The sequence below is a fragment of the Thalassophryne amazonica genome, chromosome 5, assembly GCF_902500255.1.
Source record: "Thalassophryne amazonica chromosome 5, fThaAma1.1, whole genome shotgun sequence".
NCBI classification, from domain to species: domain Eukaryota; kingdom Metazoa; phylum Chordata; class Actinopteri; order Batrachoidiformes; family Batrachoididae; genus Thalassophryne; species Thalassophryne amazonica.
In genome coordinates, this window is record NC_047107.1 from 29,307,220 (window position 1) to 30,460,652 (window position 1,153,433).

General features: G+C 42.0%; 3 protein-coding genes and 4 long non-coding RNA genes across 8 annotated transcripts; 3 read left to right on the forward strand and 4 right to left on the reverse strand.

Annotated features, from left to right (window-relative positions):
* The first annotated feature begins 38,541 nt into the window (after positions 1-38,541).
* On the forward strand, positions 38,542-489,193 carry LOC117510249 (tetratricopeptide repeat protein 28-like). Of its 2 annotated transcripts, XM_034169888.1 has the most exons (24): positions 38,542-39,393; positions 201,843-201,990; positions 247,130-247,402; positions 250,121-250,251; positions 350,231-350,738; positions 379,239-380,035; positions 380,212-380,756; positions 383,278-383,801; positions 390,534-390,643; positions 423,908-424,037; positions 424,175-424,393; positions 430,823-430,985; positions 447,428-447,568; positions 465,099-465,243; positions 465,343-465,522; positions 466,587-467,131; positions 468,752-468,999; positions 469,694-469,818; positions 469,908-470,139; positions 470,382-470,458; positions 472,599-472,622; positions 486,366-486,495; positions 486,619-486,726; positions 486,851-489,193. In XM_034169888.1, the coding sequence occupies exons 1-24, from the start codon at positions 39,367-39,369 to the stop codon at positions 488,461-488,463; spliced, it is 7,143 nt and encodes a 2,380-aa protein (XP_034025779.1). In that variant the 5' UTR covers positions 38,542-39,366; the 3' UTR covers positions 488,464-489,193. The 2 variants fall into 2 exon arrangements, with proteins under 2 accessions (XP_034025779.1, XP_034025780.1); XM_034169889.1 differs by lacking the exon at positions 472,599-472,622.
* On the reverse strand, positions 296,784-316,024 carry LOC117510251. The gene is made up of 3 exons (XR_004560654.1): positions 315,705-316,024; positions 314,404-314,405; positions 296,784-296,796 (listed from the first exon to the last, which is right to left on the reverse strand). It is a non-coding gene; the product is annotated as an uncharacterized LOC117510251 (long non-coding RNA).
* Positions 489,194-491,216: 2,023 nt separating the features above from the next.
* Positions 491,217-556,050, forward strand: LOC117510252 (phosphatidylinositol transfer protein beta isoform). Its single transcript, XM_034169892.1, has 11 exons — positions 491,217-491,293; positions 513,130-513,160; positions 513,685-513,830; positions 514,069-514,160; positions 514,301-514,308; positions 532,257-532,331; positions 532,416-532,499; positions 539,112-539,189; positions 543,584-543,694; positions 547,047-547,169; positions 552,612-556,050. Exons 1-11 carry the CDS (start codon positions 491,274-491,276, stop codon positions 552,657-552,659), a joined length of 816 nt encoding a protein of 271 aa, XP_034025783.1. The 5' UTR covers positions 491,217-491,273; the 3' UTR covers positions 552,660-556,050.
* A 29,054-nt stretch (positions 556,051-585,104) lies between these two features.
* mn1b (meningioma 1b) lies at positions 585,105-602,224 on the forward strand. Its single transcript, XM_034169893.1, has 3 exons — positions 585,105-585,782; positions 585,882-589,479; positions 601,967-602,224. The coding sequence occupies exons 2-3, from the start codon at positions 585,951-585,953 to the stop codon at positions 602,176-602,178; spliced, it is 3,741 nt and encodes a 1,246-aa protein (XP_034025784.1). The 5' UTR covers positions 585,105-585,782; positions 585,882-585,950; the 3' UTR covers positions 602,179-602,224.
* Positions 602,103-607,374, reverse strand: LOC117510254. Its single transcript, XR_004560655.1, has 3 exons — positions 607,363-607,374; positions 605,564-605,573; positions 602,103-602,399 (listed from the first exon to the last, which is right to left on the reverse strand). It is a non-coding gene; the product is annotated as an uncharacterized LOC117510254 (long non-coding RNA).
* Positions 607,375-778,900: 171,526 nt separating this feature from the next.
* LOC117509758 lies at positions 778,901-787,740 on the reverse strand. The gene is made up of 3 exons (XR_004560503.1): positions 787,659-787,740; positions 783,634-783,638; positions 778,901-778,911 (listed from the first exon to the last, which is right to left on the reverse strand). It is a non-coding gene; the product is annotated as an uncharacterized LOC117509758 (long non-coding RNA).
* Positions 787,741-892,136: 104,396 nt separating this feature from the next.
* Positions 892,137-910,358, reverse strand: LOC117509759. The gene is made up of 3 exons (XR_004560504.1): positions 910,346-910,358; positions 897,318-897,323; positions 892,137-892,293 (listed from the first exon to the last, which is right to left on the reverse strand). It is a non-coding gene; the product is annotated as an uncharacterized LOC117509759 (long non-coding RNA).
* Positions 910,359-1,153,433: the final 243,075 nt, after the last annotated feature.

Sequence of the window (1,153,433 nt, forward strand, 5' to 3'; positions counted from 1 at the left end):
AAGAAGTTCATATCCACCAGGACTCTTCTTAGAGCTGGCTGCCTGTCTAAACTTAGCAATCAGGGAGAAGGGCCTTAGTCAGGGAGGTGACCAAGAACCCAATGGTCACTCTGTCAGAGCTCCAGTTTTCCTTTGTGGAGAGAGGAGAACCTTCCAGAAGAATAACCATCTCTGCAGCAATCCACCAATCAGACCTGTATGGTAGAGTGCCCAGACAGAAGCCATTCCTTAGTAAAAGGCACATGGCAGTCCGCTTGGAGTTTGCCAAAAGGCACCTGAAGGACTTCCAAACCATGAGAAATAAAATTTTCTTGTCTGATGAGACAAATATTGAAGTCTTTGGCATGAATGCCAGGCTTCATTTTTGGAGGAAACCAAGCACCATCTCTACAGTGGAGCATGGTGGCAGCATCATGCTGTGGGGATGTTTTTCAGCAGCAGGAACTTGGAGACTCGTCAGGATTGAGGAAAAGTTGAATGCAGCAATGTAGAGAGGCATTCTGAATGAAAGCCAGCCAGAGCCCAGACATGAATACGATTGAGCATCTCTGGAGAGATCTGAAAATGGCTGTGCACCAACACACCCCATCAGTCTGAGGGAGCTTGAGAGGTGCTGCAAAAAGGAATGGGCAGAATTGCCCAAAGATAGGTGTGCCAAGGTTGTGACATCATATTCAAGAAGTCTTGAGTCTGTAATTGCTGCCAACGGTGCATCAACAAAGTATTGACCAAAGGGTGTGATTGCTTATGTACATGTGATTTCTTAGTTTATTTTTATTACATTTGCAAAAAAATTCAAAAAATTATTTTATCATGTTGTCATTATGGGCTTCTGTGAGTAGAATTTTGAGGGAAAGAATGAATTTACTCTGTTTTGAAATAAGGTTGTAACATAACAAAATGTAATAAAATGTGGAAAAAGTGAAGCGCTGTGAATACTTTCTGGACACACTGTATTTGTCATTCTTCACTGGCTCACATAATTCTACAGAAATGTTTCAACTTATTGTCATACGTCAGTCAAAATTGTGATCAAAGGTTTGGTTGGGCTGCTGACAGACGTCAAAATTGGCTGCAGTGTTGTTAATTTTGGGAATGGCTGAGTTATATTCTTTCTGCTGTCTTGTTTGGTATGTTTGAAAAACGGTTCACTCCAGCTGCACAATGGGATGATGAGTGTTAAATGTCAGAAAGCTGCATAAAACAGATTTACTTTAAAATTGAACACTCCAACTATTAGAAGTCATGAGTTTGACGACAGAGGTCAGCCTCCCACTCACTCCATTTGGACTTTCACTGCTGTGTCATTGCAATGAAATCATCTGCCTGCAGCACACATCATCAACTGTGCAACCTCCTGACCAAAAGAGTCTGGATTCAGGGCATTCAAGAAATAAAAATCAATTCAGAATTACACTTCGTTCAAGACCAAAGCATCACACCATCTGTGCAGTTTATTCTGCCTCCAGCTGAACATTGACCCGGTTGATTTATCCTTGTGTGGGTGAGGTTTTTTCCGTCATTTTGCCACGCCATGAATCTCCTCTTCAGATCTACCTGCCTGCTCCCTGCGGACAGGCACCAGCAAACAAATAAGATTTGGAATGGTTTTCAGGGCCCATAACATCAGCCTTTGCTTGGGGCACGTTGGGTGGTCAGTGTGTGTGACTTTCTCATAGCAGGGTTTGTTAACCCCCATCCATCCCTATTAGAGGACACTTATCAGGGACAGCAGCAAGAGTGACATGCTCCCAGTTGGTGTTCCCCAGGAGAAAGTGTGATGCAGTGCAGGGATGCATCCCTACGGAGCACTGAGGTGTGTGTGTGTGTGTGTGTGTGTGTGTGTGTGTGTGTGTGTGTGTGTGTGTGTGTGTGTGTGTGTGTGTGTGTGTGTGAGAGTTGTTAACTGCAGATAGGACCCTGCGACTCTGAGATATGCACAGGCTCATTAATTAGAAGCTCTCATTATCCCCCCTTAGGCTCCAGACACTTAATCAACACCCAGCTCCAGCTAAGAGGTGCATGGGCATGCCCCTAAACACGCGTGCACACTTGCACGCTCCTGCACGCCCATCTCACAAACTCCACAGTGGGCTTCATTCTGACAAAACATCATCCAAGAACAGAGCCATGTAAAAAAGGGTGAGTGAATGAATGAATGCTAATGAAGGTTGTTTGTTTTCAGTGATGTACAACACGGCAGAGTGGGTGGGTGTCATTTCTGGCAAACACTTTTATTATAGTGTTGTTAAGCATTTTACTACAGATTGATTCATCCACCTGCCAAGCCTAACTATGGAGGCAGTCTGTCAGAAACTATAAATTATACATTCATATTAAAGATTTCTTAGCAGAAAATATTGATTCTTATATAGAATATTTCATTGTTGTGGTTTATCATAGACCTATGTATTCTTTATTCATCGTATGCATGGACGTTTTTCTAGCACCATTACACAACAAGTGTTATTAATTTCTGTACAACCACCATTCATCACCATCCTTGATAATTAACTTGTTTGTACACAGAGAGAGAGAGTTGTGGACATAAATTTAAATGCTTTCAAACCATCACCCACCTCCAGTGCTAAAAAAACACAGCTAGTGCAGGAGTGCTAAAACCTGCCATTTTTTGAGTGGTCGCTTTTGGCTGGCTCCAAATGTGACTCAAACCCCATAGAAGCCCATGTTAAAATCTCCAACTTTAGAGCAGAAACAGATGTTTACAGCATGACACAAATTGTTTCCGTCTCTGTAGTTAGTTTCTTCATTTATTACAGTTGCACGAGGTATAAATTTTTATACAGCTCACACCAAGAGAGTGGTCCATCTCTATAACCTAAAAAGCTGTCAACCAAGGCTCACACTATTACTGAAAAATCTCCATCTGTTTTCTAACCACGCAACAAGAGCAGCCACATTTGTTTTTGTTGTTGGGGTTTACCCAAGATGTCACTGGAAATTCTCCAAACATGTCCTCACTCATTGCACAGGTAACAGTTGTGGCTACTGTATGCTTGAATAAAGTATCAGCTATAAAATCAGCTGATGACTTAAAACCTAATACTGTGTTCTTTCTGGGCCTTCAGCAGTATCACAGTCTTGTTTACAAGGGGTGATTGAAAACTTTTGAGCCTGACCAAGAAAATGTAGGACATGGTTATCCTTCTTTTGCATTCTGAGAACCTAACAGTTTTCTTGAGAATGTGTGAAATTTTAAATCACTAGGTGCAGTATTGCAGACACAATATTTCAGTGAAGTGAGTAGATTTATGACAGATTGGCAAAATGGACCAAGCTGGTTGGTGTGCTGTGATTCAGTATATCAAGAAAAAGGGAAGGTCTCCGAAGGAGGTCCATGAAGACATGGTAATAATATTAGGGGAGGATACCCCATCTTATTCCATAGTTAAACGTTGGTCAGCCACATTCGAAAGGGGCAGAACAAGCGTCAAAGATGGAGCGAGAGCAGGAAGACCCAGAACTGCCACCTTGACTGATACGATCCAGAAGATCTATAATATGGTCCTTGCTGACAGAAGAGTAAGTGAGCATTACATAGCGATGAACTGCAGCCATTTACCAGGACAGACTTTATTCAGTTCTGATGGAAAAAATAGGAATGACTAAAGTTTCAACATGATAGGTCCCAAGGGTTCTCACAGTCTATCAGAAGCGCACAAGGTTTCAGATGACCATGAATCTTCAGCTTTGTGAAGCAGATCCAGATAACTTCATGCGATGATTCATGAACATGGGCAAGACCTAGGTCTATCACTTAGGACCGGAGTCCAAACAACAGTTGAAGCAATGGAAACGTGCCCCCCCCACCTAAGTAAGCCAGACCTGTTTCATCTGCTGGAACGGTCATGGCCTCTGACTTCTGGGATGCTGAAGGCATCATAAGGGTGGACTATCTACAGAAAGGGCAGATCATCAATACTTCCCCTTTGGGACAGTTGCGGGAGAAAATAAAGCAGAAACAATGTGGAATGCTATGACGAGATGTTCTTTTTGACCAGGACAATACTCTGGCCCACACGTCAGTCATTGCAGTAGCTGACATTCATAAATTTGAACTTGTTCAGCACTCTCCTTATTCCCCTGATTTGTCTCCTTTGGGCTTCTGTTTGTTTCCAAACATGAAAGGCATCTTGCTGGAACTCCTTAGACATAATACTTATCATGATGTCATATCTGCAGTGGATGACTTCCTTGAGTTCCAGAATAAGACCTTCTATGAGAACGGTTAAGGTACTGCCACAATGCTGGAAAAAATGTGTGAACTTACATGACGATTATGTTGGAAAAAAGCATTATATAAATTCAGTTATGGTTTCTCCTTGGTCAGGCACAAAACTCGTCAGTCACCCCTTGTACCTTTGGAATAACCCAGATTTGAAAAATTAGAAATGACAACCACTAGGCTGAACTACTCTCAATTAAATTGTAGTCAGTATGAGTGGGTTCTTCCACGTGAGCATGAATAATGACAGAGACTCTTTTGTTGCAGAGGAGCTTGCATACTGATGCAAGTGTGTACTGTATCGTCCTATGGAATTTACTGCCTTCAAACTCCAGCTGTTGTAATTAAAAGGCTGTTGATCATTCAGATGGCGAACGCATGAAAATAATTATGTTGAGGAAAGGATTTGAAGTGCTGCTCCTTTGTGGAAACCTCTGTTTTCCCAGTTTTCATTTCAAGCTGCTTTTGTCACTGTCATTATTGTGATGCACTTTGTTTTACACCATGTGAACTAATAAACAGGCAAAGAAGAACAGACACTACTTGGTATTTCTTTCCCAAAGATAGACTTTGACTGTAGCTTAGATCAAGCTGACATCAGAGAGACATAAAACATCACTGGCTGCACAAAGCTGTCTTGTTCTTGATCATCTTAAATAGGACTGCTGTGTATTCTAAGTAAATTACGGCTCTTCATACTAAAAAATGAGGCGGCCAGAAGTGAAACTTCAAACTGTGAAGCTCCAGCACAAAACACATGTCTGGAGGAAGATCATAAGGATCCATTACTGGGATGATTTATCAAAAGCATTTCCAAACTGTTTACTATTTTCCTATTGCTCAGTCTAAAGTATTGGAGACCACAAATGAGCCATGATTTATTATCCACCACTGGATGTAAGGCCAGAAGAGAGATATAGAAATACACTCAGTGTCAGTGTGCATTTGTGCGACAGTCACACTTTCTTATGCACATGTTCACTTGAACAAAATTTAACAGATTTAAATTAAATTTAAGCAAAAATCTCAGCCTTATAGGGTGTGCAGCCAGTACACGCTGAGTGTTGGTCCCAAGCTCAGAGAAATGAGTAGGGTTAGATCAGGAATGGCGTCAAGTGAAAAACAAGCCAAAAAAAGAAAAAATCTATGCAGAGTACAAATCAAATTTCCATACTGGATCGGTCGAGATCTGGGTTAACAAGGCCCGGAAATTGGGCTACTGTGGGGTAAAGAAGGAAAAGAAGAGGAGGAGAACATGTCCAGAGGCAGCAGAAGAAGAGGAAAACTGGAAAGGTGGAAGTGAGAATCTGGACTTTGATTGTTGGCAGTGTGACTGATAAATGGAGAGAGCTGGCTGAGATGATGGAGAGGACAAAGGTAGACGTGTGCAAGAGACCAAGTGGAAGGCAAGAAAGGCCAGGAGCATAGGCGGTGGGTTCAAGTTGTTGTATCAGGGTGTGAATAGGAAGAGAAATGGTGTTGGGTCATTTTAAAGGAAGAGTATGTTAAGGGTGTTTTGGAGGTTAAGTGAGTGTCTGACAGGGTGGTGAGTGTGAAGTTGGAAATTCAAGGGGTGATGAATATCATCTATGCATATGCCCCACAGGTAGGTTATGAGATGGAGAAAGACCATTTCTGGAGAGAGATAGTGGAGAGTGTGCCCAGGCATGAAACATGATGGGAACAGACTTGAGTGGGCATGTTGGTGAAGGGAACAAAGGTGACGAGGAAGTAATGGGTAGATATGGTATCAAGGACAGGAATGTGGAAGGACAGATAGTAGTTAATTTTGCAGAAAGGATGAAAATGGCTGTGGTGAATAGCTACTTTAAGAAAAGGGAGGAGCACAGTATAGATAGTATAAGAGTGGAGGAAGGAGCACAGAGGTGGACTACATTCTTTGTAGGAGATGCAAGCTAAAAGAAATTGGAGACTGTAAGGTGGCAGGAGAGAATGTAGCAAGACAGTATCAGATGGTGGTTTGTAGGATGAATTTAGAGGTGAAGAAGAAGAAAGTGAAACCTCAACAAAGAATCAAATAGTGGAAGCTGAAGGAGGAAGATTGTTGTGTGAAATTCAGTGAGCAGGTGAGACGGGCACTGGATAGAGGGGAAGCAGTTTTGGACACCTGGAAAAGTACTGCAGATGTGGTGAAGGAGACGGCTAGGAAGGTACTGGGTGTGACATCTGGACAGTTGAAGGAAGACGAGGAGACTTGGTGGTGGAACGAAGCTGTACAGAATAGGGATAGACAGAGAGATGAAGAAAGACAGGAGTACAAGGTGATGCTGCATAAAGTAAAAAGAAAAGTGGCATAAGCTAAGGAAAAGGCATATAGCGAGATGTACAAGAAGTTGAACAGTAAGGAAGGAGAAAAGGACTTGGATTTTTGGCCAGACAAAGGGACCAAGCTGGAAAGGATGTGCCTCAGGTTTGGGTGGTAAAGGATACAGATGGTAATGTGCTAACAAGCGAGGAGAGTGTGTTGAGAAGATAGAATAGAATAGAGCCTTTATTGTCATTGTACATACATACAATGAAATTTGTCCTCTGCATTTAACCCATCCAAACTACAGCTAGACACAATCCAACCACTAGGAGCAGTGGGCAGCCATAGTTCAGTGCCTGGGGACCAACTCCAGATGTAGATACACTGCCTTGGTCAGGGACAGAGAAAGGAGCAGACCCTAAATAAGCATGTTTTGAGTGGAGGGAATATTTTGAGGAGCTGGTGAATGAAGAAAGTGGGAGAGACAGAAGACTGGATGATATGGAGAGAGTAAATCAGGAAGTGCAAAAGACAATTAAGGATGAAGTGAGGGCAGCTCTGAAGAGGATGAAGACTGGAAATGCAGTCAGTTCAGATGACATTCCAGTGTAAGTATGGAAATGTCTAGGGGTTTCTAACCAGATTGTTTAATAAAATCTTAGAAAGTGAGAGGATGTCTGAAGATTGGAGACGAAGTGTGGTGCGCTATAGTGTGTGTGTGTGTGTGTGTGTGTGTGTGTGTGTGTGTGTGTGTGTGTGTGTGTGTGTGTGTGTGTGTGTGTGTGTGTGTGTGTGTGTGTGTGTGTGTGTGTGTGTGTGTGTGTGTGTGTGTGTGAGCCCTCCTGGTTCTGCATTCATGCCTGTGTCTTGTGATCCGTGTCATCCCCTGTCTTGGTCTGTCATCCAGTTGTGTCCTCAGTGTGGTTCATCCTCCGTCTTTGTGTTGGGTGTGTTTCTCCACTGTCAATATTTTCTTTCCCTTGTTCCAAGTTCCCCGTGTTCTGTTTCCCCTGTGGCCTCCTGGTTTATACTCTGTTCTCGGTTGAATTCCCTTGATTATGTGCTTGTATTTCTTGATTTAGTTTTTGGTTAGTGTTCAGTTCTTTTTGTAGTTTGATTATTGTTTGTCCTCTTTCATGTGTTTATCTTCTTCTTAGTTTTTAAACTGTAGCATTTTTATTCTATGCTGAGCTCCTCCTTGCTTTTCTGTTTGAGTTCTGGACATAGTTTGTGGTTTTTGTACTTTATTTAATTATACTTTATACTCTTTTTATGTATTAGTTCTTCTTGTGAGTTTTCTCTTATGTTATACTTTTTACACCTTTGAGTTCCGTGGTTGTTTTTGCTTTTCTGTACTTGGATTTATATGTTGGTTCTGTGGTTTTCGAAATATTTCTTGTAGTTTAATTATGTTTTTCCTTTTCTTATCTTCTGTACCCTTGGGGTTTTGCCACCTCACCATTTGTCTGAGACCTTTGACTGTTGCACACACCTGTCTTTTGTTTTCTCATCAGTTCTTTTTGCATTTAAGCCATACCTCAGTTCCTGTTTGTTTGCCTGTTGTTTCACATTGCTTCCTGCTTCCTGTGAGTATTCAGAGTTTGACTTTGCTGCTGTATCATTCGAAGAGTTTCATTTCCTTATGACTCAGTTTTGACTGTGTTTTGTGCATTTTTGGAACCTTTTCTCCACGTCTGTTTTTGTCAATGTTTGGGCTTTTTGACTATTGTTTGGACGATGAATCACGTTTTTGCGCTTACTAACTGCCTCTTGCTGCCTGGATTTTGGGGTTCTATCAGACATTGTACAAAACCTAACAGTGCTGGTTCCTATTTTTAAGAACAAGGGATGTTGTGCAGAAGTGCAGTAACTACAGAGGTATAAAGTTGATCAGCCACAGCATGAAGTTATGGGAAAGAGTAGTAGAAGCTAGGCTTAGCAAACAAGTAAAAATCTGAGCAGCAATATGGTTTCATGCCGAAAAAGAGCACCACAGATGCAATGATTGCTCTGAGAATACTGATGGAGAAGTATACAGAAGGCCAGAAGGAGTTACATTGTGTGTTTGTGGATTTAGAGAAAGCTTATAACAGGGTACCAAGAGAAGAGTTGTGGTATTATATGAGGAACTCTGGAGTGGCAGTGAAGTATTAAAGGGTGGTGCAGAACATGTACAAGAATAGTATGACATTGGTGAGATGGGCAGTAGGAATGACCAGACTTATTTGAGGTGGAGGTGGGATTACAGCAAGGATCAGCTCTGGGTCCTTTCTTTTTCATAATGGTGATGGACAGTTTGATGGATGAGATCAAACACAAGTCTTCATGGACTTTGGTGTTTGCAGATGACGTGATCTGTAGTGAGAGTAGAGAGCAGGTTGAGTAGCCTGGAAAGGTGGAGCTATGCTCTGGGCAATAGGGGAATGAAAGTCAATAGGAGGACTGAGTACATGTGTGTGAATGAGAGAGCGCTCACTGGAATAGTGTGGTTACAGGGAGCAGAAGTGGTGCAAGTAGATGAGTTTAAATACTTGGTGTCAACTGTCCAAAGTAATAGAGCGTGTGTTAGAGAGGTGAAACAGAATGTGCAGGCAGGGTGAGTTCTGCAAGACAGTTGTACCAGCTATGTTGTATGGCTTAGAGCCAGTGGCTATAATAAAAAGACAGGAGCCAGAGCTGGAGATGGCATAGAATAGTCTTTATTGTCATTGTACAGGGGGAGGCTGGTACAACAAAATTGGTTGTGCTCCCTCCGAGTTACTGTACACCACAAAAAAAGAAAAACAAGACATTTAATACACCACAAAAAATTGTTTAAATATGAAATATGTACTGTATACTACTAAAAAGTGAATGTAATCATTTTGGGCAATGATTGTGAACACTGGGGCACAGACGTCAGTGCTGTTAAGGTGAGGTGCTAAAGGCGGGAGGGTGTATCTTGGGTCGTTTGTTGTCGGGGGGGCCAAATTGGGTTGTTTGTTATCCCGGGGGTGGGTGGGGGGGGTGTTTATGGGAGTCGGTCTGTGGGTGTGTGTGTGACCTGTTTGACCTGTAGCATCTCCTAGAGGGCAACAAGTGAAATGGTGTGGGCAGGGTGTGTCAAATCTCATGTGATAGCCTTGGTTCTTCTCAGGCAGTAGGATGCGGAGATGGTTTCCAGGCTTGGCAGAGGGTAGCCGATGATCTTATGGCAATGTTTATGACCCTCTGGACCACGTTCCTCTCTTCTGCTATGGAGCCCGCGTACCACACACCCAGACAATATGTCAGTACGCTTTCCATTGAGGAGTGATAGAATGCCAGCAGCAGTTTCATGTCCAGGTTGTTGTTCCTGTGGGTACACAGAAAGTGTAGCTGCTGCTGAGCCTTCTTAACCAGAGCTCTGATGTTGGAGGTCCAGGAGTGGTCTGCGGCGATGTGGGTGCCCAGAACCCTGAAGGTGGTGACAGTTTCCACCCGTTCTGCATTTATGAGGGGTGGGGGGGGGGGTGGGGGGGTCCTGTCTGTTCTTCCTGAAGTCCATGATGAGTTCTTTTGTCTTATGAACGTTCTGGGTCAGGTTGTGCTCTGACCACCAGAGTGACAGTTTCTCCACCTCGGCCTTGTACACTGTCTCTCCCCCATCGCAGATGAGTCCAACCACTGTGGTATCATCCACATATTGTATAATGTGGTTGGTTGGATGGATTGGAGAGCAGTCTTAGGCAGAGGTGGAAAACTCTGGCTTCAGAAAATTAAAGTCCAACCACATAGTTGTTCCATCTTCCTGATAAACCAGCTGATTGTAATTAGTTCAGCTCTTCAGGCAGGTGGATGAGGTAATTATTGAGATCACTTGTTTTAGGTACACAGGTAGAAGCAATACATGGTAGAGCTTTTACTTTCTGAAGCCAGAGTTTTCCACCTCTTGTCGTAGGTTTACAGGGTGTATAGTAGAGGGCTCAGAATACAGCCTTGAGGGGAACCAGTACTGAGTGTGAGTGTGGAGTGGTGGGGGCTGAGTCTCACAGACTGTGGGCGGGTGGTCAGAAATTTTTTACCCCAGTTACAGGTGAGGATGGAGATCTGCAATTTCAGCAGTTTTGTGATGAGAATGTCTGGTATGATGTTGTTATATGCTCAGCTGTAGTCCATGAAGAGCATCCTCATGTAGCTCTTCTTGTTCTCCAGATGACTCAGTGCTGTGTGGAGAGTGAGGGCGATGGCATCCTCCATAGACTGGTTTTCCCTGTCATCAAAGTGTTGAGAGTTGAGGGAGGCAGGGAGGCAGTCTCTGATGTGGTGGGAGTCTGATCTCTCCAGGCACTTCATGATTAAAGACATCAGGGCGATGGGTCTGTATTCATTCAGGCTATCTATGGCAGTTTTTTGGCGGATGGGGATGATGGTGGAGGCCTTCAAACGTGTGGTAATTTCAGCAGTTTGGTGATGAGAATGTCCAATATGATGGTGTTAAACGCTGAGCTGTAATCCATGAAGAGCATCCTCAAATAGCCGTATGTGGCAGTTTTTTGGGGGATGGGGATGATGGTGGAGGCCTTCAGACATGTGTGAACTTTGGCATGTGTCAGGGAGAGGTTGAAGAGTTTGGTGAGGATCCCTGCCAGTTGGTCTGCACATGCTTTAATCACCACATCCGGGATACTGTCAGGGCCAACAGCTTTCCTGGGATTCACTGCTCTTAGGTTTTTCCTCACCTCATGCTCCTGGTGAGGTACTGGAACCAGGGGGAGGCAGTGACTGCAGGAGTGTGGTGGTGGTCTCGAACCGGGCAAAGAAGCTGTTTGGCTCCTCTGTCAGTGTGCTGCTAGTGCTGGGGGATGGTGGAGGGGAGTGGCCTTTGTAGTTGGTTAGGACCTGGATGCCGCTCCACATCTGACACAGGTTATATTATCTGTCAGGTATCCCTCTATTTTCTTTTGTAGGAGTCTTTAGCCTGTTTGATGACCCTCCTCAAGTCAGCTCTGGCGGTGCTGTAGAGAGCTCCGTCTTCTGTCCTGAAGGCCGAGTTACAAGCTGTGATCAGGGATTGGACTTCCTTTGTCATTCAGGCCTTCCTGTTTGGAAAGACTTGGATGTGTCTGTTTTCACTCTGTGCTCCACTCTGTGCAGGTAAAGCAGTCCTGCAGCTGGGTGAGGGCATTTTCAGGTCAGGTTTTGATGGTCTGAGTGGCTGGCTTTGTTTGACTCCTGAGGGAGGTATAGGCTGGGAAGAGGAGCAGACAGAGGTGGTCTGATTGTCCGAGGTGGGGGGGGTCGCTCTGTAGACATGCTTTATGTTAGAATGGACATAATCAAGTCGTTGCACAACTGATGTGCTGGTGGAATTTGGGGAGAAGAGTCTTGAGGCGTGCTTTATTAAAGGACTGCATTTACAGTAGTGTTCAGAATAATAGTAGTGTTATATGACTAAAAAGATTAATCCAGGTTTTGAGTATATTTCTTATTGTTACATGGGAAACGAGGTACCAGTAGATTCAGTAGATTCTCACAAATCCAGCAAGACCAAGCATTCATGATATGCACACTCTTAAGGCTATGAAATTGGGCTATTAGTAAAAAAAAAAAAAGTAGAAAAGGGGGTGTTCACAATAATAGTAGTGTGGCATTCAGTCAGTGAGTTCGTCAGTTTTGTGGAACAAACAGGTGTGAATCAGGTGTCCCCTATTTAAGGAAGAAGCCAGCACCTGTTGAACATGCTTTTCTCTTTGAAAGCCTGAGGAAAATGGGACGTTCAAGACATTGTTCAGAAGAACAGCGTAGTTTGATTAAAAAGTTGATTGGAGAACATTTATACGCAGGTGCAAAAAATTATAGGCTATTCATCTACAATGATCTCCAATGCTTTAAAATGGACAAAAAACCAGAGACGCGTGGAAGAAAACGGAAAACAACCATCAAAATGGATAGAATAACCAGAATGGCAAAGGCTCACCCACTGATCACCTCCAGGATGATCAAAGACAGTCTGGAGTTACCTGTAAGTGCTGTGACAGTTAGAAGATGCCTGTGTGAAGCTAATTTATTTGCAAGAATCCCCGCAAAGTCCCTCTGTTAAATAAAAGATGTGCAGAAGAGGTTACAATTTGCCAAAGAACACATCAACTGGCCTAAAGAGAAATGGAACAATATTTTGTGGACTGATAAGAGTAAAATTGTTCTTTTTGGGTCCAAGGGCCGCAGACAGTTTGTGAGACGACCCCCAAACTCTGAATTCAAGCCACAGTTCACAGTGAAGACAGTGAAGCATGGTGCTGCAAGCATCATGATATGGGCATGTTTCTCCTACTATGGTGTTGGGCCTATATATCGCATACCAGGTTCATGGATAAGTTTGGATAGGTCAAAATAGTTGAAGAGGTCATGTTGCCTTATGCTGAAGAGGACATAACTTGAAATGGGTGTTTCAACAAGACATTGACCCCAAGCACACTAGTAAATGAGCAAAATCTTGGTTCCAAACCAACAAAATTAATGCCTCGCAGATGTGAAGAAATCATGAAAAACTGTGGTTATACAACTAAATGCTAGTTTAGTGAGTCACAGGATTGCTAAAAAAGCAGTTTGAACATAATAGTTTTGAGTTTGTAGCGTCAACAGCAGATGCTACTATTATTGTGAACACCCCCTTTTCTACTTTTTTTTACTAATAGCCCAATTTCATTGCCTTAAGAGTGTGCATATCATGAATGCTTGGTCTTGTTGGATTTGTGAGAATCTACTGAATCTACTGGTACCTTGTTTCCCATGTAACAATAAGAAATATACTCAAAGCCTGGATTAATCTTTTTAGTCACATAGCACTACTATTATTCTGAACACTACTGTATACAGCACTTTTCCATCTGCATCAGAAGCTCAAAGCGCTTTACAATTATGGCTCGCATTCACCCATTTATACAAACACACTCACGCACCAGTGTCAGGACGCTGCCATGCAAGTCGCTCACTACACACTGGGAGCAACTAGGGATTAAGATCCTTGCCCAAGGGCCCTTAATGATTTTCCTGTATAGCTGGGTTTTGAACCGATGATCCTCTGGTCTGAAGCCCAATGTTTAACCACAAGATCATCACAAAGTCAAAGTCTGAGAGGTGAAGATTGAGATGGTTTGAACATGTGCAGAGGAGGGACCCAGGGTATATAGGAACAAGGATGCTGTGGATGGAGCCACCAGGCAGGAGGAGAAGAGGGAGGCCAAAGAGGAGGTTTATTAATGTGGTGAGGGAGGACATGCAGGGGGTTGGTGTGAGAGAGGAAGATGCAGAGTACACAATGAGATGGAAACAATTGATCTGTTGTGGCGACCTTTAACGGAAGCAGCCAAAAGAAGCAAATTTTTAATTTGATGTCCTGAATGAGTTGGACAAGTTTGAATTTAACATGATTAAATTTCACCAAGACGATCTCAGAACCCCCGATTATTATTATTATTATTTATTTTATTTTTTTTGCCTATGATAACTTGAATAACATTTATTACATTTTCTCGAAATTTGACCTGAAGAAGGGTCTTTATTGTCATTGTCGGAAATTTGAAATTGCTGGCTAAGGCTAAGCGTAAATTTGGTAAGATTGTAATTCACGTCGGCAGTAATGACACTCGGTTACGCCAATCGGAGGTCACTAAAATTAACATTAAATCGGTGTGTAACTTTGCAAAAACAATGTCGGACTCTGTTGTCTTCTCTGGGCCCCTCCCCAATCAGACCGGGAGTGACATGTTTAGGCGCATGTTCTCCTTGAATTGCTGTCTGTCTGAGTGGTGTCCAAAAAATGAGGTGGGCTTCATAGATAATTGGCAAAGCTTCTGGGGAAAACCTGGTCTTGTTAGGAGAGACGGCATCCATCCCACTTTAGATGGAGCAGCTCTCATTTCTAGAAATCTGGCCAATTTTCTTGGATCCTCTAAACTGTGACTGTCTAGCGTTGGGACCAGGAGGCAGAGCTGTGGTCTTCTACACCTCTCTGCAGCTTCTCTCCCCCTGCCATCCCCTCATTACCCCATCCCCGTAGAGACGGTGCCTGCTCCCAGACCACCAATAACCAGCAAAAATCTATTTAAGCAAAAAAATTCAAAAAGAAAAAATAATATAGCACCTTCAACTGCACCACAGACTAAAACAGTTAAATGTGGTCTGTTAAACATTAGGTCTCTCTCTTCTAAGTCCCTGTTGGTAAATGATATAATAATTGATCAACGTATAGATTTATTCTGCCTTACAGAAACCTGGTTACAGCAGGATGAATATGTTAGTTTAAATGAGTCAACACCCCCGAGTCACACTAACTTTCAGAATGCTCATAGTACGGGCCGGGGCGGAGGATTAGCAGCAATCTTCCATTCCAGCTTATTAATTAATCAAAAACCTAGACAGAGCTTTAATTCATTTGAAAGCTTGTCTCTTAGTCTTTTCCATCCAAATTGGAACTCCCAAAAACCAGTTTTATTTGTTATTATCTATCGTCCACCTGGTCGTTACTGTGAGTTTCTCTGTGAATTTTCAGACCTTCTGTCTGACTTAGTGCTTAGCTCAGATAAGATACTTATAGTGGGCGATTTTAACATCCACACAGATGCTGAGAATGACAGCCTCAACACTGCATTTAATCTATTATTAGACTCTATTGGCTTTGCTCAAAAAGTAAATGAGTCCACCCACCACTTTAATCATATCTTAGATCTTGTTTTGACTTATGGTATGGAAATAGAAGACTTAACAGTATTCCCTGAAAACTCCCTTCTGTCTGATCATTTTTTTAATAACATTTACATTTACCCTGATGGACTACCCTGCAGTGGGGAATAAGTTTCATTACACTAGAAGTCTTTCAGAAAGCGCTGTAACTAGGTTTAAGGATATGATTCCTTCTTTATGTTCTCTAATGTCATATACCAACACAGAGCAGAGTAGCTACCTAAACTCTGTAAGGGAGTTAGAGTATCTCGTCAATAGTTTTACATCCTCATTGAAGACAACTTTGGATGCTGTAGCTCCTCTGAAAAAGAGAGCTTTAAATCAGAAGTGTCTGACTCCGTGGTATAACTCACAAACTCGTAGCTTAAAGCAGATAACCCGTAAGTTGGAGAGGAAATGGCGTCTCACTAATTTAGAAGATCTTCACTTAGCCTGGAAAAAGAGTTTGTTGCTCTATAAAAAAGCCCTCCGTAAAGCTAGGACATCTTTCTACTCATCACTAATTGAAGAAAATAAGAACAACCCCAGGTTTCTTTTCAGCACTGTAGCCAGGCTGACAAAGAGTCAGAGCTCTATTGAGCTGAGTATTCCATTAACTTTAACTAGTAATGACTTCATGACTTTCTTTGCTAACAAAATTTTGACTATTAGAGAAAAAACTACTCATAATCATCCCAAAGATGTATCGTTATCTTTGGCTGCTTTCAGTGATGCCGGTATTTGGTTAGACTCTTTCTCTCCGATTGTTCTGTCTGAGTTATTTTCATTAGTTACTTCATCCAAACCATCAACATGTTTATTAGACCCCATTCCTGCCAGGCTGCTCAAGGAAGTCCTACCATTATTTAATGCTTCAATCTTAAATATGATCAACTTATCTTTGTTAGTTGGCTATGTACCACAGGCTTTTAAGGTGGCAGTAATTAAACCATTACTTAAAAAGCCATCACTTGACCCAGCTATCTTAGCTAATTATAGGCCAATCTCCAACCTTCCTTTTCTCTCAAAGATTCTTGAGAGGGTAGTTGTAAAACAGCTAACTGATCACCTGCAGAGGAATGGTCTATTTGAAGAGTTTCAGTCAGGTTTTAGAATTCATCATAGTACAGAAACAGCATTAGTGAAGGTTACAAATGATCTTCTTATGGCTTCGGACAGTGGACTTATCTCTGTGCTTGTTCTGTTGGACCTCAGTGCTGCTTTTGATACTGTTGACCATAAAATTCTATTACAGAGATTAGAGCATGTCATAGGTATTAAGGGCACTGCGCTGCGGTGGTTTGAATCATATTTGTCTAATAGATTACAGTTTGTTCATGTAAATGGGGAATCTTCTTCACGGACTAAAGTTAATTATGGAGTTCCACAAGGTTCTGTGCTAGGACCAATTTTATTCACTTTATACATGCTTCCCTTAGGCAGTATTATTAGACGGTATTGCTTAAATTTTCATTGTTACGCAGATGATACCCAGCTTTATCTATCCATGAAACCAGAGGACACACACCAATTAGCTAAACTGCAGGATTGTCTTACAGACATAAAGACATGGATGACCTCTAATTTCCTGCTTTTAAACTCAGATAAAACTGAAGTTATTGTACTTGGCCCCACAAATCTTAGAAGCATGGTCTCTAACCAGATCTTTACTCTGGATGGCATTTCCCTGACCTCTAGTAATACTGTGAGAAATCTTGGAGTCATTTTTGATCAGGATATGTCATTCAAAGCGCATATTAAACAAATATGTAGGACTGCCTTTTTGCATTTACGCAATATCTCTAAAATCAGAAAGGTCTTGTCTCAGAGTGATGCTGAAAAACTAATTCATGCATTTATTTCCTCTAGGCTGGACTATTGTAATTCATTATTATCAGGTTGTCCTAAAAGTTCCCTAAAAAGCCTTCAGTTAATTCAAAATGCTGCAGCTAGAGTACTGACGGGGACTAGCAGGAGAGAGCATATCTCACCCGTGTTGGCCTCTCTTCATTGGCTTCCTGTTAATTCTAGAATAGAATTTAAAATTCTTCTTCTTACTTATAAGGTTTTGAATAATCAGGTCCCATCTTATCTTAGGGACCTCGTAGTACCATATTACCCCATTAGAGCGCTTCGCTCTCAGACTGCAGGCTTACTTGTAGTTCCTAGGGTTTGTAAGAGTAGAATGGGAGGCAGAGCCTTCAGCTTTCAGGCTCCTCTCCTGTGGAACCAGCTCCCAATTCAGATCAGGGAGACAGATACCCTCTCTACTTTTAAGATTAGGCTTAAAACTTTCCTTTTCGCTAAGGCTTATAGTTAGGGCTGGATCAGGTGACCCTGGACTATCCCTTGGTTATGCTGCTTTAGACGTAGACTGTGGGGGGGTTCCCATGATGCACTGTTTCTTTCTCTTTTTGCTCTGTATGCATCACTCCGCATTTAATCATTAGTGATCGATCTCTGCCCCCTTCCACAGCATGTCTTTTTCCTGGTTCTTTCCCTCAGCCCCAACCAGTCTCAGCAGAAGACTGCCCCTCCCTGAGCCTGGTTCTGCTGGAGGTTTCTTCCTGTTAAAAGGGAGTTTTTCCTTCCCACTGTAGCCAAGTGCTTGCTCACAGGGGGTCGTTTTGACCGTTGGGGTTTTTCATAATTATTGTATGGCCTTGCCTTACAATATAAAGCGCCTTGGGGCAACTGTTTGTTGTGATTTGGCGCTATATAAAAAAAAGTTGATTGATTGATTGATTGTACATACACACAACAAAATTTGTTCGCTGCATTTAACCAATCCTAATTACAGTTAGACACAGTCAAACCACTAGGAGCAGTGCACAGCCACAGTCCAGCACCTGGTGACCAACTCCAGATGTAGAGATGTTTGTCCCACAGCGCCTTGGACAAGGACAGAGAAAGGAGCAGACCCTCAATAAGCATGTTTTTGATTGCAGGAGGAAACCAGAGTGCCCAGTGGAAACCCACACACACACAAGGAGAACATGCAAACTCCACACAGAAGGACCAGGCATGAAGCAATCCCAAGACCTTCTTGTTGTGAACAACAGTGCTAACCACGAATTCACTGTACTGCCAAAAACACATCCCCAAAGCAGACATCTCCAATGTATATATATTGGCCCACCTCAAATTTGAGTTTGCTTGGGTTTCACCAAGGCCCTTTAGGCCTGCCCAATTCACTGAACAGTGTATTGGTTCTTAGGCCCATGATAACTTAGTTCAAAATTTAACAGATATTAAAAAAATTTGAACGGTATATGAGTGTATTTTGGACATGTTCAAATTTGATAATTAGGTTTTACCAAGGCTCTAATCTGATTTTAATTTTTTATTTTAGTGTTAGATGGTTCCATTTAATATCACCTCCCTAACAAATCAGCTACAAAAAACCCATCAGTATTTGGTTGACATAAATTATGAACATTCCAGTTTTAAATTTTGAAAGCAGAGCTGCCAGGATCCTGTTTACCCCAAATCCCAATGTGGTAGCACGGTTGGGTCAGCAACACAGCTGGTTGTTTTTCTTTCTAAATACAGTATCAGAACAGAAAAGACATGCTTCAGTGAATATCTCAGAATTTATCGACCAAACACTAAGCCCATTGAGTGCCTTGTACTGATTATCACCGGGGACATGCTTAGTACATGTGTGGGCCTTCTTGTTTCTTTTTACCTGTTCACTTCTAGGTGACAATAAAGACTCTTTTACTTGTATTTGTAATGGAGCTTCGTTCTCAGATAATCTAGGTAGTATGACAGACAACTCAGTATCAGCAGCACTTTCTTTGCTTGTTTTTCATGTATTACTTTTCTCAGAGAGAGTGAGGGAATGACTCTGTTGACCAGACAAGCATATCTTTGCGAATCCAGCCCTCAGTCAGAACATATAGTGGAGTCAACATTTTTGAGGGCATGATTGGCAAGAACAAGAAAAGGAAGCACAAACTTTTGAACAGCTCCAAGTTGTGGAAAATGAAATAGGGGTTTTTTGTTTCACTCTGAAGGCTGGAGTCTGATTTCCTGTGTGGCTGTGATTGGGAAAGCAGAGGCACGCACAAGGAGCCTGCTTCTGTATGGAGATGCCAGATGACAGATTTCACTACAAACACAGCCTGCTGCAAAACCCAACGCTGTGTTGGCCCCTGACTGAGCATCAAACATGTCTTTTATGAAAAAATCTTTTGTGTAAACCTGGTTTAGATGGAGACACTTTACAACCCAAAATCACAAAATCTTGGGAGGATATGAGAAATTTTGGGGGGGGGGGGGGGGGGGGGGGGGGTGTAATCCTTATTTACCTTGACTTCTGATTCATTGCAGACAGTTTACCCAAAGATATTTCATATTTTGTCTGGAAGGGTTGCCACGATTAGTTGACTAGTCACGATTACATCAGCTATAAAGATAATTGGTGACTAATTTAATAATCGCCATTGTTTCTTTTTTACGCTTTGTTTTTGTATCAAAATTGCTGCTGTATCTTCCACTGTCTTTCTGTCCTTGACGCACATGCGCAGTAGTGGAAATCCAGGTCAGTTGTGACGTCACCGGAAAAGTTATGCCCAAACAATAGCTCAAATGTTTGGGAGCATTTTAACCAAATTAAAAAGACAGAAGTGTGCAAAGCAAAATCTACAAGACAGAACTTGCCTTCTATGGCAGGACAATGGTGATGCAGGAGCGTCTGAGAAGAAAGAGCGTTGTGGCTGATTCTGATGAACATGGACAGTCGTCTCGGTAAGCTAATTGACTAGTTAGCCACTAAGATTAACATCTGTGGTCACCTATTTACTTATATTGATACCTGTAAATGTTAATGATGATTTAATTAGCCTTAGCACAAATATGTGTTTGCTGTGTTATAACAGCATGTCATGTTTGAATTGGAAATGTGATAACGCTAATGTTTTATTATGCTAGATTACAGTATTAAAAAATATATTCCTCTTCAATGAACGACTTTGTTACCAAGCCAACAACATGCACACCTTGGCAAGCAAATAACAGCTGCATGCTGGTGCATTAAGCCACAATTTACGTATGATCAGATTTGTCGACTAATTGAAAAAATAATCAGTGATTAGTCGATTATCAAAATAATCGTTTGTGGTACCCCTATTGTCTGGTCTGGTATATATCCACTCCTGCATTTAAGGCCCACAACTCATTCCAAAAAACGTTGGGATGGAGCAATTTAGGGCGAATAATGAGGCAATAAATACTAAATAAAAACAAAACCATGATGCTCTTTCAAACAGGTAACGTCAACAGGGGATTCTGACCATGATTTTGTACACAAAAAATGGCTCTTCCCAGAAATTTAGAGCATGATGGGGCTCGATGTCAGGCGTCAGGGGTAGTCTGTGATCTCTGATCTTTCAGATGGCACGGCATCAAGTACCATCATCAATAGCTGATATAACCACATGGGTAAGGGATTACTGTGGGAAGCCTTTGTCAAACAGTACAATACAGAGCTGCTTTCACAAATTGCGCTTAAAACTTTACTGTGCTAAAAAGAAGTCTTATGTTAACCTTGTACAGAAGCAAGGTTGACTCCTCTAGGCTCATAGCCATCTGGGTTGGACCATCACACGATGGAAACATGTATTGTGGTCAGACGAATCGTTATGCCAGATCTTTTTTTTTTTTTCTTCTTTTTTTAGAAATCAATGTTCCTGACCAAAGACTAATAGGACCATCCAGACTTTATCAATAACAAGTCCAAAAGCCAGTGTCTGTCATGGAATGGTGTTATGTCAGTGCCCTTGGCAGAGGTAATTTACACTTCTGTGATAGCAGCATTAATGCAAAAACATACATTAATATTTTCTAGCAACATATGTTGCCTTCAAGATGACATCTTTTCCAGGGACATCTGTGCATTGTTGAACAAGACATGACAAGCCCATTCTGAAACTAAAAAAACAATGACTCTACTATTGCTCACCTTAAGATGTGTTTGCAGAAACTGAACAAAATAATTTCAATTTCAATTTATTAATTTATATAGCGCCAAATCAGGACAAAGTCACCCCAAGGCGCTTCACATAATTCACAACAACACAAATTAATCTAAATTCAAAATTAAAAGCAAGAAAAGCACAGTTAAAAGATAAAACACAGTAGAATAAAAAGAAATTACAAAGCAAACACAAACAGATTAAAAAATTAATGATAAGACAGTCTAAAAAAGTGGGTCTTCAGTCTTGATTTAAAAATCTCCACCGTGTCAGACTGCCGAATAACAGCAGGTAGATCATTCCAAAGAGCCGGACCACGGTAGGAGAAGGCTCTATACCCCACAGACTTTTTGTTCAACCTCGGAACACGCAGAAGCCCTGCACCCTGCGAACGCAAAGGCCTCGCAGGTACGTAGGGCTTAACCAAGTCCGCCAAGTAGGAAGGCGCCAGTCCATGAACAGTTTTATAAACCAACAATAAAACTTTAAAATCCAATCTGGCAGAAACCGGTAGCCAATGAAGGGATGCCAGAATGGGAGTAATGTGGTCAAACCTTCTACATTGTGTCAAAATTCTGGCAGAAGCATTCTACACCAACTGAAGTCCTCGAATGCTAGACTGCGGCAGGTCAGAGAATAAAGCATTACAATAATCCAATCTAGAAGAGACAAATGCGTGAGTCAGAGTCTCAGCATCAGCCATAGACAGGATGGGGCGAATCTTTGCTATATTTCTCAGATGAAAGAAAGCAGTCCTCGTAATGTCCCTAATGTGGAGGTCAAAGGACAATGTAGGATCAAAGATTACCCCAAGGTTCCTCACTTTGTCAGTATGATGTATAACACGTGAACCTAGGCTAAGCGCCAGCTGATCAAATTGGTGCCGATGTCTTGCTGGGCCAAGAACCATCATTTCAGTCTTATCAGAGTTCAAAAGTAGAAAGTTGCTAGACATCCAACTTCTCACTGCTGCAAGACAGTCCTGTAAAGATTTTATGTGGACAGGATTTCCAGCAGCTATCGGCATATACAACTGAGTATCATCAGCATAACAATGAAAAGCAACCCAGAAACGCCGCAAAATGTTCCCAAGGGGTGCCATATACAGGGAAAAAAGCAAGGGACCCAGAACGGATCCCTGCGGAACCCCGAACTTCATGCCCTTAAAGTCAGAGGTAGTGTCATTGCACAAAACACAATGGGAACGACCAGACAGATAAGACGTCAGCCACACAAGAGCAGTTCCAGTAATCCCGAAACAGTTTTCTAGCCTATCAAGTAGAATATGATGATCAACTGTGTCAAACGCAGCACTGAGATCCAACAACACCAATGCTGTAGTAGTATCCGAGTCCATTGCTCGCAGAAGATCATTAACTACTTTAATAAGTGCTGTTTCTGTGGAGTGATGTCTTCTAAAAGCAGACTGCAGTGGCTCAAAAAGGTCATTCTCAGTAAGATAGTCCACAAGCTGCCGTGAAACCACCTTTTCCAGAATTTTAGAGCAGAATGATAGATTTGATATCGGCCTATAATTTTTCAATTCACCAGGATCAAGATTAGATTTCTTGAGTAGTGGTTTAACCACTGCAGATTTAAAACAATTTGGAACAGATCCAGAGTTTAAAGAAAGGTTAACAATTTCCAGCACAGTCGGCCCAAGAATGGGCCAAAGATCCTTAAACAATTTTGTTGGTATAGGATCAGATAAACAAGTTGTGCTTCTAGTAAACATCACGAGTTTCGTCAGCACACCTTGTGAGATACTGTTAAATTCCGTGAATCTAGGTAGCACCTCAGTAGTAGTCCCCAGCTTAGTAGCTGGATACAATGATTCAACCAAAGTATGCTGAGATGTGCTCAACCTAATATCTTCTATTTTCTTTTCGAAATAGTCCAGAAAGTCCTGTGCTGAAAAAGGAGAACGACCAACAGGTGGCTGTCCATGAATAAGAAATGCCACCGTATCAAACAAGAACTTTGAGTTATGCTTGTTTTTGTTGATCAATTCAGAATAATACGCCTGCTTCATAGCCAATAAAGCATGCTTATAATCTAAAATAGCTTCACGCCACGCAAGGTGAAACACCTCTAGTTTGGAACTACGCCATTTCCGTTCCAACCCTCTAGCCTTCTTCCTAAGGTCACGCAAATAACTGTTGAACCAGGGTGTCTGTGCTTTGGGAAGGCGTGGCTTTAATAGAGGAGGCGCAATCTTATCAAGTGTGGTTTTTAGCACTAAATTCAGGCTATCTGCAAGACTGTCTACTGACTGAAATTTCATCAAGCTTGAAGTTAGGATTTCAGGTAGTCTCGCTTCGAGTTCAGTCAAAGTTGAAGGTTTAATTTGTCGCCGCAATGATAGGCAAGGTTGTTGCTCCACTAAACGCGGCAGCGTAATTGTAAACCTAACAAGCGAGTGGTCAGAGACCGCGGATGCAAGAGGCAGGATGTCGATATTTGTGACAGCAAGGCCACGTGCAAGAACCAAATCCAGAGTATTACCACTGATATGCGTTGAACCATGAATGAACTGCCGAAATGCTAGTGCATCCATGATTTCCATAAATGATTTACCGAGGGGACCAGAGAGCTTATTTATATGAATGTTAAAGTCACCAATAATCAAAATGTTGTCAACACTAGTTGAAAGACCAGAGATGAACGTGCCAAATTCATCTAAAAAATCAGAATATGGGCCAGGAGGCCTGTAGACAGTGACAATATAACATAGCTGATTTCCAGTTTTATGACCTTGAGAGTACTTAGCATCATGGGCATAACGGAGAATCAGATGCTCAAATGAATTATATTTCTGACCCCCAACAGTTACTAAAGTAAACCTGGATTTATAAATAAAAGCAACACTTGCCAAACACCAATATACACCAATAATACCTGAAACACTTAATTGTGTAGTATTCTTCATGTCAAAATGTCTTTTAAGTGGTGTGAGAATGAATGGCAACATTTCAAAGTGGTAAATGCTTTAACTTCCACTACTGTTTTTCTTGGGGGGGGTTGCAGCCTGAAATGCAGGAATGGATGTATATTTAAAAATGAAATGATGTTGACCAGAACATCTACAATGAAATAGAAGTCAAAGTAAATTTAAAGCTCATTGTCTTCTTTATTGTATTTGCATTTTCCATATGGTGACAACTTTTTACCACAGGCGTGTGCTTTGATGACACACAGCTTGACCACAGGACTCAGGGGGAGCTGTCATTCTGCGTGGGTGTCAGCTGTGGCAGCTGACTTAGTGTCGAACATTTTGTTCATGTGCATTCATGTGCACGAGAAAATGTCTCACGCTCTGTGCCCAGCAGGGGGTTTTCCATAAAGCCATATGTCAGCTTCTCCCTCCATCTACTGATTTTTTTTTTGTTATCTTGGTGACCCTGAGCTGCTCTGAGCCCCCAACTGACCCAGAAGAGACCTCATTTTATTGACCAGCTCACAGCTCTATACAAGATCCATTACCTAAACCAATTTAGATTTCCAGGTTATTGTTTAAACCGGGACTGCAACAGACAATGATTTCCAATATTGTTTAAGCTTTTAAACATTTCATACAATCAATTGATTGTTTAGGAAGCTATAATGTGGTCAGATTTAGCCAGTATCAATCTATGTTAATCTAGTTGTCAATTGTTTTAGAGCTCTTCCAACCCCTTCATAAATATATATCTGCTTTAGAACGTATTCATGCCATCTTAAAAGCACCAAAACCTTTGTATAGTTTAATTCAATTATAATTACCTGAACTTATAAACCAAATTAAAACCAGATTATAATGTATAGCATTGATTTGGTGCAATTTAGCACCAGTTAATATTCTGGTTTAGTCCAGTTGTCCAGTTGAAAACATGCTTTGAAGAGTTTTTAAGTAGATTAAACCATTGTGGGTCACTGTAGGTTACTTGGATTAGTGGGTTGTTCACTAACTAAAAGGTCTCGGGATTGATGCCCGGTTACTTCTGTCTGTAGGTTGATCTGGTCTACAGCAAGACAACAGCGTGAAGGCAGTGTGCGAAGGTTTGTCAACAAGTTACAAACCTTCTAAATATGACATTTTCCAAAATTAATTCATCATCCTTTGTTAAAATAGTTGTTTGATAATTTTGGCCATTGGTAAATTGAATTTAAACTGTTTATATTGTAAGTGCAATGATCATTTTTTGCTTTGATTAGATTTGAAAGAATAAACAACAGTTCAGCTGTTCTGTCATATACCAGGTGCCATTGTGTCTCTGTCCAAACACTGGCTAATTCAAAAGATGCTCTTAATAGATGGTTCGTCCATACATGCAAGGGTATAATCTTTAAACAATAAGAAAACAATGAAATAAGTTTGGCTCAGAGCTGGTTTCCCTCAAGCAGGTTTTTTTTTTTTTCTTCAAATGCTGTTCTTTTTGACACTGAGCTTCACTGTTTTGATGCTTACTTGACAGTTTGGCTTTCATGTGTGAAGAAAGCCACTCGGAGTGGGTGTTAGCACCATACACAGAGAGAATGCATCCTTTTCATTTCTGCTGCACCTTATTGTGGACATTCTGTAGTGTGCTAGCTGGGGTCAGCATCACATCTGTTTTGAATATTGATTGATTTTTCGTCATTCTGCAATTGTGGCAGTGATTGTGGGTGAAGGCCACTTGCGAGAAAGAATACAATATCTTCTGTTTTGAATTTTATTCAGCCCGCAGTAGTAATAGCAAATCCATTTTAAGGGAGCTGCAGCTCCTTTCTCAATGAAATAATACCAAACAGAAATCCTTGGTGGTGGCGTCTATCTGAAAGTTGTGTGCAGTGAAATACTGCACAGTGTACTGTCTGTGACAGCTGTTCTCTGCAGGAGGAAAGAGGCAGAGTCTGCATAAAAAGAGCTTTACTTTTTTCCAGAGTCCAAGGCCCTCCTTCTGCTGTGAATTTGGTCTTTTATACACGAATTGAATTGACAAATACTGAAGTAATCAAGGGTAGTGTGCAGCAATTGTACAGGATGGTATTTGACCTTCTCATCTTATTAACCTCATGGCAGAATTGAAGCATCTTTGTGAGATGTGTGCTAAAGAATGTCATCACCTTCTTTTACTTCTAATAATATCATTGGGGTGAAATCGGCTTGGGTTTTTAGTAGAGGTGCACCGATCAGGATTTTTTAGGCCGATCACCGATCACTGAAATTTTGATCGGCCGATACCGATCAAGGCCGATACCGATCAAGTACATATTTGGATCATGCCCAAAATAATAATAAATTAATATATAAACAAAAATAAATTAAAGAAATATTACAATTTGAAAACAAATGCACCCGAAGGTGATGACAGCTGCAAATGCGTAATGCTAACTTTTAACTTTGAAAATGCCATAGACATGCTAACGCGTTAGCATCGCTCCCATTTTTAAGTTATAAAATACATCTATCAACTGTTTCAGAAGACCATAACAGGTCAGTTTAACATAGAAAAGGAAAATAATACTCACAGACGTATGCTCTTTAGGGTTTTAGCGGGGGAAAATTAAGCGAAAGAAAAAAGTATAAACGAAGCAAAAGGCTCGAAGCATTGCTTCAATCTGCAAACCACTGGTTCGACTGGTTCAAGGTTCAGAGCAAAGCCGCGCTGCAGAAAAGTTGATCACGGACCCGCTGCAGGGTCTGTAATCAATGTAGAGAAATTATCATTTTCCTGACAAACACACCAAGCGCTCCCTGCGCTACTGCCTGCACTGTTGTGATCGGTCCTTTTGATCAGCGCATTTTGCCGATCACCGATCAAACCGATCAAGGCGTGATCGGCCGATAATGATCGGTGGCCGATCGAGTGGTGCACCTCTAGTTTTTAGGATAAGTAATAACAATTATTGTAGTTCATATTCCTGTGTTTGACTTCATGCTTTCTATTTAAACTACTTTTTCAAGTCACTTACATGTCATATAAATTGGACTGTTTTTATACATTAAGGCTATTTACAACCCCATGCTGTGATTCGGGCGTGAGTGGAAGACGAACCCAGAAGCAGGGAGCAGAGAGCAAGTTAGAACATGGATTTATTACCAAGAGTGATTACAGAAGAGTATTTCAGGATGTGCAAGTCTGCCTAGCCGTGTGGGGACCGGCCCGCTCAGCGGTGGAACTAGGGGAACTGCAGCCCAGATGACTTCAGTCCCGGCGGATGGATCCAGAGCCAGGTGGCCGCCTGCAAGCTGCCAACGCCGTCTGGAGGAGACACACAGGTGAGTGAGTGCTGAACAGAATTAGTTCTTCCAGAAAGTAATCACAGTCAATATACAACAGATTGTCTTAGCTGTGTCCTGAGTGCTGGAGAGAGCTGAAGCTGAGAAAAAGGCTGCGACAAAAAACGCAGAGCTAGTGAAAAATCTCTGCAGGTCAATGAAAGCTAATCAGAAGCTTAGAAGCTTAGAATATACCAGAATTATACTGTGTAGGAATGCACATGAAAGGACCAGTTACCGTGGAAGGTTAGCTGAGTTTCTGGCGAGGATGGAATGAAGAGCCGGGTTTCATATGTAGGTGCTGATGGGAAGTGGAACAGATGTGTCAGTCAGCTTGAGGCGCGCCACCTGTGCAGAGAAGAGAGAGAGAGAGCAGCAGGAACAGAGCAGACAGCCCACAACAGTACGCCCCCCCCCCCCCCCCCCCCCCCCCCCCCAATGGGAGCCTCCAGGCGACCTACCAGGGCGATCAGGATGGTCCCGGTAGAAGTCCCGGATGAGAGAAGGGTCCAGGATTAGCCCCCGCTTGACCCAGGATCATTCTTCAGGGCCATAACCCTCCCAGTCCACCAGGTACTGGAATTCCCATCCCCGACGGCGCACATCCAAGAGCTTCCGGACGGTCCAGGCCGGGTGACCGTCCACCATCTGGGCAGGGGGTGGTGGCGGAGCTGGAGGGCACAAGGGACTGGAATGGACAGGTTTCAGTTGAGAAACATGGAAGACCGGGTGGGTCTGAAGAGAGCGAGGTAACTGGAGCCGGACGGTTACCAGATTTACCACCCGGACAATGACAAAAGGTCCAATATATCGGAGAGCCAGTTTCGGCGAGTCCGTCTGAAGGGGAATGTCCCGTGAAGAGAGCCACAACTCCTGCCCTGGTTGATAGTCTGGGGCGGGGGACCGGTGCTTGTCCGCATGGCCCTGCATCCAGGTCCTGGTCTTCAGCAGGGCAGAGCAGGCAGTTTTCCACACCCGACGGCACCTCCTGAGGTGGAGCTGCACTGATGGAACAGAGATCTTGGTCTCCTGTGATGGGAATAGAGGGGGTTCATAGCCTAGGGAGGCTTCAAATGGTGAGAGTCCAGTGGCAGAGGAAACTTGAGAGTTGTGGGCATACTCCACCCAGGGCAGGTGTAGGCTTCAGTCCATCGGATGGGTGGCGGAGCCACACTGTAGGGTGGTCTCAAGGTCTTGATTGGCCCACTCCGCCTGCCCGTTGGTCTGGGGATGAAATCCGGATGACAGGCTGACCTAGGCCCCGAGAGCAGCACAGAAGCTATGCCAGACTTGCGAGGTGAACTGAGGCCCTCGGTCAGATACGATGTCCAGGGGTATGCCATGCAGCCAGACGACGTGGAGGACTAGAAGGTGGTCTCCTGGGCGGTTGGTATCTTCAGAAGGGGCACGAAGTGGGCTGCCTTGGAGAACCGATGCACAATTGTCAGGACGACTGTGTTACCCTGGGATGGAGGAAGTCCGGTGATGAAGTCCATCCCGATATGTGGCCATGGGCGGCCAGGAATCGGGAGCGGTTGCAGGAGTCCAGCGGGAGGTTGGTGGGAGGTCTTCCCTTGGGCACAGACCGAGCAGGCTTGGACAAACTCCCACACATCGGCTTGTGCTGTGGGCCACCAGAAGCAACGGCGGAGGAGCTCCAGGGTACGGGTAACCCTGGGATGGCAAGATAGCTTGGAAGAGTGGCAAAACTGGAGGACTTGAGAACAGGCCTCAGGTGGAACAAAACACAGACCGGGCGGCCCTCCCCCAGGGTCTGGATGGCGGGTGAGGGCTTCCTGGACGGCTCGCTTGACATCCCAGGTCAGCGCACCCACAACCATGGATCGGGGCAGGATGGTCTCAGGTGGATCCTTGGTCGATGAAAACTGGCGGGACAGAGCATCCGGTTTGGTATTCTTACTTCCTGGATGGTAGGAGATAGTGAAGTTAAATCTTCTAAAGAATAAGGACCCCCTGGCTTGCCGGGTGTTCAGTCGTTTGGCAGACTGGATGTACTCTAGATTGTGGTGGTCTGTCCAAATGATAAACGGGACTGTGGTCCCCTCCAGCCAATGTCTCCACTGGGCTAGCGCCTCTTTACCTGCCAGGAGTTTCCAGTTACCCACATCATAGTTCAGTGGGGGTCAGACACCACGTGAAATAGGCGCACGGGTGTACTCGATTGTCCTTCTCTGACCTTTGAGATAGCACAGCTCCTAGCCCAGAGTCCGAAGTATCTACCTGTACTATGAGCTGATGAACCATGTCCGGTTGGGTGAGGACAGGTGTTGTGGCAAATCGTTCTTTTAGTATGGAAAAGGCAGTGTCAGCTTGGGGTGTCCACTGAAACACGGTTTTAGAGGATGTGAGTGCGGTGAGAGGAGTTGCAATCTGACTAAACCCGCGAATGAAGCATCGGTAGAAGTTCGCGATGCCGAGGAATTGCTGTAACTGTTTTACAGAAGATGGTACTGGCCAATCCACTACTGCTTTGACCTTGGCCGGGTCTGGTTTGACTTGATTGTGGGAAATTATGAATCCCAAAAAAGATACAGTGTTGAGGTTGAACCTGCATTTTTTGGCCTTGACAAACAACTGATTGTACAACAGCCGTTGGAGAACAAGATGAACGTGTTTAATGTGAGCTTGAGGGTTTGGTGAGAAGATCAGGAATATCATCTAAGTAGACCAGTGGTGTCCAAACTATTCCAGAAAGGGCAGAGAGGGTGCAGGTTTTCTTTGCACCCACTAGGACATTCTGAGTACCTGGTCATGCCCTTCGGTCTTACTAATGCACCGGCCACGCTTCAGGCGCTAGTCAAAGATGTCCTGCGTGTCTTTCTGAATCGGTTTGTTTTGGGCTACTTCAGTGGTGTCCAAACTATTCCAGAAAGGGCCGAGAGGGTGCAGGTTTTCTTTGCAGCCACTGATTCCAGCAGGTGATTTCACTGATGAACTCATCCCACCTGTTCAAAGGGATGTTAATCAATGAAATCACCTGCTGGAGTCAGTGGCTGCAAAGAAAACCTGCACCCTCTCGGCCCTTTCTGGAATAGTTTGGACACCACTGAAGTAGACCAAAACAAACCGATTCAGAAAGACATGCAGGACATCTTTGACTAGCGCCTGAAGCGTGGCCGGTGCATTAGTAAGACCGAAGGGCATGACCAGGTACTCAGAATGTCCTAGTGGGGTGTTGAAGGCTGTTTTCCACTCGTCCCCATCCCAGACATGCACCAGGTGGTAGGTGTTGCGGAGGTCTAATTTGGTGAATACAGTCGCCCCATGCAAGGAACTAAACGCCGATGCAAGAAAGGGTAATGGGTACCGGTTGCGGACCGTTATGGCATTTAGCCCCCGGAAATCGATGCAGGGGCAAAGGGAACTGTCCTTCTTTCCAACATAAAAGAAGCCTGCCCCCAGGGGAGACGAAGAGGGCCGGATCAACCCAGCCGCCAAGGACCGAAGGCAGTATCACTACCAAAGCAAAGCTTGGCCCGGATTTGAGAGCGACTGGATCCCATACCTGTGAATTTAGCTTGGCTCACCTGCAGCCTGCACCCTGCGGGTGAGCGTTGGCTTTTGGCTGAACAGGGCAGGTGCTAAGGCTATGCTCCTTAGCACTACAATACAAACACTCCACAGCCCCCAGTCTCCATCGATGTTCCTCGGGGGAAATTTGGCCCTGCCGAACTGCATAGGCTCACCAGCAGGGGGGAGCTGGCATGTCAGAGGAGGAATCAATGGAGCTTGGAAAAGGCGGTCCTGGAGTATGGCGAGAGGCGGCGCGAACAGAAAGGTCCGGTCAGCTCGACGGCCCTTGTCTTGACGGCGCTCTCTCATGCGGTTATCCAGCCGGATAATTAGTGTAATAAGCGCGTCTGGATCCTGGACTGACAGCTCGTCTTTCAGAGCATCATTTAAACCATTTAGAAACATGCTTCATAACACTGCATTGTTCCAGTCGGGCTCCGCAGCCAGTATACGGAAGTCCACCACGAACTCCGCAGCGCTACGCTGGCCCTGTTTAAAAGTGTGAGCAACCGTTGGAAAGTGGAGTCCCTTCGGGATGGATGGTCGAATATCAAATGGAACTCCTTTGAAAACGCCGCAAACGAACTAAGGAGCGGGGAGTCATTGCTCCAGAGCACAGTTGCCCAGGAGCGCGTCTCCCCAGAGTAGATTGATGATGTCCATAGCTTGCTGTAGCTTTCTGAGGAACTCGCCATAGATGTTTAGTGCCTGCTTCATTCTATTTGCCCCCGCTGGGTCGTGAGTGGAAGACGAACCCAGAAGCAGGGAGCAGAGAGCAAGATGTTAGAATACAGATTTATTACCAAGAGTGATTACAGAAGAGTATTTCAGGATGTGCAAGTCTGCCTAGCCGTGTGGAGACCGGCCCGCTCAGTGGTGGAACAAGGGGAACTACAGCCCAGATGACTTCAGTCCCAGTGGATGGATCTGGAGCCAGGTGGCCGCCTGCAAGCTGTCGATGCTGTCTGGAGGAGACACACAGGTGACTGAGTGCTGAGCAGAATTAGTTCTTCCAGAAAGTAATCACAGTCAATATGCAACAGATTGCCTTAGCTGAGTCCTGAGTGCTGGAGAAAGCTGAAGCTGAGAAAAAGGATGCGGCAAAAAAAAAAAAAAAAAAAAAAAACGCAGAGCTAGTGAAAAATCTCTGACAGATTGCAGGTCAGTGAAAGCTAATCAGAAGCTTACAAGCTTAGATTACACCAGAATTATACTGTGTAGGACACACACGAAAAGGCCAGTTACCGTGGAAGGTTAGCTAAGTTTCTGGCGAGGATGGAATGAAGAGCCGGGGTTCATATATGCAGGTGCTGATGGGATGTGGAACAGGTGTGTCGATCAGCTTGAGGCGCGCCACCTGTGCAGAGAAGAGAGACAGAAAGCAGCAGCTTCAGGAACAGAGCAGGCAGCCCACAACACCCCAATTCCAATGAAGTTGGGACACTGTGTGAAATGTAAATAAAAACAGAATACAGTGATTTGCAGATCTGCAGTCTATATTCAATTGAATACACCTCCAAGACAAGATATTTAATGTTCAAACTGATAGACCTTTTTGTTTTTGTGCAAATATTTGCTTATTTTGAAATGGATGCCTCCAACACATTTCAAAAAAGCTGGGACAGGGGCATCAAAAGACTGGGAATGTTGATGAATGCTCAAAGAACACCTGTTTGGAACATTTCACAGGTGAACAGGTTAATTGGAAACAGGTGAGTATCATGATTAGGTATAAAAGGAGCATCCCAAAAAGGCTCAGCTGTTTACAAGCAAAGATGGGGCAAACAGTACAATGTTTCTCAATGTTCAATTGCAAGGAATTTAGTGATTTCATCATCTACAGTTCACAATATAATCAGAAGATTCAGAGAATCTGGAGAACTTACTACACGTAAGCGGCAAGGCCGAAGACCAGCATTGAATACCCGTGACCTTCGATCCCTCAGGCGGCACTGAATTACAAAACCGACATCATTGTGTAAAGCAGGGGTATTCATCTCCAGTCCTTGATGGGCCAGTGTCCTGCACCTTTTACATGTGTCCGTGGTCCAACACACCTGAATCAAATGGCTGAATTACCTCCTCAGCATGCAGTCAAGTTGTCCAGAGTGCAGCTAATGGCCTCATTAATTGACTCAGGTGTGTTGAAGCAGAGACACATCTAAAAGTTGCAGGACACCGGCCCTCGAGGACTGGAGTTGAATACCCCTGGTGTAAAGGATCTTACTGCATGGGCTCAGGAACACTTCAGAAAACCATTGTCAGTTAACACAGTTTGTCGCTACATCTACAAGTGCAAGTTAAAACTCTACCATGCAAAGCAAAAGCCATACATCAACAACATCCAGAAATGTCACCATCTTCTCTGTGCCCAAGCTCATTTGAAATGGACAGATGCAAAGTGGAAAAGTGTGCTGTGGTCTGATGAGTCCACATTTCAAATTGCTTTTGGAAATCATGGATGTCGTGTCCTCCGGACACAAGAGGAAAAAGACCATCCAGATTGTTACCAGCGCAAAGTTCAAAAGCCAGCATTTGTGATGGTATGGGGGGTGAGTTAGTGCCCATGACATGGGCAACTTACACGACTGTAATGGCACCATTAGTGCTGAAAGGTACATCCAGGTTTTGGAGCAACACATGCTGCCATCCAAGCAACATCTTTTTCAGGGACATCACTGCTTATTTAAGCAAGACAATGCCAAGCCACATTCTGCACGTGTTACAACAGCGTGGCTTCATCGTAAAAGAGTGTGGGTACTAGACTGGCCTGCCTGCAGTCCAGACCTGTCACCCATTGAAAATGTGTGGCACATTATGAAACGCAAAATATGGCAACGGAGACCTCGGACTATTGAACAACTGAATTCGTACATCAAGCAAGAATGGGAAAAAATTCCACCTAAAAAGCTTCAACAATTAGTGTCCTCAGTTCCCAAACGCTTATTGGGTGTTGTTAGAAGGAAAGGTGATGTAACACAGTGGTAAATGTACCACTGTCCCAGCTTTTTTTGAAACGTGTTGCAGGCATCCATTTCAAAATGAGCAAATATTTGCACAAAAACAATGAAGTTTATCAGTTTGAACATTAAATATCTTGTCTTTGTGGTGTATTAAATTGAATATAGGAGCATTTGCAAATTATTGTATTCTGTTTTTATTTACATTTTACACAATGTCCCAACATAATTGGAATTGGGGTTCTATCTGTCTGTCACTCTATGTAGAATTCCATACATTTTGTAAATATATCTCAAGAAAATATGGCAGGTTTAGATTCAGGGTCTAGACTTTTACATGTGTGCCATATGATGGAGAGACACAGTGATTGCTATGATAAAAAGGAGTGCCTCAAAATTTGAGTAATTTCAATTTCAATTTATTTTCATTTATATAGCGCCAAATTACAACAGAGTTGCCTCAAGACGCTTCACAAGTAATGTCTAACCTTACTGACCCCCAGAGCAACAGTGGTAAGGAAAAACTCCCTCTGAGGAAGAAACCTCAAGAAGACCAGACTCAAAGGGGTGACCCTCTGCTTGGGCCATGCGACAGACATAAATTACAGAACAATTCACAAAACAAACATACAGGAAATGCTGTTGGTGCACAGGACAGGAGGGTCGCCAGCACAAATACAACTCCCATCTCTGGATGGATCTGCACCTTAAGCAGAGAGGAAAAAACAGAATCAGGCATCAGAAAGACAAGAAATACTGTATAATTTGTCAGCATTAAACACCAAGAAAAACAGAAGAAATAATAAGGTGATCGCCGGCCACTAGCCCTAAGCTTCACTAAAAGACACAGAATTTAGGTAAAGTTGAGGCCACGGTACGCTCCGTTTCCTAATAAAATGAATTAAAAGAGTAAAAAGCATAATAACATGCTATGCCAGTATGCCAGCCATACGAAAGGGAAGATAAGTGCCTCTTAAGTCTGGACTTGAAAGTCTCCACAGAATCTGACTGTTTTATTGCCACAGGAAGCTCATTCCACAGGACAGGGGCATGATAAGAGAAAGCTCTATGACTTGCAGACTTCTTATTCACCCTAGGGAGACAGTGTAGTCCTGCACCCTGTGAACGCAAAGTCCAGGCCTATACGTAAGGTTTAATTGGGTCAGCTTGGTAGGGAGGTGCCAGTCTGTGAACAGTTTTATAGACTAGTAGCAGAACCTTAAAATCTGATCTCACTGGGACAGGAAGCCAGTGAAGGGATGCCAAAATGGGTGTAATGTGGTCAAACTTTCTGCTTCGTGTCAAAAGTCTGACTGCAGCATTTTGAACCAGTTGGAGAGCCCTAATGCTAGACTGCGGTAAACCAGAAAATAGAACATTGCAGTAGTCCAGTCTAGAAGAGATAAACGCATGGATCAGGGTCTCAGCATCAGCCATAGACAGGATGGGACGAATCTTCGTTATATTTCGCAGGTGGAAGAAAACAGTCCTTGTAATACTGTATTTCTAATGTGGAGGTCAAAAGACAATGTAGGATCAAAAATTACCCCAAGGTTCCTCACTTTGTCAGTGTGATGTATGACACACGAGCCGAGGCTGAGCGTTAACTGGTCAAATTGATGCCGATGTCTCACTGGACCAAGAACCATCATTTCAGTCTTATCAGAGTTTAAAAGTAGGAAGTTTCTAGACATCCAACTTCTCACTGTTCAGTTGACCAGCAACTGAACAGAAGTTATGATGCAAACGTCCTGGTGATAAATGCAGTAGAGCCATTAAACAAGTCTCAGTCAGCCAAGAAATGTGATGTGAGAGCATAAGATTGGAAGACTGTGAGACCAAAAGGATGTCTTAAAAATGCTTGTTAGAAAAACTAATTTTGGTCCTAAAAACAGTAGTACATCAGTATGTGGTTGAAACAAGAAGGCACTACCCATAAAAAATGTGCTTTTACTAGTACTATTTTCAGCTACTTCAGAATTTTCATAGAAAGCAGGTCTTCATAAAACAGAAGAGGTGGTCTCTTATAATCCAAGTCGCTGTATAATCAGAACAGTGTGTGTGTGTGTGTGTGTGTGTGTGTGTGTGTGTGTGTGTGTGTGTGTGTATATATACATACCTTGACATCCATAGTTCAAGTGGAGTTTCATCACAACTACACAACAACACTGTACTTCAACAGTGCAACTTTTGCTGGCACTGCAGGGCCGTGCTCTGTTGTAACTTACTCAGAAACCCAAGAAGAAATACCAGTATGTTTTCTGCTACACGGGCTGTCACTCATCAGACAAACACTTCAAACCCTCACCAACTCTAACAGAAATATAGAAATTGTTGTGCATACATGTGCCAAATTATATTTGTTTTTGGCTAGTTCTTGCTTCTCTTTGATATCATAGGTAATGGTGTGATTGCATCACTCTGAAGCTGTCTGGTTTCTTTCAGAAACTGTCTGCAAACAACCCAAGCAAGCAGTCCCAAATGTGATGCGTTTACCCTCAGAAAAAAACGTGAATGAAGTTGCAATGTAGAGAGAGCGAGAGGAAGAGAAAGAGACTACCACACAATTAGCACTGTAACATTTTGACAGATGCACCATGTTCTTTTTAAATGTTGAATCCAGGAGGTTCATGAGCAGTGGTCCTCGGGCCTGTCCTGAGGACCCTCTAACCTACACATTTTCCATCTCTCTCTGCTCTACTACAAGCTGATTAGCTGATTCAGGAAAAGGCAACAGTGTCTGCGAGAGCAGCAGCTAAAGGAGAAGCCAACAATGTTAGCAAAGGATCGAAACACAGAAAACAAACATACTGCATAGGAAGTCTAATACATGCAGGCTAAACTCCAGTGGAGGTCGGCAACTAGAGATCAAACATAAGCAATTAACATGAGAAAGCAGTATACGAATGAGTCAATCTGACACTGGAGTGAAGGATTTGTGCCAGTTAAATATCGTGTAACTCAACTGACCAGGAAATGAGCATGCAAGTGAAACCTAAAACCAGAGTGCCCAGGAAGTAAAGCCAACAACTTGCACTAGCGGCAGAACTGTCAAAATTAAAGCATGAAAAATAAAACAGAGAATACACTGCAGGTAAAACTTTGTTCACACTTTACCCATTCAGTTGATTGGGTACAGTGTGTCCAAGCATTTGACTGGTACTGTATATTACTCGGAGACCAACAACACAGATTTCACTAGGAATACAAACCAGAAGATAAGTACTATAATATGGATGAGAGAAAGTAGTGTTGCAGTACTCAATATTCTGAAAGGTTAGAATATAATTAATAATTTGATTTTATATGATAAAATCAAACCCCGGCCACATATCTTTCCTTTACCCTTGTCGCACCAGTGGGACAATTCCTGTTTAAAAAAAAATAAAATCTGTAGGACAAGTTTATTGACAAATTCATGGTAGGACATGTTGTTCTGATTTAAAATATTGCAGCACCATATATAAATATTTGGCTTGGGTCATAAATGACCTTATTCTGTCATTTGAAGGCATTTTTCACTTTTTTGATGGTGATTGTATTATCTCACAGTATTGCAAATTTTGCACTGTTATGACCCTTTTAATAATTATATTTTTTGGTAAAAGTGTGTCACTGTGTTAATGAGTTGGCAGTGCAAAAAAATCCACTGGTTTAATTCAGCCATTTCCATGAACTCATATGCGTAGTTGTAAGGAGGGCCAGATCTTCTGGTCCTCACTGCCTTACCTTGGACCACCCTTGCTGCTCCATCCTTATCTCCTTGCATGGGCAGGGGGCATTCATCAGATGTACATGCCCGTGTCTGCTGGTGCACTCCCCAGTCTTCCTGTGATGCCTTCCTCTGCGTATCACCTGTACTTGTCTCTGATAATGGGGACAGTCAGCTCTCGCAGTGCCCAGCTCGCTGCCTCTGCACTGGCCCAAGAGTGCCACGAGCCCCCGGGCAGTCACGTGTCCACCTGTCTCGGCTGTGACCTCACATTAGATGAGGTGATCTGCTGAATTTAAGAATATTAATATGTGGAAGAAAAGAAACTAACCAGGATTTCCTCAATAACAGAGAGTGCCTAATACCTGTCTGACAGACGGACACAGAAAATGTGGCATACGGACAACTACTATAAACAAACGCACTTCAAACTTAGAACTGAGTGCTTGCAAGATGAATTCCGTTTACCAATACAGCTTATTCCATGCAGTGGAGTAGATAATAAAATGTAAGAGAAGCTACGAGTGTGTGTGTGTGTGTGGGGGGGGTCCAGCGTGAAACTCTTTTCAACAGTGTGACAACTAACCCTGGTATCCCCTAGCAATAAAACAGCTGTACCTATAATTAATATACATTAGTAACATCCATTTAACCAAATTCAGTCCAGTTTTAATGTAGAGACCAAAACGTCTGTTCTGGCATTAAATCACCAAACCCTGTTGTGTGGTTGAGTCGGATCACAGGTGTAGCAGGGTGCTGTGTTGGTGCACAGGTGGACAAGCTGTCCGTGACTGGTGTGGTTCAGTACTGAGACCTGCAAATACTAGATGAGCTGAAAAGTGTTCTTGACTTTGACGAGGACTGGGTTCATCTCCGTGCGTAAAAACGCTCAGACTGTGGCCGGCGGCGCTATGACCATGACGCCTTCTGCGTGCGCGCCTCACTTGCCTCAAGTGTGCAAACTGCAAGGCTGGAAAAGCGCAGGGAAGGAAGTCATCGGAGAGCTGTAGTCTAGTTTGTTGCTGTTGCAGGATATCCTTCCAGCTCCTCACAGAAATTCCAGGGATTTTTTTTGGTGGTTGTTCACCCTCCTCCTCCTCCTCTCCCCCTGCCCTCCCCGCCTGTCGCGCTGTCTCGCCAGACTCTTGACTGTTTCTCCAAGAATACTTCAGAAAAGTGTGTTTTAGCCGCTAGAAAGGGGGATTCGACCACTGTGATGACTGTTAATCCATGTTGGCATCCAACCAGTCGTCCTGCCGTTTCTTTTGGAGCCGTCAGCGCCAACGGAAAAGCTGGGACGCAGACGCATGCCTGTTTTTGCGCTGGACTAACGGGACACTTAGATGGGAGACTTTGTCTTCAAAAACTTTAAGAATATTTTCCTCCTCGTTCACGGTCCGGATTGGTCCTGGGGGGCGCTGATCGTGCGCGCTGAGCCTGGATTTTACGCACGGGATCGTTTCTCCGCTCTCGAAATACTGCCAGTCGACACCATGTGTCTCTGATTTATTCTCCGAGCCAAAGTGTGGATTTAAACCGCTGTATGATTTGTGTTGACTGCGCTGTCTTCCCCACAAAACTGCCGCAAAGCCGAGAGTCGCACATCATCATGCGCAGCTTGTTGGAGAAAATCTGATGCAAAATTGAGGGAAGTGGAGAGGCAGCATGACCTGCGCTCTGGATTTCTGTCAGTCTACATTCCATTCTCATATACCTTAATGCTGTTCAATTTTGGTTTACAAATATGATGAAATGGCAGCCCCGGAAGAAGGTGAGTCAGTCTTTTTTTAAATTTCACAGTAATTTTGACGATAAATGAACGTTTCTGGCAAGTTGGAAAGAAGGGGCGCGATCACAGCTCCATGTTCTGCCGCTTTTTCCCAAAAATGATGAAAGCTCGCGTTTTTAGCCACATCTTTCCAGTCATACGCACAGTTCTGTACTAGTTTTCTTAAACTGTGACAGTAATCAGCTGTTCAGCCGCATTTTTTTTTTTATTTATTTATTTTTTTTTTTTGATAGCGCAAAGCCACGAATATGCGCCTCTTCTGGACTCTGACCTATCTGGACTAATCAAGAAATCAGTGATTAATACTGATCCTCCTGTTTAGGGAGTCTCTGGGGATGTGTGCTTGCTGGATTATTTGAGGCTGAAATGTTTTTTTCAAGATGTTCACATGAAAGTTCTGGAAGGAATTTTGAATTTTAATATATTTTAAGGAAAACCCACTAAGACATGCTTTGATTATTTCCAATAAGAGAGATGTTCATTTGCGCAAATGCAATTGTTGCTTTCTGATAGCTCAGTTTTTTTTCAGGTTTTTGAGCGTTCCAACATGGAAAAAAATCTGAATCATCTGACGTTTATTTTTTTTAAAAAGCTGCCAGGTCAAAAATATCTCCTGCGTTTAGCGTTCGAACCAACAGGGGGCACTTGTCTGACAAGATGCAGCCCACTTTTTGCAGAAGTGGGATTTACAGTGTGGTCTGGAGGCAAAGAAAAAATGATGAAGGGATGATCAACTCTGCTTTCCTCCATCTGCACTTTGTCATCGTTTCATCTTTAATTTTGTCTACAACAACATAAACATGGACATTTAGAGGTCTGTTTCCTTTTGGCTCTGGGCAGTTTTTACCTTCTCAGCTCAGAACCTATGATGAAGTTGATTGATGTCCTTTGCTTGTAATGTGCCCCAGAACCAATCAAAGCCCAATTTAATGTGCAGAACCTTTGTTAGTAACCCCGGTGTCTTTGTGCAGAAATTAATTTACTTTGATTTGTTCCACTTAATGTTACTGCTCTCAGTCGGAATGAGTAGATCAAAGTAAATGATCCAAAATGAGGTCTTTAATGTTGGGAGAATTGAAGCTGATGTTTTTTGCAGCCATGCAGTGTATGTGCCAGGAATGATCCGTGTGAGATGGCGTTCCTGTGAGGACTGGAAAGCTTTCCCCTCTGCAGGACCTGCTTCCCATGCAGTCACACCAGCAGGACCTGAAAACATCGTGTGCCTTCACGGGTGCAGTCTCTCCTTGTAGTGTTTGCACATGCTGATCACTGGTTTTGTGGCGTTCATTGAGGTTCTGTGATTATTGGATGCAGATATGTAGCAGAAAACCTACTGTGCACAGATAAAATGGATATAAATGAATGACCTCCTACATTTGGTTTGGGTGGCCGGTACACTGGTATCATAGTGCATCGCAATATGGATTGTGCAATACCGTCATCACCACTGTGATGATGCAGAACACGTGTTGAGCTGATTATTTTTTTGAATACACCAAGGAAATAAACACACACAAAATAATGAAATATAATAATACAATAGCATGCTTTTGGAGGGCGGTATGCATTTTCAGAGGCCCGGCGTTCATGAACAGTCGCTCAAAATGACATATTCGCCTGAGTTAGACGAGGGTGAATATCTGTCATTTTGGGCAACTGGTCATGAACGGAGGGACTCAGAAAATGCACACCGCACGACAGCAGCATGTTATTTGCATTATTATCACTTTTTACTGAGATACACAACACGCAACGCGTACATAAAAAGTTGGCTCACTTTAACTTTTGTCGTGTCGGCTGGCGTGCGCTGTTCTCCAAATTTGCAAGTGCGTCCTCATCAAGGTGGCTGCTCATGGCTACTGTTGTCGTACTATCCATGAGAAAATCATCCGGAATATCCATATTGGGACCAACACACACTTCTCGCCTTTATAGTTTTTTGTTTTTTTTTTCCTCTGCAGACAGTTCTTGGGCTGCGCGCTATGACGTCATTTGTTTACGCACAGCAGGCAGGTATAGCCAGATAGCGTTGACGTAAATCTACTATACTAGCCTAGCAACGCCTCGGTAAAGTGATAATAATAGCAAATATCCATTCATTTTGAGAGCAATAAACATTTTAGTGCTGCAGTGGCTGTCATCTGTGCGGCATTGTTCACTCCCCGCCCTCCATGTTACGTTGTGTATAAACACCTGGCAATATAAATTTCTTATCAGCATAACTCAGTATAAAGTAATTTTCACAATAACACATAGTAGTCTTCCGTATGCCACATTTCCCGCATCTGCCTGTTGGATGGGGATTCAGCACTGGGCTTTTCACGCTTACCGCTACTCACGGCGTACTCAAGGCACCATCTGAACTGGCAGTCCCTGCATTGGTGGCCGTAATCTCGACGTGGGTGGGTAATGCGTAAAGCAAGGACATAGGTAGTGTGGGTGTGACATTTTGTGCTGCTGGAGTTTTCCAACCAGATTTTTACTCCGAAGGAACAGCTTTGAAAAAAGCTCAGGTTAAACCTTTGCTCAAAAAAAGATAATTATTAAATGGGTCACATAGTGCATACCTAGTAAATCTATGATATAATACCATCTCCATTCACTCATCTTCAACCGCTTACTCCAATTAAGGGTCGAGGGGGGCTGGAGCCTATTGCAGCAGTCATAGGAAGTGAGGCTGGGTACACCCTGGACAGGACGCCAGTCTGTCGTAGGGCAAAAATATACACAAACAACCGCACACACGCACCTATGGACAATTTATAAAAGAAAGTTTCCAATACACCTCACCTCCATGTATTTGGATGTGGGAAGAAGCCGGAGCACCCAGAGGGAACCCACGCAGACACGGGGAGAACATACAACCTCCACACAGAAAGGCCACAGGTGGGAATCGATCTCATGACCTTCTTACTGTGTGGCAACAGTGCTAACCACTAATCCACCACGCTGCCCCGTCTCCGTCCAATAAAAGTGAAACCATGATATTAATTTTAGGTCATACCACATGGTGTTTGTTTGTTCTTACATCCTCACCTCTAGTTCATTACCAGGAGTCTTTCTGATTTATTGTGCAGAACAACAGAAAAACCATAGTCATTGTATTTAAAATGCAGAAGAACCTTTCCTGCAGAAAGTGCAGCTTTCTTCAGAAAGCACTCTGAATGCACACATCCATCATTTATTTCTCATTCTCACTTTTTGTTTATCTGCTTTTCAATCTGCCTCTTCACCTCACTTGTAGTTGCATTTCGATCAGTAGAAAGTGTAGGAGAATCATATTGATTCGGGCCAAGTGTCCAGTCCACCTCGGCATAATGGATCACACTAATGAGTTAAAATTCCAAATCTGTGATGTTGAGGAGAAGAAGAGAAGAGTTCCTTTAATGTTGCTGGCAGATAGCTTATCGCTTCTTGAAAGAGAATGAGAGTAAAATCCTCCCCCTCCCACGGGATTTGTGTGATTAACTTTCTCATCTCGTGATTTGGGCGAAATGCTCAGAACACCTGAACTGGTTAGAAAGAGCCTCTCTTACACAATGTTAAAATGTGGAAATAGAGGCTGACAGAGACCTGGGTTTGTGGCAATGTTAGATAAGGCTGCTAACTCACCAATAATCAATATATTGTGTGGAGACGTCTTCTTTTTCTTCGGGCCCAGTAGCTCCTCTAATAATATATAGGAGGCCTTGATCCTTTTAAAGTAAAACGACAGACATGATTGTGGAATGATAGCCTGGCTCTCGTCATGTTGATAGTCGAAGTGGAAGTGTGGTTGTACAGCAGCCGTCTGGTGGCTACACTCTTCTTTGGTATATTACATGTAGATTGTTTTATATATATATATATATATATATATATATATATATATATATATATATATATATATATATATATATATCTTTGGATTTTCCTTCTTTCAGTCTTGTCTGGTCAGCACAGCGCCCAAGAATATCAACTACAGAATTTAAAATATCTTCAGAGTTGAATGCAAACAAACCAACTTTGTCGAGACAAAATATTGAATAAAATGCCCAAAGCAGTGAAGCAACAGCAACAATTTTTTTGTTATACTGAAATAAATGCAGACGTAAATATTATATAGCCGTAACTTAGTTTGTTTGCCATACTTTGACGAATTAACAGTAAAGCATAATTTTCACAGCTACCTTTCTTTAAGACACATCATATAAACATGAACGTTTCCAACTTACTGAATATATCTTAGTTACTCATTAAACAATCGCAACAGCATGATACTGTACGGTAAATCGGTCTAAAGTAGCCAGGGGCCAGTTTCATAAAGCAGCCTAATCTTTTAGTCCATTAAAATTAACGTAGTCCGCTAAGGTTAGTCCCCCAACATTATCCGTCTAATCACCATTTCACAATAACTCCTAAACTCGTAGATTACCTTAGTCAATAATTTTCATGGGTCTAGTGGCCCTAGTTGCCAAGAAATGCCTCAAATGTGTGAGAGATTTGTTTACTTCCGGGTTGGTTGTTGTCATAAACTTTCCAGCCTTTGTTTTGTTAACTGGCTTTATTAACATTTACCAACATACACAAACTGCAGAACAACATGCTTAGCTCTTAGCTTAGCAGTTCCTCTTCGAGCATTTTTGTGCACACAACACTGCTCAGCGTAACTGTGACACCCGGTGGCTAATGTGAGAACTGTCACAAACGCATCATGAGAGTCTTCTGTTACAACCATGGCCAAAAGTGGAGGAAGCTCTCCTTTTGAAGGAATACGAGTGATGTAGGGGTGCTCTTGAGTGCTCCATCAAGTGGTGGTACGTGATAGCCACCATTTTTTAGGTAAAACACTGGAGTTTTGATGACTATAATAAGATTAGCCTCCTCTATACCAGGTTAAAAACTTTAGTAACTCAAAACTTTGGCCGACTAAGCACTTTGTGCAACGACTAATGCCAAAAGATTTAATTGATTAAGTGAGTTTAGTTGACTAAACAAAATTGGGCTGATTGATGAAACCGGGTCCAGGTCTCAAAAAATGAATGGCCACACACTAAGGAAACTATAGTGAGGGAATCCACCAAGACACAGATGGCACCTCTGAAGGAGAGGATGCACGTTTTGACTGTTACATCACCAGCTGGATCTTAAATGGAACACAGAAGGATTTTGCCACAAGAAAATCAATCAAATTTAGGCCAGAGCCTCTTATTTGCCTTGTGGAAAACTGAAGCTGAAATTTCACATCTTCTTTTTCACAAAGCCAAGAAGAAGAACAAAAATTACAACATCACCGTTTGTCTACATTAAAACAATAGACACTAAAACGATGTTGTGTGTTACTAATTATAGAAGACAGAACATGTGACTATTTTAAGTTTTTCCAAGGTTGCAGGGTGCTCTACTGTTCAGTAGGAATGTCTTGATCAATTTTTTTTTTTTTTTTTGCTCCTGATCTGGGTCGTGTAAAATTGAATATTTGGTGCCAAGTCCCAGTTTGATACTTGAAGTCAATCAACACTAATAGTTAATTTACAACATGATAGTGTTTATTGTGACAATATGCACTCCCTCATATTTACTCTGAACTTGGACACAATATTTTTTCCACTTTCTGATACATTCCGTACTCACATGCTGATGCACGTATCTGTTGCCATGGTTATGGAGTAAATTCTTTGACATTTTTCACTATCAGCAGATGACTCGGGTAAATATGGCCATATGTGCACGGCTCCACTGCTTGTCGCTCACCAGTGCTAAACTTCCGGTCTCTGACTGAGGATGAGATGATTTTCTTTTTGCATTTACAAATTGAGAAGGAGTCATGTGGCGACGTTTCATATTCTGTGGTGTGCCCCTTTTGTAAAATCATCATGTGAGCCGTATTTAATAATAAATTTGAGGCATTCTGTAGGTTGCAGTCTTCCGGTTGCCTAGCTTGATACTTCTTCTTTATAGCATTCAGGGGCCAAGGCTCTGTCTTGGAGCCAAGTGTGTGTAAATGTCTCCTTAACTCATTACCCGTGTTATCTCAAGCTAAAATACCCACACCTTCTTCCATTACATAACTGCTTATAGATCACATCAAGGCTTGTAGCAAAGGGAAACGACTGCTTGTTTTTCTGGTCGCACCAGATGTTTCTGTGGGTTCCACACAGTTAACATAAAACCCCACCACCTGAGAGGTACAATGTGCCCCCACTAGTGTTTTTGTGGACAGACTCATTGTGAGTGCCAACTTTTATCATGTGCATGCATTCTCTTACGTCTGTGACCATGTTCATTGCTTTTCACCTTGGGGATGTTTTCATGCTGGAGTTTTCCGTTTTATTTCAATGTTTTTTTTTTTTTATGAACTATCCAGTCAGGGGAAAGGGTTATCTCTTCCCCCGGCACTCTATCAGTTCCTGTGACGTCTCCTGGCTGGCAGCAGCGTAGCAGTTTTGGAATGCATTTACGGCAGGGGAAAACATGCCAGAATGTGAAGAGATGCGCTGGAGGACACACATCAAGAAAGCCAGAGAGGCTGTCAGCTGGGGGGGGGGGGATCAGCTTGGGAGAAGCTGAGAGTGTTGGACGGAGCCAGATATACATCTGCAAACAAATGAATGGGTGGTAGATTGTAGGATTGTAGGTGTGCAAGAAATAAGGAGGAGATGGGATGATATTGAGAAGAAATGAAATGGCTCTTGAGCCAAACAAGTTGACAAAATTGGAAGCAACTAAAATTCGAAAAGCTGAGAGAAAATGAGGATTTGAGGTAATAGAAATAGCGAAAGTGTTTTTGAGTTTAGGATTGAGAGGATCTGGAGTAATGCAGTGAGGATAATTAATGATCAGGTCGCAGTGACTCCACCTGCTGGTGCTGATGCAGCACAGTATCTAGGGCGCAGCATGTTGAGTAGAATGGGACGCGGCCTGTCCCTTGGGCCATCTTTCATCAAGAGGGGAGTGTTTAGGTACGAGCTAGGTCATGCGATGTGGAGGGGTGGGGGTGGGTGGGGGGGTGCTCTAGGTGAAGAGCGACTCAGCAAGTCAGCTAAAATGCGCGCGCTGTACTTGCTCCGAGTCCACTAAACCTCCTTTGGGAGCGGAGGACAGAGATGGAGGGCAGATAGAAGATAGGAGGCTGCTGATGCTCTTATTGTGGTGCAGCAGGCTGCAGTATTCTCAAGCTGCAGCCACATGCCGGTTGAGACACTCTTGGGAGTCCACTGTCAAAATCCAGCAAGAGGAACAATAGAGACAATGGCAACTAGACCATCCCATTCTCATTAATCCTCATTCCGGGAAGATGCACATCCCACGGTGCGTGTGGAGATGGATTTTTGGATAGCAACTGTTAAATGTAAAGATTGATTTGTGTGTAGAACAGCCCATTTGTAATGTTTTTCCTCCAGTCCTCACAGCACTCATTTCTGATTTGCCACAGCTTTTCTTTACCCCCCAGTGGTTCTTTTGGAACAAATGGTGCCATGTTTGGGTTTATTGAGGTCATTGTTCCAGGGGTGTGGTCACCTGCTCTGGGGGCTGAGGTTCCTGCACAGGGAATAAAGCAAATCCGACTTGATGGACCACATCAACAGGAACACATTTCCCTGTTCTGTGAGGTGGATCAGTGTTCTGCAGGACAAGCCCCGTTCTTCCCCTGCGAGGACAAATCCACACCAGATTTTACATTGCGTCATTATATACTTGGCTCGATGTAGTTCATCAGTGTTTTACACATATTGTCACAAAAACAAGTGTTGAAGGAATGCTTATGTGGCACTACAAACACAACCCTTCAGCATATGGCCTGAAAAAACACAAATACTCTTCTCTGTTTCACAACATTTATCACAGTGCAGCTGCCAAAACCACAATTACATTCCTTTATAACTCTACACTGGAGCGGCCAGCTCTGTCTCTAGGCCATGCAGCTGTCTCCGTTATAAGCAGTGTTGGTTGTTGTTGAGACAGACATTCACTGTTGGTCTGTTCTAAAGAGCACCCGTGATCCAGCCCTGATGGAATCATGTGAAGAGCACCACTAATAACACTGTGACGCTTACTGACGCTTCTAAATCCCACTAATTCCATCACTTCTTTTGTCAGAGATGGGTTTCGTAAGCCCTTCTATGATGACTCAGTTTTCTAAGAGTCTGTCCATGGCTTAGCTGTAGCTTCACAACAGTCAGGTCTCGGCTTTCTGTTCCTTGGACTGACAGTCTTTGGACTTTGAGGACTCAGTCTGACCCAGATGGATGATTGTAGAGCGTGAGAAAAATGAGTCAATTAACCCCTGGATTATCGTGACTGCTGGTAATTTGGATAAATGGCACATAGTGCAAGAGAGATGTAGTCTGTGCAAAGAAATACAAAGGGAGGACACAAGGTTATGAGACATAGAATTACTGAAAAAAATTTCTCATACAGTTGGTAATGTATCAGTTTTCTGAGATGTAGTGTGCTCGGTGTTGTCTCTTTCCTATGTTGTGGTGCGTTGATGATAAACTGTACCTATACGTAGATGCCTCACACCGTTCACTGGAAATGGTTAGAACTGATTACAGAGTGGGTAATTTTGTTTGTTTTCAGGAGAATGAGACATGTCAAAGAATCCAGATACTCTCCTCCACACTGTAACACCATCAAATGATGGCTCAGAGAATTTAACCTGAACCTAAAATATGATCTGTATCCAGGCAGAGAGCTGACTTGCTACCTGGACTCATTGAAGATAGTGTCCATCATCATTTGAATATGTCCGTTGTTTTTGCAAAACGGATTCAGTGAATGTTCTTAGTCAAAAAGAAGTAGACTGGGCATAGATGTTTCCTACTATTGGTTTAGAACCTGTGAAGAAGTAAGTTTTTGTGGGAATGACCCAGAGAACTAACAGCAATCTGTAGTATGGAATGATGCTGGATTTCCACAGACTAGAAGGTCAGTGTATTTAGGCCCACTGGGAGACTTAGGACAACTGCCTTCTGGGAAAGTTGAGATATTATTGATATTAACCATAAATGACATGGTACTACAGTGAATGATGAGTATTATACTGAGAGGCTGGAGCCGGGCTGGCCAACCATGAGTCATGAAGAGCCGATCTTTATTCCAAATTATCACATTAGCAAGGGGCTTTGATTTATGAGCTCCTCCCTTCACCTCATTGTAAAGCTAGTCACAAAAACACAGACTTCAAAATGTATCAGTGGGACTATGCAAGAAAATAAAAGAGATCAAAGAGTTCACAAAATACTTCTTGTTACAACTCTGCAGTATGTTTGCATGTGTCAGAGGTGTGCACAGACAGCCTGTGTAGAGGTCCGTTGTACGGGTTATAGAAACAACCGCAAACACAGCAGATTGTTTTACTGGCCCCAACATTTCTTACTTTTCCTGCCTTGAGGAATGTGGTGAGAGCAGCAGTGAAAGTTTTTTCCCTGCTGGCTGTTGAAAATAAATGACTAAAAATACTAAAACCCGTAGGAAGGGAGGCGAATTGAGACTGAGCATGACCCCCTCAGATTGTTCCCTCTGCTGTGTCTCAGGGCTCGGTATATCTCATGTTCTTTCTTGTACATTGGGATTTATTTACATGAGGCTGAATAACTGAGATACTAATGTTGGGCATGTGTTTATGGGTGATCTAGATATGTGGGTCAGGAGTGCTTCCATATCCTCTGTGGACCTGTTCCCTGAGGGAGTTTTATGTTTCCACCTCTCACAGCAGACAGACAGGTGGTGACTGACAGGCACGCTGAGGTAGGCGCGGTAATGAGGACGACAGAACAGACCTCCTCTGGTTCACCACCCTTATGCTTCACTAACCAAAATTATGTCATGGCTCATAGATTTTATGTATTTAACAAGCGACTTTGTTGTAAAGTGCTGTAGAGTGAGTGTCTCCGTGGCATAAGGAGTAGAGCTACCATTATTGTAGACTTCTGCTTGATTCCACTCTACCTGTGTCCTTGGACAAGATACTTCATCTGCATTGCCTCAGTCCACGCAGCTGTTAAAGGGAACTTGGCCTGGAAAATAACCTGTGTTGGACTGATGTCCCTTTCAGGCAAAGCCATAGATTCTCATCTGATTCATGCTACAGATTTTGTGGATAAGCATTGGCAGTAAAGGTCCTTGGACTCTATATAGGACTTACTACTTTTGCAAAGGCCTTTTCACTTGTTCATTTAGTGTCAGTGTATGGGGACATATCCCCTCAAGGTCAGTCTGTTTTTTTTTTTTTTGTTTTTTTTTTTGGTTGAGTGTCTTGTTTAAGAACACTGAAGATAGTGATCAACCCACTGAATTGAAGCATAGTATGTACAAAATCACCCAGGCAGATTTTTGAGTATTTTGTCTCCTGCTAGGTTTTTTCTGGATAACAAAACACAGTCGATGGTGCTGTCATGGTGCCAACAATTGCTTGGCTTTCTGGCCCCATTTGGGAATTACTGTGAATTGTATGCAAAGACGTCTTGATGGTGGACCATTCCATGCTTCTTTGTCATGGAAGTCACGGCTTCTTCTTAGGCACCCATTGTAAAACCTGGAACATCCAACTCCTTTACATGCAGAATGTTTACAAGTACTTGTACTAATTTCAACTTAGTTGCTGTATCAAAACAAAATCTTTAGGTTTTTTTTTTTTTTTTTTTTGGTTGCACAAGTGATGATAGCGTTGTTGGTGTCAGCTGGAAACTATCTTTATGATCTTGCTGCATCCATCTGTAGTTTAATTATGTGTGTCTTCTGTTATTTGGCTATGTGAATGTTGTGCATATTTGTTTTTTGTTTTTTTTGTGAAACACGTACACACAGGCCGGAAAACAAATTTACTTTTTGGAAGCTATCAGTGTGATTTGCTTCAGAAGAGCAGTGAAAAACGATATGGAAAATCTGTGTCAGTTTGTTGTTCTCCTTCCCTACTGTGTGCAATTGTGCATTTTAAGATGTCAGTTTGTGTATTTGTCTCGAACTGCCTTGACAAATGTATGCCTCGACAAGTGAGTGATATCCTGGTGTCACGTAGGACATGATTGATGGAAACTGTGTAATAATGTCATCCATCTGAGACACTGAAATACTGCACCTCCTTCTATTTTCCAGCCTTTTAGCCCCCCTCCTGTTTCGTCTTGTTGATCTGGATTCTTATGACTGGGGTCAGAGGCCACATTAGAACACATTGTTCAGCGGTGTGAAGAGTGCATCAGTTACCGCTGTGAAATCACAGGCGTTAGCGGCTTCTTAGCTCTTTAAATATACTGCGTGAGGCTGAACGCTGCTAAAGGAGGCTGGCAGGCACGATGCAGTGTCCATGACGTTACATTATTTAAGTAATGCTTGCCATTACAGCTGTGTAAAATGTGTTTGCTGTCTCGACCACCTGTCTGACTGTTCTGCATCATGAAATCATGCCGAACAGAGCAGGTTTAGTGCAATGAATAGTACTTTGTCTTCTGCAATAAAAACAAGTATATCACTCGTTCCAGTTGCTCCTGTGAGGGCTGTAAAAAAGATACATAATCACTCAGTGGAACAAAAGACCATAACTTGGCACATGGCAGTTGGTGCAATGCTTCAGGTGTGAAATTACCCTCCCAATTTACATTGAGGGGTGTTACCCCCTCCTCTGTGAGGAAGGAGGAGGGCTAATGTTTTTCCACTTGCAGAGAAGGTTTAATGATGTGATGTCAGTGTGGGTGTGAGGTACATCATGATTAGTCCTATTACTATTATTTTTTATAACTATATGTCCCACTAATGAATTACCACAATTAATCATGTAATCTGCTCTAATTGTGGTTTCCTGAAAAAGAAGCCATACATTTGGACTAAATTTAAGTGAGGTTTCCACATTCAGGGATTGTCGAGCTCTATAAGCCACACCACATAGAAAGGCAGTTTGTGACTGTCTGTGGTTATACTATGGCTTTGAAAAGTGCTCCACCTACAATGTTGCCATGACACTGCCGCAACATCAGTGCTACGTCACAGCAGCGTCACGTGAAACCACCACGACATCACCTCCATCTGACAAAACACCATAAACAACAGCAGTCGGAGATTTCTGACATACACCAAGGGTTGACGAGGACTCCGAATAAAAGATACGTGATTCAAATCGTGACCCCGACTTTACCTGCACTGAAAAAAAATGCTACTTTGGATCAACTTAAAAAAAATTGATGTAATTTGTTACAGCTATTTTTTTTTTTTTTTAGTTTCTCACAATGTATATTTATGATTTTGTAAAGTGATTCCAGCAGATTTAAACTGGAAACCACAATTTTCCATGAGACCAATGTAAATAAGTACTTTGAATGACGTGCACTGTGTTTCACTTTTTTCATTGTGGATCCAGATTTCACCACACAATGCAGTAACAGCATACTGATCCAGAATGGTCCAACTGATCAAGATGTTGAAATCTGATATTTAGTTCACAAGCTGAAACAAAATATTGTCTTCCTTATATTGGTTTTACATCGTGATGTCGTATCTGTGAAGTAGTTTTGAAGTAATCCTTTAATGTCTACAAAGTGAAATACTGATCCAGCATCCAGATCCAGATCACCTACAAAATATAATGGTGTCCGTGGCCTTGCACCAATGTGTGGTGAAAATCCATTAGTTTTGATGTAATCCTTCAAAGCCTGTATAAAGTGAAATCTTGATCCAGAATATGGATCCGGATCACCTCTGGAATTTAATGGAGTCTCCAATGCTCTAATATCTATCTGTGGTAAAAATGTTGTCAAAATCCGTGTGGTAGTTTTAAAGTAATCCTGCTAACAGACAGACAGACGGACAAATAAATGAACAGCGATGATTTTATTACATCCTTGGTAGACATAAAAATGACCACGTAGTCACCACGCTGATACAACACAAGACATACGTTACAGTGGCAGTATAGTAAGGTGTGACACGTAGAGACATGAGCAGCATGTTATTGCGATGCATACACAGCATGGGGGTGTGTCCAAGTCTTCTTTGAAAACAGGGTGCGTTACATATTTTCATCATTAAGAATATTGACATGACACGATGTATAAAAATTAAGGTTAATTTTTGACCATTTCAAAAACAAAGAATGCTGTGGTGCGTTGTGGGTCTTCCTGGTGCATGATGACACATCGCACTGTACCACGGCCTGTTAGCAAGACTTGTCAAGTCTTACAGTTTCATCATGATGCACAGACTTGGTGTGCGTCATGGTTAAGATGATGTGGAATGCACACTTGTCTGTGCGTTGCAATGGCACAACGTAACATAATTATCCACCAGTTCGCTAAAACACCATGGTTAAAAGAAGTAATTGTCTAATATACTTGTTTTTCCTTTTTTTCCTGTTTTCTTAATTGCCAGCCTGTGAACATGCTCAAGTGTGATAGTTTTTGCGTAACAAAGTGCAAGGCGCATAACAGCAAGTGAATGAACTCCTGATTTGCCATTATCAGAGGACAACAGAAGGGGTCACCGCAAGAAATAATTTTAAAGAAAGCCACGTTTGAATTGGAGGAAGTTCTTGTTTACAGTGAGATTGGTGGATCCATGGAACAGCCTGCCAGAGGACGTATTAACGTATTAACCACCCCTGTCAAGACCAGGCATCTAAGTGGCTCTACTCTTCTTTTATATATATATATATACTTTAGTATACACTAGTAGAGGTCTACCTTAGAATTGGAATGTATATTAGAAGATATACCTTACTGAATTTTCATCAAACACTGGAGAAATGATGATAGTAAACATAAGCTCGACAGAATTAGATAAACCAATAAAATCATATACTGCTATTCAAGTACTGATTTGTCTTCCATGTACTGTATATTAGGCCTGGGAAAAGAGGTGCCTTGCACCTGTATCCAGTAATTTAACTTGTGTGCTTGATTTAATTTAATTCTGCCCTTGCCACGATTAACATGCACAAAATCCTCATTTACCATTCTGCTGTCTACGTTACATTACTGCTCACTATTAATTGCGCATTTACTCTTTGTACATCACCCTCAAAGCTGTCTCCACCCCAACGCACAAAAGTTTGCATTACCCACGCAAGTTAGCACTTCTTATCTGGCATCTTCGTAAATCAGGCCCCAACTCTTTATTGTATGAAATAGAGATTCTCTTTTTGAAAATTATTACTATACATTGTCATGAAAAAAAGGTTTTATGATGCACCAGATCACTCCATAACGAATTGGTGTTGAAGCGGAACACCGTAGGATTAAGTCTTCACCTGTTTGACATAATAGTGTAGTCCAGCTGCCTCATTAGGTCAGGTGCAGCCGAGGCACCGAGGTGCTGACTCTGATGGCTGAGTCTTGTGGTGTAATGAATGGATACTTTACAGCCACTGAATGCTTCTCGTTTGTTGCTACTAGGCAGTGCACAGTTTTGTAACTGTGCCCTGGAGATATTGTTGTATCTTAGGCATGCTGGCTGGTGGATGAAATTATCCATGTCTCAGTCTGTCAGTGATTACGACTGTCCATCACACCGACCAACAGCAGGCCAGCCTACCTGCTTTAAGCTAGTCTCTGTAAAAAATGCACAGCTGAACGTGCACATAAAAACATCTTTCCTTGAAGCTGTTTTCCCCCAGACAACTGGGACATTGTGTTATTCTGTAGCTGTGCAAGTGCACATAAGCTCAACAGCTATCAGTTTGATACTCGTATGAATTCATATGAGCTCCTCAAGTGCGTTAACGTTGGTTGGAGCTAAGCTGTTGACATTTACGCCAACAGATCTATTCCCCCCAGCTTTCTATCACTCCATCCCCTCATTCCTGGCTCCCTGTATTGTGTTGGTGGAGTACGGCCTCAGGCAGAGCAGGTGCGGCCTGCGAAGCTGCTATGATGGTGGCACACGTGCACAGGATGCACTCAGGGGAGCTGGCTTGACTGCAGCATCACTCTGACCGAAATGACAGGCTGCCGTTGTTTATTGGAAAGAAGAAAAAGGCTCTGTGTTGCGTTGATTTATTTATTTATTTATTTTAACGGCCTAAGAAGAGAGCGAGCAGGTGTTAAGAAATTAAAGCAGCCAGCCTCCATGTGCCAGTGTGATTTTGGTCCCAAAGGCGTGATTTGATGGGGTAAATCCTGGTTGCTGCAAATCCTGTTGAAAACCTTAGTTGTTATTATGGCAGTTGGTGTTTTAAAGTGGGGCTGCAATTACAGCTTATTTTCATAATCGAATGTTCTAGAGATTATTTTCACGATTGAATAATCGGCTTCTCTCTGCTTTACTGAAAAGGGAATGCATAAATTGTAATTGGATTCATTTAGGCTCGTATTCTCTGGAAAGAGAGAAAGGGGGCTGTGGTCACCCTGTAATCAGGTCACTGCTTGATATTTTTTTTCCCCCACAACTATAAGAGGGGTAAAAATAGTGTCAAACTGGCAACATATGGACCAGATATGTACTGCGATTCAGTCATTTATGGCCAATAGTATGTCTCATATGATGATTTTATTCTGTATGTTAAACTAGAAAAGATGACTGTTTATATAAAGGTGAGAGAAAGTAAAGGAGGTAAGAGTCCAGAACTCCATCAGAGCGGGTTTTACATCACGTTAATGTGAATTATTTGATATTGTAAAAAGAAATTAATTAGCTCTGGTATTACAAAAAGTTGACTTTTTAAGCAACTATCAGAACCACAGCTTCATGTATAACTTTATAACATAATACAAAATGATTAAACACAGTGTATCTTTCCATTACATAAGTTGTAATCTTTCAATTAAGTTAGTCTGTCTTAACACACACGCAAATGAATAACCGTGTTTCATATCATTGTCTACCATCTGCTGCTGCAGTCATCAGTAATTTTGCTATAACAACTGGTATGATGGTTTTTCTATCCTCAACATGTGAATGCAGCGTTATGTTAAATAGGGAGGTGATGCACTCAACTAACGATTTGACGAGTTCATGATACAGTTTTCTCATGATTTTTTTTTATACAGAATGAGGTGCAGATATTTTATGACTGTAAAATATTCCTTTATTTCTGTAAAGGGTGCAAAAATGTCTTCTTAAAAGTGCAACTGAAATTGTTTTTTCGTAAATAACAAAATCAAAATAACTAAACAACAATATGCTGCCACACTGTTGACTTATGGAATAAGAACATATATGTACATCACAATTGCTTAATTTATAAAATTTCAAACCCCATAAACATTACACATAATAAGTCCCCTGGAATTGAAAAAGTCTTTTCATGAAAGTGATGTGCTAAAGCTGCTCTCCACTCAGTCCAAAAGTTCTTTCGTGTACTGTGGTGAAGTTAGACATTCTCTTTGTGAATGTCTGTCGAATATCCATCCTAAAAAAACAACTTCAGTTTGATCTCTGGTGTGTGTGTGTGTGCATGAAAGAGCATCATGATTCATTTTCCAATTTAAATCTTCACACATTTATTAAGGTTGCGACTGATCCGATCTGGTATTGGGATCAGCTTCCGATACGACGTAATTCATGTGTCGGAAAATACCGATCCAACCCCGCAACATTTTCTGATACCAAAGAAGAGCTGTTGTGAATCCTCTCAACTGCTGTTGTTTGCTCTCTGCTTGTTTGCTGCCAAACGGGAGGAGGAGGTTTTCTGAAGCCAGGCTGTCTGAGAGAGCGCTCTTCCGCAGTGTTCTAGCTGCGGGTAGCGGAAAATTTCTGCCTGCTCTCAGGTTCAAATTGTCTGTTTGCTGGGAACGGATTTTCTGAAAAATTAACTGAATTGTTGCTGAAAATGTGTGCTAAAAAGTTAGCCGCTTCACTGTCCCGAGGCTGTAAAACGCCAGTTCAGCGTGCAGCCGAGGAGGAGAAAGCCGAACAGTGGTTCTGTCCTGCTTGAAAGGGAAAAAGTCCTCCACTAAAATCCTGTGCCTGAGCGTCGATGATGATACATTTATTTTACAGTTGAAAGGCTTCGCGTTTCCAAAAAGTTTGAAGTTCTCACAGCACAAAAACGGCAAGAGAGAAAGAGAGAGACAGAGGGAGAGAGAAAGCAAGTGATAAAGAGAGAGAGGGAGGGAGAGAGAGAGACAGAGAGATAGACAGACAGAGGAAGGGAGAGAGACAGAGAGAGGGAGAGGCAGACAGGCAGAGAGAAAGGGGGAGGGAGAGAGACAGACAGACAGAGAGAGAGAGACACACAGACAGAGAGGGAGAGACAAAGGACTTGATTTTTAAAGGGGATAGAGAATCAAAATCATCTTTTTCATGTTTTTGGTGTAGTTCAGAGTCTCCCCGCTGTGGGGAAAACACACGAAGTGCCAGCAAGTTTCAGAACCTCTGTTTCAAGTAATTCTCCTTTTTTGAATTGCTGCCAGAAAATAGGTCAATTCGTGTTTGAGGGAAACATTGCATCACATTTTCACCAATAGCCCCCCCCACACACACACCCACACCCACCCCCTTTCACACACGCTCCTTCGAAATGAATTATTCATAACGTTGTGCTCACCCATTCCTACCACTGGAAGAGGAGCAATGGCGAGCTACAGGTGTGCTTTCCCAGGCTGTCATAGCGGACTACGATCTTTCCATATTCTTCCCACGGAAAGCAATGTACGCGATCAATGGCTTTTATTCATTTTTAACCGCATCCCCAGGACATTCAGCTGCCGACTATTTCTTTGCTCTGCGCATTTCACGGAGGACTGTTTCACCAACCTTGCTCAATTTCGAGCTGGCTTCAGTCGGCATTTAATACTCAGTAGAGGGTCAGTTCCGACTGCGACAAAATCAACCCCAGCAATCAGTACAGCCTGTAAGTATCACATTTTCTTTTGTTTTAAATTTGTGTTGTGCTATATTCCTGTTGTAAGAATTGCGCGTTACAATGGCACGTTAGCTCTGGTTTGTTCCTCTAAAGGGAATGAGCTAACTCCTTAGCAGCTAGCTATTTGCATTATTATGCTGGCAGCAAGTAAGCCTGCAAAGGGCAGCTTGCTTATTTCAATGCATAACCTTTGGAAGTCACAGTAACCGAAGTAAAACAAAACAAATGAAGTTTTGCGGATTTTTTTAGTCCAATTTTGCATGTTTTTTGTTTTTTTTGTTTTTTGTTTTTATGTCCTCATCAAGCAGCCGGTCGCGGCGCCGCGAAGGCAGAGCATGCGCATTGTGTTCTGCGTGTGTCTGTTTATAAGAACCTTCTCGTCCAGAAGAAAAAAGAGCGCCAACAACTACCAGTGATGCCGGTAATGGCACTGAGCTTTACAAAGACATTTTTATGCTTTTTTCTCCGAGCCGCTCCACATCTGCTGTTAAAAACAGCTGATCCTCCGCGCTTTCGTTTCAGTGAGAGCAAGGGCAGCCAATCAAACAACGGCAACCGATCAGCGCCAACACCTACATGCATTTCATAATGAGGTTGCCAAATAAGCTCCGAAACGACGTTATTAAGGGCAAACGACGCGTTCTAAACCCAGCATAGTAACATAGCTGTTTCAGAGAGCCTTTTAGGAAGGTTCTGAGCCATTACAGACCCAACCAATTTTTTGGGGGCTACATATCACATCACAGAACAAGGATTAATGCCCCATTCAACCTCTCTCTATCACCTTTAATTTTTACTCTGTAACAATGTAATTATATTTATCCCATATCAATAAAGCTGCACTGAATTTTGAAATTGAGAAGGAGAGACAGACAGAGAGAGAGAGAGAGACAGACAGAGCGGGATAGAGTCTTTTCTCTTTAAGTCTATAAAAATAAGGCTATAAAATTCCATAAAAAATTAAAAGCACTTAATTCTTTCAACAAAACATCAAATCTCGGGTTTCATCTTAGATACACCTTCTGGCAAATTGTTTCTGAACTTTCAGATTTCCTTTTTAAGAAAATCCTCATATAAAATCAACAATAATCATAATAATAATATTAAAGCAAGCAGAGCTCTGGTACCAGATCGGAAAAAGTATCGGTATTGGCAGATATCCAAATTTAGGTATCAGGATCAGATCAGAAGTGAAAAATTGTGAATCGGTGCATCCCTAATATTTATACAGATTTTTCATGGATTTGCGATGCATCTTTGCATCCTTTATGTGAAACCAAAGTGATGTGTTCCCAATCATGTTGTCATTATTAAAGCCAGTGACTTTGTTGTAGCTTTCATTTATTGTTGAAATTTTGGATAGTCATGGGCAGCACTGTGGCTTCATGATTATCGCTGTTGCTTCACAAGAAGGTCCCAGGTTCACTTCCAACATGGTCCTTTCTGTGTGGAGTTTGCATGTTCTCCGGTGGGTGGGTTTCCTCTGTTTCAACTTCATCGTACTTCCAAAGACATGCAGGCTAGGGGAATTGGTGTCTCCAAATAGATTGTTGTTACATTCTCAATGCACATGCTCAGTAGTGCATAAATCTCGCGTGCCTAAGTGTGAGCTCCCACCTCCTCTGTCGGCTTGGGGAGTGTTAAGTGCCTATTCATCCAAAACATGCACGAGGAGCGGCTCGTGCAACTTATTCCACAGGGTGCTGTTGTACTATGATTGCCCACGATCAAAAAAGCGGTAAAACAGGATGAATCGGGCTTGCCTCCTAAGAGGTTGGTTTATGAAGTGTGGACCTGCCAATCCACCCAAAAACGAAAGTAAAGAACTGTGCCCTCAGGCAGAAGTTCTGCGGTTTACGGTGCATGTTTTACTGTTTCTAAACGCTTTAAAAATATTGAGTTGGTGTTTTCTTTTCACGATGGCAGGAGCAGTACATTTTAATGTTTTCAAAGAATGAATAGAACGTTGCGTTTTTATAGCATTCTGCAGTCTGCCTGACAACGGTTCCTGATGTAACTTTCCTGATGGACTTTCCTGCCAAATACAGCTATCATTTGTGCAAATCACGTTTGAGTCAAGACATTATATGTAGTTTCACACAAGCTATTTTTACTGTTGTAATACTGAATGTTTTTCACAAATAAAGCTGTAGAAAAAATGTGCACGCAGTGTGTACAGGATTACAGCTGACGGCGGCAGTGTTATCTATTAAACATTTTCTTATTGCTCTGATTGTCACATGTGGCACATGTTTAAGGGACTTTGTCCACCTTTCTTTAGACATTTGCGTGCCTCCATTAAAAGGCGCTGCTCCCCACTGCGTTCTACATGAGCAACGTGCAGAGTACTCAGTGCACATGCGCCAAACAGTGTAACAACGGTCTCTTGATCGTAGGTGTGAGTGTGAATGTGATTGTCTATATGTGACCGTCCTACGATAGACTGGCGACCTGTCCAACGTGTACCCCGTCTCTTGCCCAGTGACCACTGGAATTGCCTCCAGCATCCCCGACAGTTTACTGGAATAAGTGGATTTGGAAAATGGATGGATGGATTTTGGGTCATTACTTTTATCTGTTTTCATAATGCTGTCCACTCATGCACATTGATTAAGATCACAGTACAGCTATTTATTTGATTTGATTGCTTCTCAGACATTCTTTAATCTGATTGTTAATCTTTGATATTAGTATTTGATCCTAATTACTGACCTGTGATCCTGATCTGTGTTCTTTTTCACTCATCTTTCATGCTGATTGGTGACATTTGCTGTTGATCACTGAACTTTGATCATGTTCGCTAATCTTTGATCCTGATCACTAATGTTTGATCCACATTGCTTATCTTTGAGGTTTCATCTTTGAAGCCTACCAAGGAACTTAGTTTTTTCAACATTTGGGCTATATTTCTTTCTGCCTGGATCAGAGGGATCGTGATCATGGCGCAAATTCTGACATTTGATTCTCATTGCTGAGCTTGCATCCTGATGCTGATTAATTTGTTCCTGTAATCAACATAATTTGAATCAGGGTCAAAGAAAGGACCATAACTGAAGGAACCATGATAACAGATCAAGGATCAAAGGACAGGTGTTGACCCTGGATATGGATCAAAGAATCAAGATCAATAATCAGACAGGATTTACCCTTTGATCTGGGTCCAGACAAAAATTTAATCAACTGACCTCACCTTCACATTCACTGAAATATGTTCATATCCATTTGAATCACCTGCTGACAGACTGATACGAGTGAACACATAACCTCAAGTACAGTGAAGCATGTGCTTATTTTTATAGCTATTTTTACAAACTAAGCATACAGTGTAGCTGGAGAGTAGGTCTGAAAATTGTGTTGCTTCAGCAGTTTGGATATTTTTTCTCCTCTGTGTTACAAGAATATCAGCACACGTCTCATGATGAATTAGTCAATAATGTCCCGTCCTGCAGTTTGAGGATATAAGAGTTCATTATAAGAGCTTCTGCTTCTGAAACTTATATGACGGTCTATTAACGGAATTTAAGCAGGTCACAGGGCAAAGTATTTTAATAAGGTATTATTACTACAAATGCACTTTTGCAAAGTGATAGAGACAGAGGAAAAACCTTCTGTTCTGCTTATTGAATAGTTTTTTTTTTCTGAAGGCACTTTAAATGCTGTCATGTCAAAATCACAGCGTGGAAAAATACTGTGACATGTAATCTCTTGCTCTTCTTGTTTCAGCTGTCTGTCCCCTTTTTTGTATTCATGCTCTACTCAATTCTGTAAATTCAAAATTGACTTGACATTTGAAATGGATTTCTAATCAAAGTGAGAGACAAATGTAATGGCTGGACGATTGAGCTGTCGCTCAGATGACTGTGAGATGGCTTTGATGAAGTATTTCTTTATTTGTACCATGAGAGTGTAATTCAAAGCAATGGAAAAATTACAGATCAGTTTGTGTGGCGTGTGTAACGTGTCCTTTACAAATAGACTTTGTTAGTCTGTGGATCTGTGTGTTCTGTGCGGACAGAGGGATTGACACGTGGACAGATAATGGACGCAGAGAGTGATGGCTGCTTCTCAAAGTCTTCGTCATCACAGCTGCTTGTCCTCGTCCCATGACGAGGTCGAGGGTTTTTATTTTCCATCCTCGTTTTCCTGCGACGGAAGCTGTCACCTCCTAATAGGAACCCGCTCATCTCACTAAATATGCATAAAACAACGTGAAACACAAAGATGTTTTTCGACATTTCACTCAGCATGTGTTCAGTGATTTCCGCTGTCTCATTAGCTATTGATTGCACGTGTTTGGTTGTCTCGGTCGGTGCTCGTCTTTAAGTGCTTTCCTGTTTACGAAATTTGCATTAAATGATCTTGTTTGAGTGCCGGGCTTTTCTTGGCTGGTATGATGGTGAGTCCCGGGAGGTTTTTGAGAGAATTTAGATTTGGAGGTTGCTGCAAGAAGGGGTGGGGGGTAGTGGATGATGAAACCTGATTAGAATATGGTTTGGGATAATTAACGAAGAGTTCTTTTCTCATTCCATCTATCTGTGTGAAATCTAATTACAGATGGTGGGTTTCTGCTTTCTGTCAAATGAAAATGTAACTGGTCCCATGAGAATGGGAAGGGGTGGTGGTAGGGGGGGGAGAGTTGAGAAGCGATACTCCTCCCAACTGTCCACCCACCGTCTCCTCTCCATTCTCCTGGTCCCATCTTCTCAAGCTGTGCCGTGGAGTTGCTTTTATGCCACTGAGCAACAAAGGCACCCCACTGACAGACCAGTTAGGAAAATTATATAAAATAAAGGACACAACACAAATAATAAATAAATATCATTTTTGCACTCCTTTTGGAATGATAAAAATATATGTTGAATTTATGCCCAGTTATTGTTTTTCATATTAAAACAAAGAAAAACTTTGTCAGTTTCTGAATTCTTTTTCAGATTATTTTCACAGAACATTGTTATCTCTGCTTATGACATAACTTTGAAAATTGAATCAGTTCTTGCCTATCAGGAAATGAATCCTCTGTAAAAATTTAATAATGATCACAAACAGACAAACGGGTGAAAACATAACCTCCGCCCAACTTTGTTGGTGGAGGTGATAACAGTGCAGTGGTTCATGCTGTTGAACTATGTGAAGAAGATCTTGGTGACAGAATAACAACATAATGATGGAGCCTAACTGCACAGTTCATGTGCATACTCTGGAACCACAGACTGCATATACAGTGCACCTGAAAATTATTCACAGCGCTTCACTTTTTTCACATTTTATGTTACAGCTTTATTCCAAAATGGATGAAATAAATTTTTTTCCCCTCAAAATTCTACACACAATACCCCATAATGACGATGTGGAATTTTTTTTTTTTTTTTTTAGATTTTTGCAACTTTATTAAAAATAAAATAAATTAAGAAATGACGCGTACATAAGTATTCACAGTCTTTGCCATGATACTCAAAATTGAGCTCAGGTGCATCCTGTTTCCACAGATCATCCTTGAGATGTTTGTACCGCTTAATTGGAGTCCACCTGGGGTAAATTCAGTTGATTAGACATGATATGGAAGGGAACACATCTGTCTGCATGTAAGGTCCCACAGTTGACAGTGCATGTCAGAGCACAAACCAAGCATGAAATCAAAGCAATTGTCTGTAGACCAGGATTGTCTCCAGGCATAAATCTGGGGAAGGGTACAGAAACATTTCTGCTGCTGTGAAGGTCCCAATGAGCACAGTGACCTCCATCATCCATGAATGGAAGAAAATTGGATTCACCAGGACTCTTCCTAGAGCTGGCCGCCCATCTAAACTGAGCAACCAAGGGAGAAGGGCCTTTGCCAGGGAGGTGACCAAGAACTCAATGGTCACTCTGTCACGGCTCCAACATTCCTCTGTGGAGAGAGGAGAACCTTCCAGAAGGACAACCATCTCTGCAGCAATTCATCAGTCAGGCCTGCATGGTAGAGTGGCCAGACAGAAGCCACTCCTTAGTAAAAGACACATGGCAGCCTGCCTGGAGTTTGCCAAAAGGCACCTGAAGGACTTTCAAACCATGAGAAAGTAAATTTTCTGGTTTGATGAGACAAATATTGAAGTCTTTGGCATGAATGCCAGGCTTAATTTTAGGAGGAAACCAGGCACCATCCCTACAGTGAAGCATGGTGGTGGCAGCATCATGCTGTGGGGATGTTTTTCAGCAGCAGGAACTGGGAGACTAGTCAGGATTGAGGGAAAGATGAATGCAGCAGTGTACAGAGACATCCTGGATGAAAACCTGCTCCAGAGCGCTCTTGACCTCAGACTGCGGTGATGGTTCAACTTTCAGCAGGACAGTGACCCTAAGCACACAGCCAAGATATCAAGGGAGTGGCTTCAGGACAACTCTGTGAATGTCCTTGAGTGGTCGAACCAGAGCCCAGACCTGAATCTGATTGAACATCTCTGGAGAGATCTGAAAATGACTGCACCAACGCTCCCCATGTGACATCATATTCAGTAAGACTTGAGGATGTTACTGCTGCCAAAGGTGCATCAAAAAGTATTGAGTAAAGGGTGTGACTATTTATGTACATGTGATTTGTTAATTTTTTTTTTATTTTTAATTCATTTGCAAAAATAAAGAATGAACTTTTTTATGTCATTATGGGATGTTGCGAGTACAATTTTGAGGGACAAAAAATGAATTTACTCTTGTTTGTAATGTCTGTCACATAACAATGTGGAAAAAGTGAAGAGCTGTGAATACTTTCTGGATACACCGTAATTCACCGTTGATAAACAGCTCTTTTCTACAATAAATCCTGTATCGAATAGTGAATCTGTTACTGTTCCATGCATCCCATATTTTTTTTTATATTTATATCTTTGTAGTGAGATTTTTAGGTGTATTAAATGATTAACATATATCAGTAATCATTATTTACGTATATGGTCGGAGTATATTTACTGCAACAAATTTGCTTCAGAAGAACAATTTGGTGACATCTTAGTACTGTCGTCCACTGACACTGAGTCCCTCCATATATAAAGTTGTTTTTGGCTGAAGCCAGCAGTCCCCACTTTGGAAAAAGTGTGTAGTTGAACAGAAAGTGCGTCATGGTTTTGTTATTGTGATTAGACAGTGAAAGCTGTGGCACTACTTTGGGAAATAGTGGGGTATGCAGAGTTTCTGCAGTCGTAATGGCCAGACATAATTACCAACAGATGGCAGCGCGCTCTGCCTGTCCCCGCCCAACTGTACTTCTTTATATCATATTTTCAACTTCTTTCTTCATAGTGAACTTCTTGATGCTGACACCCTCTTTTGTTTCTGCTTGTTGAATATCTGAGCAGCTCTCGTCATGGGAGCTGATTGGAAGGATCAAGAGCCCCTCTTCAACTGCAAGCTCTCTTTCTAAGACTTTAAAGGCCAAAAAGAAAATAAAAAATGCAATTCAAGAGCTTCTGTCTACCCTCAGACATGGCACTCATATTAGTGCCAACGCCTTGCTTTCCTGTCTCACATCTTCTTTTTCCCTCTCTGTTCAAATCCAAACCACTCATCACGCTACATCTGTGTCTGCGTATCCTCTGTACTCCATCTTTACGTTTCCGTCTCTATGGAAGAAACAGCCCTTAGCTGTAAATTGGCCCATTTCTCACATTTCCTTTCAGAAAGTTGAGGCAGGTAGAGATGAAAGGAGAGAACCTGCTAGCCCAGCACATTGGTGGGACTGTGAATTCATTACTCTCCCTGGTCCACGAAACAAGAGATTGGGGGTTGTCTTCTTTATTGCGTTTCACTGTCGGCCCATTAGTGTACATATACAAACATCTTATGTACCAGTCGTGAAGTGAAACCGAGGCGCAGGCAGCTAAGGCAAGAACCAGACGTAGTGGTTCCCTATGTGACGAAAATATCAGGACATTTCCATTATTCTGCGAATTTGTAAGTCCATAAAAGCATAAAATTAGACATCTGTGGAGCATAAAATTAAATCTGAGACCTCAACAAAAGATCAGTGGATATTTTCAAACAAATCCATGATTAGCCTCATGTTTGACATACAGTGGTAATGCTCGGTAAGAAAGTTACCCAGTGTGGAATTGGTATGTCCAGTCACACGTTAATCCAGTTTTGAAGTCTTAAGTCTTTTGGGGCCAAATCTATTATTTCTCTAAGTCTGTAAAGTGAAATTATTTACAGTTGGGGTTTTCAAAGTGTGGGAGAGTGAGCCCCCCCCCCCCCGAGAACAAATGAATCGCTGCCCCCCCGATACACATACACACAATTTCAATATCTTTGTGTGTTACTTTTTATTCTTTTACACATTTTAAACACATTTTAAAAGTATGTGTGTGTTTTTAAGGAACTGTCTATGCATTTACACATTTTACAGCCTTTGTAAACATTTTAAGCATGCTTTAAGAACTTTATATTCTTCTATTTTTATCTTTTGTCATATTTTAAATGTAGTTTTTTAAAACATTTAAACATCTCTCTGTGTGTTTTTAAATGCCTTTGGCCTTTGTCATAAATAATGAGGGATGGGTATTGATAAGATTTTTGTCGATACTGATGCCATTATCGATTCTGCTTATCGACCCGATTCCTTATTGATTCCCTTATCAATACCTCCTGTGAATTTTGTGTACTAAAAGTAAACTTTACAGGTTTTCTATGTCAATAACATTTTATTAAATTTAAAGTAAATAAATATGAAATTGGTCACTGGATCCTTGATCTCTGGACTTAAATAGAAATGAACAAAATCTGTAGTTTTTGTCAAAAGCATTTCCTTTCAGACATTAATGGCACAAATTTAACTCCAAATTTAACTCTAATGCTATACCACATTATTTGTCCGATCATAACAATTCCAAAAAGGTATAGTTTGGACTATCTGTGACTGAGTGTTATGGAGTTATGGGGGAAAAACAGCAAGAATTGTGACAAAGGTCAATTTCAGTTTGTACAGGGGTCAAATGTTAAAGTTGCTCCAGTCTTTGTAAAATGTGATGCAAATTATTGGTTGAGTTAATAGGGTTTTAAAACAAATAGTTTGCACCATGTGTCATGCTCAGTTGTCACATTACAGGGTAACATATGTCACATGCCATAGAATCCAATGGACATCGACATTGTTTACAAACCAAGCATTCAACACATCAAAACTATTCCACCAAGTGAACACTTCTGGCCAAAAATCTAATTTATCTGCTCCACTAAGAGGGGTAAGAAGCGGACTTGTTGCTTCTGAAAAGCAGCGAAGCAATGAACCAACAAAGCAGCGGATTGCAGCACTGCTTCATTGTTTCTAGCTTCAAAGCAGAGCTGTTACAGAAGCAGTTGATTACAGACCCGCAGGCAGTCATTTCCTGATAAAACACCCTTTTGAGGGCCGCTCTGAAGGACCACTAAGGGACTCGTTAAGCAAAAAGGCTGTTGATGTTGTTGGATCGAATCATTTCGTAATGATACTCGAAATCAACCTGTTCATGATACCCATCTCTCGCGCCCCTCTGAAGAACTCTGGCGCCCCCCAGGGAGGGAGGGGGGCCTCACAGTTCGAAAACTACTGATTTACCGTGAATCTTTTGACAGTTTTCTGTGGGCTACTCTATTTTATTGGTATTATTATCATCATCAGTAGCAGTATTCACTTAGGCAGCACCATTAGTGAGCTTTTGTAATGACACCTTATCATGCAAACAGGGTGATGGGGAACCTTCCATAGCAGAATATGGACCCACTCGGCCCATTTAACACTGTGGTATGTGGGCCATGGTATATAAAATATGATCCATATTCTATAGCACCGGAACAATTCCCACCCTGGCATGTGGCCCATGGCCCTTTTTACTGGTACAAGCCAGTGTTTGGACCATTGAAACTATCTGAACAATCAGAATGAATGGACCAACTGGGTATGAAAGCACCTTAAAACCTTTTGTTGCTTTTTCTTCACTCATCATTTAACTTTGTCAGAGAAGAAGAGAGTAGCATCCAGCTGCAGTCATATTTTTATTCTACTGCAGGATCCCCAGTGTCTGCACTCCCCTCCTCATGCAAAACCAAGCACCCTCTTTTCTATAGCTGGCCAATTTATCAGGATCACTCCTTCCAATTGGTTTCATTTTTGAGTGTGGAGGACTGGTGTCTGCATTTTTTTTTCTGCAGTGGGCTGATTTGAGAGAGGCAGCATAAAAAGCAAATCGCTGACTATTCGTAATCTCTTCTGAGCAGTCCTACCTCCTCTTGGTTTTCTTCAGCTCTTTATCTCACCATCCCATTCCTTCTGCAGGGTTCAAGGTCTTCCCAGTGTCCCGTTGACCTCTCATTTTGTCTTCTTGATTCTTTTTCTCTTGATCTCGTCTCTGTTTTTCGTGATCTCTTCCCGTTTTTATTGTCCCAGTGCACAATCCTCCTGATTTTCTAATTCTTTTTGCGTGTCTCCCTGGCTGCGGCAGCAGATTTCTAAATGTGTGGATGACACAGCACTGACCTGATGTGCATATGTAGGCTAATCTGCGGGCTTTGTTAATTTGTGTGCGTGAATATTACATGACTGCTTTTCTAGTGCTGGCCCAGATTCATTTTCATTCTTTTTCCTTGGTTAATTGAAAACCATTATATTTGACTGCAGTCAAGAGTGTAACACCCCCCACCAGTCCCTGTGCTGTGGTAAGGCTGCTGTGATGTTCTCGACCCTCCCATCCCTTCCAGGGCACCAAAAGTCTGCTGTTCAGATGGTCACCAATGAAAAGGCTCTTCTGGGAGAGCCAGAGCAGAGTGGTGGGAAATGATGTTAAGTGTGCACACTGACTGACCTTCAATATTGCAACAGCCTTCATATCAGAATCTGACAGCCTGTGAGAGTGTGAAAAGAAAGGTTTGGCGGCACGAGGTGTAATTGGAGTGGGATACCCGTGAAGAGATGAAGCATTTAAGGCGCTGACCTGTCAGTTCTCAGCCCGTGAAGGGTATGTCATGACAGCTTCACCACTCTGATATTTTTTGTGAGCCGTTTTGAACAAAATAAAAAAACATACAGTGCACACATACACACACGTAATCCCTAATACATTTTTGGGTGGTAAAACGACAGTGGATGTAGAAACTGGGAGTGTTAAGTTGAAGATTTTATGCAGGGTTTTTTTTTTATTTTTTTTGCTGGTGGTTCTGATCTTCAGAGAAGTGTCTGTGGGGTACTATTTTAAACAGGCTTCTCCCGTCTCTATCTGATCATGTGTTTTTACTCGGGGACGTGGGGGTTGAGCAGAGTGTGTCGAGACTCTTTGGAATCAAGGCCCCCTGTGTTGCCGCTGGATACGTTTCTCCCTATCAAGCAGCTAATTTTATGCAACCTTCATCATGTTTTTGGAACAGAGACAGTGAGAGATTATCTTTGGGTTGGTGCAGAAATATGAGGAGGAAATTGAGTGGAATCTCCTGCTGTGTGTAAAAGCAGTACTATGGGCTGTGTTTTACTACCTTGATACCACCACCCCTCACCATTCTATCCTACTACATGAGCTTGTGTGTATGTAAAATGTATGTATGTAAAATGTTTACACCATTGGTCTTAAAGTTGAATTATTCTGAGAAAGGTGGTCAGGTTATGTTGGGCCAGAATGTTACTCGTGTTGATTTCAAAAAGCACAATGCGGATACATAAATACACAACACAAAAATAATTCACTGTATAAGCTGGGATGGCCAATAAGAGACTAAAACACCATACACACCTTACAACCTTACATGGTCGACACACACATCATACAAATTAATTCTTTGTAGTTCAGTGATACCATAATATATGGTTCTGTGTGGTCTTGCCATTTACTCAGTTCTATCCATAGTGGAACCACTTTATTCTTGATTAACACACACAACCCTTCCTCCATGTTTGATCCATGTACAGTAGTGTTCTGAATAATAGTAGTGCTATGTGACTAAAAAAATTAATCCAGGTTTTGAGTTACATGGGAAACAAGGTACGAGTAGATTCAGTAGATTCTCACAAATCCAACAAGACCAAGCATTCATGATATGCACACTCTTAAGGCTATGAAATTGGGCTATTAGTAAAAAAGTAGAAAAGGGGACATTCACAATAATAGTAGCATCTGCTGTTGACGCTACAAACTCAAAACTGTTATGTTCAAACTGCTTTTTTAGCAATCCTGTGAATCACTAAACTAGTATTTAGTTGTATAACCACAGTTTTTCATGATTTCTTCACATCTGCGAGGCATTAATTTTGTTGGTTTGGAACCAAGATCTTGCTCATTTACTAGTGTTCCTGGGGTCATTGTCTTGTTGAAACACCCATTCCAAGGGCATGTCCTCCTTCCAAGTTTTGAAAAATTGTCCTTAAATGGCACTTATTAAAAAATGTATAACGTAAAAGAAAAGGAACCCAACTCTTCACACATTTACCATTCACCAACTTATAAATATTTTGAGCATAATTAATAATAATAACTCCAACAACACTGCACACAATAACATGGACCAGCTGTGATTTTAATCACTTATGCTGCAGCCAAACACACACACACACACATATATATATATATATATAGTGCGGTCAAGCTGCGGTCAACATCTGACGACCACCTCCTGATCGCCGATCGTATGGTCGAATGAGAATCAAACCTGTTTGATATACACTCAACAAAAATATAAATGCAACACTTTTGGTTTTGCTCCCATTTTGTATGAGATGAATTCAAAGATCTAAAACTTTTTCCACATAGACAATATCACCATTTCCCTCAAATATTGTTCACAAACCAGTCTAAATCTGTGATAGTGAGCACTTCTCCTTTGCTGAGATAATCCATCCCACCTCACAGGTGTGCCATATCAAGATGCTGATTAGCCACCATGATTAGTGCACAGGTGTGCCTTAGACTGTCCACAATAAAAGGCCACTCTGAAAGGTGCAGTTTTGTTTTATTGGGGGGATACCAGTCAGTATCTGGTGTGACCACCATTTGCCTCATGCAGTGCAACACATCTCCTTCGCATAGAGTTGATCAGGTTGTCAGTTGTGGCCTGTGGAATGTTGGTCCACTCCTCTTCAATGGCTGTGCGAAGTTGCTGGATATTGGCAGGAACTGGTATATGCTGTCGTATACGCCGGTCCAGAGCATCCCAAACATGTTCAATGGGTGACATGTCTGGTGAGTATGCCGGCCATGCAAGAACTGGGACATTTTCAGCTTCCAAGAATTGTGTACAGATCCTTGCAACATGGGGCCGTGCATTATCCTGCTGCAACATGAGGTGATGTTCTTGGATGGCACAACAATGGGCCTCAGGATCTCGTCACGGTATCTCTGTGCATTCAAAATGCCATCAATAAAATGCACCTGTGTTCTTCGTCCATAACAGATGCCTGCCCATACCATAACCCCACCGCCACCATGGGCCACTCAATCCACAACACTGACATCAGAAAACCGCTCACCCACACGACGCCACACACGCTGTCTGCCATCTGCCCTGAACAGTGTGAACCGGGATTCATCTGTGAAGAGAACACCTCTCCAACATGCCAAACGCCAGCGAATGTGAGCATTTGCCCACTCAAGTCGGTTACGACGACGAACTGGAGTCAGGTCGAGACCCCGATGAGGACGACGAGCATGCAGATGAGCTTTCCTGAGACGGTTTCTGACAGTTTGTGCAGAAATTCAGCATCTTGATATGGCACACCTGTGAGGTGGGATGGATTATCTCAACAAAGGAGAAGTCCTCACTATCACAGATTTAGACTGGTTTGTGAACAATATTTGAGGGAAATGGTGATATTGTGTATGTGAAAAAAGTTTTAGATCTTTGGGTTCATCTCATACAAAATGGGAGCAAAACCAAAAGTGTTGCGTTTATATTGAGTGTGTGTGTGTGTGTGTGTGTGTGTGTGTATATATATATATATATATATATATTATATATATATATATATATATATATATATTATATATATATATATATATATATAACAGTAAATTCAGCAATAAGACCAAATACTGGACACATATGTGAGCATTAGAAACCGTGTCGCCAACTGATAAAAGTAGAGGGTGTGTTGTTGTCTCAGTTGGACTCAGGTTTCAGGACTGGGAGCATGTGCTATTGAATTTGGTTGTGTGCTGGATGATAACCATCATGTAGACAACTGGCCCATATTCACCTCTCAAACATGGGTGTGTCCTTGTTTTTTCCAGCAGCTAGAATCCGCAACACTTAACCCTCTGGGGCTGACGCCGTCGTATCTGACGGTTGAGTACAAGTTTTACTAAGTTCTAAATAACTTTTTAATGATATGAGATAGAAACGTACTTTTTTGCTGAAAAGTTAACTCCACGGACTTTCGAGCCAGCCGTCCACCATCTTTGTAGTCCTCATATAAGCTGTGTGATGACGTGCACAATGTGAGTGTCCAATTGGAATTGGTTCACCGTCACATTGTTTTCCAATATCAAATCGTAAGGCAGAGCATTCTCACATGGTAGACCAAGGATCATTTGTAGAAACAATGTGTTACTCTTTGGCATGTGAATGCTGTCTGAATAGCCCACTGGCTGCTGGCTCCATGCATAAAAGGAGATCAGCGTAATAGGGCCTCATACAACCTCACGTGGTCGACCAAAGAGTGTCACTGAGAGAAATGATTTACTACTTGGCCAAGGAATATTGTTGAATAAGCCTCTCTCGCTCTCACTCGTAAAGTGCTGTTTATGCATTTGAATGAAAGGGGGGTGTTAACAGGGCCTCAAACTGTGAAGAAAGGTTGTGCAGGAACACATTCCAAAAGGGAGTCGAACTTCATAAAGACAAACAAAACACATAGACCATTTTGTATATATTGTTCAAAATGTGTATTTGTGTTTATTGTTAGAACCTTAATTTTGTAAATTGTTTTGTACAAGATCCCAAACTAACTTTATAAAGTGTCAAAATAGTTGTTTATTATAGTTTGCTGTGTATTTTGAATAAATGTGTGTGAAAATTATTTTCTGCTTTATTTTTTGGTTTTCTTATTTCTGATTATAAACCTTTATTACACGTATAAAACACCACTATAGCATATATACGTATTCTGAAAGTACAGGTTGTCCTGAAAAAAAGACACATACCACTTGATTGTGGGATGCAGCGTGAGCTTTTAACAGGAATAATAAAACATTTATGCCAGGTGAGTGAACTGTCCAGAAAATGCTCTTGGGCCCCAGAGGGTTAAGCACCTGGGCATGAATGAGTCACAGTACGTGCATCCACCACAATATCATCTTGGTAGCTAATTGTTATTTATGCAGACAGGCTGGAATCTAACTAGATTGACCAATAATATTGTGTGTCTTATTCATCATTGGAAAATGCTACACCAGCCCCTAGAATCAGTTATATTATTTGCTGTGGAACACCAGTGTCCACACATTGTCGGATATGCATGAATTCACAGAGAATACCTGCCTGCTTCAAATGGAAACGGCTCCAATAAGCTGCAGTGGTGTAAGACTAAATTTTCAAAATTACAACATGCAAAAATCAGAGTAAATGACCTCATCGTAAACCTTTACATCTGTTTTAAGAAAAATTTAATTGGGCTAGCATAGTCCCACCTGCTAACCCTGGACATTACATACATTAGAGAACTGCATTTCAAAGTGAAGCTCATTTACTCCATGCAGCCTCCACTGCTTTGACATTGTAATGTTTTTATTTCAAAGCTTGTTCAGGAAAATGTGTTATCTAACAACAAACCAGGTTGGAGGATCAAAAGTAGCAAATATCCAAAATGCAGGAAAAACCCAGGTGGGCAATACAGTATGCAGTATGTAATGCTGGACCCAGAAAAGGTGGCAACATGAGAATATCAGACAAGCAATTTGTCATTTGGCTGGTAACTGTTCAGAGGACTGCATAAATATGCAGCACAAAAGAACTTGATGTCTAGTCATCAAGTAAAATGTGTTTAATACATTTTGCTTGATGATTAGACATGATGTCAGCTGCCTGGGAGAGGGTGAAGTATCTGCATAATAGCTCTTGAAGAGCAGATGAAAAATAGGTGAATCTGAAGCCTCATTTAGGTATTGAACCCACAATGAAGGATGTTGAAGAGGATTTATTGTTCACTGTAATTTAATTTATGTAATTTAGCACCAAGGAGGAATAGTAAAAAACACAGGTTTGGGTCAGGCACACTTAATCTAACCAGAGTTAACATGGGAAAACATCACAATAAGACCACAACTAAAAAAACACAATTATATAACACAGAGGGGAAATTACCAGAAATACCTCACAATGGCTTGTAACATGTGAACAAAACACAAGACATGGAGCCAAAACATGATTAACACTCAGCACCCTAATGACATTCTCCTACCTCCTGGTCAACTTTTTGACCTATTTCTATTAATGAATATGTAGCAGATAAAAGTTAAAACAATATTTAATTAAATCTGAAATTTAATTAAACACCCCGAAAGGAGCACCACCTACCAGAAGCAGGAAAATAATTGTATGATTGATATTAATCAGTCTTTGATCTGAAAGCCATAATTTCTGGATAGGATTGATAAAATGTCTGTCTTCAACTGGACACAAGACCAAAGACTGGCGTAATATTTCCAAATTTGATTTACACATTTACAGGTGCAAACATGTGGCTGAAATTTTGAGAATATGATTAGTGATCCATAGTTTTATTACTGAGATGATATGTTGATGATGAGACATGAAAGCGAGGGGAAAGGGGAAAAAAAGGCACTAAATATCAAAATGAATAAGAATAAACCTGGTTGGAATTTTGCAGTGAATTTTGGGTTCACAAATTATAGTTATTATTAGTAAGAACATTACACAAAAGAAAGCCACTCTGCATCACTGACAGCAACAACCATTTGAAAACTTGAGGGTTCACTTACCTGGGTCTTTTGGCTTGGATGGAGTGAAAAGGTATGGTCCGGTCCGGTTTCCTGATCGGCCATTTGCTGGCCTCCTTTGATCGCCCTATGTCGAATTAAACCCACCAGATCTCTCAGATGACTGCAGGCATGCGGATTGCTTGGTTGGTTTCCCAGCAGGACCGAATGCGATAGTTCTGCAGTTCCGTCCATAGAAGTTTGGTCCACCAACCGACCCAGGATGAAGGTTATGGTGTTTGCTGTCAAAAATGCTCTGGCAGCTTTCAAAACTTGTCAATCAATTTAAAGTCTTTGTAAAAAAATTTGACAAAACATTCAAGGCTTGATAAAGAAAAGCGGTGGAGAAAAATTGAAGTAAACAAAAACACTTTTGGCATTGAACGGAAAAGGAAGCATTTGGAATTCACAGTTAATTTGAAAGACTCAGCTAGGAAGTTGTCTTCAAAATGTAGAGGACTTGATGGCCTTAAAATACTGGGAAAAATGAGTGATGTTCCAGACTATGGCTAACAGGAAAAACATGGGACTAAAACAAAGACTCAGTAAAACAAAAGCCATGAGCTACAGTAAGACTAAGTACCAAGAAGATGGAGGGTCAAGGATAGTTAAGAGCTGAAGAGAGAATTGAAGAGTCCATGGAAGAGAGGGAGCTTCTTTGTTCCGCTATTAAGAAAACTAAGAAAATTAAGAAAACTTTTGTTCTGTACAGATGTCATTTTGGCCTCATTTGCTACAAAATTATATCTTTACACAATGTACCAGACAGATATATGTCACACATTTAGAAAGCTGAGATTGTTCTGAACTTTTGGTATGCAACACATGGGCATTATACTAAAAGAAAGTACCTTAAAAGGTGTGGTAAAATCAAGAAAATACCCTTAGGGCTCTAAGGGTTAAATATAGACATGGACAGAGCCTTCTGACTACACTCTGCATTAATTTTGTCTGCATTTTTGTCCATTTTCCCAAAACCTGTATATTAATTAAACAGAACAACACAAGCAGAAATCATGGAGGTAGTGTAGGCAGTAGTTCAAAGGAGACACAGTTGTAAGCAAAAGGTCACTATGAAGACTTTTTAATAAAATTTGACAAGAATCTTGTAAATGTAATCTTGCCGTGAAGTACTTGATGTTGTCAGAATAATATTCAAGCCAGGCCAGCACGTGATGTTTCTGCTGTTTGATTTGCGTATACAGATTTATTTATGTATATGGAGAATAAATGATCCATAACTGTGTACTGTGAAAAGCAAGATCACTTTCAGAACCTTTCAAAAATGGGACACAGGGATTAAAGCAAGAGTGATAAAAAGGACTCTTGTTTGAAAGCTGCTAATTTTTCCCTGCAACTAACACGTCTGTGTCTCCATCTCAGCTTAGAAACACATTTTCCTCTGTGTTGCTTAACCCTATCTAGACCGGGCCTTTTTAGGATTCCTGGAGCCGGGGGGACTCTTTTGCTCCCCCCTCCCCCATAACTGGTGAACAGTATAGCATTTGACCACCAAATTTGCAGGAGATGATCTGCACATGAAACTTAATCATTAACGTCATTTTGGTATCATTATAATGTAATATGATATCATTGTGATGTCATAATGGGATTGTATTGCCCAAAATTTCATAATGTATTTTCTTACAAATAACTTCCTACAAATTTAAGTTTTGAATCTCAGTTTTACTGATTATGTGCCTTAGAGGACTTATGTGTTGACAACAATTTCTGCTGCAAATGGCAACTACAAAAAAATATCAAAATGACATCATAGATAGGGCAAAGTGGCTTCAATTTCTCATAACATGACAGTAAACTGTAAGTCCTTAATGACATGATATATTACTACCAAATTTGCAGGGCATGATGTACAAACACGTAATCCCTACAAATATATTGGTGTTATTATTACTAATTATGACATCATAATGATGTCATATGTTCTATTTCATTGACTAAAATGGTCATTATAGAATAACCTTATACAAAGTTATGTTAACATAATGGAATAAGTACGTTAAGTAGAAATGGAAAGTACATTGATGAAACTTAAATCTGTGATTTTGGGTCAGACATACCTGTCACAAAACCATTGCCATGGAAATGGCAAAGATGATGGACCTACCAAATTGTAGCCAACTAAATTTTAAGAAAAGCCACCAAGTTTCATAATCCTAGCATAAGCTTTTAAGAAATTATACAACGTGAAAGTTGGTGCAGACACTTTTAGTCCCTCCCCAGTCTAGATAGGGTTAAAGCACAACACATCTGCTTGGACCCCCTTGGGTCCACTCGGGTATTAAGGTGCGTTTACACATAACCAAGACGCGTTACGAATGTCATTTTTCTGTCATTCGTGACACATTCCTGACATTCTTAATGTGACTTAACGCATCTGAATAGGTTTCTTAATAGTGTGTGTTGGTGCGTGATATTCGTGGAGCATGTTTTTGCCTGTCAAAAAATCTTCCACGAATGTCACACACCACCCTCATTTCGTCTCACGTCGTGGAGGTCACAACTGAGCGTATTGATCTGTCTTGATGAGTATTGATCCTTAATAGAACGTGACAACATTCGTAGTGGTTCCTGTGATGGTTCTTGGAGCCCAAACTGTCACGCGTTATTACGAAGTGACACGGAAACTGTCAAGTTTTGACATGACTTGTAACGCGGCGTCATATTTCACTGCGCGCCACAACAAATCAGTTTTCTGTCACGTGCGCACAATTAAACTCGACTCCAAATGTCGTTCCACAGTTCCTGCGGAAGTTCCTGCGTCCTCCTCAGGACGCTCCTGCAGGTGTTCCACCTGCTGTTGTAACCGATGAGACGGAGAACGAGTCTGAGCAATCAGAGGAGCGAGAGGAGACTCACGTGCAGCCAGACATCTCTGCACCTCCTCCAGTCCGGTGGAGGAAGAAGCGCCCGCACAATTAAACCCTGCTGCACCGCATTCAGTTTGATTGCTGACACCATCATTTCAGTGCTCTTCAGCGCGCTCCTGCAGGTGTTCCACCTGCTGCATGTGCATAATGTTTGGGAAAATGCACGAGACGAGAGCCGCATGAAGCCACACATCTGGCTCTATCTTCCTCCTCTCTGCGCCACTCCATGGCACAGAGCCCAACTACGCATGCAGTTCAGTTCTTCTGAAAAACTGGAGCGATCTGAATTCGGTTGGATGAATATGGGTGTGTGTGTGTGTGGAGACAATTCACCTCGTTCACAACGTGACAGAACTTAACGATGCGCTGTTACGCGCAATAGCACGTAACAACGCGGAACACTATTCTTGACCGTGCGTAATGGTTCCTGATAATTCTCCAGCAACGCGTGCCATTAATCGTAACGGGTGGTAACAGGTTGCAGCAGTTCCTGAGGACACCTGATGCCTCTGCCCCGAATCATCACATTCGTGATCAGCGGCCAAGAATGTGTACTTCGTGGCATTCGTGACTTGTCGTCGTTATGTGTAAGCGCAGCATTACATTTACACTCAGGCATGCATATTTGTGTGTGTGTGTGTGTGTTTCTCCTTGATCTTCTTAAAAATGCTACACTCTTTCCTGTTTAATGTGCTTTCCACAACCATTTTTTATCTCAAAAATGCATGCTCTTTACTTTGGTGCTTTTGTAAACCTGTACTTTTTGTTTAAAAAAAACTGTCGTAATTTTTTTCCACAATGACCTTCATAGCATTTTGCTGACACAGTTGTGTGTTAGAGTGGCAAAATTTCTCGAGCTGAATCCCACAAGCATTTTATTCTTTTTATCCTTCCTTTTCCTCTTTATGCGCTTTCCCTCATTTCATCTCACTGGTGCAACAGCATGACACTGCAACACTGGCAGGTTTGTGGTAAGGCTTCAGGAATAGAAATGAGATGCATGGTGGCACTGTGTCAAAGAGCAGCAGATTGAACATTAGCTTGAATGTTCCAGCAAATGTTTGCAGATTTTTTTTATTCAAATTAGCTGAAAATTTTGGCTCTGGAGCCAAGAGTGCAGGGGGAGCTCTGCAGTGGACACCTGCTCAATTAACCCCACGATATGTTTAGGTGTGTTTGCATGATTAGATCAGTAGGTGCTGTTTACTTCACGATCTGAAAACATAGAACAAAATGAGCATTCAATCTGGTAGCCTTTAGCAACTTGTTACTTACTATGTGGAGTATTTCTGCTTATGTGTGCTTTCCACAAAGCAACATTTTCTTCTCATAGTCACATTTTTCCAGAGTGAATCTGAGGCAGAGCAGAGGAAGGGTGTGCTGCAGACTTCAGACAGGATTATTTATGGTGTGTGTGCTTGTCGTTCGTGTTTGACTTATTGCAGGGTCACAGGATGTGGGTGGATTTAGGTGGTACTTTATCACTCTTACCTCACCATTCTTAATCAAGTCACGTCCCACCCTGTCACTGTGCCGGGTCACCTCCAATATCTGCATCTGTATGTGTGTGTGTTTACGCCAGAAGTTACAGTATGTCTGTGCAAAACAGCACATGACTCTATTGACTTGGACCCCCCCCCCCCCACACACACACACACACACACACATACACACCCCCACTGCCTTTCTCCAGACACTAACAACACATGTAGACCAGCAATCGAACTCATGTACAAAATCACGGTGGCCCCCGCAGTTCTGTGTCTTGATGCGTCGATTGAAAGATAACTTAGTTTACTGCATCAATTTACAACCACTAACAGTGTTTCAGTATCACGTACCTGCTCATCTATCAGCAGTACACACAACCTGAGCCAGGTTGGGTCCAAGTGCAGTTCAATTCATCCACAGTAGGCTTGGATCCTGTTGCATCGTGTCTGTAAGGGTTTAAGCATGACTGGGGACCCCTTAGCAGAGAACAAAACAGTTTTGTAAGCTGAACAGCGCAGGCAGGGTTCAAAACACACAGGAAAAGCAGTCCACATAGTGAGAGTGTCCGTAAGGCAGTCAAATAACAGGAGTAGAGGGTCAGAGTGCAGTCAAAGTTCATACCAACAAAATAATCCAGATGGCTGCAAGCCAAACTCAGAATACACAGGAAGGCAGCGTGGGTTGTCAACAGGAAGCCAAACACAGGTAAACAATATGAGAAGGCAACCATGGGAGCAGGAGGGGAGATGAAAGGCTCAGTAGTGTGTGGAACAATCAACGTTGCACGTTTATGTGAACCAGAAACCTGAGTGTTTGTGAACAAGAAGAAAGCTGTGTAAAAAGTCTCTGACCAAGAGTGTCAAAATAAAAGCACCAGTGGAAATATGCAGAATGCGACAGTATCAGGTTTTAGGCCTGTGCATCAGAATATAAATGCATCTGTTGTGAAAGTGACGTGACACGGAACCACAACAGGGGGCGGTAATGAACGGACAATGGATAAGCCAAAAGTAACAATTTAATGTTGTGAATCGCACAACGACGTACAGACAATAACAATATGGTGGACTGTCAATCATACACCAGGTGATGTGTGGGCAGGCTCGATGATAGAAGACGCCTGGCGAGAGAAGAGCTGCGCCCCAGGTGGCCGCTGTCTTCAGCAGTCAGACCCGGTACTGCTGGCAGAAAACAGAGACAGTCCTGATGAGTGTGAGTTCGCACACTCAGTACTCCCACAGTCAGTGTTCAGTAAAGGAGGGAGAACCTCCACCTCCAATCACACACTCGTGCAGCTCCTGTTTAACCACTTATCTTGGTTTGGGGTGTGAGGCGAAGCCGTCGCTGATCACACCAAACGCCAATCCCACAGATAAGGACACACCACAGGAAAACGGCTACAAAAGAAGTTCAGGTTATCACTCAATGATTTGAGTCAGCAGAGAAAGTTACCTGAATGGTAGGTGATTTCTCGGCAGGGAGGTGGAGTTGCAGTCCGGCCTTTATGGTGGTGGTGATGAGTAGTGGATGAGTGACAGCTGGTACGGATGATGAGTGACAGCTGTCACTCCTGGTTGCTCCGACGCCCTCTCGTGCTTGAAGCCCGCACTTCAAGCAGGGCGCCATCTTGTGGTGGTGGGCCAGCAGTACCTCCTCTTCAGCGGCCCACACAACAGCATCATGTACTATTTATTTAATGCAAAGTTTCAAAATAAAGTGGTTCAGTGAAAATCTGAAAACCGTACCTGCATCACTGAGGCTTGTGATCATCTATGTCTGTTTGATTGATTGTTAGCAGGATTATGCTGAAAGTAATGACACAGTTTTGTTGAAACTTGGAAGATGGGTGGGGCATGGCACAAAGAAATTCTACTTAAATAAAGCCTAAGGCCTGGTTCACACGGCTGGATAATTAGGCCGATATCGGACCCGATCTTCCCCTTCCGACAATCTTAAGGACGCCCCGACAATCGTGATGACGCTAAAGATAATCTTATCAGATATTCCTGTCGTGTGTGGTGTGTTCAGAACGCTCTGATCTGCTTGGAAGGGCGTCAGGAACGCTCCGATTGCAAATCGGGGATATTCAACATGTTGGATTTTTTTTGGCCCGATACCGCAGCGTGTGTGGTGTCCTCCGACCACAAACGAGCATGCAGCCTGCTGAATGTGACGTGCAGCCAGTCAGAAAGCGAGGTGACGGACGTACGGAGCGGATAAAATCAAAATAAAATCAAAACAGCTGTTCTGACTTATCAGAAAGTCCGGTGGTCGCACTGTCTCCACTCCTTTAAAGAACGCCTTTTCTTTTTGTATTGTTTTTTCCCTCTGTTGTAAATAGTCCACAAAGTACCTCCGTTTGTTTACTCTGAAGTCATGTTTAATCTCGAGAGATTTTGCAAGATTTCCTGTCTGAGCTGTGAATGTCCGTGCATGAAATCTGTTCGTGTGTGGTGGTGTTGTTCTTACCGTGTGGCTGAACACCACACACTGTACGACCAAACCTGTTAGAGCTATGATTTTTTTTATCTTCACGTGTGTGGTCTCTCAGATTTTGGAAACCTACAGATAATTTTAAAATCCTGTCGTGTGAACCAGGCTTAAGTGTGAATATGAAATCTCTGCTGTGGATCTCTGGATCCACTTGCAGTGTTTGGTTCCATTTGAAGATGAATTTCTGTCAGCTGATTAAGTTAGCTCAGCTTCAATAAAGAAGACAAAAACAAATTTCATACTTGATAAATTTTCACAATTAAAGATATAATTTACAGGATTCCCACCCATCCTAGAAAGCCTTTAAAGTTTGAGAATTTAATAAATAAATAAATTCAAAGCATCCAAAGCCCTTGAATGTTTTTGAAAATAGACATCTGTCATTGTAAGTGCTTGTATTTATATATTTGTGAAAGACAGAAATTATGTCTATTTTGCTGTGTGAGTCTCTTGCATCAATGCTTTCTTGTTTATTACACCACAACAGAGTAACATTAGACTGTAACTATAATCTGGCAAATAATAGTGTTAAGATGATGGAGCCACAGCTGGAGCAACCTAACGATCACAGCCATGTATGAATTGACTCGAGCTCATAATCATTAATCAAGTGTAGAAGTTGTCATTTTGGCATCATATGGGCAATATTAAATAACAGCTTTTATCTGACTTTCTATGATTGGGAAAGAAGTCGCACCCTTGAAAAATATAAATACAGTTTTTTTAAAAAACAATTTCAGCAGTTGAAAAAGTCACATGACTGCTGTCACTTTTCTGCTCTCCCCTTTCTAAAAGTTCCTCAACCACACAGAGCTCTGTCACTCACAAGATCATAAAATAATATACATATACATATAGACTCATGGTGAGTCTATATGTATACCCCAAAATCAGAAAAGGTTGGAATGATACAGAAAATGCCAGACAGATGAACCAACAAAACACACACACACACACACACACACACACACACACACACACACACACACACACACACACACACACACACACACACACACACACACACACACACACACACACACCACACACACACACAAACGCAGTGACCCTTACACTCACTTTTTCTGTTTCATTTTTGACGGTAGACGGACATGACAAAGTATAAACAGGCTTATTTATAAGCATACCAAAATTAAAGAACATTACTTATATGCTCTAAAGCTGAAGGCACCATATACTCATGGCTATAATTCCTAAATATTTAATGCTGTATTTTTGCACAGCTTCTTGAATTAAAGCCAACAGTCCCCACGATAAGGTCATCCGGTTTGTTTCATTTCAAGTCCATTATAACAACAGAGAATGTCCCTGGATCAAGGCTGGTCATGTCCCATTCTACTTATACAGCTGGAGTCGCATGAGAAAAGCCAAACCAGCATTCCAAACCTCCTGTGGTGATGGCTTTAAGCAAAATGGATAGAAGCCCAGTGAAATCTAATTGAATTGTTTTTTTGTTTTGTTTTGTTTTGTTTAAGCAGAATTAGTCCGACATGCACAGAAACCTACTGTGATTTTGCAATGGGACAGTACTGTGTTCTTTTTACAGTATTAAACTTTTGTATTTTGCAGTAGACACACTGTAGAATGTAGAATAACAGTACAGTATGCTTGTAACACTGTAGAAAACAATGTGGTAACGCTATAGTATAAAGGTACTGTACAATAACAGCACAGTGATACTGTAGACAAACAGTACAGTACACTCGTAACACTATAGAATAACAGCACAGTACACTTGTAGCAGTATAGAATAACAGCACAGTAACAGTACAGAATAACAGTACAATAACAGCACAATAATACTGTAGAAAAACAGTACAGTACACTCGTAACACTATAGAATAACAGCACAGTACACTTGTAGCAGTATAGAAAAACAGCACAGTAACAGTATAGAATAACAGTACAATAACAGCACAGTAATACTGTAAAAAAAACAGTACAGTATACTGGTAACACTATAGAATAACACTACAGTACAACAACAGCACAGTAATACTGTAGAAAAACAGTACAGTATACTGGTAAACTATAGCATAACACTACAGTACAACAACAGCACAGTAATACTGTAGAAAAACAGTACAGTATACTGGTAAACTATAGAATAACACTACAGTACAACAACAGCACAGTAACACTGTAGAAAAACAGTACAGTACAATAATAGCACAGCAATACTGTAGAATAACAGTACATTACACTCATAACACTATGGAATAACAGCACAGTAACACTGTAGAAAAACAGTACAGTATACTCGTAACACTATAGAATAACAGCACAGTAGCACTATAGAATAACAGTACAACAGCACAGTAATACTGTAGAAAAACAGTACAGTATACTCGTAACACTATAGAATAACAGCACAGTACACTTGTAACAGTATAGAATAACAGCACAGTAACACTATAGAATAACACTACAGTACAACAGCACAGTAATACTGTAGAAAAACAGTACAGTACACTCGTAACACTATAGAATAACAGCACAGTACAGTTGTAACAGTATAGAATAACAGCACAGTAACAGTATAGAATAACAATACAATAACAGCACAGTAATACTGTAAAAAAACAGTACAGTATACTGGTAACACTATAGAATAACACTACAGTACAACAACAGCACAGTAATACTGTAGAAAAACAGTACAGTATACTGGTAAACTATAGCATAACACTACAGTACAACAACAGCACAGTAATACTGTAGAAAAACAGTACAGTATACTGGTAAACTATAGAATAACACCACAGTACAACAACAGCACAGTAACACTGTAGAAAAACAGTACAGTACAATAATAGCACAGCAGTACTGTAGAATAACAGTACATTACACTCATAACACTATGGAATAACAGCACAGTAACACTGTAGCATAACGGTACAATAACAGTACAGTAACACTGTAGAATACCAGTATCTTATTCGCAACTCAACCTGTCAGCAGGATACTGTGAATTAAAAAGGAAATTGGTCAGTCTTTGCGTGTGTGTGTGTGGGGGGGGGGCGTCATTGTAAAGCACTTTGAGCTTCTGATGGATGGACCAGTACTACAGCGATGCAATTCATTTACCATATGTGAGATTGGGTCCAAACTTTTGAACCCGTGAGTCTGCTCATGAAATTATGTGTGTAAAATGTATTTTTTTGCAGTCCTTTATATAAGTGGAAATACAGTCTTCAAAATAACCATTAATGCCCGACTGCTATTTAACGATTGTTTGCCGCAGAGTCTTCAGTAGATCCTGATTAGGACTTGGCTGGGTGACTGTGTGGAATCACCAGGAGCTGAGAGCATGTTTCCCCATGTGTTGTTGCAGTTGTGCCAGCAAGTGCATCCATTGTAAAACCTGTGCCAATTTCCAATGTGGATCTATACTGGATCTCCCGTGGCAACCCTGCAACAGCCGAAAGCAGGAAAAATGTCATGAATGTTAAAATTAAATCCAACCAGTCTTTTGTATTATACAAAGCCCTAGAAGTGTCAGCGCAAAATGTTTTGCATGTTGACAGAATATGCACTCATTTCACTACAGTGTGCACTCCTTTCACTAAATTGTGCTCTTATTTTTCTATATTGTGTGCACAATTTACTATGCTGGGTTCTCGTTTTACTATAGTGTGCATTTATTTTACTATAGTGCGCTCCCATTTTATTAAATTGTGCTGTCATTTTAATAAATAAAATGAACACACAATTTAGTAAAATAAGGGCACAATTTCTAAAACGAGTGAAGGATTAAGTATAATGAGAGCACAATTTAGTGAATACTAGAACATTGTGTGCACTATCTACTTAAAAATGGCCACAATTTGTAGAACTTGCACTCAATATTATCTTGACACATGTAAACATGAGCACTTTACAGTATATTTGCGATCTCGATCTACGAACCGCAGGTGACCCTGCTACAAAGAGTAGAAGTCTACCATAAACCGTCACCACCTAATGGTGAAAACTAAAAAGGCTTTAAATAACTGCCTACGTTTATCATCACTTACCAGTATAAACTGTAATGTGTATAACTCATAATGTGCTCACGTTTTATTGTTTTAAGGGCTCAGTTAAAGGAAAATGTGCTCACAAGTTATCGCGACCAGAAAAAAATATCAGTTTAAGTGATCTTTCTCAGGTTCCGTAGTAGTATTAATAATTAAATTAAATAAATAGAAATACACACCATCCTTGTGTGAAAAGTTAAAACCATAAGTTTAAATACAGCTAGGCTTTAAAAGCTTTCAAACACTATTTTCCCACACTGCACATAAATATTCTGTTTTAGCAAGCAGTGTATGTTTATGATGTCTAATACTTGCACAATAGTTTTATTTTAGCTTTTATATCAGATTTTAGTGAACATATACCAAGTTGAATGTCTCTTTTATCAGCATGGTAGATTCCAGGAGATTGATAGATGTACTTTTAAATCACTAATTGGCTTAATTATGTGCTACATTTGTCAACTGTGACCAGTCACACCGGGGTTTGTGAGCACACTGCCACAGCTGAGCACTGTGATAAGAATTTTCAGAGTTGCTCACTTGACCTGCCTGGGAAACAGTGGCAGGCAGCTGCACTTCAGTCAAGTGACAGTCCCATCGCAGTCAAATGAACTTCTCAAAAAATGGAAACACTGTAATAAACTTACTCCACATATTTCCGCACTTAAACCAAGCACACTAACCATTTGGCCACCACCCCCTATAGCTGGTCTCACTACTATCTTGTAAACTTTCCCCTTCACTCTTGCAGATATTCTTCAGTCACAAATCACTCCTGCCACTTATCTCCATCTACTCCACCCTGCCTGCACTCTTCACCTCTCTACCAAACTCTCCATGACTCTGGACAGTTGACTCCAAGTATTTAAACTAATCTACTTTCTCCACTTGTACTCCTTGTAACTGCACCATTCCACTGGGCTCCCTCTCATTCACACACATGTACTTCGTTTTGCTCCTACTGGCTTTCATTCCCTTGCTCTCCAGAGTGTATCTTCACATCTCCAGGCTAGACCCAACCTGCTCTCTATTCTCACTACATATCACAATGTCATCTGCAAATATCATAGTCCATGGAGACTCCTGTCTGATCTCATCCATCAACATATCCATCACCATTGTGAACAAGAAAAGACTGATCCTTGCTATACTCCCACCTCCACCTTGAATGAATCTGTCATTCCTACTGCGCAACTCACTGCTGTCACACTGTCCATGTACATGCACCACCCTCACATACTTCTCTGTCACTCCAGAGTTCCTCATATAACACCACAACTCTTCTCTTGGCACCCTGTCATAAGCTTTCTCAAAATCCACAAACACACAATGTAACTCCTTCTGACCTACTCTATACTTCTCCATCAGTATTCTCAGAGCAAACACTGCATCTGTAGGGCTCTTTCTCTGTATTAAATCATATTGCTGCTCACACATCTTAACCTGTTTTTTAAGCCTAGCTTCTACTACTCTTTCCCATAACTTCATGCTGTGGCTGATGAAGTTTATGCCTCTGTAATTACTGCAGCTCTGCACATCACCCTTGTTCTTAAAAATAGAAACCAGCACACTTTGTCTCCACTATTCAGGTATCCTCTCACTTTTCAAGGTCTTATTAAACTATCTGGTTAGAAACTCCACTGCCATCTCTCTTAGACATTTCTATGCCTCCACTGGAATGTCATCTGGACCAACTGCCTTTCCACTCATCCTCTTCATGGCTGCCCTCAATTCATCCTTATTAATCTCAAGCACTTCCTGATTTACTCTCCACATCATCCAGCCTTTTCTCTCATTTTCTTCATTCATCAGCTCCTCAAAATATTCCCTCCACCTTCTCAACACACTCTCCTCACTTGTCTGCACATTAACATCTGCATCTTTTACCACCCTAACCTGCTGCAAATTATGTCCATCTCGGTTCTGTTGTCTGGCGAATTGGTACAAGTCCTTTTCAAGTCTTTCCTTACTATTCAAGTTCTTGTACAGCTCACTATATGCCTTTTCCTTGGCTTTTGCCACTTTTCACCTTACGCTGCATCTCCTTGTACTCTTTGACTATCCCAATTCTTTTTCACCAAACTCTCCTCATTTTTTCCTGGACATCTTCCACCAAGTGTCCTTGTCTACCAAGTGTCCTTGTTTTCCTTCCGCTGTCCAGATGTCACACCCAGTACCTTCCTAGCTGTCTCCCTCACCACATTTGCAGTACTTTTCCAGTTGTCCAAAATGGCTTCACCTCATCCAGTGGCTCTCTCACCTGCTCATTGAATTTCAGACAACAGTCTTCCTCCTTCAGCTTCCACCATCTGATCCTTTGTTGAGCTCTCACTCTCTTCTTCACCTCTAAAGACTACAGACCACCATCCTGTGCTGTCTAACTGCACTTTCCCCTGCCACCACCTTACAGTCTTTAATTTATTTTAGCTTGCCTCTCCTACAATGAATATAGACCACCTGTGTGCACCTTCATCCACTCTTATATGTTACCCTGTGCTCCTCCCTTTTCTTAAAGTAGTTATTCACCACACCCATTTCCATCCTTTTTGCAAAATCAGCTACCATCTGCCCTTCCACATTCCTGTCCTTGATACCATATCTCCCCATTACTTCCTCATCGCTTGTGTTCCCTTCACCATCATGCCCATTGAAGTCCACTCTTATCACCACACTTTCATGCTTAGGCACACTCTCCACCATCTCATCTAACTCACTCCAGAAATCTTTCTCCTTCGTCTCGCAACCTACCTGTGGGGCATATACACTGATAATATTCATCATCACCCCTTCCAATTTCCAGCTTCACACTCATCATGCTGTCAGACACTTGCTTAACCCTGTGGGACTGACGCCATCGTATACGACGGCTGAGACCAAGTTTTACTAAATTATAAATAACTTTTTAATGATATGAGACAGAAACTTATTTTTTTTGCTGAAAAGTTAAATCCGTGGACTTTCAAGCCAGCCATCCACTATCTTTGTACTCCTCTTAGACGCTGTGTGATGACGTGCGCAATGTGAGTGTCCAATTGGAATTGGTTCACCATCACATGGTTTTCCAAAATCCAATCGTAGGGCAGGATTTACCTCACATGATAAACCAAAGATTGTTTTTAGGAGTGATGTGTTACTAGATGGCCCATTTGAATAGCCTCCTGGCTGCTGGCTCCAATGCGCCCTGTGCCATTATGCACAGTGATCAGTGAAAGTGAGCAGACGGAGATCCTCTGATGACAGTCTCACGTGCTCAAACAAAAAATGTGGGAGTATCAGGATTGCTCTACTGGTTTGCCTGTGAATGTTATTGGATAAGCCTGTGGCAAGCTCTCTCATGCCGGCATAAAGCAGTGTTTACCATATCAATGGAGCGAGGGGGAGGGGCCGCTCCTCAGAGTGTGAATGGGCCTCAAAGTGTGAAAGCTGCTTTCAGAGCAGGAGAGAACAAACACACAGTCAACTTTAAGCCCCGTTTACACATAGACGGTAAGAGCTCCCGGAAGCGTCCTGGAAGAGTTTTTTGCTGTCTTAAGGATCAAACGCCATTGTTAACGCCGGCACTAGGGGGTGTGGCTTAGTTCCGGCTTTACCGGAAATCATCGAAAAAGTTATTCAACATGTCGAATAATTCCGGAGCGCTCCCGGAGAATTCACGTGACGATGGAGACAACGCGAACAACGGTGTTTGATACTTTTTAATCACCATTTCATCCTGCCCCTTCCTGTAGTGCCGCAGTTTACACCGCCGTAATTGGCGGCCGGCGTTGTATCCCTGACCAACGGCGTGTAAAACCGCGATAGAGCCCACATCGGCATCCTCAAAGGCGTTTTAACCGGTGACAGAGGCAGACAAAATGGCAGCGCTAGCGGACAGTATGCCGTTCTAAACACCACCTCCCCGTTAACGGTGTTCCAAATGGCCGATAGGCGGCGGTCAGTATAAAAACGCTAGCGCGCTGCATGCAGGCCTCTCACTCGCGGCCAGCTCCAGATATTTTTGCAGAGAAGCTCCAGTATGCCTCCTAAAAGAAAATTGGCAGCGGCAAGGACTTACCAAGAGGTCTGGTTCAGAAGCAGAGGAGAGGCCTGTGGTGGAGACGAGCAACACATTGAGGAGGGGAAAAGGAAAGGAGAAGAAAAGGCTGAGGATGAGCTCCCTCCCCCTGCAGTGACAGCTGCTTCAGCCTATTATACTCTGGGGTCGGTGCCTATATGCAAAAGTTCCTGGAGTAACGCAGGATTTGCCTGGATAAATCCAGTGGTACACAGGGCATTTTTGGCGGCAGCAGAATACCGCCGTTCTCACGTGCGTCTTTACCTGCGATTGTAAAGGATAGAACTGGGTATTAACCTCCGTTGCCTGACGTGTGCCGGATGCTACGGCGTCAAAAGGCCGCTTTATTTGGCGGATTTAGCGGCGTTTTATCCACGTATTTGCGGCTAGTACGGCGCTCAAAACGCCAGCGAAATGCTCTGCCCCTTTCCACCGCGAAAAAAGCCAGACCTACCGCGAACTTCGGTCTACGTGCTACCCGCCGACAAAACCGTCTATGTGTAACCTGGGCTTTAGAAGTAAAAGTTTGTGATGTGACCTTTGTGTAATAGCAGACAGAAATTGCTTTGAGATGAAGACAAACAAAACGCATAGATCATTTTGTATATATTGTTCAAAATGTGCATTTGTGTTTATTGTTTGAACCTTTTTTTTACAGTCCTTCACACAAGACCTCAAATTACCTTTATAAAGTGTCAAAACAGTTGTTTATTATTGTTTGCTGTGTGTTTTGAATAAATGTGTGTGGAAAAATTATTTTCCGCTTTACTTTTTCCTTTCTTATTTCTTATTGTAAACCATTATTACACTTATAAAACCCTACTATAGCATATATATTCTGAAAGTACAGGTTGTCCTGAAAAAAGACATAAAACTTGATTGTGGGATGCAGGGAGAGCTGTTAACATCAATAATAAAACATTTGTGCAGGCGAGTGAACTGTCCAAAAAATGCCCTCAGACCCCAGAGGGTTAACTTCCAACATACTCTTAACATACTCTTCCTTTAAAATGACCCCAACACCATTACTCTTCCTATCCTCACCATGATACAACAGCTTGAACCCACCACCTATGCCCCTGCTCTTACTTCCCTTCCACTTGGTCTCTTGCACACACAATATGTCTACCTTTCTCTTGTCCACCATATCAGCCAGCTGTCTCCCTTTACCAGTCATACTGCCAGAATTCAAAGTTCAGACTCTCACTTCCACTTTTCTAGTTTTCCTCTCCTCCTAGTTTCTGTGGACACATTCTCCTCCTCTTCTTCTTCTTCTTCACCCATCAGTAGTCCAATTTCCACCAGCACCCTGTTGGACAACGGCACTGGAGGCGGTCATTGTTAACCCAGTCCTTGACCAATCTGGTATGGAAATTGGACTTGTATGGTTATTTTGGCTTGTTTTATGCCCTTCCTGATGGAACTCTACTCATTTGTCTGAGCTTGGGGCTGGCACTTAGAGTGTACTGTCTGTCCACCCCATGTGGCTGAGACTTGACAAACTTTAGGGCCCCTTCACACATTGTACGAATAACTACACATCAGGGCAAATCATGGAGAAATAGCTCATATGAGCGAACCACGAAAACAATGAGCCGACGGGCAGGCATGAACGATGCCGCTGCAAGGGTTTAGTGCATGCAGGAACACAGTGTGAGCAGCTGCGTGATGTGTAACCAAATCAAGCAGCTGCTGTGAAAAAAAATACATGCTGCGGCGGTTTCCTGCACGTGGGAACACAATGTGAGCAGCTGCGCGATGCTGTGAAAATAAAAAAATTTAAAATACATGCCACCCATGGGATTCGTACCTGCAGTTTACAAAAGCTCTGACTGCCAGCCAGAAACTTTACCACTGAGCTACCATCACTGTCCTGTAAAAGGTGTGGGGAAAATGCCTGATATCAAGAAAGGACATAGACGTATTAAAAAAACACATACACACCATATAAAAACACCACATTTCATTGAATTCCTCTTATTGAGCGGGCAATATGAGTATGATCTGTCTGTTGCTCTGTAGATGACCCATGGTCACAGACGTACAGTCATGAAATGACATGAATGGAGCAGGGCACTCTTATCATGTTCACATCTGCTGGCCCAGTGTGTCCAGTTGGCCCCACACGCGTGTCTTGTGGACGATGCGCCGCAGGACTGACACCACGTCATGTAGAACAGAGCTCATGTAGGTGACGTGACATTCAGATCGCCTGCTGCGTGTTATCTGATGGTTTGTTTCACCTGGGGTAGCCTGTATATGTGTGAGCTATGTGCTCCCTCACTACAGCTTGTCGCAACAGTGATATATGTTTTTATGTATGTCCACGTGAGGACAGCAAGCAGACACACGCGCGTCACAGTAGACAGTTGTTAGGTCATGTCCGTCCGTATGTGTTTTCCAGCTGGGATGTCCAGAACTACAGATCTCCACAGCTGCTCCTGTCGGCGGACACACCCCCTGCCAGTTCAGCGCACACACCAACGTGTCACTGTGTCTGTTATGTGAGCTGTCAGTGAGTCTATGGTCAACAGCTGACAGGCTCCTCCCTGTACTGTGTGCGCTCTGACCTACCTGTACGGCCCACATGTGATCATGTCTGTGCAGCATATATTATGCAAGTGTGCCCCCCTCCCCCCAGGCACACCACATGTGCAATACACATGCAGACCACATGTGTGTTGTTGCTTGCAAAGTCACACTCGTGGGAGCACTTTTCATATCCAGCTTCACAGTGATCGTCTGCTGACTGTTTTTGTGCTAATAGTGCAAATGGCCACACGTTTTCTAAGTACCACGCGAGCGGTGTTAGATGTTCGTGTGTGTCAGCTGGAATTTGGCCGACACCTGCCGCGAAAAGGATCAATGGGTCTCACAGGGCACACTGTCTTTCAGCTGCTGGTGTGTGCATATTGTTGTAGCAACAGTTGTACGAGGCCTTGGAGGCAGCTATGATTTTGCACGTATTGCATATGATTCCTGCTTCATGCATACTTCATGCGCAATTCAACCACATTCGTACTATGTGTGAAGGGTCCCTTAATGTTAATGCCCTGCCTCCTACCCTCCTTATTTATCCAGGCTTGGTTCCTGCACTCAGAATGTGGCCGAGTTTAATGAGGCATTCATCTTGATGTATGTAACTGTCGACCCACTATAAATTTAAGAGAGTAAAAAAATTAAATAAATCTATTTTGTAAAATAACTTTATATGGAAATACAGTAGATCTAACTGAGTTAACATGTATTTGGTAACACAACATGTGTGGAGTTGGGGAAAATTGAGTTTGAAAGGTTTCACCAAGGTGTGTGCAAACTAATGGCCTCAACTATATATCTTGACAGTATATATTTTCCATGAGACCCTCCATTCTGTCCTTGGATGGGTTGTGTGCACTGATGGTAGCCGCCCCGTCCCAGTCTTAACCTTAGGCTAAAGCCACGACTGATGGGATTCACACGCCTGCTCCCTGCTTCACTGCTCACAGATGATTTATGTTTGGAGAGGTATTTATTTACCTTAACCCATTGCTGCTTGGATCTGTGTTGCTCTGGGGTTTTTTAGGGTGTGTGTGGATGTGTCTATTCCTTGACTTTAATCTGGGTTTAAAGTAGTGTTTTGCATTTTATAACTTCACAGGGAGATTTGACTTTGTGTAATCTTACTAAGCAAGACTAAGTATGTTGCTGCTCTCCATTGCACTTGTCTTTAACTCACTACTGACTAGATATCATGCCAGTTGGGTATTAAATGTTTAATGCTAGTGGATGTAGAAGATTGCCTTCTACTTGTCCTAATTAAATATTTAGGGGTGTTTGAATGGTGCATTTGACATTGGTAGGTGCTGAGGGACCTTGTTCACAGCGCAGAATGTGGTAACATAACTGACGGCCCAGCTGTCTATTAAGTTGTGACTAGGGTACGGCAGGGACCCAGACAGAGTAAAACTGGTGGCAGACACAGAATGAGAGAGAAGTTATATTTAGCCGTGTCCTTCAACACACAGCCTTGTTTTCTCTCTACATAGCACACCATTGGCTCCCTGTGATTACTTTCCTTTGTACTTTTGAATATTGAGGACACTAGATGAGGATAAACCCTGCCTGGCATACAGACCTAATTCAAATGTCAGACAATGTGAGCCTTTGTTTTTTTGGTTTAACTCCATAGAGACTACAAACACTGCCAACTTGGGAACTCTACCAAATGAGGTGTATGTTATCCAAAAATAGTATTTCCAGCAACAAGTCAAAGTTCTCGGAAGGAAAAAGCTTGAGGTTATTTTATTTTATGTCTGGAAAATCCAACACAGCCCAAACACAGAGAGCTGGACTGATATCCGAAAATCACAGAGCTGCTCGAACACCCAAATGGTTGATCGATTTACCCGACATTTGGACTTAAACTAGGAAGGGGTAACAGGGAAAGTATTTAAAAATATTAATAGACTCAGTTTGCTAAACCATTATATGTACATTTTTATTCTGTTCATAAATGCTGACAGATGCAGTTACACAGAGAGAGATGTACACCTAATTAAATTAATGTGGAATTGATTGAGAAACATATTTAATCTAGCTGCTTAGAAATGAAGTTAATTTCTTTGAGTATCTCACTGAGTGCTAGTTATAATATCAAAGGTAGAAACCGTAATCACAGAGGTGTATGGAAATATGTTTTATACTTTATTCAAACAAATGTGTTTGGGAGAAAGTGTGTTGTTGCGTTTGGTATTTTAAATTGTCCATTACAGTTCTGGAACCTTTTGGCTGTCTCTGGAATATGTTTCTTGATGTTTTTTATAATTACTGCTTGCTATGTGCGCATTCATCACATTATACCTATTCTGCTGTCCTTGCAAGCTGTCATTTTGCACTTTTTCCAAAATTGATGTGAGACAATACTTGCCTGAACCACAGACAGATGTGGGTAATCCTGGCTCCTACCATATGTTTGTTCCATCCACCCACTAAACCAGGTGATTATAATTAGTTCATCTCTTGAGGCAGGTAGATGAGCTAATCAGTCAGATCACCTGTTTAGGTGCACAGGTAGAAACAATGCACAGTAGGACTTTTACTCATTGAAGCCAGGATGACCCACATCTGACCACAGATCAAAAGAGGAAGATGCACTTCTTCAAAGAACAATCAATGTGGGTAGTACTGTGTTACAGTTACGCTCATGAGTAAAAGGGAAAAAAAGTAGTTTTTTTAGGGAAACACGCAGTTTTCATACTTCTTTTTTTAAAGTTTGTCTACTCTTACTTGAGTAATTTTTTTAGCTTACATTTGCCATAATGCAGGGGTTGGCATTTTTGTGTCTTGAAAGGCCAAGGGTTTTACTTACTACTAATTATGTCAGCAGGGTTTTCATTGATGAACAAGTGTTTAAGGTGACAGGACAAGGTAAATCCACTTGCTGAGATGATTGGTTGCAGGGAAAACCTGCATTGCCTTGACCCTTGTTTTCCACCCCTGCCGTAATGCCTTTGCTCGGGGAGGGTCCACTAGTCCTAGGGTCTACTGGTCCTAACTTCTTTATATTATTTGATGGTGTATATTACAACCCCAAATTGATTTTAAAGGTCATAAATAAATGTAATACTTTCCAGTTTTGTTCAGTTTACAGAAATAAAACATGATTCTGTTGACATACACCATTAATCACCTTTAATTGTATTGTCTATAAATCTGTTGAATTGAAAATCAACAAATAATGGTAATTCATCATAATTAAATGGGTTTTTTAATTGTCGCATTTTTGTAACATTAGTTAGCCTACTTTAGTGTAACACATGTCCTACTATAAATGGACAAAACAACTTCAACATGCTCTCCTTAATACTAGGACCAGTGGAGCCTAAGACTAGTGGACCCTAGGACTAGTGGGACGTTCCCAGTCTGCTTCAAATCATGTGCCAAGGCATGGATGAAGCACTGCCTGTTTTTGGCGTATGATGTGGACACAGTGATGAAAGACCCAAAACAACAGGCAGGTTTCTGTGACAATCCCTGGCCACAGATTTTATTCCAATATGTACGATTATTAATTTTAAATTTTTTTTTAGTTACAGAGTGAAGGGCTCGCTGCAGACTGTAACCTCTGCTTTAAAAAACAAAAAAACAAGCAAACCAAAAAAAAACCCTAATCGTCCAAACTCCACAAGCACGTTGAAGGCTCAGTCAAAGGGTTATGTGAAAGCGTGCTTATTTTCTGTATTACAAAATGCTAAGAAATGTCAAGACAGCTTACTTGCTGAGTATCATTGGTGTTATTTATGATTGTGGTTACTTAAAATCCTTTTCACTATTATTTTCATTTTAATTGCATATGCCTTGTGAAGTTGGCTCATACTGTGCGCACCATTAGTCCTGCTGAACCCAATTGCAATTAAAATGGAGATACATCTGCACAGTGCAAGTGCAGGTGTGTGCGATGTTTGTCTGCAGTTTTAAGAAAGTCTGTACCTCTGCAGTGCAGCAAAGTTTGGCCAATGACGCATGTGCATTGATGAAAAAAGTAACATGTACATTGAGTAATTTATTAACTCTGTATGTTTTTCAGATAAGACTCTTCACTGTTACTTGAGACTTTTTTTATGGTAGTAGTTTTGCTTCATTACTATGAACAGCGACAGACTGTGTGTGAATGTGGCAGAAATGAAAATTCTCAGATGGATGTGTGGAGTTAGAATTGGACTGAATTCAGAACTAAAAAAAAACTTTTTTCATGTTGTCATTATGAGGTACTGGGCCTCATGTATCAACGTTGCGCACTTGTGGCGTAAATTTACGGTGTAAATTTGAAGTACACCAAAGTTGCCGTGACATGTATCAAGCAGTGCGCACCTGACTAGTTCCAGCGTACGCCTGACGTGACCTTGTTAAATGCGGCGGGTGAAAACAATCGTAATTATAATGAACACGCCCATAAATATTCAGATTCCACTTCAGACACACCCTCATTTTATGACATGGAAGCCAGGAAGACGGCAAAGAAAAAGAACTCCACCAATCACGACGTGTGCCAATAGAGCATCAAAAGCGGCAGTCGTATCAGTTGTTTTGTAGTATAATCAAAAAAGTGTTACAGTGGTCCCTTGTTTATCACGGGAGTTACGTTCTAAAAATAGCCCGCAAAAACCGAAGTCCGCGAAGTAGTCAGCATTATTTTTTTACAATTATTATAGACGTTTTAAAGCTATAAAACCCCTGTAAAACCACTTTATACACTTTTCTCTCATGTGTAAACACTCAAAGTTCAAACCTTTGTAGAGAAATAAGACCAACCTGTTTTCAGGCCCAAACATTTGTTTGAGAAATAAAAATAGAACGTTTTCCTATAAATAATTATGATGGCTTTTAGAACTAACAAATTTAATTTTAACGATCAAACTACGAGGTTGGACACATAAGAAATTATTAATAGTGACTGACCAGTATTTCACAGTTCCTCTGATCGCGCCTCTTCGACCTGACACCGCGCCTTTTTCCACTGAGTCAAACCTCGCTGCAGGTGTCTTTTTCCGAGTGAAGAACACAGTTATGGGTAGTTGTTGGCGCTCTTTTTTCTTCTGGGCGAGAAGGTTCTTATAAACAGACACGCAGACCACAATGCACTGTAAAAAAAAAGCATACAAAATTGGACAAAAAAATCCGCGAAACTGCAAGGTGAGCCGCGTTATAGCGAGGGACCACTGTATTCTCTTTTAACATGTCAATAATTCTTGACATGTGGATATTTGCTAGCTCAATTAATAAGACACGCCTAATTTTTCAGATTTCTTTATTTTTAAAATGTATTTCTTTATTTATTTTATTGTAACAAACGAATAGAGAAGACAAAACCTAATTGCAGCACGGGTGAAGGGAATGACAACACTACAGTTGTAATTATCAATTCCATTGTCTAAAACGATCACACCACATAAAGTTAAGCTCAGCGCTGCTCTGGCTCCAGGCTCGAAGTCTGGAGAAAAAGGCGAGCAGCGCTTTCTTTGCGATCAGCGCTGTGGCCACGGATCGTGCTCGAGACCAATAATCCTGCAAAAGCGGGATTTGTATTAATTATTATGTAGTATAATCAAGAAAGTGTTATTTATTTAACATATGCATTGATTTGTATGATGGCACTGTTTACCATGTTGATCATTTTCATCTTTATGTGGATTCCAGTGCTGGTTCATTTTGGTGTATAATTTACACCACCTCTCGACCTGGTGTATATTTTCAGCGCACCGTACGCCAACGACCACATTGATAAATGCCAAGTAGCGCAGCCATTTTGGCGTACACCTCATATACGCTCAAATATCGCCGTACGCAACGTTGATACATGAGGCCCATTGTGAGTAGAATGATGGGGGAAAAATGAGTTTGGGATAAGACTGTAACATAACAAAATGTGGACAAAGAGAAGCTCTGTGCATACTTTCTGGAAGCACTGTAGCTCCTCATCCTCATCCACAGCTAGCCATCCTCCTTGTTGCAGTTGTGGCTGTCCCGTAAAGTGCAAACAAGTTGAATGCTGAGCAGTATAAAAGTTATTCCCTTTCTTTAGTCAAGAGCGTATGCTGGTTATTCCCTGTCTGTTCAAAAGTGTGGTCTCCATTTGAAAGCATGACTTAATAATGAATTTTGTTCTGTAAGACCTGTCAGATCATCTTTTTCTTGCTTTATGCCGGTTGGCAGCCAGCAAAATTTTGTATTGTTGTCACCTTATGCCCTGGAGCATGGATCAGACAATACCTTATTCAGATCAGAACACAGGATCAGCTTGTTACGCATGTAGAAGGTCTAATCTTGTGGCTGTAGATGATAATGCAATATTTTTTGACATATGTGCTGCATTTCTACAGCGCTGTCATTCTCAAAGTGTTTTACAGTGATGCCTCACGTTCAACCATTGACACACAGTGGTGGGCACAGTTCCGCTAATCCGCTAACCACCAATTATCGAAGATAATGTTTTCATTATCGGATTAGCTTTTCAGATAACTTTGAAAACCGTCATTGGACTAATTATCTTCCGATACGTTTTGGTCCAATAATTTTTAGACCATATTTTTGCAGATGTGGTAAACAAAGCTGAATAGTTACAACATCTATGAAATCTAAAATCAGTTAAGTACCTACCTGTTAAATGTTTTATAGTAGATGTGCAGTTCTATCCTCCGTAAACAGAGGAGAGCTGTTCAAGAAGAAACCGCTCTATCCTCTGCAAGCAAAGGAGAACTGGTCAAAAAAAAGAAAAAAAAAAAGGCTCATTTCTTTTGACCCCATACTGATACGTTGGCAATATTACCCAAGTCATCCAGACAGGCCTCTACTGGTGGTTGGCTCTCACTGCGGTATTGTATCACTTCCTGTTCCGGAGCACAGCGGTGTTTTTCTGTATCTGTTAGCTGTTTAATCTGCGCAGTTAGATTGATCTAGTTATCTAGATTACGATTTGTTTCCCAGTGTAATCTTTACGTGCCTTAACTAAAGCACTCCTTCTGCTGAATCACCTCTAAATTATTTACACATTATTCACTTTGCGTGTTTTTAGGAATCCGCTAGCTTAGCGTAGCTACTAGCTCTTAGCCGATTTAGCATGGCGGCTTCTCCTGTCTCTCCCGCACTTTTCTGCTCTGGGTGTGAAATGTTTAGTTATTCCTCAGCCTCCTTTAGCAGTAATGGTACTTGTAATAAGTGTAGCTTATTCGTAGCTTTGGAGGCCAGGCTGGGCGAATTGGAGACTCGGCTCCGCACCGTGGAAAATTCTACAGCTAGCCAGGCCCCTGTAGTCGGTGCGGACCAAGGTAGCTTAGCCGCCGTTAGTTCCCCCCTGGCAGATCCCGAGCAGCCGGGAAAGCAGGCTGACTGGGTGACTGTGAGGAGGAAGCGTAGCCCTAAACAGAAGCCCCGTGTACACCGCCAACCCGTTCACATTTCTAACCGTTTTTCCCCACTCGACGACACACCCGCCGAGGATCAAACTCTGGTTATTGGCGACTCTGTTTTGAGAAATGTGAAGTTAGCGACACCAGCAACCATAGTCAATTGTCTTCCGGGGGCCAGAGCAGGCGACATTGAAGGAAATTTGAAACTGCTGGCTAAGGCTAAGCGTAAATTTGGTAAGATTGTAATTCACGTCGGCAGTAATGACACCCGGTTACGCCAATCGGAGGTCACTAAATTAACATTAAATCGGTGTGTAACTTTGCAAAAACAATGTCGGACTCTGTAGTTTTCTCTGGGCCCCTCCCCAATCGGACCGGGAGTGACATGTTTAGCCGCATGTTCTCCTTGAATTGCTGGCTGTCTGAGTGGTGTCCAAAAAATGAGGTGGGCTTCATAGATAATTGGCAAAGCTTCTGGGGAAAACCTGGTCTTGTTAGGAGAGACGGCATCCATCCCACTTTGGATGGAGCAGCTCTCATTTCTAGAAATCTGGCCAATTTTCTTAAATCCTCCAAACCGTGACTATCCAGGGTTGGGACCAGGAAGCAGAGTTGTAGTCTTACACACCTCTCTGCAGCTTCTCTCCCCCTGCCATCCCCTCATTACCCCATCCCCGTAGAGACGGTGCCTGCTCCCAGACTACCAATAACCAGCAAAAATCTATTTAAGCATAAAAATTCAAAAAGAAAAAACAATATAGCACCTTCAACTGCACCACAGACTAAAACAGTTAAATGTGGTCTATTAAACATTAGGTCTCTCTCTTCTAAGTCCCTGTTGGTAAATGATATAATAATTGATCAACATATTGATTTATTCTGCCTAACAGAAACCTGGTTACAGCAGGATGAATATGTTAGTTTAAATGAGTCAACACCCCCGAGTCACACTAACTGTCAGAATGCTCGTAGCACGGGCCGGGGCGGTGGATTAGCAGCAATCTTCCATTCCAGCTTATTAATTAATCAAAAACCCAGACAGAGCTTTAATTCATTTGAAAGCTTGTCTCTTAGTCTTGTCCATCCAAATTGGAAGTCCCAAAAACCAGTTTTATTTGTTATTATCTATCGTCCACCTGGTCGTTACTGTGAGTTTCTCTGTGAATTTTCAGACCTTTTGTCTGACTTAGTGCTTAGCTCAGATAAGATAATTATAGTGGGCGATTTTAACATCCACACAGATGCTGAGAATGACAGCCTCAACACTGCATTTAATCTATTATTAGACTCTATTGGCTTTGCTCAAAAAGTAAATGAGTCCACCCACCACTTTAATCATATCTTAGATCTTGTTCTGACTTATGGTATGGAAATAGAAGACTTAACAGTATTCCCTGAAAACTCCCTTCTGTCTGATCATTTCTTAATAACATTTACATTTACTCTGATGGACTACCCAGCAGTAGGGAATAAGTTTCATTACACTAGAAGTCTTTCAGAAAGCGCTGTAACTAGGTTTAAGGATATGATTCCTTCTTTATGTTCTCTAATGCCATATAACAACACAGTGCAGAGTAGCTACCTAAACTCTGTAAGGGAGATAGAGTATCTCGTCAATAGTTTTACATCCTCATTGAAGACAACTTTGGATGCTGTAGCTCCTCTGAAAAAGAGAGCTTTAAATCAGAAGTGTCTGACTCCGTGGTATAACTCTCAAACTCGTAGCTTAAAGCACATAACCCGTAAGTTGGAGAGGAAATGGCGTCTCACTAATTTAGAAGATCTTCATTTAGCCTGGAAAAAGAGTCTGTTGCTCTATAAAAAAAGCCCTCCGTAAAGCTAGGACATCTTTCTACTCATCACTAATTGAAGAAAATAAGAACAACCCCAGGTTTCTTTTCAGCACTGTAGCCAGGCTGACAAAGAGTCAGAGCTCTATTGAGCTGAGTATTCCATTAACTTTAACTAGTAATGACTTCATGACTTTCTTTGCTAACAAAATTTTAACTATTAGAGAAAAAATTACTCATAACCATCCCAAAGACGTATCGTTATCTTTGGCTGCTTTCAGTGATGCCGGTATTTGGTTAGACTCTTTTCATTAGTTACTTCATCCAAACCATCAACATGTTTATTAGACCCCATTCCTACCAGGCTGCTCAAGGAAGCCCTACCATTATTTAATGCTTCGATCTTAAATATGATTAATCTATCTTTGTTAGTTGGCTATGTACCACAGGCTTTTAAGGTGGCAGTAATTAAACCATTACTTAAAAAGCCATCACTTGACCCAGCTATCTTAGCTAATTATAGGCCAATCTCCAACCTTCCTTTTCTCTCAAAAATTCTTGAAAGGGTAGTTGTAAAACAGCTAACTGATCATCTGCAGAGGAATGGTCTATTTGAAGAGTTTCAGTCAGGTTTTAGAATTCATCATAGTACAGAAACAGCATTAGTGAAGGTTACAAATGATCTTCTTATGGCCTCGGACAGTGGACTCATCTCTGTGCTTGTTCTGTTAGACCTCAGTGCTGCTTTTGATACTGTTGACCATAAAATTTTATTACAGAGATTAGAGCATGCCATAGGTATTAAAGGCACTGCGCTGCGGTGGTTTGAATCATATTTGTCTAATAGATTACAATTTGTTCATGTAAATGGGGAATCTTCTTCACAGACTAAAGTTAATTATGGAGTTCCACAAGGTTCTGTGCTAGGACCAATTTTATTCACTTTATATATGCTTCCCTTAGGCAGTATTATTTGACGGTATTGCTTAAATTTTCATTGTTACGCAGATGATACCCAGCTTTATCTATCCATGAAGCCAGAGGACACACACCAATTAGCTAAACTGCAGGATTGTCTTACAGACATAAAGACATGGATGACCTCTAATTTCCTGCTTTTAAACTCAGATAAAACTGAAGTTATTGTACTTGGCCCCACAAATCTTAGAAACATGGTGTCTAACCAGATCCTTACTCTGGATGGCATTACCCTGACCTCTAGTAATACTGTGAGAAATCTTGGAGTCATTTTTGATCAGGATATGTCATTCAAAGCGCATATTAAACAAATATGTAGGACTGCTTTTTTGCATTTACGCAATATCTCTAAAATCAGAAAGGTCTTGTCTCAGAGTGATGCTGAAAAACTAATTCATGCATTTATTTCCTCTAGGCTGGACTATTGTAATTCATTATTATCAGGTTGTCCTAAAAGTTCCCTAAAAAGCCTTCAGTTAATTCAAAATGCTGCAGCTAGAGTACTGACGGGGACTAGAAGTAGAGAGCATATCTCACCCATATTGGCCTCTCTTCATTGGCTTCCTGTTAATTCTAGAATAGAATTTAAAATTCTTCTTCTTACTTATAAGGTTTTGAATAATCAGGTCCCATCTTATCTTAGGGACCTCGTAGTACCATATCACCCCAATAGAGCGCTTCGCTCTCAGACTGCAGGCTTACTTGTAGTTCCTAGGGTTTGTAAGAGTAGAATGGGAGGCAGAGCCTTCAGCTTTCAGGCTCCTCTCCTGTGGAACCAGCTCCCAATTCAGATCAGGGAGACAGACACCCTCTCTACTTTTAAGATTAGGCTTAAAACTTTCCTTTTTGCTAAAGCTTATAGTTAGGGCTGGATCAGGTGACCCTGAACCATCCCTTAGTTATGCTGCTATAGACGTAGACTGCTGGGGGGTTCCCATGATGCACTGTTTCTTTCTCTTTTTGCTCTGTATGCACCACTCTGCATTTAATCATTAGTGATCGATCTCTGCTCCCCTCCACAGCATGTCTTTTTCCTGGTTCTCTCCCTCAGCCCCAACCAGTCCCAGCAGAAGACTGCCCCTCCCTGAGCCTGGTTCTGCTGGAGGTTTCTTCCTGTTAAAAGGGAGTTTTTCCTTCCCACTGTAGCCAAGTGCTTGCTCACAGGGGGTCGTTTTGACCGTTGGGGTTTTACATAATTATTGTATGGCCTTGCCTTACAATATAAAGCGCCTTGGGGCAACTGTTTGTTGTGATTTGGCGCTATATAAAAAAATTGATTGATTGATTGATTGATTGATCCAGAGGCATACAATTTTAACTTATGGTTAAAATTTTAACCAAACTAATTTTGGACAAGTTATTTAAAATAACGTCATGTCTGAAGTTTTATAAAGTGAAAATATCAGATATATGGTATAGTTTTAAAGTAATGCACTAATTTTGAAGGTTTTAGTGTGGACATGCTATGCCCACGTGCATTATGGGTACCTCAGTACATTCACGACAGAAAAAATGCATTTGAGATGCTCTGATCAGGCTCCACACGGAAACAGCATTAAACTCTTTGTATATTATGCCTAAAACTCTTGTGAATATATTCTCTGGGTTTATAGACGTTGTTATTGTGTTTGTTTTATGTAAAAATGCCAGAAGCAGCTCAGGTTGCTCCCCCATTATTTTCAGTTGGAATTATTGCAATCGATTCATGTTTGCTATTAGAGTCCTGCTTATGTCAAACACTGTCTGTCGTCTTTGTTCCAGAGTAATATATATAAAATGTCTGAAATTCAGTTTGCATTTATTAAATTCCACACATCTTAAACGTAGCAGACGCGGATTATCTGGAATTTTGTTTTGGCAAGTTTTCACGATCTCTACTGCTACCTACTGGCCAGTAGTGTTCATGGCAGTATTCGCCCTAGTACTGAGTGTCCAGTAGTTGGCAGTGTTCTGTTTATTTTGACACTGGTTATATCAGACGGTTATCTAATTACAACTTGGCTTTTTTTATTTTTTGAAAATGCCTTTTTTTTTTTACAAATAAAAAATGGCATATTTTACAAAAGCACATTTATCTGTAAACACCAACACACGACACACCTCACATTAACGTGTCGGTTTACACAGAATGAATGCATCAACCAATCAGTGTTAGCGGAGGCACATTTTACCCATTATCCTTTGCCATCTGTCTGTGTTTGTTACAAAACTTCAGAATTAGTACATTATTCAACATTAAACGATATATGTTCTATTTTAACTTTGTACAAATGACAGAATTGACATTAATGGAGTTACTCTATCAGTATTATATTTTTATTTTTTATTTATAAACGAAACTATAAGTCAGCACTGCTTTATTTTCCAAGACCTCTGCCTCACGGCAACACTGTTATTGAGTAGAGAGTTGGGCTTCGTTGCTTCTCTCTACTGCTTCACTGCTGAAAGCTATGTAGTAAACAGGAGCTTCCAGCAGCCAGCAGGACGCACAAAGACAGAAGTGCTGACTCATTGTTTGGGTCTGTGGTTGCTGTGGGTCTGTGGTTTGATGCTACCAGAAGCGATTGTGGTGTTAAAACTCAAAATCAGCTTGTTAGTAGTTGCAAGTGTACCGGAGACAATACTGGAAGTTATCGGTTATCTGTAGCTTCCGATAAATTTTTGGGTGGTTGATCAGTTTAGCTTTATAAAAGATAACTTTTCAGTTAGCTGATTATCTGTTATCGAAGCTAATTTTTTGGTTAGCTGTGTCCACCACTGCACATAATCACACACCGATGTCAGGGTGCTGCCATTCAGTGTACTCAACTGCACACGGAGAGCAACATGGGGATTATGGATGTTGCCCAAGGGTTCTTAGTGATTTTCTTGTCTGACAGGGATTTGCATGAAAGTGTAAAGGTGAGCTTGTGACCAGCTTGACCATCACCTGCCCACCTCCTTCCCCCAAAAAATCACTTAAACATTTAAGTCCCAGGAGCCGGCCAAATGAGAAAAATATCAGTGACTTACAGTCTTTAAAGTAAACTTGTTTGTGACAGAGCAACCATGATGTCTTTTAGAGAGTCTGAAAAGAAACAATGTGCAGTGTAGTTCCATTTTATGACAGTTGTAATTGTGAAAATACTACATTAGTATCGTACTCCATAAAACATGGTATCAGGATCTTTGTAAGATGTACACATAGGCTTTACACGGTATTGTAATTACACAGGAGCAGTTGGATGTCAGAAGCATATCTAGCTGTACCTTTGGGATCAACTCAGAACACCATATTGCAGTTCTGGTTCACAGTGGCTGCGTTGTTATACGAAACTCAGTGTTGACAAGCACTCAGAGTCTCTTTCTGCAGAGACATGATGCATTCTTCTGAAGTTGTGTTACACTGAATACTCTGGCATATAGTACAACACAGGCATTTGGGGACTCTCCAGCAGTATTTCGCCCTAAACAACCGCAGTCTGCAACTGGGGAGATAAAGAAAAGAGAGGCAAACTTGGCCCAGCTGGAGAGCATTCCCTCTGGTCAACGGAGGAAGACGAAAGTAAGAGAAAAGCATGCCTGCCTGGGTCTGTACGGATTGTTGGGCTACCCACAAAGAGATACGAGGGACTGATCAGAAGACATCAAAGCCTTCTTAGGGACAGCCTGAAGGCAGAGAAGCCCTGTACTCTACTGCCACATGTACTTCTGCAAAGACTTGCAGGATGAAAGTAGACTCACTGCCTGAATTCAGTAATGTCTCATGATGGAGCTGATTGGATCATACCTTGGCATATGTTCTAACCATCTTTAATCTCTAATCCACATTAGCTCATTCACGTGTGGTCAGCCAATCAAGAGCTGACAGACACCTGACTTAGTCAGTCAGCTGTGGTGGAGCAGGTAGCAACAAAAAATGCCCTTGAGTACCGGTGTCGCAGACCAAACGGTCCCCCCTAAAAATTGGTCTGCCCTGCCTCCAATGCACACGCGTCATTACAGACCGCAGCAGCTTGTCTGAGACAGACTCTCTTCACCCAAAGCGATCAAAGGGAATAATGAATTAACCATCAGATGACAAAGTAACAAGGCCGTTTTAAGTAGAAGCAAGGTGATAATCAGTGAGTCACTAGTGAAACTTTGAAATGACGGAGACGCAGTAGCTAGCAGCTCATGCTGCTGCAGCACTCTGATCGCTTACTTCTTCTTTTATTATGAAATAATGCTGAATTTATGTGAAAATGATTGTTGTACAAATGCTTCAGATATCTGTTGCTGAGATAGATAATGACTGGAGTGGAGCAGAAACAAGGTGATAATCGGCAAAATGCTGGTGATGCTCAGAAATTATCCATGCGCAGTGAAGGCAGGGCGGACCAATTTTTATGGGGGGGCCATTCGGTCTGCGACACCGGGCGTAGGATCAGCTGGCTCAGATATTACATCAGAGGATACCTGTAGTTTAAACAGTAGAGTAACAGAAAGGATTGCCTTATTTTATACTAAATGCAGCCCTTGTTTCAATGACAAAAGGTACAAAACGCATCCTAAAACTCCTAAAGCTTTGCAGCAGCAGCAGCCCTGTGTCTTAATTTAGCAGATGCCAATAGTGGCCATATTTTTGATTTTTACCAGGTGTGTGTTGAACTGCATTTGTGTTACTTCTGTGCATGCACACAAGCTGAGACTGACAATGAAAAATGGATCACAATAATGAGAAAATTGTCCAAATTGTCTGCTTGTATTTTGATATAATATGACCCTTTCCATAAAGGCACGCTGTTTTGTCCCACCCAAAACAAAATACCAAAAAGACACAATCCAACCACTAGTCTAGTAGTAGTGGACAGCCACAGTCCATCCCCCGGGGACCAACTCTAGATCTGGAGATGCTGTCTTGGTTAGGGGCAGAACCTAAGTAAGCATGTGTCTTGATTGTGGAAGGATACCAAAGTGCCCGGAGGAAACCCACACAGACACGGGGAGAACATGCAAATTCCATACAGAAAGGACCAGGCATTAAGCGATCCCAGGACCTTCTTGCTGTGATGCAACAGTGCTAACCACCAATCCATCATATACGAGGTCTGTTAGAAAACTATCCGACCTTTTTATTTTTTTTAAAAACTATATGGATTTGAATCATGTGCGCTTGCATCAGCCAAGCTTGAACCTTCGTGCGCATGCGTGAGTTTTTTCACGCCTGTCGGTTGTGTCATTCGCCTGTGGGCAGGCTTTGAGTGAGCACTGGTCCACCCCCCTCGTCGGATTTTCATTGTCAGGGAAATGGCTGAGCGATTGGAGCAGCGCTGAATCAAATTTTTCCAGAAACTGTGTGAGACAGCCAGGTGGAAACCATTCGGAAGATTCAGACGGCTTTCGGTGAAGATACTCTGGGCGTCACACAGATTAAGGACCATTACAACCGGATTAAAGACGACCCACAGCAGCGCAGGGCCCGCCGCGCTCCGAGCAGCCATCGACAGGCTGAAATGACCAGATCATTTCCAAAGTGAAGGCTGTGTTGATCCGGGACGTCGTCTGACTACCAGAGAAATTGCAGAAGAGGTGTACATCAGCACTTTTGCGGCACATTCCACTGTTACAGGAGATTTTGTACTGAAAGATGTGCGGAGGAATTCGCACGTCGGGACGGAGCCGCAATGGTGCACAACAAAAAGCACGTCCGTGTTTTTAGTTTTCTAACAGACCTCGTATGTATATATATATATATATATATATATATATATATATATATACACGAGGTCTGTGAGAAAAGTAACGGACCTTATTATTTTTTCAAAAACTATATGGATTTGAATCACGTGTGAATACATCAGACATGCTTGAACCCTCGTGGGCATGCGAGAGTTTTTTCACGCCTGTCGGTTACGTCATTCGCCTGTGGGCAGTCTTTGAGTGAGGAGTCGCCCACCCTCTCGTCGATTTTTTCATTGTTTAGGAATGGCTCAGAGACTGCTGCTTTGTTTGATAAAAATTTTTCTCAAAAACTGTAAGGCACAACTGAGTGGACACCATTCGATACATTCAGCTGGTTTTCGGTGAAAATTTTAACGGCTGATGAGAGATTTTGGAGTTTTACTGTCGCCGTAAGGACGGCCCACGGCGCCTGATGGCGATCTGCGCTCCGAGGCGGCGGCGTCTCGCTGTTTCAAGCTGAACACTTCCTAATTTCAGGCTCTGTGGACCCAAGACATCGTGAGATAACAGAGAACTTTCAGAAGAATTCAGGATCAGGAGTTTATCCAGACATTCCACTGTTAAAGGAGATTTTGTAATGATAGAACGTGCGGGCAGATTCGCATGTCGGGCCGGACCCGACCGCGGGGGGTCGCCACAGGAAAAACACCTCCGTTGGAAACCTTAACGGACAAGTTGGAACATGCCCAAGCTGTTAAACAATTTCTCAGATACTCACTTGTTGAAAGCCATCAAAAGCTGCCTGAATTTTACAAATGGTTTTCAACACGGATTTGTTTTTCATGTCGCGGCGCAGACAGATTTGCCACGTCGTCACGGATCCGAATCGGCAAATTCGTCCGCACGTTCTTTCATTACAAAATCTCCTTTAACAGTGGAATGTCCGGGTAAACTCCTGATGCCGGCTTCTTCTGAAACTTCTCTGACGACGTCCTGGGTGAACAGAGCTTTAAATTAGGATGTTTTCAGCTCGAAACAGCCAGACGGACGCCACCTCCGACCGCGCCGATCCGCTTTGTGGGCTGTTCTTAAAGCGAAAGAAACTCCACAATCTCTCATCAGCCGTTAAACTTTACACCGAAAACCAGCTGAATTTCTCGGATAGTGTCCACACGGATATCCCTCACCGGTCCTGAAAAAAATTGATAAAGCAATGCGCGCCGTCTCCCTGCAGCTTCTCAGACAAAGACATTCCGACGGGAGGGGGAGTCCACACCTCACTCAAAGCCTGCCCACAGGCGAATGACGTCACCGACAGGCATGACAAAACTCACGAGGGCTCAACCTTGTCTGACGTAAAAACATATGAATCAAATCCATTTATTTTTTGAAAAAAATAAAAAGGACCGCTTTTTATATCACAGACCTCGTATATATATATTGTCAGTCAGCTCTGTGTAAGCCTGAGCCCATCAGATCTCAGAAGCTGTGCAGTGCGGCATCTGGTTAGTACTTGGATGGGAGACCTCTTTGGAACACCAGTGGCTGTTTGTTTCTCCAGGTAAAACTGGAGTTGCGTCAGGAAGGGCATCTGGCGTAAAACTTGTGCTAAATACCGGTGCAGATCTGGCTCTATCCACTGTGGCGCCCCCGAACAAAGAGGGAGCAGCCGAATGGACAACAGCAACATATATATATATATATATATATATATATATATATATATATATATATATATATATATATACGTGTGTGTGTGTGTATGTATATACATATATGTATGTTGAGATACAAAGCCTTGCTTGATATCTAAAGTAACAATTTCTAAATTTAGAAGTTAATGCCATGAAAGTCTTCCCCCCATAGTGTTTTTTTAAGCCCTATTCCTGAGCTTTGTGGTTGCCCTGTAATGTAATTTTAATTGTGTTGATTTTTACACAACAGACTTACTTTTTTGGACATTCTGTCCTCTGGATTTTTGTGGGACTTGTCTTTATGTAGCCAGCACCAGGAGAATCTGAGTGATGATTTAAAGATAAAAGGAAGTGAAGCTTATCTCCGGTTTCTGTAGTGTGAAGAGGAAGAGTTTCGATAACTCCACCTGGATGGGATGCTAGTCCATCACAGATTACTTCCAGCTGAGTCTGATATCCAGATATCTGGGTAACATAAGACAAGGAAGATAAATTGTCCTGTCCAAGAAGACAGACAAATATTAAGCAGTTATAACTGGAATTGCACCACACACAAGTACCGTTATATTAAGTGTTGTTACCCATCTTCGTTTTACCTTTGATTAATTATGCATTTGTTATTGGTTATCTACACAGTTATTAACATTTAACTATGCCTGTTGCAACTACAAGAGCAGTACCTTATAATCTAACAACATATGAGTTTATGATGCTAACTAACAACTAACACGTATACAGTCTCATGAACTCATAAATAGGTGACGTTAACTACCACTTACTACAATGTTCTTAATATAATGCATTGTGGCGTCTGTGACTTATTTGGTAATGTACTTAAATTCAGTAAATATCTAAAAGTTAACTCATCGAAGTAGCTTAATAGGTTTTTCAAATGTGGCAGCATTGCTTAAAGACCAACAAGAAATCTAGCTGCTGCAGAACAAACGTCACCAACCCTGCTCCTGGAGATCACATGCTCTGTATGTTTGCTTATTTACTCTCCCTCCTCCACGCACTGCTACTTACCTAAAAATGATACAAAATACTTTTCGGATGCACTGCATTTCTCTGCAAACTCTGATATTGAACAGTAGTGCCCCTTTAAGTTGTTTTTATTTTTCTCTTACCGCACAGTTTCCTCTGTCTTCACACGCTGAAGCAAACACGTAGACAAAGGCAAAAAAGAAAAAAAAAGTTTCCATCAGTGTTTAGGGAACCTCGCTGGGTGGATAAAGACCTCATAAGTGTTTAAAGTATGAAGGGGGCCTTACAGGCCCTGTTATGGCTCAACGGTTTAGCTGTAATCCGATTGAGCAGGCTTGTGAGGTTTGATTGGTCCTCACAGCCAGACAACCAGTGAGTTCACACCTGCCACTCCATTTCATCTCTGTTTGGCTGATTACTAACAGTAATTAAAATTTCTAATTATATCTGATTCACTACCAAGCCGGATTTGTCGAAATACAGATTATTAGCTGTTTTTTGCGTTGGCTCAATTACCCACTTACCTCTCATGAGAGCTGGAGCTCATAAGCTAGATATAAGCCTCCCCAGCTCAGTATCTCCATCATCGCGAACTCGTATCTTAACACCTGCACGCTTTTACGATAACTCGCCTCTTGGTCAGTGGATTTATGTAATGCTCTCATGTTTGAAAATAACGTGTTGATGGGCTCACGTATTGTTGCCATTCAGAAGGCCCTAATGAATATTCAGAAGTTACATGCCATGCTAGGAAACAGAAGCACAGAATAAAGTATTCAGAGAGGCGAGTCATTGGGGTTGTTTAACCAATCAAACCCTCTGAATGACTTTTTCCAGATTAAAGGCAAGAAACCAGTGGTGGGAAACATGAGTGGCAGAAGAAATCCTCTAAGGCAATCTATAGCAGCTCATCCAACCTTGAAGGAGCGTACAATAGGCCAAACCGTTTCCTCGGCATTAGCAGCCTTGTGTGGGATGCTGTATAATCTACCTGCCAGATTAAGATGACATGGTCATTGTCTAGAAGAGAGAATTGAATTATGGTGTGTGAAGGGGCTTTAAATGAGATTATAGGGAAAGGACTCATCCAGCAGGCATGTGATCGTGTGATGTGCAAAGTCAGGAGCCGTGCACGCACTGATTACACTCACACACTCACACGTGTGCATGCAGTGTAAGCTCTTCTACGCACCCCGAAGCGCCAATACAACTTGCACACACTTGGCCTACATTTATAGGCCAGGCTGATTTTGGGGCTCAGCTCACATTCCATCCTGTTTTTCCTGCAGCTTTATAAGCAGAGCTGATGATTATATTTTAAAATGTGATAGTAACAGTTCATCCCATGGTGACTACCTTCACTGGAGATTGGCAAAACCCAGGAAGACGCTGTGGATGCCGGTGGACTGTGGCGTTGTGACTGTAAATTGGAAGCACTATGACAATTGAGTACCGTAGTCTTGTTTGAGGGTGGGCACTAAAGGGTTAAAAGGAAAGAGCATATGACATAATAAATGTACTTCCGGGGACAGCCCCATTATCACCCAGTCACTCATCTGTGAGTTTTTAGGCAAATTACACAGCAAACAAAGCGAAAATGCAAAGAAAAAGTGAAGATGCGGTGGAAAGTGGATGTGTGTTGCGGTTTGGTTGTGACCCAGAGGTGAAACACATCGAGGCAGTTATGTTTGTAAATCTCACTAAAACTTACTGACATAATCTCTCCCATTTTGCCTTGGCTTCCCTTCTCCACTGGGAAAAAACCTGCACTTTTCGCAACTGCTTCGGTGATTGCAACTGAAAACAAAACAGTACACCGGAAGTGGTCAAATCCCAGGATATCACACAGGGGTTCAAAACGAGACTGCGCTGCCCCATGTATACCTGGCCTCTCGCCCAATGACTGTGACTGTGATAGGCCCTTAACTGGAATAAGCTGGTATTAGAAAAAAATGAATGGATGAATGAATGTTTAGTTGCAGTGTTTAGTTGCTGTTTTGCATGTTTGACAGTTCCTTGCTGTACTTTGTTTTGTTTATCAAAATGTAATTGGTTCTATTCCCAGAGCAGATGGTCACTCCTCAGAGTCTGGTTTGCTTGATGCTTCTTCCTACATTCATAAAACACCTGAGGTAGTTTTCCTGGCCGCTGTTGCCAGTGTGTTTACAGACCCTGAATTGGGACACAGCCCTTAGAAGGGTGCAAAGTCTGAATTGGGCACAGCCCTTAGAAGGGTGCAAAGTCTGAATTGGGGCACAGCCCTTAGAAGGGTGCAAAGCCTGAATTGGGCACAGCCCTTAGAAGGGTGCAAAGTCTGAATTGGGGCACAGCCCTTAGAAGGGTGCAAAGCCTGAATTGGGACACAGCCCTTAGAAGGGTGCAAAGTCTGAATTGGGACACAGCCCTTAGAAGGGTACAAACCCTGAATTGGAACACAGCCTGTTAGTGGTGACCATCTTGATGTAACACTGTAGTGGAGTTGATCTTACACAGTGGTAGAGTATGTTTAACAATATTTTAACAGGGACAGTAGCCACTAACTGCAATGTGAATTTAACACTGCAAAATTGACTGTGCATTAATGTGTTTTACTGTGTTGGCTTGTTGGGTTTTCTCTAAACAAAGTACTCAGGCTAATTCCCAGCAAGTGTGGGATTATCTGTTGTGAAAGTGTAGTGACACGGACCCACAACAGGGGGCGCAAATGAACGGTCAATAGATGAGCCAAAAAGTAACAATTTAATGTTGTGAAAGTACACAACGAATATACAGACAGTCTCAGTATCTGATAACAGTCAATCCACAAAGGTGACGTGTGGGCAGGCTTGAGGATAGAAGACGTCTGTCCTGAGAAGAGCCGGAACCACACGATTTCTGCCGCCACCGAACCTGGTGAATACTGGAGCCGCCAAGTCCCGAATTCCCAGGTGATCACCGTCCCCGACTGTCGGATCTGGTACTGCTGGCGAAGAGCAAAGACAGTCAAGTGTGGGTGTGTGTACACCCCGTAACAACAACGGCGGGAATGCCACCTCCACCTCTAACACACACTCGTGCAGCGTCTGTTTAACCACTTATCTGACGGGACGTAGGACGAAACAGTCACGACCCACGCCGGTCCTCTGGTTGACAGCTGCAACACAATAGCACTTGGAATCAATCAATATAGGCAGAGAAAGTTACCTCCATAGAAGTACGATATCTCGGCGATGAGGTGGAGATGACGTCTGGGTTTTATGGCGTGAGATGATGAAGAATGAGTGACAGCTGTCAGGAAATAATGAGTGACAGCTGTCACTCCCGGCTGTGTCCGTGGCGGCAGCGCCCTCTCGTGCCTGAAGCCCGCACTTCAGGCAGGGCGCCCTCTGGTGGTGGGCCAGCAGTACCTCCTCTTCTGGCGGCCCACACAACATTATCTTTAACAACTCTGCCCCACATTTAGTACATGTATCTACTCTGTTTAACATCAGCTAATCTCCTAGCGTCCCCAAACTACGAATGTCTTATTACATGTGTTTCGTCAGGCTCTGCATGCTTGTTGTTTGTGCACATACGTGTATTCAGAAGCAGACGTGTTACTTTGATGAGGCGCAGAGTTCATACCTGTATGTACCATGTTTGCTTTGCATGCACGGATTTGCTCCATGGTGCTGTTAAATTCCACTTTTATCTCAAAGGATATTTCTGGTTACAAGTTTTGGGAATATTTATTTGGTCATTATTGATCATGAGGTGCAGGGATGAGCGAGTACACCACTATCTGTATCTATCTGTATCTATGCAGCCATCTAAATTATCTGTATCCGTATCTGTAGTTGTGGTGGGCGTGGCATAAATCTGAAGTGGGCGGGGTTTAACCCGAAATAGCTGGGGCTTAAATCAGTACATTATTTTTTAAGTGTGAAATTGATATGGATTGATCAGAAGTTGCTATATTTATTGTTTATTTGAAAACTATTTACAGAACAGCCTCAAAATTGAGATTCAAATCAGTGTTTTTGATCGCAAAAGTAAGAGAACTATTTACAGAACAAGTTTTTATGAACTCAGAACATGAATATTCTTAAGTGTATGAATGACTTTCTTTTTTCTTTTTTTAATATTATGATCAAACTGTGATTTTTTTTTTCAATTATTTATTTTTTTTACTGCCTAATGTTCTTGCCATTTTTTTCCCACACAGAGTTAAACAATATTGATTAAGGTGTGTGTGTGTGTGTGTCTATGCATGCATGACTGTCTGTGTGTGAATGTGTGTCTGTGTGTGAGACTGTGTGAGAGGGAGAGAGAGAGGTTGTTCGACTGACCAGTTTATTTTTATGGACTGCAGTGAGAAAGTGTCACATACTGCATGCAGCCGTATACAATAATAATATTAATATAGGCTACTTTGTGTGTTCAGCTATATGTGTGTATGTGTGTAAGTGGTCTGTAAGACTGTTTATTTTTTAATGATCTGTGTGAACTTGGTGATTCATACAAACATCCAGTCATGGCAAACAGGGAAATAATATGTCAGCCTTGTTCACTGTATTCTTCTCAAAAGCACTGCCTTCCGTAGGAGCAAAGTTTTCCAACTGACTTTATATCACCAACCAAACTTAGAGCAAACAAACAGTTAAAAAAAAAAAAACCCCGACCGGAGTGGAGGCAGTGACCAATGCCATATGATCCATTTTCAGCTCTGTCTTGTCAAAAGCACCGCGTACGATATGAAACAAGTTCACCAAGTAACTTTAAATATCATACAAACTGAAAAAGAGGCGAGCTGAAGAAAACTTAGGTAGAATCAAGCCAAGCACACAGAGAGATCAGATCCTGTGTGTGTGTGTGTGTGTGTGTGTGTGTGTGTGTGTGTGTGTGTGTGTGTGTGTGTGTGTGTGTGTGTGAGAGAGAGAGAAGCTGCAGACAGACGTGTCTGTGTAGGGAGGGGCGGGCACTCTGTGTGACTGGTCAGTCACAGAGCGTGAAGACAGTCAATTAGCCATTAAGAATTTTCCTTCAGCATGAGCACAGATATTGACGAGTTTTATTCGTATCATGCTCATACTCATCAAAAATGCTTCATCCGTACCGGATACTCATCTGAAACGAGTGTCCGGCTCAACCCTAATGAGGTGGTGTAGCACACAAAAACTTGATAACAACACTGATGCTATCAGTTAATCACATTCACAGTATCAGAGAGTGTGATTTGACACCAAGGAAATGGTGGTTGTGCCACTCGTACCCAAGTGCCTGTGTCTGTGCATTAGCTGACGCTGGATGGATTAGAATTAGCAGATGGGCTGCATTTGCATTAGGCACCAGGGTACTAGCACAGACGGATTCAATCTGGTGTTGGGGGCTGAGACCAGGTTGTTGCTCACTGGGGTAGAGCCAGGCTGGGACACCCTGTCTGGGACCTGACAGCAACAGCAGGGTGTCCGGATGGGGCAAGAGTCCAGTCTGTTTTCCATACCTTGTTAAGGTTAAGGAGATCAATCGCATTGGTAGGTTGAGTACAAATCATAGAAAGTGGAAAGCTTTTAGCATGTGTCTGATCTAAAATATTTTTACAGTAAGTGGAAGGCAGTAACAGTTGGACACTGATCTGTGATCGAACCTCAGAGAGCAAGAAAAGGAAGAATGAACGTGAAAAGAGAGGAAGAACACTAGTATAAGTTGAGGCTTAGTGAAAGGATGTGTGAGCCCAAGAACCCTAGAAGCATTCAAGGAAGTGTTATTTATTTATTTATTTTTGCTTGGTTAATGTAGACCCAAACTTTCTACGGGGGACTGGTTGCAGTATTTTTCTCATCGAGCCTTGCGTTTCTGTCATCACATTCCCTGCAGAAATGGCTAAATCTTTTTGTTTCTCTTTTTGTCCTCTGATATCGGTTCCTCTGTGCACTGTTCCTTTGAGAAAATAGCATTTTGAACCATTGCACACGCATACATTTGCAAAAGTTTTGAAAGGAATAGTTTTTTTTCTTGACAGTTCTTATATTCATTTTTGCCAACTCGATTGAGTGAGTTAACCACCAGTGTTATATTATCATCCTTGCTTGTTTCTGTGTTTATCTGATGATATCTTAAAAAGTGCAGGATGGCATTTCAAAATTTTGTGGAAAGTTGACTCATAGGTGCAGAGAAATACAGTAAGAGTTTTTGGTGGTGCCGCAAACGTTTTCCTTTTTTTCCCTTTTATTATTTTCCAGCAGAACTATCGGGGACACTACCCGGTTGCAGCCTTTCCATGTATCCATCCTTTCATCTGAAAGTAGTTGTCCAGACCTTTTTTCCTAAACTATAACAACAGATACCAGACTTTACAAGCAGATACATCCACTCTGTCCTTTAGTTTAACCTTTGTCCCTAACCAGTGATGCCGGTAACGCGTTACTTAGTAACGCGTTACTCTAATCTGACCACTTTTTTTAGTAACGAGCAATCTAACGCATTAATCTTTCCAAATCAGTAATCAGATTAAAGTTACTTCTCCATGTCACTGTGCGTTACTATTATTTTTCATTGGGGGTCGATAGCAGCATTAAACTTGGTCTGTGGGCAGGAGGTCGGGGTTCGACTGAACTGCCCACTTTAAGTGAGCTGTGAGCTTTTCATCCATGGTTTTTTGCAGCTGCTCGACTCGTCGTCTCCTCTTAAAGCACGGTGATCAGCACACCTGCACTGAGCTTTACAAAGACATTTTTATACTTTTTTTCCTCCTTTATTTAGAGCTGAGCCGCTCCATATCCGCACGTTAAAACAGCTGATCCTCCGCGACGTGTCAACAACTAACACTATTTTCCACTCAAATGCACCTAAACTCTCTTTCTGAGGACCACATGATGTGAAAACACAATAAAACTTTCTTACCTGTAAATCTGGTCACGTTTTCTGCATAAATAAATGTTATCCATTCTTTGTACTCAAACGCCAAAGTAGGGGCGAATCCAGATGGAATGGGGGCGTGGGGGAGGGATGTGCCCCCCCTCACAACACCCCTAGATTAAAGGTCCAGTTTTGAAGCCTTTTTTTACTACAACTACTAATACTACTTAAAATAATATTAATTTCGACAAGTAAAATATTTAGAGAGAATTTAAATGTTAGAAAAATGCTAGAATGAATTTAATAGTTACATTTATAAACAATGTAGGTTCGAAATTGCAAGTTTTACTGTTACAGTGCTGTCAACAGTTAAATATGAGGTCAAGAAAGAGGTCTTTATTTTACTTTTTATAAAACAAGTATTTATTTTCATTGAAGTCAAGAAAGGGTGACTATAAAGTAAGTTTTATCAAAACAGGTATCATTGTCATGTTGAGGTGGCAGAGGGTTGTTGTCAGCAGCTGGGAAAAGTAACTAAAAAAATAACTAGTAATCTAACTTAGTTACTTTTACAATTGAGTAATCAGTAAAGTAACTAAGTTACTTTTTCAAGGAGTAATCAGTAATCAGTAATTGGATTACTTTTTCAAAGTAACTGTGGCAACACTGTCCCTAACATAGAAAATGCTATTGTGGCCTACATTTTTTTATTCTTTAGGTCTTCGAGTGTTCTACAGTTAAGTCACCCTAAGGATAGCAAAAGGACTAGAATTAGTGATGCTTTACAATATCAACCTAATGTTTTGATTCCTTATGAACATTCTCCAGAAAATCCAGCTGTCTGATCATCTTGTCAAACTCGGAATTACATTATTTCTCTATCCTTTAGTGCAAATTGTGTGACGGGGACAATTTATTTCCATGCATTACTTTGTTTTTTTCTCATGACGTTTCTTAGCCTTCACTGTAGAAGATACCTAGAAGCAGTGGTGGGCACTGGTCAGCTAATCCGATGAAGCTAATGTTTTTGCTAGCGGATTAGCTTTTCAGATAACTTAAAACCATCATTGGACCAATTATCTTCCGATAAATTTAGTTCCGATAACTTTAAGTTCGATAACGTTTTTCTTCTGGTAAAGTGAGCAAAGTTTAACGGTCAGAAACATTTGTAAGCCCTAAAATCAAACATGTTAATCCCTGTCATGTGTAGATCAGTGGTTTTTGGCAGACTGGTTGTCGCTTGCTGATGACATCATCATTAAGCGCAAAATGTGATTGGCCAGTCAACACAGGGAGCATTGTGGGTAGTGTAGTTCAGCTTCACTTTGGATGTTACAGTGTTATCGCCTGCTCGACACAAAAACAAAACAGACTAATTTTAACATTATTTTATTGTATTTCTTTGTGGCACGGGATAATTTAATCACCAAGACTTGGTGGGAGAGAGGAGCTCTCATGGCGCAGCTGCAAGGACTTCTCTTCACTGTTTACACACAGTTTGGATAAGCAGGACGCTTTTCTCTATATGGATTATTTTTTCAGATGAATTCCCCGAAACTAACAGGTAAGAATTTATATTTACTACATGTGTCATTTACTCTGCCAATCAATGCATTAATGGACATATTTCGGTTGTTTAAGCCGCAGGGTTCAAAGTGTGTGGGAAAGAAGCGCCAGCTTTTAGCTCGTAAATGATGGTGTATATAATACCGAGACAAACTGTGACTTCTAATGCTGTGTGTTGCTGCTCTTAAAAGATGACAACAGTGTTTGGGGTTTTATTTTTTATTCATTCATTTTTCATGTGTTCTTTGTGTTTGTGATCCTTGAATTTACCCAGAAGCCCCTGCAGCGCTTAAAGTGAAACTGGTTTATCAGAAGCCGACAGTGTAATCTGATGTTGGCCGCGTCTGAATCAATACTAATAGTTATTGGTTATCTGTAATAAAGATTAATTTTTTTTAGCAGTTTATCGGTTTAGCATCATAAAAGATAACTTTTCATTTATCTGATTAATGGTTATCGAAGCTAACTTTTTGGTTCGCTGTGTCCACCGCTGCCTAGAAGTCACAAAATGAGCAAAGTACATACTAGCACACAAACTCTTAATAGAGACCAATGTGGCAGGAAACAATGGCATGCCAAGAACTTTGAATGGAAGATGTAGTTGGAGAACAAGGAATGGAAAAGGACAATATTATGGCACTTTTTTTTCTCCCCTTTACAGAAATCTAGGCCTTGTGTCTACCAAGGCCTCCACTCCTTATTTACAGTATTTCTAGCATTTGTAAATGCTGAGGAATGTACATACATACATACATACAGACATCTTCAACCGCTTATCCAGGATTGGGTTGTGGGGAAACTGAGGAATGTGTCCTCTAAAATGCATCATGAAAATACATAAACCCCTTCAGTTTAACATAATAACTCACAAACAGTAAATGGTGTCATTGGGCGGAGGAGGAGTAACAGGAAGACAGAGGATGGGACGGAGAGGAACAGTAGTATCCAGTAAACTAGTAGCAATCAGGATGTCTAGTATTTATATTTGTGTATTTATATTTGCAATTTTTTTTTTTTTTTTTTTTTACTTTTGATGCTCTGTGTGTTTCTTAATCCCTTAAGGGATTAATAAAGTTCTACCTAATCTAATATAATCTAATCTTGGAGCCCACCAAAATTAAAGGGCATATAATGAGCATTGTTTCATAGGGGTTACATTCCAAACTCAACTGACGTGGTCCCAAGTCCACATAACCCTGCCGGGCAGATTTTGTATGAATGTAGTGGGAGCAGACACTTCTTTCTCTTTTTGGTTCCCTCAGTTTATCCATGATTTTGAAGTTGTACATAGTTTGAAATTAACTTAGCTTGTCAGCTTCTTTCATTTCCACCAAAGCCACCACTACTTGTTGCAAGATAGTTTCTGTTTTTATCTCTTTTGTGTTGCTGCCTTATGATGTCACAAAGATTTGATGGGTTAAAAAAATAATACTGATCACCCTTCTGTGTCATCTTACAAACATATCTTATTACCTCAGCAGAGGAATCCCCTGTAAATTCCTATCTAGTTCTCCGTCTCTGTCAAAAACACTTTGCCCTTTACATAACAAGCTTTATTTATTTGAAATGGTAACAAATGAGTCTCGGAGAGGTCAGACAAGCCAGACAGCCGTGATCATTGCTGATCACGATCCACACTAATCAATATGAACCGTGTTTGTTGAGCATGTGGAAAGCAAATGCTGGATGCTGATCTCAGAGCAGCCACATGTAGGGCGAATATTAGTGCCCGCTTTTAACCATCAAGCCAGAAAGGTGTCTGTGGGGAATAACTGTGGAGCCTGAAAGGCTTTGCAGTAAAAGACATAAGACTCTGATAGATACGATATGGATTGTTAGTACCAGTTTACAAGCAGGGCAGTTGTGAAGCAAAAGGAGAGATGATGACTACCAGTCCGTCTAGTTTTATGGCTTTCAGTGCAAGCTTCTATTTTTGGAAGAATGATTCTTGGACTAAACGGGAGAGTTAGGGAATAGGGAGGCATGTAGGAGATGCTGCGTTTTTTATTGCACCCATTACATGTCATCACTCCAAACTAATCATGTCCTGGAAAACGTGTCCAACGAAGAGTGCTGAGCTTGGATTTTTATTCCGCTTCCCTTCCCTCCCTCTTTTTCTTCGCTCATGCTCGCTATCACTCCCCCTTCTTGCTCCCGCCTTCTTTTCGTTTTGCCTCTTTATCTCAGTCCAATCTGTAATTCCCCCTTCCACTATTCATATATGTGCCCTCCTTCGTTACTTCCCCTTTGCTTCTTCTTTTCTTTTTTCTTGTATTCCTCCTGCTGCCTCCTCTCTCCTCTTTCCCTCCTTCTATCTGTTATTTCTGCACTAAGTGGCGAGCTGGGGAATCATGATCCAGCTCTTCTATGCTAGATTGTTTGCTTTTGGACAAAGAAGTGGATTTTCAATTAAACCGGCTGTTATTAGAAAGACAGAGACGTTCTGCCGCTGCCGAGCTGTGACTGCGGCGCGGGCAGCTTTCACAGATGCTTTGATGATGGCTCATTTTCCTCAACATTGTTTTACTTTCCCCTAATCCCGCCTGAGACATGCAAGCCCCATCTCAGTAGACCTGTTTGTAGCATAGACAGCCCTGAGGTGGAAGCCGGGGTTGAGCGGAGATCCCCGGTCTGGTTATTGGGTTGGCTTAATGATAGCTAAAATGCTATCTCCGCATGACAGGTGGTCAGAAGAGGTGGTGGGATAAATCGCTGCATAAATTACCCGGGTGGTGGAATTGCTCTTTCTGCTGAAAAGGTGAAGTATAGCAATTTCAGAAAGGAGAGGCGATAAGCAACTGGATAGGAAATGTAATGGGATGTGGTCAAGAGGACTTAACCGTGACACAGGAGAAGCCCGGCTTTAAATGGTCGAATCCTGAGCAGGTTGTTGGCAGCTGTTATCTTTGAGTACAAAATCTCAAATATTCTGAATGAATGAGTTTGAAGAGCAAGAACACAGGTGCCTCCGGACAGACATCGTATAGATTACACACAGTCTCGCACCTTCAGGGTGGAAAAAATGTCCCCCTTTTTTTCTTTACAGAATGGTACCATCATGTGATTACCACTCGCCGCGTTGTCATTCTCCATCTTTCAGCAGTTCCGGGGGTGTAAATACACATTTTTCGGTGGGAGGAAGGCGCTAGTTCTATTAGATTTGGCAGAGGTGGCACAATTTGTCTGACATGTTGAGAGAGAAGATTAGAGGGGGGAAACACAAAATGTATTTCATATTACACTTTTGTCCCCCAGCTGTAGCAATTGATTTTTTTTAAGTACACATTGACGCGTCTTGGACCGCCGATAGCTGAGAGGGAGGTGTGGAGAACTGCTATTATCAGGCCAGCAACTTCAATTCACACATGTAAAAATTTAGAATGAAAAGAGGATAAACTACAGTAATCTGTTTCTATGGGTGGAAGCGTGTCCAAAGTCATTTTGGTTGGGTGGGAGCTGCGTATGAGTTTCTCCGCTGCTCTGGCTCATTGTCCTTTATGGCACGGCCTAAGCCTGCCCTCTGGGTCAGATTACTCACAAAATGCCTCGTAGCCTTCCCAGGATTCCGTTAGTCTGAGCTTATCGTTTGCTCACACATTCAGCAGCTCCACTGGAAAGCAACGGCGCTGTCTCGCCTGAGAGTTGACAAAACACTGAATAGTACAGAGACAGCATGAGGACAGAAAGGCCTGCAGCTGTTTGTTTTTTGTGTTTTTTTTATAATGGAGAACACAAGTCATTTTTTACTGTGAACCTATTTTGTCATATTTGAGACACGCTCTTCTCCTGTTTATAACTTGCAAGGTTGGTCATTTCCATCAGCTGTTTGTATTGTTAGCCACTGATGTTTGCCCTCAACTTATGGAGGTATTGTAAGTCATATTAAACACAGACATGCTAATATGCATTAGATCAGATGACACTACACCACTGAGTAAAATGTTTCCACTTACATCCTAATTTCTTTCAGTGATCCATGTTCTAGTATGTCCAAAACACAGCCACTCAATTGTTAGTGCATTTGTGAAAATTGTACTTGAACTGCTTCAGTGTGTGAACACATCATGGATGGTGGATGCCGGTTTGGGTGTTGGAGCATGCACAGTGTTGCGTGTCACCACATCATCACATTACACAACCATCCAGGGCCAGAAGTGGCAACTACCTAGTTGTAGAGAAGCTTGAATCTTCGACTGGACTGGGTTGCTTGACATGAGGACGTTTCGCTTCAAAACGCAGAAGCTTCCTCAGCTAAAATTCTTGCTCTGGTAGTCTGACTGAGAACAGTAATCCACGTCATTTCATTACTTCCTGGTGTACGTCTAGGCGGAGGCTAAATCCACTCTTTATAACAGGAATTAAGTATAAATTGTGGAGGTTTTTAATTTTTTTTCCCTCCGCTGCTGTGTGCACGACTTTCCACGTGCTCACACTGTCTTCATGCACACAAACACGAGCATGCACAAAACTGCCGCAAATTCCACCTGCTGTTCCTCATGACAGCAGGTGGAATGTTTCGTGGCTCCCCATTTCGTTTTTGGTTTGTGGATTGTCTTCTGGTTTCTGCGTCTTTCATGTTACGTGCAAAGGGGCCCTAGAGAAAGCGTACAAAGCATACAACTAATAAAAAAAGTTTAGCTGACAGATGTCTGCAGAGAGGAATCCATGCTTTCAAAGCTGAGAAAAAGAAAGAAGCACTGATGCACTGAAGCCTTGCAATTTTTTATTAATTAATTAATTAAAAAATTTTTTAGGTAAGAAGGCCGTACATCTGGCCTGTTTATCGAGTAGCGACACTCATCTCTCAGTAATATCGGATGTGAGTGTAGGCCAGTAGGAGAGCGGGGAAAGCTGGGCTTGGTCACGGTCTAGGGCACCTGGGATTAGACTGAGAAGGAACCAGAACACATCCCAGACAAACACCAGAATTCAGTGGCCAGCTGTCAAAGTCTCAGCACCCACGCTGAAAACCACTCACAGTGCTTCTTTACAGTCCAGCTATGATATCCAGCAACTTACTGGGGATACCACTAATTCTAGAGCAGTCCTAGAGCAGCCTGGTCAGTCAACTTAAATCCGCCTCGACCAGTTTCATGTGTTGTATTGTTTGAGGAATTGTTTCAGCCCACATATGTTAAGGTATAGTTATGATAAGGGTAGTTGTAAAACAGCTAACTGATCATCTGCAGAGGAATGGTCTATTTGAAGAGTTTCAGTCAGAATTAGAATTCATCATAGTACAGAAACAGCATTAGTGAAGGTTACAAATGATCTTCTTATGGCCTCGGACAGTGGACTCATCTCTGTGCTTGTTCTGTTAGACCTCAGTGCTGCTTTTGATACTGTTGACCATAAAATTTTATTACAGAGATTAGAGCATGCCATAGGTATTAAAGGCACTGCGCTGCGGTGGTTTGAATCATATTTGTCTAATAGATTACAATTTGTTCATGTAAATGGGGAATCTTCTTCACAGACTAAAGTTAATTATGGAGTTCCACAAGGTTCTGTGCTAGGACCAATTTTATTCACTTTATACATGCTTCCCTTAGGTAGTATTATTAGACGGTATTGCTTAAATTTTCATTGTTACGCAGATGATACCCAGCTTTATCTATCCATGAAGCCAGAGGACACACACCAATTAGCTAAACTGCAGGATTGTCTTACAGACATAAAGACATGGATGACCTCTAATTTCCTGCTTTTAAACTCAGATAAAACTGAAGTTATTGTACTTGGCCCCACAAATCTTAGAAACATGGTGTCTAACCAGATCCTTACTCTGGATGGCATTACCCTGACCTCTAGTAATACTGTGAGAAATCTTGGAGTCATTTTTGATCAGGATATGTCATTCAAAGCACATATTAAACAAATATGTAGGACTGCTTTTTTGCATTTACGCAATATCTCTAAAATCAGAAAGGTCTTGTCTCAGAGTGATGCTGAAAAACTAATTCATGCATTTATTTCCTCTAGGCTGGACTATTGTAATTCATTATTATCAGGTTGTCCTAAAAGTTCCCTAAAAAACCTTCAGTTAATTCAAAATGCTGCAGCTAGAGTACTGACGGGGACTAGAAGGAGAGAGCATATCTCACCCATATTGGCCTCTCTTCATTGGCTTCCTGTTAATTCTAGAATAGAATTTAAAATTCTTCTTCTTACTTATAAGGTTTTGAATAATCAGGTCCCATCTTATCTTAGGGACCTCGTAGTACCATATCACCCCAATAGAGCGCTTCGCTCTCAGACTGCAGGCTTACTTGTAGTTCCTAGGGTTTGTAAGAGTAGAATGGGAGGCAGAGCCTTCAGCTTTCAGGCTCCTCTCCTGTGGAACCAGCTCCCAATTCAGATCAGGGAGACAGACACCCTCTCTACTTTTAAGATTAGGCTTAAAACTTTCCTTTTTGCTAAAGCTTATAGTTAGGGCTGGATCAGGTGACCCTGAACCATCCCTTAGTTATGCTGCTATAGACGTAGACTGCTGGGGGGTTCCCATGATGCACTGTTTCTTTCTCTTTTTGCTCTGTATGCACCACTCTGCATTTAATCATTAGTGATCGATCTCTGCTCCCCTCCACAGCATGTCTTTTTCCTTGTTCTCTCCCTCAGCCCCAACCAGCAACTGTTTGTTGTGATTTGGCGCTCTATAAAAAAATTGATTGAATTGATTGATTGATATGTATTCATGTGGGCACGAAAGAATGAATCTTGCAAAAGTCATCCACAGTATTGAGTATTTGTGGATTTCACTCGGGCTTGACGACTTCACATTTTATGAATGCCCCAATACTGATTATTTTGTAATACATTTTTCAACACTGTTTTAATTTGGGTAAACAATTTTGGGAATCAGGCCAAAGCAACTGGTCTGTTCACAGCGAATAATTGTCACTAGTGCTCGTAATATTATTCCACAAGCAACAGTTGATTTTTCAGTAAGAGCAGTAACTTGGATTTGACATCACTAATGAAACTGAAGTAACCCACCTATGAGGTTTCTGGGCATGGATTTTCTTTGGGCACTATTACTCCTGCCGGTCTAAGGTTTGGCCATGCAGTAGGGTTGTTCATGAGCCTCACTGTCCATTATATCAATCAGTAGGAATGTGAATCGTTCAACAACTCACGATTCAATTCGATTCCGATTCTTGGGGTGACGATTCAATTCAGAATCGATTTTCGATTCAGAATCGACTTTCGATTTAAAGAGCTCTGAGAAATAGTTATATTACTTAAAAATGTTTATGCTTAAGAAAATGCAGCTTTACAAGGTTAATCAAGTGATTCTAGATGTAAATTTACTTATCTGCTTTGCTCGTTCAGAGTTGGCTGGCAGTTTAGCGAAGCGCTGGTCAGTAGTCGGCAGATAACGCTGCTCCCCTCTTTTAGCTCCGGGTGATGACGTAGCATGTGGGCTTGCGGATTTGAAGTGTTTCCGAAGTACTTGACTTTCATTTTGCAGATTTTGCACACTGCATAAGTCATGTCAAGCTCCTTCTTACGCAGCAAATAATAAAATTCAAAATGCGCCAAAAACATTTGCCTCCAGCAAAGACGGTGCTGGCTGAATTAGCTCTTCGTCCACCATGTTAAGCTACAGCCACTGAACTCTGCAGCTCACGAGTGTTTGAAGCACGCTGAATGTTTAAAAATAATGGTTCTCAAAGAAAGACTGGAAGGAATTTGCATATTTCTCCCCCTATGCTGCATAGTATCATTAAATGGTTCAAGGAATCTGGAGGAATTTCAGTGTGTAAGGGCACAAACATAAGCTGAACACCAGTAACCATCATCGATAGCTGATGTAACCACATTGATAAGAGATGATTTCTGGAAACCTTTGTCAAATACTACAGTACAGAGTTATATTCACAAATGCCACCTAAAACTTTACTGTCCAAAACAGAAGCCTTATGTTGCCCTCTAGAGACATCAACTTCTCTTTGCTTGGAAGCATCTTCGTTGGACCATCACACAGTGGAAACATTTATTGGGGTCAGACAAATCAGTATTCCAGATCTTGAAGAGTCAGGTAACAAATACTACAGACCAACAGTGAAAAGGACCATCCAGGCTATTATCAGCAACAAGTCAAAAAGCCAGGGTCTGCCATGGTATGAGATTGTCCATACTAGGGGCATCCATCCATTTTTCAACAAGATAGTGCAAACCACATTCTTCACACATTGCAAAGGCATGACTGCAGAAGAAAGTCAGGGTATGGGGTTGTGTAAGTGCCTTGGCAAAGGTAATTTACACTTCTGTGAATGCAGCATTAATGCACTGAGATTTTAGGGAACATGTACTACCTTCATCAGGACATATTTTCCAAAGATCTCCATGCATTTTTTAACAAGACAATGCAAAACCATATTCTGCACACATTAGAAACACATGGCTGGGAGAAGAGGATACTGGACTGGCCTACCTGCAGACCTGTCCTGTCCCCAATACAGAAAGTGTGGAGCATTTTCAAACAAAAACATGCAACAGTGATGACCCTGTACTGTTGCGGAGCTCAAGATGTTTGCAGGAAGACTGGAATAAAATAACACCTGGCACACTTCATTGCTTGGTATCTTGAATGCTAAAACATCTTTTAAGTGTTGTGAGAAGGAATGACAACAAAGTGGTAAATCAGTCAGTATCCCAGCTTTTATAGGAATGTGTTGCAGACCTGAAATGCAGCAATGAATGTAAATATAAAAACAAACAAAATGAAGTTGACCAAACAAAATTTGGTTCATGCTGTCTGTAGTGAAATAGAAGTTAATGTAAGAATCACAGCATTCTTCTTTATTTGCATTTTCCATATTGTCCGAGTTTTTTCTGATTGTATATTCAACACAATGTCTTCATCAGTAATGTACTGCTAATATGGTTACACTAACTGAGAACCCACCACAGAGATAATAAGGAAGCAAAACCCAACCTTGACAGATTGGTGTTCCCATTTTTCAAGCCCCAGTCTTTTTAAATGTTGTCAGCAACATGGGTGCTTTACTCACCTTTGTTGGTTGCTTTATTTGTGAGAAATCTTTTTTTTTTTTTTTTAAATAAGAACAACAACAAACAAAAACCAAGACGAACAAAAAAGTTTAAGAAGGAATCAATGAGAAGAGAGCAGGAAAGCCACCGCAGAACTTCAAAATAGCAATGAAATTATGCTTGCAGCCTAATTTATAATGGTCATTATATTAGTGGTAAATCGTCTGAAGAATCTACCCCGATTGGCGTATTATTTTTTTTTTTTTATGATATTCTGTTTTATATCAAGCCTGTGTCACTCTTAGAAGATACATCTGGTCAGTTTGGCTCAAATGCCATGTAGTGTAAAGAGTCATAGAAATTTCATAACATCAAGCAAAATATGCCGTAGGTAATCATAAAATGCAAGAACATTTTAATAACTTCACTGTGCAGTTTTGTGGTTGTTAAAAAGAACTTTTAATTAATTGAGAGCTCTAGTGCCAGTGCCACATTGTCGCCCATTTATTTACATTTCAGCGGTTTGTGAAAAAAGAGATTTTTCTCATAGGACATTGTCAAAGGTGAAGAGAGCACTTAGAGGCTGGATTGTTCACATAAGGCAAAGGGTGCAAAAACTGTACTTTCCCTTTAAATATTTTGAGGATATACAGTACTTTGTCTCTGTGTTCTCACTAATAAACGCACGTTAACACTGAGGCCATCAGCGAGGGTGAACTTTAAATGAGAGCGCCGGTCAATGTCGTGCAGTCATTGTGTTCCTTGACAATAAATGGTTTCTTAATGGTTAGTCAATTCTTACACTTTTGCAAGAATAGTCTCATATGAAATGATTAGTGACGCATGGCTGTGTTCGGAGAGCCAACATCAATCAAGCCTGAGAGGGAAAAATGGCTAATGATACGTGTATCTAAGAGGAAAACCCAAGGGGGTTGGGGGTGGCAGGACAACTGGCGTTTACATCAAAAGATGCAATTTTATTCTTTTATCTCATTTCACTCTCACAACATGTAATTAATAGACCTTTTGAGCTATTGTAAAGTTTGGGAAGTACATTGCAAGCACTACGAGGGCTGTCCGTAAAGTATAGGTCCTTTTTATTTTTTTCAAAAACTATATGGATTTCATTCATATGTTTTTACGTCAGACATGCTTGAACCCTCGTGCGCATGCGTGAGTTTTTCCACGCCTGTCGGTGACGTCATTCGCCTGTGAGCACTCCTTGTGGGAGGAGTCGTCCAGCCCCTCGTCAGAATTCCTTTGTCTGAGAAGTTGCTGAGAGACTGGAGCTTTGTTTGATCAAAATTTTTTCTAAATCTGTGAGACACATCGAAGTGGACATGGTTCGAAAAATTAAGCTGGTTTTCAGTGAAAATTTTAACAGCTGATGAGAGATTTTGAGGTGATTCTGTCGCTTTAAGGACCTTTCACGGTGCGAGACGTCGTGCAGCGCTCTCAGGCGGCGTCATCAGCCTGTTTCAAGCTTAAAACCTCCACATTTCAGGCTCTATTGATCCAGGACGTCGTGAGAGAACAGAGACGTTTCAGAAGAAGTCGGTTTCAGCATTTTATCCGGATATTCCACTGTTAAAGGAGATTTTTTTTAATGAAAGACGTGCGGACGGGTCCGCGCGTCGGGACGCAGCCGACGCGGCACGGCGGCACAGGAAAAACATCTCTGTGTTGATAACCATTTGTTAAAATCCAGTTGGCTTTTGATGGCTTTCAGTGGAGTGAGTATATAAGAAATTGTTTATCAGCTGGAGATGTTCCAACTTGTCCTTAAGGCTTCCAGCAGAGGTGTTTTTCCTGTGACGGAGCATCGCGGCGGCTGCGAGCCGACGCTGCAATCCGCCCGCACGTCTTTCATTAAAAAAATCTCCTTTAACAGTGGAATATCCGGATAAAATGCTGAAACCGACTTCTTCTGAAACTTCTCTGTTCTCTCACGACGTCCTGGATCAACAGAGCCTGAAATGTGGAGGTTTTAAGCTTGAAACAGGCTGATGACGCTGCCTGAGAGCGCTGCGCGACGTCTCTCACCGTGAAAAGTCCTTAAAGCGACAGAATCACCTCAAAATCTCTCATCAGCTGTTAAAATTTTCGCTGAAAACCAGCTTAATTTTTCGAACCGTGTCCACTTCGATGTGCCTCACAGGTTTAGAAAAAATTTTGATCAAACAAAGCGCCAGTCTCTCAGCAACTTCTCAGACAAAGGAATTCCAACGAGGGGCTGGACGACTCCTCCCACAAGGAGTGCTCACAGGCGAATGACGTCACCGACAGTCGTGGAAAAACTCACGCATGCGCACGAGGGTTCAAGCATGTCTGACGTAAAAACATATGAATGAAATCCATATAGTTTTTGAAAAAAATAAAAAGGACCTATACTTTACGGACAGCCCTCGTATATAGCAGATTGCATTTCTACATTCAGCAATGATTCGTTTCATTTTAAAGAGAAGACATTTGAACCTACACAAAAAAGACTTGTCACTTAAGGTCAGGTCTTAGAGCATACGCTGTGCTACTGTATGTCCGCATCTGTCACACCACATAACTACCCTGGTTACTGGATAGCAGACAGCTGATCCATCCCCACCTCTCAAAAGTCTGTCTGCTGCGGCCGGGTTGTTCCGTGTCAATTCAACAGAGAATTTGCCGACACGTCTTGGATTTTCATGAAACTTGGTGGAGTGATTGGGACATATGACAAACAGCCAGAACTCAAATATTTTTGCTAATGGTCTCTAATTAGTGAGATAGGCTCTAACAAACTTTTGAGTAATTAGCTTGTAGTAGCAAATTCAAATAGCTGTAACTCAGAAACTATAGCACCTATGGAGTTGGCTCTGGTGTCACTTTAAAGGTCTTGCCTAGCTCTACAAACCTGTCTTCTGAAATCCACCACAAAAATGTTGTAACCAATTTTAAACTTCAAATGCAAATTCCAAAAAATATCCCCTTCAATGTTTTTCAAATTTATAGTAGAGGTACCTTAAGATGTATTAATTCATCCCTGAAAGTTTTGTGATGTGCACTCTAACAGTTTTAGAGCATTGAGTAATAATATATTGCATATCTACTCAAAAGTTAGCATTCGCAAATGTATTTTACATGTACAGTGTAATTTGCATTTGAAGTTTATAATTGGTTACAACATTTTTGTGGTGAATTTCAGACGAGCTAGAGAAGACCTTTAAAATTACACCAGACCCGACTCTGTAGGTGCTATAGTATCTGAGTTATAGCTATTTGAATTTGCGACTACACGCTAATTAGTCAAAACTTTGTTAGCGCCTATCTCACTAATTAAGAGTCTGATAGCAAAAATATTTGAGTTCTGGCTGTTTTTCATATGTCCCAATCACTCCACCAAGTTTCATCAAAATCCAAGATGTGTCGGCAAATTTTCTGTTGAATCGACACAGAGCGACCCGGCCAGGTGAAATGTGGGCATCTCAGTTAGCTTCTCCAGCCACTGGGGTCCTCAACACTGAGCGTGGGGGATCATAACCAGAGAAATGCATCACATGGCCAAACTGACGTAGCTGATGGTCCCTGCTAATCAAACTCCTTCCCTGAGTCTGCTCATTTATAGCATAGTCATTCCAGGGGTACAAAAGTGTCCTCCACAGAGATCTTGTTTCAAATCCATCTAGTTGTTGCTTCAGGTCACTGCTTAGGGTCCAAGTCTCACAACTATACATTAAGACAGGAAACACTAGGACCCTAAAAAATTTTACATGGCAACAAAAACTTTTTAGATGTTTCACTTTTGTTTTGCTCCCAATAGTTTTGTAATAGCTTCAGCTATTGCGGGGTAGATATTTGGTTGCATTTCTTTCATAGTGTGAGCCTGTTGTTCCGTAGCTAATGTAACAGCAGTGTTATTTTTGTGAGCCCCCTGCTGCACGTGTGGATTTGTCTGACGTCACCGTGTTGAGAGCTGTAACACAGTGTACTGTGAGCGTAGGAACACGAGAGGCTTCTCTCCATCTCTCTTTGTCTTTGATCACTTTGAAAAACTCCAACTTCAGTTTCCATCACGGTGTGTGGGAACATTTTCACGCAGCGTGTATCTTGATTGGGAATTAAAACTGACATGCCGGAGGAACGCGACCCTCCTGTTGTTGAGAACAAAGTGCTTATATAAACAGATGAATAAGCTATTATTTTGACTTGTGAATAACAGCTCATAGATTTGCACTTGCTCTGAGTTTTTGTGTCAGTTCTTCATCCCTTGAGCTTCTAAAAGCTTTGGATGAACATTCCAGAAATGCTGCAGCATCATGGTGATCCGTCTTTGCCCAATGCACCGAGAAGGTGCTTCCTGCTCCTCTGGTGATGTGTGTACTGGTCTCCATACGTGACACATTAATCTGCTGGTTCTTTATATTTCATGCAGAGGAGCTTTTCTGTTGCTAATTTACAAATGATATTTGATTTAGTCCATCAGTTTTCCTTTGTTTAGAAGCAGCTGTTGAGCACCAGATCCTCATGGATTTTGTCAGATTGTGTAATATACACATAACTCTGGCACTTCAGTGTTAGCCTTTAATGAATTCTGATGATCAAATTTTACTTTTGAAAAGCAAATTGATCACACATGGTTGAGAAATTGTGCCATTGTGAGTCAGATTGGATATTGCCACTAATCTTCCAGTTTATTTCAAAATTGCTGCAGATGGTTATGATTCAAGTGGAACTACGGTAAGTGAGATTTTTGAATAATCTGTTTGCTCCAAAGTAGTCATTTGCAATATGAAAGATTATTCCTACATTCATAAATGGAGCTTAGTTTGATTTATTGCACGTGTATACAAAAGTTTTTAATTATACAGTTACTTCCTGTGGGAAAAACTGCTGTAATGTATAATTGTTGGAGAAAAAAGACATTATTATTACAAACATTGCCATGGCCTTTGTCCACATTGTGTTTTTTTTTTTCTTGCAGAAAAACACTGACAAGGTGCTGCATAGATCATCCCAGCATTTTCTTTAAAAAAAAAAAAGCTGTAGATTAGATTTATTTGTGATGACACTAAACAGCTAACAGCAAATGTATAGTGCACAAGGTGATTAAAGCACTCCCCCATCCAGCAGCATTTAGAGTCTGTCCAATCTACTCCCATAAATGAGGTTTTATTTTGTTTTTGGTTTGTTTTTTTACTCTGTTATTTTCTGTGATGTCAGCTGACTGTAGACGGAAACAGTGAAAATTAGCTGCTTCTTACATTTTCTTGGATTTGGGGTGGCTGGTGATTTGCCCCGTCTGATTGGTTGTTTGAAAAGGTTTTGCAATGATGAAACCAGCACCTCTCTGATACATTTGATATTTTCAACTTAAAGTGCTTAGAGAGGCCATACAAAAGGCGGAGTGCTCTGAAAAAAGACAGTAGGTACAGTACCTTTTCTTTACCCTCCATTCTCATTTGGAGCAATTGGGAAAATTTTTTTATTTTTTTTTTTTTGCCAGCTTGCACTTGGCCGAGACGGACGCACTTTTCTCTTCTCCCTCCCTCCTTATCTTTCCTGCTTCTGTAGCGTGTTGTCTGTGAGGCTGCAGCTTTGCTCTTCAGGAAAACGACAAAAATGGATCTGTTAAAGTGGTCTCTGAACGCAATTGACACTATTTTTTCTACAAGACATTCGGGGGCTGAGGACCCGACCTGTCCTGCCGGGACGCATGTGATGGGTTACGTGATGGACTTGTGGAGGAGATGGCAGGTCATGTGCCTTTACATGCTTTCTGTGGAGGACGTCGAAGATGTGTACATATTCGGCTTGGTGGTGACCGGCTTTCTGCTGTGTGGAGCGGGCACTATGCTGGTTTACCGGAAAATCAAGAAAGTGGAAGCAGCTTTGATTGGTCCTTCCAGGCTGCCCTACATGATTGATTCGATTGGGAAGGCAGTGGCTGCGCAGTCGGCGGGTGTTAACTGCGCGTTGGAAAACCTCTCGAATAGGATTGCAGCCCTGGAAACCTGCTCTGACCGTCTGTGAAGACCACATTCTACATTCAGATGCATTGAGAGCCACTCTGTTCTCAGAACTGTGGAATCTTTCAGGCGTCTGCTAATCTGGCTATTCATTTGGCTTCCCCAAATACAGCTGCACTTCAAGGTCGCTGTGATAAAACCTCCTCAGAAGATCAACACTTAAGCCTCGCTCCCTGGTCTTCCCCCCTCCCCTCAGCTTCTCCAGCTCTGACGTTGACTGTGCTCAGGACTGCTCAGGACTGTTAGGGCTGCCCCTCCCCCTCCAGGATTGCTGGACAAGGCCGTTGACGGCGCCAAACAGGCTGCCTCCAGAGTGTTCTGATAAACTGGACCTTTTCAAATCTCGGTTGTCGTCCTGTGTCCTTGTTTTTGTCTGTGTGATTATTGTTTTTCTGTGCTGATGGGGATTTTTTTCCTCATTGCCGCTGTGTAATGCAGCGGCTATGAGGTTTTTTTTTTCTCCTTTTCCCTCGTGTTTTGCTTTTCATATATATGTTTATGTACCGGGCCGGCCTATGTGTTGTGTGTGTGTTGTTTGTTATGGGTCGGTGTTGGTTTGCTCAGCCCTGCTGTTGACCAAGGCAGGGATGTACATCTGGAGCTGGTCCCCGGGCACCTAATGGCGACTTCTGCTCCTACTGGCAATTAGGATGGGTTAAATGCAGTAGACACATTTCATTGTGCAGGGAACATGTTCTTCTCTTCATATGACAATAAAATTCCTTTGAATCCTTGAATCCTGAATCCTTGAAAAAGACCATGGTACTCAGAAGAAAATAAAAACACCATGTGGACACGGGCCCTAAATGTAGTTGCTCTGTCCTTGGAGATGGTTGGCACAAATTGAAATTTAGAAGCTTCTCAAACATATTGGTTTGTATTTACATTTTTCAGTGTAGATTTTTGTAATGTTGATATGATTTCTCTTCAGATGTTTTGATGTGTTGCTATAGTTTACAGACATTTCATCATCTCCTGTTTTACTACGTTGACCTTTAGTTTGATTTCTCACTGGTGTCACCCGTACTCCTGTGCAGCCATATCTCATTACATCTTATTGGTGCACACCAGAAAACCAGCGAGCTGACAGAGGAAAGATGCCACATTGTTGTTTTTGACATGTTGTTTACGTTTATTAAAGACCCAGTCCTAAACTCTACCTGTCCTTAAACTGGTTTGTCTGCTGCCTGTATTTATCCTAGTTCTTGAGAATTCTGCTTGCTTGTTACGTGTCTGCTCTGTTGAAGCTCTGACTTTGACCTGGAGTTCTATTGTGTCTCAGAATCCTGTCTCTGTACATTCTCTGACCAGACGGTGAGGAAAGTATAAGGATTAAAGTCCAGGCGCAGTGAAGAGGAGGTTGATATTGTTTATTTTATTAGCCTGTATCCTCAGTAAAGTGGAGGTATTATTGTGTGGTGCTGTTGAAGAGAGGGGATTAGAGGTAACAACTTTAATTAAGCTGCGTATGCAACAAAGAGATATTGATGTTTGAAAAGTCCAACAGCCCTGCTAAAATCTTACTGAATCCCAAATACTCCAAGCCTGTAATCTACAAATTCACCATGTGTGAACATTGTTTTTCTCTGAATATTTACTGTTGTCTCACTGACATGGAAAGCGATCAAGCTGAGACATCTCCGCAACGGCTGTCAACTGGGGAGAAATTGGATGCCCTCTTAGGAGAGACCTACAGCTTCTTTTTCTGATAGAGCTTCAGATAAATATACTTCTTTACTCTGTACTTGTCTGTGCTATTTGCATTTGAGTTTACCATCTTGGCAAAGACAGCCTTATTTTTCATTAGTGATTGACTGATAGCTATGGGTTTTTCTGCGGCTGATGCCACTACCGATATTTAGAGAGCAGGGTGGCATGAATCTCAATCTAGCCATGAAATGGGGACGTCTGTGTCCTCCATTATCTGTCATCATGTAAACTCTGTTATGTTTGACATTGTGACTCACTCAAATCTGTGTATTACTAATTCAAACCTACTGTAACTTTCTTTGCATGTTTTTACTAAAAGACTGTGGCAAATTTTATATACAAACAGAGTAGCAAAAATGAACTGTATGAAGTTTTGAAAGCTAGCAGTTTAAGTCTTACTGTGTCTCTCTGGTAATGTAGTTATCCAGCACTGACGTCTGTTCATTCATTGGCAAATTTGATGCAGGGGAAACAGGGAGCTCCAGCATTATTTATTTAGTTTCATTTCAAATTTTTATAATAAGATGCTGTAATTCCTTGGTATTTTATGATTTTCTAAAAAGTTTCAATGATGTTTGGGTTTTTTTATTATATGTTTTTTAAATTTATGTGTTTGTTTATTTATTTTTCAATAGAAGTGCAGGAAGAGGTGAAAATAGGAAAACTAAAAAAGTCACAATCAGTAATTATATGTATAATGCATTAAAATTTAAAGGAAAGTTTTTCCAGTGAGACATTTTATTTAAAGTTAATTTCTTTATCTCTATATCAGTATTTCAATTTTTTACTGCCTAATATCAGCATCAGTATCATTCGGGTTCTTTCAGTGTCGAATAAAGCAGCCAGGGCCCGAAAAGGGGTGGGGGGGGACTTTTGCTGTTCTGTTTAGGGCTTAGTGGTTAGCACTGTTGTCTCACAGCACAGTTCTAACTTGGGGCCTTTCTGTGTGGAGTTTGTATATTCTCCCCGTACTTGCGTGGGTTCCCTCCGGGTGCTCTGACTTCTTCCCAAATCCAAAAACATGCAGGTTAAGTGAATTGGTAACTTTAAATTGACCACAGGTGTGCGTGTGGGTGTGATTGTGTTTGTTTGTCTATATGTGGCCCTGCAATAGACTGGTGTCGTATCTATGGTGTACCCCACCTCATGCCCTATGACTGCTGGGATATGCTCCAGCTCCTCCTGTTCATTTGTGTTTTACACATAAATTGCTGTGACACAATAACAGCAATTAAGGGACGGGGGGGTGATGGTCTAGTGGTTAAGCGTTGGGTTTGAGACCAGATGATTCTCAGTTCAAATCCCAGCCTAACTGGAAAATCACTAAGGGCCCTTGGGCAAGGCCCTTAATCCCCTAGTTGCTCCCGGTGCATAGTGAGCGCCTTGCATGGCAGCAGCCTGACATCGAGGTGAATGTGAGGCATTGATGTGTAAAGCATTTTGAGCGTCTGATGCAGATGGAAAAGCGCTATATAATTGAAGTCCATTTTATTTTACAGTCACAAAATACCATTTTGTTTGTCTAATGAACAGTTTTGTGTAAGTGGAGACCTTCATATCTTCTGACCACTACATTCTGTGACTCATCACTTTTCTCTACTTTGATTTACTGTGATTAATGTGAAACATATTTTTCGCCCAGCCCTCACCGTGATACATCGTTAAAAAAGGCAGATGATAATGTTAAAGCCAAGGTTTCATGTGGTTTCTGATGATTTTCTATAAAGAGAAAGTAAATCAGTGATAGTAAAAGGCTTGCCTGCAAAGGTTATGCTATTATTTGTGCGTTGATTTTTTTTTTTTTAAATGACAGATGTGAAATTAGATGCATGAGGAATAATGAATTGAGCATGCCGCATACAACGATCAGGCATTTGCTTTAAAAAAGGAACTGGGCTTTCATCTCTCTTTTAAAAATAATGTTTTAAAAAAATATGAGTACAGAAAACTCAGTAAGCAGGGCTGGTGGCCATGTGGTTAGTGCACTTGGTTTCAGTGCAGAAGGTTCCCGGTTCAATCCCCACCACTGCCACATTTCTCCATGTTAAATGGTAAATGGACTGCATTTATATAGCGCTTTTCCATCTGCACCAGAAGCTCAAAGCGCTTTACAATGATGCCTCGCATTCACCCATTGACACAAACACACTCATACACCGCTGTCAGGGTGCCGCAATGCAAGGCGCTCACTACACAAACTAGGGCATTAAGGATTTTGCCCTTAGAGATTTTCCAGTCAGGCTGGGGTTTGAACCGAGGATCCTCTAGTCTCAAGCCCACCGCTTAACAACTAGACTGTCACCTCCCCATGTAATGTGGAGTTGCGTGAGGAAGGGCACCCGGTGTAAAATGTGTCAATTCAACATTCAAATCCACCTCGGATTTGCTGTGTCAACCCCGAGTTAAAACAAGGGAGTAGCCGAGGGGACTTACGAGGGCTGTCATTAAAGTATAGGTCCTTTTTATTTTTTTCAAAAACTATATGGATTTCATTCATATGTTTTTACGTCAGACATGCTTGAACCCTCGTGCGCATGCGTGAGTTTTTCCACGCATGTCGGTGACGTCATTCGCCTGTGAGCACTCCTTGTGGGAGGAGTCGTCCAGCCCCTCGTCGGAATTCCTTTGTCTGAGAAGTTGCTGAGAGACTGGCGCTTTGTTTGATCAAAATTTTTTCTAAACCTGTGAGGCACATCGAAGTGGACACGGTTCGAAAAATTAAGCTGGTTTTCTATGAAAATTTTAACGGCTGATGAGAGATTTTGAGGTGATACTGTCGCTTTAAGGACTTCCCACGGTGCGAGACGTCGCGCAGCACTCCCAGGCGCCGTTGTCAGCCTGTTTCAAGCTGAAAACCTCCACATTTCAGGCTCTATTGATCCAGGACGTCGTGAGAGAACAGAGAAGTTTCAGAAGAAGTCGGTTTCAGCATTTTATCCGGATATTCCACTGTTAAAGGAGATTTTTTTAATGAAAGACGTGCGGACGGGTCCGCGTGTCGGGACACAGCCGGCGCGGTGTGGCGGCACAGGAAAAACACCTCCGTGTTGATAACCATTTGTAAAATCCAGGCGGCTTTTGATGGCTTTCAGTGGAGTGAGTATATGAGAAATTGTTTAACAGCTGGACATGTTCCAACTTGTCCTTAAGGCTTCCAACGGAGGTCTTTTTCCTGTGGCGGAGCATCGCAGCGGCTGCGAGCCGACGCTGCAATCTGTCCGCACGTCTTTCATTAAAAAAATCTCCTTTAACAGTGGAATATCCGGATAAAATGCTGAAACCGACTTCTTCTGAAACTTCTCTGTTCTCTCACGATGTCCTGGATCAATAAAGCCTGAAATGTGGAGGTTTTCAGCTTGAAACAGGCTGACGACGGCGCCTGAGAGCGCTGCACGACGTCTCGCTCCGTGGGAAGTCCTTAAAGCGACAGTATCACCTCAAAATCTCTCATCAGCTGTTAAAATTTTCACTGAAAACCAGCTTAATTTTTCGAACCATGTCCACTTCGATGTGTCTCACAGGTTTAGAAAAAATTTTGATCAAACAAAGCGCCAGTCTCTCAGCAACTTCTCAGACAAAGGAATTCCGATGAGGGGCTGGACGACTCCTCCCACAAGGAGTGCTCACAGGCGAATGACGTCACCGACAGGCGTGGAAAAACTCACGCATGCGCACAAGGGTTCAAGCATGTCTGACGTAAAAACATATGAATGAAATCCATATAGTTTTTGAAAAAAATAAAAAGGACCTATACTTTATTGACAGACCTCGTATTTTGTAGTACGGAAACCTCAGTGGTCTAAGTGCTTAATGCTAAGCATCCTCAAGCTACATGTCAGACTTTATACACCTTGCTGGGAATTACAGCATTAATGATTTTCATCACTAATGCTAACTCAATTATGCCCATTGCTTCTTCGTGGCTTGAAGCCTCAGCTCATCTTCAATAGCCATGAACCGTAACTGATATAATCATAGCAGTCCCTGTGTGGATATGTTACAAACACATTATCAGATGAACTAAATCAGTTTATGGATTAATCATATTTAGCCCCCACATCTTTAAATACCAGTCTGCCTCCCCCCTGTTTTCTCAGCGTGACTCCTGCTATAGAATCAGTTGAGCGCTCTGCCCGTTCCCCGTGCATTCAGGTGCGGCTCCACCTCTGCACTCTGTTAATAAGCGTGTAATGGCTCTGTATCTGCTCCCAGGCCAAATGAATTGAATCAGTTCCACAGTGTGATTAAGAGTGTGGTGGTGGGGTGTGATGGGACTCATCGTGTTGCTGCCATGACCAGCTTACAGGTCTTGGCCTTTGCTTGCTGAATTCCTGAAGCTCTTAACTCATACCAAGATGCGCATCAACAGACTCACTCAGTAGGACGGCTGACTACTCGTATGAAGGGAAGTTTGGGGGAAAACATGATGTTTGATACTCTGTGTTTGAGAGAAAGCTGTAGTATGATCCAACTAATGACAATGTAAGCCATTGTCATTAGTTGGATCATGCTACAGCTTTCTCTGGCTATTATTTTTTTTCTTTTTAAGTCTCAAGGAGCCACTCCACTCAGAAATGTTATTTTCTTATATCGCCAGCGATATATCATACTCGCTATGTAGTGTGGCATATCAGGTCAGGTCAGGTCTGGGAGCACGCTCTGGTGCTGCGCCTCACTACCTACACTGCCTTTGGTCCCAGAAGCAAACCACCCAGGCAGCAACCAGTTTATCACCAGCTCACGAAAGTCACCATCTCTCTGCCGCAGCGAAGTAATAACATGTATCCCCATGGTTTTTAAAGTTACAGAGGTCCTTACCACTGAGGCATCTCCCTGCTGGATCATGCGCAGAAAATGAACCACATTACTAAAATGTCATAGAAAGGATTGATTGCATTTCTGCACCACTTTCCCATCAAGCAGATGCTCAATGTGCTTTACAGTGATACCTCACATTTACTTCCTCAGCCAAGACCGGTACCCATTTTATAGCTGGGTGGACTGAGACAATGCAGATTAAGTGTGTTGTCCAAAGACACAGACAGGTAGCGTGAGCGGGATTCAAACTCAGGTCGACATAGTGTCAGGCCAGGTCCTTATCCACTGAGCTACCTGCTCTACAGCTCCATAGCTGGTATTCCCTCACAATGCAAGTGATATTCCTCATCATCGTCTCCCTGAGTAACCATGCATTTGACACAAAGACATTCCAGTGGTACTCAAGGATCCTCTGAAGAGACGGCATCTATTTGTCATCTTAGGTCACTGGTTACACCCCATTTACACCGAGTCCACGGCCGATGTGTGATCGAAAAATGGCCTCTGCTCGCCATCACACTCACTGGCTTTCACCGGGGTTACAGGCCGGTCACAGTGGGGTCTCCGTGGTGGAAACAAAGATCGTTCTTGGTCACCATCACTCTCCATCATTCTCCAACAGGTGCATGAGTGTATTGAACTGTTTAAAACACTTATAGCAGTTGTGCAACCAGTTTAAAGATTCATGGGTCTCATAATCAGTCCACTTAGCTCTCACAGGTCCCAAGCCACTCCCAACCTGATCCTATTGGTCGTAATGGACTCTCAATTGACTCTGCATGGGGTTGTATCACCGATCGCGGATATTAACATATGTTTCACTCACACAATTCAGTCGCAATGCACACTTGGTGTAAACGCAAATAACAGATCAAACTGGAGACCAACCAAGACTTGTGAGAGTTGACAATATGTCATGGTCTTATACAGTAGTGTTCAGAATAATAGTAGTGCTATGTGACTAAAAAGATTAATCCAGGTTTTGAGTATATTTATTATTGTTACATGGGAAACAAGGTACCAGTAGATTTAGGAGATTCTCACAAATCCAACAAGACCAAGCATTCATGATATGCACACTCTTAAGGCTATGAAATTGGGCTATTAGTAAAAATAAGTAGAAAAGGGGGCGGCGTTCACAATAATAGTAGTGTGGCATTCAGTCAGTGAGTTCATCAATTTTGTGGAACAAACAGGTGTGAATCAGGTGTCCCCTGTTTAAGACTGAAGCCAGCACCTGTTGAACATGCTTTTCTCTTTGAAAGACTGAGGAAAATGGGACGTTCAAGACATTGTTCAGAAGAACACCGTAGTTTGATTAAAAAGTTGATTGGAGAGGGGAATACTTAGACGCAGGTGCAAAAAATTATAGGCTGTTCATCTACAATGATCTCCAATGCTTTAAAATGGACAAAAAACCAGAGACACGTGGAAGAAAAGGGAAAACAACCATCAAAATGGATAGAAGAATAGCCAGAATGGCAAAGGCTCACCCAATGATCAGCTCCAGGATGATCAAAGACAGTCTGGAGTTACCTGTAAGTGCTGTGACAGAAGACGCCTGTGTGAAGCTAATTTATTTGCAAGAATCCCCGCAAAGTCCTTCTGTTAAATAAAAGACATGTGCAGAAGAGGTTACAATTTGCCAAAGAACACATCAACTGGCCTAAAGAGAAATGGAGGAATATTTTGTGGACTGATGAGAGTAAAATTGTTCTTTTTGGGTCCAAGGGCCGCAGACAGTTTGTGAGACAACCCCCAAACTCTGAATTCAAGCCACAGTTCACAGTGAAGACAGTGAAGCATGGTGGTGCAAACACCATGATATGGGCATGTTTCTCCTACTATGGTGTTGGGCGTATATATCGCATACCAGGCATCATGGATCAGTTTGGATATGTCAGAATGCTTGAAGAGGTCATGTTGCCTTATGCTGAAGGGGACATGCCCTTGAAATGGGTGTTTCAACAAGACAATGACCCCAAGCACACTAGTAAACAAGCAAAATCTTGGTTCCTAACCAACAAAATTAATGCCTCACAGATGTGAAGAAATCATGAAAAACTGTGGTTATACAACTAAATACTAGTTTAGTGATTCACAGGTTTGAACGTAATAGTTTTGAGTTTGTAGCATCAACAGCAGATGCTACTATTATTGTGAAAACCCCCTTTTCTACTTTTTTTTACTAATAGCCCAATTTCATAGCCTTAAGAGTGTGCATATCATGAATGCTTGGTCTTGTTGGATTTGTGAGAATCTACTGAATCTACTGGTACCTTGTTTCCCATGTAACAATAAGAAATATACTCAAAACCTGGATTAATCTTTTTAGTCACATAGCACTACTACTATTCTGAACACTACAGTAGGTCTTATATGAGTCTCAGTCTGGTGTAAACAGGGCATTAGCATCCATGTCTTCCATCCATACAGTAGGACTGGAAACACCAGGATCTGAAAGTCTTGAACCTTCATACTCCTGAAAAGGTATTGGTATTGCCAAACATAAGCTCTTCCCAGGCCTCACTCAGTCTCAGACGCTGAAGATACAGAGACATGAATGTCACTCCTGAGATAAATGAATATCTCCACAAGTTGTCCACTTTCTCCTCATAGAGACACACAGATGGTTGAGTCCAGGAAGACATTGAAAACCTAAATCTTAGGTTTTCAATGCAAATCAGCTTCTCAAGCACTGCAATCAGGGCATCCATTGATACTGGAAGTATCACAGTGTCATCTGCAAAGCTAAGCTTAGTAAACTTTTCCTGACCAACAGCGGCACCTAAATATTGGTTTCCACAACCCTACCCAACACCCAGTCAATGCACATTTGAATGATGTCTGCAGTTTAATATTCTTTACAATACTCTGCTGAAGGGGCTAGGGTTTTTTTTCTGTTCTTAATCTTAAGTCCTCAATAGATTTAAACAAGCCAATCAGAACTCAGTATGCAAATAACCATGAGGGTGCAGAGCTTCAGCTGTGGGTAATTGTCACATATGAATACTCAAACTGTGCAGTTTTCACAAAGGGATCAGGAGGAAGTTTTCTATATCCTTTTCTTCCACACACCTTTTGTTAAAAATCAATATAAGCCAAAAAAATTATTTGTGGGATGAGTTGGATATACATATATATTTTTTCAGGGACATGCTGTACTGTACAAAAATCTGAAGCATGATTCTTAAAAACCTTCAGAAAGCAAATATGCTGCAAAAAAATTGAAACTTTGAAATATTGAACAATTTGCAAGATTGCTAAGCATTAAAATCTGAGCAAAACACAACAACCAAAACAATAACAACAACAACAACAAAAAACAAACTTCATACGCCCTCAAACAAACAAACAAACAAACAAAAAGGTCACCTGTCCATCTTGCCTTGAATATTGGAACCATAAATCATGTGGTGGATTTCAATGAAACTGCACACAATGACAACACATGGTGTGCTACTGTACCATTATGTGTCATGTACTTCATTTGAGCATGAAAGAAAATAATTCTGGTGAAATCTTCAATGGGAGATGATTGAATTTTTATTGGTTTATACTAGAGCCCGACCGATATATTGGCTGGCCAATATTATCGGCCGATATAAGCCGATATATACCCCTGCTTAAATGTGTTCATTGCCGGCCCCCGTAGTTCGCTGTCACACTGCACTGATCGGCTGACAAAAGCATACAAGTTTATAAGGATATTCTTTGGAATAACTTTGCGATTACATTCACCCCAGATTTCTCCAGTTTCAGTTCAACTCAGTTTGATTAACTTAGTTTATGTAGTAAGATCAGATGTTTTTCACAACTCTTTTTAAGGATATGTATTTGCTAATTTCACAAAGGTTTAATTCTTGATTGCATTTTTTGAACTTGAAAATTCTTCTCTGTTATAAAGTTGATCAATATGAGGACAAAGCTTCAGTTTTTAGCTCATATCTTTTTTGTTAATGGTCCAAAAAAGAACATTTTATTCATTAAAAAAAATAGTAACATCGGCTGATTTATCGGCTATCGGCAGATCAGCCGATTTATCAATTATCGGCATTTTTTTCCATCAAAATATCGTTATCGGCATCGGCCTCAAAAAATCCATATCGCTCGGGCTCTAGTTTATACATGTGTGTGTGTGTGTGTGTGTGTGTATATATATATATATATATATATATATATATATATATATATATATATATATATATATATATATATAAAATATTTGTCAATTGCATTTCAAGAAATAGACCAATTTCTTAATTCAGTTGTTGCGTCACAAAAATTTACTACCTCTGATGTATAATACATGTAATCAATTAGTACTGCAGAACAGATTGTGTCATTTTGTGAGCTTGATCCCAGATTTCTACTTTATAACTAACCTATCACCTGAAGTCTTTTCAGGGGGTTGACTTATTATTTTCCTCAGAATGTCACATTTATCAATTCATGATTCATTTATTATTGTCAAGCTGGAATTCTTTCAGCGGCATGTAAGACCAACAGGCCAGTTATGAGCTTGGACAGTGTCTGAGGCAGTATCTACCATGTCCCTTGTCAGCTTTGTGGGGGTTATCCTGGGTGCCTACACCCTGGTGACACTGGTCTCTCATAGTCCGGACAGTAGGAGCTGAGTGCAGCCGTAAGCACGCACTCAGACACTCTATTTCTGCATTAGATTCCAGATTTGGACATTCATGCCAGATGTTGCTCTGGATTTGAGCTCAGTATCATTTTTCAGTGTGAGGATCCAGGTTGAAGAGTGATGCCACTTTGGACGATATACAGTCCACATCTATATTTCCCCAAATGGAAAACAGAGAAAACTGACAACAGGCTCTTTGGATGCAAAGTCAGTAAAGCGCCTGTCAAATTCTGACAAGATGCTCTGCACGTGATCATCATAACGTGCAGTCTCAGGCTCCGCCCAGTTTTTGTCCTGGTGCTTAAGTTCTGTGTCCATGTGTGGAAAGTTCTGCAGGTCGCTCTGTTGCAACCTGCTTGATAGCACATGTAACTTGCTTTCAAATCCAAAAGCTGTGCATATTCAGCATGGTTTGAACGTTTCAGAAAATCTTTCATTTTAGGGAGAAGGCCTTTCCAGAAATTTACCTCTGCTGAGCCACCTAATGTCTGTGTGCAGCACATGTGTGTCTCCTCCAGCTCTGAACAGAATAAATGTGTCCTCAGACTCCTGGCCCGAACAGAACACTGCAGTCTTGTTCACCACATTCATCACTCTTCATGTTTATGGACCATGAGTCATTGTGCTGCTCACCTACTTTTCAATTCCTGGACTTTTTGGGTGAGCAGAGGGGATTTAGTCGGGTTAGCATTAGAAGTTTAGCATCGTATTTCTTGTGAATCGTCTGAAATTCCCTTTCTTCAGTAAAGCCTCATTTACATTGCAGATAAGACAGATGTATTTGCCATTCGAATAAATGAAAAAATAATCCAGGATCAAAATTATAATTTTTCATTTCTTATCCTCCTCCATAGAAGAAAAGCTCTTCTTCTCTGGCGTTTAACAGCAGCCGACATCCTTATTGGTGCATTGCTGCCACCTGCTGCATCAGTCTCCTATAGCAGCACTAAATCCTCTCGAGTCCAGTGACAGATTTTTTTTCATGTGATCAACTGGAACTCAGCCCACGATTGGCACACCAGTTATAATTATAAAGCCAAATGCTAATATGCAGTACAGGAAAATGGCTAAATTTATGGAAATTTGATTATATGTTTTGTTGTTCATGAACTGGACCATTTAAAAGCATGTGTAACATTCTCTCGCCTGATACTTTAAAATGTTCTCCACTCAGATTGCAATAGCCAATCACAGATTAGCCTTTATGTTCATCATTTACCTGTATTTTGGCATGCTTGGTGCCAGAAAGTTATGTTGGATCCAAAAGGATCCAAAAAGGCTAGGACCAAAAGTTATGTTGGATCAGTTCCCACTGACCAATAGCGTTAGAGCTTACTGCCAACAGATAGCCAATCAGAGCGCGGCATAGGAAGGTCAGGAACTAGCTGACAGACGCTGGTTGAAAAAATGACAACAAACATGTCAACAACAGCAGAAAATCGTCTGCCAGCGAGGTTTGCTGACTTCACAGAGGAGGAACTGGTGGAAATATTGAACTTCAAGGATGCCAAAAGCACTAAGAAGGTAGACAAGCACGCTACTGATGTTTTAGAAGCATTCATCGCATCAGAATCAATCATATGCTGTTCACAACAAAATAAATTGATCTAATTTACTTGACTCTTTGTTGTTTGCTTAATTTGGGAGGGGGGTGTGGAACATAACAATTGATGGATGGCAAGTCGTCCAACATAGAGAAATATTGGATGAAGAAAAGTTATATTGGACTCAGCTATGCCTCGTCCAATATAACTTTTCGTCATCCAATATTTCTCTATGTTGGACTCCTTACCATCCATTATTTGTATAATATAACACAATGCTAAAATGCCCTCGGCCGTATGAGCACTATGTTCTTTATAATTTGCAGTAGTTCAATTAATTGTTAAGATCCTATTGTCTTACGTAGAATTTGCAGTGGTGTCAAAAGTACACACATTTGTTACTTAAGTAGAAGTATAGATACTGCAGTTTAAAAACACTCTGGTAAAAGTTGAAGTATCAACTTGACCTCTTTACTCAAGTAAAAGTGAAAAAGTATGTGCTCCAAAACCTACTTAAAGTATAAAAGTATAAAGTAACCTTAAAGGAGACCTGCATTGAAAAAAATGCAGTCAGATTTTTTGAACAAAAAATGACTTACATTTACACATGAGATCCTTCTGAATGTAGTAAAGTAAATCTGGAAGCCCAGATCTGTCATTCAACGGAGAAATCTTCGCGTTGCTGCGGAGCCGCATGGCGCAAAGCACCGCCGTGATGAAGCCTCACAGGACATGTTGGGGCATGTCCAGCTCATGCACAATTTCTCGGATACTCACACGACTGAAAAGCAACCGGAAGCCGTATGAAAGCCACCTGAAAGCCGTCCTGTGAGACCAACACGGAGGTGGTTTTGTCCCGCGCCATGAGCGGCATGGTGGCGCAATCCTCTACTTCTCTTTCCATTAAAAAAAAAAACTCCTGTAACAGTAGAATGTGCCGAAAAAGTGCTGATGTCCACGCCTTCTGCCTTTTTTGTGAAAGTTAGACGACGTCCTGGATCAACAAAGCCTTCACGTTGGAAATGATCTGGTTGTTTGAGTGGGGTTTGAGCCTGTCGATTGGCGCTAAGAGCGCGCCGTGCTCTCAGACGCTGTGGGCGGTCTTTAAACCGGCTGGAGCACTCCTTAATCTGTGTAATCCCCATAAAATCGTCACTGAAACCCATCTAAATTTTCCGAATGGTGTCCAGCTGGAGGTCTCTCACAGTTTCTGGAAAAATTTGATGCAGCAAAGCTCCAAATCGTTCAGACATTTATTCGCAATAAAAATCCGACGAGAGGGGTGGACCACTGCTCACACAAAGCCTGCTCACAGGAGAATGACGCAACCGACGGGCGTGAAAAAAACTCATGCATGCGCACGAAGGTTCAAGCTTGGCTGATGCAATGACATGTGATTCAAATCCATATGGTTTTTGCAAAAATAAAAAGGTCCAATACTTTTTGGACAGACCTCGTATGTATGTATGTATTTATGTATGTTCATAGTTGCTTTTATATTTTCTGTTATGTTTCTATTCAGGTTCTTTTTGCCTCTTTCTCTAAAATTGTATATAATAATCATTAGATTATTAATATATAAACAAAAATAAATTTAAGAAATATTACAATTTGAAAACAAATGCACCCAAACGTGATGACAGCTGCAATTTCTTAATGCTAAGTTTTAACATTGAAAATCCCATAGACATGCTAACGCGTTAGTATCGCTCCTGTTTATATGTTATAAAAGACATCTATCAACTGTTTCAGAAGACCATAACAGGTTGGTTTAACATAGAAAAGGTAAATAATACTCACAGAAGTATGCTCTTTAGGGTTTTAGCGGGGGAAAATTAAGCGAAAGAAAGAAAGAATAAGCATTGCTTCAGTCTGCGAACCAGTGCTTCGATTGGTTCATGGTTCAAAGCAAAGCCGTGCTGCAGAAAAGTTGATTACAGGCGCACATGACGTGAAAAAAAAATAAAAAAAAAAAAAAATATATATATATATATATATATATATATATATATATATATATATATATATATATATAAAACATTAAACTGAAGCCAAGAGTAATGAGGCTGTTTTAAAAATGTAAGGAATAGAAAGTACAGATACTTGTGTGAAAATGTAATGAGTAGAAGTCAGAAGTAGGCAGAAAAATAAGTAATGGAGTAAAGTATAGATACCTAAAACGTGTACTTAAGTACAGTAATGAAGTATTTGTACTTCGTTACTTGACACCTCTGAGAATTTGTACACGTTCAGTAAAGCCCCTATATCAATCAGTCAATCAGAAACTATATTTATGTTTTAATGGCATCTGCAGGAGGTCTTGAGTGTGAGTGTGTGTGTGTGCGTGTGTGTGTGTGTGTGTGTGTACATGAGCTTTTGACAGGAGCGGAAGTTATGCAAATGAAGGAATATTTCTTGATCACCCTCTGTGCATTTGGTGGTATTAATGACACAAATTTAACTCCATAGGATGTTAGGTTTGAGTTAGCAGATGTTTTGTGGCTTTAGCAGACGCTAAAGCCACAAAATGTCTTGTAAATGACTCCAGAGGTGTTATCAGGTTACAAAAACATTGATGTTTTAGGAGTGTTTATTTCTTGCTATTGTTTACATAATATATGACAAAGAGGTTATATTTACACACAAATGAAACAAAGTTTTTCAACTAGCTATCAGCCCTTGACGTCACCATGCTAACATCTGTGAAATGTCTTGTAAATTAGTTCAGAGGTGTTATTAGGTTCCAACAGTGACATTTTCTGTTTTAGAAGTGTTTATTTCTCGCAAACGTTTACGTAATACATGAGAGAGATGTATAATAAACACACAAAATAGAATGGTTTTGGAAAGACCACCCACTGATGTCACGGTGCAGCTCTACTCTGATTGGCTGCCACCCCCGCCATTCAAAAACAAAACGGAGCAGATTGAAACAGAATGTAACTTTTTAACCACTTAAAATACCTCTTAAAATATGTCAAGGTTAGCCATCTATGAACCTGTCCAACATATGTGTCCCAAGAATGTTCCCTGTGAATTTGAAGACTGTGGTGGTAATAGGACTGGATTTAAGCTGAGCACAGACGGACGGACGGATGGACGGAAAGCCTTTGCAATACCGGATGGCCATATTTGATGACCTCGGGTAAAATGGGTGTGACATCAAGTTCTACTTTTATTCATCTAAAATGCCTATTACCTTTTTAATGTGCTAATTTATTTGATTAAAAACACAAGTTTTCAGAAAGTTTCTTTGAAAATTAACATTGGGAAAGATGAAAATTGGTCTTTTATTGACAACTAATGAATAAGAATATTCAAAAATCACATTTATACAGAGCTACTTGCTTGCTGAATACTTTACACAGTATGATAAGTTGAAATGAACGTTAGTAGCCAATTAAATTCATGTCTCAAGTATAAAATGTCAAGAAGCTTTTTTCTCAGCTTTGCTTTAATGATCAAGCCAACATATATAAAAACAACAAAATAAGCAAACAAAGCTAGAACATCCCACCAGCCAACTAATGAACTATTTCTGCAGCCAGCAGCCACAGATAATGAAGGAAACATAGCTTTGTGGGAATTGGTTTGACAGCCTTTTCTCTCCATTTCTCTCTTTCTTCCTCCCGCAGCACCATCCTCTTGATCCTCTGTAAATACCGTTGAGATAAATTAGCGTCACTGATAAAAACAGGCCTGCTTCACAAAAGACATCATAAGTGACGGTAATTGTCTTTCTCAGATTACATTTCTAACCTTTGCACCTCCTCCTCCTCCTCCTCTCACCGAGCCTCAGTTCCATTAAGCGCACCAACATTGAATTGACTGATTAGCAGCGCTATTAAGATACACTGTGCAGTTTTTTATTTATTTTTTTTATCTCTCTACCGCCACTGATGGAAAGAAAAGTCATCACTACCTGTCAGAAGAGCTCTGCTCAGTGGACAGTGGCAAATGTAACACTTTGCCGTTTTTATTTGAGTTGCACTTCTCCAGCACTCGTTTGACTTTTAATGCTAAAACTATTCTAAAGTCTGGACTGCCACGGACACAGCCACCATATTGTATGCTGATGCATGTGCAGAATTTAGAGTCCATTACTTCCAATGTTGTGCCCTTTTTGAAGAAAGTACAGGTGCAGGAATGCTCAGTAAGACAAAGTAAAGTGATGGATACAGTAAAGGCGAGAGATGTTTGGGTGGGGCGAAGATAACGCAAGTGTAAGGGCGGGAGAGATGAGTAAGTGTTTGACAGGTGGAATGGAAAAGCAACGGAGGGTGTTTGGAGCAACGTGTGAGGAGCGTGTGGTGAGGCGCAGTACAGCGTTTGGGTCATACATCACACTAATACAGCACGAGGACTTAGCCTAGCGCAGCGCTATGCAGAGCAGGGTGGAATAATGTGCTGCGCTTGCAGCTGCTCAATCTGATTGAAACACAGCACAGGGGCTACGTTTGCTCACCACATGCACTCTTTATAAATCTACACTTGGCCTCCATATTTTGCTGGATTATTCCTAAATACAAGAACAGAAAACACATAAAGGGACGTTGCCATCCAGACCTGTTCCACTGAGAGTGACATTTATTATAGTTTGTGATACAGAGTGCAGATTTCACTGTAAATTGCTACTATTTTCCATTGAAAAACAATTGGAGTGTAATAACATTATTGAGATCTGCTCATTACCAATAATGTTCTGTTAATGTTATGTATCATTTGGTCCTGGTGTTTCCTGTCTCTTGTCGTATGGTTGTGAGACGTGGACACCAACCAGTGACCTTATCTGAGAACTAGATAAATGGACTGGTAAATGGACTGCATTTATATAGCCAGCCCAGTCTCACATTTTTTTGTTTTTTGGGTTTTTTTTTTGTGCTCTTGTGACGAAATGAGTCACTTTTTTGTGACTGGGCTTTTTTTTAAACTCACTTTTACTAACCCTACTCCCAACCCTAACCTTAACCATAACCTAATCTTACTCCTTCCCCCCACCCTAACCATAACCACCAGGTTGATATAGCGCTTTTCCATCCGCATCAGACGCTCACAACGCTTTACAATAATGCCTCACATTTACCCCGATGTCAGGGTGCTGCCATACAAGGTACTCACTACAAAGCGGGAGCAACTAGGGGATTAAGGACCTTGCCCAAGGGCCCTTAGTGATTTTCCAGTCAGGCTGGGATTTGAACCAAAGATCCTCTGGTCTCAAGTCCAGTGCTTAAATGGACTGCATTTATATAGCACTTTTCCATCTGAATCAGACGCTCAAAGCGCTTTACAGTTATGCCTCACATTCACCCCGTTGTCAGGGTGCTGCCATACAAGGCGCTCACTACACACCGGGAGCAATAGGGGATTAAAGGCCTTGCCCAAGGGCCCTTAGTGATTTTCCAGTCAGGCGGGGATTTGAACCCATGATCTTATGGACTCATGCCCAACACCTTAACCACTAGACCATCACCTCCCCTAGATGTCTTTGGAGGATTCTTGGTTACCGTTGGAATGATTTATCAAATTATCATCCACTTAGGAAAACTCAGATGAAGAGCAGAAGTGGAAAACTCCGGTTTCAGTGAGTAAAAGTCCTACAACATCTTTGTTCCATCTACCCACTAAACCAACTGATTAGTTAAACTCTTCAGGTAGTTGGGTGAGTTAAACAGTGAAATGGTGGCACAGATCAATGCATGTTAGGAATGAGGGAATGTCAGCTACAACATTTCTCAGCACATAAGCCACCATGTCGGTGTGTTGAGGACCCCAGCAATTGGAGAAGGCGGAGGAGACACCCACCTTTCATCTGGCTACAGCAGACCTGTTGTCAACCTGGGTGGTTGCCATCTGGGACCCGGGTTGGGTCTGTAGAGTGGTCAGTGCTGCAACAAGTTTGCCAAGTTGCACTGCAATTGTAACACATTTGTGATGTTTCATATGCATGTGGTGACACCTCTTGGTGATTCCTGCTGATGGTTTATGAGGTCTAGATGAGGTCATCACAATGTCTAGTGACACTGCTGCAGACGGTGCCATGACAGCATGGTGGGAGGGGCACTTTTCCATGCCAGATAGCAATGGATTGTCATGAACTACAGTTTGTGGTGGTTATCCCTCATAGATTGACAATTCTTAAAAGTTGAAACTCCAATTTAAACTGCAGTCCTGTCCTTCGGATGTATCTAATTCATTGCTGGTTCAGGTCTTGGGGTTTACCACCTGCATGTGATGTCATTAGCATGGCGCCTGAGCCCCTTCACATTTGTCACCTCACACCCCCTCTAGGGAGCCGTGGTGTTCGGCGGATCCCTTTGGTGTTGTTCCAGTGTGACCTCAGAAGGTGATTAATTAAGAATGAGGGCCAGACAGATGATCTCACCTGCAAAGACACACACAGAGGTGATGATGAAGAGCGTCTTAACCCTTATCCAGCCTGCTGTGCACTTTCACCTCCTGGTTCTCATTGAATAAAGTCATCACTGATGGTAAGGTCTGACTCAGATGTGGGTGGGCCACTCGGGAGCTCAAGGTCTCCGTTGAAAGGGAATTGGTGTCTACCCATTCATAAGGATTTTTTCACCAGGGAGCTGGAAAATGGGTGGAAGTTGTCTTTGAAAGATATGACTGTAGGGGTTTAGTGTTTTCTTAGAGGCTGATATGTTGAGGCATAAAGGTGAATCTCGTGTATTTAAAACCACCTCTCTGTAGGATGCTGTTTTCACGTTTGTTTCAGTTTTGTTTTTGGCTGCGTTCATTAGAGTTCAAGGCTTGGTGTGGTTCAGTGTTCACAGTGACTGAGATTGGAGTTTCAAGGTGTATCTTAGGGCCCCTCAGGCAGTGAACTGCTCCTTTAGAGCATTGTAGTATGTGACGGGTCGGTTGTAATTGCTCCTCAGAGACCTAGAATAGTCAGCATCTTCAAAATGAGCACTTCTGAAAGGCCTTTATTCCCAAAAGAAAAGAAATGCTCAAATGGAGGATGGAGGCAGGAAAAAGGCATTTATTCATTTTGTGATAATTTCTATATCTGTGGAAAAATTACCTCGGATGCCTCCTTAGGTCCTCTGGGTCATTGAAAGTTCGTTCCACTTTACTGTCACATTCCCAGCAACCTTCCCCTCTGAAATGTATTTTCTTTTCATTAATGTCAATGGTTGTTATGAAAAACATGAGTGAGTGAGGCTGAGCCTCGGGGTCCCTCAGGGCCAGCATCAAGGCTCTCTTTCAGAATGATCTTCAGAGGCTCCTGCAGTTGAAAGAAAACTGTTTAGGGTGATTCACAGTCATGGCCGTGTCCTTTGCCGAACTGGGTCACAACAGGAACTGGGATGAGGGGCGAGGAGGAGTTTTGGATGGTGTTGTTTAAGGTTAAACAGCCATATTCACTTCTGCTGCTAGGAGACTGTATTTGAAGGTACATGGCAGTGTAGACTTGGAATGAGCCTCCCTCTGTGAAGCTTGTCTGGCTTGCGGTGATAAATATACTTCTGTAATTGACCAGGGTGTCAGAAATCACAGGCTTTTGTTTGCCTGGAGTTGGGGAGTGTTGGTTCACGACAGAAGGGCAGCGACAGCTGAAGAAACTGTGGCAGCGTCTGCTGTTGTATATGTGTTTGGGGACTTTTATCCAGGTTACCAGGGTCACTGCTGGATTGATGGGTGTGTTCTTGATAGGCGACCTAAATTCTCACCCATTCACCCACTGTCTCCCATTTCCATCTCTCATTCTGCCTCTCTGGTGAACATGATGTATCACCGTGTAACCTGAACAAAGTAATATGCTCTTTTAATCATGTCAGTGTTTAGTTCACCGTCTCCACCCTGTGTAATGCTGATATATTTGCATTAATAAGACCAGACCTTCATGGCTGACTGCCCGCAGAGAAGATCCTTTTCCATAAACAATAGCTGATGTCCCCATAGGTGGGACCCAGTTGTTGACCCATGGTGACCTCCTGACCACAGCTGTCATGTCCTCCTGACTCAGAGCAGTGTCACTTTGGATTGTGACCGACAGACAGAGGAAAAGAACAAGACAGAGACAGACATAGGGACAGTGTGTCCCAGACACACTGGTATGCAAATAGAGGAATCAAGAGAGATTATTCTGGCTGCTCCTTTAAATATCCTTGGTTCTAGAGTATGTACGCCACCCTGGCTAAAGAGGCCTGGTCAAAGAGAACTACAAAATGTAGTTTAACGCCATATTTGTCAGGATTTTTTTCTGAGTTTTAAGACACTATTTTCAGAGGGCCTCAAACACACTGCAATAGTAGCAGATGCAGCATGGAACTAATCTTGTGTGTGCAGTCCCACCCGAGAAACCAAAGACAAAGGCAAACCAAGACAACTCTGAAGGAGTAACAGGATTCTCTTGCTGTGATTGGAGTAGATTTGTATCTGTCACGCCACCCATCACAGCTTCATCTGCTGTGGAATATGGACCTCTCTATTGAAAACCGACCCTCTTTTAACATATGAATATATCATGGGATTACAATAGACACGCCTACTGCGTACTACATCAAAATATGTAGTGGAATATGCATACATTCAAAGAACTTTGACTCGGACTAATGAGTATAAATTCCGGCTTCTGGCTCTGATGCATTCACTTATAATTTGAAGTGAGAGGTGAGAAATACACCTTGAGAAGTATGCAAGTATACTGATGGCACATTTTTGTTTATCACGTCGCTCTTTTCATCAAGCAAGGAAACGTGAGAAAAACAGCCTTCAGTGTTATTTCTTTACTGCTGGTCCTCTTGAGTATAAAATGTGTTCTTAATCAGTATTATTTCCTTACTGCATTTTGTCCAGGGTCTATTTTTCATTGCCTACAATATGGGCCCCTAAAGTATAAAATCCATGTTTTTATATTTCTTTTTTATCAGTAGTATTTCTTTGTTGTATATTGTACAGGGTACATTTCCCATGGCATAGATTCACCATAATTTTTCAGTTCTTAATGTTTCTTGCTTAATGCATATTTTCTATGTTATAGAATCTTCATATATAAAATGGGCCCCCTGGCAACAGAATCAATAATTTGTTTTATGTGTTTTTAATCATTTCATAGTCATTTCTTTAATACATATTGTACAGGGTTCATTTTCCATGCTATGTACAAAATTTGTCATGTTTATTCTTCATCTTTTTTTTTTTTTTACCATTTATGAAAGATAAAAAAAATTGGCATATTAATTCATTGCCCCATATTCATGAAACCATATTTTGTAGGGGGCCATTCAGTGTAAGTCACATGAGGAAAATATATCCTCTTCTCTTGTCTTCTCTTCTCTGGTAAATCCAACAGATGACTTATGCAGTGAGAGCTGTGCAACTCAGAGGAGCCACTGTTGGTCATAACTTTAGTGTCACATCTCTTTGGAGGGTGAACCAGTATGACTGCATCATGTGAGGGTAGAAAAGAGCAATGCTCCAACTGAGTTTAAAATGCAAGAAGTACACAATCACCAGGAAAAAGAAACTACTGCGGATAATGTTTATTGCTAATGAGGGTTTGGTGGTGAGTTGAGAGTGTGTGCAGTCACAGATGACTTGTGTGTTGATGAAGTGGCTATTATATAGGTTTATGTATGTATTTGTGAAGATGCCCATATCATTGTTTAAAGAAATTTGATAATTAACTCCTACATCTGGAACTAAAATGCCACATCTAATATTTCTACTGAGTTGTACAGAAACTGTTTGATAACTTTGCGTTATAAGAAAAGTAAGAAATATATAAAACTATAAGCACCTTGCAGAGGTTTTTGGTGCAGTTTTCTGTGACAGCACTATCTAAATGATATTAGAGCTCTTCTGGTGGGTTTGCATGTTATCAGTAGTACATGAGTATGTGACTTTACCACATATGATTGGCATACTAAAAGTTCTTCCCTCTTGCTCCTTGTTGTCTCCGCTCAATCACAGGTAGCTATGCACCATTTGCCTCCAATGTAAGCTGGGTGTCACTCTCCCGCAGCCTCCAGACAGTGAGGAGAGGATGGGGATTTGTCTTCCTGCTCCCTTCACTCATCTCTTTTGTTTGTCCTGGCTTCTGTAGATGAGCAGCAGCCCTCCATTCTTTTCTCAAGCGAAACTAAGTGCAGCCGCTACTCTCGACCTGCCAGCTCCAAATTGGCAGCCTGACCTTCTTTTCTTCCTCGGGGCGTCTGCACAAAGCTATACCTCTACAAAAAATGCAATTAAGAGGTGACATAAACACTGAGCACTTGTTGTAGCCGTGCCCGGGAAGAAGGCGGGGGTACGGCAGCTGCCATTGTGACATGCATGGATAGATATGGGCCCATTAATTGGACACAATGCAGAGTGACAGTGCGGTGAGACTGGTGTCAAACTTTACTGCGGTTGGTGTTTGCATTAATTAGTGTTGCTCTCTGACCTTGGGTCTTCATTTGTTGTAGGCAATTATCACCTGATGTTTATGCTGTTGTGTAAACTGAATCAGTATGCAAATTAAAGATTCAAATTTTAAGCAATTTTTTAATTGAACACTGGTGACATTAATGATGTAAGTCATTTTTATGACAGTCTGTTTTGCCATTTATTTTTATAATTAATAAAATAAACAGATAAGAAATTATAATTTGGGAATGCGTGTTGCTGAGGTTTGTGTAGCGTGGTAACATCAGTTGGTTGCGTGGTATCTACGAGCAGGAGAAAATACCTGACGAATGGAGGCCTAGCGACGGAGGTGATGATGTAGTGGCTAAGCATTGGGCTGGACACCAGAGGACCTCTGGTTCAAACCCCCGCAGAACCACAACATTTTTAAGGGCCCTTAGGCAAGGTTCTTAATCCCCCAGTTGCTCTCGGTGAGCAGTTGAGCGCCTTGCACGGCAGCACCCTGACATCAGGGTGTAAGTGTGTGTGGATGTGAGGCATCAACGTAAATTGATTTAAGTTTCTGATTCAGATTCAGAAAAGCACTATATAAATGCAGTCCATTTAGTGTTCTTGTGGATATGAGATGGTTGGCTCTACGGAAACTGTAGAGATGGTGTAGCTATTGGTTTCAGCTTGTGCGCTATATTGGCCGTCATTGTTACATGTTGTTTGCAAGGTAACTTAACAGTGTTGTATCTAAAAAAAAAAAAAAAGAATAAATTTGGTTATTGTGGTCATGTCTGCTGGATGGATGGAGTTATGTCATCATTTCCCAAAAACAAAAAACCTGGGTCCTCATTTATCAAACTGTGCCTAGAAAAGTTTGTAAATGCTGTTGTATGAACAAATTTTAGTATATGTGTAAATACAAAAAATAATAATAATAACAAAAATCCATATTTATCAAACAAGCACACATCGTTCATATCCACATTACAAAGAATCAACTGTTGACAACTCATCCTCAGTTAAGTACACATGGGAACAAAGCATCCATTTGTTGCTTTGTTTTCCTTACTGGTATAACAGCTAAGAGAGAGAAGAAAATCTTGAGTGAAACACAGATCAAGGTATTTGTGTGCTTTCACTGTACTGAGAACAAAAATATTAAAACATGTTTGTTTTGTTCTAAAAAGAATTCTTAATGAATTTGTGGAGTTCAGAAATGTGTGAGTTTCTGTGTCTACACTTGGCACTGTGATTTGAGCCAAATATAGATCCAGCCTCTCGCCCAATCACTACTGGGATAGGCTCCAGCGCCTCCGTGTCCCTTAATTGGAATAAGTAGGTATAGAAAATGAATGAACAAATTGTAGAAGTACTTTTTTCCCTCTGAAGTTTTGATGCAACCATTTATGTGGCTGGCTACACCTGGTTTAGAGAGCCCCCCCAGGTGGTATTCCTGCAAGCAGTGGAAACTCCTCATCATCTACTACTGCTTTAAGGGTGTTGATGATGAGGATATCAGATATCAAAGTGACCAACACCCTTAAAGCATTTGGTCACCTTGATATCTGCAGATGATGAGGAAAGAGAGTGCCATCCACCTACACGATCCTCTGGACCTGGGTGCACCGAACCTGTTGATATGGGGTAGAGCTGTCCACCTGCACTCTCGGCTTCACACCCAACAGTCGTCAGCGATCTGCTGTCACCTTTCTTTCTGTTTCCAGTCGCCATAGATGTGAGACCAGTCACCACCACAAAACCATCCATTCTTCAGCTTCATGCCTTCAACTCATCCGGAGGGAAGACGGCAACATTGTCTGTACTTAAAAAACAAAACTGCACAAAACACAAAGAAATACATCACACAAGAAATGGAATGAATGAAATTTATGTAATGCAATAAAAATTGCTTAAAAAACAGCACATTCCAAACCTCATTCTTAGTGTACAGCTGATGCATTTTCATCCCAACATTCACGTTGTGTAAATAGCGAATGAATTTGTGATCATTTATGTGGATGTGGGGGTGTTGTCTTAAAATGAGGTGTAGTCAGGTGCAGTGGAAGGCAGTTATGACAAGGTAGAAAGCAAACCACTTAGAAACCATCAAAAATCTGGTCTTGCACAGTGTTTTTCTGGTCTTTATACCAGCAGCATTTACATATCCTTTGCAATAGCAGGCTTACATCACATGTGCATGTATACACAATAAAACTGAATTGAAAACCTCACCTTATTGCTTTAGTGTTTCAGCGTCAGGGCTGTATTTCCTGCTGTCCTCTGTTGTGGTCTGACACATTGGTACAGATATGACAACTCGCCAGAGAACCTCTCACTTGAGTCCACTTTCTAAACAGCAGTGAGTGTTGGCCCACATGGCACTCTGATTGATTTATTTTATGTTATGCCCAAAACATGACTAAACACCATTGCACCCTGAGCCTTATTTTGGTCTCAGATTGTACACTGTGTGATTAGTAAAAATGACTAAGACATGGCCCAAAAGCTCTTGTACTATGTACTTTAGACCATGCACCATAGATATTCAAGACAGTACCCTATAATACTGAAGCATTAAAACAGAATGTCACCATCTTGTAAATATCTGTTTTGAAGAATTTGTGAAAGCGACACTTATGGTTCTAAAAACATTGGCAAAGTCATGTATCACCTTTGTATCATGATCTTAGGTGACCCTGGAACTTCAAACTCAAGGTAATAACCATTTACTGTAATTCCAAAAATCCTGCTGCGGATAAGATCCGCATCACTGCCTGAACACATACTGAAGACATATGAAGGACATACACAACCAATGCGCCGCATATCCCCTGTCATCTGCTGATATCCGCAACCGACGGGTTGGCGCGGCTTGGTGGCGGACCGGGACAGCGTCCAAAACAGATATGACGCGTGCCCAGCACGGCCACATCACGGTCGCAAATGGTATGTCGCGCATGCAGACAGAGTGGGCACGGATGAAGCGAGTACATCACGGCCGCTGTGCCTCTCATGGGGGCGCCTCCGCGGTCGCCTTCGCTTCTGTTCCCTGTTATATCCGCTTTTCTTCCTCATGTGTTCGCTGATCCACCCCGGGACATTTGTCATTTCTGCCCACCTTTGTTGCGGACGCCCAGCTTTTGTCTCCTCATTTCATGCGCAAATCCTCCTAAACGCCAGTGGGACGGGGCCCTAAAGAGAAAGGTCAGGGTTATAAGAAAGTGGTGAGACCAGCAGTGATGAACAGTATGGGGCTGAGACATGGGACATGAAGAGAGAGCAGGACATGAAGTTGGATGTGTACATTCATAAAAATGCTGAGATGGGTGTGTAGGGTTACAAAGACAAACAGAATAAATAATCACTTATCAGAGAAAAGGGAAGGATGGAGGATGAAGTCAATTTAGACTTGAAGGAAAACAGGCTGAGGAGAGAACCAAACTGTAAGGAGAATGTGAACCAGAAACAATGAACCCAACATAAATACATAAGAGAAATTAGAATTTGCAGTTTCTATATACAACCCCGGGCAAAAATTATGGAATCACCGGCCTCGGAGGATGTTCATTCAGTTGTTTAATTTTGTAGAAAAAAAAGCAGATCACAGACATGTCACAAAACTAAAGTTATTTCAAATGGCAACTTTCTGGCTTTAAGAAACACTATAAGAAATCAGGAAAAAAAAAATTGTGGCAGTCAGTAATGGTTACTTTTTTAGACCAACAGCAATCAGAGAAAGTTGGAGCCAGATTGATGAAGAGTACTGTTTGTCACTCATTAAGTCCATGCCTCAGAGACTGCAAGCTGTTATAAAAGCCAGAGGTGGTGCAACAACATACTAGTGATGTGTTGGAGCGTTCTTTTGTTTTTTATGATTCCATCATTTTTTCCTCAGAATTGAGTGATTCCATATTTTTTTCCCTCTGCTTGGTCTAAAAAAGTAACCGTTACTGACTGCCACAATTATTTTTCCTGATTTCTTAGTGTTTCTTAAAGCCAGAAAGTTGCCATTTGAAATTACTTTAGTTTTGTGTCATGTCTGTGATCTGCTTTTTTTCTACAAAATTAAACAACTGAATGAACATCCTCCGAGGCCGGTGATTCCATAATTATTGCCAGGGGTTGTAGAATGCTGATTTACAGATGCAGCTCATCTTGTCATATTTTATTAATTACATTATCATTTTTATTATGATTGACAGCAGATGGGATGAACATGCTAGATAAAAGGTTTGGAAGATTCATAAGGGTATTGTGATCCTTGTTGGGTGTCCCTGAATATCATCTGTACAGTGATTTGACCTTCAGTAGTTCCATTAATTTTTAATTAATTTTTTTTTCTTGAACTATGTGAGGTCATGTTTTTAAAATTATGCAGTAGAAATATTTGCCACAGTGCACACTTCTTTAAACAGTCTATACAACACAGTTCATGTAAGTTAAAATGTTTGAGTCATACCTAAGCAAGAATCATACAACCCCAAACCAGAAAAAAGTTGGGACGGTACATAAAATACCTGTAAAAGTAAAAAAAAAAAAAAAAAAGCTCTACAGGGATCTTTACATTTACTTCAACTTTTGTTTCTCTGCAACCAGTATAAACCCAAGATAGTTCATGTTTTGTTTGGTCAGCTTCATTTCATTTATTAATATAGGTACATTCTTTTCTGGATTAACAGGTCATATCACACACTCCAATCAGTACTGTCTTTTAGAAAGTTATATACCAGACTATGAATCAGTTCTAACTCTTTAACTTACCTGCCTGAAAGTCAGTCCACCTGTGTCCACTTCATGACTTACTCCAGTACACACCGTCAATCTGGCCTGGGTTCTTGTCTCCAAATGTAATATGGATTTATTATGGTGTTCAAATCAAATGATTGTATTTTGCAATCAACATAAGTCTGTCTTACCTCTTTGTAACCTGTAGTGTATTCAGGAAAAAAACAAGCAAACAAACATTGCATACATCTAAATAAGACTGAGTAATAATGATTATATGTGAAAGTGGCATCTCTGATTTCACTCCTGCTGTGGTCACATACAGAGCCATGTAGAATTACTGTTCCACTGTGCGGTGCTGCTGTCTTTTTTGCCCACAGGGAAACAGTCTTGCTTCACCAGAAGCGGGCTGCCTGTAGTTTAGCTTAGCTGTCAGTTTAGCTCAGCTTGGCCAATAACACAAAAACTGAAGCTGGTCCAAGTCTGGCTGTCAGTTAACATCAGCCACTTGTTGTCATGTTCTGTACGAATCCGTGATCACAGATGTGGCTTCCGTAGCGCAACTGGGTGTCCTGCATCTAGCATCTTAGCTTACCGTGGTGCGACCACATACACGGCCGGATCAATGCTTTCGGGAGAGGAAACATGCTTTGTTAAGAATTTTCTCCTGGCCTCCTGAAAGGAAAGGATAAAATCCTAGAGCCATGATTTGAAGACCACTCTCATGCTGTGCTGGGCTTCACTTCTGCCACTTGTCCAAGATATACTACGAGGGCTGTCCGTAAAGTATAGGTCCTTTTTATTTTTTTCAAAAACTATATGGATTTCATTCATATGTTTTTACGTCAGACATGCTTGCACCCTCGTGCGCATGCGTGAGTTTTTCCATGCCTGTCGGTGACGTCATTCGCCTGTGAGCACTCCTTGTGGGAGGAGTCGTCCAGCCCCTCATCGGAATTCCTTTGTCTGAGAAGTTGCTGAGAGACTGGCGCTTTGTTTGATCAAAATTTTTTCTAAACCTGTGAGACACATCGAAGTGGACATGGTTCGAAAAATTAAGCTGGTTTTTAGTGAAAATTTTAACAGCTGATGAGAGATTTTGAGGTGATTCTGTCGCTTTAAGGACTTTTCACGGTGCGAGACATCGCTCAGCGCTCTCAGGCAGCGTCATCAGCCTGTTTCAAGCTTAAAACCTCCACATTTCAGGCTCTATTGATCCAGGACGTCGTGAGAGAACAGAGAAGTTTCAGAAGAAGTCGGTTTCAGCATTTTATCCGGATATTCCACTGTTAAAGGAGATTTTTTTAATGAAAGACGTGCGGACGGGTCCGCGCGTCGGGACGCAGCCGACGCGGCGCGGCGGCACAGGAAAAACACCTCCGTGTTGATAACCATTTGTAAAATCCAGGCGGCTTTTGATGGCTTTCAGTGGAGTGAGTATATGAGAAATTGTTTATCAGCTGGAGATGTTCCAACTTGTCCTCAAGGCTTCCAACAGAGGTGTTTTTCCTGTGGCGGAGCGTTGCGGCGGCTGCGAGCCGACGCTGCAATCCGCCCGCACGTCTTTCATTAAAAAAATCTCCTTTAACAGTGGAATATCCGGATAAAATGCTGAAACCGACTTCTTCTGAAACTTCTCTGTTCTCTCACGATGTCCTGGATCAATAAAGCCTGAAATGTGGAGGTTTTAAGCTTGAAACAGGCTGATGACGCTGCCTGAGAGCGCTGCGCGACGTCTCGCATCGTGAAAAGTCCTTAAAGCGACAGAATCACCGCTGTTAAAATTTTCACTGAAGACCAGCTTAATTTTTCGAACCATGTCCACTTCGATGTGTCTCACAGGTTTAGAAAAATTTTGATCAAACAAAGCGCCAGTCTCTCAGCAACTTCTCAGACAAAGGAATTCCGACGAGGGGCTGGACGACTCCTCCCACAAGGAGTGCTCACAGGCGAATGACGTCACCGACAGGCGTGGAAAAACTCACGCATGCGCACGAGGGTTCAAGCATGTCTGACGTAAAAACATATGAATGAAATCCATATAGTTTTTGAAAAAAATAAAAAGGACCTATACTTTACGGACAGCCCTCGTATAAAAAAAACACACACTTTCCTCCTCAAAATATTATCTATCTAATAAGCAACGCTAGTCATATGACTACATCCTTGCAAAACAGATTTTAACCATTTTCACATATGGGTGATTCTTTAACTACGGGCACTATTGGCCTTGTAAATGTAATTTCCACCACACCATTGCCTTACAATATAAAGCTCCTTGGGGCAACTGTTTGTTGTGATTTGGCGCTATATACATGTGCTCTGATGTCACTGTTTATCTCCATAGGAACTACCCAAACAATCTTTCATACGAACTGTTTAAAGGGACATTACAGTGTTGTGGTGGAAATTACGGCAATAGTGTGGGACAACTACATTTTGTTTAAAAAAATCACAACAGTTGTATGACATTGAATACCCCAATTATGTTTTGATTATTTTACTGATATTTTATTCAGAGATTTTTAAAACATTAGAAAAAATGTTTTTTTACCATTCATTTTTATCATTGAAGATCAAAAGTCTGGGTGTGGGACAAGCACAAAACGGCAATATTTGCATATAATGATGCTGAAAAAAGGTGAAAAAGTCATCATAGACTACTAGAACAAATTTCTTAACACACTTTCATTGTAAAGATAACTATAAAATTGTGAAATTTCCCCTTTTTTCTGTTTTTCATACAATATGATCAAAGGACATAATAAGTGCCCGTAGTCTAAGAATCACCCATATTCACTGTCAAAGTCTACAAAAAAAAAAAGCCAAAGACTGATATCACACTGTAAAAAAATACATTTTCCCCCATTCATTTTAGGGGCGGGATATGAGATGATGTTATCAAAATCCATATTCCTGGCAGCTTGACGTTTCTGAGCATTTATCAGCAGGAAGTGAAATCATACTAATCTTCTTCATGTTTATGATTTAATTTTTCTGGGCATATGGCACCAAAAATAAAACAAAATATATCAATACCTTCATAATTCTGTATTTATTTACAATAGTCTGCTCATTAGACATTTTATTTACTAATCATATGCACTTTAAGGACTGCAACACATTGCAAAAATGTTGGTTCGGGAGCAGTTTAGGGTTGGTAATGAGGTAAGAAAATTTAAATAAATGACATGTACTTTCAATCCAGTGATGTTAGGTGATCATAATCAAAAGCAGTATCCAAGAAAGCCTGAATCTTTGGGAAGCACAGATGGGCAGAGGATCTCCCTTGGGCAAGGCCTTTAATCCCCTATTACTCCCGGTGTGTAGTGAGCACCTTGTATGGCGGGGTGTATGGGGTGAATGTGAGGCATAACTATAAAGCGCTTTGAGCGTCTGATGCAGATGGAAAAGCGCTATATAAATGCAGTCCATTTACCATTTACCAGTTTGTCAACAAATGCATGAGAAAACTATTGAAATGTTTAAGAACAATGTTCTTCAAAGAAGGATTGGAAGGGATTTGCATATTTTGTTCTCTCCAGTGCTAAATATCATTCAATGATTCAAGGAGTCTTTCAGTGCATCAAAGAAAAGTGGCCAAACCTAAGCTGAACGTGTGAAAGATTTACAAGAAGACTTTGACTAGAAGCAGTGTCAACTTCTCTGGGCTTTGAGGCATTTGAGTTGAACCATCACACAGTAAAAAGGTGTACTGTGGTCAGATGAATCATTGTTCCAGATCTTTTATTAGGAATACATGTATGTTGTGAGGAATATATGTATGTTGTGTGTTTGCGACCAGACAAAAAGGACCATCCAGACTGTTATTAGCAAGGAGCCATGGTATGGCGTTGTGTCAGTCCCCTTGGCAAACATAATTTACACTTCTGTGATGATGGCATTAATGCAGACAAGTACACTGAGATTTTAGAGAAACACATGTTGCCTTCAAGACAACATGTTTTCCAGTGATGTGTTTGCATTTTTTTTTTAACAAGACTATGCAAAACCACATTCTGCACACATTTCAAATGTATAGCTGTGGAAGAAGAGTGTACAGTTACTGGAATGGTCTGCCTGCAGTACTGACCTGTCCCCAGGAGAGAATGTGGCAAGAATTTCAAAACAAAAAATGCAAAAACGATGGCTCTGTTCTGTTGCACACCTTAGGATTTGTTTTGCAGAAAGACTGGTAGAAAATAACACCTGAAATGCTTCATCACTTGGTATCCTCAGTGCCAGAATTGTCTTTTAAATGTTTTGAGAGGGAATGTCAGCATTACCAAGTGGTAAATGAAATGAAGGTGACCAGCAACATCATGAAATACTGTGGGCTCATGCTGTCTTCAATGAAATAAAAGTCAAAGTAAATGCAAGAGTCATTGTATTTAATAATAATAATTGCATTTCCCATATCCTCCCAGTGTTTTCAAATTTGGGGCTGTAAATTTAATCAAACTCTGTGTTCAACTATAAATTCAGATTTCATATCAATGTTCCCTGTAGAAAATATTGGATTGGCATATTGTGACGTCTGGTATTAGAAGACCTTTAGCAGCTTGGAGTTTTTGTGGAGAAAGCCTATTAATAAAGTCAGTGAAGGAGAGGTGTTTAATTGCCAGCTACGGTGTGTGACATTTGAAGCAGCAGAGTGAATGTGGCCCAAAGTCCAAAAGGTGTTGTGAGAGTGAGTAATTACTGCGGTCTCTCAGGGCAGTGGGTTTAATAAGACAACTCTGGGATAGAAAGGGGACATTCACATGAACACACACTCAGTGATATCTACACTGGTTGCATAGGCCAGTTCATGTACTTTTTTTAACTGTCATTATACAAATAATGGATGTTTGAGTGCAATGGTAAGAATATTTCATGAGGTGAAAGATGCAACATTCCATCTTCCACCTCATGACATATTCTTACCATTGCACGAATGAAAAAACATTCATTATTTATTTAATATAACAACTAAAATCTATCCTTGTCATTTGATATTTTATTAATTTATAAACAAGAGAAAGGGACTTACATTTTGGTGTGCATCACTCAGCTCAACTCAACTTTTATTTCTAAAGCACGTTTAAAATGACAGCAGTTGATCAAAGTGCTGTACATAATTAAAAAATGGGCACCAAGTTACCCCAATTGTAACTAAATTAATTAAAAATAACAATAAAATTACAAAAGGCAATAAAACAAATAAAAGACAAAGTAAAATAAAGAGTAAAAAGTAGGAGGAAATAATTTAATTTGATTTAATTTTATTTTCTTTACATAGTGCCAAATCACAACAAAGCTGTCTTAGGTGCAACACATAAGTAAGGTCTAACCTTACCAACCCCTAGAGCAAGCACACAGGCAACAGTGGTAAGGAAAAACTCCCTCTGATACTGAGGAAGAAACCTCAAGCAGTCCAGAGAAAAATTGTGACAAAAATGTGTGGAGCTCTTTAACGGTTCCATTTCACCTTGAGACATCCCAGTGAATACTGCAAATTCCTCCATATGGTGTACAGCATACTGGATTTGTTTTGTGTGTGTGTGTGTGTGTGTGTGTGTGTGTGTGTGTGCGTGCGTGCGTGCGTGCGTGCGTGTGCATTAGAAGAATCAGCAGCATCAATAAGCTCAATAAGCTCCCGCCATGTTTGCTTTTAAGCTAAGTGCTGTTGCCAGTAGTGTGAGTGCACACGGTGGTCACAGCGTGCAATAGCACGAATCGTATCGTACCAAAATTGCACCCTAAATAGCACCGAAATTGAAAACAATGACAAATGGTCTGAATAATCCATGTCACGTGACATACAAACCACCAATTAAATGGCTGGATCTTTTATATAATGTGTAATTGTGCTTGATGTTGCTCGATGGAAGTCATGTATTTTTTCTTAATAAAGAGGTGTGTTTGTGATTTATTATTTGTTTCTTCCTTGTTTTGTCATTAAGTGATTAAAACCTCACAGTTTCTGAGTAATTTAAAAGCAGATAGTTGTGTAGTTTTTGTGTTGCAATGGCGCGTGTTTCTCCCTCCACAGCAGGAGTTTTGGGGTTGTTGTAACACAAATCCATTGTGAAAAATCACACAGAAATGGAAGAAATCAATGTTATTACTCTTCCTGCTGTTTGTCAGAGTTGCTATATTTTAGTTTTCGATTCAACTCTCACTCAAACTGTGACAAACAGGAAGATAAACATGCTTTTTCTGGATAATCTTTGCACCTCCTTCACTCCTTCAATCTGTTCATTCTCAACAGAGATATATTTGCATCATAGCAGCAACCGTCTGCACTGTTTCAAAACTTCATCCGTGCATAACTAAATGAGTGACCCTCAGACATGGGGATTACTGGACCTTTTTTCTGTGTTACTCACCGTTGCATCCATGTCTGTGTAAACAAGTACTATTTTTGGTCTCGTGGTAAAAGCGGTGGGCTTAAGGCCAGACGATCATTGGTTGGAAAGTCCCCTTGGGCATGGATGTTAATCTTAAATTGCTTTTGGTTTCCAGTTGAGTGCCTTGCATGGTAGCACACTGACATCAGTGGATGAATGTTAGGCATCATTGTAAAGTGCTTTGGAAGAAAATGGACTGCAGCTCCATCTAGAGATGGGAGTTATATTCGTGTTGGCGATCCTCCTGTCCTGTGCACCAATAGCATTTCTTGTATATGCGTCCGTGAATTGTTCTGTGATTTATGTTGTAGCATGGCCCAAGCAGAGGGTCACCCCTTTGAGTCTGGTCTGCTTGAGGTTTCTTCCTCAGAGGGAGTTTTTCCTTACCACTGTTGCTCTGGGGGTTGGTAAGGTTAGACCTTACCTGTGTGAAGCGCTTTGAGGCAACTCTGTCATGATTTGGCACTATATACATGAAAATAAATTTAAATGAATTGAAACTGAAATTTCCCATTCAGTGTTAAACTTATTTTAGCCTGGGACTCATCCCTCTCTCAAGGTTGTGTCATGTCTGGGGGCATGCACTGGTGCCGTGCATCACTGTACCCACCATACCATGGAACCACCTTGGGTCCTGGATGGCAACTACCTAGGCTGTCCATCCTTCCTCTTGAAAATAACAGTCCATCTGCCATAGCCTGGAGAAGCGTGGGTGCTTCCTTGTCCTTCTCCAGATACACTCCTCAACACTGAGGCATCTGTATGCCAGATCATGCTCACATAATAATAAATAAATAACAATAAAAGTCTGGCCATAACACTGATGGTTATCCTCTCCAGATGTATACAAAAGGACAAAGGGAAAACTTCTTGGCTGAGGAAACCTCACTGGGGCTTTACCAGGAAGGAATAGGGACCAAGACCAAATGGAAGAATTTTGTACTCACTTGGATTTAGGTGTGCACGTGAATTCCTTGAACTCCATGACCTAATGTTTGATGCAGTGGTCACCAATGCAGTGTTCAAGGTTCAAGAGAAAATTGTGATGCTGTTTAGGGCTGCAGCTATTGATTATTTTGATAATCGAGTATTCTGTTGATTATTCTGGCGATTAATCGAGTAATTGGATAAAAAGTACTTTTGCGTATTTAAACAACATCAACAGTCCAGGGCTCTCTCCGTAAGCAATGGCACAATGTTGCTGCACCATCACTCAGATTGTTAAATTTTGTGTATCCCTTTCTGTTTTCCAGGGTAATTATTTATTGTTTCATGTCTTTACAAATTTTGGATGTTTCCCGTTGTCAGGAGCTCAGCACTCCCCCGACCACCCCGTAAAAAGCAGGCGGTCGGTGTAATCCTCAGTCAGTCAGGCTGCATGTGAACGTGAGCACAGCGGTGCGATGATTTACCCAAACTGACTCCAACATTTTACCCACACTGACTCCACATGACTAAATGAAATACTTCTATTTATTTTCGAAAATGCGCTCCATTCTCAAAACAGTACATGAAGTGCTCTCTCTCTCTCTCCCCCTCCCTCCTCCCTCTGTCTCTTTAGAATGCTGACACAGTAAACAAGGGATGTTTAAGTACGTTTGTGAGTACTGGTAATGTTTTTTTTTGGGGGGGGGGGGCACATACAACGGACTCTGAACTTTAAGATCTGATGTTACGAACCCTGACGAGGCAGCAGTAGCGTCCCGCTGTACATCTGCAAAGGCGAGTGTCGTTTGCTTTTCATGTAACGTTTTGAGAACAGAGCGCATTTCTGAAAATAAAGTACTTCATATAGTCATATTTGGAGTCTACTCTGAAGCCTGTTGATGAAAACTTGACTTAAAGTGCACGTAGAGCGGAGCGCAGCCAGCGAACCAAAATGTGTGTTTTTAAAAAATAGACAAACACACCGCTTAAAGCAAAGCACAGTAAGCTATTCCAGATGATCAGCGTGGATCGTCTTTCTCTTAAGAGGCTTTATTTTACTCTGTGTGTCATGTTGGAAAACAATAGCTTTTGGTGCTACATTGATTAGCTCTTACACGGCTTCTACGCATGCTTATTCTGTTTTTTTTTATGGGGACGTTACAGCGCCACACACAGGCCTGGTATATGTACTACAACGTTAAATGGAGCTCCGAGGCACAGAATTTGCCTCTAACATTTTTTATAATCAAATTATTCGAGTTACTCAACTAATCGTTTCAGCCCTAATGCTGTTGTGTTGTGTCTCACACGGATTTTGCAGCAGCCTCAAGATATTCAGAGCATGTGTCATAAGATAAAGTACTTTAAAGAATTTAATCTTCTTAAAAGATACGTTCACTCTTGTACACCCTGTCATATGAAAGCATTGTTAGCAATCAAGCCTTAGCGCCCTACTTGTCTTTGATGATGTCATATGTATGAAATCCTGTTTTACATAAACGCCTCTGAAGAAATGCATGTGAGTGAAAGGGGCAGCCGTCAGAGAACGTTCCTTGAACGTTTTATGAACCTTCCTTTTGCATAATCCGTTATTAATATGTTCTTGCATTTAGTGAATACTAGCATCATAAACTGAGATATTGATATATTGAAAGGTCTGTTGGGGGTATTTGCACACTGGTGGCGACTCCCTCTACTGTAAACCTCTGCTGAAGATGGTGTCAGAGAGAAATAAGAGTGGCTCACAACACAAGATTCATGAGTGACATCAATTTTAAACAAATCCAGCGGAGCTCAGCTTGCTAGCATTATTTTACTGCTATTCTGAGCATTTTGCAGATTTCTCTTTATGTAAGTAAGTAAGTAAGTAAGCTTTATTTATAAAGCGCCTTTCACAGCCCAGGGTCACAAAGCGCTGCACATGGCATACAAAAATAATCTAAAAATAACATACGAAAACAATAAAATACAATATTAGGCTAAAAAGCTAACTTAAAGAAATGCGTCTTTAGTTGCCTTCTAAAAGTATCTATACAATCCAGAGAACGAAGGGCACAGGGAAGCTCATTCCAGAGGCCAGGCGCCACCACTTTAAAAGATCTGTCCCCGCGAGTTTTAAAATGGGTCCGAGGAACCATCAACAGGTTCTGATTGGACGACCTGAGGCTCCTGGAGGAAGCATAAGGCTGGATCAGGTCCCTGATGTACTCCGGTGCCTGTCCATGCAGAGCTCTAAAAGTCAATACCAGGATTTTGTAATGAATCCTGTAGGAGACAGGCAGCCAATGCAAAGTATTAAGAATAGGAGTAATATGGTCCCTCCTGCGGGTGCGGGTAAGCAGGCGCGCAGCAGAATTTTGCACAACCTGCAGGCGGGCCAACTCCTTCTTATTCAGACAGGTGAAGAGACTGTTACAATAATCCAAATGCGATGAGACGAACGCATGAACAATCATCTCAAGCTCTTTTAAAGTCACCATCTTATGAAGCTTAGAGATGTTCCGAATTTGGAAAAAACAGTTCTTAACCAGGTAATTTGTGTGCTGCTCCAAAGACATCCCTCCATCCAAAATGACAGGTTACGCAGGCTGCTTTTGACTGTGCAGCTTAGGCTACCGAGATGCTGCTTAATTCCAGGTACAGCACTATCTGGTGCTACAATCAGAGTCTCAGTCTTATTGGAATTTAACTGCAGACCGTTCTCAGTGCGCCATTCCTTAATTTTGGCCAAACAATTTGTGAGAGAGCAGAGTTTCTGTGGCTCAGTTGTCTTAAAAGAGCAGTACAGCTGCAGATCATCGGCATACAAATGATAGGACACATCACTGAACTGCTGGATCAGCTTGCTGAGAGGAAGGAGATACAACGAGAACAAAACAGGTCCCAAGACTGATCCCTGTGGCACACCCCACAGAAGATCTTCAGATTCCGACAATGCATTGCCCACCGTCACACTAAAAGTTCTACCAGTCAGGTAAGAGGTAAACCACTCTAAAACACAACCTGACATTCCAACCAAATCCTGCAATCTGTTTATCAGAATGCCATGGTCAACGGTATCAAACGCCGAAGACAGATCAAACAGAATCAGCACAGAACATTTGCCAGTGTCAGCTGCCATCATCGTCAGTGTTGCCACAGTTACTTTGAAAAAGTAATCCAATTACTGATTACTGATTACTCCTTGAAAAAGTAACTTAGTTACTTTACTGATTACTCAATTGTAAAAGTAACTAAGTTAGATTACTAGTTACTTTTTTTAGTTACTTTTCCCAGATGCCGACAACAACCCACGTCAACATGACAATGATACCTGTTTTGCCAAAAGTTATTTTATAGTCACCCTTTCTTGACTTCAATGAAAATAAATACTTGTTTTATAAAAAGTAAAATAAAGACCTCTTTCTTGACCTCATATTTAACTGTTGACAGCACTGTAACAGTAAAACTTGCAATTTCGAACCTACATTGTTTATAAATGTAACTATTAAATTCATTCTAGCATTTTTCTAACATTTAAATTCTCTCTAAATATTTTACTTGTCGAAATTAATATTATTTTAAGTAGTATTAGTAGTTGTAGTAAAAAAAGGCTTCAAAACTGGACCTTTAATCTAGGGGTGTTGTGAGGGGGGCACATCCCTCCCCCACGCCCCCATTCCATCTGGATTCGCCCCTGCTTTGGCGTTTGAGCACAAAGAATGGATAACATTTATTTATGCAGAAAACGTGACCACATTTACAGGTAAGAAAGTTTTATTGTGTTTTCACATCATGTGGTCCTCAGAAAGAGAGTTTAGGTGCATTTGAGTGGAAAATACTGTTAGTTGTTGACGCGTCACGGAGGATCAGCTGTTTTAACGTGCAGATACGGAGCGGCTCAGCTCAGCTCTAAATAAAGGAGGAAAAAAGTATAAAAATGCCTTTGTAAAGCTCAGTGCAGGTGTGTTGTAAGAGGTGAGGACGAGTCGTAGGTGCTGCAGAAAAACGCGGATGAAAAGCTCACAGCTCGCTTAAAGTGGGCAGTTCAGTCGAACCCCGACCTCCTGCCCACAGACCAAGTTTAATGCTGCTATCGACCCACAATGAAAAATAATAGTAACGCACAGTGACATGGAGAAGTAACTTTAATCTGATTACTGATTTGGAAAGATTAACGCGTTAGATTACTCGTTACTAAAAAAAGTGGTCAGATTAGAGTACCGGCATTACCGGCATCACTGATCATCATGTCACTAGACACCTTCAACAGGGCTGTTTCAGTAGAATGAAACTCACGGTACCCAGATTGAAAAGTGTCATGGATGTTGTTAGCCTGCAAAAACGATCTCAATTGAGCACAGACTACCTTTTCCAAGACTTTGGCCAAGAAAGGGGTTTTAGATATTGGCCTAAAGATCTTGAGCTCTGTAGAATCCAATCCAGCTTTCTTTAACTGTGGTTCCACAATGGCATGTTTAAAATAACAGGGAAACACACCACTCGACAAAGATGTATTAAACATTTTAGTAATGTAGGGCCCGATGGAGTCAAATACATTCACAAACAGTTTAAACGGAAGAACATCCAAAATACCAGAGGATGGCTTCACTTTATTCATGATGGTTGAGATGTCCTCTACAGTAACTGAGTGGGAGGTTCCCAGTGCTGGGGACCATGGCATGGAGGCAGGTTGTCCTTTATAACTCTAACCTTATCAATAAAGAAATCCAGGAACTCCTCACAACTAGTTTTAGAGATAACAGGAGTGACGGCAGCAGGTGACACAAGAGAGCTGATTGTGTCAAAAAGCACTTTAGGATTTCTTTTATTGGAGGCAATCAGGCGATTAAAATAACTCGTCCTGGCCTATGTTGTTTCATTCTTGCTAAAATTGTTTTTTTTTTTTGTTTTTTTTTTTTAAAAAGGGGTTTGTTGTTTACAAAGCAATCAAAAATGATGTCTCCAGCACTCAGTAAGCCGAGGCTTATACCCTGTAGAATGCTGTGAGTGAATAGGTAGATAATTGAGTCCATCCCCTGGAGTTTGTTAATATGATAACTCAAAAACAATGAATGCCATTGCATTTTCCTTCTCTAAATTAAAAGAGCATATAATGAAGGCAAACTGAATAATATGTGGTGAACTTTGATGCACCAGATCAATCCAAAAAGCTACTTTGTTTTCTTGTGTTGTATACCAAATACCTGTCTGCCACCTGCGAGACATGTCCAGGCTTGTTGCAGAGAACAGTCTTATCATCACAGGCATGATGGAAATCAGGGGTATGTAGAGGTGACGTTATAGGTCTGGTGGGCACCAATGCCACTATTCATTGTTTTAATATGAATGCACTTTAAAAAAACAATAGCAACAACAAACAACTTTGAATGGAATGTTATCGTTTATTTTGCCGCAATTTATTGTGCAATATCTTCTCATTATGCAATGTTACTCACATTTAGACTAATGATCATCCTTATAAAGGCTGCCTTAATTTTGTTTCTCTAATCTGAGAGTGATCAATAGTCTTTAAACAGTCTGCCTCTCCACCGAGTCTGCATTTTAGATGAGTAGTTCCCTGGTCTTCTCCTTAGGCTTGTTTAGCGTTTGGACGAGGATGGAGGAAAGGAACCTTCCTTGGAGGCAGCATGAAATACTACAAGTTGAATAAAATTCTTTCTGAACAGCTCTCTTCATCCTTGAGGCCTCTGGGGAGGGGCAGCAGAAAAATGTTTAAAACAGGATGCTTAATCCAGCAACAGTGAAAACATAGTCGTGCCTGGAGTTTTATTGCCCAAGAGAGAAAACACTTTAAATGACGCCCAAAAAAGATAAGCCAGCATGTCGTCACTGGGGCTGATGTTAGAGAATGTATTCACAGACTAGCATGAGAAGATGATGGTGTGTGTGTGTGTGTGTGTGTATATATATATATATATATATATATATATATACACACACACTGTAAGATGCACATCTTTTATAATTACTGCAGTAAGCATGATATAATATGCTGCAGTGTCTGTATTGTAGTAAAGTAATAGAACATCGCTCACGCACAAGGCTATTTAATGACAAGTTATGAGTGTGAATCCTCCTTAAATGGTCCAGATGGGGTGTGTGTGTGTGTGTAAGTTATGGCAGGGTTTCTAACAAGGGCTAGTGGTTCAGTAAATAATGGCAGTGGGGTTGGCTACATCAGCTCAGGTCGTCACTCCCTGGCTCAGCTGATAGGTTTTTCATTTACCCCCTACCATACCAAGGGGCTCACTCCATTTCACCATTTATCACTCTACATCTGTTCCTTGAACCCCCCCCCCCCCCCCCCGCCATCCTATTCATTGCAGCTCTGTCAAACTCCTGTATTAATACAGAGAGCGTGAGACACAGTGTGCTGACATGAAAGGTGCACTATAATTTCTTGACCATGCAAACTTTCCTCTCATTAGCCAAATTTAGCATTATCTTGTAGTTAGTGAAAACCTGTGAATGTGGAGCTGCAGGTGCTGGCAATGTGCAAATTCAAATTTGCAGGCTGGCTGATGTTCATTTGCAAAATGGCGTTGCAGACCTGCGCTTTGCTGGGGGTGATCATTAGCACGAGAGGAGGATTTAGTATTCAGCTCGGCTAAGGGTGTGACATGGAGGGGTCTCTGGCTTCTGTTTCTATTAGCATCCAGGCCTGCGCCTGCATGGCAAACACTCCCAACACACATCCACGTCGCTGCTGCAGCTGCTGCCTCTCGAGGTGAGGTAGAGAAATGTGACACCGGAGAACACCCAGAGTATTCTCATGTCTGTCTGTCTAATTTTCACATCACCCTCTGACACCCATTCCCCGAAGATCCTCAGCTTTTGTGGGATCATTGGAGTCTTTCCTGTGTGAGAGCAGTTGTGTTTGGACTCTGTTATTGATCGGGCTTGTGTCTCTGAGGATCTGCACTCCTGCTGCTGTTATCACTGCAGAGTTGTGGGTGGAGGGAGGAGGAGATGGTGGGCTCCACAGCTACAAGGCAGTGTGCGCATCATCTAATGAGATTTACAGTGTGTGCTGCATATCTCCAATTTCTCTTAAGCCTCATTCTTACTTTCACCTGTATGACGGAAGGTCACAGTTTGAAGCCTTTGTCCTTGTAGGGTCCAGGAGGGTGTCCGTGGTGAGCTGGGATAGTCCATCATAGCGTCATGTTTCATCTGTGGCTAAATTCTCAGAATATTCGAAAATGTATTTATTTTCCTTGCTTTGGTCAGTGGTGGGCACAGTTCAGCTAATCCGATAACAGAAAATCATCAAACCTAATGTTTTTGCTAGTGGATTAGCTTTTCAGATAAGTTTTAAAACCATCACCGGACCAATTATCTTCCAATAAATTTAGTTCAGATAACTTTCAGTCTGATAACATTTTTTTTGCTGGTAAAGTGAGCAAAGTTTAACGGTCAACAATGTTTGTAAACTCTAAAACATTTTAGTCCATCTGTTATGTATTTGTGGCACACTGGCTGCCTTTCACTTGCCGATGACACCATCATTAAGCGCAAGACATGATTGGTCGGTCGACGCAGGGAGCATTGTGGGTAGTGTAGTTCAGGTTCACTTTGGACATTGCACTGTTACCATTCGCTTGACACAAACAAAACGGACTAATTTTAACATTATTTTATTTTATTTCTTTTTGGCTGAGAGGAAAATTTAATCGCCAGGACTTGGTGGGGGAGAGGAGCTCTCACGGTGCAGCTGTGTGTACAGAGGGACTTTTCTTCACTGTTTAGACACTGTTTTGGATTTTTTTAAAAAAGGGACACTTTATTTCTTTAGATGAATCCCACTCAAACTGACAGGTAAGAATGTATATTTACTACGTGTCTTTGACTCTGCCAATCAATGCATTAATGGACATATTTCAGTTGTTTAAGCCGCAGGGTTCAAAACGTGAAAAAAGCAGCAGCTTTTTAGTTCGTGTATACTATACCGAGATAAACTGTGACTTCTTATACTGTGTTTTACTGCTTTTGAAAGATGATGACAGTGTTTGGGGTTTTATTTTTTTTAATTCATTCATTTTTCATGCGTTCTTATGTGTTTGTGATCTTTGAATTTACCCAGCAGTGAAAAGTGAAAGTGAAACTGTTTTATCAGAAGCTGACAGTGTAATCTGATGTGGCCGCATCCAAATCAATACTAAAAGTTATCGGTTATCTGTAATAAAGATAAATTTTTTAGCAGTTTATCGGTTTGGCGTCATAAAAGATAACTTTTCAGTTATCAGATTAATGGTTTTCGAAGCTAACTTTTTGGTTAGCTGTGCCCACCGCTGGCTCTGGTAATCCTTTGTATTCATGTGTAGCGTGTAACATTGTCGTACATGTCATAACTTCAATGGGAAGTTGTCAGAGCGTGCCGCAGTTGTACTAAAGCTGTACTGTAGGTGTGCTATGGTGTCTGCGGTTATGGTACTGTTGTTTTTGCACACGACATAGTCTGGTACGTTACGCCATCAAACCACGTACAAGGTCACATTTGCGGGCAGCCATGATCTTCACCCGCTGCTTTGTCACAGTTATAGGCCGTGTCCTTCCAGGATGTGTGTGTGTAACAGTGAGACTGCGCCTTTACATTTTATGTTTGCTGCAAACACAACAAATTACAGAGAGATTAACAACAGCTTAGTCTGACACGACTAGAAATCAGGGTGTAACAATTCATTCAGCAACAGATTGGGTACAGTTTTTTTTTTGACCACATGCAGATCTTGGAGCCATTTTTTAGATTAACAGAAATAAAATGTAGCTTTGAAATGTTAAAAAGAATTCCCAGATGAAGTCTGGGTGCCCAGTATGAGGTCTATTTTGAGAATTTTGGCAGGATATTTATTTACTTTGTCTCCTTCACTGGAGAGAGATGTTGTGCACGTGTGTGTGTATCCTAACACAAACAAACAGTAACCATGGAAATTTGACACCGAGCCCTGAGTGGTTATAATAGTAATATATAATAATAATAATCGAAGTCAGCTAGAGCAGCATCCACTGTCACGGTGAACACAAGCAGGACATCCAACACATTTTGGAGCTATTCAATCATTTTCTATGTCTTTATTCCAATTAAGGGTTGCAATGGAGCTGGAGCCTATCCCAGCAGTCATCAGGCAACATACACCCTGGACAGGACACCAGTCTATCACATATAGACGGTCACCCTCAAACATTCACTAAACATGCATGTCTTTGGAAGTGGGAAGAAGCCTGAGCACCCATGCACTCACAAGAAGAACATGCAAACTCCACACAAGAGAAGACCAGGTGGGAAGCAATCCCAAGACCTTCACGCTGTGAGGTAACAGTGCTAACCACAGAGCCACTGTGCCACCATGCCTTCAGTTTGATATTTTCCAATTTATTTTATTTATGTAGCGCCAAATCACAAAGCACTTCACACGGGTAAATTAACTGTTCAAAAAGCAAACACACAAATGTCCATTCAGATTTACAGTCACTTTGTTTATTAATGGGACAGCACAGTGGCTTAGTGGTTAGCACTGTTGCCTCACAGCAACAAGGTCCTGGGATCGCTTCCCACCAGGTCCTTTGTGTGTGTGGAGTTTGCATGTTCTTCGTGTGTTCGCGTGAGTTCCCTCCGGGTTCTTCTATTCCCCACTTGATTGGGGTAAGCGGGTATAGGAAATAAATGACATACAATTAGTTTCAGCTGTGTGCTAAAATGTTCCAGTAGCTACCTGATGAGTGAGATAAGGTATTCACAGAGAATGTTGGTGAGAAAATGTGGAATGTTGTTTAATTAATGCTGCAGACATACAACTACATGTGCACACTCGTACATTTTACTTAAAGCAGCGTGAAGGAGAAAGAAGGATAATTCTCCCTGTTTTTTTACACCTCCTTCCCCTTTAGTGGGTGCGGATACGACTGGTATGATGGATTGCACGAGGGATTCTCTTGGGTGCGTGTACAGTATGTGAATAAATGGGTGCCGTGAACGGACGTTCTTCTCTTCCCTTCCCCTCGCCTCCATCTGCCTGCTACTTTTTCCTTTTTGCTTAACTTTTCCTTACTGCCCTGCTCCATCCTTCCACTCACTTTAGCTGTTTCAGACAGAAATGCATGCTGGGATGTGCATATTTACCTCGACTCGCTTACACTTACACACAGAGACACGGCAAGAAACTCTGCAGAGCTGCAACGCACTCGAGGCACCGTTCCTCAGTGGCCACAGTGATTAATTACTTTTAACAAAGCAAACAGAGTCTTGCTTGTCTGGATCAATCTTTTCCCCATCTTGGTGCGAGTCACTGTCATCGGTAATTGCCAAACTCTGTGTAGTATGAAATGAGGCCCACTTTTTACCTCTCCCCTGGTCCTAAGCTAAACATAGCCTCCATTTTCTAGCTCACTCCTGCTCTCTCTTGGCGCCACGTGTTTCTTCGCTCATGTCTCTACCTCTTTCTTTGCGAAGCAGTCCCTTCTCTGAGAGCTACATTTTGCCTTTAATATAGTTACGGCGCATCGCATCAGCCCTGTTATTCACAAGCTGCCTTATGCTTTTGGAAGTGCATGCATTGTACCACTTGCGTCCCTGTATACTAATTTGCATTGCTCTTCCAAGCTGATCAACACCGTTAATGTATTTTCAGCAAATATATATATATATATATGTTTGTCAAAATGAGAAAATTAAAACATTCCTCCGGTGCAGCCAGCTTGGCACGGCGAGCCCTATTGATTGTTGGCATCCACAGTATGAGCTCTGAGCAAGTGTTAGTTTTTTCCCTCACTTGCTATGTGATTATGAGCTTTTGCATTTTTGTGGGCTTTCTGGTGATGGGTTACGTTTATGCTCAGGCCATTTGCCAGAGGAATTTAAATTAACATATTTGAGTGTTTTTTCTGAATACATAAACTGTCCACAGGTGGCGAGGAAACCTGCTCACTTTATCTTATTACTGGACAGGCCAGAAAGTCAGGCAGCAGCCCGCACACAGCCGTGGATATCAAAGCCAATGAAATGCAGCGAACGTGATTAGCAGGGGGGCACAATTAATGATGCACGGTGATGGCCAAAGAAAGCCGAGGGAACTTGCTGGTTAATGATCTAACGCGGACTGTGCAGATGTGTTACAGGACCGCTCGGTGCTGTCAGGGACGGATACCTCCACTCAGGAGAACTCTGCCAATTACCCCCAAAATGTGAGGGGACTGTCAGGATAGTTAAATAAATAGCATGTTCATGTCACTGAAATTTGCATAAGCATTGTACTTGTTAAAATGTTGTTATTTATATTTCTCCTCTATGGATGCTACATACTTCCCATGGAAATGCTCATATTCAAGCTCAGTTAGATTTAGGATTGACCCATGGCTCTCAGTAGGAAAGCAGCCATGAAAAGCTTAATTAATAATGAAAGATCCATAGTAGTCCACCCATAATCTTATCTGCTTCTAATATTTCCTTGAGTCCTGGTGGTGCGGTGTGCTGGAGCATGTCATATATATGATAAGTAGAGGAGCCTGTCCGTATGGGAATCATCACACACTTAAATTGGTGCAGCATGGAGTTGATATTGCAGCGTGGCTGAGGGGGAATTAGCGAGTCCATATATAAACCTCCACTGCGGGAGTTGTGAATTAAAGTGCATTTATCTGGTAATCGTCGGGTAGATCTCGGTATGTGAAAGCATGGCACGGTTTGTGGCACTGCATCCACCACACCAGTATCTGGGAGCATCACGAGAGGTGAAGGAAAAATGGGTCATGCACAATAAAGAACTCTGATCACATGACAGCAGACGTACCGTAACGTGTTAATCACTGTCTCGGTCCTTCCTGTGGTCTTCTTTATGTCTGTTAGAGCTGAGAGGGTTAATTGATGGATAGACAATTACTTGTCTATTATAAATCCATCAATCCTGTAAAGCAGCTCTTACACCATACTAAGTTTGGCACTCGGTTTTCCCGAGCACCGCCTCGGCACAGTTTGTGGGAGGTCAGCATGCTGCTTGGCGCAGATCGGCATGACTGAGAAAGCTCACAGAAACTTGTTGTCACCTGTTGTTCAGCTTGGTGCAGGATGGATGTATATCAGTGTCTAATTTCACACCAGGTTCAGATACAATCACACTGAGACATCAGGACCTGAGGATCCACTGTGCACCGTGCTTTTCTCATGCCATCCAAAGCCAAGTTTGGGCAAAGCCAAGGTGACTAGGAGTCCCCTGGTTTCTTTTTATTTATTTATTTATTTTTTTTAAAGAGACTTTCCTGCTTTTGTGAAAGTGGTGTGCCTGCATCATAGAGTCTGAAGTTGCAGCTCAGCCTGTTCCAGTGCACCGGGTTTTGGGCAGCTTGCTCAGTCTGCTTCCATGCATACCCCTCTGCTTTGCCCTTGGATTCTGTATTCTGTAGTTCTTTCTCCACGTGTTTCTCGGGTGTCTGGGCTTTCTTGTACTTGGGGGGGTTCCGGTCACGTGCTTCCCCTGTGTTGTTGTACTGTGGTTTTCTCTGTGTAGCCAGCCCAGTTCCACTTCCATTGCTTAATTGGTTCTGTATTTTCTGTTGTGTCTTGTTTTGGGTTCTGAAATTTTCTGGATGCTTCTGAGACATTTGTTAATGAATTTTTTTGGTTGTTCTCCAAGTTTGGAACCTATAGAGGTATATTGATTTTACATTGATTTTTCACTTCTGTAAGCCTTCCAAGCATAAGGACTCAATTCTGTTCTCTGCTTTTTATCACTGTGCATTAACTGTATTTAGCTTTTGTTATCGGGACCAAACAAGACTTACTGTATTTTCTGGACTATATATCACACCAAATTATTAGGTATATCTTTTCAAACACTGTGCCATAAATATAAAAAAACCTATGTAATGTAATTAATCTACATGTATTTATTTCTAATTGATGTTATTATATGATGCATAAAGATTTCAGCAGTAAATTGTCTCATTAAATGTAATTAAATATTTTAAAACACCTCTGCATTTTTAAAACATTATAGTTAGACTGGCCTTATCTGAGCTGTCCTCTTCATTGCAGTTCTGGCTATCCCACAAAGTAAAACTAGTGGCATGCCGATTAATATGAAGGTTCTTCCTCCTCCTTTTTTCCCGAGAGTGTGGTCATTCACATTGAGAGCATGATTTATTAATTTCATTCATTCTCAAAGACCCAGCATATCTTCTTCACTGAGACTTTCTTCTACTTCTTTTGTGGCAGTTAGCATCCAGCATAATAATGCATTACTGCCACCTTCTGCTCTGGACCGTGGGCCAAACAGTACCTTATTTAGAGCTGTATGCAGGAGCAGCCTGACGTGTAGATGGTGGCATTATGTGGCCGTAGATGACATATGACTCTCTATGAAATATAAGTTGCAAAACCAGCCAAACAAGCAAAAAAAACTTATAGTCCTGAAGATATGGCAGTACACTTGCTTGGGTGCTCAGAATTTAAGAGTAGCACATTTTGCAATTGTTTATTTACTCATTTTTAAGAAAAAATTTCAAAAATAGTATTCATGCCTGCTTTCTGACACTATTTCAGACAGCTTTGACAATATCCAGGCTCTGCACTTTCAGCTAAATTCGCTCAAAATGTTTTCTGTTGCAGGCCACAACCTTTTCACTTAGTTTTTTTGCAAACTGTTTTGTACATTTTTAAGTAATAATGCCAGTGAGCCAGCTCATATGTATTAGTTTGGTGCAGAGGAAATTAATGGAGAAAATTATCATTATAATATTTGATCATTCAAAAAATAATTAATTGGAGCTTTTCTATCTTCCACCTCCTGGAGATATATATATATATATATATATATATATATATATATATATATATAGCTTGCCTTTACTCAATCATGTATGGCATCTTACTGGCAGAATCAAAGCAATGGGACTCACCACATGCTTTTCATTAGCACTCTTCATGAAGCTGAGTTCGAGGCTTTTGAAGTATTTCAGGGATGCTCTCGTCTAGAATGACTGTCACCCTATGCAGCTGACTCTTGTTTGATGAAGCAACTTCCCTCTAAGGCCAGTACAGACCAGTGAACCCAATACACGTGCTGACACCAACACAAGGCTGCGGCTACCGCACCACAGAGCATGTGGGCTAATAACACGGTGGATTTTATCTCTCAGTGAGATCTTCAAACTCAGAAAACCTTAATGACCAAACCAATAGTTTAGAATCAGTATTGCCCCTAAAGGCTTTACCTCATACCATCCATTTGACTCGTGATCCATAGTTTAAGTGTTCTTCCATGCCAGGTCATGCTAGGTTTTGGAGCATGTGTTTTTGGTGCATGTTGCTGCATCCATCATGTCTCAGTATTACTTTGAGTCACGAGTGGCCACCATCCACAGCTGTCCATGCTTAGCTGTCAGATGTAACCATCTATCTGCCACAAGCAGGTACGTGTTCCATAGGCATGGTCTAATCATTAGGGTCCTCAGCAATGAGGCACCTGCAGGTTGGTTTGTGCACAAAAAAAGTACAGCATGTGACAGGTTCACGGCTGATGCTTCTTCTTGATTTATGTGAGCCTACACCACGATACTCTACCAACATTATTTGGTTCTGATATAGTGTGTGTTGTTCTGGTGCCTTTCTTCAGTTTTTCCTCAGGGTTGCCACAGGAGATCTGGTATGAATCTGCACATTGATTTAGCACAAGTTTCGCACTGGATGTGCTTCATGAAACTTTGGATGGGTACAAGGAGAATGGCTATGGGTAGTCTTGAACTGAGGTCCTTCTTGATTGCAGGAAAGCGTCCTCACTGCTTGCGCCACCATTGCTGTTACAATCCAGCAGAAATATGTAACATTTGTTGCACAATTGGAGACCCCTGAGCAGAAAACAACACTGATAGGTAGTACAAACAGTCTGTATTTTCTCCTAAGCAGGGCTGATAGCAGAAACAACAGTTAGGTGTAGCAGTCCAGACCAGAACATCCAATATCATAGTTGATAACACAGGCGTGAATCTGTTACGTCGATTTTCAGTTCAGAAAGGCAACAGCGAATATGAAGGCAGACGTAGAGGAGTAGAGGAAGAATGCAATTATGTTAGCAATAGATCAGTAAACAGGACTGAAACATACCACACAGGGAGTCCAACAGTATTCATAAAAATGGCAAGGCAACAGACGTTGGTAATTGTAGATCAGCGCACTGTAAAAAGAATGCAAGAAGGCTGCTTTACACGAGACAGTCGGGCGCTGGAGTTAAGGATTTGTGACATTTAAAACATTGTATAATCTAATTAATTATAGAAATAACTGCACTTGAACCCTGAAATCTGAGTGCAGGAGTGAGAGTGAGAGGAAGTAAGGCCAACAACATATATTAGCAGCAGAACCATGAAAATAAATGAGGAGATATCATTTGGAGATAAACCCTAGAAATATGACATGTTGGAGACACCGTTAGAGGTGATAGCAACCCAGTGACCAGAAAACTAACACCAGAACATGAACCATGGCAAAATAGTTTAAGGAAACTTTTGCTTTACTTCTGTGGCTGTCAATCATCAATGTGTCTTGCCTTTTTTTGTGAATGACTGTCAAAGCTGGCATTAGAAAATAAACAGATTTATTTATTATTATTATTATTATTTCCTTTTGTGGTCTTGGAGGAGTATCCTCGTGCTGACTTCCTGGCATTTTTCAGTGTTGTTTCAAGAACTGCTTGAGTGACCTCACAGGTTCTGGATTTGAATCAGACACTGTCCTTTTTGTGTAGAGTATGCATGTTCCCCCAGTGTCTGTGTAGGTTCCCCCTGGGTGCTCCAGCTTCCTACCACCTCCAAAGGGGATGAAGCTCCATTTCACCTTATGTGGTTACATAAACTGGAAACTCTAAATTGAACATAGTTGTGAGTGAGAATGTGAATGGATTTACTTGTGTGTGTCAGTCCTGTCATGGATTGGTGACCTGTCCAAGGTGTACCCTGCCTTTTGCCTAACGACAGTCCCCCCCCCCCCCCCCCCCCAAAGACTCTAGGAGCACTGCAGCCCCTCTTGAGAAAAGTATGAGTCTGTATGTCTACTTCTTTCAACTTAGAGGGAATAAAACAACCTCTCCGAAATTGAAAGGTTTGTGTTTGTTGAGGATGGTGGCAGATATATTGGGCAATTTTCTCGTAGCTGTGATCTATTCTTCATTTATCTTGTGTGCATCTATGGAAGAAATAATGTACATAAATTTCACTGCAGTCCCGGAGGAAATAAAATGCACCTCATCCACTGATTCCACTGTAGACAGTCAGACAGACATGCACAAAACAAACATGCACGACTGCTGGTGTGTCAGCCTCTTTGCCCTCTGCGTTTGCTGTCAAAACACGGGCTTTGGTGCTATATTTGACCATCTCAACTGGCGGCGGAATGAGGTGCGCCAATGCCTTTGCACTTGACATCCCGCTTTTCACACCACTTGAAATCACTTTCCTTTTGCACAGACTAAGTGATTTGTAGGTTTGTCACTTCCACAGCTCTGTTTTGCAGTGTAAATACAGTAAATCAGTTGAGAAGATAGCAGTCTGTGAGATCTGAGTGTCATATGTGGAGGAGCTATTGAGCAGTTGGACACGATTTTCCCTCCTAGTCGTTGATGATGATGATGCCTGGTTTCCTATGTTGAGAACATGCATCCCTCAGCCCGTTTTTATCAAGAGTATACTTGAGTTCTCTGTCAAAGCCAATTAAGTCAGTACAAATGAAGATGGAAGATTCGTGCCTCAGGCCAGGAGAGTACAGCACCAGGGCCAAGTAGCCTCCTCTGTTGTCTCTGGGCTAAGCATCAGGTACAAATATGGACTCGCTGTCTGTTTAGTTGGCAGACTATAAATAGTCACAACCTGAAGTTTGTGTTCCACTGAGCTACTCTGCTCCTTCTGTTAAAGAAAATTTCTGTTATTTTGAATAATTCATTCTTCATATGAAGTCATTAAACTTAAGTCAAGTCTCAGTTCATGTGCTGGTGCCACACTTCACCTTGTCCACCACACCATGGAACTGCTTGGGTCCTCAGTGGCAACCAACTAGGCAGACAGTGACACAGTTTTACCTCTTAGCATCACCAAGGTGCAACTGAAATGAAACAAAGTGTTTGTAGTGCAGATCGTCACTTTTAATTCAAGAGGTTTAACAAAAAATATCATATTAATCATTTCCGGCCATTTTTATTCATAGCCCCTCTATTTTCAGAGTCCATAAGTACTGGGCAAACTAAATATAACAGGTATTTTTAAATTATTACTTTCACAGACAGTTTTCTTTAAGTGAGTGGCTATACGCCCAACCGTTGGGTCAATAAAGTAAATTCGCGTGCATATACGCCCAACCACAACCGACCAATGAGGGCGCTTGTAAGCTCACCTCCGGCTTCAACGCGGGAGGGGAAAAAAGGCGGATATTTTCTCGCCGGCTGCGGGAGGTTTTGCAGCCCGCAGGGGGGGGGCTGTGATCTAAAGCGGTTCTGTTTGGCTCATCACACCCAGGGAACAGTGTCAAACTAACACCATCTTACAGCCAACAAGCAGCATTTTGTTCAAAAACTGTTTCGTCATCGTTAACAGGCTTCCGTTCAAAATACTTATGAAGTTTGTCTGTTTTCATCCATTGCAGTGTTTTCGCAGTAATTAAAGACGGCGCTGTTAAATGTGTCAAACATATGCCACAATAGAGCCTTAAAAAGTGGTGTAAAAAACTTAGTTTAGATCCACAAAACATGTCAAATACACGATCATGGTTGGGTGAATAAGGTAAGACATTATATTTATTTGCCCAACGGTTTGGCGTATAGCCTTTGCCTTTCTTTAAACAAGTCATGGGATGGATACATGAACATTTCCAAGTCACTGAATATGTCTTGGACTTCACTTATGACAATCATGGTATTATCATGGTACTCTATGGTAAATCTGTCAGTATGAGACAGTTCTAAAAAACTATGTCACCATACAATGTGAATGAGGGAAGCCACCAAAGACACCCATGACAAGTCTTAAGAAGTTACAGGCTTCTGTGGCTGTGACTGGACCAACTGTGCATAGTCTAACTTTGCTGTGTTACCACCATTCACAGCTTCATGTTGCAGTTGAACTTTGGCACATAGATGATTGCATCTGAGAAGCAGGGATTGACTGGTTGTCTTCCTGGGTGGTTGCCATTGAGGACCCAAGGCAGTTCCACAATGTGGTGGATGCTTCAGTGCAAGGCACCAGCACAGGTCCCAGACTACACCTTGTATTTAATTTGACCAGTTACTTATGGTCCCTGAAAATGAAGGGATTATGTATACAAATGGGTTGTGTTCTTGTTACATCTCTTGGAATTAAATCTGGAAGTCGACGCTAGAAGCACATTTTGATTGTCTTATTTCAGCTCCATTGCAGTGGTGCAAAGTGACAAAATTACACAAATTATGTCACTGCCCAAAGATGTGTAGACCTGGCTATAATTTGTCATCGAGCCTTTTTTGGTGCAGCAACCACTTCCACAGCCCAGAGTTTGCTGTCATTTTCCGGTTCACCATCTGCTGGTGATTGATTAAAGCTCCTTTAAGTAATTAATGCCTACTTTAATTGAGAGTGAACCCCTGTGGCTGTTGGCCTCATGTTCAATGCCCAGGCTGAGCACATCCAAAGATCCAGTTGAGAGGGACATGAAAATCTGTGCAGCACGTCATTCACCCTCTTAGTCTCACATCTGACGACTCTCATGATGCTGATACACATGCATGTATGCTAGCTGCAGCCATGTAACAAATTCTGTTAAAAATCTTTGTGGTTGAGTGGGACATGGCTGCTTTAACGCTGGAATTATCATTCTTGGAATAAGCTGGAGGCACATTGCCATCTTATATGCTGGTTTATCATGTTCCATCATTGTGTTTTCTTTGTGAAAGCCGCCTGGTTTGGTGGACATGCAGATAGCGGAAAGAAAATTGAATTGGTTCTCCGAAAAAAACACTGTATTGTGACAACAGATGAATGCATGACCTCACACCGTGCCGCTGGTGTTCTGCTTTTTCTGTTTGTGATAAATGAGCAAAATCTATTTTCTCCCTTTAGTTTAGTGGATGTGCACCACATGGCAAAAGTCTTGACCTTCTTTGTGGATTTTTTTTTTTTTTTTTGTCTTTTTGTAATTGTTTTTACTAAATGTTAAACCTTCCCCCAGCCAGATAATATAAGACACAGTGAATACAGAGTGCTCAGCATTGATTCCAAGCACCTGACTCTGACCTTTTCCAATCTGAAGCCCTGCGCTTGCTGGCAGTTTGATGTGAGTCGACTAATCGATGCCTCATGGCCGTGAGAGCGTACTACGTCTCACACACTCAGGCTTTTTTTTTTTTTTTTTTACCTGGGCCCTATTGTTGCTACTCTCTGAGTAATGAAACATTTACTCTTTAAATGCTCAGAAAAAAATTATCACTTTAATTTGCTCTCATTAAAGTCATCTAATCTAATGGGCTAATTAAGGGCTTCTGAATGGAACAGCAATCACCCATCTACACCTCCTTTAGGGAGGAATACATCAGTGGATCATAAATATTTAACCTGGCCTGTCAACGTGCAGGTTGTAAGGTACAGTACTTGTATTTGACTTGTCGTAAGTGCTTACTGTGCATCTTCCACGTGTTGTATCTTGTGGTAAGGAGACATCGCTGCAGACTTGATTACAGCTGTTCTACAGAAGCCCTCACAGTCAGCACATAGAACAAAAGAAACCCTGAAAAGGCAACATTTTGGATCGATGGGCTGAATTAATACAGCAATCTTTGAGTCCGTGGGAGGAAGAATGGGTCAGCTTGTGTTTGTTCTGAATGAGAAAACGCATGCTTGATTGATGTAGGTCAGGGGCGTTTGGTGGGTTTGGGTTCGGTCTGATTAGATTAGGGAGATGGTAATGGACAGGCAGCTGTGTCAGGAGTCTGTCCCTGTGACCCCGGGTTCAAAGGTTTGCTATTTGGCTACAAGAAAAGGATGTAATGCCCCTAACACTTTACCTTCCAAGACTGGCCTTAGACCTTTTCAGTCCAGTGGGACAGAGTCCCACACCTGCTGGGTGAGACACTGTCATGAACGACAGAATTTACAGAATTGGCTTTAGAAATTAATTTAATTAAGTGGCGCCATCAATGTGTTGTTTGGCTTTTAGCTTGTCCAGTTGAAAGGCAGAAAACCCAAAGCAGCAGTCACTCCAAGTTTTTTTTCTAAGCTGCTCTCCCGACTAATTTGTCATGACCGACAGTTATCCCTGGATATTAAATTAAGCAGTTGACGTTTTGTGTACCCTGTGAATTGACTGCATCACCTTGAAAGTGTGGCAGCAGATATGTGCAAGGGATACAGGAGGCACATGTCTGAAACCCTGGTCCACACGTGACATTTCTGGGTTGCGCTGGACACCAGGCAACAACACTTATCCTTAAAGAGTCGAGATGCAGAGGGGAGAGAGGCATCAATCGCTTTTGTTCCTGCCGCACACTTAGACTTAATCTGATCCCCAGCACACTTGTCTTGTGTGGAAAGGTGGTCTGAGCCTGGCGAAGTAATGCCTGTGTGTTGGAGACAGCGGTTCTCAAAGAGTTATTGATGTGTTTTTCTTGTGTGTGTGTGTGTGTGTGTGTGTGTGTGTGTGTGTGTGTGTGTGTGTGTGTGTGTGTGTGTGTGTGTGTGTGTGTGTGTGTGTGTGTGTGTGGGTGGGTGTGGTCGATGTGTTTTCAGCCTGCTGTCCCTGTTTGATGGTCTGATTTGGGTTCCATTATGGTGCTTGTAGGGGTTCCGTTCAGAGTCACTGCTTTGGCACCAGCTGCGCTGTGGGTGATCAGAAACCATCTGCAGCAGGCACATTCTAAACACGCCACAACAGTGAAGGGTGTGGCGCAATAAAAACAGAGTCTGCATGGCTTCTATTGATTTCCACATTTGAGAGCATCTCTATTATTTCTGATTACCAGTCAGGGTACAGGCAACCTCACGAGGCTTCGGCAGATAGTTCGATGACAGACGGCCTACATTCTGGGTCAGGTTGGTTTAGATTGTGGTTCAGAGTTTACAAATCTATGTGGTAGAACACAGCTTCAACTTTAAATAGCTGGACGACATTCGTAGCTCCAATTAAAGGTCTTCATGGCCTGACATGGTTCAAATAACTCCAGTCTGGGAGCCAGGTTGAGTCAGGCCACTTGAAGGAGTCAGGTCAATTAAAGGTTTGTTCAATACCTGTGGGTTGATCTGAGCAACTTGCTATCTACTGTGAATACACGTCAACAGCTCAGGGAGGAAAAAAGTAAATGTGTTATTTGTAGCGAGATGGAAAGTGTGAACTGTGACCAACATGACACACAAGCCCATTAAAAATGAGTTTTACTTACCCTGCTACATGTTCTTATTGTTAATTTCGTGTTTGTCAGTGCACTTGTTTTTGGTTTTGTGGCTGTTTGGGCCAGTTGTGTTTTTCAATCTAATCTTCACCTTTGATCTATTGTTATGTGATCTATATCAAATAGGGTTCACAAATATTTTGCCTCTGTGCACCACCACAAAGAAGTTGAAGTGAAACAATCAAGATGTGCCTGTAGTCTGTTTTTAAATTTAATTCGAGGGATTCAACAAAAATACCACTTTAACATTTTAGGAATCATTTTAGTCATTTTTATATATGTTCCCTTCATTTTCAGAGCTCGTACGTAATTGAACAAACTAAATATAAGAATTACACTGGTCAACACAATTTTTTTTTTTTTTTTTGTTTTGCATGGAGTTTTTCAAAGCATTTTTAGTCATTTGGGGGCCCTGAATCCGAATCTGGTGGTTTTTTTTTTTTTTTTTTTTTTTTTTTTTTTTTACGAATCTCATGTTTTTGAGATATGAAAACATATTTCTCATATGAAACATTGACACAAAAGCTGCAGTCTTGCACACCTCTTTGGCGGAATAAACAATATTACAGCTCTTTGCTTTTCGCGAGCCTGGTTTAAAAACTATGCGTTTGAAGCTGTTTTTGTGTATGATTAGTGGTGTCAAACTCGTGATTAAATGAGCAACCTTTGTGTAATCCATCAATACGGAAATGCAGATTGCAAAAAAACGTGATGTGATAGAGGAAATCTGAGCTCACATTCGGAATCAGCATCTCAAGATTAAAACTCATGCATTTTTTTTTTTTTTTTTTTTTGACCAGTGTAATTTTTAATGGAAATCATCAGTTTTACAGATTGTTTTCTTTAGATGAGACAGGGGAAGGATACATGAACATTTCCAAATCACTGAATGTGTCTTGGAATCATTAAGAAATGCTAACTGTATAGTACTGTATCTGTCTGGAGTAGACAGTTCTCACAAATCAAATGACCATGAGCAGAGATTAGTGAAGGAAGCCACCAAGACACCCAGAGAACCTTGAGGGAGGTATAGGCTTCTGCAGCTGTGATTGGAGAAACTACTTTGTGCAGCTTTTGCCTGTTGCACAACTAGTGACAGTGTCATGATGGAAAGAGTTTCTTTCCTCAAAAGATGATATGACATCTTTGGTGCATTTTGCCAGAAGGCACACATGAGATTCAAGCCTAGATTTGATCTGTTTCCTTGTATGAAATTCCTTCTCTGCTCCATGCCGCCATGAAGCTACAGAAAGTCCTTTTAATTAAAGCTGAAAGTCAACACTTCAAGCACATTCTGATTGTTTTAGTTTCACTTGTGATGCAAAACTTTAAAGGGGGTAGAAAATCAAAATCATCTTTTTCATGTTTTTGGTGTTAGTTCAGAGTCTCCCCGCTGTGGGGAATACACACGAAGTGCCAGCAAGTTTCAGAACATCTATTTCAAGTATTTCTCCTTTTTTGAATTGCCCCTAGAAAACAGGCCAATCCGTTTTTGAGAGAAAACTTACGTAACTTTTTCACCAATAGCCCCCCACACACACACACCCACACACACCCCCTTTCACACACGCCCCTTCAAAATTAATTATTCATAAGGTTGTGCCCACCCATTCATAACACTCGAAGAGGAGCAATGGCAAGCTACAGGTGTGCTTTCCCAGGCTGTTTTAGCAGACTACGATCTTTACATATTCTTCCCAAGGAAAGCAATGTACGCGATCAATGGCTTTTATTCATTTTTAACCCCATCCCCAGTACATACAACCACCGACTATTTCTGCTGATCCTCCGCACTTTCTTTTCAGTGAGAGCAAGGGCAGCCAATCAAACAACGGCAACCGATCAGCGCCAACACCTACGTGCATTTCATAATGAGGTTGCCAAATAAGCTCCGAAACGACGTCATTAAGGGCAAACAACGCATTCTAAACCCAGCATAGTAACATAGCTGTTTCAGAGAGCCTTTTAGGAAGGTTCTGAGCCATTACAGACCCAACCATTTTTTTGGGGCTACATATCACATCACAGAACAAGGATTAATGCCCCATTCAACCTCTCTCTATCATCTTTAATCATTTGTGTCACTTTCCAAATACCTGTTTACCTCACTGTGTAAGATGTTTTGTGCAGGATAACCTACTTATTGTGCGTCTTCCTTCACACAGCCCAGTTGCAAGTCGGTCATTGTTCTTAACAGTTTGATGCAATGGCTTATATGGTTGCGAGCAGTGGTGGGCACACTTCCGATAATCCGATAACAGATAATTATCGAAGATAATGTTTTCATTATCGGATTATCTTTTTAGATAAATTTAAAAACCATCATCGGACTAATTATCTTCCGATGAATTACCGTCCGATAACTTTTAGACCGATAACGTACTACAACCCCTGGCAAAAATTATGGAATCACCGGCCTCGGAGGATGTTCATTCAGTTGTTTAATTTTGTAGAAAAAAAGCAGATCACAGACATGACACAAAACTAAAGTCATTTCAAATGGCAACTTTCTGGCTTTAAGAAACACTATAAGAAATCAGGAAAAAAAAAATTGTGGCAGTCAGTAACGGTTACTTTTTTAGACCAAGCAGAGGGAAAAAAAATATGGAATCACTCAATTCTGAGGAAACAATTATGGAATCATGAAAAAAAAAGAACGCTCCAACACATCACTAGTATTTTGTTGCACCACCTCTGGCTTTTATAACAGCTAGCAGTCTCTGAGGCATGGACTTAATGAGTGACAAACAGTACTCTTCATCAATCTGGCTCCAACTTCCTCTGATTGCTGTTGCCAGATCAGCTTTGCAGGTTGGAGCCTTGTCATGGACCATTTTCTTCAACTTCCACCAAACATTTTCAATTGGATTAAGATCCGGATTATTTGCAGGCCATGACATTGACCCTATGTGTCTTTTTGCAAGGAATGTTTTCACAGTTTTTGCTCTATGGCAAGATGCATTATCATCTTGAAAAATGATTTCATCATCCCCAAACATCCTTTCAATTGATGGGATAAGAAAAGTGTCCAAAATATCAACGTAAACTTGTGCATTTATTGATGATGTAATGACAGTCATCTCCCCAGTGCCTTTACCTGACATGCAGTGCAATATCATCAATGACTGTGGAAATTTACATTTTCATCTTTATAAATCTCATTGGAACGGCACCAAACAAAAGTTCCAGCATCATCACCTTGCCCAGTGCAGATTCGAGATTCATCACTGAATATGACTTTCATCCAGTCATCCACAGTCCACGATTGCTTTTCCTTAGCCCATTGTAACCTTGTTTTTTTCTGTTTAGGTGTTAATGATGGCTTTCGTTTAGCTTTTCTGTATGTAAATCCCATTTCCTTTAGGCGGTTTCTTACAGTTCGGTCACAGACGTTGACTCCAGTTTCCTCCCATTCGTTCCTCATTTGTTGGTGCATTTTTGATTTTTGAGACATATTGCTTTAAGTTTTCTGTCTTGACGCTTTGATGTCTTCCTTGGTCTACCAGTATGTTTGCCTTTAACAACCTTCCCATGTTGTTTGTATTTGGTCCAGAGTTTAGACACAGCTGACTGTGAACAACCAACATCTTTTGCAACATTGTGTGATGATTTACCCTCTTTTAAGAGTTTGATAATCCTCTCCTTTGTTTCAATTGACATCTCTCGTGTTGGAGCCATGATTCATGTCAGTCCACTTGGTGCAACAGCTCTCCAAGGTGTGATCACTCCTTTTTATATGCAGACTAAGGAGCAGATCTGATTTGATGCAGGTGTTAGTTTTGGGAATGAAAATTTACAGGGTGATTCCATAATTTATTCCTCAGAATTGAGTGATTCCATATTTTTTTCCTCTGCTTGGTCTAAAAAAGTAACCGTTACTGACTGCCACAATCTTTTTTTCTTGATTTCTTATAGTGTTTCTTAAAGCCAGAAAGTTGCCATTTGAAATGACTTTAGTTTTGTGTCATGTCTGTGATCTGCTTTTTTTTCTACAAAATTAAACAACTGAATGAACATCCTCTGAGGCCGGTGATTCCATAATTTTTGCCAGGGGTTGTAAACTAAGCTGAACAGTGAAAAACATTTTTAAAACTGTTAAAGCTGTTGAGACCTACCTGTTAAAAGTTTCCTAATAGGCATGTTGTTCTACCCTCTGCAATCAGAAACCACTCTATCGTCTGTAAGTAAAGGAGAACTGGTGACCAAAAAAAAAGTCATTTCCTTTAACACCATACTAATAAAATCGCAATGTCACCAAGTCATCCAGAGGCATACATGTTTAACTTATGGTTCAAATTTGAACCACTCATTTTAGACAAGTTATTTAAAATTATTGTCATGTCTGAAGTTTATAAAGTGAAAATATCAGATATATGTTTTTGTTTTAAAGTAATGTGCTAATTTTTAAGCATAAGGTAATCTCAGACGTTCGCGACAGGACAAATGCATTTCAGACACTCTGTTCAGGGTCCACAGATAACAGCATTAAACTCTAGTGCCTAAAACTCTCGTGAATATATTCTCTGGGTTTATAGACGTTAGTGTATTTGCGTTTGTTAAATTCCACGCATCTTAAATGTAGCAGACACGGGTTATCTGGAATTTTGTTTGACATTTTTTCAAGGCCGCTACTGCCATCTACTGGCCAGGAGTGTCCATGGCAGTATTAAACGTCTGGGTACATGGCTGCTCTCAAAGTGTTGGTATTGTCCATTGTCCAGGCGCTTTTTGTGTGCATATATTTGTTAACTTTGTATTCTAAAACTACGGTTAGAAGTAATTCCGACTCCTTATTGGTCCACACGAACGAGGTTGGCGCCATGTTTTTAGTTTTTGTGGAAGTGACGACAAGAGAATAAGGCTCCTGATTGGATAGAATTTTAATCAGTACCGCCACCCAAAGGTTTGGCAGAGTAATTACAACACATTTATACAGTTCGATGTGGATGGATTTTTTTTTTAAACAACGTAGTGTGGATGAAGTTTTTTCCCCAAACTGAAAGGGTAAGATATTCGGTTTTACAAATACCCGACAACGTGTGTACATGGCCTTATGTCTGTGAAAGGCACTATATAAATAAATTTACTTACTTACTTACTAATATTGAGTGCACGTTTTACAACATCATAAAAGTTTTAAAACATGCAATTGCGATGACAATTCCAAACCTCAGAATTAGTGCCTTATTCAACATTAAAAGATATATGTTATATTTTAACTTTGTACAAATGACAGAATTGACATTAATGGAGTTATTCTATCAGTATTTTCAAAAAACCATAAGTTAGTATGACTTTATTTTTCAAGACCTCCGCCTGACCGGAGTGTTGAAATTGATAGGGAGCTGGCCTTATGACTGCTTTTGGTGTGCCTTTGTGGTGGGAGCGCAGTTGTAAACAAGAGCTTCCAGCAGGGGCAGTATGTTGAAAGAAAAATGATTATGATTAGTAAATAGTTGATTTTGTGGGTGCTCTCAGGATTTGTCTGTGCTGCTTCCTGCAGGGGGCAGCATGGTCAAACATTCTTGCTTATTCTTTAGGTCTTTTACTGCTTTTGATGCTTTCAAAAGCGATCGTGTTAAAAAACAATTTCAGCTCTTTAGTAACTGCAAATGTCCCATAGACAACACCGGAATTTATCGGTTATCGATTATCTGTAACTTCCGATACATTTTTGGGTGGTTTATCGGTTTATCTTTATCAAAGATAACTTTTCAGTTATCTTATTATCTGTTATTGAAGTTAATTTTTTGGTTATCTGTGCCCACCACTGGTTGCGAGATACTTTGAGTAATATTACCTTTTGAGTTTGTTTTGCTCTTATTTTAAACTTGAACAGACAAGTGCAGGGAATGAGGACACCTTCAGGGTCACAGCTTGTGGGCGAGTGCCCTAACAAGAGGACAAGGACACATGCCAAGGCATTAATCTGTTCATAGGAGAGAAAGCACTAACCGCTGGTATCGCACCAAACTCCAAATCTTAATCTTGTCAACTTTCTGTTCAGTTGATCTGGCTGTGGGCCTTATTGCAAACAACACGCACACACAGTCTGTGTTCCATTGTCTTGTTAGAGATAGTGTGTAAGCACGTGCACGGGCATGTTTTTCACACTCGCACAGCAGATGTAACGCCCCTGCAGTGTGTAGCACAGTGCGACAAAGCGAGTAACTTTTTTTTTTTTGCATCATTTCCCGTCTTCCTCCTAAGCATAAAAACATGAATATTTAAAAGTACATCAAACAAGCATTCATGAAATATTAAAATGCGTGAGAGACAAGAAAAGCTTTTATCCCCTCTCTTATTCTTGCCTCTTTTAGCCTCTCTTTTTCTCACGTGCACACACAGACACTGAGACATGCACGGTATCGCTCACAGAATTCACTCAGGGGTAAGAAAGCCAAAGTGTCCCACTACATCCACGCCTCTGTGGGATCAGCACATCACCGCATTAACAGAGCACAGATGCAGGAAGTTCACCAATTTTTCCCCCCGATTGAATTTCAGTTAAAACGCATTATGTGAGGTGGTGATTTGAGGGTGTTTTACAGAGGGCGTCAGGTTTCAGGATGGTTTGTGTTCCATAAGAACTCTTTCTTTCAGTCATTCTGTTGTGGGAGATAGTTTTTTAGCTGGCAGTATTCTGACAACTTCTTGCCTTCTGTTGTGTTTGTCATGCTGTATGTTGAAAAGGCAAATATAATCCATTAAGCCTTTCTCTCTCTCTCAATCCTTTTTCCATCCTAGCTCTCCCCATCCCCTTCGGTTTTATTTTCTGTCTGGTTAAGAGCTAGCAGCTATCATAATCACTGAAGCAACAGCTCAGAGCAGATACCTTTGTCTTTTCAGGAAAGAGCCTGAGCGGGAATGTTTATAATATCAATAAACGAAGCCTGTGCTGATTGTGTCCTTTAAAGCTGCAGTGTGTAGCATTTACGGGTGTTTATTAGCCCAACCATCTGATCTTTAGGAGGCTGCCGTGTTGCATTGCCATGTTGATACAGAAGCCCGAAAGGGACATACTTACACCCTTTTCACAATGGAGCATGAATCCCTGTTACCAAAGAAGCAAAAAACGTGAAGGGATACAAAATCATGATTGACAGTGGCATAATGCAATTTACAACCCAGCCACTACATACTATACACTGTAGCTTTATATATGGATTTAAGTGCAACTCTTATTTATTTTTCATTGTTATTTAAATTTGGTTTTATGAATCTAAACCGTTCTAGTTAATTCACTTATATTTTAATATGTTTCAACATCATCTGGAGCATTTACACATTCGATGAGGATTCGATGACCACTAAGCCACTGTGTCGGGCGGGACGGTGGATTAGTGGTTATCACTGGTGCCTCACAGCAAGAAGGTCGTGGGATCGTTTCCTGGCCTTTCTGTGAGGAGTTTGGATGTTTTCCCCGTGTCTATGTGAGTTTCCTCTAGGCACTCCGGTTTCATCCCACAATCAAAAAAGCTGCTTATTTAGGGTCTGCTCGTTTCCCTTCACCTGACCAAGGCAGCGTCTACATCTGGAGTTGGTCCCTAGGTGCCGGACTGTGGCTGCCCACTGCTCCTAGTGGTTGGATTGTGTCTAACTGTAATTAGGATGGGTTAAATGCAGAGGGCAAGTTTCATTGTATGTATATATGTGCAATGACAGTCATTATTCTATGTGATGTAGCCCTGTTTAGCAAATTCTGATGCAATGTCAGATGTGATGTCTTCCATTATTATTCAATATTTTATTCACACAGTGGCATATGCATACATCACATTGGTGTAATTCATAAAATATATAAAAACAAGAATATATAAAAATGGATAAAATTACTGTCAAATTGTATAACCAAACATTTATACAAGGTTTCGACAAGGTGATGAATCTTTACATTATATATGTTCTCCACTCAGATTGCAATAGCCAATCACAGATTAGCCTTTCTGTCCATCATTTACCTGTATTTTGGCATGCTTGGTGCCAGAAAGTTATGTTGGATCCAAAAGGATCCAAAAAGGCTAGGACCAAAGGTTATATTGGATCGGTTCCCACTGACCAATAGCGTTAGAGCTTACTGCCAACAGCTAGCCAATCAGAGCGCTGCATACAATTATTCATGAGATGACATCACTAATGACGTAGTGGAGGTCAGGAACTAGCTGACAGACGCTCGTTGAAAAAATGGCAACAAACAGCAGAAAATCGTCTGCCAGCGAGGTTTGCTGAGTTCACAGAGGAGGAACTGGTGGAAATATTGAACTCCAAGGATGCCGAAAACACTAAGAAGGTAGACAAGCACGCTACTGATGTTTTAGAAGCATTCATATGCTATTCACAACAAAATAAATTGATCTAATTTACTTGACTCTTTGTTGTTTGCTTAATTTGGGAGGGGGGTGGAGCACATAACAGTTGATGGGTGGCAAGTCATCCAACATAGAGAAATGTTGGATGAAGAAAAATTATATTGGACGAGGCATAGCCGAGTGTTATTATTTTACAACTCTCTACTCCTTACCATCCGTTATTTGTATAATATATGTGTGTGTGTGTGTGTGTGTGTGTGTGTGTGTGTGTGTGTGTGTGTGTGTGTGTGTGTGTGTATTTAGTAAAAAGTAGTCAAAAGCAGTACAAAAAACAGATCAAAATTAAAAGAGTTAAAAAAATAACACAATGCTAAAATACCCTCGGCTGTATGAGCATTGTGCTCTTTATAATTTGCAGTTGTTTAATTAATTATTAACATCCTATTCTCTTACGTACCAGTGTGACTTTTTAACCTCTTAAAATACATCAAGCTTAACCATCTTTGAACTTGTCCAAGGTCTGTGTCCCAAGAATTTTTCCTGTGAATTTCAAGAGTCTAGCAGTAGGACTGGACTTATGCTGAGCACAGACAGATGGAAGAACGGATGGACAGATGGACGGACGAGCAGACGAAAAGCCTTCGCAATACCCAATGGCCATATTTGATGGCCTTGGGTAATAAAATTTGATACTGCCATTGTGATGCATTGGATATGGACACTGAAAAAGTGTTTCACAACACAGGCTTTGCAAAGGTTTCAGAACATTCTGGTAAAAGTGTTTTGAGTTAGACATCTCTAATTTGCCATGTTGACAGAGTTTTGTCACCATCCCCGGCTACACATTCTATCATGATGCACTCCCAGATTTATTTTTCCATTGTGTTTTATACTTTGTTTCACCTTTGTCCATGCAGTGGGCATCATGTTTTTCCCCGATACTGACTTAACTTCTCTGTCTGTGCTTGTTTGAAGGGAGGCATTTCCACTAACCATCCAACAGGTGGTAGACACATCTGTTGGATCTTATGCCGGCAAAATAAGATTTGTTTTCCATTGATCTTGTGCATCAAAATTAACCAATGTGTGGTCGCCTCATCCTCATTATGTGCTTTTTTAATTTGGTGAGTTACATTGTAATAGCATGTATTATGTTTCTTTTATGTTGAGTCATTGCTTGCACAACCTGGATGAGGCACACTAACTCACTCATTTGTATTTTTGCTGTACAAGTGCTCCATTGTTCGAGCACAAGGAGTAAATAAGTAGAGATACTGTGCTCACAGAGCACTCTTCTTTAATTGTGCATATTCAAGCATATTTTGATAAACTTGGATGTTGTTGAACCTCAAGGTCACACTGTTGTTTTTGACCTACTTATTTTTTTCTCCTGTAACATCCTATCGTGAAAAACCCATTACACTAATAATTATCTACAGCACAACTATGCATCATACTCTCATTCACCCCCAAAATAACATCTCCCTCAGGATGGTTTAGGTCCTGTTTAGATACTGTTCTCTTCTCAGTCTCACTGTTAGTGTTAACCCATATTTCTGTTCAGCTCTTGTTGTGTAAATTCAAGCGCTGTTCAACACGGGCTGGATTGAGTAGTTGATTTTTTGCAAAGGTTGTCACGTGTCTGTGTGCACATAGCATTGTGTGTTTTGAATACAGTGTAAGAATAATGGATGCTGCGTATTTGACCGCAGCCGTCTTGATTTTATACGTATTTATTCATGTGCAACATTTCAACCTTTCCAGTGATTTAACCTCCACTGTCATGTCAGGACAGTGTAGCATAAAAGGGCCGAAGGAGTCGTAATTTCATTCAGCTTCTTTCTTTGGCCTGCTTGTGTCAGTCTTGGCGTACGTCTTAAAAGACTGAAAGAAAAATCTCTGAGAGGAGTCATATTGTTGGATAAATCTAATCAAAGGGAGAAGTGCTTTTAAATGTCTCTTGTTCCCCTGGGCTAAATGATTTTAGGCTTCTTTGCTCTTGCCAGCACGTCCGGGCAAAACTGCGCCGCCACTAGATGCAATTAATATTGAGCGGATACCCTAGTCTGCACTCCCCTCATATAATAACAGTGTCAGAACAAAGGTTAAAGCTTTGAATCTAATCTCTTTCCTCGTCAGCTTCAATGGAGTTGTGATGCAAGCATGGGGAGGTAGAAATGTTAGGAGGAGGTGTGTTCTGGGGAGATTGGTAGCAGTGGGGGGTTCGGACGAAAGCGAAATTAATTACTGGCCTCTATAAATTTGATGTCATGTCTCATTTTCCCTAATCCTCCTTTCTGTTTTCACTTCCTAGCTGTGCTAACAGAGAAGCTGGGGAAGACTAATGAAAAGAACTCTTAGATGCTAATGGGAAATTAGCCTTCGTGTCACTTTTGGATGCTGGGAGTGGACTGACTGCCTGCTCAGTGAGGAGGGTTCCAAACTGAGGCTGATGCTCATTATGACTCTAAGGATGAGGGTTTAAATTTTGAGCAGCCTTCATTTTATAGAGCACACGTCCCTCATTTTTCATTTTCGGGCTCAATACGACTATTCTTGGAGACTGTTTGCTGGATCTAGGAAGGATTTAGTGGTTTTGGAAGCGTATCGTGAACTGGATGTGGTTCCATTCCTCTTTGTTACTATTGTTAGACTGGACCACAGTCAGGTTTAACAAGTCAGTAGGATTAGTATGCGATCAGGCCTGAGACGCAAACACACTGAGTCACAAACTTGCCTGGAATAAAACATGTATTTCTCTGGTGAGATCCAAATAAGACATGCGGAAAAGAAACCACACGTACTGATGGGGCTTTGGAGCACAGAGACGTCGTCTGTTTTAGGTTTTAATCCGCAGGATGTTCCAAAACATTTGAGACTCTCACAGAAAGATACAGTTTGTCAGCCGTCACAAGCAGCTCTTTTCTCTGTGGTCGTGAATCATCTTCCCAACGGTTTCAGCCGCGTGAATAAATGACTGGATGACAAATTCATTTAATTTTTTGGGGGGGGATCTACAGAGTCATGCACATCTATATGGCACGACATAAGACATGGGTGATGTAAAAATGCAGCAGAACCAGACTCTGACTGGTTGTGTTATTATTTTACAACTCTCTCCTGATAAAGACATTGCAAAATCTGAAGAATTTATGGGTATTCTTCTTTTTGTTTCACAGCCTCCAGTAAGTATGCTTTTCTCTGTCTCCTTTTTCATTCTCTTTATTTTTTTCCACCACAGCCAAGGAGAAATCCCAGTTCTCTACTTGTGTGCAGCTCACTCCCACAGCAAACAGAAAAGCAGACGCTGAATAGAAAAGCAGGCGTTGCTCCTGAGAAGGCAGCAAGCCAAAGTGTAACATGTGCATTTATGTAAAACTTATAATCCAATTAACAAGTACAAAAACACCCAGTGATCACTCTATTATTGAAATACAAAGGAGAGCGGTGCCACATTCTGAAAACTGCTCAAGTGGAAAAAATGCAAATGGCGTGAAATTAGTGTTTCTGGAAATGTGTTTGCTTGTAGTCCCATGCTGTGGCCCTAGACTGGAACACTGATGACTTGGTTTGTCTCCCTCTGCAGGCATACTTCCGACAGGGTGTTGCCCTTCAGTACCTTGGTCGCCATGCCGACGCACTTGCTGCCTTTGCTTCCGGATTGGCTCAAGATCCCAAGAGCCTACAGCTACTGGTGGGCATGGTAGAAGCTGCCATGAAGTCACCTTTACGAGGTAATGCAAAGCAAATTGTTATGAGTGTTGCAGAATATTTCAGGTTCAGGTTTGATTGCAGGGAGATATGTAGAAAACAGTGAAGAAGTTTGGAAGCAGTCTGGATGGAATAACTGCAATAGAATGTCAAGAGTGCTGTGTGTCAGAAGAATCAAGGGTTAAAATTTTATTTTGTAAGACAATGGTAAGAGCATGATGGATGGGGCTAAGATATATGATAGGCCAGAAGGTTATTCTAGGCTAGAAATATTCTAATAACACCAACGAAAAATGTGACCAAATATCCATTCATTTGGATGTCAGTCATCAGTTCAGTGCGGTCCCTGCTAAAAATCGGTTCCCCCTGCCTTCACTGCACATGCGTCATTTCAGAGCATTTATGAGCGTCAGGAGTGATTCACCAATTGCCACCTTGTTTCTGCTTAAAACTGCACTCCAGTCATCATCTGTCTCAGCGACCAGTATCTGAAGCTTTTGTACAACAATCATTTCCACGTGCTGCTGCACCTACGTCATTTCGGAGCATCACTAGCGATCAATGTTGTATAGTAACAAAGTAAATACTTCACTACTGTGCTTAAGTACGTTTTGGGATACTTTGTACTTTACTTGAGTTTTTTTAATTCAGCTTACTTTCACTTTTACTTCACTACATTTCCGACCTTAATTGCATATTTCTACTCCGATACATTTTCTATGCGCCATGCCATTACTCGTTACAAAAAATAAATAAATAAATAAAAACACACACACCCACGAAAAAAGTCGTGTTTTCACCCAGAGACACCACTGATTACTAGTGACTGCAACGAAGTCAGGCTGATTTGTCATGAAGCATGTCTGGTAGGCTTTTTTGCAGTTGCGCACTTGGGGGGTGTTTGTCAGGAAAATGATCATTTCTCTACATTGATTACAGACCTGCAGCGGGTCTGTAATCAACTTTTCTGCAGCGCAGCTTTGCTTTGAACCTTGAACCAATAGAAGCAGTGACTCGCAGGTCGAAGCAGTGCTTCGATCTACGATTCGTGGATTGATTGCTATATTTCACTATATGCTAATTTTTCCCCACTAAAACCCTGAAGAGCATATGTCTGTGAGTAATATTTAATATTTTTATCTTAAACCGACCTGTTATGGTCTTCTGAAACAGTTGATAGATGTATTTTATAACTTAAAAATGGGACCGATGCTAACGCGTTAGCATGTCTATGGCGTTTTCAGTGTTAAAGTTAGCATTAAGCTGTTCGCATCAGCACGTTTGTGTTTGTTTTCTGTATAATTAATGGCTCAGCGTTCGTTGTCGTAAAAGAGTCAAATTGTAATTTTTTAAATTTATTTTTATTCATATATTATAGCAACAACAATAATAGTCTACATAATAGACAATAATAGTCAATAATAATAGACTAATAATGTTACAATACAATTTTAGAGAAAGAGACAAAAAGAACCTAATGAAACAAAACCCAACAGAAAAGATAAAACCATGTAACAATGAAAATAAATAAATACATATAGAAATAAATAGAAGGATAAATGGAAGGAGTACTTCGAGGATCTCCTCAATCCCATCGTCACGTCTTCCGAAGAGGAAGCAGAGACTGGGGACTCAGAGGCGGACTCATCCATTGCCCAGGCCGAAGTCACCGAGGTGGTTAGAAAGCTCCTTGGTGGCAAGGCTCCTGGGGTGGATGAAATCCATCCTGAGTACCTTAAGTCTCTGGATGTTGTGGAACTGTCTTGGCTGACACGCCTCTGCAACATCGCGTGGCGATCGGGGACAGTGCCTCTGGATTGGCAGACCAGGGTGGTTGTCCCTCTGTTTAAGAAGGGGGACCGGAGGGTGTGTTCCAACTATACCACACACAGATCACACTCCTCATCCTCCCAGGTAAGGTCTATTCCAGAGTACTGGAGAGGAGAAAGATGGTCGAACCTCGGATTCAGGATGAGCAGTGTGGTTTTTGTCCTGGTCGCGGCACACTGGACCAGCTCTACACGCTCCATCGGGTGCTCGAGGGTTCATGGGAGTTCACCCAACCAGTCCACATGTGTTTTGTGGATCTGGAGAAGGCGTTCGACCGTGTCCCTCGGGGCACCCTGTGGGAGGTGCTCTGGGAGTACGGGGTCCAGGGTCCTTTGCTAAGGGCTATCCGGTCCGTGTACGACCACAGCAGGAGCTTGGTTCGCATTGCCGGTAGTAAGTCAAACCTGTTTCCAGTGCACGTTGGCCTCCGCCAAGGCTGCCCTTTGTCACCGGTTCTGTTCATTATTTTTATGGACAGAATTTCTAGGCGCAGCCAGGGTGTAGAGAGGGTCTGGTTTGGGAGCCACAGAATCTTGTCTCTGCTGTTTGCGGACGATGTGGTTCTGTTGGCTTCGTCAAATCAGGACCTTCAGCGTGCACTGGGGCAGTTTGCAGCTGAGTGTGAAGCATCCGGGATGAAAATCACCACCTCCAAATCCGAGGCCATGGTTCTCGACCAGAAAAAGGTGCTTTGCCCTCTTCAGGTCGGTGGAGTGTCCTTGCCTCAAGTGGAGGAGTTTAAGTATCTCGGGGTCTTGTTCACGAGTGAGGGACAGATGGAGCGTGAGATCGATAGACGGATCGGTGCAGCATCTGCAGTGATGCGGTCACTGTACCGTGCGGACCGTTGTGATGAAGAGAGAGCTGAGTAGGGGGGCAAAGCTCTCGATTTACCGATCGATCTACATTCCGATCCTCACCTATGGTCATGAGATTTGGCTCATGACCGAAAGAACGAGATCGCGAGTACAAGCGGTCGAGATGAGTTTCCTCCGCAGGGTGGCTGGGCGCTCCCTTAGAGATAGGGTGAGGAGCTTGGTCACTTGGGAGGAGCTTGGAGTCGAGCTGCTGCTCCTCCACATCGAAAGGAGTCAGTTGAGGTGGCTTGGGCATCTTGTCCGGATGCCCCCTGGACGCCTCGCTGGAGAGGTGTTCCGGGCACGCCCCATTGAGAGGAGGCCCCGGGGAAGACCCAGGCACGCTGGAGGGACTACATCTCTCGGCTGGCTTGGGCACGCCTTTGGGTTCCCCCGGAGGAGCTGGGGGAGGTGTGTGTGGATCGGGAGGTCTGGGCGGCTTTGCTTGAGCTGCTGCCCCCACGACCCGACTCCGGATAAAGCGGAAGAAAATGGATGGATGAATGGATGGATAGAAATAAATGTTTCCTGTGAACACCTAGTGAGTAGCCTACTCTCGTTTAGGTTTTGAAACCTTGTTTCTGAAGTGTTTTTGTGTGATGTGCACAATTTTCAGTATTTTGACTAATACTACCAGTCATTTACAAGCCTAGATAAACTTTCTATAAAAAAATCAGTCCGTTTTTGATTATTAACATTTACTTGTACTTTTGCTTTCAATAATTGAGTACATTTAGTTGTACATTACTTGTCATACTTAAGTACAATAAATACTAAATACTTTAAGACTTTTACTTGAGTAGCATTTCAATCGGTGACTTGAACTTCTGCCAAAGTCATTTTTTTAATGGGTATCTGTACTTTTACTTAAGTATGATTTTCCGGTACTTTATACAACACTGCTAGCGATTCACCAATTATTGCCTCATTTCTGCATAAAACGGACTTTAGAATGATTTAAGAGGTTTTAATTTGTCATCTGATGGTTAATAATCACATTATTCCCTTTGATCGCTTTGGGTGTAGAGAGTCAGACTCAGAGAGTCAGACTCAGATCCATGCGCAGTGAAGACACAGTGAAGGCAGGGTGAACCAATTTTTAGAGGGGACCGTTTGGTCGGCGACACTGGTGTTCTTTCATACAAACAATCTTCAGTGGAGTAAATGTTATTTTTTAGTGATTTGGCAGTGTGCTAATCATCTTATTATTATTTTTTAATCTCACTTCCAGCCACCTGACAGCAGCTGCTGTCCAAATCAGTACAGTCAGATCTTTCAGTAGAAGGTGTCAGGAGTCAAAATCCGACATCTGCTCTACAGGTTCTGACTAGTAAAACAAACAAATAAACAAAAAAAGGTTGAACATTAGTCATGAAACATAAAGTCAGACATTAACTTCCACCTCTACATGTGCACTGCAGTTTTTTATGAAACACACTGTCACTGTTTGACCCACTAAAACTCATCACTAACTCCTGTTTCACACCAGACATCTGCACTGTTAAAGCCAGCGTGTAATTAAATCTTTGTGATTTGTATTGTGGTCTGTGGTCTGAGTGATGGTTTGTGGGACAGCAAGTTTGCCATTGATAAAGGATACCAACTGGTGCTCAATGGGCCACGTAAGGCCCTCTCTCCTTTTGTGTAGACATGCTTTAGGGCCCCTTCTCACGTAACACGAACTTGGGTGAAAGAAGCGGAAACCGTCCAAAAATCCGCTAACAAAAAATGAAATGAGGAACCGCAAAACATTCCATCTGCTGTTGGGAAGGACACACGGTCGGACAGGCGTGCACGATACCATGGCGACAGTTTCGTGCACACACACGAGTACCTGGAACACGTGACACCACATCGCGCTGTGGTGCCACTATTTAATCCCTCTTATCGAACGGACAATACAAGTACCATAACGTCTGGACGATAAGCCGCTACTTTTTTCACACGCTTTGAACACTGCTGCTTAAAACAATGATGTGTCTAATTTATGGAATTTTACAGGCTTTCTCAGAAGTCAAAATACGTCAATTGATGCTGCCCATTAATTGGCTGAAAGCTGCGGTCCTCCTGCAGCGTAAATTCACACACACAGCAAATATAAAGTCTTACCTGTTAGTTTTAGTGGATTCATCAACACGTCCTGAAGAAAATGACGTCTGAAAATACTTTAATCCTCTGGCACTTTGCGATACAGTTGCGCCGTCAGTTCAGTCAGTGGAGCCTCCCCCCCCACTGTGTCTCTGTCTTTGCGCTACAAGTTGAAAAAGTTACAGAGCCTTCTTAATGTCTCATTTTACCACAGACACCAAGGTAAAATTACTCAGTTCTCCATGTGGAGCGGAGACGCCGTGCAACACCTTGCGTGCGCTCTGGATGACGTGCTCGTCAGATAAAAGCATTTACGGTATGTATTTAATTAACAGTTAAAAAAATCTTTCAGTCTAACATCTTTCTGTGTAAACATCTCATGTTACACCGTGGAGACCTCTGGCATATAAACAAGTGCGGCCAATTTATGTACAATTTCTTCTTTTTTTTTTAAATTGGTGGGTGCAGCTTATAGTGAGGCGCTCTCTATAGTCCGCAAATTATGGTATGATTCTTCTGTTCCTCTGTATATGACCCATGGTCATAGACGTCAAGTCATGAAATGACATGAATGAAGCAGTGCGCTCTTATCATGTCCACATCTGCTGGCTCCATGTGTCCAGCTGGCCCTGCGTGCGTGCATGTCTAGTGAGCGGCACGCCGAAGGACATCGTGTCATGTAAACCATAGCTGACCTGAGTGACGTGGCATTCAGATCGCCAGATGAGTGTACACATGATCTAATGGTCCTTGTTACCTGGCACAGCCTGCCGATGTGCCTGCTGTGTGGTCGCTCCAGCCCATTGCAAAGGCGATATATGTTTTTATGTATTTCCACATGAGGGTAGCATGCGTTGTAAGGTCATGTCCATCATAACACGGTACGTGTTCTCCAGCTGTGACTTGCAGGTCCACAGATCCCAACAGCTGCAGCTGTTTGCAGACACGCCCACCTTTTCAATCAGTGCACAGAACAAAGTGTCACTCTCCGTTTCTTTGTTCTGTGATTATTTATTTTAGTTATTTGTTATGTAATTATGTATGTAGTTATTGTAGTATTTATTTATATACTTGTCCGGGCCGTGTTCTCTGTGTTTCAATTTAATACATCGTGTGCACTATGCCGTCATTTCCAGCTGTCAGTGAGAAGCTGGTCAGCGATCAGCTGAGAGGCACCTTGCTGTGCAGTGCGCGCTCGGACGTGGCTGACCGGGTCCTGTGTGATCTTGTATGTACATAATTATCAGCATGTCATGCAAGTGTGCCTTCCCCCTGCACACAGCATGTGTTGTGGGGCAGGCAACACACTCACACGCCACGTGTTGGGGTGGGGTCGGGGGGGCACGACACACATGCACGCCACATGTGTTGAGGGGCACACTTGCTTGACATATGTCAATTTGACATATGACAATTTTCACAGACAGCTCGAATGTGGTCATCTGTACGCTTCAAAGCTAGTTCTCCTTCGAAGCGCTTTGAGGCAGCTCTGTTGTGATTTGGCACTATATAAATTAAAATAAATTAAAAATTAAATTGAAATTGTACTCCACTATCATGCCGGGATCGCAAATAGCCCCGCATTTTCTAGGTGCCCAGCAAGTGGTGTTGGATATTCGTGTGTGGCACCTGGAATTTGGCTGACACCTGCCAAGAGGGGGTCGAATGGACACTCGCAGGGCACTCGTTGTCTTTCGACCACTGGTGTGCGTGAATGGTTGTGGTGACAGCTGTATGAGGCGTTTGAGGCGGCTCAGATTTTTCACAAGTGGCATGCAATTCCTCCTTCGTGCGGCACTCGGCTTCAGTCGTGTTATGTGTGAACCCATGGTCCCTTGGGTGACTTGACGCAGCGCGCTGCAAGCTGGACATGAGCGCAGGGCTGGCTGGACATGCACGAACGTGTTGCTTCATTCATGTCATTTCATGACTTGACGTCTATGACCATGGGTACACCATGGGTACCATGGTCCCTTACCAGGGTGGTGTGGACTTCAATTTTGAAGAAAAAATTGTGTGTACATTCGCACTGAGTTTTGTCAGTGATGAAAAGTAGATGGTTTTTGCTTTGTTTTTTAAACCACCAGTGATCAAACTTTGCAGGTTATGACAATATTACATAAAGAATTAGCGCATCTCTTCAGTTTTGCATTTGCATTTCTGAGCACCTCACAGTTTTTGCACAACACACCTGGTGACTTTGGGGGAGATACCATTGAGCCTGAAAAAAAAAATTCTAGGGGAAACACTGAGAAGTGCTGAATTATAAAGCCGAGTAGAATAAGAAACAAGAAAAGTATGGGATATATTTAAGGGGGCTTTCAAAAATAGCAGGTGTGAAAGCTGCCTCAGAATGCAGTCCGGACCAAAACGTGGTCTGACCAAAAAAGCTGGTCTCGGTCCGGATCCAGCTGAACCAAGGTTTGGTGTGTTTGCAGTGTGAAACACTTTTTGGGTATAGTTCACACTTCCAGACCACTTTCATGAAGTTGAGGTTGATTATCTTCACCCATTAAACAGAAGAAAAGAAACACACAATAACTTAATTAGTTTACTTGATTAAAACTGTGTGACTTTCTGCACTTTTCGTCTCGTTAAAAATTAACCATCCATTTTGTCCTTCTTGCTGTGGCAGGCGGTAAAAGTAGAAAATCTTTAACTTTTGACAGCAAGTGCCATCGCATGCTGCTGGTTAAAAAAAAAATTGCGAGAACAATAATAGTGTAGTTAAAATGAGAGTATTCCATTCATTCAGTGTTCTTCATTCAAACTGAAGTTTTTAGAAAGGAACTATATACCAATTGCCAACAAGCTGACATCAGACAAATGCACGTCTGTAAGCCAGTCCATGTCAGGTATGGAGAGGGGCAGCCTACATGGATGATGACTTCAGGATGCAAACATGTCATGAAAAGTTGCTTAGGTTGACCAAAACAGCACAGTGCGAGTCTAACCATATACAAACAGGCAGTGGAGGGCACAGCTAACCAAAAAGTTAGCTTTGATAACAGTTAATCAGCTAACTGAAAGGTTATCTTTTATAAAGCTAAACTGATAAACCACCCAAAAATTTGTCAGAAGCTACAGCTAACCGATAGCCGATAACTTTCTGTATCGTCTCTGGTACACTTGCAACTACTGACAAGCTGATTTTGAGTTTTTAACACCACAATCGCTTCTGGTAGCATCAAAGGTGACCACCGACCCAAACAATGAGTCAGCACTTCTTCTTTGAGCATCCTGCCCACTGCAGGAAGCTGCTGTTTATTACATACCTTCCAGGAGAGAAGCAGTTGAGAGGAGAGGCGAGGCTCAACTCTCTACTCAATAACAGCGTCACCGTGAGGCGGAGGTCTTGGAAAATAAAGCAGTGCTGACTTATGGCTTTGATTTATAAATAAAATTAATAAGGATAGAATAACTCCATTAATGTAAATTCTGTCATTTGTACAAAGTTAAAATATAACACATATATTTTAATTTTAAATAATGCACTAATTCTGAAGTTTTTTTAACAAACAGACAGATGCCAAAGGGATTATGGGTAAATGAGCCTCCGCTAACACTGATTGGTTGACTAATTCATTCTATGTAAAAACCAACACGTTAAAGTGAGGTGTGTGTGTTGATGTTTACACATAAATATGTTTTTGTAAAATATGCTTTTTTTATTTAAAAAAAAAAAAAAAAAAAGCCATTTGCAAAAAGCCAAAAGTTGAAGTTGTGATTTGACAACCGTCTGATATAACCGGGGTCATAATAAATAGAACACTGCCATCTAAAGGCGCCCAGACGCTCATACTGCCATGAACACTGAACACTACTGGCCAGTAGATGGCAGTAGAGGCCGTGAAAACTTGCCAAAACAAAATTCCAGATAATCCGTGTCTGCTACTTTTAAGATGTCTGGAATTTAATAAACGCAAACTGAATTTCAGACATCTTGTATATATTACTCTGGAACAAAGAGGACAGACAGTGTTTGACATAAGCAAGACTCTAAAAAGTAAACAGGAATCGATTGCAATGATTCCAATTGAAAATAATGGAGAAGCAACCTGAGCTTCTTCTGGCATTTTTACATTAAACAAACACAATAACAACATCTATAAACCCAGAGAATATGTTCATGAGAGTTTTAGGCACAATATACAAAGAGTTTAATACTGTTGCCTGTGTGGAGCCTGATCAGAGCGTCTCAAATGAATTTGCATGTGAATGTACTGAGATTACCCATAATGCACCTGGACACAGCATGTCCACACTAAAACCTTCAAAATTAGTGCATTACTTTAAAACTAAACATAAATCTGATATTTTTACTTTATAAAACTTGACGTGACGTTAATTTAAATAACTTGTCGGAAATTAGTTTGGTAAAAATTTTAACCATAAGTTAAAACTGTATGCCTCTGGATGACTTGGGTGATATTGCCGGCATATCAGTATGGGGTCAAAAGAAATTAGCCATTTTTTTCTTTTCTGTGGCCAGTTCTCCTTTGCCTGCAGAGGATAGAGTGGTTTCTTCTGGAACCAGCTCTTCTCTGTTTACAGAGGATAGAACTGCACTTCTACTACAAAACATTTAACAAGTAGGTATTCAGCTGGTTTTAGACTTAATAAATGTTTGTAACTGTTAAGCTTTGTTCACCACGCCTGCAAAAATATGTTAGCGGTCTAAAAATTATCGGACCAAAACTTATCGGAAGATAATTGGTCAGATGATGGAAAAACTAATCCGATAATGAAAACTTTAGCTTCGATAATTAGCGGTTAGCAGATTAGCGGAACTGTGCCCACCACTGCAGACAGGTGTGGAAATGCCCCAAGAATGTTCAAGATAGCTGGATGATGCCATTTGTACCTGTGATAAGAATCTGTCATTAAAAAATAGATGTGAATGAAATTATATGTGAAGAGGATGAAGCCAAAGATGTGGTGCGAGGAAAAGGAGCAGAGTCTGGAGGAAATGCACAACACAGCTGTATGGAGAACACTGATTAAACACATCGACCCCACATAAAAGTGAGGAAAAAATGAAGAGAAGGAAGAAGGAAGAGGAAACTTAACATGGTCTGTGTCTGCCTTAAGTCCAATTGTCAGTCACAGCGTTTCTTGGTCATAGTCAGTTTATCAGGTTTGGGAACATGCACTGGTGTTGCCTGATGCCAGATTCACCACATGGGAGAGTTGCTTTTGATTTGTGTTTGCCTGTCATTGTGTTTGGTATCCAGGGATAAGCACTGGCATCATTTACTTATTTTAAATCATTATGTGGTAATTATGGCCCATCCATAATCCTATAAATATTATCAGGTAGCTTTTTTTATTATTATTATAAAGTGGTCAGAACACTACTACTGAGACACACACTGTGTGTACGTAATGTAAAATATTGCATATTTAGGAAATTTGATCTTTCAGCCCTTTAAGGAATCAGCTGTATTTTTGTTATTTTTTTCATCTGCACATCCGTACGTCTTGTGCATTCCATTCAGTTCAGTTCCATTTATTTATATATCGCGCCAAATCACAACAAAGCTGCTTCAAGGCACTTTACATGGTTGTTCCACATATTTACCAGAAAACAGCCAGACCAATCAACTGAAAATTGGCAAATTCTTCTTGGATCAGGTTAGAATCAAAATCTATAGATTTTTGGGTCAAAGGTCAAGATTACTGAAAGCATTTTTTGTAACCAAAACTTGCTTGCAATCACAATAACATGTTGTATGACCTGATTGTTTTATAACTTGTGTATAAAACCATGACTCCAGGAGTTCTATTGATTTTGGGGTCCGATGAAAATACAGTCATCTGATGATGGCATCTGCTTTAAACACCTGATTGTTATCAAACCTGGTATATATGTTGATATATCTGTATGTAGTCAGGCACCAAGAGCCTTATTGATTATGGGCTCAGGTAGTCAAGGTCAGCTGAAGTGTTTGTTCTGTTCTTATTAACCTGAAAATTGCTTTTGTGAACTACCATTATTTATCACATCTACAAAGGCTGCAATGCCTTTATATTTTTTGTCGCTGCTTCTATTTTTTTGTGTTCACAGCAGCAGATCCTCTATTTCCATGTTCGGGCTGCACAATTAATCACTTTGCAGTGCTCATCACAATCACGTCAGCCTGTGCCATTTGTATAATCAAAGCATGCAATTTAAATAAATAAACAAATCATCTTTACACACTGCACTGTGTGACGCTGTGGTCAAAATCCACACTTTACCCCATTCATGCTCCACTGCTGTAGACTTTGTACATGTTTTTTTGAATAACACGGAAAGATTAAGGCTCACAGCTCTGTTTTTTCCCTTATTCGCTGTCACTTTTCTCTTTGATGTAACATTATGGAAAGTTATTTCCACATGAAGACTGAAGGTAATTTTCACGCAAATATGATATGAAAGATTTTGTTGCATGAACAGTGGACGTTTATGCTGCAGGCTTGTTGAAGCGCCAGTGCCTTAACGAACTTAAATGAGCATGCACGCTCCAGCACACAGCCATATATTCATTACAAATCTAAAACTGTGTTGGAAAAATTATCATTAAGGAAGTTTTTCATCCTGGTTTTAACGTTTAAGAAGCAGCTTTGAAATCGAAAATAGTCCAAATAAAAGAGGTCATATGCTGCAAAATCAATTTTTATCTGCCTTTTATGATGTCATGTGTTCGGGGTTTAATGAAACATCATCAATAACCCACAATTTTGTCTGTTTTTATAGACATTTGCCTGCTCTAAACACCATTTAGACCTGACTCTGCTCATTTTATACTTCTGTGACATACGAGGTCTGTCATTAAAGTTACGGTCCTTTTTATTTTTTTCAAAAACTATATGAATTTCATTCATATGTTTTTACGTCAGACATGCTTGAACCCTCGTGCGCATGCGTGAGTTTTTCCACGCCTGTCGGTGACGTCATTCGCCTGTGAGCACTCCTTGTGGGAGGAGTCGTCCAGCCCCTCGTCGGAATTCCTTTGTCTGAGAAGTTGCTGAGAGACTGGCGCTTTGTTTGATCAAAATTTTTTCTAAACCTGTGAGACACATCGAAGTGGACACGGTTCGAAAAATTAAGCTGGTTTTCAGTGAAAATTTTAACGGCTGATGAGAGATTTTGAGGTGATTCTGTCGCTTTAAGGACTTCCCACGGTGCGAGACGTCGCTCAGCGCTCTCAGGCAGAGTCATCAGCCTGTTCAAGCTGAAAACCTCCACATTTCAGGCTCTATTGATCCAGGACGTCGTGAGAGAACAGAGAAGTTTCAGAAGAAGTCGGTTTCAGCATTTTATCCGGATATTCCACTGTTAAAGGAGATTTTTTTAATGAAAGACGTGCGGACGGGTCCGCGCGTCGGCTCGCAGCCGCCGCGACGCTCCGCCACAGGAAAAACACCTCTGCTGGAAGCCTTAAGGACAAGTTGGAACATGTCCTGCTGTTAAACAATTTCTCATATACTCACTCCACTGAAAGCCATCAAAAGCCGCCTGGATTTTACAAATGGTTATCAACACGGAGGTGTTTTTCCTGTGCCGCCGCACCGCGTCGGCTGCGTCCCGACGCACGGACCCGTCCGCACGTCTTTCATTAAAAAAATCTCCTTTAACAGTGGAATATCCGGATAAAATGCTGAAACCGACTTCTTCTGAAACTTCTCTGTTCTCTCACGACGTCCTGGATCAATAGAGCCTGAAATGTGGAGGTTTTCAACTTGAACAGGCTGACGACGGCGGCTGAGCGCGCTGAGCGACGTCTCGCACCGTGGGAAGTCCTTAAAGCGACAGAATCACCTCAAAATCTCTCATCAGCCGTTAAAATTTTCACTGAAAACCAGCTTAATTTTTCGAACCATGTCCACTTCGATGTGTCTCACAGGTTTAGAAAAAATTTTGATCAAACAACGCGCCAGTCTCTCAGCAACTTCTCAGACAAAGGAATTCCGACGAGGGGCTGGACAACTCCTCCCACAAGGAGTGCTCACAGGCGAATGACGTCACCGACAGGCGTGGAAAAACTCACGCATGCGCACGAGGGTTCAAGCATGTCTGACGTAAAAACATATGAATGAAATCCATATAGTTTTTGAAAAAAATTAAAAGGACCGTTACTTTATTGACAGCCCACGTATGCAGCCCCTCAAATGATTTCAATTCCCCTTTGAAGATCCCCTTTGAAGGGGGATTATGTCATGATGATTTCCTTCTGTCTGGGTGTTTGTCTGTCTGTCCATCCATCCCAAAAAAGGGTATGTAGCTGAAATCAACTCCTCTCACACTATTAGGAGGAGTTTGGTGAAACTTGGTACAAGCCCTTGTTATAGGTTGATAATACGCATATTGAAACACTGTACAAGATTGACACATTTTAGCAGCGTTATGGCCCTTGATTAACAAACCAAGGCACTACCAATTTCATGAGTTGCTACCTGCATTCTGGAATCAACTACTCTCACATTTTTAGGAGGAATTTTGGGAAACGTGGTACTATTTCTTGAAATGTTATCAGAATAGTAAGCACTTTTGAACATTTTGAAATTACAGTCATTTTCAGTCACTTCTACATGGTGGCTATTCTCTCCAGTCGCAACCACAGAAGCCTATAATGGCTTCAAATTTGCTGTGAGTGCCTTGGTGGCTTCCCTCACTAGTCTCTTCTATGAATGAATAACAGAATAGCCTCAGAATTGTCATTCAGTGTAGCAGGAAATGATGAAATTCTAAGTATGCATGGACAAGAATTGTCATACTCAACACAACTTTCTTTTTTTAAATTTATTTATTTTTACGACCTAACGATCTTGGCATTTTTTTTCCACACAAAGTTAAACAATATTGATTAAGGTGTGTGTGTGTCTGCGTGTGCATGTGTGTCTCTGTGCATGTGTGTGTGACTGAGAGACTGTGTGAGAGAGAGAGAGAGGTTGTTCGACTGACCAATTTACTTTTATGAACTGCAGTGATAAAGTGTCAGATACTGCATGCAGCCATATACAATAACAATATTAATATAGGCTACTTTGTGTGTTCAGCTACATGTGTGTAAGTGGTCTGTAAGACTTTATTTTTTTAATGATCTGTGTGAACTTATTGGTGATCATGCAAACATCCAGTAATGGCAAACAGGGAAAATAATATGTCGGCCTTGTTCACTGTATTCTTCTCAAAAGCACCACGTTCAGTAGGAGCAAAGTTTTCCAACTGACTTTATATCACCAGCCAAACGAAGAAGAAGCAAACGGTTAAAAAAATAAATAAGCCGACCGGAGTGGAGGCAGTGACCAATGCGACACGAGCCGTTTTCAGCTCTGTCTTGTCAAAAGCACTGCGTACGATACGAAACAAGTTCAACAAGTAACTTTAAGTTACAGTCAAAGCTGCACCTGACCGCTGCACACTGGGGAACACATATTGTGCCATGCAGAATATCCCCTCACAAGACGCCACCGCGAAGCGTGTGCATCAGCGGGCTCTCCTCACATGGTAATAAATAAAACCACATATCACCTTTGCAATGCGGTCACCAGCTCCTCAGTGCACATTGGATAGCTGGACACACGGAGCCAGCAGCTGTGTTCATGCTATGAGCGCATCGGGTCATTCATGTAAAAAATAAAAGGAAGAAAAAGTCATCCATGTCACTTCATTATTTCCTTGTTTACGTCCAGGAGAAGGATAATTCTTGTATTGTCCACTCTTTATAACAGGAATTAAATATTAAAATTTGCATGGTGTGTGTGTGTGTGTGCTTTTTTGTAGTTTTTTTTTTACAGTGAGAACAACAGATTGTTCTTATAATGTCCTGTGCTTTCTCATTATTTTGTCCTTAAATATTTTTGCTGATTTATGTACATTTGCACATCTAATTCCTTCCGCTGCTGTGTGAGTGCGATGTGGTATCACACCTGTAACGTGCTTGCACTATGTTCGTGTGCGCGGGATTGTTTGCGCCTGTCCGACCACGTGTCCCTCCTGACGGTGGCTGGAATTTTTGCGGTTCACCAATTTGTTTTTTTGCCCTTTTTTGGACGGTTTCTGCTTCTGCTTCTTTCACCCAACTTTGTGTTATGTGTGAAGGGGCCATAAATAGTTGACAACAAGCTTGGTCTTTGACAGGCAGAAGTCAGGAACACAGGCGATCAATCCAACAGTGAACGGTCTTTCTAATGAAGGCAGTAAAAGGTCAGTATAACAGAGTTCTCATACCAAGCGATTTGTCCACAATGGCAGGCAAAAAGTTAGTTACATGGTTTTAAAGTTAAATGGGATGGCAGCAAAAAGTCTGTAACAGGAAGGCAAAAACACAGGAAAAAAGTGCTAGAACAGTAATGCAAGAGAGCAGGACAAACCTATACAATCTGGTGATCACGGAATGCTCCAACAGTAGTTAAACCAGAAACAGGAAATGAATGTACACAAAATGAACATGGTAGAAGCATCAAAGTAAGAGCAGAGAAAGAAAGCAAAGAAAACAGACAGCAGTGTTAATTTGTATTAACAAGAATCATTTTATCCAATTACTTATGGGCTCTCAAAATGGGGGGACTGTGTAAAAATGCCTGATGCAAATTTTTCAGATAATATTTGTAATATTTATTTATTTATTTGAATAATTACACGTTTTTTAAAAATATTTTTGTTAATGAAAGCTGAAAGTCTGCATCTCGAGCACATCTTGATTGTTTCATTTCATGTCCATTGTGGTCGTTTATAAAAATACGGTGACAGTCTAAATACTTATGGGCCTAAATGTTATATCATAAAAAATACACTTTTGGAGTCCTACTCCATTTATGTTTTATTTATTTATTTTTTGCACAAGCTTTATGCTGGATATCTTGCAAACATCCCCTGGGGAACATGAAATAGTTTTACAAAGCTCACACGGCGTCCTTCATGTTTTTTTTATAGTGTATATTATGCATTCACTACATTTTCATGCATGTCGGTGTCAACTGTCTGTCTGGCTCACTGTCTCCACTTGTTTTGTGCTATAATTGTCTGAAAGCCTGTTTTTGTATAAATCCCCACACTCTGTCAGTCAATAGGGGTGTTGAGGTGACTTTACCTGTCAGGTTATTTTTTTACCCATTTGTCAGGCACACCATCGCTGCGTCTGTCTGTCTTTGTGACTGACTGCGGGTGTCAGTACTCTCTCTTGGTCTCTGGCCTGCAGCTTCAGTGTATCTGATTGTCAGTTGGGCTGATAACACACACAGATAGCTCTTTATCTTAATGAGCATCCAACACTAATACTATTGTTTGCGACTGCGCCTGTATCCACGTAAAGACGCGTATTCAAGAGGTGATTTTGATCCAGATATCTGCTTTTTGTTGTGCATTATTATCTCTTGTATCAGCCAACTGCAGTGACCTGATTGTCCATGAGTAATCAGTGTGGGCCAGACTAATGAGCCTCAAAACAGATCTGGCAACAATTTAACTTCAGATGTCCACTGCAGAGAATAAAATATGTTACAGGTCTGGTCAGCACTGACTGCCAGCGTGGACTGAGTCACCCTGCAGTCTTGCTTTGTCATTCGCCGCTTTTTCAAACTGTGCTGAAACTGTCTGTGAATAAATGTGGCTTTTGTTTTATAATCCAAAGTGTATTGAGCTCTTCAGTGTGATTAGAGAGTCGGAGTGGTTTTGCTTAGTGAGCAATCTGTTTTGTTTTGTTTTCCCCCCCCCCCCCCTTTGCTTTCATGCCGTGTTCTTGGGAATGCCCCTTGGCAAATCACCATTACTGAATACTGGAGAAAAAAAAAATACTTCAAAGGGGAGATTAAATCGCTCATCTGAGAAAAATTAAGTAAATCTCCAAAACTAGAAAATTGTGAGTTTGGACAAAAGTGTTGTGCTCCAGAGTGGATCGTATCAGTAGAGAAAGACTGACACTTCAACCAAGTTTGTTGATCTTTTAATTGTTTCTCCCACAGTGGCGAGCAGCCAGTTTAGGACCGAAGACACCGAGGCGTGTTGTGTAGCGGTAGCTAGGTCAAAGGATTAAGACGAGCAATCCTCTCAGCGGGCTTTGCTTATCTGTCATGTACAACAGCCCTGAATGTGAGTGAATATTTTGATCAGCTCAGCATCCCCTACTTGCAAACAATAAGTAGAAGAAGTAAGTCCTATACTTAGACTGTGTGAAAACTGGACAAACCCTACCTGAGGTCCCCCATAGATTTTCAGAAGACTGGTTTTGAAGCTCAAATAATGCAACTGAATAACGAACAATTTATAGATTCTTAACAATACCCGTCCCACTTGCAGTCACTGATCTAAATTAAACACTTTTGCGAAGGTGACATTAACATTATCTGTTGAGTCCACTTGGCAGTAACATGTCTAATATTTACCTTATCAGCTGTAGCCATCTACTTTTTTCTTTGCCATTAGTCGCAAACCTATAGAAAGACAAATCTGGCAAAGTTTCAGGTTGAGTGGTGCACGTGGGCACACAACACTGTGGCATTCTCTTACTGTTTACACTGAGCCACCAGAACTGAGTGCAGAGAACAACACCTGTTTTATTTGTTGGTCAGCGCTAATTAACAACTCTAAGTCTAATGTGGAAATTCTGCAAACTTTCATGGGCTTTTTGTCCTCAAATATCAGAGAAAGATTTTTTATTTTTTTCAAATATTTGCTGCCCCCCCAGCCCAAAAATCCCTCTAATGAAAATACTTTTAATATATAATGGGATGTGTTGGGACCTCATCGGTTTCCATGCATCAGACTTACAGAGTAATTAAATAGTGCCAACCTTCTTTGTTTGGATCCAGGAGATTTATCACGTGACACATTACGTCAGACATTGCAACCAAATAAGGGCAGACAGCAATGTAAATATTTAATATTGAGTGCTGGAAAATTGATGTTTTGAAAGAATTTTGCAAAAAATGGGGCTACAAAACAGGTGGGAAGCAGAAGAAAGAACTTGTGGGCCTAGTTCCTGAGCAAATTTGTTGTTATTTCCACTTTTGCAGCCCACACATACCATCCACAGCTCAATGTGTACCTGGCACGCTGCTTTAACACTGCTTAAAGATGCTAAAATAACTTTAATGGCAAAAGATAAATGTATTGAACACTCCAGTAATGCGGCTTCTATAGTTTGTTTACTAAAGTGAGTAAGCGTGAACTTTGACAAGATGATTTGACACAGTAATGGCGTATATGTGTTGATAATGCGGATTGGCTTATTATTCATACCTTTATTGGTTAAATATGTTAAACTGATTAGTTATATTTATTTATTTTAAAAAAATCACTCCTGTACTGTTGTCATGGAGGGAAACTTGCTATAGAGACAAAAACTGTTTGTTTTTTTTTGTACCAGGCTGTAAACATGTTTAGTTCTGCTGTAAAGTTGGAGATTTTAACATGAGCTTCTGTGGATAGTAACTACCTTTTGGTGTCAGCCACATGCAGCCATTTATGGAACTGCAAGATTTTCCACTTCTAAATTTGATTCATTTCAGACGGCTTGAGGTGGGAGCTTGGTCTTGGAAGCCCATTAATACCTGTGCTTATCCCCATAATACTGTAGCATGAAGCAGATGATAGTCTGTGATTCCCCCTGGAAACAACACCAACCCATTGCAGGTTACATTACAGCCAAGGCTGGTACCCATTCACAGTAGGATGCCTGGAAGAATGCAGAGGAAGTATCTTGTCTTAGGCAGTGGTGGGCACAGCTAACCAAAAAGTTAGCTTTGATAACCACTAATCCGCTAACTGAAAAGTTAACTTTTCTAACGCTAAACCGATAAACTCTTTAAAAAAATTGTGAAAGTTACAGCTAACTGCTAACTTTAAGTATAAGCGAAGTGCGCATCTCGGGCTGCGTGGTGCATTATGGGTAAGCTAAATCTTTCGGCTACCAACACACAAGCTATGGCGGTGGAAAGCAGCGAGGAGTGCTGTGATTTGGATCATTTCAACCGTTGGAAAGTTGACGATTCAAAGCGTTTTTGTAAGCTCTGCGGATTGCCTGTTACAACCAGGACTACGTACGGCAGTGGACAGAAACGGAAAGAAGAGCTGGTTGTGCTTCCGTGTGCAGCATCTGTACGAAGGAGGAAGAGCGCGCTGCTGTCGAAAATGACCAGTCCTTGTTGATAGTTGGAGACAAACAAATTTCTGACCCCTTGAAGGCAACTGACGGATGGTTAGATGAAGTCCAGAGACTGATACTGTGGATATTGCAGAATATTTGCTAAGCAGGGATGAGAAATCGCTACTCCGCCGGCTTCATAATGACGACAATGACGGTGGGTCTCACATATAACTTCTTTGGTGTCACGTTTGTTTTGATAAGTTGACAGACATACAATGATATGTGCATGCATGCAGTTTGTTTGTAGAACATGTCAATATTACAAGTATTATGCGCCACGTCATTCATGGCGCGACATTACAGTCAGAAGCCGATGCACAAAAACGGCGGCACAGTTTCAGGATATTGACAAAATAAATGTGTGCAAGAAACTTACAATTTTAGTCCGTCTTTTACGCCCATCTGGATCTTTCTTTTCTGTGGCATAATTGTGTAGAATGAACGGAGATTTACGGCCACATTTCTTCTTCTTTCTGTCTTTGTGTGGACTCGGCGGAGTTTGCAATAGTGTGTTTTCAGCCAACTTTCAAGCCTATAAATTCCATTCGAGCATTTGAAAACAGCACAATGCGCCCCTGTCATTATTGTATGCGTCGCTTAAGGCTTAAAGCCTTTGAAACAATCCCTGTAAGCCTTAACTTTCACAGTCCGCTAATGGTACTGTATATGAAATTCAATGGGAGCGGTGTGAGTTTGGGAGCTGGGATTTTTGCCCCCGTTTGACCCACACATGCGCAGCTGCAGTGCGCACTTCGCTTATTGACTTGGCATACTGTCAGTGACTTTTAGTACTACAGAGGCTTCTGAGTAAAGTCAATGCAGCACTTGTATTTTTAAAACACCCTGTTGGCTGCTGCAAAGACATCTCACTTACCTTTCATGATGGCAGTGTAGGTCAAATGCACGACACTTTCACTCATGGTTTCTGTTGTGGAACAGCCTAGAATGATTCATCTGTTTACAGATAAGCTAAAACATGCTTATTTCTTGATTAGTGTAGACTGGCCTTCTGGAGCTTTCCTGCATGTTCTGCTAAAGTTGTACTTAGTACTGTGCTTTTCCACAAAGTTATAGAATATTCCATGAAAATTCAGTAAGGTATGTCTTCTAGAATATATTCCATTTCTAAGGTAGAACTCTACTCATGTATACTAAGGTATATCTAAATATCTAAAAAAGGAAGAGTAGAACAGAAGAGTAGAATAGAGTAAAGCCACTTAGGTGCCTGGTCTTGAGAACCAGGGATGGTATTCTAAGTAAACAACTTCAGCAGTATATAAGGCAGACAGGCAGGCCTCTGGCAATGTTTTTCCCAGCACTTGTAATTTGAACCTTTCTTGTAAATAGCTAAGGATTTGTTAATAAAGCATTTGTTGTTGAAGACCATCTTGCTCTGTGGAATACAGCAGTTTAATTTATATACAGACTAATTCTGAAAAGTTTATCAAAAGTTTATCAACACATTAACAGAAACTATTGTACTTTTAAAGTAATGAAGAAAGAATAAAGAAGGTCTGAGTGTTAAACCAACACCAGTCCTAAAAGGCATTATGGGAAATCAGACTTGTCTTATCACCCCCCCTCCCCCATCAAAATGCATAGAACACTGCCATCTACTGGATGGGAGTGTGAAAAGTGGCCAACATGCTGAGTCACACATCACAAATAGAATTTTCAAGTTTTGCAAATGTTTTTTTTTTCTTGTTGTTGTTGTTTTTGTTTTTACAAATAGAAAAAAATGACGTATTTCCGAAATACACATCTATTTGTAAAAACCAACACACAAGTTACAAATTGGAAATTTGTGTTTGTGGATCACAAAACACGTGTGCAAAACAGGGACTATTTGTAGATCACCCTCTGTGCATTTGCAGGTATTAATGAGACAAATTTAACTCCATAAGTAAGTGTATTTTCATTTAAAAAAGTAAAGGTTTACATGTACACGCTGTCTTCTAAAGCATACACACTGCCGATCATAATGCATTGCAGCAGTGCATTATGGGAGTTCAGGGTTTATTTGTTTTTTATTGTTATTGTAGTTCATGTTAGTTTAGGAGTGTTGTTAGTGTTATAGATTTGTTGTGTTGTTATAGTTCAAGGAATGTGGTTAGTTGTTGAAGAGTTATGTTGTGACCATGAGTGAAAATGACATTGCGATTTATGTCTTCTGCCACTGTCTGAACTGCTGCATGTTGAAAGTAAATAATGTTTTTTTTTTCCCAGCTACACCAGCCAGCCCGTGGCTGAATTCCTTATGGCAGCCTGACTGTTGCAAAACACCCAACAGACAGGAATTAATGTTTGGTTTTAGGGTTTACAAACATTTTTAACCATTCGGTTTTACTCAAACAAATGTTAGCGGACTGAAAGTTAGCAGAACTAAATTTAGCGGAAGCTAATTAATTCGCTGATGGTTTTCAAAATTAGCTGAAAAGATAATACACTAATGAAAAAGTTAGCTCCACTAATTAGCGTTTAGCGGATTAGCGGAACTGTGCCCACCACTGGTCTTAGGAAACAGACAGATAGCATGACCAGGAATCAAACCCAGGTTTGCTTATTGGGAGCTCAGCTCCTATCATCACTCATCTTCTACACAGTAAAATCACCAGTGTTAAATTAACACTGACAGTGAACATATCGTCCCACTCTGGCCAGAGTAGGACCATGTTAGGACCGTGTTAGTTTTAAACTGGTGATTTTACTGTGTACAAAAATTTAATTTAGAAAAATAAATATGTCTTTAGCGTAACTCTGAAAGCCTATATACATTTGAGCTTGTTCTCTGTGACTGAACTACATAGCAGTTACACTGAACAGTTGTAATCCATTTGTAATTGTGCTTAAATTGTTTATGTCAGATTTGTAAACTGCATTATTCCCTTCTGTGTGTAAGCTAAATGTTTCCGGAGTGTTGCCAGGAAAGCTGATTGCCTCTGGCTGTGATTGAAGTGCTCACTTATCTTAGTCATTTATCATACCACAGACACCTCAGCACATTGTGATGTTTTTAGCTTTCCCAAAGTGCTGTTGGCTTTATTTGTACCTTTGAGCTATGAGATCCAGCTAATGATATCCATATTATATATATATATATATATATATATATATATATATATATATATATATTTATTTTATATATATATATATATATATATAAGAAACAAAAAAACAAACAAACAAGAGAAATAATGAACCTGAGAGAACTATATCAAGCGTATATTTTCAAGGACTGTGTGGTGGATTTATCACAGCTTTATTTGGAGCCACAGCTCACTTAAATCTGTAGAATTCCATGTTCACAGTCCCCCTCTGTCTCACGCAGCCACTTGTTCCTCTTTGCATCAACGATTCCTCTTATTATTCCAGAGTCAAGCAGCTGTTGTGCTCTGAAGTGATTCTTCTGATTCATACGGTATTTTCCCTCAACATAGGGCCGACACAGAAGTGGAAAATAGAGCACTAACTTGCTCATCTGTAGAGCCCGTCCCTGTTTGCCTGTTCTGATTTCCCTGGCAGCTCCATGCCCTCCATTATCAGCATCGCCCATCTGTGCCATGATGTGGGCAAATAGTTTTTTTTTTAAACATACGCATGTCTAATATTCCAAGTTATTCCACATATGCTGGGTACACTCAGAAATGACTAATTGGATAAACTCAATTCAATTATGAGCAGGATTTCCATCTAATAAATATATGTAGCCCAACTCAAATAAAGCACATTCATGCAAGAGAATTTAATTTATTTTAGTTGGGACTACATATATTTATTAGATTGCAATCCAGTCCAATGAGTCAGTTTTTTGAGTGTATCCAAAGCCTGATTCACCCACATATGGAGCGAGAAATCTCAAAATCACTTTAAATTGCCTCTTACATTACATTAAAATACATTATGATGCCTCATACGTTAAAAGATTTTAATCCAATGGTAAAATCTATATATATAGATTTTATTTATAGATTTTTCCATTACCAATCTTATCAAACATATATGTTAGAAAGCTAATATCTTACACACAGGAGCTCATGCGGACCATGTCTGTAACTTGAGATAATCTTGAGTGAAAGAGATTGCTTTTTGCACCTGCTTCTCCACCTGCCCTGAGAATCTGTAAATTTGATGATCTTTTCTGTGAAAGGTTTTCTCAGTTGGTCTAGTGAAGCTGTCTGACTTCAGATTACAATCAAAGGAATAAGCCTTTAGTTTTGGATCAAAAACAGTGCCTCGGGGTGAAAACTGTTAACAGAATGGGCCTTTTCTCAACATCCAACCTAAACTCACGAGCTAGAGAATCATTTAATAGAGCAGCAGTTACTGACCCAGGCTGGATCATTTGACGTTTAACTGATTTTGTTTGAAAAATCGCTCCAGTGAAGGTGCTTTTATTTTTAGCATTTTTGATCTGAAACACTGTGAGTGTCAGGGGACTGCACTACAACCATTTCTCCTAACTTGGACAGAGCACACCACAACAATTAATGACATTAATTACCAGAAAGCTCAGTGGAAAAACTCCTTTCTTTAATTTTATGTTAGCTTGTGTCAGGTCTATGTATTCTATCCGTCTATCTATTCTAATAGATGGCCCTTTGTACTATGCATAACTATTGACTGGGCCTTTGCAGCCTTTTTTGTTATTGTCTTTATGGGATCCAGTATCCAATAAACTGTACTTGCTGTACTTATAACAGCAAGTTGGGCTTGAACATTTATCATAAGGCTTTATAGGGTTGAGGTTGCAAGAAATGGTCTCTATTTGTGTTTGACAAAGGCAAAATGCTGGAACTTTTTCTTTCCAGCACCACAGCACCATCATTTCTGGGGAGCACCCTGTGATCCTTTGAATGGAATATCTTTTATCTGACGTCACACTGCCTCAGTTGCTATTGTTTCAGTATTGAAAGAGATAAACACTAGACACATATAAATTATGTTACATCACAACATAGTGTCCCATCATGAAGATGTACTTACACCCTACAATGTCAAAGTATAACATCATGTATCCATGACAACACCAGCTTGTATCTTATTTCAAAATAGCTGTTTTGTGTTTTGAAGACCAGTTTGGGTGCAGCGTGTGGACTTTTGTCAACCTCATGTACAGTGGTGATGGATTAAACAAATAATGTGAGTTCTTTCTATATTTATGAGGTCTGTTAGAAAAGTGTCGGACCTTTTTATTTTTTGCAAAAACCTGATGGATTTGAATCACGTGTGCTTGCATGAGCAAACCTTGAACCTTCGTGCGCATGCGTGAACGTTTTCACGCCTGTCGATTGCATCATTTTCTGGTAAGCAGCCTTTGTGTGAGGACGTGCAGTGCGCTCGGCGGATTTTCATTTCAAGGAAAAAGACGGAACGAGTGGAGCAGCGTCGCATCAAATTTTGCCAGAAACTGGGCGACAGCCAGGTGGAAACCATTCGGATGATTCAGATGGCTTTTGGTGACTTTTCAGTCATGTGACTATCCGAGAAATTGTGGAATAGGTGGTCATGTCACAGCATGTTCTGTGAGACTTCAACACGGAGGTGCTTTTGCTCCGCTGTTAGCAGCAGCATGAATTTCGCTGCCACTCTTTTCATGGCCAAATCTTCTGTCACAGTGGAATGTATGAAAAAGTGCTGATGTCCACGTCTTCCACAATTTCTCGGACAGTCACATGACGGTCCCGCATCACCACAGCGTTCACTTTGGAAATGATCTGGTCATTTCAGCATGTTGATGGCCGACTGGAGCGCGGCTCGCTCTCCACCATTGTGCGGACGTCTTTAAACCAGTTGTACCGCTCCTTAATCTGTGTGATGCCCATAGGATCGTCACCGAAAGCTGTCTGAATCATCCAAATGGTTTCCACCTGGCTGTCGCCCAGTTTCTGGCAAAATTTGATGCGGCGCTGCTCCAGTCGTTATGTCTTTTTCCTTGAAATGAAAATCCACAGAGAGCACGACACACACCTCACACAAAGGCTGCTTACCAGAAAATGATGCAATCGACAGGCGTGAAAAAGTTCACGCATGTGCACGAAGGTTCAAGGTTGGCTCATGCAAGCACACGTGATTCAAATCCATCAGGTTTTTGCAAAAAATGAAAAGGTCCGATACTTTTCTAACAGACCTCGTAGAGCATTGTTGGCACAGAAGGCAGTGTGTCAGTCTCATAATCTAAAGTCATTAGTTCAAATCTTAAATGAGACATGCTTCTGAAAAGGAAAACCACAGCCACATTATTTAGGGAGGCACAGTGCCTTAGTGGTTAGCACCGTTGCCTCACAGCATGAAGGTCCTGGCATCACTTCCTGCCTGATCCTTTTATGTGTGGAGTTTGCATGTTCTCCTCATGTTCATGTGGAGTCTCTCCAGGTGCTACAGCTTTCTCCCACTCCCAAAGGCATGCATGTTCAAGGAATTGGAAGCTCCAAATTGACTGTAGGTATGACTGTACATGTGTTTGTCTATATTTGGCCTCTCGCCCTGTGACTGCTGGGATAGCCCATCCCACCCTCCACGACTCTTGATTGGAGTAGGCAGGTATGGAAAATGAATGGATGAATTTCTGTGTTTAATGTATCAATGATCAGTTTGGTGATGGAATTTCTTCTTAGGTTTCCCGGAGCTGTTGTAATCACCATGCTATGCACCAACTTTCTGATCTGGTTTTACATTTGGATTATATTGGTTTTATGGCAGTTTTACAAAAGAATTGTATTACCACACAGGAGCTCTATTACTGCTTTGGAGCTCTGTTACTTGGATGCACAGTACAAGTAGACCCCAACACCACCAAAATGTCCATAGGTTCAGGAATCATTTGTGTCCTTTGTCATTGGTTTGTGTATATTTTGTTCATGACCCACACTTGGGAGCTGGCTAAAACAGCTTTTCGTTACATCAGAGTGACATTACACTTCCTGGCTGCTTCGTTACATACACCTGTTTGACTGCTCAAAGCAAATATCTAATTAGCCAGTCATATTGCAGAAACACAATGCGTTTATACATGTCAGACTATACTGATGATCAAACTGGTTTAAGCCGTAAAACACTCACCAGTAACAGAAATAACCAGTTATTACAGCCAAGGTAGACTGTTTAACAAAATGTTGGAAACTGCGAGAATGTCTGAGTAGTGAAGAAGTGCACTGGTACTGATATTTAAGAATAAGGGCAATGTGCAGAACTGCATGAACTCCAGAGACATAACGTTGAACAGCCACAGCATTAATTTGTGGTAAACAGTAGTGGAAGATAGACTCACAAGAGAGATGTAAATATGCAAGAGCCGCAATGCAATTTCAGGCCAAGAAAGAGCACCATAGAGGTGATGTTTGCTTTGAGAGTGCTGATGGAGCATGATAGAGAAGGCCAGGAACAGTTGCATTGTGTGTTTGTAGATTAATAGAAACTTTCAATAAAGTGCCTGCCTAAAGTGTCAAGAGAGTAGCTGAATCTTTAGGTACCTTACGATTCCATTAGCGAAACCATTTCCATCTTTAGCTAAAACAGGAACAATTGCGCTAGATAACACAAATGTCTTTCAGTTTGTTCAATAATTCCAAATATTTCTGCAGTTACAGTTTACATATTTAATATTATCACTAAACTTCATCCAAGGAAGTCAGTTATTGTGTTCCTGAAATTGTCACTCTGCAAAAATATGTAATTCGAAGTAAAATCTTGTATTTATCTATATATGCTTTAGTTTTATTATCATTAATATTAAACCAGAGAATGCTTAAAGTAGAAGCAACATCATTTTCCACCATTTTTTTTAAAGTTTTTTTTTTTTTTTTTTGTCATTTGGTATAAAGTAAAGAGTAATAAGCCTTTATTTTTGGGGTTGTCACATCGATGGAAATTGATCAGAAACATTCATAGGGCCAGAACCGTGGTAATTAAGTAACAGTAACACAAATTCATCATGTTGATCCAACAAATTTACATTTAGGTCACTCATCAAAATTGTTTCTTGCTAAGTTAACACATTTTGCATGGGTGGAAATACTTTCCATGATTTTATTATGTTCACTGAACAAGTTATTTTTTGAGTGTAGAAACTGCTCACCAAAGCTTTTAGTTCTGCTCTTTGGAACAGATAAAAGAGAAGAACCAGAGCATTGCAGGACTCTCGCTGGTCCATACATCAAAGGCATTTCAGACAAATAGTCGAGTGCAACGCCAGTAGTGCCTTTTGGTGAATAATATCAATAGAAAACCTCAAAGGTAACTAAGTTAGGGACTTTAAATTCAGCATAATGTGTGCTGCCCTGCTGGTCTTCATCTGCACTCGTACAGCAGATTTTTTTTAATTAACAGTAACTGGCTGATTGTGATTTTGTGTAAATCAGATAAAAGAGCATACCAAGATTTAGTTGTAAAAGCATGCATGATCCTCTCTTTATAGCTCCAAGAGAGAAATATCTTCTCTTGAGAAATTTAATTTTTAGATGATAAAAAGCTGATTTCGCCACACTCTGCACACGAGCCTTGAAATTTAATTTTGAGTCAAAGATTACACTGATATTTCTTGCTTGATGACATTAAGTGAATCTCAGTGTCTTGCGTTTCGTGACATGTTTCTCTTTCTGAGCATTTGACTGAATAGTTCATAATTTAATTGTATCCTGGTTGAGCTGTAAAAAAATAAATTATGCGGCGTCCAGGTTGTTATGTGAAAGATATAATTAAAAAATATGTCCGTTGGCTAAGGGTTGTGAAAAGACACATAGAGCTGACTGTCCTGTTGTGTGGGCCGCTGAAGAGGAGGTACTGCTGGCCCACCACCACCAGAGGGCGCCCTGCCTGGAGTGCGGGCTCCAGGCACCAGAGGGCGCTGCCGCCTGACAGGAGCAGCCAAGGTGACAGCTGTCACCTATCAGCGGAGGGGTATATCAGCTGGATGGCATCTCCACCTCATTGCCGAGATATCGCTCAATCAAAGAGGTAACGAACTCAGCCAGTTGTTTCATTCAGAGACGTAATACTTTGTTGCTTGTGCTTAGGACACTGAAGACCATATTGGACGTGTTTGGATAAGTACACATATTCCTACACTTCAGTGTTGTTTTGTGATTAGAGGTGGAGGTGGTATTTCCACCTTACGTGTTGCTGGGTGCAGCCGCGCCCACACCTGACTGTTTCTGTTCCTCGCCAGCAGTACCGGATCCGACGAGCGGAGGCAGTGGCCACCTGGGAGTTCGGGACTTGGCGGCTCCAGTATTCCCGGGGTTCGGTGGCAGAGGAAATCGGGTTGGTTCCGGTTCGACTTGGACAGAGGTCTCCTATCGTCGAGCCTGCCCACACGACACCGCTGTAATTGGACTCAATTTCGAGATTGTAGTCTGTTGTGTTTGTTGTGCCTGTTTCACAACAGTAAAAGCAGTGTTATTTGACTCCTCCATTGTCCGTTCATTTGCGCCCCCTGTTGTGGGTCCGTGTTCCTACACTTTCACAACATGTCCGTTTGGTTATAGATAAAGATGCCATGCTGCCTGCCTACTGATAGTGACGAGAGGCAAAATATGCATTACAAATTCAAAAGCACTGGTCCTAGAGCTGAACCTTGAGCTTCTCCACATGTGACTCCTTGGAGTTTTTAAGATCTTTTATTGACACAGACAATCACTTTTCTACTGCATAAGAGGCAAACTGGTTTAGGGCAGTTCTAGACAGATCAATGTACTTTCTTAATCTGTTTAGTATGGCTGTCAAAATAACGTGTTCATTTAGATTAATTAATTACAACACCAACAATGCATCAATTTTTAATATGTAAATGAATCACACTTTGATCCTTTTTGTTTTGAAGTCACTGACTTGGTCAATAAATAATGAGTGTTTTTGGGAGCAGTAACTGTTTTGAATGTGCATGCATTTGACACTTTTTTGCATGGTTCAAACAACAACACCAGACCAAAAGTGTTTTGTTTTTCCCCCACCAATAGCACCAAGGAAAAATAACACTATCTGCACATCTACAGTGCATGGATTAGCTTTATGTTGTTCTCTGATGTGAGAAATAAAACAGCTTCATTAATGTTGCTTGCTGCTCAGCAATGCATAGTGGTGAAATACCCAATAAACACTTTTCATGCAAAAGTAACTTGCTTTCATAACTGTCATCGATATGCCTCATATGTGGGGGGTTTTGTATGTAAACTGAGGTTTTGCGGTAAAACGCTGGTTCGACTTTAGCAGTCAGTAATTAACAGCCACACAGAGTTCTTACAGTTTTAAAACAGTGTAGAAATGTTTGATTCATTATGTTTTTCATCCATGTTTTAATGTTCAGTTAGCAGATTTGGAAATGAAATGGTCTTGGAGCAGATATTATATTATTAAAGGGGTCATATTGTGCCAAATCACCTTTTATCTTCCTTTTACATTTTCATGTGTTTAATGTTCAATATCTCCATCGGGACACAATTCTATGAGTGGTTTCACAGATATTCTCCTGATTCAAGATGTTTATGACAGCATGTTTAATACCCCTGTGACTTTGTAACAGAAATACCCCTCCTTCCCCCCAGATGCCCTTATGACCATGTCGCACCGAAATCATGACAACTTAGATTTAGGCTGTTAGGGACCGTCTGATGATACACAGGGATTACTTTGTGCACTTCTGTGACCGGTCTGAAAGTATGCGGCATTCACAACAAACAGTTACGGAGACTGTTGAAAACAAGGTACTTGTGTGTACTTGTTTTTCCGACAGTATTTACGTAGCTTTGAGGAAAACTTCCCAGCACGTGCTTAAATGGAATGTAACTGCTAACATTAAGAACAGAGCCACAGATGAATTGCAAAGTTTACATAAGTGTGATGTTGTGTTATGACAACTCATTTTTAAGTGATAACTGTTCATTTTGATGCAGTCATGGTAAAAGTAGCAGCCGCTCTCCACTGTGAGAAGACTTAGTGCACCTGCACGTCCATCATTAACATAGCCTGTTAAAAACAGTCTCTGAGGGAGAGTCATGTGATGCAGGCAGTGAAATGGCAACCTAGTTTGGGAGCTCTGCAGCACATGCAGCCTATTTGTCTGAAAGCAAGCTTAAATTGATCTCATCCTTCTGCTCAATTTGCCTTGCTTACCCCGGGAGGGAAGAATACTTTTCACTGACAGACCAAAAATGCCTACGCAACAGAAACTCGCACTTCATTGCCAAGATGGAGCTACTGCTAACAAGGAAAGCTCGGCTAAGGCTAGCGACACGGCACTAACAGACGCTGACTTTCCTCCTTTACCTATGAGAGATACTTGCAATAGCACAGCAGACCAAATGGCTAAGGACATTGCTTAGAGCTATACATTGCTTAAAGAAACCTCAGAGGCGCAGGAGACTAAGCTGAACCGTATACCAACCGCAACGTGTGCTGTGGAAGCTAAGCTAATGGACTTGGGACTCACTTGGGAGATGCTGAGTTTCGTATAGACTTTCTCGAGGATGCTAACAGGGCGCTACAAGCTAACCCCCCAGCTACACAGGCAGAAGTGGAGACCGTGCAACTGAAAGTGGACGATTTGGGGATCGGATGCCGGCGAAATAATCTACGCTTTGTCGGATTTCCAGAGGGCTGTGAGGGTTCTGATATTGTCAAATTCATGTGCTCAGCTATCCCAGAGCTCCTGATGATAGACTTCCCTGGAGGCCTGCAGATTGACCGTGCGCGCATTGGAACCTGGGTAAGCGCAAACCGGATGGCCAGCCACAGAGGGTGATTATCATTCGCTTTCTACGGTTTCAGAACCAGGAGCGGATTGTGGAGATGGCGTGTAGGAAAGCTACACTGGAATGGGCACCACATTATGATCTTCCCAGATTATTCAAAGCTGGTTACGGACAAGGGGGTGGTGTTTTGCCAGTGCAAAGAGCGGCTACGTGAGAGGAAATTTGCATTCTCTCTAATGATTCCAGCGATGCTTGTTCTCAGGATGACAGAAGGTAAACATGAATTCACTGACCCCAAGAAAGCACTGAACTACATTCGGTCTCTGCCTGATCAGAGCTGCGAGTGATCACAGATACAGAGCTAAGTCGTAGTTTGACTTTATTTCTCTCTGCACTAATTCAGTTACGTTTACTAAAGACAGTGTTATTACTTTTCTGTTATTATGACGCTATATTTTATTTTGTTATTCTGACTCGACAGAGAGATACTATACTGGTTCTATTTTATTTGATCATTCCCCTTTGCAATATGCTAGATACTGAAGTCATTATATTGTTATATTTATATGACATATGATTAAATAATGTTAGTATTACTGCATGACTGCTCTCCTTTGGTTTGTTTTCAATTTCAATTTATTTTAATTTATATAGAGCCAAATCACAACAAAGTTGTCTCATGGCGCTTTACACAAATAAGGTCTAACCTTACCAACCTCCAGAGCAAGCACAGGCTGCAGTGGTGAGGAAAAACTCCATCTGAGGAAGAAACCTGAAGCAGACCAGACTCAAAGGGGTGACCTTCTGCTTGGACAATGCTACTGACACAAATTACAAAACGTTTCACAATACAATATCCAGGAAATGTTGCAGGTGCACAGGACATCAGGTTTTCCAAAGCAGACACTACAACAATCTCTGGATGGAGCCACACCTCAAGCAGAGAGAAGAAAAACAGAATCAGGCATCAGATAGACAACAAATACAGCATAATTTTTCAGCATTAAGTAAACAAGAAAAACAAAAAAAATACTAAGGTGATCTCCAGCCACTAGCCCTGAGCTTCACTAAATGACCCGGAATTTATATAAAGTTGAAGCCGCAGCCCGCTCCATTTCCTAATAAAATGAATTGAAAGAGTAAAATTCATAGTAGCATACTATACCAGTATATTAAGCATATGTAAGGGAAAATAAGTGCGTCTTAAGTCTGGACTTGAAAGTCTCTACAGAACGACTGTTTTATTGACGCAGGGAGATCATTCCACAGAACAGGGGCACGCTAAAAGAAAGCTCGGTGACCCACAGACTTTTTATTCACCTTAGGGACACAAAGTAGTCCTGCATCCTGAGAACGCAGAACCCAGGCCGGTACGTAGCGTTTAATTAGGTTAGCTAGGTAAGGAGGTGCCAGTCCATGAATAATTTTATGGGTTAGTAGCACAACCTTAAAATTTGATCTCACAAGGACAGGAAACCAGTCAAGAGATGCCAAAATGGGTGTAATGTGGTCAAACTTTCTGCTTCGTGTCAAAAGTCTGACAACAGCATTTTGAACCAATTGGAGAGCCCTAATGCTGGATGGCGGTAAACCAGAAAATAGAACATTGCAGTAGTCCAGTCTAGAAGAGACAAATGCATGAATCAGGGTCTTAGCATCAGCCATAGACAGGATGGGGTGAATCTTCGCTATATTTCGCAGGTGAAAGAAAGCAGTCCTTGTAATATTTCTAATGTGGAGGTCAAAAGACAACATAGGATCAAAAATTACCCCAAGGTTCCTCACTTTGTCAGTGTGATGTATGACACACGAGCCTAGACTAAGCGTTAGCTGGTCAAATTGATGCTGATGTCTTACTGGACCAAGAACCATCATTTCAGTCTTATCAGAGTTTAAAAGTAGGAAGTTGCTATACATCCAGCTTCTCACTGATGCAAGGCAATCTTCTAAGGATTTTATGTGGATGAGATTACCAGCAGTTATCGGCATGTACAACTGAGTATCATCAGCATAGCAGTGAAAGGCAATTCCAGAACACCGCCCAAGGGGTGCTGTATAAAGGGAGAAAAGCATGGGGCCTAAGATGGACCCCTGTGGAACTCCAAATTTCGTGTCACTAAGGTTAGAGGTAGTGTTATTGTACAAAACATAATGAGAACGACTGGTCAGGTATGACATCAACCACACAAGGGCACTCCCAGTAATCCCAAAATGATGCTCCAGCCTATCGAGTAGAATATGATGATCCACGGTATCAAACGCAACACTGAGATCTAACAGCACCAGAACCGCAGTGGTGTCGAACCCATTGCAAGCAGAAAGTCATTCTCCATTTAAGTGAGAGCTGTCTCTGTGGCAGGATATTTTATGTTGCACTGGTTACAGTCAGAGGGGAACAAAGTCACTGTCAAGTGATTTTCATGTCATCAATCTAAGTCACTGTCAAGTGATTCTCAAGTCACCAATCTGCAAGTCCCAAATAAAGTCTCAAGTCAGCTTACAAACATTTGGTCGTCATTATGACTTGAGAGTGACTTGGGACTTGCTGATTCATGACTTCAGAGTGACTTGATGGTGACTTTGTCCCACCTCTGGTAACAGTCACGGTCCTAAAAGTTTTTGTTTTGGTTGGTGCAGTTTTTGAGCACCTGTGGGGGACACTTGTTCCTCGTCACCCACATTCTATTATTTGGAGGACAAATGGTCCAGTTACTTATTGTTTTGTTTTCTTTTTGTAAATTTATTTGCCGCTCACCCAGTGATGATCATAGTAATTAGTTGCAGTGTACAGTGGCTTTGTATCTCACCTACTACTTACGATGTCAGCTGATAGTCAGGGCTCTCTAAATTTGATGCCCTGGAATATTAAAGGTCTTAACCACCCAGTTAAAAGAAAGAAGATTATGACTTTTATAAAATCTGAAAAAGTTAATATAGCTCTACTACTTCAGGAAACTCACCTTGAAATTAGGGCATCAAAGAAATTCTGCAGGGATTGGGTGGGTCATGCCTTTGCGTCTTGCAGAAATAGCCAGAGCAGGGGCGTGTTAATTTTAATCCACAAAAATTTAGAGTTTAAGTATGTTAAGGAGGCCACAGACGATGCAGGGAGACTGCTGCTACTTCTTGCTGAGAGTCAAGGCCACAAGGTAATACTTACTAATGTTTATGCCCCACATGTAAATTATCCTACTTTTTTGGACAGTTGGAACATGGGATACCTGAAATGGGTAACTATCCGGTTTTGAGGGGAGGTGATTTCAATCAGGTAATAGATAACATTCTTGACTGTAGCACTCCTTCACAGCGACTGTCCAGGTCAACCTCAGCGATACAGGGCATGTGTAGCGCTCTTGGCCTGGTGGACATTTGGCGCTTGTTTAATCTGTCTTCGAGAGAGTATACTTTTTACTCTTCTCCTGATAATGTCCTGTCTAGAATTGATTACTTTTTTGTCTCAAAATCATGTTTCCTCAGTAAATTCTAGTTCTATTGGCAGCATATTCCTCTCCGATCATGCTCCAGTCTTTATGCAGATGACCCTGCCTTGTAATCTCTCCAGGTCTCCTAGGTGGAGGTTAAATTCAAGCATGCTCCTTAATTTTGATTTTGTGTCCACGTTGAAATCAGAGATTCCACTTTACCTGGGGACTAATTGGTCCTCAGCTCCCTCTGCAGGTGTGGCATGGGAAACCTTTAAGGCATTTGTTAGAGGTCATATTATTCAGTATGCTTCATTTAAGAAGAAATCTAATATTGCCAAACGACTTTATTTGGAGAGGAAGATCGCTTTTGCAGAAACTACATTTAAACAGGATATGTGCTCAGCCAATTTATCAGCACTGGTGAAACTTAAGTATGAACTAAATTCAATCCTGACATAGAAAGTGGAGTTCTCCTTGTTCCGTCTTAGACATAGGCAGTTTGAGGAGGGGGATAAAGCAGGTAAAGTGCTGGCTAGATATATTAAAATGAAGGAAGCTCAGAGTGCAGTTAGGCTATTATTAGGCTACAGGACAGAACCCTGGTGTTTGATCCCAATGACATCAATAATAGATTCAGAGACTTTTACATTGCACTTTACTCATCTGAAATGCAGGCTGAACCTCATGAGCTCAATAGTTTTTTTTGACTTCCCTCTCTTTGCCTTCTCTTTCGAAGGAGCAGGCAGACTTGCTTGATTCCCCACTCATCACGGAAGAGATAGTGCAAGTTATTAGAGGTCTTCCAACCATTAAAGCACCTGGGCCTAACGGGTTTACTGTGGAATGTTATGCAACCTTTGCTGAGGAACCCCCCCCCCCCCCTTTACTTTTTGAGATGTATCTTGAGGTCTACAATTGTAGACATCTCCCATCTTCATTACCTGAGGCCCTAATTACACTTATATTAAAGAGTAACAGGGAACCTCTACAATGTAAAAACTATAGGCCAGTTAGCTTGCTTAACTGCAATTGCAAGATTCTTTCAAAAATTATCCAACAAGATTGGATAAGGCAATGGCCAGTTTAATACATCCTGACCAAGTGGGTTTTATCCGGACCCCCAGCGCTGCAGACAACATTAGCTGTCTGATTGATGCCTCTTTTGAAGGTTTCTGGAAAGCTGCAGCCCTCTGCCTGGATGCAGAAAAGGCATTAGACAGGAGGCTTATGGATTTGGCAAAAATTTTCTTTTCTGGATTAACCTTCTATATAATGATCCCAAAGCCTTTGTAACAACAAACCACATTATATCACAACCCTTTAAGCTCTACAGGGGCACACGTCAGGGCTGCCCTTTAAGCCCTTTGCTTTTTGCACTGGCCTTGGAAGCTTCAGCAGCCTCTATTCGCAAAGACCCGAATTTCCCTGGCCTTCAAATTCACGGAAGCACCCACAAGATTATGCTGTATGCTGATGACGCTCTTGTATTAGTTACACAGCCGCAACAATCCATACCTGCAGTTTTTAAACAGTTAACCATTTTTCTCACTTATCTGGCTACAGAGTTAAATCAAAGGCCCTTCCCCCTCACACCTCACTGCCCTAAGACATTGTTCACACTTAGTAATTTCACCTGGCCACAATCAGGACTTAAATACCTTGGCATTCTATTTCCCCACTCTCTGTTTGATTTGATTTGTATTTATTTTGACCCTTTATTGGATGTATTCAGAGCTGATATAGAACGGCGGTCTCCTCTGTATTTGTCTCTCTGGGGCAAGGTTAATGTGATTAACATGATTTGTGCCTCAAGATTTAACTACCTCCTACAGGCCCTTCCTGTGAAGATCCCGCTTGTCTATTTCTGTCAGTTCGACAGACTGTGTAATTATTTTATTTGGAGCAGTAAGCGCCCCAGAGTGAAGCTATGAAGGCTGCAAAGACAAACCGATGCGGGTGGACTTGGGGTTCCAAACTTAATGCTGTACCATTATGCTTTTAGTCTTAGACATATAATGCATTGGGCCTTCCCTCCTGGAAGAGCCCCCCTCCCCTTGGCATACCCTTGAAAACTGTTTATACAGTCCTCTTCCTTTATTGCATCTTACCACAGTAAAACTCCCTCCTGAATCAAAAACTTATGAATGTTCTACAGTATGTCTATTTGGCATAATCCAAGTCTTTGTATCAGTAGGTCCCCATTCATTTGGGACTCCTGGGTGAACAAGGGTATTCTGATACTGAAAGATCTCAAAGGGGGAGCTCTTAAGTAATTTACAGCCCAGTTTGAGCTACCTCAGAATCAGGTCTAGAGATTCCATCAACTCTGACATTTGCTGTGCCATACCTTTGGGTCTCCTACCTCCCCTCCCCCTGACATGGACTGGCTCGGCAAAGGCTATAGGGCCCCAGTTTATTATTCAATGCTTCTTAAGAGATCAGACAAGGACCTTTTGTCTCTTAAATTAGCATGGGAAATGGAACTCAAGACGCACTTTAGCGATACTGAGTGGGCTAGAATTCTGCAAAATGTAAAAAAAAACTGTCCATGGAGGTAAGAACACATCTTGTGCAATTTAAGATAGTAAATCAGATTTATTGGACACCAACAAAATTGTCTAGAGTGAAGCTTAGTCTTCGGTGTGCTGGAAATGTAAGATGGAGGAGGGCACACTTATCCACATGATTTTGGGGCTGCCTAAGCTCCAAGACTTCTGGGGAGAAATCCATCGGTATGCCATACAAATTACCAGGCATGACGTACCCTTTTCTCAGAGACTATTTACATTGGGCGACCCATCCATTCTTGATTCTCTTCCCTCACATGATGCAGAATGGGTTCAGACAGCGCTGATGGTGGGGCGTAAGCTTATCGCTTCACAATGGAAATCTCCATCTGCTCCACCAGTTGCTTTGTGGCACAGGGAGCTTGGTAAAGTAGCTGCATTAGAAAGCCTCTCATTTAAACTCCTGGATAGAAAGGATAGCTTCCATTTGAAGTGGGACACCTATCTTGCTAGTTTAAATGAGGTAGTGTAAGGTGGTAAGATTGGCTGTTTGCTTTAGATTCTCTTGCTGGGTGGACCCCCCCATTTTTTCTCCTTTTAAAGTTTACGTTATGGCTGGTTTGCTTTTGGTTAAATGTTCCATTTTCTTGCTTTGTTTATTGTCATTGCACATTTGCTCACTCTGTGCATTGTATCTTTGATTGCATTTTTTTTTTTGCATTTGTTTTTTGCAAAAAGTCAATAAAGTTCAAATCACAAAGAAGAACAGTCTCTGAAGCTCAGCTTTATGCACACTTATAAGTGTTGTCATCCATATAACTGAAAAATCTAAGAAATACATCTATGTGATCAGACAGCCTGAAAAACAGCAGAGAGTTCACAGTGCACATTCACTGTGAGGAGCTATAATGAGGTTAAAACAGCGTGCTGCTCCTGTACAGAGAACAGACTCCGCACACATTGAAATCCAAACTCTGATAGACTCTCTCAAAGTAAAATAAGAATAAAGCCTACCAGCTCCACTGATGAGAACAAAATATAAAAGGAAAAAACTGTACAGGGCACTCACCCACTTGTAGAATGAATTCCACGATTAAATATGTAAAGTCCACACCATCAAAGAAGTCGTCACACATGGATCGCGCACAATTGCCAGCCGGAGAATAATGTTCAGGTCCACGCCATCAAAGAAGTCATAATGCATGGATGTCACGTGATTGCCAGCCTGGAGAACAATGATCCACGGCAGCTCCGCTGTCAGCTCCTCATGAAATTCTCTCACATTTCTGGCATATTAGATATAAAGTCCATTATCTCCTGAAAATAACATATTCCGGCTTTTTTCCAATGTAACAAATACATCTGGTTGTTCATGCAGCCTGTAAAAAAGTGTCATGGAGACATTCCAAGTGCGCATTCAAGGCAACAGTAAAATTGCATCCTGTGACACAGACAGCAGCGTCAGCACACATTAGGATCCAAAATCCGACGGACTCTCAATAAATTAAGAGAAGTGTCGGATAATTAGCAATAACATACATCACTGACCACTAATTATTACCGCATATGTACGGATAGACTTACAGTGATGAATACTTTGATGTTGTGTTGCCAACTGAGACATTAAATAATGTGCAACATTTAAATTTCCCTCAGATTATTAAAAATTAAATCCCCCCCCACACACACACACACAGACAGACTGACACTTTCTCAATGGCCCAGGATTATAGCTCCAAAGTGAAAATTGCTACATCACGCACGTCACCACCTTCTTTGCAGCCATAAATTTTTTTGAAAATACATTTTGTTGAGCAGCAATAACTTGTGCTTGGGTCATGATGCACCATTTTGCAAAGTTCATAGATTGCAAAGTTTTTTTATACATCAAAATATTTCTCTAATTGTTCTTAACAAGAATGAAATATTTTTTGTTCATTGTTTTTGCGTTTTTGGGTGCCTCATATTTGTAACCTGTATTTGCCACAGAATTTGAGGGGTGATATTGAAAAAATTACATATGTGATTAATTTTGATTAATTAATTACAAAGTTTGTAATTAATTTGATTATTTTAAATTACCTGACAGCATTACTACTTAGAAGAACTTGATGGTTCACAGTATCATATTGCATCATATTGACCACATGAACAAAATTACAAACTAATGGTAAAGTATATATAAAATTATAGTTAAAGTAGAGTTAACATGAGAGGATGTATGATTATATGAAGACTCAACTGGCTCTCGCATCATGTTCTATCATATAATCCTACCCTATTCTCTGTTTTGTTTTGTTTTTGTTTGTTTGTTTTATTTTTTGCTGCTGCTGTAATTAGTTTTCTTCAGCAAGCAGAATAATAAAGTGATATTCATATAAAAGAGAAAGCAGCATAATATTACATATGCCAATTACTAAAGGTAGGTGTGCTCCAGGCAAGGAAAGGAAAAAGCTTTCTGCCTGACAAATTAGACAATCAGTATGACCAAAGGACACTCATATGTACATAAACCGTCATATCTACATAAAACAAATGATGCTGCATTTGACTTTTTGTTTGTCTGCATTTGACTTATCACACATGCCTGTGTGTGATACGGCACTCATGGATGTCATAACTACGCTACCGGCTTACAAATGCAACGGCAATGACACCTTGTTGTTGTGCGTTTTTTTAAATTCTCTCGGTTGTTTGATTTATGAGTCAGCGCTCGGTGTCACTCTGAAGACAATTACATGCTATGAATGGATATTATATGCACACACCGTCTCAGTAAGTACCCCATTCTGCCAAGTGCTGGAACAGGAGCAGTGCTCTTGAAAGAACATAATCATTTATGTTTTTGAGTGTTTTCACAAGAATACATTTTATGTTTTTGTGTGTCGAGGTGAATTAGTGTCTGCGGCTTTCCAAGAACTATTGAATCTTTTTAGATTTGATGATCTACGTGCTCTTAATGATTGCCTGAACAAAAAAAACAGACTCAGTTTCCAATTTAGACTTGAGGAGACCCTCTGCCAAAGAGCCAGATTGTCCAAGCAGAGGAGTTGTGGCATGATACTTTATCTGCTCTGGCCAGTTTCAGTAGTGTCAGTTGATCCTTGCAAATGTGTGATTTTCCAGTTTCTTACAGCAGACTACTGCACATCATTAAAATGCAACCCCAAATCAGAAAAAAGTTAGAATGATATGGAAAATTCAAATAAGAAAAAAAAAAATACCCACAGTGATTCGTCCATTCACTTTGACTTCTGTTTTGTTGTAGACTATATGAACTGAAGATACTTCATCTTTTGTGTGGTAAACTTCATTTTATTTATTAATATACATCCATTCCTGCATTTCATGCCTACAACACATTCCAAAAAAGTTGGGATACTGAAACGTTTACCACTTTGTAATGTTGCCTTGCCTTTGCACAGAAATGGCAACATTACAAGACATTTTGGCATTGAAGATATCAAGCAATAAAGCATGTCAGGTGTTATTTTGTCCCATTCTTCCTGCAGGAGTACAGGGTCATTGTTATTGTGTTTTTCTTTTCAAACTTTTTCACACATTGTCTGTTGGGGACAGGTCAGGGCTGCAGGCAGGCCAGTCCAGTAATGTTTCCTTCTTAAACAGCCATGCCTTTGTAATGTATGAAGCCTGTGGTTTTGCATTGTCTTGTTGAAAAATGCTTGGATGTCCCTGGTGTGGACAATCCCATAACATGGCCCTGACCCTGGCTATTTGACTTTTTAATGAATAATCCTGCGTCTTCCAAAAAAGATCTGGAATGCTCATTAATCCGAACATAATACATGTTTCCAGTGTGTGATGATCCAAACTAGATGCATCCAAGCTCAGAGCTGTCACTTCTGGATAACATTTATATCAGGCCTGTTTTTTCCACAGCAAAGTTTTAAGTGGCATTTGTAAATATATGTTGCCCATATGATTACGTATATCAGCTATTGATGAATGACGGTTCTTCATGCAGTGCCTGATCAGCTTTGGCTTGCGCCCTTGCCCTTCATGTACTGATGTACTTGTTCAATGATGTTATGCACCACAGAGGGAGAAATATGCAAATCCCTTCTCAAATTCAAATTCATATTTTATTAATTTGTGTAGCGCCAACTCAGGACGTGGTCACCTCAAGGTGCTACACACAACCCATAAAACAGAGCAACATGAATCAAAAGATAAAAAAAAACACAATAAAATAATAAAAGCATAAAAGATAAAAAGAATAAAAGAAAACACGCAATCACATAAAATGCTAATGATAAAACTGTAAAAAAAAAAAAAAAGAGTCTTCAGTCTATACTTAAAAATCTCAACAGAGTCTGTCTGCCGTATCCACGCAGGGAGATCATTCCACAGAGCCGGGGCATGATAGGAAAAGGCTCTGTGACCCACAGACTTTTTATTCACCCTAGGAACATATAGCAGTCCTGAACCCTGGGAACACAAGGCTGAGCCGGTACGTAGGGCTTAACCATGTCAGCCATGTAGGGAGGTGCCAGTCTGTGAACAATTTTATAGGCCAGTAACAGCACCTTAAAATCCAATCTCAAAGAGACAGGAAGTCAGTGAAGGGATGCCAAAACGGGTGTAATATGGTCAAACCTTCTGCTTCGTGTCCGCTTTCTTGTCCTTCATTCTGCTGTTGGGCTGTTGGTATTACCAACCTCTGTCTAGTGACTCCATAAGCTCTTTCATTATCTCAGAGGTCGAGGACCCAGCAACATGAATGTCACTGCCGAGATTATCGGATCTCTCAACAAGGTCAACACTTTCACTATATGGAGTCCAGTCAGTCAATGAAAGCCTGTGTCTTCGTTGTGATCCTAGACAATCGCAAATCCAGATACTGCAATTCCTCACTCAGCTACTCAAGTTCTGCAATCAGGGCATCGATTGATTCTGTAAAAATCACAGCATTGTCCTTGACGTCAAGGTCAGTAAACATTCCATTGCCTACAGAGGCACTTAAGCCAGTGGTCTCCACAACCCTACATAATACCCAGTTCATTCAAAAGATCAGAGATGTGATGGTAAAATGGTTAAAGGAGTGGACATGTGACCAGAGGGTCTTTGGTTCAAATCCCTGTCAAACTGGAAAATCAATCTGATGGGGCCCTTGGGCAAGGTCCTTAATCCCAAAGTTGCTATCTAAATGCAGTACATTTACATGTATGTAACAGTGTATGAGCCACAACACATCAGCAGAAGTCACTGAAAAAAAATCTGAGATACTGCCCTTGCTCTGCAGTATAACATGGTCCTGGTGTATAAGATAGCAATGATGAACGGGTATCCCGCAAATTTTCATGATGTCCTAAAGAGCAGCCCAGTCAACCAATTTAAATGCTTCGCAAAAACCGACAGACTGCAATGAAGCACTGTCAATATTCAGGCTTGTGGTCAGTGAGTACCTGCAGAGCAAGATTGCAATCGAGGACTGATTTCTTTCTTATGAAGCCAGATTGCTCTGGTCATAGAATGTATTATGATAAACTAGTAGAAATACCCACCTATTATAATTCAGAATTCAAAAGAAATAAAGGCAGTGACCATATTATATTAGTCAAGGTTTGTTTTGTGGGCCATGGTGTTTCAAAGTAAATATCTACAAATCATAACAGTGTTTATGAAATTAGTGAAAGTTGAAAAAAAAAAAAACATTTTAAAAAGTAGTTGTTTTTGTTGATGTGTCCAGAACATACTTGTTGCAGATTTGTGCTATTTCATAATAGTATTAAGATGTTTTTAGTACATTTTGATTATTTTTATTTTAAATTTATTGTTTGAGGCTCCTCTGGCTGTCTCCCAGTTCAGTGGCTGAACACTTCGAAGGCTATAATTGACGGCCGTTTACATCATAAATGTTATGAACGAGTTGTCACAGCCTTCTTTTCCCCATGAACGAACAATACAACAAGTGGATTTTTCATGGCCTAAACAATCCCATGAGTCATTGCGTGATTTTTTTTCAAGACAAAATGGTTGGTAATTTAAAAAACTAAACTAAACTAAAAGACATGCTTAGGATTCATATGTACAAGTGTAAATAAGTAACATTTGTAAGTAAAGCATAAATACCATATTTTCCGGAGTATAAGTTGCACTGGAGTACAAGTGGCACCCATCAAAAAATGCCTCTTGAAGAGGAATATATATACATATATATATATATATATATATATATATATATATATATATATATATATATATATATATATATATATATATATAAAGTCGTACTGTAGTATAAGTCGCGCTGGACTATAAGTCTGATCTTTTTCTGTGTCATGAGCTCTTTAATTTGGGATTTTTGTGTAATTTTGTAGTGCATTTTTTTATATTACTGGCACTTATTGTTTTATTATTGGAATTTATTTTTGTTTAGTGCTTTGATTCTTGGGAAAGTTCTATGTAAATAGTCATTAAAATTACTATTATTAAAACAAACTTGTGAATTTTTGGTATATAAGTTGCACTGGAGTATAAGTCGCAGAGCCTCCCAAACTAGTAAACAAACAAACAAAACAAACCGTGATTTATACTCTGGACAGTACAGTAAGCACTGAAAAATGATTACTAAACTATGGGCTATGTCCACTGTGTTAGCTTGGTGCATGTGGGTGTCAAAGTTGCCAGGCAACAGGAGTTGGGGGCAGGGAAATGTAGCGACACAACAGTAAAACACTCCATGGGGTAGAATGTCTCATTATCACATATTACAACAAAAGTCTGCCCTATACTCGTAAACCAGCCCTCATGAGATACAAGAAAAAATAGAGCTGATAAATCATACACTTGTCCTATCAATTTCACTGCCCTGGACAAAAAAAGACATTGAAAATACCAGGCTTTGTATCGCCCCCCTTTTCATCCAATCAGGAGCCCCCAATTCTTGGCCCCACCATTGACACACTCCCATTTTGTGTTTCCCTCATGACAAGTGCAGGATACTGATACAGGATCCAGCTCATTTCATTCAACCAAGCTGTCTGATCAAGGTGAGAGAGTTTTATCCTCCCGAACAGGGAGAATTCTACAACTTGAGTCTCATACTGAAGTTGTGAGACATCAAGAAGTTAGTGAAGAGGACACTCATGACTTTCTAGAGAGACATAAGAACATTCCATAATTTACATATTTACATGATTTCCCTGCGCTATTCGTTCTACATGATTCATGTGTATGATTATTCTTTAACTATTTTGATGATTATATATATCAGACCTACTGTGTTATGCTACTTTTTATTAGCACAAGTGTCGAATGAACGTTGCTGATGTAGCGAGTAAATGAGTTGTTGTTAAATTGAGTTGACGATAATTATATGGTTCTTGTTCTTGATTCTTTTGTAATATGTGATAAATCTCTTATTACCTGTCTGTTTATGTATCACACCCTGTATCATGCCCCGATGTATCTGTATCGGACAAGGGCTCATACAGATACACCGGGGCATGATACGGGGCGTGATACGAGTACATAAACACACATGTGATAAGGTATACTTTCAGGACAATTTATTCTGGCCTTCACTGTGTCTGAAGGGGCAGAAACCTGAAGAGGTTCTTGGGACACAGCACTTAGAAGGGTGCAGACCCTGAACTGGGATACACCCTGTACTGTATTGACAGAATAATTATTGCCGCACACTGCAATACAATGAGTGGAGGTGTGCACCTCTAATGCATCAACTGTTTCAGAAAGGCTCCTCCTAGTGCAGGGTCTGGTCATGCATTAGTTCAAATGTTTCTTTGTGTATATTAGTAAACATTTAAATTAAGCATTGTACACCCCATAGCACCATAATGTGGCTTGACCTAATTAGGGTAACTGTGATTGAAGTATTTGTAAGTACAAGATAAGTAGATGTAAGTATCCCTCCAGATAAACTCCTTCTCCCAAATGCAAATATCCACTGACACACTCCAATACGTCAGTAAACACAAAGACACACATTTGTGCCTTCTCACCCACCTTTGCTGTTGTGTCTGCCAGAGGCCTTTGTAATCTGAAGGGGCTGCTGATCCTGAATACCGTGCGGCCCACCATTGATTTATGTCATTGTGTGTGTTTTCAGCCTCTTCAAAGGTCACCTTGTGTGTCTCCAGCCCTCTGCCTCCTTCCTGCTGCTGCTACCTTTGGACATTATTTGCATTAGTTTGCCCATCACTCTTCAAACTCTATTCTCAGAGCACACTCTGCCTTTTCTATTCTCTCAAACAACAACATCAACTGACTTATAGAGAAGGCCGGACTATAATTTTGTTATTTACTTTCTAAAGACTTGCTCATGGTGGCTCAAACCGGAGCCATATTTTATGTGTTGTTGTTGGAGTTACTTCATTTGATACAGAAAGAACACAAAGGTGCCTTTTTAAAATGTATTTATTTGTTCATTTACTGTGAAATTGTGAGTGAACACCTTCACTCAGCAAGGCTGCAGTCTGTGCTTATTCAAACAGACAGAACACAAACGTTGCCTAGATTTTATACACTAGGAAGGTAGTTAGACAATCAGTGTCAGATGCTCACTTTGCCAGTTAGCACGTCAGGCACAAGGTTGTATTTTATTTTTCTCTCTCCACTGTTTCTAATCTCAGTCTAACTCCTGTCTGTCTGCACAGAGTCTCTGGAGCCCACCTATCAGCAGCTGCAAAAGATGAAGCTGGACAAAAGTCCCTTTGTGGTGGTGTCTGTGATTGGCCAGGAACTGCTGACAGCAGGCCACCACACCGCCTCTGTTGTGGTGCTGGAAGCCGCTTTGAAGATCGGCACGTGCAGCCTCAAACTACGTGGCTCTGTCTTTTCAGCCCTCAGCAGCGCCCACTGGTCGCTGGGCAACACGGAAAAGAGCACCGGCTACATGCAACAAGACTTGGAGGTGGCCAAGACCTTAGGTAAGAATTGTTTGAGTTAAGAATGCAGTCTAAGAGTGCTAACAGTTTAGTGAAGCCAGCCATCAGAAAATACTGTCAGGATGTGCAATCAGGCCCATATGTATTTGGACAGTGATTTTGTTTTTTGTTTTTTTGTTTGTTTGTTTTTTGTGAATTTTCCTCTGTACATCATCACAATAGAGATTAAATAATCAAGATGTACATCACATTGACATTTGAGGAATGTTTATACACAGTCCCTCCATTTTCACAGACCATAATTAATTCAATAAACCAAACAGAATTCATACCATTTATAGCCAGTTTTCTTAAGACAGTGAACATCCACATTTCCAAGTCACTGAATATGTCTTGGATTTCATTAATGTCAAGTCACTACAAATATGTATTTCAACTGTATGGCCAATCAGTCTGGAGTCTGCAGTTCTCAAAATCTGTGTGATCACACAAGATGGAGACTAGTGAGGGAAGCTACTAAGACACCTATGATAGCCCTGAAGGAGTTATAGGCTTCCGTGGCTGCGACTCTAGAAGATGTGCATAGTGCAACTTTTATTTGTTGCATAATCAATTATAGCTTCACAGTGGAGTGGAAAAGAGAAGGATTGTCTTAAAAAGAAGACACATGGGAGACTCAAGACCAGATGTGACCGATTTTCATTGATTTAAAACTGAAAGTCTGCTGTACAAGGACATTTCAATTTCAATTTGTTTTCATTTATATAGCACCAAATCACAACAAAGTTGTCTCAAGGAGCTTCATACAAGTAACGTCTAACGTTACCAACCCCTGGAGCAAGTACACAGGCGACAAAAACTCCCTCTGAGGAAGAAACCTCAAGCAGACCAGACTCAAAGGGGTGACCCTCTGCTTGGGCCATGCTACCGACACAAATTACAGAACAATTCACAAAACGAATATACAGGAAATGTTGCCGGTGTACAGGACAGGAGGGTTTCAGGAACAGATACCATCTTGATTGTTTGTTGACTGACGTCTTGATTGTTTCATTTTAGTTTCATTATGTTGGTATGCTGAGGCAAAATTACAAAGTGTATCACTATCCAAACATTTATGGGCCTGAGTGTATTTATTTTTTGGATGTTTGTCATGCTGAAGTCAAAACTATTTTTTGATCCAAGTCCATTAATGTCTGCCAGTACTGTTTTGTTGAGAGCCTGCAGCTGGCTTGTTTGCTCAAACAAGGAGACTGTGGCTCTTTAAAGTTGTGCCTGTGCCTTCTTTCACTTGTCTCATGGTTTGTCGCATCTGCTGGAAGTATGATTAGCCTCCATGCTAAAGTTCCAATAAACACACAGTTAATCCCAGCATTTTTTTGTGCATTTATGCATCTTTGGTGAATTGCATATAAATTAGGCAGTAACAAGTACACAGTACATTAATTGGAATTTGATTGGGTGGTTTCTTCTCATTGGGTGACTCCAACATGGTTCACATTAAAGAAACACATTTTTACATCAATTTTAATTACATTTATTGCAGACTTAACATGAAAGTGACTTTAAGGAACATCATCGACAGTAATGATGAGTCACACTAAAATAAACTTTGTGCTCAACACAGAACAACGCAGAGCTATGGTTCAAGAGTTATGAGTGCATGCATTTGTTCATAATGAAACAAACACAGCGTAAACTGATCACTCTTGAAATATGCCAGAAATGTACATTGAATGGTTTTTAATTCAGTGGCTTCTCGGCTGCTGAAACAGCAGTCTGTCGAGTGCAATAATCCAGGTTTCAAACACAATGTATGGACACAATCAGAACCCACTAAATTTCCTTATGATATAAATAAATCTCATTGTGGTTGGAAAATTCACCTATTTACATGTTTACGTACTACAGTTTTGCATACTCTGGTGGACAAACTCCAAACTGCATATTCATGAAGGCAAACGTGTTAAATGAACAATACGTGCAATTTTGTGCATTAGAAATAACCAATCAGTGTGCACCATCAGAAAAACAGTGTCCACTTTACTTGTTTATTTGTTTTTTGTGGGAGCTATGGTTTTTGCACACGTTAGTAAGTCGGTACCTGAATATCAGTTTTTATCTTTTGCAGAATGAGTTCAGATTCAACTTGTTAAAATCTTAAAATGGGCAAAGACAAGTTATTTGCGTACTGTATTCATACTCATGCCTTCACCTGTGGAATCCTCTTGCTGTAAGTGTGTAGATGGTGTGTGGTCAATTATTTTGGATGACGAGACAGAGCAAGAGACAGTCACAGACTATAAGAAGGAAAAGAAAGGAGGATGTAGATTGGGGGGGGGATGAAAACGGGCAGGCTGGCTCCAGTCGCTTCACTCCCACATGGTTTGACACATGACTGGGCAGAGCAGCTGGAGATAAGTAGCTGAGGTTCTCAGGTGGAGCAGGGAGACTTCTGCTTTACTTTGGCCCGGTCTGTGGTTCTTCTGTGTCAGGCAGAAATAACAACCCTCTCTCCGCTCACCCTCAGGTACAGTGAGAGCAGTGCTACCAGCTGTCAGTGAAACCGCTCAACTGTGGGCAACTTAGAACAGCCACTTTCCCTTTTAAGGGAGCAATGGTTCATGTAGTTCATCACATCTCTGTTCAACAGTGGCATTGATCTGATAAAAAACAAACACCATCACGCACCAGTTGCTTTCTAATCGTGTGCTCAGTAGTGCAAATATTCTTTTCATCACAGTTTTGCTTCTTATTCAGGTGACCAAACAGGGGAATGCCGTGCTCATGGGAATCTGGGTTCGGCATTCTTCTCCAAAGGCAACTATCGTGAAGCGCTGACCAACCATCGTAACCAACTGGTTTTGGCCATGAAGCTTAAAGACAGAGAGGTAAGAAACATTTGTGGCAGTGTGGCAATTTGCAAAGCACGCTCTAATCATAGACCGGTTTGAGAGTTTGGTGATGTGGTAACATGAGACAAAAATGCCGCAGTACACATATTAACAGGACCCATGGTCACATTATTTCAGTGTTTTCACTCACATACTCTCTCTCCCCTTTTATTTCTAAGTTGATAATTATATGGAGTCATGGAGTTAATCACATCCATTTGTTGAAGTTAATTCCAAAGCAAAGTCTCATGGAGCCCGCGCCTTTGTTTAATTTGTGTCACACTTTGAGGTTCACTCACTGTACATCAGACGAAATAATTTTCTACCAGCAGACTTTCATGACTCAAGAACATTTTGCTTAGATTTCCAACTAAATTGATATTAACTTGCTCATTAGATGTGTTGTCTCTTTTTAGTGAGGCCAGAGTATTTATGTAAGTAATTTAGCCAATGAAGCTAATCTACTTCTTGCTGAAGTTATTGTCTAAATAATGTTGATTGATTTAATTTTTGTCACAAATGAATTATTCCTGTTCCCTACAAATGAATTATTCCTGTTCCCTTTCGGCTATGACACAAGGTTTTTCTATATGAACCATGTGGAATAATGTCAGATTTGTTTCTGGAACTCTTACCTTTGGAGAGGGAATCTTAGCAGTTTCTGTCAGTGACAGGGTTGGTTGGTACCACTTGGAGTGACCAATGTGTCTTTGGACTCACAGGCCTTAAGAAAACAAACGATAGCGTTGTCAGACGTGTAGCTTAAGGTAACTACACGGAACAAAATAAAACATAAATATATGCAAAAAAAATGCTGCAGGATGTTTTTTTTTTATTTAACTGAAACCTGCAGGTCCATAAGAAGGTGGATAGTGTCACAGTCTTTGCAAGTTTGCTTCTCTCTACTCCACCACAGTGTTGAAGGCCAACACTCAAAATTTGCTTGTAGGGTAGACTTTCAGCTTTAACTCAAGGGGCTTAACAAGAATATCACATTAATCAATTAGGAATTATGACCACTTTATACACAATCCTTCCATTTTCAGAAGTAATTAGACAAACCAAATTTAAGGATTATTTTTAATACAAATCATCACTTTTACAGTCAGTTTTCTTTAGGTAAGTCAGGGGATGGATACATGACTGCCTGACTGTACAACCCCTAGATAATTGTATGTTCTATTTTTTTAATTAACCCGTGATATTGCACAGTTGCAATGTATAAATCATAGTATAAATCTCATTGTTTTGCTGCCTTGCGGTGCACTGACAGGTTTTAAATGGGGACAAAATGTTGAAATAGCAGAATTTTTCAACAAACAATGTACACAAATAGTACATAACATTTACACTATATATGCTTGCAGCAATGATGTAAAATACTGTTGGTAACATAAACCTGTCATGACAGCTGGCAGGTTTTCAGAGCTCTCCAAATTTTGCAGTTTGAAGTAGCAAATTGAAAATATGCTTAATGAAAGCATGTATATTTTGGAAAAAAGCTTTCAAATATTGCTCAGTAGTCTTTGTGCTCACATGAGGTGGTTTTTCTGGCAATTTGAAAGAGTCTTATTTAAAAAAGTTGCAATGGAAACACGTTTTCCAGTGTTATGAGTCACATGACTTACAGAAAGTCACATGGCATTTGCAAATATAACATGGTAGGTCTGGACGAAATTAAGAGCTTGTTAAACATTATAAGAGATAATGTTACGCCAATATTAGATTTAAAAAAGACCTATGAAACAGATATATTCAGCAGGACTTACTGATCTGTCGCTGTGACTTTTGGAATTCTCTTGTTAGAATGACAGTTATCGCAAGAGGACAAAACCCAGCAGTGGCATTCAACACTCAGGGGAAGTGCTGTCATTTCACAATTGTGTTTTGTTGAAATTGTGAAAGTATCACTTAACTTTTGTGCAAAATTGTAATGGAAACCCAGCTACTGACTGCAGTTCTTTGATTTCTTGCTTTTAGTTACTGCTCAAATATTTAATAACATTCCACTCAAATTGAGCATATTTGAGATGTATTTATTGCAAGGTCTGGAGTACAACTGAGGACCCCTGAGTAGAGAACCACATGTGAGGGCAAGTACAAAGTTCTTTATTCAAAGTCCAGGGACAGGCAAAGGTCAGACAAGACAGAATAAACAGTTTGCCTAGCAGACAAATCTGTAAAGGGCAAAACAATGAAGCAGATCTGTTAAACGGGCAGGAGGTCAAAACACTCACAACGAGTATACCAGGGGTCAGAGTCCAAGAGCAGAGGCTACAAGACAAAATGAAGGTCCGGCAGCAAAGGACAGCAACAAGAAGGCAAAAGAACAGAGAGGACAATGGAAAGTTCAGCGTAGCACAGAAGACAGTCTGGCAGGGAAGATATGCGGAGAGAGGCTTTAATGCACTGAGACGTAATCAGGGTAATGGGGAAGAACTGAGGGAGAATGCAGGAAGAAAGCTACAGAAACATACAAAGGGAGGGACTGTCAAAATAAAACAGGAAGAGATACAAATGAAGCAGAAATGTGGCATTTAGGGGTTTGTCATTAATTAGCTACGACTCCCAGATTGCTGTCACTCCAAAATAAGAACCTCAGATGTATATGTTTCACAAACTTTGGTACTGATTGGCCTTTCTGTGCCCGAGGAACTGTTTTGGAACAGTAGCATTTTTTTCCTGACCGTGCCTGATGCTGGCTATCAGCGCTGAGGACGGTGACTCAAGGTTAGTGTGTTTAGTGAATCTCTTATCGGGTTGCCGGTGGTGGCATGCTTCACCCAGCACTCCTTTGGTGCAGCTGTTTAGAGGGTATCTGAAGGAGGAGGAGACTGAAGGACGCAGAGATGCCATTGCACTTTGTCTGCCTAAAAAAATGAGTGTCACTTTGGAGAACAGCTGAAGGTAATGTAGGAGGAGAGGGGAGTGGAGAGTAAGAGGAGAGAGAGTGAAGGAGTTTCAAAAAAGCACCCGGTGGTATAACAGTGGCAGCTGGCTCATTTTTATTGTCCATGTGCATCATTTATGCAGATATTTATCTGGTTTGTGTAATGCTAAGTCTAAGACTTTGTAACATATGCTTGTTCAGAATGTAATTTACACACATTAAGTTGTTTAAATGTGGGGCAAAGAGAACAGCAGAGTGGGAGGGAAAGAAAACAAACCATAAGGGAGACGAGGGAAAATAAGGCGGACAGTCTGATCTACTTTGTCTTACCTCTCCGTGCCCCTTTTTGTCTCTCTGCCTTGTTTCCTGTGTCTTTTCTCCGTGTCTCTTTTTTGACCTCTGTGGTCATTGTGGGCTGTGACGCGTGCTTGTTCCAACACAATTCCCGTCACACAAGGAGAAGAATGGACCCCCGCTTCCCCTCCGTTCCTTATCCTCAGCACCAGGCCAGCAGGTCTGCTTGTTTGTGTTCCGTTGATATCAGGAGACATTTAAATAGTCCAGTTACACACAGTGTGATGCGTCGAGGTAAAACTAATGGTTGCAGAATGAGGGTAAGGGGGGTCCTGGACATCGGCCCCTGCAGCAGTTTGAGGGATGTATGATTATGAGTCTCCAGACAGCGAAGTCTAAATCTCTATCATGTAATGAGGTCAGAAGGACAGAAATGCACATAAACATGTGAGGTCCTTAGTGTCTGATATGTGGGCTTGTCTGGGAATGGGCTATCGCTGTAATTTCGCTGACAAATGTCTAATTTAAATGCTTCAACGAGAGCAATTGAAAGACAGAAAATGTAATTGATAGGTAATTATTGTCACTCATTTATAAAGACACAGTGCCTCATTTTGGTTTGTTCCAGCAACATAAATGTGAGGGGTTTTTTTACCACTGAAAGTAGAATAAATGATTTTTTTTTTGCCGCTGCATTGGAGTTGGCACCCGTTTATTGCAATATCTCAAAAAATGTCTGATAACTTTTTTTTTGTAATTTGGCAAGGGTGTAATATGGGTCATATACATTTTTCCCATGTAAAAATCCTATTCATTGATTAATTTATTTGGAAATGGCGGCCATTTTATGCCAAAAATTGCCATTTTGAGTACTTCAAGGCAATATTCTCAAAAACTGTCTAATTTTTTTTTCTAATTTGTCAAGGGCATAATATGAGTCATTGACATATTTCACATCAATTATCATTATAGATTCATTTGGTTGGAAATGGTGGCCATTTCTATGCCAAAAACAGCCAATTTGGGTATTTTGACCCAATTTTCTCAAAAACTGTCTGATAACTTTTCTTTTAATTTAACAAGGGCACAATATTGGTCATTGTCATTGTTTCCATCCCAAAATTATTTATGTAGATCCATTCATTTGGAAATGAATCTACAGCTGAAACAAGCTGTAAAGTATATTTTATTTTTCAGTGACTTTAACAGTAAAATGTCTTAATCTGGTTTTAATACGGCAGAAATAATCAAATATAACAAAATATAGATGAGATTACAGTGGTTTTATGTCATGTTAAATGAGTTTTGAACTTTTTCAAACATTATGAACTCTACACAAATACCAACTGTGTTTAAACTGGTTTTAACCTGAACACAGTTTAAATCATCTTGTTTGGTATTGCTAGCAGATATACACAAAAATATAAAATGCAACACGTTTGTCTTCATTCCCGTGTTTCATGCATTGATGTCAAAGATTTAAGATTTTGTCCAGAAAGTTGTTAGAGTCTGTTTTATTGAGCACTTCACCTTTGCTGAGTTAATCTATCCACCTGGTTGGTGTGGCATAACAAAATGCTCAGTAAGCACCATGATTATTGCACAGATGCGCCTTGGACTGGTCACAGTGAAAGCCCACTCTGAAATATGCAGTTTTATGACACAACACATCCATCCATCTTCTAAACACTCTTATTCCAAGTAATTTTCATGGGCAACATGGAGCCTATCCGAGCAGGTAAGAAGCCTATTGCAGGGCTGACATAGAAACAGACAAACACATTCATGCTCCCGCTCACGTTTTTGGAAGTGGAAAGAAACCGGTGCACCCGGAAGGAATCTATGCAAACATGGTAACATGCAGTCCCCCACAGAAAAGACCAAGCGGGAAGCAAGCAACAGTGCTAACCACTAAGCCACTGTCACACGACACAATGCTACACGTTTGACGGAGTGTGCATTTGGCATGCTGACTACAGGAATGTCCACCAGAGCTGCTGCCCGTGAACTGTTTATTTCACTACCATCAGCTGCCTCCAACATTGTTTCCAACCAGTCGCACAACTGCAGACCATATGTAACTGCACCAGCCCAGGACCGCTACATCTGGTTTCTTCACCTAATAAAGTTATTTTTTTCAAGATCAGCTGCCCATATTAGGGTGGCCTTTTATTGTGACCAGTCCAAGGCACCTCTGTGCAATAATCCTGCTGCTTTTTTAGCATCTTAATATGCCTCACCTGCTAAGTGGATGTATGTGAGTGCTCATTAACAATAATTTTATCATATTTGTGAACATAATTTGAGGAAAATAAATCTTGTGTGTGTTTAGCAAAAATGTTCGAGCCTTCAGTTCAACTCTTGAAAAATGTGAGCAAAAATGAGGCCTTCATTTATTTTTTTGGTGTGTATATGCTCACCAGCCACTTTATTAGTTACACCTGTTCCGTTGCTTGTTAGCACAAATAGCTAATCAGCCAATCTCATGGCAGCAACTGAATGCATTTAGGCATCTAGATGTGGTGAAGTCCAAACTGAGCATCAGAATGAGGACGAAAGGGGATTTAAGTGATTTTGAACATGGCATGTTTATTCGTGCCAGGCGGGCTGGTCTGAGTATTTCAGAAACTGCCAATCTACTGGGATTTTCACACACAACCGTCTTTAGGGTTTACAGAGAATGGACGAGAAAAGAGAAGATATCCAGTGAGCAGCAGTTGTTCATACAAAATTGCCTTGTTGATGTCAGGGGTCAGATGTCCGGATTCATGGCGTGGAATGAACAGAGTGCTGGACACAGTATGCAGACTCACTGACTCTGTTGGTGAAGTAATAAAAAAGGCTTTATCCAAAAAACACAGGCTAAAGTACGGTACACAGGTAGGCAGACAGCCAGGCAGAGGTACAGATGATCGGCAGATGTAGGCAAGGTCATACAACAAGCTGGGTTCAAATTCACAGGTCGGCAGAGTTCATGGGCAGAGACAAAAGCAAGGTCAACAAAGCACAGCAGGGTCACACATGGGCAGGCAATGAAACAAGTACTAAACAAGGCTGTGGTAAGAGGCTAGAACGAAGACATTAAGTGCAAATGAACTCACTGAGAACAAAGGACAAGCAGGGTTTAAATACACTGGTGGTAATTAGGGAAAATTTGACACAGGTGTGGAGAACATTCAGGAAGGGGTTGTGGCTGGATGAATCAAAGATGAGGGGAGACAGGAGGCAAGAGAGTGTAGAAAGACAGAGCAGACAGAATTACATTGAAGATGAGGGAAGCTGGTGCAAGATAGTGCAGACAAATGCAAAGTGAACAGGACCTGACAAGATGATGAACCCAACCACAGTGATCAAAATAAAATATCAAAATCAAAGATGAACAAAACCCAAGTCCTAATAAACAACAGAACACGAAGGAACAAAGAATTAAACCATGGAACAAATGTAAAAACTGATCCAGAATGGAACTCGTGTGGCAAAGTAAAATAAACAGGTAATTCAACATACGAGGTCTGTCCAAAAAGTATTGGACCTTTTTATTTTTTCAAAAACCATATGGATTTGAATCACGTGTGATTGCATCAGCCAAGCTTGAACCTTCGTGCGCATGCGTGAGTTTTTTCACGCCTGTCGGTTGTGTCATTTGCCTGTGAGCAGGCTTTATGTGAGCAGTGGTCCACCCCTCTCGTCGGATTTTTATTGCGAATAAATGTCTGAACGATTTGGAGCTTTGCTGCATCAAATTTTTCCAGAAACTGTGAGAGACCTCCAGCTGGACACCATTCGGAAAATTTAGATGGCTTTCAGCGACGATTTTATGGGGATTACACAGATTAAGGAGTGCTCCAGCCGGTTTAAAGACCGCCCACAGCGTCTGAGAGCGCGGCGCACTCCGAGCGCCAATCGACAGGCTGACACCCCGCTGAAACAACCAGATCATTTCCAACGTGAAGGCTTTGTTGATCCGGGACATCGTCTGAAAAAGCCAGAAGGCGTGGACATCAGCACCTTTTCGGCACATTCTACTGTTACAGGAGTTTTTTTCATGGAAAGAGAAGCGGAGGATTGCGCCACCATGCCGCTCATGGCACGGGACAAAACCACCTCCGTGTTGGTCTCACAGGACGGCTTTCAGGTGGCTTTCAGACGGCTTCCGGTTGCTTTTCAGTCGTGTGAGTATCCGAGAAATTGTGCATGAGCTAGACATGCCCCAACATGTCCTGTGAGGCTTCATCACGGCGTTGCTTTGCGCCATGCGGCCCTGCCGCGACGCGCGGAATTCCTCCGCACGTCTGTCTCAATGTGCCGAAAAAGTGCTGATGTCCACGTCTTCCGCAATTCCTGTGCTAGTCAGACGACATACCGGATCAAGATGCACTCTTAGCAGCTGTGGGTGGTCTTTAAACTGGCTGGAGCACTCCTTAATCTGTGTAATTCCCATAAAATCGTCACTGAAAGCCATCTAAATTTTCCGAATGGTGTCCAGCTGGAGGTCTCTCACAGTTTCTGGAAAAATTTGATGCAGCAAAGCTCCAAATCGTTCAGACATTTATTCGCAATAAAAATCCGACGAGAGGTGTGGACCACTGCTCACACAAAACCTGCTCACAGGCGAATGACGCAACCAACAGATGTGAAAAAACTCACGCATGCGCACGAAGGTTCAAGCTTGGCTGATGCAATCACATGTGATTCAAATCCATATGGTTTTTGCAAAAAATAAAAAGGTCTGATACTTTTTGGACAGACCTCGTATGACAAAAGTAAAACAAGGGTCAAAGCCATGACATAAACCGGGCACGGGGCAGAGCATGACATCAGAGGAGAATGGACAAACTGGTTGAATGGGCAACTGCATGATGCCATCATGACAATGTGGATGAACATCTCGGAGGACTGTTTTCAACACCTTGTTGAATCTATGTCATGAAGAATTAAGGCAGTTCTGAAGGCAAAAGGGGGTCCAACGCGGTACTAGCAAGGTGTACCTAATAAAGTAAATAAATATAACACAAAAATAACCACGAAGAATTGAGTTTCTTGTGGTTATTTTAATTTAGAGGAGCCGTTGTCATTGCACAGCACAGAATGCAGTCCATGTATGATATGCGTGTGCAGAGACGTGGCACAGGCTGTGTGGGCTGAGAGGGAAGCTTATGAAGCAGCACATAATGGGCTTGAATATCAAAAGTAGGCATCTTCAGTGAATATTTATTTTATCAAATCATCGTAGAGACCATGATATTTATCAAATTGATTGCAACAGTTACCAGTGTATTTTGAAAATGGTATCTCTGTGAAGCACTCATTTTAAACGTGGGTGTTCTGCCTTTGAAGGCCATGGAAGTGGCCTCCTTGTATATTTTTCACTGTATCGGTATCAATCTGCTGTAATCCACTGTGTGTATTTACCATAGTACTACGTGATTTCGGGGCTAATACTGCTCATATGTTGTTTCTGAGATAATTAAAATACCATCCTGCACCCCCGAGGCAAAAAGAGTAACACTTGTGAGTGCTGTGGTGTCCCAGGACTCTCCTACAGGCCATTGAACATTGCTAATAGTTGCATCCGCATGCTCCCTGTATGCACTCCTCCCCTCCAACCCTGTCCCTCTGTAGTTCTTCTGAAGGGCCCCCAATCAGAGTCATATGTACGTCACACCACCTGGACTCCTTCAGGACACGCTGGAACCTGGTGCATAGCTTGTTATAACTGCCCTGGTGTTTTTGTTTCTCATGTGGACTTTTTATCTGGCCGTTCTGAGACTGAGGTCACTTCCATTAGGCCGGGGACAGGATGTTGTTTCAGAACAGGTTTCCATTGTACATGCGACAAGCTGGGGAGTGGATGTAGCCAGTGCACCAGGAATTATGGCCCACAGAATGTTATTATTTATTAAACACAGCCTGCCTGATCATTTTCCTGCTGCATTGTATATTTAGCTCTTGAAAGATCAGACCATTTGCCAGTGATTGCTTGAAACAATTTATTAAAAAGATGGCTAGTCAAAATTTTTCAGCAGTGTGATTGTCTCAATCTATCACTTTCTCATAAACGGTGTATAATGAGCTTAGCTCCACATGAGGTCACAATATGGGAGCTGTTACTGATGATGTGAACAAAAATTGTGATTGTAATTGTACCTTTAAAGAAAACTTGACAAACAAAAAGTTGCTCCTTATAAATGGATGCAGATGCTCAAAGTGCTTTACAATGATGCATCACATTCACACGTCATGGTGCTGCTATGTAAGGCACTCAGATGCACACCAGGAGCAGCTTGGGGATTAAGGACCTTGCTCAAGAGCACCTTAGTAAATTTCATGTCTGACAAGAAATTTAATTGAGGATCCTCTGGTCACGCGTCCGTCTCTCAAACTGCCAGATAACCACCTCCCTGTCCTTATTTGCTGAAAAAAGTAATGTATTATGTCAGTCATACTGAAATTCAGTAATTGCACGAGATGGAAGAACTTTCATCATCTCCAGCTTTGTGCTTTTCTGGGGCTTTTCTCATCTTTTATCCTTGTAGTTTCATTTGAGTGTCACTAACCCAAATCCTACAGATCCCCCATCCTGCAGGTTTTTGCCACCCACTGCTAATTAACTATGTCTGGAGTGTTCAGACAACCATGAGCTACGAAACACCAGAATCACCTAACCAGCTGTGGTTCCAGTACGTGCACATAGGAAACATACAGGGATCCAGCCTCACCAGTAGCAAGTCAAGTCTGGGAGCATCCACTGGTGCCATGTCCACCACACAGCAGAACCACCGTGAGTCCTGGATGACAATCACCCAGGCAGACAACTGGTCCATCCCCACCTCTCGAAGGTAACCATCTGTCTTTTACAACCAGGCAAAATGTGGGTGTCCCCTTGGACTTCTCCCACCAATGAGGTCCTCAACACTGAGGCAGCCACTGACTGTTGGATAATTTTACTTTAATATGACTCGTCCACAGTCTAGAACAGACACACAGAAAAAGTCTGACTCATTATTGACCCGAAGGTTACATGCAGATGTGTAGCAACATAGAAGAGGAATGACTTTTCTAAACTGTTGATTCAACAAGGTGGTTAACAAAAGTCACAAATTGTCAATGAAGGACAACCAGACGTTCTCAAACTCAAGTCCAGGAACAAACCAGGGCAGCGAATACAATTAAAAAAAATATGCAGTCAAACAAGAAAGCAATCCCACGGTATTGAAGCAGAGCAGACACAAACACAAGCAGAGTTCAAGAGTTGACAACACAGTAGCAACTCAGCCAAGAAGGTGAATGTTTGAACGGTCCTTGATGCAGAACAGGTGAGCGTGGGAACCACATGACAAGGAGCTGTGTGATAAACAGCAGGAAGACACATTGTAGAAATGGGCTGACAAAATGACTGGAACCAAAACAAAGCTGTACTTTATTTTGTTATGAGAAAAAAAAAAACAAGAAAAAAGGAAGTTTAGCTGGATTCACCTGGTTCCTCCTGGCTGCAGCAGATAGATTATGTTGAAGAGTTGTCTGCCTGGGTGGTTGTCATCCGGGGCCCAAGATGGTTACGTAGTTTTGTGGATGTAGTGATGCATGGCTCCCTGATCTGACCTGACTTCATGCTGACCGCAGTCCCCTTTGTGCTGGGACTCTAAATAAGTCTAATTAGTCTCATCAGATTATGCAGTGATAAAATTTATTATTACAATAATCTGCTATGTATAATTGATAATTCTGGATATATTAAACTGTCTGAGTGGAGCCAAAATAATTATGATATTGGTGATGAGATTTTTCTGTATTTGCACAGATCATATTGTCATTTTAACTCCCTGAACTCATAGTAAAACTGCCTCTGACTTCACTAATGTCACTTATTAAAAAATTAAGCACAATTTTACACAGAACTTAATGTTGATTTGACTGTCTTCATTCTGGACAGGGCACAATAAAACAGATAGATATTGCAGCACTTTCAACCATGGATTAGCAGCAACATCCCAGTCGGTCTACTCTTATTTGATCTGTTACCATTTCTTCTATGTAATTCCCATTTGGTGTATTTTTAATGTTCTGAGGGTTGTGGTTAAATAAATTAGAAGCAGACATAATGGGAATAATGCAAATTAAGAAGGCAGACAAAATGAGAATAGACTGGGCTTGCGTGTGTGAGTACACCAATTTTACTACTTTAAACCTCAGCTGTGATGCTTTTGGAAATAGATGATTTTTATTACTAACATTGAAATACAAACCTCTGACCAATGGTGATGGTCTGTACCATCTACGCCAGCTGCTATAGCTGACAAGCTAATGGATAAGATTTGCTTTGTATGTCAGGTGGTTGTGAAAATAGATTTAATTGTATTAAATGCTGTATGCGCCCCCATGGATGGGATTCTTCATTAATTATCATTTTCATAAAGGGAACAGAAAGCGAATTTTAAGTATAAAGATATGACTACCGTTACACAAGTGTAAGCGATTGTTGCTGTTTTTTTGGTGCAATGATTCCAGAAGTGTGGGCACACTAGTGGGCTGTGACAGTACTGCAGGTGGAGTGTGAGCAGGTGTTAAAAAATATATATAAATATATTTTTTTAACATTTTGTCATTATGGAGCGGTGTTATTTCAAAAAATTTGTAAATCTATAAATGTTTGCATGGAATATGGAAATATACACGGAATAAACCATAGCAGGATAAATTTTGGGTCATTTGGTTCCAAAAACCCAAATGGACGGAGCCAGTGAAGATATCGGGTTCAAAAATCGCCAAAAAATATCCATGAAAATGTCATATCTTGAGAAGTGCTGCACCAAGAGAGCTGAAATTTGGCTCCAAATGTTGCTTGACCCCAAGTTTATATTCAACTTCTATAGTAACAATAAGCCATATTTGGTGTTTTTTTAAGAGCAATTGACAAAAAAAAACTAATTTCAGTACATATGTTACAATCAATTATAACAAACAAAATCTATGTAGTTTTTATTTCAGGAACATCAGTTGAGTATAATCATCACATGTAAAGAATGACATGGCCACAATGAACTAATTATCAGCAACAGAGTGGTTTTCTACGTTAACAGCACATATACGACACACGCGTTACTTGAAATTTTCAAATGCTCTGTCCATATGGGTTTTTGGAACCAAATGACCCAAAATTGATCCTGCTGTGGTTTATTCCGTGTATATTTCCATATTCCATGGAAACATTTATAGATTTACAAATTTTTTGAAATAACACCCCTCCCTATTGTAATAGTGTAAAATTGCACAAAAACATTGATGTTTATTTTAAATTTGTAATCAAAAGCAGTAAAATAAAATGTGTGTTTTTTTTCCCCCCATTTATTTGACCTAGTTAACTGTAATATATTCATGAAAGTACTTCATCTTAATGTCAATCAAAATTGTGATGTAATGGATTGGGTGGGCTGCAAAAGATTTTCAAAGTGAGCCACAGCCTGTTAAAAGTCTCGGAATGGTTGATTTAGTGTGTTTATCATATCAGGTACCATTGCTTATATTAAAAAAATAAATTGTAATTCATGGTTTGACGAGTACCTTGTTCTGCAGAGTGGCCTCTGTGTGAATAAGGAGCAGAGACAGACACAACACAGACATCCCAGTCAGAATGTTCTCTGTAAATCACAGTGATCCGGCTCTATCGCTAAAGAATCCATGCATAAGCCGTCTTTTCATCTACTTATAATCACGAAAAAAAAAACCTCTTTACTCTTCTGTACAACATGATACGGTACAGTCCAGCTGACCGGGATATTGTTTGACACTAATGGTCTGTCATGAATCTGAGCGGGGTACTGTTCCACACTGACAGCACTGAAAAAAGAAAACAAAACAGGAACGACGACCAAGCTGGGAAAAGGCTCAGAGAGTGAGTGCTTTGTCATCCGCGACTGCGACTGGGAGCTGCGGTCCAAAGCAGTGAGGTCACAGGCGAGCGTGAAGTTGGTGTTTTTCTTCTGGAAATATCCTTAGCAGATTTTCAGCTGTCATACAGTTCTCTGGTTGAACATAAACACACTCCCTAGCCTTTCTAGCTGTCTTTTCCAGCTCTTGCTTTTGTCCCAGTTTCCACACCTGGCTGTATCCGATGGCTGCCAGTAACCGTCTTTAACAAAGGCCTTCTCTGTCATTCTGAAACAAAGCTGTTAAACTAGGTCTTTCCTCTGTGCGCTCTCATTCTACTCCGCTGTTTGTCTGTGACGTTTCTGTCTTAAACACTAGGTTGAACAAGAAGGAGCTAACCCCTAATTTGGGGTGTGAGTATTTAGGAGAAACTGAGGCGAGTTGGCAGCGAGGCAGTCTGTAATTACGTTTTGTGTGATGTTAAAAGAATTTATCCTGCTGACTCCCCCAACCCCAAGTTGAAATGGAAATCACGATCAGGGAAACTATAACAGATTTTTTTTTTCCCCCACTCACCTCAGCAGGTCTGTCTTTCACACCGTGCTATTCTTTAACTGTTTATTTATGCGTTTTCTCTCTCACTCCATCTGCCGAAAGGGATTTACTCTAACTTTGCCCCTCACTCGTAAAGTTACACGGACTGTTTCATCACTGGTGTTTATCTAGCTGCTGCATTGGAGCGTTATGGATTTTGCTGGTATAATGAGGCTGACGGCTGGAACCAGAGCCTCTGAATGTGGGGTGAGGACGAGGGCTAAGTGTGGGTGTTCTTCTTGTCGGGGTCAGGATTTGTCAGTGTTTGTCAGCGTGCTGGCAGATGATGTGCTCATTACAGGGGACCCACGCTAACAAAGGATGGCAGAGAAGTTGGCACCCTCGCCTTTTTTTTCCATCACTCTGCGCCGCTTTTCTGATTGAGAAGGAAGATCTAGGGAGGGCAGGACAGGTTAGTTTGTGCGGTTTCACCTTAACACCTTAGGTTTTATTATTTTATATATAATTTATTGCTGGTATTAGTTTTCTCGTCAAAAAAAAAATACTGAAATGATACTGCAACACAGTACCTGCTTTCTGAACTCCAGCTGTAAATCTAGTCACAGTGCAGTGGTTCTCACAGCATGTCCAGCCCACTGTTCCTTAATGGCATGCCGCCTTTCCTCGGACCGTTGGTTTAGAACTGCTCTACAACGGCTCGCTCAGCCATGAATCATGAGTGATGGACAGCAGCATCAGCCAATGGGCCGTGGCCAGAGCTAGGTTTGTGTGAGGCTGTGTGTGTGTTCCTCTTCCCCACTGTCATGTGAATGTGTTACACCCCACACATCAATCAATCAGTTTTATTTATATAGCGCCAAATCACAACAAACAGTTGCCCCAAGGCGCTTTATATTGTAAGGCAAGGCCATACAATAATTACGTAAAACCCCAACGGTCAAAACGACCCCCTGTGAGCAAGCACTTGGCGACAGTGGGAAGGAAAAACTCCCTTTTAACAGGAAGAAACCTCCAGCAGAACCAGGCTCAGGGAGGGGCAGTCTTCTGCTGAGACTGGTTGGGGCTGAGGGAGAGAACCAGGAAAAAGACATGCTGTGGAGGGGAGCAGAGATCAATCACTAATGATTAAATGCAGAGTGGTGCATACAGAGCAAAAAGAGAAAGAAACACTCAGTGCATTATGGGAACCCCCCAGCAGTCTAAGTCTATAGCAGCATAACTAAGGGCTGGTTCAGGATCACCTGATCCAGCCCTAACTATAAGCTTTAGCAAAAAGGAAAGTTTTAAGTCTAATCTTAAAAGTAGAGAGGGTGTCTGTCTCCCTGATCTGAATTGGGAGCTGGTTCCACAGGAGAGGAGCCTGAAAGCTGAAGGCTCTGCCTCCCATTCTACTCTTACAAACCCTAGGAACTACATGTAAGCCTGCAGTCTGAGAGCGAAGCGCTCTATTGGGGTGATATGGTACTATGAGGTCCCTAAGATAAGATGGGACCTGATTATTCAAAACCTTATAAGTAAGAAGAAGAATTTTAAATTCTATTCTAGAATTAACAGGAAGCCAATAAAGAGAGGCCAATATGGGTGAGATATGCTCTCTCCTTCTAGTCCCCGTTAGTACTCTAGCTGCAGTATTTTTAATTAACTGAAGGCTTTTCAGGGAACTTTTAGGACAACCTGATAATAATGAATTACAATAGTCCAGCCTAGAGGAAATAAATGCATGAATTAGTTTTTCAGCATCACTCTGAGACAAGACCTTTCTAATTTTAGAGATATTGCGTAAATGCAAAAAAGCAGTCCTACATATTTGTTTAATATGCGCTTTGAATGACATATCCTGATCAAAAATGACTCCAAGATTTCTCACAATATTACTAGAGGTCAGGGTAATGCCATCCAGAGTAAGGATCTGGTTAGACACCATGTTTCTAAGATTTGTGGGGCCAAGTACAATAACTTCAGTTTTATCTGAGTTTAAAAGCAGGAAATTAGAGGTCATCCATGTCTTTATGTCTGTAATACAATCCTGCAGTTTAGCTAATTGGTGTGTGTCCTCTGGCTTCATGGATAGATAAAGCTGGGTATCATCTGCGTAACAATGAAAATTTAAGCAATGCCGTCTAATAATACTGCCTAAGGGAAGCATGTATAAAGTGAATAAAATTGGTCCTAGCACAGAACCTTGTGGAACTCCATAATTAACCTTAGTCTGTGAAGAAGATTCCCCATTTACATGAACAAATTGTAATCTATTAGATAAATAAGATTCAAACCACCGCAGCGCAGTGCCTTTAATACCTATGGCATGCTCTAATCTCTGTAATAAAATTTTATGGTCAACAGTATCAAAAGCAGCACTGAGGTCTAACAGAACAAGCACAGAGATGAGTCCACTGTCTGAGGCCATAAGAAGATCATTTGTAACCTTCACTAATGCTGTTTCTGTTTCTGTTTGTCTCCAAGGAGCAATCCAAGTTGTGATACCCACTCAAATCCAGGGTGCTGCAGAAGCCATATTTGAAAAATATTAGTGTGTTTGGTGATCACAGTTTCCAGAAATTGCCAGATTCCCGTGGCTGGCATGTACCACTGTTTATGCTAATCATTGTGACGCCTTTGACAAACAGGAGAACAGTAACCAATGTGCGAAGTGCGTCGTTCGCAATAGGTGCGATTATGCTAACCAGGGTTTAGAGAGCAGGTGGTTCTGTGGGATATGAATTGAATGAATAATCATAATAATTGATGCCTTTAGGATTAAATACAGCAGGGTCCTCATACGTTTCACATTCATTCAACTTTCATTTGCACACCTAATGAGCATGTTTTGATGGGGAGAGGAAAGTTACGCAGACATGGGGAGAACATGTCGACTTCACACAGAAAGGAACTGGGCATCGGTGGGCTCGAACCTCTCAGGCAAGAGTACAAACCACTGTCACACTGTGCTGTCCAATATATACCAATATGTAGACAAAGGCTGGACTCTTGGTGTGTGCTTCAAGCAACCTGTCTGTGTCCTTAGACAAGACACGTTTGCATTGTCTCAGTCCACCCAGCTGTACATGGATACCAGTCTTGGCCTGAGAAGTCACCTGCAGTAGACTAGCGTCCACTACAGAAGGAGTCATAGAATCTCATCCACTTCACGCTGTAGCATCTACAGCTCCAGCCCAAGGGCCTCAGGACCTGTACAGGAATTCTAACCACGCTGACCATGCTACCCGCTTGTGTTTACTGTATAGTGCATGATCATATATGGTAACCACAGAAAGCATGTTGTTTAATACAGGGTGGAAATAGTTAGTTGTACCCATGGCTACCATTAATATAAGTAAGCATGACTGTCATGGTAATTTTGGGATTTTAATGATGTCTTTGAGCTGTTCTTTTTGCAAGTGTGGAATGTTTGTACAGCATACAAAACAAGATTTGGATCCACAAGTTTTAATTAATTTTGGATCCATTGGTACACAAGGATCCTCCGAAGAGACCTAGTACCAAAGACATCCACTTGTCTCCTTAAGTTACTGGTTAGCTTCCAAGTCTCACAGCCGTACAGCAAGATAGGTAACACCATAACCCTCAAGACTTGGACCTTCATTCACGATGCATTAATCAACTATTCAGACTGAAGGTTACCTCGCCTGTTAGCCTCTGTTAGTGTACTCTCTTTCATTTTGTGTTGTTTGGGATTTTGACTACTCCCACTTGCTCCCCTCAAGACTTGAACTCATGATCTCTGGGATGGGAGGCGAACACTCTGGCCAGTGTATCCTTTGACTGTCGGGGGAGTGAGGTCTATTGAATACCATATGCACAGCGGCTGGCATTGGCCCCCGTCACACTAGCTTGGTGAGTTTGAGATAAGTGGGTGTGTACAGGCTTTATTCTTCCCACTCACATCATGACAGTGTCGCCCATGCCCCACCTCTTTGGCTGGGAGTTAGGCGGAGTCAGGCACTGCCAAGATGGCAAGATATAGAGCTGCCCTAATTTGAGTTTTGAATCCATTCTTCAGAAAGCCTACGGATGATGTCACGGAGGGTTTGTACAGAATATATGTAGTCTATGGTCTATGCCCTATACACAATTAGTTGTTTCCATTAGTTGCCCCACAGTTAGCAGACAGTACATTTTGGCATACTCTATGAACAGTTTCTACAGTTTCTTTGGATGTTGTCAATTGTTTTTCTTCTGACATACAGACTGACTGTGTTCACACGCCCCTTGCTGTACAGCACAGTGTGTTGAATTTACCTTTAACTATTGTTGAATTGTCAACTTTATGCACTGTATACAGTAATGCAGTGTACCAAAGTGAAAGTAGTAGAAAGTAGCCCCCACAATATGAAAATCTATTTTGACATAAATTATACAAGCAGTTACTTAATCAGATGATTCATGAGCATCCCATATCTCAACTTCTGTCTCACTATGCAGTAACCTTTTATCTCTAGGAAACCGTGATTGAGTGATTTAGTAATTTCAGACCTAGTTCTAGCCGACACACATCTCTTGGCACAGCAGTGAAAATTGTCTCTGTACTCACTGCTTCTGTTCATAATACTTCCATGAATGAAACATTTCCTCAAGGCATAGAGTTTGCCTCAAGGATTTTTATAACTTACATTACTGTATTTGAGTACTTTGAAGAAGTGTTTCTGCCCTAGTAGGTACATTATGTATAAAATTTGAGCTCATTTTCTACCTTATCGACTTGTTTAAACTGGTCAGATTACTGCCCGGTCATAGTAATTTATTACACTTGCATTATGTGGTCACAACTGATTGTGCCATTGTTAATTTTTTTTATGTGTATGCTTGTAACAGGACCAAAACCTTTTCTGTCACTTTTAACTAAACTTGGTAGATTGATGTGTTTTCATGAGGAAGAACCTGTAATAATTTAGTGTCTATAGTGAGATGGAGCTTTTTTTAACATTTTGATGAAATTCTCAGAAAGAAGTACACAGATCTATATTAAACCTGTCACTCACACATATCCCATGACAATAAACATGTAAAATTCAATAAAACATGACAGTGAAAGAACAAAAAAAGCTGCAATAATGTTAACACTATTCAGGAACTCACTGCTTACACACACAAACAGACCTTCACGTTCCATTGGCCCATGGGGGCAATTACCTTAATGTACATGGGTTAATATTAACCGGGCGTTCTATTACACACACACACACACACATCACACAATCCATCTCTTCCTAGATATCATCATTGGCTCCTATTGACTCATCTTGCTGGGGAATTCAGGATGACTTCCCTCAGTCTCACGTGCAGTTTCATCCTCGCTGAAAGGTAAATTACAGAGCAGGTGATTCTCTTGGTTTCGGTCTGTGCTGCATACATATATGCATATAAATGGATACCAGCCTTTAGCTGGGGACGTAACCTGCAATCAACTGGATTTCTGTTCAGGGGGAGTCGTAGGCACTCATCCGCTTCATGCTATGATGTCCGAGGAGAAGCACTGGCCCAGTTGGTCTCAAGGCCTTTGTTGGACTTGCATCTATCAAGCAAATGATTATCATCAGTTGAATCATCCTCAGCAACCGCATCAACAATTCCTCTGATTCAAGAAGTCTTTGAATGACTTCAGACAATTAAAATTTTTGGTATTTGAGCCATAGTCCTGGTTATTAAGAACAGAAATAAAAGACAGGAGTACATTTTATATTTTTGGTTTCCCTGTCATAGTTATCTTCAACATCAAAAGTTAGTGTGTTGTTGGTCTATAAAGAGTTTTGCATCGTAGGCTTCCGTTGGGCCCTGGCAGAAAATAAAATTTAGAATGCGCACAAGACAATATTATCAATGTATATAACCCTATACAGTAAGCCTGGGGAATGTGCCTGCCTGTATGAGGAATACGTAAAGTTGTTCATCCAGACTCCTAGACTCCTTGGTAGTCGAAAGAATACCCTTTAGGATGTAATGGACCCCAAAGTCCTTAATAGGGTTGAACTAACTGCACAATTCTGAGCTTGTTTAGCATTGGTGAAAGTATGCACCCTCCTTGTGCACGTCTAGTTACACTGAATTTTATTTAGGCACATTCCCATAGTGCACTCTGGGCTTGTACAGGTTATAGAGTAATGGTGTGTGTACTGATCTTTCAACATACTGTTGACCCAGAACATGGCGCTCTTGAAAGCAGAGTGAAATCAAGCTTTTATAAATGTGTATTTTCTGTGTGTACGTGTGTGCAAACGTGTGTGCACTCCATGGATTTGCTGCATTGGAAGTGACGCAGCTTTGTGACTCCCCCAGTGAAGCATTTGGAAGGCTGTCAGAGAGATGAATGACTGCCGTTATATCGACTACTGCTTTCTGCTGCCTCCTCCCCCTCATCCTCCTCAACGCCCTATACTCCATTGCTGCTATCCTTTGCACTTCCACGTCACCTCCGCCTCCTCAATTCTTCTTTTCATATCACGCCACTGCCTGATTTTTCTGCTAACACCACATACTTCCTTTTATTCATTCTACATGAAAGGTTTCCTCTTAAGACCCATTTTCAGTACTTTTGCTGCTGCACACCAGTGTCGGTAAGGACGATGCTGACGTGCGGTATCGCAGTAGTAAAAACTAGTCTTCATTCTCAAATCTTCACACAACCCGAAAAAGCTGAGTGCTGCATGGACTCACAAGTACTGATCAAAAGTATGACAAGCCGTGCTTATAATGCCAGTCACACAGGACCTTGATCTAAACACGGCCACGCATCGTGTACATTGAACCGCTCACATTTAGGAAACAAAGTGATTTGCCTTAAATATTACACCTTCTCTATTTTTTTCTCCCTTGCTGCTGAAATCAATGGCAATACAGAAGGACAGATTAGATGACAAATAAACAGTGACACAGTCACAAGAGACTCCTTCACTTCCCGATACGCTGTTGTGGTGCTCTTTATGATTATAGATGACAAGCAGCAGGCACAAAGATAGTGCTCATCAGAGGGAGGAGGGGATCCGATCGCCTCCTTGGAGTTTCCGCTGCACCACACGACACTGAGTGCACCATAGAGATTTTAATCATTAGGAAAATCAAACGTCCGATCATTAATCTTGGCAGAGGGACTGGATGTCATGCAGTGAGAAGGATGAAGACAGAAAACTGCCAACTCATCTTCTCTACATGAAAGCTGACAATAAGGGATGGAGCTCAATTAAAGGCGTCAGCCAATGGAACGTTACTTCACAGGGTTTTGATTGAAATGAATTGTCCATCATTGTGGCCAACCAAGACGATCCCTGTTCCTTTCTAAAGTTTTCAGACCTATTGCTGTTTGAAAGAGTCTGAGGCCACCTAATGATTTGGCCTGGATTGTTTCATTATTGAACATTTATTTTCTGACCCTTGCTTTGGTAAATAGTATTTGATCACCTCAATTTGTTTGTCTGTCTGAGAACAGGATGAGTTGCAAACTTAAAGGGAAATTTTTCAAGGGTTTTTTTTTTTTAAGGAGTTGGGCTTAGCTGTGGGAATAATTGACTAGATTTTGTGGCTGATCCAGATACAAGTCAAGTATGTTTTGAAATTATTTTTCCCCTCTGAGAAATTTGGCCATTTTCAATATATTGGCCGACAGTTAATGTTTCCAGTCAACTTGAGCTTTTTACACAAATCAGCGTGACTGCGTCTCTTTCCTCCTTAAAGATCATACTGTTGTGAATCCAAACCCAAAATGTTAAATATTTCCCATTGACACCAATATATTTCCCATCTCTTGGTCCTTTTCCAGAATATGGACCACAATCTGGATTTTAATATTTTTAAGACAATTGTAGAACATTTGTAGCATCTTCCCTTCTACCTCTGCTGGTATACTTCATGCTGAAAAAGAAAGTCCACTCACTAATCTTTGCCAGACCACATGAAATGATCCAGAAGGAATGATTCAGTTGGGACTAATGTGTTTCCATATGTGTCAGACATACTGACTTCAGGTGCTTGTTTTTTATGTCATGCTATATCTTGTCAAAAACCCATTTTTCACCAGGTAGCCCAAAACACACTAAAGTTTGTTGCTAAAAATACCCCAAAAATACTCAGGTGGTACCACATAAACATACTTGTTCTGTAAGAAATGACCTTTGTCTGTTCTTGCTGTTGTCATAATGAAATGGCATCTCCGTGACTCTTTCCCACTCTCTTTCTTGAGAGGGTGTTGGGAAAGTGAAATGCACCGACCCACACCAGGGGGCGTAAATGAACGGCCAATAGAGATTCCAATAAATACAATTTATTACTGCAAATGTGCACAACAGTTCAAAATGCTTTTAGTCTGTCAATCAAGATAACCAGATGACGCGTGGGCAGGCCCGAGGGTAGGAGACGCCTAACCAGAGAAGAGCCGGGACCCACGATGTTCCACCGCCAACGGAGACCTGCAATACGCCGGAGCCGCCAAGTCCTGAGTCCCCAGGTGGCCACCGCTTCCAGCTGTCAGATCCGGTACTGCTGGCAGGAACAGACACAGGTTAAGGTGGGTGTGTGTACACCCAGCAAACAGTCAGCAAAAAACACAGTTCCTTCCTGAGGGAAAAACCTCTACCTCCAAACACAGGAACACAGAGTACGTGCAGTGCCTTATGTATCACCTAATCAAGTCTGAAGTGAGGAGTGGAGACGCCATCTCCTCCAGCTTCCACAAACTTGGCTACAAGCTACAAGTGTACAAAAGGTTAATGACTGCAAAAAGCTCAAATGCAAAAACGTGTGCGTACGGGACAGAACGGTTGAGTTGGTTTACCTGAAGGGTAAGATGATAACTCGGCAGAGTTATGGTGTCTTTCCCAGGCTTTTATGGAGTGGAGTGATGAGAGGTGATGAGTGACAGCTGTCAGCTCCGGGCTCCTGGTGGACCTCTGCGGCAACAGCGCCCTCTGGTGCCTGAAACCTGACAACAGGCAGGACGCCCTCTGGTGGTAAGCCAGCAGTACCTCCTCTTCGGGCGGCCCACACCCCAGGTCCCCCCCCCCTCAACGGGTGCCTCCTGGCGCTCGACCCGGCTTGTCGTGGTGTCGCTGGTAGAATTCCGCCAGGAGGGCAGGATCCAAGATGAAGCTCCTCTTCACCCAGGAGCGCTATTCTGGTCCGTAACCCTCCCAGTCCACCAGATACTGGAAGCCCCGACCCTTCCGACGCACGTCCAGCAGTTTCTCCACGGTCCAAGCCGGCTCGCCGTCAATGATGCGGGCAGGAGGCGGCGCTGGTCCGGGGGGGCAGAGGTCTGAGGTGTGGTGTGGTTTGATTCTGGAGACATGAAAAACCGGGTGTATCTGCAGTGAAGCTGGGAGTTGAAGCTTCACTGCGGCGGGACTGATGATCTTGATGATTGGAAAGGGTCCAATGAACCAGCTGGGGCCGGGGCTCGTCGGCGATCTGCATGGCTCTTCGCCCGCATCCAGGCCTTGAGGAGAGCAGAGCGGGCGGTCTTCCACACCCGACGGCATCTCCTCAGATGGGCCTGGACCGAGGGGACCTCGACCTCTCCCTCAATCGCTGGGAACAATGGGGGCTGGTACCCCAAACAGACTTCGAAGGGGGAGAGGCCGCTCCCAGACGAGCTCTGGGAGCGGCCTCCCAGGGTCCGTCTGCGCACAGCTGTCGGGTGCGCAGAGGTTACACACCTCACAGCCTGTTCCAATTCTTGGTTCGCCCGCTCTGCTTGGCTGTTGGTCTGTGGGTGGTACCCGGACGACAGGCTCACGGTGGCCCCCAGTTCTCTACAAAAACTCCTCCAGACTTGTGACTGGGGACCACGATCCGAGACAATGTTCATTGGGATACAATGTAGACGCACGACATGGTGGACCAGGAGGTCTCCGGTCTCCTGGGCCGTCGGGAGCTTCGGGAGGGCCACGAAGTGGGCCGCCTTGGAAAATCAGTCCACTATCGTCAGGATGGTGGTCATTCCCTGGGACGCAGGGAGGCCCATGACGATGTCCAGGCCGATGTGGGACCAGGGGCGATGAGGCACAGGAAGCGGCTGGAGGAGTCCTTGCTCGGGTTTATGAACCGTCTTGCCCCTGGCACAGGTCGTACAGGCCCGGACGTAATCCCGGGTGTGAGCTTCGACTGACGCCCACCACAACCGCTGCCGGACCACTGCCACGGTTCTGCGCACCCCTGGATGACAGGAGAGCTTGGAACCGTGGCAGAGGTCCAAAATTGCAGTCCGAGCATCTGGTGGGACGTACAGCCAGTTTGGTGGTCCACCGCCGGGATCAGGATGTCGGGTCAGGGCCTCCCTAACCACTTCCTCGACATCCCACGTGAGGGTGGCGACGATAGTGTACTCGGGCAGAATGGTATCTGGTGGATCCGACAGCTTAGGTCCAACTTCCTCTTCATGCACCCGGGACAGTGCGTCAGACCGTTGGTTCTTCATCCCGGGGCGGTAGGTGATCTTGAAGTTGAACCTACCGAAAAACAGTGACCAACGGGCTTGCCTGGGGTTCAGACGCTTGGCGGTCTTGATGTATTTCAGGTTCCGATGGTCAGTGAGAACAATAAATGGGACCACAGCTCCCTCCAGCAAGTGTCTCCACTCCTCTAGGGCCTCTTTCACCGCCAGGAGTTCCTGATTGCCAACATCATAGTTCCGTTCAGCAGGGGTTAACCTCCGGGAGAAATAGGCACATGGGTGGAGAACCTTGTCGGACTCCCTACTCAGGGACAGCACGGCTCCTATCCCTGAGTCAGAGGCATCCACTTCAACTATAAACTGGCGGTTGGGATCGGGCTGCACCAGAACTGGTACAGTCGAAGACCGGCGTTTCAACTCCCTAAATGCGGCTTCGCACCGATCGACCAGGTGTAGGGGACTTTTGTGGAGGTCAGGGCTGTAAGGGGACCAACAACCTGACTATAGCCCTTAATGAACCTCCTGTAGAAATTTGCGAAGCCGAGGAACTGTTGCAGCTTCCTACGGCTTGCCGGTTGGGGCCAATCTCTCACCGCTGCTACCTTAGCCAGATCGGGTGCGACGGAGTTGGAGGAGATGATGAATCCCAGGAAGGACAAAGAAGTACGGTGGAACTCGCACTTCTTGCCCTTCACAAACAGCCAGTTCTCCAATAACCGCTGCAGGACCTGACGTACATGCTTAACATGGGTCTCAGGGTCCGGAGAGAAGATGAGGATATCGTCTAGATATACGAAGAGGAATCGGTGCAGGAAATCCCGCAAGACGTCATTAACCAAGGCTTGGAACGTCACGGGGGCGTTAGTGAGGCCGAACGGCATGACCAGGTGCTCAAAGTGACCTAAGGGGATGTTAAATGCCGTCTTCCATTCGTCTCCCTTCCGGATCCGAACCAGGTGGTAAGCATTACGAAGGTCCAATTTGGTGAATATTTTGGCTCCATGCAGGGACATGAACACTGAATCTAATAGAGGCAATGGGTATCAGTTGCGAACCGTGATCTCCTTCAGCCCTCTATAATCAATGCATGGACGGAGTCCGCCATCCTTCTTGCCCACAAAAAAGAAACGTGCACCCAACGGGGAGGAAGAATTCCAGATTAGCCCGGCAGCTAAAGAGTCCCGGATGTTGGTCTCCATTGATTCGCGCTCAGGACGTGAGAGGTTGTACAGCCTGCTGGACGGATACTCAGCGCCTGGAACCAAATCAATGGCACAATCATACGGTCGGTGCGGGGGAAGCGTGAGTGCCAGATCTTTGCTGAAAACGTCAGCAAGATCATGATACTCAGCCAGCACCGTCGTAAGTTTTGGGGGGACTCGAACCTCCTCTTTAACAGTCTCACCGGGTGGCACCGAGGATCTTAAACACTCCCGGTGGCAGGTTTCGCTCCACTGAGCCACAACCCCAGACAGCCAATCAGTCCCGGGATTGTGCTTTATCATCCATGGATAACCCAAAATAACTCTGGAGGTAGAAGGTGTCACAAGGAACACAATCTCCTCCCTGTGATTACCAGAGACAACCAAGGTTAAAGGCTGTGTCTGGTGTGTAATTACTGGGAGGAGAGTGCCATCAAGGGCCCGCACCTTCAATGGTGAAGGAACAGCCACCAGAGGGAGCCCTACCTCCTTAGCCCATCTACTGTCAAGTAGATTCCCTTCTGACCCCGTGTCAATAAGTGCTGGGGCATAAAGGGATAAATCCCCAGAGAGGATCGTGACTGGGAGTCGTGCGCATATGCGTGGGACACCCGTGTGGTTTGTATGACTCACTCTTAATCCAGTCTCTAAGGTTGAGTCTTGTTGTTTGACCGCCAGGGGCCCCTTATTCTGCGCATGCTCATTCGAGCTGCAGTAAACACACTCTCCACGTGCCCGTCTCCTTTGTCTCTCCTTTCTCATTTTGGCCCTGCTCGTTTCCATAGAAACGTCAGCAGGGGGAGCTGGTGTCACGAGGAGAGCCCTGGCCTTGGAGCGGGGAGAGGGCGGGGCTGCTTCGGACCCGGAAGGGGGAGGGACGACACGCACCCAGCCACATCCTTCGGCTCGCTCCCGTTGATGTTCAGCTAACCGATTGTCTAATCGTATAACCAGATCTATCAGCCCATCTAAATCCCGCAGTTGATCTTTCGCCACCAGGTGCTCCTTTAGGGCCGGAGACAGCCCCTTTACAAAGGTGGGGCGGAGCACCACCGAGTTCCAGCCGGCCCTCCCTGCCGCAACGCGGAAGGCGACTGCATATTCGGCTGCGCTACGGCGCCCCTGTCGGATTGACAGTAGCACATTTGAAGCAGATTCCCCTCTGTAAGCATGATCAAACACCTGTCTAAACTCCCTGATAAACCCAGTGTACGTCGACAGGAGCCGTGAGTTCTCCTCCCAGAGCGCCGTAACCCAGGCGTGTGCCTTGCCCCGAAGCAAATTAATCACATAAGCCACCCGGCTGTGGTCTGACGCGTACATCACGGGGCGTTGTGAAAAAACGAGCACGCACTGCATCAAGAAGTCTGCGCACATTTCGACACAACCCCCGTACAGTTCCGGAGGGCTAATGTAAGCTTCGGGCGATGAGGGGGGAGACATTTGAACTACCACTGGATTTTCATTATCTAGCGACAGGTCCACAGGAGGAGTGGCTGCAGCCGTGCCTGACGCGTGCGCCTCCACCTGAGCAATGAGGCTGGTGAGAATGTGCTGCAGCTCACCCAACTCACCTCCTGGTGGAGCCTGCACACCTTGCATTTCCATTGGTGGTTCAACTGGTGGAAAACGTCCCTCGGAGTCCATGACGTGGCCGAGTTATCCTGTTGGGAAAGTGAAATGCACAGAGCCACACCACGGGGCGTAAATGAACGGCCAGTAGAGATTCCAATAAATACAATTTATTACTGCAAATGTGCACAGCAGTTCAAAATGCTTTTAGTCTGTCAATCAAGATAACCAGATGACGCGTGGGCAGGTCCGCGGGTAGGAGACGCCTAACCAGAGAAGAGCCGGGACCCACGATGTTCCACTGCCAATGGAGACCTGCAATACGCCGGAGCCGCCAAGTCCTGAGTTCCCAGGTGGCCACCGCTTCCAGCTGTCAGATCCGGTACTGCTGGCAGGAACAGACACAGGTTAAGGTGGGTGTGTGTACACCCAGCAAACAGTCAGCAAAAAACACAGTTCCTTCCTGAGGGAAAAACCTCCACCTCCAAACACAAGAACACAGAGTACGTGCAATGCCTTATGTATCACCTAATCAAGTCTGAAGTGAGGAGTGGAGACGCCATCTCCTCCAACTTCCACAAACTCGGCTACAAGCTGCAAGTGTACAAAAGGTTAATGACTGCAAAAAGCTCAGATGCAAAAACGTGTGCGTATGGCACAGAACGGCTGAGTTGGTTTACCTGAAGGGTAAGATGATAACTCGGCAGAGTTATGGTGTCTTTCCCAGGCTTTTATGGAGTGGAGTGATGAGAGGTGATGAGTGACAGCTGTCAGCTCTGGGCTCCTGGTGGACGTCTGCGCCAACAGCGCCCTCTGGTGCCTGAAACCCGACATCAGGCAGGACGCCCTCTGGTGGTAAGCAGTACCTCCTCTTTGGGTGACATGTCCCTAATTACAATTCTATATAAAAATATAGCCAGCAACACTCAAGTGTCCTTCTTAATTAAAGTTTTAATGACTCACGGCAAGACGACAGGATCAGGAGCACAGACGCGTTTCGACTAGGTCTTCATCAGTGTGACACACTGATGAAGACCTAGTCGAAAAGCTTTATTAAGAAGGACACATGAGTGTTGCTGGCTATATTTTTATATTGACTTAGTTTTTGAGCCCTGCACCTCCACTCCTGGTCCCTGTGAGTGCTCGTTTTTTTCTCTGCCCTAATTACAATTCTCCCTACTGCATATAGGAAAAATGAACCCAGAATGCATTTTGTGTCATCAAAACATTTTTGGCTAATGTGCTTTATTTTATAAATATTTTTAGTGTTTGTTTGCCGTTACTTTCACTTGCATTGTCTCCAAGTCTGTTGTCATAGTCGAACCCAAACTTTTCAGGAATATAACGGCCCCACAGCTGAAAAGGTTTCTCACTGTAAGGGGTCTTCCCTGCAGTGGAATACTACACCACAAACCCTTGAGTCTTACAGAGAAAGCTGCATAACTTTATCCAATTTTGCAGAAGTGTGACCATGAACAGTTGGCGAGAAAGTGACAGAGGGTGACAATGGCGGATGGCTGTGTTTGCAGTCTCAATGAGAGAGCTGTGACATGGACACGGGACTTGAAATGGCTTCTATCTGTTTGTGTTAGCGATGTTACCCGCTTATTGACTGTGGATGGACTAATGAAAGAATCAAGCAGCATGACAGTGGTTATCAGATGTTTACTGACTGCCACGTGGCACTTGGAAAACTTGGAGGTATTGAAGGGGACAACAACTTTGTCTGAAGCCGTGTGAAACCAGAGCAGCACCAGCCAGCAGAGTGATATTTTACATGGCTGCTGTGTGCTAACATAGAAGTAAAATCAGTGGGACATGATTGTGTTTGAGTATATATTTATTACTGCTTTGTTTGTGATTTCTGAATACACTACAGGCTACACAGTAGCTGGGGCCAGAAATAAGTTAGTTGCCAAACCTCTCATGGTGGTACGTAAGTACCTATATGAGGTGGAGAGAATATAACCACCATAAACGGATGAAGACAAATACCACAGACTTTTGAAATCTTTCTGATTTTTGCTGAAGATCTTGACCAATCAATTGGGATTTGGAGTCCACCCGAAGCCTATGGACAATTCATGGATGGGGTATGGACATAATGAGAAGACATATTCCTCGTTGTCACAAAGAATATGTAGCTGGTCTTTCCTCAGATTCTTGCTGCTATCTGTGCCTCATACAGAGAAAAGTTTGAAGACGATCTCTTTTCAGCTAATACGATGGCTACAGTGGAAACACTTATTGAAGCATCTCATGGAACTGCCGGAAGTCTTGGCAAGACCTGACTGAATCTGTGGCTACACAACAGCAAGAAAGCCTGGCTACTCTCCAACAAATTAATAACGACCCAACTAAAACTATCTCACTCTATATTAACCAACTCACTGCCAACCAAGTGGCACACTGATTTCTTCTCAATGACAAAACAGCATCATCAGTTGAAAGGCAGAAATGTAAAATGCCCTGCTTATCCAGAACTATGACAGCCACATTGGAAGAAGTTGATGATGCTATCTGCACAGCCAAAGTAGGTAAAGCTGCAGGCCTGGATGATATCATGACTGGCCTCCAGACCATGGACCATTTTTTGATATGTAACCTGCTGCTTAACACTCACCTGACTGAGGCCAACGACATGGCTGTGACTTTTGCTTGACACTAGCAAACAGTTGTGTGATGACAAAAATTAATATGACCCAGATTCATGTGCCCTCGATTCACTCGATCAGTGTTTATCAATCTTGGCCGTCTTCACCAAAAGTACTGCATGTTTTCCATTTGTTCCTGATCTACTCGGACTAGATCAGCTTGGTCAGGTGTGTTCAGTCAACCAAAAGCAGGCTGAATAATGGAACCCACCAGATTTGCTTCATTATGTGCAGTTAGCGTAGAGATAAATGGGATATGTGTAGTACTTTGGTGCCCGAGTACCAAGATTGGTAAACATTGCACTAGATGCACAAGGGATTGACCATACTTGGGGCAGACCTCCCGGCTAACCCTGGCACTCCTTCCTCCTCCCCTTTGGCCTATCCAGCCCTCATTCTGGCCGACCAGAGAGCCATTTAAAACTCTGGAACTGCATCCCTTTCTCCAAGCCGATCAATAGCGAGGCTGTCAGCAAGACGAATGGAGGCTTTGGGAAGTCCATTTTAATGAAGGAGAAGGAGTAAAAGAGAGAGAGGTATTTGTGGGGAAAAGGCAGCTTGTGCAGATGCAGAGGGGAGGAGTCACAAAACAGAGTTATGCAGGAACGAAAAGAAAGAAGGGAGAAAAGGCAGTAAAGGAATGTGTGTTTGTGTTTATTGAACGTGTGTGTAGAATTATGTGCACACTGCATGATGGGAAGGGCGGGTTGGGTTTGATTTAGCTACAGTAAGACCTATTTCTAGCTCAGCAGTGTGAAATGGCTCCTTAGACACAGCAACTTGTAAAGCACAGCCCAGCACAGAAACCTACATTAGTGCACTGAGGGGATTTGATCTGGCTGGCACACCAACACCACATCAAGTCCTCTGGCTCGTGATATATGTCAGCAGCTCTGTGCAAAAAGAAAAAAAGATCCTGTTGTGATAAGGGAGACTACAAATTCAGAGCAGCTCCCTCTGCCGCCGCCCCATCCTGCACATTATCCGTGGATATTTGCATTTAGAATGTGGGATTGTGTTGACGTTGTTTATTTGTTTTCTGCCTGTTTAATCGACTTGCTGAGCTCAAAGCTTTGCGCCAGTATGCAGAGAAGGCTGCATGCTAATTGATGATTAGGAGCTGAGGTCAAAGGTCAGTGCAAGTGAGTGGTATAGACCAACAGGGTCCTCTGGGTAATTGCAAGTTGAATTGTTTTCACTGACTGGTGCGATTACTGATGCTGATTACTCTCTGTTGCTGTGGAAATGATTGCCAATTTTTTGCCTATAGCCAAAAATGAACTATAACCAGGCCTCCACAAAACAAGAACAGTACAGATAGTTCCAACCTGAGCAAAGATTAGTATGGTTCAGAGACCAACACTAAACATTGTATTAATATCAGTCCTGGAAGCATAATTTGGGAACAGAACTTTTATTTTTATGTCTTGACTTCTCTACTTGTAACAGTCTTCTTGTGGTGTCAGCAGATTTCATCAGACAGATGATCAGTGTTGGCCAGTTTGTAAAAAAATCACCATATGTAGATGAATTTTGAAGGCTCCTGGTAGAACGTGAGAGGAAACAGCCTGTCTGCACTGAAACTATCATATTAAATGAGGATACTTGCCGATACTCAGCATTTTTCCTGGCTGCTGATATCATTTTTCTAATAAAAAATGGTATGAATAATGTTCAACATCAGCCTGGTAGGGAAAAAAAGTCACTGCAGCACAGGTGACCAATCAAAACATGCAGACGGGAGCACCACCCAACATCACTGCGGATGACAGTTTGCAAATAAATCTCTACCCAGAGACTTTTTGTTACAGATACTACAGCAATAATTTATGCTAGTAAATTTACCAAATCTGACTGATCAAAACATAAAGTTCCAACATCTCAGTTATGCATAATAAATACTAAAGACAAAGTTCCAGTGTTTAAGGTAATATGTATATGTCACAGACATGACGAGGGAAGCTCTTCAGCATCTCACCATGTCATTTAGGTTCTTCAGACTTTTTTGAATAAATGGTTCAGTGGAGCATGAGCATAGCAAAAACCTTTCAGCTTCTGGGGGGGCTTTATGTTAGAAAGATTAAAAAAGAAAATAAGATTATAAAATCAAACCTTCGCTATGCCTTGTAAAAGAATCATTATGGAGACCGCTCCAAGATGGCGGCCGCATTTCTTGCACCTCAGCAACCAATGCGCCATCTACTCTTTATAATGTCTATGTTTGTCTACCATCGGCCTTGTGGTAGAATCACTATGATGACTGGTCCAAGATGTCGGCCGCATTTCTTGCACCTCAGCAACTGATGCGGTGTCCACTCCTCTTTATAATCTCTATGTTCGCCTACCATCGGCCTTGTGATAGAATCACTATGACTGGTCCAAGATGGCGCCCGCATTTCTTGCGCCTCAGCAACCAGTGCACATCTACTCCTCTTCATAATGTCTATGTTCATCTACCGTCAGCCTTTTGATAGAATCACTACGGAGACTGGTCCAAGATGGCAGCCACATTTCTCGCGCCTCAGCAACCGATGCGGTGTCCACTCCTCTTTATAATGTCTATGTTCCCCTACCGTCGGCCTTGGGGATAGAATCACTATGATGACTGGTGATGGCGGCTGCATTTCTTGTGCCTCAGCAAACAGTGCGCATCTGCTCCTCTTTATAATGTCTATCTTTGTCTACCATCAGCCTTGTGATAGAATCACTTCGATGAGTGATCCAAGATGGTAGACGCATTTCTTGCGCCTCAGCAACCAATGCGGCGTTTACTACACTTTATAATGTCTGTGTTCGTCTACCATCAGATTGTAGCTTTTTACGACAACAGTTTGTGGGTTAAACCCCACTGGGGAGATTTTTTGTGCTTCCGTCTACCATAGAGCGAGCCTCGCGCCGCTGTGCGGTGCTCCGCTCCTGTAAACTTAACACAACCCTGCTGAATCACGTACAATAGAAAGAAGACCCTCAGTAGAGTTGGAGTCAAGTTGTCATTGAAGCGCTACAGAATGTCTTTCATTCTTTTGTGGTTTAGTGTCTTTTCATGAAAGTGAGTGTTTTATCACTCAGATGCTCTTTTTCAACCTTTTTCAAACTTGAGAATAAGTTTTTGCTCACATCATATTTGATGCTCAAAAGGTTAACAAACAATTTCAAGGTGTTGTTAATGTTTCTGCTAACTTTCCTAGCTGATGGTTATGATTCTGATGAGCAGTCAGGAAATGTATCTTATTCCAGCCATATCTGTGTCTGCATTAACTAGCTTTCCTGCACATCACAGGTGTCACACGTCAGCATCTTGTTCAGATATAAATCTGGCTGTAGGTTTAGCGGCAACACATTTTCTTATATCTAATTTTACTTTCTAGTAAAATTGCCACACCTGGACTTCAGTCCTGTTGATGATCACTGTTGATAACTTCTCTATCCATCCACTGAATGAAATGTGGATCATCTGTTTAAAGTTTAGGATGATTTATACCTTATATAGTAGTGTTCAGAATAATAGTAGTGCTATGTGACTAAAAAGATTAATCCAGGTTTTGAGTATATTTCTTATTGTTACATGGGAAACAAGGTACCAGTAGATTCAGTAGATTATCTCATATCCAACAAGACCAAGCATTCATGATATGCACACTCTTAAGGCTATGAAATTGGGCTATTATTAAAAAAAACTAGAAAAGGGGGTGTTCACAATAATAGTAGTGTGGCATTCAGTCAGTGAGTTTGTCAGTTTTGTGGAACAAACAGGTGTGAATCAGGTGTGCCCTATTTAAGGATGAAGCCAGCACCTGTTGAACATGGTTTTCTCTTTGAAAGCCTGAGGAAAATGGGACGTTCAAGACATTGTTCAGAAGAACAGCGTAGTTTGATTAAAAAGTTGATTGGAGAGGGGTAAACTTATATGCAGGTGCAAAAAATTATAGACTGTTCATCTACAATGATGTCCAATGCTTTAAAATGGACTAAAAAAACAGAGACACGTGGAAGAAAATTGAAAACAACCATCAAAATGGATGGAAGAATAACCAGAATGGCAAAGGCTCACCCACTGATCAGCTCCAGGATGATCAAAGACAGTCTGGAGTTACCTGTAAGTGCTGTGACAGTTAGAAAACGCCTGTGTGAAGCTAATTTATTTGCAAGAATCCCACGCAAAGTCCCTCTGTTAAATAAAAGACATGTACAGAGGAGGTTACAATTTGCCAAAGAACCCTAAACCCTAAAGAGAAATGGAGGAATATTTTGTGGACTGATGAGAGTAAAATTGTTCTTTTTGGGTCCAAGGGCCGCAGACAGTTTTTGAGATGACCCACAAACTCTGAATTCAAGCCACAGTTCACAGTGAAGACAGTGAAGCATGGTGGTGCAAGCATCATGACATGGGCATGTTTCTCCTACTATGGTGTTGGGCCTATATATCGCATTCCAGGTATCATGGATCAGTTTGGATATGTCAAAATACTTGAAGAGGGCATCTTGCCTTATGCTGAAGAGGACATGCCCTTGAAATGGGTGTTTCAACAAGACAATGACCCTGAGCACACTAGTAAATGAGCAAAATCTTGGTTCCAAACCAACAAAATTAATGCCTCGCAGATGTGAAGAAATCATGAAAAACTGTGGTTATACAACTAAATACTAGTTTAGTGATTCACAGGATTGCTAAAAAAGCAGTTTGAACATAATAGTTTTGAGTTTGTAGCGTCAACAGCAGATGCTACTATTATTGTAAACACCCCCTTTTCTACTTTTTTTTTTTTACTAATAGCCCAATTTCATAGCCTTAAGAGTGTGCATATCATGAATGCTTGGTCTTGTTGGATTTGTAAGAATCTACTGAATCTACTGGTACCTTGTTTCCCATGTAACAATAAGAAATATACAGTGGTCCCTCGTTTATCGCGGGAGTTATGTTCTAAAAATAGCCCGCGATAGGTGAAATCCGAGAAGTAGTCAGCATTATTTTTTACAATTATTATAGATGTTTTAAGGCTGTAAAACCCCTCACTACACACATTTTCTCACTTTTCTCTCTCAGATTCTTCCCGGAAGAGTTTTTGGACGTCTTAAGGATCAAATGCCGTTGTCAACGCCGGCACTAGGGGGCGTGGCTTAGTTCCGGCTTTACCGGGAATCGTCGAAAAAATTATTCAACATGTCGAATAATTCCGGGAGCGTTCCTGGAGAATTCGCGTGACGACGGAGACAACGCGAACAACGGCGTTTGATACTTTTTAATCGCCGTTTCATCCTGCCCCTTCCTGTAGTGCCGCAGTTTACACCGCCGTAATTGGCGGCCGGCATTGTATCCCTAACCAACGGCGTGTAAAACGGCGATAGAGCCCACATCGGCATCCTCAAAAGCGTTTTAACCGGCAACAGAGGCAGACAAAACGGCGGCGCTAGCGGACAGTACGCTGTTCTAAACGCCACCTCCCGGTTAACGGCATTCCAAACGGCCGATAGGCGGCGGTCAATATAAAAACGCTAGCGTGCTACATGCAGGCCTCTCAGTCATGGCCAGCTCCAGATATTTTTGCAGAGAAGCTCCAGTATGCCTCCTAAAAGAAAATTGGCAGTGGCAAGGACTTACCAAGAGGTCTGGTTCAGAAGCAGAGGAGAGGCCTGTGGGGGAGATGAGCAACACGTTGAGGAGGGGAAAAGGAAAGGAGAAGAAAAGGCTGAGAGATGAGCTCCCTTCCCCTGCAGTGACAGCTGCTTCAGCCTATTATACTCTGGGGGCGGTGCCTATATGCAAAAGTTCGTGGAGTAACGCAGGATTTGCCTGGATAAATCCAGCGGTACACAGGGCATTATCGGCGGCAGCAGAACACCGCCATTCTCACGCGCGTCTTAACCTGCGATTGTAAAGGATAGCACTGGGTATTAACCCCAGTTGCCTGACGTGTGCCGGATGCTACGGCATCAAAACGCCGCTTTATTCGGCGGTTTTAGCGGTGTTTTATCCGCGTATTTGCGGCGAAATGCTCCGCCCCTTTCCACCGCGAAAACTGCCGGAACTCCCGCTAACTTCGTTCTACGTACTACCCTCCGACAAAACCGTCTATGTGTAACCTGGGCTTAAGGCTCTTCTCCCCCGATCATTCAGTTTAGACGGGCGGCCAGCTCTAGGTTGAGCCCCGGTGAATTGGAACTTGTTCCATATATGGATGATGGAGGCCACTGTGCTCTTTGGAACCTTTAAAGGAGCAGAACTATTTCTTTACCCATCCCCAGATTTGCACCTTGAGACAATCCTGTCTCTGAGGTCTACAGACAGTTCCTTTGACTTCATGCTTGCTTTGTGCTCTGACATGCACTGTCAACTGTGGGACCTTATATGTAGACAGGTGTGTGCCTTTCAAAATCATGTTTAATCAATTGAATTTACCCCAGGTGGACTATAATTAAGCTGTAGAAGCATCTCAAGGATACTTATGAGGTCTGTTAGAAAAGTATCCGACCTTATTATTTTTTTAAAAACCATATGGATTTGAATCACGTGTGATTGCGTCAGACAAGCTTGAACCCTCGTGCGCATGCGTGAGTTTTTTCATGCCTGTCAGTTGCGTCATTCGCCTGTGAGCAGGCTTTGAGTGAGGTGTGGTCCACTCCTCTCGTCTATTTTTTATTGCGAATAAATGTCTGAACGATTTGGAGCTTTGCTGCATCAATTTTTTTCCAGAAACTGTGAGAGACCTCCAGGTGGACACCGTTCGAAAGATTAATATGGCTTTCAGGGACGATTTTATGGGGATTAAACAGATTACGGGGTGTTACTGCCGCTTTAAGGACGGCCCACAACTGCTGAGGGCGTGGCGCGCTCCCAGCCCCCATCGACAGTCTGACACCCCGCTGGAACAACCAGATCATTTCCAACGTGAAAGTTTTGTTAATCCGGGACCTCGTTTGACTTTCACAAAAAGGCAGAAGATGTGGACATCAGCAGTTTTTCCGGCACATTCCACTATTACAGGAGTTTTTTTCATGGAAAGAAAAACGGAGGGACGCGCCACGGCTCTGTTCATTACGTGGGACAAAACCACCTCGGTGTTGGTCTCTCAGGACAGCTTTCAGGTGGATTTCAGACGGATTCCGGTTGCTTTCCAGTCGTGTGAATATCCGATTGTGATTGTGCATGAGCTGGACATGCCAGAACATGTCCCGTGAGGCTTCATCACGGCGTTGCTTTGCGCCAAGCGACTGCACCGCGACGCGCGGTGGAGCAGCTTCTCTTTCCATGACAAAAACTCCTGTAACAGTGAAATGTGCTGTTCATTTTTAAACTGGATGCTGTCTTGATCCAGTAGGTCATCTAGCACAGGAATTGTGAAAAGACATGGACATCAGCACTTTTTCCGGCACATTAAGACAGACGTGCGAAGGAGTTCCGCGCGTCGTGGTGCAGCTGTTCGGCGCAAAGCAACGCCGTGAGGAAGCCTCACGGGACATGTTCTGGCATGTCCAGCTCATGCACAATCACAATCGGATATTCACATGACTGGAAAGCAACCGGAATCCGTCTGAAATCCACCTGAAAGCTGTCCTGAGAGACCAACACCGAGGTGGTTTTGTCCCGTGTAATGAACGGCTCTGTGGCGCGTCCCTCTGCTTTTCTTTCCATGAAAAAAACTTCTGTAACGGTGGAATGTGCCGGAAAAAGTGCTGATGTCCACATCTTTTCACAATTCCTGTGCTAGTCAGATGACATACCGGATCAAGACAGCGTCCAGTTTAAAAATGAACGGCACATTTCACTGTTACAGGAGTTTTTGTCATGGAAAGAGAAGCTGCTCCACTGCGCGTCGCGGTGCAGCTGCTCGGCGCAAAGCAACGCCGTGATGAAGCCTCACGGGACATGTTCTGGCATGTCCAGATCATGCACAATCATAATCGGATATTCACACGACTGGAAAGCAACCGGAATCTGTCTGAAATCCACCTGAAAGCTGTCCTGAGAGACCAACACCGAGGTGGTTTTGTCCCGTGTAATGAACGGCTCTGTGGCGCGTCCCTCTGCTTTTCTTTCCATGAAAAAAACTTCTGTAACGGTGGAATGTGCCGGAAAAAGTGCTGATGTCCACATCTTTTCACAATTCCTGTGCTAGTCAGATGACATACCGGATCAAGACAGCGTCCAGTTTAAAAATGAACGGCACATTTCACTGTTACAGGAGTTTTTGTCATGGAAAGAGAAGCTGCTCCACCGCGCGTCGCGGTGCAGCTGCTCGGCGCAAAGCAACGCCGTGATGAAGCCTCACGGGACATGTTCTGGCATGTCCAGATCATGCACAATCATAATCGGATATTCACACGACTGGAAAGCAACCGGAATCTGTCTGAAATCCACCTGAAAGCTGTCCTGAGAGACCAACCCCGAGGTGGTTTTGTCCCGCGTAATGAACAGAGCCGTGGCGCATCCCTCCGCTTTTCTTTCCATGAAAAAACTCCTGTAACGGTGGAATGTGCCGGAAAAAATGCTGATGTCCACATCTTCTGCCTTTTTGTGAAAGTCAGACAAGGTCCCGGATCAACAAAGCTTTCACGTTGGAAATGATCTGCTTGTTCCAGCGGGGTGTCAGCCTGTCGATGGGGGCTGGGAGCGCACTGCGCTGTCAGCAGTTGTGGGCCATCCTTAAAGCGGCAGTAACAGCCTGTAATCTGTTTAATCCCCATAAAATCGTCTCTGAAAGCCATATTAATTTTTCGAACGGTGTCCACCTGGAGGTCTCTCACAGTTTCTGGAAAAAAATTGATGCAGCAAAGCTCCAAATCGTTCAGACATTTATTCACAATAAAAAATAGACGAGAGGGGTGGACCACACCTCAAAGCCTGCTCACAGGCGAATGACGCAACCGACAGACATGAAAAAACTCACGCATGCGCACGAGGGTTCAAGCTTGTCTGACGCAATCACACGTGATTCAAATCCATATGGTTTTTTAAAAAAAATAATAAGGTCAGATACTTTTCTAACAGACCTCGTATGTACATGTGATTGAAATTAGTCTGTACAATAACAGACTCCAAACGATATAAATGACACTGCTGAACCAAGCGTATCATTGAACAAGTACAAATTTTTGTCATATGCACCCCTCCATTTTTATTGTCAAACATGAAGGTTTTCCATGTTCTTTGACAGTCTGACAAGCTATCTGACGACGTATATAGCGACCTTTACTCCTGTCTGTCCATCTGAGTCTGGACAGGGGCCAGTGTAGGTGTGTTTTATGTCACTGAGGTTCTAAAAAAGAGAAATATTACCGTAATTTCCAGACTATGAGCCATCATTTTTTTTTTACACGTTTTGAGCACTGCGGATTGTACAATGTGGCTATTTTATGGATTTTTACAGGCTTTTTCATAAGTCCAAATACGCCAATCGATGCTGTCAATTGATTTCCTGAAAGCTGCGCTCCTCATGCGTGTAAATTCACACACAGTGTAAATATAAGGTCTTACCTGTTCATTTTAGTGAATAAAAGTCCCTCTCCGGCACCAGAATTGCGCTGTCAACAGAGCGGAGCCTCCCCCCCCCTTCCCCACCAGTTCTCTGTCTTGGCTCAATAAGTCAAAAACGTCACAGCGCCTCATTAACATCTCATTTACCACAGACCTCCAGCCTATCCAGGCTGCATGTGATAAAATCTCAAGAAAAAAGTTAAAATTACTCAGTTCTTTGTGTGGAGCAGAGACACCGTGCGTGAGCACTGGATGATGTGCACGTCAATATTTATGTGTAACACTTCAGGGAAAAAAGCATTTACGGTATGTATTTAATTAAAAGTTAAAAAAAATCTTTCTGCCTAACATCTTTCTGTGTAAATATCTCATGTTACAACGTGGAGACCCACGGCTTATAGACAAGTGCGGCCTATTTATGTACAATTTATTTTTTCTTTTTAAAATTGGTGGGTGTGCTAATATTCAGGTGCGCTCTCTAGTCCGGAAATTACTGTATATGTCCCCATGTCACAGTCTTGCTGGCCCACTTATATTCAGCATTATTTAAATGAGAACATTTTTTTGCTTCATATTAAGAAATATTTTAGAAGTGACCCAAAGTATCACTGTAAACGTTCACCATCTATGTTTCAGCAAGAAACTACTGTGTATTCCGTGGCATTTCACAACCGGTAGCAGAAATAAAGCTGTTATAATGATAAAGTTTTTTTGAAAATGTATATTTTGCTGTTACAAGTGAATAATTAGGTTTGGTGGAAAGGCAGTCCGTGTGCTTGTATCCAGATCAGAATATTCCTGGTTTGAGACCACCCCTGCCCATTCTCCATGTATTGTGGAGTTGCATAAGGAATGCCATCCGGCGTAAAACTTGTGCCAAGTCAACATACAGACCCATCTGCTCTGGCGAAGCTGAGAGGTTGGAGGAGGGGGGGGGCTGAAGGGACTTACTTACAAGTTAAAAAACAAAAGTGCAGAATGTTGTTTTACAGAAACAGAATCTCTGTATGATTTGAAATTTTATGAAATAGAATCTCGGTGTATGATTTGATTATGATTATGTCAAGATTTGTCAACTGTAGCTGTGTATGGATTTCCTTTTAGTTTGGTTTTCTGGCTTTAATTGTTAAGACTAAGAACAAGGCATGTGAAAGTAAGCAATAAAATCATACAAGACAAGTCTGCCTCAGTTTATTATTCCACAGAGAGAATTTTGGTGGAACTGAGAAGAATGCCACATTTATTTATGATTTATTGGGTGTTTCATGCAAATGAATACAAACAATGTAAAATCGATTGACTTTTAATTCTGGATCCTGCTACCAATACTCGACATACTGTATTGACAAGAGAGGGAAGCATCTATCTCTGAAGCAGGATACTTGGTGAAGAACTGCCTATAATCTTTATGTTCCTCCTTTATTTAACCCATAAAAAGTGAACTCAAAGATACGAGACAGATTAGCTGGCAAATTTCGCTCCGTCTCTAAAATAGGCATGAGCTTTCCTTCAGAGACATGACGAAATTCAGACGTCTGCTGGGGTTTCAGACCCGTCCGTCCGTGTGAGTGTGTGGAATGGTTTCTGTATTAGGAGGGAACGAGGGGTCTTCCATAGAGACGAAGGTCAGCACAGCTACAAATGTTTGATGTTTGCCTTATATATAGCTCCAGTACACTCTGGGCTGTTATTTTGCATTTTTGCAGCATGAGGAAATGGTCTTCTGCAAGATTCTTTGGCATCAAGCCAAAGACAGGGATTATAGCTCCTCAGCTAAACTCAAGACAACTACTGTACACCAAGGATCATGCTCTCTCCCCATCTCTTACTCTCCTTCAGCTTTTGTCCCGACTTACAGCAATGTCAGCATTCTTATCCCCGTTGCACTGTATCCAGACTTTCCCCTCTCCCTCTTGGATATGTGCCCTGTGTCTGTATGAGAAGGTAGAATGTATCTTTGTGAAAAGTGCTCGCAGAAAGCAATAAAATGGAGAATAAAATACAAGTCCCCAAGTGAATGAAATGAAAGTACTCCATCTTAGGAGAGGGCCGAGGGCCTACGGGTTCTGCTTAGTCTTGACCTTGCACTGCACATAATATAGCCACTAAATAACAGCAGACACAAGCTCTAGTTGGCCACACATCAACCACTGAAAATGCTCTAGAACGTGCTTCTTAAATTGAGAAAGGGTCTAAGTAGACTTAGGACTGTAAAATACTCTGTAGCGAGCCAAGGGGTAAAGCCTGCTCTGCTCTCCTCTGATATTTTATTGTAGCCAGACTCAATTTTCAAAATTTAGTAGGTATTACTGGCGCTGTCAAGACATTTAATTGCAGCCAAAGGCTGTAGCTCTTGGGCAAGGCTCTGGCACATCAGGGTGGAGGAACACGCTTTTGTTGTAGTGATGCGCACACACAAACACATTGCAAGCGTTTTATTTGTGTTCACATAAAACCTTGATACTGACAGGTCAAATCAGATCTGAGAGAATGCATTGTCGCTGCTTGTTGCTGTTCTACCACCTCACTGAGCTATTTCCAGTCCATCTGCACTCCTCAGGGTATCCGTCTCTGTGCTGCACCCTGGTGTTATCTGGACTTCTCTTGGACCTAGTCCACTCACTGTGGCACTCACCAAAGTACAAGCATTCACATATGCTAGGTCACACCTGAGAAAACTCAGCAAAGAAACACAAATAATATTAATAAAGTTAGATACAGGTCTTGAAGAAAAAACTATACCCAAGCTGCTTACTCCAAGGGACCTGCCCAATCTGTACCTAGGGTAGTTACAAATGGGCAAAAGTTGGAAAGTTTGATTTTCTTTTTTTTTTTACACAGTCCCTTCCATTTTTAGTTGCATATTTCACATGTTCGCTCATCTTGTTTGATTTCCCCAAGCAGCTCTTGCCTGGCTGCATTGGAAGCAGAGTTCTCCCAAGCAAGCACAGGCAGATGTCAAGAAAAGTATTTGTTTTTCTGGAGCTTTTTAGACTTCCAGCTGCCTCACCCTCAGCTGGTGGAGGATGGCAGGTAGACCCAACACAACTCAGTGTAACTCTGGCTGAACTTGTCTGTATGTGTCTATATACAGCTACAAGTGTTGACTACTGTCTTTAGTTCTCAATGTCACAGGGTACTTCTTTCTAGTGAGGCAGATATGTAACAAAAGTTGCCCGAGATGTTCACATCCAGGAGAAAGTATGTAAATTTGTATACAGAATCTTTGAAGTATGCTGATTTCAGGTTTTGCCAGATCCAAGCACTTTTCTCAAAGGATCCAGAAGTAAAATGAGAATTATAGATGATGCCGATGTTATTGGTTCATTAGATTGCATACTCCAGTCTTTGACACATGATCAACTTTGAATGTCAGAGTCAGGATAGCTCAGTGTTGTTAGAGTGTTGGTCCACTAATCCAGGTAAAATGCAGTCTCTCCTGGGAGACCAGTTCAAATGAACTGAAGCAGATGTCCTGGGTAAACATGCTAACAATGTGAAACAGGTTTTAGTATGTTGGTTTTGATGAAACCAGAGCAGCAGTATTCCGATGGCATAGAATATTATTGAGCATATTTACAGGTAAATTAGGCAGATATTTTACACTTAAGACTGGCTGACATACCTTAACCTGTAATTTTTTTCTCAATTTTCAGGTGCCTGTTCCTATGTGAAAGGCTTGTTAAAGAGTAATACTGTTTTTGAAGGCAATACAAGTTTTAGATAACAATAGGCCTGACACCTTCTTTCCAATAATTTCTTAACTTATGTTCTTTATGTTTCAGGACTTATGGTATCTGGTGGCGGGTGAAATGTAGAGTACAATTAAAGTAACTGTGTTATGAATCAATAACTAATGTTTTAATAATTAATCTATTAATTATTATACATTAATAACTATTTTTAATTCAGCATATCAAAATACCCTTGTGTACAAATATTCAGTAACCTGTGCCCCAAGATAGTGACTATAAATGTTTCAACATAGCAGCCATATTGGAATTCAAGATGGCAGCCAACCCAGTGGTTAAACCTCTTGGATCTGGCAATTTTTTAATTCAGCATTTAAAATAACCCTGTAGGCAAAATTTCACACTTTCTGCTAGAAGTGAGCATCTTTTTCACATATCTGCCCCAGTATTCCATGCTCAGCTTGAAATCTGGATACTAAGTTCTGTCGAGCCTGGCCCAAGATGAGCATGAAGTGGCCAACATGGCTGGGAGTCCAGCTGAACTCTCAATAAATGACACGTTCAATCAACCTTTCCTGACTTGTTCTGATCGTGTGAACACTGTTGAACTCGCCCGTGTGTGAGAGCTGCTTTTGTCAGTCAAATGAGGAGTTTCACTCTCATGTCACCAATCCAAACAATGTGAAACCTACCCATGAACCCACGAATGTTCCGTTTCACTGATATAAAAAAATTTAAACAAAGAACTCCCCCATGTTGCTTAGTCCTGTCAACTTTGGAGGCTGCTGTTAAATCCATAATTGCTGGGTTGACTGTTTCATTAGAATCCACACTGTGTAGTTTATTAATAGCACCCAAAGCTATTCTCTGAAACATTACCAACATCCTGGATCTGTACACCACTGAACAGCTTAATGAGGCATAGCCACCTGTCTCACCTGTAGCCCTGTAGTGTTCATTTAGGGGATAACACTGTTGTGTCTGATGATTTGCGGATGTTCATGCTGGTTATACGGTCGCAAATTCACCTTTACTGGCGACACATTAGCTGACTGTACAACAGCATGAACGTCTGCAAATCATCAGACAAAAGGAGGTTATTTCCATTCTAATCAAATTCCATCGTTTGCACAGTTTATTTTTCTGTATGTAATTTGGTCGGCGAGGCTTACTGTGAGGCAGCGTTGCTCCAATAGCGGTCAGGGCGCAGAGTAATGTATCAAATGTGAAAATCCATCAAATGTGAAACGGTAATTCTGTGTCACAATCCACATCAATACTTTTGTATGGTAGCTTAAATTCACCAATTTTGGCAGCGGTGGTGATACGCGACTTTCTCTTGCTCTCAGCTAACAGCGAGCAGCGCGCGGTCAGTGTTCTTTCGAATTGTACGTCTTGTCGCATAAATTGACCATTCCGCATCCCGACACATTTGTGCATGCGTGCGCATGTGCAGTTGCGTGGAGGGCTGGCCTGTCGACAGGAATGACATCTCATCAGAATACCAGTCAGGGCGTGGCGTAATACATCCAAATGTGAAACGGTCGAATATTTTACCACTGTTACCCTGATATTATAAGGTCTGAAATCTCACAGGATTAACTAATCAGATTTGTGGAAAAATGTAATTGGATTAGAATTCAGCTTTAAAAGTTTGCTCAGATGTCTGTCTATGAGTTTAGAACATTACATCCTTTAACACCATTGCCAGGATCGACTGACTTAAAGGCACTGGTTACCATTGACGGCTTTGGACAAGACATCCAATATGGTGCAAACACAGGTGTTTTTAGCCACGCATCAAGAGCAGACACAGTTACGCTGCCATTACATCCACACATGCTCAAATGCTCACATACACATAGAAGGGATTTTCTGCAAACTGTCAGTGCCTAATTGCTTGGATTTGTTGTAATGTGACTGGTAGGTTACAGATTGAGTTGTATTGTGTTGTGTTTGCTGCCATTGAAAAAAGTGGTGAAATGTGTTTGTGCGTATGTGTAATGAGCTGGGCATCTGTAAATTTGTGCACAGGCACGTTTTTTGACTTCATCGCCATTCAGAGAGGCTTAGCGTGATTAGGGTAGTGTGATTCTCTGAAGAGTTAATAATGAGAAAAGCAGTAGCTCCGTAGAGACTAATCACACACCAGCTTCTGACAGCACACCAAGGCTTATCGTGCTGTATGTATTGTGTTTGTGCATCACATTGGTTACAGTGCGTGGGAAAATATATAATGGGATAGTGGCCTTAATTTCTCTTGTGATAGTGTTCATCTTCTACCCCCAAGTTCATTAGAATATGCATGATATCTTTGTCTGAATGTTTGGCATTTGAGGGTTTATGGATGTACAAAACAGAATTCATGATCCTATAGCTTCATTATGCTAGTGTTAGACATGGAGTCAGCACAGGAGGGGCTTCGGTACCTCTGAGTCTAGTTGAGGGTTGCACAGCACATTGAAGAAGGCCGATGGCGGTTTCTTCTCTCCAAACTCCAGGGGCCTGCCTGACAGACTTAATGGCACTGTCGGGCTACAGCACGTCTCCGACTCATTTTCGAATATGATTGAAGTTCGCGGTGGGTAGCTTTTCATCAGTGTTGAGCAGACAAAAGAGACCTTTTCTGTGTTGTGTCTGTTTGTGCGTGCAGCTTGTGCATTTGACACATGTACGCCTGCAGCTCTGAAGAGATGCACAGGAGAAAAATCACTTTATAGTTGTTATCTGAGCTATGTCGGAATCTCACATTCCCAGGGATGGTGAGTTCTGTATGGGTATGTCTCTGGTGTCTACTCTGCTGGTTTATGGGGTGCCATATGTATACTTGTAACAGCGATGTAGCCGGAGGCCAGTCAGACACTGAACATAGGAGACAGCACCAACAACAGCATGTCTAGTATGTCTGGGTCAGTATGCCATTACCCAGGATTGTTTTTGTGCATTTCTGGTACTTTCTGTAAAGTAATAACAAATTTGACAAATTTTCCTTTTTGTTTTCATTTGGAATAGAATGTGCAGTGTTCCCTTTGCATTTGTGTATATGGAAATAAAAGCTATTATAAGGATTTTGAGCTTTACTCACTTTTTTAAACACACTGCTATTAACTGTGTATCACTTATACCTATGTGTCACTGAGTAGAAGGAATCTTTAATGAGACTATTGTCACATCAGAGAACAACATTAATTTGTCAGTGAGGTCAAAACAACACAGATTTAAATGCGATTAATTTAGATTTTAAAAAAGTATTTATTTTTTGCATTATTTTGACAACCATTTCATATATATATATATATATATATATATATATATATATATATATATATATATATATATATATATATATATATATATCTCACGGTGGCAGCAGAGCAAGCAGCTAATCCCACACTTTGCTGTCCTTGGCCAAGTCCTGTAAGTCTTCCCAGGGGGATCCCAAGGCGTTCTCAAGCCAGTTGGAAAATATAATCTCTCCAGTCCAGCATGTCCTAGGTCTTCCCCATGACCTTCCCCCTGTTGGATGTGTGTGAAAGACCTCCCTACAGAGATGACCACGGGGCATCCTCACCAGGTGCCTGAACTGCCTCAACTGGCTCCTTTCCATGTGAAGAAGCAGCGTCTCTACTCTGAGTCCCTTCCAGATAGTTGAGCTTCTCACCCTGTCCCGGAATGTAAATCCAGATACCCGATGGAGGAATCTCATTTCTGTCGCTTCTATCCATGATTTTATTCTTTCAGTCATTACCAAAAGTTCATGACTATTATTGAGGACAGGAGCATAAATCAGCTGGTAAATTGAGAGCCTTGCCTTCCATCTCAGCTCCTTCTTCATCCCCACAGTTGAGTACAGCATCCGTAACATTTCAGATGCCACCCCAATCTGTCTTTGAATCTCACGCTCCACCTTACACCCACTCATGAAAAAGATCGAAGATACTTAAACTCCTCCACTTGGAGTAGTAACTTTCCCCTGATCCAGAGTGTACAATCCACCGTTTTCCACTAGAGGACCATGGTCTCAGATTTGGAGGTGCAGATTCTCATCCCAGTCCCGTCACACTCGCTGTCAAACCTGCACAGTACTCATTGGAGGTCACTGACTGATGAAGCCAACAGAACCACATCATCTATAAAAAGCAGAAATGCAACTCTGAGATCACCAAACTCGATGCCCTCCAGTCCCTGACTGTGCCTTGAAATCGCGTTCAGGAATATCACGAACAGTATTCGTGACAAGGGGCAGCCCTAGCAGAGTCCAGCACCCACTGGAAACAGGTCTGATGTAATGCCAAGAATGTGGGCACAGCTCTTACTTTGCTTATGTAGAATCCGGATCGAACATTGCAGCAAATCCGGTACCCCATATTCCCGGAGCACCCCACACAGCATACCCCAAAGGACTCGGTCATACACCTTTTCCAACTCCACAAAACACAAGTAGACTGGTTGGTGTAGGGGGTTTTCCCAATTTTCTCAGTAGTTTAATATGGGGATTAAACTCAGAAGATTCAAAGACTGACAGGAAACGGACTTAAATTTTAGATGTTGTATTCAAAGATAATGCCTTCACTAAACAGAGAGTTGCTACAACAGCTTGCAAGCTGCTTACACAGTGCTCTCTCTACGTCCTCTGCCTGCACTCGACCCCACACCCAGATGGGCAGGGCGTTGCCCTGCTCATTGGATCAGTAGAGCTATGTGATTGGTTGAAAAGTGTTGTATTTGACCTGTATTTGCAGTTGACTGCTTGCATTATATATCTGAAACGGTATGTGTCAAATCAAAACAGTTTTGTCTGTGTAGCATGGTAAGCAAAGAACAGTATGCATCACGGCTGGCCATAAGACATACTGTCCAACATTGGTCATACTCCCAAGACCCCTCTAATATCCTTGCAGTGGTAAAGAGCTGGTCCACTGTTCCATGATTAGGACAGAACCCACATTGCTCAATTTGAAACTGAGGTTTGACTAACTGTCTCCTCTCTTGTACACTGGCATAGAGTTTCCCAGGGAGGCTGAGAATTGTGATTCCTCTATAATTGGAACACACTCTCAATCCCCTTTTTTAAAGATGGAGACCACCACCCCAGTTTGCCAGTCCAGAGGTCCGACTTCCATGCAACATTGTATAAGCGTGTGAGCCATGACAGCCCAACAACATCTAGAGACTTCAGCAACTCAGGATGATTCTCTACCACCAAACATTTCCAGAAAACCCTCACCATATGTTTAGGTCTTCCAAGCCAGCTCGGTGACTTATGCTACCATCTGAGCCTACTCATCACCAGGTGGTGATCAGTTGACACCTCTGCCCCTCTCTTCATCAAAGTGTCCAAGACACACGGTTGCAGATCTGATGACATGATTACAAATTCGCTTCAATTCAATTCAAATTCAGTTTTTGACCTAGGGTGTTCTGGTACCACGTGTACTTATTAACACCGTTGTGCTCTAACAAGGTGTTTGTTATGGACAATCCATGACCAGCACAGAAGTCCAATAACAAAACAACACAGCCGGATTCAGATCGGCAAGGGGGGGGGGCATTCCTCCCAATCACTCCCCTCCAAGTATCTCCATTGTTGCCCATGTGAGCATTACAGGAAAACCTTTTCCAGGATCTCACTCAGAGTCTCCAATAAGGCTGGATACTCTGAGCTGCTGTTTTGTGCATGTGCAAAAGCAACAGCCACATTGATCTCTGCAACACAAAGTCACATAGAGGCAGCCCTTTCGTTTACTGGAGAAAACTCCAAAACAGAGGCACTCAGCCGAGGACTTGTGAGTATCTTAACACCCACCTGGCATCTCTCACCCTGGACAACTGTGGAAAAAGAGACAGTCCATTTGCTCTCCAGGAGAATGGTTCCAGAGCCTATGCTATCTGTGGGCGTGAAGCCAACTATTTCTAATTGGTATTTCTCGATCTCCCACACAAGCTCAGGCTCCTTCCCCACCACCTTCCAACAGTTAAATTCCATAACTGAGTGTCAGGCCGTGTGGGCATTTGCCCCTGTCCACGACCAGAAAAGCAGTGCACCACACCCTCTGCCGACTCCCTGCAGGTGGTGAGCCCACATAGAGATGACACCGTGTTGTTTTTTTGTCTGAGATCGACTGACTTCCACAATGGTTGACACATCCACCAGGCACTCGCCTGCGAGCTCTATCCCCAGGTCTGGCACTAGGAGGAGGCCCCAGTCTTCCTAATCCTGGTGAGGTGAGTCCATCCCTAACTGTGTCAGTCATAATGAGTCGCTATTTGTCTGTCTCCTGAACTGGGACCAATTTGCCAAGTGTGACCCTACAAGGAGCTAATGCTTCAGACAACCCAGTTCCAAGGATCAATGGAGCACACAAACCCCTACACCACAATAAGGTGGCAACCCAGGGTGGGAAATTTAAAATTTGCTTTATGTTGACTAAATGTCATTTGTATTGTATTTATGAGATCATTATAAGTAGGACCAAACTGAACCATTGCAGCTTTACTTACATGCATGTTTATTATAAACACAAGCAAAATGGAAGACAACATCACAACCTTTCTGAGTGGACATATTGTCAATGCAGTCCAAAGGATGTATTGTGTAAAGAGTCTAGACTTGTTTGGTCTTCACTGCACAGCACAGCGTCCCACTGACTCTTGCATGGCTCTGGTTTCAGTCCACCTTCCTTTCAGCCTAAGCCAGTCACGGCTGCAGATGCGGGATGAGTCATGTAGTAGATGTTGGTGTTGGCTTAGCTAGAATCATAACCCCTTCCTCCTCCTCCTCCTTCCCACCCTTCCTTTCTCATTTCCGCCCTTTTCATTACTCTTTTTTTTTTCTAAAATAGCCACCTCCCTTTTGTTGAGCAGCAGTCTAGTGTGTGTTATGACTCTGAAACCTGAATCCTATTGCTTACGTGGTGTAAAAGCACCCTCGATCCTCTGTCGCTCCATCTGAAGAGGCCAATCGAACACTGACAGAAATATTCCTGGGTAGGGACCACACTCATCCTTTCCCTTTCATTCTTGAGCAGTGGTGTCTTGAGTTCCACTGGTGCGTGTGTTCCTGATTTGCATCAGCTGACATCCTCATTCTCTTGACATGCAAAATTTCCCCCACCTGCAGCACCTTTTTTTAGCTTCCCCACATCCTCAGCTAGGCTGAATCACGTGTTCTACCAGCTCTAGTAATCCGTCTTCTAACATCATGTGTCCTCATCACAACATGAGTTCCAGAAATCTCAGGCCTTCAAATGTTTGCTAAAGCATATTCCTCTTTCTCTTCTGTCCAGAGCTTTGTGTCGCCTTCATCCAGTAACACTCACCATTAGGAATTACTGCTTTATTCCTCACAAATCCTTTACTAGGGGAGCTATGACCACTACCTTTGTACCCCCCGAGCTAAACCAGACTAACTGTTTTAGGTTCCTTAGATGACCCCAAAACACAATCAGGATGTTCCCAAAAATAAAAACTGGCCTCAAGCCAGTTATCCAAGGTGGCCACCAAAATGGGGGGGGGGGGGGGGGGTGTTCCACCAAAACACCTTTACACAACATATAAACAACTTAAATATCACAGAGATTCAATAGGAAGACCATTGCAGATCACAGCAAACTCATTTGTGCCTAAACTAAATTCATTCATGGGTTTAAGATTCAAAATGGTGTCCAAAATGGCCACCAATAGACCCTTATCATTAAAATACATAGTAGGAACAAACAATAGACTTAATAATGGCAGAAATCATTGGTGTTTAAGTGAAAAAAACCCTATTTTGGTGGCCATCTTGGATGCCATCTTGGATAACTGGCTTGAGGCCACTTTTTATTTTTGGGAACATCCTGATTGTGTTTTGGGGTCATCTAACGAACCTAAAAAAGTTGGTTTGGTTTAGTCCTGGGGGGGTGCAAAGGTTGTAGCTCCCCTAGTACTTTTTTAGAGATGTAGAGACAGCTGTGCCTTGGTGTGTCTTTTTGTGTAAATTTGGTGCAATGTCGAAGCAGACGGCAGCTCTAAACAAACGTGCATCTCATGGGAGGGGGGCCTTGACTAGAAACTTAATTTGTGGCGGAAGGGCTATAAAGCCAATCACCCTTTCACTCCGGCTTCTATTCCGTCAGGAATGAGCGATACAATCAGGACCCCTGCTAGCAACTATTTACCCTCGCTGTCAATCACGGGTGCTCACTGCTGGAGGCATCACTGGCAGGTGGCCCGGAAAACATGTCTTAAAAGCAACGATTATTTCACCATCGTCCCTTCCTGGATCATCTGCAGCACACCCCATGCTACACTCTTTTCTGCCCTTCATCTGTCATCTGTCGTCCCCTTTAGTCTGCATTAACTGCAGTCAACAGCGCTCGTTTTGTGAAATTTTAGATTTAATAATCCTAATTAGGCATTTCTGATTTGCATCCTTCTGCTTCTGTACCCACATACACGCTCACATACGTAATACTGAAGAGATTCGGCTCCCTCCCACCCTGTGTGGAGGATGGTGTGAATGCGGAAAGGAATGTTCCTGGGATTTGGTTTCCATCATGCTGCACTAAGGTAGCTTAGCATTTGCACACGCTTAAATCTTCATTGCAGGGGTAGGCCGTTTTATTGGTGTGTGCATGTGTGCATATGTGCATAATGTATGTGTTTATGGATGTGATAATACAGTCCAGTGGTGAGATCCTCTTTATCAGTGCGACCAGTTCTGTGTGCCTGCGGTTAAAGTGGAGGACTCAGCAGTGCTGAAAGCAGTGGGTTAGGCCGCTGAAGCCTGGAGGAACCGCATTTGGTGAAGCAGTGAGTCGCTGTGGAAGGACAGCACTGTCTTTTGATCCCACCAAGTGCTGGTGTTGATGGTGTGTTCTGCAGGCTGCCCAGGCCAAAGAGCCACCCTCACCAGGCCTGTAATTACATTTTTTGGGGAATAAAAGCACAGAGGGAGAAAAGGATTTAAATAGCTTGTGTGCTGGGCTGCAGGCAGAACGAGGTTCTTTTGCTTTCTCAGCTGCATGTCATTGCGGATTTATTCATTCAAACACTTCAGTGCATGATGACAAGTGTCCATATAAGGCATGATCGAGCTGTTTAGCAGGTGAGAGATGAAAGGCAGCCGTAGGTTTTTTTATTTTGGTTCAAGGTTCTGCTTTATTATGATCGGCACAATAGACGGTGACAAAAACTCCTTGAAAAACCTGAATATATTCTCTTCCGTTGGGAAATGTTCTATCCATGGAATTACTCGATTATATTAATGCAATAAGGTCACAGGTGTATTCACTGACACAACAGCATGTTTTTCCACTGAGTGACACCTCGGTGCAGGTGTCTTTTTCCGAGTGAAGAACACAGTTACGAGTAGTTGTTGACGCTCTTTTTTCTTCTGGGGGAGAAGATTCTTATAAACAGACACACGCAGAACACAATGCGCGTGCTCTTTCTTCTGTCACTGCCTCTGGTGTTACCATTGCGGGATGGATGCGGGACCCGCAAAGAATCCAAGTCATTAATAAAAAGATACAAACCTCTGTCAGTGGCCACGGAGCTCTGCGGCTGCGGTTACCGAGACCATGCAGCGCTGTGGATTTTTCTGCAAGAATTCTATCCTTGCAGACTGCTGGAGTGCTCTGCATCAAAACAGCGAGCGTAGTCTCTGGACCTGTTGCCAGATTTTGGCGGTGTGAGTGGCCCGCTGTGGAGGCAATGAGAGCAATCGCGGTGATGCCAACCGGCCTGCCTAATGAGAATGCAGAACACAATGCGCTGTTAAAAAAGAAGCGTGCAAAATTGCAGTAAAAAAATCAGCGAAACTGCGAGGCCGCGAAAGGTGAACCGCAATATAGCGAGGGACCACTGTGTATATATATATATATATATATATATATATATATATATATATATATATATATATATATATATGTATAAAAAATATGTATAAAAATTTACAAAAAAAAAACTTTTTCATGTTGTCATTATGGGGTGTTGTGAGTAGAATTTTGAGAAAATGAATTTATTCCATTTTGGAATGAGGCTGTAACATAACAAAAATGTGGAAAAAAGTGAAGTGCTGTGAATACATTCCATATGTACTGTAGATATTCTCTACAGAGACCTCTGCCCTAAGATGTCTTGTAAATCACTTCAGAGATGTTATCTGTTTATGAAAACATTGTTTTTGGATTTTGTTTTAATTTCTCCGTAACTTTTAGAAAATGTATGAGAAACATTTTAGATTTACACAGAAATAAACTGTTTCAGATCATTTTCCGCCATCTTGGTTTATTTTTTGAGCACGCAGTCAGTTGATGTCATGCTGCTTTTTTACTTTGATTGGCAGTCGGCGTGTCATCTTGCACAGTATTTGCATAAAATAGACTTCTAGGGCCTCATGTACAAAGGCTGCGTATGCACAAAAAACGTTTGGTGCATTTGGCCCCTTCACACATAACATGAAAGCTGCAAAAACCGGAAGAAAATCTGCAAACCAAAAACTAAATGGGGAACCACAAAACATTCCACCTGCTGTCAGGAGGGATGTACAGTCGAACAGGCATGCACAATACCTCAGCAACGGTTCCATGTGAGTATGTGGAAAATCATGGACACAGCAGCGCAGCAAAAAATTAGCAATCACCACAATTTATCATACTTAATTCCTGTTATAAAGAGCGGATTTAGCCTCCAGACGTATACAGTGGTCCCTCGTTTATCGCGGGAGTTATGTTCTAAAAATAACCCGCAATAGGCAAAATCCGCAAAGTAGTGAGCGTTAGTTTTTACAATTATTATAGATGTTTTAAGGCTGTAAAACCCCTCACTACACACTTTATACACTTTTCTCAAACAGGCATTAACATTTTCTCACGTTTCTCTCCTGTGTAAACACTCTCAAAGTTCAAACCTTAGTAGAAAAATAAGTCCAGTATTATAGAATGAAACCAAAGATCAAAATCTGTTTTCAGGACCTAATCATTTGTTTGAGAAATAAAAATATAACGTTTCCCTATAAATAATTATGATAGCTTTTAGAACTAACAAATTTAATTTAATTTTAACGATCAACCTACGAGGTTGGACACATAAGAAATTATTAATAGTGACTCACCAGTATTTCACAGTTCATCTTTGTCCTGGCGTCGCTCCGCTGTCGCGTCTTTTTCCACTGAGTGACACCTCGGTGCAGGTGTCTTTTTCCGAGTGAAGAACACAGTTATGGGTAGTTAGAGCGAGGGACCACTGTACCAGGAAGTAATGAAATGACATGGATTACTGTTCCTCTCTTTTGTGTTTTACATTAATTACCTGATGCGCTCGAGCTGGCCAGCTCCTCTCTCATGAAGAACTGGGCTCTTGCGTCATGAACACATAAGCCAGCATGGTGTGTCCAGCACCCAGTGATCCGCTGCAAATATATGTGTTTTAATTATTACAATGTGGGAAAATCCCGCAGTGACACAAAATTTTTCATGAATGGCATGCAATTTCTCCTTCGTGCGCTGGTCAGCTTCAATCGTGTTATGTGTGAAGGGGCCCTAACATTTAGATCAATCAAAAGTGAATTGACCGTGGAAATGTGCGGTGCTCCACCCCAAGTTCATGGCTGGCATACACATGTTTCTACAGCTATTGTTCCTGTGGTGACATGTAGAGCTGATGCTGGGAAACAGTTAATAGTGTGAAAACAAGGAGTCATCAAAGTGATGTGCACATCAGAGACACACTTATGAAGAATTAACACACCCACATGTTTGCAGTTATGTGGGGTTAAGCATGCTCAAAGTGATGAGGAAAATGGCACTAACAATGGCTGAGTTAGTGTTGTTAGAGGACCTTGCAATCCAACATGAGCTAGTATTCAGGGAATGCAAGGATTTACTTGCAAATGACGATAACCGGCTCATAAGCTGATTTCAGTTACCAAGGCCACTGTTACTGGAGTTGTGCACAGAACTGCGGCTGGCCCAAAGCGTAATTCGGTGAGGAGCCGGGTTTGTCTGTGCCCACACAGGTGCTGACCATGCTGGGGTTCCTGGCAACAGGGGCAATCCAGCAGGAGCTGGCTGATCAGTCAAGAGGGTGCCAGTCAACCTTGAGCCGAGCCATGCCAGCTGTGTGGGATGGAATCATCCAGATGTCATCCAGGCACATCACAGTCCAACATTAAAGTGCTATTTGCAGTGAGAGCCAGTTTCCGTAATGTAATCAGAGCTATTGACTGCACACGTGACACATAAAGGTGCCATCACATGATGAATTTGTCTTTGATAATAGGAAACATTTTCATTCCATCAATGTTCAAATCCTATGTGATGTGCAAATGCATTAGGTTGGGTTGGGAACAGGCTAGAGGCTGGCACTGTACACGATGGGTGGCTGCTTGCTGAGTAAATAGTTTATTTGTGTAATTTTTTCAAATGAAAACCAACGCGGACACATTTGGGCATGTGCTCATTCAGTTTTTTTGAAGGGTTTTTTCTTGATGGTGAAACTAGAGCTACAGAACTTCTTAACAGGCCCTCAATTGTCTCTCTGTGTTCAATATTTGTCAATAAACATGTGTGTAAAGTTGTGGATGTCACACACTATTGGCCAAGGCACACCTCTTTTTTTTACTTCAGTATGTGTGTGCTGAGCCCACAGTGTTTACAGCCACACACACACACACACACACACACACACACACACACACACACACACACACACACACACACACACACACACACACACACACACACACACACACACACACACAGGCTTCCACTAACCACTAACTTTTTTCTGTTTCATATTTATTCCATTTGATAGGGTACCTGCATGTCTCCACTTCAGTTCCAGTCATCTGTAGCTCACATACTGTATAATTTTTTTCTGTGTTCTTGAGTGATCTGACAGTGTGGGGAATCCCAGCTCCCAGGGCCTATTTACATAAATTTGCATATTTAAATAAGGGCATGTAAAGGGAGGAGTTTTGGTAAGTCTGCATTGGTGATTGGTGATAAGTCTACATTGATTGGGATGTACAAACGGAACGTTTCTTGGATCCATGTGTATGCACACTTTGATGCATCTAAACATTTTTGTTTCTAGGTTTTAGCGTACACCATCGTTCCATAGGAAATCCACGCAAGTCTTTGTGCATGAGGCCCCTGGTCTTTTTTGGCCCTGCCTCGACGTAGGCAGTACGACCCTTGTCTCTTGTCACTGCAGAACACCCCCTCTAATTGAAAATGAATGGCAAGTGATCGCTTGCTGTGACTTGTGGTTAATGTGACCGTAGGTTCAGGCTCAATACATACACTTATAAAGAAATAATGTTTATAAAGTATAAATAAGCACTGAAAAAAGATTGCTGAGCTACAGATTACACTCTGTTACTCCTTTTGAGTTTTATCAAGGCTCAACATCTTTCTTGGATTTGAACAGACATTTATTTTGGCCAACATGCCTTCACATGTCCAATATGCCTCCATAATGCCGTCAGAACTAAGACAGAGAAATATAAAACAACATAAATTAGCTCACAAAATACGGAGAACTTACACAAAATAAAACAGAAATTCAGATGAATAACGCAGTACAACAGAAACCAACAAAAAAATGACCTCATTGGCTGCATTTACACAAAAGGAATAAAGGTGACTTCACACAGCTTCCTCTCAACGCAAGACACCTCTTCTCCTTGTGTGGCTTCTAATGTGCACCAATTAACTATATCCCCTGAATGTGCAGAACAAAACATAAGTTCCCCTTCTTCTTGAGGTGTTTTTATCCAAATGAATGAACTATATTTACATGAATTTACTTTAAATGATTACTTATTTGTTCTTGAACCTTTTAAATGAAACAATACTATGTATTTATTATCTTTTTACAAGAGTATTAAAAATAATGAATTACATATATGGCAGTTGCCTTTGACGGCAGCCACACACTCATTGCACTAGCTTGTCGCATGCAGCTGTCAAGCTTGCCTGGTGACAGGCAGAAGGGGCGTGAAACCCAGTGACACAATCACAAAATGCTCCGTGAGCTCATTTCAGAATGGTTTGCTTGACCTCAACCTGGGACATGCCCCAGATCGGTTTGTGCCCTCTGTGCAAGTTTGTTTTGCATCTGCCTGTGTTCTCTCATGAAGTTTAACATTTCCAGATAATTCTAGCTACTCAGTTCAAAAAACAGAACTCAGATTTTGTTTTGAAGCAAAGATTAGAAAAACTACACTGAGGCATACACGAGCTGAACTGCGTGTGCCAGTAAGATTAATCAAAATTTATTTTGTATTCATTCATCCATCCATCCAGGTGAAATTCCTTTAAACTAGTGTAAATTCTGTCTGTTGATTGGACAAACTAATAAAGTTTATGTAGTCGCCATGGACCTTTTGAAAATGGTAAAGTATGTTTTTATTTTATTTATTTATTTTTTGCATATAGACAAGATGACAAAGAGATGAATGGAAACAAATTACTCATCTAATGAATTGATACTTGAAATAATCATTAACTGACTATGCGTCTCCAAAGGAATCACATTATGTTCACTTACACAGCAAGAAGTGTTTCAAACCCATGAAATAAAGCCACAGCAGGAAACCTGGTCGTGACATGGCTGAGGTGCACCTGGACATTCTAAATAAAGTGACTTTTCTTGATCATAAAAAGAACTGGGAAGGAGACAGACATAAATGATTGATAGATTCACTTGTCTTATCATCACTTCCACCTTGTCTTCGTGCTAATTTTTTTTTCTCTTTATGACTTTGACTGCTCTCCTTTGAGTTCACAGTCAGTCTGCAAAGCACGCCTTTTCATATCACAAAAGAAAACCATTAAAAACAAAGCAATTGAAAGCAGCCATGCATCGTTCTATTTCACACAAATCTGATTTGGTCTAAACCCATTAGCCACGAGTTAGTCACTGTTGCAGATGGATTAGGCCAAAGCTGCACAGAAGCCCTGCCTGTGTTTAAAGGGAACTGTGAGGTGAGGCACTGAGACAGTCTGGTTGTTTTGCTTGCCACTCTTAATTCCTTTCCATGTGTCAGGCAGCTTCAGACATCAGCTTGGCCCAGCTCATATTGATCTGAGTGTTGTGTGGGCCGCTGAAGAGGAGGTACTGCTGGCCCACCACCACCAGATGGCGCCCTGCTTGGAGTGCGGGCTTCAAGCACGAGAGGGCGCCGGAGCCACTGGGAGTGACAGCTGTCACTCATCCTCAGCACCAGCTGTCACTCATTCATCTCATCACCATCACCATAAAGGCCAGACTGCAATTCCACCTCCTCGCCGAGAAATTAACTACCAATCAGGTAATTTTTCTGCTGAACAAAACCTTGTGTAATAGTCTGAACTTCTTTTGCAGCCGTTTTTCTGTGGTGATTGCCTTATCTGTGGGATTGGCGTTTGGTGTGATCAGCGACGGCTTCGCTTCACACCCCAACCAGATAAGTGGTTAGACAGGAGCTGCATGAGTGTGTGATTGGAGGTGGAGGTTTTCCCTCCTTTACTGAATACAGACTGTGGGATTACTGAGCGTGCGACCTCACACTCATCTGGACTGTCTCTGTTCTCTGCCAGCAGACCGGGTCTGACTGCTGAAGACAGCGGCCACCTGGGGCGCAGGGCTTGGCAGCTCCGGTGTTCTTCAGCTCCGTTGGCGGTGGAAGCTGTGTGGATCCGACTTTTCTCTCGCCAGGCGTCTTCTATCGTCGAGCCTGCCCACACGTCACCTGGTGTATGATTGACAGTCACTGTATTGTTATTGTCTGTACATCGTTGTGTGATTCACAACATTAAATTGTTACTTTTTGGCTTATCCATTGTCCGTTCATTAACGCCCCCTGTTGTGGGTCCGTGTCACGACATTTTCACAACACTGAGTCTTCAGACCTGACCTGTGTTCTCTGATCTGTCTTTTTGTCACTCTTGCTGCTACCTAACAAATGGAATTTTTTGGGGGGTCCCTCTGAAAAGGGTTGGACGATGTAGTTCTGCGTGTCAGGCCAGGTTTGTCTGGATGTGTGGGCTGACAAGGATGACATGTCCCATCTCTGGGTGATCAGAACACCCATGAATAACCCTGGAGGTCTGTGTCCTTGGGTTGACCACCCAGTTTCCTGCTGAGTGCTCTTACATGCAAATGAGGCCTGAAAGTTATGGTGTGGATGTAGTAGTGTGTCCTCAAAGACAGCAGGAGGCCATAACAGCAGCTAATTAGCTTTTAATGAACAGTCTTTTCAAATGGACTGCTGTCCAATTTTGCTCAATCCCTTTTGTCTAAAGGTGCCCTGACATTTGCACAACTTTGATCCGCGCACTTGCACGCACATCGTTGTGACAATCCGACCCGCTGTGTTCCCAGCCGGACGCCACACTTAGTTCCACTGGCAGTCAGGTGAACACAAAATGGACCAGCCAGTGGACTGTGTTAAAGTAGATGTGTGACATGTGTATGAACTATGAGAAACCTTTAGTATGTATTGGCTTAGGACAAGTTATGCTGTTGGGCACTTTGGGAGGAAGGTCGCCCTATCGGGAAAAGTTTTTATTTGAACACTGGTAACTTTTCAGGTTTTGGTAGGATTGCCATAAAAATGAAATATGCACAGTCCAACAATGAGGTAAAGCTGTGTGTGAAAGGAGTTGTGTCATAAAAGAGCAAAATGGGCTCTGGAAGCCTGTTCTTCCAATAAGGAAATGGTTAAACCCCAATAACCTTTATGCTTCTGGTCATATCATGATGAAAAATTAAGGGTGTACTCAAAGTAGGCTCTGTCGCTTTGGAACGTTTGGAACGCCATGCACCGATGTCCCCTTCCCCACTCCCCCATTCTCACACTGTAGTACATGGAGAAAATCATTGAAAGATCACTGAGTTTAGCCGTGTTCAGATGTGATCAGTTTTATACAAGGAGATAAGATATAATATTTATTATGACCGAATCACACAGGATAAGAAAGATCAATATACAGTGAGGAAAATAAGTATTTGAACACCCTGCGATTTTGCAAGTTCTCCCAGTTAGAAATCATGGAGGGGTCTGAAATTTTCATCTTAGGTGCATGTCCACTATGAGAGACATAATCTTAAAAAAAAAAAAAAAAAAAATCCGGAAATCACAATGTATGATTTCTTAATAATTTATTTGTATGTTATTGCTGCAAATAAGTATTTGACCCACTACCAACCAGCAAGAATTCTGGCTCACACAGACCTGTTAACTTTTCTTTAAGAATCCCTCTTATTCTGCACTCTTTACCTGTATTAATTTCACCTGTTTGAACTTGTTACCTGTATAAACGACACCTGTTCACACACTCAATCAACCACACTCCAACCTGTCCACCATAGCCAAGACCAAAGAGCTGTCTAAGGACACCAGGGACAAAACTGTAGACCTGCACAAGGCTGGGATGGACTACAGGACAACAGGCAAGCAGCTTGGTAGAAGAGAACAACTGTTATGATTATTTATTAGAAAGTGGAATAAACACAAGATGACTGTCAATCTCCCTCGGTCTGGGATTCCATGCAAGATCTCACTTTGTGGGACAAGGATGATTCTGAGAAAGCTCAGAACTACACAGGAGGACCTGGTCAATGACCTGAAGAGAGCTGGGACCACAGTCACAAAGATTACATTAGTAACACATGATGCTGTCATGGTTTAAAATCCTGCAGGGCAGCAAGGTCCCCCTGCTCAAGCCAGCACATGTCCAGGCCTGTTTGAAGTTTACCAGTGACCATCTGGATGATCCAGAGGAGGCATGGGAGAAGGTCATGTGGTCAGATGAGACCAGAATAGAGCTTTTTGGAATCAACTCCACTTACCATCTTTAGAGGATGAGAACAACCCCAAGAAAACCATCCCAACCGTGAAGCATGGGGGGTGGAAACATCATACTCTGGGGGTGCTCTTCTGCAAAGGGGACAGGACGATTGCACTGTATTGAAGGGAGGATGGATGGGGTCATGTATTGCGAGATTTTGGCAAACAACCTCCTTCCCTCAGTAAGAGCATTGAAGATAGGTCATGGCTGGGTCTTCCAGCATGACAATGACCCAAAACACACAGCCAGGGCAACTAAGGAGGGGCTCCGTAAGAAGCATTTCAAGGTCCTGGAGTGGCCTGGCCAGTCTCCAGACCTGAACTCAATAGAAAATCTTTGGAGGGAGCTGAAACTCCAAACCTGAAAGATCTAGAGAAGATCTGTATGGAGGAGTGGAAAATCCCTGCTGCAGTGTGCAAACCTGGTGACAAACAACAGGAAACGTTTGACCTCTGTAATTGCAAACAAAGGCTACTGTACCAAATATTAACATTGATTTTCACAGGTGTTCAAATACTTATTTGCAGCAGTAACATACAAATAAATTATTAAAAAATCATACATTGTGATTTCCGGATTTTTTTTTTTTTAGATTATGTCTCTCACAGTGGACATGCACCTAAGATGAAAATTTCAGAGTCCTCCATGATTTCTAAGTGGGTGAATTTGCAAAATCGCAGGGTGTTCAAATACTTATTTTCCTCACTGTAAATGACAGAGGTGGGAGTGGCTACTCAATGAACAGAACAGACACACAAAAAAGAAAGAGACAAAAAATTAACAGACTTCTGCGCTTTGTTCTCAGCTCTGTGAAAGAATAGTTTCATCTCTACAGTTATTTTCTATCATCTTGCTTTTTCTGTCAACTTCACTTTTTCTTTTTTTTTTCCTGTATGACCTCTTTTACAGTGGTGTGCAGCGCGCACACTCCATGTGAAGAGCGAGTGGCTTGAACACCTCACAAAGAGGAACAAAACAAACATGTCCCCTCCAATTAATTTTGTATGTGATGTGGGATTTATTTATTTATTTGTATCTGCATACACATTTGTGCTTTTCACAGTCCACTGTAGAAAACACCTTTGACTTTTTATTTACTTTTAAAAGATTTGTGTTTGGGCTACCTTAAAGTCTTAATATGACTGAACGTGCAGTAACGTTTATAATGGTGCAACCAACATACGTAGTATCACATCTTTTCTTGTCAGAATCAGGAATGAGTGACGTTAATGAAATGCAACATCTTCAAACATATCAGTGTATTAATATTGCCATATTACCATACCAAGTTGCAGGGTTTGTTTTTTTTTTTTACTAGTTTGGGATGTCCTGCAACTTATACTCTGGTGTGACATATAGACTGAAATATCACACATTCATTATTCTTAATAATAACAATAATAATTATAATGGCTTTATCTCAGAGTTTACCAGGAATCAAAGCTAAACAAAATAAAGTCTAATAATAAAAGAATACTGGCAATTATAAAACATGCACTTCAACAATGCACATGAATCACAAATTAAAGAACTGGTAACACAGAAAAATGTCAGACTTATACTGCACTTCGACTTATGCTTGGGAAAACACAGTAATTATCATTTGATAATCATCATCATCATGATGTGAATGAGGAAGGGCTTTTGTGTATGTGCATGTGATACAGAGAAATATGGATCTCTTGCTCAGACACACATGCTTACAAAACACCAAAACAGTTAGCACTGCAGTTACAGAATATCGCAGCTGTGGAGTTTATTGCATTATGAAGCAAAAGTAGAAAACTCACCCATTGTTTTGTTTTTGTTTTTTTTTCTACTTGTAAAATTTGGAATTTATTTGTCAGAAATGTATGATTTTGGTATTTTCATGTATGTTTTAGACTTTGTTTTGCATGCAAATGTTTGACTTTATATTTTTTTCTTGTAAATTTGTGATTTCTTTAACACACAAATTTATGACTTTCTAATCTTAGTGTGTCTGTTTAATGTCAGAAATTCTGTTTTTGTTTGTTTGTTTGTTTTTTCATGGAAAATGATCCCCCTCCTGCCTTTTTTTGTCCTTTTTTGGTCATAATACTCTACTTATAGTCATACTTTATAGTGTGGTCAGAATGCAGTGAAAATGAAGCATTTTCTGGTCCGCACTGAGGTAAAGCCGTGCGCCAAATTTCAAGGGAACATATCGTAATAGAAATGGGACTGCAGAAGCCTCAGTAACATAAACAAGGTTACAAACCTATTATTTGGTATTATTATACTGAGTCAAAAGATACAGTACTATTAAATCAGTGTGTTTAAATAACTGTCACCAAAGCAGTCACTGCTGTAATTATTCAAGGTCACTTAATAACCATGGTAACAAGGAGTAGAGAAAAAAGTAGAGTGGGAATGTTGTTGCATCAGTAAAGCTCTGTGTCTCTGTGAGGAGATTTTGGGCAGCACGCTGGTGCAAGTGGTTCATGAAGGTCCCTGGCTCAAGGTCAACCTTGGCTTGTTCTTCATGTACATCTGGAGTTGTGTCAGGAAGGAAAAAACTTGTGCCAAATCAACATGTGCATCCATACTGGAGCCACTGTGGCCACCTGGAGCAAAAGGAGAAGGAGCAGCCAAAAGACAGGAAATGACCATCAGCTACACAACTGACACAGAATAGCATACCTCTATGTCTTATACACGGCAGATTCATGCTGTTTTCTTGAAAACATTTCTGGCTCAGAGCATCTCGTAGAACACATCAGACGTAAATACTTTCCTGCTGGTCTACTTTTGTTGCAGTGTCTCTGGGAAGTGGAGCGTAGAGTATGCCTATCCCACTGGTCATCCACAAACGCCGACTCTATGGATGACTTAATCTATCTGGAAAGAATTCTGATTGGGATTGCAGCATTAATTTGAGGTCACCTCCCCCTCAGTGTTAAAAGGCAGCCCGCTGCATGTGACAGTCTTTGTTTTGTCCCGAGCTTAACCCTTGCAAATTGGCAAACCTTGATGTTTACCTCAAGCCCCTCCTGGAATGACTTTCAGACACCGCTGTGATTTCCCCTTCTGTCACCACAAGGTCTCCAAAGGATTGATTCTCTGCACCAGCAGGCATCACACAGCTACGCCTGTAGAGACTCGACTTCAGTACAAAAATAAGCAACAACCCTGTGCAGCCCTTCAAGGCTTGTCTCTGATTTAGAGTACATTAAGATTCATTCTCAGTGCCCTGCTTCCCTCGTGTGCCACCTCTTCAATTTCCTCCTCAACTAGACTTCAGATTTATGTGTTTATATCAGAAAGTAGGAGGGCTGTTTCTGCATTTGAACAATGCTGCATCCTGTCACAGGGGACAAACACATTGACAGAGGAAGGGGCAACGGGGCCTCGCAATACTTTTTTTTTTCTCTCTCGCTTAACATTTGACTATTTCACCCAATCTTGTTTTGTCTGGTGTATTGTCTGAGTTTGAAGTATCAAAGCCCTGAACCATTTGAAAAAAACAGTCAGATTTTCCACCAACACAAATGGAGTCTGACAGATCATTTTGTTCTATCTTGTGTTGCACCCTCTCAGCTGCAGCTAAGCCTCAAACTCCCACAGAAATCTCTAACTTGCACAGGTGTGGCGCCAAGACAACAGGTGTCAGCGGGTGATGGAAGCCTATCGGCCTATTTTTAAGTGGCTAAGATGTGGAACAAATGGCTACACTCAAATGGTTCAACCACCAATCTAGCCTACTGTGTACAACTGACCCATCAACAGGCAAAGTTTCAACATCTAATTTACCAGCTTAATGCACCACTTCATTGCAAGCTCAAGCATTTCTGGTGCCAGGTGTACCTGCATCCTGTACATGCGAAACATGAAAGTGAGATTGTGCAGTGTTCTTTGGCAAGCTAGCTGCCTTGTATTGATAGCTAATTAGTCATAACACCAGTAATTTGGGCGGCACAGTGGCTTAGTGGTTTGCACTCTTGCTGCACAGTAAGAAGGTTCTGGGATCGCCCCATGTTTTGTGGGGGTTCCCTCCAGGGGCTAAAGCTTCCTCCTGCTTCCAAAGACGTGCAGGTTAGGTGGATTGGAAACTTGAAATTGACCATAGGTGTGAATGTGTTTGTCTGTTTATTTTATGTGGCCCTGGGACTGGTGTCCTGGTGAGGGTGTACCCCACCGCTCGCCCGATGACCACCAGGAAATCTGCGACTTCTCCATGACCCTTAATTGGAATAATAAACAGGTATAATCTATATAATAATCATGGAGGTCCCATTTTTTGTCCTCGATGTTCTCTGGATCTGCTCACGTCACATGTCATCTCTACGCTCTCGATCTTCCCATATCCTCTGTAGTTACAGACGCACATCATGTCTCTTTCACAAATCCCCTTTATTCTCCACATTTTTGCGGTTAATTAGAACCAACGATCTGTGATATACCGCCAATTTCTGCCAATTCCCGTTTTCGCCTAGCAAGTATGAATCCATAGGTGCAAAACCCCCATTTGTATACGGATTTGGATTTCCGTCAACATTTGTTTCCATGTTCCATGTATATCATTATGTAAAACCATATATGTTTTATGGCTTTATTTTGTCACTAAACGCACTCCTCATAACGTGTGTCCCTGTGCAGTAAATCAAACGCACCCCTCCCTTTTTCTACAGCGTTTAATGGCAGCTGGCATCTTTACTGTTGCACACTGTTGGTATGTTAAAAAGCCAACGCTTCCCCCTCTCACTTGACCTTATGGCTAAAATACTTCCTGCAGAAACTTCTTTGACTTGATATATTTTGTAAAATAAAATATTTTTGAGATAAAATTAAACCACTGTGCTAAATACTGCACTGGTATATTCATTGGTTACAATTTATATTTATATTACAGTTGGTGGCATTTGAAAGCGCTGTATTTTGGTGATGGCATTTCACAACATTATTTAGAAATCAACTGGTCTGGTGGTTGAATTTGATATTAATATGTAGTATTGATGTGGCGATGATCTTTTTTAATTTAATTTTTTAACTACTGCATCAGTTTTAAATTACAAGTGGCCAAATAATTTTCATTGGCAATAGTTATCATGTCTTTAAGTGTATTATTTACTAAAAGCAGAAAGGGTGTAATTTTTTATTTGTTTTTTTTTTTAAAGACACACTTAGAATTTGATAAATGTAGAATGAAAACAATGAAAGCAGAAATAAAGTCAGTTAATGCAGACAGTCAGTCCATTTGTGAAAACTTATTACAAACAAAACATACAAGATAGTAAATAAATGTTAATGAAATCAAGACTTGAGCCATGTTTTGTTCCAGTATAAGAGTCAAATATCACTGTGTTTTAAACCAAGAACTGACCAAAATGCTCTCAAAATGCACGAAATTGCACCATTTTTTCCCCAACTTTCTGGGGAGTGCATTCCCCTGGACCTCACCCCTTCAAGCTCGGCCATTCACTCACAGAAAATGTTCAGTGAAAAAATTTTCAGTTGCTTGCACCCATGTGAATCCATCCAGCTTCCATGTATGACATTCAGTGCATTGTCACTGAGCACTGCTTTTTTTTCATCTGTATTTCAAGGTAGGTCATTGAAAATTATCAAAAACTTCCATCACATTTGTGCCAGTTATTGTGGTTCGAGTGCTACGGGCCCCAATTTGACGCCGAAAATAGCGCTCGGGCAGGCCTCCCCCCAAAAAATGCATAAAACCAGTATAGTTTTGTGAAAGCATTCTTCTTAATTATTGCAAACAGATGTCAGCATGTTTTTATTACTTTCCAGCCTTGCCTTGAATTTCGTGCATTCTCATAATTTATTATAATCTGTCATTCCATCATACTTCAGTGCACACTAGGTGGCAATGTTACTGCTACAAATGTCTTTGACTGCCACCTGGTGTTGTGATAGACAGATAAATTCTATTGACAACTTCATAACATAATCAGAAAAAAATTAAAAGTTATATCCATTTTCATTACACTACAGAGTCAGTCATTTCATAATTATTAAGTATTTTTATTTTATTCTGCTTTTAAATGATATTTGTGAAGCGCCTTGAGGCGATTAGTTGTGATTTGGCGCTATATAAATTAATAAATTATTATTATTAAATTATTATATTAAGACTTAAAAAAAGATGAAGTTTAACCTTCTTAAATAATCGCTCAGTGTGTCTGTTATTTCAAAATGCTTTGAAAGCTTTTTTTTGGAAGCTAAAATGTTGTCTCAGTATACTGCTGCACACTATCCCGAGTTAGTGCCTCACGATTAGTAAACTCTTTCTTCACCATCTGAATGAGCTGGTAACCTCAGATGTCTTTTTTGGAAAGGTTGTTTTCGTAATAATTTAGGATAAAGCTACATACTCTAGATGAACTACATATTTTGTGACCATAAAATTATGGTAATTTCTTTAGATATTATTGATGCAAACCTATGTTCGTAGCTTATTTGTAGAGAAATGTTCTTTTCCCTTTGAGACATGTTTGGCATGTTGTGTGTGACTTTGGAAGGATGTGTGTGGAGTCTGAGGCCACCACAGGAAGCATTTTTCTCAGCTTATCACGTTTACTAATGTGTGTGTGCGTGCGTGTGTGTGTGTGTGGATTGTGTGTTGCGGCAGTTTGACAGCAGACAGCGTGACATGTAGAAGCTGTCACAAGTGCCCTTAGCTGTAATTTGACCTTTAGTTACAATCAATCCTATGTGAACGTGTCCTGTGAAGGCTGAAGGAATTCTAAAGCTGGAGGTCACGCAGGTCAAACTGTAACAAATAGCTCCACTCGTACCTCAACGAGAGCTACGTCTACGTGGAAGATTCCAGTGTGAATGGAATCTCAGCAGAACAGAATTACTCTGATCGGTGACTTCACCTGTCATATACAACCCCAAATCAGAAACGTTAGCACCGTATGGAAAATGGAAATTACAAAAGAGCGGAAAACAGCAGTAATTCTTACATTTACTTGGACTTGGGATGGATTAAATCATCGCTTTTATGGCCAGTTAGGGGATGGATGCATGATCGTTTCCAAGTTGCTGAATATGACTTGAACTTTAGTTATATAAATCATTAAGAAATACAACCACTGTGGCACTGTATAGTAAATCTTTGTCAAGTCAGCAAATCTCAAAAATTGAGTGACCATGCTGGAGGGAGACTAGTGAGGGAAGCCACCAAGACAAGCAGACAACTCTGAAGTTGTTACAGGCTGTGGTTGTATTTGGAGAAACTGTGCATAATTCACCTGTTGTCTGTTGCGCCACCATTTATACAGCTTCATGAAGAGGTCTTAGAATGAACATGTAAAAGTTCAGCTGCAGTTTGCCAGAAGGCACATGGGAAACCGGAGCACAGATTTGATATATTTCCCTGTTTAACAATCCTTCTGTGCTCCACTCCAACATGAAGCTGTGAATGGGAATGCAACTGTTGGGGAAGTGTCGTGACACGGACCCACAACAGGGGGCGTTAATGAAGGGACAATGGAATAGCCAAAAAGTAACAATTTAATGTTGTGAAGGTGCACAACGTAATACAGACAGATACAAATATGCGTTATATCAATCCGACAAAAAGGTGACGTGTGGCAGGCTTGAAGATAGGAGACGTCCGGTGAGAGGAAAGCCGGAACCCACACAAGCCTCACCACCAACGGACCTGAAGAACACCGGAGCCGCCAAGCCCTGCGCCCCAGGTGGCCACTGTCTTCAGCAGTCAGACCCGGTACTGCTGGCAGAAAACAGAAACAGTTCTGGATGAGTGTGAGTTCGCACACTCAGTAATCCCACAGTCTGTGTTCAGTAAGGAGGGAGCACCTCCACTTCCAATCACACACTCGTGCAGCTCCTGTCTAACCACTTATCTGGTTGGGGTGTGAAGCGAAGCCGTCGCTGATCACACCAAACGCCAATCCCACAGATAAGGCAGTCACCACAGGAAAACGGCTGCAAAAGAAGTTCAGACTATTACACAAGGTTTTGTTCAGCAGAGAAAATTACCTGTATGGTAGAAGATTTCTCGGCGAGGAGGTGGAGTTGCAATCTGGTCTTTGTAGTGGTGGTGATAGATGACAGCTGTCACCTCCAGCGGCTCCGATGCCCTCTCGTGCTTGGAGCCCGCACTCCAAGCAGGGCGCCATCTGGTGGTGGTGGGCCAGCAGTACATCCTCTTCGGCGGCCCACACAACAGGACCCCCCCCCCCCCCCAACGGGCGCCTCCTGGCGCCCGACCAGGTTTATCCGGGTGCCGGGCGTAGAAGTCGGCCAGGAGGGCCGGGTCCAGGATGAAGCTCCTTTTCACCCAGGAGCGTTCCTCGGGACCATACCCCTCCCAGTCCACCAGATACTGGAAACCCCGACCCTTGCAACGGACGTCCAGAAGCCGACACACGGTCCACGCCGGCTTACCGTCGATGATCCGGGCAGGAGGTGGTGCAGGTCCAGGGGTGCAGAGCGGAGAGGTGTGGTATCGTTTGATTCGCGACACGTGAAAAACAGGATGTATCCGCAGTGAAGCTGGCAGCCGTAGCTTCACTCCGGCCGGGCTGAGGACCTTGGTGATGGGAAAGGGTCCGATATATCTGTCTTTCAGTTTCTGTGATTCCACTTGAAGTGGGATCTCCTTTGTCGATAACCATACCTCCTGCCCAGGCTGGTATGCAGGGGCCGGGGAACGCCGGCGGTCTGCATGGGCCTTGGCCCTCGTCCAGGCCTTCAACAGGGCAGAACGGGCGGTCCGCCACACCCGGCGGCACCTCCTGAGGTGGGCCTGGACCGAGGGCACACCGACCTCACCATCCACAAGCGGGAACAATGGGGGCTGGTACCCCAAACACACCTCGAACGGGGAGAGGCCGGTGGCAGACGACACTTGGCTGTTGTGGGCGTACACGATCCAGGCCAGATGGGTGCTCCAGGCCGTCGGGTGCGCAGAGGTAACGCAACGGAGGGCCTGCTCCAACTCCTGGTTGGCCCGCTCTGCCTGTCCATTCGTCTGGGGGTGATACCCGGACGAGAGACTCACGGTGGCCCCCAGTTCCTTGCAAAAACTCCTCCAGACCTGAGAGGAGAACTGAGGGCCACGGTCTGAGACGATGTCTGCTGGTATCCCATGCAGACGCACGACATGGTGGACCAGGAGGTCTGCTGTCTCCTGGGCCGTAGGGAGCTTCGGGAGGGCCACGAAGTGGGCCGCCTTGGAGAACCGGTCCACTATCGTTAAGATGGTGGTGTGGCCCTGGGACGGCGGGAGGCCCGTGACAAAGTCCAGGCCGATGTGGGACCAGGGGCGATGAGGCACCGGTAGGGGTCGGAGGAGTCCTGAGGTCCTCTTGTGGTCCGCCTTGCCCCTGGCGCAGGTGGTGCAGGCCTGGACGTAGTCCCGGACGTCGGCTTCCATAGACGCCCACCAGAAGCGCTGCTGGACTACTGCCATGGTCCTGCGCACTCCGGGATGACAGGAGAGTTTGGACCCATGGCAGAAGTCCAAAACCGCAGCTCTGGCCTCTGGTGGGACGTACATCTTGTTCTTCGGGCCGGTCCCCGGGTCCGGGTTCCGTGTCAGGGCCTCCCGGACGGTCTTCTCCACGTCCCAGGTGAGGGTGACCACGACAGTGGACTCGGGGATGATGGTCTCTGGGGGGTCTGACAGCTCGGCCTTGGCTTCCTCTTCATGCACCCGGGACAGTGCATCCGACCGTTGGTTCTTGGTCCCGGGGCGGTACGTAATCTGGAAGTCAAAGTGCCCGAAGAACAGTGACCAGCGGGCTTGCCTGGGGTTCAACCGCTTGGCGGTCCGGATGCACTCCAGGTTCCGATGGTCCGTGAAAACCGTGAATGGCACTGTCGCTCCCTCCAACAGGTGTCTCCACTCCTCAAGAGCCTCCTTCACCGCCAAGAGTTCCCGATTGCCGACATCATAATTCCTCTCAGCCGGGGTCAACCTGCGGGAAAAATAGGCACAAGGGTGGAGGACCTTATCGGACTCCCCGCTCTGGGACAGCACGGCTCCAATCCCTGAGTCAGAGGCATCCACTTCCACTGTGAACTGGCGAGTAGGATCGGGCTGCACCAGAACTGGTGCAGTCGAGAACCGGCGTTTTAACTCCCTAAACGCGGCTTCGCACCGATCCGACCAGGTGAAGGGGACTTTAGTGGAGGTCAGGGCTGTCAGGGGGCTAACTACCTGACTGTAGCCCTTAATGAACCTCCTGTAGAAATTTGCAAAGCCGAGGAACTGTTGCAGTTTCCTACGGCTTGTTGGGTGGGGCCAATCTCTCACCGCCGCAACCTTGGCCGGATCAGGGGCGATGGAGTTGGAGGAGATTATGAACCCCAGAAAGGACAAAGAAGTGCGGTGGAACTCGCACTTCTCGCCCTTCACAAACAGCCGGTTCTCCAACAACCGCTGTAGGACCTGACGTACATGCTTGACATGAGTCTCAGGGTCCGGAGAAAAGATGAGGATGTCGTCTAGATACACGAAGACAAACTGGTGCAGGAAGTCCCGCAAGACGTCATTAACCAAAGCTTGGAACGTCGCAGGGGCGTTTGTGAGGCCGAACGGCATGACCAGGTACTCAAAGTGACCTAAGGGGGTGTTAAATGCCGTCTTCCACTCGTCTCCCTTCCGGATCCGAACCAGGTGGTACGCATTCCTAAGATCGAGTTTGGTGAATATTTGGGCTCCATGCAGGGGCGTGAACACCGAATCCAACAGAGGTAACGGGTATCGGTTGCGAACCGTGATCTCGTTCAGCCCTCTGTAATCGATGCATGGACGGAGTCCGCCGTCCTTTTTACCCACAAAAAAGAAACCAGCACCCATCGGGGAGGTGGAGTTCCGGATCAACCCGGCAGCTAACGAGTCCCTGATGTAGGTCTCCATTGATTCGCGTTCCGGACATGAGAGGTTGTACAGCCTGCTGGACGGGTACTCAGCGCCTGGAATCAAATCGATGGCACAATCGTACGGTCGGTGCGGGGGAAGGGCGAGTGCCAGATCTTTGCTGAAGACGTCAGCAAGATCGTGGTACTCACATGGCACCGCCGTCAGATTGGGCGGGACTTTGACCTCCTCCTTAGCTATCTCACCGGGTGGAACCGAGGATCCTAAACACTCCCGGTGGCAGGTTTCGCTCCACTGCATCACAACCCCAGACGGCCAATCAATCCGGGGATTGTGTTTCAACACCCATGGAAAACCTAAAATCACTCGGGAGGTAGAAGATGTTACAAAAAACACTATCTCCTCCCTGTGATTCCCAGACACCACCAAAGTCACTGGCTGTGTCTGGTGTGTGATTAATGGAAGAAGAGTGCCATCTAGTGCTCGTACCTTCACAGGGGAAGGCAGAGCCACCAGAGGGAGCCCTACTTCCTTTGCCCATCTGCTGTCCAGCAGATTCCCTTCTGACCCCGTGTCTATAAGTGCTGGGGTGTGAAGGGTTAAATCCTCACAAAGGATTGTGACTGGGATTCGTGCTGATTTTCGGGGTTCCCCCGCGTGCGTATTATGACCCACCCTTAGCCCAGTCTCTAAGGACGAGTGCTGCTGTTTTGACCGTTTGGGGCATTCTCTCTGTGTGTGCTTGGTAGAGCTGCAGAGAAAACACCCTCCACGGATCAGCCTCCTTTGTCTCTGATCTGATCGTTTTTTGGCCCTGCTCGTTTCCCTAGCAACGTCAGCAAGGGGAGCTGTCGTCACGTGGAGAGCCCTGACAGCGGAGCGTGGTGAAGTCGGCTTCCTTTCGGACCCGGGAGGAAGAGGGACGGCTTGTGCCTGACCACGCCCTTCGTCTCGCTCCCATCGGTGTTCTGTTAATCGGTTGTCTAACCGTATAATCAGGTCGATAAGCCCATCTAAATCCCGTGGCTCGTCCTTCGCCACCAGGTGCTCCTTAAGGACCAGAGACAGTCCATTTACAAAGGCGGCGCGGAGTGCAACAGCATTCCAGCCAGCTCGCGCTGCCGCGATGCGGAAGTCGACTGCATACTTCGCTGCGCTCCGACGCCCCTGCCGTATCGACAGCAGCACACTTGAAGCGGTCTCGCCTCTATGAGGGTGGTCGAACACCTGTCGGAACTCCCTCACAAACTCAGTGTAAACCGTTAGGAGCCATGAATTCTGCTCCCAAAGCGCCGTAGCCCAGGCGCGTGCCTCTCCTCGAAGCAAATTGATCACGTAAGCCACTCGGCTAGCGTCTGCTGCGTACATGACGGGACGCTGTGAAAAGACGAGCGAGCACTGCATCAAGAAGTCCGCGCACGTCTCCACACAGCCTCCGTACGGCTCCGGAGGGCTTATGTATGCTTCAGGGGAAGGTGGGGGGGTTCGTTGAACGACCAGCGGAATGTCTGTTTCTGGCACACGGTCAGCAGGAGGAGGTGCTGCAGCAGCGCCCTGAGCACGCGCTTCCACCTGGGCGGTGAGAGCCTCCATCCTACGATTGAGAACACTGCTCTGCTCGGTAACTAAGTCCAACCGAGCGGTAAAGGTGGTTAAGATGTGCTGCAGCTCACCCAACACGCTTCCTGCTGGCGCCTGTGCACCTCGCTCTTCCATTGACTGTTCAAGCGATGGTTGACGCCCCTCAGGATCCATGACGCTGGCCGAGAAATCCTGTTGGGGAAGTGTCGTGACACAGACCCACAACAGGGGGCGTTAATGAAGGGACAATGGAATAGCCAAAAAGTAACAATTTAATGTTGCGAAGGTGCACAACGTAATACAGACAGATACAAATATGCGTTATATCAATCCGACAAAAAGGTGACGTGTGGCAGGCTTGAAGATAGGAGACGTCCGGTGAGAGGAAAGCCGGAACCCACACAAGCCTCACCACCAACGGACCTGAAGAACACCGGAGCCGCCAAGCCCTGTGCCCCAGATGGCCACTGTCTTCAGCAGTCAGACCCGGTACTGCTGGCAGAAAACAGAAACAGTTCTGGATGAGTGTGAGTTCGCACACTCAGTAATCCCACAGTCTGTGTTCAGTAAGGAGGGAGCACCTCCACCTCCAATCACACACTCGTGCAGCTCCTGTCTAACCACTTATCTGGTTGGGGTGTGAAGCGAAGCCGTCGCTGATCACACCAAACGCCAATCCCACAGATAAGGCAGTCACCACAGGAAAACGGCTGCAAAAGAAGTTCAGACTATTACACAAGGTTTTGTTCAGCAGAGAAAATTACCTGTATGGTAGAAGATTTCTCGGCGAGGAGGTGGAGTTGCAGTCCGGTCTTTGTAGTGGTGGTGATGGGTGACAGCTGGCGTTGATAGATGACAGCTGTCACCTCCAGCGGCTCCGACGCCCTCTCGTGCTTGGAGCCCGCACTCCAAGCAGGGCGCCATCTGGTGGTGGTGGGCCAGCAGTACCTCCTCTTCGGCGGCCCACACAACAGGAACAGCCAAATGTTGTACTGTGCCATGGGTGTCTTGGTGGCTTCCCTCAATAGTCTCTCTTTCCTGCATGGTCACTCAGTATTTGAGAGCTGCCTACTTGACACAGATTTATTATACAGTACTGTACTTTTTTTTGTTTGTGTATCTTCCACCTCATCTAAACCTTTTTGATTTGGGGTTGTACATTAGCATAAAAAAAACTAATCAGATAGATACACACATTTATACGTATTGCTCAAAATTATACTAGAGCAGGCAAGTCAGTAGGATGAAGAGTTGGACTACTTTACAGCGGACCCTTCACTTACGTTGTCCCTGTCCTCCCTGCTGTAGCTGTTTACTTGACTGCAATCTGGAGGTAAGTGTCAACAGGCCTCAGGACCTACAATTGTATGCAAAAGTTTGTGCACCTCTGGATCAGAAATTTCAGTTAAATATATCATATAGCAGATGAACACACTAATATTTGAGAAGTGAAATAAAGTTTCTAGTGTTTACAGAAAGTGTGCAATAATTATTTAAACAAAATTGGGCAGGTGCATAAATTTGGGCACCTTTGTCATTTTATTGATTTGAATACATTTAGCACTAAATTACTGGAACACAAAACTGGTTTGGTAAGCTCATTGACCCTTGACCTCCTTACACAGGTGAATCCAATCACGAGAAAGGGTATTTAAGGTGGCCATTTCCAAATGGTTCCCCTCTTTGCATCTCTTGTAATGAGTGGCAAAATGAAAGCCTCTAACCAACTCTCAAATGACCTGAAAACAAAGGTTGCTCAACATCATGGTTTAGGGGAAGGACATAAAAAGCTATCTCAGAGGTTTCAGCTGTCAGTTTCCACTGTGAGGAACACAGTGAGGAAATGGAAGACCGCAGGAACAGTACTTGTTAAGGCCCAAAGTGGCAGGCCAAGAAAAATCTCAGATAAGCTGAAGTGAAGGATGGTGAGCACAGTCATCATCAACTCACAGACCTGCTCCAAAGACCTACAACATGATCTTACTGCAGATAGTGTCTCTGTGCATCGTTCAACTATACAGCGCACTTTGGACAAAGAGATGCTGTATGATGCTGTAATGCAGAGGAAGCCTTCTCTGCGTACACGCCACAAACAGAGTCGCTTGAGGTATGCTAAAGCACATTTGGACAAGCCAGCTTCAGTTTGGAATAAGGTGCTGTGGACTGATGAAACTAAAATTGAGTTATTTGGACATAACAAGGGGCAATATGCATGGCTGAAAAAGAACACAGCATTCCAAGAAAAACACTTGCTACTTACAGTAAAATTTGGAGGTGGTTCCATCATGCTATGTGGCTGTGTGGCCAGTGCAGGTACTGGGACTCTTGTTAAAGTTGAGGGTCACATGGATTTCAGTCAATATCAGCAGATTCTTGAGAATAATGTTCATGAATGAGTGACAAAGTTGAAGTTGCGCTGGGGCTGGATCTTTCAACAAGACAACGACTCTAAACACTGTTCAAAATCTACTAAGGCATTCATGCAGAGGAAAAAGTACAACATTCTGGAATGGCTATCTCAGTCCCCAGACCTGAATATTATTGAAAATCTGTGGTGTGATTTTAAGCTGTCCATGTTCGGAAATCAGCAAACCTGAGATGTTTTGTAAAGAAGAATGGTCCAAAATACCTTCAACCAGAATCCAGACTCTCATTGGAAGCTATAGGAAGCGTTTAGAGGCTGTTATTTCTGCTAAAGGAGGAGCTACTAAATATTGATGTATTTTTTTTCTGTTGGGGTGCCCAAATTTATCCACCTGCCTAATTTTGATAAAGAATTATTGCACACTTTCTGTAAATCCTATAAACTTCATTTCACTTCTAAAATATCACTGTGTTTGTCTGCTATATGATATATTTAACTGAAATTGCTGATCCAAACAACCAATGATTTATAAAGGAATAAGCAGATTGTCTGTTTTGACATGGGCAGAAGTGGCTCCTGTTGCCCTGCACAATTTGATTTCTCCAGTTAATCATCATAAACCTGATTTTAATTTATCTCCCTGCTCAGGAATATCACTTTGAACAAGTCAAAATCACACCATCTTACTCTGTGCTCTTTACTTCCACCTCTTCATCTGCCTTGGATCAGACTCGTGGATGAGAGTCCTCAAGTTTCATGCACAGAACAGAACAACTCCTTCTTCCAAATGGTTAAATTCTCCAGCTCAAACATTACTCAGAGGAAGTCACCGATCCTACGTCACTGTGTAAATGATGAGACTGTGCAGAATGGGAAGTCTGCAGAGGACATTCTGATTGTTTGCTCAGTGAATAGCCTCTCATATTTTCATATCGAAAGGATTATTAAAGGATTGCGCCACCCATGTCTTTCCAATCAAAATTTTGTTCAGATCAATTTCTTGAATTCTAATTGACGAGAATATATGACTCACTTCTGTTCAGATTCTCAATCATGTTGATTATTAACAGGTTATTGGGATCAGTGTAAACATTGATCAGAGTCAACAAGTCCTCCGATCTACACAACTGCAAGGGTTGTTTGTTCGTACTCTCAGATATGACTCACAGGACCATAGCCAAAATGATTTTCAGGAAGAAAAAAAAAAACAAACGTAGATGCACAGGAGGCTTATAAGCGGCCTGTTGTCATTGCACACTTGTGCTGTGCAGTGCACACGGACGTCTGTGGTTCAAAGCTGTCAGTGGTTAAGATTAGGGGATAGCACTCAAAGCAGAAGACAAGAAAAGAGAACAACAACCTTGTCTCACTTTTTTGATAACATACAGCTTTCTTATAATATCTTTCCCCACAACAGTTCACACCCAAAGATATGTGATTTACAATAATATTAAGGAGACAGATTGAGCATTTTGTAATTTTGATATGATAATTAAACGGTTATGCTTGCTTGCGGGTGTCCATCGATTTCTATGACGATACGAGGTCTGTCCAAAAAGTATCGGACCTTTTTATTTTTTGCAAAAACCATATGGATTTGAATCACGTGTGATTGCATCAGCCAAGCTTGAACCTTCGTGCGCATGCGTGAGTTTTTTCACGCCTGTCGGTTGCGTCATTTGCCTGTGAACAGGCTTTGTGTGAGCAGTGGTCCACCCCTCTTGTCGGATTTTTATTGCAAATAAATGTCTGAACGATTTGGCGCTTTGCTTTTGCTCATGGAAAGAGAAGCGGAGGATTGCGCCACCGTGCCTCTCATGGCGCGGGACAAAACCACCTCTGTGTTGGTCTCACAGGACGGCTTTCAGGTGGCTTTCAGACGGCTTCCGGTTGCTTTTCAGTCGTGTGAGTATCCAAGAAATTGTGCATGAGCTGGACATGCCCCAACATGTCCTGTGAGGCTTCATCACGGCGGTGCTTTGCGCCATGCGGCTCCGCCGCGACACGCAGAGTTCCTCCGCATGTCTGTCTCAATGTGCCGAAAAAGTGCTGATGTCCACGTCTTCCGCAGTTCCTGTGCTAGTCAGACGACATACCGGATCAAGACAGCATCCAGTTTAGAAATGAACGGCACATTCCACTGTTACAGGAGTTTTTCTCATGGAAAGAGGAGCGGAGGAACTCCACGCGTCGCGGCAGAGCCGCATGGCGCAAAGCAACGCCGTGATGAAGCCTCACAGGACATGTTGGGGCATGTCCAGCTCATGCACAATTTCTCGGATACTCACACGACTGAAAAGCAACCGGAAGCCGTCTGAGCCATCTGAAAGCCGTCCTGTGAGACCAACACGGAGGTGGTTTTGTCCCGCGCCATGAGCGGCATGGTGGCGCAATCCTCCGCTTCTCTTTCCATGAAAAAAACTCCTGTAACAGTAGAATGTGCCAAAAAAGTGCTGATGTCCACGCCTTCTGCCTTTTTTTGTGAAAGTTAGACGACGTCCCGGATCAACAAAGCCTTCACATTGGAAATGATCTGGTTGTTTGAGCGGGGTTTGAGCTTGTTGATCGGCGCTCGGAGTGCACCGCGCTCTCAGACGCTGTGGGCGGTCTTTAAACCGGCACTCCTTAATCTGTGTAATCCCCATAAAATCGTCGCTGAAAGCCATCTAAATTTTCCGAATGGTGTCCACCTGGAGGTCTCTCATAGTTTCTGGAAAAATTTGATGCAGCAAAGCTCCAAATCGTTCAGACATTTATTCGCAATAAAAATCCGACGAGAGGGGTGGACCACTGCTCACACAAAGCCTGCTCACAGGCGAATGACGCAACCCACAGGCGTGAAAAAACTCACACATGCGCACGAAGGTTCAAGCTTGGCTGATGCAATCACACGTGATTCAAATCCATATGATTTTTGCAAAAAATAAAAAAGTACGATACTTTTTGGACAGACCTCGTAACTATGTCTCTCGGGGAAATTCAGAAAGCTAAGGAGGAGAGGGGTGCCTTTGGTTCCTCCTTTGATGGCTACGGAGCCCAAAGTTGGAAACACAGCATTTCCCACAGGTCGGGCACAGGATACCCTCCCCGGGAAGGCGAGGTCCGCGGTCCAAACGTTTGTTACAGCGATGGCATTGTTCTTCTTGATGATGAGTGAGGTTGGCCTAAAGGTCTGCACAGCCCTGTGGCGTAAAGCCCCTTTCACACCGGGGCTGCTTCGAGTTGCTTCATGTGGCGTCATGATGACGCAGGAATGTCTGCGTCAGGTACGCACAGCAGGGGGGCAGAGAGGAGGTGAGAATGCAGCCTGCAGGTTCTCTGCACAGAGAAATCAGAGAAATCTGATTTCTCTTCTAGTTTACATTTGTTCTTGTGCAGGGCTGTGCTCTGAGTTCTGTTATAGTTTATCTTTTTTCCTTTGTCCGCGAGCTGCGTGCGTGCGAACGAACCATGAGTAAATATGGAGATGTATGGAGTTATACTTTATATATATATATATATATATATACGAGGTCTGTCCATAAAGTATAGGTCCTTTTTATTTTTTTCAAAAACTATATGGATTTCATTCATATGTTTTTACGTCAGACATGCTTGAACCCTCGTGCACATGCGTGAGTTTTTCCACGCCTGTCGGTGACGTCATTCGTCTGTGAGCACTCCTTGTGGGAGGAGTCGTCCAGCCCCTCGTCGGAATTCCTTTGTCTGAGAAGTTGCTGAGAGACTGGCGCTTTGTTTGATCAAAATTTGACGTGCGGACGGGTCCGCGCGTCGGGACGCAGCCGACGCGGTGCGGCGGCACAGGAAAAACACCTCCGTGTTGATAACCATTTGTAAAATCCAGGCGGCTTTTGATGGCTTTCAGTGGAGTGAGTATATGAGAAATTCTTTAACAGCTGGACATGTTCCAACTTGTCCTTAAGGCTTCCAACAGAGGTGTTTTTCCTGTGGCGGAGCGTCGCGGCGGCTGCGAGCCGACGCTGCAATCCGCCCGCACGTCTTTCATTAAAAAAATCTCCTTTAACAGTGGAATATCCGGATAAAATGCTGAAACCGACTTCTTCTGAAACTTCTCTGTTCTCTCACGACGTCCTGGATCAATAGAGCCTGAAATGTGGAGGTTTTAAGCTTGAAACAGGCTGACGACGGCGCCTGAGAGCGTTGCGCGACGTCTCGCACCGTGGGAAGTCCTTAAAGCGACAGTATCACCTCAAAATCTCTCATCAGCTGTTAAAATTTTTACCGAAAACCAGCTTAATTTTTCAAACCATGTCCACTTCGATGTGTCTCACAGGTTTAGAAAAAATTTTGATCAAACAAAGCGCCAGTCTCTCAGCAACTTCTCAGACAAAGGAATTCCGACGAGGGGCTGGTCGACTCCTCCCACAAGGAGTGCTCACAGGCGAATGACGTCACCGACAGGCATGGAAAAACTCACGCATGCGCACGAGGGTTCAAGCATGTCTGACGTAAAAACATATGAATGAAATCCATATAGTTGTTGAAAAAAATAAAAAGGACCTATACTTTATGGATAGCCCTCGTATATATGTGTGTGTACAAGGTCTGTCCATAAAGTATCGTACCTTTTTATTTTTTTTTAAACTATATGGATTTGATTCATATGTTTTCACGTCAGACAAGCTTGAACCCTCGTGCACATGCGTGAGTTTTTCCACGCCTGTCGGTGACGTCATTCGCCTGTGGAAGGAGTGTCGGATTTTCATTGTCTGGAAATGGCGGAATGATTTGGGGGTTTTTTTTCCATCTGAATTTTTTCAAAAGCTGTTAGAGACTGGCACCTGGAAACCATTCGAAAAATTTATCTGGCTTTCGGTGAAAATTTTACGGGCTTCACAGAGAATAAGGTCTGTTAGTACAGCTTTAAGGACCCCTTTAAGGACGCTCGGCGCTCCGAGCTGCGACGACGCGGCACAAGCCACCGGACCATTTATAACGGATGGCTCTGTGGATACGAGACCGTCGTGTGCTCTTTCAGCGTGTCAGAGGACAAGTTTGGACATGTCTATCTCGGCTTTCAATGCTTACCAGTCCAGTAAGTATCAGTGAAATTGTGGAGAGCTGGACATGTCCAAACTTGTCCTCTGACACGCCGAAACGGAGGTGTTCCTTTGTCTCGCTTCCAAAGCAAATCGGTCTTTACGCGCGAAGCCTCCGCACGGCTTTCCATGACAAAATCTCTTGTTAAAAGTGAAATCTGCCGGAAAATGGCTGATGACCAGCTCTTGTGATAACCAGAGAAAAAGCACACGACGGTCTCGTATCCACAGAGCCATCCGTTTAGAAATGGTCCGGTGGCTTGTGCCACGTCGTCGCAGCTCGGAGCGCGGCACGTCCTTAAAGGGGTCCTTAAAGCTGTACTAAAAGCTGTACTAACAGACCTTATTCTCTGTGAAGCCTGTAAAATTTTCACCGAAAGCCAGATAAATTTTTCGAATGGTTTGCAGGTGCCAGTCTCTAACAGCTCCTGAAAAAATTCTGATGGAAAAAAACCCCCAAATCATTCCGCCATTTCCAGACAATGAAAATTCGACGACCACTCCTTCCACAGGCGAATGACGTCACCGACAGGCGTGGAAAAACTCACGCATGTGCACGAGGGTTCAAGCTTGTCTGACGTGAAAACATATGAATCAAATCCATATAGTTTAAAAAAAAATAAAAAGGTACGATACTTTATGGACAGACCTTGTACACACACATATATGAGGGCTGTCCATAAAGTATAGGTCCTTTTTATTTTTTTCAATTCTGATGGAAAAAAAACCCAAATCATTCCGCCATTTCCTGACAATGAAAATCCGACGAGGGGGCGGGACCACTCCTTCCACAAGGCGTGCTCACAGGCGAATGACGTCACCGACAGGTGTGGAAAAACTCACGCATGCGCACAAGGGTTCAAGCTTATCTGACGTGAAAATATATGAATCAAATACATGTAGTTTAAAAAAAATAAAAAGGTACGATACTTTATGGACAGACCTCGTATATGTATATGTATATAAATTTATACTTGATGTAGACATGTCCTGTCTCTGGCAATGAGTCTGTGAGCAGGACCTATGTTCTTTTTTGTCCTTTATTTAACACAGTGATGAGATTGTTTGAGGGGAGAGCGAGGAACTACAGCAGCCAGACAGTTTTTTTTAATTGTTCACATGTGTGCGCGTGAATGAATCGTCCATGAGTGGACTGGCGATGTCCGGACTTTTTACTGGATGTGGACATGTCCTGTCTCTGGCATTCAGTCTGTGAGCAGGACATTTTATTTGTGAGAGAAGAGTGAGGAGCTGCAGCAGCTGCAATCAGGCTGCAATCAGCAGTCTTTTTCTGTGCTCTTTTTGAGTGTGTCGTTTTACTGCATTGTGCACATGTATAAAAACAATCCTGCCTGATTTATACTGCGGGAACAATGGAACACAGCAGGAATCATAAATTGGCGTTGGGTAACGTTGTATTGTGATGGTGTGGCTTCCAGTCAGGTTGAGTACCGTCGCGTTGCCCTGACTTGCATTGAAACCACTTAATTTCTGTGTCCTGTGCTTGATGCAGAAAAAATTGAACATGTTTAATTTTTGGTGTCCGATTCGCTTCATCCTTTGCGTTCCTCGCAGTGTTCTGATGTTGAGCTACATCATCTTGGCACTGGGTTGCTTCGACGTGGCGTTGTCATGACACTGCATGACGCAACTCGCAGTTGGCCCGGTGTGAAAGGGGCTTAAGCGCCACTTAGCCCGGTTGATGGTAAGTCACTTCAGGGATACTGCACATCTTTAAAGTAGCCTTGAGGTGATCTTTGAAGCTTTTCTTCTGACCTCCAACGCAGCAGCAGCAACGGGGGTGAGCTTCCAGGGGGCAATCCTCAGGTAGACGTGACCCACCCAGCAAAGCTGCTGTCAGACTGTGAGAATACAACCCCTGGCAAAAATTATGGAATCACTGGTCTCGGAGGATGTTCATTCAGTTGTTTAATTTTGTAGAAAAAAAGCAGATCACAGACATGACACAAAACTAAAGTCATTTCAAATGGCAACTTTCTGGCTTTAAGAAACACTATAAGAAATCAGGAAAAAAAATTGTGGCAGTCAGTAACGGTTACTTTTTAGACCAAGCAGAGGGAAAAAATATGGACTCACTCAATTCTGAGGAATAAATTATGGAATCACCCTGTAAATTTTCATCCCCAAAACTAACACCTGCATCAAATCAGATCTGCTCGTTAGTCTGCATCTAAAAAGGAGTGATCACACCTTGGAGAGCTGTTGCACTAAGTGGACTGACATGAATCATGGCTCCAACACGAGAGATGTCAATTGAAACAAAGGTGACGATTATCAAACTCTTAAAAGAGGGTAAATCATCAAGCAGTGTTGCAAAAGATGTTGGTTGTTCACAGTCAGCTGTGTCTAAACTCTGGACCAAGTACAAACAACATGGGAGGGTTGTTAAAGGCAAACATACTGGTAGACCAAGGACGATATCAAAGCGTCAAGACAGAAAACTTAAAGCAATATGTCTCAAAAATCGAAAATGCACAACAAAACAAATGAGGAATGAATGGGAGGAAACTGGAGTCAACGTCTGTGACCGAACTGTAAAAAAATGCCTAAAGGAAATGGGATTTACATACAGAAAAGCTAAAAGAAAGCCATCATTAACACCTAAACAGAAAAAAACAAGGTTACAATGGGCTAAGGAAAAGCATTCGTGGACTGTGGATGACTGGATGAAAGTCATATTCAGTGATGAATCTCCAATCTGCATCGGGCAAGGTGATGATGCTGGAACTTTTGTTTGGTGCCGTTCCAATGAGATTTATAAAGATGACTTCCTAAAGAGAACATGTAAATTTCCACAGTCATTGATGATATGGGGCTGCATGTCAGGTAAAGGCACTGGGGAGATGGCTGTCATTACATCATCAATAAATGCACAAGTTTCCGTTGATATTTTGGACACTTTTCTTATCCCATCAATTGAAAGGATGTTTGGGATGATGAAATCATTTTTCAAGATGATAATGCATCTTGCCATAGAGCAAAAACTGTGAAAACATTCCTTGCAAAAAGACACATAGGGTCAATGTCATGGCCTGCAAATAGTCCAGATCTTAATCCAATTGAAAATGTTTGGTGGAAGTTGAAGAAAATGGTCCATGGCAAGGCTCCAACCTGCAAAGCTGATCTGGCAATAGCAATCAGAGAAAGTTGGAGCCAGATTGATGAAGAGTACTGTTTGTCACTCATTAAGTCCATGCCTCAGAGACTGCAAGCTGTTATAAAAGCCAGAGGTGGTGCAACAAAATACTAGTGATGTGTTGGAGCGTTCTTTTGTTTTTCATGATTCCATAATTTTTTCCTCAGAATTGAGTGATTCCATATTTATTTCCCTCTGCTTGGTCTTAAAGCCAGAAAGTTGCCATTTCAAATGACTTTAGTTTTGTGTCATGTCTGTGATCTGCTTTTTTCTACAAAATTAAGCAACTGAATGAACATCCTCCGAGGCCGGTGATTCCATAATTTTTGCCAGGGGTTGTAGATGATGCTTCTGTTGCTGTCCATCAGCTGACTGACTAATTATTTTAGTCTTCGGTCCTTTGACGTTTGAGTTGCCACAGCAGCACTGGAACATTAAAATCAAAGAAGGCTGTGATTTAGGCGCAGAGGTATTCACTGTAGCTTTCTCTATTTTATCAGCAACATTGGACTGTTGAATGCTGAATGCGTGTGTGTGTGTGTGTGTATATATGTACATCTGTGTGTGTAAGAGAGCAATCAGGCGTAGCTGTACCTGCCTTCACTTGGCAGAGCACAGCATTTGCCTGCTTATAAAAGCAGAAGGTTTTGATATGGCAGAGAGGCAGTCATTTGGCCGATCTAATGGCGGGCTCCCGCAGGATCCATGTCTGTGTGCAAACACCGAGCAAGGGAAGGGAATGGTGTCTGCTCCCATAAAACCAGCAGAATATTTGATCATTTACATCCCTGCCTCCCAGTCTCTACACCATTCCCCCTCTGCACCCTTTTCTCTCATTTAAACACACACTTTTTTTAGACATGCGCGCACACACATACACACAGAAAGCGCAGTGCATGCACCTCTATAAAGCATCATTCACGCTTCTTTGAAAGCATCACTGACTGGTCTGTTCTGTCTCTGAGTTTATTACAGTGGAGATGTTTCCTTTTTTTTGTCAAAAGACGTCTCTGCAGGTGAATCCAGATCTAAAGACGTTCTCACCCCAGGGACGTCTCCAGCTTTCTCTTCGCTCATCATTCAAACACAATCTCTCCCGTTGCCTTTTATCTGCCCCCCCTTCCCCTGCAGCCCCCCACCTCTCCAGTATACGGTTGTGTTCCCTGCCAGACAGCTCCTATTGCTGCTGGAGCCCAGCTCGTTAGGGGAAACACTGGTGCATGGTCGTCCTCACCTTCACTCCACACCACACGTTAATTAGACAGCTGTTTGTGTGTGTGTGTGAGTGTGTGCACGGCGTGCTGGGGTATCTTTTTGAAGTCATTGCTTATAACAGTATCGTGTATGTTTCCCTGATGTTTAACCACATATAAAGTAGCAGTGTACACTCATTATATTGCACTTGTGTATTTTGCTGGGAGCATGTTCTTGCAGTTACTTTTAATAAAATAGTACGGAAATATTAAAATAAAAGCAGTAAAATATTGGGCCAAAATGGTTCCTCAAGGAAATCGAGTAATTTGAGTAAAAAACTTGCTGTTGTTATGACATTTCATCCATTGAACTTTGAGCAGTGAATGCCCCCATTGACTGATGGTCCAACAGATGTACAGTATGTTGACAAAGTTGTTTCATGTACGACAGTATGGATCTGAATGCACATAGAATGTTTTCAAACCACTCTTGCAGTGCTGTTATCTACTGTGCTGTCCCAAGGAATGCTGAAAATGTTAAATAAAAAGAAGTGAAACATTTTTGTTTCTGTTTCCAAGATTTTTTTTTGCCTTACTTCATTTACATGTGTAGTGGATATAAATGAAAACAGTATTTAATTAAATGTCTGCTCCAGCATAATCAGGTGTATATAGTTATTGGGCAACATGTTATGTATTGGAATCTTTTGATGTGTATCAAACTGAAACGTGTGAACACTATCTGAAGCAGTCCAAAAGTGGCCAAAATGTCCAAAAAGTTTGTGGAAATCGGTTGGGTCGATGTAAAGTTATTACATTTTGGATGTATGAAAATTTGTTGAAATGTTGCGTTACTGTGTTGCAGTGAACATTCAGTGTTTTGAATTATGCTGGAGGAAGTTTTTAATGTGCTCTTGTAATCTACATGGAAATTTATTTTGTGGCACATCTCATTGCAATTGCTAAAGTCCCCGTCACACATCGCAAGAATGTGCAGGAACCAGGCCGAAACGGCAAATATTACCATCATCGGATGCAGTCGGGGAGGGAAAGAGGCGTGGTCAGTAGTGTCAAAACGCATCCAGAGTACCTCATCCACACCTGCATGGCATCCAAAGCGTATGTGGACAACATTTTACATGACACAGACTGCTGTCAGACGGCCATAAAAGGCACTGAAGACTGCCCGATGTCCAAACGTATGGATGGCAAACACGGGACCGGAGTGAGGGGGAGCGCAGTCCAAGGCGCTCCCTGGATGTGGTGGTCCTGGGCTGGGGTCTACAGTTGTCAAACGGGAAACAATATTGGAGGTGACAATCCTCCAATCAGCATGTCAATTCCATGCTCCTTCCAAGCTTGCAACACCTGTGGCACTGTGTTGTGTTCGAGTGAGCTTTTATTGTGACTGGTTTGAGGTAAATCTGTGCAATAATCATGCTGTTTAATCAGCATGTGTACATATGCCATGTAAGTCGGGTGGATGGATAAGCTTTTGTGTGACAAGAATAAGTCTTAGATGTTTTGTTAAATGCATGAAAAGTGTGAATAAAAACATTTATATATTTTTGAGTATAGTTTTGGAGCACATTCAGCTGCATTGGAATCCTTTCAGAAAGTTGAACACAGGAGAACAATAATTATTCAGCACTGATTTGAGGATTCAGTATTTCTAATGAATCTATGTTTGAGGTAGGTTTACAGTTTTCCCTCCAATCTGATCATAATTCAGCTGAATATGAAACTTTTATCAGTTTTTTTTAATTTTTTTACAAGACTCTCTCCATGAGGGGATAATGTTAGTATGCCAGTTCAGGGTGTTAGTGTCTTATGTCATGTAATATTTGAAATTAAAAAAAAAAAAAAAAAACATGAAACCAAGTCATGTATGTTTCTAAAAACAAACCACATTGATGACATTTTTGATGAGCCTGATTTTTAATTATGATACTCCATAATTTGTGTAAACAAAAGATAAATCGGTCACAAGACTAGTAGACACTATGTCAGAGTACACATGATTATTCAGCAAAAATAAGAATTTCTCTCCTTCAATCTGTTTGGCTTTAGATGTAATGGAAGCTCCTTTTTTTATAAATATCGTACAGTTACATTTGTGAAGTTAGTAACTTCCTTTTGTCAGCATCAGAAATTATGAGTTTATTGCAGCACAGATACACAGTATTTCTACTCACACTGGTCACTTCTTACTGGATGGAATGTTTTAGTTGTTTAATAAAGGATATGGAAATGTTTCTATTGTGAATTTCAGGAATTCTCATTTGGAAACATATGAATAAAGGCAGATGTCTTCATTAGTCATAATATATGTAACTTCGTGACACTAGACCTCACATGAGACCTCATTAGGTGAAACTAATCGGCACACCTGCTTGTGTGAAGAATTTAGGACAATATTGTTGACGTTGGTTGTATTTTAGCAGTCTGTTTAGATTCTTAATAATTTTCCACTGATGTGTTTAAATTGCAACCTGTTCTACTCTCATTTGAATGGAAATGCACTTCTCTAAAATACCACTTGACCATAATAATTGTAACATAAGTATGCAAATAATTCCAGATTACGTGAAATCTCAAAATACACCAAATAAAAAATATATATATACTCTGAACTTAAACATAGTATATGACATACCTAACTAGTTATCAATGTAAACTGCTTCTAATTTCTATCTAGCTAATCATACTAACTTTAAAGGTGATAGAGAGAGGTTGAATGGGGCATTAATCCTTGTTCTGTGATGTGATATGTAGCCCAAAAAAAATTGGTTGGGTCTGTAATGGCTCAGAACCTTCCTAAAAGGCTCTCTGAAACAGCTATGTTACTATGCTGGGTTTAGAACGCCTCGTTTGCTTTTAATGGCGTCATTTCTGAGCTTATTTGGCAACCTCATTATGAAATGCACGTAGGTGTTGGCGCTGATCGGTTGCCGTTGTTTGATTGGCTGCCCTTGCTCTCACTGAAAATGCCGCTAAGAGGATTAGGAAAGTCTCCGGTTCAACTCAGAACAGAATGAAAATGATCGCTGATTCGCTCATTTCGCTGTCAATCAAAAATGGATTCAACCTCAGACAGATCATCTAATCATCATGCAGAAGCTGGGCGTCCGGGCGGCCGAGGCCAGCCCACTGCCCCATAGACCCCCAGACACGCAGAGCCTCCGGTGGGCGGGACAAAGCCCAGCATTTATCCAATGACTCATCTCGTTTTGCTGTGGAGGACGGTTTAAAGCACTGTGAAGCTGCGGGTTTGAGTGAGAGGAAATCTGCGTCGTTACCAGTGATAAGAAGCTGATTCTGAACAAAAGTTGAGCGCGTTGTGGCGAAAACGAGACGACAGTAATCTTCACTAACTTATTTAACAGATCACGTTTCAACATTGGTGTTGAGTGATAAATCTTGTTCCTCGCCCACCAACATGAAGTCAGCCAGAGGCTGACTGTGACATAAAGTCCAGTCACAAAATAATAATGATAAAAAAAAAAAAAAAACGATCCGAAATAAATTTAAAAACAAATTTAAAACAAAAGAAAATGTGATACTTACAGGCTGTACTCATTGCTGGGGTTGATTTTGTCTCAAAGTCGGAACTGACCCGCTACTGAGTATTAAATGCCAACTGAAGCCAGCTCGAAATTGTGCAAGGTTTGTGAAACAGTCCTCCATGAAATGCGCAGAGCAAAGAAATAGTTGGCGGTTGTATGTACTGGGGATGCGGTTAAAAATGAATAAAAGCCATTGATCGCGTATACTGCTTTCCGTGGGAAGAATATGTAAAGATCGTAGTCCGCTATGACAGCCTGGGAAGGCACACCTGTAGCTCGCCATTGCTCCTTTTTCAGTGGTAGGAATGGGTGGGCACAACCTTATGAATAATCAATTTCGAAGGGGTGTGTGTGAAAGGGCGTGTGTGTGGGTGTGTGTGGGGGGGGCTATTGGTGAAAAAGTGACGTAACTTTTCTCTCAAAAACGGATTGGCCTGTTTTCTAGGGGCAATTCAAAAAGGAGAAATACTTGAAATAGAGGTTCTGAAACTTGCTGGTACTTCATGTGTATTCCCCACAGCGGGGAGACTCTGAACTAACACCAAAAACATGAAAAAGATGATTTTGATTCTCTATCCCCTTTAAACAGAATTGAGTTTGTTGACCCTTATCCCTAAAAATAATCTTGTTTTTCTAACATCTGCTCTCTTTACATGTTGAGGGGCTAATGTGAGCAGCTAATTATCCATTAATGTTGTCTGATTGTAACTTCTAAATAGGTAATGGTGCCAGCTTCGTACAAAAGCAGCCTATGCAGTATTTTGCTTAAAAAAATGTTCATTTTTCATTCAAATGGGTCATTTTCTCTGTTGGTTGTGGGGCTAACGCTTTTAGCAGCTTAGCCTTTAAAGGTTGGAAGTTCCTTTTAATAGCGAGCTAACACACTTGGTTTGAAACTGAATCACTTGAAATGCTGCACCCTATAGACATGTTATGTACAAGGTTTAGTCTGAGCAGCTTCATTTTTCCTTACTTCTTTTTTCAGGAAATCACAGAGAATTGTCCAAATAGATGACAAACTTAAAATTTGCTTAAAGTTTTAAAGTTAGCTGTTGCGTCAGTAGTTGTGTCATCATTGTTATTGTTAGTACCATCCAAGTGCTGTTTTAAGGTGATAGGTGTGTTATTTCTTTTTTGTATTTTTTTGTGTGCATTCATGGTTGTCCAAACAATATGTATAGCCACTTTCACACCAGCCTACATAGAGTTGCATTGTGCTGCGTCTAGTACGCAGGAATGGCTGCGTAAGTTGCGTGTCGGGTTGGGAGAAGCTTGGCTCCATGATGCTGTTTTTACAGACTGCCTGGACACACAGATGGATTTGACACATTGGAAAAAGTCAGAATACAGTATTTCCAGGAGTTAATGGACTTTATTTAGCATGCCTTAATTGTGAGAGAACTTGAGGATGTAAAGGCAGAGCTGCAACCAGTGATCGCGCGCACGATCAGTTTAGTGAGGAGTTATAGTGGACGTGGACATGTCCTCTCACTGGTGATCCATCCGTGAGGAGTTATAGTGGATGTGGAAGCTTGGCCCGCCTCGTCGTCTTCCGTGGTTTTGAAGCTTCACTGCCAGCAAAGTTCAGCGGGATGAATAAAATCTAGCAGTGCAGGTATGTACTGATAAAAAAAGAAACCTAAAAGGATTTTTTTGCCGGACTGGCATAGGGTTGTGTACAATTGCAGAGGCATGGTGACCGGTAGCGCAATGTTGCATATTTGTTTAGAGGCATGTTTGTGGTGAGGACAAGGCTGTTAAAAGCCCATTATCCAAGCACCTGGCGGCTACAAGGACAGGACAGGCTATTTTGCACAGGCTATTTTTGCTCAGCCCTCTTGCACGCTACAATTCCACCTGCTTTGTGTGCCGAACGCTGTATATAAAATAATTATTTTGTAGCGGATTAATCATTTTCTGTCAGAGCTTGGATGTTGAAAACACCTCTAATTGCTTCTGGAATCACAGAGGACCGTTTTATCTGGACCCTTTTTTTTCCTTCTCTCTCTCTCTCTCTCTCTCTCTCTCTCTCTCTCTCTCTCTCTCTCTCTCTCTCTCTCTCTCTCTCTCTCCCTCTCCTCCCTCTCTTGTGTGCTGCATGAGGTGGAGAACATATTTGGAACAGTCTAAAAGGTAATTACTTGTAATTTTTATATTAGAATAGCTTGGTAAAACAGTTGCATGTTCATGCCTTCTTCATAAGCAGCTGTAAAAGTATTTTTATGATAGATTTAACATCTTGTTATAATGGATCAGATGAGGCGCACGCTGACGCAATGACTCGCACTCAAAGTGAGCATTTATGCAGAACACGAACTCGCAAGAGAGTGATTTTGCAGACAATAAGGAATGAACATAAAGTTAAAAGTTGGATCACCGGTGTCAAAATGACTGTAAGTCGCGGAAGAAATAAAGCCAGCAAGAAAAAGCGCACAGGCGACTGTCCAGGAACCCGTGGTTCGGTTCTAGCTGGTCTGGTTATGGATGTTTTGTGTTGTTTTTTGTGGGGGGGGGGTGATCGATCCACACAGTTGCGGGTGTATATAATTAAACCCCATTGTGGTGTCTTTTTTTTTTTGGTCACAAAGAGCTGGGTGAACACACAGAACTGCTGCATTTAATGACTCTGGAACACAGGTAAACAGCAGCCTGGTGGACGGATGCGCACCCCGGCTGGACTGTGCAGGAGCGTCTTTTTTTGGACTGCGTTTGAAAAATGTGATAACATCTTGAAAGGATGTTGTGAATTGAAAACCTACACTTTAAAGGGACCAAGTGTGGGAGGGCTGGAGGTTTGGACCAAACTCATGCCTAAACGTGCACCAATGTAGCGTTACATGGCGCTACATGGATCATATGTGGCTTGACGTGGATCATATGCGACGACACAAGGCATTCGAGGCTGAACGGTGCTCAAATGACAGATCGGTCGTGGCTCACTAGAGGCTGATACCTGGCACATGTGAGGTACAGAGAGGCACATAGAGGCGCCATAGTAGCGGATACGTGATGGCTTAAAACGTAGATCATTCTTCAAATAATCGCTGACACACCCATGCATGGCTCATTATTCATGGCTTATTATTCAGTGGGGCTGAGGCTTTACATACAGTAGCGGGGTGTTGTGTACACTTGTGTAAAATTAAACATATTTAATTTTTTGCATCCATTTCACGTTCCCCTTTGCATCCCTTTGTGTCCCTCAGCGTATTGCCACGTAGGGCTGCATAAGCTCAATGTAGTCGGTACGCCACATTATGCAACTACATTGGCCTGGTGGAAAGGGGCTTAAGAGGTGCTGTTGGTTTAAAATATGGTGTAATAGATTCTGTTGCCATGTTTTGTAATTGAATCACACGTCGTCTTCGTCTTCTGTTATTAAGTGAGGATGACATCATGTCTGTCGTGTAATCCAGTTACCAGCACTCTGCTGAAGTAGTGTCTGCCCTGCTGTCCTACAGGACAGGCCTTTTGGACAGAGACTGCAGGCTCTTTAACACCTTACACATTGTTTATACACTCAGTGGATGCCTTAGTCTGTTTGTGCTTTTACATACAGTGGAAGCAGGCCTGAATCCAACCAGACAGTCACATCCATAAGTAATTGCACAGTGGCACAATTTTTGTTATTTTGTCTCTGTGCACCACTGCAATGGAATTAAAAAGAAGCAGTAAGATTTCTTGTAGTGTCGACTTTCATCTTTAATTCAGGGGGTTGAACAGAAATAAATTTTTAACTGCTAAGGAATTATGACTGTTTGTATACATAATGCCCCATTTTCAGAGTCCATAAGTAATTCGACAAACTAAATATATGGATTATATTTGCTACTAATCATCATGCTCTCTGAGACATCCTGGGAATTTGTGGGATCTACAAGAAGTTATTGGACATCATTGCCAGCCTGTGCAGTGGAGGCAGAAACTCTGAGTTTTTCCACAGTGGAAAGTGCCATTCTTTGGGGATGTGTTCTGACTCCTACATGCTTTAATGCTTGTATGGACTGGGTGTTGGGCTGGGTTGAGGAAACCAGTGACTTAGATGTTTTTGTCAGCGAGGAAAGGTTTGCTGACCTCGAGTTCACGGACGATGCTGTGATCTTTTCAGAATTGATGGATACCATCCATGACCCAAGATGGTTCTGTAGTGTCATGGATGCACCGAAGCGCAGCACCAGCACTGCTTCTAGACTTGATTTGACTTCACTTGATCATTATGTTTACAGCCACTTGTCTTTAGAAAAGTCAGCAGATGGATGTGTGAACATTTCCAGGACACTGATTGATAGTTATCAAAAACTGAGTAACTGCACAAGAAGGAGACAATTTGCCAAGGCAATCCCTCAGTGGCAAGGAAGATTGTGTCTTTGATTGATGCCCAGACAGGATGGTGGATGCAGAGATGACTGAACAGGCCCAGTCCTGATGCACATAAAATCTACGTCCAAGGTTGATCTAGAGATGCCTGTGCATGGGTTTGATTAATGTGGGAATGTCATTGCACGCCGACAAACAGAGTCCTTGTCAGACCGTTAGCCAGGTCTGAGGACCTGCTGCAGCCTTCTTTAGGTTTCAAGCCTTCACCACTGTTGAGTTCTTATTGTTTCACCAGGGCCACATTAACTGTCTTGTGTTCAGGGTTCCTGTTGTGCCTTCATGATTACAAAAGATGATCCTCAGCAGGATTTTTTCTCAGTGGGTTGGGATGCAAAAATCACCTTAAGAAGCCGAGGATTCAGGGACTGCTTAGGCTTCGACACCGCTGAATCTTTTACTTTATGGGCTTATAAAGGGCCTTCTTTGGTGTTTTTTAAAAACTCAAAATGTAGCATAATAAGAAATTAATCTTGAAGTTTAAAAAAAATTGTAAGGATTTTCTTATAGTAAACTGCGGTGTATGAATTAGCTCCTGTGCAGTGACACACATTTTTACACTCTTTCATGTTTTGGCCTGATGTCTCATTTCTTTTGGCTTTGAAGTAAGGCTGTAAAAAGATTAAAAACAAAAAACAAAACTCCAGCTTTACTTAACAAAATTTGGCCCTCAAAATGCAGACAATAGTGTTTCAGTGGGATATAAATGTAAAATGTTACTTTGGCCCCAGTCTCCCCTACATCACTCGTGCCAGCAGCGTGCTGTGCTCAGACTGGAGTGCTGAGACTGTGACACCGGGATAAGTTCTCCCCGATGGAACAGAGGATGTCTCATTTTGGGGAAAACTGTTTTGGTCAGTTGTAGCATGTCGTCGCGTTGAAGTTATTGATTGCGGAATGATCCGTCTTTCCAACTTTACCTGGCAGAGAGCCGCAGCAAATCCCACAACACACACGGAGTGGAGGATATTGTTATCATTATTATTATTATTATTTTGATGAGGGACAGTAACTTCAGTTTAGGAACCAGAGAAGTGGGAGATATTAATGTTCCAGTCCACGGCAGAGGTCGGTGTCGTTGGCTGCCCCACAAAAAAGGCACATTAATGACGAACGAATAAAAACTGTTTGTGTGAAGCGGTGGACGATTCTCGCAGAAAATGAGTCCTGTTTAGAGACTTTAATCAGCAGAAAAGGTGAGTCACACTGACATCTTTAAATGGCTTTGATATAGGTTGATGAATAAATTGTAGATGCGCTGCTTCTAAATCAGAGCCAGTAGGTCCACAATCAACGTAGATCTCCTCCTAATCTCCTACTTGTCACGACACAGTGATCGGTTGGATTTTGACACCAAGATGCTTCTTGCATGGTTCCTCAGTTTTTGATAACTGCCTGCTCCAGACAGATTTCCCTTACAGTACTATACTGCTTGGAATTCCTGATGATGTAAATCAGGGGTGGCCAAGTTCAGTCCTCGAGAGCCACCTTCCTGACACTCTTAGTTGTCTCCCTGCTCCAACACACCTGAATCCAATGAAAGACTCATTAAAAGTCTGTTAACGAGTCTTTCATTGGATTCAGGTGTGTTGGAGCAGGGAGACAACTAAGAGTGTCAGGAAGGTGGCTCTCGAGGACCGAACTTGGCCACCCCTGATGTAAATGAAATCCAAGACATATTCACATATATATATATATATATATATATATATATATATACACACACACACACACACACAAATGGCTGTAATTCCTAAATAGTTAATGCACAATTTTTAATAAATGCCTTAACTTAATGATCTATGTCTACACTTCAAACACATCTTGATTGTTTCATTTCAACTACATTGTAATGATGTCCAAAGACAAATTTAGAAGAAGAGAAAAAGTGTGTCACTGTCCAAATACGTATGGACCTGACTATGTACCTCTGCAAGCACTCAAAGCCTGTGATGATAGCCTCTGATGTTTGGCATGTGTCACAGTTCAGCTGTCCAAAGTGGAATAACGCAACTTTTCAAAGGCATATCCACACCCCAGTGAGCGGAGGCGTAATGTTGCACAACATTGCTAGTATCGCTGTAAGAAATAAAACATACACCAGGGGCTCAGAGTCACAGATCCACCAAGCCAAGCCTTCAGGAGACAACGCTCCATGACATAAGGGGCTAATTATGCTAAGTACAATGCATTACCTCCAGCATGTCCTATGAAAGGAGCCATTTCTCTAATGTGCTGCAGAATATAAACACGCTCAGCCAGGAATCTTAAACCACCATCCATGTCAGAGGAAAAACATGCCAAACATTTCTGATTAACACATCATCCCAGCTCTCCTCCTTTGTTCGGTCCCGGACAGGACGAGTTTACCTTTCATTAGGAGAGACCCTTGGTACAAAATGTGTTTGCTGATAAGAGCCCGTGGTTTATCAACAGTTTATAAATACTGGCGTTAGGATTAATCAAATCAGCGCTCATCCTGAGAAGGCCCAGCCTATGCAAACACAATCAGATCTGACTCTGCAGAGAGGACTGGAGGAGCGCGAGAACACGGCGGGAGGAGAGAGAAATGAAAAAAAGAAAGAGAATCAAATGAGAATGAAGTCAATTTGGCAGAAAGTACGTGTTTCAGACAATTATTTTTTTCCCAGATGGAATGTTATTTTGTGATGCTGGCGATGAGTCAAAATGAGCAGTGGTGGGAGAGCGCTGCAGTCAGGAGTGAGCAGGGAATGGTGCCAGTGTCTGTCCCCGAGCCAAACAGAGTGCATCCTCTGTGAGTGGCAAGAGGGACTCCTCGTTATCTGACTATCTTGGCTTTCATCTGAGGAGAAAATGCAGCGTTGCAGTCTCACTTTAGAAGGACACTGATCACAAGAGCAACAACTCATTTCAACTGGAAAAAGATTGCACTCCCTCTGCACTCGCTCGAAGACAGACGGAGATGAGGAATCTTCTGTTTTTCCCCGCTCACAAAAACTGGAAGTTTGAGTGAGCGAGATGGAGCAAAGCTTCAAACGGCATGTAATTGAGCAGGCCTAGATAGGCTATCTGGGAATATGAAACAGCAACAGTTGTGACGGGGGATAATTGCCTCCCCGGGCCTGTATAATGCCTTGTCGAGTCTTTAAAGTTGAGCAAACTGCTGGAAGTCCTTATGTCAGCAGGTAATTGGTTCCAGACATCAGCAACTATGCAAAATGTAGTAAAGATACAGTTGGAATGCGGCGTGCGTGTGTGTGTGTGTGTGTTTAGAAATAGAACATCTGAAAAGTGTTTTCTCAATAATCTCTTATCACTGTATTCAGTACTTTCATCACGAGACAGAATATTTATTGCAGTTGCATCTTGATGTAGTACTATGTGCAGAGTATGATGCAGATGTGGAATTTCAGTGTGTGTCAGTGTGTCCTGGAGACAGTAATGTGATTCAAACCCAGTAGCGCTGCCTGCCCAGCAAAAGCCTCTACGATGGTTTGACTTTTGACTTTTTGGTCTCCATGACGTCACATAGTGACATTGTCATGATGCAATTGTGTAGACCCCCAATTGCAGCTATGTCTTGGACTGATGTGGTGTTGTGGCCATTACACAACATTCTCACAATCAACAAATGACCTTTATATAACTGTTGGATGCCGATGACAGTGAAAATATCACTTATTGATAATGGTGGTAGAACGTTTTTAGCTTCTTCCTTTGTCTCTCGGGGTCACCACGGCAGATTCCATATGCATCTGGATATTAACTTGGCACAGGTTTTATGCCAGATGCCCTTCCTGACACAACTCCACATTACCTGGGGAATGGGCGCGGGTGGTCTTCAACTGGGAACCTTCTGTTTTGGAAGCAAGCAGACAAACAACTTGTCCAGCACACTGCCCTCATTACACAGTGACATTCTCATGATGTAATTGTGTACACTCCCAACTACATTGCAGCTGCGTCATGGAGTAATGCTGTTTTGTGACCACTGCACAACCTTCTCACAATAAAAAATAATGACCTTTATATGACTATCGGATGACTAAAAAAATGGCCTTCATGTAACTACATTATAAACATCAGTTACAATAACAGATTTCTGCCTGCGATATTCCTGCAAACTGATTTACCTTTTTATAGACTACATTTCAGTTTGTTGAAAAAAATAGAAGACAACCAACCAATCTTGCAACATCCACATGACGTGTGTCGGATGCCGCAGCATGATCTACAAAATGATACCCAAATGACATCATGTCATAATGTCTCTAGGATGTCATGTTTTGACATCAGTTTGTGATGTTTAGATGAAGTGTATGCTGAGTGCTGAATATGGTTACAACTTCATTTTACCAGTAAAGCAGAAACAAAACAATCTGCTTTAATTGAAAGTCACTGCACACATCATTTAAATGTTTAAAAGAAAAAACAATCACACTTACTAATGACCTTTGACCCCGTCATTATTCTCTCTATGGTAGTTCTGTAAGCTTCATTGCAAGGCACAACATCTGCAAATATAACAACAAATATCTACTAATTTCTAAATCAGTAATGCTCCGCAGCACTTGGATCAACTAATGAGGTTGTTCAAAAATGTGCAGCCGGTTGTGCTCCGTAATGCTCGGCGCCAGCGTGCCCCTGCCCCGAACGGACCGGCAATCGGCAATCACCTCTTTAAAACTAACACTGACAGTGTTAGTTTAACACTAGTGATTTTACTGTGTAGGCTGTGGTTACCACCAAAAACAAAACAAAAAAATGCAGAGATCATCCTCTAATCCTTCATATAACACTTGCGTTTTGTCAAACATTCGGTCGTCTGGATGTAAACAGGATTTAAAAAAAGAGCTGAAATTGTTTATGTGAATTGTTTGTGCGCGATCAGATTCCCACTAAGTCTCGTGCTAAAAGATGATGCCGCAGTACAACCGCGCGGTGCCATTATTCCATTGTCTGGGGAGAACCCTGAACACATTACCAATACTAATCACACATGGCTACCTTTTAGCAGACAACTAAAGCTCAATCCCAACTGTGTTACAGCACGCAGACAAAGTGCACAAAAATGTGCATGAGATTTAAAGACTATATTAGCAATGCTTAACTTTTCTTAAAAAGATGTGCAGGCGACAGGTGTGGGTTTTCACACGGTGGATGCAACAGGTGTTAGTGGATGCAGTATTCACATACTGTAGGTGTTAATCCAACTGTCATGACATCTCCCAGTGTTATGTCTCTGTTACCCAGTCTGTCAGCGTGAAATGGTGCATCCCCCACATGGTACGGTTCAAATCATGGTGCATTCTTGTCAGGTTTCCCTGTTGCCCCTTTGGAAGCATTAGGGCACCTGCCTCTTATTAGTATCTAAGCTATACCATCTTTGTCTTTGCAGGACTCTGAGGAAGATGTGACTCTCATGTCGAAACATTAGTCCCGTTGTATATTTTTGTTTTCAGCACCTTATTAAACTTTTCGGCACTTATTTCTGTGTTGCACCAGTTATTTTTCTCTTTTATAGAATAATATTACTTCAAATGTTCAACAATTGCATTGAGGATCTACAGTTTCCCCATACTAAACATTCTGCCTTTTCATGATCACATTAAAACAAACATCTCAACATAATTTAGTTCATTGTCAATATTGCAGACCTCACTTTTTTTAATGGTGCATCGACCTCAGTTTGGTTCGTATTGAGGTTTTTCGGTTTCACAGTTTGTTGTTGCACCCCCTAGTGGATACTAAAGCTCACAATGTGATTTATGGATTCTGACTAAACTTTGTGTAAAGATGGTCCTTGGGCAAATTTTCGGTGTTTGAATTAATGACTTTTTTTCCCTTTTGCCCCCCCCCCCCCCCTTTTTTTAACTTGCTCTTTTTCATGTCTTATGTTGTCAAAAAGGTCTAAAAGTCAGAATTCTGACTGTTCTCTTCTGCCACGTTTGGCAGAGGTAATAATGGTTGGCTATTTCTAATCTGGTGGAATCATGCACTCTCTAAGTGCACCTTGTAGTTGGATTTGGCATTCTGGAATACTATTCAGCAGCAGCCAACGTCAGCACATTGCCAATGCTTTGGCCAGAATGTAATTCATACTGTGTGCATTTGGAGCTCAAATCTCAGCATTTGTCTGCTGGCATCTTACAGTGTGGGCTGTAATAGTTTTGCAGTTTTGGACAAAGGTCCAGTTATGTGTAGTTATTGTCACTCTCTGACTTTTAGACAGCTTCTTTCACATCCTTAATCAGAAAGGATTTAATTATCTGCTTTTTTTTATTGTGTGCTGATTGTCTGAAATGGATTTTGGACTTGCAAAAATAAAGAGTAAAAAAAATGTTCCTGTCAAACTTTCAACAGCATTAGAAGTTAAAAACTCATGACTATACTAGCTGTCGTCTCCCCCCCCCCATTTAAATCTTTGGAAGAGTGGTCTCTCTTGTGACAGCATGCATAATTTACATCATTTTGAAAGAGAAAAATAAACTAAATCCATTTCTGCATTTATGCATCTTTATGAATGGGTCGTAAAGAAGTAGTAGCAGCAGCCTTTAATTACTGCAGCTGAGTTATTTTCCCATGGTCTCGCCTCTAAATATGCCCTAGGATGCCCCTGTTGGTGACGTTGTGTACTGCTGTGGCCTTCACTGTCAGGGTGTCTGTCCTCTCTGCTGGCTTGCGTCCATCTCTCATCCTGGCTGCAGGATGCATTATGGGAGGCAATTCGTTATTAGCTGGCTCTGCATGATTAATCGAACATCTGCTCGTAAAAAACAGCGGACCCCTATTCCCAGCTGTTTACCCTCTGTGTAAACAGTTAATAAGTCTGTAAGTGTATGTGTCACGCAGGCCGTCAAGTCTGCATTCTGTGAAATCTGTCCATTTCACAATTAAACCTCTTTTTTTTTTTGCAGTTTTAGCCAGTCTTTCCTGTAGTCATGTTTCGACAGGTGAATACTGTTTGGGGCAAGTATTGTTGATGAGGATACGCGGGAGGATTCTCTTTGTTTTTAATTTGAAAGGTCTCACCAGGGCTCAATCAGACAGCCAATTGGCCGCCTGCAGTTCAGGCTTAGCTACAGCCCCCACCCCGTCAGTGGCGTCTTTGTTCCGTTGGTGGTGGCACACCATGAAGCGTGATTGCGATGGGCAAACTGTCCGCTTTAAAATCTTCCTGCTGCTGTGCTGATCTGCATCACAACTTGCCTCCTCCTTCCTTGTAAGAGAAGGAATCAAATCAGGTTTTGTTTGTTGTTTGGTCTCTGAACAATCAGCCGCTTAAGAGATTTAGGTTTTTTTTTTTGCTTTCCTTGTGATGTCTGACTTAAGTAACCTTTAAGTTTGGGCAGAGAAATGATGACGCAAATTTAAAAAAAAACTCACTGTTGTTGTAATGTCTATATATTCAGGTTTTTAATTTGTCTCATTCTCTTTGCCTACAGGCTGCTTCGATGGCTCTGAGCAGCCTGGGCCACGTGTATACAGCCATCGGAGACTATCCAAATGCACTCGCCAGCCACAAACAGTGCGTCCTGCTGGCCAAGCAGTCCAAGGATCAGCTGTCTGAAGCTCGCGAGCTGGGCAACATGGGGGCTGTCTACATCGCCATGGGAGACTTTGACAATGCTGTCCAATGCCACGAGCAGCACCTGGGCATCGCCAAGGCACTGGAAAACAAACGAGAAGAAGCTCGGGCCTACAGTAACCTGGGCAGTGCTTATCACTACCACCGTAACTTTGACAAGGCCATGTCCTACCACACTCATGTTCTGGAACTAGCCCAGGAACTGGAGGAAAAGTCCATTGAGATGAGAGCCTACGCAGGACTGGGTCATGCTGCTCGCTGCATGCAGGACTTGGAAAGAGCCAAGCAGTACCACGAACAACAGCTGTCTATAGCTGAAGGCTTGAAAGACAGAGCTGCAGAAGGACGGGCCTCCTCCAATCTGGGTATGTGTGCAAACACCAAAAGATTACAAATCGTATGAGAATGTAGACTGCAAAATAGGGAATTGTAAGCAGCATAGTGGTGCTTGAGTGGACAATGACAGTAAAAATGCTGTGAGGTTCTCATTTAATGGTGAATTAATCGCTACTTTGCATAATATTTGTTGCCCGCTGTCGGTTCTTGTAATGTCATGGATGTGGTGAAACGTGGCACCAGTGCATGCTCCCAGACTTGACTCTGGGTTAACATTTAATAATGCAAAAGTTTGAGCAGTGGGATCTTTGAGGAACATTCAGCTGATTCTGAGTTCAATGTTGTCGACAATTTGCAACATACACATCAGAGTATAGATATACCCCTTATAACCTTACAGTTCTTCATGGAAAATACCTCCAAATTAATCTCTCTGCTCACACACACACACACACACACACACACACACACACACACACACACACACACACACACACACAGGTTAGGAGATAAACCACATGTCCAGAAAACGAAGAGTGATCTGAAGATGAACGAAAAGGAAAAAATGTGATTGAATTAGATGAACAGTTCTTTTGATTAAAGCTTGAAATGTCATTTTTGCTCCTTTTACATTTCAAGCATTTATAGCCAAGTTCTCACCTAAGAGGTCATTCGTGCAAGTACCTTATTACGGAGTGTGGGTACGTTTTAAAGTTAAGCAACCTGTAGCACCCCTGTAATTAACCTGCGGTTAAAAATGTAACAAATCAATCACAGCAAAACCTCCCTGACATTGCCTCACAGCGTAACAGCCAATCATAGCACAGTGTTTCCAATGTCTTGAGTGTCTTGTGGTCAAAGGTGGCATAAAAATTTATGTAACTGGTAGGCTTCATGTGGTCCTCTGGAATTTTAATTTTGCCACTGTAAAGGCACCTTGACACATGCACAAATTTGATCCCCATACTGTCATGCAATCTTGCCTGTCAATGAGTAAACTCATCGTAAACTTGTCGTAAACTGTTGTAAACTGTGTGCAAAGAAAATTTTGAAATGCTCAAAATTTCTGGCACACATAAATTTTGTGCCACTTGCTTGAACTAGTCATGAACATTGCACAACCCATTAGAAAACACTGTGAGTCATTGAACGCAGGACATCTGAACCTGAAATTAGATGCGGAGATGTTACATCTATAATAAACATAACTTTACAGATATATTATCTAACTCATAAGAAGGAATGAAAATGCAACTGTTTTACCAATCCATTACAATATATATATATTGTAAATAATTGCCTTTGAGGCAAGATTCCAAATGCGTTGTCTCGTCCACCAAAAGAGGTGCACGAGACAACCTGTAGCTGTAGATAATTTCTGTGTGATTCTAGGAGTGATGAGAGAATGGTTTCACCAGCCACATTCTGAGAGCAAATGCATCATCGGCTACAAAATTATATGGCACAGGCTTTATTTTATATAGCGTGGTGTCAAGCGGGACAAAGCAGGACACAAAAATTCATGCAAGTGTCAAGGTGGCTTAACTATAACCTCGACTGGCAACAATGTTCATGAAAGCCACACTTTCAATAAGTGGTTGTAATGTCTATGCTAGCCAACAGCCAGTAACTATAAGTAAGTCCCTTCAGGTTCTCCTTTTTTCACATGGGGTCGCCACAGCAGATCCAAGATGTTGATTTGGCACAAGATTTATACCAGATGGCCTTCCTGACACAACTCCACACTATATGGAGAATGGGGAGGGGTGGTATAGAACCAGAAACCTTCTGCTCTGGAAACAAGCACACTAACCACTTGGGCACCATGCTGCCCCCAACAACCAATGACTGTGTTTGCCTTTATAATGTTATTACTAAGTAAATATACAATTGTTTAATTATTTTTTTGTTTGGCTGAGAGTTCCCTGTTGATCGGGGTTCCCACAGTAAATTCACTACAGGTTTGCCCTCCTTGATGCAACTCCACTCCGCTTGGAGAAACATGTTTGCAAATCCTGGCTTTACCAAGTGTTCTGCCAACCAAGTGTTAATCGGGATCTACTCTGTTTCATTTCTGAAAAGGAGGAGGTGTGCTCAGAGTCACATAGCTTTGCCAAATGTACTACCAAATAGTAAACTTAGTTATTATATTTAATGACAAATAAATACAAAATTGCACTCACAACATATTCTGTTGCTGTTATGTTTTTAATCCTTACTTACCTCGATTAGTTACCTTGCTTTGTAAAAACAATGTCAACAAGTCAGTGAAATCCAACATTTCACAAAAGGCTGATATGGTTGCATGGATTGTAGGATATTTTGAGACAACTGTAAACTTGAGTCTTTCTGAAAATTAAAGTGCCATAATAGTAGTCATTCTCCAACATGTGCATAAAGACAGCAGATTTAATCAGCCAAATCAAAAGTAAGGTTATCCTTTGGCATTCACTTTGAGCTACGTACAGTGAATCACTAATTTCAAAATTGAGCTGATAACAGGTTGTAAGTTATAGACTGTAGTGTGAGCAACTTACAGTTCTACAGTTCATGTGAGTTTTATTACGGTACGTCATGCAGCCAGTTCCTCCTTTGCCTTGCTGCCTGCCATTACCGCCGTCTATTCCGTCGTTGGGTGGCGTGGTCATTGTAAAGTATTATTTGTGAGGTCCCAATTCTCCATATCCATGATAGTAATGATGGTAGAGTTGATACGGTCTCAGACCTCCAGCCTGACAGGACAGAAACTAGAAGAGTGAGCAGCAGCGCCTGTTGCTTCAATGTGGACTTGCTGCCCCACCTGGATCACGGTTCTCACACCCAGTAAAGCCCACTGAAGATCGTCTTTACCACGTTTGGTTTCTTTTTCTTCTCTTTTTGCCACTTTTTGACGCCTCGCCCTCTCACACTCTCCATCTTTCCCCTCACCCCTACTGATTGTAATCTGCAGCTGTCAAGATCCTCGTAATTGAAACCGACTTGATGAATCGCTTAATTACCTTTAATAGCCAATTCAAGAGGAGCTGAATAATGAAGATAACAAGAGAGTGAAGTGGAGGTTGTGAAGCGTCGGTCTATAAATGTACAATTGTTGCGGTTGTGTGTTTTTTTTTGTTTTTGTGGCAGTGGGGTGTCTATTGTTATTCCATTTTCAGCACCTGCTACTCTGCCTAGCTCAAGGGGATCTGGACTAAACCAGAACAGGAAGCTCACAAACGTCAACAAAGCTGCTTTTACAGCGTGCACACAGACACGAAGGATGATCAGTTGAAGGAGAAACAGAAATAATTGCAAACACATCGTGCAAGAGATGAGGAAAGAAAATGAGCAGAAACACAGTGGCATAGAGTTTTATTAGCCCTCTCAGCTTGGCATTAATATTGCATGTAGCTCGGGTGGAGTGTCAGATGACATGGCTCTGAGGTGCAGTTGTATTGAAATCAGCGCTACAGCCCAACACTGAGCTTTAATATCTAAGTATGATGCCCAGCGGTGCCAGCAGGCCTGGCTCAGCACACTCTGACCTATAAAGGATATGAAAAAGTTGCATTCTAGACCCATATATTATTCATTAATTGGCTATCTTACCCTCGAGTCAGCGATATTTGATGTGTGAGAGAGGACTGGAGTTGAGCAATCCCATGTAGCTCATACTTCCGATATTCATGAAACCAAAACTAAATTGTATTATTTTTCCCCCCCTTACTGTCCACTTTAAAGATACTCCAAGAAAGTTTGTTTGGGAGGATTGTGCTTCAGCTTTCTTTTTGCACTTCCACATTCGGTCTTATGTCTAAAATAAGTCATTTGAAGTGCCGACTCCATCAGTTAGAAGAACTGGAGGTGAAAGTCCTAATTAATCCTTTTTTTTTGCCTCTCTTCATCCAGTATCTCTGGGGATTACTTTCTGCTAATGTTTACAAAAACAAAGCAACAAAAAAAGAGGAAAACAACACGAAGAACGAGTTCACAAAACAGCATGCAGTCCACACAATGTGCACAGCCACGCTCTTAATTAATGCCTGCTCACCGGCTCTTTGGCGTTTAAAAAAAGGACATAATGTCCGTGTTGAATTGTTTTCAGACCTTAATTACCGTGTCCACACAGCCTTTTGTTTTTCGGCTTTCACGTGTGAATGCTGGAGTGTGCATTCCAGAAAATAAAAAAAGCAAACTGTCTCCACATCTGGTTTGCAGGTTTTGTACCAGTGGATCATGGGTTTTTATTTTATTAAGCACTTCACAGTAACGTAATATTTTAATATTAACTGTTTGCAGATACTTGTGTCTAGTCTGATTCAACATTAAAGGATCAATTCACATTTTTAGAGCTCTAGTCACATTAAATCACTGTTGGCAATCAAACCTCTAAGTTCTTTAATCAACTTTGATGATGATTTGCTTCATTTGTGAGATTATTTAGATTTGTAATTACTAATTCATGTATTTATTTGTACAGCAGGACCAGCTAAAAATATCATATGCTCAAAACGGTAACAAAATAATGCTGGCGAGCCACTTTTTTTACTTGTCAGTGCATTCACTGTTTCACTGGGTTATATAGAGCCTGTGTCAGTCTTAGGGTGGAACTATACTTCCCTTTAACTACGTGTTCACATCAGTGGTAGGTACAGTTCAGCTTATCCGATAACAGATAATTATTGAAGCTAATGTTTTTGCTAGCGGATTAGCTTTTCAGATACGTTTTAAAACCATCATTGGACCAGTTATCTTCTGATAAATTTAGTTCCGATAACTTTCAGTCCGATTATGTTTTTTTTTTTTTGTTTTTTTTGCTGGTAAAGTGAGCAAAGTTACCGGTTAGAAACATTTGTAAACCCTAAAATCAAACATTTTTGTCCATCTGTCGTGTGATTGTAGCTTGCTGTCGCTTGCTGATAATGTCATCATTAAGTGCAAAACGTGATAGGCCAGTCGACGCAGGGGTGGGTAGTGTAGTTCAGGTTCACTTTGGACGTTGCAGTGAGTGAGTCCCATCGTCACAAAACAAAACTGACTAATTTTAACATTATTTTATTTTATTTCTTTGTGGCTGTAATTTATTCGCCAAGACTCGGTGGGGGAGAGGAGCTCTCACAGCACAGCTGTGTACAGAGGGGCTATTCTTCACGTTTAGACACTGTTTTGGATTTTTTTTAAAAGGACGCTTTATGTGGATTATTTATTCAGATGAATCCCACTGAAACTAACAGGTAAGAATTTATATTTACTACATGTATTTTACTCTGCCAATCAATGTATTATGGACGTATTTCGGTTGTTTAAGCCGCAGGGTTCAAAGCGTGTGAAAAAGCAACAGCTTTTTAGTTCATAAATGACAGTGTATCTAATAGTGAGATAAACTGTAACTTCTAATACTGTGTTTTACTGCTTTTGAAAGATGATGACAATGTTTGGGTTTTTTTTTTTTTAATTCATTCATTTATCGTGTGTTCTTATGTGTTTGTGATCCTTGAATTTACCCAGCAGCGAAAAGTGGAAGTGAAACTGGTTTATCAGAAGCCAACAGTGTAATCTGATGTGGCCACATCCGAATCAATGCTAAAAGTTATCGGTTATGTGTAATAAAGATAGATATTTTTTTAGCAGTTTATTGGTTTAGTGTCATAAAAGATAACTTTTCAGTTATCGGATTAATGATTATCCAAGCTAACTTTTTGGTTAGCTGTGTCCATCGCTGGTTCTCATGCGTACTATGGCTGCCTCGCGCATTCTGAGTCCACTTGGCGCATTTGGTCAGCAGCAACAAGCAATGGTAGAAAGTTTTGAAGAGAAGTTGTGTGACCAATTCCACAGCTGGAAAGAGATCAGTCAAATTTCAAGTTTACACCATACAAATCTGAGTGTTCCCCACCGTCTAAGTACCATGGTTGTGGAATTCTCCAGTAACACACACAGTCCATAGGCAAGTCTGTGGAATTACCATCACGATAACACATTCTCACTCCCAACTCTTCATTTTTACTCTTGGTTTGTGCCTCTTTCTGTCACAATGTGAGCAGTTAGGGATGCCGTTGCATCATTTAGTGATGGGTGGGGTGAGGTGTTTTTTGACAGTTGCATAATTTCTGTCTGACAGTGCACAAAACTGTCTTAACAAATCACAGTAATAAACACTTCAACGTATTCCTGTGGTATTCAGGAAGTCATCGGGCTAGTGTTCAGCCGTTGACACAGAAAGCTGCAGGGACTCTACTGCTTCTTGAGGAGCTGTAGCATTTTATTTAGTGGCAAACTGAGCCTCCAAAAATATGTTGACTGTTAGTGTCACTGTAATGTGACCTTGCTTCTATACCTCGTACACATGGAGGACAGAGTGTTCCCTTACAACACCTTAATTCCAGCAGGAATAAAAGACTGAAGGTTAAATTCATATTTTAAGTCCAGCATCACCTTAGAAGCAAAATGAGACTTAAGGCTAAAACATGGCAAAAGACTCTCTGTGTGGTCCATTTGCACACAGTATCTTGACAAAGACTCTGTCTGTCAAGGTGAAACTTTGTATAAAAGGTTACCACATGAAGATCTTGGACAAGTTTGATGTTAGGCATGTTTCAGTTGTACAACCCCAATTCCATTGTGTAAAATGTAAATAAAAACAGAATACAATGATTTGCAAATCCTCTTCAACCTATATTCATTGAATACACCATAAAGACAAAATAAAATAAAATAAAAGACAAAGATGGGGTGAGGATCACCACTTTGTGAACAACTGCGTGAAAAAATAGTCCAGCAGTTTAAGAACAATGTTTCTCAACATTCAATTGCAAGGAATTTAGGGAGTCCTTCATCTACAGTCCATAATATAATCAGAAGATTCAGAGAATCTGGAGAACTTTCTACACATATGCGGCAAGGCCGAAAACCAACATTGAATGCCCGTGACCTTCAATCCCTCAGGCGGCACTGCATTAAAAACCGACAACATTGTGTAAAGGATCTTACCGCGTGGGCTCAAGAACACTTCATTAAACCATTGTCAGTTAACACAGTTCATCGCTACATCTACAAGTGCAAGTTCAAACTCTACCATGCAAAGCGAAAGCCATACATCAACAACATTCAGAAATGCCGCCACCATCTCTGGGCCTGAGCTCATTTGAAATGGACAGACCCAAAGTGGAAAAGTGCGCTGTGGTCTGATGAGTCCACGTTTCAAATTGTTTTTGGAAATCATGGACGTTGTGTCCTCCGGACAAAAGAGGAAAAAAACCATCCAGATTGTTACCAGCACAAAGTTCAAAAGCCAGCATCTGTGATGGTATGGGGGTGTGTTAGTGCCCATGACATGGGCAACTTACACATCTGTGATGGCACCATCAATGCTGAAAGGTACATCTAGGTTTTGGAGCAACACATGCTGCCATCCAAGCAACGTCTTTTTCAGGGACGCCCTTGGTTATTTCAGCAAGACAATGCCAAGCCACATTCTGCACGTGTTACAACAGCGTGGCTTCGTAGTAAAAGAGTGCAGGTACTAGATTGGCCTGCCTGCAGTTTAGACCTGTCACGTGTGTGGCTCGTTATGTGTTACATTTTTGGGTGCGAGATTGAAGCCGACCCAGGATTTGAACTGGACCCAAACGCAAGGAAGCAGAGATGGAAGGAATGAATAACTGATATTTAATTACATACGAATCAACAGAACAAATTATCAGTCAGGCGGTCTGTAGAGTGGAGGACACGGCCCGCTCCAGGCGGTGGAACAGCTGGAAGCCACAGCGAGAACTGGACCAGGAGGGGAGCCGGCACCAGGTGGCCGCAACGGAGCTGAGTTTCTGAGGAGGAAGAGAGGCTGAGGTGAGTCCAAAGCACTTTACAACGGAGACAGTTATTTTAAGAGTGTTCACAGTCAGATTTACACAGCAAATACTTCCAGGCTGAGTTTAGGATCAAAACCTTCACCGGCAGGTGCAGAGCAGAGAAAGTTCCAGATGCAAGCTGCAGGTAGAAGCTGATCAGACAAATTGGCGTAGAAGCTCAAACAGGGAGGAGCGTGGGAACGCCAAAGTTTCAGGCTCTATAGCGGGAGATAGAGAACCTGGATTACCTCAGGAAGTATGCTGTCTGACGGCTGAACAGAAGCAGAAGGTTGTTTGGTAGGTTCGTAGAGAGTTCATTGGTTCACTCAACCAGTGAATCATTCATCCATCAGCAAATCCTCCTCTTCAACAGCAACATGACCATCAAACACGAGTCGGCTTCATCAACATCAACATCATCAATATCGACAAGTCTCTGGCCCTGAACAACTGCATCACCAGGCTTTAAATGCAGCAGCTCCTGATCAGGTGGAAATGAGCTGCAGGTTATGTTCCTGATCAGGTGGAAATGAGCTGCAGGTGTGGTCTCCAGATGCTCAGCTCTACTTGCGTGCCACCTGGTGGGAAATAAAGAAAACAAAAACCAGCCAAACAGCCCAGTCCATGACATTATGAAGCTTAAAATACAACAACGGAGACCCCGAACTGTTGAACAACTGAAGTCGTACATCAAGCAAGAATGGGAAAGAATTCCACCCACAAAGCTTCAACAATTAGTGTCCTCAGTTCCCAAACGCTTATTGAGTGTTGTTAGAAGGAAAGGTGATGTAACACAGTGGTAAACATACTACTGTCCCAGCTTTTCTGAAACATGTTGCAGGCATCCATTTCAAAATGAGCAAATATTTGCACAAAAACAAAGTTTATCAGTTTGAACATTAAATATCTTGTCTTTGTGGTGTATTCAGTTGAATATAGGTTTAATAGGATTTGCAAATCATTGTATTCTGTTTTTATTTACATTTTACACAACGTCCCAAATTCATTGGTATTGGGGTTGTAATTGTAGCCACCTAGGGCAGAGTCTGACACACTGTGAACATTTTATCTTGACAGAGACTGAAGCCCCTGTCACACATAGCAAGAGTGCCAAAGTCATGCCCGACACGGCAGATATTGCCATAATCCGACGCAGTTGGGAGGAAATGTCAGAGCGCATGTAGATGACACAGACGGCTGTCAGACAGCCATAAAAGGTGCTGCAGACCGGAGCGCTGTGTTCCTCATGCGCACGTGCGTGGGGCTGCAATTATCACTCAGCCGTGTGTGTGTGTGTGTGTGTGTGTGTGTGTGTGTGTGTGTGTGTGTGTGTGTGTGTGTGTGTGTGTGTGTGTGTGTGTGTGTGTGTGTGTGCGCACATAATGTTGCATGGGCCACTAAGTGCATGCGCGAGGTGCACTGGACAGCTTCACCCAAAGTTTGCTGGCAGTTGGCCATGCAGTCCCTCAGACAGAGTGCCTTTCCAGGGAACTTTCTTTTTTCTTGTTTGCCCACTTCAGGAGCACAACGCAACTCTGGACACCGCAATGGTTTGATTATCACATGGAATTAATTTTTTTCTTTTGGGTGAAAGGATTTTAACTGCATGTGGCTATCCCGGCTTCACGTCCACGTGCGCGCTGTAAAACACTCCTGGACTGCTGTTGGAGGTGAGATGCATGTTTAGTAATGGTGTAACAGCCTGGCACATGTTCCATGTCATGACAGAGACATGCAGCTGCCCATGTTATATGCAGTTATGATGGAGACAATAGCTGACGTTATTTAAGTCGCCCATGGGAAGGAATGGACAAATATCTGTACTCTATGGTCTATTGTGGATATAACAACCTGTTCAGATTTGCGGCGGCATGCACACAGTAGTGCATGGAGCTTTTGGTTTGATAGCCGCTGTTCACATTCACTGTACATGATAATAATTCATCATTATTATCGTGATGAAGCGTGCCACATACATTTCAAGAGTTCCTTTGTGCTCCGGGGGTGGTGGACATTATTATACGTGGCACATGCAGATCATACTGGCAGGCTTTGCAGTGCCAGATCCATCCCGATGTTCCCTTGTATGTGCGCAAATTGTTTCGGATTCCGTTTTGCTGCCATCAAATAGAGCTGCCACAAACAACTATTTTGATAGTCGGCTAGTCAACAATTATTTTTGCGATTAGTCAGCTTGTCTGATCATACGTAAATTGTAGCTTATCGCATTTTATCTATCGATACCATTATCGATTCCACTTAGCAATCCGATTCCTTATCGATTCCCTTATCAATACCTCCTGTGAATTTTCTGTGTACTAAAAGCAGGCTTTACAGGTTTTCTATGTCAACAACATTTTATTGAGTCTTAAAGTAAATAAATATGAAATTGGTCACTGGATCCTTGATCTCTGGACATAAATAAACTCTACACTGTGGATCCTTGATCTCTGGACAGAGATAGAAAAAAATCTGTAGTTTTTGTCAAAAGCATTTCCTTTCAGACACGGCATGGATGTTACTCCATATGCCTGAGCTGAACTCAGATGGCTGCTGGAGTCTGCTGGTCTGCAGCCATGCAGTCTTGGGCTGCTGCACATGAGCCAGGACATCTCATTTTGGGATGAAAAAAACACATTTTGATCAATTGCAGTTTATTGTTTGTATTACAATGTTTGGAAAGATGTGTCATTTGATTTCAACAGAGATTTGCTTTGAAGTTATTAATTCCGAGCGGACTCTATCTTTCTAACTTCGCTTGGCGGCGCAGCATGTGGAGCAACAGAACGAACGACAATTCTCGTTTCTTTCTCGCAACAAGACAGGAGTCCCAGTTAGTGACTTTAATATGCACAAGAGTGACTCACGATTGACATTTGTTAATGGCTTTGAGAGGGGTTAAGAAGCGGGGTTACTGCTTCTGATGAGGAGCAAAGCAAAGATCTAATGAAGCTGCTGATCGAAGCACTGCTTCATTGGTTCAAGGTTCAAAGCAAATGACTCGTCGACTACTAAATTGATGGTTTAAATAGTTGACGTAGTTGTGACTAGTCGACTAGTCGTGGCAACCCTACATTAGAATATGTAAATTGCAGTCAGATGGTCCTCAGACTGCACATGGACCACTGTCGGATAGGTGTCCCATCTGGACAACACCTGGAGAGTTTTGAACATGTGCATCACACTCGGGGCCGCTGGCCGATTTTGACCAACTGTGTCGACTTCCACAGATGGCTGTCAGAACGTTTTGGAACTGAAATCCGACTCTTTTCGGATGTGTGCCGATTCATAATTCCAATGCCATTTTGCGTGATTCCAGCTATGTGTGACGGGAGTATTAATGTAACAAGGTGGACCTTGATTTATGATGTCACCTCACTGAAACTATGTTTGACATTAGGCACATTTAAGTTTTAATTTGGCCAGCAGGGGGCAGACTCAGAAACTTAGTGTATATGAGAACTCCACATTGGCTTCATGGATTGTGATTCGACTTGCTACTGTTCATGGTATCTTTCTAAAACCTTAGATTCAGTGATGCATGTTGGTGTAATTATTGTCTTTGTTCCATTAGTGTTTACTTTTTTAAATAATTTTTATTGTCAATTCAGTGTCATTGTAGGTTGCTGCATTTTTTCTGAAAATTGTGCCATGTAATTTGGAGAAAAAACAGTGCTTGTGGTTTATGATGCAATCGCTTTCTGATGCCACCTGATATTAATGCATCAGAACTGCGCAGGAAGGCATCTTATATTAAGACCAACATGGCCATGGGCACATAGATGAGCACAAGTACATTTAGTAATTGAAGATTGTTGGCATGAAAACATTAACTGCACCATGTAAAGACAATTACACTTGTGCTATGCTGTGTGTTGCTTTGTGTGTGGCTTTGTGTGTGGTGTAAGATGGGGTCCTCTGACCAATCACAGCCAGTTACAACAAAGTGAGATGTCATTCTCATTTCATTTCATTTATTTATATAGCGGCAAATATACCAACAAAGTCACCTCAATGCGCTTCGCACAAATAAAAAATCAGGCATCAGAAAACAGAATCAGGCATCAGAAAGACAACAAATGCAGTACAATTTGTCAGCATTAACTAACAAGAAAAACCAAAGCAATGCTAAGGTGACAGTCGGCCACTAGCCCTAAGCTTCACTAAAAGACCAAGAAACTAAATAAAGTTGAGGCCACAACACACTCCGTTTCCTAATAAAATTAATTTAAAAGAGAAAAAGCATAGTAACACACTATGCCAATGTGCTAGCCGTACAGAAGGGAAAATAAGTGCGTCTTAAGTCTGGACTTGAAAGTCTCTACAGAATCTGACTGTTTTATTGATGCAGGGAGATCATTCCACAGAACAGGGGCACGATAAGAGAAAGCTCTGTGACCTGCAGACATTTTATTCTCCCTAGGGACACAAAGTAGTCCTGCACCCTGAGAACGCAAACCCTACGGTACGTAGGGTTTAATTAGGTCAGCTAAGTAGGGAGGTGTCAGTCCGTGAACACTTTTATAGGTTAGTTGCAGAACATTAAAATTTGATCTCACAGGAACAGGAAGCCAGTGAAGAGATGCCAAAATGGGTGTAATGTGGTCAAACTTTCTGCTTCGTGTCAAAAGTCTGGCAGCAGCATTTTGAAACAGTTGGAGAGCTCTAATGCTGGACTGCGGTAAACCAGAAAATAAAACATTGTAGTCGTCCAATCTAGAAGAAACAAATGCATGAATCAAGGTCTCAGCATCAGGCATAGACAAGATGGGAATCTCCTTTTTGGCTTTTCCTAAAATAGAATTATTTCTTGCATTTTTCTTTTTTGAGGAAAAACAGGATTACTTCTTCAATTCTTCTTTTTTGCTGAGAGTTACAATACAGTGTTTGCACAAGGTTGCTTATTTGGTGAATGGGATCTAGTGTGGGGTACTGTACTTGAAATTGTCTCTGGTTGTAGTAATACAATAGTAATCCCAGTACAGCCGCATCAAACTGAACTGAAGTGAGCTTGTATACATTTGTTTTCTCTGTTGATTCAGAATCTAATATTCTTAGAAGTGACAGCATGAGGACATCAGATGGTCTGAACATTCAGATGCAAAAATGCAATACAAGTATGAGACATCATGGGCTAAATACACATACTGAGCTTGCAGGGGTTGTTGGGATTGAATCTTTGGCTGACAATGATGACCACACTTCATCAGCCTATGATCTTTACCACCTGTATGACTATTGTGATTATGACCACTAGACTTGATAATTACCTGGATACTTAGTTCCATCATATCTGTCTTTGCATGACTGACAATTTTTTTTATTGTTCTTTGTTTATTTTATTTATTCATGTTTTTATCTTGTTATTGGTAGTATGGACAAAGCAGATGGTCACCCCTCTGAGTTTGGTCAGCTTGAGGATTCTTCCAACAATCATAAAATGCCCAAGGGAGTTTTTCCTTACCATTGTTGCCAGTGTGCTTGTTCTGGGGGTGAGTCGCCCTGAGAAACACCTTGGGGTGACTTGTGTTGTGATTTGGCTAATAAATAAATTGAATTGCATTTATACTCTAGACCCACTTGAGGTGCCCTTCTTTGTTGCAGAGTTTCTGTGTTGTAAATCTCTCTGACATCTGATAGTAAGGGAATATGTTCGAGCACAGTATTTATAGTGCATGCAAAAAGAAATGTCTGTTAACTAAAACTTTTTAAAGTCATAATTCTGGCTTAATTTTTTTGCAACACTTATGATAACGGCTATACTGCAGTAATGTTTCAGATAAATTCAGGGAAGAGGTATACAAATTGGACAAGCCCCCCCCCCCATCCCTGCCGCGAGGCACATTTCAAAAGACTGATGAAACCATCCTCCTGTACAAAAAAGCATTGAGGTTACAGAAACTCACGCAGCAGAAGATGAGGGGCAGTATTCCATTGGGGTATATTGAACATGTACCAATTACCAACATGCATGAACGAATAGAGCAGATCAGGCTTCAGGCTGATCAAAACAAATCCAGCACCATTAAAGTGTGTATTCAGACTGCCCTCAGCGGGAACAAACTGTACACGAGGACCAGACTTGCCTGGAGCCCAGAGTCAGAGAGATTATTTTGTTTTGTACCTGAGCCTCAGGAAAATGTACTGATTGCACAAAGCGGATGGAAGTGCTGAATTTACAGAGGAATTTAGCGAGCCTAATGGCCTGGACACCATGAAGGAAAGAGCGCTGCAAGCAAGGAGACAGGGACAGAGCTGAACAAATACCAGTACGTAAAACGGTGAATTTATGTGGCTTTGGTGATGTCTTTATGAGCAGATTAGGAAATGAGAGAAGGGAAGAATAAAATGTTTGCACAAAGGGTTAAGTTGTAGGATTGTTGGGATGTCCCATCTTTTGTTGCTCTCTAAGTGAAAGGTTTGTAATCTAGCTGATCTTTGCAGACAGGCCTACAATTTCTATTCATGGAAAACCAGCAATAGTTTCCCCCTGCAAGGCCTCCTTCAGTCTCGTGACAGAAGACGATGCCAGAAGTGGATTGGAGGCCCTGTAGCCTCACACTTTCCAAGAAATGTTGCATGCTGCAGATCTGTATTCATTTATTGTTCCACTCACCAGTGAGCTGTTGAAGGAGACAAAAGACCTATAGCATTGTTTTGCATTAAGCAGCGCTGCCCTTTTTAAAGCACATCTGCAAATTCAGCATGAAATGGGATCTGTTCCTGGAGGCGATTGTGCTGTGCAGAAAAAAAAAGTCCAGTTAAGGAACTCTTGCTGCTGAAACCTTGTTGATTTAAGTGGTGGGAGGAATCAGGTGTCCTATGTATGGGCAGTATAGCAGTGGTTGATTTGGTGAGCTGGAGCTGGAAGGGTAGTTGGGTTCAGCAGGTGTTGGAGGTAGAAGGTTCTGTGTGTTCCTATTTGCAGGCCACCCACTCAGCACGCTTGTCTCAGTCCATCCTGGCTTCTCTTTTTTCTCCCTCTCCTTCATGTCTGTCAGATTGCAGGACATGTCTGTGTCTGCAAGTCAGGAATTTAATATACAAGAAATAATGGATTTTAAAGTTTGACTGAAAAACATAATTTCCTCCGCCAGCCAAGTTGGACAGAGGTTATGTTTTCACCCGTTTGCTTCTTTGTTTGTCTGTGAACAGCCTGTGACCCACAATGTTTCATATACCATTAGGAAATTTTTACAGATTGTTCATATCCTCATAGAGCAAGAACTGACCCAATTTTCAAGGTCATAGATCAAAGGTGAAAGTCAGGAAAAATCTTGGAAAATTGGAAAAATCCCTACCCTTTAACATCGAACACATTTACAAAAATTCATAGTTCTGTCAACAAAGGTTGAATTCCTTTCATATTTGAGAGCATTATGTAGGATGTTGTTTGGTCTGGATTTGATCCGGATAACAGATTTTGTGGCCATTTAAATTTATCATTGAAAACCCCATTTAATGTATATTTTGCATTATATTGTAATCAAACGTGCACCATTAACACTCATGTTTGAAAGTAAGGTGCAGACTGGCTCTCATTAACGCCTGACAAAGTTTGATCTAGATTGTGGATTTTGTGGACATTTGAATTTAATATTGAAAAGCCCATTTGATGTACATTTTGCATTATATCTCAATCAAAAGTGCCTCAATTACTCTCATTTGTGACAGTGCGGGTCAAACTGGCACTCTCAATGAATAGACAAAGTCTGATCTGCATCTGAGCCGTATTGCAGATTTAGCAAATATTTGATTTTAACATTGAAAAGTCCTTTTGATCTATATGTTGTATTATATTTTAGTTTATGAAAAGCTACTTCTAACAGGACTTTGAAATTTTTTGTGCAATTTAAAAATTTGTGGAATTGGAAACTAATTTTTGGGTGGAGGTTTGCACTCTATGAGCACGGTGTTCTAGTTTTTAGTTTGAAATGTGCATTTTTAATTTTTTCAACTTTGAAGGTAATTTTCAGTTATGATACTACAGTAAATTGTTTGCTTAAGTTACATTGTTGTACTGTATTTGAATACATGTGCAAACAAACCATATTTTAGACAATTTCAAACATTACTTTCGGTGATATATCTCTGTGAACACTGTTTGTATTTTGATCTGAGACACTTTCAGACTATTGGCATTAGGATTGTCATGGTCCACAGAAGTCACGGTTTGGTTCATATTTGTGTTTAGACATCACAGTTTGGTACGAGTTCATTACAGGAGCTTTAATCTGAGCAGCACAGAGCTGCCACCAGACACGTTAGCACTGTGAGATAAAGTGTAAATGTAAAATTTCTTTTTTCATGAAACATTTATGAATTGGTTTACATCTCGTCATCTCGTCAGTGCATTAAGTGTTTTGTTTTTGTCTATATTGAGTGATGTGTGGAGCCAGACACTTTTCAACATTTTGTCCATTTTAAGTTTGTTTTAGTTTTGCACAAATGATGGCATCTCACAGAACCTCACTCTGTACAGATTTGAAATCATTGTACACAGTGTCGCTATTCAGCGGCTGTCTCATCCATGACATTTTAGACTCATTCATATTAAAACATCAATTTCTAAGTTGTTCACATTTTCTGTCTAAACGCAAATGTGCACTGATCTCATCCTGGGACAGCGATTCAACACAAATGTATATCGGTACACTTTCACTTTCAGGTTCATGTTTCAGAATAAAAAGGTAAATTAACAAATTCCATTTATGGTCCCACAGTTTCTGATTGGAATAATCAGTTCACTTTTTAATTGCCTGGTTTGCTGTTTCCTCTTTTCACATCAGACACAGAGAGCAGACTTAGGGGTGTGGCCATGCCTCTTGCACTGAGGGTCTGGCCACGCCTCCTGCACAGAGCATGAAACTAAAGTGACACACAGTCTGTGGAAATAAGATGAGTTACTTACGGAAATAAATAAGCATGTCCAGGGGCATAGGCAGAAATCATAAAACGGGTGGGCCCAGAAAAAATCAGACGGGCCCAACCTTTGGGGTTGTAGGTAAGGTGTAGGTATTATAATACACCGTTTGAAAAAGTATGCCTCGTTCGGACATCGCAAGCAACGTTATCATTTAGCCTACAGCACTGGCAAAGTGAGCACACAGACGCGACACATCAGACACAAGTACTCTTCATGGATATTGCAAGCTGCAGTGCAGTATTAATTGTCGCTCAGTGCTAATGCAATATCATATCATAGGAATACAATGAGGCAACAACAGGTGACTGTCGAGTGTCGACTCAGCCTTCTCATTGAATGGGGCCTGGCTGACAAGTGGGCGGGCCCAGGCCCATCCAGGCCCACCCCTGGCTATGCGTAAGAGCATGTCTATAATCATACTATGCAGAGTTGTACCATGTATTCTGTGTGCAGTCGTATGAACCAAACCATTGAGTGCGTACAGTACAAAAACATATATTGTGATACCCCTAATTGACAAAAATGCAGAAGTTTTTAAGTTGTTTTGAATGAATGTCGGATTGACTAATTGTATTCCAAATTTAACACAGGTGGAGCTGTTTGTTTCAAACATATCACCTTATGAAAAGTGCCTTAAATTTTTCAAAAATATTTAGCTCCATATTTCTTTCGTTCTTTCAAAGCCTAACCCTAACAGTGCAGAAATGGTTTAGAGCAGCATTAAAGAATGGTCATATGTCCAACATGAATTGTTCCTCAGCTTAGATGGTCATACCATTTCTGTAGCTTGTGTTGAGTATGATTTACTTCAGTTACTTGTTGCAGATTATAATCAGAAATATACTTGTATTATTTATCTGTCAGTGGAAGCTTACCGTTCTTTACATGCTCAAAATAACTGCAACTAGCAAATGCCCTGAAATGCGATGTTGCCATTAGTAGTTACTCTGGGGAGAGATTACGACTTCCAGGCACTGATACTAACCAAAAGCAGAGAAAACCCACTGTGTTAACACTTACGCACCTGCCTCATCGTTTTGAGGTTGGAGAGTCCCAAGATGATTTTGTTTAAGATTGTTCATGTGCTGCCATGGTTGGTCATTTTTAATTTACAAACCATGCGGAGCACCATTTCACTCAGCCTCTGTTTAAAGAATTCCCGCATTCTGGATGACCGGGGGTCATAGTTTTTGGGATGAAGTTTCCCTTTCAAGCATGTTCAGGAATGGGAGCCACCATCATTCGGAATGAATGTAAACTGAGTCACTCATCAACAGTGTTGCCACAGTTACTTTGAAAAAGTAATCCAATTACTGATTACTGATTACTCCTTGAAAAAGTAACTTAGTTACTTTACTGATTACTCAATTGTAAAAGTAACTAAGTTAGATTACTAGTTACTTTTTTAGTTACTTTCCCCAGCTGCCGACAACAACCCTCTGCCACCTCAACATGACAATGATACTTGTTTTGCCAAAACTCACTTTATAGTCACCCTTTATTCACTTCAATGAAAATAAATACTTGTTTTATAAAAAGTAAAATAAAGACCTCTTTCTTGACCTCATATTTAACTGTAACAGTAAAACTTGCAATTTCTAACCTACATTGTTTATAAATGTAACTATTAAATTCTTTCTAACATTTTTCTAACATTTAAATTCTCTCTAAACATTTTACTTGTCAAAATTATTATTATTATAAGTAGTATTAGTAGTTGTAGTTAAAAAAAAAAGGCTTCAAAACTGGACCTTTAATCTAGGGGTGTTGTGGGGGGGCACATCCCTCCCCCACGCCCCCTTTCCCTCTGGATTCACCCCTGCTTTGGTGTTTGAGCACAAAGAATGGATAACATTTATTTATGCAGAAAACATGACCAGATTTACAGGTAAGAAAGTTTTATTGCATTTTCACATCATGTGGTCCTCAAAAAGAGGGTTTAGGTGCATTTGAGTGGAAAATAGTGTTAGTTGTTGACGCGTCGCGGAGGATCAGCTGTTTTTAGTGAGCAGATACGGAGCAGCTCAGAATTCTAAATAAAGGAGAAAAAAAGCACAAAAATGTCTTTGTAAAGCTCAGTGCAGGTGTGCTGTTGTCACTGCGCTTTAAGAGGTGAGGACGAGTCGTAGCTTCTGCAGAAAACCGCGGATGAAAAGCTCACAGCTCACTTAAAGTGGGCAGTTCAGTCGAACCCCAACCTCCTGCCCACAGACCAAGTTTAATGCTGCTATCGACCCACAATGCAAAAATAATAGTAACGCACAGTGACTTGGAGAAGTAACTTTAATCTGATTACTGATTTGGAAAGATTAATGCGTTAGATTAATCGATACTAAAAAAAGTGGTTAGATTACCGGCATCACTGCTCATCAACACTTTTCACGCAAATCGACGTGTTTTGGTAGTGCTCATAATTGATTATGTTGATGCATCACTTTAGCCTAAATGTGTGTGTGTGTGTGTGTGTGTGTGTGTGTGTGTGTGTGTGTGTGCGTGTGTGTGTGCACTCAAAGAAAGTCCCCACAATTGATTCAGTACACTTGTGGAATGCTGACACACACACAAAAAATGACAAACCAATTAAAAAATTGTGAAGTTTCGTCTTCTGTTTCTGGGAGACTTTCAGATTTTCTCCACGGAGCCACTAAAAGCCCTCATGCTGAGGTCCAGCCTTTTTACTCAGCCGCAGTGAAAAGACCATGAAACCTCACCCGCATGGACAGTTTGTTTCTGAGCCAGCCGTGTCCTTGTCTGTGTGAAGTGCGATCCAGGTTTACCTTGACAAGCTACACGGTTAATTAGCCGACTACAGGGAGACTGTCCTGCTAAGAAATACCCTGCTGTGGTAGAATAAGCTACTTTAGAAATATTGTGTCTCACTGGAGTTGCTTCTTTGATATTGTACACGATAGTCTGCTTGAGCCAAGTCTTATTTTCCCACAAATACAAAACTCCAGCATCCTGCTGTTTTGTACTTTATAAACATGAATACAAATTCTAATAATGACCTCTTTCCAAAAATATAAATGATGTACAAACCCAAGAGATCTCCGCTGTGTTTCCTCATATCCTCACAGTGACAGCAGCACCACTGATGACAAAATCCTTTTTGCGAACAGTTTGGGCCTCCATTAGTCCTGTGAGAGCGACAGAATGATAAAGTCAGAACACAACACCATCTTTCAAAGTCTTCACGGCGGCATATGTACAGCCAGCTGTGTAATGAAAAGTGACAACACATCGGCTTGCTTTTAATGTCTTCATTTATGGGAGGATCATTGGTATTAAAGCCGGTGGATGTTTGAATGATGTGCGTCATCTGGATTTTTCCACATTCTTCGCCTCAAGCAGAGTGTAAAAGGGCAGTAAATGAGCTGTATTATTTGATATGTTGCAGTCAACTGCAATTAGAGGTCATTACAGAGCTTAAAGTTTGGTTTAGTTGAAAGGCCTAATTGTTTGTTGTCACAGCGCTCGCTTTAGCTCAACATGCTGACTAATTTCCAATTCCTGTGTTCCAGCAGCATTTACCGGCATGGTTGGTATGGTTTTATTTACTATCCTTCAGGATACTATTTCCAGAGGGCTCCATAATCCTTGTACCATATGGGTGGTGTAAAAATATTTCCTTGCTTCAAGTGTGGCTTCGGGCATAGCCTGAGGCTTATGGCAAATTTGACTCCTGCTTCCCAGCCCACACTCAAACCTAGTGAGTCTGTGTCCAGCTGTTTTCGCTACCTCAATTCCATCGCGGCGCCCCAGATCCAATTTTAGCCTGTAGCACAGAACACGTTTGCTTGTAATACGTCAGTAGGCATTATATCCTCCCTGAGATCAACCTCCTTTGGGAAAATATAACCTTGGGAGTGACTTTGCGGTGAGAGCTGTCTGTGCTCTTCTACCTAGTTTGCTATGAATTTTAAGATGCTCCCTGTCAGCTGCAGGCTCTTTGCAACATGTGGGACTCTGTGGGCCCTATCTTCTGCCCAGAGGAAAGCAGCATGCGGCGTAAGTGTCACTGTTAATGTCTACCCAAGAACTGCTCCAAGTAGGTGGCCCAGTGTGTCAATACAGCAGAGCCATCTGTCAGGACTGAACTGTCACCCGTCATAACTGCACTGGCACAAGTTGTAGGTTTGGAGGAACAAAGTGCTTTGATTCGTCTGTAAGCAGGAAGACAGATGGTGAGTCACCTGATCACAGATTCGTCAAACAAACACCTTCTTGTCCATAAGCTGTGCACTGCGACTCCTCTGGATGGTATTTAGAGTTCCCTCAGATATGAAACACCTCCTCTTGTGGGCACTGGCAACTCCATTACAGTCTTCATCAGCTTTCAAGATGATGGTTGCAGAAGAACTCCCACTATCCATCTTGCTCACTAGTTGTGTCCATGTGTCTGCAAGTCCTCCAGCCAGATTGCACATAAATTCCAGAGAAACAGTCTGATCTTGAAGTCTTCAACTAAATCATCAGGGAAGTCGCAACAAGTGTGGGGTCAGAATCCACAAACTGTACACTTCTATAGACTCTACAGTTCTGCAGAATTCTCCAGCATCTTGTCATTATTCTCCTTGCCTACAATTGTCATTATTAGAATGCCATTATTGAATAGTGTCTGGACATTGAAACCGGATCATAGCCCCCTATTTTTTGCAAAGTCAAGGAGCACTGAGTCATTTTTACCATGGTTACCAAGTCCATGCTGACCAGTGCACTCCTTGTAGCCAGCCCTGTTTGTGTCAGCAGTCATACTAAAATCACCCATGCAGTGATGTGGCAACCTTAGCATGGGCCCCAGTGCAAGATATATTGACGGGTCCTATGTGCATGTTACTAGTTATTAGACGTACGCGCACGATCACACACATGCACGCGCCCACCCACACTATGAGGTCTATATAGATTTTTGCCAGCACTGTGTTGGATTTTACAATCAAATAAATAACTTGGTTTATTGTATTAGAAATGTAATTTTTTTTATTATTATTTTTGAAGAGGTCAAGAATCTAGATTTAACACCCCAGCTCTGAATCGCATGTCCACAACAGTCTGCAGCCAACATACCTCATCATCACATCAGACAGCAGGGGAGGAGCTGTCTAATTCATGGTGGTGCTGAAATGTCTACAAAATCATTTTTCTTGCAAAGTCAAGAGTGCACCCCTACATGATAAACTTTAGGGCAAGAAGAGATGATAATAAAATGAAGCCTGTAGAATGACAAGACAGAAGAGCGATATTATAGTTTTTTCTTGACACTTTATTTAAAGATCTACCAACCAAACAGCAGGCACCTTGACACTTGCAGGAATTTGAACCTTGCACTGGCATGCAGTCTGGCATGCCAATGAGTAAACCTGTCGTAACTTGTTGTAAACTGTGCACGAACTGTGCGTGGCTGCATGCCAGTGCGCAAAAGAAAATTCATGGGGATTCATGGGGATCAAATTCATGCAAGTGTCAAGGTGCCTGAAACACACAGCTGTGATTAAACAGGGAAAGGCCATGCAACCCACAACAGTCAGATTATTGTAAGATCTCCAAGATCCCTGAAATTTCTCCAAGATCCCTGAATATTTGGTTCAGTGGAAGGGCATTTTGTGAGCCTTGTGCTGGGCAAAATCCTCTATAACATCTCCAATGTCCAGCTCCCTAGCTCTTGAGTTTTCAGTGGAGAAGATAGCTAAGCCACTCAGCTGCTCGTGCCCCATGGAGCTCTTCAGGTATGTCTTAATCATTTTTAACTTGGAAAGTGATCTCTCAGCTGACGCCACTGTCACCAGCAACATCAGAAACAACAGGAGCAGCCAGACTGGCTGTGCTGGAAAATCCAAACCTGTCTAAGTTAATCAGCTTTGCTCTCTTCTCTTTCATTTCTGTCCTTTCTGTTATTACTGTCGGATTTATGTTTGTAGGAAGACAATTTACCACAAGGTCTTTAGTGTCAATAGTTGTCATAACTCTTGCTATGTCATTGGTTGACATGGAGGCACCGTATAGTTTACCCAGCATTCATCACTGCATAGCATCATATGAAATACCCCAACAGACATTACATTATTCTTTTAACCGAGTAATCATTATTGTAAATTTAGCCTATTATTCATTAAAAACATGCCATTTTGGAATATATTGCACTTCATTCTTTTACCAATTGGGAAACCATGACAGAGATAGGTTTGTTTCAAGGCTATAGGGTAATGAATCAGCTATGTATCATCGTAACATGCATGATGTGCACTTTTACGGACACTTTTACACATTTACACATCTGTGCGTTACTGTGATAATGTAAATTGGTTCAGACAAATTCAAGAGCCACTGTATGTCCCAGGCCTCAGTGTGATGGCGTGTGCTGCTCTGTCTATCCCTATGCCACTGCACCCATGACCAGTAAAGTGTCACCTCTGGAGCAGTTGTCATTCATTGGGTGAAGCGGTGAGTAAAAGCTGTCCCTCAATGAGATATCGCTCACAGTAGTTTGAGCATAGACTGAAACAACAGACACAACATCCCGTGAATGTTTGAGTCTGAGCCTCATGATACGTTCACTGACATGGGTAATGTTCAACATCAATGTAAGGAGCTGGTCTGCCACGGCATTGCCACTCCCTCCATACACTGCCCATTGGGGTGGCCAAAAGTAGTAAGAACAGCCCACAGAGATCTTCACACTTCCAGGTCTTCCCACTTCAGACAGTGCAACCACTGGAATGTAGAGTTTTCCAAGCTTTCTCCTCAGCAGTGGAAGTCGGTCATCCTGACTAAGAGAAAGAATTTTCCAGGCATGACTCGCCTCAGGTTTGGACCTTGGTTCCACTGTTTTCCCCATTCCCTTCATCATGCTCTCTACCTTCTGATGGAAGGCACTTGCAGTTATTCCCATGGAGAACAGAAGCAAGAATCACACTGTTTTGTTTTTTTAACCTTTGTGGGATTTTTTTTAATGGCAGCTGAAGTGCTAATCCTGCCGCAATCCACCTCAGAGTACACACCCATACATACACACATATACACATATACATACACACCCATGTACATACTTATATACATATATATACATGCATATTCACATACACATACATATACACCCATACACATATGCACACACATACCTATACACATACACATATACATATGCATATATATAACATGATTGGGATTGAGAAGGAGATAGGAGCATCTTCTTTGCAATATGTGAAATGGAGTTTAGATGTGGTAAGGTGACATTAGTGCAGGGATTTGTAAACGAGTTGTTATTGCACATGATTTGTGGACATATTATTGCATGTGGTTATTTCACAGTGTTATTGTACAGCCTGACAGCAGCAGGGAGGAACGGCCTGCGGTATCGTTCCTTCTTGCAGTGAGGGTGCCTCAGTCTGTCACTGAACGAGGTGGTCAGCTCCACTACAGTCCGGTGCAGAGGGTGAGAGGAGTTGTTCATGATGGATTTGAACTTGGTTAACACCCTCCTCTCAGCCACCTCCTCCAGAGAGTCCAGAGGACAGCCCAGGACAGAGCTGGACTTCCTGACCAGCTTATTCAGTCTATTTCTCTTCCGCTCTGTGCGGAGGTTTTGAAAATTTGAGGTCAAAATGGGGCATTCTGAGGCTTAATGAAGGATCAGAACAACAACAAGCAGGCCCGTAGCCAGGATCTGATAAGGATCTGAAACTTTTTTGGTGAAACTGGACCTTTGGCAGTGGGTCTAGCAACAACCACTGAAGGCCTTTTGGGATTTTGCTATCCAGGGATACATTCTGAAGGGTTTTTTGGTGACTACCCCCCCCCCCCCCCCCCCCCCCCCAAAAAAAAAAAAAAAAAAAAATTTAGTTGAACTGCTTAATACAGTGCATCTGAAAAGTGTTCACAGCGCTTCACGTTTTCCACATTTTGCCATGTTGTAGCCTTAGTCCAAAATGGTTGAAATTCATTTTTTCCCCTCAAACTTCTACTCACAGTACCCCATAATGACAATCTGAAAAAAGCTTCTTTTTTTTAGATTTTTGCAAATGTATTAAAAATACAAACTAAGAAATCACGTGTACGTAAGTATTCACAGCCTTTCCCATGAAGCTCGGGTGCATCCTGTTTCCACTGATCATCCTTGAGATGTTTCTACGGCTTAATAGGATTTTGCATTGTGCTGTGATGTTACATCATGATTTGATGCTAATAAATTGATGTTGAGTTGAATTGACCTGTAAACAAACAAAGTAATTATGGTTTTATGAAGAGGTCTGTTACTTTTTTTATTATGTGAGGGGCATTCATAAAGTTTAGAATCTGCGGCCCAACCTCAACGACACCCTGAGCATGTTGAGGCGATTGTGGAGGATTCTTCAAATAGATCCAAGGAAAACCTTAGTTAGTTAGTTTTTTTTTTTTTTTTTTTTTTTTTTTTTGGATTATGTTTTTGAATAAAAAGTACAAAAGTTGTTTTTTTTTTCTTTTTTTAAACAACTCTTGGATTTTTCATTTGAGCTTTTGTTGACATAAGAGTGAAACTAAACATGAAATACTGCATGTGTGTAGAAAGATTAGAGTGCATCAGATTTTTACAGATGTGCTGTAAATATACTGTTCTGTAACAAGTATAACGTCTGTTCTCCTGATGCACTCACATTGTTTTCAGTAATAACAGAGCACATCCTTTTCAATGTTTATACTCATTATTATGTTCACATTTCCAGTCCAAAATATAAAATCATAATCTTGTATCTAAAAAAAAAAATTAAACAAGAGCTGTGTCCACCTCATATTAAAAATGCAAACTAAAAACAACACATACATCAGAATTTCTTAAATATCTGAACAATATGCTGTATGTTTGATGTTTACCGAATAGCTGTGATTAACCCTCAAAATTTCTAAGTTGGCTTTTTCTTATCTTTTTTTTATTTGTATGTCTAAGTCCCCATTTAGTAATATTTTTTCCATCATGCAAGTCAAACAAAACTGTCATTTCCCAGTGAGAAGATGATAATGTTTATTCTGAAGAACATGCATCTTTGCAGGAAAGATGCTTCATACCAAACCTTTTCTGTAAACAGTCATATCCAGGCATACCTAAAAACAAATTCACAGCCTAGTCAACATACTACAACCCCTGGCAAAAATTATGGAATCACCGGCCTCGGAGGATGTTCATTCAGGTGTTTAATTTTGTAGAAAAAAAGCAGATCACAGACATGACACAAAACTAAAGTCATTTCAAATGGCAACTTTCTGGCTTTAAGAAACACTATAAGAAATCAAGAAAAAAGATTGTGGCAGTCAGTAACGGTTACTTTTTTAGACTAAGCAGAGGAAAAAAATATGGAATCACTCAATTCTGAGGAATAAATTATGGAATCACCCTGTAAATTTTCATCCCCAAAACTAACACCTGCATCATATCAGATCTGCTCGTTAGTCTGCATCTAAAAAGGAGTGAACACACCTTGGAGAGCTGTTGCACCAAGTGGACTGACATGAATCATGGCTCCAACACGAGAGATGTCAATTGAAACAAAGGAGAGGATTATCAAACTCTTAAAAGAGAGTAAATCATCACGCAATGTTGCAAAAGATGTTGGTTGTTCACAGTCAGCTGTGTCTAAATTCTGGACCAAATACAAACAACATGGGAAGGTTGTTAAAGGCAAACATACTGGTAGACCAAGGAAGACATCAAAGCGTCAAGACAGAAAACTTAAAGCAATATGTCTCAAAAATCGAAAAATGTACAACAAAACAAGTGAGGAACGAATGGGAGGAAACTGGAGTCAACGTCTGTGACCGAACTGTAAGAAACCGCCTAAAGGAAATGGGATTTACATACAGAAAAGCTAAACGAAAGGCATCATTAACACCTAAACAGAAAAAAACAAGGTTACAATGGGCTAAGGAAAAGCAATTGTGGACCGTGGATGACTGGATGAAAGTCGTATTCAGTGATGAATCTCGAATCTGCATTGAGCAAGGTGATGATGCTGGAACTTTTGTTTGGTGCCTTTCCAATGAGATTTATAAAGATGACTGCCTGAAGAAAACATGTAAATTTCCACAGTCATTGATGATATGGGGCTGCATGTCAGGTAAAGGCACTGGGGAGATGGCTGTCATTACATCATCAATAAATGCACAAGTTTATGTTGATATTTTGGACAATTGAAAGGATGTTTGGGGATTTCAAGATGATAATGCATCTTGCCATAGAGCAAAAACTGCAAAAACATTCCTTGCAAAAAGACACATAGGGTCAGTGTCATGGCATAGGGTCAATGTCAATGAGCAGATCTGATTTGATGCAGGTGTTAATTTGGGGGATGAAAATTTACAGGGTGATTCCATAATTTTTTCCTCAGAATTGAGTGATTCCATATTTTTTTCCTCTGCTTGGTCTAAAAAAGTAACTGTTACTGACTGCCACAATCTTTTTTTCTTGATTTCTTGTAGTGTTTCTTAAAGCCAGAAAGTTGCCATTTGAAATGACTTTAGTTTTGTGTCATGTCTGTGATCTGCTTTTTTTCTACAAAATTAAACAACTGAATCAACATCCTCTGAGGCCGGTGATTCCATAATTTTTGCCAGGGGTTGTATAATGTCAATGCCTTGACCCTTTTTCCATTCACAATGTGCTTTGAACAGAGCTACCTCAACTCATATCCACATCTTAAACTTCTATGGACATTCCAGCTGCAGCTTTGCTTCAGTGCTGCTGTTTATGTTATTTGTCTTCATGCCAATAATGTGGCAAGTTTTGGTTGAAATAAAAGGGAAAAGGCACACAGCGGGAGCTAATCTCAGCGGCACCATCACACAGTCACCATAAACCACACAGCCTCTCTCTGTGCCTGCTTCTCTACCCACTCTGGCTCCAGTGCCTTTTCCACCCTTGGTGTTCTATCAACAGTTATACCGCTGTCCTTGTAGCCCGCTGCCTTCTGTGCCGAGGCAGCAAAGCCACAATGTCCAGGTCATATGAATAGCTGAATTAATACCACCTAATGTCTCCATCTTCCAGCCTGTGGTCATCCTGTCTTCTTCCCTGATCTACTTTAGCGTCGTCATTTCAGTTATTGCCATTGAGAGCTTGGTGGCGCTGTAATAGCCAGACATTCAGAATTCTCAGTGAGTCTCAAGCAGAAGGAGGAGCGATAGAGTAGATAAGCTGTGATGTCTTTTTACACTCCACTGTGAATTTGTCAAAGTGTACAGGCATGTGGATGTGTGGTTTGTTTGCCAGATGGCTGCCTGACTGTGAGGTGAAGCTATTATTTTTCAGAGGATGGTATTTTATCAGCGATAATATGCTCAATGTGCAGGGTTTTCCATTATTTATTGTTTCTCCACACTTACCTCATTTTTCTAAAGTTGTTTGCCAAGCGTTCCATCAGTTCTGCACACTGCTCTACTTTTGCTTTATTTCCTTTTCTCTGCCTTTATTTCTTCTTCTCTTATAAGCTTTTCCAACTCTGCTTAAAAGTTGTTGATTTTGGTGAAAAAACAAAAAAAAAATCCCCTATGAGCCACAATCGTCAAAAGGCAGCTTGTTAAAAAGAAAAAAAACTGATCTATTTTGGTGTTAAACTAACTGTTTGATTGTATGACAGTTTAATGACCTGAGTTCTGTGTGTATACGAGGGAGCTCGGAGAGCGTATTTTAACCACAAAATGATTTGTTTGTACATGGAGCGCTGAGAAAGCACTTGAAGTTCACTCAGTTTAAAAATTCTACTTTGAATGTGCATTTAACTTCCAGTAACTCTTTCACCGTCTGTCCACAGGCATCATCCACCAGATGAAAGGGGACTATGAGACCGCACTGAAACTCCACAAAACACACTTGGCGATTGCTCAGGAGCTGAATGACTATGCCGCTCAGGGCCGAGCCTATGGGAATATGGGTAATGCCTACAATGCCCTGGGAGCGTTTGACCAGGCTGTACGTTACCATCGCCAAGAGCTGCAGATCTCCATGGAGGTCAATGACAGAGCCTCACAGGCCTCCACCCATGGAAACCTGGCTGTGGCCTACCAGGCTTTGGGAGCCCATGACCGGGCATTGCAGCATTACCAGAACCACCTCAACATCGCTCGTGAGCTCAGAGATGTCCAGAGTGAGGCACGGGCTTTGGGCAACCTGGGCAACTTCCACTGCTCTCGAGGAGAGTTCCCTCAGGCTGTGCCATACTATGAGCAGTACCTCCGGCTGTCCCCTGACCTCCAGGACATGGAGAGCGAAGGGAAGGTTTGTCACAATCTGGGTTATGCCCACTACTGCTTGGGCAACTACCAGGATGCTGTCAAATACTATGAGCAGGACCTAGCGCTGGCCAAGGACCTTCATGACAAACTGAGTCAGGCCAAGGCTTACTGTAACCTAGGTCTGGCATTCAAGGCCCTGGGAGACTTCACCAAGGCAGAAGAGTGTCAGAAATACCTTCTGTCACTGGCTCAGTCTCTGAACAATGCTCAGGCTCGCTTTAGAGCTCTTGGTAACCTGGGAGACATATTTGTCTGTAAAAAGGATGTGGCTGGAGCCATTCAGTTTTATGAGCAGCAGCTGGCCTTAGCTCACCAGGTACGGTCACATTTTGCTGATTATAAAAGTTCTTTTTCCATACTGAATACAGTGCAACATATACTGAAGCAATCCATCATTTAGATGAGAAATGTCATGTGAAATGGAATTTAATCTTATACAGTGGACTGTACCTCATGTCATGCTGATATCAGTAAAATGTTATATGATTTCAGGTTAAGGAGCGTAGGATGGAGGCCTGTGCCTATGCCGCCCTCGGGGCTACCTACAGATTGGTTCAGAAATATGACAAGGCGCTAGGCTACCACACCCAGGAACTGGAGGTTTATCAAGAGCTGGGTGATGTGTCAGGAGAATGCAAAGCCCATGGGCACCTGGCAGCTGTGTACATGGCCCTGGGGAAGTATGCCATGGCCTTCAAGAGTTACGAAGAACAGCTGGAGCTAGGTCGAAGGTTGAAAGATCCTGTTGTGGAGGCTCAGGTGTATGGCAATATGGGGATCACTAAAATGAACGTGGGTGTGATGGAGGAAGCCATTGGCTACCTGGAGCAGCAGTTGGCTACTTTGCAGCAGCTGAGTGGCAATGAAGCAGTAATGGACAGGGGCCGGGCCTATGGGAACCTGGGAGATTGTTACGAAGCATTGGGTGACTATGAGGAAGCCATCAAGTACTATGACCAGTATCTGTCGGTGGCCCAGAGCCTCAACCGCATGCAGGACCAAGAGAAGGCCTACAGAGGTTTAGGTAACGGACACAGGTGAGTTTGATTTAAAATGATCACATTCCAGATTCATTCACATTTGTCATTGTGCCAAAGTACATTCTAGCCTTTTCATGTCACACCATTATAAATTGCCTTAGTTCTAAATAATCAGAGTGGTCCTACTTTACTGTATATTTGTGTGTCTGTGCCTTTACTGCCCAGGACCACCATAGTTTAGAGATACCTTCCTGGTGCCTGTAACTGTAAGCTCGATGCTCACTGTCTCAGCAGCAGCCTTGCGGTACTCTCCTTATCTGTATGCAAAGATGCTTTGACACACAGACGTCTCGAACGGGGAGAAGCACAGTTCATTCTTGGCAAACTCTTACTGTACATCTATTTCTCTTCCTCCATCACTTTCCCCCTTGCGTGTCAGATAGCTGATAGCATCCTGTGAGACTATGCTGCAAAATAAAACATGAAGCCTTGCTGGAATTGTCAATTTGGAGAAGATTATTTTTTTCCTCGTTGTGCATCATCAGTATGGCACCGTCACAATCACACGCTCTCAGTATCGCATATGCTCCAGTGGGAATAATAGACACACAAGTGGGCAGCATGGTGGTAAAGTGGGCAGTGCCCTTGTTTCCAAAATAGAAGCTTCCCAGTTCAAGACCTCCAATGGGTCCTCCATGTAAAGTAGAGTTGGGCATCCAATGTAAAAAGCATGCCAGTCCATACTGGATCTGTTGTGATGATTCCAAGTGGAAAAAAGGCAGAAGTCAAAAGAGCTTATTTCAAATAGACACACAAACCATCACTGTCAGGCACATACATGATCACATTTTAATTGACCGTGAGTCTTTATTTTTTTACCGCGCTGCTTCAGCCGGAGAATGTGAATGTAGTCTGTTTGAAGGTGGGGAAAAAAATGTAGAAACAGCATCAGTGGCTTTCTGTTATAGTGCACACAAGAGGGTGGAAGCCAGATGCCTTTGATATGTAGCGGATCCATCTCATACTAGATGGTGATAAACAGCGTTCTACTTTAAACCAGAATATCATATAACAGCTCAGACATTTTTCTGCTCTGTGACCATGCCCAGATGTACAAATGTGCACTAATCCACATCAGCAGCTTAAGCGTTTGCTGATATTCCATTAAAAGGCAACCAAAATCACCTGAGTGACAGCTAGTGTGTACTGGAGTCAGGTCCTCTGCTAGCACTGGCTGCTATCTACTGTGGAGTTGACCCAGTTGAGTTGATGTTTGTCCTTTCTGAGCGTTTCGTTAAAATGATCTATGATAATATGGCTAGCTGTGGCATTAATTGTACTAATGGACCATTAAAGAAGTCAGTGCTCCAGTATTTCCATAGAGTGAAATTTTAGTATCATTAAATTTATATGTGATCGCCTGTTAGCACCGGGTTAGCAGGTAGCTTGCTGGCACTACGTCCACTGAGACAATATGCTGGTCATAGGTATTAATATCTGCATCCAAGCTATAACTTTTTACAACTTTTTTGTAACCCCATAGTCCTGTATTATATTCTGATGAGCTTTTGATAGAAAAACAATGAAATGGAAATGGACTGCATTTATATAGCGCTTTACAATTAGGCCTCACATTCACCCAATCACACGCACACACTCATACATGGATGTCAGGGTGTTGCCATGCAAGGCGCTCACTACACACAGGGAGCAACTAGGGGCTGAACTAGCATGAACTACAGTGCATCCAGAAAGTATCCATAGCATTTCCCACTTTTCCCACATGTTGTCATGTTACAGCCCCACTACACAATAGATGAAACTCATCTTTTTTTCCCCTCAAAATTCTATATTCAGTACCCCATAATGGCAATATGTTTTTTGTTTTTGTTTTTTAGATTTTTTTGCAAATATATATATATATATATATATATATATATATATATATATATATATATATATATATATATATATATATATATCATCAACAACAGCAACAAAAAAATGAAAAGCAATGTTTTTTTCTGTATTTAATCAAAAAAGTTCACCCATGACTAATTTTGAAATGTTTATACTCAGCAGCATTTGGGGGGATTTCCAAAAACTAAAACCCTGGCTGAATAATAAACAAAAAACAAAAGGAAAAAGCATGATGACTTGGCGATACAATATAATCACTACTGAAGTCTTACAAATGCTAAGAATTTATTGAAAGCCAACAGTGCTGTGCAACATTGCCCACATTCAAAAAAGTTTCACATAAGTGTACAAACATGGGTTCATGGGTGAATTATTTTAAAGGTAACTCAAAGGTGAGTTCACTGTATTTACTTATGCTTAAAGGCTTGTCTGCATGTGATACAGGAAGGTGTTTTGGAGGACAAAAATTAAAAAGTTGTATCCCTAATAAGCAAATACCATCAAGACCAACTCTGTTTATCATCTGAGATCTGATGGGATCTTACGTACACAGAGAAGATTGGCCACTATTTTGAGTGCATAATAATATTTTTTACAGCTTGATCCGCCCTAATTTGTTTAACTCTGATGCTGATTGGTTTTCTGGCTTTTCCCGCAGGGCCATGGGTAACCTACAGCAGTCACTGGTGTGTTTTGAGAAGCGGCTGGTAGTGGCTCATGAGCTCGGGGAGTGTGGAGGAAAGGCTCAGGCCTATGGAGAACTGGGAGCACTGCATAGCCAGCTGGGAAATTACGAGCAGGCCATCTCCTGTCTGGAACGTCAGCTGGCCATCGCTCGCGACACCCGGGACAGACTGCTGGAGGGTGACGCCAGCTGCGGTTTGGGTGCTGTATACCAAGCTATGGGAGAGTATGAGACGGCGCTGCGATGCCACCAAAGTGATCTGGACATTGCAGACGAAGCGGGCAGCCCTGCACGCCAGGCCCGTGCCTACGGAAACTTGGGCCTTACCTATGAATCCTTGGGGAACTACGAGCGGGCGGTGGTGTTCCAGGAACAGCACCTCAGTGTGGCAGCTCAGACAAATGACTTGGCTGCTAAGACGCTGGCCTATGGCAGCCTGGGCAGAACACACCACGCACTGCAGAACTACTCACAGGCTGTCATGTACCTGCAGGAAGGTGAGTGAGTCGGGGGGGGGGGGGGGGCAGTGCCTTTGTCACCTGAGCTGACAGGCTTAGAGTTTGTGAATTCATGAATATGATATTCAGAGCCTATTTGTTGCTAAGCCTTCGCCACATTTATGTTAGACTGTGTGCATGTGCATATGTGTGTTTTGGCTTTTGTGCTCATTTGTTACACGTGCACACAGGGATTTGTGTGCGTATTATGTGCCGGTGTTGTTTGTGGGCTCCATAGGGTATGCAGCATTGCTATGTGTATCATGGTGCACGTCAATGCGTTTTTTTTCTTTCTCTCTCTCTCTTTCCCGCTAGCTGTTCTTCACACCTCTATATCTACTTTTCTCAGAGGGTTCTTTGCCGTGAGCTGCCAAAGGATCATTTCACACACTTTGGCTGACAGACTCCTGCCGCTCACGCTTCATTGTCCCCTGCAGATTATGGTGAAATAAAAACCTGCAGCTTGGCCTCTCAAAAATTCATTATGCCAGTGACAGTGTGTGGAAGTATTTGTCACAGAGGATGTGTTAAGTGGAAGCATCCGCGGATGTGAACTGCATCCCGTGCCCATTGACAGACCTCAGGCTCAGGCACACCCACCATGTATGAGCCAATTTGCAACTGAGAAAATAGCAGCTCATGTGAGGGGATATTTTTTTATTTAGATTTCACGCTGCAGTGAATGCAAAAAGACAAGAATATATCTCCTTGAGCTCTCCTGCTTCCACGTTATGGGAGTTTGGTCTGCAGTGACCCGAGCACCCTCAGCAGGCCTGCTTGTTGAGATTTAATGGAAACAAAGGCGACGGGTCATTCCGTCTCCATCCTGTCCTCCTCCTGTCCCCTGCACTGTCCTTGTGTTGTTCCTCCATCTGGCTGTGAAAATGAACAGTGCCTTCACTAACCCTGACAACCAATTATTTCTGGCCAACCTACCCAGACCAGAAAGTCAGCAGAGGTTTTTTTCCCCTCTCTTTGGTGTTTCTACACATTCTTTACGCCTGGTTTATCAAATTAAATGTGTTCATTTAATTCTTCAAGCAGCACTGTTTGTTTTTGTTTTTATTTCCTGAAAAACCTTAACTGGATAGAGGCAGAAAAGTGGAACTCCTCCTGGTGGAGATACTGTTCTGTGAACATGTGAGTCTGTGTTTTAATCTTGCGCTGCGCAGTAATACGAAATGATGAGGCTGCAGCTGAACACCAGTTGTGACAGCAGCTAAATGCTGAGAGGCAGGCGACTTGTCTTCCTGCAGTTTTGCACAAAAGACACAGCTGTCGTAATGTTAAACAAAGGAGACATTTCACTGCGGGACGGCCCTGTCATCGGCTAAAACAATAGTGCCATTAAATCAATATCATCATTGTAGTGACTAATTGGTGGTGTTGCAGTTCTGGAACGTCTAATGGAGCAACACCTAAAAACGTGTTATTTTGGAAATACGCCCAATGCTTAGGAATCCATAAGTGGTATTTGGATTCAGTTAACAAGGAAATTAAATGTATATGAACTAGGGATGTCCTGATCAGGGTTTTGTTTTTTCTGTTTTGCCCCCAATCCTGATTGATAATAACACAATAACATGCTTTTGGAGGGCGGTATGCAGTTTCAAGAGGCCCGACGTTCATGCCCAGTCGCCCAAAATGACAGCTATTCGCGCGAGTTAGACGAGGACGAATAGCTGTCATTGCGGGCAACGGCATGGACTCAGAAAAATGCATACCGCACGACAACAGCATGTTATTTGCATTATTATCACTTTTTACTGAGATACATAACACGTAACGCGTACATAAAAAGTTGGCTCACTTAACGTTTGTCGTGTCGCCTGTCGTGCGCGCTGCTCTCCAAATTCGGCATTGTGCCCTCATCAAGCTGGCTACTTTAGCTGCTGTTCATTGTCGTACTATCCATGAGAAAATCATCTGGAATATCCATATTGGGACCAACACACACTTCTTGCCTTTTCATCTTTTCCTCTGCGGACAGTTTTTTTTTTTTTTTTCCCCTCTGCGGACAGTTCTTGGGCTGCGCGCTATGACGTCATTTGTTTACGCACAGCGGGCGGGTATTGCCAGATAGCGTCAACGTAAATCTTCGATACCGGCCTAGCAATGCCTCGGTAAAGTGATAATAATGATTAATATTGAGTATCTGCTGATTCCAAGTCCCAATCCGATCCTTGTATTTTCTTGGATATTGCACTTGCACAGAGCAGAATGCAAACACATTAAAGGCAATACATTGTGTGTGTGTGTGTGTGTGTGTGTGTGTGTGTGTGTACGCACACACATATTAGAGTGGTCCTCTACAATATGCCATAAATAAAAATGTGACTTTCTTAATGCAAAATGTTATTTCAATGCTGCACCACGATATATTATTAGTGGCCTGTTGGCCGGAGACCCCCCTAAATAGTCTATTCTCCAGAGGGGTGCCGGACACATAACACAACACACACACCTGGGATGTTTTTGGGACACATCCTTCATGCTGGCTTTTTGTAAGATTTAACCTGATAATGTGGATTCATTCGTAAATGAAAATCAACATCCAGCACAAGCAGTACAGGCAGCAAGTCATTTTCACATCCAAACCATCCGGCAGTAAGTCTCAAATTAATCTCATCTTCTTATCTTTGGATCGTATAATGAGTCACACAGGAAGTTGTGGGCTCAAGGTTATACAGTAGAAGTGACCTTATGATCAGAGGGTTGTGGGTTTGATCTCCTTGGCAGATAGACAGCGCTTGTCGCACCCTCATTGGCACTATGAAGGTGCCCTTGCCTAAGGTACTTAATCCCCAATTTCACCTAAAGTAAAACGCTTTGAGCGCCTGCCTTACTCGGATAAGCGCTGTAAAAAATGCATTCCATTTACCATTTAAATTACATGAAGTCACCAATCTGAGGAACTTTTCATTTCAATGAGTCTGTACATTCAACTGCATTTCCTCCCAATTATTAAAAGTAAAAAATAAAAAAATGTTTTAAATACAATTGGCAATAGCATTTTGTGCAGCACTATATTTAATTTGACAGTCCTGTTATAAATTCTCAATTTTATAATCTGGTGGAATGAAATCAGTACTTCTCAAAGTGCAAAAATGGTGGTAACCTTTGAGAATTTGACTTGGACAAACAAGATTTTTATATGTATCTTCAGATTCGGGACTATTACCGCAAGGAAATAAGACCAGGTCTTACATGGAAAATAAATGCAATTACAGAAGTACTAAGTAACGCATACAAGAATATATCTGGAAAACTAATTTCAAAATTGTATCAAGGCTTGGTAGGTAACAGTAAAACTTCAACATTATACATAAGAGATAAATGGAAAAAAGAACTAAAGACGGAGATAAGTGATGAAATGTGGTATGACATCTGTGTAACACAACAGGACACATCAAGTTCTAAAATGTGGAAAATGTTTTGCTGGAAAAATATTGTACGTTTTTTTCATTACTCCAAAGATAAAGAAGAGTTCACTGTCTGTACATCAACCTTGCTGGAGATTGTGTGGAGAGCAGGATGTTAACCACACACATATATTTTGGCATTGTATTAAGTTGACAAGCTACTGGGATAATGTTCGGAAAGAATTAAAATACATACTGGGATATGAGCTACCCAATACATGTACAGTATTGTATTTAGCATATTTAACAGACATTGCAATCCCAACTAAAGACCGATACTTGGTGAAGATTCTTTTGGCGGCCACGAAAAAAGCAATTACGCAAAAGTGGTACAAGGCCACCACTCCCACCTTGGGCAACTGGAGAGAAATAGTGGATGACATCTACAATATGGAAAGGCTTACATATATCATAAGACTACAGCTACCAAAATGTGAAGAGCTGTGGAAAAAATGGACAGAATTCAAACTTCGGTGATGTAAACTGGGACCTATTTAAGATTGTATTGTGAAAAAGTAATATGTTGTCAGTTGTCACATGCCACTTTGTTCTGATGTGTTATTGTTCTTTTAAAATGTGATTTATGTTATAATGAAAAATAAAAATGATAAGTATAAAAAAAAAAAAGAAAGGATATACATACAACTAAATGCACTTGGCAGATGCACTACATGTATGTTGTCTTATTTTTTGTCCATATCTTAACTCAGCACTTAGACATGCACATACATTGATTTAATGGGGGAAGACTAATACTACAGGTGAGCCCTGTTAACTCACGTGAAAATCGAACTGCGAGTTAATGAAGTTGACCAAAAAAAATATACAGTCAGTAGTTTTTTGCAAGCCATTTGGTTTGGACTAAACAGAGATGTGTTTTCAGAAGCACACATTTCTAAGCTGCTTCTCCTGCTTTTGCTCTTTGCTCCTCTCTCACATTGCCTGTGAGCCGTATTCTCACAGATGACCACACTCCCACAGGGGGTCACTGTTGCACTGTCAGCATCTCCGTCCGCTGTCCGCTCAGGTTTGATTGCTTTACTTGCTCACATGGGAACATTGTTAGTCTCAAACTTCTCCTGATGTAGCTGATATAGCTTTGATTGGCCAAACTCTTGCATTTTCTTTGCTCACAATGTATCGCTCGACACAGCAATAAGCCCGTATGTACCAGCATGCTCATTGTCCGCTGAGCAACACCCGCATCCATTGTTGTTTGAATTCAGCTGTTGTCTTGAAAAAGAAAGCTCATTGGTTACAATCTGGGCTGAGTGAGATGTTTGGTTTGGTAACATCCAGACTCCGACAGGAATAGATCCAACAAAGGCTGAACTCATGCTCGGTCGATGCTCTCCAAACGAGTGAAGTATCACATTACAAAACATGGCTTTCTCTCCCACGTGTGGTCACGATCAAAGCGTACTGTGTTGCCATTTGTTGTTCTGTTTTCTTGGTGACACTGCAGCATGTGTGAGATTTCGTGTCCTTGATCCAGTTCACGTTTCATCTGTGCATGTGATTCTTGCCTCTGGAGACAGCGGTGCGTAGACCTCAGCAGCTGTACGGAATCTCTCACGCAGCTGTCATCCAGGCTTTTAAGTGTTCTCTAGTTGCTCTTCAGTGTCCAGCCAGCCATGGCCACATCCTCATGTCAGCCGCTGTGACGTGACTGTGCCTGCAGGGTGCGCCAGAGGCACGCAGGGTGACAGTGACAGACAATGAACGGTACAGAATGAGAGAACAGAGAGAACAGAGAGAATGGGAGAGTTAGTGGGGGACACAGAGAGAGAGAGAGAGAGAGAGAATGGCAGGTGAGCTGAAAAGAAAGACGGAGATCGGCAAGAGTCACAATTCAGATGTATTATTTCACCGTCAACTGGAGAACAAAAGAAAACATGGAGTTGCTTGACATTCAAGTTTGATCATAAAGAAGTATCAGAGAACAGCTCAGAAGAGGAAGGGTTTTGTTGTGCATGGGTGTGCACGCGTCCGTGCAGATGAAAGCCTGGGAGCTGGAGTTGAGATGTGTGAGGGGTGAAGCTGTCAGAGAATGAAAAGGATAATTTAGATCTGTTTCCTTGTGCTCCTGCTCCAGCGCCTAATGAGCCCTAAGCAGTGCAGAGTCCCCACGAGCACTGTCACCACAGCCGAGATGAAACAGGTAGTGAGAGCGGGCGCGGGGGGGTGAATATGGGGGGCGGTAAAGGTAGAGAGGAGCACAGCACGTGAATTGGGGAAGAGGGCAGAAAGGCGGGGGGGGGATGAGGAGAGATGGGAGACTGCAGCAGGCTTCAAAAGCAGCCGGCTTGCATGGCACGGAGGAGCCATGACGTCCACCGTTGTGCCGCGTGCTGAATCTTTTGGAATACGCCGGCTATTTCACCTCATACTCGCTGTTATTGGCTGATCTGGTTCAGGCACAGACTAGTTTTCCAGGAATACTGAGACAAACAGGCTACGATGAAAGTAGCTGGGCAAATATTCCTCTTCACTTGACCAGCACCATATTCAGACCTGTCCAATGCACAGACAAGTAGAGGGAGAAGACGGCACAGTGGCACACCAAACAAAGCTGCGTTAAATTAAACCGTGCGTGAGCATTATTCTTCGCAAACTGTAGCGTGCCTGCTGTGCATTTAGCACCTTTGTGGGGGATTTGTAGCCTGGTAGCTGTCTTTTTTTCCCTCTATTGCCCTCTGTGGAGTGGCATTTTCATCTCGGTAATTGGGTAGAACCAAGAAGTCGGCAGGCAGAGTGAGGACACATGCAAAGATGTGACATACGCCTCACTGCCTGAGTGATTGGATGCGAAAAACAAGCTCCAAACTCACCAGGTGATCTGACACAGGCATGCTTAGTGCATGGGCACACACGCGTACACACACACAATCACACCCTCTTGTCTTCCGAAGCGACCCTCGATGCCTGCATGCAGTTCAAACAAAATGTCACGGAGTAGATTTTGCTCAGTGACTTTGCATATTGAATGTTATTCGCTCATTAATGTGCTTGCAAATATTTGTATACTTGTGTAATTGGGTTTTTGCAAGCATTAACTGTGTGTGTTTACTCTGCTAGTCGATTCTTAGCATTGATTACGATGCAGTGCTTGAGCGGCTTCTCGCTGTGGCAGGTGTGTTTTAGCCCCACTCTGAGGGAGTTCTTACAGCTGAGGCCAAATATCCAAACCTGTTATCCGTCAGAACATCAGCAGCATGCTAGGCTTACATCTGTTACTCTCAAAGATACCTGGCTGCTCTCACTAACTTTTACTCACTTTCTCTCTCTCTGTGGCCTCGCCTTCCGAAAGGCCTGCGGCTGGCAGAGCAGTTGGCTCGGCGTGAGGATGAAGCGAAGATCCGCCATCGTCTGGGGCTTTCTTTGTGGGCCAGCGGGAATCTGGAGGAGGCCCAACATCAGGTAAAATACCTCCTTTCCTTGTCTGTCCCTCATCTTATGAACAAAGATAAAAAGAGCTTCTGATTAATCACATTTTACTAGTCAAACAATTCAGTATCGATTCTTAAAAATATTCAGTTCAATTAATTTTATTTATATGGTGCCAAATCACAACAACGTTGCCTCAAAGTGCTTCACATGAGTAAGGTCTAACCATACCAACCCCCTGAGCAAGCACACAGGCGACAGTGGTAAGGACAAACTGCCTCTGGTGTTATTGAGGAAGAAACCTCAAGCAGACCAGATTCAGGGGGTGACCCACTCGTGGGCCATTCTAACCATTACAAGGTTTTTACAGAAGATGGGAACAGAAGAAACAGAAACAACACAAGCGCAGCAAACACAGAGTCTGTTATTGAGATAAAAACTGTCCATCTCCATGTTTAGTCTCTATTTCCAGATCTTGAATAGGTAGGTCCTGAAATACGTAGGGCATCCTGGCGTCAGTCTAGTGCCCTCGCGTGCAGGGCCATCATCCATTAAAGTGCTCATCGGTGCCTTGCACAGAGAGAAAAAGAAGAATCAGTTGGCCGGAAGTAACTGCACCTAAGGAATTTGGACATTTTATAACTGAATATTTGTAGATTTGCATTTGATTTTAAGTGCTGTGCTCCTCCAGTCCTGTAGATGGTATGAGCTGAACTACTGTGGAAAGTCTGTCCAGTTTTTGTGTTTTGATGCAACTCATTTTGGGTTTAAATAGCAAGCATTAAAAAAAATCTGTAAACTGTACAGCTCTGAGGTGAAATATTGTGTCAATGCAACCACTCTACAGAAACAAAACACACCTAAGAACACATTTAGTGGAAAATTGTCCACATTTGCTGTTTCGTAGTTGAGAATCTCGTGCTGTCTTGCGGTCCATATCTCACGCGAGACGTTGGTTTCAGCAGAGTTAAGGTTTAGGGCACAATGTAAATATACCTAGTGAAGTATGGACAACAAGACAACATCGGTGCACAGCAGAAGTCCATCACAGCTGCTACACCTCCTCTAGATAACCCTCTCAACTTACGACAATGTGTCATCATCTTAATCGCCCCTAAACTCGCTGGATCAACGGCATCAACACTGTTTACATGGCTTTGAAATGCCAGAACTCTGCTGGCATCGCGGTGCATTATGGGAAGAGCAGGGGGCGGCCAGGGGGATTATGGGAAAGGTTAAAGAACTGAATACAAGTTGAAATTTTCACCTGCTAGGCTACTGGCCCTTGCATTATTCTTGATGATGATGGCTTGAAAAACGGGCTTAACGACTTGAATCACGTATGCAGTAAGAGTGATAATTCTTTGGCGCCACGAACAGATGTTAAATCATTGCAGCCTCACTCAAGCTGACAGACTTTAAGCCGTGTGCTGTTTTCCTCTGGTGCTTGTTCTACCACAACTAAATGTGTTTTGCTGCTTAGAATTTACATTATTGCTGAAGTGCGGAATAAAATAATTACGCTGTCAGCAAAACCTGAATATCTCATAAATCTTTCAGGTATTGTGACATTACTTTTAACAAATATAAATAAATCTTTCAGAAGCTAATCATATTCGACTGAATGAATGAATCAAATTTTTACTGTCTGAGTGGATTTTTAGTAGAACTGTGAGATCAATGGCAATATCCAGCCCTATTCACGTCAACTGTAATCTCATCTCCTGGAGAACATTGAGCATCAGTGTTTCCCTTAAAAGCAGTTGTCACACTGTGAGGAATTGAGGAAATGCATGAGCAACAGACACTAAATTTGGATATCGATTTGTGTCTGTTTTGTGTCCTACACAAATCCTTTTCTCATTCATGAAACATGTTGCTTGTCAGCTAACGTCAGGTAATGTCTGTCGGAAAGTTTTGTGCATGCTCCAAACTTTGAGTGCACATCAGAAACACACCTTCCCTGGTGGTTACATGTTTGTTTTCTGTTTTGTCCTGTAGTTGTTCGTTAGCTTGCCAGTAGATGTCTGGTGGACATTAGTTTGTCATGTGTTATCTGTTCATCTTCTCTTCGCATCTTGAAACACACGTATTCAGTGATTGTCCACTCATTCTGTAAGAGCCCCAAATCGACTGGAGACCAACACTTTAGGTGATTTGTTTTTTGCCACCATAGAAATGATTTAAATACATTCTAATGAGATTACTCAGTCTGTCACAGTGTGAATACACCAACAGGACTGGCTTGTTGACTCAGTGGCCACATCCACAAGCCTAGCCTTTTGTTGTTGTTGTTAATTTGTAAAGTTGGTGTTCTCATACAGAGTCACTTTCCTTTATCGTACTCTGTCACACATCTGATGGAGGCTGTTTCAGAAACATAACATTTCTAAAGGACTGGCAACAGAAACATTCAATCCTAGGCTTAAAAAGAAGTTAACATGCTGTGGAGGTTTTTTTTGTATTGTGCTCCGAGCTTGTGGAAGCATTTGCCTGTGTATGTTCAACTGTCTGTGGAATATTTCAAGGTCAATCTCAATACGTGCTTTTTTAATTTTTTTTATTTATTTTGAATGTATTTGTTGGTCTGGTTGTTGAAGTGCCTGTTTCTTTAAATCTGTTTTATTGTTATTAAGCGGCTCTGACACCAGCTCTCTTCTGAATGGGTCAAAGATGTGCTGCTCAGTGTGGCTCAGCAGAAATTGGAAATGTTCAGTTGAACTCACTGGCAGTACCCCTCTTGGCCTGGGTGAAGAGTAGTTACCAAGTTTTAAGTGTTTTTTGTTAAAAAATAAAATTGAATTGGCACATCCACACACTGGTTTTTGGCTGTAAATAAATTAAAACACTCACAGAGTGCTCTTGTTCAGTCTTTTAAAAGCACTGTATGATTGTGCAAAAACTATCAAACTTTGTGCTGTTTTCTCATATTGTTGAGATATTTATTGTACATTTTGATTATTTTACTTTTTGTTTTATTGTTTTACATTCTGTGTTGTAGGGATTTAAAATAATTAATGCATGATTCTATACACGCCGATACAGTAGGTGGCGGTATGAGCTTCAAAAGCTGGTTATAATCCACCAATAAACACAGAAGAGGAACTTTTATTTTTATTTATTTATCTGTTTAAATTTTATTTTCAAACTGTCCGGACCAGATAGGCCTTAGCAAAGGACCCTGGACCCCGAACTCCGCCTCTCCAGACTAGACTCAGCTTGCTCTCTACTCTCACTACAGATCACAATGTCATCTGCAAACATCATAGTCCATGGGGACTCCTGTCTGATTTCATCTGTCAACCTGTCCATCACCACTGCAAACAAGGAAGGGCTCAGAGCTGATCCTTGGTGTAATCCCACCTCCACCTTGAATGAGTCTGTCATTCCGACTGCGCATCTCACTGCTGTCACACTATTCTTGTACATGTCCTGCACTACCCTAACGTACTTCTCTGCCACTCCAGACTTCCTCATACAATACCACAGCTCTTCTCTTGGCATCCTATCATAAGCTTTTTCTAAGTCCACAAACACACAATGTAACTCTTTCTGGCCTTCTCTGTACTTCTCCAACAGTATTCTCAGAGCAAACATTGCATCTGTAGTGCTCTTTCTCAGCATGAAACCATATTACTGCTCACAGATCTTCACCTGTTTTCTAAGCCTAACTTCTACTACTCTTTCCCATAACTTCATGCTGTGGCTGATCAATTTTATGCCTCTGTAGTTACTGCAGCTCTGCACATCACCCTTGTTCTTGAAAATAGGAACCAGCACACTTCGTCTCCACTCCTCAGGAATCCTCTCACTTTACAAGATTTTATTAAACAATCTGATTAGAAACTCTACTGCCGTCTCTCCTAGACATTTCCATGCCTCCACTGGAATGTCATCTGGACCAACTGCCTTTCCACTCTTCATCCTCTTCATAGCAGCCCTCACTTCTTCCTTACTAATCTCTTGTACTTCCTGATTTACTCTCACCACATCATCCAGCCTTTTCTCTCGCTCATTTTCTTTATTCATCAGCTCTTCAAAATATTCCCTCCACCTTCTCAGCACACACTCCACACTTGTCAGCACATTACCATGTGCATCTTTTACCACTCTAACCTGCTGCACATCCTTTCCAGCTCTGTCCCTTTGTCTGGCCAATCGGTACGAGTCCTTTTCTCCTTCCTTACTATTCAACTTCTTGTACAGCTCGCAATATGCCTTTTCCTTCACTTTTGCCACTTCTCTTCGCCTTATGCCGCATCTCCTTGTACTCCTGTCTACTTTCTTCATCTCTCCGACTATCCCAAAACTTTTTCGCCAACCTCTTTCTCCTTATGCTTTCCTGGACCTCTTCAGTCCACCACCAAGTCTCCTTGTCTTCCTTCCACTGTTCAGATGTCATACCCAGTACTGTCCTAGCTGTCTCTCTCACCACATCTGCAGTACTTTTCCAATTGTCCAAAATTGCTTCCCCTCCAACCAGTGCTTCTCTCACCTGCTCGCTAAATTTCACACAGTCTTCCTCCTTCAGCTTCCACCATCTGATCCTTTCTTGAGCTCTCACTCTCTTCTTCTTTACCTCTAAAGTCATCCTACAAACAACCATCCTGTGCTGTCTAACGACACTCTCTCCTGCCACCACCTTACAGTCTCTGATTTCTTTTAGCTTGCATCTCCTATAAAGAATATAGTCCACCTGTGTGCACCTTCCTCCACTCTTATATGTTACCCTGTGCTCCTCCCTTTTCTTAAAGTAGGCATTCACCACAGCCATTTCCATCCTTTTTGCAAAATCAACTACCATCTGTTCTTCCCCATTCCTATCCTTGATACCATATCTACCCATTACTTCCTCATCACCTCTGTTCCCTTCACCAACATGCCCATTGAAGTCTGCTCCTATCACCACTCTTTCATGCTTGGGCACACTCTCCACCACCTCATCTAACACTCCAGAAATCTTCTTTCTCCTTCATCTCACAACCTACCTGTGGGGCATATGCACTGATGATATTCATCATCACCCCTTCAATTTCCAACTTCACGCTCATCACCCTGTCAGACACTCGTTTAACCTCCAACACACTTTTAACATACTCTTCCTTTAAAATGACCCCAACACCATTTCTCTTCCTGTCCTCACCATGGTACAACAACTTGTACCCACCGCCGATGCTCCTGCTCTTACTTCCCTTCCACTTGGTCTCTTGCACACACAATATGTCTACCTTTCTCCTCTCCATCATCTCAGCCAGCTCTCTCCCTTTACCAATCATACTACCAACATTCAAAGTCCCCACTCTCATTTCCACCCTTCTAGTTTTCTTCTTCTCCCGCTGTTTGTGGAAACGTTCTCCTCCTCTTCTTTGTCGTCTTCGCCCAGCAGTAGCCCAATTTCCCCTGGCACCCTGTTGGGCAACAGCACCGGTGGTGGACGTTGTTAACCCGGGCTGCAACCGATCCGGTATGTAAATTCGATTTTTAGTCTGCATAGTTGGTTGGCTTGTTTTACGCCGGATGCCCTTCCTTTTTTTTGAACATTTTATTTAAGGTTTTCAATTTAATACAAAAACACAAAAGCAAACAGTAAATGAAATAAAGCCTGGCATATGCACATGTGAAATATATCAAAGGCATGCCAACCAGTGCCATGTAATGTACAAAATCACCCCTTTATGTGCAAAGTATTATATGATATAAAAGAAAAACCCAACACAAACAATACAACACACACACAAAAAAAACAGAGAACAACAACAAAAAAAGGCTGCATATACACATCATATTGTTTCATTTCAGGGTGTCATACTCCCCACTTATGTAAATGGCAGACCTTCAGCATACTCTATGAAGGATGCCCACGTCTTCTGGTACTTTTGTAAGGAGCCCTGTAAACTGTATTTTAAGTACTCCATTTGTAAACACATCATAACTTTCCTCACCCATTGAATAAAGGAAGGTGGTTGTGCATCTTTCCATTTTGTTAATATCAACCTTCTGACCAAGAGAGATGAAAACGCTACAGCGTTAAGTTGATAAGAGGTCAAGCCCTGTTGAAGTGGGAGAACACCGAATACAGCTGTAATTGGATTGGGATCTATTACTCTGCCACACACATGTGAGAAGGCCTCAAAAATAGAACCCCAAAACCTATTCAAATTGATACAAGACCAGAACATGTGACCAATAGTTGCAGGGGCCTGTCCACACCTTGGGCAGCCATCATCTGAGGTGCAATAAATCCTGGCCAATCTGGCTTTGGTTAGATAGGATCGATGAAAAATTTTAAACTGTATTAAACAGTGCCGGATACAAATAGATGATGCATGTATACAACATATACCTGTGTCCCAGATGGTATCTGAGATTTTTAAGTTCAAGTCTTGTTCCCATGAGATCTTTAGTTCCTTCAGTGACATAGGAGCTGTTTGGTGTAGCAAGCCATAAGTCTGTGAAATAATTCCTTTTGAGGTGGTTGGAAAGTCAAACATTCCTCCAGTGGGCAAGAAGGTGGTTGGTTTGGATAAGCAGTGAAGTGTTTTATAACGAAGCTGCGGATCTGTAAGTATCTAAAAAAGTGAGATTTTGGAATATCAAAGTCTTTGCACAAAACAACAAATGAGACAAAGGACCCATTCACACGGATGCCCTTCTTGATGCAACCCTCTTCATTTATCCGGGCTTGGGACTGGCACTCAGAATGTACTGGCTGCACACCCCATGTGGCTGAGTTAGATTTTTGACGCACCTAAACAGTGGAAGCCACGGCATTCTTTCCAAATGACCTGCGTCTTGTCAAGTGTCCCATCTGTTTAAAAAAAAAAGCCAAAAATATCTCCAAACACCTGATTTAAATGTTTCAGTGTATCATGTTTAAATGTATCACATTACATCGTCATGTATCGCTATATGTATCGTATCACTGGTAGTGTATCGAGATGCATATCGAATCGTTGTCAGTGATGAGATTCATATGCCTAATACATAACATGAAATTTTTCCTTTGCATTGAACCCATCCTAATTACAGTTAGACACAATCCAACCACTAGGAGCAGTGGACAGCCACAGTCTGGCCCCCGTTGACCCACTCCAGGCTTCTGAGCTGCTGCTCAGTGCTGAGAAGAAGCATGTTATGTGCAGACGCAGGTTGAGGAGCGGACCAACGTCTGACCGAACCCAGCGCTAAATAACCAGAAAGCGGTTCCACAAACAAAACGATTTTATTTCCCCTCCAGTGCAGTAATTAGTGTACAACATAAATATTTGGTTTGTCTGGCGGAGTGAAGGACGGCGCGCTCTCCAGCGCCCAAAAGGATCGAAGCCTCGGCGCTTCTGGACTCAGATTCACCGCCAAACACCCCCCAGGTGGACACGACAAACTGACTCTGTGAAGGATGGAAAAGGTGAGGTAAGTCAACAGAGCTACAGCAAATATCTTTCAGAGGCACACACTATCAGCAACACATTCAGGTCTGAATTTAAGCTTTATGTAAATGAGCAGCTTCTCACAACAGGTGGAGGATCATCAGTCCGTACGCCACGGCAGTGAGAAGCAAACTGCACAATTCTCATCAATGTTCAAATATACTGCGTAACAAAATGCCAAATTACTATTAACGATCATTCAGACAATAATCACCTCTGATGTGTGCTGACAGCATGTGTCCCTCACCCGTCCTCCTTCACAGGCACGATGTGTCAAACCCTGGCGCAGTCCTCAGCGTCTCACAAACGAACGTCACAAGGTCGAATTCCCGGCAATTCTGCTTGAACCACTCATGGCTTAAATGCAGAACGCCATCTCATTATCTGCTTCAGCTGAAAGTCTTTAAGTTTACATATGAGCATCATCCACAGGTGCTGCGAGTCAGTAGGCCTGCACGTGAACATCCTCCACAGGTGCAGCTAATAATGCTGATGAGGGTGAAGGACTCTTCTGCCAGCACCTTCTCCACAGACAAAAACCAGTTTGCATACCACCTGGAGAGCAAAGAAAAGAAAACAACACAAAAACATCCAGCCAAACCCCCCAACACACAACAAAGCACTTTACTTTGACTTCTTTGTGACTCGTACAGTAACATTAATTAGCCTGTTAGCATCTTCTTGCTAACGCAGAGTTTGCGTTACAAATAAATAAATGGGCTCAGGCACATTACATAGGCCAGAATTAATCTTTTGTGTGGATATAATTAATTAATTTGCAACAAGCAACTGTTACACAACAAAAATGTTGTGTAATTTCCGACGGTACTTGAATGCAGCATCAGTGGCAGTAGGAACTGGTCCGTGCACTTATTTTGTATTAAATATAACAATATGAGTGTAGGAATGACAATTCAGTCCTTCTGTACATGTGGCAACAGGCAGATGAATCAAAATGATTATATAAAGAGCTGTTCTGGAAGACAGAATTCACGTTGTGGATCAGTGATCAACTGGTGGAATAACCTCACATGTGAGTCAATGCGCGCGTTCACACGCACTGATTAATTTACTACTCTGATATATTCAATCATCTTTACACTTATATTTATATTTATTCTCCCTTTTGACAGTTTTCTGTTATAAATCAATATATATGGCTTAGAACATAATACAGTGATACAGCAGTGACCACAGCGCACTTTTTTTTTTTAATTGGAACACGACAGAGCGCGCAGCGTGTTGACAGACAGTGTGGATTCTGATGATGATGGAGATGATCCCTCTTTTGTTCTGGACAAAGAACCAGAGCAGGTGGTCCATCGACATGCACACAGATCTCCACAGATTCTGTTTGCAGTTTCTCCAGGACTCAGGCGCTATGAGATCCGTCCCAGCACCGAGTGCTGGAGTAGACACGCTCTGCTCCAGCTGTGGCTCCAGGCGTGTTTCGTCGAGATCGTGAGTTTCGGTTTTGTTAAGTTCCTCTTTCGTCCCTTTTGCGCTCTTGCTTCGCAGACTGTTCGGTGATAAAAGCTCTTTCGTCCACCTTTTCTCAATGAATTGTAACATTTTTACTTTTTCCCTTCGTTCAGGAATTGTCGTGTGCCATGTGACTGGGCCATAAAGCATTAGTACCACATTTCAAAAATAAATGCGACTTACAGATCAGTGTGACTTATACACCCTATTTTCCTCTTCAAGATGCAGTTTTGGGCATATGTGACCAATAGTTCGGTTCAACATATAGTCAGGAACATACCGTATTAACAGGTGGTAGTTGACACTCAACCGTAATCATGGCACTTCTGTTGGTATGCAGAGATTACAAATGAACAAGGGAACTGGTGGTCCATTATGTGCTTTCGTTGAAGCCTCTGTCGTGGCCTGATAGCAACAGAGAAATAATTGGAAAGAGGAGAGAGAATGCGAGATATGGATCCTGAGTACAGCTGTGGTTAGGCGTCTGTCGAGCTGGTAAGTGCTGTCATCTCAGCTGACAGGCGACTGAAGAGTTTTTTTTTTTTTTGGATGTCTCTGTATGGTCTCAGAAGTCTAACATGTCCTCCTCGCACACGCTTCTCTTCAGCCCACTGCCCACCTGGCAAGCATGGAACATCCCCTTAACATCTCCATTTGCAGTCCATGCACACACCGCCGCTCAGGATTTGATCTTCTTTATTTATCTTATGTGTCCACATACAAGTATGTGAACAGTGGACCAGCAGCAGCAGCAGCTGTCACGCTCGTACCTGAAAGGATGATATTCAGATGTCTTCTTTTCCAGCATCACATCAGCTATGTGACCCAAATAGCTTTGCGGTTGTTTCCTGCATTATACCTTACAAAAATAACTTTGTAATAACAGTTAAGAAAAAGGTTTTGAATCATGTTGCAAACAAGGAAGGAAGCTTTCATGAGTCATATTATAGAGACAGTAAATGAAAACTGGCTTTTCTCTTACTCATTTTGTGTTCATGCTTCAAACATGCCACTAAATGTCATTATTAAACATTATTATTTATATTTCTTAATTAAAATCCTCTTATCTGTATAAATATGATTTTATGGTACTTCCAGCCTCCCATCGTTCATTGATTTTTTTTTTTTTTTTTTTTTTTTTGCTTGTTTGTTTGTTTTATACCTGCTTACTCCAATCAAGGGTCACAGGGCGCTGATGTAAGGCGGGGTACACCCTGGACAGGCCACCAATCTGTTACAGGACCACATATAGACAGGCAACTGCGATCACACTCACATGCACACCTACAGTCAATTTAGAGTCACCAGTTAACGTAACCTGCATGTTTTTGGAAGTGGGAAGAAGCCATGGACCTGAAGGGAACCCACGCCAACACAGGGAGAACAGGCAGACTCCACACAAAAAGGACCAAGTGAGAAGCGTTCCCACGACCTTCTTGCTATGAGGCAACAGTGCTAACCACTAAGCCACTGTGCCGCCCATCCTCCCATCGTGTTAATAACTACAAAATACCAAAATTTTGTAGTATCTGCTACAGAAGGATTGTATGCATGTATGTATGAAGCAAAGTAAGTCTGAGCACTGAGGTAACGATGTGTAATGCAGTTTATACCATGGTCAGTGAGAATTCCATGTCTAACTGGCATGCATTATTTTCATGTATACGCACACGTAGTTCAGCGAGTTAAGTCACTGTAATATCACTCCGCTCTGGTCGTCACCACAGCAAAGTGCAAATCAGTTGGCACAGATCAACTGTGTTTTGACAGGTGAATGACAGAAACGCGATAAAACACCGATTTCCAAGTGAATTTTAATATTTTTGGCCAAAATAAAACATGTGAGGAATGGAAAGAGGAGGTGAGCAGACGAGAAGAACAGCAAAAGCAACGGCATAAAGATTAACATTGGACAAACGGGACAAGATTGAAGACGGGAAAGAAGAAGAGAACGGTTGCCAAGGATGAAAATATCATGAGACTGGCATAAAATACTTACACATTTTATCAAGTTCTGTTAACTTAAATAAACATTTGTGTGTTAGCTCACTCTGTGGGACCATGGTATAAGCGGATTAAATAACTCGAAGCCGTGCATTATACGGTTTGAATGCACTTGAATGCTTCGCGTCGTGGTGTTTTAGACTCCACGTCGTGCATTTAAACCGTATAATGCATGGCTTCTCGTTGTTTAATCCTTACGTAATGTGTGGCCCAGGTCCTAGTTCTAGTTAAGGACTTAAACGGCCTGAGGGAAGATGTTGCTCCTCCCCCTGTGTGTTTTGGCCTGCATGGTCTTGTAGTGTTAACTTGACCACAGCAGAGAAAATGGTCTGATACTGATAAGACTGGCATGGTCACAACAAAGGATGGTTTTCCTTGGGTTGGTCGTGCAGTTGTCTGGATCAGCTGACTACACCGCACTCTGCAGGGACAGTCAGTCAGTCTTGGTACTGCTTAGGCTAGTATCTCACTGGCACACAACTGGTGGAGAAGAGGTGGAGACACTAGGGGTGTAATGATACACAAAATTCATTCATCAGTTCGGTACGTACCTCAGTTCTGAGGTCACGGTTCAGTTCATTTTCGGTGCAGTATGGGAACAAAATGCAAAACCTAAATTTGCTTGTTGTTTAAACCAACAATTTATTGTAACATTATTCACCTTATTCAGGAAGTCAGGGTGGGCAGCTCCATTTTGTCAAGCAACTTCCGGTTTGCCACTGCGTCTGATGATTAGCTCCGTGGGAACACAGTGCACTAGAAGTGTCCGAACATGAGCAGCATTAATTGTTCAGTTCGTGGGTGCCACAACAACTGGAAGAAGAGGAAATTATCATTTTCAGAACGATGTTTTGAACATGGAAAGCAGAGATCTGAGTGCTGTGGACGAGCATTTAACTTGTTCCCTCCTCCATCGAAAGATGAGGATCTCCGGTGCTGGCTAAAGGTGCTGAATTTGTAAAATCCACCCAAACATCCCAACATCTGTTCTTTTCATTTTATGGAGAAAAACCCCACACCACTGGATCTTTACCCAGAAAAATGGTTGGACTACAACACTCCGTTAAAGAAGCCACGGCTGATGCTAGTGAGATAAACGGGTAAGCTGTGTTTGTAGCGTTAGCTGGTATCTAATTTACTCATTTTCTGGCGTTTGATACAACCAAGCACTGCATGAAATAACACCATACGTAGATTAACGTTACATAATCTTGGCATTACGGTGGTACTACTTGTTGGGTAGTATTTTAACTTGATTGTGCTTTTATACTAGCTTCAGCGGCGCTGTGCGGTGTGAAGCTCGTAATTCCTCATAGCCAAACCGTCCATGCCGAGTGACAATACAAAGTAGTTAAAAATAAAAATAATCGAGGACCACTTTTTCATGTCATCTTCCCACTCTGGTATGACCCATGGGTGAGTCATTCCCTTTGAGCTTTTCAAAAAGGTTTTTGTTTCTACCCATGTAATATCTTCCGTTGTTCTGTATTGAAAACACCGCTCACCGGAAGTCCTAAGACAAAACGGAAATGCCTCTGTTGTAAAAGTGGGCGGGGCTGAATAAGGTGACTACAAACAGGAAACTAAAATAATTGCAAAATGCTGCCTGGTAATAAATTAAATAAAATATTCTCAAATAAATTACAAATGTATGAAATATTATAAAAAATTAATTCCTAGTAAACAGCTTTTAACAAAACCTTTCCACAAGTAAAGAGCAGCACAACGGTTCCAGCATGAAGCCCTGTTCAATTTTATTCAACCTTCATATTTTTTGCCAGAAAAATTAACTTGTTCAAAACTGTCACACTCTATAAGGGATTTTTTTTTTAAGAGAATTAATGTTAAAGAATCCCTTTACTTTTGTACAATTTATTTTCATTTCTATCTCTTTCTATTAACTGTCCGTTTAATAATTTGTTAATATATCTTTTTAAATAAAGTTTTGAAAACAAAAACATTGTGGGAGAGTCAAAAAAGTGAGTAAAACCACCTTTAAAATATTCAGAACCACAAATAAACTTGATTCTTGGTTTGTTTGTTTATTTTGCCATTAAAATAACTTCTCATGGCCAGGGCTTCTCAAAGTCTGGGGACTATTTAATCACAGCGCAGCAAACGAGGTGAATAGGCTGAGTGAGTGTGAGTGAGGAGGATTGTAGATATCCCTCCGCTCAGTGCTTTCAGGCTGCTGCAGGCTGCAGTGGAGGAGGGGGAGGCCCGCTGCTGCTCGGTGACAACAGACACTTTAAAGGTGATAGAGAGAGGTTGAATGGGGCATTAATCCTTGTTCTGTGATGTGATATGTAGCCCAAAAAAAATTGGTTGGGTCTGTAATGGCTCAGAACATTCCTAAAAGGCTCTCTGAAACAGCTATGTTACTATGCTGGGTTTAGAATGCGTCGTTTGCCCTTAATGACTTCGTTTCGGAGCTTATTTGGCAACCTCATTATGAAATGCACGTAGGTGTTGGCGCTGATTGGTTGCCGTTGTTTGATTGGCTGCCGTTGCTCTCACTGAAAAGAAAGCGCGGAGGATCAGCTGTTTTTAACAGCAGATGCAGAGCGGCTCGGAGAAAAAAAGCATAAAAATGTCTTTGTAAAGCTCAGTGCCGTTTCCGGCATCACTGGTAGTTGTTGGCGCTCTTTTTTCTTCTGGGCGAGAAGGTTCTTATAAACAGACACACGCAGAACACAATGCGCGTGCTCTCCCTTCGTGGTGCCGTGACCGGCTGCTTGATGAGGACAAAAAAAAAACATGCAAAATTGGACTAAAAAAATCTGCAAAACTTCATTTGTTTTGTTTTACTTCGGTTACTGTGACTTCCAAAGGTTATGCATTGAAATAAGCAAGCTGCCCTTTGCAGGCTTACTTGCTGCCAGCATAATAATGCAAATAGCTAGCTGCTAAGGGGTTAGCTCATTCCCTTTAGCGGAACAAACCAGAGCTAACGTGCCATTCTAACGTGCAATTCTTACAACAGGAATATAGCGCAACACAAATTTAAAACAAAAGAAAATGTGATACTTACAGGCTGTACTGATTGCTGGGGTTGATTTTGTCGCAAAGTCGGAACTGACCCTCTACTGAGCATTAAATTCCGACTGAAGCCAGCTCGAAATTGTGCAAGGTTTGTGAAATAGTCCTCCGTGAAATGCGCAGAGCAAAGAAATAGTCGGTGGTTGTATGTACTGGGGATGCGGTTAAAAATGAATAAAAGCCATTGATCACGTACACTGCTTTCCGTGGGAAGAATATGTAAAGATCGTAGTCCGCTAAAACAGCCTGGGAAAGCACACCTGTAGCTTGCCATTGCTCCTCTTCGAGTGTTACTGATGGGTGGGCACAACCTTATGAATAATTAATTTCGAAGGGGCATGTGTGAAAGGGGGTGGGTGTGGTGTGTGTGTGTGGCGGGGGGGGCTATTGGTGAAAAAGTTCCGTAAGTTTTCGCTCAAAAACGGATTGGCCTGCTTTCTAGGGGCAATTCAAAAAAGGATAAATACTTGAAATAGAGGTTCTGAAACTTGCTGACACTTTGTGTGTATTCCCCACAGCGGGGAGACTCTGAACTAACACCAAAAACATGAAAAAGATGATTTTGATTCTCTATCCCCTTTAACTTTCAGTCGCCAAACATCAGAAAAGTGTCCGGTAATACCAGGAAAAGTAGCTAGATTTGTCGCTAGTCGCTTTTGAGAAAATAAGTCGTCAAAAGGGTTTGGAAAGTTTGGAAACGTCCCGTACCAAAACAGTTCAATACAAATACATGTACCGTTATACCCTTAGGAGACACAAAATCACGCAAAACACGTGACAACTTTCTCATGTGGAATCTCACTGAATTGGTCCATCCAGCATGTGCGTACATGGCGGTCGACTGTCCGCTGAATGCCGTCTGGAGTGGCGGCGAAAATACAGCTACACATCTCGAGCCGTCTGCACACATACCACAGGAGAGCGCGACATGGCACGCACCACACATGCAAAGGTCGAGTGGCACTAGCTTTGCAGTCTTTGAGCGCAAATGCTGCAACAACACTCCCACAGATGTTGAGCACCACTAACGTGGCTGAGATGATGACACGTTTGCACACACAGTGCTCAGGATGGCTGTGGACTATTACATTGTTATTATGTGAAAGAGGCTGTGACAATTCCCCGACTTTAGGCAGAAAAAGCGCTATAAATAATAATTTAAAAAAACAAGAAGAAAAGTGTGAACAATTGGTTCAAAATGCTGCTGCCAGACTTTTGACACGAAGCAGAAAGTTTGACCACATTACACCCATTTTGGCATCTCTTCACTGGCTTCCTGTCCCTGTGAGATCAGATTTTAAGGTTCTGCTACTAGCCTATAAAATTGTTCACGGACTGGCATCTCCCTACTTAGCTCCCTGCGTCAATAAATCAGTCAGATTCTATAGAGACTTTCAAGTCCAGACTTAAGATGCACTTATTTTCCCTTTCGTATGGCTAGCATACTGGCATAGTATGTTACTATGCTTTTTACCCATTTAAATTAGAAGCGAAGCGGGCCACGGCCTCAACTTTATCTAAATTCTGGGTCTTTTAGTGAAGCTTAGGGCTAGTGGCCAGCGATCACCTTAGTATTTCTTTTGTTCTTCTTGTTGCTTAATGCTGACGAATTATGCTGTATTTGTTGTCTTTCTGTTTTTTTTCTCTCTGTTGGAGGTGCGGCTTCATCCAGAGATGGGTGTGGTATCCATTTCTGAAACCCTCCTGTCCTGTGCACCGGCAACATTTCCTGTATATTCGTTTTGTGAGTTTCTTCCTCAAAGGGAGTTTTTCCTTACCACTGTCACCTGTGTGCTTGCTCTGGAAGTTGGTAAGGTTAGTCCTTACTTGTGTGAAGCACCTTGAGCCAATTTTGTTGGGATTTGCCGTGATATATATGAAATAAATTGAACTGAAATTGAACAACGACTCACAGATTTACAGAATGATGTCCAGGAGCTGTGTCTCTCAAGTTCTACTGATGTCCCCACATATGATGAAAATAAAAACAACCAGTGCACTGAGCTCGTAGAGCGCAAACCGCTGCCAACACTAGTTTCCAATTCCACAAATTTTTATCCTTGTAAAAAAATTTCAATGTCAAAGTCCTGTTAGAAGTGGCTTTTCATAAGCTAAAATATAATACAAAATCAAATATCTTATTCTATTCATTGAGAGTGCCAGTTTCCACCTCATTGTCATAAATGAGAATGCTAGAGGCACTTTTGATTGAGATATAATGCAAAATGTACATCAAATGGGCTTTTAATTATTAAATTCAAATGTCCACAAAATCCACAGTCCAGATCATATCCGGATCAAACTTTGTCAGGCTATCAAGCTCAGGAACCAGAGGAGGCTGGACACAAATGCTTGACTCTGGCTCAGGTTTGGCGTTCAAAAGGGTTTAATCTGGTCACAGGCAGGATTCAGTACACAAGAAGGCAGTCCAAACTGTGCACCAGTCCCCTTTGTGGGACTGAGAAATCATTAGTTTATTTGGCAGATACTCTGGGGGTATGGGAAGACCCTCGGAGGCCGCTTTGACCTTTGTTTCAATATCCCAGGTTAGTGCTGAAATGAAACATGAAGCCGGCAGAATAGTGGTGGGACCAGAACTCTGATTCTCTGGACTAAATTTTAGGGATAAGGTGTCCGGTTTTCCTTTTTTTGAGCAGGGTCGGTAGGACAAGGTGAAATTAAACTGGCTAAAAAAGATAGCCCATCTGGCCTGTCTGGCATTTGGCCTTTTGGCCTGGTGAAGATACCCAAGGTGTTTGTGATCCGTCCAAACGAGGAACGGGATCTGTGCCCCCTCCCCCCCAAGCCAGTGGTGCCACTCCTCCAAGGCCACTTTAACCGCCAGCAGTTCATGGTCACCAATATCATACTTATGTTCGGCGGTGGGGAATTTTTTGGAAAAGAAAGCAGAAGGGTGCAATTTGTTGTCCATGGGACAAATTTGGGACAGAACGGCCCCAACACCAACGTCTGAGGCGTCCACCTCGACCACGAACTTCCGAGCAGGATCTGGGAGGAGTTAGGGTAGGTCAAAGTGTAACTCACATTGGGTGATGAAAGGTGTGACATCCGGAGAAACACTCTGGGCGAGAGAGTTGATTGCAAAGTTCAAAACAGACACCGCCGGGGCTGCTGATGGACCAGAAGGCAGGTTAGTGGTGACAGCAGGGGGATTTGCTGATCGAGTCTGTGTATCGGCTGTCCGAGCTCAAGGAGGATATCATGGCATCTTGACGTGTGGCCAACTCTCCGAGTCCAGTGCACAGTTTTGACTGCGTCTCCTGCTGTTGTACCAGTTGTTCACTGTGCGCGTGCACAGTCCAGGTGTCAGGAGTCCGCTGTGTCCATTCTTGGCCAGATCATTCTATCAGGCTCAGGAACCGGAGGAGCTGGACACAAATGCTTGACTCTGACACAGGCGTTTGGCGTTCAAAAGGTTTTAATCTGGACACAGGCAGATGCAGTACATAAGATGGCAGTCAAAGATCAGCAACTGTCATGATTCGGTCTGTTCTGGGTTCTTGTTATTACCTGGACTCGTGTGTATCAGTCTTCGATCCTTTGTCTTTAATTTTCTGTTTGAAATATTGAGGTCACTGGTTTTGTTTTCTACGTAGTTATCATGTATTTTCTGTTCATCATGCTTTAGTCATGAGTCAAGTTCTGTTCTAGTTTGTGTCCAGCCTTTGCTTTTTCCCTTTGTGTAATCATTAGTTGTATCACCTGTTTGTTTTGATTTCATCATATGTTGAATTATCTGTTTATCTTATTAGGCCATGTGTTAGTTTCAATCTAGTTTATCTGAGCCTTTATTTCTTTTGTTGATTTCTTTCCAGTATTTGCATTTGTTCTCTGGTTAATTCTTTGTTTTTTCATGTTAAGTCTTTATTTTATTTGTACTTGGGTTTTGTTCATTAGTGGTTTTGACGTTTTGTTTAGATCACTGTGGTTTTAGGTTCACCTTTGAGTTGGGCCCAATTCACTTTGCTTTTGTCTTACTGCACTCTCTTATCTGGTGTTCAGGGTTTGGTGTGGGTGTGTCCTGTCCCTTCTGTTTGCCACACCCCCCCACATCCCCCCCCCCCCTTCTAAGTTGTTCTCCAGCACCTGAGTCTTGTTCCCTAATTACCACTGGTTCTAATTAAGTCCTTTGTGTTTGCCACCTCACTGTCAGTTTGTTGAATTTCCACATTCATTTACCAGCCTTCCAGGAGTCCTACCCGTGTATCACCCTCGCCTTGTTTTTGACCTTGGTCTAGTCTCAGCCTCTGCATCCTGCCTTGCCGTGTTAGTGAAACCTGCGTGTTTTTTGACAACGACCTTGCCTACTCCTTCCAGTTTTGTTTGCTTGGCTGTTTGACCACCAGTGTACCGAACATTTGCTTGTTTTCTCCGATAAAGCCTTTCTATTCCTAAGCCTGCAGTATGAGTCTTGCATTTGTGTACAACCCTGTTTGTGCCCCGCCTCGGCCCTTGCCTGACAGCAACGGTACAAAATACATAAGGCAGGGCATGGTCCAAAAAACAGGCAGGTGGTCAGAAACACGGCAGGCAATCAAAACAAGGACTTGGACAAAAACTCAGAAGGAAGGCTGGAAGCAAAGGCAGTTAGGCACAATGATCATGTGAGTGATTGGGACATGTTTGATTAAGATATAATGTAAAATTTATCTTAAATGGGGTTTTCAGCGTTAAATTTAAATGGCCACAAAATCTGTAATCTGGATCTGATCCACATCAAACATTGTCAGTCTATAAATGATAGCATCCTACATAATGCTTTCAAATATGAAGGAAATTTGATCTTTTTTTGACAGAGTTATGAACTTTATGAACTGAAAATTTGTTCACTGTTAAAGATGTGTTGCAGAGACTATGTGGTGAGGGGTGCAAGGTGCCTGCCTGACAATTTGGCGAGGAAGTTTATCGCACAGTTTTTTCTGTCTGTTCAAAAATCAAGTGACATGTGGGCACCACCCTGTGACTGAGGCGAGGGGACGGTGAATGGATGCGGTCTTCGCACCAAACTACGCAAATTTCCTCGTGGCTACCATTCATAGGCTGTTGCAGCCCAGTGAGATACTAGCCTTAGAAAGCAGCTGTTGATGGTCCCTGCAAAATGCTGCCTATGCGGCACAGATTGAGATTTTTTACCTAAATCCCTCAGGCATCTCAAGTGGTAGAGACAGAATTTTTTTTGTTATTCCCTTGTCAATTGTAGTAGCTCAGAGAGAAATATCATGGCTCATTGGTATATCTTTGAATGTCACATTACAAAAGCTTTTGTTTCCATTTCACAAATTAATTAATGGTTGTGCTGTAATTGGATGAACTTATTCATAGGATGGAGTTTTATACGGAAAGTTCAGTCAGTCTACAACAAACAGGGTGATATCTAGTTTCACTGCTTTAGATGAGTCACACTCTTTTTCAAAAGGGCATGAAATCCCATTTGACTTGTTTTCACTGGTTAATAAACCCATCACAGAAGCTGCAGAGACTCTAATGTTAGTTTCAGTCCAGTATCTGTTATGTTGGGACGCAGGTTAGAGGAGCGAACCAGCGTCTGACAAGGACCCAGCGCTAAAGAAACAGAGAGCGGTTCCAAAGAACATAACAGATTTATTTCAAGTGCAAATATAAACAAAAAGTGAATTAACAGCCTGGCGGGGTGGAGGACGACGCGCTCTTCCTAGCGCCCAAGGGATTGGAGCCCGACAGTTCTGGACCCAGAAATTCCCGCCGGCACCCCCCAGGTGGTTAATGAATCGGACAGCGCCTGTTAAGGATGAGAGGCAAGATAAGTCAACACTGTTCACACAAATACTGTTTAGGGTTCACACCATCAGCAAACACATTCATGTTCTAATTCAGACTCAAATTACAGAAACAGCTCTCACAGCCCGTGGAGGACCATCAATCCGCACGCCACGGCTGTGAAGAGCGAATTTACACAATTATCAGAGTAGCTCAAATATAGCTGCGTACAAAACGCCAAATTACTATTGTTAATTACTCAAAGTCATTCACAGCTTTAGTTACCTCTGAAGTGTGCTGATGGAGCATGTCCCTCACCCATCTCCTTAACAGGCACGGTGCGTCAAACCTGGAGCGATCCTCAGCGTCACAATGTTAGACAAATGATTGTCACACAGCAGCAACAAGGTTGAGTCCCCAGCACCTTACACAGAGCAGTCATGGCTTAAATGTAGTACATCATTAGGATATCTACTTCAGCTGGAAGTCCTTTGGAACTGCACGTGAACTGCTGATCAGGATATCCACTTCAGCTGGTAATCCTTTAACTCTGCACGTGAACTGCTCATCAGGTGCATCCACTTCAGCTGGTAGTCCTTTAGCTCTACACGTGAACTGCTCATCAGGTACATCCTCTTCAGCTGGTAGTCCTCTAGATCTGCACATGAACTGCTCATCAGGTGCATGGGGTTGGCATGATGACAGTGGAGGGTGAGAGATGCTTCATCCATCATCACAGCCTCAGACACGCCCCCCACAAACCACCCGAAGTATACACAAAACACACAAACAGTATCTTGGCCAGCCAAACCCCCCCCCCCCCCCCCCCCCAACACACAACAGTACCCCCCCCCTCAACGGGAAGCCTCCCGGCGACCACACAGACCTGGCCAGAAAACAGCTCCCCCCCCCCCGGGGTCCACGGCAGGAACAGGCGGTGCGAAACCCCAGGGTCCACAGCAGGAACAGGATATGGCAGCGAGGGCAAGACAATGTGGCAGGGAAGCCAGCTGGCAAGAAAACAAAAACAATTCCAAACACCCCAAAAAAGTCCCACAACACAGTACAACATAAAACACAAAGCACACAGTAAAACCCCAACATACCCCCCCAGAGTACAGCACAACTACAACCCCAGGGAAGCAAGCTGGGGAATAACAAAATAAAAACACATGACCACCCCAAAACCCTCCCCAGGGGACCGTCCCATCAAACCCCAGGGAGCAAATCCCAAACCCACAAAAACCCAACAGAGGCCCATATAACACAATATAACACAACATGACACAAAGAAAATAACAAACACCCCCCCCCCCCAGACGACAAGTGGAGCACAACACCCCCTAGAGGACATTGCCGCCAGCTCTAGGAGTAATAACCGAGACCGGGTCCACCTGAGATCCCCAGGTATACACGGGAGCTACAGCGCCCCCCAGAGGACCGTTCCATCAAACCCCAGGAGACACCCCCACGACCCAGAAACCCCAGGCCCGGCCACATCCGGTTAGTCGGCCCCACAGTCCTTTCCCCCCCAGAGGACCGTCCCATCAACCCTGGAGGTGGAACCTGGGAGGAAACACAAATAACATAAACACCCCACACCCCCAGCGGACACCAATAACAACCCCGGGGGCAAACAAAACAAATGGGAAATCCCGTTGCCCCCCCCAGCACCCCGAAAGACCCCGGAACACCCCCAGAGCCAATCTACAGATACATCGTGGCGAACGGCACAGGACTACTGAGCCGGGGGAGAAAACAGGAAAAAACTAACCCAGTCCCACCCCAAGCGCAGAGGAAAACCGGAAGTACGTCCGGTGTCATAACTCAGACTGTGCTTCAGCCTACCGGGAGGGGTGGACAGCGGAAAAGGCAAACAGCACGAATCGGCGCCACTGCTCCGACCGAAGCACATTCCCACTGCACTACACACCAGCGACGCCGATGACTAACGGTCAAAGGCTTGCTGAGGCTGGAGTGGAACCGGGAATCAACTAAATAGAAATAACGGCCCTGAAACCCCCCCCCCCCCCCCCAGGTGCAGAGGTTTCGTAGGAGATGCCCAGTGTAACCAACCTGCACCACCCCACACACTAAAGACGAACGGTACAGAAGTGTGTGAGGTCAGGGCTAGGGGACAGGGAAATAAAAAACAACAAAGAAAAAACGACCCAACCCACTAACAAAAAATAAAAAACTACAAATAAGTAAAAAATACCATTACCTGGGTCCAGAAGAGCTCCAATCAGCCGGTCTGTCCACTCCACCAGGAATGTTAAAATGTGCTATAATAATCACAAATACATTTTGTGAAAATACCTTAATAAAACCCCACAAATGTTAACCACTAACTAACCGATAAGTGTTTTGCTCCGTCAAGGTCAGAGAGCAGGAAATATGTCTTTTCCCACTCTGAGCTCTTGACGGCAATGTGACTCTGTTGCCAGCAGGGGGAGCCAAAGTGCAACAAATAAAAAGCCCTGTGGCCACAGAGAAAAATCAACATACTGCTTTTCTGTGAGCAGCTGAGTGCAGCAAACGTGACACCTTACTAAAGTGGTCCGGAGCTGACACAACAGATGTTGGAACCAATTACCACCAGAGGAGATGGGGCTACAGCTTCAACAGCGGGACGCAAAGCGACCCGTGCTGCAAAACGACACCGTGACTCCGCCATGTGCGCGCCCACGCACACAACCTGGGTGGAGAGCACCCGCAACGGATCCCGGATTGGTTCCAACATTCGCTGCCGCTTTCCCGGACTAAACCAGCTCCTCTGCCGCTGGGTCCATGCTGGTTTGGCTGGGGACTTCTGTTATATTGGGACGCAGGTTAGAGGAGCGAACCAGCGTCTGACAAGGAGCCAGCGCTAAAGAAACAGAGAGCGGTTCCAAAGAACATAACAGATTTATTTCAAGTGCAAATATAAACAAAAAGTGAATTAACAGCCTGGCGGGGTGGAGGACGACGCACTCTTCCTAGCGCCCAAGGGATTGGAGCCCGACAGTTCTGGACCCAGAAATTCCCGCCGGCACCCCGCAGGTGGTTAATGAATCGGACAGCGCCTGTTAAGGATGAGAGGCGAGATAAGTCAACACTGTTCACACAAATACTGTTTAGGGTTCACACCATCAGCAAACACATTCAGGTTCTAATTCAGACTCAAATTACAGAAACAGCTCTCACAGCCCGTGGAGGACCATCAATCCGCACGCCACGGCTGTGAAGAGCGAATTTACACAATTATCAGAGTAGCTCAAATATAGCTGCGTACAAAACACCAAATTACTGTTGTTAATTACTCAAAGTCATTCACAGCTTTAGTTACCTCTGAAGTGTGCTGATGGAGCATGTCCCTCACCCATCTCCTTAACAGGCACGGTGCGTCAAACCTGGAGCGATCCTCAGCGTCACAATGTTAGACAAACGATTGTCACAGAGCAGCAACAAGGTTGAGTCCCCAGCACCTTACACAGAGCAGTCATGGCTTAAATGTAGTACATCATTAGGATATCCACTTCAGCTGGTAATCCTTTAACTCTGCACGTGAACTGCTCATCAGGTACATCCTCTTCAGCTGGTAGTCCTCTAGATCTGCACATGAACTGCTCCAGGTGCATGGGGTTGGCATGATGACAGTGGAGGGTGAGAGATGCTTCATCCATCATCACAGCCTCAGACACGCCCCCCACAAACCACCCGAAGTATACACAAAACACACAAACAGTATCTTGGCCAGCCAAACCCCCCCAACACACAACAGTATCTCTTCCAAAAATTTGTATTTCATCAGAACCAAGGTATCTTTCCAAAATATAAAAATAAGGATGCACAATATCGACTTTTTGCCTACATTCAATATGCTGATACTTTCAAACTCATTTTTGCCATTGCCAGTCCTGATATATAAACATTGCTTTTTTTTATGTTTGTTTGTTTGTTTTTTCATTGAAGAGCACCAAGTCTCCTGCCGTGGAATTGACCTAACCTGTATTAAAACTAAATAAATAAAATCCTAGTTTAATTTTAAATAACAATTTTTTGCAGTAGTTTTCTGTTTTTTGACAAAAACAGAAATGAAAATACAGTCATTATTTTCTGTAAATTAATAAACCTCAATACATTTTCCATTTTAAAAAAACTACATTATATAATTATATATATAATTTTCTTAAATTACATATGAATTTATGTAAAATGACAATATTTTTTGATTATTAAATATGTGTGTCATTATATGGACCAGACTGCATTTGGACTCATTTTTCCTCACGATCATCAAATGTGGCCATTGGGTATTGCGAAGGCTTCGCGTTGGCTTGTCCGTCCGCCTGCCCGTCCGTCCGTCCATCTGTCTGGGTCCTGCATAAATCCAGTCCTATTACTCCCAGAGTCTTCAAATTTACAGGAAACATTCTTGGGACACAGACCGTGGGAAAGTTCAAATATGACTAACCTTAACATATTTTAAGAGGTTAAAAAGTCACATTCTGTTTCAATCACCGGTGTGACAGCCAATCAGAGTAGAGCTGCACTATGACGTCAGTGGCTGGTCTTTCCAAAATTGCTTTGTTTTGTATGTTTATATACATGTTTCTCAAATATTATGTAAAAGCTAGTAAGAAATAAACATTTCTAAAAATGAAAAAGCTGTTTTTCGAACCTAATAGCATCTCTGAACATATTTACAAGCCATTTCACGGATGTTAGCATGGTGACATCACAGGCTGGTAGCTAGCTTCAAAACTCCATTTTGTTTGTGTGTAAATATAACTTCTGTGTCATATATTATGTAAAAGCTAGCGAGAAGTACACACTTCTAAAACTGAAAACGCTGTTTATGTAACCTGATAACACCGCTGGAGTCATTTACAAGATATTTTCATTCAGTCAATTTTGCAGATGTTAGCATGCATGCTAAGTTCTGCGAACTCAAAGCTAACTTCCTATGCCTTTACATTTGTCTCATTACTACCTGCACAGAGGGTGATCTACAAATATTCCTTAATTTGCACAACTTCCACTCTTAAAATGTAAATACGAGGGCTGTCAATAAAGTATAGGTCCTTTTTATTTTTTTCAAAAACTATATGGATTTCATTCATATGTTTTTACGTCAGACATGCTTGAACCCTCGTGCGCATGCGTGAGTTTTTCCACGCCTGTCGTGACGTCATTCGCCTGTGAGCACTCCTTGTGGGAGGAGTCGTCCAGCCCCTCGTCGGAATTCCTTTGTCTGAGAAGTTGCTGAGAGACTGGCGCTTTGTTTGATCAAAATTTTTTCTAAACCTGTGAGACACATCGAAGTGGACACGGTTCGAAAAATTAAGCTGGTTTTCGGTGAAAATTTTAACGGCTGATGAGAGATTTTGAGGTGATACTGTCGCTTTAAGGACTTCCCACGGAGCGAGACGTCGTGCAGCACTCCCAGGCGCCGTCGTCAGCCTGTTTCAAGCTGAAAACCTCCACATTTCAGGCTCTATTGATCCAGGACGTCGTGAGAGAACAGAGAACTTTCAGAAGAAGTCGGTTTTCAGCATTTTATCCGGATATTCCACTGTTAAAGGAGATTTTTTTAATGAAAGACGTGCAGACGGCACAGGAAAAACACCTCCGTGTTGATAACCATTTGTAAAATCCTGTCGGCTTTTGATGGCTTTCAGTGGAGTGAGTATATGAGAAATTGTTTAACAGCTGGACATGTTCCAACTTGTCCTTAAAGCTTCCAACGGAGGTGTTTTTCCTGTGGCGGAGCGTCGCAGCGGCTGCGAGCCGACGCTGCAATCCGCCTGCACGTCTTTCATTAAAAAAATCTCCTTTAACAGTGGAATATCAGGATAAAATGCTGAAACCGACTTCTTCTGAAACTTCTCTGTTCTCTCACGACGCCCTGGATCAATAGAGCCTGAAATGTGGAGGTTTTCAGCTTGAAACAGGCTGATGACGGCGCCTGGGACCGCTGCACAACGTATCGCTCCGTGGGAAGTCCTTAAAGCGACAGTATCACCTCAAAATCTCTCATCAGCCGTTAAAATTTTCACCGAAAACCAGCTTAATTTTTTGATCCGTGTCCACTTCAATGTGTCTCACAGGTTTAGAAAAAATTTTGATCAAACAAAGCGCCAGTCTCTCAGCAACTTCTCAGACAAAGGAATTCCGACGAGGGGCTGGACGACTCCTCCCACAAGGAGTGCTCACAGGCGAATGACGTCACCGACAGGCGTGGAAAAACTCACGCATGCGCACGAGGGTTCAAGCATGTCTGACGTAAAAACATATAAATGAAATCCATATAGTTTTTGAAAAAAATAAAAAGGACCTATACTTTATTGACAGACCTCGTATTGTTTTTGATCGATTGATTGATAGAGGGGCTTTATTGAACATGTACAAATTGTACCTAAGACAATAGGATCCTTATCAGGGTTGCCAATTCTCATGTATCTGGCATGACACTCACACTTTCAGCATCAATCTCACGCACAAGCAAGAAATGCCACACCAAAATAAAAATATCTATATTAATATAATATTAATTTTGTTGTTGATGACTAGACTAGAGTAGACTAGACAACAGCGCATTGTTTCTTAATGAAAGCAAAGGAGGTTAACGTGCACACCCAAAACAGCTGTTAACATCTGCTTACAACGTTCTGACTGTAGTATTTTCTGATTGCTGATTCACTGAAAACCTTGCACCTGATACGTCACCTGCGTGTGAAGAGTTCAGAGAGAGTTCGAGCAAAGCTTTGGAGCTTGTTTCTGAGTCGGCTACTGATGCGTGATAGAAAGTTTTGGTTGACAAGGTAAGCCAATAAATAGCCTAACAAATTGAAAAATCTATTATCTAATAAAATTTGGTCCCTTGTCACTATAGACGTAGCCTAATCATTCTAATTGTGTGCTGAAACAATAGGCTACAGACTTCAACTATTTGCAAACTAGGTAATTTAAAGGACATATCATATGTTGTTTAATGTCCTGGTTAGCAAGTATTCATGATTGAAAGTCTGTCTGTGCACACGTGCTGAAAACGTGTCGTCGCTGATGCATTTTATTGATAATTGTTACTGATGGAGAAACTGAAGCTTTTGAACCACTGTGAGTGTGAAGCAGTTGTGTTGAAATGGTTCAGTGTTTGAAGCATTTGATACAATTAAATATGGCGACATCTGCTGGCCAGTCTCTATCATAGCACTTGCATGGAACAATGAAATAGTCAGGTAGAGGTGGAACGAAGTCACCATCAAGTCACTCTAAAGTCATGAATCAGCAAGTCCCAAGTCAAGTCTCAAGTCAGCTTGCGAACAACTGGTGGTCATTAAGACTTGAGACTTGACAGTCATGACACTCACAATTAGTGTCCTCAGTTCCCAAACGCTTATTGAGTGTTGTTAGAAGGAAAGGTGATGTAACACAGTGGTAAACATACCACTGTACCAGCTTTTATGAAACGTGTTGCAGGAATCCATTTCAAAATGAGCAAATATTTGCACAAAAACAATAACGTTTATCAGTTTGAACATTAAATATTTTGTCTTTGTGGTGTATTCAATTGAATATAGGTTGAAGAGGATTTGCAAATCATTGTATTCTGTTTGTATTTACATTTTACATAACATCCCAGCTTTATTGGAATTGGGGTTGTATAAAGATTTGTGTCCGTGTTAATAATTTTATACTTTTTTCATTGTGATTTTAAGGTTACTGAAGTTTAAGTGCGATAGCTTTATTGAAGGTGTTTGATCTTAATAATTTAGGAAAATCTGTAAAATATCTGTTTTCTGTGTAAAACCTATAATGAAAACTTATGCATTTTTTCCCCACTTTTGAATTATTATATTTGACTTTTTTAACACTGTATAACTGCTATTGTGGTACACAGAAAATACTCTTAATACATTGTGCGCACACATAAACAGGTATAAACCGTGCACTTATGTTACCATGGACTGCACTTATTTTGGACTTTCATGGTCAAGTGCTTTTACAGAGATGCCTCACATTCACTCAAATGAAATGAAATGAAGCTTAATAAAACTTTTCTGCAGGGGAACAGCACTAATACCATATTTCCCATAATGCATTTCCAGTTTCCTTTCAAATCACGGCACACTTTTTCAGTCACTTGTCTTGAAAACATTAACAACCCTCTTAAAAGAGAATGACACATGTTGCAGTCTGAACAAGTCTTATTGATGCAAATTTTCACATCTATAGATACAGATAACTAACTTTTTACGTTTTTATTGGCCAGTACCGATAGTCTCCCCATGCAATTGTGCATGGGGAGAAATATATTTCTTTGGGTTCTTTGGCCCTCAATACTGCATGCTAAAACAACTTTTTTTGATGTTTTGCACACATAGCCGTAACAAGCAGGCAGTGAGCAGCCCTCACTCACCAACACCAAAAAACCATCTAGTGACAGGCACCAGAGGCCTTGGGATTTAGTCTCCTTGTTAGAGCATCCACCTAACATGCCTGAGGTCATGAGTCCACTGCTGGACAGTGAAGTGTCAAACACAATGCAGAGGGCTAAATGCTGAAGTACACCAGACATTTAGGTAGGTAAGGTACTACAGGGGTGTAGCATTGATTATTCCAGGGCGAGTGTGTAATCTTGGATAGCATTATTTCTGCTGCTGTGCCACCATTAGTTTTTTCAGAGCAATTTCAGACAGAAAATCTACAGAAAATTAAGGTACTGAACTGCTGTCGCTGACTCCAGCATCAACAAATTTACTTCATAACGTAGCTATGGATGTGGTTTTTGGTCACCACTCTAATTTACATCAAATTCAAGGTCTTTTTGGACTTGTGGGAATGGCAAGCAGATACGTAGCTTGTAACAGGGCCCAGTTCTGAGCACAGGATTTTTCCAGTACGCAGGAACTAGTTCTTGCAGTGGGAAACATGTAATAGGATGTTTATTCATGAGCTGGCCTCTTACTACATATGACTTTGTGCCTCGATCCCCTTCAAACGTAATCCATGTAGGCTTGCACTGTATATATGTCCACTTGAAATTCCTAAAGCTTCCATAGGTGTGGAATGGGGGTACCTCTTCCTCATGTTCCTAACGCTGGTTGTATTTTAACACCCAGTCTGTGATCTCCTGCCCACCGTGGCATACAGACTGATGTGTCTTGATTTTAATCAGTTGTTTGAAGAGCATATGCTCCATCTGATGAGTTCACATTCACAGTGAAGCAGAACGTGAATATATGGATTCACGTCTCCTTAAATTTCAGTGGGGTAGATGAAGCACTTTCAGATCATTTGTCAAAAAGGATGAGGGTTCTCCAGTGGGATTTTTATTTCAGCAGTCATTAGAAATACTACGTGCACGCATCAAACTCTGCTCAGCTCAGTAATTTAGTGTAGTGTGCCTAGATAGAGTGGTGACATAATGAGTCGAAAAGTCACGTGACTCCTGGTGCCATCTTGGGTTCAAAATAGCGTTCGCTGTTAATCTGTCTGAAAATCCAATTATTTTATTTACAAACCCTGGCAAAAATTATGGAATCACCGGCCTCGGAGGATGTTCATTCAGTTGTTTAATTTTGTAGAAAAAAAGCAGATCACAGACATGACACAAAACTAAAGTCATTTCAAATGGCAACTTTCTGGCTTTAAGAAACACTATAAGAAATCAGGAAAAAAAATTGTGGCAGTCAGTAACGGTTACTTTTTTAGACCAAGCAGAGGGGAAAAAATATGGAATCACTCAATTCTGAGGAAAAAATTATGGAATCATGAAAAACAAAAGAACGCTCCAACACATCACTAGTATTTTGTTATACCACCTCTGGCTTTTATAACAGCTTGCAGTCTCTGAGGCATGGACTTAATGAGTGACAAACAGTACTCTTCATCAATCTGGCTCCAACTTTCTCTGATTGCTGTTGCCAGATCAGCTTTGCAGGTTGGAGCCTTGTCATGGACCATTTTCTTCAACTTCCACCAAAGATTTTCAGTTGGATTAAGATCCAGACTATTTGCAGGCCATGACATTGACCTTATGTGTCTTTTTGCAAGGAATGTTTTCACAGTTTTTGCTCTATGGCAAGATGCATTATCATCTTGAAAAATGATTTCATCATACCCAAACATCCTTTCAATTGATGGGATAAGAAAAGTGTCCAAAATATCAACGTAAACTTGTGCGTTTATTGATGATGTAATGACAGCCATCTCCCCAGTGCCTTTACCTGACATGCAGCCCCATATCATCAATGACTGTGGAAATTTACATGTTCTCTTCAGGCAGTCATCTTTATAAATCTCATTGGAACGGCACCAAACAAAAGTTCCAGCATCATCACCTTGCCCAATGCAGATTCGAGATTCATCACTGAATATGACTTTCACCCAGTCATCCACAGTCCAAGATTGCTTTTCCTTAGCCCATTGTAACCTTGTTTTTTCTGTTTAGGTGTTAATGATGGCTTTCGTTTAGCTTTTCTGTATGTAAATCCCATTTCCTTTAGGCGGTTTCTTACAGTTCGGTCACAGACATTGACTCCAGTTTCTTCCCATTCATTCCTCATTTGTTTTGTTGTGCATTTTCGATTTTTGAGACATATTGCTTTAAGTTTTCTGTCTTGATGCTTTGATGTCTTCCTTGGTCTACCAGTATGTTTGCCTTTAACAACCTTCCCATGTTGTTTCTATTTGGTCCAGAGTTTAGACACAGCTGACTGTGAACAACCAACATCTTTTGCAACATTGCGTGATGATTTACCCTCTTTTAAGAGTTTGATAATCCTCTCCTTTGTTTCAATTGACATCTCTCATGTTGGAGCCATGATTCATGTCAGTCCACTTGGTGCAACAGCTCTCCAAGGTGTGAGCACTCCTTTTTAGATGCAGACTAACGAGCAGATCTGATTTGATGCAGGTGTTAGTTTTGGGGATGAAAATTTACAGGGTGATTCCATAATTTGTTCCTCAGAATTGAGTGAGTCCATATTTTTTTCCCACTGCTTGGTCTAAAAAAGTAACCGTTACTGACTGCCACAATTTTTTTTCTTGATTTCTTATAGTGTTTCTTAAAGCCAGAAAATTGCCATTTGAAATGACTTTAGTTTTGTGTCATGTCTGTGATCTGCTTTTTTTCTACAAAATTAAACAACTGAATGAACATCCTCTGAGGCCGGTGATTCCATAATTTTTGCCAGGGGTTGTATTTATTCACTGAAAATGTCGGGTTGTTGTGCATTTGGACGCACAAATAGACACAAGGGCTTCAAGATGTTCAGATTCTCTTCAGATCCGAACAGAAGAAAAATTTGGGAAAATAAAGTCAGCTGTGTGGGATGGAAGCGACTTCATCATCAAAGCTTTGAGAGGTAAATTTATTGTTCAGTCCCATGTACAGTAAAACCTAAACCATCATTGTATAAACTAGATATTCGCAGTCACCAGACAAAAAAAGTCGCAAAGTATTTGTATTGTTTTCCATGTAATAAACACCGTATATAACAGATTTTGAACAACAGATTTTTTGCTCGCATTGGATAAAATGTTCCATCTGATCGCAATGTATTTCCATTAAAACCCTCGCATGTGGGACTGGAGTCATTTCCTTGATTAAAAGTCCGACTGTTTATTTTTTTGCACCGTGCTCAGACTTGGAGCGTGCGCGGCAGGCAGCAAGCAGGCAGTGAAAGTTGTCAAAGCCGGCTGTGATTTCGCACTTTTCTGCTTTCAATCCTTCGGCTGCCATCATATTATAATAGTATTTGCAGTGTGTGCACTGATTACAAATGGATCAGAAAAGTCCGCATTTACACCACGAAGTCTGTAAAAGAGGAAATTGTACATCTTACTTTTGATGTGGAGGTGATGACTGTAGAAAGAAAAGCTTGTGGAGGGTCAAATTAGTCCATAATAAAGCATAATTCAGAGACAAAGAACTTTAAAGCTGTCACATGTCATTGCATGACATGGAGTTAGGCTGTGCAGCTGCATAAATCAGGCTTTAAATTAATTAAATAAATCATTAAAAATTGTAAATTTAGGTAAATTTGATAGCTTAACTATTTTTTATATTTATTTTGATAGTACCTGTACCTGGATGTGTTGCTGTATGTGGTTAAATGATTTAAAAAAATGTTGCAAACATTAAAGGTTCATTCAATAGTTCAGCGCGTGGAGCGGCGCCATGTTCTGAGTTGACGTCACTCTCTCTATCTAGGCACACTAATTTAGTGACATCAACATTCTCTTAACACATCGGATAAAAGTTACGTCAGTGTCAGCAATGTGAGAACATCAGAGTCCTGTCTGAGTGCGTGACACTCCAGGAGATTTTACCTGTTCCACAGCCGTGGCAGATGCTTTTGGGTTATGTTTCTTTCATCAGTACCGAATAAGTGTGATAAATTGTTACAATCATAAGATCTCTGCTGCATCAAAGAGGTAAAACATGCAGTGGAGCAATCAGTCCATGTCCCTATCAGCAGTATCAGCCTGGGACCAGCAGCTCTGTGCAGCAGAGCTGGTCCGTGCACTCCCTCTGACACACTTTCCAGCTTGACCTTGGAATATGTGACGTGTGTATGCAGAAACGTGTTCACGAAAAAAAGAAGAAGAAAAAACACATACACAGTGTTTTTGATTCTTATTACAGCCTCGGTGCTGACAGGTGCTTTTTTGTCCCAACTAACAGCCTGTTTTCCCCCGTAGCTCTTTGTACACACTGTAGTCTCACACCTCTCTGTCCAGGTTGGCTCTGGCCTCCTACAGGGGTGCTCTGTAACCGCCTCAGTCAGCTCACACATCTGCCATTAGTGGAGAAATAGGAAATCAATAACTGCTCCCATGATTCAGCACTCTTGGCCAGTGTTGCTTGGCTTGTATGCAACACTTTGTCCCTCTGCCCGCTGCCCCACATCTCCATTGTCACTCGTTCTTCTAATCCAATGTCTGCCACTGGCTAGAAAGGTCCAATGACACAAGACAGGTGTACCGAGTTCAGCGTGTATTTATTTCCTTGCACACTGTCTATCCAAGATGCTCAAGTAATAGCGTCGCTTCTCATTGCTGTTTTCGTTGTCCAAGCAAATAAGAGCTATGGCGAGGCTTACTCGTGCTGAATGGTGATTCATCAAGCTACATTACAGCCCATTCCTCATTTCAGAGGGAAGCACAGATGAAAGGCAGCGAGTGGCGCCAGTGGTGAGCACTGAGATGGGATGGTGCCATCTAGTGGACACAGCTTACAGTGTATAATAGCATTCCCATTGATCCTGTTGGAAGTCACACAGAGCCAACTCAGAATTAGAGTCCACGGATACCTTAACATTAATCTGTTTGGACTGTGTGAGGAAACACACATATGAGTTAAAACAGGTTGGGTTCAAGCCTTCTTTTGAGGCAATACTGCAAACCCATTGATCACTGTAATGCCAAGGACTTCTTGTTTCCAGCCAACTGTATGCAGTTAGACGTTCGCCATTTATTAGAAAAGTGCAACACCTTGAGTACATTTACATGCATTTTGAATGTCTTTAGTGTCACAATGCACCTTTTATAGCACCCCAGAAAGAACTACTTTGGACTAACTGCTGTTTATCTTTAGCTCTACAGGGCATCTGCACTGTTTGAGACCATACGCCATGAAGCCCAGCACAGCACCGACTACAAACTCTCCCTGTTTGACCTGCAAACATCCTGCTACCAGGCACTTCAAAGAGTCCTTGTTAGCCTGGGTAAGACCTCTTTCAGTTCTGGTTTGCTCACAAGGTGTCTGTCCTTCCTTATTCTTTTCTCTACTTATTAATTCCAATATATTTTTGTCCCACCTTATCAAAAATCAGCTCTCAGAATTTACATGTTAACACCACAGGTCACCACGACGAGGCTCTGGCAGTGGCAGAACGGGGTCGTACGCGGGCCTTTGCTGACCTCTTGGTGGAGAGGCAGACAGGCCAACAGGACTCGGACCCTTACACCCCAGTAACAGTGGAGCACATTTTGGACACCGTCAATAGCCAGAGGGCTCTGGTGCTTTATTTCTCAATGGCTGCTGGTTACCTCTACAGTTGGCTGCTGGCTCCAGGAGCAGGTGAGGACCAACACACAACTGGATTGTTCAGCAGGTGTTAATTTCCACATGAATGATCAACATTGTTTCTGGTATTTCTCAGTCTTTCCATTCTCCTAGTATATCTTACTTTATGTTGGAGTACATGTTGGGTTACAGGTGATTTTTAGCAAGTTTGTAGTCTATGACATAACCTTCTTGCTGTGAGGCGACACTGTTAACCACTGTTCTGCCGTGATCCTCATGCATGATCTCCCTAATCCTTGGACAAAACTGAGCCATTCTCATTAACCACATCTGCAGTAATCATGACCATTGAGTATCTGCAACTACCAAGTCCCAAACCATTGTTTGTATTTTCTGTGATATTGCACTTGCACAGAGCAGAATTAACCTTCAGAAGTCAAGAAACATTAAAAAACAACAACTTTGGTTTGGACTCAGCAGTGACAAAGGACCCCAGAGGGTTAACATCAGTACATTGTATATACTTCTTACTTTAACAGCCCTGCCATGCATTAGGAAAAAAAAATAAATCCAAGCTGCTTTTTAATGGTTGTATTCATGTATTTATTTATTTATCTATTTTTTATGGCTCATCTGTTCCACTATATATAACTAACAACCAATCAACATATGCACACGTACGCCATCTTGCTGCCTTCACTTGGATTGGCAGTCATCGTGTCACATTGCTCACCACTGCCATAAAACAGACTTCTTATCTATTTTGGCTCCTCCTAGCTGGTAGCATAGCAACCACATGTCTCCTGTCTCTGTAATACACCCACTTTGAAAATGAATGGGAGTTGGTTGCTTTGTCTGTCTTTCGTTGGTAATGTGACCAAGCTTGTAAGCAATGCCGTCCGAATACCCTTTGCTTGGCAAAATACCTAATGATAGCATTTCCAACTGCCAAAGTGTTTTTCTCCATTGTTTATTCTGTAAAATTCAAGTTTTCATGTTGGCAAAAACAGTGCTGATACTGTATGTTCGGAAAAGACTCACCGATATATCAGTCGGACTCTAGTATTGAGGTGCTTTTAAAATGTGCTTTCCATAGTGAAACAGCATTAGTCAGGACTCTCTGTTTGGTCGTTGGCACCATGCTTTCAAAGTGAATGTCCTCAAAAGGATAAATGTCCTCAAAGGTTCTGTTTTGGGCCCCCTGCTCTTTAGTCTTTATATTAATGATCTGCCACAGGTGTGTCAGGGCATGGATCTGCAAATGTATGCTGATGATACTGTCTTATACACACATGCAAAAACTGCTGAACTAGCAGCTAGGAAGCTGACAGCTGCTATGGAAAGAATTATGGAGTGGCTTGACCAGTCATGTCTCAGCCTTAACATAAGTAAGACAAAAGGTATGTTTTTTTTTCTAAAACCAACCAGTGTGTGAGTGATGAAATCATTATAAAAGCTGAGAGGATTGACACTGTGAGGGAGTTTAAATATCTTGGAGTAGTAATTGATTCAAATCTTAATTTTAAGTCACATGTGAAAAAAATGACCAAAACCATCAGATATAATTTGATGCATTTTAGACATACGAGGTCTATTAGAAAAGTATCCGACCTTATTATTTTTTTCAAAAACCATATGGATTTGAATCACGTGTGATTGCGTCAGACAAGCTTGAACCTTCGTGCGCATGCGTGAGTTTTTTCACGCCTGTCAGTTGCGTCATTCGCCTGTGAGCAGGCTTTGAGTGAGGAGTGGTCCAGCCCCCTCGTCGTTGTTTCATTGCCAGGAAATGGCGGAATGATTTGGGCTTTTTTTCCATCAGAATTTTTTCCGAAACTGTTAGAGACTGGCAGCTGGAAACCATTAGAAAAATTTATCTGGCTTTCGGTGAAAATGTTACGGTCTTGGTAGAGAATAAGGAGTGTTACTGTCGCTTTAAGGACGGCCCCCAGCGGCTGTGGGGCGCGCCGCGCTCCGAAGCCCCCGTCGACAGGCTGAACGACCATTTCATTTCTAAACGGATGGCTGTCTGGATCCGTGACCATCGTGTGCCATTTCTCTGGTTATCACAAGAGCTGGACATCAACCATTTTCCGGCAGATTTCACTTTTAACAAGAGATTTTGTCATGGAAAGCCAAGCAGAGGCTTCGCGTGTCACGATGGATTCGCTAGTGGAGCGAGACAAAACCACCTCTGTTTTGGTCTCACAGGATGGCTTTGAGATGGCGTTCAGACAGCTGTCGGTGGTTTTTCCATTGAGTGATTATCCGAGAAATTGTGGATGTGCCAGAACATGTCCCGTGAGGCTTCATCACGGCGTTGCTGTGCGCCATGTAAATAGGATTATGTAAATAGGATTGTGTGAATGTGTTTTGTGTGGATGTGAGTGTATATGTCTGTGTGGGTGATTTGTAGTTTTGCAGTTTTGAGTTTATGTTTTGTGATGTTTTATTATTTATGTTTTAACTGTGATTTGTCAAGGGACTGCAGATGTAAATGAGCTTTAAGCTAACTCTGGTACAATGCATCAAATGGAAACATTTATGTTTTTATTGTACATGGTCCCTTTATAAATAAGACTGACTCAGGTTTAATTTATCCGATACAGATCAATAAAAAAAAAATGTCTTGGTCTGACCGATTCTGATTAGATTCAATCCGATTGGGGCATCCCTGCATATAATGCAACCTGTTTCTGTTCTTTAACACTATAACAACCATAAATCTGCTCAGACACACATGCACGTTGTCAGATTACAGATGATAACAGGCCTTGAGGCCGTAGCTTGATGTCAGCTGCGTGGGTAACAGCCAGCTTTAACACCAAGCGGCACTGCCACCTGCCACTCTGCTGTTAGGAAGTGCCCCCCACCTATTTGTTCGCCCCAAAAGGCGTCTGCCAATGAAGCATGATGATTGAGAGTGACGTAGCCAAATAACACGGCCAGCATCTTCACACATGTCAGCAGGAGAACACTTTGGTAATGAACAAGCAGGACATCATTTCATTCTTTGCATTTTTCCTCTGTGCTCCACTAATGGTTTTTTAAATTCTTCTTCTGCCCTTATGGCTTTCGTATCAGCACATTGACACCAACAAACACACAAGGATGAAGATTAAACCTCAACTCATTCATTACCCTCTGCACACCACCGGTGCACAGGGTAACAAGAGCAATCCCAGCTTTCTGATGTCTGCCAAGGGTTGACAAGGACTCAAAATAAAAGATATGTGATTCACATCGTGACCCGGACTTTACCTGGATCTGGATTCCACAACACAGTGCAATAATTGCATCCTGATCCAGAATGGCCCGACTGATCAAGATGTTTCAATCTGATATTTAATTAAAGATGAAACAAAATAGTATCTTGCTGATCTTGGTTTTACATTGTGATGTGGTATCTGTGAAGCAGCTTTGACGGAATCCTTAAAAGTCTACAAGTAAAATCTTGATCCAGAGTCCAGATCCAGATCACCTCCAAAATTTAACGGAGTCTGCAAAGGCCTAACACCAATGTGTGGTGAAAATGTGGTGAAAATCCGTTAGGTAGTTTTGACGTAGTCCTCAAAATCAGACAAAGTGAAGCGTACAAATTGAATTCCTGATCCGGAATCTGGATCCGGATCACCTCCAAAACTCAGTAGAGTGGCCTGATAATCTGTGGTGCAAATTTGGTGAGAATCCGTGAATTAGTTTTTTTGTTTGTTTGTTTGTTTGTTTGGTTGTTTTTTTTTTTAACATATCCTTAAAATTCTACATAAAGTGAAATCTTGATCCAGATTCTGGATCCGGATCACTTCCAAAATTCCGTGGAGTCTTCCATGGCCTAATATCTACCTGTGGTGCAAATTTGGTGAGAATCTGTCAAGTAGTTTTTTTTTCTTTTCTTTTCTTTTTACATAATCCTTAAAATTCTAAATAAAGTAAAATCTTGATCCGGAATCTGGATCTGGATCACTTCCAAAATTCAGTGGAGTCTTCCATGGCCTAATATCTATCTGTAGTGCAAATTTGGTGAGAATTTGTGAAGTAGTTTTGTTTTTGTTTTTTTACGTAATCCTTAAAAATCTATATAAAGTTAATTCTTAATCCGGACTCCTGATCCGGATCACCTCCAAAATTTAAATTGCAGTACTTTTGACGTAATCCTGCTAACAGACAGACAAATAAATAAATAATAAATGTGTATCGCAGTTGTTATCACTCGTGTGTGTGTGTGTGCGTGTGCGCGTGTGTGTGTGTGCACAAACAGACTTGAAAATGAGTGAGCAGATTTTCACGAAATGAGAAGATTGTTCATTTGGTAACTGTCTCCGGATGATGAACTTTTGGAGCAGATCTGCCAAAACGTCAAGTTTGTCAAAAATAGACTCAGAAAAACACATTTTTCGAGGTTATCGCTGTAACTAGCAGGTCTAAACAATTCAAGCTTCTGTTGATCAGTAAATCATTTGTGATCAGATGGTTTGAATGACATTATAATAATTATATAATAGTTTTATTTCTCCCCGGGACCCAATCCCGGATAAGTAGTTGAAGATGAGTGAGCGAGTAGTTTTATTTCGTAAATGGCCAAACACCATATTTTAAAAGATCACTCCAATACATGAAACTACATGGATTTCAGCAACATTCACCGTAGCTGCCATTGTTCCAAAATATATGCAGCGCAGTGTTATGTGTGTATGCCAGCATCTTTCATTTGACTTTGAAAGGTCAGTGGCTTCAGATCATTTTCTGTCACATTACTCTATGGAATTAAAAAACACAATGTTATTCAAGTCATCTTATCAAGCAAATCCTTCCCTTTTATTTTCACCTTCATGCAAGAAATTAACATAAATGCAAGTTATGAGTTGCGCACACTGTAAACACAAGGTTCTCACAAAACTGGGAAAGGACGGGGTAAATGTTTAGAGGAGCTGCTTTGTAACCACAGGGTCATAGGATCAATCCCCTGATCCTGTGTGTACAGTGAAGTCACACTTGTGTCACTATCAGTAAGGTGGCCTTGAGAATGATTCTTGTTCTTAAGTTGCTTTACCCTCCGTCAGTGTGTGCTTGAAAAAGGAGCTCCTCAGACATATCTGTGGTTTATTGTTCAGCCACTGAGCTTTGTCTTGCTAAAGCCCATGAGTTATTCATGAAAATACGATGTTGTGGTATATTTTTCCTGAGGTTGTCATGCTGTAAAACTCTCATGCCAGCCCACACCTAGTGTAGAGACATTGCTCTAAAGCACTCTGAGTGCTACACTTTTATAGTTCTTTTCCACCTACGCTGGAAAATAACTATAAAAAGGCAGTATATTTATGAAAACTGATTGGGAGACTAGGGATGATTGAAATGATCACTTTTGGTCAAAGCAAATTTCGGGCCTTTGGTTTGGGCCATGGGGCTGTTTTGGTTCAGGCCAAATTGAATAAGGTAGGTGTGAAAGCACCCTAAGATACGATCCATCCTATTTTGGTTTTGACAGTATTTGACAAATATTGGCAGATTCCATCCCCCCTTCAGTTTTCCCTGTAATTTGTACCTTATATTGTCTTCTGTCTGGATAAATGTCCTCACTTGTTCTGTCCACTTTGGAAACCATTGGCACAGACAAAGCTATGTGATAACCACAAGGCCTATCAGAAAATAGACAACTGCTGGCATACTGTTGGCTGTTCTCTGGCTCTCTTCTGTTATAAAAACAGGAAATGAGGTCCTGAACCCATGTCCCATGCCACCAGCCCGGAACATTTGATCAAATTCAGCTCCAAGGCAACCAGATGAACTGAAACCCCCCGACACTATTCTTACGGTAGGGAGGAATACTGTAGAGACTTATGGAGATCTTCAAAGTTCTGAATATTGCCCCAGGCTAAGAAGGAGCCACTCGCTCACTAATCGCTTGTCTGTCACTTCCTGGCACTCCTGATATCCAGCTGGCACGCAGACTGTTCTAAAGAGTCTGCAGTCAGTCATAAAAGGAACCCAAAAAATAAACGTCTATAATGGTGCTTCAGTCAAATAAAATCTACCACCTTGTAATAGACCTGAACCCACACTGATCACATATACCACACCATGTGGATTTCATACAATGTGGTGTGCACACGGAGGCCCACAAATCTACAAAACCCAGCTGTGTACGCAGGCTGAGCTCCGTCTCCCGGTGGGCTCTTTCCGCCCCCTTCTTATGCTCCTGCTCGAATCTCAGCTGAGCGGGTAGCAGATGGTGCAGGCAGCCGACTCTTATCTTTTATTGAACATTATTTGTTTTATTCGTTTGGCTCCACAGATGCACTTCTCTGTGTGACCTCGCTTGCAGCTTTCAATTGAAAGGATCCAATATTCCCTCCTGCTGTGAGCGTTTAATTTAAAATTATTAGAAAAGAAGTGTGCTAAATGCTTTTTTTTTTTTTTTTTTTTGGTGTTCAGCTTTGGCAGCCTGAACTCCTGAAAGCAGTCCGTCTGTTTTTGTCTCTACAGGCATCCTGAAGTTTCATGAGGTGTACCTTGGTGAGGGAGTGTCTGAAGGAGGGTCAGAGTTCCAGGATGGAGGAGGGGGCGGGGGTGTGGTCAGCGGCTCCTCCTTGGAGCAGCACATTGCTAGTGCTCGTGAGGCTTTGGGAGTAGAGTCCTATTACAGCAGGTGAGAAACTCTTTCCATGCTGTTAATGTACCTGTTCTAAAGATAAGTGCCAAACCATTTGTAACAAGCTGTAAACACCACATTGTTACTGTCTTAATGTCATGAAAACAAAATTTCTGGTTCCAGATGAACTCCGAGGTCGAGTGATGTACTCTGCAGCATCTGTCTGTGCATCATTTTTTTTATTCAACATTGCTGCAAGAACTGTAAAAAATACGAGGTCTGTTAGAAAAGTATCCGACCTTTTTATTTTTTGCAAAAACCTGATGGATTTGAATCACGTGTGCTTGCATGAGCCAACCTTGAACCTTCGTGCGCATGCATGAATTTTTTCACGCCTGTCGATTGCGTCATTTGCTTGTAAGCAGACTTTGTGTGAGGATGGGTGTAGTCTCTCGTCGGATTTTCTTTGCAAGGAAAATGGCAGAACGACTGGAGCAGCGCGACTGCATCCATTTTTTAAGGAGCGGTACAACCGGTTTAAAGACGGCTGCACGACGCTGAAATGACCAGATCATTTCCAAAGTGAACGCTGTGGTGATGCGGGACCGTCGCGTGACTGTCCGAGAAATTGCGGAAGAGGTGGACATCAGCACTTTTTCGGCACATTCCACTGTGACAGAAGATTTCGCCATGAAAAGAGTGCCGGTGAAATTCATGCCGATGGCTTCGGCACAAAGCTGCTGACGGGGTAAAAGCACCTTCGTGTTGAAGTCTCACAGGACATGCTGTGACATGCAGTTTCTCGGATAGTCACACGACTGAAAAGCCACTGAAAGCCGTCTGAATCTTCCGAATGGTGGAAGAGGTGGGCATCATTTTTCGGAGTCCAGCATGTCCTGTGAGACTTCAACATGGAGGTGCTTTTGCTCCGTCAGCAGCTTTGTACCAAAGCCATCAACATGAATTTTGCTGCAACTCTTTTCATGGCCAAATCTTCTGTCACAGTGGAATGTACCAAAAAAGTGCTGATGTCCACCTCTTCCGCAATTTCTCGGACAGCCACACGACGGTCCCACATCACCACAGCGTTCACTTTTGAAATGATCTGGTCATTTCAGCATGTTGATGGCCGACCAGAGCGCGGTGCGCTCTCCACTGTTGTGCGGCCGTCTTTAAACTGGTTGTACCGCTCCTTAATCTGTGTGATGCCCATAGGATCATCACTGAAAGCCGTCTGAATAATCCGAATGGTTTCCACCTGGCTGTTGCCCAGTTTCTGGCAAAATTTGATGCAGTCACGCTGCTCCAGTTGTTCCGTCATTTTCCTTGCAAAGAAAATCCGACGAGAGCACAACACACGTCCTCACACAAAGGCTGCTTACAAGCAAATGACGCAATCGACAGGCGTGAAAAAATTCACGCATGCACACGAAGGTTCAAGGTTGGCTCATGCAAGCACACGTGATTCAATTCCATCAGGTTTCTGCAAAAAATAAAAAGGTCGGATACTTTTCTAACAGACCTCGTAGACCTATGAAGCTACACGCTTCACATCATCCCTTTGCGCACTAGAGAAGGGAACAACAATTCCTACTACAAACCTCCAGCTTTTTTGTTTGCAGAGGGTATAAAAGTACATATTTTTTGGGTGTCAAATAAAAATGCTAGTTTATTCATGTGACTGATGTATATAACACAGTCAGTGGTGGGCACAGATCAGATAATCCGATTGCATTATCAAAGCTAATGTTTTTGCAATCGAATTAGCTTTTCAGATAAGTTTTAAAACCATCATCGGACCAATTATCTGCCGATAAATTTAGTTCCAATAACTTTCAGTCCGATAAATTTTTTTGCTGGTAAAGTGAGCAAAATTTAACAGTCAAAACATTTGTAAACCCTAAAATTAAACATTTTAGTCCGTCTGTTGTGTGTTTGTAGCAGACTGGCTGCCTGTCACTTACTGATGACGTCATCATTAAGCGCAAAACGTGATTGGCCAGTCAACACAGGGAGCATTGTGGGTAGTGTAGTTCAGGTTCACTTTGAACGTGACAGTGACTCGTCCACTCGACACAAAAACAAAACAGACTAATTTTAACATTATTTTATTTTATTTCTTTGTGGCTATAATTTAATTGCCAAGACTTGGTGGGGGAGAGGAGCTCTCATGGTGCAACTGTGTGTACAGAGGGACTTTTCTTCATGTTTAGACACTGTTTTGGATTTTTTTTTTTTAAAGGATGCTTTATGTGAATTAATTATTCAGATGAATCCCACTGAAACTAACAGGTAAGAATTTATATTTACTATGTGTATTTTACTCTGCCAATCAGTACATTAATGGACGTATTTCGGTTGTTTAAGCCGCAGGGTTTAAAGCATGGGAAAAAAGCGGCAGCTTTTAGCTCGTAAATGACAGTGTGTATAATATCAAGATAAACTGTGACTTCTAATACTGTGTTTTACTGCTTTTGAAAAATGATGACAGTGTTTGGGGTTTTTTTATTTTGTCATTTTTCATGTGTTCTTTGTGTTTATGATTCTTGAATTTACCCAGCCCCTGCAGCGCAGGGTAACCTGATGTGGCCGCGTCTGAATCAATACTAATAGTTATTGGTTATCGGTTATCTGTATTAAAGATATATTTTTTTAGCAGTTTATCGGTTTATTGTCATAAAAGATAACTTTGCAATTATCTGATTAATGGTTATTGAAGCTAACTTTTTGGTTCGCTGTGCCCACCACTGAACACAGTAGTCATTTAGTTTATCCTGTAAATGTCAATTTTTGCCTGAGCAGACAGCTGCCTTTGTCAAGCAGTTGGGGGAAATGACACCACCATGAGTTTAACTGACCCAAAATATAAGTAGAGATGCAACACGTCTTATTCAGAGCTCATCTCAAAGTAGAACCTTAAAATAACATTGATACACTTTACACTTATTGAAAATGTTGACAAAACATAACATTTCATATTGACAGACAGAGAACCCCAATGCAGAGAACCACAATGATGTTGGGTAAAAGCAGATTTATTTTCAACAATTCCAACAAGCTGTGCCAAAGCAGTCGAAATGAACAGTTTACAAACTATAACGATACTTGGAGTGGTTAGCAATAGGATTGGTTGCTTAGTCAGACAGAGGTCAGGAACACTGGACATCAGTCCAACAGGCAACAGTGTTGTGAAAGGGAGCAGCAGAAGAGCTATCCACAATGACAAACAGAAGTTCAATGAACAGAGAGCTGCCATAGCATGGCATTAAAGCGAGGCAGTCTAGCGAGGAGGTAATCCACAGTGTGAGGTTATGAAGAGTAGCAAACAGTTAATCGCGTTAGTGCAGAGTCATGACCTTGGGTACCAGTAAAAGGAAGTAAAGCGATACAGTTAAAGCACAGGATATAATCAAACACAGAAGAGAATCACTAGAAATCACAAAGAGAAATAAGGTGTATCTCTAGAGAGCAATGCAAACACATGGAATCATAAATAAGAGGGAGATAATATCAGAAACAAAACGACCTAAGGGACCAGAATCAAATACCAGAAACTTGACCCATGACACACAATGGAACAGTTATTGACTCTTTAATGTCCAGATTTAGTTGAAGCAGATTATTATATCATTTACAATGTCTGTCTATAAGGAAGTGTTATTCTGCCCCATTGCATCCTGTGATGACAGCTTCTCACTACTTGCCGAAAGAACTTCAACCTTTCCCCAGTGGGAATAAATGAGACAAAAATGGCCCTTTGGGTGGTCAGACTGCTGAACCCTTCTAATAAACAGTGAGCCTGACAAGTAAGAGTAAAGAGAATAGGGTTTGCTGAGGAACGTGGAGATGCAGTTGTAAAATCAATAGAGTAAACGTCAAAGAAGAAGTGATTGTGGATAGACTTAGAGGAGACGGGATACGTGGCGCGCTGTATCGACAGCGAAAACGGCCCATTGACATTTGTATGTCTCCGCTTAGTTTGATTTTAGGCCCATTTCTCTAGTTGGTGTTTGATCCATGGTGCTCAGCTGGTCCGCCCAGTGCCAGAGTCCACCACCCTACCAGCCTGGCCCTCCTGCCCCATTACCAACTCATTTACTACTCCAATGGGAAGCTATACACACACCACTGCGCTTGGATGGGCACAATATGGCACCACTTACTGGCCCATTCATTCTCCAGAATGGAGGGAGAGAGAGAGAAGCAGCACGCTGAACTGAAATGAGTGGAGAAATAAAACGGAGAGAATGGGATGGAGAAGAATGGTGCGGGCACGAGGCTGTGACAGAAAGAAGGATGCAGCCTTTTTATGAAGAGAAATGCAAACTCTGTTCCTGTCTTCCAAAACTAAACTTCATTCTGCATCCATCACTTTTTTTTAAATTTGCATAGTTTTGTATGTATGGACACGGCATGAGGATAAGTCACACCACAAGTATCACATCCTGCAAAAAACAGTCCAAATAATATCTGAAAGGGCACTCAGGAAGCTCATGTATCTGCTAACTGTCACATTTGCAGAATTTAACATCTGCAGTAGCACTATGTCAAAACAATGGCTCCTTATGATATTCAATTTCATAATTTAACATATTTTTAATGAGGGCTTTTCTGCCTCATTTTGATTATATGAGTCAAATTGTAATCTTATCTGTTCTACACTCGGCCTGACAATTTCACCAAGCTTTGAAGTCAAGTCAGGTCTGAGCGTATGCGCTGGTGATGCACTTCTCCACATCCATGACACCATGGATCCACCTTGTGGCCTGGGTCTCAACCACACAGACAAACAACTGGTCCATCCTCACCTCTCGAAAATAAACATCTGTCTGCCACAGACAGATGAAGCGTGGGCGTCCCCTTAGCTTTCTCCAGTCACTGTGTCCTCAACACTCCTAATCCAGCACCTGTGCACTGGATCAAGTATAGAGAAACACATAACATGGCCAAAATGTCAAAGCTGAGGCTCATCGCAATGCAAGTGACACTTCTCACCTGAGTCTCCCAAACCAAGCTTCTAAAATGTATTCATCAATGAAGTCTACTGTAGCTTGAAATACATAAAAAAAAAATGTATATTTAAAATGCCTGAGCACTGGCAGTCTGGTGGCCAAATGGTTAGTGTGCTTGTTTCCAGAGCAGAAAGTTCTCAGTTCAAGGCCACCCCTGCCCATTTTCCATGTAATGTTGAGGGCATCTGGTGTAAAAGTTGTGCCAAATCAACATGCAGATCCATCTCAAAATTGCTGTGGCAGCCCTGAGTGAAAAAAGGGAGCAGAAGGGACTTACTATTTGAAATGCGTGAGCTCTGCCTCTTTGTTTGGATCTGCCCCCGAATTAAGTAGATTATTTTATACACTTTGTTGGTTAGTTAATACTAGCAAAGTACCCGTCCTTTGAACGGTGAAGAAAGAGTGTACTAATGGTGAGTCACTGACCCGGGAAAGTGTGCAGCAGTATACCGAGACAACGTATTAGCTTCCAAAAGAAAGCTTTCAAAGCATTTTGAAGTAGCAGCTATAACAGACACACTGAGCCCTTTTTAAAGAAGGTTAAACTTCATCTTGTGTTTCTGTTATTTAATTATATCTGATGCAAACATCTCGTATATAAATTGTCACAAAGCAATATTTCAGTACTTTGTACAATGCACAATGTAAAGTCAGTAAATGACAAAATTACAGTTTGCAAAGTTCATACCTTAAGGATGAATGGCGCCACCTAGTGCATACTGAAGTATGATGGGAATGACAGATTATAATAAATTATGAGAATGCACGAAATTCAAGGCAAGACTGGAAAGAAAGTGGGATAAAAACATGCTGACATTTGTTTGGAATAATTAAGAAGCAATGCTTTCACAAAACTGTACTGTTTTTATGCATTTTTTTTTGGGGGGGGGGGGGGGTCTCTGCTGGAGTACTATTTTCAACATCAGTACGGAGCCCGTAGCGCTCGAACCATAATAGCTGGCACAAATGTGAAGGTAGATTCAGAATCTGTGGATGTTTTCCCCCTGGAAAATGTCTTCAGATAATTTTCAGTGACCTACCTTGATGAAATACAAATGAAAAGAAAAGCAGTGCTCAGTGACAATGCATTGAATGTCATACATGGAAGCTGGACGGCGTCATACTGACTAAAAAGCCATCTGGCGGAAATTGGCGGTAATTGGCGATATATCACAGATCGGCAGTTCTAATTAACCGCAAAATGTGGGCAATTAAGGGGATTTGTGAAAGAGACATGATGTGTGTCCATAACTACAAAGGATATGGGAAGATTGAGAGCGTAGAGATGATGTGTGAGGTGAGCAGATCCAGAGAACACTGAGGACAAAAAATGGGACCTCCACGCTTAGTATGTAGATGTGTCACCAGGGACCTCATTTACTAAGGTTGCGTACATACATAAACATTGCATATGCCACCTTTCACGCTCACGTTCAGATTTATTAAAAGTGAACTGACGTTAGAATGCACGTTACCCCCATGCCAGATTAATTTCAGGCGTATGTATTTTTCTGGGGTGTGTTTGTCATTTGGTGACACATAGAGGCCATGCATTGAAATTGCAAGTAGTAAGAATTGCCCATTGCAGTACACGTGAAAGCCATTATTATTTAAAATCAATCAATCAGACAATTTCATATAATTTATATATTTGTACCTTGGGTTTATAGAAATGATCTATTTTCAGCCTGTATGCAATTAAGTGAGAATATAAAAGCTGTATTGCCATGAAAAGATTTCCAACATTGGTGGGAATGCGGAGTGCTGCACAATACTGCGCATAGGCACAGAACCAGAGCCAGAACTTGTCAATGTGTGGCCCAGTCAGAAAGCCATTCAAACCTGGCATCAAGTAATAGACACAAAAGACACAAGACTCATTTCTTAACCAATTATTTTAATGATTGGCTTATGTCAGTGAGTTGAATTGAAATTTTAAGGTGTTTTTTGATCTCTGTAATACCTCAAACAGTTTCCTCCTGAACCCAACACAACGTGTGCGAACCCGACTTGTTGGCTGGACCTCAGTAGTGGGGAATGGTGGGGGGTTGTGGGAATTACTACCAGAGGGGCCAGTTTGGACAGAAGGGTCCAACTCGGTGTGTGGCGTTGATTGGAGTGGTGTGGGGTGGGTGCTACTAGATGTTGCGCTGCCTCTTAAAATATATATATGTGTAATCCTTAAAATCACATTAATGAAAAACAAACCAAAATGTTGTTCTTTTTTAAACTGGCCTAATTGTCTTCAAACACAAAATTAAAAACTGTGCTTATGGGTGGCTGTCCATTATTAAGGCAAACTAGTGTGTTGCCCGTGGGGATCCACGGGCTCTAGATTGGGTAGTGTTTATAAAATAGGTAGCTGACATTTTTGAAGCGTGGTAATAAATTATAGAAAGTTTCTATAATGATTTTAACTTGAACGTGCAGGAGATTAAAATGAGAAAGTTTTGTGAATAATTGTATTTATTATTCGGCACATTTAGTTGATTGTTTTGCAACAGGCAAGGTTGAGATATTTCCTTTGTTCAGAGCTTGTCTGGTTACCAGAGTGATTAATGGTGATTTACTGCTGATTTACTGATTTCATGCTTTACTGCTTGACAGAACTTGGACTTTGCTGACTTGGTCTTCGGAGTGAGATTGCATCAGAATTTTGGCTCTCTGTTGGGACTGTTTACACAGAGACTGCTACCTGCTGCTTTGGACTTGAATTAACAGTCTTTTTCAAGACTTTTTTACTTTTTTACCTTTTTACTTTTTTTTTTTTACTTTTTTACTGTGCTCCAACGCCTAAGGAAGACCTCTAACGGTCGAAACATCGCGACGGAGCACTTTTTTCAGATAACTTTCATCAGCGTTGGCAAGCTAACTAGCTTGCTAACGCTTTCGTTTTTATTTTTTTTTTTATTTTTTTTTTTAGCACTGTTGTCGTGCGTTATCTGTGCTGCTCCACAGCGTGTTTAGTCCATTTTTATTTTATTTTAGCACCGTTGTCGTGCGTTCGCTGTTGTCGTGCGTTGCCTGTGCTGCTTCATGGCCTGTTTGGTGCCTTGATTGGGGCACTCCTTCTGCTGAATCACCTCTAAATTATTTACACATTATTCACTTTGTGTGTTTTTAGGAATCCGCTAGGTTGCGTAGCTACTAGCTCTTAGCCGATTTAGCATGGCGGCTTCTCCTGTCTCTCCCGTACTTTTCTGCTCTGGGTGGGAAATGTTTAGTTATTCCTCGGCCTCCTTTAGCAGTAACGGTACTTGTAATAAGTGCAGCTTATTCGTAGCTTTGGAGGCCAGGCTGGGCGAATTGGAGACTCGGCTCCGCACCGTGGAAAATTCTACAGCTAGCCAGGCCCCTGTAGTCGGTGCGGACCAAGGTAGCTTAGCCGCCGTTAGTTCCCCCCTGGCAGATCCCGGGCAGTCGGGAAAACAGGCTGACTGGGTGACTGTGAGGAGGAAGCGTAGCCCTAAACAGAAGCCCCGTGTACACCGTCAACCCGTTCACATCTCTAACCGTTTTTCCCCACTCGACGATACACTCGCCGAGGATCAAACTCTGGTTACTGGCGACTCTGTTTTGAGAAATGTGAAGTTAGCGACACCAGCAACCATTGTCAATTGTCTTCCGGGGGCCAGAGCAGGCGACATCGAAGGACATTTGAAATTGCTGGCTAAGGCTAAGCGTAAATTTGGTAAGATTGTAATTCACGTCGGCAGTAATGACACTCGGTTACGCCAATCGGAGGTCACTAAAATTAACATTAAATCGGTGTGTAACTTTGCAAAAACAATGTCGGACTCTGTTGTTTTCTCTGGGCCCCTCCCCAATCAGACCGGGAGTGACATGTTTAGCCGCATGTTCTCCTTGAATTGCTGTCTGTCTGAGTGGTGTCCAAAAAATGAGGTGGGCTTCATTGATAATTGGCAAAGCTTCTGGGGAAAACCTGGTCTTGTTAGGAGAGACGGCATCCATCCCACTTTAGATGGAGCAGCTCTCATTTCTAGAAATCTGGCCAATTTTCTTGGATCCTCCAAACTGTGACTGTCCAGCGTTGGGACCAGGAGGCAGAGCTGTGGTCTTATACACCTCTCTGCAGCTTCTCTCCCCCTGCCATCCCCTCATTACCCCATCCCCGTAGAGACGGTGCCTGCTCCCAGACCACCAATAACCAGCAAAAATCTATTTAAGCATAAAAATTCAAAAAGAAAAAATAATATAGCACCTTCAATTGCACCACAGACTAAAACAGTTAAATGTGGTCTATTAAACATTAGGTCTCTCTCTTCTAAGTCCCTGTTGGTAAATGATATAATAATTGATCAACGTATTGATTTATTCTGCCTAACAGAAACCTGGTTACAGCAGGATGAATATGTTAGTTTAAATGAGTCAACACCCCCGAGTCACACTAACTGTCAGAATGCTCGTAGCACGGGCCGTGGCGGAGGATTAGCAGCAATCTTCCATTCCAGCTTATTAATTAATCAAAAACCTAGACAGAGCTTTAATTCATTTGAAAGCTTGTCTCTTAGTCTTGTCCATCCAAATTGGAAGTCCCAAAAACCAGTTTTATTTGTTATTATCTATCGTCCACCTGGTCGTTACTGTGAGTTTCTCTGTGAATTTTCAGACCTTTTGTCTGACTTAGTGCTTAGCTCAGATAAGATAATTATAGTGGGCGATTTTAACATCCACACAGATGCTGAGAATGACAGCCTCAACACTGCATTTAATCTATTATTAGACTCTGTCGGCTTTGCTCAAAAAGTAAATGAGTCCACCCACCACTTTAATCATATCTTAGATCTTGTTCTGACTTATGGTATGGAAATAGAAGACTTAACAGTATTCCCTGAAAACTCCCTTCTGTCTGATCATTTTTTAATAACATTTACATTTACCCTGATGGACTACCCTGCAGTGGGGAATAAGTTTCATTACACTAGAAGTCTTTCAGAAAGCGCTGTAACTAGGTTTAAGGATATGATTCCTTCTTTATGTTCTCTAATGTCATATACCAACACAGAGCAGAGTAGCTACCTAAACTCTGTAAGGGAGTTAGAGTATCTCGTCAATAGTTTTACATCCTCTTTGAAGACAACTTTGGATGCTGTAGCTCCTCTGAAAAAGAGAGCTTTAAATCAGAAGTGTCTGACTCCATGGTATAACTCACAAACTCGTAGCTTAAAGCAGATAACCCGTAAGTTGGAGAGGAAATGGTGTCTCACTAATTTAGAAGATCTTCACTTAGCCTGGAAAAAGAGTTTGTTGCTCTATAAAAAAGCCCTCCGTAAAGCTAGGACATCTTTCTACTCATCACTAATTGAAGAAAATAAGAATAACCTCAGGTTTCTTTACAGCACTGTAGCCAGGCTGACAAAGAGTCAGAGCTCTATTGAGCTGAGTATTCCATTAACTTTAACTAGTAATGACTTCATGACTTTCTTTGCTAACAAAATTTTGACTATTAGAGAAAAAATTACTCATAACCATCCCAAAGATGTATCGTTATCTTTGGCTGCTTTCAGTGATGCCGGTATTTGGTTAGACTCTTTCTCTCCGATTGTTCTGTCTGAGTTATTTTCATTAGTTACTTCATCCAAACCATCAACATGTTTATTAGACCCCATTCCTGCCAGGCTGCTCAAGGAAGTCCTACCATTATTTAATGCTTCAATCTTAAATATGATCAATCAATCTTTGTTAGTTGGTTATGTACCACAGGCCTTTAAGGTGGCAGTAATTAAACCATTACTTAAAAAGCCATCACTTGACCCAGCTATCTTAGCTAATTATAGGCCAATCTCCAACCTTCCTTTTCTCTCAAAGATTCTTGAGAGGGTAGTTGTAAAACAGCTAACTGATCACCTGCAGAGGAATGGTCTATTTGAAGAGTTTCAGTCAGGTTTTAGAATTCATCATAGTACAGAAACAGCATTAGTGAAGGTTACAAATGATCTTCTTATGGCTTCGGACAGTGGACTTATCTCTGTGCTTGTTCTGTTGGACCTCAGTGCTGCTTTTGATACTGTTGACCATAAAATTTTATTACAGAGATTAGAGCATGTCATAGGTATTAAAGGCACTGCGCTGCGGTGGTTTGAATCATATTTGTCTAATAGATTACAGTTTGTTCATGTAAATGGGGAATCTTCTTCACAGACTAAAGTTAATTATGGAGTTCCACAAGGTTCTGTGCTAGGACCAATTTTATTCACTTTATACATGCTTCCCTTAGGCAGTATTATTAGACGGTATTGCTTAAATTTTCATTGTTACGCAGATGATACCCAGCTTTATCTATCCATGAAGCCAGAGGATACACACCAATTAGCTAAACTGCAGGATTGTCTTACAGACATAAAGACATGGATGACCTCTAATTTCCTGCTTTTAAACTCAGATAAAACTGAAGTTATTGTACTTGGCCCCACAAATCTTAGAAGCATGGTGTCTAACCAGATCGTTACTCTGGATGGCATTTCCCTGATCTCTAGTAATACTGTGAGAAATCTTGGAGTCATTTTTGATCAGGATATGTCATTCAAAGCGCATATTAAACAAATATGTAGGACTGCCTTTTTGCATTTACGCAATATCTCTAAAATCAGAAAGGTCTTGTCTCAGAGTGATGCTGAAAAACTAATTCATGCATTTATTTCCTCTAGGCTGGACTATTGTAATTCATTATTATCAGGTTGTCCTAAAAGTTCCCTAAAAAGCCTTCAGTTGGTTCAGAATGCTGCAGCTAGAGTACTGACGGGGACTAGCAGGAGAGAGCATATCTCACCTGTGTTGGCCTCTCTTCATTGGCTTCCTGTTAATTCTAGAATAGAATTTAAAATTCTTCTTCTTACTTATAAGGTTTTGAATAATCAGGTCCCATCTTATCTTAGGGACCTCGTAGTACCATATTACCCCATTAGAGCGCTTCGCTCTCAGACTGCGGGCTTACTTGTAGTTCCTAGGGTTTGTAAGAGTAGAATGGGAGGCAGAGCCTTCAGCTTTCAGGCTCCTCTCCTGTGGAACCAGCTCCCAATTCAGATCAGGGAGACAGATACCCTCTCTACTTTTAAGATTAGGCTTAAAACTTTCCTTTTCGCTAAGGCTTATAGTTAGGGCTGGATCAGGTGACCCTGGACCATCCCTTGGTTATGCTGCTTTAGACGTAGATTGTGGGGGGGTTCCCATGATGCACTGTTTCTTTCTCTTTTTGCTCCGTATGCATCACTCTGCATTTAATCATTAGTGATCGATCTCTGCCCCCCTTCACGGCATGTCTTTCTCCTGGTTTTTTCCCTCAGCCCCAACCAGTCTCAGCAGAAGACTGCCCCTCCCTGAGCCTGGTTCTGCTGGAGGTTTCTTCCCGTTAAAAGGGAGTTTTTCCTTCCCACTGTGGCCAAGTGCTTGCTCATAGGGGGTCGTTTTGACCGTTGGGGTTTTTCATAATTATTGTATGGCCTTGCCTTACAATATGGAGCGCCTTGGGGCAACTGTTTGTTGTGATTTGGCGCTATATAAGAAAAAAGTTGATTGATTGATTGATAATATCCCTAACTACCTGTGGTACCCGGCGCTGCCCGGGTTAACCTGTTTTAAACATAAGCCAAATGCCAATCATTTTAATCAAAACAATTGCCCAACATTTGTTTTTGTAGTGCTGATGTGTTATACGTAAATATAATAGTTAATGGGCTAAAGTTTGTCCAGCAGAACTATAAGAGGTGGACTCCCCAAACTAAGTGGAAATACTTGGTTAAAAGACAAACATATTTGAAGTCCTTCATGCAGACTTTGTTTTGCAATCAAATTTATAGAGAACAAAATTGCACACAAAAGGTAGATAACAGTAAATGTAAATATCAGTGAATCAAAATTGAGGTAGTGGTGTATTTCACTGTTTTTACATTGCAATTTTACAAACATAAAATGAATGTATTCAGACAGGAAGGCAAACTGGGTTGTACAGGACAGTCAGGTGTTTAACAGTTGAGAACATGCTGAAGGAAGGGATTAAATAAACAGAGATGGCCAACACATATACAGGGCTGGAAATTTGAATCTGTCTAGTCATACCCATAGCCTCAGCCTAAGCATGTTGTTGTTTTGCTGAGTGTGCTGTGGCTGTGCTGAGTGTGCTGGAGAAAGGGATTAAATAAACAGAGATGCCCAACACTTATACAGGGCTGTAAATTTGAATCTGCCTGGTCATATCCACAGCTGGTATTTTGGGGGTAATTTTCAGTTCAACTTAAAAAAAATGTACCAGTTTGTTCCCCATGTCATGATTCAGAATATATATAGTTTTTATGGCTACATATTATAGTTTAGTAGTTTATCCCAGACAGACAGACAGACAGACGTTACCCTTTATGTATATAGATTACTCCAAAATATGAGTCCGGTCAACTTTCTTTTCATGGCGTTCATCATCCTTGATGAACATAAACATACCAAACGACAAATGTCAACTCTCCCCAGTTTCGCCATGATCGAAGTTACACACACAAACACGTACACAGAGGCCACTTCGCTTTTAATATATAGATGTACTCAGGTAAGTTCTGCAAATAAATAATAGCATGTTTACCTTCATTGTAATCCTCGGTTGTGTCGGAATCCCCCACACCTGGCGTGACCACGCAGAAGACGACAGTGTTCCCCACAACAGCTGTCACTTGTTCAAACGAGGAGAGCTCCTCAACCCCGATTCTGCCGCCTTTTTTTTTTTTTGTTTTCTTTTCTTTTTAAATAATCAAGGGTGCAATTTTCTGACCTCACTGCATAAACAGCCTTGGTCACACGTTCCACTCCAATATTTTAGTTTTTGTACTGATCCCGGTGGAAATGTGTTTATTTATTTATTTATTTTGGAGAGCAAAACCTCAACTCCACAGTCAGTGACTTTTCTTTTCTTTTTTGCTTTTGCCATTTTTAAACGAGTCCAGTACGCAGACCAATTTATATTAATTTGCATATTCAAATTGGGGTTATTGAGGAAGGAGACAGGGTGGAGCTTTATGCTTGTGCATGTGCGATTGTTTCCATGCTGATTGGGATATACAAAGAGAAAGTGTGTGAAATCCTGCTTACGCACGTTTTGATAAATCTGAATTTTTGGGGGCGTACGCAACTTTCCAGCTTTGCGCGTATGTAAGTCTTTAGTAGGAATTCCACTCAAGTCTTAGTAGATCAGGCCCCTGTTGTATTATAAACAAAGTCAAATTGTACCCTAAACACCATTGACAACATCTACCCTAAAGTTTAGTAATGCTTCTCTCATATGACAACAGTTTTGTTTTTTGTTTTTTTACGTTATGCATGTGATCCGCGAGGTCATCACACTATTATTGCAGGTGGTAATCGCGTACTGTGCGGCACTTTGTAAGTACTTGTGATTACAAATGTGGTATCATACGATTGCTGCTGGTTTTGTCTGTTGTTTCTGTTTGTTCATTTCTGTCTTGTCACCTTTACTGTTGACATGCTCTGACAGTAGGCAGCAGCTTCCCACAGGCCTATGTGATTAACATGCTAATAGTTTGCGGTTTATCAACCTTTTCTTTAACATCTGCAAACCTCACTAGTAATCCTGCAGCTGCTGCAAATTCATTGTGATGTAAAAGATTACCTGTAAAAAGTACCTTTCCATTTTTACATTGTTTACCTTAAATAAGTGTAGCATTTTTGTGTGTTTGTTTGTTTGTTTGTTTGTTTGTTTTGCACATGTGAGTAGGCCATAATAAAAAAATCTGTTTCTGTGCCTTTTCCTTTCAATTGAAAGAAGCTGCTGCTTGCCCCCTTTGAAAATGGGCATGTTTAACCCAAATATAGATAGAATTGTGGTATTTAATAGGAAACCTGAACCATGGATATATATGTAAAACATAGACAGAATCACATTTTGCACAGTGTGACCTTTAACTGAAGGTATTCCAGCAGAAGATCAGCATTTAAAAAGTTTCACCCAAATTGATTGTATGTGTCATGCTTCACATTTGTGGTGTTTTATTCTCGTCTCTGGGCTTTTTCTTTCTCTAGTATTGTCTCCTCAGTATTACCTAGTGTCTTTGTTTTGTTTTGTGGTGTTTGTTCTCCATGTTATTCATTCTTCATGCTGTCTAGTAAATTTTCCTCCATTAGTTATTCCTTGTTTTTTATTCCAATCTCTCCTCCATGTTTATCCGGTGAGGCTTTACTTTCTGTTCAACGGTTTCTGGGTTCTTGTGTTTCCCTACTTCCATCGTAATTGTTTTAGTCTTTATAACTGTTCACAGTTCATTACTCCCTTGCCAGATTGTCTAGTGACCAATCTTCTTGTCTGCCTCTTCATGGACCGTTGTTTAGATGGTTTCTATTGTGTGCACTGATGAAATCTGTCACTATCGACTGTCAGAAACCAGCATCTTACTTACCTTTGTTGTGGTTCTCTCTATTGGCATCCTCTACCAAGCTGTGACAGTATTAACATGCCGTGTCTTGCTCTGCAAAAATGACGGCAGAATAACTGTAGAATCCCATGTTTCTGCTCCAGGTCAAAGCCATAAGTATCTCACCAAGTTTGGTAAAAAAAAAAAAAAGTTTATTAGTTTTTGAATAATTGTGCTAACATAACCTTTTTGATAGATATTTTAAAAGATTGTGTGTGCAAGGTGAGGAGCATGAAAAAAAGCTGATTTAAGAGTTGCATGATAAGAGTGCAATACTCCATACTCACTGGATCCGCACCTCCAGCATTAAAATTAGGGAATAATCCAGTTGTGTCTGATGATTTGCAGATATTAATGCTGGCTTTTACGATCGCAAATTGAGTTTTACTCCTTGAATAACCCCCTTGAGTATAACTCAAGGGGGTTATTCCCATTCTAATCCAATTCCATCTCTTGCACGGTTTATTTTTCTGTAAGTAATTCGGTTGATGAAGCTTACCGCAGCAACAGCATCTTCATGCCAAACTGGAAATTCTGTGAGCAGACCCACAGACTTCTCCATCTGGTCAACTGCATTGAGTAATTCCGTATCAGAATCCACATCAATACTTTAGTGTGATAGATTAAATTCATCCATTTTGGCATCGTCGTCACTGCACCGGTTTCTCTCGTCTCAGCTGATAGCGCCATTATTGACATCTATCTGCGTAGCAAAATGGTCAGGGCATGGAGTAATACATTAAATGTGAAAAGGTCAAATATTTTGACACCGTCTACTCGATATTTTATGGTTTGAAATCTTGCACGATTAACCAATCAGATTTGCAGAACAAATGTAATTGGATTAGAATGAGATGTTATTATTACGATGTCAGACCAAACCTGAAAATTCAGGTTTGTGTGTGTGTGTGTCTGAGCTGAACAGCAGTGTGCCTATTACAATCCAATAAGTATGTGTGTTGATCTGCAGAGAAGCGATGTAAGTCTGTGTAATGTCTACTGTCCTGTTTCCTGCCAGCATTTTCCTGACTGTCTGCCTTTGCTGTCTCTCCTCCAGAGGGTGTTCCAGCAGTGAGACGGAAAGTGAGGCAGGAGATTTGTTGGACCAACAGTTCGAAGAGCTCAACAACAAGCTTAACTCGGTCACTGATCCAACAGGCTTCCTGCGCATGGTCTCCAGAAACAACTTGTTCAACAGGTAGGAAAGAAGCTGGAAATTTGTGGATGAGCTATGGCTAAGAGAAGGTCTTCATCAACAAGCACAACTCACTCCTACTTTTCCACACAAGAAAGGATTATACATATCTGTTTGGGAAAGGAGATTGCCGGGTATTGCGGCTTGTGTGTGAAGGAGCCTTTCCTCCATTGTTTAAGCGCTGCACAGGGAGCATGTGAATCCTCATTAAATAGACTAAGTAAAGCCAAGCTGCTAAAGTTGCCTCCTCCAGTGGGGACCTTGGTGTGTGTGTGTGTGTGTGTGTGTGTGTGTGTGTGTGTGTGTGTGTGTGTGTGTGTGTGTGTGTGTGTGTGTGTGTGTGTGTGTGTGTGTGTTTCCGCACGCAGACATCCAGATTTAGATTTTCTTTTTTTTGTAATGTTTGTTGTGCAGACTGTGTACACATCAGTGAGTCTTCCAGCGTTTCCAGCCCATTTGGAGGATCATTTAATGATACGCTGCAAATCGTGAATTTACGCTCTTCGGAATGAATACATGTGTTCATTCAGTGGGGGTGCATCTGGTGTGTGTGTGTCTGGGTCATGTTTCCCCGGCCTCGTCCACGGTTGAGCTGCTCTTTGAAGAGAGGGTAATTCCAGCTTTAATTGAGTCTCGGTGCTCATTAGGCCGCTTTAATGGGCTGCCGGTAATAATCCACTCATTCTTTTGGATCTAAAACTCTTTGAATTATGAAATTCCGAATGCAGAGGAGCCAGCATCCTATCACCGGGCAAAAGAAGAACAGAACCTCATTTTCAGTTCAAATTGTACATCTTGGGATTTGATGTAAGGATAAAGAATGTGATTTCACAAACTTCCCCTCATCGTTTTCTCTTCGGAATTACAATTTACGGTGTAATGAACAGGAGTTACCAGCAGGTCAAGTGAAGTAAAAAGGTAAAAGGGCTTTAATTGAATGAGATCTAAATTGAAATAGATTTGAGGCCAATATACTGAAGAGTCGTTCTTGGTGTTATATCTTCATCTGGTATTATGATTGCTTTAATTTAACACTTGAGTTCTAATCTGCACCGGGGAGTGTGGTAGGATTAGCATGGGAAGGTGATAATGGAAGTCTCCTCATGTCTAATCCCCTCAGTGTCTAATTAAAAAACGTTTTTATACACAATGAGAGCTTAATGACTTTGTTTCAGCATTTCCGTGAAGCTGATGGTTGAAAAGCAGGACAGAGTGCATTCATCATAAGGGCTAAGTGGACAGCAGCTTGTAAAGTAATCATTTAGTCACCTATCTGAATTTGAAGTGGATGTAATTGTGCACACACACCACAGCCACCCCAAACTGGTTGAAAAGGAACCGGCGCTCCTTGACATCCTGGCTTCTTCATGTGAATGGGCTCTCCTCACTCATTCATCTTAAACCCAACATTTTCTCACACTGGAGTTGTGGAGCGGGGATTTGAAACCAACTCTATTTGGATTTGTAATACACAGTGGTGGGCACAGATAACCAAAAAATTAACTTTGATAACAGATAATCAGATAACTGAAAAGTTATCTTTGATAAAGATAAACCACCCAAAAATGTATCGGAAGTTACAGATAACCGATAACCGATAAATTCCAGTGTTGTCTCTGGTACATTTGCAACTACTAACAGGCTGAATTTGAGTTTTAACACCACGATCGCTTTTGGAAGCGACAAAAGACTCAAACAGTGAGTCAGCATTTCTATGTTTGAACATGCTGCCTCCTGCTAGAAGCTACACGGCTACACGGCTACACGGCTACACGGCTACACGGCTACACGGCTACACGGCTACACGGCTACACGGCTACACGGCTACACGGCTACACGGCTACAGCACTGAAGCACTGAAGCACCCTGAGAGCAGTCACAAAGCCAGCTCTCTACCAATCACAATGCTCCGGCGGAGGTCTTGAAAAATAAAGGCATCCTGACTTATGGTTTTGTGTGAATACTGATAGAATAACTCCATTAATGTCAATTCTGTCATTTGTACAAAGTTAAAATATAACATATATCTTTTAATTTTGAATAATGCACTAATTCTGAGGTTTTGTAACAAACACAGACAGATCGCAAAGGATTCTGGGTAAAATATGCCTCTGCTAAATACTGATTGGTTCAATCATTCATTATGTAAACCAACACGTTAATGTGACGTGTGTCATGTGTTGGTGTTTACAGATAATTGAGATAAATGTGCTTTTGTAAAATATTCCATTTTTTAATTTGTAAAAACAGGCATTTTTACGGAGCCCTGGAAGTGTCATTGCAAAATGTTTTACATGTGGAGAGAATGTGCGCCCGTTTTATGATGTTGTAAAACGTGCACTCAATATTGTTGATACATAAATGTTGGCTTTACACTGTACGAGAGAATTTTTTGGACCGGGTTTCAGGTTAATCGCGCATCCTGCATTGTGTTGTGTACATGGAGTAACAAGCTGCATTAACCACCTCCTGATCGCTGATCGTATGGTCGAATGAAAATCAAACCTGTTTGATATTATTCTGGTCAGCCGTCCAACCACTCGCACTGTGCCTGTGCAAACACCGCAGAGCTGTCTTGTAATGGGTTTTTTTTTTGTTGTTGTTGTTGTTGTTTTGTTTTTAAACTTAATTTGTAAAAAAAAAAAAAAAGCCATTTGCAAAGCCAAAAAGTTGATTTGACAACACTGCCATCTACTGGTGCCCAGACGCTTAGCACTTAGGGCGAATACTGCCATGAACACCACTGGCCAGTAGATGGCAGTAGAGGCCTTGAAATCTTTCCAAAACAAAATCCCAGATAATCCGTCTGCTACATTTAAGATGCGTGGAATTTAACAAACGCAAATACAATAATGTCTATAAACCCAGAGAATATATTCACGAGCATTTTAGGCACTAGAGTTTAATGCTGCTGTCCGTGGAGCCTGAACAGTGTGTCTGAAATTCATTTGTCCTGTCGTGAACACCCTGTCCTACCCATAATGCACTGCTGGGCTCAGCATGTGCTCACAAAACCTTAAAAATTAGCACATTATTTTAAAACTAAAACATATAGCTGATATTTTCACTTTATAAAACATGACAGTAATTTTAAATAACTTGTCCAAAATTAGTTTTGTTAAAATTTGAACCATAAGTTAAAAATGTATGCCTCTGGATGACTTGGGTGATATTGCCAGCGTATCAGTATGGTGTTAAAGGAAATGGTTTTTTTTGTTTGTTTGTTTTTTTATGACTAGTTCTCCTTTGCCTGCAGAGGTAGAGTGGTTTTTCCTGGAAGTATCTCTCTACTGTTTGCAACTCAGCCACATGGGGTGTGCAGCCAGTATATTCTGAGTGCCGGTCCCAAGCCTGGATAAATGAGGAGGGTTGCGTCAGGAAGGGCATCCGGCGTAAAACAAGCCAACCCAACTATGCAGACTCAGAATCGAATTCCCATACCGGATCGGTCGCGGCCCGGGTTAACAACGTCTGCCACCGGTGCTATTGCCCAACAGGGTGCCGGTGGAAATTGGGCTACTGCTGGGCGAAGACGACGAAGAAGAGGAGGAAAACGTTGCCACGAACAGCGGAAGACGAAGAAAACTAGAAGGGTGGAAATGAGAGTGGGGACTTTGAATGTTGGTAGTATGACTGGTAAAGGGAGAGAGCTGGCTAATATGATGGAGAGGAGAAAGGTAGACATATTGTGTGTGCAAGAGACCAAGTGAAAGGGAAGTAAGAGCAGGAGCATTGGCGGTGGGTACAAGTTGTTGTACCATGGTGAGAACAGGAAGAAAAATGGTGTTGGGGTCATTTTAAAGGAAGAATATGTTAAGTGTGTTGGAGGTTAAACGAGTGTCTGACAGGGTGATGAGCGTGAAGTTGGAAATTGAAGGGGTGATGATGAATATCATCAGTGCATATGCCCCACAGGTAGGTTGTGAGATGAAGGAGAAAGAAGATTTCTGGAGTGTGTTAGATGAGGTGGTGGAGAGTGTGCCCAAGCATGAAAGAGTGGAGATAGGAGCAGACTTCAATGGGCATGTTGGTGAAGGGAACAGATGTGATGAGGAAGTAATTGGTAGATATGGTATCAAGGATAGGAATGGGGAAGGACAGATGGTAGTTGAGTTTGCAAAAAGGATGGAAATGGCTGTGGTGAATACCTACTTTAAGAAAAGGGAGGAGCACAGGGTAACATATAAGAGTGGAGGAAGGTGCACACAGGTGGACTACATTCTTTATAGGAGATGCAAGCTAAAAGAAATCACAGACCGTAAGGTGCTAGCAGGAGAGAGTGTCACTAGACAGCATAGGATGGTTGTTTGTAGGATGACTTTAGAGGTAAAGAAGAAGAAGAGAGTGAGAGCTCAACAAAGGATCAGATGGTGGAAGCTGAAGGAGGAAGACTGTTGTGAAATTTAGCGAGCAGATGAGAGAAGCACTGGTTGGAGGGGAAGCCATTTTGGACAACTGGAAAAGTACTGCAGATGTGGTAAGGGAGACAGCTAGGGCAGTACTGGGTATGACATCTGGACAGTGGAGGGAAGACAAGGAGACTTGGTGGTGGACTGAAGAGGTCCAGGAAAGCATAAGGAGAAAGAGGTTGGCGAAAAAGTTTTGGGATAGTCAGAGAGATGAAGAAAGTAGACAGGAGTACAAGGAGATGTGGCGTAAGGCGAAAAGAGAAGTGGCAAAAGCAAAGGAAAAGGCATATTGCGAGCTGTACAAGAAGTTGAATAGTAAGGAAGGGGAAAAGGACTTGTACCGATTGGCCAGACAAAGGGACAGAGCTGGAAATGATGTGCAGCAGGTTAGGGTGGTAAAAGATGCACATGGTAATGTGCTGACAAGTGAGGCGTGTGTGCTGAGAAGGTGGAGGGAATATTTTGAAGAGCTGATGAATAAAGAAAATGAGCGAGAGAAAAGGCTGGATGATGTGGTGAGAGTAAATCAGGAAGTACAAGAGATTAGTAAGGAAGAAGTGAGGGCTGCTATGAAGAGTGGAAAGGCAGTTGGTCCAGATGACATTCCAGTGGAGGCATGGAAATGTCTAGGAGAGATGGCAGTAGAGTTTCTAACCAGATTGTTTAATAAAATCTTGGAAAGTGAGAGGATGCCTGAGGAGTGGAGACGAAGTGTGCTGGTTCCTGTTTTCAAGAACAAGGGTGATGTGCAGAGCTGCAGTAACTACAGAGGCATAAAGCTGATCAGCCACAGCATGAAGTTATGGGAAAGAGTAGTAGAAGCTAGGCTTAGAAAACAGGTGAAGATCTGTGAGCAGCAATATGGTTTCATGCCGAGAAAGAGCACTACAGATGCAATGTTTGCTCTGAGAATACTGTTGGAAAAGTACAGAGAAGGACAGAAAGAGTTACATTGTGTGTTTGTGGACTTAGAAAAAGCTTATGATAGGGTACCAAGAGAAGAGTTGTGGTATTGTATGAGGAAGTCTGGCGTGGCAGAGAAGTATGTTAGGGTAGTGCAGGACATGTACAAGAATAGTGTGACAGTGGTGAGATGCGCAGTCGGAATGACAGACTCATTCAAGGTGGAGGTGGGATTACACCAAGGATCAGCTCTGAGCCCTTTCTTGTTTGCAGTGGTGATGGACAGGTTGACGGATGAGATCAGACAGGAGGCCCCATGGACTATAATGTTTTCAGATGACATTGTGATCTGTAGTGATTGTAGAGGGCAAGTTGAGTCTAGTCTGGAGAAGTGGAGATATGCTTTGGAGAGAAGGGGAATGAAAGTCAGTAGAAGCAAGACTGAGTCCATGTGTGTGAATGGGAGGGAGCCCAGTGGAATAGTGCAGTTACAAGGAGTACAACTGGTGAAAGTAGATGAGTTTAAATATTTGGGATCAACTGTTCAAAGTAATGGAGAGTGTGGTAGAGAGGTGAAGAAGAGAGTGCAGGCAGGGTGGAGTGGGTGGAGAAAGGTGGCAGGAGTGATTTGTGACCGAAGAATATCAGCAAGAGTGAAGGGGAAAGTTTACAAAATAGTAGTGAGACCAGCTATGTTGTACGGTTTAGAGACGGTGGCACTAACAAAAAGACAGGAGGCAGAGCTGGAGGTGGCAGAGCTGAAGATGTTGAGATTCTCTTTGGGAGTGACAAGAATGGACAAGATTAGGAATGAACATATCAGAGGGACAACTCAGGTGGGACGGTTTGGAGACAAAGTCAGAGAGGCGAGATTGAGATGGTTTGGACATGTGCAGAGGAGGGACCCAGGGTATATAGGGAGAAGGATGTTGAGGATGGAGCCACCAGGCAGGAGGAGAAGAGGGAGACCAAAGAGGAGGTTCATGGATGTGCTGAGAGAGGACATGCAGGTGGTTGGTGTGACAGAGGAAGATACAGAGAACAGGGTGAGATGGAAACGATTGATCTGCTGTGGCGACCCCTAACGGGAACAGCTGAAAGACAAAGAAGAAGAAGATCTCTCTACTGTTTGCAGAGGGTAGAACTATACGAGGTCTATTAGAAAAGTATCCGACCTTATTATTTTTTTCAAAAACCATATGGATTTGAATCACGTGTGATTGCGTCAGACAAGCTTGAACCCTCATGCACATGCGTGAGTTTTTTCACGCCTGTTGGTTGCGTCATTCGCCTGTGAGCAGGCTTTGAGTGAGGAGTGGTCCACCCCCTCGGCGGATTTTCATTGTCAGGAAATGGCGGAATGATTTGGGCTTTTTTTCCATCAGAATTTTTTCAGAAACTGTTAGAGACTGGCAGCTGGAAACCATTCGAAAAATTTATCTGGCTTTCAGTGAAAATTTTATGGGCTTCACAGAGAATAAGGACTGTTACTACAGCTTTAAGGACGGCTTTAAGGACGCTCGGCGTTGCTTCGCGCCATGCGGCACCACCGCGACGCGCGGAATTCCTCCGCACGTCTGTCTCAGTGTGCCGAAAAAGTGCTGATGTCCACGTCTTTTCACAATTCCTGTGCTAGTCAGACAATGTCCCGGATAAAACACAGCGTCCAGTTTGGAAATGAACGGCACATTCCACTGTTACAGGAGTTTTTGTCATGGAAAGAAGAGCGGAGGCTTCGCGCATCGCGGCAGTGCCACATGGCGCACAGCAACGCCATGATGAAGCCTCACGGGACATGTTCTGGCATGTCCAGGCACATCCACAATTTCTCGGATAATCACTCGATGGAAAAACCACCGACAGCTGTCTGAACACCATCTCAAAGCCGTCCTGTGAGACCAAAACGGAGGTAGTTTTGTCTCGTTCCAGTAGCGAATCCATCGTGATGCGCGAAGCCTCCACTCGGCTTTCCATGACAAAATCTCTTGTTAAAAGTGAAATCTGCCGGAAAATGGTTGATGTCCAGCTCTTGTGATAATCAGAGAAATGGCACACGACGGTCCCGGCTCCACAGAGCCATCCGTTTAGAAATGATCTGGTGGTTTGTGGCTCTCGATGGCGGCACGGAGCGCGACGCGCCGAGTGTCGTATTTTTCACCGAAAGCCAGATAAATTTTTTGAATGGTTTCCAGCTGCCAGTCTCTAACAGTTTCAGAAAAAATTCTGATGGAAAAAAAGCCCAAATCATTCCGCCATTTCCTGACAATGAAAATCCGCCAAGGGGGTGGACCACTCCTCACTCAAAGCCTGCTCACAGGCGAATGACGCAACCGACAGGCGTGGAAAAACTCACGCATGCGCACGAGGGTTCAAGCTTGTCTGACGCAATCACACGTGATTCAAATCCATATGGTTTTTGAAAAAAATAATAAGGTTGGATACTTTTCTAATAGACCTCGTATACATCTGTTAGGAAACTTTTAACAGGTACGTCTCAACTGATTTTAAATTTTAAAAATGTTTGCTGTTGTTCAGGTGGGTTTACTGCGTTATCGGTCTAAAAGTTATTGGAGGACAATTCATCGGAAGATTATTAGTCTGATAATGGTTTTTAAATAATAATCCGATAACGAAAACATTATATTCGATAATTATCTGTTATCGGATTATCGGAAGTGTGCCCACCACTGGTAATACAGTAATAACAAGGATTGGCTTTCACAATATTTTATATCCTATCCCAAGGGGCCGGGGTATATCGTGATACCTAGGAATTCTGTCCATCCGAAGTGGTGGAGATATCACAAAAACTATTAACGGGGCATTGTCATGATGAAGCATTTACCTCTGAATAAGTTAATAATCACCAATGAACACATATGATATTTTTGAAATTATCTCCATTTTTGTATATGGGAAGTTTTTGTCTCTCTGATAATCAGCCTTAACACAACACCGGTAGCATCCACTGTTGCCGACTTCTTGCTCTTTCCCAAAATGAGTTTTGTCATACTCATTTTGAAAGCCTTTTTTGAGAAATTTGTTATAGAAACAGCTAAGGTTAGTGTGAAAGATTAACACAGGTACTTACACACTGCACTCGGCTTTTATAGTGGTAGTGAAAACCCTGCTGTTTATTCTGGTCTCTTCTGTCTTATGTAAGGGCCCCGCCACACTAGACCACGAATGCCGTACAAATCACACAAATCAGCAAAATAAACAAAAGTTGAGCCACATTCAATTAGGACAGCAATTCCTACAGGCATGTACAAATGCCGTACGAATACCCAGACGGTGGTACGAAGCTCGAACCGGTCGCGCCACTCAGAGTGCAGCGGCTCGCGTACCGAGCTGGAATGCAGCCCGGGAACACAGGAAGAATACACAGAATGGAGGACAAATCAGCCCACAACACAGCACGAATCCCCCCAATACCAGCAGACTGCAGCAAGAATATACAGAATGCATCATGAGTGACAGGAATCTACCCAGACTGACACTGTCACACGAATGGCATCCAACACCTGTCTGCCAGGGTATTACAGACATATAGAAAGTCAACGCTGCAATGCCTGCTGGGGCATGTCCCTCGCGCCCGCCATGTTGCAGTCAGCCCCCACTTGGGACTTTCTGGGGACACACAGATGCGATCTGCCCTATTTGTGGCACACCCAGGGCTTTCGGCCATTGCATTGTGTCGCAATTGGGCCCCGGTGAGCCTAATTGGGTTGTCATTTCTAATGCCATTTGAATGCCATTTGGATGGCAATACGAATGCAGCACGGTTGCGACTGCCCTTCGATCGCCATTTGATTATTCCCCAGTGGTGTGCATGCTGTCTACATTCATGCTGGATGGTGCATTTTCTAAGTACCACATGAATGCTGTATGAGGAATTTGAATCCAGCTTGAATATGGGTACAAATGCAGCACAAATTGTATGACTGCCGTTCAAATGTGCATTTGTACGACATTCATGCTCTAGTGTGATGGGGAGATAATCGGCCAGGATTCGACATGCTCGAACAATTCGTGCTGGCCCTCAAACGCAGTTCCAGTGGTTCGACTTGTATACAAATTGCCATACGACTGTTGTACCGCATTCATACAGCAGTACGACTGCTACTCGACCACCGTTCGATTGTTTTCCAACATGAATTTAGAGTGCATGTGTTCTGGCCACACGTATGTCCTGACTACTGTACGAGGTATTTGAGTCCAGCTTGAATACGCACACAACTGCAGCACAAATTGCACAAATGCCATTTGAATGTCCATTCGTAAGTGTCTAAGTATCTAATAAGTGTCTAATGCCTTCATCACAGAGGACCAACTTGTCTGGTCTGCAACATTTAGGAGGCTGGGTCAGAATTTTGCATCAACCACATGAAAGCATGACTCCATCCTGGCTTGTGTCAACAGTTCAGACTGTTGGTGGTGGTGGTGTAATGGTGTGGCAACTGCATGGTACTGTCATATCAATATGGACCAAAATTTCTGATGAATGCTTCCAGCACCTTTTTGAATTTTTGAATCAAAGAATACAGAAATTACTTAAGGCTAAAGGGGGTCTGACCCAGCCCTGGCAAGGTGTAGCATATAAAACGGCCAGTGAAGTTGCACCAATACGGATGCACATAATGAATGATGACCTGATAGCAATTTATATGTTACCATGTTGTAATTTCAGTCAATATTGTACAAATACGGAATATAAATATTGTGGATATTCACCTAACATGTTGATAAGGTACATCTGGCTTCCAAACTGGAGATCTGACTATTCTGTATGGCCTTTATACTTCTGCCAATGCTAGAGAGAGACAGCGACACCTGATCCATGTTTTCCAACATAATTAGAGCAGACGTTCATGCTGGGTTATATGGTCAAACATACAGCTTTACCAGGGATATAAAACACATATGTTTGACCGTATAACAGCATGAACATCCACATCATCAGACACAAGGGGGTTATTCCCATTCTAATCCAGTTCCATCGTTTGCACGGTTTATTTTTCTGTAGGTAATTTGGCTTTACTGTGAAGCAGCGATCATTTCTCCAACAGCGGTCAGGGGTGGAGTATTCCATCGATTGTGAAAATCCATCAAATGTGAAACAGTAATTCTGTATCAGAATCCACATCAATACTTTCATACGGCAGCTTAAATTCACCCATTTCGATGGAGGCACGCGACTTTTCTCTCACTCTGAGCTAACAGCGCTAATAGCTAGCAGTGCGCACAGCTGGTGTTCTGAAAAATTGTGCATGACAAAAGTCCCGCATCCCCACAATACTGCGCATGCAGTTGCGCGCGGAGGGCAGGAATGACATTCGACAGTAATCACATCTCGTCAGAACACCGGTCAGGGCGCGGAGTAATACATCTTTTTCCACCGTTGTTCCAAAAATTACACCTATATAAGCTATTATACGGTCTGCGCTCTCACATGATTAACCAATCAAATTCGTAGAAAAAATGTAATTTGGTTACAGTGACATTTTTCTTTGTTTAAAATGATATGCTATTCTGTACATTTAAATGGTTATCAAACAGCTGTTGCCTTGGGTGCAGCTGTGATGTAAACAGTAATATGGGCAATGCCTGGTTGCTATGGGGGGCAAATTATTGTGGCATCAGATCAGATGGGTCAGTACGGTGTCTACAGAAATACATCAAAGATGTATTAACAGCATTATTATGACATATAAAACACATCTATAAATATTTTTCTGTGGCTTTTCTCTGCAAAAAAAAAGGCAAAAAGTCTGAAAAGACTTTGAAAAGTCTTTGAAAATTAATTATCTTTAAATACTTATATATATGCCAACAAACTCCACCCACTGACCGTACCAGCTGATCCAGTTCTCCCATTTAACACACTGTAAAAAAAGATTTGTGCAGTCAGTCAAGTCATCTTGCTGTTTTCACAGAGTTAATTTAAATTTATTTAAAATGTCAAGTTTTAATGTTGAAAACTTAAAATCCATATTTCAGGCACCTGCAAATACTGAAAAAGTACTCTAGTGACACACTCTGGATGTGAAACACACTGAAAATAAAACATTCCTGGAGGTACAAACACATTTTTTTTATTGAAAGTATTGTATATTTCAGTATGTAGCACAGACTAATTTGTCCACCTTTGTTTCAACGCACCAGTCGCTAAATGCGGCTGTCACCAAATTCACTGGTTCCTGCTCCACTTGACACTCACCTTCTGAGACTCACTCCTCGACTCCTCTCTCCTTTTTCTTGTCGGCCTAACAAACGATCGTTTGCTTTCCCATGGAGGCCCATGCCAAAGCCTTGGAGACAGACAGAGTGCTGGGTGGCTGGAGGCAAGCCAGAGGCTCGGGGCTACCAGGAGGGCAGATAGATGTCTGTTAGCTGGGGCCCGGAGGACACTCTGACTGGTGGAGCAGATGGAGCAAAGTGACAGCGCTGCCATGAAGCTTGGCCTGGTATGCGAACAGCGCCGAAAGCACCAAAGGTTTCTGACCCCAAGACCGTGATTAGCACAATTCTCAGTGTGTTGTGTGTCTCTGGGTGAGCGGGACGCCGTCAGTCCTGCGATGTAGCCAACATGCCTCAAACACTAGAGGCACATGTGCAATATCTGTGAGCTCCAATAAAATCTGGATGTTTTTGGCAGCACACCAAAGAAAATCACAATTTCAGCTTCCTTCATCTGGACGCTCTGGGTTTTGGTTTTGTGTGGAGCAGGTTTATGTCAGAAGAGCTCCTCACACACACACACACACACACACACACACACACACACACACACACACACACACACACACACACACACACACACACACACACACAGAACACTAATGTACCACAGTACAATGCTGCCATCTGGTGGATAGTGATGTACTGACATGTTCTCACTGATGTTGCCACTTGTATTTTAAAGTTATATGGTCACAGAGAAATGACAATGGAGAGCCCAGTGGCCTGTAATTATGCACAGACACTGAGTGCCATTAGTGTGGGAGGGATTTTGCTGTGACTGCCCACATGATGAAGCAAAAATAACTGCTGATGCATTTACTAAAGAGGGGATGCCAGAATACTTCAGAACGTTCTGGCCTCAGCCAGAAAGCGTCACAGGAGAAAAATGGTGTTTGCATTATTTTTCAGCATAGTCTCCCTTAACTTCAATGCACTTGGTTGCTGTCCCTTTGTGGAAGAAGGTCACAGCTTGAGCCACCAGAAGCTTTTGTTTCCGGGTGAGGCCGAAAATGTTTTAAGTACCCTCATAAGGTTGTACAAGATAAGATCTAGAGATGTAAGTATTTAGAGTGAAAATGTCAAAGTCATTAAACTTTCTCTCTGCACTATCTGTGACTATAGGTCAGCTTTGAAGGCAAATACATTAGACCAAACCAGCTGGTCCTGTCTATGTGTCGAATTATTGGCGCTGTACAGATGAACACTTTGCATCTAAGGTCAATCAATCAATCAGTTTTATTTATATAGCACCAAATCACAACAAACAGTTGCCCCAAGGCGCTTTATATTGTAAGGCAAGGCAATACAATAATTACATAAAAACCCCAACGGTCAAAACGACCCCCTGTGAGCAAGCACTTGGCGACAGTGGGAAGGAAAAACTCCCTTTTAACAGGAAGAAACCTCCAGCAGAACCAGGCTCAGGGAGGGGCAGTCTTCTGCTGGGACTGGTTGGGGCTGAGGGAGAGAACCAGGAAAAAGACATGCTGTGGAGGGGAGCAGAGATCAATCACTAATGATTAAATGCAGAGTGGTGCATACAGAGCAAAAAGAGAAAGAAACACTCAGTGCATCATGGGAACCCCCAGCAGTCTAAGTCTATAGCAGCATAACTAAGGGATGGTTCAGGGTCACCTGATCCAGCCCTAACTATAAGCTTTAGCAAAAAGGAAAGTTTTAAGCCTAATTTTAAAAGTAGAGAGGGTGTCTGTCTCCCTTATCCGAATTGGGAGCTGGTTCCACAGGAGAGGAGCCTGAAAGCTAAAGGCTCTGCCTCCCATTCTACTCTTACAAACCCTAGGAACTACAAGTAAGCCTGCAGTCTGAGAGTGAAGCGCTATATTGGGGTGATATGGTACTATGAGGTCCCTAAGATAAGATGGGACCTGATTATTCAAAACCTTATAAGTAAGAAGAAGAATTTTAAATTCTGTTCTAGAATTAACAGGAAGCCAATGAAGAGAGGCCAATATGGGTGAGATATGCTCTCTCCTTCTAGTCCCCGTTAGTACTCTAGCTGCAGCATTTTGAATTAACTGAAGGCTTTTCAGGGAAGGTCTTAACAACAGCATGAGACTACAACTGTAAGCACTTACATGTGAGCCCGTTAACTTGTGTGAGTTGGGGTCCACAAAATGAAACCGTGAGTTAATGAAGTTGACCAAAAAAAAAAATTAAATCAGCTTACAGTAGTTACAACCATTTGTCCAACTGTTCAATTGTCATTCTAACTGTTCATTAGTGTGATTCCTTCCTGGATGGTAATGATTTCTTCATCTGCAGTGTGTTCGGGACCTTTTTCTTCCTTCTCCAGTTCTGCAGATCAGCGATGAGGGCTTCGTCAGTACAGACGATTACTGACTTTTTGAAGTTTTTGGATGTGACTCTTTAGATCCTGACTACTGGTTCAGATTGGGCCAGAGAGGTTTAGTGTAAGTGGAGCGATCATGTCCACTGTGCTCGTGACCACTGAGTTTAAGTCATCCACAAGACTATCAACTGAATGATGATGTTCCGAAAGTGATGCTAAGATATCAGGCACTCTCGCTCCAAGTTAATTTATAGTTGAGGAGTCGTCGATGCGTTGCAGTGGTGATAAATAAGCATCTCGTCCCAGTGGACAAAGCAATGTGACTGTAAACTTAATAAGTGAGTGATCTGAAATCACCAAAGCAAGAGACACAGTGATGATATTAGAGCCTAATGTGAGTTAAACCCTGAATACATTGCTGGAATCCTTTATATACATATGTACATTCTGTGCTTATGTCGGTGGAAATGCGCTGTTGAATGAGAGTCAGTTGGTGGAAATGTTGTTTTAATAATGTAGATTACATGTAGGCACATACTATTAAGTAAAACTGACATTGGTAATACTTTTAAAATATATATATTATAATTTTTCCCTATTCCCTATTCCCAATTTTCTCTGGGCGGCTTTGCTTGAGCTGCTGCCCCCGCGACCCGACTCTGGATAAAGCAGAAGAAAATGGATGGATGGATGGATGGATGGATGGATGGATGGATAATTTTTCCCCTCCACATCTGGGAGGGCAGCACCCCAGCACCCCCTATGGGCCAGCCGCCACCGTTTAAAGTTCACTGCTGACCCTCACCGATTCAAGCAAAGTGGGACCGGTGTCATTTCTGTGATTGAAAGCTTGGCCGTTAATTTTTTCTTTGTATTCAAATTTTATCTTTATTGAGTCCAACAGCTTTTATACAATATAGGATTTTTTTTTTTTAAGAAAACATAATTTATCATAGATTTACAGGTTCCTGATACATAGGAAAAGTAAAGAAAAGGAAAATAAAACTTAATCATAGAGAAAAGAACCGTCAGGATTTTCCATCTGTATCCATTGTTATATATCAGCACCAATTTTCTTCCCAGGCCCAATTTTTTACATTTTTCTGTATTATATTATAACAATATGAACAGTTTGAACATAAGGGGGAGTTTCACTTTAATTCTCTGAAAGAATATAAATAAAGAAAAAAGGACATGCATATGAATAGACAATTACAACAAAACAACAACAAAAAAGACTCACATAAAATCTGTTCTTAGGCCTATATGATCAACATACCCAATCCATTTCGACCATATCCTAGAAAATATGTCAGTCTGGATTTTGAGGGAGTAGGATAACCTTTCCATTGTATATATATCATGGACCACATCTAACCACTCTCCTATTGTAGGGTGGTCTTGTTTTAACCAACTTCTTGAGATAGCCTTTTTGCTTGCCACCAGAAATATAAGTAACAACTTTTTATCTCTATGATCCCATAAGTCAAATGACATATTTCCTATGTATAAGGTGTCAAACCTACATGGGATGTTTACTTTGAAAGTCACTTCCAGATGGATGTGTATTTCTCACCAGTATGGAGTTAGGCAAAGGCTATAAGCCCAACCGTTGGGCAGATAAATATAATATCTTATCTTATTCTCCCAACCGTGATCGTGTATTTGACATGTCTTGTGCATCTAAACTACATTTTTTACACCACTTTTTAAGGCTCTATTGTGGCGTATGTTTGACATTTAATGGTGCCGTCTTTAATTACTGCAAAAACACCGCAATGGATGAAAACAGACAAACTTCATAAGCATTTTGAATGGAAGCCTGTTAACAATGACGAAACAGTTGTTGAACAAAATGCTGCTTGTTGGCTGTAAGATGGTGTTAGTTTGACACTGTTCCCTGGGTGTGATGAGCCAAACAGATCCACTTTAGATCACAGCTCCTCCACGGGCTGCGAACCCTCCCGCAGCCGGCGAGAAACTATCCGCCTTTTTTCCCCTCCCGCGTTGAAACCAGAAGTGAGCATACAAGCGCGCTCATTGGTCGGTTGTGGTTGGACGTACATGCTCGCGTATTTACTTTATTGACCCGACGGTTGGGTTAGTCTGGGCAGTCCTAGAAGACATGAAAGTGATTGGCCTCATTTGCTCCACAGGCCCTCCAGCAGGCTGTGCTAGATATTTGTGTTAGTTGTTGCAATGGTGTTATAAAAAAATCTGGACAAATTTTTCCACCTGTATTCTCGCCATGTATTGGAGCATGGGCCGTTTATTTTTTCACACCGTGCTCAGACACGGACCCGCAGCCTGACATGCACCTGTTAATCAGACGTTGCAAAAGCCTGTTTGATCAAATACATCTTTATATTGCATATTCATTAGGGCAATCAGTAAATGGACAATACATGTTATTTTGTTCACTTGAAGTATGGAGTCCTCAGTGTGATCAGATTGCCTATAAGTTTGTGGGTTATATGGACTTTGCACGTTTTTATACACACAAACCTTTAGTAAGTCAGGCCCCATGTCTCACAACTGTGCAGTAAGACAGAAAACACCAGGATCCTAAGGATTTGGACCTAGCTCTTCTTGAGTGCTTCTCAATCTCTGAGACATGAATGTCACTGCCAAGATAAGTGAATCCCTCAGTTTCTGCTTTCACTACACACAGATACACATCTGATGGGTGAGTCTAGAATATCACTGAAAGTCCTGATCTTCTATCGAGGACAATCATAAAACCAGACACTCTGACTCCTCAATCTGCTTTTTAAGTGCTACAATCAAGGCATCTATTGATTCTGCAAAGATCACAGCATTGCCCACAAAGTCAAGGTCAGTGAGGCTTTCCTCACTGACAAAGACACTCAGTTTGCTGACTCCACAACGTTATCCCTCACTGATATTTGCTGTTTACAGCTGACTGACAGATCAGCCACCAGAACTCTGGAAGTAGAAACATCTGACATCCTGGCAGGAGGATCAGACTTACAGTATACAACAGCTCAAAGTCATCTGTCAGGACCATGCCATCACTTAGCATGACTGTGGTGGGACCAGATCCAGGTTTTGAGTAATGTAATGCTTTCATTACCCTGTAAAGAGGCCGAGGGTTATTAGACAGCACAGGTAATGTCACCTGATCACATCTCGAACAAATGCCTGCTTGTCGACCTTCATGTCCTTTCTTTCTCAGGTCCTCATGTGGAGTACAACAACTCCAAGGATGATGAAACACCTCAGTCACCCCAGATATTACACAGACATTACACACAACACAAAAGGAAATGATGCAAAATATTATAGTGAAATTTTGATGCTGACTCATATAATACATACCAATTACGACATCAGACATTTAAATGGATGTAAATTGCTGTAAATTATTGGTGGATGAAGATGAGTGTGCATGCAGTGTGCAGCTATGCTCGGGAGGAAATTAACTGGAAATCCATTGTCAGTATTGCCTCATTGACACGTGTAGGCGGAAGGAAAACAATTTTGTGGCTTAGAAACAAAAAACAGAGCAAGTGTCCATCACATTGTATTTTGGAGCGTTTTAGTAGGGCAGTGGAAATGTCAAACTGCCTCTGATTGTCTAGGATGCACAGAACAGTATGATGGACTTTACAAAAAGAAAATAAAGCATTGCTATGTGTCTGCACAGGAGTTGCCAGAGTATGACCAGCCTGTTCAGTAACACCATGTCTCCTGCCAAAGACGGCAGCTCATCCCTGCCTCGTCGCTCCAGCAGCCTCAGCAAGCCTCCACTCCGGGCACTTTATGATTTGCTCATTGCACCTATGGAGGGGGTGAGTACTAACTGCATGGGTTTTTGACGTAATTGCATGAAAAATGTGAAAACACACAAGAAAAAGAGAAATTGAAAACACTTGTCTTATATGTGTCAGGGCCTGATGCACTCCAGTGGACCTGTTGGCAGACACAGGCAGCTTGTGATGGTGTTGGAGGGAGAACTGTACCTCATTCCCTTTGCCCTGCTCAAAGGAAGCTCTTCTAATGAATACCTGTATGAACGCTTCAGCCTCATCGCTGTTCCTTCCATCCATGGACTTGGATCCACCACAAAGGTTGAATTTCTTGCTCCGATAACTGAAAAATAACAATTATTTTTACTTAATTACAGTATTTTCTTGACTATAAGTCACGTTCAAGAATTAGTTACATCTGTCCAACAATGTGTCATGAAGAGGAAAAAAATATATAAGCTGTAAGTCACATTTATTTTTGAAATGTGGGGCTACTTCTTCATGGGATAAGAAGCAAAATTAATTGAATCAACACATAATTTGTTGATAATGCAAAAACCACATTACCCATCAGAAGCTAATGAGCTAATTAATGTACAAGGATGTGAGTAAACTTCTTTTGGCCACTGAAGAGACAATCTTATGTGAGGGAAACGAGCAATGTAATTTAACGTTTGAAAACTTAATGCATTATTTATTGACAATGCAAACACTGTATTAGCAATTAGAAGCTAACAAGCTAATTACTGTTATTGTACAAGGCGCGAAACTTGTGTAAGCTGCTTCTTTTGGCCATTGAACAGACAATCGTAGATGAGGTAAACATGCAGTGTGAGTAAATATTTGAAAACTCTTTTGGAAAACATTTGTAAAAGACAATATCCTGACATTAGATTTAGCTTGCTGATCTGCCTTTGCTGTTTTTGTTGTCTCACACAGTCCAAACAAGTGTTGTGCCGAGTAGTATGAAAATTATATTCCTTCTTTTTATTCCAGTATGTAGTCTTTCTGGTTGAGAGCATGATTTCTCACTCTTTCTCTAAGACAAAGAGTGTTTCTCATATTCGGAACTCCTACTACTTGTTTTTGTTTTGTGGCAGTTGGCATCCACCTTAGTGGTATATTACCACCACCATCTTCTGCTTCAGAGTGTTAATCATAGTGCCTCATTCAGTGTACAAGAGCAGGTTGTCACGCATGTAGATGTTTCCATCTTTTGGCCATAGACGATAATGCAGTATTTTTTCATAAATAAGCCACTTCGAAATATAAGTCACAGGACCTCCCAAACTTATAGTCCTGAAAATACAGTAAATAATAGTGGCCATGTATTCACCAGTTACTTAACAAGCATTTTTAATAAACTCTTATTGTTGTGCTCTTAGGGTCACTCACGGCGCAGTGGACCACCTCCATGTGGCGGTGTCTCTATGGCAGCAGTGGTGGGAAATCCTCGGCTGCCTTCGCCTGTGATGGACCGCTGGCTGTGGGGGCCCATGCCCTCTGCAGAGGAGGAGGCTCTTATGGTCGCTGAGCTTCTAGGCTGCCAACCCCTGGCTGGCTCTTCTGCTACTAAAGAGAGGGTGATGAGCGCCCTCACACAAGCTGAATGTGCACACTTTGCCACCCACATTTCCTGGAAATTGGCAGCGTTGGTGCTTACCCCAAACCCAGAGTGCGTGCCTGGTGGGGCAGGTCCCAGTGTAGGAGTTGGAACAGTGGGAAGAGGTGCTGGGGGGAGGAGAGGGAGCAGTAGTCGAGGTAGGAAGGGCTCCATCGGAAGTGGTTACACTCTCCCAGAGTCTCTCCACTTGCAAGATGATAGCAGTGATGTGGAAAGCATCTGCGACAGTCCGCCCCTACAGGAGTTCCTGCTCACAGCTGCAGATATCTTGGACCTAAGGCTGCCTGTTAAGCTGGTGGTTCTTGGGTAAGTGTGCCACTCAATGGATACACTTTGAACTGTGATCCCTCTGTTGCCACAGGTTCTGATACATGACTTTGGTTTTAAGATATTTTTATATATGACCATTTTACTTGCAGTTTCCTTCTTAAATTCAAGGGCAGGGGTGGTGGCCAAGTGGTTAGTGTGCTTGTTTTCAAAGGAGAAAGTTCCCAATTCAAGGCCACCCCTGCTTATTCTCCATGTGATGTGGACAGAGGTGTCAAATCCAGCTTTAGAAAGTAAAAGTCCAGCCACATATTTGTTCCATCTTCCCAATAAATCAGCTGATTGTAATTAGTTCAACTCTTCAGGCAGGTGGATGAGTTAATTATTGAGATCACCTGTTTTAGGTGCACAGGTAGAAGCAACACATGGGAGGGTTTTTACTTTCTGAAGCTGGATTTGACACCTCTGGATGTGGAGTAGCATCTGGAAGGTCATCCGGTGTAAAATGGTAAATCAGCATGCAGATCCATCTCAGATCTGCTGTGGCAACCCCAAGTCTTAATTATAGTAATCCAAAGTGATACAAGCAACATACATGCTGGTTCATATACAGACCCTGTGCTGACTGCAGCCTTTAGATATTAAATTCATAACTTGGATGTATATGAACCTTTCTGAAGTGTCCAGTAGGTGCCAGTATTCAGGAGGGGACAGCACAGCACTTGAACAACCTGTTGCACTCCCAGGCAATTAACTCTATCAGGTGTGTTCAGCCAATCAAGAGCTGGAAAACGTCACTTTAAAAAAATCAGGTGTGACCTGAGTAGGTAAATGTGGAAAACATGCAGGGCAGGTGCTCTCCAGGAACAGGGTTGGTGACCCCTTCCATAGAATATATATGTACTGGAGAAAGAGACGTACCGCTTGAATGACACAAGGAATGTTTGTTCAAGGTGCTAAATGAAAAGAAGGTGTCCAATGTTTAAATAAAGTTTTTAAATTAAAATAGAACACACCCTCGCTAGGAACTGAAGTGTCAGGTATAACTCGCTAGGAACTGAAGTGTCAAGTATAATGCCACACCTCATCTGATTGAGAGCCTGGCCATGCAGAGTCCTCCCACAGAGACACCACTTGGACAAAGTTGATAAAAGATTTTTTTTTAATAGCCAACGCTCAGTAGACTTCCAACCACCCCTGCTCCATCCTTGCTTGGCTCAGGATGGCACAGTGTGGAGCACACTCCTTTTTCACCTCCTGATATTTCAGTGATTCTTTCTGTGCTGAGACACTGACAAGTGAGGAGCCTGCACCAGGCTTTGTCGAGCTTCGTCGAGCAGAGCACAAAGTGGCAAAGGCTGTCAACATTTAACATCCTCCATTCATGTGAATGTACAACTGCTTTGATTTCACTGCAACTCTAAAATACTGCATTTCACTCCATTATCTAAAATTTGCAGTTCATTGGCAGTACATATCTGTGCCGAAACGTACATACATTTGTGTGTGTGTCTTGCCGGGGGGTTCCATACAGATCAGCTGTGGTCTGTTACACTAATACTCTATTGTATGAAACAGCAATTGTGATGCCCTGTGTTCAGTTCGATTTTGGAAGGTTTACTAATTTAGTCTTGCACATTTGTCTCTGTATACCTGCAGGTCTTACCAGGAGTCCAGCAGCAAAGTGACAGCAGATGGTGTGGTGGGCTTGACGAGGGCTTTCCTGGCTGCTGGTGCTCAGTGTATCCTTGTGTCTTTGTGGCCTGTTCCTGTGGCAGCCTCTAAGGTTTTCGTCCATGCTTTCTACACTGCCCTTCTCAATGGGACCAAAGCTAGCGCAGCACTAGCCGATGCTATGAAGACTGTCCAGAGTAGCAAGCAGTACACACACCCCTCCAATTGGGCAGGTCAGTGTTATTACTCATTTTGAGAAAGTGACATGTTTATCTTGGCAGTGGCTTTCATGTCTTTGGCTCCTCTGATTTTGAGACTAAGAGAAGCCTGGGTTGAGCTTATGTAGTCATGTGGTGCCTGGACAGAGGTGTTCGGTGATGCCGATACATTTGCAGGAGAATAGAGGTCTACATCTTTAGGACCCTAGTGCCCTGCTTGTTAGGTTTGGATACTAACTAATAAACTAAGTTGATGACTGGATGTCTTTGGTAATATGTCTCTTTGAAAGGTTATTGGGTACTAATGGATGAACCTTTTGTCAAATGAATGATTATGTATGAGGACTCCAATGTTACACTGTGAGGGAGCATGAGCAGTTGCATTTTGGCTATGTGGCACACGTCTCTGGGCATGATCTAGCATGCTGATTCCTCAGTAGTGACAACTCCAGCATTTGAAAAAGGTCAAGGGAATGCCCATGTCTCAGCTGACTGCCACAGCTACTTTCAGGAGGTGGGGATGGACTGATTGTCTTCTGAGGTCATTACCATCCAGACCTTGCTTAGTGTGGTGAATGTGTCAATGTATGGCACCAGCACATTCTTCCTCACCTGATCTGACATCGTTATCAAACTGATGAACCTGGAAAGACACTTTGGAGATTTAAATGCTGATGGAGCACATTTTCTGTCCTGTCTTCCTATTTAGGTTACATGCTGATTGGTAATGATGTGAAGCTTAACAGCCCATCATCCCTGATTGGTCAAGCTTTGGCTGAGATCCTGCAGTATCCTGAGAGAGCACGTGATGCTCTCAGAGTTTTACTCCACCTGGTGAGACAAGATTAAACAAATAGAGACATTCCCACATGTATATAAACCCACCAGCTATAATTCTGACTACACTGTTGTGCTCTGTGCAGGTGGAGAAGTCTCTTCAGCGGATACAAAATGGGCAGCGCAACTCCATGTACACGTCCCAGCAGAGTGTGGAGAATAAAGTGGGGGGTGTCCCTGGTTGGCAGGCCTTATTGACAGCTGTGGGCTTTCGCCTTGACTCTGCAGGCACCGGTATCCCTGCTGCAGTCTTCTTTCCCACTGCTGATCCAGGCGATAGGCTCCAACAGTGCAGCACCACCCTGCAGTCACTGCTCGGTATGCACCCGGAACAAGCTCTACATCACCATCAAATTAGCGTCACAATCTGTTTCCCTAAACAGTCCGATTAAGATGTCTTGTTTGCAACATGTCCTTCAAGCCTGCCTTCTTTTTTCTTATCATCCCATTTATAACCACCCATTTAGCTTTAATGGTAATGGTTCAGTTTGAAGCATGCAGAACATGTGTGGTGCAAGAAGTATGAATAATGAAGAAATTCCTTTGATCGCATCCCTCAGGTCTTCCGCCTCCAGCTCTCCAAGCTTTGTGCAAACTCATCACGGCTTCAGAGGCCGGAGAGCAGCTCATCAATCGGGTAGGCCACTGCGGTTGAATCCTGTTGAATTTTGAAATTCAAGGATTCAAGGATTCAAAAGAAGTTTATTGTCATATGCACATAGGAACATGTTCCCTGCACAATGAAATGTGTTTACTGCATTTTTACCCATCCTAATTGCCAGTTAGGAGCAGAGGTCGCCTTTTTTGGTGCCTGGGGACCCAGCTGCAGATGTATATCCCTGCCCTAGGTCACGAGCAGGGCTGAGCAAACCTTGACCGGCCTCATGACACACTTAACAAACAACAACACACATAAGCCGGTCCGGTACATGAACACATATAAAAGCACACACAAGGAAGGAATTACAGTATAATCACGCTTTTAGCTCCAAAGTCGTTTAAAATTGCTGTTTATTATAAGGCAGTCCCACTCACTTTCCTTGGAACCCATACAGGCCTTTGCACCCTGAACATAACCTTGTTACATCAAGACTGGATCTGCACTAATGCTCTGGCAATGCAAGTTGCTTAATCAGCCTTAAAATACTGCTTGACTTAAAGCCTTACAGTACAAAGTCTCAACTGCAATTTCAGTCCCCTTCTTAAACAGTTAAACCTAATCTTCATCCACATTCTTGACAGTGCACCGTACAATTACTACTCGGCCCATTTTTGTTCATGTTACTTTTAGTGTACGAGGTCTGTTAGAAAAGTATCCGACCTTATTATTTTTTCCAAAAACCATATGGATTTGAATCACGTGTGATTACATCAGACATGCTTGAACCCTCGTGGGCATGCGAGAGTTTTTTCACGCCTGTCGGTTACGTCATTCGCCTGTGGGTAGTCTTTGAGTGAGGAGTGGCCCACCCTCTCGTCGTTTTTTTCATTGTTTAGGAATGGCTCAGAGACTGCTGCTTTGTTTGATAAAAAAATTTTCAAAAACTGTAAGGCACAACTGAGTGGACACCATTCGATAAATTCAGCTGGTTTTCGGTGAAAATTTTAACGGCTGATGAGAGATTTTGGTCTGTTAGTGTCGCTTTAAGGACGGCCCACGGCGCCTAACGGCGATCTGCGCTCCGAGGCGGCGTCATGTCGCTGTTTCAAGCTGAAAACTTCCACATTTCAGGGTCTGTTCACCCAGGTCGTCGTCAGAGAACAGGGAAGTTTCAGAAGAGGTCGGCATGAGGAGTTTATGCAGACATTCCACTGTTAGAGATTTTGTAATGAAAGAATGTGCGGGCAGATTTGCATGTCGGGCCGGACCCGACCATGGGGGGTCGCGACAGGAAAAACACCTCCATTGGAAACCTTAACGGACAAGTTGGAACATGCCCAGCTGTTAAACAATTTCTCAGATACTCACTTGTTGAAAGCCATCAAAAGCCGCCTGAATTTTACAAATGGTTTTCAACACGGAGGTGTTTTTCCTGTCGCGGCGCAGACAGATTTGCGTCGTCGTCATGGAACCGACTCGCCGAATTTGCCCGCACGTTCTTTCATTACAAAATCTCCTTTAACAGTGGAATGTCCGCATAAACTCCTCATGCCGACTTCTTCTGAAACTTCTCTGTTCTCTGACGACGTCCTGGGTGAACAGAGCCTTAAATTAGGATGTTTTCAGCTCGAAACAGCCAGATGGACGCCACCTCCGACCGTGCCGCGCCGATCCGCTTTGTGAGCTGTCCTTAAAGCGAAAGAAACTCCACAATCTCTCATCAGCCGTTAAACTTTCACCAAAAACCAGCTGAATTTCTCGAATAGTGTCCACTCGGATATCCCTCACAGGTCCTGAAAAAATTTTGATAAAGCAACATGCGCCGTCTCCAGCAGCGTCTCAGACAAAGGATTTCAGCCGAGAGGGCTGGACCAGTGCTCACTCAAAGCCTGCCCACAGGCGAATGACGTCACCGACACGCGTGAAAAAACTCACGCATGCGCACGAGGGTTCAAGCATGTCTGGTGTAATCGCACGTGATTCAAATCCATATAGTTTGTTTTTTTTTATAAAACTGCTGGTTAGTTTTCTAATAGACCTCGTATGCTGTTTGCACCAGATTGTATTGTATAGCTTCAGGGTGCACTCTTAGGATTTATACCCTTCATGAGCGCTCTGTTTGCATGAAACTGAAGCTTGTTCTCTCTTTCCGCTGTTTCTTTTATGCTTTCTGAAGGCTGTTAAAAATATGGTGGCAATGGTAAGTGCAATGTGACCTTCCTGCAGTCTCTCTCTTTCTGCCTTGATCTTACACACTCTTGCTCCATGACAATTCATAACTTTACCTGTTTTTCATGCCTTTCAGCATCTTGCATACGTAGTTGTGTATTGTACTTTTCATATTTTTCTGTGGTCAGCTGTTGGGGATTTTGCATATTTAAGGATTTACAGCGGTAACTCATTACAGGTCAGGCGGGTGTTTCAGGGTTGTAGGAGGATAAAGCAGTGATGTAAAAATAAGCCACTGATCATCAGACTGGAGAGGAGAAATGAGGCATGTTTCAGTTTTGTGTAAGGTTGTGTAAGGTTGAAAAGTGTATTTCTCTTCCAAGCCAAGTACAGTTGTATGTAAAAGTTTCGGCACCCCGATGATTTCCATGATTTTCCTTTATAAATCATTGGTTGTGTGGATCAGCACTTTCAGTTAAATATATCATATAGCAGACAAACACAGTGATATTTGAGAAGTGAAATGAAGTTTATAGGATTTACAGAAAGTGTGCAATAATTCTTTAAACAAAATTAGGCAGGTCCATAAATTTGGGCACCCCAACAACAACAAAAAAATACATCATTATTTAGTAGATCCTCCTTTTGCAGAAATAACAGCCTCTAAATGCTTCCTATAGCTTCCAATGAGAGTCTGGATTCTGGTTGAAGGTATTTTGGACCATTCTTCTTAACAAAACATCTCAGGTTTGTTGGTTTCCGAGCATGTTAAGCCCGCTTAAAATCACACCACAGATTTTCAATAATATTCAGGTCTGGGGACTGAGATGGCCATTCTAGAACATTGTACTTGTTCCTCTGCATGAATGCCTTAGTAGATTTTGAACAGTGTTTAGGGTCATTGTCTTGTTGACAGATCCAGCCCTGGCGCAACTTCAACTTTGTCACTGATTCATGAACATTGTTCTAAAGAATCTGCTGATATTGATTTGAATCCATGTGATCCTCAACTTTAACAAGATTCCCAGTACCTCCACTGGCCACACAGCCTCACAGCATGATTGGAACCACCTCTAAATTTTACTGTAGGTAGCAAGTGTTTTTCTTGGAATGCTGTGTTCTTTTTCAGCCATGCATACTGCCCCTTGTTATGTCCAAATAACTCAATTTTAGTTTCATCAGTCCACAGCACCTTATTCCAAAATGAAGCTGGCTTGTCCAAATGTGCTTTAGCATACCTCAAGTGACTCTGTTTGTGGCAGCGTACATAGAAAAGGCTTCCTTTGCATTATAGCATCATACAGCATCTCTTTGTACAAAGTGCTCTGCAGTCCCGGCGCCAGAAAAAAAATATTAAGGGGCGATGAGTTTATCACAGGGGGCGGAGTCGCCCCCCCCCTCCAAAAAAAAGTGCACACCGGAGGAGACGTGCCTCTGAGCGTGCGTAATGAATTGGGTGCGCTCCTGGAAAGCTCATGTATTTAGGCTACACCATTGTAAGAGACTGAGTAAGAGTAAAGAGTGATGACAGTATTTTTTAATTATTATTTGAACGTATAGACCCTCGGTCAAGTGATCGCCTGCATACCACACAGAGCCGGTGTTCTGTCGAGATGAGGTGCGCCAACTTTCGACACTCTGAGCTGTGACGTACCTTCGTGTTGTCCAATAGGAACGACGCGTCGGACCAAAACATGGAAGACTCGTGGCAGAAACCACTGATCTGTACAAAATGGATTGGACCAATCCGATTGGTGCAGAAACCACTGATCTGTACAAAATGGATTGGACCAATCCGATTGGTGCAGAAACCACTGATCTGTACAAAACATTAACGTGTGACAGGACTGCTCATTTAGAGAGCAGTTTTCTGAAGAAAAATCATTGGAAATGTTTTTTTGTTGTTGTTTGTTACCTCAAAATTTCGGATTACTGTTAAAAAAGGTTTAGAACACTTGTAATTAAAATAGCTAAATAAATCAATAAATGGTTCTTTAGAAACCTTTCATCTGTAAATTAAAACCACCTGTTATTTCATATTAGATAATTTCTTGTTTAACATAAGGAACTCAGACATTTATTTTTAGACAAATAAAATAACATGGAAACTTGTATATTTTTTAAGGCTGGTAGATTATTTATATCTCATTTCAACCAGAAAAACAAACACTAAATAAATACAAATGTTTATTATGAATGCAAAAGGAAATAATTTAACAATGACTGTAGTGTGATTGTAAAGTAGGATTTCTGTGACATAAAACTCATGATGATTTTTTTAAATAGTCATTTAAACTTGTAATTTCATCAAAATATGTAATTGCCTTTAATGTCGTTATCAGGACAGAGTCATTTCTAAAATATGAATTTGAGCACAATAAGTGGAGAGCTTCTACTTGTGCAAATGTCTTATGACTTTGATTCATGGACATTTTTAATGATCCATTCATTTATTGTTAAAATATAAAATGAAACAGCTTTTTTAAAAATAATAAAATAGTTGCTGTTCAAAGAGCCTTTTATTTAGAAGCAGGTGATGTTCTGCTGGATTCTCGGGACCAGATGAAGGTCTCTTCTGCAGCTTTAAACTCTGGTGGTGTTGCTAAAAAGCAGAGATGTTTTCTTTCGACTGGACTTTGCGGTGTTCAGCTCATCAATGGAAGTTTAGTTGTCTGCACAGCAAATGTTCCTGATTGGGACAAATAAAAATATTTCTTTAAATATAAAGAAACACTAAACAGTTTCTACATTAAAAAAAGAGGAAAAACGGCAAAAAAAACGATGGAAAAAACGCCCGAAAAAATAAGTTATTTAAAGTTGAGCTTTTGTGGTGTCTGAAAAAAGCTGTAGCTTTATTTGGTAAAAATAAAAAAGACTGAACCATTTACAAAATAAAGTGTTCACTCAGATCAACTGTGCTAAAAGGCTAAGCTAACGTTAGCTGATCATTAAACCTTCACAGTTCAGTAAACGTCACGTTTTATTTTTACATTATTCTCACCTCAGTAAAGCTGCAGAACTAAACTCTGTTGGGCAAACTGGGACTTTGCATATATCCAAAAAGTGGGAGAGTTCGGACTGAGTGGGTTTGCTCCATCACCCCGGTGGCCTGGATCGTTCTGCACAGTGATGATGCCCGAAGGCCGGCTTCTCCGTGCGGGTCGGCCCGCTGTCGCGGTTAGATCGATATCCCACCAAGTCGTAAGTCCTCCCTCGGTCGGTGTCACTCCAAAAAGTAGCTGAAAAAAGCTTCTCCCAGCAGGGTGATGGGAGAATCGTTCTACTGCTGTTTTTTAAAGATTTTTTTATGGTTCAGGCGACCGAAGTTCAAGACGAAGATCGCTGAACTTTTTTCAGATTGTGGAAACAGTCAGAGTGTGACGTAGCAATCTCTGCCCCCTTGCCGCTTCCGAAGCGACGCGTCTGACGTCACGATGCGTTGGAAACGCACCGCCCTCTGCCGCACTGACAAGCGCAACCCTCAACCTATCAAATCCCTTGAACACAGACACACGCCATATCCGTTTGTTTTAAAATTAATTACTTTAGTTAATTAATTTGGTTTATTTGTTAAATACGTGATATTATTGAATAACTAATATTTTTGCTATATTTTCCAGTATTTCTTTATGTTTCTTTTTTATTTTTTTGATAACTCTAACATCCGAGGGGGCGAGGTTGATGACGTGAGGGGGCGTCGCCCCCAAACGCCCCCTCGTGGCGCCGGCTATGGTGCTCTGTATAGTTGAACGATGTACAGAGACACTATCTGCAGCAAGATCATGTTGTAGGTCTTTGGAGCAGGTCTGTGAGTTGACTATGACTGTTCTCACCATCCTTCACTTCAGCTTATCTGAGATTTTTCTTGGCCTGCCACTTTGGGCTTTAACTCATACTGTGCCTGTGGTCTTCCATTTCCTCAATTCATTTCCTCACAGGTTGGAAACTGACAACTGAAATCCTTTTTGTATCCTTCTCCTAAACTATGATGTTGAACAATCTTTGTTTTCAGGTCATTTGAGAGTTGTTTAGAGGCTCCCATGTTGCCACTCATTAGAAGAGATGCAAAGAGGGGAAACATTTGCAAATGGCCACCTTAAATACCCTTTCTCATGATTGGATTCACCTGTAAGGTGTAAGGAGGTCAAGGGTCAATGAGCTTACCAAACCAGTTTTGTGTTCCAGTAATTAGTGCTAAATGTATTCAAATCAATAAAATGATAAGGGTACCCAAATTTATGCACCTGCCTAATTTTGTTTAAATAATTATTGCACAGTTTCTGTAAATACTAGAAACTTCATTTCACTTCTCAAATATCAGTGTGTTTGTCTGCTATATGTTATATTTAACTGAAATTTTTGATCCAGACAACCAATGATTTATGAATGAAAATCATGAAAATTATCAGGGCTGCCCAACTTTTGGATACAACTGTAATCCTCAAACCAAACAGTCTTCTTTGCTTTGCACATGTAAACCCTGAGGCTAATATCTCACTGACACAGCTGGTGGAGAGGAGGTGAAAAAAAAGTCACGCGACAGCAGGCGAAAAGTCGCTAACTTTTTCATGTGGTCCTCCCGACACATCCTGTCTGCTGAATGCCATTCAGAGTGGTGGCGAAAATAACAGCCACAAATCTCGAGCATTCCACACACCACGCAAGAGTCACTGACATGGCAACGCAGAGCACACGCGAAAGTTGATTTGCACTGGTGCAATCTTTGCAGGCACAAGGATTTGTGCATGATGATGTGGCACTCTCACAGATTTTGAGTGCCACTGGTGTGGCTGAAATGCCCAAACATTTGTGTGCACAGTGCTCAAGATGGCTATGGACTATTACATTGTTATTATGTGAAAGAGGCTGTGGAAATTCCCACAACTTTAGGCAGAAAAAGCACTGTAAATAATAAATAAATAATTAAAACAAAAAAGAAGAAAAGTGTGAATAACCACCATAAAGAATGATCTCCAGGGGCTGCATCTCTCATTTTCCATTGACAGTCCTCACAGAAAATAAAAATAAAACAATAAATCCAGATTGCTTCATCCACATTCCCCACACAGGTGAAGCCCAATGTCCCTGCCACTGGCTGGTAACATCAGACTGTGGTCCTCTGTAAAATAATTAAATAAAAAGAGAAAATTTGGTTTGTGTGTGCCTTTGTGGCCGGGCATAATGTTTAAAGCGTGCATGTACAGCTGGACTGTGTGTTCACAATCAAGCCAAGCATAAAACTAAGCTCCATTAGATGGAACGGTTCATCGGGGGCAGGACTGGATGCATGGGCATTGTGATCCTTTGGAAGCACCCCGATAAAAATAAAATAAAAGAATGAAGCCAGAGTGCTGACATTGTCCGTCCATCACGGCGGGTGGCTGCTGACCAGGAGCATTAAACTTAAATCCACCTCTGCCCTCAGAATAAATAAATCAGTCAATAAACATGTTGAATCAGTTTGTACAGCTTGTGCGTCCAGCCCAGCGCACGTGCACATCGGGTGTGCACTGACTAGGAGCATTAAACTTAATTTCCACTTCTTTCCTCAGAAAAATAAATAAATAAACACAATGAATTCGGTTTGTGCAGCTTATGTGTCCAGCCCAACGCACATGTACATAGGGAGGGTGCCGGCCGGTTGCAGAGCCGAGTGGCTGGAGGCTGCTGCACTGTTCAGTCTCTTCCAGAAGCGTTGTTCCTTATCAATCACATAAAAAGAAAAGTGTGTGTCAACTCCTCACAAGTTATCTCACAAGCTGCACTCGTTCTGTGTCACAGAGACTACGTGGTGAGTAGGGATGGGTATTGATAAGATTTTATCGATATTGATGCCATTATTGATTCATCTTATCTATCCGATTCCTTATCAATTCCCTTATCAATACCTCTTGTGAATTTTCTGTGTACTACGAGGTCTGTTAGAAAAGTATCCGACCTTTTTATTTTTTTCAAAAACCATATGGATTTGAATCACATGTGATTGCATCAGCCAAGCTTGAACCTTCGTGCGCATGCGTGAGTTTTTCACGCCTGTCGGTTGCGTCATTTGCCTGTGAGCAGGCTTTGTATGAGCACTGGCCCACCCCTCTCGTCGTTTTTTATTGCAAATAAATGTCTGAACTATTTGGAGCTTTGCTGCATCAATTTTTTTTCCAGAAACTGTGAGAGACCTCCAGGTGGACACCGTTCGGAAAAATTAATATGGCTTTCAGGGACGATTTTATGGGGAATACACAGATTAAGGAGTGATCCAGACAGTTTAAAGACCGCCCACAACTGCTGAGAGCGCGCCGCGCTCTGAGCGCCGATCGACAGGCTCAAACCCCGCTGAAACAACCAGATTATTTCCAACGTGAAGGCTTTGTTGATCCGGGACGTCGTCTGACTTTCACAAACAGGCAGAAGGTGTGGACATCAGCACTTTTTCGGCACATTCCGCTGTTACAGGAGTTTTTTTCATGGAAAGAAAAGCGGAGGGACGTGCCACGGAGCCGTTCATTATGCGGCACAAAACCACCTCCGTGTTGGTCTCACAGGACAGCTTTCAGGTGGATTTCAGACGGCTGTCGGTTGCTTTTCAGTCGTGTGATTATCCGAGAAATTGAGCATGAGCTGGACATGCCCCAACATGTCCTGTGAGGCTTCATCACGGCGTTTCTTTGCGCCATGCGGCTCCACCGCGACGCGCGGAACTCCTCCGCATGTCTGTCTCAATGTGCCGAAAAAGTGCTGATGTCCACGTCTTTTCACAATTCCAGTGCTAGTCAGACGACATACCGGATCAAGACAGCGTCCAGTTTAGAAATGAACGGCACATTCCACTGTTACAGGAGTCTTTGTCATGGAAAGAGGAGCGGAGTTCCGCGCGTCGTGGTGGAGCCGCATGGCGCAAAGCAAACGCCGTGATGAAGCCTCACAGGACATGTTGGGGCATGTCTAGCTCATGCTCAATTTCTCGGATAATCACACGACTGAAAAGCAACTGACAGCCGTCTGAAATCCACCTGAAAGTCGTCCTGTGACACCAACACGGAGGTGGTTTTGTGCCGCGTAATGAATGGCTCAGTGGCGCGTCCCTCCGCTTTTCTTTCCATGAAAAAAATTCCCATAACAGTGGAATGTGCCGAAAAAGTGCTGATGTCCACGCCTTCTGCCTGTTTGTGAAAGTCAGACGACGTCCCGGATCAACAAAGCCTTCATGTTGGAAATAATCTGGTTGTTTCAGCGGGGTTTGAGCCTGTCGATCGGCGCTCAGAGCGCGGCGCGCTCTCAGCAGTTGTGGGCGGTCTTTAAACTGTCTGGATCACTCCTTAATCTGTGTAATCCCCATAAAATCGTCCCTGAAAGCCATATTAATTTTCCAAACGGTGTCCACATGGAGGTCTCTCACAGTTTCTGGAAAAAAATTGATGCAGCAAAGCTCCAAATCGTTCAGACATTTATTCGCAATAAAAAAAAAAAAATGACGAGATGGGTGGACCAGTGCTCACACAAAGCCTGCTCACAGGCGAATGACGCAACCGACAGGCGTGAAAAAACTCACGGGTGCGCACGAAGGTTCAAGCTTGGCTGATGCAATCACACGTGATTCAAATCCATATGGTTTTTGAAAAAAATAAAAACGTCGGATACTTTTCTAACAGACCTCTTAAATGTAGGCTTTACAGGTTTTCGATGTCAACATTTTATTGAGTCTTAAAGTAAATAAATATGAAATTGGTCACTGGATCCTTGATCTATGAACTTAAATAAATTCTACATGGTGGGTCATTGATCAAAAATATTTCCATTCAGACATTAATGGCATGAATATCACTCCATACCTCTGAGCTGAGCTCAGCCGGCTGCACTGCACGTCAGCATCAATGTTCCTAAAGAACGCAGGGCGTCTCATTTTGGGAGGAAAAAAAAATGTTTTAGTCTGTTGTAGTTTGTTGTCTGTGTTACAGTGTTTGGAAAGAGGTGTCATTTGATTTAAAACGGCAATTCACTGTGAAATTATTAATTCTGGCCGGACTCTAATGCCGCGTTCACACCGGGCGGGATCAGATGCTACAAATTCGCGGGGGTGTGTCGCTCTGCTTTTGCTGCGAAAATTCGCCCCAGTGCGTCATCAAATAGGAGGAGCTTCTATTCTGCTCACTGGCTGCGGTTGTCAATCAAGTTAACGTGACGGACCTTGATCACATGGAGCAAGTTGTTGTGGAAAGCTGACAAACGTCATGAGACGTTCCCAATTCAGGGAGTATCATTTATTTGCTGCAGGAGCTGCGTCTGGATGACGGCTGCTTTCAGTGGTCCTTCCGCCTCTGCGGGACCTAGTTTGAGGACCTCCTGTCCCGTTCACGCGTAAACAATTAAAAAAAAAAAAAAGAAACTCTTCTGCTTGCTGCGGGGCTGCTGCTCGCTCTTCCCCCCAAAAACTCTGTCATAATTGTGTTTAGAAACCAGTCACCATTTGTTTTATTATACATCTGTGTAGTTAATTAATAAAATATTCTCCACAGACGATTCGCTCGCGCACGCACGTAAAAAAAAAAAAAAGAAGAAACTCCGAAGCTGCTAGAAACCAGTCACCATTTGTTTTATTATACATTTTATTATACATCTGTGTAGTTAATATGTAAAATAATCTCCATGGACGATTCGCTCGCGCGCGCACGTAAAATAAAAAGAAACTCCGCTCCCGCTGCTGCAGGGCTGCTGCTCGCTCCAAAAACTCTGTCATAATTGTGTTTAGAAACCAGTCACCATTTGTTTTATTATACATCTGTGTAGAGAAGCTTGAATCTTCGACTGGACTGGGTTGCTTGACGTGAGGACGTTTCGCTTCAAATCACAGAAGCTTCCTCAGCTAAAATTCTTGCTCTGGTAGTCTGACTTCTGTCTTGACTCTTGTAGAGAAGAATAAACCAGAAGCCAACAAAAGCTGGAGTTTTTTAACTTAACCAGACCCCACCTACCGAGAGGCTGACTGCTATAGGCTAGTGACTAAACAATAGCTCTAATTAGCACCTATTGTGCTCTAGTTAGCACTCTCCTAATGACAGGACGGAAACCTCCCCTGAAGGCTCCCTTGACGATTCTCTCCTGATGACGTGAATGACTCATTACCATGAACAAAAGACTGAAACTGCTTTGACCTGAGTACCACATTGTAAACAGGGGACAAAGCGTGTCTGAGACCCGCTCCGCGGTTAAGGCTGGGTTTCAACTGTTTTACAAAGAATGCTTCCTTGACACCTCTCTCAAACCATTTCTTCTCTCTGGCTAAGATTTTAAATTCCTTGTCCTCAAACGTGTGGTTAGTGTCTTTCAGGTGGAGACGAACTGCAGACTGAGGTCCACTGGCGACCTCTCTGCGGTGCTGGTATAGCCTCTTGTGTAAAAGTTGCTTCGTCTCACCTATGTAGTGTTCATTACAGTTTTCCTGACATCTGATATGATACACTACATTGCTCTGTTTGTAACTAGGGATCCTGTCCTTAGGGTGAACTAATTTCTGTCTCAAGGTGTTGACTGGTTTAAAGTAAACTGGGATTTTGTGTTGTCTGAAGATCCTCTGTAGTTTTTCCCCTACTCCTGCTAAATAAGGGAGAGACACTCCTCTTCTTCTTGTCTCTGTCTCCTGTCTATCTGGTCTCTTTGTTTTCTGGGACTTCTGCACTTTGTCCAGGGACCAACGTGGGTACCCACATACTGTGAGGGCTTTCCGTACAAGTTGTTGCTCTTTAGCCCTTCTCTCTACAGTTGTGGGCACCTGTAGGGCTCTGTGTTAAAGAGTCCTGATCACCCCGAGCTTGTGTTCAAGGGGGTGGTTTGAGCCAAAGAGCAGATATTGGTCAGTGTGAGTGGGTTTTCTGTAAACCTCTGTCTGGAGATGCCTGTTCTGTCCAATCGTAACATCACAGTCCAAGAAGGCTAAATGGTTGTTTCTGGCATCCTCACGTGTGAACTTGATATTGGAGTCCACTGAATTGATGTGTTCTGTAAAGTCCTCGACCTCCTGTTGCTTGATTTTAACCCATGTGTCATCGACATATCTGAACCAGTGACTGGGAGAGATGCCCGTGAACGACGTCAAGGCTGTCTTCTCCACTCGCTCCATGTACAGATTGGCCACAATGGGGGATACCGGAGACCCCATCGCACAACCATGGATCTGCCTGTAGTAATTCCCCCTAAACAGGAAATACGTGGTGTTAAGACAGATCTCCAAGAGTTGGCAGATGTGGTCTGGTGTGAGTTTGGTCCTTTCAGGTAGAGACACATCTTCCAGTAGTCTCTGCCTCACAGCTGAGATGGCCTCAGCGGTGGGGATGCAGGTGAACAACGAAGTCACATCAAATGACACCATAGTTTCATCTGCCTCCAGCTGCAGGTCCTTGATTTTGTTCACAAAATCTTGTGTGTTCTCCACATGGTGGTCTGAGTTACCCACTAGAGGAGCCAAAATCCACTTGAGGTGCTTGGCCAAATTGTATGTGATGGAATCTGTGCTACATACAATAGGCCTGAGTGGCACGTCCTGTTTGTGGATTTTGGGCAGTCCATGGATGCATGGAGTGGTGTCCCCGGGGTACAGTCTGTAGTATGTCTGCCTGTCAATGAGTCCCTCTTTCTCCAGGTTTTGGAGGCAGCTAATGATTTTCTTCTTATAGCCACTCGTGGGGTCTCTCTTCAGACGTTCGTATGTACTGGCTTCATTGAGCAAGTTGTTGATCTTGGCCTCATAGTCCGATGTGTTCAGGACCACCGTGCATCTGCCTTTATCTGCTGGCAGGATAAGGATGCTTTGGTCCTTCTGCAGTGGTGCCAAAGCTTTTTGTTCTTCTCCTGTGATGTTGGACGGAGGAGGCTTAGCACTGTTAAGCGCTGCTGTGACTCTTAGTCGGAGGTCCCCAGCTTCTGACTCTGACAAACTGTTGTGTTTAATGGCTGACTCTACTGCAGTGATGTAATCTACTGTCGGTATATGTTTAGGGGTCACTGAGAAATTTAGTCCTTTGGTGAGCACATCCTTTTCTGTCTGTGTAAGAACCCTGTCGGACAGATTCTTTACCCAATTTTCCCTGTTGTCACTAATTTGTCTGGGTGTATCTTTAAAACTACTCCCACTGAAAGTACACCTTTTCTGCACTAAAAGGTTGTGAAACTTCCTGATTTGCCTCTCCTTACTTTTTAAATGCTCAGCCATTTGAATTTTAACTATGAACTTTGTGATCTTATTATGAGCCTCTTCCTCCACTAAGGTTTCTAACCTTTTGTAAAGACTATCAAGATTATTTTGGAGGTCTAATATTTTAAAATGAAGCCTTCTAAAACCCAGCCTTAACCGCGGAGCGGGTCTCAGACACTCTTTGTCCCCTGTTTACAATGTGGTAGTCAGGTCAAAGCAGTTTCAGTCTTTTGTTCATGGTTATGAGTCATTCACGTCATCAGGAGAGAGTCGTCAAGGGAGCCATCAGGGGAGGCTTCCGTCCTGTCATTAGGAGAGTGCTACCTAGAGCACAATAGGTGCTAATTAGAGCTATTGTTTAGTCTCTAGCCTATAGCAGTCAGCCTCTCGGTAGGTGGGGTCTGGTTAGGTTAAAAAACTCCAGCTTTTGTTGGCTTCTGGTTTATTCTTCTCTACAAGAGTCAAGACAGAAGTCAGACTACCAGAGCAAGAATTTTAGCTGAGGAAGCTTCTGTGATTTGAAGCGAAACATCCTCACGTCAAGCAACCCAGTCCAGTCGAAGATTCAAGCTTCTCTACTATGGAAACCACCTGGACAACTGAGAGCCTACACAGAAATACATCTGTGTAGTTAATAAGTAAAATAATCTCCACGGACGATTCGCTTGCGCGTGCACGTTAAATAAAAAGAGAAAGAAACTCCGCTGCCACTGCTGCAGGGCTGCTGCTCACTCCAAAAACTCTGTCATAATTGTGAAATAAAGGACAAAAGAGACATAAGTCCTGCTCACAGGTTGCTACCAGAGACAGGACATGTTCACATCTTCAGTCAAACTCCAGACATCTCCATGTCACTACATATTCAGTCCCTGATTGGTCATCGCGGCGCGACGAGATGAAAAAGTTCAGATTTTTCAACTTGGGGAGGAGGGCAACGCGACGTGATGCGACGCAATATCGCGGCACAAACGCGCCAATCGCTCAAAATCGCTTCACTCACGTCGCTTCATTCACGCCGATCGCTTCGCGCTGCATGACTTGGCGCCAAAATGCGTCGTTCCATAGGGATTACATGGCAACCTGTCACTGCTGTCACTCAAGTCGCGCGTGGTGTGAACGCAGCATTCCATGACTCGGCAGAGAGCCGCGCATTGTTTGGAGCTGTGCAAATGGAATGGAAGACGATTTTCATTTCTTGCCTGCAACAAGACAAGAGTCCCAGTTAGTGACTTTAATCTGCACAAAAGTGTCTCATGATTGACATCTTTAAATGGCCTTGAGAGGAGTTAAGAAGAACCGACGAAGCAGCGGGTCGGAGCACTGCTTCGTTGGTTCGAGCTTCAAAGCGGAGCCATTACAGAGGCAGTTGATTACAGACCTGCTGCAGGGTCTGTAATCAATGTAGAGAAATTATAATTTTCCCATCAAACACCTTCAAAAAGAACAGCTGTTCTGAAGGACTGATAAGGGAATCGTTAAGCAAAAAGGCTATTGATGTTGGTGGATCGAATCATTTCTTAACAATTCTCAAAAAGAACCGGTTCTCGATACTCATCTCTAGTGGTGAGGGGTATGAGGTGCCCAACTGATGATTTGGTGAGGGAGTACATTGTGCCAAATTTTGTTGTCAATTGGTTTGTTCAAAAATCAAGTGATGCACGGGTGGTGAACTGCTGCAAATTTCCTCACGGATGCTGTTCGCAGGCTGTCGCAGCCCAGTGAGATACTAGCCTGATGGAACATGATGGGGATTATTTTAATGCTGCTTTCACATGTTAGTAGTAGAAAAACTGTCATACTGGCAGTCACAGCAGGATTCCTGTGTTCTGCAGCAGCAGCCTCTAGGTGATGACATGAGGCGCAGTAATTTTTCAGTGCTAACAATACAGTCAGTTATATTCGTCATTTAAAGTTACAGCTGAATTTTAGCATTTTGAACAGTGTTATAATAAAGCAGGAAGCTTTATTATAACACTGATGGCAGCTTAACGAGTTAACTTTTTATGATATTATTGATTAATTCCTGTCTGTAATAGCAGACAAATTATTCACCTTTATCTGAGTAAAACTCTGCACTTAAATTGTCCATCTCTCATTGTCCATCCTTCATCATCATTAAATATAAAATAACATCCGGTTTGTCCTTGTTGGTGTGGCAGATGGTAAAAGTAGAAAATTTTTAACTTTTGGCCTTAAGTACTGTCGCTGTGCACAGTTGCTATGCTCACAGCCAGAGGTGGCGGAATTTTTCCATCAACCACCCACTGAAAACATTTAAACATCTTATTTATTGTCTGCCGCTGCTTGCATCATGCAGCTTTAGGCTGAAGTCCTTTCATTGCAGATATTCTGTTGCAATGAAAGCTTATGTATCGCTCTCAGTTTGTGACATGTATTATTCAACAATCAGGTTTACAGCTCGCAGGATTTAATTATTTTTATGGACTTAAATGGACAAAATATCCAAAGAACACTTAACTACACTATGTCTCATCACCTGTTGACTTTATCAGTTTATTTTGAAGTGAAACTCATTATTAACCTCTTCCTTTGCTCTTGATTCCTCTTCTTTGTCATCCTGGTCTCCTCTAGCTCCACCAGGTGCTAGTACAACTCCAGACAGGAGAGAAAGAACAGGATTTCTCCCTCCTTCCCATTCAGGTGTCCATCAGTGTGCAACTATGGAGACTGCCAGGGTGCCATGAATTCCTGGCCGCTTTGGGTGGGTCCTGTCCTCTCTAACTCCTGATGTTTACTGCACCCCACAAATCCAGACGTCTTTATGAACTCAAACATGCGTGATTGTACTAAAATTTGCAGCCTTTATGTGTTTGTGTATGTGCAGGATTTGATTTATGCGAGGTTGGCCAAGAAGAGGTGGTGCTGAAGACAGGCAAGCTTGCAAACCGTCGCACCTTGCACTTTGCTCTCCAGTCTTTGTTGGCATTATTTGGTAAGTGTATAAGCCAATAAATATGCATATTATTAGTCACGGCTATATTTTGTAATTATTCTGAAACTGTGCCTGTTTTTAAACCTAATATCATATTTTCTCTTCACTTTCTCTCATTCTTCAGACTCTACAGAACTGCCTAAGCGTTTGAGCCTGGACAGTTCATCTTCCCTTGAGTCTCTAGCTTCAGCTCAATCTGTGTCAAACCCCCTGCCCATGGGATATTCAAGTCTTCCTTTCTCTCCCCTTTGCCAGGACAATCAGGCATCTGATGCCATCTCTGTCTATAGCCTCAGCTCTATAGCATCATCCATGAGCTTTGCTTCGAAGTCAGAGTGTGATTTCCTTGGTCATCGGCAACGCGGCGGGGCCACAGCACACTACTCTATCCACAAGCACCCTCATATTTCCCGTAGTCGCTCCTCGCCTCATGGGGCAGCTGTTGCAGTGCCAGGGGCCAGAGGGGAGGAAGAAGAATATGAGGGATTTTCCATTATCAGCAGTGAGCCCCTGGGAAGCCACTGTGACTCTTTACCTCTGCCTCCAGGCCACAGCCAACGCCACCATCGTGGAGGCAGGGGGGTTGTTGGCGGGTCCAGCACAGGAGCAGGAAGATGCTACTCTGTATCGGTATCATCAAGGGGCAGTGTCAGCACCCCCACCTCCCCTGTCAAAACTTGCTTGGTACCCAGCCCCAATTCACCTTTCCAGAAGGTGGGCAAGGTGAGCAGCTCAGATACAGGGGAATCTGACCAGTCTAGTACTGAGACTGACAGCACTGTTAAGTCTCAGGAAGAGAAAACTGTCCCTCTGGACCCGCAGGAACTGGCTCAGAAAATTCTGGAGGAGACTCACAGCCACCTACGGGCAGTGGGAAGTCTTCAACGGGCAGGGCCAGAAGGTGGGACATCAGGAGGTACCTCAGCTCGAAGCAGCGCTTTCCGCTCTTCAGAAACTAGCGCATTCAGCCGTCCTAACAGCAGCGCTAGTGGCCGATCGCAGTCTTCCCCAAGACCCAAACCCCCTTCCAGATCCTCATCTCTTCAGAAGATAAGCTCTGGGTACAACAGCCCTGCAGTATCTGAGTCTTCTCAAAAGGAGGGCAGCCATCCTTCACCCACTTTGGACAGCCATGCTCAGTTTAAGTTGAAATATCCCAGCTCCCCATACAGTGGCCACATCTCTCGTTCTCCCAGTAATGTGTCTCCCAGTTCCGGGCACCAGTCCCCAGCTGATAGCGCTCCTTCTCCTGCCTTATCCTACTCTTCTACAGGTTCTGCTTGTTCCACGTCCACTGATGGCCCAGACTTGGACCGGCTGAGAAGAGGGGTTATTGATGAGAAGGTCCAAGCAATCCACAATCTGAAGACCTTTTGGGCTAATGCTGCAGCCCAGCAACAACAACATCTAGGTCCACTCAAAGCTGTCCACGGTGCTCCAGGACCTTTGGCTTCAGCCAGTAGAGATGTACTGAGTCTTCTGAACCTCTCCCCACGCCATTGTTCCCCTAATGATAACCAAGACAGCCTGGAGTTGCGGGAGCTTGGACTGCAGTCTGCAGATAGGGCTAGCAAGAACCCTTCCAATGGACACCACTGCTCCAACCCCAGAAAAGTAGCTCCCTCACCCACTATTTCCACAAGCACTAGCCCTGGTGCTCGTTCGATCCGACTACCTGCTGGCAATGGCTACAAGTTCCTGTCACCCGGAAGATTTTTTCCTTCCTCTAAATGCTGAGACATGACAAATGGTCCTATACTTTTATGTATCATTTATTATCCGGTGTGCTGGAGGAAATGGGCACTTTTTGAGGACCACTGTTAGTCTGCAAAGTTTGATTGACAGTGAAATGGATTTGATTGGTCAGTATAATTCTGCAGAGGCACATGATTGCTTCAGAGAGTGACTTGTCTTTGTGCCCCCAACACTGTAAATGGCAATGAGAAACACTCAATGACCTGATACTGTGTTTGTGTGTAACTGTGTCAGGTAAATGTAAACGCCATTTGATATTTTTCCCTAAAACTTTGCTGTTTGTGTGGGCCAACATGCAACAGATGACTGACTTCCTCCATTCTGGTTTATGTTTGAAATTTAATGGTTATTGTTATTATTGTTTGTTATTGTTATTAATATAATAATTATTATTATGTTTTGTAAATTAATTCTAGTGTTTCACAATCAGTATTAAGCGTTTTTATATTATAAAAAAGTGAACAAAACTGTACCATGTAAAGATGGATAGAGTGGGAAAAAGATTTAATATTTTTTAATGAAATCAAAAGGCCATTTTGCCTGATTTCTTTGTGAATTGAGTGTCTGCTCTGAAGCATGAATTCTCTTGCTATTCAGTGTTAAGTACCACGTATGACTTTTTAGCCCATGATTATTAATTTTTTTTTTGAGATCCAACATGAATATTTCATGACATTTGTCATTCACCAGTAAACTGTTTCAATAAAAAAAAACTTATTTAAAAAAAATCATGTTTTCTTTTTTGAATTTTCCATATTATTCTGGATTGTATCACATCAGTTACCTCCAGATACACTATTCTGTATGTCACACATCAGTTCTGACAGGCGCTCAGTTTCAAAGTTCCCAAGGTTTTGGAAGGCCCAGTGAAGAGAAGTAATTGGTACAAGGGAACCTTGTCAGGAGTGCCAGTGAATGTCACCACATAACATTACTATCTATGGGCAGGGCTGGTGGCCAAGTGGTTACTGCACTTGGTTTCAGTGCAGAAGGTTCCTGGTTCAAACCCCACCCCTGCCACATTTCCCCATGTTATGTGGAAACGCTCCTGCAACTCCTTGGCTCTACCAGACAAAATGTAAGCATGTTACAGGAGCTTGAACTGTACTCTAGACATGCTAGTAAGCATGGTAATTACACTATACTAATGTGATAATTTATATATTTACATATTCTCTGCTATTAGCTGGGTACGTATAGGTTCAATGGAATGAATCAGTGAGTGGATTGCAACATTTCTTGGAGTAACATAATGTCAACGTATTCAGCTCTAAGCTTTTGGGTTCTGATAGATACAAGGTAGGACTATTTAACTTCCTATTTTGGGTCATATTGGTGTCTTTTAACATGCACAATAAGCAAAACATTAAGGTAGAGAGGCCTAATGAGCAATTATAAAATGCTCTATATAGGTCCTTTTTAAAATACATTTTATTTATTTTAATTTTCTCTGTATTTTATGTATGTTCACTCTGGGTATGATGTTATTCTGCATCCTGGAAATGTAGGTGGTCTTCCAGCCTACTGATAGCCCTTTTTTGTGGGGTTAGTGGTGGTGGTGGATTGGCACTGCACCCAATGTAAATCATTTAGCTTGGTACATTCATCATTCATGGCTGGCTGGCTGTTACAAAACATGTAGCAGGCAGGCACTAAAATCTTTGATTCCAGGCTTTACAAATGTTTTTAACTGTTAAGCATTATTCACTATGCCTGCAAAAAATGTTAGCACTCTAAAAGTTATCGGAACTAAATTTATTGAAAGCTAATTGGTCCGCTGATAGTTTTCAAAATTATCTGTAAAGCTAATCCGCCAATGAAAACATTAGCTTTGTTAATTAGCGGAACTGTGCCCACGATTGCTGTGAGACAGCAGTGCTAGCCACTAAACCACCATGCTGCCCTCAGAGTACTTATTAAGAAAAATGTAACATTTTTATTTGAAAACTTGAGGACTGTTTATCAAAGCAATGGTGAACATTTTTATAATTTCAAGAAGATTTTTTAAAGAAAAATGTAACATTTTTATTTGAAGACTAGAGGACTTTTTTGCTTAAGGAAAGGTGAGCATTCTCGGGGTCGGCGCTCCATCACTTCAAAAAGTGGCCAATCTGAAGGCGAGAATTTGTGGCCTCTCGGTGAAAACACGCTTGGTCTGTATGTTGTTCTGTTGAAATCAGCCTTTTTTTTATTGTCTCTAACTTGAGTCTGATGGCCAGCTGACAGCTCTCATTGCTTGGAATGATTCTGATCCCTTTGAAAAGTGACCAGATTACATGTATTTATATTGAGTTCTGCAATGTTTTCACCAAGAAAACCTAACCCCTCGAGAATTGATGAAAATGAGCATTTTTATTTTAAAGACTTGACTGTTTTTTAAAGAAAGCTAAACATTCTTATGTGATGAAACTGGCTTTTTTTATTACGGAAAGGTGAGCATTTCGAAGACAATGAACATTTTTAATTGAAGATGACATTTTAAAATCGAAAGGTGAAGAAGAGAAGAGAAGAAATGTGAACACTGCTGATAACAGCAAACATTTTTTTATTTGAAGAGGACTTTTTTACATTAAGGAAGGGTGTACATTTTTTTTAGGAAAGGCAAATGGACATTTTTGATGGATGTTTTTGAAGACTTTTATTTTTAGGGGGAGTGATGCGCTTTCCTTTGAAGCAGATTGACTGTTTCGGGGCGGGCAGATGAGGTTTGTTCCTCGGCGTTCCTGTGACGTTGGCATCGGTATCGGCAGTCGGGCTGTTAGTATCGGCAGAGCTCCGCAGCAGTAGTAGTGATGGTTCTCATCAAAGAGTAGTAAGTGTGTTCTTTACGTCTTAACTATTACGGTTTTACGCTTCGAAAACCAGTGTATCGTTTCATCGCGTATTCTGTAAATCACTGAGTTTGTTTTATGTGTAACACAAGATTGATGTGTTTGTGTTTTCGTCACACATGGGCAAAGAATGAAAGCGCTGTGAAGCTGTTCTGGCCTACCGGCTTTGACAGCGCTCTGACACTTCCGGGATTTTTAACAGCTTCTAAAGTCGTATATTTTGTGGTTATTTAGGTTACATTTAAAAGAACACAAAACAAAACTGAAGGAGTGGTGGTTTGTGTTTGCTTACATTCATTTACAACTTAAGTTTTACCCAAGTTGTGCTGACGCTGAGTGGTTGACTCAGCATTTGCTAACTTGTTAGCAGTAATGACAGCTCACTGATTTCACAGGCTAGCTCTTTAGCGCCATCCTTCTTCAGGCTAACTAGCTGCGTCATCAAAAGCCGGTTATGTGGCTGTCGTGCTGTGTTCAAGACGACTAGTGAAATCCAAGTTGGGAACTTTTGAGTTCCGATGAGCGTGTAGTCGTTTGAACACCTTGGAAAACATTGCCCCTATTACCATATTTGGGTTTTGTTGTTGTCTTTACAAGGAAAACGTATATAGTTATGGCAGCTGCTTGCCGTGCTCTGCCGTACCTCTGACTAACTTGCTATTATAAAAAAAATGCAAAAGTAAATGATTTGTTAAAAGTAATTCAGCATTTGTAATATTACTGTCATTAAGGGTCCCTTACACAGCATGGTGTCCTTTGAGAGTGCCTTCTGTGTCCAAAAAATTTTGCCAGGACGCACAAGGGACGCAAGAACACCTTTCTGTGTAAATTGCTCGAACGTCCCTTGTTTCATTCCTTGCGTATTTAATCTTGTAAAGACCACCTGTTTTGGCAATACATGCATTCACTGAGCATCCTCTGTGCAACCACTGGCGACTGTAGATTCTTGTGCATCCACTGAGCTTCCTTTGTACTTCCTCTGTGCCACACTTCGCTGACCAGTGGCGTTCTTTGAGCATCCTAGAAAAACCCTGAACTCTTTTTTTGGGTGACATTGGCATCTGCTTTGCGATTATATGTGTCTGGTTATTTATTATATATAGGGTGACACTCAAAAATGATGTTTCTAATTTTCATTGTTCCACTCCTAAATGTGTACATAATCTGAAAAGAAAAAAATTTGACAAAATTTGGATATGTTATAATAATATTTTCTGGTTGCTAAACAGTTCTAAAGTTATACAAAATGTGTAATGTTCTGAAAAATTCTGATATGACCATATAATGTAAACATAAAAAAATCAAAATATTGCAAAAATCATCAAAATCAAAGACTAACAGTCGCTAACACCCAGACCGTACACGTATGTCTCCCTGACATCAGCATAATGTATCACGTTCCATCGTAGAGACGTCTCTGTAAGGTGTTGTGCTAATTGGCAATATGCCGCAGAGACGTCTGTATTTAATCAAGGATGATCATTAGACAACGTTTCAATGACTTAGCAAAAGTGCCAGTTCTGGGCTAGATGCTGTAATCACAACCTTTTTATATTTAGGTCAAACTAGCACGTATTAGTCATAATTTTTTGCTGAAATATGTTAGGCAACCACTGTGCATGAAAAAAACTTTAAAATATCTTACTTTTACTGACTGTTGGACTTTCACGCCCAACGTGGCAAGTTAATTTTCAACTGCATTTAGACTGAAAATCTGGTCAAAAATCATCATATTTTAGTGATGATCCTGTGGTAGCAGAAGCGTTTTTTTTTTTTTTTTTCTGTTCAAATGTTTTAGGATAATTGAAACAGATTCTCTAAGTCCATGCACACTCTCACCTCGTCCCTGTGCGATGTCGGAGTGAACAGACACACACACACACATCTCCACATTCAGCACAGAGCACCATAGAGTTTTTAAAGCACATTATCAGAAGTCGACAGGTTATTGGCCAGTTCTGCCTTGAGTTGAATGTTGACGCCTAACTTTTTAAACACATCGCCAGTCAGCGAATATTGTCAGTGAGCAGTAGTCTGTTTTTTTTGTTTGTTTGTTTGTTTGTTTGTTTTTTTGGCATCTTGGCAAGTCCAGGGGCGGTGGCCAAGTGGTTCAAACCCCACCCCTGCCACATTTCTCTGTAATGTGCAGTTGCGTCAGGAAAGCCAATTCAACATGCAGATCCACTTTGAATCTGCTGCAATGTCCCGGGTGAAAACAAGGGAGCAGCCGAAGGGACTTACCTATGTTTACAAAGTCCAGTCTCTCATTCTCTCTCTGCTGCACTCAATGTCAAACTTCAGTGCAGAGTTGGAAAAAAGTCTGAAAAGCAGAGCCATGATTAAAACAATAAATCCTCCAGTGTCTGTGAGTGCTGTAGCATTCAGAAATTCTCTCCCGGTGTGATTCTGCCGTTACCGTCCTGTTCACACCTTGTGCATGTCGTATACTGAATTTATGAAATGATGAGATGAAATAAACGGTCAAATATCTTTAAAATCTTATTTTAAAAAATGAGAATATATGAATGAACTGAGAAAAAAATTACACATACACGGGTTAAAATAAAACCCTGACGTGGAGAAGCTGTGGTGATGTTCAGATGCACAGATCCCAAAAAGCAGGTGAGAACTCTGAACTTTAACAGCTGTTATTTTCCAAAGGTATTTATTTGTTCAATCATGAGCTTAATGTAGTGTTTAAGCTCAAAATGTGACTGATGAGGAGAAACAATTTCAGAAATGCAACAAACAACCATAAATCAGAAAAAGTTGGGACTGTGTGTAAAATGAAGATAAAAATAAAAATGTTGCACTATTCCCAGTTTCTCCACTCACAGAAGCCAAACATTCTTCGAGTTGTGTAGCCTTGTACTACGATAGTAGAATATAAAGAAGGGAAAAAAAGAAAAAAAAAATAGACAATATATTCGTCATTCGCAGTTATTTGTCTGACAATTAATCATCTCCAGAAATTCCTAATTGTGACAGCCCTAGTCAGAAAGTGATGTTACATGATTTAAGTGAAAATTTTGTGAATAAAACAAAGCTAATGATATTGGTAGCAGTTACAGTCAAAAAGTAAGGAACAACTGATGAATAAAACATCTTTTCAAAGTCATCATAAAACTGTATTGGTATCATTAAGTAGTCGTATCTGTACTCGGTATCGAGGAGAACCAAAATGTATGTACTCGTACTTATACTCAGTCTGGAAAAAAGTGGTATCGGTGCATCCCTAGCAGGAAATATAACATAAAATGGCAAAATATGACATTTGGATCATATTTAACTTAAACTGCCATATGTCGTGGCTCTTACAGTAGATTACAAAACATTACAAATCTTGAATTGCTTTAATTTCTTCTGCTTTACATGGACCCATTGATGTTTGAGAAGTGCCTATCATATGGAGCAAATAGCCCCCCGACCCTCTTGGTAATTATCCACTTTTGAAGACATTTTCAGATACTACAACAACTAGTCAACTACTACTATGAATAATAACAATAATACATAGAATTTTTAGCAACTAAAACATTCAATTAGTATTACACTGTGTGTCCTACAATTCTGTGCCAAGTGAAATTGATGAATAGTATCGGCTGACTATACTGAAACGAGTTACTTTTATTAAATTTTTATTTTTATATGGCAGAGAAAATGATCGTGTACAATTCTGCTCAGCTCGGGAGCTCCTGCAAGCCAGAGAAAAGGCAGTGAGCGTACACAAAACATTTCCAAAGTCACTTCATGACACAACATTTTTTTTTTTTACTGTTTTGGTTGGACTGCAAGGACGTCGGCTTTAGTATGATTCTGTAGATGTCCAAAGGCTATAGGACAGCACAGTCTGGTTTGAACCCTGCGTGATATCGTGGGATTTGACCACTTATGGGGACAACCACTGCTGTTGCGCATTATCTACACAGCATAACTTCACGCGGGAAAACTGTTTTGTTTTTGGCTGCAGTCACCAAAACAGTCGCAAAAAGTGCAGGTTTTAGTGGAGAAGGGAAGACAAGGAAAATGTGAGCCATTGTGTTGGTAAGTGTTAAGCTACACAGCTAAGAGCTATGTTCTCTTGGCTACACAACCGCCTCGTAATGTTTGAGCTCCGGGTCATAAACACACCGCAACACGTCCACTTTTCCACCGCATCGTCACTTTTTCTCTGTATTTTCACTTTGTTTGGGTGTAATTTGCCCAAAATCTCAGAGAAAGTGCTGCGTTTCTGTGGGGCTGGGTATCAATCAAAAATTTTCGATACCGGTACCAATTTTGCTACCTTCACTTAGATACCAGTTCCTGAATGATACTTTTTTTTCGATACCAATTTTATGAGATCAATTCTAACAAAAAGAAAATTACATTACACATAGTACAAATCTCGAGTTTTATTTTTCAGCTTTGGTAATTTTCCACTCCAAACAGTTTTCTTACAGAAAAAATAAGCAACACATAATTTCCAGTGCAAAAGAACACTTGAAAACACTCTGTAGTTTTTGTCAAAAGCATTTCCTTTCAGACATTTTGGCATGAATGTCTCTCCATAGAATCTGATCTGAGCTCAGCTGGCTGCTGCACGTCAGAGCAGGACGTCTCATTTTGGGAGGAAAAAAACTTTTGATTGATTGCAGTTTATTGTTTGTATTACAACATTTGGAAAGAGGTGTCATTTGATTTAAATGGTGATTCGCTTTGACGTTATTAATTCCGACCGGACTCTATCTTTCTACTGTGACGCGCTCTGCAGAGAGCCACGCAACGTTTGGACCTGTTTCAACGGAACGTTTCTTTCTCACAAAAAGACAGGAGTCCCAGTTAGTGACTTTAATCAGCACAAAAGTGACTCACGATTGACATATTTTAATGGCTCTGAGAGGAGTTAAGAAGCGAATTTGCTACTTCTGAAAGGCAGCGAAGCAAAGAACCGAAGCAGCGGGTCAGAACAGTGCTTCTTTGCTTCAAAACATTGCGCGTATTAAGTTGCAATTGAAGCGGAGTCCGGTGGTGGAAATTTTGGATCAGGCTGCTCGTGCTCTGTAACATCCACAGGCGGACTTGAATGCTGAGAGGAGGATGGCTGCGGACCGCTCTTCTTGCACGTGATTAACCTCTGGGTACCGAAACTTGGCACCGAAAGACGAGGCACGTTTCGATACTCGGTACTACTGAAGCATTTCGGTCGGTCCCACAAAACAACCTAAGTTTGGTACCCAGCCCTATGTTTCTGTCATATGCGTCATATTTAAACCCTTTAGCGCCCACCCTCAAACGAGACTGTATTGCCCAATTGCGTTGCTAGTTTGACTTACTTGAGGTTATTGTGCACTAGCCCCAACCCATGTCCTGATGCGTTCTGTTGTCTGAAGAGGCACTCATCCAAATTCAGAACAAAACTACCAAGTCCTGAACTATCTGCTAATGTAAAGACTCAATAAGTGAATTAAAATAACAATTTCTGAGATGTTGATATTTACATAGTAAGGTTTCAAAATGCACTTCAGTAACACCAGTAAAAGCTTCAACTCCAGCTGTAGCTCTTTCAGTAGTCTTACCTTTTAAAGCTCAAGTCTGCGCCTCCACTCTCCTGTCCTGCCCTGACTCAGGAGAAGCCCGTTCCAGAGTACTGCCTCAACATCTGCCTCAGTGGCATTCTCCAAGGCAGTGTTTTTCAGTACAGCGGTTAAAGAGAACACATAAACACAGAGACACTCCATCAAAATGTAGCTGGATTGCTTCTAATTAAAGCCCCGTCACATGACACTAATGAAGGACACCAAAGCCAAAACGAAACAAAAAATCTGGACTTACGTTGACATCGTTTAACAGTCACCCAGCTTCGTTCCTGTACCTGGCACTTTGTCAGAATGTTTAAATTGTTAAAAAATCCCAATGACAACCTCAGTTCATCCGTATTTTGTCTTGCTTTCTATCTTGATGGTTTCTCGTCGTTTGCATAGTTTTGAGTAGCGGCGAGTGCCGAACGTCTGCAGCGTCATCATTATGTGGCCCACCTTAAGCTGGAGTTCTCAGATTTGCTCTAAAATGAGCCTTTCAACAGCTATAAAAAATACAGGGAGAAAAAAATACAGTGAGAAAACAATACATACAGTACTTACAATACAGTAGTTTAGTGACATCAACAAAACGATGTGGCCAAATGTACCTGTGGAGTTAGCATGGGCAGCTAGGGGTGGTTACGAAGGTCTTAGATCTACAAATACCAAAAACACCAAGGGGTTAACAAAAATCAGAAAACAAATGAGGCTGTTGTGTTCCTGCTTTTGTTATTAAATCAGAACATCACAGCCATAATAATAATAATCAGTGTTCATGTGCATGTGTCCACTTGCCCACGTGTGTGGGTGTGAGACAGCCCTGATTGTTTTACATGATTTTAATGCCAACTGACTTCCAGTCTCACGTTTTCTCCATCCTCAACTTTTGAAATGCATGGTTGCAAGCCGTGTGTGTGTGTGTGTGTTAAATAGCTTACAGTGAGGGTCACGAGAGCTCAGTCCTTCATTGTCATACACCTCATCTGGCTGCCAACTAACTGTTGCCACTTGGAGATTTAAAAGCAATAAGAATCATTGACTCACATAGGTGATCACACTATTGTAAGTTAGCCCTTTCGGCAGCTCCCTCGTTTTCACTCGGGGTCGATACAGCAGGTCCGAGGTAGACCTGCATGTTGAATTGGCACAACTTTTATGCCGGATGCCCTTCTCGAAGCAACTCAACATTGCATGGAGAAATGTGGCATGGGCAGGGTTTGAACCGGGAACCTTCCATACTGAAACCAATCTCACTAACCACTTGGACACCATAAATCCTAATTAGATAACCAAACACTTCTAGGTGAACTAAGTAATTGCAAATGGTGTTGCATTTGTGTGAACATAGTAGTTGAACCCAGGACCAAACAAACACATCTGAGAACTATCTAACCCAGAGACATTCTACTCAGAGCTGTGTTATTGTTTGGGGACAACAATACTAGTTGAAGATAAAAAGGCCTAATGTGTAGAATATCTAAGGGAAACTTAAATTCAGTGCCAGAAGGTCCAGGAGGTTGCCACCCAAAGTCCAGTACCCTGAGACTGTGTGAGCAACGCAAGGAGGGAGGGTGAGGATTAGTGACTGTCAGAGCCGTGATCTAAAATGAGAGGAAGAGAATCCATGAATACAGAAATAGGGCCCTCTGAGATCAGCTGCTACAACAATGCCTTAGGCAGCTGAAGGCAGACTCTGATAAGGAAAAGGAGGAGGAGATATCATGGAAGATCAAGCACCTTCATGGGATACACCATCGACAGACAGAGGAAGTGGCTGACATCAAGAAGACCTACCAGTGGCAAGAAAAGGTCAGCCTGAAGGGCAGCACAAAGGCTCTGATCATGGCAGCACAAGAACAGGCCCTAAGCACCAGATCCATAGAGGCAGGAGTCTACCACAGCCGACAGGACCCAAGTTGCAGGCTGTGCAAATGTGCCCCAGAGACAATCCAGCACATAGTAGCAGGATGCAAGCTGGGACAGTGTACACCAGGGGTGGGCAACCTGTTCCAGAAAGGGCCAACAGGGTATAGGTTTTCTTTGTGGCCACTGACTCCACCAGGTGATTTCACTGATTAATATCACTTTGAGCAGATGGAATCAGTTGTTGTTGTTGTTGTTCATTCGGCTGCTCCCGGTTTTTGTTCAGGGTCGCCACAGCGGATACAGCTCCGCATTGGTAATTGGCACATATTTTACACCGGATGCCCTTCCTGACACAACTGGAGAAACCTGGAGAAACACACACAGCCACTGGTGTTCCAAAGAGGTCTCCCATCTAAGTACTAACCAGATCCTGCTCTGCTTAGCTTCTGAGATCTGACGGGATCAGGCTTACACAGAGCAGACCAGCTGCAGCAGATGGAATCAGTTAATCAGTGAAATCACCTGGTAGAGTCAGTGGCTGCAAAGAAAACCTGCACCCTCTTGGAGCTTTCTGGAGCAAGTTGCCCACCCCTGGTGTACATTGAAAGGGATCGTGTAAGGAACATCTGTGTCCCATATGGATTAGAAGTCCCAAAGTTTCAATGGGAGACCCAACCAAAGGTGGTTGAGAATGACAGGGCTAAGGTCCTGCGGAACTTCAAATTCCAGACCGACAAGCAGCTGCTGGCCAATCAACCAGACATAGTGGTTGTTAACAAGGGTAAGAAGACTGCAGTTGTGATTGATGTGGCAATCCCAGCTAACAGCAACATCAGAAAGAAGAAGCAGGAGAAAATGGAGAAGTACCAAGGGCTGAAGGAGCAACTGGAGCAGATGTGGAAGGAAAAGTCCAAAGTGGTCCCATTGGTAATAGGAGCACTAGGAACTGTAACTCCCAAATTGGAAGTGTGGTTCCAGCAGATTCCAGGCACAACATCAGAGGTCTCTGTCCAGAAGAGTGCAGTCCTAGGAACAGCTAAGATACTGTGCCCAACCCTCAAACTTTCAAGCCTCTGGTAGAGGACCCAAGCTTGAGGAACACACTTACTACCTATATATGATGGAGAAATCAGACGCTTTTCCTTCACTATTTGCCTATCTGTCGAATGGAGCTGCCACAATTGGTCAACTAGTCCCGATTATGCCGACTATCAAAATTGCCAGCAACTAATTTAAAAATTGCCATTGTTTTATTTTTTTAAGCTTTGTTTATTCCCTTAAAGCTCCTGCTGTATCTTCCGCTACCTTTCTGTCCTTGACGCACATGCGCAGTAGTGGTAATCCAGGTCAGCCGTGATGTCAGCAGAAAAGTTATGCCCAAACAATATCATCAATATCATGGCTAGCCAGCAATAGGGCTCAAACGTTTGGGAACATTTTAACCAAATTAAAGAGAAAAATGTGCAGTGCAAAATCTGCGAAGCAGAACTTGCCTTCCACGGCAGTGCAATATGGTGATACAAGAGCATCTGAGAAAGAAGCATGTTGTGGCTGATGCTGATGAGGGACAGTTATCTTGCTAAGCTAATTGGCTAGTTAGCCACTAGCATTAACATGTATAGTGAGCTACTTACTTATATTGATAGCTGAAACGTTAACATTAACAATGACATTTTCATTAGCCTTAGCACACAAATGTTATGTGTTTGGTGTTACGTTATAACAGCGATGTCATGTTTAAATAGGAAATGTGACGGTAATGTTTTATAACGCTATGTCACAGTGCTAAAAAAAATGTTCCTCTTCAGTGGATGAATTTTGTTACCAAGACAACAACATGTACACCTCAGCAAGCAAATATCCTAACTGAAGCAATCTTGAACGTGTTGGTGACTGACATGAGACCGATCTCACTTCAACACAGTGATGGAAAAGAAACATGATACAACCTTTGAGAGGGTCAGTCTCTCTCTCTCACTGTCTCAATTTCTATTTGCTTTATTGGCATGAAGCTATTAAAACAGTATTGCCAACAATAACACATAGTAAAATAATTAATTAAATGATATCATAAACAAAGCAACAGCTGCATGCTGGTGCGATAAGCCGCAGTTTACGTTATGTTTTGATTAATTGACTAATTGCAAAAATAATTGGTGACTAGCTGATTATCACAATAATCGTTTGTGGCAGCCTTACTGTTGAAGCATTCCCTTGTCTGATTTGGATGCAGTATTGTGACTGTCGTTTAGACATGAATCGCGGGCTGCGCTACTGTCCAAGGTGCTGAAAGAGTCAAGCAAAAACCCCACTGTGGATCTGTCCTGCATTATAGCGCAGCCCTCAGGCACTCATTGAGGAGGTCACTCATGTCTGATCACATATCCTCTCTTTAAAATAAAAAAACAAAACAAAACCCAGTGCTCAATAGTTTATCTACTGTTTACCTTTTGCAATAGCAATTGATTGGTCCGATGAATTTTGTTTGCCGTTGCATTCGCCTGTGGTAACCTATATTGTAAATACAACAAGAGCACTTTATAATGAGCTTTATTCATAAAAACCTTGTGCCATGTACGACCTCGGCATGCGCTGTGTCCTTCTTGAGTGTCCCATAGTGTCCTCCCAGATCTTCTGGTCATAAGAGACTTCATGAAGGGCGATTTTACAGTCATAATGGAGGATGCTGTGATTATTATGATGTCACATTGGATAAATTGGAACACTGAATTTCTGCCTGAGTTTCCAAGCAAAAAAAAAAAAAAAAAATCCAACCAGAACATACATTCAGATCATTTTCTCCAAGTTCCGGCATGAAATTTCCAGTATTCTGACATTTTGTGAATGCAGGATTAGTTTAGAATTCTGACCCTTGCTGTGTTAATTGCCATCTGTTTTAAAATATGAAGAAAAATCTCACACAATATGTGATTAATTTAAAATTAAGATGGGTTTTAATTGGAAAAAAACTTTTTATATCCCCTTTATACTTCTATAACAAAATTATGACCATCGCCCAGTGCATTGTAGGTATTTGTGTAAACAAATGGAAGAATTCTGCCTTAGCTTGCACATCAAAAGTCATTAATTCAGAGCCGTATTTCTGACGCTCGATCTAACTGCATTCCAATGTGTCAGCTTGGGAAGAGGAGATGGAGCTCCTTTCTGTGATATTTTAATTTCTCCATCTTGGGAGGGACATTGTCAGACTGCGACCCACTGCTGTACTGAAAGCAACACCAACCTATCAAGACCTATCAGATATGTTTATTGCATAAACTCACTATCAAACACTCCATAAAAATAAAAATGAACAAAAAGGTTATTCTGTTTACCGCTCATTGTGTGCATTGCTACGTTGCTGTGACATCAGATGGGTAATGTCAGTCTTCCTGGATATTGCCCATTTGTCAGTTGGAAATCCAACTTGAATGTCCATTCGATTGCACTTTTTTGAGTTGGAGCTTGTTCGTTTCTTAGTTTCGAGTCCAATCGAATGCAGCAGAAGTTAGATTTCTCTCCCACATTGTACTGTTAGCCACTGCAACCAGCATGGATATGGAAAACAAAAATGTTCAGTACATTTCTGAAGGACCTTTTGTGGCATTTTTGTACTTCAGTAGCCTAAAACTGTTGTATTGTTGGCTGCAAAAACAGCAGTGCTAAAATGGGAGTTTCTTTTATTTTAGTTGTTGACAATTTGGATATATGAGCCAGAAATAATCCAGAAATGTATCCAAACTATTGGGCAAGATCCTATTCCAACTAGCACTAATCTATGGGGGCTCAAATTGGATTGTCTTTGTGTTTGTTCATCATGTTTCAGAGAAGCTGTCTTGTTGATCAACATTTTTTCTTTGCTTGTGTAGCACTAATGAAAGTTTTGAGTATTTTAATTTTAAAGGCAACAGGGCTTTGGAGCATACTACTCATGAATTAATCTTGTGGATCTCAGCATAATTTTAATTTAACAATACCGTGTTACAAGATTAAGCCCTGTAGTGAGTTATATTTTCTTACTTTTATTTTCATGTGCAGTATGTTAAATGATACGTGAAATTCTGCCTGAAGAGGAGGTGGATCGATACGCGAACATGGCCAGTTCATTGAAACGCCCGTTTCAGTAAAATGTATTATTTCATCACAAAAAAATTAATCACAATTAACTCAACCATTTGTGTCCTTTGGCAACAGAAAAATCGTCACAGCAGAATTCCGACTGCAGCGGCAGACTGCATGAGGTGATGTGTGGCCACTGCACACCAGCAGTCGGTGTTTGTCTGCTCATTCCATCAGAGCCTGAAATCCGCTGATGGCTTTGTGAAGTTTAAGATGCTAGCAAAATAAGACCATGTTTTAACATAAACTTAAATTTGTCCACAACTAAAACCAGTGCACACAGATGATGATGTGTTCAGGTGAGAGCAGAACATTGTGAAGACTCACTTTATTTATTTATTTATTTTTAATGTGAGTGGGCATTTAGTCAACTTTAATAAAAATTAATGTAGGGTTGGCATTTAACCAACTTTCTTCAAATGACACGTGGATACAGTAAATACAGGGATTAAAGTTCTCTGATGCTGTAACAAGATTTCTGTCAATTGGACTGCCAAAAGGCCATATATGAGATCAGTTGCCTATTTTAAGAGATTAAAAAGTCACATTCTGTTCCATTTTTTTTGGAGGGGCGGAGGTGACAGCCAGTCAAAGTAGAGCGGTACCATGACGTCAGTGGCTGGTCTGTTCTTGTAACCTGATACCAACGCTGAAGTGATTTACAAGACATTTTGTGGATGTCAGCGTGCACACTAACTTCCACTAATTTAAAGCTAATTTCTGCTCTTGTCAAAAGCTCAAGGACCCACGCCCTCCTGCAGACGCTGTTAAAATGTAAATATTATTATTGATTGCTAGAGGACCTTTATTGAACATAAACAAATTATAAGACAACAGGATCTTGCTAATTAATGTCAATAACAATAAATGTCTAATATATTTATTTATTTATTTATTTAAAGTTTCTGCTCATCTTTTATTGACCAGGAAAAAGAAACACTGTATTTTATGAGATTTCTGTTGATTTAGATTTCTTTTCTTAGCTGTCAGCTGTCTCTACCTTGTTTTACCTAAAATCCTACAACACGGTTGCAAACGGTTCCTATAACTAAGTAGATGGTGAACAGCTTATGATTTGGCCATTTAAAAAAAAAAAAAAAAAAAAAAAAAAAAAAAAGCCAGCCAGAAGATAGATAGATAGAGATATATATATATATATATATATATATATATATATATATATGTTTTTTTTTTGCTTTAATCCCTGTAAATGTAATATTGTGTATATTTGATGAGTGGCCAGCTCTGCAATGTATTAAGAATAATACTAACCGCAGCTTGTCCTTAATTGTATTTATTTATCAATTAAAAAAAAAAATAAAGTAATAAAAACAGTGAAAACTGATTGTTTAATCCGTATGAATCCACAATATTAGATTGAATTTTTAAACATTTTGTTTTCTTAAATTACATATAAATTTAAGGAAAATGCATTTATCAGTAATTAAATATGTATCATATATAAAGTATGGTATATTGTTTGTGCTTGTGTGTGCGTGCACATGTTATGTTTATTGAACTCTAAAGGTGTGATTCTACAGTGCATCCAGAAAGTATACACTGCGCTTCATTTTTTTCAACATTTTGTTTTGTTACAGCCTTATTCCAGAATGCTGTAAATTATTTTTTTCCCTCAAAATTCTACTCACAACACCCCATAATGATGAAATGGAAAAAAAAAGATTTATTTATTTATTTATTGCAAATTTATGAAAAATAAAAAGCTAAGAAATCACGTACGTAAGTATTCACACCCTTTGCTCAATACTTTGTTGATGCACATTTGGCAGCAATTACAGACTCAAGTCTTCTTGAATTTGATGCCACAAGTTTGGCGCACCTATCTTTGGGCAGTTTTGCCCATTCTTCTACGCAGCACCTCTTAAACTCAATCAGGTTGGACAGAGAGCATCATTGTACAGTCATTTTCAGATCTCTCATGTTCAATCAGATTAAGGTCTGGGCTCTGGCTGGGCCACTCAAGGACATTCACAGAGTTATCCTGAAGTCACTCCTGTGATATCTTGGCTGTGTATTTAGGGTCATTGTCCTGCTGAAAGATGAACCGTCACCCCAGTCTGATATCAAGAGCGCTCTGGAGCAGGTTTTCATCCAGGATCTATCTGTACATTGTGCATTCACCTTTTCCTTAATCCTGACTAGTCTCCTAGTTCCTGCCATTGAAAAACATCCCCACAGCATGATGCTGCCACCACCATGCTTTACTGTAGGGATGGTGCCTTGCTTCCTCCAAACATGACACCTGGCATTCACACCAAAGAGTTCAATCTTTGTCTCATCACACCAGAGAATTTTGTTCCTCATGGTCTGAGAGTCCTTCAGGTGTCTTTTGGCAAACTCCAGGTGGGCTGCCATGTGCCTTCTACTAAGGACTGGCTTCTGTCTGGCCACTCTACCATACAGGCCTGATTGGTGGATTGCTGCAGAGATGGTTGTCCTTCTGGAAGGTTCTCCTCTCTCCATAGAGGAAGGCTGGAGTTCCGACAGAATGACGATCGGGTTCTGGGTCACCTCCCTGACGAAGGCCCTTCTGCCTTGGTCGCTCAGTTTAGACTGGCAGCCAGCTCGAGGAAGAGTACTGGTGAATCCGAATTTCCTCCATTTACGGATGATGGTGGCCACTGTGCTCACTGGGAACTTCAAAGCAGCAGAACTATTTCTGTACCCTTCCTCAGATTTGTGCCTTGAGACAATCTTGTCTCAGAGGTCTGCAGACAATTCCTTTGACTTCATGCTTGGTTTGTGCTCTGACATGCACTGTCAACTGTGGGACCTTATATGTAGACAGGTGTGTGTCTTTCCGAACCATGTCCAGTCAACTGAATTTACCCCTGGCGGACTCGAGTTAAGCTGTAGAAACATGTCAAGGATGATCAGTGGAAACGAGATGCACCTGAGCTCAATTTTGAGCTTTATGGCAAAGGTTGTGAATATTTAGAGTATGTACATGTGATTTCTTTTTATTGTTAATAAACTTGCAAAAATTTCATAAAGCTTTTTTCACATTGTCATTATGGGGTATTGTGTGCAGAATTTTGAGGAAAAAGTTAATTTAATCCATTTTGGAATAAGGCTATAACATAACAAAATGTGAAAAAGTGCAGATGCACTTTCCAGATGCACTGTATGTACACTTTAGTGTGCTGATAGCTTGAGTCATTGGGATCCTTATGGACATATTTAAAGTATGTTGCACGTTTAACTGAATATTCACATTTATTTTTCCATGCTGCTTAATTCATGGGCAGCTGCGCTGTGGCTGTAAATGGCTCAACTGTCGACCAACCCATATCAGGGCTCCAGGCCAACTTTTTTAGTAGGAGCACTGAAAATTGAAGGAGTAGTACAAGTAGAAAATTTATGGACACAAACCTTAAATTGTCCTGCTACGTAATTATTCACCCCCCACACACACACACACTTTAAATGCATTACTGATAAATACTTTGTTAATAAATGACCTTCTTCAGCCATCTCTGTTGGAAACATTTCCTTGTGATCACCATTAACATAATTAGTCATTATTTAAATGTGAAAATCAATAACTTGGTCAATAAAAACACTGGTATTGAGGCATTGAGCATTCTCTTTATGAAGTGATACTTTAACTGAACCAACAAAGGTAGAAAATATTATTCTTGGTGTTTCTCAACTGTTATTAAACCTAGGTTGCGTGACATTTTAACAGGTTCCTTGTCATATTTTGATGGAGTTTAATCTGTTCCACTCTCACGGTCTCATTTTGTTGTTCTGCTCTTAAAGTGAGAATCACACATGCTGCATTCTGTATGTGTCAGTTTTATCTGCACAAATTTTCATATCTGCAGACTAGAGCTGCCACAAACGATTATTTTGATATTTGACTAGTCAACGATTATTTTTGCGATTAGTTGACTAGTCGGCTCATACGTAAATTGCAGCTTATCGCATTTTATCGATACCATTATCGATTCCACTTATCAATTCCCTTATCGATACCTCCAGGTTTTCTATGTCAACAATATTTTATTGAGTCTTAAAGTAAATAAATATGAAATTGGTCACTGGATCCTTGATCTCTGGACATGGATAGAAAAAAATCTGTAGTTTTTGTCAAAAGCATTTCCTTTAAGACATTAACAGCATGGATGTCTCTCCATACATCTGAGCTGAGCTCAGCTGGCTGCTGGAGTCTGCAGGTCTGCAGCCATACAGTCTTGGGCTGCTGCACGTCAGCCAGGACATCTCATTTTGGGTGTACAAAAAACACATTTTGATCAATTGCAGTTCATTGTTTGTATTAAGTTTGGAAAGAGGTATCGTTTGATTTAAATAGCGATTCGCTTTGAAGTTATTAATTCCATGCAGAGTCTATCTTTCTAACTTGACTCGGCGGCGCAGCGTTTGGAGCAACGGAATGCAGGATGATTCTCCTTTCTTTCTCGCAACAAGGCAGGAGTCCCAGTTAGTCACTTTAATCTGCACAAAAGTGACTCATGATTGACATTTTGTAATGGCTTTGAGATGGGTTAAGAAGCAGAGTTGCCGCTTCTGAAGAGCGAAGCAAAGATCGAAGCACTGCACTGCATTGGTTCTGTTGTGTGGGCCGCTGAAGAGGAGGTACTGCTGGCCCACCACCACCAGATGGCGCCCTGCTTGGAGTGCGGGCTTCAAGCTCGAGAGGGCGCCAGAGCCACTGGGAGTGACAGCTGTCACTCATCCTCAGGACCAGCTGTCACTCATTCATCACCATCACCATAAAGGCTGGACTGCAACTCCACCTCCTCGCCAAGAAATCAGCTACCATTCAGGTACTTTTCTCTGCTGACTCAAAACATTGAGTAATAATCTGAACTTCTTTTGCAGCCGTTATCCTGTGGTGTTTGCCTTATCTGTGGGATTGGCGTTTGGTGTGATCAGCGACGGCTTCGCTTCACACTCCAATCAGATAAGTGGTTAGACAGGAGCTGCACGAGTGTGTGATTGGAGGTGGAGTTCTCCCTCCTTTACTGAACACTGACTGTGGGATTACTGAGTGTGCGAACTCACACTCATCAGGACTGTCTCTGTTTTCTGACAGCAGTACCGGGTCTGACTGCTGAAGACAGCGGCCACCTGGGGCGCAGGGCTTGGCGGCTCCGGTGTTCTTCAGCTCCGTTGGTGGTGGAAGCTGTGTGGGGATCCAGCTCTTCTCTCGCCAGGCGTCTTCTATCGTCGAGCCTGCCCACACGTCACCTGGTGTATGATTGACAGTCCACCATATTGTTATTGTCTGTACGTCGTTGTGCGATTCACAACATTAAATTGTTACTTTTGGCTTATCCATTGTCCGTTCATTACCGCCCCCTGTTGTAGGTCCGTGTCACGACACTTTCACAACAGGTTCAAGGTTCAAAGCAAATGACTCGTTGACTACTAAATTAGTTGTTGACTGTTTCAATAGTTGACGTAGTCGTGACTAGTTGACTAGTCATGGCAACCCTACTGCAGACACAGATTGTAAGCTTTTAGGCCATTCTACATAGGGTGGCAGTTCATTTTTATTCTTGGCTTTCAGATCATTGTGTAACAAGTATTAATTTGCTCTGTGTAGTTAGTGGGCAGCAAATTAATATTTATGTTGTTCACCTGAGTAAATGATGCAGTTGGTGTAAAGGCAGCAATACCCATAGTGTTAAGGAAACACTTGAGGGGACATAAAGTTCATTTCCACAGTATTTTCAACCGCTGTCTGGGGATTGTCACAAATCACACCTTTACAGTGGTGGGCACAGTTCTGCTAATCCGCTAAGCGCTAATTATCGAAGCTGACGTTTTTATTATCGGATTATCTTTTCAGATAATTTTGAAAACCATCAGCGGATTATCTTCCGCTAAATTTTGGTCCAATAATTTTTAGACCGCTAACATATTTTTGCAGGCGTGGTGAACAAAGCTTAACAGTTAAACATTTATCAAAGTCAAAGTCCGCTTTATTGTCAATTCTTCACTTGTACTAGACATACAAGGAATCAAAATTTCATTTCTCACTTTCCCTCGGTGTTGACAGGACAAGACATTTCGACAATAAGGACAATTTAGTAATATTTAGTATTTACAGTGTAGTGTGAGGTAAAAGTGGAAAATGCAGTAGTGCAAACCATTTAGTATTTGTAGCAGCAGCACAATGTTATAAAGTCTGATATCAAAGATTTGAGTATCTACCTGTTAAATGTTTTGTAGTAGATGTACAGTTCTATCCTCTGCAAACAGAGGAGAGCTAGTTCCAGGATAAACCGCTCTGTCCTCTGCAAGCAAAGGACCACTGGTCGCAGAAAAGAAAGTAAACAAAAGAGAAAAAAAAACAATTTCTTTTGACCCCAATACTGATTCGCTGGCAATATCACCCAAGTCACCCAGAGGCATACAGTTTTAACTTATGATTAAAATTTAAACCAGACTAATTTTGGACAAGTTATTTATATTAACATCACATCTCAAGTTTTATAAAGTGAAAATATCAGATATATGTTTCAGTTTTAAAGTAATGCACTAGTTGTGAAGGCTTTAGTGTGGACATGCTGTCTCCACACAGTGCATAATGGGTAATATCAGTACATTCACAACAGGAGAAATGCATTTGAGATGCTCTGATCAGGCTCCACACGGACAACAGCATTAAACCCTTTGTATATTGTGCCTAAAACACTTGTGAATACATTCTCTTGGTTTATAGACATTGTTATTGTGTTTGTTTTGTGTAACAAGTCCAGAAGAAGCTCAGGTTGCTTCTCCATTATTTTCAGTTGGAATCATTGTGAGCTGCATTCGCTTCCTGTTTGCTTTTTAACATCCTGCTTATGTCAAACACTGTCTGTCCTCTTTGTTCCAGTATATAAGATGTCTGAAATTCGGTTTGAGTTTATTAACTTCCACGCAGCTTAAACGTAGCAGACACGGATTATTTATTTGGAATATTTGTTTTGGCAAGTTTTCACGGTCTCTACTGCCGTCTACTGGCCAGTAGTGTTCATGGCAGTATTTGCCCTAAATATTGAGATCTGCACGCCAGAGAGTTGCTGCAGCCTCTTGCTGCAGCGGATGAAAAGGAATAAAAATGTACATTTTAGTTGTATAATGTTCATTTACAATTGTCGTCATGTTTTCTCTGTGTGCTGTTTAAACCGCAGCAACTCTCTGGCGTGTTTGTTACAAAACTTCAGAATTAGTGTCATTATTTAAAATTAAAAGATGTGTTATATTTTAACTTTGTACAAATGACAGAATTGACATTAATGGAGAAACGGTTGATAACAGTCGCTGCAGGGTCTGTAATCAACGTAGGGAAATGATAATTTTCCCAACAAACACCCTCAAAAACAACGGCTGCTCTGAACGACCGATAAGGGAATCGTTAAGCAAAAAGGCTATTGATATCGGTGGATCGAATAATTTCTTAACGATACTTGAAAAGAACCGGTTCTCGATACCCAACCCTAGCCCACCATTGCACCTTTGTGAGCCATCACAGTTCTGACGGCAACATTAAGATCCACACTTCATGTTAATAACTCTCAGATAAATTTATTCCATAAAACCCACAATCTGTTGGCTGTGGCAAATACTACAAAAGTGACTTACAAGTGAGGAATCAATCATCTGTTACTATTTTTATTTACACAGTTGTAAAATTTTAATACTTTGCTGTCTATGTGGGCAAAATTGTTGGTATCCCTGTATTTTATGTACACCTTTTTTAATGTCAAATAAATGCAAACAAAGCAATTTTATTTCATCAAAATATTTAAAAAAATGTCCAAAGTTATTTGGCAACAAGAACAAAATAAAATGCTTTCATAAAGGGAAACCAATGTATGCTGTAATTATTGGGACATTATGATAAATTTACAGTAAATCATCACTTTTACAGCCAGTTGTCTTTCGACAAGTCAGGGGATATATGCATGAACATCTCCAAGTCACTATGTCTTGGACTTTATTTACACCAATTATGCAGAAATACAAATCGTATGCTAAATCTGTGTGAAGATGTTTCTCAAAAACTATGGGAACGTGTAAGAAGGATACGAGTGAGGAAAGCCACAGCTTCATGGTGGAGTGGCACAGAGAAGGATTTTCTTAAAAATATGTGAAATTTCAGCTACAGTTTGCCAGAATGTACATGAGATTAGACAGAACTTTATTAATCCCTTGGGAAGACTCCTTCAGGCAAACTGAGGTTCCAGCAGCATTGGATAGCAGCACACAGAGTAACAAGCACACAGAGTATTCAAAGTAAAAGTAAGAAACAATTTGTAAAATCTAAATATAAATACCAGAAATACTGCTCATTACTGGTTTACTGGCTACTACTGCTCCTTTCCATCCTGTCTTCCTGTTACTCCTCCTCCCCCTAAATGAGGAGTTATACAGTCTGATGGTCTGAGGGACAATGGAGTTTTTCAGTCTGTTGGTCCTGCACTTGGGAAGGAGCAGTCTGTGGCTGAAGAAGCATCCTCTGGTTGCTGATATGCAGAGGGTGACTGGCATCGTCCATAATGTCCAGTGTTTTCTTCTCTGCCACCATCACCAGAGAGTCCAGCTTCATGCCAACCACAGAGCCAGCCTACCCCGATCAGTTTGAACAGCCTGGATGTGTCCTCCTTGGATGTGCTGTGGGTTGTCCAGTCCAGTTTGCTGCATGAATCCATAGCCTCCACTTCAACTCCCTCAGTCAGAACTGGTCTCAATCTGGACTTCCCAAAGTCATTGAGCAGCTCCTTTGTCTTCAAGGTGTTGAGCTGTAGAAGGTTTGTGTGGCACCGGGCAGAAAAGTTTGCGAGATTCAAGTCTGGATTTGATCTGTTTTGTTGTATGAAAATCCTTCTGTTTTTTCACTATGAGGCTGTGACTGGTGGTGAAACAGACAAAAGCTGAACTATGCACAATTTTTCCAGTCGCAGCCATGGATGAATATCACTTCTTCAGTGTTGCCTTGGTGGCTTTCCTCACTCGTCTCCTTCTTGTGTGGTCACTCAGTTTTGAAAACTGCCTCCTGACAGATTTACCGTACAGTATCATATAGTTTGTATTTCTTAAGATTGATGGAAATGAAGTCCAAGATGTGTTCATGTATCCACCCCTGACTTGTCTAAAGAAAACTGGCTGTAAAAGTGATGATTTACTGTTAATTATTGTGGCAATAATTGTGTCCAACATACATTTTATGCCAGGATTTTTTTTTTTTTTTTTTTCACTTTATGAAAGCATTTTGTTTTGTTCTGGATGCCAAATCACTTGGACATCTTCTTAAAATATTTTCATAAAAAATGCTTTGTTTGCATTATTTCTGACCATATATTAAAATGTGGACATGTTGAACTTCTATCGTAGGTCTTACAGATGGTTTTCTTTCAGAAAACAATGCTTTCTTCAGAGCTTAACCATTATCCCTGAGTTCAGCAGATGCAACTTTTAGTTCTCCTATTGCTGACATCTGTAGTGTCTGACTTTTTAGTAATAATTTTCCTCAGGAGGTACAACCCTGCTGGGCTTCCTGTTCTTACCAGCAAAAAGGGTTTTTTTCATTGCATGCATGTTGTTCCCCGTTCATGAGCCAGTACACTATTGAAAGAGTTTGAAAGAAGGCAAACTCTTACCCGAGTTCTCACACTGTGCTCTTCATTGTGCAAAGCCATTTCAAACTATCTTTCTGTTTTTACTTTAGTCAGAGCAAAATGCACAAATTTATTTAATACACAGCCCTCTGCTTTAAAACTCAGTCAAGTAAAAATCCTTAAATCAGAATGTCCTTTGTGTGAACAGTATAATTTGTAAAATAAAGAACAAAAGTCTGGACTTGGTTGAGCAGGTTTTTCCAAACCACACCCAAGTTGGCCACACAGAAATCAAATCTTACTTGTCACAGAAAGTCATTGCTGTTTCACCGAACTTTGAGTTATTCTCTCTTTAATTCCTAACAGCCGGTCTTGGAGCATCCATAGTATTATATCTACTGCTTAATTTAGTGTGCGTTCAGAGTGTAATGCTCAAAAGTTTCCCGTAATGTGAGCCGTGATAGTTGTGTGAAAGGATGTGTGTATCTGATGCAAGGCAGATGTATTAAGCTTAATTGTATTTTTCTGGTCATGGTATATGGGGGGGGGGATTGCAGGCTGGGTGCCTATATTTTGTCTGTCTCCAAACTTTCTACAGTTAGGAACGGTTTCATATTGAAGTACGTATTTATTTATTGTTTTATGTTCTCTAACTTCTAATGCTTTGTTTTGCAGCCGTGTGGTTTTGCCCATTACTGTTGAAGAGGTGAGTAACCACAGCTTTATGTTCAAATATGGTAAATTTTAAAATACATGAGCACAGTATCCTTACATTCCACCAGGTCCGTAAATATTTGGATGTATTTTTTTGTTTGAGAATCTTGCCTATTTACACCACAACAATGAAGTTGAAAGTAAATTGTCAAGATGTACTTGTACAGCAGGCTATTGGTTCTACTTAAAACTGTACAAATGTGAAAAGAGAGCTTTTCTGAGGCACAAATAGTACTGTGGCTCATAGTCAGTTCTCACTGCACAAAAGTAATTACTACAGATTTACTGCAAATATTTGTGCACCTTAAGTAATTTAAATCTATTGTGACAGTGTATATACAATGTTAATGTGGTTTCAAGGGTCACATCCTGCTGTACAAATGTTTGTTTTTCCATATATCCAGAACATGTTGGCACACAAAATATGACTTATCAGCTAGTTTAGATGAATTAGTATTTCTTCTTATGTCAGTTTGTTGTTTTCTGTGTTTTTAACTTTGTTCATTTGTCTTGCAGTATCAAGTGGGACAGTTGTACTCCGTGGCTGAAGCCAGTAAAAATGAGACAGGCGGAGGTGAGGGTATTGAGGTTTTAAAGAATGAGCCCTATGAAAAAGATGGTGAGAAAGGACAATATACACACAAAATCTACCACCTAAAGAGGTATGTATATGTGCCCATTTGCTTGTTTTAGGTTGTCTCCATGTAATTTCCCCATGTAATAGCACTGTGCTACCACCTAGTGGCAGTGTTGTCTAATGTTACATGAAGATGTGTATTTTTTTTTCTTCCTTTCCTTTTCCTGAATCGTGCACATTACTTGAATAAGTGGAGCAATGTGTCCTCTTCATTATTCCCTGTCTGCACATTTGCTGATTCTTTCCCATGCCCCCTCCTGCAGTCGAGTCCCTGGTTTTGTCAAGCTTGTGGCACCTGAAGGTTCTTTGGTGTTTCATGAAAAAGCCTGGAATGCTTATCCTTACTGCAGAACAAGTGAGTCCCTCTTCACTTGACTCCACCTTTCGTTTGCCTTATCCTCTTACCCTGTTATTGTTCTGTATACACAGATGTGTTTCATGACCATGTTTCTCTCCCCCACCCTTGTTTTTCTCTAATCTGAAACCTGGATACAGTAGTGACAGTAAGTAGCCTTATTACATAGCTTTTGTATTGCTGCTTGTGACCTAGGGCTGAAAGATTCAAATAAATTTTCAACTTGTAATAATTTTCAACAACACTCTAAATGCTATTTGTTAGCGTTATTTCCAATCAGTGAAATTCCAGGTTTCCAATGTTCATCACAGTTTACAGATGCATTTTTGGCGAGCCTAATCACATATGCTGAATGGGCCTGAGAAACATAATGCAGCTGGTTGTTCTGGTCCTTCATGAATTGTTTATTTTCTTACCAGCCAGAGGAAAGTCGACCCTCCAAAGCCCTGTTCGGATGACATTCATTTCACATGGGGAGGTGGGCTAAAGTAATTATTACCAGAGATTCTCAGTGGTTTTAGTCCTGTTCAGTTGCTGCTAGTTTTTTTTTTTTTTTTTTTTTTTTGCTGCAGACTACTTGCTCCCATGGTAGTAAAGATTCAGTGATTTTTTACCTTCTGTAAAACAGTCTGTAGAAATTATCTCTTTCACTGGGTTCTCCACCTGGGTGGTTGTCATCCAGTACCCAAGGCAGTTCTGTGGCGTTGTGGATGTGGTGAAACATGCTCCCAGTGGGAGTCTTGAGGCACCTCATGATTTGATTATAAATCGATTGTTGATTTGGGTTGATGCATCTTTTTTCTGCACAGGTATATATTTTTTCTCACTGTGACCACTTGTTAATTTTCAAATCAAAGCAGGGTTCTCCCCAGAAATTTTTAGTATAGCGGTGCTGTTGGGAACTATCACCGTGCGCAACGCTTCCACTCGGTGTCCTGTCCGACCTTGTCCTGAAGCCCAAAGACAAAAATGAAAATCTTTTCATACTGTTTCTGGTCTGATTCTGTGCTGAATTGTTGATTAGTTAAATTAATCTAAAATGTTTGTGTTTTGTTGACACACTGTATGTGTGTGCAAATGTGCAATAAACGTATTTTACAGAAAGACAATTTAAAATGTGGGAGATTCCAGACTTTTTTACACTTTTCCCCTGCATAGTTTTCAATTTGAAAAGTTTGAATTCCCAAGTCGCAATATCACCAGGCTGGGGACATTCACTTCAGAGTGTTAAAATCTTACCTTGTCCTTGTGATTCAGATTTTGATACCTGTCTATACTGTCAAAAAATGGAAAAACAAAAGGTCCAGCTTTCCTCTCCAAGTCAGCAGGTGCATTTCTGGAAAACGTCTAATTACTCTGAATTTTACTCTGCATTTGTCGTCATTTCTCAGCACGTGATGTACATTTTAGGAAAAGCAGAAACATCAGGCTGACACAGTGAGGAAACGAACACTGCTTCATCCGATAACGAAGCTTGTGAGCTTTCATTTGAAAGTAAAGGTTCGGATGTACAGAGAGACAGGAGGTGACACACTTCACCCCAAAACTCTTAATTTTTCAGAGTCTGTTGGGTTTTGGATTCTAACGTGTGGTGTCGCCGCCATTTGTGTCGCTGGACATTATTTTAGTCCTGCCGTGTGCATGCACACGGAGTGCCTCCATGATGCTGTTTTGTACAGGCTGGACACACAGATGGATTTTTTTTTTTTTTTACATTGGGAAAAAGTCGGAATGCGTTATTTTCTGGAGATAATGGACTTTCTATCTAACCGTGAGAGAACTTTGTGATGAACTCCGCAAAACTGGCTGACAATCGATCGCGATCCGTGCGTGGGGACTCCTCTGGCGGAGCGGACTTTGGAAATCACAAGTGGATGACTGTTTTTCCTTCTCAGTGGAGCTGGTAGGGTTTATTTTTGTTTTACTTTGAGTGTCTGTCTTGATGTGAGACTGTTCTGTAACGGAGCAGCGCACACCACTCAGTGGAAAGTGGTTCCTTTTACCGTGACTGCATCAAAATGAACAGTTATCACTTAAAAAGCGAGTCATAACACCACATCACACTAATTAATCTGTGGTTCAATTTTTAACATTAGCGGCATTCAAGTGCACAGTTTCCTCTAAGAGCACTTGGAAATGTTATGATTTCAGTGCAACATGTCCTTTAAAACATAGAAGAATGGAAATAATGCATGCAGCTATCCAGCCCCAAAATCTCAAAATGTGTCACGGTACCTGAATAATTTTGAATTCTGTTCTGCCGTTTTTTTCATAAAAGCCTCCCTGTTCACTGTCACAGAGGCTGCAGTATCGTTCTTAGCCTCTGATCTGATCGATCCCACAGCAGACAGCTTTGATCGAGTCGGCTGTTCACCTGCCTCCGTGACGCTCGGCACCGGTGTGCCTCCTCCTCAGACGGCCCGGCAATCGCTGCGTCCCCGCCAAGACAAAACAAAAAAATGCAGAGATCTGGCTTCGTGTAAGGCTTGTTTTGTCATGGTTTGTGTCATCTGGATGTAACCAGGATAAAATAAAGAGCTGAAGTTGTTTATGTGAAATTTCCAGCAAAAGCGGGTTTGTGTGCCGTTAGATTACCACAAAGTCTCCTTCTAAAACATCATGAGATGACACTACACTATAGCGGTACTAGATGGCAGTATGACAGCGTGGTGCCGTTGTACCATTGTCTGGGGAGAAACCTGTAAAGTATTTGTCATCTTGTTTTGGCTGCTTCCATTAGAGGTTGTCACAGCAGGTCAGTCATTTCCATCTTTCTTATACCTTCAGCAGTGCAGTAAGGTCACGTTTGACTTTTTATTTTTATTTATTTATTTATTTATTTTTAATTATTCTCGCCTCAGACAAATTTGAAGAACTAAGCTCCGTTGCTCAAACTGGGTGTTTGTATATATCCAAAATTGAGGAATTTCCGATTGAGTGGCAGGCATTGACATTAAGCTTTTTATTGTACTTGTCCATAGGACAAGTAACCCTGGCAGTTTACTTGTCCTATAGGAAAAGCTGGTTGTCCGGACAAGCGAGTGCCACAGGCACGAGCCGCGTGAAATGTGCCGAAGGCACGCGATACATACGCCAATGGAGCGTGTCACCTAGGGGTGTCTGGGGGCATGCTACTGTGAAAGTCCTGAAATTACACTTTTTCATAAATTGCTTCTCTCCTGTGTGGGTGGTAAAACTCAATTTCCAAAAAACTAATTTTATTACATATTGCATGCATAGCCTCTAGCCTTTTAATCTGTTAACCAAGACATAGCTCATAATGTTTCTCTCCTGCGATTGTTCATAATTGGGGAAAAAATTTAAATAATTGGTAAATGCTAATATGCATCTGCTTCTCTCCTGTGTTTTCTGAATTCATCAGTGTTCAATGCATGATCATTTGCCAGTACGTTTTTTGATAAAGCAAATCAAATTCTTTTATTTCAACATTTAAAAATGACTTACTGGTCTGCAATTGAAGGAAAATCCCGACAGACATGGCAGTATATCGTGTTGTCCTCTTCCTTGTGCCCCAGCCACAGATAATCCTGTGTCCAGCTACTCACAAACTTCCTCTCTCTTCCTTTCTCTTCATACTTCTTCTTTGAAGGTTCTACACTTGCAGGGGTTGATGCTTTGCGTTTGACTGGTGTTTTCCCTGGTATCTGGCCCGGTTTCGGAGGTTTTAGAAAATGCATTCTGTTCAATATATTCTTCAAAAGGCATGTTAATGCGATGTTCATTATCTAATGTTTCCCGCCACAGCATCTTGCAAGAAGATGCTACGAACGCACACTCCATACAGTGGTCTCGTGCACACATGATACAGGGTTCTCCCCAGAAATTTTTAGGATAGCGGTGCTGTTGGCAATTATCGCCCGAGGCGGTGCGCGTTGCGAGTCATTTTGACTGGTTTTAGATGCATTGAAAGCAAGAATAATAGACAAATTTACACTTATGTTGTAATATCAAAGTTCTTTTTTTGTATTCTGTCTGTTAAAAAAATAAATAACATTGAAAAGTTTAAAAACACATTAATATTTGATGGACATAACATTTGCGCTCTTCTTTAAAAATGACACACTGTACCTTTAATTCAGTAACAGTCCAGGCAGAGTTTTTCTGTCATGTTGCCAGTTTAGCTTTTTTTTTTTTTTCAACATTTTTGAGTGGAATTGCATACTTATAAAAAAAAAATAAATCAATATAACCCCTAATTGTCTTGTTTGAACAAGAGCTAAATCTGGACTGATTTGATTGTCGAATCAGAATCAGATTTATTGCCAAGTAAGTTCTCACATACAAGTAATTTGATCTGGTCTCATTGGTGCATAAACAACAATAATAAAAAGAAAATGAAAAAAATAATTTTGGAAGAAGTAAAGGAGTAAATCTGCTCTTTTAAAGATGAATCCTGGATGAAAAAAACTTTCTAAATCAGTTTTTCACACCTTACTGTTTCACTGAGGCTGTGTGGTGAAGATGATCGTTTATTAAAATTGTTTCGCTGCTTTTTTACGTCTAATAACACTTTTTCCTTCTCTCTCTCTCTCTGTCTCTCTCTGTCTCTGTGTGTGTGGGAATGAGAGACTCTTCACTCTCACACCATATTTGAGCAAATTTTGGAAACATGAAGGCTTTCAACTGGAAAAAAAGCCTATAAATGAATTTCTGGAGCTATACAAGCAGAAGGAGCTTGTTTTATGTGAAGACTTTGACTGAGTTTTTTTCCGCTGCAGCGTTGCTCGGCTCTCTGTCTGCGGGGGAGCAGCCAGTGCAGCACAAACAGCCTGGCTGGATTTTAGAAAAACTACCTGATAGCAGAGCAGAGGGTGACGGCGCTGTCAGAACACTGTGGCGCGGCGTCGTCGTTCCATTGTCTGGGGAGTATGAAGGGTCAAAGTGATCAAAATTAATTGAAATATTGAATGTGGTAAATATGAACGCAGTAAAACATAGACTGTGGTAAAAATGAAAGCAGTAAAACTTTGAATGTGGTGAAAAAGAAAGCAGTAAAACAATTAATGTGGTTAAAAGTGAAAGCAGTAAATATTGAATGTGGTTAAAAAATCAAAAGGGTAAAACTGGACCTGATAAAAATGGAAAGTGTGAAGTACTAAACATGAAAATGAGTGACGTAAAAAAACATCTGATTAATATTGCCCCATTTGAAAATTAGAATCGTTAAATTTGGATGCCATTAAAATCACATTATGGTAAATATTAATCTTACAAATATTATGTCTTAAAAATATAACATTAGCTAATTTAATTCACTGCCTCGATTTTAGTACCGCTACTTTACCCACTTCAATTGTATAATTTGCTGTACTCGATTTAATGTTGAATGTTTTCATTCACTGCCTCAATTTTAGCAGGTCCGCTTTACCGACTTCAGTTTTATCATTCACCGCGTCAACTGTGCAATTTTGCTCACTTCCGCTGGATCGGAATACAGCAGCAGCCACTGTTGCGACAGCGGAAATTTGTAGTCCAGAGCCACTGCGCATGTCACTGACTGCGGGGTGGTGCCATTAGGAGTCGCGGGCGAAGAGCGCCCAAATCTAAAAGCGCTTTTCTACTTCACAAGTAGCTCTACTCGGATCGACTCTATTTGTTTTTTTTTGCTTTTCCATTAGGGTTAGTACCTGGTACCAAGTGCTTTTTTTAGTACCTGCTCAGGAGCTGTTCCAAGCGAGCCAAGCTAAAATGTGACGTCAACAGGCTGCCGGCCACTGATTGGTCAGAGAATGTCGTCACTGGACGAGTCATGAGCGCGTCGTCCGAGACGAGAATCAAACCCGCCATTTTTAAATAGTCACAGCAGTGTTACAGAAACCGGGTTTTTCTTTCGTTTCACGGCGAGTTTTTTTTTTTTTTTTTTACTTGCACTGGTCCGTGGATGAGTTGCGGACGTTTGTGTTTGGTGGCGGAGGAGAAAATACAGAGAGGTGGATGAAGCGACCTGAAATGAGAAAATCTCCCAGTCTTTGGCAGCACCCGGCTCACCGGATATTACAGCAACGCAGAGAACAGCTGAAAAAGCATAAAAGTGATTACAGTACCACAACGACCGGAGTAGGTCAGACTGTAAGGGCTGGAAACTGTTCGACCGAAGGAACGCTGTTTACGGACACCGACCGGTGAGCACCCGGAGGCAGGATGACCACGACTTGGCCGCGGCTTTGTTGGAAGCGACGGATGGTAAGTGTTTTTGTGACTTTGTCTGTAGTCTGCTTGAAAGCACCGTTTAACGTTACTTATCCCATTGGCGGGAAGCACACTTTAACAACGATTTTGAGTCTAAACTTGTGTTAAAGTAACATCGTTGTCTCGTGTATGCAGACACAGTGAGCTAGCTAACTTTGTGCTCCGCTTTAAAGTATTAACTTCTGACAGAAAAACACCTCAAGTCAGCATGACAACAAACGTTCACATCTAATTTAGTGCCATTACTGTATTTTTTTTAACATGTCGTGATTTTGTGTTTTTGTTGAAGAATCCAGTTCCATAAGCGAGGAGGGTTTGAACATCAACGTCCAGCACCACACAGCAACGTGTCATCACTGGTAAGAATGTCTCACATCACGTAGCTTTTAGCTCCAAAATGTACACTCAACAAAAATATAAACGCAACACTTTTGGCTTTGCTCCCATTTTGTATGAGATGAACTCAAAGATCTAAAACTTTTTCCACATACACAATATCACCATTTCCCTCAAATATTGTTCACAAACCAGTTTAAATCTGTGATAGTGAGCACTTCTCCTTTGCTGAGATAATCCATCCCACCTCACAGGTGTGCCATATCAAGATGCTGATTAGACACCATGATTAGTGCACAGGTGTGCCTTAGACTGCCCACAATAAAAGGCCACTCTGAAAGGTGCAGTTTTATCACACAGCACAATGCCACAGATGTCGCAAGATTTGAGGGAGCGTGCAATTGGCATGCTGACAGCAGGAATGTCAACCAGAGCTGTTGCTCGTGTATTGAATGTTCATTTCTCTACCATAAGCCGTCTCCAAAGGCGTTTCAGAGAATTTGGCAGTACATCCAACCAGCCTCACAACTGCAGACCACGTGTAACCACACCAGCCCAGGACCTCCACATCCAGCATGTTCACCTCCAAGATCGTCTGAGACCAGCCACTCGGACAGCTGCTGGAACAATCGGTTTGCATAACCAAAGAATTTCTGCACAAACTGTCAGAAACCATCTCAGGGAAGCTCATCTGCATGCTCGTCGTCCTCATTGGGGTCTCGACCTGACTCCAGTTCGTCGTCGTAACCGACTTGAGTGGGCAAATGCTCACATTTGCTGGCGTTTGGCACGTTGGAGAGGTGTTCTCTTCACGGATGATGCGAAGGAGATGTGTTGCACTGCATGAGGCAAATGGTGGTCCCACCAGATACTGACTGGTATCCCCCCCCAGTAAAACAAAACTGCACCTTTCAGAGTGGCCTTTTATTGTGGGCAGTCTAAGGCACACCTGTGCACTAATCATGGTGTCTAATCAGCATCTTCGTATGGCACACCTGTGAGGTGGGATGGATTATCTCGGCAAAGGAGAAGTGCTCACTATCACAGATTTCGACTGGTTTGTGAACAATATTTGAGGGAAATGGTGATATTGTGTATGTGGAAAAAGTTTTAGATCTTTGAGTTCATCTCATACAAAATGGGAGCAAAACCAAAAGTGTTGCGTTTATATTTTTGTTGAGTATATTTCCCAAATACGGTGTGTGTGTGTGTGTATATATAAATAAATAAATATATATATATATATATATATATATATATATATATATAAATATATATAATTTTTTAAAACTTGCTTTTGTTAATCACTTCCCATTTCTACCTTCATTATTGTCCAGGCAAGAGTAAACGGAGCCTGTTCCAGCAGGAGAATCTGTCCATCCAGCGATGTTGAAGTTGAACTGGGTTCAGTGTGATTGACACATCCGACTGATCCTTGAAGAAGCAACGGAGGTGGAAGCTGCATTTAATCGGGCAATCCTTGACGTGCTGGGCGAGGTTATCCACACGATGCATGACCGGGGCGTGTGTCCTGTGCCCTCACCCCAGGACTATAGACACATGGAACTTTTGTATAGTTTGTGTTGCACAGATTTATGTATTTATTTATTGGGGGGGGGGGGGGGGGGGGATTTGCTCTTTTAGTTGTAGTAAACATTTTGACTTATGTGATTGTATCATAATTTGTCATTTCTGGTTGAGTCAACAGTAAAAAACATTTTGTCATTGACGTTTTGGTACGATGATGGTTCATTTCTAAGAATTTTAATTTGGGATTTGCTACTCCAGAAGACACTGCACATTACACCTGGCTAAATTTTTACAAAGATGCTGGAATAATCATGTCTAAACTGAGATTTTAGCAAATGAAATTCAACATGAAAAGGTTTAGTCACTTCAGTGATAGCACCATTACATCAAGGAATTCTGGCTATACTAGGTTTAGGGTTTGATGTGATGTAACATTTTACCACAAACTATCAGTGGTGGGCACACTTCCGATAATCCGATAACAGATAATTATCGAAGATAATGTTTTCATTATCAGATTATCTTTTTAGATAAATTTAAAAACCATCATCGGACTAATTATCTTCCGACGAATTACCTTCCCATAACTTTTAGACCGATAACTAAGTTATCTAACTAAACTAAGTTGAACAGTGGAAAACATTTTTAAAACTGTTAAAGCTGTTGAGATCTACCTGTTAAAAGTTTCGTAATAGGCATGTTGTTCTACCTTCTGCAAACAGAAACCACTCTATTGTCTGTAAGCAAAGGAGAACTGGTGACCAAAAAAAAAAAAAGTAATTTCCTTTAACACCATACTACTATAATTGCAATGTCACCAAGTCATCCAGAGGCATACATGTTTAACTTATGGTTCAAATTTTAACCACTCATTTTAGACAGGTTATTTAAAATTGTCATGTCTGAAGTTTATAAAGTGAAAATATCAGATATATGTTTTCGTTTTAAAGTAATGTGCTAATTTTTAAGGTTTTGTGAGCACATGCTGTGCCAGGCAGCAATGCATTATGGGTAGCATAAGGTAATCTCAGACGTTCACGACAGGACAAATGCATTTCAGACACTCTGTTCAGGGTCCACAGATAACAGCATTAAACTCTAGTGCCTAAAACTCTCGTGAATATATTCTCTGGGTTTATAGACGTTAGTGTATTTGCGTTTGTTAAATTCCACGCATCTTAAATGTAGCAGACACGGATTATCTGGAATTTTGTTTGACATTTTTTCAAGGCCACTACTGCCATCTACTGGCCAGGAGTGTTCATGGCAGTATTAAACGTCTGGGTACATGGCTGCTCTCAGAGTGTTGGTATTGTCCATTGTCCAGGTGCTTTTTGTGTGCATATATTTGTTAACTTTGTATTCTAAAACTACGGTTAGAAGTAATTCTGACTCCTTATCGGTCCACACGAACGAGGTTGGCTCCATGTTTTTAGTTTTTGTGGAAGTGACGACAAGAGAATAAGGCTCCTGATTGGATAGAATTTTAATCAGTACTGCCACCCAGAGGTTTGGCAGACTAATTACAACACATTTATACGGTTCGATGTGGATGGATTTTTTTTTTTTTTTTAAACGACGTAGTGTGGATGAAGTTTTTCCCCCAAACTGAAAGGGTAAGATATTCGGTTTTACAAATACCCGACAGCGTGTGTACATGGCCTTATGTCTGTGAAAGGCACTATATAAATAAATTTACTTACTTACTTACTAATATTGAGTGCATGTTTTACAACATCATAAGTTTTAAAACATGCAATTGCGATGACACTTCCAGGGCTCTGTAAAAATGCCTGTTTTTACAAATAAAAATGGAATATTTTACAAAAGCACATTTATCTTTAAACCGACACACGTCACATTAACGTGTTGGTTTACATAATGGATTACTGAACCAATCACTGTTTAGCACTTTTACCCAGAATGCTTTGCAGTTTGTGTTTGTTACAAAACCTCAGAATTAGTGCCTTATTCAACATTAAAAGATTTATGTTATTTTGATTTTGTATAAATGACAGAATTGACATTAATGGAGTTATTCTATCAGTATTTTTAAAAAAAAAAAACATAAGTTAGTATGACATTATTTTTCAAGACCTCCGCCTGACCGGAGTGTTGAAATTGATAAGGAGTTGGCCTTATGGCTGCTTTCGATGTCCCTCTGTGGTGGGTGGGAGCGTTGTTGTAAACAAGAGCTTCCAGCAGGGGCAGAATGTTGAAAGAAAAATGATTATGATTAGTAAAAAGTTGATTTTGTGGGTGCTCTCAGGATTTGTCTGCGCTATTTCCTGCAGGGGGCAGCATGCTCAAACATTCTTGGTTATTTTTTAGGTCTTTTACCGCTTTTGATGCTTTCAAAAGCAATCGTGTTAAAAATCAATTTCAGCTCTTTAGTAACTGCAAATGTCCCATAGACAACACTGGAATTTATCGGTTATCTGTAACTTCCGATACATTTTTGGGTGGTTTACTGGTTTATCTTTATCAAAGATAACTTTTCAGTTATCTTATTATCTGTTATCGAATTTAACTTTTTGGTTATCTGTGCCCACCACTGCAAACTATTGTACTGTGGTGTATAATTCTGCTGGATGACTTATACCAAACCAGAAGTAATTTATTCAGATATTTTGCACAACCAGTTTTACTGTCTGTTTACTTCCATTTACATTTATGACCCCATTAAATGTAAAACTTATTTTACTACTTTGCTTAAACGGCTTTTCAAACTGTTAGCATTTAATTTAAATCAGTAAACCTTGGTAACTTTTACAAATGAAATTGATGTTACACAAAAGTGGAGACATTTTAGCAAAAAGTACAAAGGTTTATTCAAAATTCACAGTGAAACATAACTGGTGTATGATGTGTAGGCAAATGACAGGTATCCCATTCCGTGGCATGATTTTTTGCAGCGGTGTCTCTGAAAAAACCTTCTGAAACACACACATACAGCATACAAATTTTATTTAGTGCTGTCAGGTTATTAAAAAATAATTTAATTGATAACAGGGTTTGTGATTAGTTAATCTATATTAATCATTTAATTGCAGGTATATTTAAAAAAAAATCTGTGTTTGGGCATTTAATAATCTGGTAAACAGGGTGTGGGTTATTTCTGTTACACATCAAGCAGGTATTAAGCTGTAAATTGATGTTAAATTGGGAAAAGTGTCTAACTATAATTTGGATGGGTTAAATGCAGACAAATTTCATTGTATTTATGTGTACAATGACAATAAAAGGCTGTATTATAAAGAATGCCTATAAAAACAGAATTATGGGAGTTTGGAAGCTGATTTTGTCTGCACAATATGACTCCTTTAATAATTATGAGATTTCATATTTAAATTTGTCCATTGAACATTAAAATCTGGATGAAAAACAAATCAAACATTTTTAATGCGTTTTAACCTGTTCGAGTTCAGTGACGACCTTAATGGTCATTAAAACTGAATTAACATTTTGTGCATGAACGTCAGTAAACGCACAAACTCCCACGTTTGATTTTTAACAATAGTTATCAAAGCAAGTTACTTCAGTATAAAATGTATTGACATCCAAACCATTTATTGCTCTCAGAAACGTGTCTTCATTTACAGACCAAGTCACTGACGTCTAAACAAAATGGAGCAAAGTGTGACAGGTGCTGTAATTAATTAATCTAAATTAACGCTTTATTTTGACAACCACAATTTTAATACTTAATAGCGACAGCCTGCAATTATTACTTGTTTATGAGCTAACGATTAGCTTACCGTCATGGTTTGTCTGTTCTCATCTTCATATTGTATGAATTCCCAAAGTCTTCTGTACTTTTCAAGCGTGTTTCGTTTCGTCGCCAGCAAATTTCTCTTAAAAACTCACAGAGCAGCAAACACACGGAGTCCGCCATTGTTTATGTTTTTGTTGCGTATGAAACGACGTCATTTCGGCACTCTTCGCCCGTGACTCCCAATGGCGACACCCCGCAGTGGTGAAGTGGGTAAAGTAGCGGTACTAAAATCGAGGCAGTGAATTAAATTAGCCAATGTTAGATTTTTAAGACATAATATTTATAAGATTAATATTTACCATAATGTGATTTTAATGGCATCCAAATTTAACGATTCTAATTTTCAAAGGGGCAATATTAATCAGATGTTGTTGTTTTTTATGTCACTCATTTTCATGTTTAGTACTTCACACCTTCCATTTTTATCAGGTCCAGTTTTACCCTTTTGATTTTTTTAACCACATTCAGTATTTATTGCTTTCACTTTTAACCACATTAATTGTTTTACTGCTTTCATTTTTACCACATTCAAAGTTTTACTGCTTTCATTTTTACCACAATCTATTTTTTACTGCGTTCATATTTACCCCATTTAATATTTCAATTAATTTTGATCACTTTGACCCTTCATAGGGGAGAACCCTGTGTTATCATGTTTTCCAATTGTCCGCTGCGTGGAGAGTGGCAGGAAAAACCGAAGACGCTTTCTTACGAGGTGCGAGAAGAATTTGAAAGTAAAAAAAAAAAAAAAAAGAAATGCCACTTGTCCGGTCGGACAACGATTTAGAGCTACTACATTTTACACTTGTCCCGGACAATCGGACAAGCGTTAATGTCGATGTCGATCTCTCTGCCCAGGAATGTGGCCTGAACCCCAGTTGCTCTGTGTAGATCTGCACGCTGTCGTGGTCTGGTCAATCTCATCATCTGATTAGTCCTCTCTCGGCTCGCCGTCACTCTGAAAAGTCATTGAAAAAAGCTTCTCCCAGCAGGGTGATGGGGTGACTTGTTCTACTGCTGTCCCCCCCCAGCTTGTTTGTGGTTCTGGTAGACGCAAATCTAAGATGGCAATTGCTCAGCTTTTTTGGGCTTTGGAAAAGCCAGTGTGACACGCATAAATACGAGGTCTATTAGAAAAGTATCTGACCTTCTCATTTTTTTCAAAAACCTGATGGATTTGAATCACGTGTGCTTGCATGAGCCAACCTTGAACCTTCGTGCGCATGCGTGAATTTTTTCACGCCTGTCGATTGCATCATTTGCTTGTAAGCAGCCTTTGTGAGAGGATGGTTATATAGTGTGTGTGTGTGTGTGTGTATATATAACCCTAACCCTAACTCTCGGCATTTTTTCTTTGCAAGGAAATGGCGGAACAACTGGAGCAGTGCGACTGCATCAGATTTTGCCAGAAACTGGGCGAAAGCCAGGTGGAAAGCATTCGGATTATTCAGATGGCTTTCGGTGATGATCCTATGGGCATCACACAGATTAAGGAGCGGTACAACCGGTTTAAAGACGGCCGCACAACGGTGGCGAGCGCGCCGTGCTCTGGTCAGCTATCAACATGCTGAAATGACCAGATCATTTCCAAAGTGAAGGCTGTGGTGATGTGGGACTGTCGTGTGACGATCAAAGAAATTGCGTAAGAGGTGGACATCAGCACTTTTTCGGCACATTCCACTGTGACAGAAGATTTTGCCATGAAAAGAGTTGCAGCGAAATTCATCGGCACGAAGCTGATGGTGCAGCAAAAGCGCCTCCGTGTTGAAGTCTCACAGGACATGTTGTGACATGCCCACCTCTTCCACCATTCGGAAGATTCAGACAACTTTCGGTGGCTTTTCAGTCGTGTGACTATCCGAGAAATTGTGGACGAGGTTTAATTGTGATTCAGCGCGACATACAGCGACCGTGTAATATTTTGAGCTCGGATCCTCACAGCTGTTTGACTGCTGCGAGACACGTAGCAGACAGGATTTTCGGGTTTACAAACATTTTTGACCATATGACTTTACTAACTAAAAAGCAAGTCCGTCCCTTCGGCTGCTCCCTTGTTTGCACTCGGGGTCGCCACAGCAAATCCAAGGTGGGTCTGCATGTTGAATTGGCACAGGTTTTACGCCGGATGCCCTTCCTGACGCAACTCCACATTACATGGACAAATGTGTCAGGGATGGGATTTGAACCCGAAACCTTCTGCACTGAAACCAAGCGCATTAACCACTTGGCCACCACCCCTTTGACTTTACTAACTATGCCAGCAAAAAAAAAAAAAAAAAAAATTTGCGGAACTAAATTTAGCGGATGCCAATTGGTCCACTGGAGGTATTTGAAGGTACAGTAGTGTTCAGAATAATAGTAGTCCTATGTGACTAAAAAGATTAATCCAGGTTTTGAGTATATTTCTTATTGTTACATGGGAAACAAGGTACCAGTAGATTCAGTAGAGTCTCACAAATCCAACAAGACCAAGCATTCATGATATGCACACTCTTAAGACTATAAAATTGGGCTATTAGTAAAAAAAAAAAGTGGAAAAGCGGGTGTTCACAATAATAGTAGTGTGGCATTCAGTCAGTGAGTTTGTCAATTTTGTGGAACAAACAGGTGTGAATCAGGTGTCCCCTATTTAAGGATGAAGCCAGCACCTGTTGAACATGCTTTTCTCTTTGAAAGACTGAGGAAAATGGGATGTTCAAGACATTGTTCAGAACAACAGCATAGTGTGATTAAAAAGTTGATTGGAGAGGGGTAAACTTATACACAGGTGCAAAAAATTATAGACTGTTCATCTACAATGATCTCCAATGCTTTAAAATGGACAAAAAAAACAGAGACGAGTGGAAGAAAACGGAAAACAACCATCAGAATGGATAGAAGAATAACCAGGATGGCAAAGGCTCACCCAGTGATCAGCTCCAGGATGAACAAAGACAGTCTGGAGTTACCTGTAAGTGCTGTGACAGTTAGAAGACACCTGTGTGAAGCTAATTTATTTGCAAGAATCCCCCGCAAAGTCCCTCTGTTAAATAAAAGATGTGCAGAAGAGGTTACAATTTGCCAAAAAACACATCAACTGGCCTAAAGAGAAATGGAGGAATATTTTGTGGACTGATGAGAGTAAAATTGTTCTTTTTGGGTCCAAGGGCCGCAGACAGTTTGTGAGACGACCCCCAAACTCTGAATTCAAGCCACAGTTCACAGTGAAGACAGTGAAGCATGGTGGTGCAAGCATCATGATATGGGCATATGTCTCCTACTATGGTGTTGGGCCTCTATATCGCATATCAGGTATCATGGATCAGTTTGGATATGTCAAAATAATTGAAGAGGTCATGTTGCCTTATGCTGAAGAGGACATGCCCTTGAAATGGGTCTTTCAACAAGACAATGACCCCAAGCACACTGGTAAACGAGCAAAATCTTGGTTCCAAACCAACAAAATTGTTTTGGAGTGGCCTGCCCAATCCCCGGACCTAAATCCAATTGAGAACTTATGGGATGACATCAAAAAAGCTGTTTCTGAAGCAAAACCAATAAATGTGAATGAATTGTGGAATGTTGTTAAAGAATCTTGGAGTGGAATAACAGCTGAAAGGTGCCACAAGTTGGTTGACTCCATGCCTCGCAGATATGAAGAAATATGAAAAACTGGTTATACATCTAAATACTAGTTTAGTGATTTACAGGATTGCTAAAAAAAAAAAGCAGTTTGAACATAATAGCTTTGAGTTTGTAGCGTCAACAGCAGATGGTACTATTATTGTGAACACCCCCCTTTCTACTTTTTTTTTTTTACTAATAGCCCAATTTCATAGCCTTAAGAGTGTGCATATCATGAATGCTTGGTCTAGTTGGATTTGTGAGAATCTACTGAATCTACTGGTACCTTGTTTCCCATGTAACAATAAGAAATATACTCAAAACCTGGATTAATCTCTTTACTCACATAGCACTACTATTATTCTTAACGCTACTGTACGAGGTCTGTTAGAAAAGTATCCGACCTTTTTATTTTTTGCAAAAACTATATGGATTTCAATCACGTGTGATTGCATCAGCCAAGCTTGAACCTTCGTGCGCATGCGTGAGTTTTTTCACGTCTGTCGGTTGCGTCATTCGCCTGTGAGCATGCCTTGTGGGAGGAGTGGTCCAGCCCCCTCGGCGGATTTTCATTGTCAGGAAAATGGCTGAGCGACTGCCGCTTTGCTGCATCAAAATGTTTTCAGAAACTGTGAGAGACAGCGAGGTGAAAACCATTCGGAAAATTCAGATGGCTTTCGGTGAAGATCTTATGGGCATCACACATGTTAAGGAGCATTACAACTGGATTAAAGACAGCCCACAGCGGCTGAGGGCGCGCCGCGTTTCGAGCGGCCATCGACAGGCTGAAACGACCAGATAATTTCCAAAGTGAAGGCTGTGTTGATCCGGGACGTCGTCTGACTACCAGAGAAATAGCAAGAGAGGTGGACATAGCACTTTTTTGGCACATTACACTGTTACAGGAGATTTTGTAATCAAAGACGTGCGGCAGAATTCGTACGTCAGGACGGAGCCGCGTAATGGAGCAGAACAAAAAGCACCTCCGTGTTGGAAGTCTCACGGGACATGCCCAGCTCTTCCACCATTCGGAAGATTCAGACTGCTTTGGGTGGCTTTTCAGTCGAGTGAGTATCCGAGAAACTGTCGAAGATCTGGGCATGTTACAACATGTCCTGTGAGACCAACACGGAGGTGCTTTCGTTCCGCGCCATTAGCGGCTCCGTGGTGAATTCCTCCTCTCCTGTTTTCATGACAAAATATCCTTTAACAGTGGAATGTGCCAGAAAAGTGCTATGTCCACCTTTTCTGCCATTTCTCTGGTAGTCAGACGACGTCCCGGATCAACACAGCATTCAGTTTGGAAATGATCTGGTCGTTTCAGCCTGTCGATTGCCGCTCTGAGCGCGGCGCGCCCTCCGCCATTGTGCACCGCCTTTGAACCGGCTGTAACACTCCTTAATCTGTGTGATGGCCATAAAATCGTCCATGAAAGCCATCTGAATTTTCCGAATAGTGTCCGCCTGGCTGTCTCTCACAGTTTCTGGAAAAACTTGATGCAGCGCTGCTCCAGCCGTTCAGACATTTTCCTCACAATGAAAATCCGACGAGGGGGGAGGACCAGTGCTCACTCAAAGCCTGCTCACAGGTGAATGACGCAACTGACAGGCGTGAAAAAACTCACGCATGCGCACGAAGGTTCAAGCTTGGCTGATGCAATCACACGTGATTCAAATCCATATGGTCTTTGCAAAAAATAAAAAGGTCGGATACTTTTCTAACAGACCTCGTATATGTAAAGCTAATCCACTAACAAAAAAGTTAGCTTTGCTAGCGTATTAGCAGAACTGTGCCCACCACTGCTGTATTACACAGAGAAGTGCTCATGACTTTGGTCACTTCCTGACACCAGCATAGCAAGAACATATAGCAGTCAGGAGTTTGATTTGGTCCAGCAAACGTAATTGAAATGAAATTCACTCTGGACTCTAAATGTAATCACATGGTAATTGGACTGCATTTATATAGCACTTTTCCATCTGCATCAGATGCTCAAAGCGCTTTACAAATAATGCCTCACATTCACCCCGATGTGAGGGTGCTGCCATACAAGGTACTCACTACACACCAGGAGCAGTTTAGGGGATTATGGACATTGCAAGGTCCCCTAAACCATAATCCCCTAAACCTAAACAAATCCCAGCCTTACCCCTTGGGCAAAAAAGCTGAGAAATACACTGATAAGATGATCAGCTGTGAAATGAATGAGGAACAAGTAACCTACAATTCCTAATCAGGAACAGATGAGAGCATAATCAGGTATTGTACCCTGATAAAATATATCCAGATCTTACTGACAAGCAAGTTTAGAAAATGCCTGAATGTGGCTGGTTTGATGGCAGTTTAATTTTCAGGTTGTGGAAAAATGCTGAATTTGATACCCCCATTGCAGGTCAGGGTGATTTAAGGAGCTCTAATTTGTATACTTTGTCACTGTATAGAGCCAATAACGCCAAAGGACCAGTCGACAAAAACCCTCAGCGTATACCTCTGCTCTGAAATTTCAATTTGATTTCAAAGAAAAATCATTCAGCCCTAGTTTGATTATTTTGATTGTTTACTTCCATTGAAGATCAAACATTTTTTACTTCTGTGTTTATATTGTTTGTCCACTTCTCTAATATCTTAATTTTTGCTTCCAGAATGAGTATATGAAGGACAACTTTGAGATTAAGATTGAAACATGGCACAAACCAGACACTGGATCACATGAAAATGTAAGTAACCTCCACCTTTTTAATTTATCTGTTTGAACAAAAGCTTTGGGTTGGGGTACTCATCCTACAAATATTGTTGTTCAGGTGCATGGTTTGGACAAAAACACTTGGAAAGGCATACAGGTTGTGAACATCGACATTGCAGACAGACGTCAAGTGGAAGACAAGGTAAACTGTGGCACAGTATGACTATAAACTTAAACATGGTTTGGCACCATCATGTCTACTGGCTGTACAGACCCTGTCTTTTTTGTTGTGTAATAGGTTTTTGAGTGGGTAAATTGATTTTAAACCAATAATTGTTGGTTTTATGTATATGTTGACTATACACAATATAAACAGACTTTGATGGGAAAACCTTTTAAATTTTTTCTGTCTGTGTCTTTGTATTCTGACGATGGACTAAGAATGACCTGAGAGTGCGGCTCATCACTGTAAGCTGAGCTGAACATCTGAACTCTCAGGATAAAAGTAATACTCAGTTGCTTGGAATACTTGTAGTTGAGTTTGCAAATAATGAATGCTTATGAGTTCAGTGGTACGAATATTTCATGATGTGAAAGCTGGAACATACCATTCAATGAGGCGAAGCAGAGTTGAATGGTTTGTTCCACCTTTCACCTCATGAAATACGTGTTCTATTGAAAGAATGTAAAAACATTCATTATTTGTTTTATATAATGGCTAAAATAAATCTTTGTCATTTTATATGATATTAATTTCCAAACAACAGAAAAGGGACTTACATTTTGGTACCTCCTCAGTGCAGCGAAAAAAAATGTCAGCAATTAATCCATCGTTGGTGTGTCAACAGTCCAATGCAAACTTTAAATGGGAGTCCAGAAATAATTCTAACCATAAAGCCCACCATGCCGTGCATCAAATCGTCGCCCGTCAGCAAAACAAACTCCGCCATGTGTGTTTAAAAGCTAAGCGCCGCCCAGCTTGTGTGAGCATGTGTGCGGTGCCTGCTTACACAAGCGGGAAGGCACTTGTGGATGCGTGTACTACCAAAAAAAGACTGTATTTCCTCAGTACAGAAAAAAAATAAAAAAATCACATGTCCAGCTCTCCACAATTTCACTGATACTTACTGGACTGGTAAGCATTGAAAGCCGAGATAGACATGTCCAAACTTGTCCTCTGACACGCCGAAACGGAGGTGTTCCTTTGTCTCGCTTCCAAAGCGAATTGGTCTTTACGCGCGAAGCCTCCGCGCGGCTTTCCATGACAAAATCTCTTGTTAAAAGTGAAATCTGCCAGAAAATGGCTGATGTCCAGCTCTTGTGATAACCAGAGAAAGAGCATACGACGGTCTTGTATCCACAGAGCCATCCGTTTAGAAATGGCCCGGTGGCTTGTGCCGCGTCGTCGCAGCGCACCGAGCGTCCTTAAAGGGGTCCTTAAAGCTGTAGTTAAAGTCCTTATTCTCTGTGAAGCCCGTAAAATTTTCACCGAAAGCCAGATAAATTTTTCGAATGGTTTCCAGGTGCCAGTCTCTAACAGCTTCTGAAAAAATTCCATTTCCAGACAATGAAAATCCGACAAGGGGGCGGGACCACTCCTTCCCAAGGCGTGCTCACAGGCGAATGATGTCACCGACAGGCGTGGAAAAACTCACGTATGCGCACGAGGGTTCAAGCGTGTCTGACGTAAAAACATATGAATGAAATCCATATAGTTTTTGAAAAAATAAAAAGGACCGTTACTTTATTGACAGACCTCGTATATCACTTTCATTCATTTTCTATACATGCTTATCCCAGTTGTACTTTTGTAGTACATTTGTAAAAGGTAATAAACTCACCGGTAACTTTCTTTGTGTCATTCAGTGTTTGCACAGACTCATAAAAGAGCTGTCCTTGTTGTTTCACATAATCCAAATTGGTTTTCTTCCAAATAGGATAAAACAAATAAAACATTTCCCTTCCCTGTTTTTATTCAGAAGTGTGGTCTTCAAGTTAAAAACAAACATTAATTCTGAAGAACTGAGAACATTGTTTTTCCCCCTTCTTTCGTCTTCACACCAAGTCTTTAGAAGGAGGAGGAGAAGAAGAAGAAGGCAGCCTCAGCTAATACTGTGGGGCAGCTCGGTTTCATGATCAGATGAAAGACTGGATTTTATTTGAGTCTCTGTACACAGTGTGGAGTCTGCTGTATGGGAATATTTCAGTTTATCATTTAATAATTGATGATGGATTATCACATGTGGATTGGACGATGTGAGCCCATTAACACATATTCATATTTTCTTGTACTGAGCATAACTAAAATTTGTGTTTTAACTCTGGAGCCCAATGATCGCCATAGATATGAGGAAAAGCACAAAGTAGTGACGCCATCATGATTGCTGGTATAACAAAAACTTTAAGTGTGACCCAAATTGATTTTAAACGTGTGCCAAAAGCAATTAAGCCCATTATGAAGTTCACTCTTTGCTCTTGTTTATTTAAAACAAAAAAGACAGTTTGTTTTTACTGTAATGAAATTGTTATTATCCACTCCCCCCTTTTTTGTCTTTTTGGTATACAAGTTGTTCCAGACTATAAGGACCTGTTAGACTTGTAAAAATAAATAAATGCAATTTACATCCCAGAAAATAGGATAATGGGAGAAGCATACCTATGCCATTTTGTCCTGCAAGTCTAATTTGGGTATTTCATCACTAAAAATTTAGTACCACTGATTATATAATCCATGCAAGCAGGTTGTATGTCAGAGTGGAGGGTTTGTTGTTATTTACGTCTTCAGTTTCCTTGAGGTGTAGAGTTGAACTTTTTATTTTTCGTAAGAAACCATTTGAATGTTTAATATTCTGTTAGGTAATTTAAAAAGTAAATGGGCCACGTGTTGTGAAACTTGTACACTTCAGATTTACAGGAGTCTGCACCTTTTTGCATTTCAAATTATTTATGAATTGTTAGTCTGTTAATAAATACACTTGTGAATGTTTGTTTATAAAACGTCTTGTCAGTATTTTTCAGAACTCCTATGTTGGAAGTCTTTTATTTAACAAGATTACTTGACTCTATCATCATAAGACAAACTTGGTATAAATGTTTCTTAGTACTTTATTTTTCTTCTTAAATGTTTTTTGAAGATGTTACATATTATTGCTGTTCCTTGACATCACATTGCCTCATTTTGCTGTGGTGCTGTGTGTTTGTGTACACGTAGGTCAGCGCGGTTATTAGGCAGAGCGGCACTGCTTTGCGTGTGTGTGTGTGTGTGTGTGAGAGAGAGACGGGTAGTTAACGAGGCGGACATGTTTGCCTTGCTGGAGGAGTTTGTTGTGTCTGAGGGCCCTATCAGCCCTAAGCCTCAGGCATGGCTGCAGGGCCTGGGGTATACAACCAGCACAGACGAGTTTGCAAGTGTAATTAAGGCTCACGATGCTTCGAATGTCGCAACTGTACAAATACACACTCAAATATACACACTCTTATTTGTGGAGTAGCTGCGTTTTGTCTGCTGTGACACATCGATTCACAGACCTCATTAGTGCAGCACAGTTGTATTGTTATTGTGATGGATTTCTCAGTGTTAAAATGGCCAAATTTGTTCTATGTTGGGCTGGTTTCCGATCATTTTTCACACATTTGGCCCCCCTCCTGTTGGCCAATAGCCCTGAAAAGTAGCTCTTAGCTGCAGGGACATCATCTTTTATTTAAAGTGGCCTTCTCCCTTGAGCTGTTGATGATGTAAAAGTTGATTACTTTTTTGTTTTGTTTTACGGTTTCTCTTTCCTTAAAGTCAGCTGTGTTGTGTGGTGGCATGTGTTCCCTGTTTTTCTGTAAGGGGGAGAAATCCTGCTATGTGAACATGATACTCCTGTGCAGTGGGGAGAGTCGGTTCAGCAAAATGGTCTTGTCAAGCAACAGCAGCCTGTTTGGGAGGGTTATGCCTGGTTCACACGGCAAGATAATTAGGCCGATTTCAGACCCAATTTTCCCCTTCCGACAATCTTAAGGACGTCCCGATTATCGTGATGGCGCTAAAGTTCATCATATCAAGTTCAGTTTTATTCAGCACTTTGCAATAAAACAAAACAGATTTCTCAGTCAGTCAGCCCATGCAACTGAAAGGGTGTAGGTAGAAGGAAAGCTTATATATACCAACCCCTTTTACCTCAGCAACTTTTACTTATCACAACAAAACCAAACAAACTGAGCAGAACAGCAAAACACAGACATCTTAAAATAATCAATTAACTCAAATTCTTTATATCCACACCAGTAACAGCACACATCACATAATCCAAAAAAAGAAAAAAAAAAATACAAAATTAATAACATAAACCAACAGCTATATAGTCCTTCAACCATAAATTGAATTTTCAGAGAATTTAGACAATTTTCACATACTCAGAGAACATCTGTTCCTTATATTGGCGTTAAAACTGATTGACATTTGGACATCACCTGAGTTCCTTCAACAGATTGTTCCATATTTTAGGCCCACAAGTAGAAACACAAAAGCCTAAAGATAATCTTATCAGATATTCCTGCCGTGTGTGGTGTGTTTAGAGCGCTCTAGTCTGCTCGGAAGGGCATCAGGAGCTCTCAGACCACAAATTGTGGATGTTCAACAAGTTGGATTGTCTTGGCCCAATATCCCAGCGTGTGTGGTGTCCAAACCAGCATGCACCCTGCTGAATGTGACGTGCAGCCAATCAGAAAGCGAGGTGACAGACGCACTGATGCAGAATCCAATCAAAACAGCAGTTACGGCTACCAGAAAGTCCGGTGGTCGCACTGTCTCCACTCCTTTAACCAACGCCTTTTCTTTTTCTTTCTGTATCTTTTTTTCTGTTAGAAATCGTCCACAAACTATCTCCGTTTGTTTACTCTGAAGTTACGTTTAATCTCGAGAGATTTTGCAAGATTTCCCGTCTGACCTGGGAATGTTCATGTGTGAAATCTGTTCATGTGTGGTGTGTTGTCTTTACCTTGTGCCTGCACACCACACACTGTATGACGAAAACTGTTCTATGATTTTTCAGATTTTTTTTTTATTTTTTAATCTCCGTGTGTGGTCTCTCAGGTATTGGAAACTTATTGACAATTTTAAAATCTTGCCGTGTGAACCAGGCTTTACTTTAAAAATAAATCCCACTGTAGTTAATAATCACCAACACAAACATTTAATCTGTGACATATCCCAAAAGAGAGTGAGCTACTTAAATTACTATTATTGTTTTTTGTTGTTGTTGCATTGGATTTCCCAGTACATAAAGAAAAGTGAACTGCAACTTTTCACTCAGGACAAAAACAACTTAATTCAATACTGGACTCATTAACATTGTCATGGTGTAAACAGCTGGACCATGTAAGACTAAAACCTCAATGTTGCCATATATATGTATATATATGTATATATATGTATATATATGTGTGTGTGTATATACCCCCTGTGAGCAAGCACTTCCCACTGTAGCCAAGTGCTTGCTCACAGGGGGTCGTTTTGACCGTTGGGGTTTTACATAATTATTGTATGGCCTTGCCTTACAATATAAAGCGCCTTGGGGCAACTGTTTGTTGTGATTTGGCGCTATATAAAAAAAAAATTGATTGAAATTGATTGATGTGTGTGTGTGTGTGTGTGTGTGTGTGTGTGTGTGTGTGTGTGTGTGTGTGTGTGTGTGTGTGTGTGTGCGCGCGCAGTGTTTATGGGGTTTTAGTTTAGTGTTTTTTTTTTTTTTTCTTCTTCTTTTGGAACCATCGTGTACCAATATACACTATCTCACCCGACAGAGGAGGGGGGAAAAAAACTAATGGGTCAATGTTGTGATGGAATCATTTAAGTAGATTGTTTTTATGAGGGTGAGAAGTTTTGAGCCTGACCCAGAATAAGTGGTGCTTGGTACTCCATCTTTTGCATTTGAAGAAACCAACATTTCCAGAGACTGTTGAGTTTTGACTCAGTGGGTGCAATGTTGGCAGTTGTACACATTTTGTATTGCATACCTAGCTGCATCCACAGAACCTGAGTGGCCCCTCCCTCAGACACTGTAATATTCTGATCATTTAGCCTTTCATTCCTCATTATTGCATATTCTGTTTTTGTTGAAAAATGCCATGTGCTGATTAACATCACTTTGAGCAGATGGAATCAGTTAATCAGTGAAATCACCTGGTGGAGTCAGTGGCTGCAAAGAAAACCTGCACCCTCTCAGCTCTTTCTGGAATCAGTTGAATACCTCTGCTGTACAGAAAGAAGTAGTCAAATGGTGTGAGTGAGATTAGTCTGGGTACTTCTCTGTCGTGTTGTAATTTATTTCGGATGTAATGCTGCTGTTTCTGCAAGGTAACCTATACCATCAATCACCATTATTGTTACTGAATGCCATTCTGTGGCAAGTGTTTTTTTTTTTTTTGTTTTGTTTTTTTTGTACCTCACTGGTTTGTGTGCAGAATATTTTGTATTCATGAAAATACAAATATTCCCAGGTTTTCCTAAATGATTAGAAATGTTATTACCTGTATTTTGTCTCTGCCTGGAGTATGCATTTTTTTGGGATCCTCCCCGATTACATAGTGCTCTATCCCATTCTTCCCTAAGTCATCTGTATGCAGTGTTTTGTATCCTGTATACTAGGCTGCATCTAATAATGCATTATTTTGACTCATGACGGCATGCTGTGTTTTATCAGATGTTTCATTGATGGAAAAATATGTATCATACATTTCTGTGTACAAATTCATGCAAATGTTTTTTTCTGCTCAGTTTGTGAATGTTGCAGATAGTGTGCTATAACTCTAAATGCTGTTTTCACCGTAGGACTACAAGCCTGATGAAGACCCTGCCATTTTCAAGTCTGTGAAGACTGGCAGAGGACCTCTCGGGCCAAATTGGAAGGTAATATATTGACTTTATGTTGCAACAGTGAAACGATGCAGGTGGCCCACCTTTGAAACTTTATACCAGAATATATGCTAAAGTCGTTATTGTTCTGGCAAAATCTGGTCTGTGGTACTAACACAAGTTTGATGTTGAAATACCAAATTGTACTTTACGGCATAAAGTGTGTGCTGCTACTGTTATGCTACTATTATTATTTACTGGTTCTACAAAACTGCATTCAGTACAGCTCATATGCCATCTCATACGTGTGTGGAAGTTGTGGTCGGACGTTTATATGCCCTCTTCATGGCTGTGAATGGCATGGTAATTTTGGGCATTTAATGATGTCTTTAAACTGTTCTTTTGCCAGGATGGAATGACTAGGCAGCATACATCATTAATAAATTAAAGAAAAAACAACTTTTTAAAATTTATTTTGGATCTTCTGTAATCCATAGAGTCAAATTAGATATACAGACTCAAATAAAAACATCTGTGCCACATACGGATTAGAGTCCCCAAGTCCCAATGGATATGCCAACCAAAGGTGCATGAGAATGACCGGGCTAAGTTTCTGTGAGACTTCCCATTCCAGACAGACAAGCAGCTGCTGGCCAACCAACTAGACATAGTGGTGGTTGACAAGGGAAAGAAAACCACAGTTATGATCGGTGTGGCAATCCCAGCTGACTGTAACATCAGAAAGGAGCATAAAGATGTACCAAGCGCTGAAGGAGCAATTGGAGCAGATGTGGAAGGTAAAGTCCAAAGTAGTCCCAGTGGTAATTGGAGCACTAGGAGCTCTAATCCCCGAATTGGAAGAGTGGCTCCAGCAGATTCCAGACACAACATCAGAGGTCTCTGTCCAGAAGAGTGCAGTCCTAGGAACAGCTAAGATACTGCGCCCAACTTTGACTCCCAGGCCTCTGGTAGAGGACCCAAGCTTGAGGAACATACCACCCTCCCCAGGGAGATTTTTATATTCACTTAAAACTTGTAATACTTGGCGCTGAAGGTTTTAGGGTGTCTTTTACCGTGACAAGGCCAAGGCCAATTAACTATCCATTAGTGATCATGATTGACTACAACTAGTATTTTCTCTTTTCCAGCATAAAACACAATGTGTTTGATGGCACTCATTGGACTGACCAATACTCAGAACAATGGCAAAGTCCAAGGAAATCCATGAAGCTCTAAGAAGAGGAATTGTAGATTTAGATAAGTTGGGGAGGTCTCTTTGAGCCATTTCTAAACAACTGCAGGTTTCAAGATCATCTGTTCAAACAAATTTACGTAACTATAAGTTAGTCAGCTGTATCACCACTCGGTCAGTTCAATGTCGAGCTCGTCCATCACAGGCAGCTTGCAGATGTTTTATTTTGATAGGCCGATAAGGAAGAAAGTGAGAGGGTTTTTTTTTTTGTTTTTTTTATAGTGCATCTCATACAGACAGCACAAGTGAAGCCCAGCACATCGTGAAAGTAGTCCTCAAAACATGGATCTAACCATGGATTTTATTCTTTCCTTTGGTGTGGCGAGGAGAAAATTCTTAATTCTCGATTCCTCTCCTGAAGGCCTGGATCCGGCCACATCATGCTAAGCTAAGATGCTATATGCAGGACGCTGCCCAGTTGTGCTGTGGAACCCGCTTCTGCAATCACGGATTCGGACAGAATGTGATGATGAGTGACTGCTGTTAACAGGACAGCTGGATGTGGACCAGCTTCAGCATTTGTATTAGTGGCCAAGCTGAGCTAAACTGACAGCTAAGCTAAGCAATAGACAGCCGGGTTCTGCTGAAGCAAGACTGTTTTCCTGTGGACCAAAAAGACTGCAGCACCGCACAGTGGATCAGTAATTCTACATGGCTCTGTGTGTGAACATAGCAGGAGTGAAATCAGAGAAACCACTTTCATGTACAGTGGGGTAAAAAAGTATTTAGTCAGTCCCTGATTGTGCAAGTTCTCCTACTTAGAAAGATGAGAGAGGTCTGTAATTTTCATCAAAGGTACACTTCAACTATGAGAGACAAAATGAGAAATGTATTATTGAGATGTATGCAATGTTTTTTGTTTTTTTTTTTCCTTACTTTCTTAATACACCGTGGTTTTACAAAGAGGTGGAGATGGACATATGTTGATCCCAAAATACAATAATTTGATTTGAAAGCCAAATTAAAACCATATTAAAGCCATATGACATTTTGAGACAAAAAACCCCAGGCAAAATTGACTGTGTGTACTAGTGTAAGTCATAAAATGGACACAGGTGGACTGACCATTAGGCAGGTAATAGTTAACACCTTAGGTGACGTCATTTTTATGGCTAAAAAATAGCTCTGAATCGGTATGCATTTTTCAGACACTGTATGGCTAATTTGATTTTTATCAGCTACATCAGGACTTGCAAGAGCTGGAAGTACTCATCTTCAACCGCATTAACCAAGTATTAGTGAGGGTGTATGTGTATATTTGAGCCGATTTGTTGAGTTGGTGTGAAAACTTGATAGTTTTCAGCCTGACAGAAGAGTCGTCAATGCACCGCTCACTCACTGTCAATCCTTAGGACACCCAACACTTTTCACATGTGGACTCAATCAGGCTTAACACTGACTTTGTAGGGGGCAGCTGCAGCATTAGTTTCTTTAATGGCTGGTCTAAAGGATTGGGACATTTGCCGTCTTGCATGCGACATCTCCAGGCAATGTCTTTACAAGTTCAAGATTACAGTGCATGTGTGAAAGAGTTTTCAATTTTGGATTTTAATCATAATAATTTTGTATAGGTGTATTTTGATGATCACACTATTAAAAAGTTCTTTCTCAAGTCCTTGTAATCATTGACGTAGCTTGTCTGTGCTGTTGAGTAGAGATGGTAAAAGGCTGGAATGGGGCCTGTGAAGCTGTAAGACTACAATTTGATGAAGATAAATGACCTCTCTCATAGCTGTAATTGGATGTAATAGAAGTTCCCAGTCACCAGGTCAGATTAGTGTTTTCTTCTCTCAGCTCTTCCCACCTCCTCACTGTCTGACAGGTCTTTGTGTCTGAGTAAAAACACAACCGTATGAGCTTTGATTCTGGGGAGAGATTCTGTACAAAGATTAGTATACTTTTGATGGAAAATAAAAAGTCAGTTTCTGTGTTTTTTTTTTTTTATTTATTTTAAAGGTGTTTTATTGCTTTCTTTTTTCAATCTGAGAGTATCCTGCAGTCTCACAAATGGGTCCTACTCACACTCGTAACACCGAGGCTTTCTTTTCTGCAGTGGAGCCCTCAAAGTTCACCATGGGAAACTTTCCTCTGCTTCAAGAATTTTCACAGAACAAAGGCACACAAAACAGCTTTAAAAAGTATGAATAAAGAAACACAACTTTATTTTGTGTTGTTAATTAGATCACTTTCCTGGCCGCTGTGGACACAGAAAAAGCCTATTTTTGAAAAGGTTGGGGTGGGGGGGGTGGGGGGGTGGGGGTGGGGGTGGAGTAGTGATTTGACAACAGAGGCACAATTTCTGCCAGCTTCTCAGAGCAATAAAACTCTTGTCTATCTCTGCACGCACACATGGTTGCATATCAGTACTCTTTGTATTTCTGAAAACTTCTACTCCTTTGAGTGGGGCACATAGAGGGAGAGAAGAAATGTCACCGTGTTTTGATGTAGAATCTGTTTCATGTGAAGTTCTCCTTTAGCGATGACAACTTTTCTAAACCCACTGCAAATTTAGAAATGTTTCACACTTCCCCTCTGCCGCTCTCCTCCGCAATCGTTGCATCAAACGGCAGTGGGATGAGGGTGATTGAGGCGGGTCTGTGGCATTTTCTCTTGGAATGCCGAGTTAGAGTGAAGTGATTAATTAAACAGGTGTTTTGTGTGTGTCTGTCTGTGTGTGTGTTTTGGAACGAGGAGGTCCTAGGTGTTAATAATGTAACCAGCTTTGCACCGTGACGCCGTTATCGCTTCACAAGCGGCGTTTTATCTGCCTTCCGTGGCCACAAAGGCTTGCCTGTCGGGAACAGTGTCGCTGTCAGGGCAGAGGCAGAAAAATGGTCTCTTCATCTGGAGTTTATCCACTTTGCTCTGCCCCCATCCTCTCTCCTCTTCTTCAAGCAGAGGCAGAGTGCAAGCGGCGGATGGATTTAGAAATCGTATTGTAGATTAGGGTACTTTTATCTGCGCGCTGCACGTCTTCATATTGATAATTATTTCAGCAAGCTCCTTACCCAGAACATTATATATTAACACTTTGAGCTTTGAATGCAGCTGAGACTCCAGTAATATTCTCTTGGTGTTATGAGGTTTTTGTGACCCCCCCGCCCCCGCACTCCAGACACTGGCAAGTTGTTTGGCACTTTTTTCTGTGTTTATATGATGCCTAAACTGCATTCTTAACTTATGTCTTTTCCAACAGAAAGAGCTAGCGACGAAGACGGACGGCCCAAAGATGTGCGCCTACAAACTGGTGACAGTCAAATTCAAGTGGTGGGGATTACAAAGTAAAGTGGAACCCTTCATCCATAAGGTTTGAATGACAAGAGTACAAACTTGTTAAAGTGTACAATCAATTTATCTGTGCTCAGATGTTGTATACAGGATGCTGAGTGCCAGCCTGCAGGTTGCCTGTGTACAACCCCAATTCCAGTGAAGTTGGGACGTTGTGTAAAATGTAAATAAAAACAGAATACAATGAGTTGCAAATCCTCTTCAACCTATATTCAGTTGAATACACCACAAAGACAAGATATTTAATGTTCAAACTGATAAACTTTGTTTTTGTGCAAATATTTGCTCATTTTTAAATGGATGCCTGCAACACGTGTCAAAAAAGCTGAGACAGTGGTATGTTTACCACTGTGTTACATCACCTTTCCTTCTAACAACACTCAAACGTTTTGGAACTGAGGACACTAATTGTTGAAGCTTTCAGGTGGAATTCTTTCCCATTCTTGCTTGATGTACGACTTCAGTTGTTCAACAATCCGGGGGTCTCCGTTGTCGTATTTTGTGCTTCATAATGCGCCACACATTTTCAATGGGTGGCAGGTCTGGACTGCAGGCAGGCCAGTCTAGTACCCGCACTCTTTTACTACGAAGCCACGCTGTTGTAACACGTGCAGAATGTGGCTTGGCGTTGTCTTGCTGAAATAAGCAGGGACGTCCCTGAAAAAGACGTTGCTTGGATGGCAGCATGTGTTGCTCCAAAACCTGGATGTACCTTTCAGCATTGATGGTGCCATCACAGATGTGTAAGTTGCCCATGCCATGGGCACTAACACACCCCCATACCATCACAGATGCTGGCTTTTGAACTTTGCGCTGGTAACAATCTGGGTGGTCTTTTCCTTTTTTTTTTTTGTCCAGAGTACACGACGTCCATGATTTCCAAAAACAATTTGAAATGTGGACTCTTCAGACTACAGTACACTTTTCCACTTTGCGTCTGTCCCTTTCAAATGAGCTCGGGCCCAGAGAAGGCAGTGGCGTTTCTGGATGTTTTTGATGTATGGCTTTCGCTTTGCATGGTAGAGTTTTAATTTGCTCTTGTAGATGTAGTGACTAACTGTGATAACTGACAATGGTTTAAGTGTTCCTGAACCCACGTGGTAAGATCCTTTACACAATGTCAGTTTTTAATGCAGTGCCGCTGAGGGATCGAAGGTCACAGACATTCAGTGTTGGTTTTTGGCCTTGCTGCTTACCTGTAGAAGGTTCTCCAGATTCTCTTAATCTTCTGATTATATTATGGACTAGGGTGTCCCAAAAAATGCCAACTTTAAAAAATTTCAAGTCTCACCCACCAAAAAGTTTCCTTTTGGTGAGTCATTCTCACATGTAAAATTGTTTGCCAATCAGACATTATTTAGAGGTGGTTCAAGGTCACCAAACATTAAAAATCTAACCGCGACAATCGACATCGGTGCAGTAATTGGAATGTCATATCTTTGCCACTTTTAGAACTATTAGATCACTACTTTTCAGATGCGTACAGTTTATTTTGGTAATTTAGAAATTATAGCAGCAGATTGGGTGCTAGATGTTTACTTCAGTGACTATACAGGTCCAAACTTGACTCCAAACCCAATTTGTGCAGAAGCTGGGCTTCATAGTCAGCCTATGATATTGGTCAGTTAGACAATTTATTTACATGTTATATTTACAATACTGTGTTTACTTACTTTTTATTTTGTGTTTATGGCTTTGTTTAATATTTTTTGGTACTTTGTTGATAACTGTCTGTATTCTGCAAGTGCTTACAGATTAATCATAAATGTTAAAAAAAAACACTCTGTTAGGGCCGTTTTTATCATTTCTGTATAATTAGTGCAATGAAAATACTTATATGAATACTGAAAATCAGCTGCTGGTTAAATGGTAAATGGACTGCATTTATATAGCGCTTTTCCATCTGAATCAGACGCTCAAAGCGCTTTACAATTATGCCTCACATTCACCTCGATGTCAGGGTGCTGCCATACAAGGCGCTCACGACACACCGGGAGCAATAGGGGATTAAAGGCCTTGCCCAAGGGCCCTTAGTGATTTTCCAGTCAGGTAGCGATTTGAACCCATGATCTTCTGGACTCAAGCCCAACACTTTAGCCACTAGACCATCACCTCCCCTAGGTGATGGTCTGTATGTAATATGTAAAGGTATGTAATATGTTACTGTGATGCTTTCATATGGAATATATCAATGTTTCTAGTGTTTAGAGAGACCAAAACTGGTGAGTGTCCATATAGTGCTATAGTTTTCTTTCACTTCCCAGTCTTCCAGGTTTCAGATCTGTAAAAACTGGCATAACCAGCCAACTTTGGAATTGTATATTCACTGCAGTAAACATCAGGCACCAAATCTGCTGCTGATTTCTAAATTACCAAAGGAAATTGTACACAAATGAAAAGTAGTGATCTAATAGTTCTAACAGTGGCAGAGATATGACATTTCAAATATTGCACCAATGCCGATTGTCGCAGGTAGATTTTCAATGTTTGGTGACCTTGAGCCACCTCTAAATAATTTCTGATTGGCAAACAATTGTACGAGGGCTGTCTGTAAAGTATAGGTCCTTTTTATATTTTTCCAAAACTATATGGATTTCATTCATATGTTTTTACGTCAGACATGCTTGCACCCTCGTGCGCATGCGTGAGTTTTTCCATGCCTGTCGGTGATGTCATTCGCCTGTGAGCACTCCTTGTGGGAGGAGTCGTCCAGCCCCTCGTCGGAATTCCTTTGTCTGAGAAGTTGCTGAGAGACTGGCGCTTTGTTTGATCAAAATTTTTTCTAAACCTGTGAGACACATCGAAGTGGACATGGTTCGAAAAATTAAGCTGGTTTTCAGTGAAAATTTTAACAGCTGATGAGAGATTTTGAGGTGATTGTCGCTTTAAGGACTTTTCACGGTGCGAGACGTCGCGCTGTGCTCTCAGGCAGCGTCATCAGCCTGTTTCAAGCTTAAAACCTCCACATTTCAGGCTCTATTGATCCAGGACGTCGTGAGAGAACAGAGAAGTTTCAGAAGAAGTCGGTTTCAGCATTTTATCCGGATATTCCACTGTTAAAGGAGATTTTTTTAATGAAAGACGTGCGGACGGGTCATTGTATTCCGTTTTAATTTACATTTCACACAACGTCCCAACGTCATTGGAATTGGGGATGTAGATTCAGCACTGGGCCTTCTGACATTTTATGAACAACACTGTGGCAATCACCATATTTGGGAGCTTTCTGTGGTTACACCATACATTACCGTTGCACAAACTGAAAATTACAAGTAAACTGGAATGAATTAATAGGTTTTTTTTGTTTTGTTTTGTTTTTTTGCCATGTTGAAGTTTTGTTTTTAAGTTGGGTTTTCATGTGTCTTCTTCAGCAAGAAAAAAGGATTTTCACCAACTTCCACCGCCAGCTGTTCTGTTGGCTTGATAGGTGGGTGGAGCTGACAATGGATGACATCCGTCGAATGGAGGACGAAACGCAGAAAGAGCTGGATGAGGTTTGTACACCAGCTACTGTTAGAGCTAACGAAGAATTATCTGTCATGCATTTATCTGTGCATGTTCGCTGAAAGCAAAACAGACCGCAACCTTAATTAATGCTCTGAAAGTGATGAATACAGCAGCCTAAACCTTGTTCTGCTTTTACCTTCACCATTACAGTTAAGAGGGCTTGAATAGAGGAGGAGAATGTTAGGTTTTTAAAAGCGATGCTTATGAATCACATTCACAGAGATCTCATTGCGTAAACTTAGGACTCAATGTAAGATTAAAAAATATAACTCAATGCTAAAATACCCTCGGCTGTATGAGCATTGTCTTCTTTATAATATGCGGTTGTATCCCAGTGCGAAGTAGTGTGTGTGTATAATATATATCTTATACATTTATTCTTATTTACATTAATTATTAAGATCCTATTGTCTTACTTACAATTTGTACATGTTCAATAAAATCCCTCTATCGATCAATCATAAACAGTATTTACATTTGTGAGCTTTTGACAAGAGCGGAAGTAGCTTTGAGCGTGCACGCTGACATCTATGAAATGTTTTGTAATTCACTCTAGAAGTATTATCAGGTTACAAAAGCAGTGTTCTGAGATTTAGAAGTGTTTATTTCTCGCTAGCTTTTACATAGTATATGACAAAGAGGTTATATTTACACATAACGACACTGAGTTTGCAGCTAGCTACCAGCCTGTGATGTCACCATGCTAACGTCTGCAAAATGTCTTGTAAATCACTTCAGAGGTGTTATTAGGCTCCAAAAACAGCATCTTCAGTTTTAAAAGTATTTATTTCTCGCTACCTTTGACATAATATACGAGAAACATGTTATACATAAGTGAAGCATGTTCAGAGAGACCAGCCACTGATGTCACGATGCCGCTCTACTCTGATTGGTTGTCACCTCCGCCATTCAAAACAAACAAACAAAAAAAAAACCCGGAACAGATTGAAACAGAATGTGACTTTTTAACCTCTTAAAATAGGTCAAGGTTAGCCATCTTTGAACTTGTCCAAGATCTGTATTCGAAGAATGTTCCCTGTGAATTTGAAGACCCTGGCAGTGATAGGACTGGATTTATTCTGAGCACAGACAGATGGACGGATGCACCTATGCAAAGTCTTCACAATACCTGATGACCATATTTGATGGCCATCAGCTAACAACAATTTCATAACTTACCAGATTGGGTTTCTTCATTCCTGCACAGCTAACCTGCTGTCTCTTTGTTGTTGAAGTTTTTTAGTGTCTCTGCATCTTCATCCTTTCACATTTTAAACTGTAGTTCACTTTGATAGAGTTAAAAAAAAAAAATCATTATCACACTCTTTGCAGGTTCAGTAATTAGCTGACCCAGTGAAAAACTGTGGACACATTTGTACGTGAGCGCCGTATCCACACATCCGCGCAGACTGTTCTTGTGATCACACAAATGCTTCTTAAGGGATGGCAGAAAGTAAAAAAAAAAAAAGTCTTATTACCAGTCCCTATAGAAGATGGAGAGCAGACCAGAAAACAGTTTCTTTTAAACTATAGGCGTTAAAGCTGGAGGACCACCCAAATTTCACTAAACTGACCAAATTTAGTTTCTGCTGAAATCCAAGCATTATAACGTAGGTTTATCTTAGAAACGTCTTGTAAAATTACAGCTCATTTTAATGAAGAAAACATATTTATCTGGGGGAATTCCATAAGGAATATTTTATTTTCTTTTTAATGACATCTGCAGGAGGATGTGCTTGTGCACATGCGTGAGCTTTTGAAAAGACCAGAAGTTACCTTTTGACCGTGGATGATGTGTGCGTACGGCGATGTCCTTGAGATGTCGTGTAAATCACTTCAGAGGTGTTCTGAGTTTTAGAAGTATTTATTTCTTGCTAACTTTTACATAATATATGAGAAGCAGCTTAGGTTTGTACAGAACCACAGCTGTTTCAGAGTGTTTTCTGCCATGTTGGATTAGCAGCCAGAGAAAAACCAGCCAGTGATGTCACTGTGCCTCTACTCTGATTGGCTGTCACCCTGTCCTTCCCATAATCCCTTGCACATGTCTGGGGAAGCCCCCACATGATCTATGATGTCACTGTCAGACTGTATTGGTCTCAACAATTGCTGTAAGTAGTTCGAGGCCGTCTGTTCTTTTGACATTTTACCCTTCAAGGGAACTTTTTAAAATTTCTTTCACACAACGTGAATTTTGATCATACTGACAATGTGATATTATGAATGCCCTATTTAAAAGCTAATAAATAAAATTATAGTGGCACCAAAGGAAATTCTTTTTATGCCTTAAAACTTAAAAGGCTTAGTGGACCTATACTTTTGATTCCTGTCTGTGACTTTTTTTCTGCAGAACCTCACTGCTGGTTCTGTTTTGGCTCTGCTTGAAGTATCAGTTAGGAGATTTTGGCCGTACATGGAGGGGAAAAAAGGAGGAATCCAGTTTGGGCCGATCAAAGTGTGCCAAGTTCAAACATTCCTGCATTTGGAACAGCATGCAAGACTTTGGACTTCGCTTTCTCCCGCTCTCGCATCTCGCCCAATTCGGCATGTGTTTCCCATTTTCCTCAGGAATAAGTAAACAGTCGGGTGCCATAACAGCACTGTGATAGACAAGACCTGAACTCCTGGACTGAAGGGTTAGCAGGAGCACGGTTATAACACAAAATTAATCACCATGTGACCTAATTTAAGTTTTAATTTTCAGAGGATTCTGTAATTGCATCTGCTAAGAAGGCCACAAATTAGATTTTAGGTGGAATTACTCAAAAAAAAAAAAAAAAAAAACCTAATGAATCAACGTAAGATCTGAGCAAAGAAGTTACGAAAGAAGTTGTTTTGAAGTTGATGTGTAAAAACAGATCGATCTTGAAAAAGTTTAAAGTAAAATGTGTGTGAGAGAGAATATGCTATCACGACTGATTTTATGACCAGGGTGACAAAGTTGGTTCTATCTTTTTATAGAATCTATTCAAATTTATAATGATCCAGGTTGAGGACAGAGCCACTGCACTTATTCATATATATGTATGTGTGTATATGTATAAAAGTCAGGGGAATCCAGTTCGACAAGATAGCAACCCAACACTGCTTTGTATTCTGGGTATCCGGTGCACATTTGACACTCCCACTACACTGCTGCACACAAGAGCCTGAAATTTGTGCAGAAGCTTTCAGATTGAATAACTAACAGGAGCAAGCAGAAGTGCTGCAGACGGCTCTGCTGCTTTCTGTTTAACACATGTTCAGTCTGTTCCTGAAGGACTGCTGTCAAAAAATTAAAGGTTAATTCAGTTGTCGTATGATCACAACACAGCAGTGCTTCCTCCTCCCTCTGCCTTCCCCACAGACTGCTGTCACAAAACAAAAGCTCTTTTCACAGTTGCACTTCAAGCAGAGTCTCTTCTGTTAATATTCAGCACTGACGCTAGAGTTGGGTACATTTGGACAGTGACACAATTTAGGTAGTTCTTGACTTAATCTACACACTTCTTGAGCCTCTGGTCCGTCATTTGTCAAACTGGTGAAAAGGTTCTAAAACCTGTTATACAAACTTTCGTGTGTCTGTAAGTACAAAAAAAAAAAATCTATTCATCAAACAGGTGCACACCAGCCATATGCACATAAGTAAGTATCAACCGTTGATAAATCCCATCTTCTAAATCATCATGCTTGTGCACATTTGTGGTCATTTGCATTCAGGAACACCTGCAATTAACTATATATGGTAACAAAACATCTGTTTTTTTAAAGGCATGTTTCTTATGTCTTCACTAGAATAACTGAATAAGAGTGAAAAAAGAAACTTTTGTAAAATGGGGATCAAGGTGTTTGTGTGTGGTCACAACAGTGGGATGACAAAAATAAATGCAGCGAATTGTGAAAACAAGTCCACAACCACTTTTCAACCCATCCATTTGTAACAACCATTCACCTGTGGGGTTGCATATTGTTTCTTAATTTGGACATCACAATCACTTATGGGCGTAACTTTAATGAACTTTAACAAGCTCACCACAAGAGTCAGTGTAAAACTATCCAGTTAATAGAATTAGTAGACAATTATTTATCATTATTGTTGTCCCAGAATGATTTGCACTCCTGTGATGTTAGTGCTGCTGTTTTTATTTTGTTAAAACATTTCCTAATGAAATTTGAGCAGCTTAAGAAAATAGTTTCCATCCACCAATTTTTAAATTGGTGGATGGAAACTATCATCTTCATGCCTTATAGTGGCAGCGGTGATCGAGGTGCTTGTTGCTGAGGCCAAAAGCTGCTGTTTTAGTTCACACAGGTGTCTTTAGTAGGTTTTGACACCAGTTGGACTCAATATTCTTTTAGCAGCTGTCTGTTACTTCACCTGTTAGCTCCCCTTAATATATGATTACTGGAAAAAATATGCGGCTCATAACTATTAATGTCCACAACAAAGTAAACTGTTAGGAGAATCACTGTGCAGTCCCCAAAAATTTGACTTAATAAACACCCGAACACAAAACAAAAATAACCCGTCTTCTTTCGAGTTTATTGGCAGGTTGCAACCCAACATGGTGCATTACTGCCACCTACTGCAGCTCAGGTGTTCGTCGGGGACAAACGAATTGATTAGGACATCCTGAGTTTTCACTTATTTGCTTGGGTGTATTTTCCTGCTTGATTTGGTGGACATGAATTTAAATTTTAACTTCAAGCATCAATTGTGCATAACAAGTAAAACTGTGGTCTGACTGATCTCTTTTCCCTTATGGCTAAAATGGATACAAACTTCACATGCGGCGATACCTGCACGAACAGACGCATCTGTTTCCATGTTGGTCGGTGCTGATGGTGCAAAAGAAGCAGATGTGAGGAAAGAGGAGAAGAAGAATCTTTAAAATGGCTCCTTTTCCCCCCCTCATTAACATACAAATGGAATTCTGCAGTTGTGAGGGGCTCTGCTGTTATTGAGGAGGTTAAAAAAAAATCCAGAGGGAGGATGGGGAGAAGTGTGAGAGTGAATCCTTGTGCCGTTTCATCACATCTTTCTATTTCTCTGTTTAGAGCCACTGTTGGTTCAAACTGTTCCATTAAGGTGTTCGGCTATCAGATTCTAACACTAATTGACTTTCTAAAGCCGTCCAGCCTTGAGGTGGGGGAATTTGAAAGTGATGCTTTTATCTACCTGGAAGACAAACAAGCTTCTTGGTAAAGACCATCATGGCAGATTGTTTTTGTAGAGGCTTTAGATGCCAATTGGCAAAAGGACATTTACTACATTTCTAATGGTTTCTGATAAAAGAAGTAAAACCCAGAGCCATGTAATGAATAATAATGAATACAAACTTGTGTAGTACATAGCAGCCATTCTTGAATGTTTGGACTAACCTAAGCCTCACCTGGATTAGCTTGCATACAGCTAACGCGGACATTTGTTTCCCTCCATTTGTACGCAGCTCCGCAAACGTGGTTCTGTACGAGGGACCAGCGCTGCAGACAACTGAGACGAGGCGCAAAGCTTTTGGAGAATCACAATGACTGCAGCAATGGAGACTCTTAAGGTTCTTTGGGTGCCAATTTTTACTTTCAATGATTGTGGTTATGGGGCGGGTGGGCTGGAGGTCATATACAAACTGATTTCTATAAAGCAATTCTGACCTAGGTGATATGTATGACTCAGGATTTTTGATTGCTCAGGTCAAAATTGAGTTTGAGCATTGTATTACTGAGACTTCTTCTGGATTTATTTGAAGAAGAAATGTTACACGAGCCATTTCATTGGCTTGATTCCACAATAACAAATTGTTGAACCAAATGCATTGTGCATCTTTTTGCTGTTTGTTCATGTTGTCTCCAACAAAACATTCCTGTTACCGCTGTTCCCTCTTTGACCTCTGTTCATCATTCTTTTTTTTTTTCTGTATGTACGTGGTTTGCATTCCCTGGCATGAGTTTTCTGTTTGTCATACTCATGTTCCTTCCTGCCACAGCTCCATTAAGAGATTACTGACACCCTTGGCGCCTTGGCCCATTGTAATCCCTCCCCCATCACCCCACCCTCCTCAAAGCACTGCATCTTATTAGCACTGACAATCATGCCCACACAGGTACTCACTCTCACTCCAAACATACTTAATGGAAACACACAGGTTTATGTTGCACCCATGAGCACGGACGTGTGAAATCATACTGACGCACACAGTCACTCGCAGGTGCAGATGCCTTTTGAGTGACTGAGCTCTGAAAAGCTGCAAGTGGGCAGATCCATGCAAGCTCCTTCAGCTAAATAACTTTGGAAACGTTGAGTGTTTACTGTCCCTCCAGTACACATACTGAAAGTGTTCACGCATATGTTACATATAATACAGTGGACACCAGAGTAAAAGTGCACTGAAAAAGCTGCCACAGGTGGCGCTGCAGCCATTCGGCCTCTGTCACGTGTCATGGCGTAGTACTGTTCACTGTAGATGCCAGTCTCACTCCTGTTTCTCCACAGTTGTGTGCATTTCCTGACTGTGAGGCCTTTTCACAGTCGCTGACTGGTTGACTGTTTTCCACACGTGTCTACAGAATCACTCCAGCCTTAACTGTGCCTCATCAAAGCCAGCACTGCACACAGTGTGCCTTCATGTCTTGGATCTGTTTTTATGTGGAACTACTCTTCTATCTACCTCCTGTGGTTCAGATCTGGTGCTCTTCCTAAAAAGACTCCTTAATGGTAAGCACTAGCCATTAGCTAGTTTAGCAGTACATCTGTTTGTTCACTATAAAGCAGTCACTTGTAATAATTAAGTGTAATTTCTTAAAGATGTAAACGTGTTTAAGCTCGGACTGCTGATTGACAGCAGACGTGTGCCTCTGTGGGATGGCTGTTTGCCGTGATGCTTTCTTGATGTCTCAACTCCACAATGTACTCCCTGTGCCCAGGGAAGGGACGGATCATTATTCCGAAGGTCCATTGGACTGAAGGTCCCTAAAGAAGGTTGGTCAGCTGGGTAGCTAGCAGGCTAACAGCATGCAACAACAGCAGTGCTACAAAGAAAATGATTAAAAACAGCAGCGACATCTTTCCGGTTTAAATTTTAGGATTTGAAATTTTCCCCATGATATGTCCTCATTTAGTGTCTGGTCTGGCAGCAAGGAAGTGCTAAAGCTCCGGATGTCTGCCTACACTTCTCCTCATCCTCCGCTTAGGCGGTTGTTGGTCAGGCATTATTGCCACCTCGAGCCTGATGGACCTTTGGACCAGTGGGCCTTCAGAATCTTGAATAGTCACCACCCAGGGATTGGTAATGCTAATCTTGGCACGCTTGCTTATCTAGCGCAGTCGCAACCTGGATAATAAGTTGGGAATTAACTGATGCAAATATATTTGCAGTTATACCCATATTCCACAGAGCACCGTTCCTTCCCGTTTCATCCCTAATAGCAAATCAGGGAGCGTTTTGAAGCATCTCAGTAATTCCTTGATCCATCTTTTTTTCAGTCTTGAACAAACTTGGTATATGCAGTAATTACGGCCATCATCAGTACCAGTTTTGAAATCGGGGTGAAATTTTCATGCTGTTCAAAAATTTCATCCTGTTTCACCAAATCTGCGTCACGTCTGGGTGTTTGTAGTCTTAACAGCTTCAGTCATGTTCATCTTTAAACAGGATAGTCCTGGTGAATACAGCTTGACACCTGTTTGTGTTCCGTTAGGGTAAAAATTTGAAGCAAAAACAGCATTTGTTGCTGTTCTGAGAATGCTTTACTTTCATTTTCGAGCTAGTTGCCAGGTCTGCACTTTTATAAGCCAGCCTGATAGGAGTCATGCTGGAGTAAGCCCGTTTTTATGGATAGTGAAGGATTATAATAGAATGGTGCCCTGTGGGATAGGGGTGTTATTCAGTGTTGTGTTATAATTGACTACATACAATATCCATCCCCTTTTGGGTCTTTTTTTTTTTTTGTACAGCAGGATTTTGTACATTTGGTTTGTGTTGCTTACTAGCTAATGTGCTGTCTCTATTTTGGATGCGATTTACTTTATTTGGCTCGTATGAGCAGTATTAATTCAGCTTGGGGTTGGACTTTGTTGTGACAAGTTTACCAATGATGAACTCGATAGGAAAGAAAAATAGTCCTGTCGTCAATCAAATATATTTTGCCACCTTGATTAAATCTGTAGGGTGTTTTTTTAAGTGAATTACAGTGAGGTTATTTGAAAGTTGCTATAAATTTCACTGCTAAAAAGGCCCATCTGATCAACCTGCTTCAGAATCAGGTGGCAGTGGCCAACAGTATTGATCATCATTAGTGTTGCATTTGTGCACAGTAATGAGTGCATTTGAGTATTAGCATCACAGATATTGTACAACTGGATTTTTCTTTAAAAAATTATTTAATATCAGCACAGTTACCGTATGCTTTCCCTTCCATTCAAGACTCTAGCTCCTCCCCCTCCATTTTATGAGGCAGCCTTACAACTTTCTCAATAATCAGTTGTTTTGTTTAAAGACTCAGTATGGCTTTGTGATGTGTTTACATGCATTCAGCAATTTTACAGTCGCACTCCTCCTTGCCCATGACACAATATTTTCAGATGAGAGAAATTATTTTTTAAATCCTGTTGTTTGCCCATTGTCAAACGTAGTCCTCTGTGATGCTTTCTTTGACCTTGCAGCATTCTTTCTGTAGAAAATAAGTTTTTATAGGTGGATGGGAAGTGGTTCAGCTGAATCCACTGTATAGTACAACACAGGAAAAGGTCTTTGTTGCTGTAGCCTGATAATCATATTTTGTCAGTGTTGTGACACAGTTGTTCTTTAGTGTAATTACTGATCAAACTGCCTGAATCGTGATTAAAGCAAGCATCCAAAATCATGGTTTTATTATGTGTAAACTGTTCACAAAGCAACTGTACAATCTGTAAATTTATGAAATCAGTAGATTCATTTGTAATGCTTTCTTTAATGGTTGTATAATCAACTTTGGAAATTCAGGGGACATGATGGTGAATGTATTACTCTGTGCCTTCTCTTTCTCTGCATCTTGTGTGCCATTACATTTATACCTAAATCAAATAAATTTCACCTCCAGATTTGTTTTGTGTTATTTGAGACCGACTATGCCTCTCCCTTAATATTGAAATTGTGACTAGATTCTTTAGCTTATTTCAGTAATATTAGTGTCTTGTACATCAAGCCCACATGGTGAATAACTGCCAGTTATCTGAGCTCTACCATGATTTGTTGAAAAGTTATGGCTGGAAATGTGGCTGTTTTGTGGGTAAATTTGTCACAAAACCGTTTCCACTAGCATTGTTATTAAATCATTATATATATATATATATATATATATATATATATATATATATATAAAATATTTATTTATTTATTTTATATGGACATAACATTCACATTGGACAAACCAGATGCAATGTTTTAAGTGTTATAGCAAAATATGCTAATTTTCAACACCTGTCCATAGAGGGCTTTTAAAATTAACACAATACAAAATTTACACAATTGCACCTACTATATACGATACATTTCATTTTATACATCACCATGTGCACAGTTCTGTACTGATTTTAGCCAGTTTCACACACCTATTAAAGGTGGTCATATCAGTCTGCAGTTTTAAATATGTGGGGAGTGAGTTCCACAGTCGGGCTCCAGCAGTGGAGAAGCTGGACTGTCCAAAAGATGTTCTGTACTTTGGAACCACACAGTCCCCACTCACAGAGGCTCTGGTGTTTGGTCTGAGAGAGCCTTGATGTCTGACAGCCAAACCAGAGAACAGTGGTGACACATGATTATGTAGACATTTAAAAAACAATTTCAATGTGCAAAAATGTACAAAATTCTCAAATGTAAAAGGTTTGTGCTTTTGGATGATATCACAATGGTGCCACCTCATAGGCTTTCTGTCAAACACCTTGATAGCCTGCTTGTACAAAGATATTACTGGCTTGAGCGTGGATGCAGACGTTTGTGACCATGAGGTGAGACAGTATGAGAGATGGGAGAAGATCATGGCATGTAAGTACAGCAGAGCAGCTTGATGTGACAGCTCCCGTCTTATGAAGCGAAAGCAATGTAAGTTTGGTTTTACTTTTTTACAGATGTACTTTACATGACTTTGAAACTTTAAGTTGCTATCAATTATGATCCCAACATATTTTGTTTCTATTGCCTCTTGGATTATTTCATCATTAATGGATATGACAAAAGGATCATTTAAAGGTCGTGATTTGATAGAAAAACAAACGGCAACAGTTTTCTTTACATTTAGGGTTAAGTGTGATTGCTCAAGCCAAGAGGAGATGTGAGATAAGGCCTGGGTCAGCTGCCGCCCTGACTGAGTGGAAGTTTTGGCAGACACGTGGATGACTGTCATCGGCATAGAGCTGACAGTATATATATATATATATATATATATATATATATATATATATATATATATAATGTGTGTGTGTGTGTGTGTATTACACACACGATGCATCCGGAAAGTATTCACAGTGCTTTGCTTTATCCATATTTGATCCTTATTCCAAAATGGATGAAATGAACTTTTTCTTCAGAATTCTACACATAATACCCCATAATGACAATGTGAAAAACAAAACAAAAAAACCCTTAGGGAATCACATCTGGATAAGTATTCACAGCATTTGCCATGAAGCTCAAAATTGAGCTCAGGTGCATCCTACAACTATTTCCAGTGATCATCCTCTAGATGTTTCAATAGCTTAATTGGAGTCCACCTGGGGTAAATTAAGTTGACACAGTGCATGTCAGAGCACAAACCAAGCATGAAGTCAAAGGAACTGACTACATAGTGCAGCAAATAACTGAAACAATCCTGCAGATGGTGATAGAAGCAACAAATTCCAAACAAATACTCCTTAGACATTACTCTTTTGAACAAAACAATTAGCCATTAGAATTTTCAATAGGCAGCCAGATGGGGGTCAATTGAAGAATTACACAGGGGTCAAAATTAAGAGATGCTCCAATCATAATGAAAACTACACCATATTATTTGTCTGAGCATAAAGATTCCAAAAAGGTATAGTTTGGACTGTCTGTGACTGACTGTTCTGGAGTTATGGGGTAAAAAAAAAATTAAGAATTGTGACAAAGGTCAATTTCAGTTTGTACAGGGGTCAAAAGTTAGTTTATCCAATTTTGATAAAACGTGGTGCAAATTATTGGTTGAGCTAATAGGATTGATAAATCGAATAGTTTTGACTGTGTTGAATGTTTGGTCTGCAAAGTAAAGGTCAAACAATATTGACATCCATTGGATTTTATGATGCGTGACATACAGCAGTGTTCAGAGTAATAGTAGTGCTATGTGACTAAAAAGATTAATCCAGGTTTTGAGTATATTTCTTATTGTTACATGGGAAACAAGGTACCAGTAGATTCAGTAGATTCTCACAAATCCAACAAGACCAAGCATTCATTATATGCACACTCTTAAGGCTATGCAATTGGGCTATTAGTAAAAAAAAAAAAAAAAAAAGTAGAAAAGGGGGTGTTCACAATAATAGTAATGTGGCATTCAGTCAGTGAGTTCGTCAGTTTTGTGGAACAAACAGGTGTGAATCAGGTGTCCCCTATTTAAGGATGAAGCCAGCACCTGTTGAACATGCTTTTCTCTTTGAAAGCCTGAGGAAAATGGGACATTCAAGACATTGTTCAGAAGAACAGCGTAGTTTGATGAAAACGTTGGAGAGGGGAAAACTTATACGCAGGTGCAAAAAATTATAGGCTGTTCATCTACAATGATCTCCAATGCTTTAAAATGGACAAAAAAAAAGACGTATGGAAGAAAACAGAAAACAACCGTCAAAATGGATAGAAGAATAACCAGAATGGCAAAGGCTCACCCATTGATCAGCTCCAGGATGATCAAAGACAGTCTGGAGTTACCTGTAAGTGCTGTGACAGAAGACGCCACACATCAACTGGCCTAAAGAGAAATGGAGGAATATTTTGTGGACTGGTGAGAGTAAAATTGTTCTTTTTGGGTCCAAGGGCCGCAGACAGTTTGTGAGACGACCCCCAAACTCTGAATTCAAGCCACAGTTCACAGTGAAGCATGGTGGTGCAAGCATCATGATATGGGCATGTTTCTCCTACTATGGTGCTGGGCCTATATATTGCATACCAGGTATCATGGATCAGTTTGGATATGTCAAAATACTTGAAGAGGTCATGTTGCCTTATGCTGAAGAGGACATGCCCTTGAAATGGGTGTTTCAACAAAACAATGACCCCAAGCACACTAGTAAACCAGCAAAATCTTGGTTCAAAACCAACAAAATTAATGCCTCGCAGATGTGAAGAAATCATGAAAAACTGGTTATACAAGTACAACTAAATACTAGTTTAGTGATTCACAGGACTGCTAAAAAAAAGCAGTTTGAACATAATAGTTTTGAGTTTGTAGCGTCAACAGCAGATGCTACTATTATTGTGAACACCCCCTTTTTTACTATTTTTCTTTTTTTTTTTTTTTTTTACTAATAGCCCAATTTCATAGCCTTAAGAGTGTGCATATCATGAATGCTTGGTCTTGTTGGATTTGTGAGAATCTACTGAATCTACTGGTACCTTGTTTCCCATGTAACAATAAGAAATATACTCAAAACCTGGATTAATCTTTTTAGTCACATAGCACTACTATTATTCTGAACACTGCTGTATCTTAACCCCTAAACATGACAACTAAGCATGACCCATGGTGCAAACTATTCCTCTTTAAAAACGTATTAACCAATAATTTGTATCACTTATTAGTAAAATTAGAGCAACTTTAGCTTTTGACCCCTATACAAAATGCAATTGACCTTTACCACCATTCTTGCTGTTTGTACCCCATAACTCCATAACATTCAGTCACAGTCCAAACCATGCCTTTTTGGAATCTTTGTGATCAGACAAATAATATTTTACAGTTTTCAATATGATTTGAGCTTCTTTTCATTTTGACCCCTGTGTAATTCTTCAGCTGACCCCTACCTGGCTGCCTACTGAAAATTAGTGGTCCAATATCACACCCAGAAATTTATTTTCATACGCTCTCAATAATATTTTTTTCTATTTTGATTTGCACTGCTGCATCTATACCACAATTTCCAAATAACATCAATTTTGTTTTGTTTAAATTATCAAACCACTTTTTTAATGTATTCATTTACCATTTAATGTGAAAATGCCCATAACAGCCTGCATGCACCCTGTCATCACTGGAAAGGAATTTGGTTGGGTTTTGCAGGGAAATCCATCTGCTTGCATATACGGGCATTTTATGCATGCTAAAGCATGTTTTGTCCTGTACAGCATAACCACAGAAAATTACCCAGTGGGCAAAAAATGTCAATTCAGTGTCAAATTAGCATCAACCAGTGATGTCCACTGACCTTCAACCCAACATTAGAAATTAAAATCTTCACTGCAACCTCAGTGATTATCATTAAGATGATTTATCTTTTTGTTTTGATGTTTTACAACCCAGTTAAGCAGTCTTTCAAATTTTATAGAATGAAAATTCAAAAACTTCCAAACATCAAAGATGACTGCTCAATAATACTAATGTGTATCAGTTTCATTCTAAAGTTCTGCAAGTTCTCCTAAAGTTATGCATATGCTCTGGAAATGTCTTGAACAATAACTTGTGCAATGGCTTATTTTGGGAGGTGTTGGTGTTTTGGACACATATCAATGTAGAATTGAGCTTACCATGAAGTGCTGAGTTGACTTTGCATTGTGGATGTCACTGCAATGCCAGTATTTGCTCTGTTGACATTGGACTTAACCTTCAAGACGGTGTTCCACTCCAACTGGGTGTGTTTGTATTACAGAACTGATTGTGCAATTAACTGCGTGGAATCCGTTAACACCATTAAAGAACTATCTCCCAGAACAACAGACTTCAGCTAAGATAAAAAAAAAGGTTTGTTCTGAGACGCATCAAGTGAAATGAGAAACAGCTCTATCACCATATGCTTGGCTTTTGAGATGGGGTGAGCTTGAGTTGGTGTTAATTCTATCAGACAGGTAAGTGATGCTTCAAAGAACCAGTTGAGGTTCACTACTTGTCTTGTGAGGGAATGTGAATTCTGATACTATGGCCATGTGGCATGCTTCCATGAGCATGATCTAGCACACAGGTGCCACAGTGCTGAAGACCCTGGACCAGACACAGCTGCCCACGTCACCTTGCAGACACACATAGGTGGCTCCTTTTGGAAGCTGGGGATCTGTACACACCGGATTTGTGTAACCCACACATACGCAAAGCTAACAGAAGTGCATCAAACACAATGTCTCAACCAAAAGCAAAGTTTACCGATTACACAAGTTGTTACCCCTAAAAGTTAATTCTTTTGATGTGAGAACCATCAAACATGGTTTCAAACATACTTGCTTATTTCAAATAATAAAATATATTCCGTTGGGTTCATTCCTGTAGGCCTGTTGTGATCAATACATTTAAATGTACAATGTATAAAATGTATTGCACTCATAGAATAACAAACATGACACCATGAGTCAGAAATAATGTTAGTTTGTATAAAAGTATGATGGGGATGTGTAATAAAATATGCATGCTATTGGGCCCATAAGTATTTGGACAGCAACTAGAGGAGGCCGTTCTCAAAAACTTAAGTGACCATGCAAGAAAGAGGTAAGGGAGGAAAGACACCTGGACAACACTGAAGAAGTTATAGGCTTCTGTGGCATTGGACAAATTATGCGTAATGCATGTTTTGCATTCTGCATAAGCAGTTATACAGCTTCATGATAAGAGGAGGACTTTCTTAAAAAGAAGACTTGAAAGTTCAGCTACAATTAACCAGATAGAAGCCTAGATTTCATCTGTTTTGTTGAAAGAAAATCCTTTTCTGGTCCAGTCCATGATGAAGCTATCAATGGTGATGCAAAATACAAAATTTGGATGTCTTGGTGGCTTTCCTCATTTATTTCCATGACCGTATCGGAGACACTTTCAGGAGGAAAGGAGAGAATGTGTCCACGACTGAGGTGTCAGAGGTTTTAGGTCGTCTAGACGTGTACAGTGTGACAGTACCAGGGTGTGAAGGCAAAGCCGGTATGGCAGCTGTTGTTTTAAAAGACCATAAATTAGATGGTGCAGAACTTTTCAAGCACCTTGTCAAAACACTTCCTGCCTACGTCTGGCCGTGGTTTCTCAGACTACAGAGAGTTCTTGAAGTCACTGAGACCTTCAAGCAGCAGAAGGTGAAGCTGGTCCAGCAGGGTTTTAATCCACAGGTCACACTGGATCCTCTGTATTTCTTAGATGTGCCTCAGAAGGGCAACATTCCTCTGACTGTGTCTCTGTATGAAGACACTGTGTCTGGAAAAGTCTGTTTTTAAATACTTCATATGTGGATTAGAGAACCTGAGGTGATAAAATGGAGCTAGACAGCTGACGTTCCTACTAAATCCACATTTTCATTGATTTGGATTTACCACCCTGCTGAGTCATTTTTACAGTCACAGCTGTGTCTCAGATTCAGTTGAAAACTTACTCTGTGTAGAAGCTGATTTAGGTTTTTCTTTGTCTCTTTTGTTTCCGCAGTGACAACTGCACAAATCGCTAAAAGAAACTGATCAACCTCAGTATCCAGAGACAGAAATAGTTTGTGTAAAATGGGGTATATTTGAACCATAAAAAAGATTCCATGATGTTCTGACATATGCTCACTCATGTTCCCTCAAAGAATCATCCTCAAAGTGCAAATTAGAGAAAGGGAACATCCTTCCTGATGGAGGACCAGCTGAGCTCATTGGTCCTCTCTTCCTGCATCAGCTTCTGTTGGTCGAAGAAAGGTGGGTGTTGGGTTAATCTGCATTAGAGGACCATTACTTCAGAGAAGAGAAATGGATTGTCCTTTCTGATGGAGGATCAACTGAGCTCAATGGCCCTCTCTGCATCAGAGGCTTCTGTTGGTTGAGGAAAGGTGGGTGATGTTCGGTGGTTTTCCATTGGAAAGTCGGGTGTTGGGTATTTTTCTGTTAGAGGCCATTGGGAGGTGATGGTCTAGTGGTTATGGCGTTGGGCTTGAGGCCAGAAGATCCTCGGTTTAAATCCCAGCCTGACTGGAAAATCACTAAGGCCCTCACATGTGGGTGAATGTGAGGCATTAGTGTAAAGTGCTTTGAGCGTCTGATGCAGATGGAAAAGCGCTATATAAATGCAGTCCATTTACCATTTTTCCTCGCTACTCTCCTTGCATGGTCACTCACTTTTTGAGAACCGGCTTCTCCACACAAATTTACCAGAGAGTGCCATACTGTTTGGATTTCTTCATAATTTGTGTAAATTAAGTCCAAGGCATACTCAGTGACATGGAAATGTTCATGTATCCATCCTAGACTTGTCTGAAGAAAACTGGCAGTAAAACTGATGATTTACGTGCGTTATGCCAAAGGGGACTATTACTTATGCAACTCATTATCTTGGCTTTGATATTATGTAATTCATATCAAGTTGTAGAGATTTGCTTTCAGTTTGAGTTTAAGGAGGATGATTTTAGAAATTTTAATACGAGGGAAGCATCGCGCAGCAGCGCAAAGCTCGCCCATGGTACAGGGAGTGCCAAATTTTGAGTCCACAGTGAAACAGGAAATGTCAAATGTTGAACACTTCCTGGCATGGGTGGAGCTAGAGCAGAGGCCAGGGTTGCGCTGGACTCCCCTGAAATCTGATTGGTACAGATGATTGACATGTCATGGCACATGCACAAAAAAAAAAAAAAAAGCTGCATTTTGAAATCGGTGACATGCTGACTGCTAGGCCTATCCTGTACAGTAATTGGTACTGTGTACCACAAAAAGTTCTAATCCACCTTAGTAGAAGAAGTAAAATGTTTGACTTATTCGAAAGTGAACACTTCGGGTGAACCACAAACTCCAAATGACACCAAAGTTATATTGTGAGTAAACGACTGTATTTTATGCCAGAAATGAGGTCCAGGTTGTTAAAAGCAGCATTTCACCTTTAATTTGGGTTATCTTATATATATGTGTTTCTCCAGTGTTTTTAAATGAGCAGTCAGCTGTTGATTCATGAGATATAACGTGAAGACACTCAGCGTGAAGGAAATAAAGGTAATTTACTCCTCCTCTGTATAAAATATGTGTAGCCCCTTAATTTTGCTTTCTGAAGGACTTATTTTTAATTAACCTCTTAATTTTGCTGTCTGAGTGAGACACCAGTGATACAACTTTAGATAAATAAATCTAAAGTTACACATTTTAATTTGTTGGCATTTCAAATACAAATAAATAAAAAAATAATCTAAAGTTATCTTCCTTGACCCTGTGACAGACTGGCGTCCTGTCCTGGGTGTACCCCGCCTCACGCTCTGCGCCTGCTGGAATAGGCTCCAGCCCCCCGCGACCCTTAATTAGACTAAGCGGTTGAAGATGAGTGTGTGTGTGTGTTTGTGTGTTATCTTCCTTAAACTGAAACTGAAAGCAAAAGTCTACAACTTGATATAAATTAAAGATATAAAATCCAGCTTCCTGATGAAGTGGCATAAAGGAGGATTTTCTTAAAAAGAAGACCCAAAAAAATTGATTGATTGATTGATAGTTCAGCTACAGTTTGCCAGAAAGTACATCTGAGATGAAAGCCTAAATTTGATGTTTTGGTGAAACAAATTTTTGTATTTCTTCATAACTGATGTAAATAAAGTCTAATACATACTTGGAAATGCCTCCCAGAAGCTGAGAGGTTTTAGCCATGCTAATGCTCCCCTGAAGCATTTGCTCAAAAACGTCTGAAGAACCAAAATGACATGGTGAGATGCTGAAGAGCTTTGCTGGTTCAAGTCTGTGACATATACCTACAACCCCTGGCAAACATTATGGAATCACCGGTCTCGGAGGATGTTCATTCAGTTGTTTAATTTTGTAGAAAAAAAGCAGATCACAGACATGACACAAAACTAAAGTCATTTCAAATGGCAACTTTCTGGCTTTAAGAAACACTATAAGAAATCAAGAAAAAAAATTGTGGCAGTCAGTAACGGTTACTTTTTTAGACCAAGCAGAGGGAAAAAAATATGGACTCACTCAATTCTGAGGAATAAATTATGGAATCACCCTGTAAATTTTCATCCCCAAAACTAACACCTGCATCAAATCAGATCTGCTCGTTAGTCTGCATCTAAAAAGGAGTGATCACACCTTGGAGAGCTGTTGCACCAAGTGGACTGACATGAATCATGGCTCCAACACGAGATATGTCAATTGAAACAAAGGAGAGGATTATCAAACTCTTAAGAGGGTAAATCATCACGCAATGTTGCAAAAGATGTTGGTTGTTCACAGTCAGCTGTGTCTAAATTCTGGACCAAATACAAACAACATGGGAAGGGTGTTAAAGGCAAACATACTGGTAGACCAAGGAAGACATCAAAGCGTCAAGACAGAAAACTTAAAGCAATATGTCTCTAAAATCGAAAATGCACAACAAAACAAATGAGGAACGAATGGGAGGAAACTGGAGTCAACGTCTGTGACCGAACTGTAAGAAACCGCCTAAAGGAAATGGGATTTACATACAGAAAAGCTAAACGAAAGCCATCATTAACACCTAGACAGAAAAAAAACAAGGTTACAATGGGCTAAGGAAAAGCAATCGTGGACTGTGGATGACTGGATGAAAGTCATATTCAGTGATGAATCTCAACTCTGCATTGGGCAAGGTGATGATGCTGGAACTTTTGTTTAGTGCCATTCCAATGAGATTTATAAAGATGACTGCCTGAAGAGAACATGTAAATTTCCACAGTCACTGATGATATGGGGCTGCATGTCAGGTAAAGGCACTGGGGAGATGGCTGTCATTATATCATCAATAAATGCACAAGTTTACGTTGATATTTTGGACACTTTTCTTATCCCATCAATTGAAAGGATGTTTTGGGATGATGCAATCATTTTTCAAGATGATAATGCATCTTGCCATAGAGCAAAAACTGTGAAAACATTTCTTGCAAAAAGACACATAGGGTCAATGTCATGGTCTGCAAATAGTCCGGATCTTAATCCAATTGAAAATCTTTGGTGGAAGTTGAAGAAAATGGTCCATGACAAGGCTCCAACCTGCAAAGCTGATCTGGCAACAGCAATCAGAGAAAGCTGGAGCCAGATTGATGAAGAGTACTGTTTGTCACTCATTAAGTCCATGCCTCAGAGACTGCAAGCTGTTATAAAAGCCAGAGGTGGTGCAACAAAATACTAGTGATGTGTTGGAGCGTTCTTTTGTTTTTCATGATTCCATAATTCTTTCCTCAGAATTGAGTGATTCCATATTTTTTTTCCCTCTGCTTGGTCTAAAAAGTAACCGTTACTGACTGCCACAATTTTTTTTCCTGATTTCTTATAGTGTTTCTTAAAGCCATGAAGTTGCCATATGAAATGACTTTAGTTTTGTGTCATGTCTTTTTTTCTACAAAATTAAACAACTGAATGAACATCCTCCGAGGCCAGTGATTCCATCATTTTTTGCCAGGGGTTGTATTATAGAAGCCTGAATTACTTTTTGCACTTGAAATGGCATAAACAAATTAAAATATGTAAAAGCCCAGTAATTATGTACTCTAGTAATTTTGTACTCTAGATGTGGGAGTGGCCTGTAATTATTCCAGAGAATGACTGTTCAGTTGTTGAATATCATAGACTCTGATTTTACATCATACCACACCTTTAATAATTCATCAGCGCACTGCAGCTGCTGAAATATAACAATGATCGTGGTGGACATGACTGGATTATTACCATCATTTGGAAAAGGTCCTGCCTGCTGTACTGACATGAATCAAATCATTTACATACATCAATTTTATATTAAAAATGGGCCAAGGTATTTTCACTGCTCAAATTTCATTAGGAGAGATTTTATCTTATTAAAGACAGCAGCACAGTGATGTTGCAGCAGTGAAAAAGATTCTGGGACAACTGCAATGATAAATAGTTGTCTACTAATTCTGTTATTTGAACAGTTTCATGCTGGTTCTTGTGGTGGGATTTTCAATGCTTCTTAAAGCTTGTTGAAGTTATGTCCATAAGTGAGTATGACCATAAATGAATGGGCTTTACCCACTATTGTATTCAAAACTATGTTTCAGGTGTGACAGAAATCAGATGTGATAGAAATGCAGCTAATGCCGCAGTTAAACTAGATTAAGCCGGGCACATTGTTTAATCTAATTGCGACTATCTAACCATTTCCAACATTATTTTTCTTTACGTTAGCTTGTCTGTCAAACACTGGTGAAGTTGGTGTTTAAAACCAATATTTTTAAGGTACAAAGCATGATATTTACCTTCTCTGGCTGGAAACAGTGGAACCACACCACATGTTACTTTAATCACCTGCTGCTGGTAAATTTCTGTAAGCCATTCAATGATGTGCACAATGTTCAAGAAGAGAAGTGAACTTGCAATGTTATTGCAAGCAGGAAAAAAAAAGTGAATTATTAATAATAAAACAAAACGAAAAAAAAAACAGTGTTATTAACCAGTTGCCATTATTTCAAATAAACATTTCTGTTCAGGAACATTAAAACATGTAAAGTTCATGGATCATTGTTGCTTCTAAAATGTTTCTGGTTTTCATTTCTCGAACCTGTTCAAAGCCTTGATAAACCATATAAAATCAAAAGCACACAGAGGGCACGATCTGCACACAGGGATATATGTCCATGTCCAGTAGTTCATGTGAGTTGTACATGCAAACTTCTGAGTGTGCACAGTGTTTTGTTAAAAAAAACCACCACCTATGGTGTTAATTCCATTTCCTAGAATCCTCCATGTTTTTGTGTAATTTCCAATGTTTATTCTCTTACTCCCAAACCACACCTCAAAGAAGGCATAAGAGCCTAACCAATGGATTTTTTGAATAAACAAGACTTTGTCACTTAGGGGAAGCCGAGGCACAGTGGATCAGAAATGTTTTGTGGCAGCATAAACACATTATGCATAGATTTAGGTAATTCTATTGCGAATTTAATACAGTAAGTTATTGTTTATAAGGCTGTGTTATTTATGTCTCCCCAAGTGTAATTTACAGGTGTTGAAAATCGATATTAAAATTTTTGATTCACTGTGCCCCGGACACTAATTCACGAGGCACAGTGAATCAACTTAGAATATAATGAAAAAACACGATTACTATAAAGATTTCTTCAAAATGATTAAATATATGCTGATGCATAATCCAGCAAACCAGTTATGTAATGTGTGAGTGTCTTATACAGTGGGGTAAAAAAGTATTTAGTCAGCTCCTGATTGTGCAAGTTCTCCTACTTAGAAAGATGAGAGAGGTCTGTAATTTTCATCATAGGTACACTTCAACTATGAGAGACAAAATGAGAAAAAAAATTCAGGAAATCACATTGTAGGATTTTTAAATCCTACATTAAATTAGTAAATTATGGTGGAAAATAAGTATTTGGTCAATAATAAAAATTCAACTCAATACTTTGTAACATAATCTTTGTTGCCAATGACAGAGGTCAAACGTTTCCTGTAAGTCTTCACCAGGTTTGCACACCCTGTAGCTGGTATTTTGGCCCATTCATCCATGCAGGTCTCCTCTAGAGCAGTGATGTTTTCGGACTGTCGCTGGGCAACATGGACTTTCAACTCCCTCAACAAAGTTTCTATGGGGTTGAGGTCTGGAGATTGACGAGGCCACTCCAGGACCTTGAAATGCTTTTTACGGAGCCACTCCTTTGTTGCCCGAGTGGTGTGTTTGGGATCATTGTCATGCTGAAAGACCCAGCCACGTTGCATCTTCAATGCTCTCACTGATGGAAGGAGGTTTTGGCTTAAAATCTCACAATACATGGCCACGTTCATTCTTCTCTTAACACAATCAGTCGTCCTGTCCCCTTTGCAGAAAAAACGCCCCAAAGCATGATGTTTCCACCCCCATGCTTCACAGTAGATATGGTGTTCTTGGAATGCAACTCAGCATTGTTCTTCCTCCAAGCATGACTAGTTGAGTTTTTACCAAAATGTTCTATTTTGGTTTCATCTGACCACATGATATTCTCTCAATCCTCTTCTGGATCATCCATGTGCTCTCTGGCAAACTTCAGATGGGCCTGGACATGTACTGGCTTAAGCAGGAGGACACGCCTGGATTTGAGTCCCTCTCTGCGTAGTATGTAGCCTTTATTACTTTGGTCGCAGCTCTCTGCAGGTAATTCATCAGGTCCCGCCGTGTAATTCTGGGATTTTTGTTCAATTTCAATTTAATTTCATTTATATAGTGCCAAATCACAACAGAGTTGCCTCAAGGCGCTTCACACAAGTAAGGTCTAACCTTACCAACCCCCAGAGTAACAGTGGTAAGGAAAAACTCCCTCTGAGGAAGAAATCTCAAGCAGACCAGACTCAAAGGGGTGACCCTCTGCTTGGGCCATGCTACAAACATAAATTACAGAAATAATTCACAAAACAAATATACAGGAAATACTGTTGGTGCACAGGACAGGATGGTCACCAGCACAAATACAACTCCCATCTCTGGATTGGAGCTGCACCTTAAACAGAAAGAAAAAACAGAATCAGGCACCAGAAAGACAAGACATACTGTATAATTTGTCAGCATTAAACAGTAAGAAAAACAGAAGAAATACTAAGGTGATCGCCAGCCACTAGCCCTAACCTTCACTAAAAGACCCAGAATTTAGGTAAAGTTGAGGCTGCGGCCCGCACCGTTTCCTAATAAAATTAATTAAGAGTAAAAAGCGTAAAACAAAACTATACCAGTATGCTAGCCATACGAAAGGGAAAATAAGTGCGTCTTAAGTCTGAACTTGAAAGTCTCCACAGAATCTGACTGTTTAATTGATGCAGGGAGATCATTCCACAGAACAGGGGCACGATAAGAGAAAGCTCTATGACCCGCAGACTTCTTATTCACCTTAGGGACACAAAGTAATCCTGCATACTGAGAACGCAAAGCCCAGGCTGGTACGTAAGGTTTAATTAGGTCAGCTAGGTAGGGAGGTGCCAGCCCGTGAACAATTTTATAGACTAGTAGCAGAACCTTAAAATCTGATCTCACTGGGACAGGAAGCCAGTGAAGAGATGCCAAAATGGGTGTAATGTGGTTAAATTTTCTGCTTCGTGTCAAAAGTCTGGTTGCAGCATTTTGAACCATTTGGAGAGCCCTAATGCTAGACTGCGGTAAACCAGAAAACAGAACATTGCAGTACTCCAATCTAGACAAGATAAATGCATGGATCAGGGTCTCAGCATCAGCCATAGACAGGATGGGATGAATTTTCGCTATATTTCGCAGGTGGAAGAAAGCAGTCCTCGTAATATTTCTAATGTGGAGGTCAAAGGACAATGTCGGATCAGAAATTACCCCAAGGTTCCTCACTTTGTCAGTGTGATGTATGACACACGAGCCTAGGCTGAGTGTTAACTGGTCAAATTGATGCCGATGTCTCACTGGACCAAGAACCATCATTTCAGTCTTATTAGAATTTAAAGGTAGGAAGTTTGTAGACATCCAACTTCTCACTGATGCAAGGCAATCTTCTAAGGATTTTATGTGAATGAGATTACCAGCAGTTATCGGCATGTATAACTGAGTATCATGAGCATAGCAGTGAAAGGTAATCCCAAAACGACGCAACATGTGCCCAAAGAGTGCTACATAAAGGGAGAAAAGCAGGGGGCCTAAGACGGACCCCTATGGAACCCCAAATTTCATGTCACTAAGGTTAGAGGTAGTGTTACTGTACAAAACACAGTGAGAACGACTGGTCAAGTATGACGTCAGCCATGCAAGGGCACTCCCAGTAATTCCAAAATGATTTTCCAGCCTATCAAGTAGAATATGATGATCCACAGTATCAAATACAGCACTGAGATCTAACAGCACCAGAACCTTAGTGGTGTCCGAATCCGTTGTAAGCAGATCATTCACCACTTAGTGAGAGCTGTCTCTGTGGAATAATATTTTCTAAAAGCAGACTGCAGTGGCTCAAAGAGATTATTCTCAGTAAGATAGTCCACGAGCTGCTGTGACACAACTTTTTCCAGAATTTTAGAGCAAAATGATAGATTTGATATTGGCTGATAGTTTTTCAATACACTTGGGTCTGTTGTATGGCTGGGGTGCCTGGCTGCCTTTTGTTTCTGTCTTCTGTTCTCTGTCTTTTGTTTTTCCTTCCAGGCGGCATGCGTTCAGGACTGAGTGGCTGTGTGGCTGAGTTATCAGGACCTCACCCTGAACACCTGAAGCTTGTCATGTGCAGCTCGTCAGGACTCACAGCTGTGGTGCATCTTTATGGATTGGGGCATGGTTGCATTTAAGTCTGGAGTACACAGTGTGTATTTGCCAGAGACTCGACCTTGTGACCAGACGGGTGAGATCGTCGTCTAGAGAGCCATCTCATCATCATGGATGCAGAGACCGTACCAGGTTTGATGCCATGGTCTGTGAAAGAGGAGGGGGTGAGGTCTCACGCTCGTCAGCACACTTCCTGAGGTACTTTAGCTTTTGTGACTAACATGAGTACAGTCAGTGAATGTGGTGTCCCTCACACCTTATTATATTGAGCTGTTATGTTAGTCGTCTAATCAGCTTCCACTGCAGTGGAGAATTGAACTGGGTGTTCCATGCCTGCAGGGTGGGAAGCTGATTGGTGATTAAGCCAGGAAGTGTTTGCTGTTTATGTACACCTTTGAGTGGTCTCTCTGTGTGTGGAGTGGTGGACTCACATGATGGTTTCTTCTTTCACAGACTTGGTTGGTCGCGGCCACCTGGGGGGTGTCGGCGGGGTCCTTGGGTCCGAACTGTTCTGGTTCCGGACCGTTTGTGCTGCTGGGAGCGCACCGCTATTCCACCTCGCAGACCGCGCACTCATTCGTTGTTATTCTGCACATCACTGTTATGTTTATTAAATTCTGTTATCCTTTGTACCGTGCTCTGCTTATTTTATACTGGGTTTTACTTCAAACGCTGGTCGGTCCTCCGCCCGCGTCCGACACATAACAGGGTCAAGATTAGGTTTCTTAAGTAATGGTTTAATCACTGCAGATTTGAAACATTTAGGAACAGATCCAGAAGTTAAAGAAAGATTAATAATTTCCAGCACAGTCGACCCAAGAGTGGGCCACAGGTCCTTAAACAGTTTTGTTGGTATAGGATCAAATAAAGAGGTTGTGCTTTTTGTTGACATTACGAGTTTTGTTAGCATGCCTAGTGAGATACTATCAAATTCTGTAAATCTAGGTAATACCTCAGTAGTGGCACCCACCTCAATAGCAGGGTGTAGTGGCTGGGTTAAGGCATGCCGGGATATGTTTAACCTGATGTCTTCTATTTTCTTCCCAAAGTAATCCAGGAAATCTTGTGCTGTAAAAGGAGAGCGAACTACAGGTGGTTGTCCATGCATAAGTGTTGCCACCGTGTCGAACAAGAACTTTGAGTTATGCTTGTTTTTGTTGATCAAATCAGAGTAGTAAGTCTGCTTTGTAGCCAATAATGCATGCTTATAGTCTAAGATAGCATCACGCCACGCAAGATTAAATACTTCTAATTTTGAACGACGCCATTTCCGTTCTAGACCTCTTGCTTTAGGCCTATATACAGTGACAAAGTAATACGACTGATTTTTATTCTTCTGACCATGGCAATGCATAATATCCTGAGCAGAGCAGAGAATCAGATGCTCAAACGAGTTATATTTGTGACCCCCAACACCTAATCAGCTAAACCTAGATTTATAAATAAGAGCAACACCCCCGCCTTGCTTCGCATCACGAGGGACATGACTAAATGTATATGCTGGTGGGCAGGCCTCATTTAAGGGGAGGACAGCTGTAAGTTTCAGCCAGGTTTCACATAACCCAATCATATCTAAATGATGATCAATAATTAGATCATTAATCAACAATGATTTTGAGGATAGTGATCTTATGTTAATGAGACCCAGACTAAGGACCTCAGTGGGGTTGACAGTTGAACTGTTTGGATTTAGGGGTGGTTCCAAAGTAGCATATATAAGATGCCTAGAAGTAGGTTTAGGTTTGAGACATTCCACGCGTGTTGTAAGTAGCAGACACGAAATCTTTGCTATTGCTGGAACAACCACTGGGCCATCCTCAATTTCAACATCATCCAATGTAGTACTGGGTATTAAGTTTGCAAAGCATATTCCTCTATGATTTTTATGGACACGTCTACGGAAGCAGGCCACAGTCTCAACTTGTTGAATTTCCCTCCCTGGCAGAGAAGCTGCACTATCACCATAGTGGATTTTCTGCAGTAATTTCCCCGCTAAACTAATGGATTCCACACCCACATTTGTCATGAGCCTTGCAGGGTCTCTAATCACCTGCTCCATGGCCTGCTGTAAATTCCTAATGTTAGCCTCCCTGTAGAGCTCTATCTGTGTTCGCAGACAAGATGGCGGAGCCTTCCCCAGTGGGGTGGAGGCCATGCGGCATCAGCAAGCCACGGCAGCCCCAGAAAGAAGGCCAATTATCAATAAAGCTAAAGCCTTGCTCTCTACAAAACTGCACCAGCCACCTATTTAATGATGTCAGCCTGCTAGATGCCGCATCATTACCCCGGGAGGGGAGGGTACCAGAGACTATTAATCAATGCCGACACATCTTTCTGGCAAGGTCACAATTCCTCTCTATGTCCATTTTTGTGACCTCTGAGTGCTTCATCCTGACATCACTGGTGCCAACGTGAATAACTATGTGACTATATCTCATGTCATGTTCCTTGGTCTGTCTTCCCTTCTGCAGCATCAGCACCCTAAGATTGGATGCAATGTCGGGAGTTCTGGCCCCAGGAATACATTTAAAGTCAGACGGCATCTGTAAACTAACTTTGCGGGTGATAGAATCCCCTATCACTAAAGTCCGGTGTTTCGGCCTGGAGACAGGAGTGGAAGTCACTCGTGGGCTCAGAGAATTTACATCAGGCAATTCCAAGGTGGATAACTGATTCACAGTTCGCAGTGGCGAATGTGATCGGGGTGCCACAACCAGGCACCAAGCCCTACGGGGCTTCCTCCGCCTAGCCACAGTCTGAAAGCCGTCCTCCACATTTCTAGGGTAATGCTAATGGGCTTGCTAACCGGTCCAACACTATCCTCATCTGGAGTGCCAGTAAAATCTAACTCCACTGAGCTAAGAAGCTGCTCTAACTTACACCCTAACTCTTATCCTACCTTCCAACATTACACAAGATTTATGGAGGGTGTAAAGTAGGTAAAGTAGTGTACTTTGTGTACTAAAAAAATTAAGAGTATCACCAAGCAAGCACGAGCTAACCAATAATGGATAAGCTAACCACTTTCTAAGGCTCACACAGGATTCACACTAGGGTTGCCAACCGTCCCTTGAAAAACGGAATCGTCCCTTATTTGGAAATAAAAGTGTGCGTTCCGTCTTGACCTGAAACGGGACGCAGTTTGTCCCGTATTTCTGTGAGAATCAAAAAGTCTGTAAAATGTCAATGGAATTGACTCGCGCTTTATATGGAAACTTACGGTAAATTTGATCCCAGCCTCTCTCCTGCTCTTCACCAATGAGCTGACAGACACGAGTTGATGATACAGAATAACTCTTATCTCATTGGTCGAGGGACATCTGCTCGCAAGAAGATCCCGGACGAGAATCATGAGCCGACGACGGTCATCGGACGACCATAGCAGCATGGCTGATACCGACACAGACACTGACACTGGCACTGCAGATACGCCTACGAACAGCAATATCTGTAACGTTGTTACTCCTCCTCAAAAAAAACAAAACAAAAAAGAAAGCAAAAATACATGGGCAAATAGGAAAAGGTGCACGACAACAGCTATAAGTATTGTAAGTATTGTTTACTTTTTCAGACTTTCACTGTTACATTGTTTTGGATTATATTTTTTTTGTTAATTTATACACTTTTATAACAAAAACACGACAGAGAAAGATTTATTTTTAAAGACATATTTTTTTTATACTTTGAAGCAGGACAGGATGCTCTTATTGAAATTGAGTGAAAATTTATTTTGCACTAAAAATAAATTGCTAAATAATAATTTGTTTTCCGCATGTTCATATCATAACAAATGCATGTGTGCATCTACTTAAATTCAGGGTCAAGTCAATAGTCAAATGGTTAAAAATCGTTTCACACACACGCTGGGAAGGGTGAAGGCAATGGTCAGTTGTCGGGTCCATGGAAATACAGACCTGGAATGGACGTCACGTGACTAGCGGCGTGCTGCACGGCGGCCATTACTGAGGGTGGAGAGAGACCTTGATCCTGTTAAACAGAAGCGATATGAGGAGAAAAAAGGCAGCCAGTGCTTCATCATCAACTGCATGAACCACAAAAACAAATTCTCCAATACTAAAATGAACTGTACAAGAGCCTTAATGTAATTATGTAAAACAAACGTCTATTTTAAAGTCGTTATGCCACAATTTAATGTCAATATACTGAGACTATAACTCAACGCCATAAGTTCTTTTCATTAAGCTGCGTTCACATGCGGAAACAAAAATGTTTAAATATATTTATGTCTATATATATACTTGCAGCTGTTGTTTAATATGATATGTACATGGTGGTCACAGGAGGCATTTAAATTTTAACAGTGTGGTTGGAGGGGATGGAGGAGGTACTTTTTACCCTGACTGAGGGTCAAAAGTCATAAATTCTGAATGACTTTATATCTACTTGTAATAAAATGTTAGTAAAAATCATATATATGTTGTTGTCATTAAAAGACTAGCAGTAATATTACAGTGGAAAAAGCAGCAAGGTAAATGAGCACAATGGCAAGGCATACTTCAGATTAATATTTTAATACATAAGGATTTTTTTATCCAGACATGTATGGGTTCGTTAGACCTTTTAATTAGCATGAATACAACTTACAAGGCCTCATTTATAAAAATCCATCGAGAATTATGATGACAGGAAAAAAAAAATCACAGTAAATGAACAGAATGGAATATTTTCCACAAATTTCCACACTTTACATAAAACATTTTTTTCTACCTAGACATGTATGGGTTCATTAGAAAGAGCAATGAAAGGGCTGTAAAAAAAGCCAACATTTATTAAAATCTGTTAACAAATAGCGACAATAGAGCGAAAAAAGCAGCACAGTTTGTCGTAATTTCCCCAAATTTCTGCATTTTCCATAAAAGTTTTTTTTTTTTTAACCCACACATGCATAGGTGCATTGGAAAGAGCTTTCAAAGGGCTTTGAAACAAGCCTACATTTATTAAAATCCATTAAGAAATAGTGACGCTAGTGCAAAAAAAGTGGTCAGTTTATTATTGATGAGCTGCACATTTCCACCCTTAGTAATGGCGCCTTCCTGTCCTGAGTGACGCTAATACATAGAGGCGCGCACGTCCATTCCAGTCTATATTTCCATGGGCCGGTCAGCCCTGCCAGTGAGGTGTCCCTTATTTATTTTTCAGAGAGTTGGCAATCCTAATTCACACAGACGTAAATAAATGAATTAAAATTAACACCAGTTACACTGAAAGAGTAGCAGAAGTATTAGACTTGGAACAGAAAAAAAAATCCTCCTACCAGTAAACCACTCCTAAGATTAACACAAGAGTAAAGTACTAAGCTAAAAGTCACAACAGTTACACTAAAAACTAACAGAAGTATTTAAAAAAATGGGGGGGTGTCAAACTAGCTCACGCAAGCTAACCACTAGCGAAAATGCTAGCCGCTCCTAAGATTTACACAGGAGTAAAATAATGACCTAAAATTCACAGCAATTGCACTGAAAAAGTAACAGAAGTATTAAACAGGTAAAAAAGAAACAGCTATAAAAGTAACAGCGGGGGGAGTCAACCTAGCTAGCGAAATCTAACCACTAGCGATTCACAACAGGATGGTGATGGTTAGGGTTAGAGGAAGGGGTCGGGTTAGAAATAGCAAAATAAAATCAAAACCCAGTCACAAAAATGTGACTCATTTCGTTATGGGAACACGAAAAAAAGTGTGAGACTGGGCTGTGACAAACGTAGGCAAACAGAGGATGCTGTGGAGAGGGAGGAGCGTTGCATGGCCGACCAGGACAAAGATGTTGTGTGGGCCGCCAGAAGAGGAGGTACTGCTGGCCCACCACCAGAGGGCGCCCTGCCTGAAGTGCGGGCTTCAGGCACGAGAGGGCGCTGCCGCCACGGACACAGCCGGGGGTGACAGCTGTCACTCATTATCTCTTGACAGCTGTCAACCATCTACACTTCATCATCCCACTCCATAAAGACGGGACGTCATCTCCACCTCGTTGCCGAGATATCGTCTACCTTAGGAGGTAACCTTCTCAGCCTGCATATCCAGATAAGTGGTTACTCAGACACTGCACGAGTGTGTGTTAGAGGTGCAGGTGGAATTCCCACCGTTGTTGTTACTGGGTGTTCACACACCCACATCTGATTGTCTCTGCTCCTCGCCAGCAGTACCAGATCCGACACGCGGAGACAGTGGCCACCTGGGGTGTTCGGGATTTGGCGGCTCCAGTATTCTCCAGGTTCGGTGGCGGAGGAAATCGTGTGGTTCCGGTTCTTCTCAGGACAGACGTCCTCTATCCTCGAGCCTGCCCACACGTCACCTTTGCTAATTGACTATTGTACATATTCTGTAATCTGCTGTGTTTGGTTGTGCTTTTCACAACAGTAAAGTGTTCATATTTGACTCTTTCATTGTCCATTCATTTACGCCCCCTGTTGTGGGTCCGTGTCACTACACTTTCACAACAAAAGATTTACAAAAGCTTTTTGTTGACAATTCCAGACAGCAGACGATCATAAACAAAAACACTGACTGTGTTGTCTATTAATTAATTTTTTTATAATTTTGTAACAATAAAGATAAATAAGTAGTACCCGATAGCACAGAACAAAGATTTATAGTTTGCTTCAAACTTACCTCTAGATCCATTGGTTTTGTTGACAATAAAGCACTAATTTGACTCGTGAAATTGGTGCGAGGTGTGTTGATCAGCTGATCTTTGCCAGCGAAGTCTCAAGACCTGCAGCTCATCTGCACACTAGCATCAGAAGGAAAAGGTAATATTTATCCCCCCAGATAAATATGTTCTCTTCATTAAAATGAGCTGTAATTTTTCAACATGTTACAAAAAAAAAAAAAAAAAAACCTACATTTTCATGCTTGGATTTCGGTAGAAACTAAATTTGGTCCCTCTTGTGAAATTTGAAAGGCCGTACAGCTTTAATCATCTCAACATACAGTAGTGTTCACAATAATAGTAGTGCTATGTGACTAAAAAGATTAATCCAGGTTTTAGGTATATTTCTTATTGTTACATGGGAAACAAGGTACCAGTAGATTCAGTAGATTCTCACAAATCCAACAAGATCAAGCATTCATGATATGCACACTCTTAAGGCTATGAAATTGGGCTATTAGTAAAAAAAAAAAACAGGGCTGTAAAATGAAAATTGTGAAATCCGAGGAAAATTTGCAGGGGGTAGATTGTAGAATATTTTTAAAAAATCAGGGTAAAATATCAATAACATACCTAATAATAAAAAGCCACACATTCTTGTGTAAATTCCTGTAAATCCACTCAAAGCCACAATGTCTTTTTTCCCATGAAAAAAGTCTACATAAATAAAAACTAATTTACATTGTTGTGTAAATTAGTTAATTAAAATTGTATTAATAAAAAAAGCCACAATGTCTTTTTTTCAATCAAAGAAAGTCTAGATTAATGAAAGAAAAAAAGGCACATAATCTTTTCTGAAATCCTGTTTGAAAAGCACAATGTTTATTTTCCAGAGAGAGAAAAAAATTCTTACCAGTTCGCTTTTCCCGTTTATCTTTCAGGTGTGTTGATGAAGCCAGCAACAATTCCACGGATTCTTGTCCTTATCACACTTTTTCAAAACGTCTTTCTCGCCATCTTCGCTCTGTCTGATGTCGCTCCGTGACACAGACATGCTGCAAAATTCTTCTTTTAAAAACTTGAAAGTTCTAAAAGTTTGCGATGTCCACATGCTACGTTCAGCTGGCTTCGCACAGGAGCCACACAGCGTCACCGCAGCAACCAACCAGTCCCGCTTTACGACAACTGTCGTAACAGCCAGGCTTTGAGTGGCATTTATTTTCCTCGAAACTCCGCGGATCCGAGGAAACTGATTTGTATCTGTAACACACAGATCAGTGTCCACAGACTTATAAAACTTACATGATGTCGTAAAAAAAAAGAGAATGCTTTGTGATAAACATTTTAAAAACTCAGTAACGATTACAATTAAAGAGTACAACACTGACACTCCCGCACCCCTCCCCATGATGAAATCCGCGGAATTCTGCGGATCTGCGGAGTTTTCACAGCCCTGAAAAAGTAGAAAAGTGTTCACAATAATAGTAGCATCTGCTGTTGATGCTACAAACTCAAAACTATTATGTTCAAACTGCTTTTTTAGCAATCCTGTGAATCACTAAACTAGTATTTAGTTGTATAACCACAGTTTTTCATGATTTCTTCACATCTGCGAGGCATTAATTTTGTTGGTTTGGAACCAAGATTTTGCTCATTTACTAGTGTGTTTGGGGTCATTGTCTTGTTGAAACACCCACTTCAAGGGCATGTCCTCTTCAGCATAAGGCAACATGACCTCTTCAATTATTTTGACATATCCAAACTGATCCATGATACCTGGTATGCGATATATAGGCCCAACACCATAGTAGGAGAAACATGCCCATATCATGATGCTTGCACCAACATGCTTCACTGTCTTCACTGTGAACTGTGGCTTGAATTCAGAGTTTGGGGGTCGTCTCACAAACTCTCTGCGGCCCTTGGACCCAAAAGAACAATTTTACTCGCATCAGTCCACAAAATATTCCTCCATTTCTCTTTAGGCCAGTTGATGTGTTCTTTGGCAAATTGTAACCTCTTCTGCACGTCTTATTTAACAGAGGGACTTTGCGGGGATTCTTGCAAATAAATTAGCTTCACACAGGTGTCTTCTAACTGTCACAGCACTTACAGGTAACTCCAGACTGTCTTTGATCATCCTGGAGCTGATCAGTGGGTGAGCCTTTGCCATTCTGTTTATTCTTCTATCCATTTTGATGGTTGTTTTCCATTTTCTTCCATGCATCTGTTTTTTTTGTCCATTTCAAAGCACTGGAGATCATTGTAGATGAACAGCCTATAATTCTTTGCACTTGCGTATAAGTTTTCCCCTCTCCAAACAACTTTTTAATCAAACTACGCTGTTCTTCTGAACAATGTCTTGAACGTCCCATTTTCCTCAGGCTTTCAAAGAGAAAAGCATGTTCAACAGGCGCTGACTTCATCCTTAAATAGGGCACACCTGATTCACACCTGTTTGTTCCACAAAATTGACGAACTCCCTGACTGAATGCCACACTACTATTATTGTGAACACCCCCTTTTCTACTTTTTTTTTACTAATAGCCCAATTTCATAGCCTTAAGAGTGTGCATATCATGAATGCTTGGTCTTGTTGGATTTGTGAGAATCTACTGAAACTACTGGTACCTTGTTTCCCATGTAACAATAAGAAATGTACTCAAAACCTGGATTAATCTTTTTAGTCACAGAGCACTACTATTATTCTGAACACTACTGTATCTGCCAGGTTTATGTTCCCATCAAGTTTAGTTAAAATCCATCAGACATTTTTTTTTTAGTTATGTTGTTCACAGACAGATAACAACACCGTTTCACTGCTTCTCCTTCAGGCAGAGTGACCAGATAATTCTAAGCCTCAAAGGCTAAAAACAGGACTTGAATCTTCACTTTCTGTCTGCACATATCTTGGCTGAGAGCAACAGCAAACACAAACAAAGACATTCCACACAATGTCACGATTAGACTGTGTGAAAATCAGCATTTTCAGCAACTAAATTCAGCTCAAATCGCATTATTCTAAATAATGCATGGAGCCAAATTCAGTTGAAACTTTACTGTAAAGTGCAGCTAAGAAAAGGAACTCGCTGGTGTCACGTCAGTCACTCAGTGACCCGCCGGTTAGCCGAATCAAACAATAACAACGGAATCCATGCTAAAGAGCAGGAAGAACAGTGAGTCTGCTGCCTGCGATAGCCTCCTTTTTTCTTTGTTTTTGTTTGAATGAAAGTTCACGTGTACCAACTGCAAGGAAACCAGTCATATCTGCCCCAGAATGCACAAATAATGCTGCTTATAAAAGGGGAGATGAGACGGAATCGCCCACACACCTCCTGTTAAATGGCAGCTCGCAGCGCAGTAGGCGTGCGTCCATCCATGCGTGCGTCTCGGAGACGCGTCACGAGTGACCCCCTGTAGTTTATTTAAATAGATGAGGCAGCAGATGAAGGGACAAAATGAATCTCAAGGGGAGGCTCAAGATTTGCCGCAGCAGGACACCCAGGCGTGCTGCTGAAGAACGGCTCGACAGCCAGAGCTAAAAAGAGGCCGAGTTCCACTCATCAGCAGTCACAGCATTCTGTCAAAACCAATCAGAAGCCCAAAAAGGTGCCCCGTCTGACTGACAATTCCTACCAAGATCTTGTGCATCTGAAGGATGTGGAAAAGATGTTCGAGTCCCATCTACAGTGTTTGTGTATCCTACTTCCCCCCGGGATCAGATTTGCTTTGGCGCTGCAGGTTTTCACAGAGAGGAAACTTATTTTTGGCATCTACGTGTTTTTTGGTGATGTCACAAGCGTTTCCTCATCCTCTTCTACTCGGGTCAAGTTTAGCCCCACAGATTCTCATGACTTTTTCCTGTTATTCTGGAAGAGGTGCAGAGCCAACAGCTGAGAGGTGGGGGTGGCTGGTGAGTCCCATTGCATCCCTCGCCACCATACAATGGTGCTTCTCAGGATGACAGATGCCGCTTAACCCCCCTCGACCCAGGGAGTCGTGATAGCTCAGCTGAGTGACAGGTCCACAGAGGACAGAGAGGCTGAGGCTGAACTGCACAGGACGCCGTGTCCCCCCCAACAAGGGAAGGAGCTGTCTCTTTGGGTGACCCCCACGGTAATATATGTCTATCTGAGGAAAAGCTTAACACCGTTAATTAAAGGTAGAAAGGGGCACCCACTTCTGCGATCTTGTCCCATTGAACCAAATATTGAGACAAATTGAGTGCTAAATCACAGCAGAGAGGAGTGGCATTGTGACGGCGCTGTAAAGCCTGTAGACTGTCCATTGTCACAAAGTGGCCTCAGCGGCAGCTCCATTAATCATCACTGGGGACTCTGAGGGAAAGAGACAACAGTACTATTGGTTTGTCATACTTAGCATGTCTGTCTCCTTTTGAGAAGACAAGACAAAGCTCCCTGAAACTGTGTGACAGTGGTATCGTTGTAGAATTGGTAGAGCTGCACAACATCTTGTTTCTTAATGGCCTTTTGTGATGCAACGTCTGAATCCTGGTGGTTTTAAGACGCTTCAGTGGTGACAGTATATGATATATTTTGCCTTTGTGTCAAGCTACATTCAACTGGCTCTCGGATATGGAGGAAAACACACACTGACACCCACCCTCACCCCCCTCCACACACACACACCCTCATATAAAGAATATTATGCCAAAATAGAAGCCTGCACCTCCTCGCTCTGAGCTGATGTCTTTTTAGCTGGCAGGAGCACGTGGCCACCCACTGTCCAACAAAGTCAAATAAACAGGCACATTATCACACACTCCAAATTTTTCATCTCTCCCACGCCGGCAAAATGTTCAGAAGCTGTGTAACATCATCAGTATGCAAGTAAGTGTTGAATTACAGCAAGGCACTGGGGACTGTGGCAAAGTTACCTCTGAGAAAAATAGATTTTTTTTTTTCATGACAAAACAAACATAAAACAAGAAAACTTATATTTTTTGTACAAAATTGTAAAATATTATGCTTTTAAATCTCAGGGCAAAAATGTATTTCTGCAACATAATCCAAAAAAAAAAAAAAATACAAAATACAAAATTCCGCACTGAAATAATCACTTTTACAGCCAGTTTTACGCATCAAATTATTTTGATATGCTGTCTAAATAAAGTGTACTAATTTGGTGGTGGACAATTTCCCAAAGTGATAACAGCTTTCTTAATTTAATAAACAAACAAACAAACAAAAGCTTTCCTTGAGTTAAAAAGATTGAATCAGCTGGACACAATTTAGTGAACACATCATGATTTTTTAAAATAACAAATCAAATAAATAAATAAAGTTTGTTGGTTGTATCTTTCAATGAAGACAAATTTACAAACATACAGATATGCATAAAAAAACTGAATATGAAAATTTTCAATATTTTTTGTCAGTTATGTTAGAAAGTGAAAATTTTATATTTTCTAGACCCAACAATACAGATAAGATGAAAGCTGCTATCAAAGCAACCTGCACTTCAATGACATCACAGCGGTGCCACAGGATGGTCGCCCCCATGCTACGCCACATTCATGCAATAATTAACACCAAAAGAGCTCCAGCCATGTTTTTGAATGTGCTTTTCAGAGGTTCTACATTTCTACATTATAATTCATTTTGTAGATTGATTTTAAATAAATATTCTATGAAATATTTTCATTTTTTTTTCTTTTTGAGCTGTAGGCCATAGGTATAAAAATTGAAAGAAATTGTAATCATAACCTTTATTTGTCATGCAAAATTTGCATATTTTGGGTTTACATTTAGAGGAAACATTTGTGATAAGTACCAACAGGTTTCACAGTGAACTATTTTCTTCAGCATGAAAGGTATCTCCAGCCTTTCTGCCGCCAGCCACTAGGTGGCACTGTGACTGTTTGGTAAAAGTCCTCTTGGTCTTGTGGTCTCCACAGCAACCTTCCCCCCTCAATCTCCTTTCAACAAAATGGTGCTGAGCTGTCTGGCACCAAATTCTCCAAAAGCCCACTCCTCCACAATGCTGCTTTACATTTACTTCGTATTATGTGGTAAATGTGCTTTGTTTGAAACATTTAAATAGCACTAGGCTTCTAGGCACATGTGTTCTAAGCACACACACACACACACACACATATATATATAATATATATATATATACAAGGAAAACCAGTATTAGGATATTAAATAAAATATAATGTTATATAACATATTTTAATATCCTAATACTGTCAGATTTAAACCCTCTATTTGAGGACTATTTTACCATAAAATTTTCAGTATTTGTGTGTGGTTTTCTCAAATTTCCTGTGTAAGCTCTCAGTTTTCTCAAATTAGCAGCATAAGACACAAACAAAACAATATATAAAACAATATAATATATAAAATCCAACACGGTATGTAATTTTAGCACGGTGCCTCACAATGAGAGGATCATGGGTTCGATTCCCACCTGTGGCCTTTCTGTGTGGAGTTTGCGTGTCCTCCCCATGTTTGTGTGGGTGCTTCCTCTCACATCCAAAAACATGCAGGTTAGGTGAACTGGAAATTTAATTATCTGTAGGTGTGAGTGTGTTTGTATCCTGGATTTTGTGTTTTTGTATTGTTTTGTATTTTTGATAAGCAGTTGAGGATGAGTGTGTATGAATGTGTGATTGTGTTTCATTCAGGTATTCTTATAAAGAACATGAGACTGATGTTATAATGTCATATTCTACGTCGTGTTTGGTGTCATAAATAACTGGATGTCTTTGGATATAACATGCGCTCCCCAGTTTAGTCAAAAGATTTCATTCATACTCTTTATCAGAGCAGCAGACTGTATCGTCCCACTCACTCCTCAGACCACCTTAAACCAGCTTGTCCCGCCCCCTGAGCGCTCTCTGCTCTCTGATTGGCTGACTCACGGTGGATGGCAGCGGCTGCACAAATGCAAAACTTGTTGCTGTCTTGTGTGGACGCGTCGCTCTCACACACAGCGCTGAGAGCAGCACTCTGTGGCCAGTCCACCGGAGTGACACACACACACACAGAGCACACCGAGAGGACTTGCCGCTTCACCGCCAGCGGACTGGAGGATGCGGTCAGGCCGGTCTGCGGCTGTGGAGAGCGGTTAGTGCGGCCGCGCAGCTCCGTGGCGCGCGGACGGCGCCCGGCTCCCTGCTCCGACAGCTTGTTTCTGGACTTACTGGAGTTTTTTTTTTTTTCTTTAACCAATTTTTGAAGGACATTCTCGGACTGGTTATTTTAGATTTTTGTTCCCCCTCTTCCCGCCCGCCGCAAAGCCACAGAGTTCGATCTAAATGTATTTTTCTCCAGCAGGACTTTTCCGCGTCTTGGCGATGGGACATTCTGCAGAGACACTCCGTGTCCGCATGTGGGACGTTTGACATCGGGCTGGAATAATGAATTAGATAACAGATATCTGCTCTCCGTCTGATCCCACCTGTTTTTTTTTTGTTTTTTTTACGTCATGTTCACCCGAAAGAAATGTGCACAGAAAAACTTTGGAGCACATCACATTGTGTATATTTATTTTTATCTTAATGGACAAGAAACAAAAGAGTGAAAACAAGGACACAGTTTAGACGCGTGTTTGGACACAGTTTGTCCATTTATCCTTGTCCTTGGAGAAGTTGGAAAAACAAACAAAAAAAACAATTGATGCCAGACAATGACAACTTTTTGGGTGAGTTTAACATTTAACTGACAGTGTAACAGTGTGATTTAAAAAATTGAATCCTTTATTTTGTGCCTTTTTCACCCCTTTCTTTTTTTCCTGGGACAGACAGAAAAACACAGTGCATCCTGCATGTCTGGCATACTGGCCGTCATGTGGGATTGATTGTAGGGGAGTATGTTTGGGCTGGAGCAGTTTGGTTCTCAGATTAATAGCAGAAACCCTGGCCAGTCAGAGAGAAATATAAACCAACCCAGACTGAACATGGGCTCCCATTATAAAAATCCTGGTTTTCACACCGGGGGCCCTACAGGAGCTGTGGAACCTGGTATGGGCCCCCTGACTGAGCCACAAATCCTGGGGCTGAATATGAACATGAACGGAGAACAGTACGGGGGCTTTCACCCACGGGGCCACTCGGACATGCACACAGGCGGCGGACTTCAGCAGCAACAAGGACCCATGCATGGATTTTTTAACAACCAGCAACCTCATCAAGGACACCCTCATGGCCATCAACCTCACCCCCACCAACATCACTCACATTTCAGTGGGAATTTTGGAGGCCCTGAGTCAGGGTCATCCTGTTTGCATGGTGGCAGGCTAATGGGCTACAATAACAATGGCATGGGACCACAGCAGGGCTTTGGAGAAGGGTTTGATCCTCTCACTGAGGGGCAGGCAGGAGATGGATTTTCCCAGCAGCAGCAACAGCCGCAGCCACAGCAGAGACCTGGTGCCATACCCGACTTCCAACATCACGGGCCTCCTAGCGGCAGCCATGCTGTCCCAGCCCCATGTCTACCTTTGGACCAGTCACCTAATAGGGCAGCATCGTTCCATGGTCTCCCATCCTCCTCCTCCTCTTCCTCTGAGTCTCACGGCATGGAACCTCGAAGGATGCCCAACCAGGGTGCTGTAGAGGGATTAGATTATAACTTCCCCAGTGAGCCCACATCTGGACATTTTGACGTACCTGTGTTTTCCCCATCTGAGTCAGAATCCCAGTTACCCCATTTTGGTCCTGGAAGGCCGGTCACCAGTGGAAATTTTCCGGGAAACCCTGGCATGCCACGGACACAAGGTATGCAGGGCATCCCTAAAGGACATCAGCCACCGCCGCAGCCCCAACAGCCTCAGCATGGAGTGTTTTTTGAGCGGTTTGGAAATGGCCGCAAAGTACCTGTGGGAATGGAGCCAGGAGTCAATGCAAGACATCCTCTCATGCAGCAGCAACAACAGGCTGGCATGATAGCTAGACAGAACTCATGTCCCCCTGGCCTCCCCCGACCGCCACAAGCTGAGTCCGGCACCACTAACCCTAACATTCTGGAAGGAGGGGTCATGATGCCTGGCCAACACAACCAGTTTGAATATCCCATCCACAGACTGGAAAATAGGGGACTGCACCCCTATGGAGACCCCATGTTTAATATGCAACAGCCAGCTCCTCCTTCCCAACAGCCTTTGAATCAGAGGCTGCAACACTTTGACTCTCCTTATATGAACATGGCTAAAAGGCCGAGATTTGACTTTCCTAATGCACATGGTGGTGAAGGTTGGTGTGGTGGCATGGACAACCACCTTTCACCTTCTGCTTACCCAGGTCTGCCTGGAGATTTCACCCCACCTGTGAGTGAAGGTTTCCCCCCAGGTCCCCTGCAGCATCCAGGGCCCGAGCAGCAGTCTCTGCAGCAGCGCCAGAATGCAGCCATGATAATCAAACAGATGGCCTCTCGTAACCAGCAGCAGAGGATGAGGCAGCCCAGTCTTCAGCAGCTGGGTCACCACGGTGATGTACCTCCTGGCCCCATGGCTCATGGAGGCCCTGTTGGGAACATGCCTCAGCCCAACTTTGACAGGGAGAATGGTGGCAGGATGCCCAGTATTGATGGACAGAATGCTCATGTAACTCAGGAGAACTCCTGGTTCCAAGGCTCCCACCCAGCAGGGGAGATGATGTCACGCCGCATGGGTGGAGCAGGTAATGAATCAGGGACCCACGACATGGGGCTACAGCAGAATGGGGCTGGGATGATGTTTAGGCCAGGCATGGGTATGCAGGAGCCAATGAGGATACCAGGAGATGGTCATGTGCAGGCATTGCATTCCCCAGGCATGCACTCCCAGTTCAGCAACAACATGGGTAACCTCACGCAGATGCAGTCTCCAGGAGGAGCAGCGGGACATCCAAATGCACCAGCAGAGAGGCGGCCAACTGATTTCCCCGCACCACCGATGGGAGCTCAGTCAACATTTCCCTATGGGGGCGCTAACCGTCAGGGTCCACCCCACAGCACCCCTCAGGGTGTAAGCACCTCACCAGGGAGCTACCCTCCTCCAGCCGAGTTCCCTTCAGGTCAGCGGTCTTCTGTCAGTAAGCTTGGTGCTCTGTCCCTCGGGAACTTCAGCAAAACCAGCACTAAAGACAGTGTTTTTGGTCAGAGTTGTCTGGCAGCCCTTTCAACAGCCTGCCAGAATATGATCGCTAGCCTAGGGGCCCCAAATCTCAATGTAACATTTAATAAGAAGAACCAAAATGAGGGCAAGCGAAAACTGAGTCAAACAGAACAGGACATTAATAGCAGCACATCTAATGGGACTGGCAGTGCTGGTCCTGAATATTTTCAGAGCAGTGCTTCTCAGAACAGCCAGATGCCTGGCACCGGGAATAGCAGCTCTAAGCCTGCAAGTCAGAGCCAGACGGTGCAGGGGGAAGCCAGTGCCCTCTCCCCAAATTACAACATGGACGCTACCCCGTGCAGTGAGGGGAAGGCAACAACAGGGAGTGGGAGAGGGAGAGGGAGGAGAAAAAGAGACAGTGGACATGTGAGCCCTGGAATTTTTTTTTCCTCTGACAATGGTAACCCTGTTGTAAGTCCAGGCCAGCAGACCCCCTCGGCTGGCATTGGGGAGAGGGGTGGGGGTACGCCTCATGAAAAACACCTCCAGTCGCCCTCTTGGGGGAAAGGAGGTGACTTAATGTTGGGGGATCAGGCTGACCTGATGTCATCTCTGGACAGTGGCATTCAAAGTGTCGCCAAGTCTGACAGTAGCTCACCACAAGTGGACTTTCCTGACGATGTCAGCACCCACTATGGCAACGAGGATGAAGTGTCCTCCAGCTCAGACGCAGGAGGGGCCTCAGCCACAAAGCCTAATCGCAGCCCTATGCTCACTGGCTCACCCAAACTGCAGAGAGGTGACCATGGGCTGCTAAATGGACAGAAACCCATAGGCATGGGCATTAACAATCACACTACCTCGACAGCAGACAACTACGGACTGAGTGCTGGTGGGGGCACAGGGGTTAATGGGGTTAGCCACCCGGGCACTCCTGGGGTGGAGCAGGTACGCACTCCGTCCAGCAGCTCTGGCCAGGAAGAGATCCATCCTCTGGAGATTTTGCAGGCCCAGATCCAGCTACAGCGGCAGCAGTTCAGCATCTCTGAGGACCAACCCCTGGCCATGAAGAATGGCAAAAAGAATGCAGACTGCCCCTCACAGAATGGAGACAATGAGCTTGCAAGCTGCAGCCCGGATGCTGGAAAGGGCTCAATGGGCACTATTGACCTTGACACCCTCATGGCAGAGCAACACGCCACCTGGTATGTGCCCAACGACAAGGCCATGATGGACGGCTCGGAAGAGGAGAAGGCCCTGGGGCCCTGGGAGAAAAATAAGAGCCAAAATAACAGTAAAGAAGGTAAATACAAAATGTACACACTCACACTAACATGCAACAGAGATTAAGTTTTCTGACATGTATGTGTAATTTTAAAATATTTTACCTAAAATATAATTTCTCACATGCAAATTCTTGTAAGATTTTTATGTAAACTGTGATATTGTGCAGATGCAAAACAGCCATCTACCTTACATTTTACAGATTTAGCCTTTAGGATGGGAATTAATTTAATGTACAAACTTAAAAAGATCCAGAATTATGCAGGTATAGAAAAATTTAGCCGTTTCACATATATATTTATAATAATAATAATTTTTTTTTCTCTCTCCACAGTGTGCTTTTAATAGGTTTCTTTATTGTAGAGGCTTTTTTTTTTTTTTTTTTTTTTTTTTTTTTTTTACAAAAGAACAACTAAAGAAAAGTAAACATTTCCTGCAGTTCTTTATCTTGGTTTTCAGGGTGAACAACTGCATTGAGAAGATTAATTGGTTTTTGAGGATGTGCGTTTACACAGCGGGGTTTCCCTTGCCTTGTTTGTTTTTCTTATTACCAGAGATAAAGCAGCGCTGCACAAAGTGGATTGATTTGGGATTGAAAAGGATTTCCAGGATTACAGATGATAGTGAAATGAATACAACCATCATCAGAGGAATACTTAACTCGGAAACTATTTGCCATGATTATTATTATTATTATTTATAATAATAATTATAGCACTATATTAACTGCTTGTTTTACTCCAAATTTGAACTCAAGATTATTTCAAATTTGTTATAAAATGTAAAAAGAAAGGAAAATAATCTTTTAGTCTAATGTGATTTAAGCAGTTTATTTCAGTCAGGTACAGATATTACGTAGATGTATTGCTGAGAGTAGTTTTACCTTTGTGCTTAATGGTGGCTGTAAATCAAAATGCAGATAAATGTCTTAAGCTGATGAATAATGTACTGTAATTTTATTTATTATTATTATTATTATTATTATTTATTATTATTGTTGTCCTTGTCATTAGGAAGATATATTAATATCATGTTTAATTGAATTTGTGATTTTTATTTTTTTATTTTTTTTCAAAGCACTAACAGTACTTGGCATAAAAACAGATCTGTGGACGATCACACACATCGATATGTGATACGCACATGCAATAATGTGGATATATTGCGTGTGTTTGTGAGCAGCACTCGGCGCCTCTTTGTTCTGATCAGTGTGAGGCGCAGAGGCGCTCGCCGCACCGAGTCTGGTGTCAGTGTTTGTATGAGACTATTAACAACGGGTAGGCGCGGCGCTTTCATTACTTATCACTGCAGGAGCTGCTACAAACTTTGAAAAAGCACTAAAATCAGAAATGTCCAAAAACATAAATAAATTATACATTTCTTACCTCCCAAATATCAGTTTGAGTATCAAGTGTTTATTTTAACCTCATTAATCTGTCCTCCTAATCACCCACACACATCTCTGCTGATTTGTTGTAAAAAAAATAAAAAAAAATGCAAAACTAACTTTTGTTAACTGCTGATTTATGAAGACAACAGAGAGTAAGTGTCTTCTTGAACACTGGTACTTTTTGATGCATTTAATTTAGGCAATTTGTACTTTTAATTTCAAGTGCTTTGGGGGTAATAATGGTAGTAATAGGTTGTTCTGTTGTGTGACAACGGGTAATCCGACTCTCATAAAATACACAGTAACCAGGCTTTTAAAAGTAGAGTGCGACTCTTCTCCATGCAGCCTCTCCTTTGCTGGCGTCCGTCTGTCTTTTCCCGTCTCTTTTCTCCTCCTCTCCTCTCTAACCCCTCTCTCCTCTCCCCCGCCCTCCCTCCCTCTCTCGTCCCTGCATGGACGGAGGCATGCAGCAGCTCTGCAGCGATCGATAGCTAGTTAGCACAAATCACGGCTCCTGACAGTTTCTCATTTGAGTGCTTCAGACAGCATAGATGAAAAAGGGTGGAGGTGTATTTGGGAGAGGAGGGGGATTTTCAGATTCAATCTGATGCTTAGGCTACACAGAAGGGAGTAAAATAACATAATTTAAGATAAGTCATAGCCCACAGTGCAGTTCCTTAAGAACTCACATCCCTTTGGGTCTGCACACTGACGAAAAGAAATCCAACCTCAGTAAGTCAGTAAATACTACGACGCCCTCAGTCGAATACACTAATTGTAATCATTTTAGTAAAACAGATTCAGAATAAATTGTATTGCAACATTAATACCAATTTAATGTTGCTTTACAAAGAAAATAAATAATTTTATTGAAGCACTTCAACAAAATTTGTTTTTTTCTCCATTAAACAAACAAAAATAATTGTTATTATTAAAAACTAATCAACTTTCCGTCTTTATAGCTATATAATGCAATAGTGGACAACAGAAAAGCAAACGCTGACAATTACTGAAGTATAAAACCTGTAAAAATGTGCCTAAATGTAACTACTTGTAGAAATTGCACAACTGCCTATAACAATTCATTAACTTTTAGTATGTAATTCAGATATTTAGCAGTTTTTTTTATATATATGGTGTGTGTGATATGTAGATCTTATGTGCGCATTGAGTTGACAGTATTTTCTTCCAGATGAACTCGTTTTGTCTTGTGTGCTCCCTAAAAGCACCACATCACCACGATTTACGACATGTTTGTGCCTTCTTTTGCTCCCACATTAACAGCCCCGTTAATTGACCACGCGCTGTTCCATTAGCATTTCATTTTTGTTTACCTTCTTAAAAAAAAAAAAAAAAACACAAGTAATACTCAATTTAAAGTGGCTCCCAGTAAACTGTGAAGAGCTTTCTCACAGACTTGTGTGTATTTCTCTCATGTGCTCATCTTGAACCAGTTCAATGTGTTGAATGAGATTTGTTTTTGGTTTTTTTTGGCCGAAACTGTGTGTTAAGTGCCGCTTGACTGTGTGTCTTTTAATGAGTCAGTGTTGGAGCGAAGTTTGAGAGCTGAAACGAGAAGTTTGACGCCGACGACTCGGCGGCAGTGTGACGATCAGTTCTGAGTGTAAAAGTTGAGCGTTACATCCTCGTTTTGGCTGAATGCAGCAGCCTCATTGAAAGCTGCGTCTGCTGTGAAATGTGCATTTGTGTTAAACGCACTGTTTTGGAGCCAGGTGTGCTTGTAACGGAGCCATTTAGCACTGCAAGGCTGTGTATGAAATGTGCAAGTGCCACATATCTGGCCACGACTTAAATACGCTGCAGAAATTCCCTGTTCTACTTCAGATAAGCCCTTTGAACATAAAGATGAACAAATGTTGGAATGTGATGATTTGCTGGCGAGCTGCGTGCTGATTTCTGTTTGTTGTCCTTGTGCGCCTCTTTGGAATGAAGCGTGCTGCAGTAACGGTCCCCGTCAGACCCCGTATTTGGCCCCTTCTCTCTGCGACAGTGTGCAGCTTTTAAGTTTTTTTCACTTCAGATCAACCGTGCCTCGCTGCCATGCAACCCGGCGGGCGTGCCATCCCTTGATCTGTCAGCGGGTGCATGAGGTGTATAAGCTTTCGTCGCGTGGTGTCAGTTAACACCTTAAAATGTCCTTTTACACTCTTCCTGTTCCGTGTTGTAGCCTGAACTGTCCGTGCACTGAGACGCTCCTGCGTTGTCTTGATAACAGGCGACCCGGCAGGCAGAGGAAGTGATTCAGTTACTTTTATTTTTCACTGCTTTTGCTGTTTGCTAGTTTGTTTGTTTGTTTGTTTTGCTTTTTGTGAAACACTGCACTTTTTCAAAGTTCAGAGTTAATCCTGCGGAATACTTTCATTCATCACGCCGAGTAATCAGCCCTGTACCTTATTGATCAAATCTATTTCAGGCTTGAAAAGAGGGATCTTGCAGTTTATCACACTTACTAGAAAGCACTCAGATCCGCTGAAAGAGCCGGATTGATATTCCACAATAGAGAGCCGTCCTTTGAGACTACCTGACTTTGGCAATTCTAACACAACCGCACAAATCACGGCAGTCGTTTCTAATTTTTATTTTATTTTATTTAAGGTGATTGACAGGTGCTTGAGTGTGGAAAACAGCTCAGGGCAGTCCATGTACTTTTACCTGTTATTACAAGGTGTTTCATATTGACTTCTTCAGGAACACATCCACTGCTCCTCTTGCGCGCACACACACACACACCTGTGCAGCAGCCAGCAATGACAATCATTATGATAATCACAACATTTAGCTTCGGCATTATTGTTTCAAAAAGTCATAATTCATCTCAAGGCAACTGCTGTAATTCATCTTCCTTCCTGACAGTTTCATCGGGGCTAAAATTAACATTTAGTCTATGTCAACACACACTGGAAGGTTTAGTAACGCGTGCATACAGGTTCACATACCTGCATATACAGTCCAGTGCAAACAAACTTCAGCAAATGAGGAAAAGCTGTTAAATAATAAAATATTTATCAATAAATAAAATGTCAGCTTTTCCCCTTTTAAAATACATAATTTGGTCGTAAGGTGGTTCAATTTATAAGTAAATCGTGTTTTAAATTATTGAGATTTTATTTTCACAATCATTTTATAATAGAGTGATCTAACTCTAATTGAGTAACTGTTTTTGTGTTTTCACATACTGGGCAGCACATTGACAAAGAATTGCTATTTTTTTATTTGAAAATGAATGTTATAACTTTAGATTCTCCAGTGAAACATAAATAATGTGATTTTATTCCCCCACCCTCTTTTTGTTTTTTGGGCCCAGGGTTACTATTTGGACATTTTATATCAATTTTTCTGTTGACTCACTCGTTGTTAATAATAATGATGATGATAATGATAATAAACCATAAAATGTTTGCACAATAATGTATATCATAAAAAATTAGTCCAAGTGTTGCACAGTGTGTGTTTTGTTTTTTTTTTTATGGCGCAAAAAAAAAAATTCCTCATTGACTATGATTTTTTTTTTTGAGTATTTAATGTTGTTTTTATAACGTCAGAAAACTGGGAAAAATAACAGGTGAAATTTACTCTTTTTTTTTTTGTATGATCAGAATTCCAAATTGAAAGATGCACAGTTTATTGTGATATGAACGATATCCTCCCAACTCCGATGCCAGGATGATTAATAGACTGGTCCACAAACTGGTCCAAAATCAGAAATCTTTTATTATTGTCAGATGCGGACAAAGTTTGATTCATATGGACGGTGTCTCACACACACACACACACACACAACTCAGGTGTCTTGTTCAGACACCTGAGTTGACCACCCCCACCCCCATTCTAATACTTTGAAAACATTTTTACCTATTTGTGTGAATTACACTGCACAAGTAAAAAAACGGCCATAAATGCAGTTTTGGTGTTTGGAATTCAGACAGAGGAGACACTGAGCACTCGTGACAGTCAGAGGAAGACTATGATGAAGGAAAAAAAGATGAACAAAGGTGTCAGGCCTTTAACTGGCTGGATTTTCAACTGTGCAGCTCATCCGGTGTTTTGTTTTCTCCGGGGAAGGCTGCTGGAATAATATAAAACTTGTCTCAGCATGTGGGTAAACATTCTTCTCGGATTGAGCCAGGAACGCAAAGCTGCTTTCGAGACGCATGGAATTAGGAGCAGCGCGGCGCAAACCTTGGATTCTTTTGGATGTGACACATCTCCAAATGTCCACTTTGTGAGTGAAAGTTCCAAACAGTGGGGGGGGGAGAAGAAGAAAAAAAAGGAAGTTAGACACAAACATGGTGAAACACGTCCTGGTTTAAACGTGTCCTGGGATACAAATAGAGCTTTTAAGTGTCTGAGTGCAGATGTTGTCACGCTGCCAGCAGCAGTTATGTTAGTTGCCATACAGGTAGTCGTCAGACGCCTTTAATTTGTATTGAAGAACTGACAAATGAGTTATGACACTGGAGCGGTTTCTCCTGGGAGACAGAAGTAAAGAATGACAGAGCCATGGAGAGAAAATGAGAAATTCTCTTTTTTGGTTAACAGCTGCAGTTTCACTCATGGAGCTTTGTAAATTGCTGCTATTTGCATTTATGGAAGAGAAAATATTTCACTGTAATCAAACTGTATATTTTCATCAATTTCACACATCATAACTCTGCTTTATTCTCTTACATGCTGGAATATTTCTAAGAGGTGTGACAGGCTTTCACAATTATGTATTTAAAAATCAACCAATCACAGTGCAGTATGTATTTCAGAAATGTGACATGTTGTTAGTTTATTTATTTATTTATTTTTTGCTTGTTATGGGCTTAGATATCTGTTGAGCAGAAAAAAATTCCTGCCGTTTTCCTGTGTAGTAGATCTAAAAAAAAAAAAAAAAAAAAAGTGCAAACGGAATGTGCAACGCAGTACTGAAACTAAATTGAGACAGTGCAGTAGATCAATATGTCACTGACTTGGATGACACAGTGGACAGGTTCTGGACATGGCTGTGAGTTATGAAGGAGCCACTAAATCACTTCCCGTGTTCTGATTTGTGTCTCGTTTCCTAAGCACTTCTTGCAGCCCGGGGGGAGGCGTGTGGGTGAGTGTGAGAGGACAGGAATGGGTGCATTTGCTGGAGAGAAAGCAAGACAGAGGGGGTGATTCCTGCCTGGGCAGGTTTTTCTTACCTCCTCCACAACCATTAATATTGGGCCCAAAAACAAGCGAAATTCAAACCAAAATAACCCCCGTGCCCTCACCCCCTTGCTCTGCGGGAAAGGTCACGTCATGGCAGTCTGGTGGAGTGGGTCAGATGTACCTGAGACAGTATTTCAGTTCATCCTGAAATGTTTCTTTGATTTCTCTTAATTTGTGGATGCTGTTAATTACCAGTGGTCCCAGTCCACTGCTTTGCTGCATTCCGTGTAATTTTTGACACGGTGAAGAGTCCTTAAACGTGGTTCTTTGGGCTCCTTCTTGAAATCTGAATTCTTGTGTGTGGATTACAGCGGGCGTATTGTGCCAACAAACGCAGAATGCTCACACAGGACCATTGTGGTAGTTGTTATGCTAAAGGAATCTGACCTGATGTCACACACTGTCACAGGAGCGAAGGCCTTTGGGTGTTTTTGTCAGCAAACGAAGCATTCTGATTGGCCCAGTTGGTGTTGAGAGAGGATAGGGTTGCGCCACCGGGAGCATGAGGTTAAAGGTGAAATGTCATGGAAGTAGTGTTTGGGATAGAAAGGGCAGAGGCCTGCCGTATGGGATTCTGGGGCATGGGAAATCAATGTGATGGCTCTGTGGAAGTTCCTCCAAAAAGGAGCTTTGTAGATTCAAAACCTTCTCTTCTTTTTTCTCTGTTTTAATATCTATTTGCCATTCAGCATACGTTTCATTCGTCATTGTTTCTGCTTTATTTTCTGCTTACTTTACAAGCAGACACAATACACACCACCTTCAAAAGGTTACAGACATTTTAACGCCACCTTTAAGATGAATTGAATATTAAATGCAAGTTGTAACACTCATTAAATTGGACAGAAATACCAAACATTCTGTTTCAGCCACGTGTTGGTTTGACGTTATTGAACGCAGTCCTGCAACTAACGATTATTTGTCATTATCAGTTAATCTGTCAGCTACGAACTGAACAGTTACAAAATAGATAACGGTTAAAAAAAAACAGTTGTCTGTTAGAATTTCTTAGAATCCAAAAAGATGTTTGAAGGTGGCTGCTTTGCTTGGCCAAACAATCCAATATCCCCAAAAGTGTCCAGTTTTTGTTTTTTGACAGTCACAATTAGTGTATCTTAGTTTGAGCGAGTTAAAAGAGGCCAAATGATCTGTATTTTCTGAAGTTTTATATAGATCACCTGGTGTCTTACACACATCTTAAAGTGTGTATTGAAAATGTCCCACAGACACTGAGGTGGTGCATCCTAAAAACAACAAAAAAAATAAAATAACAAAGTCTTGTTTTTTGTTGGTTCGTTTAAATGGAAGTTAGCTGTTTATAGTTGCTGATGCCATGATGATCTAACGGCTGCACAGTTTATCTCTTGTTCACAAAGTGTGTGGGCATGTTGCACGTAATTAAAATATGAACATCCATGACACAAGTCGAGGAAATCAAAAATCAGCCATTTCAGGCAAACCAAAAAAAAAAAAAATGCTGCAGGATGTTCGAGATGCAGAGAGACAGAATTGTGTAACAAAACACAACCAGATTTAACTATAAAAGGTGGGTAAAAACAGTTTTGCACCACATGACCCCTAAATGTGGTTAAACCATTATATGCCTAAAAAAACAAACAAAAAAACTTAAATTTGATTAACAGTCTGCAAACAGTGTAGAACAGCTTAAAAAACAGGTTGTATCTCATGTGACAAATAAGTTTCTATCCGTTTTAAACCACATTAAGACATTTGGGAGAGTTTAAGCTCATCTGTCATATTCGATAGCACTTCAAAGTCAGTTCATCCCAAATAAAACAGAAAAGGTCACATTTGATGAGCTGGAACAAGTCTGACTTTGACTTTTTATCTGAGGAAAAATAGTCATCAGCTTATTTTCGTGATTAATTGTTATCCTGTTGATTGACTCATGACGTGTAAACCTGTGTCATGCCCTCAGACATAATGGTGTCATCCAAACAGAAATCCTCCTCCATGTGTGCGTGAGCCGTCATCGCCCCGCCGCTCGCTGCATGTGAACATTATCATTATCATGATCATCATCAGGTGCTAAATAATGTACCGTCTCATGGGCGAGAGATACAGTGATAGAAGTGCAACATATTAAATTCAGTATTTACTTAACACTTCGCTGTGGTAATCTTTCTTGCCTGTAATGTGGTTTAGCGTATTTAGATGAATATTTAGCTGCCCGAGCTGCTGCTGTTTCCTTTTTATTAGGTATTTCCCCCTGTGTGCTGACGCCGAGCACTTCAGATGAATAGGCTATTATTGAGATATTACTGTGGATATGAAATCTGTGTTAGTCAATGAACAGCCATAACAAGATAGACGTTATTGTGTGTGGGGGGGGGGGGTGGAGGGGTGTCCCTGCTTGTATAATGTCATGCTGATTTGGGGTTTAGACTCGTGTGACGTAGAATTTCACACAACTGTTTCTACTTTTGAACAAACACGCCGCCGTGGATAATGCTTACCATTTAAGAACAGCAGCTTGGTTTTCCAGAAAACTCACGTCCCTCGCCTTTGGCTCGCACATAACTCTGAGTGATATTTTCATCCTGTATTGGTCAAGTGTTCGGTTTACTTTACAACTGCTGGATTTTGTATTTGTAGATAATTGAAAACTCTGTTGCCACCACATGCAGGTGAGGTGCACGTCTTGGACGTGAACAGATGTTAGCTATTTTGAATGCCTGACATTAAAGGGGTCAGTTTATGCCAGATTGTTTATTTTTACAGTTGCATGTTGGCGATTTCATGATATTCATCATCAGATTCCCGCAAATATTTGGCAGTGTGTGGTGTAACTCTCCCGCTATAAGCACGTTTTAGGTCTGAAACGTGGACATTTTTGATGTATGCAGCAGAAGTCCATACGTGAACTCCTGCTGGCTCCTTTTGGCGTGCTCAATGATCTGGATTCGCTCTGTGGCACACACTGTTATGGTCTGTGGGAGGGAAATGGAGTGCCACCTCCTTTCCTAAATGAGAAGGGGCCTCTCCAGCAGCAGCAGCTTCTTTACATTTTGTTGTTTTCTTTTTAAAGAGATGAAAAATATTTTGGACCCCATGCAAAAACCACTTATATGATCAGTAGACAAGAACTTCGCCCATTTACCAGTTTTGTATTTTGAATATTTTCATGGGTACAAACAATTTACAAGTGGCACAAACCTGTCGTAGGAGTCGTGCCGTTAGTTGCCTGTCACCCAAGGTTAGGTTTTCAGGAACTGATTGTATATTTCATTACTTCGAAACAAGTTTAAAATCTGACCCAAATTACCCCTCATTATCATGTTGTTACTGTGTTTGAATCTAAAAACTGAATTGTAATGTAATTCTAAATTTATTCATGGAGCCTAACAATATCAATTTATTTTGCTTCTTCCTGCTATCGTATAACACAAAATCACTGAACATCTTAAACTGCAAAACCACTTCTAGCACATAATCATTCATCCTTGATCCCTCCTGTTGTAGTCATCCATTGTGAACGTGGACAAGATGATGCTTTTTTCACGTCAAACCATTTCTTCATTTCAGTGACAGCATGATCCTTGAGTGACACGACATTAACAGCACTCACTATTTGTTCCACTATTCCAGAGTTTCTCTCGTTGTTCTTTGATACCAGTTTCCTAAATGGACACCTTTGACATATGGGAGCCTTCTATGGCATTATTTGTGCAAATTCATAACCCTCATGAAAGCACACTTCTTTTTGCATGGGTGGCATTCACTATGTTGACACAGTTATTATTTACACAGTTATGACGTAAGGAGGGTTTGCTGAATCTCATGTGGTCCCCTCATACATGGCCATTGCACCAAAAGTATGAGCAGTTACAATAGAAATACAGAAAATGTCTTGCATGAGATGAGAAAAAGTCCCTTCTGCTGCACCGTTGTTTGCAGTCGAGGTCGCCACAGCAAATCCGAGGTGGATCTGCATGTTGAATTGTGTGTATTTTGGCTGCAAACTTCATTATCTTTTTTTTTATAACATCTGGTGATCTATATCAGCTTTATTAAACTGCGTAATTAAGCCATACTTCAATTTTTTTAAGGCAGTGTTGTAATTTTCTATAATTTTTCATCCTTGCAACAAAACAAAGTGAGGAGTGTAACTGGCCATTTCATGCATGTAGAAGCAGCTGAGGGATGATGCAGTGGTTGGTGTGTTGTGCGTTTCTTTTTTTCTAAATTTCAGGACGCATGTGTTGTCAGTTTGTTGTGTGTCAGCAGCAAGCCAGGGGAATGCTTGGCTGCTTATTCAGGCCGCCGCGGACCCTGCTGTGCCCGGCTAGCATGAGCTGACGGCGGGTGCTGTAGGGCACGACGCGTGAAGAGGGAGGGGTGTGGGTGTGTGTGTGTGGGGGGGGTGTCTGCCACGCTGAGGTGTATGACTGGACCCTCTGGCGAATGTTTGATCTTGTCACCACCACCAGCACAGCTGTAAATCCCCCCCCCCCCACACACACACACACACCGACTCCATGTGCTGAAAAAAAAAAAAAAAAAACAGCACAGAGGAACCAGCAGTCATGGAGACAAACAAAATGGGAACTCCAGGAGGTTTGGCTGCATGACCTTTTACCAAATCCCCCCACTTTTCAATTCCAGTGGTTGCAGCCTAGACAGGCTAGGGGGGGGGAGCTGCCTCACCGCCTGCACCTCTCCCTCTCTTGGCCTTCCTTTCGCTTCTCTGGCTGCGTTTTGTTAGCACTGTGTCGCTGCTGCCTCGAGGTTTGTGAAAAAATAAAAGGGAGGGAGACGAAAAACAGCAAGCAGAGAAAGATGAGCTAAAAAAGGCTTATGGGTGTTATGGAGGTCGACACCGTGCGCCGCCTCCTTCTGCCATCTCTGGATCTGTGAACTGCACACTGGCTGTGCGCTCTATCACAGCTTCCACCTTCTGTGACACGTGTAACTCGTCAGGGCTGTTTTCAGTCCTTTTTGCCTTAAAGCGCCACGCCGCTATGCGGCAACTCGCATCTATCTTCTCAGCCGTCCGCATGGGGACCGCGGCTTGTGTCGTAAGGAGTTGGGAGAATATCAGAGTATGTTCAGCGCTCTGGGCTCGCTTGGAGGCAAAACCCAAAGCACACCATGCAAGACTAGTGTCAAAACACGTAGCCCAGCCGCTTCCTCTTGTCCTCTCTGCTGTGCATCTCCTGTTTTTTATTTTTTTTTGGATCTTCAAAACTTTTCTTCATTTCTGCCCCTCGACTCTGCTCTGTCAGGACACTGTGTTCTGTGTCTGAGCAGATGAAGTTTGAAATTGCTTTTAGTCGTCCCCTTCCTCGTTGATCTTCCCTTTGACTCTCTCTCTCTATCGCTCCCTGTTTTTTTTTTTTTGTATGCACTGCAGTGAAGTGATTTTTCTCCATATGTGAAGCATGCAATCCAGGCGTCAGCATTAACTCTCTTTTTGTATCATTTATATCAACCAGCATATAGATTTTATTTGTGACAGCCGTTGCAGCCGTTTAAAAACGAGGCTCCACACTTCAGTGACATGGAGTCGATACCGTCGCACAGCCATTACACACGTAAATTGGGTCAAGCAGGGTTAAAGGCCGGTTTTCACTGTGCCCTTTGACCCTCTGCACAAAGGTCATGTGGGGGCATTTGTGGTGTGCACTGGTGACTGGGCGCACATGAACGGCAGTGTGTGTGTGTGTGTGTGTGTGTGTGTGCATTTTGCTGTTTATGTCAGTCACTTTGATGGACAGGCAGAGGAGTGTTAAAATAATTTCACAGTGCAGATTTAGAGTGGGATGTGAAAATGACACCAGTGTAATCGGAAGTATTTTAAACAATTCAGCTGTGTCAGAAAATGTCAGTCACTTGAAATTTTTTTCTTTTTTTTTTTTTTTTTTTTAACGAACCTGTTCCTCTCTGTGCTCAGAGTCGGAGTTGTCTCAGAGTAAGGCGGGAGCCGGATGCCCCGGGGCCGGAGCAGGCGGTGGCAACGGAGGGAATCACCTGCAGTGCCTGTCCGTCCACTGCACAGACGAGCTGGGGGACAGTAAGGGACGAGGGGGCCCCGTCTCCTCCTGGCGTTCGCTCCATTCTGACATCTCCAACCGTTTTGGAACATTTGTGGCGGCGCTGACTTGAACTTAAAATCAGGCTCAGAAAGAATTCTGAGAGGTTCTGAGAAGAAAAGCTTCAGAGTGATGACGACGACAATAATAAGGTGTCGATGAGGCAACTGCGAGCAGCTCTTGCCTGTTCAGGGAGAGAAAGACATTTACACTCAAATACGAACAGATACACGCAAACTCTCTCTCACACTTGCACACAAGAAAATACCATGTTTTTTTGTTTTTGTTTTGTTTCTCTTCAGACACATGCAGTCGTACTTTAGGACACAACGCTCACATGCTGGACAAAACAGAGCGGGCTCTTACCCAACGGTGCCCACTTCTGGAAAACCTCAAGTCAAACATTTTTCTCTTTTTGTTTAAAAATAAAATAAAAGAAATATCAAAGGATGACAGTTCGAACTCGGATGAAGAAGTGCTTGTGGTCATTGGCTGTGATTGTACGAGGGCTGTCCATAAAGTATAGGTCCTTTTTATTTTTTTCAAAAACTATATGGATTTCATTCATATGTTTTTACGTCAGACATGCTTGAACCCTCGTGCGCATGCGTGAGTTTTTCCACGCCTGTCGGTGACGTCATTCGCCTGTGAGCACTCCTTGTGGGAGGAGTCGTCCAGCCCCTCGTCGGAATTCCTTTGTCTGAGAAGTTGCTGAGAGACTGGCGCTTTGTTTGATCAAAATTTTTTCTAAACCTGTGAGACACATCGAAGTGGATACAGTTCGAAAAATTAAGCTGGTTTTCGGTGAAAATTTTAATGGCTGATGAGAGATTTTGAGGTGATACTGTCACTTTAAGGACTTCCCACGGAGCGAGACGTCGTGCAGCGGTCCCAGGCGCCGTTGTCAGCCTGTTTCAAGCTGAAAACCTCCACATTTCAGGCTCTATTGATCCAGGACGTCGTGAGAGAACAGAGAAGTTTCAGAAGAAGTCGGTTTCAGCATTTTATCCAGATATTCCACTGTTAAAGGAGATTTTTTTAATGAGAGACGTGCGGGCGGGTCCGCGCGTCGGGACGCAGCCGGCGCGGTGCGGCGGCACAGGAAAAACACCTCCGTGTTGATAACCATTTGTAAAATCCAGGCGGCTTTTGATGGCATTCAGTGGAGTGAGTATATGAGAAATTGTTTAACAGCCGGACATGTTCCAAGTTGTCCTTAAGGCTTCCAACGGAGGTGTTTTTCCTGTGGCGGAGCGTCGCGGCGGCTGCGATCCGACGCTGCAATCCGCCCGCACGTCTTTCATTAAAAAAATCTCCTTTAACAGTGGAATATCCGGATAAAATGCTGAAACCGACTTCTTCTGAAACTTCTCTGTTCTCTCACGACGTCCTGGATCAATAGAGCCTGAAATGTGGAGGTTTTCAGCTTGAAACAGGCTGACGACGGCGCCTGGGACCGCTGCACGACGTCTCGCTCTGTGGGAAGTCCTTAAAGCGACAGTATCACCTCAAAATCTCTCATCAGTGATGAGAGATTTTGAGGTGAGGTGAGTCATCAGCCGTTAAAATTTTCACCGAAAACCAGCTTAATTTTTCGAACCGTGTCCACTTCGATGTGTCTCACAGGTTTAGAAAAAATTTTAATCAAACAAAGTGCCAGTCTCTCAGCAACTTCTCAGACAAAGGAATTCCGACGAGGAGCTGGACGACTCCTCCCACAAGGAGTACTCAGACGAATGACGTCACCGACAGGCGTGGAAAAACTCACGCATGCGCACGAGGGTTCAAGCATGTCTGACGTAAAAACATATGAATGAAATCCATATAGTTTTTGAAAAAAATAAAAAGGACCTATACTTTATGGACAGCCCTCGTATACCAGTGTTGACTCTTAGATCAGATTTACTTACAGCCTGATTATGTACATTATCCAGTGAGAAAAAATATGAAAGGAAGAAAAAAATCCTCTAATTCTCCTTTAAATTCAGAAGTTTTGGAGTAACACACAAAATGTTCCTTCCACGCTCTAGTAAGACCTCGCTGATCACCCTTTAGATGAACAGGTGTCCGTGAATGTAACCCAACACATTTTTGCTCTGTTTTTGATCATCATTTTGTTGCTGTTATTTAAGATTTATTATTATATTTTGTTTTTTATAACCCAGTGAGAAAAGGTCATCGGATCCTCATTTCTGCTCGGCTGTGCAGTCATCCACAGGAGCTCCACGCGGCGTACACAGTTCAGCCAATGACAGCTGAAATAGGGCAAATGGATTGTTTAATAAGGGAATAAAAAATGACTATTGGTATTGCACATGTATAATAAGAGAACATTTGCTGTGTGTTAGGCAATCTTGTAATCTTTAAAGTAAAGCTTCTCTTGAATTTGAATTTCTGAAACAATAGATGGAGGACTGTGACGGCAATTTACAAACTGATTTTTTTCTTTCTTTTTTTAATATGTAAAGTGCAGTCGTCTGTTTTCCTGCATATTGTATATATCTGTATATGTTTTATTGAGTAACTAAATAACAATAAATATGGCGTTAAAGGTGGCACTTGGTTTTAAATTCTTTTAAATTCTAAATGTTATTACGCACAGCGGGAGCAGGTGCAAAAATAATTGCAGAGTGTGAATTTTGATTTATTTATTTTTTGTGAGTCCTGAGGATCATCAGTGAATTACACAGGTGCCTAAGGAAACACTCACAGTGACAGATGTGACAGCCTCACTGTGGACTGATGCACAGTACCTGACAGGCATGGCGGAACCTGCTCCGCTTTCAAATCACACGCTGCAACATCAAGAATAACTGAAACTGTGGTGTCCCGGTGGCTTAGAAAAACTAAGCCGATTAGTTCCACATGGTCACAACATGCGTCACGTTTACGTCCTCGTCTCTCCTGACGTTCTGTTATACCGCTAATAAAGTAGCAACAACTGTTTGCCAAAATAGATGGAAAACTATTCACGTGCATATCTGCTTAGGGTTGAGCAAGTTTAGAGATTTTACAAAAATACAGTTTTAATTTTAACCACACACTGACATGACTGATGCAAGTCTTATGGTACAGATAGATTCCATCTTTGTCCAAGCTACCAAACATCAGCATGTCATCACCATAGTGTGGGTCTGTCTTTGTACGTCACCACTGAAAACATACGTGCTAGCTAACATAGCTGCTAGCTTCAGTTGCTAAACATTCAGTAAATATTCTCCGAGTGATTCTCCTTTATTGGGCCTTGGCATATTCAGTACTCTTCAAATTTCTTAATTTAAATGTGGAAAAATATTTTAGGAAATAATGAAAAAGCAGTAAGCTAATACCTATCAATAAAGTGAGTCATTGTTTTGTGTTGTTACTGTACATATTAACAGGTAGCATACGTACACATATATAAAAGAGATGTTTGTAATTTGTTATGATTCTTTAAGGAACTAGATATGAAGTCTCACGTTTGGTTTTCTGTTGACACACAGTGTTGTTCGGGGATGGATCATTATTCCGAAGGTGCCTAAAGAAGGTCGGTCAGCTAGTTAGCTAACAAACTGTTCAAAACAGCAGCGACATTTTTCCTTATCTGCCTTCTGGCCTGGCAGTGGGGACGTGCTAAAGCACCGGGCGTCCGCCTGCATGTTCCTCTGCCACTCGGGGGTTCTCGGGCGGGTATTACGCGGTCTCCACCTCCAGCCTGATGGACCTTCAGAATATTGAATAGTCTCCATGTTGTTGATCTTTCAGCTGACTTCATTTGTCCAGGGTCCCCACCATGGAGCCACATTGGTATTGAGTACGTTTGACAGTGGATGCCCTTACAAGTCCAGTTATACCTGGTGGGACAGACCCAGCCCCTCCCCGCCCCAAGTAGTACCCAGGACATACCCTGCTTAGCTTCTGAGATTCTGATAGGATCAATCCTACACAAGGGGAGGTGATGGTCTAGTGGTTAAGGTGTTGGTCTTAAGACCAGAAGATCAAGTTCAAATCCCAGCCTGACTGGAAAATCACTAAGGGCCCTTGGGCAAGGTCTTTAATCCCCTAGTTGCTCCCGGTGTGTACTGAGTACCTTGTATGGCAGCACCCTCACATTGGGGTGAATGTAAGGCATTATTGTAAAGCACTTTTAGCATCTGATGCAGATGGAAAAGTGCTATATAAATGCAGTCCATTTACCATTTACACAAAACAGTGCGGCTGCACTGTCGGGCAGCATAGTGGCTTAGTGGTTAGCACTGCTGCCTCACACAGCAACAAACTCATGGGATTGATTCCCACCGGTGGCCTTTCTGTGTAGAGTTTATATGTTCTCCCCGTGTTTGTGTAAGAAATGCAGGTTCAGTGAATTGGAAACTAAAAAAAATTGTCCAGATCTCCCTTGTAAAAGAGGTCTCAATCTCAGTGGGACTAACCTGGTTAAATTAAACATACAATGAAAGGGAAAAACCCATTATTTTTTGATTAAACTCTTCCACAGTATACCGGTCCCTCCAGAAAGTGGTGATGATAGGATCTCAACAATTACATCAAGAAATTTTGTATTTTCTATAGAGAGAGATATTATTTGAATTATTTGTTGAATTAATTGCTGAAACCATGGCATCACAATTTTCTGGAGCATCTGGACAGTATACCACAATGAGCTGCCAACAAAACAACTAGCGGTCACGTCCCTCACCGCCTCCATTTTCAGTATTAGGGAATTAAATTACACTAGTCTCCAAGTGAATGAAAGAATGATTTTTGAAGAAAGAAAAAAAAATCTACAAGAAAACTCAAAAAGGAGAAGGACGTACACACTTAAAATGATTCCCCTTCTGTTCATCTGTGAAAGTAAATGACACTTCAATTACATCACTATGTAAAATCCATCTCCAGGTTATTTACAATCCAAATACTCAACCATCAATAAATATATCAATAATCAAAAAGTAGATCTGTAAAGCAGTCTGTCAGCATAACCGCTGCTCATCTGCATACGTTCTTAAAGTGTTCCTTCTGTACATCTTTTTAAAGTGCTGGTGTGTTTCTGTAACTCTTCATCTCACCCATTCCAAACATAAAATACACGTACTCTTCATAATTGTATGAACACAGTGCTTAAAAAAGAAAAATAATAATAATGTTCTTAAATTATGACCCCCTACTAGTCACAAAATATTTTTTGAATATTAACCAGAAGTATTTTTTTATTTATTTTTTAGCTGTTTTAAATTTAATCATATCCCCACATTTCAATGCATGTGACTTTATAAACAGTGTTTGTTTGCTCCCCATAGCCTGCATTATTAGTGGCTGGCATAACAAAACAATTGTTAGTTTTGTGATAAAAACATGGAACACTTAATTACATACATATTCTAAATTAACTGTTTATTTTCAGATATGGAGCCTGCCTGGAGCTGACCTCTAATGAGCTACAGGGGTCAAAATTTAAAAATGCTCCAATCATGTTGAAAATTATACCACATTATTTGTCTGGTCATAACAATTCCAAAAAGGTATAGTTTGGACTATCTATGACTGAATGTTTTGACTTTATGGAGTAAAAACTGCAAAAATGGTGACAAAGCTCAGTTTCAGTTTGTACAGGGGTCAAACGTTAAAGTTGCTTCAATTTTGGTAAAAAGTGATGCAAATTATTCGTTGAAATAAAAGGATTAATAAATGGAATAGTTTTTGACTGTTTTGAATGCCTGGTCGCCAAAGTAAAGGTCAAACAAGGTCGACGTCCATTGGATTCTATGACGTATGACATATGTTACCCCGTAACATGATAACTAAACATGACAGATGGTGGAAACTATTCCTTTTTAAAATGCAATTAATTCAACCAATAATTTGCATAATTTTTTTTTTTTTTACCAAAAGTGCTTTGTGCAACGACTAATGCCAAAAGACTAGTCGATTAAGTGAGTTTAGTTGACAAAACAAGATTAAACTGCTTTATGAAACTGCGCCCTGTGTGCAGTGGAGTGTTTTGCATTGTAAAACATTTTGTGTTTTTGCAGCCTTTGGAGAACTCACGTGTAACATGCCTTTGATTGCCAACTTTCCCCAGAGGTTTTAAAAATAACAGATCAGATATCACCACACAGCAATGTTTTTACAGTGCAGTCGTCAAACGAGACTTTTGTCTGTGGAGTACAGACGGTTACAGAGGACGTATTTTACAGTTGGTCTCCGGTTTGACCAGTCTTTGCCTTTAGTTTCAGTGTAACTGGCGAGCTTGTGTTTAACAGATCCAAAGGTGTGTCAGACACACCTCCAGTGCTTATGGATCAAAAAGGGTTCAAGTGCTTCTGTATTGTTGACTAAATGTTGAGCTTAGTTAGCTTTGTGCTTTGTATTTGCGCATGCCAAGGTGCTGAATTTCCTTAACCAGTTATCACAACATGTGTTTGCCAGGAGACTTTGGCCATGACAGACTACCTGCCTGTCAGGTTTGCCTGACCTCTTCTCAAACAGGACGAGGGTTTGTGCTCACAGGTTTCTGCCACTCCTACTAATACCATGCTGTTGTTACCTGCTGATGTACAGTGTTGCCACAGTTACTTTGAAAAAGTAATCCAATTACTGATTACTGATTACTCCTTGAAAAAGTAACTTAGTTACTTTACTGATTACTCAATTGTAAAAGTAACTAAGTTAGATTACTAGTTACTTTTTTAGTTACTTTCCCCAGCTGCCGACAACAACACTCTGCCACCTCAACATGACAATGATACCTGTTTTGCCAAAACTCACTTTATAGTCACCCTTTCTTGACTTCAATGAAAATAAATACTTGTTTTATAAAAAGTAAAATAAAGACCTCTTTCTTGACCTCATATTTAACTGTTGACAGCACTGTAACAGTAAAACTTGCAATTTCTAACCTACATTGTTTATAAATGTAACTATTAAATTCTTTCTAACATTTTTCTAACATTTAAATTCTCTCTAAACATTTTACTTGTCAAAATTAGTATTATTATAAGTAGTATTAGTACTTGTAGTAAAAAAAAAAAAAGGGTTCAAAACTGGACCTTTAATCTAGGGGTGTTGGCACATCCTTGCCCCACGCCCCCTTTCCCTCTGGATTCGCCCTGCTTTGGCATTTAAGCACAAAGAATGGATAACATTTATTTATGCAGAACACATGACCAGATTTACAGGTAAGAAATTTTTATTGCATTTTCACATCATGTGATCCTCAGAAAGAGAGTTTATGTGCATTTGAGTGGAAAATAGTGTTAGTTGTTGACGCGTTGTGGAGGATCAGCTGTTTTTAACGAGCAGACACGGAGCAGCTCAGAATTCTAAAAAAGGAGGAAAAAAAAGCATAAAAATGTCTTTGTAAAGCTCAGTGCAGGTGTGCTGTTGTCACCGCGCATTAAGAGGTGAGGACGAGTCGTAACTGCTGCAGAAAACCGCGGATGAAAAGTTCACAGCTCGCTTAAAGTGGGCAGTTCAGTCGAACCCTGACCCCCTGCCCACGGACCAAGTTTAATGCTGCTATCGACCCACAATGCAAAAATAATAGTGCCGCACAGTGACTTGGAGAAGTAACTTTAATCTGATTACTGATTTGGAAAGATTAACGCAGTTAGATTACTCGTTACTAAAAAAAGTGGTTAGATTAGAGTAACGCGTTACTAAGTAACAGTAACGCGATGCCGGTAACGCGTTACTAAGTAACGCGTTATCGGCATCACTGGTGACGTATCCTCTGTGTGTGTTGTAACCAGTGGTGGGCACAATTCCACTAATTATCGAAGATAATGTTTTCATTATTGGATTAGCTTTTTAGATAACTTTGAAAACCATCATTGGACCAATTATCTTGCGATAAGTTTTGGTCCAATAATTTTTAGACCACTAACATATTTTTGCAGGTGTGGTGAACAAAGCTTAACAGTTGCAAACATTTATTAAGTCTAAAATCAGTTGAGTCTACCTAAATGTTTTGTAATAGATGTGCAGTTCTATCCTCTGCAAACAAAGGAGAACTGGTCACAGAAAAATAATAGTAATAACAAAAAACTCATTTCTTTTAACCCCATACTGATACGTTGGCAATATCACCCAAGTCATCCAGGCAAACATTTTTAACTTATTGTTAAAATTTTAACCAAACTAATTTTGGACAAGTTATTTAAATTAAGGTCACGTATGAAGTTTTATAAAGTGAAAATATCAGATATATGTTGTAGTTTTAAAGTAATGCACTAATTTTGAAGGTTTTCAGTTTGCGTTTATTAAATTCCATGCATCTTAAATTTAGCAGACACAGATTATCTGGAATTTTGTGTTGGCAAGTTTTCACGGCCTCTACTGCCATCTACTGGCCAGTAGTGTTCATGGCAGCATTCACCCTAAGTACTAAGCGTCTGGGCACCAGTAGATGGCAGTGTTCTATTTATATGACACCGATTTTATATATATAATCACAAGTTGGCTTTGTTTTACAAATGCCTTTTCTTTTACAAATAAAAAAAAATGGCATTATTTACAAAAGCACATTTACGAGGTCTGTCAATAAAGTAACGGTCCTTTTTATTTTTTCAAAAACTATATGGATTTCATTCATATGTTTTTACGTCAGACATGCTTGAACCCTCGTGCGCATGCGTGAGTTTTTCCACGCCTGTCGGTAACGTCATTCGCCTGTGAGCACGCCTTGGGAAGGAGTGGTCCCGCCCCTTCGTCGGATTTTCATTGTCTGGAAATGGCGGAATGAAAAGGACTTTTTTTCCGTCAGAATTTTTTCAGAAGCTGTTAGAAACTGGAACCTGGAAACCATTCGAAAAATTTATCTGGCTTTCGGTGAAAATGTTACGGGCTTCACAGAGAATAAGGACTGTTATTACAGCTTTAAGTACCCCTTTAAGGACACTTGGCGTGCAGCGCTCCGAGCTGCGACGACGCGGCACAAGCCACCGGACCATTTCTAAACGGATGGCTCTGTGGATACGAGACCGTCGTGTGCTCTTTCTCTGGTTATCACAAGCTCTCCACAAGCTCTCAATGCCTATCTCGGCTTTCAGTGCTTACCAGTCGAGTGAGTATAAGAGAACTTGTGGAGAGCTGGACATGTCCCAACTTGTCCTCTAACACTCCGAAACGGAGGTGTTCCTTTGTCTCGCTTCATCAGCGAATCGGTCATGACGCGCGGACTTTCCATGACAAAATCTCTTGTTAAAAGTGAAATCTGCCGGAAAATGGCTGATGTCCAGCTCTTGTGATAACCAGAGAAAGAGCACACAACGGTCTCGTATCCACAGAGCCATCAGCTTAGAAATGATCCAGTGGTTTGTGCCGCGACGTCGCAGCTCGGAGCGTGGCACACCGAGCGTCCTTAAAGGGGTCCTTAAAGCTGTAGTTAAAGTCCTTATTCTCTGTGAAGCCCGTAAAATTTTCACCGAAAGCCAGATAAATTTTTCGAATGGTTTCCAAGTGCCAGTCTCTAACAGCTTCTGAAAAAATTCTGATGGAAAAAAAGTCCTTTTCATTCCGCCATTTCCAGACAATGAAAATCCAACGAGGGAGCGGGACCACTCCTTCCACAAGGCGTGCTCACAGGCGAATGACGTCACCGACAGGCGTGGAAAATATCACGCATGCGCACGAGGGTTCAAGCATGTCTGACGTAAAAACATATGAATGAAATACATACAGTTTTTGAAAAAAATAAAAAGGGCCATTACTTTATAGACAGACCTCGTAGTTTTTGAAAAAAATGAAAAGGACCGTTACTTTATTGACAGACCTCGTATATGTAAACACCAACACACACATCACATTAATGTGTTGGTTTTTACACAGAATGAATTAGTGAACCAATCAGTGTTAGCGGAGGCACATTTTACCCATAATCCCGTTGGTATCTGTCTGTGTTTGTTACAAACTTCAAAATTAGTGCATTATTTAAAATTAAAAGATGTATGAGGTCTGTTAGAAAAGTATCGGACCTTTTTATTTTTTGCAAAAACCTGATGGATTTGAATCACGTGTGCTTGCATGAGCAAACCTTGAACCTTCGTCCGCATGCATGAACTTTTTCACGCCTGTCGATTGTATCATTTTCTGGTAAGCTGGACATGTGTTGTGTGCTCGGCGGATTTTCATTGCAAGGAAAAAGACGGAATGACTGGAGCAGCGCCGCATCAAATTTTTCCAGAAACTGGGCGACAGCCAGGTGGAAACCATTCAGAAGATTCAGACGGCTTTCGGTGAGGATCCTATGGGCATCACACAGATTAAGGAGCGGTACAACCAGTCCGCACAACGGTGGAGAGCGAGCCACACTCTGGTCGGTCATCAACATGCTGAAATGACCAGATCATTCCAAAGTGAACGCTGTGGTGATGCAGGACCGCCGTGTGACTGTCCAAGAAATTGCGGAAGAGGTGGACATCAGTACTTTTTCGGTACATTCCACGTTGACAGAAGATTTGGCCATGAAAAGAGTGGCTGACGGCGGAGCAAAAGTGCCTCTGTGTTGAAGTCTCACAGGACATGCTGTGACATGCCCACCTCTTCCACAATTTCTCGGTTAGTCACAGGACTGAAAAGTCACAGAAAGCCGTCTGAATCATCCGAATGGTTTCCACCTGGCTGTCACCCAGTTTCTGGCAAAATTTGATGCGGCGCTGCTCCAGTCATTCCGTCTTTTTCTTGCAATGAAAATCCGCCGAGTGCACAACACATGTACTCACACAAAGGCTGCATACCAGAAAATGATGCAATCGACAGGCGTGAAAAAGTTCACGCATGAGCATGAAGGTTCAAGGTTTGCTCATGCAAGCACACGTGATTCAAATCCATCAGGTTATTGCAAAAAATAAAAAGGTCCGATACTTTTCTAACAGACCTCGTATGTTATATTTTAACTTTGTACAAATGACAGAATTGACATTAATGGAGTTATTCTATCCGTATTAGTTTTATTTATAAATCAAAACCATAAGTCAGCACTGCTTTATTTTCCAAGACCTCCGCCTCACTGCAACACTGCTATTGAGTAGAGAGTTGAGCTTTGCTGCTCCTCTCAGCTGCGTCACTGCTGGAAACTACGTAATAAACAGGAACTTCCAGTAGTGGGCAGGGCGCTCAAAAACAGAAATGCTGACTCACTGTTTGGGTCTGCGGTCATCTTTGATGCTACCAGAAGCGATTCAGCTTGTTAGTTATAAGTGTATTGGAGACAACACTGAAAGTTACCAGTTATTGATCAGCTGTAGCTTCTGATAATTTTTTGGTGGTTTATCGGTTTAGCTTCATAAAAGATAACTTCAGTTAGCTGATTATATGTTATTGAAGCTAACTTTTTTGGTTAGCTGTGCCCACCACTGGTTGTAACAAACTAATCTTATGGACAGCTTGTGTTTTTGATCTCTTTATAAACATTATTGTTTCTGATACACTGATCAGCACCAACCTCTATTATTTAATATGTATTTGTCACGGACATGACAAGCAAAGCTCTTCAGCATCTCACCATGTCATGTAGGTCCTTCAGACTTTTTTGAGTAAATGCTTTGGTGGAACATGGGCATGGTGAAAACCTTTCAGCTTCTGGGGAGTTCCACCCCACCCCCCCATTCCCAGAACCCCCACCTTTTTAAGCATTTTTCTTTTTCTTTTTTTTTTGGCCAACAATATGGCCAAATGATCATATTGCAATATTGTCATATCAGTATGATTATATGATATGACTATGATTTCAAGTGCAGCAACAGTGAAAATTAAACATTCTTAAAGAACACAGTAATAATACCACACTCATGTTGCACTCATCATAAGGTTAGGATACAGTGCCCTCCAAAAGCATTGGAACACTTGGTATTTCACACATTTTGTGTTAGAAAGATTAAAAAAGAAAATAAGATTATAAAATCAAACCTTCACTGTGCCTTGCGATAGAATCACTACGATGACCGTTCCAAGATGGTGGCTGCATTTCTTGCACCACAGCAACCAATGTGGCATCTACTCTTCTTTATAATGCCTATGTTCGTCTACCGTCGGCCTTGTGATAGAATCACTACGATGACTGCTCCAAGATGGCAGCCGCATTTCTTGCGCCACAGTAACCAATGCGGGGTCTACTCCTCTTTAAAATGCCTATGTTCGTCTACCGTCGGTTTGTGGCGTTTTATGACTTTTTTCGACAACGGTTTGTGGCTTTTTCCCCACTGCAGAGATTTTTTTGTGCCATTTCCGGTTTGTGCCTCCGTCTACCATAGAACGAGCCTCGCTCCACTCGTATTATCATTGACACATATAGTTGTGTTTGAAATAATAGCAGTGTGCATAAAAAGTGAGTGAAGCCCTGGTCCCGCTGAATAAGGAAGGATGAATAATGAGCCATGTAGCATGTTTTTTTTTTTTTTTGGTACAAGTCCCCTTAAGCAAAAGTATTGTTCAGATAATGAAGAAAGCATGACATTTTGCACACATGTAGCACAGGGTATATAGAAAATAATTAGTGGTGGACACCAGCAAAATTGACCTTCTGAAAGGGCGTGGCAGTGTTTTTTAAAGATGTCCACTATGCTCCACAGATGCTAAAAGCTGCATTTCATTTTCAAATAGCTCTGTCCTTGTGCGCTTTGTTTTTTATTCTGACTGATGGTGAAATTATTTTAAAAGAACTCACAAAGCAATGTGTTGTAGTCCATTGGAAGTGCATTCCCAACATATTTACTCCCCTGCCTTTGACTTTAACAGTGAAAAGATTGACTTCTTACTTGATAAATGATGGCAGTTGTAATAATCTAAGTTTTACTGTTCATTTTTGTATGATGTTGAAAGAGTATAATATTATAGAAAACTGCCTGCATAACACATAATATTGCATTGTCTTGAATTTCAGAGGCAATTGTCAGAACCAGTGAAGAATGGTCCAGATACATAATTAAGAGAATAATTCAAGTTTTTTGTTCCAGGCATGAGTATAATGATCACTGACTTCTCAACAACTCAAGCATGCAGAGAGTTGAATAAGTGCAAGCAAAATGCCCTGGCTTGCACCAAATTCTGTGCTTGTGAAGGAGGGTGTGCAGAGTAGATGAACATATGACACATTTTGTTGCTTTAACATGTATATTGTGACATGCATAATTTGTTAAAGGCTTATCATTTTGATTTTCAGGGAAATGAATAGACATTACATGTGTGCTTCTTTAGTATTTTGTGCAAACACCAAGTTGCAAATTCAGGTACATGTATACTTTCATAATATTCCTATTTTTCAAAACTGCCACTTGCTGAATATTTACATGTAGCTCTTTTGTGAGTTTAAAGCTATTCAAATATGTTTTGTCTTTTTTTTCCTGATGAATAGCGAGTTGATGGCTATCATACAAGTAGAATCATGCATATGCAGATGTACAGTCGTATGCAAAAGTTTAGGCACCTCTGATAATTTTCATGATTTTCCTTTATAAATCATTGGTTGTCTGGATCAGAAATTTCAGTTAAATATATCATATAGCAGACAAACACAGTGATATTTTAGAAGTGAAATGAAGTTTATAGTATTTACAGAAAGTGTGCAATAATTCTTTAAACAAAATTAGGCAGATGCATAAATTTGGGCACCCAACAGAAAAAAATACATCAATATTTAGTAGATCCTCTTTTTTGCAGAAATAACAGCTTCTAAATGCTTCCTATAGCTTCCAATGAGAGTCTGGATTCTGGTTGAAAGTATTTTGGACCATTCTTCTTTACAAAACATCTCAGGTTTGTTGGTTTCTGAGCATGGACAGCCCGCTTAAAAACCCACCACAGATTTTCAATAATATTCAGGTCTGGGGACTGAGATGGCCATTGCAGAACATTGTACTTGTTCCTCTGCATGAATGCCTTAGTAGACTTTGAGCAGGGTTTGGGGTCATTGTCTTGTTGAAAGCTCCAGCCCCAGCGCAACTTCAACTTTGTCACTGATTCATGAACATTATTCTCAAGAATCTGCTGATATTGACTGGAATCCATGTAACCCTCAACTTTAACAAGATCCCCAGTACCTGCACTGGCCACACAGCCACATAGCATGATGGAACCACCTCCAAATTTTACTGTAGGTAGCAAGTGTTTTTCTTGGAATGTTGTGTTCTTTTTCAGCCATGCATACTGCCCCTTGTTATGTCCAAATATCTCAATTTTAGTTTCATCAGTCCACAGCACCTTATTCCAAAATGAAGCTGGCTTGTCCAAATGTGCTTCAGCATACCTCAAGTGACTCTGTTTGTGGTGTGTAAGCACAAAAGGCTTCCTCTGCATCATAGCATCTCCTTGTGCAAAGCGTGCTGTATAGTTGAATGATGCACAGAAACACTATCTGCAGTAAGATCATGATGTTGGTCTTTGGGTTGACTATGACTGTTCTCACCATCCTTCACTTCAGCTTAGCTGAGATTTTTCTTGGCCTGCCACTTTGGGCCTTAACTAGTACTGCGGTCTTCCATTTCCTCATTATGTTCCTCATAGTGGAAACTGACAGCTGAAATCTCTGAGAGGTTTTTGTATCCTTCCCCTAAACCATGATGTTGAACAATCTTTGTTTTCAGGTCATTTGAGAGTTATTTAGAAGCTCCCATGTTGCCACTCATTAGAAGAGATGCAAAGAGGGGAAACATTTGCAAATGGCCACCTTAAATACCCTTTCTCATGATTGGATTCACCTGTGTCAGGAGGTCAAGAGTCAATGAGTTTACAAAACCAATTTTGTGTTCCAAAAATTTGTTCTAAATGCATTCAAATCAATAAAATGACCCATGCCCAATGCCCAAATTTATGCACCTGCACAATTTTGTTTAAATAATTATTGCACACTTTCTGTAAATACTAGAAACTTCATTTCACTTCTCAAATATCAGTGTGTTCGTCTGCTATATGATATATTTAACTGAAATTTCTGATGCAGACAAGCAATGATTTATAAAGGAAAACCATTAAAATGATCCCGGTGCCCAAACGTTTGCATACAACTGTATATGTGAAATGACTTGATAACACCAAACATTTACATACATTGACATGATAATCATAATTAGTTATGTTTATCACCACACAGACGATGAGCCTATTCTATTCCAACATATTATTATTTGCAGTAACTTTTATGAGGATACAAACAAGTCAGAGAACGCAAATTTTGGTTATTGATGCCATTGTATATGATTTGTATAATGGCCAAATTATATAAAATTTGTTCAGTTTTTACTGTTACTGGGACCTGTGTTATTTTGACATCATAGAAATTAGTGAAAAATGTTGATTTTTACAAATTCAAGCTGTGTGATTTGCAAATAGAGTGCGTTTGTCATCTGTATGTATTTCCGTTTAGTTTGTTTTGGTGGCCATTTTGAAAACCACATGCCACGCCCACTTAATTTGCATATTTTGCTGGTGTCCACCCCTTAAATTGTTAATTATAACCTAAAGACTGAGTGGGAGAAGTTTCATGCTTTCTTCAAAATGTGAACAATTGACCCATTTGATTTGGAATAGAATGTGCAGTGTTCCCAATGCATGTGTCTGTATAGAAATAAAACACATTGCTATTATTTTGAGCAAAACTGTATGTGGACTTGAAGTACTGGACTTGTGCACAGACTGACATTGAATGGCTCATCTGGCTAATGGTTTTTTTGGAGCGCTGCACGGTGGTGTATTTTGTAGCATCAGTACCGTTGAGTGTTTTGGGATATACGCAACCTTGGCAGGATTTGAATCCTGTGTCTGTCTGCATAACTCAAAATGACCTTAAAAATATGCAGAAGGTATAATGTCAACAATGGCACTGTCATACTCCAAGATCAGCTGGGTCTGGCGTCAAACTGAACACAAAGAATGTAGTCGGCAAGCTTGTTTTAATCGCAGGGTGACAAGCTGTTCTGTCTATTTAGAAAAATGTGTTTCCCGCTTTGGAATTCTTCACAGGTTCACCAAATTCCCAGATCTCCAGGTTTTCCTGCACCACTTAAACACAGCATAAATTTGTTGATCTGTTTGGAGCTGCAGACCATGAAAGAAATCTCAACCCTTCACATGTAAATGTAACCTGATCCATGCATGCTGGACGGTCTGTGCACACATTTAACAATCTGTAAATATATACAAGACAATGTCCCAAATACTTTTAGACATGTTTTTGCACAGGAAGCTTTTTTAAAGTAAATGTGATCAGATATGTAAGGTTGAAGTGAAAACTGAACATAAAATTAATTCATTTCATCAGGATGTGATGTGTGTATTTGGAAAATTGTTTTACATATTCAGATTGTTTGGTATTTGTGTGTGGATTGGAAGAAACATTTCTGAATACCACAAAATGATGCACAAATTGTTTTACATGTCTGTAGATTTTTGTTGTGGATGATGTAAGACCATCCTAAGCCTATTGTCTCTGCGTAAAAATCAACAATCCGGGGGAACCTTTGTGTGCTGTCCATGGGACTAGACCCTGAACACAATGGGGACATTGAATGTCATCAAGATGTTGTAAAAGCAACTACATAGAATAAACAAGGAAGAAGCACTCACAATACTCAAACCCAACAGATTAAATAAAACTGGTATTGTGAACCTGCATATTAAAGAAACAAAAACCCTTGGTGCCTTTGGTGGGCACTCATTTGGGATGTGGTAATTCTGGTTGTCCATGGTGGCTTCTGCCTTGGGTGATTTTGGGGTACGTGTTGCCATTCTGACTCCAAATCAAATCAAATCAATTTTATTTATATAGCGCCAAATCACAACAAACGGTTGCCCCAAGGCGCTTTATATCGTAAGGCAAAAGCCATACAATAATTACAGAAAAACCCAACGGTCAAAACGACCCCCTATGAGCAAGCACTTGGTGACAGTGGGAAAGAAAAACTCCCTTTTAACAGGAAGAAACCTCCAGCAGTACCAGGCTCAGGGAGGGGCAGTCTTCTGCTGGGACTGGTTGGGGCTGAGGGGAGAGAATCAGGAAAAAGACATGCTGTGGAAGAGAGCAGAGATCATTCACTAATGATTAAATGCAGAGTGGTGCATACAGAGCAAAAAGAGAAAGAAACACTCAGTGTATCATGGGAACCCACCAGCAGTCTAAGTCTATAGCAGCATAACTAAGGGATGGTTCAGGGTCACCTGATCCAGCCCTAACTATAAGCTTTAGTAAAAAGGAAAGTTTTAAGCTTAATCTTAATCTTATCCTGATCAAAAATAACTCCAAGATTTCTCACAGTATTACTGGAGGTCAGGGTAATGCCATCTAGAGTATGGATCTGGTTAGACACCATGTTTCTAAGATTTGTGGGGCCAAGTACAATAACTTCAGTTTTATCTGAATTTAAAAGCAGGAAATTAGAGGTCATCCATGTCTTTATGTCTGTAAGACATTCCTGCAGTTTAACTAATTGGTGTATGTCCTCTGGCTTCATGGATAGATAAAGCTGGGTATCATCTGCGTAACAATGAAAATTTAAGCAATGCCTTCTAATAACACTGCCTAAGGGAAGCATGTATAAAGTGAATAAAACTGGTTCTAGCACAGAACCTTATAAGTAAGAAGAAGAATTTTAAATTCTATTGTGGAATTAACAAGGAGCCAATGAAGAGAGGCCAATATGGGTGAAATATGCTCTCTCCTTCTAGTCCCTGTCAGTACTCTAGCTGCAGCATTTTGAATTAACTGAAGGCTTTTCAGGGAACCTTTAGGACAACCTGATAATAATGAATTACAGTAGTCCAGCCTAGAAGAAATAAATGCATGAATTAGCTTTTCAGCATCACTCTGAGACAAGACCTTTCTAATTTTAGAGATATTGCGCAAATGCAAAAAAGTAGTCCTACATATTTGCTTAATATGCACATTGAAGGACATATCCTGATCAAAAATGACTCCAAGATTTCTCACAGTATTACTGGAGGTCAGGGTAATGCCATCTAGAGTATGGATCTGGTTAGACACCATGTTTCTAAGATTTGTGGGGCCAAGTACAATAACTTCAGTTTTATCTGAATTTAAAAGCAGGAAATTAGAGGTCATCCATGTCTTTATGTCTGTAAGACATTCCTGCAGTTTAACTAATTTGTGTATGTCCTCTGGCTTCATGGATAGATAAAGCTGGGTATCATCTGCGTAACAATGAAAATTTAAGCAATGCTTTCTAATAACACTGCCTAAGGGAAGCATGTATAAAGTGAATAAAATTGGTTCTAACACAGAACCTTATAAGTAAGAAGAAGAATTTTAAATTCTATTGTGGAATTAACAGGGAGCCAATGAAGAGAGGCCAATATGGGTGAAATATGCTCTCTCCTTCTAGTCCCTGTCAGTACTCTAGCTGCAGCATTTTGAATTAACTGAAGGCTTTTCAGGGAACTTTTAGGACAACCTGATAATAATGAATTACAGTAGTCCATCCTAGAAGAAATAAATGCACGAATTAGCTTTTCAGCATCACTCTGAGACAAGACCTTTCTAATTTTAGAGATATTGCGCAAATGCAAAAAAGTAGTCCTACATATTTGCTTAATATGCACATTGAAGGACATATCCTGATCAAAAATGACTCCACGATTTCTCACAGTATTACTGGAGGTCAGGGTAATGCCATCCAGAGTATGGATCTGGTTAGACACCATGTTTCTAAGATTTGTGGGGCCAAGTACAATAACTTCAGTTTTATCTGAATTTAAAAGCAGGAAATTAGAGGTCATCCATGTCTTTATGTCTGTAAGACATTCCTGCAGTTTAACTAATTGGTGTATGTCCTCTGGCTTCATGGATAGATAAAGCTGGGTATCATCTGCGTAACAATGAAAATTTAAGCAATGCTTTCTAATAAAACTGCCTAAGGGAAGCATGTATAAAGTGAATAAAATTGGTTCTAGCACAGAACCTTATAAGTAAGAAGAAGAATTTTAAATTCTATTGTGGAATTAACAGGGAGCCAATGAAGAGAGGCCAATATGGGTGAAATATGCTCTCTCCTTCTAGTCCCTGTCAGTACTCTAGCTGCAGCATTTTGAATTAACTGAAGGCTTTTCAGGGAACTTTTAGGACAACCTGATAATAATGAATTACAGTAGTCCAGCCTAGAAGAAATAAATGCACGAATTAGCTTTTCAGCATCACTCTGAGACAAGACCTTTCTAATTTTAGAGATATTGCGCAAATTAAAAAAAGTAGTCCTACATATTTGCTTAATATGCACATTGAAGGACATATCCTGATCAAAAATGACTCCAAGATTTCTCACAGTATTACTGGAGGTCAGGGTAATGCCATCCAGAGTATGGATCTGGTTAGACACCATGTTTCTAAGATTTGTGGGGCCAAGTACAATAACTTCAGTTTTATCTGAATTTAAAAGCAGGAAATTAGGGGTCATCCATGTCTTTATGTCTGTAAGACATTCCTGCAGTTTAACTAATTGGTGTATGTCCTCTGGCTTCATGGATAGATAAAGCTGGGTATCATCTGCGTAACAATGAAAATTTAAGCAATGCTTTCTAATAACACTGCCTAAGGGAAGCATGTATAAAGTGAATAAAATTGGTTCTAGCACAGAACCTTGTGGAACTCCATAATTAACCTTAGTCTGTGAAGAAGACTCCCCATTTCAAATCAAATCAAATCAAATCAATTTTATTTATATAGCGCCAAATCACAACAAACAGTTGCCCCAAGGAGCTTTATATTGTAAGGCAAGGCCATACAATAATTACGGAAAAACCCAAGGGTCAAAACGACCCCCTGTGAGCAAGCACTTGGCGACAGTGGGAAGGAAAATCTCCCTTTTAACAGGAAAAAACCTCCAGCAGAACCAGGCTCAGGGAGGGGCAGTCTTCTGCTGGGACTGGTTGGGGCTGAGGGAGAGAACCAGGAAAAAGACATGCTGTGGAAGAGAGCAGAGATCAATCACTAATGATTAAATGCAGAGTGGTGCATACAGAGCAAAAAGAGAAAGAAACACTCAGTGCATCATGGGAACCCCCCAGCAGTCTAAGTCTATAGCAACATAACTAAGGGATGGTTCAGGGTCACCTGATCCAGCCAACCACCACTGAGGTCTAACAGAACAAGCACAGAGATGAGTCCACTGTCTGAGGCCATAAGAAGACCATTTGTAACCTTCACTAATGCTGTTTCTGTACTATGATGGATTCTAAAACCTGACTGAAACTCTTCAAATAGACCATTCCTCTGCAGATGATCAGTTAGCTGTTTTACAACTACCCTTTCAAGAATTTTTGAGAGAAAAGGAAGGTTGGAGATTGGCCTATAGTTAGCTAAGATAGCTGGGTCAAGTGATGGCTTTTTAAGTAATGGTTTAATTACTGCCACCTTAAAAGCCTGTGGTACATAGCCAACTAATAAAGATAGATTGATCATATTTAAGATCGAAGCATTAATTAATGGTAGGGCTTCCTTGAGCAGCCTGGTAGGAATGGGGTCTAATAGACATGTTGATGGTTTGGAGGAAGTAACTAATGAAAATAACTCAGACAGAACAATCGGAGAGAAAGGGTCTAACCAAATACCGGCATCACTGAAAGCAGCCAAAGACAATGGTATGTCTTAGGGATGGTTATGAGTAATTTTTTCTCTAATAGTTAGAATTTTATTAGCAAAGAAAGTCATGAAGTCATTACTAGTTAAAGTTAAAGGAATACTCGGCTCAACAGAGCTCTGACTCTTTGTCAGCCTGGCTACAGTGCTGAAAAGAAACCTGGGGTTGTTCTTATTTTCTTCAATTAGTGATAAGTAGTAAGATGTCCTAGCTTTACGGAGGGCTTTTTTTTATAGAGCAACAGACTCTTTTTCCAGGCTAAGTGAAGATCTTCTAAATTAGTGAGACGCCATTTCCTCTCCAACGTACGGGTTATCTGCTTTAAGCTGCGAGTTTGTGAGTTATACCACGGAGTCAGGCACTTCTCAGGCTCTCTTTTTCAGAGGAGCTACAGCATCCAAAGTTGTCTTCAATGAGGATGTAAAACTATTGACGAGATACTCTATCTCACTCACAGAGTTTAGGTAGCTACTCTGCACTGTGTTGGTATATGGCATTAGAGAACATAAAGAAGGAATCATATCCTTAAACCTAGTTACAGTGCTTTCTGAAAGACTTCTAGTGTAATGAAACTTATTCCCCACTGCTGGATAGTCCATCAGAGTAAATGTAAATGTTATTAAGAAATGATCAGACAGAAGGGAGTTTTCAGGGAATACTGTTAAGTCTTCAATTTCCATACCATAAGTCAGAACAAGATCTAAGATATGATTAAAGTGGTGGGTGGACTCATTTACATTTTGAGCAAAGCCAATTGAGTCTAATAATAGATTAAATGCAGTGTTGAGGCTGTCATTCTCAGCATCTGTGTGGATGTTAAAATCACCCACTATAATTATCTTATCTGAGCTAAACACTAAGTCAGACTAAAGGTCCGAAAATTCACAGAGAAACTCACAGTAACGACCAGGTGGACGATAGATAATAACAAATAAAACTGGTTTTTGGGACTTCCAATTTGGATGGACAAGAGTTTTGGATTAATTAATAAGCTGGAATGGAAGATTGCTGCTAATCATCCGCCTCGGCCCGTGCTACGAGCGTTCTGGCAGTTAGTGTGACTCGGGGGTGTTGACTCATTTAAACTAACATATTCATCCTGCTGTAACCAGGTTTCTATAAGGCAGAATAAATCAATATGTTGATCAATTATTATATCATTTACTAACAGGGACTTAGAAGAGAGAGACCTAATGTTTAATAGACCACATTTAACTGTTTAGTCTGTGGTGCAGTTAAAGGTGCTATATTATTTTTTGTTTTTGAATTTTTATGCTTAAATAGATTTTTACTGGTTATTGGTGGTCTGGGAGCAGACACCGTCTCTACGGGGATGGGGTAATGAGGGGATGGCAGGGGAGAGAAGCTGCAGAGAGGTGTGTAAGACTACAACTCTGCTTCCTGGTCCCAACCCTGGATAGTCACGGTTTGGAGGATTTAAGAAAATTGGCCAGATTTCTAGAAATGAGAGCTGCTCCATCCAAAGTGGGATGGATGCCGTCTCTCCTAACAAGACCAGGTTTTCCCCAGAAGCTTTGCCAATTATCTATGAAGCCCACCTCATTTTTTGGACACCACTCAGACAGCCAGCAATTCAAGGAGAACATGCAGCTAAACATGTCACTCCCAGTCCGATTGGGGAGGGTCCAGAGAAAACTACAGAGTCTGACATTGTTTTTGCAAAGTTACACACCGATTCAATGTTAATTTTAGTGACCTCCGATTGGCGTAACCGGGTGTCATTACTGCCGACGTGAATTACAATCTTACCAAATTTACATGAACAAATTGTAATCTATTAGATAAATATGATTCAAACCACCGCAGGCAGTGCCTTTAATACCTATGGCATGCTCTAATCTCTGCAATAACAACTTATGGTCAACAGTATCAAAAGCTGCACTGAGGTCTAACAGGACAAGCACAGAGATGAGTCCACTGTCTGAGGCCATAAGAAGATCATTTGTAACCTTCAGTAATGCTGTTTCTGTACTATGATGAATTCTGAAACCTGACTGAAACTCTTCAAATAGACCATTCCTCTGCAGATGATCAGTTAGCTGTTTTACAACTACCCTTTCAAGAATTTTTGAGAGAAAAGGAAGGTTGGAGATTGGCCTATAATTAGCTAAGATAGCTGGGTCAAGTGATGGGTTTTAAAGCAATGGTTTAATTACTGCCACCTTAAAAGCCTGTGGTACATAGCCAACTAATAAAGATAGATTGATCATATTTAAGATCGAAGCATTAACTAATGGTAGGGCTTCCTTGAGCAGCCTGGTAGGAATGGGGTCTAATAGACATGTTGATGGTTTGGAGGAAGTCTCCAAACTCCAGACTCCAGGATGTGCACCAAGGATTCTTTTGTGGCTTTTTTGATTAGGGCTAGCACATTCATGGACATAGCTAGACCCGATACCATGCTCACCACTTGCCGATTCTGGCTTACAAGTGCCTCATGTTCAATGTGGAAGATGACAGATTTCCAATATCAGTCATGAAGTTTAGCAATGCATCTTTTAATGCAGCCGTTTCCATAAGAGGGCAGTTGTTAGGTTGAGGGAGTACGTTCCAAAGCAGAGGCAGAACTTGTATTTCTTCTGGCTTGAAGGGTGGCATCACCAGTGCTGGTTAAGAAATGTTGATGTTTTCCCTTTTAAAATGAAAAATGATATTATCTTAATGAATGCATTATGTTGATGTCAAACTTTTTTTAATTCCTCTACCACATGAGGTCTAATAATTTAGTTTGTGAGGAACTGTCCTGAGATGTTTTCCAGCCTATTGATTCCATCAACTCCTGTTCTTTGCTCTCCACCGAGTGTCTGTAGTACAGTTTCCTCCAAAGGATCGCATCTTCACTGACACAATATTGAATGCAATCTATTTCTTTGTGCATCTCCTTAGGTCATGCTGGAACCCTCTTCCCCCTTCTGCATTTTCCTTGCCCACAGTGGTGTTCAGCCATGTTGAGTCACCCCAGTAGATTTGGTATTCTAATAGCGGGGTTGTTGCTAAGGAGATTCCATGTTCTTGTGGGAAAAATGCTGAAGATATCTGCTGGACTGTAGGATCTATAGGACTGCCCATTGTGTGAATTCTTACAATGGACTTGCTGTAGCTTCCTTGAAAAGTCTTTCATTTTCCATGATTAAGTATGGGCCAGACTGTTTAACAGGAATTTGTGCTCAGTATGGCTGGAGGATCTGCAGACATGGACACAACTGGTGATCCAAATGGAAGTTGGATGTTTTTCTATGACCAAACCCTCAAACATGCTGTTGATTGTATAGACATTGTCACTGTCCATAGGAGGAGGCACTGTGAATATTATCCACAGGGTCCTACTGTACAATGTGATGGAAGTTCTAAGCTGTTTACGGGACTGAGTACGAGGGCAGTGATTGCCTTGAGAGCAGACAAGGAGTTTTGATGGAAGTATCTGTCATCTGATGATTCACCATCTATGTTCTGTTGGACCTCAGCCTGTTTATAGAGGAACCAAAGCACTTTGTTTCTCCAAACATACTCCTCATTCTGCCAGTTATGACAAATGACAGATTGGTTCTGACAGATGCTTGTGTTGTACTGTCCAGTTGGGTCAGTTATTTTGAGCAGTTGGACAAGACTGATCCTCCTGCTGGGATGTTAGACATCTCCAGTACAAGACTGATTATCCAGTCAACCACAAACTATAAAATGTTGATAAGAGGGCAAAAGCAGTGAAACAGATGAGGGTGGGGATAGCCCCAGGGATCTGTGGTACTGGCGCTGAGCTCCTCTAGATGGGTGGAGATGCTGTTCTACTAGCACTAAAAACAATCTTTGTTTTGATCTGGGAGACAGGTATCATCTCTATGGACTGGAAGAAAGGACTTGCTGTCCATCTCCTGAAAGGGAAAGGTGATTGTAATAACTACTGAGGTATTATGCTGCTTTCTGTGGTGGAAAAGGATGGCTGTTAACAGGACTCAGTTCCACTGAAAATCTGACTCCACACCTAAGATATCAGGCATAGACCACATCCTAGCTCAGAGTACTCAATGAATGCAAGCATGAATATTAGAAGTGGCTATGTCATGTTATGTTGCAGCCTATGTTAATTGTTACAAAGCATTTGATTCAGTTTCCTTGGCTGGTCTCTGGGACATCCTGAGAGTTTGTGGCATCCCACAAACTCTCACAGCAAGAAGTTGCTGAACATCACAGCAAGAAGTTGCTGAACAGCACAGCCAGCCTACTCACAGGTGCTGTGCAGCATTTTTCCAAGTGAAAACTGGTGTTCATCAAGGATGTGTTCTGGCTGCTAGAGTATTCAATGCTTGCATGGACTGAGTGTTGGGTAGGGTTGTGGAAACCAGTAGCTTGACCTTGGACTTCATGGATGATCCTGTGATCTTTTCAGAATCACTGGATGCCATGACTGCAACACTTGACAAGCTGAGTGAGGAACAGGGATGTCTGGGTTTGCAATTGTCCTTGATCAAGGTTAAGATCCAGGCATTCATTAACTTTCTGGACTCTGCCACCAGAAGAGTATCAATTCATGTCTCTAAATCCTTAGCCTTTGAAATTAAGAGATGCATATGGAAGAGCAGATGAAGTCCTGAGGTCAATTTTCAGAAACATTTAGCGATGCCAGTATATCTGCAGGAGACCAAAGGTCCAAGTCTTCAGGGTTGTGGTGCTTCTTGTCTTACTGTGTGGTTGTGAGACTTAGATGCCAACCAGTAACCTGAGGTGGATTCTTGTGTGTCACTGGAATGACTTTGTGCCAAACAAGCAGTAGGAGTACCGCTTGCATTGTCAAGGAATATCAGTTTAGACATTTTGGCCATGTGACACTTTTCCATGGGCTGATACAGCAGGTGTTGAATTTAGAAGACCCCAGCACCTGGAGAAGACCAAGGGAATGCAAATCTTTCTCCTGGCTGTAGCAGATAAATGCCAGCATATGCTCCAAGACCTGACCTGATCTGACAATGGGCTTCCAGATGTACCATTTACCAGCAGTTTGAACATTGCTATTTTTAAGTTATTTTAATAACATTGTTCGATTCTTAGGGCAGCACGGTGGATTAGTGGTGAATTGAAAACTGTGCATGCAGGGTGTGAATGTGTTTGTTTGTCTATATGTGTCCCTGCGAGTTGTTTTGTCCAGGGTGCACCTCACCTCACGCTCTATGACTACTGGGATAGGCTCCATCCCCTAGCGACCCAATCTTGGACAAGCTGTTGAAGATGAGTGTATGTGTGTGTGTGTGTGTGTGTTCCACTCTTCCACTAACTCCCCCAATAATATCATATCACCCAAAACGTATCCTTCTTAAGCTTGTTTGTTCTGCTTGCCATGCTGTTTCTTTAATGAAACACATGTAACACCTATGCTTATGTTACCTTTGGCAGATTACAAGTGACAAGCTGCTCCTGTGTCAGTAGTAGATTATTCACACCCTCACCAGGTGTGCCTTTGGCAAGTATTTGCTAATTTATGCTGCTCTTGGTAAATTGCTTTGGTCATTATTGAAATGAACTGGCTGCACCTATGTTCATAAATTTGCACAGTGTTTGGTAGTTCAACTGCAGTACTGACCACTGCCATTGGTGCTTTCATTATTATTTTGTCATTGCACTAATTTGCCCTGCTTTGTAATGGGGCCAATAAAATTTGGAACCAAAAGTATCCCCAACAACCAGCCAATCAACCTACCTACTGACCCTACCTGCCTATCTATAGCTAGGTTTTATATCCCATTAGAGAAGGTGCATAGTCACCTTTATCCCAGATACTGTTCTGGTTTGACCAGTGATAGACACAGTGCAGCTAATCAGCTAAGAGTTAATTAGTAAACCTTTGACAACCATTAGCATCCCAAATAACCTACTAAATTTAGTTCTGTTAACTTTAAGCCAGCTAACATTTTTCAAAATAAATTTTAATGGTAAAAATGTTTGTAAGCACTAAAATTCATTTATTCATTCTGGTGTGAGGTAGATGTACGGATCAGACTCCAATGTGCAGACAACAGGTGCAGCTTAGTAAAAATGATAAGTGATTTATTTTACAGAAAAAGTACAAAGGTCAGAGCGGAATAGTCCTAGGAGGCCAGCGGGTCTGGCAGCTTGACAAACAGGAGGGGAGGCTGGGCGCGGCCAGCTGAGAGAAATACGGGAGACAAAATTAAAAACTAGTCTCAAAAAGGGTTCACACAAAAACAGATTTATCTAGGAAGGAGAGCCAAGAGTACCACTGGATGATAGTTGAGGAACTGGTGATGAGTGGGGGAATGAACTGGTCCTTTAAACTGCTCAGGGGTGGAGAATTGATTGCAGGTGTGAGAAGTCAAAGGTCAGCCACATCCAGCTTAGACTCCAAATAAGCAGAACACGCAGGTGAGAAGGGAAACACAGCAGATGAGGTAAGATCCTAACAGCTGGAGCTTATACACTGATCCAATAAGCAAAATTGCCAAATGGAAGCACCTTGAGGAGAAGGAGGAGGAGCTTGATGTCAAGCCAGAGTAAATGCATTAATTACATTTTTAACATTGCTTTCCATGTGTATTTGTATTTCTTAGTATTTCTTATTTGTTTAATACTTTCTATAATATGAAAAAACGAAATGGAAAATACAGTTTAATTTTATTTGTTTATTTAACAAATAAAATTAAACTGTATTGTCCTCTTGATCATCATCTGATCTTAGCATGTTAAAATGTTTTGGGAACGTCAGTGTTTATGCTTCAAATTTTTAGCTCTTTAGGTCTGTTTTTTTCCGGGGCAAACTAAAGCGACATTCATATAAGAAAAGTTAGCGTTTAATGTTAGCTTCAGCTAAATGTTGTCACAGTTTATTTGTTCAGCATTATCACAATGAAATTTTTAGTTAGCACATTAGCAGTTACAGAAGCTAACTTTTAGGTTTAGCTTTGCCCGCCACTGGGTGCAACACAAAAAGCAAGCAGGGGTCCACATATGGACTATACTGTCAAATATGCCACAGAATATTAAACCAAACCATACCAGGTGCCAGTGTGTATGAATGATTTGGATCTGGTGGTGAAAAATAAGTATCATATGTCCAACATGCTAACTGAGCTATTGCAGTGTTTAAAAGTGGAGCATTGAGCAGGAGGTTAAGTCTCAGTTCTATATCATGTGCAGTAACAACTCGTTTATAAATCCCAGCACTAATGTCACCTTATCACATCTAAACTCCATTTCACATATTGTAAAGAAGATGCTCCTATCTCTTTTTCAATCCCAATCATGTATATATATATATATATATATATTATAGGTATGTGTGTGCATACGGGTATGCGTGTATGGGTGTATGTGTATGTATACATATGTGTATGCATATACACATACATACGTATGTGTATATGCGTCCTTGTATGTATCCTTGCACATGCTGTTTGATGAACATTTTCGTCTACTTGCACCCACCTTGTGTGTTGTCTTAAGAGCTGATGTAACGTGAATTTCTCCTCTGTGAGATCAATAAAGTTTTATCTATCTATCTGTCTAATTACCTCCGCCAAGGAGGTTATGTTTTCGGTCGAGTTTGTTTGTTTGTTTGTCTGTCTGTCTGTTTGTCAGCAGGATAACTCAAAAGGTTTTGAACGGATTTTGATGAAATTCTGTGGAGTGGTTGGAAATGACAAGAGGAACAAGTGCATAAATTTTAGTGGTGATCTGGATCATGATCCGGATCCAGGAATTTTTTAAAGGATACTTCACCATTGCGGGATAGGGGGAATTTTGACATTCTAGTTTCTAACTCCACAAAAACAAGGCAGAAAGTCTTGAAAAAAATTAGGGTGTAACACAGTCAAATGTTCTATCAAACAACAAAGTTTGGCGATGATTGGATCCGGATTCCGGATCTGGTGATCCAGAATATGCAAAAATATAGGGAAAATAGAAAATGTGTCAGTTTCTGTGTAGGCTCTCAGTTGTCCAGGTGGTTTCCATAGAAGAGAAGCTTGAATCTTCGACTGGGCTGGGTTGCTTGACGTGAGGACGTTTCGCTTCAAATCACAGAAGCTTCCTCAGCTAAAATTCTTGCTCTGGTAGTCTGACTTCTCACAAGAGTCTTCTCACAAGAGTCAAGACAGAAGTCAGACTACCAGAGCAAGAATTTTAGCTGAGGAAGCTTCTGTGATTTGAAGCGAAACGTCCTCACGTCAAGCAACCCAGTCCAGTCGAAGATTCAAGCTTCTCTAAAATGTGTCAGTGTGAGGTGATAAATGAAGCTAGAGATGCACAACTAACACCAAATTGTAGCTGAATCTGTACTGATTCAGTAAAGTGTCATCAGATTTGATGTAGCTTCAAATGTTATGGAGCTAGATCCAGAAGAAAACCGCCATTACCGAAAAATCGTTTTTATACAATAACTTTTCAACTAATAAAGACATAAAAGTGGTTCCAAGTTCTAGTGCTGTGTTTTCATGGTCAAGGATGTCAAATATAAAGGAAAGAAAAGTGTATGTATCATAGTTTTGGTTGTAACACTGAATTGTTGAATAGATCACTGTGCCAAGGAGGGAATCTCTTTAGGGTCAGTGACCCTATGGCCTTGTGTAGCACATGCAACACTTAAAAAATAGTTATATTTCAGAATTTACTGTTGTTTATTTAGAGAAGTGTTTCATAAATGTTAAATTCATATATTTGCAGTTTAGTTGAATAATAAATTGAATTTTGTCTCTTATTTGTTTTTGTCTATAAGCACATGCAATATCGATATCAGTGCTCAGATGACAGTAGCTTCTGGGAAAGGTGCAAGTTGCAATAAACTGTGATGCCAAGCGCTAAGGATACATGCTATCCAGTCACAGCAGATGAAACTTTTTTTTACTAGCAAACATCATTGTTAGACTTTTTTTAGGTTCAATGATTCTACGGCATGTAGATGTTATGGCGTCAGTGACCCCATGGCCTTGGCGGAGGCTTGCACTCTCTGAGTGCTTCTAGTTGAAAATAGCTTTTTTCCCCCCACTTTCATGTAGTTTTACCTGTCTGAATCCAGCTCTCCTATACACTGCAGTAATATAAAGAAATAAATATTTGCTCCAATAGTGGAATAATGGACTGGTGTGGAATGGAAGAAGGAATCATTCTATTTTCATGAACATGCCTTTTGCTTGACCACAGCCTTCTGAGACACGGTGACAAAGACGCCTTGGGATATTGGCTCTGGTCAAGATGTATGGTGCAGGATCTTTCCCTTCAATGGGCTCCTCTGCATGGCAGCCGTACTGCGAGAGAGGGAGTACTGTGTGGTCGCCTGAGAATTTATGTGTTTCCCAGCCAACGTGCATCTAAAGAATAACAATTTCACTAGCCATGAAGACCATCCATGGAGCCATGGGGGCCAAGGCCAGAAAGCTCGGCCAAACACTCTCCTCTCATGCAGCTTTCTATGTACTCCTATAAATACATCTCCTATTTGTATAGAGGCGATATGCATCTTTGGGAAAATACCACAATGTTGATATAGGAGCACTCTCTGCACCCCCCCCCCCCCCCCACCCTCCATTCCTCTCTATTACTGCACCCCTCCCTTCACTGTTCAATTTTTTCTACCCCTTGCTGAACCTTTCACTGAGCGAGAGAAAGAGAGTGAAATTCAGTGAGTAAAAGAAGTGTCTCTGAGAGGCCTCCACGGTCTTTAAGCCACTATGGCATCCACCAGAGCCCTCACATACACTCAGTCTCTAAAGGGCTTTTGTCCTGTAAAGTGGGGGTTTGGCTAAATTGGGGGGTGCTTGTGGTTTGGCGGGTGGGATCGGGTTTGATGTAGTATATTTTTATCCTACATCTCCATCATTGGAATGGTTTGTTTTTAAGCTTATTGAGGGGGCTCTGATTTTATTGATTGATTGATTGATTGATTGATTTTGTTTTAGTGCAGAGGGCTGGAATTCTTCCAAACAGTGCCTTTTTGATTTCAAAGAAAGCTCCACTTGTGTAAATGTGTTCTTTGTCCCTTGGCCTATTGTTTGAGTTACATTGTGGACTTTTTGTGGGAAGCTCACAGGGGCCTAGGGGGCTTAGAGGGGCCAGAGAGCGACTGAGGGGGACTCGGCATGAATGACTTGGGCCCGGGATGATGCAGAGGCCAAGGTATGATTAAGAAATGTTCACATTCATAAACACTTAGAGAGAATATGGCTACAGCCTGAGGCTAAGCATCAAGACCTTTACATTCCATGAAAGTATTTCAGCATTTTGGCTTAACTTTCTGTGATCAATCTAAATATAAACACAGACTGCAGCAGAACTGGTGCATCTGCTGATTAAAGCACCATGTCTGTCTGAGAATTATCCCACTGCGGTACCCTCTGTGCTGATAGAAACAATATGAAAACCGTCTGCCTCCCTCCCCCCAGATGAAGAGATTTCTTGATAGAGCTGAGTGACTGGAGTCCCTCGCTGCAGCCAATTCAAGACTTCCATCTGTCCTCACTTTCACTCTCAAAAGATGCTGGCAGGTGGAAAAAAGCATTTGCATGTTGAGACCAGTTCTTGTGCTTTCAGAGATGTAGTTTGGGGTGGGATGTTAGTTGATCAAGTTAAATGGTGACAATAAAACAGGATCTTCGGAATTAAAAGTGTTGTTTGTGGTGTATAATGCTACACAGTACATACGCCTTTTAGCAATGTGGCGGTAATAAAGAATATTGGTGCAACAGGTGCTTGTCTGGAAAGAGATTTAAATTCAAATCCAATGAGGATAATCCGGTGAGGATAAAGTAGGCCTAGTACACCTCGTCTTCAGTGTTAGGACATTTCTAGTTTCTGTTACTCTGTCTTCTTTGTTTGCCTCATGTAAATTCCGATCTCAGCCTAACGGCTAAAGCTGAACATTCTCTACACTCCCCACAGCTGTTTAAATACTCCACTCTCTTCTGAGGTCTTCCCCGCCTGTCATCACCAGATATCCCGTGACCTCGCCTTCCTTCGAACCTCCGGAGCAGCACGGAGGCTTTCTGCTGGACGGTGATTGAGCATGGGACCCTGTTCCAGCCCTGTCCGGCTTTGTCTGGGGACGTGTGCCTGTGTCAGGATCCTCAATTAGTGGGGCGCGTCCCCTACCATTAATCACAGAACAGCTCTGGATCTCAGCGAAAAGCTCACTACCCCGCTGCCTCCTTCACCGACAACCTGCTCAGCATCGACATCAGCAGGTTGTCGGCCTCATCGTGTACATCGCAGCAACGGAAAGCGGTGCAAAATTCATCACTGCTCACAAATATTCAACGCGACTATTCTTTGGCATTATACAGTGCACACTCTGTCTTCAGAGCCATCATTAATCATCTTACCCAGGACGCACAACGCCATCCTGCTCTCTCACAGCAGACGCACCAATCAACTGTTGATACATGCATCTCCATCATTATTTAATGAACACATACTGTTTGCACTTTAGGAATGTTTAAAAATTGGACAACTGTATAGTTCATAAGATAGATAACAAGACAGAGACTCAAGTTGTCAATAACAATTCTCAGTAACCCTGGTCCCCATTTGCGAATAATTATTGCTTATAGAGTTTACAGTGTTTGCTACAAGTTTTTCTATGAAAGTCTTTTAAAAATTACCATATTCACGTGTTGGAGCGGCCAGGGCGTTCTGCTTGAAAACATATAATAAAAGGGATGGGTGGATGCATAGGCACATGGCCAATATAAGGATAAAGATCAACTTTATTCATCCCAGAGGAAATTATTTTGCCAGAATATAGAAACAGTAAACTGGTTAGTTAAATACACAATTGCAGAAAGTGTTAGTATTAAATAGAAATCAATCAATCAATTTTTTTTTACATTAAGTACAACAAATTTTTGCGAAATGACTGGAAGATAATGCACATAATTGTGAATAACTGTTCATTATGTATTCACCCTGCAGAAGAGGGAGGAATTATACACTCAATAAAACCAACATGGGTTTTGGTTTTTATGTTATATGAACGAAAGTGTAACATGTAGCTTCTACGATATAGAATCAAGTTTTATGGGTGAACACATTCAAATCTTGTAGTTTTAACATAACATGCAACAGCTTAAAATCTAACTTGCTCAGTGAACATAATAAAATTATGGAAAGTATTTCCACCCAAGTAAAATGCGTTAACGTAGCAAGAAACAATTTTGCTGTGAGTGACCTAAATGTAAATTTGTTGGGTCAACATGATGAATTTGCGTTACTGTTACCTAATTACCAGTACACATCACCTCAAGAAGTTCCGGGACAGAATACCTGTGTTCACTGTAACAAGGTGCATCAGACGATGGGCATAAACAAAAAAAAATCTATGGAAACTCATTATTTTTTACTTTTTGCAATGTTTTTGGGTCATTCTTTTTTTTTTTTTTTTTTTTTTTTAATTTAAGGAGCTTCCACAGATATTTTTTTTTGTTTATGCACATTTTCTGGTGCACCTTGTTACAGTGAACACAGGTATTCTGTCCTGGAACTACTTGAGGTGATGTGTACTGATTGAACACTGATGAAATATTAAAAACAATATGGTAAATGGAATGCATTTATATAGCGCTTTTCTATCTGCATCAGACGCTCAAAGCGCTTTACACATCAATGCCTCACATTCACCCCGATGTGATGGTGCTGCCATACAAGGCACCCACTACACACTGGGAGCAATTTCGGGGATTAAGGACCTTGCCCAAGGGCCCTTAGTGATTTTCCGGTCAGGCTGGGATTTGAACCGAGGATCCTCTGGTCTCAAGCCCAACGCTTAACCACTAGACCATCACCTCCCCACCTCCTTATTATTCTTGCATTTATTTAAAATTACAACACGCAAGACAATTAATCCATTCATGATCCTGGTCTCTGAAACACAGGAAAAACAAACAACAAAACATGCACTCAAAGATGTTCTTCGAGGGTCAGGCCAAGCTTAAAACGGTAGCGGTGACTAATATCATTGGTGCTTCCACCCCCTGGTGGTTAGTCTCCACACAAGTACAAATTTTTCACAGACGTGGTTACACACGCATGGATTTTTTTTTTTTTTAAACACATTTGTGGATCTAATTACAGACACAGATTTTTCTTTACACATTTGTGGATCTAATTACAGACACACTAATTTTTTTTACACATTTGTGGATCTGGTTACACATTTGTGGATCTAATTACAGACACAGATTTTTTTTTACACATTTGTGGATCTAATTACAGACACAATTTTTTTTTAACACATTTGTGGATCTGGTTAAATATTTGTGGATCGAAATACACATTTGCAAATGCCTCATACAAAACAGTTTAAAGCAACTTAATGTCTCGCTGTACCCCCTACTGGCATGGAGTGGAATTAAAAACTCATCAAAATATGTTCAAGATCTGTGCTCAAGATTTCAAATGAAATTGTATGTCAGTGTGCAACTTTACAGCTTCAATTGAACTTTACACATTTGCAGCCCAACTGGTAAAATCAATTCGTGCTCCCACCAGCGAGAAGGCAAATACGAGCTTGACCTCACGAGGGGGAAAACCATTCTGAATTCTCTTCCCGCTCAGTGGATTCACATCAATACTGCAGGAAGATGTTAAATATTTGTCATGAGATGATCACATAATGATGAAATAAATCAGCGGATGAGAGGGTGAAGGTGAAGCGAGGCGAGGTGCTTACTCATCTACCTCCAGAAAAGATGGAGGAGAAAAGTGGAAAAATTTAAGACTTTATAGAGAAAAGACAGATTTGGCACATGGACTTAAAGTTGTTAGACAGGACAAGTTGAGGAGGGTTGTGGTTTTAGAGCGGGTGTGGTATATGTGCGAGTCACCACACCACATCCTGCCTTTTGTAAATCACTTTCAGATGTTCAGTTTTTCCCAGAGTTAAATTAACACTGCAGCGAGTGCATCCAGTCCCACTCAAAATAGTGTTTGTTCAACTGTATGGTAGTGTTAAATCAACTCTATGGTAGTGTTAAATCAACTGTATGGTAGTGTTAAATCAACTCTATAATAGTGTTAAATCAACTCTATGATAGTGATAGGTCAACTGTATGATAGTGTATAGTGTTAAATCAACTGTATGGTAGTGTTAAATCAACTCTATGATAGTGATATGTCAACTGTATGATAGTGTATAATGTTAAATCAACTGTATGGTAGTGTTAAATCAACTCTATGATAGTGTTAAATCAACTCTATGATAGTGTATAGTGTTAAATCAACTCTATGATAGTGTTAAATCAACTGTATGATAGTGTATACTATACACTATCATACAGTTGACCTATCACTATACACTGTATAGTGTTAAATCAACTGTATGGTAGTGTTAAATCAACTCTATGATAGTGTTAAATCAACTCTATGATAGTGATAGGTCAACTGTATGATAGTGTATAGTGTTAAATCAACTGTATGGTAGTGCTAAATCAACTCTATGATAGTGATAGGTCAACTGTATGATAGTGTATAATGTTAAATCAACTGTATGGTAGTGTTAAATCAACTCTATGATAGTGTTAAATCAACTGTATGATAGTGATAAATCAACTGTATGATAGTGTATAGTGTTAAATCAACTCTATGATAGTGTTAAATCAACTCTATGATAGTGTATAGTGTTAAATCAACTCTATGATAGTGTTAAATCAACTGTATGATAGTGTATAGTGTTAAATCAACTGTATGATAATGTATAGTGTTAAATCAACTGTATGATAGTGTTAAATCAACTGTATGATAGTGTATTGTGTTAAATCAACTCTATGATAGTGTTAAATCAACTGTATGGTAGTGTGAAATCAACTCTCTGATACTGTTAAATCAACTGTATGAGAGTGTGGCTGATCTGTTTTGTGGCAAATATTTATTTATTTATTTATTTTTAGATTTATTTTAGTTGTTTGATCTACAATGAAATTACAATTGTAAAAATAACAATTTCTCCATAATTTAAAATGACAAAACATTATGTAGAATGACTGATGAATGATGGCACACACTGACTATTTGAAGGGTCTTGACGTCATTGAACTTGTAGAGATGTTCATTTATCTCAGCAGTGACATACATGTCTCTGTGTCCGCGACCAAAAGTGACAACTGCATGTCTTTGGTACTAGGTGTCTTCGTAGGGTTCTTGGGTACCACTGGAATGACTATCAAATGAGCGGTCACTAAGAGAGACGGGGATGAGCAGTACGTTTCTCTGTGCATCATCCAACATGCAGGTGCCTGGATGCTGAGGACCCCAGCAGTTAGAGAAGGCCGGGGGGGGGGGGGGGCTCATGTGCCACCTGGCTGCAGCAGAAATATGGCTATTTTAGAAATGTGGGAATGGACCGGTTGTCTGTCTGGAAGATTGTCGTCCAGGACTTGCTCCCAGACTTGACTTGACGGGTTCTCATGATGACCTTTCCCTGACCGCAGGCAGTTCTATGTTAACTTTGGCTTCTCCCTTCTCCCACCTGGGGTTGCCACAGATGGATCCACGTGTTGATTTGGTGCTAGCTTTACACTGGATGTCCTTCCTGACTCAGATGGACCTCAGGAAAGGTCTTGAACCACAAACATTCTGCTCCGGAAACACATGTACTAACCGTTTGGCCACCGCACCTGTTGAATCAATTCTACTGTAGATTGTGTTAAATCAAGCTGATAGAAAATAATTGTATTAATTTAAATTACTACAGCAATTTTAAATGCACTGACTACAGTGTTAATTCAACACTGCAAAATATATGATGCAAATACGAGGTCTGTTAGAAAAGTATCCAACCTTATTGTTTTTTTAAAAAACGATATGGATTTGAATCACGTGTGATTGCGTCAGACAAGCTTGAACCCTCGTGCACATGCGTGAGTTTTTTCATGCCTGTCGGTTGCGTCATTCGCCTGTGAGCAGGCTTTGAGTGAGGTGTGGTCCACCCCTCTCGTCTATTTTTCATTGCGAATAAATGTCTGAATGATTTGGAGCTTTGCTGCATCAATTTTTTTCCAGAAACTGTGAGAGACCTCCAGGTGGACACCATTCGAAAAATTAATATGGCTTTCAGGGATGATTTTATGGGGATTAAACAGATTACGGGGAGTTACTGACGCTTTAAAGACGGCCCACAACTCCTGAGAGCGCGGCGCGCTCCCAGCCCCCATCAACAGGCTGACACCCCACTGGAACAACCAGATCATTTCCAACATGAAAGCTTTGTTGATCCGGGACCTCGTCTGACTTTCACAAAAAGGCAGAAGAAGTGGACATCAGCACTTTTTCCGGCACATTCCACCATTACAGGAGTTTTTTTCATGGAAAGAAAAGTGGAGGGACGCGCCACGGAGCCGTTCATTACGCAGGACAAAACCACCTCGGTGTTGGTCTCTCAGGACGGCTTTCAGGTGGATTTCAGATGGATTCCGGTTGCTTTCCAGTCGTGTGAATATCTGATTGTGATTGTGCATGAGCTGGACATACCAGAACATGTCCCGTGAGGCTTCATCACGGCGTTGCTTTGCGCCAAGCGGCTGCACCGCGACGCGCGGAACTCCTCCGCACGTCTGTCTTAATGTGCCGGAAAAGTGCTGATGTCCACGTCTTTTCACAATTCCTGTGCTAGTCAGATGACATACCGGATCAAGACAGCGTCCAGTTTAAAAATGAACGGCACATTTCACTGTTACAGGAGTTTTTGTCATGGAAAGAGAAGCTGCTCCTCCGTGCGTCGTGGTGCAGCCGCTCAGCGCCTGCTCACAGGCGAATGACGCAACCGACAGGCATGAAAAAACTCACGCATGCACACGAGGGTTCAAGCTTGTCTGACGCAATCACACGTGATTCAAATCCATATGTTTTTTTTTTTTAAATAATAAGGTTGGATACTTTTCTAACAGACCTCGTATATGAATGTGACACATAATGCATGTGCAAACCTTTTCTCTATTGCTGTGTGACACACACACACACACACACACACACACACACACACACACACACACACACACACACACACACACACACACACACACACACACAGCGCTCTGTATGCTCCTCTTTCTCTCACTGTCTTTATTTAAGGCGTAATGAATTTTGTGCCCGGTCTCTTTCGATCTCTCCCACTGTTGTCCTTACTTTATAAAAACGGAGGAATGAAAGGCAGCCAGATGGTAGCTCAGACCTAATATAAAATCAATGCGCTGCCTCCAACGGAACAGAGGGCTGGTAGGGGGAAGAACATTCAAACACCATAAATGCCAAAACAGAGTTCTTTGGTCTCTCCGTTTTCTCTACCGTCTGTCTCGCTTCTCCTTTTTCTCTCTTACTCCAACATCACTATGTGCACTTGCACAAACGTGCACATGCGTTGTTTCTGTGCAAATTCAACCAGCTTCTTCAACTTTTGAATGGAACCCAGAACTTCCCCACAATGCACCTGCACGATGACAAGAGAAGCTGTGTGTGTGTGTGTGTGCATGGGTGTGTCAGTGCCAGAACACAAGAATGTCAGGACATGTCATTGGGCCATAAATAGAGAGAGAGAGAGAGAGAGAGAGAGAGAGAGAGAGAGAGAGAGAGAGAGAGAGAGAGAGAGAGAGAGAGAGAGAGAGAGAGGAGGGTAAGGTAGACACTGCCTTTGAACAGGACTGAGGACTATGGAGAAGTCATTAGGGTAATGATAACTTGTGCAGTGAATAAGCAAAGAGAAAAAGAGGAGGCGGAGAGTGTGTGTGTGTGTGTGTGTGTGTGTGTGTGTGTGTGTGTGTGTGTGTGTGTGTGTGTGTGTGTGTGTGTGTGTGTGTGTGTGTGTGGGGGGGGTGTTGACAGCTGTTACACATAGGTGATGCAAGACAGTTTGATTGACAGCCACATGTTGAACTGGGTGACTCCAGTTACAGCGACAAACTTTGGATAAATTATGTTTCAGAGAATATGAGTGAAGAGCAACTGGCAATGTGCTGAAAAATCCCACGCAGAAGTATCAAAAACTGCAGGTGGAGGTGATATATGAAATGACTATATGAATGAAATCCATATAGTTTTTGAAAAAAATAAAAAGGACCTATACTTTATGGACAGAACTCGTGTATATATATATATATATATATATATATATATATATATATATATATATTGTATTTTGTTGTATAAACTTGAAGATAAACAGTGCTTAATATTTGTCTTGATTGAGAGGGTGCCTGTTTTTGTGGGTGTGGCTCTTTGGCCATTGTTGGGCAGTTTAGAAAAATTTCTATTTTAACATGCATTTTCTTCGAACGTTGTCAAGTGTTAAACCTTTTCAGAAGGTTAATATACTTCACCAGACATTTAACAATCACACTTTAATTGCTAACTTGATATACTTGGCAAACCCGTATTATTTTTCGAGGAAACAACCTCTTTGAATGTTTGTTTTGGATGAAAATGAACTGCTGTTTGTCACACCCGCTCTCCTGTGTATACACAATAAAACACTGAAAGGTGTCTCTGATTATTACACCATATTAAAAAACTGCAATGGATTTGTTTTTTGTTGATCTATGGTGGAATTGGTTTCTTTCTCCACAGGCCAGCAATGCAAGCGCCCCGTGTGTGACCACACCTAATTTTTCAACCAGCATACCCATGGGTACACAAATAAGCACAGTTACACTTGATATTTACACAACGTGGATGATGGGTGTGAAAATACATGTGTTTGTTGTAAAATACAATCATAATTGGGTAGGATTACTTTGAAATGTAATCAGTTACTGAATACAAAATAAAACACAACTGGAGTACTTCAGATTATCATCTGAATTCTTTTAAATTACTTCAAATAATGCACTTCATTAAGTGGACTTGTGAGTTATTTTTGGCAGACAACTTGAATTGTGTGCTACATTCGGGGTTTTCACATATCCCATAATCCCTTGCGCATCAGAGAGTCACTGCAGTCAAAACAACATAGAGAATCCACACAATGACAACCGTAAATGAATATTATACTACAAAAATGTAATTTTTTTATGCTTTTCATCATGTTAATAAGAGACTACATACATGATACCCTGAAAACTTGCTAAAACAAGTATAACAAATAATCCGTGTCTGCTACGTTTAATCTGCGTGGAATTTAATAAACGCAAACCGAATTTCAGACATATTATATATATTAGTCTGGAACAAAGAGGACAAACAGTGTTGTAAAGAACAATAATCAAGACGTTAAAGAGCAAACTTCACTTTCCCCCAGAATCACATGATCAGGAAGCGAACGTAGCTCACAGCAGCTCCCATTGAAAATAACGGAGAGACATCCTGTGATTTTCGCATGTTTACATAAAATAAACACAATAACAACGTCTATAAACCCAGAGAATATATTCATGAGAGTTTTAGGCACAATATAAAAATAGTTTTATGTTGCGATGTTAATGCTGTTGTCTGTGTGCAGCGGTTAAAGTACAGCGTGATCAGAGTGTCTCAATGCAGTTCTCAATGTTACTGAGATCTCGCAGCGCGGCGAACTCTCCGAGGTTTTGCGGGATTTGAAACCTGAAAAGCCTCAGTATACACCAACATGCCTCATTCATATAATTACTGCATATCTCCCACTAAAACACATTGATTACATGATCCTCTAAAATGCTCCCTCTGAATTGGACGGGCTATTTAAGATGCAACAATTTCCCAGCTCCTCCTCTGCCTCACATTACTGATGCTGCTCTTCTCCACCTCCAGCCCAGAATCCACCTGTGGGCTCTGATCAGGTGAGAATAAAATCATCAGCATTTATTTATTTGTCTGTCTGTCTGTTGGCATGATTACGTCAAAACGACTGCACGGGTTTTCACCACAGATAGACATTAGGCCATGAAAGACTCCAGCACATTTTGAAGGTGTTCTGGATCCACATTCTGGATCAAGATTTCACTTAATATAGGCTTTGAAGAATTACATAAAAAAACTACTTAAAGGATCCTCACCAAATTTGCACCACAAATAAATATTAGGGCAGGAAGACTCCAATGAATTTTAGGTGATTTGGATCCGATTTGGTGGACGTCAGAAATCTTGACTTGCTCTTGTTTCACATGCAGCCATCAGAGGGGAGTGATGTGATCAAACCCGTCTGCCAAACTCAAAACTTTATGCTGCTGTTGCAGTAAACATTCATCTTTTATGTGAGCCATCTTACTGAAATACGGAATATAGACACAATCACAATAATGTGTTCTAAACATCATGTGTCCATTTTTAATATGACGTTCATCATTTTCAGTGAATTAAACCAAAAGTATTTATGTTTGAAGTACTCAAGGTGCTCCAACTGTATTGTATTTAGTAACTGATTACATTTCAGGGTTACTCTGTCTACAATTCCTCTTGTGTTACACTTTGCACCGTTGTGTGACAGGTGAACAACAGGCTGGAAGATGCATGTTAAATTGCGCACACCACATGCAAAAGCCACAGGCAAAAGTATACCCAAAGCTTTATGTCTCTTTGTTGTAGCACTACGGTGTCACATTCTGCATCATTGCTCTTTTTCCAGTGTCAAAAGCTATCAGATTATCTTGTGTGTGTGTGTGTGTGTGTGTGTGTGTATTTGTTAGGGGGCAATTTAAAATAATTTAAAGAAATGAAATTGACCAGACAAAACATACTGTCTTAACTTGCCTGCAGTAAAACTCTACATTAACTCAAAGTTGTTTTTTGGAATCTTAAAATTCCATAGTGTACTTATTAATATGTATATGTTGCGGACATGAACGAGTGAAGCTTTTCAGCATCTCACCATGTCATTTAGGTCCTTCAGACTTTTTTTCTTAAGTAAATGCTTCGCTATAATACCTGTAAATAATCAGTTTAACTGCCAGTTAGGGGATTGATACATGAACATTTCCAACTCACTGAATAAGTCTTGGACATTATTTACGCCAATTATGAAGAAATACGCAAGTTTCTTTCACCTAAACATTGTAGCTGAACTTTCAGGTCTTCTTTTTAAGAAAATCCTCCTCTACACCACTTAATCATGAAGCTGGATTTTCTATTAATTAATTAATTAATTTATATCAAGTTATAGATATTTGCTTTCAGTTTGATTTTAAGGAAGATCATTTTAGATTTATTTAGTAATTTTTTTTTTTGTTTTTGTATTTGAAATGGCAACAAAATAAAATGTGTGAAATACCAAGTGTTCCAATACTTTTGAAGGCAACTGAGAAACACTCAGGGGCAGGTGTATTTTTAAGTGAAATGTGTCGTCCAGGTGTCACTCAGAGAGCAAAATTAAAAGGTAAAAATAAGTCCTTCAGAGAGAAAAATTAAAAGGTTATTCAAAAAAAGTCCTTCAGAGAGCAAAATTAAGATTAGGTTTTTAAAAAAAGTCCATCAGAGAGCAAAATTGTATTAAAAAAGTCCTTCAGAGAGCAAAATTAAGAGGTTCTTTAAAAAAAGTCCTTCAGAGAGCAAAATTAAGGTTATGTAGATTTTATACAGCCAGGTTCTTTCAGCCTGAGTGTCTTCACATTGTATCTCATATAAGCCAACGGCATGAATCAGCTGCTGCCTGTAGGTTTTATTCATTTAAAATCCCCGGAGAAACACGTATATATAAGGCAACCTGAATTAAAGGAGAAATGCTGCTTTTAACATCCTGAACCTCATTTCTGGCTTAAAATACGGTTGCTTACTCACTGATATATTTTGGTGTCATTCAGAGTCCGTGGTTCGGACTAAGTGTTCAGGTTCAAATCTGGCTTGAAGATTTTTCTTCTTCTACTAAGGTGGATTAGAATTTCTTGTGGTACACAGCAGTCAACATGTGTCACCGATTTCACAATGTAGCTCTTTTCAACCAGATGTGTGCTGCTGTGACATGTCAATCATCTGTGTCCAATCAGATTTCAGGGGAGTCCAGTGCCATCCTGGCCTCCGCTCTAGCTCCGCCCATACCAGGAAGTGTTCAACATTTGACATTTTGACATTTGAACTCAAAATTTGGCACTTCTTGTTTCAGTCTCAACTGAATTCCCACGAGATCCCACAAGATCTCACTATTGTCAATCCAGGAAGTGTCGACTCGACTCAGGAAGTGTTCAACATTGGACATTTCCTGTTTCACTGTGGTCTCAAAATTTGGGACGTCCTGTTTGAGATACAGTGTACCTTCAGTGAGCTACATGCCACTGTGTGGTGCTTTGCTCATAATATGTTCTTGCATTTCCTGATTACTCACAACATACAGTTGTGCTCAAACGTTTACATACCCTGGCAGAATATATATATATATATATATATATATATATATATATATATATATATATATATATATATATATATATATATATATATATATATATATATATATATATATATATATATATTTTGGCCATTTTTTCAGAGAATATGAATCCAATCAGCCACATAAGCCTATAACTTCTTCTGGGTTGTCTGGGTGTCTTGGTGGCGTTCCTCACTCTTCTCCTTCTTGCACACTCAGTTTTTGAGAACTGTCTACTCCATGCAGATTTATCATAGAGTGCCATACTGTTTTCTTCATAATTGATGTAAATAAACTTCAAGACATATTCACTGGCAGCTTTACCATCAGAGAGTCTCGTCCACAGTTACCACAAAAGACTCCAAGCTGTCATTGATATTAAAGGGGACAATATACAGTATTAAGAACAGGGGTATGTAAACTTTTGATCAGGGTCATTTGGGTAGTTTCTGTTGTCATTATGATTTAAAAAGACTAAACACAGTTGTTTGACAATAAATGGCTTCACACAACCACTAACCATGAGTGGAGAAAACATTTTTGTGTTATCATTCATATTCTCTGAAAAATGACCAAAAAAACAAAACAAAACAAATTCTGCTGGGGTTTGTAAACTTTTGAGCACAACTCTATATTACTGATGTATTTAAACTAACTTGCCGTTCACTATATCCACTCTAAACAATCTGACCACCTTTCAACTCTGATGTTCATGTTATGTGTCGGACGCAGCTCGGAGAACCGACCAGCGTTTGAAGGACCCAGTATGAAATAAGCAGAGCACGGTACAAAGGCTAACTGAATTTAATACATAACAGTGATGTGATACAAAACAACAAAAGAGTGTGCGTTCTGGCGTGGTGGTGATACGGTGCGCTCCCAGCAGCGCTAACGGTCCGGAGCCAGAAGCCGTTCGGACCCAAGGACCCCGCCGACACCCCCCAGGTGGCCGCAACAAACCGAGTCTGTGAAAGAAGGAACCATTATGTGAGTCCACACTCTACACACAGAGAGACCACTCAAAGGTGTACATAAACAGCAAACACTTCCTGGCTTAATTACTAATCAGCTTCCCAACCTGCAGGCATGGAACATCCAGTTCACAAAACTCCACTGCAGTGGAAGCCGATACATGACTAACGTACAGCTCAATATAATAAGGTGTGAGGGACACCACATTTACTGACTGTATAAACGTTAGTCACAAAATCTAACGTACCTCAGGAAGTGTGCTGACGAGCGTGAGACCTCACCCCCTCCTCTTTCACAGACCGTGCATCAAACCCTGGACGTTCTCTGCATCCACTGATGATGAGATGGCTCCCGAGACGACGATCTCACCCGTCTGGTCACAAGGTCGAGTCTCTGGCAAATACACACTGTATACTCCAGTCTTAAATGCCACCATGTTCCAATCCATATAGATGCACCACAGCTGTGAGTCCTGACGAGCCGCAGGTGATCAGGGTGAGGTCCTGATAACCTCAGCAACACAGCCACTCAGTCCCAAATGCAAGCCACCTGGAAGGAAAAACAAAAGACAGAAACAAAAAGGCAGCCAGGCCCCCCCAGCCATACAACAGTTCAATGTTTTAAACCAGAAGTCTGTTGAATATTAGAAAAAAGTACGTTTCTATTGTTAGTTTTATAGACCGATTGCCCTCTCGACTCTCATCGGTAAACTTCTTAAACTAATTAATCAAAACCGATGAGTGGATCACTCAGAGGCTTGATTGCAAATATATTTGAATATAACTGGGTCGTAACCTGTGGAAGATGATTTCCACAGATGATGTTCAGCTGAGAGTGGGTTTGTATTCCTGTGTAATATCAATTGATTCACACATTTGTGGATAAGAGGGAGATGAGTTGTAGACTGAGCACTAAAGCCTGCCCCCCTGTGACTGGCCCTGCTTGCTGGGTGACAGATAGTCCAGGGAGAGAGGGGACACCAGGCTGTTTAGCTGATAATTAAGGGGGTTTTATCTTAATTTGAGCTGTTACTCTCTATCCTCTTCTGTGATTTATGAGTCCCTGGCTGAGCCCTGCTCCTGTGTTCTGCCCCTCAGCACCACGAACAAGACAAAAGAACCTCGTCTCTCTGGGTCGTCTAACATACACTCATGTGTTGCACGCGCCACTGGCATGACGTTTAAGCTGATAACTGCATAATGCTCACAAAACACATTTGCACATTAGCACCCAAAAGAAAGAAAAAGATATCGTCAATGTCACTTTGACAGCGACCACATCTTCAAAGTGGCAAAGCGTCTGATTGATACCTGCCACTGTGGTGCTGCTGCTCACAATGATGACTCTGATTCTCTTTAGCCAGGCAGCATTGGTAATGAATCAAGAGAGAAAAAAGGTTTGAGGCTTCAACCTCCCGTTAAATGGCCCAGGAGAGGCACGGATAGCGGCGCAGGATTGGGTTCCTGCAAGGTGGAGTGACCGCAGGCAAGAGTTAACTCGATCTTCTGCTGGGTGGGGTGCAGGGTGAGGAGGAAGCAGGGCGGGGGAATCGGGGGACAGCGCAGGCAAACAATGTAAGCCACTGTTCTCAACCTATCACCCCCAGGGGTCACAGAGGAGAAGACGTGCTAGTGCAACCTCATCTGCTCCAGTTGCCTCTCACATAAAGGCCGGGGATTTCTCCGCTGACCCAGCTAGGATGTTGTTTTACCCGGATTGTGGGCAGATCTGTTGGCCAGGCGTGTTTCAGACTGTGCGGGAATAATCCCACAAGTATTTTGCTCGAGGGAGGGACCTTCACACTCTTGTCAAAATATGTAGACAGAGGGCAGGAAGAGCCGGCGTAGGTTCCTGCAGGTGTACGAGCAGGAGGACGTCACTGCCTCTGGCTTTCTCTCCGAGCTGTTTGACTTTTTCCTGTTGGTCTACATTCAGAAGATATTTCAGTTGGCACGGCCGGCCACACGGTCTAATCCCGCCACACGTGTGCTTCACAACATAGAACAAGTTTGATGCAATTGATTTGTTTTTCGTGGAGGAGCTCCTGGAAAAACAAAAATTACAACATGACAAAATCTCTTTAGACGCAAGACATGCACGTGCATGTGCCTGTGCAAGACTGTGTGTGACGAGATGTACAGTCAACAAAAGGTGTTCACTGCTGGAGGCTGTCTCGTTGACCCTCAACCTTTGTGACTCACAAACTTGTTTGTGTTTCCAGAAGAGTCCTCCTCCTCCTCCTTCTTCTCCTCCTCCTCCTCTTTCTCCTCCGTCTCCTTCTCCTCTCTTATCAGGGCTACAGGGGAAGTAGAGGTTTCAGCCACAGGCACACAGTCTCCTCTCCATCTCCTCTGCTTCCATCCATCTAGGCTCTTAACTTTCACCCCTGACCCTGTCACACCCTCCTCTGGACTCCAGCACCAACAAAAGCAGGAGATTAGGGAAATGTGCAGACTAGAGGGGATTACTGTTGCCTTTTTCATCTGGAGCAGTTGACAGTCTGTTAGCAGTAAACTTCCAATTAATCTCAGCGCAGTTTACTTTCCTGCGTGCGTGCTTGCTGTAGCCATGATTTGTAAATCCACAGAAGCCATCAGAATCACATAATTTGCACAGCCACTTCCCACTCCTCACACAGCAGAGAGGAGTGTTGACACGGACTATGTGCTTTCTGTCAACTGCTGATGGGAAGAGATCAAACCCACACCGGAAGTGGCGAGCCTCAGTGCCAAGTCAGGGGGACGAGTGACATGTGGGCTCGCTGGGTGCCAAAAGCTCAGCAGAAAGTGGTCACTGAGGAAGACCACAGAGGGCACGACTCCATGGGCATGTTTATAGAAGTTACACGCTCACAGTGGTGACCCACCGGAAATACACAACCTGCACCAGCAGACACTGGGCTCGCCAAAATCTACAGTGTCCACATTAGCAACAGAATCATAAAACCTCATTAATACGTTCACACACGGGTCTGGCTGCTCTGTGACATACTGTCCACACCTGTCCCAGTCAACATGAACATGCAAGGACACGTGAACCCGGAAGGTTAGAAACAGGAAGTGATGTACAGAAAGAATGAAGTGGCTTCAAAGTAAAAGCACGAGAGATAATGTAACACGGGAGAGATATAACCAGAGAATGTTAAAAATATCCAACAATAATCATCATTATCATCATGGTGATCACTCGGTGGTGAGGAAGACTGTTTCTTGATGGGATGGTGGATGCGGAGATGACTGAATAGTTCCAGTCTTAACGCGCACTGTTTCTGACAGACGCCAAACGTGGTTGCTACAGGAACGTCTGCTGATCAGGATCTTGCTCTCTCTCCTTCCTCTTTCTCCTCTTTGTTGTTCGCCCACATTTTTTCAAAAACTTCCACTTCTGTGTGGATCATTGCTCACCAGCTGGCTTAACCCCTCGTTTGTTCTTCCCAGGTCTTCCAGCTGTTGGAGCAGCTCTTGAGGTTGGGCTCTTCAGGAGGTCTTTGTAGCGTTTCTTCTGCTCTTCTCTGAACTGCTTCCCTTTGCTCAACTGGGAGCAGAAGATCTGCTTGGAAAGTCGACTGTCATGATGTGACCCACCCACCTAAACGAGTTCTAGATGATGACACACTCTATGCTCTGGAGCTTGGCTTCAGCCAGGACGCTGATATTAGTATAGTATAGGTACAGTCGTCTTGCGGATCAGTCCTCAAGCAGTGTTGGTGGATTTGCTCGACAGTCTTCAGGTGACGGCGGTACGTGGTCTAGAACTCAGATCCATACAGCAGTGTCAGCAGGACAGCGCCTTTGTAGATGAGGATTATCATCTTGTGTCAAAGGTGTCTTGTTGAAAATGTGGGTGTGAAGTTGGCCGAATACAGTTCACGCACACTTTAGTCAGTGTTGGATCTCGTCATTGATTGTTGAGATCAGGACTAAATAGCAAAACACAACACATGACAAATATGACTGGGTTTGTAAAAAACAAAGTCATCCTTTAAAAGTAAAATAGCAGAGAAAAGTGAGGAGATTTATTCAGTACAAGTACAGTACAGTCTGGGGGGGGCAGTTATGGTTAGAGAGATGGTTAGAAACAGTAAAACAAACAAACAAACAAACAAAAACTGTCACGAAAATGTGATTCATTTTGTGATGGGAGCACAAAAAAAAGCATGAAGCTGGGCAGCAAGTCATCACTGCATCCTCGATCCTCCAGAAGACGTCAGCTATTCGCGGAGTCGTTTTGCCCCTAATATCAACAACAAACATGCTTTCTGTGCAGGCACTGGGCACAGGGAGCCGCCCGCCTGTGAGAGGTCAGACAACTCTATAATTGGACTCTACCCATCTGCCCTCTGCTCCTCCTCGCTGGCGGGCAGGTTGTGCTCCTCTCTGGGGGCCACAGATTCCCCCTGACACCGGACCATTCAGAGAAGTTGCTTTACGCTCCCGTGTGGCCACCTGTGTGATCTCACAATCAGCGAATCGTTTACGTGTGTCGCTGTTGTGTGAGTGTGGAGTGAATTTGTGAACGTGTAAACTCTGGTGTGGTGTGAACATGCATAAATGTGTGCCGGCGTATTTATGAAGTTCAGACATTTAATTTGCCACAGCCTAGTGAGTGTGCACAGAGGCGCGTCTCAGTAGACGCGTGCTGTCACCACCTTCTCTGCCTCCCCCCACTCCCTCCCAGTGCTGGATCTCCTCCACAAATCTCTCACCCTCCTTCTCTGTGCTGTTCTTCTGTGCTCCTTCCATTCCCCTGCTCCCACACCACATGCTGTGGCTAATTTTGGAGCCCCGTATACAGCTAGAGGTGTCTCTCCTCCCTTACCTGGCTGTGCACGGAGCATCCCTCTCATGGACACGCTCCGCCGAGTGCTCCACAGCTCCTCCGGGGTATGTAAAAAGTGTGCTGCAGGGGAGTGAAGGTGGAGCAGTGCCGGGGGGGGGATGAGGAAGACAGTTTCGTTCAGAGCTCTTTAACCACACCTAGGTGCCATGGTAACACGACTCTACCTCTCCGATGGCTGATTTTCTTCATGATTTCCTTTTGTTTTTGTTTTTTCTCCTGTCTACTGTTCCCTCGTTTGAATGTCAGAGTTCCGGGTTCTCACTCAGGAATGCACGCTGGGAGGTGAATGGCTGAGCAGAGTCCCTGGTGGTCTATTAGCGCTAAATGCTGCAAAATTACAGGCAGCTTTCTGACACGAGCGAGCACAAGTTACACAAATGCACCTATTTTTGTTTTACATGTGCAGGGCCTTAGGTGCAACTTGCAGCATCCCTACTGGGATGACTCATGCCACACTGCTCTTCACCCTCATGTGGTTTCACAGTGTGTGAATGGTTGTTTTTACCATTACTGGACTGCCAAACCAGCCAGCTTACATGCATGTTTTTGATTATGGGAAGAAACCTACAAAGACATGGGGTGAGCATGCAAAGTCAAAGTTGGATTTTGGTGGAACCAAACCCACAATCTTCTCAGAGCGCTCACCACTGTGCCACTGTGCTGCCTGTGAAATGACTATGAAGCTAAATTAAAAGTTTTTTTTTTATGTATAACTAAATGAATATTCAGCAGCATGGTGAATTAGTGGTTAGCACTGCTGCCTCACAGCAAGATGGCCATGGGATCGATTCCCAACTGTGGCATGTTCTCCCCGTGTTTGTGTGGGGTTCCTCCGGCTTCCTCCCACAGCCAAAGACATGCAGGTTAGGTGAACTGGGAACTTTAAAAATTGTCCATAGGTGTGAGTGTGTAGGTGTGTGAATGTGTTTTTTTGTCTATATGTGGCCCTACGACAGACTGGCGTCCTGTCCAGGGTGTACTCTGCCTCATGCCCTATGACTGCTGGGATAGGCTCCATCCCTTTGTGATCCTTAATTGGAGTAAGCGGGTATACAAAATGGATGGATGAATACGTACAGGTGAGTACCTGCAACCCTTAATTGGAATAAGCAGGTGAAGATCAAAGAAAAGATCGACCCTCAGTATACTGCTGCGTCGGGGAGCAAGAATCCGAGCTGCTTAAACTCGGTGTAGAGCTGCATAACTTGGTACGTCGGTACGTTACAATACGCAACTCTGCGTTGACCCTGGTGTGAAGGGCTTTAGCTTAACAGAGAAATCAGTTTTGTTTTGTTGTGTTTGGAAAAAATGTTTTTCTTTGTACTGAAATAAAAATAAAAACTTATTCATTCATTCAGTTCCCAGCTGAGTGCTGCTACGTTGGACTTAACCACAGTAGATCAGAGGATCACCTCCCTGCGCCTTTGGATTAAGGGGTTGAAACGTCTGAGTGTGGTTTTGTGCATATGCACCAAACAGCAGTTCGGCGTATTCAGCCTTCTTGGAGTCCCTGTCTGGAGTCCTGCATGAGGCTTCGGTGGTGGACTCCAATGTTGTGATGGGGGACTTCAACGCACACTTGGGCAATAACAGAGGCACCTGGAGAGGCATGATTGGGAGGAATGGCCTTCCTGATCTAAACCCGAGCAGTCGTTTGTTATTGGACCTCTGTGCTAATCATGGACTGGCCATGTGACCTGAAGGTCAGGGAAGCCGTTCGACTGAAGTCTTTCTCGAAAACTCCATCTCGAAGGAGTCTGTGCTATCTCGAAGGCAGTTGTAAGATACCGACAGGCGCGAAGGGCGGCAACCTCTGTTGTGGGGGAGGCAAAGCAGTGGGTGCGGGAGGAGTTTGGAGCAATCATGGAGAACAACATGGATGACTTAATTTACACAATTAAAATTTTGACAGAGAAAATGGAGTGTTTTAATTGGTTTGAAAGTTTGTTTGTTGTACGATCACTATGTTTTTAACAGACTGATTGTGAAATTGTGATTGTTTTACCAGCAGACAGCAGTGTTCTCAATGACCCCTGTGCTGTCTATAAAAAGCAGCAGCAGAAAGTTACAAAACAAACTAGGCAATGTCTCACTTTGTCAACTGTCCGCCTGGATTTGCTTTCTTGTTGTTTTTGTCCTCGCTTTTGGGCCAAATCCTTACATGTAGGCGTTCATTCAACTGCTCTAACAAGCCTGGTGGGGCATGAGCTGAGCTATCTGTGGGACATGAATCGGACCTGGCCAAGGGCACAAATCACAGAGAGAGGAGAAGAGAGACCCTGACAGCAGAGGACTGCAGCTCTGCTTCCCCTCTGTTCCCTTTGCTCCTTGGTGGATTTTCTGCTTTTCCTGCTCTCTGTTCAGGGCCCCAACTTGGCTTGTTAAAATTAATCTCCATGCGCGCACAGGGAAGCGGACACTTGCCTCTCTTGCTTGGACTGCTTCGAGCTGAGCCGAGAGCCGGCAGGTCGGACTGTGTGTCATGTTGGACGGAGCAGGGATGTGATTCATCATGTGGTGGTCAGACGGACTCAACAGGCGTAACCACAGCCAGCCACACCAGGCCATCTGAGACCGTGTGCTGGGCTCTGTGTACACAGCATCGCTCCTGACACCCGGGGAGGAGCAGTGGAGGCGGCATGTGAAACACCCACCAGACGAATGTGTGTGCCCCTGTAACATACATTATATGCATGAATTCCACATGAAAATCACAATGCACATACACACAAATCTGAGTAAACAAAAACTAAATTGCATCCCCTGCCTACACATTCTCACTCACAGCTCGTCACATATTTAGGTCTGGTCACTATGTGACAAGTTAGATGGCCCCTTCTTATCATCATCTAGCGACATACTTGGAAATATGTTTTTCTCCCTGATAACAGGCAGAAATATTTGCTTGACACCTGCATCAAAGGGAAAATTTGCCTATGTTTGGGTTATGGTTAAGGTTATGTGAGGGTTAGAGTTAGTGTGGCACATTTCATGAAGGTACCATGAACTAATAGATTAAATCACTTTTTGTTATGGCATCAGAAACTGGTGTGAGATTGGGTTGCCTTTGATACACGTTTGCAGATGACATATATGTGTGTAGTACCCAAGTATGCCGCAATAGATTTGATTACATAGAACTTTATTAATCCCTTGGGAAGACTCCCTCAGGGAAATTGAGGTTCCAGCAGCATTGTATAGTAGCACACAGGGTAAGAAGCACACAGGGTATCAAAAGTGAAAGTAAAAAACAATTTGCAAATATAAATATAAATACATAAATATAAATACCAGAAATACTGCTCGTTACTGATTTACGGGCCACTACTGTTTCTCTCCTTCCCATCCTCTGTCTTCCTGTTACTCCTCCTCCCCTTGAGTGAGGACTTGTACAGTCTGATGGGCTGAGGGACAAAGCAGTTTTTCAGTCTGTTGGTCCTGCATTTGGGAAGGAGCAGTCTGTGGCTGAAGACGCTCCTCTGGTTGCTGATGACGGTGTGCGGAGGGTGACTGGCATCGTCCATAATATCCAGCGGTTTGTCCGGTGTTCTCTTCTCTGCCAACGTCACCCGAAGGTCCAGCTTCATGCCAACCATGGAGCCAGCCCACCTGATCAGTTTGTCCAGCCTGGATGTGTCCTTCTTGGATGTGCTCCCCCCAGCACACCACAGTGTCTACCATGGACTGGTAGAACATCCACAGGAGTTTCCTGTAGATGTTAAACGACCGCAGCCTCCTCAGGATGTACAGCCTGCTCTGTCCCTTCCTGTACAGGTGATTGGTGAGGGTTGTCCAGTCCAGTTTGCTGTCCAGCCACAGCCTGAGGTACTTATAAGAATCTACAGCCTCCACTTCAATTCGCTCGATCAGAACTGGTCGTGGTCTTGGTCTGAACTTCACAAAGCCAGTGACCAGCTCCTTTGTCTTTGAGGTGTTGAGCTGTAGATGGTTTGTGTGACACCAGACAGCAAAGTCCCTCACTAGCTCCTATACTCCTCCTCTCTGTCATCCCTGATGCATCCAACAACGGCTGTGTCATCTGGGAACTTCTGGATGTGACACAGTTCAGCTAAATAATTTAAATCTTACAATGGCAGACTTTTTGAAATGGGTCCTGATCATTAACAAATGTTTATTTGTACCATGCCACAGCCATTTTGACACCACCATTTTCATATATATCCACTAACTTTTTTTAAATTTCCTGGGAAATCGTCTGTTGCCGTTCTCCAGCTACCTCATGGGTAATGTAGTCCGCTTGCACACTATGGAGGTACTAGATCATCCAGCTGCTGTTAGACTCATACTAAATACTTACTGAGTACACAAATCGGCACCGCAGTCTCATTTGAACCCTGCGTGATATCACGGGATTTGACCAGTTATGGGGACAGCCGCTCGCATTGTGCAAAATATACACAGCATCACTTCACATGGAAAAATGGTGCACTGTTTGGTTTTTGGCTGCAATCACCGAAACAGTCGCAAAAAGATTTTTTTTTCGGTTCCCAGTGGAGAAGAGAAGACAAGACAGATGGGAGACACCGTGCCAATAAGCGTTAGCCGACAAAGCTCCGTTCTCTCGCCTGAAAAACCGCCTCGACATGTTTGTCATAAACAAACCACAACACCACTTTACACCACGTCATCACTTTTTCTTTGCATTTTCACTTTGTTTGTGTGGAATTTGCCCAAAAACCCCCGGAAGTAGAGAAATTATGTCATATGTGTCATATTTTACCTATTTAGCGAGACTGTGGTGTCCAGTACCCTATGGATTGTAATGTAGTGTTTTTTGCCTACTATATTGGAAGTAAGATTCAGCATTTGGATGTAGCCATGGTCTTTCCGTGGCCTGTGGAGAAGGTTTCCGGCAGTGTTCCTGCTGGTGGTGGTGGGGGAGCTGCATTTCTAGCCCTCTTTCGTCCCTCCTCCATTGCTCTCTCTTACTTCCAAACACACTGAGCTGAAGGACGTCACCACAACATGGCACTGGATGAGACAGGCCCACATCTTTCCTTCCCCCGCTGCCTCTCCACATCCCTTCCTTGCTCCCCACCTCTGCACAACCTCTGTTTTTCCTTTCTGTCCCCACAAACACAAACACATAAACAAACTCAATTAGCTAATGACACTGGCCCGGCCATTGGGTGGTCCTAATTAACGTTTACTGGCTGCCTGATGTCAGCTCTCAGGCGGTGATTAATAACTATCGGCCCGGCAGCACGTGCACGTATACACAACATGTAGGCAGAGGCGATTAGAGCTACAGTTTTTTGTTTTTTTGTTGTATTATGCGGTGCAAGTGTTTAATCCTGTGAGAACTCACCGTGTGCCTGGTGGCCACGGATCAAACCTGTTTTCTTCTAAATACAAAATACCGCTCCTGAGATGCAGAAGCTGTAATGTGATCATTAAACGCTCTGTGCTGTAAAACAGATTAGAGCCAGAGGGGAGTACGGCGCAGTGGTACGAGGTTCAGCCCAAACATTCGGGAGCGAGCACACACTGCGCGAACAGGAAGCAGCCAGCAAAGGGTTAACATGTGTTGGGCTTGCAGACTCATGTGACGCACTGTCTCGATGAGGGAAAGTCTAACAGGAAAGGCAGACTAAAAAAGGTCCCTGTGCAGCGAGGGCCCAAGGTAGGTTTTCTTTGGCCCTCTGCTCACATTTTTTTGCGCTTGTTTTTCCAATTTTCTTAACTACAGCTCAATGGTTTTCGGATTTGCAGATTGCTGCATGGTTCCTATTTGAATTCCGGCCGGTGGATGCTTTGTCTTTTACCGCTATTGTAGAGCTCATTCAGTTTTGCCCTTTTTTTGGCACCAGTCCCAGTCGGCTGCTCGTGGCCTCGCGCATCCTCTGCGCTACGTTCACCCTACTGTCGGCGCACAGTCACTCTGGATTTCTGGTGATAAACCAGCGCCACACCTGACCCGGAGACTGCGTGTGTGCGTACGTTTTGCAGCTACGCCTGAATGTGAAAGAGGTCAGCCGGGGAGGGGGGTGGGCTCAGCGGTGACACGGCTTCATATGTTAATATGCTGCACATGTGGCTCCGGCACTGGAGGGCTGCGGCGGTCAGAATGACCCCCTACCCATTTCCACCCCGTCTCATTCATCCTTGCTGAATGTGACTCTCCATTCACGCTGCTTTCACAGAGGAGGGGGGCAGGGGTAGAGGTAAGAGGAGGAGGAGGAGGTGCGGCGGTGGTCTCAAGGGGAGAGAGAGGTAGTCTTTCTCTTCTCCCTGGCTCGAAGAGAAGGAAAAACAATTGGTGTGCAAATGGATGCCTCTCCTGTATTCCACATGACCTGCCCCCCTCCATCCCGCCCACTATTGCTCCTTTTGGGAGTGTCTGGATGCAAAGAAAGAGGAGCACTGGGGAGAAACGGGCTTCTGGGTGCGCATCTGTGTAAAAAACAAAAAACTGTGAATAAATAAAACGGGTGAGGGTGCATCTTGTGTGTGTGTGTGTGTGTTTATGTTTGTGTGTGGATGCGCGCTTGTTTGTGTGCTTGCCGGCCTGTCAAAGGAGAAAGGCCTCCAGTGTCCTCTGTAATTTTCATAGGTCAGAACTGACAATGGCCACTTTGATAGAGAACCTGTGGAGATGTAAATCAGCCAATGGAAGGAGACAAAACAACTGTCCTCCCACTGCCCCCCCCACACTCTCCTTAAAAAAAAGAGAAGGAAATTCAGATTTGAAAGGAGGAGGGAAAGACAGCAAGTGGTAAAGAAAGACATCCCTTCTGTCTCTATTTTGTTGGTGGTGTCCTTTAGAGACTCTTGGCGAGGTGATTGTCGGTGGGGGGGCAGAGAAGGTTGTGGCGGTAAATGAACTATTTTAGTCAGTCGGCCTCATTCCTGGGAAAGTTTGGAGCATCTTCTGGATTGCCTGGCACCTGGAGTGGGTCATGGGGACGCAGCACAATAGCGATGAAGTTGGTGGGTCGTTGAAGCGCAATCCTGCTCAGCTCCAGACATGGACACGCTCCAGGCCTCCTCTAATCCCATCACCGCTGCAGCCCCGGGGCTGAAAAGAGCCTCTAGAGAGGGCGGGAAAGCCTCCAGCAGCAGTCACATTTAGAATATTCCTCCATATGATATGTAAATAAGCTTATATGAGAACTTGTGTGAAGGGAGAGACACGGAATGAGGCTGTGAATTTGTTTAGTGTTGTCTATATAACTGGATCATGGGAGGATTGGGAGCAAAATAAACGGGTGAAAAAAAGTTAGAGGCACATATTAGAGATGAAACAAACATGCTTACAACTTGATAAGTACGGATTACAGTCATAAAGACGCCTGTAATAATGGATGTGCGGCCCATGTGCCCCAGAGGCCCACATGCATGGAATTCGCCCAATTTCCACTGGGGGATGACAAATTGTTTATACATGTATGACTGTAGTGGGTCGGGACATGAATGGGCTTGAGGGAGGCACAGGAACAGCTCTTTTGGGAGCCTGAGTGAGTAGTCGGGTAAAAGCACTTGCAGCCTTACAGCGTATATCTTCACACATCAAGGGATCGGTTACACCAGAGTTTTGGCAGTGAATTTTCGTAGCAAATTTCGCAGCAAAATGTGTGGGTTAGTTTCGACTCGCTTACCAAGATGCTGAACACTGACTGCGCTGACATTCAGTTTGGCTGACTTGTTGAGTTCATAGGGCCTGTTGTCAAGGCAACTTCATGACAAAGGCAGCTAACGTACTAGATAGCTACGTGATGCACTAGGCATGCCACATGATCCATTCTTGTGGGACTATTCTGATAGCCACCAAAGTAAATGTACTGTAGAATGTCCTGCTGAGTAAGATCAAATGTGCTTTGCCAGTCTCGACTGTGACAGGGCAGTAATAGTGTTTTAAACGGGAGACAACGGACCTCAGGTAAGAACATTTTTGCCAGCTTTGCATAAATATCTCGTCTTTTTTCATAAAATGGGCTCACAAGAATGTGCTGTGCTAGATTCAAGAAATGCTTCAGTAAAGCCAGACAATTACATAAATTGCCTATTGCCTCACAGCAAGAAGGCCATGGGTTCGATTCCCACCTGTGGCCTTTCTGTGTGGAGTTTGCGTTTTCTCCCCGTGTTGATGTGGGTTCTCTCCAGGTGCTCCGGCTTCCTCCCACATCCAAAGACACGCAGGTTAGGATGGGAGACTTTAAATTGTCTGTAGGTGTGTGTGTGGGTGTGAATGTGTTTGTTTGTCTACATGTGGTCCTGTGAACCCCGCCTCACGCTCTTTGACTGTTGGGATAGGCTCGAGCCCCTCGCGACCCTTAATTGAGGTAAGCGGCTATCTTATTTTCAATTGTTAGGCTGTATGAATAAACTTAGAATGACATGACACATCAAACTGTAGAGTGAAACAGCATACAACCCCTGGCAAAAATTATGGAATCACCGGCCTTGGAGGATGTTCATTCAGTTGTTTAATTTTGTAGAAAAAAAAGCAGATCACAGACATGACACAAAACTAAAGTCATTTCAAATGGCAACTTTCTGGCTTTAAGAAACACTATAAGAAATCAGGAAAAACAATTGTGGCAGTCAGTAACGGTTACTTTTTTAGACCAAGCAGAGGGAAAAAAATATGGAATCACTCAATTCTGAGGAAAAAATTATGGAATCATGAAAAACAAAAGAACGCTCCAACACATCACTAGTATTTTGGCTTTTATAACAGCTTGCAGTCTCTGAGGCATGGACTTAATGAGTGACAAACAGTACTCTTCATCAATCTGGCTCCAACTTTCTCTGATTGCTGTTGCCAGATCAGCTTTGCAGGTTGGAGCCTTGTCATGGACCATTTTCTTCAACTTCCACCAAAGATTTTCAATTGGATTAAGATCCGGACTATTTGCAGGCCATGACATTGACCCTATGTGTCTTTTTGCAAGGAATGTTTTCACAGTTTTTGCTCTATGGCAAGATGCATTATCATCTTGAAAAATGATTTCATCATCCCCAAACATCCTTTCAATTGATGGGATAAGAAAAGTGTCCAAAATATCAACGTAAACTTGTGCATTTATTGATGATGTAATGACAGCCATCTCCCCAGTGCCTTTACCTGACATGCAGCCCCATATCATCAATGACTGTGGAAATTTACATGTTCTCTTCAGGCAGTCATCTTTATAAATCTCATTGGAACGGCACCAATCAAAAGTTCCAGCATCATCACCTTGCCCAATGCAGATTCGAGATTCATCACTGAATATGACTTTCATCCAGTCATCCACAGTCCACGATTGCTTTTCCTTAGCCCATTGTAACCTTGTTTTTTTCTGTTTAGGTGTTAATGATGGCTTTTGTTTAGCTTTTCTGTATGTAAATCCCATTTCCTTTAGGCGGTTTCTTACAGCTCGGTCACAGACGTTGACTCCAGTTTCCTCCCATTCGTTCCTCATTTCTTTTGTTGTGCATTTTCAATTTTTGAGACATATTGCTTTAAGTTTTCTGTCTTAACACTTTGATGTCTTCCTTGGTCTACCAGTATGTTTGCCTTTAACAACCTTCCCATGTTGTTTGTATTTGGTCCAGAGTTTAGACACAGCTGACTGTGAACAACCAACATCTTTTGCAACACTGAGTGATGATTTACCCTCTTTTAAGAGTTTGATAATCCTCTCCTTTGTTTCAATTGACATCTCTCGTGTTGGAGCCATGATTCATGTCAGTCCACTTGGTGCAACAGCTCTCCAAGGTGTGATCACTCCTTTTTAGATGCAGACTAATGAGCAGATCTGATTTGATGCAGGCGTTAGTTTTGGGGATGAAAATTTACAGGGTGATTCCATAATTTATTCCTCAGAATTGAGTGATTCCATATTTTTTTTCCCTCTGCTTGGTCTAAAAAAGTAACCATTACTGACTGCCACAATTATTTTTCCTGATTTCTTATAGTGATTCTTAAAGCCAGGAAGTTGCCATTTGAAATGACTTTAGTTTTGTGTCATGTCTGTGATCTGCTTTTTTTCTACAAAATTAAACAACTGAATGAACATCCTCCGAGGCCAGTGATTCCATAATTATTGCCAGGGGTTGTAATATCAACATAATTATGAAGTCCTATAGAGGCACCAAGACCCATTGGTGCCCCTACTTATTTATGGATTCTCTAGCATCTACAACTCTCCCCATGAAACCAGCTCAACTCAGCCAACACCAGTGTCCTTTTACAGCTGGATGGACTGGGGTGACGCACATGAACTTCAAGGACATAGATAGCATGAGGAGGTAGCCATTGAGCTACAACCAGTTACTGAACGCATGGGCTTGGATGACAGCAGACTAACTGCCTGACTACTAGTAGAGTCCTGGACCACCAAAAAACAAACAAGCAAAAGAAAATAACAACAACAACAAACCCCCCCCAAACAACCAAGCAAAAAAACACCCTCAAAATTGGTGAAATTCTCTTAAATCACTCGTGCACATCATTTATGAACTAATCTGTCAGTATACGTGGTTCTTGCATGAGGCCCATTGTGTTTCTGTGGCAAACCTGCTTCCATTAGTGGTTGTGGTCACTGAGTGTGGCATGTGTGGAGATTTTTTTTGGGTGAGAGCTGCAGGGCTGTGCAAAAGCCTCAGAGTGTGAATGAGCAGTGAGGCGGTCAGGCAGACAGACAGTGGTCAGAGATAAGCAGATGAAAGCCCCAGGGATGGCTGGTAGAAGAAAGATTGATCCATCAAAGTCTACATACAGGCTGCTCTACGTGACATCTGATGCCAAATGCATGGAAACAGGTCACTGGTGTTTTAAGAAATCTGTGGAAAGCAGGACTGAAAATAAATTCTGACATATAAAAACACACACTTTGATTTTGGTTTCAAATGATTTCCAAATAAATTTTCTCTTGATTATTTTTTCTTTTTTTCCTTTTTTTCCCAGGCAGTGTCTTCAAATAAACTGGATTTTTCCACTGTTGACCCTGTTGTTTTCTACATTTTATTTAGAGCTGGGTTATGTTAGGGTGACCACATTTTGATTACTACCAGGGCACTCAGCCTGGCAGTGAGAGATAATCAAATGATACTTGATTGGCAGTTTCTACCAATCGGCAGAACCGTAATGATTGGCAGAACAGGAATGGTGATACAGTTGACACAATAATTGACAGAATAGCACCTTACTATGCCCCCTACTCTCATATTGATATTGATAACCAATCTCAAGATAATGCTCCCCCCATCATGTTCAAAGCGCAAACTTACCTCATTCTGTCTCAGTTAACACTAATTGCCGGAATAGCAGATCGCCATATTGGAAAATTTACCATCACTAACCCTAGATGGCACCACACAAGCTCAAATTCTGCCATTCCGTCACTGTTCTGTCAAGAGTTTGAGGCTTCTAATGCCGATCTGTAGTGGCTACATGACTTGATTAATTTAATGGTGAGACCTGATCATCTCATCAATAGTTGTTGGGTGTTATATAAGCAAAAACAACCCATTCCACCAATTACCAGTTGGTTGGTTCCATTCTGCCTATAGTTCCCGTGATTAGTAGCTCAGGGAATACCGGTCAATTTAATGGCCCAATGAAAAACATTGAAAACCAGGACATTATCATCACTTTCTAAAAAAAAAAACTCAGGACGGTCAGGACAGGACGTGAAAACAGGCTATGTCCTGGGAAAACAGGACGTTTGGTCACCCTAGGTCACCCCAGCTTTGATTAGGTTGTCAAGGTCTATGTCAGCTTTGCCTCATCCTCTAGTTCCTCCTGGAGAATCTAAAAGCATTCTAAAGTCGAATGGGATATGCGATGCCTCCATTGTGTTCTTCTAGCTCCTTTTAACATGGGGAATGGTTCTACTTTGAGATGTTTTCACATGTCCAACCTCCTCACTTTGTCTCTCTCAAATAAACTACCTTTTGATGGAAACTAGATGTGGTTACTTGTATCTGATTTCACACTTTTTTTCACATACCCAGAAGCATATTTACTTTGGAAGCTTGGTTGTTGGATGTTCAGCTGGATTTTTGGCATGGTTGAAATTGTGCAAATTTGAGCTATTTTCAGCAATGTTTCTGCAAAGCAGAATGGTAAAAAGTAACTATGCCTTTCATTTTGTAGTCAACAGGTTCTCCTTCCCCTTCCCCTTTACCTTCTATGTTTTTGAACATCTGATTTGAGAATGCATTACCATCCTCTAAATTGTTAAGTACAGCTATTTATGTATGCTTTATGACGTTGGTGACCATGTAACCCCCTCAATAACCAAGGTGAAAAAAAAAATCAGCTAGGCAAATTTTCTACCTGACAGCACTGATCTTTTATGACTTGGATAGGCACTGATAGTAAGTAAGTCCCTTCGGCTGCTCCCTTGTTTGCACTTGGGGTCGCCACAGCAAATCCAAGGTGGATCTGCATGTTGAACTGGCACAAGTTTTACGCCGGATGCCCTTCCTGACGCAACTCCACATTACATGGAGAAATGTGGCAGGGGTGGGATTTGAACCCGGAACCTTCTGAACTGAAACCAAGTGCATTAACCACTTGGCCACCACCCCTTGGATAGGCACTGATAGATATCCAGAAAAAAATATAAATGTGACTAATTTGTTAGGTTTTTTCCCATTGCCTGCATTCATTGGGAGCATGTGCGTTTACTTTTTGCATGCAAGAACACAGACTGAAAACCACCCGTGGAAATTGCTATTAGATAATGAACCCAGTCCTCCTGTCTGTGCCAAACAGCCCGAGGGTTCAGAGCAGTCAAGTAACAACAACTCGTGGCTGTGCCGTGCAGCTGACGAGAGCAGAACTTCTTGGAAAAGGGCAGAATGCCTACGGTAATTAAAATGTAGATCATGACTCCGTAGAGTTATGATTGAGGTGTGAAACATCTCTGTAAATGCTACATACAAGCCTGTCATATGGTATCATCTTGTACTATTGATTCAATCTTTCTGGGCAAAAAGTTTATGAGCTGCAGTAAAATGTTGATTTCAGCCATTGGGTATTATGACTGACCATTTTGGTTATTTAATGGCCCACATATTCACTCTATGGGACGCTGTGAGGGTGCCTGCAGTTACTCATTGCTGGCTTGTGTCTGTTGTGCAGTGCACTTTTACTGGGGATGTGAGCCTGGCAATAGGAAGCTGCGTGAGAGTTTTCTCAGAGCTCCGGTGCTGTGGGAGTCACACATCAAGACAGAGAGCGCTCTGTTCCAGATATCTGAAGAAGAGGAGCAGGAAAACGATGGCACTGAGGAGTCATGAAAAAGTGTCTTTGTGTCAGAGGGTTGAAAAACAGCCCATTTAGAGTGGTCTGCCTATTAACTGAACAAAGGCAAGGGTCTGTGTCTGAAATCTGCTGCAAAGACTATTTAGTGTGTATACTGTATCAAGGGACAGCAAAAAGGATCTTCTTTTTGCACCAGGCATCGGCCGTCCCCATCTTCTTAGAGAAAAAAAGTCTTTCCTCCGCATTCGTCCTTTGAGTTCATGATACTCTCCTTTCTTTTACCTCCTTTGAGTTTTTCACCTAAGCTCTGGTGAAAATACTTTACATAAAGAAATAGGGCGCTTGTTAAAATGCATACCTCCACCAGATTCATCCCCACATTCAGTGATCTCTGTAGCACTCCTATTCCATAGGGCGCCATTCTATTTCAAACACTTACTATCCAAAAGAAGTCCAAGAATGGGATGAAACAGCTTACTCCAGCTTGCCTCTTAACAGGCTGGCTTACAAAGTGCAGACCTGGCAACTAACTGGCTTATAAAGTGCCAGCCTGGCAACCTGGCCAAAAATGAAAGTAAGGAGCTGTGCCCACAACCGGAACTCCAACAAACGCTGCTTCTGCTTCAGATTTTTACCTTGATGGAGCGTGATCAAAAAGGAGCAAGCTGTGTTCACTGGGACTACCCCGTTTAAAAACGTTTGAGCATGATTGAAGTTGTTAAGACTACTAATAGGGCAGCTACGGCCACTACCTTTGCACCCCCACCAGGACTAAACCAAACCAACTTTTTTAGGTTCCTTAGATGATCCCAAAACACAATCAGGATGTTCCCCAAATTAAAAACTGGCCTCAAGCCAGTTATCCAAGATGGCGTCCAGGATGGCCACCGAAATAGGGTTTTTCTCACTAAAACACCTTTAAACAACATATAAACAACTTTCTACTATCTATTTTAAGGGTCTATTGGTGGCCATTTTGGGCACCATTTTGAATCTTAAACCCATGAATGAATTTAGTTTAGGCACAAATGAGTTTGCTGTGATCTGCAGTGGTCTTCACATTGAATCTCTGTGATATTTAAGTTATTTATATGCTGTTTAAAGGTGTTTTAGTGAAAACCCCCATTTTGGCAGCCATCTTGGATGCCATCTTGGCTAATTGGCTTGAGGCCAGTTTTTATTTTTGGGAACATCCTCATTGTGTTTTGGGGTCATCTAAGGAACCTAAAAAAGTTGGTTTGGTTTAATTCTGGGGGGGGGGGGGGGGTGTGCAAATGTAGTGGTCATAGCTCCCCTAGTATACGAACACCCAGATTACTAGTGAGTTGGCAAATTGGGATGAAATTCAACTCGAAAATTTCACCTCGATTTCAAAAGTGGTGTTGACGATGGCCATAACTACTACGTATACCAAGTTTGTTCAAGATGGACAGCAATGGATCAAGAAGTTACTATTATGCTTCAAAACGCGTCCCGATTTGCAATTCAGGATGAAGCGGGAAGGAATGCCACTCTGTAGAACAGAGCCAAAACACAAAAATGGACATTAAAATCACAAACAACTCCAAGGAACTATTGTTTAAAACATTTACAAATGCCTTTAATGTCATGTAAGACCTTAAAATGGCAACAAATTTTGGCTTCAAATCATCATCTGTGTTTTTGTAATTTTGTACTAAATGTTAGCGCTCATGGAGCAGCACGGTGGCTTAGTGGTTAGCACTGTTGCCTCACAGCGAGAAGGTTGTGGGTTCAATTCCTGTGGCCTTTCTGTGTGGAGTTTGCATGTTCTCCCCGTGTTTGCGTGGGTTTCCTCTGGGTGCTCCGGTTTCCTCCCACATCCAAAGACATGCGGGTTAGGTGGATTGGAATCTTTAAAATTGTCCGTAGGTGTGTGTGTGGGTGTGTCTGTGTTTGTTTGTCTATTTGTGGCCCTGCGACAGACTCGCGCTCTATGACTACTGGGATAGGCTCCAGCCCCCCATGACCCTTAATTGGACTAAGCGGTAGACCCTTACCAAAAAATAGTACTTATAAGTATATAAAAAGTAAACTAGAAGTATACTTGAAACATACTTGCATATACTACTTTTTGGTAAGGGGAAGATGGATGGATGGATGGATGGATGTTAGCGCTCACATTTACAGTTTGTTATAATTTTTTTTTTTTTTTTTTTTATAATTTTGAGGTTGTCCCATATTACTTGGTCTCACCTCAAAAGTGTAAGTATCTCACCCCAGGCAAAAATATTTTCATCAAATTACCCAAGAATTAATAAGTAATATGGCGTATTTTGTATTATAAACATAAATTTTTACTAAATGTCATGGTGACTGTGCTCTTTTATCCTGAAATGAATTACAAAGAAAAACAAAACAAAATGTCAAATCTTCAGCAGTTTCTTCTCAGGACATACATGTTTGCTATAGTTTACTGCTGACATTAGTTTCAAATAGTCATTAAACTCATCACTTTGTGTCTAATTAAGAGGTTCACCTGCTTCTCTTGAACATCTTTGTCCTTTCTCGATGGCGCCCTGCAGTTTCTCTGTGTACTTGCTGAAGGATTTTGTTATGTTTTGTTGAAGCAATTGTGATGTCAGTGTAGGCTGAGTCATCCCACATAACATGTAATGTCAGTGCTACAATGTGGAAATATCTAATAAGGTTACTATATCAGGCACAGCTTAGTGTAGTTTGGTGAATGCAAATGAATACTGACACAACTTTATTACTTAAATAATTCACCTCATTTGGTGAGTCTGAGGCACATTACGTTGATGTGATATGAAATTCATGCTAGCCCAAATGCTAGCTGGACCAGAGAGCTCAAACGGATAAACCACCAAACAACTGTGTGCAAAAAACACCCTCATTTGCTGAGTTAAAAAATGACAAGAAAGCAACTGTTGTCCCACTTTTGAGCTAAATGGCGGCCAAGTCAAACATGTAGTGTGATTTCTGTGCAGATTAAACTCTTCTGACAGCGGCATTGAATGACTTCTTATGACCCCCTCCATCCATCCAGGTTTAAGTCACTTCAGCACTGGTCATGACCCCTCTATATTCTTACTCCAAGCTCACAGCTATATTTTACTTTTTTTTAAAACAGACATGTCTTTAATGCCCCTAGTCAACATGACTCTGCGGGTCGCAGCTGTGGCTCGGTGCCTGTTTGTTCACCACAGGGCAGTTTGGGCGTATTGGATGTTCTTTATTTGTGTCTCTGTGGAAGGCACTTCAACGTAACGCATTCTACGGGGTATGGTGGTTATTTTCTAGGCATGTTGGGTGTGTCAGCACTCGTTAAGTCACTCGACCTCCTGTGCAGTGGGTGTACAAACGGATCTCTCGGCTTTGAGGTGGTAACATTAGCTATTTAACAAGGTGGAAAGGCATTTGGAAACATCCTCACTAAAGTCTGTGAAACGGAGAATGCCTTTTAGTTGACAATTGCACTGAAGTCATGCCTCTGGTTTCGACATGGAACCAGTCAGACGACTAGTAGTGACAAATAAAATGTACTGATATGGTACATTTCAAAATGCTACACATTCACCCAATAAAATATTCTAATATACTGGAGACTTAATCACACAAAGTAAACAGTAGATTTTAGGTGATATAGCGTCAGTTTGGCGATTAGCCTGGGTTGATAAGAAGCACGCTTCCTGCGAAGGAGGGGAATGTGCCCTCACCTGTCGTGCTGTTCCTGGCTGCACTGACTCATGGACACCTGGTTTCCTGCTGAACCCTGACCTGTCAGCATGTGAGATGTAACTTCCAGGCCTCATGCGTCTTATCAAATAGCCTGCGGCTATTTTTGGTGCAGCTCATTCTTCCACTCTGCGCTGTGGCAGCACTGTTGGGGTATATGGCACAGTGAGGCAAATGTCAAGTGAAGGAGTGCGAGGACGTCTCCAGGTGAGGTTAGCTCACGGCAGTTTGCAGCATTAAATGCAAATAGACAGAAAAGATTTTGGCATTATCAAAATAGTTTGAAATATAAAGAAAAGAAAAGAAAAAAGATGCTCCTCAATTAAATTAATCTGACTGCAGCACAACAAAAACTCTTCAGCAAACAAACACAAGAGTACTTAACATGCACGTCTCCACCAAATCGCAACACATCCTTTCATGCAAAATTAAAAATTTATTTGAAATTTGCTCTCTTTTCCCCTTTTACAGATTAGCCAAGAAATATTTTCATTCCAGACCTCATAATTTCAATAAATTAGATGAAAATGGCCTTAAAGCAATTCTCAAGCCTGGCTGAGTTCAGCGCCATGTTCGAGAACCGCTTGGGGAAATCTAATTTCGCAAGGTACGGTGTGAATCACTCAATGAGGTGTCAGAGCTGCTTTAATTCAATTCAATTCAATTTTTTTTTTATATAGCGCCAAATCACAACAAACAGTTGCCCCAAGGCGCTTTATATTGTAAGGCAAGGCCATACAATAATGATGTAAAACCCCAACGGTCAAAACGACCCCCTGTGAGCAAGCACTTGGCTACAGTGGGAAGGAAAAACTCCCTTTTAACAGGAAGAAACCTCCAGCAGAACCAGGCTCAGGGAGGGGCAGTCTTCTGCTGGGACTGGTTGGGGCTGAGGGAGAGAACCAGGAAAAAGACATGCTGTGGAGGGGAGCAGAGATCGATCACTAATGATTAAATGCAGAGTGGTGCATACAGAGCAAAAAGAGAAAGAAACAGTGCATCATGGGAACCCCCCAGCAGTCTACGTCTATAGCAGCATAACTAAGGGATGGTTCAGGGTCACCTGATCCAGCCCTAACTATAAGCTTTAGCAAAAAGGAAAGTTTTAAGCCTAATCTTAAAAGTAGAGAGGGTGTCTGTCTCCCTGATCTGAATTGGGAGCTGGTTCCACAGGAGAGGAGCCTGAAAGCTGAAGGCTCTGCCTCCCATTCTACTCTTACAAACCCTAGGAACTACAAGTAAGCCTGCAGTCTGAGAGCGAAGCGCTCTATTGGGGTGATATGGTACTACGAGGTCCCTAAGATAAGATGGGACCTGATTATTCAAAACCTTATAAGTAAGAAGAAGAATTTTAAATTCTATTCTAGAATTAACAGGAAGCCAATGAAGAGAGGCCAATATGGGTGAAATATGCTCTCTCCTTCTAGTCCCCGTCAGCACTCTAGCTGCAGCATTTTGAATTAACTGAAGGCTTTTTAGGGAACTTTTAGGACAACCTGATAATAATGAATTACAATAGTCCAGCCTAGAGGAAATAAATGCATGAATTAGTTTTTCAGCATCACTCTGAGACAAGACCTTTCTGATTTTAGAGATATTGCGTAAATGCATAAAAGCAGTCCTACATATTTGTTTAATATGCGCTTTGAATGACATATCCTGATCAAAAATGACTCCAAGATTTCTCACAGTATTACTAGAGGTCAGGGTAATGCCATCCACAGTAAGGATCTGGTTAGACACCATGTTTCTAAGATTTGTGGGGCCAAGTACAATAACTTCAGTTTTATCTGAGTTTAAAAGCAGGAAATTAGAGGTCATCCATGTCTTTATGTCTGTAAGACAATCCTGCAGTTTAGCTAATTGGTGTGTGTCGTCTGGCTTCATGGATAGATAAAGCTGGGTATCATCTGCGTAACAATGAAAATTTAAGCAATACCGTCTAATAATACTGCCTAAGGGAAGCATATATAAAGTGAATAAAATTGGTCCTAGCACAGAACCTTGTGGAACTCCATAATTAACTTTAGTCTGTGAAGAAGATTCCCCATTTACATGAACACATTGTAATCTATTAGACAAATATGATTCAAACCACCGCAGCGCATTGCCTTTAATACCTATGGCATGCTCTAATCTCTGTAATAAAATTTTATGGTCAACAGTATCAAAAGCAGCACTGAGGTCTAACAGAACAAGCACAGAGATGAGTCCACTGTCCGAGGCCATAAGAAGATCATTTGTAACCTTCACTAATGCTGTTTCTGTACTATGATGAATTCTAAAACCTGACTGAAACTCTTCAAATAGACCATTCCTCTGCAGATGATCAGTTAGCTGTTTTACAACTACCCTTTCAAGAATTTTTGAGAGAAAAGGAAGGTTGGAGATTGGCCTATAATTAGCTAAGATAGCTGGGTCAAGTGATGTTTTTTTAAGTAATGGTTTAATTACTGCCACCTTAAAAGCCTGTGGTACATAGCCAACTAACAAAGATAGATTGATCATATTTAAGATCGAAGCATTAAATAATGGTAGGGCTTCCTTGAGCAGCCTGGTAGGAATGGGGTCTAATAAACATGTTGATGGTTTGGATGAAGTAACTAATGAAAATAACTCAGACAGAACAATCGGAGAGAAAGAGTCTAACCAAATACCGGCATCACTGAAAGCAGCCAAAGATAACGATACGTCTTTGGGATGGTTATGAGTAATTTTTTCTCTAATAGTTAAAATTTTGTTAGCAAAGAAAGTCATGAACTCATTACTAGTTAAAGTTAATGGAATACTCAGCTCAATAGAGCTCTGACTCTTTGTCAGCCTGGCTACAGTGCTGAAAAGAAACCTGGGGTTGTTCTTATTTTCTTCAATTAGTGATGAGTAGAAAGATGTCCTAGCTTTACGGAGGGCTTTTTTATAGAGCAACAGACTCTTTTTCCAGGCTAAGTGAAGATCTTCTAAATTAGTGAGACGCCATTTCCTCTCCAACTTACGGGTTATCTGCTTTAAGCTACGAGTTTGAGAGTTATACCATGGAGTCAGACACTTCTGATTTAAAGCTCTCTTTTTCAGAGGAGCTACAGCATCCAAAGCTGTCTTCAATGAGGATGTAAAACTATTGACGAGATACTCTATCTCCCTTACAGAGTTTAGGTAGCTACTCTGCACTGTGTTGTTATATGGCATTAGAGAACATAAAGAAGGAATCATATCCTTAAACCTAGTTACAGCGCTTTCTGAAAGACTTCTAGTGTAATGAAACTTATTCCCTACTGCTGGGTAGTCCATCAGAGTAAATGTAAATGTTATTAAAAAATGATCAGACAGAAGGGAGTTTTCAGGGAATACTGTTAAGTCTTCTATTTCCATACCATAAGTCAGAACAAGATCTAAGATATGATTAAAGTGGTGGGTGGACTCATTTACTTTTTGAGCAAAGCCAATAGAGTCTAATAATAGATTAAATGCAGTGTTGAGGCTGTCATTCTCAGCATCTGTGTGGATGTTAAAATCGCCCACTATAATTATCTTATCTGAGCTAAGCACTAAGTCAGACAAAAGGTCTGAAAATTCACAGAGAAACTCACAGTAAGTCTTTGCTTTTATATATATGTTTATTCCACATTTTTGTGAGGTCACAGGGGTCAGTGTAGAGCTACGGTTCAGTGTATTTTGTTTAGCCATGGCAACAGGCACGTTTTCCAATACAAAAAATAAGTGTCTAATTCACCCTGTTGAGGTTTCAAATCTTGCAAAATCTCAGAGAGGTGGGATGTCAACAACACTGAGAACTGCTAAGAAGCTCAGATAATGTTGCAATTTAATGGTTGCACACAGACAACAGCATCAACATTGCACGGTAAAACTGTTTGTAGACTGTGCCTAAAACGCTTGTGAAGGTATTATCTTTAAGTTTTTAGATGTTGTTATTGTGTTTGTTTTATGTAAACATGCGAGAATCTCAAGTGATTTCTTCATTATTTACAATGGGTATTGGCGTGAGCCGCGATCGCTTCCTGTTCATGTCGTTGTGGTGGAAAGTGAAGTTTGCTCTTTAGTGTCCTGCTTATTGTCCCTTACACAACACTATTTGTGCTGTTTGTTCCAGAGTAATATATAAATAAGATATCTGAAATTCGGTTTGCGTTTATGAAATTCCATGCAGGTTAAACGTAGCAGACATGAGTTTTCAGGTGTCTCATGCACGCAGTCTCATAAATGATATGAAAGGCATAAAAATTTACATTTTGGAAATCTAATTTTGATTTTCAATTGTTGTCCTGTTGTGGTTTTTCCATGTTGTTTGGATTGCAGTGGCTCTCTGGTGTGCAAAGGATTATGGGATATCTCAATAGGGCGAATGATGGGTCGCTCCATAGGATGAGCAGCCTTGTGTAATGAAAAAAGTTAAAGTCTATGAAATGCTTTATCTTTATTTTTAATGTGTCTACAATAATTTGAATTTGCATTTGTTTAATTTGTGAGAACAGTTTGCACTCAAAATGTTCATTTCAAGGTTTACTTGTGCCTAAATCCTTATCACAGTAGTGTGGTGCATCTGGTAAGTATCCACAGTGCTTCACGTTTTCCACATTTTGTTATGTTACAGCCTGATTCGAAAATGGAATGAGCAGAATTTTGAGGGAAAACAATGAATTTACTCCATTTACTCCATTATGGATACTTTCCGGATGCACTGTATATAGCCCGTATCTCACTGAGTGGCGAATGTTGACAAACGAATTTTGGTTTTCATCCGAGTTCGTAAAATGTTGCAAAACAGTTTGCAAACAGTTTTTAAGGTTGTAAACAGGATTTCTTGTTGCAAATACATTTTGAACATGTTCAAAATTTCTGAGTGAATTAATTTTTCTGCAAATAGTTGCATACATTTTAAAGCATTTGGAAACGGTTGTAATGCGTGTTGCTAAAATTCATTTTGGTTTGCAACCAGACTCTGACCCAAACAGTACACCTTTTTTTCTTCCCTTCTTCCTTTTCTTTCTCTTTTTTTCCTTCTCTTCTGCAACAGGATAGTTGCAGCAGCAGTTAGACAAAGCAATTCTTCCTCAAGGGCAGCAGAAATGCGCTACGTTCGTCAGCATGCGCCACTCCGTGAGATACTTACTGTAAGTCCTAGCTTTGTCCCTTTATTCAGACCCATCACACATTCTATTATAAAGTCTTCCAATATAAAATAATATCTTTTAAAAAATAACTTTCATGATAAATACTTGTACTAACATACCTGCCCATGAAAAAACACCTCGAGACACGTCCAGATCTCTGCAACTAACATGTACTGTCACCCATAACTGCAAAAAAAACAAACAAAAAAATTGTATATTTCTAGCCAAAATGTCTTGCCTATTCACACACACACACCCACAAAGAATTAATCCTACAAATAAATCAGTATTTATGATCGAGGTTAACCGATGTCAGAGCGTCGTTTTGTGGAGGTGAAGGTGTCTGATGTGCTGTCCAGCTGACCGGCGCTGCTCTTCCTGCAGTCCAACGCATAAATATTTGAGTGCTCTTTATATTTTCTCTATAATGCCTTAGAGGGAGCCTGCAGTCAGGAAATAATCATCATTAGGTGGCACACAGTATAGGCAATCATTAGCTGTGCCTCTGATTGACATGCCAATGTTCTTTGTTTTAAATTGCTTGAAACACTTCCACAGTGTTGACAATTTTCCAGGAATTTTTAATGCGTCCCCCTCACTCTCGCCCCCTCGCTCCACATCTCTGTACTGAATACATGCCTAAAGTTACTGAGGGTTGTGTTATGCTGAACTGCGGCTGGAACTATACAGTACAATGTGTATCTTTTCACATTCTAGTTTTAAAAACCTTGGCAAGCATTTGGATTAGGAGGAATTGGGAGCATCTTCTGTCTGTAAAGCTGTTTGGCACAGACTCCATCTACTGAGTGTGAGTAGGACAGTATGGATCAGTCCAAGGAATGTTGCTCCGATGCCATGATCATATTCCAGAGGCTTCGGTCTGGACGACGCGTCGCAGCAGTAAATAAGCAGATATAGCTGCTTTAACTCTTTGAGGTCACTGGAGCTCTGCGGCTGAACAACAGAATTTTTGACTTTAATGCTCATCTTATTCTCATGGTTGGTCTTCCAGACATTTAGCCTTGAGGGGCGGGTTTCATCGGTGAAAACATGAAATTTGGTGACTTTTCAAAGGGGTCAGACTTGTCAATAAAGTCAATTTAATGTACAATGGGTCATTTCAGGTCAGCTTGGTTAGAAGCAAGTTAGATACAATAAAAAAACGGCTAATTTCAATAGAACAGCATACAGACCGAGCGTGTTATCACCGGGCAGCCAGTCACTGAAGAACGAATTCTCGCCTTCGAATTGGCCACTTTCCCGAATTGACATAGCGTCAACCTTGAGAACTGAAACACGTCAGCACCAACATCAGAACGGATGGAAAGTGTGGCTGATTAAATATATGGTTTGAATACTTGAGCCTCAAACAGCAGTAAGCAGACTGATTATTTTCTTTACAAGAAGTTTATTTCAAGCCTGAGTGCCAACTACAAAATATTTTGAAAATTTATTTCTAGATTTACACCGGCCTCACAGGGCACAATTCAGCTACTCGGCTAACAGGTTATTAGCGAAGCTAACCAGCTAACTTTAAAAATCATTAGCTAGTGGACCAGTTAGCTTCCACTTAAGTTCTGCTTTCTTTAAACCAGCTAACATTTTAAATGAAGTTTAATTATCAAAAATATTTGTAAACCTGAAAATCATACGTGTCATCTTGTTGGAGTTTAGACAGTAATCCAGTAATTGAAATTAGCAACAAAGGGAGCTGGAGGATGGAAGAGAAGGAGCAGGAGGTCAAGTGAGAGTAAATCCATTAATTAGTTGATTAAAATGATTTTCCATGTTTATTTTGATTTAATATTTCTTATTCTTTTAGTACTTTCTATACTTTTAATTCAAATGTGTAAAACTCCAGCTTCAGAAAGCAAAAACCCTCGCTTCTACATGTGCACCTACAACAGTTGATCTCAATAATGAGCTCATCCACCTGCCTGAAGAGCAGAACTAATTACAATCAGCTGGTTTATTAGGAAGCTGGAACAAATATGTGGTTGGACCTTCTGAAGCCAGAGTTTTACACCTCTGAATGAACTGTATGTGGAATGGAAACTACAGTTTAATTGCATTAATTGATTGAATTAGTTATATATGTTTTGATCATCATCTGATTTTTGCATGCTAAACCATTTTGGGAACCTCCATGTTTATGCTACAACATATTGAATTTTCAACAGGTCTATTTTATTTAGTTATAGAGCCAAATAAAAAAAACAAAAAACTAAACAAACCAAAGCCAAATTCATTGTATTAAAAGTTGTCACTTATTAGTAGCTTTAGCTAATTATTGTAGCACTTTAGTCATTATCTAAGCTAACTTTTAATTATTTGTGCCACCACTGAACACCAAGGGCATCCACACAAGGTGCAAACCATAAACTCTGACACAGATGTTTGTTGTGCGCGATGCACCCTGGAAAGAGGAGTGGTCATTGGTAGTGTATTGCCGCATACGCAGACCATTTAAATGACTTTTCAACATGCTTATGTTGTTTAGAAAAGGCTCTGCGTCTCTTCCTTTTGTTCGTCATGGGTGGAGGTAATCACTGCCAGAAATAACTCAAGCTTTTATGCCTGTCTTTAAAAACATTAGCAACGGTCACATGCATGTAGATTAGCTAACTTACACTTTAGCTTCCCATGCTAGCTCATGGCATTTACCTTTGTCAGCAGAGACGACATTCACAGCTGCACGACAGATTATTTTTATTTAAGACTAATCTATCACGGCTATTTATCAAGTTTTAACATCTGTCTTTAAAAACATTTCCACTGATCATAACACTGAACATAGTGATGCGATGCAAGGCAGTTGTGAACGCAGTCTCTCAGAATACCATCATATCACTGCGATAGATTACTCTTAAATAAATATCTGACGTGCAATTGTGAAAGCAGTCTCTGCTGACGAAGCTACCAATAGCTGCTAACAGTGCTAACATAAAAAAAAGCATGAAAATTTCACAATACTGGCGCATAGACATCTTAGATGGTGCGTTGGGATGACTAACTGCACAACAAACCATATATTATTACAGATATTTTTAATAGACTGCTCAAAAAGGACAGACACAGTCAGTTAACAGCTAGCAGCCACTGGTAACGGCCTCCTCTAGCGGGGCTCTGGACTCAGCTCACACATTACCTGACAAATTAAGTGACCACAGCCCTAATTATTTATAACTTTACGTCTTAAAATATGTAACCGATGTGTTATTTCACCCCGTGTACAGTGGAAAGTGAAACTAGGTATAGAGCTCAAAACTTTTTTTTTTGTACCAGTGGTAAATGCGCTGGCTTTGTGTAAGCCTGATCCTGTCAGATCTCAGAAGCTAAGCAGTACAGGACCTGGTTAGAACAACCCCAATTCCAATGAAGTTGGGACGTTGTTCAAAAAGTAAATAAAAACAGAATACAATGATTTGCAAATCCTCTTCAACCTATATTGAATTGAATACACCACAAAGACAAGATATTTAATGGTCAAACTGATAAACTTTGTTTTTGTGCAAATATTTGCTCATTTTGAAATGATGCCTGCAACACGTTTCAAAAAAGCTGGGACAGTGGTATGTTTACCACTGTGTTACATCACCTTTCCTTCTAACAACACTCAATAAGCATTTGGGAACTGAGGACACTCATGATTGGGTATAAAAGGAGCATCACCAAAAGTCTCAGCTGTTCACAAGCAAAGGTGGGGTGAGGATCACCACTTTGTGAACAACTGCATGAAAAAATAGTCTAACAGTTTAAGAACAATGTTTCTCATCGTTCAGTTGCAAGAAATTTAGGGATTCCATTATCTACAGACCATAACATAATTAGAAAATTCAGAGAATCTGGAGAACTTTCTACATGTAAGGGACCTGTCCCACTGGCGTTTAGGAGGATTTGCGTATGGATTGCGCACAAAATTGGCCCATATTCGCCAAACGTCCGCAATATCCATGTAACATGCCTGTATGAGTCGGCCGTCATCCGAACACGCCCGTGATCATCCGCAGAGGCACGCATGTCCGCAGCCAGGATTTTTGAGCTGTTCAAAAATCTGAATGCGGATGACAGCCGCTTTACATACTCCATACATAGTCAATTCATACACAGTACATACTCACTCTACACGCTGCATATCTTAACCGCTGATATCCACAACTGACGGGGATTTGCGGCTTGGCAGCGGACCAGGACAGTGTGTAAAACAGATATATTGCGTGCCCATCATGTCTACATCACAAACTAAAAAATGTTGTAGCGAATGCATATAGATTGGCCACAAATAAAGTGTTTTTATTACATCTGCTTTGCAGCTGATTTGCGGACAATCTGTGAATGCATAACAAACACGTCACGTATACCCAAAGTATTATATGTGGCAGAAAGCGACATACCTGCCAGTCAGCGCCGGTCCAGCTGTGTAAATCCACAAAGACGTAATAGCTGCTGCAATCCAGGACTTTTATTTAACACCGACAAAAGGAAGAGTTGCTGTTTAGCCACAACTCATGCTGACGTCTGTTTTTTGTGACACTCTCAAAAAAAAAAAAAAAACACAGTCTCACACACGAGCGGCTTCCCCCCTCCTGCTCCCCAAACTCATGAACAGTTAACCCTCGGATGACAAAATGAACATTAACTCTGTGATCAACTTGTCCAAGTCCAGCACTTGCTCCAGAGGCTGTATTGTTGGTGTGAATAGTTATGCGCTTATTTTATGACCGCAATGCAGATGCTGTGCATGCGCAACACGTGCGCGATGCATTCATAATACACCCGTAATACTGCCGTGATAATCTTGATGTGTCGGATCAGTTTCCTCACTACATGCGTTATATAACCGTGATTGTTCATCATATATTCGCTATATATTATTAATATATCCGTAATTCATACTGGGACATTTGTCATTTTTGGCCATTTTTGTTGCGGACGACAACAAACGCCCGCAATTTGTATACTCAATTCATGCGCAATTAATCCTCTCCCCAGTGGGACAGGGCCCTAAGCAGCAAGGCCGAAAACCAACATTGAATGCCCGTGACCTTCGATCCCTCAGGTGGCACTGCATTAAAAACTGACATTATTGTGTAAAGGATCTTACCACGTGGGCTCAGGAACACTTCAGAAAACCATTGTCAGTTAACACAGTTTGTCGCTACATCTACAAGTGCAAGTTAAAACTCTACCATGCAAAGCAAAAGCCATACATCAACAACATCCAGAAACACCGCCGCCTTCTCTGGGCCCGAGCTCATTTGAAATGGACAGATGCTAAGTGGAAAAGTGTGCTGTGGTCTGATGAGTCCACATTTCAAATTGTTTTTGGAAATCATGGATGTCGTGTCCTTCGGACAAAAAAGGAAAAAGACCATCCAGATTGTTACCAACGCAAAGTTCAAAAGCCAGCTTCTGTGATGGTATGGGGGTGTGTTAGTGCCCATGGCATGGGCACTAACACACCTGTGATGGCACCATCAGTGCTGAAAGGTACATCCAGGTTTTGGAGCAACACATGTTGCCATCCAAACAATGTCTTTTTCAGGGACGTCCCTGCACATTTCAGTAAGACAATGCCAAGCCACATTCTGCACGTGTTACAACAGTGTAGCTTCGTAGTAAAAGAGTGCGGATACTAGACTGGCCTTCCTGCAGTCCAGACCTGTCGCCCATTGAAAATGTGTGGCACATTATGAAGCGCAAAATACGACAATGGAGACACCGGGCTGTTGAACAACTGAAGTTGTACATCAAGCAAGAATGGGAAAGAATTCCACCTACAACGCTTCAACAATTAGTGTCCTCAGTTCCCAAACGCTTATTGAGTGTTGTTAGAAGGAAAGGTGATGTAACACAGTGGTAAACATACCACTGTCCCAGCTTTTTTGAAACATGTTGCAGGCATCCATTTCAAAATGAGAAAATATTTGCACAAAAACAATAAAGTTTATCAGTTTGAACATTAAATAGCTTGTCTGAAGAGGATTTGCAAATCATTGTATTCTGTGTTTATTTACATTTTACACAACGTCCAAACTTCATTGGAACTGGGGTTGTATCTGATACACTTCAGCATCATCACGGAACATTTATCTATGTTTTGCTTATGGCTTTAGTTAAAGTTAGGGGTTTCCCCTGTGTCACACAGTGGTGTTACATGGCTACCTGACTCATCACATACTGACGTTACGTCAAAATGAACAGTTTCCATCCAAATGTGCCAACTTGGGTGTCAGACTGCAGTGTCACAGCATACAACTTCAGCCACATACATTCTTTGCTAAAATTCATGAGTACACAATTAGCAATTATGTCAAGTTAGGAACAAAAGTGTAGCCTTGTTGGTGTCTCAATTCAATTGAATGTAGGTTGAAGAGGATTTGCAAATTATTGTATACTGTTTTTATTTACATTTTACACAACGTCCCAACTTCATTGGAATTGGGGTGGTACTTGGAAGGGAGACTTCTTTGGACATCAGCGCTGTGTGTGTTTCTTCGGGTAAAACTGGAGTTGTGTCAGGAAGGGCATCCGGCGTAAAACGTGTGCCAAATACCAATCTGGCTGTATCTGCTGTGGCAACCCTAAACAGTGCAGGAGCAGCCAAATGGACAACAACAACCAGGCGGTAAACATGTTTATTTCTCCTCTCACATTGAACATTTTAACATGGGCTTCTGTGGGAATCTGCCTCAAGTGGCCATTCATGGAACTGCAACTTTTCCCTCTGCTGGGTAGGCTTCATTTAAGATGGGTGGTGGTTAAACCTGCACACTAAGAGCAATTTAGGGTTGAGTGCTTTGGTTAAGAACACTGACAGAAAGACAGAAGAGGCAGGAGGTCAATGCCCAAACCCATTGTTAACTGGCAACCCACTCTACCAACTGGCATACGAGTTACTCAAAAGGCTTCCATTCACTATAACTTTCTATTTAAAGGGGAACATTACACAGAGAGAAATGCAATCCTTTCCTATTAGAAACATACCAAAGAGCTGATATTCCACACTTTTTACGCTAATCCCGCAAGTACATACCATTATCGGAAATTTGAACTTCGCTCTCTCCCGAGCGCCCCTGGGCCGCCATCTTTGTAGAATGTCCGGATATTTCCCGCTTGGTGCTGACGTCATTGATGAAAGACTGTACATGAGCTGGCGTGACCAAATAAGGAAGTGGGCAGAGGGTCGTCTCTCTTGTTTGAGGCACCATTTCAGTATGTCTTTCTTCGACACCGCTGAGCTGCGAGGTTGATTTTTTTGTAGTCTTCTTGCGGCGCGCAGGCCCGTGTGGTTACAAATCGAACTGGTCCGGTCTGTGATTGTGCGGAAAACACTAGAATCCATGGAAGCCGAGTTTGAGACAGAGAAGTTTGAGACAGAGGAGTTTGAGACAGAGGATCGTCCCAGTCCTCAGGACATTGTAGCATATAGCCACCAGCCGAGGTGGTCTGATGACAAGAAGAAGAAAAAGAAGAAGAAGAGGAAAAATAACCAGGCAGAAGGGAAGCGGATGCCGCGTCAGCCTCCACAAACAGGAATGACCAGATCAAAGAAAGTGGGGAGGGGGCGCCATTGCAGCCGCTATAAACGAGTCTCCTCTGGTAGAGCCGGAATCTATTCCAGCCAGGACCATGGATGACTGGATTTAAGTCTGGGATGGCAAAGATGTTGAGATAGAAACTTGGTGCCTGAACAACATTCTTTGGTGCAGATGCGGAAACTGCAGGCTAATGCCGACAGTGTGTAACGCGCGAAAACGGACCTTGAATTCAAGCTTCACTCATTAATTGGCCACAAACACCCGCGTCATGCCCTGTGTTTTGCAGCACAGCAACAGAGACTTCAATTAATGTACGGAAATAACACTTGTTTGACATGGGTCATGTAAAATATTGTAATTCCAACAGGACATTGGTGCGTATGTACAGTCTTTCTTCAAGACGTCAGTGCCAAGCAGGAAATACCCGGATATTCTGCAAAGATGTTAGCCCGGGAGCGCTCAGGAGAGAGAGAAGTTAAAATATCCGATAAAGGTATGTACTTGCGGGACTAGTGTAAAAAGTGTGGAATATCAGTTCTTTGGTATGTTTCTTATAGGAAAGTATTGCATTTCTCACTGTGTAATGTTCCCCTTTAAGGCAGGCACTTACCCACACACACTAGATATTAGGCCACACAGCAAAACACTGTTTCCAGCACAAATGGGTTACTGTTGTATGAGGGTTGTTCAAATGCAGGCTTGAAACAATGAGGCTTTTTTGGGGGGTTCAGTATCTTGATCTGTAGTCCTACCTTAGCCATCTCTATCAAGGCCCTATGGGTTTTTGTTTCCTATGATTGATTGTGTGCAGGTGCTGTGAGGAGATAGGATCAAACTTGGACTCTCCACTACTCACCTATACGATTCTGTTTTAATTATAATGAACTGTTTTTAATGCTCTATTGTGTGTATTCATTCATTTATTACTGTATGCCTTCAAACCAGACATAACAACTACCCAAGTAAATGTGAGCTGTTTCCTGAATATGAGGATGATTTGTCACTGACAGTAATTTTGTGAAGTTCATCTTTTATGCATTTTATGCATATTATGTATTTCCCCTTCATTTTTATGATTTTATAATATCTGAAAATAGTTTTTTGTGATTTTTTTGTGAACCCTTCCAAGGGAAGCTGTGAGTGTTTGTGGAACAGATATTAGCTGGTTTTAAACAGGTCTAAATTGTGAAGTAATTAAATCTGACTAAAGATGATGCCTAGCCCACACATACATGGGTATTTCGAAAATATTAACATACTAATATATATATTATAATTATATTATAAACATATTAGATTCATATTCAGACTACTTTATTGATCCCTAAAAGGGCAATTCATTTCACACCCAGTTACCTCAAACAAATATACAGCAATTAATCCACTCCACAGTTATTACTAGTTGAATGCAATAATGTCACACATCAGAATTAAAACAACCGCACATATACATTTGATTGTTTATGTGCGCTAAACTTTGAAAAAGTCTGTCATCTGAATTGAGGCAATGTGAGTGTAGGGGGGCCGCAGCAACATGTGGTCACGCAGCCAGCTTTGGGGGGAATGGGGAGCTGCTGCAGCTAAAGCCGTGCTGCGTCCCAGAGGGGGAAGGGAGTGCTATGAGCGGGGGCCAGGATGGGGGGCGGGGACAGGAACACAAAGGAGGGGTATGGGATAGGAGCATGTGTATCAGTCTCTGTCCATGTGTGAGTGGCAGTTACTGCCAATTTCTGAAGTTGCGGACTATCGGGGATGGCAAAAAATAACAAGGCAGCCGAATGGTTCACCAAGGCCGTAGAAATTCTTCTGGAGGGAAACAATGCAGCGTTTTGACCTTCAGAGGCTGATAAGCTTGCCATGTTTATGGCTGAGCAGTGAAAACACATTTGCAGTTCTCATGAACAACCAAATCTAATTTATGAGTATTCCCTGGTCTCCGACATCTTCCTTTGCAAGGCGTATATTTGCTCCAAGATGTTATCCAACTTACGTCTAAGTTCAAGGGTTAACGGAGTGTGAGAATGTATTGCCTTGCCCAACTCATTAATCATGACGGACAGGTGAGGGGTCGTGGTTCTGGTGGCATCTGTCTTGCCAGTTCGCCGGTAGGTCAGGGCAACACATAAACCAGTAAGTACCAGCCCTCCTACAATAAAACCAAATATAAATAAATCTTTGATGTCCTCCACAGAGAATGGCACCAAGCATGCATCATGCCATTTCTCCCAGGCATTGAGAACATAGCCCGCAGGGTAGGTTCCATCTGGGCACACAGGGTCCCCCAGCCCTGATTTCCTTGTTGAAAAATGGTGTCAATAGCATTCAGAGACCAGTTGATCAATCCCATGGTTAATCCAATGTAGTTTGAAGAATTCACAGTCCGGTGAAGTAGGGAACTTGAAGGTTGGAGCAGAGATAGAGGAGAGATGCGACTGCCCTCACCGGAGTCCCAAGTAGAGTGATATTAATTCTGGGTTTGAGGTCACATGCATACAGAAAATGCTTAGATATGAATCTGCTGTCTGGGATGTTAGAGGATGGACAGACTGATGATTTCTGTCAGGTCTGCAGCAACCTGACAGGCTTTTATTTTGAAATAAAGGCTCTTATTGTGTAAGTGCGCATTGGTCCGATCACCTTACTGTTTTCACAACTTGAATCCTCATGAAAAAAATCAATAAGCATGCCAAGGGGTGAAAGTCAGCTCTTTCTGGATTTCAACTGATGCTCTGGATACACAAACACACAGAGGCCACTTCTCTTTTATTACATGGATAGTAAGCGCAGGCTCTGGTGGTAGCTTAAAAACGTATCTTTTTGTGAGGTTCACCACTGATTACTTTGGCATGCTCTTGATAGTACTTTAGAATGTGTTTTGTTTTTTTCATGTAAGTGGAGATATTTCTGTGTAGGCTCTCAGTTGTCCAGGTGGTTTCCATAGTAGAGAAGCTTGAATCTTCGACTGGACTGGGTTGCTTGACGCGAGGACGTTTCGCTTCAAATCGCAGAAGCTTCCTCAGCTAAAATTCTTGCTCTGGAAGTCTGACTTCTGTCTGACTCTTGTAGAGAAGAATAAAACAGAAGCCAACAAAAGCTGGAATTTTAAACCTAACCAGGAGACAAGAAGAAGAGGAGTGTCTCTCCCTTATTTAGGAGGAGTAGGGGAAAAACTACAGAGGATCTTCAGACAACACAAAATCCCAGTTTACTTTAAACCGGTTAACACCTTGAGACAGAAATTAGGTCACCCTAAGGACATGATCCCTAGTTACAGATGTCAGGAAAACTGTAATGAACACTACATAGGTGAAACGAAGCAACCTTTACACAAAACACCGCAGAGAGGGCGCCAGTGGACCTCAGTCTGTGGTTCACCTCCACCTTAAAGACACTAACCACACGTTTGAGGACAAGGAAGTTAAAATATTAGCCAGAGAGAAGAAATGGTTTGAGAGAGGGGTCAAGGAGGCATTCTATGTGAAACATTTGAAACCCAGCCTTAACCGGGGAGGGGGTCTGAGACACACTTTATCCCCTGTTTACAATGGGGTACTCAGGTCAAAGCAGTTTCAGTCTTTTGTTCATGGTAATGAGTCATTCACGTCATCAAGGGAGCCATCAGAAAGGCATCCATCCCATCATTAGAGAGACAGCTGTCCTGCCATTAGGTGTGCTAACTACAGCACAATAGTTGCTAATTAGAGCTATTGTTTAGTCATTAGCCTATAGCAGTCTGCCTCTCAGTAGGAGGGGTCTGGTTAGGTTTAAAACTCCAGCTTTTGTTGGCTTCTGTTTTATTCTTCTCTACAAGAGTCAGACAGAAGTCAGACTTCCAGAGCAAGAATTTTATCTGAGGAAGCTTCTGCGATTTGAAGCGAAACGTCCTCGCGTCAAGCAACCCAGTCCAGTCGAAGATTCAAGCTTCTCTACTAAGTGGAGATATGTTTTAAAACTGAAGGTTGAAAATCTCCATTTTCAAAAATGCCCGTTTACATATGAAATTGTCCCTTGGTCACGTTAGCTGCAAGCGGCAAAGTAAAAGCAATGAGCTGTCATTCATTTCTAGTCAAAACATGTTTTTACAGCAACAAGTGGTTGCTATGCTGTGAGCTAGGCAAGGTTAAAAGAAAAGAAGTCTGTTTTATGGAAATACTGAGCAACGTGACATAGTGAAAGAAGTGTGACGTCAGTGTGAGTGCGTTGGTGGTTCACTCGAACAAAACAATCCAAGATGGCAGAATATGCTCCAAAACATCTGTATTTCTGTATCTAATATATTTGGCATTTTTACCGTATATTTTGTTAAAGAATAAACACTTCTAAATCTAAAAATGTTGTTTTGTAGCCAAATAATACCTCTGAAGTGATTTATAAGACATCTTATGGAGATGTTAGCATGCTAACTACCCATACAAAAACATCATCGTGAAAGATGGACTAAAATGAATGTGCAGCAGAACAGCTCATAGTGTTGGGTTTCTTTGTCTTTTATAATCTGCTTCAACATTCTACACAGTAACGTCAAGTAACCAGGAATTGGCCACGTCCAAAGAACGCCCATCAAACAATAAACGCCAACAGCTTGTCGCCCTCAGTTGTTGCTAATCTGAGCATAACTTTATAGGGTTATTCCACAGGGTGCCATTCTACTACGACTGCCCATGAGCCAAAGAAAGTGCAAAAACAGGATGAAACGGCTCAATCTGACTTGCCTGCTAACAGGCTGGCTTATAAAGTGCAGGGGCCTGTACTACGAAGCGGGGTTACTGGCTTATCAGGGTAACTTCTGGAGTAAGTTGATGACATGTGGAGTAACTTCCCGGTTAACCCGTACTACGAAAGGTGGATAGGTTTTGATCGAGGTATGCTGCCATGGCAATTTATGCTGTGTGCCAAACCTGCTCCGAGCAGGTTATGTTCTAGGTTAGCTTGAGGTTTATAAGTACCGTCCATCCACCTTCAATCACTCCGAAGACAATGTCGGCCTACCTGGATGATCCGTTTGATATTGGGGCACAAATTGTGAGGGGTCTGTCTTTGCAGGGCGAGGGTTTTTAAAGACCGCCAGAAACCGCTGACATACTCGGACGATATTCTCTATGAAAGATATAGATTCTCAGCCGAGGGAATTCGTCATCTTTGTCAGCTGATCGGGCCAGAAGTCTGTAACATCACCCATCGTACACTAAAAAAAGACTGTTGTTTTTACAGGAAAACACTGGCAGCTGTGGTTACCAGGGAATTCCTGTAAAAAATACAACAGTTAAATGTACAAAAAAAAGAGAGCTCTTGTTTGTAGATTTAACAGTTCTTTTAATGAGTCAGCCATGGTTCATTCCCTGTAAATCCATATACATATTATGTCTGTAATGTTATCTACTGTGCTGCTGTATGTTTTACAGGAATTCCCTGGTAACCACAGCTGCCAGCGTTTTCCTGTACAAAAAAGTCATTTTTTACAGTGTAGCAATGCCCCAATGATCGAGCAGATAATGTGCCTTGTGCCTATTTTGCCAGTGGACAATTTATGTATTCCATCGGTGATGCTGAACATCTGAGCAAGAATACTGTATGTCGTATGATTCGCAAGGTAGTACTTGTTCTATCTAAACTGTTGGATACATTTGTCATTTTCCCTGGCCATTTATCCACAATGCAAATCAAAGAAGGGTTTTATGCAATCGCGGGTAATTACTAATATTAAAATAGGTCTAATGCATGTCCATTAATTAGGCGAAGTGGGGCTTATCAAGCTATGAATATAAACCTACCGTTCTGAAGGATGTTTTTATGTTTCATCTTCACCTGCTGCCAGGTGCGTTTGGCACTGCTATTGCATCTGAAATATTGACAGGATTAGGAATAGCAATCATACAGTCAAGGTAGCCTATTTAGGAAACATTAAATTAACCTAACATTTATTAGTAGGCCTATGCCCACTTCTGAATCGTGTTGCATCTGGGCGTAATTAATGAAAGAAAGTCATTTTTTTACACATATTAGACATTCCACAGGTTACTCATCTGTAACAGATTTGAAGAACAATTGAATTGTACGTACGCATTTACCCGATCAGCAATACGTTGCCAACAAGCCTGTCTTGCTTTATTGGCAGACGATGTGTTCGATTTCCCCCTTAACATTAATTTAAATTCCTCGTAGCTCCGCATCGTAATCGTGCATTCTTCTTCGGTAAAGTAAGGTGACCGCGACGTCAAATGGTGACGTGTGCTGCAACCTGCCCCTTTTATGTGAATGCGCACAAACTCCAATTAGGTTAACACAGGTTCAACAAATCAACATCTTATTCAGCGTCGTAGTACCAATTAACACCACTTGAGAAAACCAGGTTTTGTCAACCCCGGTTTAGGAGGTTGACCCTGGGTTACATCTGAGTAAGTTAATCCCGCTTCGTAGTACAGGCCCCAGACCTGGAATCCCATCCAAAAACAAAACAAAACAAAAAAGGAGGTGCGCCCTCAGCCAGAAATGATCAAAAACCGCAACAAAGGTTCAGCTTCAGCTTTTTTACCCCGGTGGAACATGTTTCAAGCTGTCGTCACTATGAATACCCCATTTAAAGACGTTCAAACATAATTGAAGCTGTTAAGGCTACAAATACCCCGAAGTTATCATGTACTGTCAATAATTTTGAGAATCGGGATGAAATTTTTTGAACAGTTCAAAAATTGTATCTCGATTTCAAATCTGGTGCTGATGATGGTGATAATGAGTACTATGTGTACCAAGTTTGTTCAAGATAGACAAAAATGGATCAATAAGTTACTATGATGCTTTAAAACATGCTCCGGTTTGCAATTTGATATATATATATATAATAGCCAAGTGACCTCTGTGTGTGTGTGTGTGTGTGTGTGCGTGCATGTCTATGGCTTTGATCACGGATAAACTGTGGAGAGCTGACATTTGCAGTTTGGCATGCTTATAGTATTTTGGATCAAGGATGAATGCTGCAAAAACGGAAAGTTGATAGGACTAATATTTTTGGAGAAATTAGCGATATTAGCTAACAGCTGTGAACAATGGATGTTGTACTGCAGTGCACCATGGGAGTTTGGGGTTTTAGGGTTTTAAATGTTGTTATTGTGCTTCATGTTAATGAAACTCTGTGGACTAGGCCTATTAGTTTGGGGAACTGGGTTTGACACAAACTAGTTGAGTATCTTGTTCCTTGGACTCCTTAGATTCTGAATCTGTGGGCATTTAAAAAACTATTAGCCTCCAGTTTACAGGCTAAATGGTGAATTACATAAATAACAGATGATTTGATCCTTAAAGTAACTTATACTTGCAGGTATACAGTTAACACTGGAGAAAAAAAAAATCTATGGGAGAAACAAAAAAGGAACAATCAGTGCATGTGAACATCTCAGCCCTCCGCGGTGCAGCGCACTGTCATGAGATGGCACAACCTGTGCAGACTAATCCATACGCCTGTTCCCGAGTGCCTCTCCTCTTATTCACCTCCACCTCTCCTCCCCTCATCTGTCTGGATGATCTGTCCATCCCACCCCTCCACCGTTTGTGGACGAGGGGTGAAAATAATGGAACAAAGCTGCAGAAGGAGCGCACGTAGAAAGAGCGAGAGGTGAGGGTGAGCTTTCTACAGTGGCTCTGTGGAACATGACGGGCACTTATGCATTTTGTACTTTACCGAGCTGCCCTTTTATGCTCATAGATTTTCAAATGATGTGGGGCAGGAATCAATGGGACACAGCCAGAACCAGGAATCCAAGACCGTTGGAGGAACGCTGCAGTTAGATAGTATTGGGATATAGATTTTCCTCAGTGTGCTCCCTGTACCTCCACCAGATTCCTCTTCAATACTCGCTGCAATTACCTGACAGCTGACAAAGACAGATGCAGACTGTGTGTGTGTGTGTTTGTGTGAAAGGGTGATTACATGGCGTTTTATAGGTTCAGGTGTTCATCCTGCAAAATCCAAGGGCCTCTTATTTGACATTTCAATGCACAAGAAGACAAGAACTCTCCCCTGTTGGATTCCATGCCTGTGCAGACATGTGGGACTGGACACATGTGCACACCTTGTGTTTTATCCCCTCAGGAATCTGGAGGAAGGTGTCAGCTCTGTCTTTGCCTCAGCACACTTCCCTCTCTGTCTTTCTCACCTTCCCTCCATCACTCCTCCTCCAGGCTTTGTATTATCTCTCTCCTTCCTCCCTCCAATACCCCCCCCCCCATCTCTCCCCTCCTCATCTCTTGGCCTCACTGCCTTCTCTCTCTCACTCTCTCCTACTCATTTCTCTCCCTCTCTCTCTCTCTCTCACACACACACACACACACACACACACACACACACACACACACACACACACACACACACACACACACACACACACACACACACACACACACACACACACACACACACACACACACACACACACACATCCCTTGCTTCTCTTTTCTCCACCCCAGACCTCTCTATCTTCTAACCCCCCCTTTCCCCCCCACCCGTCCTCCTCCAGGTCTCTCTGTCTTCTCGTTCTCCCTCTAATTCTCCAGCCTCTCTTACTCCTTGCTCGCTTCACTCTGCAACAATAAATTACACACAAACTCAATGTACATCTCTTTGTTCTCCCTGCCAGATAATTCAATTCATTTTAGCCAGGCTGTGCATTCTGAATGATGAATGCATTGACTATACAATTAAACAGGACGATGCATTAAAGCACTCCCAGGGTGCTCTCGTACATATATACCCTCTTAGGCCAATACACAAATGCAGCAGTGTGTCTGCACAAACCCACACGCAGCCAAATAATTCACACTTTGTCACATGTTCTACCCACATTATGGCATAAAGCTGTCTCATTTTTTTTCACCTATTTTCACACGTTCATTGATATTCTGAGAGCCGCAGACGCTGGTGAAACAAATGCTGAAGGTTCTAAAACAGAAAGGAATCGACAAACAACAGCACAACTACACTTCATTTCTGGGTCCACAGCTTCATCCTGATCTGGCCTCAAATGCATGAATGGACATGAGGACGAACGATCGGAGCCGACAGTTTGTCCTGCACATTGCAGCATTTTGATTCGGCTTCATGACTTGTTGAAAGCTTGGCTAAAAGCTGATTTTTACTTCTGCTGCAACACAGCACAATCTTGACTGACGTGCACAGATTATTGCCTGTCAGCTTGCCTTCTTACAGTGCTCCACAGGTAACCAGAAAATGCACTATAAGCAAAGTGAAGATACTCAGAGATGAACTTTTTTCCAATGGGTTCATCTTCAGAGTTGGCATCACGCCTCACCTGAGTCTCCCTAAAGATGGACATACACTGTGTGATTTTAGCAATGTTTTTGTGAAATTCCTACTGTACCTGTCTGAGTAAATGCAGCATAAAGCCAAAGCTCATGATTTATGTGTCCACACTGTGCAGTCCGATGGACACCCTGGACTGCTCACATTATACATGTGAAATATACACGTTGGACCTCCGAACCCAGAACTAGGGGGGCTGTTACATCAATGGCTTACCATCAAGAAATGTGCTGGTTTGGCTATTTGTGCTATTCTGTGTGCTGAGCCCTTAAAAAAAAAAAGAGATGTAAGCCAATATGGACACATTAATGTCCACGCGAACCCTACTTTAGCTAATCTGAAGAAAACCATTACCAGGCAGATGGAGCTTGTCAGCTATTTCCTCCCAACATTTTTTCTAGCATTTCTCTTGTGATAGGTTGAGGAAGACACATCAAATCAAATCAAATCAATTTTATTTATATAGCGCCAAATCACAACAAACAGTTGCCCCAAGGCGCTTTATATTGTAAGGCAAGGCCATACAATAATTACAGAAAAATCCCAACGGTCAAAACGACCCCCTGTGAGCAAGCACTTGGCGACAGTGGGAAGGAAAAACTCCCTTTTAACAGGAAGAAACCTCCAGCAGAACCAGGCTCAGGGAGGGGCAGTCTTCTGCTGGGACTGGTTGGGGCTGAGGGAGAGAACCAGGAAAAAGACATGCTGTGGAGGGGAGCAGAAATCAATCACTAATGATTAAATGCAGAGTGGTGCATACAGAGCTAAAAGAGAAAGAAACACTCAGTGCATCATGGGAACCCCCTAGCAGTCTAAGTCTATAGCAGCATAAATAAGGGATGGTTCAGGGTCACCTGATCCAGCCCTAACTATAAGCTTTAGCAAAAAGGAAAGTTTTAAGCCTAATCTTAAAAGTAGAGAGGGTGTCTGTCTCCCTGATCTGAATTGGGAGCTGGTTCCAGAGGAGAGGAGCCTGAAAGCTTCGGTATCGCTTCGTCTAGGCAGGATTCTGACTTAGAGGTGTTCAGTCATAATCCCACAGATGGTAGCTTTGCACCATTGGCTCCTCAGCCAAGCACATACACCAAATGTCTGAATCTGCGGTTCCTCTCGTACTGAGCAGGATTACTATTGAAACAACACATCATCAGTAGGGTAAAACTAACCTGTCTCATGACGGTCTAATTGAAGGGGCTTGTATGCTGCTGCCACAGCTCAACCAGCCTAGACCCCGTTGCTTCTGTCCAAAGCAAACCAGACGTGACGTCGTCATGACTGGCTCCTCATGGTGGATGAAACGGATGGTATGACCACACACTGTTCTGCCGTGTTTTCAGCTCTCCTGTGGACTGTCAGTTTGCTAGGATTGGTTTGTGGCTTTGTTTCATTTGTGTGACACTCTCATAAGGTGTGACTAAAATTTCTGACATGTCTAAAAATCACCTGACCATCTGATTGCCAGTTGGGAGAGGTTACTCACCTCTTACCTGCTGTACACTGCATGGAAAATAACACATGACAATAGTAAAATCTGGCCTGACTCGACTCAGAATTCAGCTAAAAATTTAAATAAATTGCACAGACTATACCCAGCTTAAATAACCACTCATTTCACATAAAGTGACTGCTGCGGTACCCAAGGAATCTCCAAAGTGTTCTAATACCAAGGACAACCATTCGTGCCCTGAGATCACTGGTTAGTGTCCTAGTCTCACAACCAAACAGTAAGACAGGAAGCACCAGGACCTCTGTTCTTTTTATAAAGATATCAGCATTACCAAACACCTCTGTCCAGACACCAAATGCCTCTAGAAGCTTTTCCCAGGCATCTCCTGTTCTCAGGGGTCAAGGAGCCATAGATATTAATTTCACTGCCAAGATACCTGAATGTCTCTACAACTTCAGTGCTTCCCTCACATGGAGATACACTTACAGTGGGGTAAAAAAGTATTTAGTCAGTCCCTGATTGTGCAAGTTCTCCTACTTAGAAAGATAACAGAGGTCTGTAATTTTCATCATAGGTACACTTCATCTATGAGAGACACAATGAGAAAAAAAAAATCTAGGAAATCACATTGTAGGATTTTTAAAGAATTTATTTGTAAATTATGGTGGAAAATAAGTATTTTGTCAATAACAAAAGTTCAACTCAATGCTTTGTAACATAATCTATGTTGGCAATGACAGAGGTCAAACATTTCCTGTAAGTCTTCACCAGGTTTGCACACACTGTAGCTGGTATTTTGGCCCATTCTTCCATGCAGATCTCCTCTAGAGCAGTGATGTTTTGGGGCTGTCACTGGGCAACATGGACTTTCAACTCCCTCCACAAATTTTCTATGGATTTGAGGTCCTGGAGACTGGCTTGCCCACTCCAGGACCTTGAAATGATTTTTACGGAGCCACTCCTTCACGGAGCCACTCCCAAGCGGTGTGTTTGGGATCGTTGTCATGCTGGAAGACCCAGCCACGTTGCATCTTCAGTGCTGTCATTGATAGAAGGAGGTTTTGGCTTAAAATCTCACGATACATGGCCACGTTCATTCTTCCCTTAATTGCTCCCACAGTTGATTTATTCACACCAACCTGCTTGACTATTGTAGATTCACTCTTCCCAGCCCGGTGCACATCTACAATTTTCTTCCTGGTGTCCTTCAACAGTCTTTGGTCTTGGCCATGGTTGAGTTTGGAGTCTGACTGTTTGAGGCTGTGGATAGGTGTCTTTTATTCAGATAAGTTCAAACAGGTGCCATTAATACAGGTAACAGATGGAGGACAGAAGAGCTTCTTAAAGAAGTTACAGGTCTGTGAGAGCCAGAAGTCTTGGTTGTTTGTGGGTGACCAAATACGTATTTTCCACCATGGTTTACAATTAAATTCTTTAAAAATCCTACAATGGGCAGTTTAACACATGTGCAAACCTTTCATAAATTAGGCCCAAAATCTTGGGCTAATTGAAAGTTTATATATATATATATGTGTGTGTTTATGATGCGTGATGTGGCCATCACTTGGTTAAACCTATTGTGAAGCAGAGATAAATCTAAAAAAATCTCTTTCTTGTTTGATTATCCACATTTCTCTTCTTTCTGTCATTCAAAACCGACACAGTCTGTTGTGAAAGTGTAAGTACACGGACCCACAACAGGGGGCGCAAATGAACGGACAATGGAATAAGTCAAATAACACACTTTACTGTTGTGAATATGCACAACAAGTACAACAGATTACAATAATAGACAAAGTCAAATTCACACCAGACCCTCCGCCACCAGACCCCGGGAATACTGGAGCCGCCAAGTCCCGAACTCCCAGGTGGCCACTGCCTCCGCGTGTCGGACCTGGTACTGCTGGCGAGGAACAAAGGACAATTAAAGGAGGGCGCGTTCGCACCCAGGAATCCGAACGGCAGGTAAGTTACCTCCACCTCTCGTTGGAAAATACTCAGAGCAAAACACAAAAGTCACAAAGAACACTGTTAAACAGTCAGCTGAGCACGTTACCTTCTCAGTAGAAACGATATCTCGGCGATGAGGTGGAGATGCCGTCCTGCTGATATACCCCTGCAGATCCGATGATTGATGACAGCTGTCGCAGGTGATGGGTGACAGCTGTCACTCTGGCTGCTCCTGCAAGGCGGCAGCGCCCTCTAGTGCCTGGAGCCCGCACTCCAGGCAGGGCGCCCTCTGGTGGTGGTGGGCCAGCAGTACCTCCTCTTCAGCGGCCCACACAACAGGACCCCCCCCTCAAGGGGCGCCTCCTGGCGCCCGACCAGGCTTGTCCGGGTGGCGGCGGTAGAAGTCGGCCAGGAGGGCCGGGTCCAGGATGAAGCTCTTCTTCACCCAGGAGCGTTCTTCGGGGCCGTACCCCTCCCAGTCCACCAAATACTGGAAGCCCCGGCCCATCCGTCGGACATCCAAAAGCCGGCGCACAGTCCAAGCCGGCTCGCCATCGATGATCCGGGCAGGAGGTGGTGCCGGACCCGGAGTACAGAGGGGTGAGGTGTGATGTGGTTTGATCCTTGACACGTGAAACACGGGATGGATCCGCAGTGAGGCCGGAAGCTGAAGCCTCACTGCGGCGGGACTGATGATCTTGAGGATCTTAAAGGGACCTATGTAAGACGAATCAGTGCAGGAAATCCCGCAAGACATCATTAACTAATGCTTGGAATGTCGCGGGGGCGTTTGTGAGGCCGAACTGCATGACCAGGTACTCAAAGTGACCTAATGGGGTGTTGAATGCCGTCTTCCATTCGTCTCCCTTCCGGATTCGAACCAGGTGATACGCATTTCTAAGATCCAGCTTAGTAAAGATTTTGGCTCCATGCAGGGGGGTGAACACGGAATCTAATAATGGCAACGGGTATCGGTTGCGAACCGTAATCTCATTCAGCCCCCTGTAATCAATACATGGACGAAGTCCGCCATCTTTCTTGCCCACAAAAAAGAAACCTACCCCCATCGGAGAGGTGGAGTTCCGGATCAGCCCGGCAGCTAATGAGTCCCGGATGTAGGTCTCCATTGATTCGCGCTCAGGTCGTGAGAGGTTGTACAGCCTGCTGGACGGGAACTCAGCGCCTGGAACCAAATCAATGGCACAATCGTACGGACGGTGTGGGGGAAGGGTGAGTGCCAGATCCTTGCTGAAGACGTCAGCAAGATTGTGGTACTCAACCGGCACTGCCGTCAGATTGGGAGGGACTTTGACCTCCTCCTTAGCCTGGGAACCGGGAGGAACCGAGGATCCTAAACACACCCGATGGCAGGTTTCGCTCCACTGAACCACCACCCCAGACGGCCAATCGATCCGGGGATTGTGCTTTAACATCCATGGGATGCCCAAAATCACGCGGGAGGTAGAAGGAGTTACAAAAAACTCAATCTCCTCCCGGTGGTTTCCAGACACCACCAGAGTTACTGGTGGTGTCTTGTGTGTGAGTAAAGGGAGGAGGGTGCCATCTAGTGCCCGCAGCTGCAATGGCGTAGGAAGCGCCACCAGAGGGAGCCCTACCTCCTTTGCCCATCTGCTGTCTAGCAGATTCCCTTCTGACCCCGTGTCCACCAGTGCTCGGGCTTGAAGGGTTAAATCCCCGCTCAGGATTGTGACTGGGAGTCGTGTGGCAATTTGTGTGTGTCTCACTTGAATGTCTTGACCCCCCCCTTAGCCCAGTCTCTAAGGGCGAGTGTTGACGTTTTGGCCGTTTGGGGCAGTCTCTCTGTGTGTGCTCTGTTGAGCTGCAGAGAAAACACTCTCCACGGATCAGCCTCCCCATTTTGGCCCTGTGCGTCTCCCTAACAACGTCAACAGGGGGAGCTGTTGCCCCACAAATCGCTGCGGCTGTGGAGCGTGGGGAGGGCGGCCCCTTTTCGAACCCGGAAGAGAGAGGGGCGGCGCGTATCTGGTCACGTCCTTCGCCTCGCTCCCGACGGCGTTCCTCTAACCGATTGTCTAATCGTATAACGAGATCGACAAGCCCGTCTAAATCCCGCGGTTCGTCCTTAGCCACCAGGAGCTCCTTCAGGACCAACGACAGTCTGTTTACGAAGGCGGCGCGGAGGGCAGTGTTATTCCAGCCGGACCTCGCAGCCGCGATGCGGAAGTCGACTGCATAAGCAGCTGCGCTCCGGCGCCCCTGTCTCATTGACAGCAGCACGGCTGAAGCGGTCTCTCCTCTATTTGGGTGATCGAACACTGCCGTGAATTTTGCTCCCAAAGCGCTGTAGCCCAAGCGCGTGCCTTGCCGTGAGGCAGATTAATCACATAAGCTATCTTACTAGAATCAGTCGCGTACATGACAGGACGTTGTGCGAAGACGAGCGAACACTGCATAAGGAAGTCCGCGCACGTCTCCACACAACCTCCGTACGGCTCTGGAGGGCTTATGTATGCTTCCGGGGAAGGTGGGAGGGGTCGTTGAACGACCAGTGGAACGTCACTGTTATGCACAGGGTCGACAGGAGAGAGAGCCGCAGCAGCGCCCTGAGGGCGCACCTCCACCTGCGCGGCGAGAGCCTCCACCCTGCGGTTAAGGAGGACGTTCTGCTCGGTCATTAAATCCAACCGAGCCGTGAAAACGGTGAGGATCCGCTGCAACTCACCGATCATTCCTCCTGCGGGCGCCTGTGCGCCCTGTTCTTCCATTGGCCGTTCAACAGCCGATTGACGCCCCTCGGGATCCATGACGTTGGCCGAGATATCCTGTTGTGAAAGTGTAAGTACACGGACCCACAACAGGGGGCGCAAATGAACGGACAATGGAATAGGTCAAATAACACACTTTACTGTTGTGAATATGCACAACAAGTACAACAGATTACAATAATAGACAAAGTCAAATTCACACAGGTGTCGTGTGGGCAGGCTCGAAGATAGGAGACGCCTCTCCAAAGTAGAACCGGAACCACACGGTTTCCTCCGCCACCAGACCCCGGGAATACTGGAGCCGCCAAGTCCCGAACTCCCAGGTGGCCACTGCCTCCGCGTGTCGGACCTGGTACTGCTGGCGAGGAACAAAGGACAATTAAAGGAGGGCGCGTTCGCACCCAGGAATCCGAACGGCAGGTAAGTTACCTCCACCTCTCGATGGAAAATACTCAGAGCAAAACACAAAAGTCACAAAGAACACTGTTAAACAGTCAGCTGAGCACGTTACCTTCTCAGTAGAAACGATATCTCGGCGATGAGGTGGAGATGCCGTCCTGCTGATATACCCCTGCAGATCCGATGATTGATGACAGCTGTCGCAGGTGATGGGTGACAGCTGTCACTCTGGCTGCTCCTGCAAGGCGGCAGCGCCCTCTAGTGCCTGGAGCCCGCACTCCAGGCAGGGCGCCCTCTGGTGGTGGTGGGCCAGCAGTACCTCCTCTTCAGCGGCCCACACAACACAGTCATGAAGTAAAATCAGTCTTAAGTTGATGCCTTCATTATGTCATGAATGAAATAATCAACCTAAATATATTCATTTGTGTAGTTTCACTTCACTTTACAATGAAATGATGAAAGAATAAAAAAAATTCTACCTTGTGTTCATACATCAATGTTTTTGATTATTATTATTATTATTATTATTGTCTTGAGTACTTGCTGTTCTCACTTTTTTCTTTTTCTTATATTCTGCTGTCACTTTGCTGCTACATTAATACAAACGTCCCCACTGTGGGTCAGTAAAGGATTATCTTATCTTCTGTTATGTTTAGAGAAACACTTTCCCTTTTTACAGAACTATGCAAAAGTCTTAAAGTGGCATTCTGTGATTTTTCAGAGCTAAATCGGAATACAGTGTAAGCTAATATTCTGAACGTGAGCCACTTCTTATTAACACTAAAAAAGGCAAAATGTCATTAGAAGTGTCTCGTAGCACAGAGAGGATCCCTCTGGAGGGACGTGTGCATGCTCACCTCAGTCAAGGGAAAGATCATTTTTAAAATGACTGATTATGACTATATAGGCATTATGATTATACAGGCAGAGTGACTTTTGTTAACTTTTGTCTTGTTTGGCAGTCCTCTAAGTCTGTACAACCCATGAGCCAGGCCCCTGTTTACAGTTTTTTCAAAACTTTCAAGTTTTTTGACACATTCAATCTCAAAATGATAAACACAATGGTCAGGGCTTTATCTCTCTCTTTCTAAAATGATGATGATAACACAGAACATCGAGAAAGGCCGAAGGCCGAACGAGATGTTTGGGTGATGACAATAAATAAATAAATGAAAACAGTCACCCTGAGAGGGACCGGTATCTTCCCAAAAGGTGAACAAAAGAGACTACCACGAGGAATGGCCACCATGAAGAGGGACTGACGGGCAAGGGAATATATTGTATTCATGCCAAATTTGGAGGCAAAAAAGCACAAACCACAACCAGCAAAGTTTTTTTGGTGATTTTAATGATTGACCTTCCTGTGACCTTGACTTTTGCGCTCAACATTGACCCTTTTGTGTGCTGAAACGTATCTCTGTAAAACTGCTACATGTGATTTTGCAACAGTCTGCAATGATGATTTACAGGCTTTGTCACAACCATAAAAAAACAAAACTTTGCAAATTTTTGTGATGACGTGATCAAATGATATCATAACTTAGAACCTTTGCTATATTCTGGATCCTCTCATCAACCCCTTTAATTTGATATATTACACAACATTTTTTGCTGTAATCTGAAGTTTGACCTAATTTAGGTGACATTTGATCTCAAGTAAAACCCTGAAGTGCAAAGTCAATCACTTATCCCAGGTAATGGCTTATGGGCAAGGCCAGTCACTGTGTCCATGCGAAATTTGGAGGCAAATTTTCAAAAATTGCAACCATGAAGGTTTTGTTGAATACAGTGTTTGACTTTGCTGTGACCTTGACATTTGACTGTGACCTTGATCCTTTTGTGTGCTGAAAGGTACCTTGCTAGGGTTGCTATATGTGAAGTTGCATGATTCTGTGATGTAAACTGTGTGCTGCACAGTGAGTTAAATGAAACCCTTAAAAATCAAAGTTTTGCATGTTTTTTCATGGTGATGTCATCAAATGACATCATAACTTAAAACCTTTGCTATATTCTGGATCCTCTCCCTTTAATTTGATGTATTACACAACATGCTTTATTGTCATCTGAAGTTTGACCTAATTTAGGTGACCTCTGACCTCAAGCAAAATCCTGAAGGTCAAGGTTAATCACTTATCCCAGGTAATGGCTTATGGGCAAGGCCAATCACTGTGTCCATGCCAAATTTGGAGGCAAAATTTCTAAAATTGCAACCACGAGGTTTTGTTGAATATAGTGTTTGACCTTGCTGTGACCTTGACCTTTGACCTTGAGCTTGATCCTTTTGTGTGCTGAAAGGTACCTTGCTAGGGCTGCTATGTGTGAAGTTGCAAGTGTCTGCGATGTAAACTGTGTGGTGCACAGTGAGTTAACGAAACCCTTAAAAAAAAAAATCTAATTTTCCATTTTTGCATGATGATGTCATTTGATGACATCATAACTTAAAACATTTGCTATTTTCTGGATCCCCTCATCATGCCCTTTAATTTGATGTATTACATGGCATGTTTTGCTGTAATCTGAAGTTTGACCTTCTTTAGGTGATGTTTGACCTCAAGCAAAACCCTGAAGGTCAAGGTCAGTTGCTTATCCCAGGTAATGGCTTATGGGCAAGGCGTATCACTGTGTTCATGCCAAATTTGGAGGCAAAATAAAAAAAAAAAATGCGACTAGGAAAATTGTTTAATTGAATTACTTGTTTGACCTTGCTGTGACCTTGAATTTGAGCTTGATCTTTTTGCATGCTGAAAAGTACCTTGCTAGGGCTGCTATATGTGAAGGTGCAAGTGTCTGTGATGTAAACTGTGTGCTGCACTGTGAGTTAAAGGTGAAAAATGCAATGATTACAAACAAACATACAAACAAACAAGCATACATACTAACACATCTTGCCAAAACGGTGTTTTAGCAAGATAACAAATAAATCTAACTAGGCCAAAAAAAGTCTGAAAGATCTAAATGACATGATGAGATGGTGAGGAGCTTCCACACATGTAAGAGGCAAATAAAGAAAAATGCTTAAAATGGGGGGGGGGGGGGGGGTCAGGAGGAACCTGGTTGGGGGGTCTGGGGAGCTTTGCCATGAAGGGTTCCAGTTATGCTAATGCTCCCCAGAATCATTTTAGTGAAAAGAAAGTCTGAAGGACCTAAATGACTTGGTGAGATGATGATGAGCTTCGGTCATTAATGTTGACGACACAAACATGTTATTTACTCTTGTTGTAAATTACATTGATCATTGAATAAATCGATTGATCTCGAGCATAGATAAGTTTCTGCTCTTGATACGCTACTCAGCAATGATATGAATCCCTTTAACAAACCCACATGTATGTACCATTAAAGCCACCAATCATGTGAGTCTATTTAAAGTACCTCCATTTCGAGACCTTCATACACCCGAGCAATTTTGAACTATGGTGTATCACATACAATCAACACGACATATTTACGTCAGCCTACATCAGTGTTCAGTCCAAGGCTTCACCTTAGTTATAGTGTCTCAATAAAGGATTCACAACCTTCATGCACATCACCATTTGTTGTTTGTCTTTCTGCTGCCTGTAGTGGCACCAGTGCAGATCCACAGTGGGATTTGGCACAAGTTTCACACTGGATGCCCTTCCTCACACAGCTACAGTTTTACCTACACACACACATACATATATATTATAATAGCCAAGTGTCTGTGTGTGTCTGTGTGCATGTGTCTTTAAGGCATGTAACCTCTGAGGGTTGTGAGGTGTGGTTTTGTTTTTGTGCTGATGTCCTCATTTGTAGTATTTAAGCTGTTAATGTTATTTTAATATCTTTTCTATATTGTGTATTTTTGTATGGTTGTAATGTAGATCAGTTGTATACTTTGAATTCTCTGAAAATGTTTTTTTTAATAAAAATTATTATTATTACTTGCCATGCCTTAAATGTGAATTTGTAATTTACTATTTCTCAAGTATTTCTACTTTGAATGAGTTCAGTTTTCTGCCATGTTCAACGTTTTCCATAATGTTTGGTTCAGGAGTTTAGAAATCCTGAACCAAACCAAGAAACAACCAGATGAAAGTGTAAAACATGACCAAGTGACAAAATAAAGAAAGTCTTTACATTTTCGTACACAGGTGTTGGTATTTGTGCGTCTGACTTCATGTTGCCGTGACGCACACAGAGGACGATGTGCACTTTAAGGCAGCTGACAGAGAGGTGTTTTTCTGGAGGTGACCCTGTTGTCCTTGAAGCCACCGGTGGCGGGTTTCTCCGATGTCCTCCATCTTCCTCGCTGTCTCTGGCTTCCTGCGGTGTGATTAATGTTTGTTCAACAACATCCTGTCTGCATACGCTCACACTCCGCTGTCAAGACACGAGGGCAGCGTCAGTCAGAGAGCACCACTGGATTAAGCAATGCAGGGTGGAAGTCATCTTGTGGCAGTGCCAGGATAGCGTTGTGCCAAGGTGTGAACGCTTGGTAATCTGAACTCTCTGGGGCCTACGTGGATTGATATGTCGAGATAACGATCGAGGCCAAGGGCAAAATAAAGAAGAGATAATAGAGAAACCTGAGAGGAGAAGGTGACCAGAGGTCTGAGAATCTTCATTTCCTTGGAGAAGAAAGAGATTTACAGTGGCACCTGTGCCGTGCATTGTCTCCAGGACGAGCACCCACTTTAAATGCTGCGGGATTGTGGGAAGGCAGAAGGTGATTAATGGGGCGTGTGTAAACAAAGCCCTTGAAACAAAAGCGAGAGTGTAAAGAATAGAGATAAGGCTCGACTCCAGTCAAGTTTGGCATCATCCCTCTTCCACTAACGACCTCTACTGTCGCCCAGTGATGGTGGGGGCAGCAAGGATGGAAGGTGGGGGGGGGGGGGGGGGGGACTCAGAATAGAAAGAAACTGACTAAAAGAAGCCCTGACATGCACATTCATTCTTTAAATGAAAAGAGATAATTGTGAGAGGAACCGACCTGTCTTCATTCTTTGAATAAATAAAAATGCATGACCTGCCTGAAATATGGACAATGCCATTACTGATTTAATTTGAATAGACCACTTGTTATTGTGCCTTGCTGTGGCTTGCCATGAATGCTAAATGGTCGACGTGACTAAAAAACATCACGGGGTATAAGATAAACCCAGCCTGCTTTGTTTGGGGTGGAAAAAGACATGCAAAACAGGTCAGGTAGATATACACGTCAACACCTCTGATATGCCTTTATACTGTTTTATCTTCATTTTAGCCAGATGAAGTCAAGTCTGAGTGTGTGTGTTGATGCCGCGCTTTGCTGCATTTACAATATCATGGAACCACCTTGGGTCCTGCATAGCAAACACCCAGGCAGAAATCTATTTGCCTCAGACAGGCAAAGTGTGGGCATCCCTTGGCCTTGTCCAGCCACTGGGGCACCTAAGCACTGGATCCTGCAACAAAAAAAAAAAGACTTCCCCAAAATGCCTCCCTAAGTTGCCATTTAATTGATACAAAGTCATTCCACCCGAATCCAAGGATCCTTTAAAGAGACATAGTACCAAAGACATCCAGTCATCACCTTAGTTCCCGGGTCTCACAACCATACAGTTAGTCAGGAAGCATCAGGACCCTAAAGACTTGGCCCTTTGTCATAAGATTATTATACAGTCACATTTGTCATAAAATGCATAAAAGAGTGTTCTGATAAAAACAGATCTTTTATTTTGTATACACCACGTCTGGAGCAAATGTTCACAATATGCTCATTTAGGCTATTTGTATTTTTCACAACAAACATATATGTAAAATAAAAGCACTTTTCGACTTTCCGATCAGCTGGATTTCTTCTATGTTGAAGTAAAAAAAATAAAATAAATCAATAATATAGTCCATGGGTTTCTCTAGGCCAGTGTTTCTCAACCTTTTTTGAGTCGCGGCACCCTTTTTATATTTACAAAATCCTGCGGCACACCACCAACTAAAATAATATTATAATGTTATTACCTCTGGTTTTGCGCAAAACCCAGTTATCACAATAGAAAATCGATACAGAAAACACCGCATTTCGAAAATCCTCAAGCATTTTGCGCTCTGATCTCAAGTAGGGCTGTCACGATTAGAAATTTCTGGAGACGATTAATTGTCAGACAAATAATTGCGATTGACGAATATATTGTCTATTTTTTTTAATTTTTTTTCCCTTCTTTATATTCTACTATTGTAGTATAATTACACAACTCTAGAAGAACGTTTGGCTTCTGTGAGCGGAGAAACTGGGAATGGTGTAACATTTTTATTTTTATCTTCATTTTACGTACAGTCCCAACTGTTTCTGATTTGTGGTTGTTTCTGTTGCATTTCTGAAATTGTTTCTCCTCATCAGTCACGTTTTGTGCTTAAACACTACATTAAGCTCAAGACTGAACAAATAAATACCTTTGGAAAATAACAGCTGTTAAAGTTCAGAGTTCTCACCTGCTTTTTGTGATTTGTGCGTCTGAACATTTTTTTTTGTGTGTATCTCAGTTCATTCATATATTCTCATTTTTTAAATATGTTTTTAAAGATATTTGACCGTTTATTTCATCTCATGATCTCATAAATTCAGCATACGACGCGCACATGGTGTGAACAGGACGGTAACGGCAGAATCACACCTTCAGAGAAAGTTCAGAGAGAAGTAAAAGCTTCACGTTTTCGTTTTGTTAACGTGTTCACTCCATTTAAAATCCTCTCTCTGCTCCGCGCTCGCTGCGCACTGAACGTGTCGCGCCTGCATTCAGGAATCTCCCTCACCCACCCCCTCCCCTCCCTGACCCACCCCCTCCCTCGCAGTCTGCAGCCTGTTAACTCCGCGCGCGTGCACACAGGCACAGACACACACACACACACACACCGACAGCTCCGCATTTTAGACGGCTTTTGAAGGAGACGGCACTGTTTTAATCGGCCGTCAGCCTCCTTGTTATTGTCCCGCCTTAAAACGAGAGCGAGGCTGCAGCACAATGACGTCAGATTCTGAGTCGTTTTATGCTTTGTGGATAAAATAAATAATTCACGGTAATCGCGAATATGAAAAATACCCACGGCACCCCTGACGATCGATCACGGCACCCTAGGGTGCCGCGGCACCCCGGTTGAGAATCACTGCTCTAGGCAATCCACGTGGAAAAAAAAAAAAATCCATTTCTGTTTTTCCATAACAATTTCCTTTTGTGAAAGACAGAAAAATTTTTTAAGTGTTTCTGAGGGTTTCTTTCTACTTTCTGTCAGTGAAAATCTCAGGCTGACACACATTGTGTCACACAGACATACAGCACTCCGCTCTTTCTGGCCATGTGACATTCTAAGGCCTTTAGGATTGGCTGTGAAAGCAAGATTGTCTCCAAGTATGATACACACTCTTAGTGAGAAATTGTATTTTCAGGAAGTGGTTGAATTAATTCTCTGGGACATTCTGTCACTGATCTGTTAATGGAAATGTACAAAAAGTTAACCATGACATCGAGCTGTATGGATTAAAATCTGGTCTTGATCCAGAACAGTCCAAATCCAGACATCCTGGTTCTTCACTCAGCTTGTCAGGTGCTACAATCAGGATAACGCTTGTTTCTGCAAAGATAACAGCATCATCTGCAAATGCAAGGTCACTACACATTTCCTTGCCACCAAAAGCTCCTAACCCACTGGTTTCCACAACCCTACCCACGTCCATGTAATCACCGAGGAGCCAGAACACATCCCTGATGAACACCAGTTTTAACTGAGAAAAACTCAGAATCTCTGACTCAGCTCTGTACAGCACCCACAGTGTCTGTGTATAGGCTAGCAACTTCTTGAGGATCCCAATAATTCTCAGGATGTCCCAGAGAGCAGCCCGATCGGCTGAATTGAGATCAACATAAACTGCAAAGAAGCACTACTGGCAGGGTTGGGTAGGATTACTTTGAAATGTAATCCAAAAGTAATCAGATTACAAGTAATCCAAATGTATGTACATACATACATGTAATCCACATGTATTCTTTCAAAGTAATGCTACCCAACCTTGACTACTGGTATTCATGCTTGCATTCTGTAAGTACTCGCAGAGCTACAATGTGGACAATAATTGACGTCTTTGGCTATGAAGCCAGACTGTTCCGCTCTCTGAGCAGCAAGTAGCTGGAACCGAACCATTTCGTGTTGAAAGAACAAAGTGCGTTTTATTTCTCCATAAGCAGGTCGAGATTTGTTAGACCACAGATTGTGAGTCACTTCATCACAGACTCCTCTAATACAATGGTTGTCAAACTGGTTCTCAAAGACAACCTAACCTATGCATTTTCCATCCATATTAGCTCATTCAGGTGTCTGTTAATTCTTGCTTGGTTGCACAACAAAATGAACTAATTAGCTTGGGGCAGAGCAGGAAGAGATGGAAAATGTGTAGGTTAGGTGGTCCCTGAGGACGGTTTCAGAACCACTGCACTAACAAATGCCTCATTGTCCACTTTCAAGGCCATCACAGCCAACTTTCTCAGCTCCCTGTACAACCTAGAATTTCAACTGAATAGAACTGCAATTCCTCTGGATGATATTTAGACTGTTCTCAAAAATATGAAACACCTCCTCCTATGGATACTGGCAACTCCAATACAATCCTCAGTAACTGTCAAGATGTAGTTGTAGAAGAACTCCAACAATCCATTTGGATCACTAGTTGTGTCCATGTCTGTGAGTCCTCCAGCCAGATTAAGTGTAAACCTTTGAGAAACGGTTTGATCTTGAAGTCTGTCTAGATTAATCTTGGTGTACTGACCAGGCAATAGTCTGTGAGACTTCAAGTGAACCCTCAGGGAAGCTACAACACGTCTGTGGTCAGAATTCACAAACTGCAATACTGTAGAACCTACATTTCTGCAGAATTCTCCAGCATTTTCCTGCAGTGACATGGTCAGTCTCCTTGGCAATATGACCAGCATGAGAATACTGTGTCCAGTGGTGCACATCTGGATGTTGAAACCAGGATCCAGCAACTCATAGTCTTGAGCCATTTACACCACGGTTACCAAATTTATGTGGACCAATGCAGTCCTTGTCTCCAGTCCTGCCAGTGCCAGTGGTCACATTGAAATCACCTATGACCAATAAAGTGTCACTCCAGGCATGTTGTGAGCATAATTTGAAATCATCCAATCAGAGTGTCACATCCCCTTTTACACACATGTGCCAAGTGCTGGTGCATTACGATAGAAGGAGCAAATTCACAAGTGAGAGGTTTTCTGGTGAAGGCACAAATCAGCACACACAATGCAAGCTCACAAGCAGCAGGCAGAAGAAACCTAGACAACACAAAAAGTCATGTTAAAGCACATCAAATTGCTAGGAATGTAGCAACTGCAGCAAGACTTGGATTAACACCTCATATCCACTGCTATGTGAAGATTCATTTTCAGCATTCAGAATGTCAGTTTGTGTCCAGTGCATGTGAGAAAGGAAACTTCACATGCAAAGTCTTGCATGGATAATCAAGTTCTCACTGAGACACATCATCTGCAGCACTGTTAATGGGAAGCTAAAAACTGTTCTGTCAGACCCAATCTGAAAATGCTTGTGCTACACTGTGGTGCTCTTTGTCTTTGCACTCTGATCCAAACGTGATGGAAATTAGTTATTTGTTTTCTCCTGTGAAAGTCATAGGGTGTGATTGTCATCTGTTTTTGTATTACAGCACATATTGTTTATGCAGCTTAATATTATTATTATTATTATTATTAAATTGTTTACATTTCAAACCATATGTAAGGTTCAGACCACCCGCTGAAAATTAGTTCAGTTCAGTTTGGTTCAGTTTGTTGGTATTATCATCCCATGAAGGAAACCAGCATAAAAAGATAGTACAAACCAGAATGATTAAAGTATTGTCTTTTCTCCATTAGGTATAACTTTATTAATGTTAGTGATTTTTATTTGCAACTCAGGTCCATGTTAGTTTGATACACCAATGTGCATGATTTACTATAGTGCTATTGCTCTGCACCTTTAACCAGTATGCACCACGGTAATAATAACCTGCACTGCGCCTGATCACACCTCACTTTTAACCCAACACTAAACGATATTAATTGCACATGACCAACTTTGCCCTGGTTTGTGTCGAGTGGGAAATAAGGCCTTTTTTTTTTTTTTTTTGCAATCATTTTAATATTGAGTAATCAACAGAGACTGTTTGGGATGACAGGTGCTGGGCAACACGTATACAAAAATCAGAGAATTACATGATACTTTATTAGTTTATTCAAAAGCGTACTAACAGGGTTTTAGCCATGCTAATGCTCACCAGAGCATGTCATTTAGGTTCTTCAGACTTTTTCTTCAGTGAAAGAGTTCAGTAAAATAGTGCTCCACAGACCCCCAACTACAGCCCGCCATTTTAAGCATTTTTCTTTATTTGCCGCTCATTTGCCTAGAAAGGTCCTCACCATCTCATTTAGGTCCTTCAGACTTTTTCCTCTGAGGCCATGGTTCTTAGCAGGAAACTGATGGATTGCCTACTCTGGGTAGGGAATGAGGTCTTGCCCCAAGCGAAGGAGTTCAAGTACCTCGGGGTCTTGTTCACAAGTGATGGGACAATGGTACATGAGATCAGCCGGAGAATTGGCGCAGCAGGGACGGTGTTGCATTCGCTCTACCGTACTGTTGTGATGAAAAGGGAGTTGAGCCAAAAGGCAAAGTTCTCAATCTACTAGTAAATCTTTGTTCCTACTCTCACCTATGGTCATTAGGGTTGGGTCATGATAGAAAGAACTAAATTGCGGGTACAAATGGCCAAAATGGGTTTCCTCAGCGGGGTGGCTGGTGTCCAGAGATATGGTGAGAAGCTCAGCCATTTGTGAGGTGCTTGGAATAGAGCAGTTGCCCCTTTGCATTGAAAGGAGCCAGCTGAGGTGTTTTGGACATTTGGTAAGGATACCTCCTGGGCACCTCCCTAGGGGTGTGGTGCAGGCACAGACTAGGTGGAGAGATTATATCTCCACACTGGCCTGAGAACACCTTGGGATCCCCCAGTCAGCGGTGAGCAATGTGGCCTGGGAAAGGGAAGTTTGGGGTCCCCTACTGGAGCTGTTTCCCCACGACTGGATCCCATATAAGCGGTTGAAGATGAATGAGATGACAGTGGGTGTGTCCCTGTCCGGTTACATCTGGATCTGACTGGAGTAATGCACCAGCATTGCACCTGACTGAATTTCATTTTAATGCCAACATGCTAATGGACATCCAGATGAGTACATGTACCTTTGCCAATTAAATGACTTGGGTGCTCAGCATTAAAATGTCCACTAGGTCAACTGTAAACTAACAGTCCTCCACAACATGGCACACTGCCACGGCATACCATTACCACAGCAGAACATTCCCCTCACTAGAGGAACCGGATGCCAGGGCCATTTACTTCAACCATCCGCTGGAAACGGAGGCCCGTCAGCATGTGATTTCAACCATGTAAAGAGGCAAGGACAGTATTCACTTATTCACAAGTGCATTTTTTGCTTTACTGATATTACTAAGGACATTAATCATTTGATCCAGATGATCGTTGATGCTACTGATTGCTTTCACAATTTCCTCTTGTGTTTCCAGCACAGCATGGGAGAGAACACATCCAGTTGGGTGGACGTCAGCAGCTGGTGTCTTTATCCCGGTTGACAGGGTATCAAATAAATCCCTGCGTGTCTCCACCTTCATTTACTACTGTCTCTGGCTCACACTTGGTAAAAATGTATTTTCTTTATTCATATGGAATGATCAGACACCCAGGTCCAAGGACCTATTTAAATACATTTGCATATTTAAATAGGGTGTGGACAGGGAGGAGTTAATTGGGATGTACAAAAGGAACGTGCTTGGATCCATGCGTACGCACACTTTGATAAATCTGACTTTTTTGTGCATACAACAGTTTCTGGGTTTTAGCGACGCCATGCTTCAGTCGGAAATTCATGCTTCTTTTTGTACGAGGCCCCTGGACTGTCTGATGTGCTTTAAAATCTCCTTCTACGTCTGCTTGCAGTCAAGAAATGAAGTACTTTCAATTAAGAGCCGTGCTGCTGTGAACACCTTTTCTCTTTCTTCTTCTGTCACCCTCAGAGTGGTCAAGTGACAGGAAACATGTTTACTAAGCAACATAAATCATAGCAACAAAGCACATTGAATTTTAACAGCATCAGCTGAAAGCATATTCATTTATGGTCTTCAGTGTAATGGTCTCATATAGGTCCGAAGCTAATATATTTGACAAAAGAAGACCAATTAAAGCGATTGATTTCTCACAATGATGTAAGCATGCTTTAATCAAGAAATGCGTGTTCTTTGCCAGTTTATGAAATACAGCCTGTCAACCTGTGCCACAGCCGTGTGTTTACTCAATGATATAATGGAGGAGGAGGTGTTCACGTCCTCCCCTCCAAATACTTTAGATAAGGTGAGCGGGCCTCCCCTTGCTCCATCCTAACCCCTATCCACCCGCCAACACCTCTCACCACATTCTGAGAAACTAAATCACTGACAACACATCACGTCACGTTTAATCCCAGGATGCTCTCTGAGTCCGATTCAGCGGAAAGCATTTTGGGTCAGAAGGAGAGGTTGAAATTAAGAGGCTGACTGAGTCAATACCTTTCCTCTTGAGTTAACACCGTCAGATAGCTGCTTGAGGCCATCGTAGTTATGTCGACTGTGGCAAGTTCAGCAGCAGGTCCACCACAAAATGTATTCCAGCACCAACCTCCAGTGCAGCAAAATGAAGCCAGTGCAGAAGTGCCAAATCCTGGCTTCAAAAGTGAGTCAGTGTTCATACAGCGCTGAAGTGTGACATCACTCCATAACAACACACAGAGTGGTTCTACGCAATCTTGTTAAGATGGCCATTTTATGTTTGAAGACTAATCGCAGTGCGTTGACTTTATTTATTCATCCTCATGTACAGCAGTGATGGATTAACGCAAATAAGGTCTGTTATGTATATATATATATATTTAATCTATCAATCATCAGTCTGGTGACAGAATATTAACCCTCTGGGGTCCAGGATATAATTGACCATTTTTGACTACTTCCTTCATGATTTACCTTAAAAAACAGTTTACATTGCCTTGTTTGGTGTCATTTTTTTCAGCACAACCTCATCTGTGTGACTATACAGTTTTTCTTTCATTCTGACATAATGTATTAACATGTGTATAATGTATGAATCTAAATTTACACAAAAACAAAATCTGAATAGAAAAAAGTTTTTTTTTACTGTGAAAACCACAAACATGTTTAACAAACCATTTTTATAACTTGCGATGCAAATATAAATTGTAAATTTAAAAAATATATGTACAAATGTAGCAAACAACAAAGTTATATACAACTATTTACATTAAAATGCAGGAAATACGTCAAGCATTTTTGGTACAACTATTTACAAAACAATGAGATGCCACATAAATGATTTGTGCCACTCAGAAAAACAATTCCTGTTTAAAACAAAACAAAAAGTAACAACAACAAAACAGTATTGGCTTCTGTCGATAGTTTTCCCATTCATGACAACTGTACGGTGATGAAGTTTCAGATAACTCATCAGTTTAAGCTATTTTGAGCCAAGAAATTATAGTTAATTAAAGGTGTGGTGGTTCTGAGTGACAGCTAGTGTGCAAAGTCAACACAGCCACCACTGATCCAGCACACTACTTACTGCTATGGACTCAACTGTGATTGTCCTTTCCAAGCATTTTATTTCAACCTAGCTGATTATCCGCCCCAGGGTAGGTTTGATTCAGAGACTGAAATGAAAACTTCATCTTCACGAACAAAACTATCACCTCCCACCTATCCTGGATTCCAGAGAACTATTAGGGCGCGACTAAAGCTGCATCAAAAAGAGACAGCTGCTATTACTACACTACTACTACTACTGTTACTGTTACTGTTGCTTGCAAAAATAAAGAGGGAGTTTTTACTTACCTCTGTTGCTCTGGGGTTTAGCAAGGTTAGATTTTACTTGTGCGAAGCGCCTTGAGGCAACTCTTTTGTGATTTGGAGCTATATAAATGCAAATAAATTGAAATTGAATTGAAAACTGCGACAGGCAAAAAGTCCAAAGGAAAAAGAAGAGAATAGCTGGCAAATTATACAGTGTTTTTTGTCTTTCTGATGCCTGATTCTGTTTTTTCTCTGTTTAAGGTGCAGCTCCATCCAGAGATGGGAGTTGTATTTGTGTTGGCGATCCTCCTGTCCTGTGCACCAACAGCAATTCTTGTATATTTGTCCGTGAATTGTTCTGTGAATTGTTTGAGTTTTAACTTGCCACTGTTGCTCTGGGGGTTGGTAAGGTTCGACCTTACCTGTGTGAAGTGCCTTGAGGCAACTCTGTTGTGATTTGGCGCTATATAAAGGAAAATAAATTGAAATTGAAGTGAAATTATGACACCAACCTTTTAGCACACTTGCCGATGATAATGCAGCACAAAAGTGTCTCTCCCCTGAACTACTACTCCTACTGAAGTGCTCAATAGCCGCTATCACACCTCATATGCTTAACCCCTTAATGCCTGAATTTATATAGCTGTCTTCTTCTTCTTCTTCTTTGTCTTTCGGCTGTTCTCGTTAGGGGTCGTCGCCACAGCAGATCAATCGTTTCCATCTCACCCTGTCCTCTGTATCTTCCTCTGTCACACTAACCACCTGCATGTCGTCTCTCAGTACATCCATAAACCTCCTCTTTGGCCTCCCTCTTCTCCTCCTGCCTGGTGGCTCCATCCTCAGCAACCTTCTCCCTATATACCCTGGGTCCCTCCTCTGCACATGTCCAAACCATCTCAATCTCGCCTTTCTGACTTTGTCTCCAAACCGTCCCACCTGAGCTGTCCCTCTGATATGTTCATTCCTAATCTTGTCCGTTCTTGTCACTCCCAAAGAGAATCTCAACATCTTCAGCTCTGCCACCTCCAGCTCTGCCTCCTGTCTTTTTGTTAGTGCCACTGTTTCTAACCCATACAACATAGCTGGTCTCACTACTGTTTTGTAAACTTTCCCCTTCACTCTTGCTGATATTCTTCGGTCACAAATCACTCCTGCCACCTTTCTCCACCCACTCCACCCTGCCTGCACTCTCTTCTTCACCTCTCTACCACACTCCCCATTACTTTGAACAGTTGACCCCAAATATTTAAACTCATCTACTTTCACCACTTCTACTCCTTGTAACTGCACTATTCCACTGGGCTCCCTCTCATTCACACACATGTACTCAGTCTTGCTTCTACTGACTTTCATTCCCCTTCTCTCCAAAGCATATCTCCACTTCTCCAGACTAGACTCAACTTGCTCTCTACTCTCACTACAGATCACAATGTCATCTGCAAACATCATAGTCCATGGGGACTCCTGTCTGATCTCATCTGTCAACCTGTCCATCACCACTGCAAACAAGAAAGGACTCAGAGCTGATCCTTGGTGTAATCCCACCTCCACCTTGAATGAGTCTGTCATTCCAACTGTGCATCTCACCGCTGTCACACTATTCTTGTACATGTCCTGCACTACCCTAACGTACTTCTCTGCCACTCCAGACTTCCTCATACAATGCCACAACTCTTCTCTTGGCACCCTATCATAAGCTTTTTCTAAGTCCACAAACACACAATGTAACTCTTTCTGTCCTTCTCTGTACTTTTCCAACAGTATTCTCAGAGCAAACATTGCATCTGTAGTGCTCTTTCTCGGCATGAAACCATATTGCTGCTCACAGATCTTCACCTGTTTTCTAAGCCTAGCTTCTACTACTCTTTCCCATAACTTCATGCTGTGGCTGATCAGCTTTATGCCTCTGTAGTTACTGCAGCTCTGCACATCACCCTTGTTCTTGAAAATAGGAACCAGCACACTTCGTCTCCACTCCTCAGGCATCCTCTCACTTTCCAAGATTTTATTAAACAATCTGGTTAGAAACTCTACTGCCATCTCTCCTAGACATTTCCATGCCTCCATTGGAATGTCATCTGGACCAACTGCCTTTCCACTCTTCATCCTCTTCATAGCAGCCCTCAATTCGTCCTTGCTAATCTCTTTTACTTCCTGATTTACTCTCACCACATCATCCAGCCTTTTTTCTCGCTCATTTTCTTTATTCATCAACTCTTCAAAATATTCCCTCCACCTTCTCAGCACACACTCCTCACTTGTCAGCACATTACCATGTGCATCTTTTACCACCCTAACCTGCTGCACATCCTTTCCAGCTCTGTCCCTTTGTCTGGCCAATCGGTACAAGTCCTTTTCTCCTTCCTTACTATTCAACTTCTTGTACAGCTCGCAATATGCCTTTTCCTTTGCTTTTGCCACTTCTCTTCCCGCCTTACGCCGCATCTCCTTGTACTCCTGTCTACTTTCTTCATCTCTCCGACTATCCCAAAACTTTTTCACCAACCTCTTTCTCCTTATGCTTTTCTGGACCTCTTCATTCCACCACCAAGTCTCCTTGTCTTCCTTTCACTGTCCAGATGTCATACCCAGTACTGCCCTAGCTGTCTCCCTCACCACATCTGCAGTACTTTTCCAGTTGTCCAAAATTGCTTCCCCTCCAACCAGTCCTTCTCTCACCTGCTCACTAAATTTCACACAACAGTCTTCCTCCTTCAGCTTCCACCATCTGATCCTTTGTTGAGCTCTCACTCTCTTCTTCTTCTTTACCTCTAAAGTCATCCTACAAACAACCATCCTATGCTGTCTAGTGACACTCTCTCCTGCTACCACCTTACAGTCTGTGATTTCTTTTAGCTTGCATCTCCTATAAAGAATGTAGTCCACCTGTGTGCACCTTCCTCCACTCTTATATGTTACCCTGTGCTCCTCCCTTTTCTTAAAGTAGGTATTCACCACAGCCATTTCCATCCTTTTTGCAAAATCAACTACCATCTGTCCTTCCCCATTCCTATCCTTGATACCATATCTACCCATTACTTCCTCATCACCTCTGTTCCCTTCACCAACATGCCCATTGAAGTCTGCTCCTATCACCACTCTTTCATGCTTGGGCACACTCTCCACCACCTCATCTAACACACTCCAGAAATCTTCTTTCTCTTTCATCTCACAACCTACCTGTGGGGCATATGCACTGATGATATTCATCATCACCCCTTCAATTTCCAACTTCACACTCATCACCCTGTCAGACACTCGCTTAACCTCCAACACACTTTTAACATACTCTTCCTTTAAAATGACCCCAACACCATCTCTCTTCTTGTCCTCACCATGGTACAACAACTTGTACCCACCGCCGATGCTCCTGCTCTTACTTCCCTTCCACTTGGTCTCTTGCATACACAATATGTGTTGGGAAAGTGTAGTGACACGGACCCACAACAGGGGGCGTAAATGAACGGACAATGGAAGGAGTCAAATTATAACACTTTACTGTTGTGAATGACACAACCAAACACAGCAGATTACAGAATGTGCAAAAGTCAATCAATAAAGGTGTCGTGTGGGCAGGCTCAACGATAGGAGACGCCCGTCTGGAAACGAACCGGAACCACACGATTTCCACTGCCACCGAACCCGAGGAATACTGGAGCCGCCAAGTCCCGAAGTCCCCAGGTGGCCACCTTCACGGCGTGTCGGATCTGGTACTGCTGGCAGAAAGCAAAGACAGTCAAGGGTGGGTGTGTGAACACCCAGTAACAATCCTGGTGGGAATTCCACCTCCACCTCTCACTCAATACGTTGCAGCGATCCCTCAGAGGAAAAAGAGTGCCGTCTTGCACAGCCTCCACAAAAAGGACCGGTACTCCTGCAAACACTCACAATAAACTGATTTACAAAATACCACAAAAAGGCTGAGGATATTACCTCTGGTAGAAGATGATATCTTGGCAGTGTGGTGGAGGTGTCTTCCTGCTTTTATTCCAGATGTGGATTGGATGATTAGTGACAGCTGTCACGGATGATGGGTGACAGCTGTCACCACGGCTTGTTCCTGAGGCGGCAGCGCCCTCTCGTGCCTGAAGCCCGCACTTCAGGCAGGGCGCCCTCTGGTGGTGGGCCAGCAGTACCTCCTCTTCTGGCGGCCCACACAACAGGACCCCCCCCTCAACGGGCGCCTCCTGGCGCCCGACCAGGCTTGTTCGGGTGGCGACGATAGAAATCGGCCAGGAGGGCCGGGTCCAGGATGAAGCTCCTCTTCACCCAGGAGCGTTCTTCGGGTCCATACCCCTCCCAGTCCACCAAATACTGAAAGCCCCGGCCCATTCGACGGACGTCCAAGAGCCGGCGAACTGTCCAAGCCGGCTCCCCGTCGATAATACGGGCAGGAGGTGGCGCCGGACCGGGTGCACAGAGGGGTGAGGTGTGATGCGGCTTGATTCTGGAGACATGGAAAACCAGATGGATCCGCAGTGAGGCCGGGAGTTGGAGCCTCACTGCGGTAGGACTGAGAACCTTGAGGATGGTAAAGGGTCCAATGAAGCGGTCTTTTAGTTTAGGAGACTCGACCTGTAGTGGAATGTCCTTGGTGGAAAGCCATACCTCCTGCCCGGGCTGGTATGCGGGGGCCGGGGACCGTCGACGGTCTGCATGGGCTTTAGCCCTCGTCCGGGCCCTCAACAAGGCCGAACGGGCGGTGCGCCACACCCGACGGCATCTCCGCAGGTGGGCCTGGACTGAGGGCACACCGACCTCTCCCTCCACCAAAGGAAACAAAGGGGGTTGGTACCCCAGACACACCTCGAACGGGGAGAGGCCGGTGGCAGAGGACACTTGGCTGTTATGAGCGTACTCGATCCAGGCCAGATGTTCACTCCAAGCCGTGGGGTGTGCGGAGGTCGTGCACCTAAGGGCCTGCTCCAACTCCTGGTTGGCCCGTTCGACCTGTCCGTTAGTCTGTGGGTGATACCCAGACGAGAGGCTTACGGTGGCCCCCAGTTCCCGGCAGAAACTTCTCCACACCTGCGAGGAGAACTGGGGACCGCGATCAGACATGATGTCTGTTGGTATCCCATGCAGCCGGACGACATGGTGGACCAGGAGATCCGCCGTCTCCTGGGCCGACGGGAGCTTCGGGAGGGCCACGAAGTGGGCCGCCTTGGAGAATCGGTCCACTATCATGAGAATGGTGGTGTGTCCCCGGGACGGCGGGAAGCCCGTGACAAAATCCAGACCGATGTGGGACCAGGGGCGGTGAGGCACAGGAAGTGGCTGTAGGAGTCCCTGTGCCTTCTGGTGGTCCGCCTTGCCCCTGGCGCAGGTGGTGCAGGCCTGGATGTAAGCCCGGACATCAGTCTCCAGGGACGCCCACCAGAGGCGCTGCCGGACCACTGCCACGGTCCTACGCACCCCTGGGTGGCAGGAGAGCTTGGACCCGTGACAGAAGTCCAGAACGGCAGCTCTGGCCTCTGGTGGGACGTACAATCTGTCTTTCGGTCCTGTTCCGGGATCCGGGCTCCGTGCCAGGGCCTCCCAGACGGTCTTCTCCACGTCCCAGTTTAGGGTAGCCACGATAGTGGACTCCGGTAGAATGGGTTCCGGTGGATCCGACAGCTCGGTCTTGACTTCCCGTTCATGCACCCGGGACAGGGCATCCGATCTTTGGTTCTTGGTCCCGGGGCGGTAGGTGATCCGGAAGTCAAAACAGCCGAAAAACAGTGACCAGCGGGCTTGCCTGGGGTTTAGTCGCCTGGCGGTCCTGACATACTCCAGGTTCCGGTGGTCCGTGAAAACCGTGAAAGGCACTGACGCTCCCTCCAGCAGGTGTCTCCACTCCTCAAGAGCCTCTTTCACCGCAAGGAGCTCTCGATTGCCCACGTCATAGTTCCGCTCTGCTGGGGTCAACCTGCGGGAAAAATAGGCACACGGGTGAAGAACCTTATCGGTTTCTCCGCTCTGGGATAGCACGGCTCCTATCCCTGAGTCAGAGGCGTCCACTTCAACCACAAACTGGCGACTAGGATCAGGCTGCACCAAGACCGGTGCAGTCGAGAACCGGCATTTCAACTCCCTAAACGCGGCTTCGCACCGACCAGGTGAAGGGAACTTTTGGTGAGGTCAGGGCCGTCAGGGGGCTAACTACCTGACTATACCCCTTAATGAACCTCCTGTAAAAATTTGCGAAGCCGAGGAACTGTTGCAGCTTCCTACGGCTCGTAGTTTGGGGCCAGTCTCTCACCGCTGTGACCTTGGCCGGATCCGGGGCAACGGAGTTGGAGGAGATGATAAACCCCAGGAAGGACAAAGAAGTGCAGTGAAACTCACACTTCTCGCCCTTCACAAACAGCCGGTTCTCCAACAACCGCTGCAGGACCTGACATACATGCCGTACATGGGTCTCAGGGTCCGGAGAAAAGATGAGTATATCATCCAGGTATATGAAGACGAATCGGTGCAGGAAGTCCCGCAAAACGTCATTAACCAACGCTTGGAATGTCGCGGGGGTGTTAGTGAGACCGAACGGTGTGACCAGGTACTCAAAATGACCTAACGGGGTGTTGAATGCCGTCTTCCATTCGTCTCCCTTCCGGATCCGAACTAGGTGGTATGCGTTCCTAAGATCCAACTTTGTGAAGATTTTGGCTCCATGCAGGGGGGTGAACACTGAATCCAACAAAGGCAACGGGTATCGGTTGCGAACCGTGATCTCGTTCAGCCCCCGGTAATCAATGCATGGACGAAGACCGCCATCTTTTTTGCCCACAAAAAAGAAACCTGCTCCCATCGGAGAGGTGGAGTTACGGATCAGCCCGGCAGCTAAGGAGTCCTGGATGTAGGTCTCCATTGATTCGCGCTCAGGTCGGGAGAGGTTGTACAGCCTGCTGGACGGGAACTCCACACCTGGCAACAAATCGATGGCACAATCGTACGGACGATGCGGGGGGAGAGTGAGTGCCCGATCCTTGCTAAAAACGTCAGCAAGATCGTGGTACTCAACCGGCACCGCCGACAGACTGGGGGGAAGTTTGACCTGCTCCTTAGCCTGGGAACCGGGAGGAACCGAGGATCCCAAACACATCCGATGGCAGGTCTCGCTCCACTGTACCACCACCCCGGACGGCCAATCAATCCGGGGATTGTGTTTCAACATCCAGGGGAACCCTAGAATCACACGGGAGGTAGAAGGAGTCACAAAAAACTCATTCTCCTCCCTATGATTCCCTGACACTACCAGAGTTACTGGTGGTGTCCTGTGTGTGATTAAAGGGAGTAGGGTGCCATCTAGTGCTCGCACCTGCAATGGTGTAGGTAGCGCCACCAGAGGGAGCCCTACCTCCCTGGCCCATCTGCTGTCTAGCAGATTCCCTTCTGACCCTGTGTCTACCAGTGCTGGGGCCTGAAGGGTTAAATCCCCACTAAGGATTGTAACTGGGAGCCGTGCGGCAATATGTGTGTGTCCCACGTGAATTTCTTGGCCCACCCTAAGCCCAGTTTCTAGGGGCGGCCGTTGGTGTTTAACCGTTCGGGGCAATTGCTCAATTGATGCTCCATTGAGCCACAAACAAAACATGCCCCACGTGGAAACCTCCTCTGTCTATTAGGTGGTCTAAATGTGGCCCTGCTCGTGTCCATAGCTTCGTCAGCAGGGGGAGCTGTCGCCCCACGGGACGTAGAGGCCAGGGAGCGTGGGAAGGGTGGACCTTTCTCGGACCCGGAAGGAAGAGGGACGGCGCGCACCCGGCCACGTCCTTCGTCTCGTTCCCGACGGCGTTCCTCCAACCGATTGTCTAACCGTATAACGAGATCAATAAGCCCATCTAATTCCCGCAGTTCATCCTTGGCCACTAGGTGCTCCTTTAGGACTGACGACAGTCCGTTTACAAAGGTGGCGCGGAGCGCAGCGTTATTCCAGCCGGACCTCGCAGCCGCGATGCGGAAGTCGACTGCATAAGCAGCTGCGCTTCAGCGTCCCTGTCTCATCGACAGCAGCACAGTTGAAGCGGTCTCTCCCCTGTTAGGGTGATCAAACACAGTTCTGAACTCCCTCACAAACCCAGTGTACGTGTGAAGGAGCCGTGAATTTTGCTCCCAAAGCGCCGTAGCCCAAGCGCGTGCCTCTCCCCGAAGCAGAGTGATCACATAAGCTATTTTGCTTGCGTCTGACGCGTACACGACGGGACGTTGTGCGAAGACGAGCGAACACTGCATAAGAAAGTCCGCGCACGTCTCCACACAACCTCCGTACGGCTCAGGAGGGCTTATGTATGCTTCAGGGGATGGTGGGAGGGGTTGTTGAACTACCACTGGAACATTTATATCCAGCACAGGGTTGCCAGGAGGAGGAGCTGCAGCAGCGCCCTGAGCGCTCGCCGCCACTTGCGCAGAGAGAGCCTCCACCCTGCGGTTCAGGAGGATGTTTTGCTCGGCTATTTGATCCATCCGAGCCGTAAAGGCGGTGAGAATATGCTGTAGCTCACCAATCACGCCTCCTGCAGACGCCTGCGCTCCCTGCTCTCCCATTGGTTGTTCAACAGCCTGGTGACGCCCCTCGGAGTCCATGACGCTGGCCGAGATATCCTGTTGGGAAAGTGTAGTGACACGGACCCACAACAGGGGGCGTAAATGAACGGACAATGGAAGGAGTCAAATTATAACACTTTACTGTTGTGAATGACACAACCAAACACAGCAGATTACAGAATGTGCAAAAGTCAATCAATAAAGGTGTCGTGTGGGCAGGCTCGACGATAGGAGACGCCCGTCTGGAAACGAACCAGAACCACACGATTTCCACTGCCACCGAACCCGAGGAATACTGGAGCCGCCAAGTCCCGAAGTCCCCAGGTGGCCACCTTCAGCTATCAGGGGCCAACTGAAAATCCACGGCGCTTCGGTATCGCTTCATCTAGGCAGGATTCTGACTTAGAGGCGTTCAGTCATAATCCCACAGATGGTAGCTTCGCACCATTGGCTCCTCAGCCAAGCACATACACCAAATGTCTGAATCTGCGGTTCCTCTCGTACTGAGCAGGATTACAATATAAAGCGCCTTGGGGCAACTGTTTGTTGTGATTTGGCACTATATAAATAAAATTGATTTGATTTGATTTGATAATAATAATAATAATGGTATGTTGTAAATTTGTGACAACAGGCATACTGGTCAATTTGGTATGTTGCATATTTAAGTCAAATACTGTAGCATATATGCGACAATAGGCGTTAAGGGGTTAAGTATAACTCAGTTCGAGGTGCTGGTTGGACAGGAGAGGAATATATACACACATACAGTTATGTTTTAGTATATAGAAATTTGATATAATTTGGTTTGCTGTGCCACTAATTGTACTAACAGACCATCTAAGGAGTCTCTGCTGCAATATTTTTGTAGAGTTAAATTTTAGTATTATTTAATTTTTATGTTAGTACCATCGGCATGAATTAGCATGTATTGATAACTAGGTGATGTTAGCTACATTGACAGTGAAGAGAGAAACCAAATGATCCACACAGCCAATGTGCTTGACTGTGTGGATCATTTGGTTTCCTGCACGCCTTTTTTATGTGTTTTGGATGTGCGTGTCTTCATTGCATCACAGCTACATTGATAGTGCTATGGTTATAGAGGCACTATGCTGGTCATAGTCGTTAACAACTGAACACAAGCCATCTGTTATGAAAACCACCGCCCAGCCTATTCAAGTTAGCCTGTTAGCCTTAGCTAGTTTGGTAACTTCAAGATAGGTGGGCATGTTCAGGCTTCATTTATCCTTTTCTAGGTCACACCTGTCTTGCCCCTCTTTACCATTTATGGGTTGGCTGGGAGTTTGGTGGAGTCAAACAATGCCAAGGTGGTGATATTTGCTAGTGCTTCATGTGAGCCTCAGACAACCTGTGGGTGACATCGCAGACAGTTTGTGTAGTAAACATACACTCGATGATTCCTGCACTGAAACACGTCCATGCAGCTTTGGGGACAGCTTTCAAAGCACCCACAATGCACTGAGCCTTGTTTTTATATGAGTATCATCCAGATCGCAACTCATTATCAAGCTGAGAATGTTTTGGTTCAGGAACACCATCCATTTGTCAAGGTGTAGTTTTCCGCCGGGTTTTGCATCCCGTCATATTTCTGTTATAAGACTCTTGTCTCATTCATGTCTCGGTGTGTTTACATTTAGCTGTAAGTTGTCAGCGAGCTGCATCTGAGCGTGCACGCCAGCCGTCGACTGCGCAGTGTTTCCCTGTCTCCTAGCAACTCCCCTAGCGCCTGCGGCCGGCTGTTACCTTTCCATCAGGGCCCGTGATTTCTCCCGGCTGGAGTGAGGTGACTTTCATGTGTGATGTGTATACGGGAGCCCTCTCCGCCCCTCCTCCTCCACGCACACGCTGTTGGTTTGTAACGTGCTCGAGCAGCCCTGCTGTCGAAAAGAATTGGTTCAGATTCCTGTTCGCGCTTCCTCCCCAATGGCAATGACTCTTTGAAAGGAGGAAGACTTGAAACAGTGGAATCAGAGCAACTGATGGCTGGATGAGATGTAACAAGAGGAAATTCTGAACATCCCGTCGGAACAGCGACAAGGAATACGAGAAGAAACGGTACTAATTCAAGAAAACATGCCGTTTTTCTATGTTTAGGAGAAATAGGTGTAGAACGGTATTCACTGGAGCACCGCACAAATATTTTAAAACGGAGTACTGGAGGCCTCGTGGCGAAATGTCAGAGAGCGCCGGGCCAATGGTCGTTTTCAGCGCTTCACTCACACCAAAGCGCCACTTCAATAATTCAGCACTCGTTCTCTGCACCGCTCCTCTCAGCAGCAGACTCAGAGTCTTCTACATCCTTTCAAATCTACTTTCACACGCACACAATCACTCACTTTTTTGCAATGGGAAGACTTCAAAATCGAATTTCTTTGGGCAAAAATACAGAAAGGGTAAGTGAAGGGAAGCTTATTTCATAAAGTCAAGCCATTTTTCTTTCATCTTTATATTCTGCAATCAGCACAAACTGTAAAAACGAGTTTGGGAAAACGCTGTCTCCACATGTGTGATGCACGTTATGAAGTGCACTGATTACTGGAGTTTACTAACAGCCCTCTGTGACCCTACGGTGACCCTTGATGTGACGACTCAGCAGCACAGTGCTTAGAGGCGGAAAAGGGAGGCCTTAGAGGGATTTCTGGCCTGGCAGCGTTCACCACGGTTTGGATGAATGAGGTCATTTTTTTTTATGAGTGTGCATGTGTGTCGATGGCTGCTGTTGTACTTTTGTGTTTGTGAATCGGTTTTTCATTGTTTGAAAAGGCTAATTTGGGTTTAGCGACACCGGACCCTTGCCAGGTACACCAACCTATCTCATATGTCTGTCATTATAGGGCATCCAGAGCCTGCACTCACGCGTGCACCAACACGTAACTCCTGTTTTCTTGTCTGAGGTCACACAGTCTGTGTGTAAATTAGTTCATCCACATAACCCAGCTGCAGGTTTGCTGTAAATATTGAATGTAATTATTTGTTGGATCGTCCAAATGTGTTTATTTCTTTATAGGCTATAGGCTGGTTTTCATGTCAAGAAGTGTGCCAGTGTGACCAAAGCCACTGGTCCCAACCACCACATCTGGGTGATGTTTTTTTGGCCATGTAATCAGCAGTTTTAAAAAAATAAAAAATAAAATGACTGTTGGTGGATGAGGGATGCAAGCAAGCTTCCCTTGTTCACATCTAGACAAGGAGGTAATGAATGTGCATATTCACCACCTAGTGGCATAAATACTTTTCTATTTCTGAAGGCTTAAGAGTAGATTTGTCTAAAATGAAAGATCACAAGCCCCTTTGATGGGACAGCGTGTCTGTAAGCATGCATGGATGCCGGGCATCACCTCGTCAATCACGCTACTTAATAATCCTGGGTCCTAGATGGCAACGACCCAAACGGACAACCGGTTCATCTGCACATCTGTCTGCTGCAGCCAGGTGAAACATGGGTGTGTTCTCGGTCCACAAAAGTGATCCACATGACCAAATTGTCATAGCTGACTTTCTCATCTGAGTCTAACTGAGTCTAACCCCAAAAGCGTCAGATCCATCTGCGTTCCTTCAGTGGCGTATTGCATAAGCAAAAAGATGATGGAGGAATTAACCACTATTGTTGTCCGTGCTTGTTAACTCAGTCAGGAACATATCTAGTTCAAGTATACACAAAATCTGTGTTCAACAGATGTCATGCGAACACTTCTGACTGGCCAATCAGTGAGTACTTTCCACTCATGGAAAGTTTTTCTCATCATTCTATAGTATTACTGAGCCTGTAGTCACAGTGTCACTCGGGTGGACGAACCATAGTGGTACAATAAAGAATAAGGAGGAACTAGCTTGGGACTCCAACGAGGGCGGTCGCACCTCCTCCACTCTCCCTTATCTCTGTTCTCTGCCTTTAACCTTCAAGTCCTTACTTCACCAGACTGTGAATTCCTCATATTATATTGGATTCTGGATCTATTGGACTACTATTGGATTAACCATGAAATTGATCAGCTGGTCTCTGAATGCTATTGACACCATTTTTTCTACAAGAAGGTCAGGACCGGGGGATCCTACCTGCCCAGATGGAACGTATCCTGCAGGCTATGTCCTCGACTCCTGGGGGTCTTGGCGTGTTGCATGCTTGGTGCCTTTCTCCGTTGAGGATGTCGAGGAATTTTTCATTTCTGGTCTCATGGTAGCAGGGCTGGTACTTTCTGGCTTATGTGCTGCCCTGATCTACCAGAAAATTGGCAAGATGGCAGCATCAAGAACCACGGGCCCTCGCTTGTCCATCATGATTAACGAGGTTGGCAAGGCAGTGCATTCTCAGACTATGATGACTCTTGAACTCAGACACAAATTGGATGGCATCTTGGAGCAGATGCGTGCCTTGCAGTTGAAGTTGAAGATTTCAGAGGCTGGTGAATATTCTTAATTCATAATTGGGAATATTCTTAATTCATGGTAAATGGTAAATGGACTGCATTTATATAGCGCTTTTCCATCTGCATCAGATGCTCAAAGTGCTTTACAATTATGCCTCACATTCACCCCGATGTCAGGGTGCTGCCATACAAGGCGCTCACTACACACCGGGAGCAATAGGGGATTAAAGACCTTGCCCAAGGGCCCTTAGTGATTTTCCAGTCAGGCGGGGATTTGAACCCAGGATCTTCTGGTCTCAAGCCCAAAACCTTAACCACTAGACCATCACCTCCCCTCATAATTGGGATTTGGTTGTGCAAGTGGAACTGTTAAAAAGTGTTTTTCACTGCTGTAACCATAACATTACAGGCTTATCAAGCCTGAAGGTCAAATTGCCCGACTGTTTTTCCTACAGAGGGATTTTTTTTTGGCCTGGGGAACATTGGCTGTTTCTTATCTCATCTTGCAAAGACAATAAACAACTTTTCACAGGACTGAAGCATGTTCCATTCCTTCCCCCCACCCCCTCCTTCCCCCATCAACACCCCCCCTTTCCAGCGCCCGCTAACGTCACTCCTTCCCACTTCAGCGGGGGCGGTGCAGTTTTAGCTGCAGCCCACGCCCCGCCCCCCCCCCCAAAAAAAAAAAAAAACTGATGGTGGTGCATCTCAGGGTTGCTGCATGACCTTCACCCACTTGCCTCAATTCGGATAACGGACTTCTTCAAACTTAGTGCACATAAACAAAGTCAAATGTGTATGTGTTGTCTTTAGTTCTGATGTGTGCCATTATTACGATAAACAAGTAATAATTGACTAATTGCTGTCTGAGGTAACTGGAGTGTAAACATAATTTCTCCACTGTGAGATCAATAAAGTATATCTAATAAGTCTATTTCAGGTGATCAGCGCGGACTCTCTTTTTCTTAAAAGGCTTTATTTTACTCAGTGTCATATTTTGAAAATGTCCAGCTTCTGCTGCCTGCTACAATACGCTCTATTGTCTTTGTTTGTGGGAACATTACAACACCACATACAGGTCTGACATATACCGTGTAATGTCCCACAGCTGACATGGAACATTATTAACTGGTTCAGGAATAATATTTTTCTGTTCTAACTGGTTTGGGAACGTCAATTTTGGGGTGGAACCCAAAACCAGAAATGTTAAAATACCATTTCAGTTTGGAATGGACCAGTTGGGAAAAACTGCTGGTTCAAAGTCCTGCCTGGAACAGCAGGTATGAAGCTCGAGCCTAGGGTTTGGTCTGGGCATTGCCATGTTGGCAGGAGAACCCACGCTGATTCGCAATGAAGGGGTGGAGCATGGGTGCCTCAGTGTGTGACGAAAGAAGCTGAACACGCCCCTCTGATCGAGTCCCACCACCTAAGCCAACAGGCTATCTGCAGTGCGGTTCTTTATTAAACTTTATTTTTGGGGACTGCATGGTGGTTCTCCTAACGATGTGCTTTGGTGTTGACATTAAAAGTCATGAGCTGCTTATTTTCTCAGTAGTCATGCATTAAGTGGGCCTAACGGATGAACCTACCGATAGCTGCTAAAAGTGCTAGCTTTGCTGACACACAACATTAAACCCAAATTTCACTCAGCAAGAATATTGCAGCAGGGACGTCTTAGATGATCAGTTAGGACGTTTCACCACACAACAAGCCATATTATTCTCGGTCTTTGTAATAAAATATTCCAAATGGCAGACACAGCGTCCAGAACAGTTAGCAGCAGCGTCGAGTGAAAAGCAGAGACAATTGGCTCAGCTGCTGTCACTCAAAGTGACCACACCCCTCAAATTTACAGAACGTTATGGCTTAACACATCTTAAACTAAGAACTTGGGAGGCATAACGGATAAATGTTCCTGTTTGAACTTTACATTTAGTTCACAGTATGTTAATACTGTCAGACCGGTTTAGAATGGAAAAGTTATACTCTGCTATTTATGTGTGCTAAATCAGCTGGGTTTCTTCAACGCTGCACTTTCTGCTACTGTATGTGGTGCTGCCTCCAGTGGTGAACAAAAGTAGCGCACAGGCAGTGCCAGTACGTTGCACTACAGTCATAAAAACCTAAAGAAGGTTCCTGGTTTTTCATGAAATATGTATTTGAAGGGTGATATGTTTCAGATATGCACTCTGTGTGTTTTATGAAGATGAAACATAAACGTGGAACTCCTTAAATTTTATCCTTGTGTTGATCTCACAGGTTGAGGACCCAGGGACACGAATGCTAGAGGTGGGCGGATCGATCCTAATATCGATAATATCGATACCAACGCTGGTATTGATATTGAACGATCCTCGTGTAAAAAGATCGATACTCAAGCTTTTTTTCTCTCCCGCATGCACTGACTGCTGCGCACACAGATTCATCAAAGTCTACTCTCTGTCTGTAAGAGCAGCGCTGCACTGTGTCACACAACACTGAGCAGCGCACCCTTGTATTGTGGTTTGTCAGCCCTCTACCTCAGAAGATTTTGTTTTAAGTTGTGTTGAGTGATATTTTTTTAAACAAAAATGTTGATTGTGATAATAAAGTATTTTGTTGTCACATACAATGTTTGGCAAAATTCTATCATAGGTCTTTTGGATCCTTTGGATCTATGAAGCTTAAATATGAAAAAGTATTGGTATTGGTATCGATATCGGCGATACTGGGCCTGTATTTACTTGGTATCGGATCACTACCAAAATTCCCGGTATCGCCCACCTCTAACAAATGCCACAGCCTTTTGGTCAAAAAGGAGGTGAAACCGTGATGTTCTTCTTGTATTACTTTGTGTCTTTTAGCATGGTTCGCCTCACACTGCTATTTAAATTTCTGGAATTAACGTGCGGTCTATTTAAGCGGCCACACACGTGGACCGTCTGTGTTGAAGCAGTTTGCCTTTAAGGTAAAAACCAGCTGTAATGACTGGAATAAGAATATTTTTCTGTACTCTCTTTTTTATTTTCTAAGGCAGATATTTTTGTAATTTTAAACTGATACACTGTGTATCCTGTTTTCGCTCGTTTAGCCGATAAGACCATTTTTGACTCTCGCTGCTCCTCGGTCTTTGTTGTTGAAACAGTTGTTCCTGATTAGGGTTCAGTCAGAAGCTTTGAAAAGGATGGAGGGTTGGGTGGAGGGGTGATGGAAGCATCAGTAACACAAATAGCTTTTCACTCTTTCACCCTCTTCTCTTTCTTTCTTTCCCTCTTAGACTCTGCCGTTTCCACCCCTCTCCATCTGCAGCCTGACCTCTGCTATTCTTCACTCTGATTTCTGTGTGTTCAAAGGCAGCAGGATGTCAGTAATTGGAAGGGATGTGATGGAGCGGGGGGCCCCTCCTTGGGCCTGGGAGGCCCCCAACGTTAGAGAGGTCAGGGAGAGCCTGTCTCGCACTGACGTGTAGGTTTGGACGGCAGCATCCAGCCACAACAGGCCTCAGGCGGCGTGATCGGCGGCAGCACCGTCAGGAGGCGAACATGCGAGCGAGACGTCGATCTTCCACCCGTTTGCTGAGCTGCAGCTCGGTGCGAGTGCCTTTAAAGCTCTGTTATGTGCTTTTCGCGCCGCTAATCAGCTGTGATCAGATCGCGGCGCTATGGAGAACACTTTTACCTTGTGCCGAGACACGGCAGAGTGATTAGCGCACCTCTTCACGTGGGCTCAGACCACAGGGGCGTGGAGAGGGCAGCTTAAGAGCCTACTTTAACCACATCAGCTTTAAATAAAGATGTCTGGACTGCATCAGCATCAATAAGACCCCCGCCGACATCAGTCTGGGTCATGCACGTGTACTGCATGCATGCACTCAGATGTGCACTGACAGGCGGGCAGATGCTTGCACACAGACATCGTCACTGACGGTGTGTATGTGACGAAATAAACCATGTATGTGTGCAAAATGTAACACAAACCAAATGCACTCTCTGCCTTCAGCGTATGTCATCTTCAGCCGCCCACTGCGGTTTGAGGGCCGTCCTGGAGGAGGACGAGGCTGATTTATGGAAACACCCAGCTGACACGTTGGCTCCAGCTAGCCATGACATATAGCCGCCACTGCTCTCCTAAAAAACACTACCTGGGGCTTTGCCTGTGCCATGTGGGATTATCACTGGACCACGTTAACGCTGCACCACCACCCACTGCCCTCCAAAACCACTCCCACCCCACCCAAAGGTCTGGGGTTTCTGCAAGGACACGGCAATGAGAGGAGTGGAGGCGGTTTCCATCATGTTAACCCCGTGTGGCTCCGTCTCTCTCTGTCTTGCCTTCAGGTTGTGCCGTGCTCCAAAATACCCACCCTAAGGGGACGCGCCCCCCTGCTGAGATCACACATCAGCCCCTCCCTGTACTCTGCACCGCCTATTTCCTCCATACTCATCCAAATTTCACCCAAATCTGAGTGACTCCTCCTTGCTGTCTGTCTCCTTGAATCATTTGGCATCATGTATAACATAATAAATGAGAGTGACAGTCTCATGAACACAAGGAAAACGTGTGTTATTTATTGCTTCGTTTTAATATAATTGCTGTCATGTCCACCCAGGAGTTTATTGGTGACTTTTCTTAGGTTTGTTATTATTAGCAAGGGTGTAATTTAGAACTAGAAAAAGGGGTGGAGCAAAGTGCGAGGCCCGCAGGGCCGAAGCCCATAGGCCGGGGGTATGGGGGTCGCTTTAAGCCCCCAGAAGCCAACGGTTTCTAGATAAGCTCAGATGCATTCTGAGCATCCAGAACAGTAATTTTATGTTTTGAGAAGACCATAAAGTGGACACCATTTGACTTATGCAATTTGAAACTGTGGATATAAGTACTTTATTCTGAGAATAGCCAGCATTGATTTTATTAACATCCTGGTGTAAATAAGGTATCACCACATGTGTAGAACTCAAAAAGAATGATAGGTTGAGTTTTCATTAAAAAAACAACTGCAATGTAGTAAAATGTATTCATAAATATGAAAGAACAGGCTCTTAATAATTATTAACTATCGCATACTGTATTTTTTTCTCAAGATTTGTTTTTGCATAAGTTTGAAAAAACAACAGATCATAAGTTTAGGATAAATTACTTATCATGGATTTAATTTTCTAAGTGACACTAATGACAACACTCATACTGAACATAATTTCGCTTGCATAGACTGATTTTGGAGATCAAGCAATCATTGCAGATGGGCTTTCTGAGGTCCCAGATAGCTTTTCTGATTTCCTTTTCTAACTTTAAGAATTTAGTAAATTAACATATGGTCCATTGATACTTATGTGTAGACACTAGTCCCTAGAGGCAACTATTTTTGGTTTCAAATTTGGGCAAATGCAGTCCCAGAAAATTCCGAATGTGACAAACAAGAAACAGGTGTTGTAAACAAGTCAATGCTGCTAAAAATACAAACTTGCAGAAACAAAGATACTATTCTGACATGGTTTTGCACATAAGACTGACATGACTGGCATAGCATGTTTCAAGTACACATATATGTCAGAAGGTGGGGGGACATACCATATTCTGTCCCCCCTGGTTGAAAAGGTGGGGGGGAGACATGTCAACCCTATCCCCCACCAAATTGTGCCCATGATTATTAGCATTATTCATGCAGTTATATTTTGGTATCAGTTCTATTTTCCAGTTAAGGGTTATGGAGGTGGTGGTTCCCAGCGGTCTTTGGGCGGTCATTGGACAGCCCGCACACATATAGACAAACACGTTCACACTCTTACACTTACGGTCAATTTAAAGTCACCAGTTCACTGCATGTCTTTGGAAGTGGGAGGAAGAAGGAGCAGCTGGAGGTAACACAGGAGAACACACGGAGAACATGCAAACTATACACAGAAAGGAACAGGTGAGGAAAAACATGTGCAAAATGTGATTTCAACAAGCATAAATAATAGTGGTGTGTTTCTTTCCCTTATTAAGATAAATGGGCTAAGATGTGATTCAAAGATGATACTTTTTATTATGGAATGATTTGATTCTCTGCAATACAATTCTTTGTTTGATGTAGACATTCATTTCATTTTTTTCAAGACAAAACTGGCATTGCATACTGTGAACACACTTCATCAGCCTTTTTCAGGTTTTTACTACTGTAGTGCAACTTATTGGCACTCTCTGTGTTCACCTTTTGTTCAACACTGGGGGCACCACTACATGTAGTAGCAGAAACCGCAGCACAGAAGAAACCCTATGTTAGCAGAGTATAAACAACATAGCGCAACATTCCTGTTCTGATCCATTATGATAGAATTAACAAATTGTGAATGGAACGGAATCTGTTATACCACCTGCCACCATCAGACATGATCTTGTTTTTACCTTGCAAAGTTAAATGACTTAGTTAACAGTCTTGTGAGAGCTTCGCACAGACTTCTGAACTTTTATACGCGTTTGAAGATGTGCACTCACAGAAATATTTACCCTAACTTTTAAGATTTATGTAATTTTATTACATGACTAGTTCCCATTTACTTTTTTTTTTTTTAGCTCATTTTAATACAAACCTACCAAATAAACCTTACATGATGCATATTCATTACTATAATAAATCCTATTTATTTGAAATGCATAATCCTCAGCTTTATGTATTTAGTATTAATAAAATATAATTACTCTAAATCAATAATAATGACAGTATTTATTTAAAATACATAAAGTATATTGTCTGAATTGCATAAAAATTATGTTACCTATACAAGATAAATGGCATAGGTAACATAATTATTATGCAATTCAGACAATGTACTTTATGTATTTTAAATAAATACTGTCATTATTATTGATTTAGCGTAATTATATTTTATTAATACTAAATACATAAAGCTGAGGATTATGCATTTCAAATAAAAAGGATTAATGTATATACATCATGTAAGGTTTATTTGGTAGGTTTTGTATTAAAATGATCTAAAAAAGTGAATGGGAATTTGTCATGTAATAAAATTACATAAATCTTAAAAGTTAGGGTAAATATTTCTGTGAGTGTGGCAATAGGATCAAAACAAGCATAATCAATTTACAACACTAAAATGGAATCATTGACAGGTTCATAGTACATTTAGATCACTTCAAAGATCTTTGTATCGATGTAGTCTTATCAGTTACTTAATAATATATTATTATTATTTGATTTGTATCAGTTATTTGTTACAACCTCAACCTCAACAAATGAGGGAGTAAAGTAATATTATGACCTGAATTCAGTCAAAGTAATGTGGATAACAGACTACATTCCTCCCACTATCAAAACATACATGTAAGGTTCATGTCTCAATTCCACTGGTGACTGGATTGACACTCCAGTCAGTGTAAAAACATTCACCCACCACATGCGGGTGGAAAGTTCTGTTGTGGTGCTCTGGTGTCATCCCCATAGGGATTCAACAACACAACTGGAAGTATGCATGCCTCTGTCTGATCTGATTGTAATATTAAATATTATTTCCTGTGCGTTCGTGTCTGTGCTTGTCTGTTATCACATTTACAATCGCGTTTGCAGTAATTCACAGCGAAACAGTGTTATGATTGATTTAATCAAGACAAAGAAGCAAGTGAATTTTGATTGATCTGGAGTTATCCGACTCTTTTCCCTTGAAGTCCACCCCAATTTTCACCAAACCTGGTGGGAATATTACAACCCCAATTCCAATGAAGTTGGGACGTTGTGTGAAATGTAAATAAAAACAGAATACAATAATTTGCATATCCTCTTCAACCTATATTCAATTGAATATACCACAAAGACAAGATATTTAATGTTCAAACTGATAGACTTTTTTTGTTTTTCTGCAAATATTTGCTCATTTTGAAATGGAAAACAATTTTTAGCCTTGATAAATCGTATTGCATGTGGAACCCTCATGTATTTGCATGTTTCATGTTGGGGTATACATTTCAAATGGCATATTCATGAAGGCAAATGTATTAAATGGACAATACGTGCTATTTTGGGCAGCTGAAAGACACAGCCATGAGCATGCAGTCAGTAAATCAGCATGCGGGAGCTATGATGTTTGCACATGTTTACACGCAGAAATCCTCAGTAAATGAGGCCCATTGTGTTGAAATGAACACAATTCAGCAGTTTAAATAATTATGACCAGTTCTGAGTTAAAGTTGTACTTTTTGTAATGTTAAATATTACCTTAAATAATGTTAACTCTTTGACATTCACAATGCTACTTTGTGACATATTGAAAGTGTATTTTCAACACTATAGAGAGTAACACACTGTTTAACACTGTTCAGACTGAAAAGTGTAGCTATTTGGGCTTTGTTTAGAGGAATACCACAGTCAGAGGCCTCAGGTTGGGTTTGAACTAACAACCAGTCGTGGGCACAGCTAACCAAAAAGGTAGCTTCGATAACAGTTGACCCGCTAAATGAAAAGTTGTCTTTTTTAAAGCTCAAGTGATAAACCCCTGAAAAATTTAGCGGAAGTTACAGATAAAAGCTAAACTTATAAGTTTCTATATTGATTTCAGTACACTAGCAGCTACTGACACAATGAGCCAGCACTTCTGTGTCAGATTAGCTTTCTCTCAGCCAAAAAGACATAATGACCAAGGAGAAGGCGGAAGAATAAAGACTATTTCTCTTTACACCATAGAGACTCATCGGCATATCACACGTCATCAACAGGCATAGAGTTTTAACTTATGGTTAAAATTTTAACCAAACCAATTCCAGACAAGTTATTTTAAATTAACGTCACATCTGGTGTTTTATAAAGTGAAAATATCAGCTATATGTTTTAGTTTTAAAGTAATGCACTAATTTTGAAGGTTTTAGTGTTTGGATACACATGCTGCAATGCATTATGGGTAAAGTTTCACGACAGGAGAAATGCATTGAGATGCTCTGATCAGGCTGCACTTTAACTGCTGCACATGGAGAACAGCATGAAACTCCTTGTATATTGTGCCTAAAACTCTCATGAATATATTCTCTGGGTTTATAGATGTTGTTATTGTGTTTGTTTTATGCCAGAAGCTCAGGCTGTGTGAGCTTCCTGTTCATGTCATTCTGGGGGAAAGTGAAGTTTGCTCTTTAATGTCCTGCTTATTGTCCTTTACAACACTTGTCCTCTTTGGTCCAGAGTAATATATATAAGATGTCTGAAATTCGGTTTGCATTCATTAAATTCCACGCAGATTAAACGTAGCACACACAAATTATTTGGAATATTTGTTTGAGCAAGTTTTCAGTCTTTACTGCCGTCTACTGGCCAGTAGATGGCAGTGTTTATGGCAGTATTTGTCCTAATGAGATATCCCATAATCCTTTGCGCACCAGAGAGTTGTTGTGGTCTACAACACAGAGAATCCACATGATAATTGTAAATTAACATTATACAACCAAAATGTACATTTTTAAGCTTTTCACCATGTTAATAAAAGACTGCAGCAACTCTTATCTGTCACCTCGCTTTCTGATTGGCAGCACGTCACATTCAGCAGGCTGCATGCTCATTTGTGGTCAGCAAACACCACACATGCTGGGATAACGGGCCAAGACAATCCAACATGTTGAATATCCATGATTTGCGATCTAAGCACTCCTGATGACATCTTTCCGAGCAGACTAGAGCACTCTTAATACACCACACACAGCAGGAATATCTGGTAAGATTATATTTAGCGTCATCACGATTGTCGGGGCATCCTTAAGATTGTCGGAAGGGATAGATCGGGTCCAATATCGGCCTAATTATCTTGCTGTGTGAACCAGGCATTACCTGCATGTTTTTGGATGTGGATAGAAGTCATAAGACCCAGGAAGAACACAGACAAACAGACAAACACAGGGAGACACGCAAACTCAACACAGAAAATGAGCAGTTCAGAAGCAGAACTAGGAATTTCTTGTTGTGTTAACTACCGTGCCATTTAACTAAAGGTTGACAACAAAAAAAATTACAACAACAGAATGAATCACTTACAGTACAAGCACTAAGTCCTCATGATGTGAGTGTTGTGGATGCCTTGGTCCCTTGTCCTGTCTGTCCTTTTTGTGTGTTGTCCATCTGTTTCCCCTCCAGCTGGTGCGCAAATAGAGCTGATGTACTGTTCTCGCACCTGAGATTCATCTGCTCCTCGCACCTGTCACTCATCTGTCTATGATGCCCCCGGCTTTCAGCTCATCAGTGCCAGAATCTGAGATCAGTTTGAGACGAGATACCAGCCTGATACCAGAACCTACTGAGAGATTTCACAGAGACTTCCTCAGCGTGAATTCTGAGCTTCCCGCAGCTTCTCTTCAAGGTAACCTGGCCGCTCTATTTCCCGTAATAAAGTTCTCTGACCTTTGGTGTTTCTAGACGCCTTCCTGTGCTGGCTTCCACGCCGCAATGTCCGCTCATTCTTGTATGCTGCCACGCCAATTTATCAGCGCTCAGCCATGCCGCTGTTCACCTGCCGTCTGCTGCCAGAGCGCCCCGCTCTGCCTCCGTCAGCTAACTTCCTGTTCATCTGCTTTCCTGAGATCCCATTCTCATCAAGCTCCTGCCTGTGAACTTCTGCTTATTCCTAAACTGTACTGAACTGAATGCTGACCTAATAAGAACTTTCAAGTCATTCCTGAAGCTGAACTCCACCTAAACTGAACTGCATCATAGTCGCGCTGCTGCTTTATTGCATTACTGACCTCTGAACAGTCCTGAACTGTGAACATTCCTGATCTGTGAACATTCCTGAACTAAGCAACATTGCTGAACTCAGTATTTTCTGCTATTGAGCCTCCTGTGTTACGAGTGCATTCACTCACCCTTGTCTCCTCGTCTCCTCAAAACGTACCTCCATCCTCGGCTCTGTTTGCAGCCACCTGGTTCCAGTCCCTGTCCTGGATTCCAACCAGTTCCTACTCCACGGATTCCAACCAGTTCGTACTCCACAAGCCTGGTTCCGTTTGCACTGCAGCTCCCGGCTTCCACTGCCTGGAGCGTGCCCTGTCTTCACTCTCCAGGCTCCATCATTCAGTTATTTACGTCTGTTGCACATTTATTGTAAATAAATCTGCTTTTGTTCATTCCCATTCTCCTCATTGCTCCCAGCGTTTGGGTCCATTGCCTCTTTGGTTCGGCTCCATCCAAACCCCTAACCATAACAGTGACAGTGAATTATTACAATGAATGAATTAATCACAATGTGGAATGTGTAAAATAATTATTGAATATGAAGGAAATAATTCAGGCCAATGTGGCGACGGAAATTTGTCAAAATGTGGGAATGAATTAATCAAAAATGTGGGAATGAATTAGTCAAAGTGTGGGAACAAATTAATAAATGTGAGAATGAATTAATCACTGCATGGGAATTAATTAACAAAAATGTGGGAATGAATTCATCAGAACCTGGGAATTAATGTATTGCAACATGGTAATAGGAAAACTGGAAACAAATTCATAGCAACATAGTAACAAATAAATCACAATGTGGGAAGGGCTTAATCACAACAGGAGATTGAATTTATCAAAATGTGGAAATAAAGTATTCAAAATGTGGAACTGAATTGATCAACATGCAGGAATAAATTAATCAAAACATGGGAATGAATAAATCAACATGTGGAAATAAATTAATCAACATGTGGGAAGAACCACAAGAGAACAAATTAATGAATTTGTGGAAATTAATTAATCAGGAAATGGGAACAAATTAATCAACATGTGGAAATGAATTTATCACAAAAGGGGATTGAATTAATCAAAATGTGGAAATGAATTGATCAACATGCAGGAATAAATTAATCAAAACATGGGAATGAATAAATAAATGTGGAAATAAATTAATAACATGTGGAAATGAATTTATCACAAAAGGGGACTGAATTAATCAAAATGTGGAAATAAAGTGTTCAAAATGTGGAAATGAAGTGACCAACGTGCAGGAATAAATTAATCAAAATGTGGGAATGAATAAATCAACATGTGGAAATAAATTAATCAACATGTGGAAATTAATTGATCACAAAAGGGGATTGAATTAATCAAAATGTCGGAATGAGTTAAACAATTTTGGGGAATTACTTAATCACATTGTGGAAACAAAGACAACAAAATGTGGGAACAAACTAATCAAAACATGGAATGAATTAATCTGCCATGGAATCCCCCTAAAATAAACACCTTACCTGCAATACACATAAATAACTCCACTTTAGAAGAACTAGATTTCAGTGTGAAGTAAATTTAGTCAGTTTTGTGAAAAATCAAATGAGGAACAAATTAGGCAGAATCCAATTCCAATGAACTGTATTTTTTTCTCTCTAAGGCCACTCTTCATTTCATAAATTGCACATTACGCTTTTTAAAAAACGATCATAATTCAGTTTTTTTGGTGAAGTAGGGTGCGCGTCTGAAGACATGAGATGAGGGGAAGTAGAAGTATGAAGTGAATGTGAGAGCTGAGACCATTTGAGCTGCGTGGTTGAATCACAGTATATTTTCACCTGCCAGACTCGGTAGGAAGCCCACTTCCAGGCTGCACGCACTTTCACATTCGGCTGTGTTTTGTGGCCAAGCAGAGGTTGTGAGAGACTTCAGCCGGAACATCACCTGACTGTGAAGCTCTCCCCTTACACTGTAATGAACTGGGCCTGGAAATCAATCTGCTGCCTCCTGTTCAAGCAATATCATCTATTAGATCTTGATTGTGCATCAGTGGACCAAATAACACCACTGAATGAGTTGCAGTGCGTGCGCAGCCATCCCTCTTTGTCATCCTGATGAAGACTCTGTGGGGTGAAGAATATGGATGAGGGGAGCGCGGTAAAAGGAAAGGCACTGTGATATAAGAGATGAAACTGGACGAGAGAGACCTGGAGAATCCGAGATACCTGAGCTGGAAATATGAACCCACTAGAAAGAAAGCCTCATCCCAGGGGAGAGTGGTTGGGCCGGAGTTGGCCCGGGTACGACTCAGGGCCCCAGGTACAAGGACAAGCCAGCACACTGCGCCAACAGGAGGATGAGGTTTCACTTCAATGGGATGAATAGACGAGCCAGGCCGGTGGCTCATTCAGTCCTGGTCCTGATCTCATTAGCTGAACAGGCAGCGACATCTCCGTATGGGATGGATGAGATAAGAAATGGTGTCCAGTGGTTTAAATAATAAAAAGTCAACACTGCTGTATATAGGCTGCTATTCAATATCTGCCCATTCCTTTGTTATCTCTCTCTGGCTGCAAAGTAGTCAGTGAAGTGGAAGGAATGTGAGGTATTTCCAAAGTCTGACAGGGGAGTGTGTGTCTGTGTGTGTGTAAGCACGTTTGGGGAAGGGTGATGGGCGTATGGGTGGACTCAGGAGGATGGTCAGTCTGTGCCCCAGGAGCATAGCAGCATGATGCCTCCCAACATAAAGAACGCCTTGTTTGTCCGTCCCTCCCTGCAGAAAGATGCTGCATGTCCACGTAATTTTTCTCTAATTTCTTCCTCGCCAGTTTGCCTCCTTCTCTCTTAATCAGACACACACTGACTAAACCGGCAAAAGGGATAATTATATAAATCTTAATTAGTTTCCAGGGATTAAAAGTGTGCAGATTTGGTGAGTGAAGAAAACACTAACAGCTTGAAACCATGATTATCTCACTGCGTAGGTATAAAATTGGGGTTAATACCTGAGATGAAACAAACGGCTTAAAAGTCCCAAACCCTCCTCGTGCCTGCCAGGAGATTCTGGCACCATCTTAACAACAGGGATTGAACTACGCGGTTTTGTCATGGACAGAAAACACCATATTCACTGTTTATTCAGGAGACATATTTTACTTTACTACTCTGTATGGCTCTCTGTACATAGTCAGAATAAAAGATGATACAGTCAGACAACAGCAACAAAAAAAAACTTCAGTGCTCAATTTTCTTCCCCTTTGAGTCTTGACATCTCCTTCCTTCCCTCCCTGATTTGTTAATGCTGTCAATGTGTTTTTAGCATTATTAAGATTGTCTGCGTTTGCAGTGGGATTCAGATATACCCATTTTCACAGGCAGTGTACACATAAGTGCACATGGAAACCCTGTGTTCAGTTTATTCAGATCAATTTATTTTATTTGTATAGGGCTAAATCACAACATCGCTGCCTCAAGGCATTTGACAGGAGTAAGGTCAAACCTTACCAACCCCCCAAAGGGCCCCTTCACACAGTACGAATAAATACAAATCAGGGCAAATCACGGCAGAACAGCTTGTATGAGCGAACCACAAAAACATCGAGCCGATGGGCAGGTATGAATGAACACGCTACGACGGTTTTGTGCATGCAACGGTGTTGTGCACAAGCATGCACAAAACCGTCGCGGTAGGAACACAGTACGAGGGTTGGTAAGGTTAGACCTTACTTGTGTGAAGCGCCTTCAGGCAACTTTGTTGTGATTTGGCACTATATAAATGAAAATTACTTGAAATTGAAATTGAGCAGCTGGAGCATGTGTAACCACACAGCGCAGCTGCTGTGAAAAAAAAAAACTGCCACCCACGGGACTCGAACCTGCAATTTAGGGCCCCTTCAAGCAGGAATCGTGTGCAATACGTCTAAAATTGTAGCTGCCTCCAGCGCCTCATAGAAAGACAGAGTGTGCGCTGTGAGAGCCCACCGAACCCTCTCGCAGCAGGTGTCCAGGTGATACGCACGAACATCTAATGCCGCTCGCATGGCACTTAGAAAATGTGTGGCCATCACACTGTTAACACAACAACAGTCAGCAGACGAGCACTGCCTCCACGAGTGCGACTTTGAAAACAGACACAGTGACACGTTGGTGTGTGCACTGAACTGATGGGATGTGGTTCTGGACGTCATGGTTGGGGAACACGTACCATGCTTGGATGGACATGAACTAGCAACTGTCCACTGTGATGCGCATGTGTCTGCTTGCTGTCCTCATGTGGACATATATAAAAACATATATCGCTGTTGCAATGGGCTGCAGAGAGCGCGCGCACGGCGCGCACATTGACAGGCTACCCCAGATGATCCAGATCGTCAGATCATAACACACAACAGGTGATCTGAATGTCACACCACCCACGTGAGCTCTGTTCCACATGACGCAGTGTCTGTCCCGCGGCGCGCCATCCACAAGACACGCACGTCGGGCAGGGCATGTGCGAGGGGCCGGCTGGACAGGCCACCAGCAGATGTGGACATGATAAGAGCGCCCTGCTTCTCATTCATGTCATTTCATGACTGTACATCTGTGACTGTGGGTCATCTACACAGGAACAGACGGATCATACTTGTATTGACCACTTGATAAGGGATTCAATAAAATACAGTGTTTTTATATGGTGTGTGGTTTTATTTTTTCTTAAATATGTCCTTGTCCTTCTTGATATTAGCATTTCCCCGCATCTTTCACAGGGCAGCGATGGTAGCTCAGCAGTAACGTTTATGACTGGCAATCAGCTTTTGGAAAGTGCAGGTTCGAATCCAGTGGGTGGCATGCATTTTTTATTTTTTTATTTTCACACTGTGTTCCCGCATGCACGAACCATCGCAGTGGCACTGTGCACGCCTGCCCGTCGGCTTGATGTTTTCGTGGTTCGCTCATACAAGCTGTTCCACTGAGAGTCGTCCTGATTTGTACTTATTTGTACTATGTGTGAAGGGGCCCTTACAAAACCTCTGACTGCCAGCCAGAAACTTTACCATTGCACTACCATCACTGTCCTGTAAAAAGTAAGTAAGTCCCTTTAGCTCCTCCCTTGTTTTGTACTCGGGGTCACCACAGCAAATCCAAGGTGGATCTGCATGTTGAATTGGCACAAATTTTACGCCGGATGCCCTTCCTGGCACAACTCCACATTACACAGAGAAATGTGGTAGGGGTGGGATTCGAACCGGGAACCTTCCGCACTGAAACCAAGTGCATTAACCACTTGGCCACCACCCCTACCATCACTGTCCTGTAAAGGTGCGGAAAAATGCCTGAAATCAACAAGGACATAAATGTATTTTTTTAAGAGAGAAAAAAGCGCTGTAATAACTGACCAAACGCATTTGTTATGGCGTGTTTCTGCTGATATTTGAATGAAAGTGGCATATTTGTTGCACTGTTAGCTTGTCATATAATCCTGCAGTGCACCACTCACAGGACACGCATGGCCTGTCAGACAGATGTGACATTCAGATCGCCTGCTGTGTGTCCATATGAACTGACGGTCTGTTTCAGCTGGGGCAGCCTGTCAATGTGCGCGCTCTCCAGCCCGTCGCAAAAGCGATATATGTTTTTATGTATTTTATGTTTTTATGAGGACAGCAACCACACACGTGTGTCATGTTCTGCAGCTGTGACGTCCAGGACCAGAGACAACCAGCCATGCCCCCTGTCCAGTCAGTGCACAGACCAGGGTGTCACTCTGTGATCAGATGAGAGGTGCCTCGTCTGTGCGGTGAACCACATACATGCACATGTTGGAGGTGGAGCAGGGGAAGTACACAAACCACACACACACGTGTTGTGGGGGGAGCTGACACTCTGGTATGCTACATGTGTATTCGCCAACTCCATAGTCATGGGGGCACTGAGACAGCTTTCACAGCCAGTTCGAAAGTGATCATCTGCTCACTATTTTTGTGCTAACAGCGCGAATGGCCAGACAATTTCTAAGTGCCAAGTGAGCAGTGTTAGATGTTCGTGTGTGTCACGTGGAATTTGGCCGACACCTGCCGCGAGAGGGATCATATGAGCTCTCACAGGGCACACTCTATCTTTCAGCTGCTGTTGTGTGCAAATAGTTGTTGCAACAGGTGTACAAGGCATTGGAGGCAGCTCTGATTTTACAGGTATTGCATACGATTCCTGCTTCATACGCAATTTGACCACATTCGTACTATGTGTGAAGGGGCCCTCTGCAAGCACACAGGCGACAAGTGGTAAAGAAAAACTCCATCTGGTGATAATGAGGAATAGACCTCAAGCAGACCAGACTCAGAGGGTGACCCACTGCTTAAGCAATTCTAATAGTTACAAGGGTTTGTAAAACAAACTTTACAAGAATTTTGTTACAAGCAGAAGATACAGAAGAAAAACAGAAGAGCAACAAAAACAGTCCTTAACTGATATAAAACAAAAACTGTTCATCATGGCTCTTTAGGTGGTTGAAAAGATAATTCATGGAAGTGTGGGGCATCCTGGAATCAGTCCAACATCCTGCGGTGCAGGGCCAGCATCCGTTAAAGGTTTCGTCAGTGCCTCGGGCAGAGAGAAAAAGAGCAGAATCAGCCAGCCGGAATTAACTGCACCCAAGGCTTTCATTCACCAGCAGTACATCAACAGTGTTGACTGCAGTCTTTATATGTGAAATACATAATTTGATATGGATGCACATTCCTGAAGTGCCCAGCAGGTGGCAGTGTTCAGTACATCTCAATTTTGACACAGACTCCTGAAAAATGTTCAGAAACATCTGTGTTGCATGGGTTTCAATATCTCTCAACAGTTGTTTCAAGTTTGCCATCCCCAGCCCTCTCAGTAACAAGTGGCATGCAGGAATTTCATCGCTGACCACATCCTGCATTGCCACATATTCACTGACAACAGAAAATTTAATCGTTAAGCATATATTTAATGAGTTAATGCTGTCCTTTTTGTTGTTTATCCTGCAAGTGAAAGACTTGAGCTTTGCATTTAGACTTTTTTTGTGCTGACTGACACACAGGATTATTTTTCCAAGTGAAACCACTGCTGGTTATTATTGCCATGAATGTTCATCACTCTAAAATCAATTTCACATTAAAGGCGAACATGATTGAAGCCATTAAGACTAGGAACGGAACACGTGAAAGTTACCATTCACTATCAACAATTTTGAGAATCTGGTGTAAATTTTTGACCACTTCAAAAATTGGACCCTGATTTCAAAAGTGGTGCCGATGATAGACGTAACTACTACTACATATAGGTTTGATCAAGATTAACAAAGATGGATCAAGAAGTTACTATGGTGCTTCAAAACACCCTCTGATTTGCTATTTGGGATTAAATGGCGCTCTGAGGAATAGCACCATTAATGTGGTAAAAAAAAAACACAAGACAACCAACGAATCAACCAACCAACTAATCGTGCAACATCTTCATGATGTGCTGGATGTCATGTACAGATGTCACAGCATAATCTACAAAACTGCACCCAAATGACATCATATCATAATGTCACTAGGACATCTACATCAATTTATGATGGTTTTGTGATGTTCAGATGATGTCATTGCTGCCATGACTAAATCCTGACCAAGCCCATTGTCACCTCGGTGTCATGTTTGCTCGGTAACACTCTGTATGTAAAGTGCTCAATGCATCAAGCTGTCTACATGTAAAGTACGTTGTACATAAAACAGTCAGTGTATGAAGTGCTTTGTATGTAAAGCGCTCTGAGTATAAAGTGCTCAGTGTATAATGCTCTCTATCCATCCAGAGCGCAAAACTTCAACACCAATTTCAAATTCCACAAATTTTTACCTTGGAAAAAATTCTCAAGGTCAAAGTTCTGTTAGAAGTGGCTTTTCTAAGCTAAAATATAATACCAAATATAGATCAAAAGGGCTTTTCAATGTTAAAAAGAATCAAATATCTGCTAAATCTGCAATATGGCTCAGATGCAGATAAAATGTAGTCTCTTCATCAAGAGTGCCAGTTTGCACCTCATTGTCATTTTCTTTTCTTTTTTCTTAAACTGAGACAAACAAAAAGTTACATAAAAACCTTATAGAGGATAAACATACCAGTGCAAAACAACATAATGAAAAACATCTTAATATTCATTGCTATAGCTCCAAAAAGTGTTCAACATGTGACACTTCCTGTTTCACTGTGGGCTCAAAATTTGGCACTTCCTGTTTCACTGTCAACTTGCCACTGAATTCCCGTGAGATCTCATCTATTGCCAATTCAGAAAGTGTTGATCCAGGAAGTGTTCAACATTTGACAATTCCTGTTACACTGTGGACTCAAAATTTGGCACTTCCTGTTTGGGACTCCCTGTACCACACGTGAGCTCGCACGCTCATATAATGTAAAATATACATTAAATCGGGTTTTCAATGTTAAATTTAAATGGCCACAAAATCTGTAATCTGGATCAGATCCGGATCAAAGTTTGACCTAAGACCTTGAAAATGGAATAACTTGTTGCCTATCAGGATATAAATCTTCAGTATGAATCTTCAGTAAAAATTTCATAACGATATATGAAAAATTGTGGGCTCCAGGCAAACAGACAGACAAAGATAGAATGAAACAAACAGGGGCGATAACATAACCTCCAACCTTGTTGGTGGAAGTAATTAAATTTCGTACAATATTTTGGGCCTCCTCCCACCTTTGGAACTCAGCCTTCCACTCAGGACTGTTAACCTCTTACTCAGTGTATTATTCAAAAGGCTGCATAACTAATAGAAAGTACCAACAAAGAGTTTTGCTATCAGCCAAAGCTTCTATCAGTTCTTTCATTCTGATTTTACTTTCCCATTCTGTTATGTATTTCATGCCATATTTGAGCACAGAGTGGGCATCATGCTTCTCCCTGTGGTTCCTGTCGTTAGCTGCCACTCAGGTGAAGGGCCTGTGTCCAGCAGGTGGCAGACAGGTTTATGTGATATTAAATAGGCAAAACAACGCTACTTTTTTGAATCAAAGTTAACCACCGTCTAATCGCTGCACCTTTTTATGTGCTCTTTTAATTTGGTAATGACAGCATTTATTGTTTGCAAAGTATTGACTATAAAAGCTGACCGAGGCGGACCCACTCACACAATCATTACAGTTTTAATATCCACGCCTTACAGTGCAGGCGATTACAAAGTCAATCAATCAATGACTACATTTACATGCCGTTAATATTCGGGTTAAGGTCAGTATTCTGGTTTCTGAATCATTAGGAATAACCCATTTACATGCTTAAGCAGACAGAGTTACTCCTGTATACATGGTCATTGGTATCATTTGGAATATCCCCATCTAAACAGCGACGCATGGACAACGTCCAGACGCACGGAGAACGTCATGATGCAAATATGCGTCATTTCTGTTTCTTCTTCCTCTTTCTACTGTCAATAAAAGACATTATATTCATGTCTTTCACGAGACTAATGAAGTATTCGGTTTCCTCCTCGCTCCAAAAGTGTGGTGCTGTGCTGCCACGTCTGGATTTCCCCATACTTGTTTACCTCTGCTTCTGTGGTGTCCAGTGGGTTGCGCGCGCCACATACAAATAGTTGCTGTACTCAAAAGACCAAGATTCCTTGCGGATAGGACATGCGCAGAACACAAAATAATGTTCCTTTCTATGGGGATATCCTGATGCGCGTTTATATGACCTGATATTTGGGTTAGAAAAGGAGTAACCCAGTGGTCATATTCGGGTTTTTAAAAACCGGAATATGAGCATATTCGGGTTTTTGCGGATGTTTACATGGCCGTGCACAACCGGGTTATTGCTAATATTCCAGTTATGAAAGGGTTATGGCTGCATGTAAACGTAGTCACTAAATACATCAATTTTTTTTACACATGAAACTGAATAAAAGTTTAACACAAAATAACACATTGCATGATCATAGTCTGTGGGCTTTTGTGTTATGACTGGAGAACATACATTGCATTAGTTTGTGTTTTGTATTTTAATTAAGAACACGTTGTTGAATTTAAAGAGCTAAAAAAGTATAAAGTAGTATTTTTTTTAATGTCCACTGTTGTGTGTTGGGGGGTTTGGCTGGATGTTTTTGTGTTGTTTTCTTTTCTTTGCTCTCCAGGTGGTATGCAAACTGGTTTTTGTCTGTGGAGAAGGTGCTGGCAGAAGAGTCCTTCACCCTCATCAGCATTATTAGCTGCACCTGTGGAGGATGTTCACGTGCAGGCCTACTGACTCGCAGCACCTGTGGATGATGCTCAAGTGTAAACTTAAAGACTTTCAGCTGAAGCAGATAATGAGATGGCGTTCTGCATTTAAGCCATGAGTGGTTCAAGCAGAATTGCCCTGGAACTCGACCTTGTGACGTTCGTTTGTGACGCTGTGGACCGCGCCAGGGTTTGACGCACCGTGCCTGTGAAGGAGGACGGGTGAGGGACACATGCTGTCAGCACACATCAGAGGTGATTATTGTCTGAATGATCGTTAATAGTAATTTGGCATTGTGTTACGCAGTATATTTGAACATTGATGAGAATTGTGCAGTTTGCTTCTCACTGCCGTGGCGTACGGACTGATGATCCTCCACTTGTTGTGAGAAGCTGCTCATTTACATAAAGCTTAAATTCAGACCTGAATGTGTTGCTGATAGTGTGTGCCTCTGAAAGATATTTGCTGTAGCTGTTGACTTACCTCACCTTTTCCATCCTTCATAGAGTCAGTTTGTCGTATCCACCTGGGGGGTGTTCGGCGGTGAGTCTGGGTCCAGAAGCGTCGGGCTTCGATCCATTTAGGCGCTGGAGAGCGCGCCGTCCTTCACCTCGCCAGACAAACCGCACATTTATGTTGTACACAATTATTGCACAGAAGGGAAATAAATGTTTTGTTTTTGGAACCGCTTTCTGGTTATTTTAGCGCTGGGTTCAGTCAGACGCTGGTCGCGCTCCTCAACTCGCGTCTGCACATAACAGTCCACCCCGACAAACAAACAAAACCCCATGTCAAAGCCTAAAGTGTTGAGTAGCTGTTATCTGACTGATCAATCAAACAACAGCACAGAATGTAAAGGGAAGAATGTCTGTTTTGTTGACCGTTGGTGTGGATAGGTAGACTGATGCTGCAGTTGACCTGGGCACACCACGTAGCTGACAAAGTACTTCTGTTCACTGCCGACAGAAAGACTTACTGAAGGTGCAGGAGGCAGCAAAATACTGCGGATCAATTAGACATACAGTATTTCTGACTGCAGTGCCTTGTTGTTGTGGATGAAAACCAGTCAAGAGCTTTGTGGGCATGTCAGACGTTTTGATGCCCAAAGTGCTTCTGAAATCCATTAAGATCCTTTCGGTAGGGTAAAAGCTTTGCAGGTTTCTATGTCCATTAGTGCCACTGGAAGCTTCAATGAGGAAAAACAGGCCAGGTCCTGAGAAGATGAAGCAATATTCATAATGATCACTTGGATTCATGCTCTTAAACTGACATACGAATGAATCAAGACCTGGTTCAAGTGACGGGGCGGCAGATTTTATCAGCGCTGAATGAGAACGGGTTGATTGAAAAGTATGAGCACAGGAAGAATGTAAAAGATGAAATCCTGATTTAATGGTCCATCTGCTGGATAAAAACTGCCAACCATGTAGAGAGATAAAGGTTATGACTGTTAAGGTGTAAAGGAGTCCCCCAACTTTTCAGCAGGCTAATAAAAAGTCACTAGGTGTCTTAAAAACAAAGTTGGAGCCATAAAATACCCCATAGACGCTGAAGTGATGCTTCCTAAAACTCAAACATATCTGCTCCTGTGCGTGTTGCTTTAAAAGGAATGTCAAATATTTGTTTTGACACAAATCCAAAACATTTCAGGTCCAAGTTTTTCAGAGCAGCACAGGAGTGTTTACGTTCACACACACAGGTGTGAACCTGTTTGACATAAATACTCCAACCATATTTTATACCTGGGAAGAACTTATGGCGTCAGGACTGCACTGGACAGAAGTGTTTGGTGGTACAGATGTCTTTGCAGGAAAACGAAGGTTCGAGTCTGGTCCTCCCTCTCTTACTATAAGGCTGTGAGACTTAGATGCTAAACAGTCACCTACGGCAGTGGTGGGCACAGTTCAGCTAATCCGATAACAGATAATTATAGAAGCTAATGTCTTTGCTAGTGGACTAGCTTTTCAGATAAGTTTTAAAACCTTCATCGGACCAATTATCTTCAGATAAATTTAGCTTTCAGTCTGAAAACATTTTTTTGCTGGTAAAGTGAGCAAAGTTACCGGTTAGAAACATTTGTAAACCCTAAAATCAAACATTTTAGTCTGTCTGTTGTGTGTTTGTAGCAGACTGGCTGCCTGTTGCTTGCTGATGCCGTCATCATTAAGCGCAAAACGTGATTGGCTGGTCAATGCACGGAGCATTGTGGGTAGTGTAGTTCAGGTTCACTTTGGACGTAACAGTGAGTGAGTCCACTCGACAAAAAAACAAAACGGACTAATGTTAACATTATTTTATTTCATTTCTTTGTGGTTGTAATTTAATTGCCAAGACTCGGTGGGGGAGAGGAGCTCTCACAGTGCAGCTGTGTGTACAGAGTGAGGGACTTTTCTTCAACTTTAAGACACTGTTTTGGATTTTAAAAAAAAGAGGATGCTTTATGTGGATTATTTATTCACATGAATCCCACTGAAACTAACAAGTAAGAATTTATATTTACTACGTGTATTTTACTCTGCCAATCAATGCATTAATGGACGTATTTCGGTTGTTTAAGCTGCAGGGTTGAAAGTGTATGAAAAAAGCAGCAGCTTTTTAGTTCGTACAACTCCAATTCCAATGAAGTTGGGATGTTGTGTAAAATGTAAATAAAACAGAATACAATGATTTGCAAATCCTCTTCAACCTATATTAAATTGAATACACCACAAAGACAAGATCAAACTGATAAACGTTATTGTTTTTGTGCAAATATTTGCTCATTTTGAATTGGATGCCTGCAACACATTTCAAAAAAGCTGAGACAGTGGTATGTTTACCACTGTGTTACATCACCTTTCCTTCTAACAACACTCAATAAGCGTTTGGGAACTGAGGACACTAATTGTTGAAGCTTTGTAGGTTAATTCTTTCCCATTCTTTCTTTATGTACGACTTCAGTTGTTCAACAGTCCGGGGTCTCCAATGTTGTATTTTGCACTTCATAATGCGCCACATATTTACAATGGGCGACAGGTCTGGACTGCAGGCAGGCCAGTCTAGTACCAGCACTCTTTTACTATGAAGCCACGCTGTTGTAACACGTGCAGAATGTGGCTTGGCATTGTCTTGCTGAAATAAGCAGGGACGTCCCTGAAAAAGACGTTGCTTGGATGGCAGCATGTGTTGCTTCAAAACCTGGATGAACCTTTCAGCACTGATGGTGCCATCACAGATGTGTAAGTTGCCCATGCCATGGGCACTAACACACCCCCATACCATCACAGATGCTGACTTTGAGCTAGTAACAATCTGGATGGTCTTTTCCCTCTTTTGTCTGGAGGACATGACGTCCATGATTTCCAAAAACAATTTGAAATGTGGACTCATCAGACCACAGCACACTTTTCCACTTTGCGTCTGTCCATTTCAAATGAACTCGGGCCCAGAGAAGGTGGCAGCGTTACTGGATGTTGTTGATGTATGGCTTTCGCTTTGCATGGTAGAGTTTTAACTTGCACTTGTAGATGTAGCAACGAACTGTGTTAACTGACAATGGTTTTCTGAAGTGTTCCTGAGCCCACGCAGTAAGATCCTTTACACAATGATGTCGCTTTTTAATACAGTGCCACCTGAGGGATCGAAGTTCACGGGCATTCAGTGTTGGTTTTACGCCTTGCCGCTTTCGTGTAAAAAGTTCTCCAGATTCTCTGAATCTTATTATATTATGGACTGTGGATGACGGTATCCCTAAATTCCTTGCAACTGAACATTGAGAAACATTGTTCTTAAATTGTTGGACTATTTTTTCATGCAGTTGTTCACAAAGTGGTGATCCTCGCCCCATCTTTGCTTGTGAATGGCTGAGCCCTTTGGGGATGCTCCTTTTATACCCAATCATGGCACTCACAGTTAGTGTCCTCAGTTCCCAAACACTTATTGAGTGTTGTTAGAAGGAAAGGTGATGTAACACAGTGGTAAACATACCACTGTCCCAGCTTTTTTGAAACGTGTTGTAGGCATCCATTTCAAAACGAGCAAATATTTGCACAAAAACAAAATTTATCAGTTTGAACATTAAATATCTTGTCTTTGTGCTGTATTCAATTCAATATAGGTTGAAGAGGATTTGCAAATCATTGTATTCTGCTTTTATTTACATTTTACACAACGTCCCAACTTCATTGGAATTGGAGTTGTAAATGACGGTGTATTTAATACTGAGATAAACTGTGACTTATAATACTGTGTTTTACTACTTTTGAAAGATGATGACAGTGTTTGGGATTTTATTTTTTATTCATTCATTTTTCGTGCGTTCTTATGTGTTTGTGATCCTTGAATTTACCCAGCAGCAAAAGGTGAAAGTCAAACTGGTTTTTCAGAAGCCGACTGTGTAATCTGATGTGGCCGTGTCCGAATAAAAGCTATCGGTTCGCTGTAATAAAGATACATTTTTTAGCAGTCATAAAAGATAACTTTTCAGTTATTAGATTAATGGTTATCGAAGCTAAGCTTTTGGTTAGCTGTGCCCACCACTGACCTAAGGCAACGACTAGATGACTTTGGTCTCTTTGGAGGATCCTTAGGCCAGTATGTCACTGATGCACAACTGGTAGAGAGGAGGTAGAGACACAAAATCACGTGAAATCTTACTGAATTGGTGCTCCCAAAATGTGTGCGCATGATGGCCGATTGATGAATGCTGTCCAGAGTGGCGGTGAAAATTATGGCCACAAATCTCGAGCAGTCTGCACAAATATTGCACAAGAACCACTGACATGGCGTGCAGTGCATATGTGAAAGTCAAGCGGCACTGGGGCGGTCTTTGCAGGCGCAAGGATTTGTGCATGAATACCATGCTGCACTCTCATGGATGTTCAGCGCTACTGGCGTGGCTGTAATGACCACTATTGTATTGTTATGTGAAAGAAGCTGTGAAAACTCACAGCAAGTGGCCACTGGCACACAGCATTCAACTTAAATCCACTTCTGTCCTCGGAATAATAAATATTTAAATAAATAAACAACAACTATAGTTTATGTAGGTCTTCCATGTATGGACAGGACGTGTCCAGTTCGCGCGTGCATGTCGGGTGTGCGCTGACCAGGAGAATGGAACTTAAATCCACTTCTGTCCTCAGAAAAATAAATATGTAAATAAATAAATAAACTCAATGAATCCAATTTGTGCAGCTCGTGCATCCAGCGCAGCACGCATGCAGATCAAGTGAGTGACGGCCAGCTGCAGAGCGGGTGGCTGGAGGTTGCTGGAGTGTTCAGTCACTTCCAGATCTGCTGTTCCCCTCCAATCATATTAAAAGAAAAGTGTGTGTCAACCCTTCAAAGGTTGTCTCACATGTTGAGCATGTTCTGAGTTGCACAGACTACATGGTGAGGTGTATGAGGTGCCCACCTGATGATTTTGTGAGTTGATTTAACTTTCAAACTTAAGTTCAAACAACTTAATTCATTCAGGTATTTACAAATTGTAACACTTTTAAGTTGGTTCAAACATGCTCTTTTTTCAGTGCACGGATGCCGTTCGCAGGCTGTCGCAGCCCAGTGAGACACTACCCTCAGGTACGGATGGAAAGACTGCGTCAAATGAATGGCTACATGTGAGACTCAGATGACAATTATCACCTGCGTTGTGAAATTAGTCATCTGTCATGTTCCAGTTCTTGTCTTCCTCAGCACTAATGCACTTGCATGGTAGATTATTTGAGCCTTGTTCATTTGGCACAAAGCCAGTCCAACAGTACACAAGAATGTTCAAGTGAGACCTCGTACCAAAGACATCGAGTTGTCTCCTTAGGTCACTGGATAGTATCCAACTCTCACCACAATATGGTAAGCCTGAAGATGTGGGCCTCTGTCTTCCACCCGGTGTAAAAGAGCACACAGCACAACTCAACTCAAGTATCATTGCTACTTTCCTCCTGATGCAAATTCCTGCCCAGTGCCTGCATCCTCCAAATCTACATAACACTTGTGTGGGTGTATCAACCTGAAAATGAGGTGCATCAGATGTGTATTGATTTTGTCCCTCACCAGAAATGTACCCTAAGAACCATTTCTAAATTCCAGCACTGTGTATTTCTTTATGTAAAGAGCAGAACACTCAGACACACCTTACACAAGTGGGTTCATAACATATATACACCCCATGATTGCCGGCACATACTGTCTCCAGTTTAACATAAACAGTGACATCAGTATGATGGTGGAGAGGAACAGAGCCAGATAAAAATAACAATAACACCTAATTTAGAAGAGCTATTAAATGATAAAACTGACTGGAAAAATTAAATGACCTCACCTTACTGCCTCACCTCAGGCAGCTTTGGTGGCTGCTGTATGCTCTGACAGGTTAACTCTTTCATTTGTTTAAGCTTCCCTGATGTGCTTGGTAAAAAGACTGTATTTCTTTGTATGATGCTTTTCCATCTGAAATAGACTCTCAAATGATGCCACACACACAAGTTGATGTTAGTGTGCTGTCGTTCAGTGTGCTCAACTGCAAACCCGAAGCAACATGGGGATGAAGTACTACTTACACTTTCAGTGGTTGATGTTATATTTCAGCTACAACACACCCGAAACTGTCCCATTGCATACTAGAATGAGAGCATGTGAGCAAAGCACATTGATGAGAAATACGATGACCTCACTCCGCCGCTCAAAGCCTCTGCAGACCGCTCCATCCATTATCACTCTCTGCTCCAGTTAATTTCCATCCTGCTCCAATAAAAAAGCTCACTATTCATTTAAAAAAATGTATAAAAAACTTTCAACATGACGTGTGTCTTCACGGGGTTGCATTTGGAGAGGTGTGGCTAAATGAGTCAACTGGGGGCACATACTCACACACAGAAAAAACCCCAATCAGAAATGGTGAAAGAAAATACAAACTCATTATCAAAGACAAATGAGGTAAAAAGACTGAACAGTGCCACAATAGCTGAAGGCAGCTGAAAAGGGAAGGGTCTACTCGGCTGAAGGTTCAGTAGTCCAAAGGATCAGTAATCCATAGTTTCACTCATCCAAAGGTTCAGTAGTCCAAAGGTTCACTCGTCCAAAGGTTCAGTAATCCATAGGGTCACTCATCCGAAGGTTCTGTAGTCCAAAGGTTCAGTAGTCCATAGGTTCACTCGTCCAAACGTTCAGTAGTCCAAAAGTTTCAGTAGTCCAAAGGTTCAGTAGTCCATAGGTTCACTCATCCAAAAGTTCAGTAGTGCAAAAGGTTCAGCAGTCCAAAGGGTCACTCGTCCAAAGGTTCAGTAATCCATAGGTTCACTCGTCCAAAGTTTCAGTAGTCCATAGGTTCACTCATCCAAAGGTTCACTTGTCCATAGGTTCACTTGTCCAAAGGTTCAGTAGTCCATAGGTTCACTTGACCATAGGATCACTCGTCCAAAGGTTCAGTAATCCATAGGTTCACTCGTCCAAAGGTTCAGTAGTCCATAGGTTCACTCATCCAAAAATTCAGTAGTCGAAAAGGTTCAGTAGTCCAAGGGTTCACTCTTCCAAAGGTTCAGTAGTCCATAGGTTCACTCATCCAAAGGTTCACTTGTCCATAGGTTCACTCGTCCAAAGGTTCAGTAGTCCATAGGTTCACTTGTCCAGAGGTTCAGTAGTCCATAGGTTCACTTGTCCATAGGTTCACTCGTCCATAGGTTCACTCATCCAAAAGTTCAGTAGTCCAAAAGGTTCAGTAGTCCAAAGGTTCACTCATCCAAAGGTTCAGTAGTCCATAGGTCCACTCATCCAAACGTTCAGTAGTCCAAAAGGTTCAGCAGTCCAAAAGTTCACTCGTCCAAAGGTTCAGTAGTCCATAGGTTCACTCGTCCAAAAGTTCAGTAGTCCAAAAGGTTCAGTAGTCCAAAGGTTCACTCGTCCAAAGGTTCAGTAGTCCATAGGTCCACTCATCCAAACGTTCAGTAGTTCAAAAGGTTCAGCAGTCCAAAGGTTCACTCGACCAAAGGTTCACTCGTCCAAAAGTTCAGTAGTCCATAGGTCCACTCATCCAAACGTTCAGTAGTTCAAAAGGTTCAGCAGTCCAAAGGTTCACTCGCCCAAAGGTTCACTCGTCCAAAAGTTCAGTAGTCCATAGGTTCACTTATCCCAAGGTTCAGTAGTCCATAGGTTCACTTGTCCATGGGTTCACTCGCCCAAAGGTTCAGTAGTCCATAGTTTCACTTGTCCATAGGTTCACTCGTCCAAAGGTTCAGTAGTCCATAGGTTTACTCGTCCAAAGGTTCAGTAGTCCAAAGGTTCACTAATCTGTGTGTGTATTTACTCCAAATTAAGCCAAACGTCACAATTGACAGAGTTACCCGTAAAGGTTGGATAATTGCCATTTGAATTAAATGCCAAAGTCTTAATTATGGAATCTTGTGTATGACATTTACATACGGTGCATCTTTATAACCAGAGACGTTAAAATCAAAGTGTTGTGTTTTTATGATTAAAGTAACATTCACTCGCACCACAGATGAAAGAAACATCTTTTTAATTAAAATGACAAGCACATGTAAGTAAGCAGCTGGTAGTGCAGCCTACTGAAACTTAGAATCAAAATATATTCACTTATTGACCTGAACCTGGGCAAGATGATGGCTTAGTGGTTAGCACTACTGCCTCACAGCGAGAAGGTCATGGGATTGATTCCCACTTATGACCTTTCTGTGTGGAGTTTGCATGTTCTCCCTGTGTTTGCGTAGGTTTCCTCCGGGGGCTCCGGCTTCCTCTCACATCCAAAGACACGCAGTTTAGGTGAACTGGAAACTTTAAATTGTCCGTAGGTCTGCGTATGAGTGTGGTTATGGTCCTGACTGGCATCCAGACTGGCGTCCTGTTTAGGGTGAACACCCTATGACTGCTGGGATAGGCTCCATCTCCATCTCCCCTCTCCACCCCGGGTTGAAGATAAGTGTGTGTGAGTGTGTGTGTGTGATCTGAACCTTCAGACTAGTAAACCTTTGGACTAGTGAAGCTTTGGACTAGTGGGATGTTCCCGTTGTAAATACACACACGTGATGGTTTCACGCTTAATAACACACGGACACAATCTGGACCCGTCATGCTTCACACATGTGGTGTGAGTGGGTCATGTGTTGCTCCAGTGTGCAAAAATGGAGTGAGATAGAGTTCGTGATAAAGTGGAGCTCCACTTTTCTTCAAATATGCTGCTAAAACCTCACTCCCACTCCGCTCACATGCCCTGGCCAGATCACATCTTTTCCCCCATCACTTGTGGTCATATTGCTGGTTGTGGGACACGGGGCTGAATACAGAACTATTAAAGTGGGCTTATAATGGCGCTCATGTGGCACTGAAAGATTTATGCTGATTACTTATTTGTGTTGAAATCTTAATTGTTAAAAGAAGTCGTTGGTTGGACCTGGTGTTTTTCTAATAATTACAAGAACGTCCACCATACAGGTCATGTAGATGTGTTGTCTGCCTGCTGGCTGTGCCACAGTGTTCCTTCGTATCTTGAAAGGGGAACCCGTTATGTTACTCTCTCTCCCCACCCTTTGTGTTTCATTCTGCTTTTCAGTGTCTTGCTTTTCTTCCATCCCTCCGTTTCTCCTCTTGTGCTCCTTCTGTCTGGATCATTAGCATGTTGCTGATGGGGGCCGGTCATCCATTGAGTGGTGCACGGAGGTTTGGCCGGGGCTGCAGCCGGCCTGTCAGGGCAGGTCATTAAGAAAACGACAGGTCGAGGAATACACAGACAAGGTTGATTGGTTTCCTGCAGCCATCAGCAGAGCCCTGCAGCATCTCCTGACCCTGTGAGAGCCATCTAACACACACACACACACACACACACAATGTGCATCTTTACCTGAATGAACAAAGATGCCACACAAATACACAATGGAAACACACTTTGGAAAGCAAAGACAGGCGTGCTCACACACACACACACACACACACACACACACACACACACACACACACACACACACACACACACACACACACACACACACACACACACACACACACACACTCACCTAGTCCACTGCAAACAAGAATGTTGGAGACTAAAAAGGACGTGGAGTCACAGTGAAGCGATTCGTCTGATCCTGATCTGAGGAACCCAGCTTGTTGCCTATTTCTTAAATCTGCACAACAACACTGTGCTTAGCTCTAATCCAGACCAAACCGCTGGTCCTCCTCTGAAGACGTGTCCGAGACAGACCAGAGAACTCCCACATGAATCAACTCTGAGTTGTGATATTATCGTCTCACTTTTGAGTCAGTGCTGCAGCAACATGCAAAAAAAAAAAAAAAAAAAAAAAGGAAAAAGAAAACCCTGACCCCAGTTTTCTGTAAAGGTCAAATGTTGGATTGAATGTGGCTGGGTGCGGGGAGGGGCTCGGTCATGCGTGCATAGATGGAATGCTACCCAGCATCCATCTCTGCTGTCTGTTGTGCTGTGAATGTCAAACCCAGAGGCTCTGACACCCATCGCTTTCTGCCTCATACCCGAGCTGACCCTCGAGTCTCACGTCTCATGCAGCTCTGGTCTACCTGGTGAACAGAGCCTCCAGTCTGTGGCTTCTGTGCAAAAAAAAAAGCTCCATAATAATGTTACCTCAATCTGGGGTCAGATCCCACATCCTTCCATCTATCCCTCATCACTCATGCTCAAATGCATTATTGTGTAAAAATGCCATTTAAGCACAATGCATCCAACTTCAGGTTGGTTAGTCTACACTGATAGATGGTTAGGGCTTGACTGACAGTCCACCGGCTGTGACCTGTTTGTATTGTTAGTTACATGCAGGACATTCTCTATGCTTATTGTGAACCATGAAGTCTGATTTATTTACAGTATGTGCAATCCTGAGATGCTTGGTCACCAATTAAATAAATTTCCTTATACAACAGCAAATATATACAACCCCTGGCAAAAATTATGGAATCACCGGCCTCAGAGGATGTTCATTCAGTTGTTTAATTTTGTAGAAAAAAAGCAGATCACAGACATGACACAAAACTAAAGTCATTTCAAATGGCAACTTTCTGGCTTTAAGAAACACTATAAGAAATCAGGAAAAAAAGATTGTGGCAGTCAGTAACGGTTATTTTTTTAGACCAAGCAGAGGAAAAAAATATGGAATCACTCAATTCTGAGGAAAAAATTATGGAATCACCATGTACATTTTCATCCCCCAAATTAACACCTGCATCAAATCAGATCTGCTCATTGACATTGACCCTATGCCATGACATTGACCCTATGTGTCTTTTTGCAAGGAATGTTTTTGCAGTTTTGGCTCTATGGCAAGATGCATTATCATCTTGAAAAATGCTTTCATCATCCCCAAACATGCTTTCAATTGTCCAAAATATCAACATAAACTTGTGCATTTATTGATGATGTAATGACAGCCATCTCCCCAGTGCCTTTACCTGACATGCAGCCCCATATCATCAGTGACTGTGGAAATTTACATGTTCTCTTCAGGCAGTCATCTTTATAAATCTCATTGGAAAGGCCCAAACAAAAGTTCCAGCATCACCTTGCCCAATGCAGATTCGAGATTCATCACTGAATATGACTTTCATCCAGTCATCCACAGTCCACAATTGCTTTTCCTTAGCCCATTGTAACCTTGTTTTTTTCTGTTTAGGTGTTAATGATGCCTTTCGTTTAGCTTTTCTGTATGTAAATCCCATTTCCTTTAGGCGGTTTCTTACAGTTCGGTCACAGACGTTAACTCCAGTTTCTTCCCATTCGTTCCTCATTTGTTTTGTTGTACATTTTTCGTTTTGTGAGACATATTGCTTTAAGTTTTCTGTCTTGACGCTTTGATGTCTTCCTTGGTCTACCAGTATGTTTGCCTTTAACAACCTTCCAATGTTGTTTGTATTTGGTCCAGAGTTTAGACACAGCTGACTGTGAACAACCAACATCTTTTGCAACATTGCGTGATGATTTACTCTCTTTTAAGACTTTGATAATCCTCTCCTTTGTTTCAATTGACATCTCTCGTGTTGGAGCCATGATTCATGTCAGTCCACTTGGTGTAACAGCTCTCCAAGGTGTGTTCAGTCCTTTTTAGATGCAGACTAACGAGCAGATCTGATATGATGCAGGTGTTAGTTTTGGGGATGAAAATTTACAGGGTGATTCCATAATTTTTTTCTTCAGAATTGAGTGATTCCATATTTTTTTCCTCTGCTTGGTCTAAAAAAGTAACCGTTACTGACAATCTTTTTTTCTTGATTTCTTATAGTGTTTCTTAAAGCCAGAAAGTTGCCATTTGAAATGACTTTAGTTTTGTGTCATGTCTGTGATCTGCTTTTTTTCTACAAAATTAAACAACTGAATGAACATCCTCCGAGGCCGGTGATTCCATAATTTTTGCCAGGGGTTGTATACAGGTGAACACATAAAACTCATTCTCATCACATCATACGAACCCTGTGGCATCTGAACGTCTCACTTCTTAGTTCTCTTGAACATGGCGCATAGACCTAACAACAGCTGGCCTATCCAGAGCCAGCTGTAGATTCTTCCCAGCATGATTTTGCATGTCCTGCATGGAGCCTCTCTTGGTAGTCTTTAACCAGCCTGATGGGGATTGAAGTCCAGGATGGCTCTGGTTTAATGTAGCCACTTGGCTGCATTTGATGATGATGTTGAGGCATCTTGTGGATGAAGACATATGGGTAATGACTTCACTGGTGTGTTACAACTCCAGCTCACAATATACAGTGGGGTAAAAAAGCATTTAGTCAGTCCCTGATTGTGCAACTTTTCCTACTTAGAAAAATGAGAGAGGTCTGTAATTTTCATCATAGGTACACTTCAACTATGAGAGAAAAAAATAAAATCCAGGAAATCACATTGTAGGATTTTGAAAAAATTTATTTGTAAATTATGGTGGAAAATAAATATTTGGTCACCCACAAACAAGCAAGATTTCTGGCTCTCACAGACCTGTAACTTCTTCTTTAAGAAGCTCTTCTGTCCTCCACCTGTTACCTGTACTAATGGCATCTGTTGGAACTTGTTATCTGTATAAAAGACACCTGTCCACAGCCTCAAACAGTCAGACTCCAAACTCAAACTTGTAGATGTGCACCAGGCTGGGAAGAGTGAATCTACAATAGTCAAGCAGGTTGGTGTGAATAAATCAACTATGGGAGCAATTGTAAGAAAATGGAAGACATACAAGACCACTGATAATCTCCCTTGATCTGGGGCTCCACGCAAGATGTCATCCCATGGGGTCAAAATGATCATGAGAACGGTGAACAAAAATCCCAGAACTACACAGAGGGACCTGATGAATGACCTGCAGAGAGCTGGGACCAAAGTAACAAAGGCTACACACTACGCAGAGAGGGACTCAAATCCTGCAGTGCCAGTTGTGTCCCCCCTGCTTAAGCCAGTATGTGTCCAGGCCCGTCTGAAGTTTGCCAGAGAGCATATGGATGATCCAGAAGAGGATTGGAAGAATAGCATGATGAAACCAAAATAGAACATTTTGGTAAAAACTCAAGTCATCGTGTCTGGAGGAAGAAGAATGCCGAGTTGCGTTCCAAGAACACCATATCTAATGTGAAACATGGGGGTGGAAACATCGTGCTTTGGGGCTGTTTTCTGCAAAGGGGACAGGACGACTGATCTGTGTTAAGGGAAGAATGAACGGGGCTATGTATCGTGAGATTTTAAGCCAAAACCTCCTTCTGTCAGTGAGAGCATTGAAGATGCAACATGGCTGGGTCTTCTAGCATGACAATGATCCCAAACACACCACTCAGGCAATGAAGAAGCAGCTCCGTAAAAAGCATTTCAAGGTCCTGGAGTGGCCAAGCCAGTCTCCAGACCTCATCCCCATAGAAATGTTGTGAAAGTGACGTGACACGGACCCACAACAGGGGGCGGTAATGAACGGACAATGGATAAGCCAAAAGTAACAATTTAATGTTGTGAATCGCACAACGACGTACAGACAATAACAATATGGTGGACTGTCAATCATACACCAGGTGACGTGTGGGCAGGCTCAACGATAGAAGACGCCTGGCGAGAGAAGAGCTGGATCCCCACACAGCTTCCACCACCAACGGAGCTGAAGAACACCGGAGCCGCCAAGCCCTGCGCCCCAGGTGGCCGCTGTCTTCAGCAGTCAGACCCGGTACTGCTGGCAGAAAACAGAGACAGTCCTGATTAGTGTGAGTTCGCACACTCAGTACTCCCACAGTCAGTGTTCAGTAAAGGAGGGAGAACCTCCACCTCCAATCACACACTCGTGCAGCTCCTGTTTAACCACTTATCTTGGTTTGGGGTGTGAGGCGAAGCCGTCGCTGATCACACCAAACGCCAATCCCACAGATAAGGCAGAACACCACAGGATAACGGCTGCAAAAGAAGTTCAGGTTATCACTCAATGATTTGAGTCAGCAGAGAAAGTTACCTGAATGGTAGCTGATTTCTCAGCGGGGAGGTGGAGTTGCAGTCCGGCCTTTATGGTGGTGGTGATGAGTAGTGGATGAGTGACAGCTGGTACGGATGATGAGTGACAGCTGTCACTCCTGGTTGCTCCGACGCCCTCTCGTGCTTGAAGCCCGCACTTCAAGCAGGGCGCCATCTTGTGATGGTGGGCCAGCAGTACCTCCTCTTCAGCAGCCCACACAACAGGACCCCCCCCTCAATGGGCGTCTCCTGGCACCCGACCAGGTTTGTCCGGGTGCCGCCGGTAGAAGTCGGCCAGGAGGGCCGGGTCCAGGATGAAGCTCCTCTTCACCCAGGAGCGTTCTTCGGGTCCATACCCCTCCCAGTCCACCAAATAATGGAACCCCCGGCCCTTCTGACGGACATCCAGGAGCCGGCGCACGGTCCAAGCCGGCTCCCCATCGATGATCCGGGCAGGAGGCGGCGCCGGTCCGGGAGTACAGAGGGGTGAAACGTGGTGAGGTTTGATGTGTGACACATGGAAAACCGGGTGGATCCGCAGCAAAGCTGGCAGCTTCTGCTTCACTGCGGCTGGACTGAGGACTTTGAGGATGGGGAAAGGTCCAATGTATCTGTCCTTCAACTTTTGGGATTCCACTTGCAGGGGAATGTCCTTTGTGGAAAGCCAAACCTCCTGCCCAGGCTGATACGCAGGGGCCGGGGCACGCCGGCGGTCTGCATGGTTCTTGGCCCTCGTCCGGGCTTTGAGCAGGGCAGAGCGGGCGGTACGCCACACCTGACGGCACCTTCTCAGATGGGCCTGGACCGAGGGCACCCCGACCTCTCCCTCCACTAGCGGGAACAATGGGGGCTGGTACCCCAAACACACTTCAAATGGGGAGAGGCCGGTGGCAGACAAGACTTGGCTGTTATGAGCGTACTCGAGCCAGGCCAGATGGTCACTCCAGGCCGTCGGGTGCGCGGAGGTCACACAACGGAGGGCCTGCTCCAGTTCCTGGTTAGTCCGCTCTGCCTGCCCGTTCGTCTGGGGGTGGTACCCAGACGAGAGACTGATGGTGGCCCCCAGTTCCCTACAGAAACTCCGCCAGACCTGGGAGGAGAACTGAGGACCACGATCCGAGACAATGTCTGATGGAATCCCATGCAGACGCACGACGTGGTGGACCAGGAGGTCTGTAGTCTCCTGGGCCGTCGGGAGCTTCGGGAGGGCCATGAAGTGGGCCGCCTTGGAGAACCGGTCCACTATCGTTAAGATGGTGGTGTTTCCCTGGGACGGCGGGAGGCCCATGACAAAGTCCAGGCCGATATGAGACCAGGGGCGACGAGGCACAGGCAGAGGCTGGAGGAGGCCTTGGGCCTTGTGGTGGTCGGCTTTGCCCATGGCACAGGTGGTGCAGGCCTGGGCATACTCCCGGACGTCGGCTTCCATAGACGCCCACCAGAAGCGCTGCCGGACCACTGCCACGGTCCTTCGCACCCCTGGGTGACAGGAGAGCTTGGAACCGTGACAGAAGTCAAGGACCGCAGCCCTGGCCTCTGGTGGGATGTACAGTTTGTTCTTCGGACCGGTCCCCGGGTCCGGGCTCCGTGTCAGGGCCTCCCGGACGGTCTTCTCCACGTCCCAGGTAAGGGCGGCCACGACAGTGGACTCGGGGATGATGGTTTCAGGGAGGTCTGACAGCTCGGTCTTGACCTCCTCTTCGTGCACCCGGGACAGGGTGTCAGATCATTGGTTCTTTGTCCCGGGGCGGTAGGTGATCCGGAAGTCAAAACGCCCGAAGAACAGCGACCAGCGGGCTTGCCTGGGGTTCAGACGCTTCGCGGTCCGGATGTACTCCAGGTTCTGATGGTCCGTGAAAACCGTAAATGGTACCGATGCTCCCTCCAACAGGTGTCTCCACTCCTCAACAGCCTCCTTCACCGCAAGAAGTTCCCGATTGCCGACGTCATAGTTCCGTTCAGCTGGGGTCAACCTGCGGGAAAAGTAGGCACATGGATGGAGAACCTTGTCGGACTCCCCGCTCTGGGATAGCACGGCTCCTATCCCTGAGTCAGAGGCATCCACTTCAACAACAAACTGGCGCTTGGGATCGGGCTGCACCAGAACCGGTGCAGTCGAGAACCGGCGTTTCAACTCCCTAAACGCGGCTTCGCACCGATCCGACCAGGTGAAGGGGACTTTTGTGGAGGTCAGGGCTGTCAGGGGGCTAACTACCTGACTGTAGCCCTTGATGAACCTCCGGTAGAAATTTGCAAAACCGAGGAACTGTTGTAGTTTCCTACGGTTCGTTGGTTGGGGCCAATCCCTCACCGCCGCAACCTTGGCCGGATCAGGGGCGACGGAGTTGGAGGAGATGATGAACCCCAAGAAGGACAAAGAAGTGTGGTGGAGCTCACACTTCTCGCCCTTCACAAACAGCCGGTTCTCCAACAACCGCTGTAGGACCTGACGTACATGCTTGACATGGGTCTCAGGATCCGGAGAAAAGATGAGTATATCGTCTAGATATACGAAGACAAACCGATGCAGGAAGTCCCGCAAGACGTCATTAACCAATGCTTGGAACGTCGCGGGCGCATTGGTGAGGCCGAACGACATGACCAGGTACTCAAAGTGACCTAACGGGGTGTTAAATGCCGTCTTCCACTCGTCTCCCTCTCGGATCCGAACCAGGTGATAAGCATTCCTAAGATCCAATTTTGTGAAAATTTGGGCTCCATGCAGGGGCGTGAACACTGAATCCAACAGAGGTAACGGGTATCGGTTGCGAACCGTGATCTCATTCAGCCCTCTGTAATCAATGCATGGACGGAGTCCGCCGTCCTTCTTGCCCAAAAAAAAAGAAACCAGCACCCATCGGGGAGGTGGAGTTCCGGATCAACCCGGCAGCTAACGAGTCCCGGATGTAGGTCTCCATTGATTCGCGTTCCGGACGTGAGAGGTTGTACAGCCTGCTGGACGGGTACTCAGCGCCCGGTATCAAATCAATGGCACAATCGTACGGACGGTGCGGGGTCAGCATGAGTGCCAGATCCTTGCTGAAGACGTCAGCAAGGTCGTGGTACTCAGCCGGCACCGCCACCAGATTGGGGGGGACTAAAACCTCCTCCTTAGCTGTCACACCGGGTGGAACCGAGGATCCTAAACACTCCCGGTGGCAGGTTTCGCTCCACTGAACCACAACCCCAGACGGCCAATCAATCCGGGGATTGTGTTTTAACACCCATGGAAAACCCAAAATCACTCGGGAGGTAGAAGGTGTTACATAAAACACAATCTCCTCCCTGTGATTCCCAGACACCACCAATGTCACTGGCTGAGTCTGGTGTGTGATTAGTGGAAGAAGGGTGCCATCTAGTGCCCGCACCGACAATGGTGACGGTAAGGCCACTAGAGGGAGCCCAACCTCCTTTGCCCATCTGCTATCCAGCAGATTCCCCTCCGACCCCGTGTCCACCAGTGCTGGGGCGTGAAGGGTTAGATCCCCACTCAGGATCGTGACTGGGATTCGTGCAGATCGTCGGGGTTTCCCCACGTGGGTGTTGTGACCCACCCTTAGCCCAGTCTCTAAGGACGAGTGCTGCTGTTTTGACCGTTTGGGGCATTCTCTCTGTGTGTGCTCAGTAGAGCTGCAGAGAAAACACTCTCCACGGATCCAGCCTCCTTTGTCTCTGATCTGATCGTTTTTTGGCCCTGCTCGTCTCTAATAGCAACGTCGAGCAGGGGGAGCTGTTGTCACGTGGAGAGCCCTGGCAGTGGAGCGTGGGGAAGTCGGCTCCCTTTCAGACCCGGAGAGGAAGAGGGACCGGTGTGGTACTTGACCACGCCTCTCGTCTCGCTGCCATCGGTGTTCCGTTAATCGGTTGTCTAACCGTATAACCAGGTCGATAAGCCCATCTAAATCCCGCGGCTCGTCCTTCACCACCAGGTGCTCCTTAAGGACCAGAGACAGTCCGTTTACAAAGGCGGCGCGGAGCGCAACAGCATTCCAGCCGGCTCGCTGCTGCCGCGATGCGGAAGTCGACTGCATACTTCGCTGCGCTCCGAAGAACCCTGCCGTATCGACAGCAGCACACTTGAAGCGGTCCTCGCCTCTATGAGGGTGGTCGAACACCTGTCGGAACTCCCTCACAAACTCAGTATAAACCCGTTAGGAGCCGTGAATTCTGCTCCCAAAGCGCCGTAACCAGGCGCGTGCCTCTCCTCGAAGCAAATTTATAACGTAAGCCACCTGGCTAGCGTCTGACGCGTACATGACGGGACGCTGTGAAAAGACGAGCGAGCACTGCATCAAGAAAGTCCGCACACATCTCCACACAGCCTCCGTACGGCTCCGGAGGGCTTATGTATGCTTCAGGGGATGGTGGGGGGGTTCGTTGAACGACCAGCGAATGTCTGTTTCTGGGCACACGGTCAGCAGGAGGAGGTGCTGCAGCAGCGCCCTGAGCACGCGCTTCCACCTGGGCGGTGAGAGCCTCTATCCTGCGATTGAGAACACTGCTCTGCTCGGTAACTAAGTCCAACTGAGCGGTAAAGGCGGTTAAGATGTGCTGCAGCTCACCCAACACGCCTCCTGCTGGCGCCTGTGCACCTCGCTCTTCCATTGGCTGTTCAAGCGATGGTTGATGCCCCTCGGGATCCATGACGCTGGCCGAGAAAATCCTGTTGTGAAAGTGACGTGACACGGACCCACAACATGGGGGCGATAATGAACGGACAATGGATAAGCCCAAAAGTAACAATTTAATGTTGTGAATCGCACAACGACGTACAGACAATAACAATATGGTGGACTGTCAATCATACACCAGGTGACGTGTGGGCAGGCTCGACGATAGGAAGAAGCCTGGCGAGAGAAGAGCTGATCCCCACACAGCTTCCACCCACCAACGGAGCTGAAGAACACCGGAAGCCGCCAAGCCTGCGCCCAGGTGGCCGCTGTCTTCAGCAGTCAGACCCGGTACTGCTGGCAAGAAAACAGGAGACAGTCCTGATGAGTGTGAGTTCGCACACTCAGTACTCCCACAGTCAGTGTTAGTAAAGGAGGGAGAACCTCCACCTCCAATCACACACTCGTGCAGCTCCTGTTTAACCACTTATCTTGGTGTGGGGTGTGAGGCGAAGTCGTCGCTGATCACACCAAATGCCAATCCCACAGATAAGGCAGAACACCACAGGATAACGGCTGCAAAAGAAGTTCAGGTTATCACTCAATGATTTGAGTCAGCAGAGAAAGTTACCTGAAATGGTAGCTGATTTCTCGGCGGGGAGGTGGAGCTGCAGTCCAGCCTTTATGGTGGTGGTGATGAGTAGTGGATGAGTGACAGCTGGTACGGATGATGAGTGACAGCTGTCACTCCTGGTTGCTCCGACGCCCTCTCGTGCTTGAAGCCCGCACTTCAAGCAGGGCGCCATCTTGTGGTGGTGGGCCAGCAGTACCTCCTCTTCAGCGGCCCACACAACAAGAAAATTTGTAACCCTAACCCTAACCCTAGCCAAACTTATAAAACACAACAAAGAAATTTCACTATGTGGAAGAAAAACAAGTATTTCTGGAAAATGTCACACATTTTCTGTACATAGTTATACCTGTAGTACCAACAAAGGAAAACTGCCTTTTACAGTTAAACAGATGGGAACTTACCTCAGTAGCATTAACAAAAGTAGAAGCTATGAGTATAAGTGCTGTCCCTTCACTATCCAATCTGATTCATCTGGATCTATAAGATGTCCTCAGACCTTCCTCTTAACTTTATGTTACCACTTTCCCACATTATCACAGATCTTAAGTAAACAAGGGAACTGGCCAACATTGAAAAACAACCAAATGGCCAGTCCAAATCCAGGGGCCTCATTTACCAACTGTTCATTTGTACTTAGGAATAAGTGTGAATATACACACAGCTCTGACCCTGCGTACCACAACCCCAAGTCCAATGAAGTTGGGGACATTGTGAAAAATGTAAATAAAACAAAATACAATGATTTGCAAATCCTCTTCATCCTATATTCAACTGAATACCACACAAAGACAAGATATTTAATGTTCAAACTGATAAACTTTATTGTTTTTGTGCAAATATTGCTCATTTTGAAATGGATACCTGCAACACATTTCAAAAAAGTTGGGACAGTGGTATGTTACCACTGTGTTACATCACTTTTCTTCTGACAACACTCAATAAGCGTTTGGGAAGAGGAACACTAATTGTTGAAGCTTGTAGGTGGAATTCTTTCCCACTCTTGCTTGATGTACGACTTCAGTTGTTCACAGTCCGGGGGTCTCCATTGTCATATTTTGCGCTTCATAATGTGCCACACATTTTCAGTGGGAGATAGGTCTGGACTGCAGGCAGGCCAGTCTAGTACCTGCACTCTTTTACTACGAAACCAAGCTGTTGTAACACATGGAGAATGTGGCTTGGTATTGTCTTGCTGAATAAGCAGGGACGTCCCTGAAAAAAGACTTTGCTTGGATGGCAGCATGTGTTGCTCCAAAACCTTTCAGCTTTGATGGTGCCATCACAGATGTGTAAGTTGCCCGTGCCATGGGCACTAACTCACCCCCATACCATCACAGATGCTGGCTTTTGAACTTTGTGCTGGTAACAGTCTGGATGGTCTTTTTCCTCTTTTGTCCGGAGGACATGACGTCCATGATTTCCAAAAACAATTTGAAATGTGGACTCATCAGACCACAGCACACTTTTCCACTTTGCGTCTGTCCATTTCAAATGAGCTCAGGCCCAGAGAAGGCGGCAATGTTTCTGGATGTTGTTGATGTATGGCTTTCGCTTTGCATGGTAGAGTTTTAACTTGCACTTGAAGATGTAGTGAGGAACTGTGTTAACTTACAATGGTTTTCTGAAGTGTTCCTGAGCCCACGCAGTAAGATCCTTTACACAGTGATGTCGGTTTTTAGTGCAGTGCCGCCTGAGGGATCGAAGGTCACGGGCATTCAGTGTTGGTTTTCGGCCTTGCCACTTATGTTTAGAAAGTTCTCCAGATTCTCTGAATCTTCTGATTATATTATGGACTGTAGATGATGGAATCCTAAATTCCTTGCAAGTGAACGTTTAGAAACATTGTTCTTAAACTGCTGGACTATTTTTTCATGCATTTGTTCACAAAATGGTGATCCTCGCCCCATCTTTGCTTGTGAACAGCTGAGCCTTTGGGGATGCTCCTTTTATACCCAATCATGACACTCATCTGTTTCCAATTAACCTGTTCACCTGTGGAATGTTTCAAACAGGTGTTCTTTGAGCATTCATCAACTTTCTCAGTCTTTTGTTGCCCCTGTCCCAGCTTTTTTGAAACGTGTTGCAGGCATCCATTTCAAAATGAGCAAATATTTGCACAAAAACAAAAAGTCTATCGGTTTGAACATTAAATATCTTGTCTTTGTGGTGTATTCAACTGAATATAGGTTTAAGAGGATTTGCAAATCATTGTATTCTGTTTTTATTTACATTTCACACAATGTCCCAACTTCACTGGAATTGGGGTTGCAGATAAACACTAATATACAGCAACAATTTTAGGAATAAACTTGTGGCACAGACATACGATGGGGCTGTTGTCATGGCTTCAGCCCTCAATGGTCTACAGGTCAAAGTGAAGGCAATTGCCCTCAGTGCAATGTTTGTACATTGCTTTGCACAGAGACTTAATCTGGTTCTGTCAGAGGGGGCAAAATGCTCGTCTGAGTGCAGAATATTTTTACATCACTCTCTGAGTTTGCCACATTTTTGTCCAAATCCACAAAGAGGACATCATTTCTATAGTCTGCAGACTGCTCAGAAAAGCTCCTACTCACTGGAACTCCACATCACGGATAGTGAGCACTGTAGCAAACAACTATGATGGGCTCCTGCAGACTTTTAGAGCATCATTGCAGATAAGACAGTGGATGATGACACACTGGATTGTGCCAAATGTTTTGTACTGAAAGTGGAGGATTTTGAGTTTGTTCATGATGTAACATATAAATCTTCTCAGACTGATTTGATCTTTGATATCGTCCAGCAGAGGGCCATGGATGTTCTCTACTGCAATAAGAGATTGAGTCTCTTCTTGCTTTTGTCAAAGAGAAAATGTCAGTGGGGACTTTCCAAGCTGTTTATGCCAAAGCAATAGGTCTAACATCCGACCCACGAGATGAGCCCATAAGAAAGCACCGTCTCTCCCAGTTCCAGGATCCCCAGGAGCACTACCGAAATTTGGACATGGCCATCCTTGATAATCTCATGGAGTAGATTCCTCTGCATTTTTCAAATTTGGAAAGTTTGGGCTTAATCCAGGGAAGTTTGATGACATGAGAGAAGTGTCAGGTCCTTAATCCCCTATTGCTCCCGGTGTGTAGTGAGCGCCTTGTATGGCAGCACCCTGACATCGGGGTGAATGTGAGGCATAATTGTAAAGTGCTTTGAGGGTCTGATGCAGATGGAAAAGCGCTATATAAATGCAGTCCATTTAAGTGTTTCCAGAGGAGGCATTCCAGAGTGTCCTGAAAAGTTATGGCCAGTACTTTGACTGAAGGAGACTGAGGTCTGAACTTCAAGTCCTGTATTCAAATCAGGACTTAAGCCTTTCTCCCACTGAATAGAGAGCCACGTATGGATTTGCCAGAAATTTTAGTGATTATTTGAATAGTGATCCACGTTTTAAGCTATCACGTATCCACTACGAAGAAGCATCTATGTGCCTCTAACTCACATGTGCCAGGTATCAGCCTCTAATCAGTCACGACTGACCTGTCATTTGAGCTCCGTCCAGCCTCGAATGACTCATGTGGCCACATATGATCCACATCAAGCCACATATGATCCATGTAGAGCCATGTAACGCGACATTGGTGCACATTTAGGCATGGGTTTGGTCCAACCCTCCAGCCCTCCCACACTTGGTCCCTTTAAAATGTGGGTTTTCAATTCACAGCATCCATTCATGATGTTGTCACATTTTTTAAATGCATTCCAAAAAAAAAAGATGCTCCTGCACAGTCCGGCCTGCGTACGCATCTGTGTTCCAGGCTGCAGTTCAACTGTGTTTCAAAGTCATTAAATGCGCAGTTCACCGATGATCCAACTTTTAATTCTGTGTTCATCCGTCACTGTCTCCAAAATTGCTCTTTTGCGCGCTCACCTTCTGTGCAAGTCATTGCATCAGTGCGCACACACAAAGGAGCTCATCTGATCCATTATACCAACATGTTAAATCTATCATAAACATACTTTTACAGCTGCTTATGAACATGCAACTGTTTTACCAAGCTATTACAATAAAAACATTACAAATACTCACCTTTTAAGCTGTTCCAAATACATTCTCCACCTCAGTGCACAAGACAAAGAGCAGGAAAAAAAGGGTCCAGATGAAACAGTCCTCTGTGATTCCAGAAGCGATTAAAGGTGTTTTCAACTGCCAAACTCTGACAGAAAATGATTAATCCGCTACAAAATAGTTATTTTATATACAGCATCCGGTGCACAAAGCAGGTGGGATTGTAGTGCGCAAGAGGCCTGAGGCAAAATTGCCTGTCCTGTCCTCGTAGCCACCAGGTGCTCAGATAATGGGCTTTTTTTACAGCCTTGTCCTCACTACAAACACTACAAAGTCCTCGTTTGTCCTCATAGTACCTCAGTTCAGTTTATTTAATTTATATAGCGCCAAATCACAACAAAGTTGCCTCAAGGTGCTTCACACAAGTAAGGTCTAACCTTACCAACCCCTAGAGCAAGCATACAGGCAACAGTGGTAAGGAAAAACTCCCTCTGATGAAGAAACCTCAAGCAGACCAGACTCAAAGGGGTGACCCTCTCCTTGTGCCATGCGACTGACACAAATTACAAAACAATTCACAAAATGAATATACAGGAAATGTTGCCGGTGCACAGGACATGAGGGCCTCAGAAAACAGACACCACACCCATCCCTGGATAGAGCTGCACCTCAGAGAGAAACAAAAACAGAATCAGGTATCAGAAAGACAAAAATACAGTATAATTTGTCAGCATTAAGCAACAACAAGAACAAAAGAAAATACTACAGTGATCACCAGCCCTAGCCCTAAGCTTCACTAAAAGACCCAGAATTTAGATAAAGTTGAGGCTGCGGCATGCTCCGTTTCCTAATAAAATGAATTAAAAGAGTAAAACGCATAGAAACATACTATGCCAGTATGTTAGCCATGCGAAAGGGAAAACAAGTGTGTCTTAAGTCTGGACTTGAAAGTCTCTACAGAAATTGTTTTATTGACACAAGGAGATCATTCCACAGAACAGGGGCACGATAAGAGAAAACTCTGTGACCCGCAGACTTTTTAATCACCCTTGTGACACAAAGTAGTCCTGCACCCTGAGAAGGCAAAGCCCGGGCCAGTATGTAGGGTTAATTAGGTCAGCTCAGTAGGGAGGTGTCAGTCCGTGAACAATTTATAGGCTAGTAGCAGAAACTTAAAGTCTGATCTGACAGGGGACAGGAAGCCAATGAAGAGATGCCAAAATGGGAGTAATGTGGTCAAGCTTTCTGCTTTGTGTCAAAAGTCTGGCAGCAGTATTTTGAACCAACTGGAGAGCCCGAATGCTGGATTGAGGTAAACCAGAAAATAGAACATTGCAGTAGTCCAATCTAGAAGAGATAAACACATAGATCAGGGTCTCAGCATCAGCCATAGACAGGATAGGAAGAATTTTTGCTATATTTCACAGGTGGAAGAAAGCAGGCCTTGTAATCTCTCTAATGTGGAGGTCAAAGGACAACGTAGGATCAAAAATTAGCCCAAGGTTCCTCACTTTGTCAGTGTGATATATGACACACAAGCCTAGGCTAAGTGCTAGCTGGTCAGATTGATGCCAATGTCTCACTGGACCAAGAACCATCATTTCAGTCTTATCAGAGTTTAAAAATAGGAAGATGCTAGACATCTAGCTTCTCACTGATGCAAGGCAATCTTCTAAGGATTTTATGTGGATGAGATTACCAGCAGTTATCAGCACGTATAACTGAGTATCATCAGCATAGCAGTGAAAGGTAATCCCAAAAGACTGTAATATGTGCCCAAGGGGTGCTATATAAAGGGAGAACATACAGGGGGCCTAAGATGGAACCACAAGCTGCAGTGAAACCACTTTTCCCTGAATTTTAGAGCAAAATGATAGATTTGATATCAGCCTATAGTTTTTCAATACACTAGGGTCAAGATTAGATTTCTTAACTAATGGTTTAATCACTGCAGATTTGAAACATTTAGGAACAGATCCAGAAGTTAATGAGAGATTAATAACTTCCAGCACAGTTGACCCAAGAGTGGGCCACAGGTCCTTAAATAGTTTTTGGTATAGGATCAAATAAGCAGGTTGTGCTTTTTGTAGATGTTACAAGTTTTGTCAGCATGCCTAATGAGATACTATCCAAATTCTGCAAATCTAGGTAATACCTCAGTAATGGCACCCAACCTCAATAGCATGGTGTAGTGGCTGGGTTAAGGCAAGCTGGGATATATTTAATCTAATGTCTTGTATTTTCTTCTCAAAGTAATCCAGAAATCTTGTGCTGTAAAAGAAAGCAACTTTCAGGTGGTTGTCCATGAATAAGTATTGCCACCGTGTTGAACAAGAACTTTGAGTTATGCTTGCTTTGTTGATCAAATCAGAGTAATAGGCCCATTTTGTAGCCAGTAGTTCATGCTACAGTCTAAGATAGCATCACACCAAGCAAGAGTGGAATACTTCTAATTTTGAACAATGCCATTTCCATTCTAGACCTCTAGCCTTATGCTTGAGGTCACTCAAGTAATCATTGAACAAAGGTGACTGTGTTTTTTTTTGGGGGGGGGGGGGGGGGGGGGGGGGACTGTGATTTTAATAAAGGGTGGTGCAATCATATCAAGTGTAGTTTAGGGAGCTGAGTTTAAAACTATCCACAAGACTGTCTACTGATCGGAGCATTTTCCAAACATGAAGCTAAGATATCAGGTAGTCTAGCTTCGAGTTCAGTCGTAGTTGAGGAGTTGATGCATCATCACAGTGATAAATAAGGTTGTTGTTCTACTAAACATGGCAGCGAAACTATAAACCTAATAAGTGAGTGATCAGAGACCACCGATGCAAGAGGCATAATGTCAGTATTCATGACAGTAATACCACGTGCAAGAAACAAATCCAGGGTATTTCCACTAATGTGTGTCGAGTCCTGAATGCATTGCTGAAATCCTAATGGATCCACAATTTCCATAAATGATTTGCGTAGGGGATCAGAAGGCTTAGTTTATATGAACGTTGAAGTCACCAATAATCAGAATGTTATCTGCACTAGTTGACAAGTTAGAGATGAATGCCCAAATTCATCTAAGAATTCAGAGTATGGGCCAGGAGGCCTATATACACTGACAAAGTAATACAGCTTATTTTTATTCTTCTGACTTTAAATGCATTTAAAAAATGTGACGTCTTGAATGGATGTTGTGAACTGAAAACCCACACTTTAAAGGGAACAACTGTGGGAGGGCTGGAGGTTTGGACCAAACCCAGGCCCTAAACGTGCACCAACGTCACATTACATGGCGCTACATGGATCATATGTGGCTTGACGTGGATCATATGCAGCTACATGAGGCATTCGAGGCTGGACGGGGCTCAAATGACAGGTCAGTCGTGGCTCATTAGAGGCTGATACCTGGCACATGTGAGGTACTTAGCGGATATGTGATAAATTTATATGTGGATCACTGTTCGAATAATCACTGACAAATCCATACATGGCTCATTATTCATGGCTTCATTATTTGGGGAGGACCAAGGCTTTACACTAGCAACACAATGGGCCAAGGCTGTCTAAGCAGCCTAGCTCTGCTGGCCATTGAGAGGATACTGGTCAAGTCCCTGCAAAAGACGCCTACTTGGTACGATAGGGTCACAGACCATTTTCTTGAAAAGAAATAAAGGGTAAAACGTACATATAAACGAATTGACAAAATTGATAAATTGAAATGATGTAAGCCGACAATGAGCTTGCTGTCTTTGAAAGACCAGCAGCCGCCACTGATATGATACTGCATGTATTTGGATAATAGATAAATATCCCCTGAAAATCATTACTCTGCACACTGTTAAGATGAAAACTTTACATTAAACATTTTCTCAAACAAAGATTGCATACTTGATTCATGTTTGAGCTTGAACAATGATACAGTATCTGCACACATTAGTAGGGGGCACCACATACCCCCACAGACACCTGCTGCAGTCAGGCAGCCATAGCCCAAGATAGTTGATCACCTCTGTGCAATCATTCACGTGAGCTCCTGGGGGTTGGGAAAGACATTCTTTCTGGTGTAATACAAACAGGACTTTTATAGGCATGTTTACAAGTGGGTTGTCGGTAGCCCTCCATTTTGGGCTGGGCCAGTGTGAAGAGGCCTGGGTAGGGACATAGGATTGATGTCAGTTAGGACAGTACACCCCTGTCTGGGCGTCTGGGTCATGTACCATGGCCTCTGCTTTCTCTGGTTTCAGCTCAAGTTGCTGTTTGATGTGGGCTCTCCTGGAGTGGGACACTAACTTTCAACATAGCTCCTCTGTGAATGGCATAGGTCAGTGCACACTTGTTGTTATAGGGTGTGTAGTTGGTTTTCATAGTGGATCGCATAAACACAGCATTAAAATGTTCCACCGCAATTTAGGGGTCGTACAACTTTGCAAATATACTCAACAAAAATATAAACGCAACACTTTTGGTTTTGCTCCCATTTTGTATGAGATGAACTCAAAGATCTAAAACTTTTTCCACATACACAATATCACCATTTCCCTCAAATATTGTTCACAAACCAGTCGAAATCTGTGATAGTGAGCACTTCTCCTTTGCTGAGATAATCCATCCCACCTCACAGGTGTGCCATACGAAGATGCTGATTAGACACCATGATTAGTGCACAGGTGTGCCTTAGACTGCCCACAATAAAAGGCCACTCTGAAAGGTGCAGTTTTGTTTTATTGGGGGGGGATACCAGTCAGTATCTGGTGTGACCACCATATGCCTCATGCAGTGCAACACATCTCCTTCACATCATCCGTGAAGAGAACACCTCTCCAACGTGCCAAACACCAGCGAATGTGAGCATTTGCCCACTCAAGTCGGTTACGACGACGAACTGGAGTCAGGTCGAGACCCCGATGAGGACCACGAGCATGCAGATGAGCTTCCCTGAGACGGTTTTCTGACAGTTTGTGCAGAAATTTTTTGGTTATGCAAACCGATTGGTTTCAGCAGCTGTCCGAGTGGCTGGTCTCAGCGATCTTGGAGATGAACATGCTGGATGTGGAGGTCCTGGGCTTGTGTGGTTACACGTGGTCTGCGGTTGTGAGGCTGGTTGGATGTACTGCCAAATTCTCTGAACGCCTTGGAGATGGCTGTATGGTAGAGAAATGGACCTTCAATACACGAGCAACAGCTCTGGTTGACATTCCTGCTGTCAGCATGCCAATTGCACGCTCCCTCAAATCTTGCGACATCTGTGGCATTGTGCTGTGTGATAAAACTGCAGCTTTCAGAGTGGCCTTTATTGTGGGCAGTCTAAGGCACACCTGTGCACTAATCATGGTGTCTAATCAGCATCTTGATATGGCACACCTGTGACGTGGGAAGGATTATCTTAGCAAAGGAGAAGTGCTCACTATCACAGATTTAGACTGGTTTGTGAACAATATTTGAGGGAAATGGTGATATTGTGTATGTGGAAAAAGTTTTAGATCTTTGAGTTCATCTCATACAAAATGGGAGCAAAACCAAAAGTGTTGCGTTTATATTTTTGTTGAGTGTATTTCCAGTGCAGGGACCACCCCCAATAGGTGATTTTTCAGGAGAAAGATAAGTCCCTGCTGTGGAATAGGTACTTTTGAGGGGCCCAGAAAAAGTATTGGGTGGGGGTAGACACCGACTGGTTGTCACCTGAGGTGGGATGAGACAACAAGAAGCACAAATGAAATCAGAGTAAGAACAGAAAAACCAAACAGACTGTCGTTAGCAGAGACAACAAATGGACTAACGAGGAGCTACTGGCATTGTTGGTTTTTATGGCTGAAGACCAACAAGGATTCAAGTCCTCAAGGAGGAATGAGTCAATTTATTATGTGGTCGAAACTGTTACAAAGTTATTACATCACTGCACACATAGCTGCATGGGCCCAATGGGTCTTCACTTCAATGGAGAACCAATGGCTGAGAACACCAATTATGAGTCTGTTCCTGTAAACAAGAATGCATTGATACCACTTTCTTTCAGACTGAGTACAAGCACGAGTACAGACATAGCACCTTCAACTGCACCACAGACTAAAACAGTTAAATGTGGTCTATTAAACATTAGGTCTCTCTCTTCTAAGTCCCTGTTAGTAAATGATATAATAATTGATCAACATATTGATTTATTCTGCCTTACAGAAACCTGGTTACAGCAGGATGAATATGTTAGTTTAAATGAGTCAACACCCCCGAGTCACACTAACTGCCAGAATGCTCGTAGCACGGGCCGAGGCGGAGGATTAGCAGCAATCTTCCATTCCAGCTTAAACCCAGACAGAGCTTTAATTCATTTGAAAGCTTGACTCTTATGTCTTGTCCATCCAAATTGGAAGTCCCAAAAACCAGTTTTATTTGTTATTATCTATCGTCCACCTGGTTGTTACTGTGAGTTTCTCTGTGAATTTTCAGACCTTTTGTCTGACTTAGTGCTTAGCTCAGATAAGATAATTATAGTGGGCGATTTTAACATCCACACAGATGCTGAGAATGACAGCCTCAACACTGCATTTAATCTATTATTAGACTCAATTGGCTTTGCTCAAAATGTAAATGAGTCCACCCACCACTTTAATCATATCTAGATCTTGTTCTGACTTATGGTATGGAAATTGAAGACTTAACAGTATTCCCTGAAAACTCCCTTCTGTCTGATCATTTCTTAATAACATTTACATTTACTCTGATGGACTACCCAGCAGTGGGGAATAAGTTCATTACACTAGAAGTCTTTCAGAAAGTGCTGTAACTAGGTTTAAGGATATGATTCCTTCTTTATGTTCTCTAATGCCCATATACCAACACAGTGCAGAGTAGCTACCTAAACTCTGTAAGTGAGATAGAGTATCTCGTCAATAGTTTTACATCCTCATTGAAGACAACTTTGGATGCTGTAGCTCCTCTGAAAAAGAGAGCTTTAAATCAGAAGTGCCTGACTCCGTGGTATAACTCACAAACTCGCAGCTTAAAGCAGATAACCCGTAAGTTGGAGAGGAAATGGCATCTCACTAATTTGGAAGATCTTCACTTAGCCTGGAAAAAGAGTCTGTTGCTCTATAAAAAAAGCCCTCCGTAAAGCTAGGACATCTTACTACTCATCACTAATTGAAGAAAATAAGAACAACCCCAGGTTTCTTTTCAGCACTGTAGCCAGGCTGACAGTCAGAGCTCTATTGAGCTGAGTATTCCTTTAACTTTAACTAGTAATGACTTCATGACTTTCTTTGCTAATAAAATTTTAACTATTAGAGAAAAAATTACTCATAACCATCCCAAAGACGTATCGTTATCTTTGGCTGCTTTCAGTGATGCCGGTATTTGGTTAGACTCTTTCTCTCCAATTGTTCTGTCTGAGTTATTTTCATTAGTTACTTCATCCAAACCATCAATTATTCTCTGTGAAGCCCGTAAAATTTTCACTGAAAGCCAGATAAATTTTTCGAATGGTTTCCAGGTGCCAGTCTCTAACAGCTTCTGAAAAATTCTGATGGAAAAAAAGTCCTTTTCATTCCGCCATTTCCAGACAATGAAAATCCGACGAGGGGGCGGGACCACTCCTTCCACAAGGCGTGCTCACAGGGCGAATGACGTCACCGACAGGCGTGGAAAAACTCACGCATGCGCACGAGGGTTCAAGCATGTCTGACGTAAAAACATATGAATGAAATCCATATAGTTTTTGAAAAAAATAAAAAGGTACGATACTTTACGGACAGACCTCGTATTTATCTAATAGATTACAATTTGTTCATTTAAATGGGGAATCTTCTTCACAGACTAAGGTTAATTATGGAGTTCCACAAGGTTCTGTGCTAGGACCAATTTTATTCACTTTATACATGCTTCCCTTAGGCAGTATTATTAGACGGCATTGCTTAAATTTTCATTGTTATGCAGATGATACCCAGCTTTATCTATCCATGAAGCCAGAGGACACACACCAATTAGCTAAACTGCAGGATTGTCTTACAGACATAAAGACATGGATGACCTCTAATTTCCTGCTTTTAAACTCAGATAAAACTGAAGTTATTGTACTTGGCCCCACAAATCTTAGAAACATGGTGTCTAACCAGATCCTTACTCTGGATGGCATTACCCTGACCTCTAGTTGTTGTGAAAGTGTAGTGACACGGACCCACAACAGGGGGCGCAAATGAACGGTCAATAGATGAGCCAAAAAGTAACAATTTAATGTTGTGAAGGTGCACAACGAATATACAGACAATCTCAGAATATGATTACAGTCAATCCACAAAGGTGACGTGTGGGCAGGCTCGAGGATAGAAGACATCTGTCCGGAGAAGAGCCGGAACCACACGATTTACGCCGCCACCGAACCTGGTGAATACTGGAGCCACCAAGTCCCGAATTCCCAGGTGATCACTGTCCCCGACTGTCGGATCTGGTACTGCTGGCGAAGAACAAAGACAGTCAAGTGTGGGTGTGTGTACACCCCGTAACAACAACGGTGGGAATGCCACCTCCACCTCTAACACACACTCATGCAGCTCCTGTTAAAGCACTTATCTGGAAGGAGTGAGAGGCGAAGACGTCGGCACTCTCACAAACCGCCAACCCAGCTGACAAGGCACCACAGGACAACGGCTGCTAACAGAACACACGTAAGTTATAATTACTTAGTACGGCAGAGAATATTACCTCCAAAGAAGTACGATATCTCGGCGATGAGGTGGAGATGACATCTGGGTTTTATTTAGTGCGATGATGAAGAATGAGTGACAGCTGTCAGGAATTAATGAGTGACAGCTGTCACTCCCGGCTGTGTCCGTGGCGGCAGCGCCCTCTCGTGCCTGAAGCCCGCACTTCAGGCAGGGCGCCATCTGGTGGTGGGCCAGCAGTACCTGCTCTTCTGGCGGCCCACACAACACTAGTAATACTGTGAGAAATCTTGGAGTCATTTTTGATCAGGATATGTCATTCAATGCGCATATTAAACAAATATGTAGGACTGCTTTTTTGCATTTGCGCAATATCTCTAAAATTAGAAAGGTCTTGTCTCAGAGTGATGCTGAAAAACTAATTCATGCATTTATTTCCTCTAGGCTGGACTATTGTAATTCATTATTATCAGGTTGTCCTAAAAGTTCCCTGAAAAGCCTTCAGTTAATTCAAAATGCTGCAGCTAGAGTACTAACGGGGACAAGAAGGAGAGAGCATATCTCACCCATATTGGCCTCTCTTCATTGGCTTCCTGTTAATTCTAGAATAGAATTTAAAATTCTTCTTCTTACTTATAAGGTTTTGAATAATCAGGTCCCATCTTATCTTAGGGACCTCATAGTACCATATCACCCCAATAGAGCGCGTCGCTCTCAGACTGCAGGCTTACTTGTAGTTCCTAGGGTTTGTAAGAGTAGAATGGGAGGCAGAGCCTTCAGCTTTCAGGCTCCTCTCCTGTGGAACCAGCTCCCAGTTCAGATCAGGGAGACAGACACCCTCTCTACTTTTAAGATTAGGCTTAAAACTTTCCTTTTTGCTAAAGCTTATAGTTAGGGCTGGATCAGGTGACCCTGAACCATCCCTTAGTTATGCTGCTATAGACTTAGACTGCTGGGGGGTTCCCATGATGCACTGAGTGTTTCTTTCTCTTTTTGCTCTGTATGCACCACTCTGCATTTAATCATTAGTGATTGATCTCTGCTCCCCTCCACAGCATGTCTTTTTCCTGGTTATCTCCCTCAGCCCCAACCAGTCCCAGCAGAAGACTGCCCCTCCCTGAGCCTGGATTTGCTGGAGGTTTCTTCCTGTTAAAAGGGAGTTTTTCCTTCCCACTGTCGCCAAGTGCTTGCTCACAGGGGGCCGTTTTGACCGTTGGGGTTTTTACGTAATTATTGTATGGCCTTGCCTTACAATATAAAGTGCCTTGGGGCAACTGTTTGTTGTGATTTGGCGCTATATAAATAAAATTGATTGATTGAAATTGATTGATTGATTTGGGTAATTGTTGATACCGAGCACCAATACGACTACTTAATGTTACCATTACAGTTTTATGATGACTTTGAAAAGACATGTTTTATTCATCAGTTGTTCCTTTCTTTTTGACTGTAACTGCTACCAATATCATTAAGGGCCCTTCACACATAGTGTGAAGTTTGGATGAAGTGCACACTTGTGCAAACTGTGTAATATCGTCCCTGTCACCAACCCTCATACACCTGTTGCTACAACACCAGCAGCTGAAAGACAGTGTGCGCTGTGCAAACCCATCGCACCCTCTCACAGCAGGTGCTGGCCAAATTCCAGGTGACATGCACGAATACCTAACACCGCTCGCATGGCACCTAGAAAATGTGTGGCCATTCACACTCTTGGCACGAGACCACTGTGCGCTCCACTCACAGGAGATGTGGCTTCTGACAGAAGCAGCTGTGGTGATCTGTCATTCTGGACAATCCAGCTAGACAACACCTACTGTGTTTGGACAGTCATGGACTAACAACTGTCCACTGTGAGGCACGTGTGTCTGATTGCTGTATTTACATGGACATAAATGAAAACATATATCGCCATGGTAGCAACAAGCTGCAGCAAGCGAGCGCTCGCACGAAGCGGGCACTGACAGCCCCCAGGTTGAAACGGACCGTCAGATCAGAACACGCAGCGGGTGATCTGACCATCACGTCACCCACGTGAGCTCTGTTCCACATGACGTAGTGTTTGTGCTGTGGCACACTGTCCACAAGACATGCGTGTTGGGCAGAACAGATGCGCGGCCGACTGGACACACCTGACCAGTAGATGTGGACACACAGCTTCTCATTCATGTCATTGCATGACTGTATGTCTGTGACCATTGGTCATCACCAGAGGAACAGACGGATCATATTTATATTGCTTGCTTGATAAATGCGGTGTTTTTATATGGTGTGGGATTTTAATTTTTATTTGTAATACTTCCATGTCCTTCCTGATATGAGGCAACTTCCCGCAGCTTTCAAAGAACAGCTCTGTAGCTCAGTTGGTAAAGTCTCTGACTGGGAATCAGAGCTTTTGAAAGGCGTGAGTTCATGTTTCGGGTGGTGTGTTTTTTTCTTTTTCTTTTTTTTTAATTATCCATGTAATAAACCACATAAGAGATGTGATGTGGTCCCACAGGTAGGAGTTGGATTTTATTTTTTTTATTTATTCCACATAAGAGGTGCGATGTGGTCCGGGTTCATGCATGCCTGCCCGTCGGCTCAAGGTTTCGTGTGCAATGCTTCGTGTGCTAATTTTGAACTGTTTTGCTGTTACACCATCACTGTATGTGAAGAGGCCCTTAGCTTTGTTTTTATTTACAAACATTTCACTTAAATCATGTAACATCATTTTTTGACAACAACAAATCGTCCTTTAACATTAATTGCGTGTTTTTTAACAAACGTGACACTGACAGAAATCTCACTTAAATGTAACCTGTGGACTTAAACACTACAAAATATACAACACCAGGAACAGAACTGAAATGGTCTTTTTTGAAAATGTGAGGGGCAGATTCTTTTTGACGAAAATAAGCGTCTCTGCATTATTTCTGTTTCTGTTTCATCTACAATATGTCACACTGAGCTAAACAGCCTTTCACTCTCCACACTATTTGTTAACTTTTGATTAAATACATACCGGTAACATACACAAATACATACCGTAAATGGTTTTTTGTTGTTGTTGTTTTCAAAGGTGGAACATGTAAATATTGGAGGAGCACAGCCTCATGCTCACACAGACACACGCAGAGGCAAAATGGAGTAATTTTAACTTTTTTTCTTCTTCTTCTTCTTTGTGGATCATGGAATAATTTCATCGCATGCACACAGAATCGTCCGTTGCCTGTGGTAGCTGAGACATTAATGAATAAGGTGCACAGTGGCTATTTCAACTTCTGGTGCAAAAGTTTTGCCCGTGGGAAGGAGAGGAATTAAGCTCTGAACAAAGCACCACAGATATTCAACAAATGGATTACATGACCGAGCCGGTTTCACATCGGCCTGGACAACCACACCAGGGGCTGAAACTCACCAGCCTGATGGACAGTATCCACCGCTGAAACCCTCATCGTGGAGGAACTGCAGCGCAAGGTCCTGAAGTCACAGAGCCACTACAAGGAATTAAAGTATTTTCAGATGTTTTCCAAACTCAGGAGGTCATATGTGGATTATTTTTCTTCAGGAGCACGTGATGCTGAATTCCTTGAACAGGTAAGACTTTTTATTTACTCTGTGTGCTAATTTTCTCCACATGAGGACTGCGGCTTTCAGCCAGTCAATGGACAGCACTGATGGACGTATTTCAACTTATGAGTAAATTACATGAAAGCCTGTAAAAATCCATAAATTAGCTGCATCATTGTTTAAGCCGCAGTATTCAAAATGAAAAAAGTAGCGGTTTATAATCCAGAAAATGCTGAGTGTGTGCGTGAAAATCTCCCATCACGCTGCTGTAAAGGGCTATCAGGTGTCGTAGTATTGGAGAAGTTTTCTGATTGCAAGTACGAGTAAATGAAGATGGGATCAGGCCGATACCCAATACTGGTATCGGGATCGGTGCATCCCTACTGTAAACATCTTCAACATCCTGGAAGCAGGTTGTGGAAATGGTCTAGGTGTTGGAAGCTGACCTATATAGTATAATGAAGTTTGCTTGAATTGACGTATTGACATTATGATGACCCAGAGCTTTACGTTTAAGAACACAATGAGCCAAAGCTTCCTTTCTTTTAAGCTTCTACTATAGTTGCACGAAAGGGCAGATGAGTGCCTGACCCTGTAGGCAGATGAATCATTATGGGCTCATAAAGGGCCCTGTGCCAAGCCTCCACTCAATACCACCAGATCCACATGGAGCCAATGCAGCTGATTAATTAGTCAAGCAATCAATGGGCCGCACCTACCATCCACTGATTTCCTCCAGTATTTTACCCAAGTAATGCAGCAATTACTACACACACACACAAAGCGTATATACAGATGGCCAAAACCACGCACGAGTCACAAATAAATATACTTGCCTCCAAAATGATAATGAGATACAAAAAACAAAGACAAACACTTTGAATTGGAGATAAGAAGCGACAAAGTGGGGGGGAGGAGTGGGAATAAGTAAGAAAGTTCTCACCTTCAAAGCGTTGAGAGCTGGCTGGCTGTCAGTCAGGAGAGGGAGGTGCCATTTGAAGGATCAGTCATCCCTGACAGTGCTGTCATGGAGAGCCTTAATTAGCCAGGATTACTTCCTCACTTAATGAAGCATGCGCTTCTTCGTCTCGGCCCGAGTACCACTCTCCCCTCTCCCTCAGGTTTTCTCTTACATCTTTCACTCATTCTCTCCAATTTTCTGTGTGCTTCTTTCTCAGCAGTTTACTCAAAACTCTTCTTATATTAGAGGTTTCTCCTGTTCCCCATCGCAGGAACGCTGACACTTCTTCGTACCCAAGTGGGAGTGTGTTCACTGCTGCCTTTGACTTTCTTATACAGTTAAATTCTTGTTTAATTTTTTAGGTTTGCAGCTCCACACTGCCACTGCTACAGGATTGTACTCTGGAAAGACCACCAGTTTTGTCGTTTTTGCTAAACATAGCAGCTGCCATATTTTAGGACTGATGTTGTTGTTGTTGTTGTTGTTTGTTTGGATACAGGAAGTGAGTAATTAGGCCAGGGCATAATAAATATTTGTAGTTGTTGAAATTAGTATACAAATGACTGTTTCAAGCAGTTGATGTTCTTTGTGCAGATAACAAAATGTCTGCTAGCATGTTAAGCTAGCAGCTGCGGGGAGGAACATGAATCCTAATATGTGGGCAAATATTGCACAAAATACAGCCCATAACGTGGAAGTACAACTGGAATTAAAGAGTGGCTAGAATATGTGGCTGGGAATAGGGCAGCGCAGTCTCATTTGAACCCTGCATGATATCGCGGGACTTGACCACTTACAGGGACCTCCATTCCCGTTGTGCAATATATACACAGCATAACTTCACATGGGAAAAAAATGGTGCACTGTTTTGTTTTTGTCTGCAATTATTGAAGCAGTCATGAAAGTGTTTTTTTTTTTTTCAGTTTCCAGTGGAGAAGGGAAAGCGAGGCAAATGGGAGACGTTGTGTCGGTAAGTGTTAGCCTACACAGCTAACCAGAGTAGCTACGTTCTCTCACCTGCAAAACAGCCTCGACATGTTTGGGTGTCATAAACAAAACGCAACACATGTTCACTTTCCCACCACATTGTCACTTTTTCATTGCATTTTCACTTTGTTTGCATGTAATTTGCCCAAAAACACAGAGGAAAGTCCATGTTTTTGTCCCTGGAAGTAGAGAAACTACATCATATGAGTCATATTTTACCCCTTAAGTGCCTGCCCTCAAATGAGACTGCAGTGCCCAACTGTCCCAAAACTTTTCACACATTCTGCAAATTATTGATGGCTACCTCAAAAACTGCTCAGGAATGAAACCTCTGAAACACTTGTGTTTCAAAACATTTTGTTTGTGCAAGAACCACTCATACTAACAGAGCCATTTGTAAATTTTGGCTTCGAGCTAGTTGAGAACTTCCAAAATTTCCCATGTTCTAATAATATGAGTTTACTGTAGGTACAAGCAAAATCTGAGTGGTCCAGACTTCTACCAGGAGTCTTGTGCACTTAGTCTGCTGTCATCCGAACTTACAGTATGTTTTAAGTACATCTCCTGACAATATGTAGGAAAACTTCACCCACAATGCATTGCTGGTTTCATTTCTAGTTCTGGTCCCATTGTTTACAGTGCCTCAAATCTATGTTTTATTTCTGCATATGTCTACAGGAAAGCAATGCAAATTTATCCAATTTAGCAAGCTGGTGAGTTATTCACATACCCTAATGTCATTAATTTCACCTAAAATATTAATGTATTAGTTATGTAACGGTCCTAAAATGAATATGAACATTAAATTAATAAAATGAATAATTAAATTAAATAAATTAAATTAATAAAAAGATTAATATAAACATAATATGAACACACCACAAAGCTGCTTGTGACATATGTTCTCTGTGACCTAGACGTACCTCCACTGGTCCCATGGCAATCCTCAGTCCCTTTCCAAAACATTTTTTTAAGCCATTTAAATATTGAGCCAAATTACTTCCATATTTCACTGACTGACTCTAGCTCTGTCAAATGAAACAAAATGGCTTCAAAAGCCATCATTATTTCCACCTCTTGTTTGTTGTTTGTTTGTTTGTTTTATTTTATGGGGGGATTGTTTGTTTTTTAACTTTACAGCACTCTTGGAACTCTTGTCCTAACTGAACACTTGTGACATTAATGGGAGAGACATGTACATAGTCATATGTGGTATTCTGAGGTGTTATTTATTGCTCATTTACTTTCCATGTGAACATTTTTCAAGTTTACACACGAGTGTCATCCAACAATTACACATATCATTTAAGCAATAATCTGAAGTACATCGTAATACAGCGAGTACATCAAGAATTTTTGGGCATGCACAACATTTTTGACGTATGCTAGCGTATGTCTCATACAACCCCAATTTCAATGAAGTTGGGACGTTATGTAAAATGTAAATAAAAACATACAATGATTTGCTAATCCTCTTCAACCTATATTCAACTGAATACACCACAAAGACAAGATATTTAATGTTCAAACTGATAAACTTTATTGTTTTGTGCAAATGGTAAATGGTAAATGGACTGTATTTATATAGCGCTTTTCCATCTGCATCAGACGCTCACATTCACCCCGATGTCAGGATGCTGCCATACAAGGCGCTCACTACACACAAGGAGCAACAGGGGATTAAAGACCTTGCCCAAGGGCCCTTTAGTGATTTTCCAGTCAGGCAGGGATTTGAACCCAGGATCTTCTGGTCTCAAGCCCAACACCTTAACCACTAGACCATCACCTCCCCCATTTTGAAATGGATGCCTGCAACTCATTTCAAAAAAGCTGGGACAGTGGTATGTTTACCACTGTGTTACATCACCTTTCCTTCTAACGACACTCAATAAGCGTTTGGGAACTGAGGACAATAATTGCTGAAGCTTTGTAGGTGAATTCTTTCCCTTTCTTGCTTGATGTGCGACTTCAGTTGTTCAACAGTCCGGGGTCTCCGTTGTGGTATTTTACGCTTCATAATGCGCCACACATTTTCAATGGGCGACAGGTCTGGACTGCAGGCAGGCCAGTCTAGTACCAGCACTCTTTTACTATGAAGCCACACTGTTGTAACACGTGCAGAATGTGGCTTGGCATTGTCTTGCTGAAATAAGCAGAGACGTCCCTGAAAAAGACATTCCTTGGATGGCAGCATGTGTTGCTCCAAAACCTGGATGTACCTTTCAGCATTGATGGTGCCATCACAGATGTGTAAGTTGCCCATGCCATGGGCACTAACACACCCCCATACCATCACAGATGCTGGCTTTTAAACTTAGCACTGGTAACAATCTGGATGATCTTTTTCCTCTTTTGTCCGGAGGACACGACGTCCATGATTTCCAAAAACAATTTGAACTGTGGACTCATCAGACTACAGCGCACTTTTCCACTTTGCGTCTGTCCATTTCAAATGAGCTTGGGCCCAGAGAAGGCGGCGGCATTTCTGAATGTTGTTGATGTTTGGCTTTCACTTTGCATGATAGACTTTTAACTTGCACATGTAGATGTAACGAGGAACTGTGTAAAGTGACAATGGTTTTCTTTTCGTGGTGCCCGAAGGACACCGGCGCATGCACAAACCCGGTGCGAAAGTTCATGCACGTATCGGTGTCCGTCAGGCAGGAACACACAGCGCCAGTTGCGGCACATCGCGCCACTTATGTGGAGGAAATATAAATAACCAGCCGGTACAGTGGTGTTCAGAATAACAGAAGTGCTATGTGACTAAAAAGATTAATCCAGGTTTTGAGTATATTTCTTATTGTTACATGGGAAACAAGGTACCAGTAGATTCAGTAGATTCTCACAAATCCAACAAGACCAAGCATTCATGATATGCACACTCTTAAGGCTATGAAATTGGGCTATTAGTAAAAAAAAAAAGTAGAAAAGGGGGTGTTCACAATAATAGTAGTGTGGCATTCAGTCAGTGAGTTTGTCAATTTTGTGGAACAAACAGGGGTGAATCAGGTGTCCCCTATTTAAGGATGAAGCCAGCACCTGTTGAACATGCTTTTCTCTTTGAAAGACTGAGGAAAATGGGACGTTCAAGACATTGTTCAGAAGAACAGCGTAGTTTGATTAAAAAGTTGATTGAAGAGGGGAAAACTTATACGCAGGTGCCAAAAATTATAGGCTGTTCATCTACAATGATCTCCAATGCTTTAAAATGGACAAAAAAACCAGAGACGCATGGAAGAAAACGGAAAACAATCATCAAAATGGATAGAAGAATAACCAGAATGGCAAAGGCTCACCCATTGATCAGCTCCAGGATGATCAAAGACAGTCTGGAGTTACCTGTAAGTGCTGTGACAGTTAGAAGACACCTGTGTGAAGCTAATTTATTTGCAAGAATCCCCCACAAAGTCCCTCTGTTAAATAAAAGACATGTGCAGAAGAGGTTACAGTTTGACAAAGAACACATCAACTGGCCTAAAGAGAAATGGAGGAATATTTTTTGGACTGATGAGAGTAAAATTGTTCTTTTTGGGTCCAAGGGCTGCAGACAGTTTGTGAGACGACCCCCAAACTCTGCTGAAGAGGACATGCCCTTGAAATCTGTGTTTCAACAAGACAATGACCACAAGCACACTAGTAACCAAGCAAAATCTTGGTTCCAAACCAACAAAATTATTGTTTTGGAGTGGCCTGCCCAATCCCCGGACCTAAATCCAATTGAGAACTTGTGGGGTGACATCAAAAAAGCTGTTTCTGAAGCAAAACCAAGAAATGTGAATGAATTGTGGAATGTTGTTAAAGAATCTTGGAGTGGAATAACAGCTGAAATGTGCCACAAGTTGCTTGACTCCATGCCTCGCAGATGTGAAGAAATCATGAAAAACTGTGGTTATACAACTAAATACTAGCTTAGTGATTCACAGGATTGCTAAAAAAGCTGTTTGAACATAATAGTTTTGGGTTTGTAGCGTCAACAGCAGATGCTACTATTATTGTGAACACCCCCTTTCTACTTTTTTTTTACTAATAGCCCAATTTCATAGCCTTAAGAGTGTGCATATCATGAATGCTTGGTCTTGTTGGATTTGTGAGAATCTACTGAATCTACTAGTACCTTGTTTCCCATGTAACAATAAGAAATATACTCAAAACCTGGATTAATATTTTTAGTCACATAGCACTACTATTATTCTGAACACTACTGTACCTGTGGGACCACATTGCGCCACTTATGTGGAATAAAAAAAAAAAAAAAATCATTCAACCCACTAGATGCGAACCCATGCTATCCAAAAGCTCTGGTTGCCAGTCAGAGACTTTACCACTGAGCTACGGAACTGTTCTTTCTTTCTTCTGCCTCATATCAGGAACGACATGGAAGTATTACCAAAAAAAAAAAAAAATCACACACCATATAAAAACACCACATTTATCAAGCGAGCAATACCATCCATCCATTCTGTTTCTCTGTAAATGACTCATGGTCACAGACATACGGTCATGAAATGACATGAATGAAAAGCAGTTCACTTGTCTCAATCATGTCCAGATCTGCTAGCGCATCTCCAACCAGATGCACACGTGTGTCCTGTGGACAACACGTTGCAGGACACCGCCTGATGTGGAACAGAGCTCATGTGGGTGACATGACAGTGAGATTGCCTGCTTCGTGTTCTCATCTGACGGTCCGTTTCAGTCTGGGAGCAGCCTGTCCATGTGCGCACTGTGCATGCACTCACTCGCTACAGCACGTTGCCACAGTGATATATGTTTTTTATTTATGTCCACTTGATAACAGCAAACAGAAACACACGCATCACAGTAGGCAGTTGTTTGTCCATGTCCATCCAAACACAGTATGTGGTGTTCAGCTGGAATGTCCAGATCCACAGATTTCCACAGGCGCTTCAGTGGGAGGACACACCTCCTGTCATCTCAGCGCACATACCAAAGCCACACTCATGTGGGACTTAGATAAATTTCTCTGCAAGTATGAAAGTGATTGTCTGCAGTCTGCTGTCATGACAAGAGTGCAACTGGCCACACATTTTCTAAGTGCCATGTGAGCGGTGTTAGATGTTCATGCGTGTCACCTGGAATTTGGCTGACACCTGCCATGAGAGGGTGCAATGGGTTCGCAGAGCACACTGTCTTTCAGGCGCTTGTGTGCGCAAATTGTTGTAGCAAGAGGTGTATGAGGCGTTAATGGCAGGGACGACATTACACGGTTTGCACACGATTCCTGTGTCATGTGCACTAAGTGCGCACTTTGTCCAAACTTTGCACTATGTGTGAAGGGGCCCTAATTAAAGGTAAAAAAAAAAGAGTCACTACCACCAACCACTGCAAAGCAACCAAACACGGCGCTCTTTGCGCTCTGGAATCCATAACGCACCGGCGCTTTTACACACTGCTTCTCCGCAAACTTTTCAAATCAAATAAAATGAAACAGACACACCGGCCAGTTTGTCAGTGCTGAACTTTTCCCCTTAAGTGTGTGTTAACTCAGATATGTGCGCTGAACTCCAAAGGGAGCTGATCCGTGTGCATGTGTGCGTGCGTCAGCGTGTGCGAGTTTGGAGTCGCACATGCTGGTTTTCACCCTCCACAGTCTCCTCTTCCTCAACAGGGGCACAGATTCAACCTGTCATCTTTTATTTTTTTGTCTTTTAAACTTGCTTCATGTCAAACACAGCACTTGATACTGTAGGGGTGGAAGGCGCTGCGCTCCAGCTGTAGAGGACTGTATCTGTTCCCAGTGTACACCTACACTCTGGCTTACTTTCAACTCTGCAAACAGGCATTGCCCAATCAAATTTCTTCTACTTTTATATTGTAGTAATGAGTAACAAAGATGGTTAAGGGAAATGTATCAGAGTAAAAGTATACATTTTATTGATGAAATGTAGTGGAGTAAAAGTGAAAGTCGTCAGAAATGTAAATAACAAAGTACAGATACATCAAAATTCTACGTAAGTACAGTATTTCTACTTCGTTACATTACAACACTCCCTGTTCATTTCAGTCAGATTCATCATCACAGCCTGATGAAAACTTATCCACATAAAACATAATGATTTTGGAAAATGCCATCTGAAAATACTTTAGTTCGTTGTCATGGCTGAAGAAACATAGCGTTTTAAAAAAAGTCCCTCTGTGTTTTGTCTGCTCCCGGTGTGTTTCTCAACCTGAACCAGAGAACGCCAGTGCTTTGTGCCACAACAAGAAAATTAACTTATTTTAAAAGTGAAAGAGTCACAGGGCCTCATTCATTCACGTCAGCGTTTACCACAGACATCAGTCGATTCGTCGGCAGTCTGCACACGATGAAAATAAATCCTATGATCCACCACGACAAAAATAAAATAAAATTTAAAACATGTTAAATTGCTGTGTTTGGCCTCCGTGTGAAGAGGTGACGCCGCGCGGCCGCGTACGCATGCTCAATGATGTGCTTGTCAATATTTACATGTTCCGTGAACAAGATGCTGTGATGGAAATGCAAACCAAGCCAGACTTAACTGTTCCATCCATACCATGCAGTAGAAACCCGAACCGCTTGGTTTTGAGTGGTAGTGTACTCTTTATGTGATGACAGTGGAGGCAGAAAAATGCCTAATTTCTCACTTTGTGACAACTATAGGAGATGAATTTTTTATACCTCATCTGTTCAAGATATTTTAAGTCATATAGTTATGAATAATTAGGGGTGTGGTCACTTTGATTGACAGTGAGTGGGTGTTGCTGAGTCCAAAGCTTCCCTAGCTGTTGTGTCAACCAGGTTTGTCCTTCCTGACCATTTTATTACAAATATCTGAGATAATATGGCTTGCTGCATCATTAATGATACTAACTGAACATCTAAGAAGTCAGTGCTCCAGTATTTCCATTGAGTGAAATGTTTGCATAATTTAATTTGTATGTTACCAATGTTGGGGCAGCACAGGGGCTTAGTGGTTAGCACTGTTGCCTCACAGCAACAAGGTCATGGGATTGATTCCCACCTGTGGCATTTCTGTGTGAAGGTTGCATGTTCTCCCCATGTTTGCGTGGGTTACATGCAGGTGCTCTAGCTTCTTCCCACATCTAAAAGACATGCAGGAGGATTGGAGACTTTCAGTTGCCCGTAGGTATGCATGTGGGTCTGGTATTTAGGGTCTGCTCCTTTCTCTGTCCCTGACCAAGGTAGTGTCTCTACATCTGAAGTTGGTCCTCAGGTGCCGGACTGTGGCTGCCCACTGCTCCTATTGTTTGCTCCTATTGTTTTGTTATTTTGTTGAATGCATGTACAATCACAATGAAGGCCTTCTTTATGGGTTCATAAGGACTTCGGCAGAGTAAGCACTGCCAATATAGTGATACCCAGAGTCGTACTATTTGAGCTTCAAAGCCAGTGTCACCGACCGAACGGTCCCCCCTAAAATCTGTCCCCCCTGCCTTCACTGCGCATGCGTCATTAGCCGTGATTCACTGATTATCACCTCGTTTTTGCTTAAAACTGCACTCCAGTCATCATCTGTCTCAGCAACAGATATCTGAAGCTTTTGTACAACAATCATTTCCACATGAATTCAGCATTATTTCATCATAAAAGACAGAGGAAGCAATCAAAGCACCAAGGCTACATGAGCGGCTAGCTGATGCATTCACTGCGTGTCGGTCATTTCAACACGTCACAGAGTATCGCCTCGTTTCTGCTTAAAACTGACTTTAGAATGATTTAAGAGGTTTTATTTTGTCATCTGATGGTTAATAATCCCATTAATCCATTTGATGCTTTGGGTGAAGAGACTCTGTCTCAGACAGCCGGCTCAGTGGTGTCTGCGACACCACTATTCGGACAACCTATGGGGTGACATTGTGGAGGGTTTGCCCACTATATATATACAGTCTGTGGTTTGTACTCATGAAGTTGTCATATGGTCAACTTAACCTTAACAAACAAACAAAGAAACAGTACCTAAATCTGACAGCACGTTAATATAGCTCCCTTGTTCAATCAATTTTATATTGTCTAATAATATTTAGGGTCCATATGGAAATATTATGCGGTGTGACTGGTTCAGTCTGCATGGGTTGTTTGCTGCTTATGATAGTTTAACGGTGTTCTGCAGAACATGATCCTGTGTCTTGGCAAACTAACAGTGAAGAAGTTGCCAAGCGGGTAGTGTTAGTTTACATTTGCTTGTTTACAATGTTTACCATCTCACTTGACCATGTGCTGTGATAATATCTTTAAAAATAATCTATTAGTTACTTCTCTGTTCAGCGGGCCAACATACCGTATCATCCTATCAGCAAACCTGAATGATTAATTGTGCCATGGTTAGACTGAACGTAAATGAGGTTGCTACTTTAAGATACTGCAAGTACTGTTGCCTTCTAATTTTGTTATACTCACAGATGTTTTTTACTTGTCAGTTTTCACTGTGTTTGATCATAAATACAGTGAAAAATACTTTAAAACATGGACATTCTGACCTGTTGAAAGATGACACGGACTAATAGACAAGGTGGGAGTGGGTGAAGGGTTCTAATGGTGAGGACAGACTAATAAAGTGGTAGGAAGATGGGCATGGCATGAGGAGGAGGAGACGAGAAGGGAAGGAGAAGTATAGGCTCGAAGGAGCACGGAGAGCAATTTGCCGCCACAGCGCACACAATGTCCCCTCCATGCCCGTGGGCCATGTGAAGACTGCTCCTTCAATTATACTTCACATTGGGCAGAGAGGCAGATAGACAGAGACAGACAGAGAGTGTAAGAGACGGAGAGAGAGAGAGACAGATGGAGGCACCAACATATAAACGCACATCTCAACAAAAAAAAACGTCAAACTCATTGGACCGCAGACCTACTGCTTTGTGTTTCACCTCCGCCAATCATGGGGAAAGGAATATTGCTGTTGGGTCAAAGTGAATGTGTCCCCATGCAATCCTTGTAAAACAACTGCTTTGTGTACTTTTGGTGCTTGTATCTCGTGATGGATGAGATGACTTGCTGCTCTTACAGTCCAGAATTATGCCAATATGAGGGTGGTGCCCCTTGTACATCCAAACAAGCTCGCACCCTGGTACTCAAGATTGGAGGTTTAGTTTTGTGAGAATAGCACTGTCATCAAAAATCCAGTGCTGCAGGTCCTTTGTTTCTGTGTCTGTGTCCCACACAGCAGTGACACAATTGGAACATATTACTCTGACTGACTTATGCATGTTACACATGTTAGAGTGTGACTGTGGGTCCTTCCTCAAAACCAGGTGGATCTGGGCCACCTCTAATAATTCACCTGGATCATGTGATGCTGGGTCTGGGAGCATGTGCTGGTGGCACACATCCCCACATCTACCAGACAACAGAACTGCACTGGGTCCTGGATGGCAACCACCCAGGCAAACAAATGGTCTAATGCCACTTCTCAAAAGTAGACCTCTATCTGTCACAGTTGGTTCATTACTGGGTGTCCCCTTGGTCTTTTCCATTTGCTAGGGTACTCAACACTGAGGCTTCTGCACACCTGATGCTGCCCAAAGAAGTGTGCCACAAAGCAAAAATGTTGTCACTGCATTTCCTTATAATACTCCTTCTCTGAGTCTCCTGAAGTAACATTTGTTTGACACGAAGGCATTCCAACAGGATCCAAGGAGCCTTTGAGGATACGTAGTGCCAGAGACATTATGTCATCACCTTGGATGACTGGTTAGCATCCAAGACTCACAGCCATACAAGACAACAGGAGAAACCAGGACCCTAAAGATTTGGACATTTATTACCATGAAAATGTAGAATGAAGACACCACACGTTCTTCCCAGGTGTCTCTCTGTCACAAAGGCCAAGCACCCAGAGACGAGAATGTCATGGCTAAGATAAATTATTATTTCCGCCAACATAGTTGGAGCAGGTTATGTTATTGCCCTGTTTGTTTGTCTGTCTGTCTGTCTGTCACTTTGTCTGTTTGTGAACAGCCTGGAGCCCAATTTTTTTTATATATCGTTGAAATTTTTGCTCATATCCTGATAGGCAAGAAGTGATTCAATTTTCAAGGTCACAGGTCAAAAGGACAAAGTCAGGAAAAATCTTGGAAAATTTGAAAAATCCCTTTCTTTAACATTGAATGAAATTTCAAAAATTGATCACTCTGTCAAAAAAGACCAAATTTCTTTCATATTTGAAACCATTATGTAGGATTGTGTCCTTTATCGCCTGACAAAGTGTGATGGGACAAATAATCCATGTCACGTGACATACAAAGCACCAATCAAATGACAAGGATCCACTCAGACGTTATTTAATATCCTTTATTGACTGACAAAGTTTGATTACAGATTTTATGGACATTTAAATTTAATATTTAATGTATATTTTACATTATATGTTAATCAAACATCCCTCAATCACTCTCATATTTGAAAGTGAGGGGGCAGACTGGAACTCACTATCACCTGACAAAGTTTGATCCAGATCTGATCGGGATTGTGGATTTTGTGGACATTTGAATTTAATATTGAAAAGCCCATATGATGTAGATTTTGCATTATATCTCAATCAAAAGTGCCTCAATCACTCTCATTTGTGACAATGAGGTGCAAACTGGCACTCTCAGTGAAGAGACTAAGTTTGATCCGCATCTCATCCATATTGTGGATGGTAGTCTCGATGAATAGACTACATTTTATCTGCATCTGAGCCGTATTGCCGTATTAGCGGGTATTTGATTCTTTTTAACATTGAAAAGCCCTTTTGAGCTAAATTTCTATCTTATATTTTAGCTTGTAAAAAGCCACTTCTAACAGGACTTTGACCTTGAAAATTTTTCAAAGGTAAACATTTATGGAATTGGGAACTAGTGTTGGCGGAGGTCTGTGCTTTACGAGCGCACTGCTCTAGTTTTTCACACAGATACTCTTCTGAAGGCTAAATCCAGAAAGGCACTGATAGTCTGGATTTTTGTCTTGCTTCTCAAGTGCTACAATCAGTGTATAAATTGATTCTTCAAAGCTCACAGCATTGTCCCCAAAGTCAATGTCAGTAACTCTTTCCTCACCGACAAAGGCAACAAAGTTGTTTGCTGGATTTGTTGGGTAGTAAAGTGTATTTTCAGGTGCCACACTCATTTTGATGTTCTCAGTTGGGGTTCACCCAGTTTTCTAACAGGAAATCCAGAACCTCATCAGCAGAGGCTTTGGTTTATCCTGTCAGATTGCTAAAGTTTTATGATTTCGTAAGAATGAAAAAGCACCAATCAAACAGAAATGTTGACCATGGGCTTTTCAGACGTCATCAAAACCTCAAAGTGTATCTCAAGAAAGGGCAGAGCAACAGCACGGACTTCATTCAGGTAAATACTGTGGCATTACCTCAACATTTCACCACATTATAAGCATTAGTGTGTCAAACAATTTTCTGGCATCTCTTACATGAAAGTCAAGAGGTTGGAGGTGAGTAAGACGTCCAGCCCACAGTGGACAGGACAATCAGAACAGAAGGGATTCCATCAGGCTGCTGTCATCAGGCCAGATAAAGCCTCTTCTCAAACGTGTCCACCGGGCACAGGCTGGATGCTGAAGAGGGAGGTGGAAGGCCAGATGAAGTGAGGGATGGAGGTGGAGGACTGGGAGTGTCATAGAGGGAATCGGAAGGGTGGGTGGTGGGCGGTGTCTATATCAATCCGTCACAAGCTGACAGCTGACTCCTGTGCCCGCCATGGCCATGGGCAACTGACCAGAACCAGACCAGAGCTGGCCAGCTGTATGTGTGTATTTAACCTCTTTGGACGCACACACACAGGCGTGTGGGCACGCACGCACACACACACACACACACACACACACACACACACACACACACACACACACACACACACACACACACACACACACACACACACACACACACACACACACACACAGGGTATGCGTCTTCCATCTAGCAGCCGTATCCTTCTCACCATCTTTTCACCTCTCTCCCTCTGCCTCCCCTGCCCGTCCATGACATCTTACAAGTCAATCAATCAGTTTCAGCGAGCTGGCATGAGAGCACTGCATTTATCCAGAGCACACCCTGCCTGTCATACTCGCTGAAGTATTTTTATTTAAACTGACCTTCAAACCAATCCACTTTTCTCCCTCTGTAGCGCCTCAGGTATCTGCAACAACATAAGAGTCTTCAGAGAGAAGCGAACAGCAGACAGCAACATCTGGCGTCTTTCACTTCTGTGCTCAGCAACTGATGTACCCATGCTGCTGGTCTGTGAAAACCTACCTATGGATCTGTGGTATGGCCTTAGAAAACAACAGTGTTGTTTCATCTCTATCCATTTATGCATTCTGCATATCAGATACTGTCTGTACACTAATTATTTTGACATCAACTGCTAGTTATTCCTCTGCAGCAGGTGGGGTGGTCACTATATGACCAAAGTTGGAGCTGTGTTGGAATTCCCATCGTTACTGTTCATGGTGCAGTCAGGGACTGGAGGATTTCCAGTTTGGTGACCTCAGAATTACATGTATGCTTTTTTAATTTGCAGATGATGTGGTTCTGTTGACCTCACCAGACAGTGACCTTCGGTGCTCACTGGGCAGGTCTGAGGCCCAATGTGAAGCAACTCCAATGAGGATCAGCACCTCCAAATCTAAGTTCATGGTCCTCTGACGGAAAAGGGCAGACTTACTGTTCCAAGTGGAGGTAAGATGGGGTGTGAGATTGAAAAACAGATTGAGGCTGTGTCTGAGGTCCTGTGGACTGTGTCTCGGACACACAAGAGCGAGCTGAGCCAGAAGATGAGACTCTCGATTTATCAGTTTATTTACACTCCTGGCCTCACCTATGATCATGAACTTTGGATAATCAACAAAGCTGCAAGTGGTGGAAATGTGCTTCCAACATCAGGTATTTTGGCTTATACTCAGGGAGAGGGTGAGAAGTTTGAATGTGCAAGAGGGACTAAAGCAGGGGTGGCCAAGTTCGGTCCTCAAGAGCCACCTTCCTGACACTCTTAGTTGTCTCCCTGCTCCAACACACCTGAATCCAATGAAAGGCTCATTAAAAGTCTGCTAACGAGTCTTTTATTGGATTCAGGTGTGTTGGAGCAGGGAGACAACTAAGAGTGTCAGGAAGGTAGCTCTCGAGGACCGAACTTGGCCACCCCTGGACTAAAGAATAGAGCCAGTTAAAAGGAGCCAGCTGAGGTGGTTCAGGCATTTGTTTTTGTTGTTGCCCCCCCGATCATCTCCCTCCCGAGGTCTTCCAGGCATGTTCAACTTGGAGAAGACCCAGGACATACTGGATGGATTCTACTTCTCAGCTGGCTTAGGAACACCTCAGGATTCACTTGGAAGACGTAGAAGACTTGTCTCTGGAAAGGAAAGTGTGGGATGAGTTGCTTGATCTGACCTGGATCCGGATAAGTGTCAGAAAATCACTTTTAACTCCTGTATGATTATAATGTTCAAATCTGAATCTGGGTGCATTTGGACAGTGATAAAAAATTTTGTAATTTTTGATTCTTTACACCTTCATAAGTGATTTGAAATGAAACAATCAACATTTGTTTGTAAATATAAGAATTATTGTTAATACAAATCACCACTTTTACAGATAATTTTCTTGAGACAAGTCGGGATGGATACATGAACATTCCAAGTCAATGAATGTGTCACTGATGTGATGTATAAGTCATTAAGAAATACAAACAGTATGGCACTTAGTGGTAAATCTGTCTGTTGTCAGTTCTCAGAAACATAAAGACTGTGCAAGAAGGAGACAACTGAGAGAAACCAATAACACACACATGGCAACTGGCTTCTATGGCGGTGACTGGAGAAACTGTGCATAGTGCAACTTTTGACTTGTGGAGCAGAGATTTTTTTTTTAATGGAAAAACAGATCAAATCTAGGCTCACGTCTCCAATGTGCCTTCTGGAAAACTATAGTTTATAAGAATATTCTTTTCTGTTTCATTCCACCTTAAAGTTGCCTGTTGATGTAACAGACAAAAGCTGCCCTGTCCACAGTTTCTCAAACACAGCCACAGAATTCACAATTAATAATAATAATAATAGCAGTGTAAAATTGACTGTTTAATTCACTGTAATTCTTTTTCTTAGCTATTTGCTTAATTGTCAGTTTTATTGGTACTTCTTGGCCTCCATATGTTTTATTGTTTTTGCAGACACAGTTTTGCCCCTTTACCCACCTCCAATTTTGGGAGGACTGAAGTGTGTGTGTGTGTGTATGTGTGTGTGTGTGTGTGTTGCCTGATTTTACCTCCTCAGCCTCTGTCTACAAGAAACCTCACCCCCTTTCCCTTTGGTATCAAGTGGCTTGAAGCCTCCCCTCCACCATCACCACTCGCTTGGGTTTCTGACAGTACCCCAGCAGGAGGACACAGTCCTGATGGATGCCACAGATGGGCATTTCCCCCGGAGCTCCAAGCCTCAGCACAGTGTGTGCTCAGCAGGGTCAGGAGCCAGGTCTTCCCATGAAATGCATGTTGTAACACGAAACAAAAGAAGGGCTCCTATCCCGGCGGCACCACAGCACCCCCTTCAGCCTGTTCTCCCACAAACAGACCTGCCCTGGAGGGTTAAAAGTTGGGTCGGGGTGGATTATGCTGCAGGGTAAGAGGGGCGTTGTACTTTAGGAACATTCTCATCCGGAGACTGACATGGACGTCTTTGCCGTCTTTGTCTTCTGGGTGTACAGTAATTGCGTCGCTGCCAGTGTGTGGGTGCACAGCTTTGGAGTGTGTTTATAACTGAGTGGCTGGGAGCGTGTACATGCACGCCTGTCGTTTGTTGCATTGTGACATACTGCTATTGTTGTTGTTGTTGTGTTGGAAGTCCACCCACATCCCACCCAGTCCTCAGCAGCCGTCTTAGTGCAAAAAAAAAAATAATATAGCACCTTCAACTGCACCACAGACTAAAACAGTTAAATGTGGTCTATTAAACATTAGGTCTCTCTCTTCTAAGTCCCTGTTAGTAAATGATATAATAATTGATCAACATATTGATTTATTCTGCCTTACAGAAACCTGGTTACAGCAGGATGAATATGTTAGTTTAAATGAGTCAACTCCCCCGAGTCACACTAACTGCCAGAATGCTCGTAGTACGGGAGGAGGCGGAGGATTAGCAGCAATCTTCCATTCCAGCTTATTAATTAATCAAAAACCCAGACAGAGCTTTGATTCATTTGAAAGCTTGACTCTTAGTCTTGTCCATCCAAATTGGAAGTCCCAAAAACCAGTTTTATTTGTTATTATCTATCGTCCACCTGGTCATTACTGTGAGTTTCTCTGTGAATTTTCAGACCTTTTGTCTGACTTTGTGCTTAGCTCAGATAAGATAATTATAGTGGGTGATTTTAACATCCACACAGATGCTGAGAATGACAGCCTCAACACTGCATTTAATCTATTATTAGACTCAATTGGCTTTGCTCAAAATGTAAATGAATCCACCCACCACTTTAATCATATCTTAGATCTTGTTCTGACTTATGGTATGGAAATTGAAGACTTAACAGTATTCCCTGAAAACTCCCTTCTGTCTGATCATTTCTTAATAACATTTACATTTACTCTGATGGACTACCCAGCAATGGGGAATACGTTTCATTACACTAGAAGTCTTTCAGAAAGCGCTGTAACTAGGTTTAAGGATATGATTCCTTCTTTATGTTCTCTAATGCCATATACCAACACAGTGCAGAGTAGCTACCTAAACTCTGTAAGTGAGATAGAGTATCTCGTCAGTAGTTTTACATCCTCATTGAAGACAACTTTGGATGCTGTAGCTCCTCTGAAAAAGAGAGCTTTAAATCAGAAGTGCCTGACTCCGTGGTATAACTCACAAACTCGCAGCTTAAAGCAGATAACCCGTAGGTTGGAGAGGAAATGGCATCTCACTAATTTATAAGATCTTCACTTAGCCTGGAAAAAGAGTCTGTTGCTCTATAAAAAAAAGCCCTCCGTAAAGCTACGACATCTTACTACTCATCACTAATTGAAGAAAATAAGAACAACCCCAGGTTTCTTTTCAGCACTGGTGCCAGGCTGACAAAGAGTCAGAGCTCTATTGAGCTGAGTATTCCTTTAACTTTAACTAGTAATGACTTCATGACTTTCTTTGCTAATAAAATTTTAACTATTAGAGAAAAAATTACTCATAACCATCCCAAAGACGTATCGTTATCTTTGGCTGCTTTCAGTGATACCGGTATTTGGTTAGACTCTTTCTCTCAGATTGTTCTGTCTGAGTTATTTTCATTAGTTACTTCATCCAAACCATCAACATGTCTATTAGACCCCATTCCTACCAGGCTGCTCAAGGAAGCCCTACCATTATTTAATGCTTTGATCTTAAATATGATCAATCTATCTTTATTAGTTGGCTATGTACCACAGGCTTTTAAGGTGGCAGTAATTAAACCATTACTTAAAAAGCCATCACTTGACCCAGCTATCTTAGCTAATTATAGGCCAATCTCCAACTTTCCTTTTCTCTCAAATATTCTTGAAAGGGTAGTTGTAAAACAGCTAACTGATCATCTGCAGAGGAATGGTCTATTTGAAGAGTTTCAGTCAGGTTTTAGAATTCATCATAGTACAGAAACAGCATTAGTGAAGGTTACAAATGATCTTCTTATGGCCTCAGACAGTGGACTCATCTCTGTGCTTGTTCTGTTAGACTTCAGTGCTGCTTTTGATACTGTTGACCATAAAATTTTATTACAGAGATTAGAGCATGCCATAGGTATTAAAGGCACTGCGCTGCGGTGGTTTGAATCATATTTATCTAATAGATTACAATTTGTTCATGTAAATGGGGAATCTTCTTCACAGACTAAGGTTAATTATGGAGTTCCACAAGGTTCTGTGCTAGGACCAATTTTATTCACTTTATACATGCTTCCCTTAGGCAGTATTTTTAGACGACATTGCTTAAATTTTAATTGTTATGCAGATGATACCCAGCTTTATCTATCCATGAAGCCAGAGGACACACACCAATTAGCTAAACTGCAGGATTGTCTTACAGACATAAAGACATGGATGACCTCTAATTTCCTGCTTTTAAACTCAGATAAAACTGAAGTTATTGTACTTGGCCCCACAAATCTTAGAAACATGGTGTCTAACCAGATCCTTACTCTGGATGGCATTACCCTGACCTCTAGTAATACTGTGAGAAATCTTGGAGTCATTTTTGATCAGGATATGTCATTCAAAGCGCATATTAAACAAATATGTAGGACTGCTTTTTTGCATTTACGCAATATCTCTAAAATTAGAAAGGTCTTGTCTCAGAGTGATGCTGAAAAACTAATTCATGCATTTATTTCCTCTAGGCTGGACTATTGTAATTCATTATTATCAGGTTGTCCTAAAAGTTCCCTGAAAAGCCTTCAGTTAATTCAAAATGCTGCAGCTAGAGTACTAACGGGGACTAGAAGGAGAGAGCATATCTCACCCATATTGGCCTCTCTTCATTGGCTTCCTGTTAATTCTAGAATAGAATTTAAAATTCTTCTTCTTACTTATAAGGTTTTGAATAATCAGGTCCCATCTTATCTTAGGGACCTCATTGTACCATATCACCCCAATAGAGCGCTTCGCTCTCAGACTGCAGGCTTACTTGTAGTTCCTAGGGTTTGTAAGAGTAGAATGGGAGGCAGAGCCTTCAGCTTTCAGGCTCCTCTCCTGTGGAACCAGCTCCCAGTTCAGATCAGGGAGACAGATACCCTCTCTACTTTTAAGATTAGGCTTAAAACTTTCCTTTTTGCTAAAGCTTATAGTTAGGGCTGGATCAGGTGACCCTGAACCATCCCTTAGTTATGCTGCTATAGACTTAGACTGCTGGGGGGTTCCCATGATGCACTGAGTGTTTCTCTTTTTGCTCTGTATGCATCACTCTGCATTTAATCATTAATGATTGATCTCTGCTCCCCTCCACAGCATGTCTTTTTCCTGATTCTCTCCCTCAGCCCCAACCAGTCCCAGCAGAAGACTGCCCCTCCCTGAGCCTGGTTCTGCTGGAGGTTTCTTCCTGTTAAAAGGGAGTTTTTCCTTCCCACTGTCGCCAAGTGCTTGCTCACAGGGGGTCGTTTTGACCGTTGGGGTTTTTATGTAATTATTGTATGGCTTTTGCCTTACAATATAAAGCGCCTTGGGGCAACTGTTTGTTGTGATTTGGCGCTATATAAATAAAATTGATTGATTGACTGATTGCATGTCAGCGTGCTGAATAGATCACCTTGAGTGGCACTGAGAGAGTGAGGCACCTTCCATTTGAAAGGCAAAAACGCCTTAGCTGCTTCCTCCGTCACTTAACGCTCCCAGAAGAAAGCTGCCAACCGTTCGTGACAAACCGTATCATGGCTCATCGCAAACAGACGGATGAATGGCTAGATAGATAGATAGATAGATGGGTGGATGGATGGATGGATAGTTGGTGCGGTGCACTGCAGTATGTGTGGCAGCATTAAGTTCAGCTTAGCCGGTCCTAGTTAGATTTCAGCCTGTTGGAGCTGAGAGTCTCACCAGGCAGCAGAACCAGCCTCTGGCTATCCACTAAATTAAAGGCCTAATGCACAATCCTTCGTGCAGGCTGACAAACTAATGAAATGGAGAAGTAGGGGCCCCCGGGAGGATTGGACGGCAGATGAAGACGCCTCCAATGAGGGATTCAACCCAGAAGCAACCTTCCCACCTTGTCTTTTCCATCCACGTCTCTCTCTCTCACACACACATTCTTTCTCTCTGTTATTCTCTCACTTGCTCTTTCTCTGCACAAAGCTAAGGGTGTCAACAGCTTGTCTGAGTACATGGGTAAGGCGCAATATGCTATGCAGCAAGTGTGAGAGAGGGTGGTATATGATGTTTTTGATGTGCACCAGCGAGTGCGGGTATGTGCAGCCTGTTTGCTGCTGCCACCAAACACGGCGGTCCCCTCAGAGGTCGCAGCAGACTTAACCCAGTAACCTTGAAAGAGCTGCTTTGTCTATAAATAACTCCCACCAATTAAAGCTGTTTTTCTCAGCGCTCCCCACTGAGCCTGGCACCTCGGAGTCCCCGACGACTCGCGGCACAGGAGCCAACACCCAGCTAATTAGTGTTGCTATCATTCACCTGCCCCTGCCTGATGATTCGGCCCGACTGTCACACATCAACACGCAGACACACAACAACATCCACCTGCTTTAGGAGGCAACGCATCCATGTGCTTTCAAGAAACGCATTACGACACTCTAAGGGTCTAACCAGAACATTGATTTGGGGGGGTAGGAGGAGTGGGCTTTTCATTCTGAAGTAGAGAAACTTGAATCTTCGACTGGACTGGGTTGCTTGACGCGAGGACGTTTCGCTTCAATCGCAGAAGCTTCCTCAGCTAAAATACTTGCTCTGGTGGTCTGACTTGTGTCTTGACTCTTGTAGAGAAGAATAATCAAGAAGTCACAAAAGCTGGAGTTTTCATTCTGAAGCCATTTCTGAAGAAAATATTTAATTTAGTGTTTCAAAATATATTTATTTCTTGAGCCAGAAGCTTCATTTCCTGTATCAGTCATTTGATTTAGTTGTGAGTGTTTCTAAATGGTCAATGTTTCTAAATGGTAAGACCCGTCGGCTGCTCCCTTGTCTTCGATCCGATGTGGATCTGCATGTTGAATTGGCACAAGTTTTACACCGGATGCCCTTCCTCACGCAACTCCACGTTACATGGAGAGGTGTGGCAGGGGTGGGGTTTGAACCTTCTGAAATACTTCATATAACATTTTGAGCGGTTCAAAACAGCCAATCATTTTCAGAAGCAGGTGTATGGCTGTGCTTCAGTCCAGGGGCCACATCTGTCAAATGCTTTATTTGTCATCCTCCTGCATCATGGTGGTCTGACGAGGCTGTCTCGTTCCTTCTTCACGACCTTCTTTCCTCCCTGAAATTGGACGATACAGCAGGTGTATCCTTTATGGCCCAAACAATGTCAAGAGCCATTGTTTTGTTTATTTCTTTATTTATTCAAGATAAAATGGTTGGTAAATTACAAACAACAAAAAAAAACATTGTGAGCTCCATATGTACAATTAATTATAAGTAAGTAATGTTTACAAGCTGCACTTGTAAAAAAAAAAAAACCCAAAAAACTGCACTCCAGTCATCATCTAGCTCAGCGACAGACCTCTGAAGCTTTTGTCCTACAATCATTTCCACATAAGTTCAGCATTATTTCATAATAAAAAATAGGGGAGAGATCACAGCGCAATACCAGCACATCTGAGTCTGAGTCTCTGAGTCTGACGCTCTACACCCAAACTGATCAAAGGGAATAATGTGATTATTAACCATCTGATGACAAAGTAAAACCTCTTAAATCATTCTAAAGTCAGTTTTAAGCAGAAACGAGACGATAATCGGTGAATCACTGATGACACTCCGAAATTATTAATGCGCAGTGAAGACAGGGGGACCGATTTTTAAGGGGAACTGTTCAGTCTGCGACACGCCTCACATTTTGTTTTGTTTTTGTTGTTTTTTTGTGATACTGTCATAAAATGCATTACATTTTTGTGACATGGTCAAGTTTCGGTCACTATTTTTAACCCTATCTCAAACTATAACCTGAACCATTACCCAAATTTCTTGATACTATCACAAAAAAATTTCAAGTTGCCATCACAAAAATATAACACATTTTGCAACGGTATCATGAACTACTATATTAACTCAGTTTTTGTGACATCATCACATTTTTGTGATCAGGTTGAAACTACAGATTACTTGCATTGCATTATCTTATAACGTGCAGTCGTTAAGGTGGCAAGCCGACAGGGGGTAAATACACGATGAGCTAATGGTGTCTTAGTGGGCTAGACCAGAGGTCTGTGACCTTTACTGTCAAAATAGCCATTTTTGTCCCATCTTCCACAAACAAAATTCTTCTGGAGCCACAAAACATATTTGATCTTCAAAATGAATGAATAAAGATAACACAGCTTATAAACTATAAGTACCACTTATAAACTACTCCCCCCCAACTATACTGGGGGGGGGGTGTGTTTGTTTGTTTTCTTACAAACCCAAAAAGTGTGTATGATATGGAAGATGTGGTAGTGAGGGGGGACCCAACCCATAATGATCCTGACATTTTCTTTGACTTCTATTTCCGTAACTGCAGACAGTATGAAACCAACATTTTTCATGTTTTGTGTGGTCAGCTATATTTCATTTATTAATATACATCCATTCCTACATTTAAGGCCTGCAGCATTTTCCAAAAAAAAAAAAAAAAAAAAGACAACAACAACAAAAAATGTTGGGACAGGGCAGTTTATTCTAAATGTAAGCATTCATTAAAAACTTTTATAGCCAGTTTTCTTGAGAAATGTTAGGGGATGGATACATGTACATTTCCAAGTCACTGACTATTTCTTGGACTTCCTTTACATCAATCATTGAGAAATACAAACAGTATGGTACTGTGTGGTAAATCTGTGTCAAGTAGGCAGTTCTCAAAAACTGTGACCATACTGGAAGGAGACAAGTGAGGGAAGCCACCAAGACACAACTCTGGAAGAATTTTTGGTTTCTGTGGGTGTGAGTGGAGAAACTGGGAATAGTATATCATTTTGTTTTTCATCTCAATCTCACATCTCTCGCTTTGTCTCGAAACTGTTCTACCACACATGGTCACTCCCAAGGAAAATGGCAGCATCTTCTGCATTCCCACCTCCAGCTTCACCTTTCAAAGTGTCGTAAGTCAGACAACAAAGCTGGTCCTCCAACACTTGTCTCCTTGACATTGTAGCTACCTGTCACATATTCCTTACCTCTGTGCTGCATTCATTTAGGATTTTGTAAAATTGCTTTTGAGCAGTTCAAAACTGTTTTTTTTTATTTGCTGTCTCAAAATGAAGATTCATGTGTTTCAACTAGTTTTGAGTTTTGGAACAGTGATTAATTTCCTGTGGCAATCATTTTATTTTATTTTATTTATTTATTTATTCTTTTTTAGTGTTTCAAAATAGCAAATCATTTTGTGAAGCAAATCTTTAATATTTCAAAATAAAGGCTTGTTTGTTTCATCTAGATTTGGGTGTTCTGAAACAGTGAAAATCATTTTCAGAGTTTAGAATCTCCACAGCAAACTTGACATTGCCACTGTTTAGTTTCAAGCAATTAAAAAAATGAATCATTACGTCCGCCAAAGACGTCATAAAATCGTTGGGGTTTATTTATCTGTCTGTCTGTCTGTCTGACTTTTAGCAGGATTACGCCAGAACAACTGCACGGATTTTGACGAACTTTTCACTACATATAGATATCAGGCCAAGGAAGAACCCATTAAATTTTGAAGGTGATCCGGATCCAGATTCTGAATCAATTTTCACTTTATATAGGCCTGGAAGGATTACTTTTAGCAGGATTACAGCAAAACTTCATTTTCACCACAGATACATATTTGGCCATGGAGCACACCATTACATTTGGGAGGTGATCCAGATCCGGATTCTGGATCAAGTTTCACTCTATATAGACTTTGAAGGATTACATCAAAACTGCTTCACGGATTCTCACCAAATTTTCACCACAGATAGATATTAGGACATGGAAGACCCCACTCAATTTGGAAGGTGATCTGGATCTCTGATGTCTCTTGTTTTCTCAAGCAATTAGCTCATTTATCATTTTGATTATTTCAAAACAGTGAAATGCTTTCTGAAGTATGTGTTTCATTTGGGTCAAACTATCAAAAAGTCTCCAAGTATGAATCAGTAATTTGGTTGAGCTGACAGTTTGTTTGTACTGGCTATTTTATTACTGTTGCTAGTAACATGAATCATGAAGAAAATCTGCATGAAATGATGTCTTATATATCTCCAGTTCTCGGCGTCAGTCAGAAAAGGCAATCAGAGGTGAAGGAGAGGAAACGCAACAAAGGCAAATAGGCTGAATTCCACTTTAATTGCTGTCGCTATTAATTAGAAGTCTTGGAAATCTGTTGTGGTTTGGGTCTTTTCCTCCTCCCCGTTTGTCTTCCTTATGAAGTTATCTGTTCACATCTTAATTGCCGCTCGGTCGTGTGTGTTGTGCTGTGGCAGACACAGCGAGGTAAACCCACCCTGCCTCACGAGTTAACGCACGGCTGTGGTTTCCATCGGTTCATAGTACAAACACCCAAATATCCCATTTGGTCCAGGTGACGTGAAGACGGCCAGTGTTTGAAAGAGTCAAAGTATTTGACAAAAAGAAACAATAAACAACATTGATACTGGAATGTGAAAGTGGTTACTGCTAAAATGCATCTCTGGTCTCTCCACTTGTCTGTCATTGTCACACGTGTGAAATTGGTCAGTCAGATGGTGATGATGAAGTGTGTGAAATGTAATGAATTCTATCTCGCCTGTAAGTGGTTGACCTAGGGTTGATAAGAGGTTAACACCGTTTCACCTCTAAGACAGGTCCTATTAGCAATTATATTGTGCATTAACAATTACAGTGTGTGTGTGTGTGGGGGGGGGGGGGGGGGGGGGGTGATAATGGAGTGAGCATTGTCTTGAATGTATGTTGGTGCATTCTTGCATGTCATTTTGCTATCACTGTATATGTTTGCATATATGTAATATCACCCGAGCTTTATCACAAGGCATCCAGGTAGCTGTGCAATGTTCTGAATGGTACCATTCAGCATCTGCATAGACTCAGAAAAATACTTTCCACATTGACAGAAGTCTATGCAACGTTTAGAATGTCTTGAAAACTAACCAACCACCCTCCATGCATTTGTCATGCTCTGTACCTGGAGTCTGGTTCTGGGCGTATGGTGATTAAGATTCTGACAATAGTCCCAACTGCGTAAGAACATAGACTTCCAACACAACAGATCCAGATTGATAAAGTTCCCACATCAATCTAGTTTGTAGCAGTGTAGCAGACTCCTGGGCCCTCATTTATTTAACTGTGCATAGAAAAAGTTCTGAATGCATCATACCAACAAAATTTAGTGTGTGTGTGTACGTATGAAAAAACAGTATTTATCAAACTGTGGCACACCGGTTGAACACATATCAGTATATCTCAGCTGTGGATAAATCTCACATGCTCTAAACCACATGTTTGTGCAGGTCATTTGCATTTAGAAACACCCTCAGTCAACCATATATTGTAAGAAAACAGTTTGTTTCTGAGAGAAGAAAAGAAACATTTGTAAGATACAGATCGAGGTGTTTGTGTGAGAGCAAAATCGTGAGATGACAAAAATAAACTGGATGATGACGGCAAGTGCACCAATAGCTTTAAACCCAACCATTAACTCATGGTGTCATGTTGCTTTTGAATTTAGTCATCACAATCATTTATGGATATAATTTTAAGAAGCTTTAAGAAGCCCACCACAAGAATCAGCTTAAAATTTTCCAAATAAAAGAATAAGTAGACAATTATTTATTGTTACAGTTGTCACAGCATCTTTTGTGCTCCTGTGACATCACCACACTGCTGAGCAGTGTTAATAACGTGTACCAATTTTTCATATAAAATTGAAGTAGGAAGTGGAACATTATTTGATTCATGACTTGTAGCAGAGATCAGGGTGCTTGTTGTTGAGGCCAAAAGTTGCTGTTTAGTTCACACAGGTGTCTTTTTTAGATTTAGACAAGAACAAGGCTACACTTTTGTTCCTAACTTGACATAATTGCGAATTGTGTACACATGAATTTTAGTAAAGAATGTATGTGGCTGAAGTTGTATGCTGTGACACTGCAGTCTGACACCCAAGTTGGCACATTTGGATGGAAATTGTTAGTTTTGACTAAACGTCAATATGTGATGAGTCAGGTAGCCATGTAACACCACTGTGTGACACAGGGGAAACCCCTAACTTTAACCAAAGCCATAAGCAAAACAGATAAATGTTCCGTGATGATGCTGAAGTGTAGCAGATAGTTCTGTGCTCTGTCAGTGAGAAATGGCAAAGCTGTCAAAAAACGTATCTCCCCACCTGTCAATAAATGATGCAACTAGGTACCTAACTCATCACATAGTGATGAAAAGGTCCACTGACCAAGCATAAAAATATGATGTGGGAATGAGAATGTGTTTGATGTGACAGCAGATGCTTTCTAGTTGTGGTTTACCTGTTCTACAACTAGAAGTACAACCCCAATTCCATTGAAGTTGGGACGTTATGCAAAATTCAATCAATTCAATCAATTTTTTTATATAGCGCCAAATCACAACAAACAGTTGCCCCAAGGCGCTTTATATTGTAAGGCAAGGCCATACAAAAATTATGTAAAACCCCAACCTTCAAAACGACCCCCCTGTGAGCAAGCACTTGGCTACAGTGGGAAGGAAAAACTCCCTTTTAACAGGAAGAAACCTCCAGCAGAACCAGGCTCAGGGAGGGGCAGTCTTCTGCTGGGACTGGTTGGGGCTGAGGGAGAGAACCAGGAAAAAGACATGCTGTGGAGGGGAGCAGAGATCGATCACTAATGATTAAATGCAGAGTGGTGCATACAGAGCAAAAAGAGAAAGAAACAGTGCATCATGGGAACCCCCCAGCAGTCTACGTCTATAGCAGCATAACTAAGGGATGGTTCAGGGTCACCTGATCCAGCCCTAACTATAAGCTTTAGCAAAAAGGAAAGTTTTAAGCCTAATCTTAAAAGTAGAGAGGGTGTCTGTCTCCCTGATCTGAATTGGGAGCTGGTTCCACTGGAGAGGAGCCTGAAAGCTGAAGGCTCTGCCTCCCATTCTACTCTTACAAACCCTAGGAACTACAAGTAAGCCTGCAGTCTGAGAGCGAAGCGCTCTATTGGGGTGATATGGTACTACGAGGTCCCTAAGATAAGATGGGACCTGATTATTCAAAACCTTATAAGTAAGAAGAAGAATTTTAAATTCTATTCTAGAATTAACAGGAAGCCAATGAAGAGAGGCCAATATGGGTGAGATATGCTCTCTCCTTCTAGTCCCCGTCAGTACTCTAGCTGCAGCATTTTGAATTAACTGAAGGCTTTTTAGGGAACTTTTAGGACAACCTGATAATAATGAATTACAATAGTCCAGCCTAGAGGAAATAATGCATGAATTAGTTTTTCAGCATCACTCTGAGACAAGACCTTTCTGATTTTAGAGATATTGCGTAAATGCAAAAAAGCAGTCCTACATATTTGTTTAATATGCGCTTTGAATGACATATCCTGATCAAAAATGACTCCAAGATTTCTCACAGTATTACTAGAGGTCAGGGTAATGCCATCCAGAGTAAGGATCTGGTTAGACACCATGTTTCTAAGATTTGTGGGGCCAAGTACAATAACTTCAGTTTTATCTGAGTTTAAAAGCAGGAAATTAGAGGTCATCCATGTCTTTATGTCTGTAAGACAATCCTGCAGTTTAGCTAATTGGTGTGTGTCCTCTGGCTTCATGGATAGATAAAGCTGGGTATCATCTGCGTAACAATGAAAATTTAAGCAATACCGTCTAATAATACTGCCTAAGGGAAGCATGTATAAAGTGAATAAAATTGGTCCTAGCACAGAACCTTGTGGAACTCCATAATTAACTTTAGTCTGTGAAGAAGATTCCCCATTTACATGAACAAATTGTAATCTATTAGACAAATATGATTCAAACCACCGCAGCGCAGTGCCTTTAATACCTATGGCATGCTCTAATCTCTGTAATAAAATTTTATGGTCAACAGTATCAAAAGCAGCACTGAGGTCCAACAGAACAAGCACAGAGACGAGTCCACTGTCCGAGGCCATAAGAAGATCATTTGTAACCTTCACTAATGCTGTTTCTGTACTATGATGAATTCTAAAACCTGACTGAAACTCTTCAAATAGACCATTCCTCTGCAGATGATCAGTTAGCTGTTTTACAACTACCCTTTCAAGAATTTTTGAGAGAAAAGGAAGGTTGGAGATTGGCCTATAATTAGCTAAGATAGCTGGGTCAAGTGATGGCTTTTTAAGTAATGGTTTAATTACTGCCACCTTAAAAGCCTGTGGTACATAGCCAACTAACAAAGATAGATTGATCATATTTAAGATCGAAGCATTAAATAATGGTAGGTCTTCCTTGAGCAGCCTGGTAGGAATGGGGTCTAATAAACATGTTGATGGTTTGGATGAAGTAACTAATGAAAATAACTCAGACAGAACAATCGGAGAGAAAGAGTCTAACCAAATACCGGCATCACTGAAAGCAGCCAAAGATAACGATACGTCTTTGGGATGGTTATGAGTAATTTTTTCTCTAATAGTTAAAATTTTGTTAGCAAAGAAAGTCATGAAGTCATTACTAGTTAAAGTTAATGGAATACTCAGCTCAATAGAGCTCTGACTCTTTGTCAGCCTGGCTACAGTGCTGAAAAGAAACCTGGGGTTGTTCTTATTTTCTTCAATTAGTGATGAGTAGAAAGATGTCCTAGCTTTACGGAGGGCTTTTTTATAGAGCAACAGACTCTTTTTCCAGGCTAAGTGAAGATCTTCTAAATTAGTGAGACGCCATTTCCTCTCCAACTTACGGGTTATCTGCTTTAAGCTGCGAGTTTGTGAGTTATACCACGGAGTCAGGCACTTCTGATTTAAAGCTCTCTTTTTCAGAGGAGCTACAGCATCCAAAGTTGTCTTCAATGAGGATGTAAAACTATTGACAAGATACTCTATCTCCCTTACAGAGTTTAGGTAGCTACTCTGCACTGTGTTGGTATATGGCATTAGAGAACATAAAGAAGGAATCATATCCTTAAACCTAGTTACAGCGCTTTCTGAAAGACTTCTAGTGTAATGAAACTTATTCCCCACTGCTGGGTAGTCCATCAGAGTAAATGTAAATGTTATTAAGAAATGATCAGACAGAAGGGAGTTTTCAGGGAATACTGTTAAGTCTTCTATTTCCATACCATAAGTCAGAACAAGATCTAAGATATGATTAAAGTGGTGGGTGGACTCATTTACTTTTTGAGCAAAGCCAATAGAGTCTAATAATAGATTAAATGCAGTGTTGAGGCTGTCATTCTCAGCATCTGTGTGGATGTTAAAATCGCCCACTATAATTATCTTATCTGAGCTAAGCACTAAGTCAGACAAAAGGTCTGAAAATTCACAGAGAAACTCACAGTAACGACCAGGTGGACGATAGATAATAACAAAAAAAACTGGTTTTTGGGACTTCCAATTTGGATGGACAAGACTAAGAGACAAGCTTTCAAATGAATTGAAGCTCTGTCTGGGTTTTTGATTAATTAATAAGCTGGAATGGAAGATTGCTGCTAATCCTCCTCCTCGGCCCGTGCTACGAGCATTCTGACAGTTAGTGTGACTCGGGGGTGTTGACTCATTTAAACTAACATATTCATCCTGCTGTAACCAGGTTTCTGTTAGGCAGAATAAATCAATATGTTGATCAATTATTATATCATTTACCAACAGGGACTTAGAAGAGAGAGACCTAATGTTTAATAGACCACATTTAACTGTTTTAGTCTGTGGTGCAGTTGAAGGTGCTATATTATTTTTTCTTTTTGAATTTTTATGCTTAAATAGATTTTTGCTGGTTGTTGGTGGTCTGGGAGCAGGCACCGTCTCTACGGGGATGGGGTAATGAGGGGATGGCAGGGGGAGAGAAGCTGCAGAGAGGTGTGTAAGACTACAACTCTGCTTCCTGGTCCCAACCCTGGATAGTCACGGTTTGGAGGATTTAAGAAAATTGGCCAGATTTCTAGAAATGAGAGCTGCTCCATCCAAAGTGGGATGGATGCCGTCTCTCCTAACAAGACCAGGTTTTCCCCAGAAGCTTTGCCAATTATCTATGAAGCCCACCTCATTTTTTGGACACCACTCAGACAGCCAGCAATTCAAGGAGAACAGGCGGCTAAACATGTCACTCCCGGTCCGATTGGGGAGGGGCCCAGAGAAAACTACAGAGTCCGACATTGTTTTTGCAAAGTTACACACCGATTTAATGTTAATTTTAGTGACCTCTGATTGGCGTAACCGGGTGTCATTACTGCCGACGTGAATTACAATCTTACCAAATTTACGCTTAGCCTTAGCCAGCAGTTTCAAATTTCCTTCAATGTCGCCTGCTCTGGCCCCCGGAAGACAATTGACTATGGTTGCTGGTGTCGCTAACTTCACATTTCTCAAAATAGAGTCGCCAATAACCAGAGTTTGATCCTCGGCGGGTGTGTCGTCGAGTGGGGAAAAACGGTTAGAAATGTGAACGGGTTGGCGGTGTACACGGGGCTTCTGTTTAGAACTACGCTTCCTCCTCACAGTCACCCAGTCAGCCTGCTTGGGATCTGCCAGGGGGGAACTAACGGCGGCTAAGCTACCTTGGTCCGCACCGACTACAGGGGCCTGGCTAGCTGTAGAATTTTCCACGGTGCGGAGCCGAGTCTCCAATTCGCCCAGCCTGGCCTCCAAAGCTATGAATAAGCTACACTTATTACAAGTACCATTACTGCTAAAGGAGGCCGAGGAATAACTAAACATTTCACACCCAGAGCAGAAAAGTGTGGGAGAGACAGGAGAAGCCGCCATGCTAAATCGGCTAAGAGCTAGTAGCTACGCTAACCTAGCGGATTCCTAAAAACACGCAAAGTGAATAATTTAGAGGTGATTCAGCAGAAGGAGTGCTTTAGTTAAGGCACGTAAAGATTACACTGGGAAACAAATCGTAATCTAGATAACTAGATCAATCTAACTGCGCAGATTAAACAGCTAACAGATACAGAAAAACACCGCTGTGCTCCGGAACAGGAAGTGATACAATACCGCAGTGAGAGCCAACCACCAGTAGAGGCAAGAAATCAGGAAAAATAAATTACAGAATACAACAGAATACAATGATTTGCAAATCCTCTTCAACCTATATTCAATTGAATGCACCACAAAGAAGATATTTAATGTTCAAACTGATTAACTTTGTTGTTTTTGTGCACATATTTGCTCTTTTTGAAATGGATGCCTGCAACACATTTCAAAAAAGTTGGGACGGGGCAACAAAAGACTGGGAAAGTTGATGAATGCTCAAAGAACCTAATTGGAAACATGTGAGTGTCATGATTGGGTATAAAAGGAGCATCCCCAAAAGGCTCAGCCATTCACAAGCAAAGATGGGGTGAGGATCCCCACTTTGTGAAAAACTGCATGAAAAAAAAAATAGTCCAACAGTTTAAGAACAATGTTTTTCAATGTTCAGTTGCAATGAATTTAGGGAATCCATCATCTACAGTTCATAATATAATCAGAAGATTCTGAGAATCTGGAGAACTTTCTACACGTAAGCGGCAAGGCTGAAAACCAACATTGAATGCCTGTGACCTTCGATCCCTCAGGCGACAATGCATTAAAAACCGACATCATTGTGTAAAGGATCTTACCGCATGGGCTCAGGAACACTTCAGAAAACCATTGTCAGTTAACATAGTTCGTCGCTACATCTACAAGTGCAAGTTAAAACGCTACCATGCAAAGCGAAAGCCAAACATCAACAACATCCAGAAACGCTGCCGCCTTCTCTGGGCCCGAGTTCATTTGAAATGGACAGACACAAAGTGGAAAAGTGTGCTGTGGTCTGATGAGTCCACATTTCAAATTGTTTTTGGAAATCATGGACGTTGTGTCCTCCGCACAAAAGAGGAAAAAGACCATCCAGATTGTTACCACCGCAAAGTTCAAAAGCCAGCATCTGTGATGGTATGGGGTGTGTTATTGCCCATGGCATGTGCAACTTACACATCTGTGATGGCACCATCAATGCTGAATGGTTCATCCAGGGTTTGAAGCAATACATGCTGCCATCAAAGCAATGTCTTTTTCAGGGACATCCCTGCTTATTTCAGCAAGACAATACCAAGCCACATTCTGCACGTGTTACAACAGTGTGGCTTCGTAGTAAAAGAATGTGGGTACGAGACTGGCCTGCCTGCAGTCCAATCCTGTCACCCACTGAAAATGTGTGGTGCATTACAAAGTGCAAAATATGACAACGGAGACCCCGGATTGTTGAACAACTGAAGTCGTACATCAAGCAAGAATGGGAATGAGCCAGTTCACCTACAAAGCTTCAACAATTAGTGTCCTCAGTTCCCAAACGCTTATTGAGTGTTGTCAGAAGAAAAGGTGATGTAACACAATGGTAAACATACCACTGTCCCAACTTTTTTGAAATGTGTTGCAGGCATCCATTTCAAAATGAGCAAATATTTGCACAAAAACAATAAAGTTTATCAGTTTGAACATTAAATATCTTGTCTTTGTGGTGTATTCAGTTGAATATAGGTTGAAGAGGATTTGCAAATCATTGTATTCTGTTTTATTTACATTTTTCACAATGTCCCAACTTCATTGGAATTGGGGTTGTGTGTACGCAGGGTCAGAGCTGTGTGTATATTCACATTTATTCCTAATTACAAATGAACATTTGGTAAATGAGGCCCCTGGATTTGGACTGGCCATTTGGTTGTTTTTCAATGTTGGCCAGTTCCCTTGTTTTCTTAAGATCTGTGATAATGTGGGAAAGTGGTAACTTAAAGTTAAGAGGAAGATCTGAGGACATCTTATAGATCCAGATGAATCAGATTGGACAGTGAAGGAACAGCACTTATACTCATAGCTTCTACTTTTGTTAATACTACTGAGGTAAGTTCCCATCTGTTTAACTGTAAAAGTCAGTTTTCCTTTGTTGGTACTACAGGTATAACTATGTACAGAAAAGGTGTGACATTTTCCAGAAATACTTGTTTTTCTTCCACACAGTGAAATTTCTTTGTTGTGTTTTATAAGTTTGGCTAGGGTTAGGGTTACAAATTTTCTATGGGGATGAGGTCTGGAGACTGGCTTGGCCACTCCAGGACCTTGAAATGCTTTTTACGGAGCTGCTTCTTCATTGCCTGAGTGGTGTGTTTGGGATCATTGTCATGCTAGAAGACCCAGCCATGTTGCATCTTCAATGCTCTCACTGACAGAAGGAGGTTTTGGCTTAAAATCTCACGATACATAGCCCCGTTCATTCTTCCCTTAACACAGATCAGTCGTCCTGTCCCCTTTGCAGAAAACAGCCCCAAAGCACGATGTTTCCACCCCCATGTTTCACATTAGATATGGTGTTCTTGGAACGCAACTCGGCATTCTTCTTCCTCCAGATACGATGACTTGAGTTTTTACCAAAATGTTCTATTTTGGTTTCATCATGCTATTCTTCCAATCCTCTTCTGGATCATCCATATGCTCTCTGGCAAACTTCAGACGGGCCTGGACACATACTGGCTTAAGCAGGGGGACACGACTGGCACTGCAGGATTTGAGTCCCACTCTGCGTAGTGTGTAGCCTTTGTTACTTTGGTCCCAGCTCTCTGCAGGTCATTCATCAGGTCCCTCTGTCTCTGGCAAACTTCAAACGTTAGAAGGAAAGGTGATGTAACACAGTGGTAAACATACCACTGTCCCAGCTTTTTTGAAACATGTTGCAGGCATCCATACAAATATTTGCACAAAAACAAAAAAGTTTATCAGTTTGAACATTAAATATCTTGTCTTTGTGGTGTATTCAATTGAATATAGGTTGAAGAGGATTTGCAAATCATTGTATTCTGTTTTTATTTACATTTTACACAACGTCCCAACTTCATTGGAATTGGGGTTGTATTATTTTATTATTTTGTTTGCTTTGCTATTTTGGTTCGGTATTAAGTAATTAACAAATGATTCTGTTCTTAGTTTGATATACCTTTAGTCTGTTATTTGTCTAAATGTGCATGTCGAATTGGGTTGAACTGGTTTTCCCACTTAGAACAAACAGATTCAGGTTACAATATAAATCATACGTCCTGTTATCATGCAGATTATGGGCAGGGGGGCGGGACCTCCCCTGAATGCCCACGGGGACCAATAAGGGAAGGATTTTGCAAAATAACGTCTGCCTTTGTCAAGCAAATGCTGTGCTTTATAAAAACTGTTTTAGTCCATTCTTCATGGTTCTGAATGGATGGATTTCCTGCGTGAGAGAAGTTCTTCATTATCCAGGCCTGTTTTTCCACTGTGAATTTGAATAAATTTAAAAGTGCAAAATAGTTTGAAGTTTGTGAGGGACAGCATTACAGTAAGAACCGAGGAGGATTAACAGTAGCCCTGCATGCTTACATTTAATATTTCAAAAACAGACTGGCATCTCGCCGATCAGAAACATAAAAAAAAAAAAAACCCAGATAAAGCACTCATGATTTTTACCTGCACTATCAACATAGCAAACAATCACAGACAGTTGGGAACATCATGTAATATCAGTTGTTTCATCCACCTGCCATCCAAAAAAAGAGAGCAGTCTGAATTTCCAACCCAATCTCACGCCATTTCATGATGCCATCAGGAAATGTAAGTTAATCTGTGGTGTGTGATGCTGTCACAAACGTGGAGCTTTCTAAGTGTTGATTTCTAGGTGTTGTTCTGCCCTGCTGTTTAATTCTAAGTTTGTCCTCGTAGGGAAGACTATGAAATGGCTTTGCCAAAATCAGGGTGACAATATTGTCAGCCGTTCGTGTGTTCACCTTGCTAGCTGGCTAGTTCACTTTGGAGCTAACCAAAAGTATGACTGATTGATTGAACAAACTAACAAAACGATATTAAACTTGAACAAGGAAATGTTCAAATTATGTTAAACTGAGGCAAGGAAATACTATGAGTATGTTTTATTTACAGTGTAAGAAATGAACAAGCAATGGTAAAGTAATTTCGCCAAGCAAATACCAAGAAATGGGTTGCAGTTTGTCTTTCGACTTCACTTGCAAAAATCTGAAATGGAACTGAGCTCACAATGATTAAGAGACGGTGTGTATCTCAAAATAGCTGCCACTCAAAACGGGATTCAGCCTTTCGACTGAACTTCCAATCATCATGCGGAAGCTCACCTTCCAGGCCAGTCGAGACCTGCCCACAACTCCACATTCACCCCAGAGATGTTGAGCGTCAAGGAATTTATTGTGGAATTTATCCAATGACCGCCGAGTTTCAAGGCAATGAACGAACTGTTCCGTACAGTCCCATCGAAGTGAATGGACGCTCAACGTCTACGGTCAAATGCATTGACCACAGACTGCATAAGAAAACTATTTCTTGAAATTTATAGCATTGACGCTATGGCAATGTATGAGAACTTCACAAAAAATAGTCAATTTGAGATAAGTAGCTGATTCTGAACAAACTCATCTTCAAGATGAACGTGTTCTAACGCATTTGTAGTCAATGAAATGTTAACATAACTGTACATATTTGACCATTTAAATTTTGACATTTTAGGAGAAACTGAGCGTCCCTTGCAGTCTTAGAGAAATTGCCCCTGTACTATATGTACTCATGCTTTAATCTACTATTTCATTGTCATTGTGTCAAATAGTGAAACTTTGTCAGCATCTCTTGGTATCACGCCTGAACAAGATAAACTTGTACTTGCAGACTGTGATTTCTGGTGGTATTCCTTGTGGAGCATTGTGTCTGCACAGTACTAGCTAATCCCATTCATGTGGTGTCACTGAGCTGTAGAACTCTGCATAAAAATTATTGTCGATTTCAGCAGAAACCTCTGGAATCTGCATGAAACAGCAAAAACATTGTGCAGTGAAACATGCAGTTTTACACTTCTGGGAAGTCCTGGGAATCCAAACAGAAGAGACCAACTTCCCTACAGGGGTTGGACATTTGGGCAATTCCATCAACCATTCCCAATGGTTGACCATCATTTTTAGCCACCGTCATAATGCCATGCAACCCACCCTGTCACAAACACAATAATTCCACTGTTCCTGCTTTACCATAAAAAATACATATTTATTTGTTTGCGCTGAGGATTTCCATGGAGATCAAACTGAATACTGTACTTTAGGGAGTCTCAGCTAGAGGGTGCAGAAATGACAAATGGGGCAAGTCTCTAATTGTGTGCAATGGTTGGGATGCACCAGCTGATTGTGAGCTGAGCATAGGCCGGGATGAGTTCAAGTACTATGCTGCTCAGCTCATAGTGACATGTAACTTAGCATCTAATTTTCACAGTGAACACAAAAAAGTTAATGTGTGATAGCAAGAAGAGTTCAGCTGCCTGGAGTTATGCAGAGAGGAGCCAGGACTGGACCATGGGTGAGCCAGGTGGTCATCAGCTGAGCATGGAGAAGGCTGAAATGGGGAATCCAAGTGAGTACTTTTTCTGACTTTTCCTGAATGGCTTGTCTCCAGCAGACTCTGCTGGTCCAAATGTGGGAAAGACAAGAGCTGTTTGGGAAAATCAGCTGACATTCACTTGTTGGACCAAATTGGCAATAGTACAAAAATAGCTATAAATAGTAATTATTTTAATCTTTTATTCATCCGTAGACATGGTAGAAAGCATAAAATAAAGTTTCCACAAAGCACCCCCCAAAGTTCATTGTCCATCACACTGTTTGACTCCTGACATTGTGATATGCCTTTAAGTTGACACTGGGCATTGCTGTGCTGATTCAGGCTGGAATGATGATCCTCCTGATCACCGCCCCCTCGTTTTACACCCCCCCCACACACACACAACAGCATCTTGGTTGAATAGAGCAATGACGCCATGAAGAACAAGTTATATCAACAATGATTGCACTGTGGGCAACAGTAGTTCACAAGATAGCCCCAAATCCTCAAAGAACCACCAGTAGGCTTTAGGTTTTTCAATTTTGACATTTAGTGACAACCACAAAATCTAACCGCAAGCTTTCATTCCAATCAAAGTACAGCAAAAGGACATCATCACAAATATTTCACTGCGTATTTTGGAATGAAAAAACATTGCCATAAATTGCTGTCTACGTGCAAGCCCGGTGATATGTTAAGTCCGCTTTCTCCGCTCCACAGGGATTTTTTAATGGGTGCCTGCATTAACACATCCTGGCTCTAATAGCTTCCTTGAGTGTTTTTTTTTCTTTCTGTCTCAGAGTAGGAACTCATGAAATACATGATTTAACAGCAAGTGGTCTCTCCGTCACATGCCGAGTTGGCGATAAAAGCCAACTGGAGACGGAGATGCAGAGAGCTATCAGTCTGGGCGACTGACATCACTTTAGCTATTTTGATCAAATATCATTTCTAAACTTCTGTCACGGGGTGTTGGAAGAAGTCTGAGGTGTCAGAGGGGCAGGGCTGTTGAAGTGAATGCTTTCGTTCCATTTTAATTCCTGCGCGTTGCTGCAAATGAATATTTCCTGGGTGTAAAACAGCATGCACCTGTATGAAACATGTCTTATTTGAGCGTGTGTGTGTGTGTGTGTGGCACTGTCAGAACAGCTGAGTGCGAGTTTGCCATGCTGCTCCTGCAGATGAAACGGAACTACAGTGCCTTTCACCCATTCAATCCCATAAGCCGGCTGTGTAAGCTCCCTGGTTCCCTCGGGTGGCTGGACTGGAGTTACGGCACTAAGATCAAGGCAGTTAAAGTTTACAGTGTCGTAAAGAGAAGTCACAGCGGCCAGCTCTCTAAAGATAACGCTAAATACACAGTGATTACAGTGTGTGGTCAGTGGATTGGAACTTGCTACCGCTGACTGTCTCTGAGCTGCACGTTTTTACCCGTAAGTGACGATTGTTCGTTCTGCGTTTCCATCCATCATCCAGCTAATCCTTTAATATCTGCAAACTACACTCAACAAAAATATAAACGCAACACTTTTGATTTTGCTCTCATTTTGTATGAGATGAACTCAAAGATCTAAAACTTTTTCCACATACACAATATCACCATTTCCCTCAAATATTGTTCACAAACCAGTCTAAATCTGTGATAGTGAGCACTTCTCCTTTGCTGAGATAATCCATCCCACCTCACAGGTGTGCCATATCAAGATGCTGATTACACACCATGATTAGTGCACAGGTGTGCCTTAGACTGCCCACAATAAAGGCCACTCTGAAAGGTGCAGTTTTATCGCACAGCACAATGCCACAGATGTCGCAAGATTTGAGGGAGCGTGCAATTGGCATGCTGACAGCAGGAATGTCAACCAGAGCTGTTGCTCGTGTATTGAATGTTCATTTCTCTACCATAAGCCGTCTCCAAAGGCGTTTCAGAGAATTTGGCAGTACATCCAACCAGCCTCACAACCGCAGACCACGTGTAACCACACCAGCCCAGGACCTCCACATCCAGCATGTTCACCTCCAAGATCGTCTGAGACCAGCCACTCGGACAGCTGCTGAAACAATCGGTTTGCATAACCAAAGAATTTCTGCACAAACTGTCAGAAACCGTCTCAGGGAAGCTCATCTGCATGCTCGTCATCCTCATCGGGGTCTCGACCTGACTCCAGTTCGTCGTCGTAACCAACTTGAGTGGGCAAATGCTCACATTCGCTGGCGTTTGGCACGTTGGAGAGGTGTTCTCTTCACAGATGATGTGAAGGAGATGTGTTGCACTGCATGAGGCAAATGGTGGTCACACCAGATACTGACTGGTATCCCCCCCCCCCCCCCAATAAAACAAAACTGCACCTTTCAGAGTGGCCTTTTATTGTGGGCAGTCTAAGGTACACCTGTGCACTAATCATGGTGTCTAATCAGCATCTTGGTATGGCACACCTGTGAGGTGGGATGGATTATCTCAGCAAAGGAGAAGTGCTCACTATCACAGATTTAGACTGGTTTGTGAACAATATTTGAGGGAAATGGTGATATTGTGTATGTGGAAAAAGTTTTAGATCTTTGAGTTCATCTCATACAAAATGGGAGCAAAACCAAAAGTGTTGCGTTTATATTTTTGTTGAGTATACTTAACATTTACTGACCGTGTTTCACTCTCAAAGCACGTTGTAATTGCATATGTTATTTTACATGCCCGATGGTATCTGGTGAATGCGCACCTATTAGTACGACGGCACAAACGTAACGCGAGCTTAACTTAGAGGACACGTTCAAATATCCAAAGTCCAAGTGAGGCTGCCACAGCTTCAGACCCCTGAATTTGCACCTCTTCGGTGATGCCTCGTCTGTAAGTGCATGACAGAGCGCGTGCACGAGAGGGAGCAAATGTGATTGTTTTTTTTTAAAGCCAGTGAGCGCATAGCTCCATTTTTAACCGGTCACAAGACGCTGGTATAGGGTGAGAACAGAGATGAGCTCCTGCGCTCAGAATAGTCCAGAGGAGACCTTGAGGCCCCCGCTACTGACCCTGGCCTGCATTCCACTTGGCAGACACACACAGTTGTTGGGTCAGACATGGTTCCTTTGCTGGCGAGGGACACGGCGACACGAGAAGGGGGGAGGTGATGCAACATGGCCTGTTTTACCGCCGACAACTGCACTGCGTTTAGTGCGGCCCTATAAGGACAAAGAGAAAATGTAGACTGTATGTACATTTATTCCCATCGGTCTCTCGCGGTTTCTAACTGGAGCTGAAGTTGAGTTGTGCACACAACATGAAAATGTTCCTCAGTCATGTAACGTCATGGGTCCCCTAATCATACGTCCCTGGATTTTCCGTGCAGCAGCCTCCTGCCTTCTAACCCACAGAAGCTTGCCCATAAAAATATCCCTCCCTTGCATGCATGATGCATGCTTAGAATAGCTTCCACTGGGAATAAAAAGACCTCAATACTTTAAGTGTAGTATGGAGGGGTCAGGAGAAGGTGAAGGGGTACAGCAACAGCAAATAAATTAGGTTTCGGGCATCACAGCTGACTGCACTGTGTTGTGGCGAGGAATAGGACCAATGTGCTCATTCAGTAATGATGCATTCTTCTTTCTCTACATCTGTTTCCTTGATGCAGCGTGCACCAAGGACAAGCAGTTTTTCAGTGATCACGGTCTTGCTCAAGGACATTGACACTCACAGTATGGGCTCAAAACCATTGAACCTTTGGTGAGTGGTAATTGCTCTGAAATAGTGGCATTTCATATGATCACACTAAAACCAGGTATAAGGGATAGAAGTGAGAGTTAAAGTTTCAGTGTTTATGGTTTTGGAGTGTTTAGTAGCAAAATAGGAATATAGGACTCATGACTTGAAATGGGCTCTAGACTGGGTAGTGTTTATAAAATAGGTAAATTACATTTTTCAAGGGTTGTAATAAATTAAGCAATGATATGGAATGTTTTTAGAAACTTAGACATCAACACTTTTTATAAGAGGAACTCAACCCTTTTATTTCCTGTTAATTGTGGAATTTTTAATGTTAATTTACTGGCTATAAATTGTTTAGGTTGTTGTTATCATATACAGACTGTTATTATTATAATAATCATTATTTTTTATTTCATTTAAGTGTTTTCACTTTATTGTGTCATCCATGTATTTTTAATGCATTTGCAATTATATGCACTGACACGCACACTTTTAATATAAAGATGATTTACTTCCCCCTGCTGGAAAGATGTGTGAGTCCAAAATGTAATTAGCAATGTTAGCTAACATTTGTAGCTTCTCTAAAACTATTAGTCCTATCATCGTTCCATTTAGGTGCCGTTCATCCTTGACCCAAAACACATTTGACAAACAAAAACAGTGGCTGAATGCATTAAGACCAATTAACCTTTCACTCATGATACCAACATCAAACTTAAGTCACTCATGGTAATTGCAACATGAGACTTATTTAAAGTGACAAAACCAATTGTACTCCAAAAAACACAATAAATCAATAACACTAACAACACTGTTAACATAAACCACAACATTTAAAACCTCAAACCCCCAAACTCCCATGGTGCACTACAGTACAGCATCCATTGTTTATTGGTTATTTAAAATGGCTCATTTCTCCAAAAATATTTGTTCTGTCAACTTTCCATTTTTGCAGCGTTCATCCTTGACCCAAAATACATAAGCAAACCAAAATGTAAGTGTCAGCTCTATCCGGTTTCTGCGTGATCGAAGCCACACACACACACACACACACACACACACACACACACACACACACACACACACACACACACACACACACACACACACACACACACACACACACGGAGCCCAATTGGCTATTATAATATAGATGGGAGCAGCCCCCTTTATAGAAGCTGCCATGTTGCACCACCATGTTGAGACAGTTACTCAAAAGGGACATACGTTCTCCTTCATTTTAATTTTGCAACATGCCTGGAAGGCCTTAGCAAAAGTTAGAGGAATTAGAAGTTGCTCCCCTACACACTGGCTTCTGGTCGCTAGTACAGGCTAACAACTTTGAGAACCCTCATCTTTGTAGAATGTAGGATTATATATATTGCTTATCACAAGAAAAGGCATGGGAGCATGAGTCCTTGTTAAAGAAATGAAAATGTGCAGAGAAACAATATCGTGACTGGTGACAACATCCTGCAGTCTGCACCTTCACCACTAGATGACACTAAATCCTACACACTGTAGCTTTAGGAGAGAACAGCCTTTGTTTGGCATTTATTCAACTATCACATGTAACATTTATACTAAATTTATTTTGGAACTTGAGTCAACACAAATGTTGTCACAGTACCAATGGACGGACGATGAGATTACAGCAGATCTGTGTTTTCCAAATCAGGCAAAACTCAAAAGCCAGACTTTTAAGGAGTACTTTATGCATTGCACAGATATGACTGCAGTGTTGTTTAGAGAAATGACGGGCCACGTTTCTAGTATTTATGGTTCTTGCTTTATTTCATGACAATGCACAAAGACTGCACATAAAACTTCGCTACTTTCACCGAGGCTGTACGGCAAAGTCATTGAGAAACTCAACCAGAAATAGAAGAAAATAAACTATATTCCAGATGCCAAGTTTGTCCAGTGAATATCAAAAATGTGATTTTATTCCAAGACTCTGTTAATACATGGACAGAGTCCAGGCTTGTTAGTTGGGAGCCTGAGATTTGCTAGTTGTCCGTCCAGACCACAGACACAGCCACAGTCCGGATTCTCTGACCCTTCAGACCCCGAGTGTGAACGTTTGAAGACTGTGAATATGGAGATTGAGCACTGATCTGTGCCTCCCCAGTGGGAATGAGTGTATGGAGAGGTATGAAGTCTTGCATGGACTCTGTCTTTTATTTTCAACACACTACTCCCAGGTGGTGACAGCCCAGTGCTAAGTGCGGTAATAGCCAATTGATTTTGTTCTCTTTTTTGTTGGTGGCTAGACATAAATCAAAGTGTCTGTCAGGACCTCAGTGTACCCCTCTCTCTCTCTCTCTCTCTCTGTGTGTGTGCACTTGTATGTGTGCAAAGGGGGTAGTGAGGGTTCTATTTGGACTGGGAGAATGTCAACAATTAATCCAGCCTCTGATCTGCAGGCCACTGCTGTCCTGACCCTCCAGTCACAATCCAAATAGGAAAGAAGCACCACAGATATGCTTTAAAAAAACAAACAAACAACAACTCATACCTGGATCAAGGCTAAAATCCAGACTTTTAATGACTTCCTGGAATTCCTGGTCATCAGAAGTGGATCTATATGCAGTGTTGGACTATTAGAGATATTCACTTATCTCTGCAGTCACAGTCATCTTTCTGGGTCTTTCAGCCTTTGAGATGGAGAGACATCTTATGGAGATCACTGGACAGTAGGCACGTGGAGATTAATCGATACAAATCGGTATCTAGATACAAACATGCGTGATGCGAGTGCATCAATTCATTCAGTGTGCATCGATTCAATTGACGGGTTAAACCGTGTTGCATCGCTCGCTGCCTGCTTGCATCGATTTTTTTCCGAGGTACATTGAATGCACCACGGACAGTTTGGGACACCGGAGCAGCCGTTGTTTTGAGGGCGTTTATGGAGAAAATGATTATTTCTCTATGTTGATTGCAGACTGCAGCGGGTCTGCTTGAAACAATGAAGCAGCGCTTTGACCCGCTGTCCGCTGGTTCTCTGCTTTGCTGGTTTTCAGAAGCAGCAAGTCCACTGGCTTGAGCACCAGTGGTGGGCGCATAAACTGAAATTGTCCATCAGGTAAAGGAAATAATAATAATAATAATAATAATAATAATAAAATACTCTGGTTTGTGGGACTAAGTGTGCAGCTCCAAAGAGCCACGCAGATTTTGATTGGAATTAATCACTTCAGAGCGAATCGGCGTTTTAAATCAAATGACACACCTCTTTCCAAACGTTATAATGCAATCAATGATGAAGATAATGATGAAAACTGTTTATTTTGAACATTTGATACAACAACAATTACAAGATAGATCAGTAAAGACAACAACAAAAAAGTTCCTACTGTGTACCCAACATGTCCGAAAAGGGGTAGGGTGAAGCATCAGCTTATTTATCCCTACCCCTTCTTCCCCACAACCAGTAATACCCTTTGCCACATATACACATAGATTCCTACACACCTAAACCGATATCAATATATATATATATCAATATATATATGTATATATATATATATATCAATATATATCATATATATATATATATATATATATAATATATAATATATATATATATATATATATATATATCAATATATATATATATATATATATATATATATATATATTATATATATATATATATATCAATATATATATATATATATCATATATATATATATATATATATATATATATATATATATATATATATATATATCAACATACATACACATATATATACATATATACACACATATACACAAACATAAATATACACCTACACATACCTACTTACATACAAAATACTATATATTTACAAGCCGAAGCAAAAAACAAAAACACCCTAACCCTCATTACCCTTCCTCCTCCCTATACCTAGAAAAAAAACCATATTTTTGTACCGCTGTTTGAACTTGTTCATGCTTGGACATTGCTTGAGCCCCACTCCCAATCTGTTCCACATCCTCACCCCACAGACAGAAATACAGAAACCTTTTAATGTTGTTCGTGCCCACTGATGCTTTAAATTAAATTTCCCCCTCAGACTGTAATCCCCTGATAGGGTAAAAAACATATTTTTAATATTTGCTGGAAGTAAATTGTTTATTGCTTTATACACGATTTGTACTGTTTGAAAATGAACCAAGTCTGTGAATTTTAAGAATTTGGATTGTAAAAATAGTGGATTTGTATGATCTCTATAGCCAGTATTATGAATAATTCTTATAGCTCTTTTCTGCATTACTGATAGTGATTGTGTTGTACCTTTATAAGTATTACCCCATACCTCTGCACAGTACTGTAAATATGGTAAAACCAGTGAGCAGTAAAGAATGCGGAGTGAGTTGTGGTCCAGAATATGTTTCGCTTTGTTTAGAACTGAAATGCTTCTTGACAGTTTACTTTGTATATGTTTTATATGAGTCTTCCAGTTTATCTTATCATCTATTATCACCCCCAGAAACTTATTTTCATGTACCCTTTCAATATCTACCCCCTCGACTTGTAACTGAACCTGTATGTCTGTATTACAATAGCCAAATAACATGTATTTTGTTTTACTTAAGTTTAATGATAATTTGTTTCTGTCAAACCATATTTTCAATTTTCCCATTTCTATACTGATCCTCCTCAGTAACTCCTGCAAATCCCCCCCCCCCCCCCCCCGAACAAAAAATGCTTGTATCATCTGCAAATAATACTAATTTTAATATTTTGGAAACATTGACAATATCATTTATATCAATATCAATATCATTTCATTACACTAGAAGTCTTTCAGAAAGCGCTGTAACTAGGTTTAAGGATATGATTCCTTCTTTATGTTCTCTAATGTCATATACCAACACAGAGCAGAGTAGCTACCTAAACTCTGTAAGGGAGCTAGAGTATCTCGTCAATAGTTTTACATCCTCATTGAAGACAACTTTGGATGCTGTAGCTCCTCTGAAAAAGAGAGCTTTAAATCAGAAGTGTCTGACTCCGTGGTATAACTCACAAACTCGTAGCTTAAAGCAGATAACCCGTAAGTTGGAGAGGAAATGGCGTCTCACTAATTTAGAAGATCTTCACTTAGCCTGGAAAAAGAGTTTGTTGCTCTATAAGAAAGCCCTCCGTGAAGCTAGGACATCTTTCTACTCATCACTAATTGAAGAAAATAAGAACAACCCCAGGTTTCTTTTCAGCACTGTAGCCAGGCTGACAAAGAGTCAGAGCTCTATTGAGCTGAGTATTCCATTAACTTTAACTAGTGATGACTTCATGACTTTCTTTGCTAACAAAATTTTGACTATTAGAGAAAAAATTACTCATAACCATCCCAAAGATGTATCGTTATCTTTGGCTGCTTTCAGTGATGCCGGTATTTGGTTAGACTCTTTCTCTCCGATTGTTCTGTCTGAGTTATTTTCATTAGTTACTTCATCCAAACCATCAACATGCTTATTAGACCCCATTCCTGCCAGGCTGCTCAAGGAAGTCCTACCATTATTTAATGCTTCAATCTTAAATATGATCAATCTATCTTTGTTAGTTGGTTATGTACCACAGGCCTTTAAGGTGGCAGTAATTAAACCATTACTTAAAAAGCCATCACTTGACCCAGCTATCTTAGCTAATTATAGGCCAATCTCCAACCTTCCTTTTCTCTCAAAGATTCTTGAGAGGGTAGTTGTAAAACAGCTAACTGATCACCTGCAGAGGAATGGTCTATTTGAAGAGTTTCAGTCAGGTTTTAGAATTCATCATAGTACAGAAACAGCATTAGTGAAGGTTACAAATGATCTTCTTATGGCTTCGGACAGTGGACTTATCTCTGTACTTGTTCTGTTGGACCTCAGTGCTGCTTTTGATACTGTTGACCATAAAATTTTATTACAGAGATTAGAGCATGTCATAGGTATTAAAGGCACTGCGCTGCGGTGGTTTGAATCATATTTGTCTAATAGATTACAGTTTGTTCATGTAAATGGGGAATCTTCTTCACAGACTAAAGTTAATTATGGAGTTCCACAAGGTTCTGTGCTAGGACCAATTTTATTCACTTTATACATGCTTCCCTTGGGCAGTATTATTAGACGGTATTGCTTAAATTTTCATTGTTACGCAGATGATACCCAGCTTTATCTATCCATGAAGCCAGAGGATACACACCAATTAGCTAAACTGCAGGATTGTCTTACAGACATAAAGACATGGATGACCTCTAATTTCCTGCTTTTAAACTCAGATAAAACTGAAGTTATTGTACTTGGCCCCACAAATCTTAGAAGCATGGTGTCTAACCAGATCGTTACTCTGGATGGCATTTCCCTGATCTCTAGTAATACTGTGAGAAATCTTGGAGTTATTTTTGATCAGGATATGTCATTCAAAGCGCATATTAAACAAATATGTAGGACTGCCTTTTTGCATTTACGCAATATCTCTAAAATCAGAAAGGTCTTGTCTCAGAGTGATGCTGAAAAACTAATTCATGCATTTATTTCCTCTAGGCTGGACTATTGTAATTCATTATTATCAGGTTGTCCTAAAAGTTCCCTAAAAAGCCTTCAGTTGGTTCAGAATGCTGCAGCTAGAGTACTGACGGGGACTAGCAGGAGAGAGCATATCTCACCCGTGTTGGCCTCTCTTCATTGGCTTCCTGTTAATTCTAGAATAGAATTTAAAATTCTTCTTCTTACTTATAAGGTTTTGAATAATCAGGTCCCATCCTATCTTAGGGACCTCGTAGTACCATATTACCCCATTAGAGCGCTTCGCTCTCAGACTGCGGGCTTACTTGTAGTTCCTAGGGTTTGTAAGAGTAGAATGGGAGGCAGAGCCTTCAGCTTTCAGGCTCCTCTCCTGTGGAACCAGCTCCCAATTCAGATCAGGGAGACAGATACCCTCTCTACTTTTAAGATTAGGCTTAAAACTTTCCTTTTCGCTAAGGCTTATAGTTAGGGCTGGATCGGGTGACCCTGGACCATCCCTTGGTTATGTTGCTTTAGACGTAGACTGTGGGGGGGTTCCCATGATGCACTGTTTCTTTCTTTTTTTGCTCCGTATGCATCACTCTGCATTTAATCATTAGTGATCGATCTCTGCCCCCCTTCTCGGCATGTCTTTTTCCTGTTCTTTCCCTCAGCCCCAACCAGTCTCAGCAGAAGACTGCCCCTCCCTGAGCCTGGTTCTGCTGGAGGTTTCTTCCTGTTAAAAGGGAGTTTTTCCTTCCCACTGTGGCCAAGTGCTTGCTCATAGGGGGTCGTTTTGACCGTTGGGGTTTTTCATGGTTATTGTATGGCCTTGCCTTGCAGTGTGGAGCGCCTTGGGGCAACTGTTTGTTGTGATTTGGCGCTATATAAGAGAAAAGTTGATTGATTGATTGATTGATTGATAAATTAGAAACAGTTTTGGACCCAATACTGACCCCTGTGGGACGCCACAAGCATTGTCCAAGCATGATGATGTATATTCTCCCAACTTCACAAACTGTTTTCTGTTACTTAAGTAGCTTCTCACCCAGTGCAACACCAACCCCCTAATCCCATACTGTTCAAGTTTATTGATTAATATGTCATGATTGATTGTATCAAAAGCCTTTTTAAGGTCTATAAATATTCCAACTGAATGTAATTTGTGGTCTATGGCGTTTGTAATCTCCTCAACTGATTCTATTAATGCAAGTGATGTTGAACTATGTGCTCTGAATCCATATTGACTATCAGTAAGTAATTTATGTTTATTTATGAATTTGTCTAATCTATTATTGAATAACTTTTCTAATAATTTGGACAATTGTGGAAGCAAAGAAACAGGTCTATAATTTGTGAAGTGGTGTCTATCCCCAGTCTTATACAGCGGCACAACCTTAGCTATTTTCATTTGATTGGGAAATTTACCGGTTTGAAATGATAAGTTACAGATGTATGTTAATGGTTCTACAATCCATTCAATGACCTGTTTTACCACCACCATATCAATTTCATTTAAATCGGTAGATGTTTTATATTTACAATTATTCGCAATGTCTATAATTTCTTTTCCATCCACTGCTGTGAGGAACATTGAACAGGGATTTCTTTCTATGAGATTATTATCCCAATCCTCAGGTTGGGAATTGGGAATTTCTTCTGCCAAGCTTGGTCCAATATTTACAAAAAAATTATTAAAACCATTGACTACCTCATCCTTATTTTCCTTCTTGATATTATTATCAATGAAATACTGAGGGTAACTCTGTTTTTTATTACCATTTTTGATAATGCTATTTAATATATCCCATATTCCTTTAATATTGTTTTTGTTATTATATGTTACTATAATATTCCTTCCTACATACCCGTATAATATTAGTTAATCTATTTTTGTATTTCTTATATCTATTTTCTGCCTCTTTAGTCTTTAGTTTTATGAATTCTCTATACAGTGTATTTGTTGTGTGGGCCGCCAGAAGAGGAGGTACTGCTGGCCCACCACCAGAGGGCGCCCTGCCTGAAGTGCGGGCTTCAGGCACGAGAGGGCGCTGCCGCCACGGACACAGCCGGGGGTGACAGCTGTCACTCATTATCTCTTGACAGCTGTCACCCATCTACACTTCATCATCCCACTCCATAAAGACCGGACGTCATCTCCACCTCGTTGCCGAGATATCGTCTACCTTAGGAGGTACTTTGTTCTCAGCCATTATTTTGTCTACCACAGACAGTGTTTGCTTGTGATATTTTTGCAGTCGGTTTTGTGAGTGCTTGCAGCTGGAGGCTGGGTTTGGACTGACATCTTCACTCCAAACTTTTGATAAGTACACATACTACTGCACGTGCCAGCTTTTCTGTATGAGAGGTGGAGGTGGAATTTCCACCATTGTTTGTACTGGGTGTTCACACACCCACATCTGATTGTCTCTGCTCCTCGCCAGCAGTACCGGATCCGACATGCGGAGACGGTGGCCACCTGGGGTGTTCGGGATTTGGCGGCTCCAGTATTCTCCAGGTTCGGTGGCGGAGGAAATCGTGTGGTTCCGGTTCTTCTCAGGACAGACGTCCTCTATCCTCGAGCCTGCCCACACGTCACCCTTGTTAATTGGTTATTGTACACATTCTGTAATCTGCTGTGTTTGGTTGTGCTTTTCACAACAGTAAAGTGTTCATATTTGACTCTTTCATTGTCCGTTCATTTACGCCCCCTGTTGTGGGTCCGTGTCACTACACTTTCACAACAGTATTTTTCTTATTACATGCATTTCGTAACCCTTTTGTCATCCATGGTCGAGCTTGGATTTTTTGTTTTCTGTAGTCTTGTTTAATTGGACAATTTTTATCATATAATGATGTAAATATTTGTAAAAAAGTTTCATATGCACTATCAACATCACTTTCACTGTATACCTTTTCCCAGTTTTGCTCCTGTAAATCCTTCTTTAGTGTGTTCATGTTTTCCTCTGTCCGCACTCGCCTGTATTTTATTTTCTCCTCTGGCTGATTCCGCCGATGGTTTCTATTATAAACGATGAAAACTGGTAGATGATCACTAATGTCATTGATTAATAATCCACTCAGTGTTATTCTCAATATCATTGCTGAATATATTATCAATTAAGGTAGCACTATGGGATGTAATTCTGCTTGGCCTGGTGATTTTTGGATATAAACTCATACTGTACATTATATTGATAAATTCATCTGTTATTTTATGCTTATTTGGATTGAGCAGATCAATATTTAAGTCACCACAAATGAACACAGTTTTTTGATTAGTTTTTGAGAACATTTTTCCCATACAGTCAGTGAATGTTTCAATACTAGATCCTGGTGCTCTATAGATACAGCTGACTAATACATTTTTGCTTTTTTCTTCACATATTTCAATAGTTATACATTCTAATAAGTTATCAATCACAGTTGTCATATTGTCTACTATTTTATAATCCATGTTCTTATCCACATACACAGCCACTCCTCCACCACTCTTATTCTTTCTGTTTACACAGTTAAATTCATATCCATCCAGTTCAAAATCCATTCCTTTATCTTCATTGATCCATGTTTCTGATATAGCAATTATGTTAAATATTTTTTTAAATTGACTTAAATATTCTTTAATGTTGTCAAAGTTTGCATATAGACTTTTGCTGTTGAAATGGATTATTGATAATTTGTTATCCGTTTTAATGATCCGATTAAACTGTTCATCTGTATAATAGCAACAACTGTCATTGATATTTGAGAAGAAATTATTGTCCGGGTCTGTATCGTGCTCCAAGTCCAGTACATTGTGGTCTGTGTATTTAAATGTTCTCAGTTCTACTTTTCCATGATCAGCAATCCTTTGAGTTATATCCTTCTTGTCTCCAGATGTAGATGATGTAGTAGATGAATAGGTTCCTCTGGTCTGTGTCATGGTGTTGTGATGTGTTTGTGTCCTCATACCTTATTGGTCATATTTGTCCAGATCCTCGATGTTCCTGATTACCATAACCTTCGCTTGTTCTGGTGTTCCATTCAATTTGATAAATGTTTTGCAGTTGGATGTCCATGTCTGTTGAATTTTTCCCTGCTTTTTTAAGAAACGAGCTTTCCTGGCGATGTCTGCGTTTCATTTGGTCAGATGTTCATTGATGAATACGTTTGTTCCTTTGAGTTTCCGTCCCTGTTTTAACAATGCCATGTTATGTTTTCTGTTGACAAACCTCATTATAACTGCTCGCTTGTCTCCATCCTCTCTGCTGGGCAGGGGGTGGCACGCTTCAATGTTATTACAGTCCATTTGAATACCTTTAGATTGCAGGAAGTCAGCCACCTGTTGTTCCACTGAGCTGGCCTCCTGCTCGTTGGCCTCCCCTCCGCTGTCTTCTGACACCGCCCGTGCGTAGGATCGAGGTTTAATATGAATTCCTGTAATAATAACGTCGTTACTGTTCCAACTCCGCAACACGGTTCTCCAGGTACACCAGACGCCGGTCTTTCTCGGCATTCTGGATCCGGAGAGCCTTCACTTCTTCCACCAGCTCCATAATGGATTTCTGCTGCATTTTAACAACAGAGATTTCCTCAGACAAAAAGTCCAGGGACTTTTTGATATCGTCTCCCTCCTCCGCCGTCAGTGCCTTCTTCGGACCCATGGTCAGATAACTCCGCGCTGGCGCCTCGGGCCTCGGTAAAGCCGCGCCGGTGGAACTGCGCTGACGCCTCGGGCTTCAGGTGTAGCTGCGCCGGTGGATGTGCGCTGACGCCTCGGGCCTCGGTAAAGGCCTCGGTAAAGCCCGAGGCGTCAGCAAAATTGTCCCCTCCCCCCCCAAAATGAGACATCCTGCGTTTTTTTGATGAATTACATCCTGACATGCACAGCTCTAATATCAGAAAGGAAATACTTTTCACAAAAACTACAGATTTTGTTTATTTCTGTTTATGTCCAGAGATCAAGGATCCAGTGACCATGTTCAGATTTTATTGATTTTTATTTATGTCCAGAAATCAAGGATCCAGTGACCAATTTCATATTTATTTACTTTAAGACTCAATAAAATGTTGTTGACATAGAAAACCTGTAAAGCCTACTTTTAGTACACAGAAAATTCACAAGAGGTATTGATAAGAAAATCGATAAAGTGTTGGAGCAATAAGAGGCATCGATACTGATAAAATCTTATCAATACCCATCCCTAAATTGCACCAAATCGCATCATATCACATTGTGAGGAATTGAATCACCATCAAATACATAACAAATCCCATCGAATCGGGAACAGGGATGAATTGTGTCGTCCGTATCGCCATATGTATCGTATGGTACGCCCCAGAAAATATGATTATTTCCAACTATCAACCACACAGTAACAGGTTGCACCAGGACCCAAAAGACATCACCAGACACCTCTAGTACGCATGCAAATCTCATCACTGACAACGATTCGATACGAGTCGTTGAGTCCCCAGCGGCTGGAGAGGGTCAAGAGCAGGCCTGTGTTTCACCGGGCACGGGTGGACCGACAGTTATTTTAAGGTGTTGGGGATGAAACCAAAGTGTGGTGACTGCTGCAACACATGGCAGTGGTGCCTATTTTATGACTTGACCTAATCTGAGCTTTCCATACGTTAATTGCACAAACACAAACATTAAAAGAATCTATTTTGAGCTCAGTTTCTTTACAGTTACATTACATCACAATGAAATAAATATATTGCAAGTTTTTCTGCAACACATTGTCATTTGATTGGTGCTTTGTATGTCACATGACATGGATTAATTCATCCCATTTGTGTTGCATTGCATTTAGAGTGCGGCTCAGTACCATTTAGAGTGCAAAGTTGGTTCCATACATATGGTACCATTGCACTCTGCACATGCGCACACACACACACACGTCCTCGTGCATGTGCGCACACCTGATGAAATATTCATACCATTGAACTCATAAACATTCATTATTTGTACCTCAACAAAAATATAAATGCAACACTTTTGGTTTTGCTCCCATTTTGTATGAGATGAACTCAAAGATCTAAAACTTTTTCCACATACACAATATCACCATTTCCCTCAAATATTGTTCACAAACCAGTCTAAATCTGTGATAGTGAGCACTTCTCCTTTGCTGAGATAATCCATCCCACCTCACAGGTGTGCCATATCAAGATGCTGATTAGACACCATGATTAGTGCACAGGTGTGCCTTAGACTGCCCACAATAAAAGGCCACTCTGAAAGGTGCAGTTTTGTTTTATTGGGGGGGGATACCAGTCAGTATCTGGTGTGACCACCATTTGCCTCATGCAGTGCAACACATCTCCTTTGCACAGAGTTGATCAGGTTGTCAATTGTGGCCTGTGGAATGTTGGTCCACTCCTCTTCAATGGCTGTGCAAAGTTGCTGGATATTGGCAGGAACTGGTACACACTGTTGTATACGCCGGTCCAGAGCATCCCAAACATGCTCAATGGGTGACATGTCCGGTGAGTATGCCAGCCATGCAAGAACTGGGACATTTTCAGCTTCCAAGAATTGTGTACAGATCCTTGCAACATGGGGCCGTGCATTATCCTGCTGCAACATGAGGTGATGTTCTTGGATGTATGGCACAACAATGGGCCTCAGGATCTCATCACGGTATCTCTATGCATTCAAAATGCCATCAATAAAATGCACCTGTGTTCTTCGTCCATAACAGACGCCTGCCCATACCATAACCCCACCGCCACCATGGGCCACTCGATCCACAACATTGACATCAGAAAACTGCTCACCCACACGATGCCACACATGCTGTCTGCCATCTGCCCTGGACAGTGTGAACCGGGATTCATCCGTGAAGAGAAGACCTCTCCAGCGTGCCAAACGCCAGCGAATGTGAGCATTTTCCCACTCAAGTCGGTTACGACGATGAACTGGAGTCAGGTCGAGACCCCGATGAGGACGACGAGCATGCAGATGAGCTTCCCTGAGACGGTTTCTGACAGTTTGTGCAGAAATTCTTTGGTTATGCAAACCGATTGTTTCAGCAGCTGTCCGAGTGGCTGGTCTCAGACGATCTTGGAGGTGAACATGCTGGATGTGGAGGTCCTGGGCTGGTGTGGTTACACGTGGTCTGCGGTTGTGAGGCTGGTTAGATGTACTGCCAAATTCTCTGAAACGCCTTTGGAGACGGCTTATGGTAGAGAAATGAACATTCAATACACGAGCAACAGCTCTGGTTGACATTCCTGCTGTCAGCATGCCAATTGCACGCTCCCTCAAATCTTGCGACATCTGTGGCATTGTGCTGTGTGATAAAACTGCACCTTTCAGAGTGGCCTTTTATTGTGGGCAGTCTAAGGCACACCTGTGCACTAATCATGGTGTCTAATCAGCATCTTGATATGGCACACCTGTGAGGTGGGATGGATTATCTCAGCAAAGGAGAAGTGCTCACTATCACAGATTTAGACTGGTTTGTGAACAATATTTGAGGGAAATGGTGATATTGTGTATGTGGAAAAAGTTTTAGATCTTTGAGTTCATCTCATACAAAATGGGAGCAAAACCAAAAGTGTTGCGTTTATATTTTTGTTGAGTGTATATTATGGTGGTAAAATGGGAGATACCATTTGGCAATGAAGAAGAAATGTCCTGATTGTGTGGCTTTTGCCACAGTTGCTGGTTCAAATTCCAGTTGAATCTGACCCCAAACCTAAACGAGGCACATTAGGTTTAAATTAATTCATTAGATCTTAAAAACTACTGAGTAATAATGCAGTTATTTTGTTGCAATTTGTAATTTTGTGTCCTTCTAAAATTGGACCTTAATCAGTCTTTTGCAAGCAACAATTTGTGAGAAGCCAAAAGCTCTTAGTCCCATCCTGTAAAAGAAACAGAATCAGAGAACACACAGATGTGAGCAACACTGGAACCATGTTAATCCTTTTAATTCAATTATGGTAAAAAGGGACGGAGCTTCCTTCTAAACAAAACACAGTATGCAGGAGTTCAGCATGCAGTGACGGGGAACCTCTGATGTAGGCAGGGCACCCAGCGGGAGCTTCTGTGGTCTCCGGGGATACCTCCTAGTTCCTGAACCCCCTGGGGTTCTCCCCCCCAAAAGGCTGTCCCCGGCCCAGAAAGAGCCTGAGGACTGGTGTGGTGGGCCTGGATAATGAGCTTTGAAACCCACACACAGTGCATCTACGTGGCCAGCTGTGGACATTCCTGTATGTATGGAGTTGGGGGGGGATTGGCATGTAATCTGTCAGGACTGAGTATTAAACGGGGATCTGGCAAAGTGTTTTTGGGCCTGGCTAGTTAATCCCTCCCGAAAAACAGTTGTGTGCAGCAGTAACCTGCTAACCCAGACCAGACTGACACAAGCACCCCCCCAGTGAAAGAGGCCGTGTGTTCCTGGTGATGAACACGGGGCGGAGAGGGCGAGCAGAGGGGGCTGAGGAAGGGAGTATGTTTTTGAAATGGTTAGACAATCTATTTGGATTAGGCCCACTGCCGAAGAGACGTGGAAATGATGGGCAGCCAGGACAAGGGGAGGTGAGGAGGAGGAGTAGGAGGAGCAGAGGAGCACGGGAGGGAGACAGATGGAGAGGAAAGGTAGTGGTGGAGGGGTTGAGTGGAGGCAAAGGGGGGAGGGGGTGGTGGAGGTTAGTAGAGGAGAGGGGTTGGAGACTGGAATCTCGGGATCTAAGACTCTTTTGGCTTGATGGTTCCCAGATGTTGTGCTCCCCCCCAAATAACCCCTCCTTCTTCCGAGTGTTGCTCCACCGTGGTGAATACACGGGAGTTCAGTTAGCCATGTGGGACAGAAGGGTCAGTGGCTGTGTGGAGATGGGCCTCCTGTGGACCAGGGGAAATGGGAGGTGAGAGGCATCCTCTCTGCCTGACAGCCAGGCCAGAGGGGGCAGAACTACTCTTGTTTTCTTACCCCCCCCCCCCCGGTGATCTCACTGGGTTTGGGTAATGTGTGCATGTGTAATGTGTTCATATGTACATTCTATGTGCACACATGTAAATATTTTGTGTGCTACTGCCCCCCCGCCCACAAAAATAAATAAATAAATAAAAATGCATTGACAGCTTGAAGGGAGCTGAAAGTGGGACAGCAGTTAGTAAAAATGAGTGTAATTGCACGTAGTTAACTGCATGTCTGTGTAAAAACGCAGCGTTGGAGTCATCATCACAGATCGTGCAGGTGCTTGGTCACACTGCAGCCGGTGCTGAAACTGTAGCGCTGCTAGATTTACGGCCTGTGCCTGCAGCCAGTCGTGTTTCAGAGTGACGGCGTGTTCTCGTCTACTTCATGTCTGCTAAAATACTTACAGTCCACACCACCTCCGCTGCCTCAGTCCTACACCGCACCAGCAAATGTTGTGGCCGTATATTAGCGAGTTGTTGACTGGCCGCTGAAGCACACATTTGTCAACATATTAGAAGGTGTCAACACTTGAAGAACAGCCCGTCAGACCACCCACCACACTTCACCACTTCCAGTCTGCCCACCTGTAGGAGCCTGACAATTACAGAAAGAGGAAACCGTCAGCAAGAGGCAAAATCTGTTTATGCACAATAATAAGCCTTTACCTTTACCACGATTGCTGGGCAACAAGTTGCCAAAATCCTGTCACTCTTGTACTAATGCCTTGCTCATCATGTTACTTTTAGATGTTTTGGCAGAACACAGCTCCAGGTTATTTTGTCACAACCAATCCATCACTGTTGATGACATTATAACAACTTCACTCTTAAGGTGCCCTGACACTTGCACCGCTTTGATCTGCGCACTTGCACGCACTCTGTCGTGCAGGAGAGTAAACTCATCCCAATCCATTGTAAACCGTTGTAAACTGTGCGCAGCTTCGTGCAAGTGTGCAAAGAAAATTTTGAAATGTTCAAAATCTCCATCACACATTAATTACATGAACATTGCGCAAACAATTAAAAACACTGTGTGTGAGTGCGAGTGATTGCATCAGCACACCGCATCTCAGAATAGCTTGTCTGAACAATTAGAACGAGATGTTAAATCTATCATAAACATAATTTTGCAGATACTCAATGAACATGCAGCTGTTTTACCAAGCAATTACAATATAAACATTACAAATAATTACATTTTAGATGGTTCCAAATGCGTTCTCCACCTCATTAAGCGCATGAGAGAGAGAGAGAGAGAAAAGCTCCAGCTGAAATGTTCCTCTGTGATTCCAGAAGTGATTAGAGGTTTTTTCAACAGCCAAACAGAGAAAATGATTAATCCACTACAAAATAATGACTTTATATACGCAGCGTCCAGCGCACAAAGTGCAGCATCCAGTGGAACAAAACACGACATCCAGCTGGGAACACAGCGGGTGGGATTGTCACAAAGAAGTGCGTGTAAGTGCACAGATCAAAGCTGTGCAAGTGTTAGGGCACCTTTAACTGCTCTTGGTTCTTCCATAGCCATCCATGGTGCATTGTGGGAAATTTATGGTAACTGTAGGGTAGAAGACTGCCATTAGCTCATACAAGGTCTCGACAAGTTGCGACATGTTCTCATGATTTCCTATGACAGCAGCTAGAAGGTGACAAATTTTTGAACATTTCATAGTTACTCTGAGATACATAACGAGTGATGCCAACTTTGCCAGCCGAGCAAATTGTTTACATTTCTAGTGATTTACATTTCAAGACTAACCATGAATTAACTCTACCTTTGTGGCTCAAATCGTTAAAGTGTGGCAGTGGCACATACTTCTGCAAGAGTGAATGCACCAGTAATCAAACGTTTCCTGAGTGGTGCTGTTGCCACCTGAGGCACCTGTTCTCTTGTGATCGCCTTCGTCTCCATGTATGTATGTAGTGAGTATAACACCATGAGAGTACTTAATTCTATTTTGAGCATACTTGGCAGGTACATTTGGCCTGTGGATGGGAAAATTCAGTTTGATTTTGGTTAGAATTAGTCAATGATTGAACTGAGAGGTCAATGTCAAATTTACTGCCCCATGCTACTATAGTAGAATATGGCTAATTTTATGGAAATGAGCTCAGCTATAGAAAGTCCTGGGTTCGCTTCCAACCTGGTCCTTTCTGTGTGGCATTTGCATGTTCCGCACTGGGTTCTCCTACTTCCAAAACAGGCAGGTTCGGTAAATTGGTGGCTCTAAATTGACCGTAGATGTGAGTGAGAGTGTGAAGGTGCTTGTCTGTCTGTATGTGTCAGCACTGCGATAGACTGCCGGAATGACCAGGATCTACGCAAAAACTCTTGCCCAATGAGTGCTGAGATAGACTCCAGCTCCCTCTGTGATTCTTAATTTGGTTGTTCATGAACTTGACTGTATAAAAGCCTGTGTAACATTTTATTTTCCTGACCTGATGCATTGAAATATGGGTGTGATCTTGCTGAACTCCTTGAACACTTTTGATGTGGTATCATTTAGTGCACTGATCAAAAACACTGACTACATTACATTGCAGCCAATAACCCTTTCATAACCCTTTCATAACTGGAATATTAGCAATAAACCCGGTTGCGCACGGCCATGTAAATACCCGCAAAAAAACCGAATATGCTCATATTCCGGTTTTTAAAAACCCAAATATGACCCCTGGGTTAGTCCTTTTCTAACCTGAATATCAGGTCATATAAACGCGCATCGGAATATCCCCATAGAAACGAACATTATTTTGTGTTCTGCGGATGTCCTATCCGCAAGGAATCTTGGTCTTTGAATCCGGCAACTACTTGTATGCGGTGCATGCAACCCACCGGACACCACAGAAGCAGAGGTAACAGCACATTGTGTTCTGCGTCCTTATCAGACGGGCCGGTCGCGGCACTGGTTGGCATCACCGCGATTGCTCTCACTGCCTCCGATGCGCTTACTGAGTCTGCGGGCTCAGTAAACGCCGCAGCGGGCCACTCACACCGCCCCCCTCTCTGCTGTGTGGAGCTGCACCAACTCTGGCAACAGGTCCAGAGACTACGCTCGCTGTTTTGATGCAGAGTGCCAGGGTCTCGGTATACCGCAGCCGCAGAGCTCCGTGGCCATGACTTGGATTATTTGCGGGTCCCGCATCCGTACCCCCGGAGGCAGTGAGCGAAGGGAGAGCACGCGCATTGTGTTCTGCATGTGTCTGTTTCTAATCTTCTCACCCAGAAGAAAAAAGAGAGTGTTTACACAGGAGAGAAAAGAGAGAAAATGTTAATGCCTTTTTGAGAAAAGTGTATAAAGTGTGTAGTGAGGAGTTTTACAGCCTTAAAACATCTATAATAATTGTAAAAACTAACGCTGACTACTTCGCGGATTTCGCCTATTGCGGGTTATTTTTAGAACGTAACTCCTGTGATAAACGAGGGACCACTGTACTTCATTAGTATTGTGAAAGACATGAATATAATGTCTTTTATTGATGGTAGAAAGTACCGAGATAGCGACATTTATAAGAAGGTGGCCGAAAAGTCACGTGAAGCAGGATTTGCACGAACGCCAGACCAAATCAAGCACCGGTGGCAGACGTGCGTTGTTGTTTAGATGGGGATATTCCAAATGATACCAATGACCATGTATACAGGAGTAACTCTGTCTGCTTAAGCATGTAAACAGGTTATTCCTAATGATTCAGAAACTGGAATATTGACCTTATCCCGAATATTAATGGCATGTAAACGTAGCCACTGAAAACATGATGGTGCATCCTTTAAGAACACAAGCTCTTACTGGGGTAATAATAGCTAATATTTATTTTTTTCCACCAGCTAACAGAGGAGGGCAGGCAGAAATCTTACTTTTAGGATTGTCTCGCAATGCTGGTTTTTGGTCCAATTTAAGTGCCGTTTTCAAAATTGAGGAAATCTGCACTGTTTTTTATACAGTAAGTAAAATTCATATTACCTACTATTTTATATCTGCCGACATACAAGTGTAGCTGAGTATTGCTGAATGCACACGACTACGTACAATTCCAATTACTTCTGTGATTTTCCCCCAGTTTTCCAAAAAATAAATTCATCTCAAAACTGTCTTCTGTTGAAGAGTGTGACAAGATCCATGAGCATCCCCGATATTTTAATTGGTGTAGATCTGGGTATTCTATTTCTGTGCAAAAAACATACACAATTGGATATCACAAATCAGCAAAGGGAGACCACCCGTACTCTATCAGATAACTTGGGGTCATGCAATATTAGACATACATATATATATAAAAAAAGAAAAAGAAATCTTGTTAAAGATTTGGATCACAATCAAAATTTCCGCAATCCTACAATTCTGCAATCCTGAGTTTGAATATTCACAAAGAATCAGAATCAGAATCCCCTTTATTGTCATTGCACAGTAAACCAGCACAACAAAAATTGCTTGTGCATCCTCACATCCTCACAGAAACAGACAGAGGCGACCCTATGGCCTCTGTCCTGCTCCATCAATAAAAATAAATAGGGATCCACGTGAATAAATCTTTGGCAGAAGACTTGGAGGTTTTCTTTCACTTCCAACATTCATCCTTTAACATTTGGTCAAATGACGCATCCCTTCTTTATCCTTCATAGACCGAAGCCCTCATTTCCACAAGGAAAGAGGTGCACAGGTCAAATCTCGTAACTTTGTCAGTTTGATTTAAACCACGCCAGCTTTGTGTGGATTGGCTAGGTATGCATCACTGACATCACTTAGGTCACACACACATTATTCTTCTGGATCCGTGTTGTCACATTATTTTTGCAGACAGAGATCCAGAGCTCGCCCAGCGCTACTACAGTGTGTGTTCATGCAACGATAATGAAAGACGCTGCTCGAAAGCAACAATAAACGTGACGACTCTGCACTTCGGTCTCGTTAAATGCCATCGGCTTTTTCTCTGCTATATACAGCGTCCGTGCAATGCTGGTCCATAATGTACAGCAAAACATACAGATACGACAGTGAACGCCACGTGATGCACACACACCACCAGCATTCTTTCCATCTGTTCAACTCAAAAGATGTTCGGTGTAAGAACTTGGACGGAGTCCAATTTTCTTATCCCAACTTTGTGAGTCAAAGCCGGCTGGCTCAAAGACAGTAAGCCTGCTACTTGGAGAGGGATTGTGAATATGTTGTATCACTTAATTGTGATTTGATCTTCAGATGTTCGTGCATATGCTCGTTTCTACTCTGCAGAGTTTTTGTATCCTTTTAAAACCCGGAGCCACATAAAGGGAATATTTCACGGTAGCCTTCACTTAATTTGTGGACCTTGTTGCCCGATATGGGGAGGGACATTCTATCTCCCCTGAGAAGGGTGGATATCCTCGTCTGCACGGGGTGAGGGAGGTATTTTTGGAGCATCTCATGGCTATTACAGGAGTCTTGGGGATGGGAACATGCTTGTGTGATGTGAAGAATTGGGGGGGAGCCGCTATGACCAGGATTCCACAGCTGGTTCATGTCACTCCTTGAACCTTTTCCCCCCACTCCACGTATCCCCCACCACAAAATAAAATGTCTAGACTACACTCTGTGTCTTGCCACTTCAGAGTCAGACCAAAAAGAAAAGAAGAAAAAAAGAAGAGACAAGCTCAACAAAGCTGTAACTTTCTCTTTTCTTAAAGGACTCCCTTTAAGAGACTCGCCATAAGCTTTGTGGACTTTAGGCTTCACAGCAAGACGCGGTGTCTATTAGCGCCATTAATAAATAAAGCAAGCCAATAGTGCCACCAAAGAAATGGATATCACACTATTACTTATTTAACCGCTCTGCTGAATAATTTATTGTTTATTCCAAATGATCTTTTTTCAAGAGTACACTTTCAGCTTGGGTATCCCGTGTGAGCGCGAGCAGCAACAGTTGATTTGGACAGCAGAGTTCAACTTGGTGGAGTCGAGGAGAATGCACGACTGCTTGTGTATAAACACTACGGTATGGGGGTGGGGGTCCCTGATGATCGTGTTACTGACATCAAAGAATAAGTACATTAAAGTCAACAGCCAAGCTGTATTAAACACCCTCTGAAAGACACGTGCGCACTCCCTCTTCCTCTCTCTCTCCCACCCTCATTTAGTCTCTGTGTCTTCCCAACTCTATTCCTGAAATGCTCAGGGTCCACGGAGAGAGATAAATTATGAGCCTAGTGGCTTTTTGAAGTCAGCACGGCATCAACACCAATAAACGCCAAGCATGGCCCGCCTCCCTGCTCCTAAATTAAGTAATTATTACCTCTGGTGTAACTTGGCCATGTGGACCACAACTGCACTGCTGCCGGGCTGCGCCGAAGGCCTCGACCCGCCAATGAAGAGAAGCATCAGGGACAAACTGAGCATATGTCTTCTAATGAAATAAAGACCATGGCTATAACCAAGTTGAAAGATTTACGCTGCTGCACAGTGACTGCTACAAAGTCCAAGCGTATATGGGACTTCTTCTGTGTCCTCAGACATTCTGTCACAGTGTGCTACCTCCACTAAGTAGGTTAAGTTTCCACTAACATATGCTGGTATGTTAGAAAAATGAATCAAAAACAGATGGAGTTCCATAAAACTTTGGGAAAAGTTTGGTCTGTTGCAGGAAAGAGACAAATTTGCGGTTGATCTGCAAAAAAAGGTGCAGAGAAATGTCAAAATGTAAATGGAACGCTCTTAATGTTAGTTGTTGGAAAGAATCCATCAATTACATTTCAGGGATGATCTGGATAAAGCAGAGCCAGACCCTGTCAAGTCCACAAAGGGGGGTGGGGGACACCACTGCATTTCTCCAGCAGGGTAGTAATGACCTCTGGAGACGTGATGGTCTAGTGGTTAAGCATTGGGCTTGAGACCAGAGGATGCTCGGTTCAAACCCCAGCCTGACTGGAAAATCACTAAGGTCCTTAATCCCCTAGTTGCTCCCGGTGTGTAGTGAGCACCTTGCATGGCAGCACCCTGACATTGGTGTGTGAGTGTGTTTGTGTGAATGGGTGAATGTGAGGCATCATTGTAAAGCGCTTTGATCGTCTGATGCAGATGGAAAAGTGCTATATAAATGAAGTCTATTTACCATTTAATGACCAGACATGAATGATCCACCAGTAGAAAGATGCAGCATATTCTCATGAAACGGCTCATATGATGTTGAACAAAATATTATGGATGATATTTCGTACATTAACCGATGAATATATGCACATTTTGAACAATATATACAAAATGGTCTATGCATTTTGTTTGTCCTCATCTCAAAGCAATTTCTGTCTGCTATTACACAAAGGTTACATCACAAACGTCTACTTCTACTGTATTTTGGAGTGTTCTGTGCTGCTCCTAAAGCAGCTTTCATTCACACTTTGGCCCACTTTGGCTCCTTACAGTCTGAGGAGCGGCCCTCCCCCTCGCTCCATTGATATGGTAAATAGTGCTTTACACCGAGAAAGCAACAGAGTTATCCAGTAACATTCACATGCAAACTAGTGGAGTAATCCTGATAGTTACACACTCTTTGTTTGAGCACGTGAGATTGTCATCAGAGGCTCTCTGTCTTCTTTCACTGATCGCTGTGCGCAATGGCGCAGGGCGCATTGGAGTCCAATAGTATGTACTCATTGGGGCACCCAGGGGGCTATTCAAAGGGGCCAACTAGTAACATATCACTCCTGAAAACGATCTTTGGCTTTTCACGTGAGGTAAATCTGCCCTACAATTGGATTTTGGAAAACCATGTGATGGTGAACCAATTCTGATTGGACACTCACATTGCCATGTCATCACACAGCTTCAATGAGGAGTACAAAGATGGCCGATGGCTGGCTCGAAAGTCCGCAGAGTTAACTTTTCAGCAAAAACAAAAAGTAAGTTTCTATCTCATATCATTAAAAAGTTATTTATAATGTAGTAAAGCTTGGTCCTAGCCACTGTATATGACAGCGTCGGCCCCAGAGGGTTAAAATACAAGAAAACAATAAGAAAATAATCTGGAAGAAAAAAAATTATGAAAATTTGCAAAAAAAACTCTCTTTTCAGTGTCATCATCAATATATCTCCTCTCAGTTCTCAGTGCTCCTGTATGTCGTCCATTTCTCCCATTTTATATGTTTTTGAACTGGGTTTTCTGCAGTCTCAACCCATATGTCAGTTTCTCCATGAGGTAAATCTCTTCAATAATTTGAATCCATTGTTCTATAGTTGGGGGTCCGGTTGATAACACTTCTATGTGCTAGATTTTTTTTACAAGCAACTGTCCAAATTTTAATAAATATCTGTCTTTTACTTGTACATATTCTAAAAAATTACTTGGGTACAATATAGTTGCATTCAACAGTAAATTATATCCCTTTTTTTTTATTTTATTAACCCTAACCCTAACCCTAACCCTAACCCTAACCCTAATGTTTTCCCAGTAGTTATTTATTTTTGAACATTTCCAGAATAGATGGCTATGATTTACATTTACTGATCCACAATTTCTCCAACATCGCAGAAGTGGATTCAAATACTTGCTTTTTATCTTCGGTGTAATGAAAAAGCAGATCAAGATTTTCCATGAAAATTCCCTCCATTTTAAAGAATCAGTGATTCTTTGGTGGTTTTTCTACATTCTTTGCCGATCATTATTTGTTTTGTCAGTAGTTAGTTCCTTTTCCCATTTTGTCTTTATATTCTCCGTTGAATGTTTAGTATTCATTATATAAGTGCATGGTAAAATTTGGATATGAGTCTCATCGTCTTTCCTTGATATGCTTTATTAATAATTTTTTTAGTCACTGCATTCTTAAGCCTAGACTTAAACCTAGGTTAGATCTGTTTTCTTCTATTAAAATCCTTTTGTGTTGAACTGTGTGAAGCTGTGAGTGGTGGTGCGGCACACAAACAATGCAGTTCTGCACAGTTTTTGCTGTTACAGCCACAGAAGCCTGGAACTCGTTCAGAGTTGTTGTGGTTGTCTTGGTGGCTTACCTCATTAGACTCCTTCTTGCATTGTCACTCAGTTTTTGAGAGCTTCCTACTTCAGACAGATTTACAGTACAGTATCATTCTGTTGCTATTTCTTTGTGATTGAAATAATTAAAGTTTATAATTGAAGACATATTCAGTGACTTGGAAACCTTCATGTATCCATCCACCGACTTATCTACAGAAAACTGGCTGTAAAAATTCTGATTTATATTAAGAATATGCATAATATTTAGCTTGTACAATTATTTATAGGCTCTCAAACTGGAGGGACTGTCTATAAAAATGGCCTTAATTCCTAGATGGTTAATGCAGTATTTTTGTTGTCTGTCTGTCAGCTACACCTGTTTTGTTCAAGGCCTCCAAGGCCAGTACAGACTCATTTTGATTTGGCACAAGTTTTACAGCGGATGCCCTTCCTGATACAACTCTAGTTTTACCTGGAGAAACACACACAGCTGCCGCTCTTCCTAAATGGTCTTCGATCCAAGTACTGATGGTCTAGTGGTTAAGGTGTTGGGCTTGAGTCCAGAAGATCATGGGTTCAAATCCCCGCCTGACTGGAAAATCACTAAGGGCCCTTGGGCAAGGCCTTTAATCCCCTATTGCTCCCGGTGTGTAGTGAGCGCCTTGTATGGCAGCACCCTGACATCGGGGTGAATGTGAGGCATAATTGTAAAGCGCTTTGAGTGTCTGATGCAGATGGACAAGCGCTATATAAATGCAGTCCATTTACCATTTATAGCTAGTCTGTGCTTCACTAACAGAATTTAGATGTAGTGAAGCTGTGACCAGTTCTGCTCTGTGTGTCATCACTAAATGCAAACATGAATGTCAGCAGTGCTTCTTTCTAGCCAATGTTTACACTTTTGCAGATTTTCATCTCATTTCCCTCTATTTCATCTTATTTTGGGGAGGTGATGGTCTAGTGGTTAAAGCGTTGGGCTTGAGACCAGAAGATACTTGGTTCAAATCCCAGCCTGACTGGAAAATCACTAAGGGCCCTTGGGCAAGGTCTTTAATCCCCTGTTGCTCCCGTTGTGTAGTGAGCGCCTTGTATGGCAGCACCATGACATCGGGGTGAATGTGAGGCATTATTGTAAAGCACTTTGAGCATCTGATGCAGATGGAAAAGCACTATATAAATGCACTCCATTTACCATTTACTTTCATATCAGTTCAGAACTGAAAAGTTATGCTATGCTATTTATACTATGCTAACAAATGTATTTTTCTGGACTTCTTCTATGTGTCACTTTCCGCTACTGTTTGTGGTGTTGCCCCCAGTAGTGAATATGAGGTAAGCGGAGGCAGCGCCAGTGTGCTGCAGCACAGTAGTGAAAACCTGAAGAAGAAGGTACCTGGTTTTTAAACTATGTACTTGAACGTAAACAACACTACTGTTGATATTCTAACTTATCATGACAAAGAATTATACCAGGGGAGGTGATGGTCTAGTGGTTAAAGCATTGGGCTTGAGACCAGAGGATCCTGGGTTCAAATCCCAGCCTGACTGGAAAAAACTAAGGACCCTTGGGCAAGGTCCTTGCCCTAGTGGGTGCCTTGCATGGCAGCAGCCTCACATCTGGGTGAATGTGAGGCATTATTGTAAAGTGCTTTGTAGATGCAGTGCATTTACCGTTTATCACACCAAATTGAATCATTTTATAATTTTAAAAGAATTGTTTCTGAATTGTATCATAGCCATGTACCCCCCCCCCCCCCCCCCCCCCCACACACACACACAGATGAGGATTGTTTGAGGAATGCACTCTGAATTCTTTTCTTGATTATACAGTTACTTGCGTTGGTGCAACCTCAAAATATCATTTACATGTATTTGAGTCAGTTATACAAGAGCCCTTATTATTAAAAAAAAAAAAGGTTTAGCACAAAAGGAAGCAGCACTGCCAGAGAACATTGGAGAAAGGAAAGTGAATTTGAGGCTCTCACTCTCTTGGAGCATCCTTTAAAGTTGTGCCAAGGCCCATTCTGGTGCCATTGCACTGCATCTGCCTCTGGGAGAGACGCTGTGCCAATCCTCCCTCTCCTCTTCTGACACACGCCTGTCTGACTGCTGCAGTCAGGAGATTGTATAACCCCAGTGTGTAAAACAGTCTTTTACAGCATTGTAAAGATTTACTATTGGAGTAAATAACTGTGGGAGAACAGGGCTTTTAAATGGAACCCAATCAATATGTCAGAGGAGGCTGCAGCAGAGGACGGGGATGTGTCTCCACACGCAGGTGGACCAGGCAACAAACATCCTTCCTCAGCAAATTTCCTTCTGAAGAAGAGGTTAAAAGACGTGCTACCAAAACCACAAAACAACCGACATAGTGTAAATTTGACACTATTTCACTGGCAAATGGGTACGAAGAGGGACAAAAAGATCACAGCCTTACGAGATAAGATTTATGGCATAATACATAAACGGATTTAAAAAAAATACAACTCCAGCTTGTGTGGCAGTATATGGAACATTGCTGAAGATGAATGATATCCATGCACTTATGCTGGAATAAATTCAACGCTCTCTCCCTCATGGATGAGCACATGCACGCTTGCACAGAGAAATGCAGACATGCAATAAATTTTAAACCCTGTGAAAGCAGCATTGACTCGAGTATATATATGATTAAAATTATATCCTTGTGAGGACTGTTGACAAAACGTATAGTGTAGTTGATTCTCAAAACATCACAACTGCATTCCCAACTCCAGCTCTAACCAGTATCAACATCAAACCTTAAAACTAGGCTCAACTCTCAAACCAGCACTTTTAAAATCACGACAACAGACCGGAATGTCATCACATGGGGTTTAAAACTCCAAGTTGTCCTCATAGCGCACACATCTACACACACACACACACACACTCATTCGCGCAGAGACACCCAGCCTCTTGAGCAATAAATTGCACAGCCCATCTAACAAGTTCATTTCCGGAGGCCAGAGAGGATGGGTCCTCTGACTTTGGAGTCAGCAGCCTTGTGACGATCAATGGCAAGAGACGGAGAGCGAGGGGCAAGGAATCGAGCTGAGATACAAAAATCAATCAGCAATTAAATCGCTTCGGGAGGGTGAGGCAGAAAAAAGGAGCACGGCAGAGAATTCCAGTGCTTTTTTACTTAAAAAAAGCAGCACTTTGATTTAACCCTTTGACATACAGAATACATCTCTCTGTTTTATTGAAGCTTTTCTCTCTGACATGAGAGGCTCCAGTGGGAATCGATCTATTTTCAGACTTGAGATCACACAGCCACTGTTTCTCTCTGTAGTCTAAGATAAGACTTTCTTAATATCTAAAATAGTCTGAAAATGTTTGGAACTTTACTGAAATATGCAAATCAAAAGAAACCCATGCTATCCCAGTTGGAGCTGTGAGGTTAGAAAGGTTGGCTGTTTGGTGGTGTAGACCACCGCGCTGATGATGGTGAAAGTGCTGAAAATATCTGCAGAGGAAGTCGTTGATTTGGAGCTGGATGTAGGTCAATGTCCAACGCTTGGAATTGGCACTATTGAACCATCAAGCTTTAGCCTAATAAAATGAGTGACAGCCTCTGGCTACAGAATCGAAAAAATGGATCTTCTAGGGTGGAAAAAAAGCAAGACAAGAAAAAAGGAAATAATTGAACCACTCCTCAAATTAGCTTGGATAGATTAAGGCTACATTTACGCTGATGATGTAGATGCCCAAATCCATATGTCCAATGTTTGGGCAGTGCATTTACATCTGTTTTAAGTAGCCCATACTGGACACCTGCATTTACATGATTTTAACCTGAAACTGTTGATCTCCTGACATTGCATGCTTCCAGGAAACATCTCAAAAGACCAGAAGAATGAAAGAAACAGTAAATGCTTGGATTGCAACAATGACAGCGGTTTTCTGTTTTGGGAAAGGTGCTTGTAAGTGTCATTTTCAACAGTATTCAGTCTCATGTAATTGCCACTCAACAGTGACAGCAGTCAGCCTGCCTGCTGAAGTAGCCAACCATCAGCTGCATTGTAGCCCTGCGTGTCATCACTGAATGCAAACATGAATGTCAGCATTATTTCTTTCTAGCCAATGTAATTTTTTTCAAAGCGTACTGAGATGACACATTCTCAATCCCAATGCGTCACAGGTGAGTACCCCTTATCATGAATATGTAATGACTTGGGTACCCCTTCATGTCATTTAATAACACGTGAGGTAGTATGTTAATATACAGCAGCCTAATTTCTCTCTAATAACATATAAAAATATGTGCATGACTCCCGCATCATCCCTCAACAGAGCAGAGAACATTTATCTCTTTAACACTACCCAGCGTGCCAGTAAGTGACGCTAAGACGGTACACAACTCGGGGTTTGCATCAAAATGTGATCAGTTGGGTGTGAAAATAAGTAGCTAGTCATCATAGCTGGTCCAAACGTAGTACTGTGTGCAGTGGTGGCAGAGTCTTTAAGTTCTACCAGAAAGACTCAAAAGGCAAGTTAAATGTTTTAGTTTTAATGCAATAAGATAATGTACAGTAAGTTATAGGTGTGGTGTAGAAGATTTGGTACTGGTTCCCATCATGGCAGAGAGTAGACTGGCGATAATAACAAATCCTGCCGATGGAAATGGCAGGGCGGAGCCTGCCCCCAGGCAGAGGATATGGACCAATTGGTGGCAGTGGGGTGGAGGAGGGGATGTTTTGTCAGTGATCTGTAAACAGTGAGAGGCGAGTGAGACCATTGATGTTTTAAAGAATGTGCGGTTCCCATTGGTTGAGAACTGATGATGAATAGGAAAAAACTACTTCATTTAGAGATTAAGCTGATGTTAATTAACCAATTCTGAGTGCCTACTTAAAGATCTGAGTCCTCTGGTAGAACTTATCCTGCACTGCATTTGTACCCAGTGAATTCTGGTGTTCTGAATGAATATGTTCTCGCTCCTTGTGTTTAATCGTCTGAAGTTTTGGTGAGGAAAGGCTCACTGACCTTGACTTTGCAGATGATGCAGTGAATTTGTGGAATAAATGGATGCCCTTTTTGCTGCAGAGTGAGTGGTAGGATTTGGATTTGTGATGGTTTGAGATACAAACTAACATCCAGGCTTTCAATGACCAAGTGGACTTAGGCAACAGACATGTATCTCTTTGTGGTGAAAGTGTGAACATGTTGAAAGATTCACTTTTAACAGTGACATTTGTGTTTTTGGTCTTCGGCTTTTGAGGTTCAGAGTTACCTGTGAAGTGTTTATGGAGTTGGTGGAATCATGTGGTGTCTGGCAATGCCAATACCTTTGCTGCAGAATGAGAATGCAAGTCTTTAAGGTCCTGGTGCTTCCAGTTATACTGTATGCTTGTGAGACCTGGACACAAACCAGTGACCTAAAGCAGACTGTCCTTGAGTATCACTGGACTGACTTCATTTAAAATGAACCATTACTTAAGGAGACTTGGATGAGGTGTGCTAGTTTCACTGTGGAGGAATGGCAGATGTGGCACTATGGCCATGTGGTATGCTACACTCTGCATGCTCCATCGCACAGGTGCGTCGGTCTTGAGGACCCCAGCAACACCCACATATCCCGTGTCTGCAGCAGAGAGGTTGCTCCTATTGGGAGGTGGGGATAGACCAGTTGCTGGGTGGTATTAACAAAGCCCCAGGCTTTTCTGTTATGTGGTAGATGCACCACGACACCTGCACATAATACCAGACTTGACCTGACCTGATCCGAAACTCCTGTGATTGAAAAACATGGGCAGATTTTTTTTTAGGTGGATGTAACCAAAATATTTCAACATAAATCCTTCTTTAAAGGTTTTCTCTTCAAAATATCTTTAATGGTCTACCAAGATTTAATCATGCTTTCAGACAGAGAACAGCTTGTTTGTGTTGCAATTATTGCTGGTGTGTCTGTTTTCAGAAATTTTGATCTGAGTGTTCGGACCTCACAGTTATATAGGTGCGCAAGCTTGTGGTATCATATTCAAGAAGACTTGAGACTGTAATTGCTGCCAAAGCTGCATCAACAAAGTATTGGGCAAAGGGTGTGAATACTTACTTACATGTGATTTCTTAGTTTTTTATTTTTAATAAATCTGCAAAAAAAAAAAAAAAAAACTTTGTTCATGCTGTCATTATGGGGTGTTGTGAGTAGAATGTTAAGGAAAAAATGAATTTACTCATTTCTGGAATAAGGCTGTAACAAAGCAAGATGTGAAAGAAGTGAAGCGCTGTGAATATTTTCTGGCTGCACTGTATATTTGATATATACATGATTTATTTACACATATGCATGACGCCCAGATGAGATGTGAGTGTATATGTGCAAAATCATCTCTCATAGTAAAATATGATAGATTAAGTATGCAGTACAGTTCTGATAATAACTGACACTGATTAATTTTAATATTTAAAAGATGTTCACATACAAATGCAAATGAATCAATTTTGTACTGTCAGAATAATTATTAAAATGTCCAAAGTTACTCAACAACAAAAAATGCTTTCATATGGTGAAATAAAAAAGACAGAAGTATATGTGACAGTTACATGCAGACTTGAATAAATTTACAGTGACTCTACACTTTGTTTGCTTAAGCAATTGAACAACAATAAAGCTTGTTCATTGTACACTGAATCCCAAACAAGAAGTGGCAAATTTTGAGTCCACAGTGAAACAGGAAATGTCAAATGTGGAACACTTCCTGGATCGACACTTCCTGAATTGACAATAGAGGAGATCTCGCGGGAATTCAGTGGCAAGTTGTCACTGAAACAGGAATTGACGAATTTTGAGCCCACTGTGAAAGAGGAAATGTCAAATGTTGAACACTTCCTGAAGCTATAGCAGAGAATATTAACCTGTTTCTCATGATGTTGTTTTTGCGCTGGTATGTTTATCCTCTGTAAGGTTTTTGTGTAACTTTTTGTTTGTCTCAATTTTAAAAAATAAATAAACAAAAAAAGAGAAAGAGGAGATCTCGCAGGAATTCAGTGCACAGTCGACACTGAAACAGAAAATGCTAAATGTTGAATCCAGGAACGCTGAAGTGAGAGGCAGCGCACACCTTGACAGCACATGATGTCAGTGACTATTTAGTGTTTAAGTTTTTTAGCCATACTAATGCTACCCAGAAGCATTTACTGAAAATAAAGTCTGAAGGATGTAAATGAGATGGTGAGGACTTTACAGGCATGTGAGATGCACATAAGGAAAAATGCTTAAAATGGCGGGGATTTAGAGGGGCATAGTTGGCGGGGGGATCTGGGGGGTTTTGGCCTCTGATGCTGAAGGTTTTTAGCCATGCCAATGCTCCCCAGAAGCATTTACTGAAAAAAATTCTGAAGGACCTAAATGACATAGTGAGATGCTGAAGAGCTTCACTCGTTCATGGTGGTGACATATAAATATTATTATTTAAAAACAAGGTGTTTCGTTAAATATTCTGAATACATACAACTATTTTATTTGCATTTATTTATAACAGAAAATGAAATGGGTGTCATTAATTATGACCCTGACAAGCTTGAACAGAGAGATTGTTTCCAACTTGCAGCTAGCTGGTCAGAACAGAAAGTGAAATGTAGTTTTCCCACATTTTTTCTCAGGGTTTCGTGGAACCATACAGCAAAATCAAAATAACATATATTCTGGTGACTAACAAATCAGCTTTTCAGGGGATTTGATTTAGTTAAAATTTGTTGGTGATGGAAATCTGGATTTTTCTCTTTTTTTTTTTTTGAAGCAGACGAAATATTTATTTGAGATTTGGAGATGAATTTTACACATGAATCTCTGGTAATTCAGATTCAGACAACTTTATTGATCCCTAAAAGGGCGATTCATTCATAATACACATTCTCCAGCTGTCAAAATCTGAAATGACAGAAAAAAAGTGTCCAAAATAGGGAAATTGTCATAACGGTTTGCTGTCTCATATTATTTTCAATTTCATGAAATTTAGCCTCATTGAATTATAAAGTGTTTCAATCTTAATAATTGTAAGACAAGGCAGCAGTGTACAAATAATTAAGTCTTTCAAGATTTAACTTATTATTTGAATGGCAACTGAGCTAACTACACAGCTTAGCCAAGCCATCCAAATACTCATCAAAGTGTACTATATATCCATAGGACAGGCTCTCCAACCCTGTTCCTGGAGGGAACCTGTCCGGCATGATTTACAAATTGCTCTATTCTGCAAACAGCTAATTAACTCAGTCAAGTGTGCTCAGCCAATCAAGAGCTCGGAAACACCAACGTGACTAAAGCACAGGTGTGACTAAAGCAGGTAGATATGGAGGAGCAGGGTTGAAGAGGCCTGCCATACGCTGTCCAAACACTCAGTTGGCATTTAGTAGTAGTTGAACATTTTCAGTCATTTTGATTGAATGTGACACGTTGGGTAGCACTGTTGCATCACTCTATGATGGGTGAGGAAGCGTTAATCCTGGCCATAACCAAAACCTTAACCATAACCAAAACATAGATAAATGAATGTTCCCTGATGACATGGAAGTGAAGCAGATCATTCTGTGGGCTGTCACAGAGAAATGGTGCTGCTGTCAGAAAAACGTGATTCCCCACCCATCACTAAATGGCGTGATGGGGATATCTAGGGCTAGCGGCCGGTGATCACCTTACTATTTCTTCTGCTTTCCTGTTGCTTAATTGTTTGTTGTCCATTTGGCTGCTCCCGTTTTATGTTTGGGGTTGCCACAGTGGATACAGCCAAATACGCATTGGTATTTGGCACAAGTTTTATGCCGGATGCCCTTCCTGATGCAACTCAAGTTTTACCTGGAGAAACACACAGAGCTACTGGTGTTCCAAAGAGGTCTACCATCCAAGTACTAACCAGGTCATGCACTGCTTAGCTTCTGAGATCTGACGGGATCAGGCTGACACAAAGCAGATTGGCTACTTTCCTGTTGCTTAATGCTGATGGATTATACCTTAAGTGTAGTTTTTTGGGCCGACTGATTCTGTTTTCTTTTTCTCTCTGTCTGGGATGTGGCTGGAGCCACATGCTGGACTGGATGATTTCTGTGGTGGATGTGGGATGGACTCTACTGTAGGAACAGATCCAACGAGTGGCTGGATGCCTGCATGGTCTCGCATCAATTATTGTGTTTTGTTCTGTATTGTAAGCCTTTTTGGTAGAATGGCCCAAGCAGATGGTCACCCCTTTGAGTCTGGTCTGCTTGAGGTTTCTTCCTCAGTATCATCAGAGGAAGTTTTTCCTTACCACTGTCACCTGTGTGCTCGCTCTAGGGGTTGGTAAATTGAATTGAAATCTAAAACATCACAGTGATTGAAGGGGCACTGACCAAGTGTAAAAATATGATCAGTGTGTTGTCCATCATGAGCACACAGACCACACCATGATATCCCATTATTGCAGCTGGAGCCTGGTAACTGAAGAATTTTCCGGAAAAATTTAAAGATGACGAAAATATGTGTCCAAGAGGTTGTGGCATTGAACAAGTGCACATCAGAACCTTTGAAATAGTCGGCCATTGTAAGACAGAAATTTTTGCTGCATACAGTGGGGGAAATAAGTATTTGATCCACTGTCAATTTTTCAAGTTTTCCCACCTACAAAGAATGGAGAGTATAATTTTTTTTTTTTATCATAGGTACACTTTAGAGACAGAATCTAAAAAAAAAAAAAAAAAAAAAAATCCAGAAAATCACATTTTTAAATAATTAATTTCCATGAAATAAGTATTTGATCCACTGGAAAAACAGACATTAACAATGAGTACAGAAACATTTGTCTGCCATTACAGAGGTCAGGCAGGGTTGTTCTCATCCTCTAAACATGGTAAGTGGAGCTGATGCCAAAAAGCTCTATTTTGGTCTCATCTGACCACATAACCTTCTCCCATGCCTCCTCTGGATCATCCAGATGGTCACTGGTGAACTTCAACGGGCCTGGACATGTGCTGGCTTGAGCAGGGGGACCTTGCTGCCCTGCAGGATTTTAAACCATGACAACATCATGTGTTACTAATGTAATCTTTGCGAGTGTGGTCCCAGCTCTCTTCAGGTCATTGACCAGGTCCTCCTGTGTAGTTCTGAGCTTTCTCAGAATCATCCTTACCCCACAAAGTGAGATCTTGCTTGGAATCCCAGACCGAGGGAGATTGACAGTCATCTTGTGTTTCTTCCACTTTCTAATAAATAATCATAACAGTTGTTGTCTTCCCATCAAGCCGCTTGCCTGTCGTCCTGTAGTCCATCCCAGCCTTGTGCAGGTCTACAGTTTTGTCCCTGGTGTCCTTAGACAGCTCTTTGGTCTTGGTCATGGTGGACAGGTTGGAGTGTGATTGATTGAGTGTGTGAACAGGTGTCTTTTTTACGGGTAACAAGTTCAAACAGGTGCAATTAATACAGGTAGAGTGCAGAATAAGAGGGCTTCTTAAAGAAAAATTAACAGGTCTGTGTGAGCCAGAATTCTTGCTGGTTGGTTGGGGATCAAATACTTATTTCATGCAATAAAATGCAAATTAATTATTAAAAAAAAAAAAATCATACAATGTGATTTTCTGGATTATTTTTAGATTCTGTCTCTCACAGTTGAAGTGTACCTACGATAAAAATTACAGACCTCTACATTCTTTGTAGGTGGAAAACCTGCAAAATTGACAGTGGGTCAAATACTTATTTGACTCAATGTATGTGGTTATGCACAAATGAAACATCCGGGTCAAAGGACAGGTAAAAAGGCGATGGTGTATGATGTTCAAACTGCATTCAAACTCCTTCACTCACGACAATAATGGCTGGGTAGCAGGTCATACTGTATACACACACACACACACACACACACACACACACACACACACACCACACACACACACACACACACACACACACACACACACACACACACACACACACACACACACACACACACACACTTCACTATATAAAGCATTTTTTTGTTGTTGTTGTTCAATAGTTATTTTTAAAAACAAGATATCCCATTGAATATTACGAATATGTATGTCAGGATGTGTATTCATCAGATAATGTTAGGCTTCTTACCCAACAACCCCATTCCATTTTCATTGTAGTTGTGATGTTAGGTGATATTTTCTCACACACAACACCAATGTTTGGTCCCACAAGAAGTCACTATGTCACCAAGCTTCCAGCCCACCTTCTGCTCTCGATCACATGGAGAAAAGTTTGCGTGCCAGTCCCTCATATTTTTTTGTTCTCTCAAAGCTGAAATTCATGCTCATGAATATTATTCAGGGCTGTAGTCAGTTGTAAATAATGATGGACACCTGGAACCAGAATGGAATTTTTTATAGTTGATGACAAATTTTATATTTGTTGATAAATATGGTGCAGTTGCTATTTTTGAGCCACTTTTGAATGCGGAACAGTTAAAATATCTGTACAGTACTCCAACATACACCTGTGTTTTAACCACTTCTCTCTCTGATGTCATGCAGAGTCGTCACACTCAGTGATAAAGCACAATAGTGTTAGTTTGGTTCAATTTCTTGGGGTTTCCACTGGCAGTAGAACTTCTGGTTCGGCTACATTCATTAAAAGCGAGCTTTGAAAGAATTTGTTTGGTAGCAGGCCAAGACCAAGCTTTTCCAAACAGTCTGTCCATTTGATTTGCTGCACACCTGAGTACATCTGTCATTTTCACATTTACCCAAACAACGTGTACAACTGAGGAAACTAGACTACAGGTTGAGTCAAGACTAAACAGCTGTGGTGCAAAAAAGCACCTTAAACCGCCTGTAAATTTCAGAAGTGAATTAGGGCTGGATGAGGCTAAAATTCAGTCTCCCTTTCTCATATTTGTTGAGTGCCCCAAGTTTCCACACCACCCAGGTGACAGTTCGGACATAGTCCCAATTCAAACCTCACCCCTGCCACATTTCTCCATGTAATGTGGAGTTGCATCAGGAAGGGCATCCGACGTAAAACTTGTGCCAATTCAACATGCAGGTCCTTCTCAGATCTGCTGTGGCCGAGTGTAAACAAGGGAGCAGCCAGAAAGGCTTACTATCTAAAGTATGCAGAACAGGTAGCTCAGTAGATTAGGCATAGGGATACCAATATGGGTTTGATTCCCGGTTATCTTACCTGAAAAAACAAAACACAAAATTAAACCCAGGTACCTGGAGCGATAGTTTCCATGTTCACAAGCCAGGTTCCTCCTTAGGAGCCATCTCAAAAACATTCTTGGGACCATGGAACTGGAGAATCTATCATACAAAAATGTAAGAAGGTTGGGTCTGCACAAACTTTACATCAATGAAGTCGGAGTCACAAAGCAAAGGAACCATAACAACTTTACATCACTGAAGAAAGAGAAGTCTATGGCTGATGCAGAGACTCTCATCCATGCATTTCTCTCTTTTAAACTGGGCTACTGCAATGTTCTCTGGCTTACTGCAGTCCAGCATTAGGGGTTTCAAACTGGTTCAACATGCTGCTGCCTGAATTTTGACTAGAAGCAGAAAGTTTGACCACATTACACTGATTTTGGCCTCCCTTCACTGGCATCTTGTCTCTGTGAGGTCTGATTTTAAAGTTCTGCTGTTAACTTATAAAATTATTCATGGTTTAGCACCTTCTAGCTGACCTACTTACATGCTATGTACTGGCCCGTGCTCTGTGTTCCCACGGCACACAGGACTACTTTGTGTCCCCAAAGTTAAAAAAGTCAGCTGGCCACAGAGCCTTCTCTTATTGGGCCTCATGTATCAACGTTGCGTACGGCGATATTTGAGCGTATATGGGGTGTACGCCAAAACGGCTGCGCTACTTGGCATTTATCAATGTGGTCGTTGGTGTACGCTGCACTGAAAATATACACCAGGTCGAGAGGTGGTGTAAATTATACACCAAAATGAACCAGCACTGGAATCCACATAAAAATGAAGATGATCAACATGATAAACAGTGCCATTATACAAATCAATGCATATATTACATAAATATATTACACTTTCCTGATTATACTACATAATAATCAATACAAATCCCGCCTTTGCGGGATTTGCGCTGACTGCAAAGACAGCGCTGCTCGCCTTTTTCTCCAGACCTCGAGCCTGGAGCCAGAGCAGCGCTGAGCTTAACTTCATGTGGTGTGATCATTTTAGACTATGAAATTGATAATAACAACTGTAGTTTCGTCATTCCCTTAATTCGCCCGTGCTGCAACCAGGTTTTGTCGTCTCCATTCGGTTGTCACAATAATATAAATACAGAAATAAATTTAAAAATAGAGAAATCTGACAGATTAGGCGTGTCTTATTAATTGAGCGAGCAAATATCCACATGTCAAGAATTATTGACATGTGAAAAGAGAATACAGTGGTCCCTCGCTATAAACGCCGTTCACACTGTCGTGGCCTCGAGTCTCGCGGAGTATTTAGTCCAATTTTGCATGCCTTTTTTTTTTTTTACAGTGTTCTGTGTTCTGCGTATCTGTTTATAAGAATCTTGTTGCCCAGAAGAGAAAAGAGCGCCAACAACTACTCATAACTGTGTTTGTCACACGGAAACAAACACCTGCAGCAGCCAGGTGTGAGTGGAAAAAGGCGCGGCATCAGGACGCAGAGGCGCGATCTGTGAAATACTGGTGAGTCACTATTAATAATTTCTTATGTGTCTGACCTCGTTTGTTGATCGTTAAAATTAATTCGTTAGTTCTAAATGCCATCATAATTATTTATAGGAAAACTTTCTATTTTTATTTCTCAAACAAATGTTTGGGCCTGAAACAGTTTGGTATTATTTTCCTACTAAGGTTTGAACTTTGAGAGTGTTTACACATGAGAGAAAAGTGAGAAAATGTTCATGCCTGATTGAGAAAGTGTATAAACTGTGTAGTGAGGGGTTTTACAGCTTTGAAACGTCTATAATAATTGTAAAAAATAACACTGCCTAACGTTGCGGTTTCGCGTATTTCGAGCTATTTTTTAGAACGTAACTCCAGCGATTAATGAGGGACCACTGTAACACTTTATTGATTATATACTACAAAACAATTGATACAACGGCCGCTTTTGACACTCTATTGGCACACGTTGTGATTGGTGAAGTTCTTTTTCATTGCCGTTTTCCTGGCTTCCATGTCGTAAAATGAGGGTGTGTCTGAAGTGGAGTCTGAATATTTATGGGCGTGTTTATTATAATTATGATCATTTCCACCCGCCGCATTTATCAAGATCATGTCAGGCGTACACCAGAAATGGGCAGGTGCGCACTGCTTGATACATGTCATGGTGACTTTGGTGTATTTCAAGTTTACGCCGTAAATTTATGCCACAAGTGCGCAACATTGATACATGAGGCCCATTGTGCGCCTGTCTTATGGAATGATCTCCCTGCAAAGATAAAACAGTCAGATTCCCCAGAGACATTCAAATCCAGACTAAATCTATTCTATTCTCCCTCTCATATTGCTAGCATACCAGTGTAGTATGGAACTATCCCAGACAGCAAATGGATCTGGGCCGGATGTAGTCCAACACCCGGTACCAATACTGAAAACAGATCTGGTCCAGACAATTTTTGCACCCTGGCCCAGATCCGGCACAGCTCCACTTTACAGTTCTGGAACAGATCCGGACCAGATTTGAACCTGATCCGCAAAAGACCAACCGTTTACAGCATGGATCTGGCACGGATCTGGGACAGATGTGGTCTGCATCACGGTACTGGGGCAGGAATATGGGGTTAGCATAACGATAAGCAATTTTATCTGCACTCGGCAGAAACTATCCATTAGCAGTTATAAACTCAGGGCTGTGAAAACTCTGCAAATCCACGGGATGCGTGGATTGCTTCATGGGGAGAGGTGTTATAAGTCCACAGACACTGATCTGTGTGTTACAGATACAAATCAGTTTCCTCGGATCCACGGAATTTACCCCCGTAAAACTTGCTTGTCGTAAAAAAAAAAAGAAAAAAAAAAAGCCTTGCGATAAGCAATTAAAAAGCCTCATTGATGATCACAATTACAGATTACACACTAACACCCCCCATGATGAAATCCGTGCCTCCCGCGCATTCGAGGAGTTTTCACAGCCCTGAGTTTATAACACTAATGGATAGTTTCTGCCGAATGCAGATAAAATTGCTTATCGTTATGCTAACACCATGTTCCTGCCACGGTGCCGTGATGTGGACCATGTCTGTCCCAGATCCATGCCAGATCCGTGCTGTAAACGGTTTGTCTTTTGCGGATCAGGTTCAAATCTGGTCCGGATCTGTTCCAGAACTCTAAAGTGGAGCCGTGCCGAATCTGGGCCAGGGTGCAAAAATTGTCTGGACCGGATCCATTTTCAGGATTGGTACCGGGATGTTGGAGTACATCCGGCCCAGATCCATTTGCTGTCTGGGATGCTTCCTCTCTTTTAAATCCATATTAGTAGCAAAGGAACTGGTCTCAGCCTCACTACATCTACATTCTGGGTCTGTTAGTGAAACACAATGCTGGCTGCTGGTGACCACCTTTATAATCTCCTTGCTTCCCTGTTGATTTACTGCTGGTGAATTAATGGCTCAGGTGCAGTTACTTCCAGCTGACTGATTCTGCTCTTTTGGTCTCTGTTGGAGGCACTGACAACATCAATGACTGATCCTAGACCTGTACCTCAGGGTGCCAGACTGACCTCAGGATGCTACGCCTGTTGCACCACTGACCAGAGTTCCTGGCCTACAACCTACCGGTGCTGGACATGGACAACTATATATTAGAGAGCCAAGATGGACTTGACTGTATTTTCAATTACAGACTGTTTTTGTTGCTGTTCTCTTTCTTCTGTTTGTAATGAAATGATTGTACAATCTGTAAAAACCTTGTAACTGTTACAATGGCCTAAGCAGTGGGTCACTCCTCTGGGTCTGGTCTGCTTGAGGTGTCTTCCTCATTATCACCACAGCAAGTTTTTCCTTACCACTTTCACCTGTGTGCTTACTCTTGGGGGGGGGGGGGGGTGTTACGATTAGACTTTACTCATGTTAAGCGCCTTGAGGCAGTTTTGTTGTGATTTGGTTCTATACAAATAAAATACATTGAACTTGAAAGTGTCATACAAGAAGAAGAAGAAAAAAAAACTTTTTCCAAATGTCCAACAAAACCTCAGGTTTATAACTTAAGAACTGATGAAAGTGCTGGAGGTATCACATACTGTATGTGACATTGTCCACATTTAAGAGAGTACTCCATCACTATGGCCTATAAGGCTGTAGGCCAGCAAGAAAGTTGTGACTGTAAAAGCTACATCAAAAAGTGAAACAAAGACTTACAGTGTGTCACCAAGACAAAAGCCAGTGAACAAAACTAAGAAATTACATGCACATAAGTATTCTCAATTTGCTGTGAAGTTCAAAATTGAGCTCAGGTGCATCCTGTTTCCACGGATCATCCTTGAGATGTTTCTACAGCTTAACTGGAGTCTACCTGGGATAAATTCAATTGATTGGACATGATTTGGAAAGACACACACCTGTCTACATATAAGGTCCCACAGTTGACAGTGCATGTCAGAGCACAAACCAAGCATGAAGTCAAAGGAATTGTTGGTAGACCTCTGAGACAGGATTGTCTCGAGGCACAAATTTGGGGAAGGGTACAGAAACATTTCTGCTGCTTTGAAGGTCCCAATGAGCACACTGACCTCCATCATCTGTAAATGAAAGAACTTCGGATCCACCAGGACTCTTCTTAGAGCTGGTCACCCGTCTGAACTGCGCGATCACGGGAGAAGAACCTTAGTCATGGAAGTGACCAAGAACATGATGGTCACTTTGTCAAAGCTCCAGCATTCCTCTGTAGAGAGGAGAAAATTTCAAAGGACAACCATTTCTGCAGCAATCCACCAATCAGGCCTGTATGGTAGGGTGGCCAGACAGAAGCCACTCTTTAGTAAAAAGCACATGGCAGCCCACCTGGAGTTTGCCAAAAGGCATCTGAAGGACTCTCAGACCATGAGAAACAAAATTCTCTGGTCTGAGACAAAGATTGAACTCATTGGCGTGACTGTCAGGCACTGTGTTTGGAGGAAGCCAGGCACCATCCCTACAGTGAAGCATGGTGGTGGCAGCATCATGCCGTGGGGATGCTTTTCAGCGGCAGGAACTGGGAGACTAGCCAGGATTGAGGGAAAGATGAATGCAGCAATGTACAGAGACATCCTGGATGAAAACCTGCTCCAGAGCGCTCTTGACCTCAGACTGGGGCGACGGTTCATCTTTCAACAGGACAATGACGCTGAGCACACAGCCAAGATATCAAAGGAGTAGCTTCAGGACAACTCTGTGAATGTTCTTGAGTGGCCCAACCAGAGCCCAGACCCGACTCTGACTGAACATCTCTGGAGAAATCTGAAAATGTCTGTGCACCGACACTCCCCAACCAGCCTGATGGAGCTTGAGAGGTGCTGCAAAGAGAAATGGACAAAACTGCCCAAAGATACTGCCTGAGGTTATAATTGCTGCCAAAGGTCCACCAACAAAATGCTGAGTAAAGGGCGTGAATACTTATATGCATGTGAATTTTAGCTTTTTTTTTAAACAAATTTGCAAAAAAAAAAACTTTTTATGTTGTTATTATGGGGTGTATGAGTACAATTTTGTGGCAAAAATGAATTTCATCCATTTTGGAAAAAGGCTGTAACGTAAAATGTGGGAAAAGTGAAGCGCCGTGAATACTTTCCGGATGGACTGTAGGAGAGCACCATCTGTGGCCAGCTATTATTTAGGTGTGTCATTTTTGTGTTATTGTGCAGTGTGTTTTTTATAAGTGTTCCACATTTTCACCTGGTCTTGATTTATATGATGGTTGAACACAAACAAAGTTGTTCTAACTACTGTGCGCCGTATGCAGGTTAAAACAGTTCAAATTTACTTTATGGATGTATTTCAAGCATAATTTCTTTTACCCCCTCATACAAATTATAATTAATAATGTCTCATCACCTAACTCCATCAAGAAGAATTAAAACCCCCTCTGGTTAATGTACATAATAATGTTAAGGGTTTTTGTGTGTTTTCTAAAGCCAGTGACTGTGTGGCCACAGTGAGCGTACAGTCCCTGTATCTCTGTAGGTGAGTTTATGTGTTAGATTGGTGGGGCGTAACAAGCCGATTCCTCCAGAACTAGGGCATTGCTGAAACTTAGCAACAGGAGCCAGGGGCCTCCCTCCCTGGAGAAGCTGGCTGCTGAGACACATTCATTAGTCCGGAATCTTGGGCTGGATTAAAAATTCATGCTGTTTACAACAACAAAAGGCCCCCCGTTAAAGAATATGAGCCCATCTGAACAATGGTTCCACCAAACCGTGAGCAGATCGCTGACATCTCAAAGGAGACCAGTAGTTGTGTGTCTGAGTGTGTGTGCACACACACACCCTCGTAGACGGTGGTGATATAAATAATGATACTGTTTACTGCAGCAGGGAGTGAAAACAGCCTGAGGGCACTTGAATAAGGACACATCTCCTTCAAAGTCTTGTACCTTGTCATGCTGTTTACACTCATAATAAAGGAGTGCGTATTCTCAACATGCTGCACACGTGGCTGTCGGTGCCGGAGCGCTTTTCCTAGAATAAGACAAATTTTATGCTGATCGCGACCCCGTCTGCGCTCGCTCATTGACAAACGCCTGTGTACTGTGCCGTCAGCTGATTTGTTGGTGAAAAGGGCTGCGCTTATGAGCTGTATTGTGAATTAGCGCGCTCTGCCAATGATCATTATATCAGGTTCCTGTGGTGGTGTTTGATTGCATCGTCCCTATGGGTGGGGGGGCTTTACCGATGGGGAGCACAAATTTTCCCTCAGAAGGTCACAAAGAAGTGCAACCAAATCATGCACATGCATATAACAACAAGGACAGCAGTGTGAACACATATGAATCTCATGAACTGCTAACCGTTCATTCCGCTAATGCCACGTGAAACAGGTGCAAGGTCAAACCACAACGTCAACAATAGATGCTCCCCGTCACTCTCAGAAACGCTTCTCTCATAGCCACTAAATGTTTCACTAAGGTTGTGTGCTGTTTGTGTTACCGTGACACTGATGAGGTTAGGGAGCATGTGTGCACAGGTCAGGGAGATCCCGTCTGTGTGTGTCCAGCCTCCACCTTTGACTTGCCCTCTGAATCATCGGGACTGACAGCACACAGTTACACGCCAATGGCCTGATGTTTTTCTGGAATTGTGCTTGACAATATGCTGCTTTTAAAATGATGAAAACAGTGTTCATCAGAATGTTTGTGTCTTAAACTGGCCATACACACACAACACAGGCAGAGAACCTATTAATGTGCAGTGCCAACCCCAAACATTTTGTGTTGTGTGGACATATGTGTTGGTAGTTTTTTCTGTAGTTCAGTGGATTTATCAGAATTTGTTGCCCTTTTTGCTAGAATAACCTTCACAATGCATTTGAAAAAGCACTTTATGTTGCACAGCTTTAGACCATCTCATGAATTAGTGTGTGTGGCACAGAGGGGGAAAAGGAGAAGGTGGACCCAAGCCTGTGCTTGAAAAGTATGTTAAGTGATTTGTCTGAGCAATAAAGATTCCAAAAAAGTATAGTCTGTACTATCTATAACTCTATGTTATGGAGTTACAGGGTAAAAACAGCAAAAATGGTACAATACGATTAGAGCAGGTGGATTCACACTGTTTAAGAGTGACTAGAATCATAATTCAGAATCAGAATTGCCTTTATTGTCATTGTAATTTGCATTACAACAAGATTTGAGTGCAACTCCACAAAGGTGCTTTCCGTGGTGTGAGTAATTTTTAGCCGAAATTTAGTGGTAAATTATTCAGAGTATATGTACAGCTAATTTAAACATAAGGTAAAATAAAATAAAAATAAAATAAAATAAAATGTGGACCAAGTAAAATGTAAAACGAGAATTATATACAACTGTGGAATCATATACTAACTTGATTAGTATGAGATTGAAATCTTTTGTCCGGTGATAAACTTGCCTAATCCGTCAGTCTCCAGTGGATTTGGGGCTCTGATGGAATGAGTGGACAACCACTGAATGTAGGTGCTCAGACAAACAGATAGCACACAGAAAAGACTAACATCTACTGGGCATCCACTGGCAAGCTAATGTACAGTACAGTACAAAATGATAAACATTAAACGACTGCGAAAGATCTCCGTCTGATGTCTGCTCAAAGTTTTGAGCATGTGCAAAGCTATCCTCCTGATGTCCAATCAGCTGACAAGGAATGCATTTAACAAATGAGAAAAGGGTTTGTACAGGACAAAAATGGACACAAATGGATATTAAGATTTTGTGTTACATTACAATATTACTGTATTTGTGTTTTTTTTTTAAAAAACACACAGCTCTGTGTGTTGATCCCAACAGCAGCAAATACTTGCTCTCTCCATCTCGAAGACGAAACTGGAGAGGATGAGAATTTTTTTTAGATAATCAAGTTTAACTGACTAATCAAAAACACCATTATTGGGATCATTCTTACTGGATTTGATCAGAGTTTTGATCTATTCATCAACATGGAGCACAACAGATTTATCACTGCTGCTTTTGAGGAAATCAACGTGGAAAAGCTGCACTTCACAACCTGACAAGGGTGTTTTTGGGTTAAAAGTGTGTTGTGTGTGTGCGTTACTAAAATATGGAACAAGTAAAGTATTTCTGAAAATTTATTAGTAATGCCTCATATTAATGAATTTCAGCAAAAAGTAATACATTTGTTAAAATTTGTTTCTCCCAACACTGTCCAAAGCTGAGGCTGTGGTACTCTGCCAGAAACCTCGTTCTGTATGTTGAGATTAAGTTACTTTCCCAAGTTGAAGTATTTTGGTCAAACCGAGGAGCTCAAAGAAAAGAGCTCAACAGGTGGATTGTGGCAAGATCGACAATAATTTTGCTGTTGCTTCACATTGTTCTTTTGAGGAGAGAGATAAAACATAAAGTGAAACTTGAGCACTTGATGAATGGTCCAGCCCTCATTTATTACTTATTTGGAGTATTGTATAGTGACTGAAAGAAAGCGAGTGGGTGCAAGGGGCTAAAAGGAACATGTCATGGTGTCACCGCTGCAAAACAGAAAAAAAGCCTTCTCTGTCTTCATCTTTGATTTTTTTTTCCCCATTTTTTTCCATTTCAGGCAAATTTTAAATACCGGAAGTTGTGCCTGTTGTCATGTCTTAACAACAACAGTGGATTGGGGCACTGACCAATCAATCAAATCTTTTGCTCGTCTACTGAAGGAATTACAGTAAAGGTCTTCAAATTCAAAGCCCTCCCAGATGTGATATCATCAGGAAGTGAAGGAGCAACATTTTAGCCAAACACTTTCATTTGATTGTTATTGGGATCACAACATCAACCATTGGGGTGGGGTGGGGTGCTTGGGCTTTTTTTGTTCTCTTTTTGTTCAGAAATAGTTATCATCAAAGGTCATCATCATCATATCTTAAAGGGCGCTGGGCTGTGGGCTCCCGGCTGCTCCGGCTTTCGCAGGTTAAGTAGCTTCAGTTTCCATTTCGACACAGTAGCTTCAAATTTGTTTGCATATTATCACCTTGTCATGCTCCTTGGCACACTAATCACGAATGTAATAAAATGAATTTAATAAGGTCTATCTTGGAACACGGTGCCTTGTGAAAGAACACAGCAATCTCAAAAAAAAAACTATAGTTTTAAAATTACTCTGTGACTTCATGTTGCTTACAAGGAATGAGCCTCCGTTAGATGTGAGCCTCAGGCAAAAGCAAAGAATTCATTTAGGTCCTTGAAATTTGCTACATAAGAGGACTTAATTGAAGTCCTGGGTTGGTGTTAGAGTAAATGAGTGAAAGTGGGGTAATGCAGGAGAAATTCATTTTACAAAGTAATGCATGTTTGCGCTAATCCAGTTTATAGTCTAAGAAAAGAAAACCTTTAGGTTGTCTTCATGCTTTTGGACTTATTTTCTTACAGATGCAAACCCAACATTTCCTCAGGTGGCAGATTAAATTAGATTAGATAGAACTTTATTAATCCCTGGGAAAACTCCCTGAGGAACATTGAGGTTCCAGCAGTATTGGACAGTAGCACACGGGGTAAGAAGCACACAGAGTATCCAAAGTAGAAGTAAGAAACAATTAGCAAAATGTAACTGTAAATGCACTTGGGAAGGAGCAGTCTGTGGCTGAACAGGCTCCTCTGGTTGCTGATGCCGGTGTGTAGAGGGTGACATAATGTCCAGCAGTTGCTCATGCTGATCACAGTGACTAAACATATCCAGAGGAAAATAATCCTCATGCTTAGCAGGCAACAGAAAACAGAACCAGAACAGTGACCCCTTTCACCTATGAGAGTGAGACAGAGAGTACATGTCTTTTGTATTTGTGAATGAAGCTGAGATAATTTTATGAAGATCCTCCTCAGTAATCTCTCAGTGGGACTGAAATGCCGACTATCTCTCCACTCCACCGTTCCATCCTAAATGCAAAGCTGTACTCTACCACGTGAAGGACAGGCAGAAAGAAAGACGAGGCATAATTTTACACATTCGTGCACACAAACAAATAGAGCCGTATTGATTGGAGCCACAGCTGCCTTCACACTGATGCTCCTTTCAATAGATCAGTCTGCATTTTATCACGCTGCAGGCCGGCAGTTTAACACCTTGAGCTGCTCCAAAGGACATATTCAATCCACCTGACACCTAAATAGCCCCAAGAACCACACATACACACACACACACACACACACACACACACACACACACACACACACACACACACACACACACACACACACACACACACACACACACACACACACACACACACACACACACACACACACACACACCTCCAGCAGTTTTCTGCCCACATGATGGTATAAACAGTAAAACTCCTCAGATCACGATGGAGAAATTATGAGCACAGGCTGAAAGAGGCAGCAGAGTTTGTTCAATAGGGCATCCAGGTCACCAAAAGAAGTACAATGTTTTGATTAAAAAAGTGACTACCTGACAAATGTACTTTTCCAAATCCAAAAACTGCAGTAATCCTGTGTTAAAGTGTTAAACTGAAAAATCCTAAAGCAGCATGATATCAAGTGCTAATCCTATGAAGGTGTTGTGGTCTTTGGCACGGAGGTCTGTGTGACTTTTTGTTTGGCTATTCCCCCTGTGGTGTTTGGGCATGAGTGGTTGGAGTGCCAAGGTCCCTCCTGTTGGCCTGAATTGAATTGGTCTTTCCCTGGTATCCTGGGGCACTGGACACCTCTGAACCAGCACCCTGGGGTAATTGTGCTGGCTTCAGAACCCTGGGGTCATGGGCAGACACCTTTACTGGGGTCTTGGGCCTTTCAAGGAGTGGCAGTGCTGATGATTCACAAGTGCACACACTCACTACATGCACTCACCGGCCACTTTATTAGGTACACCTGTTCAATTGCTTGTCATATGGCAGCAACTCAGTGCATCTAGATGTGGTGAAGACAGCTTGCTGAAGTTCAAAGCGAGCATCATATACATATATGTGTGTGTGTATGGCAGCAACTCAGTGCATCTAGACGTGGTGAAGACAGCTTGCTGAAGTTCAAACCGAGCATCATATAGATATGTGTGTGTGTGTGTGTGTGTGTGTGTCAGAACAGAAAAAGCAACAATTTAGTACAAATACATTTGATATGGTGGACAATTGGTATTGGTGTGGTATTTGTGCTGGAGACCCTCATGTCCTGTGCACCAACAGCATTTCCTATAAATTTGTTTTGTGAATTGCTCTGTAATTTGTGTCTGTAGCATGGCCCAAGCAAAGGTTCACCCCTTTGAGTCTGGTCTGCTTGAGGTTTCTTCCTCAGAGGGCGTTTTTCCTTACCACTCTTGCTCTAGGGTTTAGTAAGGTTAGACCTTACTTGTGTGAAGCGCCTTGAGGCAACTCTGTTGTGATTTGGCACTTATATAAATGAAAATAAATTGAAATTGAAAGAAACAATTACTAATAAAACAAGTAATAAGAAATTTCACACAGGAAAGGGTGAGAGATTTTTCAGCGTAACTGAAATTTCTGTAATTTCAATATGAGATACAAACTATGGACAAACATGCAGCACATTTATAACACAGTATGAGCATCATACCAGTGGTGGGGATAGTTCCATTAATCCGCTAACCGCTAATTAGCAAAGCTAAATATCTGTAAACAGATTAGCTTTTCAGCAAACTTCGAAACCATCAGTGGACCAATTAGGTTCTGCTGAATTTAGTACCGCTAACTTTTAGTCTGCTAATGTTTTTTTGCTGGCATTATTAGTAAAGCTGAATGGTCAAAAATGTTTGTAAACCCTAAAATCATATGTTGGTTCCTGTCACATGTTTTGCAGTAGTCAAACAGCTGTGAGGAGCTGAGCTCAACTCTACACCAGCAGAAGGAGCATGGCTGCCAAGCTGTTACAAAAAAAGAAGTTTACATTCAACATGCATTGCCCCAGATGTGTGGTAGTAGACACGAAAAGCAAAGCAGGTTTGACTTATGGTTTGATTTCTAAACCAAATTAATGGGGATAGTTTATCTACATTAATGTCAACTCTGTTGTTTTTACAAAGTGAAAATATTACACATATCTTTTAATGTTAAAGTAATGTGGTAATTCTGAAGGTTTGAGCGTTAACACACGCAGATACCAAAAGGCATTATGGGAGAATGAGCCTCCACTTATCACTGGTTGGTTGGTTTATTTATTTCTAAAAACTAACACACAAGTTGTGTGTTGGATTTAACAAAGAAATGTGTATTTGTAAATATGTCATTTTTTCCATTTGTTAAAAAAAGGCATTTGCAAAACTGAAAATTCTGTTTAAGTGTGATTCAGCGCAAGAACTAGTGACTGTGTGATATTTGGGTGCTACTCATAGTGCCATCCAGTAGATGGGTCAAAATGCATAGAACACTGCCATCTACTGGATGTATGGAGTATGTATTGCAGTATGATGTTGACATAGGAAACCTGTAAAGCCTGCTTTTAGTACACAGAAAATTCACAACAGGTATTGATATGGGAATCAATAAAGAATCGGATCGATAAGCTGAATCGATAATGGCATCAATACCGATAAAATCTTGTCAATACCCATCCCTAATTGTATTGCACCAAATTGCATTGTGAGGAACTGAATCACCATCAAATACATATCAAATTGCACTGAATCTGGAACAGGGGTGAATCACATTGCATCGTATAGTCAGTATCGTCATTTATCGCAGTATTATCGTATTGCTGGTAGTGTATCGAGGTGCGTATCAAATTGTTGTCAGTAATGAGATTCACATGCCTATCATCAGCACAGTTTATTTAATAAAATCTATAGATTAACAGAAGTGGGAGAAGTGGGAGTGGGTGTCTTCTTCTGCAATGGTCATGAAATAGATGGGATCTGTGGACCACTCCTTTCCTCCCCAGCCAGCTTCCCATCCTGGACACCAGCATGGACTCCCAAAATTTCCTCTATATTTGCATTGTCAAGAGTGTTGGTAGAATGGCCCAAGCAGAGGGTCACCCATTTAAGTCTGGTCCGCTTGAGATTTCTTCCTCAAATCATCAGAGGGTGTTTTTCCTCACCTGTGTGGTTGCTCAAGGGGTTGTTAAGGTTAGACCTTACTTGTGTAAAGTGCCTTGAGGCAGCTTTGTTGCGATTTGTTGCTATATAAATGAAATAAAAAATAAAAGAATAATTACTGTTTAAATCTCCTACCAAATGACTGTGTCAAACTCACTCATGTACTCACTGTCAACCGCTTACTCCACTTAAAGTTCGCGGGGGGCTGGAGTCTATCCCAAGTAGTCAAAGAGTGTGAGGCGAGGTACACCCTGGACAGGACGCCAGTCTGTTGCAGGGTCACATACAGACAAACAAACACATCCACACGCACACCTATGGACAATTTAAAGTTTCCTATCCACCTAACCTGCATGTCTTTGGATGTGGGAGGAAGAAGCTGGAGAGAACCCATGCAAACACGGGGAGAACATGCAAAGGCCACCGGTGGGAATCTAACCCATGACCTTCTTGCTGTGATGCAACAGTGCTAACCACTAAGCCACTGTGGTGCCCTGTGTCAAACTCTTAATACAGTATATGGTGTGTGTGAGTTCGTCGTTTTCTTGGTTTCGTCAATATCTGTTTCACTAAATATGAATCACCCAGTGCGCTCTGACCCATGTGCACCGAAATCAATTCAACATTGCAGGCTGACGAAAGTCAACTTACATCGACTCCCGACATACCCTCTTCAAGAGAGCTTCTGCATCTTCTGCCAATCACTTCACAGCTTTTTTTTTTTAAATGGATGTGTGTATTTGGATTGTCACATTCAGGACTTGTAAAATAAACTCTTCTTCAGAGCTCAAGTCACACCGACGTCAGATCCAAAGGCACATCTTCAGTCTGAACGTGTGGGAGAGGTTGCAGTGTTGAGTCACGGTGCCACCAGCCCACATGTTGGCTGACACCTCACAGAGACTGAACGCTGAATCAGAATGTGACTTTTACTGCTGCACAGCTTCACAAACTTCTCACACACAAAGATCTGGAGAATGTCACATTGAAATAGCTTTTCATGTACATACTGCTTGTTTCAGGGTTTTCACAAGTTTGCAGTGATTTGCTTTTCGGTCCCTGAGAGAACGTGCTTGTAAACATGTTACAAGCCCAACAAAATGAATAAGTAAAAGAGTGACCTCTTACATATCTGTTTCTGAAGATGATGTTGACCATCTTTTCTAAAGAGAACTTGGCTAATGTTTAATTTCTTACCCTCCATGACTTTAATAATACACCCTCTCCCTCCCATCTGGGCAGTTCTGAGAGAAGATGTCTGCGGCTGCATCTGTTGCTTGTGTGTCTCGTTTGTGGATTACTCCTCTGTGGCTTGATGACCTCATTAAGGAGGTGAATGGCGTTTCTTCAGCTGTGTCACACACACACACACACACACACACACACACACACACACACACACACACACACACACACACACACACACACACACACACACACACACACACACACACACACACACAGAATCTTGGATAGTGGTCTGGTGGATGTTTGTTTCACTTGTAGACACGTGTACCTTCACATACTTAAGTGAAACATACAGGATGATAAAGACCATGATTGCCTCAAGTGATTCCACTAATGCTCACTGAAGCTGACGGCAGAAATTAGACTGTCGACTTCATGTATGACAGGAAGATGATGCTCTGACATCATCAATGTATGTTCACATGGAATCACTGTGATGGGTGTCAACTTTTAGACAAAACTGTCCTGGAATTTTGAGTCAATAGGAAGCAGGAAAGTTCTGAACATCAACCTACTGATTAGTGCTGTGTGGGTTCTTACAAATGTAACACTTTACAGTTGCCATTATAATCTAATTATATGTGTTCCGCAAATCTGATTGGTTAATTGTGTGAGATTTCCGACCATAAAATATAGCGTTGACGTTGCAAAATATTCGACCGTTTCGCATTTGATATATTACTCCGTGCCCTGACCACATTGGTAGGCAGATGTCAATAATGGTGCTGAGAGTGAGAGAAACTAATGCAGCAATGATGTTGCTGAAATGGGCAAAATGGGTCATATGAAAGTCTTGATGTAGATTCTGATACAGAATTACTCAATGCAGTTGGTCTGTGGGAATTTCCAGTTTGGCATGAAGACGCTGTTGCTATGGTAAGTTTCGGCGACTGATGAAAATAGTGCAGTTACTTGTTGTGAAAGTGTAGGAACACGGACCCACAACAGGGGGCGCAAATGAACGGACAATGGAGAAGGTAAATAACAAGGTTTTACTGTTGTGGAACGTGCACAACCAATACAACAATTGACAATTTGGGGTTAAGCCGAATTCCACTGGTGTCGTGTGGGCAGGCTCGAAGGTAGGAGACGTCCGTCCAAGTCGAACCGGAACCACCCAGATTTCCTCTGCCACCGAACCCTGGAAGTACTGGAACCGCCAAGTCCCGAATTCCCAGGTGGCCACTGCCTCCGCTCGTCGGATCCGGTACTGCTGGCAAGAGAACAAACACACAGGTGTGGATGCGGCTGCACCCAGTAACACAGAGAGGGGAGAAGCCGTCTCCACCTCACGTCACAATACTGCAGGAAGGTGAGTACTTATCTTTGAGTAGACAGCTGTCCTGCAATGCTCAACAAGAAAGGCAATATAATATAGCAGAGAATTGTACCTCTATCTTAAGGCGATATCTCGGCACTGAGGTGGAGACGCCGTCCTGGTGATATACCTCCGTGCTGAGTGGAGTCAGCTGTGTCCAGTAATGGGTGACAGCTGTCACCCTGGCTGCTCTTGTAAGGCGGCAGCGCCCTCTGGTGCCTGGAGCCCGCACTCCAGGCAGGGCGCCCTCTGGTGGTGGTGGGCCAGCAGTACCTCCTCTTCAGCGGCCCACACAACATTACTGCTGTGATAACCGATAAATACAATACTAACATTGATTATTTGATGACAGTTTTTCGAACTCTATTATGCAGGTTTAGATGTAGCCTTCAGTGGTGAAGCGGTCTTTTGCTGAACACACGGATCCAGGCCGAATTACGTATAGAAAAATAAACCGTGCAAATGATGGAACTGGATTAAAATGGGAATAACCACCTTGTGTCTCATTATTTGCAGACGTTAATGCTGGATTTTACGGTTGCAAATATCCGTTTTACCGGCTCCAATAACGAGGCGCCAGTAAAACTCACTCGCACTAATGTCCACAAATCAGACACAACAGGGTTATTCCCCAATTATAATCCACTGATACTTCATAAGCGTCTCAGCAGTGACACTGACGTCTGTGAGTCCACAGCCTTTCAGAGGAAGACATGCCTGGAACAAGTTTGTGAAATCAGTTCGTGATACCTTTGCAAGAAAACAATGGCCCGAATCTTTAAGGTCTTGGGGCTTCCTGTCTTACTGTATTGTTGTGAGACTTAGATGCTAGCCAGTCCCTTCAGGCAATGGCTGGATGTCTTTGATACTCTGTCCCTACAGAGGATCTTTGGGTCCTACCGGAATGACTTTGGGCCTGATTTAATATGATCCTGCTACAACTGCTAAATTATGTGGGCAATGCAAACTTTTGCATGTTGGGCATCAATATAGTGTTTTTTTTTACTGATTTACTAAACTAAATGCACAGCTGACAGCAGGTGGTAATGTGACATCGACAGCAGTATGTAATGTTTCCATTCACTCGAATATCAGTTGGGCAACGCTGATGTGTGCTTTGACGTTCATGCCTAAACACCTGCAAGAGTTGAGATCCATGACAGCTTTCTAACCTCTGCCAGTATGCTGTTCATGCCAAAGGGACCCAAAAACATGTAGAAGTACAAAAAAATATGAAGGAATATGTAATACCTGTCTCAACAATGCGCTAGTAGCAAATGCAATTGCTATATATATATATATATATATATATATATATATATATATATATATATATATATATATATATATATATATATATATAAATGCATGCTACGTCACTTGACGTCTCAAAAGTTGAATCATGTTAGTCATGTTTGGAGGACACCAGGCACTATCCCTACAGTGAAGCATGATGGTGGCAGCATCATGCTGTGAGGATGTTTTTCAGCAGCAGGACCTGGAAGACTAGTCAGAATTGAGGGAAAGATGAATGTAGCAATGTACAGAGCAGACCTGGTGCCAGACATAGATTTGCATAGGGGTATTGTATTGCTCTGACGGGAGCACTTTTTTTCTTTAAGGCCGGAACTGTAAAGCCTGATTTAATCAGGGGTTTCTCCCTGGGGATATTTCAAAAATTCCTCACTTTTGGATATATGCACACACAGTTTGAGCAACGGAGCTTTTGCAAATGTGTCTGAGGTGAGTAATTTGAAAATAAAACATGACATTAGTGCATCACTGAAGGCTCAACTTTTATTGGCAAATGTTAGCTTAGCCTTTAGCTGCAGAATCAATCACTCAGTCGAGCTGAATGAACATTTTATATTTGAAAATTGTTTGATTTATTTTTATTTTTGCAAAACAAAACAACACACTCACTCATCTTCAACCGCTTACTCCAATTAAGGGTCACAGGGAGCTGGAGCCTATTCAAGCAGTCATCGACCATGAGGCGGGGTACACCCTGAACAGGATGCTAGTCTGTCACAGGGCCAAACATAGGCCAACAAACACATTCACACTCGCACGCACACCTATGGACAATTTAAAGTTGCCAATCCAACTAACCTGTCTTTGGATTTGGGAGGAAGCTGGAGCACCCAGAGAGAACCCATGCAAACAAGAGGAGAACATGCAAACTCCACAGGTGGGAATCGATCCCATGACCCTCTAGCTGTGAGGCAACAGTGCTAACCACTAAGCCACTGTGCTGCAAATCTACACAATAGTTTTTTTAATTGTTACTGCTGTGACTACAAGAAACTATGTAGTAATCAGAACTTAATGAAAATAGCACAGCACTGTTTTGTGTTCCTCTTTATTTTAAGAAATATATTTCTTCACTTGTTCCACATCAGGAACATTTCAACATTTGCTGTGCAGAGAACCTTGTACAGTGAAGCAAATAAATATTTGATCCACTGTCTATTTTGCAAGTTTTCCCACCTACAAAGAATGGAGAGGTCTGTAATTTTTATTGAAGATACACTAAAGCTGCGAGAGACAGAATCTAAAAAAAATTCAGAAAATTACATTGTATGATTTTGAAATAATTAATTTACATAAATAAGTATTTGATCACCTACCAACCAGCAAGAATTCTGGCTCTCACAGACCTGTTAGTTTGTCTTTAAGAATCCCTCCTATTCTGCACTCTTTACCTGTATTAATTCACCTGTTTGAACTCATCACCTGTGTAATAACCTGATTTTTAGTAAATCATTTTATTTTATTTTATTTTTTTCTTCAAGGTTTATTTTATTACAAAAAAATAAATGAGTACTAGGTGGTTAATGTTTTCTCTTTGTAAAATAACTTACATTATTTCATGGTTTAATAATAAAATATTCACTTTGGTTCATGTTGAAAAACATTGATAAATATTAAGGAATTCATAAAAAATTCATAGTTCAGTTGTAAGAAAAAAGGTTGAATTCCAGATCCATTAAATTTTTTTATTAATCTTTTTGGTTGTGATGCTTTGAGTGCCTTACGTTAGACCGGAAGAGAAAAGAGAAAAAAAGCGGGACTTGCGATGCGGAGGAGGACGGAAGGTGTCGTGCAGGTGCAAGCAGGAGACATGCGTTTTGAAGAGACTGAAAGTAATTAAAAGCAGAACTACCTTGAGCTTGGGTACCAGTTCCTCACATCCGTGGACTGCAGAGGAGTTTTCTGAATGACCCGCACCAAAAAGGAGTGAGTTTCAGCTGCAGTTCAGGACAGAGCTGAGCAGGCTAAGACTAAGACTTCATTTAATAGCGTCAAACCATTATTTCATATTTCAATTTAAATGTGTGTTTACCCTATTCTTTCCTTTAATTAATACAAAAAAGACAATCCTAAAACTGCATTTATTGTATGTGTTTATTATTCCTTTGGTTTCAGCAGTACATTCTAGAGATACTATTCCTGAGTTACCTGGTAAGTTACTGTATTCAATTACTTATTCACTGATTTATTATTTCTGGGAGAACCCCTTATTATTAGTTGTGTAAGTGAGAGTCATAATTAACCCTAGACAAAAGTTATTTATACATCGGAATGTCTCTTTTACCATAGAAGTCAAGGAAAAGGGGTGTACAATAAGAAATTACTCCCTTACCATAACGAGCCGGGTGGTAAAAGGGTTACATTTTTGGGGGCTCGTCCGGGATGTTTTATTGATGTATGTTTTGTTGATGTGTTTATTAAGCTGCTTGTGATATTGTTGAATTATTTTTTTTTTTACTTTGCTGTGAAATTTGAATTTTGGAATTTTTTTTCTCCTGGTTGACAGAATGGAGGAAGTAGAGATAAAAGCTTGGTGTAAGACACATCAGTTAGACCCTGCTCATTCTATCGTCTTAAGCAGTGTTAATGTCTCAGATGATGTCCTCCGTGAAGTTCTTAGCTCAGATAAAATTCTTGGGAAGATTAAAATAGTTGACAAACGTCCAGACTTGACTTCCAAGACTGATTTTGTACTAGTCCGAACTTTAGCTAATGTGACTGAACAGACCTTACCTGACCAAGTTGGCGTTCTGGGTGAAGTTGGTCCCTGGCCTGTCCACATCATTCTATCAGCAACTGAAGAGCAAGAGGATTTTCAATCTAAGTTCCTGTCATTCCTTGAGCATGAGGGCAAGAGTATGTCTGATGTTGAAGGACTGTTAAACCCCTCCTCCCTTGACATAAATGCTGCTCTCATCAATGCCATTAGTTTACTTGTTGACAAATGCAATACCACGCCTGGTGATATTCAAAGTTATAGGAAGCTCAGAATGTTTTCTGGTGTGCATCCAATCCCTAGTGGTGAAGAGGAGTATGATGCATGGGCAGAGCAAACTATGCATATGTTGGAAGAATGGCAATGCAGTGACAGTGTAAAGAAACAAAGCGTTGTCGAGAGTCTTAAAGGTCCAGCTGCTGACATAATAAGATTCCTCAGAGCACAAAATCCCAATGCTACTGCAAATGACTATATGCAAGCACTTGAAACAGCTTTTGGGACTACTGAAACATCATCTGATCTTCTCGTCAAGTTTCGACACACATTTCAGAGTGAAGGTGAAAAACTGTCCACGTACCTGCTGAGGCTTGACAAACTGCTGCATTGTATCTTCAGGAAAGGAGGATTGCATTTGTCAGACATGAATAAGCTCCGCATTGAACAAATTGTACGAGGTGCATTACCACATGATATGATTGCAATGCGCATACGAATGACCCACAAATTAAGACCACCGCCTTCCTTCAATGATTTGTTAAAAGATGTCAGAGAGGAAGAGGACATGTTACAAGGCAGAACTGACGCGAAATGTATGGTCATGTCAAAACCAGTTGCATCAGTCCCCAAACCAGCACCCGATAATAAAACTGATCCTGAAGTTGAAAGACTCAAGATAGAACTCAATGAGATCAAAGCTGAAATGAACAATCTTAAAGTTGCGACTGTTGCAACAGCAGCTGCTCAAACCAAAACAACAGGTCCCAAACTTGACAATGCAAGCAGAAACAAATACAAAAGAAACATGACTTCTCAAAGATCAAAGAACCACACAGATAAATCTGGGATTTTTTGTTATAGATGTGGAGAAGATGGACATTACATGAGAGAGTGTGATGGAGTTGAGAACCTTCAGAGAGTCAATAAGCGGCTCATCAAACTCACAAAGAAATCGGGAAACTACCACGGGGCCCAGTAAAGGAACGGCCTGGTGTCCCGGAGGTAAAGACACGTTCCAAGAGCATCAAAACAGAGAAAGTAGTGAAAGACACTATTCCAGAAGGCTTAGTTGGCCCTAGCTCTGCTGTATCTGTCCAGATTGAAGGCATTTACACAAAAGCCATACTCGACACTGGCTCTCAAGTCACTCTACTCTACAGATCCTTTTACGACAGATACTTGACACATCTGCCATTGACACCTATCAGTACTCTACAGATATGGGGTCTTAGTCCTGCTGATTACCCGTACGATGGCTATTTGTCAGTCAAGCTGGAGTTCAGGGAAGCTGATGTTGGCGTGACGGAGACCATTGATGCACTTGTACTCGTCTGTCCTGATCCAGTTGTTAAAGATAATGCAGCTATACTTGTTGGCACAAATACGCCAACAGTGAGACGACTCATAAAAAGTTACAAAGACAAAGAGGGAGAATACAACCAAACAGTAAAACACATTCACCCTGCTTTCAAAAAGGCTATGGCGGAAATATCAAAGACCCCACCTGAAACTGACAGCCAAATAAAAGGATCTGTGTGGTTTGCCCAACCAAAACCATTAACAATACACCCAGGTGGTGTAGCAAGGGTCAAAGGCGTGCCAAAGTTTCAAGGAACACCAAGTACCCAAGCCATTCTGGTGGACTTACCTGTTGATCTTACAGAGGAACCAAGATTCCCAGATCAGCTCCTGGTAAGACCCGAATTGCAGTCGGCCAATGTTGTGAGCTCCAGAAGAATTGCTGTCGTTGTCAGTAACAGCTCATCTAAAGATATCCTGTTGACCAGAGGTATGCCAATTGCCCACTTGTTTCCAGTTGACGTACTTCCCACACTCCCTATGAACAAAGAGACTGATTTCGAGTCCTCAAAGAAACTCACCTCATCGTCTTTCAACTTTGGAACTTCTCCTGTTCCTAAGGAGTGGAAAGAGAGACTTGTGAGTAAGATACTTGAACGCAGAAATGTTTTCTCAACTCAGGATTTTGATGTGGGCTGCAGTAAAAGCATGAAACATGAAGTCAAAACGACAAGCCATTCCGAGATAGATCACGTTGCTTACCGCCAGCAGATCTCGAAGCGCTCAGAGAACATCTGTCAGAGCTTAAAGCAGCCGGCGTAATCACTGAGTCATGCAGTCCGTATGCATCCCCTATAGTGGTTGTGCGAAAGAGAAATAGCAAGATCCGGATGTGTGTGGACTATCGTACGCTCAACAGGCGCACTGTCCCTGATCAATACACAGTGCCTAAGATTGAGGACGCCCTGACGTGTCTGAATGGAAGCAAGTGGTTTAGTGTCCTAGATCTCAGAAGTGGATACTACCAGGTGCCCATGAGTGAATCAGATAAAGAAAAGACTGCCTTTATCTGTCCTCTTGGGTTTTATCAGTTCGACAGAATGCCACAAGGTGTGTCAGGCGCTCCTGCAACTTTCCAGCGACTCATGGAAAAAACTGTTGGAGACATGAATTTGTTGAAAGTGCTAGTCTATCTAGATGATCTCATTGTCTTTGGTACAACACTCGAAGAGCACGAAAAACGACTGCTGAAAGTACTTGACCGCCTACAAGAGGAGGGGCTCAAGCTGTCATTAGGCAAATGTCAGTTTTGTCAGCCATCAGTGTCATATATTGGTCATATCGTGTCACAAGAAGGAGTGTCTACAGATCCAAAGAAAACAGAAGCAGTCACTACATGGCCCAGACCAACCACTGTAACTGCACTGAGATCTTTCCTTGGTTTCTGCGGGTATTACAGACGCTTTGTCAGAGATTATGCCAAAGTCGCATTCCCCCTGACCCAACTTTTGTCTGGTTACCCACCACATGCAAAAAGATCCAGGAGAAAGCAAGATCAGGTCTATTTCAACCCGTCAGAGCCATTTGGTCCATGGTGGGATGAAAAATGTGAGCGTGCTTTCGAGGAGCTAAAGCAAAGACTCACCGGTGCTCCAGTACTAGCCTTTGCAAACCCACAGTTACCCTATGTGCTACACGTTGATGCATGCAGTAAAGGACTTGGTGGAGTTTTATACCAAGACCAAGGTGAAGGGCTAAGTCCAGTCGCTTTCATCAGTCGCAGCCTAACTCCATCCGAACGTCACTATCCTGCTCACAAGTTGGAATATCTTGCATTAAAGTGGGCCATAGTTGACAAACTACATGACTATCTGTATGGGGCAAAGTTTGAAGTCAGAACAGACAACAACTCTTTGACCTATGTGTTGACGTCCGCCAAGTTAGACGCAACAGGCCGCCGTTGGCTTGCTGCCCTGTCAACATACGATTTCAGTCTCAAATACAGATCCGGAGTCCAAAACATTGATGCAGATGCCCTTTCAAGGCGCCCCACACTGACCAAAGTCAAGAAAAACGATGGACAGATATCTCTGCAGATGGTGTCAGAGCTATGTGTCAAGTATCCAAAGTGACCCAGAAAAATGCTTGTCATGAAACAGCAATTGATCACTTAGGATTGTCCATGCACGCCATACCCAAAGCGTACTGTAACCTCTCCACACTCAGTCTCAAGGGGATGCCAGTCCTAAGTCTCTTTGAAATCTCAAAAGCACAAGAGGATCCAGCACTAAATGAAATTTGGAGAGCACTAAAGCAGAGTGATACAAATCAAGTCAAGTCGAGAAACCTTACAAGCTCATTGCTACTAAGAGAGTTTGAAAGACTGAAGCTACAAGAGGATGTCATGTATCGCGTCACATTTCCCCCTGGTCAAAACCGCTGTTCGCAGCTAGTTTTGCCAGAAAAATTCCGAACAACAGTCATGCAATCCCTTCATGATGACTCTGGTCATTTAGGCATTGAAAAGACCTATGGACTCATCAAAGAAAGGTTCTATTGGCCTAAGATGAAATCAGATGTTGAAGAACACTGCAAAAATTGTGCAAGGTGCATAAAGAGAAAAACACTTCCTAAAAGAGTAGCTCCCCTGTTTCACATGCAAAGTGATGGCCCAATGGATCTAGTATGTATGGATTTTTTGTCGATCGAGCCAGATCATGGTCACACAGAGAACGTCTTGGTCATTACTGATCACTACACCCGATATGCACAAGCCTTTCCTACAATAGATCAGAAAGCTGCAACCGTAGCCAAAGTTCTGCTCGAGAAATACTTTGTCCATTATGGTTTGCCAAGGCGCATGCATAGTGACCAGGGGAGAGACTTTGAAAGTCGTCTCATTCACGAGATGCTGAGTTCCCTTGGTGTAGAAAAGTCAAGAACTACTCCATACCATCCTCAGGGAGATCCGTAGCCTGAAAGGTTTAATCGAACCCTGTTGGACATGCTTGGAACCCTTGAGCCCAATGAGAAAAAGAATTGGAGTAAGCACATCACACATTTAGTCCATGCTTACAATTGCACACCAAATGAAGCGACAAGTTTCTCCCCATATTATCTTATGTTTGAGCATAACGCAAGGATGCCTGTGGACTTGTGTTTTGGAACGTCAAGTGACAACATGTGCAAAGAAACTTACCTGAAGTATGTGACAGACGTGAGAAAACGACTGAAAGCTGCTTACAATCTCGCAGGATCTGCTGCGGCTAAACAGAACAAAGGAAACAAACGAAGATATGATGAGAAAGTCAAGTTCACACAACTCCTACCTGGAGATCGAGTTCTCATCCGTAACCCTGGACTGCAAGGAAAACATAAGCTGGCCGACCGCTGGGTTTCGACCCCTTATGTTGTTGAAAGTCAACCGTCAAACTTACCTGTGTTTCGGCTGAAACCAGAAGATGGAAATGGGCCTGTCAAAGTCCTTCACCGTAATCATATTCTGCCTCTGGGACAGAAAGTGTTTGGAACCACCGCAAAACCCAGACATTGTCCCAAAGAGACGATTGAGAAGACGGAAAAGACACCAAACCAAAGTTGATGAAAAAGGCACAGTCAAAGGACAGGAATGATGAATACACAGATTCAGAGGATGGAACATTTTACATGCCATTCACAGTGCAACATACCAGGAAATCTGATGAAACACCAGAACCATTCAGTCTAGATCTCGATTTGCAACCTGAAGATCACGCTGAAGATTTGCAAGCTGGTCAAGAAGCGCAAAATGCTGACAGAGAGGTTAGACCTGACCTGACTGAACAGTCTGACTACCAAGAGACTTGCACTACAGAGACAGAGACTCAAGACACAATACCTCTTTGTCCAGAGACTGACTCAGGAGAAGACTTGGAGACTGACAGTGAGACCAGAAGACTTAGGAAAAGCTCCATCCAGAATTACTTACGACACACTGGGTAATCCTAGTGTTTGTCCAGTGAAATTTGTTTCTTGTTTTTACAAATGTTTAAGCACCCCTTTCATACCTTAGTTGGGCTTCTCTTGCCTTGTTCCTTACCAAGCCATGAGGGCATGACTTTTTTTTTTTTGGTGAGGGGAGTGTGTAATAACCTGATTTTTAGTAAATCAGTTTATTTTATTTTTTCTTCAAGGTTTATTTTATTCCAAAATAAATGAGTACTAGGTGGTTAATGTTTTCTCTTTGTAAAATAACTTACATTATTTCATGGTTTAATGATAAAATATTCACTTTGGTTCATGTTGAAAAACTGATAAATATTAAGGAATTCATAAAAAATTCATAGTTCAGTTGTAAGAAAAAAAGGTTGAATTCCAGATCCATTTAATTTTTTTATTAATCTTTTTGGTTGTGATGCTTTGAGTGCCTTACGTTAGACCGGAAGGGAAAAGAGAAAAAAAGCGGGACTTGCGATGCGGAGGAGGACAGAAGGTGTCGTGCAGGTGCAAGCAGGAGACATGCGTTTTGAAGAGACTGAAAGTAATTAAAAGCAGAACTACCTTGAGCTTGGGTACCAGTTCCTCACATCCGTGGACTGCAGAGGAGTTTTCTGAATGACCCGCACCAAAAAGGAGTGAGTTTGAGCTGCAGTTCAGGACAGAGCTGAGCAGGCTAAGACTAAGCTAACGCTGCTGCTTTGAAGTTTAACCTCGTTAAGAGTCGGGAGAAAAGACGGTGTTGTTCCCAGTGCGCAGCTGAAGTAATTACCTCGTTAAGAGCCGAACGGGAGGAGAAACGGTGTTGTTGCCAGTGAAACCACCCTCACCTGCGTGGAGGATCAGGGAAAGGAGTTTCTGCATGCACATAGTCACTCTCTGGGTCTTGAAGACGAGGATTTGCTCCAGACTGGTAGGATTATTGTTTTCCAAAGGGTTCTTCAGTGGATATGAGCTCCAACGCGCGCCAACAGTCCTAATTCGCAAGCTTGCATAAAACACTGAGTACACTCTTAAGACTAAGACTTCATTTAATAGCGTCAAACCATTATTTCATATTTCAATTTAAATGTGTGTTTACCCTATTCTTTCCTTTAATTCATACAAAAAAGACAATCCTAAAACTGCATTTATTGTATGTGTTTATTATTCCTTTGGTTTCAGCAGTACATTCTAGAGATACTATTCCTGAGTTACCTGGTAAGTTACTGTATTCAATTACTTATTCACTGATTTATTATTTCTGGGAGAACCCCTTATTATTAGTTGTGTAAGTGAGAGTCATAATTAACCCTAGACAAAAGTTATTTATACATCAGAATGTCTCTTTTACCATAGAAGTCAAGGAAAAGGGGTGTACAATAAGAAATTACTCCCTTACCATAACGAGCCGGGTGGTAAAAGGGTTACACCTGTATAAAAGACACCTGTTCACACACCCAGTCAATCACACACCACCCTATCCACCATGACCAAGACCAAAGAGCTTTCTAAGGATGCCACGGACAAAATTGTAGACCTGCACAAGGCTGGGATGGGCTACAGGACAACAGGCAGTCAGCTTGGTGAGAACACAACTGTTGGTGTAATTATTAGAAAATGGACAAAGACAAAATGACTGTCAATCTTCCTCGGTCTGGGGTTCCATGCAGGATCTTGCCTGGTGGGGTAAGGATGATTCAGAGAAAGGTCAGTAATCAGCATAGAACTACACAGGAGGACCTGTTCAATGACCTGAAGAGAGCTTGGACCACAATCACAAAGATTACATTAGTAACACACTACACCATCATGGTTTAAAATCCTGCAGGGCACATAAGGTTCCCGCTGCTCACACCAGCACAAGTCCAGGCCCGTTTGAAGTTCACCAGTAATCAGCTGGATGATCCAGAGGAGGCATGGAAAAGGTCATGTGGTCAGATGAGACCAAAATAGAGCTTTTTGGTACCAACTTCACAACCCCAAGAACACTGTCCCAACCCTGAAGCATGGGGGTGGAAACATAATTTTTTTGGGTGTTTTTCTACAAAGGGGACAGGACAACTGCACCATATTGGGGGCGGGTCACAAGATTTTGGCAAACAACCTCCTTCCCTCAGTAAAAGCATTGAAGATGGGTCATGGCTGGGTCTTCCAGCATGACAATGACCCCAAATCATCAATCTCTATTTAATCCACTAGATGGCGGATGCAGCCATGGGACATGTCCAGCTCTCCACAATTTCTCTTATACTCACTCCAATCCAATCCACTTTATTTATAAAGCACATTTAAACAGACCCGAGTCTCCAAAGTGCTGCACAACAAAATCATAGACATGGAAAAGAGCAATAATAACAATAAAATAGATAAGATAAAATAATACATAAATAGATAAAAACCATGATAAAAAAAATACATTTCAATAAAATAAAAATAAATAAGACCCAAGGACCGCTACAACTCACGCGGTGTTTAAAAGCCAAGGGAATAAAAATGGGCCTTAAGACGGGACTTAAAACACTCCACAGTGGGAGCAGATCGGACGTGTAGGGGCAGAGCGTTCCAGAGTCTGGGACCGACCACGGAGAAGGCTCTGTCCCCTCGAGTTTTAAGTCTCGTCCTAGGCACCATGAGCTGGGACTGGCCCTCGGACCTCAGAGCTCGTGCTGGAGTGTATGACCTGGAGGCAGTGATGATATATTGTGGGGCCAGTCCATTCAGAGCTTTAAAAACAAACAAAGTATCTTAAAATCAATTCTAAAACATACAGGGAGCCAGTGCAGAGAAGCCAAAATTGGGGTAATATGCTCACGCTTTCTGGCCCCTGTTAAAAGTCGAGCCACTGAATTCTGGACTAACTGCAGTCGGGAAAAAAGCACAAGAGGGATAAAAGGTTTCACTTTTGATAAAAGATGAAGGTAAAAAAACCTCAATTTTAAAACCGCGTTAACCTGTTTATCAAATTTAAGATCGCTGTCTATGGTGACACCAAGGCTGGTGACTTTGGGACGCACAAAACTTTGGAGAGGTCCGAAGTCAAAGCGGGAATTGCCGAACAGAATTATCTCAGTTTTTCCCTCGTTAAGTTTTAAATAATTCTGTGCTAACCAAGCCTTGACATCACCGAGACAGTCGAGAAGGGGTGTCAGGGGGCAGTGGTTATTCTTGACAATCGGCATGTAAATTTGGCAGTCATCAGCATAAAAATGGTATGACATGCCATGTTTTCTAAATATCTCCCGGAGTGGGAGGAGATACAGAGCAAAAAGAATTGGGCCTAAGATAGAACCCTGGGGGACACCACACTGCAGGGGAGCAGAAGAGGAGCAGGAGTCCCCAGCCTCACAGAGAAGGACCTCCCACTCAAGTAAGACTCAAACCACTTCAGAGCAATCCCCCTGACACCCACACAGGTTTCCAAGCGAGATAAGAGAGTTGCATGGTCCACTGTGTCAAAAGCAGCAGTCAGGTCTAAAAGCACTAAAATAGCAGAGCTTCCTGCATCAGCTATTAAAAACATCATTAAAAACCTTAAGAAGTGCAGACTCTGTACTGTGAAACGTTTTGTAACCCGACTGAAATGGGTCTAAAATGCCATGTGCATCTAAAAATGGCTGAAATTGAGCAAGCACGCATTTCTCCAAGATCTTGGAAACCAAAGGAAGCTTAGAAATGGGCCAATAATTTGCTAAAGTCACAGGATCAAGGCCAGGCTTCTTAATCAGAGGCTCAACAACAGCATTTTTACAAAAAGTGGGGACAGTGCCAGAGACCAGACTACTGTTTATTACCTTGCTCACAAAGGTGCCAATGGTGCCCCAAACCTCTTTAAAAAAGCGAGGAGGAGCTGGGTCTGTAGGACTAGTAGAGGCTTTGAGTTTACCTACAATCCCAGTAAGAACAGCAAGTGGCACAGCCTCAAACTGGCTAAATGCAGGCATACATGCGTTAGCCCCTGGACCACAAGGTGAAGAGGGTGAAATATTGGTCCTTATCGCAGCAACCTTATCATTAAAAAAGGAGAGAAATCTCTCACAGGTTTCATTGGTTATTTCCAATGCGGTGGAAGGATTAGGATTAAAAATAGAGTTCACAGTTTTAAAAAGAACACGGGGTTTGTTAACACTGTTGGCGATTAAGTCAGATAAATATTTTGTTTTCTCTGCTTTAACCACACACTGATAGTTCCTCCAGCTATCTTTAAGAACCTGGTAAAAAACCTCCAGGTGGTTCTTTTTCCACCGCCGCTCCGCCCTCTGACACTCACGCCGAGCTGCACGCATAGTGTCATTTAGCCAGGGCTCCTGCCTGGACTTTGGGCGCATGATTTTAAGAGGAGCTACACTGTCCAGCACATCAGAGCAGGTGGAAACAAAAGAGTTCATCAGGTGCTCTGTGTTCATGTTTATAGATGGACACGGGTTTAAAAGACTACATGCTGCAGCGGTAAAGAGAGAGCTAAAATCAGCCGCTGTGGTAGCTTTAATAGCACGGCTATGACGCACAGCTGGCAGCTGCTCTCCAAAAGTTAAAAACACGTCAAACATGACAGGGCAATGGTCAGAGAACACAGCATCCTCAACACTAACATGGCCAACCGAAAAGCCAGGCGACAACACCAGGTCCAATGTGTGTCCGTGTATTTGTGTTGAGCCAGTGACATGTTGTGTTAGATTAAAAACTTCACATAAGTCTAAAAAGTCTCTGGCCATCGGCACGGACTGACAACATACATGCACATTAAAATCTCCGACAATTAAAATCCTGTCATAGCGTGTACAGATAGAAACCATCAAATCCTAAAAATCCTTGATGAAATCCATGTTGTGTTTCGGTGGTCTGTAAATGACAGCGCACAACACTGGATCAGTCTGTCGCGCTCTTAGCTCGAAACAGCTCAGTTCAAACGAGGCAAAAGACCACTCCGTAACAACTTTGTGCTGAATGCCAACCCGTACTTTTAGAACAGTAGCTATTCCTCCGCCATGACCAGAGGCTCTTGGTGTGTTAATAAAAGTACAGTCAGGAGGTAATAATTCCGGGAAAGCGGTGGACTCACCAACGTTGATCCACGTCTCAGTTAAAAACAGTACATCCAGTGATCGTGATGTGAAGAAGTCTCGAAGAATGAAGGTTTTATTCCCTACGGACCTTGCATTCACGAGCGTGCACTTCGTAGCAGCCACCGTCGTGTTAGCCGCATGAGCTACCCGGCCCAGCGGCCTAAGGTTACTCAGGGACACACCACCAGAGCCCGAATGAAGAAAATGACGAGGGCGCAGCGCGCAGAGATCCTCCCGCTGTCCATTGATAGGCACCACCCAAGCGCCGACTGGAACAACAGTGCGCCGTGACACATAACGGCGAAAACAGTCTCTAAGGTCCGGTGGAATAGAAGAAGCCCGCACCTTTAGCCTCACTAGCCGGCCGGCTCGCACTCCCCGGCGTTTACGCTTCCTGGGCAGAGGCGGGTTCACCCAGACGAGCTGCTCTGGGAGATCAGCCAGGTAAAAAGAATTTGACTTTTTTGCATCATAGATCGCGCATGACTGCACCGTATCCTTGATTTTTAGTAATTCCTGGCGATTATACACCAATAGCGAATGAACAGTCCCTGTGACAGACATAAAAATCAATAAAAAATACACAAGCGTAGGCAGAGCCAAGCGGCGGCACAGACACTCCGGCGCCATCTTCCTCCCAAAAGAAGTCAATCTCGACTGGTAAGCACTGAAAGCCGAGATAGGCATGTCCCAACTTGTCATCTGGCACTCCGAAACGGAGGTGTTCCTTTGTCTCGCTTGATCAGTGGCTCCGTCGTGACGCATGAAGCCTCCGCGCGGCTTTCCATGACAAAATCTCTTGTTAAAAGTGAAATCTGCCGGAAAATGGCTGATGTTCAGCTCTTGTGATAACCAGAGAAATTGCACACGATGGTCCTGGCTCCACAGAGCCATCCGTTTAGAAACGATCTGGTGGTTTCTGCCTCGTCGTCGCAGCACGCCGAGCGCCATTGTGGGCCGTCCTTAAAGCTGTATTAACCCTGCTTATTCTCTGTGAAGCCCGTAAAATTTTCACCGAAAGCCAGATAAATTTTTCGAATGGTTTCCAGCTGCATGTCTCTAACAGTTTCTGAAAAAATTCTGATGGAAAAAAAGCCCAAATCATTCCGCCATTTCCTGACAATGGAAATCCGACGAGGGCGCTGGACCACTCCTCCCACAAGGCGTGCTCACAGGCGAATGACGCAACCGACAGGCGTGGAAAAACTCACGCATGCGCACGAAGGTTCAAGCTTGGCTGACGTAAAAACATATGAATCAAATCCATATAGTTTTTGAAAAAATAAAAAGGACCGTTACTTTATGGACAGACCTCGTATTAATATCTTTAATATGATGCGAGTGTGCACATCTCTTTTCACCCCTGATTATTTCCCATCTTTAACTTAACTTTATAATTAAATTAATTGAGGATCACACAAGTATCTTGTGTTGCAGCAGACAGTGTATTTGACTGGACTGGGACTGATTCTCTTCTGTACTTTTTTTTTTTTTAATCAAATATTGGCTGTACAAATGTGGGACTGAGTTTGAATAAATGTAACAGCACAGAAAACAGATTTATGGTGAAACTCTTAAAAACATTGATCATGCCTATATGAATTTCTATTTATGTCTAGTTGTCAGATGATAACCAAGATGGCGGCGCTGTGGCAACAGTCAGCAAATGAGCGGATCAGCCCGGTCCTCCATCTCGTGAGTACATAGAAATCAATATCCCAAACATGTGCCAGGGCAACTACAAAGTGCTCCATAAGAAGCATTTCAAGGTCCTGGAGTGGCCGAGCCAGTCTCCAGACCTGAACTCAATAGACAATCTTTGGAGGGAGCTGAAACTCTGAAGAGACTGAGATCCTTTGGAGTGAGCAGGCCTCTGTTTAAGACCTATGACTCTGTTGTAGCCCCTGCTCTCCTCTATGCTGTCGTCTGTTGGGCCACGGGCAGCACAGAGCGGGAGAGAAAGAGACTGAATAAGGTGGTCAGGAAGTCCAGCTCTGTCCTGGGCTGTCCTCTGGAGGAGGTGGCTGAGACAAGGGTGTTAGCCAAGTTCAAATCCATCATGAACAACTCCTCTCACCCTCTGCACCGGACTGTAGTGGAGCTGAGCAGCTCGTTCAGTGACAGGCTGAGGCACCCTCAGTGCAAGAAGGAATGATACCGCAGGTCGTTCCTCCCTGCTGCTGTCAGACTGTACAATATCACTGTGAAATAACCACATGCAATAATCTGTCCACAAATCATGTGCAATAGCACTAATATCACCTTACCACATCTAAATTCCACTTCACATATTGTAAAGAAGATGCTCCTATCTTTTTTTTCAATTCCAATCATGTTTGTTATATATATATATATATATATATATATATATATATATATATATATATATATACAGTCCCGGCGCCAGAAAAAAAATATTAAGGGGGCAATGAGTTTATCACAGGGGGCGGAGTCCCCCCCCCCCCCAAAAAAAGTGCACACCGGAGAAGACGTGCCTCTGAGCGTGCGTAATGAATTGGGTGCGCTCCTGGAAAGCTCGTGTATTTAGGCTACACCGTTGTAAGAGACTGACTAAGAGTAAAGAGTCATGACATTTTTCGAATTATTATTTGAACGTATAGACCCTCGGTCAAGTGATCTCCTGCATACCACACAGAGCCGGTGTTCTGTCGAGATGAGGTGCGCCAACTTTCGACACTCTGAGCTGTGACGTACCTTCGTGTTGTCCAATAGGAACAACGCATCGGGCCAAAACACGGATGACTCGTGGCAGAAACCACTGATCTGTACAAAATGGATTGGACCAATCCGATTGGTGCAGAAACCACTGATCTGTACAAAATGGATCGGACCAATCCAATTGGTGCAGAAACCACTGATCTGTACAAAACATTAATTGTGACAGGACTGCTCATTTATGGAGCAGTTTTCTGAAGAAAAATCATTGGAAATGTTTTTTGTTGTTGTTTGTTACCTCAAAATTTCTGATTACTGTTAAAAAAAGTTTAGAACACTTGTAATTAAAATAGCTAAATAAATCAATAAATGGTTCTTTAGAAACCTTTCATCTGTAAATTAAAACCACCTGTTATTTCATATTAGATAATTTCTTGTTTAACATAAGGAACCTCAGACATTTATTTTTAGACAAATAAAATAACATGAAAACTTGTATATTTTTTAAGTCTGGTAGATTATTTATATCTCATTTCAACCAGAAAAACAAACACTAAATAAATACAAATGTTTATTATAAATGCAAAAGGAAATAATTTAACAGTGACTGCAGTGTGATTGTAAAGTAGGATTTCTGTGACATAAACCTCATGATGAATTTTTTTTATAGTCATTTAAACTTGTAATTTCATCAAAATATATAATTGCCTTTAATGTTATCAGGACAGAGTCATTTAATATGTATTTGAGCACAATAAGTGGAGAGCTTCTACTTGTGCAAATGTCTTTTGACTTTGATTTCGTGGACATTTTTAATGATCCGTTCATTTATTGTTAAAATATAAAATGAAACAGCTTTTTAAAAAATAATAAAATAGTTGCTGTTCAAAGAGCCTTTTATTTAGAAGCAGGTGATGTTCTGCTGGATTCTCAGGACCAGATGAAGGTCTCTTCTGCAGCTTTGAACTCTGGTGGTGTTGCTGAAAAGCAGAGATGTTTTCTTTCGACCGGACTTCGCAGTGTTCAGCTCATCAATGGAAGTTTGGTTGTCTGCACAGCAAATGTTCCTGATTGGGACAAATAAAAATATTTATTTAAATATAAAGAAACAACAGTTTATACATAAAAATAAGAGGAAAAACGGCAACAAAAAAAAAAACGATGGAAAAAACACCCGAAAAAATAAGTTATAAGTTAACTAATTTAATAAGTTATTAAATTAAGTTAAATATATATATATAAAAATAATTTTATTTATCCTTGCAGACGCTGTTTGATGCACATTTTCCTCTACTTGCACCCATCTTGTTTTGACGTAATGTGAATTTCTCCTCTGTGAGATCAATAATGTGTTATCTTAACTCCAAAGCTGAAAGAACTGGTGAAGATCTATATGGAGGAGTGGACCAAAATCCCTGCTGCAGTGTGCAAACTTGGTCAAGAACTACAGGAAACGTCTGACCTCTGTAATTGCAAATAAATTTTCTGCACCAAATATAAGGTCTGTTTTTCAATTGTATCAAATACTTATTTCATGCAATAAAATGCAAATTAATTAGTTAAAAATCATACAATGTGATTTTCAGAGGATTTTGTTTACAGTCTGTCTCACAGTTGACGTTTACCTACAATAAAAAAAATTACAGACCTCTCCAATCTTTGTAGGTGGGAAAACTTGCAAAATTGACAGTGGTGAAATACTTATTTGCCCCACTGTATCTCCAGATGCACTTCAGAACATCCAGTGATGGAGATGAACACCAAAACCTGAATTCCAGGAGGAAGAAGAGAACATCTCTGCTCTTCAAAATGTGAGGAAAGTGTCTCCAAAAACTCCACCAATTTGAGGTTGAAGCTGCAGAGGAGATCTTCATCTGGCTAAATGTCCTGAGGGTCTAGCTCACCTGTTGTCTGAAAACAAACACTTCCTGCTACATTTCTAAATAAAACAAAGGCTCTTTAAAGAGCAACTATTATTTGAAAAAGCTGTTTCATTTCATATTTTAACATTACATGAATGAATCATTAAAAATGTCTATGAAGTCAAAATTCAGTCAATAAGACACTTGGATAGGTAAAAGCTCCACCCCTACTGTGCATAATTTCAAAGCATTCACAGTCACTAGAATAGTCAAATTTGTATTTTAGTAATTACTCTGTCCTGATTACAACATTACAAGCAATCATCTAGTCAACAAAGATGTAAGTAAATGTTGAAATGACTAAAAAAGGATTTCATTGTGAGATTTATGTCACATTGAGAAATCCTGATTAACAGACACACTGCAGTCATCTCCTGTTGTGTTTATAATAAATATTTATATTTATTTATGGTGTTTTTTGTAGCTTATTCGTAGCTTTGGAGGCCAGGCTGGGCGAATTGGAGACTCGGCTCCGCATCATGGAAAATTCTACAGGTAGCCAGGCCCCTGTAGTCGGTGCGGACCAAGGTAGCTTAGCCGCCGTTAGTTTCCCTCTGGCAGATCCCGAGCAGCCGGGAAAGCAGGCCGACTGGGTGACTGTGAGGAGGAAGCGTAGCCCTAAACAGAAGCCCCGTATACACCGCCAACCCGTTCACATTTCTAACCGTTTTTCCCCACTCGGCGACATACCCGCCGAGGATCAAACTCTGGTTATTGGCGACTCTGTTTTGAGAAATGTGAAGTTAGCGACACCAGCAACCATAGTCAATTGTCTTCCGGGGGCCAGAGCAGGCGACATTAAAGGAAATTTAAAACTGCTGGCTATGGCTAAGCGTAAATTTGGTAAGATTGTAATTCACATCGGCAGTCATGACAACCGTTTACGCCAATCGGAGGTCACTAAAATTAACATTGAATCGGTGTGTAACTTTGCAAAAACAATGTCCCCAATCGGACCGGGAGTGACATGTTTAGCCGCATGTTCTCCTTGAATCGCTGGCTGTCTGAGTGGTGTCCAAAAAATGAGGTGGGCTTCATAGATAATTGGCAAAGCTTCTGGGGAAAACCTGGTCTTGTTAGGAGAGACGGCATCCATCCCACTTTGGATGGAGCAGCTGTCATTTGTAGAAATCTGGCCAATTTTCTTAAATCCTCCAAACCGTGACTATCCAGGGTTGGAACCAGGAAGCAGAGTTGTAGTCTTACACACCTCTCTGCAGCTTCTCTCCCCCTGCCATCCCCTCATTACCCCATCCCCGTAGAGACGGTGCCTGCTCCCAGACCACCAATAACCAGCAAAAATCTATTTAAGCATAAAAACTCAAAAAGAAAAAATAATGTAGCACCTTCAACTGCACCACAGACTAAAACAGTTAAATGTGGTCTATTAAACATTAGGTCTCTCTCTTCTAAGTCCCTGTTAGTAAATGATATAATAATTGATCAACATATTGATTTATTCTGCCTTACAGAAACCTGGTTACAGCAGGATGAATATGTTAGTTTAAATGAGTCAACACCCCCGAGTCACACTAACTGCCAGAATGCTCATAGCACGGGCCAAGGCGGAGGATTAGCAGCAATCTTCCATTCCAGCTTATTAATTAATCAAAAACCCAGACAGAGCTTTAATTCATTTGAAAGCTTGACTCTTAGTCTTGTCCATCCAAATTGGAAGTCCCAAAAAACAGTTTTATTTGTTGTTATCTATCGTCCTCCTGGTCGTTACTGTGAGTTTCTCTGTGAATTTTCAGACCTTTTGTCTGACTTGGTGCTTAGCTCAGATAATTATAGTGAGCGATTTTAACATCCACACAGATGCTGAGAATGACAGCCTCAACACTGCATTTAATCTATTATTAGACTCAATTGGCTTTGCTCAAAATGTAAATGAGTCCACCCACCACTTTAATCATATCTTAGATCTTGTTCTGACTTATGGTATGGAAATTGAAGACTTAACAGTATTCCCTGAAAACTCCCTTCTGTCTGATCATTTCTTAATAACATTTACATTTACTCTGATGGACTACCCAGCAGTGGGGAATAAGTTTCATTACACTAGAAGTCTTTCAGAAAACACTGTAACTAGGTTTAAGGATATGATTCCTTCTTTATGTTCTCTAATGCCATATACCAACACAGTGCAGAGTAGCTACCTAAACTCTGTAAGTGAGATAGAGTATCTCGTCAATAGTTTTACATCCTCATTGAAGACAACTTTGGATGCTGTATCTCCTCTGAAAAAGAGAGCTTTAAATCAGAAGTGCCTGACTCCGTGGTATAACTCACAAACTCGCAGCTTAAAGCAGATAACCCGTAAGTTGGAGAGGAAATGGCGTCTCACTAATTTAGAAGATCTTCACTTAGCCTGTTGCTCTATAAAAAAAAGCCCTCCGTAAAGCTAGGACATCTTACTACTCATCACTAATTGAAGAAAATAAGAACAACCCCAGGTTTCTTTTCAGCACTGTAGCCAGGCTGACAAAGAATCAGAGCTCTATTGAGTCGAGTATTCCTTTAAGTTTAACTAGTAATGACTTCATGACTTTCTTTGCTAATAAAATTTTAACTATTAGAGAAAAAATTACTCATAACCATCCCAAAGACGTATCGTTATCTTTGGCTGCTTTCAGTGATGCCGGTATTTGGTTAGACTCTTTCTCTCCGATTGTTCTGTCTGAGTTATTTTCATTAGTTACTTCATCCAAACCATCAACATGTCTGTTAGACCCCATTCCTACCAGGCTGCTCAAGGAAGCCCTACCATTATTTAATGCTTCGATCTTAAATATGATCAATCTATCTTTATTAGTTGGCTATGTACCACAGGCTTTTAAGGTGGCAGTAATTAAACCATTACTTAAAAAGCCATCACTTGACCCAGCTATCTTAGCTAATTATAGGCCAATCTCCAACCTTCCTTTTCTCTCAAAAATTCTTGAAAGGGTAGTTGTAAAACAGCTAACTGATCATCTGCAGAGGAATGGTCTGTTTGAAGAGTTTCAGTCAGGTTTTAGAATTCATCATAGTACAGAAACAGCATTAGTGAAGGTTACAAATGATCTTCTTATGGCCTCAGACAGTGGACTCATCTCTGTGCTTGTTCTGTTAGACCTCAGTGCTGCTTTTGATACTGTTGACCATAAAATTTTATTACAGAGATTAGAGCATGCCATAGGTATTAAAGGCACCGCACTGCGGTGGTTTGAATCATATTTATCTAATAGATTACAATTTGTTCATGTAAATGGGGAATCTTCACAGACTAAGGTTAATTATGGAGTTCCACAAGGTTCTGTGCTAGGACCAATTTTATTCACTTTATACATGCTTCCCTTAGGCAGTATTATTAGACGGTATTGCTTAAATTTTCATTGTTACGCAGATGATACCCAGCTTTATCTATCCATGAAGCCAGAGGACACACACCAATTAGCTAAACTGCAGGATTGTCTTACAGACATAAAGACATGGATGACCTCTAATTTCCTGCTTTTACGAGGGCTGTCCGTAAAGTATAGGTCCTTTTTATTTTTTTCAAAAACTATATGGATTTCATTCATATGTTTTTACGTCAGACATGCTTGAACCCTTGTGCGCATGCGTGAGTTTTTCCATGAAGTCGGTTTCAGCATTTTATCCGGATATTCCACTGTTAAAGGAGATTTTTTTAATGAAAGACGTGCGGACGGGTCCGCGCGTCGGGACACAGCCGACGCGGTGCGGCGACACAGGAAAAACACCTCCGTGTTGATAACCATTTGTTAAAATCCAGGCGGCTTTTGATGGCTTTCAGTGGAGTGAGTATATGAGAAATTGTTTATCAGCTGGAGATGTTCCAACTTGTCCTTAAGGCTTCCAATGGAGGTGTTTTTCCTGTGGCGGAGCGTCGCGGCGGATGCGTCCCGACGGATGCGTCCCGCTGCAATCCTTTAACAGTGGAATATCCGGATAAAATGCTGAAACGACTTCTTCTGAAACTTCTCTGTTCTCTCACAACGTCCTGGATCAATAGAGCCTGAAATGTGGAGGTTTTCAGCTTGAACAGGCTGATGACGCTGCCTGAGAGCGCTGCGCGACGTCTCGCACCGTGGGAAGTCCTTAAAGTAACAGTATCACCTCAAAATCTCTCATCAGCTGTTAAAATTTTCACTGAAGACCAGCTTAATTTTTCGAACCATGTCCACTTCGATGTGTCTCACAGGTTTAGAAAAAATTTTGATCAAACAAAGCGCCAGTCTCTCAGCAACTTCTCAGACAAAGGAATTCCGACGAGGGGCTGGACGACTCCTCCCACAAGGAGTGCTCACAGGCGAATGACGTCACCGACAGGCGTGGAAAAACTCACGCATGCGCACGAGGGTTCAAGCATGTCTGACGTAAAAACATATGAATGAAATCCATATAGTTTTTGAAAAAAATAAAAAGGACCTATACTTTACGGACAGACCTCGTAAACTCATAAAACTGAAGTTATTGTACTTGGCCCCACAAATCTTAGAAACATGGTGTCTAACCAGATCCTTACTCTGGATGGCATTACCCTGACCTCTAGTAATACTGTGAGAAATCTTGGAGTCATTTTTGATCAGGATATGTCATTCAAAGCGCATATTAAACAAATATGTAGGACTGCTTTTTTGCATTTACGCAATATCTCTAAAATTAGAAAGGTCTTGTCTCAGAGTGATGCTGAAAAACTCATGCATTTATTTCCTCTAGGCTGGACTATTGTAATTCATTATTATCAGGTTGTCCTAAAAGTTCCCTGAAAAGCCTTCAGTTAATTCAAAATGCTGCAGCTAGAGTACTAACGGGGACAAGAAGGAGAGAGCATATCTCACCCATATTGGCCTCTCTTCATTGGCTTCCTGTTAATTCTAGAATAGAATTTAAAATTCTTCTTCTTACTTATAAGGTTTTGAATAATCAGGTCCCATCTTATCTTAGGGACCTCATAGTACCATATCACCCCAATAGAGCGCTTCGCTCTCAGACTGCAGGCTTACTTGTAGTTCCTAGGGTTTGTAAGAGTAGAATGGGAGGCAGAGCCTTCAGCTTTCAGGCTCCTCTCCTGTGGAACCAGCTCCCAATTCGGATCAGGGAGACAGACACCCTCTCTACTTTTAAGATTAGGCTTAAAACTTTCTTTTTGCTAAAGCTTATAGTTAGGGCTGGATCAGGTGACCCTGAACCATCCCTTAGTTATGCTGCTATAGACTTAGACTGCTGGGGGGTTCTCATGATGCACTGAGTGTTTCTTTCTCTTTTTGCTCTGTATGCACCACTCTGCATTTAATCATTAGTGATTGATCTCTGCTCCCCTCCACAGCATGTCTTTTTCCTGGTTATCTCCCTCAGCCCCAACCAGTCCCAGCAGAAGACTGCCCCTCCCTGAGCCTGGTTCTGCTGGAGGTTTCTTCCTGTTAAAAGGGACTTTTTCCTTCCCACTGTCGCCAAGTGCTTGCTCACAGGGGGTCGTTTTGACCGTTGGGGTTTTTACGTAATTATTGTATGGCCTTGCCTTACAATATAAAGCGCCTTGGGGCAACTGTTTGTTGTGATTTGGCGCTATATAAATAAAGTTGATGATGGTTGATGAAATTGATGATGACGATAAATTGGACATCATTTGACTTATGCAATTTGAAACTGTGGATATAAGTACTTTCTTCTGAGAATACCCAGATTTAATTTTATTAACATCCTGGTGTAAATAAGGTGTCACCACATGTGTAGAACTCAAAAAGAATGATAGGTTGAGTTTTCATTAAACAACTGTAATGTGGTAAAATGTATTCATAAATATGAAACAACAGGCTCTTAATAATTATTAACTATCGCATACTGTATTTTTTTTCAAGATTTGTTTTTTGCATAAGTTTGAAAAAACAACAGATCATAAGTTTAGGATAAATTACTTATGAGTTTAATTTTCGAGTGGCACTAATGACAACACTCATACTGAACATAATTTCGCTTGCATAGACTGATTTTGGAGATCAAGCAATAATTGCAGATGGGCTTTCTGAGGTCCCAGATAGCTTTTCTGATTTCCTTTTCTAACTTTCAGAATTTAGTAAATTAGCATATGGTCCATTGATACCTATGTGTAGACACTAGTCCCTAGAGGCAACTATTTTTGGTTTCAAATCTGGGCAAATGCAGTCCCAAAAAATTCCAAATGTGACAAACAAGAAACAGGTGTTGTAAACAAGTCAATGCTGCTAAAAATACAAACTTGCACAAACAAAGATACTATTCTGACATGGTTTTGCACATAAGACTGACATGGTTTGCACATAAGACTGGCATAGCATGTTTCAAGTACACACATATATGTCAGAAGGTGTGGGGAACATACCATATTCTGTCCCCCCTGGTTGAAAAGGTGGGGGGGACATGTCCCCCCTATCCCCCATCAAATTGCACCCATGTTTGTAAGGATTTTCTTTAGATAACTGCTGTGTATAAATTAACAGTTCTGATGTTCCTCTGACACACATTTCTGCACTCGGTCATCTTCTGTGTTTGGCCTGATGACTTGTTTGTATTGGACCTGCGAAGCTACGTCACAGCATGCAGCGGTGAAAGTTGGACTGAGTTGACTGTGGTTTGACATGAAATGGCAGTGCGCACTACGCTTCTCATTGGAAATAATAGCTTTTAGAACGATGCGTGGTGGAAAAGGCCCTTTACCAAGACCTGAATCTGATTGAAAATCTCTGATCTGAAAATGACTGCACTGACGCTCCCCATCCAACCTGATGGAGCTTGAGAGGTGCTACAATGAGGAATGGGCAAAACTGCCCAAATACAGATGTGGTAACCTTGTGGCATTATATATACAAGAAGACTTGAGGCTGAATTTGCTGTCAAAGGTGCATTAACAAAGTATTGAGCAAAGGGTGTGAATATGTATGTACATGTGATTTCTTAGTTTTTTATTTTTAATAAATTTGCAAAAAACTTCGTTTTGGAATAAGACTGTGGAAAAAGTGACGTGCTGTGAATACTTTCCAGATGCAGTATATATCTACAGCCCTTGTAGACACTGTCCACACCCTGTTGTTCTGGTTCCTGCATGACACACGCTCTATAACACGAAGGTGTTTACATAAACACCAACCCAGTTGCTCTTGTGTTTGGCTGTTTAAACCCCGCGGGGAATGAAGCCACCTCTCGACCGAGCAGCTGTGTGTATGTGTGTGTGTGTGTGTGTGCTCATCTCACCATCTCATGCCCGAGCGAGTCTGCTGATCCGGCATTCAGACGGGAGAGGGCTGAGTGCAATCTGTACCACCAAACAGTTAAATGCCACAATCCTACGTTTTAAGGCTGTAAGTAATATTGGAGACTATTAGTGGAGGAGCTGAAGTGTCAGTGTGTTTGCATCTGCAGGAGACAGTGTTTCCATGTCAGCAGAATATACAAGAATTCTGAAACACAAACGTGCACTTCTGAACACACATCAGTACAGGGAAACCTGCTTTTGTTCCAATTCATGTTCTCTAGAGTAGTACCTGTAGGTGTGTTGAACATAAATGGCTGTGGCAATCTGACAGCTGACCCCAGTGATCTTGACCTTCATTCAAGTGACTGACCTGTGACTGATCTTATCAGGACCATTCTGAAATCCATCCAGTAGTGTGCCACATTTGGTCCAAATCAGATGGAATTGAAATTCCTTTGCTAAATATAATTATTTGTGGACAATTTTGGGGTCAACTTTCATTGAAATACAAAGTTTGGAGTAAATCAGTAAAACGACCTGGGAGGGATAGGCCCAACTAACAGATAAGCATGACATTGGCCCCAGTGGCTGATCTTTAGAAACTTTGACCTTGCTGGACAATTCTGGAACCGATTTTCACATGTGTGTCACATTTGGTGGACATTGGGCTACAAATGAAAATATGACCATGATATGACCCCAAACAAACACCTTAAGGGCAATTCTTGCGTTGAATGCCATCCATATATCAAGTTTGGTGGAAATTGACCAAAGGACCTGGGAGGTGTAGGGGAAACAAGCAGACAGACAAATGTTCCTGAAATTATTGTATGGTAAGTGAAGACGGTTCCTGGATCAAAACTACCTGTGTGAATTCTCCATGTAATGTGTGGGGTTCTATCAGGAAGAACATCAGGCCTAAAACATGTGCCAAATCTACACACAGATCCATAATAGATCTACATTAGAGCCATTTGTACACCGTACACAGTCCCTCCATTTTCAGAGGCCATAAGTAATTGAACAAACTATGTGTTATTGTTACTATAAATCATCACTTTTATGGTCAATTTTCTTGAGTGAAATCAGGGGATGGATACGTGAACATTTCCAAGTCACTAAATATGACTTGGACTTAACTTACAATCAATAACCTTTAGAGCCCAAACGGTATTTACTTGATTTTACGATACCTTAAGAAATTCTCCTTTTAACCCCTTAACGCCTGAATTTCTATAGTTGTATATAAAAAAAGTTTTGTGTGTGTTTTTGCCTTTAAGGATGGTAAATAATGTTGAGATTATTAATTACACTTTTGCACAAAAAATAAATAGTAATTTTGGTATTTTGGTAATAATTTATGTTATAATGTTATAATAATAATGGTATGTTGCAAATTTGCGACAACAGGCATACTGGTCAATTTGGTATGTTGCATATTTGAGTCAAATATTGTAGCATATATGCGACAATAGGCGTTAAGGGGTTAAGGTAATTTATTTTAGTATAATGCCCATGTGTTGCATATCAAAATGTTCAGAACAAACTCAGTTTTCTGAATGTGAGAACGCTGTTTCAAAGTCTGATCTATTAATAGATGTATGATGAAAAGTTGAATAGGATGCAGGAGAGCATCATTAGGGCTCTGAGTGTTAAGAGATAAAAAAAACAGTATAGTTCTGTACAGTAAATGTTTCTGGAGTGAGGTTATCTTAAAACCTACTTGCATTCTACTGTTTGTAATTAGTGTATGCTAATTTATTGTAAATTAAATAAAATTGTTCTTTTTGTGTATGGTATACATGGCTTGGTTACTGTTTTTAATGTGTTCAAATATTTGTTGTAATTTTGTCATTTTTAATTGTACACTAATTTAAAAAATAAAAGTATTATTATTATAGTAGTCAGTTCCAAAAACTGAGGGATCATGCAAAAAGGAGGTGAGGGAAAGACTCCATCCAGACATTGATGATAACGCTGAATGAATTATGGCCTTGTGTGGAGGGAAACATTTGTCTGTTGCATCAGCAGTTATACAATACAACTTTATGGGGCAGTGGAACAAATTATTATTATTTTTTTTTAGTGAAATTTCAGCTATAGTTTGACAGAAGTCACATGGGAGCCTCAACCTTAATTTGATTTGTTTTATTGTATGAAAATTGTGAATCTACCCGTCAGATTCAAGAACATTAACTGCAGACTACCCTTTCATGCAGTGAGAGAAGTGATGCATCGTTACATGGCATTTGACCCAGCTTCTGCTGAGAACTCACTCCATTATTCAACAAATAGGGATCTCAAAGAGGTCAGTTCCAACATGTATGTTTTTAACAACAGTGTCTCCTCCATTATTAGCACTTCTCTTCTCAGAACTAACTGGCAGTGTATGCAAAGGTCAGTGAAGTCAAAATTCAACAAATTTGAGCTTTCAATGCTTTGCTTTACAACAGATTTACACATAAATTTTCTCAGCACATAAAACTCTTGTAATGCAGCACATACACAATAATGGAGGAAGCAAGTCCTACATAGGCCCTGAGGGTCTTTGATGCTCTGGATTCCGTAGTGTGAAGAGGATGAGAACCTACAACTCCCCCTGGAGGGCATTCCAGTTCATCCTGAAAATAGAGGCGATGCACACAAAATGTGTTATACTGTGGATAAAGCTTTACATGTATGAATTTCTAACAGATGACTAATACATATTGTACAGAATTATCTACCTTTCAAACATAGGTGACGTGTTGTTGATCCCATTTTTAAATGTATGCTCCTTGATCAGAGTACACATAAAAAAACATGCCTAAAATTAAAGTATTCAACACATTGTTTTAATTTTCACTATCTGCACTGTCCCAGTCACCCAACTCTAAACGGGTATTGGCCTTGACTTGGGGAAGTAACCTTTCCCAGTCAATTGAGTGACATCTGGTCCAGGGGAGCCGTAGACTCTCAGCCACTACAGAAACGGTATTTGTGGATAAGCACCAGCACCAGCTGATCTCACTCCTCTTCAACAGCTTATCCGAGATCAGGCTGCAGGGGCAACAGCTCTAGTAGGGGACCTCAGACTTCTCTCTCCTGGGCCACATTGACCACCTCTGACTGGAGGATCCCGAGGTGTTTCCAGGACAGTGTGGAGATATAATCTCTCCACCTAGTCCTGGGTCTTACCCAGGATCTCCTCCCAGATGGATGTGTCTGGAACATCTCCCTATTACCGAGCCACCTCAGCTGGCTCCTTTCAATGTGAAGGAGCAGCAGCTCTACTCTGAGCTCCCCAAAGATGACCAAACCTCTCACCCTTTCTCTAAGAGAGACACCAGCCACCCTCCTAAGGAAGCTCATTTCAGCCACTTGTACCCACGATCTAGTTCTTTTGATCATGACCCAACCCTCATGATCGTAGGCGAGAGAAAGAATGAAGAATGACCAGTAGATCAAGAGCTTCGCCTTTTGGCTCAGCTCCCTTTTCATCACAGCAGTACAGTAGAGCGAATGAAATACCATCCCTTGCTGCGCCTATTCTCTGACCAATCTCATGCTCCATTGTCCCCTCACTCGTGAACAAGACCCCGAGGTCCTTGAAATCCTTCAGTTGGGGCAAGGCTGCGTTCCCTACCCAGAGTAGGCAATCCATCGGTTTCCTGCTGAGAACCATGGCCTCAGATTTAGAGGTGCTGATCCTCATCCCTGCCGCTTCACAGTTGGCTGTGAACTGATCCAGTGAGTGTTGGAGGTCACCAGCCAATGAAGCCAATAGGACCACATCATCTGCAAAAAGCAGTGATGAGACCCTGAGCCCACAAAACTGGAAACCCTCCTCCCACTGACTACACCTCGATATCCTGCCCATAAATATCACAAACAGGATTGGTGACCAGGCACAACTCTGGCGGAGGCCAGCCCCCACCGGAAGTGAGTCAGACTTACTGCCAAGCACCTGAATACGGCTCTCACTTTGTAAGTACAGAGATTAGATGGTCTTGAGAAGGGACCCCCTCACTCCATACTCCCACAGTATCTCCTGGGGTACCTGATCATGCGCCTTCTCCAAGTCCACAAAACACATGCAGACTGGATGGGCATACTCCCAGGCACCCTCCAAGATCCTTGTGAGAGTGAAGAGCTGGTCAGTTGTTCCATGACCAGGACGGAACCCACATTGTTCCTCTTCAATCAGAGGCTCAACTATTAGCCGAACGCTCCTTTCCAGCACCCTGGAGTAGACTTTACCAGGGAGGCTGAGTAGTGTGATGCCCCTGTAATTGGCACACACTATCTGGTCCCCCTTTTAAATATGGGGACCACCACCCCAGTTTGCCAATCCTTAGGCACTGTCCCAGACCTCAATGCAATGTTGAAGAGACGTCTCATCCAAGACAGTCCCTCCCCACCTAGAGCCTTCAGCATTTCTGGACGGATCTCATCAACTCCCATTGCCATTGTGGAGTTGTTTGACTACCTCAGTGACTTCCACCAGGGAAATTGATGATAATCCTACATCAGCTTCCTGCTCTGCCCCAAAGGTGCAGGGAGGCAACCCTCTTGTCTCCCGGGGTAAACTCCAATGTAGCGGCACTCAGCTGGGGACTCGTGAGTATCCCAACACCTGCTCGGCGCCTCACATCCTGGGCAACTCCAGAGAATAAGATACAACCCCATCAAGGAGAGTGTTTTTTTAATGCACTTAAGATCAGCTGGTGATGATCAGCCAGAACCAAACAAACAAAAACAGGACGAAACTCTCAAATGTGTAGGTGGTGTTGTGCTATTGAATGGTTATAAAGGAATCCTATGAGTTGCACCACTCTGCTCTTCTCATTCAAATCTATGCTTTGTTTTTCTGCACAGCTCTGAAGCTGTTTTCCAGAAGAAATACCTCACTCTTGTGGTCTCTGAAATTGCTATTTGCATCATTCTTAACATGGTATTTTGTGTAGCTGTGAGCCGCATCTTGAATGGCAGAAGGAAAGTGGAACAGGGTTAACAAGTGCATGGCAACTTCCCACAGTGCAAAGCCTGTCACTCACACAAAAGGAAACCCAGAATGTTCACCAACTTACTGGTGTCAAGATGATGCCAACTGTGACCTTCAGGTCTGAGGGGCTCTGGGGGACACAGAGTTAGCGTCTCAGATCGTGGTAGATTCCTCTCTGCTGTGGTTCCACGTACACAGACTGGGTTGTGTCTGGATTTCATCACCGCTGAACAATCCTGCTCCCAATTAAGTCACACAGAGGTAAGAGAAGCTGGAGCCCTTTAAAGTGAGAGCTGTCGCAATCAGTGTTTCAATAGTGATCTTCAATGGTAATGACATGGGTTGTGGCACATCAAAACCACCAGGTCTTTTTAAATTGAGATGCTGAAATCACTGGTTTATCTCTCAGTCATCATGAGTCAGCTGGTGTACAGTCGACGGTGATGTGTATTAGCCCTAACAGTTGGGGCAAAATGCATACATATATTAAAAATTTGTCTTAAGAACAAAAAAACTGTTTTTACATCTTAGTGTACAAACATTATTAATGAAAACAAGCTGTCAAGAGCTGTTGAAATGTTAAGACTTTGGATTCATGATTGACCCCCAACACAAGACAGGCCTTCACCGCCAAAGGTGGCACTTTTGAATAAAGAAAAAATTCCAGGACTTTCTAAGCTCCTTCATATGAAGATTTGCTATTTGCTGCAGTATCACCACCTGCCAGGTGGAGGCAGAGAACAAGAGAGTAAACACTTCAGGCCAATCCGTCAACGCTTCCCAATCCGTCGGATGCGTTTCCAAGTCAGACGCATCGCTTCGGAAGCAGCAAGGGGGCGGAGATTGCTTCGTCACACTCTGGCTGTTTCCACAACCTGAAAAAAGTTCAGCGATCGCCATCTTGAATTTGCGTCACCTGATCCACAAAAAAGCTTTAAAAAACAGCAGTAGAACGATTCTCCCATCACCCTGCTGGGAGAAGATTTTTTTCAGCTACTTTTCGGAGTGACGCCGACCGAGGGAGGACTGGCGACTTGGTGGGATATCGATCGAACCGCGACAGCGGGCCAACCCGCACGGAGAAGCCGGCCTTCAGGCATCATTCCTGGGCAGACTGAGGCAGGCAGCCGGGGGGTGATGGGGCAAACCCACTCAGTCCGAAATCTCCCACTTTATTGATATATGCAAAGTCCGAGTTTGACCAACGGAGTTTAGTTCTGCAGCTTTATCGAGGTGAGAATAATATAAAAATAAAATGTGACGTTTACTGAACTGCTGTGAAGGTTTATTGATCGGCTAACGTTAGCTTAGCCTTTTAGCACAGTTGATCTGAGTGAATGCTTTAATTTGTAAATGGATCAGTCTTTTTTATTTTTAACAAATAAAGCTACAGCTTTTTTCAGACACCACAAAAGCTCAACTTTAAATAACTTATTTTTTCAGGTGTTTTTTTTTTTCATCTTTTTTTCCCCTTTTTTATATATACTCAACAAAAATATAAACGCAACACTTTTGGTTTTGCTCTCATTTTGTATGAGATGAACTCAAAGATCTAAAACCTTTTCCACATACACAATATCACCATTTCCCTCAAATATTGTTCACAAACCAGTCTAAATCTGTGATAGTTGAGCACTTCTCCTTTGCTGAGATAATCCATCCCACCTCACAGGTGTGCCATATCAAGATGCTGATTAGACACCATGATTAGTGCACAGGTGTGCCTTAGACTGCCCACAATAACAGGCCACTCTGAAAGGTGCAGTTTTGTTTTATTGGGGGGGATACCAGTCAGTATCTGGTGTGACCACCATTTGCCTCATGCAGTGCAACACATCTCCTTCGCATCATCCATGAAGAGAACACCTCTCCAACGTGCCAAACGCCAGCGAATGTGAGCATTTGCCCACTCACGTCGAACTGGACGAACTGGAGTCAGGTCGAGACCCCGATGAGGACGACGAGCATGCAGATGAGCTTCCCTGAGACGGTTTCTGACAGTTTGTGCAGAAATTCTTTGGTTATGCAAACCGATTGTTCCAGCAGCTGTCCGAGTGGCTGATCTCAGACGATCTTGGAGGTGAACATGCTGGATGTGGAGGTCCTGGGCTGGTGTGGTTACACGTGGTCTGCGGTTGTGAGGCTGGTTGGATGTACTGCCAAATTCTCTGAAACGCCTTTGGAGACGGCTTATGGTAGAGACATGAACATTCAATACACGAGCAACACCTCTGGTTGACATTCCTGCTGTCAGCATGCCAATTGCACGCTCCCTCAAATCTTGCGACATCTGTGGCATTGTGCTGTGTGATAAAACTGCACCTTTCAGAGTGGTCTTTTATAGTGGGCAGTCTAAGGCACACCTGTGCACTAATCATGGTGTCTAATCAGCATCTTGATATGGCACACCTGTGAGGTGGGATGGATTATCTCAGCAAAGGAGAAGTGCTCACTATCACAGATTTAGACTGGTTTGTGAACAATATTTGAGAGAAATGGTGATATTGTGTATGTGGAAAAAGTTTTAGATCTTTGAGTTCATCTCATACAAAATGGGAGCAAAACCAAAAGTGTTGCGTTTATATTTTTGTTGAGTGTATAAATTGTTTAGTGTTTCTTTATATTTAAAGAAATATTTTTATTTGTCTCAATCAGGAACATTTGCTGTGCAGACAACCAAACTTCCATTGATGAACTGAACACCACGAAGTCCAGTCGAAAGAAAACATCTCTGCTCTTCAGAAACACCACGAGAGTTCAAAGTTGCAGAAGAGACCTTCATCTGGTCCTGAGAATCCAGCAGAACATCACCTGCTTCTAAATAAAAGGCTCTTTCAACAGCAACTATTTTATTATTTTTTAAAAAGCTGTTTCATTTTATATTTTAACAATAAATGAACGGATCATTAAAAATGTCCACGAATCAAAGTCCAAAGACATTTGCACAAGTAGAATCTCTCCACTTATTGCGCTCAAATTCATATTTTAGAAATAACTCTGTCCTGATATTTTAGCGAAATTACAAATTGAAATGTCCATTAAAAAAATTCATCATGAGGTTTATGTCACAGAAATCCTACTTTACCACCACACTGCAGTCATTGTTAAATTATTTCCTGTTTATAATAAACATTTGTATTTACAGTGTCTGTTTTTATGGTTGAAATGAGATATAAGTAATCTACCAGACTTAAAAAAAATGTACAAATTTCCATGTTATTTTGTCTAAAAATAAATGTCTGAGGTTCTGTATGTTAAACAAGAAATTATCTAATCTGAAATAACAGGTGGTTTAAATTTACTGATGAAAGGTTTCTAAAGAACCATTTATTGATTTATTTAGTTATTTTAATTACAAGTGTTCTAAACTTTTTTTTAACATTAATCAGAAATTCTGAGGTAACCAACAACAACAAAAAACATTTCCAAGGATTTTTCTTCAGAAAACTGCTCCATAAATGAGCAGTCTTGTGACACGTATGTTTTGCACAAATCAGTGGTTTCTGCACCAATCCATTTTGTAGAGATCAGTGGTTTCTGCCACTAGTTTTCCGTGTTTTGGCCCGAAACGTCGTTCCTATTGGACAACGCAAAGGTACGTCACAGCTCAGAGCAGAGTTGGATTGGATTGAACTTTGACCACGTCAGCCTGCCGACAAGCGGCAATGCGCACTCCCGTCAGAAGCATTGCTTTAGCTCGGCTTTTGACGCAACGCTTCTGATGCATCTAAAAAGCAACGTGTCTCATTGAAAATAATGCTTTTTAGACCGATTTTTGACGCATCTGACGTATTCAATGTGAAAGGCCCATAAGAATATGCACAGGCAGGGGCAGATCCACAATTATGTAAAGGGGTGTGGGCGGGGGGGAGGGCATAGATTTGTGAATGAGTAAGGTGTGACTAAGGGGAGGATGCTCACCAGAAATAAAAAAAAAAAAAATTAGGTGCCATTTCCTGCATTTTGGCACATATTCTACCACAAATTTTTAATTTGTACTTGTACAATCTTGAATGTGATGCGATGACGTTATGATGACAAATAACAGAAAACATATGAAATGTCTGTGGCTAAAAAAGTGAACACCCTCACTGAATCACAGTCTGGTAGAAATGATTTTTATTTCTTTGGTCCATGAAAAGGGAGGGGTGGCGTGCGCCCACAGTCGTGAGTAACAATACGTGTTTAGCTTTGCCATCTTAGTGCAGGAGATAAGTAAAAGAATTGTTCAGTTGATAATTCAAGCACCAAGTCTGGTTTAAATACTCCTGAGGCGTCCTTTTCTTCAAAAAAAGCTGTTAGCCACATGAAAGTTTAAAATAGCCTATTAGCGCAAAGCTATTTGGCAAGAAAATATAGGCGATTATGGTACTAAATCATTAAATGGGATGCTCCAAAACACAAAAGTAATATTTTAAGATATAATCTGAGTCATCTCCATTTTAAAAGCAACATTTTTCATGCAGTGAACCTATGTTTTTACTGTCGTACACTGACGGAAACTCACAAATACATGCAAAATATGGTTACATTGGATACAGACAGTCCATGTAATTTTATTTCCTTTACACTACTTGACATTAAATGAGGTCTACATATACAGGTATATATTTCACATTTGTAGCCACATAGTGCTGTGCAGCTCAGTCCAAAGCTGCAGTATTTACATTTTCCTTTGCAAAGCCTCTTTCTAGTGAGGACTACTGTTCATCCTAAGGACATGGCTGACTTTAAAAACAAAAACACTACCTCTACTGCTAAACCCTTTACACCCAGTACAATATTTAACAGTATAACATTGAAATAAACCAAGATTGTGCAGATATGACAAAAATACATATTTCTGGGTGCCATGTTAAAGAAAAATGGTCACCATCTTGAAAACTGAAGGGCCTAATGGTGTTTCTTGCAAAAAGTAGGCCAAGAAGTACCATTGTGTCAAATTTGGTGTGCATCACAAAATGAAAGATTCTTATGATATATACACATTTATCGGCTACACTGTATACTATGACATTTGTTCAGAGCTACACTTGTTGTCCACAAGCAGAAAAGTGTCCAACATTACAGCAGAAATAAACATGTTTACAGTGTGGTACAAAAAATGGTTTTGGTCTCTGCAAGTTTCCCCTTTCAAGAGATCTTTACGGGGGAGGAGGAGTTATACAACTCATCCGTTTAAGCTATTTTATGCCATGAACTTATGATTAATTAAGGGGTGTGGTCACTTTGAAAGTGAGCATCCTGGTCCAGCTGGCGGGTCCTTTATGTACATTTTATCACAAATATTTGAGATAATATGGTTTGCTGTGCAGTGAATTGTACCAGTTGGACATCTCAGAAGTTGGTGCTCCAGTATTGCCATTGAGTGAAATTTTAGTATTATTTAATTGGTATGTTAGCACTATTTGCACTAACTAGCATGTATTAATAGCTTGGTGATGTTAGATTTCTTGATGGTGACATGGTTATTGAGCCCACATGTTGCCCAGTTTCCAGTCTGTAAAAATAAAAAAATAATGCATTCATCAATCACCCAAACCAAGTTGCATAGCCTGTTAGCCTTAGCTAGCTTTCCAAATACAACGTAGGTGAGTGTGTTCAGGTCCTCATTCATTGTGCCCAGGTCACACCCGTTTTGCCCACTCTACAACCGTTTATCCATTTATGGTTTGGCACAGGCAAGTTGGTGATATCAAGAGCCCAACCCATCAATTTGGACGTCAAACCTTCTCTTCAGAAAATCTATGGCTGATATCACAGATGGTTTCCCTTATTTAGTTCATGGTGATGCGGCGTAACAACAACACAACACCTGATGAACACACAGCTATTATCCAATGGAGTTAAACAAGTTCAACCATTGTCTCCAAAATAGCATTATGAATAATGAATGAAACATGGATGTGCGTCAGCCAAACAGTTCTGTGAGTGAAACTGAGTCATTAATTATCACGGCAATACTTGTATAACTTTTCAGATGACCAAGAGCTCAGTCAGGTCTCACCTATGGCTGAGAAACTGAAGTCCATAAAACATGTATAAAATAAAATAACCAGTGGAGCAAAATCACAGGAGCAATGTTCTGGATCATCAATGTGTAAGTAAAAAATGTGATCAAATGTGATTTTGGATGTTAAACCTCATATTTTGCATCTTTAATGGGACAGCTGAGATCAAAATGGCAGTTGCACCATTAAACAACAAAGCTGTTTTAAGTGTTTTCTTATGACACATAACTCTGTGATAATGACCACATTATAAAAACTGTGCTCAGACTTGGCAGGAAGAGTCTTTTTTACACACAAGTATGACTAAAAACTATTTTATTAGATAAATGTTTGTTGATGACACTGGATTTGTCATACTTTCTTTTTTCCCCATTAGCTGTATGAGCCTACATCATGGGGGAAATAGTGCATTATTAATACGAGATCTGTTAGAAAAGTATCCAACCTTATTATTTTTTTCAAAAACCATATGGATTTGAATCACGTGTGATTGCGTCAGACAAGCTTGAACCCTCGTGCACATGCGTGAGTTTTTCCACGCCTGTCGGTTGCGTCATTTGCCTGTGAGCAGGCTTTGAGTGAAGAGTGGTCCACCCCCTCGGCAGGATTTCATTGTCAGGAAATGGCGGAATGATTTGGGCTTTTTTTCCATCAGAATTTTTTCAGAAACTCTTAGAGACTGGCAGCTGGAAACCATTCGAAAAATTTATCTGGCTTTCGGTGAAAATTTTACGGGCTTCACAGAGAATAAGGACTGTTACTACAGCTTTAAGGACGGCCTTAAGGACGCTCGGCGCGCCGCGCTCCGTGCCGCCATTGAGAGCCACAAACCACCAGATAATTTCTAAACGGATGGCTCTGTGGAGCCGGACCGTCGTATGCACTTTCTCTGGTTATCACAAGAGCTGGACATCAACCATTTTCCGGCAGATTTCACTTTATCAAGAGATTTTGTCATGGAAAGCCGAGCGGCGGCTTCGCGCGTCATGACCGATTTGCTGATGGAGCGAGACAAAGGAACACCTCCGTTTTGGTCTCACAGGACGGCTTTGAGATGGCGTTCAGACAGCTGTCGGTGGTTTTTCCATCGAGTGATTATCCAAGAAATTGTGGATGTGCCTGGACATGCCAAAACATGTCCTGTGAGGCTTCATCACGGCGTTGCTGTGCGCCATGCGGCACCGCCGCGACATGCGAAGCCTCCGCTCCTCTTTCCATCACAAAAACTCCTGTAACAGTGGAATGTGCCATTCATTTCCAAACTGGACGCTGTGTTTTATCCGGGACGTCGTCTGACTAGCACAGGAATTGTGAAAAGACGTGGACATCAGCACTTTTTCGGCACATTGAAACAGACATGCAGAGGAATTCCGCATGTCTTGGCTTTCCATGACAAAATGTCTTGTTAAAAGTGAAATCTGCCAGAAAATGGTTGATTTCCAGCTCTTGTGATAACCAGAGAAAGTGCACACGACGGTCTCGGATCCACAGAGCCATCCGTTTAGAAATGATCCGGTGATTTGTGGCTCTCGATGGCGGCACAGAGCGCGGCGTGCCGAGCGTCCTTAGAGCCGTCCTTAAAGCTGTAGTAACAGTCCTTATTCTCTGTGAAGCCCGTAAAATTTTCACCGAAAGCCAGATAAATTTTTCAAATGGTTTCCAGATGCCAGTCTCTAACAGTTTCTGAAAAAATTCTGATGGAAAAAAAGCCCAAATCATTCCGCCATTTCCTGACAATGAAAATCCACCGAGGGGGGTGGACCACTCCTCACTCAAAGCCTGCTCACAGGCGAATGTCGCAACCGACAGGCGTGGAAAAACTCACACATGCGCACGAGGGTTCAGGCTTGTCTGACGCAATCACACGTGATTCAAATCCATATGGTTTTTGAAAAAAATAATAAGGTCGGATACTTTTCTAATAGACCTCGTATGTAGTGTGATAAAACTGAGTAAAGTTTCACAATTGGTCTTTGTAATGTAGGCGTGTGGTTGCACCCACCCCTCTATCTTGTCGTGGATGGAATCAAGAACCAGTTCCAAATGTTTTATTCCTTTGGAATCATATGACATTATCATTGTCTCTGATTACTGCCACCATGTTTTTTTTATGATAATTCCATGTTGCAAACACTCATGCACCATGACGTCAGAGCTGAAGAAAAACGGTTGCATTGATGCTGAAAACCTGTGCACATTAAAAAAAGTGTTGGATTTACATGATTTCAATATGTACATTGGCTGCACATTATCAGATATTTTCTTATGTCTTACATCTTTAACAAAGAAAAATGATAAAATAAATCATTTTTCCACACAGAAAATCTGTAAGGATTTGGAATCAATAACTAATCATACTGATAAGGGCATTGATACACAGAATGTTCGACCACATTACACCCATTTTGGCATCCCTTCAGTGGCTTCCTGTCCCAGTGAGATCAGATTATAAAATATATATATAAAATTGTTCACGGACTGGCACCTCCCTACCGAGCTGACCTAATTAACCCTTATGTACTGGCCCAGGCTTTGCGTTCTCAGGGTGCAGGACTACTTTGTGTCCCTAGAATGAATAAGAAGTCTGTGGGTCACAGAGCTTTCTCTTATCGTGCCCGTTCTGTGGAATGATCTCCCTGCATCAATAAAACAGTCAGATTCTGTGGAGACTTTCAAGTCCAGACTTAAGACGCACTTATTTTCCCTTTCATATGGCTAGCATACTGGCATAGTATAGTTCTACACTTTATACTCTTAATTCATTTATTAGTTATTGGAGCAGGCCGCAGCCTCAACTTTACCTAAATTCTGGGTCTTTTAGTGAAGCTTAGGGCTAGTGGCTGGCGATCACCTTAGAATTTCTTCTGTTTTTCTTGTTGTTTAATGCTGACAAATTATACAGTATTTCTTGTCTTTCTGATGCCTGATTCTGTTTTTCCTGTCTGTTTAAGGTGCAGCTTCATCCAGAGATGGGTGTGGTATTTGTGCTGGAGACCCTCCTGTCCTGTGCACTGACAGCATTTCCTGTATATTCGTTTTGTGAATGGTTCTGTAATATGTGTCTGTCGCATGGCCCAAGCAGAGGGTCACCCCTTTGAGTCTGGTCTGCTTGAGGTTTCTTCCTCAGAGGGAGTTTTTCCTTACCACTGCTGCTCTGAGGGTTAGTAAGGTTAGACCTTACTTGTGTGAAGCACCTTGAGGCAACTCTGTTGTGATTTGGCACTATATAAATGAAAATAAATTGAAATTGAAAAAATTTCTATCCATCTATCCAATGACTCAAAAGTTCAGTTCACATGGATTTTGGTCTGTCCAAAAGGGGTGCTCTCAGTCCAAATCAAATGTGTGAAGTCAGTGTGAAAACACTTTTTTGGATAGTTCGGACATTCTGGCAAATTACAGGAAGGAGACAGGTTATTGGCACAGATTAAACAGCAGGAAAAGAAAAGAAACACATTAATTTAATTAATTTTACCTGACTGAAACTGGGTTACTTCTGCACACCTCTCCATCTTTTCTCCTTGTCAAAGATAAAACAACACTTGTTTTGTGTGTTGCTGCAGCATGCATCAGTTGTAAATATTTCTCTTTTGACAGCAAGTACTGTGAAATCGCTCACAGCTTGCTAAAAAAAACAAAACAAAAAAAAAAACCCTTTGACATTCAGGGACGTGCTGTCCAGTATCAGCCAGAAAAACAAAAACCTGACCAGACCAACAAACCTTCAGCCATTACAAATTTTCTGGCACCCACCCGCTAGTGGCATCTGCACACGCCAGGGGTGGCTGCACCCCAGTTTGAGAAACTCAGCTCTCAAGGATAAAGTACTGAGCACCTTACATGGCAGCTTGCTAACATCGGTGTGTGTGCACTTTGCAACGCAGTCCATTTACTATTTTATTCTCATCAGCACCCATTCAGGCAGACAACTGGTCCATACCCACCCCTTGAAATAAATCATCTATCTGCTGCAGCCAGATGAGGTGTGGGTATGTCCTTGGCCTTTTCCTATTGTTGGACTCCACAACAATGAGACAAGTGCATGCTGGATCATGCCCAGAAAAACATGACACATGGTTGTAGCTGATGTTCTCTAATGATACAAGTGATACCGTTCCGCAGAGTCTCTCTAAGTAACCATTCCTGTGACACACCGGATTTCCAGTGGTATTCAAGGGTCTCTGAACTGACCAAGTCCCAAACACATCCATCTGTCAAATTAGGTCGGTGGATGACATCCAAATCCCACAACCATACAGTAAGAGAGCAGGCCTGGACCCCAAAGACTGGAACCTTCATTCTCCTGCCTGCAACAATATCAGCATCACCAAGCACCTCTGTCCATCGAGCTCACAAGCTTTTCCCAAGTGTCTTCTGATTATATCTTCACCAAAACGTGTTGCCAGTGAGCTGTGCCAATTCCACTCCTGACCACATGATGGCAGTGATACAGTCCTTTGTTGACTTCTGTTAGCAACAAGAAGAAACATATCTATTCTAGTGTGGACATTCATTCATTCATACATTTCCAGTGCCTGCTTACTCCAACTATGGGTCGTGGGTACAGATCATTTTGACAATTTGTTAGTGTGGATGGACTACATTCTCCCTTTCACTGGTGATGATAATGTGGACATCGTCTTAGTCATGTGACATCATGAGAAATTGTCCTTTAGACATCTGCCCTCACTCATCAAAATGGCTGACCATTTTTGTTCTGGTTTCTGCCTTTGACTGAAACTAAGAAAACACCAGCAGCGCTCATAAATCATACTCAGTAACTCATAAAAGGTTTCTGAAGTTCGCTTGTACATTTTGAAACATTTCCCCAAATGACAGTTCATACGGTAAATGTTATCCATCACATCATGACCAAAACAATCATGTTTTGATGCCCTGAAACATTAACGTACCTCTTGCGCCTTTTTTTGCTCTTAGGTTTTTTTCAGCGAAGGGAAACAGAAAAGTGACAAGAGTTTGTTGTTTGTACAAAAGCAACACAGCAAACCTGGAAGCAGCCATATGTTTTTCTCCCCTAGTTTATTAAACACACTCATGTAGAAAATGACATAATTTCCTACTTCTTAGTTTGAGGTCCATCAAATGCAGCAATGCTGTCCAAGACAAACCAGCTCTCAAAGGCTCTCAAACTCTGTTCTTCTTCGCATCGCGATTACACGACTTGCATCTGCGATGTTTCAGAAATGAATACATAGCACAACAAACGGCTACATATTGTGTTGTTGCACCAATCCACATTGACTGCAGTTACCGTATCCCCGTTTTCACAGGTTGGATCTGTAGGGATGGGTATCTTGAACCGGTTCCTTTCGGCTACCGTTAAGAAATTATTCAATCCACCGACATCAATAACCTTTTTGCTTAACGATTCCCTTATCGGTCCTTCAGAGTGGCCATTGTTTTGGGGGGGTGTTTGTCAGGAAAATGATAATTTCTCTACATTGATTACAGACCCTGTAACGGGTCTGTAATCAACCGTTTCTGCAGCGCAGTTTTACTTTGAACCTTGAACCAATCGAAGCACTGCTTCGATCTGCTACCTCGTTGGTTCATTGTTTTATTTTGCTTTATCTTAATTTTTCCTTGCTAAAATCCTAAAGAGCATATGTCTGTGAGTAATATTTACCTTTTTTATATTAACCAACCTGTTATGGTCTTCTGAAACAGTTGATAGATGCATGTTATAACTTAAAAACAGGGCAGATGCTAATGTGTTAGCATGTCTGGCGTTTTCAATGTTAAGTTAGCATTAAATTGTTCGCATCTCAGCACGTTTGTGTGCATTTTTTTTCTGTATAATAATTAATGGCTCAGCGTTCATTGTCGTAAAAGACTCAAATTGTATTTTATTTATTTTTATTCATATATGAGGTCTGTCAATAAAGTAACGGTCCTTTTTATTTTTTTCAAAAACTATATGGATTTCATTCATATATTTTTACGTCAGACATGCTTGAACCCTCGTGCGCAGGCGTGAGTTTTTCCACGCCTGTCGGTGACGTCATTCGCCTGTGAGCACGCCTTGGGAAGGAGTGGTCCCGCCCCCTCATCGGATTTTCATTGTCTGGAAATGGCGGAATGAAAAGGACTTTTTTCCATCAGAATTTTTTCAGAAGCTGTTAGAGACTGGCACCTGGAAACCATTTGAAAAATTTATCTGGCTTTCAGTGGAAATTTTACGGGCTTCACAGAGAATGACTGTAACTACAGCTTTAAGGACCCCTTTAAGGACACTCGGCACGCCGCGCTCCGAGCTGCGACGACACGGCACAAGCCACCGGACCATTTCTAAACCGATGGCTCTGTGGATACGAGACCGTCGTGTGCTCTTTCTCTGGTTATCACAAGAGCTGGACATCAGCCATTTTCCGACAGATTTCACTTTTAACAAGAGATTTTGTCATGGAAAGCCGCGTGGAGGCTTCGCCGTAAAGACCGATTCACTTTGGAAGCTAGACAAAGGAACACCAAGTTTGGACATGTCCAGCTCTCAACAGTTTCACTGATACTTACTGGACTGGTAAGCACTGAAAGCCGAGATAGACATGTCCAAACGTGTCCTCTGACACGCCGAAACGGAGGTGTTCTTTGTCTCGCTTCCAAAGCGAATCGGTCTTCAGCTTTCCATGACAAAATCTCTTGTTAAAAGTGAAATCTGCCGGAAAATGGCTGATGTCCAGCTCTTGTGATAACCAGAGAAAGAGCACACGACGGTCTCGTATCCACAGAGCCATCCGTTTAGAAATGGTCCGGTGGCTTGTGCCGCGTCGTTGCAGCTCGGAGCGCGGCGCGTTGAGCATCCTTAAAGGGGTCCTTAAAGCTGTAGTTACAGTCCTTATTCTCTGTGAAGCCCATAAAATTTTCACCTAAAAGCCAGTTAAATTTTTCGAATGGTTTCCAGGTGCCAGTCTCTAACAGCTTCTGAAAACATTCTGATGGAAAAAAGTCCTTTTCATTCCACCATTTCCAGACAATGAAAATCCGACGAGGGGGCGGGACCACTCCTTCCCAAGGCGTGCTCACAGGCAAATGACGTCACCAACAGGCGTGGAAAAACTCACGCATGCGCACGAGGGTTCAAGCATGTCTGACGTAAAAACATATGAATGAAATCCATATAGTTTTTGAAAAAAATTAAAAGGACCGTTACTTTATTGACAGACCTCGTATTAATAATAATAGCAACAACAACACTAATAATCTCTCATAACTGAACTCAAAATAACTAATACAATAGAATTTTAGAGAAAGAGACAAAAATAACCTGATGAAACAAAACACAAAAGAAAAAACAACTAACAATGAAAACAAATAAATATATAGAAACAAATAAGTGTTTTCTATGAACACCTGGTGACTCTTACACCTCCATTTCATCCCTGTTTTATTTAAGTTTAATGACAATTTGTTTTGGTCAAACCATATTTTCAATGTGTTAATTTCTTCAGTGATTTCCTCCAGAACTATCTGACAATCTAGAAAATTTTGGGTTTCATCTTTTTTGTTTTTCGCTACTTTCATCCCTGAATATGTCAATCGTGAGTCACTTTTTTGAGGATTAAAGTCACTAACTGGGACTCCTGTCTTGTGAGAAAGAAATAAGAATCGTCCTCCGTTCTGTTCACACAGCTCCAAACACTGCGCCGCTCTCTGCCAAGTCAAGTTACAGTGATAGAGTCCAGTCGGAATTAATAAATTCAACACGAAACGCCATTTAAATCAAATGACACCTCTTTCCAAATGTAATACAAACAAACTGCAATCGATCAAAACGTTTTTTCCTCCCAAAACGAGACGTCCTGCGCTGACGTGCAGCAGCCAGCTGAGCTCAGCTCAGAGGTACGGAGAGACATTCATGCCAAAAGTTTTTCACAAAAACTACAGAGTTTATTTATGTCCAGAGATCAAGGATCCAGTGACCAATTTAAAATGTTGTTGACATAGAAAACCTGTAAAGCCTACTTTTAGTACACAGAAAATTTACAAGCGGTATCAATATCGATAAAATCTTATCAATACCGATCCCTATTGATCTGCCTCCACGTGAAGTCCATGCGTGCTCACTGGTTACATGCTTGAACTACATTTTGCTCCACTGTTACATTTCTTAACACAGATACACTGGATGGTAAGCTGAATGAGATTGGCCACGGCAAATACAACTGCTGTTCTCGAGCAGCGCAGTAGTGACATTCAAATGGGGTAAAATTTGGACATATGAAACATGTTTTAGTTGATCTGCCTCAATGAAAAACAATATAATGATGACCAAAAGACTAAAATATTGACCGTGTAATGACTAAAGTGCTCCATTTATTGCCTTAACTCCTCCCTACACCCCTACCTCAATTCCCCACATTACAGCATTTACCTAATTGGATAAAACAACTCCTGGATGTAAGCCAAGGGGGTTTTATAGTCTGTGTTTGCAATTCGGATGTTTGATTATAAGCTCTTTTTGATAATTACTCCCTGTTTGGTAGCAGCCAGCCGGGTCGGCTCTCTTTATCGCTTCCTCGCCGTGCTGTGAGCAGCAGTTGTGTGTGCCCAAAATCAGCCACTGGGCTGTAAAAGGTACCACAGGATGCCTTCTGGGCCCAACATCATAGGCGTGTTGCGTGCCCAGTTTATCGAGGCTAATTATCTCTAATTCGAGGTAATGGCGTGATCAAGTGTGTGCTATTATCACGGATCCCCACTCTCCCTCCCCATTCTACGTGCTAGTCCTTCAAAGGTTAGCACCGGTGGCTTTGTTGTGCTTCAGCTGACTGGGCTCCCTGTTCTGCTTCCTCCTCAATCACATATGCACTATCCCCATCTGTTCCTTTTTCTTACGCCGAACACCAGTTAATGCATCAAGGATTCATGATTGTAAGTGAGAGCGATAGCTAGCCTCACCTGCACTGGCCCTGAGGGGGTCCTTGAAGCTGATGTGGTTATCAGTGTGCTGAGAGGGAAGGAGACATAATCCATTCCATGGCTCATGGGGGTCTTTCATCGACCTTCCCCGGTCTGAAAAAGCCTTTCCTGCAGGTCTTACCCAGGGCTGTGATATGACCGATCCTCAGCATCCCTCCAGCTCTGCTGATATGGTCCAGCTCTATTAGGTCGTGTCTGCATGCTCGAGCTCATGTCAGTTATGAAGCGTCTTTACCCACAGGGCATGAACTGGAAACTCCGGAAGGTAAAGACCCCAAGGACATACTGAAAAGTTGAAAATGATTCCAACTTGGTCCACATTCTCACCGGGAGTTGCACTTCTTTTCTAATTCTGCTCGATTTAAACAGTTTTTTGTACTTTTCTTGCACATTGGTTGATATTTAGTTTGACGACTGAAACTAATGCACAAGTTTCCAGGGGTTTTTTTTTTTTGAGGCAAGTTCAAAATGAACAGTTTGAGGTGTTATAACTCAAGGAGAAGGGCTGACCCCAGATTTTAATTACAGTCACATCTCCTACTCTTAGTCTCAGATGCTCCTTAAAGCATCTCCTGAATTTATGTTGAGTGTCTTTTGTGTGCTTGGCTTTCTGCCACACTTTGCATACATGCACGCATTCACATGTGCGTGCCATACGCATGCACATAAACACAGAGGGAGCCAGAGAGAAAGAGAGAGAGAGGGCGAGTGATTACCATTGTTATAATCCTTTTATTTTATTTCCCTCCCCATCATCGGCTGCTCTTTGGCAGCCTGTATGCAAATGCGGTGGGTAATGAGGAGAAAAAGGCATCGAGAAAGAGGGGGAAGGAGAGAGAGAAAAAGAGAGACACAATTTCTATGCTTCTGAACAATCAAAAGAGCAGCGCATCCCCCCCTCCCCCCACTCTTTGTACTTTTCTTTGGATTGTTTGTGTGTGTGTGTGTATGTGTGTTGGTGGTGGTGGTGGGGGGTGTTGCTGTCATGTGTCTGACAGATATTGAAGATAATTGTCCGCTTTCTTCGTCTTGCCTGTGTAATTCTGCTGCTGCTGCAGCTTGAACAACACTCACCTGGGCAGAGGAGGAGGGTGCACGCGGGAAGCAGGAGCACGAGGCACAGAGCTGAGATGCTGCTGAGAGCAATGCTCTCCAGCTGTTTGCAAAAAAATATATATATTTTATAGTCAGAGTGGATTCGGTTGGGTCCTGCAGAAGCTGCTTCCAGGTTGTGAGAGGAAAAGAAGCTTCTGTAACACGGCAACGTCGGCGTGTTTAGGGAAAAGTTTGCCCAATCGGCGGGCCTTCATTGAGCAAAATGAGTCCCCGTGGTGCTATGGGAGGAAAGCATGCAGCCGAGTCAGGGAGGCCCCAACTCACTGCACAGGTGCCTCACTGGGTGGAATACATTTAAATGATAAAAAACCCAGGAAAGGATTCTTCAGGCATCTCCAGCCCTGAGGTGGAGGGATTCAGATTTCTGCGCTGACTCCTGGCTACAAGTAGGAGCCCCGAACTGTTTAAATGTTGACTCTGGGGTAAGGCAGGACTCAGGTGGGGGACTCGTCGATCAACATTGTTAGTTATGATGAACTGCTGAACAACCTGCAGCTGCTGCACCAACAACTATCAACTACAGGTGTGGCAACTTTCACAACAGATGAAACAAAAGAATTTGATGTGTCTGACTTCAAAGGCTCAGTCAAGGGGGACATTCACAGGAATAAATTTACCAAAACAAAGGGAAGAGATGTTCAGTGGAAACTATTTATTATTATTATTATCATCATTATTAATATGCATATGTCACGGACCATGTCATTTAGGTCTTTCAGACTTTCTTTTGAGTGAATGCTTCAGGGGAGCATTAGCATGGCAAAAACCTTTCAGTTTCTTCTCCTCTGCCCCCCAGATCCCAGCCTTTTTAAGCATTTTTCTTTATTTGCCTCTCACATGCCTGGAAAAGCTCCTCGCCATCTAATGTCCTTCAGGTCCTTCAGACTTTTTTCAGTAAAATGGTTCTTGGGAGCATGAGCATGACTAAAACCTTTCAACTTCTGGGGGGCGGAGCTCCGCCCCCCATACTCTCCACCTTTTTAAGCATTTTTCTTTTTTTGCCTTTCAGCTGACCCCCCTAATTACAGCCCTCTTAACCCCCTGCAACTTTAAGCATTTATTTTAATGTAGATGTAAATTAATATTCAAAGTTTTCAGCTAGTTGACAGTAGGGCTGTACAATATGGCCAAATTATCGTATCTCAATATTGTCATGTAAATGTCACTTATATACATGCTGTCCATATTCTTGAGCCACTTAGGTGGGTAGGGAGAGTTCCCATGGGATAAAAAAGCTTTTCAACCTACCATCCCTGGTTCTCAAGACCAAGCACCTCAGTGGCTCTACTCTCTCTCTCTTTTTTAAGATATTTAGGTGTACCTTAGTAAACACTAGTAGAGTTCCACCTTAGATTTGGAATGTATAAGAGAAGATAAACCTTACTGAATTTTCATATCAATATGATATACAATATGACTATGATTTGACACAAAGCGCAGCAACAGTGAAAATTAAACACTTAAACCAGTAGTAATACCACACTCATTTTGGAATTTCACACATTTTAATTTGTTTATGCCATTTTAAATACAAGAAATACAAAAATAAAGAATAAAAAATTCTAAAATTATCTTCCTCAAACTCAAACTGAAAACAGATCTCTAAAACTGGATAAAACCTGTAAATAATAATCAGTTTTATTGCCAGTTTTCTTTAGACAAGTCAGGGGATGGAAACATGAACATTTCCAAGTCACTGAATATGTCTTGGACTTTATTTACATCAATTATGAAGAAACACAAAAGTTTCTTCCACCAAAAAATCAAATCTAGGCTTTCATCTCAAATGTACTTTCTGTCAAATTGTAGCTGAACTTTCAGGTCTTCTTTTTAAGAAAATCCTCTTCTACACCACTTCATCAGGAAGCTGGATTTTATATTTTTCATTCATTTATATCAAGTTGTAGAGATTTGCTTTCAGTTTGAGTTTAAGGAAGATAACTTTAGAAAAAATGTATCTGAAATGGAATAAACAAATTAAAATGTGTGAAATACCAAGTGTTCAAATACTTTTGAGGGCAACTGAGAAACACTGAGGAGCAGCATCTTACATCTCATATATAGTGCAGCAGATAAGAAAATATTTAGAGTGGAATCCTGCAAATGGTGATACAAGCATCAAATTTGGCACAAATAATCCATAGACATTAAAAGTCTTTTAAAAAAACGGATTGCCCACTTGAATTTTCAATAGGCAGCCAGGTAGGGGTCAGTTGAAGAATTACACAGGGATCAAAATTAAAAGATGCTCCAATCACATAGAAAACTACACCACATTATTTGCCTGATCATAAAGATTCCAAAAAAGGTATAGTTTGGACAATCAATTTGATGCTTGTATCACCATTTGAAGGATTGTTTCAGTTATCTGTTGCACTAATAAGCCAACAGAGCATGAACCAGCTGCCGTCTGTTAGCTTAAACATGTGTATATAAGGCAACCTAAATTAAAGTAGAAATGCTGCTTTTAACAACCTGGACCTCATTTCTGGCATAAAATATGGTCATTTACTCACCGATATAAGTTTGGTGTGATTAGAAGTCCATAGTTCAAACCATGTGTTCACTTCAAGTTTGAGGCAAACATTTTTCTTCTTCTACTAAGGTGGATTAGAACTGTTTGTGGTACACAGCACAAAGTACTTTACAGGAGGAACCTAGCAGTCAATGTGATTCACTGATTTGAAAATGCAGCTCTTTTTAACCAGATATGTGGTGCCGTGAAATGTCAATCATCTGTGTCCAATCAGATTTCAGGGAGTCCAGTGAAACCCCGGCCTCCGCTCTAGCTCCACCCATGCCAGGAAGTGTTCAACATTGGACATTTGATGTTTCACTGACTGAGAATTCGGCACTTCCTGTTTGAGTGTGAGCTTGCCACTGAGTTCCCGCGAGATTCCATGGGATCTTGTCTGTCAAGCCAGGAAGTGTCTTACATTTGAACATTTCCTGTTTTACTGTGGATTAGAATTTTGGTACCTCCTGTTTAGGACGCCCTGTACCTTGAGTGAGCTTTGCGACGCTTCGCTCATATTAATATGTATACATCGCGGACATGAACGAGCGAAGCTCTTCGGCATCTCAACATGTCATTTAGGTCCTTCAGACTTTTTTTCACTAAATGCTTCTGGGCAGCATTAGCATGGCTAAAAACCTTCAACTTCCTGGGGGGCATCGCTACCCACACCCTTCAACTATGGCCCTCTTAATCTCCCTCCATTTTAAGCATTTGTCTTTATTTATGGCTCACATGCCTGGAGAGTCCTCAACATCTCATTTAGGTCTTTCAGGCTTTATTTTCAGTAAATGCTTCTGGGCAGCATTTCTACGGCTAAAAACCTTCATGCAATTTACACACTGAATAGTCACTGACTGACCTCATGTGCTTTCAAGGGGTGTGCTGCCTCTCACTTTAGTGTTCCTGGATTCAATGTTGACTCAACATTTAGCATTTTTTTGTTTCAGCGTCTTCTGTGCTCTGAATTCCTGTGAGATCTCCTCTTTCTCTTTTTAAAAAAATTATTATTATTTTTTTTTAATTGAGACAAACAAAAAGTTACAGAAAAATGTTACAGAGGATAAACACAGCAGTGCCAAACCAGCATAATGAAAAATAGGTTAATACGAGCGGAGCACCGTGCAGCTGAGTAAGGCTCGCTGTATGGTAGACGAAGGCACAAACTGCAGATGGCACAAAAAACCTCCGCAGTGGGGAAAACGCCACAAACCTTTATTGTAAAAAGCCGTAAAATCCACATACCGATGGTAGACAAAGGCACAAACCGGAAATGGCAAAAAAGGTACAAAAAAATCTCAGCAGTGGGGAAAAAGCCACAAACAGTTGCCGTAAAGAGCCACAAACCAATGGTAGATGAACATGGACCTTATAAAGAGGAGTAAACGCCACATTGGTTGCTGTGGCGCAAGGAATGCGACCGCCATCTTGGACCAGTCATCATACTGATTCCATCACAAGGCCGACGGTAGACGAACATAGACATTATAAAGAGGAGTAGACGCTGCATTGGTTGCTGAGGCGCAAGAAATGCGGCCGCCATCTTGGAGCGGTCATTGTAGTGATTCTATCACAAGGCACAGTGAAGGTTTGATTTTATAATCTTATTTTCTTTTTTAATCTTTCTAACATAATATGTGTGAAATACCAAGTGTTCCAATACTTTTGGAGGGCCCTGTATCCTAACCTTATGATGAGTGCAACATGAGTGTGGTATTATTACTGTGTTCTTTAAGAATGTTTAATTTTCACTGTTGCTGCACTTTGTGTGAAATCATAGTCATATTATATAATCATACTGATATCACAATATAGCAATATGATAATTTGGCCATATTGTAGGCAAAGAAAGACAAATGCTTAAAAAGGTGGGGGTTTTGGGGGGGGGGGGGACTCCCTAGAAGCTGAAAGGTTTTAGCCATGCTCATGGTCTACCAAAGCATTTACTCAACAAAAACTCTGAAGGACTTAAATGACATGGTGAGATGCTGAAGAGCTTTGCTTGTCATGTCCGCGACATATACATATTATCCTCTGCTGTAGCTCCAGGAATTGTTCAACATTTGACATTTCCTGTTTCATTGTGGCCTCAAAATTTGGCACTTCCTGTTTCACTGTCAACTTGCCACTGAATTCCCGTGAAATTCCACGAGATCCCGTCTATTGTCAATTCAGGAAGTGTACAACATTTGACATTTCAACTGTGTGCTTGGTCAGCAAGTGGGATTTAAGATGCTACGTATTCCAGTGGTGGCTCAGTTCACATTGATAAATGTGGCAGGGCTTTGAAACTCAATTTGTTGTTCAAAAGACCCTTTTCTTTACCCATTTCTGGGGATGTGCCAGTCTGGATATTTTTCCTCCGATCCCAATCCAAGTCATTTAGTATTAGTATTAATCTACCATTTTCATTATCATTTTCTCATTTTCAGATTCTTGTATTTTTCTGAACAGAGTAGAATTAAAGCCAATCCATAGCATACTGTATACTTGTCACTTTAACAGCTCTGTCATGCATTAAGAGGAAACAAAACAAACACACATTCAATCTAAACTGCTTCTTATTGTTTGCATTCGTTATTTGTTTATTTTTTTAATTAAGTACCCAGATTTTTATGCCTCAACAGTTCCACTTAGTGCAGAATTGTAGTTGTAAAACTAGGCCACTCAGAGAAATACTGACTGAATAATGTTTTAGTTGTTAAAAATACATACATACATACATACATACATACATATATAAATTTGTTCTTTTTCTTCTTGAATGTAAATAACCATCTTTAAAATGTCTTCAAACATGGACCTTTAACAAAGGGGGAGGGCTCTTTCAACTTCCCTCTCTGGTTACACGCCTGGAGAAAAAACAAACAACAACAACCACAAATGACTATGAGTAAAATAGGTTTATTTTTGTGGTAATGGCTGTTGTGTGGGCCGCTGAAGAGGAGGTACTGCTGGCCCACCACCACCAGAGGGCGTCCTGTCTGGAGTGCGGGCTCCAGGCACCAGAGGGCGCTGCTGCCTCACAGGAGCAGCCAGGGTGACAGCTGTCACCCATCACCTGAGACGAGACAGCTGATATCCATCAACAGGGAGGTATATCAGCAGGACGGCATCTCTACCTCATTGCCGAGATATCGCTCTACCAAGGAGGTAACGAACTCAGCCAGTTACTCTATTCTAAGAGTTAATACTTTTGCTTGTGCTTAAGGTCAGCTGAAGACAGTGTTGGACGTGACTAGATAAGTACTCACCTTCCAATCCTTCAGTGTTGTTTTTGAGAAGAGGTAGAGGTGGTGTTTCCACCCTGTGTGTTGCTGGGTGCAGCCGCACCCACACCTGACTTGTTTCTGTTCCTTGCCAGCAGTACCGGATCCGACGAGCGGAGGCAGTGGCCACCTGGGGTTCGGGACTTGGCGGCTCCAGTATCCCCGGGGTTCGGTGGCAGAGGAAATCGGGTGGTTCCGGTTCGACTCGGACAGACGTCTCCTATCGTCGAGCCTGCCCACACGACACCTTTGGAATTCGGTTACTGCTGTATTTGTAATCTGTTGTGTTTGTTGTGTGAGTTCACAACAGTAAAACTTTGTGATTTGTCTTTCTCCATTGTCCGTTCATTTGCGCCCCCTGTTGTGGGTCCATGTTCCTACACTTTCCCAACAAATGGCTATCTGAACCGTTGATTGGAGTAAGCAGATGAAGATGAGTGAGTGAGTTTCTATCTGATTGGCAGAGAGAAAGGTCATATCACACTTGCAGTTCATCAGAAACAGACTTGGTGTGTACATACACTGCCAGTCAAAAGTTTGGGCACACTTTCCCATTCAAGTGAAAGGGAATGTGTGCCCAACTTTTTGACTGGAATTGTATTTGAAGTGATGTGAAATGCTTTTCAAAGTTTTACCATGGCAGCTCTGAGCCTGTGACTGCTCCATGCGGATGAAACAGGGGCACTGACCTGCACTGTTTAACCCTTTGGGGCCGATGCCGTTGTATACAACGGCTAAGACCAAGCTTTACTAAATTATAAATAACTTTTTAATGATATGAGATAGAAACGTACTTTTTTTTGGCTGAAAAGTTAACTCCATGGACTTTCGAGCCAGCCATCAGCCATCTTTGTACTCCTCATAGAAGCTGTGTGATGACGTGCGCAGCGTGAGTGTCCAATCGGAATTGGTTCATCGTCACACAGGTTTCCAAAATCCAACCGTAGGGCAGATTCACCTCACGTGAAAAGCCAAAGATCATTTTCAGGAGTGATATCTTACTAGTTGGCCCGTTTGAAAAGGCCCCTGGGTGCTCCAATGAGTACATACTATTGGGCCCAAATGCACCCTGCACAGCAATCACTGAAAGCAGACGGAGAGCCTCTGATGACAATCTCACGTGCTTGAACAAAGAGTGTGTAACTATCAGGAATGTTCCACTAGTTTGCATGTGAATGTTACTGGATAACTCTGTTGCTTTTACCATGAAGACAAAGAAAACGCATCAACCATTTTGTATATATTGTTCAAAATGTGCATTTGTGTTTATTGATTGAACCTTTTCACACAAGACCTTAAATTACCTTTATAAAGTGTCAAAACAGTTGTTTATTATAGTTTGCTGTGTGTTTTGAATAAATGTGTGTGGAAAATTATTTTCCTCTTTACTTTTTCCTTCCTTATTTTTGATTGTTAGCCTTTATTACACTTATAAAACACAACAAAAGCATATATATTATGAAAGCATAGGTTGTCCTGAAAAAAGAGACATAAGACTTGATTGTGGGATGCAGGGAGAGCTGTTAACAGCAATAATAAAACATTTATGCCAAGCGAGTGAACTGTCCAAAAAATGCCCTCAGACTCCAGAGGGTTAAAGAGATGTGGGACTTATGGAGAAGCAGCGACAATGTGCACACATTTATTTGGTGACTGGGGTTTAATGAATTAAAAAATGCCTTGATTAGGCATTGCTATTCAAGGAGGACTGTTTCTGCTGTACCATCCACACTGTTACTGGTGCATCTCTTCCTGATGCCCCAAACTACAGGGCGGGCCGAGAATGCAGCTGCACAGTTATTCCTTATGTGGAACAATGAATGGCTTCTGTTATAAACTTGCAGCTTCTTTGGATTCCCTGATAGTTTTTGGCATGCTTCTGCAGAAATTTCTCCTGGCGCTGTTTCCAGAGTCATGGATGTCCATTCCTGCATCACAAACTGGCACCAACTTGTTTTAAGAGGTTTTGGCCATGCACCCAACCAGACTCACAATCACAGACCCCATGTTACCATGCCAACCACCAACAGCCATATCAGGCTCCCTCACCTGCAGTATCACCAGAGACCAGACGCACAGACAGCTGACGAAACAGTTGCTCTACACAATCAAAGAATTTCTGCACAGACACTCTGAAGTCACCGTTGAGAACCTGGCATGCTCGCCCTCGCCCTCCATACAGAGGCCTTCGCAGCACTGCAGAAAGGCCAATACACCAGGGACTAATAATGTGAACTCTGTTCCATAGCCACCCTTGTTTTGACGTTAAATGTGATCAATGCATATTTGTATCTTTGGACTATTTAAAATAAAAAGAGCTGATTAAACCAAATTCAGCCCTGATTGATGTTAAACTTTTTTCCCCTTTACCTTACTGCTTCATGTATTTGACACACTGCGCTGATTAACTCTACATCGTGGTCAGCTTGAGGCAAACCTATGTGGTGCAGCAATTTAATGAAACAAGCTGAGAATCACTCCTGGACTCAAACAGACCTGCATAAAAATTAAAGAAACAGAACGTGAACTCAGCCTTTCCATCTGGTATTTTTTTCCCTTAAATTCTAGGAAAGCAGAGGAATGGAACGGACACAGATTATACCCTTATTTCTCCTCTTCCTTTCAGCCCAGACTTCTTCACTGCTTCCACTGCTCCCCTCTTTTTTTTTTTTTTTTGCAAAACTGAAAACACTGGGACACTCAGCCAAATCAAACAATGGTGAGTCCCAGTGCTAAGCAGTGTCTAGAAGGGCTGGGCTGGCCTCCAAGTCTGTGGTCACTGGAAACACTGGTGAATGCTGGGATAATACCAGGTTTTAGCAGAAGCTCTACCCACATGCACACACATTCATAGTGCAGGGACACTGGAACATACACACAGCCACGTTTGGGCCTGAGTGCATGTGGATTCATTCAATTCACGTGGAATGTTTCATTATTTGAGTAAATACAGCGTGTAATGTTTGGTGTCAAGGCTCGGACCTTGTAACTCCCTGCAGCATACCATCAAGCTTGCAGAGTATATTGGGGTGGGGCGATTTAGTTCTTGTCCTTAAACAGAACAGACGTAGTGTGCAGGTGGATGCTGGAGTGGAGGTCGGGAAGATTAAAATATAAGAAAGCAACAATGTGAATGTCGGAAAGCGTGAAACAGGCTCTGCGGCAAAGCATCCATTGGAAGTAGATGACCGAGATGATAATAGTGCTTTGGATATGACGTGCATTGTGTCATGAATGCAGTTGAATGACCTGAGTTTGCTGCCTAAACTCGCTTATGATAAGAGATTTGCTTTATTACGTCCGCCAAACTCCAAATTTGTCTGTTTGTTAGCAGGATTATGTCAAAACTACTGCACGGATTTTGACAAAATTGTCACCACACATACATATTAGGCCATGAAGACTCTATTAAAAATTCTGGAGGGGATCCGGATCTGGATGCAGATTCTGGGTCAAGATTTCTCTTTATATAGGCTTTGAAGTAAGGATTCTCTCCAAATTTGCAACAGGTAGATATTAAGTCATGGAAGATTCCACTGAATTTTGGAGGTAATCCGGATCTGGATTCTGACTCAGGATTTGTTGGGAGTGATCTGGATCAATATGCAGATTCTGCAGAAGAAAGATACAACATCATGATGGAAAAGCCAAGATCATTTTGTTTCAGCTTGTGATTTCAATGTTAGATTGCAGCATCTTGGTCAGTCGGACCATTCAGGATCAGGTTGCAATTATTGCATTGTGTTGTGGAATCCAGATCCAGGTAAAATCTGGGTCACGATGTGAATCACATATCTTATTTTGAGTCCTTATTGACCCTTGGCAGATGTCAGAAAACCCTGATTGCTCTTGTTTCAGATGTAACACCATCTAATGGTACTGCTTTAAGCTTACACAACACTGACCTACGGTGCGTTCTTATCATTGTGGGGTACCTACTGCATACACAGTGTGTGTAAATTCTAATTTGTTGACCTTTCACTTGAAAAGGAAAGCATGTCCAAACTTTTGACTGGTACTGTAACTTGATAATTTGGCAAAAAAAAAAAAAAAAAAAAAAAGTGAAAATGTATAAGATGACACAACAAATGAGATTCCAACAGAACTATTTTGGCTGAACCTGTGAAAACTCAGACCTGTAGTCCATCCTTCTAGACAGTAACTGTCCGCCTCAGCTAGGTGCTAAATTGCCCCATAGTGGAGCAGATGACTGCAAGTATCAGGTCAGATCAGGTTTTGAAGTACGTGGTGGTTCTGTGTGTAAACATCTTGGATCCTTGATAACAAACACCCAGACAGGCAACTGATCCACCTTCATGTCTTGAAAGTTACCATCTATCTGCTGAAGCCAGATGAAAAGGCCTTATCCTCAAAACTAAGGCACCTGTGGGATGGATCATGCTCAGAGAAATGTGCCATGTGGCCAAAAGATCATAGATGATGTTCCCTGATAATGCAAGTGGCACTGATTAGCTGATCCTCTCAAAGAAAACATGTGATTGACAGAAAGCCATTCCAGCAGTATCCAAGGATCCTTTGAAGAGACCTAGTACCACAGACATCTAGTCTTCAGCTTCTGTCACCATATTAAAACAGTTTGCTCACCATATTAAAACAGGAAGCACCAGGACCCCAAAGAATTGGACCTTCATTCAAGTGTCAGCATTGCTAAACACCTCAATTCTGAGACCTCTTGACTTTGTGAGCTCTCCCCAAAGGTAGAATGTCACTGCTGAGATAAGTGAATCTCTCTGAAGGTTCAACACTCTCCAGAAGTCCAGGATGTCACTGAATGCCTGCATCATATCCAGGAGGAAACATCAAGGGAAACACATTGTCATGCAACCATCAAATGTGGCATTTGTGTCCATCTTGGGAATTCACAGGGGGAACAAGACAATTCATGGCGGAGCATCTCTTGGAGTAACTGAAGCTTTCATTCAGTATAACTCACACTCATAATCCAATAAAAGACACATGCACAGACACACACAGTGGGATGCAGTACTGCCAAAGAATTCATACACCGGGGAAACCTAGTATGCATATAATTTTTGTAATCCATCGGACAGAGGTAGTAGATATTGTTCAATGATGATATAATGTGCAGAGTCCACAGTGTTTGAAGCAGTTCTGTTGTAAAAATCCTGACTGATAAATGGCCCAAAAGTTTATAGTGTGAGGAAACAGAGTATATGATTAATTATATGAATTTTGGAATGAAGTGGATAAAGCGCTCATAGGTTATAGAGTTGAAAGCAAATGTGAAGCACGCATGGATGCACGCACACACGGACACATACACAAACAGAAAGAGTGCAAATCTGTATGGATGTGGTCATAAAAAGTTATGCATGACTGTCTGTAGTGCACACTCTTTACCAAAAAAAAAAAAAAAAGCCACTATGGTTGGCTAAATGTCATTCAAGCTGTATGATGACGTAGGATTGGTGCCCTCCTCTGAGTATGTTTCATGTGGCTAAGTTTTGTTTTTGCTGTTAAGCAACAAGGGGCGAGTCTACGTTGTTGCTGGAGATTTTAAAGGAATTAAAAATCATTGGCTGTTTTGATGAGTGGATACAAATAGTGATTTTTGGAATGTAATGCGTCATTGCAGCCACTGGGAGTGTAGTAATTCATTTGCTCTTTTAAATTTTGTACTGTGTGAAGTGTGTTTCCTCTACAATAGGGATGGGTATTGATAAGATTATCGATTCCGCTTATTGATCCAATTCCTTATCGATTCCCTTATCAATACCTCTTGTGAATTTTCTGTGTACTAAAAGTAGACTTTACAGGTTTTCTATGTCAACATTTTAAATTGGTCACTGGATCCTTGATCGCTGAACATAAATAAAATCTGTAGTTTTTGTCAAAAGCATTTCCTTTCAGACATTTTGGCATGAATGTTTCACCATACCTCTGAGCTGAGCTCAGCCGGCTGCTGCACGTCAGCACAGGATGTCTCGTTTTGGAAGGAAAAAAATGTTTTGATCAATTGCACTTTGTTTGTATTACAACGTTTAGAAAGAGGTGTCATTTTCAGAGCCGGCCCAAGGCATACGCCAACTACGCGGTCGCTTAGGGCCTCCACACCACCAGGGGGCCCCGAGAGCAAAAGTAAATATATATACATGAAATTAAAATAATATTGAATAATTTAAACGAAATTGTATTACACCCGAAAAAAATTAATTAATTTTCACAAAATACCAATACTAGGTTAATTGATGCCTCCTGTTGGCTGCTGCCACCGTTGGGCAAATTTAGATGCACCGCTTGGGTCAGGTGGTCGATGACTAATCGTGAGGAATGAAGTGAGTGCAAGTCATGTCTCAGAAAAGAAATTATCCCTCTGGAGCGGAGAAAAGAAAAAAGAAGTTGGAAGACGAGAAAAAACAACAAGACAAAGGTAGGTTTGCATGTCCAATATTACAATTTTTGTTGTCTTTATTTGCGAAATGCTCCGTTCATTTAGTGTAAAGTGCTTTAGGTGTCTTAAACATAGCAATGTTTGTGCATTGCTATGCATTGCACACACATTGCTGTTATGTTATGGATTTCTATGTTCATTTTGGAGATTATTTAAGTATTGTATTTATTATTTAAGTATTTAATTTTGATTACAACTTTATTTTTCTGTAAGATAATGTGAATGTCATTTGATTCTATTTTGTATTTGGATATTGAACATTTTGCACACCATTGCACATCTGAAAGAAATTAAACTATTTAACGTGTTTACTATAAATGCAGTCTCCTGCCTGCTGATGTTACTTTCAAATAGTTAAATTAATGAGCCATACTTATATATCACTCTGTATGTAGAATTAAAACATAGTTATGAGTGTGCTACCCCTTTAAGGTTAAAAACAAGAATGACACCTGTATGATGTAAGATAATTACAAATAATGCTAATGATTGTGGGTACGTTACACACATAACAGTGTAGCTTATGGAATAATGAGGCATCTGGTGCTGAGGTGATGGTAGGGGGGCCCCCAAATGAAATTCTGCTTATGGCCCCATAAAGGCTTGGGCCAGCCCTGTTTGATTTAAATGACGTTTCGCTTTGAGGTTATTAATTCCGACTGGACTCTATCATTCTAACTTGACTCGGCAGAGAGCTGCCCGGTGCCACGAGGGGGTGTTTGGTGGCGACGCCCCCTCACGTCATCAACCTCGCCCCCTCGGATGTGAGAGTTTTCAAAAATAAAAAAGAAAGAAAAAGAAATACTGGAAAATATAGCGCCTCACAGATTTTTTTTAGTCCAATGTTTTTTTTGTTTTGTTTTTTTTTTAACTGCATTGCGTCCTCATCAAGCAGGCCGGTGTTCTGTCGAGATGACGGGACACCTGTTGCGGCACCACGAAGGGAGAGTATGCGCATTGTGTTCTGCGTGTCTGTTTATAAGAATCTTCTCGCCCAGAAGAAAAAAGAGCACCAACAATTACCCATAACTGTGTTCTTCACTCGGAAAAAGACACCTGCAGCGAGGTGTGAGTGGAAAAAGGAGCGACAGTGGCATGGCGCCAGGACGAAGAGGCGCGATCAGAGGAACAGTGAAATACTGGTCAGTCACTATTAATAATTTCTTATGTGTCCAACTTCGTAGGTTGATCATTAAAATTAAATTTGTTAGTTCTAAAAGTCATCATAATTATTTATAGGAAAACATTTTATTTTTATTTCTCAAACAAATGTTTGGGCCTGAAAACAGGTTGGTCTTATTTTTCTACTAAGGTTTGAACTTTGAGTGTTTACACACGAGAGAAAAGTGAGAAAATGTTAATGCCTGTTTGAGAAAAGTGTATAAAGTGTGTAGTGAGGGGTTTTACAGCCTTAAAACATCTATAATAATTGTAAAAAATAACGCTGTCTACTTCGCGGATTTCACCTATTGCGGGCTATTTTTAGAACGTAACTCCCACGATAAACGAGGGACCACTGTACACTTACATGAAAGGTTTATCTTTGACCCGTTGTGTGACTGTCATGCCCAGTTGCGCTGTGTTTGCGCTTGTGATGGAGGGTCGTATGTGGGGTTAATCTACTGTCTCGTGTCATTTCTCAGATCAGTTGTTGGTTTGGTTTTGTGGTATGCAGGAGATCACTTGACCGAGGGTCTATACATTCAAATAATAATAAAAAAAATACTGTCATCACTCTTTACTCTTACTCAGTCAGTCTCTTACAACGGTGTAGCCTAAATACACGAGCTTTCTAGGAGCGCAACCAATTCATTACGCACACTCAGAGGCAGGTACCCTCCGGTGTGCACTTTTTTTGGGGGGGGCGACCCCGCCCCCTGTGATAAACTCATCGCCCCCTTAATATTTTTTTTCTGGCGCCGGGGCTGAGCTGCGCAGCATTTGGAGCTGTGTGAACAGAATGGAGGACGATTCTCGTTTCTTTCTCGCAACAAGACAGGAGTCCCAGTTAGTAACTTTAATCCGCACAAAAGTGACTCACGATTGACATATTCAGGGATGAAAGTGGTAAAAACAAAAAAGCTGAAACCCAAAATTACCCCCCAACACCACCCGCACAAAAATGTTTGAATTCTAGAAGCTCTGAAATGCAATCTGGGACTATTCCAGACAATAAACTGCAGTGAGTGCAGCATCCATTTAGGTGAGAAAAAACCCCAACTTTCCTCATTCAAATTCATTCCAGTAGTATTCTGCTCTTACTAGGATGCAGCAGTTTTCTAGATTGGCAGATAGTTCTGGAGGAAATCACTGAAGAAATTAACAAATTGAAAATACGGTTTGACCGAAACAAATTGTCATTAAACTTAAATAAAACAGGGATGAACTGGAGGTGTAAGAGTCACTAGGTGTTCACAGGAAACAGTTATTTATTTCTATATGTAGTTATTTTCATTGTTAGTTGGTTTTATCTTTTCTGTTGTTTTGTTTCATCAGGTTCTTTTTGTCTCTTTCACTAAAATTGTATTGTAGCATATTAGCTATTATGAGTTATTATGACTATTATTGTTGTTATTGCTGCCATAATTATTAATATATGAATAAAAATAAATGAAAAAAATACAATTTGACTCTTTACGACAACCAACGCTGAGCCATTATTATACAGAAAACAAATCAACACACAACCTGCGGGGATGCGAACAGCTTAATGCTAACATTGAAAATGCCATAGACATGCTAACGTGTTCGCATCGGCCCTGTTTCTAAGTTATAAAATACATCTATCAACTTTCAGAAAACCATAACAGGTCAGTTTAACATAAAAAAGGTAAATATTACTCACAGGCATATGTTCTTTTGGGTTTTAGCGGGGAAAATTAAGATAAAGCGAAATATATACATGCATGCCGATAACTGCTGGTAATGTTGTTCACATAAAATCCTTAGAAGATTGCCTTGCAGCAGTGAGAAGTTGGATGTCTAGAAACCTCCTACTTTTAAACTCTGATAAGACTGAAATGAAGGTTCTTGGTCCAGTGAGACATCGGCATCAATTTGACCAGTTAACACTCAGCCTCGGCTCGTATGTCATATATCACACTGACAAAGTGAGGAACCTTGGGGTAATTTTTGATCCTTCGTTGTCCTTTGGCCTCCACATTACAAATATTACTAGGACTGCTTTCTTCCACCTGCGAAATATAGCGAAGATTCGTCCCATCCTGTCTATGGCTGATGCCGAGGCCCTGATCCATGCGTTTATCTCGTCTATATTGGACTACTGCAATGTTCTATTTTCTGGTTTACCGCAGTCTAGCATTAGGGGTCTCCAATTGGTTCAAAATTCTGCAGCCAGACTTTTGACACGAAGCAGAAAGTTCGACCACATTACACCCATTTTGGCTTCCTGTCCCAGTGAGATCAGATTTTAAGGTTCTGCTACTAATCTATAAAATTATTCATGGACTGGCACCTCCCTACCTAGCTGACCTACGTACTGGCCCGGGCTTTACATTCTGAGGGTGCAGGACTACTTTGTGTCCCTAAGGTGAATAAGAAGTCTGTTATTGTTATTTTTCCTTTCATATGGCTAGCATACTGGTACAGTTTTGTTTTACCCTTTTTACTCTTTTAATTCATTTATTAGTAATTGGAGCGGGCTGCGGCCTCAACTTTACCTAAATTCTGGGTCTTTTAGTGAAGCTCAGGGCTAGTGGCCGGCGATTACCTTAGTATTTCTCTGTTTTTCTTGTTGTTTAATACTGGCAAATTATACAGTATTTTTTGTCTTTCTGATGCCTGATTCTGCTTTTTCTCTCTGTTTAAGGTGCAGCTCCATCCAGAGATGGGAGTTGTATTCGTGTTGACGATCCTCCTGTCCTGTGCACCAATAGCATTTCTTGTATATTCGTCCGTGAATTGTTCTGTAATTTATGTTTGTAGCATGGCCCAAGCAGAGGGTCACCCCTTTGAGTCTGGTCTGCTTGAGGTTTCTTCCTCAGAGGGAGTTTTTCCTTACCACCGTTGCTCTAGAGGTTGGTAAGGTTAGACCTTACCTGTGTGAAACGCTTTGAGGCAACTCTGTTGTGATTTGGCGCTATATAAATGAAAATAAATTGAAAATTGAAATGGAAATAAAACAACGAATCAACAAAGCACCGGATCAAAGCACTGCTTCGATCTGCGAATCACTGCTTCGATTGGTTCAAGGTTCAAAGCAAAGCAAAGCTGCAGAAAAGTTGATTACAGACCCGCTAATCAATGTAGCGAAATGATCATTTTGCTGGCAAACACCCCCCAAAACAACGGCCACTCTGAAGGGCCGATAAGGGAATTGTTAAGCAAAAAGGTTATTGATGTTGGTGGATCGAATCATTTCTTAACGATACCCGAAAGGAACCGGTTCTCGATACCCAACGCTACTCTACACAATGGGATCTTAATTTGTTTGACTTTTCACACATTTGAAAGCAACACTATGCACATACTTTTCTTAGAAGTACGTGCATCTGTGTTTTATCTCTGGCCAACATGTAAAAGCCTGCCTTTTTAGCCTGAATCATACAGGATTAATTTTGTATAGTGACACGGGGTAAGTAATTGTTACCAGAGTTCATCCGTGATTTCTGTCCAGTCCAAATGTGACATGTTTGTCATTATTAGAGTCCACTTTCATGTGTCGGTAAAAATTCCAGCAATTTTTACCTTTTTTGTAAAATGCACCATAGAGATTATCTCAGGTAATATTAATTGTGTGTAATATACTGTTTATCTAAACTATAGAGGCACGTACAGACATCTGATGACAATCACTGCGCCAGCAGCAGAAATTTTAAATTCATGTCTGAGTTTTGTTGACGTGGAATTTCTGTTTCAGTCTGTCTGTGCATCACAGCTACCAAATTATGTGATCATGTTCATGTCAGCGCTTCACCTCTGTGTGTTCCTTCACTCTGTGTTTTTGGACCATCTACTACATTTATGGCAAACAGACAGAGCACGCACTGCAGAGAGGCTGTCCGTCTGTGCATGCAGATTAAAAACATGAAGCCACAAAGTCTATGGGATGGGAAGCTTGTGCTTGTATGGGAGGCATTCTGACCACCTGCTCTAGCACACTGAGCGTGCACCATTGAAAGAAGGTTGCACCTCTGCGGACTATCATTTCGTCCATCTGTCCATCCGTCCATTATCTAAACCTGTTCATTCCAGTTAATGGTCACGGGGGCTGGAGCCTATACCAGGGATCAATGGGTTGAGAGATGCTGTCCACCCTGGACAGGCTGCCAGTTTGTTGCAGGACTGACACGTATAGACAGACAGACGGACACATTCACACTCTCACTTACACCTATGATCAATTTAAAGTGTCCAGTTTGCATATTCTGAATGTCTTTGGAAGTGGGAGGAAGCCGGAGAACCCAGACGGAAGCCACACAGATACAAGGAGAACATGAACAAGGAGAACCATCCCTGGTTCTCAAGACCAGGCACCTAAGTGGCTCTACTCTACTCTTTTCTACTTTCCTATTTTACGCTTCCTTTTTAGATATTTAGATATACCTTTATATACCTTTGTATACTGGCATAGTTCCACCTTAGAATTGGAATATAATATATAAGATATACCTTCATGATAACTCCAAACAGAAAAGACCAGATCGGAAGCAAATGTAGGACCTTCTTGCTGTGAGGTAACATTACTAACCGCTTAGCCACCATGTTGCCTCACAGCTCCCCCCCCCCGGCACACAGGGCTTTGAGGCAGACTAGTCAGTGACTGTCGTACTGTATGAGGTGGCGCTGGTGTTCATCCAGAACTCCACTGGATCAATGGGTTGCAAGTTCATCCTCTAATTACTGCAGTGGGCGGCCCTCGGCTTCTCCCAGAAACTTATCAATAACACACTTCCACTTCTTGCCTGAGAGCCATAAATCTTTGGTTCTCGGCCTCCTTCAGTCTTCAAGTAAACGGGCCAAAGGAAGCCTGGACACGTGTTAACAATTGTTGACAGGTCTAACACCCCCCCCCCCCCCCCCACACACACACACACGCCAGTGTAAAGGCCGTTAGGGAAGAGAACACATTTACAGTTTCTTGTTGCTTCACTGACTTAACAGTGCTGTTGTTTGTCTCGTACGTCATGCTGCTTTCAGTTTCTTCTGTGCTCCTTCTCTTCGTCTGTCTCCCCTCCATGTCTCTCTGTGTTGTTGCCGCTATTTCATTGCCAGAAGGGTCAAGATTATGTCTGGAGTAGGAGGAGATAACCGGTAGGCCAACGATGAAGGGATTTAGAAGATGGAAAAGTTTTATTTTTATAAATATACTTAAGGTAGGAAAGATGGCAGACTGATGTGGAATGGAGCATCTGGATTTATGGGAGGTGATCAGCAATAGAATGACTCATGCCTGGAAAAAGGAAACTCAAAGACCAACATCTCATCCCTTAATTACATAACCCACAAATTGTATGAATTATCTTTTGTCCTTGACCCCATAAGGAGTTAGAAGGGTACCCAAAGTGCACATACGTCCACCGAGGCCTAACAGATCCTTAAGCCCCCAAAACAAATTTCAATCTTTAATTTAATCACTTGGATAAACCCAAAGGAAATATATCATTTTGACCACCAGATGATCACTGAACATACTGTTGACCTTGACAGCTTTATTCACATATTCAAACTCAAAACTTGAACACCGTGCTCGTACAGCGCAAACCTCCGCCAACACTAGTTTCCAATTTCACAAATTGGACCTTGTCACGTTGATTTTTTTTCACATTGGTTATCTTTGCTATGCACAATTTGTCATTTCTTTTTTGTCACTTGGTTTCCTACTGATAACTGGAAGATGGACAAACAGGCAAAAAATTGGAACTTACATTCAGTTTTGGTGGTGTAGGTAAACCCATAACAGAAAACTGAGAGTGCTTGGGGCACTTTTGATTGAGATATAATGCAAAATGTACACCAAACTGGCATTTCAATATCAAATTCAAATGTACACAAAATCCAGAATCTAGATCAAACTTTGTCACGTGATACTGAGTGCCAGCCTGCACCTTATTTTCAAACAGGAGAGTGATTGGGGCATGTTTGATATAATGATATAATGAAGATATAATGTAAAATATACATTAAAAGTCGTTTTCAATGTTAAATTTAAGTGGCCACAAAATCTGGAATCTGGAACAGATCTGAATCAAAGTTCGTCAGTCGATAAAGGATACCGTCCTACATAATGCTGTCAACTATGAAAGAAATTTGATCTTTTTTTGACAGAGTTCTGCATTTTTGAAAATTCGTTCAGTGTTAAAGATAGGGATTTGTCCAAGATCTTTCCTGACTTTGACCTTGAAAATGAATCTTGCCTGTCAGGATACGAATCTTCAGTAAAACATTAATCATGACATATGAAAAACTGTGGGATCCAGGCTGTTCACAAACAAATAAACATACATGGCAAAAATATAATGTGCTCCAACTTTGTTGGCAGAGGTAATTATCCAATTTGAGGCAGCTCCTGAGTTCTGATTCTGATCAAAGGACTCAAGATGAGAGATCAAATGTACAGTAGTGTTCAGAATAATAGTAGTGCTATGTGACTAAAAAGATTAATCCAGGTTTTGAGTACAGTAGGTTTTAGAGTACCAGTAGATTCAGTAGATTCTCACAAATCCAACAAGACCAAGCATTCATGATATGCCCACTCTTAAGGCTATGAAATTGGGCTATTAGTAAAAAAAAAAAAAAAAAAAAGCAGAAAAGGGGGTGTTCACAATAATAGTAGTGTGGCATTCAGTCAGTGAGTTTGTCAATTTTGTGGAACAAACAGGTGTGAATCAGGTGTCCCCTATTTAAGGATGAAGCCAGCACCTGTTGAACATGCTTTTGTCTTTGAAAGCCTGAGGAAAATGGGACGTTCAAGACATTGTTCAGAAGAACAGCGTAGTTTGATTAAAAAGTTGATTGGAGAGGGGAAAACTTATACGCAGGTGCAAAAAATTATAGGCTGTTCATCTACAATGATCTCCAATGCTTTAAAATGGACAAAAGAAAAACAGAGATGCGTGGAAGAAAATGGAAAACAACCATCAAAATGGATAGAAGAATAAACAGAATGGCAAAGGCTCACCCATTGATCAGCTCCAGGATGATCAAAGACAGGAGTTACCTGTAAGTGCTGTGACAATTAGAAGATACCTGTGTGAAGCTAATTTATTTGCAAGAATCCCCCGCAAAGTCCCTCTGTTAAATAAAAGACGTGCAGAAGAGGTTACAATTTGCCAAAGAACACATCAACTGGCCTAAAGAGAAATGGAGGAATATTTTGTGGACTGATGCGAGTAAAATTGTTCTTTTTGGGTCCAAGGGCCGCAGACAGTTTGTGAGACAACCCCCAAACTTTGAATTCAAGCCACAGTTCACAGTGAAGCATGGTGGTGCAAGCATCATGATATGGGCATGTTTCTCCTACTATGGTGTTGGGCCTATATATCGCATACCAGGTATCATGGATGAGTTTGGATATGTCAAAATACTTGAAGAGGTCATGTTGCCTTAGAGGACATGCCCTTGAAATGGGTGTTTCAACAAGACAATGACCCCAAGCACACTAGTAAAAAAAACAGCAAAATCTTGGTTCCAAACCAACAAAATTAATGCCTCACAGATGTGAAAAAATCATGAGAAACTGTGGTTATGTACTCAAAACCTGGATTAATCTTTTTAGTCACATAGCACTACTATTATTCTGAACACTACCGTAGGATCTACCCTTTGGCTTCAACATGACCCAAGTATTTCAGCAGTGTGAACAATGAGTGCAAACTAGGGTGCAGGAGACAAATGGTTTCTCTTTATATTGTTAATATTGTTATTCATGGCTGTGTTTTTGCCATAATAGCAAATAAACAATCAGTCATCAAAAATCCACCATAAGAGTGATCCAGAGTGGCCTAAACATGCAGTACACTGCCATTCAAAAAGCAACCTCAAGTGAGTTTTTCTGTAAGTTAACAGACCTGTGCCTATCTATCAGAGCACGTCAGGGGACAGCAGCCACTAGATTTTCCTTGTGGATACGATTTCTGCTTTCCACAAAACAAATGCATCAGGACCATTCATGAACATGCTTCACTTTAAGACCAACATGCCCATGAACATACTAATGGGTACAATTGGACTCACTATTTCCAGGACATGGCTGCAGTGAATGAAAAAGCTACCAATGACACTTTGGATGAAAAGCTCAGCCTCCTAAGCGATTATTTCAATAACAAGCTAGATACAGTGGATCTGGAAAGTATTCACAGCACTTCAGTTTTTCCACATTTCGTTATGTTAAAGCCTCATTCCAAAATGGAGTAAATTATTTTTTACCCCACAAAATTCTACTCACAACACTCCACAATGACAACATGAAAAAGGTTTTAGAAATGTTTTCAAATTTGTTAAAAATAAAAAACTAAGAAATCACATGTATGTAAGTATTCACACCATTTGTTCAATACTGTGTTGATGCACCTTTGGCAGCAATTACAGCCTCACGTCTTCTTGAATATGATGCCACAAGCTTTGGGCACCTATCTTTGGGAAGTTTTGGGGAGCGTTGGTACACAGACATTTTCAGATCTCTCCAGAGATGATCAGTCAGATTCAGGTCGGGGCTCTGGCTGGGCCACTCAAGGACATTCACAGAGTTGTCCTGAAACCACTCCTTTAATATCATGGCTGTGTGCTTAGGGTCATTGTCCTGCTGAAAGATAAACTGTCGCCCCAGTCTGAGGTCAAGAGTGCTCTGGAGCAGGTTTTCATCCAGGATGTCTCTGTACACTGCTGTATTCATCTTTCCCTCAATCCTGACTAGTCTCCCAGTTCCTGCCACTGAAAAACATCCTGACAGCATGATGCTGCCACCAACATGTTTCACTGTAGGGATGGTGCCTGGTTTCCTCCAAACATGACGCCTGGTATTCACACCAAAGAGTTCAATCTTTGTCTCATCAGACCTGAGAATTTTGTTTTGCATGGTCTGAGAGTCCTTCACGTGCACAAAGTAGTGGCTTCCGTCTGGCCACTCTACCATACAGGCCTGATTGGTGGATTGCTGCAGAGATGCTTGCCCTTCTAGAAGGTTCTCCTCTCTCCACAGAGGAATGCTGGAGCTCTGACAGAGTGACCATCGGGTTCTTGGTCACCTCCCTGACTAAAGCCCTTCTCCCCCAATTGCTCAGTTTAGATGAGCGGCCAGCTCTAGCATGATGGAGGCTACTGTGCTCACTGGGACCCTCAAAGCAGCAGAAATGTTTCTGTACGCTCCCCAGATTTGTGCCTTGAGGCAATCCTGTCTTGGAGGTCTACAGACAATTCCTTTGACTTCATGCTTGGTTTGTGCTCTGACATGCACTGTCAACTGTGGGACCTTATATGTAGACAGGTGTGTGCCTTTCCATATCACGTGGTGGACTCCAAGTAAGCTGTAGAAACATCACAAGGATGTTCAGTGCAAACAGGATGTACTTGAGCTCAATTTTGAGCTTCATGGCAAAGGCTGTGGCTGTGTAAAATCTTGGAAAGTGAGAGGATGCATGAGAAGTGGACATGAGGGTGTGCTTGTTCCTATTTTTATGAACAAGGGTGATGTGCAGAGCTGCAGTAACTACAGATGCATAAAGTTGATCAGCCACAGCATGAAGTTATGGGAACAATTAGTAGAAGCTAGGCTTAGAAAACAGGTATAGATCTGTGAGCAATATGGTTTCATGCCAAGAAAGAGCACTACAATGCAATATTTGCTGTGAGGCTGTTGATGGAGAAGTATAGAGAAGGCCAGAAGAAGTTACATTGTGTGTTTGTGGATTTAGAAAAAGCTTATGACAGGGTGCCAAGAGAAGAGTTGTGGTGTTATATGAGGAAGTCTGGAGTGACAGAAGTATGTGAGGGTAGTGCAGGACATGTACAAGGATCATGTGACAGCGGTGTGATGTGCAGTAGGAATGACAGACTCATTCAAGGTAGAGGTGGGATTACATCAAAAATCGACTCTGAGCCCTTCTTGTGTGTGATGGACAGTTTAATGGATGAAATCAAAAGGAATCTCTGTGGACTATGATGTTTGCAGATAATGTTGAGATCTGTAGTGAGATTAGAGAGCAGGTTGAGTCTAGCTTGGAGATGTTGGGATATGCTCTGGAGAGAAGGGGAATGAAAGTCAGTAGGAGCAAAACTGAGTACATGTGTGTGAATGAGAGGGAGCCTGATGGTACAGTGTGGTCACAAGGAGTAGAGGTGGTAAAGGTAGACAGGTTTAAATACTTGGGATCAACTATCCAAAGTAATGGAGAGTGTGGTAGAGAGGGGAAGAAGAGAGTGCAGGCAGGGTGGAGTAGGTGGAGAAATGTGGCAGGAGTGATTTGTAATTGAAGGGTATCTGCAAGAGTGAAAGGAAAAGTTTACAAGCTGGTAGTGAGACCAGCTATGTTGTGTGGCTTAGAGACTGAGGATGGACATGATTAGGAAGGAACAAATCAGAAGCACAGCATAGGTAGGACAGTTTTGAGAAAAGTCAGAAAAACAAGACTGAGATGCTTTGGAAATGTGGAGAGGATGGACCCAGGTATACACAGAGAATGATGCTGAAGATGGAGCCACCAGGCAGGAGAAGAAGAGGGAGGCCAAAGAGAAGGATTCTGGCTGTGTTGAGGGAGGACATGCAGGCGGTCGTTGTTACAGCGGAAGATGCAGAAGGCAGGGTGAGATGGAGAAGGAGGATAGGCTGTGGATGATCTGTGTCTACTAATAATTGCTTGTAATAAAAAAAATGAATATTTTTGCAATAAAATACAACTTTGTCTTGATTATATATTTAAGTGATGATATAGTATGAGGCAGAGTTTATGAATAGACATGTTTTCGTCATCCATTATTTTGCATCATCTGATATCTTTGTGATTTCAAGCTTTAACCTGCATATAGCACAGAAAAGTATTCTGATTCTGTTAAAAAGATTATTTGGCATTTATTTCTGAATTATATGCTCTTGAAATTAAGGGGTTTTCATAATTTTGACCAAGAGTGATTTTTTTTTTTCCTGCATCAGATGATATTCTGTCTTAGAAATAGCTTATTTTGCAGATTGTGTCTCAGTGTTGTAGCAACCCTGCTGTGTCTATTGTGGAGAAGAAAATTGCTTAAATAAACACGTGTAGCTGTTTTTGTGAGTGTGTGTTTAGTTTTGTGTGTGTGTGTGTGTGTGTCTGTACTGGGATACCGTACATATGTTTCCAGAAATGTGCAACGCATTAAGACCTGGCAGTCGTGCTTCATACATAAGTTTGATTCATATGTACAGTAGTGCTCCAAAAAACTGCTTTTCTTTCCATGATTTGCCAAAGATGACTCACTTTAATGCTCAGGATCCTCTGTCAGGGCAATGTGAGTGCTCTTTTCAGACTAAGGAGAACCAGTTGACAAACAGGACAAGCAGCGGTCAGTGACGGCAGATCTGTCTTTGACAGTGGGCTTCTGCTGCGTTGCCTCTCTTGTTTTTGCTGGATCACAAACCCGAGTGTGCTGAGCCTTTGCCCAGGCTTTCTGTCTCTTGTATTAATGGCGTTGTGGTTGATGGCGTCGTGTGGGAGAGAGGAGGTGAGTGCAGACTTGGCACGTGTCCTGACTCCCCACTGTTCACAATGTATCACGCCAAGGTTCTTTTAATTAGGCTGATCAAGTGTTTTGTGGGAACTGGACCCACACTCCATGCCATTAACACATCTTCAAGTAGCACTCCCACTCCGCCTCTGTAGCTCTTTATCTCTCTCATTTCCTTTGTGGTTTTTTTTTTTTATCTCCTTTTGTTATCACATTAGAGCCAATGGCTTCACTTGTCTTCAGATTCTACCAGCGAATGTGTTCACCTATAAAGCACCAAAATATTCTTATTTACTGTGAATACTCAACAGGATCAGCTTCCTATTGCATTCCCAAACATGAAAGTACTTGTCACTCCCTGCAGCACACATGGGGAGTGACGATATACTGTTAAGTTCTTCCCCCTGAAGAATACCCCAGAGTCCCTTCACACGGAGAGTAGCCACATGGGCATATTCAGAAAAAATGTAGTGCAATAAGCCATTCTGTTTCTGAGCAATGAGGAAGTGGTGGCCTGGAGGTTGTATTGGAGAAGCAGACACGAGAAGATCTGTTCAATTTCCTGTCTGACAGGAAATTCACCAAGGTGCCCCTGTTCATTTGAGTGCCTTGCATGGCAGCAACCTGACAGTATGTGTTTTTGAATGGGGATGGCTTGAATTGCAGGAGATACTGGGTGGGGGTCTGACTCTCAAAGTAAACACTGGACCCCCTCTCCGCTAACACCAAAACCAAATTTCCAAACAAACAAAAAACAGAAACAAAGAAACAACAGTTTGGGGAGGTTAAAAAATTTTTATATGTCCTTCTGTGGAGCAAGTGGATGAGTGGATAAAGAGTTGGCCTGCCAATATGTAGACCTGGGTTTCAATTCTTGCAGTCCACTTTTGATGTGGTGCAGAACCATCTGGAGTAGGCATGAGAATCTCATCACTGACACCTATTCGATACGCATCTCGATACACTACCAGTGATACGACACAAATAGTGATACGATTCACCCCTGTTCCCGATTCCATGCAATCTGATATGTATTTGATGGTGATTTAATTCCTCACAATGCCATACGATGCGATTCAACATGATGCAAAGAAATTATACCAACAGTTTAAATAGAAAATAAGCTGCAATTCAGTATGGTACTATGGTATTCTTCTTATTCTTCTGATTCTGCTAGAGGCAGAGGATTTGTTTTACTCCTTACAAGCAGCAAATTTACCAGATTCAACATTATGGAACAGAAATCAGTTCCCTCATATGTGGAACCTGCTTCGTCACACTGTCAGAACTTAAACAGTAAGGGCCCATTCACATATAGTATGAATAAGTACAAATCAGGGCGAATCATGGCAGAACAGCTTGTATGAGCGAACCACAAAACAGCAAGCCGCGACGGTGTCATGTGAGCATTAACACAGTGTGAGCAGCTGAGACGAGGTGCACCACACAGCGCCACTGATATGGAGAAAAATAAAATAAAAACTGCATAATTAGTGAATACAGAACCCCGCGGTTAAATAAAAAATAAATTCCACTCACAGGATTCAAGCCTGTAAGCTCTGATTACCAGATGGAAACTTTCCCACTGCGCTACTATCACTGTCCTGTAAACAGTGAGGAAAAAATACCTGAAATTAAGGACATAACGTATTTTGTAAAAAAAGAGAGAAAAAAAAGCTGTGATAACTGACCAAATGCCATTTGTTATGATGCATTTCTGCTGATACGTGACTGAAAGTGGCGTATTAGTTGCACTGTTGGCTTGTCATATGGGCCTGCGGCGCGCTACTGACAGGATACGCGTGACCTGTCAGACAGATGTGACATTCAGATCACCTGCACACATGAACTGTCCACATGAACTGATGGCCTGTTTCAGCTGGAACAGCCTGTCAATGTGCGCGCCCTCCAGCCTGTCACAAAAGCTATATATGTTTTAATGTATTTTGACGTGAGGACAGCAATTAGATACAGGCACGTCATAGTGGACAGTTGTTAGTTCATGTCCGTCCAAACACGGTACGCGTTTCCCAGCTGGGACGTGCAGAACCACTGATCTACATAGCCGCTCCTGTCGGCGCACACACCCCCTGTATGCCGATCCGAACTGAAACTGCCCAGACTGACTTGCCTGAACACCTTCAGGTCTATTTTATGGATTCTTTTGCGCAACACCTATGTTTCCAAATGTGCTTAACATTTTACATCATGTGCAATGTTATTATGATCAAGATCATTTAATTTTATTTATCACCAACGTTCTCATGTTGATGTTATTCTGTCCACTATGACATGTGCTGTTGCCTTTCTTGGCCAGGTCATCCTTGTAAAAGGAGGTTTCGATCTCAGTGGAATTCTACCTGATTAAATAAAAGGTTGCTATTATTACGAGCTTGGGACTCCGGCGAGGGTGGTCACATCTCCTCCCCTCTCCCTCTGTGCTTTTCTGTTTCTGCTCCAACCTTTAAAAGTCCCAACTTCACCAGACTGTGCATTCTTCGACCTATATATGGATTAACCAGGGAATTGATCAGCTAGTCTCTGAACGCTATTGTGACACCATTTTTTCAACGAGGAAATCAGGGCTGGGGGACCCTGCATGCCCAGATGGAACCTACCCTGCAGGCTATATTCTCAATGCCTGGGAGAAGTGGCGTGTTGCATGCTTGGTACCACTCTCTGTGGAGGACTTCAAAGACTATTTATATTTGGTTTTATTGTGGGACGGCTGGTGCTTATTGGTTTATGTGCTTCCCTGACCTACCGGAGAATTGGCAAGACGGCTGCTACCAGAACCATGACCTCTCAACTGTCATGATTAATGTGTTGGGCAAGGCAATACAATCTCAGACTGCGTTAACCCTTGAACTCAGATGTAAGTTGTATAACATCTCGGAGCGATTGTACACCTTGCAAAGGAAGATGTCGGAGACCAGGGAATACTCAGAGGAGCTGGAAATGTGTTTCTCTGTTCAACCCTAGACATGGCAGCCTTATCAGCCTCCAAAGGTCAAAACGCCCCGCTGTTCTCCTCCAGAAGAATTTCTACGGCCCTGTTGAACCATTCAGCTGCCCTCTTATCTTCTGCCCTCCCCTACAGTCTGAAGTTGTCAAGGCAACTCCAGACATTATGGACACACTGACAGAAACTGATACAAACTCATCTCATTGATACAAACTCATCTCATTGGCACATATGATGTATGCCTCCTCTCTCTACCCCCCCACCCCTACCACCTTCCCTCGCCTCTGCCCTGCCGCTCCCCCCGAGCTCGCAGGTGTGTAGGACACTGCTACGCCCCCCCCACACTCACATTTCCTCAATTCGGATGATGGACTGTCTTAAAGTTTAGCATACATAAACAATCAGATGTATATGTATGGCTGTTTTAATTCTGATGTGTGCCATTATTACGTTCAACTTGTAATAATTGTGGATTAATTGTATTTTTGGCTGAGGTGATTGGGTGTGAAGAAATTTCATTGCACTTGTTGTAATGACAATCTATCTAACATTATAGAGATAAACCTAATACCCCCGTCACACATAGTCGGATTCACGCAGAGTGGCGTCGGACTTATGAATTGGCGCACATCCGAAAAGTGTTGGTTCTGACAGCCACCTGCGGAAGTCGACACAGTTGGTCAAAATCGGCCGGCGGCCCGAGTGTGATGCACATGTTCAGGACTCTCTGGGTGTGGTCCAGATGGGACACCTATCTGACAGTGATCCATGTGAAATCTGACGACCATCTGACTGTAATTTACATATTCCTATAGCAGCAAAACAGGATCCGAAACGATTTGAGCACATATGAGGGAACCTCAAGATGGATCTGGCACTGCAAAGCCTGCCGGTATGACCTGAGGTGCCACGTATAATAATATCCACCCCCGGAGTGCAAAGGAACTGTTGAAATGTATGTGGCACATGTCATCATGGTAATAATAATGATGATTTATTAACATGTACAGTGAAAGTGAACAGCGGCTATCAAACCGAAAGCACCATGCATTACTATGCGCACACCGCCGCAAATCTAAACAGGCTGTAATATCTACAGTAGACCTTACAGTGCAGATATTTGTCCATTCCTTCCCATGGGCGACGTAAATAATGAGAACTATTGTCTCCATCATAATACGGGCAGCTGCCCCCTCTCCATGGTGGCTCGGAGCTGAATGGATCTCACGCTGTAATAAATGATCACCTTCTAACTCTGTAGGAGATACAGTAGTATGCAAAAGTTTTGGGCCCCCCGATAATTTTCATGATTTTGCTTTAGAAATTGTTGGTTGTCTGGGTCATAGATTTCAGTTAAATATATCATATAGCAGATGAACACATTGATATTTGAGAAGTGAAATGACGTTTCTAGAATTTACAGAAAGTGCACTAATTATTTAAACAAAATTAGGCAGGTGCATAAATTTGGGCACCCTTGTCATTTTATTGATTTGAATACATTTAGCACTAATTATTGGAACACAAAATTGATTTGGTAAGCTCACTGACCCTTGACCTTCTTACACAGGTGAATCCAAATCATGTGAAAGGGTATTTAAGGTAGCCATTTGCAAAAGTTTCCCTTCTTTTCATCTCTTCTAATGAGTGGCAACAACATGGGATCCTCTAAACAACTGGCTCACAATATGCTAAACTGTTATGAAAGTGTAACACAAAGGTCAGTTTTTCAAGTTACATGTTTTTATTGCAAACTAGTTTGAAATTGTAGTACACATATATTTCTTTCATAAACCACAAAGCTCAAGATAACTCATTAACTATTAACTTAAAAAATTTCACTTTCACTAAGAGTATGGACCCTTGTTATTTTTGATGGACAATTCTCAGGTTGTTTTCAACTTATTTCTTAATACACGTATCTTTTATACAAATTGACGATGTATATCAGAGAATACATATTTCACAGTAGAATGCCCATCTAAATGTAAATGTTAGCTATAGTTTGTGTGACTTTTAACCATCTATATCTCCCACTTGGTTTTGACAGACGGCGTAACATCCGCAAGGGTAATTTTTTATTTAATTTTTTGTACTTAAAATTGACTCAAGGGCCTTTTATTTACTTTTAATTTTTCATTTCATGGGTTTTCTATTGACTAACGCACAATGCAATTGCCTTGAGGTTGGTGTGAAAAAAATATGACCTGCTTGAAAAAGTAAGGTCCAATCGTGTTATAATATGTGATGAAAAAAAGTGGATTTTCCAAACTTCTTTTCAATTTTTCTTTATTTTCTGAGCAACGAAATACACTCAAATTATGCATACTATAACGGTTTAGCATATTGTGAGCCAACTCTCAAATGACCTGAAAACAAAGGTTGTTCAACATCATGGTTTAGGGGAAGGATACAAAATGCTATCTCAGAGATTTCAGTTGTCAGTTTCCACTGTGAGGAACTGGAAGACCACAGGCACAGTACTAGTTAAGGCCTGAAGTGGCAGACCAAGAAAAAACTCAGATAAGCTGAAGCGAAGGATGGTGAGAACAGTCATAGTCAACTCACAGACCTGCTCCAAAGACCTACAATATGATTTTGCTGCAGATAGTGTCTCTGTGCATTGTTCAACTATACAGCGAACTTTGCACAATGAGTTGCTGGAATGCAGAGGAAGCCTTTTCTGCGTACTTGCCACAAACAGAGTTGTTTGATGTATGCCAAAGCACATTTGGACAAGCCAGCTTCATTTTGGAATAAGGTGCTGTGAACTGATATTTGGACACAACAAGGGGCAGTATGCATGGCTGAAAAAGAACACAGCATTCCAAGAAAAACACTTGCTACCTACAGTAAAATTTGGAGGTGGAATCTAGGAATCTTGTTAAGGTTGAAGGTCACATGGATTCCAGTCAATATAAGCAGAGAACAATGTTCATGAATCAGTGGCAAAGTTGAAGTTGCGCCGGGGCTGGATCTCTCAACAACACAATGGCCCTAAGCACTGCTCAAAAGCTACTAAAGGCATTCATGCAGAGGAACAAGTACAACATTCTGGAATGACCATATCAGTCCCCAGACCTGAATATTACTGAAAATCTGTGGTGTGATTTTAAGCGGGCTGTCCATGCTCGGAAATCAACAAACCTGAGATGTTTTATAAAGAAGAATGGTCCAAAATACCTTCAGCCAGAATCCAGGCTGGCCCAATACCAGCAAACTTTGGAGTGAAGCTGGCCAGTGGCCCGTGTGTGCGCTTATTGGCCCATGCAGCGTTATGCATACACACACACATATACACACACACACACACACACAGCTGAGTGATAATTGCAGCCCCACGCGTGTGCAACATGTTTGCCAGCCAGACATTTGGAGATCGGGCAGTCTGCAGTGCCTTTTCTGGCCATCTGACAGCAGTCTGTGTTGTCTACATGCGCTCTGGATGTGATCTGACAGGTGTGGACGAGGCAGTCTGTCTGTGCTCCGACACTGCAGACCACACGTCTTTTCCTCCTGATTGCGTCAGATTATGGCATTATTTGCCGTATCAGGCACGCTTCTGACACATTCTTGCTATGTGTGACGAGGGCTTCACATTCGCCTTACCTAACATTAACTAACTGATCTTAAGTAAGGATACTTAATTGTCATTATGTTATTCACACTGTAAATTGGTTTGAGGATAACATTAGATGGAAAAAGCTCCAGAAATACATTTTATGTTTCCTTGGGAAACTTATTTTCTCAGCTTTCTGAGTGTTTAGCAATGGTTATGTTCTCAAAGTCAAATAGCACAATAATAAATCCACACAACAGGAAGAATTTTTTTTTTATCTGACAGAAACTTAATTTTTCTTTCTTTGTCTCTCTCAACTTGAGTTTCCTTTTGTTTTTGCCAACAGTGGCAGTTGACAAATTCTCTGCAAATTAATAAATTACTATTAATTGGATTAGGGTGGTACAGTGGCTTTGTGGGTAACACTGTTGTCTCACAGCAAGAAGGTCCTGGGTTCACTTCCACCCTTGTCGTTTCTGTGCAGAGTTTGCCTGTTCTCCTCATGTTAGCGTGGGTTCCCTCGGGGTGCTCCAGCTTCCTCCTACTTTGAATAACATGCAGGATGGGTGAATTGGAAACTTTATATTGGGTGTAGGTATGAGTGTGGCTGAGTTTGTCATCTATATGTGGCCCTGCTGTATGGTGCATCCAGAAAGTATTCACAGCACATAACATTTTCCACATTTTGTTATGTTATAGCCATGTTCCAAAATGGAGTAAATTCATTTTTTTCCTTCAAAATTCTACTGAAAGCACCTCATAATGACAGCATGAAAAAACGCTTTTTTGAAAATATATTAAAAAGAAAAAACTAAGAAATCACATGTACGTAAGTATTCACACCATTTGCTCAATACTTTGTTGATGCACCCTTGCCAGCAACCTCAAATCTTTTTGAAAACAATGCCACAAGCTTGGCACACCTATCTTTGGGTAGTTTAGATGGGCGACCAGCTCTAGGAGTCCTGGTGGATCCAAACCTCTTCTATTTATGGATGATGGAGGCCACTGTGCTCATTGGGAGCTTAAAAGTTGTAGAAACGTTTCTGTACCCTTCCCCAGATTTGTGCTTTGAGACAATCTTGTCTCACAGGTCTACAGAGAATTACGAGGGCTGTCCGTAAAGTATAGGTCCTTTTTATTTTTTTTCAAAAACTATATGGATTTCATTCATATGTTTTTACGTCAGACATGCTTGCACCCTCGTGCGCATGCGTGAGTTTTTCCATGCCTGTCGGTGACGTCATTCGCCTGTGAGCACTCCTTGTGGGAGGAGTCGTCCAGCCCCTCGTCGGAATTCCTTTGTCTGAGAAGTTGCTGAGAGACTGGCGCTTTGTTTGATCAAAATTTTTTCTAAACCTGTGAGACACATCGAAGTGGACATGGTTCGAAAAATTAAGCTGGTTTTCAGTGAAAATTTTAACAGCTGATGAGAGATTTTGAGGTGATTCTGTCGCTTTAAGGACTTTTCACGGTGCGAGACGTCGCGCTGCGCTCTCAGGCGGCGTCATCAGCCTGTTTCAAGCTTAAAACCTCCACATTTCAGGCTCTATTGATCCAGGACGTCGTGAGAGAACAGAGAAGTTTCAGAAGAAGTCGGTTTCAGCATTTTATCCGGATATTCCACTGTTAAAGGAGATTTTTTTAATGAAAGACGTGCGGACTGGTCCGCGCGTCAGGACGCAGCCGACGCGGCGCGGCGGCACAGGAAAAACACCTCCGTGTTGATAACCATTTGTAAAATCCAGGCGGCTTTTGATGGCTTTCAGTGGAGTGAGTATATGAGAAATTATTTATCAGCTGGAGATGTTCCAACTTGTCCTCAAGGCTTCCAACAGAGGTGTTTTTCCTGTGGCGGAGCGTCGCGGCGGCTGCAAGCCGACGCTGCAATCCGTCTGCACGTCTTTCATTAAAAAAATCTCCTTTAACAGTGGAATATCCGGATAAAATGCTGAAACCGACTTCTTCTGAAACTTCTCTGTTCTCTCACGACGTCCTGGATCAATAAAGCCTGAAATGTGGAGGTTTTAAACTTGAAACAGGCTGATGACGCCGCCTGAGAGCGCTGCGCGACATCTCGCACCGTGAAAAGTCCTTAAAGCGACAGAATCACCTCAAAATCTCTCATCAGCTGTTAAAATTTTCACTGAAAACCAGCTTAATTTTTCGAACCATGTCCACTTCGATGTGTCTCACAGGTTTAGAAAAAATTTTGATCAAACAAAGCGCCAGTCTCTCAGCAACTTCTCAGACAAAGGAATTCTGACGAGGGGCTGGACGACTCCTCCCACAAGGAGTGCTCACAGGTGAATGACGTCACCGACAGGCGTGGAAAAACTCACGCATGCGCACGAGGGTTCAAGCATGTCTGACGTAAAAACATATGAATGAAATCCATATAGTTTTAGAAAAAAATAAAAAGGACCTATACTTTACGGACAGCCCTCGTACTTTGACTTCATTAAGCTGTAGAAACATCTCACGGATGATCCGTGGAAACAGGATATACCTGAGCTAAAATTTGAGCTTCATCGCAAAGACTGTGAATACATATGTACATGTGATTTCTTCATTTTTATTTTTAATAAATTTGCAACAAGTTTTTTCACATTGTCATTATGGAGTATTTTGGGTAGAATTTTGAAAAAAAAAATCCATTTTGAAATAAGACTCTGACATAACAAAATGTGGCAAAAGTGAAGAACTGTGAATACTTTCTGGATTCACTGTGGAATGGCATCCTGCCCAGGGTGTACCCATCTTTTGCCCTGTGATTGCTGGGATAGGCTCTAGCCTCTGTACCCTTGATTGGACTAAGCAGGTACAAAAAACGAATTAATGTGTGTGTTTGACACTGACTATACAGAGGATCCTCTTGAAACACACCAGTTCTATGATTCAGCCCACAAATTCAATTTTACACAATGTAAACAAAAACACCATGAAATCCTTAGTTGTTGCAACTTTGCATATTGAATGACTGATACAACAGTGCACTGGTGCACGCTGGAATGGAAGTTGTAAAATATGAATGCAGGGATGTTTGTAAAAAAACAAAACAACAAAAAACTGATGTAAAGTTATGGCACATGATTAAGGAGGAAAAGCATTTATTAATTTGTGAAGATTTCATGACTAACAACCGTTCTCCTCACACTAATGTGCAAAAATAAATGATAGGTTTGTCAATATCAAAACTGAAAAAGTATGCATTTTTCGTTTAACAATCATTTAGTTTTACAAGAACAAACTGTTGTTCAGTACATGGTTGTTTTATTATTAGCCCTTGTTTGTTGTCTGTGATTTTTTAAAAATTAATTTTAGTAGTTTTGCTACTCTTTTTTAAAAAACACAAAAAGTCAAGCATAGAAGAAACCAGTAGTACATACAGTAGCATAAATAGCATTGCATAATGTTATTCTTTCTAAACTGGTTTGATAGCATTAACAAATTGGGAACCGAATGTGAAGCTCAAACAGGTACATTTACTTTATACCACTTATCAGACATGTGGATTTTATTTTTATCTGTCTTGTGAGACCGTGTTAACTCCAAAAAATGTGAATCAGCTGCAAATTGAGAATTTTCCGCAAACACTTAATTGCAAAACGTGAATACTAAAAAAAAAAAAAAAATTAAAAAAATCTCCCACCAAAACGTGAACGCAGGTCTCACAAAATGTTTTTTTTTTTCAGTTTAAGTACAACATAGTTCATGGATTTCAGTTTATGGATCAATGACTGCAGGAAATCTTGATCGCAAACCCCATCACTGCCAAAATTTTATTTATATTTTCTCAGGTGAGGAATTCACCACTTTCCCAGGAGTGACGTTAAAAAAAATATGAGACATAAAAATATGTGGTATAGTTCTTTCAAAGCAAAAGTTTGGCTGTTTTTAGCAGTGATTGACGTGTTAATTATAAACAGTGCGAATGTCTGATCAGAAAAAAGGTGCAAACATTCACAAACCATGGACTTTAAAACAACAGCATTTAACAATTTTTGTTTCCCTGTCTGTATAGTTTGAAGGAAAATAGCACCTGTGCAGCGGCCTCCTGGAGCGCACTGTCTATCAGAGGGATGGTTTGTTCTTCTGTGCTTGAATGTTGCCACGGTAACTGCCCTCTTTATTTCTTAAGGGGCCCAGAAGCTTTTGCATTGCATATTTTATGCGTGGAATGTAACTCCCAGAAAAAGAGAGGAGGTGGCGTGAAGGCAAAGTCAGACTCAAGTGGATGAAGTTTCCAATTTGTGTACATTTACGCCTCTCTCACATCTTTTCTTGGAGGCTGATTTGTGTTTCTTTTACGCAGACACTATCAGACAAAACATAATACAACACAACTTAATTTCTACTCTGACAAAAAAAAAAAAAAAGATTTTGCCGTCTCTTTTTAAATATAAGGGGAGAAAAAGAAGCGGAAGAAATTAAAACATCTTTGGTCACAATACATATAAGATCAGATCCAGTGATGTAAATTCAACAACATCAAGATGTTTCGGCTATAATATTTCCGGGAGTGAAATTCCTGTCTTATTTAAAGTTGTATGTTAATGGCTCATTGCTTTTATCGGCTATAAGTAGCCTGATCTGTTAGGTCCCTTTAATGCAAGGTTAATGAGAAAATAAGTGGCTCATGACCATTTATGCCCACACCAAAGCAAACCAGTATGAGAACCACCTGTTGTCCCCAAAAATTTGATTTCATAAGCACCCGAACTGTTACAGTTTGTTAGCAGAGTTCAAGTTGAAACTCCATATGCAGGCAGGAAAAACACAAGATGGTACGGTGCAAAAAACAAGATGATTTATTGGTTACCCAAAAATCCCCACAAAAGCCCAAAACAGTCTCTAATGTGAACATGACCAAGTTCCACCAAAACAGTTTCTAATATGAACATGACCAAATTACAGTAAAAAATCCACAGGTCAGCAGAAAACACAATCCCAAAACATACATGCCAACCCCAATGAGGGTCCACTTGTATAGCCAAGTGAGAAAATCCATAAAATCAACACAAAATCCTTATAACCTCCAAATCGCACCAAAATCTGTTTTATTACAGTACACACAACCGCATAGCGGTATCACATAACTGGGTTTTTGGCCGCATATTATGAGTTGGCACAATGACATTTCATACAATAGAGATCTAGTATTCAAGCGTCAAGCTGAATTTTATAGAACTGAATGTGTCAAATTTAATTATTTTTCACAGAAACAAGAACTGCGTGTCACTAATGGAAATACATTAATAAAATCATGAAAAATAAATTGAATATAATGAACAAAATAAAACATACCTCAGAACTTCATCAAGTGTATCGAAAATTGCCTCGCCAGTGCCGATGTTGCAGACTGGCATGTTGATGATCCTCGACTTCGCCCCTGTGTTTATGTCGAAGATCCGTACCAGGACAGCCAGTCTGTTGTCGGTTTTCTTGTCATAGTTTGGATTTCATGTTGTAAATGCCGGACGCGCATGACCAGATACAAATGAAATCATTACTGTAATGTAATGTAATGGGGGCAGACAAGTCTAGACGTTACGGTAATGCGCATGACTCGGAAAAAACAAGCATCTGGCTTTTTGTGATGATCATTTGATGACGTTTAAGAAAAACAGTGAAATAAATTTACAACAGAAAACCCTGAATATCCCAAAGACTTTATTTGTACGTCTGTATGACTCTGAAACTCAGAAAAATCTGTATAATTTATGGAGAATCCGTAAAGGTTGACATGTATGCCAAAAAACACAGTGAAGTTCACTGACCAAGAAAGAGGAATACGAGGGGTTAACACAGGGAGTAGGTACTTGCACATGGAGAAAAGACAGGAGCAAAGACAATGTGCAAACACAGGTCGGCATAAACAATGAACCGACACCGAGTGACAAACAGGAAGTGCTTAAATAACACAGGTGGAATTGACAACAGGTGGATGACAAATGAGGGGGAGGAGCTTAGGGGTCACGTGGAAGAAAGAGAGTGCAGGGATACAAACTAACTGAACAAAACACAAAGACGAACAATAACTAACAGAGAAAAGCAATGTGAAAACATAAACACGTGAAAGGAATGCAAATGGAAGACAGCACATCTCAGGTGAGTGTGCAGGGGTGGAACATGAGGGACCAGTCCACCACGACACAGAACCTATGCAGAAAATAAGACTAAATGAACACATACACAAAATAATAATACAGTGGTCCCTCGCTATATCGCAGTTCACCTTTCGCGGCCTCACAGTTTCGCAGATTTTTTTTTTGTGCAATTTTGCATGCTTCATCTTTTTTTAACAGCGCATTGTGTTCTACATCCTCATCAGGCAGGCCAGTCGGCATCACCACGATTGCTCTCACTGCCTCCGCTGCAGCGGGCCACTCACACCGCCTCATTGTCTGCTGTGCGGAGTTGCACAGGTCCAGGGACTACGCTCGCTGTTTTGATGCAGAGCGCTCCAGCAGCCCGCAAGGATAGAATTCTTGCAGAAAAATCCGCAGCGCTGCATGGTCTCGGTAACCGCAGCCACAGAGCTCCATGGCCACTGACAGAGGTTTGTATCTTTTTAATGAATTGGCTTCTTTGCGGGTCCCGCATCCGTCCTGCAACGGTAACACTGGAGGCAGTGAGCGAAGAAAGAGCACGCGCATTGTGTTCTGCATGTCTGTTTATATCTAATATAATCTAATAATATAATCTTCTCGCCCAGAAGAAAAAAAGAGCGCCAACAATTACCCATAACTGTGTTCTTCACTCGGAAAAAGACACCTGCACCGAGGTTTGACTCAGTGGAAAAACACGCTGTGGAGTGGCACCAGGACGCAGAGGTGCGATCAGAGGAACTGTGAAATACTGGTGAGTCACTATTAATAATTTCTTATGTGTCCAACCTCGTAGGTTGATTGTTAAAATTGAGTTCATTAGTTCTAAAAGCCATCATAATTATTTATAGGAAAACGTTCTATTTTTATTTCTCAAACAAATGTTTGGGCCTGAAAACAGGTTTTGATCTTTGGTTTCATTCTGTAATAGTGGGCTTATTTTTCTACTAAGGTTTGAACTTTGAGTGTTTACACAGGAGAAAAGTGAGAAAATGTTAATGCCTGTTTGAGAAAAGTGTATAAAGTGTGTAGTGAGGGGTTTTACAGCCTTAAAACATCTATAATAATTGTAAACACTAACGCTGACTACTTCGCGGATTTCGCCTATCGGGCTATTTTTAGAACATAACTCCCGCGATAAATGAGGGACCACTGTACTTAAAGAATTCACCAACAACCGAATACATACAAAACAAAACAACATCACAGAACCATGAGACAATGAAAACCCAAAGATGTGACAAACCCAAAAACCCCAGTCAGGGAGGCCGCTGGGCGAAACCACAACACGAACTGAGGTTAGCCTGTTAGCGTACCTGGTTCGGACTCAAAGATAGAGATGTGTTCAGGCTTCTTTCATCAGGAATACTGAGTCACCCTTGCTCCTCCTCTATATACATTTATGGGTCCATTGTGATGTAAGTCAACACTGCTACTGCTGGAGTTTGGATCAAAACCATGGCGTCACCTAGGTATGGCATTCATATTGGCTACTGTGGCTCTCTGTAGAAAATCTATGGGTGACGTCATGCAAACTTTGTCCAGTACATATACAGTCTATAATTTGATGCTGTGGTCAGCCACAGGCTGCAGCTAGAACAAAGGCCAGGTTTGTTTTATTGCTGTTTTATTTTTGTTTCTTTTTGGAGCATTTTATAACAAATATCTGTAATAATCTATATATTAAAAGTGAATTGGTGTCTACATGTGTGCATGTGTGTAACTTCGATCACAGAGAAACTGGGTAGAGCTGACATTTGGCGTTCGGTATGTTTATGTATTTTGGGTCAAGGATGAATGCGGCGAAAATGGAATGTTGATAGGATAAATATTTTTGGAGAAAGTGATATTAAGTAACAGTGAAGAATGGACATTGATATCACCATTAATCAGTCCCTGGTAAGCAGTGGTGGGCAAAGTTCCGCTAATCCGATAACTGCTAATTAGAAAAGCTAACTTTTTTGTTAGCAGATTAGCTTTTTAGCTAACCTGCTAATTAGAAAAGCTAACTTTTTTGTTAGCAGATTAGTTTTTTAGCTAACTTCAAAAGCCATTAGCGAACCAATTAACTCCCGATAAATTTAGTTCTGATAACCTTTAGACCATGAACATTTTTCTACATAGTTAGCAATGGTGAAAAACATTTATAAACCCTGTTGGTTTCTGTCTACTACGTATTTTGCAGCAGTGAGGTTGGTGAGAGGAGCAGAGCTCAACTCTACCCCAGCAGAAGGGGCCTGGCCACTAGACTGCCACAAAAAACAAACAAACGAAAAAATGAAAGTCATTACCCTTGACAACAAACAGCAGTCCAGTCATGAGGCAGACGTCTTGAAAAGGAAAGCAGGTTTGGCTTATGGTTTTGATTTATAAATAAAATTAAACTAGATAGAATAACTACATTAATGTAAAGTCTTAAAATATACAAAGTGAATATATAACACATATCTGTTAATTTTAAAATAATGTACTAATTCTGAAGATTTGAACATTAGCACATAGATGCCCAAAGGGATTGTGAGTAAATTTAGCTTCCACGCATACTGATTGGTTGACTAATTCATTCTATGTAAAAACCAACACAAGTGAATCTAACGTGTGTTGGTGTTTATAAATAAATGTGCTTTTGCGAAATGTCATTTTTTTCATTTGTAAAAAAAAGGCATTTGCAAAATCGAAAAGTCTGTTAAGTTGTGATGCAGGTCGACAACGGTGTGCTATAACCGGGGTCAAAATGCATAGAACACTGCCATCTACTGTGTTTTGATTTGTGATTGCCTTTGAGTCTATCTGAAGTGTTGGCGGTGTTTAAACTCTAAATCGGCTTGCTCGTAGCTGAGAGTGTACCAGAGGCAATACTGAAAGTTGTCGGTTAGCTGTAGCTTCCAATAAATTTTTTGGCAGTTTATCGGTTTAGCGTTATAAATAATAACTTTTCAGTTAGGTGATTAGCTGTTATTGAAGCTAACTTTCTGGTTAGCTGTGCCCACCACTGCTGGTAACCAGACAAGCACTGAGCTCTGCACTCAGTCCATAGGACACATATGCTCTTTATTTGGATCAAAGGGGGCATGTTTAGCAGCGGCTTTTTCATTTAAAGCGACAGAGGCAGAACTGAGTGCTTCCTAAAGACCAGAAAATGTTTTTAATTGAAGATGTATGACTCGATGTCTGTTGGTTAAAAAAACTTTAATGTGTTTTAAACAAAACCTGATATTCTTGAAAAAGTGTATAATATGAACCCTTTCATTCATTCATTCACTCATTTTCTATACCCACTTACTCCAATCAAGGAAGCCTAACTCATCAGTCATCAGACAGGAGGCGGCTACACCAACCTTTTCATGATGAATTTCAATTAGCTCGGTGAGAAACAGCACTTGTCCATTTACTTTTGGTATCTTAAAAATAGAGACTGTGCCTAAAAGATGCTGTAATTCCAACAGTGGTCACCCAATTAGGGTGTTAATTACCCTCACATTAAAGCTGACATTCTTCACGACCAGATCACGTATTCGCGTTTAACTCCAGTGGACAGCTAATTATCGATACACAAGAATGTGATTTACTTAAAAAAAAAAAAAATCCTTCAGAGAAATTAAATATCGAGCACATGATAAACGCTGCATTACTTCTTCTGCACAACTATAATCTATAAAACTGCTCCTCAGATTTGATCACAAAACACCGGAAACAATCTCAGCGGTAAGATTTGCGGTGCAGGAAAAACATCACTTTCTTTCAAGTGGCATTATGACAAGTACGGGGGTCATTATTTAGTTAGACTGTGGACCCTGAGGACTCCCAGTAGTCCTCCTCCCACCTCCTCACCCATAAGGAGTGAAATAAGTTAAAGCCTCTCCTTAGAAGGCTGCACTGGGCCTCCCCTGGGAGTCGTGCAAAACACGCTCCTGAGTGGTAACAACCCCTCTCCCTCCACCTCACGGCCCAGCGCGCTAGTCTCGCCATGAAATACAAGCCCACAGAGGTCACGGTGATTGACCTCTGTCGTAAAAAGCCGAGCGTGATCCAAAGAGCGAGCTTTATCAGTGTGCAAGTCTGTAAAGAGTTTGTGATTGTTTCTGAATTTGTTTGATATTCTTTGATAAGTGAAGCCATCCAAATGGTAATATTTAGTGTCTAACACATGTGGGCCAAATATTCCAGGAGATTACAGCAGCATCGTGATGAATAGATTTTTCTTTCTTTTTTAAAATCCCTTCCACATCTTGCAGTAGATCATTTTTGGGGGAGAATGTGGATAGATTTCAGAGTAAGCATGCCGCTGAGTTGGTTGGACATACTGATTTTCTCTGAATATCCTTTTATCCATCCTGTATTGAAGGGATCAACCAAGAGGAAATGAGCCGTTACCCAGAAATGCAGTTTCTGTATGAATTTAAGTGGGTCAAAAAGCATCTATTCTTATGTCGTCATCAATCACCAGTTATGTCCCTGGTGTGTCTGGGGGCATATGGAGTACTGTGTCTGAGCACCAGCTAAAGCACAGCACTGAGCTGTAGTTATAAACACTTGTAGGAAATGATTTCCAGATCCCATCAATTCTGGCCTCAACCCCACTTGTTTAGCATCATGTTTTTAAAATTCTCTCCTCATCTGGTTCATTAGAAAACAAAAAGGTAAAAGAAAAACTTGAAGAAAACAGTGTTGAAGATCAAATTCCATTCTCAAAAACTGTTTTATGCCACTCCATGCCAACAGGGGGCGGTAAATAGCCATGTTGAGTCCTCTGAGCTGTACAAAGCGTAGGAAACACAGCTACATAAAGATGCTAATGGAGATGAAGTTCACATTTTTGCAACCCTACTAAAATGAGAAATCAAATTTATCTACAAATTTGCTGAGAAAGGATTGAGTGAGGGGTAAAAGGAGTAAAGGGGTGGTTGCCTTTGTTTTCCAACTGCATGATCTAGTTATGAATGCATATTTGCATTTTGTGGTTATTTAGTACGACATATTATAAATCCCTTGGCCTTCTTGCAATGAAACACAATATAATATGAAGCTGTATAACAAACAGACATCACATATATCCCAAACAACTGTCAGTACCAAAGAAACAAGTGAAAAGTCACAACAGGCACATTTACCGTATTTCCCCACCATAAGGCGCGCCTAAAAGCCTTACATTTTCACAGAAATCGGCCGTGCGCCATATAATCTGGTGCACCTTATGTGGGCACTGAATTCCAAAATCTGTAAAAATGACCAACGATGTTGTCCTTGACCGTCGGACCATTTCCCGCTGACATAGAGACGTAATACATACAGTACATATGCTGGCAGCGATAAACCAATCAGAGAACATTACGTAATACATACAGTACGTACGCTGGCAGCGATAAACCAATCAGAGAACATTACATAATACATACAGTACGTATGCTAGCAGCGGTAAACCAATCAGAGAAGAGTCCGTGGTACGTACACTTACCTCCACCATGCCTCCGGTAGGTATACTACCGGTATCCTGCAAAACAACATTTTTTGTCTAAGGACCCCAGAAAATGGCACCAGTGAAGAGACATGCTTACGTGGCACAATTCAAACTGCAGTCTATCAGTTACATGGTTGTTCTTGGGAATAGAGCAGCTGCGAGAGAATTCAAGATCAATGAATCTATGGTACGGAAGTGGAGGAAACAAGAAAATGAACTGAGCCAAGTTAAAAAGACCAAACTGACTTTCCGCGGAAACAAAGTGAGGTGGCCAAAGTTAGAAGACCAACTCGAGCAATGGGTCATTGAACAAAGAACAGCCGGGAGAAGCGTCTCTACAGTCGCCATTCGGCTGAAGGCAAAAACGATAGCACAAGACATGAACATCGAAAACTTTGATGGAGGTCCGTCTTGGTGCTTTCGTTTTATGAAAAGGCTACGCCACCATATGTGAATGGATTGTGGATGCCTGGGCTCAGGTTTCTTGTCCAAGCTTTTGCGAAAGCCGGCATCATTGCTGAACAGCTACCTGGCAACAAGACTGACTCCGACGATGATGAGAGGGAAGATGAGAGGGAACCTGGCATGTTTGATGGTGAAATTGCCCAGCTGTTCAATTCAGACACAGATGATGAGGACTTTGATGGATTTGTGACAGAAGAATGATAAAAAAAATTGTATTGTTAAATAGTAGAATAATAGTAGATACTAGATACTAGAATAAAGTTCAAATAAACTCACTGTTTTGCTTCCGTGACCTTTTTTTTGTAGACTATATCTTTTAGCATGCGCCTTATAATCAGGTGTGCCTTATGTATGGGTTAAGTAAGAAATGGACCCCATAATTGAGGGTGCGCCTTATAATCAGGTGAACCTTATAGTGCAGAAAATACGGTACTCATATGACCACCAACCAAGCAAAAGTGCCATAAACACAAGCAATACAATTAGGGAATAACCCTGTTGTGTCTGATGATTTGCAGATGTTCATGCTCGTTATACAGTCGCAAATAGAGCTTTACTGGTGATGCGTAAGTGGAGCCGTTTTACCGGCTCCGCTTATGCGCCCATCGCAAAACACGCCCACCTTTTCGATTAGTGCACAGAACAAAGTCTCACTCTCTGTTTCTTTGTTCTGTGATTATTTATTTTAGTTATTTGTTATGTAATTGTGTATGTAGTTATTGTAGTAATTATTTATATACCTGTCCTGGCTCTGTTCTCTGTGTTTTTAACACGTCATGTGCACTGAGTCTTCATTTCCAGCTGTCAGTGCGTGGCTGGCCAGCGATCAGCTGAGAGGTGCCTTGCCATGCTGTGTGCACTCAGACGTGGCTGGCCGGTCCCCATGTGATCTTGTCTGTACATAATTATCAGCATGTCATGTAAGTGTGTCCCCTCCGCACGCCACATTTGTTGTGGGGTGCGACTCAGTGGCACGCCACATGTTGGGCACGGGTGTTATGTGGGCCGCCGAAGAGGAGGTACTGCTGGCCCACCACCAGAGGGCGCCCTGCCTGTTGGCATTTTTTCGGGCTCCAGAGGGCGCACTGGCCATGTGGATCCTCCAGGTGGACCGTTTGGCTGTCAGCTGTCTGTCATCATTCATCACCTCATCCATAAAAGCCTGGGAGAGACACCATAACTCTGCCGAGTTATTAGCTTACCACGCAGGTAAACCAACTCAGCCATTTTGCGCCATACGCACATTCATTGTTACTGAAGTCTTTGCAGTTGTGACTTATACTTGCAGCTTGTAGCCGAGTTTGTGGAAGTTGGAGGAGTTGGCGTCTCCACTCCTCACTTCTGACTTACTAAGTATAACAATTGACACTGCACGTCCTCCAGTTTTTCCTCTGCACTCTGGGAGTATCTGGATTTATTCCTCCAAGAGGATTTCTGTGAGTTGCTGACTGTTTGCTGGGTGTACACACACCCACCCTAACCTGTTTTTGCTCCTGCCAGCAGTACCGGGTCCTACAGCCACGAGCGGTGGCCACCTGGGGAAATCAGGACTTGGCGGCTCTGGTGTGTTGCAGGCCTCCGTTGGCGGTGGAAACTCGTGGGTCCCGGCTCTTCTCTGGATAGGCGTCTCCTACCCTCGGGCCTGCCCACGCGTCACCATTTTGGTTATTGATTGACTCAAGCATATTTGGTTGCGTTGCACATTTGCATAATGAATTGTCATTTATTTTGAATTCCTATTGACCGTTCATTTATGCCCCCTGGCGTGGGTCCGCATTTCACTTTCCCAACAGGATAACTCGGCCACGTCATGGACTCCGAGGGGTGTTCACCACCAACTGAACAGCCAATGGAGATGCAAGGTGCGCAGGCTCCACCAGGAGGTGTGTTGGGTGAGCTGCAACACATTCTCACCAACCTCACTGCTCGGTTGGATTTATTAACCGAGCAGAACATTCATCTCAGCCGTAGGATGGAGGCTCTCACCGCTCAGGTGGAGACGCACGCATCAGGCGCGGCTGCAGCCACTCCTCCTGTGGACCTGTCGCTTAACAGAGAAAATCCAGTTGTTGTTCAAAGGTCTCCCCCCCATCACCCGAAGCTTACATTAGCCCCCCGGAACCGTACGGGGGTTGTGTTGAAACGTGCGCGGACTTCTTGATGCAGTGCGCACTCGTTTTTTCGCAACGCCCCGTGATTTACGCGTCAGACCACAGCCGGGTGGCTTATGTAATTAATTTGCTTTGGGGCGAGGCACGCGCATAGGCTACGGCGCTCTGGGAACAGGACTCACGGCTCCTTTTGACATATATTGGGTTTATCAGGGAATTTCAACAGGTGTTCGATCATCCCAATAGAGGCGAGTCCGGTTCAAATATGCTGCTGTCAATGAGACAGGGACGCCGGAGTGCGGCTGAGTACACAATCGACTTTCGTGTTGCGGCAGCGAGGGCCAGTTGGAACTCAGTAGCACTCTGCGCCACCTTTGTAAATGGGCTGTCTCCTGCCCTAAAGGAGCATCTGGTGGCTAAGGATCAGCCGCGGGATTTAGATGTTGATCTGGTTATCCGTTTAGACAATCGGTTAGAGGAACATAAACGGGAGCGAGACGAAGGACGTGGCCGGGTGCGCGTTATCCCTCTCCCTTCCAGGTCTGAATCAGCGCCGTCTTCTTCCCGCTCCAAAGCCACGGCTTTCCGCGTAGCACCAGTTCCCCCTGCTGACCAAGCTATGGACACGAGCAGGGCAAAAGTGAAACCAAATGACAGACAGATGAGGCTGGCCCGTGGAGAGTGTTTTTACTGCGGCTCGAATGAGCATGTGCAGAAAAACTGCCCCAAACGGTTAAACTCCCTTAACCCAGTCTCTAAGGGTGAGCCATAATACACACATGGGCATTCCACAGAAATGCACACAACTCTGTCACAATCCTCTGTGGGGATTTAACCCCACAATGGGATTTAACGGGGTCAGAAGGGAGCCTACTGTATAGTAGGTGGGCTAAGGAGGTAGGGCTCCCTTTGGTGGCCGTTCCTTCACCATTGAAGGTGCGGGCACTAGATGGCACCCTGCTACCAGAAATTACACACCAGACACAGCCTTTAATTGGTTGTCTCTGGAAATCACAGGGAGGAGATTGTGTTCTTTGTAACACCTTCTACCTCCAGGATTATTTTGGGATTTCCATGGATGGTTAAGCACAATCCCGGGATTGATTGGCTGTCTAGGGTTGTGGCTCAATGGAGCGAAACCTGCCACCGGGAGTGTTTAAGATCCTCGGTGCCAACCGGCGATGAAGTTAAAGAGGAGGTCAGAGTCCCCCCCAATCTCACGGAGGTGCCGGCTGAGTATCATGACCTTGCTGACGTCTTCATTAAGGATCTGGCACTCACCCTGCCCCCGCGTTGACCGTATGATTGTTCCATTGATTTGGTTCCAGACGCTGAGTATCCGTCCAGCAGACTGTACAACCTCTCACGTCCTGAACGCGAATCAATGGAGACCTACATCCGGGACTCGTTAGCTGCCGGGCTAATCCGTAATTCTTCATCCCCGTTAGGTGCAGGTTTCTTTTTTGTGGGCGAGAAGGACGGCGGCCTCCGTCCATGCATTGATTATAGAGGGCTGAACAAGATCACGGTTCGCAACCGATATCCGTTACCTCTATTGGATTCAGTGGTCACGCCCCTGCATGGAGCCAAAATTTTCACAAAACTGGATCTTAGAAATGCTTACCATCTGGTTCGGATGCAGAAAGGAGATGAGTGGAAGACGGCATTTAACACCCCCTTAGGTCACTTTGAGTACCTGGTCATGCCCGTGACTTTCCAAGCTTTGGTTAACGATGTTCTGCGGGATTTCCTGCACTGATTCGTCTTCGTATATCTAGACGACATCCTCATCTTCTTCCCGGACTCTGAGACTCATGTTAAGCATGTCCGTCAGGTCCTTCAGCGGTTATTGGAGAACCGGCTGTTTGTGAAGGCCGAGAAGTGTGAGTTCCACTGCACTTCTTTGTCCTTCCTGGGGTTTGTCATCTCCTTCAACTCCGTCGCACCCGATCCGGCTAAGGTAGCGGCGGTGACAGATTGGCCCCAACCGCTAAATCGTAGGAAGCTGCAACAGTTCCTAGGGTTTGCCAATTTTTACAGGAGGTTCATTAAGGGCTATAGTCAGGTAGTTGGTCCCCTTACAGCCCTGACCTCCACAAAAGTCCTTCACCTGGTCGGATCGGTGCAAAGCCGCGTTTAGGGAGTTGAAACACTGGTTTTCGACTGCACCGGTTCTGGTGCAGCCCGATCCCAACCACCAGTTTATTGAAGTGGATGCCTCTGACTCAGGGATTGGAGCCATGCTGTCCCAGAGCAGGGAGTCCGATAGTGTTCTCCACCCCTGTGCTTACTTCTCCCGCAGGTTAACCCCCGCTGAACGGAACTATGACGTTGGCAATCGGGAACTCCTGGCAGTGAAAGAGGCCCTTGAGGAGTGGAGACATCTGTTGGAGGGAGCTGTGGTCCCATTTGTGGTTTTCACTGACCATCAGAACCTGGAATACATCCAGACCGCTAAGCGTCTGAACCCCAGACAAGCCCGATGGTCACTGTTCTTCGGACGCTTCAACTTCAAGATCATTTATCGCCTCGGGACCAAAAACATTCGGTCTGATGCCCTGTCCCGGGTGCATGAAGAGGAAATTGGAGCAAGGCTGTTGGACCCACCAGATACCATCATTCCGGAATCCACTATCAGGTTCAGGTTCAGGTAACTTTATTTGTACCCGTAGTTAGATTTGGCTTGCAGCAAACAGAAAACAGAAAAAAGGCGTCCATGTTAGTCAACACAACAACAACAATAAAAAACACTAAAAATACTAACAAAGAACATACACAAAACAAGTTAACAAACACCACCAAGGACTCACAACCTTAAAACCACTAAAAAGATGGTCAGCTTAAAACTAGTGTGCAAAGGGCAAATAAATAAATAACTATAAAAATATAAAAATATAACCATTTGCAAACCTACTAAGATGTGTTCAGTTGCACAATTGCTGCTGGGACAAAACTACTCCTGTAGCATTTTGTTCTACACCTTGGGACTCTAAACCTACGGCCAGAAGGTAGAAGCTGAAATTCATTAGCCAGGGGGTGGGAGTCATCAACTATAATGCAGTTGGTTATCCGCTGTAATTGTTTAGTGTACAGGGACTCTAAACTCAGCTGCGATTCACCAATCAACCGACTGGACCATTTAATGATCTGACTCAGTCTGTTCCTATCCTTCAATGTCAAACTGCCAAACCATGCCACCAAAGAAAAAGCTAAACAGATTCAATAAAAGCACGATAAAATAGTGTTAACATGGTTCGGCCAATGTGAAAATACGACAGTTTCCTGAGACAGAACAAGCGCTGATGTCCCTTCCTACACACCGCCTCACAGTTTGCCTCAAACTTCAGCAAATCATCAATAATAGTCCCAAGGTATTTATAAGTTTTCACAATTCCAACTGGTTGACCATTCATTGTTGTGTTGCCAGGTGTGCTACCATTCTTCCTAAAATCAATGACCATATCTTTAGTTTTAGATATATTAATCTGAAGATATGAGTCCTCACACCATTTAACAAAATGGTCAACTACAGGACCGTGGCTACTCTCATTATCCCGCAGCAGACTGACAGTCACTGTATCATCCGCGTATTTTAAAATGAACCTGTTTTTAAAAGTGCTCTGACACATATTGGTATAGAGAATAAATAACAGAGGTGAGAGCACACACCCTTGTGGCGAGCCAGTAGAAGAACACACTGTGTTTGATAAAATCCCGTTCACTCTAACTTTCTGTGTTCTGTTTGTTAAAAAGTCTAAAATCCAACCCACGAGATTATTACTTAATTTAAAATGTTCTAAAAGCCTTTGGGTTAAAATACAGGGTTGAATTGTATTAAAAGCTGAAGAGAAGTCAACAAATAAAAGCCGGTCATGACACCCGCTGCCCTCCAAATGCCTGAGAAGCAGATTAAGCAAAGTGAGTGTGGCGTCCTCCACTCCTCTATTAGGCCTGTAAGCAAACTGTAGCGGATCGAGTGCATGCATAGTATTTTTTAGCATTACCGACCGTACCAATTTCTCAAAGATCTTCATCAAAATTGATGTTAGAGCAACAGGCCTAAAATCAGTCAAGGATGTAGGATTACTAGATTTAGGAACTGGGACCACAACAGCATCTTTCCACACTTTGGGGACATGTTGTGTTTCCAAGGACCAGTTAAAAATATAATAAAAAACTGGACTCAGCTCTTTTGCACAAGATTTAAGTAAATGGCCACAGATATTATCTGGACCATGACTCTTATTTACCTTTGTGCTAAGAAAAGCTTTTTCTATATCCCATTGGTGAAGGGAGAAGTGTTGAGAGTCACGGAGCCTGAGACCAAGTTCCTGAGTTTCCTTACTAAAATCAGATATGTTAAAACGATTAAAAAACAATTAAGAGCATTAGCTAGTTCAATATCTGAGTTGAAGCCATTTAAAGTAATATTTGTGCTGCTTTCCATATTTTGGAGGCCTGCAATGGCCTTCATACTAGACCAAGCTGACCCAAGATTATGAGCAGCCATCCTCTTCTCCAACTCAGACTTATAGGTCTGTTTTGCTTTAAGAATCTCTATTTTAAGCTCTTTGGTAACTAAAAGAAGGTCCGAGTCTACTCCCTTTTTAAAGACCTTCTTTTTCTTTATACAAGATTTCACTGATTTAGTGACCCATGGTCTATTATTAGGATAAATTTTAACTTTCTTACAGGGAACAATCATGTCTCTACAAAAAGTGACATAAGAACATATAACATCAGTGAGTTCATCCAGGTTATCAGAGGACTGCCTAAACATGTCCCAGTCAGTACAGTCAAAACATTCCTGCAAACAAAGCTCAGAATCAGCAGTCCAAACTTTAACCTCCTTGGTTTGTACTTTCCCCTTCTTTAAAACAGTCTTGTAGGTTGGCAGAAGATGCACACAATTATGATCTGCAAAACCCAACGGAGGAAGAGGGAGTGATTTAAAAGCATCTTTAATTGACCCATAACATAAATCCAAAGTCTTGCCATGCCTGGTAGGCAGGTAACATATTGATAGATGTTTGTTAGGGTTTTTTCCAAGGAGACTTGATTAACATCTCCCAAAATAAAATTCGGGGCATCAGGTGAAATGGACTGCAATTTTTGAACAACATTAAAAACAGTACTAGAAGCACAGGCAGCATTTGCCTTTGGGTGAATGTATAGTACTGTTATAAAACGTTGTGGGAATTCACGAGGCAGATAAAAAGGACGCAGTGACACAGATAAAAGTTCAACATCTGGTGTGCAGATTTTCTCTCTGACAGTCACAGAGGTGCAGTATTGTTTGTTGACATACAAACATACCCCACCCCCTTGGGTCGTCGCAGCCCTCACGTCAGACGTGGAGGGAGTGGTCAGGGAGGCCCTGACGCGTCACCCAGATCCCGGAGGTGGTCCTCCCAACAGGCTGTACGTCCCACCAGACGCTCGGGCTGCCATGTTGGACTTCTGCCATGGTTCCAAGCTCTCCTGCCATCCAGGGGTGCGAAGAACCGTGGCAGTGGTCTGGCAGCGGTTCTGGTGGGCGTCAGTCGAAGCCGACACCAGGGACTACGTCCGGGCCTGTACCATCTGTGCCAGGGGCAAGGCAACCCATCAACCAGAGAAAGGGCTCCTCCAGCCATTGCCTGTGCCTCATCGCCCCTGGTCCCACATCGGGCTGGATTTTGTCACGGGCCTCCCTGCGTAACAGGGGAAGACAGTAATCTTGACGATAGTGGACCGGTTTTCCAAGGCGTCCCACTTCGTGGCCCTACCAAAGCTCCCGACTGCCCAGGAGACTGCAGACCTCCTGGTCTACCACGTCGTGCGTCTGCATGGTATCCCCACGGACATCGTCTCAGACCGTGGTCCTCAGTTCTCCTCGCAGGTCTGGAGGAGTTTCTGTAGGGAGCTGGGAGCCACGGTGAGCCTGTCGTCTGGGTATCACCCTCAAACTAAAGGTCAAGCAGAGCGGGCCAACCAGGACCTGGAGCAAGCGCTTAGATGTGTCACCTCTGCGCACCCGATGGCCTGGAGTCAACATCTGGCCTGGTTCGAGTATGCTCACAACAGTCAGGTCTCGTCATCCACCGGCCTCTCCCCATTCGAGGTCTGTTTGGGGTACCAGCCCCCGTTGTTTCCGGCAGTGGAGGGAGAGGTCAAGGTGCCCTCGGTCCAGGCCCACCTCAGGAGATGCCGTCGGGTGTGGAAGAAAGCCCGCTCTGCTCTCCTGAAGGCCCGGACGCGGGCTAAGGTCCATGCAGACCGCCGATGAGCCCCGGCCCAAGCAGGAGGTGTGGCTATCGACCAAGAACATCCCTCTGCACACGGACTCCCCAAAGTTGACTGACCGGTACATCGGACCATACAAGATCCTCAAAGTCGTCAGCCCGGCCACAGTGAAGCTCCAGCTCTCAGCTTCACTGCGGATACACTCGGTTTTCCACGTCTTCAAAATCAAACCATACCACACATCGGACCTGTGCACCCCCGGACCGGCGCCACCTCCTGCCCGCATCATCAACGGAGAACCAGCGTGGACCATCAGAAAGCTCCTAGATGTACGGCGGAGGGGTCGGGGGTATCAATACCTGGTAGACCGGGAGGGTTATGGCCCGGAAGAATGCTCCTGGGTGAAGAGGAGCTTCATTTTGGATCCCGCCCTCCTGGTGGATTTCTACCAGAGGCACCCCGACAAGCCGGGTCGGGCGCCAGGAGGCGCCCATTGAGGGGGGGGTCCTATTGTGTGGGCCACCAAAGAGGAGGTACTGCTGGCCCACCACCAGAGGGTGCCCTGCCTGTTGGCATTTTTTCGGGCTCCAGAGGGCGCACTGCACATTTGCATAATAAATTGTCATTTATTTTGAATTCCTATTGACCGTTCATTTACGCCCCCTGGCGTGGGTCTGTGCATTTCACTTTCCCAACAATGGGGGCACACTTGCTTGACATGTGTTGCTTGGTAACGGCACACTCGTGTGACAGACAGTTTTCACAACCAGCTCAAATGTGGTCAAGTGCACTCCACTGTCGTGCGAGGAGCCCGAATATCCCCACCTTTTCTAAGTGTCCAGCAAGTGGTGTTGGATGTTTGTGTGTGGCACTTGGAATTTGGCTGACACTTGCTGAAAGCGGGTCGAATGGGCACTCACAGGGCACTTGCTGTCTTTCAGCTGCTGGTGTGCGTGAATGGTTGTGGCGACAGCTGTACGAGGTGTTTGAGGCGGCTCTGATTTTTCACGAGTGGCATGTGATTCCTCCTTCTTGCACCTGTCGGCTTTAATTGTATTATGTGTGAAGGGCCCTTATCCATGTATTTTTAACGTATTTACAATTATATTATGTACTTACATTGAACTTGTAAAAGCATGCACACACTCACGATTTTTATATAAAGATGATTTACCACCCCCTGCTGGAATGGTATGTAAGTCCAGAATGTAGTTAGCAACATTAGCTAATATCCATAGCTTCTCCAAACATTAGTCCTATCAATGTTCTGTTTTGGCAGCGTTCATCCTTGACCAAAAATACGTAAGCATGCCAAACAGCAAATGTCAGCTGTCCCCAGTTTCTCTGTGATGGAAGTTGCGTGCGCACACACACACACACACACACACACACACACACACACACACACACACACACACACACACACACACACACACACACACACACACACACACACACACACACACACACACAGAACTTTTGTCTTTTCCCTATTCTGCTGCAAGTAGGTGCTTCTACATAATTTTAGATACAAACAGATGGTGGTGGAAGACATCAAATGCAATACACTTCTCACTTATGGTACCAGCAACAAAACTAAACAATCTAACTAACTAAAGCCCCATTTACACATAGATGGTAAGAGCTCCCGGAAGCGTCCCGGAAGAGTTTTTGGCCGTCTTAAGGATCACACACCGTTGTAAACGCCGGCACTAGGGGGCGTGGTTTAGTTCCGGCTTTACCGGGAATCGTCCAAAAAATTATTCAACATGTCAAATAATTCCGGGATCGCTCCCGGAGAATTCGCGTGACGATGGAGACAATGCGAAGAACGCCGTTTGATACTTTTTAATCGCCGTTTCATCCTGCCCCTTCCTGTAGTGCCGCAGTTTACACCACCGTAATTGGCGGCCGGCATTGTATCCCTAATCAACGGTGTGTAAAACAGCGATACAGCCCACATCGGCGTCCTCAAGGGCATTTTAACCGGCGTCAGAGGCAGACAAAACGGCGGCACTAGCGGACAGTACGCCGTTCTAAACGCCACCTCCCGGTTAACGGCGTTCCAAACGACCGATAGGCGGCGGTCAATATAAAAACGCTAGCGCGCTGCATGCAGGCCTCTCACTCGCGGCCAGCTCCAGATATTTTTGCAGAGAAGCTCCAGTATGCCTCCTAAAAGAAAATTGGCAGCGGCAAGGACTTACCAAGAGGTCTGGTTCAGAAGCAGAGGGTAGCCCTGTGGTGGAGACGGAGCAACATGTTGAGGAGGGGAAAAAGGAAGGAGAAGAAAAGGCTGAGTATGGATTTGCCTGGATAAATCCAGCGGTACACAGGGCATTATTGGCGGCAGTAGAACACTGCTGTTCTCACGCGCGTCTTAACCTGCGATTGTAAAGGATAGAACTGGGTATTAACCCCTGTTGCCTGACGTGTGCCAGATGCTACGGCGTCAAAACGCCGCTTTATTCGGCGGATTTAGCGGCATTTTATCCGCGTATTTGCGGCTAGTACGGCGGCCAAAACACCGGCAAAATGCTCCGCCCCTTTCCACTGCGAAAACAGCTGGAACTACCGCAAACTTCGGTCTACATACTACCTGCCAACAAAACCGGGGCTTAAGTAAACTAAACCAGTTGAAGTACAACTGTTAAACTAACATGAAACACAATTACAACATTTAAAACAGCAAAATCCCAAACTCACATGATGCTTTAAATCACAATTTAAATTGTTACTGGTTAGCTAAAATTGCTAATTTCTCCAAAAATATTTGTCCTATTAACTTCCTGTTTTTGCAGCATTCATCCTTGACCCAAAATACATAAGCATACCAAATGGCAAATGTATGCCTGGTTTCTCTGTGATCGAAGCCATACACATGCACGCATGCACGCGCATATGTACACAGAGGCCACTTGGCTATTAAAATATAGATAATAAAATAATATAATATAGACTAGCGCGTTGCCCACGGGGATCCACGGGCTCTAGATTGGGTAGTGTTTATAAAATAGGTAGCTGACATTTTTCATGGGTGTTAAATTATGCAAAGTTTCTAGAATGAGTTGCAATGGCGTGTCAGTACAGAATGTTTTTTTAGAACCTTAGACCGCAACAATTTTTAGAAGAACTAAACCCTTTTATTTCCTGTTAATTATGTAGTTTTTAATATTAATTTACTGTCTTAATGTATTTATAAATTAAGTTCTTGTCTTGTAGACACTTTTATTATTATCAGTATTATTATTATTATTATTATTATTACTGCTATTTTGCCATTTGATTTTTAAATGGAACACAATGGTAATAAGTGTTTTCACTTTCTTGTATCACCCATGCATTTTTAACATATTTACAATTATGTATTTACATTGAACTTACCAAATAAAATCATGTAGGTATGCACATGCACCCACACACTCTCACTTTTAATATAAAGATGATTTGCCACCCCCTACTGGACTGGCGTGTATGTCCAGAATGTAATTTGCAACGTCCATTGTTCATTTATTTTATTTCATTTATTTAGCACAATGAAAATCACAATTAGAGAGAGAATAAAAAAATGTACATACATATATTTGTATAAATACACGTACATACACACATACATATATACATACATACACATACATGTATAAACATGAAATTATAAGAAGAAGAAGAAAGAAAAAATACAATATGAACATACTATGCAGGAGAGAGGGAGAAGCCAAAGAGGCTTATCAAAGACCCACTCCCAAACAACAACAACAAAAAAACTAAAATATCACAACAATAAACAAAAGAATTGTATCAATTCATAAAGTATAAAATGTTTGAATCAGTTAAAACCAGGTCCATTGTTCAGTGTTGTTAGCTAATATCTGTAGTTTCTCCAAAAATATTAGTAATATCAATGTTCCATTTTGGCAGCATTCATTCTTGACCCCAAATACATAAGCATACCAGTTGGCAAATGTCAGCTTTCCCCAGTTTGTCTGTGATCGAAGTTATACACATGCACGCACGCACACACGCAGGGCTGTTTGTCATTTCTGCATTCTGCCACCAACAGGTGCTTTTATTTCTATACAACCACAAACATGGTAAAACGCACTATAGCTTTCACTCAAGGTAATGGCAACATGACACTTAATGAAACTGACTACAACAATTGAACCAATTGAACTGCAATAAATAAATCAATAACACTAATAACACTGTTAAACTAACATGAACCACAATAATAGCATTTACAACCTAAAAACCCTGAACTTCCATGGTGCATTGCAGCAAAATGTCCATTGTTCAATGTTGTTAGTTAATATCGCTAATTTTTCCAAAAATATTCGTCCTGTCAACTTTCCGTTTTCACAGAGTTCACCCATGATCTAAAATACATAAGCATACAAAATGGCAAATGTCAGCTCTCCCCAGTTTCTCTGTGATCAAAGCCACACACACACACACACGTATACATGCACACAGATGCCACTTGGCTATTATAATATAGATTCTAGGGTAACTTGACTTCTTATTTAAACTTTAAGATATTTCATGGCTCATCCAAATTCCCTGTTCTGTCTAAAGTAAACTGATGTGGTAGACCTTGTTATATCTCTAAGTGTCCCCACTGGGGAGGCATCTGTACTAGTATTGGGTATATGGTTCACGTACCACCTTGTGTAACTGCACTTGTGTTTCGTAAGTTAATGCAGGAGACAGAAGAGAGAAGTCAGAGGTTGGGACAAATTTTAAAGTAAATGAAGGTGACAAAAGTAAAGTGGATTACATTTGATTTGTGAAATCAAAGTTAAAAGTGAGTCAAACAGCAAACCTTATAGAGGATGTGCAACTTGCTAAATGATATGCATGTGCTGTGATTCCCGCTGGTGTTGTGCTGTTAAGAATTGTGACAAATAATCGCTGATGATCACAGAATCACAACAGTGAGTTGATCCAGGTGTCGTGTGCATGTGTTTTTTCTGTCTGCATGCTTGTGAAGAAAACAGGTGGAGTCAAAGCTTGATGTACTTCAGACAGAATAAATTATTCCGAATTATTAAACGTCATGGTACTCATCCTTTCCAGAGATATACTCGATTACTTTGTATTTTGTGATGGCCAGTACTCATATACTAATATTGGGCCATAGTGGTACTGGACCCAGTTTCTACTGATGACCAAATCAGGGTTGTTCTGGACAATAAAATCTGAAATTACAAAAGTTGTATTTGCACACAAAAACACCAGAAAATGCATGAATCATCTTTACTATGATGACTGGATGGCTGAAAATTGTGGTCATGCACACATCGGACCCGTTTTCTTGGGTTGAACTCCAGCTGTCAAGGTGAAAGAAAGGTATGATGGTGAATGTGAATGCAGGAGCAGCTCGGAACAGCAGGAGGAGGATGCCATTGAGGGCATACTGACAAGTGTGAGGAAGGACAACAGAGGTGAGCTATCCTCCTGGGGAATCTCACACAGCTAAATGAAGAAGGTTGTGTTGCTTTGGTTGAGAGGTCAGTGCTTAGCATGCAGCCGAGCCTTTCAGGAAAGCCTAACCGTATCAAGGAAACTTAGAATGAAGTGTGGGAGTCAGCATTAGACGGGGCACCTTGTCTCCCTGATAACCGGCACACACTCACCCTGTTCTGTGCATCACTGGAAATACCGTGGACAACTTGGAACAGCAAAACCTCTGCAGTGTCCTCAGTAACGACGGCATGTGCGTTTGTGTCCTAATGAAATTCAGTATTGATCCGAACAAAATAAAGTTTATACATCATTCATGCTCTCTATCAATCACGCACCTACAAGTTTTCCAAAGCTGTTTTAAAGGAGCAGAAAGGGGGGGGGGGGGGGGGGGGGGGGACTCCAAGCATCGCAATAATTACTTTGAATAGATTGTTTTAAAGTCTTTCCTTTAGCCTTTTCTCAAGGTGTAACAAGCTTATCTGTCAAAGACAGTGTTCATTGAATGGACTGCTTAATTTGAAACTGATTGAGCTTCTTTTTGGCTTAGGTTGGGGAAAAACTCTTTTCCTCAGACCTGATAGAAACTTGGGAATTTAGAGCTATGTCAGAAGATAGGCCCCAGTAAGACGAGACACAATGTTTCATGCCAGAAGAAGAAAATGCCTGAAAAGATAAAGATGCATTCTTCATGGTGGAACACCTCCCAGTCTGTGAGATAGTGCCATCCTCTCCTTTGTGGGATTCAGTGGATGTTCGAACAGTCCTGCAGGGTGGATACAGACAAAAAGCAAAGAAAATAAACACAGGACGTGGTAACCTGACACAGGAAACCCAGTGAATGCTGGGAGTGAGCAGAAAACTGTACTTCCTGTAGGACAGCACAATGGTAAGCGGTGGCCCCAGATTCCGAAAAGAGGCTGTAGTCTGAGAGACAAGGAAGGGCAGCCTGTGTCCTCTGGTCCACGACTGATAAGAGCCTAGATAGAAATGGCATTCTTGTTCCTCTTGCTACTTTGGGAAAACAAAATATCCCAAAGTTACCTTGGCAACCGATTTTATTATATGTATTTATTTGTCACATGCTCAAAGGTCCCAACTGCAGTTCAGCCCGTGGATGTCACTTTTTCTCAGCATACACTAGCAAATACAGAATGGAAGTTGTCAGGAAATGATGATGATGATGATAATAATAATTATTATTAGTATAACAACTAGTGGAATCATCCTGGATACACTGTAATGTAGTCAAAATCCCACCCAAATAAAAATACTTAAAATATATTTTAGTAAATCCTGGATAAAGCCACTCTAATGTAGTCAAAATCCCACCCAAATAAAAATACTTAAAATATATTTTAGTAAATCCTGGATAAAGCCACTCTAATGTAGTCAAAATCCCACCCAAATAAAAATACTTAAAATATATTTTAGTAAATCCTGGATAAAGCCACTCTAATGTAGTCAAAATCCCACCCAAATAAAAATACGTAAAATATATTTTAGTAAATCCTGGATAAAGCCACTCTAATGTAGTCAAAATCCCACCCAAATAAAAATACTTAAAATATATTTTAGTAAATCCTGGATAAAGCCACTCTAATGTAGTCAAAATCCTACCCAAATGAAAATACTTAAAATATATATTAGTAAATCCTGGATAAAGCCACTCTAATGTAGTCAAAATCCTACCCAAATGAAAATACTTAAAATATATATTAGTAAATCCTGGATAAAGCAACTCTAATGTAGTCAAAATCCCACCCAAATGAAAATACTTCAAATATATATTAGTAAATCATGGATAAAGCAACTCTAATGTAGTCAAAATCCCACCCAAATGAAAATACTTAAAATATATTTTAGTAAATCCTGGATAAAGCCACTCTAATGTAGTCAAAATCCCACCCAAATGAAAATACTTAAAATATATATTTTAGTACATTAAAATTAAATTAAAGTATATGAAATCTCCCAAATAACAACAGCTAACTATTATAGTAGGTCTTTCCTTGAAGCAAATACTGGGAAAATACTGAAAAACAAGGACACACACATCTATCTGTCTATCTATCTATCTATCTGTCTAGCTTGCTAGCGTCACATAAAGCGATGCTAATGGGCTTCATGTAATGCAGTGTTAATAGGCTCACATTAGCATGAAAGTCGATAGCATCACATAACGCAAAGCTAACGGGTGTCACATAATGCAATGTTAATGAGCTAACATTAGTATGAAAACTCATGTCACATAACACGATGCTCAAGGATAAATGTTAGCATGAGTTGAATGCCTGTGTTGTGAGCAACTAAGTTTATAATGTGCTTAAAAAATCATAGAGTTATAGTTTTGGTTATAAAATATCTTAGCACACATCTTCAGGTAATTTTACATGCCTGAAAAAAATAAAGAAAAGCCAGTGTTTGGTGTTTGAGTTTTTCACTGGGCAGACTAACATATACCAGACAAACAGATTTGGGCATTGGACAATTGTAGTATATAAAATACCAATAATCATCACCACCACCAAATTAATTGGTAATTTGTGCTCTTTGAATAGTAATTAGTGAAATCAAATGGCTAATTCATGTTCTTAATGTTTGAACACATTTTATATAACTAACATCAATGATACATTACTGCAATCATTTTTTAACAAGAAGAACGAAGCTAAAAGCACTTTTTTCCTGCCTTTCCATAAACCTGTTGGGTGTAGCTAATTCTGGTATTTCATTAAAATCAGCCAGTTGATATTTGAAATCTTCACACATAACACGATTGAAGCTGACTGGCGCATAAAGGAGGAATTGCATGCCACTCGCGAAAAATCAGAGCTGCCTCAAACGCCTCGTACACCTGTCTCTACAACCATTTCGCGCACACAAGTGGCTGAAAGACATGAGTGTCCTGCGCGTGCTCATTCGATCCCCCTCTCAGCAGGTGTCGGCCAAATTCCAGGTGTCACACACAAACATCTAACACCGCATGCTGCACACTTAGAAAAGGTGGGGCTGTTCGCGCACCTGGTATGATAGTAGACAGCAGGTGACCACATGTGACCTGTCTGTGAGAATTAGCTCTGGAACACCTATACTGGCTTGTAGGATATTAAGTCGCATCACTACAGTGTGAAGAGTGGACGTTGGCATGCTGTCCTCACATGGAAATAAATTAAAACACATATTGCTTTAGCTGACTGGCACGTCAGTGTACCACAGTGCTGGTGAATATTTGACCAAAATGCAAGGCAACAAGGTTAAGCAATATACCAATAACTACAGCATACACTTTTGGAGATTGCATCACCTTGAACATGTCATCAAAGCAAAGAAAAGAAAATTTATTTTCCATTAAAGTTGATACAGCTCCAAACCTTCTACTCCTGCAACCGGCCTAAAATTGTTCACAGACTGGCACTGCCCTATTTAGCTGATGTGCTTAAACCCTATGTACCGGTCTGGACTTTGTGTTCACAGAACACAGGATTACTTTGTGTCCCTAGGGTGAATAAAAAGTCTGCGGGTCACAGAGCTTTCTCTTATTGTGCCCGTGTTCTGTGGAATGATCTCCCTACGTCAGTGAGGCAGTTGGACTCTGTGGAGACTTTTAAATCCAGATTGAAGATGCATTTGTTTTCTCTTTTATATGATTAGCATATTGTGTTATTATGCTTTTTATTTATTTTTTACTCTTATTGTGCTTTTAATTATGGTCTTTGATGTTCTGGTCAATTTTGTTGTCTTTTAGTTGCTTTCGTTGAGGCGCCCTGGACAGGCCGCCAGTCTGTCATAGGAACTCATTCACACTCTCACTCAAAACTAGAGTCACCACTTCACCTAACTGGCATATCTTTGCAAGTACGGGGAAGCCGAAGCACCTGGCGGGAATCCATGCAAACACAGGAAAAACATGCAAATGCCACCCAGAGTGGACCAGTAGGACTCAGACGCAGGACTTTCTCGTTGTGAGGAAATGGTGCAAACCACTAATCCACTGTGCTGTCATGAACTTGAAGTCTCCTACATAATTTTTAGGCTTTAAGGATCTGAACATAGAGGTCTGATAGTGGGATCAGCATGTTACTGAAATAACCAATGTGAAATATATATAGCTTGAAATAAAATCCTCTGTTCACCTCATTACTTTTAGTTTTGTCATCATTATTGTCTAAATTTGAAGCCAGCTCATTTTGATGAAATTTTAAAATAGTGAACTAAGATTACTCATCATCACTCATCTTCAATCATTTTTTAGGTTTCGGGTTGTGGGGGCAACAGCTCCAGCAGGGGACCCCAGACTTCGCTTTCCTGTGCCATATTGACCACCTCTGACTAGGGGATCCCGAGGTGTTCCCGGGCCAGTGTGGAGATATAATCTCTCCACCTAGTCTCCACCCCTGGGTCTTCCCCGGGGTATCCTCCCAGATGGACGTGCCTGGAACAACTCCCTTGGGAGGCGCCCATGAGGTGTCCTTACTAGATGCCTTTCAACACGAAGGAGCAGCGACTCCACTCCGAGCTCCCCACAGATGACCGAACTTCTCACCCTATCTCTAAGGGAGACACCAGCCACCCTCCTGAGGAAGCCCATTTCGGCCGCTTGTACCCATGATCTAGTTCTTTCGGTCATGACCCAACCCTCATGACCATAGGTGAGAGTAGAAATGAAGACTGACCAGTAGATCGAGAGCTTCGCCTTTTGGGTCAGCTCCCAAATAGTAGATAAATACTATAAAATATGTTCAGGAGCAATAAGCATTTACTTGTGATACATCATTTATTCATTTTCTATACAGATATATTCCAATTTATGGTCATAGGGGGCTAGAGCCTATCCCAGTGGTCACTGGGTGAAACACAGGATACATCCTGGACAGGCCGTCAATCTATCACAGTGCTTTGTATGTCATTTTGGTAAAAATGGCCAAAACAAAATAAATAAATGAATAAAAAAATCACCCATAGGTCATAAAAGGTTAAAGGCATACACTTGTCAATATGACATATTGCTATTGATAGTCAGCATAGCACTGAAAAAGTGCAGTGTCCTCTATAACTTTTAAATGAAAGCTTGTGGAACAACCTTGATTCTTCTTGGAGCTGGCTGAAGCCAAAATGAGCTGTTGGCATTGAATAGCATCGGAGCTTCTGGGAACAAGTGTGGACAAAATTCCAGAAGGACAGCCATCTTATAATGGGTAGTTTGGCTGTGAGTAGTAAAGACTATTACTGGCACACTTACAGTCAATGGAAATACTGGAACACAGACGTCTTAGATGGTCCATCGGTACAATTAAAAACACACCTAACAATATTACCTGAGATATTTATAATAAAATACTCAGAAAGGACAAACACAGTCAAGTCCACAGCAGCCTCTGCTAGCAGGTGGCTGTCTGGACCATTTGTGCACAAAGTTTTGGCATGAAAAAAAATGAATTGTATAAAAATTCATCCCATATAGTTGTCAAAAATGGCAAACTAGCTATCAATGCCAATTTTTTAAAAGTTTTTTTTTGTACTAGCCCGTAAACATGTTTGTTTCTGCTGTGTAGTTGGGCATTTTAACATGGATATCTATGGGGACTGACTTTTGGAGTCAGCCTAAAGAGGCCATTTAAGGAACTGCAGGGTTTGCACTTGTGAATTGGCTTCATTTTTCAGCACTGGATGTTTCAGCTTGGATAGAGTCCATATTGTTTGATAAAGTTGAATGTGTGGTTTAGGTAGGTTTATATTTTGTTTAATGTGACCAACATATAAATTTTCAGTAAAATAAAAATCAGTTGTCAAATAAAGAATAATTTAGTAGAACAATGAATATTTATCTGCTGGAGGACAGATGTGTGAACCCTCACTGAGACACATAAGAATGCATGAAGTCCACTCATTTTTTATCGAACTGTATGACTCATTTTCACATGTTTTATTTGTGTGTAAGTGACTTGAGGAAAAATAACTGAGGATGTCTGCGCTTCTTATCTGCCTGTTTTCTTGTTGACCCCATAGCGTGAGCTTGCATTCCCGCCTGGTTCCTGTAACCCCTCCCTGTCAAACCGGGCATGCGTGTTGGCTCGCCCACACCTATCTGCAACATTGTCCATTCAATGTGATTATCGCTGACCCACAACGCCTCCTGTCTCCGGGGCTCACATGAACCAGTACTTCCTCCTAGGAAGGAAACGTTCGTTACCCACAGACCAGTGTCACACGATTACAGCACACAGACCCAAGAACGTTTGTGCCCTCTTCCTGAAGGTCTGCATGCTCTCACAAACGAACACAAATAATTCCATATCCACTTGAGAACACACGTTTGCATCCAACTTTACTCAAACCTTTCAAACCCAATTTTCTCCAACTCCATACAATGAATGGACAGTCCATTAGAATGTCCACTTCATTTCCATGTACAGTTATTTGAAAGCGTTTGTTACAATACAAAGTTATTTTGCATTTTTTACACACTATGTCAAATTTTCAGTGGGTCAAAGGTTAACATACACCAAGACAACTGCCATTTCAAACAATATGGAAAATTCCAAAAGATTCCAGAAATTTAAAACTTTTGAATTAAAAATTGTAATAATTAGTGGCAATTTGGGGCACCTGTGGTTGTACTTATAAATCTTCCTGTACAACCAGTACCTGCTTGTTTCAAGAGGAAAAATAGGGAAAAAAAATGTGAGGAATTATTCCCTTCTTCAGGGGCCATCTCACAAAAAAAAAAAAAAATCATTGATATTACAAAGACTGTACAGCTGTACAGTCTTTTATTTACAGTTTTAGAGTATCCCAGAATCCTTTGCGCACTGGGGAGGGAGGCTTAATAATGGCTCAGTTTAATGCTAACTTTAACACTAAAAATGTCATAGACATGCTAACACGTTAGCATCGGCCCTGTTTTTAAGTTATAAAATACATCTATCAACTGTTTCAGAAGACCATAACAGGTCGGTTTAACATAAAAAAGGTAAATATTACTCACAGACATATGCTCTTTAGGGTTTTAGCAGGGAAAAATTAAGATAACGCGAAATAAAACAAAGAACCAACGAAGCAGCAGATCGAAGATCGAAGCACTGCTTCACTGGTTCAAGGTTCAAAGCAAAGCCACGCTACAGAAATGGTTGATTACAGACCCGCTGCAGGGTCTGCAATCACTGTAGAGAAATGATCATTTTCCTGACAAAAACCCCCCAAAACAACAGCCACTATGAAGGACCGATAAGGGAATCGTTAATCAAAAAAGCTATCGATGTCGATGGATCGAATCATTTCTTAAGGATACCAGAAAAGAACCGGTTTCCCAACCCTAACACCAACACGTTTTTTTTGTTTGTTTGTTTTAAATAAAACTCACCTTAAAGACTCACAATTATCTTAGTTAAACACCAAAATACATATTTTGGTTGAACTCACCTCCATAATGACGCAATGTTGCAAACAAGTTGCCACAAACACTTGTTTACACTGACAACGAAATCTCGGCCTCTCCAGCAAAAACATGATTATGCGCGAGATTTGACACCGTAAAGGCGTCTATACTGTACAAAATATGTGAAGTCTGTACAAAATATCGAAAACTTGGTACCTTACAACTTTACATCAGTAAGGAATGAAAACACACCTTTGTTCTAAATGTCGATCAGAACCTCATTATTACAACTGGGGAACTTATGAAGAAGTTGAACTTAAGAAGAAATGTGGCATCATCCACCTTAGTCCAGCAGATAACAGGATATTTACAGAGGAATCCTGCAAATGGTGATAGAGGCACCAAATTTGGCAGAAATTCTCTGTAGACATTCTTTTGAAAAAACCAATTGGCCACTTGAATTTTCACTAGGCAGCAAGGTAGGGGAAATTGAAGAATTATACAGCGGTCAAAGTTAAAACATGAAGAAAACTATATCACATTATTTGTCTAATTATAAATATTCCAAAAAGGTATAGTTTGGACTGTCTGTGACTGAATGTTATGGAGTTATGGGGTAAAAACAGCAAGAATGGTGACAAAGGTCAGTTTCAGTTTGTACAGGGGTCAAAAGTTAAAGTTGCTCTACTTTAGGGAGCAGCTTGTATGGCACGCTGATATCGGTGTGTCTGTGTGAATGTGAGGCATAACTGTAAAGTGCTTTGAGCTGCTGATGCAGATGGGAAAAGCGCTATATAAATACAGTCCATTTACCATTTAATTCCACGTAGCATATGGAAAATGTAGGTAATATATTTTATATGCCATCTAGTCTTCAATGCAATGGAATGCGTTTTTTTTACAGAGCCCACAGAAGCCGTGAGAACCTAATTTAGTCTGTTTCTCATCATCCAGCTGTATGGAATATGCACATGGAACACGATAGATACAAAAACAAGAAACAACTAATTCATCTCTTACAGCTGCAAAACACCACTATTATTCACAATGTGTTAAGGCACTAAATTATTTTGTATTCACTTCTCCAACTACACGAGCTGAATGTCTACAACAAACAAAGGAGCTAACTTGGGGGCTTTCCAAAACCTGTTAGCTTTACAAAGCTAGCTTTTTGGCACTCAACATATACACTCTCTCCAAAATCTACAGCAAAAGTTACAGGTTTCAGTGTACTTGAGGCAAATTCCAAACCAAAACAAACAAACAAACAAAAAAAGACATGAATGGTAAATGGTTGTCAAGGCTACGTACACACATGCTACATGGAAGCACGGCATGACCTCACCTGTATATTAGCATGGGGCCAGAAACTTGACCATAACCTTTGATCTTGATCACTGACTGAGCATAACCAAAACCAGATTTCTAGAACCCATCCATAGACCCAATATGCCTGCCAAGGCCAATCAAAATCGCTGAAATACGTACATATACTATACCAACATTGTTATATAAAGACTCAAGGGCGCAATTTAGAACTAGAAATTGGGGGGGACAATGTGGGAGGCCCACAGGGCCGAAGCCCATAGGCTGGGGGTCTGGGGGCCGCGTTAGGCCCCCAGAGGCCAACGGTTTCTAGATAAGCTCAGATGCATTCTAAGTATCCAGAACAGTAATTTTAATGTTTTGAGAAGACCATAAAGTGGACACCATTTGACTTATGCAATTTGAAACTGTGGATATAAGTACTTTATTCTGAGAATAGCCAGCATTGATTTTATTAACATCCTGGTGTAAATAAGGTATCACCACATGTGTAGAACTCAAAAAGAATGATAGGTTGAGTTTTCATTAAAAAACAACTGCAATGTGGTAAAATGTATTCATAAATATGAAAGAACAGGCTCTTAATAATTATTAACTATCGCATACTGTATTTTATTTTCTCAAGATTTGTTTTTGCATAAGTTTGAAAAAACAACAGATCATAAGTTTAGGATAAATTACTTATCATGAATTTAATTTTCGAAGTGGCACTAATGACAACACTCATACTGAACATAATTTCGCTTGCATAGACTGATTTTGGAGATCAAGCAATAATTGCAGATGGGCTTTCTGAGGTCCAAGATAGCTTTTCTAATTTCCTTTTCTAACTTTCAGAATTTAGTAAATTAGCATATGGTCCATTGATACTTATGTGTAGACACTAGTCCCTAGAGCAGGAATTGGCAATCATGTGCCATGAAGGGCCGAAACACTGCAGGTTTTCTTTGCTACCAATCACCTCAGCAGGTGATTTCATTGATGATCAGGTGTTTATGTTCAGAGGAAAAGCTCATCAGCAACCCACCTGCTGAGGTGATTGGTTGCACAGAAAACCTGCAGTGTCTCGGCCCTCGTTGCCCAACCCTGCCCTAGAGGCAACTATTTTTGGTTTCAAATCTGGGCAAATGCAGTCCCAGAAAATTTCGAATGTGACAAACAAGAAACAGGTGTTGTAAACAAGTCAATGCTGCTAAAAATACAAACTTGCAGAAACAAAGATACTATTCTGACATGGTTTTACACATAAGACTGACATAGCATGTTTCAAGTACACATATGTCAGAAGGTGGGGGGACATACCATTTTCTGTCCCCCCTGATTGAAAAGGTGGGGGGGACATGTCCCCCCATCCCCCACCAATTTGCCGCCATGTAAAGACTAAGACTGTACACCTCCAATGACATTGTTAAACTAGACGTCATAACTAGTTTAACAATGCCCATAGTTTAACACAACGCCCATATTGTTTGATAAAATGGAAAATGTTCAGTCAGACAAAACTGAGTTTGAAAATTTTTTAGCTAAGGTGTATGTAAAGTTATGGCATCAACTGTAAGTCATCAACTTTAGCAACATATTGTATCCCTGAAGTAAAACTCTGTGTTTGAACAGCTCTGACTCTCATTTATCTGCTTCTCCCTCACACATGCACAAACAGTTCAGTGGCGGGACTACGAGGGCGAGGGAGATCATTTGTCTCAATCTTCAGTGATGATAGTTTATCAGAGGCTGGCGGAGTGGAGTGGGAGCAGGTGGTGGAAGCAGGCGTTGTACACAGGCCACAGTAATCAGATCTACAGCTCAGAGTCCAGCACTGACCCACCAACCAATCGCGCTTGGGGAGGTTAACGTCTTCCCCTCGATCCCTCGCTGACCAATTAGGGATGGCACATCAGCCGTCCACATTGTGGACACTGGGCCAAATCAGCAGGCGCCGAGGAGCAATCGCAGTCTAAATGTGGCTCTTCCAGGAGGTGGTGAACAGGAAACTTCATTTTTCTGCAAATCCTTCCATTTTGCTGTTAATTTATCGCCTCTAAAACTGATATTTAGATGGAAGTGGTATTTAATGTAGCCCCCATTTAACAGAGTTCTCTTTTTTCCTCTGATCCATCCACTTGTGCCAACAATAGACGGTCTTTCTCTCATTCATGCACTGTACTGTATAGTAATACCGTGGTGGTTGCCATAGAAACCCACTAGTCAGACGATCTCATTACTGGCCCTTAGACATTTCTTCCTCACTCCCTCTCTAAGGAATTACCACTTTTCATTATGATTTCCCTCCCTCGCTCTCTCTCTCCCTGCTGCCCCTCCTTCTTTATCTCTCTCACCCTCCCCAAAAAAGGTCAGATGTCCTCCATGGTGGCGAGAGTGGAAATCTGTAAAAGCGTTGAGGTCTTTTCAGTAACTCCCGTCCCCCCAGCTGCACCCCACAATCATTCTGTTCCTTTCTATAACGGCAATGAAAGGAGCCCGAAAAGAAGGGAGGGACGAGAGGAGCCTCGAGTCTGCTTTTCTTTAGAGCACATTTTCAGATCTGTTTCTTTTTTCTGCCCTTCTCTTTTCTCTGCTCAAAGCTTTCTTTTATGTGGAAAATAGCTCCTTGAACTGATGGCGGTATAGCGGTCTGTGTTGACTTTTTAAAAAATGTTTCTGTCCAAAGTCAATATGGAGCCATATTTCATGCACACGCGTACACGTGCACACAAAGAAAGCATCATAAGTGATACTCCGTGCACATATCTGGGCAGGTGCACGCTCTTTAATGCACAAAAACACATTTATTAAAAAAAAAAAAAGTTGCATTTGTTCAATATTATATTTATTCTCATTTGCGTATATAAACGCGTTTTGTGCAGCACAAACTACATTTACATATAATTGCTGTGAACAGTTTCAGGTTTCTTTTTTAAGCTTTTCTCAGCAGGAAAACCACAATAGTCCATTAGAGAATACATTTAGATTTGTATTTTCTCATCTTTCCAGACTGTTGTTTGATATTGAAACCGTAGTGCAGGTCTTCATTATTATATTTGCCAAGCAGGTAATGTTTAAGATGTTTGTTTGTCTTTCTGTATGTTTGTTAGCAAGCTATCTCAGTAGCTTGCAGGGTTCAGATGCAACACCCACTAAAAAAGGAGAAAACTGCAGTTTAAAATGGGGATTTCAGTGGAAACGTAATATGTATATGTCACGGACATGAACGAGCGAAGCTCTTCAGCATCTCACCATGTCATATCTTCAGCTTCACCAATATAACTAGGAGTCCGTGGTTCAGACGACGTGTTCAAATTCAAGACTGGCTCAAACATTTTTCTTCTTCTACTAAGGTGGATTAGAACTGTTTTGTGGACCACAGTGCCACCTACTGTACAGGAGGGCTCTAGCAGTTAAAATGTGTCACTGATTTCAAAATGGCTCTTTGCAACCAGATGTGTGGTGCTGTGCTATGTCAATTATCTGGGTGGTACGTGGGGTGTCCAATCAGCCTCTACTGGTGGTTGGCTCTCACTGCGGTATTGTATCACTTCCTGTTCCGGAGCACAGCGGTGTTTTTCTGTATCTGTTAGCTGTTTAATCTGCGCAGTTAGATTGATCTAGTTATCTAGATTACGATTTGTTTCCCAGTGTAATCTTTACGTGCCTTAACTAAAGCACTCCTTCTGCTGAATCACCTCTAAATTATTCACTTTGCGTGTTTTTAGGAATCCGCTAGCTTAGAGTAGCTACTAGCTCTTAGCCGATTTAGCATGGCGGCTTCTCCTGTCTCTCCCGCACTTTTCTGCTCTGGGTGTGAAATGTTTAGTTATTCCTCGGCCTCCTTTAGCAGTAATGGTACTTGTAATAAGTGTAGCTTATTCGTAGCTTTGGAGGCCAGGCTGGGCGAATTGGAGACTCGGCTCCGCACCGTGGAAAATTCTACAGCTAGCCAGGCCCCTGTAGTCGGTGCGGACCAAGGTAGCTTAGCCGCCATTAGTTACCCCCTGGCAGATCCCAAGCAGGCTGACTGGGTGACTGTGAGGAGGAAGCGTAGTTCTAAACAGAAGCCCCGTGTACACCGCCAACCCGTTCACATTTCTAACCGTTTTTCCCCACTCAACGACACACCCGGCGAGGATCAAACTGGTTATTGGCGACTCTATTTTGAGAAATGTGAAGTTAGCGACACCAGCAACCATAGTCAATTGTCTTCCGGGGGCCAGAGCAGGCGACATTGAAGGAAATTTGAAACTGCTGGCTAAGGCTAAGCGTAAATTTGGTAAGATTGTAATTCACGTCGGCAGTAATGACACCCGGTTACGCCAATCGGAGGTCACTAAAATTAACATTAAATCGGTGTGTAACTTTGCAAAAACAATGTCGGACTCTGTAGTTTTCTCTGGGCCCCTCCCCAATCGGACCGGGAGTGACATGTTTAGCCGCCTGTTCTCCTTGAATTGCTGGCTGTCTGAGTGGTGTCCAAAAAATGAGGTGGGCTTCATTGATAATTGGCAAAGCTTCTGGGGAAAACCTGGTCTTGTTAGGAGAGACGGCATCCATCCCACTTTGGATGGAGCAGCTCTCATTTCTAGAAATCTGGCCAATTTTCTTAAATCCTCCAAACCGTGACTATCCAGGGTTGGGACCAGGAAGCAGAGTTGTAGTCTTACACACCTCTCTGCAGCTTCTCTCCCCCTGCCATCCTTCCTTCTTTATGTTCTCTAATGCCATATACCAACACAGTGCAGAGTAGCTACCTAAACTCTGTAAGGGAGATAGAGTATCTCGTCAATAGTTTTACATCCTCATTGAAGACAACTTTGGATGCTCTAGCTCCTCTGAAAAAGAGAGCTTTAAATCAGAAGTGCCTGACTCCGTGGTATAACTCACAAACTCGCAGCTTAAAGCAGATAACCCGTAAGTTGGAGAGGAAATGGCGTCTCACTAATTTAGAAGATCTTCACTTAGCCTGGAAAAAGAGTCTGTTGCTCTATAAAAAAGCCCTCCGTAAAGCTAGGACATCTTTCTACTCATCACTAATTGAAGAAAATAAGAACAACCCCAGGTTTCTTTTCAGCACTGTAGCCAGGCTGACAAAGAGTCAGAGCTCTATTGAGCTGAGTATTCCATTAACTTTAACTAGTAATGACTTCATGACTTTCTTTGCTAACAAAATTTTAACTATTAGAGAAAAAATTACTCATAACCATCCCAAAGACGTATCGTTATCTTTGGCTGCTTTCAGTGATGCCGGTATTTGGTTAGACTCTTTCTCTCCGATTGTTCTGTCTGAGTTATTTTCATTAGTTACTTCATCCAAACCATCAACATGTTTATTAGACCCCATTCCTACCAGGCTGCTCAAGGAAGCCCTACCATTATTTAATGCTTCGATCTTAAATATGATCAATCTATCTTTGTTAGTTGGCTATGTAGCACAGGCTTTTAAGGTGGCAGTAATTAAACCATTACTTAAAAAGCCATCACTTGACCCAGCTATCTTAGCTAATTATAGGCCAATCTCCAACCTTCCTTTTCTCTCAAAAATTCTTGAAAGGGTAGTTGTAAAACAGCTAACTGATCATCTGCAGAGGAATGGTCTATTTGAAGAGTTTCAGTCAGGTTTTAGAATTCATCATAGTACAGAAACAGCATTAGTGAAGGTTACAAATGATCTTCTTATGGCCTCGGACAGTGGACTCGTCTCTGTGCTTGTTCTGTTGGACCTCAGTGCTGCTTTTGATACTGTTGACCATAAAATTTTATTACAGAGATTAGAGCATGCCATAGGTATTAAAGGCACTGCGCTGCGGTGGTTTGAATCATATTTGTCTAATAGATTACAATTTGTTCATGTAAATGGGGAATCTTCTTCACAGACTAAAGTTAATTATGGAGTTCCACAAGGTTCTGTGCTAGGACCAATTTTATTCACTTTATACATGCTTCCCTTAGGCAGTATTATTAGACGGTATTGCTTAAATTTTCATTGTTACGCAGATGATACCCAGCTTTATCTATCCATGAAGCCAGAGGACACACACCAATTAGCTAAACTGCAGGATTGTCTTACAGACATAAAGACATGGATGACCTCTAATTTCCTGCTTTTAAACTCAGATAAAACTGAAGTTATTGTACTTGGCCCCACAAATCTTAGAAACATGGTGTCTAACCAGATCCTTACTCTGGATGGCATTACCCTGACCTCTAGTAATACTGTGAGAAATCTTGGAGTCATTTTTGATCAGGATATGTCATTCAAAGCGCATATTAAACAAATATGTAGGACTGCTTTTTTGCATTTACGCAATATCTCTAAAATCAGAAAGGTCTTGTCTCAGAGTGATGCTGAAAAACTAATTCATGCATTTATTTCCTCTAGGCTGGACTATTGTAATTCATTATTATCAGGTTGTCCTAAAAGTTCCCTAAAAAGCCTTCAGTTAATTCAAAATGCTGCAGCTAGAGTACTGACGGGGACTAGAAGGAGAGAGCATATCTCACCCATATTGGCCTCTCTTCATTGGCTTCCTGTTAATTCTAGAATAGAATTTAAAATTCTTCTTCTTACTTATAAGGTTTTGAATAATCAGGTCCCATCTTATCTTAGGGACCTCGTAGTACCATATCACCCCAATAGAGCGCTTCGCTCTCAGACTGCAGGCTTACTTGTAGTTCCTAGGGTTTGTAAGAGTAGAATGGGAGGCAGAGCCTTCAGCTTTCAGGCTCCTCTCCTGTGGAACCAGCTCCCAATTCAGATCAGGGAGACAGACACCCTCTCTACTTTTAAGATTAGGCTTAAAACTTTCCTTTTTGCTAAAGCTTATAGTTAGGGCTGGATCAGGTGACCCTGAACCATCCCTTAGTTATGCTGCTATAGACGTAGACTGCTGGGGGGTTCCCATGATGCACTGTTTCTTTCTCTTTTTGCTCTGTATGCACCACTCTGCATTTAATCATTAGTGATCGATCTCTGCTCCCCTCCACAGCATGTCTTTTTCCTGGTTCTCTCCCTCAGCCCCAACCAGTCCCAGCAGAAGACTGCCCCTCCCTGAGCCTGGTTCTGCTGGAGGTTTCTTCCTGTTAAAAGGGAGTTTTTCCTTCCCACTGTAGCCAAGTGTTTGCTCACAGGGGGTCGTTTTGACCGTTGGGGTTTTACATAATTATTGTATGGCCTTGCCTTAAAATATAAAGCGCCTTGGGGCAACTGTTTGTTGTGATTTGGCGCTATATAAAAAAATTGATTGATTGATTGATTGATTTCAGGGGAGTCCAGTGCAACCCAGCTACACCCATGCCAGGAAGTGTTCAACATTTAACATTTCCCGTTTCACTGTGGACTCAAAGCACTTCCTGTTTCAGTCTCAACTTGCCACTGAATTCCCGCAAGATCCCACGAGATCTCATATACAGTCAATCCAGGAAGTGTTCAACATTTGACATTTCCCATTTCACTGTGGACTCAAAGCATTTCCTGTTTCAGTCTCAACTTGCCATTGAATATCCGCAAGATCCCATGAGATCTCGTTCATAGTCAAACCAAGAAGTGTTCAACATTTGACTTTTTCTTTTAATTATTGAATGGGACATACAAAAAGTTATGCAGAACTCTTACAGAGGATTAAATACAACAGCAAAAGCAACATACCAAAGAACAGGATAATTTAAAATGCAGATCAAAACTAGGGAGAAATTATATATACGAGGTCTGTCCATAAAGTATAGGTCCTTTTAATTTTTTTCAAAAACTATATGGATTTCATTCATATGTTTTAACGTCAGACATGCTTGAACCCTCGTGCGCATGCGTGAGTTTTTCCACGCCTGTCGGTGACGTCATTCGCCTGTGAGCACTCCTTGTGGGAGGAGTCGTCCAGCCCCTCGTCGGAATTCCTTTGTCTGAGAAGTTGCTGAGAGACTGGCGCTTTGTTTGATCAACATTTTTTCTAAACCTGTGAGGCACATCGAAGTGGACACGGTTCGAAAAATTAAGCTGGTTTTCAGTGAAAATTTTAACGGCTGATGAGAGATTCTGAGGTGATACTGTCACTTTAAGGACTTCCCACGGTGCGAGACGTCATGCAGCGCTCTCAGGTGCCATCATCAGCCTGTTTCAAGCTGAAAACCTCCACATTTCAGGCTCTATTGATACAGGACGTCGTGAGTGAACAGAGAAGTTTCAGAAGAAGTCGGTTTCAGCATTTTATCCAGATATTCCACTGTTAAAGGAGATTTTTTTAATGAAAGACGTGCGGGCGGATTGCAGTGTCGGCTCGCAGCCGCCGCGACGCTCCGCCACAGGAAAAACACCTCCGTTGGAAGCCTTAGGGACAAGTTGGAACATGTCCAGCTGTTAAACAATTTCTCATATACTCACTCCACTGAAAGCCATCAAAAGCCGCCTGGATTTTACAAATGGTTATCAACACGGGGGTGTTTTTCCTGTGCCGCCGCACTGCGCCGGCTGCGTCCCGACACGCGGACCCGTTCGCACGTCTTTCATTAAAAAAATCTCCTTTAACAGTGGAATATCCGGATAAAATGCTGAAACCGACTTCTTCTGAAACGTCTCTGTTCTCTCATGACGTCCTGGATCAATAGAGCCTGAAATGTGGAGGTTTTCAGCTTGAAACAGGCTGATGATGGCGCCTGAGAGCGCTGCGCGACGTCTCGCACCGAGGGAAGTCCTTAAAGCAACAGTATCACCTCAAAATCTCTCATCAGCCGTTAAAATTTTCACTGAAAACCAGCTTAATTTTTCGAACCGTGTCCACTTCGATGTGCCTCACAGGTTTAGAAAAAATTTTGATCAAACAAAGCGCCAGTCTCTCAGCAACTTCTCAGACAAAGGAATTCCGACGAGGGGCTGGACGACTCCTCCCACAAGGAGTGCTCACAGGCGAATGTCGTCACCGACAGGCGTGGAAAAACTCACGCATGCGCACGAGGGTTCAAGCATGTCTGACGTTAAAACATATGAATGAAATCCATATAGTTTTTGAAAAAAATAAAAAGGACCTATACTTTATGGACAGACCTCGTGTATATATATATATACGCACAGTGGTCCCTCGTTTATTGCGGAAATTACGTTCTAAAAATAGCCCGCAATAGGCGAAATCCGCAAAGTAGTCAGCGTTATTTTTTTACAATTATTATAGATGTTTTAAGGCTGTAAAACCCCTCACTACACACTTTTCTCAAACAGGCATTAACATTTTCTCACTTTTCTCTCGTGTGTAAACACTCTCAAGGTTCAAACCTTAGTAGAAAAATAAGACCAATCTGTTTTCAGGCCCAAACATTTGTTTGACAAATAAAAATAGAACGTTTTCCTATAAATAATTATGATGGCTTTTAGAACTAACAAATTTAATTTTAATGATCAACCTACGAGGTTGGACACATAAGAAATTATTAATAGTGACTGACCAGTATTTCACAGTTCCTCTGATCGCGCCTCTTCGTCCTGGCGCTGCTCCGCTGTCGTGCCTTGAGATCCCATGATAGCTCATATACTGTCAATGCAGGAAGTGTTCAACATTTGACATTTACTGTTTAACCGTGGACTCAAAACACTTCCTGTTTCAGTCTCAACTTGCCAATGAATTCCAGTGAGATTCCACGAGATCTCGTCTGTCAATCCAGGAAGTGTTCAACATCTGACATTTCCTGCTTCACTGTTGACTCAAAATTTGGCACTTCCTGTTTCAGTTTTAACTTGCCACAGAATTCCCATGAGATCCCATGATATCTCATATACTGTCAATGCAGTAAGTGTTCAACATTTGACATTTACTGTTTCACTGTGGACTCAAAGCACTTCCTGTTTCAGTCTCAACTTGCCATTGAATTCCAGTGAGATTCCACGAGATCTCGTCTGTCAATCCAGGAAGTGTTCAGCATCTGACATTTCCTGCTTCACTGTGGACTCAAAATTTGGCACTTCCTGTTTGGGGCTCAGTGTACCATGAGCGAGCTTTCGTGCTCATGAACATGAGCATGCACGAAACTGTCGCAGCTTTATCGTGCAGGCCTGTCTGACCGTGTGTCCCTCCTGACAGCAGGTGGAATGTGTCACAGTTCCACATTTAATTTTTGTTTGCATATTTTTTGCCGGTTTCTGCTTCTTTCATGTTATGTGTGAAGGGGCCCTAAAGGACATCACACATTATTTAACGTCCTGGTTAGCAACCCAACATTAAAGTATTCATGACTGCAAGTCTGTCGGTGTACATGTGGTAATAATTAGTGGTCACTGATGTATTTTATTGTTAATTATTCCTCTTGCTCGGCGAATTAGCAAGTGCATTTCCGGAAAACATCTTATTCAGCATTTTCTGACGTGTGACATACATTTTAGGAAAAGCCAAAACATCTCGATGGCTGAAGGACAGAGTGAAACGAACACTGCTACGTACGATAACGAGGCTTCAGAGCTTTTATTTGAAAGTGATGGCTCGGCATTACATAGAATGTACAGAGAGGATACGACATGCATCACCCCGAAAGTCTTACTTTTTTTGGAGTCTGTTGGATTTTGGAGCCTAACGTGGCGATGCTGCTGTTTGTGTGGCAGGACACTATTTTAGTACCGGAGAGGAACACACATGGGTGATTCTTAGACTACGGGCACTTATTATGTCCTTTGATCATATTGTATAAAAAACAGAAAAAAGGGGAGATTTCACACTTTTATAGTTATCTTTACAATGAAAGTGTGTTGAGAAATTTGTTCTAGTAGTCTATGATGACTTTTTCACCTTTTTTCAGCATCATTATATGCAAATATTGCCGTTTTGTGCTTGTCCCACACCCAGACTTTTGATCTTCAATGATAAAAATGAATGGTAAAGAAACGTTTTTTTCTAATGTTTTAAAATATCTCTGAATAAAATATCAGTAAAATAATCAAAACATAATTGGGGTATTCAGTGTCATACAACTGTTGTGATTTTTTTTTTAAACAAAATGTAGTTGTCCCACACTATTGCCGTAATTTCCACCACAACACTGTAATGTCCCTTTAAACAGTTTGTATGAAAGATTGTTTGGGTAGTTTCTATGGAGATAAAAAGTGACATCAGAGCACATGTATATAGCGCCAAATCACAACAAACAGTTGCCCCAAGGCGCTTTATATTGTAAGGCAATGGTGTGGTGGAAATTACATTTACAAGGCCAATAGTGCCCATAGTTAAAGAATCACCCACACATGGAATGTCGCCACGACGCTGTTTTTACAGACTGCCTGAACATGCAGATGCATATCTTACATTGGAAAAAGTCAGAATACATTATTATACATTATAGATTCTGTCAGATTTTGGATCTTGATGTATGTTAGTCTGGTCTGTAACAGCGATTATAGCTCCCACTGTGAATGTGCATGTGCACATCATACAGATGTATTTCTTAAATTTTTCCAGTGGTGGGCAGAGTTTGACTAATCCAATAACAGATAATTATCCAAGCTAATGTTTTTGCTAGCAGATTAGGTTTTCAGATAAGTTTTAAAACCATCATCGGACCAATTATCTTACAATAATTTTAGTTCCGATAACTTTCAGTCCGATAACTTTTTTTTTTGCTGGTAAAGTGAGCAAAGTTTAACCGTCAAAAACATTTGTAAACCCTAAAATCAAACATTTTAGTGTGTCTGTTGTGTATTTGTGGCAGACTGGCTGCCTGTCGCTTGCTGATGACATCATCATTAAGCGCAAGATGTGATTGGCCAGTCGACACAGGGAGCATTGTGGGTAGTGTAGTTCAGGTTCATTTTGGACGTTACACTGTTAACGTCCGCTCGAACACAAACAAAATGGACTAATTTGAAAATTCTTTTATTTTATTTCTTTGTGGCTGACAGGATAATTTAATCACCAAGACTCAGAGGGGGAGAGGAGCTCTCACGGCGCAGCTGTGTGTACAGAGGGACTTTCCTTCAACGTTTAGACACTGTTTTGGATAAAAAAGGACGCTTTATTTCTTCAGATGAATCCCACTCAAACTAACAGGTAAGAATGTATATTTACTAACGTGTCTTTGACTCTGCCAATCAATGCATTAATGGACATATTTCGGTTGTTTAAGCCGCAGGGTTCAAAATGTTATTTATTTGAGATATTTTTCAATTTTTAAAAACAAACAAGTCAAAATAAATCGCAAGCGCATTAGTGTTTGCAGCCTTTGCCATGAAGCTCCCAATTTAGTTCAGGTGCATCCTGATCATCCTTGAGATGTTTATACAGCTTAACTGGAGTCCACCTGGGGTAAATTCAGTTGATTGGACATGATTTGGAAAGACACACACCTGCCTACATATAAGGTCCCACAGTTGATTGTGTATGTCAGAGTACAAACCAAGCATGAAATCAAAGGAATTGTCTGTAGACTTCAGAGACAGGATTGTCTTAAGGCACAAATCTGGGGAAGAGTACAGAAACATTTTGGCTGCTTTGAAGGTCCCAAAGACCACATTGCCCTCCATCTTCCACAAATGGAAGGAAATCGGATCCACCAGGACTCTTCCTACTGCTGGCTGCCTGTCTAAACTGAGTGATCGGGGGAGAGGGGCCTTAGTCAGGGAGGTGACCAAGAACCCGTTGGTCACTCTGTCAGAGCTCCAACATTCCTCTGTGGAGAGAGAACCTTCCAGAAGGAAAACCATTTCTGCAGCAATCCACCAATCAGGCCTAGATGGTAGAGTGGTCAGACGGAAGCCACTACTTTGCAACTGGCACATGGGAGCCCATCTGGAGATTGCCAAAAGGCACTTGAAGGACTCTCAGACCATGAGAAACAAAATTCTCTGGTCTGATGAGACAAAGATTGAACTCTTTGGCGTGAATGCCAGGTGTCATGTTTGGAGGAAACTAGGCACCATCCCTACAGTGAAGCATGGTGGTGGCAGCATCATGCTGTGGGGATGTTTTTCAGTGGCAGAACCTGGGAAACTAGGCAGGATTGAAGGAAAGATGAATGCAGCAATTTACAGGGACATCCTGGATGTAAACCTGCTCCAGAGTGCTCTTGACCTCAGACTGGGGTGACGGTTCATCTTTCAGCAGGACAATGACCAAGATATCACAGGAGTGGCTTCAGGACAACTCTGTGAATGTCCTTGAGTGGCCCAGCCAGAGTCCAGTCCTGAATCTGATTGAACATCTCTGGAGAAATCTGAAAGTAGCCGTGTACCAACGGCCCCCATCCAATCTTTTGGAGGATGAGGTGTGCTGCAAAGAGAAAAAAGGTGCTTCAACAAAGTACTGAGCAGAGGGTGTGAATACGTATCTACGTGTGCCTTCTTAAAATTTCAGAAAACCTTTTTCATTTTGTCATTATGGTGTGTTGTGAGGCTAATTTTGAGGGGAAAATGAATTCAGTACATTTTAGAATAAGGCTGTAACATAACAAAATGTGGAAAAAGTGAACCGCTGTGAATACTTTCTGGATGCACTGTATCTTGTGATTTGTTGACATATAAATAAATTGAATTAAAACAATGTAAATCCATTGGGCATCATATGGCCCCTGTAAATATTATCAACACATTTTATTTGGAAGATACTAAGAAATATTGCATGTGCATTAGGTTCTGTCATGTATGACAGAGTTTGATTAAGAATTAGAAGCTGACCGTCACTTGTTAAAATTCTGGACCTGAGGTCAACAGATGTGGATCCATTATAATTTAATGTGTTTATAAACTGTGCCCCAGTGAATTCCTTATTTGTATTTTGATGAAACAGCACCTCTATCTGCTCTTCAACTTGGTTGACAAAAAACGGAGGACTGTTGGGCCTTGGCAGAGATTTCTACTCAGTGAGTGCTCGCTAGATGTTGTTACTCATAGTTTTGTTGTTGCTGTTCTTGAATTTTTTAAGGGCATGTAGTACATCCTGAAAATATAAAATACATAGTGCACCCACTTACTAAACGCGCTGCTATGTGACCTGATGAAACCTTCTTTTTTTGCAGGGGGAGGCTGTCGCATCTCACCCCGGGATTGTATCCTAGAGCTGGAGCATCTTTCACTCTATTATTTAACAACCTTTCTGTGTACCACAAAGAGACGGTGGATGGTGTGCAGATCCATAAGCTCTATTGCTCCATCACACATTGATCAGCACGGGACTCTATTCAGCTGTATTGGCCGCTCAATTGATCCCAACCCCTCTGCTGCGGTAAACATTTTACTCAGCCTGCCTCCATCATGATCAATATCCTTCTTTTAATAATGTATCTCATTGATCAGTTTGACCCCTGAGTAAATTGATCAATTATTTCAATCTTTTTTTCATGGTGTCAAATGAGGGACAAACAGCTCTTAGAGCAATGGTTGGTTTCTGGTATTTACCCCATGCAGCTCCACCCATTCTGTAGGTTTTGCCAAAATATTGGTTATTCCAATGGCAATTAAAAGCTGAGAATTGTTTGAATGGTCTACTGTGTTTTACAGATGGTTTAATATCTGCTGTATCTGCCTGGCTACTTGACAAGAGAAGATGGTAAGTTACAGTTCCTGTACAGTAGTGGTGTCTTAGCAGCGAAGTTCCAGTTTTACTCACAACAAGAACAAAAGCTGTTTTTGAAGACTGATATATTAGTCCATGAGCCAGAAGCCGATTTTGACCTCATCGAGGGGACCAAACCACTTGTGGGGACTAAACGACAATTACAATCTATCTTCAGTATACCATGCCCGACACATACTGTAAGTGTATGGTGACTACCCCGGGGTGGCACCTATAATCAGGTAGAGGGTCAGTGAAAGATAGACCGGTGTCAACATTTAAACATTCTCTAACAGAAACATTTTCCACATTATTTGTCCGATTATCAAGATTCTAAAAAAATTATAGTTTGGACTATCAATGACTAAAGGTTATGGTGGTAAAAACAGGAAACATGGTGGCAAGGTTTAATATCATTTTGTAGAAGGGTCAAAAGTTAAATGGACTGCATTTATATCATACTCTTCTACCTCAAAGCGCTTTACAATGATGCCTCACATTCACCCATTCACACAAACACAGCGATGTCAGGGTGCTTCCATGCAAGGCACTCACTACACACCAGGAGCAACTCAGGGATTAAGGACCTTGCCCAAGGGCTCTTAGTGATTTTCCAGTCTGGTCTGGTTTTGAACCGAGGATCCTCTGGTCTGAAGCCCAATGCTTAACCACTAGACCATCACCTCCCCAGGTGCTTAAAGTTGCTCCAATTTTGATAAAAAGTGATGCAAATTATAGGATTTATAAATTCAATACTTTTAACTGTGATGAAAAAATTGGTCAAACAAGGTCAACGTCCATTGAATTCTATGACATATGACATATATCACCCTGTAACCTTTTTAAAACTCTATTAACTCAGCCAGCACTCAGCCCAAACATGAGTAATAATGTCGCTGTATTTAAATGTTGCCAATGAATAGGATGTCCTATGAGTCAAATGTGCTATTTCTTTGTGTAGAGATATTACAGACAAATTATGTGTAGCAGCACTAAACTATTTAGTGTTATTGCTGTTGTTTTGTCTTTGAGACCAGCTTTGTGCTGATCAGGCTGTTTGTCTTCACCTTCATGCCTCTGACGGACTTCAGGGGCTTTGGTCAACAGCACTCTACCCAACACATCTCATTATTATTCCTAATTATCCCCACATGTCACTACTGGCCTGTGTGTGTATGTGTACTCCTTTCATTGCCCTGAATAAATCTGTACAACCACACAGGACTGTAAGTACATGCATGTGCACACACATTTAGTCAAAACACAAACCAGATTCACTGACATAAAATGGTGACGCACTGGATCAATGGGCAGCTTCATGGAAGTCCTTGTTAGTTTGACCTTGCACAGTGATGTTCTCACAGACTGTCCAAGGAAACACTGGGCGAATTTAAAATAAGCAAAAGGAAAGCAGCTGCTACAGGACTTGATAATTAAATATAAAAAAAAGCCCTTCCCTTGTCTTATGATAATGCACACAAGCATAAACTTATTCAGCGCGGGTGGATTCTCTTTGATCCGCTCATGTTTCTATCAGAATTTGCTGTCTGCGCTTCGCTCCCAGCAGGACCAGTTATAGGACGGACAATTCCCATGACAATCAGTGCCTGATCAGGTGTGCTGAGTGTCGCTATGTTCAGAAATACCTCATTAAACTATCATCTTCATATCTTTGCTCCCCAACCTATCTGAGATAACATAATAGAGCCCCCCCCCCGCCTCCTCCTTCCTGCTGTCCACGCCAAGATGTTCTGATGATCTGTCACTGGTGTACAGCGCTCTACTACTGCTTGCTCACTCTTCCAGAACGCAGATTTGAAGTATGACAGAGAGGAGCTGAGTTTTTCCGATGATACGCTCGTGTTTTCACGCTGTTGTCGCACACTGTCCCAGTGGATGCACTTCACTTCTAGTGCATGCAAAATGCTTGACACCTGCAAAGGATATTAGCAAAGATTAAGCCATGTGACACACAACAAAGGAGGATTTTCATATCGCTTTGATCGTCTGCAAGGAGGTTCTTTAAAACACTTTCAAACGCAGGAATCCTTAATATTTTTAATTATACAGTGGAAAAAAAAATCAAACTTACATTTTGCAGCCGTCATGCAGCAGATACAGCTGGTCATTCACATTATGTCAGGGTACTATGTCGTCTGTATGTTGCTTGTGATGTTAAATCTGCACCCTGCTCTGCTGGTAGTTCCAGTTCCAGTTGAATAAATAAATAAAAAACTAGACTAGACACTCAGAGAGTGCAACACTCACATCTTACATGTTTGACAGTGATTCATACAATTTAATTTTTTGTGGTTGAGTCATTCCACAATAAATGGTTAATAAATTGACATACGATCATTTTTGTGAAAATGTGGACAATTTTATTTTTAACTAACACCGTATTTACAGTGGGGTAAAAAAATATTTAGTCAGCCCCTTGCGTGGAGCCCCAGATCGAGGGAGATTATCAATGGTCTTGTATGTCTTCCATTTTCTTACAATTGCTCCCACAGTTGATTTATTCACACCAACCTGTTTGACTATTGTAGATTCACTCTTCCCAGCCTGGTGCAAGTCTGAAATATTCTTTCTGGTGTCCTTCGACAGCTCTTTGGTCTTGGTCATGGTTGACTTTGGAGTCTGACTCTTTGAGGCTGTGGACAGGTGCCTTTTATACAGATAACGAGTTCCAGCAGGTGCCATTAATACAGGTAAACAGGTGGACAGGTCTGTGAGAGCCAGAAATCTTGCTTGTTTGTGGGTGACCAAATACTTATTTTCCACCATAATTTACAAATAAATTCTTTAAAAATCCTACAATGTGATTTCCTGGATTTTATTTTTTTTTTCTCATTTTGTCTCTCATAGTTGAAGTGTTCCTATGATGAAAATTACAGACCTCTCTCATCTTTCTAAGTAGGAGAACTTGCACAGTCAGGAGCTGACTAAATACTTTTTTTACCCCACTGTATTTCAGGTCATGTTTCCAAGCTGAAGCTGATATGTGACTTTGTATTCTTATTTAATAGTAATCAGAGATGCATCTTTAACCAACACCACAACATCTTTTCTGTACAAGAATTTGACCTTGGTTTATGACCTTGATTTTTAAACAGCTTTTATTTTGATTTTTCAAACCACTCTGTCCTTGACTGACCTTCAGTCATTCTGCCATGTTTGACCTAATGGGGCTATTCCGCAGAGGGCCGTTCCTTCTCATTTCATCCCAAATAGCAAATCAGGCGTGATTTGAAGAATTATAGTAATGTCTTGATCCATCTTTGTCAATCTTGAACAAACTTGGTATATGTAGTAGTTACGAGCGTCATTGGCACCAGTTTTGAATTTGGAGTGTAATTTTCAAGCTGTTCAAGAATTTCATCACAATTTGCCAAATCATTGCTAGTGCGTGGTAACGTCCGGGTATTCATAGTCTTAACAGCTTCAATCATGTTTGGACATCTTTAAATATAGTATTCCGAGTGAGTTCGGCTTGAAACTTGCTTGATCATACTCCATCTGGGTCAGCATTTCAAGAAGCATTTCTTGCTGTTTTGGCTGAGGGTGCAGCTCCTTACTTTTGATTTTGGGTGGGTTGCCAGGTCTGCACTTTAAAACTGGGCTGGATTTTCTGTCACTTATTTATATTTTAACAAAATCCAGCCTGCTAGGAAGCAAGTAAGCCGTTTCATCCCATTTTTGCACTTTTTGGATCGCGGATGATTGTAACAGAATGGTGCCCTGTGGAACAGGGGTGTAAATTGGATCTTTGAGTTATTTTGTTTACACATGATGGATGGACACACAGGAATACAGAATGCAACCAAACAACAACATGTGCTACCACGGCATGCAGGTTTTAAATAAATTTTGTTAAACAGATCACTGGGTCTTTCAGTGATGACCGGGAACCTGAGCTCATGACTGGATGAAGGCTGTTTTGTTTTGACTAATGTTTGCTTGAAAGACATCATTTTTTAATTCTTGTATTTTCATTGTTTTGTCCAAATTAATCATGCATCCCATTGTTAATTTGATGTCTTTCTGTTCTCATATGACTCCATCGATACATCCATTTTCTGACATGGCCTTTTCACATGAATGTAAGTTTTTAAATATGCATATGTATATTGTTATAAGTTATATCCCCCCCCCCCCCTCCCCAGTGCTGTTTGTACTCCTCCTGCACTGCACTGCAGGCCCCCAACCACCCTACCTCACACCACCCTAGTTTTGAACTGCTGATAACACACTCTATCTTTTGGAACAAAATTTTGGAGTGAACTGCAGTTAATTATGCAGACTCACAGGCTGATGAACTGAGGTAATCAAAAAAGGCTTGTGCGAAAAAACAGGCAAGGATTTGATACACGGTTTGGCAGTCAGTGGTGCGGAGGTAACAGATAATTGTGAGACAGAAGTATGGTTCAAAAGACAAGCCGAGTTCGGGTACACAGCGTTTTGGAGATCACAGCGAGGCAAATAAGACCATGACAAAAGGTGAGGATGTGAAAGGCAGTGAGGGCTTAAATACAAGGCAGGGTAATCAGGGCGTCAATGTGAAACAGGTGCGGGGGAAGTTCTGGAAGGGGGTGTGACAGCAAGACAAAGATGAGTGAAGGCAGGTGCAAGAAAGTGCAGTGAGGAAAAAACAAAGCAGACTGAAGTAGGATAAATTAGTGACAGAAAAACCAATGATGAATAACATAAAATGCCAAAAGAAAGATAAGACCCAAAAACCAACAATAATTAACCCGTACAGAACAAAGAGGCAAACTAGGAAATAAAATGACAAACCTAAAAGAGCACAAGAAAATAAACGACTATTACTAAACTAGAAAGGAACTCACAATGGCAGAAGTTCAAGAGATAATGCAACTAATGACTACACAAAAAAATAAATGAAAAACAGAGAATAAAACCAATGACCAAAGTCTTACACACAGAAAAGAGATAAACAGAACCAAACTAAGACTAGATTTTAGTGAGTAATGTATAATCATATGAAAAATAAAACAGCAGAATAATCAGAAAGAATCAGGACCTAAAAGGGGACAAACCCAGATACGAACTTCGGGCCGGGACAGAACCTGACATTAACATACTATTTCAAATGTTGTCTTTCAGGATGGGACAGAGTGCAAAGCCAGCTGGTGGGCAAAGTTGCTTCTGGGATGATGCTAATCATGCAATCACAGGGATGGCGGAGGATGGGAAGCAGTGCCAAAGCTCACTATTGCAAAACAAAATTTCTCCCAGGTTGTGCATCTTGAGGTTCAGGCATCGACTTACAGTTACCTCTGTGAGAGGAAAAGTAGACTGTACACTAGACTACCATTCACAAAACAAAATTGGCCAAAGGACCAGTATTATTGTACAGGGCAGCAGGCTGAAGGCAGCTGACACGAACAGACTCAACAAGCTCATCAGGAGAGCTGGCTCCGTCTTGGGGGTTGAGATGGAGTCTGTGGTGGAGGTGTCAGAGAGGAGGATGCTGAGGAAGCTGCTCAGCATCCTGAACAACACCTCCCACCCCCTGCACGCCAAACTGACATCCTGTCAGAGCACCTTCAGTCATAGACTGAGACCACCGTGGTGCACCACAGAACGCCACAGGAGGTCTTTCCTACCTGTGGCAATCAGACTGTATAACTCCTCCCCCTTCTGCAGGATGAATACATAACGAACAGTTATTCAAAGTTATATGCAATATTGTCGAACAACTTGCACAATATATCTTCTAGTCATTTTGCATAAATTTGTTGTACTTATTGTTAAAAAAAGAAATTGATTGATTGAGTTCTATTTAATACTAACACTTTCTGTAATTCAGTATTTAACTAACCACTGTTTACTCTTTACTGTTTCTGTACTCTGGAAAAATAATTTCCTTCAGGATAAATAAAATTGATGTTTATCTTTACTAGTTGAAACAATGAACTGATGACAAGCGTGAGAGTAGCTGGGCTTAAAATATTGTAACACTAAGAAATAATGAGTGTCAGATATGGAGGTCATTTGAAATCAGGAGAGAGTTCAGTAGAGTTAAGTATCAGACCTTTTTATTTTTTGCAATAACCTTATGGAGTTGAATCACGTGTGATTGCATCAGCCAGGCTTGAACCTTTGTGCGCATGCGTGAGTTTTTTCACGCCTGTCGGTTGCGTCATTCGCCTGTGAGCAGGCTTTGAGTGAGCACTGGTCCTCCTCCCTCGTCGGATTTTCATTGTCAGGAAAATGTCTGAACGGCTGGAGCAGCGCTGCATCAAATTTTTCCAGAAACTGTGAGAGACAGCCAGGTGGACACCACTCGGAAAATTCAGATGGCTTTCGGTGAAGATCTTATAGGCATCACACAGATTAAGGAGCATTACAACCAGATTAAAGATGGCCCACAGCGGCTGAGGGCACGCCGCGCTCCGACCGGCGATCGACAGGCTGAAACGACCGGATCATTTCCAAACTGAATGCTGTGTTGATCCGGGACGTCGTCTGGCCAGAGAAATGGCAGAAAAGGTGGACATAGCACTTTTCTAGCACATTCCACTGTTAAAGGAGATTTTGTCATGAAAACAGGAGCAGAGGAATTCGCCACGGAGCCGCTAATGGCGCGGAACGAAAGCACCTCCGTGTTGGTCTCACAGGACATGTTGTAACATGCTCAGCTCTTTGACAGTTTCTCGGATACTCACTCAACTGAAAAGCCACCCAAAGCCGTTTGAATCTTCCGAATGGTGGAAGAGTTGGGCATGTCCCGTGAGACTTCCAACACGGAGGTGCTTTTTGTTCTGCGCCATTACATGGCTCCGTACTGATGCGCAAATTCCGCCGCACGTCTTTCATTACAAAATCTCCTGTAACAGTGTAATGTGCCGAAAAAGTGCTATGTCCACCTCTCTTGCCATTTCTCTGGTAGTCAGACGACGTGCCGGATCAACACAGCCTTCACTTTGGAAATGATCGGGTCGTTTCAGCCTGTCGATGGCCGCTCGGAGTGTGGCGCCCTCAGCCGCTGTGACCCATCTTTAATCCAATTGTAATGCTCCTTAATCTCTGTGATGCCCATAAGATCTTCACCGAAAGCCATCTGAATTTCCGAATGGTTTCCACCTGGCTGTCTCTCACAGTTTCTGAAAAAATTTTGATGCAGCAAAGCGGCAGTCGCTCGGCCATTTTCCTGACAATGAAAATCCGCTGAGGGGGCTGGACCACTCCTCCCACAAAGCGTGCTCACAGGCGAATGACGCAACCGATGGGCGTGAAAAAACTCACGCATGCGCACGAAGGTTCAAGCTTGGCTGATGCAATCACACGTGATTCAAATCCATATGGTTTTTGCAAAAAATAAAACGGTCCGTTACTTTTCTAACAGACCTCATACATTTAGGTCTTCATCAGAGGAGACAGCGCATAGAGGCGCCGCAGACTGACAGTGTTTTTTTCCTTCCCTTAATAAGATTCATTCACAATAAAAATATAGCCTACTTTAAATAAACAAATAAATATCACACTTTTTCAGCTTGTTCAGAAAAAAATTACTTCTGTCAGTGTGTTCACATTTTGCTGAATAAATTAACCTTGCAGTTGTGATGTTAGATACTGTAATTATGCATAACAATTAATGTATTTTCCGGAGTATAAGTCATGTTCTTTTATTCATTTATTTTTAAATAGCTTGGGAGGTCCTATGACTTATACTCCAGTGCAACGTGTGTACTGAATAATAATAACAGTAATAATAATAATAATAATAATAATAATAATAATAATAGCCATTTATATATGACTTTCCCAGGAATGAAAGTGGTAAACAAAATAGACCAAGAATAAAAGAATAAATGCCAGCAATTAAAAGCACACTACAACAATGGACAAATATCGTTAATTAAAGAGCTGATAATACTGAAAAAAGTGTGACTTGTACTCTGAAAGTATGGTAGTGTCACACTGATAGTTAAAAATTTCCACATATTATTTTGGATCAAATAGCACCACTTAAAGCTAATAAGGTTTCCCATGGCCGGTTCTGTCCTTGGATCAATGATGGAATTCTGAATCAAAGGAGATTATGTTGCCAGATTGAACGTTTATGGAAATCAACAAAATTGGAGGTCGGTCCACAGGCTACATTTAAGAGATCTAATATCCTCCTTAAATAAAATGTTAGAGGAGGCCAGGGCAAGCTATTTTTATCGGCTGATTGCCTCAAATAAGAGAAATCCCAAAGTGCTCTTTGACACAATCAGCTCTATTGTGTCACCTGCTGTAGTGATGAGTTCCTTAATGTCTTCATTGACAAAGTCAGAGTCATAAAAGATAGTTTGCCGCTGTCATTGCCCTCTTGTTGTGGTTCCTGGTATTTGGGACCTCCCCCTCAATGCTGGACCTCCTTTAAGCTTGTTACAATTGAGGACATTCTATCTGTCATCAACAAAATGAAACCATTCTCTGGTATTTTGGATGTACTTCCTTTTAGATTGTTTATGAATGTTTTTGACTCTATTGGTCCTTGTGTTGTTAAAATGTTCAATATGTCTCCTTTCGACTGGTGTGTTTCCTTGTTCTTTTAAACATGCTGTTGTGAAACCACGGCTAAAGAAAGCAGGATTGGACTCTATGGAACTGAAGAACTTTAGGCCAATATCAAAATTCCCCTTTTTGGCTAAAGTCTTGGAAAAGGTGGTCTGTGTCCATATTAAATCATTTTTGCAAACTAACAACATCTATGACACGTTTCAGTCCGGGTACCGTGAGTTTCATTCCACTGAAACCACCCTGTTGAAGGTGTCTAGTGACATTATGATGGCCGCTGATAGCGGTAAATGTTCTGTGCTGGTTTTATTAGATCTGTCATCTGCATTCGATACCGTTGACCATGGCATTTTGATTAATACACTGCAGGATACGGTTGGCATGTTGGGTCCTGTATTATAGTGGTTTAGTTCTTACTTGGTTGGTAGAACTTTTAGTGTTTCTGTGAACAATGTGATGTCTGAATCTGCTGATCTTTTGTGGGGTGTGCTGCAGGGCTCAGTCCTGGGTCCGATTTTGTTCCTGCTGTATATCCTTCCTCTTGGTAAGCTGATCCAGCAGTTCTGTGATGTGTCCTACCATTTGTATGCCAATGACTTGCAGCTGTACTGTTCTTTTAAGACAACTGAAGTCCAGAAAATTTGTTCTCTCATTAGTTGTCTCACTAAAATTACAGAATGGCTTACTGAAAACAGCCTGCAGTTGAATTCTAATAAGACTGAGACACTGATTGTAGCTCTATGTCTGTCATTAAGAATCACCTTGGTAATCTGAGCAGCTCTGTTAAAGGTAGCCTGCGTAACCTGGGTGTCATTTTGGATGGAGGGATGTCTTTGGAACATCACACTAGGCAGCTCGTTAAGAACTGTTTTTCCAAATTCGGAACATTTCCAAATTACGCAAAATGGTGGCTTTTAATAAGTTAGAGATGATTGTACGAGGTCTGTTAGAAAAGTATCGTACCTTTTTTTTTTTCAAAAACTATATGGATTTGATTCATATGTTTTTACGTCAGCCAAGCTTGAACCTTCGTGCGCATGCGTGAGTTTTTCCACGCCTGTCGGTTGCGTCATTCACCTGTGGGCAGGCTTTGAGTGAGCACTGCTCCACCCCTCTCGTCGTTGTTTCATAGCGAGGAAATGGCGGAATGATTTGGGCTTTTTTTCCATCAGAATTTAGAGACATGCAGCTGGAAACCATTCGAAAAATTTATCTGGCTTTCGGTGAAAATTTTACGGGCTTCACAGAGAATGAGTGTTACTACAGCTTTAAGGACGGCCCACAATGGCACACGGCGCACTGCGCTCCGAGCTGCCATCGAGGGGCAGAAACCACCACATCATTTCTAAACGGATTGCTGTGTGGAGCCGGGACCATCGTGTGCAATTTCTGTGGTTATCACAAGAGCTGGACATCAGCCATTTTCCGGCAGATTTCACTTTTAACAAGAGATTTTGTCATGGAAAGCCGCGCGGAGGCTTCGATTCGCTGATGAAGCGAGACAAAGGAACACCTCCGTTTCGGAGTGTTAGAGGACAAGTTGGGACATGCCTATCTTGGCTTTCAGTGCTTACCAGTCGACTGAGTATAAGAGAAATTGTGTAGAGCTGGGCATGTCCCAACTTGTCCTCTAACACTCCAAAACGGAGGTGTTCCTTTGTCTCGCTTCATCAGCGAATCGAAGCCTCCGCGCGGCTTTCCATGACAAAATCTCTTGTTAAAAGTGAAATCTGCCGGAAAATGGCTGATGTCCAGCTCTTGTCAAGTCAGATAAATTTTTCGAATGGTTTCCAGCTGCCTGTCTCTAACAGTTTCTGAAAAAATTCTGATGGAAAAAAAGCCCAAATCATTCCGCCATTTCCTCGCAATGAAACGACAACGAGAGGGATGGAGCAGTGCTCACTCAAAGCCTGCCCACAGGCGAATGATGCAACCGACAGGCGTGGAAAACTCACGCATGCGCATGAAGGTTCAAGCTTGGCTGACGTAAAAACATATGAATCAAATCCATATAGTTTTTGAAAAAAATAAAAAGGTACGATACTTTTCTAACAGACCTTGTACATGCATTTGTTTCTTTGCGACTTGATTATTGTAACAGTCTCTTTACATGCCTCAATAAGAAAGAGCTGGCCCGCCTGCAGGTAGTGCAAAATTCTGCTGCATGACTTCTTACCCGCGCCCACAGGAGAATACATATTACTCCTGTCTTCAAGTCTTTACATTGGCTCCCTGTTTTTTACAGGAGAAATTACAAAATCCTAGTGCTGACCTTTAGAGCTCTATATGAGCAGGCACCGGAATACATTAAGGACCTGATCCAGCCTTATATTTCCAGCAGGAGCTTGAGGTCTTCCAATCAGAACCTGCTGATGGTTCCCCGAACTTGTTTTAAAACTCGAGGGGAAAGATCTTTTAAAGCTGTGGCACCTCGCCTCTGGAATGAGCTTCCCTGTTCCCTTCGCTCACTGGATTCTGTGGATGTTTTTAGACAGCAACTAAAGACACTTTTTTTTTTAAACTGGCATTTTAGTTTCAATTTATTTTATTGTTTTATATTTGTATGTGTTGTTTTTATTGTCTATATCGTGTGAAGCACTTTGTGACCTTGGTCTGTGAAAAGTGCTATATAAATAAAGCTTACTTACTTACTTACACATCAGGTCGTGCAACGAGTTACTATTTCACCAAGAGTCCAACAATTTTGATTTATCCTACAGATAACATTTGCTTTGCCAAATGGGCAGCGCAGTCTCGTTTGAGGGCGGGTGCTAAAGGTGTCAAATATGATGCATGGTGTAATTTCTCTACTATACATGGCACTTTCTCTGAGTTTTTGGGCAAATTACACGCAAACAAAGTGCAAATGCAAAGAAAAAGGGACGATGCAGTGGAAAATTACCATTTTTATTTATCATGTTAGCTTGCTGGGTACAGTTGGCTTATTAATGGCTAATTTAGCGCTTCTACTAGAAACTATCTTATTTTTGTTATTTACAATTTAATTTTACATGGTGTAGAATTTTAATGATTCTTCAGTTTATGTGTTCTTTTAAAGATATCAACATATAGTACCTAAGTTCTTAGATTTCCATTTGATAGCATATAGATTATGCTTTTTATTTTCCTATAGTATGCTAGTAGAGTTACTTTAGATACTAGATACAATGCACATTACATCATAGCTTCTGTTTCTATACCAGATTTATAGCTTAGCCTACTAACTATATTTAATTTTACTACTAGTCTACATATTAAATTACCTCTACTACAATCTTCTCCTGTGATGTCTTATCTTTCTTATGTCTTATTATTTATTATATTATATATACCTTTTTCTTGAGCCGCTTGGGTGGATAGGGAGAGTTCCCATGGGATAAAAAAGCTTTTCAACCTACCATCCCTGGTTCTCAAGACCAGGCACCTAAGTGGCTCTACTCTACTCTTTTCTACTCTCCTATTTTACTCTTCCTTTTTAGATATTTAGATATACCTTTATATACTAGGCTAGTTCCACCTTAGAATTGGAATATAATATATAAGATATACCTTACTGAATTTTCATGTATTGCAGTCTGTTTCTGACCTGGAGCTCAAATGTGTTGACGCGGTTGTGCAGACAAGAGAACACAGCAACTCTGGTTAGCTGTGTTGGTTAACACTTACAGACACGACGTCTCCCACACGCCTCGACTTCCCTTCTCCAATGGGAACTGAAAAAAAATGCACTTTTTGCAACTGCTTTGGTGATCGCAGCCGAAAACAAAACAGTACACCATTTTCCCGTTTGAAGTTATGCTGTGCATATATTGCACAACAGCAGTGGAGGTCCCAATAAGCGGTCAAATTCTGCGATATCACGCAGGGTTCAAATGAGACTGCGCTGCCCTATTGGACGAATATATGCAAAAACAAGAAGAGCAAAAAAAAAAAAAAAAAGAACTAAAAAAAAAAAACCCACACACCACCATCAGGTTTCTGGAGTAAATTTTGCATCCACATCTACATCTGCACAGCCAGCGCAGATTTGGATGTGTCTGTGCACGCACGAGAGCGTGCACGTGCGGTTGACTGCACTGGTCTATTGTGTGTGTCTATAGAGAAAGTGCTAATTGTAAAGGATGTGGCAGGTTAAGATAAGGTTATCTTGACGCAGTGAAACGTCGGAGAGAGAAGGCCAGAAGCTTGCAGACAGAATTAGATTGATTAGGGGAGCCATATTTGGGCCACTGTGCTATTTCCAGATAGCCCTTTCCAAGCCTCATCCCTTTCACCTGGCACGGCTCCGCGTGCATCCTGGCCCTCACCCCCAGCGCGCTCTTTCTCTGCGACACTCCTGCTGTGCAGGAGGACAGCTGATAGTGCCACAGGCTGTCACTCACATGCTTACTGACTGGCCACTGCGGGGCTGAGATAGTCCCAAAGAGGCCCCTCTCACATCCACCCTCAGGACAAAAAAAAAAGGCACCCATAATAATCATAACAAAAAAACAGCACAATATGCACCAAAAAAAAATGGGGTTTCCGTTAAACTTTATGTGTGATAAAGAATTTGAGCCCAAACTTTTTCGTTTCTCTTCTGCCTTCATTCTGAAAGGTTTAAACCTTTTTCTTTTTAAAGCGATTGTAACCGCTACTCTGCGGTTTCCAGGAGAAAAAAAATTCTCCTCTTAGCTACTTCATTTTAGGCTCGGATGTTGCGAGGAAGTCAATCCCTAAAAATCCAGCACTCAATTCCTGCCATTAGGATCCTCCATTAGCCAAGCATTAGAAACAAATTAACTCTTCTCAGCTGAATGGCTTGTCAGAGGTAGTGTGGGAAAATCCTCTATTAGGCAGGAGTTAAGTGCCTATTGGAAAGCTGGAGATGGAATCCTGCCTAATAAAGGAATAGTCAACCATTGGAACGCCTGCTGAATGGAGAAGTGCTAATTAAGAGAACAAAGTGTCGTCTTACAGGCTGGTCCAAAGCCCCGATAACAGCCTCCGCTGATTTCCTCAATATGAAAAAAGTTGTATATTTTTCCTTGTGTGCTCTGCATCTGAAAAATAGTGACAGAGTTTGTTTATACTTGGGTAGCCGTGACAGTTTGTAAACAAATAAATAATGAATCTTCACTGCTCCCAGAAGCCACACTTATTTAGGCTCGCCTCATCTCCGTATTTGACTTGTCGTAAGCCGCGCAATGAACACGCTCTGAAACTATTTGGGGTGTTACGTATCAGATGAGCTGAGCCAAGTCAAACCGCAGTTCAGTCCCCTCTGCTTCACAAACTTGGAGCACTTTCCAATTTTCAAGCTGTGAAAAGTGCAGGGGATGGCGAAACAGCGTCATGGACCGAACCGGGCGGAGACTCAAAATAAACTCACGCAGGCTTGGCTGAGGATGGGATTCATCTCTGTTTATCTTAGAGAGAGTGAGCATGCGAGCCCAGTGATGAAATAAAAAAAAAAAAAAAAAAAGGAGGAAAAAGTTAAACAGCCTGTGTATTTGGTTGGGGTTGCCATGGTGACAGAGTGCATGGATGCAGATAAACAGCACGTTGAGTACTTGTGGAGGAATGCGGCCCTTCTGCCTGTGGTTTTGGAGAGGAGGTTAACACTTTCTCAACAACCTCACCGCTCAACAACACATGGGATTTCAAGGGGACCAGAAGAGGAGATTGCACTTTAATTGCATACATCCCAGGATAAAAAGGCAATGTGGAAGGATATTTGGGAAAAAAATATGGAGAGGGAAAAAGGGGGAGCACTGGGTAATGATTTGTTTGATTGAATAAAGTTTGAATTTTTCTCGCTTGAACACTGGAGACTCAGTGACAGAAAGTACAGCCTGTACAGAGAAATAAGGACAATTTGAAAATGAGATCCAGAAGAGTCTGGAAAGATACAGAAGAGTGGTTCTTTAGTTTTCTACTGTCCTTAAGCATGTTTTTACATATTTGCACATAGTTTAAAGCCACAAGTTACATTAATTTCACAGGAATTGTAGACTGGTGCTTGACACCAACATAGTGACATGATGCCAGCCATAAGCAGTAGGATGGCATAGAATAATACATCTACCAACAGTATGGTGGCATTATCGAAACAGCTAGTGGTGTGGCAGATAAATGGTAAATGGACTGCTTTTAATATAGCGCTTTTCCATCTGCATCGGACGCTCAAAGCACTTCACAAATAATGCCTCATATTCACTCCAATGTGAGGGTACTCACTACACAGCGGGAGCCAAAGGTCTCCTTAGTGATTTTCAGGTCAGTTTTGAACCCAGGATCCTCTGGTCTCAAGCCCAACACATTAACCACTAGACCATCACCTCCCCTGCACGCCATTGGGGGTTGACAGGAAGAGGTCAAATTGCCAAAGTTTTCTCTTCATACAGTTGTGGTCAGACGTTCACATACATTCATCATGGACAAGAATGCCATCCCAATTTTGGGGCATCCAATGATGTAGTTGAACTGGTACTTGTTGTGTGGGCCGCTGAAGAGGAGGTACTGCTGGCCCACCACCACCAGAGGGCGCCCTGTCTGGAGTGCGGGCTCCAGGCACCAGAGGGCGCTGCCGCCTCACAGGAGCAGCCGGGGCGACAGCTGTCACTTCTCGCCTACGACAGCTGTCACCAATCATCTGATCAGCAGTGGTATATCAGCAAGATGACATCTCCACCTCTTTGCCGAGATATCGCTCTACCTAGGAGGTACAGTACTCAGCCGACTGTGTTGTCTTTTTGACATTAACACTTTGTTACTTTTGTGCGTTAAATAGCAGACATTCTTCCGACGAGAGGTGGAGGTGGTTTTCCCGCCATACGGGTTGCTGGGTGCAAACGCACCCACATTTAACTGTTTTTGTTCCTCGCCAGCAGTACCAGATCCGACACGCGGAGGCAGTGGCCACCTGGGAGTTCGGGACTTGGCGGCTCCAGTATTCCCGGGGTTCGGTGGCGGAGGAAATCGTGTGGTTCCGGTTCTGCTTTGGACAGACGTCTCTTATCTTCGAGCCTGCCCACGTGACACATTTTGTGAATTGACTTCTTTGTCTATTGTTGTAATCTGTTGTGTTTGTTGTGCTTATTCACAACAGTAAAGTGTTGTTATTTGACTTCCTCCATTGTCCGTTCATTTGCGCCCCCTGTTGTGGGTCCGTGTTCCTACACTTTCCCAACGGTACTTTTTTCTTTGTTGCTACAGGGGAATGATTGAACAGTTCAAATATATACATACACCCCCACCAATATTTGGTTAAATGTCCCTTAGCAAGCTGCACCTTGATCAGACATGTTTGATAGTCATCAGGAAGGTTCTGGCATAATTCTGACCAGCATAATTCTTGGCAGGTTTCTTGGCACAGATGTGGCTTATAAGCATTGTCCACAAATTTCAAACAGGGTTGTGGCTGAGGTTGAGGTTGGGGCTTTGGGAAGCCATTCCAGAAGCTTAATGCTAGCCTACTTTAGCCAACCCACAACCAGTTTTGATGTGTGTTTGGGATCCTGTTTAAACACCCAATTGTGGTCAAGTTTCAATCATCTGGCTGTTGATTTGAGGGGACAGTTAAGAATTTGGAGGTAGTCCTCCTTCTTCATCATTTTATCCACTTTGTGCAATGCACCAGTACCACTGGCAACAAAACAGCCCCAGAGCATGATGCTACCACCACCATGCTACCTCACCTTTACTCCTTCTCTAGTCATTGTGGCCAAATAGCTCAATCTTTGTCTCGCCTCAGCATAAAACCTTGTCCATGCAAATTTCATCTGCAAATTTTAGTCTAGCTTGAAAATGTCAGTTTTCGAGCAAGGGCTTCTTTCTTGGCCAGCACCCTCTCGGTCCATAGCATTGTACATCTTGCTTCACTCTGGACGGTGACACTGGTGTTCCAGCAGTTTGCAGTTCATGGCAGGCCTGAACTTTGGTGGTTCCTGGGTTGTTCCTGAACATCTAATTTCCACTCATCTGTGGTTGACAGTTTTGGTCTTCTTCCGGACCTTGGCAAAGTGGTGACACATCTGCCTAACTTGTACTTTTGTACAGTTGTTTGGACTGATAATCTTGGAATCTGCAGTTGTTTAGAAACAGCTCCAAGAGACCTTCACAACTTGTTCTTAGTATTAGAGTGCTGTCATACACATTCTTTTCATGCTGGCAAAGAGAAACTACTAGTGTATATATATATATATATATATATATATATATATATATATATATATATATATATATATATATATATATATATATATATTGTGTGTGTGTGTGCTGAGAAGCCAGCTCAACAGCAGGTATAAGATCAGAGCCATCAATATATATGCCCTTCTGGTCATCAGATACCCAGCTTGGCCAATACATTGGCCACAGGGGAAAGATGCTGATGTCAAGATGAAAACTCCTCGCAATAGCTGGAGGTTTCCATCTAAAGTCTTGTAACCTGAGGCTTTATGAGCAATGGAAAGAGGGAGAGCAAGGATAAGTGAGTGTCAGAACCACGATCAAGGATTGAAACGACGAGCATTCTTGAATACATTAGAAAGATAGTCATCCATGATAAGCTGCTACAAGAGTCTCAGACAGTTGAAGACAGACAGTGATAAGGAACAGGAGAAGAAGGTATCATGGAAGACCAAGTTCCTCCATGGAATGGATCATTGGCAGATAGAGGAAGTAGCTGAGATCAAGATATCTTACCAGTAGCTTGAAAAGGTCAGCCTAAAGGACAGCACAGAGGCTCCCATCATGGTAGCACCATAACAGCCCCAAAGTACCAAATCCATAGAGGCATGAGTCTACCAACAGGACCCAAGTTGCAGGCTGTGCAAATGTACTCCATAGACAGTCCGTCACATAGTAGCAGGATGCAAGCTGGTACAGCGTACCAGGAGAGGCACAGACAAGTGTCGGGGATAGTGTACAGCAGCATCTGTTCTGCACATGGATTAGGCATCCCCAAGTCCCTGTTGTTGAGAAGGACAGGGCTAAGGTCCTGTGGGACTTCAAATTCCAGACAGACAAGCAGCTGCTGGCCAACCAACCAGACAGAGTGGTGGTTGACATGTAAAATAAGACTGCAGTTTTGATTGATGTGACAATCCCATCTAACAGCAACATCACAAAGAAGAAGAGAAATTTGAGAAGTAACAAATGCTGAATGAAGAACTGGAGCAGATGTAGAAGATAAAGTTCAAAGTGGCCCCAGTGATAATTTTAGCATTAAGAGGTGTAACCCTGGAATTGGAAGAGAGCTCTGTCCAGAAGATTGCAGTCCTAGGAACAGCTAAGATACTGCACAGAAATCTCAAACTCCCAGGCTTCTGGTGGAGGTACCATATGGGACAACTCACAGTTCTCCCACTAGTTGATGTGTGGAAGTTGAGATTCATTTTTTTTTTTGCAGACATACCCAGTCCATACCCAGTCCATCTGACTTTTTAATGGCCATTGCTTCTATGCCAGAGACTTGCGCCCGTTTGAGAATTTTAATGCTGGTGAAGTAGTCCTCCCCTTTAATGTGCATTGCTGCCTGGAGCTTCTGCTGATGGAAGTGCTCCAGTTCCTTGACATCTCTTCAATATAGCGTCCAGGGGTCAAACCCATATAAGAGACTAAAAGTGATAACAGCTTTGTAGACCATGATTTTTGTCTATATTCTAGTTTTTATTGTTGCAGACTCCTTTTTCTAATCTTCCATATGTGATGTGGGCTTGGCATATTCTATTTTCCACATCCATTGAAGAGTTGCACTGACTGGTCCGGATGATTCTGAGATAGGGGAACTGTTCTTAAGATTCTAAAAGTGTGCGATTGGTGATGATCACAATGTCTGCGAGTGCAGGCATATTGCAGACATCTGCATCGTGTTGCAGTTCAGTTGTTTGGATATTTCTGATTTTAGTTTGGCATTACCTTTGAAAGAGTGTCTTTTTCAGATTAGATTTTAGGTTTTGGTCAAGAGATATCTTGGCTTCCCACTTTTGCTTTTTAACTGTTAACACATCTTCATTCACTTCTTTTGTTTTCACTGAACCAGTCTTTGTTTTGCTTTCTGGACAATCCTGTGGTATCTTCAGCTGCCTTTAAAATGATGTTCTTTAGCGTTGTCAATTCACCATCCACCTCTGGATTTGGTGGATTTTCTGTGATCTGAAGGCTAATTGCTTCCTGGTCAGCTGTTTTGATGTTGTTAAATTCTGCAGTGATGACTCTTTTCCTTGAGGGGTTGTCTATTCGGATGGGTGGTTTTCTCCAAATGCGACATTTGAGGTAGCTGATAAGTAGCTGTTGATCGGTCCAGCAATCATTTACATTTCCTGCCATCTTCATGATGAGCACCTGCTTCTTGTCATGCTGTCGAATGATCACATAATCAGGCATGTAGTAGTGTTTACTTCCTAAGCCGACTGGGAGTCAGAATTTAGTGATGAACAGATCTTTTTCGGCACACAGGCCAAGAAGACATAGTCTGTTTTTCTTGCAGTTTCCTACTCCCCACCTCCCTATTACATTTTCCCATAGGATGCTGTCTTTTTCAATTCTGTTACTGATGTCCCCAAGTAAATAGAGTTTATCATTTGTGGACACTGAAGAGACAAGCTTGCTGAGCTAGTGGTAAATCTTTTTTATTTCCTCCTCAGCATCTAAGGTGGGATGTATGCCAAGAAAAACCTGGCAAAGTTATCTTCTGTAATTAATAAAAGTAGTCTCTCATTTAGGGGCTACTCCACAGAGCGCCCTTCTTTCCCGTTCAATCCCAAAGAGCAAACCAGGGCATGTTTTGAAGCATCACTTCTTGATCCATCTTTGTCAATCTTGAACAAACTTGCTGTACATTGTATTTTCAGTCAACATTTACACCAGTTTTGAAATTGGGGTCAAATTTTCAAAGTGTTCAAAGATTTCATCCCAATTCGCAAAATTGTCACTAGTCTGTGGTAACTTCTGGGTGTTAACAGCTTCAATCATGTTCAAACATCTTTAAATGGAGTATTCCAAGCGAATACAGCTTAAAACTAGTTTCATTGTGCTCCATCAAGGTAAATATTTGAGGCAGAAGCAGCATTCGTTGTGGTTCTGGTCGAGGACATAGCCAGGCACTGCTCCTTACTTTTGTTTTCGGACAGGTTGCCAGGTTTCCAATTTACAAACCAGCCTGTTAGGAGGAAAGCCGGAGTAAGCCATTTCATCCCATTTTTGTACTTTTTGTGGATCGTGGACAATCATAATAGAACTGCGCCCTGTGTCATAGGGGTGGTATGGATGTTGGTGTGATTTGGTGGACCTTTGCCATTTTCACAGTGAAGCCGACTCCATGAATAATTCTTTTCCAGTCTCGAGTCACTAGTCTGTAGAGTTGAGTCTCTAGAGCTGTGATATCCACATTTCTTTTGTAAAAAAAAAACTTTGTCTCTTTGCTGTTGTATTTGTCATTCAGGTTGAGTAGGGTCATGACTTTCCAAATTGTAATTATCACTTTTTTTAAGGTTTGTATTCGTGTTTCTATTTCAACCTCATTATGTTGTGGTGTACGAGTGGTGGTCAAGCGGTTAGTGTGCTTGTTTCCAGGGCAGAAGGTTCCTGGTTCAAGCCCACCCTGGCCCATTCTCCATGTAATGTGGGGTTGTGTCAGGAAGGGCATTTGGTGTAAAACTTGTGCCAGATCAACATGCTGATCCACTTCAGTTCTGCTGTGGTGACTCCAAGTAAAACAAGGATGGCTTACTAGGGTTGGTTCTCTACTCCAAAGAGATTGTGACTTCTGATGTTTAGCCCATATTTTATAGGCCCTCTCCATTTGGTATGGGCAATAGTAGTCCTAAAAAAGTCTGACCAGACAGATACAGGACTGAATCCCTGAGTAGTCACAGGGTCTCAGGTAGGCAGCTGCCAGAAATCTGAGGCCAACGTACAGGTCTGGACTTGAAAATTTTTCACCAGAAGGTTTTCACCAAAAACATACTCCAAATGTCCATATTCCATTGCTGTTGGGCTTCTTAATATAGGTTAGAGGGACTGTTGGAAGGAATAACTTCAGACATGGCTTTATTTAAGGTGGATCCACTGTGATTTCAAGGCATTCTGCTGAAGAACATACAAAGTATATGTCCTGCAGGATCTGGTATTGAAACTGCAATGAACTGATTCATGAAATGAAGTTGACCACACAAACATGAAATATCTTTGGTTCATATGGTCCGCAATGAAATAGAAGTCAGAGTAAATGTGAGGATCTATGTGGGTTTTTAATTTGCATTTCCCAACTTTTTTCTGATTTGGGGTTGTATTTATTATGTTGTGGTATAATGTGTTTGTTGTGTTAGTGTTATTATTTGTGTTCACTGCAACATTTTAGTGGGCGTTAGAGTGGACTCACCTGTGACACTGACCCTTCCCCAGCCTAGGTATATAAATGCAGCTTGAGAATCAAGGTCAACCTCTTTGGATGCTCTTGTCAAGTAATTAAGCCGCCACCTTTGAAGCCAGCAAACTTCAAATAATACAGTGATGGGGAGGGATGAGAACATCTGCCTTTGATTTGTTCAGTGATATTAAAATTCATGAGGGAAGGTAGGAATTATGTTTAAGTAGACAGAAAGAGGGAGAAAGGCAAAGAGAGTGAGGAAATCCAGTTTGGGAAAGAATGGTGGCTGTGGATTGCTGATAAGAGGATCTCCTTCTGAGCTCTTGTCTGTCTCCCCATTAACAGCCACTCCTACAAGGGCCCATCTTTTCAACATGGCTGCCTTCAATAGAGGGCAGACATGGAAATGGATACTTAGCCAATGATTATGCGATTGAAAAGTAGCTGTCATGGGAGGGAGGGGCCGGGAGGATAATAGGATGTTAATGGAGGAGAGCAGTGATTTTGGCGCCGTCTCTGCAATAAGATTAAAATGTTACTCTAAGAATAAAATGCCAGTGTTTAAAAAAAAAAGGAAAAAAGCTGGAGCAGCCTGTGGACAGGCCCAGTGTCCCTTAAGTAATGTTCCTAACATTTTATAATGCATTATTTCTAAAAAAAAAAAAAAAAAAAAAGGAAAATATGGAGATGGAATGATGTTGCTTTGTCTGGGCCTTAAAATTTAAAGTCCTTCTCTGCTATTCAACCAGCTATGTAGAACATTCATTCATTCATTCTCTGTATCCACTTATTCCAATCAAGGGTCCCAGGGGAGCTGGAGCCCATCATAGCAGCCACTAGGTGAAAGGAAGGACACACCTTTAACAGGTCGCCAGTCCATTGCATGGCCACATAAACAGACAAACACATTCGTACTTGTGGCAAATTTAGAGTCACAGATTCACCTAACTTGTATGGCTTTGGAAGTGGTTGGAAGCTGAAGCACCCAGAGGGAACCCAGGCAAACAGGAGAACATTAGTTGCACACTATCTGAAGTTGGGTATGACCAAAGCTAATTCTGTTTTTGACATCTTCAAAGAGAGATAGTGGGACTTTTGTTTTTGCTTCATTTTTAAAAATACATTATAGTTGCCAATTGTCTTATAGTGGTTGAACTGTTTGTTAATTCCAGTACTTCATCACAAAACTGAGGTGTACCTGTATGTGGTGAGAGTGTTGAATTTACGGAAAACATTCACTTCTCTGTTGTTCCAGGAGAACGAACGTCCAGATCTTCAGGCTCCTGGTTGTTATGGTTTGACGCAAACAATATGGAGTGGATCCAAAAGCGGGAGGCTGAATGCAAAGCAAAATGAGGATTTATTGTACAATGGATAATGGAACTGCAATACAGAGACCCAGACCAGACCGATGTTGAATCAAGGAGCCGCAGTCCGATGATACCAGAACCAGAGATGGTGAACCAGAGCTGATCAGGATGGATAGTGGTGTTGGAAAAGCGGCGCAGAGGAATGAGGAACAATGAGAGGCTGGAGACTAGAGCCAGGTGGCCACTCACGGAGCTGACGGAGTGCAGGATCACTGTGGAGGAACAGAGGCACAGGTGAGCGGTGTCAAAACGCACTGTATCACAAAATAGGCGTTGGAATGCCCAAAAGCTCAAAAAGGTCAAACAGGCTACGCAGAAACACACTGAGCACAAGGCTGCATAGGAATGTACAAACTCTATCAAAAGCAATAGAGGAGCCAGATACCATATAGTGATAACTGAGTTTCTGGCGAAGATGGAAGTGTTGAACTTGGGTTTAAATACTGCTGCTGGTGATGAGTGTCAGGTGAGGCAATCAGCTTTGCGGCATGCCACCTAGAAACACACAGAGGAGGAGAAGGCAGGACCAGACAGGAACCAAGGCAACACACAACACTGGTGCTTCCTTTCTTACTGTATGGCTGTGGCATTTGGGTGTGAACCACTGACTTAAGACTGGATGACTTTGGTATGAGGTCTCATTGGAGGATCCTTGGGTACCATTGGAAGGACTTTATGTTCAATGACCAGTTAGTTTGGAAAAACTCAGATGAGAAATGTCACTTAGATTCTGAGGGAGCATCACCTATGACATTTTGGACATGTGGTGCGTTCCTCTATGCATGATCCAGCATGCAGATGTGTCCGTGTTGAGGACCTCAGTGGCTAGATAAGGTCAAGGGGCCACCAAGATTTCCCCTGGCTTTGGCAGATAGATGGTTACTGGAGATAGTCTTCTTACAAAAGTTACTTTTTGTTGATTTCTCTACTGTATAAAAATTATCTACAGGTGGTAGCTCATCTATGCCAACATAAACATTCAAGAAGCTCAGTGCAGATTTGAGGAATCAATCAAATCAAATCAATTTTATTTATATAGCGCCAAATCACAACAACAGTTGCCCCAAGGCGCTTTATATTGCAAGGCAAAAGCCATACAATAATTACAGAAAAACCCCAACGGTCAAAACGACCCCCTATGAGCAAGCACTTGGCGACAGTGGGAAGGAAAAACTCCCTTTTAACAGGAAGAAACCTCCAGCAGAACCAGGCTCAGGGAGGGGCAGTCTTCTGCTGGGACTGGTTGGGGCTGAGGGGAGAGAATCAGGAAAAAGACATGCTGTGGAAGACAGCAGAGATCAACCACTAATGATTAAATGCAGAGTGGTGCATACAGAGCAAAAAGAGAAAGAAACACTCAGTGCATCATGGGAACCCACCAGCAGTCTAAGTCTATAGCAGCATAACTAAGGGATGGTAAGCCTGCAGTCTGAGAGCGAAGCGCTCTATTGGGGTGATATGGTACTATGAGGTCCCTAAGATAAGATGGGACCTGATTATTCAAAACCTTATAAGAAGAAGAATTTTAAATTCTATTCTAGAATTAACAGGAGGCCAATGAAGAGAGGCCAATATGGGTGAAATATGCTCTCTCCTTCTGGTCCCTGTCAGTACTCTAGCTGCAGCATTTTGAATTAACTGAAGGCTTTTCAGGGAACTTGTAGGACAACCTGATAATAATGAAATACAGTAGTCCAGCCTAGAGGAAATAAATGCATGAATTAGTTTTTCAGCATCACTCTGAGACAAGACCTTTCTAATTTTAGAGATATTGCGCAAATGTAAAAAAGCAGTCCTACATATTTGCTTAATATGCGCATTGAAGGACATATCCTGATCAAAAATGACTCCAAGATTTCTCACTGTATTACTGGAGGTCAGGGTAATGCCATCCAGAGTAAGGATCTGGTTAGACACCATGTTTCTAAGATTTGTGGGGCCAAGTACAATAACTTCAGTTTTATCTGAATTTAAAAGCAGGAAATTAGAGGTCATCCATGTCTTTATGTCTGTAAGACATTCCTGCAGTTTAACTAATTGGTGTGTGTCCTCTGGCTTCATGGATAGATAAAGCTGGGTATCATCTGCGTAACAATGAAAATTTAAGCATGTATAAAGTGAATAAAATTGGTCCTAGCACAGAACCTTGTGGAACTCCATAATTAACCTTAGTCTGTGAAGAAGACTCCCCATTTACATGAACAAATTGTAATCTATTACATAAATATGAGTCAAACCACCGCAGGCAGTGCCTTTAATACCTATGGCATGCTCTAATCTCTGTAATAAAATTTTATGGTCAACAGTATCAAAAGCAGCACTGAGGTCTAACAGGACAAGCACAGAGATGAGTCCACTGTCTGAGGCCATAAGAAGATCATTTGTAACCTTCACTAATGCTGTTTCTGTACTATGATGAATTCTGAAACCTGACTGAAACTCTTCAAATAGACCATTCCTCTGCAGATGATCAGTTAGCTGTTTTACAACTACCCTTTCAAGAATTTTTGAGAGAAAAGGAAGGTTGGAGATTGGCCTATAATTAGCTAAGATAGCTGGGTCAAGTGATGGCTTTTAAAGTAATGGTTTAATTACAGCCACCTTAAAAGCCTGTGGTACATAGCCAACTAATAAAGATAGATTGATCATATTTAAGATCGAAGCATTAATTAATGGTAGGGCTTCCTTGAGCAGCCTGGTAGGAATGGGGTCTAATAGACATGTTGATGGTTTGGAGGAAGTAACTAATGAAAATAACTCAGACAGAACAATCGGAGAGAAAGAGTCTAACCAAATACCGGCATCACTGAAAGCAGCCAAAGAGAACGATATGTCTTTGGGATGGTTATGAGTAATTTTTTCTCTAATAGTTAAAATTTTATTAGCAAAGAAAGTCATGAAGTCATTACTAGTTAAAGTTAAAGGAATACTCGGCTCAATAGAGCTCTGACTCTTTGTGAGCCTGGCTACAGTGCTGAAAAGAAACCTGGGATTGTTCTTATTTTCTTCAATTAGTGATGAGTAGTAAGATGTCCTAGCTTTACGGAGGGCTTTTTTATAGAGCAACAGACTCTTTTTCCAGGCTAATTGAAGATCTTCTAAATTAGTGAGACGCCATTTCCTCTCCAACTTACGGATTATCTGCTTTAAGCTGCGAGTTTGTGAGTTATACCACGGAGTCAGGCACTTCTGATTTAAGGCTCTCTTTTTCAGAGGAGCTACAGCATCCAAAGTTGTGCTCAATGAGGATGTAAAACTACTGACGAGATACTCTATCTCACCCACAGAGTTTAGGTAGCTACTCTGCACTGTGTTAGTATATGGCATTGGAGATCATAAAAAAGAAGTAATCATATCCTTAAACCTAGTTACAGCGCTTTCCGAAAGACTTCTACTGTAATGAAACTTATTCCCCACTGCTGGGTTGTCCATTAAAGTAAATGTAAATGTTATTAAGAAATGATCAGACAGAAGGGGGTTTTCAGGGAATACTGTTAAGTTTTCAATTTCCAGACTATAAGTCAAAACAAGATCTAAAGTATGATTAAAGTGGTGGGTGGACTCATTTACATTTTGAGCAAAGCCAATTGAGTCTAATAACAGATTAAATGCAGTGTTGAGGCTGTCATTCTCAGCATCTATGTGGATGTTAAAATCGCCCACTATAATTATCTTATCTGAACTAAGCGCTAAGTCAGACAAAAGGTCTGAAAATTCACAGAGAAACTCACAGTAATGACCAGGTGGACGATAGATAACAACAAATAAAACTGGTTTTTGGGACTTCCAATTTGGATGGACAAGACTAAGAGTCAAGCTTTCAAATGAATTAAAGCTCTGTCTGGGTTTTTGATTAATTAATAAGCTGGAGTGGAAGATTGCTGCTAATCCTCCCCCTCGGCCCGTGCTACGAGCATTCTGACAGTTAGTGTGACTCGGGGGGTGTTGACTCATTTAAACTAACATATTCATCCTGCTGTAACCAGGTTTCTGTAAGGCAGAATAAATCAATATGTTGATCAATTATTATATCATTTACTAACAGGGACTTAGAAGAGAGAGACCTAATGTTTAATAGACCACATTTAACTGTTTTAGTCTGTGGTGCAGTTGAAGGTGCTATATCATTTTTTCTTTTTGAATTTTTATGCTTAAATAGATTTTTACTGGTTGTTGGTGGTCTGGGAGCAGGCGCCGTCTCTACGGGGATGGGGTATTGGGGGGATGGCAGGGGGAGAGAAGCTGCAGAGAGGTGTGTAAGACTACAACCCTGCTTCCTGGTCCCAACCTTGGATAGTCACGGTTTGGAGGGTTTAATAAAATTGGCCAGATTTCTAGAAATAAGAGCTGCTCCATCCAAAGTGGGATGGATGCCGTCTCTCCTAACAAGCCATTACACAAGTCGGGACTGTCTTTTCTTTGTTTTGTTTTTTTAAAAGCACTTGCATGCTTCCAGATTATAAATTGAAACAGTTTTACAGTAGCGTTTAGAATAATAGTAATGCTATGTGACTAAAAAGATTAATCCAGGTTTTGAGTATATTTCTTATTGTTACATGGGAAACAAGGTACCAGTAGATTCAGTAGATTCTCACAAATCCAACAAGACCAAGCATTCATGATATGCACATTCTTAAGGCTATGAAATTGGGCTATTAGTAAAAAAAAAGTACAAAAGCGGGTGTTCACAATAATAGTAGCATCTGCTGTTGACGCTACAAACTCAAAACTATTATGTTCAAACTGCTTTTTTAGCAATCCTGTGAATCACTAAACTAGTATTTAGTTGTATAACCACAGTTTTTCATGATTTCTTCACATCTGCGAAGCATTAATTTTGTTGGTTTGGAACCAAGATTTTGCTTGTTTACTAGTGTGCTTGGGGTCATTGTCTTGTTGAAACACCCATTTCAAGGGCATGTCCTCTTCAGCATAAGGCAACATGACCTCTTCAAGTATTTTGACATGACAACACCGTAGTAGGAGAAACATGCCCATATCATGATGCTTGCACCACCATGCTTCACTGTCTTCACTGTGAACTGTGGCTTGAATTCAGAGTTTGGAGGTCATCTCACAAACTGTCTGCGGCCCTTGGATCCAAAAAAGAACAATTTTACTCTCATCAGTCCACAAAATATTCCTCCATTTCTCTTTAGGCCAGTTGATGTGTTCTTTGGCAAATTGTAACCTCTTCTGCACATCTTTTATTTAACAGAGGGACTTTGCGGGGGATTCTTGCAAATAAATTAGCTTCACACAGGCATCTTCTAACTGTCACAGCACTTACAGGTAACTCCAGACTGTCTTTGATCATCCTGGAGCTGATCAATGGGTGAGCCTTTGCCATTCTGGTTATTCTTCTATCCATTTTGATGGTTGTTTTCTGTTTTCTTCCACGCGTCTCTGGTTTTTTGTCCATTTTAAAGCATTGGAGATCATTGTAGATGAACAGCCTATAATTTTTGCACCTGCGTATAAGTTTTCCCCTCTCCAATCAACTTTTTAATCAAATTACACTGTTCTTCTGAACAATGTCTTGAACGTCCCATTTTCCTCAGGCTTTCAAAGAGAAAAGCATGTTCAACAGGTGCTGGCTTCATCCTTAAATAGGGGACACCTGATTCACACCTGTTTGTTCCACAAAATTGACAAACTCACTAATTGAATGCCACACTACTATTATTGTGAACACCCCCTTTTCTACTTTTTTTTACTAATAGCCCAATTTCATAGCCTTAAGAGTGTGCATATCATGAATGCTTGGTCTTGTTGGATTTGTGAGAATCTACTGAATCTACCTTGTTTCCCATGTAACAATAAGAAATATACTCAAAACCTGGATTAATCTTTTTAGTCACATAGCACTACTATTATTCTGAACACTACTGTATGTATTCTAAGTAGAAGTTACTGAGAAGTGTAGCCCATTTGCCAAGATCTGGAAGAACACACAAATGATCCCCCTCAGCTGAGAAAAAAAAAATGGTGTGGATGATCAGATACAATCCACGAAGCATTAAGGTATAGGCCTCCTATTTTGTGCAAGCTCCTAGAACAGGAGTGAAGCTGCCTACAGTCAAGCAAAATGTATTGTATGTCACCATGGATTGAGAGGCTGCCATAAAAAGCATGTGTTCTAAAATTGACACCTTCAATGTCAACTAAAGTTTGGAGCTAACCATAGTGAATTAAAAAAAAAACATGAGGAGGAATGTTTTATGATCACATAAGGCCCCCTGTCCATGTAGCATTTTTTTTTTCTGGGTGCGAGTGGGTTTTTTCAGTTGCTCTAAATATTACGACCACACCCAGTGTCTTTTCAGGGCAGCCTATTTTTATTTATTTTATATGTGGAAACTCTGAGCACTTTTAAGTTGAAAATCCCTGAACTTTTCATAAAGATGCTGTGATGTCATTGCAGAGCCTTTTCAGGCAACCAGGAAGAGAGGTGTATTTTTGCTGTTTCGGTCTGCAGTCATCTGATATATCACTCAAAATCTATCACAGTAGCGACAAAAAAGACAACAAGAAGAAACAAACAAACTATTCTGTAATAGGAGATTGGATAGATGCTATGATTCTGCTGAGGGTGAGAACTTTTTATTGGCGTACATTAAAAATGAGTCATTAACTGTCCTTTGTTGTGTAACATGGATGGTTTTTCCTACTGAAACTGCTGAAACCACTGAGATGATGCCTTCCTGGGTGATCTCAGTGCTTTTCCACCAGAAAGAAACACTGGATGGGCACAGGGCCTAAGACAGATTCTGAGATTTTTTTCTTAATACACTGAACTAAAATATTTATGTTTGTTTTTGCTCCCATTTTTCAATAGCCAAACTCAAAAGTCTAAAACATTTTCTCTATACACAAATGACCTATTTCTCTCAAATATTGTTCACAAATTTGTCTAAATCTGTGTTAGTGAGCACTTCTCCTTTGCTGAGATAATCCATCCACCTCACAGGTGTGGCATATCAAGATGCTGATTAGACAGCATGATTATTGCACAGGTGTGCCTTAGGTTGGCCTACAGTCTTGGCCAAAGTGAAGGAGTAAGTACCTCGGGTTCTTGTTCACGAGTCTTCCATTCCCTAATATCTATCTGTGGTGCAAATTTGGTGAGAGTTACGTAATTCTTCAAAACCTATATAAAGTGAAATCTTGATCCAGAATCCAGATCTGGATCACTTCCAAAATTCAGTGGAGTCTTCCATACCCTAATATCTATCTGTGGTGCAAATTTGGTGAGAATTCATGAAGTAGATTTTTTTTTCTTTTTTTTTTACGTAATCTTTCAAAGCCTCTATAAAGTGAAATCTTAAACTACACTCAACAAAAATATAAACGCAACACTTTTGGTTTTGCTCCCATTTTGTATGAGATGAACTCAAAGATCTAAAACTTTTTCCACATACCCAATATCACCATTTCCCTCAAATATTGTTCACAAACCAGTCTAAAGCTGTGATAGTGAGCACTTCTCCTTTGCTGAGATAATCCATCCCACCTCACAGGTGTGCCATATCAAGATGCTGATTAGACACCATGATTAGTGCACAGGTGTGCCTTAGACTGCCCACAATAAAAGGCCACTCTGAAAGGTGCAGTTTTATCACAGAGCACAATGCCACAGATGTCGCAAGATTTGAGGGAGTGTGCAATTGGCATGCTGACAGCAGGAATGACAACCAGAGCTGTTGCTCGTGTATTGAATGTTCATTTCTCTACCATAAGCCGTCTCCAAAGGCATTTCAGAGAATTTGGCAGTACATCCAACCAGCCTCACAACCGCAGACCACGTGTAACCACACCAGCCCAGGACCTCCACATCCACCATGTTCACCTCCAAGATCATCTGAGACCAGCCACTCGGACAGCTGCTGGAACAATCGGTTTGCATAACCAAAGAATTTCTGCACAAACTGTCAGAAACCGTCTCAGGGAAGCTCATCTGCATGCTCGTCGTCCTCATCGGGGTCTCGACCTGACTCCAGTTCGTCGTCGTAACCGACTTGAGTGGGCAAATGCTTACATTCGCTGGCATTTGGCACGTTGGAGAGGTGTTCTCTTCACGGATGATGCGAAGGAGATGTGTTGCACTGCATGAGGCAAATGGTGGTCACACCAGATACTGACTGGTATCCCCCCCCCAATAAAACAAAACTGCACCTTTCAGGGTGGCCTTTTATTGTGGGCAGTCTAAGGCACACCTGTGCACTAATCATGGTGTCTAATCAGCATCTTGATATGGCACACCTGTGAGGTGGGATGGATTATCTCAGCAAAGGAGAAGTGCTCACTATCACAGATTTCGACTGGTTTGTGAACAATATTTGAGGGAAATGGTGATATTGTGTATGAGGAAAAAGTTTTAGATCTTTGAGGTCATCTCATACAAAATGGGAGCAAAACCAAAAGTGTTGCGTTTATATTTTTGTTGAGTATAGAATCTGAATCCGGATTCCGATCACCTCCAAAATTTAATGGAGTCTTCCATGGCCTAACAATCTATCTGTGGTGAAGATTTTGTCAAAATCTGTGCAGTAGTATTGACGTAATCCTGCTAAAAGACAAACAGACAAATAAATAAATGATTTTATTATGTTATTGGCGGATGTAATAATTATTTTCTTTGCATGGGCTACAAGTGAGTGAAGCAGTGCAGAAGACAAACTCATTATTTCATTTGACTTCAGTTATAGGAATCATTCAGAAATGTAGTGTGACATTATATTAATTCTGACTACAGCAGGTTATCAAGTGAGGGAAGCCACCAAGATGCCCATGATGCTTGTGACTACTCCGTGGCTGTGTTTGGAGAGACTACATACAGCAGTGTTTACATACTACCGCACCAAGCACAGCTTTATGGTCGTGTGGCCCAGAGAAATCATCTTTTTAAAAAATATGACATAAAATCTAAACTAGGCCGTCGGTGCATGTGCTTCTCTCTAGCGAACATGAGCTGTTGAGACTGACAGCTAAAGACAAACTTCATCATTTCTGGATCTATCTGCATCTAAAAGCAGCAGTGTTTGTGAGATGGAATGCACGTGAGAGATTAAAAATGAATTGTGGCTTGTTTTGCACCTCATACATAATTATAGATCGTTCCAGTAAGAAAAGCAGTTCTCCTGGTCTTGCTGTTAATCAGACTGCAGGTCCGTTCACAGCAGCTTCGTTTCCAGGATAATGTCTGTTTTTGTTCTCCTCTCTAATTGCTTGTCATATCTGTCCCTGCAGCTCTTTGTTCCACTGAGTCGCTCTTATTGCCACACTGTGCTCGCTGCCATCCACCAGTGTCATGCAAACTGCAGGTTATGTGAGGGACGCTCTGGGCCGGGACATTTTTAATGGTCCCTGTAGGCCCGGCCCGCAGCTCCATGCGAGTGGCTCTACGGAAGCTATTATTACTGTTTACTCACTGGCACTTAGTGGGTTGACGAGCGTTTTGTGTCTGTCCATGTGCGGTGAGCCACTGCAGCTCTGACTTGTGATTTTAATGTTATGGCTGTGCCTCTTTACTCAATCGTTAACTTTGTGACCATTTTATGAGGTATTAATTGAGTTGTAATTTTGACTCAGTGAAGTCATGTAAGAGTCAAACGTCATATTAAGTTGCGATCTAATTGAAAACAGGCACAAACTCTCGGGAGAATCTTTTTCTCTTTACTTTTTATATTCTTTGCACATAATGAACTCATTTACACATCATCTATGGTCATGATGTGTTTTCACCTTAAGGTCCGAACACAACACAAAGTGCACACTAACACACTCACAGGAAAACAGATGTTTGTGAAAACAAACAGGAAAGACACATGCATGCATGCACACACATGCAAACATGCCATGCATGCACACACGTGCACACATACAAAGCCACATTCAGATGGTGCTGTGGAATGATCACATTACCTCATCTTACATGTATTTCAGTAGTCTGAAACCTGACACACAGGCAGTTGTTATTTTAAATCGCCGTCTGGGAAACCTGGACACGAGGTCTGTGTAGTCACGAACCCAGGAGGATTTCAAAAAGCAAAGTGGGAGGTGTCTAGGAGAGCAGGTGGTGTGCTATGAATGGTTACAGGGTGAAGTTTCACTGAGGCAAGACTGTTGTTTGCATTCATACTTTTACATCGAGCTAAACATGATTCAGATTCAGTCATGTCTCCAAAAATTAAAAAAGCAATTAAAACTAGGACTGCAAGCAGTCATATACGGGCCCTCGTTCCGCGCAACCGCCTACCCAGGCTAATGTGTGCCCTTGTGACCAGAAGTGGGCATGTGCATACAGGGGCAACCACTCATCACACAGTTAAAATTTTAAGCAAATCACATAATGCATGAAGGAGTTATGACATGTTGATGGCTCATCCACTAGGGGGCACTCAGTGTACAAACGGAGGGGCCAGGTGTGTTCAGGGGCCAACCGTGATGACACGTGAAGTTTCAAGTCAATCAGGCAAAGCATGAAGGAGTTATCATGACTTGTTGTTCCATGGCAAAGGGTCAAAATGGCAGCACCATAGTGGCCACACCCTTCAACATAGAGAAAAGCTTTTGACAACTTTTGGTCAGTACCATCTCTGGATGCTGTGAAAGAAATTTGAAGTGCATTGGACAAAATCCCTAGGAGGAGTTCGTTCAAATTCAACGTGTGGAAATCATGGCAAAATGAGAAGAAAATTCAAAATGGCCGACTTCCTGTTTGGAGTAGACCAATGGTGCAAGAGACTTTTTTGTATGACTATGCAAGTCACACATGTGTACCAATTTTCATCTCCGTACTCCAAAAAAAAAAACCCCTATGGGGAGGGGTTTTTGATAGATTCAAGGGGGCGCTATTGAGGCATTTTGCCCCACCCATGGGCGATGCCCCTATGAATTGTAAGAGGTTGTCGTGCTTGACCTGTGTATCAATTTTTATGATGATATGACAAAATTAAAGCCGTCAAAAGGAAGAACGTAATTTCATGGCGAAGGGGCGATATTCGGCACGCCGCCACACAGACGCCGTTACTCGTAACTTCACGGTGATCATCGCCTACATTCACCAACTTGTTCTGCATGTTTTAGAAGTGGAAGGAAGTTGATGGTGTTAACTATGTGAAATCAGTACCTGTTTAAGTGTAATGTTCCATGGCGAAGGGTCAAAATGGCGGCGCCATAGCGGCCACACCCTTCAACATAGAGAAGAGCTTTCGATAACTTTTGATCAGTATCGTCTCTGGATGATCTGGAAGAAATTTGAAGTGCATTGGACAAAATCCCTAGGAGGAGTTTGTTCAAATACAACGTGTGGAAATAATAATAATAATAATAATAATAATAATAATAATAATAATAATAAACAGCGCAATTACAATAGGGTCCTCGTAGGATGTTGTCCTACTCGGGCCCTAATAATAATAATAATAATAATAATAATAATAATAATAAACAGCGCAATTACAATAGGGTCCTCGTAGGACGTTGTCCTACTCAGGCCCTAATGACGCAATAATTATATGTCAACTTTATTACCCATCACACATGAACTGGACACGGACACCGATAGATTAAAGACCCAAGATGGACTGCTTTTTAGTTCAATTAAGGACTCTGTTTTTGTTGTGCTTCTGTTTTCTTTTTGTGTTTCTGTTTTCCCCTTTTTTTTTCCTGTTTATTAAGAAATTCGTGTAAAAGCTGTAAAAACTTTGTGTTAGGGCCCCTTTACACATAGTACGAATGTAGTCGAACTGCACATGAAGCAGGAATTATATGCAATATGTGTAAAATCGTAGTTGCCTCCAACGCCTCGTACACCTGTTGCTACAACTATTTGTGCACACCAGCAGATGAAAGACAGAGTGTGCCCTGTGAAAGCCCATTGAACCCTGTCGGCCAAATTCCAGGTGACACACACAAACATCTACACCATTCACTTGGCACTTAGAAAATGTGTGGCCATTTGCTGCTGTTCGCAGCAGACAATTACTTTCGAGCTGGCGGTGAAATTTGTCTAAGTGACCCCATGACTGTGAAGTTGCCAAGTATGCATGTGCTGTCTGCTTCTGCTCCCAATGACGTCTGTGTTGTAGTGGTGCCATGCGCCCGTCCTCCAGATGACATCGGAGTTTCCATGGGCCGTCCGCCCGTCTTCCAGGCGACGTTGGGATTTCAGAGGGGCCTTTCACCCTTCCTCCATCTGATGTTGGGGTTTGCAAGGGGCTGTCTGCCTGTCCTCCAGACATCATGAGGTTCCCAGAGAGGCCATCCACCCATCCTCCCAACGGCGTCGGTGTTCCTTTGGGGCCGTCTAGCTGTCCTCCCGATGATGTCAGTGTTCCTGTGGGGCCAGACACACGGCCGTCCTCTGGACTCCATCCTCGACTTCTGTTGGCAGCACGGCTGCCCCTCTGACTCCACTGTCGACTTCCGCTGCCCCCACGGCTGCCCTCCAGCCTCCACTATCACTTTCGGCTGGCAGCATGGCCATTATCCTGATGTCTGTGTCACTCTGGGCTGGCCGCACGGATCCTTGCCCATTGTTGTTTTTGGCTGTTCTCACCTTCTGATCCTGCTGCATAAGCTTCGCGTAGTCAGTACGCGGCATTAAGCAACTCTATGTTGGCCCAGTGTGAAAGGGGCTTTAGCAGCATTTGAGCAAGTACATTTTTGTTTCTCTGCAGGAAATCTGCAGAAAATCCTCTGTTTTTTTTTGTTCGTCTTATTACCGAGAGGTTTATTCAAAAGCAACTGGACTTCTTGTTTAGTCTTCAAAATGTGTCAATGTTCACCCAAGTGAGTAAGATGTCTTCAGACTGGCAGGAAAAACCCAAATTATGTGCATATATGATTTGAATCTGATCCCATGTTGCAAGTCTGACCAGTCAAAAATAGCCCAAATTCATTTCAAGTCTCATTCATAGGTGGTTTGAAATATAATTCAAATCACATTTCTGCAAAACCATTTTGGTCTAACCGGTCACATCAAATTCCAGGTGTGTTTTGCTACATCTACCATATCTCACACCTGAAAAACAAAACAGAGCATGTAGCCTCAGACACACGCGTCACTCACATGCACAGTCTCGTAAGCATTTGCATTTTGCAGTGTTTCAGCTGCTGCTCAAACATTCCACATCATTTGCCTTTGATTAAGCAGCTGAATTCTACACTCAACTTTTGGCTGTGACTTTTACAGTCTGCATTCACTTTGGGCTTTTTTGTGTGTGTATGTGTGTATATACATTATTTTATATAATTTTCCTGATCCGGCCATCACCTGACAACATGTCTCATGTCAAACATTTTATAATACATAAACTTAAAAATAGAAATATATATAAAACATAGAAAGTCATCATCACCATTGATTATTTTTTATATAACATGTGACTAGATCTTTGTCATTTGATTGGTGGTTTATTTGTCACGTGACATGGATTATTCATACCATTTGCCACTGTGTTCCATTTACTGTGCAATTTTGGTACTGTATGTTTTGTGCTATTGTACGCCGTGACCACCAGATGAGCTCACACTAGCAGCTTAAAAACAAACACGATGGGGTTTGTTTTGGTGATAGTCGATAATTTGAACGAGATCATTATTATTATCATTACGCCGTAAACCATCTGGAGGCATTTGCAGCATTCGCTGGGATATCTGTACAAGCGCTGTCGGCCGAAAAGCTCGACAAATTTCTGTCATGATTTTTTGTTGGAGTGAGGAAATGATGCATGGCATCAGATACAAACTACATATTCAAGATTGTTTTTGAACTATCTGACTGTTTTTGCAAGTTGACGGAGAACAATTTGCTATTTAAAGTTCATGTTGGACTATTTGGAGCCTCTTGACTTCAAAGGACCGGTGACGCACAATAAAATGAAAGTCCCTTTTCTCTTGTTTATAAATTAATAAAATATCAAATGACAAGGATCTATTTTAGGTGTTATATAAACCAAATAATGAATGTTTTTTCATTTGTGTAATCAATCAATCAATCAACTTTTTTTTATATAGCGCCAAATCACAACAAACAGTTGCCCCAAGGCGCTCCATATTGTAAGGCAAGGCCATATAATAATTATGAAAAACCCCAACGGTCAAAACGACCCCCTATGAGCAAGCACTTGGCCACAGTGGGAAGGAAAAACTCCCTTTTAACAGGAAGAAACCTCCAGCAGAACCAGGCTCAGGGAGGGGCAGTCTTCTGCTGAGACTGGTTGGGGCTGAGGGAAAAAACCAGGAAAAAGACATGCCGTGAAGGGGGGCAGAGATCGATCACTAATGATTAAATGCAGAGTGATGCATACGGAGCAAAAAGAGAAAGAAACAGTGCATCATGGGAACCCCCCCACAATCTACGTCTAAAGCAGCATAACCAAGGGATGGTCCAGGGTCACCCGATCCAGCCCTAACTATAAGCCTTAGCGAAAAGGAAAGTTTTAAGCCTAATCTTAAAAGTAGAGAGGGTATCTGTCTCCCTGATCTGAATTGGGAGCTGGTTCCACAGGAGAGGAGCCTGAAAGCTGAAGGCTCTGCCTCCCATTCTACTCTTACAAACCCTAGGAACTACAAGTAAGCCCGCAGTCTGAGAGCGAAGCGCTCTAATGGGGTAATATGGTACTACGAGGTCCCTAAGATAAGATGGGACCTGATTATTCAAAACCTTATAAGTAAGAAGAAGAATTTTAAATTCTATTCTAGAATTAACAGGAAGCCAATGAAGAGAGGCCAATATGGGTGAGATATGCTCTCTCCTGCTAGTCCCCGTCAGTACTCTAGCTGCAGCATTCTGAACCAACTGAAGGCTTTTTAGGGAACTTTTAGGACAACCTGATAATAATGAATTACAATACTCCAGCCTAGAGGAAATAAATGCATGAATTAGTTTTTCAGCATCACTCTGAGACAAGACCTTTCTGATTTTAGAGATATTGCGTTAATGCAAAAAGGCAGTCCTACATATTTGTTTAATATGCGCTTTGAATGACATATCCTGATCAAAAATGACTCCAAGATTTCTCACAGTATTACTAGAGATCAGGGAAATGCCATCCAGAGTAACGATCTGGTTAGACACCATGCTTCTAAGATTTGTGGGGCCAAGTACAATAACTTCAGTTTTATCTGAGTTTAAAAGCAGGAAATTAGAGGTCATCCATGTCTTTATGTCTGTAAGACAATCCTGCAGTTTAGCTAATTGGTGTGTATCCTCTGGCTTCATGGATAGATAAAGCTGGGTATCATCTGCGTAACAATGAAAATTTAAGCAATACCGTCTAATAATACTGCCTAAGGGAAGCATGTATAAAGTGAATAAAATTGGTCCTAGCACAGAACCTTGTGGAACTCCATAATTAACTTTAGTCTGTGAAGAAGATTCCCCATTTACATGAACAAACTGTAATCTATTAGACAAATATGATTCAAACCACCGCAGCGCAGTGCCTTTAATACCTATGACATGCTCTAATCTCTGTAATAAAATTTTATGGTCAACAGTATCAAAAGCAGCACTGAGGTCCAACAGAACAAGCACAGAGATAAGTCCACTGTCCGAAGCCATAAGAAGATCATTTGTAACCTTCACTAATGCTGTTTCTGTACTATGATGAATTCTAAAACCTGACTGAAACTCTTCAAATAGACCATTCCTCTGCAGGTGATCAGTTAGCTGTTTTACAACTACCCTCTCAAGAATCTTTGAGAGAAAAGGAAGGTTGGAGATTGGCCTATAATTAGCTAAGATAGCTGGGTCAAGTGATGGCTTTTTAAGTAATGGTTTAATTACTGCCACCTTAAAGGCCTGTGGTACATAACCAACTAACAAAGATAGATTGATCATATTTAAGATTGAAGCATTAAATAATGGTAGGACTTCCTTGAGCAGCCTGGCAGGAATGGGGTCTAATAAACATGTTGATGGTTTGGATGAAGTAACTAATGAAAATAACTCAGACAGAACAATCGGAGAGAAAGAATCTAACCAAATACCGGCATCACTGAAAGCAGCCAAAGATAACGATACGTCTTTGGGATGGTTATGAGTAATTTTTTCTCTAATAGTCAAAATTTTGTTAGCAAAGAAAGTCATGAAGTCATTACTAGTTAAAGTTAATGGAATACTCAGCTCAATAGAGCTCTGACTCTTTGTCAGCCTGGCTACAGTGCTGAAAAGAAACCTGAGGTTATTCTTATTTTCTTCAATTAGTGATGAGTAGAAAGATGTCCTAGCTTTACGGAGGGCTTTTTTATAGAGCAACAAACTCTTTTTCCAGGCTAAGTGAAGATCTTCTAAATTAGTGAGACGCCATTTCCTCTCCAACTTATGGGTTATCTGCTTTAAGCTACGAGTTTGTGAGTTATACCACGGAGTCAGACACTTCTGATTTAAAGCTCTCTTTTTCAGAGGAGCTACAGCATCCAAAGTTGTCTTCAAAGAGGATGTAAAACTATTGACGAGATACTCTAACTCCCTTACAGAGTTTAGGTAGCTACTCTGCTCTGTGTTGGTATATGACATTAGAGAACATAAAGAAGGAATCATATCCTTAAACCTAGTTACAGCGCTTTCTGAAAGACTTCTAGTGTAATGAAACTTATTCCCTACTGCAGGGTAGTCCATCAGGGTAAATGTAAATGATATTAAAAAATGATCAGACAGAAGGGAGTTTTCAGGGAATACTGTTAAGTCTTCTATTTCCATACCATAAGTCAGAACAAGATCTAAGATATGATTAAAGTGGTGGGTGGACTCATTTACTTTTTGAGCAAAGCCAATAGAGTCTAATAATAGATTAAATGCAGTGTTGAGGCTGTCATTCTCAGCATCTGTGTGGATGTTAAAATCGCCCACTATAATTATCTTATCTGAGCTAAGCACTAAGTCAGACAAAAGGTCTGAAAATTCACAGAGAAACTCACAGTAACGACCAGGTGGATGATAGATAATAACAAATAAAACTGGTTTTTGGGACTTCCAATTTGGATGGACAAGACTAAGAGACAAGCTTTCAAATGAATTAAAGCTCTGTCTAGGTTTTTGATTAATTAATAAGCTGGAATGGAAGATTGCTGCTAATCCTCCGCCTCGGCCCGTGCTACGAGCATTCTGACAGTTAGTGTGACTCGGGGGTGTTGACTCATTTAAACTAACATATTCATCCTGCTGTAACCAGGTTTCTGTTAGGCAGAATAAATCAATACGTTGATCAATTATTATATCATTTACCAACAGGGACTTAGAAGAGAGAGACCTAATGTTTAATAGACCACATTTAACTGTTTTAGTCTGTGGTGCAATTGAAGGTGCTATATTATTTTTTCTTTTTGAATTTTTATGCTTAAATAGATTTTTGCTGGTTATTGGTGGTCTGGGAGCAGGCACCGTCTCTACGGGGATGTGGTAATGAGGGGATGGCAGGGGGAGAGAAGCTGCAGAGAGGTGTGTAAGACTACAACTCTGCCTCCTGGTCCCAACGCTGGACAGTCATAGTTTGGAGGATCCAAGAAAATTGGCCAGATTTCTAGAAATGAGAGCTGCTCCATCTAAAGTGGGATGGAAGCCGTCTCTCCTAACAAGACCAGGTTTTCCCCAGAAGCTTTGCCAATTATCAATGAAGCCCACCTCATTTTTTGGACACCACTCAGACAGCCAGCAATTCAAGGAGAACATGCGGCTAAACATGTCACTCCCGGTCTGATTGGGGAGGGGCCCAGAGAAAACAACAGAGTCCGACATTGTTTTTGCAAAGTTACACACCGATTTAATGTTAATTTTAGTGACCTCCGATTGGCGTAACCGAGTGTCATTACTGCCGACGTGAATTACAATCTTACCAAATTTACGCTTAGCCTTAGCCAGCAATTTCAAATGTCCTTCGATGTCGCCTGCTCTGGCCCCCGGAAGACAATTGACTATGGTTGCTGGTGTCGCTAACTTCACATTTCTCAAAACAGAGTCGCCAATAACCAGAGTTTGATCCTCGGCGAGTGTATCGTCGAGTGGGGAAAAACGGTTAGAGATGTGAACTGGTTGACGGTGTACACGGGGCTTCTGTTTAGGGCTACGCTTCCTCCTCACAGTCACCCAGTCAGCCTGCTTTCCCGACTGCCCGGGATCTGCCAGGGGGGAACTAACAGCGGCTAAGCTACCTTGGTCCGCACCGACTACAGGGGCCTGGCTAGCTGTAGAATTTTCCACGGTGCGGAGCCGAGTCTCCAATTCGCCCAGCCTGGCCTCCAAAGCTGCGAATAAGCTGCACTTATTACAAGTACCGTTACTGCTAAAGGAGGCCGAGGAATAACTAAACATTTCACACCCAGAGCAGAAAAGTACGGGAGAGACAGGAGAAGCCGCCATGATAAATCGGCTAAGAGCTAGTAGCTACGCAACCTAGCGGATTCCTAAAAACACACAAAGTGAATAATGTGTAAATAATTTAGAGGTGATTCAGCAGAAGGAGTGCCCCAATCAAGGCACCAAACAGGCCATCAAGCAGCACAGGCAACGCACGACAACAGCGAACGCACGACAACGGTGCTAAAATAAAATAAAAATCGACTAAACACGCTGTGGAGCAGCACAGATAACGCACGACAACAGTGCTAAAAAAAAAAATTAAATAAAAAAAATTAAAAAAAATAAAAACGAAAGCGTTAGCAAGCTAGTTAGCTTGCCAATGCTGATGAAAGTTAGCTGAAAAAAGTGCTCCGTCGCGATGTTTCGACCGTTAGAGGTCTTCCTTAGGCGTTGGAGCACAGTAAAAAAGTAAAAAAAAAAAGTAAAAAGGTAAAAAAGTAAAAAAGTCTTGAAAAAGACTGTTAATTCAAGTCCAAAGCAGCAGGTAGCAGTCTCTGTGTAAACAGTCCCAACAGAGAGCCAAAATTCTGATGCAATCTCACTCCGAAGACCAAGTAGATAAATGGACAATTTGTATTTGAAAGATGGAATGGAATATTCCATCTTTCCCCCCATGAAATATTCTTACCATTGCACACGTAAACATGCATCCATCCATCCATCCAGCCATTTTCTTCCACTTATCCTAGGTCGGGTCACGGGGGCAGCAGCTCAAGCAACGCCACCGAGACCTCCCGATCCACACACATCTCCCCCAGCTCCTCTGGGCATTCCCAAGCCAGCTGAGAGATGTAGTCCCTCCAGCGTGATCTGGGTCTTCCCCGGGGCCTCCTCGCAATGGGACGTGCCCGGAACACCCCTCCAGCGAGGCGTCCAGGGGGCATCCGGGAAAGATGTCCGAGCCACCTCAGCTGGCTCCTTTTGACGTGGAGGAGCAGCCGCTTGACTCCGAGCTCCTCCCAAGTGACAGAGCTCCTCACCCTATCTCTAAGGGAGCGCCCAGCCACCCTACGGAGGAACCTCATCTCGGCCGCTAGTACTCGCGATCTTGTACTTTCGGTCATGAGCCAAATCTCATGACCATAGGTGAGGGTCGGAACGTAGATCGATTGGTAAATCGAGAGCTTTGCCCCCCGCTCAGCTCTCTCTTCACCACGACGGTCCAATACAGCGACCGCATCACTGCAGACGCTGCACCAATCCGTCTATCGATCTCACGCGCCATCCGTCCCTCACTTGTGAACAAGACCCCGAGATAGTTAAACTCCTCCACCTGAGGCAAGGACACTCCACCGACCTGAAGAGGGCAAGGCACCTTTTTCCGGTCGAGAACCATGGCCTCGGATTTGGAGGTGCTGATCTTCATCCCAGACGCTTCACACTCGGCTGCAAACTGCCCCAGTGCACGCTGAAGGTCCTGGCTTGACGAAGCCAACAGGACCACATCATTCGCAAACAGCAGAGATGAGATTCTGTGCTTCCCAAACCGGACCACCTATACACCCTGGCTGCTCCTAGCAATTCTGTCCATACAGGTAATGAACAGAATCGGTGACAAAGGGCAGCCCTGGCGGAGGCCAACGTGCACTGGAAACAATGTGAACCAAGCTCCTGCTGCAGTCGTACAGGGACCGGACGGCCCTTAGCAAAGGACCCCAGACCCCGTACTCCCGGAGCACCCCCCACAGGGCGCCTTGAGGGACATGGTCAAACACCTTCTCCAGATCCACAAAGCACATGTGGACTGGTTGGGCAAACTCCCATGAACCCTCGAGCACCCGATGGAGGGTGTAGAGCTGGTCCAGTGTGCCGCGACCAGGACGGAAACCACACTGCTCCTCCTGAATCCGAGGTTCGACTATCGGTCGAATTCTCCTCTCCAGCACCCTGGAATATACCTTACTGGGGAGGCTGAGGAGTGTGATCCCCCTGTAGTTGCAATACACCCTGCGGTGCCCCTTCTTAAACAGAGGGACCACCACCCCAGTCTGCCAATCCAGGGGTACTGTCCCTGACTGCCACGGGATGTTGCAGAGATGTGTCAACCAGGACAGTCCCACAAAATCCAGAGACTTAAGGTACTCAGGATGGATTTCGTCCACCCCAGGAGCCTTGCCACCAAGGAGCTTTCTGACCACCTTGGGTGATGGACGAGTCTGCCTCTGAGTCCCCAGTCTCTGCTTCCTCTTTGGAAGACATGACGATGGGATTGAGGAGATCCTTGAAGTATTCCTTCCACCGCCCAACAACATCCCCAGTCAGGGTCAACAGCTCCCCACCCGCACTATAGACAGTGTTGGCGGAGAGCTGCTTCCGCCTCCTAAGGTGTTGGATGGTTTGCCAGAATTTCTTTGAGGCCGACCGATAATCCTCCTCCATGGCCTCTCCAAACTCCTCCCAGACCTGAGTTTTTGTCTCTGCGATCGCACAGGCTGCAGCACGCTTGGCCTTCCAGTACCTGTCAGCTGCCTCCAGGGTCCCACCTACCAACAAAGACAAGTAGGACTCCTTCTTCAGCTTGACGGCATCCCTTACTTCTGGTGTCCACCACTGGGTTTGGGGATTGCTTCCGCGACAGGCACCAGAGAGCTTGCGACCACAGCTGCAGGCGGCCGCATCGACAATGGAGGTGGAGAACATGGTCCACTCGGACTCCATGTCTCCAACCTCCCCCGGGATCTGGGAGAAGCTCCGGAGGTGGGAGTTGAAGACCTCGCTGACAGAGGGTTCCGCCAGTTGTTCCCAGCAGACCCTCAGGATACGTTTGGGCCTGTCAGGTCTGACCGGCTTCCTCCCCTCCCAGTGGATCCAATTACCACCACCAGGTGGTGATCGGTCGACAGCTCAGCCCCTCTCTTTACCTGAGTCTCTGAGACACGTGGCCAAAGGTCAGATGATACGACTACAAAGTCGATCATCGACCTCCGGCTCGAGTTGTCCTGGTGCCACGTGCACTTATGGACACCCCTGTGCTCGAACGTGGTGTTCATGATGGACAAACTGTGACTAGCACAGAAGTCCAACAACTGAACACCACTCGGGTTCAGATCGGGGAGGCCGTGCTTCCCAATCACGCCCCTCCATGTCTCACTGTCGCTGCCCACGTGAGCGTTGAAGTCCCACAGGAGAACAATGGAGTCCCCCGTCAGAGCACTATCTAGTACCCCTCCCAGAGACTCCAAGAAGGTTGGGTACTCTGCACTGCTGCTTGGCCCATTGGCCGAGACAACAGTGAGAGACCTCTCCCCAACCAGAAGGTGTAGGGACACGACCCTCTCGTTCACCGGGGTGAACTCCAACACATGGCGACTGAGCTGGGGAGCAATAAGCAATGCTACCCCAGCTCGCCGCCTCTCCCCGTGAGCAACGCCAGAAAAGTGGAGCATCCAGCCCCTCTCCAGGAGTTGGGTACCAGAGCCCAAGCTGTGCGTGGAGGTGAGCCCGACTATCTCTAGTTGGTACCTCTCAACTTCCCGCACAAGCTCAGGCTCCTTCCCCCCCAGCGAGGTAACGTTCCACATCCCAACAACCAGAGGCTGTGAGCGCGGACCGGTCCGCCGGGCCAACTGCCCTCGACTGCCACCCAGTCTTGTCTGCACCCAACCCCCATGGCCCCCTCTGCAGGTGGTGAACCCACAGGAGGGCGGGCCCACATCGCTGTTTCGGGCTGATTATTATTTGTATAATAATCTATATCCTGTCAGTCAGAAAAGTTACACGAGGACGCAGTCATGTGAGTTTTTCTGTGAGTGTGACGTTTCAGACACATAGATCGGATCTGGTCACATGCTATACATAATGTGGAGAGTCAATTAGCGGGAAGAAATCTGAATCAGATATACAATAATCCGATTAGAACTGGCAGTCTGAACAAAGCAGTTCCAGCAACTTCATTTTATGACTTAATGTTACCATAATCTGTAAATCTGTTCATTTCTTTGTTACAGGTCTGTACTCAAAGTGGTTGTTAACAAATCTAATGAAAATCATTGTGCTTGATGTACAGTAAGATTTATTTTGTGCCTGTTGACAGAATCTCAGCCAGGAGCAAAAACAAGCCATTTTGTTGTTCTTACAGAAATGGATTTTACTGGAAGTAACATTTGGACAACAATTCTTCATGCAGCTAAAGTTCCCAATTCAATTAAACAAATTGCTGCATGCTTTTCATATAACTGACCATTTCTCTCATCTCCCGTGTGCAATTTTATCTCCTTTATCCCCTTTTTTCGATTCATCTATCCCAATCTTTGTCTATTTTCACAACTGCAAGGTTAATGTGCATGTGAAAGTAGTCTTTTGCACGTCGTTGACTTCAATCTGAAGGAAAATATATATTTCACCTCCAGGAGCTGGACGGCAGCATGCCAGAGGCTGCTTGATAACTGCTCCATTCCTTCTATCTGCAGCATAGGTTAATTAAAATTGCTCCTAACCTTCTCAAAGTAAGCTTTTAAACAAAGTGCTGTGTGTCATTGGATTGTATTTTATTCATGTTAATAATGACTCGCTGAGTGGGTGCTCACACAGTACATGTGCAAAGCTGTTTTGAGTTTAAGCATCACAGTCTAAAGTCCTACACACAACTATGCAAATATGTCACAGTAAGCATAGTTACAACATGATGTAATTTTTGTCAGTATATTTGCTTGCACAAGTAACAGATTTCTTTAAAAAAATAGTGAAATAATTAAAATTCTGCAGAGCAGATATCTAATGACCCAATGACATCTCTGCTTTTGCAGATGATGTGGTTCTGTTGGCTTCATTAGACAGTGACCCTCAATGTGCACTGGACAGGTTTGACACCAAGTGTGAAGTGATTGCGATGAGGACCAGCACCTCCACACCTCAGACCATGGTCTTCTGTTGGAAAAGGGTGGATTGTCCCCTCTGGATCATGGGATAATTTTTGCCCTAAAAGGAGGAGGTTAAGTTTCTCAGAGCTTTGTTCAAAATTGGAGGTATGATGGAGTGTGAGATCACTGGACAAATTGGTACTGCATCTAAGCTCCTGTGGACGTTGTACCAGACCATCATGGAGAAGAAACAGCTGAGTCACAAGCCCAGAAGATAGCAGTTGATATCTTCTGGGCTTCTTCTATGCTGCACTTTGCACTATTGTACGAGGTCTATTAGAAAAGTATCCGACCTTATTTTTTTCAAAAACCATATGGATTTGAATCACGTGTGATTGCGTCAGACAAGCTTGAACCCTCGTGCGCATGCGTGAGTTTTTCCACGCCTGTCGGTTGCGTCATTCGCTTGTGAGCAGGCTTTGAGTGAGGAGTGGCCCACCCCCTCGGATTTCCTGACAATTTTCATTGTCAGGAAATGGCGGAATGATTTGGGCTTTTTTTCCATCAGAATTTTTTCAGAAACTGTTAGAGACTGGCAGCTGGAAACCATTCGAAAAATTTGTCTGACTTTCGGTGAAAGTTTTACGGGCTTCACAGAGAATAAGGACCGTTACTACAGCTTTAAGGACGGCTTTAAGGATGCTCGGCGCGCCGCGTTCCGTGCCGCCATCGAGAGCCACAAACCACCGGATCATTTCTAAACGGATGGCTGTCTGGATCCGTGACCATCGTGTGCCATTTCTCTGACAGCCTCCGCTCCTCTTTCCATGACAAAAACTCCTGTAACAGTGGAATGTGCCGTTAATTTCCAAACTGGACGCTGTGTTTTATCCGGGACGTCGTCTGACTAGCACAGGAATTGTGAAAAGACGTGGACATCAGCACTTTTTCGACACATTGAGACAGACGTGTGGAGGAATTCCACGCGTTGTGGCGGTGCCACATGGCGCACAGCAACGCCGTGATGAAGCCTCATGGGACATGTTCTGGCATGTCCAGGCACATCCACAATTTCTCGGATAATCACTCGATGGAAAAACCACCGACAGCTGTCTGAATGCCATCTCAAAGCCGTCCTGTGAGACCAAAACGGAGGTGTTCCTTTGTCTCGCTTCATCAGCAAATCGATCGTGATGCGCGAAGCCTCCGCTTGGCTTTCCATGACAAAATCTCTTGTTAAAAGTGAAATCTGCCGGAAAATGGTTGATGTCCAGCTCTTGTGATAACCAGAGAAATGGCACACGATGGTCACGGATCCAGACAGCCATCCATTTAGAAATGATCCAGTGGTTTGTGGCTCTCGATGGCGGCATGGAGCGCGGTGCGCCGAGCGTCCTTAAAGCCGTCCTTAAAGCTGTAGTAACAGTCCTTATTCTCTGTGAAGCACATAAAAGTTTCACCGAAAGCCAGATAAATTTTTCGAATGGTTTCCAGCTGCCAGTCTCTAACAGTTTCTGAAAAAAGTCTGATGGAAAAAAAGCCCAAATCATTCCGCCATTTCCTGACAATGAAAATCCGCCGAGGGGGTGGACCACTCCTCACTCAAAGCCTGCTCACAGGCGAATGACGCAACCGACAGGCGTGGAAAAACTCACGCATGCGCACGAGGGTTCAAGCTTGTCTGACGCAATCACACGTGATTCAAATCCATATGGTTTTTGAAAAAACAATAAGGTCAGATACTTTTCTAATAGACCTCGTATGTCATGATGGCCCCAGTGATGAACAAAAGGCAGGCAGAAGCAGTGCCAGTGTGCTACAGCACAGTAGTAAAAACCTGACAAGGGTACGTGATTATTCATGAAATATATATTTGAAGGTAAGCAATGCTACTTTTGGCTTATTATAATTTAGCAGGGAAAATGAATGTCAGCAACAAAGAAAGAACTGTACTGGTTTGCATTGTATCACACTGAAATGAATAATTTTATGATGAAAAGTATAGTTCCTGAAACATATCAGAGCCCATGTATCTACATACATATGAGATTGTTTTAGGAAAGAGAGTTGCAAACCCCTAATATTTACATATATATACTGTTTCTATATAATTATGCCCACTTGACTGAAAATGAAGAATCAGCTGAGTGGGCCTAGAGCAGAGATCTCAAACCGGTTCCAGAAAGGGCTGAGAGGGTGCAGGTTTTCTGTGCAACCACCCACTCCACCAGGTGATTTCACTGATTAACTGATTCCACCTGCTCAAAGTGATGTTAATCAGTGAAATCACCTGGTGGAGTGGGTGGGTGCACAGAAAACCTGCACCCTCTCGGCCCTTTCTGGAACCGGTTTGAGACCTCTGGCCTAGAGCATTTTGTCTGACATAAAACACACATTCAGTCACACTCATCGTCAACCGCTCAGTCCAGTCAAGGGTTGCGGTGGGCTGGAGCCTATCCCAGCAGTCATAGAACGCGAGGCAGGGTACACCCAGGACAGGACGCCAGTCTGTCACAGGGCCACAAACAGACAAACAAACAAACACATTCACACCCACTCGCACACCTATGGACAATTTAAAGATTCCAATCCACCTAATCCGCATGTCTTTGGATGTGGGAGGAAACCGGAGCACCAGGAAGAAACCCACACAAGCATGGGGAAAACATGCAAACTCCACACAGAAAGGCCACAGGTGGGAATTGAACCCATGACCTTCTCACTGTGAGGAAACAGTGCTAACCACTAAGCCACCGTGCTGCCTGACATAAAACAATATTAACAAAATGTTACATTATTGGCAGTGCAGTGGCTTAGTGGTGGCCCTGCTGGCTCATAGCAAGAGGGTTGTGGGATCACTTCCCACCTGGAGCCTTTCTGTGTGGAGTTTGTATGTTCTCCCTGTGTTTGTGTGGGTTCCCTCTGGGTGCTTCAACTTCCTCTCATATTCAAAGACATGTGGGTTAAGTCAAATGGAGACGAAGATTGACCGTAGGGGTGTGTGAATGCGTTTATTTGTCTATATGTGACCCTATAATAGATTATCCAGGCTGTACCTGTATCCAGGCTGTACAGTGATCTAACTATAGGCCAATTTCTATTTTGCCAGTCGTGTCCAAAATAGCTGAGAAATGTGTTGCCCAACTACTTATGGAGCATCTTGATAGCGATCATTCTTTCATATATCCCAGGGGTGGGCAATCATGTGCCATGAAGGACCGAAACACTGCAGGTTTTCCTTTCTACCAATCACTTCAGCAGGTGATTTCATTAAAGATCAGGTGTTTATGTTCAGGGGAGAAGCTCATCATCAACTCAACTGTTGAGGTGACTGGTTGCAAGGAAAACCTGCACTGTCTCAGCCCTCGTTGCCCACGCCTGATATATCCTATGCAATTTGGTTTTCGTACTCATCACTCCACCGAGACGGCCCTGTGTGTCCTTATGGAGAATATTAATGGGATAAGAATGCCCGTGTTAGGCAATTTTTATAGCCTTAAAGAGCGCATTTGACACTGTAGATCACCAAGTCCTATTATCTAGGTTAACTTATTTGAACTTTTCCTCATGTGCAATCTCCTGGTTTCAATCATATTTATGTAACAGGACTCAATTTGTGACTGTTGATAGAGTAAAATCGCCCTGTTTGAAATGTGGTGTAGGGGTTCCACAAGGGTCAGTTCTTGGCCCAACTTTATTTTCCTTATGCATGAACTCCCTACCCTACTCCTGCCCAATTGTTCATACGCTAATGTACGCAGATGAGTGACCATTGGGTTTTTGGTCACCTCCCTGACTAAGGCCCTTCTCCCCTGATTGTTCAGTTTAGACAGGCAGCAAGCACTAGGAAGAGTCCTGGTTGATCCAAAGATCTGCATTTGCAAATGATACAGGCCACAGTGCTCATTAAGACCTTCACAGCAGAAGAAATGTTTCTGTACCCTTCCCCAGATTGGTGCCTCAAGACAATCCTGTCTCGGAGGTCTACCGGCAATTCCTTTGACTTCATGCTTGGTTTGTGCTCTGACATGCACTGTCAACTGTGGGACCTTATGTGAAGACAAGTGTGTGCCTTTCCAAATCATGTCCAATCAACTGAATTTACCCCACGTGGACTTCACTTAAGCTGTAGAAACATTTCAAGGATGATCAGTGGAAACAGGATGCACCTGAGCTCAATATTTAGTTGGGTGGCAGAGGCTGTGAATACATGTGTATGTGTGATTCTTTCTTTTGTTTTGATTGTGCAAATATAAAAAAACGTTTTTCACATTATCATTATGGGGTATTGTGTGTAGAAAAAAAGAATTTCATCCATTGTGGAGTAAGGCTGTAATATAAAATGTGGATAAAGTGAAGTGCTGTGAATACTTTCCAAAAGAAACATAAAGCCTTGTTTATCTCAGCATAAACATACTGCCGGCTTCCATTCAAATCTGTTTCCCAGCAGCCTTCTGTCAGCTCTGAATTATTGTCTTGTCACCTTTCTTTGTTTAATTTACCTTCACTGTTTTAAATCTTGCTTGTTGTGTAATTGTGAAGTGGTGTTCTTGAAATGAAGGCTAATGAAATTTACTTACTCTTCATACATTGTTAGTGTGAAAAGGCTCCATCAGCGTGTGCTCAAACATATTAAACTGGAAAATTCTTTATAGTGCCTCTTGTTTTCGCTCTGGGTAACCATACTGGATTCGGTATTCATCCGCATGCAGATATGGCACAAATTTTATGCTGGATGCCCTTCGTGACACAACTACAGATGGAGAATGGGGAATACTGTATTTGGCCTTGAAACCAATAAACTTGTTTTGGCAAAACTGCAGCGTACTTCCGCCACTAATTACTAAGTACAAATTAGTCATTTCAGGTGTGTCAATACTTTAGTGCTTCTTCATGTTGAGGTGCTTTGTTCTCATAAAACCTTTTGTACGCTTGAAAGAAAATCAACACACCAGTTACTGCTCAGTCACTGTGCCAGTCGAAAAATTATTTTCACACGACTGAAAGGGTGTGGTTGCATTCTTTTCGAGCTTGTTGGTGTTTTAAATTTAGATGTCATTCCAAACTGAAAAGCCTCGAATGACATTTAATCTTGATGAGTTTGTTCCAATTATACGTCTTTACTATTTACATGTGTGTATTTGTTGTGACGCCAAAAACGGGGTGATAACTGTGACCGATTCCACCTACGCTAAGCGTGACATTGTGTCATGTGCATAATGTGTTTGCCCTCAACTTGCCACTGATTTGATTTCAAGTAACTGTACACCAGAGGCCAAATGGGAAACACCGTAAAAGATGACACTCGGGGTAAATATGAGCACCCGACTCTGTTCTTGATGGAGCCACAGGCCCTCACATTCCTCCACCATGATGTGGAATACTTTGAATCCACAAGGTTAAGTATGAGTGGTGTGGGCTGGCCGCCAGCATACTTAGATATGGGAGTCTGACTTGCACCGAAGCAACTTTAACTCCCAACTGTTAATAAGCGGAAACATCCTAGCGAGAGTCAGGGTGACAAACACACACACCTCAAGAAGCACACATACATGCAAACTGTTTTGATCCAGCCTTGTCTCATCATGAAATGTTCAAGTCGTGCTGCACTCTTAGTGCCATGTAGTGTCATTAAAAGCAAATAGAAGACACCCTTTGTCATCTGCACGTGACACGGAGACCTTTTTTGTCTTTCCTGATAAGCAAATATTATTTTCAAACATTTTCCCAGCCTTAACAGATTTCATTTCTTGCACCTGCTCATGTCAAATTAAACATCTCAACACATCACACCTGAGTGCTGTTTGCACCTTTGACAACTGTTCTGTGTGCCAGAAACCCAATTTCCAAATTATTCAGCAATGAATGAGTGTGAAAAGTGCAACCAACCAAAGAGTTACACAAATCCACATATTGCCGCTGAAAATAGCAGTGGAATAAAGCGAGTTCACATCATCAACACATTAGTGGAACGGCGATGCAGAGGAGGCTCGAATCATTTTGGTGTTCGAGGTAAGATAAGGATTTGCTGTCTTTTAGTACTTTTAGAGAAAATATAAATCAAATTTGAAGCATTTGAGCTCTTTTATAAATATGAAAATATGCTTTACAGCTTCATCTATGAGCACATACAGCAAATAAAATATCTTGGGTGAAGCTGACATGTTTGATACTATTTGTTAAGTATATTAAGAAGACCCTTCATGATGGACAAATATAGGAATGGAGTCACCTCGCCTGGATTAGGGAATCTGGGGCCTCCTCCTGGAGCCAGGCCTGTGGGGGGCTTGCAGGCAAACACCTGGTGGCCGGGTCTACAAACATGGGGCTCAGTCAGGCTTAGCCCACAAAAACATCATGGTATCACTGCCATGTAGGGTTACCACCTGCAGAGACACTCTAATGGGTCAGGTGCACTGTCCAATGGGCAGTGGACAGGGGAAAATGTGCACACGGACTGAAACTCAGTTATGGTACTTGACTCTTGGAACATGGAATGTCACCTCTCTGGTGGGGAGCTGAGCTTGTACCAGAGCTTGAGCAGTACCAATTAGAAATAGTTGGGCTCACCTCCACGCACAGCATGGGCTCTGGAACCAAACCTCCTGGGGAGGGGCTGGACATTTGATTGTTGTCCAGGTTGAGAGGTACACGGTAGGTGTGGGGACATTCACAAGTCCCTCGCTGAGTGCTGGTATTTTGGAGTTTTCCCCAGTGAATGAGAGGGCTGCCTCTGTGCTACTTTGTGTTATAGAGAGGAATCTGACTGCTGTTTGTGCATACACACCAAATAGCACTTCAGAGTATCCAGCTTTATCAGAGCCTCTTGGGATCCTGGAAAAAGTTCCTGCTGGGGACTCCTTAGTTATTCTGGGGGAATTCAGTGCTCACATGGGCAATGATGGAGACACTTGGAGGGGAGTAATTGGGATGAACACTCCTCCAATCTGAATCCCAGTGGTGTTTTTTGTTATACCTCTGTGGTGGTCATGGACTGTCCATAACAAACACCTTGTTTGTGCGCAAGGGTGCTCACAAGTACACTTGGTACCACAGCACCCTAGGTCAAAGGTCGATGATCGATCTTGGAATTGTGTCATTAGATCTGTGACCATGTGTCTGGAACACATTTTGTGATTTGGTGCTATATAAATAAAGTGAATTGAATTGAATTCTGGGAATGTTTGGTGGAAGAACCTGCCAAGAAGACATTCAACTCACACGTCTGAAGAAACCTCCCCTACATCTCAAGGAAGGTTGGGGATATGGAATTGGAGTGCTCCATGTTGGGACCTGATAAAACTGATAAACTTTATTGAAATGTGGACTCATCAGACCACAGCACACTTTTCCACTTTGCATCTGTCCATTTGAAATGAGGTCGGGCCCAGAGAAGGCGGCGGCATTTCTGGATGTTGTTGATGTATGGCTTTTGCTTTACATGGTAGAGTTTTAATTTGCACTTGTAGATGTAGCGACGAACTGTGTTAACTGACAATGGTTTTCTGAAGTGTTCCTGAGCGCACGTGGTACGATCCTTTACACAATGATGTTGATTTTTAATGCAGTGCCGCTTGAGGGATCAAAGGTCATGGGCATTCAATGTTGGTTTTCGGCTTTGCAGCTTACGTGTAGAAAGTTCTCCAGATTCTCTGAATCTTCTGATTATATTATGGACTGTAGATGATGGAATCCCTAAATTCCTTGCAATTGAACGTTGAGAAACATTGTTCTTAACCCTCTGGGGCTCACGCCGTCATATACGATGGCTAAGACCAAGCTTTACTAAATTCTAAATAACTTTTTAATGATATGAGATAGAAACTTACTTTTTTTTGCTAAAAAGTTAACTCAGCAGACTTTTGAGCCAGCCATCAGCCATCTTTGTACTCCTCATGGAAGCTGTGTGATGACGTGCGCAATGCGAGTGTCCAATCGGAACTGGATCACCGTCACATGGTTTTCCAAAATCCAATTGTAGGGCAGATTTACCTCACGTGAAAAGCCAAAGATCGTTTTCAGGAGTGATATGTTACTAGCTGGCTTGTTTGAATAGCCCCCTACGTGCTCCAATGAATACATACTATTGGTCTCCAATGAGCCCTGTGCCATTACGCACAGCAATCAGTGAAAGCAGACGGAGAGCCTCTGATGCAATCTCACGTGCTCAAACAAAGAGTGTGTAACTATCAGGATTGCTCCACTAGTTTGCATGTGTTATCAATCAATCAATCAATTTTTTTTTTATATAGCGCCAAATCACAACAAACAGCCGCCCCAAGGCGCTCCACACCGCAAGGCAAGGCCATACAATAATGATGTAAAACCCCAACGGTCAAAACGACCCCCTGTGAGCAAGCACTTGGCTACAGTGGGAAGGAAAAACTCCCTTTTAACAGGAAGAAACCTCCAGCAGAACCAGGCTCAGGGAGGGGCAGTCTTCTGCTGGGACTGGTTGGGGCTGAGGGAGAGAACCAGGAAAAAGATATGCTGTGGAGGGGAGCAGAGATCGATCACTAATGATTAAATGCAGAGTGGTGCATACAGAGCAAAAAGAGAAAGAAACAGTGCATCATGGGAACCCCCCAGCAGTCTACGTCTATAGCAGCATAACTAAGGGATGGTTCAGGGTCACCTGATCCAGCCCTAACTATAAGCTTTAGCAAAAAGGAAAGTTTTAAGCCTAATCTTAAAAGTAGAGAGGGTGTCTGTCTCCCTGATCTGAATTGGGAGCTGGTTCCACAGGAGAGGAGCCTGAAAGCTGAAGGCTCTGCCTCCCATTCTACTCTTACAAACCCTAGGAACTACAAGTAAGCCTGCAGTCTGAGAGCGAAGCGCTCTATTGGGGTGATATGGTACTACGAGGTCCCTAAGATAAGATGGGACCTGATTATTCAAAACCTTATAAGTAAGAAGAAGAATTTTAAATTATATTCTAGAATTAACAGGAAGCCAATGAAGAGAGGCCAATATGGGTGAGATATGCTCTCTCCTTCTAGTCCCCGTCAGCACTCTAGCTGCAGCATTTTGAATTAACTGAAGGCTTTTTAGGGAACTTTTAGGACAACCTGATAATAATGAATTACAATAGTCCAGCCTAGAGGAAATAAATGCATGAATTAGTTTTTCAGCATCACTCTGAGACAAGACCTTTCTGATTTTATGTTACTGGATAACTCTGTTGCTTTCTTGGTGTAAAGCACTGTTTACCATATCAATGGAGTGAGGGGGAGGGCCGTTCATCAGACTGTAAGGAGCCAAAGTGTGAATGAAAGCTGCTTTAGGAGTAGCACAGAACACTCCAAAACATAGTAGAAGTAGATGTTTGTGATGTAACCTTTGTGTAATAGCAGACAGAAATTGATTTGAGATGAAGACAAACAAAATATATAGACCATTTTGTATATATTGTTCAAAATGTGCATTCGCCTTTATTGTTTGAACCTTTTTGTTGTACAGTCTTTCACACAAGACCTCAAACTACCTTTATACAGTGTCAAAACAGTTGTTTATTATAGTTTGCTGGTTGTTTTGAATAAATGTGTGTGGAAAATTATTTTACGCTTTACTTTTTCCTTTCTTATTTCTGATTGTAAACCTTTATTACACTTATAAAACACAACAAAAGCATATATATTATGAAAGCACAGGTTGTCCTGAAAAAAGAGACATAAAACTTGATTGTGGGATGCAGGGAGAGCTGTTAACAGCAATAATAAAAAATTTATGCCAGGCGAGTGAACTGTCCAAAAAATGCCCTCGGACTCCAGAGGGTTAAACTGTTGGACTATTTTTTTCATGCAGTTGTTCACAAAGTTGTGATCCTCGCCCCATCTTTGCATATGAATGGCTGAGCCTTTTGGGGATGCTCCTTTTATACCCAATCCTGACACTCACCTGTTTCCAATTAACCTGTTCACCTGTGGATCGTTCCAAACAGGTGTTCTTTGAGCATCCATCAACTTTCCCTGTCTTTTGTTGCCCCGCTCCAGCTTTTTTGAAATGTGTCGCAGGCATCCATTTCAAAATGAGCAGATATTTGCACAAAAACAATAAAGTTTATCAGTTTGAACATTAAATATCTTGTCTTTGTGGTGTATTCAATTGAATATAGTTTGAAGAGGATTTGCAAATCATTGTATTCTGTTTTTATTTATATTTCACACAATGTCCCAACTTCATTGGAATTGGGGTTGTATTAGCTAGGAGGTGATATTAATTAGTGAATGTGAGGAGAGCTAAAACCTGAGTCTTCCTGGTAGAACCTGTGCTTCACTTCATTTATGGTTACATTCATTCTGTGTTACTCACTTACTAAAATCATTCTGCGTTTGATATTCTGTTGTCAAAGTAAACATGAGTTATTCTGTTGACATATCCCAAGAAAGCCTATTGACAGCTCTGGTTATTAAAATGTATCTTGCTCTGGTCCCTCTCAAATACAGTGCATCAGGAAAGTATTCACAGTGCTTCCTTTTTTTCACATTTGTTTATGTTACAGCCCTATTCCAGAATGGCTGAAATTCATTTTTTTCCTCAAAATTCTACACACAACACCCCATAATGACAATTTTGCAAATTCATTGAAAAGAAAAAAACTAAGAAATCACTTGTACATAAGTATTCACAACCTTTGCCATAACGCTCAAAATTAAGTTTAGGTACATCTTGTTTCTACTGATCATCCTTGAGATGTTTCTACACCTTAATTCTTCAGCTTAATTTTTCATGTTGTCATTATGGGGTGTTGTGGGTAGAATTTTGAGGGGAAAAAATAATTTACTCCATTTTGGAATAAGGCTGTAAAATGTTCAACATAACATAAAATGCGGAAAAAGTGAAGCGCTGCGAATACTTTCCGGATGCACTGCAAATATGTTTGGTTGAACTTTTAATCTTTCCTTAAAAAAAGTTTAAATCAGGATTACCCAGTTCGAACATAAATGGCAAAAGTAAGTCAAGCTGTTATTACCAACAATATTTGAATATGACTAAGGTTAACTTGTCCTTTAAACTCTGCTTCCCAGCCTAACTAGGATGTACATAAGCAGTTATTTTCTAAATTTAATCGGCTTGTTCTCAGCCATTGGTCCCAGCAGTCCTGAAGAATACTCCAAAGACACAGAGCACCCAAGACATTCATCCTTCACTGTAACTACATTCATAATGGCAATAAAACAAGAAGTAAAGTATACCTTACTTCAGATTATGACAAAAAGCCCATTCCCCAGTGTGTCATTTGTAAAAATGCAGAATGACACTTCACACGCTTCTACTGGTGCCAAGGATTTTACCAACGCCAAATTGGACTGTTTCTCATTATTTTGTACTGGGAACAATAGTAAGGTGTAAGTAGATAAAAATTAGGCTGCCTTCATTCATATATCTGACTAACCTATTTGGATTTATGCACCATGGATAGTTTGGATAGTTAGTCCATCAATGCGGTATCATATGGGATGATGTGATACAAGGGCTAATGTGACTTATTTACTGTAGCTCATTACATTCAATGCATAAACAGTGAGGAGAATCCCAACTGCCAAAGTCAAAACCTTTTCATTTGGCGCAGTGAGCAGTGATTACTACTCAGGTCACACATTATCACGGTGCACACAATTTGTTGCATCCTCAATTTGTAATACCTTTGCCGAATTGAGTGGGATTATTGTGTGTAAATGGGAAAACATACTCACTCAAAGATTGATATTTCTGCAATAACATAACATAAGAACTCTTGAAATGCATCATAATTTAATGGCTCTGTGTTCATGCAAGAGTAGATTCCAAGGTTTTATTGCAAACATGTACAACCCCAAATCAGGAAAAAATTGGGACAATATGTTGTAGTGTTTATTAAATCTGTGTTGCCAGCTCTGTGTTACTTTCTCTGGTTGTAATTTTGCTGTACTATTTGCACTGTGTTTTTGGATTTCATGTTACCATCTACTGCTGCTATTCTGGACTCCTGTTTTTCTCCTGCTTGTGAACTCTTTGGCATGAATTCTTGGTTTTTGTTTTCATTTTGAGCTATGGAAAATTCAGCTATTTAGCCCCATGTTAGCCAGTTGCCAGTGAGAATTCCTGGTTTATGAATTTGATTTCTGTTTTGATTTACACTGCATCCAAAGACTACTGTTAATGAAAGTTTTACTGATCTCAGTCTGTGTCTTGAGTCCCAGTTTATGGAAGCCATTTGTTACTGAATTCATTTTGTGTTCTGTTAACTCTGTTGCTGGTTCTGCTTTGAAATACTATTACTTGAGAAAACTAAAGTTATTCATTACTTTCTTTTTTGTGAATTTCCTGTGATTAATGAAACTTCAATTCATTGAAAATCATCCATGTTTTGGTTATTATTCTGTTGTTAGTGTAATTTCTACCACTAACATGAAGAAGGTAAGAAGGGTCTTCAACTCCTGTCCATGGTCCAACACACCTGAATCAAATGGCTGACGTACCTCCTTAGTATGCAGTCAAGTTCTCCAGAGTGCTGCTAATGACCTCATTAATTGACTCAGGTGTGTACAAGCAGTGACACTTCTAAAGATTACAGGACACCTTGACATATAAGGTCCCACAGTTGACAGTGCATGTCAGAGCACAAACCAAGCATGAAGTCAAAGAAATTGTCTGTAGACCTCCGAGACAGGATTGTCTCAAGGCACCAATCTGGGGAAGGGTACAAAAACATTTTTGCTGCTTTGAAGGTCCCAATGAGCACAGTGGCCTCCATCATCTGTAAATGGAAGAAGTTCTGATCCACCAAGACTCTTCCTAGAGCTGGAAATCAGTCACTCTGTCAGAGCTCCAACATTCTTTTGTGGAGAGAGGAGAACCTTCCAGAAGAACAATGATCTCTGCAGCAATCCACCAATCAGGCGTGTATGGTAGAGTGGCCACTCCTTAGTAAAAGGCACATGGCAGCCCAGCTGTAGTTTGCTAAAAGACACCTGAAGGACTCTCAGACCATGAGAAACAAAATTCTCTGGTCTGATGAGACAAAGATTGAACTTCTTGGAGTGAATGCCAGGCGTCATGTTTGGAGGAAACCAGGCACCATCCCTACAGTGAAGCATGGTGGTGGCAGCATCATGACGTGGGGAGGTTTTCAGAAGCAGGAACTGGGAGACTAGTCAGGATTGAGGGATGCGGAATAGAGAAACATCCTGGATGAAAGAAAACCTGCTCCAGAGTGGTCTTGACCTTCAGACTGGGGTGACGGTTCATCTTTCAGCAGGACAATGACCCTAAGCACACAGCCAATATATCAAAGGAGTGGCTTCAGGACAACTCTGTGAATGTCCTTGAGTGGCCCAGCCAGAGCCCAGACCTGAATCCCACTGAACATCTCTGTTGTCATTATGGGGTGTAAGGAGAATTCTGAGGGGAATAAAAAAAATTTTCTCCAATTTTGAATAAGAGTGTAACATAACAAAATATGGAGAAAGTGAAGCACTGTGAATACTTTCCTGATTTTGAGGGACCGGTTTTTACACCGATCTTAGAGCGTAAAAAAAATTCACAATGCCAATATAGAAATAAATGAAATAGTTTTCAATAAAATGTCTTACTGGAACAACTCCACTTTCATTTTTAATGTTATTAGACAAATAATGAATGTCAATTAGGGCAGTGGTAAGGATGTTTACTAAAGATGTTCTTGCGAACACTGCGACTGCTGAAATTTTCTTCCTCGTATCATGAAAGCTTTTCATGTGAAGCATATGGAGCCATGCATTAGTGTGAAACTGTGAGAGTTTAATGCACAGAAAGTATGTATCAAAAATGCATGCTAGTAGCATCAACCATGCAGTGGGTTAAATAATGAATGTCACATGATATAGAATCTACCATTCAAATGACAAGGATCTATTTAGATGTCAAATAAACACAAGCAATAATAATAATTGCAAGTATTTCAGAGTGGCCTTTTATTGTGGGCAGTCTAAGGCACACCTGTGCACTAATCATGGTGTCTAATCAGCATCTTGGTATGGCACACCTGTGAGGTGGGATGGATTATCTCAGCAAAGGAGAAGTGCTCACTATCACAGATTTAGACTGGTTTGTGAACAATATTTGAGGGAAATGGTGATATTGTGTATGTGGAAAAAGTTTTAGATCTTTGAGTTCATCTCATACAAAATGGGAGCAAAACCAAAAGTGTTGCGACGTGCGAAGCCTCCACACGGCTTTCCATGACAAAATCTCTTGTTAAAAGTGAAATCTGCCGGAAAATGGCTGATGTCCAGCTCTTGTGATAACCAGAGAAATTGCACATGATGGTCCCGGAGCCATACAGCCATCCGTTTAGAAATGAAATAGTCGTATCTGCCTGTCGATTGTGGCTTGGAGCGCGGCGCGCCGTGCGCCATTGTGGGCCGTCCTTAAAGCGGTAGTAGCACTCCTTAATCTCTGTGAAGCCCAAAACATTTTCACCAAAAGCCAAATGAATTTTCTGAATGGTTTCCAGCTGCCTGCCTCTAACAGTTTCTGAAAAAATTCTGATGGAACAAAGCCCAAATCATTCCACCATTTCCTCGCAATGAAAAAAACGATGAGGGGGTGGACCAGTGCTCACTCAAAGCCTTCCCACAGGCGAATGACGCAACCGACAGGCGTGAATAAACTCACGCATGCGCACGAAGGTTCAAGCTTGGCTGACGTAAAAACATATGAATCAAATCCATATATTTTTTGCATAAAATAAAAAGGTCCGTTACTTTTCTAACAGACCTTGTATATATATATATAAACAGACAAAATATATATATAAAACAAACAAACTCTGTTCTATGTATGTAACGGATTAGTTACAGTCAGGAGGTGCCGAATGATCTATGGAGAATCTGCTGCACCAATTAGGTCTATGTATTATGTATGTGTCTCTGCACGGTTTGACAAAAAAGAAACACCTGGGCTTTTAATCAAGGAAATATGGTATCCACTTTCCTTGTATCGACAAGTGTCACTGCTGAACTTCATTTCGTACCTCTGCTGTGACTGGGCACGCACAGACTGCTCTGTCCGGTATATATGCGAGGGGTTCTTAATGGAAATGCTTTGCGATGGTTTGGGACGTTTTGTCTGATGTAAGCAAAAATTTGCTATACAAAATCTGATACATACAGTATTTACATGGAAAATTACACAAAAACATTGGGACTTTTGCTTCTGTCCAGTGAGTGTGAATATCTGGTTTATATGATGATGGTACAGTCGAGTTTTACTGTATATAAATAAAATGTATATAAATAAAATGAATTGAATTGAGAGGGCAGGAGCAGGCTCTGATCATCAGTAATAACAATAATAATATCATGTTTTTATGGTGATTGTGTTCTTTATAATTTGCAGTTGTTTACGCTACTGCTTGTATTTAATTGGGCCAGCGATTGGACGGATGTATAGTATTTATGGCCACACAGCAAACAGCTCTGACAAAGTCTTGATGTTTGATACGTCTGATTGAGAATATTATTCCAAACACACAAACATCTCTATACAATGCCGTTTATGTCAACAAATACGCTGATAGATGTTAACACCAAAGATCCACATTGAAATGAATGTACATTTAAGCATTCAGACAGACAAACACATTTGCACAAATTTCATGCATGTGCACACACTTGAGGATGTTATGCAAATATGTAAGGATTTTTTTTTACTTTGTTTCCTGCTCCACAAAAGAAACCAACCTCATGCATTGACGTCTCCCACATCGATAAGTTGTGGTAAGACTGCACCTCCTGTGGAATCCATAACAAGAATCCATAAGCATTAAAGTTGGCATCATTAAGTGAGATCATTTAAAGTAGCCATATGTAATGTGTGCTGCAGGGCAAATAACTTCTCTCCTTCTTGTCCTTCTGTGGATTGTCTTTGCGCTCTCTCTTTCCCCTTTCCTTTGGTGATTTATCAGAAGATGATCCATTCTCTTGCTCTCAGCGTAAGCCTGCACTTTGGGCGTGTAGCCAACGGGACCTGCTTTAATTGATGTCAGTAATGTGGTCACCTTGAGAGATAGTTAAAAGGGCAAATATCTATTAGCTTTAGTTTATGGCAAGCACATTAAAACACACAGGCTCAGAGAGGGAGGACTTCCAACAGCGTCTACATGACACAAAGTTTATGATTTCTCACAGATATTGGCAGAAACTCTCTGAACGCTAATCTGGCTTTTTTTTTTTGCTGTTTTCTGTAAATAAACATGAAGGTGTAGTCTCTCTGCTGAAACATTGTTCCCTTAAACGCTGTAAGAAATATGTTACGAGCCGAGATAAGTTATTTCTGGTTGGATAAGCGCACAGGGTTGTATCTGAGGCAGCCAAAGGAATCTACATTAAGGAAAGATATCTGTTAATTAAATCTGTCCCTGCCTGATCTCTATCTGCAACACGTAACTTACACCCCCGCTGCTGGATGAACACACACGTGCACTCACACATGCACATGTCCATAAAACTTAAAATCCCACACTTGTCTTTCTGTTATCCTCTCATCCGTTACTCACTGAGAAGGGTATCCGCACAGCAGAGGGTGGCAAAATGATCTTGCACCGCAATACTGTCATTTCTGTAGAGGTATTATACTTTTATAGAGAGGTTAGGTTTTCTGCCCATAACACAGACGTAAAGGCTAATGATCCTTCTGCTGCTGAATCACATTTTTTTGCACGGACTTTACTTTATGAATATAATGCAATGGTAAAATACCTTCGGCCATGTGAGCATTGCAGTTGTTTAATATTTATTAAGATCCTATTGTAGGGTGACCATATTTTGATCACTGAAAACCAGGACACTCTGCCCGGCAATGAGATAGTCAAAAGCAGGTACTAACCGGAACCGGAATGCTAACCAGAACCGGAATGCTAATACAATTGACGGAATGATTGACAGAACAGCACCTTACTATGCTCCCTACCTCCTAAGCTCCTTGTATTGATAACCAATCTCAAGATAATGTAATAAAATGTTATCATACAAAGTGGAAAGTCCCCCTGTCATGTTCAAAGCACAGATTTATCTCTTTTCAAATTGCTGGATTAGCATATCGCCATATTGGAAACTTTACCCTCACTAACACTAGATGGCACCGCACAAGGTCCCGTTCTGCCATTCCGTTGCTGTTCTGTCAAGAGTTTGGGGCTTCTAATGCTGACCTAAAGCATTATACGAGGGCTGTCCATAAAGTATAGGTCCTTTTTATTTTTTTCAAAAACTATATGGATTTCATTCATATGTTTTTACGTCAGACATGCATGAACCCTCGTGCGCATGCGTGAGTTTTTCCACTCCTGTCGGTGACGTCATTTGCCTGTTAGCACTCCTTGTGGGAGGAGTCGTCCAGTTTCCATTTTCAGTGAAAATTTTCCCAACCAGTCCCAGCAGAAGACTGCCCCTCCCTGAGCCTGGTTCTGCTGGAGGTTTCTTCCTGTTAAAAGTGAGTTTTTCCTTCCCACTGTAGCCAAGTGCTTGCTCACAGGGGGTCGTTTTGACCGTTGGGGTTTTACATAATTATTGTATGGCCTTGCCTTACAATATAAAGCGCCTTGGGGCAACTGTTTGTTGTGATTTGGTGCTATATAAAAAAATTGATTGATTGATTGATTGATTGATTGATTGATTGATTGAAAATTTTAACGGCTGATGAGAGATTTTGAGGTGACACTGTCGCTTTAAGGACTTCCCACGGTGCGAGACGTCGCGCTGCGCTCTCAGGCAGCGTCATCAGCCTGTTTCAAGCTGAAAACCTCCACATTTCAGGCTCTATTGATCCAGGACGTCGTGAGAGAACAGAGAAGTTTCAGAAGAAGTCGGTTTCAGCATTTTATCCGGATATTCCACTGTTAAAGGAGATTTTTTTAATGAAAGACGTGCGGACGGGTCCGCGCGTCGGGACGCAGCCGGCGCGGAGCGGCGGCACAGGAAAAACACCTCCGTGTTGATAACCATTTGTAAAATCCAGGCAGCTTTTGATGGCTTTCAGTGGAGTGAGTATATGAGAAATTGTTTAACAGCTGGACATGTTCCAACTTGTCCTTAAGGCTTCCAACAGAGGTGTTTCTCCTGTGGCGGAGCGTCGCGGCGGCTGCGAGCCGACGTGCGGACCCGTCCGCATGTCTTTCATTAAAAAAATCTCCTTTAACAGTGGAATATCCGGATAAAATGCTGAAACCGACTTCTTCTGAAACTTCTCTGTTCTCTCACGACGTCCTGGATCAATAGAGCCTGAAATGTGGAGGTTTTCAGCTTGAAACAGGCTGATGACGCCGCCTGAGAGCACTGTGCGACGTCTCGCACTGTGGGAAGTCCTTAAAGCGACAGTGTCACCTCAAAATCTCTCATCAGCCGTTAAAATTTTCACTGAAAACCAGCTTAATTTTTTGAACCATGTCCACTTCGATGTGTCTCACAGGTTTAGAAAAAATTTTGATCAAACAAAGCGCCAGTCTCTCAGCAACTTCTCAGACAAAGGAATTCCAACGAGGGGCTGGACGACTCCTCCCACAAGGAGTGCTCACAGGCGAATGACGTCACCGACAGGCGTGGAAAAACTCACGCATGCGCACAAGGGTTCAAGCATGTCTGACGTAAAAACATATGAATGAAATCCATATAGTTTTTGAAAAAAATAAAAAGGACCTATACTTTATGGACAGACCTCGTATAGTGGCTAAGTAACTTGATTATTTTAATGGTGAGACCTGATCATCTCATCAATACTTGTTTTGGGTGTAATATAAGCAAAAATGAACCATTCTGCCTGTTGTCATTCATTCCACCAAATTACCAGTTGCTCCGGTTCCATTCCGCCTATAGTTCCGGCGATTAGTAGCTCCCATACTCAAATGATACTCGAAATTTGCTCAAAGATCCTCAAAAAAAAAACAAAAAAAAAACAACCAACCAAACAAACAAACAAAAAAACAAAAACAATGAAAATCAGGATATTTCATCACTTTCTAATAAAACCCCAGGACAGCCAGGACAGGATGTGAAAACAGGTCATGTCCTGGGAAAACAGGACGTTAGGTCACCCAAACATGTACAAATTGTCTTACATAGAATTTGTACATGTTCAATAAAGCCCCTCTATCAAACATTCAATCAAAAACAATATTTATGTTTTAAGAACAGAAGTGGTGCAAATCAAGGAATATTTGTAGATCCCCTCTGCGCATTTGCAGGTATTCATGAGAAAAATTTAACTCATGGGAAGTTAGCTTTGAGTTCATGAAAGTTATCTTGTAAATGACTGCAGAGTGCGCAGTGTACAAAGACAGCATTTTCAGTTTTAGAAATGTTTATTTCTTTGGTGTGTGCGCTGAGATGACAGGAGGTGTGTCCTCCCACTGACGCAGCTGTGGAAATCTGTGGATCTGGACATTCCAGCTGGACACTATGTACTGTGTTTGGACGGACATGGACAAACAACTGCCCACTGTGATGCGCGTGTGTCTGTTTGCTGTTATCAAGTGGACCTAAACAAAAACATATATCACTGTGGTGATGTGCTGCAGCGAGCGAGCACGCGCGCACATGGACAGGCTGCTCCCACGTTGAAACGGACTGTCAAATCACAAATGCAGCACGCGATCTCACTGTCACGTCACCCACGTGAGCTCTGTTCCACATGACGCAGCGCGCTGTCCACAAGACGAGCGTGCGGCTGGTTGGAGATGCGCCAGCAGATGTGGACATGAATGAGACGAGCGAAATGACAGTATGTCTGTGACCATGGGCCATTTACAGAGGAACAGAACGGATCATATTTGTATTGCTCGTTTGATAAATGCAGAACTTTTATATGGTGTGTGATTTTAATTTTTTTTGTAATACTTCCATGTCCTTCCTGATATGAGGCAGATTCCCGCAGCTTTCAAAGAACAGCTCTGTCGCTTAGTGGTAAAGTCGCTGACTGGCAATCAGAGCTTTTGAAAGGCACGAATTCACGTCCAGTGGGTGGTGTGTTTTTTTCTTTTCTTTTTTTTAATGATTCCACATAAGTGGCACGATGTGGTCCCACAGGTACTGACCGGTTTTTATTTTTTTATTTATTCCACATAAGTGGCATGATGTGGTTCCACAGGTACTGGCTGTTTTTTTTTATTTATTCCACATAAGCCACGCCATGTGCTGCACCATGCACTGTTCCTGCTCAAAAGACACCGGCGTGTGCACAAACTCTTGCACCGGGTTCATGCACGCCTGCCCGTCAGCGCGATGTTTCGTGGTGTGCTAATTTCGAACTGTTTCTCGCTGTTTCGCCGTAATCGACCAGACGTTGACAAAACTTTGCACTATGTGTGAAGGGGCCCTTATCTCTGCTATACACAATTTGTCATTGCTTTTGGCACTTGGCTTCCGACTGATAACTGGAAAATAGACAAACAGGCATGAAATTGGTGGTCCAATTTTGGTGGTGCAGGTAAATCCAGAGCAGGAAAATGACAGTGACTGAGGCACTGTTGATTGAGATATAAATGGGCTTTTCAATATTAAATTCAAATGTCCACAAAATCCACAATCCGGATCAGATCCAGATCAAACTTTGTCAATAGTGAGTGCCAGTCTGCACCTCACTTTCAAATATAAGAGTGACTGGGACATGTTTGATGAAGATATAATGTAAAATATACATTAAATGGGGTTTTTCAATGTTAAATTTAAATGGCCACAAAATCTATAATCTGGATCAGATCTGGATCAAACTGTCAGTTGATAAAGGATACCATCATACATCGCGCTGTCAAATATGAAAGACATTTGATCTTGATTAGGAATTTTTCCCTCCGCCAATGAAGTTGGAGGGGGTTATTTGTTCTCCCCTGTTTGTTTCTTTCTTTCTTCATCTGTTTGTCTGCTTGTGAACAGCCTGGAGCCCACAATTTTTCATATAATGTTATGAAATTTTTACTAAAGATTCATATCCTGAGAGGCAAGAACTGATTAAATTTTCAAGGTCAAAGGTCAAAGCCTGGAAAATTCTTGGAATGGTGGAAAAAAAATTCCTATCTTTATCACTGAATGAATTTTCAAAAATTCCTGACACACACCACAATACCAGAGATGATTGGAGAGGAACAGCCGCGTCTGGTAGTGGCTGAGCTGCTGCTGGCCTGGCCACAGTTGCAGGGTACATAAGGACTTCTGGACTTACGTATTTAATGTTTTTTGTTCTTTTTATTGACACACACAATTATGCAGGAGTGGAGCACAACACTGTGTCGCTTTAAATCTTTTTTTTATCTGGAGCACTCTCTCTGTCTCTCCCCCTCTCTCTTTCTCTGTCTCTCACTCTGTCTCTCCCCTCTCCCTTACTCTCTTTTTGTCTCTGTCTTTCCCACCTCTCTCTCTGATTCTCTTGTTCTCTCTCTCTCTCTCTCTCTCTCTCTGAGGACCTGGGGTGGGAGTTCTATGGTGTGCTCACTGTAAGGAAAACACAAACAAGGAGGCAATATGACGACATGCTTTCAAACAACAAACTGCTCATATCCAGCTCAAACAGCACACGTGTCTTTAAACTGAGAAAATCTTTCTGCTAAATGTCTCGCAGTAGAAAAATGACCTCATATGTGCATAAGAGCTAAAACGCAGGAGGACATAGCTGTGCCAAATCGACCTGGAGATCCAGCTCAGATCTGCTGTGGACACCCCGAGTTAAAAAAAGAGAACAGCCGAAGGCTCTTACTACTGCAGTACAAATCAAATCAAATCAGAGGACACATACCACTGACGTGCTTGGACATTGCTGCATCACTGAGAAAAGGCTGTTCCAGCGAGTGAATAATTACTGTGTGCAAATCTTGTTGCCAATGTGACCCTTAATTGCCATAAGTGTGTACACAAATGGATGGAGTATATACTGGACATGGAAGATAGGACACTAGCTCTAGCAGGGTCATCATTCTGCAAATCAGTGAGTGCACTGTAAGCTTTAATATTATTTTATTTATTTCTTATTATTTTACTATTTTACTGTTTTGTTAATATTGGGAAGATTGGGGGGATTTCCACAATGTATTTACATTGATAATAGCAGGATAATTAGAGCTGATCTCTTTGTGCACAAATATGTCATTCGTCTTCAGCTGCAAGTGACCACTTCAGTGAGACACCAACTGTGACACTGTTGCTCGTTTGCGTGTTTGGTCGCTAATTCACATCTCCAACTGCTCTTCAACAGTTGCGTCCAGTGAGATAGGACCCTTAGGGAGACTCAGATGAGAAGGATCACTTGCATTGTGAGGAAATGTCAGCTACAACCTGGCCATGTGACATATTTCTCTGTACATAATCCAGCACAAGGTGCCTCAGTTTTGAGGACTCTAAAGACTGGAGAAGGCCTAGGGGACGCCCACCTTTCACCTGCCTGTGGCAGATAAATGGTTACTTTAGAGAGTGGCTCAGTTTTCTGCCTGCATTACCATTCAGGACCTAATACAGTTCTGTAGTGTGGTGGATGTGGTTATGGCCAGCACATACACATGCCATCAGACCTGACTTTGAGGATAATGATTTACTTCGGGAAAAACATGTTTTACAAAACTGTGATTGTTACTTAAAACATCAACTTTTTGTGAACTTAACTGAATTTAATTTCTTTCTATAATGTTGTTTTTCTGATTGAATGACAGCGAGACTTTCTATCATTAAAGGTAACTCAATGATAGAACTTTGTTCTTATTGTTGTGGAAAGTAGAAAAAAGCTAAAACATTAATTTTCAGTGTAAAATGAAGGTGTGTAGGTGTTGCTCTCACAGCCAATATGAAAAACAAAGTATTTGCCATCTGCTGCACACTGCCAACACTTGGACACAGCACAAGAGTGGCCAATTTTGTGTTGAGTATTATTAAATATAAAACCCCGTAAAATCTGAATTATGAAAAAAAAAAGACTGGCCAATTAAAATTAAATAATACATTGTTCTGAATATAAGACAACCCTGATTATAAGTAGGGACAAGTAGTCATAATAGTCAACTATGAAGACCAAGGACCGGATGAGTCGCATGATTTTATTCTATGCGATTCATCACTAAATCAGTTTTTCCGAGCTATCACAAACAGAAACAGGACATTCTTGCAGAGGCTGTTTGATCCAGGACTGAGATCACATAGGAACCAGCACACCAGCAGCCATCCCCCCCAGCCCCCCCCCTCACTCAAAATGCATATCTCACTCCGGTCAGTGCTATCTTTTAAAAAATTCTGTACCACATTATACAACCCCAATTACAATGAAGTTGAGGTGTTGTGTAAAATGTAAATAAAAACAGAATACAATGATTTGCAAATCCTCTTCAACCTATATTCAGTTGAATACACCACAGAGACAAGATATTTAATGTTCAAACTGATAAACTTTATTGCTTTTGTGCAAATATTTGCTCATTTTGAAATGGATGGCTGCAACACGTTTCAAAAAAACTGGGACAGTGGTATGTTTACCACTGTGTTACATCACATTTCCTTCTAACAACACTCAATGTGTTTGGGAACTGAGAACACTAATTGTTGAAGCTTGTAGGTGGAATTCTTTCCCATTCTTGCTTGATGTATGACTTCAGTTGTTCAACAGTCCAGAGTCTCCGTTGGCAGGTCTGGACTGCAGGCAGGCCAGTCTAGTACCTGCACTCTTTTACTACGAAGCCACACTGTTGTAACACGTGCAGAATGTGGCTTGGCATTGTCTTGCTGAAATAAGCAGGGACGTCCCTGAAAAAGACGTTGCTTGGATGGCAGCATGTGTTGCTCCAAACCTGGATGTACCTTTCAAAGCTGCCCATGCCATGGGCGCTAACACATCCCCATACCATCACAGATGCTGGCTTTTGAACTTAGCGCTGGTAACAATCTGGATGGTCTTTTTACCTCTTTTGTCCAGAGGACATGAAATCCATGATTTCCAAAAACAATTTGAAATGTGGACTCATCAGACCACAGCACACTTTTCCACTTTGCGTCTGTCCATTTCAAATGAGCTCGGGCCCAGAGATGGCAGCAGTGTTTCTGGATGTTGTTGATGTATGGCTTTCGCTTTGCATGGTAGAGTTTTAACTTGCATTTGTAGATGTAGATGTATGATGTCGGTTTTTAATGCAGAGCCGCCTGAGGGATTGAAGGTCATGAGCATTCAATGTTGGTTTTCGGCCTTGCCGCTTACATGCAGAGAGTTCTCCAGATTCTCTGAATCTTCTGATTATATTATGGACTGTAGATGATGGAATCCCTAAATTCCTTGCAATTGAATGTTGAGAAACATTGTTCTTAAATGTTGGACTATTTTTTTCATGCAGTTGTTCACAAAGTGGTTATCCTCACCTCATCTTTGCTTGTGAACGGCTGAGACTTTTGGGGATACTCCTTTTATACCCAATCATGAGTGCCCTCAGTTCCCAAACTTGTCTTTGTTGTTGTGTGGGCCGCTGAAGAGGAGGTACTGCTGGCCCACCACCACCAGAGGGCGCCCTGCCTGGAGTGCGGGCTCCAGGCACCAGAGGGCGTCGCCGCCTAAGACTGAGGTAGTATCTCTGCATTCTTATTCTGATTAACCAGCTAATCATTTGTTAAACCTTTTCAGGATTGTTGACTGCTAAAAGCTATATTGCTTGGATAAGTACTCACCTTCCTGTTGTGCATTGACAAGAGGTGGAGGCGGCTTCTCCCCTCTTCGTTACTGGGTGCTGTCGCATCACACCTGTGTGTTGTTGCTCTCTCCTGCCAGCAGTACCGGATCCGACGAGCGGAGGCAGTGGCCACCTGGGAATTCGGGACTTGGCGGTTCCAGTATTTCCAGGGTTCGGTGGCAGAGGAGATCGGGGTGGTTCCGGTTCGACTGAGATGGGCGTCTCCTACCTTCGAGCCTGCCCACACGACACCAGCAAATTCGACCCCAAATTGTGATTGTTGTACTTATTGTGCTTGTTTCACAATAGTAAACCTTGTTATTTATCTTCCTCCATTGTCCGTTCATTGCGCCCCCTGTTGTGGGTCCGTGTTCCTACACTTTCACAACAGGATATCTCGGCCAGCGTCATGGACCCCGAGGGGCGTCAACCGGCTGTTGAACGGCCACTGGAAGACCAAGGCGCGGCGGAGGCTTCGGGAGGGGTAATCGGTGAGTTGCAGCGGATCCTCACCGCTTTCACCTCTCGGATCGACTTAATGACCGAGCAGCACGTGCTCCTAAACCGCAGGGTGGAGGCTCTCGCCGCACAAGTGGAGGCGCGCCCTTCGGGCGCCGCTGCGGCTCTCCCTCCTGAGGACCCTGCGCGCGAAAGCAACGTTCCTCTGGTCGTTCAACGGTCCCTTCCTCCGTCCCCAGAAGCCTACATAAGCCCTCCAGAACCGTACGGAGGCTGTGTGGAGACGTGCGCGGACTTTCTTATGCAATGTTCGCTCGTCTTCGCTCAGCGTCCCGTGATGTACGCAACTGATGCTAGCAGGGTAGCTTATGTGATAAATCTGCTTCGCGGGGAGGCACGCGCTTGGGCTACAGCGCTCTGGGAGCAGAACTCACGGCTCCTTCAGTCATACGACGGGTTGTACGGGAGCTCAGAACGGTGTTCGATCATCCCAACAGAGGAGAGTCCGCTTCAACCGCATTACTGTCCATACGACAGGGACGTCGGAGCGCAGCTGCCTATGCAGTCGCCTTCCGCATCGCGGCTGCGAGATCCGGCTGGAATAGCACTGCCCTCCGTGCTGCCTTTGTAAACGGACTGTCTCTGGTCCTAAAAGAGCACCTGGTGGCTAAGGACGAACCGCGGGATCTAGACGGGCTCATTGATCTAGTCATACGGCTTGACAACCGGTTAGAAGAACGCCGTCGGGAACGAGGCGAAGGGCGTGGCCAGGCACGGGTCGTCCCTCTCCCTTCCGGGTCCGATCGAGTTCCGCCGTCCCCACGCTCCTCTGTTCCGGCGCTCCGTGCGCTTACGGCTCCCCCTGCTGACGAAGCTATGGACACGAGCAGGGCAACATTTAGGGCACCTGGAGCACAAAGGAGGCGGGCCCACGGAGCTTGTTACGTTTGTGGCTCGAGTGAGCATATGGCAAACGAATGCCCCGAGCGGTTAAACTCCAACGCCCGCCCCTAGAGACTGGGCCAGGGGTGGGCCAAAACATTCACGTGGGACACACCCACATTGCTACACGACTCCCAGTCACGATCCTGTTTGAGGATTCGACCCTGAAGGCCCCAGCACTGGTGGACACGGGCTCTGAGGGGAATCTGCTTGACAGCAGATGGGCCAGGGAGATAGGGCTCCCTCTGGTGGCTCTTACCTCGCCTGTGCAGGTTCGAGCACTAGATGGCTCCCTACTCCCACCAATCACACACAAGACACCTCCAGTAACTCTGGTAGTGTCAGGCAACCACCGGGAGGTGATCGAGTTCTTCGTGACTCAGGCCACCTCCCGTGTGGTTTTAGGGTTTCCATGGATGCTTAAGCACAATCCCCGGATTGATTGGCCGTCCGGGGTGGTGGTTCAGTGGAGCGAAACCTGCCATCGGGAGTGTCTCGGTTCCTCGGTTCCTCCCGGCTCCCAAGCTAAGGAGGAGGTCCGAGTCCCGCCCAATCTGAAGGCGGTGCCAGCGGAGTACCATGACCTTGCGGACGTGTTCAGCAAGGATCTGGCTCTCACGCTTCCTCCCCACCGCCCGTACGATTGTGCCATTGATTTGGTTCCAGGCAGTGAGTGCCCGTCCAGTAGGCTGTACAACCTCTCACGGCCGGAACGCGAATCAATGGAGACCTACATCCGGGACTCATTAGCCGCCGGGTTGATCCGGAATTCCACCTCACCGATGGGCGCTGGTTTCTTTTTTGTGGGTAAAAAAGATGGCGGACTTCATCCATGCATTGATTACAGGGGGTTGAACGAGATCACGGTTCGCAACCGATACCCGTTGCCCTTGTTGGATTCAGTGTTCACCCCCTTGCATGGAGCCAGAATCTTCACCAAGCTGGATCTTAGGAACGCGTACCATTTGGTTCGGATTCGGAAGGGAGACGAATGGAAGACGGCATTTAACACCCCCTTGGGTCATTTTGAGTACCTGGTCATGCCGTTCGGTCTCACTAATGCTCCCGCGACCTTCCAAGCGTTGGTAAACGATGTCTTGCGGGACTTCCTGCACCGGTTCGTCTTCGTATATCTAGACGATATACTCATCTTTTCTCCGGATCCTGAGACTCATGTCCAGCATGTCCATCAGGTCCTGCAGCGGTTGTTGGAGAACCGTCTGTTTGTGAAGGGCGAGAAGTGTGAGTTCCACCGAACTTCTTTGTCCTTCCTGGGGTTTATCATCTCCTCTAACTCCGTCGCCCCGGACCCGGCCAAGGTTGCGGCGGTGAGAGACTGGCCCCAACCCACAAGCCGTAGGAAGCTGCAACAGTTCCTCGGCTTTGCTAATTTCTATAGGAGGTTCATCAAGGGCTACAGTCAGGTAGTTAGCCCCCTGACAGCCCTGACCTCTCCAAAAGTTCCCTTCACCTGGTTCAAGGAGTTGAAACGGCGCTTCTCGTCTGCACCAGTTCTGGTGCAGCCCGATCCTAGCCGCCAGTTAGTGGTTGAAGTGGATGCCTCGGACTCAGGGATAGGAGCGGTGCTCTCCCAGAGCGGGAAGACCGATAAGGTCCTTCACCCGTGTGCCTATTTTTCCCGCAGGTTGACCCCCGCTGAACGGAACTATGACGTCGGCAATCGGGAACTCCTTGCTGTGAAAGAGGCCCTCGAAGAGTGGAGACATCTGTTGGAGGGAACAGCCGTGCCATTCACGGTTTTCACTGACCATCGGAACCTGGAGTACATCAGGACCGCTAAGCGTCTGAACCCCAGGCAAGCCCGCTGGTCACTGTTCTTTGGCCGTTTTGACTTCCGGATTACCTACCGCCCCGGGACCAAGAACCAGAGATCGGATGCATTGTCCCGGGTGCACGAAGATGAGGTCAAAACGGAACCGTCGGATCCCCCGGATCCCATCATCCCGGAGTCCGCTATCGTGGCCGCCCTCACCTGGGACGTGGAGAAGACCGTCCGGGAGGCCCTGACCCGTGTCCCGGACCCCGGAAACGGACCAAAGAACAAACTATACGTCCCACCAGAGGCCAGGGCCGCAGTCCTAGACTTCTGTCACGGTTCTAAGCTCTCCTGTCACCCGGGGGTGCGAAGGACCGTGACAGTCGTCCGGCAACGCTTCTGGTGGGCATCCCTGGAGGCCGATGTCCGGGATTACGTCCAGGCCTGTACCACCTGCGCCAGGGGCAAGGCCAACCACCAGAAGACCTCAGGGCAACTACAGCCACTGCCCGTGCCTCATCGCCCCTGGTCCCACATCGGCCTGGACTTCGTCACGGGTCTCCCGCCGTCCCAGGGAAACACCGTCGTCCTCACGATAGTGGACCGTTTCTCCAAGGCGGCCCACTTCGTGGCCCTCCCGAAGCTTCCAACGGCCCAGGAGACAGCGGACCTCCTGGTCCACCACGTCGTCCGTCTGCATGGTATACCATCAGACATCGTCTCCGATCGCGGTCCCCAGTTCACCTCACACGTCTGGAGGAGCTTCTGCCGGGAACTGGGGGCCACGGTCAGCCTCTCGTCTGGGTATCATCCCCAGACCAACGGGCAAGCAGAGCGGGCGAACCAGGACTTGGAGCAGACACTACGCTGTGTGACAGCCGCGCACCCGACGGCCTGGAGTACCCACCTGGCCTGGATCGAGTACGCTCACAACAGCCAAGTGTCATCAGCCACCGGCCTCTCCCCGTTTGAGGTGTGCTTGGGGTATCAGCCCCCCTTGTTTCCGGTGGTCGAGGGAGAGGTCGGTGTGCCCTCGGTCCAGGCCCACCTACGGAGGTGCCGTCGGGTGTGGCGTGCCGCCCGCTCTGCCTTGTTGAAAGCCCGGACGAGAGCGAAGACACATGCAGACCGGCGGCGGGCCCGGCTCCCACGTATCGTCCTGGGCAGGAGGTATGGTTGTCCACCAAGGACATTCCCCTTCAAGTGGACTCCCCCAAGCTCCAAGACCGATACATCGGCCCCTTCAAGGTCCTCAAAATCATCAATCCCGCCGCAGTGAGGCTTCAGTTGCCGGCCTCGCTGCGGATTCACCCAGTATTCCACGTCTCCCGGATAAAGCCCCATCACACCTCACCCCTCTGCACCCCGGGTCCGGCACCACCTCCTGCCCGGATCATCGACGGGGAACCGGCTTGGACCGTGCGTCGGCTCCTCGATGTCCGTCGAATGGGTCGGGGTCTTCAGTACCTGGTGGACTGGGAGGGGTGCGGCCCCGAAGAACGCTCCTGGGTGAAGAGGAGCTTCATCCTGGACCCGGCCCTCCTGGCCGACTTCTACCGTCGCCATCCGGACAAGCCCGGTCGTGCGCCAGGAGGCGCCCGTTGAGGGGGGGGTCCTGTTGTGTGGGCCGCTGAAGAGGAGGTACTGCTGGCCCACCACCACCAGAGGGCGCCCTGCCTGGAGTGCGGGCTCCAGGCACCAGAGGGCGTCGCCGCCTAAGACTGAGGTAGTATCTCTGCATTCTTATTCTGATTAACCAGCTAATCATTTGTTAAACCTTTTCAGGATTGTTGACTGCTAAAAGCTATATTGCTTGGATAAGTACTCACCTTCCTGTTGTGCATTGACAAGAGGTGGAGGCGGCTTCTCCCCTCTTCGTTACTGGGTGCTGTCGCATCACACCTGTGTGTTGTTGCTCTCTCCTGCCAGCAGTACCGGATCCGACGAGCGGAGGCAGTGGCCACCTGGGAATTCGGGACTTGGCGGTTCCAGTATTTCCAGGGTTCGGTGGCAGAGGAGATCGGGGTGGTTCCGGTTCGACTGAGACGGGCGTCTCCTACCTTCGAGCCTGCCCACACGACACCAGCAAATTCGACCCCAAATTGTGATTGTTGTACTTATTGTGCTTGTTTCACAATAGTAAACCTTGTTATTTATCTTCCTCCATTGTCCGTTCATTGCGCCCCCTGTTGTGGGTCCGTGTTCCTACACTTTCACAACATTTGTGGTTTATTCAATACAATATAGGTTGAAGAGGATTTGCAAATCATAGTATTCTGTTTTTATTAACATTTTACACAACGCCCCACTTCACTGGTATTGGGTTTGTAAATCATTTCTTCAAAGTCTTTAACTTGTGTGGGCCCTGATATAACTGATAAAAGTAAAAGATTTCAGCCAGAGTGTGTCAGAAAAATGCACAACAGATTAATAGCCATTTTAGCCAGAATCATTACGCAATGTTTGGAACTGACTTTTAGCTAGCTGAAAGTTACTCCGCTCCATCCGTGCCCAGTTAGTTTCATGCTTGGATTGACGGCAGCACGTCAATTCGGATCGCTTTTTGTATATTAAAAAAACATATCAAATAACTCTAAATAAGACTGAAAAGTACAAAGTATTAAATACATACCTTGAGAAATGCCGCTGAGTTCACCTCCTGTCTTCCCACATATGTAACAGCCATGCAGAATCACACTTACTCCTGTTCCAAAGTAAAATGGGTAAGGAACTACTTAGGAAATAGGAAACAGTTTGTGAAGCTGGATGATTTCTGTTCTTTGTGTGAGGACATGGTGTGCGGTATCCTACAGGGGGCAGTATTGGGCCCTAAGTTATTTATTTTATGCAGTATGTCAAAGACCTGTGTAATGTACCTCATGTTTTCAAATCAGTCTTATTTGCTGACGACACAAATTTGTTTAGTGCAAATCACAACTTAAGAGAGTTAATCACACTGAGACAGAATTTGGTAAGTCAGGACAGTGGTTTATAGAAAATAAGTTATCATTAAGTCTGAACAAAACAAAAATCATGTATTTTGGAAATTGTAAAGAGACAGACTTAAAATACAAGGTGTTGAAATTGAAAGAGTAAAAGAAAATACATTTCTTGGTGTCATAATTGATGAGAAATTAAATTGGAAGAGTCATATAAAAGTAAGTAAGTCCCTTCGGCTGCTCCCTTGTCTTGCACTCTGGGTCGCCACAGCAAATCCAAGGTGGATCTGCATGTTGAATTGGCATAGGTTTTACGCCGGATGCCCTTCTGACGCAACTCCACATTACATGGAGAAATGTGGCAGGGGTGGGATTTGAATCCGGAACCTTCTGCACTGAAACCAAGCGCATTAACCACTTGGCCACCACCGAAAGAGTCATATAAAACATATACAAAATAAAGTCTCAAAAAGTCTACCAGTTTTATATAAAGCAAGATATATGTTGGATTAAAAAATCACTAAGAACCTCATACTGTTCACTAATATTACCATATTTTAATTACTGTGCTGAGGTTTGGGGCAATAATTACAAAACTGCTCTAAAACCACTAATCAGTTTGCAAAAAAGGGCAATAAGAATAATCAGTGATGCTGGATACAGAGACCACGCAAATCCATTATTCATTTAAACAAAAATATAAAAAATTCAGGATTTAATAGAGTTTAAAACTCTTCAGATATTGTTTAAAGCTAAAAATAAACAATTACCTGCAAATATTCAGTCTGTTTATCAAAAGGGAAAATCAATATAATCTGAGAGGTTTGTATTGTTTTCAAATTCAAACATTTCATACAACATTAAAAAGATTTTGTGTTTCTGTGATGAAATAAAAACATGGAATAACTTGAATCAGGAACTTAAACAATACCAAACAATTCTTCAGTTTAAAAAAAAAAAGAAAAGAAAATATTTTTTTCCAAGCATGTTTGCGAAGACATTTAAAGACTGAGTGTTCACAGCTGAAACTTTGAAGCAGCTTTTGAAGGAAGTTGAAATATGTTTTTGTCACTTAAGGACAGATTTGTAAAGAGGGTTGGGGTTATAAAAGTGATTCACTTCTTCCCACTCCGATACAGACATGCATTTTTTTTGTTGATATTCTTTTTTCTGTATTGTTTTGTTTGGGGAAAAAAGGTGAATGTGATGTAATGTTTTGATGACAGATCTGATGTTCAATGTTTGTGTCTGTCTGAAGAAATTCATTCATTCATTCATTCATTCAAAATTATAGGAACCCATGACAGTCAGACAGGCTTTTAAATATGATCTTTTTTTCCCCATAACAGAATCTCTTTATTGTTCACTAACACACAATCCCTGTTTAATTGATATCAGCTCCAGTAGATTTGTGTTAAACAGTTATGACCTTGAGGTCAAAGGTTATGTGACCAATAGAAAGGTGATGTGTGTTTTATATTTGTGTTTCGTCATATCTGTATGTGCACCTTTAACCAATTTCTCAGAACAGTTATTCTAAATATCCCCTATATACAGTGGTGGGCATAGTTCCACTAATCCGCTAATCGCTAATCATCAAAGCTAATGTTTTCATTATCAGATTAGTTTTTCAGATAATTTTGAAAACCATCAGCAGACTAATTATCTTCAGATAAATTTTGGTCCAATAATTTTTAGACCACTAACATTTATAAAGCTTGACTTCAAACATTTGAGTGTAGTAGATGGGCATGCTATCCTCTGCAAACAGAGGAGAGCTAGTTTCAGAAGAAACTGCTCTATCGTCTGCAAAGAAAGGATAACTGCTGAGAGAGAGAGAGAGAGAGAGAGAGAGAGAGAGAGAGAGAGAGAGAGAGAGAGAGAGAGAGAGAGAGAGAGAGAGAGAGAGAGAGAGAGAGAGAGAGAGAGAGAGAGAGAGAGAGAGAGAGAGAGAGAGAGAGAGAGAGAGAGAGAGAGAGAGAGAGAGAGAGAGAGAGAGAGAGAGAGAGAGAGAGAGAGAGAGAGAGCTTATTTCATTTGACCCCATATTTATATGTTGGCAATATCACCCAAGTCATGCAGAGGCATACAGTTTTAACTTATGGTTAAAAATTTAACCAAACAAACAATATATATGTTTTAGTTTTAAAGTGATGCACTAATTTTGAAGGTTTTAGTGTGGACATGCGGTGCCGAGTGCATTATGGGTAATCTCAGTACATTCATGACAGGAGAAATGAATTTGAGACGCTCCATGTGGACAACAGCATTAAACCCTTTGTATATTGTACCTAAAACTATCGTGAATACATTCTCTGGGTTTATTAACGTTGTTATTGTGTTTGTTTTATGTAAAAATACCAGAAGAAGCTCAGGTTGCTTCTCCATTATTTTCAATTGGAATCATTGTGAGCTGCAGTGCTTCATGTTTGTTCTTTAACGTCTTGCTTTTGTGAAACACTGACTGTCCTCTTTGTTTCAGAGTAATATATTTAAGATGTCCAAAATTCGGTTTGTGTTTATTAAATTCCACGCATCTTATACATAGCAGACACGGACAAATTATTTATTTGGAATAGTTGTTTTAGCAAGTTTTCAGGGTCTCTGCTGCCATCTAGTGTGGTAGTGTTCATGGCAGTATTCACCCTAAGTACTATTCAGCTGGACACCAGTAGATGGCAGTGTTATATTTATTTTGACAACGTTTTTTTATATATATATAAAATCACAACTTGGCTTTGTTTTGCAAATGCCTTTTTTTTTTACAAAAAAAATGGCATATTTTACAAACGCACATTTATATGTAAACACCAACACACACCTCACATTAACGTGTTGGTTTTTACATAGAATGAATGAGTCAACCAATCAGTGTTAGTGGAGGAACCCATAATCCCTTTGGCATCTGTCTGTGTTTGTTACAAAACTTCAGAATTAGTGCATTATTTCAAATTAAAAGGTATATGTTATATTTTAACTTTGTACAAATGACAGAATTGATTAATGGAGTTATTCTGTCCATATTAATTTCATTTATAAATCAAAACCATAAGTCAGCACTGCTTTATTTTCCAAGACCTCCACCTCATGGTGACACTGCTATTGAGTAGAGAGTTGAGCTTTGCTGCTCAGCTGCTGCTACATAATATACAGGGGCTTCCAGCAGTGGGCAGGACACTCAAAGACAGAAATGCTGACTCATTGTTTTGGGTCTGCAGTCATCTTTGAACCAAAAGCGATTCAGCTTATTAGTTACAAGTGTACCAGAGACAATACTGAATGTTATCGGTTAGCTGTAGCTTCCGATAATTTTTTTGGGTGGTTTATTGGTTTAGCTTCATAAAAGATAACTTTTCAGTTAGCTGATTATCTTATCAAAGCTAATTTTTTGGTTAGCTGTGCCCACCACTGCCTATATATCGTATAGGGGATTCTGATTGCCAATCACAGTGTTTGTGTTGCTTCCTTCTGTGATTTGTCCGTCCACAGTCATTGATCCAGTAAGCAGGTAACGTTGTTAAATGATTGGGGGCGGGTCCGGTGTCCACGTCATGTGTCTAGTGTTAACATTGCAAAAGCAGCCAGTTTGAAGTGCATTTCTCACACTGTGCTCAGGTGCATTTTCACAAATCTTTCCAGGAGGCGTGTACAAAACACTTCCACTTCTCCCTTAAAAATTGACATTGACATAGTCACTTTTAAAGTCTACCAAAAAAAAAAAAAAAAAAAACAGATTTGGAGCTGCAGTGTGTATCATGTACACACTGCCGTCTGCTTTTCTCAGTCCAATGAAAAATCGCGACAGAAATGTGTCGAGCCCTTCATCCAACAGTGGTTCCACTTCACCTAGAGAATACTGCATTGTTTTTAAGCTAAGTGCCGTCACCGTAAGTGTGTGCGTGTGCAGTGGTCGCAGTGTGCAATAGTATCAAAATTACATGCTAAATAGCACTAAAATTGCACACTACAATGGAACACAATGCCAAATGTTACAAATAATCGATGTCACATGACATACAAACCACCAATCAAATGACAAGGATCTATTCAGAGGTTATATAAAACTCAAACACTGCCAACATATCCTCTTTGTTGGACCTTTATATTTTGAATGACAGCTATACAGCTATGATGAGGTTGTTCAAAGCCCAGCGTTACTTTCCCTCTGTGTTTTATTTTATTTCATTTTTGTTCTGTATGTTTTGTGTCTTCAGTCTGCATGGTTTTCTTGTTCTTTGCTTTTTTCTTATTCGACCATTCTAATACCTCAGGAATCTGCCTGGGTATTCCTGAGGAGGATGGGGTCTCTGATGTGACTAGGGGATAAAGACTCGTGGTGTGCAGACCAGATGTCTTGACTTTCATGAGGCTGGGGAGGGGCAGAGTGCAGGAGCGGACGGCACAGAGATGGGGGTGGGGGGGCAGGGCTGTTCTCAATTACCCTGATCAATGGAAGTGCTCTGGGTATGTGTTTGGGGACTGGAGTGAGTAAGGGGAATTGGGTGGAGACCTTCTACCATTCTAAAGATTTTTTTTAAATGACAGAAGAGATCAGGTGAATAAGGCAAGACCATTTCTCATGCTATAACCTTGATTTTTAAACGAGCGTTTTTGCTATGGATCACCAAGACAACATTTAAAGTGTTTGTACATTCATTTATGTCTGATTGTTCTTGACATGACTGTATCAGCCCCTAGTAGAGATATATGGAATATAAAATATTAAATGACTAACAGAGTTAAATGCTTATGCTATACAAGCAACAGTGGCCTTCGTGGCCACCAGGATCCTACAACTGGCAACAAGCTTTCACAAGGAACTTCATAGGCTTGTCTGTCATTTTTATGTTATGGTCATTTAGCATGTTAAAAATGGTCATCTTGGCCAAAAATAGGTCCGCTGGTCTTCAGCTGTATCTGGCACAATTCAAGATTTCAGAGCTGTAGTCTATGCAATAGGTTTATGGAGTAACTTATGGACATTTTGGGGAGCCACTCGCTGACCCACTTACTGACTCCATCAATCCTATGCTTGTCCTGTTAATGAGCCAATAAAGTACCAAATCACAACAGACATTACCTCAAGGTACTTTACGGCTTGAAAAGGTTTAGCCCGTACACTGTACAGTAGCATTTAGAAAGACCCAGCAATTACCCAAGAGTTGGTGACGAGGTTTCGTCACCAGGGAACACCAGGACGGGACCACCAAGACAGGGCCTTCTTTGCCTAGTAGGATACTGAGGAGATCGGGTGGATGGAGACGGGGGGAGGAGAGATGTTGCAGGTACGAGGTGTTCACTGCTCAAATCAAGTGTTGTTAAAAGGAATGAAAGATTACAATGTGATTGCAGTAATTCAGGTTACAGCCAAGAACAAAGGAAATACAACCACTCTGTACCCCATACCATACTTTGCACTCAGATACCATGTATCGCACAGTGAAGCTGGAGACGCCCAAATGCACTTATGCTATGTGCTTAAGACTGTGTGTCATAGATTGCCAAGACTAGGATCCATCCAGTAGGTGCAGAACTTTGCTATTCTGCTATTTGCTGACAAACAAGTTCACTAAACTCCTTTTTCATGGTTGCTACCCAGAACTGGCAACCACTGTAATAAATGGTTGACGTTAGCTCAGTTGTGACCCAGATCATGTTTGAAGAATTACAGTAAGATTTACAGCTGCCTGCACTTCAAAGTTTAAAAATGCAACTATATATATATATATATATATATATATATATATATATATATATATATATATATATATATATATATATATATATATATACGAGGTCTATTAGAAAAGTATCCGACCTTATTATTTTTTTCAAAAACCATATGGATTTGAATCACGTGTGATTACATGAGACATGCTTGAACCCTCGTGGGCATGCGAGAGTTTTTTCATGCCTGTCGGTTACGTCATTCGCCTGTGGGCAGTCTTTGAGTGAGGAGTGGCCCCCCCTCTTGTCGATTTTTTCATTGTTTAGGAATGGCTCAGAGACTGCTGCTTTGTTTGATAAAAATTTTTTCAAAACTGTAAGGCACAACTGAGTGGACACCATTCGATAAATTCAGCTGGTTTTCGGTAAAAATTTTAACGGCTGATGAGAGATTTTGGTCTGTAAGTGTCGCCGTAAGGACGGCCCACGGCGCCTGACGGCGATCTGCGCTTCGAGGCGGCAGCGTCTCGCCGTTTCAAGTTGAAAACTTCCACATTTCAGGCTCTGTTGACCCAGGAAGTCGTCAGAGAACAGAGAACTTTCAGAAGAAGTCGGCATGAGGAGTTTATTCGGACATTCCATTGTTAACGAACATTTTGTAATGAAAGAACGTGCGCGCAGAGTCGCATGTCGGGCCGGACCCGACCGCGGGGGGTTGTGACAGGAAAAACACCTCCGTTGGAAACCTTAATGGGCAAGTTGGAACATGCCCAAGCTGTTAAACAATTTCTCAGTTACTCACTTGTTGAAAGGAATCAGAAGCCGCCTGAATTTTACAAATGGTTTTCAACACGGCCTGTTTCGAGCTGAAAACATCCTAATTTAAGGCTTAATTCACCCAGGACGTCGTGAGAGAACAGAGAAGATTCAGAAGAGGCCGGCATGAGGACTTTATGCAGACATTCCACTGTTTAAGGACATTTTTTAATGAAAGACGTGCGGACGGATTGCAGCGTCGGCTCGCAGCCGCCGCGACGCTCCGCCACAGGAAAAACACCTCTGTTGGAAGCCTTAAGGACAAGTTGGAACATGTCCAGCTGTTAAACAATTTCTCATATACTCACTCCACTGAAAGCCATCAAAAGCCGCCTGGATTTTACAAATGGTTATCAACACGGAGGTGTTTTTCCTGTGCCGCCGCACCGCGCCGGCTGCATCCCGACGTGCGGACCCGTCCGCACGTCTTTCATTAAAAAAATCTCCTTTAACAGTGGAATATCCAGATAAAATGCTGAAACCGACTTCTTCTGAAACTTCTCTGTTCTCTCACGACGTCCTGGATCAATAGAGCCTGAAATGTGGAGGTTTTCAGCTTGAAACAGGCTGACGACGGCGCCTGAGAGCGCTGCGCGACGTCTCGCACCATGGGAAGTCCTTAAAGCGACAGTATCACCTCAAAATCTCTCATCAGCCGTTAAAATTTTCACCGAAAACCAGCTTAATTTTTCGAACCGTGTCCACTTCGATGTGCCTCACAGGTTTAGAAAAAATTTTGATCAAACAAAGAGCCAGTCTCTCAGCAACTTCTCAGACAAAGGAATTCCGACGAGGGGCTGGACGACTCCTCCCACAAGGAGTGCTCACAGGCGAATGACGTCACCGACAGGCGTGGAAAAACTCACGCATGCGCACGAGGGTTCAAGCATGTCTGACGTAAAAACATATGAATGAAATCCATATAGTTTTTGAAAAAAATAGAAAGGACCTATACTTTATTGACAGCCCTCGTATATATATATATATATATATATATATATATATATATATATATATATATATATATATATATATATATATATATATATATATATATATGGTCTTTGAGTTTGCATGTTCTTGCTGTGTTTATGTGGGTTCCCTCCGGGTGCTCCGGCTCCCTCCCACATCCAAAGACATGCAGGTTAGGGGGAATTGAAAACCTTAAAAATTGTCCGTAGGTGTGCTTCCGGTGTTTGTTTGTCTATATGTGGCCCTGCAACAGACTAGTGCCCTGTCTAGGGTGTACCCTGCCTCACACCCTATGACTGCTGGAATAAGGTCCATCCTCCTGTGACCCATAATTGGAGAAAGTGGGTACATAAAGCAGGTATATATATTAAGCGTGTTACAATACATGTATTTGTATTGAACCGTTTAGGTACGGGATGTTCGGTTCGGTACAGGGCTGTGCACGGGTGAGTTTGCGTTGTGTGTTTTACTTTCAGTGTTGCCAAGCCCTGGCCTTGAGAATTTATTTTATTTTAATAAGTGATTGCCAATTTTAATGGCAAAAATAAATAAACAAACCAAGAATCAAGTTTATTTGTGGTTCTAAATATTTTTAAGGTAGTTTTACTCACTTTTTTTGCCTCTCCCACAATGTTTTTGTTTTCAAAACTTTATTTAAAAAGCGATATTAACAAACATTAAACAAATAATTAATAGAAAGAGATAGAAAATAAAACAAATTGTACAAAAGTAAAGGGATTCTTTAACATTAATTCTCTTTAAAAAAAATCCCTTATAGAGTGTGACAGTTTTGGACAAGTTAATTTTTCTGGCAAAAAATATGAAGGTTGAATAAAATTGAACAGGGCTTCATGGTGAGACCGTTGTGCTGCTCTTGACTTGTGGAAGGGTTTTGTTAAAAGCTGTTTACTAGGAATTTATTTTTTATAATATTTCATACATTTGTTGTTTATTTGAGAACATTTTATTTAACTTATTATGAGGCAGCACTTTGCAGTTATTTTATTTTCCTGTATGTATAATGTTACAATAAATTGTTGGTTTAAAGAAGCAGCACAATTAGGTTTTGCATTTTGTTCCCATACTGTACTGAAAATGAACCGAACCGTGACCTCAGAACCGAGGTACATACCGAATTGTGATTTTTGTGGTATATATATATATATATATATATGTGTGTGTGTGTGTGTGTATAGTGTAATCTGCATTGACATTTAGTGTGTGTTCTTTCAAAAAGTGACCCTGTTCTTTGGTCTACTGCAGGATGATAGTGATGATCACACAGATTTGCTGCTGTGATCACTGTTTCATTAGAGTGGCTTCCACAGAAATAAAGGATCTTAAACCCAGAGATGGTTGATCTCAAGCTGAGGGCCCCTTAGATCAAGTAGTAGTTCTGTTCTGTGTTTTAATTACATTTATATATCCTCTTTAAAGGATTGTTTCTACAAAGCCCTTCCCATTTAGAACCCTATAGGGTTACACAAGATTAAAAGCACTTTTCATCTTTAGCCTCTGATACATCTTTGAAATTGCACATGCTTCCCTGTCTCTGGAACACTTTATCTTCCCCTAAAAAGAGCTGAGGAGTGAAACATAGCTGGCTTGGAACTGCATTTGCTTTTTTGTGTGCATGTGGTTGGAGATGTCATTATTTTGGGACAATGTAATGATTTTTTTTTTTTTTTGTACATGTGTGAGCTTTCACTGTGAATTTTTATTTATAGGACCTTGATCAGACACGGGCCAGTGGTGGTGGTGGGGGGGTGTTATATTACACACTTAAGTGTTACTGTGCCCTCCCCTTTTCATACAACAGGCCTGTGTCCAATCACAGAGCGCTTCCCTAATGACCTTTGACCTTGACTCCTATGAGTAGAGAAAGGCACTGGTTTCGGCAGAGGGAGGGGTTCGAGCTGGCTGTCACTGCAGAATGCTCTCGTAACATCCCCCCATCACATTTTTTTAACCTCTTCTTCAAACCAACTTTATTTTAAACACTTGAAAAATCCTCCACATGTGCAAGCAATTAAGTTTCATGACTCTCGCTGCTTGAGATTCACACAAAGACATCTTTGCACAAGAACATCCATTCAAACAATAATGTCATAAATATGTTGCACACATATGCTGTGGGCAGTATTAACCCTTCAAAGCTTTCTTACCATATGCTGACTGTTTTCATAATACAGCGCATAATTTATACTGCACATACTAAAAGAACAGGCACAATTCATCAGGAAAAATATTAATAAACATAATAAAACACCAAAAAGGAACTATAACACATTATAAAGAAGGATTACAAGAAAAATAACTCAATGTAACACCAACATCTTCGACATTTAACACAGTTATGTGCATTAATTCTTTCTGACTCAGTATTATAATAAAAAATGGTTCTGTGTGGCTTATAAATCTGATCATTTTTTTTCCATAACAGAATCATTTTATTGTTCACAAACACACAACCCGTTTACTTGATATCAGCTCCAATAGGTTTTTGTTAAACAGTTATGACCTTTGCACCTTTAGCCAATTCCTCAGAATAGTTCTTCTAAATATCTCCTATATATCGTAAAGGGATACTGGCTTTAATTGAATAGCATTTTGGCATCTGGAGGAAAAATGACCCAGTTTAAAGTCACTCATGCCCCATTCTTCAGGTACATCAAGAGTTGCATTTGAAAGGGTACATATCTGGTGTAAAGCTTGTGCCAAACCAACAGGTGGATCTACACCATATCCATATGGCAACGCTGAGGAACCACCCCCCCCCCCCAAAAAAAAAAACAGAAGAATCCAAAAGAAATGAGCATATTTTAACTAAAAACTTGTTAAGGTTTCTGCAGCCACAGTTATCTCAGCTGTCACAAACTCCAGGGAGCCCAAACTTTTGCACTCTGCCTGGAAATTCACTCCCATTGACACTCCATATACTTATACCCCCATCACACATAGCCGGAATCACACAGAGTGGCGTCGGATTTATGAATCGGTGCATATCTGAAAAGTGTCGGATTTCAGTTCCAAAACTTTCTGACAGCCAACTGCGGAAGTCGACACAGTTGGTCAAAATCAGCCAGTGGTCCTAAGTGTGACCCACATGTTCAAAACTCTCTGGGCATCATCGAGATGGGACACCTATCCGACGGCGGTCCATGTATAATCTGACAACCATCTGACTGCAATTTACATATTCTGACGGCATCAAAACAGCATCGCAGTTGATTGAGTTCTGAGATCGATCGGTCACAGCAAAGCCTGCCGACATGCTGTGCCACGTTCGTCCACCTCCACTGGAAGGGCGAAGGAAATGTTGTTATGTAATAACATATATGTGGCACTGGGCCCGTGTCAGAGGCTCGGTGGAGTGCCACAACGCAGATGAACGTGATGTCACCACTGTAACGCACGTATTGTTACACATACACCTCCTAACTCTGTAGCAGGTATGATGTGGAAATGTTTGCACAGCAAATGTTGAGCTAAATAAACATGTAACTCACCTCTGGTACCCCGCGCTCCACAGCGCAGCGCAGACACCTGGTGAAGTCCCTTTCACCTGGCTGTGCTGTGTGCGGCCAACGTCAGTCAGATGACAAATACATAATCCACCTCTGGTATGAATAAATCCCATGTGAAGTGCCATCCTACACCGATAATCCAACTACAGTTGTGTTAAAATGCGTATCAAGTGAAATGGCCACAAAACAGAGTTAAGTTCCACACAATAATCCCCCCCAATTTATACACTATACTCTCCACTTTCATAACAAAACTACACTCTTCCCTCTCATATGTTTTGATGATTCCATCCCATTTTAATTTTATATGCTGTTTGCTGATGCAGAAAAATGACATTTGATCAATGTTTGAGTGGTTGTGACTTTGATACAGTGATTTATGAAGTCCTATGATTAGGTAAGAATTATGATTTCCTTTAAAGAGTGTTCCAGTATAAAAATATTTGTCCAATTTTTATATATTTTAATAGAATCAGAATTATTTTTCTGCCAATTTTATGTATTTTTTAGCAAATGCATTACAAGTTACATGTGCTTTAATATATATATATATATATATATATATATATATATATATATATATATATATATATATATAGTGAGGAAAATAAGTATTTGAACACCCTGCGATTTTGCAAGTTCTCCCACTTAGAAATCATGGAGGGGTCTGAAATTTTCATCTTAGGTGCATGTCCACTGTGAGAGACATAATCTATAAAAACAATCTGGAAATCACAACGTATGATTTTTTTAAAATAATTTATTTGTATGTTACTGCTGCAAATAAGTATTTGAACACCTGTGATAGCCAATGTTAATATTTGGTACAGTAGCCTTTGTTTGCAATTACAGAGGTCAAACTTTTCCTGTAGTTTTTCACCAGGTTTGCACACACTGCAGCAGGGATTTTGGTCCACTCCTCCATACAGATCTCCTCTAGATCTTTCAGGTTTGGAGTTTCAGCTCCCTCCAAAGATTTTCTATTGAGTTCAGGTATGGAGACTGGCCAGGCCACTCCAGGACCTTGAAATGCTTCTTACGGAGCCCCTCCTTAGTTGCCCTGGCTGTGTGTTTGGGGTCATTGTCATGCTGGAAGACCCAGCCATGACCCATCTTCAATGCTCTTACTGAGGGAAGGAGGTTGTTTGCCAAAATCTCTCAGTACATGACCCCATCCATCCTTCTTTCAATACAGTGCAGTTGTCCTGTCCCCTTTGCAGAAGAGCACCCCAGAGTATGACGTTTCCACCCCCATGCTTCACAGTTGGGATGGTTTTCTTGGGGTTGTTCTCATCCTCTAAACATGGTAAGTGAAGTTGATTCCAAAAAGCTCTATTCTGGTCTCATCTGACCACATGACCTTCTTCCATGCCTCCTCTGGATCATCCAGATGGTAACTGGTGAACTTCAAATGGGCCTGGACATGTGCTGGCTTGAGCAGGGGGACCTTGCTGCCCTGCAGGATTTTAAACCATGACAGCATCATGTGTTACTAATGTAATCTTTGTGACTGTGGTCCCAGCTCTCTTCAGGTCATTGACCAGGTCATTACGTGTAGTTCTGAGCTTTCTCAGAATCATCCTTACCCCACAAAGTGAGATCTTGCATGGAATCCCAGACCGAGGGAGATTGACAGTCATCTTGTGTTTCTTCCACTTTCTAATAAATAATCATAACAGTTGTTGTCTTCTACCAAGCTGCTTGCCTGTTGTCCTGTAGTCCATCCCAGCCTTGTGCAGGTCTACAGTTTTGCCCCTGGTGTCCTTAGACAGCTCTTTGGTCTTGGCTATGGTGGACAGGTTGGAGTGTGATTGATTGAGTGTGTGAACAGGTGTCTTTTGTACAGGTAACAAGTTCAAACAGGTGCAATTAATACAGGTAAAGAGTGCAGAATAAGAGGACTTCTTAAAGAAAAAACAGGTCTGTGAGAGCCAGAATTCTTGCTGGTTGGTAGGTGTTCAAATACTTATTTGCAGCAGTAACATACAAATAAATTATTAAAAAAATCATACATTGTGATTTCCGGATTTTTTTTTTTTAGATTATGTTTCTCACAGTGGACATGCACCTAAGATGAAAATTTCAGACCCCTCCATGATTTCTAAGTGGGAGAACTTGCAAAATCGCAGAGTGCTCAAATACTTATTTTCTTCACTATATATATATATATATATATATATATATATATATACAGTGTTGCCACAGTTACTTTGAAAAAGTAATCCAATTACTGATTACTGATTACTCCTTGAAAAAGTAACTTAGTTACTTTACTGATTACTCAATTGTAAAAGTAACTAAGTTAGATTACTAGTTACTTTTTTAGTTACTTTTCCCAGCTGCCGACAACAACCCTCTGCCACCTCAACATGACAATGATACCTGTTTTGCCAAAACTTACTTTATAGTCACCCTTTCTTGACTTCAATGAAAATAAATACTTGTTTTATAAAAAGTAAAATAAAGACCTCTTTCTTGACCTCATATTTAACTGTTGACAGCACTGTAACAGTAAAACTTGCAATTTCGAACCTACATTGTTTATAAATGTAACTATTAAATTCATTCTAGCATTTTTCTAACATTTAAATTCTCTCTAAATATTTTACTTGTCGAAATTAATATTATTTTAAGTAGTATTAGTAGTTGTAGTAAAAAAAGGCTTCAAAACTGGACCTTTAATCTAGGGGTGTTGTGAGGGGGGCACATCCCTCCCCCACGCCCCCATTCCATCTGGATTCGCCCCTACTTTGGCGTTTGAGCACAAAGAATGGATAACATTTATTTATGCAGAAAATGTGACCAGATTTACAGGTAAGAACGTTTTATTGTGTTTTCACATCATGTGGTCCTCAGAAAGAGAGTTTAGGTGCATTTGAGTGGAAAATAGTGTTAGTTGTTGACGCGTCGTGGAGGATCAGCTGTTTTAACGTGCAGATATGGAGCAGCTCAGCTCAGCTCTAAATAAAGGAGGAAAAAAAGTATAAAAATGTCTTTGTAAAGCTCAGTGCAGGTGCGCTGATCACCGCGCTTTAAGAGGTGAGGACGAGTCGAGCAGCTGCAAAAAACCGCGGATGAAAAGCTCACAGCTCGCTTAAAGTGGGCAGTTCAGTCAAACCCCGACCTCCTGCCCACAGACCAAGTTTAATGCTGCTATCGACCCACAATGAAAAATAATAGTAACGCACAGTGACATGAAGAAGTAACTTTAATCTGATTACTGATTTGGAAAGATTAACGCGTTAGATTACTCGTTACTAAAAAAAGTGGTCAGATTAGAGTAACGCGTTACTAAGTAACGCGTTACCGGCATCACTGTATATATATATATACTTAATTTCAGACAATTCAAAATGACAAGGAAATCCACATTAACTGGAGAATCAAAGGGAAGTTTGCAGAGCGCTAAAAGGAGGAAAATACTATCAGCTGAAGAAAAGGAAGAATTGGCAAAGCAAAGGGAAAAATGAAAAAGTCACTGAAAAACTGATGAAGAAAAAGAAGCTCTCCTACAGGATAAAAGAGAAAGGGCATTCAAGCTCAGGAGAGAAAAGTTTAAGCCAAGAAGTGCTAGAAAAAGAACTGCTGACAATTTTAATGTGAAAGACAATGTAACAAAAACATCGTATATAAAGAGGCTTATATTACATTATATTATATTAGGCTTATATTATATTGAAGAGGATAATATTAGTTTTCTTTCTTTTTTAAGTTAGGATCAATAGTAGCATTTACCATCACTATGTGGCAGGTAGCCAACATGTTAATACAGCAGATGCATAAAACTCCGGCTTCAGAAAGTAAAAAACCCTCCCATTTGTTGCTTCTACCTTTTTTTTTCCATTCCATTTTCTTCCGCTTCATCCAAGGTCGGGTCGCGGGGGTAGTAGTTCAAGTAAAGCCACCCAGACCTCCCAGTCCACACACACCTCCTCCAGCTCCTCCGGAGAAACCCGAGGCATTCCCAAGCCAGGTGCGAGACGTAGTCCCTCCAGCAAGTCCTGGGTCTTCCTCGGAGCCTCCTCCCAATGGGACGTGCCCGGAACACCTCTCCAGCGAGGCGTCCAGGGGGCATCCGAAAAAGATGCCCGAGCCACCTCAGCTCCTCCCGAGTGACCGAGCTCCTTACCCTATCTCTAAGGGAGCGCCCAGCCACCTCGCGGAGGAAACTTATCTTGGCCGCTTGTACTTGCAATCTCATTCTTTCGGTCAATCTCATGACCATAGGTGAGGGTCGGAACATAGATCAATCGGTAAATCGAGAGCTTTGCCCCCCTGCTCAGCTCTCTCTTCATGATGATGGTCTGATACAGCGACCGCATCACTGCAGATGCTGCACCGATCCGTCTGTCGATCTCACGCTCTATCCGTCCCTCGCTCGTGAACAAGACCCTGAGATACTTAAACTCCTCCACTTGAGACAAGGACACTCCACCGACCTGAAGAGGGCAAAGCACCTTTTTCTGGTCGAGAATCATGGCCTCAGATTTGAAGGTGCCGATCTTCATCCCGGACGCTTCATACTCGGCTGCAAACCGCTCCAGTGCACGCTGAAGGTCCTGATTTTCTATCTGTGCACCTAAAACAGGTGATCTCAATGAGCTCATCCACCTGCCTGAAGAGCTGAACTAATTATAATCAGCTGGTATACTAGGAAGATGGAACAAATATGTGTCTGGACTTTTACTTTTTGAAGCCGGAGTTTTACACCTCTGTAATACAGTATACACACATTTGGCCCAAATTTTGGCCTTGGCCTTGACTTTTAACATGTGTTTCTTAAAATTAAATCACAGTGTCCTTGAATGACCCTTCATTGCTCCACTAAGTTTGATTTGAATATGTTCAAACATATCACATGGACACAGGGGACTGAAAATAATGCCCTCTCATGTGCTACTATTATACATGGGTGTAGCACCCCAATAAACACCCAACAACTGGTATTTCCTAAATGTCCCCTCTTGCAGTGATTGTTATTATTATCATCACAGTTTCTTATCTGAATATGTAACCATGTAGCATAATGACACAATTCAGATAAAAACAGTCTAAACACAATTCTTATGTTAATTTGACTGGAAAAATGAAAATGTGTTTATTTAAGAAAAGAAGATGACACAACAGATTTAGCTGTGTTCTGTCATAATTTAAGGAAAAATCACCATCACTGTACCATTGCTTTTGTTAAATTAAATCTGTCCTGACTACAGACAGGAAAATCTCCCATTTTGATTTGAAGAAATAAATTACCAGTCTTCATCTATTATACATCCATGTTGTAACTGATTAATTGCATCTTTCAGGTTCTCCTCAGTCGATGAAACAGTCAGTGGGGCACTGTAGGAGTGCAGTAATTGTAGCCTTAGCTGAACACTTTGGTGCGTACTGACACACTGTCAGCAGAATGAGCAGCAAGTTCCTCACAAACCAACGGGCACCAGTCACACATCATTGTCACCCTAGGCGAGTACAGGGTTCAGACTGTAGCGTATCTTCTGCAGGGTTGTCCACTGCTTTGCAAACACTTTTTCATCATGCCCGTGACCAATCAGAAAAGCACATCTTCTTTCCACATTTGTTTGTGTTGTTTTTGGATAAAATTCCAACAGTTTTGACTGCAATAATGTGGGAGCCTCATCAGTCCAGCCTGGAATCTGTGTGGAAATAATACCATTTCCACAGCGGCTGTGAAAGACCATAACATGTCAAATTAAATCAAATCAAATCAATTTTATTTATATAGCGCCAAATCACAACAAACAGTTGCCCCAAGGCGCCTTATATTGTAAGGCAAGGCCATACAATAATTATGGAAAAACCCCAACGGTCAAAACAACCCCTTGTGAGCAAGCACTTGGCAACAGTGGGAAGGAAAAACTCCCTTTTAACAGGAAGAAACCTCCAGCAGAACCAGGCTCAGGGAGGGGCAGTCTTCTGCTGGGACTGGTTGGGGCTGAGGGAGAGAACCAGGAAAAAGACATGCTGTGGAGGGGAGCAGAGATCAATCACTAATGATTAAATGCAGAGTGGAGCATACAGAGCAAAAAGAGAAAGAATCATGGGAACCCCCCAGCAGTGTAAGTCTATAGCAGCATAACTAAGGGATGGCTCAGCCCTAACTATAAGCTTTAGCAAAAAGGAAAGCCTAATCTTAAAAGTAGAGAGGGTGTCTGTCTCCCTGATCTGAATTGGGAGCTGGTTCCACAGGAGAGGAGCCTGAAAGCTGAAGGCTCTGCCTCCCATTCTACTCTTACAAACCCTAGGAACTACACGTAAGCCTGCAGTCTGAGAGCGAAGCGCTCTATTGGGGTGATATGGTACTATGAGGTCCCTAAGATAAGATGGGACCTGATTATTCAAAACCTTATAAGTAAGAAGAAGAATTTTAAATTCTATTCTAGAATTAACAGGAAGCCAATGAAGAGAGGCCAATATGGGTGAGATATGCTCTCTCCTTCTAGTCCCTGTTAGCACTCTAGCTGCAGCATTTTGAATTAACTGAAGGCTTTTCAGGGAACTTTTAGGACAACCTGATAATAATGAATTACAATAGTCCAGCCTAGAGGAAATAAATGCATGAATTAGTTTTTCAGCATCACTCTGAGACAAGACCTTTCTAATTTTAGAGATATTGCGCAAATGCAAAAAAGCAGTCCTACATATTTGTTTAATATGCGCTTTGAATGACATATCCTGATCAAAAATGACTCCAAGATTTCTCACAGTATTACTAGAGGTCAGGGTAATGCCATCCAGAGTAAGGATCTTGTTAGACACCATGTTTCTAAGATTTGTGGGGCCAAGTACAATAACTTCAGTTTTATCTGAGTTTAAAAGCAGGAAATTAGAGGTCATCCATGTCTTTATGTCTGTAAGACAATCCTGCAGTTTAGCTAATTGGTGTGTGTCCTCTGGCTTCATGGATAGATAAAGCTGGGTATCATCTGCGTAACAATGAAAATTTAAGCAATGCTGTCTAATAATACTGCCTAAGGGAAACATGTATAAAGTGAATAAAATTGGTCCTAGCACAGAACCTTGTGGAACTCCATAATTAACCTTAGTCTGTGAAGAGGATTCCCCATTTACATGAACAAATTGTAATCTATTAGATAAATATGATTCAAGCCACCACAGCGCAGTGCCTTTAATACCTATGACATGCTCTAATCTCTGTAATAAATTTTATGGTCAACAGTATCAAAAGCAGCACTGAGGTCTAACAGAACAAGCACAGAGATGAGTCCACTGTCTGAGGCCATAAGAAGATCATTTGTAACCTTCACTAATGCTGTTTCTGTACTATGATGAATTCTAAAACCTGACTGAAACTCTTCAAATAGACCATTCCTCTGCAGATGATCAGTTAGCTGTTTTACAACTACCCTTTCAAGAATTTTTGAGAGAAAAGGAAGGTTGGAGATTGGCCTATAATTAGCTAAGATAGCTGGGTCAAGTGATGGCTTTTTAAGTAATGGTTTAATTACTGCCACCTTAAAAGCCTGTGGTACATAGCCAACTAATAAAGATAGATTGATCATATTTAAGATCGAAGCATTAATTAATGGTAGGGCTTCCTTGAGCAGCCTGGTAGGAATGGGGTCTAATAGACATGTTGATGGTTTGGAGGAAGTAACTAATGAAAATAACTCAGAACAATCGGAGAGAAAGAGTCTAACCAAATACCGGCATCACTGAAAGCAGCCAAAGATAATGATACGTCTTTGGGATGGTTATGGTTTGAGCGCCTTGGGGCAACTGTTTGTTGTGATTTGGCGCTATATAAGAAAAAAGTTGATTGATTGATTGATTGATTATGAGTAATTTTTTCTCTAATAGTTAAAATTTTATTAGCAAAGAAAGTCATGAAGTCATTACTAGTTAATGTTAAAGGAATACTCGGCTCAATAGAGCTCTGACTCTTTGTCAGCCTGGCTACAGTGCTGAAAAGAAACCTGGGGTTGGTCTTATTTTCTTCAATTAGTGACGAGTAGTAAGATGTCCTAGCTTTACGGAGGGCTTTTTTATAGAGCAACAGGCTCTTTTTCCAGGCTAAGTGAACATCTTCTAAATTAGTGAGACGCCATTTTCTCTCCAACCTACGGGTTATCTGCTTTAAGCTGCGAGTTTGTGAGTTATACCACGGAGTCAGGCACTTCTGATTTAAAGCTCTCTTTTTCAGAGGAGCTACAGCATCCAAAGTTGTCTTCAATGAGGATGTAAAACTATTGACGAGATACTCTATCTCACATACAGAGTTTAGGTAGCTACTCTGCACTGTGTTGGTATATGGCATTAGAGAACATAAAGGAGGAATCATATCCTTAAACCTAGTTACAGCGCTTTCTGAAAGACTTCTACTGTAATGAAACTTATTCCCCACTGCTGGGTAGTCCATCAGAGTAAATGTAAATGTTATTAATAAATGATCAGACAGAAGGGAGTTTTCAGGGAATACTGTTAAGTCTTCAATTTCCATACCATAAGTCAGAACAAGATCTAAGATATGATTAAAGTGGTGGGTGGACTCATTTACATTTTGAGCAAAGCCAATTGAGTCTAATAATAGATTAAATGCAGTGTTGAGGCTGTCATTCTCAGCATCTGTGTGGATGTTAAAATCGCCCACTATAATTATCTTATCTGAGCTAAGCACTAAGTCAGACAAAAGGTCTGAAAATTCACAGAGAAACTCACAGTAACGACCAGGGACTTAGAAGAGAGAGACCTAATGTTTAATAGACCACATTTAACTGTTTTAGTCTGTGGTGCAGTTGAAGGTGCTATATTATTTTTTTCTTTTTGAATTTTTATGCTTAAATAGATTTTTACTGGTTGTTGGTGGTCTGGGAGCAGGCACCGTCTCTATGGGGATGGGGTTATGAGGGGATGGCAGGGGGAGAGAAGCTGCAGAGAGGTGTGTAAGACTACAACTCTTCTTCCTGGTCCCAACCCTGGATAGTCACAGTTTGGAGGATTTAAGAAAATTGGCCAGATTTCTAGAAATGAGAGCTGCTCCATCCAAAGTGGGATGGATGCCGTCTCTCCTAACAAGACCAGGTTTTCCCCAGAAGCTTTGCCAATTATCTACGTCTATGATCTATGTCCACATGAAGACAGTGCTAGCAAATACAGAACACACTTGCAGTACAGTCACATTAGCTACAAATGAGGGCGACAAGCAGTTGGCTTTGTCACTTGATGGGCGTTCCCTGGGTGTGCATGCTAAATTTGTGCATGCACATTATGAGGTCTGTTAGAAAAGTATTGTACCTTTTTATTTTTTTCAAAAACTATATGGATTTGATTCATATGTTTTTACGTCAGCCAAAGGACAAGTTGGGACATGCCTATCTCGGCTTTCAGTGCTTACCAGTCGAAACGGAGGTGTTCCTTTGTCTCGCTTCATCAGCGAATCGGTCGTGACGCGCGAAGCCTCCACGCGGCTTTCCATGACAAAATCTCTTGTTAAAAGTGAAATCTGCCGGAAAATGGCTGATGTCCAGCTCTTGTGATAACCAGAGAAATTGCACACGATGGTCCCGGCTCCACACAGCCATCCATTTAGAAATGATGTGGTGGTTTCTGCCTCTCGATGGCGGCTCGGAGCGCGGTGCGCCATGCGCCATTGTCGGCCGTCTTTAAAGCGGTAGTAACACTCCTTATTCTCTGTGAAGCCCGTAAAATTTTCAACGAAAGCCAGATACATTTTTTGAATGGTTTCCAGCTGCCTGTCTCTAACAGTTTCTGAAAAAATTCTGATGGAAAAAAAGCCCAAATCATTCCGCCATTTCCTCGCAATGAAACAACGATGAGAGGGGTGGAGCAGTGCTCACTCAAAGCCTGCCCACAGGCGAATGACGCAACCGACAAGCGTGGAAAAACTCACGCATGGCATGAAGGTTCAAGCTTGGCTGACATAAAAACATATGAATCAAATCCATATAGTTTTTGAAAAAAATAAAAAGGTACGATACTTTTCTAACCGACCTTGTATTTAATGTCCCATTTAGTGAACATCAAGGTATTCATGATTGTAAGTCAATCTGTGCACATGCAAAGGGACTGCATTTATATAGCGCTTTTCCACCTGCATCAGATGCTCAAAGCACTTTATGAATGTACCTCACATTCACCCATTCACACAAACACACTCACACATCATGTAGGCAATGAAGCACCAGCAAAGAGTCCAATTACTCCTTTGTTTGGTACATCCAACAACAACAACAAAACTGGGAAAAGGAAACGACAAGCAAAAGTGTCAGAGCTTCACTGATGAAAAGTGGAAAATTAAAACAAACAAAACACACACATACACACACACACCCACACAAAAAACAACAAATTGGCCGAGCTTCACTGATGCGGTAATAATTAGTGGTCACTGATGTATTTTATTGCTAATTATCCCTCTTGCTCGTCAAGTCAGCAGGTGCATTTCCAGAAAACATCTTACTTGGCATTACTCACCATTTCCCAGCGTGTGACGTATATTTTAGGAAAAGCAGAAACATCCCGATGGCCAACAGACAGAGTGAAACAAACGCTGCTCATCCAAAAACAAAGCTTCTGAGCTTTCATTTCAATGTGATGGCTTGCATTTACATAGGATGTGCAGAGATGAGAGGACACACTTCATCCTGAAACTCTTAATTTTTTGAGAGTCTGTCAGATTTTGGATCCTAACTTGTGCTGACTCTGCTGTCTGTGTCACAGGATGGTATTTTACTGCCACCGTGAACGCGCATGACTCCATGACGCTGTTTTTACAGGCTGCCTGAATATGCAGATGTGTATCTTAACGTTGGAAAAAGTTGGAACACATTATTTTCAGGAAATAATGGACTTTCTAACTTATGTCCCACAATCACAAGAGAACATTGTGAAGATATGACCGCGAAGCTGCTGTGGGAGCATGTTAAAATAGCAGAAATGATTGGAGAGAGGGCTACTTTTGGAAGTGGCAGAGGGAATCCAGCAGCCTTGGCTCATGGGGAGTGGGCAGGACACACCTGCCTGAACTGTATCCTTCTGTGAAATGTCTCATGCTATTGGCCGTGGTCAGCCGACACATACAGAGGTGGGCTTAAACACAGTGGAACCATGGAGGACATCTATCCACAGGAGGATGGTGTAGACCTGGACATGGTTCTCCGGCTGGTGATCGCACACCATCCATGCATGATGGTGCAAGACAGGACCTCTGTGATGGTGTGGACCTAGACATTGTTGTCTGGATGGCAATCACACACCATCTGTCCATGACTTTGCCAGTCGGGGCCTCTTTGATAGCGCGGATCTGGATATTATTCTCCGGCTGGCAATTGTGCATGATCCATGGGTGATGTTTGATGATGATGTGCTTGTTTCATGGTGTGAACTTTACATATTTAATCTTGGAAATCATTCTACAAGTGGGTGAGTGCCCTGTTCAGTTTTTGCCTTTTGTATTTTGTCTCACCAGTGGAGCTGGCAGGCTTTATTAATTTTATTTTGCTTTGAGAGAGTCTGTTGGATTTTGGATCTCAATGTGTGTCTACCAGTGCAGCACGCTGTTTTAACCCCAATATAGCTCCCGCTGTGAATGTGCACACGGAACTATCCACTGTTTTTAACAGGCTGCATTCACGATGGGCATGCATGTGCACTAAGTCTTCTCACAGTTGAGCGCGGCTGCTGCTTTTACCGTGACTGCATAAAAATTAACAGTCATCACTTAAAAATTAGTCATCATAGCACAGCATCACACTTATGTAAACTTTGGAATAAATCTGTGGCCCCGTTCTTAATGTCAGCAGCTGCATTCCATTCAACAGTGCACTGGGATGTTTTCCTCAAAGCTACATAAATGCTGTTGGAAACACTCGGAAAAAATGAGTTCTCATGAGTTCTCTGTTTTCGGCAGTGTCCGTAGTTGTTTGTTGTGAACGCTGTATACTTTGAGGCCGGTCATGGAATAACACAAAGTAATCCATGGCCACCAATAGCCTAAATCTGCTTTATGATATCTGTGCGACATGTCTTTAAGTTTCAAAGGGGGCTAATAATTTTGCTGTCATCTGTATTTAAGGAATTAATGGGGAGTGGTCATCTCTGCCTCAAAAGTTTGTTTTTCCAGAAGCAGATTTGAAACAAAGGAGGAGATGGAAATCCCAGAATACTTTGCGAACAGTGTCAGTTTGAGAATGCAACAGAATATGTAAGGGGTTTGTGGCAACATAACAAGCACTTCAGAAAAATCACTACTCATGACGTGAATATAATGTTGAGCAAACAGAGATTTGTGCATGACATTAAAGTTACACCATTCCTGGTTAGAATGTTAGATTTAAAAATAATCCAGCAGCAATGTTTTTTTGCTTCTTTGTTCAGTTGACAACTGCAGAGAGCGGAATTATTATCTCTATTTTGAATTATTGTCTTTATGTTTTCGGAAGAACTGTCGATCAAGCTGGTGGAGGCTAAACTTGGTTCGGGTCTTTGTTAAATTAGATTTTGGGGGCTGAGCAGTGGTTCTTATAAAAGGTTTTGCATTGGTGTGTCCATTAAATTTGTGATCTACTTATGTCCTCAGTATTTGTGGATTAACAATCTGTCATGAAGCTATCAATGACCACAGATATACTAGATAGGGTCGAACCTGCCCCCTGAGCGGATCGAGGCCCTGCCATCTTGAAAGGTTGAAGCGCTGCAGCGGTCTCGCGTTGTCAGTGGAAAATGCATGCTCTGCGCTTGTTATCACTGTCGATTCTCTGGCTGACTTCTCTGCCGCTATTTACATATAAGACATGAAAACTTCTGCTTAGGTCAATGTAGATTTGATTTCTGAAGTCAGATTTATCATAGCTGTTGTTTTTCAGGACAACTTGTACTTTCAATATATATATGTTATAGTTGTGTTTTATAAGTGTAATAACGGTTTACAATCAGAAATAAGAAAGGAAAAAGTAAAGCAGAAATAATTTTCCACACACACTTATTCAAAACACACAGCAAACTATAATAAATAACTGTTTTGACACTTTATAAAGGTAATTTGGGCTCTTGTGTGAAAGACTGTACAACAAAAAGACTCAAACAATAAACACAAATGCACATTTTGAACAATATATACAAAATGGTCTAAGCAATTTCTGTCTGCTATTACACAAAGGTCACATTCAGTTTGAGGAGCGGCCCCTCCCCCTCGCTCCATTGATATGGTAAACAGTGCTTTATGCCGGAGCGAGAGAGCTTGCCACAGGCTTATCCAGTAAAATTCACAGGAAAACTAGTCGAGCAATCGTGATACTCACACACTCTGTTTGAGCACGTGAGATTGTATGAGAGGCTCTCTGTCTGCTCACTTTCACTTTGGCTGTGTGTAATGGCGCAGGGTGCATTGGAGCAGCCAGGGGGCTATTCAAATGGGCCAACTAGTAACACATCACTCCTAAAAGCAATCTTTGGTGTGTCATGTGAGGTGAATCTGCCCTATGATTGGATTTTGGAAAACCGTGTGACGGTGAAACAATTCTGATTGGACACTCACATTGCTCATGTCATCACACAGCTTCAATGACGGGTACAAAGATGTTGGATGGTGGCGCGAAAGTCAGCAGAGTTAACCTTTCAGCAAAAAAGGTAAGTTTCTATCTAATAGCATTAAAAAGTTAGTAAAGCATTAGTAAAGCTTGGTCTCAGCCGTTGTATGCAACTGCGTCGGCCCCAGAGGGTTAAAGGACAAAAAGAAACAAGAATCCAGTACTGGATTTCCTTCAAAAGTAATTCAACACTATCATACCAGGACGACTTATCACCAAACTCATTAACCTGGGATTCTCCCCATCCATCTGCCAATGGATTATGGACTTCTTGACCAACCGACCTTAAACAGTGAAAATAGACAAACATATCTCATCCCAACTTATACTCAGTACTGGATTCCCCCAGGGCTGTGTACTGAGCCCTCTGTTGTATTCTCTGTACACTTATGATTGTACCCCCTCCCACCCTACCAACATGATCATCAAGTATGCGGATGACACAACTATCGTTGGCCTCATCTCTGGGGGAAAGGAGGCTGCCTTCCGAGAGGAAGTCTGCAGACTGGTGGGGTGGTGCAAGAACAGCAATCTTATCCTCAATACTTCCAAAACAAAAGAAATAATCATGGATTTTCAAAGAAAAAGTCAGCAATGGAGCCCTTTCACATTAATGGGGAATGTGTGGAGAGGGTTCCTGCCTTCGTATTCCTGGGCATACACATCACAGAGGAGCTCTCTTGGTCTATCAACACCTAACACATGGTCAAGAAGGCCCAGCAGCAACTCCACTTCCTGAGAATACTCAGGAAACACCACCTAGAGGACAAACTGCTAGTGACCTTCTACCCTGCTCCACTGAGAGCATGCTGGCCTACTGCATTTCCACCTGGTATACTTGCTGCTCAGCAATGGACAAGAAGGCCCTACAATGGATTATTAACACCGCCCCCCAAAAATGACAGACTGTGCCCTGCCCTCCCTGCAGGACATCTTCAACTCCCGCTGCATTACCAGCTCTGAAAGCATTTTCAAGGACCCTCGCACCCTGGTCATCATTTGTTTGCACTGCTGCCCTCTGGCAATCATTTCATGTCCATCAAGTCATGAACAAACATTCAAAAACAGTTTCTACCCCATTGCAATATGGACTTTGAACACTTCCAATCATTTTCACACATGGTCATCTAGATCTATGAGACAGTCCTTCTGTGGGTCAGACTGCATGTACTTTATGCCCTTATGCACTTTTTCCAGTCTACCTCATCTGCCTTTTCAGTTGAGTATGGAGAATGTATGTGTATGTGTGTGGGGTTTCTGGGGATAGGGGAGATGTATGTGCAGGTTTTTTCTTATATTATTTTAGTACTCGATATTTTATTTTATTTTAGAGCACCAAGAAGACTGCTATCCAATTTTATGGTATTTTGTGCAATGACATTAACGAATTCAATTCAATTCAATTCATAAATGAGCAAAAATACTTTGAAGGCAATGAGGCCAAAACTGAACAATTCTGCCAGTTTGTGTGGACAATATCCAGTGGTGTCAAAAGTACACACATTGGTTACTTAAGTAGAAGTATAGATACTGCAGTTTAAAAACACTCTGGTAAAAGTTGAAGTATCAACTTGACCTCTTTACTCAAGTAAAAGTGAAAAGTATGTGCTCCAAAACCTACTTAAAGTATAAAAGTATAAAGTAACCTTAAAAAAAAAAAGGGGGTAGATGCCACTATATGAATTGAAAGCTTAATTTAAAAACTGATTTGTTCTACATGTGGCCCAAGACCTAAAACCCAAAATTACTCCCCAACACCACCTGCATGCAAATGTTTCAATTCTAGAAGCTCTGAAATGCAATCTGGGACTATTCCAGACAATAAACTGCAGTGAGTGCAGCATCCATTTAGTGAAGGAAAAACAAAAACAAACAAACAAAAAACCCCCCCACAACTTTCCTTATTCAAATTCATTCCAGTAGTATTCTGCTCTTACTAGGATGCAGCAGTTTTCTAGTTTGGCAGATAGTTCTGGAGGAAATCACTGAAGAAATTAACAAATTGAAAATATGGTTTGACCGAAACAAACAGTCATTAAATAAGACAGGGATGAAGTGGAGGTGTAAGAGTCACTAGGTGTTCACAGGAAACATTTATTTATGTATGTATGTATGTATATATGTATGTTCATTGTTAGTTGCTTTTATATTTTCTGTTGTGTTTCTATTCAGGTTCTTTTTGCCTCTTCCTCTAAAATTGTATATAATAATCATTAGATTATTAATATATAAACAAAAATAAATTTAAGAAATATTACAATTTGAAAACAAATGCACCCGAACGTGATGAGAGCTGCAATTGCTTAATGCTAAGTTTTAACATTGAAAATGCCATAGACATGCTAACGCATTAGCATCGCTCCCGTTTTTAAGTTATAAAATACATCTATCAGCTGTTTCAGAAGACCATAACAGGTCGGTTTAACATAGAAAAGGTAAATAATACTCACAGAAGTATGCTCTTTATGGTTTTAGCGGGGGAAATTAAGCGAAAGAAAGAAAGAATAAACGAAGCAATAGGTCAAAGCATTGCTTCAATCTGCGAACCACTGCTTCGATTGGTTCACAGTTCAAAGCAAAGCCGTGCTGCAGAAAAGGTGATTACAGGCGCACATGACGTGAAATATATATATATATATAAACATTAAACTGAAGCCAAGAGTAACGAGGCTGTTTGTTTTAAAAATGTAAGGAATAGAAAGTACAGATACTTGTGTGAAAATGTAATGAGTAGAAGTCAGAAGTAGGCAGAAAAATAAGTAATGGAGTAAAGTATAGATACCTAAAAAGTGTACTTAAGTACAGTAACGAAGTATTTGTACTTCGTTACTTGACACCTCTGACAATATCTGACAAACAATAAACGCCATCATCAACTCAACAAATTGCAAAGAGCACATGAGGATGTACTGAGTAGTTCATAGTGAACAGTCATCCACCTGATTAATTCCAAAAGCAGCTTTATTTTGTCTATGTAATAGCCCATAGACATCAAGCGGCAAATCAAGCAGAAGTCATTTTTCTGGTTGTTCTTTGACAGGCCACTTGAGGCTGGCTCCAATAGAGAGCACTTTTCAATAGGACTCAGTGTTAAAATGTCCATCTTTAGACCAGAAATAAACATGTATACAGCCTTGCATAAAAAAAAATTCGTTTCTTCTGCCTCTGTGAGCGAGGGAGAAGCACCACCCAGCAAACATCATGCAAAATCAAATGATTTCCCTCGCAATGGTCATTCACATGCTGTCGTGGCTCAGTGAAATAGTACCCTAAACTACACTACTACACTGCTCTTTCCACACTGTTTGTCTTTCATATCGACTTATTATTCCACACATGGTATATACTATGACTTTTTGCGGGGTGTATTTACAGCGTACATCTTGTTCAGCCTTTTTTGTGTGTGTAAGCATTTTTTTTATTTTTTTATTTTTGACTGTGTTACACCCACCAGAATCTCACTGAAAGCGCACCTGCTGTCAAATGCTTTTATCATCTTAGGTATACAAATATATAATTACATACTCACAATCATGATCATTATTATTATCCTGTGAGTCACAGATTTCTGTCAGAGTTTAGTAAAGTTGCAGAGCAGTCATGTGACCTTTTTTTCCCAATTCCTGGAATGGTTTTTAAAGAGTTGTATTTATATTTCCATGTGTGTGACTAAATTTTCAGTCAGTGGCCATCCGTTTGTTATGCTTACTAACAAGGAAGAGGGAGGAAGCCGGAGCACGCAGAAGAACCTGCATGAACACTGGGAGAACATGTAAACTCTGCACAGAAAGCAAGGGCGTAGGTTTGGTCTCAGCTTTGGTAGGGACAATACCCCCCCCGGCCCCCCTGCCCACCACCACCCCCTAACCCACTCACACCATTAGACGCACAAGTACAGCATAATACATAACATATGACGACACTTTATTAATATTTAACACTTTATTTACATTATTAAGTGTGTAGGCAAACAAACAAATAGCTTAAATAACAAAATTGCACCCAAATCACGAATCTATTCGATAGGCCTACACCTGAGAGAACAAGACAACAAAAAAATACTTGTGGAGCTAACAAAAAAAAAAAAAGTTTTTGCAACCAAGATGTATAATCTATTCTCTTCATCAATAATGCAGTTGTAGGTATCTGGCAACCTAATTTGCCAAAAAAAAAACGATTTCCAATGATATATATGGTGTATTACGGTAAACGTAAGCCTGTGATGTCATAACGCAGAGGAAAAACACGGAAGTTTCACACTAGTGCGCCGCTGAGAAAAAAAAAAAACCTAAAAAAAAAAACTAGTGCGCCGCTGATTCTCATTACCGTAAGTTCTCATATAAGCCCTCACTCTGAAAAATTTGACAGCAAGCCAAGAACCCATGCTTTCCAACAGTGCGTTCGGTGACTTTTGAAACGAGGGAAAGTATGAAAAAGAGCGCAAAAGTGACAGAAAGGTACAGAGACAGACAGCAAACATAAATGTAGTAATTTTTGAGGAAAAGGCAGGATGTTAGTGTCATTTGTGAAGGTGTGTGCGTGTTTGTGTGGGTGTGCAGTTTATTTTAAATGTGGCGCACAGCATTGTTCTCCAGCCCCCCCGCCCGTCTTGTTTTTCTGCACCGGAGCAGTGTTGCCAGATATGAAATATGAAACTATCGTACCAAAACCTCAAAATGATCGTATTTTGGGAGAAATTATCGTACACAAACAAAACGCATACAACGTAGCTATTTTAGTGTTTCTTTTTTTAAATTTACAAAGAATTTTATGTCACATTTTTAAACAGTAATTATAGTAATGGGGAAACTATGGCACAAAAAGAACGCAAATGCACAAGCAAATGCACTACCAGACTAGAAACATTTTTTTTTTTCTGTGAAGGGACACAAACGTGTTAATTACCAGACTAGAAAGAGTCGAATTCAACCTCGAGGTCGCTGTCGTCATCCGATGCCATGGACACTTGTGCAGATTTTGTTGAACACAGAAAAAATGTTGACACCTCCATAAGGAACTTGAACTTTTTATTTTTCTTGTATATCTCTTTGCTCTTGTGTTTTGTTCGTTTGTTATTGCATTTGTTGAAATAAAGTTTCGAAAAAAAAAGTTGGCTGGGGAATCTTCCTGTCACGGCAGAGATTGGATGGAACTCATTACTCTGTATGAGAGGGGGCGGGTTTTCAAATGACGGTCGCCGAAAGCCAGCAGCAGCCCTGTGTGTGTTGTGTCTTTGATGCCGACTGAGTGCAACGCCTGCAAAATGATTCTTGGGTGTCAGAGAGAGATGCGTGTTTGGGCAACCAACTGAAATTATCGTACATATTGGATTTTTTCCCATTATTGATCGTACATCGTACAGAGGGCACAACTATCGTACAATAATTATCGTACATCTGGCAACACTGCACCGGAGCCACCCATCCTCTGCGCTCTGGGACCTCCCACTTTACAAATGAAGCACTGCCTGCCACGAGATGCACTTTGTTTACGTCCATGTGAGAAGAACGTGAGCTAATGAAATTGCAACATGGGTAACCCTGTCACTCTGGCACGTCGAAAACACAAAACATGACGACTAAAATTATAGTATCGAGTTCGCAGAAAAATAGTGAATGATTTTGTTATATAAACAAAAATGCTAAATATTGGTAGGGACTATTTTGCCATCCCAAAATATTGGTTGTGACTTGTCCCTATGGTCCATATGCAAACCTACGCCCCTGACAGAAAGGACCAGGCAGGAAGTGATCCCACGACCTTGCTGTGAGGCAACATTGCTAACTACCAAGCCTAATTTTGTTGATTGTTATACTTTTTAAATTTCTATTTATTCATTTATTTATTTGTGATGTTTTTGTAATTTTATTATACTTGACTAGTGCGGAAGGTCCCGGTTCAAATCCCACCCCTGCCACATTTCTCCATTTAATGTGGAGTTGCGTCAGGAAGGGCATCCGGTGTAACCCTTGCGCCAATTCAGCATGCAGATCCACCTTGACTCTGCTGTAGTGACCCCGAGTGCAAACAAGGGAGCAGCCGAAGGGACTTACTTTGATGATGATCAAAGTTCATCAGAGGTGATGGTCTAGTGGTTAAGTGTTGGGCTTGAGCCCAGAGGATCCTCGGTTCAAATCCTAGCTTGACCAGAAAATCACTAAGGGCCCTTGGGCAAGGTCCTTAATCTCCTAGTTGCTCCCGGTGTGTAGTGGGTACCTTGCATGGCAGCAGCATCTATATCAAATTGTGAATTTGAATCATATAGACAGTGTATTCAGAAAGTATTCACAGCACTGCATTTGTGCCACATTTTTCTATGTTACAGCCAAAATGGATGAAATTCATTTTTTATCCTCAAAATTTGACACACAATACACCATAATGACAATGTGAAAAAGTTTTTTTTTTTTAGATTTTTGTGAACTATATATATATATATATATATATACAGTGCTGTGAAAAAGTGTTTGCCCCTTGACCCATGTTACATTTTTATTAGGACATCATAAAACAAAACAAAAATTCAAAAATTGAAGAAGAAGTTATAGACATCTGTGGCTGTGACTGAAGAGATTGTGCATAGTGCTAGTTTTGCATTTTGTATCACCACTCCTGCCTTCATAGTGGATTTGCACAGAGAATAATTTTCACTCACAGCCACAGAAGTCTATAACATCTTCAGGGTTGTCTGGGTGTCTTGGTGGCTTTCCTCACTCTTCACCTTCTTATACAGTCACTCAGTTTTTGAGAACTATCTACTCCACACAGATTTACCCTAGAGTGCCATACTGTTTGTATTTCTTCTTAATTCATGTAAATAATGTCCAAGACATAGTCAGTGTCTTGGGAATGTTCATGTATCCATCTCCTGACTTGTCCGAAGAAAACTGTATATACAAGTGACGGTTTACATTTGCTATACTAAAGGGGGCACTTAGTTATTCACACCATCATTTTGGCTTTTAGATTTTTAATTAATTTATATCAAACTGTAGAGATTTACTTTCACTGTGATTTTAAGGAGCATGGGTTTGGAAATTCTAATATAGAAGGCCTAAATTTTTGTTTTGTTTTTTGATGTCCTAATAAAAATCTAACATGTAAAGGGTCAAGGGGGCAAACACTTTTTCAGAGCACTGTATATATATATATATATATATATATATATATATATATATAATATATATATATATATATATATATATATATAAAATAAATCACATGCACGTAAGTATTCACAGCCTTTGCCATGAAGCTCATAATTGAGCTGAGGTGCATCCTCTTTCCACTGATCATCTTTGAGATGTTTCTAGAGCTTAACTAGAGTCCACCTAGGGTAAAATCAGATGATTGGATATGATTTGGAAAAGCACACACCTGTCTACATATAACGTCCCACAGTTGACAGTGCATGTCAGATTACAAACCAAGCATGAAGTCAAAGGAATTGTCTGTAGACCTCTGAAACAGGGTTATCTGGAGGCACAAATCTGGGGAAGGGTACAGAAACATTTCTGCTGCTTTGAAGGTCCCAATGAGCACAGTGGCCTCCATCATCCTGGTCACTCTGTCAGAGCTCCAGCGTTCCTCTATGGAGAAAGACAGAACCTTCCGGAAAGATAACCATCTCTGTAACAATCCACCAATCAGACCTGTATGGTAGAGTGGCCAGACGGAAGCCACTCCTTAGTAAAAGGCACATGGCAGCCCACCTGGAGTTTGCCATAAGCACCTGAAGGACTCTCAAAACAAAATTCTCTGGTCTGATGAGAAAGGTTGAACTCTCTGGTGTGAATGCCAGGTGTCATGTTTGAAGGAAACCAGGCACCATCCCTACAGTGAAGCATGGTGGTGGCAGCATCATGACGTGGGGATGTTTTTCAGGAGCAGAAACTGGGAGACTAGTCAGGATTGAGGGAAAGATGAATGCAGCAATGTACAGAGACATCCTGGATGAAAACCTGCTCCAGAGCGCTGTTGACCTCAGACTGGGGTGACGATTCATCTTTCAGCACGACAGTGACCCTAAGTACATAGTCAAGATATCAAAGAAGTGGCTTCATGTCAACTCTGTGAATATCCTTGAATGGCCTAGCTAGAGCCCAGACCTGAATTTGATTGAATATCTCTGGAGAGATCTGAAAATGGTTGTGCACTGACGCTCCCCATCCAGCCTGATGGAGCTTGAGAGGTGCTGCAAAGAGGAATGGGCACAACTGCCCAAAGATAGGCACGCCAAGCTTGTGGCCTCATATTCAAGAAGACTTGAGGCTGTAATTGCTGCCAAAGGTGCCTCAACAAAGTACTGAGCAAAGGGTGTGAATACTTAGGCACAGTGCATCCAAATTATTCACACCACTTCACTTTGTCCACATTTTGTTATGTTACAGGCTTATTTCAAAATGATAAAATGTATTTTTTCCTCAAAATTCTACACACAATCCCCCATAATGACAACATGAAAAAGTTTTTTTTTTTTTTTTTTAGATTTTTGGAAATTTATTAAAAAAAAAAAAACAAAAAAAACTAATGGCCCTGTCACAACTTAATGATTTACCCTGCGTATGCTGACATATGAAAATAAGCAGAATATGCTGGCATATGTCTATCAAATTATGGGTAACTTTCATAAACTAAGAGCACATTGAAGGATGCTGGCGTTACTGCATAGTGTGGTGAGATTGTCAAAAGATTTTGGGCATGCACAGTAATTTTGATGCATGTCATCGTATGACTTATACGTCCTCCATACATAGACCATAAGTTGTAGGTAAGTTATGCGATTGTTGACACACGTTTCTTGCAAGTTACTCATAAGTCAAAATACATCCATTGATGCTGTCCATTGATTGGCTCAACAACTGAAAGCTGCAGTACTCTTGCGAACAGTTCAGAATGATTCAAATATTAAAACCAGTCACACAGAGTAAAGTCTTAATCTTACCTGTTACGTTGTTTCGGTTGGATTCATCATCAAAGTCTGAGGAAAACTTATCAACACAAAGCATCCTGATTTTGGAAAATGACATCTGAAAATACTTTAGTTCCTTGTTGTACCTGAAGAAATGTACAGTTTTAAAATAATTCCTCGGTGGTTTGTCTGCTCCTGGTGCATTTCTTAGCCTGAACCAGAGAACGCCGGCACTTTGTGCCACAACAAGAAAAATAACTTATTTTAAAAGTTGCAGGAGTCACAGTGCCTCATTCATTCACATCAGTGTTTACCACAGGCATTAGTCAATTCTTCAGCATTCTGGACACTATCAAAATAGAGCCCATGATCCACCAAGACAAAATGTTAAATTACTGTGTTTGGCCTCTGTGTGGAGGGACGAAGCTGCGCGACAGCATAGGTGCACTTGAGGATGTGCATTTCAACATCTAGAAACAAAAACAAGCACCTATATGGAAGAAGGGTATAGATTTTCTCACGCAATTTACAAAAAGGAACAAAGGATGTCCAGGCACGTCCATTTGGGAGGAGACCCAGGGGAAGACCCAGGACTAGGTGGAGAGATTAAATCTCCTCACTGGCCTTGGAATGCCTCAGGATCCTCCAGTCAGAGGTGGTCAGTGTAGCCCAGGAAAGGGAACTTTGAGGTCCCCTACTGGAGCTGTTGCCCCTGCGACCCGATCCCAGATAGGCGGTTGAAGATGAGTGATGAGTGAGGAACAAAGATAAAAGGACAAAGTCAAAAATCGACATCACAATCAAATGTAGTCACAGTGAGTGGGATCAGTTCTGGAAGTATATGCTGGTACTGTGCGTCATGGGAACCACCACACCACAAAACTGCCTTGGGTCCTTTGTAACAATGCCTCAGGCAGATAACTGGTCCACCTGTCCAAAGTAACCATCTGTCTGCCACAGCCAAGTGAAAAGTGGGCCTCCTCTTGGTCTTGTCCAGTTGCTGAGGTCCTTGACAATGAGGACCCTCTGTGCTGAATAATGCACAGAGAAACGCACCACGTTAAAAATGTCATACTGGCTGGCACTCTCTCACAATGCAACAGATTCTATTCATCTGCATCTCCCTTCATAACTATTCGTTTGACACAAAGTCACCCCAGTAGTATCCAAGGATTCCAATAAAAGATAGGAAGCACCAAGACTTGAAAGACTTGGACCTTTATTCTCCTGCAAAGATAAGGGCATCATCAAACACCTGCATCCACTGACCTCATGACTCTGTACTCTTCCCAGGCATTTCCCAATCTCAAGCACAGAGAATCCAGAGACATGAAAGAGATAAGTGAATATCTTCACAACTTCAACACTTTGGCCACATACAGATGATGGCCAATTCTGGGAAGTCATTGAAAGCCTGGATATCAGTCTTGATCTAGGACAACCGTAACCCCAGACACTCTGATTTCTCAATGAACTTTTAACTATTTTCTCCTCAGCAAGTCCACCCGTTTTTGTTTGGTTGGCCATTATTTGTGGCCACAGCCTTCATGCTCCACATTAACAACAATTTAATTAGATAACAGTGATTTGTATAAAAGCTTATTTCTTAAGTGGCTACCAGCTGGACGTGAGCTGGCTTTGGGCTAACTGATTATGTGCTTTTACTTAAGTCACAGAGAAGGCACCAGCTGTGTCGCACAGCACAAACACCAGAAAGCACGGGAGAAATGACTATGAATAACAGAGTGGAAACACTTCATTTGGCCTAAAATGACACTTTATTTGTACATTTATTGCACAGTTTTTTTTTTAATATTATGGTCTAGCTCAATTTTTGTGACAAGTGTGACATGTCACCTCATCGGGATTGACTACAGATTCGGTGAGGTAATATTGGTGCGATGTGCATGATCATTACATTAATGGCACATGCTCACATGGAGCGTAATTTAAAAGTAATTATAGGATCTGTAACCTTTTTAATCCAATCATCACCAGAAGTGTGCACTGTCTGTCATGCTGTATCATGTGGACAGGTGGCAAATGAAAACATAAATAAAATTTTCATCAGTCAGAAAGAAGAGGACAAAGCCAGTAGGTGCAGACGGCGTTAAAATGGAGATACTGGAGTCTGAGTGGGTGAGGGTGAAGGAGATTTGCAAGAGAAACACGACAGTCTTTCCACAATATGTCGACATATTTTCCTGTAGTTTAACAAACACAAAAACATACAAAAATAGTAGCACAGAGACACATACGGTCTGCGCGCATGCACAGTGAAACACATGCCTCCAGTTTTGCCACAGGACGCTGTTTTCCAGCTGTTTAAACTGCTGCTCAAATTAGCTGCTCAGTCATTGGAAGGAAAGGCAGGCAGGATACCAGTAATTACTGTCTGATTGGTTGAGTGGCTGCAATTAGCAAGTTTGATTCTTGAAGATTTGCATAGCTATAAAAGCTCGAGGAAGCAAGGTGTGGTTACTGTTCCACTCCAGGAGCTAAACTAAACATAAGGTGGCATAGTCGGCGAACACCCGCACAGATTTTAATGATATGAATAGACTTATTCATCAGTATGGAAAAGACCTGCAAGCAGGTTAGTGACAGTTATGTCCCAGTGTAATGTAATATATTCTACTCACATCACGGTGGCGGGCAGGATTTAACACAGCGTTATTGAAAGAGCAGTGTCATTTTTAACAAATACCAATTTTATATACCACATTTTCTGGAGCCATGAAAAGATTGTGGTTGCTAATTTTTTTTCCTTACACTGTTTTTTGCTGCTCCCATTAGGGGTTGCCACAGTTGATCATTCATATCCATTTCACGCTGTCCTCTACATCTTCTGCTGTCACACCGACCACCCGCATGTCCTCCCTCACTACATCCATGAACCTCCTCTTTGGCTTTCCTTTTCTCTTCCTCCATGGTGACTCCATCTTCAGTATGCTTTTCTAGATATGCATTAGGTAGCCTCCTCTATACATGCCCAAAGCATCTCAGTCTCTCACTACATATCACAATGTTATCTGCAAACATCATAATCTATGGAGACACCTCTCTGATCTCATCCGTCAGCCTGTCCAACATCATTGCAAACAAAAAAGGGCCCAGAGGTGATCCTTGGTGTAAAGGCACCTCCACTTTGAATGCGTCTGTCATTCCTACTCTCCATCTCACTGCTTTCACACTATCCTTGCACACATCCTGCACCACCCTCACATACTTCTCTGCCACTCCAGAATTTTCATTCAATACCACCTCATCTTGGCACCCAATATTAAGGTTTCTGTCAATCCACAAACACACAATATAACCCTTTCTGGCCTTCTCTGTATTTGTCTATCAGCACTGACACTGCATATGTTGTTCTGTATCTCGGCATGGAATCACATTGCTGTTTGGAGATCTTCATCTCTTTTCTCAGCCTAGCTTCTACTGCTCTTTGCTGTACCTTCATGCTTTGGCTGATCTGTATACCTCTGTAGTTACTTCAACTCCACACATCACCCTTATTCATAAAAATAAGTACCAGTGCCCTTCTAGGGGAGGTGATGGTCTAGTGGTTAAAGTGTTGTTCTTGAGACCAGAGGATCCTCGGTTCAAATCCCAGCCTGACCGGACAATCACTAAGGGCCCTTGGGCAAGGTCCTTAATCCCCTAGTTGCTCCCAGTGTGTAGTGAGTGCTTTGCAATGTGAAGCATTACTTGTAAAGCTCTTTGAGCATCTGTTGTTGATGCAGTCCATTTACCATTCTTCTTCATTCCTCAGGCATCCTCTCACTTTTCAATACTGATTAAATAAAAAAAATTAAAGACTCCACTTCCATCTTTCCTAAATATTTCCATGCCACACACTCATCATCCTCTTCGTAGGTCTCCTCACTTCATCCTCGCTAAGCCATTGAACTTCCTAATTCATTCTCTCTACATCATCCCGTCTTCTCTAGCTCTCATTTTCTTCAATTATAATCTCCTCAAAGTACTCTCTCCACTTTCTCAATACACTCTCCTCCCTTGTCAGCACATTTCCATTCGTATTCCTTGTCATCAAACATGAATGGTCCAGCACGGTCCCTCTCTTTGTCCAGTCAGTCATGACAAGGTCATTTCTCTTCCTTAGCGTTTACGTTCATGTTCATCTCACTATATGCTTTTACTTTGCCTTTATCTGCTTCACCATATGCTGCATCTCCATCTGTGCTCCTTCTTCTTAAAATAATTAATCACCACTGCTATCTACCTCCTTTTTTTAGAATTTGCCACTATCTGTTCTTCCATGTATCTCTTGTTTATGTTCCCTTCACCAAAATGGCCATTTAAATCTGCTCCAATCACCACTCTTTATTCCTTGCGGACACTCTCTACCACCTCATCTAACTCGTTCCAGGAATCTTTTCCCTCCACTTGTGGGGCATATGCACTGATGACTTTTATTATCACTCCTTTGATTTCCAGCTTCACACTCATCACCCTGTCAGACATTTGCTTCACCTCAAAAAAAGTTTTACTGTACTCTTCATTAAGAATTACTCCTATGCCATTTCTCATCTGATCCGCAACATGATAGGACAGTCTGAACCCACTTACAATGCACCTGGCCTTACTTCCTTTTACTTGGTTTCTTCTAAAGACAGAATGTCTACATTTTTTTTGTCCATCTCTCTGCTCATATCATCTTGCAAGAAGTAGTTTCTGTCGACACCCTACTTGGCAACAGTACCAGTGGAGGTTGATGATCTGGACCTCTACCGATCCAGTATGGAAACTCGGTTTTTGATCTGCCTGTTTAGTTTGATATAGTTTATGTCAAATGCCCTTCCTGAACACAACTTTACTTATTTACTGAGGCTTTGGACCGGGGCTCAGAATGAATGGGTTTGTGTAGCCCTCGTGGCTGAGGTTTGACAAAATTTACTCTGGACACCTATCCTGATGTTACCCTCCTCATTTACCTGTGTTTGGAACCAGCACTCAGAATGCATTGGCTGAAAGTTACCAAATGTCTTTTAACACAACTCTCATTTCTGAGTGGAGACTTTGACTAGCAAAGCCTCAGCACCTGCTGTACTTGTATCTTAAAGGGGATGACAGATGACACTCTGAGTGGTTAATTTCATTTGGCAACAAAACCATGCTTGTGGATAATTAGGTGAATAACTCCAACCCCTTTGTGTGCTGTGCCCTACATTGCACTCAGATTTTGTGCTGTGTAATAGCAATGTGGAGTTGAACTTGCCCCAAATACACTTGCTGTCCCCACTGTAGACCATGCGCCATAGATCATCAAGATAAACTGCATAGTCTTTAAATACTTCCTGCGGGCAACAGCTAAATGTGTGAAACAAAGCTGATTAAGAAACACTGACACTTTGATCTTTATTATAAGGATGTTGACTTGTAACATTAATGCAGAAAACATCAAAAATAAATAAAAGATTACTTTAATTTTATCAGTTGACTGGAAAACCTATGCATGTCTACTAGTGAAAAAACTGGTGTGAAGGAATCTGTTTGCTCCCTCTACTGTATCTATGTACGCCCTCTCCAGTATTGCCAAGGAGAGTCTCTACAGTTGTCCTCCCTTATCATAGCACATTTAACAGGGGGCTAATCCAATCAGGTGGGATAACAGGGTTGCTCTCTGTAAGCAGAGCAGGATCAGGCGAGTGCTACTCTGCTTCCCATTAGTGTGCGCCCCTCCAGCCGGGCCTGTCCTAATCCCATTTCCCCCCTCTAAAGCCTTAACCCAAACAAACACACAGGACAATAATCTCCGGTCACACTCCCGTCGGCTGCCCTGGGCCTCCTGACGCTGCAAATGGAGGAACCAGAGAGAGAGAATGAGAGCAAGAGAAAGAGACGGCAACGGCAAAGCTACTCATTCCAGCTTTTTTAGCTATGCAGACACAGCATCCACAACTTTCTGTTTATTCCCTTCTGTGAGCTCTTTGTAGTAGGTTTTCTTGTATCTCTTGGTTTGTGTTCCTCAGCACCACCAGAGACGTGTAACTGCAGAGAAAATCTGGTCAGAGATCAGTCTTTAACACATTTTATTGTAGTCACTGTGTCATTTCTCTGAGAGCTGCACAGACTTCAAAAAAGCAACTACGTTTTGTTGGCTACAGAGACGAATCGGTGCACATTTGTAACACAGCCAGACATCATTGGATTTCTTTTTTTAGAAGTGACTGAACAAAACAGGACCAAGTGAGGGAGGTTTGGTTTTGCTGCCTCTGCGTCCCCGTTGACAGCACATGTGCCCCAGATGCAGTTTCTTGATCCAAGCCTGGGCTCATCCAGACGGCACCCTGAGTGTCTCAGATCACTTAAACACTCTCCAAGGACTTTGGAAAAAACAGCGTCATCCACATTTCTCATTTTGTTTGGTTTTCATTATATATAAAAAAAGGAGCTGTTTCTTGCTAATGAATTCCAACTGAAATATGGCTGGATTCAACAGCCTGAGCAGTACCTCAGCAAGAGTTTTTCAGCTCAGACTTTTCACATGTACTGTGGAAGATACATTTCACTCATGCAGCTTTACACCAAGAAATGTGCATGCGAGTGCACATACAAACTCTGACTGCAGCCTTTAAATATTAAATCCTAAAACAGTGACATTGTCATTTATTACATCTGCCAAGGGATGTAATAAAATTAAGGGTGTTTATTACCTCCGCCAAGGAGGTTATGTTTTCACCAGCATTTGTCTGTCTGTTTGTCTGTTAACAGGATAACTCAAAAGGTTTTGAATGCATTTGAACCAAATTTGGTGGAATGATGGGAAATATGTCCAGGATCAATCAATTAAAGTTTGGTGATGATCCAGATTAAACTCTGGAATATAGCATAATGTATTAGTTTGCCACGTACCAACAGCCAGAGGCTGTGAGTGCGGACTGGGCCGCCTCTGCAGGAGGTGAACGCACAGGAGGGCGGGCCCACATCGCTCTTTCGGGCTGGGCCATGGGCTAAGGCCCAGCCACCAGGCCTGGCTCCAGGGTGGGGCCCCGGCACCCCCGTACCGGGCGACGTCTTGGTCCTTGATATTATACTGGTCATGGGAGATTCTGAGCTGCCCTTAGTCTGACCCATCCCCTAGGACCTGTTTGCCATAGGAGACCCTACCAGGGGCACGAAGCCCCTGACAACATAGCTCCTAGGATCATCCGGGTATGCAAACTCCCCCACCACGATAAGGTGGCAAAGCTCTCAAAGCTCTCGATTTACCGATCGATGTACGTTCCAACCCTCACCTGTGGTCATGAGATTTGGCTCATGACCGAAAGAACAAGATCGCGAATACAAACGGCCGAGATGAGTTTCCTCCGCAGGGTGGCTGGGCGCTCCCTTAAGCTGGGCTTACACTGTTTGAGATTTGGCCCTTTTTCAGCCGATTTTTCACTCGTGCGAGAATTTTTTGGATCGCGCCGAGTTTCAGCTTAATCGTGCGTCCTGCATCGTGCAGTCTACATGGAGTAACGAGCTGCGTTTAACATCTCACGACCACCTCCCGATCGGGAATCGTATGGTCGGATGAAAATCAAACCTGTTTGATATTTTGGTTGGCCGTCTTGACTCGTGAGGGTTCCGCGCTGTTGAAGCAGCACTACAAGCGTCTACGCACTGATTACCTCGCGCACTGTCCATGAGCAAACACCGGAGAGAGCAAACAGTGATCTCATGTAAAGTCTTTGTTTTTTTTTTGTACTGCGTTCCCTCGCAATAACCTAGTATCATATTAAAGTTCATGCCTATCAGTAATCATGCCTATTTGTAATCTAAATGCAAATGGAAAGCTACACTCAAAATGTTTTTAATTACTTTTAGTTTTATTTTGATCTTTTTTTTTTATTATTTAAATATTTTTCCTGACCTGTTCTTCAGCAGGTGTTCCCCCACCAAAAGCAGAGGCCTGGTTTGTCATTTATGCTGTAATTAGATTAGATATTAAGTTTGTACTTAAGTGCAGTAATCAGTTCTTGGCATAAAACCTGCTTTTTACATATTGCTATGAGTACATAGCCTACGGTAAATATCATTATTATCCAGCCAACTTGTCACAGCTGGAAGTTCAGCTTGGTTGATGACTTTAAAGGAAAATAATCATTTGTATCAGACAGTAGCTATGTTATCAAACACTGATACCATTCCAAATACTGGATGCAGTTATTTTGAAGCCAGCATCACTGAAGCGTCTGCTGTTTTACTGACAGTCTGTTCTGGCGTCACATCAGACATGCAGCCACTGATTGTCATCAAATATCGCTCCTGTAGAAATGCCCGGAAACCACACTGGCAACGCTTATTAGTTGTTTAACATGCCTACTTTGCTTGATTGGGCATGTGTCCATTAAAACTAAAACATTTACATGCAAGAATTGGATTCCAATCAGCCAGCCCACTTGGAATGAATTAATATCTGAAATAGAATAAGGGCACAGTGATATTTTGCATCCTTTGCATAATTTTCCTCAAGAATACAGGTTGCATGAGCAAAATGCATGAGCACTTTCATACCAGATTTGAAAATGATCCACATCTACAACTATTAATCAGAAAACATTGGGACAGTACGGAAAATGCAAATAAACAATCCCACAGGGATTCTTATTTTGACTTATGTGTCTTTGCAGACAGCACAAACCCAAGATATTTCATGTTGTGTGGCCAGCATCAAGTCATTGGTGCAACACATTCCAACAAAGTTAGGATGGGGCAATTTGGGGTAATAATGAGGTAAATAAATAAAGAAATCATGATGTTATTTCAAACAGGTCATGTTAACAGGTATGATTTAGTATGAGGGTCAGCTGAAAAGTTCTGTCTCCTTCTTCTTCTTGATTACATCAATAAAAAGCAAGTCCTCAGAATGTTGTCTATCGGGCAGTGTCATGAATGTTCCATGTAGTCACCTTCCCTGTCCACAATACATTGTTTCCAAGTGACCATGCAATCTTGATTCAAGTTATATTGCAGAAATGTTAATAAAATGTTGACAGTACTCGTTGTGAGGTCTACACACAGAGGCCAATATGAGAACTAGAGTCTGCAGTTGCCATGCAGCCTGCTTAAGGCAAATGTCCCTTCATGGAGAGCAACATGACCCCTCCTAACTGCGCAAAATATTGACGACGGGATGTAAATACGCGCCTGAACATACACGGAATAAAGCTTGCAAAATACGTGTTAGAATACTGTTCTTACCTGAATATCAAGCCAGTAAAATGAATTCATATTATATTATGCAAGTAAAGTATAAAACCTACCCTGACACCCAGACATTCCAAAATATTAGTGTTGAAAGTGTACACGGATCCGATCATTTCATTACAGTAAAAATCCTATAATCATTTCATTATTCATCCACACAATCCAGACTGTGCACACAGGTTCCATTAATTTATTTCACATGGTAAATACATTTTTGTATCCTCCTGGATTAATTGAGCTTTGACTAAAATTCTATTCAAGGTGCTTTATAAATGCTCAGATTGTTACAGTAAAAATCCAATAATCGATTCGTTATCGCATGTGGACATAGCATACTTTTACAGGCAGCGGCTCAGTTATTTAAGGTGCAAAATTGAAAACATTCGTAGGTCTTGTCGAGCAATTTTAATCACTAACGACAAGTTTTTTAACTAGACATCGGTCTAGCAGGGGAAAATATCAACTAGACATAAGTGAAAAGTTCCGTGTCCTCGGCCCTGTGGATTTTTCCATTACACAGGCATGACAGCAACATACACCAGTTTATCGACCAAACGTAACAAAAATAACCAAAACTACTTACTTATAGAAGGAAATGTTTTCTCCCTTCTTCCTCTGTTTGTGGCATTGCCAACGTGCAGCTTTCTAGCATATTCCACCTGTTCCATGGGGAGACTCATTGGGCGTCTATGTGCGCTGCCTACTGAGTCGCCCTGATCCAAAATGGCGACCATGCCTCCTTGCTGGGACACGTCTCAGTGTGACTACGGACTCTAGTTCTCATATTGCCGTCTTTGGGTCTACACTGCTAGGTTTAAATTGACATTTTTGTAAGATTTTGTAGCTTTATTGTCCATTATTATTATTATTACTTACTGAGGCGTTGCTGGGCCGGTAGCATATTACATTTACGCTACCTGTCTATACCTGCCCGCATTAACAGGCGGGTATCCCAGTACCCGCCCGCTGTGCATAAATTGATGACGTCATATCATGTGCAACCCAAGAACTGTCCGCAGATGATAACATGAAAAGGCAAGAAGTGTGTGTTGGTCCCATATGGATATTCCGGATGATTTTCTCATGGATAGTCCGACAATGAACAGCAGCCAAAGCAGCCAGCTTGATGAGGACACCCTGGCAAATTTGGAGAGCAGCGCGGTACCAGCCAAAACGCCAAACGTTAAAGTGAGTCAACTTTTTATGTATACGTTTGCTGGGTGTTGTGCATTTTGAAATAACATTAAATATTGTTAATGTGATTCCACGTGTTGTGTATCTCAGTAAGTGACAATAATGTAAATAACATGCAGTTGTCATGTGGTATGCATTTTCTGAGTCCCTCCGTCCATGCCCAGTCACCCAAAATAACTTGGGCGAATATCGGTCATTTTGGGCGACTGGGCATGGATGTCGGGCCTCTAAAAATGCATACCACCCTCCAAAAGCATGTTATTGTATTAATGTAAAACATTTGTTAGAAAAGTAATCAGATGTAATAACATTACTCTTGTGACGTAATCAATATAGTAATACTACTTATTCAATTTCAACAGAGTAAGTACTGATCTGTAATCTATTACATTTAAAAAGTAGCCTTCTCAATGCTGGTACGTTTTGTCATCTGTATAACTGTTCTTACCCACAGGCCCGCTTAGGGGTTAGAGGTCAGATTCCTGATGTTCACTTTTCTAAATGCACACGCTGGCCTCTGTGGGGTTGTCACAGAACTTAGAAGGAAAGGCAAAGTGATCGGGACAGCGGGCTGAGGATGAGAGCTTGGACCTGGAAGTCTCCACCTGGTAGGGTGTTTGTGGGTCAGCACGGAGCTTTTCCTGCACACAAAGCTCGCCTTGTGCGAGATAGGCGGCAGGCATTGGGAGGGCCTTACGGCACTATTTTCACAATCAGAGCCAGTTTGTTTTCTTTAGGCCTCAGTGCCGGAGCCTGTCAGCAGAGCGGCAGGCCGGCAGCACTGGAGGCTGTGCCGGGCAGCGCCGTTAAGGGAGAAAAGAGGTCTCCTTCAGGGGGTTCCACAGGAATCACACACTCTCCAACACTTGTCTTTTTACTAAAATAAACTCTTGTTTTAAATTTGAAAAATCCCTATTTGAACACCGTACCTCAGTTCTTAATGTGTAATATATGGCAGCATTACATTTAATCTATTTTCAGAAAATTTGCACTCATTAAGGCACTGTGAAATTTGTGTGTGTGGTTACATTGTGTTTATCAAATTAAAACCATTTGTGTTTAGGTGCTGGTGCAGTTTAGGGTTCTCTACATGCTTTGTGTTGGGACTCTGTGTGGTTTCTCTGCAGGCATGTTTCACGGTTTTTCTCTTCATTCCACAGTGTGTTTTGGCCCATCAGAGGAGACCGGCTGCCGGGACTCCTCTCGGCCAGCTCCCTGAAGACCCCTGACTCCACAGCAACAGGAAATAGTCATCGTATTGCGCTGCTTTTCCTCCCCCCATCTGTATTCTAGTTTTTCTTCCTCTGAATGAACAGGAGGAAAAACAAAATTGTAATGACATACTATATGTACATGTGGAAAATGGGACCTTGACCATAAACCAAAGGATCATGTTGTGCTTTTCAGTTTCTTCACATTCATTCAGTAGATGATATACTCTATAGTTAATTACAGGCTATGATTTTTTTTTTAGAAACTTGAGAAATAAACCAGTACTTCACAAAGGAATTTGAAAGTGATGTTACAGCGCCTCTACTGAGGGGGATTTTTGTTGATGTTTTTGTTGAAGTTTGTGTATTTTTTATTTATTTGTTTGTTTCTAAGTCACCATGATGTATGTAAATTAAATTTGGTGCAGACGTGGACACTGAATTCAAGTATTTATACACATAACAAAGTAAATGTAACTTATGAAGCAGCTGAATCATTGCAGGTAAAAGGGAATTAAAGTAGCTGTAACTGAGTGGCTGTAACTGAATGCATTTTTTGGACAGTTCACTCGCCTGGCATAAATGTTTTATTATTGCTGTTAACAGCTCTCCCTGCATCCCACAATCAAGATTTATGTCTCTTTTTTTCAGGACAACCTGTGCTTTCAGAATATATATGTTTTTGTTGTGTTTTATAAGTGTAATAAAGGTTTACAAACAAAAATAGGCACGGAAAAAATAAAGCGAAAAATAATTTTCCAAACACATTTATTCAAAACACACAGCAAATTATAATAAACAACTGTTTTGACACATTATAAAGGTAATTTGAGGTCTTGTGTGAAAGTCTGTACAACAAAAAGGTTCAAACAATAAATACAAAAGCACATATTGAACAGTATATACAAAATGGTTTATGCGTTTTGTTATTTTGATATGGTAAACAGTGCTTTACGCAAAGAAAGCAACAGAGTTATCCAGTAACATTCACATGCAAACTAGTGGAGCAATCCTGATAGTTACACACTCTTTGTTTGAGCACGTGAGATTGTCATCAGAGGCCCTCCGTCTGCACCTGCTTTCACTGATCACTGTGCGTAATGGCGCAGGGCACACTATGTACTAATAGTACTCATTGGATGTAAAGTAAATCAATTCAGCTCAAATCAATTTCATTTATATAGCGCCAAATCACAACAAACAGTTGCCCCAAGGCGCTAAATGTACTCATTGGAGCACCCAGGGGGCTATTCAAACAGGCCAACTAGTAACACATGACTCCTGAAAACGATCTTTGGCTTTTCACGTGAGGTAAATCTGCCCTACGATTGGATTTTGGAAAACCATGTGACGGTGAACCAATTCCGATTGGACACTCACATTGCGCACGTCATCACACAGCTTCTATGAGGAGTACAAAGATGGCCGATGGCTGGCTCGAAAGTCCGTGGAGTTAGCTTTTCAGCAAAAAAAAGTAAGTTTCTATCTCATACCATTCAAAAGTTAGTTATAATTTAGTAAAGCTTGGTCTTAGCCGTCATATACGATGGCGTCGGCCCCAGAGGGTTAAGTAACTGCGTAAATTAAAGTAACAGTAAACGTGAAACCGTCAGTTTCACATGTTTGATAAGATATGAGTGGAACAACCCTCTTACAATAAAAAAGAACTGTTGGACCTTGGCAGAGGTAAGGAATCATCCAGGGTATTACCCAGCGCTCTGGAGCAGGTTTTCATCCAGGATGTCTCTGTACATTGCTGTATTCATCTTTCCCTCAATCCTGACTAGTCTCCCAGTTCCTGCCACTGAAAAACATCCCCACAGCATGATGCTGCCTCCACCACGCTTCACTGTAGGGATGGTGCCTGGTTTCCTCCATGGTCTGAGAGTCCTTCAGGTGCCTTTTGGCATTCATTTCATTTCATTTATTTGTTTATTTGACAGGGAGAATGCAGTCAACATAGATAGAGCAATGTCTGTGACTGATGCGATGCACAAAAAGTTTATAGCTTCATCTAATTCCGAACTCTTGTCCCCGGCAAATTCCAGGTGGGCTCCCATGTCCCTTTTACTAAGGAGTGGCTTCTGTCTGGCCACTCTGTCATACAGGCCTGATTGGTGGATAGCTGCAGAGATGGTTGTCCTTCTGGAAGGTTCCCCTCTCTCCACAGAGGAATGCTGGAGCTCTGACAGACTGACCATCAGGTTCTTGCTGATCTCCCTGACTAAGGTCCTTCTCCCCCAATCGCTCAGTTTAGACAGGTGGCCAGCTCTAAGAAGAGTCCTGGATCTCAAAATCTTACATTTACAGATGATGGAGGCCACTGTGCTCATTGGGACCTTCAAAGCAGCAGAAATATTTTTGTACCCTTCTTCAGATTTGTGCCTCAAAACAATCGTGTCTCAGAGGTCTACACACAATTCCTTTGACTTCATGCTTGGTTTGTACTCTGACATGCACTGTCAAACTGTGGGACCTTATATGTAGACAGATGTGTGTCTTTCCAAATCAAGTCCAATCAACTAAATAAACCCCAGGTGGATACCAATTAAGCTGCAGAAACATCTCAAGGATGATCAGTGGAAACAGGATGTACCTGAGCTCAATTTTGAGCTTCATGTCAAAGGTTGTGAGTACTTATGTACATGTGATTTCTTAGTTTTTGATTTTTAATAAATTTGCAAAAATCTGAATGCATGTGAACCGCTGATACATTGCAAATTTTACATAAATGTGATTTCCTGCCATGGTTACTTGTATTTAGTGCAGTGTTGGTAAACGGTGTGAGTGGAGGATAAAGCAGCTGTGCATGTACAGAACAATAGGTTTGTGCTCCATTTGCTGCAGCCTCTGCTCACTTCTTGATCCAGAAACCCAAACAGAAACTCTCAAAAATTAAAGGAGTTGCGGACAAAGTGCCTGTCGTCTCTTCCCTGCGCAGCCATGGAGCCCACTGAACCAAGTGTTGAGCTCGAAGTACGCACACAGCTGAGCTTGCCAAAAGTCTACAGTTCTGGAAAAGAACAAGTATTCCCTACTTTTTCTGAGCATCTCCTCTGCAGGACCACTGACCTGAATGAATTCAGATCACAGAGTGGAACTAATGAATTTATCCTGATAGGGTTAAAATAAAATGATTTTTGTTTCCCTTTTCCAGACAATGTAGACATCATCATTTGTTGTTAAAAAAAAAAAAACAATCATTTGAAGTTATAAACTGAGATCAGCTTTGGCCATCACGTATTGCGAATGCTTTCCAGTCCTATTACTGCCAGAGTTTTCAAATTCGCAGGGAACATTCTTGGGAGACAGATCTTGGACAGGTTCAAAGATGGCTAACCTTGACATATTTTAAGAGGTATTTTAAGAGGTTTAAAAAGTTGCATTCTGTTATAATCTGTTCCATTTCGTGCAGTGATGTGCGGTGAGGTTGATGGTTGGTGAGGCACTGACTTCATCATAATCAGATTAAAATACATTTGAAGCTCACAGAGTAGCTTATTTACCGTTTGACTGTCAACAGTTAACAAGTTATGTATAACATCTTATATCAGCATTATTCACACATACAAACTGTAGCACACAAAAAGCACATTCAATTAAAATAAAAATATTATTATGGTCACGGTAAATGGTAAATGGGCTGCATTTATATAGCGTTTTTTCATCTGCATCAGACGCTCAAAGCGCTTTACAAATGGTTTTACCTTTACTTATAAATGAAGTCTGTGTGCCGCTCCTTCTGAACAAAAGCATAGATGACTTGCTTGTGGAAGCTTTCCTTATCTTCCTTCAGTTTTAAAAGTCTCTCTGTGTCAGTGGAGATCACTGCCAGGGAAGAAAGTCGTCCTTCATCAGTCTTGTTCCGACTGTATGTTTTCAGCCTTTTCTGGCTTTGAATGTGAGTGGTCGACCGCTCGTGTTTGATGAGACTTCTGGTCAAATTCTTCAGGTCACAATATTCCGTCTGAGTCCAGACATTGTCACAACTTGAGAAAAGGAGGCAGAAAAAGGCAGTTTCTTGCTGGACGTCTAGACAGCCAGACTTTTTGTGTGTCGCGCTCCGTTTGAAAAGAGCAGCTCTTCTGCTGTCTGAAACAAACCTTTTAGCTCTGGTGTTGGTCTTCCTTTAATTATTACCTCCTGCTTTGATTGAAAGTGCAGTTTAGAAAATTGTTTCGGTTTGGATGTGTAATCCACCATTCTGAAAGTAAAGTCCAGGTGAGAGGAAAAAATTAATGAACGGCTGTTCTTGTAGCTTGCTGTCACTTATTCTGCAGCTGAGGAGTTACTGCAAGAAGAATCCCTGGGATCACTAGTGCCCCCTAACACGAGGCAGGAGAACTGCGTGCCTCACTTGGTGCCTTTTTGCAGCGCTTTTATGATCATTCAGCACACGAAACACATTACACAGACACAGCTATTGACAAAAAACACTGTACATTATGTACATCAGCTAAACTATGGAATTTAAATTCATACAGCCAAAGTGTTTGGCCATTTTAATAGCGACATACAGAGAGACAGTAATACATTCTCACTACACAGCATGCCAGCAGTTAGCCCAGTGATTGCGCAATCCAACGTGAGGCACGGCGGGCTGCTGCCTCACCGCACGTCTCTTCTCAGTATTTGAACCGCAAGTGTGAAACTTAAGCGATTTTGAATAAAAAAAAAATCTAAAACTGGTGAAGTTAAAAGGAAAATAACTTTATAGTAGAAATGACTGGATAAATATAACCATTTAATTTATTTTTTCATTTTTCATTTTTTTTTCTTTCTATGATGGCAGGTGAGGCACAGCCTCCCCTGACTGCACGTCACTGGTTTTGTGTTTGAGTGAGGCAAGTGAGAGCCAATCAGAGCAAAGCTGCACCGTGACATCAGGCGTTAGTCTCTTCAAAACCTCTTTGTTGTGTGTGTTTATATACGTGTTTCTCATATATTATGTAAAAGCTAACAAGAAATAAGCACTTCTAAAACTGAAAACACTGTTTTTGGAACCTATTTACACTTCTGAACTTATTTATAAGACATTTTATGGAGGTTAGCATGGTGACGTCACTTCCTAGTTTAGCGACTTGTTAACTGCTTCGTTTCTGGTATATTATGTAAAAGCTAGTGAGAAATAATACTTCTAAAACTGAAAATGCTGTTCTTGTAACCTGATAAGTTTCACCACCTCAAAGCTAACTTTCTGTGGAGTTAAATTTGTCTCATTAATAACTTCAAATGCACAGAGGTTGATCTACGAATATTCCTTGATTTGGACAACATGAACAAATGATGATTTGATTTGAATTTTTTTCAATTTATTTTCATTTATATAGCACCCTATCACAACAGAGTTGCCTCAAGGCACTTCACACAAGTATGGTCTAACGTTACTAACCCCCAGAGTAACAGTGGTAAGGGAAAACTCCTTCTGAGGAAGAAACCTCAAGCAGACCAGACTCAAAGGGGTGACACTCTGCTTGGGCCATGCTACAGACATAAATTACAGAACAATTCACAAAATGAATATACAGGAAATGCTGTTGGTGCACAGGACAGGAGGGTCTCCAGCACAAATACCACACCCATCTCTGGATGGAGCTGCACCTTAAAGAGAGGAAAAAACAGAATCAGGCATCAGAAAGACCAGAAATACAGTGGTCCCTTGCTATAACGCGGTTCACCTTTCGTGGCCTCGCAGTTTCACGATTTTCTTTCGTCCAATTGTGCATGCTTTTTTTTTTTTTAACAGCGCATTGTGTTCTGCGTCCTCATCAAGCAGGCCAGTTGCGGCACAGTGATGGGAGAGTACGCGCATTGTGTTCTGCGTGTGCCTGTTTATAATCTTCTCGCCCAGAAGAAAAAAGAGCGACAACAACTACCCATAACTGTATTCTTCACTCGGAAAAAGTCACCTGCAGCGAGGTGTCACTCAGTGGAAAAAGATGCGACAGCGGAACGGCACCAGGATGCAGAGGCGCAGTCAGAGGAACTGTGAAATACTGGTCAGTCACTATTAATAATTTCTTATGTGTCCAACCTCGTAGGTTGATCATTAACATTAAATTTGTTAATTCTAAAAGCCATCATAATTATTTATAGGAAAACGTTCTATTTTTATTTATCAAAAAAATGTTTGGGCCTGAAAACAGATTTTGATCTTTGGTTTCATTCTATAATACTGGACTTATTTTTCTACTAAGGTTTGAACTTTGAGAGTGTTTACACAGGAGAAAAAAGTGAGAAAATGTTAATGCCTGTTTGAGAAAAGTGTATAATGTGTGTAGTGTGGGGTTTTGCAGCCTTAAAACATCTATAATAATTGTAAAAAAAACGCTGACTACTTCACGGATTTCGCCTATTGAGGGTTATTTTAAGAACGTAACTCCTGCGATAAATGAGGGACCACTGTACAGTATAATTTGTCAGCATTAAACAACAAGAAAAACAGGAAATACTAAGGTGATGGCCAGCCACTAGCCCTAAGCTTCACTAAAAGACCCAGAATTTAGGTAAAGTTGAGGCCTCAACTTTATACATTGAACATGTACAAATTGTATGTAAGAGAATAGGATCTTAATAATTAATTAAACAACTGCAAATTATAAAGAACACAATGTTCATACGGCCGGCGGTATTTTAGCACTGCATTATATTTTGAGTTTTCATGATTTAGACAAAGGCTATTTTTTCTCACTGAAGCAGTTTATATTGTAATTTAATACAACAATTAAATATTTTATTTTAAAATATTACTTTAAACACTGGACACCTTGTTTTCATTGTTCATTCCGAACTGCAGACAAAGGTTCCTTGTTTTATTTTGCTCATGAAGTTCTTTTTTTTAAAGATGGAAAGTAAAAGTAGCATTTGTCTTTGGCAGGGTTGGGTGAATATAAAATGATCCGATATGTGGCTTAAAATATGTATCCAATCCAAACTGTGGGTTTTGGGAAGCATGACACCTCTAGACTCTCGGGTATGAGATCAGTCTTTCCTCTATGCTGAAGTTACAGTTGCAGAATAAATGAAACTGTTCCAAAAGAGTGGTTTGTACTTCTGATGCCCTATGGTCCATTTTCATTCATAACTCCACATCCTCTCCACATCTGCTCTGTTTTCCTCGCTGTTTAACAGTTGTGTTGTTTGCCCTACACACTGATGGTGTCCACAGGTGGATGAACATCCTCCCCTCACAGTCTCCAAGTGTTTATGAGTCACTCACCCCTGACCAAGCATGTGGTGGAGTCACACAGCTCAAGTCATATCAGTGAGATCTGCTAACTAGCCCCTGTGGACACGTCTAGGTTTTTATAGTAAATCGTGGCGCAAATCCACAACTGACTCAAAGCAGATCACAGTTTGCTCTGACTTCATAGCATTTTGTGGTCTACATTTCCCTTTGAGCTCTATTTTCTTTTGAGTTCTTTTCATTTTCTGTTTCTACTTTTATCTTAACTTAAAAAGCAGCTGGACCCATCATTTCTTCTAACAGATTTTTTTGTTTCACCCCTTTAAAAAGTGTTTTATCTTTTTAGTTTTCTTTTATGAAAGGCCATATGTGTTGAAGAACTTCCAAAGCCAGCCACAAAATGTGCACCTACAGTGCCTTTGTCTAAACTTCTCTATAGGCTGCTGTGCACAACTTTGAGCAAAGCCCATCATCCTTAATGGCCCCTTCACACATAACACAATTGAGGCTGAATGGCACACGAAGGAGGATTCGAATGTCACTCGTGAAAAATTGGAGCCACCTTGAACGCATCGTACAGCAGTCGCCACATCCATTCGGGCACAGCACGTGCACTCTACATCCCCGTGTCGCTCGTGATAGAAACCCATTTGAACAGCGGGCAAGATGAGGTCACACATGCCATACTCGCAACATTCGCACGGCATGGCGTATACAGGTTGGACATATCGTGCTGAGGCCGAGGGGCTGCACGAAGTAATCGGCTGTGTTGAACCCTGCCTGAATGGCGCGATCGAGGCAGCCTTCACACCAGCAGCCAAATGACAGCGAATGGTGTGCGAGTGCCCATTCGACCAACTTTCGCCCGGAGTCGGGAGGATGCCAGGTGCCAGCCACGAACATCCAATACCACTCGCATGGCACTTAGAACAGATGGGGTCATTTGCGCAGCCAGCACGAAAGTAGAGAACAGGCAGACCACTTTCAAGCTGGCTGTGAAAATGGACCCGCGAGTGTGCCGTGTCCCCCCGAGCAAAACAAATGGCGTGCGAGTGTGCCATACCCCAGGTCCACCATGTAAGTTACTCTACATGACAGAAAGAGCGGAAAAATAAATAAATACGTACATACAATAAGGGGAACGGCATGAACAGAGGAACAAAATAATTTTTTTCTGTGAATATTTATTTTACTTTATTTTATTTTTACCCTATTTCATTCCCTTATATTATTTGTTTGTGTTATTTATTCATGTATTTAATCATTGTTTTATTTTAGTTATGTATTTGTTATGTAAATATGTATTTATTTATTGTATTATTTATTTTCCTCCCTCTCTCTGTTCACATTGTTTTAAACACGTCGTGTTCATTCTGTAATTTCTAGCTGACAGTGAGTCGCTTGTCCAGAGCGCGATGAGCAAAGCAATCACACATGAATGAGTTCACACCTTTCCCCTTATTGCATATATATATTTGTTTTTCCACTCTTTCTTTCTGTCATGTGGACTATAACTTACAAGGTGGATGTGACATTACCCTGGCCAGCTAGCTGATCACAAAGTTCACACCATGCTGTCTATGCTGAGACATGGCTGGGTGCTGTCCAAAGATGATCTTGTTTGTTTCAATGTCCACCATGTGATGAAAGCCCACCCACACGTGCAAAGTGGTGGCATGTTGAGAGGTGATGTTCTTCATGGCACGATATGTGTTCTCCAGCTGTGAGTTGCTCCAGACAGGTGGGTGTGGGCGGCTGTGGCTGTGTGAGGAGGGTCTTCAGTTTGGTTGGCTCAGGGTCTCATCACTGCTTTTTGCAGATGATGTGGTCCTGTTGGCTTCATCGGCCTGTGACCTCCAACACTCACTGGGTCGGTTCACAGCTGAGTGTGGTGCAGCTGGGATGAGGATCAGCACCTTTAAATCTGAGGTCATGGTTCTCAGCAGGAAACTGACGGATTGCCTACTCCAGGTAGGATGAAGGAGTTTAAGTTCCTTGAGGTCTTGTTCACGAGTGAAGGGACAATAGACTGTGAGATTGGTCTTAGAATTGGTGCAGCAGGGGCAGTATTGCATTCACTCTACCATACTGTTATGATGAAAAGGGAGTTAAGCCAAAAGGCGAAGCTCTTGATCTACTAGTTAGTCTTCGTTCCAACTCTCACCTATGGTCATAAGGGTTGGGTCATAACCAAAAGAACTAGATCGTGGGTACAAGCGGTGGAAATGGGTTTCCTCAGGAGGGTGCCTAGTGTCTCCCTTAGAGATAGGGTGAGAAACAGTCACATGAGAGGAGCTCAGAGTAGAGCCGCTGCTCCTTTACTTTGAAAGGAGCAAGCTGAGGTGGTTTGGTCATCTGGTAAGGATGCCTCCTAGGTGCCACCTTAGGGAGGTGTTCCAGGGACCTCCAGCTGGGAGGAGACCTCAGGGAAGACCCAGGACTTGGTGGAGACATTTTATCTCTGCACTGACCTGGGAAGGCCTTGGGATTCCACTGTCAGAGGTGGGTAATATGGCCTGGTAAAAGGGAGGTTTGGGGTCCCCTGCTGGAGCTGTTGCCCATGTAACCCAAACCTGGACAAGAGGTTGAAGATGAGCGTGAGTGTGAAAATAAAATAAAATGAAATAAAGGTACTTTATATGAAAGTACATTTCAACATGAAGTAAGGTTTTGCCAGTTTTGTTGAAAATTCAAAGGGAGTGCACCTTTTACAGGTCACAATTAAGGTGAAAGACAACCACTGTGGAGTACAGATGTGGACCACTCAGGCCAAAAGCATCGGTATTCAAGCACAAAAAAATCTGCCATCAGTAGAAACCTCAAAGCCAGAATATCGTTGGCTGAACCTTTGGAGCCACTTCATCAAGTGACACAGAGAAAGTTTAGGAGAGTGTCGAAACCTGATGCGATGGAAAATCATTTCTTTTAATTTCCAAAAAATCTGCACAGAGAATTCTAAAACAAATATCTTTATATCCCACACATGTGCTCTCTTGACAATAAGGAAGCACAGAGTGATCGTTTTAGACCAAAAATATGTTGGCGTAAAACCCATGTCACCACAGCACAGACAACTCATCTTGTCTCGACCTGCTGCACAAACTGTTCCAGGGGAGAGAATGTTTTGGACACATGAATTCTAAGCTGCTGAGGTCATTTTTTTTGCAAAACATAATTCACACACAGTTTCACCTTTGTCTTGCAATCCTCAGGAAAAATGTGCAGATCAGTTCAGACTGCGACACAGATCTGGGTGTGATGTGGGTTTGACCAGAGCCCCGTGCTCTGATCTGAATGGAACCAACAGGTGTTATAACCTGTGTCAAAACCACATCCCTGCACTGAGAATGGTGTAGTTCTGGTTTTGTAACAGCACCCTCTATTGGCTGAATTAAACATTGTTATTCTGGTAGAATCTATAGTGATGCCTGATATAGATCACACCTGTCATGTTCAATATTTGACAGTATAAGGTGAAAAAAAAAACGGAAGGAGCGTAATGGCCCCACCCCACCAGAAAAACCCCCCACACTTGAACGTTTTATGAACAGATATTGTTTATTGTATGGGTTATGTTGCAAAACCCTATTAAAAAAAACAAAGAATAACCTGTCACGCCCTACGGCTGTTGGGATAGGCTCCAGCTCCCTGTGACCCTTATTAAATTAAGCGGTTGAAAATGACTGCATGAGTGAGAATAACCTGTTGGGTAAAATGTGTCTGTGTGTGCTTCTGTGGATCTCAGGTCATATCTTTGTAACTGTCTTAATTTAATACTTTCAAATAATTCACAAGAACCACAGATATTCTCCAGTCAGCCTCTGTGTGGAGCGATTTTAGCGTTTACTGTAGCCTTGAAACTTTTGAAGCATTTTTTTTTTTTTCAGACCAGGTGTTTATATAATGAGGCTCATTTAGCAAAAAAAAAAAAAAAAAACACAATTTCATAATTGTGCTACAGATTTCAGAACTACTGTATTTTATGTAGTATAAGTCACACATTCTTTTATGTATTATTAACTCTTTAAGTTGGGATTTTTGTGCATTGTTATAGTGTAATATTTATTATTGGTATTTATTTTTTCATTATTAGTTTATTTTTTATTGGCTTGATTTCTTGGAAAGTCTCAATATAAATAATCATTGTAATATTTTTTATTAATAACAAATGTATGGTTTTTTTTTTTTTTTTTTTTTGGTATATATACAGTACATTGCACTGGAGTATAATACACACGACTTCCCAAACTAGTAAAAAATGCATACTCTGGAAAATATGGTACAACATGGACATTGCAGAGGTTTTTAAGCATTGTGCAACAGTGTGTTGAGTTCACTATGACTAATTTGCAGTACACTTGAAAGTTTTTCGTACAGTCCCCTTCTTTCTTATTGTGCTTTATGTTCCACTGCGTACTTCCTTATGTAGTGGTCAGAATGTCTCCACCTGCAGTTGTTAATTCTGTTAGCTGAGAATCACGTGAAGGGGGATAACTGAGCATCTTGCATGGCAGCACTTTGACATCGGTGTGTCAGTGTGCGTGTGTGTGAATGGGTGAATGTGAGACATCACTTTAAAGTGCTCATTCAGATCAAATGTGCCAATCAAATGTTGTCTGTTTACCACTGACCGCTGGGATAAGCTCCAGCTCCCCCATATCCCTTATTTGGAATAAGCGAGTGTACCGAATTAATGAAAAAAATGGTTCGTTCATCAAAATATTTTAATGTTTTATGATCACTTTTCAGTGTGGTAATATCTGAACTTCACATTAATGATGCATTAATGCATCCTTAAATTTTAATAGTCTTCCTTTCAGTTGAAAAAAGTAAAAGACTTATTTTGTTGATATTGTTCAGGTGCACTGAGCCTTTACTTTTGTGCATGTTACTTAGTGGGAAGTTGCTCAAAACACCGGTAGGTAATGAAGGGTTAACAGAAATACAAAAGGTGCAATTCAATATGTGTTTATTGGGAAACCATAAAAGCAGCCTCTGTGGAGCTTTTAAGTTATGCTGATGCAAAGCAATTACAAAACTGCAATGTGAACGATGCACAGCCTTCATTTTCAAACTGAAATACATGTGCATGTAGACCTCACAAAAATATATTTACACACACAGACACACAGAAACACACACACACATAAGCGGAATGAAGTCCATTTTTTGCATTCCAATAAGGATCGCCACAGTTCGGAGTCGTGCCCTGATGTTCCTGCCAGTGGTTTCATACAACACCGTCCAATTCCACAGCACTCATTCTAGATAAAGGAGGGCGAAGATGAAGACGTTTGTTCTCTTTCCCAGCAATAGATGGTTTCTTTTTCAGCTGAACTGCCTTTCAAATGCCACAAAGTTTTTTTGGCAGAAATGTTACATTTTGTCTTTCTGATGGTTGCTGCCACAGATTATAATGTGTTCCTATATTTCTATACATGCATGTGTAAGTTGGTGTCTGTGTCACTGCCGTACATGGGTGCAATTTGGTGGGGGACAGGGGGGACATGTCCCCCCCCACACCTTTTCAACCAGGGGGGACAGAATATGGTATGTTCCCCCCACCTTCTGACATATATGTGTGTACTTGAAACATGCTATGCCGGTCTTATGTGCAAACCATGTCAGTCTTATGTGCAAAACCATGTCAGAATAGTATCTTTGTTTCTGCAAGTTTGTATTTTTAGCAGCATTGACTTGTTTACAACACCTGTTTCTTGTTTGTCACATTTGGAATTTTCTGGGACTGCATTTGCCCAGATTTGAAACCAAAAATAGTTGCCTCTAGGGACTAGTGTCTACACATAAGTGTCAATGGACCATATGCAAATTTACTATATTCTGAAAGTTAGAAAAGGAAATCAGAAAAGCTATCTGGGACCTCATAAAGCCCATCTGCAATTATTGCTTGATCTCCAAAATCAGTCTATGCAAGCGAAATTATGTTCAGTATGAGTGTTGTCATTAGTGCCACTTCGAAAATTAAATTCATGATAAGTAATTTATCCTAAACTTATGATCTGTTGTTTTTTCAAACTTATGCAAAAACAAATCTTGAGAAAAAAAAATACAGTATGTGATAGTTAAGAATTATTAAGAGCCCGTTCTTTCATATTTATGAATACATTTTACCACATTGCAGTTGTTTTTTTAATGAAAACTCAACCTATCATTCTTTTTGAGTTGTACACATGTGGTGATACCTTATTTACACCAGGATGTTAATAAAATCAATGCTGGGTATTCTCCGAATAAAGTACTTATATCCACAGTTTCAAATTGCATAAGTCAAATGGTGTCCACTTTATGGTCTTCTCAAAACAAAAACAAAATTACTGTTCTGGATGCTCAGAATACATATGAGTTTATCTAGAAACCGTTGGCTTCTGGGGGCCTAAAGCGGCCCCCAGACCCCCAACCTATGGGCTTCGGCCTTGTGGGCCTCGCACTTTGTTCCCCCAATTTCTAGTTCTAAATTGCGCCCTTGCTGCCATTGCTGATGAGTTTGTTACCTCCTACGCTTTGACATTTGCTCCTTTGTGGATGTTAGCAACATTCCTAAAATGTCATAAACCATTTTTTATGACTCGATGTGTAATTACTGGTTGTGATAAGAGGAAGAAGTCATTAAAAAGATGCATGTTACAGTAACTCCTTTAGCGTTGCAGGATAGGGTGTTTTTGATCATTTCTGATACTAATGTAAAATTCGCAGAAACATGGAATGCGTGCACGGTGCACAGCAGTTTGTGCAGCTAGCTCACGTTGCAATGGTGCACTCTGCACTGGGTAACACTCATCACATACACCCGTGCAATCTGTCTGCCTATTTAAACTGTTAGAATGCTCAATTCACTCTGCCAGAATGATGGCTCCACTCACTACATCTTCTCCACTCCTGTACAAAATCAGTCAGTGTTTCATATTAAAACACTCCAGAAACACAACATTCTGTCTGCACATGGAATCAACTCCTTTTAGACTTCTGTGACATTTGTCAGGAAAGTCTATATTTTATCTCCTCCTTGTTCTATGAGACACGCCCACTGATCTGATCTGCATTCTGTGACACCCCTCCCCCCAGTGGGAGAAAGATAGTGAGGGGGGTGTGGCCTGCAGCAGCTCCTTTCTATTTAAAGTGGCAGACAGAGAAACAAGTCAATTCTTTGAAACCTTCATTTTTGTTTTAATTTATTTTAAGTTTAGTTTTCTTTAATTACCTCATTGTCTTGGACATAATGTCAAATATATATTTTATTACTGACAAGTTGCACAGAATAATATGACATCCGTTAGGGCGCCATCACACACAACACGACTAGCACAAGAAGGAGGAATTGCATGCCATTCGTGAAAAGTCGGAGTTGCCTACAACACCTTGTACACCTGTCGCTACAACTGTGCGCGCACACCAGCGTCCAAAAAACAGAGAGTGGGTGTCGGCCAAATTCCAGGTGACACACACATCCAACACCACTTGCTGGACACTTAGAAAATGTGCACATACTGACAGGATGTCCCAGGTAAATGAACTGCATTTATATAGCGCTTTTCCATCTGCATCAGACGCTCAAAGCACTTTACAATTATGCCTCACATTCACCCCGATGTCAGGGTGCTGCCATACAAGGTGCTCACTATACCCATGATCTTCTGGACTCAAGCAAAACACCTTAACCACTAGACCATCACCATTCCAGGTGAAACGGACCATCAGATCATGTGGTCACGCAACAGGCGATCTGAATGTCACATCTGTCTGACAGGACACGCGTGTCCTGTGAGCGATGTGCCGCAGGACTACAAGCCAACAGTATGACAAATACGCCAAAAATACACTGCAGCAAATGCCATTGTTTTTCTCTGTAACTAAAAACGATGAAAACTTCCTCGTCATCAGTATTGTCTAATTTCTTTTTTTCTTTCAATACATTGATCTCCTTGTTGATTTTAGATATTTTATGCTCCTGTTATGACACAGCGATAGTAGCACAGTGGTAAAGTTTCCCTCTGTTAATCAGCACTTTTGTAAACTGTAGGTTCGAATCCTGTGAGTGGCATGTATTTTTTATTCAACCAGGGTTATTTAACTGCAGGGCTCTGTATTGGGTCCTCTTTTATTTATTTATTTTATCAACCCAGCGATTTTCACTAATTATAGACCAATATCTAATCTATCAGTGCCCAGTGATTGTAGTAATTATTTATATATCCGGCTGGACATAATAAGACATAATGTGAGCGCACACTGCTTCATTCATGTCATTTCATGACTGTACATCTGTGACCGTGGGTCATATACAGAGGCACAGAGGGATCATACTTGCATTGTCCACTCGATAAGAGAGATTAAATATTGGACATTGTGGTGTTTTTCATGGTGTGTAGTTTTTATTTTTATTTTTCTTCACAGCAGCGCGTGATGTGGTTCCACAAGTTCCAGCTGGTTTTTATTTTTTGTTTCTCCACATCAGAGCATGATGTGATTCCACATGCTCCAGCTGCTCGCTCTGTGTTCCCATTGCCATGGTGTCGTGCATGATCAGGAGGACATGTACTTGCAAGTATGTGCATTGTTCTTCATTATACCTCCATCACTCTAAAGTGCGAATGAGCCTGAATGCCGTATGAATAGGGATTTGAACGACAGTCGTGCAAATTCGAGCTGCACTCGAATGCCTCGTACAGCATTCGAGACATTCGTGCGGCCAGAGCACATGCACTCTACATTTATGTTGCATTCGTGTTGGAAAACATTCGAACGGCGGTCGAGCTGCGGTTGCACCGCATTCTGACTGCTGTATGAATGTGGTATGGCATTCATATGGCTATTCGTACGCAATCCGAACCATTCGAACTGTGTTTCGGGGGCTGTACGATTTGTTCGAGCATGTCAAATCCTGGCCGAATGTCTTGACCATCCTCCCTGTCACACTAGAGCACAGATGAGCATGACTGCTGTACAAATTGACATTTGAATGACATTTTTGCATTTCGAGTTGCATTCGAATTCCTCGTACAGCAGTCGTGTGGCACTTAACAAAATCCGCCAAATTCGCCCAGCCAGCACAAATGTAGAGAACATGCACACCACTGTCGTGCTGCATTTGAACTGGGGAATATTCAAACGGTGGTCCAAGGGCAGTCATACCGCATTCATGCTGCATTCATGAACATTCTGATTGCATTCGAGGGAATCTTCAAATGAATCAGGCACGCTAAATCCTGCCGGCACGTCCCAGTTGTGCCCCCAATGACCGAACAGATTGCACGGGTGTATGTGATGAGTGTTACTCAGTGTGTGGCTCTGAGACGCCATGCTGCACCGTGCATCTCTGAAAGGGCTGTCAATGTGATGCTGAGCATCAAATGCCATGTTTGACTGTGACATAAAACAAGTTTAAATCGTAAAAAATAAAAGAAGACAGGTTGATTCTGTGCCCCCACTGAGGAAGAGGAGACTGTGGTGGGTGAATTGCGGCCATTTGCGCTCTGGACTCCAAACGCGCACACGCTGACGCACACACGCATACACATGGATTGGCACCCGCTGGATTGGAGTGCACAATCAGAGTTAACACACACTTAAGGGGAAAACTTCAGTACCGACAAACTGGCTGGTGTGGCTGTTTCATTTTATTAATTTCATTAGAAATTTTGCGGAGAAGCGTTGTGTAAAAGTAGCGCTGTGCTTTGGATTTGAGAGCGCAAAGGGCACCGCATTGGTTGCTTTGCAGTGGTTCGTGGTGGTGATGCTTGCAAAGTTGTTTAACTTTCCTTAAATCTGGCACAACTGTGTGGTTGTAAATGACTGCTCTCCACCCTTCCCTGCTTGTCACTTGGATATCTGTGCCAAATTTCACCAGCAGTTTTACCAGCTCCAGGTTCTCATCAATCACGGCCTGGTGGAGCGCCATCTGTCCTTCTGGGCTGTAGGAGTTGACGTAGAATTTGCAGTTTGTCATGTTGTGCACCAAAGAGTGCAGCTCGTTGGTGTTCAAGGTCTTTAAAACAATGGATCATAGTGCCTGCCCTGCCACCCCCTCCTTGCTGGCACGTATGGTATTGGAGGGACATTCTGTATATTCCTGCTGTATTGTGGGTTTTGTGCTATGTTCTTTTTAATTCTTTGCCTTTTATTTTTATTCTATTTTCAGTTCAATTTATTTTCATTTATATAGCGCCAAATCACAACAGAGTTGCCTCAAAGCGTTTCACACAGGTAAGGTCTAACCTTACCAACCCCCAGAGCAACAGTGGTAAGGAAAAACTCCCTCTAAGGAACAAACCTCAAGCAGACCAGACTCAAAGGGGTGACCCTCTGCTTGGGCCATGCTACAAACATAAATTACAGAACAATTCATAGAACAATTCATGGACAAATATACAAGAAATGCTATTGGCGCACAGGACAGGAGGATCGCCAACACGAATACAACTCCCATCTCTGGATGGAGCTCCATCAAAAAAAAACTGTATAATTTGCCAGCATTAAACAACAAGAAAAACAGAAGAAATACTGAGGTGATCACCGGCCACTAGCCCTAAACTTCACTAAAAGACCCAGAATTTAGGTAAAGTTGAGGCCGCAGCCCGCTCCAATTACTAATAAATGAATTAAAAGAGTAAAAAGCGTAAAACAAAACTGTGCCAGTATGCTTAGCCATATGAAAGGGAAAATAAGTGCGTCTTAAGTCTGGACTTGAAAATCTCCACAGAATCTGACTGTTTTATTGATGCCGGGAAATCATTCCACAGAACAGAGGCATGATAAGAGAAAGCTCTGTGACCCACAGACTTCTTATTCATCCTAGGGACACAAAGTAGTCCTGCACCCTGTGAACGTAAAGCCCGGGCCGGTACGTAAGGTTTAATTAGGTCAGCTGGGTAGGGAGGAGCCAGTCCATGAATAATTTTATAGGTTAGTAGCAGAACCTTAAACTCTGATCTCACTGGGACAGGAAGCCAGTGAAGGGATGCCAAAATGGGTTTATGTTAAGTGCTGTGTTGTGTCCGCATTTGACCTGCACTCTGAGTAGTCAGTATGGGAGGTGCTGCACTCAGAATGTGCGTGAATCATTTGTGCCGGCTTCAGTATTTGAATGGCATTCATACCCGGCTCTACAAATGTCTGTCCCGTGCGAATGCAGCTCGAATTCTGTTTCTTTTTCCCATTCTTGTGATTCGTACGGCATTCGTGCTCTAGTGTGACTGGGCCCTTATGCATGAGCTCTGCAGCATAAGCATGTTTATGTGCTGCAATTTTTTTTAAAAAGCAAAAGAAAAAGTAAACAATCTTCTGTTTCAGAAATTTACTTGCTCTTTCATCCACGGTATTGAAGCAAACTGGTGAATAATTTTGTTGTGTTCTGTCGACACAATGCTTCTGTGCTCGCTGTGCAGACAGCAGAATCCACACACAGCACATATAGACACATTCCACACAGACAGCTGTGTGCACTGTGCACTGATCAGAGTCTATGAGGGATGAGGCCCAGCTGTCTAGCTTGCACGGGTAGTTGTGCGCAGTATTCAAATGCACAAGCACCTGGCTGTGTTCCGGCAGAACGCAGAGCTCTGTGGAGTCTGTGTGTACAGTTGTTTGTGTACATTTCACCAGCAGAACACACACAGCCGAATGCACATGTGGCATGCACAGATGTGCGTGCATCATTTCACACTGATCACAAGGTGTGTGTGTGTGTGTGTGTGTGTGTGTGTGTGTGTGTGTGTGTGTGTGTGTGTGTGTGTGTGTGTGTGTGTGTGTGTGTGTGTGTGTGTGTGTTTCTGTGACACGTGACATATCATTGACTGTAGTTATCATGAGTTGCACCAAAATGCATTCTGGTCCACCTGTTACATATAGTGGCATTTATTCTTAAAGAAAAAAATAAAAGTACACCATTTATCTAATCTTTAAATATACCCAGTGCTTACAATGAATGATTTTTATTTATTCTGCGTGCCAGGAGGCAGTGGTCTGTGTACTGGAACAGCAGTCTGTCAAGGACAATAAATTAATGCAGAGGTTTCAAACTTGCAAAATACAGACAGTCAGTAGCTGCTAAATTTCATTTTTGTCCACACAACTGCCGCTCACTGGATATCTTCTCTTTTCCAGTCTATTCTCTGTAAACCCTAGAGATGGTTGTGCTTGAAAATCCCAGCAGATCAGCAGGTACATGTTTCCTCCCAGAATTTTGCACACTCATGTGGACAAACCCCAGAATGCATAAAGTCAAATGCACATGCAAACATTTAGTTAATCATCCCCTAAATGTGTTAATGCACCAAACAATGGACATGAATGTCAGTGTGATGTTTCTGTAGTAACGGGCACCAAACCTAAGCACGGCAACCAAAAAGTGAGATGCTCAGTAAATTTGCAGTAGTGTGCAAATGTTTTAGGCACATCAACAATGCCAAGAAAATTTACAAAGTACACTGAACAAAAATATAAACACAACACTTTTGATTTTGCTCCCATTTTTCATGAGTTGAACTCAAAGATCTAAAACATATTCTATGTACACAAAAGACCTATTTCTCTCAAATTTCTCTCAAATATTGTTCACAAATCTGTCTAAATCTGTGTTAGCGAGCACTTCTCCTTTGTAGAGATAATCCATCCCACCTCACAGTTGTGGCATATGAAGATGCTGATTAGACAGCAAGATTATTGCACAGGTGTGCCTTAGGTTGGCCACAATAAAAGGCCACTCTGAAATGTACAGTTTTGCTTTATTGGGTGCCGGGGGGGGGGGGGGGGGGTCAGAAAACCAGACAGTATCTGGTGATGGTGATCTCTGAGTTCAGCTCATGAAAAATGGCAGCAAAAACAGAAGTGTTGCATTTACATTTGTGTTTAGTGTACAATTAAAAACTAATCTATACAAACAAATATAAACATAACGTTTTCTCTCTTTAAAAACTTATTTATGGGAAGAAATTATAAAAATTGTTTTTGGTTATCTCTTGCAGATTATAAGAAAATCAACTTTTTAAAATTATTACTTTACATTACATTGCACTGGTATCATAGTCATCACCAGCTTGCACAGTACTGTCAGCACCGTGATAATACAGAGCACATGTTGGGATGCTTCTTTTTATTTTTATGCTTCTCTTTATTATTTTTTTTCTTTCATACACAACCATGTGAAAAACATGGTTACATTGCCCGGGTGGGTTGGATTTTAAAACACAGTGCAGCATCAACCTTAGATATGTTGTATCCATATGTATATATTTTCCCTTTCAAGCTGGACAGGTTTGCAGTAGAGGTGGACGGATCGATCTTAATATTGATAATATCGATACCGACGCTGGTATTGATATTGAACGATCCTCGTGTAAAAAGATCGATACTCAAGCTTTTTCTCTCCCGCACGCAGATTCATCAAAGTCTCCTCTCTGTCTGTAAGAGCAGCGCTGTGCTGTGTCACACAACACGGAGCAGCACACCCTTGTATTGTGGTTTGTCAGCCCTCTACCTCAGGAGATGTTGTTTTATGTTGTGTTGAGTGATATTTTTTTAAACAAAAATGTTGATTGTGATAATAAAGTATTTTGTTGTCACGTACAATGTTTGGCAAAATTCTATCCTAGGTCTTTTGGATCCTTTGGACCTATGAAGCTTAAATATCAAAAGGGATCGGTATTGATATCGGCGATACTGGGCCTGTATTTACTTGGTATTGGATCAATACCAAAATTCCTGGTATCGCCCACCTCTAGTTTGCAGCCTATATGCTAACTCAAAATGTCACTGTTCTTATTTGTTTGTTTATATAAGTCTTTAAGTGGCTGTTATACTTTACATTTTTATGAAAATTGAAGTATTTCCCCCACATATGCCAACAGAAGTTCAGCTTCAATGGGCAAAGTATCAATTACATGTTTTGTCTTTGACATGCTAGCTCTCTCAGAACACTGACATTAGCGTAGCGACAGCTTCATTTAGGCCTTTGCTATTACTCACTGATTTCTTTCGTGTGCTTACGTGTGGTGTTGGTGAAACTGCTGCTGGAGAGGTGCCAGCGAGCCGCGGGAAGGTCCGCGGCCTGAGGTCTGCCGACACCTCTCCCCGGTCCTGTTGAAATGTTTATTTATAACTCTCTTCCAGCTCCACCTCCTCCTGTCGTCTGCCAGCAGCCATGCCAATCCAAACATGCTCGGCCTCTCCAGACTGATCCAGAGCATGATTTCAGAAAGAAGAGAACCTTTTCCCCTCATTTTCCTTCCCTCATGCCCAAACTCTCCCACCCTTTCCTCCTTCTCTTTCCTTCTGTCTCCAAAGAGTCACACATAGGAAGAGGAGAAGTGAGACAGGAGGAGAGGGAGGGAGGGAGGTGAAGAGGAATGGATCGGCAGCAGTAAAGAGGGAGGGACGGAGGTTTGCTCCATCCAGTCTGGGCTGCTAAATTGGTTTCAGAACAGCAGTTGGACTTGGGGGATCCACGGCACACACTGCCTATTGCTCTCTGTTTGCTTTTGTGCGGTGCAGGAAACCTGATCTCCACCTATGTAGCCAACCCACATCCCACATCCCATCGATCAGCACCACCAAAGCTGAACTCCGAGAACGGTCGGCTTGCAACAGGTATCCAGCAAAATTAACCAGAAACAATAAACCCACATGTGGAAAAGCGCCCATTTCACCAAAATCAAGACCGCTTACATCATTCCACACGAGTCACCTTTGTTACAGGCAGGGTCGACTGACACGCCGAGTCCCCGGTGCGCCGCAAGCTGAGAGCTCTCTAAATAAGTGTAATTGGGCCCGGGCTAGCGCTGCCATGCACACGTTGCCAGACAGGCACAAAGCTGCAGGGAAAAGCAGCATACCCAGGAGACCTCGGGCACAATGTCCCTGCAGCAGACCGCGTGGCGCTGTGCAGCTCATTCGGTAAAGTCGCACTTTAAGGATATAGTGCTTGCACAATTTTGTGTCCAAGGGAGCTGTGCCAAATTACCAGTACCAGTTGTTTATCCAAAAAAAAGCACACTCATACACCTCAGCTATGATTGGTTTATTGCCCGAGGCACAACTCTCACGCACAAAAGTGGGAATTGTTTACCTCCATGTGCCTGCATGTTTGTACGCCTGTTTATGTGTCAGCTGCTTACACGTTAATACACACGAGTGCATTTTTCTGCATGCTGTAATGTAAGCACGGTTGTAACGGCACTCTCCGGCTCAGCCGCCTAGGTCTGTGACATTCCCCGCAGCGACTGCTGAAATGTAGCGCAGCCATAATAAAGCTGAAATGTATAGCGTATTATTTCCACACCGTGAGTGAGGCTCGGGTCTGATAAATAATTGATGACGTGTCAAATATTTATTTAGAGATCAAAGACAGAAGAAGGAGGAACATCAACATGCACAAGCATACACCCACATGCATACATATGATATATGAAGGGGGCGGGGCTTAGTGCAATGTTAAGGACAGGGTGTTGTTTCCAGTTGGCAGATGATACAAAATAGGGCCAAGTTACACCACTGCAAAAAATACTGGATCACTGTTTTACTGTGTCTTTACTTGGGAGGAATTATTTATTCCAAAAAACTAAGTTAATGTAAAACATTTAGAGTAAAAACAAGTATTTAACCATACAGATAGGAACAGCATCATTTCGTTTTGGCACATATGTATAATGTAAATGACATTTCCAGCTGGTAACAGATGGTAACTGTGTTGGGCTCCAAATACCTTCACTGATCACCCAAGTTCATATTCAGTTTCTGGTTAAATATAGATGATATTTGATATATTATACATTAAATTTGGTCAAATATTGATTGATGAACATTTTGCGTGGTTTAATTTTCAGAGTAAGTGTCTTTTTAACAACAATGACAAAAATCCTGTAAGTGGTTCAGTACAGGATTATTATATACAAGACACCTGCTGAAAAAGTGGGCTGGGATTCAGCATGCTGATCTGCACACACCGGCCACTTTATTAGGTGCTAGTACCAGTGTCGCTGACCGAACGGCCTCCCCCTAAAAAATTGGTCCCCCTGCCTTCACTGCGTCAGCGATTATTGCCTTGTTTCTGATTAAAACTGCACTCCAGTCATCATCTGTCTCAGCGACAGGTATCTGAAGCTTTTGTACAACAATCATTTACACATAAATTCAGCATTATTTCATCACAAAAGACAGGGGAGTGATCAGAGCATGACAGCAGCATGTCTGAGTTCGACTCTCTGAGTCTGACTCTCTATACCCAAAGCGATCAAGGAGAATAATATTATTATTAACCATCAGATGACAAAGTAAAACCTCTTAAATTATTCTAAAATCAGCTTTAATCAGAAACGTGGAAGTTTTAAGCAGAAATGAGGCGATAATCGCTGATGCAGTGAAGGCAGGGGGACCAATTTTTTTGGGGAGGGGGGGCAATCGGTCTGCGACACTGGGTTGGACCCACTGGCGGCTGACCCATAGGGGGCACTCGGGCACCGCCCTCTCGAATGTGGAGGGGAAAATATTTAAACAAAAGTATTATCATTGTCGGTTTTACTTAATATTATGTGCCTACATGTAATCTGAATTATTAAAACAACATTTTCATGAACTTACTCTCATTCAACAGTGCATTTATTTCCACCAACAGAACCTATCATTTCTCTTGTTGGGCAGTCACTCAAACAGCCCCTTGAAGTGCAGTAAAATGACCAATTGTGTATGTTGCTAAGGAAAAATAATAAATATTTGGCCAATCAGCATCGCCAAATTTAATATCTTGGGGGCGATAGAATTTTCAATCCCTGGACCAATTATGTGTGGCTGCTAAAGAAAAATAATAAATATTTGGCCAATCAGCATCGCCCAATTTAATGGCTTGGGTGGGGGAAACCTGCAATAGAATTTTCGCCCTTGGATTTATCGAAGTGCTGCTGTTTTTGGCAGAAACAAAAACCCCACCGGAGTAAGTTGAAGAACTTTGGGACACAGTTTTTGGGAGGTGAGGGGGGAACCTGGGGAAACTGGGATAAAGGAGCAGCCACAAACTGCCGTAGGTGGCTTGGAGTTTGGTTGGTACTGGAAAAGAAGCAGCACAACGCCAAATAAAACCAGCTCCCAGCCTCACTTCTTACAAATGGAGCCAAGTCTGTTTGAGTTTGTGTGTTTGTTTTTTTAGGTGTGTGGTTGCACATTACGCTCAAGTTTGCAAGAAAAAAAAAAGCACAAACTGCTTCGCTGAATAGTTCGAAGCGGGATGACTGTCTTAACACGGACAAGGTGTGAGGATTTGGAGAAAAGTTTTCTGGATTGAGTCCCAACTGTGGATTTGACTGTCTGGCAGCTCTTCACACACACACACACACACACACACACACACACACACACACACACACACACACACACACACACACACACACACACACACACACACACACACACACACACACACACACACACACACACACACACACACACTCACTCACTCTTTTTCTCTCACACACATTCTCATTTTGAAAGAGTCTGAATTTGGTCATGTTTTCTGTTCTGTTAAGGTCGGTGTCATTGTGAACCCCAGGATCTGTTTGGCTGAAGATAATGGCAGTGCAGTACAGTTTGGTGTACTGTGTGTGTAATTGGTGTCAAATGGTGAAATGTTCCTTGCTCAAGAACTTGTATTTGTTATTATTGTTTTATTATTATTAATTATTATTAATATTATTATATTATTATTGTATTTGATACTGTTCCTTTCCAAAGTATAATTGAGGCCTAATATAGCTGTAAATGGTTAACTTTATCTGTGAAACTGCTGATTTTGAGAAGGGCGTTATATGATTATTGTGGAATTGTAGTAATTTTCTGACTATTCATTTGAATGCCTGTACTGGACTAGACAGGGAAATCTACTGGCACACAGCCCCACCAAGACTTTTTTTTCACCAGCCGCCACTGGTTGGACCCCCTTTGCCTTTAGAATTTCCTTAATTCTTTGTGGCATAGATTCAACAAGGTGTTGGAAACAGTCCTTGGAGATGTTGTTCCATATTGGAGTGATGGCATCATGCAGTCGCCCATTCACCCAGTCTTCCCATTGTCCTCTGACATCAACAAGGTATTTTCATCCTCACAACTGCCGCTCACGTCTTCTCTTTGCCCGTCCATTCTCTGTAAGTCCTAGAGATGATTGTGCATGAAAATCCCAGTAGATCAGCAGTTTCTGAAATACTCAGACCAGCCAACAACCACATCACATTCAAAGTCACTTATATTCCCTTTCTTCCCCATTCTATGCTCAGTTTGAACTTCAGCAAGTTGCCTTCATCACATCGTGATGCCTGAATGCATTGAGTTGCTGCCATGTGATTGGCTGATTAACTATTTGTGTTAATAAGTGATTGAACAGTGTGTGTACCTAATAAAGTGGCAGATGAGTGTAAACTCTAACCTCATAAACTTCTCAAGTAAGTGTCAGATGTCTTGTGAGGGTTTGCCAATAGAGGCAGTGTTGCAAATTCAAACATTATAATCTCAGAAAATCTCTGAGTTTTTTTCTCATACACTCAACAAAAATATAAACGCAACACTTTTGGTTTTGCTCCCATTTTGTATGAGATGAACTCAAAGATCTAAACCTTTTTCCACATACACAATATCACTATTTCCCTCAAATATTGTTCACAAACCAGTCTAAATCTGTGATAGTGAGCACTTCTCCTTTGCTGAGATAATCCATCCCACCTCACAGGTGTGCCATACCAAGATGCTGATTAGACACCATGATTAGTGCACAGGTGTGCCTTAGACTGCCCACAATAAAAGGCCACTCTGAAAGGTGCAGTTTTATCACACAGCACAATGCCACAGATGTCACAAGATTTGAGGGAGCGTGCAATTGGCATGCTGACAGCAGGAATGTCAACCAGAGCTGTTGCTCGTGTATTGAATGTTCATTTCTCTACCATAAGCCGTCTCCAAAGGCGTTTCAGAGAATTTGGCAGTACATCCAACCAGCCTCACAACCACAGACCACGTGTAACCACACCAGCCCAGGACCTCCACATCCAGCATGTTCACCTCCAAGATCATCTGAGACCAGCCACTCAGACAGCTGCTGAAACAATCGGTTTGCATAACTAAAGAATTTCTGCACAAACTGTCAGAAACCGTCTCAGGGAAGCTCATCTGCATGCTCGTCGTCCTCATCGGGGTCTCGACCTGACTCCAGTTCATCATCGGAACCGACTTGAGTGGGCAAATGCTCACATTCGCTGGCGTTTGGCACGTTGGAGAGGTGTTCTCTTCATGGATGAATCCCGGTTCACACTGTCCAGGGCAGATGGCAGATAGCGTGTGTGGCGTCGTGTGGGTGAGCGGTTTTCTGATGTCAGTGTTGTGGATCGAGTGGCCCATGGTGGCGGTGGGGTTATGGTATGGACAGATGTTTGTTATGGACGAAGAACACAGGTACATTTTATTGATGGCATTCTGAATGCACAGAGATACCGTGACGAGATCCTGAGGCCCATTGTTGTGCCATACATCCAAGAACATCACCTCATGTTGCAGCAGGATAATGCACGGCCCCATGTTGCAAGGATCTGTACACAATTCTTGGAAGCTGAAAATGTCCCAGTTCTTGCATGGCCGGCATACTCACCGGACATGTCACCCATTGAGCATGTTTGGGATGCTCTGGACCGGCGTATACGACAGCGTGTACCAGTTCCTGCCAATATCCAGCAACTTTGCACAGCCATTGAAGAGGAGTGGACCAACATTCCACAGGCCACAATTGACAACCTGATCAACTCTATGCGAAGGAGATGTGTTGCATGAGGCAAATGGTGGTCACACCAGATACTGACTGGTATCCCCCCCCCAATAAAACAAAACTGCACCTTTCAGAGTGGCCTTTTATTGTGGACAGTCTAAGGCACACCTGTGCACTAATCATGGTGTCTAATCAGCATCTTGATATGGCACACCTGTGAGTGTAAATCTGTCTTGCAAATTTATTACCTTTATATTGGAAAATTCTACTTTTTTCTTAGTATATGAATATACCAAGAATTTTTTTTTTTGCATATGTTGCAGTACAAACAATGTTTGTGCATATTTAATTTCTCTTGTTTGTTGGAAAATACTTCACTTGCTTGATGATGACAACTAATCAGGATCTACCGAGTAGAAATATTATGACCACATCGAAATGGTCAGTCACATGACTGTGACCCAGCCATCTTCAAACATATGGAAGTTGGCTGCTAAGATTAATCATGTAAACCGTGATCATGAAATATTCTGGCAATGTCGGAAATCAAGGTTCTCTGAGAGCAATTGCTGTGATTTCAACAACTGATATGACTGTTTCTTTTTTTTGGTAAATACAAAATATTACCTCATTCAAGGAGGTGAAAATATTTTCACATAGACTCAGTGAAAACTACAGCGGCCCATGCTGAGTGTGTTATATAAAGTTAAAACAGAAAACCAAATATTGCCTTTGTATTACTGCATTGAGTTTTCCTCATAAATAAAATAGTTTTCATTTTGTTTGCTGAATGATGTTGGGCTCATGTGGATTCAGCTGTTACAGACTTTTAAGGAGTTTTTAATGGATTAAGTGGATGTTTAAGTCCTTGACTGTAGACCTGCCAGAGCAAACGTTTAAATAAGAATTGGAAATTCCACGTGCCCTTAAATGCAGTATTAAGGTTGTTGTTAACTGCTGCAAACAGTCTGTCTGTCTGTCTGTCTGTCCCACTAAGGTAGAAAAATGTCCATTACGTGCGCTGTTTCAGACAGATGGCCCGTGGGGCAGTACCTTAACAGAATGCCCATCTGTGTAGGCATTTGCCCCTGACCACTGCCTGAAAACAGCACACCAGACACTTTACACTCTCCTGGGTGGTGAGCCCACATAGAGGTGACACCATGCAGTTTTTTCAGGCTGAGGCCAACTGAGTCCCACAGTTGTAGAACTACCCAGCAGGTGCATGGCTGCGAGCTCATTGCCCAAAGGCCTGGCTCCTGGAGGAGATCCCAGTTTCCCTAATCCGGACAAAGTGACTCCATCCCTGCATTTATCTGTCATCTCTGGGTCACGGGAGACTTAATGCCCCAGATGGAGGAGTTTAAGTATCTTGTGGTCTTGTTCACAAGTGGGGATAAATTGGGATGTGAGATTGATAGATGGATTGGGGCAGCGTCTGATGTTTTATGGACACTCTACTGGATAATTGTGGTGAAGAAGGAGCTGAGCCAGAAGGCAAGGCCCTTAATTCACCAGTGAGTTTACACTCTTATCCTCGCCTATGAGCCTGAACTTTAGGCAATGACCCAAAGAATAATGTCATGGATACAAGAGGTGGAAATGAGATTCCTCCAGCTGGCATCTGGGCTTACACTCCTGACAAGTGTGAGAAGCTTGATTATCCGTGAGAGACTTGGAGTAGACCCGCTGCTTCTTTGCCTTGAAAGGAGCCAGATGAGGTGATTCAGGCATCTGGTGAGGATGCCCCAGGTCGTCTCACAGGGGAGGTCTTCCAGGCACATCCAACTGGGAGGAGGCCCCGTGGAAGATCCAGGACATGCTGGAAAGATTATATTTCCCAGCTGTCTTGGGAATGCCTCGAGATTTCCCAGGAAGAGGTACAGGACTCGGCTGAAGATAGGGAAGTAGGGATGAGGTGCTTAGTCTGCTCCCACCATGACCTGGACCTGGATAAGCAGCAAATGAATGAATGAATGAGGGATTAGAAGCAGTTGTTCTTACAGAAAGACTTGTGTTACATGATGAAAATAACAGATGAATGCAACATTTCTTATGCATCTCACCTGATGTCTCATCTCCATCTATAGAAGAAATGGAATGACAAATAAACAAACAGTTGGAATACCAGTGGTGTTGATGCATTACAATTTCTGTCGGGTGCACTGCATCCCTTTTCCATGTTAAATAGAGTTCACTGAATTGAACTGAATTATGGATTGTGACTCTTGAGCACTAATTGCCTTTGTGATTCTAAAAATCAGTAAATTGGCCCAATTATCCACAATAACCGTCTAAACTTTGGGTCTTAGTATATTCACAAAGTTAGTGCCGATTACAAGTGACATTGACTATCGACCCATGAAACAGGAGCTACATGAAATGCTCAAAACGGTACTATGTGCAGTCTATGCAGTAATGTTTGAGCTACACTCAAAATAAAAAGATAAAATCCATCTGTTAACATCTGAAAACTCTTCTTGTTGAAGAGTGCAGCATGCTTTTCATGGGATTATGGATGTAGATTATATTTCCAGAAATCGTCCAACACTCTCTTCAGAAATCACACAATCGGCATTGTATTTTAATTTTAGTTTGCATTGTAGCCTGGCATCAAAATAACTGAGCTGCCCAGTTGACAATCAGGTGGCCACTCAGGGACAAGATGAAAAGCTCAAATATCCAGGAGGCACTCTGTGTCATGTTGCTGCTCCTTTACATTAAATGTAGCCAGCTGAGGTGGTTTGGACATCTGAAGAGGACACCATTGTGTTTGTATTCCTAGGGAACTCTTCCAGGCACATTCAACTGGGAGGAGCCAGCGGGAATGACCCAGCACATGCTGAGGGGTTATATCTCCCTGCTGGCTTGGGAATGCCTTAGTATCCACCAGGAAGAATTAGAGGACTTGACCAAGGATAGAGAAGTGTGGTGTGAGCTGTTTCGTCTACTGTCACCATGACCCTGACCCTGAAATTGAGCGAATGGATGAAGTTTTTCCCCTGTTCCCTTTATAACATCTGCTTAACCTCCGGTTGAAGGCAGCAGAGTTGCTGTAACAGAGTACAGAAACAAGATATCTTTTTTTGCAGTGTTTTACAATGGCTGAAGTGTCAATCTCACCAAGAACACCCCCCAAAAAGTGCTTAGCTACTGTCCCCAGCTGCAGAATGATATGTCCGGGACATGTACTGTATAAATAAACTACAAAAATACAGGTTATTTGTCTTATTTTCTCCTTGCCTCACTCTTTCACTCAGTCATATACATACATTACATGCACACGCACACGGCGCATCTTCATTTCTCTCCCAGACACTTTGCTTGGCTTGCATTCGAATGGACTTGTCGTACATTGCATCTGTATATGATGACAAACCCTGCATTTAATTCACTCTGCCTTTTTTGCAGCACGCAACAACTTCTGTTATTTAATAAATGATCGTGCTTTGAAACCAACCAAGTGTTGAGCAAACCACTACGCACACTAATGCATTTCCCGTTACAGCCAGTGGTTTGTGTGTGTGTGTGTGTGTGTGTGCATACACGTGTGGCTTCCTGTGTGTTTATCTGCGTGTTTGTGTGTTTGTCATGATAAGTCCTTGGGGAATGTGGTTGCCACAGTAACTGTCTCTCTCAGTGGTCTGTCATTAATAGTCTGTCTGGCGTTGATGATTTAAACTATTTTTTTTTCTGCCTGCCTTTGGATATGTTAAATGAAATCCCATAAAACCATTTAACAGCACAGCACAATAGACACCTAAACAAGAAAATAAATAATCATTAAATCAAATGACCAGTTTACGCACCCTTTTTTTCCCAGCTGCCTCATGCATACAACCCCTGGCAAAAATGATGGAATCACCGGCCTTGGAGGATGTTTATTCAGTTGTTTAATTTTGTAGAAAAAAAGCAGATCACAGACATGACACAAAACTAAAGTCATTTCAAATGGCAACTTTCTGGCTTTAAGAAACACTATAAGAAATCAGGAAAAAAAAATTGTGGCAGTCAGTAACGGTTACTTTTTAGACCAAGCAGAGGAAAAAAATATGGACTCACTCAATCCTGAGGAATAAATTATGGAATCACCCTGTAAATTTTCATCCCCAAAACTAACACCTGCATCAAATCAGATCTGCTCGTTAGTCTGCATCTACAAAGGAGTGATC

Coding starts and splice junctions, on each gene's coding strand:
- LOC117510249 (XM_034169888.1), top strand. CDS start 39,367: ATGATGAAATGGCAGCCCCGGAAGAAG. Junction 380,036..380,211: donor AGCTGGCCTTAGCTCACCAG/GTACGGTCACAT, acceptor ATATGATTTCAG/GTTAAGGAGCGTAGGATGGA. Junction 380,757..383,277: donor GGTTTAGGTAACGGACACAG/GTGAGTTTGATT, acceptor CTTTTCCCGCAG/GGCCATGGGTAACCTACAGC.
- LOC117510252 (XM_034169892.1), top strand. CDS start 491,274: ATGGTTCTCATCAAAGAGTA. Junction 532,332..532,415: donor ACACTGGATCACATGAAAAT/GTAAGTAACCTC, acceptor ATTGTTGTTCAG/GTGCATGGTTTGGACAAAAA. Junction 543,695..547,046: donor TGGAACCCTTCATCCATAAG/GTTTGAATGACA, acceptor TGTCTTCTTCAG/CAAGAAAAAAGGATTTTCAC.
- mn1b (XM_034169893.1), top strand. CDS start 585,951: ATGTTTGGGCTGGAGCAGTTTGGTTCTCAGATTAATAGCAGAAACCCT. Junction 589,480..601,966: donor CCAAAATAACAGTAAAGAAG/GTAAATACAAAA, acceptor CTCTGTGCTCAG/AGTCGGAGTTGTCTCAGAGT.